The 1,153,433-nt window shown below is 37.6% G+C and overlaps 10 protein-coding genes and 1 pseudogene across 43 annotated transcripts; 5 read left to right on the top strand and 6 right to left on the bottom strand.

Moving 5' to 3' along the window:
- Positions 1-121,276: 121,276 nt before the first annotated feature.
- SREK1 (splicing regulatory glutamic acid and lysine rich protein 1) lies at positions 121,277-158,955 on the bottom strand. 4 transcript variants are annotated; one of them, XM_087443351.1, is made up of 12 exons: positions 158,669-158,955; positions 151,924-152,057; positions 146,095-146,210; positions 141,928-142,092; positions 141,611-141,789; positions 139,968-140,098; positions 138,976-139,090; positions 133,922-134,041; positions 133,160-133,546; positions 129,363-129,458; positions 124,591-124,732; positions 121,277-123,470 (listed from the first exon to the last, which is right to left on the bottom strand). In XM_087443351.1, exons 1-12 carry the CDS (start codon positions 158,827-158,829, stop codon positions 123,321-123,323), a joined length of 1,896 nt encoding a protein of 631 aa, XP_087299477.1. In that variant the 5' UTR covers positions 158,830-158,955; the 3' UTR covers positions 121,277-123,320. The 4 variants fall into 4 exon arrangements, with proteins under 4 accessions (XP_087299477.1, XP_004422942.1, XP_087299478.1 ...); XM_004422885.3 differs by having other exon boundaries at positions 124,591-124,735; positions 158,669-158,953; XM_087443352.1 differs by lacking the exons at positions 151,924-152,057; positions 158,669-158,955 and adding an exon at positions 146,493-151,917 and having other exon boundaries at positions 124,591-124,735.
- A 60,926-nt stretch (positions 158,956-219,881) lies between these two features.
- Positions 219,882-343,209, bottom strand: ERBIN (erbb2 interacting protein). Of its 12 annotated transcripts, none has more exons than XM_014781672.2 (27): positions 342,552-343,209; positions 301,825-301,872; positions 297,327-297,524; positions 294,466-294,583; positions 281,909-281,987; positions 280,232-280,321; positions 278,312-278,368; positions 272,030-272,093; positions 269,667-269,741; positions 268,861-269,005; positions 267,755-267,827; positions 267,342-267,471; positions 266,908-267,023; positions 264,966-265,035; positions 260,939-261,038; positions 254,096-254,217; positions 253,057-253,230; positions 251,742-251,927; positions 238,478-238,592; positions 236,516-236,699; positions 233,171-234,719; positions 228,936-229,079; positions 226,025-226,144; positions 223,417-223,626; positions 221,984-222,076; positions 221,420-221,494; positions 219,882-220,686 (listed from the first exon to the last, which is right to left on the bottom strand). In XM_014781672.2, the coding sequence occupies exons 3-27, from the start codon at positions 297,513-297,515 to the stop codon at positions 220,579-220,581; spliced, it is 4,386 nt and encodes a 1,461-aa protein (XP_014637158.2). In that variant the 5' UTR covers positions 297,516-297,524; positions 301,825-301,872; positions 342,552-343,209; the 3' UTR covers positions 219,882-220,578. The 12 variants fall into 12 exon arrangements, with proteins under 12 accessions (XP_014637158.2, XP_014637160.2, XP_087299471.1 ...); XM_014781674.2 differs by having other exon boundaries at positions 223,417-223,545; XM_087443345.1 differs by having other exon boundaries at positions 253,069-253,230.
- An 88,686-nt stretch (positions 343,210-431,895) lies between these two features.
- Positions 431,896-522,472, bottom strand: NLN (neurolysin). Of its 3 annotated transcripts, none has more exons than XM_014781670.2 (13): positions 522,312-522,472; positions 492,038-492,297; positions 485,647-485,795; positions 476,780-476,887; positions 474,456-474,558; positions 473,674-473,834; positions 468,864-468,999; positions 465,863-466,229; positions 455,136-455,337; positions 443,873-444,059; positions 443,379-443,507; positions 442,035-442,171; positions 431,896-432,477 (listed from the first exon to the last, which is right to left on the bottom strand). In XM_014781670.2, the coding sequence occupies exons 1-13, from the start codon at positions 522,350-522,352 to the stop codon at positions 432,343-432,345; spliced, it is 2,115 nt and encodes a 704-aa protein (XP_014637156.2). In that variant the 5' UTR covers positions 522,353-522,472; the 3' UTR covers positions 431,896-432,342. The 3 variants fall into 3 exon arrangements, with proteins under 3 accessions (XP_014637156.2, XP_087299458.1, XP_087299459.1); XM_087443332.1 differs by lacking the exon at positions 522,312-522,472 and adding an exon at positions 519,342-519,508; XM_087443333.1 differs by lacking the exon at positions 522,312-522,472 and adding an exon at positions 504,455-504,596.
- A 127-nt stretch (positions 522,473-522,599) lies between these two features.
- Positions 522,600-561,901, top strand: SGTB (small glutamine rich tetratricopeptide repeat co-chaperone beta). 4 transcript variants are annotated; one of them, XM_014781669.2, is made up of 11 exons: positions 522,600-522,765; positions 523,918-524,039; positions 532,151-532,254; positions 536,492-536,561; positions 541,004-541,103; positions 552,484-552,588; positions 556,360-556,486; positions 556,603-556,665; positions 559,861-559,898; positions 560,140-560,223; positions 561,524-561,901. In XM_014781669.2, the coding sequence occupies exons 2-11, from the start codon at positions 523,940-523,942 to the stop codon at positions 561,633-561,635; spliced, it is 903 nt and encodes a 300-aa protein (XP_014637155.1). In that variant the 5' UTR covers positions 522,600-522,765; positions 523,918-523,939; the 3' UTR covers positions 561,636-561,901. The 4 variants fall into 4 exon arrangements, with proteins under 4 accessions (XP_014637155.1, XP_004422933.1, XP_087299462.1 ...); XM_004422876.2 differs by having other exon boundaries at positions 522,601-522,765; positions 556,360-556,498; XM_087443336.1 differs by having other exon boundaries at positions 522,601-522,890; positions 556,360-556,498.
- A 4,212-nt stretch (positions 561,902-566,113) lies between these two features.
- Positions 566,114-601,501, bottom strand: TRAPPC13 (trafficking protein particle complex subunit 13). Of its 4 annotated transcripts, none has more exons than XM_014781666.2 (13): positions 601,352-601,501; positions 589,507-589,575; positions 588,856-588,955; positions 587,003-587,087; positions 582,656-582,783; positions 579,480-579,552; positions 578,414-578,458; positions 574,769-574,786; positions 572,452-572,585; positions 570,755-570,953; positions 569,502-569,602; positions 566,805-566,955; positions 566,114-566,677 (listed from the first exon to the last, which is right to left on the bottom strand). In XM_014781666.2, exons 1-13 carry the CDS (start codon positions 601,395-601,397, stop codon positions 566,570-566,572), a joined length of 1,257 nt encoding a protein of 418 aa, XP_014637152.1. In that variant the 5' UTR covers positions 601,398-601,501; the 3' UTR covers positions 566,114-566,569. The 4 variants fall into 4 exon arrangements, with proteins under 4 accessions (XP_014637152.1, XP_004422931.1, XP_004422932.1 ...); XM_004422874.3 differs by having other exon boundaries at positions 566,805-566,952; XM_004422875.3 differs by lacking the exon at positions 574,769-574,786.
- On the bottom strand, positions 595,943-601,482 carry SHLD3 (shieldin complex subunit 3). Its single transcript, XM_087443344.1, has 2 exons — positions 601,352-601,482; positions 595,943-597,650 (listed from the first exon to the last, which is right to left on the bottom strand). The coding sequence occupies exon 2, from the start codon at positions 597,531-597,533 to the stop codon at positions 596,778-596,780; it is 756 nt and encodes a 251-aa protein (XP_087299470.1). The 5' UTR covers positions 597,534-597,650; positions 601,352-601,482; the 3' UTR covers positions 595,943-596,777.
- A 556-nt stretch (positions 601,502-602,057) lies between the features above and the next one.
- On the top strand, positions 602,058-633,513 carry TRIM23 (tripartite motif containing 23). Of its 3 annotated transcripts, XM_004422873.3 has the most exons (11): positions 602,059-602,200; positions 606,569-606,731; positions 610,644-610,765; positions 612,588-612,866; positions 613,691-613,873; positions 616,332-616,547; positions 620,391-620,525; positions 627,542-627,671; positions 628,196-628,306; positions 629,550-629,674; positions 631,664-633,513. In XM_004422873.3, exons 1-11 carry the CDS (start codon positions 602,120-602,122, stop codon positions 631,841-631,843), a joined length of 1,725 nt encoding a protein of 574 aa, XP_004422930.1. In that variant the 5' UTR covers positions 602,059-602,119; the 3' UTR covers positions 631,844-633,513. The 3 variants fall into 3 exon arrangements, with proteins under 3 accessions (XP_014637151.1, XP_087299460.1, XP_004422930.1); XM_014781665.2 differs by lacking the exon at positions 628,196-628,306 and having other exon boundaries at positions 602,058-602,200; XM_087443334.1 differs by lacking the exon at positions 629,550-629,674 and having other exon boundaries at positions 602,058-602,200.
- Positions 633,514-636,021: 2,508 nt separating this feature from the next.
- On the bottom strand, positions 636,022-657,717 carry PPWD1 (peptidylprolyl isomerase domain and WD repeat containing 1). Its single transcript, XM_004422872.3, has 11 exons — positions 657,521-657,717; positions 653,941-654,043; positions 651,842-651,942; positions 651,583-651,703; positions 648,963-649,410; positions 644,998-645,188; positions 643,968-644,157; positions 641,279-641,460; positions 639,864-639,945; positions 638,736-638,918; positions 636,022-636,321 (listed from the first exon to the last, which is right to left on the bottom strand). Exons 1-11 carry the CDS (start codon positions 657,714-657,716, stop codon positions 636,178-636,180), a joined length of 1,941 nt encoding a protein of 646 aa, XP_004422929.1. The 5' UTR covers position 657,717; the 3' UTR covers positions 636,022-636,177.
- A 141-nt stretch (positions 657,718-657,858) lies between these two features.
- On the top strand, positions 657,859-729,933 carry CENPK (centromere protein K). Of its 6 annotated transcripts, XM_087443340.1 has the most exons (12): positions 657,859-657,931; positions 659,920-659,976; positions 665,597-665,747; positions 667,842-667,898; positions 671,909-671,981; positions 685,978-686,024; positions 693,652-693,734; positions 693,833-693,931; positions 694,279-694,405; positions 699,328-699,381; positions 717,714-717,761; positions 729,849-729,933. In XM_087443340.1, exons 3-12 carry the CDS (start codon positions 665,631-665,633, stop codon positions 729,876-729,878), a joined length of 735 nt encoding a protein of 244 aa, XP_087299466.1. In that variant the 5' UTR covers positions 657,859-657,931; positions 659,920-659,976; positions 665,597-665,630; the 3' UTR covers positions 729,879-729,933. The 6 variants fall into 6 exon arrangements, with proteins under 6 accessions (XP_087299466.1, XP_087299468.1, XP_087299467.1 ...); XM_087443342.1 differs by lacking the exon at positions 717,714-717,761 and having other exon boundaries at positions 729,849-729,911; XM_087443341.1 differs by lacking the exons at positions 717,714-717,761; positions 729,849-729,933 and adding an exon at positions 705,334-705,425.
- Positions 729,934-730,097: 164 nt separating this feature from the next.
- On the top strand, positions 730,098-1,066,261 carry ADAMTS6 (ADAM metallopeptidase with thrombospondin type 1 motif 6). 5 transcript variants are annotated; one of them, XM_087443329.1, is made up of 24 exons: positions 730,098-730,223; positions 732,424-732,788; positions 744,405-744,573; positions 750,600-750,811; positions 751,322-751,405; positions 751,914-752,059; positions 872,527-872,570; positions 877,020-877,125; positions 914,254-914,400; positions 922,885-923,026; positions 939,721-939,828; positions 949,887-950,032; positions 952,165-952,228; positions 969,108-969,210; positions 975,773-975,906; positions 977,494-977,617; positions 978,140-978,220; positions 993,132-993,295; positions 993,723-993,861; positions 1,010,050-1,010,179; positions 1,022,191-1,022,395; positions 1,031,152-1,031,328; positions 1,033,795-1,033,951; positions 1,065,797-1,066,261. In XM_087443329.1, the coding sequence occupies exons 1-24, from the start codon at positions 730,127-730,129 to the stop codon at positions 1,065,838-1,065,840; spliced, it is 3,288 nt and encodes a 1,095-aa protein (XP_087299455.1). In that variant the 5' UTR covers positions 730,098-730,126; the 3' UTR covers positions 1,065,841-1,066,261. The 5 variants fall into 5 exon arrangements, 4 of the variants coding, with proteins under 4 accessions (XP_087299455.1, XP_004422927.2, XP_087299456.1 ...); XM_004422870.2 differs by lacking the exon at positions 1,065,797-1,066,261 and adding an exon at positions 1,045,455-1,048,657; XR_015555122.1 differs by lacking the exons at positions 1,033,795-1,033,951; positions 1,065,797-1,066,261 and adding an exon at positions 994,533-994,621 and having other exon boundaries at positions 1,031,152-1,031,289.
- On the top strand, positions 955,944-960,552 carry LOC106800634 (ribulose-phosphate 3-epimerase pseudogene; annotated as a pseudogene).
- Positions 1,066,262-1,153,433: the final 87,172 nt, after the last annotated feature.

Genomic DNA, 1,153,433 nt, shown 5'->3' with positions numbered 1-1,153,433 from the left:
GGAGCCATGAAATTGTTCACACTCTCTGAACCAGTAATCTTACATCTGGGAATCTATCCTAAGGAAATAATATGAAATAGGGAAAGAAAAAAAATACCTTCCAGAGACATAGTTGTTGAATTCTCCCTTGGGTAGCAATGAGATATCATGGTATGTTTTCAATAAATTTCCTCTTTGTTTAAGGTAGTTCCTCTTGGTTCCTTTTACCTGGCTCCAGAACCATTATTATTATAAAAACACTCACACATAAAGATAGCTAATATAAATATTGATATCCTCTCCTCTCTTCCTTCATAATTGATCCTAGTCGACCTTCCCAACCTCACCGCTTGTTACCCTGTTATCTCTTCACCCCACCTCCCATCAAACTCAAAGCTCTGGTCAAGTCGACCTTCTCATAGTTGACCAGAGAGGCCATGAATACACCTTCTTAACGTTCATAAGCATCAGAGTCACCTGGAAAGCTGGTTAAAACACAGGATGCTGGCACACGCCCTCTCCTGTCGGCTTTCTGATTCAGCAGGTCCTGTGTGAGGCCTGAGAATGTACATTTCTCACAAGTGCCAGGTGATGTTGGTGCCCCTGGTCGGAGACCACACTTCAAGAACCAGTGGTTTGGCGGTAGTCGGTCTCGGATGACTTATCTTCTCCTCCTGACAAAATCTTTCTATCCTTCAAGCCCCAGCTCCTCCTTACTTTTTGCAGCCATCTCCAATCCCACCAGCCTGAACTAATTACTTGTCCCCTGTGCTGCTTCTGGGAGAGAATAGTGCCTATTACACTGTATAATTAGAGCTAGTTGCATAATCAGTGCCAGCTCCCTGCTAATCGTGAGTGTCTGCAGGGCTGGCCCACAGCTTCAGCATCTCTGTGGCCCCAGGGCCAGCACGATGCTTGGCACATGGTAGCTATGCATACACACAGGTAACCCTGAACTATTCCTTGCTGCCTCCCTCTACAGGAAGTCATGGTTTGCTCCTGTTCCCGCAGGATCCATTAGCATATCGAATGGCTATTTTTAAAAAAACAACGATTAGCCATGATAGCAAAAGAAGAAACATGAGCAGAGTTTATTAGTTTGCCAGGCTAGTAAATATCATCTTGCTTTGCTCTCTAAAGTCCCTAATGAAGATAGCAGCTCTCAGGCAAATAAATAAAACATTAGTTTGACAGCACACAGCACATCACAGGCAGAGTTCACTAATTTGCTCACTGCTGAGGGACATCAGCCGCCTTCGGGATAAACTCCATAAACACACTGCCCCGGCCCCCTTTCTCCTGGATAAATAGTATCAAGCTAAAGTTTTAACATTTTTCAATATCTTGTATGTATTTTATTTCAATAACTGTCTTTTAATTGCAAGATACCCATCTTAAATGAAAGCTCTTTTTCAGGAATTGTCCTAAAAGCCAATTCTTCTTCTGGAAAAACATCCTTTTGAATTACAAGTGGCTGGGCTAAACAGTGTTCTCAGAATATTAATGTGAGCTTAAGCTATTAAGATGTCACGCTTAACTTTTTTAAAACCTAATTAAATTAAAATAATAATATGTGGAACAGTTTTACTGGAAGGAAAGCCTCTTTTTCAAAGAAGCTGTTCCCAGTCTCAGAGCTAACACCTTGAAGCCATGGTGGGAAGAAAGCTTTGCATGCAGACAGAGAGCCTGGCTTTGCACACACTGTGATGAACTTTTAGTTGTTAGTATGAGAGTTAATTACTGTAGCGTGCTGGAGGGAAGGGACAATTTACTTGCCTGATCACACCTAAGAGGATGTATTTGCAGATGCCAGCATCTCCTGGACTTAATCAACAAACTATCAACACAATCAATGCTATTAGGCCCCATATCCTTGTGATATTTTTTTCCAAATAAAAAAGATAAAATCCAAGGGCAGAGTGGTAAGGACATAGGCAAGCTGCTCAGAAGGCCTCCTCTAACTAGCATCAGGCTCATCTCCCTTCCTGGATGGCTAAAGCCACTCTGCGGAAGAGTCGGTTCACCCTAAGGCCTGATCCTATTGAGAGCAAAGTTCAAGCCAGCCCATAGCAGGTGCAAGGAAATTAACATCTGACAACCCCCTCACTTCTTGGTAAGGCCCTGGAACGCTTCAAACGGGGCCCTGCCTACTTTATTGTGTGTGGGAAAAAGTTGTTACCCTCAAGACACTATACTCACCTCTTGCTACAGAAGGAATGAGTTTCTGTTCTTTCATTTGATCATGTACACTTGGGTCCAGGGAATAAATTTTTAAAAGAAAGAAACTGGCAATGATATAGAACAGGTTGGCAAATTCTGCAAAATAGCATGCCTTAGTTTCAACCCTGTTTCTTTATAGGCCCCCAAAACATTATGAGGAGGTAGAATTGGCATCATGCATGGGCACACAAAATAAGGAGGGTGCTGCCATGACCAAGCTACAGGTAATGGAGAGGTGCAGGTGACAGCAGCAGCCAGTCTGGGGGCCCCTGAAAGCTGAAAAGTGGCTCATAAGTTGTCTATCCTGAATAATGAAAGATGACCACCCTTCAGCATGAACACCCAGATCTCGGTGTAGTTCAGTCATTTATTTATTTGTTCATTCACTCAACACGTATGCATTTGTTGAGTACCTACTTCATGCTAGGCACTGTGCTGAACATGCTTCTGGTTCCACTAAAAGTGAGCTGTGCAAATTTGAGCTCTTGGTAGTTTGCACAGGGCTCATCATAGGCAAAACTACTTATATGACAAAGTTGGGAATCTTTGTTGACTTCCCGTCTTCCAAAGGTATCACCATCCAGAAGTGATACCCCTCACTTCCATTCACCTTCAATTAGTGAGAACTAGTCATATGGCCACACCTATCTGCAAAGGAGGCTGGGAATTGTAGTCTTCATTCTATGCCTGGCTAAAATTCAGGGGTTCTATTACTCACTGAGAGAAGGAAAAAACCAATATTAGTGTCTCTGTTATTGTAAGATATTTGCTTTTATAACAAAGGCTTTAGTGTCCTAATCAAACTGATGAGGCAAAAATTTGGGACATCTCCATAGACCAGAGAGATGGAGGGATGGCCAGAAGCCAAGAGCCATGTGGGCAGGTTTCTCAACTAGGATTTGATTCTACTTCAAGGCCACAGCCTCAGAGTTAGGTGCAAGTCTCAGGCCCCTAGAATACTGAGAGGTGAACCAAGTAGCCATCACCATTCATGCAAACTTCAGGAAAGACAGTGCTCTGTCCTATTCAGGCATGCATGGGCCTTTTTAAAGTTTGAAAATAAAGGCACACACTACAGAATTATCCCTGATTTACATTTTCCTAATAGAACATTTCTTGGTATCAGAGAGGAAAAACTTTTCCTCTACCCTCTTAGGTTCAGTATTTGGGGGCCTGCAAATTAAACTGACACAAGACAGATTAGCAAGAGAGAAGACAAAGTTTATTCACTTACATATGTGGGAGCTCACAAGGAAAGTGGCACAAAGAAGTGGTTAGAATTTAGAGCTTAAATACTTCTTAATAAGAGCAGGGGCTTAGAATTTCAAGGGACAATAAATACTGAAGAATGACTGAGAAAGGAAAAGTTATGGGGAAGCTAAGGGAAGGTAAGATTTGTTTTACTAGGGTCTCTTTATGCATCCGGCTCTGACTTCTCATTGCCAGTGACAGAAGTCACTCTTTCTCTCTGGTTTGGGAAGCCTGCCTTAAAGGGGGATTTATGACAGTTGCATATTTTTGGAAGGCTCTGCTTTTAGGTAGATAAGGGAATGCAGAGAAAGCCTCTTCCTGCATCTGTTGATTTTCAAATGCCTTTGGCTCAAAATAATCCTTATGCCACAGTGGCATATTCTGGACCCCTTCGTTGGTCATACCCAAATTTTATAGAATTAATTACCTTGAAAAAAAGAAGGAAGGAGAAAAGGAAAGAAGAAAGGAAGGAAGGCAGACACTACCTATGATAAAATATTTTTCAGGTGATGTATGAATTTTAGAAATAAATTATGTTTACATCCTCAAAATTCAATGAATCATTTTTAACAAAACCATGTATGGGGAAAGACTTAAGTTACAATCCAAATTCAGTTGGTAAGATTTCATACTCATCCTCTGCCTGTTGTGTCCTTGCTGTGAGCATATTTCCACAGCCTTGGATAATTCACCCTGATTTTTGCTTAGTGTGGTACAAGTCCCCCAAAATTTGAGAAAGTGTTGAAGGAAAACTTGGAGAAGAAAGTAAAGCCAGGGAGGAAAGCCATAGCACTGGAAGAGAAGATTCTGCTGCACACAGAGCTGCTGTCAATAACCACATGAATAATCTGGGATCAGGAAGGAATGTTTCAAACATGTTACATCCTACTATGAGTCTTTTAGTTACATATAAGTATTTTACTGTTTCAGTTAAGTTTTAGGAAATTGGTTAGGGATTTGGAATTGATGTGTAACAGTGTAATTTTTCCCATTTCAAATAATAGGAAATAGGCTCTGGTTAGCATTTTCCTGCAGAACATGTAATTTTTAGATGCAGATACTGACGTTAAGTGGGTGGTGCCTGTATTTTAGAAACTGGATAGGAAACGATGGCTGTGGCTCTTTACTTACTTGACGTCCCTTCAGCACACATGACAGAGTACAGGGGGCCAGGCCTTGTGAGGGCCTGAGGGCCGTGGAGACAACTGGAAGGAGCCAGCATCCCTGTCCTGAAGAGCCTCTGGATGTGGTCAGAGGATGAGACAGAGCAAATGGGGGCTGTGGGAAGAGGGAGAGGCTTGTGGTGGGGACCCTAATCCAGCTACAGAAGATAGAGAGCAGCGAGTAAAAGTTCCTGTGGTGAAAGGCGGAGAGTCCGGGAAGAAGGAACAGCCTGTTGAAAAGCCCAGAGACCAGAGGGCATAGCAGTTACCCCTGGCTGCATCGCTGGGCCCCAGATGACAAGCAGAGCAAGTCCTCCCACTGGCAACACCCCCACTGCACCCCATGAAAGAAACGGCAAGTTCCAGTAACCCTCAGTAGCTCTGCTCACACGCTCCTGACATGCATCTCCCTCTGAAGCTACTGCAAGGACAACACTGTGAACGGGCTCAAAGACTTTGTTTTCTCATCTGTAAAATGGGATAATAAAGTTCCACCCTGTAGAGTTATTGTGAGTACTGAATGGGTTAATACATGCAGAGAGCTCAGACCAGTGCCCAGCACAGTTTCAGTGCAACATATTAGCTATTATTATTAGCTAGAGGCCTGTAGATGTGTCACAGTGAAGCCAGAGGGTCCCTGAGGTCAGGCTGGGGATAGTAAGACCCAGGTTTCCTGCCTCTCCTCTGCTCTGCTCTGCTCTTCTACACAAGGCAAATGCATATTTTCTGGACCACCCATTGGCGCAATGAAACCACATCCTACGTGGATTTACCTTAAGCACATTTAAGAATGCCTACCGGGCTGGATGAGACTGAGAGGAGAACAATGAAATACTGCCAGTCCTCCCACTCTTCTGTCAGAGCACAGGCCCCAAACTGAGCCCAGAGGAGAGCGCAATATGGGCCCTTCCCTCCAATGGGCGGCTTTCCCAGCCTCGCCTGGTCTAAGCATCTTGAAGCAAACTTTGCAGGCAAGGTAAGGGATTTGCAAGCATAATTTTGACTATATGCAATTTGCACCCTCCATGCTGACTTGAGAACCCAACAAAAGGAGACACCCCCCCCCCAGCACCCCTGTCCGTTTAGCCTGGAGTAAATTCTAATCAAATTAGAAATCTTCAAGGCTGTCTGAGAGCTGGTCTTTACTTTGAACAATTTAAATCCCCCTAAGCATAGCCCGAGGAGTGGCATTAATGCCTCCCAGACGTGGAAACCACGAAGGAGGGGCTGTGATTGACTACCTGAACCATCATCCTTCTCCCTCCCCTCACCCTCTCAAGGTAAAACCAGCTTCCTCTCGGCCTAAAGTGGGGCTAAAAAGAGATCACCAATCAGAGATCTGTCACGTGGAAGCTACAGCGGGGTAGGCACAGAGCTCCAGAGCTTGACAAATAGATACTCTCAGCTCACAAGCCCACGAGCCCAGCACTGCTCTCGAAGCTCAGGCAGGTACGTTCTCCCTGCTGGGTTTAATTTCAAAATCCAGTGCAATCACCGAAAAACGAGAGCAATTTGCTCTTTCAGCTATGCACAATTTTCATCAGCCGTCTCTGGTGGCTGCAGTCTCGGGCAGCCTTTTACCACCTTTTCCTCGTCCTCCCCGTCCGGACACACATTCTGGGGAAATTGTCTTTCTAATGGCCTGCCAACGCCGGCCTTGTTTTGAGGCATTGTCTGAGCTCCCAGTCCAGAAGATAGAATTCTCTTTGCCCAGTAAGACGGTTATAGAGAGCTGTGATCTCGAATTTCAGCTGGCTTCTGGCATCCTTCTGACTCCTGAAATCTGATCATCCCTTTTGTCTTTCAACCACAGTTATATATTGAAAGGTAAACATGACGATTCAACAGTATGCACGGACATATGTAACATTCTCAGCAAGTGGTAAACAGAAGGTGTAATTACAGCTGAAAGGCGGCACCTTTGAGGGAGAAGAAAAGAGAAGGGACAATATTCTTTGTAAAATGTTCCTGTCTTTATTTTTAGCTTAGTCCTCACATCTCATTTTCCAGCATGCACAGAAGCAAGTCTACACTCGTGCACACACAAAAATACTCATATATTCACACACACACACCGAGCAATATTTTAGAGACCCTTGTTCTTTTCAGCAAATGAACAATTAGCCTCAATAGTCAAACAAACATCAGAAGAGCAGTTTTTCCCCTTCCTCTGCTGCTACTAAATATGGGAACAGAGATGAGCAAAACAGCATGAAACCTGAACCAGCTCACACAGAAAGACTCAAGAAAACAGGATCTTTCAGATGGAAACTCCAGTTAGCTGCGGTGTTCTGGGAATCTCAGCGCTTAAACTGAGAGGAGCTCTCAGAAGCTCTTAATTTCAGAGAGGAGCTCCCCTCTGGCCCAGCAGGCACATATGATCAATTGTCCACATTATTCATGTAAAAACCTGCCCTGCTGGATATTCTGGACACAGAAGTGATAGTTTCAAAGTGAGATTTGCCAACACAACCCGCTTGTCCCCAAACAGTAAGAATCAGCAGAACGTACCTGAGTCCTCTCCATTTATTCTTCATTAGAAGCCAGTGGGAAAGGAACTCGGCTAAGTGAGGCCCCGAGCCGCACAAAGCCAGTAACCCAATCTCATCCAGAGGAAAACGAGAGGTGAGTGTAAACTGGGGACTCTTAAGTCAGTGGGCAAACTCAGAGACGGGGGATCTCAGGCAGGGGGACCATGAGATCAAAGTCACAAGAGCCAGGCCTAATGAAGTGTCCAGGCTGTGAGGCCTGGGTGATGACAACAATGTTCCAAGGCAAAGGCTTTGGGCCAGACTGCCTGTCCCGGGTGGAGTATGCTGCAGAAAGCAGGAGGGCAATGTGGCTTTATTTTACATGAATTCTACGGTGTTGGCCAAACCCGCCCTTCCTGCAGGCTCCCTGAAGGAAAGAGCTCTGACTAAGCACAAAACGAGGCCTCAGCCCCCACAATGGCCTCACCTAGAATACTGCTCACCTCCCACTCCCCTCCCACCTCATAAGAGTGGGGAGTGCAATCATGAGCATCGTTGAAAAACTATCTCCTTGCTCATGTGTTCACTTGCTCTTTCCTCTCTTTCCTGGATCCTTGACAGCTTCTGCTTGCCTTCTGTCCCTGAAAGGCTGAGAGAGGTCAGGGGAAAGCCCAGGGAGAAGGGAGCAAAGAGATGGCTGATCTAGACCTGCTCTGGCTGAGTCTTTGGGAAAAGAGAGGAGAGTAAGTTGCTTCGTTTCTACATTGTCAGCCCAGATCCCCGGCCAGAGAAGAGCTGAGGTTTAGGCAGATGACCAGCCAGGAAAATGCATTTGGCTGGAATGAGCTCAGTGCCAGTGAGAGCCAGGAAGACATGCAAATCAGGCCCGAGCCAGGGAAGCCCTACCATTAACAGAGCCCCAGAATCCAGGAAGCCCCTAGTGTACAATAGCCATCCTTCTCCTGTGCTCAGAAATGGACAGCTGGAACCTGGCGCGGTAAGCAGAGCACTACCTGGGAGTCAAGACCCCTAATTCCCTTTCTAGTTTCACTTCTGACTGCTTCTTCTGTCACAAACCCTGGCATTCAAAAAATATACATATATATTTATGGCCCGCTGTGTACAAGGCCCTGCAGATGACACAAAAATTAACAAGACACGATTGTGCCCCCAAAGACCAGGTGGTGAATGGAAAGAGCATGGGTTTTTGAGCCATCCTGATCTTGGTTCTGTCATTTATAAACTGTGTGGCCTTAGGCAAATCACTCTGTGTTACCACCGAGTGTCTCTGGAAGGATTAGAGAGAACGTATATAAAACACTTCTCCCGGGGGGTGCTAGACCTTGATAGACAGCATTCTTAGCGTAGAGAACCTGTAAGCAGCTCACACTGGAGGAAAGGAATAAGACTGAACAAACACAGTGGATCCATGACTAAAGCGAAGTGGACTTAATGTGGATGGGCCACAGAGAGAGAAAAAGGGAATGCATCAGAGAGGAGCTGACTCAGCTACCTTCAAAATAGGGACAAGCAACAACCCCTACCCCAGGCCGCTTGATGGGCTTGTGACCTGAGCAGTCCCACTTAAAAGACTTTGTGCTTAGTTTATTTAGTGCTCTGCTGTCGTCGTCTTGAAATTCTAAATAATTGTTGAACAAGGGGCTCCACATTTTCATTCTAACTGGGCCTGGCACACTATGTAGCCAGCCCTGTTCCTGCTTGCTGAGACTGATGGGGTTTTAATTAACTGCCTCCTCTGAGGCAGCCCACTCCCTTCTCAGCGGCCTCCTGAGCTGGTCAGACCCCAGATGCCCCTCTGATACCCAGTTTGTGGGCACACGAGGCACACTAGGTTTTCCCTCTCAACTCCAGACTTTCTAATCCACACGACCCACTCCAGCTTCTCTACGGATAACTGGGTGGGTAATAAATACACCAGCTCATCACTCTCAATATACAGGGAAATGTGACCCTCCATGAAAATCATTTCCAGAATTCAAGAATTCTACCTGGCAAAGACCATCCCTGTGTCCAGCTCCATCTGCCTCCCATCCAATCAACATTTACTGAGTACCTACTATGTACCCAGCACTCAGCTGGGCCAGACTGAACCCTATCTTCCTGCCACAGGTAAATCCCACCTAGAACTGACAGGCGTTTGGCTAAAGGAACAGTGTTCCCCAGGACCCAGAATAAGATACATCCTCAGGCAATTTGACCTGGGAAACTTTTGCCTGAAAGAAAGAGCACATTCTGGGAATAGGGATGAGAAGGTGGAGGTAGGGTTGCCTTCTCTCTGACTCCAGCAGCTGGTGCGAGGTAGCTGGATGAGCCGCTGCAGACCCTGACACGTTTCCCTGCCTGCTCTTAAGAAGTGTCCTGCCCACTATGAGTTGCATTACTGCTGGGTGCTCTGCATCCGTTGGCACGATCCTCTGGGATATCAGTACCGTGGTTTGGGTGGGGTGTCTCTCACCTTTGGTCTGGACTCACTTTCCCTGAGGGAAAGGGTTTGGGGTGGCCAAACAGCCCTGGGGGTTTGCAGGCACAAGAGCAGCAAGAATTTGAGGATGTCTTAAAGAAAGTGGTCTGCAGAGTGGCCAGAGAGTGGGTAGAGGGCACAGGAGCAGATGCAGGTTCCTACTGACTAACTTCTCTTCTCTTCTTCTGTTGAGAGTCCCACCTCTGTGAACAGCCAGAGACCCAAAGGAGAGAATGTCCTGGAAGTTGATCTATAGGTTGTGACAAGAAAAGATTCCCCATTCATCAGAATCAGTGAACTCTAAGCCACAAGCAATGAGAGTAAAAATAGCTACATCCATCTCAGGAGGAAGGGAGAACAGGAATAGTGAGGGAAGGGCCTATGCCTTCCGTATCAGCTCTCACCTAGGGTTTCTCGGCATTTTTTAAAATCCATGCCCCCTTGCAATAAATGTGAAAACTTCTCACTCTCTTTTAGAGTTGTATAAATTTTAAGTAAATTATGTGTGTCGACTTGAATTAAGTAAAAGGCGAAATGGTGATCTAAGCATATGCTTTTTGAACTAAGCTTGCTACTTCTCTCCCTCTCCCGACTTTCCTACCCCCATTCCCATCCCACTGCCTGAGATTCTAATGTTCTCTTAAATGGAGATGTTCCCTTTTGTCCCCCAATTGGAAATGTCCATTATAAACTTATTTTACATTGTGACCTTCTTGAAGCTCTGTCTTAATCTTCTTGGCTCTTCTTAAATCGTCTTTGGGTCTCTGGCTGCTCACAAAGAGGTGCGGCTCAGGAAGAGAAGAGAGGTTAGTCACCAGAAACCCACATCTCACAGGTGCTATCTCCATGCCTAGTATATGGCCTATGATATAGTCAGTGGTCAATACATGTTAATAAATGATTGCATGTGTGGATGGATGGATGGATGGATGGATGGATGGATGGTTGGAGGTAAGGGTTGCCAGATCATTATCCACTCTTCTTTAGGGCCAAAGTTAATTTTGTGCTGTAAACTTGGGCTTTAGGGGACCATAGTCTGAAATAAAACGAGAAGAGTGGACCATTCTGGGGAGTAGGCAGATCCTCAAAGAAGACGGGAAAGTCTTTACCAACCTAGTTCTTCCATACTTGTCGGGAACATCCAACTTCCTAGGCCTCAGCACTCCCATCTGTGCAAAGCCCTGCCTTTGGGCAGCCACAGATAGTCACTAGGCACAGAGCAGGCCAGACAGTGCCGGAAAATCCTTCAGAGAGGCTCAGCAGGCTCCCAACCTCCACACACAGGAAAGCCTAGTGTCACGACCCTTGTGGACTACAGAGAGAAGAAAGGAGACAGGCCATAGCTCACACTGACAAACTAGAGAACATCTAGAGAAACAAGAAGGGTCTCAAGTTGTGTTAAATATGATCAGCAATTGAATGAACTGAAGATGGTTAGCCTGAACAAGAAAACTCTTGGTGGGGGAAGAGTAAAGGTGGCAGCTGAGAGCTAATAGCTCTCTTTGGGAATTTGAATGACAATATGTTGAAAGTCAATATGTTTGAATGTTTAGATCTAAGGAACAAAACTATGACCAAGGGGAGGCATATTTAATTTCACGCAAGGAAGCAATTTCTAACACGATAGAATGTTCAAGTCTGTCATTGTTAAGAGGTATGGTGAGTAAGTTTCCTTTCAATGGAAGAGTTGAAACAGAAGCTGTATGATCATCTGTCTGAGCTGTCATGTGAGAGATTTCTGTGGTGGAGGGAGGAAGATTATTTAAGGTCTTTTCCATGACTCATTTGTTTAGGTGAAGCACCCATGTCATCCTCACCCCTCACCCCACCCACCCCCACAGAGACTCTAAAATCAAGTTTTAATTTAAGGGTTTGACTATGAACTCAATTCCCCACTTAGAATTACTGGATCTTCAAATTCCTAGGTTTATTGGTAGAAAATTCTGCTATCTTCCCCCCAGAGATGTGCAGATCTGAATGGGAGCTAGCCTCTTTCTCTGTTAAAGGGACATACCCGTCAAGGGATGGAAGAAAACTTTGCATATGAAGGTCTCCTCAAACTCTGTCTCTGGGTTTCTGTTTCTCTGTTTTTCTCTCCTCCTCTCTCCACACCCCCATAGCCCAAAAGGATTCCCAGCAAGTGCTTTGAAAATGTTCTCCCTTGGGCCCCTGTGCTCTAACTCCATCCTGACAGGACAATTAAGTATTTTTTCAGCTCACTTCTGGAGGACAACTCACAATAGTGTCCCTGCCTAGTGGTCACCAAGCTCTTCTAAGGAAGTGGTCTACAGCCCCTCAAAGTCAGTATCACTAGGAAGTTTGCTGAGGAACACCCCACACCCTTCTATCACCAACCTGGTGTCTTTCTCCTCACCCACTCTCGGTCTCCACCACACTGTGTTCTGAGCAGGGCCCAGTGCCAAGTGTCCCAGGGTGTCTGTGCCCACTGCCACCCCAACCCAACTGAGCATTGCAGTATCAAACCCCTTACCCTTTCCTTGGGTATGTAAGGAACTTGGAAATCTAAAAATTTTTAATTTTCCTGTGTATACCCACTCTACCCACACTGGACACAAAGAATGCATGCAAATTAGATGCCAGGAACTGTCCAGAGGGCCCCAAAGTCCACTTTCAATCCAAACCCTGAAACTGACTCTGGGTTGCAAACATCGTCAAAGCTTAGGGTGGGTGGCCTGGCTAAGTCCACCAACCTTGATTGGTGCTCAGTGAGTAGTCAAGATGATAATGGCTACATTGCTGAGTGACTCTGAGCACAGATTTGGGAGTTGGGAGAAGTGGTTGGCTCCATTTCTTCATCCCTCAATGAGGAAGTTGGTCATGATTTCTTGGGCTTTACCATGTCTAAAATGACACAATTTCCTGATTGAAAGGGACATTTTCCTTCAACCTCTTCTGTTTCAAATGAGAAAATCTATGTCCGGGGAGGAACACTGATTTGGCCAAGCTCACACTGGTCTTTAGAACTTGGTCTTCTGCCTCCTGGTCCTAGCTCCATTGAACCATTCCAGACCACCTGTCCTGGACCCTGGGAGATGGATGGCTCTGGATTTTGGAAAAAGGAACTGAAGAGGACACATAACAAAGGGTAAAAGGAACCTGCAGTCCACTCCTTGGCTCCCTTGGGCATAGAGGAGGGCTGTTTGTATAAAGGCCTTGAGTAGATATCAATTCTTCACAAGCCGTCATTCTTCCACCACAACCCCGATCAGAGCTCAAAGTGCAGCCCAAGGCAAAACAAGCTCCTTAGGAGGTCTCTGCCCAAAACTGTTCAGATCTGGAGCAACAAGCACCAGAGAACCGCTTACTTCTGAATTCAGTTTTGCTGTAATTCCAGCTAGGTGTGCGTGTATTGCGGGACACTGTGAGCCAACCAGGAGCCCTATTGGAGGTGTGACAACCACTTTCTAAGTGGTCCCTAAGCAACTCTCATTGAACCCTTTGGGAATAATTATTATCTCCCGTTGATGGCTAAGGTGTTCAGACACGTGAGTGTTGAGTGCCCTGTTACGCTAATAAGGTGAAGGCTGTAGAAGAGGGAGCAGTCAGGTCTTGAGTTTCAGACCAAAAACTTCATGTCCGGTAGGTTAGTTTAATAAGGTTTCCTAAGTGAAAGCAACTCATGGCTACTTGACAACAGTCATGTGATAAAGTTCTGGCAAATTTTGTTAACTTTTAAGAACAGAAAAGTGAGACATTGGATGGTTAGAATAGTCATGCTGGAGGAACAATGTTGTAAGACTTTTAAGTTAGGGGGGAGTTCCTTTCTTCTGCGGGGTTGTTTGTGCCATTAACTCTGATGCTTTAACTCATCTTCAGTTTTCCCACGAGCCAAGCCAAGACTGAAAATAGTCAATAATACAGTCACGTCAACTAACATTTTCTGGATACTAATACTTTGGAACACAGCCTGCCTATTGCTCTGAATGACATACAAATTGCTCTAAGTGAAGAACATCACATGAGACTTCTAAATGTCTGCCTAGGTGTCGACAGGCACTAAGTTGGGCTGATATAAGTGACTGGTTAGGTCCAAATTCCAGGAACTTGGTACCCTGAAACGTCTGCATGGATCAGCAAGTCAAGAACTTTGTGTGCATGCAGTATTCATCACTGATAAAAGCACTGCATGGTGGTCACCCCTGGAACTTCTCCAAATCCTATTGCCAGAGGCAACCAAAGTAAGTGCTGTGATCTGATTGGCTAAGACATCCCTTAGCGTATGTCAATTAACTAGTAAGCCACACCGAAACATAGCTATTCCATTTTTACCACTAGTTTTCTTCTAATCCTTTTCTATTTGTGAAATAGAAGTGAGATAATGTATAACAAAAGAACCGAAAAATATCAGAGTAGGGAAGGACCTCAGAACTAATTAACCCAGCTTCCTACTTCACAAAGAAGTAAATTGACTTCCAGCTTAGGTCATGTTCCCTAAAAGCAGAGCCTGAGACAAGGATTCAGATACACATGATTTATTGAAGGAGTGCTCTTCAAGAAAAACCCATGAGGGAGCAAGTGATGCAGGATAGGAAAGAGGAACATACTGAGCAAGGATGTGACCTCAGGAAAAGTCTAGTCTTTGCCTGAAGGGCTCTGGCTATGGGCCTCCCCTGGGAAGGGGGGATCTGCTGTCCTATCAGCAGGGGTAATGCTCTAGAGAAAGGAACAGCTGTGAGCTGTTAGCAGGCAATGCTCCCCAGCTGGGAGATGGGCCCACTGGCCCAGTAATGGGGATCTGAGCATGGCCACAGCGTCTACTGCAGCCAGAGAAATGTCTACATAAAAATGTCTAGATATAACGTCTATATAAAGAGACAGAGTGAGACAGGGACAGACAGACAGGGACACAGACGGAGACAAAGACAGAAACCGACACAGAGAGAGAGAAGACAGGCTAAAATGGGCCATGTAGACATTGAAGTTATAAGGCAGCCTACACTACAAGTAATGGAGGTTTTTAGTAAAGGAAAAATATTAAGGGGAAGATGAGGAGTCTAAGCCACCAGAGAACGGAGCAGACACACAGACAGGGTATCCATGAGTTGTGTTAATGGCAGAGTTCTAAAATGAAGACCCATGAACTCTTCCTATGGAGCTAGAGTTTTATAAGCGAGACCAGAGGGTTGGTAAGCTGGGGAACATATTTGTCCACGAGAGTAGGACAGATATCGAGGCATGAACACAGCTGCAGGCAGTAGGAGGAAACCCAGCAGTCAGCAGCATCCAGAGAAGCTGGGAGCTGATGAAAGGTGGTGAAGACAGAATCATGGCCCAGGGTCATGGATAGGATCCTGCCAAGGGGTCATGAATGGGATCCTGCCAAGTGGCAGAGCTCTTGCCAGGGGGATGGGAACAGACTGCATGGGTGATTCGGGACAGCCTTAGAGAAGTCAGAGGCAGGAGTCACGACATGGGGCACAATGCTAGTCACAGGGAGGCTTGGCAGGTGTGCAGTCCTGGCCCAGTGGCAGGGGCTCAAGGAGAAGTGTGATGGCAGAAGGAAGACAGGAACCTAGCAGAAGCGCCAGGATCCAGCAGGACCAGCAGCAGATTGCCTCTTCATGGTGGGGGTTTCTTTTACCATTGGTCCGAGGATGAAGAGCAGCCTGAGCCTCCAGGGGGCTGGGTGGAGTGGGGGGATTGGAAATGTGGAGGGAGAGGTGGTGGATCGATGGATCCCCTCAGGGCAGAAGCAAGTCTCAGCAGTGGTCTGGGACAAGAAACCTATTTAGGGAACCAAGCTTTGCAGGCATTGGAAGACGTTGGATGGGAGTTTGTACCTGAATCTCTACACGGTCATGGCAGCCCCTCTCGTTATCCAAGTCTATGTTTGCTGAATGTGCAAACACTCACAATTAGGGATCCTAAAAGTGATTAAAGAGAGAAAAGCTCCTATAAGGAAAACACTCTATTAATCTTCAAAGTTCTCTTCCATTTTTTTATGGCTGCTCTTCTCCAATAAAACATGACACCGTGCTTTTGTTTATTTTAGCATATTACAGTTTTGATAAAGCCCCAAATCCCTACATCAAATATATTCTTCAATGTCAAAAGGGCATGCAAAGAAGTGTTTCCCAGTGAAAGATTTATCTTTTATCTGACAGTGATGATTTAGCTGGTGCTGATCTCTTCATCCTCTTTTCCATTAAAAAAAAAAAAGTTGAGCAAAATTACCTTTCTTGGAATAACAGCCCCTTTTAAAACCTGACTGCTTTGTCCTTACCTCTAATCTCCCTGGGAGATCATGGGCTATTCATTTTCTCCCTGACTCTAATTTGCTTTTTGATATTTTTCTTTGGTCTGTTCAAACAGTCCCCCCACTGACCAGCTCATCAGAGCAAGGCATTAGCACTAGCAAGAGCCCACTGCCACAGCGTGTCACCCATGGCATGTCACCCACGGCATGTCACCCAGAGCTCCACCAGCCCTGGGGCCCCTCCATGCACTCACTGTGGAGGAGCTTTGAAAATGGTCTAAGCTCTTCTCGTTAAAGTTGTCTCTAGCTCTTATCCCTGTGACATCTTTTATCTACATATCATGTCAGAGGCTGCCGTTTCATAGTCCTGAAAACAAGAAATGTAGCTACTGAACCTTTAAAAAAAAGGAAAACTAGAGAAAAGGAAAGGCTTAGAAATATGACATAATTGCCTGTGGACCCTCAGGGCCCCCTGCACAGCTGTGAGGGGGTTCCCGGCACAAGGAGGCCTGGTTTGGGGGTGAGGATGCCTGAAATTCAGCCCACGTAGAGCTGCATGTGCCCAGAGAGGGTGCCTTCTTCCACTTTGCACCAAAGCACCATCTGGGTTGTCAGCAGCTCGGGTTCTTAGTGAGTGGTTTCTTCTGGTTGGGTTGGGCCAATGGGTGGTTATATTTATGTTGTTTTTTCCGATTATGTTGAGTTGTTGCTGTTTTCTTCTTTGGTTGTTTTTCCTTTCATTTCATCCGTGGGATTTCATCTCTGGGTCCCCCATGGAAAGTTCGGCAAGCCCCTGGCACAGCTGTGGTTCAGAGGAAGAATTGCCCACCCAAGAATCTCACATACCTCTCCCTGCCTCTCCTCTTACACATGCTCTTAAAAAGAAAGTTCTCTTCCTCTGTATTTAATCAGCATTGTGGCTCCAAGTGCACAGGCTTCATCCTCAGTAGATTTTGAATGCACAATCACGTCCCGACTCATTAGTGACAAGAAAGCTGAGCTGTCAAGCGTGGCTTCCACTCCAGGAAACGGGTCTGTATTAGCCAAGATCCAAGATCCACACACGCTGAATTGGCTTTTTCTTTTCTTTTAAGCTTTATTGATCTCAGGGAGAACGGAAGGCCTGTTAAAAAAAAAAAAAAAAAGGTTGGACTCAGCTCCACATACTAATTTATGTATTATTTATGGACTTAAAGGAGCCTAGACTCCCAGAAATAAAGAAAAATGAATTGGCCCAATAGAACTGCTGTTGTATACAATTCCAACAGTAGGAGCGTATCACACGGGAACTGTGTAATCCCATAGAGGGAGAATGGGATACTGGAAGCAATGTGGAACTTTCGATCAGACAGCAGCACCTCCACATGAGACCTGGAGCAAATTCCTAGATCTCTCCAGGCTTCGGTTGTCTCATCTCTAAAATGGACAGAAATATCAACTCTCAGAGTTGCTGTGATAATTAAGCGGGAGAACTAATGCATAAATTTCAAAGTGGCTACAAATGCCTGTTGTAGGTGTCCTGTGTGAGGAGGGGCACGTGTCCAGCTCCTGGATTTCGTGTCACAGAACAGTCACCTTTCCTGACCAAAGGCCCACAGGAAGAGGCAACTGACAGTAGTAAAGAACTCGGTGGTTGTTACTCCAATAAGACGTAAGCAAGACCTGCTGCACTAGTTCAAGGCACATCTCTCTCTCTCAATCACTCTCTTTTTTCTGAAAAAATCACCCACTGCCATATAATGATAAGTCCAGTATTTTTCCTAATTACAGCCTCAAAGTAATGGCTGGTCTGCCTTCCACACTCGGCAGGGAGATCCCTGGTCTCCAGGCAGTGCATTCCCACCCTGCGTTCTTGCTGGCACCCGAGTAGCTGCTGAAATCCGATTGTCCAGAGCCTGACACACCCATCCACCCTGCACTGACCCAGTACCCTCGGTCCTCTGAGGCAGGACAGTTGACTTCATATCAAGATCAACTAAGGATGCCCACCCTCAACAGGGGTTTCCAGGATAGCAGCTTGTAGCTGATGCTCTTTCTCTCCCTCCCCACGCATCCCCAGATGTCAGAGTTCTCAGGAGCTCTCTATCGGAATTAGGTCATGTGGCAAGAACCCTCGGACCCCGCTACCTACACTCTCAGAGGGCAAGCAGATTTTTCTTTTCAGCTTTGAAATCCAGTGGATCTCATAACAATCCAGGATGGCTATCTTGATTGTCTTCAGGGGGCTGAGCCCTCTTCTACTCCTCCGGCCCCTCTTCCATCCCCTTCCTGGCTCCCACCCCACCTCCCCATCCCCCATGCCTACCCCATCTTCTCCCCTCCCCTCCCCATTCTCACCCCAAAAAGGACAAATCTACCTCCCCAAGTTTCACCTCAGTGCTTTCCTCTCTCATGCAAAATACAAGTTAAATCTTCAGTGAGACAGTTTACACAAATGTAACATTTACTGAAAGCTTATTTTGTGTGACATACACTGTGCTGGACATTTTACATCCCTTATCTCATTTAATCCTCACAACCACTTGGGGTAGGTATTATAATCTCCAATTTACAAACGAGAAACTGAGACTCTAAGAGGCTAAACAACTCATCCAAGGGCACATGGCTTGTAGGTTGCAGAGCACAAATCTGAACCCCTATCTATCAATTACACTGCTCCTTAGAGCCCCCAGCCCCCTGCCATTCCCTTTCACACTACTCTTCCATATATCTGACAAGCAGGTACCGTGCCAGGAATTCTTAGCAGTTCTTAGCACTTCTCATAAAATAACTCATTTTATCCTCACAGAAATCCTGTGAGGTAGGTACCATTATTACCCCCATTTCACAGATGCAGAAACTGAGACACAGGGACTTTAAGTAACTTGCCCCAGGTCCTACAGCTGGTGAGCAGCAGGACAGGCTGTACGGCTCCTGTCCAGCCTAGCTCCTCACAGAGGGAGTTCCCTCTCTCCCAGAACCCAGCTCCCAGCAGACGTGGCAGTGTTGATGGGATAGGGTGGGGGCCAGTGGGTCAGGGACTGCTGTGCCTATGTGGTCTGAGAATAGGGTTTCCCAGAGTGCCCTGTTCTGAGAAGATGATGGCTATGGTCAGCAGGACAGGGAGGGAGACAACCGGGGCCATTTGCTTGTGTGTGATGTACCGGCGGCCATGCCACCAATGGTTCCCCACCCCCTGGACTGTCAGGCACCCAAATCTCACCTCAAAGATACACTCTCTTGAATCCTGTAGACTTTTCTGGGACTGAGAGTCCCTTGTTAAAGTGTAAATGCCTCTGGGAACTGTACCTCCTCAAATACCACCTCAGCAGAGGTGACAGCTTGTCAGAGCCACACAGCCTTCCTTTCACTATCTCCTCTCAGCTGTCCCAGTGTGCTGAGCCCAGAAATGGCCGTGCTTGGGTGTCAGGTGGCCTGACCCCAGATGCAGAGCTGGGTTCCCTGATCTAATGCTCAGAAAAGAGGGCAGCACAGGGAGCGGGTCTCTGAGCCAAGGCTGACTTGCTAAGGTTGGGAGTTCTAAGACAGAGACAAACAATTCCCAAGGAGAGGTGGACCGCGGGCCAAGACCACAGGAGTCTCTCCCTGGCCTTTGCACTGGCGATTCCTCATGGGGTGGCATGGCGTGCACACCTGTGGTGGCCCTGTTGGCACCTGCCATCCCCTCGGCTGCACCCCATGCAAAGCGACAAACACTGCTTACTGGGAACCCCTGTGCCTGTCTGACTGAGGCGGGCTCTTCTTCTGATCTTAGGAACACACTCAGCCAGCGCCCAGGGGAAGCTGGGAGAGCCAGGGAGTCAATGCCCCCGAAGTAGCCCCGACCAGTGATGGACGACAGCAATGAGTCGACACCAGCTCCCTCACCGCAATTGTGATAACTCTGGGGAAGTCCTGCACTGTCTCCCACGTCCTCCCACGAGTCTGAGCTCCAGGTGCCTTCAGTTCATTTGCATTCTTGCTTTAGGACATCGTTTATTAGTTCTTTCTCTCTGTGGGTGGTAAACTCTCCAAGTTCTTTTATGTTTAAAAATGTCCTTATTTTGCCCTCGCTTTTAAAAATATCATTTGGCTGGTGTTATAGAGTCTATAAAATATTTCAGCAGAGAAAGCATGACATATATCTGTGAATGTATGCTAGTTTTAATACATGGTCATGGTTGGGTAAGATTAGAAGTACCCTAATCAATAATAAACACTCCAAGAGTGGTTAGTTAGTATTTGAAAGATCCCATTCAAGTCTCACTCCCCAGAGGCAACTTCTGCACACCCTGTAAATACTGCTATCTAAAACCACATAGAGAGCATGTTAATTAGCATAATGTTGTAGAAATATTTTTTCATTGTTGAAATAACTGGTGGTCAAGCTATATGGATGGGTTAGAAATATCATATAGACACCTCCTCTGCTCCTACCTGAATAAGGTATAGAACTGGGCCAGACCAACAGCTTACCTCTCTGAGGGGCAGTGGGTTCCCTTTTCCCGTGTGTTCCATCATTTAATAGAGGACTCTGTCACTTGATCCAACAGGAATATCTTACTTCTAGAATATTGTCATGTCTGCCTCTATGGAATATTTTACGCAAGGCATTGGTAGAAATGCCTAAAGGATGCAGAGCTAGAATTTCCTTGACCTTATAAGAACATATATGACTACTATTTGAGCCTGCTTACCAAAAATATTTGTGAGTGTGGCAGAATTTGGTCTGGGACTTGCTTTCATTATAACATCCTACCTGGTGGCAAGATTGTGCAAAAAGAGACCTCACTCACCATTCATCACTGGAGGCCGTCAAAATTATTCAAAAGAATAAGGCAGTGATTGAATAGTTCTTAACAGCTGGATGTGAAATTCTGGGTTCAGAGTATTTCAGAGTAGTAGCCATTGTCATCTGGCATCTACTGATGAGAAGTCTGTTGTCAGTCTGACGGCCATTGCCTTGTAGGTAATTCTGGTGAATTTCAAGATTTTATATTCTGCCATTCTACCACAATGGAATTTACTGAAGGATTTTATTTTTTAATCCTTCTTGGCATTCTGACTTTTTCTTTCTAGAACATTATGTCTTCATATTTAGAAAATACTCAGCCATTGCTTCTTTGAATCTTGGCTTTCCATCATGATCTCTATTCTTTGCTCATGGAGTTCCTAGTAGATGTAAGTTGGAGTTTCTCATCATATTCTCCATGTCCCCTAATTTCTGTCATATTTCTATCTCTTGATCTCTCTGTACCACATGGGGAAAACTATGTCAGTTCTATCTTCCAAGTCACTAATTCTATCTTTATTTGTGTCTAAACTATTCTAAAACCCATCTATTGGACTTTTTATTTCAACGACGCCGTTTCTGATTTTTAAGATTTCTGCTTGGCTCCTTTTAATTTGACTTTGAATAATTTTTTTTCTGACATTTCTATGTGTTTGATGTGGGAATACAGTCTCTTAGCACACACTCAATTTGATCCTTTGATTCAGAAGTCATCACATTAATTCTTCAGCGTAGTTGGGAATTGGATCCAAGGCAGCTTGATTTTAGAAAAGTATGATAGCAGAAGTAGGAGGAAGACATCCAGATTCTGTTTACTGTTAGAAAGACCAGAGCCAGGAAAGAGATAACAGTGAAGTAGGAATCTGAAAGAGTTCATCTGGTGGAGAAGCCTTTTCACAGCTACTTGACAATCACGCTGTGCTCTCTAACAATCGGTTTTCAACATCACACATCACGGGTAGAGCTCAGCTTTGTAACTCCAAACTCTTGAGAAAAATCTGTGCCAAAAAGCAGAGGTGTTTGATCCTGTGAGAGATAGTTATTAAGGGACTATTTGATGCAAATAAATCAGCAAACACTAAGCAGCTGGATACCTGATACTAGGGCAAGCTCAGAGAGACTCCGAAGCCAGCTGGCAGGGAAACTGCTAATTGGAAATAGACAATCATGGGGTTTTTAAGCAGACCAGTGACATCATGCTGGCTCTTCATTTTTTTTCTTTTTCTGCTTTGTGATAGAATTGAGGAAAGATACATACGAGGGACCTTTTAGTTGGTCAGGAATGCCAGAAAGGTTAAATCAGGCCATCCCTCTCATTAGCAAAGAGCCTACACAGCAAAAAGTTTATGGTTCTGATGGAGAAGTGATGGAGGGCTGCAGGGCTAGAAGCCTTGCAATTGCAAAACAAAAAAACAACACTACAAGTACTAAGATTTACTAATACCCTCAGGACAAGCAGAGTTCACACTCCCAAGTTAAAACCACACAAGCACTGGTGCTTGCTGACTCTAACCAAAATCCCCAGGAGCAACTGCCACAATGCAGATTCCTAGGCTTCCGCCCAGAGTGCTCGATTCAGTAGATCTGGAATGGGGCCCAGGAACCTGCATGTTAATAAGCATCCCAGATGATTATGATATGAATGGTCAAGAAAACGCACTTTGAGAAACACTGGATTAAATTGTGACAAATTATACCTAGGCGATGGTATATATTTCAATTTAGCACTAAAATGTGATTGAGCTTTTAAATAAAATAATTACTGATTAGGGGATGTTTGTGCTTAGCTATTTGGATAAAGTTTCTTTCACTGAAACAAACAACAAAATAGAACGGAAAGCTATGCTAACTAGGATTCTTGGTTACCCACCATCATGAGAAGGGCGTCATATAAAGCAGCTTCTCCAGTTTAGATGCTTCAACACAGTGGTTCTCAGCCCTGACTGCACAACAGAATCATCTGGGGCACTTATTAAAAATACCAGGGAGAGGGCGGAGTCAAGATGGCGGCGTAGGCAGACTCTGAACTCACCTCCTCCCGTGGACACAGCCAATTTACAACTACTCGTGGAAAAATTACCCCTGAGACAGAACTGAAAACTGGATAAGAGGAACTCCTGCAACAACGGACAATCCTAACTGGGGTAGAAGAGGCAGAGACTCCCTTCTGGAGAGGAAAAACGCCACCTTCACAAGCCGCCAGCTTCACGGCCGCCGGGAGCAGCTCACAGGTACGCAGCCTCCCTGGAGGCGCGGGGCCCTGAGCCGGGGAGCGCCCCCGCTGTGGGCATTTTGTGGACCCAGCACAATTGAGACCAGCAGCATAATATCTGACTTTGCCTGCTACTAAAGCATTGGGTAGCACCCCCAGAAAACCCGGTTCACAAAGAAACTAAAACTGGCTCTTAAAGGGCCCATGCACAAACTCACCCGTTCCAGAAAGCATCCTAAAATCACCAGAAAGAAAGGTGCACAGTGCTTCGGTGACAAGAGACTCACCTAATAGGCCCTGAGTGCATCTCGGTGAGGGGTGAGACCTCCCCAGGGACTGGGACATTGGCGGCGGCCATTGTTGTGGCCTGGTGTGAGCGTGCTGACACGGACACCATTGGAGTTCTCCCTGAGACCTGCTGGCCCGGGGTCTGCTCCACCCGCTGGAGCGCCGATTTGATCCGGCTCAGCCAGGGCAGGCAGCCCACCCTAGAGACTAGCCCCACCCAACAACAAGCCCTCAGGCAACGTGCGGGCCTGCATAGATTGGTGACTGGATTCTCTGCAGCCTGGCAACTGGGCTGACTTGAGCGGGGCAGGGTGTGCGCGGGGAGCGGGTGGAGAGTGTGGGGCGGTGGCGGAGTGTGTGGGGCTCCCGCCGTGGAGAGACTGGGTCCGCTTGGGGGTCGGGCTCACACGGGGCAGGACTGTGTTGACTGTGTGTGTGGACCTGTGGGCGGCAGGGCTTCTCAGCCACAGAAGACTTGTACTTCTCAAAGACCCACATAGGAGGTTTGCTCCACCTTCCAAAACCTGAAACAATTGGGTGCTCCTGTGCCTGAGGCCAGTCCCACCCAGCTGCAATCCTCAGAGAGCTGACAAGAGACCTAATAGGCTAGAGGCTTACAGCAATTGTAAGGCCCTGAGCCTAACAACCTGCCACGGTGGGGGCCTACTCACTTAAAAGAAATACTGCAACACAAATGTGGTATTAGAACTTGCAGCCAACTGTGCTGGGGCTCCCCACAGCTGATAAAGAGACTGAAGGGCCCACAACAACTACAAGCAGCTGAGCATTACAACAGCTGGCCAGGAGCATAACTCAGCCTCCCTGGGCGCCTACAGGGAGAGCAAACAGGCCACAGCAGAAGGATACACATAGCCCACATAGGGGTCACCCTGGAACATTGAGAACTGAGGGAAGCACACTGGAAGCCTCCTAAGCCATCACTTACATAAGGTCACCTATCCAAGAGCAGGAGACGTGGCTGACCTACCTAATACGTAGACACAAGCACAGGGAAAGAGGCAAAATGAAGAGGCAAAAGAATACATTCCAAGTAAGGGAACAGGACAAAACCCCAGAAAAGGAACTTAGTGAAACAGAAATGAGCAACCTACCCGACAGAGAGTTCAAACTAAGAGTGTTAAGGATGCTCACTGATCTGGGGAGAAGAATAGATGGACTCAGTGAGAATGTCAACAAAGAAATGGAAGATATAAAAAGAACCAATCAGAAATGAAGAATACAATACTGGAAATGAAAAACTCATTAGAGGGACTCAAAAGCAGAGTAGAGGATACAGAAGAACGGATCTGTGAGCTGGAAGAAAGACTAGAAGAAATTACCCAAGGTGAACAGGTAAAAGAGAAAAGAATTAAAAAGAGTGAGGACAGTCTAAGGGACCTCTGGGACAACATCAAGCGCACTAACATCCGTGTTATAGGTGTCCCGGAAGGAGAAGAGCGAGACAAGGGGGCAGAGAATCTATTTCAAGAAATAATAGATGAAAACTTCCCTAACCTAAGGAAGGAAACAGACATCCAGGTACAGGAGGCACAGAGAGCCCCAAACAAGATAAACCCAAAGAGGCCCACACCAAGACACATCATAATCAAAATGTCCAGAATTAAAGATAAAGAGAGAATCCTAAAAGCCGCAAGAGAATGTCAAGTTACATACAAAGGAAACCCCATAAGGCTATCAGCTGACTTCTCAGCAGAAACCTTACAGGCTAGAAGAGAATGGCATGATATATTTAAAGTGCTAAAAGGAAAAAACTTACAGCCAAGAATACTCTACCCAGCAAGGTTATCGTTCAAAATGGAAGGAGAGATCAAAATTTTCCCAGAGAAGCAAAAATTAAAGGAGTTTGTCACCAAGAAACCAGTGTTACAAGAAATGTTAAAGGGACTGATTTAAGGGGAAAAGAGAAGACCACAAATAGGAAAAATTATCTATTTCCACGATTAGAACGTAATGGATACAAATGCACAAAAAAGAGGTTGGATATGATATCAAAAACATAAAAGGAGGGAGGAGGGTAGTTAAAGAGTACAGCTTTCAGACAGAGGTCAAACTAAAGTGACCATCAATTCTGTATAGAAGAAGTAAGGAACAGAGAAGGACTACTAAAACACTGAGGAAAAAAAAAAAAGTTAAAAATGGCAGTAAGTACATACTTATCAATAGCTACTTTAAACGTCAATGGACTAAATGCTCCAATTAAAAGGCATAGGGTGGCTGACTGGATAAAAACAAGACCCATATATATGCTGCATACAAGAGACACACTTCAGACCTAAAGACACTCACAAACTGAAAGTGAAGGGATGGAAAAAGATACTCCACGCAAATGGCAATGAAAAGAAAGCTGGGGTAGCAGTACTCATATCAGACAAAATAGACTTTAAAACAAAAACTGTAAAACGAGACAAAGAAGGGCATTACATAATGATCAAGGGAACAATCCAACAAGAGGATATAACACTTGTAAATATCTACGCACCCAATGTAGGTGCACCTAAATATATAAAGCAATTATTAACAGACATAAAAACAGAAATAGACAGTAACACAATAATAGTAGGGGACTTTAACACTCCACTTACACCAACGGATAGATCATCCAAACAGAAGATCAATAAGGAAACATTGGCCTTAAACGACACACTAGAACAGATGGACCTAGTAGATATATACAGAGCATTCCATCCAAAAACCGAAGAATACACGTTCTTTTCAAATGCACATGGAACATTCTCCAGGATTGATCACATATTAGGCCACAAAACAAGTCTCCATAAATTTAAGAAGATTGAAATAATACCAAGCATCTTTTCTGACCACAAAGGTATGAAACTAGAAATCAACTATAGGAAGAAAATCAGAAAAGCCACAAATACATGGAGATTAAACAAAATGCTACTGAACAACGACTGGGTTAATGAAGAAATCAAAGAAGAAATCAAAAAATACCTGGAGACAAATGAAAATGAAAATACGACATGCCAGAATTTATGGGATACAGCAAAAGCGGTTCTAAGAGGGAAGTTTATAGCAATACAGGCCTATCTCAACAAACAAGAAAAATCTCAAATAAACAATCTAACAATGCACCTAAAGGAACTGGAAAAAGAAGAACAAACAAAGCCCCAAATCAGTAGAAGAAGGGAAATAATAAAAATCAGAGCAGAAATAAATGAAATAGAGACCAAAAAAACAATAGAAAATATTAATAAAACCAAGAGCTGGTTCTTTGAAAAGATCAACAAAATAGACAAACCTTTAGCTAGACTCACCAAGAAAAAAAGAGAGAAGGCACAAATAAGTAAAATCAGAAATGAAAGAGGAGAGGTTACAACAGACACCTCAGAAATACAAAAGATTATAAGAGAATACTATGAAAAACTATATGCCAACCAATTCGACAATCTGGAAGAAATGGATAAATTCTTAGAATCATACAACCTTCCAAAACTGGATCAAGAAGAAGTAGAGAATTTGAATAGACCAATCACCAGTAAGGAGATCGAAACAGTAATCAAAAACCTCCCCAAAAATAAAAGTCCAGGACCAGACGGCTTCCCTGGTGAATTCTACCAAACATTCAAAGAAGACTTAATACCTATCCTTCTCAAACTCTTCCAAACAATTGAGGAGGGGGGGAAGCTCCCTAACTCATTCTACGAAGCTGACATTACCCTGATACCAAAACCAGACAAGGACAACACAAAAAAAGAAAATTACAGGCCAATATCACTGATGAACATCGATGCGAAAATCCTCAACAAAATACTAGCAAATCGCATACAACAATACGTTAAAAAGATTATACACCATGATCAAGTGGGATTTATTCCAGGTATGCAGGGATGGTTTAACATTCGCAAATCAATCAACGTAATACACCACATTAATAAAATGAAGAACAAAAATCACATGATCATCTCAATAGATGCAGAGAAAGCATTTGACAAGATCCAGCATCCATTTATGATTAAAACTCTGAATAAAATGGGTATAGAAGGAAAGTACCTCAACATAATAAAGACCATATATGAGAAACCCACAGCTAATATCATCCTCAATGGTGAAAAACTGAAAGCTATCCCTCTAAGAACAGGAACCAGACAAGGATGCCCACTGTCACCACTCCTATTTAACATAGTACTGGAAGTCCTAGCCAGAGCAATCAGGCAAGAGAAAGAAATAAAAGGGATCCAAATTGGAAAGGAAGAAGTGAAACTGTCACTATTTGCAGATGACATGATTTTATATATAGAAAACCCTAAAGAATCCACCAGAAAACTTTTAGAAGTAATAAACGAATATGGGAAAGTTGCAGGATACAAAATCAACATACAAAAATCAGTTGCATTTCTGTACACTAACAACGAAGTAGCAGAAAGAGAAATTAAGAATACCATCCCATTTACAATTGCAACAAAAAGAATAAAATACCTAGGAATAAACTTAACCAAAGAGGTGAAAGATCTGTACACAGAAAACTATAAAACATTTCTGAAAGAAATTGAAGAAGACACAAAGAAATGGAAAGATATTCCGTGCTCTTGGATTGGAAGAATTAACACAGTTAAGATGTCCATACTTCCTAAAGCCATCTATAGATTCAATGCAATCCCTATCAAAGTTCCAACAACATTTTTCACAGAAATAGAACAAAGAATCCTAAAATTTATATGGAACAACAAAAGACCCCGAATAGCTAAAGGAATCCTGAGAAAAAGAACAAAGCTGGAGGTATCACACTCCCTGATTTCAAAATATACTACAAAGCTATAGTAACCAAAACAGCATGGTACTGGCACAAAAACAGACACACAGATCAATGGAATAGAATCGAAAGCCCAGAAATAAACCCACACATCTATGGACAGCTAATCTTTGACAAAGGAGCCAAGAACATACAATGGGGAAAAGAAAGTCTCTTCAACAAATGGTGTTGGGAAAACTGGATAGCCATATGCAAAAATAAAAGTAGACCCTTACCTTACACCATACACAAAAATTAACTCCAAATGGATTAAAGACTTGAATGTAAGACCTGAAACTGTGAAAGTTCTAGAAGAAAACATAGGCAGTACGCTCTTCGACATCAGTCTTAGCAACATCTTTTCAAACACCACATCTGACCGGGCAAGAGAAACAATAGAAAAATAAACAAATGGGACTACATCAAACTAAAAAGCTTCTGCACAGCAAAGGAAACCATCAACAAAACGAAAAGACAACCTAACAATTGGGAGAAGATATTTGCAAACCATACATCTGATAAGGGCTTAATCTCCAAAATATATAAAGAACTCATGCATCTCAACAACAAAAACTACCAACCCAATTAAAAATGGGCAAAAGACCTGAACAGACATTTCTCCAAAGAAGATATACAGATGGCCAACAGACACATGAAAAGATGTTCAAAATCACTAACTATCAGGGAAATGCAAATCAAAACTACAATGAGATATCACCTCACGCCTGTCAGAATGGCTATAATTAACAAGACAGGAAACAACATGTGTTGGAGAGGTTGTGGAGAGAAGGGAACTCTCATACACTGCTGGTGGGAGTGCAAACTGGTGCAGCCACTATGGAAAACAGTATGGAGATTCCTCAAAAATCAACGATAGAACTACCATATGATCCAGCTATTCCACTGTTGGGTATTTATCCAAAGAACTTGAAAACACCAATTTGCAAAGGTACATGCACCCCTGTGTTCATTGCAGCCTTATTCACGATAGCCAAGACTTGGAAGCAACCTAAGTGCCCATCAAGGGACGAATGGAGAAAAAAGCTGTGGTATATATACACAATGGAATACTACTCAGCCATAAGAAACGATGAAATCCAGCCATTTGTGACAACATGGATGGACATTGAGGGCATGATGCAAAGTGAAATAAGTCAGAGGGAGAAGGTCAAATACCGTATGATTTCCTTCATTAAGTAGTAGATAATAACAACAATAAACAAACACATAGGGACAGAGATTGGATTGGTGGTTACCAGAGGGGAAGGTGGGAGGGAGGAGGGTGAAAGGGATAATTGGGTACATGTGTGTGGTGATGGATTGTAATTAGTATTTTGGTGGTGAACATGATGTAATCTATGCAGAAATAGAAGTACAATGATGTACACCTGAAATTTTTACAATGTTATAAACCAATGTTACTGCAATAAACAAAAAATTAAAAAAAAAAAAAAAAAATACCAGTGCCAGGGATCCACCTCAAACCAATTAAGTCTGAACATCTGGGGTGGAGCCCGGGTATCAGCAATTTTGAAAAGCTCACCAAGCAATTCTAATGCGCAGCCACAGTCAAGAACCACTGGCTCTAATGAGAACTGAAGGGCTAGTCTTGCAAAACCAGCCCCGGAAAGCAAAGGCAAACATTACTGCCTGTTTTTCAAATGGCACTCGGGCTGGACCTTAGAAATAATTAGGCATCTGGTGGAAAGACCAGTATTTCAGAATGTACCCTGAAAGCAAGCTGGTTTTGAACTCACAAACGTGGCTTTTGCAGGTAGAACCTTTTTCTGAAACAACACCAGGTAGGTGCCTTTAGTTCCCGTATTGTATGGCTCATAAGTAGAAAATTTCAGCTCCATTCTCAGTCAAATATCAGCTGCAGTTGAAAATAGCTCAGTCGTCATCATTGATTAAGCAGTATTTTTCAAAGTCTCTCTTCATCAGGAAAGGGATCCCACCACTCAACAGATTAACAGATTATTTTAGTAGTTAGCTAGTGTTTTTCATCGGGTTAGCAAAATGCTTTATAGATGCAGTTAAGTGGAGCAGTAGCCCCCGATATTCACAAAAGAAGTCTCCCAGAGCCTCTGCCCCACCCACTCCCCACCCTCACAGTCTGGAAAGGCAGGAAATTCATTCCACAGACCCCTGGTATCACTGTTTCCATTACCTCCGTCTGCTCCACCCTGTCCACCTCCTCTTATACTCCAAGGAGAGGATAAGTTCTGGTTTTTGACTTGACAGCAATATTCAAATTCTCCTTCTCAATTTTGCTTTTCCAAATGAAACAAGCTCCATATCTTGAACTCTTTTTCTTCCCAAAGTACCCTGCAATTGTGGAGGTATTTTTATAGGCTTCCTCTGTACTCTCCATCTTTTTCACTTCTCTTAAATAGCAGTTTCAGCAAGCAGTGCCAATCAAGCAATCATCCAGCTGACGGCGTGCCTTGGTGCCTTGGGAAGGTGGGCAGTTGGCAGCAGAGGGACCAGGGACTCCTCTGCTCTCACCCTGAATTCTCCAGCACAGATCTCTGGTTCTTTGCCAGCTTTGTGGAAGCAGCCTTGATAGAAGTCCATTTCTTATCGCCCCTAACAATGCCACTGCAGGAAGCGACTTGCTGTCATGGGGTGGGAGAGGGGCGTGTCAGGGCCCAGGAACCTGGAGATGCAAGTGAGTGTTACAACCCCACCTTAATAGCTGGATGACCCTGGGCAAGCCATTTAACCTCTCTGAGTTTCCGTTTCCTCTTCTGTGAAACCGAAATAAAAACACCCATCCTGCCTTTCTTAATAGATTGTGGTGAGAATAAAGTAAGGTGATAGATGTGAAAGTGCTCTGTAAATTGTAAAGCCTGATATAACTCCAAAGTTTTGTCATTAGACTATGTGATCCATGTACCCCTGAATTCCATTCTTCATGACAGAGAAAGCCATCAACATCAAATGCACAACTGAAGGGTCCCTCTGGGACACACGACAAGTTCTCCTTCCTACTGTCTGAATTGCTGATGGGGATAGATATTCCCAAGGCGTAGAAAATTCTACTGGCCTTGGTCCCCTGAGAGCTGTCACAGAAAATATGACAAGGAAGGCTAGAGAAAGATAAAGGGATTGAGAGGCATCAAAGAAAGGGGTTTTGTTTTAGCAAAGACCTTTTCTAGAGAGGTCTTTAAGCCAGAACAGGCTTTTTACTCTCCCCAGATGGTTTACATGGTGGCCCCATCTGAAGGCCGAGATGGCCGCAGTGATCACTATGAGAGCATCACACTTTCTGAGGAGCCTAAATGGTAAGCAAGGCAATCAAGCTTCCAGTTTTTCACCTCGCGCTGGATCAGCCAAAACACGTCAGAGAGCAGGTATTCCATCAATGTCAAAAACAGAATCGTGCACATTTTTACCACAATATTTTAATAGCAAATGAACTGTGAATTCACTTGCCACATAGAGGATGAGCTAGAAGAGTTATCTCTATCCAAAGAATAAGCTGGCTCACAGTCAAATCTGATGAAGCTGTGTTCCTAGGATGAACGTCACATGAAATGTAAAAAGTTCAGGAAAAAAATAGTGTGGAAAATGTATACAGTACAAATACAGTTTTAAAATATTAATAGAATGAGGGGAGCTGTGGTAGTTAAATCCTCCAACTCGATTGTTCTAAGAAGCTTGATATTTAGTGACATCTAGTGGCATTACATATGAAAGCTTTCATGGGTGTTATTTTTAGGATGGCGCAACAATGCACCAAACTTGCCTATTGGTTGAAACATAGCTTTTTTTCAGTTCTCTTCACTTGCTCATTCCCCATGGACCAAGACTTGAGGAATCGCATCTGATGGTTGAATATGGTAATAACAGTAAGGGAGAAGAATAGACTGTCTTCAGGCCTGTTGTATTTGTCATTTTTATTTAAATTGGTGCTTAACATAAGCCTGCTTCCTTAAGATGCAGTAGATGAATGTAGCAGCAAGAATATGGCATTTGTGAGCCAATAATGCAAGACAAATTGCCTGGTACAGGCCTGGTTTTACGGACCATATGTAACAGAGACAGTGGCACCAAAGAATAACCTCGTTCAAGGAATGAACAGCATATTCCCTTTTAAAATAATAAGACTTTAAAAAGATGCTTTTTATCCAAAAATAGTAGCCATTCTCCCTTTTACCCATTGGACTCACTGTTCTTTTATATAGTGTCATCCAAACCTGGCTAGAAGCTAGAAGCTCCATCTTACAGGTCTACCGTATTCCTTGGCAGTGAAATAGCAAGACAATTCCTTTCCAATGTGCCTTCAAAAACCCAGTGTTCACAGGGCCACAAGCTTCGGTTTCTGAGACACTCCTCCTGTGAGACCTTTATTGTCAAGAAGCCAGTGGAGGTCTCTGCGTAAATCAGCGGTGACAGGAGCAAGAGTCATTTCAAGTAGACAGAGAATGAACGCAGATGGGACTTGCCTCCAGGACAGGAAAACAGCAATTGCTTACTTTCCATTCTCACTCCTTTTTGAAAACTCTTCTGGGATTTTGCATAAGTACTCATTCATTCATTTATTCACTCAACAAATAATTCAAGACCAAGATCAGTAAAGAAAAGTAGAGAAATGAGCCCTTTATGAGGTTTTCTTGTCTTAGTCATTGAATTTATTGGATGAGGTGTCTTTTGATCCCAGATTAAAAGTATAATTTGAGCTTGAATAAGCTGTGTAACGCTTCAATCCCTTGCATCACATTTCTACAAGAACTGTCCACAGAGGACACCTTGCCCTAGATGTCCTCCAGGCTGATTCAGGTTCTCGGGAGAGGCCCCCTAGTGTTCAGGAGCAGTATCTGCACCAAGTGGAGCAAACTGCGGCTGGATCTAGACTGCAGCCAAGCCCTGGGGAGGACCTGGAGTGCTCTCCTCCCAACTCAGGGGTGGCAGGGAGAAGGAGCAGGCATAGCTGGAGGCTGGAGGAATCCTGCAGTTTCCAGCACTCTCAGCATCAGGACCAGCAGCCTCACCAGAGTTCACAGATGGACAGATTGCTACCCAGAGACCCGCAGGAGGAGAGGGGAGGTTATGCCTCTCCCTGTCAGTGAGCATCTTCCTCCCAACCTTGGCTCCACAGCTCTATAGCTACTAGGAAAAGCAGCTTGGAGAGCTGGCCAGCTGCCTGTGTGGAATATTTTCATGGCTTGCTCTGTGATTTCCTTCAAGTCTCTGTTTGAATGTTTCCTCCTCAGAATGGCCTTTCCTGATCATCTGTCTCAAATATCCCGCCCTGTCCTGCTCACTGCCAGAGTCCTCTCCTGACCTCCAGACTCATATTCCTGGTTGCCACTGGAATTGCCACAAGATGTGCTGCAGGCATTTCACCCTCAACATATCCAAAACAGAACTTGTCATTTTCCCTCCAGACCCGCTGCTCCTCTGCCAGGGCTCCCCCTCTCAGTTACTGACACTCTCACCACCTGGACACTTAAGCAGATGTTTAGGGCTCATCTCATCTTTGGCCCCTTCTTCTCTCTCACCTCCCTCCCACCCCCACCACATCCAGGCAGTCACCAGGACCCGTTGATTCCTCTAATTTCTCCCCTCTGTCCCTGCCTTGGTTCAGTCTCTCATTGCCTTTTATTTCTCACCTGGCTATTGAAATAACCTCCCCGCCTTCAGTCTTGTCTCCTCCAGTTCATTCTCCACACCAAAGCCAGAACAGTCTCTCTAGTCCTATCCCATGGCCCTCCTGCCTACTAAATTTCCTGAGTCCTCGTCATGTGCAGGGTGAAGTCCAGGTCTCTCCATGACCTGGATCCTAGGGCCACATCCCTCACCATCCCCCACATGCTCCCCATGTTTCACGCACAGACAGGTGGTCACACATTCTGGAACATTCCACTCTCCCCTATGCCTCTGTCCCATTTCACGTGCTGTTCCTTCTGACTGAGATGCCCCATCTTCCCAGATTCTAGTCTCCATAGATTTAGTTGCTCTTTCCTCTGAGTTTTCATAAAACTTTGCCTTATCTCTGTTCAACAGCTTTCTCATATATTTCTCGTAATAGTTTTGTTCACCTATGTGTCTCCTCCACTAGACCGTAAAATCCTCAAGGGATAGGACAATATTTTTATTATTCTCTGTATCTCCAGCATTTGGCACAGTACTGAGCATAGATTTAATGGCTCAATAAGTGTTTGTTGAATGAGTAAAAGTTGTAAGGCATCAGTTATATCAACAACGTGGAGAGGTTTTCAGAGTCAGAGCAGTAAGAGGACTGTGAACACCACTTTGCTGTCCCACAGCCTTCATTATTCAAGCATCTCTTCCCCACTCTTCTTCCTCCCTAACAGAACCCTGATCTCCTCCATGCAGCCCATATGAGAAATCTGACCTCATTCCCAGCCCCAGAATGTTCCAAAGGTAATGTCATTCCCATCCCTTCCCAATGATTGGTTCCAGAAGGGCATATGACTGAATTTGGACCTACAAGACATGAGAAAAGATTTTCTGGGGGCTTCTCAAGCTTCCAGAAGCACCTAGAAGCATGTCTCTTTCTCTAGACATGGCCAGATGCTACAGCCCAGGAAGAAGGCCACCCACAGAGGCCAGCAAAGCCAAGAGCATCTCAGGAAAATGGGGCAAAAGCCCCTGGATTAAGCCAGCACTGAAGCCTGCTCTATCTCTGGACTTCCGGTCATATAGCTCAATAAAGATCTTTCTTAAGTCTTCTTGAGGTCTTTGTGTTGTTGTTCTTACTCATAACAAAAATCATCTCACCTGAAACATATACTCAAAATAATATATATATATACATGTACATTTGAAAAATACCACTTAATCACTCATGCCCTGCTTGATTCTCCAAAAGAAAACCATATTCATATCACCCATCCCATTTGACTTTGAAATAGAATATAGATTAAGGAAAATTGGTAGAGCAACTGGTGTCAGCCCAAGTTCACCCCACAATAAAGTCGACCGACAGAGCCAGTCACGTTTTGACAAAGCTTGTCTAATGGCTCCTCTCCTGGTGATTGTAAGGGCAGAGGTAGGTCAGAACTGAGTTCAGGTTCAAATTCCTGTCACCGTCCACTGCCCTAGGCTTTCTTCCCTGCCTAATTACTACAGTCACTCTCTTGATTGTTTGCCTTAAAAACATTTTAACTCTGAAATAATCATGTTAATTATTCTTAATCATCAAAGGAAGAGTCCACAGAGTTGCCAAATGAAACTTGGAATCTAAGAGAATAAAAGCAAGCAAATCGGGGCCCCCGTTGAGAATGGTCAAAATAACTGCCTGGATCGGTGTTCACTCAGGAAAACGAAACCCTGGGGATATTTTGAGGAGAAAAAGATCTAACGAAGGGAATTGGTTATAGAAGTGGTAGGAGCCTTGGAAGAACCAGAGAAAAGGTGTGGTGTGGCTGAAGGAGCGTGAAGGGGAGGGGCCTGTTCGCAAAGATCAGCAGGTTGCTGCCGCCCCTGTAGGGGAGCCTGCACGCTCAGTGTGGCTGCTGGAGGACCTGCCACCACTGCTGCTGGCGGTCAGGAGCCACGGAGCCCACACACCGCTGGTGCCACTGAAGCTGCCTCGACGCGGCAGGAGCCACGGCTGCTTGCAGTCACGCTCAGCCACTGGCTGCTGCCAGAGGCACCACTGAAGCCGGAGAGATGGCTCCCGTCCTCCTCTCAACTTTCATTCGCCTTGTGTGGGGGCACTGGCAGACCCAACAGGGAGGGAGTGTGGTTTGCAGACGTCAAGCCCCCGTGGAAGAGACAAGAACATGGAAGGGTGATTGTGGAGCTTTCCCACCAGGCCATTGAGAATAACAACATGGCACAGGCATGGTCAAGATAGTCTCATATATTTGTGCAAAGGAATCACATGTTCCAAGCAGAGGAGCTCAGAGCTATAAGGAGGCAAGGCTCCAGTTATGCAGATAACACCCGCAAGCGTGGAAGCCCCAGTCCATTACTAACTTGTGAGGCTGCCATGCACACACGCGGAGTTCAAGGAGCACTCCCAAGAGTTGTTCACTCTTCCCTTTCCGTCCCTGCCAGGCCATTCACAGGCGAGTCTCCCTTCCCTCCTTCCACTTTCTTTGGTCTGCCTTCCATTCTCCCCCCATTACCCCACCCGCCACCTTTTTTAACCAATCCTATGATGCCTCCCCAATATGCCTTCGATGGAGCAGGAAGGGCAAGGTTGGGTCTTTTGAGCCTCCCTAGCAAACGAGTCAAATAAAGCCTCCTCTTGTTACTACTGACCCTTCTTACAACAAAAGCATGGGATGTTACTATGCTAACAGAGTCTGTATTTTCCCCTCAGTTCCCTGAGGGTAACTATAAATCACACATCTTGTTTCTGAATGTGCTGCTTTGAGGCTTCCCAAACCTGCCTCTGTGGGAGAGTCCTGCTTGTCCCCACCCTCACACTAATACCATGGCCCTGCTCAGCAATGGGTCCCAACCAAAGAACAGCCCCTCTTCTTGATTTCTGTAAGAAAGCTTGGGAATTAAGGCAAAACAATAGTCACATTATTCAAAGATGATCTCCAAGGTAGTGGATGCTAAAGCCAATGTGGGGGTGATCATGAATATTTCATTCAACCTCCAAATCTCTTCTAGAGGCCAACAGTGAGTAAAGACTATAAAATGCAAGCATGATAATTTCCCTGCTTATTTCACCTCTGCGCACTAGGAAAACCACCTTGCAGAAAATAAAACCCTACTTAGCCAGCCTCCCACATCCCCCCAGCCCCAGCGCCTAGGTGCAGACCTACCCCATCAGAAGGGAGGCCACAGACACCATGAAGTGGCAGATGGCAGGTGTGTGGCTGCATGATAAGGGGCATCATGAATCATGAGCTCCACCTGGGCATCTCCCTCCCTGTCCAGACACTTGCTGTTCTCACATGCCTGCTTGAAAGGGGCCAGGGAGGGGAGAGAGAGAACTGTGTACACAGGGGTGCCTGCACTTTCCTTGTGTGGAAGCAGAATAGGCCGGCACCTGCACAACACCTTCTTAGGAATATGGAAAAAGCCATTTGACATAGCAGGCTCTTGCAGTAGCCTGCCAGGTTGTCTGAAATTTCCAGGATTCCTGACCTCACTTAAGGGCCCCAGAATGTTGTTACTGGCTAAGGCATCATAGTAACCAAGAGAAACCCACTCACAGGCCACAATATTGCTACTGGGTAAACTTCGGTGATTATGGGCGGACGGCCATCTCCAACAGGGATTTATGTGGCAGACCCAGCACTACTTATTCCCTCACAGTCAGGAGAACACGGTCTTCTCAGGAGCGCCAAGGGGCTCCAGGGGAAGGTCTTGGCAGCAGCAAGATGCAGTATAAACAGAATGGCTATGAATGTGGGTTCTAGGGGCAGGCCCCCCTAGTTTTGATTCCTGCCTTTTCCACTTATTGCTGTGTAACATTGGGCATTATAGTTAACCTTTCTGGTCTCAGTTTCTTGACCTGTAAAGTGGAGATGTTAATAAACAAGCAGAATTCCAAGTTGGCCCCAAGATCCACACTCCCTGCTACACATGCCCTGTATAATCTCTGGGACTATGAATACGATGGATTTTACTCCCCAGATTGGGTTATGTTATATGGTACAGTTGACTTAAAGAAGAGATTATGTGGGTGAGCCTGACCTAATCAGGTGAGCCCTTTAAAAACAGAGCATTGTCTCCTCTGGTTACAGAGCTAGAAGCCAGAGTCACACACTCCTGCTGGCCTGGAAGAAGAAGCAACAATCACGTTGTGAATTACCTGTAAGGGCCAAGTGGCAAGGAAAGTGGTGGCGCTGAGGACTGAGAGTGACCCCTAGCTGACAGCCAATAAGAAAATGGAGATCTTAGCCCTATAATCTATAAACTGAATCCAACCAACAATCTGAATGAGTTTTGCAGAGGATTCTACCCCAGAGCCTCTAGAAAGGAACACAGCCCTGCTATCACCTTGATTTCAGACTTACAAGACCCTGAGCAGAAGACCCAACCATGCCGTGCCCAGACTTCTGACCCACAGAAGTGTAAGATAATAAATGGGCATCATTTAAAGCCAACAAGCTTGTGGTGATTTGTTATGTGGCGACTAGAAACTGATACAAATACCACTTCTGTAAGGTTTTGCAAAGGAGAAAAACACACATAAAGCATTTAACAGAGTTTCTGGCAGAGTAATTGCTCAGTAAATGTTAACAGTTATCATCCTTGATGGGTCACCAACAGGCACTGAAAGAAAAGACAAAACTTTACAGCTTTAAATTCTTATCTTGGAAAAATCACATAACCTCTCTGAGTCTCAGCTTTCCCATTAGTAAAATGAAACAGTGGAGCTCAATAATATTGGTATAGCGTCTGCACCAATGGTAGCTCATTTAACCTCCTCGACAGCCGGGGAAGGTGACGTAATTATTACTATGCTAGAAATACACCCTGAGATGCACAGAAGTCAAGTGGCTCGCCTGAGACCACACCTAAATAGGGTAGAGGAAGCTCTCGAACCCGTGCTTTCTTCCAACTACACCTCATTCCCACAGAGAACGCTTGTAGCTCTGAGAGCGTGTGATTCCACAGTATTTGCAGCAGGCTGTTGCTCCTAGAGGCTGCATTTATCATATTAAATGCTTCAGTTCTCCTCTGTTGTAAGTCAACATCCGCCTGACCACAGTGTAATAGTCAGGGTTCTCCAGAGAAATAGAACTAATAAGATACGTGTGTGTGTGTGTGTATGTAGATATGTTTAGGTAGATGATAGAGAGGTAGCGACCTTTATGTTAAGGAAGGAGCTCATGCAATTATGGAGGCGCAAGTCCAAAATCTGCAGGGTAGGTCAGCAGGCTGGAGACCCAGGGCAGAGTTGATGTTGCAGCTCAAATCTGAAGGCAGTCTGAAGCAGAATTTCTTCTTCCTCGGGGGACATCAGTCTTTTCCTTAAGGCCTTCAACTTCTTGGATGAGGCCTACCCACATTGTGGAGGATAATCCGCTTCACTCAAGGTCTACTGATTTAAATGTTACTCTCATCCAAAAACTACTTTCGCAGAAACATCCAGACATGTTTGACCAAACATTTGGGTATCATGGCCTAGCCAAGTTGACACGTAAAGTTAACCAGCACACAGTCACTGCCTTGTGTATTACAAGTCCCCTTGGCCTTTGCTTATTTACTTTCTCCACTTGTGCTGTGGAGTCTGTACCTCACAGCATGTGCTTCCCGTACATGAAGGAAGCAGAAATGAGGTTGGGGATAGGAACGCTGGAGGGCGGGAGGTCTTGAGCCGTTGACCAAGACTGGCGGCTTCGTTACATTGACTCAGCACAGGCTCCCAGTACTTTAGACTGGAGATCAATTTCTAACGACCCACAAAGTAGCAACTACAAAGATCTGTCTCCATGGAAAACTTGGATACCTGCACATACATTTTCAGTTCATTGTCATTTTTATATTCCTTCCAATGTGAAGAAGGAATAAAGGGATAGAAGGAAACAGGCAAAACAAGGGTAGTCAAAATCATAAAAGTTAAGAATTTGCTTTCTTGATTCATTTGGAAATATCATGATCTTTAAAACTTCTTTAAATTTTTAATTTAACTCAAAATTAACCTCTGCAATGAAGTCCTCCAAGCAAGGACACCTTAATTTAAATGGTTACCCTGGTGGTAGAACAGTCACCTTACCCTCTCCCACCCCATTCCCATGCTGGTCTGAAACTTGGTAACAGGGCCAGCCTGGTGGTGCAAGCAGTTAGGTGCACGCGCTCCACTGCGGCGGCCCGAGGTCCGCCGGTTCGGATCCTGGGCGCGCACCGACGCACTGCTTGTTGAGCCATGCTGTGGCGGCGTCCCATGTAAAGTGGAGGAAGATGGGCACGGATGTTAGCTCAGGGCAAAGCTTCTTCAGCAAAAAATGGAAGAGGAGTATTGGCATCAGATGTTAGTTCAGGGTTGATCTTCTTCACACACACACAAAAAAAGAAAGAAACTTGGTAACTAAAAACTCCTTCCCTTGAGGCTCCTCTCAACCAACATTTATTGAGTCCCATTTGGAACCTGGCAGAGAGCTTTGGCTGCCTGGGACATGAAAAGTTCAGAATAATGTTCCCAATTTCAAAATGCTTCTAATTGAATTTTAAAACACCATCAACATATATGTTGGTAAATTTTATGTGACTTGGCTGGGACACAGTGTCCAGATACTTGGTCAAACATTATTCTGGATGTTTCTGTAAGGATGTTTTGGGATGAGATTAACATTCAAATTGGTGGACTTAGAGTAAAGCAGATTACTCTCCCTAATGTGGGTGGGCCTCATCCAATCAGGTGAAGGCCTAAATAGAACAAAAAGACTGACTTCTCCCGAAAAAGAGAGAATTCTGCCAGCAGAAAGCCTTTCAACTTTATCTGCAATATCAACTCTTCTCCTGATCTCCAGCCTATTGACCCACCTGCAGATTTTTGTCTTGGTCTTGCCAGCCTCTGTAATCATGTGAGTCAATTCCTTAAAATTAATCAATCTCTCTCTGTCTCTCTCTCTATATATATGCATATCTATATCTATATACACATATATACAGATATACATATACATACAGATATACATATATATATACATATACACTTATATAAGTATAAATACACACATACACACACATCCTATTAATTCTGTTTCTCTAAAGAACTCTGACTAACACAACACTCACGGCAATTCCTGAAGCATACAATGTTGCAGGTCTAATTAGAAGTGACAGGAGGTGCAGGAGAACAGCCTGGCAGAGAGGAGAGGAGAGAGTTTTCAGAGATTAAGGACCAGAGCTTGGCCTCAAATAAAAGCAAGGATTGAAATAGACCAAGAAAAGGAGGAAGGGCCTGGGGAAGGAGGACAAGCCCTCAGAAATAGTAACAAGGGCTTGGAGACACCGAGCACAGCCTCTGTACCAGGCACTGTGCTCAGAGGTTTACACTCATTACTTTATTCAGTCCTTATAAAACCCTGTGAATGGCCAAAACCCAAAACACTGACAACACCAAATGCTGGCGAGGATGTGGAGCAGCATTCACTCGCATTCACTGCTGGCAGAAATGCAAAATGGTGCAGCCTCATAGGAAGACAGTTTGGCAGTTTCTTACAAAGCTCAAGTAGGCTCCTCACATTTTCCAGCAATCGTGCTCCTAGGTATTTACCCAAATGAGCTGAAAACTTACAACCACACAAAAACCTGCACACAGATGTTTATAGTAGCTTTATTCATAAATGTAAAAAGTTGGAAGCAACCAAGATGTCTTTCAATAGATGAATGAATAAGAAAACTGGTGCATCCTTACAATGGAGTATTATTCAGATAAGAAGAGAGGAGCTGTCGAGCCATGGAAAGACAGGGAGAAACTTTAAATGCATATTGCTACGTGAAAGAAGCCAGTCTGAAAAGATTAAATACTGTATGACTCCAACTATATGCTATTCTGGAAGAAGCAAAACTATGGAGACAGTAAAAAGATCAGTGGTTGCCAGGGGTTGTGAGGGAGAGAGGAGGGGGGGATGAATAGATGGAGCACAGGGGATTTTTAGGGCCGTGAAACTGTTCTCTATGATCCTATGATGATGGATACATGACATGCATTTGTCAAAACCCATAGAATATACAACATAAAGGGGAAGGGGGGTACATGGGAACTCACAGTACTTTCTGCACAACTTTTCTGTAAACCTAAAACTGCGCTTAAAAATAAAGTATATTAACAAAAAATTTTTAAAACTTTATGAGACAGGCATTATCCCCATTTTACAGGTAAGGAAACTGAGGTACAGAGAGGTAAGTAACCAAGGTGACACAACACAACTGAGCAGCAGAAGCTCCAGGAAGCACACCTGGCGTGCCTGTGATCACAGACTTCCTACAGAAGATGTGGGAGCTGAGCACTTCTCCACTGGGCCATGCACAAACACTCCGGGTCCCCAGGCACCCCCCAAGAATGAATGCATCCACTTTTATAAGTCTTGTACATATCTCTCTTTCTTTCTCCACTTAATAATTCTTATATGCATCCTGCTTGCTTTCGCCATCTCTGACGCCAGCACAGGGCCAATAACGGTCCAGGAAATTGCCTTAATCTATTGAGGGTCCTGACCTGGTCAATAACAACGGATCCTGATCATAGACCCCCATCGTGCTCCTGGTCATTTTTGTCCTGCTGAGACTTCTCATTACTCCCAAGGCTCTGTTTGGCCTCTGAACATCCAAGACCCTCAGGGTGACCTTCTCACCACACAGTGAGTTCAGATTACCCCAAAGGACCGCAAAACGAGGCACACAGTCTTAAACTTTATTAGAGTAAAACGGAAGTGCACTAAAGTGTGATTTTTTTTTTTTTTTTTTTTTGGTGAGGCAGATTAGCCCTGAGCTAACATCTGTGCCCATCTTCCTCTATTTTATGTGAGACACCACCACAGCATGGCTTGACAAGCAGTGCATGGGTCCACGCCAGGGATCCAAAACTGCAAACCCCAGGCCCCTGAAGCGGAGCACGTGAACTTAACCCTACGCCACCAGGGTGGCCCCTCAAGTGTACATATTTAAAGTGTACAGTTTGATCAGTCTGACACACATACACAACCTGAAGCCAGCACCACAATCAAGACAACAAATATATCCGTTACTCCCCACAGTTTCCTTGTGCCCCTTTGCCATCCCTCCCTCTACCCTCTCAGCAGGCAGCCACTCATCTGCTCTCTGTCACTTTCCATTGCCTAGCGTTTATACAAACGGAGTCAGGCAGTGTGTGGTCTTTTCAGTCCGGTTCTTCCACTCAGCATAATTAGCCTGAGATTCATCCACGTTGCCGTGTGTACCAGTGGTGCATTTTACTTTACAGCTGACTAGTACTTAGCTGTATGGCTATACTACAGGACGCCTGTTGGTGGATGTTTGTTTCCAGTTCAAAGTTATGACAAATAAAGCTGATATGAATGGTGGTGCACAAGTTTTTGTGTAGACAAATGTTATCATTTCCTTCGGTAAATACTTAGGAGTGGAAGGGCTGTGTCATGTGGTAGAAAAATGTTTAACTTTTGAAGAAACTGTGAAACTATTTTCCAAAATGATTGTGACATTTTATATTTCTACCATCAGTGTTCAAGGGTTCCAAACGCCCCACATCCTCGCCAATACTTGGTACGGTCAGCATTTTGTTGTGGTTTTATTTTGTTTGTTTGCCATTCTAATGGGTAGAGTAGAGTGGTATCCCATATGGTTTTCTTTGCTCACTCACTGATGATGTTGAGCATATTTTCATGTGCTTATTGGCATTTCTTATCTCTTCTGTGACATGTCTGTTCAGATGTTTGCACATCTTATTGGTTGTTCATCTTCTTATTATTCATCTCTAAAAGTTCTTTATATATTTTAGATACAAAGGCTGCACATTTCTGAGATGTCTTGACAGAGGCGGAGGACCAGCGAGGTGGAGTCGCCAGCCTGGTGCTGTTGGGGGGCTCCATCCAGAATGGGGTCCAGCCCTCTGCCTCTCTGTGTCGTCTGGAGGATGTAACTCAGCAGCGCTGTTGAGCAGACAGCTCCACATGGGCTGCGGGAATGTGCCTAAGAAGAGAAAGAGTTTCCCTGCTACATGTCACTCGGAGGCTGTGGCCGAGGTCTCTCCTGTCATGGACGGGATCTCCTTCCTCCTCTCCCCTGTCACCAAGGCCACCGAGAGGGCACTGTCCTGCCTCAGCCCCACAGGGCCAGGACTTGGAGGGGAGCCCATGGATGGCTCGTGCTTAGAGGAAACATCTCAAAGTGCTGGGGCTGAAGGCTCTGGACGTCTAGAGCAGGGCTCTCCAGCTGCCGTGTGCGTGTGAACCAGCGGGGCTCTTGTCAGAATGCAGCTTCTGCTTCAGTAGGTCTGGGAGGAAGCCAAAGATTCTGCCTTTCTAGCAAGTTCCCAGGTGATACTAATACAGCTGGCCCTGGGATTACATGTTGGGTAGTGAGGGTCTAGAGCAGAGGGTCTCAAAGTGTGTTCCACCCGTTAGCAGCCTCAGCACCCCTGGGAACCTGCTGGAAATGCACATTCTTGGGCTTGACCCCAGACTACTGAAACAGGAACTCCAGAGGTGGGCCCAGCAATCCGTGTTTTAACAAGCCCACCAGGTGATTGTGATGCATGCGAGCACTGGAGACCCACCCTACTGGAGGAGGCGGCAAACCGCCACCTGGCCTCCCACACGCAGGTCCGAGAGCACTTCACTGGGGGAGTGTTTATTGGTCCTTTTGAGTCCCCACGTTTCCATGCTAGAGGAAACCCATAGAAATTGAGAGGTTTCAAAGTAGAAAAGAAGGAAGGGAGAGAGGGAGGGAGAGAGGAAGGAAGGAAGCAAGGAAGGAAGGAGGCAGGGAGGAAGGAAGGAAGGAAGAAAGGAGGCAGGGAGGAAGGAAGGAAGGAAGGAAGGAAGGAGGGAGGGAGGGAGGGAGGAGGGAGAGCAAGAAAAGAGAAGAAAGGAAAAGTATCGCCTGAGTCTCCTGCCTGTTTCCAGCCTCTTTTTACTGCTCTCCACCACACCCTTTCCTGGTCTGTGGATTAGAGGGTAGAAGGACCTAGAGTCCCTGATAGAACATGCCACGCTTGCTCCCTCACTTCCAGGCCTCTGCTGGAATACTCTTCTCTCCACCCTCCTCAAGTTCTCCCGCCCAGGCCCTTGGCCCAGCATCTTCCACCATCCTTCCAGTCTCAGCCTGCGTGTCACTGACCCCCTAGAATGTAACCACCCACTTAGTTATGTCTCTCCTACTATCTGTTGGCCACACTGGGTATGGAAGTTGGGCCTGTCTTGCCTCCCAGTGCCCTACATAGTGCCCAGCATTGTGTAATGTTTGTTGAATGAATAAATGGGAACTAGAGAAGGGAGGAAGTAGTCCTGGAAAAGAAAGAAAAGGAGACAGGAGCTCAAGTTGGACAGTCCAACCTGTACATTTTGCAGATGAAAACACTTACAGAAGGCAGCACTGTCACTGTCGTCTCCTCCCCACCCCCTTACCGCCACCTCCCAGGATGCAAGAGTCTAGAAATCCTGACAACAGGCACAGTCCTTTGGCAAACTTATGCCAAAGGCTAGGCCTCTTTGCTTGTGTTCATTTACGCCCACACCGAAGCTACGCGGTATTCTGGGCTCCCCAGGAATGGACACGCCCAGAGAATGCCGAGGCGTCGGGGCCGAGGACGGACTACTCCGTCCACAGGCGAGCAGCGGCCGCTCACACGCGTTTGTTTTCAGTCCTCTAAATTCCTTCCCAGCCTGCAAATGCAGAGCTTTCCATACACTGTCCACGCTGATCATCTGTTTCGCACGTTTCTGAAGTAGAGAACAGATTATCTAATTCTAAAATCCCCAACGCAACAAATTAACAAGCATTTGCCAGTTAGGCACCTACAGAGTCCCCAGACATGTGGGGACTGTAAAGTATAAAAAATGATCCAGAGACCAGCCTCTCAGTGCGTACACTCGATTTGGCAAGAGACCATTTCTTGCCTTGACTTTCTCATGATTCATCGATCACCTAATTCTGATGTCCATCCAGGCGTTAAATGGATTTTAGGCCTTTTAATCTGAAACCTTCTGCCACCTCATTCATTATACCTAGAATCCAAACACAGAGTGGGGCTTACTCAATATTTGTCACCGACAACGATGACTCCAGGCTCAATACCTGTGGGATCGCTGGGTAATTAGGTGCCGCTGAGTCTGCAGGAAGCTTGCGCCCCTGGTCTTTCTGCTGGGCTTCCCCGCCCCGACCAACCCCGCCTCTCACGTGGTAAGAAAAGCGGAAGGCGGGGCTCACTCAGCAGCTTCTGCTTTGTAGCAATTATTGTTTGCTGCCCTTCATACTGGAAAACGACAAGCGCAGAACTGCCTGCCTGTGCACATGTCGGAGAGAAGAAAGAGATCGCGGCGTGGCAAGCCGCCCGCTGCCTCGCTGAACTCCCAGCCGGCCGGCCCTGGGCGGCACCGGTCGTTCACGCCAACTGAGCAGGCGCGTGCTGAGACTTCGCCCGACTCGTTCTGATGGAACTACTAAGACATCAGTCATTTCAGTTCATCTCTTTATGAAAATAGATCTTTTTTCACTTAAAAAAAACAAACCGGGAGGCCTACCCTAGAGGCATGAGTCATTTTCTTAACAGAGTTCAAAAGAGAAGGGAATTAACATTTTTGTGTGTTCACTATTAGCATCCCAAGTTGTGACAGACACTTCTGTGCATTTTATCTCCTTTGACCTTCACAATAACCCCGTGAGGTAGACAATATATACAATATGTATACATTGTATATATATACAATATATACAATGCATACATATATACACACACATATACATACGTATATACTCATGTACACATATATACACGTATAATACATATGTACACATACACACATATAATACACATAAACGTATATGCACGTATACAGTCATGCGGCACTTAATGACAGAGATACGTTCCACGAAATGCACCGTTGTGCAAACATCATACTCACACAAACCTAGATGGTATAGCCTACTACATACCTAGGCTATGTGGTACTAATCTTATGGGACCACTGTCGTATATGCGGTCCATCGTTGACCAAAATGTCATTATACAGCACATGACTGTATACACATATACAAGTATACACTGATATATACACATATACACACATTTATGTATTTATATTTGTATTAAACATTTTAATTTTATTTCTATTTTTATATTTTTTATTTTAATTTATATATTTATGCATGTACATAAACTATTTAAAAACATAAGAAGGAGGATAGTTGATCTATACTAAGATGACATTTTAATGCACTATTATATTTGTACTGCTAAGGGCTGCACCTTACAAAATAGCATTATAGAATTTCCTCCTTGTAAAAAGTAAAAAAAAATTGCATGTGTGTGTATATCTGTATGTCTAGAATAATATACACCAACATTAGGAGTGATTACCTCTGAGACAAGAGATTATAAACAATCTTTATTTCATTCTTTATATTTTCTGCAACTTTTAAAAAATGTATTTGATGTAATAAATTACTTTTTCAATAAAAATAATTAAGTTCAGAAAATACAAGATAAAAATTGTAAATCAGAAAAATGGGACCTAAAGATTTTGCCCTTGGTAAGTTTCTATTTCTGTTAACCTTCTCTAAAGATTTAATATGTAATCTAATCTGTTCCAGAAAACTCATTTCTGCATTCATTTATCGATTCATTTGGTGACTGTTTGGTGCTTACTAGATAGCGAGTAACGAAACGCCCCCCTGCTTGGGGATCTGCCTTCTGGATCTCAGGGGGAACGAAAGAGCTACAGCTGTTGTACCTGTCGTCAGAACCATCACCTGGCAGTAGGGGGTGGTAGACAGTAAGATCAGGCAGTGAAGAAAAGGAATTGAAACAGGAACAAATTTGCATCAGCTTCAAGCATGGAGAGACTACTTGGACAGTGCTTTGTCTTCACCTCTGTGAGATGGGGTGGGGCCCCCAGTTTCCAGATCCTGGAGGTGGGGGAATGACAGGGCTGGAGGAGAGAGGCAGGGTGTGGAAGAGGCCAAACTGCAGACAGACGCCTAAAGCAGAGGAAGGCCGGAGGCTCACCAAGCGACCCCTGCCTTCCCTCCCTACACCCCACCCCCAACCACTGCCCACAGAAGCTGCTCTTGGCCTCTCCCTCCCGGGGTTCCCTGGGCAGCAAAGAGGCTCTCACTGCACCCCCTTCCATGTCTCCACGCCCATGAGCGATAGAAATGGGGAGGTACCCTTACAGGACGTGGGCTTCCAAGTCATTTCTACCAGCTTTCTGGATAAAAGTAAGTGTGTCCACTACAATCCTTACTAAACTGTTTATTTCTTCGGACAATTTGACTCGACCTCTTTGGAACCTATAGATTTAATTTATAACTAAGATGAGTCTAAGGAAACTTTCAAAAAATGATTTAGAAAGACCAAGACATGGGGCACCACAGAAGTCTAATAATTGGGCATCCCTTCATATGATAGGCTCTAAGAATTTCTTCAACGTTTTTTGCTGGTAGGGATGGGGAAAGGCTGATATTTTGTGAATAAAAGCCACATACTTCTTTCCTTATAGTCAAATTAAGGGATTTATTATGTGTTCTAAACATTGCAATTGATCTTATATTGGAATTATCTATCATTTTGTAACTTTTCCTTTGAAACTGCTTTGAGCTGGTCCCACGCAATCACAAAAGATGGGCTCACTCACATCCATTCTCCCCAACTTTTCGCACACTATCCACACATTGAAAATGATAATATTTGAATGGCACGCTGAGGTAATCTGGGGGGGATCTGGGCACATCCCTTTGGAGCTTGGTGTAAAAATCTCAATATATTTTCTTTTATATATTATATAATCATGATAAAAATAAAATATAAAATATTAAGGAAGATGTAAGTATTGAACTTGAATAAAACTTCCCCAAAAATATTTTTTAAGTTTTTAAATGAGAATCTTGAGCTTGCTTCCGTGAATATAACAAACACAACTCTCTTATATCAGATTTTAAGGCTGAAATGGCTATACTATTCCTGATCAAGAGTTTTTAACAATGACCCTTGAAATCCGTGAGAGTCACATCAATGAGAAATTTTGTTCACATAATTAGGTAACATAATTTTTTTTATTGAGGTAACATTGGTTTATAACATTATATAAATTCTGGGTGTACATCATTATATTTTGATTTCTGTGTAGATTACATCATGTTCACCACCCAAAGACTAACTACCATCCATCACTGTACACAAGTGCCCTATTACTCCTTTTTCTCACCACCCTCCCCCCTCCCCTCTGATAACCACCAATCTATTCTCTGTAACTATGTGTTTGTTTGTTGTTTTTGATATTGTTTTATCTTCTGCATATGAGTAAAATCATACACTATTCGGCTTTCTCTGTCTGACTGATTTTGCTAAGTATAATACATTCAAGGTCCATCCATGTTGTCACAAATGGCAAGATTTCATCTTTTTTATGGTTGAGTAGCATTCCATTGTATGTATATATATATATATACACACACCACATCTTCTTTATCCATTCATCCATTGATGGGCACTTAGATTATTTCCAAGTCTTGGCTATTGTGAATAATGATGCAATGAACATAGAGGTGCAAACATCTTTTCAAATTAGTGTTTTGATGTTCTTTGGATAAATACCCAAAAGTGGAATAGCTGGATCATATAGTGGTTCTAGTCTTAATTTTTTGAGGAATCTCTGTACTGTTTTCCACAGTGGCTGCACCAGTTTACATTCCCACCAGCAGTGTATGAAGGTTCCCTTTTCTCCACATGCTCTCCAACACTTGTTGTTTCTTGTCTTGTTAATTATAGCCATTCTGACGGGTGTGAGAAGATATCTCATTGTGGTTTTGATTTGAATTTCCCTGATAATTAGTGATGTTGCACATCTTTTCATGTGCCTGTTGGCCATCTGTATGTCTTATTTAGAAAAACGTCTGTTCAGATCCTTTGCCCATTTTTTAATCGGGTTGTTTGTTAGATAATACAAACTTTAAAACCATTTTTGCAAACACTGAAAAATTCACAACAGTGAAAATTATAATGAAAAGAAACTAACCACTCCTCTTTCTTCTTATTGGCCAATATAACATTGAAATGTATTTAATGACGGGAACAGATTTTTAATCCAATGAGCTTTTTCACATCAAGTATTTCAAACAAATGACAACACTAACTTGGACAACATGAATGTCGTCCTGCAGGGCCACTCAGCTGCAAGACAGACAAAGTAGCCATCATGTGTGTGGTAGGCTGAATAATGGCTCCCACAAATGTGTCTATTTTACGATCCCCAGAACCTGTGAATATGTTATTTCACATGGCAAAAGGTACCTTGCAAATGTGGTTAAATTAAGGATTTTGAGATGGAAGGATGATCCTGAGTATCCGTGTGGACTCAATGTAATGCCAAGGTCCTTATAACAAAAAGTAGGAGACAGGAGAAGAGAAGATGTGACAACCAAATCCGAGGGCAGAGTCAGAGAAAGATTTGAAGATGTTATGCTGTTGGCTTCAAAGATAGAGGAAGGGGTCATGAACCAAGGAATGCAAGTGGCCTCTAGAAGCTAGAAAAGTTTAGGAAACGGATTCTCCCCTAAAGCCTCCAGAAGGGATACAACCTTGCCAACATCTTGATTTTGGTCCAGTGAATCCCATCTCAGACTTCTGCTCTCTAGAGCTGTAAAATAATAAATCTGTGTTGTTTTCAGCCACTAGGTTTGTCGTACTGTGTTACAGCATCAATAGCAAACCAATACATGTACTTACAGCAATGCTGAGCCAGGAGCTGGAGCTAGGCCCACCAGGAATCCTATCCAACCTCTGCACCTCCCCCGCCTCCAACCATCTGCTTCTTGGGCACCAAAAACACAAATTCTCCAGCAGCTGCGTGGGCCCTGGCCACAATGGGTAGCAGCAGTGTACTCTGCAGCTGGCTGCTGAAGTAGGTCTCTGGGTGGTAGAGCACCTTGACCTCCTCAGCACATCAACCTAGAGCCATGAGTACAGGCTGTTGCTCATCCTGCCACCCAAGGGGACCACAGAGCAGCCATGAGATGCTGCTCCACTTGGGCTCCAAGGAGCCCCAGCTGAGGCTACGCAGGAGCTCCTGCCTCTGCAGGCCCTTCTCTGCCACCTTCAGGGCTGAGGAACAATATCTTGCAGCGCACACGCACCACGTGAGACATCTCAGTGTACTGGTGACAAACTGTTGGGAATCTCTGACTTCTGTGGCCATTGTTACCAAGTCTAGTACAGAGCAACACACCATGATTTCTCCACTTCCAGTTTCTCCGCTGAACTTGACCTAGTCTTCAGGCAATCATCAGCTTCAGGTCTCGGAGCTGTGCTGCAAGCTGCACTTGGACCCTGAATCTTGCCCCATACAGAAATACTCAATAGAAATAGATCAGTGCCTTATACTTCCATTAAGAGTACTGTTTATTTCAACAAGAGGAATGGATTTATGCTTTAATTATGTAAGGAGCCCTGAGTTAACTGGTGCAATATTTCCCTTTTATTCCAGTGATGTCTTAGTGCCTTTTATAGATTGTTGCCTTGGCTTACCTGACCCTTAATCTGGTTCTGATAAATCTGACTTCTGTCTTCCTAGAGAGTGTTTGCGTGTGTGTGGTGGGGGCGGGGGGTTCATGCGCACACGTGCACATGCGTGCCTGCACGTTTTCTGTTGGACTGGGGTAGCTAATGAAGACTTTCTAAAGTTTCCAAGGTCAGCTCATGCCTCATTGTGCCCAGGGCTGACAGTCAGCCAACACACGCTGATACAGCTGTGCCAGTGGCACACATCTATTGATTCATCAGGGCTCCATTTTGACTGGTTGGTGCCTGCGCTGCCAGTTGTTAAATGGTTTTAATATAACCCTTGTTGCACCATTTGCCTGAGTATTTGGCTATGTGATAATACTGGGGAACCAACTCTTCAGGGCCTCTGACATGAGCGTTAAGAAAGGAGAGGTGATCAAAGAAAATTTGTTGTGGATTTGAATATATCAGCAAGAATGTATTAGATATACCAAGTCATATTCATAATTACCCCCTAAAGAGGTGTTTAAAAACCTTTAGACCTGTGTCTCCTTCTGAGAATTAGCAGTTTCTATTCTCCAACGCCAGTCCTTTGTGGTCCTTCCAAAACTTGTCAAAGTCAATCCTCTGCAAGCTATAAAATGGCCGCTTTTCATGCTTTTTTTTTTTTTTTTTTCCTCAAAAGATAAGGAAGGAAACAAGAAAGTCTGTAGAATGGGAGATTGTGGCCCCGGCTACCTCCTTTCTCAGATGCGCTGTTCTCCTCGCAGCACTTCTGTTTGAAGATTTCCAAAGCCTTTTTGAACATTCTGTACAGGTTATGCATTAACAACTGGGCTCAGATGTCCAAACCTCTTACCTGTGGCAAGCGTGATCAATCCGACAGCCAGCGTGGACAAGGATGAGCCCCGGCACAGCGCATACCCTCCCTGCTTCCCTTTAGTGCTGGCGTGAGTCTGGGCCACATCTGTCCTCACGCTCTGCGTCTGGGCAATAGCAAACAATTTCACTCTTCCTTGCAACACTAGCTTGAATTATGCCATACACAAGACACTTGCATGCTCCGATCTGGTTTCTGTTTTGTCCTGGGTTCAGTTCATCACCTGACGGTGACAGACCAACCCATGAGAAGGGCATTGAATGGACAGCAAAGGAATAAATGTTCCCTCAGCTTTTATAGCTGGTGGGTGCAACATCTTGAGTCTAATCCTAAAACTCTCACTCTCCTCCTTGAGGCACAAGTGCCCCTCCTCGCTGTCCCACCCTATCATGTACTCGCCACTGCCCACGGGAATAGGCAGACACTCCATCTTGAAGGGGAGGATCATTTTGTACCTGAAACTTGAGTAATGAACTGTAACTTTCCTGAGAAGTAAGATATCATTGGGGCCCATACTCAAAATGAAGAGAGTGGTGTATAGAATGCACTACATTTTGTCAAAATGTTTACTTTATCTTAATTTTCCCAAAGGATAATCAAGAGCTTAACGTCTTCCTGAGAAAGTCACGTAGGTAGCTTACTAGAACTCCCACACCCAGAGACTATGTTATGCTGCCCTCCTGGAGCCTGCTTCCTAACTTTCGAAAATAACAAGACACCACAGGAAACAAGTTTTCAGCTTGCAGACCTCCTCTTCCTCTCACGGAAAGAGAGAGCGCAGAGACACGGAGCAGACACCGTACTAATGGGAAGGCGGCATTTGCTCACCTCTATGAAAATCCCAGTCTGATGTAGAAGAACTAATGAGAAGACACGTGGAATTGGGTTCAGGTCTAATTTAAAGTGGACTAAATGCATACAGATGATAAATTACAGGTATGCACCGCTTTAGGAAAAAATTCATCCAACAAATATTTTACTATGAGTCTAAATTTGGCCCAGTCTCAGTTCTGCTAGTCACCAAATGTACATGGCAATTTTTTTTTAAAACATAAATTAGGGTGACGTTTCCTATCGTTTTTAAAATGTGGGCTTGAAACACTGGCACATGCCGAAAATTTTGGCTTTTTCTAGTTCTTCTGCCTTAAACTGAGCAAACTAAGACTAGGCTAGAGGTGATAGCTGATCAGTGGTCTGAAGAGAAAGGCAATTTATCTAAGCATCACAGGCTGAGTCCTATAGAAATCCGACCCATTATTTTATAGGCATATCACGTGTAGTTCTCACTGAAAATAAATTTTTATTACAAATGAAGCATTGACACTAACTATATTCCAATTTATAGGAAATGATATACAATTTTGAAGCACAATCTAAAATAAATACGAACACCTATTTTAAATAGATATAAACACGTATTTAAATTAAATGGTGGAGTGGTCCATATTGGCAAGGAGGAGTATTTTTATCACTGACAAAGTTTAGAAATAGTGGTGCTGGTGCTAATAAAAAGCAGACTGCCTTTTAGCCAGTTTGTTATTGATCTTAAAATTCTCTTTTGCTCATCTCTGGGGTGGACCATTCCCCGCCCATTGGTACGCCCCAGTGTTAGTAATTGCCTTGAATCCTTTTTAGAATGAGGCAAGTATAAGTGAATTAATGCAAATATACCTAGGCACTAATATACCTAGAAGACACAGTTAGAAACCTCAGAATACCATTGCCTATAAGAAATCTTATTAAAACCTTTCTAATAAATCTACCACTGTTATCAATCATTGCTTAATCTTCCTTCCATTTTTCTATTTTGCTTTAGGAAGATGTAGGTAACTCAGCTCTCAATCAAGATGGAACAGCCACCCTTCATTAGAATTTTGGCTGAGCCCTGCAGCAGGCTTTCCAATGCAGGCTTCAGCAAAACTGACTTTACACTATGAGCGATTGCCCCAGCCCTGCCCCCAACAGACTCCGTGAATGCAAACTCCTGTGTAATCGCTTTTAACCCAAAAGAAGATAATAAGAATCTTTCCAAGTTCTTAAACTCTTAACCTTCATCAGGGGACTCGTGGGACTATGCAAACTGGACACCTGGAGAGGATGTGCACGCGAAAATGTTCCTGCACGGTGTCAGATCACAAGGATATTGGGGGGGGCGGGGGGGGAGGTGTTGTGTTTCAGGTTTTTTTGAAGTGTTGGTTTTCATTTGGTTGAGTTCTTTCTTTTGCTTTGTTTTATTGTTTTAATTTTTGCTTTTATTTGTTTTAGAGATTGAATCTTGTTTGTTTTTTGCATTGAAAGACGCAATTTTCTTAATTGGGGAAGGGGACAAACCTGCATCCTAGTCAAGTTAGAAGGTATTTTTAGAAATCTTAGAAGACCCTTGCATATAAGAAATCTTATTTAAACTATTCTAAGAATGTGGTTGTTCTAGTATTTTCTTAATGATATTCAGAGAAAAAGATTCCACAATTTCCTGAAGTGGAACATGCTAATCAAGAAGATAATGAGGCTCTGGGACAATGCTTATTTACTCCATCTTTACTTGCAGTTTTTATTTCCACTTGGACTCAAAAGTTACTCAAGAAAGTGTTTTATAATTTCTATTATTGTTTGGATTTTCTGTTTTATTAATTTTTAGCTTCTGGAAATTTTTAGTTTTGGAAAATTTATTTACTTTTAAGATCTATTTTAGGTAATTTTAATAATATATCCATGGATGCTGGAAAAGAAGTTATATATGTATTTTTTATTTTCACAAAGCAAATTGTATATATAATATATAATTCCATATATAATTGTTGAGATAATATATATTCATATATATCTCAAAGTAACCTTTATTACTGATGTTATTTGGATTCTTTTTCTACTTCCAACAGCATTTTCCTTGTGTATTTTGAAGAAATATTATTTGGTTCTAAGGGTTCATGACAGTTATATATTTTTTACAACAATTTCTTTATTTTATCAACAGAAAATGTCCCATAATTTCCTTTAATTTATTTCTTTAAGTAAGTCTACCTTATATTTACATTATCCTCTGCTTTTTTTTTCATTATCATGATATACCTACACCTATCCTTTTACATTTAAACATTTGCTTCATTTTGTTTTAGGTCTATTGCTTTTCAACAGCATAAAGTTGAATTCTGTTTTTTGGCTCAATATGAGACTCTATTCTTTTAATAAGAATTTTTTATCCCATTTATATTTATTATTGCAACTGATCTGGTTGTTTTTATTTTTATTACAGTATTCTGCTTTCTTGATGCTAAGTTAGTTTTATGTCTTTTACTATCTGGACTCCTTTTTTTTTTTTCTGAGGAAGATTTGCTCTAACTTGTTGCCAATCTTCCTATTTTTGCTTGAGGAAGATTCACCCTGAGCTAACAACTGTGTGTGTGCCAATCTTCCTCTATTTTGTATGTAGGTTGCTGCCACAGTGTGGCCACCAACGAGTGGTGTAGGTCCGCACCCGGGAACCAAACCCAGGCTGCCAAGGCAGAGCATGCCGAACTTAACCACTAGGCCACAGGGCCAGGCCCGACTCCTTTTTTTTTCTAGTTTCATGTTTGCTTGGTGGGTTTTGATTTATATTCTTCAGGGTTCTGAAAATGAGTTTTTTGTTGTTGTTGCTGTTTTGTTTTGGGGTTTGTGTTTTTGTTTGGTGAGGAAGATTGGCTCTGAGCTAATATCTGTTGCCAATCTTCCTCTTTTTGCTTGAGGAAGATTGTCCCTGAGCTAACATCTGTGCCAGTCTTCCTCTATTTCGCATGTGGGACGCCACCACAGCATGGCTTGATGAGCAGTATGTATGTCCATGCCTAGGATCTGAACCTACAAACCCTGGGCTGCTGAAGCAGAGCACGTGAACTTAACCACTATGCCACCGGGCCAGCCCCTTGTTTTTGTTTTTGTTTGGTGAGGAAGATAGGCACTGAGCCAATATCTGTTGCCAATCTTCTTGTTTTTGCTTGAAGAAAACTGTCCCTGAGCTAACATCTGTGCCAATCCTCCTATATTTTGTATGTGGGAAGCCACCACAGCACGGCTTGATGAGTGGTATGTCGGTCTGTGCCCTGGATCCAAACCTGTGAACCCCAAGCCGCTGATGCAGAGCTCATGAACTTAACCACTATGCCACCAGGCCAGCCTCATGAGTTTGTTTTTTACTGCACTAAATAACTTAATGACTCTGTAAATAATTCCTTAGCCTATAGTTCTCTGTCAGAACCAAGAGAATGTTGTATTTTTTCAGTTGCCCCTATTTGAGATAAGAAATTAAATATATTCCCTCTTCTTTTGTATCCACTTCCAGGTTTTTTGTTAATATAATCTGGACTTTCAAATCCTGATTATTGTTAACTTCATATTATATATTTCGTTTAGAAAAGATTGTGGGGGGCCAGCCTAGTGGCATAGTAGTTAAGTTCGCATGCTACACTTCGGCGGCCCAGGATTCACAGGTTCGGATCACAGGCACAGACCGACGCACCGCTTGTCCAGTCATGCTGCGGTGGTGTCCCATATAAAGTAGAGGAACACGGGCATGGGTGTTAGCCCAGGGCTAATCTTCCTCAGCAAAAAGAGGAGGATTGGCAATGGATGTTAGCTCAGGGCTAATCTTCCTCACAAAAAAAAAAGATTGTGGGACATTTGCATTCAGCTGTTTTTCACCTCAGTCGTACTTTTGCTGCCTTCAGTGTAATTGTTAATTCCGCAATTGCACTCTAGCTGTGAGAAATCCTCTCTTGATTCATCTAACTCTGTTTTTATCTTATCCAACTGCCTTTTCATTTCAGCTCTTTTTTACTTCTGGCTTTCTCTCCTAATTCACAGAGGTCAAGTCTTCTTGGAGTATTTTAAGAATGTCAACAAGTCTTGTGAAATTTTCCTCTGGGTTCTGTGGGAGATGATTTTTAAAGGTATGCTTTTCCTCTGGGTTGCTCAGATCACATATCTTTTCCTTTGCTCTGGACAATTTTTTCATGTGCCCATGTTATTGTTTTCTCTTCCTGGAATGCAGAATCTATCTAGACTCAGTTTGTCAACAGACAGTGTGATATGCCAATCTCCCAGGCTAATTTTCGGTTTTGTGTGAGTTTTCCTCTAATGATCTTTGATTGGCTGCAGAGCTATCTACTTCACACCTCTTCTTCCTTGTTCTCTCATACTGGAACCAATGGAATACAAGAGAGACTGAATTCCCAGCATGCGCTTCTGCAGAGGACTTCCTGTCTCTGCTCCTAAACTAGTGCTTTGTTCAGGAGACTACATCTCCCAGAATATGTAGTGCTATTGTGCACACGTGTGCATACACACACACACACACGAGCATGCACACACATACACACACACACCATTGTTGCCAGGCTGTTTAAGATTCCCTTCCAGCTAATTTTGATGTCAATGATGCAACAAGCCTCTGGAAATCAATCAAAAATCTTTTGCCCAAAAAAGCTCTGGAAGTCAATCAAAGAAGTTTCTGCCATCAAATTCTTAGATTTATTTATAATTCACAGTGGCCATCCACGTGTTGGGAAGTTCACAGGATGATACCTAACCTTTGAGCTCAGACTCTAAGTCCATAGGCCAAGGAAACACAACTGCTTAAGCTTGCCTGCTAGGTACCATCCTATTCTCTCTCTCCACCTAGGAAATGAATGCTGGCAGATGGTCTTTCCCACAGGCCAAATAATGGTCCCAGTGTATTAAAAACTCGTGTCCACTCCCCCCTGAGGATAGTAGGCTGCCACCAGAGGCTGTATGCTCCAGAACATGGTACTATATGGTTGCCACCATAGCCAGAGGCTTAGTAAATGTTGCTAAAACCCAGACAGTCGTTTGCTGCAGAGGCCTTAGTCTTACCAAAAATCACTGCCTGCCTCTGAAAGCCCAGAGGAGGATGGCAAATCTAGTGGAGGAGTGCAGAGCATTACCTGGCCTTCCGATTGCCAAGGGAAAGGGTGATCTGAGGAGCCATAGAGTCAAACCCCACCCAAGACATTGGTCATGGAGATCCAAACAACCCTAAAGTCCGCATGGGCTTGGAGCGTGGGTGAGAGTGGGGAGCAAGGCAGGAAAATCCAGACTTGAAAGCCCCAGAGCCAACCTCAACGTCCTCCCTGGAACCCACCTAGGGACTCATGAGCCCTGCACTCAGGCGAGTGTGTTCAGAGACAGCGTCCCCTCTGCAGCTCTTCTCTGGGCCCTCGGCTCTCCTGCCTCCCTCTTAAGCAGCAAGCAGTAACGCGGCCTGGCCCGGGGTTTCAAATGGCCTCTATCACATATTCGGTTAACTGTGTCTTCTTTCTTTCTTTCCTTCCTTCCTTCCTTCTTTTCCTTTATTTTATTTATTATTATTATTATTATTTTTTTTTTTTTGGAAAGAGATGTTAAGCTGTTTGGCCAACTGGACAATATGAGTTGCTACAGATCTTTAAATACTGCTAATAAAACGGAATCCAAAGAATTACAGCCTCCATTATGACAGGCGTGATTAAACTGCCTGGACGTGATTCGTCTCTATTATACTACGGCATGAGAAAAAGAGATTAAACCATCATCTTCATCACCACTGAAAAAAAAAGCCTCTCCCTGGATATTACAGTCTACACCTCTGCTCAGAGAGAAATTTGAAATCCATTCACGGTCGTTAACAGTCAATGAGCTGGACACAATCAGAGCGTTTGGGAAGAAGTTGATATTTGTGTCTGAAAAGATGACAATTTACATTAATGTGGACAATGAAGCTAGAAATCTCTACTACCTGATGAAACAGCTAAAATGAAACGTGGAATCAGGACGAAAGATCCTTCCTAGGTCACGCAGCTCACAAGAGGGCTCATAGCCCCCGACAGGGTAGAGTCCCTGAGGAGCACTGGAGGGAAGTCATGTGAGTCCTGCTTAGACGGTGGGTTGGTGCCTGCAGGCTCTAGGAGAGAGTGCTCCACGGCATGGTGGTCCTCAGCAGCAGCATCTAGCGTCCTTATGGCTTCAAGGTCGGTTGTTGGGGGTGTTGCAATTCTCCCTTCTGATATGCTTTCTTAAATGGAAGAGAAAGTGGTAGCAGAGCTGATACTCCAGAAATTTCAAGAAATCCTGGATTCTCTCAAGGGAGGTTGCTCCATCATCCATTACGAGTTAGGGAGGAGAAATGATTCGCTAATTTGAAAGTTCTCACTATCCCTTCCTTGCTTACCCCCTCCCCACACTCCCAACAAGCGTGACCTCCCTCCCTCTCTCCCTCTCTTTCTCTCCCTCTCTCTGGCTCTCCCTCTTTCACTTTGTCTTCAGATACATATGAATATATCTGAATTTATTCAGATACCCAGAGTGTGTGAAATTTTATATGGAAGAATTAGAGCCCTTGGAATTTAGAGAGCATTTTAGTTTTGGTTGATTAATAAAATGTTTTAATTAATCTAATTTTATTAGTAATTTATTTCTAATTTCTTAGCCACCCATGGAATACAGATTTAACAAAACATAACAACTGTACATAAACTACTCCATTAAAATTGAAACTAAGCCTGCTTTCTTAGTGTAGCAGAAAAAGCTTTGTGCTCGAAGCCAAAAGACCTAGTTTCTACTCCTGGGTCTGCCACTATATAATTATGTGATCCTGGATGACTTATTTTGACTTTTTGGGCATTGTTTTTCTCATCAGTTCACTTACTTTACCTTTAGGGTCAAGGACTCCTCTGAGAATTTGATGAAGCTAGAGACCCTCTTTCCAAAGAAATGCACATGAACACAGGATTTTGCACACAATTTCAAGGTTCTTGGGCTCCCCACAGAAGCCCACCTAGGACTTTACATGTGTAAGTGAACCACAGGTCAGGAACTCCTAGACGAGAGAATCACTACAGCCTCTTCCAGCTCTAATATGCTACAACTTTGTAAACCTGTGAGGAGGAGATGATGCTGAAGAATTTACTTTAGGAGAAGAAGAAGAGGAAGGAAGGGAGGAGGGAAAGGAAAGGAAAAGAGAATGAAGAGGGAAAAGAGAAGTTCTGTTTCTAGTAACTTGAAAAACACTAAAAATCTAGTCTTTAGATAAACACCAAGTGAATTAAATGCAATATGATTAAATCTCATGTTATAAAGGAAAATGTGATGTAACATTTTAACTCATTTTAAAGTTATACCCTCTTGGAAACAATAAAATAACTCATATTAAATAAAGTAAAGAAAGAAAAATGGAAACAAAAAGCATTTACCATAACTAAATGATTATCTCAAAAATGTGATTAAATACTTGGAATCCTATGATAATTGAATTAATCTTTACATTTTTTTAATCATCTACTTTCTGTGACTTGACTCTTAAATCTTTTGGGAAAATAAACCCAGTCTACAGATTTTTAGTTCCACTAGAACACACCACTACCCCCATTTTTTAAAATGCAATTTTAGCAACTCAGTATAGGTATTCAATCTAAAAGATTTAATTACTTTAGATGAATGTCTTGTGCCAAGCCCCAAGCAGAATACAGCCTCTTACAAACATTATGTGAACACTGAGCCAGAGAAGCCGAGAGCTCAACAGAGGGAGTCCTGGGCTCCAGTCCTGGAGACGGGGCACAAAGAAAGTCCCTTGCCCTATCTGGTCTCAGTTGTTCCTTCTGCAAAATAAAGGTGTTGAGCCTGATAGTCTTTAGGATCCCCTCCTGTGCTACTTTTACACTGAGTCTCTCTTCATCACAATCCCCAAGACATCGTCCTAACTTAACCTTAGGAGCCAGAAGCAGTTTCCTTCCAAACACAGGTACTTGTGCACTTGTGGCTCTAAATATATGAAAGGTCCAAACTGAGCAAGGAAAGTAGAGGTAAAATAAAATCTAACCTTATGACAATTCCCCAGACATGCTTTCTAACTGCTGTAGGTTTTCCCAGAAAGTAGAGAAGTGAGGAGAGGGGAAGGGGTCTATGTTTGCATACTTGAATATTATCAACTAGTAATTCTTTTTTTTTTTTTTTTTTTAAAGATTTTATTTATTTATTTTTTCCCCCAAAGCCCCAGTAGATAGTCGTATGTCATAGCTGCACATCCCTCTAGTTGCTGTATGTGGGACTCAGCCTCAGGATGGACGGAGAAGTGGTGCCTCGGTGCGCGCCCAGGATCCGAACCCGGGCCACCAGCATCGGAGCGTGCGCACTTAACCACCAAGCCACGGGGCCGGCCCATCAACTAGTAATTCTTAATTACTAATTTTCCCTTAACAGTCTGCTAGAAGAAAATAAGTTACATAGTTTCCTGACTCTAAGAACTTGTAACCTAAAGTGGGCAACAGCAAATTAGGCAAATATAAATACACTTATTTAAACAAGATTCAGAGCAGAGATTGTACACCTAGAGGGGCCAGGCTGGTGATGTAAAAGTGTGAAGCAATTTATGTCTGATGCAATAGGGGACAGTGGGGACTGTGGAAAACTAAAACATTTTGTTAGCCAAAATAAACATACCTGTAGGTGAAAACGGATATGCAGGCCAGATGCAGTTTGCAACTCTGAATTAAATGCCAGGAGAAATGCTTCTTGAGGTTATCCAGCTAGTTAAAGGCAGAACAAGAATTCAAATTTAGGCCTTTTAATTCTCAGACCAGTGTTTTCTCCACTATACCACGCCTTCCTTTTGTCACAGTAAATTCCCTTCATAATAGATGTTGGCATCATCCTCTCCCATTACTCTCACTGCTGCCTGTCGGATCATGCTCCACATACCCCATCATCAGACTCTTTCTCTAAAACACCACTTTTATAATGACCTTCCCTGCTCAAGAAGAAACAGAGGCCCCACCTGCCTCAGCAGGCTATTGAGGACCTCTCTAATCAGGCCCCACTTAACCCAAATCAAACTGCCTTGGACCAGAATAGGTAGATTCCTGATGCTCACCTAGCCTCCTCGTTCATACTTTAACCCTTATTCTTCATATTTCTCCCTTCTGGAAAGTTCTCCCCACTCATTATCCAAATCTTTGGCAAATGAACCAATATCAGTCTCAGTCCTAAGACGAGGAACGTGCAAATGAGCTTCCTCCAACCCCTCTCACTTTCTCTTCTTGGCCTGGGATGATGCTAACCTTGAGGAAAGTCTACCCTTCAGAAGCCAGTGGTTCTTCCATTTCCCTAAAGAGCTCAGTGACGGAATAACCAGGGGACCCAAGAGAGAGGTAGGTGCTCAGCTGCAGAGGGACTTAGTTCACAAACAGGGAGAAGTTGCTCATGTAGGACATGAACCCGTTTCTCTGACTCATGGATCAATGTTCTCCGAAGGACAGTACTATCAGCCACGGATCATTCCCAGAAAGAGAAAAACAAGCGACTTGGTTGATGGATGGAGCGCCCTCCCATCACCCAAATCTGGCACCTCTTTTGTGGGTACACAGAGAAGGGGCTAGGAAGAGAACCCAAGGACGCTGAAAGAGAAGTGGCATCTGGGGTCATTTTTCAGAAAACCACCAAAACATGCCTGGCATGCTTCATGCTTTAATGCCCAGAACATCACCTAGCGGTTAACTCTGCAGGTTTATGCTCCTTTTTACTACTTATATTTTATGGTACTTAACTTCTCTAATTTTCAAGTTGGCTCAAGTGTAATAATGAAATTGTAGATCAGGAATAATTTTTACACATGATTAACAAGCTGAAAGAACAGTGCCTTTCCCAAAAACCAATTGTTCACCTAAAGCCATTAGCCAGTGGTTCCCAGTTTCTAAATGTTCTCCTTACAACCCATCTCTCCCTGCCCACATGGGGCCTGCTCTGGCATTTGGACCTCAGCGTGGGCACTGTCCGCATGTGCAGGTTTTGGAGCGAGCAGAGGTGCTCGCCTTTCATCTACCGTCCCCGAGACTCGGTTGTTGGACTGAGGCTTTCATCAGCCAGCCCGGCTGGAATCCTCTCCGTGCCAGCGCGAGCCTGCCAGACATTCACATCAAAACGCCACAGGCTTTATTTAACTCTCCCTGGAAGGAGGTATAAAGGTTACAAAATAATGAGGAAGAGCTCTGTTGAGCAGGGACCCAAGAGTCACAACCTCTTTGTTAAAACTGACAAAAGAGGTGGGAGATAAACTCTACGAGGAACAGAACCGGAGCTATTTACCCTGCACAAGGGGAAGATAGACGGGAGCAAAATCGCAGGATTCGTACATATGAAGGGAGATTATAATAGGGGATGCTGAGCAGCTGTTCCTGATGCCTCTGAGGACAAGTCAGAAATGGCTTTAATAGCAGCAAAAGGGTTTGCAGGTATTTGAGTATGTTGGAAAGAATAGAAATTAAGACTTAGAAAATTCGAGTTCTAATTCCTGCTCCTCCCTTGACTAGTGGATCAGCCTCGGTACCTCTGTTTCCTGGGAAATTAGAATGGGATAGCCACCTCCCCACCTAGTGCCACGGGATTATTGTGAGAGTAAAAAGCAATGACAAGCACAAAACTGAGTTTAAAAAGTGAAAAGTGTTAACAAAATTTAAGAAATTGTTACCTCAGCTTCAACAAACAATAGGTGAGCAGTTTGACGTCATTTTCAGCAGTACTGCACTGACTTACCTGGTGACCTCATCAGGTAGGATATATTCAGTCCTGTACATATGTTTATTTCTCAAAAGCAAAACAGATAGAGTGTGTACATGAGTGAGTGTGCACATGTGTGTGTTTGTAGACACAAAGAGTCCTGATGATGTCACTTTTTACATTTTCTTTTAGAGGCTGCTTTATGCCTAAAATCCAAGTAACATCATAAGAAATGCTGAAGTGCGTGAGAGAACAACTTGGTTTATGGGTCTTGTTGCTGAGTACTAATGTCCAGAACTTCGTTATCATGGGACTTTCACAGTCCTTGCCAAAACCACCAAAATATAATATCCCAGCAGCTGATATTATTTTATATCTGGAAAGCCCAAAAGAATCCATGGAAAAACTACTACAAATAATAGTAAAATAGCAGATTATAAAATTAATAGATCAGAATGGAAGAGAATGCCCCATTTATGATATCAAAATATAAAATAAAATACCTAGGTGTGAGCTTAATGAGAAATGCTCAAAACCTGTATGAGGAAGACTACAAAACACTCCTTTAAGTCCTAAAAGTAGACTCCAAGAAATATAAAGACATACCATGTTTTGGCATGTCAGTTCTCATGAAGGTTATATATAAATTTAACACAAACTCAATATAAAATACTATCAGAATTATGGGGGGACACAAAGCAAGTTTACTATTAAGTTGATTTGGAAGAACAAACAAGCAAGATTAGCCAGGAAAAAAAAACGCCTAAAAAGGAAAACAATGTGTGGAGTACAGGGGACTAGCTTATATAAAATAAAGCCTCTATAATTAAAAACAGTGTGGTATTGGTACACGACTACAGAAACCAATGGAACAGAGTAGGAAATTCAGACATAGACCTACTTTTGCATGGAAATTTAGTTTGCAATACAGGGGCATCTCAAATCAATGAGAAAAGATAAGGAGTACTGAGAGTGCAGCTGGCTGGCTTTATGAAAAAGATAAAATTGAATCCATTTCTCATGTACTATGTTACAATCCAAGTGGACTAGAGATTTAAATGTAAAACACAAAGCTGTAGGGCCGGCCCTGTGGCTTGGTGGTTAAGTGCGCGCGCTGCGATGCTGGTGGCCCGGGTTCGGATCCTGGGTGCGCATCGAGGCACCGCTTCTCCGTCCATCCTGAGGCCGAGTCCCACATACAGCAACTAGAAGGATGTGCAGCTATGACATACAACTATCTACTGGGGCTTTGGGGGGAAAAAAATAAAATCAATAAAATCTTTAAAAAAAAAAAAACACAAAGCTGTAAAAAGACCAGAAGAGGTCCAGCCCAATGGTGTAGTGGTTAAGTTCACGCTCTCCACTTTGGGGGCCCAGGGTTCACAGCCAGGGCATGGACCTACACACTGCTCATCAAGCCATGCTGTGGCAGTGTCCCACATACAAAAAAGAGAAAGATTGGTAACAGATGTTAGCTCAGGGATAATCTTCCTCATCAAAAAATATATACATATACCAGAAAAAAACATAGGTAAATTGCTTCAGAATTAGAGAGAGGGGAAATTTTTCTCACTATGGTTGAAAAGCCAGAGATAAGTAAGAGAAAAGGTTAATAAATTTGAAAATGTAATAATCAAAAACTTTTGAATAGGTCAAAACACTACGAACAAAGTAAAATACCAAATGATGAACTGGGCAAAACTATTTGCAACTACGAACACAAAGCATTAACATCTCTAATATATAAAGAACTTCTAAGAATACAAGAATAAAGGTCCAACAACCCTGAAAGAAAAATAGGCTAGGTGATGTCAGAGAAATGGCAGAATAAGAAACTGCAAAGGTCCACTCCTCCGTAAAAGCGACCACAACACAGGCAAAAACTGTCAGAATCAACTTTTTTAAAAACTCTGGCAACAAATCAAAAGCTTTCTGCAACTTTAGGAGCACTTACTCAACAGAAAGAGCTGACTCTCAGTTAGAACAGTGAGCTTTGTGGCATTCTAATTTACCCAAGGCCCACTGCCTGTTCCTCAGACTAACAGCAGCCTTGAAAGTAACAGCTCACATTCCCAGTTCCAGTACTGATATCAGAGCGAGCAGAACAGACCTCATTTGCAAAGAATTGTTCTTAATTCATCTGTCTGGTGGCTCCATGGAAGACGAGCTCAGAAGGCATGTTTTATCTCACCTAACTGGAACTCACTCAGCACTAGAACCACTACCCAAGGGGTATTTGTCAAAAACATTTACAGGCAAATGTTTTGGTTGCTGCTGTCTGCAGCAATGGGTAACAGTTGGAACAAACAATAGACTCACTAAAAAGCTTGGAGGAAAGACTGGGAAATGATACATTTTGGGGAATAAGGGCTTTAAGAAGCTCCAATGTATTCCTGACTATCTAGAAGGCCACACACATTAATAGAACTGTGCGCATGTTAGGAAAGACCTGAGAAGGCCTTACACTCTCACTCCTGGCTGACCTTGACTCTCTACATAAGCAGGAAGTGAAGGCTAGGGCAGAGCTCTAAACTGCCTGGCTGAGTATTGAAGGTGTCCCCCAATACACACAGAGAGCACCTGGGCAAAAACTGAAAGATATCTTGTTTCCAAACATCTAAGGAAATCTGTATCCAGTCATTAACTGACCACTAAGCTAACAGAACAGAAACTTCAGTGGTCACAAGTGACAAAAATGGAGACTTTTAAAAATTGGTTCAGAAAAGTCACTAAAAAACAAACAACAATTAAAACAAGCAGAAAAAACAAACCCTGGGGAAGATGAAGAATTTTATTTCCAGAGTTACCACAATTAAAATATTCAAAATTCCAGTTTTTGTCAAAAAATTATGAGATATTGAAAGAAACAAGAAAATAGGATGTGGAGAAAAGGGAAATCTCATACACTGCTAGTGGGAATGTAAACTGGTGCAGCCACTATGGAAAACAGTACAGAGATTCCTCAAAAAGTTAAGAATAGAACTACCAATGATCCAGCTATTCCACTGCTGGGTATTTATCCAAAGAACACGAAAACATGAATGTGTAAAGATATATACACTCCTATGTTCATTGCAGCATTATTCACAATAGCCAAGACTTGGAAACAACCTAAGTGTTCATCAATGGATGAACAGATAAAGAAGGTGTGGTATATATCCACAATGGAATACTACTCAGCTATAAAAAAAAAAAAGATGAAATCTTGCCATTTGTGACAACATGGATGGACCTTGAGGGTATTTTGTATTATGCTAAGTGAAATAAGTCAGACAGAGAAAGTCAAACACTGTATGATCTCACTCATAAGTAGAAGATGAAAACAACAAGAACAACAACAAACAAACAAACACATAGATACAGAGATTAGATTGGTGGTTACCAGAAGGGAAGGGGGGAGTGAGGGGGGTGAAAGGGGTGACAGGGCAAATGTGTATCATGATGGATGGTAATTAGTCTTTGGGTGGTGAACATGATATAGTCTACACAGAAATGGAAATATAGTTATGTACATTTGACATTTACATAATATTATAAACCAATGTTACCTCAATAAAAAATAAATAAATAAAATTGCAAAAGAAAAGGAAAATATGGTCCATACACAGGGGGAAAAAACAATCAATAGAAACTATCCCTCATGTAGCCCAGACATTGGCGTTACTAGAAAAAGATTTTGAATCAGCTATTTTAAATATGTTCAAAGAGCTAAAGGAAGCTGTGCCTAAAGAACTAAGGGAAATCATGAGGACAATGTCTCACCAAATAAGAATATCAATAAAGAGAGAAATTATTAAAAGGAACCAAATAGAAATTCTGGAGTTGAAAAGTACAATAAATGAAATTAAAATTTTACTAGGGGCTTAACAGCAGATTACTGCAGACAAAAGAAAGAATCAGCAAACTTGAAGATAGGTTAGTTGAGGTCATCCAATCTGAGAAACAGAAAGAAAAAAGAATGAAGGAAAATGAAAGAATCTAAGAAACCTGTGGGACATCACCAATCATACCAACATATGCGTAATGAGAGTCCCAGAAGAAGAAGAAAAAGAACAAGGGAAAGAAAGAATATTTGAAGAAATAATGGCAAAAAATAATTGGCAAAGGTCCCCCCCCCAAAATCTCTTAGCATCAAACAAAATATTTTTGTTAAATGCCTTTTGTTACTTAAAGACGTTAACTGTAACTGTTTCTTCATAGTTAGAAAAAGTATGTTTAGGAAGAAGTCAACGAAGAATTATTGCTTTGCAAAACCACATTGGAATCTAAGCCTTTTCTTCTAGAGATAAGTGTAGAATCACTGTCAATAGCTCATTACGCTGCTTCCTTTTGGCATCATCTTCTGTTCTTGCTGACAGGAAACGTTTCTGTCATACCCCAAACTGGTGTGGAAAAATATCCCCAGGAGGATTCAGCTCTCAGAGTGAGTGTTCTTAGCTGATCACCAAAGCAGAATATTAACAGGAAGACAGAAATCAAACCACGGGCTGTCTCTACATGACAACAAAACAAACAGCTGAATACAGTCAGTCTAAGGGCTTTTCTCAATCTCATGAAACCTAGGGGGTTTTTCCACTGTATTGGTTTTTCTTCTCTGAATTGATAGAGCTGATGAGAGATCTGGTATCATGTGGCTGAGCCAGAGTATGTATTTATTTAGCATCTCAAATGGTTGGTCATATGATTTAGGTTCAAATGCCCTCTCAGTTCTTACTAAATCAGTGCAAGGAAACCTGGCATCGCTTCACAGTCAAAGAGCTGCCCGAGTTAGCCTCATGGCGGGAGGGAAAATTCAGCAGATGCCACAGCGTTGAGAGGAGCTTTGCTGCTTCACAACTCTTCCTTGTGTGTCTGCAGAGGCCGTCTTCCAGATGCAAGGAAATTGGCTCCATGCGTCTGGTCTTTTCTGCTTTGAAAAGGGTTCCTGGGAATTCTTTAGCAATCACAAATCTTTATGACACTTTCTAATTCATCTCTATAAAGACCGTTTCTCCAGAAACAGGGTTGAGTTTTGCCAGAAGCACTGAAAACATATGTAAATTAAAGGTCACTCTAATCCTAAAACCGAAACTTTTTTTCCATTTCAAATGACCACTTCATTTTTTTGTTACTGCCTTCCTGTTAGTTCTTCTTAAAAACAATTACTTTTTTCTTTTTAAAATTTTATTGCCTCTCGAAAATCCTAGAATTAGGCGGGGATGCAAATATATAACCAGATTCGGTTTGAATCACCCCGACTCCTGAATATATTCCCTGCACATGGGGCTTCCCTGCGTCACCAGCCTACTACATGGAACAGAATCGTCTATTCACTTGTCTAGTTGTGTGAACATGGGCAACTCAACCTCTCTGTGCTTTGGTTTTCTCACCTGTAAAGTGGGGAAGAATCAGAGTATTTACCTCATGATATTGAGGAATGGCACATACTAAGCATTCTATAAATATTTTCTGATATTATTATTATTATTATTATTAGACTATAAGCACCTTGAACAGGAGCACTAATTCTCCATGCCATGGTGCCTGGCTTATAGTAGGGGCTCAATAAATATCGGATGGGTGGTTGAATGAATGAATAAATGGACAACTATTTAAATGAGCAAGCAGCTGTGAGAACGACAAGAATGCAACCCGTAGTCCCACTGAGTGTAGGATGGGAACTTGCTAGATCTTTCTGGCAAGACATTCCTTGGTGCTTCTATGTCCAATGCAAAAGCTGTGTATGTGAATAGGAATGGGGGTGATGGTGGGACTCCATGTTTTATTTGTTGATGTAGTTAATATAATAATGTATTTATTTGTATATTTGATGTTGAAAGAGGATGATGACTGTCCAGCTACAGATAGACCTGGTACCTGCTGGAGAAGTCTGAAGACACAGAAGAGATCCCAGGAACCTTGAAGAGGATTCTGGAAGCGATAGCTATTGAGAGCTGAAGGTGCTGTAACTGAAGCTACTGCTACTGACCAATTTGCCACGGGAGGAGTTTCCCCAGAAAGACGTCAAGAACCACTGGGAGGGAATAAACTGTGCTGGGACATGCTGTCATTGGGAGAGCCTTGCCAAGAGCCACTGTGGTCCCCCATTGGGAGCCACACACCGAGTAACAGGTAGGGAGACCGCTGTGCTTCAGGCTCCAGCCTCTCTGCCTTGCAACCCTTGACTTTCCTGTAGAGGGTAGAGATTGTGGGCATCTCAGTGACTTCCTTCTAAAAGAGAGAATGGTGGGATCCTGGGCCAGCCGGTCACAGAGGGCTCAGATTCTTGGGGAAGGATGTGAGTCCCTGTCTCCACTTTTGTACTCCGTTGTAGGTGAGGGAAATTTCCTGATTACAATTGCTATTTAATCCCTTACTTGTTTGCTTTATTTTTCTCCTTAAGAACTAAAATTATAATACTACTTTAAAGAACAAATCATGAAAATTTGTCATATTTATTCCTTTTTTGCTAGAAGCTCACCCAGTAAGCATGGGCAAGTTATTGAACTTGGCCTTCTTCTAACGCAGTTTTTCTATCTATGAACTTAGACTCCCTTTCCGTTAAATATGGATAGTGTTGATCTCTACCTGCTGAGTCTCCCCTGTGTGCTGGTGTTTTATATTCATGGAAACTCAGCAAGGAACAAAACATAGAATTCAGTACAGAGATTCTGTCCATTGGGTTTTCATTCAAAATGCAACAGGAAGACCAAACTCCCACAAAAGAAAAGGATGAGGTGACTCAGGGGAGGCAAGTAAGGTCATACAGTAATGATGCTCGGATGTGGGCTGCCAGGGCTCTGAGGGCCAAAGGATGATCTTTTCAAAGAAGGCGAGTCTGGAAATGTGAACAGTGCACGCCAAGGTCACGCTGAGTGAGTTTTGCAGCCCCCAAGTCCATGGAGTCTGAGGTATGCAAACACAATCAACTCCCATTCGCCAGGAACCAGATTTGTATTTTTGTGCTCATCTTTATGAGATGGGGACAAATGGAGATTATACAACCGCATATGGGTTATTTATCCAAAAAGCAACTAAATCAACAGCGTAATGTCAAGTGCTTCATGTGTGAAGATGATGCCGAGTATTGTCAGAGAGTGCAGAGCTTGCTAAACAAGCTCCCTGCCCTCACAGAGTTGCCCATATTGTTGGTGAAAGAGATTAACTAAAAACAAGGACGGAATTGAACAATAGTATAAAATAGGTGCTAAGGACTGGTATCAGCCAAAAAGACTGCAGGATTTATGGAAAGGAAGACCTGATGGTGCACTTGGAAGGTTTTGTAGCAAGTTGGAATTTTGGCTAGACCTTGAAGACTGGGTTGAATTTGGGTCAGTGGAGAGGAGGAATGGTGCACAGGAGCCAGCTCATGCTGTCTCGTGAGGGCTGCTTGTCACATTCTTGGGGAATATTGTGAGCTGGTTGTTAAATGCAGCCGTTACTAAAAATGAAATTACAAAAACTTACAATTAGGCACCAGCCCGGTGGCGTAGTGGTTAAGTTCGCACTCTCCACTTTGGCATCCCAGAGTTTGCAGGGTTTGGATCCTGGGTGCAGACCTACCCACTGCTCATTAAGCCATGCTGTGGCGGCGTCCCACATACAAAATAGAGGGGGCTTGGCCACAGATGTTAGCTCAAGGCCAGTCTTCCTCAAGCAAAAAGAGGACTGGCAACAGGTATTAGCTCAGGGCCAAACTTCCTCACCAAAAACAAAAACCTTACAATTAAATAAATTCTATTTTATTTATAAATTAATTTATATTTATAATGGATAACAATATTACATATTATTGAAATAAATACTCATAACTCATCATTTCTTAGTTATTTTTCTGTTATCTGTGCTCGTGAGGTTTTTCATATCTGTTGCACCCGTGTGGTGGAATGCTATTCAATAATGTGCTACTGCACATCTCTTCCTGACTCCACACTGGAAGCATTGACACAGCAGAAATCTGCAAACACTATGAATCAGGGCTTGAGTCATTGTTTTGTTGATCATTTAGACTTAAGAAAGTAACGGAAAAATATTAATAATGCAGATTAAACTTTAAAATATATCATGTTGGTAGTTGTTACATTGTGAATGACGCCCCAAAAATTGAAGAAATCTTCTTCCAGCACTGGAAAATTATTATCCTATTCAGCAAACATGTCCCTCACGTCATTGATGAACAGTGACATCCCAACATGCTCATTAATGTAAATAAAAATATCAACCAACATTTATGTCAGAACTACAGTGAGAAAGCCAGTTATGAAACATTTACCAGCCTACTACTGCTGGAAAGCCACATCATAAAGAAATAGCAGCATGTGCAAAATGGCAGAGGCTGAAACACTCATATTGAAGGAGTAGTGTGGTGCAGTAGGAATAATGTGGGCTGTAGTCATGGGTTCAGATCCCAGTTCTGCTATTTACTACTTGTTCAAACTTGGGAGAGCTACATAATGTTACTGAGCCTAAGTTTCCTCATATGTAAGATAGATAACAAGCCAACCATACAGTATTCTTATGAGAACTAAAAGAATATAGTATTAAGTGCCTAGAACAGTGCCTGAAACAGATACATGTCACACACCCAATATTGATACTAACTATTATAGTGAAATATTCTAAAACCCATAGAAAATAGGTTGACTGAGAAGTGGGTTTGTTTAGGGGATGGGTGAAAGCATTGGGTCTTAAATTTCAGACAAGGGATGTGGAATTTATTATATTAACATTGGGGGGGTCCCTAAAGGTTTCTGAACAGGACACTAATGTGAGTGAGATAGTATCCTAGGAAGATGGTGATGGCCGTAGTTTGTGATCCAACTCTTTCTCCTACATATGGACAGACATCTAGTGTAGCACTGAACAATAAACTTAGTTATATCCATAACAATGTCCTGGAGATACTGGCAGATCCCCAAACGCCTTCTGGATCAAAGAAAGCTTAAGTCATGCTTAATAGTATAATTTTGGCATTAAGTGTACCTCAGAATATTCTAATTCTTTAGAAATTTATAACGTATACCTGGTAGTTATAGTACAGTAGTCACCCTTCATCTGCAGGGAATACGTTCCAAGACCCCCAGTGGACGCCTGAAACCACGGATAGTACAGAACCCTATACATGCTGTGTTTTTTCCTATACATACATACCTCTGACAAAGTTTAATTGATAAATTAGGCACAGTAAGAGATTAAGAACAATAACTAATAATAAAATAGAACAATTATAATAATATACTGCAATAAAAGTTACCATAGATCTTAGCAACCTCAGCATACGATTTTTTTTTTCCTTATTAAAAGTCCAGAACTTTCATCTTTTCACTTTACGGCTTCTCTTTGGCATATCCGAATTACCAGCATCACTACTCTTGCACTTTGGAGCCATTATTAAGTAAAATAAGGGTTACTTCAACACAAGCACTGTGACAGTCGATCTGATAACTGAGAGGGCTACTAAGTGACTAATGGGTGGGTAGCGTATATAGCATGGATATGCTGGACAAGGGGATGACTCACATCCCCGGAAGAATGAAGTGGGATGGCACAAGATTTCATCACGCTACCCAGAACAGCACACAATTTAAAACTTATGAGTTGTCCACTTCTGGAATTTTCCATTTAATATTTTCAGACCACAGTTGACCACGGATAACTGAAACCACAGAAAGCAAAACAGCGGATAAGGGGCGAGTACTGCAATACCCAATTAAGCAAGAACACCAGACTCATTCTCACTATTTTTCCTGCCCATCACTCTTTCAATGAATTGATGGCCAAGACCGGTGGTTCTACCTCCTTAATATCTCTTGACCCTACCTGCCATTGACCTTCCCTGTTGCCCTGCTGTAGGTCAATGTTCACAACCTTGACCTCACATTGGAATCACCTAGAGAGCTTTAATAAAAATATACTGCGTCTGGGTTCTGCTTCCAGAGACTGTGGTTTACTTGATCTGAAGTGGGGCTTGAACATGGATATTTTGAAAGCTCTCGGGGCTTCTACTGTGCAGCCAAGCCTCAGTTCATGCTCTCGTTGATGCTCATCTGAGCCATTGTCATCTGCCTGGGCCCCCTCTCTCAGTATTGATTTCTTCAAATCCCTTCTTCATCCTGCTTTCAGAATGATCTTTTAAAAACACTAATCTTATCATGCCACTCTTGCCTTCAAACTCTTCAGTACCTCCTCAGTACCTATCTAATAAAACCCACACTCATTAACAACCTCCTTTGACAACACACACACACAAAGACCCTAAAAAAGGGGTTACGACAAATCCAAGGGATAAAATTTGAACCAAAGAGTAATCTAGCTTTAGAAAAACGTTGCACACTCAGATGTTTAAAGACATTTTCTAAAACCCTTGTTCAAATATACACCCCCGTGTAACTGCTGTGCAATGCTGAATGCAATTGAGAGCTTTGGGAGGGAAACAAGTCCAGCTGTAAGAAGCAGCGCTCAGCCCCTGTGGTCCCCAGCAAGGTGTGGGGAAATGGGGAGAAATGATAGCTCAGCTAAATCCACTTCTGACTCTCAATACGTTCTCTGATTTCCCTTCTGTTATGGGTTTAATCGTGTCCCCCCGGAATTCACATGTTGAGGTCTTAACTCCCAGTAGCTCAGAATGTAACTTTATTTTTGAGGTACAGTCTTTACAGAGATAATCAAATTAAAATGAGGTCATTAGTGTGAGCCCTATTCCAATATGACTGGTGTCCTAAAAGGGGGAAATTTGGAGACAGACACACACTCAGGAGAACACCATGTGAAGATGGAGGCAGAGATTGGGGTGATGCTTCTACAAGCTAAGGACGCCCAAGACTGCCAGCAAACCACCCGAAGCTAGGGGAGAGGCATGGAACAGAGGCTTCCTTACATCTCTTGGAAGGAACCAATCCTGCCAAGACCTCAGTCTTGGACTTCTAGCCTCCAGAAATCTGAGACAATAAATTTCTGTCATTTAAGTCACCCAGTTTGTGGTATTCTATTGTGGCGGCCCCAGCAAACTTTACACCTCCCAAGGCAGCTTCTTGATCTGACCCCTGCCTCTGTCTCCAGCCATGTCCCACCTCCCATCCCCAGGCATTACAATCCAGCAGTATCAATCTACTTCGTGCCTCTGGGCTTGTGTCCAGGCTGCTCACTCTACCTGGAATGCCCACGTTCCAGCCTTTGTCCACCTGGAGAGTACAGATGAGTCCTGGAAAACTCAGCTCAGCTCTCCCTTCTTCTGTTTCCCTAGTCCCTACACCCTACTCTCCCCCAGCCAAACTTCACAGAACTAACCATTCCTCCTTAGATCTACCACTACTGTTGTTTGTATCCAACATCCCTTCACATCGTCTCAGCCTCATCTCTTATTCCAGCTACTGCTGCAGCAAGTACTGCTGAGCCCACATCAACCAGCTTTGCTCAGGTTTGATCTGACTGTCCCTCTCCTCAGCCCTCTCATTTCCTGGTCCAGGCCTTCTCTGATGCCAAGGTTGGAGCATCCATAGAAACCCACTGGACACGCGCATGGACCAACCGGAAGAAATGCAGGGGAGGTAACCCCTGGGGAGCCACTCATGGATAAAGTTTCCCCTTTCATCCCCTGTGCAGACAGTTCTGATTCATATTTCATAAAGCTCCTCAGAAGTTCCAGCAGATTGAACACCAATGGCTTGAGCAGCGGCCAACTGCAAAAGCATTCTCATGTATTGGTTTTCTCTCCTTCCCTGTTTCACGCCCCTGGTCCCTCCCTTACTACTGCCCCCTGGAATCATTTCCAAATAAACTGCCTACATGCATGTGTTTGTCTCAGGCTCCATCAAGCTAGGACATTGTGTTTATTTTGGGTTGGATTGGATTAAACCATATGAAATTGCCAGTTTTTGACCATTCTTGACCTATGGCAATTTCATATGATCTGACTAATGAGTATTTGTTTGTATTTAAGTCTTTTCCAACAAAATGTAAGCTTCTTGAGGTCAGGAGCAGTATCATTCATTTCTCATCCCCAGCATCAACCACTGTGCCTGGTACAGAGTGGTCCCTCAATAAATGTTGAATGAGTGTGTAATGACCTTCTCAGCACAGATAAGGAAAAGATTAAGGGAAGGATTCTTCTGTAAACGTTAGGACAATAAAGTTAGATTCCCCACCTCACATTTGTCACCAAAGTAAAATCAATATGAATTCAAGATTTAAATGTAAAAAAAGAAACAATTTTTTAAAGTACTAAGAAAATAGTTTATAGCCTAGTGGGAAAGGTAGTTATACAAACCAAAGTTCCCATGTGGAGTAGGAAGGCCTCCACTAGCAGAAGCGTGGGGTGCTAGAAGAGCATCTGAGTCAGCCCCGGGGACTCCCAGGGGAAGTGAACTCTAAGTGGAGTTCTAAAAGACAAGTAGAAATTGGCCAGGAGAAGGGCTGATGAGAGCGGTGTTCCAGGCGGAGGGAAGAGCGGCATGGAGGTAAGAGAGACAACTGGAAGAAATGAAAGCAATTGTCTCAAAGCTCTCCATGGAGATACTAACTAATCCATGGCAATTATAATAGCCTGGCTTTGGGGAAGGCATGTCAAGTCTCACGTGAATGGCAGCTGTTTTCTTGGGACAGGAACTCAGAGGTAGACTTGGAGTCCATGTCATCTTCTTGAGAGTGGACTGGGAACTTTGTGTGGGGCCAAATGGTTGCTGAATCCCTGGGGTTATTGCAGCCTTAGTCTGCACACTGGCACCAGCTTTCACAGGTACATGTACATAGTGGTCTGGCCCACTAGTAAAGGCGCATCCCGATTTCAGGGTTGGATCCTGCACCAAATATACATTTATAAACACTGTCCATTCCCTTCTGATGGCTTGTGAGGAAGCTGCTTAGTAAGTCACCCCATTGTGGCCCAGGAGCTCTTTGAACTGCCGTGACCCAGCGTGGCTGAGAAACAGGATCCAACACAGGGCCAGAGACCAGGGAATAAAGCAGGCTCACTATTTTTCAGTTTAGAGTTGAGTTCATTGGAGACTCTGGGTGCTACGTTTAAGGTCTGTGACAATCGAAATCTTTCCCCTACACAAAGTCCAATGCTTATGTCATGTTTACCCTAACGGATTGCTCTACACAATAAAAAGATGGCAAATTGAATCAATATACTTCACTTTATAATAACCATGCAATATTTCACAATGTATCTTTAAAATTCACTTGAAGTAATAAGGTCTGTATTTTGTCAAGAAATCCTTTAACACAAGACAGAGTAAAGTGACAAAATGCTATGATATTCTAAAGAGGACCAACCAGTATATTCCATACCCCCTTCAAGAGTAGATGTGATTGAGCACGAGTCCTGATAAGAGCTTTTATGGTAGGCTCATCATTTGTCATTCATAATAATGAGGAAAAGTCTCTTGGCTTAAGAAACTTGGTCTGTCACTAGAGGGTAAGCATAAAAACTCCAATATTTTTTAAATCTTCTATTTTAAAACACCTGTCTTTGGTCACTTATCTACTTTTCTCAGACATCTGATAGGATAAATTGGAAGAAACTGATCAAATACTATCCTTGGTAGAAGAATTTTACCCAAACAATTTCTATGGTCATATATTTTCCAAGTTACAACTGTGTGTTATTTACAACTCATGTCAAAAATGCCTTGGGGCTTTTGCTCCTCAATTCCACAGCAGTTTACTTCTTCAAAATTGTGCGCATGTTTTACTGCAAGATCCATGGCAATAAAGCAAGAAACCAGAAAAATCGGCATTTGATATCAACAGTTTAGCATTCTCTGCTCTTGGGACAATCCAGAGGAGATCACAGAACGGGTCTTGGTGACTTGCAGTAGCTACAAATCACTGTGATCTGAATGATAATAGTCTCCTCTTCAATAATACATTACAGACTCAGTACACTTGGGCCTTCTCAGGATTTCTCAGTAGGAACCAAATTAGGCCAGCACACACCACATTTTTCTTGTCACACAGCCTCCATCAACACGTTTATGATCTCTTTACAACACACAATGGAGGGCACACCTATGCATCATGCCCACATTTATCCACAAGTGCTCAGATAGACACATAAGCCAATACATTCCAAATAACTAAGTAAAAGAACTAAGAAAAATTCTTATCCGAGGGGTGAATGCATGGCTGCTCACATTCAAGGTCTGTCCTAATAGAAACTGAGTGAAAAACAGACAAAAGCAAGCTAGTGCAGGTCAGCTGTGAAGGTCAGGGAGATGAAGGGGCTGCCGTAGCAGACAGCATCAAAAGAAGACCTACCGAGACTCTTGGCATTAACTGAGAATGAGTCCCCAGACCATCGGAGGACCCCGTATTCAAGCAGGTCTCTATAGGATAGGATTCCCCAATAAAAAGCAATAAAATACAAATAGAAATGCAATGCCCCTTCAGACCCAAGAAAAGGACAACAAAGCCACGCTGAAATGTCAATGCCGGTTGCTGGGAGTCCTGTTGGGGACCTAGCCAGACCCCAGTGCGCCCATCCTGTCCAGCACACGCATGCCTTCTCCCCAACTTCCTGTATGATTCACATGCTGCAGGAACAATTCAAATTTGTCCCTCAGTACAAATACTAGACAAATACTAGATGGCGTGGTTATAAAAATAAAGGCTAACAGGTATGGAGTGCCAAATGGGTACCAGGCAATGTGCTAAAAATTGTCTACATATGATCTCATTTAATCTTTATCTCAACTGAATGAGGCAAATACTATTATATTACCCCTTATTTTATAGATGAGAATCTTGTTTAGTGAATTAGACACTTCAGCAAGTGTCTGTCCAGTTCACGATCATTTTCCCATCTCTTTGAACTCTCCCATATTCGTCCCACAATCCAGAGAGGTGCCTCCCCAGGAAATATGTTTGTACCCCTTGATTCTGTCCATTGAGCCATTCAAATTTCAGATTTGAATGCAGAGCAAGAAAGACTGAAAGTTGGTTGCCGAGTCTTAGCAGCTGAGATCCAGGCAGCCCTTGGAGCCTGTGAGAGACCTTCCAGCAAGCTCCTTTTTCCTAAGCTAGACTGAGTTCTTTCTGCTCCTTGCTGTGGCCTCCGTGCCTCTGATGGCAGGAGACAAGGGGGAGGCCCCCCCACCTCCACTCCAGGAACTGAGAGAGAGCTCTACACCCCGAGGAAGACTTTATTCTCTCCAGCCTCAGCACTGTCATTAGCAGGAGCCAAGAGGGAGCCCCAGAACTCCGCACGCTCTGGCAAGACCCCCAGCCCTTCTCCCTCCCCCTGCTACTCACACCCTAGCTACCACCTTCTGCTTTGTGACCACTAGGTCCTTTATCTCCGCTACATCAGCAGCCACAAGAAGCCCAGGGCTCCAAAACATCTGTACATCTCCTTCTCTGACCCCCGTCTCCAGCCATCACCCATCCCCAGCTCTGAAATCCTCTACTACACCTGTGGGACCACACAACCAGCCCTCAGGAAAATCTCTGCTGTCCTCGGCCTCCCCAACTCATTTCCATCACCTCTGCTCTCACTGAAACCTGAGGAGACTGCTTCTCCTGCAGCTGTTTCAAGCAGCAGCCACTTTCTCCCTCACACCCCTTAAACCACTGGGCTGGAGATGGGGTAGCTGTCTTCTGCCCCTCACTGCCATTTCTAGACCTTTCTTCTTCCTAAACTCCCTGCTCCCAGGCTTTGTTTCTTATGTCATCACACTGTTCCCACCCACTGCCCCTCCTTGCTGTGATCACCTACCGAGCCCCCTGCCCAACATCACTCTCCTCATTCCGCTAAGATTTTGGCTCCTGGCTCACTGCCACTTTCTCCAACAGTACTCTAATAAAAATTCTTGGAGATTTTAATATCCTCACGATGGTCTTGCCAATATGCTATCTTTTCAGGTCCTTAAGATCTTGTCCTCCACCCTACCTCAGCCACCCACTCCTATGGTCACACCCAGGACATACCATCGATTTCAAATATTTCATTTACATATCGAACTGCCGAGTTAATACCCCCACTTGTCTAGCAGCCATCTCAAACTTAGCACATCCAAAATCAAATTCCTGATCTTTCCCCCAGACCTGCTCCAACTGCTGTCTTCCCTTCTCAGTTAAGGGCTACCCCTTCAAGGTGTGCAACCAAAAACTTTCATTTTTCTCATGCCCCACATCCAGTCTGTCAAGAAATCCTGTTGGATCTACCTTCAAAATAGTTCCAGGGGCTGGCCAGGTGGCATAGTGGTTAAGTTTGTGCGCTCCGCCTTGGCATCCTGGGGTTTGTGGGTTCTGATCCTGGTCACGGACATGCACACCGTTCATCAAGCCGTGCTGTGGAGGCATCCCAAATACAAAATAGAGGAAGACGGGCACGGGTGTTAGCTCAGGGCCAATCTTCCTCAAGCAAAAAGAGAAATATTGGCAGTAGATGTTAGCTCAAAGCCAATCTTCCTCACCAAAAAAAAAAAAAAAAAAAGATATTTCCAGAATCCAACCACATCTCACCAACTCACCACAACTGCCTTGATCTGAAGCACCATCATCTCTCACCTGGATTACTGCAGTAGCCTCCTAACCAGGCACACTGGTTCTACCCTCAGCCACTCTCTCCGCCTCCAGTCTCGTCTCAATACTGTACCCAAAGGGCACCATTTAAGACATACATCAGGTTGTGTCCTTCTCTCCTTAAAAGCTCTCCATTGGCCTTCCATCACATTAAAGTAAAAGCCAGTCTTTGCAGTAACTTATGAGACCTTAGATGTGGGTCCTCCAGCACCTCCCAGACCTCCTCTCCTGCTGCACCCCTTTGTCGATTCTGCTCCAGTCTCTCTGGCCTCCTTGCTGTTCCTTCAACATGCTGGACACACTTCTACCTCAGAGCCTTGCTCTTTCTCTCACCTCAAACTGGAATGTTCTTTCTTGCAGATTTTCACTATCTTTACTCAAACATCACCTTCTCCTTGAGGGCTTCCCTGACAACCCAACTTAAAATTGCAGCCTCTATGCCCTCTCTCCCTGTACTGAAATTTCCTGTCCCCCTTTCTTACTTTATTTTTCTTCATGACACTTACTGTCATCTTCGTGCTATAAACTTTTACTTCTTTTTTTAGTGTCTGCCTCCACCTGGTGGAATGCCAACTCCACCAAGGCAGGCGTTTTTGTGTTTTATTCACTGCTGGGTCCTCCACACACAGGACAGTGTCTGGCATATAGTAGGTACTCAATAAATGTTTTTGAATTAATGAGTGAATAAATGAGGACAAGTAGATTTAGGCAGAGTAAGCAATTTCTCAAAGGCCCTGTTTATCTGAGCATGCGTTTCTCTGAGGCAAGGCTGTCTCCACTAATGGACTCCCTGCCTCCCCTAACCGTGTGCGCTTAGGACGGACACAATCAGAAACACTAAATCCTCAAATGATAAGTTTGTTGTGCCCTTATCTGAAAGAAGAAGAATAAAAAAGAGTCTGCTTTGGGCCGCCCCGTGGCTTAGTGGTTAAGCGCGCGCACTCCGCTGCTGGCAGCCCGGGTTCGGATCCCGGGCGCGCACCGACGCACCGCTTCTCCGGCCATGCTGAGGCCGCGTCCCACATACAGCAACTAGAAGGATGTGCAGCTATGACATACAACTATCTACTGGGGCTTTGGGGGAAAAAAAATAAATAAATAAAATTACAAATAAAGCCACTAGAAACATTTGTTTAAAAAAAAAAAAAGGAGTCTCCTTGGAATTGTTTAAATGAGGGCAAACTTTGTAACAGGCCAGATAGCAAATAGTTCATGCTTTTCAGGCTGTTTGGTCTCTGTCTCAACTACTCCACTCTGCTATTGTAGCACAAAAGCATCCTTAGAAAATACAGGTAGATGTGGCTGTGCTCCAATGAAACTGTATTTACAAAAGACACATGATGGACTGGATCTGACCCCCAGCCCATAATTTACTAATCCCTGGTTTCAATCTATAAAAATGCAGTTAAGCTGAAGGTGTACTTGTGTTCCAAATCTTAGGCAATTACAGGAAGCAGTGCGATAAAGTGAAAAGAGCACCAACTTTGATTAGAACCAGTTCTGGGTTCAAATTCCAGCCCTGCCGTGTGCTGGCTGTGACATGGGCGAATGACCCAACCCCTTTGACATTCAGATTGCTCAGCTGTCCAAAGGGATAAAGAACCCTTATCTGGCAGGGCTGTTCTGAGGCATGATTGAGATGATGTGTGTATAGCAGCCACCAAATTGTACATAGCAGCTGCTCAATAGTGACGGTTATTATTATTAGGTGGCTCCTCTGAGTCCCCACTAGAATGTGCATTTCCTGGGGTCCAGGCATCTCTTTTTTCACTTTGAGGTCCCCTTAGCACCTAGTTCTGGCCTGGAGATGTTGGTACTGAGCATTTTGTGGAGGACACATCACTTTACACAATGCCTGGTAAACTACTGAACTCAAGAAGTAACACAGACTTTTAAAAAAAGAGTTCTAGAAGAGTTTAAACCCATGAGGATTCAGGACATGGTGGCTGTGGAATCATGATGATCACAGTATTGGGGGAATATTAAACCAACGCACTTTTCGTCCTTGTTCTGAGTCCTCGGTTGTCCCGTGGGAGATACTGCAGATCGTCTCTGGCATTTCCATTCCACCCCCAGGAGCCTTGCTGCACCCACTAGAGGCTGGAAAACAAGGCTGCATTTCCCCGACTCCTCAGATCTCAGGCTCCCCTGTTACCTGGCTTCCACCAGGCAGACACATCACAGAGACTTGCAAATCCCCAGTGTGGTGGCTTTTCCGCTGGCAGAACACAGGGCACACATTGTGCTGGCTTGGATGCTGGCCGAGGCCGGATGGTCCGGCACTTGAGACAAGTTTCCTGATTTCCTGGCAGAGGCAGCAGCACCCGTGGTGGGCTAATTCTGCAGTGTTGTTCTGGGAGTCACTTCTGGAAGCTCAGCCTAGAGCCTCTATCTCTAGCGTGTCCAACAAAACACATTCAATCTGTTTATGTTAAAACTAGCCAGAGTGATTGCTGCCAACTGGAGCTGATCCTACTCCTTTTTTTTTTTTTTTTAATTTTATTTATTTATTTTTTCCCCCAAAGCCCCAGTAGATAGTTGTATGTCATAGATGCACATCCTTCTAGTTGCTGTACATGGGACGCAGCCTCAGCATGGCCGGAGAAGTGGTGCATCGATGAGGGCCCGGGATCCGAACCCGGGCCACCAGCAGCGGAGTGCACGCACTTAACCGCTAAGCCATGGGACCGGCCCTGATCCTGCTCCTTTATCAGGAGCCTCGCTGGCCAATTCAGATCATCATGCTTCTTTCATAGTGTAGAATTCATTCGAGATATGACCCCAGACAGGTTCCTATTAAACAGGAAGAAGAAGACAGATTCGTCCTTTCTTTTTTTTTTTTTTTAAAGATTTTATTTATTTATTTTTCCCCCAAAGCCCCAGTACGTAGTTGTCTGTCATAGCTGCACATCCTTCTAGTTGCTGTATGTGGGATGCGGCCTCAGCATGGCTGGAGGAGTGGTGCCTCGGTGCGCACCCGGGATCCGAACCCGGGCCGCCAGCAGTGGAGCGCACGCACCTAACCGCTAAGCCACGGGGCCGGCCCCTAGATTCGTCCTTTCTAACGGGGTGTGAGAAGGACACAGGGAGGACAAGCAGGCAATGGGGCACCTGCCTTCTATCCACCCCTCTCTGGGAAACATCCAGAAGGAGAAGGCACACTAGACAGAGTGCAGCCCAGCCATAGCAGGGAGCCTTCACGCCCTGCTCCCCACTGGGAGTTCACCATGGATCAGAGCCCTGGCATATACCCCACATCAACATGGGGTGATCACAGAGCTGGCTCCCCTGTGGCCTTGAGGTTTTCAGAAATTTTCACATACCTGTAGAAGAATGAGCAGCAGTGAACAAGCTGGAGAACAATATGCAGGACACTATAATTTTTGTATTTAAAAATGGGCTGTCTAAAGTGTAATTTGGGTACAAAACTTTAGTTGTGTCAAAAAAAGGTCTGATGTTATATGTCAAATTGTGAGCAGTGATTACATCCCGCAGGAAATGGGAGGAAGTCGGAGGGGAGGAACCTTCACTTTTTTGGTTATAATGTTCAGTACTGTGTGAGTTTTAAAAAGTGAACATGGACTTCTTTTGTAATTAAAAAATTTCTTTTTGCCTTCTCTTTCTTCAGAGCTGTTAGCCAAATGGAAACAGGCAGGTGTGGGCAGCTAACGTCAGGAGGTGTTGAACGTGATCTGCTCAAGGGAACTTGCTATTCAAACTTGGCTGTTACACGGACACATTAATATTCTAAAAGTTTCCCCTCTGTATTTCTGGGAAAAAGTACTTTGGTGACATTAGAATGATAAAGCAGGCCTGTACCCTAGACTAGTAGTTCTCAAACCGAAGCAAACATCAGAATCACCTGGCGGGCTTGTTAAAACACAGATTGCTGGGCCCACCTCTGGAGTTTCTGTTTCAGTAGTCTGGGGTCAAGCCCAAGAATGTGCATTTCCAGCAGGTTCCCAGGGGTGCTGAGGCTGCTAACGGGTGGAACACACTTTGAGACCCTCTGCTCTAGACCCTCACTACCCAACATGTAATCCCAGGGCCAGCTGTATTAGCATCACCTGGGAACTTGCTAGAAAGGCAGAATCTTTGGCTTCCTCCCAGACCTACTGAAGCAGAAGCTGCATTCTGACAAGAGCCCCGCTGGTTCACACGCACACGGCAGCTGGAGAGCCCTGCTCTAGACGTCCAGAGCCTTCAGCCCCAGCACTCTGAGATGTTTCCTCTAAGCACGAGCCATCCATGGGCTCCCCTCCAAGTCCTGGCCCTGTGGGGCTGAGGCAGGACAGTGCCCTCTCGGTGGCCTTGGTGACAGGGGAGAGGAGGAAGGAGATCCCGTCCATGACAGGAGAGACCTCGGCCACAGCCTCCGAGTGACATGCATCAGCGAAAATCTTTCTCTTCTTAGGCACATTCCCGCAGCCCGTGTGGAGCTGTCTGCTCAACAGCGCTGCTGAGTTACATCCTCCAGACGACACAGAGAGGCAGAGGGCTGGACCCCATTCTGGATGGAGCCCCCCAACAGCACCAGGCTGGCGACTCCACCTCGCTGGTCCTTCACCTCTGTCAGGCTCTCTCAGAAATGTGCGGTCTGCAAAACTACTCCTCAAACAGAATACAACTCAGCCAAACTGAAGGGCCTCTGGACATTTCAGAGACAAAACTAGCATGATTTCCACCACTTAATTTCATCCCAGAGCTCACATGACGAGATCAATGATGCAGGCCACATGCCAGACCCAGTGTCATTGCCTTCTGGTGGTCAAGTGGGCTACGTGTGGATCACCAACACCACCTGATTAGGCCAACCAGCTTCGTCACGTACATACCTTGTTCCTACAGTCCCGGGAGACTCAAAGAGTAACTGCTGCCCTCTCACCCCCACCCAGACTTGCCTCCAAGCCCCTCCTGCTGCAGAGATGGCCCCGCCTGCAGGATCCCATTCAACTCCGCAGGAGACAACCTCATCAAGTCTGACCTCTTCCCCTGGAAGACCAACCAGGAGAGGAAAATGGAAATTACGAACAAACGAAAAGGCTTTCAGCTGATTAGATCGGCTGTTTTTCTCTATTAATCTACAAAGATGCGTTTCTCCATAACTCATTTGAAAATGTCAATGCCATCCCACAGAGAAACGAGTGGTGTTGAGGGGCCTCCAAAGCGTGGTGTCAAGAATTGGATGGTGTGGTGAATGCACAAAAATCAACTTTAAAAGTGGGAAAAATGAAATAAAACTATAATCTGCAAGTGAATAAGCAGGTATAATCCTTCCATAAACTGTTCTAATTGTGGTTTAAAAAAATCATAACCCTTATCGACAGGCTCACTTGTTGAGGGTCTACTGTGCGCCAGGCGTCATGCTAGACACTTCACAGGATTAACTCTCCTATTTTCATGGTGATCCTCTGTGGTGGGAGGAGCTGCTTTTACTCATGACACTTCTGACACCAATATGCAGGCTTTTTCCACACCAACAACCAGTTCTCCCAGCCTCCAACACCAACAGTGTCCTACAATTCAATTCAGTTCTGACACTGACTACCCAGAGTATCAGAGTCCACAGGTGTAAGGACTCAGGCCCCCAAGACTGCCTTCACTGCAGACACCAGTTGCAAGTATTGATTGCCCAGGGTGCCCACACTTCTGTCTGACTTGGCTGCAAAGTCAGGGGTTCCCACAACCCCTGCTTTCGGGTTCAATAACTTGCTAGAACAGCTCACAGAACTTAGGAAGACACTTTACTTACTATCACCAGTTTATTATAAAGGATACACACGAACGGACAAATGAAGAGGTGCATGGGGCAATGTCCAGAAGGATCCCAAGCACAGGAGCTTCTGTCCCTGTGAAGCTGGGGTGTGCCACCATCCCAATATGTAGGTGTGTTCACCAACTCCAAAGCTCTCTGAACCCCATTGTTTAGAGATTTTTATGGAGGTTTAATTACATGGTAGTGATTGATTAAATCATTGGCCATTGGTGACTGAACTCAACCTCCAGCCCCTCTCTCCTTCTCAGAGGTCAGGGGGTGGGGGTGAAATTTCCAACCCTCTAAAATTGGTCTTTCTGGAGACCGGTCCCCATCCTGAAGCTATCTAGGGGCCCATCAAGAGTCACCTCATTAGAATAAAAGATGCTCCAGCACCTTTATCACTCAGGAAACTACAAGGGTTTTGGGAGCTCTGTGTCAGGAACCTGGGACAAAGACCAAAGAGCTGTCTATGATGTCATTGGGTATTGTTCTCTTTTTCATACAGGTGGGAAAACTGAAGCTAAGAGAGGTTAATTAATTTGTGCAAGGTTGTACAGCTAGTAACCTGGGTAGGCTGATTTGAGCCTGTAGGCTTAATCATTAGTCTATACTGCCTTCCAATCTTATGGCCTAATGGAGCACCTCCCTTGAGAAAAAAATAAACACAATGATGGGAATAATATCCAAATGCTTCTGAAAATATTGGAGGGGACTTTGTGTAAAGTTAACCCATGAGTAACAATCACCACACACTGATGGTGTAGCATATTTTGGGGTAGGGCAAGGAGGTCCAGATGGCTCATGTATTGTTTTGATGAATGGGGAGGTAGTCATTCTCATCACTGGAGGGAAAGAAAAGTTACGCCTCAGCTCTAGACCAGCGCATCATGGCTGCCAGCTGCAGAAGCACTTCATTCGGTCGTGACCCAAGCATTATTGCTGACTGCTTTGACGTGTGCGGAGGCCTCAGGTCATCAGCCCAGATTGACAGCACAAGGAGACTTTCTGCTTCTCAGTCCTCCTGTCTATGAGACTCATTCCTCATTGCCAGAATGACAGATTGCCTTGTGTCATGCTGGGGGGAAACACACACACCAGCACGCACACAAGCAGGTGGTGCCTCCAAGGAGCTCAGCCTCGCCTAACAGGCACGAGGTGATGTGAATTTAAGGACTCTGCTTACGCTAGCTTCAAATGGGAAAAGGCAGTTGGTTTTGTGATTAAACCAAAGGATGCTTTAACACATGTTAGAGAGCTGGCAACTTCACCATGGATGGAATCATCTTTTTGTAAATGCCAGCGCTCAAAACTTTAAGTCAGACATAATTCACTGCAGTGGGGGTGGGAATCAATGCCATTCATATATAAAGTGGAGAAAACCCCCAAACTCCTCAGTGTACAAGAGAAATAGAAGGGCAGTGGAAGGGCAAATGGGAGTGTTATTGGAAAGAAAAGCCAGGTCAGTGTTTAAAACTGGCCTCAAAGCAATAATATATAGTAAAGTAATCACAAATTTCCTCAAATGTCTTGTTGAGAAAAAATAGAGCTAAGGAAATTGGAATTGTGAGCTGATTTGCGAGTAGTCATAATAATAAATACCATTTATTAAGGATCTACTATGTAACAGACAAGATAGATACTATTCCCATTTTACAGAAAGGGAAACTGAGGCTTAAAGAGCTTGAAAACCCTACAGCAGGTGCCACAGATGATAAAAAGCAGAGCCTGGAACCAAATCAAGGTTGAGCTGAATCCAAAGCCCACAATTTTTTTAGACCGCATGGGAAATGGCTACGAATTTTTTAAGACTACAAATTGGGAAATGGCATCCAATTTGAGGTACGCCTAGAAGGGCCTGGAGAGACCACTGTTGGTGACCTGTCCGACATCCTTTCCCCCTTTCCTCCTTCCTGTCCAAACCTCAACTATGTTATACATTTAATCATCCAATTTCCAGCTCCCAAAGGAGAGCCTTGATTGAACCAAGAGAATCCTTGGTTGGCATTCTCCTAGCCATTGCTATTGATCTAGGGGTGAGCACACAACCTTAGATGGCCCATTTATACTGAAAGGAGGGGCACATATTCAATACTTGGGAGATACTCTTCTCTTTCCTCTAGATAGAACAAGGAAGAGTGCTGCCCTTTGGCTACTGGCAGCCATAATGTGACCATGAAGACAAAGCCAACACTCCAAGAATGGCATTGTGGTGAGATGAAAAAAAACTGGGTCTGTGGGGAAAAAACCCAGTAACTTGCTGACTTAACCAATTTCTGAAACTGTCCTACTTCTGAATTTCTTGTTATATGAAATAAAATGTCTTTATTTTTAACTAATTTGAGGCAGAGTCTCTGTCACTGGTATATAAAAGGATTCTAATTGATATCGGCTCCCTGCCCAAATTATCTTCTTTAATAGACTACCAAATCCCATGTTCCACAACTAGAGATTTATTCCTTTGAATATTTGTGTTCCCTAATAGATAATAGGTAAATAACTATATAACAGAGAGGGGACTATTTTTCTTAGTATTGCGTGAAAGGAAATGATTTATAAAGGAAAATATTAATACATTTAACTACATAAAAAGTTAAAACTTTTTAATATAGAAATACCATAAACTAACTTTAAAGGGAAACAATAAACTGGAGAACAATTTTTCTACATACAATACAAAGAGTTAATATACTTTCTATATAAAACGCTCGGCAAATGATGACTACCTCAAGAGAAAAGTTTGCAAAGGATATGAACAAGCAACAGCCATTAAATATATTTTTTAATGTCCAATTTTACTAAGTAGTCAAAAGAATACAAATTAAAATATAATACCATGTCCATCTACCAAATTTGAATTGGTTATTTTTTCCTTAATATAGACTACCTTATTAAGGAAAGGACTACCTTATTATGTTGACTATCAGCTGAGGTTCCTCTGCTCTCCTCATTCTTCATCAGACTAGCCCGGGCTGTGATCATGGCAGAGGCAGGAGTCAAGAGAGAGAGTGAAAACACACAAGCGTTGCCGGCCAGTGGCTTAGCGATTAAGTGCGTGCGCTCCGCTACTGGCGGCCCCAGTTAGGATCCCAGGTGCGCACCAACGCACCGCTTGTCTGGCCATGCTGAGGCCCCATCCCACATACAGCAACTGGAAGGATGTGCAACTGTGACATACAACATCTACTGGGGCTTTGGGGAAATAAAAAGGAGGAGGATTGGCAATAGATGTTAGCTCAGAGCCGGTCTTCCTCAGCAAAAAAAGAGGAGGATTAGCACGGATGTTAGCTCAGGGCTGATCTTCCTCATAAAAAAAAAAAAAAAAACACACAGGCCTCTTGAGACCTGGGCTCAGGACTGGCACGCCATCACCTCCACTGCATTCCATTAGCCAAAACAAGTCACAAACCCAGCATAGATTTTAGGGAAACTGACTCTGCCTCTTGATGGGAGGACTTGCAAAATCATATTGCAAAGGTTCTGAATACAGGGAGAGGTGGAGAATTGGGGCCAATTTTCAATCAATCTGTCACAAGCATGTACTATATTATCCCAATTATGCTTTACAAAAATTAAGTGCACCTACATATAATATATATATATGCACATGTATATGTGATATGTGGATAGATAGACCATCCATAGAAATCTATTCCCAATCGAACAGGCACTACACCGAAGAGAATACTCGAATGGCCAATAAGTCTACGAAAAGACGCTCAATAGCACTAGTCACCATGGAAATCCAAATTAAAGCCATGATGAGACACCATTACCTACCAGAATGGCTAAAATTAAAACAAACAAACAAACCAAAAAACAATACCACATACTGGTGAGGTACCGGAGTTACTAGGACTCACATACTGCTGGTAGGAATCTAAATTGGTAGAAGCACTTTGGAACTTGTCTCCATTATCAACTCAATTGAAAATATGCACACTCTATGACCCAATAATTCCACTCCAAGGTATATGCCCAAAAGAAATGCAGACATGTGCATGAAAGGACATGTTTAAGAATATTCATAGAAGTATATTCATAGTAGCCAAAATCAACCCAATGTTCATCAACAATAGAATGGATAAATTGTGAGACTTTTTTCACAAAATGGAATACTATACAGCAATGAAAAAGAAAAATACTGTCACTAGCAACAGCATTGATAATTCTACAGACATAATGTTGTCTGTAGAACTACAGATCCAAAAAAAGTATATACCTTACAATGCCATTAAACACAAGTAAAACTAACCTGTGGTTATAGAAATCAGAATAGCAGTTATCTTTGACAACAGGGAGATCCAGATGCAGCACATATTAGTACTGCAAATGTACTAGTCTCAATGTGGGTTGCAAATTCACATTGTAAAAATTCAAGCTTGAAACTTGGGCGATTTGCTGTGTGTACATTATAGTTTGGTAACAATATTTACAAAACAACAGTAAGAATTAGATTTGTTTTAAAAATATCCCTTTTAAAATGCAAATGCCTCTTTGGGGGATTCCTCACTTTAACCCATCACAGAGCTCTCCTGAAAAGGGACTGTCTGGACACAGGCTGAGAGCCAGGTAAGAGCCTGCAGGATTGGTGGGTCTGAGAGGCCCAGTCTCTCTGGGGGCGGAGGAGGGCTCTGAAGGCCCTCACTGGCAAGCAAGGAGCACTGCTAGTTGGAGTAACAGCAGTGCAGACAGCAGGCCCTCCTTTATAGCAAAACCGGCTTCAGTGCCCTTGGCTCTAGACAGCTTCTTTGTCACCCACCCCTTCCTGCCCTGCTCCCCCCTCAATGAGCATGCTCAGCTTTCAGGCTCTTTCTGGCCCTACTAAGTCACCCAGCACACTGCAGAGCAGAGGCCATAATGCCTGCTTTAGTGCGAGTCGCTGCAAAAACGTCAGAAGTGACAGCAAGTGTAAAGGGACCCAGATACGCCCAGCTGAAACAGCTCTTCCCCACAGCTGTCTCCCATTTTCCCTCTCCTCTTCAACTTCAATTTTCTCCATCTAATTCCTCATTGTCAACACTTTTAGGACTTTCTAGTTGATAAAAATGAGATCCCTGTTCTCTAGGCTTGGGGCTGCTGAATGGACATTCAGGACAAGCTGCTAGCGTACACGGAAGGATGTAAGTGAGAAGACAGAGCTCGCTCAGGGGACTGTGCATACACATCATTGCATCTCCATGACAGCTGGGGAAATTTATCACCCATTTATCCAGACTTTGCTCAAAAATTTTTAAAATGTGCCACAGTTTGCCCCATAGAGGTCTTAAAATACCTATGATTTTAACCAGTGTGCTGTTCAAGTGTGTCTGGCCTCTATCAAGATAGGTGAATAATACAGTTAATTTACTAAATATAGCAAAGTAGGGCACTGTTGTCTGCAAATATCTCTCACAAAAATGAAAGGAACACAGCGAGGAAATGATAGGAAACTATTTTCAGGTGGAAAATCAAACACTGTGCCTTCTCTGGGCAGCTAAAACCCATTGCAAAAGCACAGTGCTGATCTGCTTTCAGCCACAAGAACCCGTCCTAGCCGTGCGTGACCAAGTCCTAGGGGAACATGGATGAAATCAGAAGCCAGCTGGAGAGGAGAATCTCGAGAGATCATTTTGACCTTGTCGTGTCCCACACCATGTAAGCCAACCAATGCCCCAGCGTAACCCCAACCCAAAGAGACGGGATTTTTATAGGCCAAAGTCACTTCCCAAGTACCTCCTGACCCGACACCAAGACCACCCACGTAACGAAGGAAGGACCATTACTAGGATGTCCTGCTCCCCTTACCTACAATCCTGAAAGATCTGATGTTCCAAATAGACAGCATGATCAAACTCCTCAGCACCCCAGAGCCAACCTCGAAGATGCTACATTCTAGATTTTATATGCCAGTTAAAGGAAAACATAAATGCTTCTTCTATCCAACTATAGCTACGTAACTGGGCCTGAGGCTAGATTGAGCAGATTTGTTTAATGGAGATATTCTAATGCAACAGCTGGGCATGAAAAGAAAACAGAAAAGCCACTGTGCAGATGTCTGTGGAATCTAATCTTGTTTTAATTTTCATAAGATCGTTAAGTCCCGAAAACACACAGCAGTTACAAATCTGCTTCCCCGATCCTTGTTCATTTACCCAACCAATGTGCCCTGACCACCAGCTGTGAGCTAGAAACTGTGCTGGGGTGGGGAAGACAGTGACTGTTAATACGATGCAATTCCTGGCCTTGAGAAGCTCAGTTTAGAGGGGAGACCTGTGTGTGAACACACGCTCAGAAATAGGTTATGACGAGTGAGTGTACAAGTGCTACCAACAGGCGTGAACACTGTGCTAGAACACACATTTCTAAGCCCTCTAACAAGCGTGTGGCTGACTAACGGCCACCCAAAGATATCAGGTTCTTATCCCTGGAACCTGTAAATATCACCTTATAAGGAAAAGGGGTCTTTGCAGAAGAGATTAAGTTAAGGATCTTGACACAGGGATATTATCCCTGGATTATCCTGGTGCGCCCTAAATCTAATCACAAGTGTCCCTGTAAGAGAGAGGCAGATGGAGATTTGACACAGACATACAGAAGAGAAGGCCACGTGAAGACAGAGGCAGAGATTGGAGTGATGCAGCCGCAGCCAAGGAAAGCCAGAAGCCACCAGAAGCGGGAAAAGTCAAGGAGCAGATTCTCCCCTAGAACCTTCAGAGGGAACGCAGCCCTGCGGACACCTTGATTTGGACTCTCACCTCCAGAACTGCAAGAAAATAAACTTCTGTTGTGTTAAGCCGCCAGGTTGGTGGCAATTTGTTCAGCAGGCACAGGAAATTAATATACCAAGAATTGGGAAAGACTTCCAGCAAAAAAAAAATGCATGAGCTGAGTTGTAGGGGGTGAGGGGATGGAAGGTGAGAAGTCAATGGTTGGTATGTAAAATGCAAAAGGGAGAGAGATGAGACTAGCCATGGGCTAGATTGTGGATAGCCCAGTACGTTTTTGTTAAAGTTTTATTTTGTTTGACATTTATTCATGGTGAACGAGAGGGAGATATTGAGGGTTTGAAGTCATTTACATTCTAGAAAGTTCTCTCTATCTGCACTGTGGAGACTTTCTCTCACCACCCCACCATATCCAGCTATCAGGAAATCCCATGGGCTCTATATTCCAAATGCACCTAAATTCTTTCTTCTCTCCCTACAGCTACTGCTTCTATTCTAATCCAAATCACCATCATCTCTTCTAGATTTTGAAATAGCGTCCCATCTGGTCCTCTGCTTTTCTTCTTGCCTGTCTACACCTACTGTCAAAACAGCAGTCAGCATGACCTTTATAAAACTTAAGTCAGATCATGTCTCTCCTCTTCTTCCATTTCACTCATGTTCTTCACCACACTCCTGCCTCACACCCCGGCCTGACCTCCCCTCGCCTACCCTGCTGCAGCCGTCGGGGCCTCCTTGATGCATTCCTTGAACACACCAACACGGTCCTGCCTCAGGGCTTCCCATGGACTGTTCCCTTTGTCTGCAATGATCTGTCCCCCACGTATCCTTACCTCCTTCAAGTCTTTGCCTAAACGTCACTCTCAATGAGGCCTACCCTGACCACTGCATTTTACATTGCAACCCTCCCGAGATACTTCCTATTCCTCTTACCCTGCTTTTTTCTCTTTTTTCCATATCTTCTAACATATCTATAATTTACTTATTGTGTTTATTGTTTAATGTCTGCCTCCCTCCCTAAATATAAGCTCCATGGGGAAAGGAATCTTTGCTCCATTCACTGCCATAACCCAAACATCCAGCACATAGTAGGTACTGACACATGGTAGGTGCTGAATAAATGTCTGAAGAATGACTAAGTGAACGAATGAATGGGGACTGAACTGGAGCAGAAGTCAGCCTATAGGCTGAGAAGCCTGATGAACTCAGATAGAAGACTGCATAGAGTTCCTGACTCAAAAATGATGTGTAATAAAATTACGTGATTAATGATGAGCCTTTGAAATACAACTTGGAAGGATGGAGAAAAGAAATCTATGTTTCTGAAAGTAAACAAACCCAAGAAAGATTTGCTAATACAGGACCAGATTATGTCAAAGTTCAAATAAATTTTGGTAAATAATCTTAGCATTGGGCTTAGAAGTCATTCAACAAATATTTACTAAGCTATTATGATATTCAAACATTAAATTTCAAAAACTTTACAGGCTGATAAGGGAAATAAGATATCTAACAGATCGTAACATATTCTAGAGGGTTTTTTAAAGTAGGCTGTTACAAGAATGTTCCTAAGAGTACAGCAACTATAAACAAACAATGCAGAGAAAGCCATTCTCATATACTGCTTGCTTGAATATAAATTAAAGTAAGATTTCTGAAAAGCATTGGTAATACATACCAATTACCTTAAAAAACATTCATCCTCTGATCTAAACTAAGGAGAAAAAAATGCATAGGAAAAAAACTGAGAAAAAATACACCAAAATGTTAACAATGATTCTTTCTGAAGAATAAATCACCAGATTTCAGTGTCTTAACCCACTAGTTTCTTAACAGTGTATGCTACCCATGTAAGAGTGTAACCCAGTGTTCCTAGTCCACAGGTGGCTCTCCTCTATGCAGTGGTTAAGGGGTCCAGACTCCTTCCATCCTGTGGTTCTTCACATCCCCTAGGGCCTCATGACCAATTTCGTCCTTCCAGTAAAAGCAGGGAAAGATCATAGAGAAAGAAGACCTGATTCTTCAAAGTCTTGGCCTGAACGTGATCCATTCACATACCAGTGGCCACACCTGTGCAGGAGGTGGGAGGTGGAGGATGGGAAATGTATCCTCAGACTAATTATGGAAAAAAGAGCAAGACTTTTGGTGGAGGGTGAGCTATCCCTGCTATAGAGGGATTTTCTTCTTCTTTATACTTATCTTTATTTTCTAAATGTTCTATAATCAACAAGTACTGCTTTAATAATCAGAATATAATATATATATGTATGTGTGTGTATAGATATATATTTGCAAATGGAAAAAACTTAATAATCTTTGACCCAGTAACCCCATTCTGTAAATCTATAGTAAAGAAATTGAGTTGTGGGTAAAGCTATGCCAAATAGATGATTGTTAGATAGATAGATGATAGATAGGGACAGAGATATATAATAATAGAAAGATGATAGAGGCATACATTTGTGGCAGAATTATGTAAAATAGCACAAAAAATTTCCAATAATAAAAGAATGCTCCATCCACACTGTGAAAAATTATTCAAAAATAAAATATTTTCAATAGTATACACAAAATAGTAAGGATTTTTTAATGGCCTATTTTAATCTATCAGATTAAAATATATATTTTAAATGATGATAACTAATTTGGCATAAGTGTAGGGGTATGTTAATATTCTAAATAGGTACAATCTTTTTCAAAGGCAATTGGAAACAAATATAAAATGTCTGTCCCAGCAATTATGTGCTGGGATTTATCCTAAGAATAAAAGTAGAGATGTACAAAAAGAGTCACCTCTATAAACGTTAAGAAGTGGATTAAATTTTTCCCTGTAAAAAGAAAAATTATGAGTAACTTAAATTTACATGGGTCTGGCCAGTGGCATAGCAGTTAAGTGTGCGCGCTCTGCTGTGGAGGCCTGGGGTTCGGATCCCAGGCGCACACCGATGCACCGCTTGTCAAGCCATGCTGTGGCGGCGTCCCATAGAAAGTAGAGGAAGATGGGCACGGATGTTAGCTCAAGGGCAGTCTTCCTCAGCAAAAAGAAGAAGATTGGCAACAGATGTTAGCTCTGGGCTAATCTTCCTCACACACGCAAAAAAAAAATTTACAACAATTTCTGGTTATTTAAATATATGCTGATATATTCTGGTACATTCACATAATGGATTACAATGCAGCCTTTAAAAATGTGCTGTAGAAGATAAATAGTATAGAAAGTATTCACAATGTACCAAGTGAAAAAAAAAACAAGTTTCAAAGTAGTATGCACAGTAATTTATATATGTAAAATGTTTAGAAGACTGGAAGGGTATACATCAAAATGTTGAGTTATTTCTGGGTGGTGGGACTACACATCCTTTTTGTTTTATTGTTTCTGATTTTGTCCTTTTTCCAACATTTCAATGATAAATATATAACACTTTGAAATCAGATTCAAAATATTTTACTCATGTTTTAATAATAATTGGAGAAATTCTCACAATGATATTGAAAAAAGTAAACTACTAAACTGTACATAGGATATGATTCCAATTGTGTGTATGTTTTCACAAAAAATATATACTAGAAGAAAGGACATCAAAATATTAGCAATGTTTATTTCTGAGTAGTAGGGTTGCCGTTCTGGGAAAAATGGAGTAAGCAGGTCACTCTGTCTCTCCCCCACTGAATGCAGTTATAAAACCTGGACAGAATGCAAGGAGCAGCAATTTAAGGACTATGGAAAATAAAGAGTAGCAGGAGGGTTGAGAATGAAGACCAGCATTTGAAGTCCCCTGAACCAGTGGAGAGTTGACCATGTTTTTAACTCCACTAGCCTTGCCTGGACTCGGGGGTGAAGGGGGCAAGTGGGGAGGAGGAGCCAGAAGTGGGCATCCACGCAGACAGACAGCTCCAGGAGAAACAACCCAGTTCTGGCTCCAGGAGCAGTAAATCGATTTCTTGGTAGTGACAGTGCTGGCAAAGGGGGCCTGCAGACATCAAGAACTCTGAGGAAGGGGAAGCTTCTTCTCTAATCAGAGGAGCTGTAGTCCCAAAAGAATGGGACAAATCCCATTGCTTGTTTCTCCCATCCTCCCAGCACTTGGTCCTGTAGGCAGACATAGTTGAGGGAGTGCATGACAGAGCAGGGTAAATGAAGCCACAGCTTTCTGGGGGAAGTACCAAAAAAAAGACTTCCCAGGGACCTGGAAAGTAGAGAGAAATCACAGAGAGAAAGGAGCTTGGAAAATCAGTCCCATAAATTTGTTGATGAACCTCTGGGCTCACTGCCAAGCTGCACATGCATGGACATAATCCTAACCAGTAGGACAACAACTGTGAGAGCTGGACTAAGAGACAAATCACCACCCAAGTGTCAGACACACGTGGGACAGATCTGAATAAAGCCTTTGAAAGAGAACAGACATTGAAACCACAACCCACAAAAGGCTGGTTAAGAACTTGCAACCTGAACCCAAATGGGTCAATTGCCTTCTAAAAAAAAATGCCAACATACTCCACAGAATTTAAACAACACCCAAAGTCTCAAAATAATAGTCAAAATGTCTAATATACAATCCAAAATCACTTGGAACATGAAGAACCAGGAAAATCTCAACTTCCATGGGAAAAGACAAGGAACAGATGTTAACACAGAGATGACATAGATGCTGGAATTATCTGATTAAGACTTTAAAGCAGCTATTATAAAATTCCTCCACGAGGTAAGGGTAAGCATTCTTGAAATGAACAGAAAGGAAGTGTCAGCAAAGGAACAGAAGATAGAAAGAAGAGCCAAATGGAAAATTTAAAACAAACAAACAAAAAAACCTCATTGAAGGGGCTTAACAGCAGAATGGAGACAAGAGATACAAGAGTCAGTGAACATACAGATTTATCAGTAGAAATTATACAGTTTGAGCAAGAGAAAAAAAGATCAAAAAGAATGAATCTGGGGGGCCGGCCCCGTGGCTTAGTGGTTAAGTGCGCACGCTCCGCTACTGGCCCGGGTTCGGATCCCGGGCGCACACCAACGCACCGCATCTCTGGCCATGCTGAGGCGGCGTCCCACATACAGCAACTGGAAGGATGTGCAGCTATGACATACAACTACCTACTGGGGCTTTGGGGGAAAAAAGGAGGAGGACTGGCAATAGATGTTAGCTCAGAGCCAGTCTTCCTCAGCAAAAAAAAAAGGAGGATTGGCATGGATGTTAGCTCAGGGCTGATCTTCCTTGGAAAAAAAAAAAAAAAGAATGAATCTGTGAGTTACTTCAGAGGCCTGTGGGACAGTACCAGGAGGTCTAACATTCATGTCATCTGAGTCCCAGAAGGAGAGGAAAAAGGGCATGGTGTAAAAAAAATACTTGAAGAAATAATGGCTGAAAACTTTCTGAATTTGGTGAAAGACATGAACCTATTGATTCAAGAACTCAGCAACTTCAACAGGATAAACCCAAAGAAATCCAGACCCGGACACATCATATCAAACTGTTGAAAACCAAAGACAGAGAAAAAAATCTTGAAAGCTGTAAGAGAAAAATAATGCACTACTTACAGGGAACAGCAATTTCAATAACTGCAGATTTCTCCTCAGAAGCCCTGGAGGCTGAAAAGAAGAGAGCAATATTTTTTAAGGCCAAGAGGAACGAACTACCAGAATTCTATATCCAGATTAATATTCCTCAAGATGGAAGACATTCTCAGATGAAGAAAAACTAACAGAATTCCTTGCTGGCAGAACTGCTTTCAAAGAATTGCTAAAGGAAGTTCTTCAGACGGTGGGGAAATGATTTCAGAAGGAAACTTGGATCTTCAGGAACAAAGGAAGAGAAACAAATACGGCAAATATCTGCCAAATATAAGAGACTATTATTCTCTTCTTGAGTTCTCTAAAATATGCATGACAGTTGAAAACAAAAATTGTACCGTTGTCTGATGGGGTTTTCGTTGCACGTAGATGTTATAAGAGCCTTAGAGCATAAACAAAAGAGGGTAAAGGGCCCTAATGTGCTGGTGATGTTAGAATAAGAACTTAATTAATGCGGAAGACACACATGCCCTGGACATGAATTGGGAGCAGAGAGAATGTTCTCCAGAAAAGAACGAGTCTTGTCACCAAATGCCTGTCCCCACTGTCACCTACCGAAACCCAGCTTTACCCATCCTTCCTTCCCTCTAAATCCATCAAGCCTTCCTGAAGTCTTTCTCACTTCCTTCCACAGCACCCCCTTAGCCTTTGGTTTATAACTATCTGAGGGTTCTTATAATAAACAATAACTGGTAATATTAATAATAATAGCAGCAACCGTCTATTAAGTACTTCCTCTCTACCAGATACAGCACTAAGTACGTTACAAGTATTATTTCTAATTCTTACCAAAAATCCTGTGAGGTAGATAACAGTATCCTCCACTTGACAAAAAAGGAAACAGACTCAATACGTTACTGTGATTTTTACGCTAGTTTTATTTACCATAATTAGACTCCCTAGGTTCTGCTAAGTTGTATCTCTCCTGGAGCATCTTCTGGCTTCATAGACTCTGAGCTGGAATGACCTTAGTAATGGGCTTCTACTTCAATCCTGTAAATCTGGAGCTGACAAAATTGGGCTGGTTTGGTTTACTTCAAAATTGAGTTCAACCCATAAACCCGAAAGAAGGACAGACCGATAAAAGATTTGGAAACTGGTAGAGCTGGACTATGGTTCTTAAGATGCAAGAAAAGGCTAAGATAGTTGGAGGGAGTTTTGTGCAAACCGCAGAGCCATTCTTGATTCTCACTGAGATCAGAATGAAACAATTTACATTTCTGAGCATCAATACCTTCCATTCACCTTGCTGCTGAATGCTTATTGTGATTTTTGTGCTGCGGCACATTCCAAGATCAAAGTAAGATGGATATACTTAGTAACATGTGTTGGAGAAAAATCAATTTCTATGATAAATGATGTGATTCTTGTCTTGTCTTGTCTTGGGGCTGTGTGGGCAGCCCCGTCGGAACACAGCATATCCACTCCCAGAAGACCACAGCTCTCTTTCTCTGAGCACCGTAAAGTGTTTGTTACCTTGGAATGTTTTAGGCCAAGCTGCAGTGTACAGGGAAAGAAATGGTGTCTAACCATTTAATTATGATATCAGCAATGGCTGAATGTGTCACTCCCAAATTCACATGTTGAAATTCTACCCCCCAAAGATGATGGTATTAGGAGGTGGGGCTCATGTCATGAGGGTGGAGCACTCATGAGTGGGATTAGTGCCCTTCTAAAAGAGGCTCAGAGAGCTCACTCTTCTTTCCCACCATGTAAGGACACAGTGAGAAGGCACCAGCTATGAACCAAGAGGAGGGCCTTCACCCGACCATGATGGCACCTTCCTCTTGGACTTCTCAGCCTCCAGAACTGTGAGAAATAAATTTCTATTGCTTATAAGCTGTGTGCCTAGTCTGTGGTATTTTGTAATGGCAGCCCATATGGACTAAGACAGTATCTGAGGGAACTTCTCACGGAGGAAGCCCATTGTGTTGGGCATTCAAGGGAAGTGGAATTTGGACTTATAGAAATGAGATTGGAGGGGATGGGGTATTGCAAGCTGAGAAGGCTAAGGCAGAAAAGGGGGCCAAGTAGTGGGGAGCAGAGTTTGACTAGAGTACAGAGAATATATTCCAAGGAAGAAAAAGGAACATAAAGTGGAAAGATGGAGGGGACCTGCATTAGGCAGGATTCTTCCAATGGAAGTAATTAAAACCCAGTTCAAATTACATGAGTCCAAAAAAGGGAATTCATTTGCGCTCATAACTGGAACATCTAGGGATGCTGCCAGCCTCAGGCATGGTTGGATCCAAGCACTAAAAATATCCTCCATTTCTCTCTCCTCTTCCCTCAGCTGTCTCACCAATGCGTGTTGGCCTCACTCTCTCCCTCTGCAGGCCAACCTCCTCCAGGTAATTAAGGAAAAAGACCATCAGCAGTTGCAGGTGCCCATCTGCTCAGCTGGTAACTCAGGCAGAAGAGCCTCTCTCTCTCCTACAGACATGGATCAGCCTATGGCCTTGTCCAAGATACTTGCCTCTCAGTGCACCAATCACTGGGTCCTGGTTAGTGGGGTGCAATGATTGGCCAGGCCTCACTTATATGCCCACGCTCTTGCCATCAATTAGGGTCTGTAACCAGAGGAAAGGAGATGGGAAAAGATGAGATAAAAACAACAGTTAACACAGTTCACCACAGGGCCAGATCATGGAGGGCCTTGAAAGTCAGAGTACTGGGTTGGGACTGTATTGTTTAGACAATGGCAGAGACAGTGAGTGCTTTTAGGGTGAGAAGCATAATCAGAAACATGAGCTAGAAAGAGTGGTCGAGTGGCAGTTCAGGATGGATGGCAGTGGTCGGGGGGCTCATGTCTGAGTTTTTACCCCCTAGTAGCCAGAGGACAGAGGACAGGTATTTGCCATGGCAGAAGAACAGGCGAGAGCAGAGCACTGGAAGAGAGCTGTTTTCGCCCCTTTACCTGAGAACCAACAATGACAGCAACAGAGAACAGGGGCCCTAGCCAAATGATCAGGGTCCAGTACTGTCAACTACAGCCACCCCCGAGCTTCTTGAAAATGACGACCCCCTCCTCGCTGGTGCACTCCTTATCACCTCAGTGAAGGGAGTGTCCTCTGGTTCTCTTGAGGAACACAGTCAGGTGGGAGGCTCTCTGCCCTCACCAAATAAATCCATTCTAACATCTCTGGCCTCCTGAGCTTCCAAGCCCTTCCTCAGCACTCTGCTCAGGCAGCTCTGCTCTCCACTAGGTTAACTGTAGGCCACCACTCTTTTTTTTTTTTCAGTTGAAAAGTATTTGTACATTTATCTATTTATTTATTTATTTGTTTATTTAGGTCATGTTGGTTTATAACATATGTAAATTTCAGGTGTGCATCATTGTATTTCAGCATCTGTGTAGACTACATCATGTTCACCACCAAAAGTCTAGTTACCATCCATCACCATACACATATACCCCTTTTGCCCTCCCCTCACCCCTTCCCCTCTGGTAACCACCAATCTGTTCTCTGTATCTATGTGTTTGTTTGTTTATCTTCCACATATGAGTGAATTCATATGGTAATTGTCTTTCTCCATCTGACTTCTTTCACTTAGCATAATACCTTCAAGGTCCATCCACGTCGTTGCAAATGGCAAGATTTCACCTCATCTTTTGTATGGCTGTGTAGTATTCTATTGTGTGTGTGTGTGTGTGTCTGTGTGTTTGTGTATATAGATACACATATATATACCACATCTTCTTTATCCATTCATCTGTTGATGGGCACTTAGGTTGCTTCCAAGTCTTGGCTATTGTGAATAACGCTGCAATGAACATAGGGGTCCATGTATCTAGAGCCAACAAGCACATGAAAAGATGTTCAGCATCACTAATTATTAGGGAAACACAAATCAAAACTACAATGAGATATCACCTCACACCATCAGAATGGCTATTATTAAAAAGATGAGAAATAACAAGTGTTGGAGAGGATGTGGAGAGAAAGGAACCCTTATATACTGCTGAGAATGTAAACTGGTTCAGTCACAATGGAAAACAGTATGGAAATTTCTCAAAAAATTAAAAATAGAAATACCATATGATCCAGCTATTCCACTTCTGGGTATTTATCCAAAGAACATGAAAACACTAATTTGAAAAGATATATCCACCACTCTTGTCCCTGTCTCAAAGAGCAACCAGCAGCCCGTCAGGACCAGCCCAGATGTCTTTGCCAGGAGGGCTCCCTTGTCAATAAATTCCCCCGTTCCCATCCTTATATTCTCCCCAACCCCAGTCCCAAACCCTCGTGATCCATCTGCACACGGCCTCCTAGGTCCTGCGGTCACCTCTGAGTTAGGTCTTGCAATTCTTTCAGCCTGTGCAATATTTCCCTGTGCGCTTGGGCCTTGCTCCACTCCAGCTCTGGTTCTGGTCTGCAGGCAGATCTTGGTGGGGCAGAGCTTGAAGAGGACAGAACCCTCTTGTGAGGCCATGCCTGCATAAGTGCCTGGCAGGTGCCACATGCCGTGGTCCAAGAGAATCTGAGCCAGGGCATAAGAGGCCTCTATTACCGAAAGGCGTTTGCTCAGCAATTTCAAACTTCAGTACAATCTTAAGATTGCTCAAGACTGCTTTGAACGTAGCCGTTGTTTGTGAGCATTTCCCCCCCCTCTGACCCGCCCTTTCACTTGCTCCTTCTTGCCCTCCTGACCTTCACGTCCCTCCTCCCCGGCTGAGAGCATTAGCAGACTTGGCTCCCTGCCACTGTTCTACTGGACTTGGTCTGGAAAATGAGGACGCTGAGGCCTGCTTAGAACATGAAGTGGGGAAGTTGGGCTCTTTGCAGCCCGAGAGCAGACTCAGTCATTTTAAAAGCTTGTTATTTTTGAGGCCTCAAGCTCAAGAAATGAATTCAGAAAGAAAATGAAAAAAATAACAAGACAGATAGAGGAATGCGGCCTCCGCTAACAAAGGCCACCAGCTGAAACCAATTTGGACAGCTCAGCTCAGTCTCAGCTCATGAACCTCGCTTTACCTCAGAAAAGCCCTTCAGCACAGCACACACACACACATGCGCACACACACGCTTACAGAAAGCAGACTGGGTTTTAGGGCTATTCAGCATGAAAAAAGCAAAGGAATTTTGCTTCCTTTGAAGTGATCATCTCTGTGGGTTTGACCTCCGTAGCCTAACATCTTCTGAGAGGTCTTAGGTGGAACTAGCCGCCCAGCCAACCTGGGCCTGCAAGATGCACTTTCCTAAAACACTTTGGGTTACAGAACCTCAGGAGAAAAGCAGAAAATTCCAGAAGCAGCTCCTGGTGCCCTTGTTTACGCTATCCAATTACCCCTGAAATACCTCATCTCTCTACCCACCTTTATTTTTCCAAACCTGGAAGTGAAGGATTTGAAGTTCTAAAATATGTCAAGTGCCCCAACCCAGAGTTTACCAGAGAGTTTCTAAATCTGAATCTCCTGGAAAGAAAGTGGCTTGTCTGCTCCTCAGGAAGATTAAAGGTCTTACCTTCCAGCTGGCCTCCATCACCTGGTGATGGGGAGGAAGACAAGGAAAGGCATGTTCTCTCCCCAGTTCCTTCAAGACCCCAGCCTAGTCCCACTGTCTCCTTGGAACCTTGTGACAAACCAACCCAGTCCCCTCAGATTTTAGAATCCCTGCACCTGGTAACCCCCCATCCTGACCTAGGGCACAGCCCTGCTCACCTGGCGAAATCCTGGTGTGCACCCAGCAGCGAGGATGTGTTCCCTAGACAAGGAACACTCCTTCACCTTCGGTCTATGACAGAAACAAGGTACAGAAAAAGTTCACTCTAATATTAAGTGAAAAAAGCAGAGTTCAGAGCTCTGCGTGGTTGGTAAGCTACTAATTGTATAAAAAGGGGAGAAAATGAATATAAATGAATTTGCCTGCATATAAATAAAATATCTCTGGTAGGATACACAAGAAACGAATCACATTGAACAATGTGAGGCGGAGGGAAACTGTATGCTTTTGTGGACTTTGAATTTTGAAACAATGAATGTATTGCCTATTCAGAACGAAGTAATTACAACACAATTTAAAATACACATATGTATTTTTTAGATATTTTTATTCACCAGAATTTCCACGTTGACTAGGGAAGGTAGGCCTAACAGAAGTGTACTTGTGACGGAGTATGGGTCAGCAGACTGCAGACAGAGGATGGGTCAAATGTGAGGACGGTGGATCTTTGGGAGACGGACGGAGCCAGAGAGGTGGGAAAAGTAGTGTGGTACTAAAGGTTCTAGTGCCAGTGTGGACTATGACTCCTTAAACCTTCAGTAGCATTTCTGAACTCAGAAAATCATGAGTATAACTGGACTTTCTTAAATGGGGACAAGGACAAGGCTAATGAACTGGCTAGTATGGTGCCAGGCTGAGGCAGCACTCTTGGATGGAGAAGCTGACTCCAGGAGACCTTCAGGAAAAAGGTCAGAAATTCACAGAAGTCACAGGGAAGGTATGGAATACACGCAGACCAGGGATTTGAGCCAAGTCCCCCCCAAGAGCACACCAAACCCCAATACAGAAGTTTATCTGAGTTTCTGCTTACCCTGAGACCAAGGTATTCTTTGAAGGAAAATTGCTTCTGAAACTCGGGAGGCAGCACCACTGTTGGCCCATACAGAGCCTTCATGTGATCGAGAAAATGGCACTCCTTCCTCAAGACACTGTCCTGACATCCGCCAGAAAATTGTCAAATCTATGATGACTGCCCTGTGAGTGGCTGTGCAGTTCACAAGAGGTTCAGATACTTGTGGCTGCAGAGGACAACTCTGAGTAGGCGGCAGGGAGCCTGCTGGGACACGTTTGTGACTCTCAAATGGATGTAGGATTGCCTGTCTTCTAGAAAACCTTAGTAGAACAGACACACACACACACACACACACATATACACACACTCACATCTTCTGCCTTTACAGAAACCTTAATGGGTAATTCACATTTCAAGAAACTATTTTATGAAAAAGACTTCTCTTAATAAGCTCTTTTTTAGGTTGAAAATGTAATTTGTTATTACTGTATTTCATTTCTGTATTTTCCTATATCGGAGATTTAATTTGTGCCAAATTTCCCTTGGTTCAAAATGTTTTAGAAACTCGCCGTTGAAAGACTCAGAGTTGAAAGAGCAGAGGCAACCCACGTCCTAAGTAAGACGCACTTCACGTAGACCGTGCTCTGCTCGTCAGCCTCATTGAGTGATAATAGGTGATTGAATAAATTATTGTTTTAGTGATCTGATATGGCTAACAACTTTCTTTTCAGCATACAGAAATGGTTCTCAAATTCTAATGTGCATAAGAATCACCAGGGAAGTTTGTTAAAATCAGATACCTACTTCCTTCCATCCCACCTACAGTCCCCATCTCAATGGGTCTGCCATTTTGTTAAATGACCTTCACTCTCTAGTGTGAACTCAGTGGAGACCTGCCAAACAGGAACAGTAACGTGATCTATTTTCCTACTGCTGGCTTTTAAATAAATATGCAAGAATCGCAGGGCTCCATCAGATACTTGAGGCAAATAAAGCTAAAGTCCAGGATAGTCAAAATTGCCTTTAATGATATTGTCCCATTTGCAACAAGATGGATGGGCCTGAAGGGTATTATGTTAAGTGAAGTAAGCCAGAAAGAGAAAGACAAACACTGTATGATCTCACTCATATTTGGAATATAAACCAACACATGGACAGAGAAAACTATTGTGGTTACCAGGGGCAATGGGGGTGGGGGTTGGGCACAAGGAGTGAAGGGAGACATGTATATGGTGATGGACAAACAAAATTTTGGGATGTTCAACCCAAAATTTCACAATGTTAAAAACTACTAAAACATCACTAAAAAAAAAAGTTGCCTTTAATGGCTGTTCTCTCAGTTAGGTCTCAGGTGAAGAAATTGACTTGCATTTAGGAGCTTTCTTAATGAGAAATAAATGTCATTAAACAGAATCCCGGCAAGCACACAGCACATAGAAATTGAGACTGACTCTGAAGGCAACAGACTGGGGTCTCCCAATTCACTCCAACAGAGAAATAAAGGGACACATTCTCTCAACAGAGGAAGTAAATAGATATTAAATTAAATTAAATACCTATATAATGTGATTTTTGTTTGCATGGCTTTAAGCAAAGCACTAAATAAGTTCAAGTTGTTCTAAACCATCTTTTGTCCTCGCTCCTCCTCTGCATTGTACTAGCCTTGAAACACATGCCCATGAGGAAAGGGATAGGAAACCAACACTAACTGGGGCCCTGTGAAGTTGGTAGTATCACTCCCATTTTGCAGATGTGGAAACAGAAGCTCAGAGAGATTAAATGACTTGCTCTAGTCTTATAGCTAAGACAAAGCAGGGCTGGGATTCACGCGCTGGGCTGCGAGGATTCCAAGTCTTGACTCACTACACCGTGCACGTCTGTGCTCTGCAGTATGCTGTGCACAAGATAATGGTAACTAACACACTTAGTTTGTTTTCGGTTTCTTAAGGCTTGCCCCAGCGACACTCTCCTCCCTCTACTCCCTTTCTTCCAATCTCATCTATTTCCATGGCTTTAAATTCTATCTATATATAGTCATCAACTTCCAAATTTATACTGTCAGCCCAGATCTTGTCTCTGAGCTTCAGTGACATATCCACTAGGTGACATATCCACTTGGATGACTTATAAGTGTCTGCAGTTGAAGATGTCAAACACTGAACTGTTTATTTACAGCCCCTCCGTCTCCAACAAAATTATTTTCCTTCCCTAGGCTTCACCATATCACTTATTGGCACTGCCTTCGACCCAATTGCTCAAGCCAAAACACTGAGCATCATCCTAAATTCCTTCATTCTCCCACACACAACACATCAGCATCCTGAGATGCTACCTCCAAAACGTGACTGGAAATCTAGCTACTACCCACTGTTCTTCTCTTTTACCATCCAGTTGCATATATATGCATCTATGCACCCGTATCTCTTAGCTGTAGCGTTGCAGTCAAAAAAGTTTGGAAGCCACTCATTGCCCATCCACCAGGTATGGCCCCTTCCTACATCTTTGATCTCATCTTCTACCATCTCCCCCACTTTGTTCCTTCGGTTGGAAGGAAAGTTGAGCTCTTTCCAACCTCAGAGACTTAGTATTTGCTGTTTCCTCCACCTGGAACATTCTTCTCCTTATCTTTCCCATGCCTGGCTCATTGTCATCCTTCAAGTCTCAGTTTAAACGTCATTTCCTCAGAGAGGCCTCCCCTAACCGCACCATGTAAACTGTGTCCTACACATATTCGTTTTTTCTAATGAATACCTATCAATTGACTTATCAGTTTTTTCATGACACTATAATTTTTGCAAGGACAAGAAAGGTTTGTGTAAATGATGATTCCCTGCATCCCACTTTCACCTAACTCAAAGAGCCCCAAAGGAAGGAAGGGTTATTAATGACTGCCTGCAGTGTTTTCGTAGTCACAGAAATAGTAGGGTTGCATGCATGGTGGGTAGAATTGTGTCCCACAAAAAGATATGTTGAAGTCCTAACCCCTGGCATCTGTGAATATGACCTTAGTTAGAAATAGGATTGTTGCAGATATAATTAGTTAAGGTGACGTCATACTGGAGTAAGATGGGCCCTTAAACCAGTATGACTGGTATTCTTATGAGAGGAGAAGAGGGATACATATATGGAGAATATCATGTGACAATGGAGGCAGAGACTGGAGTGATGCATCTCTAAGCCAAGGAACACCAAGGATTGCCAGCAGCACCAGAAGATAAAAGAAAGACATGGAACCAATTCTCCTCTAGAGCCTTCAGAGAGCATGGCCCTGCTAAAACCTCGATTTCAGACTTCTAGCCTCCAGAACTGTAAGAGAATGTGTTTCTGTTCTTTTAGCCTCCTAGTTTTGGTCCTTTGTTATGGCAGCCCTGTTGTCTGCCACTTGGGTAAAATGAGAAGATGATAATAAATGATTTCTAAAAGGAAATCTAGTTCTGAGGTTTGTGGATTTTATGAGTTGTAACTAGTAAGGGAGCAAAGTTAGGCACAATATAGGATTTGGAGGACCTGGAGATGATTTCTAAGGCAGGTTTTATTCCTTGAAGGTAAAATGCTCTAACCAAAACTCTAATATTTCATCTGAACCAATGTTACCCCAACTGTTGGAGCAAAAAATAAGACATATTTGATTCATCAAGCAATTGAATTGCTCATTAAACTTTTGCCACCTGACCTGGAAGAACAGGAAATCATATTAGAGTGATAGATGATGTGCCCATTGTTTGTTTTAATAGCTGTAATACTTTTGAAAGTCATGTACTGATAATGAAGTTACATTGGCCTTTTAGGACATCTTTGAACACAAATTGCATTAACTCAGATGTCTCAGTTGGTTCATCAAGGGTAATGGAATTATTACTGCCAGAACCCATGATTCCATGGAAATTAAAACTGTATTTTTCCAAATATTATAATGATGATGCTTGGAAGTCCTGTAATCATTGAATCAGAGAACTTATCTTTTTATCTGTATTTTTAAGATGGGTTGTAATGTAAGTAGCACTTTGGGAAAAATAAATCTATCCAAATTTTAATTTATAAAAATGGTAGTTAAATATTGGAAAGAAAATTGCTGATGGTCAAGTACCGGCTCATGGAAAGCACACAGCCTGGAATCGCAGCATCCAAGCCCTATCCAGACTCTGCTACTTCCTAGGGGTAAGACGTGGGGCTACTCACTTCCTCTTTGAGCTTTGGGATTCCTCATCTGGTAAAGAGCAGGAAGGGAAGAACTAGATCATTTCCAAAATCCTTTCAAGCTCTTTCAAAATATTGTTGCCTGTGGACATTTTATTCTTATTTCTCATATTTATATGAAGCAGCATATTTATATCGGCTCGGGATTTCATAGTTAGGCTTTCGTCCTTTTTTAAGCCAATAAATGTCTCACTAATCTCAGTCCCTCTACCTACCAAACAAGCCAGCCAGAGGCTGGGGCTGGAGGGAGGAGGCTTGTTGAAGCAACCTCCTGCCACTGGTGCCCCATGAACAATCATGTAGACTGTTTATTGCACAAAGATGCCCAGTCTGGGAGACAAGGGGCCCTGGACTCCAAACTGAGCTCCATTTGCTAAGCCATGCACCCATGAGGTTGCATCACCCAGAGGCAGCACCTTTTCCTAATTCACACGAAAGCACCAAAGAGGCTCAGAGCAGCCCCTGCTCCGACCTCCCTGGATTTCGTAGTTTCTTTGAGAGGCTGCCAGATTCCCTTCTTGTTTCAGAGAAAGCAGTTAAAGGATATATTTATTTTTTATTATTGCTATTAATTTATAACTGTTTATCATCACTGTTAAGAACTGATGAAGAGCCTACATGCACATGAACCCACAGAGCTCTCAAAACAAACAGACTGGCTATATAACTTCAAAATTCTACTTGTCCTTATGTCACCATACTCTACATATGACATCAATCTAAGTTGCTAGTTGTAGTTTAAATAGTTTAGCTTAAATTGTTAGTTTTGTGATTTTTTCTAGTCACATTAGCATGATTAGGGTGTATCTCAGTTTAACACTCTATTCAAGTTTCTGATATTAGCTTGCTCGCACACCATGCAATTAGTAGGAGCTTGACACGCAACACAGATTCAGCTCATGTTTACTGTCAAGTGAGACATCCCCCCCATGCAGAAGGAAAACCTCTTGGATGGATGGCCCCCACCTCACTCTGCTCCTGAGCCACCCAGACTCCAGCTGCCTGACCCTGGAAACACAGGTAGATCCATTAGGTCCAAGCTTCTGGCTGAGTGGCTTCCCTATATCTTTAAGCAAATGAGTTTTTACTACCTGTCAAGAAATTAATCCTTGTAAACACTACCTCCTTCACTGGATGTCATTAGCCATGTTGTACTTGGGAAGAGTCTAATTAGGCTAGACTGAAGCCTCCATTCTGCCAGATTGTCCTTCCTCTTTTCTTAAAAATGCCCAAAGATGGATTTACTGTGAATATAAAAAAGTTTAAGCTTCAGAACCCATCATTTGCACTAGTCCTTTCTAAGACTGTGGTCAAATTTTTTTGTAGAGAGTAATATATATTATCAGCAAAAAGTATGTAACCAAAAAAATGTGGGTTAAAAAATGTTACAGGAGGGGGCTGGCCCTGTGGCTTAGCGGTTAAGTGCGTGCGCTCTGCTACTGGTGGCCCGAGTGCGGATTCCAGGCGCGCACCGATGTACTGCTTGTCAGGCCATGTTGAGGCAGCGTCCCACATACATCAACTAGCAGGATGTGCAACTATGACATACAACTATCTACTGGGGCTTAGGGGGGAAAAAAAAGGAGGAGGATTGGCAATAGATGTTAGCTCAGGGCCAGTCTTCCTCAGCAAAAAGAGGAGGATTGGCATGGATGTTAGTACAGGGCTGATCTTCCTCACAAAAAAAAAAAAAAAAAAATTACAGGAGACATCCACTTTTGGCCAAGATGAAATCACATGAACTATGTTTACCATCTTGCTTGAAACAACAAAACACTGGAAAAAATAGTTATATATAACAATGCTTTTCAGGCATTGGACATCAGGCAGTGCAGGTCAGTGATCCCTGATCAACAAATGAGGTGAGTCCTGTGATTGCCCCAGTTTACTGCCTGGAAAAAGTTCACAGGCTGAAGCAGAGGAAGGGGGAACCAAGGTAGAACCCAGTGGTCTGAGTTGAGGAGATGAAGCTGGGGGTCCACTGAGGGCAAGACGGCCACAGATCACAGGGCAGACTATGGATTACAGAGCTGCACAGAGAAAGAGCCCTGAAGATCTGCACAGGGGACATTTGTGTCTTCAGCTGAGTAATGACAAGCATATGCACGTGAAGAAACTACCCGAGGTCTAGGAAAAAAAATCAGAAAGGATCAAAAGGAAGAATCCCCAAAGCTTAGACAGGACTGGAAATTGTTTGTGTTTCCATGGGCCAGGGTAGGGGTGAGAGTGCATAATTCACAGGGCGTCTAGTACTCAGAAGAGTATCACTTCAGTAGTGGGGCAAAATTAGCCCTAGATAAACGGCTGATCTGGTCCTCCCTAACAGTTCCCTGGTAACTTAAGTGCATCTCAGAACAATGCTCGAGAATATCTATAGGATACAAAAATATTCAGTACCCAAAATATGTAAAATTCACAAATTATATTTCATATACTTAAATTATATTTACATTTTAACATGAAAAATAGAGAAATGGAAGACATAAAAAGGACTTAAATTGAACTCCTAAAGGTGCAAAATACAATATCTGAGATTATTTTTAAAAAGACACACTGGATAAGATGAACAGATCAGACTCTACAAAAGAAAAATTAATAAACTCAGAGATATAGCAATAGAATTATCCAAGGTGAAACAAAGAAAAAAGCTGAAAAAATGAACAGAGCATCAGTGAGCTGTGGGACAACTTCAAGTGACAATATACATCTAACTGGAGACTATAAAGTGGGGAGGAGGAAAAAAACATATTTGAAGAAAGAATGGTTGGAAGGTTTCCAAATTTAATAAGAACTCTAAACACACAGACCTGAGAAGCTCAAGAACCACAGGCACACGAAACATGAATAAAACAACACTAAGACACATAACAGTCAAATTGATTAAAACCAATGCAAGAAGAAAAAATGTTTCAAGTGGCCACAAGAAAAAGGCCACATTCTGTATACAGGAACAGTGATAAGAATGATAGCAAACATCTTGTTGGAAACAAAGTAAACAGAGGACAGCGGAGCCACATCTTTATTGTACTGAAAGAAAAACAAACCAAACAATGTAGAAGTCTATATCCAGCAAAAATATCTTTTAAATATTAAGTTGAAATAAAAACTTCAGCATGCAAAAGGGGAAGGAATCCATGGCCAGCAGACCTGAACTATAAGAAATGTTGAAGGATATCTCCAGGCAGAAGAAAAGTAGTACCAAGTAGAAATCTGAATCTACACAAAGGAATGAAGAGTATCATAAATTGAAAATCTATGAGTAAATATAACAGACACTTTCTTCTTATTTAAAATTGACTATTTAAAGCAAAAATAGATTAGAATGATGTCAGCAGCATGGTGGAGTGAGTTGCTTCCTTTGTCTTTCCCCTCTAAGTCACAAACAGTAGGACATCCATAGACCAACAAAGGACTCTGCACAGCACACCAGAACACCTGAGAGATCCACACATCTACACATCTGAAGGTGGGTGGACTAGACCTCCTGGAGATGGTGGAACCAAGGGATTAGCAGCAGCAGCTCCCAAGACCAGAAGCTCCAGGAACCGAGGTAACACCCACAAAAGGAGGTCCCAGGAATCCAGGCAGCCCACACTTCTGGAGGCACCAGGAATCACAGTGGGCCCACGACCAGGAGCTCTGGAGACCACGATGATACTTGTGACCCAGCTCCCTCCCCCTTCCCCTGTGGCGGAGCCATCCACCCTGGCCCTCCTAGCAGTGGGGGCTGCATCCAAGACCTGAATACCCCTGGCAGCATGGCAGTGCCTGCGACCTGAGGTTCCAGGAATCGTGCCAGCACCAGAGACCAGAGTCTTCAGGAAACCTAGCACCACTCACAACCCACGTACTCCTGCCCCCGAGGCAGTGGTGATGTTGCCCATGACCCCAGCCCACCCGGCAGCAACAGTGACAACCACGAACCCAGTGCCCCTAGCAGCAGCGTGGCCGGGGCCGCCAGATAACCTGGAGGCAGCAGCATAGGCAGTGCAAATGGCAGCAACGTCCGAGCCCATGGAGAACTAGGTAACAGCAACAGCAGAGCTCACAACCCCACTCCTGCCCAGCTGCAGGGGCACCCACAACTTTGGCTCCCCCATCCATAGCAGCAGCACTTACAGACCCAACAAACCTGGACGTGGTGAAGTTGCTCATGACCCTGGCTCCCGCCCCACTTTCCACCTCCCCACTGCCACAGTGGGGGAACGCACGACCCAGGCAACCCCAGAAGCAGCAGAAGTGCTGACCAGCCCAGTGATCCCAGTGGCGACACTCGTGACTACAGCAACATCATAAGCAGCAAGTCACCAGCAACCTAAGAGGCACAAGGAGCACAACAAGAGCACTGATGCCACCTCTGGCAGAGACAGTGGAGAGTGGAAAGCACAGGTTCTCAAATACAACCAGAAGCAGCTCAGAATCAAAGTAAACAATGCCTTACCCAAATAAGAAAGGTGTTTGCTACCACAAATGTGCCAGCAGAGGAACAATTCATCAAGCACCATGAAAAACTACAGTAACACTGTATCACAAAAAGAAAATGACAACTCTCCAGAAACCAAACTTGAAGACACAGAAAATTGTAATCCTACAGAGAATTCAAAATAGCTCATGAAGAAACTCAATGAGTTACAAGAAAGCTCAGAAAGCCAGTTCAATGAGCTCAGGAATAAAACCAACGAACAGAAGGAGTACTTCATCAAAGAGACTGAAACTCTAAAAAAGAACCAAATGGAAATTCTGGAGCTGAGGAACACAATAAATCAGATGAAGAATAAAGTAGAAAGCATTGGAAATAGAGCAGACCACACGGAAGAGGGAATTAGCAAGCTCGAAGATAGAAATCTAGAAATGATTCAGGTGGAAGAGGAAAGAGAACTAAGATTTTCTTTTTAATGGAGAAATTCTACAAAAAATATTCAAATCAATTAGGAAAAGCAACATAAGGATAATGAGTATCCCAGAAGGAGAAGAGAGGGAGAAAAGAGCAGAAAGCTTATTTAAAATAAATAATAGCTGAGAACTTTCTACACCTGGGGGAGCAACTGGATATACAAGTATAGGAAGCTAAAAGAACATCTAATTATCTCAACGTAAAAAGACCTTCTCCAAAGCACATTATATTAAAACTGTCAAAAGTCAATGACATGGGGCCAGCCCAGTGGTGTAGTGGTGCAGTTTGCCGGCTCCGCTTTGGCTGCCCGGGATTCATAGGTTCAGATTCCGGGCAGGGACCTACGCACTGCATGTCAAGCCATGCTGCAGCGCTGTCCCAGATATAGAGTAGAGGAAGAGGGGCACAGATGTTAGGCCAGGGCCAGTGTCCCTCAGCAAAAAGAGGAGGATTGGCAATGGATGTTAGCTCAGGGCTAATCTTCTTCGCAAAAGAAAAAAAAAAATATTGAAAGGAGTCCTACAACCTGAAACAAAAATGCAAAAGTATACAAAGCTTTGAGCAAAGTGATAAACAGAATCAGCAAATTGCAATTCCATATCAAAATAGGTTAATAAACACTGAATTATAACATAAGGGATAAGGGGAAAGAAAGCATTAAAAATAACTATAACCACTTCAATTTGGTAACAAACTTAACAATACAAAAAGGGATAATTTGCGACAACAAAAACATAGAAGGGGAAGAGGAAAAGGACAGAATCTGCACAGGCAAATGGAGATAAGATGCTATCAGCAGAAAAAGGACTATCTCATCTATGAGATCTTTTATACAAACCTCATGGCACCCACACAACAAAAATTCAGAGCAAAGTCACAAAACATAAAGAAGAAACTGAGAAACACATTGCAGAAAACCACTACACTGAAATGGCAAACAGAAACACAAGGAACAAGAAATAATGGAAATATAGTACAACCAGCAAACAAAAGATAAAATGGCAGTATTAAGCCCTCACATATCAGTAATAACCCTAAATGTAAATGGATTGAATTCACCAATCAAAGGACAGAGTGGCTGGATGGATGAAAGAACAAGACCCAATCATATGCTGCCTTGAAGAGACCCACCTCGACTCTAAAGACAAACATAGGCTCAGAGTCAAGAGATGAAAGATGATACCCAACTAAACAGCAACCAAAAGAAAGAGAGTTTAGTCATACTTATATCAGCCAAAATAGAATTCAAGCCAAAAAAGATAACAAGAGACAAACATGGACATTATATAATGATAAAGGAGACACTCTACCCAGAAGACATAACATTTATTAATATATATGGACCTAACATAGGAGAATCAAAGTACATAAAGCAACTATTAACAAACCTAAAGGGAGAAACTGACAGAAATGCAATAACAGTAAGGGACTTTGATACCCCACTTAAATCAATGAATAGATCAGAGTCAACAAGGTAACACTGGCTTTAAATGAAACAGTAGACCAGAAGGACTTGATAGATATACATATAGAACAGTCCATCCAAAAACAGCAGAACACGCATTCTTCTCGAGTGCACATGGAACATTCTCAAAGATAGACCATATGTTGGGAAACAAGGCAAGCCTCAATAAATTTAAGAAGACTGAAATCATATCAAGCATCTTTTTCAACCACAATGCTATGAAACTAGAAATCAACTACAAGAAAAAAGCTGGGAAAATCACAAATATGTGGAGACTAAAGCACACGCTACTGAACCACCATTGGATCAATGAAGAAATCAAAGGAGAAATCAAAAAATACCTGGAGACAAATGAAAATGAAAATCATACCAACTCTTATGGGATGCAGCAAAAGTGGTTCTAAGAGGGAAATTCATAGCATAGAGGCCCACCTCAATAAACAAGAAAAATCTCAAATAAGTAATCTTGAACTACAACTAACAGAATTAGAAAAAGAACAAACAAAGCCAAAGTCACCAGAAGGAGGGAAATAATAAAAATTAGAGCAGAAATAAATGAAATAAGTAGAAAGGTAGAAAAAAACAGTAGAAAGGATCAATGAAAGTAAGAGCTGGTTCTTGGAAAAGATAAACAAAATTGACAAACCCTTAGCCAGACTCACTAAGAAAAAAAGAGAGAAGGCTCAAATATACAAAATTAGAAGTGAAAGAGAAGAAATTACAATGGATACCATAGAAATACAAAGGATTATAAGAGAATTCCATGAAAAACTATATGCCAACAAACTTGATAACGTAGAAGAAATGGATAAATTCTTAGACTCATAAAACCTCCCAAAACTGAATCAAGAAATAGACAACCTGAATAGACCAATCACAAGTAACAAGATTGAAACAGTAATCAAAAACCTCCCAAAAAATAAAGTCCAGGACCAGATGGCTTCTCTGGAGAATTCTACCAAACACTCAAAGGAGATTCAGTACCTATCCTTCTCAAACTATCCTAAAAAACTGAAGAGGACAGAATGCTTCCTAACTCATTCTATGAGGCCAACATCACCCTGACACCAAAACCAGACAAGGACAAGACAAACAAGGAAAATTACAAGCCAATACTGCCGATGAACACAGACGCAAAAATCCTCAACAAAATACTGGCAAACCAAATACAGCAATACATTAAAAGGACATACACCATGACCAAGTGGGATTTATACCAGGGACATAGGGATGGTTCAACAGCCACAAATCAATTAATGCGATACACCACATTAACAAAATGAGGAATTAACACGATCATCTCAACAGATGCATAGAAAGCATTTGACAAGATCCAACATCCATTTATGATAAAAACTCTCAATAAAATGGGCATAGAAGGGGGCCAGCCCAGTGGCGCAAGCAGTTAAGTGCACACATTCCACTGCAGCAGCCCGGGGTTCGCCAGTTCGGATCCCGGGCACGCACTGATGCACCGCTTGGCAAGCCATGCTGTGGTGGCGTCCCATATAAAGTGGAGGAAGATGGGCATGGATGTTAGCCCAGGGCCAGTCTTTCTCAGCAAAAAGAAGAGGATTGGCAGATGTTAGCTCAGGGCTGAGCTTCCTCACCAAAAAAAAAAAAAAAAAAAAGGGGTATAGAAGGAAAGTACCTCAACATAACAAAGGCAATATATGACAAACCCACAGCCAACACCATACTCAATGGGGAAAAACTGAAAGCCGTCCCTCTGAGAACAGAAACAAGATAACGGTGCCCACTCTCACCACTCCTATTCAGCACAGTGCTGGAGGTTTTGGGCAGAGCAATCAGGCAAGAAAAAGAAATAAAAGGTATCCAAATTGGAAAGGAAGAAACGAAACTTTCGCTGGCTGCGGATGACATGATCCTATATATAGAGAACCCTAAAGAATCCACCATAAAACTATTAGAAATAATCAACCACTACAGCAAAGTTGCAGGATACAAAATCAACTTACTAAATCAGTGGCATTTCTATACACTAATAACAAACTAGCAGAAAGAGAACTCAAGAATACAATCCTATTTACAACTGCAACAAAAATAATAGAACATCTAGGAATAAGTTTAACCAAGGAGGTGAAAGACCTATACAATGAAAACTATAAGACATTACTGAAAGAAATCAAAGGCGACATAAAGAAATGGAAAGATATTCCATTGGATATATCTTTGGATTGGAAGAACAAACATAGTTAAATTATGCATATTACCTAAAGCAATCTACAGATTCAACACAATCCCAATCAGAATCCCAATGACAGTCACAGAAATAGAACAAAAAATCCTAATATTTATATGGAACAACAAAAGACCCCAGATGTCCAAAGCAATCCTGAGAAAAAAGAACAAAGCTGGGGGCATCACAATCCCTGACTTCAAAACATACTACAAAGCTATAGTAATCAAAAGACCACGGTACTGGCACAAAAAAAGACACACAGATCAATAAAACAGAATTGAAACCCCAGAAATAAAACCACAAATCTATGGACAGCTAATCTTCAACGAAGGAGCCAAGAACATACAATGGAAAAAGGAAAGTCTCTTTAATAAATGGTGTTGGGAAAACTGGACAGCCACATGCAAAAGAATGAAAAGTGGACCATCTCCTATCCCCATTCACAAAAATTAACTCAAAACGGATCAAAGACCTGAAAGTGAGACCTGAAACTATAAAACTCATAGAAGAAAATATAGGCAACACACTATATGACATTGGTCATAAAGGAATCTTTTCGGATGCCATGCCTACTCAGGCTAGGGAAACTAAAGAAAAAATAAGCAAGTAGGACTTTATCAGATTAAAGAGTTTCTACAACAAAAATGAAACCAGAATCAAAATGAACAGACAACCCACCAGCTGGGAGAAAATATTTGCAAAACATATATCTGACAAGAGGTTAATCTCCATAATATATAGAACTCACACAACTGAACAACAACAACAAAAACAAACAACCCGGTCAAAAAATGGGCAAAGGAAATGAACGGACACTTCTCCAAAGAAGATATACAGATGGCCAATAGGCACATGAAAAGATGTTTAACATCACTAATCATCAGGGAAATGCAAATCAAAACACTAAGATATCACCTCATGCCCATTAGAATGGCTATAATTACCAAGACAAAAAACAACAAATGTTGGAGAGGATGTGGAGAAACAGGAACCCTCATACACAGCTGGTGGGAATGCAAACTGGTGCAGCCTCTACGGAAAATGGTATGGAGATTCCTCAAAGAATTAAAAATAGAAATACTCTATGATCCAGCTATCCCACTACTGGGAATCTATCCAACGAACCTGAAATCCACAATCCAAAGAGGCTTATGCACCCCTATGTTCATTGCAGCATTATTCACTATAGTCAAGAAGTGGAAGCAACCCCAGTGTCCCTCGACTGACGAATGGATCAAAATGATGCGGTATATATATACAATGGAATACTACTCAGCCATAAAAAAAAAAAAAAAAAGACAAAATCGTCCTATTTGCAACAACATGGATGGACCTGGAGGGTATTATGTTAAGTGAAATATGCCAGAAAGAGAAAGACAAACACCGTATATCTCACTCATATGTGGAATATAAACCAACACATGGACAGAGAAAACTGTATTGTGGTTACCAGGGGCTATGAGGGTAGGGCGTGGGCACAAGGGGTGAAGGGAGACATGTATATGGTGATGGACAAAAATGTACAACCAAAAATTTCACAATGTTATAAACTATTAAAACATCAATAAAAAAAAAAAAACCTCTATTTTGGTAGTAACTGTAAACCCTGGAAGAGCCTATTACCACCTTTCAGTTATAAAAATAAGCTGTAAATACACAAATAAATGTCTCAGAAATAGGTGAAATTACTACTCAACAGTGGCAAGATTTTAAGATTTTTATTTTATTAAAAATATAGCAACACAATAGCAGCATCATTTGATAAATCTTTTCTAGTACCATTTAGAAGTAGTCCTACACACATAAATATACACCACCTAAGCAGCACTTTTATGTTTACATTTTAACCTCTTCCCTTGATAATCCATAGCATTATGTAAAGAAGAGCACTACTGTATTAACCTAATTAAGATTAAGGACAGTGATATTTAACTATTAAACTGAACTACCTATACAACTACATGGTACACCCAAATGCAATCTTCTGTGGAAATCAGAGAATTCTGTAGATTGTTTCCCAACAGTTTGTTGCCTGCCAGTAACTGGTAAAACTCAATCTCTTCAACTCTAATTCTTTCAGTATGCTTGTCATGAATCTGAACTTACATACATAGTTAAGAAATTATCTATCTAGCAAATAAAAGTCAATCAAGAATGGAAGGAACTATTACTCCATTCCAATCCTGGGAAAATAAAATCTTAGTGGTAAAATATGTCAAGTTTCCCAAAAGTTCACAATTTTCAAAATTAAAATGTTAGCTAGACATAAAGTAAATTTACAAATCAGGCAACAGACCAAAAACTTGCTTTTAAAAACAATATATTAAGAAATGTTATATTAGATATAAACTAATAATTGCAACAAATTAATTGCTATAAACTATAAAAGTACCTTAAAGTTGAATAGAAAAATATCTAGTTATTAGTTATTAAATCCAACCTAATTGAATATGGGCCCAAAATCATTAATAGCTTTTATGTTTAAAATAATGTATCAACCTTCAGGCAGAATCACCAATAAAAGTATATTTAAGAAAAACAATTTCACCCACAAACCCAAGATTAAGTAGGGAAGTCAATTTTATTTTAAAAGATTATTTTATTACATTATACTTGACTCCTGCTTCCAGAAATATAACTTATCCTTTTAAGAGCACTAACTTTTGAAATTTGAAAATAAACAAATTTTAAATGAATATATTAGTAAATAAACATGAGAAAATATTAAGTATATAGGTAGTGAAAATTAAAAAAATGTTAAACACATAAGAAACATAATTAGTTTGTGGAAATGGCTCTACTTCATAACCCCCCCCCATTAAAATCAGATACTATTTTTTAGTGAAAATATAAGAAATGACTCACTGGAAAGTAGTCATTCAATGTATCCCTCCCAAAGGATTTATTTTAATTGCTAATTCAACGACTAAAGAAAAATTCAAATCAAATCATATTATTTCTACTAAATTTTTTAAAACTTTTAAAAGCCTATTACTATATATTATAATCCTTAAATTCGAATAATATATTCAGTTGAGAGGTTTGGATCAAGGTTCTTTTTTTTTTTAAGTTTTAAGATAAAGATGGCAACATATATACATGAATGAATGAGGGTCCTAAAAATGACTAATATCACACAAAAAAACTTCCTTTCTCGACAAAAAAAAATTGATTCTAAATGCCAGTTTTTATTTTTAATTGAGCATGTCAAAATTTAAGCCTCTGACACTTTCTGAAGATCAACATAATATATATTAAACCTCTTGAGAAAAAGAATTCTAAACATAAAATCACAAGCTGACTAGTGTTTGCAATTATAAGTTAATTAGATTAAATGCAAAATAACTAAGCAGATAGTTGCAGAAGTTAACAAGTTGTTTTCTCACATGAAACTGGCTAGCTTATGAAGGACCGTCTTACACCACCAGGTCAGTGTGCAGTGCTGAAAAGCAAGAACAAGAGGACCAAGAGAATTTGTCTAGAATGATCAATAGCAACTACAATTTAAGGAACCGAGTGTACTCTCTGTACAAGCAAGCCAAAGAAAGATAATTACAGAAGGTTATCAAGTGTAAAATGGCTGTCTTCTTGGCCTTACCTCAATTTTTCCTGACATCATCTATGCAGGATAAAAGGAACAGTCAAAGAAAAAACAAAATACCTTGAAAGAAAATAACAGACAAATGGAAACATACCAGCTCAGTGAACAAAGAGAAAATGTCTCTCTCTCTCACACACACAGCTCCCCCAATATCTCTAGACCCTAGAAAAATTTGCCTTCATAAGCCCATTTAGGAAAATTATTTCACTTTCTCCAGAGCTCTTATATTCCTACTCATGCCCAACTTTTTTACAAGTCAGTGTCTTTTAACATTAGTATGATTATTTCAAAGGTGAATAAATATCATCAGCAAGAAAAATAATCAGCAGCAGGAACCAAATTAAATTTGTTAATTACCAACATAAAAAACATTTACTAGAGGCCAGAGTAGAAGAAAACACTCAAAGTTTAAATGATTGTTTTATAGACACCACACAAACATGCACTCTCCATGTCAAAACAATTTCTATGCCAACTAAAACAAGAACAGGATAAAACTAAGATGCTGTTTTGAAATGCATAAACAAATACTTTCCTCTAAAATACTTAGCTTTATTAGAGAAATGGTACTAAAAATAACAAAGATTCAAACAACATTTGCTCTATTCTACTTACATATCATAAATAAGACAGCTGTTGATGTGAGACACACACTCCTTCACAATCTTCCCATATGCACCCAGGCATTCTTGTATCAGAATAAGCTGTTTACCAGCCAACCGTATGTGGTTGAATGATTAAAATGACCATCTATACTTTACATAGTAAAGCATTTTCAAAAATTTTAATGTACACAGTGACAAAAAGGAAAAAAAAAACAGTAATTCTGAAAACATGAAGAGTAATTAAGCAGCTTCATAATCAAACCAGGCTTCATTACTTGCAATAAGGGCAACTCTTTCCATTCTCCACCAAATACTTAAGTTTCAACAGTATTAACATTAAAAGAAAACTCAAATGAAACCAAGTAACTGATGTGCTACTCAGCTTTTCAAATCTATAAGTAACTCTTCCCATGAGGTAAGGCAACTGAGTAATTTGATTGTATTAGATTGCATTAAAATAATTATACTTGATTTTTTTAATAACATGCTAATTAAAAGGTATAATTTTTTTGGAAATATAATAACAATGAAAGAGTTCTGAAACTATGAGTTACGGTTTTGGGCAAAAATATTAGCAATGTTGTCATTTTACTACTTATATACTTTCTGCAAAAAGTGAGCCTAAGAATGACGGATGACCTATATTTTAAACTCAAGTAAACATATCCTTAAACATAAAACAAATAACCTCATATATTCTCCTTTAAGTATAATTTCTGCACATCATTTATGAGAAGATGATTGAGAGGTAATAAGGCCATCCAATGTAGACAACTAAAGAGTTTGCTTTAAGTAAAATAAGAACATGCTTCATTTTCAATTATCACAGTATAAAACTGATGGTCCCAAAACTGCATTGTTGTTTTAAGCTCTAAAATCATTCCTGAAAATAGGACTTCCCTCTCATATTAGGTGAACTAAGTAAGAAGCTCTTCTGACACACCACTTGCACACTTCTCTATGGGAGTGAATGGAATAACCATCTAAATTCCATAAGAATTGAGAAGGACTAGCACATATAAAATTCTAGAAAACAGTACACCACATTGTAGAAGGCACTAAAGCTTCAGCTTGTGCTCCCATAGCCCATTTTGAAAACCCAGTTTTCTTTTTATAATGTCACCTTTGCCACCTACAGCTGACAACACACACTGCAATATTATTCATAATAAGCTTGGAAATGTCAAGAAAGTTCAAAAAGAAATGCTTACTTTGTGGGGAGACCCAATGATTCTAAACACTGAATACTAATACATTATTATTAGTATTCAACACAGTTGCTCTTCCTTGTAAAAGAGAACAGTAGCATGCATTGTCAGTCTTTTTTAATCCACTTAGTTAAGCAATTTTAATCTGTAAAACTATTTTAAAGAAAAACTTCTGTCCTAAACAGTGAGCAAAAGAAAACACAATAGTGAGAATTTAACACAATCACTGTAAATCCTGTGAAGTAAATGTTAAAACTTCTTACATACTCTGCACTTACAAGGGTGTGTATATATTTGCACCAATTTCAAGCACATCATCCATCAATCTGTATATAATGAAATTTGGGGGAAAAAAAAAGTAAAACAATACAAAATTCAGTAACTAGCATTTTTTTTTAAAGAGCCTCCAATGCTTATCTTCAGTCTTTAGGGACAGTACAAATTTGAATCTTCCATGTCCCATTTCTTTGTAACGGTTCTTGGCAAACACTAACAAACCACATGACAAGTGTGTCAGCCACCATGGAAATGCACAGATTTTAGAAGATGAGGAGTTTCGGTAACATCTGTTATTTTCATGATGTCCATGCTTTATTTTCTTACTCTGCAACAAGATGGCCACAAAGTCACCTAACAACTAGAAAAGTTGTTAGCTCGTATCTTTATGCTCAACTGGATTTCTTCACTGTTTAACGTCTTGTTGAGAGAATTAAAAGCTTTGGATTTTATTCCAGCGCATGTTTAGAGGTGTGTTTATCAGTCCTATACTGCTTCTGTTTTGGTAGAGAGGTTTTCTTCATTTGGCTGACAATTTCCATTTTGCTGTACTTTGTTTTCCTCAGTCCTTGCTGCATCTCTGTCATCTACTTCTTTGCCCGCACTTGAATCTGGTTCTTTATTGTGCTCTTTCTCCTACAATGAATATGGTATACGTTTAATATTTTTTTCAAGAGTTGCCTGCTATTACATCTGGTTATGGCTTAAATATGTAACTTTATCTTTTGTGAATTAATAGTTTTTCTCCCATTACCTTTTCATATAAATAGGATATGCAAACACATATCAATATGTCCTTTGTACTTCTCATAAAAGATGGACAATCCATGGAAATTAAATGAGAATAGGTGAACAGAAATTCTAAGGAAGTGTTCAATGAATGTTGCTGACTTGAAAAAGTGGGACAGCTTTTATTCTTTCAGAATATTGTCTGAAAGAATAAAATAGTTCCCAAAGATGCCAGGATAGATTTGTAATCTGGGCAGGAAGGGAAGGATTTGTCATCTTGTAGGAAAGGAAGTCACTATTCCTCCTAGCAAGAACTGTTCAAGAACAGTCCAAATTCGGCCCTCAGCTTAAGAGAGAATAAAATAAGGACACGTGGGACCAATGTCTGGCACATGGTTAAGTGTTCAAGAGATGTTATCAAAGTTATTGGCAATGATGACAAATCTCTATCAGTATGACAGGAAATAAAACTGTAAGATAAAAGCTCCAGAACTCATAATTGATTTCTGAATACAAATATACTTATCAGTATTAATAAGGGAATTAACATAATTCACAAGTACTTAAAATATTTAGCCAAAAAAAACCTTTCCTTGGTGGAATTTGGTTTTCCATTAATTATTCTAATTCCACAAACCTAGTTTCAGTATATATCACAAAACCAATGATGACAGGACATTTGTCAAATTTGCTGAAACAAATATAGTGAAAAAAATGGCATTAAAGTAGAAATCTTAGTATAAAATCAAATACATGTTACCTGTAGTCTAAAAATTTTCTCATTGTGTGCCATTCTATGATTCTCTAAAATAAGGAATGCAATTGTTTAAATTTTAATTAGCTCTTATCTCATCCCTTCAAAAATTTACTTTAAAAATATTATCAATTTAATAAAAATTAAAGAATACCAAAAACATACAAGACACTGTTGCCCTAAAGCAGCTTTTAGTCTAAAACTACTTCAATGCAATAAAGAAAAATCTCAATTAATTATTCAAAGCCTAAACACTGAACGACTGTTGCTTACTTTAAGTGAAGTATTGTTCTTCTCCAACTTTTCCTTCCCATCTCTGTCATTAGAACTCTTTCTTGTAGCGGTTGAACGTTCTCTCTCTCTTCTTTCACTGATGTGGTCCCTTTCTTTTTCTCTCTTTTTATCCTTCTTATTTCTGCTATAAGAATATTGATAATATATCAGTTAACTTCTAAGAAATTACAGACCTACTATATTGTTGACAAAAAATTCTTATCTAATGCTAATGCACTGTAAATAAGTTAATCAGTAACCTGATTTGACCAAGTTACATAAATGGGTCCCAGACCCCTCCTATTCCACCCATACCACAATTAATTTTTCAAAGATACACAAGTCATTTTTACAGAGGCCACCATGTGTTCACATAAAACACAATTTGGTACTATCAATTAGTTTTGAAACATTCAAGCTTTATTTATCTACCATAACTAGAATAAAATAAAACCAAATATAGCATTTTTTTACCCACCTTTTTCAAAGCAAAAAATGAGTAAGCAAAAAGGAAGGAAAAGGATAAACAATCAGATGTGGCTCCCAGGTAGGGCTGAATGACTACTGACAAAAATGGAACATCAAATAACCTATTGTGCCGTGTGTCTTCCTCATTCACTACTACAAAGAAGTCCCACCAATTCAAGAGCAAAAGTTAAGCAGAAGACAGAATGACCAAGTCCCATTTATAAAAACAACAAACCTTTTAAATGAGAGGGAAAAAACGATGAATTTCACATAAGAAGCATAACACAGCTTTTACTCAAAATAGCCATAATACAGAATTCTAAACTTTTTTCTCTTAATTATGAATAGTCTAAAAATAAACACAAAAACCAGTGAAACAAAGACACTTAGGAAACAGACCCAAGTACATACGAAAATTTAATATAACAAAGGCGGCATCTCAAATCACTGGGGAAAATATGGTCTCTTACAAATAAAAGGTTTGGAGACAATGGGACTATTATTTGGTTAAGTGATAAAATTGGATCCATATCTCATTCCACATATATAAATAAATCCAATGGATTAGAGACAAATTTTTTAAATGAAACCATACAAACAGAGGAAAACATAGGTGAATTTCTTTATAACTTGGATGAAAGGAAAGATTTTTTAACCGTAACTAAAATTCAAGGTACAATAAAACAAAAGATTGATAAATATGCCTACATAAATTTTTGCAAGGCAAAAAACACCATTAGCACATTATAGTCAAACGAAAAATGACAAACCGAGAAAAATATATTTTGAACATATTTGTGTGTATACATGTATCTTTTTTTTGTCTTTTTTTTTTTTTGCTGAGGAAGATTGGCCCAGAGCTAACATCTGGGCCAACCTTCTGTTTCGTATGTGGGCTGCTGCCACAGCATGGCTGACAAGTGGCATAGGTCTGCACCCGGGATCTGAACCTGTGAGCCCGAGCCGCCAAAGCAGAGCACGCCAAACTTAACCACTACACCACGGGGCTGGCCCCTGTGTACGTGTATCTTCACACGTAACTCTTAAGGGAACAACCACATCAAACAGAATAAAATTCTTATGAATAAATTTAATGAAAGAGGCAAAAAATTTGCTGAAAGAAATAAACACAAATAAATAGAAAGACATCCCATGTTCATGGATTGGAAGACTTAAATATTGTTAAGATGACAAGAGTACCCAAAGCAAACTACAGATTCAAAGCAATCCCTATCAAAATCCACTGGTACTGTTTTCAGACATAAAAACAACCCACCCTAAAATTCATATGGAATCTTAAGGAACATCAAATAACCAAAACAATCTTAAAAAGAACAAAGTTGGAAGATACCCCAATTCCTGATTTCAAAACTTACTACAAAGCTACAGTAATAAAAACAGTGTGGTACTGGCATAAGGACAGACATATATACCAATGGAATAGAATAGAAAGCCCAGAGATAAACTCTCACAAATATGGTTCAAATGACTTTTCACAAAGGTGCCAAGATCCAATGAATGAGGAAAGAATAACCTTTTCAACAAATGGTGCTGAGAAAACTGGATATCCCCACATGTAAAAGAATGAAGATGGACCCTTGTCTTACACCACATATAACAATTAACTCAAAATGAATTGAAGACCTAAACATATAAAACTCTTAGAAGAAAACAAAGGGGAAAGTCTTCATGACATTGGATTTGGCCATGATTTCTCAGCTATGACACCAAAAGCACAGGCAACAAAAGAAAGAAAGAAATTTAGCTTCAACAAAATTAAAAACTTTTGTGCATCAAAGGATAGTATCAAGAAAGTGAAAAGACAACCCACAGAATGGGAGAAAATATTTGCAAATCATGTATCAGGTAAGGGATTAATATCTAGAATATAAAGAACTCCTACAACTTAACACCAGAAAAACAAATAACCCAATCCAAAATGGGCAGAAGACTTACAGAGACATTTCTCCAAAGAAGACACACAAATGGTCAATAAGCACATGAAAAGATGCTCAACATCCTTAATCATTAGAGAAATGCAAATCAAAACCACAATGAGACATCACTACACACTCACTAGAATGGCTACATCAGAGACAGGCAATGACAAGTGTAAGTGAACATGTGGAGAAATTAGAACTCTCATACATTGCTGATGAGAATGTAAAATGGCACAGCCACTTCGAAAAACAGTTTGGAAGTTCCTCAAAAAGATAAAGAGAAAGTTAACTAATTGACTCAGCAATTACACTCCCAAGTATATACCCAAGGGAAATGAAAACACATGTCAACACAAAAACTTACACAAGAATATTTGTAGCAGCATTATTCATAATAGCCAAAAAATGGAAACAATACAAAATGTCCACCAACTAATGAATAAATAAATAAAATGTGGTTTTATCCATACAATAGTATTGACCCATAAAAAGGAATGAAGTACCAGATTCATGCTACAACATGAATGAACCTTGAAAACACTATATTTAGTCAAAGAAGCCAGATAACAAAAGATCACACATATTATGAGTCCATATATGAAATGTCCAGACCAGGCAAATCCAGAGAGATAGCAAATAGATTAGTGGCTGGCAGGAGCTATGGGGAGTAAATGCTAATGAGTACAGACTTTCTTTTAAAGTGACAAAAAATGTTCCAAAATTAAGTAGCAGTGATGGTTGCACAACACTGTGAATATACTAAAAACCACTAAATTGCACATTTAAAAGGGTGAATTTTATACACAAATCATCAATAGGTTTCACTTCTAGAACACAGACAACTGACTCTTACGTTCAAATGGAAAAATAAACAAGAATGGTCAGAAAAGCCCAAAAAAAGAGGAATGGAGGGGTGCAGGGGAGAATAGTCCTTACTAGATATTAAAAAATACTACACAATCTGAATAATTAAAAGCATGGGGCACTGGTACATGAATCATCAGTCAAACCAATCTAACAGCACAGAAGGCCCATAAATAGGCCCAAACAAAAAAAAATATGACAAAGGCAACATATCAAATTAGAGTTAAAAAACACTGGATTTTTAATAAATGGTACTGAAACAACAGAGAAGCATTTGAAAAAATAAAATCAGAACCATATGCCATATTGTACATAAGGATAAACTCCTAATGGATCAAAGACTAAAATGCAAAAAATAAAACCATTAAAAGTACAAGAAGAAACAATGGGGGAATTCTATTATAACCTTGGAATAAGAAAGACCTTTCTAACCTTATGACTCAAAATCTGGAAGTCATAAAAGAAAATAATCAAGAAATTATATAAAAATCAAAAACCTTTGTAAAATCACGTCTCATAAACAATTTCCATAAAGAAACAACAAACTAAGAATGATACTTGAAACCAAATCACTAAATAATCTCCCTAACACAAAAAGAACTCCTGGAAACAAATTAAAAAAAAAAAAAGAAAACAGATCCCACAGAAAAATAGGCAAAGTATACAGAAAATCCACAGAAAAGGAAATACAAATGACCTTCAAATATATGAAGAGATGGTCACCTTCACTCTTAAGAGAAATGCAACTAAAAATTACTATGTACTGGTACCATTTCTCATCTATCAGATGGACAAAAATCCACAACTTTGATAACATAGTCTGTTGTGGCTGTGGGGAAACAGGCACTCTCGTACACAGCTGGTTGAAGTACAAGCTGCTGCCAATCCTTATGGAGGGCAATATGGAAATATCTCTCAAAATTATTAATACACTTACCCTCTGACCCAACAATACTATTTCTGGAAAATTTTCCTACATACTTGCACACTACAAAATGACATAAGTCCAAAGCTATTCATTACAGCATTGTATAACAGGAAAATTAAGAAAACCTATTCTACTGCAGGCTGGTTAAATAAATCAAGGCACTGCCATACAATGCAAGTCCACACAGTTGTAAAAAGGAATGAAGCAGCACTTTGACGAATACGGAAAGATCTCTTGGTAGTTAAGTGACAAAAGCAAATACACAGTATATATTTTGTGCTACCTTTTGCATAAAAAAATGAAAAAAAAAATTATGTATTTGCATCTTGTATCTATATACAAAATCTGAAGGACATACTAAAAAACTAAAAGTCATTACTTAAGGGGACAGAGTGGATGGGCACATGGGTGGAAGTTAAAACCTAGCGACGTATAACTTTTTATGCTGTTTTGACTTCTGAACCATGCAAATGTATTACATATTACTCATTCAAAATATAAAGTTTAAAAAACTGAAGAGAGAATATTTTTTCCCCTGCTTCCTCAAGTTTAATCACACGCTTTCAACCTACCTCCTAGGGGATGGAGACCTAGAAGATTTCCTTTTTATGGTTTTTGATGTTCTTGGAGATCTGGAAGAACTCCTGCTCCTTCTCCTACGCCTTTCCCTGCAAGTCAAAGATACGTCATCTAAACAAAGAGCAATTCAAATATACAAAAGCAAAAGGGTCCTTAATGCTCTCAAGTGAAGAGTACTCTTTAGAGGCCAGTTTAAACGCATGTCTTTTATGAGTATGTTCTGTTATCTAATTTCAGTGCAGGTCAAATTATGAACCATAAATTTTACAGACTGATGAAAACATCTTCTAAGATTTCATATTAGAAAGGGTAGAGGAACTCCTTTTCATCAGATTTATTTAAACAATAATTTGAGTAGAAAAAATATTAACAGATGTTTCAGATTCTCTCAAGTTAAATATGTTCTTCCTCAGCATCTAAAACATATTTTGCTTATCAGAGCCTTTGTCATGCATCTGGTTGCTTACTGCCCCACCGTGGATTATTTTCTAACAAGATAACAGGCCCTTTTCAAGAACTGAAAGATAAGTTTGCTTGCAAAATGTGAACTTCCTAGAGTCAAGTATTTAGAATGTCTCTAAAAAAAGTACTTCCATTAATTCATTTTACAGAAAAATTCCTTTACCCTCCAACCTCCTACCATTCCATTATTGTTGTTCTATTCATTTAAAATTGAGCACACAAGTTGCTTAGATATAAGCAGAATAGTTAAAACCTAAGATTTAAATATGACAGAGTAAAAAATAATTACTAAACAGATTAACAATGTTTATTATTATTAAAAATTATTTTGCTTAACATATTAGCAAATGATGCATAATCTAAATTACTTCATTTGTAAGGGTGGTCAACTTGGAAACAACGAATTTCAAGATGTCCATAATTCAGGAGATGAGGTATGAGAATACATTTATCAAATGATTAATGTATCCAATGATCTGTCTCACAAGGAGCTCTGATAACTAGTGGCCACGTAGCTTAAAAAACCGAATCCTCTAGAATTCAAGTTCTCCTTACCATCTCAGTAAGTTGACTCTAGGTTAGTGAAACATTCTGTTTTTCATTTATAAAATAAAAAACTAGATAATGCTCAGATATGGTATATATGGTAGATGTTAAGACCAAAAAAGCTCAAGAACATTGAGAACACAAATCAATTCCAAGCCTACCTAAGGCTCTCTCCTCCATTATCTATTTCCAAGACACCCCAAAATTATACTTCTGGACTAATGTGGAAATTAGATAATGATATTCCATTCAATCAATGCCATTCTGTAACAGCTCAGCCCAAGAACTGCAAGTACTTTTTTCATAGCATGGGGAGAACGTCAGTGTATCCCAGACTTTAAGTCTGCAGAAAATCTCTCCACCTGGATCAGTGTAACTCTCTACTTTTTGTTCAGAAAGCACTACGTACAGATGGACATCTAATAACTACCAGCTGACGATAATGAGAGCCAAGGCTGGATAAACAGCCATCTACACCGTTAATTAGCTGAGAAAGAAGACGACAGCTGTAGTATAAAAGAACCGGAGTTGGTTAGACTTAGATTTAAATTTCAGTTCCACACTTTATCAGCTGCACGACTGGGTCATATGACTTAATCTGAGTCTCAGTTTTTCCAAATGGAAAATGGAGATAATGACTCAAGCCTTGGAGCCTCAGGACAATACCTATAAAGTATCAAGCATAGTGCCTGGCACACAGTAGGCGCTCAATAAATATTTTCTCTTTCCCTTTCTTGGTCTCATCTTTACTGATAGTAACTTTTAAGTATTAAAAGTTTTTTAAATATCAACATTTTCTTTAAAAATGTAGATTAGGAAACAATGCTGGAAATAAAAATATTAAGTAGACTATTTTTCTCAGCAGTTAAAACATTTCCCATTTACTAAACAAATCAGAGCACTTGAAAAGCAGAAAAATGCTAAAAGATGAGAAGCTGTAATTCTTCACACCAAGCTTTTCTGAAAGCATGAAACATTCCAAACTGCTGAACCTTTAGAGACTAATGTTAGTCAGCATTCATTCTCTAGGCCCCAGAGGTTATTTAAGAATATATTTAGGACTGAATGTGAACACCTGAACTTTCTTAACTATCAAGCGACTTAAAATGGCCCATTAAAAAATTAAACATTCCAGGCCGGCCCTGTGGCTTAACGGTTAAGTGCGCGCACTCCGCTGCTGGTGGCCCGGGTTCAGATCCCGGGCGCGCACCGACACACCACTTCTCCGGCCATGCTGAGGCCGTGTCCCACATACAGCAACTAGAAGGATGTGCAGCTATGACACAACTATCTACTGGGGCTTTGGAGGGAAAAATAAATAAATAAATAAAATTAAAAAAAAAAAATTTAAACATTCCTAAGTCATCAGAAAAAATAAATTCGACTGAATTTAAAAGGAATCAAACATCATTTGGTGTTGTGAAGGGCAATGTCTAAATGATCACACAAACTCAAAGGAATGTTATGAGACAACCAATGAAATCACTGTGCAGTAAAGTGCAGTCACAAGGCTCAGCTGAAACCCAGTGCAAATGAGGTTAAATTCTTCAGTTTTTGGTTCAAAGTGCTGAAATACAGCAGTGATTTGTTTATTTTAAGCCCCATTTAACCTATGCTGTTGCCTTCAACTTTACGCTTCTCAGGCAGTTTTTGAAAACAGGTACCAAGTACCAGTTAGAGAATTCTCAATTAAACCTAATCTCTAAAAAGAAGAGAAAGAGCCATGACACTTTTGAAACTAAAGGGCAGAGCCGATGGAAAATTTCCTCTAAGCTTCAGTTTGCTAATGATTTAACACCGTGGTAATAATCAGTCTTCTCATAGGCTTACTGTGAGGACTAAATAAGGTTCATGAAAAACTCTGCAGAGACATAAAATCCAACATATAGTAAAGCACTCAGTAAATGCTTGCAATATCTTGTATTACGTAACCAAAGACTAGTATTAAGAATAAGTTATTAAAACATAAAGTTAAAAAAACAGGAAATATACATCCCTTTGTCTCAGAAATTATTTTCTATAAAAAATCATGTTTAAATATCTTTAAAATTTGCTAAAATACATGTAATTTTTTAAGATATAGTTTAACACAAACTAGAAACTTCCATTTAGTTATAGTCACAGTATCATCTGGAGTAATGGATGTAGGTTTAGATAATCTTGAATCAAGAAGGTCCTCCTTTTGCAGCTGTTACTATGGCAACCTGCTGCCACCTGGTGGCAGTGTACCTATTAATAAATTGAGGGAACAGTCCTAAGAAAAAAGCAAAACCTTAAAATTGACAAAACCAAAATTTAAACATCATGCACCCAACAAAATACAGCAGTAAATATTAACTTAGATGACAAAAAGGGTTAACATGCAAGTTTGGAAATCATTTTGCATATTAAAATTTACCACAGTATTCCAAAAAAATATAGAAGCCTAAGAGATCAATTCTTCTATACGAAAAAAAAAAAAAAACTTGCCCCTGCTACCCCACCCTCCAAAAATAGCAGCAATAGTACAAGCAGTCACCAGGTTAAAATAGTGGATTACAAAGATAGTTAAAACTTTCCAAATAATTTTGCCCAATATCATCTCTTCCTCCTCACAGGTTCAAAACTGTGGCAATCCCTCTGCTAGAGAAATGTTTACTCTGCAATTAGAGGGAAATGTTCTGATGTTATTGTATTGATTCCACTCGCATAGAATAATCTTTTCCCCCCTCAGCTAAAATTTAGGTTTTCATTTGTCACCAGTAAACAAACCCCTTGGTAAAAATCATAAGCATTATCAAACCTGCTGGAACTACGAGATCTTCTTGACGCATTGTAACTTCTGGGTGGTGTTCTAGACTTTTTATCCTTCTTCCTTTTCTCATCTGTCTCTTTGGATCTGTCCTTTTCTCGTTCCTTTTCTTTGTCCTGCTCCTTTTCCTTCTCTTTGTCTCGCTCCTTTTCATGCTCTTTGTCCCGCTCTCTCTCTCTGTCCTTCTCCTTGTCTTTATCCCGGTCCTTGTCCTTTTCCCGATCCTTATCTCGCTCTTTATCTTTGTTTTTACCCCGTTCCTTTTCTTTTTCACGTTCCTTTTCCCTGTCTCTCTCTTTATCCCTTTCCTTTTCTCTATCTTTTTCTTTCACTCTTTCCTTTTCCTTGATCTTTTCTCGGGTGTCTTTTCTCTTGTCCCTTTAAAAACAAAAATAAATAGGTAAATTCACAACTAAAATAATTCTACTCCCCAAAAAGGACCTCCCTCTCTTTCCTCAACAATTACCAACACAAAACAATTTATAATAGCTATAAGGCATTACATACAAATTTCTACATAACTCGGTGTACATAAAGCTGCAAAATGAAACAATTACCAGGCTGAATTAAGTAGTTTGGAAACATCACGAGTCATAGTGACCGTCATCAGATTCAAATCAATGGCCATCAATATTAATCATTACTAAAACAATCTGAAAAAAGTTTAATTTCTCTCATTAAAAACCTAAACCACAACAGATTTCTAAGAAATGAAGCCATGAAAAAATTACCCTTAATTTCCCAAAAGCTCACCGTGAACGCGAACGACTCCTTGACTTCCGTCTCTCCCTTGATTTAGAGCGTTTTTTATGTGGGCTCTTAGATCTACGTCTATCTTTTTGTCTCGAACGTGATCTATTATGGGATCTACTCCTAAAGGAAGTCAAATTTGTTAGAATGTCAAAACTTACACTTAGAATTTCAAATTTTTAAAAATGTAATATGTTGTTCACATAAGAATTTTAAAACCTATCCCGACAAGGGGCCGGCCCGGTGCCGCGAGCGGTTAAGTGCGCACACTCCACTGCGACGGCCCGGGGTTCACCGGTTCGGATCCCAGGCGCGCACCAACGCACCGTTTGTCAAGCCATGTTGTGGCGGCGTCCCATATAAACTGGAGGAAGATGGGCACAGATGTCAGCCCAGGGCCATGCTTCCTCAGCAAAAAAAAGAGGAGGATTGGCAGATGTTAGCTCAGGGCCGATCTTCCCCACAAAAAAAAAAAATACTTCTTTGGGGCCGGCCCCGTGGCACAAGTGGTTAAGCACACGTGCTCTGCTGCGGCAGCCTGGGGTTCACTGGTTTGGATCCCGGGCGCGCACCGACGCACTGCTTGGCAAGCCACGCTGTGGTGGCGTCCCATATAAAGTGGAGGAAGATGGGCACGGATGTTAGCACAGGGCCAGTCTTCCCCAGCAACAAAAAAAAAAAAAAAAAAAAAAAAGAGGAGGATTGGCAGATGTTAGCACAGGGCTGGCTGATCTTCCTCACCAAAAAAAAAAAACCTATCCCTACAGTATTTATCAATATTTATGTAAGGCTTCAGTTAGATAATCTAAAACAAATTTATTGTAAACTTTACCAGATAGTTCTTGTCCAAAACACAAAGATAGAAACAGAGAAAGAATGTAAGTAATTTCCTATGTCAGACTTCAGTTGTATTTTCAGGTGTGGCTTTACTTTTGGCAATTATTACATGTGTCAAGTAGTACAGACAACTTCTCCCATGGTCCAAATTTTCATACTATAAATTGTCTTTAACTCTTGACTTGCATGTATATGACTACTTGTGGTTTTAACTTATCTTGACAGGGAGTAGTAGTTATATAGTTCAATAGTTTCTATAAATGGCTGTGTGCTGTTTATTATAACAAATATTAAGAATTCTATAAGCACAATGCTAGTGTGACAGAAAAATAAACATCATTACTCATGATTTAAAGCTATAAAGTTATAAAGTTATAATCAAATGCTGATTTGTAAGGCCTTTGTTTTACAACTATATAAACATAGCTATTAAAAGAAACCTTTATTACTGGAATTCTTACAGGAAAAATAACTGTTATCCCAATTCTAAAATTCTCTAAGCTCCTTTGCCCCACTGAAATAATTACTTATATAATGTGATTTTTTTCATAATGAGATATCCCAGGAACTATTTATATAACAAAATTGAATGCACACAACTTAAATAACAAAGTGATGAAACTCACCCGCTTTGGCTCTGCCATTCAGCTCTGCCACACACTAGCTGTGAGAGCTCAGGCTAGTCACTTAACCTCTCTAAGCCTGAGTTTCTTCATCTATAAAGTGGAGTAAGAATCATATCTATATCTCCTAGGGCTGTCATGAGGATTAAATCAGATGATGCATGGAAAATTGCCTAGCAGTCTCTGGCACAGAGCGAATGCTTAAAACTCTCAACTTTCATCATCATCACCACCATCACCAATTAACATAAATGAAAACTTTAAATCATATCTATCTTTATTCCAAGGAGGTCAAATGAACTTCCACAAGTATGCTTTATATAATTAAAACTCATCTTGACAGTGATGTTTAAATGAATTAAGTTAAAATAAATATAAAACAAATACATATAGTTACATGCTTGTGGTATGCTATGAAACCAGAAAAATCTTCAGATAATCCTCAATTAATAATGAAATCTTTTGTTTTTTAAACACACTTTTCAGTTGGTTAAAATTTGTTTTCCAACAGCTAATTTTCAACTGAACCACTCATCTATTATATGGCTTTAAAAATTACACATTTATCTTCATAGCACATTTTTAAGAGGATAATTCATAGTTTGCTGAAAATTTTATTACTAACAACCTAAGAGACAAGGGTCAAGTAGTAGGTATTAAGGCAAAACTGCAAAACTTAGAACATTTTTAATCCATTTACAGACATCCACATACAGTAATATTTTAAAGGGCCTTTGCTTCTATGTACTTAATAAAAAGTCTTAAGATTTCTGTTTTAATTAACCTTGCTAAAAATATAAATAATAATTGTTTTCCTCAAACAGGGCTTTCCAACCTTAATTAAGCAAAGAAACTCCGTTTAAAAAATTAAGCATAGCCCTAATAAATAAACGTTAACAATAAAAAATCACTGATCATTTGGCTTCCCACCTTACCCTGTGGGTCTTCAGAGTTTGAAAGTCACTGCCCAGAAGTAATTACTGTATTTTAATTTTGACATTAAATATTTTCATGTCTCAATCTCACCCACTAGTCGCCTACAAGTTTTCTGATTAGGAATGCTAAAATCTTCAAGTCAAGAGCAAATCTAGTCCAACCAAAGATAAAGATTTGAGTTATCATTAGTAGTTCTCACTTTAGTATATAATGTGCAAAGCTGCATTTATAAATTAAACCATAAATAAAAGGCAACTTACCATTATGTTGTATCAAAGTTCATTTGTAAGTCAGTTATTTCCCATTAAATATTACAAAATGTCTTAATAGTTCCTATGCTGGTCTGTAAAGGTTACTTAACTTTAAAATATAATAATTCTAGTACCACCCACCTTTTCTAACACTGTCCCTATGGGAAAAAAAATCATAAAAACTTGGACAAAGTGGAAACACATCTCTCCATTCCTAGCCAAGGTCACAATAACAAGAAACCCCTTCCTCCCTCCCACCATAAGAAGGGTACAGAATAGGGAAAAGGTGCAGGGAAGGCTCTAGAAGCATCTGAGAACGCTGAGAAGGTAGAAGAGGGTGGGACTTCAAGAGCAACGGCCCCTGCAACCCACACTCCTGCTAAGTCTACTGGGTCAGAGCCAGAGTGGAGGGCATCAGACCCCACTAGCAGCAGGGGAGAAGCCAAGAAATGCCTGTCACCCGCTCCCCTACTGGAGGGGTGAAGTAGGGGAGTTCCTTCCATGGCAGGATCCTTAAGTCAAATGGTTTTGGGTAAGGAATTTTTTTTTTCTTTTAAACAGAACTCATCCTCTTTTGTATTTCTTTATGAACTTACTAAAGGCTACATGTGTTTCTATAAACCATGTATAGAAATAGTGTATGCTTACAAAAAAGATATATATGTGTGTGCATATATATTCGTAAATACATATATACCTGTGTATATATATATGCCAAGAACAAGTAATTTCTAATGCTACATAGTTACATAGACCTACATGAAAGAACTGCCATGAAAAGAACAATAATTAACAAATTGCATTTTAGCCTAAATAATCCTTCCCCCACTAATAACCTTTGGAAGGGGAAAATATCCAAACATACTTAAAATAAGAACAAAAACCTTAAAATGAAGTTAAACTGTTTGCTCTAAAAGATAAAGCTTCACAGAGATTATCAAGGAAACAATGATATTAATCATCAAGTTTTGCTTTTTTCCAGCCTTAGACAACCACTAAGGTATTAGACTTGGAGCATGGCTCTTGTAATCAACACAAAATAAGATTCAGGTCACTGGTCTTTTTTTCCCCTTAGAAAAGAAGTTATTACTCTTTAGCTCAATTCTGTATTTCCTTGATCTCCTTTACCTTCACCACATCCTGTCAACTTACAGAATATCCGTAATCTAGTACCACTGCTTCTATATCACTTTCCTCCTCCAATTCTGGCTTCTGCTGCACTGCCTTATTCCTTGTACATGAAACAACTTCCTTCACTTGGATCTAAACTTGCCTGACTGTAAGGCCCCGGATGGAGACAGACAGTAAAACCATATTCCAAAAGAGATTTTGCAAACTAAGAATAAGAGAGACATAGACACCAGTAAATAGTTAGAAGTATAGTTTACTGGAGTCAAAAAAAGAATGCCATATTTTCCTATCTCATTGCTTCAATGTCCTTGATCATCACAGAAAAATAGACTAAACCGAGCTTGCTGATAAGGTTGAACTTACAGCACACTGGTTCCTTTTTCCCTCCTTCTCTAATACCTCCACACCATGCACACACACTTTTCTCTACCTCCTCTCTTTAGACATTAAGTATGAGTATGTGTGTACATATAATACGTAGCTAGGATCTACTATACACATTTTCACATTTCAGTAACAGCCCCCTCCACATCTTAAAGAAGACAATAAAACTTATCACTTTAGACATGATTCTCAGAGCATTTCCAATCAAGATGGTGTTGCAAATTTATATTTTGAGGTACCAAACACAGGAGATTTTAAAAAATAAATAAAATTAAAATGACAGCGCTATGCTCAAAAATAAGATAAAACAGAAACAAAGCTTAAACACAATACAATATTGTATTGTGGAGCTAAAGTTGCAAGTTACTCCTGTGTTTCAGGTCCCAAAATGGGTGGAGGAGGCTCTTATCACCGAAAGTACCAAGGACTTAAAGTGCCCCATTTGACTTATGGTCCTGGAGATAGGTAATTACCTGAAACCAAGATCTGGGGGTGGTACTCCCCACCCCTTGAGTGGACTGGGGGAAAACAAAAACAAAAAAGCGGCAACTTCAGCAATATTTTCAGTATCACCATACATATGCTCCCTTTTCCCAACAGGTAGGAAAGTTTCTACCAGTTCTGTATCAAGACTAGTTTACTCTTAGAAAGCATCTTAAGATAGAAAATCAACTTCTAAAACTGAAAATTAGTTGAAATAAAAATTATATATTAATTAGATAAAATTTCATTCTTAACTAAACCATTATAATTAAAGCAATATTTACTGGTAACCATACTTCCTGGTAAACTCCACTGAAATTTCTAAATTCTGCTATTTAGACAAAAACTCAGAAAATCTTAACTATTTTAAACACAAAACCGAAGAAATTTAAAATATGATAGAAATTCTCACCTGTGTTTTGACTGTGATCTTTTCCTTCTAGAATGGGATTTTGAGCTAGACCTGGATTTTGAACGAGTGTGGGAACGAGATCGACCGCCTTTTCTTTCATTGCTCTTTCCAGACTCTGGGAGGAAAAAACCACTTTGCAGTGTAAGCTCAGAACAATTAAAGATCCCAGTTAATAATCAGGCACAAGTGGAATGTACCACATATAGTGTAAGGGGCCTACTCTCTGTACATCCTCCTCCTGTGCAATTATCCTTCAGAAACATCCAAGAAAGTCATTGCATAAACTCGTTGAGTGCAGCCACCCTGCAGCAGTACATATAAACCAGATGATTATAAACAGCTGTTCGTAATATTTTGTTGCTGCCATAATGTACGATTATAACATGTCTGTAATTCCTAAAACAGTGATTTCAAATCCTTTCTTCATTTATTTTGCTAGAATTGAAGCTTAAATTCTGAGTGCTAATTTAGAAAATTTGCTCAAATGTAAACCACGTAGATACTTTTAGGTTAGATTTTTAAATTTTAGTTCGCAATGCAAAAGTTTGAATAGGTGTTCCTTTACCTTGCTAAAATAGTCTCTGAATTTTTCCTAAATCATGGGCTTTTTTTTTCTATTTTTAAAATTAAAGTTTTGAAGGAAACTGAATCTGCTCAATCATAACGTTTTATATATCTTTATTCGTTTTTAGCCTCACAGTAACATTTATACTTTGCTTTAAGCAAATCAGTTTTGTACACTAACTTTGCTATTAACATACAAAGAACTGACTAACTCAGGCTAATGGGCCTCAATTCAGTATCACAGGAAAAGACATTTACGCTAAGTAGTTCTTTGACCTTTGACACCAGTAAGTCACTTACTCTTCTTGAGTGTCAATCTTCTTGTTTGTAAAATGAAGGGACTGAACAAGATAACTTCTAAAGTTCCTTCCAGTTCTAAGATTCTACGATCTTAAACTATGACCTCTGTAAAAACACCATGGCCTTACCTGGTTCAATAGCTGCTGAGATAAAGGACTGAGCCTCTCGTACTCGCTTCATTACTTCTTCTAACTCCTTAGCTGCAGCCTGAGGTGTCATCTCAGGGGGTTTTACTATTGCATTGTTGGAGTGATTTATTCTAAATTAAAAATATTGGCATATCACAAAAACACACCATATTTTACAAAACATGAAAATTAAATGTTTATATGATACACGCATTTACAAATGTGAGGACATCTTGAAAGCACATTAAAATGATATAGCTAAATACAGAATAACCAACACTAACCTCAAAATCGTAATTAATCTCATTCCCACCTGCCACCATCTCTTGCTAACAAAGCCAAAAGCAAGGAAAAAAGAAGGAAAAACTGAACCCTGACTTCTTTAACAACTTGAATAGACCAGGATAAGCACTTTTCCACACAGCTTAGAAATACAATAAATTAAAATGTTGACACCAATACTAAAATGAATAATTTCTATTCTTAGATTATGAGATCTTGTTGATAACCTCTGCACCTGGGAGGATGAAGGGGAAGCTGTGTATTATCTGCACCATTTTAATCAACCCTGGACCACGGCTGAGTCAGACACAACTTCGAATGTGGGAGGCATCTAATAAAATTGTTCCCCTACTGGGTAAGAGCGGTTTCTCTGATGCACGTAAGTGAATCTGGTGTCTCACTTTACCCCTTCTATATTAAGACAGGCATTCACTAAGAACAGTTATTTACCCTTTAATAGCAGAATCCTCATCAAACTGTATAACTAAGGCAATTACCCATGAAATTCAGATAAAACTGTTGCCTCTTTAGCGGTTAAGTACGTGCACTCCACTACTGGCGGCCCGGGTGCGGATCCCCGGGCGCGCACCGCCGCACCGCTTGTCCGGGCATGCTGAGGCGGCGTCCCACATACAGCAACTAGAAGGATGTGCGACTACAACATACAACTATCTACTGCAGCTTTGGGGAGAAAAAGGGGAAAAAAGGAGGAAGATTGGCAATAGATGTTAGCTCAGGGCCGGTCTTCCTCAGCAAAAAGAGGACGAATGGCACGGATGTTAGCTCAGGGCTGATCTTCCCCACACACACACAAAAAAAAAACAACTGTTGCCTCAATAATCTGCACAAAGCAGAGTTTCTGGTCTCGAGTATTTCCAAGACTACATCAATTTTTTCATTTTGCAAACAAGGATATGAGCAAACCCTAAAACTCAAAATGTATGATTTAAAACACTTCTAGGTACTTAATATTATTTTCTTCTGGGATTTTGGATTTACCAAAATTCTTATTACTATATTACTGGAAGTTCAACCCGTATGTTAAATTGTCCATTAGTCTAGTCATAATGCAAAACCAACCTGACTTCTTAAAGCTTATGGAAAAAGACCTACAATCATATAAATAACATTAACATAAAATTAGACCTTATAAAATAGAAAATAAGGTGTCTTCAAATACAACTTTAGTTTAAAAGCTAAAATGGGAAGTGTCTCGTGTATTTCATTTATACTTAACACAAAGTCTTCCTTTCCACATATTGCCAATTACTATTAAAAAGAAAAAAAAAAGCCTTAATTACATGAAACATACTTTAAATTTTTTCAAAATTATTAAAATTTCTTTGTTTAGGGTTTCTTACTTCAGTGGCCTGTCTCCAAACATAACTCCATTAAAAGCAAGGGCCCTTGGTACAGAATTTTGGTCTGCAAATTCCACAAAAGCAAACCGAGTTGGCTGAGTCTCATCACCTGCCATCCGCACAAACTTCACTTCTCCAACTTGTTTAAAAAATTCAAGTAGTTGATCAGCTGTTGTTGTCTGAAGAAACAAAGTAACACTTTAATAAAGTATATTGTTTTTAAAAAAACAGGTAAATATTTTTTCAATCAATATGATTTTTAAGAAGGGGAAAAGAATAAGAGGTCCTACCACTCAGTTTCTTCCTAAATTAGTTACCTGGGAATTCAAATTGCCAACATAGACTGTTCTCCTAATTTCATCGATTTTGGAAGGATCCACATTTCCCATAAGTGGTGGCTGTGGTATCTCTCCGAGTGTTGCAATGTTGGGGTCTAGTGCTGCTGCCGGTATAGCTCCCAAACTACTAAGGGAAACACCCAGCTATAAAAAAACAAACAAACAAAAAAAAAACACAGAGCACATATTTTCTATTAGCATCAAAAATTACCATTCTCTAATTTTGAAAAGAATTGATGAACTCAACAAGAATGGGAAGAGACTACGGACTCGGAACTTTAAGGCAGGTATATGTCTAAATTATTGAGAGTAAGGTCACAGCAGTTCTAATGTAATTAGAAATACAATGTATTTCTTAACTATCTGGGCATTTTAACACTTTTAATCTTAGCACTAAAAACAGACAGTCAATTCTCGTTATTTGCAGTAGTTATGTCTTATAAAGTTGCCACAAACACTGAATTATCAAATACTGAATCAATGCTCCTAGGGAAAATACAGTGCTAGGTTCCTGCGAGCCTCTAATCACAACATTGTCAGCAACGGATAAAGACATAACCTTGTTTTACGTGTGTTTCTGTGTAAAGACACCTTATTTAATATATATCCTTGATTTATTAAGATTGAACTCATGGCCAGTGACACTATCAACTCATGCCTGAATGAACTTTATCTAACGCGTGTATTTTCTATGTAAGGCACATCACAGCCTTTCAGCCCTTAGGAACACTAGACAACACTTTAGCACTACACATGGGGGCTAATTTAAACAGCAAAATCACCAACAAAAAGCACAAAAATGTGAAAAACATGGCACTGAGCAGACCACAAAAAAACACTTATTTAGCATGAGAGCTAAAGCAAGACAGCAAAGTGTTGCTCTGTTTGACCTCATCTGGGAACATCAAGCAACTCCAATTTTTCATCATTCTGTGTGTGTCAATGGATGACCACAAAAGCACAACAATTATTGACTTTGAGGTTTCAAATAAATTTTAGCTAGTAGGTGAATTCACAAATAATGATAATTGACTGTACCTTGGGCATTCAATGACACTGATTGTGTATGTGAGTTCCTAACAGGTAATAATCATAGCACCTAAGTTTTGATGGGTTATTAACTTAATTCTCATATCAATCCAAAGAGACAAGTATTATTATGCCAATTCCACAGATAAAGAAAAAGACTTAAAGAAATTAGTAATTTTCCGAAACCTACTCAACTACCAAGTAGTAAAAGCAAGGTACCACCACATGCAAGACTAAAACTGAAACAGGGACAAAGTTTCCTAACAAAAGAAACCTAAAATATTAAACCCTTATTCATACTCTGGTAGTTAAAGGACAAACCTTTGAATGATCTTTCATAACCTTATTAAATTCAGTTTTCAGTTCAAGCATTAAGGAACATGTTCTTAATGTGAATTTAAACTAGAAAAGATAAAAGATCTCAGAATTTGATAACGGGAAATTTTGCAGAATTAACAAAAAGACTTTTCAAAGAAAAAAACAACACTGCAATTTTCATTTCCATTTATGCAATTTAAGAAAAGTTTGAGCACCAACTACATATTATGTTGTTGCAAAACTACTAAGATTTAACAACTGTTAAGTAACAACTTCCTAAAGGTGAAAATACAAGTTTACAAACGAGTATCACTTAGGCTTGTCATAGCAGCCAGTGTGTGATCTTTTTAAAACATGCCAAATCACGTCTTACTCCTACTTGAAACTCATAAATGGCTTCTAATTACCTTTAGAATAAAACTCAAACTCCTTTCCATGGCCTAAAAAGAACTACATAATCAGTGCCTGTCTATCCCTCCAATCTCAAAACACACACCACCCTCTCCCTCACTCACTAGGCTTCAACCACACTGACTCCCATTCTGTACCATGAACACCCAAGTTTTTCCCACCTTAGCACTTTTCACTTGGCATTGCTTCTGCCTAGAAAGCTTCAGCTTCTGCCAGCTGAATCCTTCAAGCATCAGGTCAATCACCCCCTCCAAGAGGCTTTCCCTGACCTTACATAAAGCCTCATTTACTCTCTACCATACTCTGTTTTATTCCTTCCTAGTATTTATTATAATCTGTGGTATCTTGCTAACAGATCTTAGATATGTGGCTCACTATCAGCATTCCAAGTTATCATAAGTTGTAGAAAATATCTTAGTTCCAAGACCGGCGAGTGATCTCTGAGTCAAGGCTACCACCCTCGGAGCCTAGCCTCTCTCCATGTGTTGCTCCTGTAATCACACTCCTTTTTCCCTTACCTTGTCTTCTATGGTCTAAGGTACACAGATGAGTGAGGGTCATACCTTATATTTTTTTACACTGTGCAAGAGAATTATTAGATACAGTCGAGCTAAATCATAAATATGAGTCTTATTGTTAGTTTTGCATGGATTTAAAGCATTAAACTGGCCTTTCCAGGTATTCCCAGCTGTCAATCCCTTTGACTTGCAAATTTCTCCACTGGGACATATAATTATAGATGTGGAATGGGCTTTTCCAATCCTCTAATCCAACCCCTTTGTTTTTCAAACGTAAAGATCCTTCAGTTCTTTTTTACACTTTTTCCTGTCTCTCTCTCCTTTTCACTATAGCATTCTTCCATACCTGTGCTATTTAATATGGTACTCACTGATCACATACGGCTATGTGAATTTTAATTATTAAATTCAATGCCTCAGTCACACTAGCTACATTTCAAGTGCTCAACAGCAAAATGTTGCTAGTGGCTACCCTACTTGATAGTACAGATATAGACATTTCCATTATAGCAGAAAGTTCTATTGGATGTGGCTGCTCTGTAACAATACAATTACCCTTCTTTAGATTAGTCTATTTTGGTCTGAGGGACCTAAGTATTTAGTTGCCCTATCAGTCACTGATGAGTTAAAGATGATCTCGACTCCAGATGTAACATTTTTGCCTTCTGACATAGAAAATTTGGCCTCCTTGAAGATGTGACTTTTAAGGAGAAACCTTATGGAAGAGTGAACCTTTTTTTTTTGTTTTTTGTTTTGTTTTTTTTGAGGAAGATTAGCCTGGAGCTAACATCTGTTGCCAATCCTCCTCTTTTTTGCTGAGGAAGACTGGCCCCAGGCTAACACCCGTGCCCATTTTCCTCTACTTTACGTGGGACGCTGCTACAGCATGGCTTGATAAGTGATGCGTAGGTCCGTGCCTGGGATCCGAACCTCTGAACCCCAGGCCACCAAAGGGGAGCGTGCACACTTAACCGCTATGCCACCAGGCCAGCCCCACAGTGAACCTTTTTAATGTCTGGAAAAGAAATGTTCTAGGCGGAGGATGAATAAGCACAAAAGCTCTAAGGCAGAAATATGATTGGCATGTCCAAGAAACAACAAAGCCAATATGGCTGAAGTAGAGTGAGCCAGGGAAACAAGTAGGAAAAAAGTCAGAGAGGGAACCAAGAGCCAAATGACAATGGGCCACCTTTCCCAAGTTTTCTGACATTATTCTTCATAAATTATGCTTTGTCTTGGGTTTATTTTTGAAGAAAAATAATCCTTCTTAGGTTTATTTTTGAAGGAAAATGACCCTTCTTTTAAAACAAAACATGACCAGAATCTTTTACCTACAAACCAAGAGCCCAGTAACAGCAAAATCCTTTTTTAATCCCACTTGGAAACCACAAAGGAGGCATTAAATTACTACTTAATTCCATAGTTAATGAAAAAATATTTTTGCCATGTTTTTATCTTGTTACATTTTCTCAGTATCAGACAAATGCTTCTGTGAGATATTTTTTCCTATTACCAAGGCTGTGGATCATTTCACATTTTTTAAATGTATTTAGTCCTCATGAACTTGGAAATATAGTTACCTAGATTCTCCAATTCTCCATGCTATCTAAAACACAGAGTTTCAATAACTGATTTTCTAATGACTAATCTAGTCTAGTTCTCAAATTTAAATGAATCCCCAACTACTTCAGAAGTAATTCCAAAACGCAGTTTAAGTCAGTGATAATATGGGGGGAAAAAATTTAGTAGACATTTCTAATCCTTTCCATTAAAAAAAAGATTCAAAACGGAAATAATTTTCTAAGCTCTTTCTTCAACTGACTACACAGTTGAACATTCACCCTTTTAGAAGAGGGTGTACAGTACTTACTGTAGTCAAGGGGTTTGGGGTCGGTATGGGAAGCAAGCCTGCACCAGGCATCAGACTTGTCATGGTTGGAGCAGGAGCCAATAAAGAGAGGGCTTTAGATTCCTCTGGGATTTTACCTGCAGAGGCAAGTTTCAAACATTACAGAAAGCAGAAACACCACACAAACTTTACACTATGATTTTACAATTACCCTTGCACTTAAAAAATAATAATAATAAATGAATCTATCAGATCCATATAAAGAAATAATTAAGAACTTAAGTCTTTCCTTTTATCCTGCTCTACTAGGAAAAACAAAAGTGAGCAAAACTTCAAAGACTAACAATCTCATTAATGGAATATTATTTTAAAAACTGAATAATGTAGACAATTATTTAACACTTTGAGCTATGGGTCACCTGTACTGGAAACTTAATGTTCATGAACCAAACGATATCAAGCATGGACGCTTTCCCAGGACGGTGTTTTCGCGGTGATCGAAAGTTGTGTTACACATGACAACCGTTCGTGTTGGCTGCATCACTAATAGCACACAGAACATCAGATACAGAAAAGAAGAACATTTTTTAAAGTTTAATCCCCAGAAATGGCAAATAACCAAATTAGTCAAAAAAAAGAAAAAGAGAAAACAAATATGTGCGAATTGAAATTTGTTCCTTACTAAGTGCCCCTATCCTGCTACTGAAACTACCTACTTGTGATGCAAACAATTTTGATAACCTTCCAATAGATTCCATTCAACTTTAAGCAGACAGAAACACAAAGGCCCACTGCTTGTAATCAGCTTCAATTTAAAAGGAAGCCTCTACGCACTCAATTAATAAGGAATCTCACCAACACTGGAGATGCCTAAAAGAATCTAGTTCCAAAGAATATGCCTCGGGAAACTTAAAATTTTTGAGAATGACTAACAAAAAAGTTCCCTACTCTCAGGAAACTTCTTAAACTATTGACTTTTAGAACCAATTTATGTATACTTATTTGAAGAAGGGTGGTTAATGCCTAAATGTCTTGCTTATAAACATCTTAACTGCCTAATAACAATAATGGCAACAATACTAAAATAATCTTAGACACTAAGAAGAAAATATCTCTACAACTAAAAAATGAAAAATTTACTCTGAAATAAGTACATCAATTTGCCATATTTAATTACTGAACTCTAAGCAATTGATTTTGATGAGGACTGCAACTTTCATGCATTTTTCCTGGTCGTCTCTCTCCTCCATCCAAAAAAAATATTAAAAAGTTCACTACATACAGTTATTTTAAAAGAACTACTCATAATTATGTGGTAGTTGCCTACATATTTCCATAAGAATTCTTCAAAAGTAATTTAAAACACAGTGTACGAAGTCAAGCTAAATTGAAAATAGCATATGGAGTAAATTTTCAAAAGCACCATGCTAGGTTTTAGTGGTAAAAATTCTATTTAAAACAACCAGATGTGCGGGGATAAATCTCTAAACAATATTATCTGAATATATCTCTAAACATGGATGGAATTCAAGACGATCTGAAAACTTGCTTTAAATAATGATTACGCCTGACAAAGGAACAGAAAAACTACATTTTATTAGCTTTAGCAAATGCCTACTTTTTTCTAAGCTTCGCAACATCTAAGTCTATACTACCTTAATTTACTAATTTCAAAAACAAAGTTATTTTATTATTTCGTGTAAATTCTGCATAAGCACAGATTTTTTAACATGCATAAAGATAAATAAAAGGTAACTAGGCCTTACTGAAAACATCAAAAAACAATAATTTGTTTTATATTTATTAGTTACTAGTATTAACACACATGTATCTGTATACCCACATATATACTATACTATTTATATTGCTATCAGACCTGTTTTATCATAAATAGGTATTACTTTCAAAATGTTTGTAAAAACTGAACACATCTTGATAAATCAATTGAGGTTCTGAGGTGCAAACTCTATACTTCACTACCCTAATTTATGCATCTAAAAAACAAATTAAGAGTTCCAGTCTAATAATGTCCCCAATTTAACATTACTTGTCAATTAAATAAGCAAAACTATCCATATAAGACAGTATAGAAAGACTACACAAACAAAAAGGGTATTCAACACAAGCCAAAAGTTGATCACTTAATATTATAAAGACTTTTACTTTTGGCTTAAAAAAACTATCAGCATAATTGTCTGACCCTCACTGCCTCTAACAGTAGTAACAAACTATTATAAATATTAAGTCTAACTGTAAGCAAAATATTGTTTTCTTATTCTAATTACCATTAAAAATACTTTAAGAAAAAAGTTCCATCCCTTAATGTCCAAGATAGAATTCTATCAAATTTACACTCCAAATACTATGAGTGTACAAAAGTATAAAACCAGTAAGCATTCAGCATTTTTCCCAAACTATACTCCTCAAAAACTGAGAGGAAAAACATCTCTCACAGTATTAAAGTATTAATCCTAATCTTAGAATCCATTCAGAAGCTAGTAACCTCTGAAAATTTTTCAACAAAAAATTCAAGCAAGCAGAGAAACACACACACAAGTAAGTACTCCAGTTTCTCAAATATCCATTCCCCACATAGGAAACTAAAAGTCTTTATACGTCAAGGAAATGTTATTTTCTACGAACTATCATAAAAGTGAAAGTCTGTTCTTGTCCTCTACCCCCCAATTTTTATAAGAAATTTACTTATTTTCCTTGATGATTTTGTATGCCTAAAATTCTAGGGGGAAGGATGAAAACTAAAAGCTATCAGTTGGTTTTTATGAGAGATGCAGACTTGGGAGAAAAGCTGCAAAAATGTTGCACTGAGATCAAAAAGTGTTCCTAAGAATCTGACCCGTGTTTTAGTGTTTCAAGAACAAAAAGTGCTTGATCAGCGTATCAACACCAGTTAAGACTCACTCTAAGCTTCACAACACTGTATCCTAATTTACTGTGAAAATTTATTTTATCTTAAGGTTGACTCTGCTAATCATCTCCCAACATAATTTGCAACACAACGTTATGAACCCTTAATGGAATACCATTTACAAAGAACTGGAAAACCAGCTCACAAGTTAAAGTGAAAGAGATTTAACAAAACAAAAACAAAAACAAAAACAAAAAAAAGGGACAAAATAAAGAAAATGAAATAAAAGTAAAACAATAAAAAACAGAGACAGGGCGTCCATCTTCTGCGGTTCAGACTCCGATCTCATTTCCCCAATGAAGGTTTCACTTGACGGCAGGTTTAGTGGCATGGCAAACAATGCCTAACTCAGGCAAGTGTAACAGGTCTGCCTTGGCCAGTCTAGTCATCTAATAATGCACAAATATCACATAGAGAAAACATACAAAACCAAATTAATAGTCAAAATCCATCTACCAGAAAATGTGGACATAAAGTTACGACTGATGATTAGGCTGACACCCTTGTTATGTTTGACCTTATCTTTTTCTAAGTGTTAACATTTATAAAAAGAAATCTGAGATGCACGCAACAACAAAAAGAGATCATATTTGGATGAGTATAATGAAAAGTATATTTTATTTTGAAATGGCATGTTTTATTAACAATAGCTAATGCTTACTATATATGAAACTACTACACATCAAACATGACTTATACAGCTTAGGATCCTCTCATATTACTGTCTGCACTGAAAAAACAGCAAATTGAAAGAAACTGAAAAAACTTTTCTTAAAATTGTTTCTATGGTTTTCTTATTTCTTTCATACTGCTGTTTCTATAACATCGAGGAAATGTAAGCAGTGAAGTAAACAGAAGACTGCTTACAGCACCACAGTATATCTCCTCTCACAGAGCTTACTCCACTGGAACTCTTCCCTTTGGTTTATTTCAAACTCACTTTGCTATCTTTTTTAGTAAAATAATACAGTATTACTTCGCTTGTAGTGCATAATCAGATCTTTAACAGCTCACTGTGACATTCTTCAGGTTCTATAAATTCATCTCTATTGTATTTACTTTAACTAATGAAAAAATGTACATATGAAAGTTTTTCCAATACCAATTATTTCATAGGTTAGTGTTCTAAAATACTTATAACTAAATTGCAATAAAAATATACTTAAATTTTCATGTTCAAAAGTAGTGAAACTTTGTCTCCAAATGGTAATATTAAAAACATTCAAAAGCTATTATAATACATGTGCATTTATTCACCTCTATCAAGTAAAACAAACAAAAAAGGGAACCTCTACACGCCCATAACCATGAACGTTTACGAAAAATCACGGTCAGGGCTTCTCACATATATGAAAAATTCTATGGGACTACAGCAAGGTTCCAACAAAGCAAGACTGATAAAATTATTTCTTCCAATTCAGTAATAAACCAACGTAACACAAGATCCTGTGCTGCTGGTGGCATAATTTTCTGATACAATTAATATTCCCATTTAATAAACTTTCTACCTGATTCCTTTTTTCCCATGCAGTTCATTTGGTGTGAAATTGATATCAACTTGTTGTGCAGAACTAAACCATTACCAGCTCTTTTCTCACCTTGCTCTCCAATTTTGGGCTCACTGTCCCCTTAAGGATCAGTAGATAAGCACAGATTTAGGAAATAATTAATTTTCATCTATTTTTATTCTCCCTACCCCACTCTAACCCCCAGGCATGGGAAAAATACTTTCAAATTTATCTGAAAAAATTCAGAATGTCCTATTCTGGAACTTCAAAAATAACAGAATGGTACTCACTGTATCTGACTGTAATGTTTTTGACATCCCAGAATAGGTATTCTGAAATAAGCATAAAGCCTTGAAAGTGTAGCAAACTTTATTATACATTAAGTTATTTTAATGTTAGCCTGGTTTCTAAAAGATGTTTTAAAACATTACATATGAAAGCTCAGTAAACTGTTTCAGATAAATTTTTTATGTTGCAGTTAGCACCAGTCACCAGTGAAAATATATTTTAAAGACATTTAAATCATAATAACCCAATTCTAAAATCCATGTACACATGCCATAGTCAGTGTTCTGAATACAAGTTAATTACACACCAGAACTGTCAAATTCAGCATAGCCTATTACATGTGAGTGGCTCTGTAAACAGAAGTTACTAAAAAAATAAATATTAGTAATAATTAGCTCTTAAAGCAGGTCAAGTCATAAATTTAACAAATAAATAAAAGGCCTTTGGCCTTGTTCCCATCTTCAACAACTATTTCCTTGATTGAGGCTTTGGAAAATTGCTTTCTGTGATTTTTCTTCAACTGCCCCCTCCCCCAAAAAAAGCCAGTAAAAGAAAAAAGTAAATTCCAGTTGCACAGCAAACAATTACAATGAATATGAAATAATGGTCTCAGTAACAACTAAGGTAAATTACCTTAAGAGGATACTTAAAGCTTAAATTATGAAAATTTTTTCTTATAAACAAATATCATTTAACTCTAATTTGGCAAAATGTGTACACTATTTTAATTTATGTAATATCATTAATACTGTATACACAGGGGCAAATGCTTGCTTACTTACACATTTAAAATAATTTTCCCTACCAACTTAATACTTTTTTTAATTTGAAAAAGCTTTCTTTACAACTTGCAAATTGACTAGAGAAAGCCAAAGCAAACCAGAAAAGCCAAGTAATTTATGAAGTTTTTAAATGTTTAGCTATAAAATCTCAAACATACATTAAGTAATAAATTAACCATTTTAATATATTTCATTATTAGATAAAACTTCCTTCCTTCTCCAAATTTCATTCTTAAACACACACACCCCCGAGTACTATATACTTGCCAATTTCCAGGAAAACCAAAGTTAGTAACAGACAGGACAGAGATTTAAATAATAGAAAAAAAACATGTGAGATACCAACCTTCAGCACAAGGAACAACTATGAGAGCTCTGTCAATAAAAACCGTGTTAGTTAGATGCTGGGCCACGCCAACACTTGATGGGTCACGAAACTTAACATAACATACTTTGGAAGAAAAAGCAAGAGGCGCGTTGCTGCAAGATAAAAAGAAAAACGATTGGACTAATAAACACTTGGTTTTTGTCACTTTCATTTAAAATTTCTTTCTTACATCTTCACATCACATTACATAATCAAGGCAAGAATTTTTGGTGCTAAGTATCATTAAGACATGAATTAGCAAAATTTAGTATTTTAATGGTGATTTGTTTGCAAAGACTGAGGCAATCTAGGCAGGCCTAGAGCCTTATTTGTGAAAACCTGAAATTTAAATAAATGAATTCTTAATCTGAGTGAAATGTGTAAACAGCTGATTTAACCCAAAGATGTTCAACCAGTGTATCATCATCAGTAGGCAAAATCCCTTTATAAAAGCCCCAATTCTCAAGACTCCAAGTTTTGTAACCACTTGCAACCCTTCCTAATGTGACTCCCTGGCATTTAAATCACTAAAAACTTCACAACAGTCTTTGAAACAATCAGATAACATGGAACCTAAAATTAAGGTCTTTTTCATATACTTACTAGGCTATTTTAGGCTAGGTAGCCTTGTGATTTTCCAGACAAAAGATTTTGCAAACAAAATTTTACATATTTCATATGCAAAAGAGCATAGACTCTTACAAGTCCCACTAGATTCAGTTCAATCTAGGCAGGCCTATAGTAAAAAGGAACTAGACACAGCACAGATGAAAGCAATTTTTCCATAATATGACTCCATCTTGTTAGATTCCAAAATATCCTATCCTCATGGATGATCATTTTGTCAATCTGTCCATAATTATTTTCAGTTGAAGTCTATAAGTGTCTTAGCAAGAAAGAAAAGACCCAAACTAAATATATATCTAATAAATAAGATAAATGCTCAATCCTTTAAAACATTATGATTTTTCACACTAAAAAAGAAGAGAGATCATTTGAAAAATATCACATATGCCTTGTGCAATAACAGTAGTTTACTTTACAAAACAAGTCAAGGAAGTTGATCACAATCCTAGACCTGGCAAATGGCAAAGATGGGACTTAAAGTCTAATCAACTAATTAAATATCTCATGCAACCTTAATCATTCAACTAACCGAGAATTTTTAAACTATTTTAATGTAGTATTTAATTAGTAATTCCACAAATATTCATCATTTTTAAAATAAAAAAATCTTTCACATATAGCAACAAATCCATCTTGATAATGGTTAAATATACATAATTATGCTATTGACCAAACACTGTGATGATAAATTATATTTGCGTTTAGAACTTTAAACTATTTTTATTATTATTAACGTAAGTAGTCAGGCTAATTAAAGTTGCAAAAATGAAAATAAGACCCTACCTCTTTCTCACTCAGCTCAACTCAATTCACTCCTGCCTAAGGTCATCCACTCCAGGCTTCAGGCCAGCCCATTCCAACCCTCCTCTCCTCAACATTTAAGTCAAGTACTTTATGCATCTGTCACTGAGGTAAACATGCATCCGGATTTAACTCACCTTTACGTTACCAAATCTCCAATTTAGACCTCTCCTGAGCTCTAGACTCCTAGATCCAAGCGCCTGCTGCAACAGTACACCTTGATAGTCATGGGGCCCACCCCTTAATTTAGTGAGTCTAAAATAAATTCATCATCCTCCTTCCTGTCAACGTTGCCCTTTGTCCTATACTTTATATCTCAGTTAAAGATACATTACCCAACTCAAAATCTGGGAGTCACTAATGTTCACTAAATTATTAGTGAATTAATCTGTTCACCAAATATTTCCAAATCTCCTTCTGACTACATGGTAAAATTCCATTTCATTGTTCCTTGAAGTTTAAAAGTGGCCATGCAACTTGCTTTGGCTAATTAAATAGGAGCAAAACTGACATGTGTCACTATTTGGTAGCTTTAAGCGGCACTGCTCGGCTCTTTTCCTCTGCCACAGAGACCAGCAACACTTGAGAGACGGGTGGCTGCCACAGCAGCTTCAACCCAGCGTGCGTGACCACAATGGGGAGCGTTCCCCACCCCACCAGTTTAGTATAAGTAATCATCTGTTTTTACCAAACTACAATTTGAGGGTTGTTTCCATCTTTGACTCTTCTCTCTTTATTCAGACAACTGGTCATTAAATCATGTGAAGACTGCCTCCCAAATATCTGTCACATTAATTCTTTCATCATCCTCATTATCAATGTCTTAATTCAGGCCCTCATCATCTCTCACCTGGATTACTACAATCGCTCCTAACCAATCCTCCAATCTCAACTCCTTATTAATGGTCTTCCACAAAAGCTGCCAGAGTAATCTTTCTAAACCCTAAATTTCATCATGTCACTCCACTCCTTAAATTTCCTCAAAGCCACCCTTCCGTTCTTGGTTCGTCATCTAAATGCACCAAAATACCTGTGGTTCTCAGAACACATCCTGAACATCTGGGCCATCTTTGGACATATTGTTCCATTTGGCTATGATGTCCTCTCTAACTCCCTTTTTGAATGGTAATTCCACTTTTCTTCAAGGGTCAGGTTTACAAGTCTTCTGGAAAGCCATTTTAAGATACCAAAGTGATTTAGGTACCCCTCCTATACATGCTACCAAGACATTCTACATACTTTCAGCATAGACCTTTATCTGTTTCCTGTCGTGAAACCCTCAACATATCTTGTAAACACGTCCAGCTACAACTCATTAGCCACATGACACAAGGGCCCATTTCACTGGCTAACCAGCAACCTATAATTTGCGTGGCTTGACTAAAGGGACTTGGAACAATCAGATAATTTCTCTTGGGCTGGAAAATCACTTCGAGTCAGGGCCTGGGTCAGATGCCAGATGAGTGAGTACAGAATAAGACTTCAAAGAAACTGAACAGATACACAGAAACAAACTGAGCCAACAATAAAGCCTGTGAGAAGACACAGATAGTCACCTTAGATGCTGATACCTTTCTGGGTCCCAGTCCCAGTTCCCACAAGGCCTAACTGTACTATAGTCTTTATTCTTCAATTTAGGGAAATCTCCATCTTTTTAGTAATGTCTCTTTTTGAGCTAGACTGGTAACATTGTTTTTGTCCTTTGCCACCAAAAAAATCTGTAATTAAACTGAGCTACTAAAGCCCTAGCAATTGCAACAATATACTCTCTTTTATCACTGAAATTTTCAAGAACCTCACAAGCCACCACTCAAAGTACATTTCCTAAATTGACAGATCCTTTTGTGCAAGAATGGAAACCTAAATAATCACTGTTGAAAATAAAAACACATTTCCAAATACTCCTACTTGAAACCCACATCTTTTCAAATTTAAAACATCCACAGGAATAGGAAATATGAGCATGGTTAGTAAAGCAACTACATGTTAAGACATGCCCCCAACATTTGATAAGCCCCACGGACTGGTTAAAATAGACCGGTCTGCTCTGAACAGCATCATCATAGGAGCATGGATACTAGACACGTCTACACCACTGCTTTAAGCAATTTTCTTCACCTTCATCTCTAATCACCTTCCTTAAAATGGAGAGTAAAGATCAATTTATATTTACTTTATAAAAATGTAAACATTTGCACTTTTCAGGAGAGGTAATAACACTATTTTATTTTGAACATTATAGGCTAAAATATGATACAGCGGCAAGCCTAAAGAGCAATGATGAATATCTCAGCACACAAATGTATTAGTTTATGCGTAAATCAGTATGTTTCCAAGTCTTATATTTAGATCTCTCTAGTATATCTAAACTAATGACTAGATTTACTTTTTTTAATTAAATAGCATTATCATTTTAAAGTGTAATTTTGACCTACAGTTTTAATTTTTAGAAGGCAGCTACATATTCCATCTGGTCTAAAGAAAGTAGCGGTTCCCAAAGCAGCACCCAAATAAAGCAGATTTTACTTTGACCACATTTGTTGAATCAAGTTTCACTTTTTTTAATATAAAACTTCCTACAATCATTTTCCCAAAATCAGAATTTCTCAGTGGGAATTTAATGCAGAAATCACAGAACCAACTTTTTGAGCATCAGTTAAATTTCCTGGGTCCTAACTGGTTATTTTGTTTTTCATTAAATATGGTGACGGCACTGTACAATGTTTTAAAAAGTCAATGTGGTAATAATACATCCAGTATCTTATTATATTAATATACATCCTTTGAGGATCAATCAAAAAGGATATAATCCAAAACATGGACAAAGTATACAGTTTACGTACGAAAACATTAATCATAACAGGGTTTCTCAGTAGGGCTCCAGTGACACTCTGGATGGCACAATTCTTCCTTGTGTAAGACTTTCTTATGAATTACTAACACCCACTAAATGCCAGCAGGCCTCATTCATGGTTGACAATCAGAAATACACATTTTCAAATGCTTCTAGCTAAAATCCACTGACTTATAACACACACACACACACACACACACATACACAAGCAACCAAATATCCAATGACAGAATTTCAAAAACACATTAACACTTAAGACATATTACAGTCTTTAAATATTATTACTATAAATAAAATGCAGCAATATGAAAAATGCTTATTACAGGGTGAATGAAAAAAGTTTACAATCACAGTGTATAAATCCTTGGATTACACTATATTAAAATAAACACACATATCAAAAGGACTAGAGGGAATTACATGAAAATGGACAGAGGTTTTGAGAGGGTGGTATCACATGTGGTGTTTCTTTTTCTCCATTTCTCAAAGTGACTATACTGGTTATATTAATTTTTTTAACTAAATAAACTTAAATAAGTAGTTGACAGATTTTACCTTTCTTATTAGTACTTTTTAAGACCAGAGCAGTGAAGAAACCCAGCGAGCAAAAAATCAACACAGGTGTTGATGTTAGAAATGGTGTTAGAAATAGGACAAGATTACCCTTCAGGGGTTAGTCACTTGACAGAGGGCACAGGGGAATTTACAGGGTGCAGATAATCCTTATCTGGGTGCTGGTTACACAGGTATTTTCACTTTGTGAAAATTCATGATGCTGTACACTTATCCATGCACTTTTCTGTATGCACATTATACCTCAATAATAAGCTTACTGAAAAAAAAAATTTCCTACTACTGTAAAAAGGTTTCCATGACATATGAGATTCATTTATTTTGCAAAGTTAAAACAGAAATTCTGGTTACTTATCATCTGGCAGCATAAAAAAGATGACAAATAAGAATTTTTAACGTTTACAATGAATGTCTACACTAATCCTTAATGTTTAAAAACTAAAAAGCACCTGAATCACTGCCTCATGCCAAAAGAATAAAATTTTAAATCTGAATTTTCATATTAGCAACCAAATTCTTACAAAGTTAACGAGAAATTATTTTCACATTCTATTAAAGATATATATTCCCAAATTTAAAACAAATGAATTTCTACTCAGCTCCCAGAGATGTCCATGACACCACAAAACAATTATGTCTTCAATACAACTACTATTATTGCATTTTTATCCATTTCTGCCCAAATCTGCAAACACATCTTTAACATAAGAACCAGGTTATGACAACTTCATTACAGAGCAGAAAACGTGCTGTTAGTAAAGCATGTCAATATTTTTGAAAAACAGGAATAAGGGATTGCACTTATGGAAAAACCGGTTAAGGATTTTGCCTGGCCCATGTGTTTTATTTCTGTTACAGTCTTGCAAAATGTATTACAGTTTGTGACACACTAACTCCACATTAATGCACCATGTTTAAGTAAAGAGCTTTTTATTCTCTTTGACTTGTAAAACCCCAATCATCCCTTCTTTCAAAGGATTTTGACACAAAATACTGAGGATTTTAAGATTCCAAGATCTAAAAGAAAAAAACACAGTTTATGCGTGTAAGAATGTGAACTACCTGCAAATCCCTTACAAATTTTGTGAGTAGATAGTATTATCCAAGGGAAATCTCACTTCAAAATACACTACTTAGGAAGTGTCTGCGACCTGTGAACGCCAGTCGAGATCTGGACTTCTAGAAGTACACAGCAGGGATAATCCCGCACCGACTGATACTTTCTCTTAAAGGTTCAGGACCGTGTCACCTTCCAGGAGGAAATTTTAATCTGTTGCCAAAAGGATGAATAGACATGATCTTCATCAACATGGATGGGCTCGGTTAGGGTAACCAAGAAGATGCTAAGTTTGTGAACACCGCCCTGGGGACAAACAGAGCCCTGATTCCACCTTGTCAGCCGCAGGCTTTCTCGCCAGCAATAACGGCCTGACACTGAGGCCCTAAGAACTGGACAGTTTCTCAGGCGCAGTCTCCGCGCTTTTCACGTTGCAAAACGCTAACAGGCGTCTACCATGAGGACTATTCCGGGCCCATCTGCGGCCATCTTAAGTTCGGGAAAAAAAGGGGGAGGAGGCATGAATTCGAGGACCCGGCGGCGACCACAAGTCCAAGAAGCAAGAAAAAGGCAACCTGTCTAAAGCCTCTCTAAGGGCCCGGTGCAGGGGTTAACCCTCCAAGTCCCACTAACAAGGAGGGCAGGCCTGCGGAGCCCCAGGCCCCCGCGCCCTCATGAAACATGGGCACCAAGGGAAGCCCGGCGTCACGTGACGGGCACCGCGCGCCCCCGTCCGCGCTCTCCCCCACGCCTCGGTTCCCGAGGTCTCTATGGCGCCCGCGCCCCTCCCCCAGCCGAGCTCGAGCACTTACTCCGGGGGGTAGAGCCGCAGCTCCTCGATTTCTCCTAGGAAAGAAAAAAGCGTCCGCATCTGCTCGCTGGTCACCGCCGACGACAAATTCGTCACCTGAATCACCGCCGTAGGGGTGAGGCCGAAGCCCAAGCCCAAACCGAAGCCGCCGCCGCTGTTCATCCCGACCCCGCTGCCGCTGCCTCCCGCTCCCCAACGTCTACGACGCGTCAGCGACGGAGCCGGGAAAGCAGAGAACGCGCGGCCGCGAGCGCGCTCCCGCTGGCGAATTCACGGCGACGGGCAGGTCTAGCCGCCCGTTTCACGACTCCCCTGCTCCCAGGGCTGCGCGCGCCAGCCGGAAGCGTCGCCTCGGTAACCCGGCGGCTATCGCGAGGCTGAGGCCTGGTGCTGTCGGTCCGGGAAGCTGTGGCTTCAGCTTCTCTGCTCTCCAAGATTTTTATCGGTTCTTTTTCCCGGCTACAACTCGAGCAAATTCTCGTGCTCCTGTAAACGTGGGAGACCCAGCTCTTTGCGGTCTTTACTCTAGGTACGGCTGGGGAACCAAGAGGCCTGGCCTGCTGGTGCCGGCTGTGCAGGAGGAATGACTCTCGGGCGTCGCAGATAAATACTTGACCAGACTCTAAATGTCACTGTTATACACAGACAGCTCCCCCGCCACAGCTCTTTAAGTAATTGGCCGGCGTCCTAATTGAGAAAAAACTTGGAAAATTTTACAGAACTTGTAAGTTCAGATTGAATTAAGAAAGAGGCAGTAAGATGAAGGCTATGCGGTCGTTGTCTGTAACTTGTCATTTATTTTCTCATTCCGCAGATGTGAATATTTATTGAGTGTTATGTACCAGACACTGTTAGACAAGGGCACATAAAAGACAGTTACAGACGGTCCACATCGAACTTGCAACTTAATGAGCGACAAGTAACAGTCGTATGTGAAATTAGGGCAGCTGTTCCCAAAGTGCCATCCGCAGAACCTTGAGGGTCCTGGAGGCCCTTTCAGGGGGTCTGCAAGGTCAAAACAATTTTCACAATAATATAAGACTTGTTTACTTTTTTCACTTTGTTGACATTTGCACTAATGGTGTAAAAGCAATAGGAGATTAAACTGCTGGCCCTTTAGCAGGAATCAAGGCAGTGGTGCCAAACTGCACTAATGGTGGTATTTTGTATTCTTCACCTCCTTGCACTCATAGCATACAAAATTTAAGATTTTTAAAATAAGCTAGTTTGACTTAAGAATGCCCTTGATGGAGGAGTAAAAATTATTTTTATTAAACCTTCACCCTAGCATACACATCTTTTTAATATGTGTGAAGAGATGGTAAGTACTTCTGCTGCAAGCCCCAGTAGCATGGTTGTCTCCAGAAAAAGCACTTGTGTGGTTGGGTTTTCACGCAAAAATCCAAATTTTGTAAAACTCGTATCCACCACCTTGAGCTTGACAGCTTTCCACTACTTAAAGACACTTCTGCTAAAAATACCAGTGATATTAACAAGTGTATTTTTTCGACATTATATAATGAAACATGAACATTTGGAAGATCTCTACAACTCAGTGAACAACTGTTTTCAAAATAACCAATGCATGCTTTTACAAAATCAGAGCCATCGAAGTGTAAGACCCATAGATTTTAATATAGCAGAATATGAAAAGTTAATTGACGTGGTTTCAGATTCAGTCCACATGGCAACTACACTTTAAGAAACTACCCCATGTCAAGTTTGGTGTAATATCAAAGAAGAATATCTAGAATTATCTAGAAAGGCTATGAAAATAGTTTTTGCTTTTCCAACTCCTTATCTGTGTGAGACCAGATTTTCTTCATATGTTTCAACCAAAATATCACAGCAGGTTGAATGAACAAACAGATGTGAGAATACAGCTTTCTTCTATTAAACTAGACATTAAAAAGGCTTGAAAAATATAAAACAATCCCACTCTTCTCAAAATTTTTTTTTGAAAAATATCATAAAAATACATCATTTATATTTTATTAACACAATGGGTCTGTGATTATTTTTAAATGAGTTTTTAAATATTAAATTTAACAGATTTGATTTCTAATGTGGTAAATATGGATAGATATCCTATAAATCTCTTAGGGTCCTCAATAGTTTGTAAGAGTGTAAAGGGGTCCCAAAACCAAAATGTTGAGAACTACTGCCAGAGGGATAATCACAGGGAGAATTGGGAGCATATAGGAGGGCCACTTAAACTTAGTGCTGGCACTGAATCTTGAACAAATAGGAATTAGCCAGACAAGGAGAGAGGAACAGTGAAGGACCTCCCAGGCAGAGCATGCAGAATATACAAAGGCAGGGAGGTATGAGAGCCCCAGCGAAGTCCAGAATATTCAAAGTTTATTATTGCTAGACCAAAGGCTGAGGATGACTAGCGATGCATGTGAAAGAATAAGCTTTGATGAAAGGTGTTGTTTGTCATGCTGAGAGGTTACGTTCTCATAAGCTGTTGGGAGCCATTGAAGGCCTTTGAGCAGGAGAGTGACCATGATCAGATTCTTGTTTTAGAATGATCATTGTCACTGCAACGTGGAGATACATTGAAAAGGGTGGAAACTGGAGGGCAAAGGGACTAGATCAAAGGGTAAGTGGTGGTAGTAACGGAAAGCAAGGAACAGTCCCAAATTTGGAAGTTGTTGAACCCATTTGAAGATAAAAGGAATAAAAGCAATCCACTTAGAAAAATATATATGGACATACACTTGGTTTTAGATACAATTACAGGTGCTTTTTGGTCCTCCTGAAGCCCGAGCATGGCTCCCTAGGATTAACAACCACTAGTTTAGAACACTGGTCCTCAGACTTGAGTGTGCCTCAGAATACCTAGAGGGCATGTTAACACAGATTGCTGGATCCGTTCCCAGAGTCCCAGAGTGTCTGATTTCGTTGGTCTGGAGTGGGGCCTGAAATTTTAAGTTTCTAACAAGTTCCCCAGTGATGCTGCTGCTGATGATCTGAGAACCCTACTTTGAGAACCACTGGTTCAGAAGATTGTAAAAGCAGTACTTAGTATATTTAGTAGTCTACTGTTGATGGTAAAGCAGAGGAGGAAATTATGTTCTGGCCTGAGGGATTGTGTAATAGCACTAATATAGGACCAAATATATTTAGGACCAAATAATAATTTAGGACCAAAAATAAGACGGAAGAGCAGCCTTGTGAGGAAGGAGCAGAAAATATTGAGATCCATTATGGACAAGTTCCTGAAATTGAATTTAGGGAAAATGTCTAGAACTAAGATATAGTATGTGATTTAAGCTTGAAGGTTGCTATAGTTATGCTGGGCACATGTGCAGCAGAAGTGCAGTGGGTAACATTGAAGGGACAAATACAACCAACAGCCAAAACCAAAATGAAGCCAGGAGGAAAACCAGGAGGAAGGACAGTACAAAAGTTAAGGGAGAGGGCCGGCTCTGTGGCTTAGCGGTTAAGTGCGCGCGCTCTGATGCTGGCGGCCTGGGTTCGGATCCCGGGCGCGCCCCAAGGCACCACTTCTCCGTCCAGCGCGAGGCCGAGTCCCACGTACAGCAACTAGAAGGATGTGAACCTATGACATACAACTATCTGCTGGGGCTTTGGGGGGAAAAAATGAATAAATAAAATCTTTAAAAAAAAAAAAAAAGTTAAGGGAGGAAAAAGTTTTAATAAGGAAAAAGTGAAGAGTGGGGAGGAAAGAATGATGAAAAGTATGAAAATTCTTCAAAGATGACAAAGTCAGGGATAAAATGTTAGTAGATATAATGTAACTATTGATACAAAAGCTACATGAACCAGTTTGGAGAATCAAAGGCCACAGCGTCACTTGCATGGATTCCTCATGAATCTCCCAGCAAAATTTCCCAGCCCTGGGCCTGCCCCTCTGGCCAATGTCAGACTGCTCCACCCTGGCGCTCTGACATACATTTTAGAATTCCAACCTCCATGCCACGTTGTCTCCAACCTCTGTAATCATTCTCATGGCCCCAGTTTGCAGATATTACTTCATCACTAGGCCTCTTGATTTCATCTGCCTACTGACCCAACATCTTCTAAAACAGTAAGACAGGCAGTGACGTTTCAGTGCAGAAAGAGGGCTCCTCACGAGTAGGTTCGGGCCCATGAGAGCAAACCAGAAACCAAAAGTAAGAAAGATAAACTCCAGTAAATAAATTAACAAAAAAAAGGGAAAGATATACATTAAAATTTTATGCATTTATTGGATGTAGAACCAACAGGTGACTTTGGAGAGAGCAGTTGCAGGGAGTACTGCAACAGGAAGAGAACACTTGAGCTGTGAAGGTGTGCAGATGGGTGTAGGCTGGACTTAGAAGAAGAGGCTTTGGTGCCTTCATTTAGTTTTCTTGTTTTGCTTTTTGAACAAGTGAGATCTGCAATGAATCTATTCTATGGAATTTTAAAGGAAATTTCAACAGTAAGAGAATAATTTAGAACCAATTTCAGGTAACAAAGGATCTATAAGTAGCCCCGTCTTTGAAGAAGGAGTCCTGATTATAGTCTTAAGACAGTAGGAAAGCACTGGAAGAAGGGTTAACAGGTTGTACTAGAAAGGATCAGAAAAGGAGCAAGAACTGTGCATACATGAGTGCAGCTGTGTGTGTGTGTATATGCATGCGTGTGTGTAGTGTGTTTTGAAATAAGACTGTTCCAGAAATGAAGCAGAAACTCTCTTAGTCTTTTTTTGTGCTAAACCACAGGCCCTCTTCTTTCAGTATCCAGAACTCTCAATTAGTTCATGATGTCTCTCGTGGGCTAGCTCTGGAACCTTATCATTGGCATATCTTTTTTTTTTTTTCTTGGTTTTTTTTTTTTTTTGATTACTGAAAATTGCTCTAGCTAACTTAAACAGAAAGGAAAGTGTAGACAATGATGGTAATGTTATTTCATGGAGTGGAAGAAATAATTGCACAACCAAATCTTGAGAAGGGTGTGACTAGGGCATATTTAGAACAGACTTTGGCTACTCTAAAGAAAACAGAAAATATGCAAGAAGATGACTTAGGTATTTAATGGAATAGCAGGAAGAATTGCACAAAGAAATCTCAGGAAGGGAAGTGACCTGGGCAGCTCTGGGAACTTGAGCAGCAGATATTCACAGACCATCTCAAGAGTGTTGCCAATAAGGCCAATAATTCTCCAGCTCCTGGCAACCACTGATTTGCTTGCCATCTTTATATGTTTGTCTTTTTTGGAAATTATATATAAAAGTAGTTATATAATACACAGTCTTTAGTGTCTGGCCTCTGTTACTGAGCATAATGTTTTTGAGGTTCATTCGTGTTGGAGTATGTATTAGTTTATTCCTTTTTAATGCTGAATAGTAGACCATTGTATGAATATTCAACATTTTGTTTATTTGCTCAACAGTTGATGGACACTTGGATTGTTTCCTGTTTGGGGCTATTATGAGTAATGCTACTATGAACGTTCATGTACAAGTCTCATTTCTCTTGAGTAGATACCTAGGAGTAGAAATGCTAGGTCATATGGTGAGTTTATTTAACTTTTTATGAAACTGCCAAACTGTTTTCCAAAGAGGCTGTACCATTTTACATAGCCACCAGCAATGTGTGAGAGTTACGTTGCTCCATATCAACACTTAGGATTGTCAACCTTTTTGATTATAGCCATTCTAGTGGGTATGTAATACTATCTCATCATGGTTTTTTTTTTTAATTTTTTTTCCCCAAAGCCCCAGTAGATAGTTGTACGTCATAGTTGCACATCCTTCTAGTTGCTGTATGTGGGACGCCGCCTCAGCATGGCCAGACAAGCGGTGCGTCAGTGCGCGCCTGAGATCCGAACCCAGGCTGCCAGTAGCAGAGCGCACGCACTTAACCGCTAAGCCATGGGGCCGGCCCTCATTATGGTTTTAATTTCCATTTCCCTAATGGCTATAATATTGAGCAACTTTTCATGTGCTCATTAGCCATTCAGATATCATCTCTGTTGAATTGTCTATTCAAATATTCAAATCTTTTGTCATTTTTTTAGTTGGGTTGTCTCTTTTTATAGAGTGGTAAGAGTTCTTTATCATTTTGTATACAAATCTGTTATCAGACATATAACTTGCAAATATTTCTTCCCAATCTGTAACTTGTCTTTTCTTTTCTCTTTCTTTCTTGTTTTTTTTGGACATGCATCGATGTTTGTCTTTTCATTTTAGTTGTTTCCACCTCTTGGCTATTGTAAGTAACGCTGCTATGAACACTGATGTACAAGTATCTGTTTAAGTCCCTGCTTTCAATTCTTTTAGTTGTATACCTAGGTATGGAATTGCTGGATCATATGCTCAATCTATGTTTAATTTTTTGAGGAACCACTAAACTGGTTTTCCACAGCAGTTGCACCATTTTACATTCCCACCAGCAAAGCACAAGGGTTTCCATTTCTCCGCATCCTTGCCAAAACTTGTTTTCCATTTTTTTAATAATAGCCTCCTAATGGGTGTGAAGTGGTATTGTATAAAGCTTTTTGCCCAATGTTCCTCCCTCCACCATTTCCTCTCAGTAGATTACAAGCTCCATAAAAGCAAGTACTTTGCTTATTCACTGCTTTATCCCCAGCTGGGCCAAGCAAATAGTCTTTGTCCAATACACATGTATTGATTGAATGAATGAATTTTAAATGTTCAATAAGTGATAGTTAATTCACTCCTTTAATAAATGATAGTTTTAATAGTGTCTTTTAAAGAGTAAAAGTTTTTTATCTTGTTGAAATCCAGATTATCAATGTTTTCTTTTATGGATCATGTTTCTGTTGTCACATCTAAGATATCTTTGCCTAACCCAAGGTCACAAAGACTTTCTCCTGCGTTTTTTCTAGAAAATGTTAGTTTTAGCTCTTACATTTAGGGCTCTGATCCATCCTTAGTTACATTTTATGTGTGGTGTGAGGTAAAGGTCTACGCTGTGGTGGTGGTGGTGGTGGTTCTTCTCCTTCTCCTCTTCCTTCCCCTGCTTCCCCTCCTTCTCCTCCTACTTCTGCTCCTCCTCCTTCTCCTTCCTTCTTCTCCTTCTTCTTCTTCCTCCTCCTTCTTCCTCCTCCTTTCTTCTTCTTCTTCGTGCTCTTCCTCCTCCTCTTCTTCCTCTTCCTCTTCTTCCTCTTCTTTGTGTGATATCAAATTGTTCTAGCACCATTTGTTGAAAAGACTATACATTCCCCATTGAATTGTCTGAGCACCTTTGTAAAAATTCAATTGACCATAAGTTGAAGATTTTATTTCTGGACTCCCAATTCTGTTCTACTAATCTATATATTTATCCTTATACCAATCCCACACTGTTTTATTACTGTATATTCATAATAAGTTTTGAAATTGGATAGTGTAAACCATACAAGTTTATTCCTCTTTTTCAAAATTGTTTTAGCTATTATAGGTTCTTTTCATTTCCTTATAAACTTTAGTATCAGCTTATACATCCTACAAAAACAAAAAACAAAAACCTGCTGGGATTGTGATAGGGATTACGGTAATCTATGGGTCAATTTGGGAACGATTGTCATCTTAATAATACTAAGACTTCCAATCCATGAATATGGAATTTCTTTCCATTTATTTCACTCTTCATTACTTTCTCTCAGCAGTGTTTTTACACGTCATTGTTAAATATATTCCAAAATATTTTATTCTTTTTGATGTTTTGGGGAATGGGATTGTTTCCTTAATTTTATTTTTGGACTGCTCTTTGCTAGCATATAGAAATAAAATTATTTTTGTATATTGATCTTGTATCCTGAGATCTTCCTAAATTAGTTCTATTAGCTTTTTTTGTTGATTCCTTTGGATTTTCTACATACAGGATCATGTCATCTGTTAATAGGAGCAGTTTTATTTCTTTTTTTCCTTATAATATGCATGCCTTTAATTTATTTTTTCTTTTCTTATTGCACTGACTAGAACCTCCAGTATAACGCTGAATAGAATTGATGAAAACAAACATCCTTGTTTTGTTCCCAGTCCTCAGGAGAAGCAGCCAGTCGTTCACCATTAAGCATGAGGTTAGCTCTAGGTTTTTACAAGAGAGTCCTGAGCCAGCCCTGATGGTCTAGTGGTTAAAGTTTGGCGCTCTCACTGCTTCAGTGGCCCGGGTTCGTTTCCCGGTTGCGAAACCACACTACCTGTCTGTCAGTTGCCGTGCTGTGGCAGCAGCTCACATAGAAGAACTAGAAGGACTTACAAATAGGATATACAACCATGCACTGGGGCTTTAGGGGGAAAAAAAAAAAGAGATTCCTTACTAGGTGAAGAAAGTTTCATTATATTCCTAGATTGTTGAGTTTTCATTGTGAATGGATGTTGGATTTTTCAAATGCTTTTTCTGCATCTATTGAGATGATCATGTGATATTTCTAGGAAAAATTCCACTTGGTCATGATGTTTAATCCTTTTTGTATGTTGTTGGATTTGGCTTGCTAATATTTTGTTAAGGATTTTTGTATTTCTTTTCGTGAGGGATAATTGTTTATAGTTTTCTTTTTTCACAATGTCTTTATCTGGCTTTGGTGTCAGGATGCTATGGCCTCATTGAATGAGTTGGGAAGTGTTCCCTCTTCCTCTATTTTGTGAAGGAGTTATGTAGGATTGTTATTATTTCTTCTTCAACTATTTCATAGAATTTGCCTGTGAAGCCATCTGGCTTAGGATTCTTTATGGGAAGATTCTTCATTACCAAGCTAAATTTTTACTTCTAATAGATCTATTAAGACTTTCTACTTCTTAAACTAGTTTTGGTAGTTCTTGTCTTTCTGGGAATTTATCCATTTCATCTAAGTTCTATAATTTGTTAACAAAAAAGATGTTCAAATAAGACCTTATTTTCTTTTCAATTTCTATAGGGTCAGTAGTAATGTTCTCTCTGTCAATCCTGATATTGGTAATTTGTGCCTTCTTTTTTTTCTTGGTTGGTCTAGCTAAAGGTTTATCAATTTTGTTGATTTTTCAAAGAAGTGTTTTTTAGTTTCATTGATTTTCTCTATCATTTTTCTGTTTTCTATTTTATTGATTTCCTCTCTGATTTTATTATTTCCTTGCTTTTGCTTGCTTTGGGTTTAATTTCCTCTTCTTTTCTAGTCTCTTAAGGTGAAAGCTTACATTATTGATTTGACACTTTTTGTTTTCTAATATTACCATTTAATTCTATATGTTTTCGTCTAAGCACTGTGGGGAATTCTCCCTGTAGAGTATTGGGGAAAGCTATTCAGAGGTAGATGTTCACCAAAAGCACTATGCTACAAATCCAAATTTCTTTTTGTTATTGATTTATAATTTAATTGTTGTGGTTAGAAAACATACTATGAATGATTTCAATTCTTTTAGATTTACTGAGACATTTTTTATGGCCTAGCATATGTTCTGTCCTGGAAAATGTTCTGTGTGCACTTGAAAAGAATATGTATTCTGCTATTGTTGAGTGGAGTGTTCTGTAAATATCATTTAGGTCAAGTTGGTTGATAGTGTTGTTCAAGACTTTTATATGCTTATGTGACATGCTGTGCAGGATCCCAGTACTGGAGAAGCTGCCCATGCTGCAGAAGCATGGTGGTGGTCGATCATGTACACTGTAGGAGCTGGACTCTGGTGAAACCATGTGCCCTGCAGGAGCTGCCCAGCAAAAGCACACCAGAGTCAGGAAGAAAAATTCTTTCCTGTTGCAGTGATTCTGCATCACCCTCTACTGAAAAAGTTTAACATTGTGCCATCTGGCAAAGAAAAAATATTAAAAAGCTCAGATTCTTTTCCACAGAGCTGACAATCAAGGGTAAATTTGGAGCCAAGAGACAATAGACATATCTCTCCTGTGGTGTATGGCCATTAATGTCCCTACTCAGTTTTTTTTTTTAATTCTTACTTTTATGTTTTAGCTTTCTTTCTAGATGTTGCCGCTCTGTCTACATAACCTGGTAGTCAGCCACTGATTGGTCCAAGGCTGTGCTAAAACACCTCAAACTTGTAAGGTTTCCAACCCTTGCCAGTGGATTTGTATGTGGGTTTATGAGTACATTCAAAATTCAGGAATTTTAAGGTCTGTCCCAGGTTTTACTTCTTACTAGATCTCCCCTGGACATGCTTGCAGCCTAACAGTTAGCTAGAGATGTGTGGAGCATGTCTCTAGTCTCCCTATGGCTCTCTCATTGCCAGGATATATTCCTATTATATTTCTTGCTAGCTACTCCCCCCAACCAGAACCAGAACCTAAGATTAGCAGAATCATGGACTCTGCATATTCATTTCCCATCAGGTTTGATACTCTTATTGACCACAGTACTAGGTGGTATTTTCTGCCCTTTGTTCCAAATCAAGACACCCACCTCTGGCAGTGAAGCTGCTACTTTCCACAGCTAGCTCCACCCTGGAAGAACATCTGTGTCACTGGAGCAGGGGGTGGGATGGGAATGGGAGCAGCCCCAGATGAGGACCCCACAGACTCACACTGTTCTTACCTGAGGTTCAGCAGTTTTTCATAATAAGCACTTCTTAATTTGTTTACCTTTAGTCAATTTTTCACAATCTTGAAATGGCTGGTTCTGACAAGTTGGTCCAGGTGTTTGTGGCGTAGAGAATTTGCCCATCTCTTTATTCCACCACAGCCAGGAGTCTCTGCCAGTAGATTTTAAAATGGACATTTATTCACCTCTGGGAATAATTTCATGATAAATACCTGTCATTACTGTGAGGCTCCTAAGGAGGCAGCCACCATATAACCAAGCTCTAAAAAGTGGAATTGTGGATTTAAATAACACATTTCTTTAGTTACCTAGCAAATTTTCCATGATTTGCAAATGAAGAAACTAAAGCACAGAGAGGTCCACTCAGAAAACATTGTTGAGCACTGACTTTATGTGAGACACTATTCTAGGTGCTGAGGACACAGCAGTGAACAAAAGTCCCTACCCTCATGGTAGCATGCCAGTGAATCAAATTCTGGAGACTAAGAAACTTGTCCAAGATCACATAACCAGTGAATTATGTGGATTCCAGTCTCTTTGGCTCCCAAGGTCTTTCCACGTCTCCACATTGACCCTTGTCTTAGCCATAGACTGGGTGGCTTAAACAAGAAAGTTATTTCTCACAGTTCTGGAGTCTGGGAAGTCCAAGATCAAGGTGCTGGCAGATTCAGTGTCTCGTAAAGACCTGCTTTCCTTGTTCATAGATGACCATCTTCTCACTGTGTCTTCATAGGGTGGAAGGGAGCTCTCTGTGGTCCCTTTTTTAAGGGCACTAATCTCATTCATAAGGGCTCCACCTTCATGACCTAATCATTCCCAAAGGCCCACTTCCCAATACCATCACATTGGAGGTTAGGGTTTTAACATATGAATTTTGGAGAAACACCAACATTCAGTCCCTAACACTCCTCAGCAATAACTTAGGTGTGAATAATGCTTTTTAGTGTAAAGTGAACTTTCAAAAATTTTACTCTGTTTGATCTTCATAAGAAATCCATGAAGTAGAAATTTTAGTGAAGATTAAACTGAAGCATAAAAGGAGTGTTTAAAAGAAAAAGCATACCCAAGACTTAAACGCAGTCTTTCTAATTATTTCCCTTATTTATTAATCCATAATTTTTTAGAACAAAAACTTTATTAGATGAAAATAATTTTGTAGTATAGATAATACATGCACATAATTCAAAAGGTGCAAAAGGGTATATCACTAAAAGTCTCTCCCGACCCCTGTTTCCCAGCCACCCATTTTCCCTTTCGTGGGAGAATAAATTGTACGGCTTGTTTAACATCCCTCTTGACCAGACACTCAACTAGGTGCCTAATAGGTCCTAACAATATAAAGACGGTTGGATTTTTTTTTTTTGATTAAAACAGTACATATTTATTTCTCAGTCAAGCTATACATCCAACGTGGGTGCCAGGGAGTTCTGCTCATTGTAGTCCGCATTGTATAGGAATAGAATCTGACATGCAAGGTAGAATAGGTGCAATTTCTTAGCCTGGTGTAGAGTGTGGTCTTCTAATGAACTGAAACAAATTGAAGAAAAATCTTTTCCTAACCTATTTCAGTAAGTTTTGGAGGAAACATCAAAGAAACATTCATTGAAACCTCTAAGGGATAAACATTTATATCTAATTTATTCCCGCAGAGATGCATAGGAAAATTTGCAAATTTTAAGAGAAGAAATTTTATATTCTTCCCCTAGTTGACTATTTAGACCTAGCTGTCCTTCTTAACAACTTAACAAAATAATAAAAATTGAAGCAGAATTTTCCACTATGAAATGCTCAAAGCTCTTCATTCTACCCTCAAGAAAGAGAAGTATTGCTAGAGATGGGTTCAGTACAAGGAAATGCATTGGTCCAACATGTTAGGCAATGAAATTTTTAATGTAATAAGCAGAAAAGTCAAAATTTGTCCTTCTTTAGCAATAGTCTATTTGTATTCACAGCTTGCCACTCTCCCCAAATCTCCACATGCTCACCAACTGAGAAGCTCTCTGAACCTCATCCCCTTGGGTTTTTATGGAGGCTTTATTACATAGTCATGATTGATTAAATCATTGGCCATTGGCAATTGATTCGACCTCCAGACCCTCTTGAATGCCCCAGAGGTGTGTCGGGGGGAGAGGGGAGGTGGAATTGAAAGTTCTAATCCTCTAATCAGGGCCAGCCCAGTGGCATAGAGGTTAAGTTCTTGCCCTTCACTTCAGTTAAGTTCTTGCCCTCTGCTTCGGTGGCCTGGGGTTCTGCGGGTTCATATCCCAGGTGCAGACCAAGGTACTGCTCATCAAGCCATGCTGTGGTGGCATCCCGCATACAAAATAGAGGAAGATTGGCCCAGATGTTAGCTCTGGGCCAATCTTCCTCAGCAAAAAGAGGAAGATTGGCAACACATTGTTAGCTCAGAGCCAGTCTTCCTCACCAAAAAAAAAAAAAAAAACACCACATCTCTGCTAATCCTCTAATCACACAGTTGGGTTCCCTAGCAAGCAGCTCCCATCCTTAGGTTACCTAGATGCTTCTAAAAGTCACTTAATTAACATAACAAAAGATACCTTTATGGCTCTCATCAACGGTCATCCCTTGGTAAGGGGGAGTGGAGTTGGGGTGTGGGGGTGGTACCCAAATCCTTGGATGCTCAAGTGCCTTAGTCTGCCCTCTTTATCCACAGGTTCCGCATCCACGGATACAAAGGTACGACAGTATTTCTTAGTATAAATCACAATATCACACCTACCCTAAGCTAGAGATTTGTATATCTAACTGCCTCCTGATCTTCTTGAATGCCCCAAAAGCTGTTCAAACTCAAAATGTCCAAAAGTGATCCATTATTATTCCCTGATCCCCATATCAAACCTGCTGCTCTTTTGCACTTGTCAACCTCTCCAGTTGTACATATCTCTTCAAACCTTCACCTGCCATGCATTCTATACTCCAGCCTTGTTAGGCTACATCCAGGTCTTCCAAGGTACCATACTGTTATTCACATTTGTTGCAGAAGGGCTTTTGCACCATATAAGTGACTTAATGCTATCCACAGTTCACTGTCCCTAACCCATTCCTAAGAGTCAATTAATGCTTGGCACTTACTGCTGCATGCACACAAATGAAAAGATTGATAGCACCCAGCACTCAGCCCCCATTCTCTGACTCCTGAATCCTGGCTAGAAGTCTATGTGGGGTCTGACCATTCTTCCTTTGCAAGAGATGTGGCTTTTATTGGTGTCCTCTGGACTCTGATTTGGCCTCTCAGATCCCAGTCTGGCCCATCCCAGTGATAATTGGAGGAGTGAGGTTGGACCTTAGGGTACCATCCTACTGGGATGAATATAATTCCAACTGCAGCCATCCAGTGTGTGACTCCTACCCCAGCTCCTGTTCATGAACCCTCTCCCTCAAAGTTGACACATCAGAAATAGGAAATATAGTTCTCATACATATATTTCCTCATATGATCTATGCAGGGAATTGTTGGGGAGGGTCTTATTACTAATAGTATAACTAATTTATGTAGGGAGACAAGTTTAATAAAAAATTTCTTCTGACTTATGATGACCATTAACATTTATTTTTTGATTCATGATACATTTTAGCAGAAATACACTCCCAATTTCACCCCAAACATTATTACAGCCTTGGCTTTTTTTTTCCCCTGAGAGTAGAAAAACATTTGTAAAAGAAATTGTTATACTCCAGCTGATGCTTGCTTTATTTTTTTCCTTCTAAAATTCCTGGGTTAGGTAATCACAAAACAGAACTTTAATAAATATCTTCCACAGCTTATTTGCCTTGCTTCACAATACTGCTTCCTGGATCAGGAATGCTGCATTAGTTTGATAGGACTGCTGTAACAAAGTACCACAAACTAAATCCATAAACTGCATTGCAATTATGTATTTACTAATCTTTCTTCCCCAACTTGACTGTAAGTTGCTTGTGGGCAGGGACCTGTCTGGCTCATTTTTCACTCATTAGCATCTAGCAGAGTGCCTAGCACATAATTAATGATAAATAAATATTTGCCAATTGAATGAATGAATGGATGAATTGGGTATAGACCAAATTAAATTGGAGAGGAAAACAAGCTAAATCTTCAGCATCTGTTTCAAAAAAGGAGAGAAGAACACAGGGAACTTGCCCAATCGGGCTCAGCATTTGAGAGAACACAAATAAAATTTTGTGGATCTAGATCTGTACTATCCGATATAGTTACCAGTAGCCACATGCGGCTATTTAAATTTAAATAAATTAAAATTTGGGGCCGGCCCAGTGGTGTAGTGGTTAAGTTCAGCGTGCTCCGCATCGGCACCCCAAGTCTGCAGGTTCAGATCCTGGGCGCAGACATGCACCACTCATCAAGCCATGCTGTGGTGGTGACCCATGTATTAAGTAGAGGAAAATTGGCACAGATGTTAGCTCAGGGACAATCTTCCTCAAGCAAAAAGAGGAAGATTGGCAACGGATGTTAGCTCAGGGCCAATCTTACTCGCCAAAAAGTAAATTAATTAATTAATTAAAATTAAATACAACCTTAGTCACACTAGCCTTATTTCAATGTTCAATAGCCACCTGATGCTATTGGCTACCACACTGCACAGCACAGATATAAAATATGTTCATCACGTTTTCAGTAGGTCCTATTGGACAGTGCTGATCTAGACAATAAAATACTTTTAAGGAGACAATCCTTTCTCAAAGACAGAATTCAATTTAACAGTATTAATCCACCCTTTCATATGAGACAAATACCATGTTTGGTGCTGGCAAGAAACAAAAAATGAATAAGATAACTCTCTGATCTTAAGGGACACACCATTTATTATTTTAGTACATTTGTTTAAAAATCTTTTGCTAAGGAGAAATTTGTTACATTTGAAAAATCATCTACCAAAGTGAACAAAAGTAAGGAAAGCTCACAAAATGTTTTACCAATGACACACCAGGAAGTAGTGGTCACTGTCTCTCTCATTATTGGATTATGAAATTAACAACTTAAAAATAAAAATGAAAAAGACTCCATATACTCTATACACTTGTGAAGGTTATGGCTGTTGTGCACATGTGCTGATCACTGTGTCAGAGATGGAATAGGGCCACATTTTGATTGAACACGCGGGCATTCAACCTGAGACTTCTTAAAATCAGTTTAGTATTTAGCTGTGTTCTAGAATCTTATGAAGCACAATTAAACCAAACTAAATTACATTTTCTTGTAGTTTAGAAACTGCCTCAGAAACATCTTTCCTACAAATAATCAGGTCAGATAGGACCTGGGATCTAGTGGAAATCTAGGGGAAAACAACTTTCCGATGACATATGGCAGAGCCCCCTCAGGCTTATAATTAGACCGTAATAGACCAAAGGTCACCTTATATGTCAAAGAGGGTGTTTGTGCAAACATTCAAGATGATCAAGTTGAATTCCAAAATGGATATATTGATTACCTTATAGTAAACTAAAAATATAAAGAACATTGGAGAAATTAAGAGAAACCATTTAGTATGGAAAATAACTTTCTTGCATAGTAAATTCAAAAGCATATTTATAGAAATATTTCAATCCTTTTCAAAAGAACTTTACCTTAAATATAATATTTGGTTTTGAATTATATACAATGCCTGATTTCATTTTTTACAGTTTATTGAGATATAATTGACATAAAACACTGTATAGGTTTAAGATGTACAAGGTATTGATTTGATACACGTATATATTGCAAAATGATTACCACCATAGCGTTAGCTAACACCTCCATCACATCACACAATTACCATTTATTTTTGTGGTGAGAACGTTTAAGATCTACTCACTTTATCATGAGGTGTTTTTTTCTGTTTTTGTTTTTTTAAATAACTACATGTTCTAAGTGTGCATTTTTGTCAAACTTTGGAACAGTTATTTCATACAGATGCTTAATACTTAAGTTATTGTGCTTTTGTCTGATAAGTATTCTGATTTTCAAGGATTACTTTTTTGTATTATCAAAAAATACATTTGAACTTAGCATTAAAAAACACTTGGCAACTTTAAAGTATATAATACAGTATTATTAACCATAATCACCATGCCGTACATTAGATACCCACAACTTATTTTTCTTATAACTGGAAGTCTGTACCCTTTCACCTACATCTCTCCATTTCCCCCACCCTCTTACCTCCTGGTAACCACCATTCTTTCCATTTCTATGTGTTCAGCTTTTTTGTTTGTTCATTTGTTTTTTTGAGGAAGATTGGCCCTGAGCTAACATCTGCTAATCCTCCTCTTTTTTTTTTTTTTCCTTTTTGGTGAGGAAGATTGACCCTGGGCTAACATCCATGCCCATCTTCCTCCACTTTATATGGGATGCCGCCACAGCATGGCTCGACAAGCGGTGTGTCAGTGTGTGCCTGGGATCCAAACCGGCAAACCCTGGGCCACCACAGCGGAGCACGTGCACTTAACCGCTTGCACCACTGGGCCGGCCCCTGTGTTCAGCTTTTTTATATTACATATATAAGTGATATCATACAGTATTTGTCTTTATCTGACTTATTTCACTTAGCACAATGCCCTCAAGGTCTATCCATATTGTCACAAATGGCAGGATTTTCTTCTTTCTCAGGGCTGAATAATATTTAGTTAGATATATATATATATATATATCTCACATCTTTATCCATTCATCCATTAACAGACACTTATGTTATTTTCATATCTTTGCTATTGTGAATAATGCTGCAATGAACATGGGAGTGCAGATATCTTTTCAACATCATGATTTCATTTCCTTTGGGTATATACCTAAAAGTGGGATTGCTAGATCATATGGTAGTTCTACTTTTAATTTTTTGAGGAACCTCCTTACTGTTTTCCATAGTGGCTGTGCCAATTTACATTCCCACTAATGGTGCACAGGGTTCCCTTTTCTCCATACCCTTGCGAACACTACTTATCTCTCTCTTTATTTATTTATTTATTTATTTATTTATTTATTCCCCCAAAGCCCCAGTAGGTAGTTGTATGTCATAGCTGCACATTCTTCTAGTCGCTGTATGTGGGATGCGGCCTCAGCATGGCCAGAGAAGCGGTGCGTCAGTGCTCGCCCGGGATCTGAACCTGGGCCGCCAGCAGCGGAGCGCGCGCATTTAACCGCTAAGCCACAGGGCCGGCCCATATTTATCTCTTTTTGATGACAGCCATTCTAACATGTGTGAGGTGATATCTCATTGTGGTTTTGATTTGCATTTCCCTGATTACTGCTAATGTTGTGCACATTTTCATGAACCTGTTGGCCATTTGAATATCTTCTTTAGAAAAATGTCTGTTCAGTTCCTCTGCTTTTTTTTTTTTTTTTTTTTTGCTGAGGAAGATTCTCCCTGAGCTAACATCTGTTGCCAGTCTTCCTCTATTTTGTATGTGGGTCCCCGCCACAGCATGGCCGCTGACGAGTGGTGTGAGGTCCGTGCCTGGGGAACCAAACCTGGGCCACCAAAATGGAGCATGCCAAACATAACCACTAGGCCACAGGTCTGGCCCCTCCTCTGCTCATTTTTTAATGTTTGGTTTTTTTTTTCTTTTTGCTATTGAGTTGTATGAATTCCTTATATATTTTGGATATTAACCCCTTATCAGATATATGATTTGCAAATATTTTCTCCCGTTCTGTAGGTTACCTTTTCATTTTGTTAATCATTTCTTTTGCTATGCAAAAACTTTTTAGTTTGATGCACTGCCATGTGTTTATTTTTTAGTTCGTTGCTTGTGTTTAGGTGTCATAGCCTAAAAATCATTTCCAAGACCAATGTCAAGGAGCTTTTTCCCTATGTTTTCTTCTAGGAACTTTGTGGTTTCAGGTCTTGTGTTTAAGTCTTTAATCCATTTCAAGTTAATTTTTGTGACTGATATAAGATGGGGTCCAATTTCATTCCTCTGCATGTAGTTATCCAGTTTTCCCAACACCATTATTGAAGAGAGTGTCCTTTCCCTATTGAATATTCTTGGCTCCCTTGCTAAATTTTAGTTGACTGCATATGCAAGGGTTTGTTTTTGGACTCATGATTCTGTTCAATTGGTCTATGTGTCTATTTTTATGAGTACCATACTGTTTTTATCACTATAGCTTTGTAATATAGTTTGAAGTCAGGAAGTGTGATGCCTCCAGCTTTGTTCTTCTTTCTCAGGATTGCTTTGGCTATTTGGGGTCTTTTATACTTCTATACAAGTTTTAGGATTGGTTGTCCTACTTCTGTGAAAAAATGCGATTAGAATTTTGATAGGGATCACATTGAATCTATAGATGGCTTTGGGTAGTTTGGACATTTTAACAATATTAATTTTTCTGATCGATGAACACAAGATATCTTTCTATTTTTGTGTGTCCTCAATTTCTTTCATCACAATCTTGTAGTTTTCAGTGTACAGATTTTTCAACTCCTTGGTTAAAATTATCGCTAAGTATTTTACTATTTTTGATGCTATTGTGAATAGGATTGCTCTCTTTATTTCTTTTTAAGATGTTTTGTTGTTAGTATATAGAAATGCAATTGATTTCTGTATGTTATTTTGTATGCTGCAACTTTACTGAATTTGTTGATTAGATCTAAGATTTTTTTCTTTACTTTTATTGAGTTCATAATAGTTTATAACATTGTGAAATTTCCGTTGTACATTATCATTTGTCAGTCACCATATATATGTGCCCCTTTACCACTTATGCCCACCCCCCAACCCCCTCCCCTCTGGTAACCACTAATCTGTCCCCTTTTCCATGTGTTAGTTTATCTTCCATATATGAGTGAAATCATACAGTGTTTGTGTTTCTCTGTCTGGCTTAATTCGCTTAAGATAAAGCCTCAAAGTCCATCTATGTTGCAAATGGGACGATTTTGTCTTTTTATGGCTGAGTAGTATTCCATTGTGTGTGTGTGTGTATCATATCTTTTTTATCCAATCATCAGTCATTGGGCACTTGGGTTGCTTCCACGTCTCGGCTATTGTGAATAATGCTGCAATGAACGTAGGGGTGCATAAGTCTCTCTGAATTTTTGAGTTCAAGTTCTTTGGATAAATACCCAGTAGTGGGATAGCTGGGTTGTATGGTATTTCTATTTTTAATTTTTTGAGAAATATCCATACTGTTTTCCATAGTGGTTGTACCAGTTTGCATTCCCACCAGCAGTGTAAGAGGGTTCCCTTTTCTCCACATAGTCTCCAACATTTGTTGTTTTTTTGTCTTGGTAATTATAGCCATTCTAACAGGTGTAAGATGATATCTCATTGTGGTTTTGATTTGCATTTCCCTGATGACTAGTGATGTTGAACATCTTTTCATGTGCCTATTGGCCATCTGTATATCTTCTTTGGAAAAATGTCTGTTCCTATGCTCTGCCCATTTTTTGATCAGATTGTTTGTTTTTTTGTTGTGTGAGTTTTTTATATTTTTTGGAGATTAACCTCTTGTCAGATATATGATTTGCAAATATCTTCTCCCAGTTGGTGGATTGTCTTTTCATTTTGTTCCTGGTTTCCTTTGCCTTGCAGAGCTCTTTAGTCTGATGAAGTCCCATTTGTTTATTTTTTCTTTTGTTTCCCTTGTCCAAGTAGACATGGTATTTGAAAAGATCCTTCTAAGACTGATGTCAAAGACTGTACTGCCTATATTTTCTTCTAGGAGTTAATGGTTTCAGGTCTTACATGCAAGTCTTTCATCCATTTTGACTTAATTTTTGTGTATGGCAAAAGATAATGGTCTACTTTCATTCTTTTGCATGTGGCTGTACAGTTTTCCCAACACCACTTATTGAAGGGACTTTCTTTTCTCGGTTATATGTTCTCAGCTCCTTTGTCGAAGATTAGCTGTCCTTAGATGTGAGGTTTTATTTCTGGGCTTTCAATTCTGTTCTATTAATCCATGTGTCCGTTTTTGTACCAGTACCATGCTGTTTTGATTATTATAGCTTTGTGGTATATTTTGAAGTCAGGGATTGTGATGCCTCCAGCTTTGTTCTTTTTTCTCAGGATTGCTTTAGCTATTTGGGGTCTTTTGTTGCCCCAGATGAATTTTAGGATTCTTTGTTCTATTTCCATGAAGAATGTCATTGGGATTCTGATTCGGATTGCATTGAATCTGTAGATTGCTTTAGTTAGTATAGACATTTTAACTATATTTATTCTTCCAATCCATGTGCATGGAATATCTTTCCATTTCTTTATGTCACCATCAATTTCTTTCAATAATGTCTTATAGTTTTCATTGTATAGGTCTTTCACCTCCTTGGTTAAATTTATTCCTAGACATTTTATTTTTTTTGTTGCGATTGTAAATGGGATTGTATTCTTGAGTTCTCTTTCTGTTAGTTTGTTATTTGAGTATAGAAACGCAACTGATTTTTGTAAGTTGATTTTTTTTTTTTTGAGGAAGACTAGCCCTGAGCTAACATCTGTTGCCAATCATCCTCTTTTTTGCTGAGGAAGATTGGCCCTAGGCTAACATCCATGCCCATCTTCCTTTATTTTATATGGGACGCTGCCACAGCATGGCTTTGATAAGCAGTGCATAGGTCTGCACCCAGGATCCGAACCTGCAAACCCCAGGCTGCCAAAGTGGAGCATGTGAACTTAACCACTACGCCACTGGGCTGGCTGCCTGTAAGTTGATTTTTTACCCTGCAACTTTGCTGTAGTTGTTGGTTTTCTCTAATAGTTTTTTTATTTATTCTTTAGAGTTTTCTGTATATAAAATAAGGTCATCTGCAAACAGCAAGAGTTTCACTTCTTCATTGTCAGTTTGAATACTTTTTTTTCATTTCTTGCCTAATTGCTCTGGCCAAAACCTCCAGTACTATGGAAGCCAAAAACTCCCAACTATCCAGTACTGTGTTCAATAAGAGTGGCAAAAGTGGGCACCCTTCTCTGGTTCCTGTTCTCAGAGGGATGGCTTTCAGTTTTTCCCCTTTGAGTATGATGTTGGCTGTGGGTTTTTCATATGTGGCCTTTATTATGTTGAGGTACTTTCCTTCTATTGCCATTTCATTGAGAGTTTTTATCATAAATGGATGTTGGATCTTGTCAAATGCTTTCTCTGTGTCTATTAAGATGATCACATGGTTTTTATTCCTCATTTATTAATGTGGTGTATCACATTCATTGATTTGTGGATGTTGAACCATCCCTGCATCCCTGGTATAAATCCCACTTGATCATGGTGTATGATCCTTTTAATGATTTTTTGTTGTTGTTGAGGAAGATTGGCCCTGAGCTAACATCTGTGCCAATCTTCTTCTACTTTGTATATGGGACGCCACCACCGCATGGCTTGATGAGGGATGTGTAGGTCCATGCCTGTGATCTGAACCTGCCAACCCTGGGCTGCTGAAGCAGAGCATGTGAACTTAACCACTATGCCACCTGGCTAGACCCCGTATGATCCTTTTAATGTATTGCTGTATTCAGTTTGCCAATATTTTGTTGAGGATTTTTTGCATCTATGTTCATCAGCGATATTGGCCTGTAATTTTCCTTCTTTGTGTTGTCCTTGTCTGGCTTTGGGATCAGGGTGATGTTGACCTCGTAAAATGTGTTAGGAAGTATTCCATCTTCTTCAATGTTTTGCAATAGTTTGAGAATGATAGTATTAAATCTTCTTTGAATGTTTGGTAGAATTCTCGAGAGAAGCCATCTGCTCCTGGACTTTAATTTTTTGGGAAGTTTTTGATTACTGTTTCAATCTCTTTACTTGTGATTGGTCTATTCAACTTCTTTATTTCTTCTTGATTCAGTTTTGGGAGGTTGTATGAGTCTAAGAATTTATCCATTTCTTCTAGATTGTCCAATTTGTTAGCATATAGTTTTTCATAGTATTCTCTTATAATCCTTTGTATTTATGTGGTATCTGTTGTAAATTTCTCCACTTTCATTTCCAATTTTAAATATTTGAGCCTTCTCTCTTTTTGTCTTAGTAAGTCTGGCTAAGGGTTTGTCAATTTTGTTTATCTTCTCAAAGAACCAGCTCTTAGTTTCATTGAATCTTTCTACTTTTTTTTTTTTTGGTCTCTATTTCATTTATTTCTGCTGTAATTTTTCTTATTTTGCTCCTTCTGCTGACTTTGGGCTTTGTTTGTTGTTCTTTTTCTAACTCTGTTAGGTGTAGTTTAAGATTGCTTATTTGAGATTTTTCTTGTTTTTTGAGGTGGGCTTGTGTTGCTATGAATTTCCCTCTTAGGACTGCTTTTGCTGCATCTCATATGAGTTGATATGGTGTATTTTCATTTTCATTTGTCTCCAGATCTTTTTTGATTTCTCCTTTAATTTCTTCAATGATCCATTGGTTGTTCAGTAGCATGTTGTTTAATCTCCACATATTTGTGACTTTCCCAGCTTTTTTCCTGTAGTTGATTTCTAGTTTCATAGCACTGTGCTCAGAAAAGATGCTTGATGTGATTTCAATCTGCTTAAATGTATTGAGGATTGCTTTGTTTCCTAACATTTTGTCTATCTTTGAGACTGTTCCGTGTGCACTTGAGAAGAATGTGTATTCTGCTGTTTTTGGATGGAGTGTTCTATATATGTATCTATTAAGTCCATCTGGTCTAGTTTTTCATTTAATTCCACTATTTCCTTGTTGACTTTCTGTCTGGATGATGGGGTGTAAGTGGGGTGTTACGATCCCCTACTATTATTATGTTGCTGTTAATATCTCATTTTAGGTCAGTGAATAGTTGCTTTACGTACTTTGGTGCTCCTGTGTTAGGTGCATATATATTTATAAGTGTTATGTCCTCTTGATTGAGTGTCCTTTTTATCATTATATACTGCCCCTCTTTGTCTCTCATTGCTTTTTCACTTTAAGTCTACTTTGTCTGATATAATTATGGCAACACCTGCTTTCTTTTGTTTGCCATTAACGTGGAGTATCGTCTTCCATCCCTTTACTCTGAGTCTGTGTTTGTCTTTAGAACTAAGATGCGTTTTCTGGAGGCAGCATATTCTTGTGTCTTGTTTTAATCCATCCAGCCACTTTTTTGATTGGAGAATTCAATCCATTTACATTTCGAGTGATTATTGATGTGAGGGTTTAATGCTGCCATTTTATCACTTGTTTTCCATTTGTTCCATATTTCCCTTGTTTCTTGTCCCATGTTTTGGACTGCCAATTCAGTTTGGTGGTTCTCTATGATGGTTTTCTCAGTTTTCTCTTCATTTATCATTTGTGTCTCTGTTCTGATTTTTTGTTTAGTGGTTATCGTGAGGTTTGTATAAAAGATCTCATAGATGAGATAGTCCATTTTCTGATAGCCTCTAATTTCCTAAGTCTATGCAAGTTCCATCCCTTGCCTCTTCCCCATCTAAGTTATTGCTGTCACAACTTATTCCATCTCATGTTGTGAGTTTGTGATATGAAATGATTATAGTTATTCTTGATGTTTTCCTTCCCTTTAACTTTAATGTTATAATTTATTTATTTATTTATTTCCCCCAAAGCCCCAGTAGATAGTTGTATGGCATAGCTGCACATCCTTCTAGTTGCTGTATGTTGGACGCAGCCTCAGCATGGCCGGAGAAGCAGTGCGTTGGTGCGTGCCCGGGATCTGAACCAGGGCCGCCAGCAGCAGAGAGTGCGCACTTAACCACTAAGCCAAAGGGCTGGCCCTAATGTTATAATTAAGTGTTTGCTAACCTGTTCTGATAGAGAGCTGCAATTTCCTGATTTTGTCTGCCTATTTATTTCCTTGCTCAAAGAATTGTAAACCTTTCTTTTTTTTTTTTTCCAGGTATGAGGGCCTTCTTGATGATTTCTTGTTGTGGGTGGGGGTGGTCTTGTGGTGATGAACTCCCTCAGCTTTTGTTTATCTGGGGAAGTTTTTGTTTTTGTTTTTTTTAATTGATGTTTTAATAGTTTATAACATTGAGAAATTTTGGGTTGTACATTTTTGTTTGTCCATCACCATATATATGTCTCCCTTCATCCCTTGTGCCCACCCCCCACCCCCATTGCCCCTGGTAACCACAATACAGTTTTCTCTGTACATGTGTTGGTTTATATTCCACGTATGAGTGAGATCATACAATGTTTGTCTTTCTCTTTCTGGCTTACTTCACTTAATATAATACCCTCCAGGTCCATCCACGTTGTTGCAAATGGGACGATTTTGTCTTTTTTTATGGCTGAGTAGTATTCCGTTGTATATATATACCACATCTTCTTGATCCAATCATCAGTCGAGGGACACTGGGGTTGCCTCTACTTCTTGGCTATAGTGAATAATGCTGCAATGAACATAGGGGTGCATAAGCCTCTTTGGATTGTTGATTTCATGTTCGTTGGATCGATTTCCGGTAGTGGGATAGCTGGATCATAGGGCATCTCTATTTTTAACTCTTTGAGGAATCTCCATATCGTTTTCCATAGAGGCTGCACCAGTTTGCATTCCCACCAGCTGTGTGTGAGGGTTACTGTTTCTCCACATCCTCTCCAACATTTGTTGGTTTTTGTCTTGGTCATTATAGCCATTCTAACGGGCCTCAGGTGATATCTTAGTGTTGTTTTGATTTGCATTTCCCTGATGATTAGTGATGTTGAACATCTTTTCAGGTGTCTATTGGCCATCTGTATATCTTCTTTGGAGAAGTGTCTGTTCATTTCCTCTGCCCATTTTTTGACCAGGTTGTTTGGTTTTTTGTTGTTCAGTGGTGTGAGTTCTTTATATATTACAGAGATATATAAAGGGTATGCCAAGATACCCCTTGTCAGATACATGTTTTGCAAACATTCTCTCCCAGCTGGTGGGTTGTCTGTTCATCTTGATTCTGGTTTCATTTGTCTTGTAGAAGCTCTTTGGTCTGATAATGTCCCACTTGCTTATTTTTTCTTTAGTTTCCCTAGTCTGGGTAGGCATGTCATCCAAAAAGATTCCTTTATGACCAATGTCAAATAGTGTGTTGCCTATATTTTCTTCTATGAGTTTTATAGTTTCAGGTCTCACCTTCAGGTCTTTGATCAACTTTGAGTTAATTTTTGTGAATGGCGATAGCAGATGGTCCACTTTCATTCTTTTGCATGGTGTTCCCAACACCATTTATTGAAGAGACTTTCCTTTCTCCATTGTTTGTTCTTAGCTCCTTTGTCAAAAATTAGCTGTCCGTATATGTGTGGTTTTATTTCTGAGCTTTCAATTCTGTTCCATTGATCTGTGTGTCTGTTTTTGTACTAGTACCATGCTGTTTTGATTACTATCACTTTGTAGCATGTTTTGAAGTCAGGGATTGTGATGCCTCCAGCTTTGTTCTTTTTTCTTAGGATTGCTTTAGCTATTAGGGGTCTTTTGGTTGCCCCATATGAATTTTAGTATTCTTTTTTCTATTTCGGTGAAGAATGTCATTGAGATTCTGATTGGGATTGCATTGAATCTGTAGATTACTTTAGGTAATATAGACATTTTAACTATGTTTATTCTTCCAATCCACGTGCATGGGATGTCTTTCCATTTCTTTATGTTATCATCGATTTCTTTCAATAATGTCTTGTAGTTTTCATTGTATAAGTCTTTCACCTCCTTGGTAAGATTTATTCCTAGATATTTTATTCTTTTTGATGCAATTGTAAATGGTATTATCTTTTTGAGCTCTCTTTCTGTTAGTTCATTATTAGCATATAGAAATGCAACTGATTTTTGTAGATTGATTTTGTACCCTGCAACTTTGCTGTAGTTGTTGATTATTTCTAATAGTTTTCCAATGGATTCTTTAGGGTTTTCTATATATAAAATCATGTCATCTGCAAATAGTGAGAGTTACACTTCTTCATTGCTTATTTGGATTTCTTTTATTCCTTTTTCTTGCCTAATTGCTCTGGCCAAAACCTCCAGTACTATGTTGAATAGGAGTGGTGAGAGTGGGCATCCCTGCCTCGTTCCTGTTCTCAGAGGAATGGCTTTCAGTCTTTCTCCGTTGAGTATGATGCTGGCCGTGGGTTTGTCATAAATAGCCTTTATTATGTTGAGGTACTTTCCTTCTATACCCATTTTGTTGAGAGTTTTTATCATAAATGGATGTTGTATCTTGTCAAATGCCCTCTCTGAGTCTAGTGAGATGACCACATGGTTTTTATTCTTTGTTTTGTTGATGTGGTGTATCACGTTGATTGATTTGCAGATGTTGAACCATCTCTGCATCCCTGGTATAAATCCCACTTGATCATGGTGTATGATCTTTTTAATGTATTGCTGTATTTGGTTTGCCAATATTTTGTTGAGGATTTTTGCATCTATGTTCATCAGCGATATTGGCCTGTAATTTTCTTTCTTTGTATTGTCTTTGTCTGGCTTTGGTATCAGGGTGATGTTGGCCTTGTAGAATGATTTAGGAAGAGTTCCATCTTCCTCTATTCTTTAGAATAGTTTGAGAAGGATGGGTATTAAATCTTCTTTGAATGTTTGGTAAAATTCACCGAAGAAGCCAATCTGGGAAAGTTTTTATTTCTCCATCATAGCTGAAGGATATGCTGGATTCGCTGGATAGAGTATTCTTGGCTGAATGTTTTTGTCTTTCAGAATTTTGAATATCATTCCACTCTCTCCTAGCCTGTAAGGTTTCTGCTGAGAAATCTGCTCAAAGCCTGATAGGGGTTCCTTTGTAGGTTATTTTCTTCTGCCTTGCTTCCCTTAATATTTTTTCTTTGTCATTGACTTTTGCCAGTTCTATGACTATATGTCTTGGAGAAGGTCTTTTTACATTGATGTATTAGGAGTTCTATTAGCTTCTTTTACTTGTAATTCCAGCTCCTCCCCCAGGTTTGGTACATTCTCAGCTATTATTTCTTTGAACAAGCTCTCTGCTCCCTTTCTCCCTCTCTTCTCCTGGAATACCTATAATCTTTATGTTGCTTTTCCTAATTGGATCAGATATTTCTTGGAGAATTTCTTCATTTCTTGTCTTCAACTCTTCAAGACTTGTCAGTCTTAGTTCTCTCTCCTTCTCCATCTGAAGCATTTATATATTTCTGTCCTCTAAATTGCTAATTCTGTCCTCCATCATATCAGCTCTGTTATTCAAGGACTCCAGATTTTTCTTTATTTCATTCATTGTGTTTTTCATCTCCAACATTTCTGATTGGTTTTTCTTTATAGTTTCGATCTCTTTTGTGAAGAATTCCCTCTGTTCATTAATTTTATTCCTGATTTCATTGAACAGTCTTTCTGAGTTTTATTCTAACTCATTGAGGGGTTTTTTTGATAGATATTTTGAATTCTCTGTCATTTAGATTGTAAATTTTTGTGCCTTCAGGACTGATTTCTAGGTGTTTGTCTTTTTCCTTCTGGTCTGGAGTATTAATATACCTCTTCATCCTATTTGATGGCATGGATTTGTGCCTTTGCATAGTGATAGTATCTGGTCACAGATTCCACCTGCCACCACTGGGCGGGGCAGGACTGTGTAGTCTGGGCCTGCTGAGATCCCTGGCAGCTATGCCTGTCCAAGCGTGTGCAACTCCTTGGGACTGCAGCAGCACTGTGGGCTCTCCCATCAAATGGGAAAGCATTCATGCAGGGGTTCAGGGCTGCCACGAACTGCTCCCACTGTCCCACTGAGGCATGCTCCCACCTTCAGGGCTGCAGAGGTACTATGGGCATTCATGGCAGCCAGGAACTCATTCGCCCAGGTGCGCAGATTCACCTCTGCCTGTTTCTAGGTTGCACCAGCCATTTTGCTTGGTGGGTGGAGCCTCCCCACTGTGTCCAAGCCTTGGCCACTCCCTGGGACCACGGCAGCACTGTGGTCTCTCCCACTGCATAGGAAAGCGATCATGCTGGGCTCAGGGCTGCTGTCATCTGTTCCCACAGTCATGCTGAGGCATGCTTTCACACTTGGGCTGCAGTGGTACTATGGGCACTCCATCCAGGGGCGCAGTCCCACACATACACAGGGCTGCAGGGGAGCTGGAGACTGCTCACCTATCTCCACTACCTCTCTGGGGATAGTCCATCCACCTTCAGATGTATAGCTCTGCAGGTCTCTCAGGCATCCTGTTGGGCTGTGTGGGCATCCTCCGTTGATCCATGAATGTCCATTTAGTTGTAGTTATAAGGGGGAGAGATAAAGGGAACAGCTCACTCTGCCATGTTGCTGATGTCACTCTCCCAGAAATTGGAATTTTTTGACATGAATTTTAAAGTAGTCATCTTAAAAATGTTTCAGTGAGTAAATAGAAACATGCTAAAGTGTCCCAATGATGGGACATTGATCTCTTCACTCTTGCTCCAGGCACCTGTCTAGCAGAGTCAACATCACACTTGGTTCTTCTCTATCAGCTCCTGTTTCTGGGGCTCAGAGGCCACACCCTTCTCTGATGGTCCACTATGACATAGCCAGGGCACTGAGTCCCAAAGCAGGAAAGAGAGCATTTGGATCTGGGTCCCTTTGTCTCCCCACACCCCAGGGCATCTCATTCCCCACTGTGGGGACCCATACCCTCAGCTGAGTCCCAAACACCTGAGGGCAAGACCTGCTCTTCTCGCCAGGCTATGTCTGTCTCTTTATTTTCCTTTTGATTTCTTCCTTGACTTATTAGTTGTTCAGGAGTGTGTTGTTTAATATCCACACATTTATAATTTCCCAGTTTTTCTCCTGTTATTGACATCTAGTTTCATACCATTGTGGTCAGAAAAGATACTTAGTATGATTTCAGTCTTAAATTTGCTAAGAATTGTTTTGTGACCTATCATATGATCTATCCTGGAGAATGTTTTGTGTGTACTTGAGAAGAATGTGTATTCTGCTGCTGTAGGATGGAATATTCTGTATATGTCTTTTAGGTCCACTTTCTCTATAGTATGGTTCTATTCCAACATTTTCTTGTTGATTTTCTGTCTGGATGTCCCTACTGTTATTGTATCATAGTCTATTTCTCCCTTCAGATCCGTTAATATTTGCTTTATATATTTAGGTACTCTGGTGTTGGGTGCATATATATTTGTGATTTTATATCTTCTTGATGAATTTACCCCCTTATCATTATATAACGACCTTCTTTGTCTCTGGTTACCATTTTTGGCTTAGAGTCTATTTTGTCTGATATAAATATACCTATCTCTCCTTTCTCCACTTGCATGGAATAACTTTTTCCATCCCTATGTGTGTCCTGAAAGCTGAAGTGAGCCTTTTGTAGGCAGCATATAGTTGGATCTTATTTTTTTACCCATCCAGCCACTCTGTGTCTTTTGATTGGAGAATTTAATCATTTTACATTTAAGATAATTATTGATAGGTAAGGACTTACTAATGCCATCTTATGAATTGTTTTCTGGCTGTTTTGTACTTCCTTTGTACCTTTCTTCCTCTCTTGCTGCCTTCCTTTGTGAATTGATTATTTTCCATAGTGGTATGCTTTTATTCCCTTCTCTTTACATTTGTGAATCTACTGTAGTTTTCTGCTTTGTGATTACCACAAGGCTTACATAAAACATAGCTATAACAGTTTATTTTATGCTAACAACAATTTAGCTTTGATTACATACAAAAACTCTACCCTTTTCCTCCCCACCTTATGATTTTGAATTACAATTTACCTCTTTTTATATTGTATAACCATTAACAAATTGTTGTAGCTACAGCTATTTTTAACACTTTTGTCCTTTAACCTTTATACTATAGTTAAGTAGTTAACAAACCACCATATCACAGTATTAGGGTATTCTGAATCTGACTATATGCTTACCTTTACCAGTGTGTTGCATATTTTCATATGTTTTCATGTTACTAATTAACATCCTTTCATTTCAACCTGAACTCCTTTCAGCATTTCTTGTAAGTCAGGTTTAGTGGATAATGAATTCCCTCAGCTTTTGTTTGTTTTAGAGATTCTTTTTTTTTTTTCGCCCCAAAGCCCCAGTACATAGTTGTATATTTCAGTTGTAAGTCCTTCTAGTTCTTCTTTGTGAGCCACTGCCACAGGATGGCCACTGACAGACGAGTGGTGTGGTTCCAATCCTGGAGACTGAATCCAGGCCACTGAAGCAGAGTGCACCAAACTTTAACCATTAGGCCCTCAGGGCTGGCTCTGGAAATTCTTTATCTCTCCTTCATTTCTGAAGGACAACCTTATTGGGTAAAGTATTCTTGGTGGGCAGTTTCTTTCTTTCAGCACTTTGAATATATCATCCTATTCTCTCCTGACCTGCAAGATCTCTGCTGAGAAATTCACTGGTAGGGATATGGGGATTGCCATGTATAAAAGAAATTTTTTTCTTCTGCTGATTTGAAAATTCTCTCTGTCTTTGATTTTAGACAGTTTTACTATAATGTGTCTTGGAGAAGATCATTGGATTGAAATTGTAGGGTGACCTATTAGCTTCATAAACTTGGATGTCCAAATCTCTCCAAATGATTTGGGCAGTTCCCAGCCATTATTTCTATAAATAAGCTTTCTACCCTTTTCTCCTTCTCTTCCCCTTCTGGGACTCCAATAACACGTACATTGTTTCTCTTGTTGGTATCCATAAGTCTATTGGCTTTATTCATTCCTTTTCGTTCTTTTTTTGTTTGTTTGCTCCTCTGATTGTTATCATTTCAATTGATCTGTCTTCTAGCTCACTCATTCTTTCTTCGGTCAAGACTGCTGTTGAAGCTTCCTATTGAATTCTTCAGTTCACTCACTGAGTTCTTCAGCTCCAAAATATTTTTTTTTAATTTTATTTATTTATTTATTTTTCCCCCCAAAGCCCCAGTAGATAGTTGTATGTCATAGCTGCACATCCTTCTAGCTGCTGTATGTGGGACGCGGCCTCAGCATGGCCGGAGAAGCGGTGGGTCAGTGAGCGCCCAGGATCCGAACCCTGGCCGCCAGCAGCGGAGCGCACGCACTCAACCGCCAAGCCATGGGGCCGGCCTGCTCCAAAATATTTTTGATTCTACTTTATGTTCCATCTCTTTGTTGAACTTCTCATTTTGTTCTTGTGTTATTTTCCTTATTTTATTTATTTATTTTTTTGCTGAGGAAGATTCGCCCTGAGCTAACATCTGTTGCCAATCTTCCTCTTTTGGTATGTGAGCCACCATCACAGCATGGCCACTGACAGATGAGTGGTGTAGGTCCATGCCTGGGAACCGAACCCCAGGCCACCAAAGCAGAGTGCACTGAACTTAACCATTAGGCCACCAGGGGTGGCCCATTAAATTTTTTATCTGTATTCTCTTGTAGCTCTCTGAACATCTTGAGAATAATTATTTTGAATTCTTTGTCAGGCAATTCCTGTATCTCCATTTATTTGAGACCAGCTACTGGAGGTTTACTATAGTCCTTTGGTGGAGTCATGTTTCCCTGATTCTTCATGATCTCTGTAGCTTTGCATAGTTGTCTGTGCATTTGAAGAAGCAGTTACCTCTTCTGGACTTCATGGACTGAGTTGAGTAAGAGAAGACATCCATCTATGGGTGGGGGCATGCTGGAGCATGCTGTCACCCCAGGCCTACTGGTGCAGGGCACCAAGACAGAAGTGTGTGGCAATACTGGGTTTGGGGTGGGGGGACATGAGTCTTTTCAGCTTGGCTGCTGGCGTCCACAGCAACTATGTGGTCCTTAGTGAGCACTGTGGGGGATCTGCAAGGGCCTTTGGGGTGTTCAGTGGTGCCTCCAGATCCAGTGGCTAGGGACCAGGGAAGGTAGCAGTGGTGGCCGGAGTTGGTGGTGTGTACACACTTGGCTGTGGGGGCCAGCTGCAGACACACACATGGTGGTAGAGACCAGGGCAGGTAACAAGGGCCAGGGCCAACTATGCACTTACTGGCAGCTGCAGGGACCCTGGCTGTTGATGCGCTCTCCCTTGGCTACACAATCTCCCCCTGGGGTGTGTGCACTGCAGTGGAGGCTGCTGACAGGGATTGGGTCAGTGGCATGCAGGTACACAGCAGGAGGGGCTAGCCTCAGGTGAACATGGTGGTACAGGCCAGTGACAGAAGACAGGGCCTGATCCCGGCCCACAAGCAGCTGCCAGGGCCTTGGTTGTTGGCATTCTCTCTTGTGTCTGTATGGTCTTCCCTTAGGCATGCACACTGCAGTGGAGGCTGGTGACAGATGTCAGGTCAGCATAATGCAAATGCAAAGCTGGAGGGGCTAGCCCTGAGCAGGCACACAGTGGTGGGGTTCAGCCATAGGGTTCTATGCTTGTGTCTTGCACTTGCAAAGCCATACAGGCCTGAGCTGGCTTCCAATGCAGTTCCCAGGCTCTGATAGACGGTCTCAGGCAGGGTCTCAGGAGGCTGATGTCACCAAATGCAAATACCTGTGGAGTGAAAACTAATAAAATCTTTAGGGTGTCCCCAGAGGATGTCCTGGCTGTTAGTTTCTTCAGAGGCAAACTATGCTGTTTATCTGCAGAGCAGGTCACTGTACACTGCAATTGCTCCCACTGTGTGGCTGCACTGGTAGTCCCTACTTTTCTTCCTTGTTCCTAGCCATCTCTATGTTCCTAGCCTCCTATGTCTCTGTTTGCTCTTCTGGGTGGAGTAAAACCAAAGCAGGACCTTCATGCAGTGCCTGGAAAGGCTGGAGAAGCTGGTCGCTCACCCTGCTCTGCCTTTTGTGGTGAGAGGAACTCGTTTGAGCTGGGAAACTCCCTCTTGGCACTGAGCAGTGACGGCTTGGGGGATGAGATGATGCAGGCAAAATAAGGCTGTCTTCCTTCTCTTCTTATGTGGTTATTCTCAGGTCTTTTGTTCAATTGTATTGCTAAAATTTCTTGAGTGGACTCTAGAGCTCTCCCAGAGCTGTTCTTGTTCACAGACAGCTGTCCAATTGTTGATCTTTGGTGGAAGGGGTGGCGGTTGGGGTCTCCTACACACCATTTTTGTCTACAACGCCTGCTTTCAAACTTCTCTGCTAGTTGCTAGTAGCCAAATATTTGCTACCATTTTTGATGACAATTGACCCAAGATCACTTTTTTCCTTTAAAATTTCAAAGGACAAGATAACAATTACAGAAAGTTTTTTTTCTTTTAATTTTTGTGTGTGTGTGTGTGAGGAAGATTAACCCTGAGCTAACATCTGTTGCCATTCTTTCTCTTTTTGCTGAGGAAGACTGGCCCTGAGCTAACATCTCTGCCCACCTTCCTCTACTCTATATGTGGGATGCCTGCCACAGCATGGCTTGATAAGCAGTGCATAGGTTCTCGCCCGGGATCCAAACCTGCAAACCCTGGGCCCCCTAAGTGGAGCGTGCAAACTTAACTACTACTGCCACTGGCCAGCCCCAAAAAGTTTTGATAATAGGGTAAGAACTTTCCATTAAGCTATTGTTCCACTCTTTACATAACATTTCTGTAGTGGCAATCATGGGGTACCTATAATTTTATAAATTGCCTTTTCTACTTATGTTTATCTATGTTGCCTTTCTATTTTTCTATGTTGCCTTATCTTCCTAATTATCATTTTAATAATTTATACAGCAGACCAAGTACCTGGTTTATTTAATTAATTATTCTCATATTATTGCCTATTTGAGTGGCTACCAGTTTTTTGCTTTTACATATAGTACCACCATGAACACCAAAATAGCTTTGTAAACTTCAATGACATCAGGAATCCCATTTTGTCTGACCACAACCAATTCAAAAGTCAATATTCTAATTTTTGCCCTGTCTCTTTTATATCAAGCACAGGTTAAAGCAAACTCAATAATACAAGCTTTTAGAAATTGTCTAGAATGAAATAATATCCAGATTATTTTTTATTGTTATAGAAGTCACCTTTTTCTGGATTTTCAGAGTAATGGAAAAATTTGGTAGATTTTTTCTGTTACTGACCAATATAAAAGATGCCCAGGGACTATTAAATACAAATAATGGAACATTTGACTTTTCCTAATGTACTAATCCAGTGGAATCCTTCCCTCTTTTTAAATGTTTCAATACAAATTGGCTTTTGCCAGTATATTTTATAATATAATAAATGCTTGATAAATGAAATTCTTAGCTTATTAGTAGTATCTCCAAAGCAGTAGCACAAATAATATTTAAAAATGGAAGATTATGTACAGCTGTATACCATTTTCTTAACAGAGTAGCAAGAAGGTTTTCAAAAATATTAAGGTAAAAAAGCTCATGTTCTATACCCTGTCATCTGTACAGTGCCTGATGTATCAATAAATAATACTTGAAAAACTTAACCAGTTAAATCCAATTCATTTTTAAACCATGATTCAAGTAGAGAGGATTTTGCCTTTGTTCCTAAAGATAACGAACATGCTGTTGGGTTGTGAAGAAACTGAGGATGGAGAGCAGATGGGATTCTTGGCAAAGAGTAGGCTCGTCTGACTGTTGGCAGCAGGAGCTGGCTAATGCTCCAGCAGACGGTGCTGATAATACCTAAGTCAATTAAAGAAGTGCCATCCAGGATTTGCCAGTCAGAAGACATCTTAACTACTTTTTCTTAAAGCCAAGAGCAGCTTCATTATAACCTCCTATGGGCTAAGCAGCCAACTGAGGATTCACTTTTGACAGTCAGCTGATGTCAGTTTTCTAATGAATATATGTTCATGCCTGGAAATGCTGCTAATGTGAAATGTTGCTATTTGTATAATATCATGTCACCATCTGAACAGCACATGCATAATTTATTCATCATCCACAAATATTTATTGAACTCAAATGTTGAGTGCTTTAATATGTACATAACAAATCTTTTGTTTTCAAAGCTGCTTATGCTGCCAGTCAGCATGGGGCTTCCTGTGAACGCCCAGAGCTCCTCCTCCTGCACCTCTCTTCATGGCATGTATTACTTTCTTTTTATACTCTTTCCCTCAAAGTAGAAGCCAGAGTCATCCTTACAATGGCCTGACAGACCCTACTCAAACTTCCCTTATCTGTCTGACCTCTTGACCTCTTTCTCTCTCTCTCTCTCTCTCTCTCTCTTTCTCTTCATGTGTGGATGAAGTGTGAAATCCCATTGTAGAGAAACAAATGGTCCTTTCCGATGTGTCGAGTACCTATTGCATACTCAGTACACGAGATTGGATCTAAAAGATTCTTCCAACAAGGAGTTTCCAATAATTTTGGGAATGAGACTAAATAATACACATGACAATATGAGAATAAATAAATTGTTACTAAATTATGTGGTACAAATTTTAAATACCAAAGAACGGGCAAGTTCAGAGTTCAGAAAGGGACCTGAATCCAGTTGTATCCAGTGATCATCGTGACAATGATAAATTGAAGGCCTCCAAATCTTTCTCTCTCCCACTACTTTCTTCTGAACACCAGGTGAGCATTTCTAAATGCTCCAAACTAAGCAAGTGCAAGACAGAATTTATTATTCCTGATCTCAATTAGTGCCCTTACCACCTACCCTCCAACTCCAGCCAGAACCGGAAGTCACCCTTAATTCCTTCCTCCTAACTGCCTCCTCACCCCATCTGCATCTTATTAGCCTGGCATTTCCTAAGTATGTCCTATAGATAGATCCCCTTCTCTAAACTTCCATTTCTAGGACCTTGGCTGATGCCAATCTCATCTCTATTCTGGGTTTTACAACAACCTTCTAAACATGTCACTAACTCTAAGCTTTTTCCCTAGCTATTGCTACCGCATCCATTTTATATACAGCAGAGTAATCTTTCTAAAATTCAAATCAAATCATTAATGTCACTCACTATTGTCCGCAGAATAAAATCCTTTGCATGACATCAATGGTCCTGCTTGTTGTGTATCCTTTCCAGATGACATTCTGGATGCTCTCCTGGAAGAACATCCAGGTCTGACGGAAGGGAATGGGGTGCTCTCCCTATCAAGAAACCCAACAAGTCCCACTAGAGCCAATATTAATCCAGGTGGTCTGATCCAAGGGAGTGGAGTTTGGGGGAGGACTTTGGAAACGTGGTTCTAGGCACAAAGCCAAGGCCAAGGCTCTAGGCTCTCGGAGAGGCTCCACTCCAGCTCTGTTGGATAGAGTTAGAGGGGTCATGAGGAGCGGAAGTAGCAACTGAACTATGGCTAGTATTAGTTTTCTATTGCTGTGACGACAAACTTAGCAGTTTAAAACAACACACATATTACCTCACAGTTTCTGTGGGTCAGGAGTCCGGGCACAGCTCAGCTGGGACCTCTGCTCAGCTGGGCTGCATTCTCATCTGGAGCTTGGGTCCTCTTCCAAGCTCATTCGGGTTGTTAGCAGAATTCAGTTCCTTGCAGTTGTAGAACTATGGACCTCAACTGCTAGAGTTTGCCCATCTCCATAGGCAGTTCACAATATGGCTGCTTCTTCAAGGTCAACAGGAGAGTATCTCTTGCTTCAAGTCTTTCTTTTAGAGAAGGCCTGATGTCTGTCTGTCTGTCTCTTTCTGTCTCCTGTCTCTCTATAAACATCTCTTTAATTCTGTAGCCCTTCCATTTTATTATTCCTTCCTCTCTGATACTAGCTATAAAAATATGTTACAAAAAGGGAATTTTTCTTCTTTCTTTTTTTTTTTGATAACTTGTTGAATGGTTACTGTCATCCATTAACTTATTTACTAGGTACTATTACTATCCCTATTTCACAGATTGGGAAATGAGGCATAGAAATGTTAAAGAACTTCACACAACCAGTACTAGCTAAATGGTAGATCTGGAATTCAAGACATCTGGGAGGGGACAACTGGGCAACCTACGTCCTGCTCACACCATGACCCTGAATGAAAAGAATGCAGGAGGAGGATTAGCTAGAGACAGAAGTTGACTTTCTTTGTAGAGGTGGATATGTACGGGTCAGAAGAGAGGGCTTTGACAGCAATGATGTCAACCTGAGGTTTCCTCTGAAATGGGACTAAACCTCACTGGTGCCTGCCCTTCAAACAGGATCTACATGACAGAGACAATGACATCACATTTAGTGTGAGGCTTCTGTTAAAATGGAGGACCTGTGGGGCCGGCCCCGTGGCTTAGCGGTTAAGTGCGCGTGCTCCGCTGCTGGCGGCCTGGGTTCGGATCCTGGGCGCGCACCTACGGGCCGCTTCTCCGGCCATGCTGAGGCCCTGTCCCACATACAGCAACTAGAAGGATGTGCAGCTATGACATACAACTATCTACCAGGGCTTTGGGGGGAAAATAAATAAATAAATAAAATCTTTAAAAAAAAAAAAAATGGAGGACCTGTGAATGCCACCCTTTGGAATGAAAGAGGGATTATGAAGGACAAAACTCAGTGCATTTTTCCAATGAACTAAATGAAAAAAAATGCATGCACACCATATTTGTGGAGTGCAAGGAATTAGAAGGAATAGTAACTTCATCAGCTTGCAGAATAAGGATTCAGAAAGATCCCAATAGGTACAAATAATAAACCTCCGCTTACAAATTCATTACTAATAAATTCAGTAGTAATAAAAGGTTCTGCCTTTGGACTTGACCCCTTTTGTTTATTGTGATAAAAAACACATAACACTAAATTTACCATCTTAACCATTTTTTGTGTGTGTGTGTGAGGAAGATCAGCCCTGAGCTAACATCTGCCAATCCCCCTCTTTTTGCTGAGGAAGACTGGCCCTGGGCTAACATCCGTGCCCATCTTCCTCCAGTTTATATGGGACGCCGCCACAGCATGGCTTGACAAGCGGTGTGTCGGTGTGCGCCTGGGATCCGAACTGGTGAACCCTGGCTGCCGCAGCAGAGTGCACGCACTTAACCGCTTGCGCCACCGGGCCAGCCCCCATCTTAACCATTTTTAAGTTGTACAGTTCAGTAGTAAGTATATTTACATTGTTGTGCAACAGATCTCTAGAACTTTTTTATCTTGTAACACTGAAACTCTATACGCACTAAACACTAATTACCCCTCCTCCCTTCCTGCAGCCCTTGGTAACTACCTTTATATTTTCTGTTTCTGTGATTTTGACTACTTTAGATACTTCATATGAGTGGAATCATACAGTATTTGTCCTTTTGTGACTGGCTTATTTCTCTTAGCATAAAGTCCTCGAGGTTCATCCATGGTATAGCATGTGACAGGATTTCCTTTTTTTAAAAGGCTGCATAATATTCCATCGTGTATATATACCACATTTCTCTATCTACTCATCTGTCGATGGACATTTGGGTTGCTTCCATATTTTGGCTGTTATGAATAACGCTGCGATGAACACAGGTGTGCAAATATCTCTTTGAGATCCTGCTTTGAATTCTTTTGGATATATACCCGGAAGTGGGATTGCTGGATCATATGGTAATTTTTAACTTTTTGAGGAACCTCCATACTGTTTTCCATAATGGCCGCACCATTTTATATTCCAACAATACAATGGAGCTCCAACTTCTCCACATCTTTGCCAACATGTGTTATTTTCTGTTCTTTTTTTAGTGGCCACCTGGTTGATGTGAGGTGGTATTTCATTGTGGTTTTGATTTGCATTTCCCTAATGATTAGTGATGCATCATTTCATATGCTTATTGACCATTGTAATGACTTTGATAAATTAACATTTTTTAAGTGGAGCACAGAATGGTGAGCCAAAGTTCAATGACAGATCACAAGAGAAATTGAAACAGAGAAGTTAAGTCCTAAGTCCTGGAGGAAGTACACCATACTCCTTGAGGGCTCACACAGGGAGATCAAGACAGAGTACAAAAGGAGAGACAGGCAGAACCTGGGGCACATGAGTCCATGGTGGAGTGCTTTGGGGTTCTGGGCTAAGGCCAGATTGATTGGTCAATTCAAACCAAAAGAGTGAGGTTTTGATAAGCCCCATAGGGGTCTTTTCTAAGGGGCACATAAGGCATACAAGTGCTGGGAGGCAGGGAGACGATCACAAGGGCTGTTGGGGAAGTCATATCAGGACTTACCTTTGCTTGTGGCTCTGCAGCTGTTATCTAGGGCATGCATGAGGGGGCTAGTGTCAGTTTAAGGTCCCTGCAGGCCTCTTGGCCAAACAAAATGAACGTGGAGGCAGCAATACCATGGAGTAGCTTAACTAAACTCTCAATAGCCATTTGTATATCTTCTTTAGAGAAATGTCAATTCAAGTCCTTTGCCCATTTTTAATTGTATTGTTTTTATTGTTGTCGTTCAGTTGTAGAATTTCCTTATATATTCTGAATATTAACCCCTTGTCAGATATATGATTTGCAATTATTTCCTCCCTTTCATATATTGCCTTTTCACTCTGTTGGTTGTTTCCTTTGATGTGGAGAAACTTTTAAGTTTGATGTAGTCCCATTTATCTATTTTTTATTTTGTTGCCTGTGCTTTTGGTGTCATATCCAAGAAATCATTTTCAAATCTAATGCCCTGAAGCTTTCCCCTATGTTTTCTTCTAAGAGTTTTATAGTTTTAGGTCTTACATTTAGGTCTTTAATTAATTTTGAGTTAATTTTTGTATATGGTATTAGATAAATGGTCCAAATTCATTCTTTTGTATGTGGATATCCAGTTTTCCTGCCACCATTTGTTGAGGAGAATATCCTTTCCCCATGTGTACTCTTGGTACCATTGTCAAAAATCACTTTTCCCTATATGCAAGGGCTTATTTCTGGCCTCTTTACCCTGATCCATTGGTTTATATATCTATCTTTATGCCAGTAACACACTGTCTTAATTACTATTGCTTTGTAGTATGTTTTGAAATCAGGACATCTGAGGCCTCCAACTTTGTTCTTCTTTCTGAAGACTATTTTGATTATTCAGGGTCCCTTAAGATTCTGTATGAATTTTAGGATGGTTTTTCCTATTTCTGTGAAAAATGCCATTGGGATTTTTTTTTTTTTTTTGGTGAGGAAGATTGGCCCTGAGCTAAAATCTGTTGCCAATCTTCCTCTTTTCGCTTGAGGAAGATTGTCCCTGAGCTAACATCTGTGCCAATCTTCCTCTATTTTGTATGTGGGATGCTGCCACAGCATGGCTTGATGAGCAGTGTGTAGGTCAGCGCCTGAGATCTGAACCTGCGAACCCCAGGCTGCCGAAGTGGAGAGTGTGAGCTTAACCACTACGCCACTGGTCCAGCCCCGCCATTGGGATTTTGATAGGGATTGCATAGAGTCTGTAGATTGTTTTGGGTAGTATGGACATTTTAACAATATTACGTCTTCCAAGCCACAAGCACAAGCTGTCTTAATTGTATCTTCTTTGACTTCTTTCCGCAATGTTTTGCACTTTTCAGTGTACAAGTCTTTCACTTCCTTACTTAAGTCTATTCCTCGGTATTTTATCCTTTTTGATGCTTTAGTAAATGGGATTGATTTTTGGACCCTGCACTTTACTGAAATTCTTGGTTGTAATAGTTTTTTTGTGTGTGTGGAATCTTTAGAGTTTTCGATATATATGATTATGTCATCTGCAGAGATAATTTTATTTCTTTTCTAATTTGGATGGCTTTTATATCTTTTTCTTGTCTAATTGCTGTGGCTAGAACTTTTAGCACTATACTGAATAGCAGTAGCGAGAATAGGCACCTTGTCTTGTTCTTGATCTTAGGTGAAAGCTTTCACGTCTTGCACCATCGAGTATGGTGTTGACTGTGGGCTTTTTATATATGGCTTTTATTATGTTGAGATAGTTTCCTTCTGTTCCTAGTTTGTTGAGTGTTTTTATCATGAAAGGATATTGAATTTTGTCACATGCTTTTTCTGCATCTATTGAGATGATCATGTAGTTTTGGTCCCTTTTGTTAATGTGGTGCATTATATTGACTATTTTCATATGTTCAACCATCCTTCATTTCAGTTATAAATCCCACTTGGTCATGGTATGTAATCCTTACATATGTTGTTGAATTTAGTTTGCTGGTCTTTTGTTTAGGACCTTTGCATCAATATTCATCAGGGATATTGGTTTGTAGTTTTCTTTTCTCATGATGTCTTTGGTTTTGGTATAAAGATAATACTGGCCTCATGGAATGAGTTTGGAAGTATTCTCTCCTCTTCAGTAGTTTGGAAGAATTTGAGAAGAATTGGCATTAATTCTTCTTTAAACGATTGGTAGAATTTTCTAGTGAAACCATCTGGTTCTGGGCTTTACTTTGCTGGGAGGTTTTTGATTACTGGTTCAGTCTTCTTACTAGTTATAGGTCTGTTCAGATTTTCTATTTCTTCATGATTCAGTCGTGGTAGGTTGTATGTTTCTAGGAATTTACCTATTTCTTCTAGGTTATCTAATTTGTTGGCATATAATTGTTCAGAGTAATCTTACGATCCTTTGTATTTCTCTGGCATCAGTTGTAATGTCTCCTCTTGCATTTCTAATTTGAGCTATTTGACACTTCTCTCTCTTTTTCTTAGTCTAGCTAAAGTTTGTCAATTTTGTTGATGTTTTTAAAAAACCAACCCTTGGTTTCATTGATTTTTTTCTATTGTTTTTCTATTCTCTGTTTCATTTATCTCTGCTCTAATCTTAACTATTTCCTTCCTTCTGCTAATTTTGGGTTTACTTTGTTCTTTTTCTAGTGTAAGAAAGGTGTAAGTTTAGGTTGTTGATTGGAGAGCTTTCTTTTTTTTTAATGTAAGCATTTACCACTTATAAACTTCCACTTTAGAACTGATTTTGCTGCACCCCGTTAGTTTTCATATGTTGTTTTTGTTTTCATTTGTCTTCAGATATTTTCTAAATTTCCTTGTGATTTCTGCTTTGACCCACAGTTGTTTAAGAGTACATTAGTTTCCACATATTTGTGGATTTTCCTGTTTTCTTTCTGCTATTGATTTCTAGTTTGATTCCATTGTGCTCAGAGAAGGTACTTTATATGATTTCAATCTTTTAAAACTTGTTAAGACTTATTTTGTGGCCTAATGTATGGTCTATCTTGGAGAATGTTCCATGTGCACTTGAGAAGAATGTATACTCTGCTGTTGTTGGGTGGAGTGTTCTGTCTGTGTCTGTTAGGTCTGATTATTCTATAATGTTTTTTAAGGCCTCTGTTTCCTTATTAATCTTCTGTCTGGTTATTCTACCCATAACTGAAAGGAGGGTATTGAAGTCTCCTACTATCATTTTGCTGTTTATTTCTCCCTTCAGTTCTGTCAATGTTTATATTAAATATTTGGGACTCTAATGTTAGGTGCATATCTATTTATAATTGTTATATCTTCCTAGTGAATTGACCCTTTCATTATAATATAAAGTCCTTCTTTGTCTCTTGTGACACTTTTTGTGTCTGATAAGGGTACGGCCGCCCCTATTTTCTTTCAGTTCCTGTTTTCATGGAATATCTCTTTGCACCCTTTCACTTTTAGCCTATGTGTGTCCTTAGATCTAAAGTGAGTCTTCTGGGCTGGCCCCCTGGCATAGCAGTTAAGTGCAGGTGCTCCGCTGCTGGGGGACCGGGTTCGGATCCTGCGCGCGCACCAACGCACCACTTGTCAAGCCATGCTGTGGCAGCGTCCCACATAAAGTGGAGAAAGATGGGCATAGATGTCAGCTCAGGGCCAGTCTTCCTCAGCAAAAAGAGGAGGATTGGCATGGATGTTAGCTCACGGCTGATCTTCCTCACCAAAAAGAAAAAAAAAAGTGAGTCTTCTAAACAGCATATAGTTAGATCTTATTTTTTATCCATTCATCCAATCTATGTCTTTTAATTGGTGCATTTAATTCATTTACATTTAAAGTAACTATTGGTACAGAAGGACTACTTATTGTCATTTTGTTAATGGTTTTCTGTATGTCCTGTAGCTTTATTATCCTTCCTTTCTTCTCTTGCCACCTTCTTTTGTGTTTGTTGATTTTTTTTTTTTGTAGTGACATGTTTTGATTCCCTTCTCATTTCTCTTTATGTATATTCTTTAGATATTTTCTTTGTGGTCACTATTGTAATTAAATAAAATATCTTAAAGTTATAATGATCTATTTTCAACTGATAACACCTTCAATGGTGTATAAGAACTCTATTCTTTTACATCTCTACCCCTCCTTAATGTTTTTGATGACACAAATTAGCTCTTTTTATATTGTGTATCCATTAACATAGATTTATAATTGCTTTTATTTTTTAAATTATTTACTAGATATTAAAGTCATTTACACACCTACATTAAATACTACAGGATTCTGTATTTGTCTATATATTTACTTTTACCAGGGAATTTTATATTTTCATATGGTTTTATGTTGCTGTTTATTCTCCTTTCACTTCAACTTGAAGGACTCCTTTAAGAATTTTTTGTAGGGCAAGTCTAGTGCTGATGAACTCCCTCAGCTTTTATCTGGGAAAGTCTTAATTTCTCCTTCATTTTTAAAGGACAGTTTTTGGTTGGCAGGTTTTTTCCTTCAGTACTTTGAATATATTATCCCACTCCCTTCTAGCCTGCAAGATTTTTGCTGAGAAATAATCTAAAGGAAGCTCCCTTGTGTGTGATGAGTTGTTATTCTCTTGTTGCTTTCAAGATTCTCTCTTTGTCTATATCTTATGACAGTTTGATTATGATGTGTCTTGGTAAGTCTTTAGATTTATCCTAGTTGGGATTCTTTAAGCTTCTTGAATTTGTATGTTCATTCGTCTGTCAATTTTGGGAAGGTTTTGGCTATTACTTCTTAAAATATGTTCTCTGCCCTTTCCTCTCTTTCTTCTCCTTCTGGAACTCCAATAATGCATATGTTGTTCTGCTTGATGGTATCCCATAAGTCTCAGGCTCTCTTCATTTTTCGTCATTCTTTTTTCTTTTTGCTCTTCTGCTTCAGTAGTTTTGAAATCCTGTCTACGAATTTGCTGATTTTTTCTTCTGCTTGGTCAAGTCTGTGGTTGAGTCTCTCTAGTGAATTTTCCAATTCAGTTGTTGTATTCTTCAGTTTCAGAAATTGTTTGGTTCTTCTTCATCATTTCTATCTCTTTGTTGATATTCTCATTTTGTACATGCATCATTTTTTCTGATTTCATTTATTTGTTTATCTGTGCTTCTTTTAATTCATTGAGTATCCTTTGATAGTAGTTTTGTTTTCCCCCTGAGGAAGATTCACCCTGAGCTAACATCTGTTGCCAATCTTCCTCTTTTTGTATGTGAGCCACTGCCACAGCATGGCCTCTGACAAGTGGTGTAGGTCCATGGCCAGGAACGGAATGCAGGCTGCTGAAGCAGAGCATGCCAAACTTAACCACTAGGCCACTGGGGCTGGCCCAATGGTTTTGAATTGTCTCATAATTCATGTATGTCCATTTCTTTAGGGTCACTTTGTGGCGATTTCATTTGTTCCTTTAAATTTGCCATGTTTCCTTGTGTCTCTGCTTGTTTTTTTGTTGCAATTTTGGCATTTGAAGAACCAGCCACTCTCTCAGACTTGCAGTCTGATTTTGCATGGGGAAGACACTCTCCTCTCAACATGGCTAGAGATTCTGGAGACTTCTCAAGCCTTTTCTGTGGATGTATCTTCTCCAGGCTTGTTTGTGTAATTTCTTAACTGAAGAGCTTTGCTGGTTTTTACTCAGGAGTTCTCCTTCATGTCTGCAGTACTGGGACTCTCTGGTGCTATAATGAGTGGTGGTACTGGAGCCCCACCTGATGTCTGTCTGTGGTATGACAGACTATGATGTATGTTGATGTCTTTGTTTTTAGAGACCTTCACCCTTGTACCCCATTCCTGTCAGTGCTTGGATTCAGGCAAGACAGAAACCAGTCCCTCAGGCAGCACCCTCTAACAGTTAGAATGTTGGATATACATTCTACTCCTTTCCCTCCCCAGAGAGTAGATGGGAGTTGGGGGTTTTCTCCTAGTCACACTGCACAGCATGAGGGGCTCTGGCAAGACAGAGTGCCCCAAATTTTCCTACTAGGATTTGATATAGTTGGCTCTGTGCTTGCCTGGGGTGGAGAAACCATTTAACTGATTTCTCACGTAGATATTTGGCCCATGTATTGTTAAATCTGTGTCTCCATGGAAGAATGAGGGTCTAGGGCTTCCTATTCCACCACTTGCTGACATCGTTCTGGGCTTGACCCTCTTTCAAATGTCTCATCTGATTAGGTTGGGTCTATACAGGATAGTGTCCTTTTTGATTCACTCAAAGTCAACTGATTAGGTATCTTAATTTCATCTACAAAACACTTTTGCCATGTTCTATTGATTAGAAGTAAGTCACAGGTTCTACCTCTACTCCAGGGGAGGGGATTACAGAAAGATGTGGATACCAGGGGTCAGGAATCATGGAGGCCATGTTAGAATTCTGCCTACCACACTAGTCATATCTTAGTTGGGGATGTGGGTACTTAGAGAGAGGCTAGAGCCTAACCTTAAGTACTTGCAGGAGCTGTATTAAATCTTGGCATAGAAGTGTTTTCTGACCCCATTTGAGGGTGAAAATGGGGCTCTTGTTCTGATGCCAGCCTTTGCTCTCATTAGTTTACAGCCTGAGAAGGGCTAAAAGTAGAGGAGGCAGGATCTTATTGTCAAAGATTTCATCTTCCGATAAATGATCACATTTGAACCTCCTGGTGTTCCCCAACCCAAGAGCTTCATGCCACTGTTGCCTGAATATTCCATGTTTTCTGAGCCTTTGTTTGGAAAGTCTTAGGGATCACTGAGTTGCACAAAACAGAAACCCAACCAAATGAGCTTCAGCAAAAAACGAGAGGATTTTTAGTGTGGATCTCAAGGAAACTCCCAGAATCCAAGGATATTAATTGGGTTTTATCAGGAACTGAAACCAGTAACTGGAAACCTCTCAATCTCTGTGTAATGTTTCTTTCTGGATCTACTTCATTCTTCTCTCTACTTTTTCAGCTTCTTAAAGCATACTATAGAAAATGGCTTTGCTACAATAGAAATTTCAGCCCCTACTTTCCATATTTATACAAGTCCAGAACCTGCTACTAACTGTCTAGAATCACTACCCCAATTCCAAAATCTTGAGAAGGGGAATCTAATTAACCTGATTTGAGAAAGAGGTCCAATCAATTATGACCATTCGCCCACCATGTTGATTTTGGCTGAAGTCTCTTATTAGTTCTATAAAAATTTTGTTAAATACATAAATAAATAAAAATTTTTTTCTAGATAGAATATGATGTATGGAAAAATATGTTTTTTCTCTATTTTTCCAATATCTATACTCAATTTATTTATTTACTTATCTAATACTTTATATGATGTTACATTAGCTAGGATCACACTACAATGTTGAGTAGTGGTGGTAATAATGGGTATCTTCCTTTTCCCCTGTGTTTAGTAGGAAAGCTTCTACAATTTCACCATGATATTTTTTTATTTCCCTTTTAATTTCTTCCTTGACCCATTAATTGTTCAAGAGTGTGTTGTTTAATGTCCACACATTTGTGAATTTTCCAGGAAAGTTGTTATCATCTTAAAATAGACTGTATCCCTGTAAGATGTTTTATGTAAGCCTCATGGTAACTATAAAGCAAAAACGTACAATGGATTCACAAAAGATAAAGAAAAAAGAATCAAAGGATCTGACTATGGAAAACCATCAATTCCAGTGGTTCTGGAGCAGTCTTTAATCTAGGGCTAATTATTCCCCATTACTGAGGCCAGACCCTTCTGTGTACTCTACCTGATGCCTGTGAATCATGAGATTTTCCAGGCTTGCTGATGGAGACGGGCATTTTTACTCACTCCTTGTGAGCACAGGGCACTGCCACCTGCAACTGCAGGTCACTGTTACCTCAGATCCTTTCAGGCAGTTCTTTACCCTGCCCTGAGGACTTTCCTCACACACTTGCTGATCAGTACTCAGCTAAGTTCACCAAGTGGGCCCCAGGCAGATCTCCGGAGTTCTCTCTCTGTGCAGCTCTCTCCTCTCCATTATTCTGCCCTGTGAATTGTACCTCCCTTGGTTTCCCCAGACTCTTAGCTCCACCTCCTCAATTTAGGGAGTCTGATAGGCTTGCCTGGGTTCCCCTTCCAGGACCTGGAAATTCTCTCAAGGTAGTAAGCTGGGGACAATCATAGGGCTTACCTCTTTTTTTCCCCATCCCTCAGGCATTACTGTCCTTCATTGCCTGATGTCCAGTATTTTGAAAATCATTATTTGATATATTTTGTCTGTTTTTGGTGATTTCAGGAGGAAAGATAAATCCTTCATGGCCAGAACAATCAATGCCAACAAACTTACTCTGAAACGTACATTTGAAAAATAAAAGTGTACATATACCTGAGCTAATTTTGAAAAACAGGAGCAAAGAGGGAAGTCTTATCCTCTAAGATAGTGATTCTCTCTTCCCCAGACCATAAGCATCACCATCACCCGGAAATTTGCTAGAAATGGAAATTCTTGGGCACCAACCCAGACCTGCTTAATCAAAAGCACTGTGGGTGAGGCCCAACAAGCCCTCTAGGTGACTCTGATGTAAAGCTTGAGATTCACTGCCATAAGATATTAAGATATACGTAAAGTTTTAGTTATAAAACTAACATACATAAAAGGAAATATACAAAAATGTTAATAGAAGAATCTAGATGGTGGGTGTTCATTATAAAACTTTCAAATTTGCTGGAAAAAAAAATGACACAGATGTAGGAACAGAAAAACAGACCAAAAGAACACTATAGAGAGCTCAGAAAGTCTGTGTATGCATAGGTACCTGATATATAATAAAGATTACATCACAGATCAATAGGACGAAGTAGGCTTACTTAGTAACTGATTTAGAGAAAACATGGAGCTGGACCTCAACTTTACACCATATACTATAGTGGACTCCAGATGGATTAAAATATAAATGTTAACAGTAAATATGTACAGCTAATAGAAGTAAATGTGGGAAAATAGCTTTTTGACTCAGGAATAGGGAAAACTTAATTAAGAATGATGAAGTAAAAATGATAGATTTGTCTTCATCTATGTTAAACATTTTTTTTAATTGATGTTTTAATAGTTTATAACATTGTGAAATTTTTGGTTGTACATTTTTGTTTGTCCATCACCATATACATGTCTCCCTTCATCCCTTGTGCCCACCCCCCACCCCCATTGCCCCTGGTAACCACAATACAGTTTTCTCTGTCCATGTGTTGGTTTATATTCCACATATGAGTGAGATCATACGGTGTTTGTCTTTCTCTTTCTGGCCTATTTCACTTAACATAATACCCTCCAGGCCCATCCACGTTGTTGCAAATGGGACAATTTTGTCTTTTTTTATGGCTGAGTAGTATTCCATTGTATATATACCACATCTTCTTGATCCAATCATCAGTCGAGGGACACTGGGGTTGCCTCTACTTCTTGGCTATAGTGAATAATGCTGCAATGAACATAGGGGTGCATAGGCCTCTTTGGATTGTTGATTTCAGGTTCGTTGGATAGATTTCCAGTAGTGGGATAGCTGGATCATAGGGCATCTCTATTTTTAATTCTTTGAGGAATCTCCATACCGTTTTCCATAGAGGCTGCACCAGTTTGCATTCCCACCAGCTGTGTGTGAGGGTTACTGTTTCTCCACATCCTCTCCAACATTTGTTGGTTTTTGTCTTGGTCATTATAGCCATTCTAACGGGCCTCAGGTGATATCTTAGTGTTGTTTGAATTTCCATTTTCCTGATGATTAGTGACGTTGAACATCTTTTCATGTGCCTATTGGCCATCTGTATATCTTCTTTGGAGAAGTGTCTGTTCATTTCCTCTGCCCATTTTTTGACCAGGTTGTTTGGTTTTTTGTTGTTCAGTGGTGTGAGTTCTTTATATATTACAGAGATCAACCCCTTGTCAGATGTATGTTTTGCAAATATTCTCTCCCAGCTGGTGGGTTGTCTGTTCATCTTGATTCTGGTTTCATTTGTCTTGTAGAAGCTCTTTGGTCTGATAATGTCCCACTTGCTTATTTTTTCTTTAGTTTCCCTAGTCTGGGTAGGCATGTCATCCAAAAAGATTCCTTTATGACCAATGTCAAATAGTGTGTTGCCTATATTTTCTTCTATGAGTTTTATAGTTTCAGGTCTCACCTTCAGGTCTTTGATCCACTTGGAGTTAATTTTTGTGAATGGCGATAGCAGATGGTCCACTTTCATTCTTTTGCATGGTGTTCCCAACACCATTTATTGAAGAGACTTTCCTTTCTCCATTGTTTGTTCTTAGCTCCTTTGTCAAAAATTAGCTGTCCGTATATGTGTGGTTTTATTTCTGAGCTTTCAATTCTGTTCCATTGATCTGTGTGTCTGTTTTTGTACCAGTACCATGCTGTTTTGATTACTATTGCTTTGTAGTATGTTTTGAAGTCAGGGATTGTGATGCCTCCAGCTTTGTTCTTTTTTCTCAGGATTGCTTTGGATATCTGGGGTCTTTTGTTGTTCCATATAAATATTAGGATTTTTAGTTCTATTTCTGTGAATGTCATTGGGATTCTGATTGGGATTGCATTGAATCTGTAGATTGCTTTAGGTAATATAGACATTTTAACTATGTTTATTCTTCCAATCCACGTGCATGGGATGTCTTTCCATTTCTTTATGTCATCATCGATTTCTTTCAATATTGTCTTGTAGTTTTCGTTGTATAGGTCTTTCACCTCCTTGGTAAGATTTATTCCTAGATATTTTATTCTTTTTGATACAAATGTAAATGGTATTATCTTTTTGAGCTCTCTTTCTGTTAGTTCGTTATTAGCATACAGAAATGCAACTGATTTTTGTAGATTGATTTTGTACCCTGCAACTTTGCTGTAGTTGTTGATTATTTCTAATAGTTTTCCAATGGATTCTTTAGGGTTTTCTATATATAAAATCATGTCATCTGCAAATAGTGAGAGTTCCACTTCTTCATTTCCTATTTGGATTTCTTTTATTCCTTTTTCTTGCCTAATTGCTCTGGCCAAAACTTCCAGTACTATTTTGAATAAGAATGGTGAGAGTGGGCAGCCTTGTCTCGTTCCTGTTCTCAGAGGAATGGCTTTCAGCCTTTCCCCATTGAGTATGATGTTGGCTGTGGGTTTGTCATAGTCTTTATTATGTTGAGGTACTTTCCTTCTATACCCATTTTGTTGAGAGTTTTTATCATAACTGGATGTTTTATCTTGTCAAATGCCTTCTTTGCATCTATTGAGATGACCATGTGGTTTTTATTCTTTGTTTTGTTGATGTGGTGCATAATGTTGATTGATTTGCAGATGTTGAAGCATCCCTGTGTCCCTGGTATAAATCCCACTTGATCATGGTGTATGATCTTTTTAATGTATTGCTGTATTCTGTTTGCCAATATTTTGTTGAGGATTTTTGCATCTATGTTCATCAGCAATATTGGCCTGTAATTTTCCTTCTTTGTATTGTCTTTGTCTGGCTTTGGTATCAGGGTGATGTTGGCCTCGTAGAATGATTTAGGAAGTGTTCCATCTTCCTCTATTTTTTGGAATAGTTTGAGAAGGATGGGTATTAATCTTCTTTGAGTGTTTGGTAGAATTCTCCAGAGAAGATATCTGGTTCTGGACTTTTATTTTTTGGGAGGTTTTTGATTACTATTTCAATCTCTTTACTTGTGATTGGTCTATTCAGATTCTCCGTTTCTTCTTTTTTTATTTAATTTTTTTTTGTGTGTGTGTGAGGAATATCAGCCCTGAGCTAACATCCATGCTAATCCTCCTCTTTTTGCTGAAGAAGACCGGCTCTGAGCTAACATCTATTGCCAATCCTCCTTTTTTTTTCCCCCAAAGCCCCAGTAGATAGTTGTATGTCATAGTTGCACATCCTTCTACTTGCTGTTTCTGGGACGCGGCCTCAACATGGCCGGAGAAGCGATGCATCAGTGTGCGCCCAGGATCCGAAGCCGGGCCACCAGTAACGGAGCACGCACACTTAACCGCTAAGCCACGGGGCTGGCCCTCCATTTCTTCTTGGTTCAGTTTTGGGAGGTTGTATGAGTCTAAGAATTTATCCATTTCTAGATTGTCCAATTTGTTGGCATATAATTTCTCATAGTGTTCTCTTATAATCCTTTGCATTTCCATGGTATCCATTGTAATTTCTCTTCTTTCATTTCTAATTTTATTTATTTGAGCCTTTTCTCTTTTTTCCTTAGTAAGTCTGGCTAAGGGTTTGTCAATTTTGTTTATCTTCTCAAAGAACCAAATCTTTGTTTCATTAATCCTTTCTACTGTTTTTTTGGTCTCAATATCATTTATTTCTGCTCTGATTTTTATTATTTCTCTCCTTCTGCTGACATTGGGCTTTGTTTGTTCTTCTTTTTCTAGTTCTGTTAGGTGTAATTTACAGTTGCTTATTTGGGCTTTTCTCGTTTGTTAAGGTGGGCTTGTATCGCTATGAGTTTCCCTCTCAGGACTGCTTTTGCTGCATCCCATATGAGTTGGTATGGCTTATTTTCATTTTCGTTGTTTCCAGATATTTTTTGACTTCTCTTTTAATTTCCTCAGTGATCCATAGCTTGTTCAGTAGCATGTTGTTTAATCTCCACATTTTTGTCACTTTCCCAGTTGTTTTCTCGTAGTTGATTTCCAGTTTCATAGCATTATGGTCTGAAAAGATGCTTGTTATGATTTTAATCTTCTTAAATTTGTTGAGGCTTGCTTTGTTTCCTAACATACGGTCTATCCTTGAGAATGTTCCATGCGCGCTTGAGAAGAATGTGTAGTCAGCTTTTTTTGGATGGAGTGCTCTGTATATGTCTGCTAGGTCCATCTCGTACAGTTTTTCATTTAAGTCCACTGTTTCTTTATTGACTTTTTGTCAGGATAATCTGTCCATTGGTGTAAGTGGGGTATTAAGATCCTCTACTATTATTGTGTTGTTGTTAATATCTCCTTTTAGGTTTGTTAATAGTTGCTTTATGTACTTTGGTGCTCCTATGTTGGTTGCATATATATTTATAAGTGATATGTTTTCTTGGTGGAGTGTCCCTTTTATCAGTATATATGGCCCTTCTTTGTCTCTCTTAACCTGTTTTATCTTGAAGTCTACTTTGTCTGATGTAGTATGGCAATGCCTGCTTTCTTTTGTTTGCCAGTAGCTTGGAGTATTGTCCCATCCTTTCACTCTGAGCCTGTGCTTGTCTTTAGAGCTGAGATGTGTTTCCTGGAGGCAGCATATTGTTGGGTCTTCCTTTTTAATCCATCCTGCCACTCTGTATCTTTTGATTGGAGAGTTCAATCCATTTACATTTAGGGTCATTATTGATATATGAGGGCTTAATGTTGCTGTTTTGTCACTTATTTTCTGGTTCTTTTGCATTTCCTTTGTGTCTTGTCCCATTTGTTTTGGACTGCCAATTCAGTTTGGTTGTTCTGTCTTATGACTCTTCTACTTTTCTCTTTGTTTATCATATGTGATTTTGTTTTGATTATTTGTTTAGTGGTTACCTTGAGGTTTGTATAAAAAATCTTGTGCATGAGACAGTCCATTATCTGATGGCCTCTTATTTCCTTATACTAAGTCAATTCAATCTCTTTCTTCTGCCTCTTCTAAGTCGTTCTTGTTATACCTTATTCTATCTTGTGTTGTGTGTGTCTACAGTGATGAGGTTATATTTATTTTTGGTGATTTCCTTCCTTTGATCTTTGATTTTGGTATTTAAGTGGTTGCTAACATATTCCTGTAAAGATCTACTATTTTTCTGAGTTTATCTACCTATTTTTCCCCTTGCTCCAAGCTTTGTATTCCCTTTCTCTTCTTTTTTTCAGGCCTGAGGGCCTTCTTGAGTATTTCTTGTAGTGGGGGTCTCATGGCCATGAACTCCCTTAGCTTTTGTTTATCTGGGAAAGTTACTATTTCTCCATCATATTTGAAGGATATTTTTGCTGGATAGAGTATTCTTGGCTGAAAGTTTTTGTCTTTCAGTATTTTGAATATATCATTCCATTCTCTCCTAGCCTGTAAAGTTTCTGTTGAGAAATCCATTGAGAGCCTGATGGGAGTTCCTTTGTACATTATTTATTTATTTTTTTTGTGAGGAAGATCAGCCCTGAGCTAACATCCATGCCAATCCTCCTCTTTTTTTTGCTGAGGAAGACCAGCCTTGAGCTAACATCTATTGCCAATCCTCCTCTTTTTTTTTTTTCCCATTTTCCTCCCCAAAGCCCCAGTAGATAGTTGTATGTCATAGTTGCACATCCTTCTAGTTGCTGTATGTGGGACTCTGCCTCAGCATGGCTGGACAAGCGGTGTGTCGGTGCGCGCCTGGGATCTGAACCCGGGCTGCCAGTGGTGGAGCGCGTGCACTTAACTGCTAAGCCATGGGGACGGCCCCGTATGTTTTTTTTTGTTTTTGTCTAGCTGACCTTGATATTGTTTCTTTGTCATTGACTTTAGCCAGCCTTACCACTATATGTCGTGGAGTGGGCCTTTGCCTCTTGACGTATTTAGGCGGCCTATTGGCTTCACTAACTGGTATTTCCTGCTCCTTCCCCAGATTTGGGAAGTTCTCAGCTATTATTTCCTTGAATAAGCTCTCTGTTCCTCTTTCCCTCTCTTCTCCCTCAGGAATACCTATAATTCTTACGTTACATTTCCTAATAGAGTCGGATATTTCTCAGAGACTTTCTTCATTTCTTTTTAGTCTTAGTTCTCTCTCCTCTTCCATCTGGAGCATATCTGTATTCCTATCCTCTATAATGCTAATTCTTTCCTCCATATTGTCAGCTCTGTTCTTTAAAGATTCCAGATTCTCCTTTATCTCTTCCATTTGTGTTCTTCATCTCCATCAGTACTGATTGGTTTTTCTTTATGATTTCAATCTCTTTTATGAAGAAACTCCTTATCTCATTGAATTGTTTGTGTTATCTTGTATTTCGTTGGGTTTTTTTTATGATAGCCATTTTGAAATCTCTGTCGTTTAGGTTATGGATTTCTGTGCCTTCAGGGTTGGTTTCTTGGTACTTGTCATTTTCTTTCTGGTCTGGTGATTTCATGTACCTTTGCATTGTGGTTCCTGAATTTGCTTTGTTTTTCCTCACCCTGGAAATATCTGGTTGCAATTTCCACCCACCACCACCACGTAGGGGTTAAAGGCTGTGTAATCTGAGCCCCCTGCATTCTGCCCTGGCTGCTCTCTGCGATTGGCCAGCCACTCAGTCTGGTCTGGTCAGCTGAGCTTCAGTGTAGGGCATGTGGGGGGGGGGCTCTCTCTTTTGCCCACTGAGTCCCTGGCATGGGGGGCTTCTCGCTCATCCCTCGTTATCTGCTCTCCTTGGGTGTTCAGATGTTGATGGCACCCCTGCAGCAGTTCTGAGTCCTCTGTGTGGGAGTTTCCCACTGGCTGAGAGAGCCCAAAGAGCGATGGTTTCCCTGCAGAGGGCTGCCCCTCCCCCTTCTCTGGGAACCACACTAACCCGGATCGCTGATCTGATGGAGAGGGAGAGGATTTTTCCTTACCTCTCCCTACTTCCTCTGGGGGCCCCGGTATGTCCACTCTCAGATGTATGGCAGTGTGGATCTTTCCGATCTTCCTTTTTGCTGTCTAGGAGTCTTTTGTTGGTCTGTGACTGTTCCTTTTATTGTATCTTATAGGGGGAAGAGTTTACGGGCAAGCTCACTCCGCCATGACGCTGACATCACTCTTAAACATTTTTTTTAAACAAAGGACACCATAAACAAAGGTGAACAGACTGTGGACTGGGAGAAGATATTTGCAATGTCTAAAATGACAGGAGAGTAATATCTGGAATAGACAAGGGACTCCTACAAATCAGTCCTAAAAAGTCAGAAAAATGGGCAAAATGAATAGGAAAATTACAGAATGGTAAACCTTAATGGCTAACAATCGTAGGTACTTGTCAGTAATCATAGGAATGAAATTTATACTGTCAAAATACAATTATATAGTCATCAAACATACAAAAGGTCAAAAGTCCCATAATACTGTTTGCACATATGTGGGGAAATGAGATCCACGGTTAGCTAGTGGAAGTATAAACTGGTGCAGACTTTCTGGAAAATACTTTGGCAGTACTTTGTGATAATAATAGTATCTATGAGCTAGCAATTGTACTCCTAGGAATGTATTCTAGAGAAATTTTCATATAGGGTCAAAAAATGACATGAGTGAGGATACTCACCACCGTGGTGTTTATGGCAGCAGGGAGGTGAAGTGGAGGCATCATGGGTGTTCATGGCTAGAAAAATGGATACATCAAATGCAGTGGAGTCAGTGGAGTATGTATGCATATACATCATTGTGACAAAACAAAATCTATAGGCTATTGCGTTTATTTGTATAAATAAAAAACACATAATACTATATATTTATTCTTTGTATAATCATTATTCACCCCATGAATTCCAACTGAGTTATTTCTATAAAAACTTAAAATTAACCAGTATGTATGGTTTCTTTTAGAAAAACTCTCTCTTCTCACTTGTAGAGATCATCTAGCATTTTTACATCCACCTTCTTATTCACTATCAATACTAATTACACTTACTTCTGCTCCACTACATGTGGTTTTGGACATTATTTCTTGGATCCCAACTCTCCTTTTGAGATTTTTCATTTTGTTCGAATATATTCCAATACATCTTTTGGAGAGGCTTCGTGGGAAGTAAATTTTGAGACCTTGAATTTCTGAAACTGTCTTTATTTTGCCCTCTGACTTAAATAACTTTATAAAGTTTTGGATATATTGCGTTTTTGTGTCCTTGCATCCAAAGTTGCTGATGAAAGTTCTGAGGTCAATCTGATTTTGCTCACTTTGCAAGTAATTTCTTTCACATTTTGGAACTTTGTAGGATGTTCTTTATACTTGATCTGAAATTTCATGAAGATATATCTAGAAGTGTGTGCATGATTATAGTTTTTGTTTGGTTATGAATGGACCCATTTGGTCTGAGGACCTATGTTGTGCTTCAGCTCTAGGAAATTTTCTTGAGTATTTTTTTCCTTTATTTTGTATTCATACCCTTCCTTCTCCTTTTGAACTCCTATTGGTTCCATGTTGGAACATGGATACTTTCTTTCATGTCTCATTTCACACTTTCTATTTCTTAATTTGTTTGCATTACATTCTATGGAAGCCAAATCTAAAGAGCTCATTGGTTTGCTGTTTAGACGTAACCTTCCTGCTCTTCAGTACAGCTGTTGAATTTGTGACAAATGCTACTTTACATTACAGATATTTAAATGCTTTTACAACAGTTTTGCAAATTCAGATTCTCACTTATCCCTCAGAAGATAGTTTTTAAATATTGATTTATTTAGATATTGTTGTTTGGAGACTTTTCTTCATGGTGTTGCTTTTCTTCAAATGTTCCATTAACTATTGTTCTCATTTTAGTATAAGCTTGCCTGAGAACGTTACTTGCTTACCGCAAACTACCTGCACTGATGGTGGGCAAAGGCAAGGACGTGAAACTGGGTAGGCCCTGCTACCTCAAGATGGCTGTACTGGTTTTCCTTTCTTTTTTTTCTTTTGAGGAAGATTGGCCCTGCACTAACATCTGTGGCCAATCTTCCTTTTTTTTTTTCTCCCCAAAGCCCCAGTACATAGTTGTGTATCATAGATGTAGAGTTGTAGCTTTTCTATATGGAACGCTGCCCCAGCATGGCTTGATGAGCATTGAGTAGGTCTGTGCCCAGGATCCGAGCCAGTGAACTCTGGCCCACCGAAGAGGAATGCATGAACTTAACCACTACAACCCTGGGCCAGCCCCCTGGTTTTCCTTTCTAATCTAAGCATCCATGCTCATTGCACCTGCCTTGAACCAGAAATCTGCACACTGCTTGGCATTTTAAAAAATGGTGGTTGTCCTAACCAATTTCTTATGATGCAGTCAGTACCCCAACCATTATCTAGAACTCTTTCTTGATCTTTTATCCTGTCTCCACTTTTGAGGGATCCCTGAAGCCAAATTCACCTTTCGTGGTAGAACTTTCTGGACCTATGTGTCCTAGATCTTCAAAGATTTCCTCTAAATTTTTCTATCCAGTGCACACCTTTATTTTCCAAAACTGTGGAGACTGACTAATACTTTTACCTATCATGGTATTAAATAATCTTTTCTGTCACTTCTAGGGATGTGGATAGGAGGGGAAACTTAAAGTGTGTGCCAGTGGGCAACCTTGAACAATTTACTTTGTGACAGTTAAGCCTGCACATGGTTCCTCCTGTTCTTGGGAAAACGAATGCTCCTTTGAAGGATGATCCAAATGTGAAAGATGTTTTAATATCCATTCTGGGATGGCATTAGTTCTTAGAGAGTATTAGGTTGATGCTTCATGAAGATGGGGAGCCTTACAGTCATCCATCCTAAAAATGTACGCTCCATGCATTAATTTTTCTTCAATTTAAATTTTTATTTCATTTCTTCAACTTTTAGTTTATTTTTCTTTAGGTTTTCTGACAAGGAAATTGAGAAGAGCATATTTAAAAAGATCCTTCTCAAGCTGTGCCTTGGAGGAACAAAATTGATTAGATTTAAGGGGGGTCGACTCAGGAAAAATATTTATAGACAATATTTTTCACGCAAAATAAAAAGTTTTATTGAATAACTAGAGGAGGGGCATAATTTTAAAGCTTGGATTTCTTCCTTTATCATTCTGAAATTAGATTGAGGTCAGACTGAGAAGCTAGATGGGCCCCAGGGAATCCCATGGGAGATCACAACTGTCCCTAGTTGTATTCGAAAAGGAAACTGTAACAGCAGGATCATTTTTCCAGCCTCTTTCCTAACAATCCTATAGAAAGGTTCAGGAGTACCTTAATTGTTCTCTAAAATAAAACCTGAGGACATTCTACTGAGGTGTTTTCCCTACATAAACATTCTCAGTTTAGAATGAGCTTCTCAGGTGCTTGGATTTTAGGACTGTATATTTTTGGAGACCATAAGTTTTAATTTTGCCAATTGCTTCACAAAGAGATTGCATAGTCCTAAAAAAGTAGCATTCTCTTAAGAGTTTTCCAAAACTAAGAATGACTGTTAGAAACAAGGGGAATATCTGAAGATTTGAGCTGGCTGCCTATATAATCTAGATTACTTTTTTAAAAAGTGGTATCTTGTCCCCATATACGGTCACGCATCACAACGATGGGGGTATATTCTGAGAAATGTGCCGTTAGGCAATTTCGTCCTTGTGCAAACACCACAGAGTGTACTTACCCAACAGATGGTGTAGCCTGCTACAGACCTAGGCTCTACAGTACTGATCTCATGGGACCACTGTCATATATGCGGTCCATCGTTGACCAAAACATGGTTATGTAGTGTGTGACTGTACATCATCAATTATGTGTATTCATTAATGCTTTTGATGAAATATAACATTATTTTAATTTTGATTTCAATGTCTCTTGCATAAGAAATCTATACATTAAACCAAAAGGATAAGCAAATAAGAATTTCAACAGAAAGAATGAAAAGAATACCCTTTCAAATAGACTTGACTGATTACCAATATTTAATTGGAAAACATTTCCCATCCCAATGGCTTCCTTCAGAAATAAAAATAATTTAAGGTAAACTACACTTCCTCCATACCCAGAAACACAAGGGTTTAAATGGTCAAAGAAAGTTGTATATCTCTTTTTATAATTCTTCTCACCTTGAATTTCATAAATCACACAACTTTAAACAGCATTAGTTTATTACCTATTCACTGTGTTACTTCAATCTAAATATATAAAAAAAATTTGGAATATTTTATAAATGCTGATTGATAAAAAATATTACATAGCTGCTAAAGGGATTTTCTTTTAAGCACACACAGCAAATTAATACTTGCAAGTTTACTTCTTTATGGCAATGTTTGTGTTTAAAGAATTTTTCAAGTATCATCCTTGATACACATCATCAAGTCCAAAGAGGTCAGAAAAATATTTACAAAATAAATATCTAGGGAATTTTAGAATTTCAGGATTCAGATGAACTGATGATTTCTTAATGAGTCAGCATAAAACTTTAGTTTGTGTAAACAATTCTGTACTGAATAAATTACTCTGAACATATTTTTAACGGTTTAAAATTTTAGGGTGGTCAATTTTAAATAGTGTTACTAAAAATAAGACAGTTTTGGTCTTGATGGTTTGCTACATAATACTTATTAAAATAAAGTCAGTTTTGGGTAACAATATATAAACTAAAAATGTCTTCTCTATTTCCTCAAATGATTTAAATTATTACTGTTTTATTCAAATTTTGAAACTTCATGATTGCCAAAACAAAAATTCTAATGAAGAGTTCTTTTTATTTAGTTCTAATTTTCCAGTATTTTAGAAGAAAACTTTGGCTATTAAGTGCAAAACTTTTATGCTATTAGTTTTTTACGTTATATCATGTATCACGTTACTCCTGTTGGTAAAAAACTTTTAGTTAACTTTGTGTTACAAGAACATTAAAAAAAATTTTAACTAACTAGAGTATAATAAAACACTAGTGCATATAACACCTGTTGCCCTTGTAATATTTCAATATAATATACAGACAATTAACTTAAGGTTAGATCCCTGATGAATCAATTGTTCTTTATGGCTTATGTCCTTTTCCAAAATTATAGTCTGTGTATCTGATTCAAGGTAAAGTAGTTGAAAATATCATAATTATACCTATATTTTATGTATTCCTTATTAAAAGCAGAATGTGACTGTGAAAAACTGATTGAAACAAAGAAAAATGTGAATATTTTACAATACCAAAATTATTTTTAAATTAGCTATGAATAAAGGGAACACCGAGCCTTGTCTTAAAGAAGCTGTCATTCTTTTTTTTTCAGAGATTACAACACACATACAATAAATGAATTTTATCAAAATACAGCACATTTCTTCTACTATATCCATAAAAATCAATTCCTATGTAAATAGTACTGAAAATCAACTAAAATGAGTTAAAATTTACAAAGACTTGTTAAAGGGTTTCAATCAATATTATTAAAACTATACAGTACAATAACCAATTGATATCTTGAAAGAAGTGCAATATTTGAGTTCACATCTTGTTAAAAGTACTGCCTATTAACTCTGACTAGCAAGAAAGGAACGAGTCCAACTCACTTTTGCAAAAATAATGTAGATTGCTGTTTCTGCTAGTCCTATAAAAGTCTTAATTAAAACAAGATTGAAGAACAAACCATAACAGATTAAAAATTCCAAAATTATATTTCTTAGTAATTAAAAATGAATTGCAATAACTGAATATTGCTCTAATGAAAGGCTCCACACTAGCCTCAACTAAGAACAGTTATTGGTCTTCTATGGCACTTTTTTCTGGTCCAAATAACCATGCATTAATTCTTACCATTGCATGTTACTCAAATTTTATTTGATTACATAGAACAAAAACAAAATTAATGGTTTGGATAAACAAAATTAATAAACCTCTATCAAATATCTGTTACACTAACAAGGAACAAAGGCAGTTGGTGGTAAAACACTACTACACTGATACACTTAGAAACCCTTTGAAGACTCTCAAGTGTCAAGTTCACATTTAACGTTACCTGTAGGAACAGCCCTTTATTTGAACACCTTTACACACTGGTAGGCCTAAAGGACCCACCCCTTTGCTCTACAACTCCCCACAGCAATTCTCTATCACTGTGCCAGTTTCACAAACTTGCTTTGGTTTCCTAGCTCCATGCGTACTGTTTCCTTTTACTTTACCAAGGCAATGTGAGGCCAAACAAAATCAAGAGGCTTTCCTAAATCTTACATTTTGTGTTACAGCAACACAATCTTAAAACTGGCCATTTTAGTTTTATCTGCTGCTTAAAATAAAAATTATAAATTAAGATTAAAATGGAGTACTAATTATAAAACAGATTGCAAGTACCACCATTTGCAAAAAATCAAGGGATTTCCATATCACAGAAAATGCATGGACATGCATCTACAGTAGAGTTAAAAATTTCCTGTGACTAAACAATTAAAAATAATCACCAGTAGCAAATGTATAGTCAATGGCTATGACAAGAACAAATCCTGTAGAGCTCATAAAATGCAATTATCGTCTTTTTTATTTCTTTAAAAGACATTACATTTTTTATTGCATTATTCTATTAATAAAAACACATTAAGAGACAGCTGTTTTTTCATTCTTTGCTTCCAGATTTTTATAGGAATTAACTGTTTTAATCTGGCCTTGGAAAGTGAACCCACCAGCACAACCTTCACCTACTCACTCTTCAATTCAATATGCACATAGCAAAAGCCAACACTTCAAATCTCTTGCCCACATTTAAAAAAAAAAAAAAAAGTAGTTTTAGCAGAAAAACATTAATACCAGTTGAATAAAAATAAGGGCATAAAAGCTATGAGATAGATAGCTCTGCCATCTGTCTCTGGGCTACCATCAAGGCTAACTAGAGCCTTGCACAGAGTTCAGTCATGTTTATGAAATCCAAAAATAAACCTACAATCTATACAAAAACAACATATGTTTGTTTTTGTAGCCTTGATTGCTATGTTTAGAAACCTAACAAGAAGTTTTACATGGTATAAATTCAACAGTCTCCCCTATATACTGTACAGTGGTTTTTTCCCTCTAACCACAAGTTCCATTATTTCACTAATGTACAAATTTGAACATAATTTTTTGAGTTCTTCTTATATATAAAAATAATCAAAATATTAATTTCCCCTGCACGTCTCTTCCAATAAATCTTGCTGTCTTCCCCCCTTTTATGTCCACAGTTCTTATGAGGAAACCTCTCGGACAATGATGAGTTCTACTGTGTTCTGGAAAGTTTTTAGCAAGGACACTGCTTGTCCATGTTCAATATTGATAAAACTGTAGCCATTAGCCTGGAAGAAAGAAGAAAAATGCTTTTAAGAAAAACATTTCATAGTAGATTATTTTGAATCATTTTGGCGATTTAAACAACTTCTAGACTCCAGGGCCCTACCTCACATCTATGAAAATAAAATCTCGGAAGGTGGGACCCAGGAGCCTGTACCTTGCCCGCATTTTCAGATGATTCCTATGTAGCAACTCGATGTCAGGAAGCACTTGTCTGAGACAGTGTCAGACATGGTGTTGTGTGTATGCTAACATGCAACTGAGGTCACCAAAGTTGCACCAGTGGCAGAGGGCAAGCCCTACTCTTCCTGTTGCCTTAGAGGCATCAGATCAGCAACACTACACTTCTTATAATTTAAGCTAAATATTTACTGAGGTCTTACTATATACCAGACACAGTTCTAAGAATTAAATCCCTTAATTCTTGTAACCCACAAAGAAGATTCTTTATCTTATTTTAGAGAACTTAACATTCCTGAACTTAAACAAAAGGCTAAGATATATCAAACATGTCTTAAAAAATATCAGTATGGTTTTCCAAGGTAACAAGGTGGAAATATTTTAAACTATGAAAGCACCAGGAGTAGGCTGTAAGAAATACCACTGTTTTCATCCACAAATATTTGAAGATAAACTTCATAAAATGCTTATTTTCAAATCTGGCATTTAATAATTCCTTGATGAGGAGGTAGATGTTATAAATGAAAAATAAATAATAAAAGGATGTATCTTAGTTACCTGAATAATTTTATCACCTGGTTGCAATAATTTTGATGCTGGTCCTTCAGGCTGTACCCTTGTTACAAATATACCCTGTGATAACAACAAAAAAGATAATTATTCAATAGAAAACAGTATGCATAAATAACAGTACCACAGAGCAATCTTTCTTTCACAGTATGAAAATATTTGAATCGTGGCACAAGTTTTCTCCCTGTATTCTGTGAATAACATTGTGACAATCCTATGTAATTTTTGCCTCTGGTAATTCCGACTTTACTATAGTGATTTCCGTTAAAGTGATGAAGTTACTTCTATAGATATGCAGAAAAGTAACAAAATTAAAAATCACTACACAATATGATAAAAATTTAAAATTTTTGATTAAATTTTATTCCTCAAACAATTAATCTGAACTGATTACATTTCAAAACAAAAAGCTGAACAATACAAAGGAAAGTCAAAAAGTGATATCTATCTAGATTTACATAAATTCTGTTAGATTTTTACTTATGTATAAGAGGTATTAAATTAGTGAATAAAACTTTATGGGAATTTCAAGGATATATAAACAAAACTCACATCGTCTTCAGGTCTGAATGGGTTTCCTCTTCCCCCAACACCTCCTGATATGCTAAATCCAAGTTCTGGATCCTTTTCAACTCTCACTCGAATCTGAGTTAACATGAAAATAAAATAAACTGTTATTACTATCTCAGAAAAAGCTACAACACAATAACATCCAAATTTAAACTGGTAAATTAAGTTCAAGTAAACACAAATGTGTAAGGATTCATCTAAAATAAATATTTGGGCAGAAGAAGTGAAACTATGACATGGAATATTATGTTAATGAGTTAGTGAGTTAAAGGCACAGCTGGGAGTATAAAGCATAGCTCCTAACTTAATCTATTGCTGTCTTGTGAGGATAGGCAACCAATTAATGCTGATCCTATTATATTTTTTAGACATTGTGGATTTTAATGACATAGAGCATACACACAAAACATGTATTTTATCATCAGTTTCCATCTGTGAAACATTTAAATTACATAGTATCTCTGTCTATTGGGTGTTTCATAAGATATATAAAAGATTCCTGGGTGGTTGTTGGATATTAACTGCTCATTTCCTAAATCTGTTTATATGCTTCAAAGGAGTCAGGACTGATGATCAATTGATAATACTTTTTATAATCACACTATAAAGAAAGATGCAAGAACTAAACTTTTGTTACAAAGACTCCCTCTCCCCAGAGACCAAACCAAAATTAATCAAGCATCTGTTCTCTACCTGTTTCTAATAATAATATTTTACCAATAAACTATCAAAATATATGAATATATGACTAGTGACTTTTTAAGTAGTTTGTAAGATGTAATTCTCCAAGTAGCCTGGAGACTAGTCAAGTTTCAAAAGCTGAATGTCAAAAGACAATAGCAAACCATAATATGCCATTCGAGTTTAATGGTCTACTATTTATATTCCTGAAGGAGGTCTGATTACTGGAGTATCATCAACCAGTTTTGGAAAAACAACCACCTTAGGAAAAAAAATCATAACCAAAACACTACATCCTATATCAATAAATCAGAACGGGGGGATCACAGAGTCAAGTTAAACCACAAAGTTGAACACTTTATAAATTTAACATGAAAGCAAACCTTTGAACAAAATGGTAAAAACTACATTAAAGTTCTATATGGATTTATGGCTAATAATTAAATAACCTATAAAATACATTAAAGGCTTTCAGAAAGAGAAAGACAAACACTATGATCTCACTCATATGTGGAATATAAACCAACACATGGACAGAGAAAACTGTACTGTGGTTACCAGGGGCAATGGGGGTGGGGGGTGGGCACAAGGGGTGAAGGGAGTCATATATATGGTGATGGACAAACAAAAATGCACAACCCAAAATTTCACGTTAAAAACCATTAAAACATCAATAAAAAAAATACATTAAAGGCTTAGTCTCACATTTTTTGAATATGCTTGATTGTTCTTACCTCTTGCCTCGCCAGTTCATGGCCTTGTCTAGGAGAACAATGGGGCTGTGTATATGGAGGTTGGTGGGCCACTTTCAGCATCAAGTAATCAATTAGTTGCTCTCTAGAGGGATGCCTTGCCACAGATGCCTGAGGAAGGGGGTGATGTATTTGACTATAATTTGCCTGAGGCCTGAGAGGCTGGCCCATCTGTCCATTACTCAAAGGCATCTAAGAAAAACACGAAGTGTCTTAAAATGACCAATAATAATGTCTTATTACAAATATTTGGATTTTCTTCTTGGAGCATTACAAAAGCACTAGAGTTTAACATTCTAAATCACACTATTACGCCACGTACTATTTTTTCTAATTTTATACTTTTAAAAGAAAAAAAACCTCATAATGTCTCAATTCTAAACTTGCTTGAGTGCTTGCTGACAGATTCACTCCTTATAAAAAAAAGTTTCAAATGAAAGTAAATCATACCTACATTTAAAAGTATTTGTTTTTCTGTTCGATATAGATGTACCTATCTTTTTCACAGTAACCAAATGTTAAAATGGTAAATAGTATGTCAAAATGTTAAAATTTAAGTAAGCCCATTAAAAGGATATCTTTTCCCATACTATAATCTCTCACATACACACAAAAGATGCATTTGCTGATGTTTTTCTTCAGAACAAAAGTAACTAATTTTGTGGTAGAATTTTTTCCTAACCTTAGTATATTTTTCTACCTATATACTCCTTCCTTTCCAGAATTAACAAGGCAACTCAGCTATGTAGTAGAAAATGGATTTATTCCTCGTGTGTGTATCAGTAAGCAATTTTTAAACTCTCTCTATATTAATTCCATAGAATATTAACCACAAAAACTAAACCTTGACATTCTAAAGTTTGCTTACAAAGCTAAACACGAGATTATTTTATTGTTGTTAAAGAATTATCTTTGTTTTAATGCTTCTCATTTTTTAAATCTGAATTTTACACTTAAAATCACTTTTGTGGAAATGTGACTAATAGCTTATTCTGTTAGTGTGACGATCTATCTGAAAAATAAGGTTACATTTGTATTATAAATATTTGCATATAAAGAGATTTTTGTTTAGAAAATTAATACGTTTAAGCTATTCAATCATTTAAAACTTCATTGTTGATTATTAATAAAAAGGTGACTTCATCCATAGAGGAAGAAAAACAATGAGGGAAATATTTGAGCCCCACTTTCCTAAAATTATCCAAAAGTAGGAAAGTTTGGGACAAGATTACGGCAATAGTTTCAGAACTACATGCTCCTATTAAGTGAACCTTGCTGAAGGATACCAACAAGTTTGGCTTTGGTGAAGACGATTTTTACTTAAAAAAAAATTCTTTTTCATTGTGTTATATGTAAGAACTTAGTTAATTCTGGAGTCTGGAAACATACATGGATGGGCATTTTATGATAGGGCATAAAGATGGTGTTACTCTGTGACAAATCTTACGGTGGCTGGAGAGAAGGAGAGAGAGGTGCTATATCATCTCTATATCTTTTTTAAAAAACTGCAGTTGTTTACTACTTGATCCCTGTAGATTTGAAGCAATTAATCTGCCCAGGAGTACTAAATAGTTGCACTGTTATTTTATTACTTATGCACAACCCTGTAGACAGCACTTGCTTTTCTCCATGTTTATACCATACATTCCTATTCTGCTGGGGAGAACTCTCCAGACAATAATTACTTCTGACCCATTCTTAAGACTCCCTGACACCTAGATACTTGGTTATGCCTGACATTCTACATCAATGTTGAACATACCTACAGAATGTATTAAGCTATGATTAGCAGATGGCTCAGGAGAATAAAAAGCATGAAAGAAACTCAGTAACCTAAACCACAAAATGGATATTAAAAAGAAACTGGATAACACAGCTCAATTAAAAGAAAAAAAGGGTAAAATAAATGGATACATATGCACTTATACGGCTGGGTTCCTACTCTCAAGAACAATGTAAAAGTTTACACAATACATAATTAAGCTTCATAATTATATTTGGTTATACTAGGGATGTGGAATTAGTGAAGAGAAAGAATACCTGAGGAGAATACTAAAGAAAAGAATTATCTGGCATTGGTGACAGAAAAGTCAACTTTCTAAAATGTGTGATGCTTTAGTTACAAAAGTAATAAGAACACAACATTCTATCATATACAAAAGTCTTTCAAGGTGATTTCTCATTATATTAAAAGTATTTTAAAATGCCTTTAGTAATAGTAAAACTTCCTCAAATGAAGAATTTAAGACAGGTTCATCTTTAACTTTCCAAACAGGTTTACTATCAGGAATGCCAAAAAGCCTTTGATTCAAAGGATTAAATAAGGAGGTGATACTATAAAAATCCCCTCCCCTGAAAAAACACAAAATGACTCTCCAGTGTGGAAAAAATCACGGAATAATCTGAGAAACAGCAGAGTGAAATTCTTTTTAATATTTCTCAATAATTAAAAAAAATTCTTACCAATCAAGGGGGAAAAGTCCTTAAGAAAGTATTTTCAGTGTTAAAGCATATATACTATTTCTAGTTCCAAAACTATAAAACACAGTGAGCTCACAGACACTACTCCATTTATTTCCTGAGCACCTACTTTCATCAAGCTGTCTGGAGGAACATCTTTGTGACTAAGTGTAGCTGACGAGTAGTTCTGCTGTCCTGAAATGAATACATCATCTTGACAAGGATCTCCTGGACAGGATGTCTGGGGATGCTTCACACGAGGGGGAAATAAAAAGTAAACAAATAATAATCTTTAAGATGTGAAATCAAAATAATGATGACACTTGAGAGGAGATTAGGAAAAAATACTGCTAGATAATGGAAAGATGAAGAACCAAATTAAACATTACCATCACAACTGCCATCACTATTAGTACCTTTATGATGGATGTTAACTAAACTTATTGTGGTAATCATTTTGCAATATGTATATATCAAAGCATCATGATATATACACCTTGGACTAATACAGTCATGCAGCACTTAACGATGGGGATACATTCTGAGAGATGTGTCATTAGGCGATTTTGTCATTGTGTGAACATCACAGAGTGTACTTACACAAACCTAGATGGTATAGCCTTCAAACACCTGGGCTATATGGTACTAATCTTATGGGACCATTGTTGTATATGTGGCCTGTCACTGACCAAAACGTTATGTGGCTCATGACTGTACAATGCTGTATGTCAATTACATCTCAATAAAACTGGAAAAAAAATATTAGTACCCTTAAGTCTTCCAAAGTTACATGGCAAAATGTTCTTGTAATGTGTGAAAAGTATTTACGAATATATACTGTTAAGCTATTTCTTTATAATGCTTTTAGTTTTATTTACAGCAATATCTAGCTTTTACTACTTCGAGCAATAATGTTAGTTATTAATCCAAGTTAAGAGTCCCAAATCTTAAGAGCAACTAAAATATACTTCTATTGAGCACTGTAACAAGTTTCTTGGTAAAAAAAAATTAACTGCTATTTTTTTAACAGCAGAGGATCACCCAGAATTTTCTTTTTAATGATGAGCAGTACCAATAAACATACAGTCTTTAAAACTTGCTTTAGCATAATTCTATCATACTAATATTAGTCAGCTCAATATTTTCAAAAGCACTGGTTTGGTGAAATGCTTTTAAAATTAACTAACTAGAGTTCATATTTTTATACATCAAATAACACCCTTATATTATTGTTTATCTCACTGATAACGTTAGAGAAAAAACAGACAATATCTCATTATCTCTGAATAATTTTTATAAATATGCTGGGACGCAAGATGCCCACTTTTTTCATTTTAATTTAGTTTTAAACACATCTTGCTATATTTTAGAAAACTAAAGAGATTGTGATAAATAGCATTATTGTTACTTTCAAAACAGTATGTGGCTTGCAACACAGATATGAAAACTACTTTATCATGTTGAAAAATAATCTGAAATCTACTTCATTACGATATGCCACAGGATACATATAAACCTAAGGGTTTATAATTTAATCTTGGAAACCATATCTGCAACAGATCTATCATGCATAGTTAGTTGCTAGTTCAAACCATGGCTTAGCATTTTTAGATGTGGTTTCATCTAATTCTGTGTATTTATGCAATCAATACTTGATTTTCCTTCTCTGTTTTTTGAGATGTGCTTTCAGAATGCATAATAATCAACTTAGCTCACAGCCTGGAGTTTAATCTCAAGCCTGAATGTACAGCTATGTTTATCTAGTCTTTAAAAGAACAAGTATATTATGAATGAAAAAGTAAAACGCAACAGACTCAAAGCCTCTAAATTTAAGAATAACAAGCAAAAACTTACTGTAGAAGAATTTGGAAAGAAAAATTTTTCCAGCTGACTATAAAGATTACCCAAGTTAATAGAAGCCCCTGGTATTTACTCTGTGGCTTCAGTTGGAATGAGTAGCAGAAATGTAGGGCTTAACAGCCATCACCCTCCTCTCTCCCTGTTTCAAACTGATAAGTTATGAAACGATTGCTGCCACTATAACATAACATAGAAACCAAGTGGTGGCAGGTGACAGAGGGCAGACAGAGTGAGACAGGCGAGGCCCAGCCAGAGCAAAGAGAATCCCAGAGGATGCTCCTACCCTAGAACACGACAGGGCAAAGCCAGGAGGGAATCAAAAAGCTGCGGGGAGGGGAGGAAGCTCAGGGGAAAGCAAAGGGCCCAGAAGTAAGCAGAGTCAGCATGGAGAGAAAACTGTGGGGAGGAGAAAAAATAAGGTTATGAGGGGAGAAAGGTCTTTTCAGAACGGAAGGAGGGGGCAAAAGGAAATATTTATTTAGAGGCCATGCTACCACCTCAAACTGTTATGGAGAGAAAAATCTTAAAACAGAGCTATGCCCGAGTTTGTTCTGTTCTTGCTCCTCTGCCATTATTATCTCCTACCCTTAAACTTTCATTAAAAGAATAAACCTTTATTCTTCACAACTAATGACCATGGTGAAATGTGGGTAATAAAGGATTTGGGTTTTGCCTTTTCATTGGTACTTATTATACAATTTCTCCAGCCTCACATTTAATTATACTCAGTGAATTATGATTAAACTTAGTTCCAGGTAGTGCTTTTTATTTGCCAACTCTCAATCACTAAAGTGAAAATTATTCTTCCCCACAACCCCTCTGTGGATTACATATGGCATAGCCTTAAAACCTTGAGTTAGAGAGAGCAAGCTAATCTTATTAAGAGAAAACACTGCAAAGAATAATAATTTTTAAAAACCTCTCAGATAAGTTATTCCTATTGCTCATCCCTTTTTACATAAACAAGAGCTGACTACATCCTTAGTTATGATCATAGAAACTTAAGAGAGAAAGATTAAATCAGCTTTGCAGGAAGTTTTAGAACTAAGCCATGGAAGAACTGGGAGTTAATCAAGATCTCTAACCCACGGTAAAAGTTTATTTTCTAGAAACATTAAAACGTGGGGTTTTTTTTTCCCTCTTCTATGTACTGAAAGTACTGCTCTACTATAGGTACTCACTCGAAAAATGTGCCCACCAGAACCTCTTCCGTCTGCAATACTCAAGGCAAGACTGCCTTGGCTGCCATGCAGATCCCTAGAGCTGCCATAGTGAAAGTTGTTTACAGCAGTAAAATTGGAATTAAAGGACCTTGACAGCATGCTCTGAATAAAGAAGGGATAGATTTAACAGAGATTAGTGTAGCATGCAAAATGCACAAGACACGTTATATACATAGAGATATTTACAAGGAACCCCAATGACACACAGAATTATCATACAACACTGAATTTTCAGTGCCACTGGAAGAAACTGGCACTGTTTACCATATATTTATGACAACACACATAAACACATGGATTACATGTAAATCCAACCATTCACATGTTTAAACACCAAAGAAGAAAGTACAAACATATGTAGCTGCTTTTATGTTATTATTTCCTTTACTCCTAACATATCTCATTAGAAGTTTGTCAGAAAATAGGAATTGATGTTCTACCTAGATGTATCGGTAAATATATGGTTATACATGGAATACAAACTAATTTCTCCATAAAGATAAATTTTACCAACAGCCAGTTATTTCTAGGTGAAAATGGACTCCTAGAGAGTCTGCTTCATTTTACAGAAATTAATTCTGTCTTATTACTAAATAGAGTTTAAATATACATAATATAGCACAAAATATATTTGCAGCAAATACCTGGCTCTTGGCCAATGCCAATTTTAAAAAAAATTATCTTCCACATTTAGAAAAATGTCTTAGAGAAAAGTTTAACATACAGTTTTAGGATGTAAGACTTAAAAAGGCTCCCACTGCTCTATAATTACCAGAAAAAATAGAAAATACACGTGTAAAAATTTTTTCCCATTCAAAGACATATTAAACAAATGCCTAGTCGCTAATCCCAGAGCTGCCTGAAAAATGTACCTCAAAAAATGCACTGCCTGAGTCTCATTGTTCCTGCCTGCTTATTCCCAGGTGTTAAATGCTGTTCTTTCATGTGGATGCTTTTAGTCATGTCCCTGAGGATTGAGAGTCTGATAAACTGGGAGAAACGACCTTTTGAGCACGGCTTGTTATTAACAAATACAGAAATGCCACACAAGCATTTCTATATTACTCTTAGGGAATATACACCTTCTCCAGATTATGAAGTTGATCTGTAGTACCAAGAAACATTAATATGACATTCCACAATGAAAAGGATCTATAAAATTACAATGTACACTTTCCATTATTTTCTGGATTCTAAAGTAATGACTAAAGAAAAAGCTCAACTTACTAGGCCAGGTCTGTATTTTCCCAAACCATTTCACAAAGAATAAGAATATGGCACAGGCAATTCAGAAGTTTCAAAAACATTTGATTGATATGTAAAAATAAATTATACACACACACACATTTTATATATATATATATAAACAACACACACTCACGTGCTATACACAGTTTTAACATATTGTTAACTTGAGTGGCCTGACTGACCTGACTCTTTTCAATGATACATAGATTTTGGAACTAGGCTTTTTCTGTCATCTTTGAACATATATGAGGTTTCTGCAAATACATCACTGACTAAAAACACTGAAGCTCAGAACAGGTCTGGTTTTGAATTCAGGCTTGCGGATAGACATCCACATAAAACTGCCCACCGTCACAACAAATCAACACATTGTGCAGAGCTCAATTAGGTACTGAGCATATGTCCTGGGCACTGTTGTTCATTACATGCTAATAGTTGTATAACAGCAAGTGAACATGGAAATTACCATGTTGCGTTCATCATATTCTGGTTGAGCACTTCTCACCTGACTTTTTAATATAATAAGGAATATTAGCAAAAATTCAACTTTGAAACAAAAATGTTTATTCCTTTTCAATGTCTGTTGATCAGTTTAATTAAATAGGACTTGAGTTTTCTGAGGTGAGATCTCTTTTATATATTTGGGTTCCAGGTAGTTTGTTGGGGGAGCAGAAGGAGGGGTTACTACTACAAGATTTAAAAACCAAGTAAGCTTTAATAACTTATCCATTTCTGTATTATTACTAAACTCCCAGCCAGCTAAAGAAGCAACTTTTGATTTGGGGACTTACCTCTAGAAGTAGGGCCAGCATTGTGAAATCCTCTGGGGAAATTTTTCAAATGTCCACCCATGCCATCAAAATTACGTTTGGGGGAGAGAGGTGGAGTTGCAGAGGAGGGAATAGAGATCTTCCATCACCCTCCACCATTTTCAACCAATGCTTTCAAGTGTGGAGTCTAAATCATGTTGCCTTGTGTCCTCACAAAGCTTTTCTTAATTTCACTGAACTAATTCTCACCTCCAAATTACCAGTGCGCCCAAGTGGGAAACTACTCTCACGGACTCTGCAAGCAACAAATTTCCAAACATAAAAAGCAGAGAGGCACAATGAACGACGAGGTGGCTGCTGCTTGCTTCCTATTTGCTAAAGTCCAGGCACATCCCTGTCAGACGGGAAAGAAGTAGTGGGAGGACAGCCATCTGAGATGTCAACTAATATAATGATAACCAAACTCATCTCTTCCTCTAAATTTGCTATTTCTCCTCTATGTCCGGTAACAGTTAATGGCATTCCCAACAACCAATTATTCAAGGCACCAATCTCAAGCTTAATCCTTTTTCCTCAATGACTGATTACAGGAACATTCCAATCAGAAGTAAACTCTTATACAGTCTATTTCAGAACTGCCTCTTGAATTTGTTCCTTTGTCTCAATTCCACTGATACTTTTTCTCACTTCACAGCCTCATAACTCAATCCATCAACTAACTATAGCCTCTTCCTCCTCAAAATCCAGTTCCACACTATCATCAGAAGTTTAATTATAAAACAGTTACTACTCTGCTTAAGAAATTTCCAAATTTCTTAGAAAATGCACACAAGTTCAAAGAGCCTCAAACAGTATGTGCAGAGTTACAGCTGAAACAAAACGGACACATGAGAATGAAGTCCTCTAATGCCTACAGATGCTCAGCTATTTAAAGCTGAGAGGATAGCACTGAAAAGAGCTAACATTTACAGGCAGAGGTTCAGTGTGAATTGATATAAGGTATTGATCATGTTTTAGGCATTTATTTCTGAAAAACTTGACTTAAGGAATTTTTTAATATAACGACTAACTGAGGTTATATACGTTCAGCTGTTTTTAAAAACCTATCTTAGGACCATTCCTGTGGCTTAGTGGTTAAGTGCGTGCGCTCTGCTGCTGGTGGCCCGAGTTCGGATCCTGGGCGCACACCGACGCACCACTTCTCCGGCCATGCTGAGGCCGCATCCCACATACAGCAACTAGAAGGATGTGCAGGTATGACATACAACTATTTACTGGGGCTTTGGGGGGAAAAAATAAATAAATAAATAATTAAAAAAAAAAAAAAAACCTATCTTATATTTAATAAACAGAGGTAAAGGTAATTCTTGGGTAAAATCCACTGAGAGATATGAAGCCAAATCTTAAATAAAGACTATATCTTATATACTTGGGCCAGAGAACTGTGGCACTAATATATCAGTTTTACAGGATTAAAAAAAAATTTTTAACTCCTTTCAAAAAATGGACATATACAAATAAAGCTATAAACTGAGCATGAGCATAAGTTATTTTACCAATGATTTCCAGACTACACTAGAGCCATAGACACCTGAGTTCAAATAGGTCAGAAATGCAGTTCAGGAAAGTCAAGAGTAAACGCCATGCCAGAAGCCATCTGTGTCAGTGACAGTGTTAGTCATATAAGATGGACTGGGGAAAAAACCTTAGATAAAACGTTTACATTTACAATACATTTCTTGTTATTCTGTTAACTATACAGTAACTGCTACTTTCGTACACATATTTATATAGTCAAAAATTCTTAATAAATGAGAATGGGAGGTCAGAAAATGCTAAACAGAGGTACACATGTATATACATGTATTATTTATAGTATGTGTGGCACAATCTACAAGAGATACGCACATAAATACATAAAATGAATGTAAGCCCATGGGAAACCACTGGGGAAGAAGAGAAGGGAAAGCAGCTTATACTACCATTTCAACTGTTCTGAGTATGGCTAAATCTAAACTTGGAACTCTATTCTCAGCACCAAGTAAAAACTTGAATATATGTTCAATAATTCAGAGCAACTTGTTTTCCCTGGTTTAAATAACAAAGAATGCCAAATTTTTTAAGGAAAACTAGTAAATTCATGAAGAGGAGAATGAAAAATTCATGTTTAATTACCTTTTCTAACTTTTTGGCCTCAATGTGTCGTAGTACTTGTTCTCGCCAATCATGAGGAACCTTAGTTTTTCCTGGAGGATCTAATAAAGAATGCTCAGAACCAACCCTTGCATTTGGTCTTTTTGAAGGACTAGTTCGTGAATAATTGAAATCACTGACTGACATAGTTCTCTCTGGTATTTCACTAACAGAGGGTCGAGCACTCAGAGGCCTTGATGCATTTGGACCATCAATGCTGTAGGTTCGTGCAGAAAGAGGTCTCTGTGATCCTGACATCACTGGAGGAGTTCTTCCCACTGAATGTAACTCTCTGTATGATAAATAATCTCCTTCAGGAATTTGGGTCCTCCTTGTGGGACCTGGCTCCCCGAGATTTACAGAGGCTGTAGAGGACACACTACTTTGTCGCTGAATTGTAGTTCGAGTTGCTCCAGGAATGAGTCGGTCATTTGGTGAGATGGCCCACATTTCCCCATGTCTTCCTGGGCCAAGTCTCTGATGTAAATGGTATCCAGTATTAGCTCGAACGTTGTTGTGGTTAGAAAAATTCATATTGGCAGAATGTTTAGCATAACTGTGATTTTCTGTGCTTTCTGATCTAGGAAGGCGCTGAGGAGGAAAACTGACATGATCTATTTGGGGATTTTGTTTGCAGTGCCACAAAGTGTCCTTGACTGCAACACTGCTACTGTACTGGATATTATATTGTGGAGGACCATATATTTGAGGCGCAGATTGTGGGCCACCTGTTGTCGGGCCTCTTACTGTATTTGGCTCTTCAGGATTATGATTTGAATCAAACTTGAAAATTGCCTTTGTACCTGATATTAAATCAGAAGATGAAGAAGAACCTGTAAATACTTGCAATGGTTGATCATACAAAAGTGTAGCGGACTTGCTCCTGACTATATTTTTTCCATCAATAGTAGATGTTACTTTAACTGTTGCATTTGACTGCTGAGGTCCATTATCACTAAGAATGTCATAGATTTTTAGCCCTCCAGTCTCCATGTTAGTTATGCTATGAGATTTCACAACAGATCCAACCGGCCCACTTCTCTGAGGGGAGAGATCTTCGGTGCTTTTGGAAATACCCACATCAACAGAAGAGTCAGTGTCATGTGGTTCAGGCCTGCGAGTAGATTGTGGAGTTTCCTCAGAATGTCCACTTACCTTATTCATGCATCCTAGGTTAGGATACTTGTTTCCATTTTCTAAACACTCAGCTTCTCCTTTAGCATTAATGCTTAAAAAGCCAGTTCCAAACTCTATATCCTGTGTCTTTGATCTTTCCACTATCTCTGGTTGAAATGTATCATTAGTTACAAGTTTATTAAGATTCATGTTGATATGGTCCAATTTGTGAGACTCATCAGATGTGGGTGCTGAGTCACCATCTTTGTCAATAAGAGCTAATCGCTCTTCAATATTCAAATCATATTCAGGTAAGTTAAAATCTTTCTTATCACGAACCTTGAATTTTTCCTCCGTTGAATGGTTTAAAATATCTCCATTTTGTAACAGGCTGTTAAAATTTTCATCTTCTTGCCTAAAACAAAGATAATTTTATCACAAACATCATAAAGCCCAGTTTTCTTAGTAATGGGGAACATTAATAACTAATTAACGTGTAGGTACACAGAGTTAAAAGAGTTGAAGGGAATCACAGATGAAAGGTATTTATTATCAAGCATGTAATTTAAAAATATTATTATAATACTTAAATAATATAGAGTTATAGTAAATGAAGACAAGTAAAACATTAAATTCATAGATAAGATTAATTTTCATTAACATCATAAATCACTTTGTCATAATTATACTTTAATAGAGCTAAACAGTGAAGAAAAATGGACTTATTACATATCCTCTTCCACTGCTGCATCTTTTCACAAATGTGCTAAAACATGAAATGCTTGAAAGACAGACAGATATTTGGAGAAAAAGCCAATAATTTGAATAGTTGAGTCAAGAACACCGAACATTTTTACAAATTCTGAAACCTTACATTATTAACCATAGTTAATCACATTAAGTAGTTATTATTAGATTCAAAAATATAGATAAGGAAATTATACAAAGAACTAAACAATCACTCAAAGATCTATAAAATATGAAGAAAGATCAAAAGAGAAACTAAACCTAATCACTCTTTTAAGTGACTACATTGTATTTGGCAAATATTTATAAATATGCCATTTCAAAACTATAGAAAATATTTTATTTCTACTTGGTGATAGGAAAACATTTGTGTCCTCTTGTATAAATATTTAAGTTATGTTTCAACAAATATTCCTTAATACTGATCTTCCCATTAGGTAAACAGATAATATTCATGATTAGAAATACAATACAAAAAGGTGTGGCTATATCCCTTTTTTAGCCTTTACTTCATTACATGAAAAAGATGATTTAGAAAATACGAAACTACTTCCCAGCAATATCAGTAAAATTTCATTATTCAACAAATTAATCATTATCTTAACATCTAAGAGGTTGTAAAAATTAAAATTTAATATTAATATTTGAGGTCTTAGCCTCAAATTCAGAGAATAGATATAAATGATTAATCATAATTACAACTACATAATAGCTAAACTCATTTTGAGAAATAAAATTCACCTTCCTTTTACAACAATACAAATCAATACATGCAAAAATTTGACTTAAATATGCCTGGAATTTAAGAACAATTTAACTCTAAAAAATAGTTAACAACATCCATACAATAAGCTTTGGGTTCAGTAGTAACCCATATCTTTCTATCAAGCACTCTAGCTGATAGATTAACATGAAGGTAAAATGGCCTAGTCTTCCTCTGATAACCAAACTTCTTGCGAGCCCAAATAATAAATTTGTTTTAAACTTCGGCAAAATCCCAGCCTATATGAATCAAATCTTGTTTCAGAGAGTTCGACCTACAAATTTAAGTCTAAGCCAAAGATACAGCACTAATCAAAAGTATCTGAATACTTTTTAGTTTTAATGGCATCCCCAAAAAATAATTTTGCATTTCTATCTCTAAAAATACCCCGCTCGATTTGAATTACTCCAAATAGGCTGTTTATGTTGTAATACCTAGAAATATTGTAAAACTGGTTCAACCTTTTAATGAAAAGAATTAGAATATATTTTAAATCTTTTCTTCCCTATTTAAAAGACCAATTTAAAATGGTAATGTATAAAACTAATTAGTAATAAAATGGGGAAGAAACCATATACTGCCTGAACCACTTCTATAACATTAATTTGTGAAATCCTTTATGTTTTAGTCGTATATATTTATTTGCCTTACTATCTCTATTTATTGTATAAATAAGTTATTTTGTTAAGATGTTCACAAACCTGATTTTGGAATTAATACCAATATGAGTTTGTTTCACTGGAGAGCAGAGTGAGGTATCTTGACTACTATCAGTATTAAGAGAAACTGAATCAGACATCCGAGATGGAGAGGAACAGTTGCTGTTATTCTGATTGCTATTATGTGTAACTTCATCTGATAAAGAATCTGTATCCTTTGTATCATCTGAAACAAAAAAACTTAAGCCGTTGATAAAGTCACCAAGAAATTGTGTGAAATACTTCCCAGTGATGACAAATGGCATTTATATTGCCCTGTTCAATATATAGGGTAAAGAATTATATGGATAAGAAGATGACCAGAGGCACCTCTGAAAATTCAGTCCTAATACACAGAAAGATGAAGTAATTTACAAGTGATGATACCTTTAGTTTTTTAAAAATATAATCAGTGTAGGGTTACTCATAATTTGATTTAGTTTTAAATACTGACAAGATGACATTACGCAATGTTTTCTAGGCCATCAATTAGTTTTAGTGAATATGCTTTTCCACTCATTTATAATTTTAAAAAGCCATAATAATAAAATATACATAGTACAGTTCATAGCTTTGGTAAACTTATCTGGAGGAAGAAAGTATTTCATACATGTGTGGAATTGTTTTCATCTATTCTGACAATAAAAATGAGCACTGTAGTCAATCAAAAAACAAACACCAAACAAATCAAGGAATTTTCACGGACAAATCAAGGTCAACTCTCCACATTTTTAAATCATTTCAAAGAATTGTATATGAATAGTGAACTCTCAATATGTGAGATGGCTTTGTAACAATTATATAAATAGAAATAAACAATATTCATATTCCATTATAGGCAGGTAGTATAAAAAGTAGTATTTTTTATAAGTAGTAATAAAAAGATAACTTAATATCTTTACAACTCTAAAGGTTCTTTTTAACTAACTCAATTCTAGCCAAATCACAGAAATAGTATATATAGACACAGTCACAGGAGATTATATGAATTAAGGATATATTTGCTGTTGCAAATATCTCAGTTCAAGTAGTCTGGATTGTGTTTACAGTTGAAAATAGTAGCACAGGGGGCTCTTCAACTTGAAGGTATTTAGGTCTTGGATTCTGAATTTTTAAAATACTGTTAAACTATACAGCACTGAAGTTCTTTCCTAGATATATTCCTCTTCTTCCACCTCCTTATCAGGGGGCAATTGTGACAACCAGATAATAACATGTAAAATATTTAGCATAGTAATTAGCAACTAGTAAATACTCAACAAATATCACTACCATCATTATCATGAAACCCAAGCTATCCAAGGGCCACCTTGATAGTAAGTTTCATTAATGCCATAAAGGTCAAGGCTGGATAAATATTTGGTGGAGATAATATAGAGAGGTTCAGGTATTAGTGGGGAGAAGCAAGGAAAGGATAAAAAGTAAGGATAAATACCTTTCCAGTTCCTTTTCATTTCTAAGAGTCTGAGGTTCTATGTTACATGAAAGAATCGCTGGGGGTGGTTTAAAAAAAAGTTTTGGGATAGAAAGAATAAGCAGCATCTACTATACATCAGGAACTGCGCTAGATGAGCACATTGAATAATATAGCACATTTGGTACTCACAAAATCTTTCATTAGCCTCATTGTATGTCAAATTAGATACGCACACATGGATAAAATTAAGCAGCTCAAGGATCACATAGCAAATAAGTGGTAGAAATGGAATCAAAACCTAGGTTTGTCTGCCTACAAAGTCCATGCCCTTATAAGTAAACTTGCATGAGGGAAAAAAAAGATCTATCAAGATTTTTCTTTAAAAACAAGAGAGGTAAGGAACAGACCTTTAGAAAGACATGTTTTAAAAACTGTCTCTAAAAAAGTGTTTTAAATAACAATTACATTTTATTAAAATTTACTCCAAAAAAATCTATAAATTTTATTCAGCCCCTTTCTATTCTTAGCGCTTTCCTTCAACATCTAACCTTTTTTGTTATTACTAAGTGCTACCACTTTTGGCTGGTTAATAGAGGTTTCAATTAACGGTGGTCGCATCTCTGCCATTTTCATCTCTTCATCAGAAGAAAGTTCTTCAGATTCCTAATTTAAAGAAAAAAGAGGGAAAATATTTATAAAAATAAGTTTTGGTGTCTTAAATGAATAAATATTAAGTCATAAGAAACTCAAAGAGAAAAGAATATTTAGAACATGCACGAAAACTTTTTATGGTAATAGTGACTAAAACTAGTATATGACTATAAATTTTTTAAGATATGGCAATAAAACTATGGCAATTATTAACAATATGCTGAAGTGCCTCTGGGATAATTTTCTGTGACAGGCTTTAATTTAAGTGTACTAATGATTACCAAATGCTGGGTACTATGTCAAGTGCCAGAGAAACAGAAATGAATAAAACACAATCCCTGTCATCAAAAATCTCAGTTTAGTGAGGGTGCTCCAACAAAAAGTCTCTTCCCAATCCTCAAATTTACTCCCTCAAGGATCACTAGGTTCCAAGGAATGAGACAGACTGAGGTGTTCTTCCACTCAAGTGAATTAATGGTAATTTTTGCCCAATTTGAAGACAGAATTTTTTATTACTCTCTCTGAATTTTTCTCTAGCATTTGGCAATCATCCTATCTACCAGTGAATGTTGTTAGATAGCCAAAAAAAAAAAAAAGACCTGGTTGTCAACAAATATTAATACAGAAATTTTACATTGTATATACTGTATATAAAATCAAGATGTTCTGCAGGTTAAATTATTCCCAGTTAATATGATGAAAATAAATAAAAGGTCTTAAAAAGGTGTTCTGTTAAAAGTACTAGTTCTCTTAGGTACTCATAAGTGTCCTAGTAAAGATATTGATGGGAGTTAGCAAACTATTTCAGTAAAAAGGCCACAGAGTAAGTATTTTATGCTTTGCGGGCCATGTTTCTGTTTCAACTACTCAACTCTGCTGTCGTGGCACAAAAGTAGCCACAGACAGTATGTAAAGTGACCATGGCTGTGTGCCAAACTGAATTTCATCTAACTTTTCACATGTCATGAAATATTCTTCTTCTTTTGATTTTTATTCAACCTTTTAATAATGTAAAAACTGTTCTTAGCTCGCAAGCCACACAAAAACAGGCAGTGCGCTGGATTTGGGCCATAGGCCACAGTCTGCCAACCACTGTTCAAGACTGTACTACAATGGGGGCTGGCCCCGTGGCTTAGCGGTTAAGTGCGTGCGCTCCGCTGCTGGCGGCCCCGGTTCGGATCCCGGGCGTGCACCAACGCACCGCTTCTCCGGCCATGCTGAGGCCGTGTCCCACATACAGCAACTAGACGGATGTGCAGCTATGACAAACAACTATCTACTGGGGCTTTGGGGGGAAAATAAATAAATAAAATCTTTAAAAAAAAAAAAAAAAGATTGTACTACAATGGAAAGAGTTAGACAACTAATTAGCCAGAACAGGAAAAGAATGTAACTTCAGTTTAGTCTTGAAGGGTGAGATAAGAGGGAAATGACATTCTGAGCAGAGGAAAGCATGGAAATAAGAAAAGGTATGGCAAGTCAGCTCCATGCAGTTGGAGCTCAGGGTAAGTGGCAGGAGAGACAGAAAAGGAGAATGGATTGCATGGTGAAAGGTTATGCTCTGAGTATGGACTCAGTTAAGGATGTGTTGGTCATTTTGGAAGTTGCCAAGCCAGGAACTCACAAGATCAGATTATCTTTTAAAATAGTAACTCTGGTATTAAAAATGTATAGGAAGAGGGGGCTAGCCCTGGTGGCCTAGTGGTTAAGTTTGGTGCACTCTGCTTTGGGGGCCCAGGTTTGGTTCCCAGACACGGACCTACACCACTCTATTAGCGGCCACATTGTGCTGGTGGCCCACATACTGAAAAATAGAGGAAGACTAGCACCGATGTTAGCTCAGGGCAAATCCACCTCAGCAAAAAACAAAAAAATGTATGGGAAGAAAAAGAGACTGGTGGAAAGAAATCTAGCTATGACAGTAGTCCTGAAGAGGAATAACCACCTCTGTCCTCGGGCAATGGCAGTGATGGCTGGTAAAGAGAAAAAGAATCTGACACAAATTTTGGGATTAATAGGACTTAATGACAGAAGGAATGTAAAGAATGAAAGAATAGGACAAGAAGGGGCAAATGGTCTGTCCTAATCTTTGATATATGCAGCATTTAAATTGATGACCAGACTTTCTCCATCATGAAATTACAGATCTTCCGTGACTTACAATGGGATTACGTCCTGATAAAGCTATCGTAAACTGAAAATACTGTTAAATCAAAAATGCATTTAATACCCCTAACCTACAGAACATCATAGCTTAGCCTCGCCTACCTTAAACGTGTTCAGAACACACACATTAGCTCACAGTTGGGCAAAATCATCTAGCACAAAGCCAATTTTATAATAAAGTGGTGAATATCTCATGTAATTTATTGAATACTGTACTGAAAGTGAAAAACAGAATGGTTGTATGGGTACAGAATGGTAAAGTGAAAAACAGAATGGTTGTATGGGTACAGAATGGTTGTCAGTGTATTGGTTGTTTACCCTCATGATCATGTGGCTGACTGGGAGCTGCAGCTCACTGCTGCTGCCCAGCATCATGAGAGAGTATCACATTGCATAATGCTAGCTCGGGAAAAGATCAAAATTCAGAATTCAAAGCACGGTTTCTACTGAATGCCTATAGCTTTCACACCACAGTAAAGTGAAAATATCAGGGAGTGATGTCAGCATGATAGCGGAGTGAGCACTTCCCTTAGACTCTCCCCAAGACACAATGTAAAGGATATTCATAAACCAACAGAGGACATTTACACAAGACAAGAGACCCATGCAGCCATACGTCTGAAGGTTGAGGTACTGGACCCCCTGGGAGGAAGTGGAAAGAGGTAAACAGATCTCTCCCTCCCCACCAGTGACCAACGGTGCAGGATTGCGGGTGCGCGACTCAGAAAAGAAGGGGGGGCTGGCTGTCTGCGGGAAAGCATTCGCTCTCCAAGTTCCCTCACAGCCAGTGTGAAAGCCACACAGGGAGGAGGCTAAGCTATTGTGGGGGTGTCTTCATCAGGCTAGCACCCCAGAAGAGCAGACAGTAAAGGCAGAGCAAGAATGCCCCCAGGATTGTGCACGTGAAAGAGAGCACCCCTCCCCCAGCCCAGTGCTCCAGCTCAGCTGGTTGGCCAGGGCCTCTGCATATACATTAGAAAAGCAGCAGCTACAGATGCCAGGGATTGCGGCAGGCTCAGAACACACAACTCCTGAGCCCCCTCCAGTGGTGGCAGGTGGAATCTGCGACCAAATACTATCATGCAAAGGCACAAATCCATGCCATCAAATACTGTGAAGAAATATATTAATACTCCAGAGCAGCAGGAAAATGACAAGCACCCAGAAATCAATCCGGAAGGCACAGAAAATTACAATCTAAATGGCAGAGATTTCAAAATAGCTATCAAAAAAAAATCTCAACAAGTTACAAGAAAATACAGACAGTTCAATGAAATCAGGAACAAATTTAATGAACAGAGGAAATTCTTCACAAAAGATATTGAAACTATAAAGAAAAACCAATCAGAAATGCTGGATATGAAAGACACAATGGATGGGATAAGGAAAAATACGGAATCCATGAATAACAGAGCTAATATTATGGAGGACAGAATTACCAGCTTGGAGGACAGAAATATAGAAACACTTCAGATGGAGAAGGAGAGAGAACTAAGACTGACAAGAAATGAAGAAATTTTCTGAGAAATATCTGACTCAATTAGGAAATGCAACACAAGGATTATAGGTATTCCAGAGGGAGAAGAGAGGGAGAAAGCAGCAGAGAGCTTGTTCAAAGAAATGATAGCTGAGAACTTCCCAAACGTGGGGAAGGAGCTGGAAATACAAGTAGGAGAAGCTAACAGAACTCCTAAATACATCAATGTAAAAAGACCTTCTCCAAGGCATATAGTCATAAAACTGGCAGAAGTCAATGACAAAGAAAAAATATTAAGGACAGCAAGGCAGAAGAAAATAACTTACAAAGGAATCCCTATCAGGCTTTGAGCAGATTTCTCAGCAGAAACCTGACGGGCCAAGAGAGATGGAATGATCCATTCAAAATTCTGAAAGACAAAAACTTTCAGCCAAGAATACTCTTATCTAGTGAAAATATCCTTCAGATATGATGGAGAAATAAAAACTTTCCCAGATAAACAAAAGCTAAGGGAATTCATTGCCACAAGACACCCCCTAAAAGAAATGATCAAGAAGGCCCTCATACATGGAAAAAAAAAACAAAAAAGGGTTTACAAAGCCTTGAGCAAGGAGATAAGTAGGCAAACAAAATCAGGAAATTGTAGCTCTCTATCACAACAGGTTAGCAAACAATTATAACGTTAAAGATAAAGGGAAGGAAAACATCAAAAATAATTATAATTTGTGATTTTAACCACAAACTCACAACACAAGATAGAATAAGTTGTGACAACAACAACTTAGAAGGGGAAGAGGAAAGAGATGTAATTGGCTTAGACTAAGGAACTAAGAGGCTATCAGAAAATGGACTATCCCATCTACAAGATATTTTATACAAACCTCATGATAACAACTAAACAAACAATCAGAACACAGACACAAATGATAAATAAACAGAAAATCATCATAGAGAACTACCAAACTAAATTGGTAGTCCAAAATACACAGGACAAGAAACCAGGGAAATAAAGACCAACCAGTAAACAAGTCATAAAATGGCAGCATTAAGCCCTCATATATCAATAAACCCTCATATATCAATAATAACTCTAAATGTAAATGGATTGAATGCTCCAATCAAAAGACAGAGTGGCCAGACAGATTTAAAAAGAAGACCCAACAATATGCTGCCTCCAGGAAACACATCTCAGTTCTAAAGACAAACACAGGGTCAGAGCAAAGGGATGGAAGACAATACTCCAAGCTAATGGCAAACAAAAGAAAGCAGGTGTTGCCATACTTATATCAGACAAAGTAGACTTCAAGAAAAAAGCAATGAGAGACAAAGAGGGGCAGTATATAATGATAAAAGGGACACTCCACCAAAAAGACATGACACTTATAAATATACATGCACCCAACACAGGAGCACCAAAATACATAAAGCAACTACTAACTGACTTAAAAGAAGATGTCAACAACAACACAATAATAGTAGGTGACCTTAACACTCCACTTACATCAATAGATAGATCATCCAGAAGAAAATCAACAAGGAAATAGTGGAATTACAAGAAAAACTAGACCAGATGGACATAATAGATATATATAGAACACTCCATTCAGAAGCAGAATACACATTCTTCTCAAGTGCACATGAAACATTCTCAAGGATAGACCATATGTCACAACATATGGTCAACAACGCAAGCCTCTATAAATTTAAGAAGACTGAAATCATATCAAGCATCTTTTCCGACCATACTGCTACGAAACTAGAAATCAACTACAAGAAAACAGCTGGGAAAGTCACAAATATGTGGAGACTAAACAACATGCTACTGAACGACCAATGGATCACTGAAAAACTTAAAGGAGAAAGCAAAAAACATCTGGAGACAAATGAAAATGAAAATACACCATACCAACTCATATGGGATGCAGCAAAAGCAGTCCTAAGAGGGAAATTCATAGCAATATAGACCAACCTTAACAAACAAGAAAAATATCAAAAAAGAAATCTTAAACTATACCTAAAAGAATTAGAAAAAGAAGAACAAACAAAGCCCAAAGTCAGCAGAAGGAGGAAAATAATAAAAATTACAGCAGAAATAAATGAAATTGAAACAAACAAAAAAAAAAACTGTAGAAGGGATCAATGAAACTAAGAGTTACTTCTTTGAGAAGATAAACAAAATTGACAAACCCTTAGCCAGACTCAATAAGAAAAAAAGAGAGAATGCTGAAATAAATAAAATTAGAAATGAAAGAGGAGGAATTACAATGGATACCACATGAATACAAAGGATTATAAGAGAATACTATGAAAAACTATATGCCAATAAATTGGTCAATCTAGAAGAAATGGATAAATTCTTAGACTCATACAACCTCCCAAAACTGAATCAGGAAGAAATAGAGACTCTGAAAAGACCAATCACAAGAGAATGAACAGTAATCAAAAACCTTCCAAAAAACAAAAGTCCAGGACCAGATGGCTTCTCTGGAGAATTCTACCAAACATTCAAAGAGGATTTAATACCTAACCTTCTCAAACTATTCCAAAAAACCAAGGAAGACGGAACACTTCCTAACACATTCTACAAGGCCAACATCACCCTGATACCAAAGCCAGACAAGGACAACACAAAGAAGGAGAATTACAGGCCAATATCGCTGATCAACACAGATGCAAAAATCCTCAACAAAATATTGGCAAACCGAATACTGAAATACATTAGAAAGATCATACACCATGATCAAGTGAGATTTATACCAGGGACACAGTGATGGTTCAATACCCACAAATCAATCAATGTGATACACCACATTAACAAAATGAGGAATAAAAACCACCAGATCATCTCAATAGATGCAGAGAAAGCATCTGACAAAATCCAACATCCATTTATCATAAAACTCTCAACAAAACGGGTATTGAAGCAAAGTACTTCAACGTGATAAAGGCCATACACAGCCAACATCATACTCAACAAGGAAAAAGTGAAAGCCATCCCTCTGAGAACAGGAACAAGACAACAGTGCCCACCCTCACCACTGTTATTCAACATAGTGCTGGAAGTTCTGGCCAGAGCAATTAGGCAAGAAAAAGAAATAAAAGGAATCCAAATAGGCAATGAAGAAGTGAAACTTTCGCTGTTTACAGACGACATGATTTTATATATAGAACACTCTAAAGAATCCATTGGAAAACTATTAGAAATAATCAACAACCACAGCAAAGCTGCAGGATACAAAATCAACTTACAAAAATGAGTTGCATTTCTATACTCTAACGATGAACTAACAGAAAGAGACCTCAAAAAGACAATCCCATTTACAATTGCAATAAAAAGAATAAAATATTTAGAAATAAATTTAACCAAGGAGGTGAAAGACCTATACAATGAAAACTATAAGACATTATTGAAAGAAATCGAGGATGACATAAAGAAATGGGAAGATACCCCATGCACATGGATTGGAAGAATAAACATAGTTAAAATGTCCATACTACCTAAAGCAATCTACAGAGTCAACGCAATCTCAACCAGAATCCCAATATCATTCTTCAGGGAAATAGAAGAAAGAATCCTAAAATTCATCTGGGGCAACAAAAGACCCCAAATAGCTAAAGCAATCCTGAGAAAAAAGAACAAAGCTGGAGGCATCACAATCCCTGACTTCAAAATATACTACAAAGCTATAGTAATCAAAAGAGCATGGTACTGATGCAAAAACAGACACACAGATTAATGGAACAGAACTGAAAGCTGAAAAATAAAACCACACATCTACAGACAGCTAATCTTAAACAAAGGAGCTAAGAATATACAATAGAGAAAGGAAACTCTCTTCAATAAATGGTTCTGGGAAAACTGGACAGTCACACTCAAAAGAATGAAAGCAGACCATTATCTTTCACCATACACAAAAATTAATTCAAAATGGATCAAAGACCTGAAGGTAAGACCCAAAACCAGAAAACTGCTAGAAGAAAATATAGACAGTACACTCTTTGACATCAGCCTTAGAAGGATCTTTTCAAATACCATGTCTACTTGGGCAAGGGAAACAAAGGAAAAAATAACCAAGTTGGATTTTATCAGACTAAAGAGCTTCTGTGCAAGGCAAAGGAAATCAGAAACAAAACGAAAAGACAACCCACCAACTGGGAGAAAATATTTGGAAATCATATATCTGACAAGCAGTTCATCTCCAAAATATATAAAGAACTCACACAACTCAACAACAAAAAACAACCTGATCAAAAAATGGGCAGATGATATGAAGACATTTTTCCAAAGAAGATATACAGATGGCCAATGGCCACAGGAAAGATGTTCCATATTGCTAATCATCAGGGAAATGCAAATCAAAACTACAATGAGATACCACCTTATACCTGTTAGAATGGCTATAATCACCAGGACAAAAAACAATAAATGTTGGAGAAGATGTGGAGAAATGGGATCTCGCATACACTGCTGGTGGGAATGCAAACTGGTGCAGCCACTATGGAAAACAGTATGGAAATTTCTCAAAAAATCAAAAATAGTAATACCAAACGACCCAGCTATCCCACTACTGGCTATTTATCCAAAGAACTTAAAATCAACAATTCAAAGAGAGTTATGCACCCCTATGTTCACTGCAGCATTATCTACAACAGCCAAGACGTGGAAGCAACCCAAGTGCCCATAAACGGATGACTGGATAAAGAAGATGTGGTGTATATATACACACATATATATACTCAGCCATAAAAAGACAAAATCGTCCCATTTGCAACAACATGGATGGACCTTGAAGGTATTATGTTAAGTGTAATAAGCCAGACAGAGAAACAAACACAAGTGATTTCACTCATACGTGGAAGATAAACTGACACATGGACAAAGAGAACAGACTAGTGGTTACCAGAGGGGAAGGGGTTTGGTGGGAGGAGGGGGGGAACAGGGGTAAAGGGGCACATTTATATGGTGACTGACAAATGATAATGTACAAATGAAATTTCACAATGTTATAAACTATTATGACCTCAATAAAATTTTTTTTAAAAAATCGGAAAAATCCTAAGTGGAACCACTGTAAGTTGGGGACCGTCTATATATTATTACACCTGGGCTTCTAGAATTGCAGTCTCCTAAATCTCCTCCCTCCTTTCTGTCTCCTTTGCTCACATCAATTAATCTTCCTGCAGTTAGCTCATACATTTTTCCTTTCTAACTCTTTCCCTGGATATTGCATTTTTTTCAATGTTTATGTTTAATGTCGGCAATTCTCCAATTTATAATCTAGCTTTGATTTCTCTTCTGAGCTAAAGATCCACATTTCCAACTACCTATTGAATATGTCTACCTGAAGGTCTTGTCAAATGTTCAAATTCCACATATCCAAAAATAAACTTGTCCTTGCAAGTCTCTTTGTTCTCTTAACATCCCTATTTCTGTTCATGGCATCATCATCCTATTCAGGCATGGTTATGTGGCTGTTCCCTCTTCTCCATTCCTTATAGTCAGGGATATTTATACACAACATCTATAATATTCTTGCAGAACTTCTAGTCTGCATTTTCTACTATCACTATTCAAAAGCCTTCAAACTTTGAGAACTCAATAGCCATTGCCAGATAATTCTCATACACAGCTCTATCACAAGTAACACTCTGTTAAAAAGCCTTTGGTGGCTCCCCAAACATTATAGAACATCCTTGGTTCTTTGTAGCCATAAAATATCTCTTTTCTAAATTTCTATAGCACTTAATACTTTCATTAGTACTTTTCTTACACACTTAGCACAGTCTAACCATGATTATATTCTATATATCCATTTATCCATTCTGCCACCATAACTCCAAACAGTACCTTATAGATAGAAATTATACTAAATGAGTAATAAGTTCACTGGGACAAACCTAAAAACCTTTTCACAACTATGTCATATCAGGTTCAACATACATAATAGTGTATTGAATGATGTGATCCATTTAGTACATTCAAAAGCCAAGAGTTTTTTCCTGTAGTAAATACTAGCTCACAAGATAACTTTGAAGATAAACGGTGTACTTTGAACATATTTGAATTTTCAGGAATAAAGATCCTATTATAAACCCACAATATATTTATATGGAACAACAAAAGACCCCGAGTAGCTAAAGGAATCCTGAGAAGAAAGAACAAAGCTGGAGGTATCACACTCCCTGATTTCAAAATATACTACAAGGCTATAGTAACCAAAACAGCATGGTACTGGCACAAAAACAGACACACAGATCAATGGAATAGAATCAAAAGCCCAGAAATAAACCCACACATCTATGGACAGCTAATCTTCGACAAAGGAGCCAAGAACATACAATGGAGAAAAGAAAGTCTCTTCAACAAATGGTGTTGGGAAAACTGGATAGCCACATGCAAAAAAATGAAAGTAGACCCTTACCTTACACCATACACAAAAATTAACTCCAAATGGATTAAAGACTTGAATGTAAGACCTGAAACTATGAAACTTCTAGAAGAAAACATAGGCAGTATGCTCTTCCACATCAGTCTTAGCTACATATTTTCAAGCACCATGTCTGAGTGGGCAAGAGAAACAACAGAAAAAATAAACAAATGGGACTACATCAAACTAAAAAGCTTCTGCACAGCAAAGGAAACCATCAACAAAACGAAAAGACAACCTAACACTTGGGAGAAGATATTTGCAAACCATACATCTGATAAGGGCTTAACCTCCAAAATATATAAAAGAACTCATGCATCTCAAAACAAAAAAACTAACAACCCAATTAAAAAATGGGCAAAAGACGTGAACAGACATTTCTCCAAAGAAGATATACAGATGGCCAACAGACACCTGAAAAGATGTTCAAAATCACTAACTATCAAGGAAATGCAAATCAAAACTACAATGAGATATCACCTCACACCCATCAGAATGGCTATAATTAACAAGACAGGAAACAACATGTGTTGGAGAGGATGTGGAGAGAAGGGAACTCTCATACACTGCTGGTGGGAGTGCAAACTGGTGCAGCCACTATGGAAAACAGCATGGAGATTCCTCAAAAAATCAAGGATAGAACTACCATATGATCCAGCTATTCCACTGCTGGGTATTTATCCAAAGAACTTGAAAACACCAATGCGTAAAGATACATGCACCCCTGTGTTCACTGCAGCGTTATTCACAATAGCCAAGACTTGGAAGCAACCTAAGTGCCCATCAAGGGACGAATGGATAAAGAAGCTGTGGTATATATACACAATGGAATACTACTCAGCCACAAGAAATGATGAAATCCAGCCATTTGTGACAACATGGATGGACATTGAGGGTATAATGCAAAGTGAACTAAGTCAGAGGGAGAAGGTCAAATACCGTATGATTTCCTTCATTAAGTAGTAGATAATAACAACAATAAACAAACACATAGAGACAGACATTGGATTGGTGGTTACCAGAGGGGAAGGGAGGGAGGAGGGCGAAAGGAATAATTCGGCACATGTGTGTGGTGATGGGTTGTAATTAGTACTTGGGTGGTGAACATGATGTAATCTATGCAGAAATAGAAGTATAATGATGTACACCTGAAACTTACACAATGTTGTAAACCAATGTTATTGCAATAAACAAAAAATTTAAAAAAATAAAAAAAAAATAAACCCACAATATCACTATTTCTTTCTTTTTTTTTTCTTTTGGTGAGGAAGATCAGCCCTTAGCTAACATCTGCCAATCCTCCTCTTTTTTATGCTGAGGAAAACTGGCCCTGGGCTAACATCCGCGCCTATCTTCCTCCAATTTATATGGGATGTCGCCACAGCATGGCTTGCCAAGAGGTGCGTCTGTGCACGCCCGGGATCCGAACTGGCAAACCCCGGGCTGCCACAGCAGAGTGCGCGCACTTAACCGCTTGCGCCACTGGGCCGGCCCCAATATCACTATTTCTATACACCAGTGCTCTCCAGTGAAACTTTCTGTAATGATGGAAACAACCTGCGCGGTTCAACATGGTAGCCACTAACTAGATGGATGTGGTACTGAGCATTTGAAACGTGGCTAGTGCAACAAAGAAGCTCAAATTTTTAATTTAAATTTAAATAGCTACTTGTAGCTAATGGATACCACAGTGGACAATGGAACTATAAATCAAAAACACTTCAGAATTTCATTTTTAAAAGTTTCAGCTTGGGACCGGCCCTGTGGCGTAGCGGTTAAGTGCACGCACTCCACTGCTGGTGGCCTGGGTTTGGATCCCAGGCGTGCACGGATGCATCACTTGTCAAGCCATGCTGTGGTGGCATCCCACATAAAAAGTGGAGGAACACGGCACGGACGTTAGCTTAGGGCCAGTCTTCCTCAGCAAAAAGAGGAGGATTGGCATTCTTGTTAGCTCAGGGCTGATCTTCCTCACCAAAAAAAAAAAAAAGGTACAGCTTTACCATTTTACATTACCTCCAGCAGTGTAGGAGGGGAATATAAAATGGCGTAACTTTTGGAAAACTGGCAGTTTCTCAAATAGTTAAACATAGAATTATCATATGATCCGGCAATTCTACTCCTAGGTATATACCCAAGAGAAAATAAAATATAAATCCACACAAACACTTGTACACAAATATTCATAGCAGCTTTATTCATTATAGCCAAAATGTGGAACTAACTCAAATGTCCATTATTGACGATTACAATGGAATATTATTCAGACATAAAAAATGGATGAAGTAGCACCGATACATGCTACAATACGGATAATCTTGAAGACATTATGCTAAGTGAAAGAAACCAGTCACAAAAGACCACATATTGTAGGTTACATTTATATGAAATGCCAAGAATAGCCAAATATATAGAGGCAGGTAAGGTAGATAACTAGTTGCCTATAGGGCTCAGGGGGACGGAGAATTTACAGGTGATGGCTAAGAAGTATGGGTTTTCTTTTTGGGGTAATGAAAATGTTCTAAAAGTGATTATGGTGAAGGTTGTACAACTTTTAGTGTACTAAAAGCCACTGTATTGTACCCTTTATTTAAACGGGTGGATTTTATAGTATATGAGTTATACCTCAATAAAGCTGTTTAGAAAAAGTTACCGCTTTTATTGATCCACTAGAAGAAACACTAAAAAAAAAAAGTCTCAGACATTCAAGAAAAAAAAATACTTCACAATCAATGATAAATGCTTAAATAAGAATAACTGAAGCATACCTATGGCAACCTTTTCATTTTTAAGTCACAGAAATAAAAGAAGTCACCATTATGTATTTTACAGAATTAGAATAGAACTGCCATAATCTAATTTACATTTAAAATTAGACTGACAATCATTTGAGTACAATGGGTATAAAAATTTTAAGTTTAAAGTGATAAATGAGTGATATAGCAAATATTATGGAATTTCTCAACATCAAATACATGAGCATATTTTCTGCTATCCATATAAAGTTTTTCCTATCTTTAGTTAGCAACGATGAAATATTAAATTCTTATCAGTTGTTATGATCATTCCAGAATAATTATAAAGCCATACCTCAAAAACATCATCATGATTAACAATATGCTTCAAGTTTTCAGAGGCTTTCATATTTGCAGTCACTGGTAGATTCCCAGGACTGATCTCAGCTTCAGCTTCACTGGTCTTCTGTGTCGAGTTTCCTATCATATACTTTTCTCTTTCCTCAGCTTTGCTTCTTACTGGAGTAGTACTTTCTGAAGTCTAAATAAAAGAAACGATAAAAAATTCATATTCCTTAAGCTTTATATCTATGTATTCTTGAATTCAAGTTCAGACGAAAATTTAAAGTAATTTAACATCTTCCTTTTCTGGACAAATAAGGAAACCTGAAACACGGAAATCTGTAGCACTCACAGATAAAACGCTCATTTTGGAAACAGGTGGTCCCCAAAGGTCCCTAAGCCACATTCAACTTTGCGAGTTAGCTGAGGCTACATTTCATCTTATCAGTTGCAAAGCTGGTGTGTGTGAGTGAGTCACGTAGCTCAGCATGCTCAAACTCAGGAGGGCTAGACTGTTTTCTGCTCATTGTGGAATGCAGAGTAACTCTAGTGACAGGTTAAAACTTCTGTTTCTGTGATACAATGTGAGAAAAAAAGTTCATTAAAGAAACACACAAGTTAGGGATTTGTATAGGTTTCTGCAACATTCCAAGGAAATGCCAATGGTCTGTCATAGCAACTGCATTTAAAGTTAGAATTGGGCAGTGGATCAATATTACCATGGTAAAAAATTTTTTTCCATAAAAAAAGTTATGCCTATAACAACGAATTTTCTGACATTTGTTAATCTTATTCTTTGTTCAGGCACCGATATTTCTTTTTTCTTTTTTTTGGAGGAGATCAGCCTTCTGCTAACATCTGCCAATCCTCTTTTTTTTTTTTTTTTTGCTGAGGAAGACTGGCCCTGGGCTAACACCCGTGCCTATCTTCCTCCACTTTATATGGGACGCCGCCACAGCATGGGTTGCCAAGCAGTGCATCGGTGCGTGCCCGGGATCCGAACCGGCGAACCCTGGGCCGCCGCAGTGGAGTGCGCGCACTTAACCACTTGCGCCACGGGGCCAGCCCCATAGCACTGCTATTTGTAAAGGCTATGCTGCCACTTTCCTGCCTGTCTGGACAGTCTGTAACCACTGAAGTGGTAATATTAGCAATTAGGGAGTTTGCTGATTATTACAGCTTTTAGTTCAGGTAGCTGAGAACACCATCCTAAATTTGAGAGTACATTTTAGTATATACAAAAGGGATCATTATATCAATTATCATTTTAAAACTTTAAAGAACTTGAAATAGGCTTTGGTCAATTCCTTTGAATTGAGTTTTCTAACCTTCACACCCACATCATTATTTACAACTTGCTGATCTTCACGTGGTTTCAAATCTTTTCCAGAGTCTTCATTAGTCTCTTCATCTTTTAATCTATGTACAATGGTTTGAACAGTTTTGACCATATTCTTAAGCTCATCTGGGTATGGTGTTGGGTATCTCTTTAAGTTTCCCTCCTAGAGAAATAAAATAAGTGACATTTAAAATATGGATAAATATTTCTAACGTCAATCTCAAAACTTAATCTATAATCCATCCCAATTACAATGGATATCTAGCTTATAGGGGTAACTGTGAAGACAGATGATAGGCTTTTGCAAGCATTTTAGACTCTTATACAAGTATGGTTTTATCAGTAGCCAAAGACTTCACAGTTATAGATTTCAATGTTTTAAAAGCTTTTTTAGCAGACTTAAATATAAATATATTCCATTTGGAGATATATGGTGTGGATATTGCCAACACCATCACTTGGCTTTGAAACAGATACATGTTTTTCAGCTAGATATTTATCCAGGCACATATGAAGTTCCTACATTTATACACTATGTTTATGTGCTGCAAACCAAACACTTCCAAGGTCAGCCTAATGGTCATCTTCTGGGATTCAGCTAGTTTATATAAGGGGAAAATAATTACATCCATAGGTAAGTTGGAAATGTGTATTTGCTACTTCTATCACCGTGACACACATTCTCAATCCCATAAAGAAATAAAACATTCATAATGAAGAGTTCTCTATCCCTAAAATATATATATAAATAATCATTAAAGAAAGGGAAGGGGGAAAACAATAATCTATTATTCTCTTATATTTATATACACTGTGAAATTTGGCTTTTAATCACATAGTTTTCTATTGTTCTCAAATTCTTTCACATGACATATGTATTGGATCAATAAAACTTCAGGTGCCTTGAGGGCAAGAAATGAAACCAATACTTCTTTGTATCCCCCAAAACAGCACAGTATAGGTATACAGTACCCAATAAATTATTAGCAGAACTGCTTCAAATTTGAAGGAAGAAAGAACACACTCACCCTGGGAGGTGCCTCCCTTTCATCTTTGTCTTCATCACATTCAAATGCCACTTGAGCTCGCTGTTTCCTCTGTTCCTCCCACAATGAAGGATTAAAACTTTCATTATCTGACATGAACATAACTAAAGAAAAACAAACATAAAACAAAAAAAAAATCCACTACATTTTACTGTAATTATGAAAAACTATTACTTGCTCATCATTTTCTCTATGAGATATGTTTGTTAAGGTAAGTCAAGACTGGTCAATGCCAACAGCTATAAATTCTACACTAAAAACTAAGCTGTGATTCTGACATTCTTTACAATATCAATCATATATCTTTTCTTCTCTAAAGCTGATTTGTCTTGTTTTGTTACTGGAAGGGTTCCTGAAGAGAATCTAACAATTAAAACACTATAGATATGTGATTTTGTGCAGTTCCCTACAAAAGGTAACATGGTAATATATAAATGATTTCATCCAAGTTTTTACATTCAGAAATAATATTCCTAATTCAAATATTATTCATTAGGTATTGGGCAGGGGGTGGTTTAAGAGAGAAAGAGTGAGCTATTTTGGTAAAAAAGGATTACCCTGATGGCACATAATTATATCTTTGCATTAAACATTATATATAATATAGTTGTACTAAGTAAAGTGCTTACAAGATATTTTCTATATCAAAATGCAAGAAAAAATGAGAATTTAACCTAAACTCAACACTTACAAATCCTGCTATCCGATATAATATTAAAGGTGAAGATTTAACAACTGTTACTGTTTTTCGCTTATTAGGCAACTAAAAAAAAATCTAAGGCTTAAAATATTAATCCATTCATCTATTATATATCCCCCTATAGAAGTCTGTGCAATACAAAATAAAATCACAACTTGTTTTCTGCCCAATTAAGAGAAAATGACTATACCTACTCAAAACAAAAGGGATTAAATACTCTTTTGGTCAATACCCAAATATGGTCAATTTGAATACTTACGCAAACGTAGAATAATTATCATTTATTTTCAGTCCTTATTTTAGGCTTCCTACCCTTCTCTAATCTCATATCCAAACTAAGAATGCCATGAAACCAAAAACTAACAACGGGAATGGAGTTTTGGGATTCAGTATTTTGTTTTCATTACAGTTCAAGAATTTTTTCTTTAATTGCCTTATGGAGTTGCTTAACAGTTAACAAATTAGAGTATTTGTTTTTGTTTGTGGAATGTGGTTCAAATTCCTAGGAATCCCTATTGACATACTTTTGTGGTATACTTGGGAAGGTAAGCAGAGTCAAGCAGTTTCCGACCAAGTCTATTTCCAGAATTCAGAAGATTCCCCTCCCATCTTAGGCAGCAATTCAATCACCAGCCTAAACTAGAGATCTCTAAACGTCTTGGATTATGTCAAAGCAATTTTACACCAGAATATTTTCAGAACCCCAAGGTAAGTAACTTTTACTACACCTCTCATTCTTGTCAACTTCTGGTCATCTACACTTTCTACCCTCTAGCATAAATCTCACATCTTTTGAGATTCGGGGCATCAGGTAATAATACCACTTTCTCTGCATTTTAGATGCCACTAGACCTGATCACCCTGGTATAATCATCGAGGACTCTAGTATTTGCCTATAGTCTCTCTCTCCACCTAAACCTGCCAATATCCTGAATAATAACATCATGTGACGACCCCACCTAAACACTAAACTCTCCTAGTTCCTTTTTTTTTTTTTTTGGTGAGGAAGATCAGCCCTGAGCTAACAACCATGCTAATCCTCCTCTTTTTATTGAGGAAGACCGGCTATGAGCTAACATCTATTGCCAATCCTCCTCCTTTTTTCCCCCAAAGCCCCAGTAGATAGTTGTATGTCATAGTTGCACATCCTTCTAGTTGCTGTATGTGGGATGCGGCCTCAGCATGGCTGGAGAAGCGGTGCGTCAGTGCGTGCCTGGGATCCGAACCCGGGCCGCCAGTAGCGGAGCGCGCGCACTTAACCACTAAGCCATGGGGCCGGCCCTCTCATGGTTCCTTGATGGCTTCAATTCCAGTGACCATCTGCACTTCACCCATGTGATTCACAACCATGGTATTACTCAACACCTTGGCTTGTATAAAACTTTTCCACCTCCTTGACCACTACACTTGTTCTTCCAAATCATTCACTTGCTTATTATTGTTGGTAAACTTTGAGTTCCTTAACCTCACTTCTTGTTCTTCCTGTAAAACCCTTCTAGGTTTTACTTTCTTCTCTGATCAGCTTAGACTTCATGATGTATTATTTTAACCACTATCATCTTTCTTGTCCCTTTTCCTTAAGTCATACCTATCTAACAAACCCATAATGTGGTACTTCAATCACCTACATTCTTTGCTCTGCACTGCCGAATTCTACCACAGAAAAATGATATAACCTTGTTGTTTAGAACCACTACAAATTCATGGTGTTCCCTCATCTTTGCTCCATCTTCAAAGCTGCCCAGGAATCCTTCTATTTATTCCTTGTCAGTCTTTTCTCCCACTCCAAATCACTACCGCTTCCCTTAAATGCCCTTTCCCCAACTTCTAGAGGCAACTTTCTCTTTGACTTCACTGAGAAAAGAAATGCAAGAAAAACCCTCAGATTGATACTCCCTCCCATAACAACCTGTTTTCCTAGCTACAAATTTATTGTTATATGGAAGCATATTTCCCCTTCTTCCTGTTTAAGACTGATTCCTCTAACTAGGCCCAAGATAGCATGCCTTCTCTTTCAGATTTATGCATCATTAACCACCTTTAGATCAGGAGCTTCTTGAAAGCAAGCATTATCTTTAAATTCTTAGATCTAACACAATGCCTAGCACATGGGGGGTCCATAAAAACAGAATGAATTAAATGTGAACGAAGTGTCTACTTCTTTCAAAGTGTTATAAAACTCCAACCTAAGAACATTATATTTTCCAACTCATCTAATTTTTAGAGGCACTGTGATAAAGGAAAATCTTTTCTTGCAGTTGAAAAGAAATTCATGCACCTGACCATACCAATGTAGTTTCTGATTAAGTATAGTGAGTGCAATATGCTATAGTGCTCTTCTTGTAATACTCATAGTGAAATACTTTAAGAAACAAATGAACTCCAGAAGGACTCAGAATATTATAAACATATCTCAGATTTTTCTATTAAAGACTCTTCCAATCTAAAACACATTACCAAAATCTAAAATTAAAAGTAGCAAGATTTTATTTTGCTACTTCTACTCTTCCTATCAGAAATAAATTTCTTACCTGAACTATGATCTCTTTTAAGAGGAAACAATAAGGGAATAAATTGAAATGACAGAAAAACAAACAGAAGGCCAGGTGAATTCGAATCATGGAAACAGAAAACAGTAAGAAGAGGGATCAAGATGTAAGTATACCCCTCATTACAACAGTTTAGAACAGGGGCCAAGCAAACTTTTTCTGTAAATGCCAGAAAATAAATATGTTAAGCTTTCTGAGCCAAGAAACAAAATTGAGGATATTAAGTAGGTACTTAAACAGCAAGAGAAGTCAAATTTCCAAAAGATTTTTGACAAATTTAAAATATACTAATAATTGAGTACCGTTTCTTGTAATACAGTTCTACTAATGAGAAGATGGAAATTCTTATTGTTGGAATAACATTTTGCTTACTTGGGGTTCAACATTAGTGTTCACTATCATCAAACTGACGTAAATATTCACTTGTAAAAACTACTCTTAGCTCGTGGGCTACAAAAAACAGGCAATAAACCAGATTTGGCAATGGGCCATAATTTGTCAAGCACTTTTATTGGAACAAAAAGTGTTATGACAGAGGATATTTATCTGGTCATTCCACGGAAGGGTCTTCAACAATCTCATAACTGTGCATTTAATAATCTAGTTCATTACTCAAATTAAAAATACATATATATACACTTTTCAGTAGTTTTATTCATTGTTTGAATCATGTTTCGTTATTTTAGTGTAAGTAAAAATGAAAGGAAAAAATGAACATTCTGAAGTCTCTATATGACAACAACAAAAGCAGGTAGGATAGTAAAGCACTAATAACACAATATAATATAACATCAAAGATTAAATACGTCCTTTGGAGACTTTGGTTCAATCACAGGAAAAAATAATTTTGTTTGAAAATCTTCCTTTGGAATGATATCTGTATTTGATTTCTTTCTAATATTTTTCAGTTTCTATTATTTTTCTGAAACAATCAAAGCAGTAAAACAAAGAACAAAAATGAATTTTTTTTTTTTTTGGTGAGGAAGATCAGCCCTGAGCTAACATCCATGCTAATCCTCCTCTATTTTTTTGCTGAGGAAGACCAGCTCTGAGCTAACATCTATTGCCAACCCTCCACCTTCCCCCCCGCCCCAAAGCCCCAGTAGATAGTTGTACGTCATAGCTGCACGTCCTTCTGGTTGCTGTATGTGGGACGCGGCCTCAGCATGGCGGGAGAAGCGGTGCCTCAGTGCGCACCCGGGATCCGAACCCGGGCCGCCAGTAGCGGAGTGCACACACTTAACCGCTAAGCCACAGGGCCAGCCCCAAAAATGAATTTTCCAAGTTTGCTTTTTCTATCTTTTAAGAAAGGGGATAGAAAACTATTAAATTTGGCCCACTTCCTATTTTTGGATAGCCTGCAACCTAAGAATGGTTTTCTAAGGTTTTTAAATGGTTGAAAAAAAGAATATTTCATGACACATGAAAATTACATGAAATCTAAATTTATCTGTCCAGGGGCCGGCCCCGTGGCTTGGTGGTTAAGTGAGCGCGCTCCACTGCTGGCGACCCGGGTTCGGATCCCGGGCTCGCACCGACGCGCTGCTTCTCCGGCCATGCTGAGGCGGCGTCCCACATACAGCAACTAGAAGGATGTGCAACTATGACGTACAACTATCTACTGGGCCTTTGGGGGGAAAAAATAAATAAATAAAAATCTTTAAATTTATCTGTCCATAAATAAAATTTTATTAGAACCTATGCTTATTTGTTTACATATTGTCTGTGACTGCTTTTGCACTAAAATGGCAGCATCAAGTAGCTCCAACAAAAACTTTATGGTCTACAAAGTCTAAAATATTTATTAAATGGCCTTTTACTGAAATAGTTTGCCAATGCATGCAAGAGGACATTAAAGTCTCTTCTCTACACTAAGAATTCATTCCTTCTCTTTCCTCACAAATATTTTACATATTAGCATTCTACCTTCCCACATAAAAAAACAATTATTTGAACATATTATGTAGCAGATTATAATATTTACAGGATACTCACTCTTAGTTACTATTTCCTATTATCTAGAAATCATCTTCAGAGACGAAGTGGAAAACTGAGATGTGAGTCCCAGCGATTAAGGTAAACAAACAAAAAAACACCTATTGATGTATCCAAACATTTACAATAACTCCCCACACTGCACGAGCATAATTGGTATATCTATTTTGAACAGAAAATTCTTAATTTCTAATGTACACAGAGAGTACTTGCATAAAACACACTGACCATCTTTAAAATTAAATATACTATATTTTGTTATACATACATAATTCCAAATTATATTGCTAAATATGGAGATTGCGGTGGATTTAAATACACGGAAGAGAAATCTTGTTTATAAACCTATTCTCTAAGCCTTAATGACAGACCCTTCAATGAATGAAGCTATTTACATTTGACATCTCACAAGTCTTAACTTCTAATCCAATTCAAAAGCTAAGCAGTTTTGCTTCATCCAAATAAATCTCATCAAATATATCCATGAAACAATAACTTCTCAAAGTAAGTCTTTTATTTCTTCTTGCAAAGTAAAAGAAATAATTAGTATAGAGAGGTAATGAGTTTTCTAATTATTTATCACTAGTTATGGAACAGAAGTTAAATGATTTTAGTTTTTAATCTATTTAAGGATTTCACAGCTGTTTGTTAAAACTTCCAAAACAATGTGATAATAATAATAATAATAGGCAATTAGATTTTGCCATAGTACTAAGCACTTTATAGCCAATGTTTCTCATCTTTACAAAAACCCTGCAAAACAGATACTATTATCATTATTTCAAGATAAAGAAACTGAAGCTCAAGAATTGATTTAACTGGCCTATGGTATATTTTATAAATTAAGACTAACGATTAACTTAGATTTTTTCCTTTAGTGTTTTTCTGTATTAACAGTTAATCTGCGAATAACTCTGGGCCATAAAGATTTTCACTGGTTTCAGAAAAATATACATAAAAATTATATTTTTATAAAGTGTAACATCTCTATCACACATGCACACACACAGTACAACATACATTAGAAAGAATTTGTTCCTTAGTCTAAAACATTTTCATGCCATAATTGTCAAAAAACATTTGTGGCCAATAGTATAAATAAAGGGCATATTCCCCTTTCCCGGCAAAATATTAAGCAAGAACTTAGAAGCAACATTTACAGTCAGAATTTTACAGATTATCCTTATCTAGTATGTAGATCCAAGAGTAGTATTAGGTATACAACAACAGAAGTGAACAAAAAATGTCCTGGTTTAATAGTCCTAATTACATAAAACTTAAATGCATTCCTATCATTTAGCTAAATGTGATTTAGACTAGAGAGATCTATAATAGATGAAGTTCACTGTTTAATTTCAAGGAATCATTTAAAGAAGCATATGGTATACATATACCTCTAAATTCAACTATCTATAACCCTGAGATATTGCCTTATTTTCCCATTTTCAGAGAACTTTATTGACCCATTCTCCAAATTCCCTTCAAACTAGTAAGTGTTTGAGACTTAAAATTCACGTCAGACTTTTGCTGAGATTTGTCAGTATTTGTTTTTTAAAAGAAAAGAGATTCTTAAATTCCTACCATCCTCAGTCCTGGGCTGCTGAGGGAACATGTAGTTAGTAAGCACCATTTTCTGGGTCTCTGAATCAGTCTCTTTTTGAAGAGGTATCAGGGGTTTGGACTAGGGAAAGAAAATAAATGTTTAATTTTCCATAATCCTAAAGCAAATACATATCCAGCAATTACTCTAAGTACTCACCATTTTTTCTATAAAGTATCAATGTGTAGCTTATAAAAACAAATTTAAATATACATAATAAAACTTTAAGCATTGTTTTGAAACCTTATAAAAATCTAAAAAATAAAATTTAGTTTTTAGTATAAAGCAAACTCATACTATATTGCAATTATCACTGATTATCAATAAAGTTTTAAAAGATTTCATATACTAAGTATATCCACAGTCCAATAATTCCTTATCATAGTGATTTAATAAAGCTATAAAATAAGCCATTCCATTTTGTTATTTTACTTCCTCTAGTATTGCACTTTGGGAAGATGCTTTTGTAGAAATGTGGAAGCTTTAGTTTAGTTATCTGCAGGTTTATTCTACCTGAAAAGGGAGTACTTAAACATTAAGTTGTAACCTGCTTCTCTCTTTTCCCCTGTGTCTCCTGTCTCCATTAATGATACCACAAGTTACTCAGTGGTGGAACTAGAATCCCCAGTTATTTTGGACCTCATTTTTTCTTAAGACCTTTTTCCTAACTGGTTATCAAGTGTTTTCAATTTACTTCTTAATCTAACTAATACTTTTATAGACTGTAGACCTAACATCCTACCAATCCAAGCGTTGGCTGACTCCAGACAGGCAGGGAACTACCCAATCGTCCCCTCACTGCCACCCTATCGATGAATTCTTTGGACTTACTCTTATGAAAACCTTGCAGCTATCTAATTCCATTCTTAAAATCTTATTCCCATTTAAACATTTCCTCCGTGCCCCACTCCTTGTTCTACAGTAAACAAACCGCCCTGCATCTCAAATGTCTTCATTGAAAACTTTCCTTGATCTCCTCAGATAATGGAAATGGTAGATCTACTCCTTTCCCAAAGAGTGCTTCCCTGAAGCCTTCTCAAATACAGGTTGCCTAATCTCCCACATCTCATAAAACCCTAGGTCAGGAGGTAAGAGTTAGCGCTCACAAATGCTGTGAGATCACTACTCCTCTCTCCTCAAGTATAAACACCTGTTCTTTTGAGGCACATTAAACCCGGCCTCTACCATTCTACCTCCTTTCCTAATACAGTCATAAGCCGCATAAGACAGGGCCAAGCAAATATTCTGTGAATCCAGCTGCAAAATTTCAAATCAAGTTTCAAATGTAAATATCCACTTAAGAAGACTAGATAGTTAAGAATTCTATATATATGAACTGACATATTTAATAGATGCAGTAATCATTTGTGTTCAAGCTCTAATAAAAGCAAAGGTATCAATCTGCAAGTTAATACTACAGTCTGATTCATAAGCATGGGTTGACATTAACTTAAAGCTTTTAGGATACTATAAGAGTTAGGTGGAAAGGGGTCCTCAGTTAAGAAGTTTGGAGAATCCTGAAATATAGACAAGTGGGTTTCTTTCCTGTAGTAACATACTAGGGTTGTTAATATAATCCAAAAGAGGAATATAACAGTCTCCCAAGTGAATCTGACTATGGAACTTATAAATATCATAGGAGACCAGTGTATCCAAACCTTGGGAAAATGCACCTTTAGATAAATTATTATAAGGCATTGCTCAAAGGCAAATACTAAGCATTAATTTATTTAAAAGATCAGCAAATTGTAAATTCTGCTTTGTTAAAACACATTGATCTGTAAGAAATACCTGAGAACAGATACGGAAAAAAGGTTTCCTCATACTTCCAGATAATAAGTTAGCTCTTAATTTTTTTCTTTAATTTTTACTTAGGACCTACAATCCATTATTTTGGTGACATTATACAGGATATTTTCTATCCATTAAAGTAGAAGGTTTACAACAGTCTACACTGTGAATCCTTAGACTGAGAATCAGACATTTCAAATTAAACCCAAAACACATTTTGCCAATGTTTTTAATAGGTCAACTATAGCTACTATTTGCAAGCATAAAATACTAACATTTAATCCAAAGACCAAGCAAATATAGAAAGTTGTATTTAACTGTCCAAAAGGACACTTAGCTAGAGTACTAAGACATCTTCATTGTCCTGACCTTCTTGCCTCTCATGCACTCTGACACACTTAAGTCAGGCTTTCCATCCCACCATTCCACTAAAACTACTAATTTCAAGGTCAGTAATTACCTCTATCTTGACAAATCCAATGGCCAATTAGCAGTCCTCATCTACCTGACCCATCAGCAACATTTGACGTAGGTGATTTTTCTTGAAGCACTTCCTTCAGGTGGATCTCTAGATAGCACACTCTCCTCATTGGCTGGTTCTCCTCATCCTCTATTTGGGGTCCCTTTCACCCTTGAGCTCAATCTTTGACCTTTTCTTCCCTGTCCTCTCTCCCTAGTAATCTCATGCACTTCCATGGTGTTAAATCCGCTCTTTGTATAATGTTGATTCCCAAATTTTATCTCCAGCCAATATCCGAGTTTCAAACATAGATATTCAACTACTGACCTGACATTTCTAATTTAACATCTGACAAGCTACTTAAATTTTAAAATGTCAAAAGTAAAACTATTAATTTTACCCTCAGACTTACTCCTCTCCCATTTTCCCTATCTCAGAAAACAGCAACTCCAATATTCCACTTCCTCAGGTTAAAAACCTAAGAGTCACACTGGTTTCTGTTCTTTCTCTCAAGTTCCATACTCAGTCCACCAATAAGTCCCTCTGGCAATATCTTAAAAATACACCCAAATCCGAGCTCTTCTCATCATCTCCACCATTACCACACTAGCCCAAGCCCAGCAACACCTCCTTCTAAACTACTGCAACAGCATCCTTATTGAACTCTCCGCTTCCAATAGCCTACCCTCACCCTCAGCACCTACAGTCCATTCCTCACACAACAGTCTGGATGATCTTCTAAAAATGTAAATCATATCTTGTGATTTTCTGGCTTGAAATATAGATTTCTATCTAACTCAGAGTAAAACCCCAAGTGATTAGTATGGTCTACAAGGTCCTATGTATCTAGTCCCAGTTTTCCTCTCATCTAATCTTATACAATTCTCTTCCTTGCTAACTACATTCCAGCCCTTTAGGCATTCATCTGTTCCTCAGTTACACTGAGCTCAATCCAACATTTGGGCTTTTACTCTTACTATTCTTTAAACGCACCCCCTCCTCCAACTCATCACCCCAGTCTATGCATGGCTCACTCCTAATTTCATTTGAGAATCTGCTCTACTGTTCCCTTCTTCAGAGAGACACTTCCTAAATTACTCTATTTAAAATAGGATGTATATTCCAATCCTGCTGTTCTTCTAATGCCTGTCAAGCTTTATTTTTCTTTGTAGCTCTGAAACAATATTACATATTACATAGTTACTTGTTTGTCTCTTTCTCCCATGAGGATGTAAACTCAATGAGAACATAAGAAGATTCTATTTGCTTCACTAATATATCTCCAGCTCCCACAGCAGTTCATGGCCTACTGTAAGCTTTCAAAAAATGTTTGTCAAATGAAGAAGAGTTCAAGAAATACCTCTTAATTCCTTAGAAGCACTTCTTCAAGGTCTGTGAAAGTGCTCAATTATAAGTATAATTTAAATTATCAAATTTCTACAGATACATGCCATAGATGATCACTATAAAAACTTAAAAAGTTAGGGAGTATTGTGTCTGATTTCCTAATCTAATACATCTTTTTACAGATTTAGAAGAAATTAGACAAGTCCAATAGAATTTATTGTTTATGAACCTACATATATTTCACAAAAATTATCTGTATCTAAACATTTTCTAAGATTTTCCTTATTTATATAACACATTTTTACATGTGTATCAGAGTATAACGGCTCTTAAACGATCCTATGCAAATTAGAATGCATAATTGTATAGCACAATTGAAATCTTGTCATTTACAAAATCAGAATGCCCACCTGATTATCTGAGAGCCACATAGCAGTCAACTGCTGTAGCTTTGTAAAGCTAAAGGGCAAATTCTTTAATCTGTGGGAAAAAATAAAACAAAAATTAAACTTTAAAATGAGAAATGTTAAAATATGAGAGCTCAATCTAATGGTCTTCTAAATAATGTTATATTATTGCATATGAAAATAGGAGAAAAATAGTTAATTCAGGAGAGAACCCAACAGAGATTCTTTGAATAGGCCAAAAGACAAAATATGCAGTTTTTAAGAATTAGTTTTAAAAGTATAATTCTTCAATTTAATCAATTCAGCTGGGGGGAGGGGGTAATGGATAATCTAATAACCCCCAAAATAAAAATAATAATCTGCTAAGAAAAAGATGTTAACTACCCCTACCTTAATGAAAAGGCAAGCACACATTAAGCAATGTCTCATAAAATTGCTTTGGATACTTTATTTGTATTTAGAGAGAACAAACTGTTATAGGAAGCAGTCTTATTGATAGTTTGTTATAAAAACTGCACTGCTCAATATTTCATTGTGAGCCAGCACTTTCATAGTCAAGAAGACTATTTAAATATTATAATGAGTAAAACAAAGTAATATAAGTACTCATTAGAATAGCACCCTATTTAAAATAGAATGTCTACTTAAACCTTCTATCTTAGCGTATCTACTCTCCTATGTCTATCTTCCAAGGTAATTTGTTGGAACTTAGGGCTCTAGTTTTAGGGTACAAAGTATGGGCCAAAACAGGAATTTAATTAAAAACAAAAAAAGGCAGTGGTTCTTCTTAAATGGAATAGTCAGAATACCCTAACTAGTCAGAAAACTGGGTTTACATTAAAGCTCTAACCTTACAAGCTATGTGAGTCACCTTAAACCTGAGTCTTAATTTTCTCCTCCATAAAATGGGAATACCTGTTGTGCTATTCCATAGGGCTGTTTTAAATACTTTGTTAAGATGCTATGAAAGCAAAATGTAAAAATGTTCTTACATCTATGCAGAAATAGAAGTACAATGATGTACACCTGAAATTTTTACAACGTTATAAACCAATGTTACTGCAATAAACAAAAAATTAAAAAAAAAAAATGTTCTTACAAATACTCTTTTATCATTATTAGTATCTTTACTTCAGGAAAAATTATGGACGATCTGTTCTTTTTTTTTTAATAATTTTTTATTTATTTATTTCTTTTGTTTCCCCCAAAGCCCCAGTAGATAGTTCTGTCATAGCTGCACATCCTTCTAGTTGCTGTATGTGGGACGCGGCCTCAGCATGGCCGGAGAAGCGGTGCGTCGGTGCACACCCGGGATCCGAACCCGGGCCGCCAGCAGCGGAGCGCGTGCACTTAACCGCTAAGCCACAGGGCCGGCCCAATCTGTTCTTAACTTAAACGTTCCAGTTTAGGAACTCTAGTGACCTTTTTGCTCTGCACCTTAGCTGTGTTGTCCAAGCTATGTGAGCGGGTGCCTAATCACACCTCTGCCCAGAAAAACACAAGGAGCAGATTAATTAAAAGCGCCAAAAGATGAGAGGATGGCACAAAAAGAATTGGCAGGGTTCTGCTCCACTGTACAAAGGGCCACCAGGAGTTGGAATCAACTGGACAGCACTAACAACAAAAATTAAATGAAAAGCTGTTTTGTTCAACAGCAGTATTAAGGTGAAGATTTTTAGGAATAAAAAAGGTTACTATAGGACGAGACTAAAGGTTGCACAGCTGAAGTTGACACAAAATGAACTGTGACAAATAATCACAGTATGATAATTAACATCAGGTAAAATTAGATCATTTTTTCAGGTGAAAATTCTATTTTCAAAGTATGTATGTATGTATAAATAAATAAATAAGAACACAGATTTTTTTATCACATACAGCAAAACCTTAATTTCATCCAATCAATGTCTTCTATAAACCAACTGATGAATACATTATTACAAACCTATTGTCACTCAAATTAATGACTTTTAATTTTTGCATATCACCCATTTCCTCTGGAAGTGTCTCAAGTTTATTGGAATGGAGAAACAACACAGTTATATTTTTCCAGCTTCCAATCTAAAAGAGAAACATAAAATTGGGGATCAAAAATTTGGCCTACTACTTAAAACACATAAGTAAAACATTATTTTCAAAAGTTATGAGAAATACTCATTTATGAGAGGAATTATATTTTCCATTTTCAATTATTAATTTTCATGTATGAAGAAAAGTACTTAGGTATCTCCCATAAATCAACATAGCTCATTATTATTCAGAAAATAAATAACTTAGTTATATAACTATTTCTGAAAGAAAGTAATAAAACCACACTGGATAGCTATAATAAACAATAAGGAAAAAATGAAAATTAAAAACAAATTTAAAATACAGTACCTCTGGGGGTAACTGTTGTAAGTAATTATGATCTGCAGCAAAGGTTCTTATATTAATAAGCTGCCCAATAGATGAAGGCAAAGCTTCAATCTCATTGAAGCTACAATCCAGTTCTTCTATTGACACTAACCTTTAATTAAAGGAGAAAACATACATTTAAAAAAAGATTTCCTATATATAACCCAAAACTTAAGGATATATGAACATTCGAACTTGATTTTAACAAACCTAGCAAAACTCTATCTCCACTAAGCCAAAACTTCACCAATAAAAATTGGCCTATCTTTATTGTAAATATACCCAACCTGTAATCAATTGCTTATTTAAATATTTATGCAATTATTTGAAAATATATATGGCATACTGAACTGAAAGTAAAATCTTCTAGATCAATTAATTTACAAAAATCTTACCCTCCTATAGAGTCTGGTAGATACATTAATTGATTTTCATCTATTTTAAGAGTTGTTAGATTCTTCAGTGAACCTATTGAGGGAAGAAATAATACACAATTTTCCAGCTTGAAGTAGAAGCAAGTCAACCAACAGGCAATGTGAGCACATATTACATTTGACATGAATCATAAAGAACTTTCTTAATCAACCTATCTAAAAGAGATACCACTCCAACCCCATCATGCTCTATTCTCTTACCTCTATTTTCACTTTTCACCTCCATATCACCTCTTACCATTCATGTATATTTATCTATTTAACCCCCACTAAGATGTGAGCGTCAGAAGAGAGGGGATTGTTTGTCTGCTTTGTTCACTACCGTAGCCCTGGCTCCTTAAACAGTGTCATGGCACAGTGAAGACACACAATACAAACTGTAGTATTAATGGATTAAAAAAATGGTAGTATGAAGGTAGTTTCCAGAAGTGTATAACAAACTATCCTAACGTATACTAAATACTAAAACAAATAATGGAGTTTAATTGAAAATTAAAAGTGTTGAATAAATTATAGAATTTGCAAAACGTAACCTGAGCTAAAACTACATAATTCAATTGAAAAATATGTAAAAATATTTTTTGCTTTTATATCTAAACATCACGAAGATGCAAAGATTAAAATTTTTGATTCGTGAATCAAAATAATTCAATTCCCTTGACGCATCATCAGACAAGCAACTACACAAACACAGATTCTCACAGGATTTGCTAAACTGAGAGTCTAAAATGAAATAAGACTGAAAAAAGTTACCAGATAAGGGCTATGATCAAGAGTTAAACCAAGTATGGATAAATTAACCTCTTTTGTAAAGAATTTAAATTTTCTTACAGTAATAAAAATGACATTTCCTCAAAGTAAAGAAAAACACAGTAACATCAAAAAGCAATAAATTGTATAACTGATCACATCAGGAAGAAATTCAAATAAGATCTGTGACTGCAGTAAAACTACCTTATAATAAAATTTGATATATAGAAGTTTTGAATCAAGCAATGGCAATAACTTAATTTCTCAGATTTTATATTAGTAAAAATTAATTACATGAATTAGAAAGCAATACAAACCAATAGTCTCAGGCAGTTGTTGAAGTGAATTGCTTGATAACAGGAGGTCTTGAAGGTTTTCACATGCTGAAATTCCTTCTTCAACCATTTCAATATTATTTTTAGAAACATCCAAATATGTGAGCTGTTTCAAACTACCAATAAACTATAAGCAAAAAAAGGAAATGTAATGACTCTACCAACAGTAAGTAATTTGTAAAAAGTTTAGGTAATAAACCTAACATTGTTATAATTTATAAGTAAATGTTTATATGAGAAAGAAGATTCATAAAATTTTTTTAAATGCCATTAGAAATGTATTCAATAATAAAGCTAAGAGCTCCTCCTAATTTTAGCTCAGCAGAGTGACAACGGGCATACACTTTTCTTTGGGAACTCCGTTGTCCATCACTGGCTAGAGAGAAAGCACATACGGGGATTCTTACAACTAGGTCTGGGAATAAACAAAATGTCAGTTGATAAAACAGAAACTACATGGAAAATATCCTACTTTAACAACTCCACGGAAAAACTGAATTAGACTCTAAAGTCAACTGCAACCACTGGGAAGGACACACTCCACGGTACTAAAAAGAGACCATTTTACAAAAGATTATGGAAATTTTTAAATTTTAATCAAGAATGTGTTGGTAGTAAAAAAAATATAATTTGCTTCTAACTATCTAATATATTAAGAATCAAATAACCATCCTTTTTTTTTACTCATTAAAAGTAATCTGAAAATGTATAATTCATAAAACTGCAAAGGATAGATAGCAATCTATCCTTTTAAAATTGTGAAGCCATTTAAAATTTGATATACATACCCCTGGAATAAAACTCAGTCTATTACCATCCATCCAAAATTCTTTCAATCCACTTAGTTGCTCAAGTACTTCAGGCTGTTTGGATAAAGAGGGGAGAGAGGGAAACCCAATAATTTACTTAAATATCTTTATTAGGCAAAAGAAGCCCTTTGTATTTTCTAATGATAAATTTTAATTTAAAAGATTAAAAAAATAAGGGAGAAAAAAAAACAGAGCCAAGACTCAAGCCTTTCCACTATATTGTAGTTATAATAATATTATTACTAAAGGAGAACTCAAAGACAGATTCCATAACAGTAGATTGCATAAAACTCATTTAAGCTTTTGATTATATGACAAGCTCAAGTATTTATACAATTAATAAAGAAATAAAAATAAGACCCATTGCTTTTGAGAGTACAATAAAGATATTCTCAATCATTATCTGTAAAAAGATGCAGCCTTTTAAGAAATGTTAGGAAAACCACAAATATTCCCTGTTGACTAAGAGGGAAGATAAAAAAAGAAATAAGGCAACATACATCTGAAATGTTCAATAATAAGAGAAAGGTAAGTAAGCCAAGGAATAATCACATGATTAGCATATTCTGTTATTTTAAACTCCTAGAAATTACATGGTGCAATATTATTTATAATATAGTGTTGAGGACAAAAAAATGAATCAAAGAGTTGTAGTGGACTTTGGTATTCAGGCAAAATTTGATCTTGGGCATTCGCCCTCGGAGGCTCTTCTGAATGCGTCCTTCGAAGGTATTTCTATCACCCCCTCAAACCTGTGTCCAATCATTGACATTGTGATGGCATCGAGTACCATCATACCTAATCACCACAATAAAATGAGTAATACACAAAACACATGCCATTCAGATTTACTGTTAACATATAATACAGGTAAGAAATCTAGGTATAACTTGGATTAAAAGAAATCTCCTTTTGTGCTTTACCTGTTACAATTCTAATCATAAGTTTTAAAAAAATGTATAATGTTGGAAGACCAAAATGGTTCGAAAACTAATGATTTCTTTTTGTGTGTGTGTGAGGAAGATCAGCCCTGAACTAACATCCGTTGCCAATCCTGCTCTTTTTGCTGAGGAAGACTGGCCCTGGGCTAACATCCACGCCCATCTTCCTCTACTTTATATGGGACGCCACCACAGCATGGCTTGATAAGCGGTGCGTCGGTCCGCACCTGGGACCCGAACCTGCGAACCCCAGGGCGCCAAAGCAGAGCATGTCAACTCAACCGCTATGCTACCAGGTCAGCCCCCAAAAACTAATTATTTTGAATGCTGCTCTGATTCATAAAATATAAATAATTAAAAATTTTCAAATAGTTAATATGAAAATAGATTAATATATATAAAACAAAATATTGACAAATACAACAGCTAGATAATTTAAGAAGTATAGAATATGTATTTTTTTCACAAGGAGTAAAAACCTCCACAACATACAATAAAACCCATTATAATCCATCTTCCATTAAAATATAATAAAGAACATGAAAGAGCGTATTTTAGAAAAAACATGAGGTACCCAAAACCAGCATGCTCCTCCACTGACTTGAGGTGAAAAGCTATCTATTTAGTGAGCACATGTACCATACAACACCCACAGGGCAACCATGCAGCTGACAGTGCTGAGAAACTCTTGTTCTTAAGACTATCATTTGAAATCCATCACAATGTTAAAAAACAAACTCGCAGACATAATGTAAAAATTTTAATGATAATGATATTCAGGTTAATGAACTCCTCTTCAAAACAAATATCTAGCTTATTTTCTGAGTTTTCTTGGAGAAATGATGAAAGACAAAAAACTGCTTACATACTCCTCTCCTTTTTGATTCAGCATCATAGTACACTTTGCATATACAGCAGAAACACAATCCAGAGGTCTCACTACCAACTCAAAAATAACAACTGTTTCACTCAATGTTTTCTCTTTAACTATTAAAATCCTTTCTATAATTTTACTTATCATTGAATAAATTCCTAAGCAATACTCCCAGGGAGTTATTTTTGACTCAGAAGTACTTTTCCTGATGCATTCTACTCTCATGTACCTTTGTTTTTCTCTTATAATCTCTCCAATTTTCTACTTCTTGTGCCTAAAAGCTTTTATTTATCTTTTCCATGGGTTTCTCATTAATTTTACATTTTACCCTCACTGCTGTCAGATGTTTCTATCTGTCCGGTTAACTTTCCCTGTTAAGAACTTTCATATCTTGTCTCTCAAAAATACGCGTATATCTTTACCCAATTTCAGAATCAGAAATTGCAGAGAAACAAATACTTTGATATTCACATTTTGTTCTTAATCACATATAAGATTCATGGAAAGTGAGAATGGTGTGAACTTACCACCTCTGTGAATTCATTACTTCCCAAATCCAGTCTTTCCAGCTGAGTCAGTCTATTCATGGTTCTATGCACAACGGATTAATGAAGAATTAAGTATATAAAAATATCAATTACATGAAAGCTTTCAAAATTAACAGTGGGAAACACTCTTATGTAATATCTAATGATATACAAGCTTTCACATGTTGACAAAATAAAAATAATAATTTTCTAAGAAAAGAAATGTCATATTTAATTTCTAAATAAAATGAAGTTATCAATTATTCTCCGATTTTGGGTTCCCATCAGGTTTTCATTTCTACTCTTAAGAAGTAATCACAGTAAACTTAAACCCACAGGTCAGAATATGAGTAACTGGTTTTCATTTTTTCACAGAATAGACTTTCATATAGTATAAATCAACTAATGAATTAGACTGTTTGGCAGCTACATAGTAATTACTACCATTTTTCAAGACTGGTCATATATTTGTAAAACTTCAAGATAACTAACTCTGAAAATTAATATTCAAAATTCCAAGAACAGTAAATATTACACTACTCCCCACATTTCAAAATAATTCAATACAATTCAGAAAAGTTTATAAGAATCACAAATATAATTCATAGATGGTATTTATTTTAAATCAAAGCTATAAATACACCATTTTTAACTTCCAACTTAATACCAACATTTATCTGCAACTAAAGAGACTTGAAAAAAGTACAAACTGATTTCATAATGAAATAAACTAAGCTGTACTTTTATCTCTCATTCAATAAAGGCTTTTTTAACTAAACTCATCTCTAATTAATTCAAACACATATTTATATAGGCACACCTCAAAGATATTGCGGGTTCGTTCCAGACTACCACAAAAAAGCAAGTCACACGAATTTTTTGGTTTCCCAGTGCATATAAAACTTATGTTTACACTACACTGTAGTCTATTAAGTGTGCAATAGCATTATGTCTAAAAAACCAATGTACACACTTTAATTAAAAAATACTTTATTGCTAAAAAATGCTAACCATCATCTGACCCTCAGCGAGTCATAATCTTTTTCCTGGTAGGGAGTGTTGCCTCCACGTTGATGGTTGCTGACTGATCAGGGTGGTGGTTGCTTAAGAGTGAGGTGGCTATGGCAATTTCTTAAAATGAGACAACAATGAAGTTTGCCACATCAATTGACTCTTCCTTTCACAAACGATTTCTCGGTAGCATGCAATGCTGTTTGATAGCATTTTACTCACGGGAGAACTTCTTTCAAAATTGAAGTCAATCCTCTCAAACCCTTTATCAACTAAGTTTATGTAATATTCTAAATTCTTTGTTGTAATTTCAACAGTCTACCCAGCATCTTTACCAGGAGTACATTCCATCTCAAGAAACCACATTTTTGCTCATTTATAAGAAGCAACTCCTCATCTGTTAAAATTCTATCATGAGATTGTAACAATTCAGTCACATCTTCAGGCTCCACTTGTAATTCTAGTTCTCTTGCTATTTCCACAGTATCTGCAGTTACTTCCTCCCCTGAAATCTTAAACCTCTCAAAGTCATCCACGAGGGTTGGAATCAACTTTTTCCAAACTCCTGTTAATGTTGATATTTTGACCTCTTCCCAGGAATCATGAATGTTCTTTATCGGCATCAAGAATGGTGAACCCTCTCCAGAGTGTTTTCAATTTACTTTGCCAAGATCCATCACAGGAATCACTATCTATGGCAACTATAGCCTTACGAAATCTATTTCTTAAATAATAAGACTTACTGAAATTACTCCTTGATCCATGGGCTGCAGAATGGATACTGTGTTAGCAGGCATGAAAACAACATTAATCTCATTGTACATCTCCATTAGAGCTCTTGGGTGACCAGGTGCATTGTCAATGAGCAGTAATATTTTGAAAGGAATCTTTTTTTCTGAGCAGCAGGTCTCAACAATGGGCTTAAAATATTCATTAAACCATGTTGTTAACAGATATGCTGTCATTCAGGCTTTGCCGTTCCATGTCTAGAGCACTGGCAAAGTAGATTTAGCACCATGCTTAAGGGCCTTAGGATTTTCAGAATGGTAAATGAGCATTGGCTTCAACTTAAAGTCACCAGCTGTGTTAGCCCCTAACAAGAGAGTCAGCATGTCCTTTGAAGCTTTGAAGCCAGGCACTGACTTTTCCTCTCTAGCTATCAAAGTCCTAGATGGCATCTTCTTCCAATGTAAGGCTGTTTCGTCTACATTGAAAATCTATGGTTAAGTGTAGCCATCTTCATTAATTATCTTAGCTAGATCATCTGGACAACTTGCTGCAGCTTCTACATCAGCACTTGCTGCTTCACCCTGTACTTTTATGTTATGGAGATGGCTTTTTTCCTTAAACCTCAGGAACCAACCTCTGCCAGCTTCAAACTTTTCTTCTGCAATTTCCTCACCTCTCTCAGCCTTTATAGAATTGAAGAGTGTTAGGGTCTTGCTCTGGATTAAACTTTGGCTTAAGGAAATGTTGTGGCTGGTTTGATCTTCTAGCCAGACCAGTAAAATTTTCTCCATATTAGCAATAATGCTGTTTTTCTTTCTTATTCATGTGTTCAGTGGAGCAGTATTTTTAATTTCCTTCAAGAACTTTTCCTTTGAAATATCGTATGATTTCCTTCATTAAGTAGTAGATAATAACAACAATAAACAAACACATAGAGACAGAGATTGGATTGGTGGTTACCAGAGGGAAAGGGGGGAGGGAGGAGGGTGAAAGGGATAATTCGGTACATGTGTGTGGTGATGGGTTGTAATTAGTATTTTGGTGGTGAACATGATGTAATCTATGCAGAAATAGAAGTACAATGATGTACACCTGAAATTTTTACAATGTTATAAACCAAAGTTACTGCAATAAACAAAAAATTAAAAAAAAAAAAAAAAAGAACTTTTCCTTTGCATTCACAATTTAGCTGTTTGGCACAAGAGGTCTAGCTTTCAGCCCGTCTTGGCTTTCAACATGCCTTCCTCACTAAGCTTCATCATTTCTAGCTTTTGATTTAAACTGAGAGACATGCAATTCTTCCTTTCACTTGAACACTTAGAGGCCACTGTAGGGTTACTAATTAGCCTAACTTCAATATTGTTGTATCTTAGGGAATAGGGAGGCCCACCAAGAGGGAGAGGGATGGGGAAATGGCTGGTCGGTGGAGGAGGTAGAACACACACAACATTTACTGATTAAGTTTGCTGTCTTATATGGTTGTGGTTCGTGGCACTCCAAAGCATTACAACAGTATCATCAAAAATCACTGATCACCATAACAAATATAATCATAATGAAAAAGTTAATAACTTGGAAATTAACATTAAAAACCAACAGGCTGGGGCCGGCCCGGTGGCGCAGCGGTTAAGTGTGCGTGCTCCGCTTCGGCGGCCTTCAGAGGGTTCACAGGTTCGGATCCCAGGGGCGCACCAATGCACTGCTTATCAAGCCATGCTGTGGCAGCATCCCATATAAAGTAGAGGAAGATGGGCACAGATGTTAGCCCAGGGCCAGTCTTCTCAGCAAAAAAGAGGAGGATTGGCATCTGATGTTAGCTCAGGGCTGATCTTCCTCACCAAAAAAAAAAACAAACAAACAAACAAAAAACCCAACAGGCTCCTTAAATTATGACACAAGAACACAGATTATTTCTATCTTCTTTGGAAATTTAACAAAAATAGTAAGTAAAATAAAACAGTTAAAAACATTTCTCTGGCTTTTTAGTGAAAAAATATAAGAACACATATAATTGTTATGTCACTGGTATTACTCACCTAACATTAGAGGAAGCTAATTTTCCCCAACGCTTCCATTTTAAATATGCCATTCTATCAACACTCCTTTAATTTAATTCAGCTCACAACATCAACTTTTCTCAAAGCTGCTTTATTTAACTTAGATTTACTGAGTGCCTATTCTCAGGTACTATGAAATATTATAATTCTGCTTCCCTTACTCATATTTGTCTTTGTCCAGAAAATCTCTAAGTCAGTTTTAGTTTGCTTCATAACAAAGCAAAAGGTGTTTCCAGGACCTTTCTCAAGAAATATTAGATGCTATGACATTAAACTCCCAAGACCATAATAATACTATATCAGGTGGACATTTGAGAAAAGTAAAGAGGGCCATGGCTGGGGGTGGGGTGGGAGGGGGATTGAAAGAAGAAAGCATAATCTTATTTTTCTTAATTCAATATTCTTATAATGACAAGATAACACAAAAAAATTCACACGCAACAATTAAATACTTTATATCAACAAGGGTAAGTTATAAAAGAGGGTACCAAACAAAAAGCAGTGCATTGGAAAATTTTAATTATTAAAGACATCCTTAGAAAGTTAAGTTGTAAAACTGATTTAGGAAGATATGAATGACACGGATATGTAATACAATAGAGGAAATATATTGTAAAGTCCTAAAAGCATCTCCATCTCAATTTGCTGTAGCTAATATTGGCAACTTTGATCCTACTCATACACCTCAAAAATCTAAGACAAAATTTCACCTTTTCATTTTCAAGTCTTTTCATTTAAGATCCAGCTTCCTACTTCAAGGAGAAAGTAAAAACAATATCCTTTAAATTTCCTCCTGTTTCCCTCAAATTTCCTCCTGTTTACCTCTAAAATTCCTTTGTATTTAACTCATTTTTATCTCCTCCTCTGTCACAGAGGAAAAATTTACATCATTTGTGTTCTTGGTACTGTGCCCTCCAGTATTAAGATGGTATTAAATTTCACTTATAACTACATATCTAAAACAGCTTTCCCACTGCTCTATGCTTTGATCATAAGAAGGTCCACTCATATAACCTGAATGCACATGACTTCCATAACGTTTAAAACTATGACCTCTTTATAGTTTGTGAGGCCTCAAAGGTTTTAATCCTACATCTTAAAAAGAAAGCAGGAAAGAATTATATTTGCAAATACATTGACAGAGCCCAATTTGAAGTTAAATAGGAGTTAAAATAAGTGAATTACCTACATCAGATAGATCATATTAACTGTAGGCTTAGCTATTTCAGCAAACAATTTACATCTTGTTTATTCAACTCTCTTAGAAAGTAGTCAATTTTGAGCTAAGGAGTCATCAATGCCAGTACCAAATCTGTAAAATATTTAATCCTTTTTGAATTTTAATATGGATCATAATTCCCATTTTAATTTATACTCACAAACATCACTATAAACTCTAATCAGTCCTGCACTGAACAATTACTCAGCTAATACATAATGTCCTTTTGGGAATCAAAACTAGATATGCTCTTTGTCCTCAAAGACTTACAATCATGGGGAAAAGGATACAACTACATGTGCACATATGTGTATGCTGGTCAGGTAAGAAGGGAGTGAAATGCATAAAAAAATTAGACTAATGTGGCAAGGTCATAATAGATGTAAATAAGATGCCACAGAAGTTGAGTAAACAGAACAACTAACTCCTGGGGAGGTGGAGATGCTTCCCTCAAGAGGTGACAATTAACTCTTGACAAGTAAATTATAACCAGAGTTAGCAAAGTTTCGTATAAAGGGTCAGATAGTAAATACGTTAGGCTCTGCATACATTCTCTGTCACAATTACTTGACTCTACTACTGTAGAGCAAAAGCAGCCATAGACAATATGTAAATGAATGAATGTGGTTCCAATGAAACTTTATTTACAAAAATAGGCAGTGAGGCGGATTTAACCACAGACTGTAGTTTGCCAGTGCCTAAACTGTAAAAATGTAGCAATGAATTCAGGGTGTTTAAGACATTTCTTCAACAAATGGGCACAGTCTACAGTGCATTTTGAGTTTGTAGATCCGTTTTAATTTTACATTCTTATTTGCTTTCGGACTGCCCTCTTCTGGATATTAGCTTACCAGTAGGGGGCCCTCCACCCCACTTCTAATTTACATCAGGCTACAAAACCAGACAAGCTCTTAGAACTACAGTTACCAGACTTCCCACGAAGACCTTATGGATCTCTCTAATGAGTACTATGTAAGAGCTCTAGTGTATGAACCAGGACCTTTATTTGGGACTCAGGTGGCCTTCACATATTTATTATTTTGACTTTTGTCCCGAAGGACTGAGTTCCAGAGAGCTGGGAAATCACTATTAAACACCAACAACAGACGCATGGATTTTTATATTGAACACCACTAATTAAAATATGATGACCACACATGTCAGTCTTTTAAAATAATTTGCACTCATATTCTAGATATTAAAAAGTGAAAATTTCTCTTTAAAAATTCTAAACTAAATTCTAGACAGGATAGCATCTTTACTTACTTTGGCAACATTTTCAACTGGTTTTCTCTAAGTTCTAATATCTGGAGTTTAGTTAATCTGCAAAACAAAGAACACAAATCAAGTATCTATGACAATGACAAAGAATTTAATTAACAAATTAATGCCATATTCTCAAGTTTTAAAGCAACCAATACTTATTGTATAATTACAATGCGCAGAATATTGTATTAAAAATTACAAAGAAATACAAAGGAAGAAAAGACTATTTCTGCTTCTCAGAATTAGGGGGGGGGGTAAACTCTTATAGACATATTCAAAGCACAAAATGATTGCCCCTAAATATCAATCCTAGAGCATTGCATGCCTTTTTTGTGAAAATGCCTCCCATAATTATTAGCCATTAGTAGATAATTCAATTCTAGAGTTCAGCTCTAAGAGGAAAAACTAAGGGAATACAAGGGGAAATGGAGAAGGAGAAACCCTCTGGCACTTTAGGGATGCACATTCCAATAAAACTAGAGGGAAAATGAGCAGAATAAGTGGTCCAGAGGGACTAACTAATGCTACAAAGACAATCATATTATAATACGTAAACATATCAAATCAACATGTTGTATACCTTACACAACGTTATGTGTCAAATATATTTTAATTTTTAACAAGTGGTCCAAATGCCAGATATAGAAAAGGAATGGGACAGGTACACGAATTTTATATATATATGTATATATGTATATATATGTATATACACATACATATATGTATGTATGATGCATATAAATACATGAAGCATGATAACATGGCTCCCACAGGACAGTCACTGGGCTGCAATAATTCCCAGAATTCTTTTTTCTTTATTGAAATGTAACTGACATATAACATTGTATTAGTTTCAGGTGTACAACACAATTCAATATTTGTATGTATTGCAAAACGATCACCCCAATAAGTCTACTTAACATCCATCACCACACATAGTTACAAAATTTTTTCTTATGATGAGAACTTTTAAGATCTACTCTCTTAGCAACTTTCAAATATACAGTACAGTATTATTAACTATAGTCATGTTATACTATTAACTATTACTATAGTAATAGTAATAGTAATAGACTAGTAATAGTAATAGTAATAGACTATTAACTATAGTCATGCTGTACATTACATCCTCATGACTTACTTATTTTTGTTAAGTGGAAGTTTGTACCTTTTGACCACCTTCACCCACTCTGCCCACTCCCCACCCCTGGCAACCACCAATCTGTTCTCTGTATCTATGAGCTTAGGGTTTTGTTTTGTTTTTTAAGATTCCACATATAAGTGAAATCATATGGTATTTGTCTTTATTTTTAGACAAAAAGATGACTATAAAATTAACATGTAGCTGGATAGCACTTTCTCTAGTAATTAACTTAAACAATAATAATTTGATACCCTATTATTCATTCATTTATTGACTCATCTTTTCATTTAAAAATATTACTCAGGAACTATAATATGAGAAGAACTGCTCTATGTTCAAACAATGGGGGGAGGTGGGCAGCAATGGGGTAGACCCCAGAAACACATTTTCTTTTCCCCAGAATTTTGATTCCAGGAAAAGACAGATAAACCAATAATCAGATCATTTTCCAATGTAATAAATGCTAAGAATAAAGCATTCCATATCTCAAATATACAGAAATTATCCCCATTTAAACTCCCTATTTTTGCATACTTTAAAAACCAAATCAAATCTTAAATTACTTTTTTCTTTTAAGTTTTCACTGCTTCTTGTTTACTTGGGAAAATAAAAGTCAAAATAAGTTCTGAAGAAACTATAAAAACCACAATGCTTGGAAATAATTACAAAAGAAGAGCCTATGAAACTGTAATTAACAGTATTACTAGAGCAACTTGTAGTTTTGCAAACTTTACAAGAGCTAACAAGAAAAGGTTTTAGAAGAAACTATAATTTACCTGCCAAAATTAGCCGGCAAGAACTCAAGGAAAGCATCATTCAGATATAATTGGGTTAGGTTTAACAGCTGAGAAAATCCATCAGGAAGCCTATATAAAATACACCAGAATTTAAATTAAATTCATATACAGAATTTCAGTCTCTTATTAAAATATCTGTAAGCATCTGTCTAACATGTCTATCATGTTCTTAACAGATAATAGCTCTCTCTTTACTTTTGAGTGATCCTCAAATTGAGATTTGCCTTTTGTAATAACATATCTGTTTCAACGTTTATATCTTCATCTCTGTAAAAAGGAAGTGAGGCAATATTTGTCTCAGTAAGATAAAATCTGCACAAAATAGTCAACTATGAATGAGCCACAAATACACAGAAATGTATTTAGGGCATAACTATGACATTAGCTGGCACTCTTGAAACTCGCCTTAACTAATATCAATCCGAACGACTAGATAACGAATCCTAATCCTTGACAGTATTGACTTTTTGGGCTGGATAATTCTTTGCTGTGAGAAGGCTGTCTTCTGCATTGTAGGACGTTTAGCAGCAACTCGCCTCTACCCACTAGAAGCCAGTAGCACTGCCCATGCCCACCACCACAGGTTGTAAAAACCAGAAATGTCTCCAGAATTTCCGAATGACCTTTGAGGGCAAAAGTGTTCCCATTTGAGAATCACTGGTTTAGATTATTTCCAATTTCAACACTTGGTGCCTAAATAATCAAATGAATATTGTATAATTTTATAATGAGCAAATGAGAAGAAACAATATAAAAAGCTGAATGACATTTTAAGGCCATATAGGAGGCTACATGTATTAGCTTTACTTTTATTTACTGTGGCTTACAAAACAAATTACAGTTGTAGAACTTGATGCTAGAGAAATATTTTCAGATGAAGATAAAACATCATCTTTACATGTATGTCCAGGATTTTAAAAAGTACAAAATTCCCTTGCAATAAGACACATCAGTCTTTTTGACTCATCTTCTTTCTCCTGTGTGTCACATTCCTCCATCTTCTACAGCAAGTGAAGCAATGCTAAGTTTGGAAAAACTCATTAAATACAGTACTATAATACGTGAAGGCTGGTTTCAACTTTCAACTTAGCTATACTAAGCTATGCTTCACTCTATTTGTACATCTTTCCCTTCACCATTCCATTTTTGCAAAATTTAACATCTTTAGTGCCAGGAAAGCCTTCTGCTTACAGCCATTAGCATCACAAGAGAATACATACGACCTCTGGTATATGACGTAACCAATCACGTGGTTTTTCCTTTTTTGTTGTTTTCACCTTCTTGACCTTTCAGTTTCTTTTATTATTTGCAAAAGCTGGAGGGTGCCGCACACATGATTTGCAGATGAAGACGTTTTTATATTGTGCAAGCAACACTGAGTGGGGAAATCTGAATTCTTGTCTCATTTCTGACCTTAACTATCAGTGAGACCTGGAGTAAAACAACTGCATTATCTGTTTGGATGTCAAATTTACCTTTGTAAAATATGGGGTTAGAAAGATTATTTAAAAGTCTCCTTTTTAATCTAAAACTGAAATTTTGTATAGATTTAAGATTGATACTAACTGCTCTTTAAAATGTAGAAAGTAACATTCTACTATTTCATAGCTGTTTTATTCACAAAAGTAACTTATAATTCAACAGAGAAGAACTTACTTGGAAATAGGATTTACACTGGCCTCTACAACTGTCAAAACTTTACAATTTTTTATATTTTCTGGAAACTCCTGTATTCCTAGAAAATGAACAAATAATTAATGATCAAATTAAAGGAATATATTACAAAGGATATAATAACAACAACAACAGTAATAATTAACGTACTCCTTGCAGATTTGAAACACACCAACTAAGCAGGATCTACATAAATTGGCAACATCAAGCAAAAAGAACCACCTCCACAACAATTTCTCTTTTCTCTTTCATTTTTTTTAATTTGCCTCTTTATAATTGCTAATTATCTTGATTAGTTTTACGTTCCTTTCCTTCTCTTAACTCTTCTGAAAATTAGTGCCTTCTCTATGTGACATCGTTAAGGTCACAAAATGCAGAACACTTAGCATTCTTTCTGTTTTTCTCACGTAAAAAGAGGCATTACTTCCTTAATGCTGGGCTCCAGACTGAGCTGGCCCCTAATATATATAAAAGAACAAAACTGAAAGCAAACATGAAGATAGAAGAGGTAGAAAATCTACATCACATAGGCCAGTGGATATGCCTGAAGACAGCTGTAGACCAATATTTTCATAAAATACAATACAAATGTTGTGACAAGTTAAATTACGGTACAAGTTCCTAAGTACTTACTCATTTCCTCGACTTCTCTCAGCAAAAATATAATAACAGTAATTTGTGAACTAGCAACAATCCACAGACCACCTTTAAGCAGTAGTGTTGGAATCTAAACGAATGCTAATTACTAACTTTTTAAAATATTTCAAAAATTCTGTGTTAATAAGAACCATTCCTCCGCTAACATGATATGATTATTGAACAGGGTTGCCACTAGAGGATCATTTAAGCCTCTTTCAACTTTATCACTATATGATTCCAAGTAAGCAAATTTACCACAGTGTCAAGTATAGAATTTCAGGTGATGAAAAGTGAATGATGCAAAATCACCAAGTGGCAAATACTACAGTAATAAATGTTCAGTCAAAATTCAACAATGGATGCTAAAATTAGTGGGTAAAAGAATGATGAGAAACAGGATATTAACATAGTCTCAAAGTTTCTCCCCAAAAGATACTCATTAATTATAAGAGGAAAAAAGGAACTTTACAATGAATAAATCTCACAGGTACCACCTTAAACTGCTTCAGTCAGCATCACCAGTTATCATCATCATCATGTGGCATCTAATCTAAGATTACTGAGAAGGGACGCAACATCACTACTGTCCTATTCTTGCCCAAAACACATGACCTGAATTTGATCATAAGCAAACATCAAACAAATCCAAATTAAAGGAAATTCTACTATATAACTGTCCAGTAACCTTCAAAACTGTCAAGGTCAAAAATGACAAAGGAAGACTGAAGAACTACCCAGATAAGAGGAGACCCAAGAGACCTGACTGTGGTGAATATCCAAACCTACTACATACATGCACACACACAAAGTACAAGTAAACTGGGGAAATCTGAATAAGACTGGGAGACTATATCAATGTCAATATCTATATTGTTCTATAATATTGCAGAATGTAAACATTGAGGGAAACTAGGTAACACATACACAGGATCACTCTGTGACGTTTCTTAAACTGCATGTGAATCTACAATTATTTCAATTAAAAAAATATGGACTCTGACTCCTTAAGGGAAAGTTTTATTATCATTGCTATTACTAACTCAATTTCTCTAACAGTTTCAAGATAATTCATTTTATCACTTTCAGTTTTAGGAACTTTTACTTTTGCTGGAATTTATGGAGTTCAGGTAAACCTTCAAATCAGGAAATATAAACAGTGATGGATATTTATGGATATTAATGTTTAAGGAATTATGGTTAGCCTTTTTTTTTTTTTAAGTGTGATAATAGAGTGGTTTCATCTTGAAATATTTATTTATGAAAGAGGCTGTCTGTGATTTGCTTTAAAATAAACACAGGGCAAAGTAGGAGGTACAGATGAAACTACAACATGTTGGTAAACGTTGAAGTTGGTTGATAGCTACATCAGGTTTATTATATTATTCTATTTCTGTAAAATGCTTGAAATTTTCCAATATAAAAGATTACCACTGTTCAGTCACTAGAAATAGACTCAGGGATAACAGAAATAACAATATTAACAGAAAAAGACTTTAAAACAGCTGTTGTACATCACTTAACAAGGGGGGATGGGGATATGTTCTCAGAAATGCAACATTAGGTAATTTTGCCATTGTGTGAACATTATACAGTGTGCTTACACAAACCTAGATAGTATAGCCTACTACGCACCTAGGCTATATGGTACTTATCTTATGGGACTGCCATCATATATGTGGTCCGTCATTGATGGAAACGTTGTTATGCAGAGCATGGCTGTATACTGTGAAGCAAGGCTCTATTTTTTCTATTTCCCATATAAAAACGTTGTGCCAACACTTATGAAATATTTGTTTTCCTTATTCTATTGATTTGTAGAGGCACTCTGTCATACTCCAAATTCTCACATTATGTTTCTGGACAGTCTTTTCTGTTACCTTCTTCTATTGATCTATTCCATAGTTTTATGCTTTTCCTACGTTTAGGTCATGCTGCACATTTTCTGTTAAGTTCATTTCTAGGTATGCGTGACAGACTGATTACATTAATGGCCTCACTCACTCTGCTGTGTGATGTTCCAACTCCTTCCATCAAAATGTGAAGTATGATTTCCCTCATCCTGATTCAGGACTCAGCCATCTGTTCTGCTTTAGCCAATGAAACATTAGCAAGAGCTGATGAAATGAATGGTTTAAAAAAGCTCTGGCTAATTTCCACTCGCTCTCAGGTTCCTTTTACTGTTCTGTGAGAACATGCCTGGGATGTCTGGGCTAGCCTGATGGAGGATGAGATCTACAGCAGTCATTTCTGTCATCCCAACAGAGGATTCCCAACATTTCAATTTAAACAATCCTTATCTAGTTTTGTTATTAAAGTGTATTACCCTTAAAACTGAATCCCATACTTACCCCCTTTCTCTAACTTCTAGAATGTTTTTTTAGAAATTAGGGATTACTCCATTCCATGAAAGTTTAGCTAATAAACTTGTCCCTAAAACTAGGCCTGGTAGTTCTCCTGATTACTAATTCAATTTAATATTGTATTCATTGGGCTTTTCAGTTTTCTACTTCTTCTTGAATTGATTTTGGATATTTATCTTTCATTTCATCTAAGTTTTAAATTTTAGTGGCTTTTTAGCATTGATTCTTTTTCTTTTAAGTGAAAAGTCATTTTTTAATAAAATGATGGTAAAAGGATGTGAGAAATGTTGCTTTTGGAAGGAATGAGGCACAGAGGAATTTTCTTAATGGTAAAATAAAAACTTGACAACCCTATTTATTATAAGTCCCAAAATTAGAACCACTGATCTACAAAGCATTCCTTTTACCTATACATTTAACACTTCAATTATACATTTTAGGGCATTTATACAATGAATTACTTAATAGTAATTGTGTGCTTCTTATATTACTGCTAATAGGTTTTACTTAGGCTGACTCAACTCTCTAAGTATATGTAAATACTTAGTATATTGTACCTTTGTACAACAAACATTTGCTAAATTTGACTTACCTACTAATAATAACATCCATATTTTTTACACTAATTTTCTTCTTTCCTTTTTTCTCTCATTCATTTACATACAAAATATTTAAGGTTACTGAATCTTGTTCTTTAGGAGATAAATTCTTACCAATCCTTTAACCAATAATTTGTCTCAAGTGATAATTCTATTCAGGCTACATTAAAATAACTCTGCTAATACATTAAAATGGCACCCCTTTGCTAAATTGGCTATATATTTTAATGGGGGTGGCAGCAGGGCTTCCAGGGCAGATGTGGGAGACATGGAGGAAAAGGGCAAAAAAAGGAAGGAGTTTTGAATTATTAAGAAAAAGCTGTTATAAACATTTTTAAAAAATCACTCTATACACATGTATTTCATTTTTCTTGGGTAAATACCAAGGAATGGAATTACTGAGTGAGTTATATGCCTACTGATGTGGTGGATAACACTGATTAATTTCCAAATATCAAACCAGCCTTAAATGCTTAGAATGGGTCTCACTTGGTTGTGGCATATAATTCTTATCATACACTTTTTTTTTAAATAAAACATTCCACACTAAGACAGAGGGCAGGGGCAGGACATTCCATACTGTTCTCATTAGCACCCCACTTCGTTTTAAAAATTAGCTACATATCTCATTTCTTTGGCTTTTATTAAAGTCCATAAAGGATTATATAAAAGATATTATTCCAAGACCTATAATATTTTTAGTACATAATAAAGTCTAAGGAGAAAAAGATCAAAAACTATAGTGTGTTCTATTGATCTAAAATTTTATATGGAGAAAGAATAATTTCAAGAGTTCTATATTAGACTTCTACTACTTTAATAGTTAATGGAAGGTAATGCTTGTATCATCTTCCACAAATACATACACCCCATATTTTTCAAATTTTAAAGTACTTTATTTCATAGCATGTGATTTATAAAAAGTAAGCAATCAATATATGTGAAATTAGTAATTCTAAATCATCTTCAGTTTCAGATACATAGTAATAATTTTGCCCTTAGCAAGTAGTTTTGAAATACCAGTTTTGTGCTTTTACAAATTGCTAGCGATGTATTTACTATGACTTCAATTCCTACCATATATATGTCTAGGCTCCAAATCTTATCTCCAGTTCCCTCCCCTCTCCTTAACTCCAAATAAGAATTTTCAAATGTCCTTGAGGTATTGTTCAGGCACCTCAAATAAAACATGTCCCAAACTGAAATTACCTATCCTCTATATTATTCAGCAAATATATACCAACTACACATAAAGTGTCAGACACTATGCTATGGACCGCAGATACTAAGACATGGTTCCTTTTCTTGAGAAGCTCAAGTGCAAGGAAAACAAATATTTTCATTCTGCATGTTTCCTTCCTTCCTCAGTAGTGTTCCTTCTTAGTATCTTTTGTACCTTACTCCTCCTCTTCCAGATCTCTTAATGTTGGGTTGCTACCAGGGACCATTCTTTGGGCCTCATTTATTTCACACTCATCGCCTTGCTGACTCCATCTAATCTCAGGCTTTATATACCACCTATACGCTGGCAACTTCCAAATACGTATAGCTAGCACAGTTCCCTCTTGACTGAACTCTAGACTCCTATGAACAACTAGATACCTTATCTCAAATGTAACATGTTCAAAAGTGAGCTCCTGAATTTTTCCATTAAAAGTTACAACTCCCACAAGATGTCCCCATCTTGGCTGACAGTAACTCTATTCTTCCACTTGCATAGACCAATACCACTATGGTCATCCTTTACTCTTATCTCTTATCCCACATCTAATCCATCATGAAACTCTGTCAACTCAACCTTCAAGTATACCTCGAGTTTGTCCACATCTCACCACTTCCACCACTATAACCAGAGATGACTGAAATAGCATCTAAACTGCTCACTTTTCATCTCTGTACCCATAGTGCTTCTACACATAACTAGAGTAAACCTTTAAAATACAAATCAGATATCATGCTCTGAATGATCTGCTCAAAACTTTCCAAATAACTCCATATCACTGAGAGTAAATGTCAAAGTACATACACATGCCTATATGGCTCTACATTATCTGCTGCTCCAAATCCCTACCTCTCTGACCTCTATTCCTACTACTCCTCCCACCTTGCTCACTATGTTTTAGATACCCAGGCTTTCTGTTTCTCACTCGCACCTTACAAACTTTACAGTGGCTGTTCCCTCTTTCTGGTACATTCTTCCCTCAGATACCTACATAGCTAACTTCCTCAAGTCCTTGCTCAAGTCACTTTCTAAACGAGGCCTACCCTCAATGCTGTGTTAGCTAGTCTCCAAAGATGGCTCATTTTCATTTATACATAAAGTATGCAGAACTTGAATTTTTATCATGAGGTACTTCTTAATTCTCTAACAATTTCAACTATCTGTTCTTTTTCATTCTCACTTGACTACAATAGTGTTCCTTCTTTGTCATACACTCTTTTTATAAGAATTTGACTCTTCTGTTCAAACTTAATAAAATGAAGCACTAGATTAGATATTTCAAAACCTGGCTATTCTCTTCATATCATTCCTGTTTAATTACAGAATAACTCTCTCTTTACTGCTGAGATAGAGAATATACTTCCTGACATACAGGAGTTGGCCTGGTACTATTAGCTAGTCCCTGGCCTAACTATGAACTAGTTGCCTGGCATTCAAAGGGAGGTCTTGGTAGTCTCCTGTTGAACTAAATGATTTCACAGAATATCAATGTCAGACCAGGCCATTCTTTGACCATAACAGATCAAGACAAAAGTAAATTTGTACTCATGTCTGAACAAAGATAAAATATGAACTCTGTCCAAGCTACAAAATACCAAACAACCCCTTCTCCCAACTAATGAGTGATTGCTGTTTCTTTACTGATTTACAGTTTTAGCCTCACTCTGATCTGCCCTCCCTATAGATAAGATTTGTTAAGATTCCCAATCACAGAATTACCCCTACTTCTTGATAGCATCCCATCTCTACAACAAAGCCTCATATTCTTAAACCCTCCCCCAAATTACCAAACAAAAACCCAAATCCTATAATAAGTCTTTTATAAACACCCTCTGAGACTCCCCTTCAATCCCCATCCCATGGTATGAGCTTTTGCTCACTGCATCAAGTAATAAACCCAAATTGTTCAACCAGGGGTGACTTCCTGGTGATCTCTGCTTGGAGGGCATCAACACTCCAATGTCCTAACTGTAGAATATAAGTTAATAGTGGTTCCTTACTGCATACGCACTTTAAAGGCTACAGTAATAAATAGTACAGTTCCAGGCAAAACAGGCTAAACCAGAAATTGCAAATTCAAATGACTGCATTAGTCAGGGGCTAACAGATGTATGATTTGGACCAGGTATAATACAATGAGTGGTAAGGCACGAGTGCACACCCCAGTTAAAGTCTACATTATTAACACAATTGGCAGTGACCAGTGATCACTGGTCTGAATATTAATTTTTAAGTTCCAGGTTAGTTTAACACATGGTTTTTCTTCTTTCATTACCTTAAATAAACTGATTAAAACAGCTGAACTTAAACAACGTTAACTATTAAGCAAATTACCAATTTTAAGACACTAGAAAAATACAGTGACTTCCTCAGCAACCTGTAATTTCCCTCATAATCAGTGTAACTTATTTTTTTGTTTTTGCTGAGGAAGATTCGCCCTGAGCTAACATCTGTACCAATCTTCCTCTACTTTGTATGTGGGTTGCCACCACAGCATGGCCACCGACGAGTGGTGTAGGTCCGCACCTGAGAACCAAACCCAGGCCACCGAAGCGGAGTACACCGAACTTAACCGCTAGGCCATGGGGCTTGCCCCTCAGTGTAACTTCTTTGAGCTTAAAGTGAAGAACCTTTTCCAGGAGTTTGTCACCAATCATCAGATTTTCTCCGGTTCCATGAACTGCTTTCTGTTTTCACCACAAACTTTCAACTCATTCTTCCTGACTTTTTGACTCAATTAAAAAGAAAGGCCTTATTTAACCTCACTAGCATTCCCATACCAGATAGAAAAATCTGAGCTACTCTTTCTGGTTTTTCTGCCTTATAATTCCTGGCTTTTTACTCAGTGTGCTCATACAGAAGAATTAACAACTAGACAGCCTCCTTTTTTTTTTTAATCTCCCCTCCCCACCAGCTTTGCCTACCAATCACTTTTAGCAGAATGTTTTTAAAGCATCATCCCTATTAGTCTTCTCAAGAAGACAGGCCATTTGAACACAACAGATGATAATTTCTCTAACACCAGTTGCTGTCTGCAATGGCTTGGGATAGGAGCTTGGTGAACTTTTTATTTCTTTAAAAAACTAACAATAAACCAAAACTTTAGACACAAAAGAGCAAATTAAAACTCATAAATTAACACTCCAGTTTTATCATAGAATATAAATGACAAAAAAAAAATGAATTCGTCAAAAAATAAAGACAAATATTAATACCTTAAATTTATATACCTCCTATATACAGACTGGTCCACAATGTGGCTAGCAGTCTCATGAGGCAGGCAGGGAAGTGGTAATATTGATAATATTATATATAGACTAATTGAGAATTAGATTCCCCAATATAACAACAGGACCAATAAACAGAGAAGCAATGATTAGAGTCCAATTCTTCTTATTCCTAATTAAGGTTTTAATCACTACAACATATTACCTGGCCAGTTGAGAAAAACTGGAAGAACTATGTACAAGATTGTAAACTAAGAAAATCTAAAAGCAAAAATCCTAAAACAAGTGCTTCTAAATAAGAACAGCTTGCTGAAATACTAATAAATATGCCACAATGTTTCCTGCCTCCTTCCAAGCAGGGCATATAGCTAATGAATATGAAAACAGTATCTGGCATACTAAAATATACCAGAATATTATTAAACTGATACAAACACCTGAAAGGAGAAAACACTAGTGGCTTAGATACAATCACAGCATCTTATTCAAGATTTAACATGAATAGATGTTATCATAGAGAAAAAAATTTAGGAGTAATTCAATTTTCTCACTCAGAATATAAGGTGAAACTCTCACCCATCCTAACATAGTGGTCATCCGAATACTACGTAAAATTTGAATAATTTCAAAATCTGATAAATACTACTTTTGTTCAGTGTACTAATCTTTGTTTTAAGCAAGTTACTACTTGAACTTACAACTAACAAAATTCATATTTCTCATAACCAACCACATAAACCTATAGTATGCACGCTATATTCTTGTTTTCAATAATACAGACTTGTAAAAGCATATGTTTTAGGGTTAAATATTACAAGTAAATTAAAATAATATCAGCTGTCTAAAGGTAAAATGGGTTAATAATATCAGTTATAATGATGAATAGTCAAGATTAGCAATTAGAGTTATAGAATTTTTATTAGTCAAGATAATGGTTCTGATACTGTCATAGTTTCTTGTCTCTCCTCGGCCAGCTTTGTGCACTATCAATGAAATGCAGTTTCATTTGGACATCAGTTTAAAAGGAGAAAAAAACAAGGAAACAAGTAAAAGACACAGGACTGATTCTGCCATTTAAAAAATATGGGCCGGCCCTGTGGCTTGGTGGTTAAGTGTGCGCGCTGCGATGCTGGCGGCCCGGGTTCGGATCCCGGGTGCGCATCGAGGCACCACTTCTCCGTTCATCCTGAGGCCGAGTCCCACATACAGCAACTAGAAGGATGTGCAGCTACGACACACAACTATCCACTGGGGCTTTGGGGGGAAAAAATAAAATAAATAAAATCTTTAAAAAAATAAAATAAAAAATAGATGTGGTCCTTTCTATGTGAAATCACACAGAAAGAGAAGAAAAGAATAGATAAATCAATTGAATTTTCAGTCAAAATAAATTGTAAGGTCTTATTGGCAGCAATAACTAATGCCCTTCTCCTTCTGGGCAGAATATTTAAGTGCTTATCTCACATCTTTTGATCATATAGAAATTATCTCCAACTCCTTAAAAACACCAACAAGCTGACAGAATCGTATAAAGTAGGTTTTCAATATAAGCAACAAGGAGTTGCTGAAACTAGAATGAAAAAAGAAAAACACTACAGTTCAATAGGTTGTCATAACTCAAACATATTATTCTTTAAGAAGTTGCATGGAAGTCTAAGATATTCATTTAATGATGCTGCAGGGCCATAACTGCATCCTTCTCAGTTTAGAGTAACAAATCTGGTGTTAATGCATTTTCAGGAGGATATATGCAAGCACGTTCACTATTGAGCCAAGTAATATTTTCATACCAAGAAGACTGGTAGCATAGTTTACCAGCCTTTCCCAGGTGTATACAACTCTATCAATAATTCCCAAATAATTTCAGGTCTCTTTCCTTACACCGTAACATCTCCAATTTAAAAAGACCAAAAAGCAGAAAAGATACCCCTTTGGAATGGAAGGTTACACTTGATGACTTCTAATGTCACAATAATTCTAAAATTCCATAATGCTATGGAGTTGACGTAGCTATCAGCATATGTAGAGCTACAACAGTAACAGATTAAGTTCATTTACTTTGGAATTTATCAAGCAATAGTTGACACTATATTAAGCACCAGGAACGGAAACAAATTTCAAACTGCCCTTAAAGAGAAGTTTCAAGATGAGGAAATCTATTTAACCTGAATAAAATCATGAGGGGAAAAGTCACACAAATTAAAAACCCACTGACTTGAACTCTTCAAAAATGGCAATGTCATGAAAAACACAAAAGGAGGGGCAATTTCTTCCTGACTTTAAAAGATCAAAGAGACATAACTGAATGTTACATGTGATCTTTATCTTGGGGGGTTGGGGGGTTGCAAGGTTAAAAGGGGTATTATTAGGCAACAGGGAAAAAGTGATGTCAAATTTCTTGAGAGTGATAACGATGTTGTGGTTACGTATAAGGATTTCCTTGTTCTTGGGAAATGCTTAGCTCAATATTTAAAGGTGAAGTTCACGTCTGTAACTTAAAATTTAATTAGGTTTATTAGCAAAACGACATTTTATATAAGCAACAACATGTATCTTTTTCCTGAACATATTTAAATTCATACATATTTTAAAAAGAGAAATAAAGCAAATGTGGCAAAACACTAACAATGGGTGAATCCATGGGTGTCCTGTCAATTCTTATGTGGGCTTTTAATTTGAATATGAAAGTTTTGAAGTAAGTTGGAGAAAAAGCAGGATATGATTATAAATGAATCTCATCTAAATAACAATCAAATTTTAAATTTTTTATTTAAAACACAAATTTTCCATATATAACAGAATTTGTTTTTGCTGAGGAAGATTCACCTTGAGCACACATCCATGCCAATCTTCCTCTATTTTTCAGTATGTGGGCTGCCAGCACAGCATGGCTGCTAACAGAGCGGTATAGGTCTGCTCCCAGGAACCGAACCCAGGCTGCCAAAGCAGAGCGTGCTGAACTTAACCACTAGGCCACTGGGGCTGGCCCTCACATACAACAGAAAATTTTTAACCCTAAAGTTAAATGACTCAATAACAAAAGGTAACAAAAAAAAAAAAAAACACTAGCTTTAAACCTAAAATTTATTGGCTATTGACAACTGAAACCCAGTAAGGCACTAACCACTATGAACTTCACCTGAACCTAGAGTGAATATAAATATAAGTCCTAAAAAGGATTTAGACCTTCCTTAAAACAAAAGTGTTAATTTAATCATTTTTGTGCAAAATATATAATTTAATTGTTTGACATGGATTTTCCACAACTAAGATAATTAGGGTTTAGTAAATAAAGGCATGCAATAATTTATATATTTATTTTATTTTAAAGTTCCTTTTTGGGGGGGTGGAGATGGGTAGACACAGTAGTTAATTCATCTGCCAAAGTTAATTGCTAATTGTGAAAAGAGGATGATTCTTTTAATCAGTCCTAAAGTGGTTTTCACAATAAGTCCTGAAATTTAGGAGAACTGGTAAGACAGAAGGATTACTGCTGGATACTCATACCATCAAGACAAAAAGTAACCCTGGAACCAAGGGCAATGGAATATGATTACTAGGTATTGCTGGTGCTACTGCACTAACTTTTGGGGACTTGTTTATAAAGGTTTTTTCCAAACGTTGTAAAGAATTATTTAAATATGACTTAGTATTTAGTGTCTGTTGAAGTCCTATCTTTGGGCAAGCATTTAAAATTTATCCTCCTGCAATTTTTTCCCCTTTATTTCTAATTATAAAAGAAACATACGCTCATTCTAAAATTTTCAAGTGTCTACTTATCTCTCCCTCCAAGGTAAGCACTTAACATTTTGGAAAATATCTTCCACATTTTCTTCAACGTATATGAAACTAAACAAACTAAACCAAGACTATATGTCCCAGGAGAACAGCAGCCATGTCCTTTTACTTCTCATCATTAATAGCAATCCTAGCTCCTAATAAAGTGCTTGGCACAGAGTGGTCTCTCAATAAATATTTGTTGATTTGTAGATTTATTTAACATTTATAATGTTAAACAACTTTTTTTTACCTTTAATACTACACCGTAAATATTTCATGTCATTGAAATATATTGAAATATATTGAAATATTGATGGAGCTACATTATATTCCACTCTTATGGATGTATCAAATTGTGTAATCAATAATGGACATTACAGTTGTCACTAGTTTCTCATCTTTATAAACAGTGCATATATATATAAATACATAAATATATATAAATACATAAATTTAAGGATAAATATGTATATGCATTTATCCACAGAATTTTAATTAAAGGGTCATTTAAAATTTTTTACACTTATTCTGCACCTTGCTTTAGGCTCTCATAGATCATTTATATACATAAATTTCATATATATATAAGCTAATATGATAATATATTACAATCTGACTTTTTAAATTTACATTTTTATTTATTAAAACAACAGAAATCTTAATAATGTAACATGTTCCCAAGTACAAAAACTTAGGGGGAAAAAAATCTTACCATTCTTGCTGACATCCAGTTCCCTGAGATTAATGAGATTTGCAATAGATGCTGGTAATGCCGTTAAATCATTGTCTGGCAAACTCAGTTTGTGTAGAGACTGACAGTTAAAAAGTTGCTATTGAAACAAAGGAGGAAAAGATTTTGATTACTTTTTAAGTTTCCTTCAATATTTCATTTATTAACCTTTACACAAATAAATATTAGTGTTATTAAACTGAATGAGTTATACCTACACAAATACAAGGAACAAGGAAAGATCTCTTATTGCTTTATGCTATTATGGATCTGAACACCACGGAACTACTCAGAATGATTTACATCCTCACACTTCTGCCCTGAGCAAAATGCACTTTGTGAGAATAAGCATATGGTTGTATTCTCTTTTGAGGTAGTAAAAACTAAGTGGCTGTTAAATATTGTAAACTTTGGAGCTTGTTATTTCAAGCACACTTATTCCAAAATGAAAGTTTATATAAACTAAATTCAAATAAATACAACTGATTTAAAAGGACTCAAAATATAGAATTCTGATTTGAGAGGACAAAATAAATAAGGGAGCAAATATATTGTTACGCTAAAATCACACTAATAAAATGTGAACTAAAATATATTTAACCAAAAGCAGCAGGTAAATGGGCCACTTCCAAGTTCCATACCAAAAACACTGTACGGAGCACACAGGACTTTTAGGGCAGTGAAAATACTCTGTATAATACCGTAATGACGGATACATGTCATTATACATTTGTCCAAAACCACAGAATGTACAACACCAAGAGTGAATCATAATGTAAACTATGGTCTTTGGGTGATTATGATATTCCAACATAGGTTCATCAGTTGTAACAGATGTACCACTCTGGTGGGGGAATTTTAATAATGATGTAGGCTATGTTGTGTGGGGAGAGAGTAAGTGTAAGGGAAATTTCTATAACTTCCTCTTAATTTTGCTGTGAACCTAAACCTGTTCTAAAAAAGTAAAGTCTTAAGGAACAAAAAAAAAAAAAAAAACTATTGTCAGGATGGCATTGAGTAACCCCTATTTAAGAAGACTATTCTGGGCCAGCCCCGTGGCTTAGCGGTTAAGTGCGCACGCTCCGCTACTGGCAGCCTGGGTTCTGATCCCAGGCGCGCACTGACGCACCGCTTCTCCGGCCATGCTGAGGCCGCGTCCCACGTACAGCAACGAGCAGCATGTGTAACTATGACGTACAACTATCTACTGGGGCTTTGGGGAAAAAAAAAAGGAGGAGGATTGGCAATAGATGTTAGCTCAGAGCCGGGCTTCCTCAGCAAAAAGAGGAGGATTAGCCTGGATGTTAGATCAGGGCTGATCTTCCTCACACACAAAAGAAAATAATAAAGGAAAAAAAAAAAAAGAAGAATATTCTTCCGAAAATGGAAAATTGTTAGGTATGATAAGTGATTCAGTTATTGCACTAGGATAGCGAGCCTCTCTCTTTTCAATGCAATCCCCAGACTGAGACCCTACTAGTGGTGATTAGTGAAAGAAACTAATCTTAGTCTTCCGTGTTCCCTAGGAGAACTAGCTAAGGAAGATAAATTACTTGCTGAAGAACAGTATATAAAAAAACAGTAAATCACAAAGCACCCGATTCACAACCTAGGCAAGTAATTCATAAACATGCAACCCACAACCTTTAATATTTTATCCATAGCCACCATACAGATTTCTTTTAAGACAAGCTTGGATGGCACTGGCTTTCAAAATGTTTTTACTACCAGTCACCAAAAGAAAAGCCTCTTTCAAAACACTGCCATCCGGTATGTGTACACTCACATGCGCACACAAACCTAAAACAAATACTTCATGTAACAATGGATACATGCAACACATTCTATCATCTGTTCTATTATAGTTAAGGTTGCCAAATAAAATACACGGTGCTGATTAAATTTGGATTTCAGATAAACAAGTAACTTTTTAGTAAAAGTATGTCCTACATATTGCATAAGACACACTTATGCAAAAAAATTATTCATTGCTTATCTGAAAATTATAATTTAACTGGGTGTCCTATATTTTTATTTTCTAAATCTGCCAGTCCAAATCATAGTTCGTTTTTTGGAAAGGCCACACATATTAAATTGATTTTTATGAACCACCAATGAGTCTCCACCTACAGTTTGAAAAACTGCCGTTTGGGTGGTAAAATGTCTTGACAATTAAATTAAAGCTATTGCAGCTTGTCAATAAAAAGAAAAGAAACTGCGTAGAGGATGAAGAGGGATTAGGATTTAAGAAAAAAAGTAGCCAATGCAAAATTTTAACAAAGAAGTTGATAATGTGAGAGAATGTTTCATGGCAACAATCCAACTTTCTCCTTCTAGTTGTTCCTATATTTCAGAAATGTTAAGCCCTCCAACCTTTCCAAACAAACTGAAAAGGAGCAAACAGATTATTACCTCTAAAAAGCTATTTAACAACAAAATTATGATGTGATAACTAAAAGGACAATTTATACTCAATTACAATAATGTAGATCAATGTCCTATGAAAACTAGAAAAAGAAAACATTAATTTCAATTTGTCGATTTAAATCTATGGACTGCAGAAATTGTGTAGTCTTATTACCTACCTTAGTGGCTATAACAAAACTGGAACTAAATGCAAAATTTTAAGTTATTTACACAAATATTCAAGCAATTAAGTTGAAGAGATAAAGGTTAGAAATTCTATTTGAAAAATATTTGAAATCTGCTGCATACCCTAAGATAAAATTAAATTAAAAAATGGAAACAACGCACACATATATATCAGGCAGCATTATGGCAACACTGGGAATATCATACTTCTAAGTACAAAAATAACCAAAGGCAATTCTTGAAAGACATACCTTTGGAAGCTCTTCAATCTGATTAGCATCTAAATAGAGCTCCTCCAAAGTTTTTTCAAAAGTAAAAATCTCTTTGGGAACCTGTTCCAAACTGCAGTGAGAATAATCAAGAGTAGTGACAGTCTCCTCTTCCCCTCGTAGACAGCGACATGGTACCAACCGCACAAACAAACTTCGTTTTGTAGTCATTTTTAGACACTGCAATATTCAAATAAAAATAAATCTAGTTAAAACACACATATTATAACTAACAATTTTTCAAAACAAATCATTCCAATTCATTTATCACATATAAAGATCTCCTCCCCTATACACACCCGGTGGAATGCATTTAACATTGCTTTACTATCAAAATTTATATATACTGAATTTCAAATTAAACTCAAGCACCTTTGTACTTTATGAAACGATCCGTTAAGTAACCATTTATTTATATGTTTCTACAATAATTATGCTTTATGAGTTTGCTCATCCTCTACAAGAAAAATTCTAATACAACAAAAATATTTCTTTAACTTCTGACTAACAGCTGTTTCTTAATTAAGAACTTGCCTATATGCAGTTTTGAGTAGGAAGTGGGAATACAAAGATATTTTCAGGTCTTCCTAACCAGCCATCAGAATAATCACCCTTTAACTTTCCTGTAACTCTCCCACATCAAAATTCCAATCTATGCCAAGTATATTTTGTTTCAATTAAGTAACAGTCTTTTCTTTAAGGTTACACACTAGAGAATAAACTTGTTTCAATAAAGTACATACTTTATTATTTGAAACTAACTGGGGGAAAGGTTCAATTCTGAAACAGTGAAAATTCTCAGGGCTAACTTTATTAGGAACACTATGTACATAGGTAGGTAAATTCCAACTAGGCTAAGTTACATTAGCAAAGAAAAGCCCACTTCAAAAAATAAGAATGTCGTTAATTAGGGTTATCAATTCTTTGTAAAATAATAAATTGTTGCCCTGGACAGAAGAGTCTACATTAGAGTATTTGATTATTTTCAACCAGGGCCAAGACTAGATGGAAGCCATGAGGCAAATGTCTCAGGCACAAAACGTAAGAAGGCACCAAAAAAACTCAGCAATCAAATTAAATATTTTCATACAATATTTTCTTAAAAAATCAAAATCACTGAAAAATAATCCATTTACGAACAAAATGGCTAATTTTTAGATAAAGACAGGATCAGCATTACTAATTTTTTTCTTTGGCTCAGGCTCCAATATGGCTCTGCAAGGCAATGCTTCTAACTTTTCTAACTCAAATTATACGTATAATATTTTTAAGTGTTTGACAACAGTAGGATAAGCATTTCCCTTGCAATCTTTTTAAAAATCTATTCTTTTTTTTTCTTTTTTTTGTTTTCACTGAAGAAGACTCACCCTGAGCTAACATCTGTTGCCAATCTTCCTCTTTTTGTATGTGAGCCAGCACCACAGAATGGCCACTAACAGACGAGTGGTGTAGGTCCGTGCCCGGGAACCAAACCCAGGCTGCCGAAGCGGAGTGCGCTGAACTTAAACCACTAGGCCACTGGGGCTGGCCCAAAAATCTGACTATTCTTTTCTTTTTGTGTGAGGAAGATCAGCCATGAACTAACATCCATGCCAATCCTCCTCTTTTTTGCTGAGGAAGATTGGCCCTGGGCTAACATCTGTGCCTATCTTCTTCCACTTTTATATGGGATGCTGCCATAGCATGGCCTGACGAGCGGTGCATCAGTGCAAGCCTGGGATCCGAACCCCAGGCCGTCAGCAGCGGAGCGCATGCACTTAACCACTACGTCAAGGGGCCAGCCCCAAAATCTGACTATTCTTAATCACCATGTGCCAGGCACTGTGCTAAGTTCTTCAGATAAACTATATGCATATTTTCATTTTATCCTCATATATCTCTCTAAGGCATGTACTATGATCCCTATTTTTCAATAAAGAAACTGATTCTGTGCTCTTACTGCACCATACTGCTTCTTAATATATAACGATATACTTGAACTCAGATTCTCAAAATGATTCAAATATCAACAGGTCTTTACTACATACTTCTCCATTAGGATTTACAAAAACACATTACTGATGGGGTTCAAGACAAACCCAATATGGCACCCTTGCATATTAAATATTTTAAACTGAAGGAGTTTGAGAAAACAGCAGAAGCAGGAAGGTGACTCTGATCTTCCTCCCTCTCCACCTATCCTTCTCCCCTTATTAAACAGACCACACGTGAAAGGTGCCCTCCCTGTCCTAGGAGGAAAGTAGCAGTCTTATCTCTGAAGACAAAGGGAGCAGAATCCTAACAAACAGGCCTGGCTGAATTTCCCCCAGTTTACTACACTTACCTCATACTCTTTGATCTACCATATTTCTACACGACTGTCCACTCTTCATCATACCTAGCATAAAAATACTCAGGTTTAACAGTTTCTTTGGGTCTTCATTTCCTTATGAAGGCTCACGTGTCGCTTAAAACTTATATTAAATAAATTTGTATGCTTTTATCCTGTTAATCTGTCTTTGTCAGTTTAATTTTCAGACCCAGTTGGGGACCCTAAGAGGGTCAAGGAAAAATTTTTTCTCCCCTACACTATATCAAACATCAAATGTTTCTATTTAAAATCTTTGTCTCGCGGGAATGTAATGTACAACACAGTGACTATAGTTAATAATACCATATTGCATATTTGACCGTTGCTAAGAGAGCAGATCTTAAAAGTTCTCATCACAAGAAAAAAATTTATAACTACGTATGGTGATGCATGTTAAGTAGACTTACAGTGGTGATCATTTTGCAATATATACAAATATCGAATCATTATCTTATACACCTGAAACTAATATAATGTTATATGTCAATAATACCTCAATAAAAACAACAAAAAATACTTTGTCAACAAATAAGTATCCAGGGCCAGCCCCGTGGCTTAGTGGTTAAGTGCGCGCGCTCCGCTACTGGCGGCCCAGGTTCGGATCCCAGGGGCGCAGCAACGCACCGCTTCTCCGGCCATGCTGAGGCCGCGTCCCACATACAGCAACTAGAAGGATGTGCAGCTATGACATACAACTATCTACTGGGGCTTTGGGGAAAAAATAAATAAATAAAATAACAAAAAAAAATAAATAAATATCCAGAAAAGTTTACTGAATGCTTAACAGATTAATCCTTGTTTATATTAAGGTGTGTTTTACTGATAAGAATAAGCAGTTTTATTGATCTAATAAGAATTTAATTGCTAAAGGGGATTTTAGCTTACACTTGTTCATGAGATAATAAAAAAGATTCCAAAAACAAATATAAATTTCTTGTTCAAGAGATTCTAAGACTTAACTGATAATGAGTTAGGGGGACACTTAAGAACAAAGGGCAAGAGCTATATCTGCTCTGTCCAGTATGGTAGCTGCTGGACACGTGTAGCATTTTAACCTTAAAATTCAAGTTAAATCAAATAAAATGAAAAATCTAGTTTCTCAGTGGCACTAACCACATTTTAAACGCTCAACAGCCACCAGTGGCTAGTGGCTACTATAGAGAATAAGAGAAGACAGAGAACATTTTTATCACTGCAGAAAGTTCTGTGGGACAGCGCTGGTACAATGTCTCAAACTACCATTCTGGTTCATCATATTATAACTACTGTAGCTTGTATTATATAATGTAATAATATCAAAGAATTTGGAAGATACGGCCTAAAAAATCCATTTTCCAGAAATCATATGGATTTGGGAATAAAATTTCCAGCTCAGAATAAAGGACATGAAATGTTATTACCAAATACATGTGATTAAAGAGTATATTTCTCTTAGATGTTATCATCTGTGCAAGGCACTTGAGGTATAAGGCAATTTATAGGGCTGAGTAATTGTTAACAAAGGTAAAAATCTACAACACTTTTCTGTAGTGCTAATCATAAACAAATCATGTTGCAGACAGATGGTCAGAAACTGTAGGACTTCTCAGAAGAGACAATGAATTCAGAAAAAGAAGATTAGATGCTTAGCTGCAGGAAGCTGCAAAAAGAGTTCACATCTTAAATGAAAACCTCTGTGGACAAATGCTGTGAAGAGAGCAGTTTAGCCCTCAGATTAAATTCTGTAGTGGGCCTTGAGCCAATACAAAAATGGACCCCAATTTAGCAGACTAAAAACTGCTGATTGATAAGAACAGAGGGGGACCTTAATTATTGAGGGCAGAGGAGGAAAGGACCATCTGAAAGAGAAATAAATGAGTAACAACATCCAAAGAGATCCTCCCTTATGCAATACTACAAGGAAGTAAACCAAAGAGAGAAAGCCTGGCCTGTTCTGAATAGGAAGTGACCAACATCAAGACTGCTAATTAGAATTTTAGTGTTGTGATAAGTAAGAGCCACTTTATAAATCAGACTTAACACGGTGGACATAAAAATATTCTAATCTAATAGGGGAAGAGGAGCCAACCAAGAAAAAAAGCATAACAACAAGCCAAACACTTTCTAACAAAAGAAATTAAAACTACTTACCACTGAGTGGAATTTATCTCCCTGATGTTTCTTAATTGAGTCAACATTCTATGGAAATAAAAAAAAAAAAAATTAATAAAAATAGATCCTTATGACTTTAAGGAACACCTCTTCTAATTTCTTATTCATCTCCAAACATAAATTCTCAAAAATTCACCAGTGTAAACTAACACACACAAATTTGCTAACTTCTAAATAAATAGCTAGTTTCTTAATCAGTTACTGGATTGTTCTCAACACATTTGTATACTACCAAGAGCCCTTATCTACATCAAATAACAAATACCCCTCTATCTACCATTAAAAGCCCATTTATTTGAACTTACTGAGAAATAACAAAGCAAGCTTTTCCAAGAAATAAACTTTAATCACCAATTATATTTAAATTCAGTAGTTTATGATGGTTCTATGTGGCAGACATTGTTAACTGCTTTTCAAATTCTATTTCCCTTTGCTAGCATTTTTCTTTATTCAAGGTAGTAATGGATCCAGCTAAACATCCATTTTTGAGCTTTCCAAGAAGGGTGGACAGGGGACGGATGACACAGTTAAAATCAATGACATATACTTAGAAGTCTGCTTTGGGGGTGGAATGGGGGTTGGTTCTGGGAAAACATTTGCCTTCCTTATCCAAGGACAGATGTAAACACAATGTCTACTGCTATAGCAACGATCCTATGACCATAAGTGCATAAGCATGTGGATTGAAAAAGCAACCAATAAGGCTAACAGAGAAGAAAGACAAAACAAGCTGGGGCTCTCTAATAGCACTACTGAGCAGCTGAACCAATGCTAACTAATGCCTACTTCTGGATTTCTTCATATGTAAGAAAACTAAATCCCCTATTTGCTTATTAAACCATTGCTAGCTTTTCTGTACCTGTAGCCAACACATTCCAAAGTGAGACAGCCCAAAACCCAAAACAACAGCATTAATAAAAAATACATACATCATAAGTAATCTTTTTCTTTAAAATTCAGTGATATTAATAACTATGTGCTTCAGAATTTTAAAGTCATCCTAAATATATCAGGCTATTAGTCTCTATGCTAAATGGTTTAGGACTACTCAGTTGTTTAACCTTCTCCACAATTTGTACATGTAGTACAGGCCACAAAAAAATACCAATGTTTACAGCAAAGATGGCCACTAAATTTTTCATTCAACATACTCCCACATATGTGATAGTCTGGTGGAACAGAATTGCCAATAAACTGAGATGGAATAAGACTATGGAAGGAACAAGTTGGAAAAAAGAGATGAGAAGTTTGTGTTCAGAAACCTTACTTTGAAATACCTCAAAGATGTCCTAGTGGGATCATGAGTAGGCAGTTGGATGTGGGTATTCACAGATGTGGGGAGAGAGCCAAGATGAGGATATAAATTTGGAAGTCATCTGCTTAGAGATGACATTTAAAGCAATAAAATTACACGAAAGCATCAATGGCATGAGTGTAGATAAAAAGGAGAACAGGTCCGATGATTGACCCCTGAGATATCACAAAAATAGGAAGACAAAAAGAAGAGATAGAACCAGCAAAGGATATTGAAGAGAAGCAATCACTGGGTCAAGAGAAAACCCAACAACAGTGTATATCCTAAAAGCCAAGTGAAAAAACTGTTCCAAGGAGGACAAAGTTATCATTTATGTTAATGAAGATTTAGAATTGCCACTGTGTAGTAATGTAAAGGTCACTGATGATCTTGACAAGATCACTTATTTGGAGTGGTAGAGACAAAACACTGTTTTGGAGGAGATTCAAGAAATAAGAAGAGGGTAACTTGACATAGCAAACATAAACAACTCAGGTAGTTTGGGTATAAAGGACATTAGAAAAATAGAGCAGTCGTGAGAGTAGAATGTGAACCAAGAGTCACAACAGTGGATTTGTAGGCAGATGGGAATTATCTAGTTAGAGAAACAGAAGAGCCTGTGCACACATTTTTATAAAGAGATTTGGGCAACCATTCATAGGCTGTCCTAGCAAAATCTCCTACCAATAAAAAAGCCGCTTATGAGAAAGAAAACAAAACAAAAGAAACCTTGGGTACAACAGTAGAACTAGGTGAATAAAATTCAGTAAGGGTATTTTTCAAAAATATAGATTACCGTACCCTCTCCCTAGAGATTCTGATTTATAGATTACTGTACCTTCTTCCTAGAGATTCTGATTTAGGAGATTAGACACTAAACGCAAGATTCTTTATCAAACAAAATGCTGATGTGGTTCTTTTTTTCCAACAGTTTCAATGATAATCAATACACGGTCAATCTTATTTCATCTATACTCAAACTACCACCTTTTCTCCCACCCCATTCTCTACTACTGTTTTGACAAACTCTCAGTTTGGAAATTACCTTAACAATTGAAAAGTGAAATCACTATAAAAGTGTTTTAAAATATAGTATGTTATATTTCCCTATTGATCTAAAGAGATCACAAGTTACACTTGGCTAGATTTAAGAGAAATCTTATGTTGGAGCAATCTTTCTAAATGAGTTTGGAATTTAAAATGTACAACAAAGGCTCCTCAGGCATAGCCGCAGCTAGTAGATGGTATTTAGTGGTTGTATAAGATCATTTTCGTTTAATCATGGCTACCACAGTGTTTGCTAACCTGTAGGTGGTATATCTGTGCTTAGTTCTGAGGCATTTTACAAATATTAACCCATTACTGATAAGCACATGAATAGTAAACAATTAAAAATAGTGATATGAAAAAGAATAACAGAAAGGTAAAGAAACTTATGTAATGAAAAAATTATAAATGCTGTATAAGAGCGTTTGATTCTAAAGGACAAAATCAGTAACAATGTATAAAATGTGCTATGCCTACAACATATACAGCAAGAGCTGAGAAAAGGAGGCTGATGAAATAGCTAAGTTTCAGACTTAACGGCTACAAGATTAACATCAAGGTCTGAGCCCTACTAGCCTAATTCCAATCCAGTAGAAAGCTGAGAATTTCTTCAATATCAGCACTGTTAATCAAACTTTCATATCAAACCATGGTTAGCCTAAACATGTCTAAAACAATCTTACTGTGGAATAAAGTAGTAGGCATACATACTGAAGTTACCAAGGAGTTCCTGTATTTGCAGAAATTTCCATTTTTATATTTTTCATATAATTTACATAATAAAATGGACAGATCCTTATAGTCTGGCAAATGCATACATCCATGTAACCAAGAGCAACCAAGATATAAAATCTTTCCATCACCCTACACAGTTACCACGTGTTACCTTCCAGTCAATGCCCTGACCAAGGCAATCTGTGCTGAACAAGAGCGCTATAACATTTGTGTAAAATGTTATGAGATGGCAGGCTTCAGTTCTCACAGGCAAATACATGGGAGTGAAATTGCTGGGTCATAGTCTATAAGTATATTTAATTACAGTTAAAAAAAAAGATTGTTTTACAAAGTGGTTTTAACAGTCCCGAAGTTCCAGTTACACCCTCACTTCTCAGTCTTTCTTAATTTTAACCTATGTAGTGGGTCCATATCAGTATCTCATTGTATTTTTGTTTTGCATTTTTCTAATCACAAAAGGCATAGTGAAGCCTCATCTGTACTTAGACCTCATTTAGATGATAAGATACTGAACTTCAAGCCTGATACTCTAATGGGATAAGACTTCTGGAGAAGAAAGTGATCAAATTTTGTATACAGGAGGAATGCAAATTATTGTGCAAGAGGATACACTGTATTGGAAAACAGTTCACCATGAACATCTCACATTTCCACATGGTCTGGGTCCTCTGAGCAATATCATTTACAGCCATTTAAGATATTGGTATAAAGAGACATTCCAAGATGATAATGCTTAGTAGCACTGAGACAATCCAATATCCTCTCTCCAGAGACGATGTGCTTAAATTCCAGAGTAAAGATAAGGTTTTTGTCTCTCACTCTCCAGAGAAGACAGACAGGTCATTAGCGGTCCTAAGTAAGATCACGATTCCTAACTTAGGGTTCCTCTTCCTGTAATGCACACTTCCGCTTGTGCAGGTACCATGTGACCCACACTGTGTGTCCCTGTGAAGATTTAGGCTTACGTAATTGACACAAAATACTGCCCCAGTTGCTGCTTTTGTAGTGAGTAATGAACTCTGTCTCTGATCTAGAGGTCTTGTGTTTTCTGGCAGGTTAACATGTTAGCTCGTAACTAGGGTAAAATCTCAGATCCGATTATACTGTTTCTGATTTAACCACCATAAATTAAGAAACATGGCCGCAATGTTTTACACCATCTAAGATGAAAAGATTGAGTCTATTTCCCCATTCTTTGAATTTGGGCTGACCTTGTGACTTGCTTATACCAACTCAATGTAGCAGAAGTTTGTTGGGCAAGTAACAGTGTCTATGCCTCAAGGTTTACAACTTCCCGCCTCTACCTTCTTTGAATGCCGCTCTAAGAACATGACGCCATAAAGAAGCCTGGGATAAAAGACCACATGCCGATTTAAAAATTCAAGACAAATATAAACACTGTTGTTTTAAGCCATCAATCTTTCTAAGTTTATCAATTATATCGACCTTTTTTCAAAGTTGAAACTTTACACTTTGTTCATTTTCTCACAGTATATTTCCCATTTCATTGATTTTGGTTTTCTCTATATTTTCTGCCTTTCATTTATTTTGAATTTAATTGACTCTCTTTTTCTGACTCTTAGGATGAAGCTTAAATAATTGATTCTAATAATTTCTTCTTCAAAATTCGAAGCTATAGGGGCCGGCCTGGTTGCGCAAGCGGTTAAGTGCGCGCGCTCCGCTGCAGCGGCCCGGGGTTCGCCGGTTGGGATCATGGGCGTGCACCGACGCACCGCTCGTCAGGCCATGCTGTGGTAGCGTCCCATATACAGCAGAGGAAGATGGGCACGGATGTTAGGCCAGGACCAGTCTTCCTCAGCAAAAAAGAGGATTGGCATTGGATGCTAGCTCAGGGCTGGTCCTCCTCACAGAAAAAAGAAAAAAGATTTAAAGCTATAAATTCTCTAAGCTGCATTTTATAAATTTTGATACGTTACCGTTTTGTTGAATTTGTTTAAAATGCTTCTAACTTCCCACTTGATTTATTCTTTTACCCATGAGTTACTCAGAATTGTCTTAACTTCAAAATATTTGGGGATCTACTAAACCTCATTTTGTTACTGAGTTCTAATTTAATTCCATTGTGGTCAGAGAACATAACATTATGATTTCAAGTCTTTGCAATATGTTGAAGCTTTTCGACAGCCCCATAACATCTATCTTGGTGAGTGTTCCACGTGCACCTGAATGTCACATTCTGCATCTCTTGGGTATCACATTCCATACACGTCAATTAGGTTAAATTGGTTGATAGTGGCGTTCAAACCTTCTACATCTTTACCAACTTACGGCATTCTTTTTCTACTAATTACTGAAAAGTACTCAAATCTGTAAGCATAGGTGTAAATATGTCTATTTTTCGTTTTATTTCTGTCAATTTTTATTTCGTGTATTTTGAAGCTCTGTTACAAAGTGAATACCTATTTAGGGTTCTTAAATCTTCTTGATGAATGCATCCTTTTATCATTATAAGATATTCTTTTTCTATGCTAATAATCCTTGTCTTGAAGTATATTTTTGCTTGATATCACTACAGCCATAGGAACTTGCTTTTGATAAATATTAATATGGCATATCTTTTTCCACCTACAACTTTCAACCAAATTTCTCTCTATATTTAAAGTGTCTATTTGAATGAAGCACACAGTTAGGTCTTGCTATTTTATCCAATGTGACAATTTCTATGTTTTGATGGTGTGCTTAGACTGTTTATATTTAATATAATCATTTGTGTGCTTAATTTAAGTCTATTACATTACTATTTATTTTACATTTGTTGTTTCTTTTTTTTCCTGCCTTCAAATCAAGTTACCTTTTTCCATATTATCTCATTTTATGACCTTTTAGCAATATTTTTTTTTGGTTGCTCTAGGAATACACAGTACGCATTCTTAATTCATCAAAGTCCAGCTTCAAATAATATTATACCACTTCACGTACAATCTAAGAAATGCACAAGACTTTAATTTATACATACATTTACTATCTCCTATATTTCATGCTATTGTCATTATTTTACTTCCACATATTATAAATCCCACCATTTTTTTTTACTTTACACTATCAACTGTCATTTATATAAGTTTAAAAACTAGAAAACAGACTTTCATATTTATTCACACATTCACCATTTCCTGCAGTCTATTTCTTACTACAGATTTGCCGTTAAGCGCATTCAAAGTTTTTTTAAGATACTGCATTTTTCAGTTCTAGAATCTGCATTTGGGTTTTTTCCCCCAGAGTTTCCATTCCTCTCCTAAACAGCCAATACCTCATATATTATCCTGTAAATTGCTTTAAAATCCCTGTCTCCTAAATCTAATAACTGGGTTACATATAAGTCTGCTTTTGTTAAGTGTTTTCTCTTAATTTAAAATTAAGAGAAACAATCATAAACAATCATATTTTCCTGTTTCTCTGTATGCTTCACAATTTTCATAGTATTCTAGATGCTGTTTGTTAGATAACAGTTGGGAATTAAGTATAATATTGTTAAGTTTTCCTTATTTCCCAGTGAGTCTACACTCTTCTCTCAGTTAGGATGAGTGACTGATAACTCAGATTCCTAGTAGAATCAATTTGATCCGGGACTGGCTGCAGCTTTAATTAGATTAAATTCATCTGTGATCAATTCAACCCCTAATTCGCCCATTCCCAACCACAGCCACCTTTTTGATCTTGCCAAAATTTGAAGTAGGAAGAATCTGGGCTGCAGTTCCAGATATTTTTGGTTCACTTTACCTTTAGAGTCAACTCCAGTAGGGTCCCACAATTCAAGAACCATTAGAATTTGCAAGCCTACACATTTCTCTAGGCTTTTCAACCCCTCCTCTACTGCAAAATTCAAGGTGGATGGAATTATCAGGCTCAATGATTTTATTTTGCCTTTGGGGCTCTGTCAGATTCCTATCCCTTCCCAAAAGCCCACACTGTCATTCAAGGATTGGATGATTTATCCGAATTCCTTCAGTCTTTCCCTTTATGGCAAAGTCCTGCTTCTCCATCCTATACTGATACGAGGCACATGCCCCCAGGCAGGGAAACTGCCACACTCCTGACTCACCTACGTATGAGAGGTTCATGCATCTCTGGAATTCAGTTCACCAAGGCTTTCTTTCTTTCTTTTTTTTTTAACTAAAGAAATCCCCAAATTTGCTTTGTTTTTTTAATTTTATTTATTTTTTTTCCCCAAAGCCCCAGTAGCTGGTTGTATGTCATAGCTGCACATCCTTCTAGTTGCTGTATGTGGGACGTGGCCTCAGCATGGCCGGAGAAGCGGTGCGTCGGTGCGTGCCCGGGATCCAAACCCGGGCCCCCAGCAGTGGAGCGCATGCACTTAACTGCTAAGCCACGGGGCCGGCCCCACCAAGGCTTTCTTGATTCCACTGATTTTTGCAAAGTCTATTTTTTTAGGTGTGATTTTTATTCTTTCTAGGTTTTTCTAATTCTCACCAGGGAACAAAGGTTTTTTGTTGTCCTCCTGTACCGTAACAAGCAGCAGAAATATCAGGAGATTTTCAGCGTAGATGATACTGTTCTATTTATAGAAAACATACTCTCGGGGCCGGCCCCGTGGCTTAGCGGTTAAGTGCGCACGCTCCGCTGCTGGCGGCCCGGGGTTCGGATCCCGGGTGCGCACCAACACACCCGCTTCTCCCGCCATGCTGAGGCCGCGTCCCACATACAGCAACTAGAAGGATGTGCAGCTATGACATACGACTATCAACTGGGGCTTTGGGGGAAAAATAAATAAATAAATAAAATCTTTAAAAAAAAAAAGAAAACATACTCTCATGGAAGATTTCCAGCCTGACTCACTCTTTTGTGAAGAAAACTTGGTCAAGGTAGAATAAAAATCTTCACAATTCTCCTGCATCTTAGTTTAGGAAGAATGACATAATTTATGGAACAACAAGCGGGCCTAAGTATTTTTACAGAAAAATTCTTTCATTCCACAATTAGAAATAAGACTACAAATACAAACAACCCAGACAGAACTGGTTTACTTAACTCTGAAAGCCTTAACATTAGATCATTCTATAATCAGAGGAAGGAAACAGGGGAAGAATAAGGAAAGAAAGCAGCTCAATACGGCTCATAATCAAACTCAGGGAAGGTGAAAAGGTGCAGAAAAAGAATACTGGAGGTCTGTGCATAAATCTCAACTGTTTCTAACATATAGTTGGTTCTATTATTTTAAACAATAGGTCAATAAAAGCTGTGGAAGGAAACATTTGTGGCAATATGTATCACAAATGTATATCCATGATGACGTTGCTTAATGTGGTAGGGAAATTAAATCTTGGCATTATTTTCAACCTAGAAGATTCTTACACAGTCTTGACTGGATTCTAAACTCTTCCCCATAAGACACAATCTTGTGGCAGGATTAACTTCCTTGTGTGTATTCCCTTATTTCTCTATACTTCCTAGTACTCATCTCTATGCCAGAGTAACTCCCAATCTCCTTAGTTTCTGCTAATGACTTGGAAATTCTTTTCCCCCTTGAAGTCATTAAGCATGATCTGGGAAGCCTTGATGGGAGCAGAAGAAGATGGTCAAATAAACCAGAGAATCCCAGATCTCTAATATACTCTAAGGAATAACTGATTTTGACCACATGCAGCAATATGCTATATACCAAGTAGGTGTATTTTTCCTCCCATCTTAAAAAGGACCTCTCCTAAAGACATCTCTCCAGCTACCAACCTACTTCTCTGCTCCCCTTTACAGCAAAATTCTAAACAAGTTGTCTATCTACACTGTCTTCAATTATTCCATAAATTCTTCTTAAATAATTCCATCACTTTTGTCCCCATCACTTCAATGGAAACTGTTCTTCCTAGGTCATCAATGGCCTACATATTGTCAAATCAAACAGACAATTCTACATTCACATCTCACTTGACTTATTAGCAGCATCGTTCCCCAGTACCTTACACATTTTCTTCACTTAGCTTCCAAGACACCATATCTTCCTAATTTTGTTCATACACCACTGTTCACACCTCAGTCTCCTTTGCTAGGTGCTCCACTTTATGCCAACCTCTTAACACATTATAGCGACAGAGAGCACAGATCTTGGCCCTCTTCTCTATCTGCACTCATAACCTTGGTGATCATTCAGTTTCAAGTCTTGAAATATTATCAACTCTTTAAATACTAAGTACTCTAATGACATCTGTCTTAGTTTGGGTTCTCCCAAAAGCAAAGACTGAGGTAAGGACTTGAGTGTAGGTAGTCCGTCTAGGAAATGACCTGAGGGAGCAAGAAGAGTATGACAGAGACAGAAGAAAAGCTGATATAAGGAATGGTATATTATCAAAGTCTTCCCTAAGGACAACAGGGGCTCATTCTACTTAAACTTCCTGAGAAGCACACAGAGGGTCTCTCAGAACTGCCTGCCTATAGGATCAGAGGCAAGCTGTTATCCATCTGCTCCTGTCTCCCACTGATTAACAATTGCCTCTACAGACACTAACTTTCCCTCACAACCAGCCCATGCTTCCTTTCTGATCTAGCTGGCCTCCCACAGCAGAGAAATAACTGGAGCTCACTTTCACTAGGAAGGTCAGCCTGAGGTGACTCTGAGCTCTCATGGTACTGCTTCTTGCACCTAGGGTTAAAACCAGAGGTGTGCCAAGAGGATGTGATACTAGACACCAGAATGGCCTGCTACAACGAAGACTGGACCACTCACGTTAACCTCAGATTTGCATATCCCCAGGTCCCTGTTCTATGTCTCCATTTAGTGGAGGGATTTAAAGGAAAAAACAGGAATTAATGACTTAGAACAGAAAAAGTAAAAATGATGAATGAATCCAAGAGGTGGTTCTGTTTTTGGTGGGAGTAGCAGAATATAAACATTAAGAATAGACAATTTCCCAGCAAGTCTCAAGATACAAAACACACCAGTAGGAATCAGAATGGGAATTTAACAGCACAGATAAAAAGTATTTTTGTATTTTGCAGTAAATATAGACCTTTATCTATCATAAATTGCAAAACAAAAAGGCATTATTAAAAAATAACTAAGTTCAAACATACAGTGATGTGTTTTAAATTTTGCATGACTTTCCATAAAAATATAAATTGCAAAACTGTCTCAAGAAATAGAAAATCACAGATGAAATTTAAGTGGTTGTCAATAAATTACTTCTCTAAAAGACACTAAGCACCTAAGCACTTGCAAACTTTCAAGGAATGGAATTTGATCACAAGGTTCAGGGCTCATAAGAAATATGGAAAACTTCCCAATTCATATTACAAATTCAATACAACTCTGATATCAACACCTATCAGAGTTAACATAAAGTATCCACATACCACTCATATTCAAGAATACTTCAAAAAATCCTAAATTATATAGAAGAAACTCAAATGCAGGAGTAATACTAAACATGACTAAGGAGAATCAATTCTAGAAATTGCCAAGATGAATACATATGAGAAAAATCTATTAACAGGACATCACACAACGATGAAAAAGGGAGGAAGAAAATGGATCTTCTTGACAAAGCCAAAAAGGAATCTAATAAATTACAACATTATTCTTGACAAAAACCTTAGTAAACTAGAAACAAGACATTGCCCCCCAAAAAAACAAACCAACTATTAGCGTAATGTTCAAGAAAACAAAAGAGGGCCGGCCCCGTGGCTTAGTGGTTAAGTGCGCGCACTCGCTACTGGCAGCCCAGGTTTGGATCCTGGGCACGCACCGACGCGCCGCTTCTCCAGCCATGCTGAGGCTGTGTCCCACATACAGCAACTAGAAGGATATGCAACTATGACATACAACTATCTACTGGGGCTTTGGGGAGAAAAAGGGAAAAAAAGGAGGAGGATTGGCAATAGATGTTAGCTCAGAGCCAGTCTTCCTCAGGAAAAGAGGAGGATTAGCATGGATGTTAGCTCAGGGCTGATCTTCCTCACAAAAACAAAACAAAAGAAAAGAAATACTAGAGACATTCACACTAAAATTAAAAAGAACATGAGCCCTATCAAGCAAGTGAAAAAGACAACCCACAGAATGGGAGAAAATATTTGTAAATTATATATCTTATAAGGGACTTGTATCCAGAATATATAAAGAACTTTTACAACTCAACAATAACAAGACAACAAAACTTAAAAATGGGCCAAAACTTTGAATAGGCATTTCTCCAAAGATATACTAATGGCCAATAAGCACATGAAAAGATGCTCAACATCATTAGTCATTAGGGAAATACAAATCAAAACCACAATGAGATAATATTTTACACCAACTAGGGATGGATATGATCAAAAAGACAGGCAATAACAAGTTTTAGTGAGGATGTGGAGAAATTGGAACCCTCATACATTACAGATGGAAATGTAAATTGCTGCAGTCACTTTTGGAAAAGTTTGGCAGTTCCTCCAAAAAGTTAAACATAGTTACCATTATGACCCATCAATTCCACTCGTAGGTAGTACCTAACCAAGAGGATTGAAAACACATACTTTCAGAAAAACTTGTAACTAATGTTCATAGCAGCATTATCCATAGTGGCCAAAAAGTGGAAGCAATCTAATATTCATCAACTAATGAATGGATAAACAAAATGTTGTATATCCATACAATGGAATATTATTCAGCTATATAAAGAGATGAACTAATGATAGATGATACAACATGGATGAACTCTGGAAACATTATGCTAGGGTAAAGAAGCCACACACAAAAGGTCATATACTGTATGTTTTCATTTTTATAAAATGTCCTGAATAGACAAATTCACAGAAACAGAAAGTAAATTAGTGGTTGCCAGGGTCTAGGGGCAGGAGGGAACAGGAGTGACTGCTAAAGGATATGGAGTTTTGGGGGTGATGAGACTGTTTAGAATTAGACAGTGACGATGGTTGTGAAGCCTTGTAAATGTACTAAAAATTACTGAATTGTACACTTTAAACAGGTGAATTTTACTGTATGTGAATATATAGCTCAATGAAAAAGTAGCTTTAGAAAAAAAAGAGAAACCAGGACATCTGTTAATGCCACTGTTATGTATTAATACAATAGATTGTGAATTATTTCCTAATCCCATTCAGTCAGCACCTCACTTTTTCCTTAAAACTGTTTTACTACCTCCCTTCTCCCTTTCACAATTTAAGTTACTTATACCCAAAACTCCGTAATCTAATCTCAATTTACCTTTATACAACTTTACTCTGAGTTAAATCTTTTGCTCAGGTGAGGCCTTTTACCTTACTACAGACTCCTCATTCTACCTGCCACTTCAATTAATTACTTCTTTGGTTCTCTAAGTGGTATTTTAAATGAAGCTGTCTATAAATAAAATGTTTTTATGCAGTGTGTACACTGCCCTAGAAACTGAGCCAAACCTGTTGAAAAGCATGACCTGAATTGAGAATTGTGGACACGAGCGCCATAGTCCTTGAAATTACACCATTAGTTATTTATTTTGGACCCTCTCCAAACAACTTCTATTAAAATGCAAATTCACCTGGTGAAGACAAGGCCCTAATTTCTTAGAGTGAATTTCTTTGTATTTTTTCCCAAGCTCAAGAGAAGAGAAGCTATAGAGAAGGAACCATGAGCAAAGAAGAGAAAAAGGGAGAAATCAGCAAAAAAAAAAAAAAAAAGTGAGACGCTAGTTTGAAATCCTCATTTTTCTGTGAAGCTAATGTGTTTACTTTGGGGTTAACTTAGCCTGGGTATGATTATAAACATCACAAACCTTCCAAAGAAAACCAGATCGCAGAGCCGGCCCCCTGGCTTAGCGGTTAAGTGCACGCCTCCGCTGCTGGCGGCCCGGGTTCGGATCCCGGGCGCGCACCAACGCACCGCTTCTCCGGCCATGCTGAGGCCGCGTCCCACATACAGCAACTAGAAGGATGTGCAACTGTGACATACAACTATCTACTGGGGCTTTGGGGTAAAAATAAATAAAATTTAAAAAAAAAACAAACATCTCTTTCAACACCTTGTTACAGAAGGATTTTAAATGCTTAATTATTAACACTTAAAAGTAAAGCTTTAAAATACCACCACTTGATCAAAGTCTTATCTATAAAAAGTTTCACTTTTAGTAGGATTCAGATTAATATTTTAGGTATATTATCTATAATTCTATTAAGCCATCCCAAACATCCCTTAGGACTGAAGACTCATTTATTTTTAAAGTAAAAGAGCATCATATATGTAGAGAAGAATAAAAGAAAAACAAAAATTTAAGCTGCTTCTACTAATCAAACATACTTTTTCTCTTTTTTTGGCCATATCATTTAGTCACTATTTATCGACTGCCTTACTACAAGGGTGTTATGGGAACAAAGAATATAATATGTGGTTCTCTGACCTCAAAGGGCTTAGAAATATAATAGGGGATACAAGGCAGAAATTCATTTTAAAAAGTCAGGCTAAAGGACAACAGTTAAAATAGCACATGGCTAAGAATTTGCTAGCAAAGAATAAACATTCCGATAAGGTGTCCAAATACCAGAAAACTATTACCATTATTATTATGTAGAAGAACAATGTTTAGGCTTTGAAGAAATCCCAAGTGTTAGTAAAAAAATAATTATAGTAGAGAATGTACAGTTTTTAAAACATTAATTATCTTGCTATAGTGGAAACTTTTTTATAACTATTCCATTTAACCAAAGTGGAATTAGAAACTCCTAACTGTTGACATTCCTAAGGTTACAAGAAGTGGCTGTGTCAAGTCAGAATTTAAATTAAAGGTTAGTGATTAAGTCTCACTACTTGATGATAATACAAAATAAAACAAAAATGGACCTTTATTGATTGCTGCTTTGTGCCAGGTACTCTGCTAAATGCTTATATGCAGAACCTCATTTATTTCTCAGAATAATCCTGTAAAAAAAGTAGGTTCTAGTTTTATCCCTATTTCACAAATGAGGGCTTGTATTAGGGAGGTGGCTGAGGAGGGTTCCTGAGCTCAGTCTATTGGGTCCAGAGTCCCAGACATTAACCACTGCACATGCTCTTTATAGAAACATCCCACCTATACTTAAATCCTCTTGGGCTTATTTAATTTATAATGTGTGGAGTTAGCCTTGATTTTTCAAACATGAATTTGAAGATCCTTTTGTTAAGTTAAAAAATTTCTTTAAAATTCTCTGTAGAAAAGTGGGAAAATGTTAGAGCAGTTAAAACCTACTGGGTACTTTGTGCCAAGTTCATTCACATGTATTGAACATCGACATACTGAATATCTAAATTAGGTATTTTATGCACATTTAAACATAAAGGTCACAGGACAAATAAGAGGCAAGTCTTAAGACTCCAAGTGTGAGAACATTCCATAACATCAATGATTCTCAATGAATGGACACATTAGGTCCAAAAATGTCAAGGACTGGGATGATAATAATTACACTTTCAATATTCCTGTTGAGAAAACACTTATATGCATATGAATTTGGGAGTCTTTTGCAATAGAACCCCATGGCCCATGGTGGGAACCATTCTAAAATTTCAACACAAATATTCCGTCTATACCAAAATGGATGATGGAAAAAATGACATAGCAGACACCTTTAGAATAACTTCCAAATTCACAATGACCCCTCCTTTCTGAGAAAAGGTGACCATGAATCCCTAAAATACCTCCGTGTAATTTTTAAAATATAGCCCTAAAGGCAATACAATGCAGCAAAGACAGTTTTTTCAACAAATGGTGCTGGAACAACTGGACATGCAAAAAACTGATGCATGCAAAAAAATGAATCTAGACATAGGCCTTACACCTGTCACAAAAATTAACTCAAAATGAATCATAGGCTGAAATGTAAAACACAAAATTATAAAACTCCTAGAAGATAATGTAGGTGATAACCTGGATGACCTTGGATATGGTGATGATTTTTTAGATACAATACCACAGGCATAATCCATGAAAGAAATAATCAATAAGGTGGATTTCATTAAAACTACGAACTTGCACTCTGCAAAAGGCAATGTCAAAAGAATGAGAAGAAAAGTCACAGACTGCCAGAAGATATTTGCAAAAGACACATCTGATAAAGGACTATTACCCAAATACACAAAGAACTCTGAAAACTCAACAATAAGAAAACAAACAATCCAATTAAAAAATTGGCCAAAGATCTTAAAACTCACCTCACCAAAGATATACAGGTGGCAAATAAGCATATGAAAAGATGTTCCACATCATACGTCATCAGGGAAATGCAAATTAAAACAATGAGATACCACTGCACACCTTTAGAATGGCCAAAATCTGGAACACTGACAACCCCAAATGCTGGTCAGGATGTGCAACTCTCATTCAGTGCTGGTAGGAATGCAAAATGCCACTTTGGAAGACAATTTGGTGGTTTCTTACAAAACTAAACATACTCTTACCATAAGATCCAGCAACTGTGCTCTTTGGTATTTACCCAAAGGAGTTGGAAACTTAGGATCACAAAAAAACCTGCACACAGATGTTTTTAGCAGCATTATTCATAATTGCCACTACCTGGAAATAACCAAGATGTCCTTCAGTAGGTGAATGGATAAACAAACTGTGGTACATCCAGACAATGGATTATTCAGACCTATGAAAAAATGAGCTATCAAGCCATGAAAAGACATGGAGAAACCTTAAATGCATATCGCAAAGTAAAAGCAGCCACTCTGAAAAGGCTACACACAGACATACATAGGACTCCAACTATACGACATGCTGGAAAAGGCAAAACTATGGAGACAGTGAATAGATCAGAGGTTTCCAGGGATTGGGGGTGGGGGAAGGATGAACAGGCAGAGTACAGAGGATTTTTAGGGCAGTGAAAATACTCTGTATGATATTATCATGAGGGATACATGTCATTATACATTTGTCCAGAGTGAATCCAGAGTAAACCATGGACTTGGGGTGATAATTATGTGTCAATGTAGGTTCACTAATTATAAAAAATGTACCACTCTGGTGGGGGATGATTTTAACACAAGAGGCTAACGCATGTGTGAGGCAAGGGGTATACAGGAACTCTCTTTACCTTATGCTCAATTTTTCTGTGAACCTAAAACTGCTCTGAAAAATCAAGTCTATTTAAAAAAAGGACAATTATGGGGGCTAGCCCAGTGACATAGCGGTTATGTGTGTGCGCTCCACTGTGGTGGCCCAGGGTTTGGATCCCGGGCACACACCAACGCACTGCTTGTCAAGCCATGCTGTGGCCACGTCCCATATAAAGTAGAGGAAGATGGGCACGGATGTTAGCCCAGGGCCAGTCTTCTTCAGCAAAAAGAGGAGAATTGGCGACAGATGTTAGCTCAGGGCTAGTCTTCCTCACAAAAAACAAAAAAAAGGACAATTATGATCAAAACAAATAGACAACTCACCAGCTTCGAGAAACATATTTGCAAATCATATATCTGACAAGGGGTTGATCTCCGTAACACATAAAGAACTGAACAACAAAAAAACAACCTGATCAAAAAATGGGCAGAGCAAATGAACAAATACTTTCCCAAGGAAGATATACAGATGGCCAATAGGCATATGAAAAGATGTTCAACATCACCAATCATCAGGGAAATGCAAATCAAAACTACACTAAGATATCACCTTACACCTGTTAGAATGGCTATTATCACCAAGACAAAAAACAACAAATGTTGGAGAGGTTGCGGAGAAACAGGAACCCTCATTCACTGCTGGTGGGAATGCAAACTGGTGCAGCCTCTATGGAAAACAGTATGGAGATTTCTCAAAAAATTAAAAATAGAAATACTTTATGATCCAGCTATCCTACTTCTGGGTATTTATCCAAAGAACTTGAAATCAACAATCCAAAGAGGCTTATGCACCCCTATGTTCATTGCAGCATTATTCACTATAGTCAAGAAGTGGAAGCAACCCAAGTGTCCCTCGACTGATGACTGGATAAAGAAGATGTGGTTATCTATATAAAATGGAATACTACTCAGCCATAACAAAGGACAAAATTGTCCCATTTACAACAACATGGATGGACCTGGACGCTATTATGTTAAGCAAAATAAGCCAGAGAGAGAAAGACAAACACCAAATGATTTCACTCATATGTGGAATAGAAACCAACACACAGACAGAGAGAACTGTTTGGTGGTTACCAGGGGCAAGGGGGTTGTGGGGAAGGGGGCACAAGGGGTGAAGGGAGGCATTTATATGGTGATGGACAAATAATAATGTACAACTAAAATTTCACAATGTTATAAACTATTAAGACATCAATAAAAAAATAAAATAATGTAGATATAAATACCACTAGATGGTGAGTAGGAGCATGGTCCTATCAGTGTAAAAAACTTTATTATACTAGTAATATATCAAACATTGCCTACTGGAGTAATATTATGCTCTATTTATGGTACAGAACACATGACTGGTGGAAACCAAGAGTGAGAAGTAAAATATTACATTTAAAAAAAAAAAAAAAAGGACAATTCGTTCTGATATTTAACTTATTATGAAAAAAGGAATGGTTGTACCATAACTAGAAGAATTACAATCTCTGTCAGTGGCACTCATACTCCACCATGCAACTACAGTGTTAAATAACACCTCACTCATCTACCTACCTACCTCATCTCGTTCAATTACCTGAAAAGTTGTTTGGTTTTTTTCAAGCTAACTCAGTTAACCAAACCAGGACACCATGCTGCCCAAAATTTGACATTTCCTGGGACTCTGAGGATTTTTTTTTACAGCAGACATGTGACTGATTACACTTACTACTGGAAATCTTGAAAGTCTTTTAAGCCAAAATCATCTGTATCATATTCTTTGGCTTTTTTTAGCAGTCTCAGTAAAGCATTTGCATTAGGTGCCAGGAGCAGATCTAAACCTGTCTCCTGCGGAAACTGTAAGCTTTATAACAGCAAGTACCCCTGTAGAGAAGAAATGGCCTTCTAGTCAGACATAAATACTTCTCAACTTTCTTAAAGAAACAATAATAAACATACCATTTCCTCAACTGATTTCCAGGACATCAACAAGCAAAACAGAATTCTGATATGCCATTTTTTCACCAGAAAGCAAAATCCTAAAATTGTCTGCTACCCAGCTAGCAACAGTCCAAATCAAAACAATGATGGCTAGGGGAGAATAAAAAATACTGTATCCATCCATGCCTATTTTACCCTTCAGTCAAAAATATACTTTGATCAAGAGTACCAAAAATATACATATACATATATTATTTTGAAGCACATTAGCCTACCATCATATATAATCTATCTTCACTGAGTTTTTTGTATATTACACCATTCTTTTTATTTTAAAAAAAAATCATTATGAAAAAGAGTCTTGAGGGGCTGGCCTGGTGGTGTAGTGGTTAAGTTCACATGCTCCACTTTGGCAGCCCAGGGTTCACAGGTTCGGATCCTGGGCGTGGACCTATGCACGGCTCATGAAGCCAAGCTGTGGCAAGCGTCCCACAAATAAAATAGAGGAAAATGGGCACAGATGTTAGCTCAGGGCTAATATTCCTCACACAAAAAAACGAAAAAGAAAGAGAGTCTGAGAGCTATAGAATATGTGCTGTTAAATTGTCGTCAACAACACTGTCCATTCATTACTAAATAGCTCTTACATAAGGGAATTCATATTTTAGAAATCATTTAGAATTTAATGCAAGGAAAATCTTTGTCTCCTCTGAAAAACCTCTGATACATTTCTTTCTTTAGGGTAATGATAACCTTGGCTCCCAAGAAGCTTAGCTAAATCTGATGTTCTAGCACAGCAAGGATGCTAAATTACCTAAAAGTTACACGTTTCCTCACTCATTTCCTCGGATCTGATTTTCCATTAACTATAGTATTCACATCCTATTAAAAGTCACCTCAAATCTTATTTTTAAGAAGAAATAAATAGTTAAATTGAACATACAGGGATCTTATTTAAATAATTATATCAAACGGTGAAAGAATAAAAGGTTAATTTTTTTTAAATGTTATCTTTTTTTTTTTTTTAAATAAATTTATTTATTTATTTATTTTTCCCCCAAAGCCCCAGTAGATAGCTGTACGTCATAGTTGCACATCCTTCTAGTTGCTGTATGTGGGACGCGGCCTCAGCATGGCCGGAGAAGCGGTGCGTCGGTGCACGCTCAGGATCCAAACCCAGGCTGCCAGCAGCGGAGCGCGCACACTTAACCACTAAGCCATGGGGCCGGCCCTAATTTTTTTTTTTTTTTTTACAAAGGCTGCTCTTGAAGTATCATTTGAAAACATCTCCAAACAGACAAAAAATTGCTAGAGAGTTACACAGCAAACTAACTGCATAAGTAAGAGGCTGAATGACACAAGGGATCTGCCAAAGAATGCCTATGTGTCTCAGTTTCTTCGTTTACCAGAATAAAGGTAGTGGTATTTATGGACTAGGAAAAGAATTAAGTAGAACTTCATATATTTGTTCCTTGTCCTCTCCCCTGAGTCTAGAACAGTTCTTAGCACAAGGTAGGTGCTTAAATGCTGTTGTTGTATATAACTTCCAAATCTAGGAGAGAACAGAATTTAGATTCTTTATTATCCTCCAGAAATCTGCCTCAAATCCTCGTTCCTACACCAGAAGTAGACTACACAGGTGAGACACCATAGCATAGGAAGAAACCGTGCTCTGTAAACTGATACACTGAAACTTCTTCACCTTGTATACAATTCAAAGAAATAAACATTCTACTCTGAAGAAATTGCCCAATACTAGTATATACTCCAATGCATGGCAGAAGATAGTAGGTAACAAGGTGGATAAAACGTAAAGTAGAATTTTGTTGTTTTTTTTTTAAGGTAAACGCTATATTCAGTATGATGAGGAAGTCTAGATTAATTTAACAAGTATATACCAAGAATCTATCCATTATATGTTGAATACTCTGCTATGAAAAAAAGTGATGGAAACACTATAAAATGCCATCAATAAAAAAACTACAGCAGAGCTACCTAAAAGAAAATTACGGGGCTGGGCCTGTGGCATAGTGGTTAAGTTTGGTGCGCTCCGCTTCGGTGGCCCAGCTTCAGATCCCAGGCGCAAATCTACACCACTCATCAGCCATACAGTGGTGGCGACTCACATACAAAATAGAGGAAGATTGGCACAGATGTTAGCTCAGGGTGAATCTCCCTCAGCAAAAAAAAAAAAAAAAAAAAATTACATCACCATTGAAATGATGTCTTTTTATGCATAAATGGAAAATTGCTCATAAAAACAAGCTAAGAACAATTTTTTCTTTTTTTAAACAAAAAGTATATAATCTCATGCACATATACACAAGTTCAAGAAAAGACTAAAAAGTAAAAACAATTAATAGTGATTATCTCAGGGAGGTGAAATTGTATGTGATTTTTATTTTCTATTTTGTACCTTTCCTTACCTTAAAAAATGTCTATACATACAAATATTCCCAATTGATTTTCAAGAAAGATACAAAGCAATTCAGTAGAGGAAGGTAGCCTTTTCAAGAAATGGTGCTGGAGCAACTGGACATCCATAGGCCAAAAAAAGAACCTTGACCTAAATCTCACACCTTATACAAAAATTAAGTCAATGGATCACAGATTTAAATGTAAAACAATAAAACTCAGAAAAATACGGGAGAAAACATTAGGATACAGGGATAGGCAAAGAGTCTTAGACTTAACAACAGCACAGTCCATAAAAAAAAGACTGATAAATGGGACCTCATGAAATTAAAAAATTTTGCTCTGCAAAAGACCATGTTAAAAGAATGACAGGCTATATACAACAGGAGAAAATATCTGCAAACCACATATCTGAGAGAGGATCAGTATCTAGAATATAAAAAGAACTCTCAAAACTCAACAGTAAAAAAAAATCCAATTAGAAAATGGACAAAAGATATAAATAGACATTGCACTGAACAGAGTATGCAGATGGTGAATAAGCACATAAAAGATGTTCAATATCATTAGCCATAGGCAAAATGCAAAGTAAAAAGATGATGAGATACCACTATGTTCCTATAAGAATGGCTACATAAAAAATAGCAAGAAAGAAAGAAATAGTAACAACACTAAATGCGGGCAAGCATGTGGAAGAACTGGATCTCTCATACACTGCTGGTGAGAATGCAAACTGATACAGGCACTCCAGAAAACAATCTGACATTTTCTTATAAAACTAAACTATACAACACAGCAATTACACTCTTAGAAATTTATCCCAGAAAAACAAAAACTTACCTTCACTCAAAAACCTGTACATGAATGTTCACAGAAGCTTTATTCATAATAGCCCAAAAGTGGAAACAACGTAAATGTCCTTCAATGTGAAATGATTAAACAAACAAACTGGTAGCACATCCATACTGTGGAATACCACTCAGCAATAAAAATGAATAAATATTACTATGAGCAAGAAGAACTTGGATGAAGTTCCAGGGAATCTGGCTGCGTGCAAAAGCCAAACTCAAAAGTTACATACTATATGATTCCACTTATATAGTTTTGAAAAGACAAAAATAGGGGAGTAGGGGGAGTAAGGGAGGGAGATGGGCATAATAGTAATAAAAGGGCAATAATAGGGATTCTTTTGATTATGGAACTATTCGGTAATCCTGACTATCAATTCCAATATCCTGGTTGGGATACTGTACCATAATTCTGCAAGATGCTGCCTCAAGGGGAAAATGGGTAAAAACTACCTGAGATCTCACTGAAGTATTTCTTAAAACTGTATGTGACTCTACAATTATCTCAAAATAAAAGATTTAATCCCAAAGATAAGCCTGAAACAAAACATTTATAAACTGGGGGAAGAGAGAAGAATGCTAGCATTTTTACTTTTACTTAAAAAAGAAAAAACTGAGTTAGGCTAACCAAAATATCCAAGAACAATTAGAAAATAATACAAAACAGTTTCTTTTTTTTTTTTTTTAAAGATTTTATTTATTTATGTTTTCCCCCCAAAGTCCCAGTAGATAGTTGTATGTCATAGCTGCACATCCTTCTAGTTGCTGTATGTGGGACGCGGCCTCACCATGGCCGGAGAAGCGGTGCGTCGGTGCGCGCCCGGGATCCGAACCCAGGCCGCCAGCAGCGGAGCGCGCGCACTTAACCGCTAAGCCACGGGGCCGACCCTACAAAACAGTTTCTATATTTAAGTTTTAAATTAAATAGCTAAGCACTTTTTAAAGTTATAAATCCAAACTAAAAGTCTTAGAAGAAAACATAGGGCAAAAGCTTCATGACATTGGATTTGGCAATGAGTTCTTGGCTATGACACCAAAGCCAGAGGCAACAAAAGAAAAATCAGACAAATTGGATTTCATGAAAATTTAAAAATTTTTGTGCATCAAGCCACTATCAACAAGAGTAAAATGGCAACCCACAGAATGAGAGAAAATATTTGCAAATCATATATCTGATCAGGAATTAATATCCAGAATACAGAGAACTCCTAAAGCTCAACAACAACAAAACAACCTGATTCAAAACTGGGCAAAGGGTTTAAACAGACATTTCTCCAAAGAAGATATACAAATAAGTACAGAAAAAAGTGCTTATGGCCAATAAACTCACGAAGAGATGTTCAATATCACTCATCTGCAAATCAAAACCACAATGAGATACCACCTCACATCCATTAGGATGGCTACTACCAAACAAAAAAACAGAAAATAAGTGTTGGCAAGGATGTGTTAAAATTAGACCCCTTATGCACTGTTAATGGGAATGTAACATAGCACAACTACTGTGGAAAACATGGCAGTTCCTCAAAAAATTAAAAATAAAATTACCATATGATCTAGCAATTTCATTTCTGGGTATATACCCAAAGAATTGAAAGTAGGGTCTCAAAAAAATATCTGTACACCCATGTTTATGGCAGCATTATTCACAAAAGCTAAAGTGCAGAAGCCACCCAAGCGTCCATGACAGATGAAGAGTTAAGCAAAACATAGTCTATACAATGGAATATTCAGCCTTAAAAAGGAAATTCTGACGTATGCTGCAACATGGATGAATACTGAGGGCATTACGCTAAGTGAAATAAGCCAGACACAAAAGGACAAATTATATGATTCCATTTATATGAGGCACTTAAAGTAGTCAAATCTTAGAGACAGAAAGTAGAATGGTGGTTGCCCGCGGCTCGGAGGAAGGGGGAAGGAATGGGGAGTTATTATTTAATGTGTATAGATGTGCAATTCCGCAAGATGAAAAGAGTTCTGGAGATGGATGGTGGTAACTGATGCACAACAATATGCACTTAATACCGCTGACCTGTACACTTAAAAATGGTTAAGATAGTAAATTTTATGTTATGTGTATTTTACTACAATTTCAAAAAAATTTGTTATAAATCCAAAGAAGAGAAAATTTCTCAAATATCTGGGGAAGCTTCAGTGGAAACGACTTGAGTTGGGCTTGATGGATGAGTAGAATGTATATAAAGAGGCCAAGTAGGAGTCGTAGAACAATGACTAAAAAATTTAATGACGAGAATGCTGCCATTTTCATCTATAATCATTTGCCTGTACCTCAGAAATAAAACAGGCCAACATTTAAATTTTAATTTTCTGGAAACCGTGGATATGAATTACCAAAAGTTTATCATTTCTTTAAAAACCAGTTTCCAAATATTCAACATAGGTAATTTTATTATCTATATTACATTATTCCTACATATATGCCAGTAAAAAGTAATTTGATCTTCTCAAGTAATGCAAGTAACTTAGAGTATTCCCAATTCCTTCCTCCCATTCCTTTTAATATTGCTGTCATTAATTTCACTTATCCACAAACTATCACCACTGAATACACCGTTGCTCTTATTAGTAACAATGGTGGGTACATGTCATTATACATTTGTCAAAACCCACAGAATATACACCACAAACCCCAATGTAAACTACGAGTTAATAATGTTATCAATATTGGTTCACTAATTCTAACAAATGTACCACAGTTAATAATATGGGGAAGAGGTGGAGTATATGGGAACTCTATACGTTCCTCTCTATCTTTTGTAAACCTGAAACTACCAAAAAATAAAGTCTACTTTTAAAAATCTGAGATTACAAATTACACACTGCTTTAGGATAAATCTTTCCACGGAACTTCTTGTCTCAAATGCTGATGCTAACGTTTTTTTGTAAAGTGAGCTGTATTCCAGTTATTTCTAAAACTAAAAACAATCATCTATGACAAACTGGCATCTGCCAAAGAGAGAAAACAGTGTATAACCCAACGTTTCCTCATTTATGTGAACCCAGACTTTTTTCTATAACACCTATTAAAAATGTTCTGGGGGTAAAAAAAAGAAGCATAGTTCTAGGGATCTAATGTACAGCACTGTGATTGATTATAGTTGACAATACTGTATTATATATATTACGCATTATATATTGAAAGTTGTAGTATATCAATATATATTATGTATGATATATTGAAAGTTGCTAAGAGAGTAGATCTTACATGTTTTCACCACAAAAAAAGTAATTATGTGACGTGACGGAAGTGTTAGCTAATGCAACAGTGCTAACCAAATTGAAACGTGTTTCAAACCGACACACTATACACCTTAAACTTACACAATGTTATATGTCAATTATATCTCAATAAAGCTGGGGGAAGGGAAATGACAAGAACTGAAAAGAGGCACAAAATAAAATAAACATTCGGCACTAAAAAAATAGTGCTATTCTAAAGAGACTCTACTTCAGAACATACCTAGGAAAATGCTGGTATAAGGGAAAAACCAATAGAATCAGGAAACCTGGATTTATTTTTCCAATCTTACTTATGTCACTACAAACTAAATGACCTCTCGGATTTCACTTCCCCCTCTGGGCCAATAGTTTCCTCTTCTGTTAATTAAAAAGGAAAGGAAGGGTGGTTACCTAGACTAGACTATGTCTAAGCTAGTCACTTTCAGTGATAAAATCCACTGAATATGAGGAAAACATCAGCATTCTGGGGAACATATCTTTCATTTACACCAAATTATCTATTAAATATATTGCAAGGAAATATAAGATCAAGTTGAGTGAAATATGTAAATTGACAAAAATAAACCCTAGGGTGTAAGCAGTGGCAAAGACCTCTTGGGAAACATTTATTGTGTGTATAAACTACATTAAGTAGAGGGTTTACTATTATAATCAAATCAAGGACCAAAATAACTATCATTTAATGATATTCCTAATTATTACTGTGCATCACACTAAATACTAAGCAGTTCAAGGAAAATGTTTATAATTAGTATTATTTTTCTCAGAGATAAATCAAAAAGCAATTAACAAACTACAAGGTTCAAGAAGCCATTCTCCTGTAACTGAAGACACCTTCAAGAGGCAGTTAAGGAGCAGAACAGTAGTGGAAGGGACCAACTTCTTATATCAACCCAAGGATTTTTGCTTCTCTAACAAAGAACACTCAACGTCAGCAAATTTTCTTTTTCCCCTTCCCATTCCCACAGCCAGACAATGCTAGAGAAAGCAAGTGCAATGTGATTAAATGGAAGCTCCTGGGTGGCAATAAAAATTCCCAATCCCCTTACTGAAGATTAAATTAATCAGACGGCTATCCTAATGTTGGAGGATGATCTCAAGCAATACAAGGAAATTAAGGGAAGAACTCTGTAGTTAAAAAGTTATGAGGCCAGCCCAGTGGCATAGTGGTTAAGTTCAACACGCTCTGCTTCAGCAGCCTGGGTTCGTGGGTTTGGATCCTGGGCGTGGACCTACATCACTCATCAAGCCATGCTGTGGCAGCAACCCACATACAAAATAGAGGAAGATGGGCACAGGTGTTAGCTCAGGGCCAATCTTCCTCACCAAAGGAAAAAGAAAACAAAAAGATGGGTTATTAAGTACTTGTTAGTATGCAAATTAAATTATAAAATATATTAATATATTTATGATTCAATTAAAAATAAAAGGTGCTATTACTAGTGCATCTATAATTGTATACTGAGAAGATCCAAGCATATCATTTAAAAATCTATTAGCAGTTTTTTAGTCCTCAGTAGAATCCAGTATGTAATAAACATATGAAAAATTAACCTCCCTCTATTTAAATATGCAGATAAGAATACAATTAACAAAATAGCCCCATTCAGAACAGCAGCAGCTCTCACCCTGCCTCAATTAAGTTACTGAAATAAACTTAAAAATTACATATTTCTTAATAATACCAAGAAATATGCATAAGAAGAAGAAACATGGATATGACAAGAAGAAAATCATAAACTCCACTGAAGGGCATAAACTATTAAATAAACAGAAAATTCACCTTCCTAGAAAGAGATATGCTATTCTAAAGGCATCTATTACTTCCTAAATTAATCTAAAAATTCAAAACACTCTCAATCAAAATACCAACAAGAATTATTTTTAGAACTTAATGATTCAAGTCCACCTGGAAAATTCTTTGAAAAGCAGAGTAATAAATTGACACTTCCAGATATTAAGCATACTATAATGAGAAAAAAAAAATCAAGATAGCATAGTATTATCATAACAAAAACAATAAGAAAGAAAATATTGACATAGATTACTTAAACATATTTGGGAATTTACTATTGATAAACAGAATTTTAGCAGGAAAGGATGATTTATTCAATAAATGGAGTTACAACAACTGGTTAGAAATTTGGAGAGAATAAATCTAGATGATTATTTCACTCAAACAAAATAAGAAAACTTAGGTTATTATTTTTCTAATCTTGGCACAAATCCTTTCTAAGAATATCATTAAGCCCAAAAAATGCATAAAGACTGACAAATTTGACTACATTAAAATTTAAACTTCTAAAAAAAACAAATTAAAAAAAAAATTTTTTTTTTCCTAGCCAGAGCAATCAGGCAAGAGAAAGAAATATAAGGGATCCAAATTGGAAAGGAGGAAGTGAAACTGTCACTATTTGCAGATGACATGATTTTATATATAGAAAACCCTAAAGAATCCACCAGAAAACTTTTAGAAGTAATAAACGAATATGGTAAAGTTGCAGGATACAAAATCAACATACAAAAATCAGTTGCATTTCTGTACACTAACAACGAAGTAGCAGAAAGAGAAATTAAGAATACCATCCCATTTACAATTGCAACAAAAAGAATAAAATATCTAGGAATAAACTTAACCAAAGAGGTGAAAGATCTGTACACCGAAAACTATAAAACATTTCTGAAAGAAATTGAAGACACAAAGAAATGGAAAGATATTCCGTGCTCTTGGATTGGAAGAATTAACATAGTTAAGATGTCCATACTTCCTAAAGCCATCTATAGATTCAATGCAATCCCTATCAAAGTTCCAACAACATTTTTCACAGAAATAGAACAAAGAATCCTAAAATTTATATGGAACAACAAAAGACCCCGAATAGCTAAAGGAATCCTGAGAAAAAAGAACAAAGCTGGAGGTATCACACTCCCTGATTTCAAAATATACTACAAAGCTGTAGTAACCAAAACAGCATGGTACGGGCACAAAACCAGACACACAGATCAATGGAATAGAATCGAAAGCCCAGAAATAAACCCACACATCTATGGACAGCTAATCTTTGACAAAGGAGCCAAGAACATACAATGGGGAAAAGAAAGTCTCTTCAACAAATGGTGTTGGGAAAACTGGATAGCCATATGCAAAAAAATGAAAGTAGACCCTTACCTTACACCATACACAAAAATTAACTCCAAATGGATTAAAGACTTGAATGTAAGACCTGAAACTGTGAAACTTCTAGAAGAAAACATAGGCAGTACGCTCTTCGACATCGGTCTTAGCAACATCTTTTCAAACACCACGTCTGACCGGGAAAGAGAAACAATAGAAAAAATAAACAAATGGGACTACATCAAACTAAAAAGCTTCTGCACAGCAAAGGAAACCATCAACAAAATGAAAAGACATCCTAACAATTGGGAGAAGATATTTGCAAACCATACTTCTGATAAGGGCTTAATCTCCAAAATATATAAAGAACTCATGCATCTTACCAACAAAAAAACTACCAACCCAATTAAAAAATGGGCAAAAGACCTGAACAGACATTTCTCCAAAGAAGATATACAGATGGCCAACAGACACATGAAAAGATGTTCAAAATCACTATCAGGGAAATGCAAATCAAAACTACAATGAGATATCACCTGACGCCCGTCAGAATGGCTGTAATTAACAAGACAGGAAACAACATGTGTTGGAGAAGATGTGGAGAGAAGGGATTTCTCATACACTGCTGGTGGGAGTGCAAACTGGTGCAGCCACTATGGAAAACAGTATGGAGATTCCTCAAAAAATCAAGGATAGAACTACCATATGATCCAGCTATCCCACTGCTGGGTATTTATCCAAAGAACTTGAAAACACCAATTTGTAAAGGTACATGCACCCATGTGTTCATTGCAGCGTTATTCACAATAGCCAAGACTTGGAAGCAACCTAAGTGCCCATCAAGGGACGAATGGATAAAGATGTGGTATATATACACAATGGAATACTACTCAGCCATAAGAAACGATGAAATCCAGCCATTTGTGACATCATGGATGGACATTGAGTGTATAATGCAAAGTGAAATAAGTCAGAGGGAGAAGGTCAAATACCATATGATTTCCTTCATTAAGTAGTAGATAATAACAACAATAAACAAACACATAGAGACAGACATTGGATTGGTGGTTACCAGAGGGGAAGGGGGGAGGGAGGAGGGTGAAAGGGATAATTCGGTACACGTGTGTGGTGATGGATTGTAATTAGTATTTTGGTGGTGAACATGATGTAATCTATGCAGAAATAGAAGTACAATGTTGTACACCTGAAATTTTTACAATGTTATAAACCAATGTTACTGCAACAAACAAAAAATTAAAAAAAAAAAAAAATTTTTACTTTATTTATTTATTTATTTATTTATTTTCCCCAAAGCCCCAGTAGACAGTTGTATGTCATAGCTGCACATCCTTCTAGTTGCTGTATGTGGGACTCGACCTCAGCATGGCCAGAGAAGCGGTGCGTTGGTGCACGCCCGGGATCCGAACCCGGGCCGCCAGCAGCGGAGCGCGTGCACTTAACCGCTAAGCCATGGGGCTGGCCCCCCAAAAAATTTTTAATTTCTACATAACAAACACCATAATCAAAGCATATAAGCAACAAACTAACTAAATCCATTATGCAACACAAAAGACACACAAATACGTAATTCCTAAAAGAATTGTTACATTTATCTTGCCAATGTCACAATTAGTAAGTAGATTTAAATCTAGGCAATCTGACTCCAAAGCTTATGATCTTATATACTATACTATATTGCCTGCCTCAGATTTGCCAAGTATTAAGACAGCTAATATCCAATTTGTTCAAGAATAAGCATAGAGAGGTACTCTTACATACTACTGGCGGAAGTATAAACTGATACACTCTTCAGAGGGAATTTGATTCTATGCATCAATTTTAACTATATACATAGCAAAATGCACTTTGGGTATTTATCCACCAGAAAAAATTCATATAAAAGTGCAAAAATATATGTGCAAAGAGTAAAAGAATAAACATACATTCTGTATAGCACTGTCATGTTCAACAACCCAGAAACACTGCTAATGTTAATTAACACATATACATATCTACTATATCCCCTTATATATACATGAAATATATCTCCCATTTTTATTTAAAGACACTTATACATGTACACACATGCACACTGACATCTTGGAATATGTATAGAAGTGTTCAGAAGAATACACAACACACTGATAAGAGTATCAGTGGGAGAAGGCGTTACGGAGAATTTTCTTCTTCTGGAGTATACATTTCCGTACTTGAATGTTTATAACCAGAAAAAAATTAAGGTAACTGTTTTAGCCCTTTGCCTATCAAAAGCCTCTCACTGTTTGTACCTTATTCAGCCTTCCTAGCCTACACTACAGTATCTCACTCTATAGATACTTAAAAGACAGAATTGACAGAAATAAGTGTTGATTTCAATAACTAAGATGAGGAAGATAGGGAAGATGATCCCCAGAGTTTGTGGCTTGGGAATGGTTTTCAAAAGAAAGTGCAGACAGGACACTATGTTAACATCAGTTATCTCTGACAAATCAAACCGCATCTACTATACCCAGTCTCTGCTATTCTGCAGTTAGCCCCAGCACAATGAACTAAATCTTTTTTTTTTTTTTTTTTTTTTTAAAGATTTTATTTATTTAATTTTTTCCCCCCAAAGCCCCAGTAGATAGTTGTATGTCATAGCTGCACATCCTTCTAGTTGCTGTATGTGGGACTCGGCCTCAGGATGGACGGAGAAGTGGTGCCTCTATGCGCACCCGGGATCCGAACCCGGGCCACCAGCATTGCAGTGCGCGCACTTAACCACCAAGCCACAGGGCCGGCCCTGAACTAAATCTTTTGAAGTCCCCAGAGCTTAACAGGGCACCCAAAGAATCCATCTGCTGCTGCCAGGATCCGTATCTTTTCCTAAAAGACTGAGAATAAATCTATTCTAGTCACAAAAAGATATCCCAGTATGCCTCCTAAATCACTTTCAAAATCTCCAGGGATGAGGAAATCAAACCAACTTATTCTAGGCTGGGTGACAGTCTTGGCAAGCAGATACATTTTTAGACTACAGGATTCTTGAAGGCCCTAATACAAATGAAATAACCTCATCCCCACTTCACTGCCCAAGATTCTAGAATGGGTCTAAGGTTTGAAATTCCAAGGATTCCATTGTCAGGAAGAAAGACACATGCTCCAAACTTTGGGATCATACAAACAATATAACCTCAATATGGAAAAACACAGTTGCGTCAAAATCACTGCACTCATACTAAAATCGAGATCCAATATTATCTCCACAAGGACCTTATCCAGTGTAGACAATAAAAGTACTGATTCTTTGCCTCCACCTTTCACATAGTCATCGGGATAACTGAGAAATGAAATATTTCACTTAAATGAAATATTACATTTTAGAATTTTATCCCTTTAGAAATACTTTGGAAATTAATTGGACTACAGGGACATCTGACTAAAAATGTCTGAATAAATGTTTACCTCATCTCCCTTACCAAAAAAAAAAAGTACAGAAACAAAACTAGTTCTCACTGTCAGGGATAAACTACAAATACGGAAAAGCAAACATTAGAAGGAACCCCATGGCGCTAGATTAGAACTGGAGGTATCATTGTGAAATCATTCTATATTTACCAAAATAAATATAGATGTAAATGTGAATGTGCACATGTGTGCACATAAAAATATCCTGTAGCTCTATACACTAAGAAGGCCTGGAAGCAGCAACACTCTAAGAGCAGTGAGCACAAGTAGTACCCAGATCTTGGCTTCTAAGTACCATTATCCACTAAAAATAACTGGGGCAAGTTTGAAAGTAAGTCTGGAACACCATATCATGGTAGACACAAGGAGGTGCTCAAAGAAGGAAGAGCTACGTCAAAAAGAAAATAAGCCTTGGGGCTGGCCCGGTGGTGCAAGCAGTTGAGTGCGCGCACTCCCCTGCAGCGGCCCGGGGTTCGCCAGTTCAGATCCCAGGCACGCACCGATGCACTGCTTGGCAAGCCATGCTGTGGCAGCGTCCCATATAAGGTGGAGGAAGACGGACATGGATGTTAGCCCACAGCCAGTCTTCCTCAGCAAAAAAAAAAAACAGGAGGATTGGCAGATGTTAACACACTGCTGATCTTCCTAACCAAAAAAAAAAGAAAGAAAGAAAAGAAAAGAAGCCAGCTGGAAGGGATTCCCATTAGCCAAATCAAGAATAACTTGAGAATCAAAATAAATGATAATGGATTATAACCTAGTGAATATAACCATGAATATATGCAGATGTAAATAAATGAATAAATTAAAAATCTGATGAAGAACAAAATATTTACATAGTTTCAAAGTACCTACACAAAAATTATTTATTAATTACAAATAAGGGGCCGGCCCCCTGGCTTAGCGGTTAAGTGCACACGCTCTGCTACTGGCAGCCTGGGTTCGGATTCTGGGCGCGCTCCGACGCACCACTTCTCCAGCCATGCTGAGGCCGCATCCCACATACAGCAACTAGAAGGATGTGCAACTATGACATATAACTATCTACTGGGGCTTTGGGGAAAAAAAGGAGGAGGATTGGCAATAGATGTTAGCTCAGAGCCGGTCTTCCTCAGCAAAAAGAGGAGGATTAGCATGGATGTTAGCTCAGGGCTGATCTTCCTCACAAAAAAATGAAAAAAAAAAAAAAATAAGGAAAGAGTGAGTACCTTGACATAGGAGATGTCTGGCAGTTACAACCTTAATCACATAATCAGTGATTATCAGTAATGAGACAACTGAAATTGCCTGCCACCTGATAAGATGCAATGAGAAGAATGCAGCATCACTGCCATGATAACCCTGCCAAAGATCTAATCATGAAAATCTAATCGAAGATCCAATAATATCAGAGAAATGCAAACTAAGGGGTATTCTACAAAATAACTAGATCCATAATCTTCGAAAGTGCCAAGGCCCTGAACGTAAAGGAAAGACAGAAATTGTTCCAGATCAAAGGAGAACAAAGAGAAATGACAACTAAATCTAATGCACGATTCTAAACGGAATCCTTCTCCTCTAAAAGACACTGGGACAACATCTAAAAGATTTAGGTGTTAGTAATGTATTCTTGTTAACTTCCTAATTTTGATGGTTATGATGTCATTATACAGGAGAATGTCCTTGTTTGTAGGAAATAAACATTACAGTATTTAGGGGTGATGGGCACTGGGTGGGCAATTTACTGTCAAATGGTTCAAAAACAAAAGAGTTCTTTGTACTATGCTTCCAACTTTTCTGTTTATTTCTCATTGTTCCCAAATTTAAAATATGAAAAAAAATTACAAAAAATCTATAGCAGTAGTGAAAAGCCTGGGAGTGGTATATCTACAGATAAGAAGAGAAAGGAATTGGTAGAGAATACAAAGTGGATTGGTGGGGAAATGACAGCAAAACACAACACATCTGGGGAACCAGACACACAAAACAAGCATAAAATGGGATCTCCAAAAAGGATAAGTTTTCTTAGCAAGAAAGATTGGGAGAAGTGTGTCCTGGGCAGTCAGCCAGGTAATAAAACCATAGTAGAACAGCTGCATGGTTAAGACCTCCAGCACAGCTCTCTGTACAGTGGGAGATCTGACACTCGGGCAGCATTAACTGTGAAAATAGGGGAATATTATCTCCTGAGGGAGAGGAAATGCATGTAAGAGGACAAGCTACCCAAATACCGTCAAGGAGAAACCCATTAGCTAAATATACCAAGGCAAGAACAGAGATTCACTTGGACTGGGGAAATGCACTTAAATGACCAATACAGTATAGTCCGGACCATAATATAAAACTTTAACCACAACAAAAAATCTAATATTTGAGTAAAAACCAAACACATGATGAATATACCAAGCACAAGATCAATTTCCTATACTGTTAATAGAAAAAACAGAAGACAAGGTAAAAACAATATATGTCTCAGAGATTCAAGAAGTTACATGTAGACCAAATATACAACTAAAAAATAAAAATCAACTCCTATGAAAAAGCAAGAGTTCTTAGAAACTCTAATCCCCCTCCCCCTCAAAAAAGTAAGGAAACAATTGAGAAGAAGTGAAGACCAAATTAGTGAGCTAAAAGATCAAGCCTCAGGATTCTCCCAGAATTTCATACCAGAAGCCCAAAAATAAAAATCAAAAGAAGTAATGAAAGTTCCATAAATCCCAATACCCATCTAGGTTCTCAAAGTGTGGTCCATGGGCATTGGAAGTCCTGAGACACTTTCAAGGAGTCTTCAAGGTCAAAACTATTTTCATAGTAATCCTAAAATATCATTTGCCCTTTCCCATTATATTGACAGCAATGGTGCAAAAGCAATGATGGATAAAACTGTTACCACCTTAGGGCAAACAAACGCAGTGCCATCAAGCTATTCTAGCACCACTACATATTCTCAGATTTCTTTTTAAATGCCACTTTCACTTAAGAATATCTTTAATGAAGCAGTAAACAAATCTCAACTTTTCAATGTCATTTTCATAGTCTATGTGAAGGAATGGCAATCTCAAGGAAAAGCACTTGTGTAATTACTTTGAGTTATGAGCTAAATTAGCCTTTCTTTCATGGAACACCATTTTGATCTAAAAGAACGAATGACTAACTATGGTTATACAAACTCAGGAATTTGGCAGATATTTTCTCAAAAATAAACCAAGCCTGTAACTTCAAGCGAAAATTAACTGTATTTGTTACGAATGATTAATATTTGAACTTCCAAGTGAAAATTCAGAATTGTGGAAAACTTGTATCTGCCACCCTGCCACCTTAAAAGCTTCACAGTACTAAAGACTTTTCTGATGAGATTAGCAGTGATATTAACAAATTTTTGTGTTTTTGTTTGCTACTACATAATTAAATGTGTCAACATTTAGAAAAAATCTGTAACTCAATGAACCAGTATTTCCCAAACAACCAATACATGGTGTTACAAAATCATGAACAGGTAAAAGACTCATTCAAAGTGCAAGATAAATCACAGATTTTCAGGTAAAAAGAAATGAAAAATTCATTAAGGGGGCCGGGCTGGTGGCTCAAGCAGTTAAGTGCGCGCTCCGCTTAGGCAGCCCCGGGTTTGCAGGTTCGGATTCCGGGCGCGCACTGACACACCGCTTGTCATACCATGCTGTGGCAGCGTCCCATATAAAGTAGAGGAAGATGGGCACAGATGTTAGCTCAGGGACAATCTTTCTTGGCAAAAAAAAAAAAAAAAGGAGGAGGACTGGCATCAGATGTTAGCTAAGGGCTGATCTTCCTCACAAAAAACAAAAAAAAAATTCATCAATATGATTACAAATTCGACATTGCTGCTAACCTTTAAAAAACTACCACTTGTCAAATTTTAGTTTGGTATCAAAGAATATCCACAATTATCTAAAAAGGCTATGAAAATACTCCTTCCTTGGGGCTGGCCCGGTGGCGCAAGCGGTTAAGTACGTGCGCTCCGCTGCAGCAGCCCGGGGTTTGCAGGTTCGGATCCCGCGCGCACACTGACGCACCACTTGTCAAGCCATGCTGCGGCAGCGTCCCATATAAAGTGGAGGAAGATAGGCACGGATGTTAGCCCAGGGTCAATCTTCCTCACAAAAAAAAAAAAGAAAGAAAAGAAAATACTTCCTTTTCCAACCATACATCTGTATAATGCTGGATTTTCTTCATATAACTTCAACCAAAACAACATATTGCAGGATTGAATGTAGAAGCAGATATGAGAATTGATCTGTTTTCTCTTCAACCAGACATAAGAGACTTGCAAAAATATATAACAATACCACTCTTTTTGCTAAGGATTTGTTTTGGAAAATAGTTATTTTTTTATTAAGACAGTGTTATGTGAAAAATAAAAATTAAAAAAGACAGTGTTATGTTAAAATGCAATGGTTTATTGTTATTTTTAAATTAATTTTTTAAAATTTCTAATATGGGAAATATAATAAATATAACCCACATAAACCAAAGTTCTGTGGGGTTCTCAGTAATTTGTAAGAATATAAAGCGATCCTAAGACCGAAAAATGTGAGAACAGCTGCCTTAGGGATATTACTATTACTTGTAATTATACTATGCTGTAACAGAATGCATCTTTCTGAGGACAAATGATATGTATAAGGCACTCTGCCCCAAAGCAAGCTGTCTCAGACTGCTGTATTTTCTAAGTTATTCAGTCTTCCTTCCATTTTTCTATTCCCTCACCATAACACCACAGGCCATAACTTCACGATGCTGGCAAGGCGCCTTTCTCACCCCTTCCAGGAGACCAAAGAGGCAGGAAACAGCTCACTATGTACAAAAGTAAACGGGCTCTGAATAAGGATGTCCCTATGAAAGAAGTCCCCTGACTTTATTACACCCACTTTGATTACTTAGATGTCTTTTCAATTATTTTCTAATTTTTCTACTACATTCTATATACATAAAGATAGATAAATAACCTCCAGATAAGTAGAATCTTCTTTTATCAAACTTAGTTTTTAGATATTCTTTTCAATTGTCTTACATACTATCATTTATAAAGCCTGGCAAGGTCTTCATACAATGGTACCTGGAACAAAATTTAAAGTGACAAGACTAAAGTGAGTGATAGAATTCCACTGTGCTTATTTCATAAAAACAAAGTCAATTTCAAAATTTTAGAGACAATGACAGAGAAGACCTCTAACTTGAGAGGTAGGACAAAAAGGAAAGGAACAATGGAGAAGGAAAGTACAGAGGACATAAGCTTGCGTGTTTTAAGAGCCAGAAGAATAATAAAACAAGAAGGTATAGGGGGTTGTAGAGAGTCCTAATACAAGAATACATAGCAACCTGATCTTACCTTAACAGAGGTAATTCTGGAGGTATTAAAGGGAAAAAAAAGAATGGAAGAAACAAAGCATAAATTAAAAAAAATATATATTAATGAATATTAGGTTAAAATACTGGCATGTAAACTGAGTTGGAATGCAAAAGGAATATTCAGAATTAAATGGGGCTGATCAAATAAATTTTTTCTACTCATGTTTTGAACAGTCTTTAGGTATAAATACAGACTAATAAAGTTTAGAAAAGAGAAGGGCAAAATATAATTAAGAAACAACAGCTGTGGGGCCTGCCCAGTGGCGCAAGGGGTTAAGCGCGCGCACTCCGCTGCGGCGGCCCGGGGTTCGCCGGTTCGGATCCCGGGCACGCACCGATGCACTGCTTGGCAAGCCATGCTGTGGCAGCGTCCCATATAAAGTGGAGGAAGATGGGGCACGGATGTTAGCCGAGGGCCAGTCTTCCTCAGCGAAGGAAAAAAAGAGGAAGATTGGCAGATGTTAGCACAGGGCTGATCTCCTCAACAAAAAAAAAAAAAAAAAAGAAACAACAGCTGAACATGAAGAAAATATGGGAAGTACAGTAATAAAAGGAACCTAAAGGTATCAGAAGAAAAAGCTGAATAATAGCTAGATTTCTTTTTTACAATTAGAAAACCTAGGACAGAGGAGAAAGCTAAAAGGTAAATCTGAAAAATGGGTGTAGTATGGTTCCAGGGTTAGTGATGATAGGCACCAAGAAAGAAACAAAAAACAAATAATGTGGAGTAAATCAAAGAAAAGTGGAAGGCAGAAATGCTAAGCTTATTTCCTTAGAAAATTCAAAAGTAGGTATTATAGAGCATAATTCACGTATATATTTTCTAAGGCAGAGAAAACAGTGTGCATTCAAAAACGCAATGATCTATTGTGAACAGCTACACAGGTACAATACACGATACCAGGAAACGAAAAGAGAAAGACATCTTTAGGACTTTATAATATAGGCATTCCCAGAAAAAACAAAGCATGTAACAGAGAAATGGATGAGCAAGGGTAAGAGTCAAAATAAAAATGCAAGCAACAAAGTGTGTTTAAAGAGAATTTAGATAAGTAGCAATTACAGAAAAGCAAATTACTTTGCTATCCAAGATGACTAAAATTCTGCATAATCCCAAATACTTTGTAAACACTGCTATAATCCACTTCTAAATCAAAAACAGCTTAAACTCTAAATCATGTTATCTATAAGCAATTATTTAAAATACATGCCAGGGCCGGCCCCGTGGCTTAGTAGTTAAGTGCGTGCGCTCCGCTGCTGGCGGCCCAGGTTCGGATCCCGGGCGTGCACGGAGGCACCGCTTCTCTGGCCATGCTGAGGCCGCGTCCCACATACAGCAACTAGAAGGATGTGCAGCTATGACACACAACTATCTACTGGGGCTTTGGGAGAAAAAATAAATAAAATAAAAATTAAAAAAAATAAAATAAATGCCTAAGTATGCCCCTAATTTTCTGAAATTTTAAAGTGTGTTTACCAAAGTAAGGTATTGTGTACTACCAAGAGCTCAATACCAATACAGGCATGAGTCGCTTAACGACAGGATACATTCTGAGAAATGATTCATTAGTCAATTTTGTCATTGTGCGAACATCAGAGTGTATTTACACAAGATGGTATATAGTCTACTATACACCTAGACTACATGGTACTAATCTTATGGGACCACTGTCATATATGTTGTCCATCATTGAGTGAAGTCGTCATGGAATGCACGACTGTATCTCTAAAATAACTGAATTTTAACCAATGTTACTGCAATAAACAAAAAATTAAAAAAATAAAAAAAAATAAAAAAAAAATAACTGAATTTTAGAGATGTACCAATGTGGTACATGTAAAACGTCTCTATAGTTATCACTTCATTAAGAAACAACATGCAATAAAAATTTGGTTTCCATATTTGAAACTTGGTAAGCTTTTCAGATGTGAAAAGTTTGCAATAGCTTGTTCTCAAACAGCAGGCTGACTTCATAATGTAATATCTGAATTAATTAGTTGAAGAATCAAGTTTATCACTATTGAAAACTCCTAAGTACCTTCAATAAACAGTAGCATTAGATGTGCATTTGTGCAATATAAGCAAACACTTTGAAGTACTCTATATTTGCCAATCTAATCTAAGAAAACCCACACAATACTAAGAAGAATATACAAAATTTGAAGCCATTTAAAAATATTTTAACTGATTATTGTTTTTTTAACTTCTTTTCAAACCACTGTCACATTTTAAACAAGGCTTTAAAAATATTTATAGTTTGACAATAGTATAAAGCCTAAAATTCATGAAGTTAATTCAGTGCTAAACTAACAAAAATTGTAAGTAAACCACAAAGTAAATTTTGCCTTGTGGAGGGGAAAAAAGGAATCAAAGACAACTACAAAGGTGAACATCTCACTTTTAAAAACGTGTGGTCTACATCTAAACATACTATTGCTCCCTAAAGAAAAACAACAATCAAGAACTATATCTAAAAACAGGAATTTAAGTGGTTATTTTCAAATGCTACAATATTTCTTACACATAAAATTTACTAATGCAGAGAAATATCGGCTCAAAATGGTAATTCTCTATAAAAGACTTGCTCTGTTAAGGCTTTGTTGCTCTGAGGCCAAGTATAAGCCATATAAGGGAACTGAAGTTCAGTGCCATTTATTTTGTTCCGCTCTTTCAGATGCCCAAGAATAACCTCCTTCGCTGCCTAATGATACGTTCCAAAATCAAAAAGTAGATCAGTTATTTACTTTAAATTCCTTGATAAAGCAGCTTTGACTTAACAGGAATTACCTGATGGTTCACAAATCTTACCAACGAATTTTTAAAAAAAAAAAAAAAGGATCTCCAGAGACTAGGCTCTGGGGAAAATATCAAAACAATATATAGTAATAAATAGTTAAAAGAGTCTCATTTTGAAATATACTTAATAAAGTAACAAAAACCAAGTTGTGAAATAATTTGATCTCTTTAAAACCTACCTTTTCTCTTCGTTGGACTAAAGAAAGCCAACTATTTTTCTTGGGGTAGCATGGGCAAACTAAACATCAATTTATATTTTAGATATACCTACAACGGAACACCATATTTATCTAATATTTATGCAAAAGCACAGTATTATCTTTCACCTCCCTTTACCAGAAAAGTACTGGAAAAACAAAAAAACTTAAAAAAGATACACACTAAAAGGCCACTGAAGAAACCGTTTTGTGTTTGCTGCGACCAAAACTAGTTTGATCTATAAAGACTACCGATTGGTTCAGTAGTGTTTATAACTCTGCCTGGTGGAATGTCTCTCACGCATCACTAATTCCTGCCTCTACATCAGGTACCTATCACTTATTAGGCAGAACCAGCCAAAACATTTGGGCCAACACAAAAATGTAAATACTGTACTATTCAAAAAGCACAGCTCTTTATCACAATGTGATTTCCAAGAAAATCGTTTGAAGCATTTTACTTCCTTTCCTATATATTCTGATCTGAACTGCAGAGACGTCCCAACAAATCAGACGACTTATAGCTGTTTTTTGTTTTTTAATTGTAACTATCCACAACACTTAACGCTCTCCTTCTTCCTACTAGGTCAGCTACAAAAAACTCTAGCAGACCCTTGCTTTCAATTAATTAACCATACAAGTATTATAAGGTTCTAAGCGTCTGAAAGGAACAAGTTACTGAAGAAATATATTACCCACCTAGAAAAATGACTCAGAATGGCAAAGGTTTTTGTTTATAAATTCAACGAAATATATTTCTAAGTGTTGGAACTACAAAATCTCTATATACGACTGAACGCAAAAGCCTAATAATGGGTAACAGTATAAACAAATGTGGCAGCCATCTCAACAACAGCAAACCACTCGCTGCAGCGACCTTTCTTCCAAAACCAAAGTTGCCGGTTCAGCAACTTAACAAATAAAAAATATACACTGTATATGTTCCGGGAAACTAAAACTTCTGGACCTTGTGCTGAACAAAGCACTCTTTCTTCAGATTGCTTAAAACTTTTCATCCCACCGCATTCTTTCAACCTCTTCTAAAATAACCAGAGTCCTGATGGTAGAAGGGGGAAAACAAATCAGTTCTACCATTTAGCACCTAAAACACTATCCCGTTCGACATTAGCAAAGGTGAATTCAGGGACACTTGGGAAAAAGTGAAACACACTCAACTATCCTCTCTTTCCTGGCCCAGGAGCTTGGTGACTTCTAGACACTTTTCGTGGAAATTACCTTTCGGTCGGGCAGTGTCTCAGGGCAGCTTTTTCAACGCTTCGCCTGACATGATTTCCTTCCCTTCATTAGTCACTTCGGATCCAGCCGAATTTCTCTCTCCGGTAAGAGCGGATGTGGAGCGGCCTCCCGCAAGAGGAAGAGTAGGTTGCTTTGGTGGGGGCTGGGAAGCGGGCTGGTTTCCTGGTCTCGAGTTTTGCAGGAGTTTCCCAGCCCCAACTAGGATCTCCGCCGAAAAAAAAACTTTTCACTCGTGACACCGCCCGGAATTACCGTGCGAAACTCACTTCCTGCCCTGGCGAGAAGCAGGATCCAGCTCGGTCCAGGGCAACCCGGAAAACCAGCTCCGCGCGCTGGAGGGGGAGGGGACGGGAGGGGAGGGGGCGCCGGCGGAGCCTCGGGCTCCGGGAGGCCGGCGCGCCCCGCACGCCCGACGGCGGCGGAACCCGGCCGGCGGGCGCGAAGACGCCGCCGCGGGCTGGGCGAGCCTCGGCCGCGCTAGGCCGCCACCGCCCCCCGAGCCGGGCAGCGCGGTTATTGTCTCGATAGCGCCTGCCGCGCCCTTCGCTCGCGCCGCCGCCGCCGCCGCGGCCCCGAGCTGCAGCCGAGGGGCCGAACAGCCTCGAGGGCGGCCCCCTCCCCGGGCCGTCCGTCGGGCCGTCCGTCCTTCCGTCCGTCCCTCCCGCCTTCCCTACCCGCCCTCGACCCCTCTTCTGCTTCCTCTCCCGTTTTCCCGCCGCCGTCCCTTCGCTCCCCTCCTCGTTCTTCTTCCCCCTCCGGGCGGCGGAGGCTCCCCCGGGCAGCGCAGGGGGTGCGCGCCGGCGGCGGCTTCGTCTCCTCAGGAGCTCGCGGGGCCGCGGCAGGGGCCGAGGCTGCGTCCCGCGCCGCCGCGCCACATTCACTCGAGCGCGAGACGGAGAGGGGAGGGAGGGCGCGCAGAGAAAGGAGGAGGAAGGGGGCTGGGGCGGAGGGGAGGCACTGCCTCACAGGCCGCGGCGGCAACAGCGCCACCGCCCCGCCGGCGAGGGGGGAAGAGGCTGCGCGCGGCGGCTCCGCGGCGGGGGCGGGGCGGCCTCCCGCCGGCTTCACCCCCCCGCCCACAGCCGGGGGAGGCCGGCGCGAGCCAGTCACCGCGCACGGGGCGGCTCGGGCCGACGTCGGCGGCGGTGGGCCGGGGGCTCGCGTGCGAGGCGCGGCGTGAGGCCCGCTCCGGCCCAGGCCGGGGAAGGCCCGCCTGCCGCCCCCAGCCCACTCCCCAAGCGCCCAAGGTGGGCGCCCTGACGACGCTGACCCCGGCTGCCCCGCGCCCAGCCCGGTAGCCGGCCTCCGGCGCCCCGGCCGATTGAGTGTCTTTGTACGACAGCGATCGGCGCGAGGGGTTCAAGTCCAGCCCCGATTTTCAGGCTGCAGGTATCTCTTTCAACTGCAGCACTCCAACTTCCTCTAAAGGCACGCTCAGTTTGCAGGAAACCACAGCGGCAGCTCAGGGGAGCTTCCCACGCCGGCCCTTGCTCCGAGCCTGCTCGCACAGCAGCGCAGCTGGGGCTCCTCCAAGTCTCAGCCCCACACCGGCGGGGAGACAAAGCTGGCGCTGGGAGGGGGAAAAGGGCCCGCGAAATTGCCTCAAGGTGGTGCCTTTGTTAGAGGAAACATTGTATACGCTCCGAAAGCGACAGAGGCTTCCAACCCCAGCGGTTTCGGTGCACCAGTCGGTGAATTGCGCTGGCCCTAATCTATCAGCCTGGCAGGGTTTGCGTTTACTGCGGAGAGAGATTCTTAAGCATTCTGTCAACACGTGACATAGAACGCCTCAACCATAACATTGCACAGTTTGTGCAGTTACTGCTTTAAATATGTTGACAGACAAGACGGCCTTGTTTCACCCGGAGAAGGAACTTAATAGATACGGAACAAACCATTCCCCGCCCCCAGTCTGTGCTGTACTTAACCGTGTACAGTGATGGTAATTAGTCTCTGTGTCCCTGAAGTCACTGCTTCAGTTCTTCCGTCTGTGTTCCAGAGATAATTATTTATTAGCAAGTTTGAATAAAGAGCTGTATGCCCTACAGATGATTTTTGGCTTGCATCCAAAGGAAGTTCGTGAAGTCCATCAAAGAATTATTTACCAAAGTGAGTTGTATGCTAGTGACAAACGCTTGAAACAACTCCAAAGATATTCAAGACGTTCTATTAGGGGTAGGAGCGTTTTAACTACTTCCAGAACTGCTAGAATAAACACAGGTAGTTCCTTAGCTTAGAGCAGAAGTTGATGGTTCACAGACAGTACCAAAGTGGTCAGGCTTATTTAGTGCTGAACTGGAGGTAAGAGAACATTAAACCAGGAAACAGCAGCCAGGTCTACTAGTAAGTATAAGCTATTTTTAATTGTCACAAGAAAGATTTCCTACTCCACTTTCGAAAACTGGTTTGAGTCTGACCAGACTCCTTGGTATAGCTCTGAACTGCAAGGGTCACTCTCCTAAAGCAGCCCAGCATGGAGTATCTCCCATACCAGCCAGAGGCCAGCTGTAGACCAGCTGGATTCTAGGATTCCAATGTCACATTTAGTCTCAGGTTGATTCAAGACCCGTTTAAATGTGACATCATAGAATCAAGTAAATGTAATGTCCCCACCCCACCCCCAAACCTAAATAAATAGGACTAGACCAGTCCCTAGGCTAGAACCTGCCCTGGCCCTAGCCTTTATTTTGACTTAAACTCATACTGGGGACCAATCTGGCTGACTACCATTTAGGCTACAAAAGTCCCTATGACCAAAAACCCCTCCCCCAACTCGCCTGAAATTTTGCCACTAGCATTTAATCCCTTTGAGTAGTTTATTTCTCTAGCATAATCCTGGGAAAGGTACTCTTTTAAGCCTTATTAGTCTTTTATACCTAATTCATCAGATTGTTTCCCCAAAGCAGCTTTTGATGGGAGGGAATATAGAGATAGCATATGCTGATGCTGAGAAGGTAGGAGTGGGAAATGTGATTTCATTCTTTGGGGGAATATATGGAGAGTAGAGAAGTATAGACAATAAAGTGCTCCCTATTCGACTGTTAAATAAGTCCTACTTACTCATACTGTAAGAATGAACCCCAAAACGCTGGCCTTAAGAGGATGGAAGCCAGGATACACTTACCAATATTACCTATTTTGACAAATGTTTCTTTAATAATCCTTCTGTAAAGTATCTTCAGCAGGGATTCTGCATCTGTGCTCATGCGAGGGTGAAATGACAACTATATGATCAGAGTATTCAACAATCAGAATAATGATTCATCTTTGTTATTCATTGCTGACTGCTTGGTTCTAACTCATATGAGCAGCACATACAGATATAGCCAAATCTTCCGTTTGTTCTTTTACAAGGCACTCCTGTTCCGTGCTTTACAAATTAGTTTTCTTTGAAAATCCTTCCACAGTTGAACTAAGATGGACTTAATGTTTCAATTATGATTAAAGGGAGAAGTAAAACCCCACTTTAAATGAGGCTGCCTAACTGTAATTCTGTAATGATTAATGAACTCCAGGACCACCTTAGAGAATAAGCTAAAAAATAGTTGTCGATAGTATAACTTGATATTCCCCATTGTGATTCTCTAAATAATTGTCCGTGAAAGGCAGGGAATTCTTTCTTTGGGATTCTCCCTTCTCATGGCTGGGCTCAGGAAAGGAATTACTGTCTGCTAGAGATAAGCCACATATCCGAAGGAAAGCCTTAAGACCTTAAGCATTCCAGGGAATGCACACAGCATCCATCAAAAAAAAGTGTCTCAACAGAGAGCCTATCCACTGTTTTAAAAAGGGTTCCCTGTCATTTCCCCATGCCAGCCAAGCAGCTGTGCGCAAGCATTTGTGACAAAGTTAGCAGAGGGCAAGGAAAAGTTTAGGGTGATCATTCTTTTCTCCCTTTCTCAACACCTAGTAAAGAATTGGTGACCTTAAACCAAAGCTTTTATCACAGTAGTATTTGAGAAAAATTAATCTTCAGGCTAGAATAGAGTTAGATTCAAAAAAAGTCTAGAAGCATTAGATCAATTAGATCAAAATGCATTATAACATATATTTTTAATAGGGATTGACTTCCCTATTTTCACTTCCATCTTAGCCCGTTGATAGTGAGGGCAGGAGGTTAGGGTGGCAAGTGTGTGGGAAACGGACATTTGGGCTCAAAAGAGGCAGTAACATGCAGGAACCAAAACTAAAGATTTTATAATGCTTTGGGAATGGAAACATCCCTCCCATAGCATGTTTCTGCCTTTCAGACATATTTTCAGTAATATTTTATCAATCACAGGGAAGTCTCCCTCTATTTGTGAAAAGCTTTATGAAAAGTTTTGAAGTTTTTTTTCCCCTAGTATATCCTTGATAATCTTTTTTCCTATCCATACACTTCGTAGCCTATCCAAATTAAATTTCTTTCAGATGTCTTATGAACATTTTTAAAGTGTGGAGGAAATGAATAATGCGTGGTGATTATTTGTGTGACCTCTGAAACAAGACTGCTTGAATTAGAAACTTGGCTACTGAATGACCTTGGGCAAGTTCCTGAACATCTATAAACATAAACTTGAGCTTCCTCATCTCCAGAACGGGGACTACAATACTAACTGCCTCATAGATTACTGGGAGGACCACATGGGACAGTGCTCACCAAGTGCTTAGCACAGTTTCTGGCAGACTCAAAAGTGTTAGCTGTTAGTAGTGATGCACTTTTAAATGCACTGATAACATGTAACATGCTTCCATCATTTCTAAGGTGACCGTATAGTGTATCATCCAGGCTAGAACACTTTTGAGAGTGAAAGCAGACATTTAATAATAATTACACAGGGACAACAAATGTAAAACCAGGACTGCACTGGGCCAACAGGGGCAAATAGTCACCTTCATAGTTTCCAACTTTATCACCTTCTTCTGATCCACTTCCCCTCTCAAATTTTCCCTGGTGTGAATCATAATCTATTTCAATCATATTACAATATGCACACTTCTCTCTAAATCTTAACAGTATTAAATTAACAGCAACAACAAAAGATTAAATACTGTGGCTTAATGCTCCTTAATGCAGGCTTTCACTTAAGAATATTATCTTTGAGTAACAAAACTTCTGTTTTCCTACTCACTTAAGCTCACACTTAATAACTTTACATTTTTTTCTATAGTATTTTGTTTTAAAAAACAGTTTAGCGTCAAATATGCCATAAAAATAGCGGATATGTAAGTATTAAGCATAATTTGAGGTGTAGCAAGAGGCTAAATGCCCTGCTCTAAAACGCCAACTATGTTACATAAAAACTTTTTTTAGTTAAGTAGCATATCACTCCTATTCCAAAGTAAGAATGAGTCATCTCCATATTGTCGATGACAACCATATCATCATCAGATTACTGGATAAATCTCACCTAAATTTGGTTTAATCAGTATTTGGAAAATGATATTTCTCAATTGGATTTTCTAAAATAATTCTGGATATACTTTAACACTCATACATTCTTCTCTTGGAAAGAAGTCTATTTTCTGGGAATTGACTGCAAATTTCCTTCAAAAATGCTGATCTAGGGCCGGCGCCATGGCTTAGCGGTTAAGTGCGCGAGCTCTGCTGCTGGCGGCCAGGGTTTGGATCCCGGGCCCACACCGATGCACCGCTTCTCTGGCCATGCTGAGGTCGCGTCCCACATACAGCAACTAGAAGGATGTGCAGCTGTGACATGCAACTATCTACTGGGGCTTTGGGGGGAAAAAAATAAGTAAATAAAGTCTTAAAAAAAAAAAAATGCTGATCTAAACAAAAATATATTTTTAAATATTTCCTCTCTCTTCTGTTTTCCCTAGTCCAATCCCTTTGTTTTTATGCCATTAAATTAATGTCAACCATCAGATTAATCATTTGTATTTTAGTTTTCTTAGTTTTAAATTACTTTTAATTGTCTTGTTCTTTCAGTGTTCCTCTAAAACAGATGCTGAATTTCTCTTCCTTCTGCCTCTGGAAACTCCATCTGAGATTTTTTGTTTTCTTAGACAAAACTTTAGATTGTATGTTTTTCTTATTTCCTCCTATACAGCATACCAAACTATTAATAGAATTGTCACTTTCCTTCCAAAGAGTTTGTAGAAATAAATATGTAGAGAAGAATTTGTTTTCAAATATTTTATTTTATAATTTTCAACATAATTTTTCTTTTTCATTCTTGATATTTTATTTCATTTACCTGATTTCTGACCACCGTACCTCATAGATAAGTGATATGTCTATTTTGTCTTCTGTAATAATGAAACCTAGCCAATAAATTCTTTCTCATCAATATTTTCATCTTTCAGAAAATTCTGGCACTGGCATTAGCATTTACTAGCTGTTGACCTTGGTCAAATCATTTAATCTCTTTGTGCAATAGTTCATGATCTATAAAATGGAAAAATAAGCCCTGTCTTATCTATCTCATACGGTTATCATGAGCACCAAATGAGCTGATGTACGTGAAAGCACACTATAAACACTACATAAATGAAATCTATCTTTCTCTTCTCTTACATCAGTAGTAATACATTTCATGTTATCATCAATAAAATATCATAAGCTATATTCAATGTCCATTGACATAGTGGCTCTATAGTATGCATACTTTAGATTACATATTAAATGCAGAATCTATTCTCTATAAAGTCTGTGACCTGTAAGAGGAAGTATGTATAAATTCATCAAATTTTATATAAAAATTCAAGTCATTAATTCAGATGACAAAAATTCAGAAGTTTTGATAATTCAGACTCTGGCTAGATTTTACACTATAAAATGTTACTAGGCAAATTAGAATTGTTAATTTCAGGGAGAATGTTTGTCCTACTTAAAGAAAATAAGCTTTTAAAACTCTAGAATCAGAGAATTTTCAGTAGTGGTTGAATAAGCAGGAAAGGACCTTAGATGTCATCTGGTTTCTAGTCCAGCTGCATTTTATAGGTGAGGAAACCTAGGTTTGAAGACTTGCCCAAAGTCACACTACTGGTTAGTGGCAGAACTATAGTTAGAACCCAGTTCTCCTCCTGTTGAGTATGTGTTCGGCTATATCACTTTGCCATCACATAGTAATCCAAGTTACTACTTAATTTTGCTACTTAAATTTTTGCTTAAATTGATGCTTAAATTTTTTAAACTTCTGTTGGCAAAAGACACCATAAACAAAGTTAAAAGACAAATGACAGTTTGGGAGAAAATACAACATATATAAGAAACAATAGCTAATATCCATAATATACAAAGAGCTCTTATGAATCCAGAAGAAAATAACAATCCAATAGAAGGTTTACAAAAGACATAAACCAGCACTTCACAAAAAAGAAATGTAAAGAGCCCATAAACATTTGAAACATGTAAGGGCCTTAAAAAATCAGGTGGGGAGCAACCCCAGTTTAAAACCAGGATAAGTGAGACCCTAGCCAGCTTTTGCTAATATTGTAGTTGGGGTGGTAGTTCCTTCTCAGCTCTCTCAATGAGCAAAAGGAACTCCAGTGGGCATATTAAACGGTGCTCGTATGACCTTAACAGAAAGGGAAGTGAGCCAATCTGATGACAAGTAAATTGGTATTGAACTGACTTAAACATGGTCCCGGAAACTAGGCACAGTCTTTCTGGCGCCACTCTCTATGAATGTCGGTGGGGAAACTCAACGGCACACCTCAAAAGGGTCAGGCCTGGGTGTACACTCAAGAGCCCCTCTTTGGGCACGTTCCCCTAGGCCAGACCACTAGGCTTCTGGATATGTATTTGCCACAGTTTGCCCAAATTCCAACAGTGATATACTTTGGGAACCATGGATTTTAAGATTTTAGGTTCCTCAAATAAGGGCTGAACACGGTGAGATGGTAGCAAATTGTTCTAGCAAATCGAAAGTGCTGTTTGTGTCATGAGTTTAAGGCCTGAAAGGAACTAACTCCCATTCCCCAGGCTCGTGGACTAAGGTTCTGTTAGGCTGGAGAATCCTGTGAGGGATCCAAGGAGACAAGGGCAGGAGCAGCCGTAGGAGTGAGGAAGGGGACGGAGGAAAGCCTCTGTCCTGCCCCTGTTTGTAAGGTGAACTCTCTCCGCTCTTCACTCTTCCTTGGATTTGCTTCCTGCCAATTGTTATAACGACAAGGAATAGGGAAAAAATAAGGGATCAGGTAGGAGAAGGAGAGAAAAAAGTCAGCTTAAAATAACTCCTTTTAAAAAGACTAATGCAGATCTAAAACTAGGAATTGAAGTAAAATATTTTTAAAAGATTGAAATACTTTTTGTAGAAAACACAACAGATGAAGGGAGAGAGAAAAATGAGAGCTAAAAATCACTAAAAAGAGCAAGTTGAGAAAAAGAGATTTAAGTTTAAACTCTCCTGAAAGCCAGAAAATGAAATTGATTTCAATATATTATATATATGAGGGGGAAAAAAGTAAAAAAAAAAAAAAAAAAAGATGAATGACATTGACATTAAGAGGAGTATGGATAAACTAAAAAAAAATCTATAATATTAAAAAATAATAAAACAACAACAGTTGTGAAGGAGGTACAAGGTGGATTGCAGTTTAAACATTACAGGGTCAAAAAGTTAAAAAGAAAGTAAAAAAACTGCTAGAGGCCATTTAGTCCCTAAGTGAGTCTGATATCTCCAGGAAACCGGGTCCTGCTGGTACCAGGAGCCTCCTGCGTAGAAAATCAATGGAACGGAGGGCTGCTCTGAAATTGCCCTGGGACACCCCAAGGCTCATGGCTTGTAATTGTTCTTCTCAGCTACCTGTGGAAGCAAGTATCTGACTTCTACAGCTGATCCAAACAGCACAGCCTGGCCTCTGTAAACTCCTCCCAAGCTCTTGACTCCCTCCTCTTCTTCAATACTTCCTTATCAGAATAATAAATTATGATGCCAGTTAATAGATAACCTGCCTGCACAAGATGACCTAGCAAGGAAGTCGTAGAGCTGGAATACGAACCCAGCAACCTGAACCCAGAGCATAAGTGCCAACCATTACTTTCTATGTTGTCCTGTGACTACTGTTGATGCCCGTACCAGGAGATTTTCCACACCATACATAAGCCAACATTTTCACTTTTAATCATTGGGGATTTTTTTTCATAATTCACAACCTTCTGTTGAATGAAAACAAAAGCAGTTTTAATTTCATCTTGAAATACTTCCTGTTTCTTTGTCTTCCTCTTCCTCTGCTTCTTTATAATAAAATCTGGTCCCTTTCTTTTCTTTTCTCTCTTTTTTCTATTATAAAGAAACGTGTATGCGCTGTAGAAAATAAAGGGCTTACGAAGTACACAAAATAAGAGGAAAATATTCCACCAAGTACAAGCAGCTAAAAATAGAACCCTGATAATGGTGTTGTCCAAGTGCCTGAGCATAACTGTAGAGACTAGGTGATTTCAAGAACCTTTCTCCAGAACATAATGCTCATTTTCATGTAGCAGCGATAAATGATTGTGCCAGATCCATAACTAGAGTCACATCTTCATTATTTGTGGGATTGCATAAAAAATGAGCCATTCCAATTTGGTACTGCAGAAGTTTACACGACTTGAAGTGATGATACTGTGTTTTCTCTTATCCTCATTTATAATCATTCCATCTCATTTTACCAACAACCATTTGCATTGGAATCTTGCTGATAATCATTCTTTACACGTCTAATGGAGTGTAACAAAAACACAGTGAGCAGGCTTCAATACCGATATGCTAAGTGGTGTCTAATATCTTGGTGTTCTTCTCTTTTCCTTTAATGTGTATATGACTCATTGATGCTTCTGAGCCACTAGTAGAGAAGGTAGTTTAAAAATCATTACCAACATAATTTCCATCCACAGACTCTACCTTTTACTTTCTCACACCACCTCATTTAAAGTCGTTTGTGTTTAAAAGTATGTAATAGCACTAAAAGAAGGTATTATGTGTTTCATCTGTTGCTCCAAAAGAAGCAAAAAACTGGACTATCAACCCGCTGTGTAATCCCTCACAGACTACAGCGCCTTTCAGTAGGAAGCCAGGCCCTGCCAAGAGCAAGGAGGATTGCAGTTTAAACATTACAGGGTCAAGTTCAACATTTGTTCCATTCACAGAACTCCCACTGACATCAATGAGAGTTTTGTGCAGAGTAGAATTTCTTCCTCAGTTAAATGATTTCTGTAATGCCTTCTATTTTGCCAGAACATATTCCGCAAAGAATGTAATAAAGAAAATATATTTAGTACTCCTCTTTTTTTCTTTCCAGGCCTACTGTTGATTTCAATAAAATGTCATCTACAAAAAAGCATTTTTCTTACAGGACATGATTTAGAAGGTAGATAAGCCATTTTGTAGAGAATGTAAAGAGACTTTTAGATCCTCTAGACTCATCTGTTTGCAATTTTGAGATTTTTTTTTTTTGCATGTGATATAAAAATCACAATTGAATTCAGTCAACAGCCTTTGAACCTCTGAAATTTTATACCCTGTGATATATCATAATTGACTGATTGGGAATATGGAGTTCTTAAGCATATTAGACCAAGGTATGTGGAGCTAAATATCAATTCTATAAATATCCCTAGGTAAATAAAGGCTACTAACTAGGAAAAGGGAAGACACTGAATTTTATATAATTGTTGGAAGGATAGGCAATCTATATTACTGGCAAAACAAGAGTTTGAACACTACAATGCAATTTTATTGTTGTTAAGTTATACTGTAACATCAATGAAAATTAATAAAGTATTTTAATAAATATTCATAATTTATAATTATCCCATTGTTTATGTGACATAATTTTAAGGAAAATAAATTATTAGAACATTAAAATATTAAATTCTTTTAAGGGAAAGAAAATATTAGATTTTCTTTCTTTGAATAGCTATAGTAATTATCTGATTAACATTTCTAACAGTTTGGGAAATTATACATTAATTTACAGTACAAATTAATTTCAGTGTCTAACATCATAATTTAAAAGTCATCAAGGGCCGGCTCCGTGGCTGAGTGGTTAGGGGCACGTGCTCCGCTGCTGGCAGCCCGGGGTTCGGATCCCGGGCGCACACTGACGCACTACTTCTCCAGCCATGCTGAGGCCGCATCCCACATACAGCAACTAGAAGGATGTGCAGCTATGACATACAACTATCTACTGGGGCTTCGGGGGAAAAAAATAAATAAGTAAAGTTAAAAAAAAATTTTAAAAATAAAATAAAATAAAAATAAAAGTCATCAAGATTTAAAAAGAAAATGTGAGGTTTCTTATAGACTCAAGAAAATCTGAAGTTTCTTATGGACTCAAAAATCTGGTGTATGTTTTGCTTAATCTTCAGAAATATTTTAAAACAGATTGGATTCTAAACATCATTAGTATTCTATAAAAAGCTTTGGCATGATGAATTCATACTTCACATAAGGGAGATGCTCCTATTTTCCTGTTGTTCAGGAAAGTTTTTAAAAAGGCAATCTGGGGAAGAAGAAAGCTGATAGAAAAGTAAAAACAAAATGGAAAACTAAATAGGAACTCTGGCCTACGCAATGACTCTCTCCCTGTTCCTTCCAACCATCGCCCAACTGCAACATTTTAGAATAAATTTTAGTTTCTACAGAGGTTCTATTCCTCCTTCAAACTGTAATAGTGCCAGGCCTTTCAGAAAATCACAAGGTGACACTGACTACTATTTATTGATGGTTTGCTTAAACAGTAAAAACTTCTGAGAAATTCAAACAAGTATCAGAGATCACCAACATTTGCAGAGTACCTATTATGGACCCAGTACTGGGCTGTGCATTTCACGTGTGATATCTCACAAGGTAATTTAAGAGATACCCTGAGCTGTGAAGTTTTAGATAGATCTATAAGGTATATGGCAATTTCAAGAGGAATCAGTTGTTCATTGATCCTAGGAATCAGAAAAATCCCCACTTATGAGTAACCATGTGTTGTGTATTGGTTTGATATGACTTCAAATCCACTTGTTGATGACAAAGACAAAAAAGAAGTTGTATTTAGAAGTAAAGTTGTTTTTGATATGAGTAATGTAAGCTGTGTCAGGATGTCATCATCTCATCTGTTGTCATGATAAGCACTCAGTAGCTCAGCTGATGACCAACACTGCTGGGGTCTTATTACTAAGGACATGTGGAGAAGCAACTATGGCAAGGGGGCATTTAGACTATAAATGACCATTAATATCATAAATTTGTGAGGATTATTCAGAGTTTTGGTCTGGGCAAGGCGACCCTTTGCTTACCTAAAGAACTCCCCAAAGACTCTTGAGGCACCAGCTGTGGCCAGGCACCCCTGGTTGGTAGTGGTGAAAACTGTGCAGTGGCCCACAAAGGACATTAGCCTGCCAGTTGACGCTGGCACCATGATTCCCTAGCAACATGCTCTACCAACAAGGGACTTTTATTTTCACTGGCAGCTGGACATCAGCTCTCAGTTCGCAAAACCCTCTCTCCCCAGAACCAACCTCATAGAAAAGGTACACCTCAACTGAATTTGGACTTTATTTCTGTCATCTTCCCTTGCCTGGACTAATAGTGTAATTAATCTGTCATTGTTTTGGAGTATGTTATTTCTTTATTGGCTTGTTGAGAGACATTATCGTGTATGATATTGGCTTGAGAAATTATTATAATTCCCACTGTGAAGCTGTGTTAAATAAACTATTGGCAAAGACAATCTCAGTCTCTGAGCATAATTTTGCCCCCCAAAACAAAACACCAAGATAAGTAGACTGTCAATTCTTTTGTGATCTTTTGGGTTGGGGACTGTTCACCAGATGTATGTGATGATGTGGTAGTTTTAAAATATGCCCACAAATTCTTTGACATTCGTCTTACCAAAAGTGTAATCTGTGTATTCTGTCCTTGAAATTGGGCTGGCTTTTGATTCTGTTTCAACCAAGAGAATACAGAAGAAATGACACTGTGTGACTTCCCAGGTGAGGGCGTTAAAAGGCAGTGTCTCTACTTTGATCACTGGAATATTAGCTTTTGAAGACATCGGCTACCAAGTAAGCATTCTGTCTGCCCTGAGGCCATCACGCGTGAGAAAGGTCAAATTAGCCTACATGGAAAGACCACACCGAGAGGCCCTGAGACTAAATATAGGAATTGAGAAAGAGAGAGCTGCCTGCCCAGTCTCAAGCTGTTCCAGCCTCCTTTCCGACTCTGCCCTGCCCCACCCCACATCTGTTACACCTCCAGCCACCATCACATGAGAAAACATAAGAGCCGGAACTGCCCAGCCAAGCCCTTCCCACATCTCTGACCCAGAGAAAATATGAGATATAATGTAATGATTATTGCATTTAAGCCAGTGAATTTTAGGGTGATGTGTTACACAGCAATAGTAACCAGAACAAATAGAAATTTTCTAGTTTTCAAAAAAATTTTATATTGAAAAATTTCAAATATATTCTATAGTAGAGAGACAGACTATACAATGAACTCTCATGTATATTACCCAGATTCAACATATTAAAATTTTTGCCACATTTGCTTCATCTGTTCCCTTTTTTTTCTTTGCTGAAGTATTTTAAACTGTATCCCAGACATCGTGTCATGTCAAGTATCATATGATACTTTGGTATGAATATCGAAAAATAGACATTTTCTTACATAACCAAAATATCATCATCACACTTAACAAAATTAACAATAATTCTCTGGCATCATCTAATATCCAGACCACAATCAAATTTCCTGGTTGTCTCTAAGTTGTGTTTTTACTGTTTTTAGAATAAGGATCTAAACAACGTCTACATAAGCATTTGAAAGTTGTTGTGCCTCTTAGCCTCTTTTCGTGTAAAACAGTTGCTTCCTCTCCTTCCCTTTTTCCCCATGCAATTAACTTGCAGAAACCAGATAAGTTGTCTGAGGAATGTTTGCTTTCTTGTGGTGTCATTTAACTCGCTCTTTTATCCCCTGTAGTTCTTGTAAATGAAAGTTGGATCAAAAGAATTGATTAGATCCAGGGTCAGCTTTTTTTTCCCCGTGGGGATACTTGATAAGTGCTGTGTGCTCCATAATGCATCACATCAGGAGGCACATGATACCTGGTTGTTTCACTTTTAGAGATGCTGAGATTAATTAGTCCTGTGCTGACAGCCTTATTATCCCTCATGGTAAAGTTCTGCCTTTCAACTAACGGTTTCATTCGATGATGATTGTTGCCTGAATCAAGTATTTCCTCATCGCTCCTGGATTGTCACTGCTTCTAGGCCTTTTCAGTAGGTAGTACTAGGAAATGTGTATTCAAAGAGGAAAAAATTGCACGTAGTATTGATATTCCCAATTCAAATTTTTGTTTTTTCCCCCAAAGCCCCAGTAGATAGTTGTATGTCATAGCTGCACATCCTTCTAGTTGCTGTATGTGGGACATGGCCTCAGCATGGCCAGAGAAGCAGTGCGTTGGTGTGTGCCCGGGATCCGAACCTGGGCCACCAGTAGCGGAGCGTGTGCACTTAACCGCTAAGCCACGGGGCCGGCCCCCCAATTCAAATTTAACGTTGTAACCATGTAATCCTGTAAGATTTTTCACTTAAATTCTTTGATTTTCTATTCGTTTCTCTTACACTGAAAATCTTTGTTCCTAACATCAACATAATTACTTATTTGCATTAATCTATAGTATATTTTAAATAGTTTCAAAATAATAACATCAATATTGCCTCTAACAGTTAGATACAGAATACAGTTTATGATTTCTTTGTACCTCTATTTGTTCTTCGAATGTGTTCTGGGGCCAGCCCCATGGCATAGTGGTTAAGTGCAGGCGCTCTGCTGCTGGCGACCTGGGTTTGGAACCCCGGGCGCGCACAGATACACAGCTTGTCAGGCCATGCTGTGGTGACGTCCCATATAAAGTGGAGGAAGATGGGCACAGATGTTAGCCCAGGGCCAGTCTTCCTCAGCAAAAAGAGGAGGATTGGCATGGATGTTAGCTCAGGGCTGATCTTCCTCGCAGAAAAAAAAAAAAAAAAAGAATGTGTTTTGTTACAGTGTACCCTTGGAATAATTATTTTCTTTGTATGTTTTTAGTTGTGTCTTTTTGTGTTAATGACTTGATGTTAAGTTCCTTTGTTTCAATTCATTCATTCAGTTCAGTTCAAGTTAGGTCCATTTGTTTCATCTGTTTTTAATTTTTATAGATTGCTTTTAATTTATTTTATTTTTTGAATATGTGAAACATGTTTATACTTTACATGGCCAAATTATACAACAAGATATGTTCAGAGAAGTCATTTCATTCCTTTTCTCACCACCCTGTTCATTCCTTTTTGAAATAGTCATTTTTTATTAGTTTTGGTTTGAGTGTTATATTTTTAAAAGATTTCATTTATTTATGCTGTCTTGAGAGACTATGAGAGATGACAATTAGGCTTTAGGCTGAGTTGCTACAGTAACTCTTAGGATCCTGACAGCTGTAGGTTGAGGAAGACTTAGTCTTCAGACGAAGCAGCCTTCATAAAAACAAGTCATATCATGGGCCGGCCCCGTGGCTTAGCAGTTAAGTGCGCGTGCTCCGCTACTGGCGGCCCGGGCTCGGATCCCGGGCGCGCACCGACGCACCGCTTCTCCGGCCATGCTGAGGCCGCCGCGTCCCACAGACAGCAACTAGAAGGATGTGCAACTATGACATACAACTATCTACTGGGCTTTGGGGGGAAAATAAATAAATAAATCTTTAAAAAAAAAAAAAGTCATTTCAGCCTTTCTCCCCTCACTGCTTCCGCATCAAAGCCTTTTCTCAATGGAGAAGTGGTTCTCTGCCTCTCTTCTTAACGGTTCTTTACCACCTCTACTGAAATGTGCTTACCTAGTTAAAAGATTTTTTTTAATGGTTAGAAAATAGAATTCATAATAGGATTCCTTTTTACATATATATGTTTGCAAGAGGAAAACTAGTGACGTGATATACCAAAATATTAGTGCTACTTATTTGTGAAGAGTGAAATTTCAGATTATTTAATTTCATTTTTCTTTTTATCTATATTTTCTAACTTTCTACAGTGATGATATACTTGCATAATATTAAAGGGAAATGTGCTTTCCATTATATAAAAAGATAATAGAATAATCTTTTAAAAATGACTAAATGAATGGAGAATTATTGTTATAGAATTTTTGTTTGGGATGATGAAAAATTCTAGAAATGGATAGTGGTGATGGTCGCACAACATTGTGAATGTGAATGTACTTTATGCCAGTGAATTGTACTCTTAAAAATGGTTAAAATGGTAAGTTTTATGTTATGTATATTTTACCACAATAAAAAAAATAATAAATGATGTAAAAAAAGTTACTACAGATTAGCCCTAGTATTAAATGAAACTTACTAAATACCATGATCTTGCCATATTACAGTTATGTTCTTTAGACAGGTGTCCAAAACATTATTACTTGCTTGGTGTAGAGGTATATTAAATATAAACTAATATTTATTGAGGGACTGAATAAGCATTTTACATATAATATGTCATTTAATATTCCTCAAAATCCATAAGTACAATTATTATCTCCATTTTGAAGAAACTGAGGCTGAGAAAGTTTATGTCATTTGTTAAAGGCCACTCAGCTAGTAAGTGGCAAAATCAGGGTTTGACCGAAGGTCTGTGTGACACGCCATCACTGCTCTCAACCGCCACGTTATAGCAGTTTGACTACACCAACTCTATGCCATTTTGGGACTTGTTACACAGCATCCTTGTTGTTATAAAAAACTCTTTCATAACTTTCCAGCTATGAGTTTACTAAATAAGTCTGCCACGTTTACTTTTAATCTCTTTTGTTTCTGCTATGTTTAAAAGTTGGTTAATTGAGCTTTCATGAAAATCATTCCCGTGATTACTATTCTTATTTTCATAGTCGTTTCAAATAATGAAAATCATGGTACATTTATTCTATTTCAGCTAGAGACAGAGTTGCTAAGAAGGTGCAAATTAGGATGCATTTTGAACACATTTTTACAAGGTGAAGTCAACAGCTTTCTGGAAATGCTGGAGAAAATCATGCAATTATCTTTCTAATCCCAGAAACTTCAGAGTCTCCAGGGTCTGGGGAGAGGACCAGGGTTTGGGTTAGGCCTGAGTTTAAGAAACATAGTCACCTCACACATTCTCCTTCCAATCTGGAAGCTAAAAGTGTACTTTGTTAGTATACTCCCACGGCTGCCCACTGGTCCTAAGACCCGCTCCTTACTTCTTCCTCATTCTCCAAAGTTCTCAGGAGTGCATTCTGGTTAAGAGTTGGTAGAATCTGGGCCCACTAGGATCTGCTGGCATGGCTTAGAGCTCCTGCAAGGATCCTGGAACCAGTCTATTCCCTTAGATGCCATTATGAATTTCAGTTCTGAACCAGACATATGGCCACACTCTAGATGAACTGTTTATAGGGGCACATTTCTTTGGGCCTTTTCAACTGACCCTTTAGACACTGAAGACTCATGTTTGGGATGCAGTAAGCTACCTAGGGTTTGAAGTGCAGACAAGCAGCCACAGAATGAAAAAGTGTCTCTGCAGGGAGCCTGCTTATAACTTTGCATTGTATTTACTTAGTTTTTCCAAATAAAATTTGATTTATTCATTTAAAAGAAACAATGCTGTTTCCAGAGCTGTCAAGACAAATGTAAATTTAAGAGCATTACAAGCTCACTCCTGGAAGAAATGTGAAAAGCAATTTAAAATTATCAATATTAACAATACTTTTGGTATGAGGATGAGAGAGTAAGTTTCATGCCAAGAATTTTTCCAGTCATGCAGAACTGAAGTCTGAGCATACAAGTAACTCAGTTAATCAGGGTCAAAGGAGGATAATGAAATAGGCCTTTGAGGTATAGAAAGAATATATAAAAATTGAATGAACATGGAGAAACCAAAAAATCCAGAGACTTGACCCTCTTGGAGTCCAAAAGATTTGACACTAAGAATATTTTCCACAATCTTAGTTAAGACTCTGAAAAGTTCTTCACATGAATTTCTACTCCCCATAAATATGCCTCAGCCATTGTACAAATGACCAGCATTAGACACCTCCATTTGAGAAGAAGGATGTCTACCAGTGAAAGGTGTCTACAAGGAATAACAAATGCGTATTCAATGTCCATTATCCTTGTTCATGGAGGGAATCTGTGCAATAGAGAATCCAAAACAGAGGGTAACCACCAAATCACTCATATTTCAACTTGAAATATATTTGTTAATTGTAAATCTCTTCCCTATTTTATCCTTATTTAGGCCAGGATTTCTCAACTCTAAGACTATTGACATTTTGGACCTGATAATTCTTTGTTGTACCCTGTGCATTGTAGGATGTTACCAGCTTCTATCATTAAATGAAACTTGTGACAACCAAAAATGTCCCCTAGGGAGACAAAATCAGTCCCAATTGAAAACCACTGATTTACACCAATATCAAAATTACTTTGTCATTTTTGCTGGCACACACCAGCTGGATGGTAGGGAAAGTGGCCTAAGAGTACAAGAGGAAGCTGGCCTAAGACAAAGAAAATTTATTGCAGATAATCTGTCATGTAGATAATCAACAAGTAATTTATAGAAATTAAATATAGTGCTGGGAGCATCTTTTTAGAACCAAGGTTCTCGATAGGTAAACAAGTGAGTGATTGAGGTTGATATAAATACCAGACACAGTTATAATCACCTTCCGGCCACCAGACTCCAGCCAGTGAAGATCAAATCAAGTATTCCTTTTATAGAACTGAATGACTTGATACACATGGTGCAACTCGGAGCTTGCTTGTTTTTCATTCGTTGCCAGCTGGTCTAGCAGAAAGGTTGCCAGATGCTTGGGTCATGCAACCAAATCTCAAAAAGCGTATTGGGCCTGAGAAGACATAGAGGTGACGACTAAGGGTTTTAAGAAACGAGAAATAATCACTCCCAACTTAAACATAAATTTGATAGTGTTTCTGATGCGTTTAGGCAAAGTATATTTTAGTCTCCTTTACGTGTTTTGTATATATTTTATGGACAAAAATCTTATTTCTATCAGAAAGTCTTAAGCAGGTTAGTACATGAATTAGTACTCTGAAGACCAGTACTACAAAGTACAGGCTGAATCTCCTCATGCCCCCTTCCAGTCACTACCTCCCCAAGGATAACCGCCAGACAGACTTCTAACAGCACAGATTACTTTCATCTGTTTTTGTACTTTATTGAAGTGAAATAATATCATATGTGTTATTTTGTACCTGGCTTCTCTCACTGCACATTATTTTTTGAGATTCATCCAGGTTGTGTGTAACTCTAGTTGGTTCTTTTTCGTTGCTATGTATTATTCCAATGAGTTAATACACCACAATTAATTTCTCTACTGTTTGGTTGTTTTCAGTTTGGAATTATTAAAAATAGTGATTCTTTAAACAAATAAAGGCTAAAAAAGGTATATTCTTTAGGAGAATACATATTTTGAGAATATGTATATATTTCTTCTTGTTCTTCCAATAATCATACTAACTGGGTCCTGATCTCTGTTGTCTGCCCTGTGTGAAGCATTTAACAAAAAAGTTGTACAGGTGTGCCTGTGGACTAGGAAAATGTTTGCCCAGTTGTATTTAGATGAGGTTCAACAATCACACTCTTTGCGTGTTCATTAATAGATTTCTATCTACTTATCCACTTAGAGAAAATGTTAGAGTTAAGAGATGTGTCCAGGAGTTGCTCCTTGAATCTAGTGTGTGCAATAATTTTATTAGTGAATTTAATGAAGATCCCCAGAAAAGGCATTTGTTGTGTATCTAACATAGTGCCTGGCAAAAGAATTCATATATTTGTTGAATGAGTGAGTAAATGAATGGATGCATGGCAAAATGGATGTCTCATGACTAAGTTGGGGGCAAAGTCAATATGGTTAGGAAAAAAAGAATGGTATTTAAGAAAATAATAATATTAACAAGGTAAAGCAGTATGCCCAAGGTTAGACAGCCAGAAAATGGATGAGATGTGTTCCAAGTCCAGGCTGTCTAACTTCAAAGCACTTAACCTCCAAACTAGGTAGAATGCTCAGAAAAGAGATGGTAAAGGGGGTGAATGTAAATTCCTGAATTTAAGAGCATCATGGTGGAGTGAGCTTCCCCCATTGAACTCTCCTCCTCTAAGACACAACGAAAAGGACATTCATATTCCAACAGAAGCTATTCACACAACACAGGGGACGTCTGAGGCACCCAGGCAGCCATACACCCGAGGACTGAGGTGCTGGAATGCCGAGTAATTGGAAGGAGTTCCAGCTCTTTTGGCCCAGCAGCACTCCAGCTCTTCGTTCTTTGGCTCAGTGCACTCCAGTTCCAGTTTCTTTGCCCCAGCACACTCCAGTTCCAGCTTCTTTGGCCCAGCGCACACCAGTCCCAGCTTCTTTGGCCCAGTGGTGCTCCAGCTGCAGCTGCTTCAACCCACCCACACCCGAGCCCTAGCTGCTTCGGCCTAGCTGCACTCCAGTCTCAGCTGTTCCCACACTCCAGCTCCAGCTGTTCCCATGCTTCCCCCGCCAGCAGCCTCCACTCAGCCACGCCTCAGATCAGCCAGGGGCTGATGAGATGCCCGTGGATTGAGGTGGGCCAGAATACACAGCCCTTGACCCCAACCCAGTGGCAGCAAGAGGAAAGTGCGACTGTATATTTTCACTATGAGGAAAAGTAAGCCAACACCGACAGGCAACATGCAAAAATATATTAAATCTCCAGACCAAAAGGAAAATGACAAGCACCCAGAAGTCAACCCAGAAAGCACAGAAATGTGCTTTAATGACAGAGAATTCAAAATAGCCATCATAAAAAAGCTTAATGAAATACAAGAAAACACAGACAAACAATTCAATGAAATCAGGAGTTTCTTCAGAAAAGAGATTGAAACTATAAAAAAAAAAAATCGGAAATCTTAGAGATGAAAAACACAATAGAGGAGATAAAGACAAATCTGGAAGCCTTAAGCATCACAGCTGATATTATGGAGGAAATAACTAGCAATATTGAGGACAGCAATGCATAAATGCTCCAGATGGAGGATGAAAGAGAACTAAGACTAAAAAGAAATGAAGAAACTCTCCGAGAAATATCCGACTCAATTAGGAAAACCAACACAAGGATTATAGGTATTCCAGAGGGAGAAGAGAGGGAAAAAGGAGCAGAGACCTTGTTCAAAGAAATAATGTCTGAGAACTTCCCAAACCTGGGGAAGGAGCTGGAAATACCAGTGAATGAAATAAATAGATCTCCTAAATATATCAACACGAAAAGACCCTCTCCAAGGCATATAGTAGTAAAGCTGGCAAAAGTCAATGACAAAGAAAAAATATGAAGGGCACATAGACCAAAAAAAAAAAAATAACATACAAAGGATTTCCTACCAGGCTCTCAGCCAATTTCTCGACAGAAACTTTACAGGCTAAGAGAGAAAAGAACGATATATTCAAAATTTGGAAGGACAAAAACTTTCAGCCAATAGTATTCTATCCAGCAAAAATATCCTTCAGATATGATGGAGAAATAATAACTATCCCAGATAAACAAAAGCTAAGGGAGTTCACTCCACAAGACCCCCATGCAAGAAGTGCTCAAGAAGGCCCTCATCCCTGAGGAAAAAAAGAGAAAGGGGATTCAAAGTTTTGAACAAGGAGGAAAATAGGTCAACAAAACTGGAAAAATTGCAGTCCTCTATCAAAATAGATTAGCAAACACTTAATTGTAATACCAAAGATCAGGAGAAGGTAAGCACCAAGCATAAATATAACCTCATCACATTCAACACAAACTCACAACACAAGAAGGAATAAGATGTGACAACAATAACTTACAAGGGGAAGAGGAAAGGGATCAAATCGACTTAGTCTAAGGGAATAAGAGGCCACCAAAAAATGGACTAGCACATCCACGAGATTTTTTATACAAACCTCATGGTAACCACTAACCAAATAATCAGAACAGAATCACACACAATAAAGAAAGAGAAAACTAAGAGAACCCCCATTAGAACTACCAAACTAAATTGGTAGTCCAAAACACATGGGACGAGAAACAAAAGAAATGCAAAAGAACCAGAAAAAGGGCGATAAAATAACAACAACAAGCCCCCATATATCAATAATTACCCTAAATATAAATGGACTGAACTCTTCAATCAAAAGACACAGAGTGGTGGGATGGATTAAAAAACAAGACCCAACAATACGCTGCCTCCAGGAAACACATCTCAGCTCTAAAGACAAACACAGGCTCAGAGTGAAAGGATGGAAGACAATACTCCAACCTAATGGCAAACAAAAGAAAGCATGTGTTGCCATACTTATATCAGACAAAGTTGACTTCAAGATAAAACAAGTAATAAGAGACAAAGGGAGGCGATATATAAAGATAAAAGTGACACTCCACCAAGAAGACATATCACTTTTGAATATATATGCACCCAATACAGGAGCACCAAGGTACATAAAGCAACTATTAACAAACCTAAAAGGAGATATTAACAACAACACAATAATAGTAGGGGATCTTAACACCCCACTCTCATCAATGGACAGATCATCCAGACAGAAAATAAATAAGGAAATAATGGACCTAAACGAATAACTAGATGAGATGGTCTTAATAGACATACACAGAGCACTCCATCCAAACAGAGCAGATTACACATTCTTCTCAAGCGCGCATGGAACGTTCTCAAGAATAGACCATATGTTGGGAAACAAGGCATGCTTATATAAATTTAAGAAGATTAAAATCATAACAAGCATCTTTTTAGACCATAATGCCATGAAGTTAGAAATCAACAAGGAAAAAACTGGGAAAGTGACAAAGCTGTGGAGACTCAATAACATGCTACTAAACAACCAATGGATTATTGATGAAATTAAAAGAGAAATCAAAGCATATCTGGAGACAAATGAAAATGAAAATACACTGTACCAACTCATATGGGATGCAGCAAAAGTGTTCCTGAGAGGGAAACTCATAGCAATACAGGCCCACCTTAACAAACAAGAAAAAGCCCAAATAAGCATCCTTAAACTACGCCTAACAGAATTAGAAAATGAAGAACAAACAAAGCCTAAAGACAGCAGAAGGGGGGAAATAATAAAAATCAGAGCAGAAATAAATGAAATTGAAATTTAAAAAACCATAGAAAGGATCAAGGAAACAAAGAGCTTGTTCTTTGAGAAGATAAACAAAATTGACAACCCCTTAGCCAGACTCACCAAGAAAAAAAGAGAGAAGCCTCAAATAAATAAAATTAGAAATGAAAGAGGGGAAATCACAAAGGATACCACAGAAATACAAAAGATTGTAAGAGAATACTATGAAAAACTATATGCCAACAAATTGGACAATCTAGAAGAAATGGATAAATCCCTAGACTCATACAACCTCCCAAAACTGAATCAAGAAGAAATAGAGAACCTGACAGGACCAATAACAAGTAAAGAGATTGAAACAGTAATTAAAAACTTCCCAAAAAATAAAAGTCCAGGACCAGATGGCTTCTCTGGAGAATTTTACCAAACATTCAAAGAAGACTTAATACCTATCCTTCTCAAACTATTCCAAAAAATAGAGGAAAATGGAACACTTCCCAACACATTCTATGAGGCCAACATCACCCTGATACCAAAGCCAGGCAAAGACAATACTAAGAAGGAAAACTACAGACCAATATCTCTGATGAACATAGATGCAAAAATCCTCAACAAAATATTGGCAAACCAAATACAGCAATACAATAAAAAGATCATACACCATGATCAAGTGGGATTTATACCAGGGACACAGGGATGGTTTAACATCCCCAAATCAATCAATGTGATAAACCACATTAACAAAACAAGAAATAAAAACTGTATGATCATCTCAATAGACGCAGAGAAGGCTTTTGACAAGATCCAACCTCCATTTATGATAAAAACTCTCAACAAAATGGGTGTAGAAGGAAAATACCTTAACATAATAAAGGCCATATATGACAAACCCACAGCCAACAGCGTACTCAATGGGGAAAAACTGAAAGCCATCCCTCTGAAAACAGGGACAAGACAAGGGTGCCCACTCTCACCATTTTTATTCAACACAGTACTGGAGGTTCTGGCCAGAGCAATTAGGCAAGAAAAAGGAATAAAAGGAATCCAAATAGGCAACGAAGAAGTGAAACTCTTGCTGTTGGCAGATGACATGATCTTATATATAGAAAACCCTAAAGAATCCATTGGAAAACTATTAGAAATAATCAACAACTACAGCCAAGTGGCAGGGTACAAAATCAACTTACAGAAATCAGTTGCATTTCTATATACCAACAATGAACTAACAGAAAGAGAACTCAAGAAGACAATCCCATTTACAATTGCAACAAAAAGAATAAAATATCTAGGAGTAAATTTAACCAAGAAAGTGAAAGACCTATACAATGAAAATTATAAGACATTATTGAGTGAAATCAATGATCACATAAAGAAATGGAAAAATATTCCATGCTCTTGGATTGGAAGAATAAACATAGTTAAAATGTCCGTACTACCTAAAGAAATCTACAGATTCAATGCAATCCCAATCAGAATCCCAAGGACATTCTTCACAGAACTAAAACAAAGAATACTAACATTCATTTGGGGCAACAAAAGACCCCGTATAGCTAAAGCAATCCTGAAAAAGAAGAAGAAGGCTGGAGGCATCACAATCCCTGACTTCGAAACATACTACAAAGCGATAGTAATTAAAACAGCATGGTACTGGCACAAAAACAGACACATAGATCAATGGAACAGAATTGAAAGTCCAGAAATAAAACCTCATATCTATGGGCAGCTAATCTTTGACAAAGGAGCTAAGGACATACAGTGGAGAAAGGAAAGTCTCTTCAATAAATGGTGCTGGGAAAACTGGACAGCCACTAGCAAAAGAATGAAAATAGACCCTCTACTTTCTCCATACACAAAAATTAACTCAAAATGGATCAAAGAACTGAAAGTGAGACCTGAAACTATAAAACTCCTGGAGGAAAATATAGGTAGTACCCTACTCGTCATCAGCCACAAAGGGATCTTTTTGAATTCCCTACTCAGACAAGGGAAACAGAAGAAAAAATAAACGAGTGGGACTTCATCAGATTAAAGATCTTCTACAAGGCAAATGAAACCAGGATGAAAATGAATAGGGAACCCACCAGCTGGGAAAGAATATTTGCAAACCGTATATCTGACAAGGGATTAATCTCCATAATATATAAAGAACACACACAACTGAGTAACAAAAAAACAAACAACCCAATCAAAAAATGGGCAGAGGAAATGAACAGACACTTCTCCGAAGATATACAGATGGCCAATAAGCACGTGAAAAGATGTTCAACATCACTAATGATCAGGGAAATGCAAATCAAAACAACACTAAGATATCATCTTACACCAGTTAGAATGGCTATAATCACCAAGACAAAAAGCAACAAATGCTGGAGAGGCTGTGGAGAAATGGGAACCCTAATCCATTTCTGGTGGGAATGCAAACTGGTGCAACCTCTGTGGAAAACAGTATGGAGATTCCTCAAAAAATTAAAAATAGAAATACCTTATGATCCAGCTATCCCCCTACTGGGTATCTACCCAACGAACCTGAAATCAACAATCCAAAGAGGCTTATGCACCCCTATGTTCATTGCAGCATTATTCACTATAGCCAAGACATGGAAGCAACCCAAGTGTCCCTCGACTGATGATTGGATAAAGAAGATGTGGTATATACATACCATGGAATACCACTAAGCCATAAAAAAAGACAAAATCGTCCCATTTGCAACAACACGGATGGACCTGGAGAGTGTTTTGTTCAGTGAAATAAGCCAGAAAGAGAAAGACAAACAGTGCATGATTTCACTCATATGTGCAAGATAAACCAACACACGGACAGATAGAACTGTTTGGTGGTTACCAGGGGCTAGGGGGTGGAGGGTGGGCACAAGGGGAGGAAGGATGCACTTATATGGTGACTGATAAATGATAATGTACAACAAAAATTTCACAATAAAAAAAACACAACAAAACAACAATAACACAAAAATACTGGTATAAAAAAAATTCCTGAATTTAAGAGGAAAAAATAAATTACACAAGTGCAGAACTGTGTACTGCTAATGGCCATGGTTCATATAAGAGACCTGATGGCTTTGACTGACCACAATCTCAGCTGAGCCCACAGTGTGATATGCTATTGAAAAAGCTAATGCCATCTGAGGCTACGTTAATCAACACAGAATATCCCATTCAAAGCAGCTCAGCACCTTGCGCTTTCTTCTCCCTGCCCAATGTCTTGGATAGGATGTTGTAAAAAGATTTAGCTCCTTGTCCCTATGTTCCTGTGTTTTATTGTCACTGGAAATATGTAGGCTTCATCTCGCACAGACAAGTAACCAAGAACAGATTAAGACACTCCAATTTAATCAATCTGGATTACTAATCTTTTGCTTTAGGTCTAATTCTTGCCCTCTGCCTGTTCCCCTTACTTGACGTTTTAGATTGTCCCTTGCTTCTGGTCCAAACTTACATGGCAAGTGGCCATGAACTGTCTTTGCTTATACTTCACAGCCCCAAGCCAGCAAGGTCCAGTCCCACAAGCAACCTAAAAATTCTGGCCTGGGTCAAGCCCTGGACCGTACTAATTGGGCAAAGGGATTGGGTAAGTCTCAGTTTACTCTATGATGGAACATTGTGTTTGGTTATGGGAGTCTTGTTAAGACAGATATTGATAAGCTAAGGGCAATCAAAATGATGAAATAACTAGAAACCACACCACATGTACACATTTGATCTCAGTCAAAAGACTGAAAAAGAATATTTTATACAAGGGAAAGCTGAAGAAACTGGAATGGTTTAACCTGGACAGGAAAGGGCAAAGGTATGTGGTAGGCATGATTGTGTTCTGCATGTGAACAGCTGTTATGAAAAGAGAATAGTCCTAATGTCATTTTATAAGTAGGAAATGCAAATGGATGGAAGCTTTAAGGGGGCACTTTGGGTTTGATGGGAGGAAGAACTTAAACATAAAGAGGCATCTATTTTAGTCATGTTTACACACTGAAGAGAATGTACTGTCTTTTGAAACTGAAAAATTCAGAGGGAGGCTTGGCTTCAGACTTGAGGGGAAAATGGGGCAAAAATACAACAGAAGTAAGGAATCTACAGCATTCTCAAGCCACTTTAAATTATCTCCAAAGGTTGGAGTGTTTTAGGGTCAATTTCTTGAAAGAGGTTGGTTTTTAAAATATTTTGAAGAATAGAATGGATATGATTTTCAGGGAAACAATGAAAGACTGTTCACCACAATGCAGCTGGGGTTGGGAGAAGAAGATAATGGGTGTTGTAAGAGCTTTTCTGTTTGACTAGACTGAAACAAGAAGTGTACAGAAGAGTGAGAGGATGGGAAATTTGAGACAGTGGTGGAACAATTGATGAGTAGTTCTATTCTAGCTCTTATGGTGTTTATGAAAGATTTTAGGTCACAGACTCCTAAATGTTCTTAAATATTTACTTATATGTAAAATGAGATCTGCTTGTCTGGAAAATAATTATTATATTATTTACAAAAATATGTTGATATGTTATTAAAACATCACATCATTGGATAAATTGCCGACAAGTCTATGACAATATTTACAGACCTGACATTTCTAAAGAAAATGTCAAAATAATATATAAAGTATCAAGATATTATGCTTTAAAATATGTTTTTATATTCATAGTATATCTGTGGAAGGAAATACAATAAATTGGTAGTAATTGCCTCTAGGAAGGAGCTCTAAAGGAGGGGTTGGGGGTGGGAGGGAGAATTTTCATTTCATACCTTTTGGTACTATTTGAAAATTTATATCATATGTATGTATTACTTACTCAACCTTAACTAACTTATTAATTAATAAAAATAGTAATCTTTTATTCCTATTTCAATCAATATCAAAAGTATGAAAGACTTTGTATATATTTTTCCATTGATTTGACTGTCGGTTTTAATCTCCCTCCCTTTCCACATAATTTGGATCTTGTTTTAACATGTTCGTTTTGATGAAGAACATGGCTAACTAAAATAGCTATTTGATCTAACTTGTTATTTTAGGACAAGCCCTTGAACTAGACTTATCTTCTTTCCTTGCTACTGGTCATTGTGGCACCTTGATGGGAAAATTCTTGAGGCAGAAATGGTTAGGAGTAATTTAAATGACCACCTCTCAAATGTGTCCAATTTTCTCCATTCCCACTGCTACTACCTTAACCTGGGACATCACATGCTCTGTCCTGGTTATCTCCACAGTCTCTTCAATAGTCTTTCTTTTTTTTTTTTGTTTCATTTCAAAAACATTTAATGGCTTCCTATTTCCTATAATGTCATGCCTATCTCCAAAACTGTGATTTTATTTTATTATTATTTTTTTGTTTATTGCAGTAACATTGGTTTATAACATTGTAAAAATTTCAGGTGTACATCATTATACTTCTATTTCTGCATAGATTACATCATGTTCATCACCAAAATACTAATTACAACCCCTCACCACACACATGTACCAAATAATCCCTTTCACCCTCCTCCCTGCCCCCTTCCCCTCTGGTAACCACCAATCCAATCTCTGTCTCTATGTGTTTGTTTATTGTTGTTATTATCTACTACTTAATGAAGGAAATCATACGGTATTTGATCCTCTCCCTCTGACTTATTTCACTTTGCATTATACCCTCAATGTCCATCCATGTTGTCACAAATGGCTGGATTTCATCGTTTCTTATGGCTGAGTAGTATTCCATTGTGTATATATACCACATCTTCTTTATCCATTCGTCCCTTGATGGGCACTTAGGTTGCTTCCAAGTCTTGGCTATTGTGAATAACGCTGCAATGAACACAGGGGTGCATGTACCTTTACAAATTGGTGTTTTCAAGTTCTTTGGATAAATACCCAGCAGTGGGATAGCTGGATCATAGGGTAGTTCTATCCTTGATTTTTTGAGGAATCTCCATACTGTTTTCCATAGTGGCTGCACCAGTTTGCACTCCCACCAGCAGTGTATGAGAGTTCCCTTCTCTCCACATCCTCTCCAACACGTGTTGTTTCCTGTCTTGTTAATTATAGCCATTCTGACGGGCTTGAGGTGATATCTCATTGTAGTTTTGATTTGCATTTCCCTGATAGTTAGTGATTTTGAACATCTTTTCATGTGTCTGTTGGCCATCTGTATATCTTCTTTGGAGAAATGTCTGTTCAGGTCTTTTGCCCATTTTTTAATTGGGTTGGTAGTTTTTTTGTTGTTCAGATGCATGAGTTCTTTATATATTTTGGAGATTAAGCCCTTATCAGATGTATGGTTTGCAAATATCTTCTCCCAATTGTTAGGTTGTCTTTTCGTTTTGTTGATGGTTTCCTTTGCTGTGCAGAAGCTTTTTAGTTTGATGTAGTCCCATCTGTTTATTTTTTCTATTGTTTCTCTTTCCCGGTCAGACGTGGTGTTTGAAAAGATGTTGCTAAGACCGATGTCGAAGAGCGTACTGCCTATGTTTTCTTCTAGAAGTTTCACAGTTTCAGGTCTTACATTCAAGTCTTTAATCCATTTGGAGTTAATTTTTGTGTATGGTGTAAGGTAAGGGTCTACTTTCATTTTTTTGCATGTGGCTATCCAGTTTTCCCAACACCATTTATTGAAGAGACTTTCTTTTCCCCATTGTATGTTCTTGGCTCCTTTGTCAAAGATAAGCTGTCCATAGATGTGTGGGTTTATTTCTGGGCTTTCGATTCTATTCCATTGATTTGTGTATCTGTTTTTGTGCCAGTACCATGCTGTTTTGGTTACTATAGCTTTGTAGTATATTTTGAAATCAGGGAGTGTGATACCTCCAGCTTTGTTCTTTTTTCTCAGGATTCCTTTACCTATTCGGGGTCTTTTGTTGTTCCATATAAATTTTAGGATTCTTTGTTCTATTTCTGTGAAAAATGTTGTTGGAACTTTGATAGGAATTGCATTGAATCTATAGATGGCTTTAGGAAGTATGGACATCTTAACTATGTTAATTCTTCCAATCCAAGAGCACAGAATATCTTTCCATTTCTTTGTGTCTTCTTCAATTTCTTTCAGAAATGTTTTATAGTTTTCGGTGTACAGATCTTTCACCTCTTTGTTAAGTTTATTCCTAGGTATTTTATTCTTTTTGTTGCAATTGTAAATGGGATGGTATTCTTAATTTCTCTTTCTGCTACTTCGTTGTTAGTGTACAGAAATGCAACTGATTTTTGTATGTTGATTTTGTATCCTGCAAGTTTGCCATATTCGTTTATTACTTCTAAAAGTTTTCTGGGCCGGCCCTGTGGCTTGGTGGTTAAGTGCGCGCGCTGCGATGCTGGTGGCCCGGGTTCGGATCCCGGGTGCGCATCGAGGCACCACTTCTCCGTTCATCCTGAGGCCGAGTCCCGCATACAGCAACTAGAAGGATGTGCAGCTACAACATACAACTATCCACTGGGGCTTTGGGGGGAAAAAATAAAATAAATAAAATCTTTAAAAGTTTTCTGGTGGATTCTTTAGGGTTTTCTGTATATAAAATCATGTCATCTGCAAATAGTGACAGTTTCACTTCTTCCTTTCCAATTTGGATCCCTTTTATTTCTTTCTCTTGCCTGAATGCTCTGACTAGGACTTCCAGTACTATGTTAAATAGGAGTGGTGACAGTGGGCATCCTTGTCTGGTTCCTGTTCTTAGAGGGATAGCTTTCAGTTTTTCACCATTGAGGATGATAATAGCTGTGGGTTTGTCATATATGGTCTTTATTATGTTGAGGTACTTTCCTTCTATCCCCATTTTATTCAGAGTTTTTATCATAAATGGATGCTGTATCTTGTCAAATGCTTTCTCTGCATCTATTGAGATGATCACGTGATTTTTATTCTTCATTTTATTAATGTAGTGTATTACGTTGATTGATTTGCGAATGTTAAACCATCCCTGCATACCTGGAATAAATCCCACTTGATCATGGTGTATAATCTTTTTAATGTATTGTTGTATGCGATTTGCTAGTATTTTGTTGAGGATTTTTGCATCGATGTTCATCAGTGATATTGGCCTGTAATTTTCTTTTTTTGTGTTTTCCTTGTCTGGTTTTGGTATCAGGGTAATGTCAGCTTCGTAGAATGAGTTAGGGAGCTTCCCCCCCTCCTCAATTTTGTGGAAGAGTTTGAGAAGGATAGGTATTAAGTCTTCTTTGAATGTTTGGTAGAATTCACCAGGGAAGCCGTCTGGTCCTGGACTTTTATTTTTGGGGAGGTTTGTGATTACTCTTTCGATCTCCTTACTGGTGATTGGTCTATTCAAATTCTCTACTTCTTCTTGATCCAGTTTTGGAAGGTTGTGTGATTCTAAGAATTTATCCAATTCTTCCAGATTATCGAATTGGTTGGCATATAGCTTTTCATAGTATTCTCTTATAATCTTTTGTATTTCTGAGGTGTCTGTTGTAACCTCTCCTCTTTCATTTCTTTTTTTTTTTTTTAAAGATTTTTTTTATTTATTTATTTTTTCCCTCCAAAGCCCCAGTAGATAGATGCAGGTCATAGCTGCACATCCTTCCAGTCGCTGTACGTGGGACGCGGCCTCAGCATGGCCGGAGAAGCGGTGCGCTGGTGCGCGCCCGGGACCCGAACCCGGGCCGCCAGCAGCGGAGTGCGCGCACCCAACCGCTAAGCCACGGGGCCCGGCCCTCCTCTTTCATTTCTGATTTTACTTATTGTGCCTTCTCTCTTTTTTTCTTGGTAAGTCTAGCTAAAGGTTTGTCAATTTTGTTGATCTTTTCAAAGAACTAGCTCTTGGTTTTATTAATTTTTTCTATTGTTTTTTTGGTCTCTATTTCATTTATTTCTGCTCTGATTTTTATTATTTCCCTTCTTCTACTGATTTGGGGCTTTGTTTGTTCTTCTTTTTCCAGTTCCTTTAGGTGCATTGTTAGATTGTTTATTTGAGATTTTTCTTGTTTGTTGAGATAGGCCTGTATCGCTATAAACTTCCCTCTTAGAACCGCTTTTGCTGTATCCCATAAATTCTGGCATGTCGTATTTTCATTTTCATTTGTCTCCAGGTATTTTTTGATTTCTTCTTTGATTTCTTTGTTAACCCAGTCGTTGTTCAGTAGCATTTTGTTTAATCTCCACGTATTTGTGGCTTTTCTGATTTTCTTCCTATAGTTGATTTCTAGTTTCATACCGTTGTGGTCAGAAAAGATGCTTGGTATTATTTCAATCTTCTTAAATTTATGGAGACTTGTTTTGTGGCCTAATATGTGATCAATCCTGGAGAATGTTCCATGTGCATTTGAAAAGAACGTGTATTCTTCGGTTTTTGGATGGAATGCTCTGTATATATCTACTAGGTCCATCTGTTCTAGTGTGTTGTTTAAGGCCAATGTTTCCTTATTGATCTTCTGTTTGGATGATCTATCCATTAGTGTAAGTGGAGTGTTCAAGTCCCCTACTATTATTGTGTTACTGTCTATTTCTGTTTTTATGTCTGTTAATAATTGCTTTATATATTTAGGTGCACCTACATTGGGTGCGTAGATATTTACAAGTGTTATGTCCTCTTGTTGGATTGTTCCCTTGATCATTATGTAATGCCCTTCTTTGTCTCTTTTTATAGTTTTTGTTTTAAAGTCTATTTTGTCTGATATGAGTACTGCTACCCCAGCTTTCTTTTCATTGCCATTTGCGTGGAGTATCTTTTTCCATCCCCTCACTTTCAGTTTGTGAGTGTCTTTAGGTCTGAAGTGTGTCTCTTGTATGCAGCATATATATGGGTCTTGTTTTTTTATCCAGTCAGCCACCCTATGCCTTTTAATTGGAGCATTTAGTCCATTGACGTTTAAAGTAGCTATTGATAAGATGTACTTACTGCCATTTTTTAACTTTTTTTTTTTCTCAGTGTTTTAGTAGTCCTTCTCTGTTCCTTTCTTCTTCTATACAGAATTGATGGTCACTTTAGTTTGACCTCTGTCTGAAAGCTGTACTCTTTAACTCCCCTCCTCCCTCTTTTTGTTTTTGATATCATATCTAACCTCTTTTTTGTGCATTTGTATCCATTACATTCTTATCATGGAAAAAGATAATTTTTCCTCTTTGTGGTCTTTTCTTTTCCCTTAAATCAGTCCCTTTAACATTTCTTGTAGCACTGGTTTCTTGGTGACAAACTCCTTCAATTTTTGCTTGTCTGGGAAATTTTTGATCTCTCCTTCCATTTTGAATGATAACCTTGCTGGGTAGAGTATTCTTGGCTGTAAGTTTTTTCCTTTTAGCACTTTAAATATATCGTGCCATTCTCTTCTAGCCTGTAAGGTTTCTGCTGAGAAGTCAGCTGATAGCCTTATGGGGTTTCCTTTGTATGTAACTTGACATTCTCTTGTGGCTTTTAGGATTCTCTCTTTATCTTTAACTCTGGACATTTTGATTATGATGTGTCTTGGTGTGGGCCTCTTTGGGTTTATCTTGTTTGGGGCTCTCTGTGCATCCTGTACCTGGATGTCTGTTTCCTTCCTTAGGTTAGGGAAGTTTTCATCTATTATTTCTTAAAATAGATTCTCTGCCCCCTTGTCTCACTCCACTCCTTCTGGGACACCTATAACACGGATGTTAGTGCACTTGATGTTGTCCCAGAGGTCCCTTAGACTGTCCTCACTCTTTTTAATTCTTTTCTCTTTTACCTGTTCACCTTGGGTAATTTCTTCTAGTTTTTCGTCCAGCTCACAGATCCATTCTTCTGTATCCTCTACTCTGCTTTTGAGTCCCTCTAGTGAATTTTTCATTTCCAGTATTGTATTCTTCATTTCTGATTGGTTCTTTTTTATATCTTCCATTTCTTTGTTGACATTCTCACTGAGTTCATCTATTCTCCCCAGATCAGCGAGCATCCTTAACACTCTTAGTTTGAACTCTCTGTCGGGTAGGTTGCTCATTTCTGTTTCACTTAGTTCCTTTTCTGGGGTTTTGTCCTGTTCCCTTACTTGGAATGTATTCTTTTGCCTCCTCATTTTGCCTCTTTCCCTGTGCTTGTGTCTACGTATTAGGTAGGTCAGCTACGTCTCCTGCTCTTGGATAGGTGACCTTATGTAAGTGATGCCTTAGGAGGCTTCCAGTGTGCTTCCCTCAGTTCTCAATGTTCCAGGGGTGACCCCTATGTGGGCTACGTGTGTCCTTCTGTTGTGGCCTGTTTGCTCTCCCTGTAGGCACCCAGGGAGGCTGAGTTATGCTCCTGGCCAGCTGTTGTAATGCTCAGCTGCTTGTAGTTGTTGTGGGCCCTTCAGTCTCTTTATCAGGTGGGGAGCCCCAGCACAGTTGGCTGCAAGTTCTAATACCACATTTGTGTTGCAGAATTTCTTTTAAGTGAGTAGGCCCCCAGTGTGGCAGGTTGTTAGGCTCAGGGCCTTACAATTGCTGTAAGCCTCTAGCCTATGAGGTCTCTTGTCAGCTCTCTGAGGATTGCAGCTGGGTGGGGCTGGCCTCAGGCACAGGAGCACCCAATTGTTTCAGGCTTTGGAAGGTGGGGCAAACCCCCTATGTGGGTCTTTGAGAAGCACAAGTCTTCTGCAGCTGACAAGCCCTGTTGCCCACAGGTCCACACACACAGTCAACACAGTCCTGCCCCGTGTGCGCTCCCCGACCTCCCCAAGCGGACCCAGTCTCTCCACGGCGGGAGCCCCACACACTCCGCCACCGCCCCACATTCTCCACCCACTCCTTGTGCACACCCTGCCCCGCTAAAGTTGGCTCAGTTGCCAGGCTGCAGAGAATCCAGTCACCAATCTATGCAGGCCCACAAGTTGCCTGAGGGCTTGTTGTTGGGTGGGGCCAGTCTCTAGGGTGGGCTGCCTGCCCTGGCTGAGCTGGATTAAATCGGTGCTCTAGTGGGTGAGGCAGACCCTGGGCTAGCAGGCCTCAGGGAGAACTCCAATGGCGTCTGTGTCAGCACGCTCACACCAGGCCACAACAATGGCCGCTGCCAATGTCCCAGTCCCTGGAGAGGTCTCACCCCTCACCAAGATGCACTCAGGGCCTATTAGGTGAGTCTCTTTTCATCACAGCACTGTGCACCTTTCTTTCTGGTGATTTTTAGGATGCTTTCTGAAACGGGTGAGTTTGCACGCCGGCCCTTTAAGAGCCGGTTTTAATTTCTTTGTGAATCGGGTTTTCTGGGGGTACTCCCCAATGTTTTAGCAGCAGGCAAAGTCAGATATTATGCCGCTGGTCTCGATTGTGCTGGGTCCACAAAATGCCCACAGCGGGGGCGCTCCCCAGCTCAGGGCCCAGCGCCTCCAGGGAGGCTCTGTACCTGTGGGCTGCTCCCGGCGGCCGTGAAGCTGGCGGCTTGTGAAGGTGGCGTTTTTCCTCTCCAGAAGGGAGTCTCTGCCTCTTCTACCTCAGTTAGGATTGTCCGTTGTTGCAGGAGTTCCTCTTATCCAGTTTTCAGTTCTGTCTCAGGGGTAATTTTTCCACGAGTAGTTGTAAATTGGCTGTGTCCACGGGAGGAGGTGAGTTCCGAGTCTGCTTATGCTGCCATCTTGATTTCCCCTCCCCTCTTGAATAGTCTTTCTACCTTTAGCCTGTTTCTTTCCAATTTTTAATCCACAGTGTGACAGCAATCTAATCATGTCACTTCTGCTCAAAACTCTTGGATGGCTCACCATTGTCCTCAGGAGATGCCCAGCCTCCTTTATATGGCTTACAAGGCCTTTCAAGATGTGGCCCCTGTCTCTTCATCATCTCTTTCCACTCTCCCCTTCTGTACTCCAGTCTTTCAATTCCTCAAACTCACCATGCCCTCTCTTACTCCTGGAACAGTCTGCTACACCATCTTTGCCTGGCTAACGCCTATGCATTCTTGAGTTCACTTAGGAATCACATCCCCCGGAAACCTTTCAGCCCCCCAAATCTGAATTAAGAAACACTCCCATGTGCTTCCAGAGCCCCCTCTACTTCCTTTCATTGTCTATGATTTCGCTGCACTGTACCTACTTTACTTCCTCTTCCTCCCACACAAGATTCTCAGCTCCGTGAAGAGAGGGACCATATGCATGTGATCACAGTTATATCCCTGGACCTTAGCACAGGTCCCAGAATGGATAAGCACTGAAGTCAGTTAGAGGTATACATAGGAGGAAGGAACTACTTTTTCTTATGTGTTGAAAAATAAGATTGTTGAGGCCGGCTCCGAGGCACATAGTGGTTAAGGGCATGCGCTCTGCTGCTGGTGGCCCGGGTTTGGATCCTGGGTGCACACCTACACACTGCTTGTCAGGCCATGCTGTGGCGGCATCGCATATAAATTGGAGGAAGATAGGCACAGATGTTAGCCCAGGGCCAGTCTTCCTCAGCAAAAAAAGAGGAGGATTGGCATGGATGTTAGCTCAGGGCTGATCTTCCTCACAAAAAAATAAAGAAAAGAAAAATAAGATTGTCGTATTTGGTAGTAGAGACTCACCTGACAGGAACCACGGAAAAGGGGGATCTTAACAATTTAATTTTTTTTTAAATTTTATTTATTTTTTCCCCCAAAGCCCCAGTAGATAGCCGTATGTCACAGCTGCACCTCCTTCCAGCTGCTGTATGTGGGACACAGCCTCAGCATGGCCGGAGAAGCAGTGTGCTGGTGTGCGCCCGGGATCCGAACCCCGGGTCGCCAGGAGCAGAGCGTGCACGCTCAACCACTAAGCCACGGGGCCGGCCCAACAGTTTAATTTCTTAAATTATCTCAGTATAGTTTTGTTCATGAATGTTGTCTTTACTGAATTCCTGGAAGGAAGGCATTAGAATATTTCCTTTGAGTTGAGAGTATATTTATATCTAGGACACACATTAGTAAGGCTGGCTCTGCTGTTAGAGAATTCTGTAATATAAGAATACCTGGGCATCTAATTTTATTTGATTAGGACTTTATTAAATTTTCCTGAAAGTCACCTTTTGCTTGCCACCACTCTTTTTTTTTTAAAGGCTTTTGAGTCTACATCTTTTTTTTTTTTTCGTTTTTTCATTTATTTATTTATTTATTTTTTCCCAAAGCCCCAGTAGATAGTTGTATGTCATAGCTGCACATCCTTCTAGTTGCTGTATGTGGGACGCAGCCTCAGCATGGCTGGAGAAGCGGTGCGTCGGTGCGCGTCTGGATGCAAACCTGAGCCACCAGCCACGGAGCCCGCGCACTTAACCGCTAAGCCACGGGGCTGGCCCTGCCACCACTCTTTGTCTTATAGTTCCTAACTCTACTCAAAATGCTCCTAAATAACCTCTTTCCAGTTTATATTTTATTTTATCCTAACGAGCACATTGCTTTTACCTCTGAATAAAATGGTATGAAATTCAATTTTTATAAAATAATATTGTCATTCCTCAATTTTAAGATGCCAAAGATTTTATTTTCCTTTTTTGGGGAAAAAACAAATATGAAACTAAAGGTAGCCAACAATTTTAAGACTCATCACAATTTTGGATATATGAAAGAACTTGTGTCTTATATACACACACACAAACATATGTATATTTGGAGAAAAGAATGGAATAAAATACAGAAAAATATTAAGGTTGGTCAGATGTGGGATTATGATAGATTTTGTTTTTTCGTCTTTCATATTTTCCCAGTGTTTCCACAAGGAGGAGGGCTGTATTTTTTGCATAATCAACAAATATTAACAGACTTTAAAAAGAGGTGTGATATATTTAATATATCTTTTGCTCCTTTCTCTTCCAGATGCTTGAGGCCTCTGAGTTCTCAATTTATGAAATGAATCAACACACCCTTGTCTTAACTTAGGGCTACATTCTCTATCCATTTGAGCTCAGTATTAATGGCTCTGCTTCTATTCTTTGCACAGGAATGCCATTCTTCCTTCTGGATGTAATTCCATAGAAAGTTTTTACATAGTCTTCGGCTCATTAGTCCTTGTGTGGCTGCCAATTTTTGTTTTTATCTGCGCTTGTATGTTTTAGGACATTCAGAAAATGAATTAGGGCCTGTGACATAACTGCGGATTCTAATACAAATGAGACATTGCAGAAATAGGTTTCTGAGAGCCTGCAGATGGTACTAGATTTTGTGACTATTTGATTGAATCAGTTATTGGTGGAGAAAGTGCTTAGTAGGTGTTCCGTAAATGTTCTTCCTTCCTTCTCATGCTCACGATGCCTGAGAAAAGAGCAAAGCAGCTCAGGAACTATTTTTTTCATCTATTTCTTTTGCCTGTAGCATTTCTTAGCCAAGAAAAAATCTCCAGATTTTATACAGCCCTTTGCTTTATAAAAGTTTAAGCAATCATCTTGGAAAATGGCACTTCCAGTTAACATCAGTTCTCGACAGCTTGTGTGAGAGCTGCTACACTAGTTCACTGGCGCACTGAATTCCTGGAAGGGGCAGGATAGAGATATTACCATGGGAAAAATAGCAGTACAATCAACATTTGTACGTCTCAAAGCACTTTGTTAAAAATTCATTAGGTAGAATAAACACTGGAAGAAGCATGAGCTCCCTCAATTAGTAATGTGGAACCCCCCAAAAAGAAAATTTTCTTACTTGTTCACTCCTTGGTCATTCAAACTTTTGGACAATGTTGGGGACTTAGCCTTGAACTTAACAGCTTCTAAATTCTGATAGCAATAATGATACACTGCTTCAGTGTTTTGTTTTGTTTTATTTTGATAGCATATTTCTATTCTGCTTTAGCCACTCTTACTGGAGGAATCAATAACTTTTTAAAAAATTGACTGATTGTTTTTTCCAATATACCCCATGAAAAACAGTAGATCTTATCCATGCCCTCGGCTCCAGTTAACATCTCTATGCCAGTGGCTCCCGGTTCTACATCTCTTACCCAGATCCCTCTCCTGAGCCCAGATGATCAACTGCTAGATGTCTCAATTGGTATGTACCAGAAGCACCTCATGTGCCATGTATTCAAAACTTACCATCTTCTTCCCATGCCCTTCTCTCATCTTTAATTTCCTACCTAGATGAATGGCCTCACCATCAACCTAGTTTCCCAAGCCAGCAACCTCTCGTCTCTGACTCATCCCTATCCATCATCCCCCACATCTAAATGCCAAGTTTTGTTGATTCTACTTGCAAAACATATCTCAAATGCCTTCTCTTTACCACCACTGCCACTAAGAGTCCAAGCCACTAATATTTCTCACCTCAGTTACTGCAAAAGACTTCTAAATCGCTTCCTTGCCTTTGGTCTCTGTCCTTGAAGATCCAATCTACACATTGTAGCTAGAGTGATCATCCTAAAACACAAACCTAGTCATGTCACTCTCCTGCTGCAAATAATATACTGGATGTCCACGGCCCTCAGAATTAAGTTCAAATTTCTCAATCTGGCTTTGTAAGATTTTCTTGATCTGGTTCCTACTTGTTTCTATAGCTTAACCCTCCTCCACCTCCCCTTCCCCCAAACCTTGCTGTAGCCACCATGAGCTTCTTTTTGTATGCTCTATTATTTCCTGGTCTTTGCATATATGACACTCACCACTTGGAACACTGGATTCTCTGCATCACCCGATACTGGTTATCAACTACACTCAGTCTCAGATCTCAGAGTAAATGCTGTGTTCCGTGGGAAGCCTTCCCAGCATCACTCCCGCCCTACTCTGGGTAAGGTGCTCTCTATAGTCCCATAACACCCCATACTTACTCCTGCATTTTAATTTTTGTTTACTTGTCTGTGTTCCCCTACTAGATTGTTAGCTCCCTAAGGACGAATACAATGTCTTGCTTACTTTTATATCTCTTGTAAAGTGATCTTGTGAAGGTCTTGTAAAGAACCTAGTAAAATTCTGGAACCAGTTAGCTCTCAATTAACATTTATTGAACCAATGAATGAAATTATAGAAGTAACAGGTTCCCTGGCTGTTAGAACATTTACAAATAAAGCATGAGTTACTCTGACTGCATGGATTAGCAAGTGAACCTTCAGACCCAGGCCGGATTGGGAAAAATATAACTTTTGATGAAGGGCCTGGCCTAGACTAGGCTGACTCCAGAGCCAGCTATTTCCTCACGAGTCCAAGGCATGTGACTTGTAAAAATCCCCTAATCCCTGATTCTGATAGAAGGAACTTAGTCCTCAAAATGGGTTATAAACTACGCAAAGTGTGTTTCCTATTCTTTTCTTTGTTTGTGCATTCTTCTGGGGATTAGATGGTTTCATCCTTAGACTCCAGAAAAACAGATACGCAAGAGAAGATGAAGATTAGTGTTGGAGAACAATGCAGGGACAGAGTTTTGGATGAATTGATTGAATAGTTGAAATATTTTTATGTGAATATGCCAGAAACAGAGGTGAACAAGAAACAGTGCCCCTGCTATATAGAAGGGAAGAGTCAGGCAACAAACAAACAAATAAATCAACAAGGTAAAATCAGAAAGTGATCAATGTTGTGATGTCAAAACAAGGTGACGTGATGGGGAGGTGGCTGCTTGCAATAGGGGGTCAGGGAAGGCATCTTTGAAGAGGTGACATTTGAGCTGAGACCTGAATTGTGAAAAGAAGGCAAGCATGTAAAGAAATGGAGGAAGAATAATTCTGTTTGAAGGAATAACATGTACAAAGAATAAATTTGCAAGTTCAAGGAGCAGAAAAAGAGCAACATGAACAAGCGGGCATGGCTGCTGATGGAAGCAGGCAGTCGGGCAGGAGCTGGCTGAGCAAGGCTGTTAGCCCGTGCTGGGAGTTTGGGTTTCATAATCAGTGGCCTGGGAAGCCACTGGAGGATTCTGAGCAAGTGATTGACTTTACCTAAACATCCTTGAATTTACAGACTGAGAAGGAAGGAGTTAAAAGTAAAAAAAAAAAAAAAAAATTTTTTTAGCCTTTCCTACTTACATTAAAACAATGTGGGTGCTGTCCCAGTGGCATAGTGGTTAAGTTTGCACACTCCACTTCAGCGTCCCAGCGTTCACAGGTTTGAATCCCAGGAGCAGACCTACACACTACACATCAAACCATGCTGTGGCGGCGTCTCACATAAAGTAGAGGAAGATGGGCATGGATGTTAGCTCAGGGCCCATCTTCCTCAGCAAAGAGAGGAGGATTGGCAACAGATGTTAGCCCAGGGCTAATCTCTCTCACAAAAAATAAAAATAAAACCATGTGTTTGTGTGTTTTCAGCATTTCTGTACTCAGAATGAATTGTTGATATGTTAAAATGCATTTATTATACATTTTATTTTCTTAATTGAAGGAGAACTTAGAATATCCCTGCCATTAGCCATTCTAGGTGAAGAATCAATATTCCTTGCACATTTCATTTTTTTACTCTTCCTACCCAATGGGAGATTAGAAAGTAATTTTGTTTAAGAACTAAAATTAAAGTAATTACTAATTTTAACCTATTCTGCTCCCATGTGGTTATCACAATTAAAATCAGAATTTATGACAGTCACATCCAACTAGAATTCAGAGTCTTAAAAGCTTTCATTCTAGACCTTTAAGTGAATAGCTGAAATCTTGCAAATCTTTTCAGTTTAATTGCAATTTACACAACCTTTCTAGTGAGACTATGAGGTTTAAAGGTGAATTGAATCTGAGCGCAATTAAAAAGTTATTTGGACAGCATTCCTTGATAGGAAATGTTATCTACACAGTGTTTGTTAATGATTATAAAGCTTGGTTTGTTATCTATAATTCAGAAACTTAGGTGGGTCTCTGTCAAAATAAAAATGTAGTATCCTGTAGTACTGATAAAATATTTTTTTTCCTGAGGAGCTGAAAGCAATTCACTGATGTTTTCTCATTAGTCCTCACCATTTCCCCAAGGTAAGTAGATGGAAAGTGCTATGCATTTTCAGTAGATGGGGGAACAAGGCCAAGAGAAATGAATGAACATGCCCAACGTCATATAATTTGTCAGTAGCAGAGGAGGGATGAATCTCAGGTCTTCTAATTCCCAGGGATCTTGCATTTTGCAATGTAGTGCAAGGTACCAAACCAGTTCTCGTTTGGTTTGGTACATTTGAATCCCCATGTATACAATTATAGTGAACTAATAAGACATCTGTTCTAGGGTATATCCCTACGTTTGGTGTTTATATTGGCAATGATTCTTAACTGTTATTTTTAAATGAAGATATTTGGGGGTTTTTAAAAATGCAGTAAGATTAAAATATTTATCTCCTATATTACATATGGGGTCTCCGTCTAGGAACCTATACTGGCTGTGAGAATTTTATTGTTTTGCTAAAGACTAGATTTCTTGCCTGCTATTTAAAGAATTAGAAATGTAAACACAGGGCCGGCTCCGTGGCTTGGAGGTTAAGTGCGCGCACTCTGATGCTGGCGGCCTGGGTTCGGATCCCGGGAGCGCCCCGAGGCACCACTTCTCTGTCCAACTCGAGGCCGAGTCCCACGTACAGCAACTAGAAGGATGTGGACCTATGACATACAACTATCTACTGGGGCTTTGGGGGGAAAAAACTGAATAAATAAAATCTTAAAAAAAAAAAAAAAAGAAATGTAAACACACACAATTTATTGTATACAATTTATTGTACTGTTTTCCCATGGAATGTTTTTCTTCCATAGTATGATATTTGAAACCTATGAGCTCCTATAAAAAGTTAAAGTTGTTTAAGCTTTGGTTTTTAGGTTTTAAAGTGTTTACACGTCTTCTCATACTAGTATATGTTCTTGCTTTTTTGCCTTCTTCTCTCTCTCTCTGAAGTCTGAATCTTTATTGTAAAAAATTCCAAACACATGTAAGCACAGCAAGAATAGTACAATAAGCTTGTATATTGTAGAAGTACAATATACCCATCACCCTGATTAAAATTATATATAATTATAATCACATAATTATAAAGATTTTGCAAAATTCATTTCATTTGTCCCTTTTTTTTTGCCTTTGCTGAACTTTCAAAAAGTAAATCTCAGACATGAAGTCATCTCATCCTTGTATATTTGACCTATGAATTGCTAAAAATAGGAACTTTTAAATCATAGTCATAATGCCATTATCACACCAAAAATTTATCAATAATGCCTTCATATTATCTAAAATCCATTCCTTAATAAAATTTCTCAGATTATTTAACAAACAAACAATCTTTTCACAGTTGGTTTTTTCAAATCGGAAGCCAAATACGTGGCGTTGGTTATTGCATTTGCCCCTTGGACTCTAGAGCAGCTCTCTCCCTTCCTCACCACCCTTTGCTGTTGACTAGTAGCAGAAACCACGTAAGCTGCACTGAAGAATGTCCCACATTCTGAAATGATCTGTTTGATTCTTTGTGGTATCATTTAGCTTATTTCTCTCTCTCTCGTATTTACTATGGAAGTTAGCTCTAGAGCATGATTATATTTGAGTTCAATTTTTTTTAAATTGTTGCTACAAGAACACTTCCTAGGGGGTACTGTGAGCTTCCTATTACATTGTATGAGGAGGCCCACAAAGTCTGGTTGTTCCACTCTTAGGGATGCTAAGATCAGCAGAGGGTTCATATGGTGACAGCCTGATCCCTCCCTTGTAAAGTTCCCTATCAGCCTTTCAACTAATGGTATCAATCATTGATGATCTTTGCCTGAATCAGTTATTTCAGAGGTTTCAAATAACTGTTTCCTAATCTTATAATTCCTTCCACATTTATTAGCTGAAATTCTTCTGTACAGAAGAACCTTTCCTCCTCAACTAAGCCTATTAGATTAGAGAGAGAATCGATGTTTAATTCTTTCCTTATATTTGATAAGGGGTTGATCCTAGTTACATTCATCAGTGTCCAATGAGGAGGGTTTCAATTAATTGCATTCATGATTCTTCTTGATACTCAAATTCATGCACTGAATTTTTCTTTCTAACAACAGCAAATAATGGAAGAATTTAATACAGGTGGAGTCCTCACTATGCATTGGTTTTTGGGGAAAGCAATGGAATAGCACAATAACCCCTCTTTCTAGTACAAGATACTTCCCTGTCTCAACCAAACCTTTTCTTTTATTTCCTTTGGCTTTTCTCCACTCCTTCATGGGTATGAATGGGATGTAGAAACCAAAGAGGAGAAAAAAGACCAGGTACAAACAAGAGGGGAAGAACTGTGACTCATGTTCCAAAGCCAAGCATCCTGGAAAAAAGAAATACAATTCAACACATTTCAAAGGAACCAAAAAATACTTCTACACCATCTCCAGCCTTGAAAGAAATGAACCAACTACAGAAAGTTCTTTATAACTCTGTTCAAGATATATAACACAGAGCTTTATCAGTTGTTTGCCTTAATAATTGTATAATTAATTGGTCACAGTAACTAAAATGCAGAGATGCTGATGACCAGGACTTCTTGCAATGCTAAAACCTTTCATAGTGATCAGAACAAGATCACTAGGGAGAACTACCCTTATAAACCCATAAGCCAAGGTGCACTGTACTTTTGGCTTACCTATGAGCCCACAGGATTTTTGGGTACTAACATTAACAGGGAACATGGCCCTGTTTATGCAACTACCACAGGCCTAACTGGTTGGATAACTCCTTTCTAATAACAACCCTTTATTCAACAACAATATATATTTTTTTAACTATTTTTTTATTTTATTTTATTTTTTGATGTTTTAATAGTTTTTAACATTGTGAAATTTTGGGTTGTACATTTTTGTTTGTCCATCACCATATATATGTCTCCCTTCATCCCTTGTGCCCACCCCCACCCCCATTGCCCCTGGTAACCACAATACAGTTTTCTCTGTCCATGTGTTGGTTTATATTCCACATATGAGTGAGATCATACAGTGTTTGTCTTTCTCTTTCTGGCTAACTTCACTTAACATAATACCCTCCAGGTCCATCCATGTTGTTGCAAATGGGACGATTTTGTCTTTTTTTTGGCTGAGTAGTATTCCATTGTATATATATACCACATTTTCTTGATCCAATTGTCAGTCGAGAGACACTTAAGTTGCTTCCACTTCTTGGCTATAGTGAATAATGCTGCAATGAACATAGGGGTGCATAAGCCTCTTTGGATTGTTGATTTCAGGTTCATTGGATAGATTCCCAGTAGTGGGATGGCTGGGTCATAGGGCATCTCTATTTTTAATTCTTTGAGGAATCTCCATATCGTTTTCCATAGAGGCTGCACCAGTTTGCATTCCCACCAGCTGTGTATGAGGGTTCCTGTTTCTCCACATCCTCTCCAACATTTGTTGTCAACAACAATATATTTTTTATTGTAGCTGTCAGAAATAATTTCATCCTTTGCTCATGTACAAAATGAGGTTGGGAGACTGGCTTTCAGCGATGAAATTTATACCAATGATTTAATATCTTTTAATGTTAGAGGTAGATACATAATATTAGAGATATTTACAAAAATTTAAAAGGTAAAGTTAATTCACTATATATATATATATATATATATATATATATATATATATATATATATATATTGTTTTTGAGGAAGATTAGCCCTGAGCTACCATCTGTTGCCAATCCTCCTCTTTTTTGCTGAGAAAGATTGGCCCTGGGCTAACATCCATGCCCATCTTCCTCTACTTTCTATGGTACGCTGCCACAGCATGGCTCAACAAGTGGTGTGCAAGTCCACACCTGGATCCGAACCTGCAAACCCCGGGTGGCCAAAGCGGAGTGTGCGAACTTAACCACTGAGCCACTGGGGCGGGCCCCACAGTATTTTTTGAATGGTCCAAAAATTCATGTCGAAAATCATCCCTCAGAATAAGAATGCTTTGTTTTTCATTCACCCTCCCGTAATGGATAGTAATCCCTTAAGGTATAAAACTTTTCTCTGCCCTGCCAAGTCACACATTCTAAAAATCAAATCTTATAATACAGCCTGACATTCCTCAAAGATAAACAACACTAGGGATAGAGGGCTTAGAATGTGTGAGACAAGATGGAAGTAATAAATTACTGACCTTTTATAGAGAACAAGCTTAAATGGTGTCTTTTTCAAAAACAGTTGAAAAGAATCTCGACACTTGATTCTGCTATCAATTTAGTGATAGTCCTTGTAGGGAAAGTTATCCAAAGGTTGGATTGGGAAAGTTTGAATAATGAGTTCCCAGAGGTTTAAGTGGAAATAATTGATTTTGGATGTCTTGACAGTGTTTCTCATTAAGTAGCATGTATATTTGTGGATGGACATAGGAGAGTGAACATGAAGTGTGAAGATCTTTGTATCACACATTTGCACCCACCAGGGATAATCCACCATGAAAGAGGCACTAAACAACCAAATAGACAAAACGACTTGGCTGGTTGATGTCAGTCAGCCTATGTCATCAGCCACCCCATTACTGGCATGACGGGCACAGGAACAGACCCATGGGGAAAGATGGAGGCTGTGCGTGAGCCCAACTGCATGGACTACCACTTACCAAATCTGATCTGTCACTGCCAAATGGGCAACATATCAGCAACGGAAACCAATGTTGAATCGCTACTGCAACACTATCCCCCAAAGAGACCACACAGCCTCTTGGTAAGAAGTTGAATACACTGGGCCCCCTCCACTCATTTTTTTTTTCTGACAGTGATAGAGAAATATTCTGGTTATATGTTAGCTTTTCCTGCCTAAAGAGCTTCTGCCAGCACCACTATCCAAGAGCTTATGGAGTGTTTGATCCACCAACACAGGATTCCACATAACAGCCATCAGTCTAGGGGACCCACTTTACAGCAAAGGAAATGTGAGATTGAGTCCATGACCATGGAATTCCCCTGGCTTTATCACATACCACACCAACCAGAAGCTGCTGGCTAGATAGAGATTTGGAATGTTTTGCTGAAGACATGCTTAAGTGTCAACTCAAACCCAATACTTTGTAAGGATGGGGCACTATCCTCCAGGATGCAATGTCCCCAACAGGTAAAATTCACGAGACTGGGAACTAAAGAGTCAAAGCAGGAATGATCCTACTTACCACCACTCCCAATAACCCACCTGGAGAGTTCGTGCTGCCCCTCTCCGTTAAATTAGGCTCTGCAAGTTTAGAGATTCTGGTGGCCAAAGGGGGAACACTTCCACCAGAGAACACAATAAGAATCCCATTGAACCATAAGCAAGCTGTCCCTGAGCATTTCAAGCTCCTTGTGTTGAGGGACCAGCAAACAGGAGAAGATCACTATTTAGGCAGGGATAATTGACCCTGATCATCAAGAGGAGTTAGGGCCACTATTACACAGTGGGGACATGGAGGAACATGTTGTGGAGTTCTTGTTACACTCTTGCCAAATTGTGATGGAAATATACAAGAGAAATATCCCCAGCCTGAGAAAGGCGTGGAGATGAGGGGCTCATTCCCCTCAGGAATGAGAATCTGGGTCATGCTACCAGCTAAGCCATGAGCAGAGGTGCTAGGTGAGAGTGAGGGGATTCTAGAATGGTTAGTGGAGGCGAGAGAAACTGAGTAATCAGTTGCAGGCCAAAGACCAATCTCAGCAGCAGGGGTTGTAATTTGTTCCACTAAGCTTCCCCTTCTAAGGAGGAGAGGCCCACTCAATGTACATGGAGCAGTGAATCCAAGTAGCACAAGGGGTAGTCTGGGCGTGCAACTGACAGACAGCCTTTAACTGTTAGTTCTTTTAGGGGGTGCCTCAGCTGCAGAGATCCACCTTACCCAAGGCCACATCCTTCTGGGGTAGCCCACAACCGTTGAATGATTAAGGTGAGGATATAAAGACCTGGCTAATCTGGCTCAATGTGGGACAACTCTGAGAGATAGTTCAGCTCCAGAACTCCCCAAGGAATTGGCTGAGGCTGCCAGGCTGGCATTGCAGCTTGACTTCTCCCTCTGCCCAACCCTTCTTCTCTCCTTCCCTAATGAATATCTCCAACACTAAGCTCTGTCTCAGAGTCCACTTCCCAGAGTACCCAAACTATAAGTATTGGTTACAGAGAATCCTGCTTTCATGATTTTTCCTAGGTCTGCCAATATCTTTCGTTAGCTGTGTCCATGTGGGGTCTATGATTGCCCAGGCAGAGTTGGCTCCTCATTTCTCTGTGCCCCCACAGTACCGAGTCTATTCCTTTCACTATAGCACTCATTGCATCATGCTGAATTTTCATTATTTCAACGTGCCAGTCTGCCTCTCTGAACTGTGAGTCTCACTCTTGAAGCCAGAGATCCTTTCCTCACCAACCTTCGTGTTCACAGTGCCTAGTGCGTAGTCAGCGCTCTCACTGTGTGGTTGAATAGCGATGCATCAAGGGAGAAACCTTAACTTTCAATAAGCCTTTTGTTTCACTCTTTCTTGATGTTCTAAGCCTTTTAGGAAACAAACAAGAAGAGATCTTTATTAGAGCATCTTCTATATTTGACTCTATGTCAAGGACGGTCATGCTGATCACATCAGAATTTATTTTCCCTTTGTGTAGAGTATGAATCAAGTGGTACCAGCAGCAGAGCAGCAATAGATTTTCCAAGCAGAGGTTAGGGGGGAATGAGTCCTGTCAGCTTCTCTGGCCAATATCCTGGCAGGCAGTGCCTCTCTTCTGACACAAGCAGTTGTCATTTACTCAGAAGCTGCTATGCACCAGCACAGTGCTAGGCCCAGGGGCCAGAGACAGAAAAGACACTCCTACCCTGGGAGGGCTAACCTAAGGAGGAAGACAGATTAGAAATGACACTTGGATAAGCCATGTTCTTCCTAAAACACCTGTGACGGCATCAGTACCAGGACAAGAGTGAAATGTGAAGGAATCTTTGAAATGAGATAATTAAAGCCAACAATAACGAAAGTTTCATTGGAGACACACACACATACACACACACAATTTTCTCTATAGTTAGGTAGCTAAGGAATCACAAACCTTTCCAGCAGAAGATACTTATAGAAAGGGCAGGTTATTTACTGAGAAAAGAAATTAGGTGATGAGGTGACAATAAGAACTCAGGGATCAATAGGGGATACCAGGAGACTCGTGTTCTCTTTCTTCTCTCCACTTTGAGGGGGATGTGGATTCAGGTGGCAGTCAAAGGAAAGAGTGGACTCATAGTTCTTTTTTATAAAATGAGAAACTATCAAAATAGTGTTATCCACTAGTTTTTAAATGCATAGGAGAGAGAAAAAGCTTTGTACCAGGATATCAATTAATTACTTACACATGGAAAAAGAACAAAGTGTCAGAAAGCTAATGCATCTTCTGGAAGACTAGCACAAGAGCTGACATCACGGAGATAATAAATGTTACACTAAATTAATGTGCTGCCCTTTGTCCACAAGAAGGATGCTACAGCACCCCATCAGAAGGACTTGCTCTTTGAAGAAGAATAGTGGATTTGTTCTAAACCAGCTCTACTCGTTTACTCCTTGGTCAGGAGTGAGAGCAGTGAACAGGTTAGGTATTAGCAGGCTCTATAGTTAGACATTCACAGAAGATGACACGATCAGGGGAGAACCCTGCCTAGGCAAGTGTCACATTCGGAGGAATATAATAAAGAAAGATGCCAGAAGATAAATGGAACACAGCACTAATCGAGGCAAGACAGAAAGCTTGGCCATCATCCAGGTGCCTATTGCAACACTCTAGGAAAGTCACTAATAAGATTTGATCCTAAAACCTACGTGGAACCATAACTCTTACAGCTGGTAGATTGCATGGGAGCCACAGAGATTGCCTCTGCTCTGCCCTACGGTCTACCCTGAGAGCATGCCCTCTCCTCAAGGCCCAGGACTGAATCTTAGTTTCACCACTGCAATGGTGAAACGAGCCAAGGGATGATAAACTCAAGGAAAATTAACCAATTAAAAGAATATAGACTAACAACATGGGTGAATCTCACAGACATAACAATGACAATGAGCAAAAGAATCCAGACACGAAAAGAGCATACTGTGTGATTCCATTTATTTATTTTTTAATTTTTATTTATTTATTTTTTTCCCCCAAAGCCCCAGTAGATAGTTGTATGTCATAGTTGCACAGCCTTCTAGTTGCTGTATGTGGGACGCAGCCTCAGCATGGCCGGAGAAGCGGTGCATCCATGCCCGGGATCGAACCCAGGCTGCCAGTAGCGGAGCGCGTGCGCTTAACCGCTAAGCCACGGGGCTGGCCCATGTGTAATTCCATTTAAATCAAATTCAAGAACAGCAAAACTCACTTATGGTGATAAAAGTCAGAATAGTAGTTATCTCTGGGTCCAGGCTGGTGAGGGCCTTAGATATGGCCTAGGAAGGCATTCAAGACATCTTCCTGGGGTGTGGGAAATGTTGTATATCTTGATTTGGGTAAGGGTTACCTAGGTGTATCCAATATGTAAAAATTCATTAAACTATACATTTAAAATTTGTGTACTTTGTATATACTACACTCAAAATGAAGTAGGAAAAAACCCACTTATTTTTAATTCCATTTCCCTTCTCTTCCTTCCACCATACACACATGCACACACACACACACACACACACACACACACACTCACACCACACAAGTTATTCATCTGAGCTCCTCTTCCTCAGGAAACAGAGTGTAGGGAGGGGCAATCTTGCATTTCCCCTAGTAGTTGGAGTGTACCAGGGAGGCAGCAGGACATAACACAGTCCCAGACAAGGGGGCTGGGTATGGGTAGAACCCCATTTCTTGAAATTTGGGAGTGAGTGGCAAGTCTGGAACCCTAAAGGAAAAGCATTTCTATCTATAGAGATAAGACTAGGTACTTATAGGGATGAAAAAGACTTGGCCACAAAAACCAAGACTACAGTCCTTTCTTGCCTGGAAGGTACAAAAACAGAAGAGGAACAGAAATAGCAATGATTTTGCTGAACATCATGGAGCAAATAGCCTAGGTTCTGTGATTCCCCTGGTATAAGAACAGGATTAGCTCCAGAATCTGCAGTGAAATTACACTACAGGTAAAGATTGTTGTGTGGCCCCATTTTTGTGAAAGGAGCCAGAGCAATCATTAGAAATACCATCTGAGGCCATAGAAATCAAAGAAAACTGGCTCTCACCAGGGGATTAACCTGACATCTTAGGGCCCATTAGCATTGTATTTTAATCACATGTCTTCCAAACAGGTAATAGACACTCAAAACAAAAGCAATATTGAGCCTTTTCAGGGTGTGAGACCCTGTCTATAACCTGCAAGGCTTTTAGCTTTGAGATAAACATAATGTGTCGCTGGTACAGTGCACATCACAGAACAGCAGGACGGAATCTCTCCTTGCAATCAGTAGATCGTGAATATAAGAATGGCTTGTCTGAGGTCAGACATGGATGCTATTGTAATCAGAAGGACAGAGTGTCTCTCCATGCAGTCATCTAAGGACAACGGTTACCATTTTAGCATGCAAAGACAACAGCGAGGTCAGAAACAACAGCTGCATCTGAGAAAACACTAGTCATCAGAGACAAGCACCGAACTGGGCAATCAAATAGAAGTCTGGTAATTAATTAAGTTTAGAGATTGTTCCAAGCCAGCTACTGGTCTGATTCGCCAATGCAATTTATTAGAAGGATTTTTTTTTTCAGTCAGGATGAGAGTACACGTTTATAAAGGTGAAAATACCATTCCCAGGGTCAGGAACTGCTGCTGGATTCACCTTCCTGAAACACTTTTTCTAGAATGCTCCTCCTCTGTTCACAATTGTTCATGGCTCCTCTTTCCAATGTATCAAATATGCATCATTTTAATTGGCTTTTAAGATACTCCATTATCTGGCCTCATTCTCTGTAACAAAAATTCTTTCTAACTACTTGCACAACTCTTTCCTCTTCGGCCAGTTTAGAAGGCCTTTGCTGTTGTTGTTCGCCTTACCTGGACACACTCTCCGCTTCCTTCCCACCTAGTCAAACTCTGAGCAGGCTTCAGAACCCGGCTCTAGATTTCCCTTCTACAGGCGTGCAACTGATCTTGATTCAGTCAACCTTCGGTGAGTTCATCCTCAAGTCCTTCAGCACTCAGGATCCCCAGACAAGTTAGCCCTTCATTTTATAGGAACAATCTTTTGATTTTTGTTCTTGTTTGAGATAATTTAATCTTTTCTAGTACCTCAGAAGCCCCCATATGGCACCTTCTTGATGACATCCTCATCTCTCCCCACCAAGAAGAACCCTACTGTATATTTTTGTGCAAGAGTTCCTCTAGAGTATATACCTGGGAATGGAATTGTAAGTTGAAAGGTATATGTATCTTCAACTTTACTAAGGAATTCCAAACTGTTTTATAAAGTGCTCATATCCATTTATATTCCCACCAGGGAAGTAGACTCTGAGACAGAGATTACACGCAGCAAGTTTATTAGGGTGTACTCTTGGGATCAACAGCTGTGGAGGGGAGGGGAATGAAGCAGGATTGGACAGAGGGAGAAGTTGGACTGTGATGCAATCTCAAGGAAACCCCCAGCTCACCCCACAGGGAGCTCTGAAGCTGAGATACTTCAGAGTTGTCTTTAGTTGGGGCTAGCGGACTAGGCCTTTGTAACCCTACGTGACCAGTCATTGGATGCAGGCTGCCCCCAGGGAGAGTACATAACTTTGGTCAAGACAATTCTTTTTTTTTTTTTTTTTGAGGAAGATCGGCCCTGAGCTAACATCTGCCAACCCTTCTCTTTTTGCTGAGGAAGACTGGCCATGGGCTAACATCCATGCCCATCTTCCTCCACTTTATGTGGGACGCCCCCACAGCATGGCTAGACAAGCAGTGCGTTGGTGCGTGCCCGGGATCTGAACCGGCAAACCCCAGGCCGCCACAGCAGAGCGTGCGCACTTAACTGCTTGCACCACCGGGCCGGCCCAAGACAATTCTTTTTAGCTGATTTATGATGATTTGTCATAAATCAAGCTTCCATAATGTGTAGTTTTGTTTCCAGGCTCTCCACTCTGTTCCACTAGTTTGTCTGTTTTTATACCAATACCACATTATCATGATCATTATACCTGCATTGTAGCTATAGATCAATTTTGTGAGAATATTCTTAAAATATTGTCTTCCTGTCTAAAAAGAGGGTTTATATCTCTATCTTTAATATAAGATATTGAAGTCTTCTTTAATGTCATTCCATAAAGTTTATAATCATCGCCATACAGGTCTTAGATATGTTTTGTTAGATTTATTGCTGGGTACTTTATACTTTTGTTGCTATTTTAAATGGTATTTTCCAACAGCTTGTTGCTGGTGTTTAGCAAGACAATGAATTTTTTTAAATTCAGGTAAAATTGGTATATAACATTATATAAGTTTCAGGTGTACAACATTATAATTCAGAAATACAATGAATTTTGATTTTTATCTAGCAATCTTACTAAATTCTTATATTAGTTCTAACAATTTTTCCGTAGATTCTTTTCAGTTTTCCAATAACCATATCTATTTCATACATGGAACTTACAACATGTTTCTGTAATAATTCATTGCAATACAAAGATGTCTAAAACAAAGCTAATTACTCCCCTCTTCTCTGCCACATTCCACATTCTATGTCATCATCTTCAGTTTACCAGTTACCAGTGTTAACAGCCTTCCACACTTTTCTCCTTGTTGATGCACCATATGGACCAACATGTAGAGGGTTGTTTTATTTACTTTTACTGAAACAGGACTATAACAAACATATGGTTCTGCAACCTGCTTTTTTCAGTTGGTTATTATCGTGAAGTTTCCTAACTCCATCTTCTTTTTTCTAATATCTTTATATGTTTTATGTAAATGAGCTCATGTCATATATGCTGGTTGGTTTCTTCATTTGGTTGGTTTGAGCACTCACTAAAACTGACTGTGGATCATCAGCAGACCAAATGTGAAGGCCTTGACCCTCCAGCAAAAGATTGCTGAATTAGTTACACATGTAAGTTTAAATAAACTAGTTAAGGTATCTATGTATCTTTTGTTAGTGATTCACACTTTGATTTTTTTGACTGTTGGATGCAATTAGAGTTAGACACACACTGCTGAGGGACCAAGTCTATTAAACCAAAAAGCAGTGAGCAGACACGCAAACCAAATAAGATGCCACGCTCAGCAAAATCCTTGTTAGGCCTGCAAGGATAAAATAACCACCTGACTTTATTTGTCCTCAGGTAACATGCTGTATCAGGTGACTCCAGTTGTTTCAATGGCACCGAGCTGGGCCGCACAGATCAGATCTGTACGGAGAGATTAAGTGAGTACAGAAACTCTTCCAATCAAGCTGCCAATAACTTGACTGAGACGTTAACGCTGTAATCTAGTAGCAATTTTAAACTAGAACAACGCGAGGAACTAAACATAACAAGACTTGGTCATTCTTGCTGTGTCTTTGCAATAGAGCTTTCTATTTCTGTGACAGCAAATAAAGTACCACTATGTCAAAGCTCTAGAACACATGGAGCCTTCTGCAGAAACAGGATGTGTTATCTGCCAAAAAGATATTAAACAAACCAAATTCATCTGGTATTTTCTGTAAATAATTCACTATTATTGTCTAGCATCTTGTAAGTATTGACTGTGTTTGTGAAAATAGAATTTAAGGAACGATTTACCCTATTTTCTGTGATTTCACTGAAGAAAGAACATATTGTTTTGTCTATTTCACGTCAGCAATGTTTTACTATTATAATTCCATGTTAATATTTTATTGTTGGTACCATGAAGTCATAATGTTTTCCAAACTAAGTGATTTGTTATTTCTTTGAAAGTTAGTAATATGTATATTTCATAATCTTCATTAACAACAAATATTAAGTGTGTGTCATATAGAGAGCCCTACTACACAGAGTTTAGAGAATACTAGAATATACGGCATGCAGTTTCTTCTATCCAGGGGTTGACTGTCTAGATGGGGAGATAAGATGTCAGTAGATGAAAAAAGATAATCATAATACCAGCTTTTTTTGAACTATGAATTAATATGCTCTTGTATTGTGCTAAGTGCTTTTCATAACTGTCAAAATAACCCACAAAAATCCTCACAATAACCCAATATGATAGGTAGTATGTCATACCTATTGTTGAGTGCTTTAAGTATAAAGCTAAGGAGCTTAGACTTCATTCTACAGAAAGTGGTGAGTCAAAAATGATTGAACACATGTTTAAATTATTTAAATTATAATAGTAACATATGTGCATTTAAAAAAATTCAAATAATACAGAAGTATAGAAAGAATAAGGCAAAAGTTCTCTTCCCTCCCACCATACCGTAATTTTACTTCCCAGAAATAATCACTCTTAATAGCTTGGGTACCACCTTCCAACCTTTTAGAATTCTGGATTCTTCTTTTTAACAAAGATATAGATCTACTTTTGAACGTAAGTGGAATTATATTATTCCTCCTTTTTGGCAACCTTTTTTTTTTCACTCAGTAATGTGTCATGAACACATTGCATGTTAGTACATGCTATGGAGACTTTTGAACAGCCTCAAGCATTTCAAAGCTTGGATGCACTAAAATGAAAAAAACTAGAAAATACCTATTAACATAACCAATGTTGCAATAAATATCTTTGTATGATTATCTTCCCACACCTGCCCGATTATTTCTTTAGGCCAAATTCCTAAAGGTGGAATTGCTGGATATATACATGTTAAAATTTGAAATATATTTTCAAATCATCCTCTGGGAAATTATATCAATTCATGTTCTCAAAGAAGATGTTTGAATGCTTCTTTCTCTGTACCTTCACCAGTACCAGATCTTATCAACAAATAAGAGTTTTGAGCAAGGATGTGACATGATCATAGCTGTGGTATGTCAGGTAGCTGGCCTATTCCAGATCATTGTTTTTAATGCATGATTCATTGTCTATTTAAAGTCTTAAAGCCACAAACTGGGTAATCAGACACCAAGGAAATGAAGATTTCTAATGTATTAGGAAGGCGGCTAAACAGAATAAATCTCACCTGGCAGAAAACTAATCTTATTGCTTTAAGTCAATGGTTCTCAAACCATTGGTGCACACTGAAATCATCTGGGGAGCTTTAAAAACTATCGATGTCTGGGTCCTACACCCCAAATTCTCATTTAATTGGTCTGAGCCTAAGCACTGAGATTTTTTTAAAGCCCTTAGGTGATTCTAATATGAGCCCGATCAAGAATTCCTGGTTTGAATGTTAATTTTAAAAGCTCCTGAACTCCATGCCCACCCATCTCACAAAGATGCCTGATGTGGCTTCCTTTTTCTGAGGCTCTCTTGAAAGTACGATATGGGTTCCACATTTGAGAAAGATCTCACTAGATTCAAACCAGGCACTGTATAGTAATAGTCGAAGAAATCCATGTTTCTTTTCTTAGCAAAGACGTTGGATTGTATTACAGGGCTTAATTTCGTTTCTATACCTTTAGCCACAAAGACTAAGAAACATAAGTATTCAAGTGTTTGAGTTAGACATTATGTTCCCCCTCAGGTGAATTAAGTAGAGGCCTGGTAAATCTGTAGAAAACAAACAAAATAAACAAACATGGTTCTTAGAACATTCCCTGGAAGATGAAAAGTACAAGTTAGAGCAGCTGTGGCCTGGCTGACATCCAGAGAAGGCAGGATCTCACAAGGCAATATTAGTAGATAATAAATGACCTAGTCCAATGGAGAATTGTTCTTCAGGTATTTCAACTGTGTGAGATCTAATTTCTCCCGTCTTGTGACTATATTCTTCAAACATATTCATTGTGATTAATGATATTGGACGGAAAATCTCATTTTGTTTTGAGGGATGAATGTCCCCTCATTTTGCTGACCCGGAGAATGAGTCACCCACTTCCTACAGACCTCAGGACATTTTGGTGCTCCATGTCAACCTATCCTTGCCAAGCAGTGGCTGACACTCTAAAGTGAACTTTTGCCCTTCAGAGATGGAAATGGAGCTCTAAATATTTGTATTTTGAGTTTCACATTTGCCTAGGTTGGTAACTTTCTAGGTATTATGAGAAGCAGTTTGCTAATCACTGGCAACAGAGCATCAGGCCTGGGATTCATTTCCTGACATCTCAGTGCAAACAGGATGGCTCTCCCCCATGGTATGATGGTAAGCGGGAGCCACGTGTGAAGCAGCTGATTTGAAGCATTTGTCAATTTCTGTGGTGTAAATACTCCCATCGTGGCTGATTTTAGGCTACCAAGGTTTAATCATCAGCACTCAAAATCCTGAGTATTTAACAATGAGCTCTCTCCAGATGGCTCCAGCAGGCTACTGGCTCTACCTTACTAAGAATCAACAATCCTGGTTTTTCTGGTGGGTAATTATAGATTGACAGCTAAAATACGGTGGTAATTGTCAGACTTGAGGTTATTTTGTTGCTCAAAATTTAGCCTAAGTGAGCAGCAAAGCCCCTGCTCACACCTGGACCACAGGTTCTCAGCATCTACTTTCAAAGACTCTTAGGGTCTGACAATGCAACAGCTCAGCTATTAGCACTTTAAAAAGGTTTATTTATAAGAATATTTATAAGAATTACAGTCTAAGGGGGCTGGCCCGGTGACATAGTGGTTAACTTCGCTTTGGCGGCTCAGGGTTCGTTGGTTTGGAATCCAGGTGCAGGCCTACGCACTGCTCATCAAGCCATGCTGTGGCGGCATCCCATATACAAAGTAGAGGAATATTGGCACAGATGTTAGCTCAGGGACCATCTCCCTTAAGCAAAAAGAGGAAGATTGGCAACAGGTGTTAGCTCAGGGTCTCACCAAAAAAAAAAAAGAAAAAGAATTATAGTCTAAGGCAAAATAAGTATTTTGGGCTAGGACCATGGAATGTATCAAAATTTAAGAGATCTTTAATCTAATCACTAAATCAATTTATCAGCAGTAATGGTTGTCTGCTTGATCATGCTCCTCTTTTCCCATTAAGTTCAAATGCTCTTTTAGGAGCGAGCAGCTATTCCAGATCCCATTTTATTTGACCCAAATATGAGTTGTAATCTCTTTGGAAGAAAGGACTTCTCTGTTTTCCTTGTGAAGTCCTATGCCCATCAAGTGGATGGCTTGTAAGAACAGAAGGAGGCACTGGTCAGCCTGCCCCCTATTTGGAAAAGGAACCAAATGGAAAATGATCATTTTTTATACACATTTTTGTAGGAGGTAGTAATTATTTTTATTTAGCACTGTTCTCTTTAAAATGTCAGAAATGTGTGAGTAAAACATGTGAGTAAATTACTATTTGAAATAATCACCTGTATGTGTTTTCTATATCAACATGTCACAAAAACTTCTTATTACATTACCATACAAAAATATAATAACACCTTGCATTTGTAGAGAGATTAAGAGTAATCTGGAGTCTGAACAGATGTTAGTTTGTATCCTCAATTTGTAAATTAGTATCCTCATTTGTAAAAACAGACATAAAAATAGTATCTACTTCATGGGATTATTGCGAGGATTAAATGAGATAATATAAATAAAGCACTTAGAGCCAGCCCTGATGGTCTAGTGGTTAACGTTCTGTGTGCTCCACTTCAGTGGCCAGGGTTTGGTTCCTGGTCGCAGAACGACACCACCCATCCATCAGTAGCCATACTGTGGCAGTGGTCACATAGAAGAACTGGAAAGACTTACAACTAGAATATACAACTATGCACTGGGGCTTTGGGGAGGAAAAAAAAAAAAGAGGAAGATTGGCAACACATATTAGCTCAGGGCAAATCTTTCCCAGCAAAAATAAATAAATAAATAAATAAAGCACTCAGCATAGGCTTGGCATTTAGCAGATGCACAATAAATCAAGAAATTATTATTTTTATACTGTTATTCTTTTGACCTTTTGCAAAGTTCTTTAATCAATCCAATCTCATGTGATTTTTTATTATAGTCATGTAAAGTATATAAAGTGAGTAGTATTATAGCCCTTTTAAAGGTAAGGAAATGAAGGCTTAGAAAAATTGAGAATTTGCCCAAGATGGAATAGCTGGTAAATGGCAGTGCTGGGATATGCTTTTCACTGTAATATGTTATATATAATTAACCATAATATCAATTTGCTGACTCAAAATAGGGTTAAACAAATGCATAGCAGTAAAACTGGTATTCTAATCAGAAGATTTTTTCATTCCTGAGTAAGGTAAATATTGCTACCTACTGATTTTGGAAATATTATTCCTTGGAAACAACCACAAGTTTCTCCTGTTAGTAGCAGCAGCAGAAACTATTTCTAAATGTTTTTATGTGCCAAGCACTATTATGCTTCATGATTTTTGATCCTCAGAACAATCCTCTATGGTAGGTATTATATTCTTTTTACAGATCATCATAATAGCTAACATCTATGACCACTTAGTCTATGCCAGACACAAGGCCAAGTATTTTACATGTATTATCTCCTGACAACCTTCTGTTATAGGGAGCCACCATTATCATCATTATTCCAGTTTGCTAATGAAGATAATATATAGACAAATTTGCTGTTAGAATTATAGAAGAGGAAACTTTTTATTAGACATTATCTCTGTGTGAGTACATACTTTAAAGGTCCTTACTGGATTATCTTGCTAGAGCCAGTCCCATTAAAAATAATCATTGAAGTAGAGATTGGAGAGAAAACAGTTGTCGGGGCAAAATGATGTTCAAAGTCTGTTTGTGCATGCCTTTGATACTAACCCCTTCCCCAGAATTGTAGAATAAGATGTGCTGTGAAAAACTTGACTGTTGGCGAGTCATTGTATTAGTCAGGCCTTATCCAGTTTGAGTAAAAATAAATTCAGTTTGGCAACTGCACACTGAAGTGTAAACCATTCTTAACACTCAGAAACACATCATAGCCTTTCCAAAGATAAAAACAGTGATGGGGTCAAAGAAGTATGTTGTTTCAGGGCGTATGTTGCTATTAATACAACAGCCTCTCTGCAGGAAGTAGACACAGACAGCTCACAAAAACAGGAAAGTCACTCAGGAACCTGCTTTAAAACTCCTGGTCTGAACTCATGAAATTGCTCTAAAGTCACAGGGATGGATATCACAAAACAGAAGGCAAAGAGAAGAACACAGTTCTTCTCACACTTTAACTCAGATAATACTGTATTTTCAATCCTGCGAAGACTGATCTAGACAGAATAAGGAACAGAACTTTTTACACCAACACTGTCATTTTACAAATAAAGAAACTCAGATCACAGTTGGATACGATGGACAGATCGTGTTTTTGCCTGCCCAGAATCCATTTCCCCTTCTGGTAACAATGGAGTTTTCTTTGGTACTCCTCCCTGACCCATGATCTTTTGGTTTGGAGAGGGCTGATCTCATCCCCAGGTCCAGGGGTGGCATAGACCAGGCATGGACAAATGAGGTCACATTGAAGTGTTCACTGATAGGTACTAGGCAGAATGTGAATTAATACAGAGGGTAAAGTAAATCCAAGACCACACAGTTAATGCCAAAGCTAGGATTATACTCCAAGCCTAATCTTTTTCATACTACCATGCCACATAATTTATATGTCAAAAAAAGTTTTTATTAATTTAAAAAATAGTTGTAGGTTCCATTTCACTGCTAATAAGGCAGACTGTCTCAGGGTCTATGCTACTTCCTATTTGAACATATGCCCACATTTCCTTCTATTTCCTTAAAGAGAGTAACAATTTATACTAGGGTAAGGAGAGGTCAATGATAATGTACTTCATATTCCATGTTCCTCTAAGGCCATTTCAAAAAATTATCTTATGCCACTAGAATATCACTATATATTTTATTCTATTAATGACTGCAATATGATTTATAGCCATGTGAAAAAGGGGCTAGGAAAGAAATGGGAGAGAGTATACTATTCCATAATGCTTATAGTGGTTTCATTGGAGTGACTGGATTATAAATAATTTCCCTTCATTCCTTTATTTTCCCATTTTTTGGGTAATATATTTCAAAAAAATTAGCTTATACTTTAAAAAAATCTAATTATTCAAAGATCAATTATCTATGCTTCAAATTATTCAACCTCTTTTTTACTCTCTTACAACTCTATCTTGCTGTTTCTGTTTTGACCATTAATCTCCTCCTTAATTCTGCTAGGAGAAAAACTTGTGAGACTCAGACTAGACGATATTTACCTATCCTGGGTGTAGTTTTCCTGAGTGTCGGTGTGAAAGTGTGGCTGGAGCAGGGCCAGCGCATCAGGGCTCCCAGGAAAGCAGCTACATCCCAGGAAATCAGTGAACAATGAAGAGAAGGAGGTTTAGGGATTACTCAGATCAATTTTAACTAACTGAATCAATATGGTCTTTCATTACCTCAGGAAACTTGGAGTTGGCATTACTTAAAATTATATTTGGGAGTCACACCAGGCCTCAAACCAAAATATCTTAACTGAATTCCTTATCTTCCCTTTGCCAAAACAGGCACACGCTCGACACACCCTCACACTCAACTCTTCACCACACGTTTCTCAACTCTTCCTCACTCTTCCTCACTGCCTACATTTAATAGTCATCAAGTCCTAATGCGTTTTCTTCACCATTCTCATATTGCTGTATCATCAATTGCTGTTTATACTGATAGTTTCTCAGCTGCCACTCTCCTCCTTCTCCCTTTAATCCTCCACGGTGATCTTTAAAATCACCAAGCCAACCCTGACATTCCCCAGCCCCACCTCCACCTCCACTCAAAACAATTCAATACTTTCTTATTTTCTTCAGGATAACATCCAAACTTCCTTAGTATGGCATTCAAAGCCTTTCAGGATCTGGCCTCTGGCTATCATTTTAACATCATCTCCCACCAGCTCTCCATACACTCGGGCCTCACTTCAGTCACATCAAACTACCTGAATTACCTAACTGCCATTTTACAGTCCACTTTGCACAAGTTATTATCTCTATTTGGAATACCTTGGCCCTTCTATCTGGGGTTGATTAATTCACAATTGTTGATAAAAGAGTTTGTATTGCGTTGTAGCTTTGGTGTAAAACATGAGACTATTCGTATATATGCTTTTATACAGAGAGTGTGTTTCTAGAGGAATACATAAGAAATTGGTAATATTGGTTGCCTCTGGAGAAGAGAACTGTGGAACTGAGATTTAGGGATGGGAGAGACACATTTCACTCTATACTCCTTTGTGCCTTCAGAAATTTGTGCCGTGTAAATGATACTGAACCTCTTAATCTCAAATTCGTGCGCCTGATGTGCAGTAAGCCAATCACTGAGACACCAGTGCTTGGAGGTTGAGAAAGGTTTATTTGAATTAGCCAAAATGAGAAGGCAGGAGGATAGGGTCTCTCAAATCCACCTTAACAAAAAAAGAAAGCAGGGGGTTTTATAGTGCTAAGGGGCTTGGGAGGTGCAATTTTGGGGAAACAAAGGGGAAATTCATGTTTCTTTCACTCCAGATAAGCCCTTGGGCAATCAGACTTCTGGGCTCAACTGCAGCTGGGGGCTGGTTATCTGGTAGTCATAACACCCTTGAAGGCATTCTTTTTCTTCTGCAAAACAAGCTCATAAATCCTTGTGACCCTTGAGTCACCCCTCAGGTTAAACAAGAAAACAGCAAAATTCATTTCTCTTATACACCCAAGAGAAATGAATGCATACGGCCACCAAAAAACATGTACAAGAATATTCATAGCAGCTTTTCTCATAATAGAGAAGAACTGAAAATAACCCAGATGTCCATCAACAGTAGAATGGCTATATAAATGGAAATATATTTATTTAATGGAATACCATACAGCAATAAAAAACAAACTATGATATAATCCATCAGGGACATAATATTTAGCTAAAGGATCTGACACAAAAGAGTAAATACTGAATGATTCTATTTATTTCAAGTTTAAAAACAGGCGAAACTGGAGCCAGCCCAGTGGCACGAGCAGTTAAGTGTGTGCGCTCCGCTGCAGTGGCCCGGGGTTCGCAGGTTCGGATCCTGGGTGTGCACCGATGCACCGCTTGTCAAGCCATGCTGTTGCAGCATCCCATATAAAGTGGAGGAAGATTGGCATGAATGTTAGCCCAGGGCCAGTCTTCCTCAGCAAAAAAAGAGGAGGATTGGCAGATGTTAGCACAGGGCTGATCTTCCTCACCAAAAAAAAAAAAACCAGGCAAAACTAATCAATGGTGATAGAAGTCAGAATAGTGATTACCTCAGGCAAGGGTGGGGCACAGAGGGCTCTCACAGTGGAATGGGAGGATATTGACTGGGAAGGGATAAATTTGGAGTTGGTAGGAGTGTTCTGTATCTTGAAGTACAGTGCGTGGTGGTTAAATGGTTGTATACTTCTGTAAAATATATGTATAAAATGGATATATCCATATGTAAAAAATAATTGACCTCTACATTGTAGATTAGTGTATTTTACTATATGCATGTTGATAAATTTTTTTAAGTTTTTAAAAAGCATAACAAGTACAAATTACCAATTTGAAAAAAGACAAAATCATTTTTAAAAATCTCACCCAAATGTCAAGTGATTTCTCCCTTTACACTGATAAAAGTCAATGCAACTTCCATATTAAGAGTCAATAAAGAAAAAGAAGAATAGGAAAAATACTAAGAATTTTTTTTAAACTAAAGAAAGAGAAAAGTTTGAAGCAACTATTGATTGTAGGAATAAAATTCTGATTAAACCAATCGTAAAACAAAGACTAAAACAGAATTTTGTGTCGTGATTCTAAGGCCTCAAAGACTATAATACAATGCTTCAGCCCACCAGGGGCAAAAAAGTTCTTTTACAAATTTATCAAACAACTTTTAGAAATGTAAGTGAAGAAGATGGAACTTGGACTGGCATTTTATCAGGGAACACCATGGTAACTGGGGAAGAGAGTTCACTTGGTGGAAAAGTGGCAGCTAGAAATGGAAGTGACAAAGGCAATATTGAGTAAATAAAGTTTATCTGGTCCACAGAGAGGCAGAACAATGGTCATCTTTGTAGGTACAAGGACAGAAGAACAAAGTAGTCAAGAGAAGGAGAAAGAGGCAAGGAAGAGAGAAGGTTCTAGGCATCCAGAATATTTACAAATGAATTAAAAAAGGTAGGTGAAACTGAGAAATAAGCTGCTTTAGAATATAACAGACAGGGCCGGCCCCGTGGCTTAGCAGTTAAGTGCATGCGCTCCACTACTGGTGGCCTGGGTTTGGATCCCGGGCGCGGACCGACGCACCGCTTCTCCAGCCATGCTGAGGCCGCGTCCCACATACAGCAACTAGAAGGATGTGCAACTATGACATACAACTATCTACTGGGGCTTTGGGGAGAAAAAGGAGGAGGATTGGCAATAGATGTCAGCTCAGAGCCAGTCTTCCTCAGCCAAAAGAGGAGGATTGGCTGGGCCTGCCCCGTGGCTTAGCGGTTAGGTGCTCGAGCTCTGCTACTGGTGACCCTGGTTCGGAGACTGGGCACGCACCTACATACCGCTTCTCTGGCCATACTGAGGCCGCGTCCCACATACAGCAACTAGAAGGATGTGCAGCTATGACATACAACTATCTACTGGGGCTTTGGGGAAAAAAGGAGGAGGATTGGCAATAGATGTTAGCTCAGAGCCAGTCTTCCTCAGCAAAAAAAAAAAAGAGGAGGATTAGCATGGATGTTAGCTCAGGGCTGATCTTCCTCACAAAAAAAAAAAAAAGAATATATCAGACAAACTCTAGAACAAGAGAAGGAAGAGGGAGAGTCACCCAAAGTGAAAGCGACATATGCTACTTGTTTAAAGTCTCTCTTTTTCAGTTCAGGAGAGGTAGTAAGGTGTTTAGGTCAGCCTTCCCCACTCCCAAGATGTAATACTTTGAATACCTAATTTGCCAGGTGTTTTTCCTTCTGAATAAGTACTTTTTTTTTTAAAGTAAAAAGTAATAAAGCCTCATTGTAGAAAATTTGGAAAATACAGAAAAAGCTTAAGGAGAAACCAAAATTACTTAAGAGATGACCGCTGCAGCATTTCGTATAGAACAATTTCTAATAGACAGAGAGCAGCAGAACAAGAGCATGTCCAAGGCTCTGCTGCCCTAGGAACCCAGATGAGTTTATTATTGGAGAGTTGCGGTTTTTATTTTATTGGTGCATTTTCCCACTAGATGCTTCATGAGGGCAGAGATTTTGATCTGTGTTGTTTACTGCTGTATCCCATTGCCTGGCACATAATAGACACTCCGAAATATTTGTTGAATTAGCTATTTTTTTTTCACATTTACTTATGAAGATTAGCTGCTACTTTTTTTTCTTCATAATTAAAACATTTAAAATACTTTTCATGTTCCATTTCTTGACTTTTCTTATTTATCAGGACAATCTAGTTATTAAATAAAAACATCTATTGAAATTTAGGAATATGTCAAATGTAAACAAAACTTCATGATTCACATTAATATCACGTCATATTTCTTCTGTGATGCCTTGGTGTGTACTCTCCCTGAATCCTGGCAGAAACAATTCCTTCCATTCCTTATGTTAATCTATTGCCCATATAACTTACCAAATAGAACTTGAAAACCAATTTAACATCTAGGGAATTGCAGCTTATTTTTTCTTAAAAACTAGCATTTCTTTTTAAAATTTGAGTCAGGATGCTAAAAAAATTTTTTTTTCAAAATTCAGGACTTCTCTTTGGATGGTGAAAAATGATCAAGGAGCTTCCATGGTGCCTGGAAGTCTAGCAAAGGAAGTTAAGAATACTGAATATTCCTGCAGTGAAAATTTTCCAGGAGGGTAGGTGGAATTACTCAAGCATGAAATACAGCCAGAATTCTACAGTCTACGTTCCCATCCTTGGAATTAAAACAGGACCCTCGGAATCTTTCACAATCAGAGGTAGCCAAGGCCCTTCAACCAATCAGCTGCAACCAAGGCCTCGAGGGCTACAATGCAGTTATTTTGGGAAAAAAAAATACCACATAGTTAAGCAAAAGGGTCTTTTATTGGTTCACATAACTGGGAAGTCTAGAGGTGGCACTGAGCTGGTCATGGCAGGGTCCAGGGTTTTAACAATGTCCAGGTTCTCTCTCCCGGCATCCATGTGATCAAATCTCAGGGGACCTATGGGTCCAGCTTGGATCACGTACCCTTTGCTGGATCATTAATAGTGACTGGAGAATAAGATATTTGAATTGGCAGGGCATAGGCAAGGCCTGAGCCACATACCCATCCATAAAAGGAGGGAGGTGGGATCAACCTCACTCAAACCAAGTGAAGTGGATTCTCTGCAAGGGGTGTTCTGTCACCTCGTGGCATGGCAAAGAGTATTGGTGACAATGTTGAAACTTACCTGAGCCCTGTGCTCCATGCACACATCCACTCACCCTTTGTGTTCCAGGAAGTGGCTTAATGCAAAGAACCACTTTTACTCATACGACTTACCTAAGACTCTGGATGACCTCCTTGTCTACTTATGACAAGGCCAGACACAGACCCTCTAAATTCCCATTTTGTCTCATAAATGATTAGCTGAACCGTTTGTTCCACTGACTAAGTTGGACAAAATGCATGCTAACTTGACTTGAGTAAACTTTAGTCAGGCTTCTCTCCTTCCCCTGAACTTGGTCCAGGAACGTGGCCTACCTTTGAGCAGTAGAACAAGGAATAACCCCTCCTTAACTGCCCCTTCTGAGAATCAGCTGACCTCGGAAGAAAACATTCCCTGATCAAACTCCTGGTAACTCCACCTACTCATCCCAAGCCCCCACACCCGAGGCGAAAGACTCGGGTTTACTCCTCCCTATAAAAGGCCTGACCTACCTGACCTTTGAGATGCTTGCAGATCTTATGGTCTATGATCAGAGCACTCTCCCTATTACAATAGTCTCCCATCTCTCCTTGCAAAAGTCCTTTTGAATAAAGTCCTTATCTCAGTCCAGATTTGTTTTTTATTTGACACTGGCCAGACAAAACAATACATGTCTACCCCAACACTCTATTATCCAGTCTGATGGGTCTTGAGGGGATGAAAATTAATTACACGTACTCCTTTCTACTTTCAGTTTTGAATCAACTGAGAAGTAGAAATAGAAGGGGGAATCAGGCAGATAAGAGTTCAAATGTCAGCGTCATTGACAAATGAATGGATAAAGAAAATGTGGTATATACATACATTGGAATACTATTCAGCCTTAAAAAGGAAGGAAATTTTGACTCGTGCTACAACATTGATGAACCTTGAGGATATTATGCTAAGTGAAATGAGCCAGTCACAAAAAGGCAAATACTGTCTGATTCCACTTATGTGAGCTAACTAGTGTAATCAAATTCACAGAAACAGAAAGCAGAATGGTGGTTGCCAGGGCCTGGGAGAAGGGGGAAATGGGAAGTTGTTGATTAATGGGTAGAGAGTTTCAGTTTCACAAGACAAAAGCTTCTGGAGATTGTTTGCTCAGCAATGTGAATATAATTAACACTACTGAATCTACTGAATTGCACGCTTAGAAATGGTTAAGAAAGTAAATTTTATCTTTTGTGTTTTTACCACAATAAAAAATAATTTAAAAAAAACTCAGCTTCAGGGGCCAGCCCCGTGGTGTAGAGATTAAGTGTGCGCTCCGCTGCTGGTGGCCCGGTTCTGATCCCGGGCGCGCACCAACACACCGCTTGTCAGGCCATGCTGTGATGGCGTCCCATCTAAAGTGGAGGAAGATGGGCACAGATGTTAGCCCAGGGCCAGTCTTCCTCGGCAAAAAGAGGAGGATTGGCATGGACATTAGCTCAGGGCTGATCTTCCTTACAAAAATAAATAAATAAATAAATAAATAGAATAAAATTTGTAAAAAAAGTCAGCTGCATTACCAATAAAGCTTGTTGAAGAATGTAACAGATCTGTGGTCAAATGGGCTTACTAATACTCACTTCGCTGAATTAAAATACATTTCTTCAAACCTTCAGCCTTCTTGCAGGACAGGCCTTACGCTAGTAAGCTTATCACAAGGTAAGTCCTTGAAGACAGGCCACTCTGAAAGAAATAAGGGCTGAGTGACACATTAGCAGTTCTTTCCCTCAATCTTACCAAAGAAGGTGCTTTTCCCAAGGAGAGATTGATCAAGGGGAGAGGCCTGAGCCCCCCAAGTTGTTCCTCCTGGAGGGTGGACAGATCTGAGGGGATAAGGGTTCACTCCTAACCAGCCTGTTAAAACAAAAACACATTAGGATATAGACCGGGAAGAAATATGAAAAATTGTGAAGTTTTTCATAGTTTTGTTGTTAGGATAACAGGATTTGCAGTGATCTTTCTCTTTTCTCAATTTAACCAATGTTATTAGTATGCCTTTTTTAAGTTTCACCAACTTTAGAGGTACCACATTTATAATAATTTGATGCACTCAATTTATTAAGTGGCTGAAAGGGGGAAAAAATAAAAGGGATTATTAACATATGGTTCATATTTTATAATTATCTTAACTATTTTCTGGCTTTTTGTCATGTGAGCTTCATTAACACTATCAGTGAAGCCGAACAGTTTCAAAAATGCTTTTAATTGATACTAACGCCAAAACAAGAAGATAATTTTGCATAGTAAAGCATATGTCTGACTTGCACGTTTTCATTTGAAAAAGAAAGACACCCCCTTGGGCACAAAAACTTCAAGGTCAGATACGAGTAGATATATTTGACTGGATACACATTTTTTTAAAAATGTATAATTCAATTCCCTAGAGTACTGGGACATCTCTGTCTTTCCAATATCTCTACGGAGAAGGTAGAGCAGGTTTCATTTTTCTAAGATTATCAGATGAGAAAAAACAGAAGCATAGTATATTACATTATGTGCCTGGGATCTTTTATCCAGGGAGTGAAATAGCTGAATTTAAAACTTCATTCTTTTCTCTTTGTACTTTCCAAAGAGAGTATGTTTAAATATATGCTTCTCTCTCATTGACTAATTTGTGGTGAAAGGATTATCAGAAAGTTGCAGTTATTTACAATCAGATTTTTAAAGGGAAAAATTTATTCACATTGAATGTACATTATACCTCAATTTAAAAAACATAAAACAAGGTTGAGGGAAAAGTTCCTCTGTGGGAACTTCAGACAAATAAATGATACATTCAGAATAGGCTGTAGTACCACACTTTGGATAGTACAGAGTAAAACACTTCACATCTTTTTAAAAAAGATGGATACTATTATGTCAAAAAAATGTATATCCTCTATCAACCCAAAGCACATTTGGTCTGAATAATTTCTACATCCTCAGAGACAGTCTCTCTCTAAGGAATCCATCCATTTAGGAAATTACTTCCTAGGACTTGCACTAAAAAAATGAAGAGGCCTTATCCATCACATTTGCTTTGAGGGGAAAATGGTGCGCTTAGATAAAACATTACAGTGACCAAAATACTTCCCATCTGTCAACTTTATATTCCTCTCATTTAGTTTCTCATCATGCACTTTGGCAGGATTCGTAGGAGAAAAGCAGACAAGAACCTATTTTTAACCTTCTTGAAAGCATGCCAGTTTGGCAAGGGTGTGGGACAATGGGCACTCTCATACACAGTAAAGAATATAAATTGGTTCAGGCTTTCCAGAAGGTAATTTGGCAATATACAGGATATCAAAATTTTAAATATGCATATCCTTTGGCCCAGAAATTTAACTTCTGGGAATTTATCCCAGTGAATGAATTGGACAAATATGTAAAGATACATATAAAGGGCCTTCATAAAGCATTGTTTACAACAAGAATGAGTTAGAAACCACCTAAGTCTTTTATCACTAGTGGACTGATTAAATATATTAGGGTACATCTGTTCAGTGGAGTTCTTTGAGGTGCATTAGAACAATCATGTATAATCGTGTTTGTTGCTAAGGAAAAGTTATAAAATAGCATGTATAATCTGTGTTATGAAAATTTTTCTACATGCATAGGAAAAAGCCTGGAAGGATAAAGGGCAAAATAATGTTTTTATCTCTGAGTTGTGGGGTTTCAAGTGTTTTTTTATTCCTTTTATGTTTTTTGAAACTATACCATGAGCATGTGTCACTTGTTTAGTCATAAAATACATGTGTTCTTACTTGAAAACAAATTAAAACATGCCAACTTAAGCAACTGTTTTCAAAGAGAATATATTTGCAAATCATATATCTGATAAGGGATTAATATCCAGAGTATATAGAGAACTCCTATAACTCAACAACAAAAAAACCAAAGAACCCAACTAAAAGTGGGCAAAGGACCTGAATAGACATTTCTCCAAAGAAGACATATAAATGGACAGTAAGCACATGAAAAGATGCTCAACATCACTAATAATTAGGGAAATGCAAATGAAACCCACAATGAGATACCACTTCACACCCATTAGCATGGGCTAGTATCCAAAAAAAACCCCAGAAAATAAAAATGTTGGTAAGGATATGGAGAAATTGGAACCCTTCTGCATTGCTGGTGGGAACACTGTTGTGGAAGACAATACAGTGGTTCCTCAAAAAAATTAAACATAGACTTACCATATGATCTAGCAATTCCACTTCTGGATATATACCCAAAAGAACTGAAAGCAGTGACTTGAGAAAATATTTGCACACTAATGCTCGTAGCAGTATTATTCACATTAGGCAAAAGTGGAAACAACCCAAATATCCATTGACAAAATGAATGGGTCAACAAAATGTGGTATACATATACAATGGGATATTATTCAGCCTTAAAAAATGAATGAATTTCTGATACATGCTACAACATGGATGACACTTGAGGACATTATGCTCAGTAAAATAAAGCAGACAAAAAACCCCACAAATACTGTATGATTCTGCTTATATGAGTTGTATAGAGAGGTTAAATTCTTAGAGACAAAAAGTAGAATGGTGGTTGCCGGGGGCTGGCAGGAGGGTGGAATGGGGAGTTGTTGTTTAACGGGTACAGTGGTGATGGATGCACAACAATGTTAATGTACTTAACACCGCTGAACTGTACGCTTAAAAATGGTTAAAATGGTAAAGTTTATGTTATGTATTATTTTACCACAGTTAAAAAAATAATAATTGTTTTCTACATAGAGCTATCTATTTCTGCATGACTAAGGAAGATCTAACTTGTCAGAAAAATATCTATAGACTTTAGAAAACAGAAAACTTATATTCGTCTCAATTCATATTCTCTTACCCATGGCCTGGCCTACATTGGAAGGTATAAATGACATTAATCCAAATTAATAGGAATTGAGTTAATCCTCTTTATTTCCCTCAATCCAATTAGGTTTATTTATATGTGACCCTTATTTCTCCAGATTGTACCAGATACCTGCAAGACATGGAGTGATCATGGGGTGATGACAGGCAGATGTTTATTCCAGACACGTCAGCTCTTTCAGCCCACCTGAAATAGTCTGGCTTGTAAGTGATTACAGCGCTTCAGGTTCTCAGAAACAGTCTGGCTCTTACCCAGTTTTTATCTTCATCAGGGACTGAGTTAGTGGGGGCCACTACTGCTGTGACCCCAGTCTGCACCACTCTCTTGGGCATCCTCAACAACCTCGGCTATGGCCTTAAAATGAGCATGTACCCCTCTCTGCAATCTGATGGTAAATTTCTGTCCTTTTCAGGGACTCTGAGGGGAGACCTATACTGGTGGAGAGCACTCCATCCCAATGTCCCCTCTGCTGTTTCTCTGTTACCATGGTAGCACTAAGGTGGACAAGACAGTGCTTGGGTTGAGGCTGGGGTGAGGATGGAATGGCAATGACACCAAGAAGGCCCAGATTGCTACATACCTGGGCTGGTGCTGGAAGGGCAGGATGTGCTGCAGTCTCTGCTCAGTCAGACCCAGGCAAGTCAGCAGCTGCCTGATTCTCTGTGTAAGAACCTATGACAGCACCCAGACGAGAAATCTACCTTATAGCATCTTCCATTCTTTGCTAATTTCCTTTCTACCACCAAGAGAAAAAGAAACATTGTTCCACCTCCTCCTTTTCACTACCCAGAGCCCCATTCTTGCTTAGTTAAAACCATCTTCTCTTCTAGAAAGAGGAAGGAAGGATGCTCTTTCTGTTTTCATATGCAGGAGGCCCACACTCTGCACTGGCCACTTTTTTACTGATTATTCCACTACTGGCTGCTTATGGAGCTTAGGAGAACCTCACACAAACAGGACTTCTGACCACCTGCCCTGTGTCTCCTCCTTCCTTAGGCGAATGGGCCTATCAAACAAGACTTTGATGCTCAAAGCGAGAGCCCACAGGCCTACAGGACTTTAGAACTCAAAGGGACTATGAAAAACTAGTCTAGTTACTTAGTTTTTGATGAAGTTCAAGGACATTAAGTGATCTGGCCAAGAATACAGCTATTGGGTATAGAAATCTCCACCATTAAGTCTAGGAATAATTAGGTCCTTTCCCATTTTGTTGTTTGTTTTCAATCACCTTTTTAAGTATCATCAAAGGAGAAGTGAGGAGAGGAAAAGAATCTCAAAGTAGTCATTCTTGATAGCTGTTCACAACACGGATGAAAGGCTTTTGTGGTGAAGGAAGTTGACATTCATGACTAAAATGAATAATTTTTTAAAACTATATTCACTTACTCTCCCATTCTTATGAATATTTAAGAGTTTACAGAATTTAGCATATACTGCAATTAGCTGCACGGACAGAACGGTTAAGAACTGTAGATAATACAGCAAAACAGCTAATTGAAGAATAATTTAATTTCTGAAAATCATTAAAGTTACAAAGTTAGGCCTGTAGACATACACACACACAAACACACATCCACACACACTGAATATTTCTAAAGTCTCAGCTGTAGAACACCGGGTCCTACTTGCTTTTGAAAAGCCCTTATTCTCTGTGGCTGAGCCACTCACGGTTAATTGGAATTGGTCTTTCTAACCATATTTATGGTTTATGCCATGGGACTTGGAAGCTTGATGTTCTGCTGGTGGCTGCATGGAGTTGGTAAGACAGGAAAGGTTTAAGATCTGCCTGTAAAGGTTGGACAGCAAGATGGACCTGGCTGCCAAGGTTGACTCCAGAAGCCAGCCAGCTGGGACAGGCAAAGCTACTCATGCAGTGTCCAAAGGACACAATCATTTCAATTCCAGATACGGTGACCTCTGGATTTCCAATAAAGCAGGCTGGGCACAGTAGTAGGAAATGCAGATGGTACTCATGACTCAGGACTCAGACTAAAGGGTGAAGTAGGGACAAGGGTTAGAAGGATAGGGAAGGGTGTAAGTCTGGGATAATGTGGGTACAGAGATTGAAGCCGGCTACCTGAGGGTTACTGTATTCAACAAGAACACAATTACCATTCGACCTTGTTCCCAACATAGACATAGATGAAAAGAAGTTAATCTTGCTAATTGACTGTTTTCTTTTTTTTTTTTTTGCTGAGGAAGATTTGCCCTGAGCTGCCAATCTTCCTCTTTTTTTTAAATTATTTTTCCTTTTTATGTGAGCCACTGCCACAGCGTGGTTGCTAACAGAGGAGTGGTGTAGGTCCACGCCCAGGAACTGGGCCTGGGCTGCTTAAGTGGAGCACACCAAACTTAACCACTAGGCCACTGGGGCTGGCCCTAATTTGCTGTTTTCTTGTTTAATCTGAGGGATGACTCAAGGATCACAAGGATTTATGAGCTTGTTTTGCAGAAGAAAAAGACTGCCTTTGAGGACGTTATGACCACCAGATAACCAGCCCCCAGCTGCTGCTGGTGCCAAGAAGTCTGGTTGCCCAAGAGCTTATCTGGAGTGAAAGAAACACAGACGTCTGCTTTGTTTCTCTGAAACTCCACCTCCCAAGCCCCTTTGCTCTATAACGACCCCTGGATTTCTTCTTTTGTTATGGCAGATTTGAGAGAACCTATCCTCCTGCCTTCTCATTTTGGCCAATTCGAATAAACCTTTCTCCATCTCCAAGCACCAATGTCTCAGTGATTGGCTCATTGCACATCAGCATATGAACTTGAGATTAAGAGTTCGGTATCAAGATCAATACAAAGCCCACTACATCATAGGCAGGGAGAGGGAAGAGATGGTAACATATCCATAATCATTCAGGGTTCATCCCTGCAGACGCTCTAAGTCCAGTTAACAATGTGAATTCTTAGGGACTAATTAGTTCTGGGGGTTATCATTAGGACACTAATAGTTGGAAGAATTAACATTTTTTCAGCACTCCTGCATACTTTTCACATACATCACACACACATACAAAGAAAGAGAGATTTATTGTGAGGAAGTGGCTTATGTGATTGTTGGGGGGTAGGCAAGTCCGGAATCTGCAGGGCAGGCCATCAGGCAGGTTAGGCTGGAAAATCTCCTGAAGGAGTTGACATTTCAGTCCACAGGCAGAATTTCTTCTTCCTTGGGGAAACTTCAATTCTTTCTTAGGCCTTTCAACTGATTGGATCGGGCTCACCCTGATTATGGAAAATAATCTCCTTTCCTTAAACATGTTTATCACATCTCCAAAATACCCTTACAGCAACACCTAGATTAGTGTTTGATTGAATAACTAGGTACCTTATAGCCTCGCCAAGTTGACCAATAAAGCTGACCATCACACTATTCAAGTATCATTGAGTGTCTGTCAAGTATCTGATTTTAGATTTGGAATATGAGCCTCTGAGAGGTAATGACTCTTGTCCTAGATAACAGGCTGTGGGTTTTTTTGTGTTATACCATGCATCCCAGAGGGAGACAAATGCATTCAATCATCTACATGATTAATGTTCCAAAAATCTTAAAAATGTGAGAGAGACAGACAAAATTGCTTGTCTCAGAGATGTGTAAATCTGAAAACAAGTGCGACTGAGCCTTCTGGTGAAGAACTCAGTGACCAGTTGTGGAAACTAGGTAGGGCAGAGATCAGGAGAGGTGCATAACCTCAGAAAAAGCTGAGAGACTTTGGAATCTGACACACCTGGGTTTGAATAATAGCTTTGTGACTTTACGAATGCTGAGACCTTAAGCAAATTGCTAGTTTTAAAAATTCTCCTTATTGAGGTATAATTTACATACAAAATAATGCACCCATTTAAGTGTATATGACATGTTTTAAAAATTTATACACTTGTGTAATCATACACATAGTTAGGATATAGAACAAGTGTCTTGTACCCCTTCCCAGTCAATTCCCTGTACTCACCAGCCCAAGGCAAACACTGACTTGCTTTCTATCACTATTAATTCATTCATTTCAAACTAATATTTATTGAGCACCTACTATGAGTTCGGCATAGTTCTGGGTGCTGGGATATAGTAGTGTATAAAACAGACAAAAATAACTGCCATTATGTAAAGGGAAACAGACAGCAAACAAAATAGATAAGGAAATATGTGGTAGGTCACATGGTGATAACTTGATGGACAAAAATATGGGAAGTAACTGGGGAGAACCAGAGTGGGGTGGAGCACATGTTGCTCTTTTCAGTAGGGTGTCAGGGATCACATCACTAGTAAGGTGGTGTTTGGGCAAAGGTCTGATGGAAGTGAGGGCAGGCGCAATGTGGATATTAGGACAGGAATGTTCCAGGTAGAAAGAACAGCAAGTGCAATGGCCCAGTGGTGAGTGTTGCTGGAATGTTTGAGAAACTGCAAAGAATCCAGTGTGGCTAAAGGAATAGAGACGGAAAGCAGAAAAGGATAAGGAAAGAGGTCCAGGTAGGATAAGGCCTTTAGCCCACTGTGAAAACTTGGACTTTTGATCTTAGTGGAGTAGGGAGCCATTGCAGGGATTTGAGCAGAGGATTTGACATGTTTAAAAGGATCACTGGCTGCTGTGTTGGGAATTGACCATAGCAGCCAAATGCAGCATTAATGTAAAGTGCTTGGTACATAGTAGATGTTCAATAAGTTTCAGCTATTTGGAGGTTATGGATTTTTTAGTACAAATGAGGCTGTGACCTCTTTCTATTTGTTTCTTTCTTCGTTTTTGTGCAGTGCAAATACAGATTCATTCATTTACTCAACAAATATTTGTGGATCATGACTATACTAGGTGCTGGGGAATAAAAGTTGAGTTAAAAAAGATAAGACTCAGGGCTGGCCTAGTGGCATAGTGGTTAAGTTTGCGTGCTCTGCTTTGGCAGCCTGGGGTTCACAGGTTTGTATCCCAGGCACAGACCTATGAACCGCTTATCAAACCATGCTGTGGCAGGCATCCCACATATAAAGTAGAGGAAGATGGGCATGAATGCTAGCCCAGGGCCAATCATCCTCAGCAAAAAGAGGAGGATTGGCAAGGGATGTTATCTCAGGTCTGATCTTCCTCACCAAAAAAAAAAAAAAAGAAGAGGACTACTGCAAATTCATAGAAACAGAAAGTAGAATGGTACCAGGAATGGGGGAAGGGGAAAATGGAAAGTAGTTGTTTAATAAGTACAGAGTTTCAGTTTTGCAAGATGAGAGAGTTCTGGAAATCTGTTGCACAACAATGTGAATATACTTTACTGAACTGTACACTAAAAATGATTAAGATGGAAAATTTTAAGTTATGTGTTTTTCACAATTAAAAAAATTTTATTTTTTTTATTTATTTTTTATTTATTTTTTTTTGTGAGGAAGATCAGCCCTGAGCTAACATCCATGCTAATCCTCCTCTTTTTGCTGAGGAAGACTGGCTCTGAGCTGACATCTATTGCCAATCCTCCTCCTTTTTTTTCCCCAAAGCCCCAGGAGATAGTTGTACGTCATAGTTGTACATCCTTCTAGTTGCTGTATGTGGGACACCGCCTCAGCATGGCGGAGAAGCGGTGCGTCGGTGCGCGCCCGGATCCGAACCCGGGCTGCCAGTAGCAGAGCGCGTGCACTTAACCGCTAAGCCACGGGGCTGGCCCCTAAAAAAATTTTAAATAGCAAAAAAGAAAAAAGAAGACTGTTAGGGGAGATAAACAAATTAAGAGAAATATTAAGTAGAAATAAGTACTTATGATGAAGAAAATAATGGTGAGGTGCTGTGACTGAAGGACTACTTTAACTTAAAAAAAAATTAAGATCAGTGAAAAAATAAAGTATGACCCTACTTATGTAAAGATGTATTTAGGTGTCTGTTGCCTGATTAGACCCTACAAGCAGTATCTCAAACAATATGAAAAAGTCTTACTTTTATCCCCTAGGATGTGGAATCAACTATATAGTTTAAAAAATAATGCCATTTTTTCTTTTTGTCCTACTAAAAATAGATGTGTACATATGTGTCTATAACTTATGTATGCATATATGTGTATACATGCACACACATACATAGGTGTATATATATGCGTGTGTATGTATGTATACGTACGTGTACATGCCACATTAAACAGAGAAATGTCTGGTTGCTTATCAAGTGTCCAGGTAATAAGATGTAATTTGGGGTGACTTTCATTTTTGTACTTTGCTGCATTGTTTGGATTATTTAAATAATAAGAATGTGCCATTTTCCCAAAAAGGTTAGAGGTATTTTTAAAATTAAAAATACGATGACTCAACAACATGGTTCTGCAGTATGAGTTGATAAACGTGCAGGGCCTGGAACGTGTGTGGAAGATGTAAGTGCTGAATAAGCATTGTCTGTTATCATTCTGCTTGCTCCTGTGTGGCAAGCCCTGCTCTAAGTACTTTATGTGTGTTTTCTCTCTTAATTCTTACAAATACTGAGACACAGACAGGTTATGCCACAGATCACACAGCTTTTAAGTAAGAAGACCATATTTTACAGACAAATGTCTTTTAACCTCTTTAACATAAATGACTATTCAAAATGCATCGGCCCTGTCCTTGTATAAAAACTCACTGCTGAGGATAGTCTCAACTGATACTATAAATATGTAACCGCTTTATATGAGTCAAAAGAATTACTTGTAAATTCTCATAAGGTTTCTGGAAGTATCACTTTAAAATAAATGAGTTAGGGCCGGCCCCGTGGCTTAGTGGTTAGGTGTGCGTGCTCCGCTGCTGGCGGCCTGGGTTCGGATCCGGGCGTGCACCCATGCACCGCTTCTCCGGCCATGCTGAGGCCGCGTCCCACATACAGCAACTAGAAGGATGTGCAGCTATGACATACAACTATCTACTGGGGCTTTGGGGAAAAAAATAAATAAATAAAAATTATTAAATAAATGAGTTAAATAACTATACATTCTAAGACATATATAATTCATATAGTGAACTAAAATTTGTACCTCAAACTCCATAGCAAAATTATTAACAATAGTACCAGTTTGCCCTTGAAGAGTAATTTATAGTTTACAAAACACATTCATTCATTGGCTCACCTTGATCTCCATAACCACTGAGCGAAGGAGTAGGGCAGGGCAGATATTAATATCCTTGCTTATAGTTGAGGAAGCTGAATCAGATATGTATGCTTCAGTTAGAATGTCTTTGGCCACAAGTAACAAAAAACTAACTCTAACTGGTTTAAACAATACAGAAATACATTGGTTCACTTATTTGGATGCCCAGAGGTGAGGTGGTCTTCAGGGTTGACACAATCTAGCTGTACTGACTCTATTTCTCTGAAATTCTCTTCGTTCTGCCCCTTACCAAGCATTGGCTTCATCTTCAGCCTAATAGTTAAATGGCTGCAACAGTTCTGGTCCTCAAAGCCATACACGACAATGCCAGATGACAAGACCATTTCTTTCTGTAGCTTTATCTTGCAAACGAGGAAACTGTCCTTAGAAGTACTTAGTGAACATCTCCTCACTTATTGTTGGCCCAGATCAATTCATATGTCCATTCCTGAATCAATTATTGGCCAGGGACACAGGATTACCTTTAGACGAATCAAGACACTTGATGAAAATCTGGGCTCTGTTAGGAAGGAGGAAAAGGGGGAATGATAATGAATTCTAGTTGAGCACTACAACCTGGGAAAGAGGCTAACTCAACTCTTCTAGGTAAAGCCCTGGGGCCAAGAGTACCACTGAAGCCAAGACGGCAGGACTCAGGCCCCTCAACTTCCATGCTCTTCATATAACAACCTCAACTAGTTCAGATTTTCATTAGATTAGGATGCTCATTTCTGGCTTTTATGGGGGCATTCTTAAACAAAAAGTTTGAATATTGGAATTCCGTATGCATGGGTTTTGCAAGATTAACGTTGGATGGACTGGTAAATATTTGCTTTGAAAGCCACATTCTGAAAAATCCCTCAGAAGTATTATTCTTTTTTTATTACAAAATATTTGAAGGAATAAAAAACAAAGCTTTAAAAAGCCTTAACATAATGCGATATTTGCATTGGATTTTTAAAGAAAAAAATATTGCAGTTACAGTTGAAGCTCCCTGAATATGTCTTCCGGATCCTAGTCTCCTTTCTCCCTCACCAGAGGAAACCACAGTCCTGAATTTGGTGTCCATTTTCACGTAGATGTTTTTATACTTTTACTACTAAGTATGGATCCAAGATAAATATATAGTATTGTTTTGAATATGTGTGTGTGTATATACATGGTAACCTGAACATATCCTTCTGCAATGATACTTTTTGCTCAATGTTGTTCTTGAGTTGTTCTTTATTGATATATATAGTGTTAGCTCACTCATTCTAATTGCAATATAGCCCATTGTTCAAATATGCCCCAATGCATTATCCACTCTTCTGTTGATGGATATTTTGGTGGTTTTCTCTGTTTTACTATTACAAACAAAGCTATTGTGAACATTCTAGTAGATATCTCACAGTGCACATGCAGAATAGTTTGTCTGGTGGTACGTATCATGGAGTGGAATTACTGGATGTGTTCATCCTTAACCTTACTAGATAGTGTCAGATTGCTGCCAATCTGATGGCTGTGAAATGGAATTGCATTGTTGGTTTCAGAAGTATGATAATTTCTTTTTACCCTTTTATTTCTTATGCACTTGAAACTCTCCAGTTTCTCAAATTTATTCCATTTTTCATATTGGAAATTTGTTTCCCTTCCTTTATCTGGGAAAACTGTAGTGGCTATTACAGATCTCTTCATCTTGATATATCTTACTTAAGTTAGCCTCTTTTGTCCTTTGAAATATATTTTATTACCTATTAGACATACAGAAACGACAATGAGAGAAAAGAAATATACACACATCTACAGACACTTGTCGTTTTCCCTCCAAACTGTTATTTGAGACAAGGCAAATTTTTCTTGATAATTTCTTGCTCACTTTACTAAGTACATAATGTGATCTGAATTTTTGTATTTTGTATGGAGAATGGAATATGTCCCTCTTTCTTCTCACTGGAGAAATCCCAAGATCAGAAGATTTAAGAACAGCATTGATAACCAATTAGTTTCATTAGTATTTGTCAATCTCGTCTAGTAGAATCCTTGGATTTGCACCTAGAGTGTAGACATGACACTACTGAATGATGCCACTTTAGCATCTTAAAGCACCACTCTATTTTTATACAGTGTCTCCCTAAGAGATTCAGCTGCACTTGGATACAATTACACCAGCTCCCTGAAGAGTTTCCCTGTGTTTGGCGGAAGAAGTAATGTCAGTAAACCAAAATTTACAGCCTGTTGACCTAGGGAATACAAAGGCAACACAATAAACCAACATGAGATCATGTTTCCATTTCAGTTGAGGACAAGGGGAACATTTAATCCTGAGCAGAGTGAGAGAGACAGGAGGAAATAAAATGCATGCTGACTGAAACTGGACTGTTTTCTTCTGCAGTTTGCTTTGCAAAATCCAGATGGGAAAGGAATAAGCATTTATTTCTCTCACTTTCCACACATACCTTTTAAGTGTCTTATCATCAAAAGAAACACCCAGCCTGAAACTGGTATTGTCTCTACTCAGAGAATGTGGTGTTAAGTGACAATGGATATGAGAGGGTGGAGTGCAGGGTGAGCTTTGTGGGCAAAAAGAAATATGCAAGATAAAAATCATGATAAAAATGATAATTTCCAAGACTTAAGACAGATGCCTCTGATTGGGAAGAGTTATTTATGTTGGTTATAGGTTCCTAAAGGGTTGAGTGACACAATTTGTCCTTTTGTTATCAATTAGGCTGTTTAGAAATGTCACAAATTGTTGTCAGGTTTGCTGAACATCTCCTTTTATTGCTTCCTCTAGAGTCTCAAGATGGCAGCTAGATTTTTCTGGCATGAACGGTAGAGGTCAACTTCGGTAATGTTCCATTAATACATGACCGCAAATGTTTTTATATGTAAGGTGTAATAAGGAAGTTTTTAGGAGTTTTCTTCTAACTCATACCTTTTTATTACTAAAGGTTAGTAAGACATGAAAACTTATTGGAATTGGTTAGATATTCCTTTACATTATTTTTGAAAAGTAAAACTTCCCCTACTCATCTTGAACTGAAATAATAATTTATTCATCAAGCATATCCTTGAAACTAAACACTTTTTTCTCTTGAGTATTAGTGCCCCCCCTTTGATTCCCGAAATTGCCCTAATTCACAGCCAGCACTTCCTGACGTCGAGTTCTCCGCCCTCCATTCTAACACGACCTCCCAGCATTTACCTTCTGATAGGAACATTTAAACCTCAGCCTCTGTCATTACCATCTCAAATGTCATAAACCTCAATGTTCCTTAAGTGGCACTTCTGCCTCACCCTCTCCTGGCTACCACAACTCTTCCAGCGCTGGTTCCGGAACCTTAACCTGGGAGAGTCAGTGTGTTCAGGGTGAGAGAAGTTATCCTGGGCACATGATTCATTTTCTAATGTAATGACTTCATTTCTATTATCCCAGAGGAATGCAGCAGGCGTATTGACATTTTGTCTGCTGGCACCACAGAAAACAGTGTGTTGCTGTGCTAACACGCCCCAGCTGAATCCTGAGAAGCTTATTAGGTAGAGAGAGGAACTACTGAAATCAGGTCTTCCTCAACTTGAACACAAATACACCACCCTTATAAAACACGTTGGCTTTAACTAGGGAAAAGTTAAACTAGGGCTTAAAACGTTTAACTTGGGTTTAACTGTGTTTTTTTTCCCCTCTTTAACCTGAACTTCAGTAGATAAAGGTCAACCAGGTAGCAGTCTGGCTTTCCCGGAACAAGTTCGTAATCTTACTTAAAATTTGGTTGATGGGCTATGAAAGAAGCCAAATCTTTGTATTCTGTACAGACACTTAAAAAAGGCATTTCCTTTTAGGAGTGGTTGTGTATAATTTACCCTTATTCCAATCCTTCCAAACCTCTTATTTAGCCTGCAGGCTTTAGAATATTGACTAATTTAAAACAAGATGTTGTGAACAAAGATCTCCAAGGCCCCACTCCCAAATTAAAAAGCACCTAGTCTTTGTCCATGGCCTCACTGGCCACATTTTCCACCTCAGACCTCTGTCGTGCTCCCGCTGGGATTTGGAGAGATTTGCTCAGAATCTTCCATTCACCTAATTAGTCTTTGGGGAGAAAGAAAGATGAAAGCAAGGGAGGGCAAGAGAGAAAGAGATACTTCATATGGCTGGTTAGACCACAGGATGTAGCTTATCTACTAAAGAATTGGTGACATGAAAATAATGAAACAGAAGGATTGAGCTCTGTGAATTGAGAGGTTCTGTCTTCATTTGGATAAAGTCACCACTAAGCTACTCCTATTTCCCTACTCTTAAGTGAGGTGGACTTAGGAAAGGAAATGCAAAGTTGGGTCACCTTCCCAAATGGCTTCAGAAAAACATCCCTAATCAGGGGCCCCCAAAAGGAGGAAATATACTGGGGTATATAAGGGCTTGATAGATGAAATGTGAGAAATTTTCCTCTTGCCACCTGATTCCAGTTGGAAATTCACTGGCTGTGTCACTGACTGAACAAAACAGAGGATAATAGCCTCTGGCTGAAGATTTTATAATTGAGGCTGAGACAGAGTGGGCCATGTGCATGTTCAGAACAGTGATTGCATTGTGAATTACAACAGAAGTCCCACTTGTCGGTCATACAAATGTTCAAGACCATAGAAAGGCATCTGATTTGGGACAGGGATGACAAAATAGATCTTTTGGTTTTCCCCACTTTGCCCTGAATACAAAAGGACTGATGACTGCTTTGTTCCGGGATAGAGGCTTACATTCCTTTTAGGATCTACCGAATCACTAATAGAGAAAGAAAATTCCTGTCTGGAATCACTCCTACTACTTTCTGAAAGTAACCCGTAGTCCTCATCTCCAATGAGAGAAAGACAGCAATATAAATGATATCACGCCAGATTTTTTGCTTTCTTTATAATCATTACTTTTCCTCATGTACCTTGAGTGATTGCCTCAATGTTAAACAATTGTAGTAACCAGTATTAAGGAATATGGCTCTAATTTGACGATATCTGTCAACATTTAAAATGCCTCTACCCTTTGAACCAGGAATTACACTTTTAAGAATTTAAAAGATAAACTGACAGATGTGGAAAATGATATATTTACAAAGAATCGTCTTGGCAGCATTGTTTGTAATGTCTAAAGAGTGAAAACGACCTAAAAGTTCATCAACAGGAGATCAATTAAATAAATTACTGTACATTTACACAAGGAAATGGGGTGTAAATTTAAAGTCCTGTTCCAGTCCTTGTCATGAACCTTGGAACTCTGAAGTTTTTTTAGTCTTTCATAGATCTGTTTAATTAGTTGCATCCCTACTTGAGGAAGTTACAAATATTAGGCGGTAAGGGATTGAAGAGATGGGTGCTTTTCCTTCAGCTCTTAGTAGTATTAATGGAAAATTATTAACACTGATGGGAGAAGGAAGTAAGGAATCTTGACTAACTCTGGACCATCTCTAAACAGCTCAATGGTCATCTTAACAGCCTGTTTTCTAGATTTATAGGACATACCAATGCCTCTTGGGTATATTATACTGATCAGGTCAAGAGGAGTCCCATGTTGTTCCTCTAATGGCTAGAGTTTTATAACCATTTGATCACAATGCATAAAAAAGGTTAAAGTGAATATTTTCATCTTTCACTTGTGAGTCCTTTAACCACAGGGTCTAAGAAACTCCTGGATGTAACAGAAATGGAAGAACACCATTTAGTCCTACTGCTGACGTGCGGCAAAGAGAAAACCATTTTGCTAGAAATAAGTCTGTGGTGGCAGGTAGCATGGTAACCGTAAAGTTTTGTGGCACAGAGGTCTAATTATACAATGGAGTAAACCAGTGTTGGGGAAAAATAACAGAAAAGCTTTTTATACATACCTTTCTTTTATAATTTATCTCAACCTCTTATGAACTAATTTGCCTTCCCCACTACTTTGTGAGCAACTTGAGTTCAGAGTTGTCATTTTTGTATTCTCAGTGCCAAGCACAGGGCCTGATTCATAACGGGCACTTTATAGTCTTCAAATTGAATTCAAAAACAAAAGTTTTAAAACAAATTGCCAAAGACAGTAGTTCTTAAATTTTTCTGATTGATGCTAGGGATCCTTTCCCCAGAAAAAATGCACATATCCATGTACACAAAAATTTCAGCATAATTTCAGGGCAATCATGGACACCTGGTCTCTTTCTCCCTTTCATAGATCTTCTAGGGAACCAGAGATTCTAGATTAAGAAATTCCTAAGTTTAGAATCCATAATCACAGAAAGATGTGGAGGAATCTTTAGAAACATTCTCCACCTCTCAATTTTTCCTTTACAAAAAGCTTGTTTCTTTCATCTACCTTATATAGTATCTCTTTCAGTACACTGAGGAAAAGGGATCCTTCAGGTGGAAGGTGTAAAAAGAATTTATCTAGGTAGTTTTACATTCACTTATAAATTAGATATTTCGCAGTTATTGTAGAAAAATGCATCCTTATAGCACAAGGTAATTTTAAAGAAGGTATGCTTATTTAACAAACATTTATGGACTATTCACTATGCATCAAGGACTGTGGAGGACAGGGGAGAGAAACTGACTCAAAGAGATGTAGTGCATGCATAATAGACTGTGTATTTGGGTTGGATTTTTGCCTCTGTGTATGAGTGATGAAGATAGTGGTGGGTGGAATGGGCAGAGAGCAACTGTAAACTCTGTAAAGGAAGAAAATGAACATTTATTTATTCTGTAAGAAACTTTGGCTTTATCACGGTCACATACAACTGTTAACCTCCCATCCTCAGTTACCAGCTATCCATTAGAGGTCTGACAATAACCGCTGGATAAGCACTGGCTCATGACGGATGAGGAGTGAGGCAACGCTTAGACTATAAATGATTAAGCTCTATCCCTGCAGCGTGAGGGAGCTGCAACCATCGCAATGACATCTCTACAATCCAGCACGTAAATGTTTCTTCCACCTGAGTAATGTTTTTCTGATGATCATTACATATTTGCTGCATCTTAAACTTTGGAGGAGACCTCAAAACTGATCCAGTGCAAATGTCTACTCGAACGAAAAATCTTACACTCCTGGCAGCCACAGGCTTTGTTTGAATACTTGTTAACAGCAGCAGAATGTATTTGTAATCAACAGTAATTATTAGAGACTGCTTCCTCATACTGAACTAAAGCCTCCTTATATTTTCCAGTCATTTCTCTAAGCTTTGGCTTCTGAAGCACTGCAGAATAATCCTGTTCTCTCTGCCATATCCTTCAAGTATTTGAAAACAGCTATCATTTGTATTTCTGAATTCATCTCCAGACTGAACTTCCCTAATTCTTTTATGTATTCCCCTTGAGAAGTATTTTCAAAGTCATCACCCTCCTGTTCCTATTCTTCCAAACACTGTAATACTTGGCCAAAGTCTCCTTAAAATGTGACACCTAGAATAGAACACGATATTCTGGCTGTGACTGATCTTACCACATCCGAGTCCAGAGGGATTATTCTTTTGATGTGGACACATCCTTCCATCAATACACTCTTACAGGCTTTAGTTCTCTCTCCTGTTCCCCTCCCCAGATGTGCTGAACTGTGGGCTTACATTGGAATTTGGTCAAATAAAACTGCCAAGTCTCTTTTTCCTGACCACTGTCAAGTCAGGTTTCCCCTTCTTTTACCTTGGCAATGAAATGTGTCCAATTTCATCTTAAATTGATGTCAGCACTGAAGTAATTTTAAATCTTAATAGTATCATATTTAACCATTCCAGTTCTTCTATCTGTAAACTTGATAATACCTTCTATGGAATTTCTTGTGTCTTCATCTAAAGGACTGGAAATTTCCCTCAGTTTAATGTGAATCATTATTCAGCTCTCTTAGGTTGTTTCAATACCAAGGAATCCACCTGGCTAATGATTATTCAGTCAGATCTCCCATCTTAGCCACAAAGATGTCAATAGAGATGTCAAGTATCTTGTTGGATTCAGTAAACACCATACTTTTAAACCAGTTTAAGCCAAACAATTTCTTTGATGACAAATGCTTGAGACATTTTATCATGGCAGTACAATTTTAGGTAAGCCTCCAAGCTCTATGAAATAAGTAGCCAGAATGGGTGTCAGCTCATGTGAGCAGATCAAGAGAACCTGTGTCATAGTCACCTCTTCCCTTTTCTTGGGCATACATAGTGGACCAAATGCATTGGACCTATATTTTATCAGGAAAGGGAACTACATAGTAAATTCAACCAAATAAAAATTTAAAAATCACTCACTGGAGAGGGGTGCGTGAGGAATTGTGTTCATTATCTCAATTTTTCAAAATTTTTTTACAAAGTCTCCATTTATAGCATTATTGTGGGTATGTTGAAAAAGGCAACACTGACCTTGTATTTAGATTTTATAACCTTTACCCTTTGCCTTGATACAGTTGGTACTAGATGATCACTTCGGTGGATCTGTTTCCAGTGGAAATTTCTCCATTAAAGATGACTGAAAAAGGAAACTTTGGACATTGTTTTTCAAAGAAAATGAGAGCATGTATGTTTTCTTGCTTTTATTCTCACCAAGCATTCATAAGAGAAGGCATATTCAATTTTGAGGGGCTATCTAATTTCATATCTAATTTCAAAACTGTAATGATGTTGTGCTGAGGGAAGAAAAAGGCCTTGGTCATTGCCTTGGTCACCTATTCAGATGAGATAAGGTTTCTCTTTTAACACGCTTTGGGGCTCAGTTAACTATGCCTAAACCCAATTGGGGGATTAGTATTTTAATGCAATTACCTCACAGCACGAAAAATTCTTCTTGTGCATGAAATAAAGGAAAAAATGAAAAATGGCTATAAACAAACCAGCTGATCCACTGAGGCGGCAGGATCCCTATACACCTTAATTCATACAGAAAGGCTAAAGGCAAAACAGTAAGGTAGAAGTGAAGTCATTCCCGACTAGATAAGGCAAGTATGAAGTACAAGTATAAAATCACATCATTTTTTTTTTTAAAGACCTATTGTCTCCATCTTGGCCTCTTACAAAATGCAGTTTGTCAAGTCTGAAGAACTACAAAGCTCCACCTTTCATCGTGTTAGCTTTATTTCTATTTTTTTCATTTTTTTTGTGAGGAAGATCAGCCCTGAGCTAACATCCGTGCTAATCCTCCTCTTTTTGCTGAGGAAGACCGGCTCTGAGCTAACATCTATTGCCAATCCTCCTCCTTTTTTTTCCCCCAAAGCCCCAGTAGATAGTTGTATGTCATAGGTGCACATCCTTCTAGTTGCTGTATGTGGGATGCGGCCTCAGCATGGCCGGAGAAACGGTGCGACGGTGCGCGCCCGGGATCCGAACCCGGGCCGCCAGTAGCGGAGCGCGCGCACTTAACCGCTAAGCCATGGGGCCGGCCCCATCGTGTTAGCTTTAGAAAGGCAAGATTTTGGTGTAAATAGCTCAGGCGATAACTCTTCAAGATAATTTTTAGTTATTTATCTAGGTAACACACAACACTTATACGAGAGGAAAAAAATCTATATCAGGTAGCATAACATCATGACTTTTCTTTCTCTTCTCTGTAGCATCTTAAAATTAAACCTTTAGGAATCAGGCCTACTATATATTAACATAAGATGTTTAAGAACTTGCCCTTAGCAACATAAGGATGCCCCCGAAACCTGAAACAGGCCTAAATCTCGCAATCAATAACCCAGAGAGACTTTATTATACGTAGCTCAGCTCATAAATCTGAAGTGTAGGCTGGTCAATTACCATTTTCATAGTTATCTACCATTCATAGTGCCTCACGAACACTCGATGCTCTGATCTGAAAAAAAGAACAAGCAGATGGATGGCCACGTTCCAAAAGGCTTTAAAAAGTAAATCCTTAGTTTTGAATCGTGCTAGAGAATAAGTATTTGATTTTGTTGCTGTTCTTTGGTCGATTTTAAATATTAGATGTGGACTAATAAAAAGAACACCATAGCGTCTTTGTTCTCTTATGCGTTTCAGTTTTAACATTAAAGTATGAAAGAAACGTGAGTTCATTCTCATGGATAATAACGTGACTTTATTGTGTGCAGCCTTTTTCACACCAAGTATTACTTTTTCCATGTGAAATAAGTTAAGATTGAAAATGATCAAGTCATTGTTAAGGAGACACATTGGGCAATAGAAAAAGCTGAAGAGAGTTTTTGTGTGAAACCGGAAAACAGAACAGTCTGGAAAAAAAAAAAAAGATATGAGAAAAGTACCACAGGTTGCTGAGACCAAAAAAACCACTTTGGAGGAGAGAAGGGCCAGGCAAGTGTCTCAAGGGGAGGGTGGGATTTCGTGTAGATGTGGAACATATTTGCTTCACAGTAATAACCTTCAAATTCTCTTCTGTGTCACTATAGCTCTTGATTTTTTTCTGCTGCCTATAATCTTATTATGCAGCATATTATTTTTTTATTTGGCACAAAGTCCATTTGGACTAGAGAACAGAAAGCTTCTAATTTTGTCCCTGGACAGCAGTCATACCTCAGGTACACAGTGGGAAACAACTGGAAGACTTTTCAGAGTACATTCAAAGTTCGGTTTTTTTAATTAAAAAAATTTCATTATCCTGTTTTGGTTTCCTATCGAGTAGACTCCTAGGGGAAAAATAAGTGCTGTGAGTTTACTGGTCTGCTGCAGGATTGGAATTTAGGCCCACAGTAAGGAGTGTTAGAGAGATCCACAGGTCCACTTAAAATAAAAGTCACCAGGCAAAATAGGCTCCTGGAGAGCCTCCGCCCACGGCTGAGTTTCAGCACACACGGAACACTCTGGAGCAGCCGTCCCCAAGCGCTTCTGCTCAGAACCCACTCCTCCTCTGGAGTTTCTGAACTCTGTGCTCCATATCAGCTTCGCCCTTTTCCTGTGGCACTCTAACTAGCATTTGTGACATGGCTACTTGCCTCTTTGGGTGAGGTGGCAGTACAGGAGGCCAAGTCCCTACCGCTTATGAGAAACAAGAGGAAAGAAACATATCCTTTGACTTGCTTCAGTGCTCTAACTGGCAAGTGTGCCAAAAGACTGACAGTCTTCTATGCTGAAGTGGAAATGAACCTCTATAATACAAGACACAAAAGCATGCAATATACATCAGGCCAGTTCAGTTAAAACTCATAATTTTTTGGTACTCTCTGACTGGACTTTAGACAGAGAAGACAAACCGAAGTGGAGGAACATAATTTAAGTGTGACAGAAAGTCGGGAATCATAAGGCCTGAAATGTAAAGATAAATGCATTACTGAGGCATATTCCCCTGGCCCTGAGGTATGCAGGCAAAGAGGTCACACTTCACTGTGAGACAGAGAGACAAAGTCGGTGCAGGGCTCCAAGAAAATATTTATCAGAGGAATGTGATGATTCATTTATCAGTCCAGATATCCCAAGTACAAAACTTCAAGATATAAGAAGGATCAAATTATATAATGTATGTGATTCAATTTAAAAATTCTTAGCCCTCTTACATTATATTATCTAGATTACAATAGTAAAAAATCAAATTACTGTCATATGAAACTTCTATAAAAAGAAATCAAATCCATTTTTATGAAATTTTATCATACAATTATTTTCTAATGGGTCTTTTCTTAGGTCACAGTATTTATAATTCCATTTACATCTGTTTAATTTTCCAAATCAAAAAACAAAATGCAGTCAATAGAAATCTAAACTTTCATTTGCAAAACTCCCTTCAGTTTCCAGGCCAGTAACATATGGTGATGCCGACTTGTCCTCCAGACATGGACTGCTCCCAAAGATCCCCAGTCTACGGAGCATGCAGGCCTCTACTCATTAGGAACGCTTTTTGGTTTGGCTCACGTTTCAAGAAATTCTGGAGCATGTCCATGCCGTCCAGAGATCCCCCAGGTTTCAGGATTAGGTTTCTGTATTTCATTCCAACCTAATAAAATAAAACATCATGCCTAATAATTCATGGTTATAGCAATTTTCCAAATCTCTAGATGCAAAAGAGAAAGGGGTAGGGGTGAAGAAAAGGAGCTTTAGTTTTACTTTCTTTCGCCTAGACTACAGTTCTGCAGTATTTATTTATTTCGGTAGCTAAGAGATCTGGAGCTTAGATCTCCGGTCCTCTACACTTCCCTTTATTACTGTCTTGTCTCCTTAGATTCTCAGCAGTGAGCTGACAATGTGAGCAAACAAACAAAAGACAGCCAAATGGAATATATAACAGGTTCCTATCTGTTACCCCATCTCAAATGCGATTTCAAAAGGGTTAGCAAAGCAAGTGATCTAGAACGCTACAGACGGAGGATCCGTGTATTTGGAACAGTGGCACAGCTACTGCCCAAAGGACTTCTGCTACGTTTTAATGAGGGGTTCATAAAAAACCCCTCCTCCTTAGGGACACGGGGTAGGACAACAGTACACGCCCCACAAAGTAAGATATTTCTGTGAGCCCAGAGCCGGGAATAAGGACCTTTGCAAAGTTTTCTCTGGGGATGAGGTCTGGAATTTTTAAACATATCATAGTTCCTCTGCCTTTATTTACATAAACACACGAGCAAATAAAGTGAAAGAAAACAACTGTAATTCAATATCAGTGTGATTCACTACTTTCACTTCCTGTTCATCGTCCTTTTAGGGAAGCAGCGCAGGACAATTCAATGAACCACAACTGTAAATATACACATAAAATAAATAGTTCACAGAATAACAGTCTTAAATTTACATCCATGATACCGTCTGATCAATACAACTAACAGTCTTTTGAGTACAAGAGTAGCTAGAGAATTTCCAACGACAAAAGTAATCTAACTTTTGACCTATAACAATGATTCCGGTTGGTACAACCATCAGAAGCAAGTCTAGTCAAACTGTTAAGGAAAATAAAACATGGATGCATGAAATCTACCAAGTCAGATACAAAGTATTTAATATCCGACAGGGTCATAAAATCAAAATGTTTGGGTTACCTTTTAGTTATAAACAGAAATCATTTGCAACTTATTAATCATCTACAGGCTAACATCTAACTTGACAGTCTAGGCCTTAGGTGTAAATCATTAGTCAAACAAAGTTACTTTCTCATAAACTCTACAGCAGCCCTGTCCAATAGAAATATAATGTGAGCCACATTATTAACTTTAAATTTTCTAGTAATCACATTAAAAAAGTTAAAAAAAAAAACCAAATAGATGAAATTAATTAAAAAAATATTCTATTTAAATCAGTAGTATATCTACAATATTATTTCAACATATATCAATATAAAAAATTACTGAGATTTATTTTTTGTTGTAAATTCTCAAAATCTAGTGTGTTTTTTATATTTATAGCATATCTCAATGCAATTCTTTAGTTGCACTAGCCACATTGCAAGTGCTTAATTGCCACATGAGGCTACCATATTGGACAGGTGTAGGGCCTAGAATGTAAGATGATTCTTAGAAGGGCCTGTTAGACAACGTTCTAGTACGACATTGAAAAGGCACGTAGTAATCTTGTTGCCTTATTTACAAGTTTTGGATAAATTTTCCTAAAAAGGGAGGGCTGGTAATCACTGATATTTGACGTCCTGAAAACCTTGGTAATGAGGCCTTAGAGCTAGATTGAATTTTCCTTAGGAAAAAAAAATACGTCATTTCTTATTTGGTCTGCAGCAAATCATTACTGATACAATAGCAATCTAGAACCTAAAATATGAGTGATGGCTCTTCTTCTCATAGTCTTGATTATTCTAAGGAGTAACAGATCAGAGCTCTTGAGCCCAACCACAATTTACCTCCTTTCTTTCATTGTCCATTGTGTCTCAAGTTGACCAATGTTAAATTAGTGTGGCGTGGGGGGTGGGGGAGGGTTAGGCAAGGAAAGACTGTGCTCTCTGGGTGTAGCAGTATAGTTACAACTTAGAAAATGTGCATTAGGGGCCAGCCCGGTGGCGTAAGTGGTTAAGTGCGCGCCCTCTGCTGTGGTGGCCCGGGGTTCGCCGGTTCGAATCCTGGGGGCACACCGATGCACCGTTTGGCAAACCATGCTGTGGCGGCGTCCCATATAAAGTGGAGGAAGATGGGCACGGATGTTAGCCCAGGGCCAGTCTTCCTCAGCAAAAAAGAGGAGGATTGGCAGATGTTAGTACAGTGCTGATCTTCCTCACAGAAAAAAAAAAAAGAAAATGTGCATTAAATACATGTGCAGAATTATAAAAATATTTTAATCATTTTATTAGGGAAAAATTTAAAATATATACCAATAGCAGAGACAACAATATAATGAACCCTCATGTATCCATCAACCAACTTCAATAATTAATATATATCTGCAGAAATTCTTAATGCTCAAGATCTATTTATTAAAAACACATATTTCATTCCACAAATATTATAGGAACATTAATGAAAATCCAAATAAGTCAAAAAATAAATCCCCCAAAATGCTGACATCTGACAGAGTATTTTCATTCTGAGCAGAGAACTGTAGTTTTAGGTAGTAAAGCAGAGCAGGCATTTGAGCAGCTGCATGGTGTGGGGAAGAGCCAGCTCACGCCCCCTCTGAACGGGAAAGTCACTGGAGAGCAGGGCACTGTTCAGTCTCACAATACACGGCTCAGTACAGCTCCAGCCCTCCCCTGCTTATAGCTCCAAACAAGTTGATTCAATTTCCTGAATTACAGAGCAATGGTCTTTTAATAGTTTCATTTCCTTTGCAATGAAGTTTGGAGAAGAGTGTAAGAGTCATTTTGGTAATAGGATCTCGCTTTTCTTTAAAAAAAAAAAAAAACTTAAATGAATTTTTGTGTTTTAGGAAGGGATGGGGCTCTCTGGGTAAGAGAATGTGGTCTGGGAGACTCATGCCACAGGTGGAAGAGTCTTTGACATAAGTTGTTCTCCTTTATTCATATAATAAAGAAACTTCAACTGCGAGGAAGGCAGAAAGAGAAGCTCTAAGACAAACACTAAAATTTTTCATGTTAAAAAATCCTTCAGGAGGATCTGCATACAGTAAGAGCTCCCATTAACTCTTCTACGAAGGAAAGTCAGCATCAGTCACCTCTGTGGTTTTTAATCCTGGAAGATTATAGAGTGTATCTTTTGGCAACTGTGCAAGTTCTAACAGTGATATTTTCTAAAGCAAGATCAGGAGTTTTGGAGTCAGGCCCAGGTTTGAATCTTGGCTTCATTCTCAGCTATGTGACCTTGGGCCTTGGTTTCCTTACCTGCAAAATGGGACTACACCTATCTCACTCGGTTTAAGGGGAATCAAAGGAGATGATTTCAGTACATTGCCCACTCCCTAGTACACTACCTGGCATACAGTGGTATTCAATAAACCATCTATCCCTCCTTGCATTTCCTTTCCTCTCACACTGCCCCTCAGTTCAATTACTTATATACAGTTCAGGGAAACAAAGGCATTCCTGGTTGGCATTTTCTTAAAATTAGTTCTATCTCCTAATAAAGCTAGAAAAAAGCACAAGAGATTTCACCTCCACTATTAGCATGAAATGGAATATACAATATTCTATTGGAATATTAAGTAGGAGAGACAAGGCACTCATTTTGTCTAAGAATATGTACCCCTTATTTGAGGTAATATTTTAAGAGCAATCATAATTATCTGAATGAAGATGCCCATCATCTATCAGTAATGAGAATATAAAAATGGGAAACAGATTGGGTCTCCTGCTATCTCTGAAGCAGCACACATAAGCTCCCACTCCCTTCCAACCTGCTCTCCCTCTCTCCCATTGTGGTTGACTCTGGGGATTGGAGCCAGAGTCCTCTCCTTCCCACACTAACAGGCACCAAGGCAGAGAGCAGCCCCCCAAGCACAGGTGATGATGATCAGGCACCTGACAGGCTCACCAGCCGGTTTCAAAGTGGACTTTGAAACCTTTCCTTCCACAGCCCATCTGTAAACTCCTTCCCAACAGCACGCCCTTTGTTTTCTATGAGGGTGGGGAGGTTGTGGGTGGAAAAAGAATACCTTTGACAACAACAAAGAAGGAGGGAGAGGGTGAAAGATCGGTGCTGGTAGTCAGGGAGATGGAAACAAGAACAGTGGTAGAATCTTGGCTTGATCAGAAGAGATCTTCTGGAAACCTTAAGCAAAGTTTCAGTTTGTGAGGACAGAAGGATAGATCTTTATTTATAGGGAGGGAGGAGATCAGGAGAAGAAAAGGTACCCTGGCTAGCATGTAAAGTGGAGTAGAGGTGTGGAAGCAGATGGGTGGACTACCAGTTAGGTCCAAAGAGGCACCCATGTGTAAAAATAATAACTAAATGTAACAGTTCTGAAGCAGAGGACCAACACGAAGATGAAGAAAACAGTTCCTATTACAAGGGCCTTATGATCTAGCAGGGGAGATAAAGAAATAGACAATTAACAAGGCGATTATTAGGGCTCTAAGAGAAACACAAAGAAGGGCTGAAAGAACACAAAGGAAGAAAAACTGCTTCCAGCTGGTTGGGATTCAAGACGTAGAAGGCTGGACCCAGTAAATATTCAAGTAGGTTAGAAATCAATCCCATTCCCTTCCTTTGTCCCTTAAATCTGGCAAAATCTAAGGCTGTTAGAAAAGATTGAAGTATAAGAAAAATCAGCTTTGGGGTGGTAGATGGGGAGAGCTAAAGTGGTATTCAATCCATTTGAAGGACCTTCAGGAGAGAAATTTCATATTTTCCCTTAGCAACACACTACAGCAGGAATTGGGCCTAGGACTCTGAAGACCACTGAAATACTCAGCTTTATATTCAACATTCTCTGTCAGGTAATTCTTTTTCATGTTTAACCAAGATTCATCAAGTTTCTGTGTCTGTTATTACATGTAAAGATCTAGTTACTTCCTTGTGGCATTATAGATTAAAACGTAATAGTTGCACTCATCTATCTTAACTTGCTCAGTATTCCTCTCCTCAGTGATACTTGGTTGCATTTCTTCTTTACTGATGGAAAAAACAAAGCTTAGCAATTTCTCTAAATGTAAAAGAGGAAGATAATTCTAGCTTAACAATATAATTGCCTTTGAATCCACAATGTCTATTACCTCTTAGGAAATTTTCCCACAATGAAGCAGCCATATAAAAAGAAATGGCCCTAGGTAAAATGCCCCCATTTTTTCGACCCTATGATTAGTTGGATTTTGAAACTACATTTGGTGACCTTCAAGACATCCTTAAAAAGAGCACCTAGAGCTTGCTGGAAAAGTGTTAATCCCAAGCAGTTCCCTTCCGCAGTTATTTAAGAGATCAGTTGGAGAAGTAAACGCTATGTCTAATGATGAGACAACTTCTCTATGTTCTACTAGAAACAAAGACTTGAGATAATATCTAACAATCTAAACACTTAAGATGTTACACCTATTTACCATAAAGAATATAGAAAATTACAGATAAAACCAGAGGTAGCAAACTTTTAGGCCATTATAGGTAAGTGGCCTGTTCTAACACTTTGACAGAAGCTCTCAAAACAGAATGAAAACAACTGTACCATGAAATATTCTATTGCTAACTTTTGGTATTCTGAAAACTGCAGGTTTCTATTTGATCCTTCCTATTATTATTCTCCCAGTGACTAGCACACTTTCTACAGTTCCGCTTGCTAAGATCTGAAATGGTTTTCAGAGCAAACCCTGGGCTTTGCAGGATGGCAAGAGGTTACAGAGAGAAGGCCTGGAGATGTTCTTTTGTTGATACTAATGACTACGACCAATAATGTCAACAATACGTGATCTTTCAGTCCCCAGCCTCTCTAGAGCTTGAGGACTAAGAATAGCAGGTGCTGACTCCTTGAAGGGGTATCCTGCTCTCTTTCAAAATGATCCAAATGTATACTAGGGAGGGTGAGGGCCTTGAGACAACAAAGCCCGCATGACATATTGTGATTGCTCTGATTCCCATGCTCTCAGATCAAATTCGGCATTTCTTTATACCATAAAAATTATTTTTTTTCATCACAACATACTTGCAATAATGACCTAAAAGTTTTTTGTAGAACAAGGTTGTTGTTCCAAAGCATTAATTTTTTTTTTCCTTTTTACTGAGGAAGATTCACTCTGAGCTAACATCTGTGCCAATCTCTATTTCGCATGTGGGTCACCGCCACAGCATGGCTGACGAGTGGTGTAGGTCCGTGCCAGGCATCTGAACATGCAAACCCTGGCCGCCAAAGTGGAGCATGCCAAACTTAACCACTAGGCCACGGGGCCAGCCCCAAAGTATTAATTTTTAATAAGCAGGTATTTAAATTTTGTAAATCAGATGTTACTTTAAAGCAAACATTTGTAAAAATAAAAAGAAAAAAAAAATGAAAACAAAACCAAACAGTACACTGTAGGAGCAAATAAAATGTCTATTTAAAAAGCTGTTCCAGGGGCCGGCCCGCTGGCTTAGCGATTAAGTGCGCGCACTCCGCTGCTGGCGGCCCGGGTTCGGATCCCGGGTGCGCACTGACGCACCGCTTCTCTGGCCATGCTGAGGCCGCGTCCCACATACAGCAACTAGAAGGATGTGCAACTATGAGATACAACTATCCACTGGGGCTTTGGGGAAGGAAAAAAAAGGAGGAAGATGGGCAATAGATGTTAGCTCAGAGCTGGTCTCCCTCAGCAAAAAGAGGAGGATTAGCACGGATGTTAGCTCAGGGCTGATCTCCCTCACAAAAAAAAAAAAAAAGGCTGTTCCAGTCACTGCTATGGCAGTGAAGAGTGTCGAGGGTGCGGTGCAAAGGGATTCTCCTTGGCCATTGGAGCCAGATTCACTATTGTTGTGACAGAAAGGGAGCAAGAAATGACATAATATTCTAGAATATTTTATAGGAAAGAAAAAAGGGATTAAAACCAGCTTCATGGTGTAGGATGAGTAATAATATATAGCACTGTTGAATCCAGAATTTTTTGGAAACTGAAAATTGTTTTTAACATCACAAGGCAACAATGCCAAGTTGTTGGGAATCTTGCTTTCTCCAAGTTCAACCCGGCTCCTCTGTCTAAATTAAAAGTAGTCTGGGCCTGCCAAGTTGTTAAGCTTGAGAATAAGAGGAAGTACATAGAAGCATAATGGCAGGGATTGCTTCTGGGGGACCTGAAAGTCCCTTGGGATCCACTGGGAACAGTACTTTGGCTGTTACTTTGACGGCCGAAAGAAGAGAGGTAACAGTGGAAGGTACTGGAGATGTGGGCATGTGAGTGGAAGCACAGAGGAGGTGAATGAGGAAGCTTAATCAAAAGAGGTCCTGTAGCACTTATGCCAGGAAGCCTCACCAACTAATAAGGGCCAGTAACAGGTCATAATTCTGACTTTACATACCTAGACCTTGCATCTCTTTAAACAGTTTTCTAATTTCTACAATAACCCACGCTTTACGTAGAAATAGGAAAAGCTCCATAAAAAGTACAGAAAAATATTTAATAATCACTCATAAACTTCCAAAGATAACAATTGACAACATTTTGATGTACCTTTATTTTCTAAATATACATTTTAAAATAAAAATTTGCATCCTATGCTATAAAATATTTCATAACCTGATTTTTTTTCACTTTGTATAATAGTTATACTAAACATCCCAGACATTTAAAAAAAAGCTTATTGAAGCCTTTCCCCCACGCCCAAGTCCACTCTTCTGTTCAGAGGATGGAAAGATAACTTTTGGTTTGGATGCTTTGGAAGATTTCATACATGAGTGGCCATTTGAGTACGGCCTTTAAGACTGATAGGATTTTTGAGAGGCATAGACAAGTAAGGTGTACATTTTGGATGGAAGAAACAGAATGAATACACTTGTGAAGGTAGAAAGACCTACGGGAACATACAAATGTGGCTGACACACAGGGAGTTCTGGGAAGTAAGGAAGGGATTTGACTGCTAAGCTCAGGGCTATGAACAAAGACAGGAATAACAAGAAGCAGGAAGTAGGGAAAAAAAAAAAGGTAGATGAGGGCCTTTGGGAGTTGGCAAATGGGTCATCAGTGGTAACTTTGGAGAGACAGTAACTTTCCAGTTCAGTTGATGAAGGCAAAAGCCAGGAAATAGAGGGTTGCAAAGACCGTTTCTTACATCAAGAAATTAGATTGTGAAAGGAAGAACTCCTGAGTAGTAGCATTGAGGTTATCAGAGTCAACAGCAATAACTCCAGTTTTTTTCCAAGATGGCAAAGCAGTAAGGCTTGGTATTACATATCTCTTCTGAGACAGGAGGAAAGAAGTATTGAAGTATAGAAAGAGAAAGAAAGATGAAGGTGCTCACTCAATGGTCTAAAGTTTCTTAAGAGAGAGGAGAGATCAGCAGGGATTCAGGAAGTGGAGCAGGACTGCAGATTAACACTGGGTGTCCAGTTTAGGTTGGAAAGCATGACTTTGTAGTGGGTCATGTTAATGGTGTCATACAATCTTCCCGAGAACACTCTGAATCCCAAGGGCACCATCTCTAAATGAGATGGTGGAGGAATCCAGGGCTGGGCACCAGCTGAAGGTCATGCAGAAGTCAGGGTTCATGAGAAGAACAGTCAGTGGCTGACCACTGTAAATGGGTTGGCCAGGGAATGGAAGGAGACTTAAAGGGATCTAACAGCCTGGGTAGGGTGGGAGGAAAGATGGGTGACTGGGAAGGCTAGTACATAGAATGTAGATGCCCTGGAGGTGGTGTTTTTTGCGGGGCTGGGGGTGGGAGGGATGGTGGTCTTAATTACATCAATGTATTTTAGTGTTTCTGTGCAAGACATTACGCAATCCAGAAACATAAAGTTCAGGGAACAAATCAGATGGTTAAAATAAGCACAGAGAACCTGATTTTGATAATTTGTTCTTCTAATTTCTGAATCAAACAGAATGAAAAACATATTGGAAAATGCATCGGTCCTAGAAATAATCTGACAGCTGAGTCTTCAACAAGAGTGGAGACTGGGGACTGTAACTCAGGAAGGTTTGGCTGGCAGCCACCTGGCCATCAATTCACTGAACACGGAAAGGAATGGCTCAGGTTAATGAAGCAGCTTAAATTACTTACAGGCACTTAGGTTGCAAACTATGTAGTAGGTGGGGTATGCCAGCCACAGAAAAAGAGTGCCTCCCACAGAAAATGTACAAAGAGAATGTGTAGAGAATATCAAAACATAGGCAGACCATTTATATCAAGAAGGTGTTTACCTTTCTTTCCTACCTTCCTATAAAACTGAAATGTTGTATGGCACATGTCAAAACTAGCAGCTATAAATGCTCAAATGCATAAACAGAGCTTTGAATTTTAATTATGCAATATATTGGAATGTTAATAAGCAAGAAAATGTAGTAGGTTTTTTTTTAACTTATAGAATTAGAGTTAATCACTTGTACACTGCAACTTAATAATGTATGATGATTTGAGAAGATACAAGACTTTAAAGTTAAAAGGTGGTTACCAAATCTCTTACTCTAAAATCTAGGTGTAATAAATATTTTACACGAGGAGTTAAAGGAGAGGGAGCAACTACAAAATTAACAAAGGGAGAAAAAAAATACAATACCTCTGGATTCATTATCCCTTCTTTTTTAAAACAGCTGTAAAACATGTCCGTGGAAAATACTTCACTCCAAAGATATCCATAATATTGGCCATCATATCCCCCTGCCAGATGTCCAAAAGTAGCTGGCATATTTGTGCCTTTAAAGAAGGATACATTTCAATCAGTGTGATGGCAAACGTTATCAGGTTATCAGCTAGCTCAGGTTTCTCTATGCAGAGTCCAGCTGTGGGAGGAGAGAGTGATAAGACCTCGCCTCTAGTACTCCTTGGATTTACGTGTGCCCTTGGCCAAGACGTTTACAAACTTTTCTCCTATGATGGCTCAACCTCAGAGCTGGTTTCGCCATAAGCTCTGGAATGCCCAACAATAGTTTCAGAGGCTTTGTCCACACCCATCAGATAGCTCAGGGTTTCAGAAGTCCTCAGTCTTTCTTATCCCTTAGACACATATGTGTCTTACAAATACTCTGATAGTAAGCCTACTCCTGGTCACAGCTCTTTATATCTAAAATGTGTCAGAATGACACTTACCTTAGATTCATAATTAACTGAAAAAGAACTCTTCACTTGAAAAGCTAAAAAGGTTTTACCAATTCAATCTTCCTCTAGGGCTACTTTAAAAAGGATTTTGTCAAAGTGGCCTGGGGCACAGAGTTCAGTTTGGTCTACTATAAACAGATCACAAAAGGAAGTGAGAAGCCTAGATTGACTCAACTGACTTTTCTGACCTTTATTACATCTATAAATGTGACTGATTCATTTAAATAACAATTTACTTGGTGACAAAAAAGTCACCCTTCCAACTACAAATACTATTGTACGTTGTCCTAAAATATATGAATATAAATGTAAACACACATGTGCACGTACCTATCCATCCACCTTCATGAATGTCATAAATATCAGGTTAGAAACTGCTAGTCAAACTACCCTAACTGATCTCAGAATCAGAATCAGAAACAAGGTAGAAGTTCGAGCTTCTCTCTAAAATTGCCCCTTCTGCCAATGAAATGATAGGGAAGTCATGGTGCTTATAGAGAGGGCGGAGCCAGGCAAGTGCTGCCAAATGTGAATGGCTTTCTCTGCTCCGGGGTGGAGGCCAATTGCTCATGCCTGATTACACTAAAATGCTGCAAAGCTGGCGCCACCTTTCCTTCAAGCGCATTTGGACAGGATAACTCATAAGGACAAAGTATGCTTATCTGAAAGTCATGGCCTGATTGCAAAAATCAGAAACAAATTAAATTAGGTAATCGGCCTGACAAACTCTACCTTCCCTGGCAGTGTTAGGAGTAGACCTTGTGCTTCACAGGAGAAATGAACTCAAGTCACAGTATTTACGTACCTGGAGTAGCTGCAACACCTAGAATTTCTGCGCAATATTTGGCATATTCACTTGCAGCATCCAGCGATGTGTTGGTATGGAGAGACTGATCCATTTTGCTCAAAACAATCTGGCGTAAAGTCAGAAGACCTAATAACAGAAGAATGTTTGGGCATGTTTTAGAGAAGAGAAAACTGTATGTTCTAATATCACAAGTTCATACATTTCAAAACTTATTCCTGTAATAATCATTACAAAACGGGAGCAAGGCATTTCATTCTATCTAAGATTTAAAAGGAGACGTATTTTTTTTTCTTGGACACAATCCCAGGGTTTAGTATTCCATTATATTTAGTGGTCTTCCCTCACCATATTAGCATTCGACGGGGTACTATCATTATTAACGGGGTACTATCATTATTAAAGGGGAAATAAATTCCCATGGAAGAAGATGCCAGCAATTCTCCATTAAGCAATTCTAAGTTATTTTTCTTTTCTAAAACTACAAGTCATACCTGTGTTGACCAGTCTAGAAGCAACGAGTTTTTCAAGCATATCATCCACAATAGGGCTTCCATCTTTGTAATGTTTTGACAGTCTTCGGAGGGACTCAATGTCCCACACCCAGTTTTCAAGCATTTGTGATGGCACCTCTACAAAGTCAGTTTCCACATTTGTTCCACTAAATCGTGCAAAATCGGTCTAGAAAGTAAACATAGAGGTCTTTTTTTTTTAAACCCTGAAAACTATATATGTGATGAATTATAATTAAGACTCTCCAAAATGTAAGTCAGAATCAGAGTCAACTGCTCCTTTGTTTTTTTTTTTTTTTGTGAGGAAGATCAGCCCTGAGCTAACATCTGCCAATCCTCCTCTTTTTTTTTTTTTTTTTTGCTGAGGAAGACCGGCCCTGGGCTAACATCCTTGCCCATCTTCCTCCACTTTATATGGGACGCCACCACAGCATGGCTTTACAAGCAGTGTATCGGTACGTGCCAGGATCCGAACTGGCGAACCCCAGGCCGCCGCAGCAGAGCACGTGCACTTAACTGCTTGTGCCACTGGGCTAGCCCCTCAACTGCTCCTTTGAATGAAGAGTTAGGATAACCTCAAATTTAAATGAAAATAAAAAGACAGCATGAAAACCCCTAAATACTCTATATTAAAGTACTATTTTATTCTTTTGAATTATAAACCGATTTGGAACAATCATCAGGAATTCATAACTGAAAAAAGATCAGTCTAAGCTAAAACAATGCTTAGGATTTGAAAGTAAAAATATTTTAAAAGAATTTTCCACTAAGCGATCCATAATGTAAGGCAATTTCTCCCTAGCTCCCCTTTCATTTGCTTACTTTTGTTTACTCAATATATGCCTTTCCGGAGCACTCGTCACTCTATTACTTAACTACTCAAGTTTTAGCCAAAATCAATTAAAGAGTTAAATTACAACATTACAGACAGATACCTTTCGTGTGTGTGTCTTTTGTGTCCTAAACTTTAAATAAGTGGTTCTAAGATAACCGTGTTGTAGAAAGCCAGAGTTACACCTCTTAGACTGGGTAGAAGATGTTACCTGAAAACAAGAAGCCACTTCATTGGAAGTTAGGGCTGTATATTAGTTGGCAAGTGGGGTGAGTTAAATGCAGCTATAGAAAAAGAGAAACAAAGGATATACTCAGAAGTTAAAGCATGCCTCATAAACATAAAGGACATATTCTGAGGGTCTGGGTTAAGGGTTAAAAAAAAGTGTTTTTAAAAAAGGAAAGTTTAGTAAATTGTTGAGTTAGATGTCAGAAAAGCTCTTGAGCAGAAAGACGGGAATTCACTAGAACAGGCTGGTGTTTAACCTTCACACTGTCCACAGAACTCATGTACGAGTGCCATTGGCAGGGGAGATTCAGCATTCACCCAACTGGCTCATCTGCAGAATGGGGGTTATCAACCTGTTGTCCGTCCCTGAATCTCTGTCCTGTTTCCCTCTACAGACGCTTTACATCCCAGTCTTCTCTCTCTGCCTTCATCATCCCTGGGGATCTAAAGGGCAGGGAATGGAAGAGGGACTTAACCCCTGGAGAAGGCAGCAGATGGGATGCCGAATCAGCAGCAAGAACCATTCTGCTTTTGGCCCAGGGCAGAGGCACAGATGTCAATGCCAACTCGCATTCTGCCTTCCTCTCTTTATGCAAAAAAATGTTTTGCTTGACTTCCCATTATAATTGCGCTGATTCTAGATATGAAGAGCTGCAACCACTGAAGAGCCAAGTAAGGGAAACTAAATTCACTCAGTGCTGGAATCAGACCTCCTCCGTTTGAGGACATCCCAATAAAACATTCCCACAGGGAAAGAGGCAAGGGTTCCAGCAAACTGAATATTTTGCCTCTTTTTGGTATATAATCTTCTAAAATAACTACATCCTACATTATAGATAAAACAATCTTATACAATAATTATAATAGCCAACATCTATTGAGACTTTACTATGTCAGGCATTATGCTCGGCTCTTTACATGGATTATCTGATTTAAACACCAAAAAAATTGTCTGAAGCACTGTAATTTCCATTTTTGAGATAAGGAAATTGAAGTATACCAAGATTAATGGTAGAATTAAGATTTGAAACCAGGTGGTCGGACTACGGAACCCACAATTTTACCCACAAATGCTATAATGCCTCTCTATCTTATAGAAAAATGAAAAAAATAAAAGGTTACTGCCAACACCTTGATCTCGAATTTCTACCCTCCAGAACTGTGAGAAAATAAGTTTCTGTTGTTTAAATCAAATAAATAAATAAATAAATAAATACAAGGTTAAACTACAATGTTACGAAATGATGAAATCTTCCTGGATGGGATCTAAAGTAGAAAAGCCTTATATATAAACTCCCCTTTATGTGCACAGTAAAAGGGAGATTTCAGTGTGCTTCCTTAGAAATCTGACTTCCTCTAAACACTGGAGTATTTTTGAAAGATCAAACATGAGGCTGAGGTGTAAAGGCCAGCCTTTGTAACCAACCACCTATCCTGGACTTGGGATTCTGTAATACTAACTGCATAATTTTCTAAAGATTATAGTTTTTAAATAACTACTAACAGAGCAAACAAAGGCAAAATCACACCATCACCTACCAGTATACAATATTTTGACAAAAATATAAATTTTATATATCGTGTTTGTGTGAACATTTTTCAGTCAGTATTTGCAGATGAGGGGGAAAATCAACCCTAAATAACAACGAAATGTACATGTGGGTTTGGCAGTGGTGGTGGTGTTTCAGACCTAGAAAAACATGAACAAATGAATAATTGAGTTAAAATTGAATTAAATAAGAATTAACTCTGTTATGTCAGGAAGAGTAGAGAAGAGAGGGCTTATTCTATCCAAAGCCATCTTGTAGTGGGCAGAGAGCACAGCAAATGAATGAACAGATCAACAACGTCTTCTAAAGAACAAAGGAAATGTTCGCAAGGAGTAAAAGCTAAAAATAACTCTACTGCTTACTAATTTCCCGAAAGTCAGTCACGCTGTTTCTCTGTGTGCCCTTTGGGCAATATCATTTAAATATTTTTCAAATGAGGAGGACAAAGAACCTACAAAATTCAAAAGCTCAATTTCCAGCAAAGAACTAAATTCTAAAGAGAAAGGAATCCACAGTCAGCCACTGTGCAAGTCCACACAGAAACCATGGGCAGGACTTAGGATCCAGCAGCCTGATGGGGGCTTGACGTGCAAAACAGCATGGCTGTTGAATTATTACTTATGGTTGACCAGCCAGCCTCAGTTTTAAACTGTAGGTTCCAAAGAACCCTAAAAGGTACTTTTATATAGTTTTCAATATAAACAATTTGAGGGTGTTGAATACAGTAGCTCATGGGCCATAGTAACTATTGATGCTAATATACCTCCCAGATAAAGCCAAGTACTGTAAAATAAACACAAAATAACCCAATTAACAAATCATTTTGCAGGTGACACTTCAAAAAGTTCTAGGGCATTATTGCTGCAGGAAATATTTTGACAATAAAAGCCTAGAACATAATGTAAACTTAGATTCCTGTTTGGTTAGAAGTTCTTGAGAGAAAGAAAGAAAGAAATCTCATCTAATGATGAGATTTTTCACAACAGATGATTTGATGCTATAGAGATTAATTTCCCAATTCATACAATACTGGGAGAGCTGGAGCAAAATTATAGAAACTAAAGCTCAAAAAATCATGTGAGCTTTTGTTGTATTTAAAGTCCAAAAGCCTACGAGTTATTGTTCTAATTAAGAGATCGGTTGTTTTCAGTGGTTACAACTAAAGTGTTATTTTCATGCTAGCAAATCCCAACTCAAAGAAAAGGCAGTTGCTGAAATCAGTAAGTGTACTGTGTTTAGGAAAAAGAACAGGCTTCAGGAGAACTGACCTTGGCTGTCTGAGGTGATCCCCTATTGATTTCTTAGCAGTCATTCCATATCCTGACCTGTCTGATCTACCCCTAAATCCAGGGATGATGGAGAAGTTTATGCAACAAGGCATCAAAAAAAGCAAAGTGCCACTGCCTCCTAGGCTTTGCCATAAACAGAACAATACAGGTCATACTTTTAACTTCACATACACCTAGTGATCACTGGAGGTGATAAAAGTAACAAAGAGAACCCAAATAACACTTTGTTGCTTTTCTTATTAATCTTCACAGCAGCTCTACAGTTCCAGGTCAGGATCACCACCACCATTTCAAAGACATGTGAAACCACACAAAAGCTGCAGAAGTTTGAATACTGCAACTTAGATTCACAGGCTTACCCCCAAACTGACTATACCTTCCTGACTACTACTTCTTACGTATAAATTGCTTCTTGTTACATGAAAACAAATAAAAGTACTCATTCAAACTCAAATGCTAAGAAGGTTAGCAAGTACGTATGCCTTATTCACCTCCGTATCTTCAAAATCCAGCACATGCCCGGAAAGTTGTAAATGGTCAATAAATATTTGTGAAATAAATGAAGCTATGAGGAGAATGTTTTTGAATGAAGACCCAACCATAAACAATTCTAAGAAATTTTCTATTATTATCATACCTGACCTCTTACCTCCAATCTAACACACCTCTTTCTTTCAATACTTGAAACATATTTAATTTGTGTCATTGTACTTAATAATATTCTGTTTTAAATTTTTAAATTTCATGTCCTCAAACTAAACTCTAACATTCAAGATACAATCTTCTTTTTTTTTTGAACCCCATCCTATCATATCTAGTATAACAAGTCAGACACAATAGATAATCAATAACTCTGCTTCTAAGGAATCAACTGAACATGTTTTTCTCTTTTAAAATATTTTTCTAATTATTTTTTAAAAAACACATGTAGAAAATACAGTAAGCAAATGAAAGAAATAAGTGCGTCCCCAAACAGAAATAAACAATGTGTAGATCATCACTTTTGGTTTATGACTTTAGCATTTATTTTGTGTACACGTGTGTACGTATAACAAATAAACACACAAACAAATAAAATAACAAAAATGAAACCCTGTAAGAAATCACTTCTAACACTGGTATTGGAAACTACAATTGCGTGCAGGGTTGGGGCTAGGGAGCAGAGGCTACAAGGTTGTTGATAGGTGTTCACTGAACTTCAGGACTGAAACCTAGAAGGCCAACCTACACAGAGGGAAATGTGGAACTAGATAAACTCATTCATTCCACACAGCTTACATGAGATTGATTTAGAGGGAATGCCATTCAAGAAACTTAGGAGAAAGAAGTCTATCCTACAAGAATACATACTTGGTAGGGGGAGGGCAAAAGGGGTAAAGGGGCACATGTGTATGGTGACAGATGGCAACTAGACTATTAGTGAGGAACATGATGCAGTCTATACAGAAGTTGAAATATAACGATGTACACCTTAAGTTCATATAATGTTATAAATCAGTGTGACCTCAATTAAAAAGGAAAAAAAGAATACATACTTGGGAGACCAAATTCAGACCATGTGACATAGTGCCGTCTCCAGTGTATGGATTGAGAGCACAAAGGCTGGTTATATGCAATCGAGTAGAGTGGTAAAGAGCATGATGGTCAGATCTTGGGCAAATCATTTAATCTCTTTAAGCCTCAGTTTTCCCCAGTTGGAAATGGGGGAAATAGTATAATAGTATAATGATATAAGTAGACTGGTAAATCTACTTCAGAGAATGCATACAAGAATAAAATTAATGAATGAGTGTAAGGCACTGACTATGGTGCCTGACACATGGTAAGCAATCAGTAAATCTTGGCTGCTATTCATCTGCTTAGCCTGCCCAGTTTGCCTAACCAGGTGTGGTCTGGGCTGGTCTGACCAAGCTTGTCCTCGCCTTCCTCCAAGAATCTATTCCTTGGTGTTAATGCTGAAGATCAGCATACCCACATTTCTCTTCAAGTAATCTCCCACCACTCCCAATACTCTAAACTGCTCATTCTGCTCTAGCTTCAGGAATCAACTTCTAAGTAGGCAGTAATCATTAAAACAAAACAAAAACAAACACAAACCTGATGCTTTCCCATCACCTTCCACAGAGCTTCACCCTAAATCCATTGCGGGTAAGCATTTGTGAATTCTCTTAAATCTGAGCGATACTACTTTGCCTCATAGCAACTTTTTTTCTCCTCATAAATTATGACTTGTGTGCTACTTACTGATCCCAAAAGGGTTGGATTATACATAAGCATAGTTACAAGAATACTTCAAATACGTACGGCACTTTCCCAAGTACCTCTTCACACATTATTCAATCTCACCAGCACCCAGGGAAGTAGGTATGAGAACTGCTGTTGTCCTCATTTTATGAATAAGAAAAATGAGATGGCTCAAGGAGGTTGAATAACTTGCCAAAAGTTACAAATACACGGATGATTTTTAATTCAGTAGGGTACCTTCCTGACTAATAAAGGGGACATTTATTTACAAGAGTATCTAATTCAAAATCTTTAAAGCAGACAAGATGCTCTATTAGTCTGTCGACCAAATTAACAGACTATTTGAAATCATATAATTTGAAGTTTTCCTGCCCTTCCACCCCTTTGACTTTTAATTAATTTAAGGCTTTATTGTGATTCTGATGTGTAGCTTTAAATTAATTATCTCTAACAGTCCAAAATTCATTATTGCTCTTAACGTACAAACCAACACAGACATCACAATGGAGACTGTTAAGAGGCATTACTGGGCCGGCCCAGAGGCTTAGCTGTTAAGTGCTTGCGCTCCACTGCTGGCGGCCTGGGTTGGGATCCTGGGCACGCACCGATGCACCGCTTCTCCAGCCATGCTGAGGCTGCGTCCCACATACAGCAACTAGAAGGATGTGCAGCTATGACATACAACTATCTACTGGGGCTTTGGGGGAAAATAAATAAATACATAAAATCTTTAAAAAAAAAAAAAAAAAGAGGCATTACTCTTCTTTCCTACATAAGTTCAAAAGGCCAGTGATTACTGACAGCCCAAACCACAATAAACCCATGAAACAGGAACAGATACTAGAGATACCACCTCTTGATTACTATCTTCAAAATTACTGACCCTGTAGTGTAAACACGAGAAACTACAGTGAAACTCATCTCCTGAATGATGAGATAGTAGGCATATTGAACTAGTGCATCTACACGTTTGAAGACTGGATGTTCCTGCCAACACATTTAACTATTACTATGACAAGCTCCAACGAGCTCTTCTGCTCATCAGACTTGCAAACTGCCACAGTGGAGAACTCTTAACACCGAACTGCCATATCTTAAAACCAATCTACTGAATATGTATGGCAAATTTTTAATTCACTCTGTTTATCTCAGAAAAGTCAGAAATATTATTGATCATAGAAGCTATTAAACTCCTTATTCACTACCATCCAGTTTAGGTCAGTACAAAAGGTTTTGAAATTATTATAAAGCTGAAATATATGGATCTGTGCCTATTACTTTTTTTGTGTTTGTGTGTGAAGAAGATCAGCCCTGAGCTAACATCCATCCAATCCTCCTTTTGCTGAGGAAGACTAGCCCTGGGCTAACGCCTGTGCCTATCTTCCTCCACTTTATATAGGAGGCCGCCACAGCACAGCCTGACAAGCCATGCCTCCGTGCGTGCCCGGGATCTGAACCCGGGCCACCAACAGCGGAGCGCGTGCACTTAACTGCTACGTCACGGGGCCGGCCCCTGTGCCTATTGCTTTTAAGACAAAAGTAGTGATCATTGGTCCCAAGTATGATTACCTTAAAATTTCTTAAAATGTTACAGGATATTTGAAAGGATTAATAGACAAGAGATTTCTCAAAGATAATCTCATACAGAGAGGGCCAAGCAAGGGATTGTACTAACACACTATTCATCTGTACGCCACATTTCATGTTCATGAATGAGGTGAGGCAAACTCTAAGACTTGAATATGGTCCACTGTTTCAAGAGAAAGACACCAAACTCATGAATGAGATATATATATTTAAATGTATTTATTTCAGTCACAAGTCAAATAGCTCTAAAATGACATAGTACCAAGAAAATATTTTCCGGTACCAAAGTGGCCATCTCAAATGATCAAAAATACTATAAGAAATAATGAGAGGGGCTGGCCCGGTGGCGCAAGCAGTTAAGTGCTTGTGCTCTGCTGTGGCGGCCCGGGGTTTGTGGGTTCGGTTCCCAGACGTGCACCGACACACTGCTTGTCGAGCCATGCTGTGGCAGCGTCCCATATAAAGTAGAGGAAGATGGGCACGGATGTTAGCTTAGGGCCAATCTTCCTCAGCAAAAAGAGGAGGATTGGCATCAGATGTTAGCTCAGGACTGATCTTCCTCACCAAAAAAAAAAGAAGAAATAATGAGAAGAACACAGAGTTGTGGAGCACTGCACTATGAATACATGGTAAGCATGATATGAAGGTTATAAGAGGACTGTGTCTGAAAACAAGAACATGCATCAAGAGCACTGAAAACTCTATCTGAGGAACACTATTATTTTAATAAATGTGATTAAGATACCAAATTACTTCCTCATGAAATCATTAGCTGATAATCAACATCCAAATAAGGAGGAAACTGCTATAACCCAGGAGTTATTACCTTGGAATTCATTATGGTCTGGGCTTCAAGGGGTCTGTGAGCCCTTTGGAATTCCATGTAAAAATCTGAGTATATGAATGTATGTGTATTTTTCTGGAAGATGTATCCACGGCTTAAATTAGATTTTCATAGGTCCTCAGATCCAAAAAAGTTAAGATCCACTGTTCTAAAAGCAGCCCACTGTTTATCTATGTATAAATATGTAACTGGATCTTGGATAATCTAAGCAATATCCCATAAGCCTAAAATTAAGAAAAGTAGTTGACTTTTCTAAATTATTCATAAAAATTTTTTAGAAAAATGGAAACCAGACATCGTAATTAAAGGAAATGTCAGCCATAGAATGGCCACTGATGGAAGATATATATTTCAGGAACCCTACTGCTGTGAAAATAGACTTAAAAATTATCTAAGAAAGAAAATTTAGGTTATTCTGAAAGATTTCTTTTCCCTGGATTAAACAGAGGGTAGAAATGGCTATATTAGTATATCAGGACTTATTTATTGGAACAGACTCATATCCTACTCTCCTCTGATTTTTTTTAAGAAAACATTGAAGCACCAGGGTGTAAAGATAAAATGTTGAAAGAACTAAACAGGTTTTTAAACAAAGGTGATGGTAGTATTTTGGAAATGAGTGGGTACATTTTTGGTTATTACAATGATTAGGGGCTACTCTGGGGGCCAGGGAGGCTGGATGTCCAGGACTGACCTGCAAACATTGGGACAATAAAAAATTGTCCCATATTTGCATGTCACTCTCATGTGCTGGATATTCTCATAAATGAAAATATCCGTTGCACATATTTTTGCAAAGCATTTTTTACAAAGTTTTAATTTCTAAAACTCTCACCACTGGGATCAACTGAGTAAATCAAAGTAAGATTACTTTTTTATTTGGTAGTTTCTCAAAAGATGTGCAGCGTTTTCGAAAATCATGTCACCCTTGGTGCTATGGACTGAATGTGTCCCTCCAAATTCATATGTTGAAACCAAACCCCCAATGTGATGGTAGGAGGTGAGGCCTTTGGGGGGTGATTAGGTTATGAAGGTGGAGCCTCATGAATTGGATTGGTGCCATTATAAAAGATATCCCAGGGCTGGCCCTGTGGCTTAGCAGTTAAGTGCGCGCTCTCTGCTGCTGGTGGCCCGGGTTCGGATCCTGGGTGCGCACAGACGCGGCCATGCTGAGGCCGCGTCCCACATACAGCAACTAGAAGGACGTGCAACTATGACATACAACTATCTACTGGGGGTTTTGGGGGGGGGGGAAGATATCCCAGAGAGCTCCCTGACTCTTTTCACCACATGAGGACGTAGAAGGCACCATCTCTGAACCAGAACGCAGGTCTTCACCAGACACCAAATCTGCCAGCACCCTGGTTTCAGATTTTCAACCTCCAGAACTGTGAGAAATAAATTTTTGTTGTTTATCAGAAACCCAGTCTATGGTATTCTGTTATAGCAACCTGAACTAAGACAAATGGCAATACTGTTCTTGGACTTGAGTTGACAACACAAACCACTTGTAACAGTCTGCAGTTTTTGCTGCTGGATTCAGGGTTATTCACCTGTAGTGCAAATCCCTGAATACTTCATTGTGTCTTACTACATAGCCATGCCCAGGTATTATCTTTGAAAAACACAAAAAATTTCTTTCTTTTATGTTCAGTGGGGACAGTACATTGATTTTTAAAATTCTCTGTATGGAGAAAGGCTGTTAGGGAAAAACTAGTAATATCCAAATAAAGTGTGAAGTTTAGGAGTACTGTACCAATGTTGGCTTCTTGACTGTGACAAATGTACTACAGTGATGCAGATGTGAACAGTAGGGGCAACTGGGTGCGGGATACATGGGCAATTTTTGTACTATCTTTGCAACCAACCTTTCTGTAAATCAAAAACTATTTTAATAAAAAGGTTATTTTTTAAAAGGTTACCTTTAGAGATGCATAGAGATTTCATATGGAATATGGAAAACTGTCCCTCCATTTCTGTTAATACCAGTTTTCTAAACTCTTAGGTTGAACTACTGAACTAGATGCTTTCATATGTCAATAATGGTTAAATATTAGTAAGTTCATATTGTTTATCCTAGAATAGCTTGGGCTTAGTTTACTGGACTGTGTTACAAAGTTGAGAACAAATGTACTTTACATTTTCAGAAATAAAGAGAAATGAGTTGCAATCCATTGCACATACACATCCCCTCCCTGGCAAATTCTCCCCACGGTTATACTATATTATCTATGATTTTAATTTGAGGTTAGTACAGGAGGGTGTTACAAAATATTTATTATTAAAAAAAGGAGTAAAGAGTCTGAGACAGCTGAAAACCATTGAACTAAACAAAGCATTAATCAGCAGAAGAGACAGATTACAGCACCGTTTTATCTGTGAAGCTTACATCAAATTCCTATGGAGAAGAAAAGAATTAAAAGGGAAAAACAATATTTGTAACCCTTCCTTAATGACACCCTTCTTTCTTTTTCCATAGGGTGGTATTCAAAGAAGCTCTTTCATCAGTGGATTAACCTGAGTAAAAATATGTTGTGTTTTTGCAGAAGGCCTGCGAAATTCTTGAACATGTTCAACTTCTGAAAAAACATGTTAAGGGGAGAAACATGACAGCAGTGAAAAAAAAAATCTGGAAAAGCAATTGGTGGGTTTACCATCAAAAATCACTCACCTGTGCACAGATCTGATGCATGACATGACCAAATTCATGGAAGTAAGTCCTCACTTCATCGTGCCTCAGGAGAGAGGGACGACCTGCTAGTGGCTGTGAGAAGTTCACCACAAGAGCAGCCACGGACATCATGCGGCTCCCGTCAGGGAGGAGGCAGCCAGGTTGCAGTCCAAAGCAGGCGGCGTGGTTGTATTTTCCTTCCCTGGGAACCAGAAGCACAGTCCTGAGATATGAACACTCTTCTCCAGCAACAACACGGGCATGGCCTCTCTCAGTCTTCAAGCCATATTTGATACCAGAAAACGCTTTGAAACATTTAATTCACCCTTTCGGAAGTAGGTCAACATTTTATTAAAATGGAAAAACTAAAACTAAACAAACAAAACTCCCACTATCACTTCACGTGAGTTGCATCTCCAATATTTCTTTTGTTGAAAATCTTAATGTAAGAATTAAGAATATACACCACAGATAGGGTACAGCTCAATGTCCTATATATTTTAATGAGCTCCTGCTTTTCTTCTTCAAAGATGGAGTCACTAAATAGTGTTGAAGTAAATTTGGGATAAAAAGTTTGCCAGACTCATAGATACAGAGACAAACTGGTGGTTGCCAGAGAGGAGAGGGTAGGAGTATGGTGAATTAGGTGAAGCAGATTAAGAGGTACAAATTTCCAGTCATAAAATAAATAAGCCATGGGAATATAATATGCAACATAGGGAATGTAGTCAATAATACTGTAGCAACTTTCTAGGGGGACAGGTGGTAATTAGACTTACTGTGATGGTCATTTTGTAATGTTTATAAATATCAATCACTATGTTGTACACCTGAAACTAACAATGTCGTATATCAATAACACCTCAATTAAAAAACAAGATACAAACTAGACTACTGGTGGTGAACACAATGCAGGCTATACAGAAACTGAAATATTAATAATGTATATCATAAATTTATACAATGTTATAAGCCAATATGACCTCAACAAAATAATTTAAAAATTAAAAAAAATTTTTTTAAAAGATACAAATTCATTCACTAGGTAGGTTTTCCTTAAAATTAGAATTAATAAAAACCAAACACCTGACAATAAGTTTGTTCCTTTTATTCACGGAGGAAAGAATTAGTACTCACAACTACATGAACTCCTTTTATAAACTAGACAGGCCTTTTCGAAACAGAACCCTTTTAGTTAGCCTGGGAAAAAGCATAAATTACACTATAAAGTTGTCTCTTCTTGGACAATGTGTCTGACCAGTGATGGTCTCTCCAAAAGCTATAGCTGATCAGACTTTATTCTAGGAGTAGGTTTCCTTCCTTTTTGCTCAGAAGACTAACAGTACATTCAGGTTTGGGATAGATTTTTTAGTTTGAATTGTTTATTTTTTCTGTATTATCTTTTCTTGGTGATTCTTATTACTCTCTGGTTTTTTCCTGATGATGTTATACAAGTTAAAAAAAACAAAACAACTAGGGGCCAGCCCAGTGCCATAGTGGTTAAGTTTGCACACTCCGCTTTGGCAGCCTGGGGTTCGCAGGCTCAGATCCCAGGCATGGACCTATGCACTACTTATCAAGTCATGCTGTGGCAGCATCCCACACATAAAATAGAAGAAGATGGGCACAGATGTTAGCTCAGGGCCAATTTTCCCCAGGAAGAAGAGGAGGATTGGCAATGGAGGTTAGCTCAGGGCTAATCTTCCTCAACAACAACAGCAAAAAACCATCTAGCCTTTTTCCAGCTTTCTATTATGATGTGTAAAGCTAGAAAGGGCATTGCTCCTATCCTTATAACAACATGTTGGACAATCTGCAAATCACTTTTCTTGAGCCCATCAGAAAGTGGAGGTTGGAGGGCAATCAACTAACCTACAATCTAAGATAGGTGCCTCCAGACAGATAGAGGAAGGAAGGAAGCAAGCACCTTTTTACCTGGGGCAGATACTGCAGACATGAGTAAGAAAAATTTTTAACAAATTGCTAAAGGCTGATGGTAGATCAGCAAAAATAGGGAACCATTAGGAGCTGTAGATAAGTGAAATTTCACATCCATTTTTAGGGTCTTCTCCACGGACCTCACTGGGTGCACACAAAAAGAAAGGCAGGGTGGGAGCCCTGAGAAAGCATCAGTCTTGCTGTAGGCCTGGGGAAGGGAGCATGGTACAGTCACGAAGCATTGCCTAGATCCTTTCCACCTCTCTCCTACAGAACAAAAGCCTTAAACTTCCGGGGGAAGGGCAACAAACCCTGTTGTCCTAAGAGCACTGGTGAAATCCACTGCCACTGGGGGAAGAGAACAGAAAAAAACCCTCTACCCATGAAAGAAGGGCAGGAATACATCCTGGGCCCAGATCCTAGCTATGGGTGGTACAGGATCACTGAACAGGCCCCACTCCTAAGACCCAGGGATACAGGGCTACCTAAGACTGATGCTTCATCAGACCAACAGAGAATTCCCTTCCCTAACCATGCTGATAAGCATCCAGTAACAAATAATAGCAGTCCACTGCTGGGAGAGGAGCAAGTGCATGAAAAGAGACCTGCTCTGAGGCACAGCACAAATGGAAGACCTAAAATTGAGGGTGGAATAGACATGGAGGAAAACTGGCAAACCAGCTCCCATTCTAAACACAAGACACAGGAATCTTCGGGTTCACTGAGTTTAACAAGAACAACAACAAATCCCAAACCCAGCTCAACTACTGAATAGCTTGAATCAAACACTCACTTTAAAGGCCTAGCAGAAGTAAATATGTGCCCATTTTCCAGATACAAAAACTATTTATCTTAGTCTTTGCTGTCCTATATAAGATGTCTGGCTTTCAAAAAAGTTGTGAGGCATACAAAGAAGCAAGGAAAAAAAGAACACACTGTCAACAGGCAAAGAAAACAAGAGACACAGACTCAGACATGACAAAGACGTCGGAGCTATCAGGGAGAGTATTTAAAAATAAGTAAAATTGTAAAACGTAAAGGTTCTGGAGGAAAAAGCAGATACCATGCACAGTCAGATGGATAATTTTGGCAGAGTTGGAAACTCGGAGAAAGAATCAAATGAAAATGCTAGAAATGAAAAACACAGTAACAGAAACAAAGAATGCCTTCGACAGGCTCATTAGTAGACTTGATACAGCCAAGGAAAGAATTATTGAACCAAAAGATAGGTCAACAGAAATTACCCTTTCTAACACAAAGATTTTTTAAAGGGTGAAAAAACAAACAAAACAAACAGAATAGAGAATCAAGAGCTGTAGGACAATATCAGATGATCTACCATATATGTGACTGGAATCTCAGAAGGAGAATAGAAAGAGAATAGGATAGAAGAAATATTTAAAGAATAGCTTATAATTTTCCAAAATTAATGACAAAAAAGCCCCCACAGATCCATAAGAGAATACAAGGAAGACAAATACAAAACAAACAAACAAACAAGCAAAAAGGAAAAAGAAGTACCCCATATGCCTAAGAATACTGAAACTGCTAAAAAACAGAAACAAATAGAAAATCTTGAAAGTAGCCAGAGGAAAAGAACACATTACATACAGAATTTATGTAACGAAAATAAGAATTATAGCAGACTTCTCATCAAAAATATGCAAGTCAGAAGACGATGGAGTGACATCTTCGAAGTATTGAAAGAAAACACCTGCAAAACCAGAATTCAACACTCAGCAAAAAAAATCTTACAAAAAAGAAAGAAAAATACTTTCTCAAATGAACAAACACTTAGAGAATACATTACCAACAGACTTGAACTACAAGAAATCTTAAAGAAAGTTCTTTAGGTAGAAGGGATATGATTCTAGCTTTAAATTGGATCTACAAAGACATTAGTGCTAAAAATGTAATAACTGAAGGTAAACATAAAATTTATTGTTAATTGCTCAGGGATAATCACTATTTCAATCAGCAATATTAACAATATTTTAGGGCTGGCCCCGTGGCTTGGTGGTTAAGTGTGCGCACTCCGATGCTGGTGGCCTGGGTTCGGATCCCGGGCGCGCACCGAGGCACCACTTCTCCGTCCATCCTGAGGCCAAGTCCCACATACAGCAACTAGAGGAATGTGCAGCTATGACATACAACTATCTACTGGGGCTTTGGGGGGAAAAAATAAATAAATAAAATCTTTAAAAAAAACAAAACAAAACAAAACAATATTTTAGGTATTTATAGTATATGTAAAAGTAATATGTAGGCCAACAACAGTGCAAATAAGTGATATAATATAATATCCTATAATACAATATAATTTGAAGGTATACTCTGATTAATTAAAAATGTATATTTTAAACCCTTGGGCAACTATTAAAAAAATAAATAAAAAGGTGTAAATAGTAAGCCAATAGTGGAAATAACAACAAATCAGAAAAAAATCCTAAACCCAAAAGGCAGAAAAGAGGGGGAAAGTATAGGTGGAACAGATAGTAAAATGCTAGATTGTAATACAATCATATCAATAAATACATTAAATATAAATGGCCTAAGCATGCCAATTAAAGCATATTATCAGAGTGGATAAAGAAGCAAGCTCCAACTATACGTTGTCTGTAACAAACTTATTTTAAATAAAAAGACAAAGATAGGTTAAAAGTAAAAGAATGGAAAAAGATACACCACACAAACACCAATCAAAAGAAAGCTGCATGGCTATAGAAATAGCAGACAAATAGACATCAGAACAAGAGTATTACTAAAGATGAGGGACATTACATAATGATAGAGGGGTCAGGTTTTTTTTTTAGGTAACGTTGGTTTATAACATTATATAAATTTCAGGTATACATCATTATATTTCAACTTCTGTATAGACTACATTGTGTTCACCACCAAAAGTCTAGTTCCCATCCATCACCATATACATGTGTCCCTTTACCCCTTTTGCCTTACCCCAACTCCATTTCCCTCTGGTAACCACCAATTTATTCTCTCTATCTATGTGTTTGTTACTGCTGTTTTATCTTCCACATATGAGTGAAATCATATGGAATTTGGCTTTCTCTGTCTGACTTATTTCCCTTAGCATAATACCCTGGAGATCCATCCATGTTGCTGAAAATGGCAAGATTTCATCTTTTTTTATGGCTGAGTAGTATTCCGTTGTATATATATACCACATCTTTATCCATTCATCCATTGATGGGCACTTAGGTTTTTTTCTAAGTCTTGGCTATTGTGAATAATGCTGCAGTGAACATAGGGGTGCATATATCTTTTTGAATTAGTGTTTTCTTGTTCTTTGGATAAATACCCAGAAGTAGAATAGCTGGATCATATGGTAGTTCTATTTTTAATTTTTTGAGGAATCTCATACTATTTTCCATAGTGGCTGCACGTGGAGTCAACTCTTTAAGAAGATATAACAATTCTAAATGTATATGTACGGAAAAACAGAGCTTCAAAATACACAAAGCAAAAACTGATAGATCTCAAAGGATAAATAGAGAAATCTGTAATTATTTAAAAACTTCACTCCTCTCTCAGTAATTGATTGAAGAGGCAGACAGAAAATCAGTCCAAATATGGAAGACCTGAACAACATTATCAATCAACTTTATCTAATTGACATTTGCAGAACCCTCAATCCAACAACAGAAAATAAACGTTCAAGTGCACATGGAACATTCACCAAGACTAACTAAATGTTGGCCATAAAATATATGAATTCAAAATAATTGAAATGATATAAAGTCCATTCTTTAACAATAACAGAACCAAACTATAAATAACAAAAAGATATCTGGAAAATCTCCAAACATTTGGAAATTTAAAACATGCTTCTAAATAATAATCCATGGGTCAAAGGAAAAATCAAAAGGGAAAACAGAATATATTTTAAATTGAATGAGAATGAACGCATGTAAGGAATAAGGCAAGGATGTCATCTTTCACCACTCCTTTTCAAAATCATACTGGAAGTCATAGCTAATGCAATAAGACAAGAAAAGGAAATGAAAGGTATACAGATTGAGAAGGAAGAAATAAAACTGTCTTTGTTCACAGATGACGTGATTGTCTATGTAGAAAATCTGAAAGAATCAATAAAAAAACTCCTGAAACTAATAAGTGACTATAACAAGGTTTTAGGATACACGCTTAATAACAAAAGTCAATCACTTTCCTATATATCAGCAATGAACAAGTGGAATTTGAAATTAAAAACACATTACCATTCACATTAGCACTCTCCAAAATGAAATACCTAGGTATAAATCTAACAAAATATGTACAAATTCTATGTGAGGAAAACTACAAAATCCTGATGAAAGAAATCAAAGAACTAAATAAATGGAGAGACATTCTATGTTCATGAATAGGAAGACTCAATATTATTAAGATGTCAGTTCTTCCGAACTTCATCTACAGATTCAGTGCAACCCCAATCAAAAACCCAGCAAATTATTTTGTAGATATTGACAAACTGATTCTAAAGTTTATATGAAGAGGCAAAAGACAGAGAATAGCCAACCCAATATTGGAGAAGAACAAAGTCAGAGGACTGACATTATCTGACATTAAGACTTACAATAAGGCTACAGTAATCAAGAGAGTGTGGTATTGGCAAAAGAACAGACAATAGATCAATGGAACACAACAGAGATTCCAGAAGTAGATCCACATAAATATAGTGAACTGCTCTTTGACAAAAGAGCAAAGGCAATACAATGGAACAAAGATAGTTTTTTCAATAAATGGTGCTGGAACAACTAGATACCCACATGCAAAAAAATGAATCTAGGCACAGACCTTACACCTTTCACAAAAATTAACTCAAAATGGATCACAGACCTAAATGTAAAATGCAAAACTATAAAATTCCTAGAATATAACAGAAGAAAATCTAGATGACCTTGGATTTGGCGATGACTTTTTAGCTGCAACACCAAAGGCACAATCCATGAAAGAAAGAATTGATAAGCTGGAGTTCATTAAAATAAAAAATTTCTGCTCTGAGAAAGACAACTGTCAAAAGAATTAGAAGACAAGCCACAGACTGGAAGAAAATATTTGCAAAGGACATATAAGATAAAGGATTGTTATCCAAAATATCAAAGAACTCTCAAATCTCAACAATAAGAAAACAAGTAACCTAATTAAAAAACTGGCCAAAGACCTTAACAGACACCTCACCAAGGAAGACATACAGATGATAAATGAGCATATGAAATGATGGTCCACATCATACATCATCAGGGCAGTGTAAAGTAAAACAACAATAAGATATCACTACACATCTATTAGAATGGCCAAAATCTAGAATAATGACAACACCAAATGCTGGTGAGGACATGGAGCTATAGGAACTCTCATTCTTTGCTGACAGGAATGCAAAATGGTACAGCCACTTTGGAAGAAAGTTTGATGGTTTCTTATAAAACTAAACAAACCCTTACCAAATGATCCAGCAATTGTGCTCCTTGGTATTTACCCCAAAAAGCTGGAAACATGTCCACACAAAAACCTGCAGAGATGTTTACAGCAGCTTTATTCATAATTGCCAATACTTGGAAGCAACTAGGATGTCTTTCAGTAGGTGAATGGATAAACAAACTGTGGTACATCCAGACAATGAAATATTATTCAGTGCTAAAAAGAAATGAGCTATCAAGCCATGAAAATGCATGGAGACACCATAAATGCATATTGCTAAGAGAAAGAAGCCAATCTGAAAAGGCTACATACATATGATTCCATCTATATGATATTCTGGAAAAGGCAAAGCTATGGAGAAAGTAAAAAGACCAGTGGGGGCCGGACCCGTAGCTTAGCGGTTAAGTGTGCGTGCTCCGCTACTGGCGGCCCGGGTTTGGATCCCGGGCGTGTACCGAGCCACCGCTTCTCCTGCCATGCTGAGGCCGCATCCCACATACAGCAACTAGAAGGATGTACAACTATGACGTACAACTATCTCCTGGGGCTTTGGGGGAAAAAAAGGAGGAGGAGTGGCAATAGATGTTAGCTCAGAGCTGGTCTTCCTCAGCAAAAGGAGGAGGATTAGCATGGATGTTAGCTCAGGGCTGATCTTCCTCCCAAAAAATAAAAAAAAATAAAAATAAAAAAAGACCAGTGGTTTCCAGGGATTGAGGGGAAGGAGGGAGGACTAGGTAGAATAGAGGATTTTTAGGGTAATGAAACTACTCTGTATGATACTATAATGATGGATACAAGGCATTATACATTAGTCCAAACCCATAGAATGTACAACACTAAGTGAACCCTAATGTAAACTATGGACTTTAAGTGATAATGATGTGTCAATGTACCTTCATCAACTGTAACAAATGTACCACTCTGGTGGGGGATGGTGATAATAGGGTAAGCTGTGCATGTGTGCATGCACTTCACACTTAATTTTGCTGTGAACCTAAAACTGCTCTAAAAAATAAAGTCTATTTAAAATGAATGAATGCATGTAAATAACAAAAGAACTGTGCAAAGTGAGCTAGGAGTGAGCAGTGACACGGGAAGGGAAGACAGATAGAAGAGGGGAGAGATGGTGAGGATACATACACCAGAAAGTGTGTACTGAATTTCATTAAAAAATTTCAGCCAGCCCAGCCTCTGGGTTCAACAGGCCCATCAGTGTTTCTGAATGATTTCATGTAGTTAGTTGGAAATATGTCAACAGATAAATAAGTCTATGAATTTTATTTTTAACAGGGGAAAACTAAAGTAATCTGGGAAGTGTCTGCCATGTTATATTTTATACTTCTTGGTACATTATAAAATGCCATACAAGTATTCTTGATTTGAGAGTAATATGGGTGCTACTGCATTAGAGAGACAAAAGTGGAGTAGTTTTCTTCTAAAAATCTTTGGAGAATTTTAAAAATCAAAGAATAGGGGCCAGCCCCATAGCCTAATGGTTAAGTTCAGCACATTCTGCTTTGGTGGCCTGGGTTCGGTTCTGGGGCGTGGACGTACATCACACGTCAGCAGCCATGCTGTGGCAGTGACCCACATACAAAATAGAGGAAGACTGGGGCAGATGTAGCTCAGGGTGAATCTTCTTCAGTAAAAAAATAAAAAATAAATCAAAGAATAGCTTAAAATCAAAAACTTTCTACCAATTTTAAAATCAGTGACATTGAGGGGTTTTTATCTTTCCTTTTAAAAAAATGAACTTAATTTCAAAGGTTTTCTTATTCTGAAATTATGCCCTTTTACATTTTGTTTATAAAACGATAGTGATTTAAAAAAAAAGTCCTTGTCAGGCAATCTTATATTGAAACCATCTGTTTTAAATATCGTAGTGTTTGATGATTAAAAATTGAAATGAGAGCAAAAAAAGAAAAAGAAAAGAAGAAATTGGTCTTTTCTAAACCTACTCCAAATATCCTTTTTTGAGTCAATTAGAAAAAGAAAACAAGTTAATCCATCTCACCTTTATGAAGCAATCATGTAAGGTGACAGTGAGTGAGTATTAACTAAGTCATTACTCTCACAAAAGATCACCCCCTGGCCACCATAACAGAGTGCTGGTAGCAATGGCCAGATCTCTGAGTATAAAAGAAACCAGCTATATTTTGGCAGAGACAGCAGGATGGGGTGTCAACAATTGCTATCTTTGACCCTGGAAAGAAAATCTGGGGACAATTATAGGAGGCTTGAATGTTGAAGGATTTCCCCTGAAAGAATTCTTGGCTTAAAACTGTTTCCTGACACTTTTCAATTAAAAATAGACCCATCTATATTTACATGGGTTTATTTTTAGGTCATATCAGAAGTGAAAGTAAATCCACAAAGCACCGGGATAAGACACCTCTGCCCACAGGCTGAATGACATAGTTATCCAGCCTCCTTCCCAGAAGCTACCTGAAGTCGCCCAAAGACAGGGGATTACAAACTTGTATGTGCTGCTGAACTAGGGGGATACTGTAACTGCCTTTGGCTTAATATTTAGTAAAATGGACTAGTAATGGCAACAGGCTGGCTTTGTTTTAGAAAGCAGCCTGAAGAGAAAGTGATCCAAATCCCTTTGTGTCTCATGAAAAACTGTGGAGTCCATAGTTACCACATGCCACAGAGACAATAATAAAAATAATTTTAATTCTTACCACTGATTGAATGCCTAGGCTGGGCGATTAGCATATATAGTCTAATACACAAAGCAATCCTGTAAAGGGATCATCAGTCCCATATTACAGAGGAGGAAACAGACTAAAAGAGATTATGTCACTTAAGCCTTCCAGTCTGATTGACTACAATGATTTTGCTATTCCTTTATACTATGCTGCCTCTCAGCCAGACTGAGGGGAGTGGCCACATATTTAAGAGTATTGGTAGACTTATTACCTAAATAATAAACATTTTGGGGGTCAATTTTAAATCAAGTAAATGTAGTACACAAACTAGATGATGATGATGACGATGATGATGACAGCACTGAACATTTAATAAGTACTTGCTATGTATTGGGTAGTCTTCTAAATACTTTGCATGTAATTAACCATTTTAATCCTTCTAGCAACTGTACAAAGCAGGTATGATTAGTATTCCCATTTTATAGGACTTGTAATAGAGGTAAGGAAATTGAGGCAGAGAAAACTTAAGTAACTTGCCTAGCAAGTGATGAAGCCAGATATTATGGCTTCAGAGCCCACATTTTTAATCCCTTTGCTAAGAACCACACATGAAAACTATAGAAGACAAGAGTCTTAATCTGGGTTCCAGATTAAGGGAACCCCTAAGGTCCCTTCTAGTAATGTGATCCTCAGTACCTGGGATAGAGGTCCAAGTAGAACTGTCCCAAAACTTCTCCTGTAGCTTTATCCTTCACAGTGTAAAGTGTAACACTTTTATTCCAAACATGAGCATCTGCCACTTGCTCAAATGAAAGTCCCAACAACTCCTGGTAGATGTTCAGCAAGCCTTCAGTGACCACTTCAATTGGGAAGTATTCCTTGAGGATCTCTTGGTCTATGGAGTACTTGAGTTCTTCTGTCTGAGTCATGTAGTAATGTAGATCCCAGGCATTGATTTTCCCGTCATATTCAAAACCTCTCTCTTCACATTCCTTTTTCTTCAAATGCAAAATGAACTCTCGTTCTGCCTCACCCAAGGGTTTTAATTTCTGGCTTAAATCATCTGTGAGGGAAGTGGGAAAAGTCAGCGATCTAATCCTCTTGGGAGCAAGCACATTGGTACATACCACCAGTGTTTTAGCATGGTGCTTCTTCCATTGCAGTATTTGACACAGATGAATTGGGAGGAAGGAAGGAAGGAAGGAAGGAAGGAAGGAAGGAAGGAAGGCAGGCAGGCAGGCAGGAAGGAGGAAGGAAGGAAAGTAGGCTCTATTATGATAGCACTGCAAGTCTCTTCAGTGTAAATTATTTTATGGCTTCTTGCCCCTTTTTCTTTTAGCAACACCCAAACCAGGCCACGACTTCCTCACAGCATCAACAATACTGAAGCTTATCTCAGAGAACTCTGACTCGAGAATGCTATAATTCAGGGAACAAAGCAATAGTGAAATTAAATTCATGTACTGATTATTCTTCAATGAGGTTAGGAGCCACGGAAAATAAATCAGGTGTGACCTGCGATCAGTATCACTAAAAATTGCTCAACACCTTCAACGGCCATGTGTTTGGTTTATCACTATTCCATCCCCATGAAGAAGGTCTGTTTGGACACAGCAATTTCCCTCCCTCCCTCCATTCCCTCCCTGAGGAAGATTCACCCTGAGCTAACATCTGTGCCAATCTTCCTCTATTTTGTATGTCAGTTGCCACCACAGCACGGCTTGACGAGTGGTGAAGGTCCGCGCCTGGGATCCGAACCTGTGAACCCAGGCCACCAAAGTGGAGCATGCCAAATTTAACCACTAGGCCATGGGGCTGGCCCGCAATTCCACTTTTTAGATGGATACCACAATTTATTTACTGTGATCAATTTTTGACTGTTTCACTGTGTTTGGCTAAATGAATGTGCTCTCATTATGTATTTATCCTTCACAATTTGTTACACATGTAAGATAAACATGTGTTTGGCTCTGTAAGGGACATGGCAGTTTGGGAGGCAGCCCCACAGTGTGAGGTGAAGGCAACAGCCTGAGGGGTGCTGTGAAGGGAAAGGAAGAAACTCATGGAAGAGAGAAAGAGATATAATTCTGATTAGGCATGTGAGGGAATATGTGAAAACAGGTAGCAAGTGGACAACTCAGATGGGAATATACCAGTTTTAAATTAAAGGGCGAACTACTTTAAAGGAATTAAATTAATCAAGTAGTTATTTAGGAAAAATTTCAGTATATGCAATCACCACTAAAGGAAACATTCCCACTAAACCTGTTAACTCCCTGAGCCATTCTCTTGTATAACATGCATCAGAATACATGGCAATTACATGTTCACAAGTCTGTTGTTTCCACTCAGTGGAAAATTCATTGAGGAAAGGATCTTGTCTTATTCCTTTCTATGATCTTACCGTTTAGTATACTGCCTAATAGGTAAGTTTATAAATGTCTCATGAATGAATAAATCAATTATATAATAATGGAGAGCTACCATTTATGGAGCACCTGCTACATGTTGTATCTGATGCCAGCATATACATTAATAATTCAGAGTACGGCCCTTGAGGACTCAGTGGAGTAAATTTTGAGCTGAAGGCTGATTTTAACACATCATTATCATCTCCAACTTAATTAAGCTAATAAAAGGATATCAAAGTAATAGACTAAATACTTTCACTAGTTGTTAAAGGTGAATAAAGTCTGAAAGGGTCAATGAGGAAAGTTAAAAAAAAATCATACTTTGGTAAACTCTGATTAGAGAAGATTACAACAAAAATTAGTATCTTTACCATGGCTACGTTATTCAACCATTTTCACTAAGATGAAAGAGAAAAACACAGACTGTGGGAATAGATTGAATGGTGATGAAGAAGAGTGACAGAGTACCAGTGACTAAATGTCATGGATATAAGGAACCATGGTTTTAAAAAGATTAATGAAAAAGTGATTTTAAATGAATGTGAATATAGTGATTAGATAATAGTTGTGATGTATATTATTTTATATTACTTTTGTATATAACAAGCAGCTTCTGGAATATAAAATGTTTATTTTTTATTTATATGTGTTTTATTTTCAGTTATGTCACAATTTGTCAGTGTATTTCACATGGATTCATACATAGCCATGCTATAACTACCAAACACCTCTTGGTAGTGAACAAAGGCAATGGGCTAATCCCTTCCATAAGACCCAAGATGTCTTGCTGGGAATTAGCATAACAATCTCAGTCAAGATACAAGAAGAGTGGGCAGGCCCCGTGGCTTAGCGGTTAAGTGCGCGCCCTCCGCTGCTGGCAGCCTGGGTTTGGCTCCCAGGTGTGCACCGACGCACCACTTCTCCGGCATTGCTGAGGCCGTGTCCCACATACAGCAACTAGAAGGATGTGCAGCTATGACATACAACTGTCTACTGGGGCTTTGGGTGAAAAATAAATAAATAAATAAATTATAAAAAAAAAAGATACAAGAAGAGTGAAGCATGGACTATAAAAATAACATAAACAATGAGCAACCCTCAGAATCAAGCACAGTATCTAATACATAGGAAGTGATCAATACATTTCTCTTGAATGAATGAAAAACAAGATGTCCTCAAAGGCACATTAGGTTCTGGGACCCTCTGTCAAGTTTGTGTCATGCAGCAAAACAGTTATAGAAAGAAAGAAATGGAAATCTACAACTGATTAAAAAAGAAGACCTCACCTAGAAAGGCTGTCACATGGCTTGTAGTCTTCGCAGTGTTCATTTCAAGGACGAAGTCAGCATGTGTGCTGTAGCCGAGTAGTTGGGCTACTTTGGCCCGCAGAGGGAGAAGTTGCTGCAGAATTATGGTGTTTTCCTAGTAATAAACAACAACAAAAACAAAGGTTAATAATTCATTGGATCTGAAGCACTAAAAAGAAGAGTAATTACACATATTTTTAGGTTGGTAAAACTACCAAATATTTTTAGACCATCCAACTTCTACTAAATTATTCCATTTCAGTGTTACAGACTTTTTTTTGGATTCATGATCCAATTTTATTTCTGAAATAATTGACTTTTTAAACCTCAGGAGATAGCTAGGAGGTCCTAATGAAATTTTAGGTGCTGTAAACATAGAGTGAAAATGTATTCTTAAGGACTATAGTAATACCACATTTAATCTCACTCACAGGACTGCACCAAATATTGGTACGTAAATTTTTTTTTTATTGTGGTACATATACATAAAACAAAATTTGCCACTTTAACTTTACACCCATTAGCATGGATATTATCAAAAAAACAGAAAATAATAAGTGTCGATGAGGACGTAGAGAATTTGAAATCTCTGTGCATTGCTGATGGGAATGTAAAATGGTGCAATTGCTGCAGAAAATGATATTGCTATCCTCAAAAAATTAAACATAAAATTACCATATGATCCAGCAATTCCACTTGTGGGTATATATCCCAAAGAAGTGGAAGCAGGGACTCCAACAGATATTTGTACACCCATGTTCACTACAGAATTATGTGAATAATAGTCAAGAGGTGAAAGCAACCTAAGTGCCCATCGATGGATGAATGGATAAAGAAAATGTGGTATATACATACAATGAAATATTATTCAGCCTTATAAAGGACAGAAATTTTGACATTTACTAAAACAAGGATAAACTTTGAAGACATTATGCTAAGTGAAATAACCCAGTTACAAAAGGAAAAATATTGTGTGATTCCACTTACATGAGGTTCCCAGAGGAGTCAAATTCATAGAGACAGAGAGAAAAATGGCGGATGCCAGGGGCTGGAGGGGGTATTAGTGTTTAATGGTACGGAATTTCAGGTTGGAAAGATGAAAAAGTCTAGAGATGAATGGTAGTGATGGTTGCATAACAATGTGAATGTATTTAATGCCACAGAACTCTACACTTAAAAATGTTTCATGGATTTTTTTCAAATTATTACAAATATTTTTTTGTGGGTGTGTGTGAGGAAGATCAGCCCTGAGCTCACATCCATGCCAATCTTCCTCTTTTTGCTGAGGAAGACTGGCCCTGGGCTAACATCTGTGCCTATCTTCCTCCACTTTATGTGGGATGCCGCCACAGCACGGCCTGACAAGCGGTGCGTCGGTGCGCGCCCGGGATCCAAACCCGGGCCACCAGCAGCGGAGCGCGCGCACTTAACCACCACGCCACGGGGCCGGCCCTACAAACATTTTTTGTATTTTATTTGTGTTAAAAATACAAATAATGATATTGCTTTATTTTTTTTTTAACAATAAAAGGAAAAGTAATCTCCTAGAGAAAGTAAATTAAATGTTGAGGTCAAAGAAAAACTAATCCCAATGATTAAGTCAGCAAATTATTTACAGACATGTTTCTAAGGAAGATCACACACTGAGGTCAGAATTTGGTTTCACCATTTACTAGTTGTCTGACCTTTGACAAGTCCCTTAACCTTTCTACGACTCAGTTTTCTCATCTGTAAGAAGTAGATAATAAAAATAGGTAAGTTATAGGGGGATAACGAAGATTAAAATGAGAACATATGTAAAGTGCACAGAAAAGTGCCTGGCACAAGAGCAAACACTATATAATTATGTTATAATTATTAGTAGTATTTTAAAACTAGAATGGAAACATAGACAAGAGAAACAGATAATGTAATTAACTAAAATTAACTAATTTGAGTTTTTCTTTCAGTTTTCCTAGACCTTCTCTCTAGACTGTTGGTTTTCTCCCAATATCTATTCCCCCATTCTTCCTTTAAGTAATAGAATTCTCTGAGTTTTTGCTGGACACATGGTCACCTGACTACCTTTCCCAGCCTTCCTTAAAGCTAGCTGTGGCCACATGATACACAAGGGGACAATGGACTGTGGATGAGTGAAATTTCTGGGTCATCTCTTTAAAGATGCTTGTCTTGCTAGCTGTGAACTGAAGATGACAACGATGACCTTGGAAGCCAGAATACCAAGGATGGCAGAGCTGTCCTTCAGCTCTGGATCACTCACCTCTGTGCTGTTAGTTGCGAGAGAAATAAACCTTTTTTAAAAAATTGTGGTAAAACATCTACAACATAAAATATGCCATTTTAACCATTTTTAAATGTGCAATTCAGTGGCACTAACTACAGTCACACTGTTGTGCAACCATTACTTCCACTTGTTTCCAAAACTCTTACGACACCCCAAATAGAAACTTGGTAACATTAAGCAATAATTTTTCAATCTCCCCAGCCCCTCATAACCACTAACCCTTTCTGAAGAGAAATAACTTTTATCTTATTTGAGTCACTGTGCTTTAGGCTGGCTTTTGCATAGCTGTTTTTTTTTTTTTTTTTTTCCTGTGAGGGAGATCAGCCCTGAGCTAACATCCGTGCCAATCCTCCTCTTTTTGCTGAGGAAGACTGGCTCTGAGCTAACATCTATTGCCAATCCTGCTCCTTTTTTTTCCCCGCAAAGCCCCAGTAGATAGTTGTATGTCATAGTTGCACATCCTTCCAGTTGCTGTATGTGGGACGCGGCCTCAGCATGGCTGGAGAAGCGGTGCGTCGGTGCGCGCCCGGGATCTGAACCCGGGCTGCCAGTGGCGGAGCGTGCGCACTTAACCGCTAAGCCACGGGGCCGGCCCTTGCATAGCTGTTTAACCTGTACGCTAACACCCACAGAGACTGACATTAGGAATAGGGTGCTGCTATAACAAAAATGAAAAAAGTGCAGGAGTGGAAGGTGAGGACAAAGACACTGCAGGCTGAGAAGCTGGTAAGCCTCATCGTACCATGGATAACATTTGTTAAAACTATTGCTTGCCGTCACTTGGAAGGCAGGCCAATCACCTACTGAGTTTTAGCTCTAGGGGAATAGTTTGGAAAACTAATAATGTTCGTGTGTGTTTGCTGATATTTGTTGCTTTCAGAAAGATTACGTGAGAGAGATGAGCTCAAGTGAGAATTGGTCAGTCTGCAAAGACAAAAGGAAAAGAATTCTACTAATAGAGGTTCTGTCTGTGGCCCACAATCTGGGGCTTTAGATGGCTAAAAAAGCCAATTGTTCTGTACTCCTTACATCAGGAGAAAAGATTGTCACTCAGAGTTAAGCAGACTCCATTAAACTGAGGAAAAGCAGGATGGACACGATACAGGAGCTAGTATATAAGAAAAGATTAGTTAGGTTTAAGAACTATGACCACAAGTGATATTTGGGTGTAGTATTTTAACATGAATCTGATTGGAAGCAAACAGACAAGAACCCTACTAAGTTTTTAAGGGAATTTTATTACCAAAGATATGGTAAGTCTGGTGTATAAAAGCTTAGGTTATTTGATTCTTAAAGCAACCCTCAGGCTTCAAACCAGTATTAGCAGGAATCTGCTAGCAGCTGCCCAGGATATGGTCATGGAGGGTAATGGACACGAAAGAATTCCCTGCAGGCAAAACCTGAGACCATGGAGTACAATTGCTAAAGAAATTCCTGCCAGAAAGGAGACGCAAATAAGCCCAATGGGCGATCCGAGGAAATTCACCCGAGCACAGAATCCCCCCAATTGCTGCCAAACAGTTTTTGAAAATTGGTATGGGCCTGCTATGTTTCCCATTCTTTCCTTTTCCAAATGGGAGTTTTTAGTGTGGTATTCTGTTTCTAGTCTACCACTGAATGTGTGTGTTGGGGGCGAGTGGCCCAGACAACTTGTCTTCCCTTTCAGAGGCAGCTAGATGATGAGAAGCTACAACTGGGGAGGACTGTGTATCACCCAGAGATGCTGGTCTTTGAGCTCAAGGCAGTAACTGATTGGGATCTGACATATGGTGAATGGGTTCTATGTGTGGAAGAAAAGGTGCTCCTGGTGGACAGCCAGAGAGGCAGACTGTGGTGGAGCCGGCGAGCTGACTCTGAGAATTCATTTCTAATTCTAAGGCTCCCAGGTCTTCTTCTTAAAGATGCTTGCTCTGTACTTAATTTTCCCTCTCCCCAACAGGCTGGGAAATGGTGACAACTGGAATGGCCTTGGAAGTCGTCGGTTGAGGAGAGAGAGGTGCTCCCCCAGCCCTGAACTGTTGACTTGGGAGAAGAATACAACTTTTAGTTTATTAAATCCATTCTATTGTTGTCAGAACAGCATAGCCATACCAAGCAGGTTGCCAATGAGCAAGGAAAAAGCTAAAAGTCCTGTAGGTCCAAGGAATGAGAATACTCACACAAACAGGAATATTGATCTCTGAGCTGACTTCAACATTGGTAAACAAAGCAAACCCTTTTCTTTCTTTTTTTTTTTTTTTTTTAAAGATTTTATTTATTTATTTTTTCCCCCCAAAGCCCCAGTAGATAGTTGTATGTCATAGCTGCACATCCTTCTAGTTGTTGTATGTGGGACTCGGCCTCAGGATGGACGGAGAAGTGGTGCCTCGGTGCGCGCCCGGGATCCGAACCGGGGCCACCAGCATCGGAGCGTGCGCACTTAACCACCAAGCCACGGGGCCGGCCCGCAAACCCTTTTCTTAAAATCTTCCATAAAAACAAAAGAAAGACAAACATTTATAGTACCTCTTTGCACCTTGTATTAAAAGCCATTTCCATCTTCCTTCTGGTTTCAGCGATACAACATTTCTTCATGACAGGAAAGTAGTGTGGATATTTTAAGGTAATTTTATACTTGTCATCACTTGTCTTTTCTAAGCTGTCAATGAAATCATCAGGAAGAGCACCTGCAAAAAATCGTGTTCTCAGACATCAAGTTTTCCACTCATTGTTGGTTTATTTGGATGGGCATGGTGCCTTTAAGAAGCTCTAGGAATTTTGTGGAGGAAGTGAAATTCAAGTAAAATCATGACAATCCTTATAATATCGTTTTGATGTTATTGGAAGGGGGGTGGTGGTTAGAGGACAGGTGGCTTAGGAGATGGTAATTCAAATATGACTAGGCTCCGGTGCACTTGTGCAGATGGTGTTTTGATGGAGAACAGGCAGAATTAAGCCAAAAAAGATTCAGAACAGAATAACAGGAGACAAGTTCAAGTTATAATGTAGGGGACCTTGTGAGACAAAAAAAAAAATGTCAAGGTACTGCAGGCTGTTAAATACTAGTATAAGTTACCAAGAAGGATTATGAAATGTCCTCTGGACTGTCTCTAGAAATAGTATACACTCTTATTAGCCTAAAACCCAGGCGTGGTTAGGCTCTCTTTTCTGTAGAAGGGGTGGTGGGGTCTGTAGAAGGTACTGAATCATTTCTTAAAGAATTCTTTTAACTTTGATTTGGCAAACCGTGAGGTGACATTATTTGCTTAAATTATATGATTTAATTTAGAAAAATAACAAAATTTTACCAAGTTCAGCCTTGGAAAATACAAGGAAGGTATCATCCTCATTGAGGTTTTTGTTAAAGTCAATACATAGCTCACTCATTCTTTTCTTCATTGCTTTAATTTCCTGAAATGAAGATATAAATACAGGATATTAACAATAAAATGAAACTTTCATTTTTATCACTGTCAAGTAAGTTTCACTTTTATTTGAAGATTGGCTTCTGTACTCAACCCTCAGGAAGTATTTTCTTAGAGATGTGCTTGACAAAATAGTTTTTTGCAGTCTTCTATGTTGTGTCCATGAGTATCTGCATGTAACACATACAAAAAGACAACGCTGGTGATGTGCTAGAAATTAGTTGTAAACTTGTAAGAACTAAATTTGGGAGGCGTGGCCAAAGCAGAGGCTGGCACATAGTATACACACTATAAATAGCTGCTGAATGAACAAATGAATCTAGTAGTTGGTTAATAATTAGCATGTTTCTCATCTTTTCCAATTCAAAATTTTAATTTAGTAAATCAATATTCAATGCTGAAGTAAACTAAGAGATAAGAAGTGAGTAATTAATCTATGGTTGCTTTCGAAAAAAGGTTATGTCTTAGTTTTATAGAGCTTTTGCAAACTAAGGTGATTTATGGGCCCTAACATTTGTATAAAAAGCATTAGGTGGGAAACCAAAGGAAGCAATGAGAAGGAAACCACAAGAAAAAACACGAAATAGCTTTATTAACCTGTTCCACTCTTCTAAAAAGGTTAGATAATGAAATTTACATAAACCACACTGGTTCTCAAACTTGTAGCCCTGACAGAAGCATCAATATCACCTGGGAATTTGTTAGAAATGCAAATTCTTGAGACCCACACCAAACCTACTGAAACACAAATTCTCAGAGGTGGGGCCCTGTAACCAGAGCTTTAACCATCCCTCCAGGTAATTCTGATGCACACTGAATCTGAGACTGCCGACTTAACACAGACTGTGCAGTGTCATTTTTAGACACTCTGGTTGTCTCTACAAGCTTCCTTCCAACTCTCCCTGACTCTACAGAAGCTATGTAGCTTGGGTGGGACCTGATCCTATCTGAAGTTCCAGGGGTGTGACTCTACACCAGTTAGGTAATCCCATTCTCACTGCAGTAGTGACTGGTTCAGGTAACCCAGGCCTGCCATTCTCCTGACTAAAGGGGGATTCAGGATTAGGCATATGATCCAATCTGGGCCATTAAGACATGAGGGGAGGTTTGATGGGGGCTTCTCTGTGTCCTTCTGGATGGTGGGGTTTTTAGACTTCCAGCCATTTTAGTAATAAAAGGAAGCCAACCTTCCAATAACACTAACACTGAAGAAGACATAGTAGAGAAATAGATCAGGCAGCCAATGACACCACTGAGCATCTGGATCAAACTAACCTGTGAACCCCAACTATCTCTGGACCTTCCAGTTATGCAAGCAAATAAATCTCTTCTATTGTTTAAACCGTATCAACAGGGTTTTGTTAGCTGCAACCAAACACATTTCAACTAATACAGTGTTCATGCCCCAAACAGAACTGATGATTGACCAGGAAGGCAAAGGGTCAGGTAAGTGACATCAGTCACATTTCTGCTGTAACTAGGATGAAGGGGATACAAGCTGTTCCAAAGGCATTTAGGTGAGAGAAAGGTGCCCATATCTCAGTGGTGCCTTCAGGTATAGCCACCAGGCTGACAACACTTGGTTTGGTTGTCTTTCAAACTTGTTTCCAGTTCTACTGGCTGGAATTATGACCTGGAAGTAAATCATGGGTTATATTTCGTGTCCAAGAAGAATGAGTTAATTCTATAGCCAAGTTTACTTCTGAAACTGGAGGATTTGACTAACATTAGACAAAAGAAAATGTTTGAGAAGCACTTTTCAGCAGCTAATCTCTCTGTCTTTAAGGGGCATTTATTAATCATAGGGTGTTCCATTCCAGAGTGCTGGTTTTAAAGCTCTCTATTGTAAGAATTTTATGACCAGTGTCCTGTCTCTGTACGATCAATGGAGTGAGAATACAAATCATCTATTAAGACCTGGAACTAGCTATTAGACAATGTAAAACAGAGTAAGGAAAATAACCCCAGCACACATGAAACCAAGAAAATTTGGACAGGATTAAAGAACAACTAAGTTATCAGTTGTTGCCAGTCACCAGGAGGTTAGCAGGAGTTGTAGAATTTAAAACCATTGACGACCAAATACACTGTAAATAGATTTGTGTTATGCACTATATCCCATGTTACAAACATGTGTTTCCCTATTTCCTGTTTTTTGTTGTATTTATTCTTTTTTTTTCCAATAAGAAAAGGAAACATAAACTCACATTTTGTACTTGTTCTGGAAGATGGAGCCCATTCCTTTTCCCCATTTTAACTGACTTTTCCAAGTATCGTCTGGCTTCAGGTTTTATCTTCCCCAGATCACAGGTTTTCTGAAATTAAAGAGTGTGACAACTATTTCTGTTACAATAGTGCATGGGTAAATTATAAACTGTGAGGCCAAAGCAAATTTATTCATCATCTCTTTTGGGCTATGAAGCACATAGGTGATTATGAGGCAGGCCCTTTTCAAGACCTAATTTCTTTTATGCTTTAGTGAGCTTCTGCTCATTTAAAACAGAAAAATTAAATAAATAAAAGGCTAACCAGAATTGCCTTGCCTTGCATCAGAATCAAGAGTTCCTGTACCACTTGAAAGTGTGATAATAGAAACATTTGCATAATCTTATTCTGAGCATTCTCTATGACCGAGTGGTCTTTTTCACAAAACATATTCCTTATCACAAATCATCTGGATTTAATTTTCTATCATTTGCTAACCTGGTTCCACTTGAGAGGCAGGAATAGAAATAATGGGCAAATTCTACACAAATGGAGAGTAGGATTCTTTTGCCAACATACCAAACAAGGACAGCTGGATAAAACCCCAGCAAAAGGCTTCCAACACTTCAGAAATACCCTACTGTCATTTGGCAAGAGAGATCAAGGGACTACAGCATATGAACAAGTATCTGGGGACAATGAGTCAGCACTGCATGAAGAGGAGGAAAGCTGAATAGTAGACTTGAACCCGCAGGCAGCAGCACAAGCAACACTCCTCAAAAGAACGGAGGGCCCTGGAGGAGAACGGAAAATTCCCTTGGCCATAGCAAGGTAATAAAAACACCAGATGTTTCTTCAAAACCGGTGGCAGAATATACATGGCACATCTTGATGGCTGGTCAGTTTGTGGTCCCTGGGAGGAAAAGGACTCCAGACAGACTCAACAGGCATAACGGATTCAGTCTGGCTGAGAGCCAGAGAGGGACTTCTGTCTCTAGAGCCTTAGAGGCCCACCATTGGTTGCACTCTCTCTCCATGAAAGACCTGGGTTGTCCATCCCTGTGACCTTTACATTTTCCCAACTAATTAGATCTTGAGAAGAACTGTGTTTAGCTTTAGAGCCTGAATTTTAGATTGTTGGTGCAGGTTCTTGCTGCCATAATTCTGTAATTCTTTACATTTTGTTACGGCAGGTAAATAGAGTTGTATTTTAACTGAGGGTACTACTTAATACAACAATCTGTATCTCACTTTGCCTACCAATGAAAAATTTTATGTTGTCATACTAAAGCACTTGTTGTGCATACATTACCCACAGTAATGAGTTTATTTCCTCTGAGTTTATTCTCAGTGGAGGCAAAGAACAGTTAGACTCCTTTTTCCACAATAACCTCCTTTATGTCCGCAGAGAATTTCTGAGTCTGCTGGCATGACCGGAGTTGGAGCCCTCCCTAGCTGGTACTGGCAGACACTGGGATCCCAGCAGCAGGTGCCTGCAGTGGGAAGAAACCCAGAATGGGCAGGGAGATAACTGGGCTCTGGGCTGGTTCCCTCAGAGATGGCCAGCAGTTCAAACCACAGCGTTCATGCAGATGTGATTAACCTTGGTTGATCAAGGCTGGCTTTAACAGTGCCAGGAAGTCTGTCCTGAGGTGTGGGGCATGGCAACAGGAGTCTCTAGACAGTACAATACTTGAAGTTGTAAGGTTGGGGAGAATCTAGGCAGTAGCTATGTGTAGCAGGGGGAGAGGAAAAAAATCCCTGGTGAGAAAGGCCTGGCAAGAGCTGGATAAGTTGTGAAAGATCCAAGCACGCAGGTTGAGATTCAGAGCAGAGGGCCTTCCCAGCAGGGCAGAGAACCATGGCAGAAGCCAGGCACAAAGCCGCACAGCAGTGTGGGTACCTGGGTCCCCGGGGTTCACCCGGTCACAGTTGGCCTTGAGCTTAGGACAGACTTCATCACAAGTCCCCCCAGCTGAGGTGAGCAGAACTCTTACTCTACATCATGCTTGAGCAGGATGGGCTCTCACATTAGGTGGGCCTGGACTTGTCATGTCTGGGAGGAGCAGGGCTGCTACTTCATAAAGTCTGGAAGTATCCCCAGCACAGTAAACTCAAAACTCGTGGTCTAGGTTAGGTAAAACTACTTGCTCCCCAAATAGGTAATACAAGTGTAAACAGGTAGCAGGATGTTCTGAGAAAAATCAGCCCTGAATTAGGTCTAATTAAAATATGACTAATTATCTGTACCGAAATATTTGACTTTCCACAAAAATGACACTTAACAAAAATATGACTCAATTATAACCAGACACCCTTTGCTAGTCAGACTCTGAGGTCTTGGGAAATCTCTGGAGGTCTCTGGTAGGAGTAAGGCACTTCTAAAATGTGCTTCTAAAGCACATTCCTATCCCAGAGCTGATCATAATATTATTCTCCCTCCCAGTCTCCAGGCAAGGTCAGAGTCACTGCCCAAGGATTTTCTGAGAGAGAATCAGCAAACACTTGTAGACTGCTCTGCTGTAGTTGCACCTTCCTTCCTGAACAAGAATTGAATCCCCCTGAATCTGAACCAGGTCTCAGGTCTCTTTGGGTGAAGTTTCTCCTCTTCGGGGGTGGGGCAGTGCGATGGGGTGGGGGTGGGGCTAAAGTTCTCTGAAATAATTTTCCAATTTATATAATCTGACAGCAGGGGCTCTTATTTTCATCTCTGTGGTGACAAGAGTTAGTTTGCCCCTAACTTCCTTCTGTAAAAAAAAGCTTTTATATAAAGTGTGAACACACACACATTCTTTTTTTTTTAGCATTTCTTTTTTTATTTAATTATTTATTTATTTGTTTATTTAGTGAGAAGGATTGGCCCTGAGCTAACATCTGTTGCCAATCTTCCTCTTTTTGCTTGAGGAAGATTGTCCCCGAACCAACATCTGTGCTCATCTTCCTCTACTTTGCATGCGGGATGCCGCCACACCATGTGTTTGATGAGTGGTGTGTAGGTCTGCACCTGGGATCCGAACCCCCGAACCCCAGGCTGCCGAAGCAGAGCATGAGAGCTTAACCACTACGCCACCAGACCGGCCCCCCACACATGTTCTTATGTGTATGCTTGTATACTCATTTTACAGATAAGTTAAATGATCTTCCCAAGATCACACACAGCTATTTAGTCATAAAAATGGGGATAGAAATAAATTCTTCAAATTCTTAGTTTAGTATTTTCCCCAATATGCCATACTACTACATTACCATCCTTAATTCATGATCTATTCTTCAAAAATTTTTAATTTCTCTCAAATCATCTCCACCTTTTGTCCCATGACTTTGTCCTTTTCTTCACAACACCTTCACATTTTCAGTTTATGAAATACGTAAATAAAAACTTATTTCAAAGGGAGTTCTCACACGCTGCTGGTGGGAATGTAAACTGGTAAAGCCACTACGGAAAGCAGTATGGCGATTCCTGAAAAAATTAAGAATAGAACTTCCACAGGATCCAGCTATTCCACTTCTAGGTATTTTTCCAAAGAACACGAAAACACTAATTCAAAAAAATATATGCACTCCTACGTTCATTGCAGCATTATTCACAATAGCCAAGACTTGGAAACAACCTAAATGCCCATCAACAGATGAATGGATAAAGAAGATGTGGTATGTATATACAATGGGCTACTACTCAGCCATAAAAAAAGATGAAGTTTTGCCATTTGTGACAACATGGATGGACCATGAGGGCATTGTGCTAAGTGAAGTAAGTCAGATGGAGAAAGCCAAATACCATATGATTTCACTCACATACGGAAGATAAAACAACAACAAACAGAGAATAGATTGGTGGTTACCAGAGGGGAAGGGGGGAAGGGGAAGGGCAAAAGGGGTAAAAGGGTACATGTGTATGGTGACAGATGGTATTTAGACTTCAGGTGGTGAACACAACATAGTCTACACAGAAATTGAAATATAATCATGTACACCTGAAATTTATATAATGTTATAAACCAATGTTACCTCAATTAAAAAAAATTATTTCAGGGGCTGGCCCCCTGGCTTAGTGGTTAAGTGCACGCGCTCCGCTACTGGCGGCCTGGGTTCGGATCCCGGGCATGCACCAATGCAACGCTTGTCCAGCCATGCTGAGGTGGCGTCCCACGTACAGCAACTAGAAGGATGTGCAACTATGACGTACAACTATCTGCTGGGGGTTTGGGGAGAAAAGGGAAAAAAGGGAGGAGTATTGGCAATAGATGTCAGCTCAGGGCTGGTCTTCCTCAGCAAAAAGGAGGATTGGCATGGATGTTAGCTCAGGGCTTATCTTGCTCCCAAAAAAAAAAAAAATTATTTCAGTGGGGTTTGCTGAACTGTGTCTACAAAGTAGAAATTACAATGTTGCTAAAAGAACTCTGAAGATTAAATAGTATATTCCTCTGAATATGATTTAGAAAAACTGATCCATAAGTTTTGAATATGCTACAGAAATATAAGACAGAGTATAATATAGATACTATTGCAAAAGCTAAAATAGAGGTATAACATTTAATTAAATGTGTTATATTTGCAGTTTCATTTCATTTTTTCAGTTGTTTTCAACCAGTTATATTTACTGTTAGGTTTCTCTCCCACTATCCTGCAGAGGACATTCTTAGGCAGCTGCCTGCACTCCTGGACAGGAGGGCTGCAGAAAGGCCTGCGTGCTGACTAAGTGGACATACCATCACACGGTTCTCCGCTTTGGTGTGAGCCACAGGCAGAGTGAGGACACTGGGAGGGGATCCACACTGCATGAAGACACTTTTTAACGGGGGCTAGTCTAGTTCCATTCAACATACATTTCCTGAGCTCCTATTTATGCCAGGTGCTAGGGAAACAGATGAATATCCTCAAGGTGCTTTAAGTGATATGAAGGAAAAAAAGATACATTAGCAGATAACGTCAATATCATGTAGTGAGTGAAAAGAGAGGTAAGCACTTGAGAAGCACAAAAGAGGGGCGCCTGGCTAATGGGGAAACTAAGGCAAGGTAGTTGATGCTTTATGTCGGGTCTCTAGGCTTTTACAAGCCTGACAAAGTTACAAGTTTCAGTATTGATTATTACCAATGACTAGACTCACACATTTCAAAATCAAGAAGGAATGGTTAAGGGAATTACCATTACCATGCTGAATTTTGGACACAGTTTTTCCTTTTCTTTTCTTTTTTCTTCTTTTTTTTTGGCCATGGTTTTAAGGCACTAGTTCTTGTATTTTAGTTGGCACTAGGCCTCCATGGCTGGTAGAGTAGATCACATAATGCTTAAAAGCATCTTTACTTAATCCTATGACCTATTCATTTACACTGCAACATTAAAATTTTTCTGTTTAAATCACTAATTGGCTAAGATGAACTGGCAAGACCAAAGCCCACAGCTCTGAAAAAAATATAAACAATATTACAACAGATAACTGTATTTCTCAATCTAGCTTGCATAATTCGACTTTATTTCACTAAAGAATCTCTCTTCTGTACTTATTACTTAGCAAGCCACTGGAATAAAACATTGTATGTCTGGATTGTTTTCACATGAAGATACTGTATATTTTTCTCACCAACATGGCTTGAAAGAGGGTCTATGAAACTTTCTTTGATCTTTGCTGGCTTTTTAGCCAACGACTGAGAAACCTTTGTCAGGACTGGGAAACACCAAGACCTGTGGCCATCACTGTTGGCTTTTGATACCTGGACATTTTTTAGATGAAGTGTTAAGGAAATGCTTGTTTTATTTCTTTTTCTTTTTTTCTTCTGGTAGAATTAGGATACATCTAATATGTTACATGTCCACTTATAAAAAGGGATACCTCACAAGATTGGTATAAAAGTTAAATTAGATAAGTAAACTGCTATACAAATGTCCAGTGGTGTTACTAGCCACACATTGGGAAGGAGGTAGGAATGCACAGTGGTTAGTCTCATGCTCTTTTATAATTTCATCCACAAATTACTTATTTGGGAGGTTTTGAAACATGACTGCAAATTAGTTGATACTCCCTAAACTGAGATGCAGTGTCCCTTGAATCCAGGCAGATAGCAGTGACTAGCCAATCAATACAGTATGGCAGAAGTGATACTACGTGACTTCTGAGACAGGTGATAAAATGCAATGCAGTTTCTGTGTAGTTTGTTGGAACACCCGCGTGGGAGCCCTCAGTCTCCATGAAAGAAGTCTTACCACCCCGATGCCACCATGCTGTGGGGAAACCCAAATGAGCCCACATAAAGAGACTACGCGGAGATACCTGAGACGACACGAAGAGAGAGATGCCTGACTACCCCCTACACCCTTCAGCTGCAGCCACCACTGCCTGAAACCACATGCCAGATTCCAAGAACTACCCAACTGATTCCTCTCCGAATTCTTGGTCCACAAAGACTGTGAGAGAAAATAAAATGATTGTTGCTATTTTCACTCACTAAGTTTTGGAGTAATATGTTATACATTAATAAATAACTGGAACACTTATTAAGAACAGATTTTGCATAAAGAACTGTGAAAAGTAATTTCACATTTCTATTCATCAATCCTAAGTGAAAAATAACATGAGAGCTAAAATAACATTTTATATCCAACTAAGATAATGCTATACTTGATTATTGTCTATATTGGTCGTATCTTGAGGCCTCAATATTATTCAGAGCACCCTCATTTTAGTAGAGCATGCCTGAAATTACTGACTTCACATAAATTTAAGACCCTATTATTCAGCTTGATGAAGGCTCTATGGGTTATACATGGTTGCGCTATTTTAATATAGTGTTACAGAGAAAAATAAACAGAATATTTAGATATACCTAACCTTGTCCTTCAAGTATGAATGAGATTTATCATTTATTAAAGTGACCAACTCTAGCAGAAAACTGATACTGATAGTTCTATATTTTAAAAATACTGCCTAAATAAACATAACTATTTGTTAAGGAAGGTGTTCAAAGGTAACAAAATTCATCAAAAAAGCTCCAATGCATAAACACAATAGTTATTTTTTTTTTATTCTGATGTAGTCTTAACAGACATTGCAAAAAGCCCCTAAAAATGTTCACACAATAATCGCCGTGTATGAGAATAATTACTTCTTTGGAAAGAGGAAAAATCATGGAACCAATATGAAACTACTGTAAATTATTATGATAAAACCCTGAAGTGAACCAGCCCAAACAAATGAACAACTCTGACGAATGCACTGGTGTTTGTCAGGTAACCACAGTATGCCAACCTACTGTCTAGTCTATTATACAGGCAGCCATTTGTTCCCAAATTTACTGGGATCAGTCCCTGATATACACAAAATTTAAAAGTATAACAAAGAAATATAACGTGACAAACATCTCATATCTTGATAACATTCATAAGAATCAGAGAAGGTGGAATAGTAACAAAAAACATTAGAATTGATTAATAACATTAAGATTGCAATACATTTTGAGGCTAGAAAATCCCAAATGAGAACTTAGAAGTCAGGATGAAAACGGAATTAATCAAAGGAAATTAGAAATTCTGGGGAAAAGTTCTAAAATACTATATAATATACAGCTAGAAAGGAAATTAGATTATTTTGGGATGAAACAAAAATAGGAGACAATAAGGGCCATGATTTGAATCACACAGAATAATAAGTGGGGCCAAAAGGAGAAAAGAGAACAATTTAACTAATAAAGAAGAAACATAAAGTTATTTTAATTTGTATTATTTTTATAGTGCCAAAGATGAACAATTGTGAACCACACAGATGAATATAAATTACAGGGTGAAAAATGCTTGCCTGAGAGAATAGATAGCAAGTATATCTTATGTGTCTAAATAAAATCTTGATCACATATTTTATAGTGAGTTACAAATAAGACATTTGAAATAAAACTGCTTTTTTATTTTAACTCGTCATAATTTGCTAAAAGAAACAAAAACTTTGAGATTTTGCATAAAGAAACATGCAAAATTAAACAAAAATGACTGTGATTGTAAAACATTACTTGTTTTCCAAATAAATTGCTGAGTGTCATGAAAATAAAATTCAGGGGCCAGCCCAGTGGTGTAGTGGTTAGGGTCATGTGCTCCGCTTCTGCAGCCTGGGGTTCACAGGTTCGGATACTGGGTGCAGACCTACACACCGCTCCTCAGGCCATGTTGTGGCGGCATCCCACATACAAAACAGAGAAAGACTAGCACAGATGTTAGCTCAGGGACAATCTTCCTCAAGCAAAAAGAGGAAGCTTGGCAACAGATGTTAGCTCAGGGCCAATCTTCTTCACACACACACAAAAAAATTCAGAGCAAAGACATGATGAAAATCCCAAGAAGCAAATGAACATCAGTGATGAAGAGATTAAAAACACTCAAGGCAGACCCACCTAGAACATTCATTATCCATAATTTCCATGAGTCCTAAAAATTATAAGGATGACACACAGAAATGACTCAAGCATGCAGCATCAATGGTATGTCATCAATATGATGGGCCAAAACCATATGACATTTATAGATAAACAAACTCAAGTCCATTTGCTTCTAGTTGATCTGATCTAATATAAACCTTGAAACATTTTGAAAATTCAAAGAGGTTTTTACATTTAACCATTAAGTTCATGATGGTTAAAATGCCTTAGATTTATAGACATACACTCTTTTACACTTCGTCTTTAATTTTAAGCGAATGTAATTAGCAACTCAACATAAACCTAAGTGGTATAATATAACATTACATAACACTATAATATGCCCATCATTATAATAATTAGAAAAAAAAATCTAGGAACATTCAAATACTTTTTATTGTTGGTCAAAGGTTTTTACTTTTTTATTGTAGATTTTTTTCCTTTTAAAGGGATTTATAACATCATTTACCTGTAAATGAACAATTCTCAGAAATATATCTTCTCTCATGCTCATCTCGATATCAAAACGAGAAAGTCTTTTGTCCGCTTCTGTACTTGCTGCCCGTACTTCTCTGTCAGAGGAGACGTGCTGGGGAAAGTCCAGCATGGTTCGTTCCACTGTTGACAGAGGAAAGAGCTATAAGGGCTCATCCAATCAGTATTAAGAAAAATACCTCTCACCTAGATGAATGATTACCCCAATATAAGTTTTCCATTTTATACTTTCTGTAAAAGTTCCTAAGGTTCTCAAGAAACAGCATCTAATGCAGAACTTGGTTGTTCCAGTGGCATTATTAGGAACAATAAGGGTGTGCACTGAGCACTTATCAAAGTATGTTTAGGGTGTAATTTATTAACTAGGAATGTAGAAAGATAAAGACATAGTTCTTAGACTGAGGCATTTTTACAGTCTGGGGAGTCGGGGGTACAGAACAGTACACGAAAAATAAAACGAACAATACAGGACAGAGCAGCTTTGTTGTTAGATGAATGGGATAAGTAGCTCAAAGGCAGCAATCCCAAGGCCGGAGCACTACGTAATGCCTTATGGAGAAGGCTGGGCCTTAGAGGACGGCGAGGTAAGGGGAAGAGCTCGGTAGCGGGCTGGAGAAGTAGAGGTTGCCAGCATGGGGACTGGCGGAGGCAGAGCATGTTTAAGAAACAAGCAGACCAATTTAGTGGGATGGGGTTTGTTCAGAGTAGAAAAGTTCTTAACCTTTACTACAGACTCCTTAGAGAATCGAATCCAAGTTATGGACTCTTCCCCCAAATGTAAACATTCATAGAAACATAAGAAGCTCCATGCAATTTCAGAAGGTTCCCAGCAATCTCAGTGGACTCATTCAGTAAGCAGCTGAATATTGGGGCTATTCCTGTTAAATGATGGTGGTATTGTAGTCCACTCTCACTTTCACATATTAAAGTTGGTTCTTGGGTTTTTCATTTGTATTTTGACTTTAATTAAATTAGGCAAAAATCTGATGTCAGTGAAACAATCCATACTATAGAAAAAAATGAGTATGGTTTATAGTGATGGTTGTGGTTATGCTGTGACAGTGAACACATTTTTATTTTATTATCTTTAGTACTTTGAAGGTATTGTAAACAAGTAAAACTTACACACGTGATATTTGTGTATACACATGTGTAAACAGTAGAACTATCCTTTACATACCAAGAAATTGTCCAGTTAAACAAGCTGCCTCTCTCGTATCTGTCCCCTTAAAACATTGTTACAAATAAAGCTGTAAAAAAAATTGCTACAAATATCTGAATAAATTCATAACGTGTGTTTTAAGAAATCAAATTAGATAATTATTCCTTTAGGATTTAATATATAATTTGATGTCCCTTGATTAAAGAAAAAATGCAACAGAAGATTTAAAATTTAATACATACAGCACTTGTTTAAGTGATAGAGTTAACTATACAGTTACAATTTGTTTACTTTTTAAAATTAGCTCAAAAAGATACTAAGAAGGAATCAAAATTGCTCAAGAACTTAAATGAGCAGAATAAAATGCAGGAGCCTAAAACTGAAAACATATTCTTAAACAAAGAAACTGAAAACCATTTCCTTCCTTACTTTGCCACAAAGACCTGAAACCAGACTTATGCTCTCACTGCCAAACTATAAATAACACTGATGCCCAGCACCTGACACTAGACAAATGGGCGTTTAACAGCTATAGCAAGAGGCAGAATGAACTCTGAGAAAATATACAGATAAGAGAAAGTTAGTTCTTAAAAATTGATTCCTAAACTCAAAATTTTTATGATTAATCCAAAAAGACAAATTTATGGGGTAGCAAGAACAAATATCACAAAACTAAAAGTATATTTAAAAGATGTAGTATTGAGGAAAATACAGAATTTAAGATAATTCTTTTTCTTATGAAAAAGAATTCTTTTATTTGTTTTTTGCCCACTGATTTTTACATTTGTTAAACATAAGTTACCAGGCTGGCACACCGTCTTGGCCTTAAGTGACCGAAGAATGAGTGAGTATCTGAACCAAGGAGAAACCATGTGCAGGGGGGAGATGCACACGAAATTGCCTGCTGAGAAAGCTCTACTAAATGGGGACCAACTCCATCCCTTTGACTTTAACTAACTAGATCTTTTTGGGTTTTTTTGTTTTATTGATGTCATAATAGTTTACAACATTGTGAGATTCCAGTTGTACATTATTGTTTGTCAGTCACCATATAAATGCTCCCCTTCACCCCTTGAGCCCACCCCCAACTCCCTTCCCCCTGGTAACCACCAAACGGTTCTGTCTGCGTGTTAGTTTATATTCCACATACGAGTGAAGTCATACAGTGTTTGTCTTTCTCTGTCTGGCTTATTTCACTTAACATAATACCCTCCAAGTCCATCCATGTTGTTGCAAATGGGACGATTTTGTCTTTTTTATGGCTGAGTAGTATTCCATTGTATATATATACACCACATCTTCTTTATCCAATCATCTATCGATGGACACTTGGGTTGCTTCCACTTCTTGGCTATAGTCAATAATGCTGTGATGAACATAGGGGTGCATAAGCCTCTTTGGATTGTTGATTCAAGTTCTTTGGATAAATACCCAGAAGTAGGATAGCTGGATCATAAAATATTTCTATTTTTAATTTTTTGAGGAATCTCCATACTGTTTTCCATAGAGGCTGCACCAGTGTGCATTCCCACCAGCAGTGAATGAGGGTTCCCTTTTCTCCACATCCTCTCCAACATTTATTATTTTTTGTCTTGGTGATTATAGCCATTCTCACTGTGTAAGGTGATATCTTAGTGTAGTCTCGATTTGCATTTCCCTGATGATTAGTGACATTGAACATCTTTTCATATGCCTAATGGCCATCTGTATATCTGCCTTGGAAAAACGTCTGTTCATATCCTCTGCCTATTTTTTGATTGGGTTATTTTTTTGTTGTTCAGTTGTATGAGTTCTTTATATATTATGGTGATTAACCCCTTGTCGGATATATGATTTGCAACTATCTTTTCCCAGCTGGTGGGTTGTCTTTTCATTTTGATCCTGGTTTCCTTTGCCTTGTAGAAGCTTTTTAGTCTGATGAAGTCCCACTTGTTTATTTTTGGTTTCCCTTATCCAAGTAGACAGGGAATTCGAAAAGATCCCTCTAAGACCGATGTCAAAGAGTGTTCTGCCTATATTTTGTTCTAGGAGTTTTATGGTTTCAGGTCTTACCTTCAAGTCTTTGATCCATTTTGAGTTAATTTTTGTGTACGGTGAAAGATAATGGTCTACTTTCATTATTTGCATGTGGCTGTCCAGTTTTCCCAGCACCATTTGTTGAAGAGACTTTCCTTTCTCCGTTCTATGTTCTTAGCTCCTTTGTCGAAGATTAGCTGTCCATAGGTGTGTGGTTTTATTTCTGGACTTCAATTCTGTTCCATTGATCTGTGTGTCTGTTTTTGTACCACTACTGTGCTGTGTTGATTATTATAGCTTTGTAGTACATTTTGAATTATAGCTTTGTAGTATATTTCGATTGTGATGCCTCCAGCTTTGTTCTTTTTTCTCAGGATTGCTTTAGCTATTTGGGGTCTTTTGTTGCCCCATATGAATTTTAGGATTCTTTGTTCTATTTCCACAAAGAATGTCACCGGGATTCTGATTGGGATTGCAGTGAATCTGTAGATTGCTTTAGGTAGCGTGGACACTTTAACTATGTTTATTCTTCCAATCCATGTGCATGGGATATCTTTCCATTTCTTTATGTCATCATCGATTTCTTTCAATAATGTCTTATACTTTTCATTGTATAGGTCTTTCACCTCCTTGGTTAAATTTGTTTGAAGATATTTTATTCTTTTTGTTGCAATTGTAAACAGGATTATATTCTTGAGTTCTCTGTTGTGTCGTGATTATAGAAATGCAACTGATTTTCTAAGTTGATTTTGTACCCTGCAACTTTGCTGTAGTTGTTGATTAATTCTAATAGTTTCACGATGGATTCTTTAGGGTTTTCTATATATAAAATCATGTCATCACGGCAAGAGTTTCACTTCCTCATTGCCTATTTGGATTCCTTTTATTCCTTTGTCTTGCCTAATTGCTCTGGCCAGAATCTCCAGTACTATGTTGAATAAGAGTGGTAAGGGTGGGCACCCTTGCCTTTTTCCTGTTCTCAGAGGGATGGCTTTCAGTTTTTCCCTGTTGAGTATGATCCTGGCTTTGGGTTTGTCATATATGGCCTTTATCCTGTTGAGGTACTTTCCTTCTATACCCATTTTGTTGAGAGTTTTTATCACAAATGGATGTTGGATCTTGTCAAATGCTTTCTCTGCATCTATTGAGATGATCATATGGTTTTTATTCCTCATTTTGTTCATGTGGTGTATCACACCAATTGATTTGCGGATGTTGAACCATCCCTGTGTCCCTGGTATAAATCCCACTTGATCATGGTTTATGATCTTTCTAATGTATTGCTGAATTTGGTTTGCCAATATTTTGTTGAGGATTTTTGCATCTATGTTCATTAGCGATATTACCCTGTAATTTTCCTTCTTTGTATTGTCCTTGTCTGGCTTTGATATCAGAGTGATGTTGCCCTCATAGAATGTGTTAGTAAGTGTTCCATCTTCCTCTATTTTTTGGAATAGTTTGAGAAGGATAGGTATTAAATCTTCTTTGAATGTTTGGTAAAATTCTCCAGAGAAGCCATCTGGTCCTGGACTTTTATTTTTTGGGAGGTTTTTGATTACTGTTTCAATCTCTTTACTTGTGATTGGTCTATGCATATTCTCTATTTCTTCTTGATTCAGTTTTGGGAGGTTGTATGAGTCTAAGAATTTATCCATTTCTTCTAGATTGTCCAATTTGTTGGCATATAGTTTTTCACAGTATTCTCTTACAATCCTTTGTATTTCTGTGGTATCCACTGTGATTTCTCCTCTTTCATTTCTAATTTTATTTATTTGAGTTTTCTCTCTTTTTTTCTTGGTGAGTCTGGCTAAGGGTTTGTCAGTTTTGTTTATCTTCTCAAAGAACCAACTTTTTGTTTCATTGATCCTTTCTACTGTTTTTTTGGTTTTCATTTCATTTATTTCTGCTCTAATTTTTATTATTTCCCTCCTTCTGCTGACTTTGGGCTTTGTTTGTTCTTCTTTTTCTAATCCTGTTAGGTGTAGTTTAAGATTGCTTATTTGGGTATTTTTCTTATTTGTTAAGGTGTGCCTGTATTGCTATGAATTTCCCTCTCAGGAACACTTTTGCTGCATCCCATATGAGTTGTAACTAACCAGATCTTTTTTCTTCAAGAGTTTAAATTCAACGCTCATAGCAAGATTTAGTGGCGATTAATGAGAGTGAAGCAGTTGGTAGTAAGAGGCAGAAACTGAAACAGAAATGCAGAGGTAAGAGAAAGTAGCCAAGTCCCTAATATGATTGGACATAGGGTAGGGAACTCCTGATGTTGAGGGGCTGGTCGGGGTAAAGAGATGACTAGGTCACTATGGCCGTGTAAGATTCTGGACAACCTTCCAAATTCCAGCATATGTACAAATGTTTATCATATCCAGTCTACAGACAGCCTACGTTCTTACGAAGTCTCGATATAAAGCCAAGGTTGCTTAGCTATCATTTTCCTACAAAATATATCCAACCCTTAGAGATGACTGGTGGAAATCTTCATTCCTTATAACTCAAAGGGTCTAATACTTATATTATAAAAACAATATATTTTAAATGTAGGAAATACGGAAAACAGAGAAAAGCATAAAGAGTCAATTAAAAATCAACTGTAAACTCAACACTCAAGATATTAGCCATTATTAAAATTTGTGTATTCTCTTCTGGTTTTCTCTGTCCTTTTTTCCTATGTTACTAAAGATTGCTCCTAAACATGATTCTAATGGCTACACAGTGTTACAGAGGGTGAATGTATTATAATTTCTTCAGCCATTCTGTTGGTTGACACTTAGGGGCTGTTTCCAAGCTTTTGTTATGACAAACTACCTATTTATACATAAATTTATACACGATTTTTCCTGTATCTGATTATTTCCTTAGATTCAATGCCTAGATGTAGAATTACTAGGCTAGGGTACGAACTTCTTAAAAGTTTTGATACATACCATCAAAATGCTCTCGAGAAAGCAGTTGTGATGAGAATGTACATTCCATAGCACCTTTTCCAACAGAATAAACGTTTTTAATCTTAGGTAATTTCATTCTAAGAAATTATGAATCATTAATCATCTGAGTAACTACAAATCATTACTTAAAAATCAATATCCTATAAAATTGGAAAACCATTGCCAAGACGGAAAGCGTAAAATGGTTTATGATGCCCACAAAATGAAATATTGATATGCTTTTGCATCCTGCTCACCTATGTACTTCACTTCCACATCTGCCAGTGCCTGCAAACAGTTCTCGTAAGTTACTTCCTCAATGTCCAGCATTCCAATAGCATCATACACTTGTTTGGTCTGCACAATGAGCTCCTCAGTTCTTGTTTTAATTTGCTCTGGTGAAAGATCCCATCTTAAAACATTTCTGCCAGTTGCAGTATAGGAAGACATTGCCTGAAGAGGAGACATCACTTCTCTTCCTAAAGTCATTCTGAATAAAATCCTGGAACCACCAACTCTACAAAGAATTAGAAAAAGAATAAAAATTAGGTATTTTTGTTGGTCCAAAGTCAACATGCAAATGTGTATTATCTAATTAAAGTTTAAATTAAAAAGAAATTTTTTTTTTTTTGGTGAGGAAGATTGGCCCTGAGCTAACATCTATGCCCATCTTCCTCTATGTTGTATATGGGAAGCCACCACAGCATGGCTTGATGGGTGGTGTATAGGTCTGCGCCCGGTATCTGAACCCATGAACCCTGGGTCGCTGAAGCGGAGCGTGTGAACTTAATTACTGTGCCACCGGGTCAGCCCCTAAAAAGAAATTTTTAGTAAAATTAAGCAGATTTCTTTCAGGTGAATACATATGCACAAAACTAAATGCTCTTATATTTTCTTGAATGGTTATAGACTTAATGGAATTTATACTTTCCAAACACTGAATTGTTTATGTAATTAAATCATATAGAAAAATAAAGTTAGGTGTCAAAGACACAGTAATTGTCCTTTATAAATTAAGTCAGTAATCTTTCTTATTTAAATGTTTTTCCTGTGCTAATGTCCACCTACTATGTATATAGACTCAAAAATATTCTGGGATTCAGCAAGGAAACATTTTCAAAATTCTCTTTTTACACTGAACACCAATTAAAAATTTTTCTTACCAAAATTGCATGTAAATCAACTATGGCAATTTGAATTTAAGACTTGGAAAATAAAATCTGGAATAGCTAAGGCATTATCTTAAAAGATAAAAGAAAAAATAAATCAAGAATACTACTAATCCTTCACCCCCTTAAAACACTCAAACTAATAATTGATGTCATATGTGTGTGTATACATATAATTTTAGATCTTATAAATATTATAATTAATAACAAACATTTATTGTGTTTAGGCACTGTACTAAATGCTTTCCATTTAATAGCTCAGTCCTGACAACAACCCTATGAGGCAGATACTGTGGTTATTCTCATTTTACCAAAGAGGAAACTAAAACACAGAGAAGTTAAGTAATTTGCCCAAGGTCACACAGCTGGTTACATGGTAAGAATTAGGATTAAAAACCAGATAGCACAGATCCAGAACCCACACTCTTAACAACTATGCTAAACTTCATTCCTATTACCTTACAAGACCCCAAAACAACCTTATGAGGTAGGTAGGGCATTATTCCCTTTTAACACATGATGGAATTGAGGCTCAGAGAGGCTAAGTGAATTATTGAAGTTCGCTCAACAAATATTTACAAGCACGTACTGTGCCTGGTACTTGTTCATTCGCTCAACAAATATTTACAAGCATGTACTGTGCCTGGTCATTGTGGTAGGCAACGAGGACAAAAAGGCAAATTGACTGGGACCCTGCTATTATAATACAGTGGAGAGGAGAAATCGATAAACAGGCAATTATACTCCACTGAGATGAGAGCTATGATAGGGGGAAGCAGAGGGAACTCTGAAAAGAAGGAGCTTTTCTAGGAAGATTTTCTAGAAGGAGCAATGAGCAAGCCAAGATATGGACAATGTGCAGAAATTATCCAAAGGCCAAAGGCTGTAAGGAGAGAGAAGTCTGAAAAGGTAAGTAGGGACTAGAGAACAAAGAGCCTGGGGAATCATTAAAGAGTTCAACATTATTCTGAAAGCGTAAGAGAGAGCCATTGAAGGATTTTAATCAGGCGAGAGATGAAAAAAAATAGGCATTTTAGAGAAATCACTCAAATTATAGTGAATTGAAAGGTTTGGAAAAGAGAGATCATTCTAGAGGGAAGCTATTACTGCAATTGGGGCATAATATTATGGAATACTCACTAGGAAATACGGGGCATTGGAGTGATTTAAAAGATATTCAGGAAGTAGAATCAATACGACTTGGTACTGAATGGATGTGAAGGGGGGAAGTGAGGGAGTCAAGGATGATGTTCAGGTTTCTGTCTTGAAAGTGGATGCATGTATGGTGGTGTCATCAGTAAAGCAGGAAACTTAGAACAAGGAGGAGGCTCTTGTGGGCAAAAAGAGAAATTCAATTTTGGACCAAGTTTGAACTGGCTGTGGCACATGTAAGTGGAATTCATTAATAGTAGATGGTGACCGGAGTCACAGGCGTGGTTGAACTGGCCCAAGGGAGTTTGCAGAGTGAGAACAGAATAACTGAACCCTTGACTCTAGTCTAATCATTGAGGTAGAAGAAGAACCAAGCCAGGATGGGTCTACGAAGTTGTGAAAAGTAAGCACTGAAAAAGGGAGGGAGTGAATAAGAGTACCAAACACTGTACAAATCTCACGAAAGATGGAAGAGCCTCTGCTGAATTTAGCAACAGAAATGTCATCGACGACTCTGGCAGGAGCAGTGTCTGTAGGGTGCTAGGGGTGGAAGTCAGAGTACTATGATTAAGGGGTACGAAGAAGGTAAAGAACTGGAGAGTGCACCTATGCAATTCTTTATAGAATTGGCTGTGAAAACAAGGAGAGCTAACACAGTGTAGCTGGAAGGGGATGAGGAACAGAAGGGACGCATTTTTAAGAGAGACCTGAGTACTGACTCCTTAACTGCCTCTCCACAATAACTGATGTCCCTTATGTGAGACACACTGGCTGATGGTTACACTCAAGGCTGGTAGACTATTTTCTAATGTATTTTCACATTTCTCCTTCAACCAGTTGAGTTATATATTCACTAAGGGTCAAAGCTATTTCTTTCAAAACATGTTCATGCCCATTATACTTGTTTTCATGTAATTTAAACATTTAATTGATTAAATGTAAGCAAAAAAGAATGACTTGTTGTTTAGGTAAACTGTTTTGGAAATACTTTTAAAAAGACAGTTACTAAAACACCACTCCAAAAAACTGCTGTTACAGAAGACCGACACAAGAATTGTGAAGATTCAGAAGGCTTTTGAATTCAGATTACTTACGTGTGTTCTTGCTCCACTTTAAAGAAATTGAAATTGGAAATAAAAATGATGCATTTTAGGTGTAGTTCATGTAGGGCTGTGAGGAATGCCAATCAAGTGATTCACACTTAACAAAAAGGCCTTGGTCTTACATCAAAATATTTGGAAATAAATACACATTTTTTTTTTTAGACATATTTTTAATTTTTTTGTTTTCCCCCCGAAAGCCCCAGCAGATAGTTGTATGTCATAGTTGCACATCCTTCTAGTTGCTGTATGTGGGACGCGGCCTCAGCATGGCTGGAGAAGTGGTGCATCGGTGCGCGCCCGGGATCCGAACTTGGGCCTCCAGTAGCGGAGCGCGTGCACTTAACCACTAAGCCATGGGGCCGGCCCATAAATACACATTTTTGTTTTGTTTGAATAAATTGTTTAAGCAATTTATCATTTTTTATGATTCTACTTGGAATCATTTTTTTCAATTAATTATTAAATGACATATAAAGTAAGGTCCTAACGAAGGCAGGAAGAAATGGCATACAAAGCACGGGCAGAGAATTTGTTTTAGATAGAAAGAGACTACAGTCAGTAAAATCAATACAACAGGTAAAATGGAAGTAGTTGGGTTATAGTAAAAAGTGAGATGTTTGAATTTAAGAATTCAAAGGTTAAGCAGTCTGACAAGATCCAGGATATTTTCCTGGAAGTGGATGGTTGACATAAACGAGTTGAAGAGCACAAAGAACCAACAAGGTAGTACTGGATAAATTGTCTATGTGGACACTGGAGCCAGCAACTTGATAGATGGGCTTGGGAGTAGAAAGGAAGACTGAACCAGGAACCAAAGTCTTCAAAGAATGCAGGGGACCAACCAGGTAGTTGGCAGAGGATGTCATGGGCAGGGTATAGAATGGTAAAACCAGATTGTGAGCCCCGAAGGTGTTTTTATACAATGGTGAAGAAGTGTTCGTCTGGGAGCATAACAGGGGACAAGGTAGGAGCCGGGGAACAAAGAAGATGCGGATCTTTCCTCCTGACTTTGTGGTATGGAGTGTGGAAGAAAGAGGGATGTAGGGAAAATATTTTCCTCAGGGTTGAGTGGATTTCAGTAAAGGTTAAGAGGAGAAGAAAAGATCCAGAGAATATGAAAAGTGGAGGAGTTTGTTTACTATGGGACAAGGGTTCCAGAAATAATAAGGGAGAAGTCTAAGAGTATAGCAGATAGCTAAATATGTGTTGGTTGTCCAGCCATTCACCTCTTCCCGCCTACCTAATTATATACTGTTTTCTTCCCAGTACCCATGCATCCCCCATACAGTCCATAACCTTTGAAAGTGGCTGCCGTGACCCTCAGAACCCCTGTGAAAGAAAGAGGTTTCATTCTTACTGAATGTAATTGAGCAAGCTTGTGTCCTGGATTGCAGTTGGCATCCATCTCATGAGAAAGAGTGGAATCTGACTTATGATGAAATAAGCACTGTGAATGGAAGAATAAAGGAAGGAAACCAAATATGTACTGACATCACTGAGCCCCTAGATCAACTAATTCTGAAGACTGACCTAGAGCCAGACTTTCCAGTTATGTGAGTCTATTGTTTAAGCCAGTTTGAATGTGGTTTTATATTATTTGCCTCATACAGGATCCTAACTGATGAAGGAAAGAAAACTGATAAAGGAATGAGCACAGAAAAAAAAAAGTATGAAGGTCACACTATGAGAAATGATGGACTAGAGGATCTTACATGCTTGGTGGTGGCCTCAAATAATAGAGACGTGAAGTTCAGTGTGTGGAGTTGGCTGAAAATTTCCAAAATAAATATTCCCACAATCCTTCATGTATACATAGAATTGAGGCCTCAAAGAAGGAGTCAGCCATGACTATGATTGATTAGGGGTAAGACGAATAAACGTGTTCTTCCTTCCAAGGAAGTTTCAATACAGGTGAAGAGGCTGACCGTGGGATTACCGAGATAATGAATAGCAAGTAGAAGATTGACGACTAAAACAGGACTTCTGCATTTCAATACCCTGCTCTTTTCACCACTCCTCTTAGTACAAACCATTTATTATGGACAAATTTTCATTATTGTTAAACAGCTTTAAAAGAAAATTACTTCCAACATTTCACTGATAAGATGACCTCCACTGGTTTTCATTTATTTCCTAACATTTATCAAAAGGTTGTGTTTGGTCACAGTATAGCTGATTTTAACTCAATTGTTTAACTGATCAGGATGTCAGCACCTCCACCATGGCTGAACAGATATATCCATAATCACTCTCGTAGAGTTTTGCTGCAACTAATGAAAAGCTACCCCTTGGTTAATGTAACATTATTCTCTGAATGTGGAAGGGGTAAAAAAGAAGGAACAGAAGTTAGAACTCATGATTTCACGGGTCAATAGAGTATATTAAATTTTTTATCTTATATCTTCTTTTCTCATCTTCTGGGATTTTGTCTTAATTTCTTTCAGGATTTATAATTCTCATTACCAAAAAAAAGGGGAACAGAGACAGAAGGACTCCCTTATACTTCTGACTAAAACAGTTGCTCTATTGAGAATTTTTCTATCTGCATTGTCTCTGCTTTTCCTCTTCCACCGTCATTTTGCTGAGTGTCCCTTATCTCCCCTTTTGTTACAGCTTCAAGCTCGTTCTATGTTTCAGATGCTGGTACATTGAGCTCTTCTGCTGTGTGCCTCTGCAGCCCTGGAGAATGGCACCTGGTGGGAACATCAGGGCCCCTGCAGTCATCCTACAACCGTGTGTGCCCTTGAGAATCTGGTGAGGATTTTTTATTGATTTTTTGCATCTGAGAGCTACAAAGGTTGAAAGCAGGCAGCACAGTGTGATCCGGTCTTTCTCTACAGGAGTCATTACATGCAATTATTTAAAAATGAAAATCTAGATCGAATCTGACAATCCTACCGTCTAATTAAACACTAGCCTTTTTTTCCTACAAACTTCCAAGCTCTTTATTATTTCTGTCCCAACCACGCCTTCTTCATTGTCTCCTCTGTCTTTAAAGCACTTTCAACACACGACTCTGAAATTTCTAACCAAGAAATAATACAGCATACTATACTGGAATTGACAGGAAGGTGCATTCGTTGTTAGAGCTGTAGTCTCCTGTGGCCAACACACAAATGAGGTACTTAGGCAGAGAAAGCAAGTGGCATAGTTTCTGATAGAGATCACCAGGTTGCAGAATTTCATTTGGACAAACAAGCATGCCGCAGTTACTTTGAGTTAATTATTGTCTTAAAACTTTTGCGAAACATTTTATGGAATGTACTTTCAGCAATATTCTGACTTACTAGATTCACTTCTTTTGAAGCATAAAGGCCTCTGCTTCCTCACAGCAAGCCTTCTTTGACCATTCCAGTTCATGCAGATCTGAGCATCTATCACCTTTTATCTGTGCCATTCATTTTAGACATTTAAATTACTGTCATTCACCTGTTCAATTGGTTTGTGTTGTATTCTAAATTAGACTAGGATTTTCCAGCACAATAATCATTGTACACTTCTTTTGTCACAACCCCCAACGCCAGCACACTGCACACTGCTGAGCACAAGATGCTCATTACATACTTGAAATGAGATGGTACTGATATGACTAAAACATTACCGCAACACCATATTCCTTTAACATCACAAATAAACATCCATACAGGGGAATGTGTTTTATTAGAGCCAGGACTAGCGTGAAACTCCAGTATATAAAATGTCACAACTTTCATTTCCCTACAATTTACATTTTATCCATGTTCCCATTCTTTCCCTATAGTGTTACTACGTTGTAGTACATGGTTTGCATGGCATTTTCTGAAATTGCTCCAATTCTTCAAAACACTTGGCAAATATTCCTAGTATTTACTTTGGAACTAACGTCTATCTATAGAAGCTGTTACTGAGAGCTGCATTTCATCAGTTCTCCGAGACTGGAATTCCTGCGTGTTTCTTTTATTTCTTATCTGGCTACTTTGTCAGAACCATTCTCTTCTAATCTTGATTCCTACTGTTCACAAAGTTGTCTTTTTCAGTCATCGATTTAACTAAGCCACCCCTCTCCTGACAACTTATCAGGCTCTGGCTCAAGTCCAGGCTCCTTTCATCAGAGCATATGAGGCTCCTTCATTTCGGATTTCACCACTGCCAAAGCCCAGCCATGAACCTACCCAAGGCTTACCCATTCCTGTAAGCACTTCGTCCACTTCTACCTTGAACCTTCAGCCAAGCAGCACATTATCCACTACATTTGTGCTATCTAAAACAGTAGCCACATGTGGTTCTTTAAATTTAAATTAAGTAAAGTAAACAAACTCAGTTCTTCAATTGCACTAGGTACATTTCAAATGCTCAACAGCCACCATGGCAAGTGTCTACCATATTGGACAGCCAGATAGAGAACATTTTCATCAGTGCAGAAAGTTCTAACAGACAGCACTGCCCTAGACGATCTCATTTCAGGAATACGATGTATGCCTGTACCCTCCTAGGGGCATCCTTTCTCTTTTCCACTCACCAAGTAGATCCCATGGTGTCTTCTTTGGAGGCAAGAAAGAACAGAGAAAGCGAGGGAGGGAATATTCACTTACTGAGTAGTTCCTATGTTCCAGGATGAGTTAAAACACTCATTTAATCCTAACAACACTTGAATATGTATGAGTAAGCATCATTTTTAAGAGCATCAGTGTAGTAAAAAAGACTTTTAGTTTTTCCTACAAGGAGCAGGGCCAAAGGTACTGACAATATGATTAGAATATAAAAGTGGCTTTTCTACAAGATTGTTTAAATTTCACAAATCCTTTATTTTTACAATTGAAAGTTAATCTTATTTATTAGCTGTGTTTGCTAAGATAGAGGTCAAGTTACAAAATTCTACCTAAAGGTTCCTGGTACTCGACCCTCAAGATATCAAACATTTACGAACTTACTGTTTTCTCTCTGCGTTGAGTCTCCTTTCATGTCTTACATTCCTGCCACCATGCGAAATGTTCAAGCATCTCCAACTGGTGAAGCTCTCCTATACTCCCAGTCTTTCTCCTGATACTCAAACTGCCTGGCATCCTTAAGGTCTTCACAGATCACTTTTTCCACTCTGTCTTAACTGAAACCTGGATCCCTCAGAACCCATCGCCTCCCCCATGCTCATTCTCTCAAGCTCCTCATGCTCCTTGGCCTTGTGACAGGGTGAACTTTCTCCTACATCTTCAACGCAGTTTTCAAATCATTCCTGCGCCACAACTCTGATCCTCTGAGGCTGCTGCCTTCCTGCTATATCACTGGCTCTTATCAACTGACCTCTTTGCCATTCCCTCACATTTATCAAAGACTTGGATCTATAGTCTTTTCCATCTTAAGCTCCAAAATCATCCCTGGGAGACTCTAAGGGCAGATGGATGAGCTAGACCACTCCCTTAACTTCAGTTTCTTGATCTACCTCACTCCAAGAACCTTCACGTTTATTCTTCTTTATCCCCACTTGGAGATGCTCCTCAGAGAGGATAAATTCTGATATTCCACTCTCTGACCACACCTTCTATCTTTTCAGCTCCCACTTCTCTACTCCTATGATTCTTTATTTTTTCATCTCCTTTACACCTCCAGTCCTTTGATCCCTCTAGTGTCTCACTCTAACAGTCTTCACCTGTAGCTCCACTTAGACCTTGGCAATTACTGTACTTCAAAGGGCCCCATTTTGGCCCTTCTGCATCTACTCTCTGCTCAAGAGAGCTAAGAGAAGGTGCCCATGCAGAACTCACAATCCCCACCCCACCCCACAACTATGCTTTGAGTACCAGGACTCCAGAGTTCCTTGCTCAAATGGCTCCCAGAGCCTACATGGGCCTCTGCCCTCGGTCCATCCTCCTGAGGGTGAACTGTACTATTCGTGCGTACACCTCTTGGAACAAGGGATGGTCATCAGTAGGGAGAGTATGGTTGGAGCTTGGGCTTACAGGTGGGGTTATCCATGCACACATGAGGCCCCTCACAGTACAAGAGTGGGCCAGGAGTGGCCTTCCAATTGTACTCTTGTCCCACGTTGCAAAAATGTCAGAAGTGAGCCTCATCTATTGATTCAACTATCATTCACTGAAACCCCAGTGGCTTGCTCCTAGTCCTTCTGCTATATCCACTTTATAAACCTCTGCCCAGGATGATTTTAACCAGCTACCTTCTCTATTCTTACATCCAGATTACCAAACAGAGCTATAGGTTTAATGCTATTATATCATGGTCTCTAATTTGAGTTGGACTCTTAAGGCTTCAGGAAAATCCATCCATGAAGGACTGCCTCTCATTCCCCACACCAATTATTTCAAACTGTGACCAGCCTCCAAAAATATCTCCTCTCATTGTCACTAGCTGACTTTGCTGCCTACGTTATTAATGCCATCAGACAGAAATTCCCTCAACTTCTCACCTATAAATATAGTGACATCTATATCATCCTTTCCTCTTTACTCGTAACTAGCATAAGAGCTACTGGTCTTGTCCAAAGCCAATTTCTCACTCTGTGCTTGGGTCCTATCCGATCTTTCTAGGACATCACTCCACGAAATATTCTCTCTTTTAGTACAATCTTAAATGTCTCATTTGTACTGCCTCTTTATACATATGTACATGCTTGAATACATGTTTCCTCATCTAAGTAAAACAAAACAAAAATGTCCCTGATCCTAGAAACCCACCCTCTATTTTTCCCCTTCCCTTCATCCCCAAGATTTTTCAGAGTGGTCTGGCCAGCCTTGCCATCTTCATGTCCTCATCTTTCATTTAGTCTTCAACCCACTTGAATCTGGGTCCTGGCTTCATAAAAAATGGAAACTGCTGGGGCCGGCCAGGTGGCTCAAGCAGTTAAGTGCACATGTTCCACTTTGATGGCCCGGGGTTCGCGGGTTCGGATCCTGGGCATGCACCCACACACCTCCTGTCAAGCCATGCTGTGGCGGCGTCCCATATAAAGTAGAGGAAGATGGGCACGGATGTTAGCCCAGGGCCAATCTTCCTCAACAAAAAGAGGACTGGCACCGGATGTTAGCTCAGGGCTGATCTTCCTCACAAACAAAAAAAAGGAAAACTGCTATCACCAGGATCCCCAATAATCTCCACTAAATCCACCTGACGTTCTTCAGTACATACCTGTCTTGACTTTTTGTGATATTTGACAGTGTTACCGTTCCTTCCTTTTTTAACTCTCTCTTTTTTTTTGAAACTTTTCCCTCCCTTAGCATCTGTGATAGTGATTCCTCTTTCTATTCTATGTCTCTGGCTATATCTTCACAATTTCCATCATTTGCTCCTTTTTTATTCCCTTCCTTAGGATTCCTTAGTGTTCCTCAGGAGTCAGTTCTATGCCTTCTTCTCTTCTCTTTTCATTTTGTACACTCTTTCTGGGGTGTTCTGGTCCACTTGTGTGGCTACATATGCCACCCGTAGCTATAGAGTTCCAAATCTGTATCTCTAGCCCAAATCTCCTGAGTTTTAGACTCATCTATCTAACACCTATTGGATAGCACCACTTAGATGTCAATGGCCACCTCAAATCCAGCATGTCTAAAGTTAAACTGTCCATCTTCCTTAGCCCCTGGAGCCACACATGTCCTCTTCCAGTATTCCTTATCTCAGCGAAGATCACCAGTATGCACTCAAGTTGCCCAAGTCAAAAACCCAGAAGACTTTCTGGACACCTTCCAATCTATTCTCCAGATTGCCTGCAGAGTAATCTTCCTAAAATCTGAATCTGATCATGTTGCTCCCCTCCAGTGGCATGGTTCAGGAACAAGTTCTGATTCCACTGACTTCAGAATCAAGTCCAAGCTACTTAACCAAACATACCAGTCCCTTCTGGATCTGCCCCTATCTCTCTGGCTTTCTCAATGCCACCCTTTTGCCCTCAAATCTATGCTCTAGGCATAATGAACTACTTTCACATCTCCCTCAAATCGTTAAGTTCTCTTCAGGCCTTGGCAATGTTTTTCCCTCTGCCTGGAATAGCTTTCCTCTCCCCTATCTGAGGCACAACCTCTCTCTCATCTCTTATCTTTCAGATCTCAGCTCAGACTTCATCTTCTCAGACATTCTTTGACTACCTCCAGCTGTATGAGGAATTCTTCCTCTGTGCTCCTACAGTACCCAACATGTACACTGACCAAAGCACGCATCACACTGAACAGTATTCACCTATTTACTTGGCTGTGTCTCTGATAATTCTGGAACAGAGACTGAGTTTTAGTGAGATTTGTAGACCCTGAACCTAACACAGTTTGTGGTATATGTATACTTTAACTGTGACAAGTTTACCCAAAAAATTCCACTTAAGCTTATTTGTTTAATACTTTTCTTCTATTATTTACATGTCCAATATACAAGTAGTTCCACTTGAGAGTGTTTAGCTTCCATGGAGCATTCTATAAAGGCCTGATCTGCAATTAGTGAAGATGATGCAGAGTAGATATAATGACATATATTGAATACTCAAGCATCCTGAATGTTGCTAATAATCTTTTTCTGAATGGACCGATGCATTGAGGAATCCGATTCAGAAGCCGTGCTCCACAGTTACTGAGCTCTCCAGTTTGGGTACTTATAGCCCCATAACAAAGGTACGATTCTGGTATTCGAGTCACTAGTGTTGCAGACAACAGCTTTTTCATTTAAGGACCTTTTTTTTTTTTTTTTTTTTGTGAGGAGATCAGCCCTGTGCTAACATCCGCCAATCCTCCTCTTTTTTTTTTGCCGAGGAAGACGGCCCTGGGCTAACATCCGTGCCCATCCTCCTCCACTTTATATGGGACGCCGCCACAGCATGGCTTGCCAAAGCAGTGCATCGGTGCACGCCCGGGACCCGAACCAGCGAACCCCGGGCCGCCGCAGCGGAGCGCGCGCACCCAACCGCTTGCGCCACTGGGCCGGCCCCTCATTTAAGGACCTTTTAATCCGGGTTACAATGGAATTGTTTTATGAACAGAATGTTAGGTAAATAAGTCAACTTTTACCAGTAAACAGAGACTCACATTCTTAGCCAAAATTGTTACTTTTGGGTGTTCTTTACTAGAATTAATGTCCAGAAATTGTTACTTTTGATGTTCTTTAGTAGAATTAATGTCTAGAAACACCATTCCAGCTTGGTTTCAGAGTTTACAGGAAATGCAATTAAGTATGATAAATGTATTTATATCTCTACCCATTCCCACCTTTCTTAGTTTTAAAGAAAGATGTGTCCCCCAACCTATGGTCTTCAGCTTTTGCACTCTGCAAATTTCCCACTTACTGTCTCCACTTCCTTGCTTATCACTAATTCTTCCACATGATTCCAATACGAGTGCTCTGGCAAAGGTCACTTTTCCTCTTTCCTGGTTCATCTTCCATTTTTATGACCATTTCTTCTCAGTCTCCTTTGCTGCCTTCTCTTCCTGTAACCATTCAAAAAAGTTGACGTCTCCCATGATTCCATCCAGATCTCTAGCTGGAGCTCTAGACCCACAAACATCTTAAATGCAACATATTCACAACTTGATCTTTCTCACAAATTCCCAATCTCAATTTACTACTCTTCACCTAGGCACCTTGACTAGAAACTTGACACACTTAAGAGCAATGCGTATCATCATCACTCCTAATATTTATTAAGAGCCTGTTAATGTGCCAGGTACTAGACCAAGAGTTTGCATGCATTTGCTAATTTAATGCTCCCAACAAGCGAAGAGGCAGGTATTATTAACTCAATTTTATTGGGCAGAGAGAAGTAAAGTAGCTTGCTCAAGGTCACATAGCAGGTGTGGAGCTGGGATTCAAACCCAAGCCTGACCACAGAGCCCACATTCTTAACTACTATGCTATAGTCATGTTGCAACTGCATCCTAGAAAGGAAAACATCAGATTTCTCACCAATTGCACCTCGATCTTCCACTCTGCTTGTAATAGAAAGAGAATAAGGTAAGCAGTAAAAGCATACATATTGACATCACTTGTCAGATTCGTTGTCTACACCACTCCCTGAAGGACTGCTGCAGGGCCTGTGAGGAGTGCCCCACTTTAGCTTTCATCCAGCTTTGAGAAACAGGCCACGTGGGCAGGGGCGGCTTTTAGTCACCCATTTCCAAAGATTAAACAACTCAAGCTAGGACAACCTGATGGCTGCCCTTTGCACCCAGGTCTCGCTCTTTTCCAAAGCCCTTTGATGAACTCTTCTTAGGTAATCAGTAAACCACTTGAAAAAGTGTACTCCTAGGAAGTAGCAAACTCGTTCTCAAAGTACTCAGGCAAACAAATAATCTACATTTCTTACAGATAAGTTTCAGTTGAGGCATTCTGAGAAAACTTTCTATGCAACAAATGCTAGTTCTTTATTTTCTAGTGATTTCTCAGATACGAGATACTGACTTGTTACCATTATCTGTGATTATGCCTACATTGCAGATTATATCACCCAAAAAAGGCTCATTATAAAGGGATTTCCTATGAAGTAAATTAGTTGATTCAGTCATTCCTTCAGTAAATATTTTTTGAGGTTACAAAGACGAATAAGACATAGTTATTGCCCTCTAGGAGCTTATAGACTTGTGAGGAAGAGACAGAGACAGATTAGAATATGAGGCAGCAAATTCTAAATGAATAAAGTGATGGAGAACTTATAGGACAAAGCAAGTAACTCTGCCTTGGGAGGTACTTCTATATATCTCACTCTACACACACACACACACACACACACACACACACACACCCCTTAGAACTTGGTTCTCCTCTTTATATCGTTTGTATAAAATATTTTATTATTATTATTGATCTAGAGTATCATACTTTTATTTCAACTAGCATTTGTGGAAGGTCTTCTAAGTGTTTTTCAGGAAATGTTATTCACATTAGCTACTTCTAACTTCTAAATACCTTAAGTGTGATGTTTTAGGGTCTACATGTCAATTGGTTACTTGCTGTATATAATCTGTATTGAAAAATTTAAAAATCAATACTTCTGGGCTGGCCCCGTGGCTTAGCGGTTAAGTGCACGCGCTCTGCTGCTGGCGGCCCGGGTTTGGATCCCGGGCGGTGGCCGGGTCCCACATACAGCAACTAGAAGAATGTGCAGCTATGACATACAACTCACTACTGGGGCTTTGGGGGGAAAAAAAATAAAAAAATTAAATAAATAAATAAATAATTAAAAAAAAATCAATACTTCTCCTGAAGACTGGTCTTTTTTTTTTAATCTGTAAGGAAAAAAAAGCATAAGTTTATAAATTAAGCCCCTAGATGGTGCCTGGTACTCAGTAAATATTTGTTGAATGAATTAAAATCAGTGTGAATACTGAATGCCAGCCATGGATTGGCTGGAGATATACTAGGAAGGCTGACTGATCTGCTCCTGGGTCAGAAGAGGAATGAAGGAGACATTCTCCTTCAAATTCCACTAGAATGTAATCTCTTTGAGAACATAGTACATGTCTTAGTCACCTTTGTATTTCTTGGCAACTGTGGAAGAATGTGCCAGCACATAGCATATATGTTGTAACTGTTGAATCAATGAGTGTAGAAAAGTGATGAAAAACCTAAATTAGTGTTTCCTAGAATGACTACTAAGGTCAGCCCAACACACCAAGTAAATAAGGTGATAAAGCCATCAAGAAAAGGTGCTGAGACAATAAAGTTATTGAAGAAAAGTAATTAAGTGAGGTATATACCATAAAGATACTTTGAGTCACAGATAGATTATCTACAGAACATGCCAGTACACTTGGAAAGCAAAATACTACAATTCGACTGCTCTTGCTTCCACCTGCTGGTATAGGAAAGTAATTTTTCAGATTGGGCAGAAATGTTTAGCAGCTCTAGAAACACCTTTACGAAACACATTGAACTTTCAAAGCACTCTTGCCAAGGTAACACAGAACACTTCCCATAAACAGCCACTCACAAAAATGTACACCATGAACTCAGCTACAAATATTTTGAGTACAGAGCAAAACTACCCTAAACATGAGACATTCCACTGGACTTTATTCTGAGTAGCCTCTAGTGTCTAATAAACCCAAAGGCATTATCCATTTTCTTTCGTTGTACTGTCCCATTTTTGTACTCATAAAAGTAGCATTTAAATTTGATGACTAAAATAACCAGTGCAATTATAATGGTCCAATCTTGGTCTTACATAGTGAAAATATATTATTTATTTTGAAAATAGTGCCACATACATCAGTTGTATACAACTTCCTCTATTAATAAGGCTTAAAAGTAGAACTAATTATATGATACCAAAGCTCCCCTAGGAATGAACACTGATTTACTTTCAACTCTTTCCTAAAATGTTAGAGATCCATTTAAAAAAAGACAAAAAGGCAATTTAATTTTAAATTTCAGAATATAATGCAAAATATAAGTTTTTGTTTCCAAATTTCATTGTAAATAAATGAAATGGGTCTCTTCAAAGTCATCTTTTCCTAGAAATAGGAATTAAAATAAAAAAATGTTAGAAAGAAATTGCTTAAGGTCATATGAAAAACTATGTGACACTAGAAATATTTTTTAATATTTCTACTCTTTTTTTTTTTTTTTTTTGGTGAGGAAGATCGGCCCTGAGCTAACATCTGCCAATCCTCCTCTTTTTGCTGAGGAAGACTGGCCCTGGGTTAACACCCATGCCCATCTTCCTCCACTTTTTTATATGAGACACCTGCCACAGCATGGCCTGACAAGTGGTACGTCGGTGCATGCCCGAGATCTGAACCAGCGAACTCCGGGCCGCCGCAGCAGAGCGCACACACTGAGCCACTCGCACCACCGGGCTGGCCCCTAATATTTCTACTCTTAACAAATTGGATTTTAAGAAAAGGTTCATATTACAAAGTTATAAAGAATGAAATAGAAAAATGTCAGGTTGTGAAAAATAAGAAACAGAAGATAATAGCGTAATTGATTTTCTCCTATTTTTTTGTGTATAGGACAAGTGGTTTAATAATTACAGGTTTTAAATAAATTTATTATAGATGAACATGAAAAGATTTCTCTTCTTAAATCCTTTAACTAGCTTAAGCATAGTCATCTGAGACCACAGAGCATCTAAATCAAGTGCTGCATCACCAATGAAATTAAGACTTCCTTAATAATTCATTAGTAAAGAGCCTACACACACACATGGAAAACCACAACTCAAAACAGACATTCCACTTTTATTTTTCTCTAGGAGGATGAATAAATTGCTTCTGGCACATTTAATTGGTGTTTGGGGCATGCTTTTCAGAATTGAAATCCTCAGTAAATTACTCAGGGGAGGGACCTCTCGTTACATTATTTAATATTTAGGATTTTTTTTTTCTCTTTTTGGGGGGATCATGGTCATCTACACATGGACATTTTGTTGAGTGAATGATGATGCCTAAAATCTCATCCCCCTCAGTCTGGCTAATAACTAGTTTGCTTTTCTTTTTAAATACTGGTTCAACCACACATAGGTGTTTATTGTTTTTACATGTGACAATGATATTGTGATTATGTATTTTTGAAAAAAAAATTTTATCTCAGAGCTATACATTGAAATACTTAAGATTAAAGCAATATAATGTTGGCCATACGTTTCGAAATAATTGGAGGAAGGAGAGTTATATGAAAAAAGATCGGCCATGGGCTGACAGTTTTGAAGCCTGGTGATGGGGAGGCTCATTATACTAACTTCTTGACTTTTGTTTATGGTTGAAAATTGACATAATAAAAAGCAAAAAAAATTAATAACTGTTCACATGCCTAGCTCTAGTAGCTATTCTAAATTCATACATGGGGTCTGAAAAACATATGAACTCAACTTTAAACAACACTGATGCTGACAAGCATATTAAAAGGGATAATCAATGGAGCAAACCCCATAGGGAAACAAGCACAGGTAAGAATAAATGTATTTGACCAGTAAATGAAGATTCATAAATTCACAGTTGGAAGAGGCCTTAGAAATCAGCTAGTTCCAATCCTTTAATTTAGGATAAAGCCCAGTGACGTTAAGTCACGAGTAACTAACTATAGGCCTATGCATCCGCATTTTACTCTATTGCGGATAGAGTGAAGGTTACATCATAAATGGATTATTAGAGAAGATTCAAGAGCTACTGCTTCCTAGTGTATCTAAAACTTGAGGCTGACAACTCCGAGCACAGCTGTCAGATGGCTGGCAGGCCACTTCTTCCAGTGAGGAGTGAGCCTCTAGCTGCTGCTTGGCCACTGCCAACCACCACCACCACCACTGCCATCAATAATAATAACTATGTCAAACATTTATATAGCAGACACTGTTCTAAGTGCTTTACATACATACACTAACGCATTTAGTCTTTCCAACAACACTGTGACATAGACTCTATTATTACTCCCATTTTTAGAGATGATGAAACTGAGGCACAGAGAGGTTAAATAACTTACCCAAGATCACACAGCTAGAAACGGCTAGTAACCCAGACAGTCTTGATCCAGAGTCAATGCTGTTAAACACTACACTATGTCACCAATCATACCAGTCACTTTGGCAGTTCTGCCATTCTCTTCAAGTTGCCCACAGCTACTAACATAACACCCCATCAAGGCCTGCTATTTTCTTTCTTTTTTTTTTTTTTTTGTGAGGAAGATAAGCCCTGTGCTAACATCTGCCAATCCTTCTCTTTTTTTTGCTGAGGAAGACTGGCCCTGGGCTAACATCTGTGCCCATCTTCCTCCACTTTATGGGATGCTGCCACACATGGCTTGCCAAGCGGTGTGTCGGTGCGCGCCTGGGAGGCGAACCCCGGGCCGCCACAGCGGAGCAGGCGCACTTAACCACTTGCGCCACCAGGCCAGCCCCAGGCCCTGCTATTTTCTTTATTCTCTCCCGCCTTGTTGAGAGACATAATCATAAGGCATGGCCTATGTGGCTCTGTGTTGACCCAATTCTCCTGTTGGTCTAGCATTGCAACCTATAAAAGCCAACTGTCATTTACTTATTTGAGAAATAAATAAATCAACAGACTACGTGAGAAAGGAAAATAATGATAACACCTTGTATTTCTATAGTACATGTACATAGTAAATTTTACCTCTAGATGATAAAAATGATTTCAAATTCTTTGACCTCCTATATACCAAAAGGCTACTCTTTAAAGCAGAGAAGAGAGTTTCCTCACCAATAAAAGATAAAAGGCAGGTTTTTAAAAATTTCCTAACAAAGATAAAAGATGAATAATTACCAGCTTTAGGTCCTTTAGATTTGGAAGTCACATTGAAAGCAAAGGAAAGCACCTACTTGAATATATTATAAGGTCCTTTACTTACTTATGAGGTGCTTATTATGTCCACACACAGTGCTAAGTGTTTTCCATGCCTTATCACATTTAATCCTCACTCTATAGATGAAGAAACCGAGGCAGAGAAAGGGTGAGTTAATCACTCCAAAGCCACACAGCTAAGTAAGTGGCAGATCTGGGATGTGAACCAGGCAATTTTATTCCAGAGCCTGAAATCTTAACTATTTACTAAACTGCTTCTTTCAACCTAAAAATGTTATATTATTTTGTATAAGCCAAGCTGCTGGTAACCAATAGAATAAAAGAATTTCAGAACTGGAGGTCACCTAGACTGATTCTATTGTCCACAGCAGCCCCGACAAGACTTGGTGGGAGGAGAGGGTGAGAGTAAGATGATGAACACATTTCTGCTTTGCATGGATATGAGTGACAGCTAGAGGATTCAGGAGGAGCAGCAGATTAGAATGTTCCTTTTTCTTTTTCAGGGGGAGGGTGGGGGGTTGGGGGAAATAGGAGCTTTACTTGCATTCAATTTTAAACATACTGAGTTGTAACGCCAATAAGATATCCAAGCGAAGATGTGTAGTAGGCATTTGGAGCTCAGGAGAAAGTGAGCATAGGGCTAGTTGCTAAAGATAAAAGATAAATAAGGCCTCAAGAAACTTACTGGCTAGTATGACAGAGAAACACATTAGAATTAATTTAGCAAATACTTATTGATCACTTATATGTACCAGACACAGATAATGACAATATAGTGTTGTAAATGTAATTATAGTTACACACAAGATGTTATAGTTGGGTAGAGGAACAACACTCAACTCAGACTGGGGAGTCAGAGAAAGCTTCTTGGAGAGGGGGCATGAATAGGAATTATCCAGGAAAGGCTGGGGGTGGGGGAGAGAAGCATAAGAGCAAGACTGGAATAGTGAATAGAACTAGCAAAGGCCCATTTTCAATCACTGGCATAGAGTGTTCCAGGAGTTACACCAATTTGGAAGTTAAAAATGGAAATTAGAGAGAGATGAGGCTGGAGAGGTTGACAGGCAAGATTCCGTGGGGTTTTTTTACATCATGCTAGAGAGCTTAAACTTTTTATTGCAGGCAATGGGAAGCCCTGAGTGAGAAGGTGAGATTTATATTTTAGCTAGGCACTTTGGTAGCTGTGGGAAGTGCAGAAGGTCAATTTAAGAGGCAAAGGAGACCAGTTAGAAGGCTTCAATAATCTAGATGAACAATTAGATTTAAAAGTGGTAGCAGGAGTGGGAAAGAAAACGGATTCAAGAAATATTCGAGAGGTAAAATTGGCAGGACTTTAGGAAAGACAGGCTGTCGTAGCTTCCAGTTTAGGTGAGAGGATGGATGGTAATACTACTGATGAAACATAGCAAACCTACCACTGCAAATAGAAAATGCAAGAGCAAGATCAGGTTTGGGGAAATATTACTAGGTAAGCGTCAGACACGTTGATTTTTGAGTGCCTGTGAGATAAGCCAGGGTGTGGAAGTGTGGTGATGTGGCAATTGGATGTATGGACTTGAAGACTACAAGAGGGCTCTGGGTGGGAGACACAGACATCTTCAGATGTACAATTCTTAAACGGACTGGGAGATCTAAAGAGAGTATGTAGATAAGCAGTGTGGGGGAGTCTGGAAAAGAAGGGAAAGGAAAAGGCAGCTTACTAGCTGGACTGAGGGAAGAAGGTTCCAGACAGGAGGGTGGGTGTGGAAGGGACTTCAGCATGTATGTAGGCTCAAAGAAAGGAGACAGAAAGAGGTTTACAGTAGAAGTTGAGAATAGAAACTTGAGAAAAACCAGCACTTGAGGGTTTTTCTCAGGAAAACTCTCAGGAAAAGGAAGCTTGAAAGAAATTTGAGGAATGCTCACAGAAGAGGAAAATGAGGAATTTGTCTCTCTGGAAGTCAAGAAAGAACGTGTGGCTAACAATGTAAATGTTACATGGAGACCAAGTAAAGCCAGGACTGGAAAGTATCCATTGGATTTGGCAGCTAACACTCAAGACTTAAAAGTGTCACCTGATTAGTGACTCTTTCCTCTCTGCTCTTTGGCAGCCACATCAATCTGCTAATTCATACTGAACCTGGAAACAAGGCTGTAAGTTTTTCCTACGTGCTGCTCTTAACGTCATCCTGCTCTCATTTGTTTAGCTTAAATACAAGACTTCATATTGAATACTACTAGGAATCTCCTTACTAGAATGGTGTTCTAGTGAGTTGAGATCCTCTGGAACTTTAATTTTTCACCTTTACTCAGTTACCTTCAAATTTTTATCATCTATACCCTCCTCCAGTCACTGATAAAGCATTTGTGACTTTAAATATCCACATATAGTCAGTTCTTAATTATCCACATCCTTAGGACTACTTTTTTGTATCTTGAATGCAAGCGAGGAAATTATGTTACTATGTACCTACTCGGTATCCAGCACTGTGCTAGATGTTTTCACATACATTAGTTCCTGCAATCCTTACAAATTATGAGAGGTAGTTAATGTTACCTCTATTTTAGGGTTGAAGAAACTGAGGCTTAGTAAGTTTACACAGGCATTTGAAACCAGGTCTGTCTCCAAAGCCATGTGGTTTGCACATTCCCTTTTTTGTTGTTGTTGTCTTTTTTCCAGCTTTACTGAAATATAATTCACAGACAGCATTATATAAATTTAAGGTGTAATACATTCTCTGTCTTGGAGTCATTTCGTTAGTTTTTAGCATGATTGCCTTGGACACTCAACTTACTCAATGTGGCTATTTCTAAATTCTGGTAAGCAGTCTGTGGAGAACATTCTCCCCTTATCTTTACATGTCCAAATCCTACCACCCTTCAAGGACCAATTATGACCCTGTCCCTTCCTTTTATCCTAGAAGTAATTCCCTCCCTTCCCTGAACTCCCATATCAATTTCTCTATTACTCTCTGTGGTACTTATCACCTTCTTGTATTCTAATTATTTATGTATGTGCTTTATCACCCTTACCAGGCTGCACTGCCCGGCCCTTTTAAGAAAAGTCAAAATAAAAAATAACCCCTAAAGGGCCGGCCCCACCGCTTAGTGGTTAAGGGCGTGCGCTCTGCTGCTGGCGGCCCGGGTTCGGACCCCGGGCACACCGACGCACCGCTTCTCCGGCCATGCTGAGGCTGCGTCCCACATACAGCAACTAGAAGGATGTGCAGCTATGACATACAACTATCTACTGGGGCTTTGGGGGAAAAAAAGGAGGAGGATTGGCAAAAGATGTTAGCTCAGAGCTGGTATTCCTCAGCTAAAAGAGGAGGATTAGCATGGATGTTAGCTCATGGCTGATCTTTCTCACAAAAAATAAAAATAAAAAAATAACCCCTAAAAAGTCTACTTCCGCATTTACTTCTGCTTCCCACTGCATATTACTCTACTCGGTAATTTTTTATTACACAACTAGGTCTAAATTAATACTTAGACATAGTGATTTCCCCTGGCAACATTTTTTTTTTTTTTGCATAAGGAAATTCACAATGAGCTATTTCATACAGGATTCGAAATTTTTACTCTCTACTGAAAGTTATACCTGTCATTGTCAATATCAAAATGCCAAATCTAGGCCTATAGCCCTTAGATATCAGCAGTAAATGCTGAATTTTCAGTTATTATCACTGATGACATCTTTTCATCCATCCATTCAATAAATATATTTATTAAGCATCTACTATGTGAACAACACCATGCTAAGTGTTGGAGATACAGAAGTGAACAACAACAAAAAACAGGCTCCTGATCTCAGAAAACTTGTCAACTAAGTGGGGAAGACAGATACTATTAATAATAATGTGTGTGTTATGGAGAGACTTACAGTATTCAGAGGGACCACATTTAGTGGGAGTCAAGTAAGTTCACCCTAAGCAAGTGCAAGCTAAGCTGACATTGACAGCACCTATCACAATCTAACTACTTTAGAGATTTGTTTGATTACTCTCTGACTCCCTGAATAGTGTGAGGGCATCAACCCTGTGGGCAGGGAGAGTTTCTGTCTCCTCCACAGCTGTATCTCAGGGTTTAGCTCAGTGGCTGACAGATAAAATACACTCTAAATACGTTTGTTTGAATGGAAATCAAATGAAACGTATCTAGAATATATAGAGTGCTTAAATTCAATATGAAAAAAATAACCCAATAGGAAAATTGACAAAAGACACCAACAAGCATAAAATACAAATGGCAAATATACATGAAAACATGCTCAAACTCATTAGTAAACATGGCAATACATACAGAAGCCAAGAGATACCATTTTACAACCATTGGATTGGCAAAAGGTCTGACAACACCAAGAGTTGCTGAGGATGGAGGCTCCATGGCTACTCACGAACACCATACAGGGAGAGGGAGTAAATTAGTATTACCACTTTAAAAGAGAATTGGACATCATTTGGTAAAGTTGAGAATATATACATCCTACAACCAGCAATTTTTTTCTTAGGTCTTTATCCTTGTACATATGTATCAGGAGAAATTACAAGAATATTCATAGCAAAATATCGCTTATAATAGCAAATAACCAGGAACAACCCTAATACTCATTGACAAGAAAACGGATAATAAATTTTGGAAGGGTCATACAACAAAAGATCTTACAACAGAACAAATGAACCACAGCCAAAGGAAACTAGTTTCATGAAAACCATGTGTTGTTTAGAGAAACATACATTTGTGGTAACATTACAAAGAAAAGCAAGAGGACAATAAATGTAAATTCAGGATAGTGGTTATCTCTCGGATGAGGAGAAGGTATATGGTTGGAAAGGGGCACACAGAGACTTCAAAGGTACTAAACATTTCCTTTTAGATATATAGATATCTTTTTTTTCATTCTATTAGCTATATATAATATATATATGATACTTTTTTTTTTTTTTTGCTGAGGAAGATTAGCCTTGAGCTAACATCTGTTGCCAATCTTCCTCTTTTTGCATGTAAGCCACCACCACAGCATGGCCACTGACAGACGAGTGGCGTAGGTCCATGCCTAGAAACCGACCCCGGCTGCTGAAATGGAGTGCGCTGAATTTAACCACTAGGCCACAAGGGCTGGCTCTATATATAATACTCTTTGCATATAATATTTCATAATAACTTTTAAGACGAATGACAAGTATTAGCCAGGCTGTAGAAAGGTAGAGAAGAGAATGTTCTACATAAGGGATCACCATGCATTAGTTTAAGGCCAGGAGATGAGGACATGAACTCTGTAGCTGAAACACTGAGTTCACTAAGTGAGAGGAGAAGCTGGGAGTAGTGGTGGTGGTCAGACTGTATAGGGATTTATAAACCAGACGAAAGAGTTTTAATTTTATCCTAAGGTTAACGGCAAACTAAAGAAGAATTTTAAACTGGAGAATGACATGTCACATTTGCATTTCACAAAGATCTCTCTTTTCATAAGGAAAGTATATTAGTAGGAGCAAAAATCGAGGCTGGGACTCATGACGAGGTTTTGGATTATAGTGGTATTACTGTGAATAGAGGAAAGGGAAAAAAATTGAAGACTTGGCAGTTGATGGAAAAGGTAGAGATAGAGAAAAAGGTCAGAAACAGCTCCCGATCTTTTGACTTGGGTAAATGGTGATGTTCACTGAGACAGAACAACGGCAAAAGAGCAGATTTATAAGGGAATATTGTAACTTTAGTTTAGGATAAGGTGATATTGAGATTAAACAATAACATAACAGGTGCTCAATAAATATTTGTAAAATGAAAAAGTGACTGAATATGACACCTCTAAAAGGAGCTGTCCAATTGGTAGTTGGAATCTAATATCATTCATCTATTTCTCTTCTCAATAAGTAATTTGTGTTTCTCTATGTTGTACCTTGGCAGACTATAGCCTCATCTAGTCAAGGCTGGACTCCTATGCCACATGCCTTTCTAACCCAGAACTTGGGTTATGTACCCAATGAACATCAATTTCCTTGCCTCTCATATTTAATCTAGGTGCTTCTCCCCACAGAAGTTCTGTGCTTTGTCTTAACCAAAGAGGTAATTATATTTAAGTTTGAGAAAGTACTGGGATGTTTCTGCCCACAACCAGGGGTAAAGAACAATTAAAAAAAAAAATCCTCCTTTACAACTTTTTCAAATACATTTTTACAAATAATCTCAGTCTAGCCTTTGATACTTGTAACTTAAAACCTTTTATTAGTCACTTTTTTTTTCTAGTACCATTGTCCTAAAATTTGGAAGCTTAATCTACTGGATTTGGGGAGGTAATCTCAATTTCATTTAATTACAGTCAGATACATAAACATTGTTAAATTTATGAATAACTATAATTTAATTTGTCTGATTTTCTAAGACTTCCCACATAAACATATTTTCACATCAGAAAACAAACAACTCTTTTGGTCTCTAGATCATAATTCCTGAATTTTTGTTAAGGAATTATACTCACCAAATAAACGCTCAAAAAACGTAAGTAAATGCAAATTATAATAAGAAAAGTTTCCACTTATCAAATTGGTAAGGATAAAAAAAATTAAAATGCTCAATGTTGGTAAAGGTGTAGGAAACTAGCATTTACATACTCTGCTGTTAAGAGTATAATTTGGTAGAAAGTTTTTGGAGGAGAATATGACAGTAAGTACCAAAGGCCTGAAAGATGTACATGCCCTTTATGTACAAATGCCACTGCTAAGAATTTATACTAAGGAAATAATTAAGGATTTGGAAAAGATTTAATAGCAGGAATGTTTATCTGAGCCCTGTTATCAGAGCATGAAGTTGGAAATAGTTGACATGTCCAAAAGTAGGGATTAATTAAATTATCATATATCCCCAATGGACTACATTGTAGCTGTCTATATTATGGAAGGACATTTATATTCATAAAAATTATAATAAGTATGGCATAATCTCATATTGGTAAAAAAAATGTCTATACATAGAAAAGATTTTGGAAGCTGTTAACTGTTGGTTCTTCTGGAGGAGTGAATTGTGCATATTTTCTTTTGCTTGTCAATATTTTTTAAGTTGTCTATAATGAACATGCATTGCTGTCATAATTTTAAAAACCAAGCTTTTTTTTTTAATTGAAAGAGGAAACTAGGGCTATTACAGCCAAAATTTGGACTAAATACTGTTGAATCATCCTTCTCATTTGTTTTTTTGACCATGCTATTCATCTCTCACTCTGTAATATACATTAGATTTTGTTTGGCTCACATGCTGTGCAATCTGGCTGAGGTAAGAAGGGAAATTCTCCTGGTTTAACCGCTATGGCAACAAGAGTTGAAAGAAATCTTAGCTATCACTTAGTCTAGTCCTTTTCATTTTACAAAATAAGGAACTTGACAGAGATCAAGTGATTTACTTAAGGTCACAAGGTTAGTTGAACAGCAACTACAATCCAATCTCCAGATTCCAGGTCCACTTATTCCAAAGAAATTGGCATAATGTCCCTCCATCAATGATCCTGGCTGCCAAGCTGCCTTTGGAAAGCGGGTATAGCAGCTCTGTCAACAGGAAAACCCAAGACAAATCCTAAGTCAGTTAGACAAAAACCTAGTTACTTTAATGACAGTAAAACGAACTCTCAAGTATCAGAGAAAATGGGAAAAATATGTGAAGAGAGCACAGAGTGCCTTCCATGTTGTCTAGTATTGACTCCTTTTGGAGGATACAGATTTTGAAACAAAGATTCTGTGACTAAGTCACTCACAAGTGCCCCAGGTTAATGACTACTACTACTGTATATGTTGATTTACCATAATATATGCCCTTAAGTAACAAAATAGTTGATATATTTATGGTAGACTGCCAGCTTCTAGCAAGGTAATAATTATATGGCTTTACACATTTATTTTCTTCAATGCATAAACAAAGAATCTGAATAACACATATCAGTGATTCTCAAAATGTGGTCTGCAATCCTTGGGGGTGGTAGTATGGGGAGGGGTCCTTGAGACCATTTCAAGAAGTCTGTGAGGTTAAAAGTATTTCATAATAATACTAAGACATTATTTACCCTTTCCCTTGGTTGACATTTGCACTGATGGTGAAAAGCAATGGTAGATAAAATTGTTGGCACCTTAGAACAAACAAAGGTAGCGGCAGCAAATCGTCCTAGCAGTCAGTATATTCTTCATTGCCACACCCTCATGCTGAAAATAATGTCAATTCCACTTTAGGATGTCCTTGATGATACAGTAAAAATTATTAATTTTATTAAATCTCAATCATTGAATATATATACGTAGCAAAGTGTCCATAACGCACTTCTGCTGCACTTCTGAGTACAATGGTTGTCCGGAGGATCTGGTTGTCCAAATCAAAAGCACTTGTGCAACTGACTGAACTGTGAGCTGAAATAGCTCCTTTTTTCATGAAACATCATTTGTACTTCAAAAAAAAGACTGAAAAACTATGGTTATTCAGACTCAACTATTTGGCAGAAACTCTCTCAAAAATGCTACAAAATGAGCATGTCATTTCAAGAAAAACAACTGGTAGTATCTGTTACCAAAGATAAAATTTCAGCTTTCAAATGACAATTCAAATTTTGAAAAACTGTGGCTTCTATCTTGAGCTTGCCAGCTTCCTAATACTTGAAGACTTTTATGATGAGATGGATGATGATATTAAGGAATATGATTGTTTGATATTGTATAATGAAATGTGTCAAAATTAGGAAGATCTGTATAACACAGTGAACCATGATTTTCCAAATGACCAATGTTTAATGTTACAAGATCACGCATGGGTAAAAGATCCATTCAAAGTGTAAGACAAACCCATGAATTTAAATGTAACAAAGCAAGAAAAGTACATTGATAGTTTCACATTCCACACTGCAACTAACCTTTAAAAAAGAAACACATGTCAAACTTTCATGCGCTATCAAAGAATATCCATGATTACCTTTAAAAAAAAGCTGTTAAAGGGGCTGGCCCAGTGGTGTAGTGGTTGAGTTCGTGCACTCTGCTTCGGTGGCCCGGGGTTCACGGGTTTGGATTCTGGGCACGGACCTACATACTGCTCATCAAGCCATGCTATGGCGGTGTCTTATATACAAAATGGAGGCAGTTTGGTACAGATGTTAGCTCAGGGACAATCTTCCTCAAGCAAAAAAAAAAGAGGAAGATTGGCAACAGATGTTAGCTCAGGGCCAATCTTCCTCTCACACACTCTCACACACACACACACACACACACACAAGCTGTTGAAATACTCCTCCTTTTCCAACTACATATGAGTGAGAGGTGAGATTTTCTTCATCTTAAAACAAAACACGGCAACAGATTAAATGCAGAAGCAGACGTAAGAATCCAGCTATCTTATATGAGGTCACACATTTGTTGTGCAAAAGTGCAAAACAATGTCACTCCTAGGAGTTCTTATAAAAAACCAAAAACAGAAAACAAGTGTTGGTAAAGATGTGGAGAAATTGGAATCCTTGTGCACTGCTGACGGGAATGTAAAATGTTACAGCTGCTGTGGAAAACAGTATGGTGGTTCCTCAAAAAATTAAATATTGAATTACCATATGATCCAGCAATTCTACTTCTAGGTATATATCCCCCAAAATTGAAAGCAGATACTCAAACAGATAGGTGCACACTAATGATCATAGTAGCACTATTCAAAAGAGCCAAAAGGTGGAAACAATCCAAATATCCATGGATGGGGGCCAGCCCCGTGGCTTAGCGGTTAAGTGCGCGCGCTCTGCTGCTGGCGGCCTGGGTTCGGATCCCGGGTGCGCACTGACGCACCGCTTCTCTGGCCATGCTGAGGCCGCGTCCCACATACAGCAACTAGAAGGATATGCAACATACAACTATCTACTGGGGCTTTGGGGGAAAAAAAATAAATAAAATTAAAAAAAAAAAAAAAAAAAAAACAAATATCCATGGATGAATAAATGGACAAACAAAATGCAGTATATCCATACAATGGAATATTATTCAGCCCTAAAAAGGACGGAAATTCTAACACATGCTACAACATGGATAAATCTTAAAAACACTATGCTAAGTGAAATAAGCCAGTCACAAAAGAACAAATATTGCATGATTCTACTTGTATGAGGTACCTAAAATAGTCAAATTCATAGAGACAGAAAAAATAGTGGTTACCAGGGACTGGGAGAGGGGATAATGAGGAGTTATTATTATTATTACTTTTTTTTGTGAGGAAGATTGGCCCTGAGCTAGCATCTGTGCCAATCTTCCTCTATTTTGTATATGGGACACTGCCACAGCACAGCTTGATGAGTGGTGGGCAGGTCCGTGCCCGGTATCTGAACCTGTGAACCCCAGGCCCCTGAAGCGGAGCTCGCAAACTTATCCACTATGCTACCCAGGCAGCCCAAGGAGTTATTTTTTAATGGGTACAGAGTTTCAGTTTGGGGTGACAAAAAAGTTCTGCAGATGGATAATGTGAATGTACTTAATGCCACTAAACTGTGCACTTAAAAATGATTAAAATGGTAAATTTTATATGTATATTTTACCACAATAAAAAAAGCTGAAAAAAAAATACATTGCCAGTCTTCTCACTAATTTTTTTGGAGGAGTTTGGAAAATAGTTATTTCATTAAAATGTTATTTATGCATGTAATGAGCTTATTACTGTTTTTAAAATAAACTAATACTTAAAAAATTTCCTAGTTTTCATTTCTAATATGGTAAATATGGAGAGAATAACCCCCATAACAGAAGGTCTTAGGTCCTCAGTAATTTTTGAGAGGTAAAGGGATCTTGAGACTAAAAAGTTTGAGAACTGCTGTCATATGAAATTTATTTTCTCTTCTCACATCTGCTTTATGTGAAGATCTTCCTTCATTGGTATAGCTTCATTTGACAGCTACACCACTTGCAGCCTGCAGACTAAAAGGACAGCCTCAAATATGGTCAAAATCATCACATTAACTCCTTATAATTACTATTGTCCCCAGATGCACCATAACCATAACGATTGAGCAACACAAAGCCCCACACAGATGCGTGGCAATGCACAATAGAAAACTGTTAGAAAGCTTAAACGCTGATACATTCCAAAGTGGTTTCATAAGTATCTAGCAAGAAACACACATTTCCTTTTTTCTTTTGGAGCTTCATTCGGATTTACAATTCAAGGTTAGATTTGGGAATGGGGGTGGTGGCGGTACTGTTTCTGAAAACCACTCCTTCCAGGGCATCCGTGCAAAGAATTTAATTCTCTCCCCATCTTGCTACTGGTCTGTTGCAGAAGGGTGTGGTTAGGGAGCCAGGAAGCAATCCAAAACAGCAGCTGAGCCTCCCAAAACCGTGTCCAAGCAGTAATTTCCTCCATTTTGGCCAAGTTAATTTGCCCCGGCAAGAGGCCGAATGTTTTATGTGGAGGAGGTAAATAAAAAGGAAGTTAGAAAGCACGGACGGAAATAAGCGGGAAACCCATAGCGGTTTCACCTTGTGTGGATGTTACACGATTTGTACGCTAATGATGTGCGTGAGGGGCAAATGAGAATTGTTACTCCCGAGTCTACAGCTGCGGCACTTTTAACGACAAGTCTGCAGCTCCGGATGGGGGCGAAAGTCGAATGATTTTCTTATCTGGACCATCTTTCTGCACTCCTTTTGGGTCGGGCCTGTGACCCGTCTGGCTGACTGCAGCTGAGGCAGTGCCAAACAAAGGGGAATGGATGCTCTCCCGAGGGAGCGGAGGAGGGAAGGGCGGCCCCAAGTCCCCGCGCCAGGTGTCCCTCAGGGCAGGCCACGCGGGCCGCGGGGAGGGCGGGTTCCAGGAGCGGCGCCGGGGCGCGGTCGGGAAAGGCTGGGCCGGGCGACTGGCAGTACCGGGCAGAAGACCCCGCCGTGCCCCCGGCCAAGGTTAACCCGCGCACGGGGGTACCTGCGGAGGCCTCGCACAGCCGAGAGGCACCGGGCGATCATGGGAGCGCAGAGAGGCGGCGGCGGCGGCGGCGGGCGCGTCGTCCTCCGCTCCGCGGGCGGGGCGGCGGGGCGCCCGGGCGCCGCGAGGCGGCCTGGCGGAGGAGGCGACAGCGGCGGCCTGCCCGCGCCCTCCCACGTGCGGCAGCCCCACGCCGGCGCCCCCTTCAGCCCCGCCCCGGCCCGCGCGGCTGGCGCCGCCCCGGGGGCGGTTCCGGCGAGACCCAGGCGCCGCGAGCCAAGCGCGCAGCCGGGTGGGCTGAGGGGCGGCGGCGGCCAGGGAGCCGGGCAAGTTTGGGTGACCGTGGCAGTGCTGCGATCGGGAGCTAGGCTCCAGCCCTGAGGACCAGTGGGCGGTTGGACCGGCTTACGGACGCCCGCGGGCCCGCTGCCACCGTCTCGCGTCCTCCTGCCTGGTAAGGGGCTTCTGTCTGGAAAGGGTGCGTCTCCCGCCGCCCCAGACCGGGCCTGCACCGTGCACCCGCAACAATACCCGTCAGGGCCGAGGCGAGGCCCGGGCACCAAAAGGAGGGACAAGGAGGTCGGTGCTCTCTGGGGAGAGGAGGAGGGAGAAGCCTGGAGGAGGTTGGACATCTCCATGTCCTCTCCGCACGCCTTTTCCCCCCATTCTTTTTTCACCTTCTGCCCTGAGGCCTTATTTAGTACTTGCTACCCCATGGCCTAGGGGCTGGGCTCGCCTTTAAAATAAGCAAACAAATAATAAACATCCCAGCGGCGGGTACCACACCCTGGCTTTGATTTAGGGAACCTGAGGAGCAGATGGATGATGCGATGTAGTGGGAATAAGCCATTAATGCCGGCTGGCCCTGCGCCACTGTTTGGACGCGATAGTATTCCATGTGAATGAACAGGACCCGGCGCTTCCAGCTCCTCCACGAGAGCACGGCTACTGCAGAGAGCGCTGGTCGGTTTGTAGTATCCATCGACTTAGGCAGTGATTTCCTGACGTGTCTGTTGATTTAATAGAAATGCCATTTTTATTAAGAATGACACTCAGTGGTTGAACAACCTTTCATTAATATATTTCATCAAATAACTGTCTCAGCCTGCAAAAGTAGGTGGAGTGTAAATTATGCATACATTTTTTTTAAAATCTCATGAAATAGAGGAAGGTATTCAGCGTGGATCCCCTTCTGAGTCAGCAGTATGAAGTCTCCCTTAACTTAGTACTGAGGCCTTTTGGGGATTTCTGCATCTGTACCTCGATCCCTATCCTTATCTGTATTTGTGCCATATATACTGTTAAGATAGAGTGAGATAGTCAGAGAGTTTAAGCTTATGTTGTTTTGTACATGTTTTGAGAAAATTTTTACTTTTGCAAGTTTTAACGTAATCTAATACTACTGGGTATAAATGAAAATATGTCATACATTACCATAACAATACTTGGTGCTCTCCGGACTCTTTAAAAAGAGAATGGAGTGAAGGTAATACAGGTTTTTGTTTTTGCTTTTTCCTTTTAATGTAATTTATAACTTGTTATTTATAACCTTCCTGACTGATTCTTTAAAATAACTTAATTCAGTGTTTTCCTTTTTCTTATCAAGGAAAAGTGTTTAAGCTTTTAAAATGTCATCTATCAAGCACCTAGTTTATGCAGTTATTCGTTTCTTACGAGAACAAAGTCAGATGGATGCTTACACTTCGGATGAACAAGAAAGTTTGGAAGGTAGGCACCTGTTCTTTATGTTCATTTGTGTTATAAAGACTAAAATAGCTATAAACCTGACTTTATGGTCTATTATAATAAAATCAGAACATTTTGTTGATCTTTCAAAAAGAGAGACCTACCTGTAAGATTATCGTGTTTCCATTCTCTGAGGCTTGTTTTGTTTGTTTTAATTAACAAGGTAAGAGGGCTATTGTTCATTTATTGAGCAACTATTATGTGTCAGAACTATGCTGTTCATATTGTAGGGAATTTTTTCTTCACAATGACTGTTAAGTTAGAATTATCCCCATTTAATAGATAAGAAAATGAAACTAGATAAAGTAACATAACACAGCTAATATGTGGCGAAGCTGAGATTTAAATCCTGGTTCTTACTCTGAAGGTGTTGTTGTCTCTTATTCCAATAGGAAAGCATCCAGTTTAGAATCAATATATAAAAATACCTTAGTCATTATAAAAGCACTATGTAAAAGTCTAATAATTATATCACTATTAAGCTCTGACAACTTCCTATTGGGGGACTTGAAATGAGAGGATTTCACCCTTGTTTTATGTATGCTTTAAATGTTAGACCCGATAATCTGTAGAGTTGAGTAGGACTTGGATGATCACATCGTGTGTTTCCTTGACACCATCTTTTCTGCCTCATGTTTATGCATTATAAAATTTAAATTCAGTATAACCATAACAAGATAGAATTCTGCAGATGGGCTTGTGGAGGTTCAATGAGCCTAGCTTCCTTGTGGCCTAAAGACTTAATTATTGCAATGGGACAGTGCATTTGGGAGAATTTAATGAATAACAGTACAGTTCCCATCTTGAAGCTGTTTCTCCTATAAGGGGGACACATCTATTAATTTCAACAAGCACTTCCCTTGTGAATATGCTTTTTAGGGGGTGGGGATGAAAATTGGGCATTTGCTCTAAATCTGCTTGCAGTCTGGTGAGATGATGTCGTTCCAGGTGGCAGGGAGAGGAGCAGGTGACACACAGTTGGAGAACATTGCAATCAGTCCATTTAATATTAAGGTCTTTTGTCCTCCTTGATGGTTAGACTACATGAAGATAAAGGTGACTGGTTATCTAAGGAAAATGTTGGTTATAGTTGCTCTATAGCAAACAGATAAATGCAATCATTTAATAAAAGATGTTTCTTTTCTAACCAAAGGCAGTCTAATACTTTTCAGGGCTAAAAAGAAAATTGAGAATTTTTGAAAAACCAAGATGTTATGTCCTATTTTTAGGATTTTTAGAATACCAATTCAGCCAAAAATATGTGCCTTCAGCTGTTTGTTATATATGGCAGTCAGCAATGGTGCCTATTGTTTTTGACCAACCCCTATTTTTGACTCTGTGAGTCTAATTTAATTGACTATGAAATCGTGTGGAGATGTCTGCCCACCTTCTAGACATTTAAAAAAGCCCTAGGAAAGGAGCCTAAGTTCTAGTCCCAGCTTTACCATCGTGGTGAAGCTGTGTGTATTATCAGCTTTAAGCCTTGTTGTCAGATTATGTCACCCACTCCTCCTAATTGTTGTCATCTACTGACATCTGCTTCGTGTTTTGACTGTTGTGGCTCCTGCTCACTCTTGCTTTCTCTAGCAGTTCTCGTTGCCTTAATTCTTGGCAATGTCTAGAGATATTTTTGATTGTCACGACTGGTGGCTGATATTACTGGCATCTAGTGGGTAGAGGCAATGGATGCTGCTAAACATACTTCAGTGCACAGAATGGCCCCCAACAACAGAGAGGTATCTAGTCCAAAATGTCAGTACTGCTGAGGTTGAGAAACTCTTCCTTAGACCTGGTCATTACCCAAACTGCATTCCCTCCATAATCTCTATCTTAAACATTTCACTTCCTGACCACTACTGCCTGTCTTTCCAGCTGACTCCCTCTAGAATCCCTACCCCAACAATTCTTTGACCTTACCAATACCTCCAATCTGTTGATCCCTTACCTTTTCCCATCCTTCTTCCTACCCATCTTAAATTCCATGGTTGATCACTATAATCATGCCCTTGTATATCTCTCCCTTTATTACAAACCCAACCTTGTTTAAATCCAGCTCTCAGACTACTCCGTGCCCATATCCATGTGACTATGTATAGATGGAGCAAAACACACAACTTTGCGGACTGGTCCCATTTTGAATTCATGACCACAAGCCTCAAGCAGACCTTTAATGCTGCCTGGCAATCACACTATCTGTTCTTAATTTTATTTATTTTTTCTCCCCAAAGCCCCAGTGGATAGTTGTATCTCATAGTTGCACATCCTTCTAGTTGCTGTATGTGGGACGCGGCCTCAGCATGGCCGGAGAAGTGGTGCATGGGTGCACGCCCGGGATCCGAACCTGGGCCGCCAGCAGTGGAGCACGTGCACCTAACCGCTAAGCCACGGGGCCGGCCCTCACACTATCTGTTCTAAGTTCATTCATATTTTTGCTCTCCTAGAACACTTTCTCATGTCTTCTCAAACCCCCAAAGCTTCTCCCCCGTACTCATTTTTAGTTGATGACATTGCCTCCTGTTCCACCAAGAAAACTGAGGTAATAAGAAAACAACTTCCACAGACTCCTCTGGCCCCATCTACCCAGCCACTAGCATCTTACCTACATACTCTGCCTGCCTGCCTGTCTAACTATTACCATGTACTATGGATTAACTATTTGTGTCCTCCCAAAATTCGTATGTTGAAACCTAATGCCCAATGTGATGGTGTTAGGAGGTGGGGCGCTCATGATTGGGATTTGTGCCGTTATAAAGAGACCCCAGAAAGCTCCCTCACTCCTTCCACTATGTGAGGACAACTAGAAGGTGCTGGCTGTGAACCAGAAAGCAGGTCCTTACCAGACATCAAATCTGCCAGTGCCTTGATCTTGGACTTGCCAGCCTCCAGAACTATGGAAAGAAATTTCTACTGTTTATAAGCTACCCAGTCTGTGATATTCTCTTATAGCAGCCTGAACTGACTAAGATATCATAGATGAACTACCCATTGTCCTTTCTAAACGGAATCTTCTACTGGCATGCTTGATCCCATCCTGTCTCACCTCCAAGAGAGCACTCTAGTTATTCTGCCCTCCTTGTTTTACATCAGCAAATTTCCACTCTCTACTGATCATTTCCATCAGAATATAAACTTTCCATTATTTCTCTCTTCTTAAAAAAGCAAAAATAACAATTAATTACTGTTGCCATACTCCCCCCACAGCCCCCCTCACCGCCTACTTTTTTGCCTCCCTTTTGCCAGAAAACTCTTTGAAAGAATTGTCTATACTTGCTTTCTCCATTTCCTCTCCTTCTATTCTTTCTTAAGCCCACTCCAGCTAGGCCTTTGCCTGCATCTCTCCACACATATTTTTCTCATCAAGGGTACCAGTGATTTCTGTGTTATTTAGTTCAATGGTCAGTTCTCAATCTTTATCTGACTTATTCGCTGCCATTGATAAAGTTAATGATCACTCCTTCCTCCCTCACCTCCTATATACTTTATTTCCGTGACTTCCAGGATACCTCATAATCTCTTCGTTTTCTTCTTAGCTCATTGTTTGCTCCTTCTCTGTCTCCTTTGTTGGTTCCTCTTCGTTCCCTGACCTGGAGTGCCCAGGGTCCAGTGCTTGATCTTCTTCTCTGCATTATCGACACTCACTCTTTTGGTGATATCATTCAGCTTCTTGGCCTTAAATATCCTTTATTTATATGTGGATATTTGTCAAATGTATACCCTCAGCCCAGACCTTTCTTCTGAACTCCAGACTTCTATATCCTACCATCTAGCCTACTAGATATCTCCACTTGTATGTCTAATAGGCATCTCAGATTGAACATTTCCAAGACTGAACTCCTAATCTTCCCACCCAAAATCTGTTCTACCCACAACTTCCCTATCTCAGTCGATGGCAACTCCATTTTTTCAGTTGCTCAGGCCAAAAACTTTGGCGTCATTCTGGACTCTTTCTCTCAGACTCTGTATCTAATCATTCAATAAAGTCTGTTGGCTGTAATTTCAAAATATGTCCAGAGTCTGACCTCTTCTTCCCACCTCCACTGATATCACCCCTGGACAGAACTAAGTATTTCTCATGTGTTTTCCTGTGATAGCTGCTAACTGGTCTCTCTGCTTCTATTGTTGCCACTTCATTGACTATTCTCAACACAGAGGCCTGTGATCTTTTAAAAGAGTAGGTCAGATTCTCTCATTTCTTCACTCAGAATTTTGCAGTGACTCTTCATGTTACTTAGTCGTTGTTTAAAGGATCTATATAATTTGGACTGCTGTGATGAATGTTCAAGACTCTTCCCCTTTCTCATTTGACTTTAGCAAATTAGCTTCCTCACTGTGAATGCACCAAATCCTCTTTCCCAAGGGCTTTTGTTCTAGTTGTTTTCTCTGCCTGGAATGTTCTTCCCCTAGATAATGGTAATACCTCCATCTCCTTCAAGTCTTTGTCAAATCTCTTTTCTGAATGAAACTTACCCTGAGCACTCTGTTAAATCTGCATCCTGCTTCCCACGTGCCCATCGTCTTCGCCTTGTCCTACATTTTATTATTTGTTGTTTATGGTCTACCTCCCCATCCTCCACTAGAATGTCAGTCCCAAGAGTTCAGGGATATTTTCTGTTTTATTCACTGATATATCCAAAGCATTTAGAAAAGTGACTGACACATGGTAGGTTCTCAATAAATATTTGTTGAATTGAATTGATGAGTCAAATAAGTGATCCTGGGCGTATCACTTAGTTGATCTGTATCTTAATTTCTAAATTTATTAGGTGGAGCTGTCTGCTCCCTCACCATCTAATAGATTTGTCAAGAGAATCGGAATCATTGATGGCAGGTACATAGCATATAGAAGCTTTTGAATAAAGTGCTACACACATGGGATATGGTATTATTGAATAAAATTCTTCACTTGTCCTTCTCCTCATCAGTACCAAACAGACTATTATTGTTTGGTGTTAAAGTGGAACAATAATTGTATATAGTATTTCTTTAGATTTTTGTGATTTGTTCCTGAATGTAACCTCCTAAAAGAAGGATCAAATGTAATAATCCCTGTTTCATAAATGAGAATCTTGAGGTAAAAGTAAGATAAATTATTGTACCTAGGTTACTGATTTTTTGGGGGGAGAGGGGGCTGGATTGATAGCGATAATGAGATAGTTCTGAGTTCCAAGGCTGTGGCGGCTTTGTTCACTAAACCATGTGTTTCTCTAAATATGTGTTAGTGTTGAACACTAAACATTTTGGCAACTAGGTTTACTTCTCAAAACAATTGTGTTTACTTATGAAGACTCTAAAATAGTCAAACTCATAGAAGCAGAGAGTAGAATGGTGGTTGCCAGGGGCTGGGGTAAGAGGAAATGGGGAGGTGATGGTCCAAGAGTACAAAGTTGCAGTTATGCAAGATGAATAACTTCTGGAGACCTACTCTGCAGCATAGTGCCTATAGCTAACAATACCCTATTGTATGCTTAAAATTTGGTAAGAGGGTAGATCTTATGTTAAGTGTTCTTCACACACACACACACACACACACATATAAAGGGGGCAAGAGGAAACTTTGGGAGGTGATGGATATGTCTATGACCTTGATGGTGGTAATGGCTTCATGGGTGTATTCTTATCCCCAAACTCATTGAGTTGTGTACATTAATTAAATAATGGACAGCTTTTTATATGTCAATCATACTTCAGTAAAGTGGTTAAAAAATAAAGAACAAAAAACTCCAAACAATTGTGTTTAAAACAAAACAAAACAGCTACCTCCTTTAGTGATACTTAACTGAGCTTAGTATGTGCCAAATCTGTGTTCTAAGGTGAGTGGCAGCAGGGATGAAGGAGCTGGACTGGACTGCCTCAACAAGAGAGAGCAGACAAATCCCTCAGAGTCACTACACGGACTTTTCACTTGTCAGTGTTTAGCTCTGAAGTGCCATACTCTGGTTTTTGTTAAGGGCTTGGTTGGGTTCTATCCATCTTTCACGTGGTTGTGAATTAATGTTTTGTGGGGGAGAAGTGCTCTTTTCCACACATTTTATTGTTTTTTTCCCCTCTAAAATTAAACTGTTACCTCCACTGTAAACAAACAAGTAGATTAAATTTATTGAACATCTACTATTTGCCAGACTCTGTTAGAGTCAAAGATGAGTAAGATGTAGGCCTTATCCTCAAGGAGACAGTCTAAGATGGGAGACAGACATTTAAGTGCATATAATATAGTATGATAAGTACAGTAATAGAAATATGTACCCGCTACATGGCCCAGTAAAGGAAATGACAAATCTGATCAGGGAGGAAAGATGTTGATCAAGAATAAATATATACACACACATACACACATATACTTATTGTTGTTGTTGTTGTTATTATTATTATTTTAATTAACTGTCTTATGGCACTGAGAGCCTATTTCCTTGTGGCCCAACATTTTTAGTGCAAGTACAATCAAAGGGCAAGAACAACTGCTTGGCAGGAATAGAAAGGAAGAGGAGGAGGGATGGGTACATAGTGCAGTATCTTCCATCTAAAAGACACTTAGATTTCTTGTAGTTGGTAACTTAGTTGCTTATTCAGTCTCTTTTCTAAGGAGAATTGTTCTGTGGATAGTGAAAGTAACAGTGTTTCTTTTATGACAGAGGTAATTTTCTGAGGACCACAGTTAATACATAATGTATCTTTTAAAAGTCAAAGAAATGTAAGTGAATCTGTAATAGTCAGACAGAGAAAGATAAATACCATATGATCTCTCTTATATGTGGAGTCTAAAAAATAAAAATAAATAAATAACCAGGCTCAGAAACAGAGAACAGATTGGTGGTTGCTGGAGGCGGGGGTGGGAGGTGAGAGAAATAGGGGAACTGTTTTTGTTTTTAGTTTAAATTAATTGAAAAAAAAAGTCATACACAAATGTAAGAGTATCTATTCCACACTGTCTGGAAGTACACTGGACGTTTTGGCTACGTTCTCAGCTTGTTGAGCCAGGAAAGAATTCCTTTTCAAAGGAGAGCACTCTCAGGATAAGACTCTGCCTCCATTCCTCTCAGGGGCTACTTGTAGAAAGGACAGGATATGCTTTCTTCACGTGATTGCTCTAGTTTAGACTCCTTGTTTGTTTAGACCATTCAAGTGGAACCCACCTAGTTTTCTGCTTCCACTGCCTCCTTCAGCTTCCCTCTCTAATCCATTCTTAACATTCCTACTGGACTTTTAGTTCTAAACACATATCTAGCTATTACTCTCCACTAAATTCTTTAATGGCTCTCCATTTGCCCATAGCATGAAGTCCACATCCTTTAAAATATTATTTATGGTGACTTGTCATCCAACCACAGACTTCCTTTCTAGCGTAATCTCCCACCATGTCTTTCCACGCAGTCCGTACCTTAGCCATACCAGTTATCTTGTCATACACCAAATGTAGATGAGGCACCAGTCACCAGTAAAATGCTATGTATTTTACATACTGTGTTTATCTGCCTCCTTCTATTAAATGGATAGTGATTTTTGTCTGTTAGGTTAACTGCTGTATCTCTCCCACTTTCGAATAACACCTTGCACATAGTAGGTGCTTAATAAATTTGCATGTATGAGTGACTTTTTTAAAGCCAACCTATCTTCACATAAATAAGTATACCAATATTAATATTTAGTGCTTCCCTATGTGCCAGAGACTGTTTCTCTTACTATTTATAATCAGGTTGAGAATTCTATTTCTCACATTAAAAAAAAAAAAGATTTTTTTTTTTTTTAGTTTTATTCAAGGCATTAATTGACATTGATGGTTAATCAGATGTTGATAGAGGGGAGTAAGTTGTTGTTAATGCTTCAACAAGAATATGATGTAATACATATATTGAGAAATTATATTCTAGGTAACATTTTTATGTAAGTGAGGAATAAGAAATCAAGTTGTCTTCCCTTAATAGCTGATCTATAAACAGAAATCTCTGTGCAGCTGAGCCATTTAGTTTTCCTTATGTTCTGTGATCATAAATGCTGAATTACCACAGATTGCAGAGTGCAGATTTCTACCAGAAAAAAAGGTTGTTTCTTTTTTTAGGTTGCTAATTTTTTTTTTCACTATCAAAATTTGTTTCAAGTTGCAATTCAGTGCTTGGAGACAGTTTTTAAAATCAGCCCAGAAGATACACATCTCGCAGTTTCACAGCCTTTGATAGAAATGTTCACAAATTCGTTCTGTAAGGTAAGTTGTCATTGTTTTCTCATTAGTATCTGAGTTAAGTATGACTACAATATTCTGTTGGATTGTTAGTATTTGAGGGGCCAGGCCTACAAGTAACTAACTTCTTTATGGGTCTATGACAGTCCACACAGATACAATTTGGGACACATAATATAACTCTTTTAATGTGTTTTAGATTTTCATATTAGTAGCTATTCTCATCCTCTCACCTTCTTTTATATTTAATGACAGTCTTAGTTGACTTTTTAAGTCCTTTACAGTAACTGAGTATTTTTAGATTTCTGACATCTGAATTGACATTCCCCTAAAATGTGGATTACAAGTTAAAAATAAAAGTTTTAAGGTTTAGGAAGCAACCATGTAGAAATAGATTCATCAGGAATTAAGTCATCATTTTGAAGCATATTTCATGAATTTGGCCACTGATGGGGCTCTTTAAAACAGGGAAAGTTTCGAGGTCAATGTGCAAAAGGAAGACTGAAACCCAGGTTTTCTGATCCCTGCTCCTGAGCACTGTTTACATGTTTCTGGTTTCTGTCCTTTTCAGGAAATATGGACTGTAAGATTGTCTGAAAAATTTTAAGGTTAGTGAGATTAGGGCCCCAGGATGACCTCCTATGTATGTTTTCGTTACATTTTGGTGCCTCATGAACTCCATTTGTTATTCAAGCTTCAGTACAGAATGAGGAACTCAGGAGAGAGACTGAAACATGTAGCGTATGTGTACTTCAGCCTGGCACTGACATTGCTGAGAATACCACATTGACTGTTTCTAGAACTTGTTGGGAAGAGGTCCTTAGAGTTGCAGTGAAGGTGGTAATTTGGCAGTAAACTGCTCCTCTTTTTATACTGGGGGAACGAAGAGTACAGTTATACATTAATTCATCGAACAGATAAATTCTAATTATATGACAAGATGTAAAGAGATAATGGCATGTCTCTGTGTTCTTCATCAGGAAATTCCCCTTTTCTTCTCTTTGCTGTGGTTCTTCCATTGTCTGGGCTGGTGGCCTCCTTAGGGAGCCCCATTTCAGTGGCTGGATATGGCTATGGCTGAAGCCAGCCTTCTTTACTCCTAGATGCCCGAGAGGCCTCTGCGTGGGACAGCACTTGGACTCACTCACTCTGTAGTTCCTGTTGCCACTGATGTAGCGCGGAAGAGATCAGAACCTTTTTTTTTTTTTTTTACCTCCCAGGAAGCTGAAATTGACTTTCATACTCTGTTTATTTATTTGTTTATGTATTGCTGAGGAAGATTCACCCTGAGCTAACATCTGCATCCAATCTTCCTCTTTTTGTATGTGAGCTGCCACCACTGCATGACCACAGACAGACAAGTGGTGTAGGTCCGCACCTGGGAGCCAAACCTGGGCCACCGAAGTGGAGCACACCAAACTTAACCACTAAGCTGCTGGGGCTGGTCCTCATACTCTGTTTAACCAGAGCTCTTTTTCTTCTTTTGCTATTTATTTCTGATTGTATTTAATTGTAAAAATTTGTTGCTTACTATTTTTTTTTTTTTCGTGAGGAAGATTCACCCTGAGCTAACATCTATTGCCAATCTTCCTCTTTTTGCTTAAGGAAGATTCGCCCTGAGCTAATATCTGTGCCAGTCTTCCTCTATTTTGTATGTGGGTCACTGCCACAGCATGGCTGAGGAGTGGTGTAGGTCTGTGCCTGGGATCTGAACCTGTGAATCCTGGGCCGCTGAAGTGGAATGTGCCAAACTTAACCACCAGGCCACAAGGCTGGCCCTATCACTTACTATTTTTAAAATATAGTTTCTTGCAACTGGCTACATAGTATTCTGCAGTGTTGTTTGTGGTATCAGTCCTTTAGCAGCCCTGTTTAACAGCTATGGCTTCATTACACATGTGTGTGTTAGCAGAGTACGACAGAGAAAGTCTAAACTTGTCTGAAGCAGTATCAAGATTGTTATAATTAAAGAAATTGTCTCACTCAGTATACTTGGTTGTTAGATTGGTCATTTTATTTTTAGGATTCTGATTTTCTGTTTTTCCCTCCAATTAAGTTTATATACTAAGTAGATTGATTCCTTGTGTATAAAGTGGATAACACTTGTCCCCACATCATGAGCTGTTTAAATGTATGCAATGAATATGAGAAATCATTTTCAAAGTTGTAAAACTGTGACACTTGCATTAAAATAATTCAGAAGGATTTAGAAGACAGAATGGATTATAATCCATCTTTTTTTTTTTTTTAATTTTTATTTATTTATTGATTTTCCCCCCAAAGCCCCAGTAGATAGTTGCATGTCATAGCTGCACATCCCTCTAGTTGCTGTATGTGGGACGCGGCCTCAGCATGGCCGGAGAAGTGGTGCGTCGGTGCGCACCTGGGATCCGAACCCAGGCCGCCAGCAGCAGAGCGCACGCACTTGACCACTAAGCCACAGGGCCGGCCCTAATCCATCTTTAAATATGCCATTTTTCTGACCCAAAAAAGTTGCTTTTTTTTCGTGGATAAATTGCCTAAGCTTGTGGGAAGAGGTGAAATAGAAAGCACCCTAAAAGCAAGTACTGCAGGGCAGTAATGTGTCTTTGAACTACACTTATATCCTGGCTGACTAGATTCAGTTTTAAGTAGTGACCTCTACTTATAAAGATTCCCATTTGACTCTATACTTTTTTACTCCATTACTTTATGTTTAGAAAAACCGATTAGTAGAGAAAGATTTTTTTAAAATAAGAATGACTCGGGCCGGCCCCATGGCTTAGCGGTTAAGTGTGCGCGCTCCGCTGCTGGCGGCCCGGGTTCAGATCCCGGCGTGCATCAAGGCACCGCTTCTCCAGCCACGCTGAGGCCGCGTCCCACATGCAGCAACTAGAAGGATGTGCAACTACGACATACAACTATCTACTGGGGGGGAAAAAATAAATAAAATCTTAAAAAAAAAATAAAATAAAATAAGAGTGACTCATACACTTTATCAGTGATTTTGTACTAGTGCATATTTGTGTGTAATTATCAAAGTATATTTCCAGTGTTAGAGCCCTCAAGTATATTGAAACTTTTGTCAAGACAAAGATAATGGTGGATATATTTTAAATATAGTATACATATAGCCATATAGTAAATATTGGCTAAAAAATATGCTTTCTCGAAAATTGGAGACTTATTTATGAACTTCAGAATCAAGTTTAAAGGCAACACAATTTTAAAAAGATCTTTCAAAAATGGAAAAATACATTGTGTTCCCAGTGCCAATCAAGATATTTCTAAATTTTAATTTAGTTTTCATAAGCACCTTTGGTTTGAATCTTATTAATGCAAAAGAGGTTTGAGGATAATAGTAGGAGCTAAAAACAGGAATTTTATACTGTTTTTATCATATGATGAAATTAATATATGCCCATTGTTTTAAAAAATTTGGATAATATTAAAAGATACAAAGAAAAGACTGAAAATTTTACTTCCAAATATTACTACTGTAACCTTGTGTGTATACCTTTCCAGTCTTTGTTTTTTACCCTGTGTGCATGTGTATGTATGTGTGCACATATTTAAATAACAGATCATATTGTAAATGCCTTTTTTGGTAAACTGTGAATTTGACATAGTAGGATATTTCTTAGGTTGTTAAATGGTATATTTCAAAATTGTCACTAATGTAAAAAATTCATTGAGCATACTTCTATTCCTATTCTTTGTACACTGATTCTATTTTTTGTTCATGAAGTAGGATTTCTGGATTTAGAGAAAGCAAGTAAAAAAAATTTGATTCACGGTTGCCCATTATCTTCTAGAAAAATTCCACATATTCATTTTTCTAATAAAAGTATGTGAGGGGCCGGCTTGGCGGCATAGTGGTTAAGTTTGCGCACTCTGCTTCAGTGGCCTGGGGTTCACAGGTTTGGATCCTCGGTGTGGACCTATGCACCGCTTATCAAGCCATGCTGTGGTGGTGTCCCACATATAAAGTAGAGGAAAATGGGCATGGATGTTAGCCCAGGGCCAATCTTCCTCAGCAAAAAGAGGAAGATTAGCAGCAGATGTTAGCTCAGGGCTAATCTTCCTCACCAAAAAAAAAAAAAAAAGTATGTGAGAGGATTTTTCCTCTATTTCTTGCTAACACTATTATTTAGGTGTTAGATTTCATGACATGGAATTACAGATTATTTACTATAATATGGGTAATTCATTATTACTTATAGTTCTCTAGGATGACACCATGTAGCTAAATGGAAGCATATTGATTTTTTTTTAATTTCAGAATGACATTCTGCCTCTCTCAAACTCAGCGCCCGAAGATGTGGGAAAAGCTGACCAATTAAAAGATGAAGGTGAATATTTCATAGAAAAATTACTTATTTAGTAAAACTTTCTGAAACTCTGGAGAAGGTGACTTTGTCAATTGATAAGATTCTGGTTTACACTGCCAAGACCGAACTGTCGTAAGTCCACATGGCACTTGTGAGACAGAAATGACTGTGGTAGGGAAGAAGCCTGGAAATATAGAATGGCTTGTGGGCAGTATAGGTATGGCTTGCTTCAAGAAGCAGATCTGTTGTGAGTAAAACTTGCAAAACAAGTAACTAAAGGGGTGATTACTTGTAAATGTATTTGCTATGTGTACTCTAGGATCCCAAATTCTTCTTTATGCTTAATCAAAGAGATGAAAATAATCTTCAGTGTTATTTTAACTTTTGTATATTTGGTGTTTTTGAGTTCTTTGAAATTTGTTAATGCATGCGTATGGCACTTGACTTAAGTGTTTATTAGCACATTTGATTAATACATTATTAAATTTTCTAATTTGGCTATTGAAGCATTCTTGGTTTTAATAAATAAGTCACTGTTGAGGATCTCTGTTCAGTTTTTCCATCGTGTCAGTTATGTTAAGCTATAGAGGAGAGCCAGGTCAGGCTTACAGGATTTGTACTAACAAGCTGTAGGGCAGAGTCCTGATCTTTAGCAGTGACTAAGAGCCAACAAATTCCCTGTCCTATAGGCAGAGAGTTATTTGGGAATACGCCATGTTTCTAAGCTATACAAAAATGGTTCAGAACCATTTTCTGGCTTTTTCTTTAGTTCATATCCTGAAAAAGGCAGTTGAGTTAAAAAAAAAAATCAATTGGCATCTAAAAAGGTAGATATGGACAAGAGTGTGCTTTTCCTATTCCTCAGGACTGGTCATCTCTAGCAGGTCTATAAATACACACCTATAGCACCGTTTTTAATGGCTGCATAGTGTTCCATGGTACTATTAGACCATGACTTACTTATCTAGACAGGTAATTTTGTAATCCTAAGTAACATTGTCTTAATATCTTTGTCTATATTTTCACTACTGTGGATTATCTTCTTAGGATTACATTATAAAGTGCTGTGTTTCTAAGAAATAGACTGATTTCAGTTTCAATTTTTTATTTCCTCTAAGAAATGATATCAATACAGTGACTTAAAATTTTAGAATATTATGACTTTAATAAATTACATGCAAAATAAAGCAACCAAAGCCTCCTTGTCATTTGAGTTATATTATTCCCCAAAGAGTTTGGATTTAAACTATCCAGATACAAATGCATTTTTCATATATTAGTTTCTAATCAAAACACTTTAACGTTTTGTTTTGTACTCACTCAGATTTTTGTAGTGCGTGAAATCCTCAGTGATGCAGTGTATTCTCCACAGCATTTTGCTTTTGCAGCTCTCTTGGTTTAGCTCTAGTAATAATGTTGAATAAATGGCAAATTGAAATTTTATTTTTGTCCCTCGTGTTTACCCCCTTGGGAGACTGCATTCCCTGTAGAGTTTGTTTTGATATAATGAATGTTAGTAAGATGAGGGTTGGGGGATACGCAGGGTGAGACTTGTTTACTGTGGCAACATGGGTAGGTTGAATTACTTACTGTTTTAGCTTTTAACCAAAAGCTTTTATTCTTTGTTTTCACTAAGACATGTCACATCTAAGACACATTACACACAAAGTTAAAGCAATCGTCATTTCATACAGGTTTTGCTATTCACATGAAAACAAATGGCCATGGTAGATCATTAGGCATGGGGTTATTGCAGGCTGCATGTTACACTCATCTGTGTTAATCAAGGCTTCTAGCCAACTAGTACTTTCCCAGAAGGTTGCTTTCAAATATTTTTGTGTGCTTTGCTTCTGAAGAGCTGCGATAAGATCAGGCGAAACCAGGAATGGTTTATTGGTATCGTTCTCTGACATGTCACAGAAGTATGGGCTTATCTCCTAGTAGAGAATTAAAGGAGACAATTTTTAGGAGAGTACCATGTAACTATAAAGTACGGTACAATGCTTAGTTATATTTATCTTCACAAATTTCTTCCTTTGTGTCCTGAATTTTTGCATACTGAATATTTTATGGCTTGAAGCTTTTTATCATTAATATGTATAAATGTATATATACATATAGTATGTATATATACCACACAGTATCTACACATTTGAGGTGGTTTATAGGAAAAGTCATAAAATAGGTTTTAATAATGGTAATAAAGTGCCCTCCCAGGACAAAAAAATCCAACAGCAACAGGAAAATCCCAGTAACCCAGGAAATATAAATCTTTTACATGGAGGAAGCAAATCTATTTAAGTACCTAGACTAATGTTGTTAACTTTTTGCTGAATTATAAAAACTATGTAATCCTCTTAGCTTCCTTAAAGGCTTTATATTAATTTCTTTTTCGAAGTGGGGATCTAAATTTATTTATTTATTTATTTATTTATTTATGTGAGGAAGATCAGCCCTGAGCTAACATCCATGCTAATCCTCCTCTCTTTTTTCCTGAGGAAGACTGGCTCTGAGCTAACATCTATTGCCAATCCTCCTCCTTTTTTTCCCCAAAGCCCCAGTAAATAGTTGTATGTCATAGTTGCACATCCTTCTAGTTGCTGTATGTGGGACTCGGCCTCAGCATGGCTGGAGAAGTGGTGCATCAGTGCGAGCCCGGTTCCGAACCTGGGCTGCCAGTAGTGGAGCGCGAGCACCCAACTGCCAAGCCATGGGGCCGGCCCAATTTTTTTTTTTTTTTTTTTTAACTTTTAAAAAACACTTTGTTGGGCTGGGCCGGAGGCGTAGCGGTTAAGTACGCACGTTCAGCTGTGATGGCATGGGGTTCGGATCCTGGGCGCGCACCGACGCGCCCCTCGTCAAGCTATGCTGTGGCAGCGTTCCATATAAAGTGGAGGAAGATGGGCACAGATGTTAGCCCAGGGCCAATCTTCCTCAGCCAAAAGGGGAGGATTGGCATCAGATGTTAGCTCAGGGCTGATCTTCCTCATACACACACACAGAAAACACTTTATTGAGCTATAGTTCACATACCATGCAATTTGCTCCTTTAAAGTTTACAAATTAATTGGTTTCTAGTATATTCACAGAGTTGTGCAGCCATCACCACAATTATAGAAAATTTTTATCACCCCAAAAAGAAACCATGTACCCATTAGCAGTCACTCTTTATATTCATTTCTGATTCTTTTTGTGTGTGTGTGTGAGGAAGATTAGCCCTGAGCTAACATCTGTTGCCAATCCTCCTGTTTTTGCTGAGGAAGATTGGCCCTGGGCTAACATCCGTGCCCATCTTCCCCTACTTTATGCGTGGGAGGCCGCCACAGCACGGCTTGGTAAGCGGCGTGTAGGTCTGCTCCCGGGATCTGAACCACAGACCCGGGGCCACCAAAGCAGAGTGCATGAACTTAACCACTAGGCCCCCGGGCTGGCCCCACGTCTGATTCATTATTTGCAGTAATTTTTGTATTATTTGGATGCTTTTGTCTACCCGCCTTTCCTTTAATCTTCCTGTTTCTGTTCCTGGCAAATTTACACCCTCCTTCTCCCATTAAGTAGCTAATAATCTCTTAAAAAACAAGGCTAATTAGAGAGCTGCTGGTTTAGAGAAAGCTGGAAGGAATAATAGAGGCTTTTGTGATGTGTAAATCCTCCCTCCTAATCCTAGCGTTTTAAAAATTTCAGTTTTGAACATTGGTTCTTAAAAGTGACTAGGCCATTTTTTTCTGTTTACTGGAATATAAAAGATAGCTGCAGGGAATCCTTTATTTTACTGCCAGTTGTTAACCCAGCTAAATTATTGCCAGATGTACCTGCAGATGCCCTTCCTGAAAATCAGTGCCCTGTGGGCTAGCACTGTAATCTGAAATTCTTTCTAAAAATTAATCTCTAATAATCCCCTTTTTAAAAAGAATCTATGTCTGGAAGGTCTAGCACATAAAAATATTATCTGCCAATAACACATTAGCATGATTAGTTTTACCAGCTTACCAGCACAGCAGAGTTCTGAGGGCTTGGTTCTTCAGCAGATGGATGTCTGACAGGGAAGGAGTGGGAGACCCGGTCCAGACTGAGGTGGTGACTGAGGAGGGTATGGCATCTGGGGTGGGGTGGGGCAGCTCTAAAAGGCAGGAGACAGGTGAAGATAAGGAAGGTGAGGAGAGATTAGATTTTGCCATGAGATAATCATAACTGTTGCATTTACTCACTTATTGAAGCCTGGATTTTATAAAGGACACAAAATTAATTTTTTTCAAGACTGCATTATTAAAATCATTCAAACACACTGAGGGCTAAGGGGTATCAACTCTATAGTACAATATAAAATTTGTCTGCAGTGTGACTGAAAAATCATGTTGCTGATCTTTGTATTATTGTAGTTTCTGTGATTAAAATTTATCTTTCAGACTTTATATTTTTTCTGTATATTGTACTTACTGTACCTATTTATTATTTTATTTTAGGCAATAACCACATGAAAGAAGAAAATTATGCTGCTGCAGTGGCTTGTTACACACAGGCAATAGAACTGGATCCAAATAATGCGGTTTATTATTGCAACAGGTAAACTGGCACTATTGTACCAGGTTTACAGTTCTAAAACATTTGCATACGTAGCTCTGAGGGAGAACTGTAAAATTCATTTAGAAAATTTTGAAAGTTCATAAAAGTATAAAGAAGGAAAAAAATAAAGTTAACACTTAGAGGCAACCACTGTTACTAAACTTCTGGCATATTTTGTGTGATGTAAGTGTAATCAATTTTAGATTCAGCTTTATTCGTTAGCATATCATAAACATGTCCTTCATGTATTGAAATCCTTCACAAACATTATTTAAATTGATACAAATTTGCCTGTTATTACCTCTTAATCTTTTTCATATTTCCAGCACCTATGACCATGGCTGGCAAACAAGCACTCAGTGTTATTTTTTAATAAATGGATATGGGCCGGCCTGGTGGTACAAGCGGTTAAGTGTGAGCGCTCTGCGGTGGCGGCCCGGGGTTCGCCGGTTCGGATCCTGGGCGCACACTGACACACCGCTTGTCAAGCCATGCTGTGGTGGCGTCCCATATAAAGTGGAGGAAGATGGGCATGGATGTTAGCCCAGGGCCGGTCTTCTTCAGCAAAAAAAAGAGGAGGATTGGCAGATGTTAGCATAGGGCTCCTCACACACACACACAAAAAATGGATAGATGTACCTCAATTTACTTACCTGTTGACTGACTGGAAGACATTGAGGTTGTCCATTTTTTTTTTTTCAATATTATAAAGCTGCAGTGAACATCTTTGTTTCTAAAATTATTTTATGGACTTCAGACTTTCTGGCCTTTGGATTTATCTTTGGAAATGCACTCAGTAGGTCTAACAGTATGAACATTTAAAAAATTGTTGATGCAAATGGCAAAATTGTTCCAACTTCTTTGAAAATTAATTTCCTCCCCAGGAGTGTATAAGTGTATCTGTTTTTACCACACCCTTGTCAGTACTAAGTACTTGAATTATTATTTATTATTGTTAATTTACTATTATTGTTATTTTAATAGTAATTGTTCTAATTTACATTTAATTACTGATGAGATTGGACTTTTTTTTTTTTTTTTTTTTTTGGTAAGGCAGATTGGCTCTGAGCTAACATCTGTGCCAGTCTTCCTCTACTTTGTATATGGGATGCCACCACAGCATGGCTTGATGAGTGGTGTGTAGGTCCATGCCCGGGATCCAAACCCGCGAACTCCGGGCCGCCAAAGCAGAGCACGTGAACTTAACCACCTAGCCACTGGGCTAGCCCCTTGGACATTTTTTAAATGTTGGCCACTTGTGTTTTTTTCTCTAAATTATCTCTTTGTACCTGTGCCAGGCCTTAGCCTGTTTGACCTCAGACTTCTTTCTTTCTTTCTCTGTTCTGCCCTTTTTAACATGGGTCTGACCCCTATAGGCTGCATTTCCCAGACTCCTTTGTCACCTGGGTTTTGTCTGGCTTCAGCCATGGGAGGTGCTGGCAAGAGATTGGAGGACAGAAGGGAGAAGTCGGGGTATTTCTTCCCCTCTTTTTACATCAGAGTGTTTATCCAGCATGGCTGCTTCTCATCCTTGTCTCCAGCTCCCACCCAAGACACCTGCTATGGTCCTAGCTTTTACCAGGTGATGTTGGGTTTTGGGCTCTGTACTTTGTCTTTTGTCTTAGGGATGGTGATGGCTTCCTGCTGTTGCTAATCTCTGGATTGCTGCACAACCCCATTTGGCATCTCAGTTCTTCTATTAGCTATGTAACGAATTCCCTGCACTAAATTATTCTGTTTTAAATATTAAAGTCCCAATAGAACTTTTTGCAATGACGAAAATATTTTATATCTGCATTGGCCAATACAGTAGTCAGTAGCCACAGTGGCTACTGAGCACTTGAAATGTGGCTAGTGAAGTTGAGTAACTAAATTTTTAATGTTTAGTTAATAAAGATGAATTTTAATTAATCAATTTAAATTTAAATAGCCACATGTGGCTTGTGGCTACTGTATTGGACAGCATAGCTCTATATTAAAGACGTAATCATTTTGTCTAATTGCACAGCCTATTGTTTGCCTTTTAATTTTTTATATATAAAAGTTTTAAATATTTATATGGACAAATTTGGTTTTGTTTTCTTTTGAATTTTATTCCAATATTTTTAGGCTTAAAGCTCTCCTATTTACAGATTTGACAGACTATTTTCTTATTTTTCCTTTACATTTAAATTTTATCATCTCCTGTCAATTTTAGTATGAGACTGGTATGACTATTTTAACCAGTCTGAAACTTTTTATAACAGTGCTTTATAAAAATTATAAAAATTACCTTTGATTATATAGTAAGTTCTTATATTTGAAGAAAGATCTTTACTTTACTTTGGTCTAATCTTTCATTGAGTTATTCTTACCATGTTCAGGGTATTTATACCCTTCTGAGATGGTCCCTTCTCCCTCCTTTTCTTTTGTCTTATATCTGTTAGAGAAGTCTTCCTTATATTGACACTGAATTTATTTTCCTGGAGCTTCTCTCAGTTGGCTTGCTTTTTATTCTTAAGGGCAATTAGAGAATGTGTATGATTCTTCTTTTTCATGACAGTACCTGACATTTTGACGTTTGCTACCATGTTCACTTAAGTTCTCTTCTCCACATTAAACATTTGCAGCCTCTTCAATTAAACCTCAGCTGGTACAGCTTGAAGTCCTGCACTTTTGCTCTCAACTTGCTCCAGTTTACCTGTGTCTATTACTGTGCAGTTCCCAGAAGTTAACACAGTATGGCTGGAATCAGTCTGACCAGAACAGTCTCATAGAGCTCTCATTCAACCTATTTGTAGATAACACACTTATATATTAGCATTTTGTAGCGTTATTTATTAAATTCATATTTCACTTTTGGTTTATTAAAGCCTCCTTTTTCACACATTCTCTCTATCCTATCATTCAATCCTGTATTCATTTGACAGGTTCTTGCCAAACACCTGCTGTGCACCATTCCTGTCACTGGAGGTAAATTTGGTTGTCTGGACTCAAATGGAGGACCTTATATTTTATCGCTATAGAATTTTATCTTATTACAGTCTCTTATTTATATGTCCCTTAACCTTTGTGGATAATTTGTGAAGTAATATATTTGCTTCTGTTCCTAGTTTCATGACATCCACAAACTTGAAAAGAGTTTCGTATCTTACATTATATCACATTGTATTACAAAGTCAACTAATGGATCAATGATAGGGAAGAGGTTGAGAGCAGGCTTCTAATCCAGACTCCTTGAATTCTGATTTCTGGCTCTACCACTTACTACCTATGTGGCCTTCAGCAAATTACCTAACACATCCATGCCTTAGTTTCCCCGTTGGTAAAATGTGGATAATAGTACTTACCTCATAGGATTGTTGGAGAGATCAAATAGTTAATACATGGAAAGTGTCTAGTACAGAGCGTTGGACACAACAATAGTTATTATCATTATTTACACAGTCTGGGTTTTTTGCCTTGATCGGGAATATGAAGAGAGAGAGAAATTTTGGGGGGTCCAAATATGTTGTCAGTTGTCTGTCTCTGATTTACCAGTCTGGTGACAACTCTGTTAAAATAAAAAGGAAATGATGTTAGTGTGATAGGACTTGTCCTAAATTAATCTACTGTCATTTTCTTTCTTTTTTTGTCTCCAACGTTTTTTATGAAAATGTTCAAAGTTCAAAGAAGTTTACAGTGAATACTCATATTTGTTCAACTGTCTTCATTGCTCCATCTTATTTTTGATGCATTTCAAGGTAAATTGCAGCCATCACTACACTTCCCCCTAAATACTTTAGCTTGCATATTATTAACTAGAGTTCAATATTTGTTTACATTTTTTTATTTTGAGGTAAAATTGACATGCAAGAAAATGCACAAATCTTAATTGTACTTTCACTGAGTTTTGACAAATGCATACACCTGTATAACCCAAACCCCTATCAAGATATTGAAAATTACCATCAGCCCAGGAAGTGCCACAGGCCCCTCAGAGTCAGTTGCCTACAACACTCACTGGGGCCAACCATTATTTTGGCTTTTTTCCCCCACCATAAATTCGATTTGTTTCTTTTAGAATTTCATATAAAAGGAATCATACCATATGTACCCTTTTGTATGAGACTTTTTTTGCTCAGCATAATGGTTTTGAGATTCAACCATGTTGTTGCATGTATCAGTGGTTCTTTCTTCTTTATTATTGCTTTAGCATATAATACTAGCATTCAGTAGCATTCCATTGCTTGAATGTACTCCAGTTTGCTTAGCCATTTTCCTATTTATGGTCACCTGGGCTGCTTTTAGTTTTTGTTTGTTTGTTTTGTATTTTTTATTTTGTACAGAATTTATAGTTGTTATTTGTGGAAGGGTTGGATCTATAGGAATTTAGTTGGCCATACTGGAAACCTTCATTTTCTTTCTTCACAAAAAAAACCCTTTATTAATCTGTTCTAATAATCTTGCCCAGAAAAATAGAAAATCCAAATAATTTGTGAAGAACGATATCCCCAAGCTGTGGTTTTATGTTGTGGTTTTATGAATTTTATTCTCTAATCAGATGAATATACATATGTTTTAATTTAGCATATAAAATCTTGAAATAAATACATTTTAATAGTGTCACAAGATGTTATGACCAGATATGCTATGAGAAAATTGCTTATTTATAGAGCACAGTAAGCCATATACTTCTAACTATGAAAATGGTAAATCTGAGCCTAAATGAGTCATTTATTTTTAATGAGATGAGGGCTCATGAATATGTCCACTAGTACTGTATTAGAAGAGATTCTTGGCAATACCTGTGCTTTCATTTGATTATTGTTAAATTGAAATCAATAATTATGCTTCTCTTTTGTATTTAAATAGTATACTTTTCCCTGAGGAGTTCAGTAATAGAGCATGCAATTTAATATTAAATAATCAGAAAACTTTATTTGTATATTCAATACGAATATTGAAAAAGCTTTAGAGTCCTTTTCTTTTTTAGACTCGAGTAACTATAAATAGCTCAATAGTCTGTAGTGTTGCCAACTACCCCTTGCCATTTTTCTTAGCCAGCAGGCTGCCAAGAGTTGGAAGCTCAGAATAGCAGAACTAAACCTTCCTCTTAATATTCATTTTCACAGTTTTATTACTAATTAAAATATTGTTCACACACTAAACTTGCTAGGATGAAGGAAAGTTTACTTTTTATAGAAGTAACGTATATGTAATATAAATATATAAATGACCAGTTGGCACATTTCTTAAGCATGAATCTTTCTTTTCTAATGTTTATCTTCTATTTTGGCCTTTTAGGATCCTAATGATGCTGTAGACTTAGCTTAGATACAAGGAAAACCTGAGTCCTTCCTTGAAAATTTGTTACTTACCTTTTCTTTCTTTCTGTACTCTTAGCACTTACTATGATATGTGACATTTATATAAGTTTATCATATGTTTTGCCTTTCTTATAGTTATGTGCACATTTGTTTTCTTTCTTCATGTGAAGGGCAGAGATTGGATCTTGTATCTCTTTGTATCCCCTGTAGTACCTAGCACTGTGCCTTACAGGAGTTCAGCCAGTTTTTCTTGGATGCATGGAAGACTATAGATGAAATATAAGAAATTTCCAGTGACGTTGAAGTGCCCAGACATTAACATTTGTGTACATGAAACAACAAATGATTGAGTATAGGTCTAAAACATTTCCGAGTACTTTATAATATGAAATGAACAGCTAGTTTTTCTATGTCTTCTGTCCCTAAACCATGTTCTTATTTCTTTTGTACAATCTCAGTGCTGAGGACATTACTTTACCCATAGTTGTCTCAGGTTTCTGGGGTGGCTGGATGGTTGGGTGACAGAGGCAGTAAATGGAATTAAAGATATACGGGAAGAAGAGAGAGCATGATGGAGAGAACTTGCCTGGAAGGCCTCTCAGGTGATGGGGAATTTGAGTTGGAGCTGGATTTGACAGACAGGTAGAACTTGGATAGACTGAGGGGAGGGGAAAGCATTTTAGGTTGGAGAGCATAATTTAAAAGGCAAAATTAGGCAGCATCAGGCCATTGCACCAAGGAATGCTAGTGACAGCATGAGCTCTGAGAAAGATGGGAACAGAGACCTCATTATTTTGCATCTTGTTTTCCTCCACTTCCATAAGCAGCATGTAGTCCTAGGTTCACTGAGATTTGAACTTGGTTTGTTGAACTTGTAGCCAAATCTCAGTTTAGCCACTTACTAGCTATGTGACCTTGGGCAGCCACTTAACCTTTTTGGGCCTCAATTTCCTCACTTGTAAAACAGAGACAATACTAACCACTTCACAGGGTAGTTGTGAGGAGTGATAATATATACAAACTCCCTAGCATAGTTCTAGGCTTTTCAATATTTGTTCCTTTCAAAAACGATGTAAGACTTTTTTAGTTGCAGCAATAGGCTTTTGCTATGATTTATTTATGCATGATATACAGCCTGGGAAACATAAGGACCTGCAATGTTTTTTCTGCCTTATTTTCTATAAAAATAGAACACAAGTTGTATTCATGCTTTTGCTCTAACAAGGTAAAGAAAGCGAGGGTATCTGAAAGCATGGTGACTCTGACTGTATTGTTCTGCAGGAATTTCATTAGTTATGCCCTGATAACCAGACAGCAGGGGCACAGGGAGCAGACCACATTGTTATTCAGTTCAGACACTGGCATGTTTGGCTTCATCTCACAGAAGATTCAAATACAGGCTGATTTCTCTTCCCTCTCCTGGCCTCAGAGGTTCAGACGCCTCCCCTCTTTCTTTTGTGCCACACAAATTTGCTTTCCTCCTAGCTTGCAGTTTATATCTAAAGCTAAAGCCAGCAAGACTAAAACATAGTCCTCCTCTTCCTTTCTGCCCACTCTTCTGTCTGGGTCTGATTCTCTCTGCTTTATTCCTTGTCTTATTATCAGTATCTGAAGCCAGAGATCGGGGAGTCATCCTCTATGTTTCCCTTTTCTATAGCCCTCCCCCATTTCCATCACCATTCCTTTAGTCCAGGTTCTTAACTTTTGCTAAACTAGTGCAATAGTAACTTCAATTGGCTTCTCATTTCTCCTTTCATTCCCCACTCCAGTCTTCTGCTAGCAAGCCCTTTCTAAAATGTGACATTCATCATCTAACTCTTGCTTTCTGTTCACTAGTTCCAAACACCTACATGATCAAATTTGAGCTCCTCAGCATGATACATAAAATCTTTTATAATCTAGGCTCTTTCTTTTCTTTTCACTTTATTATCTTCGCTTTTCCTCCTACCGCAGTCCTGTGCTCTCTACTCTCCATGCACATGTAATGTGAAACTTATTGATTTCTTAAAAATACCATGTTGGGACATCTCTCTATGCTTTTATGTGCTTCTTCCTCTGCCTAGAATATTTCCCACTTATCTAATTGGTCAAGTGCTAGTCATCCTTCAAGACCATGTTAGGGGTTGCTTCCTTTGGGAAGAATTTCTTAATTTTTTTTCTCCTCAACCCCCTGACCACGCCCCTACACCCTTCCCTGTCATGTCCAGTGGAGTGATGCTGTCCAGTATGGTAGCTCCTAGCCACATGTGGCTGTTTAAATGTAAATTACTTAAAATTAATAAAATAAAAAAATTCAGTTCCTCATTTGCACTAGCATATTTCAAATGCTCTTTAGTCACGTGTGTCTAGGGGCTACTGTATTGGATAGCACAGATAAAGAATTTTTCTATCACAGAAAGTTCTATTAGATAGCTCTGCGAGGGGTTAACCACACTTTTCTCTGCGTTGCCTCTTCCTTTGATACTTCTTGCACTTATCCTATTTATTTATTTACTTATCTGTTTCTCTATTGGGCTGTGAAAGGTTGGAGGGCAGAGATATATCCTCTTCATCTCTGTATATTTGGTTTTGAGTTCAGGGTTCAGGGTTTATAGGTATTCAACAGAAGTTTCAGATGAACTGATTGAGTGAATTTTAGAAGGGAGGGTTGCCTCTACTTGAAGACTTGTAATGATGAAGCAGTCACATGACAGCATGTTACATATGTATATTTCCTAAATGTATATGTATTTAGGAAAACAAATTGAAACCTATTTAAAACCTATTCAAACTTACTGAAAGAGCGATAACAATGAACATCTATATATGCTTGACCTAGAATGAATAGTAGCCCACATTTTGCCACATTTATTTTTTCTCTCTCTCTGTCTGTCTCTCTATCAGGGTGTGTGAGTGTGTGTGTATATATACGTACATATAAAATTTTCTTCTGATCCTAAATACTTCAGATATATCTCCTAAGAATAAGGATACACTCTGCATAACTATGATACCATTTACATGTCATAAAATTAGCATTAATAGTGAAATTTCTCCAACTGTCCCCAAAATACCTTCTATAGCTATGTCTTTGATCCAGAATCCAATTAAGGTTCATGAATTGCATTTTGATATGTCACTTTAGTCACTTTTAATCTAGAAAATATCCCTGTCTTTCTTGATTGTTTGTTTTACATGACATAGACTTTTTTGAAGAGTTCAGGCCAATGATCTTATAGAATGTGCCATATTCTGGATTTGTGTGATTGTTTACTCATGATTAAATTTAGGTGAAATTTTGGTATGAAGCCTACATGAATAATTATGTGTACATTTATTGGATTATATTAGGAGGCACACAATTTCAAACTGTCCCAATAATGGTAATTCTAAGTTTGATATCTTAGGGTGGTGACCACTGTATGAATTATTCCTTTTGTAATTAAAAATAATCTGTGGGGTCACATCATGTGAATATCATGTTCCCCAACAGTCTTTTATCATTTCCTTTACATATATTCCCTCACACATTTCTGTAAAGAAGAGCTTTCTTCCCTTCACCCCCTTTTCTGCTTTCCTTCTCCTTCCCCTTCCCCCAACATTTTTGGGTATCATTATGGACTCACGAATTTTTAAAAATTCACTAGTCAATGTGTTATAATAAATTACCATAATTATTATTTTTGCACTTAAATTATCCCATATTTGGCTAGTGGGAACCCCTTTAAACTGTCTATGTCCTTTTATGTAACTTCATTTGTTTTTGAATACTTGCTTGCTTTCTGAGACAACAAGGTATTCCAGATTGCCTTGTGCTTTCTCTGCCCTAGACTTGGGTTCAGCTAATTTACAAGGAGCCCCTGTTCCTTTTGGTGGAGAATGGTATTTAGAAACCAAGATCTGGTTGCAAGACATGATCACTGCTACCGAAGTGTTGTTGCTTCTAGGTCCTTTCAGACAGAGCTAGGAAATATATTTTTTGAAAACTCATCAGTTTATACAGATAGCTTCAATTTGCATTCCAGTGTCATAGAGATCTTCCTTACCTTCTCCATTTTATATTTGTATTGCTCTTCTCCCAGAGTGAAAACCCTGCTTTCCAACAATATCAGTATATTTACTCATTTACTTTGTCCTTCAATATTGAAGGACATATCCTTCAATTGGTATTAAAACACCAATGGTACACTACTAGCAAACCTACGAAGTAAACTTCAGAATTTCTTTGCAATTTTATCTTTTTGTCCTTAGACTGTATCTCACTAAGGATATATACTCAGAATGTTGTGCTTGAAAGTTGCTTGAATTCTTTCTTTTTGATATACAGTTCGGGTCACTTGTTTCTGTTTTATTCAGTTTGAAGGTTTGCTTTTTCATCCTTTTTGAAGTCTCATTCGCATTTCCCTCCCATCTACTCCATTCTCACCCATCCTCTATAGGATGAGAGTGAGACGTTTAATATAGGTTTAACTTCTGAGCCATGTAAGTGTTTTCCACAAAATTAAACTAAAAAGGATGATCAATAAATGATGACTCTCTCTCCTAATAATGTTCTTTGCCTTAGGTCTTATATTAGTGTTTCTACGCCAGCTTTCTTTTGCTTGGCTTTCAGTTTGCCTGACTGTCTTTTTCTATCCCTTTAACTTCAGCCTGTGAGTGATTATGTTTTAGGTGACGTCTTATGTTTACAATTTGAGAATCTGATTTTGATCTAGGCAACCTTGTGATTACTTATATAGTTGAATTGTTTTCTGCTATCTTATTTTTTGGCTTCTTCTGCCTCCCCCTCTCTTCTTTTGCCTTCTATTGTATTGATTGAGTTATTTTTACTTCATTTTTTTCTTTCTAATTATTTGGAAGTGATATGTTCCATATCTCTTTTAATGGTCATTTTTGATGGTCGTCCTTGTCATGCTGTTAGTGTTGAATAGTCAGTCAAATAAACCCATACCTCTTTTTCACATGAACTACCAAAACAGGTTTGTTGAATCCTTACTTTAGCATTTAAATTTTTTTAACTGAAGCAAAGGAGACTATATGTTTATTTTTTTTCAAATTTTATAATCTTAGTTTGAGAAGTAAGGGTCTCCGTCACGCTTTATGAAGAAATGTTGACAGAAAACTGGAGTCACCACCACCTTTTCTTTACAGCCTGTGACCTCCCCCCACTCCCCCAGGAATCTAAGCACTGTTGAGGCCAGGAATATTATTTTGATTACTGCTCTATCCATTACGCCTAGAATAATGTCTGTGCATTAGCTAGCCCCCAATAGATATATTAGTTGAATGAATAAAGTGGGAATATTTAGTCTGGAGAAGAATGAATGGGATGGTAGTGGGATGGAGGGCAGGAGACATTATGAAACCTTTTAGTTTGAAGGACTTGCACGTTGAACAGTAATTCTACTTGTTCAGCTAGGCCCTGGGGGTTGAAGTGAGCACTGCTACAGGAAAATAGAGAGCTATTTATTACCAGGATTGTGTGGACGGGTACTAAGTGGCTTCTTTATATTGTCAGGTCCCAGTTATTCCAGGAGAATTTTATTAGCAGTAACCTGGAAGGGATTAAATAGTCCTTAATTGCTCTGAGATTCTATGCTAAGTAGATGGAATACATTGCCATCCTTAATTTACAGCCAGATTTAGGCACACAGGTAAGTTTTATTTTTCATCTTAGACTTGCCAGATGATCTTAACCCTACAAGTAAAGTGATCATTTAAAAGCACAACACCCTGAGTAACCATTCACGGTAATCACTCACTCTGTATGCCTCCCTAGTAATCCCAAACGTCCTAGTGTTTTCAGTTTTCTGTTTGGGCAAATTAGAAAGGCAATAAGTGGGTAGATCAGTTGTATGCTTCACATATTTGTCTTTTCTATAGCAAAGCAGACAGTGAAAGGCAGTCTGCATATTTTCTCTGAATTTTGTTCCTGAGTTTTCTTTTTGTTTTTTTTTTTTATAGAAGTATCTTAGACAGTTTGATTTAGATATTTACTGGGAGTGATATAAAAATTGGGACAAGGAAAATGTAGTTTTATAGTTAGTACCTGAAAACCTAAATTAGTGCCTTGAAGGCTGTTTATAAATAAAAATCTCTTCTCTTTCTCTTAGGGCTGCTGCTCAGAGTAAACTAGGTCACTACACAGATGCAATAAAGGATTGTGAAAAAGCAATAGCAATTGACTCAAAGTACAGCAAGGCCTATGGGAGAATGGGGTAAGTTCTGAGAGAATGTTTATAGTACCAAGTTGTATCAGATATGCTGTTCTTAAACGCTTGGTTTTGAATTTCTTGCTTACTATTACACCCTCTATACTAATAAGAAGATGAATATGATGTTGGGGGAGGAAATGACGGCACTTTCTGTGACTTGGGAGAGAGATGATTAGTTGTATGATGCCTGGTTGGTTGTGTAGAAAATCATACAACCATACTGAGCAGACTCACTCCATGTTCAAATCTCAAATGAGCACTTAATATTTTGGCAGACAATCCACTAATACTTCCTTCCAAATTCACCTTACCCATGTTTGACTGCTTCATCCCTACTCTTCTCTCTTCAAATTTCCACCACATCCTCCATGGTGACTCTCAGCTGATGATATTGCCTTTCACTTAATTGGGAAAATAGATGCATTTAGAAGAAAAGTAACTCATCCTCCTACCTCCAAATCCACCAATCTACCTGCATTTGTATCTATACAGACTGCCTTTTGTCCTGTTAAAAAAGGAAGGGTTCTTATCTAAGACTGTTGCCTTCACTCATGCTTTAGATCTCATCCCTTTGTACCTTCTCCAGGACTTTATACCTGTAATCATCTCCTTTATCTTCTGCACCACCAGTTTTCCTATCTTTAACAATGATAATGACAGCATGTGAAAAGGTCATAAAAATCATCCGTTGGAAGCATCCTTTTATTTAGCTGCATCATTTCTCAGTTCCTCTTTCTCTGCAAAGCCCCTGATAGTTGTCTATAGTTGCTATCTCATCTTCATCATCTCTCATTCTCTCTTTACTCACTCCAATAGGGCATTTACCTATATCACTCTACTGAGATCTCTATTCAAAGCCACCGGTTATCCTCACCCTACCCTATCTTTTAGTATTTGGTACGGTTGACTTATTTTTGAAATACTTCATTCTCTAGGCTTCTGTGACATCACACTTGCTGGTTTTCCTTGTACTTCACTGGAGGCTCTTTCCCAACCTCCCTTACTGGTCCTTCCTCCTCTACCACCTCTAAATAATGGTGTCCTTCAGGGCTCTGTCCTCTGCTGCTGCTGTTTCTCTGTCTGTTCTCTCTTCTGATTTCATCCCATCCCATGCTTTTAAATTCCATCTACAGTTGATGCTCATTAGTCCTGGATTCTGTATTTGTGAATTTGCCTACTTGCTAAAAAATTTTATAACCCCAAAATCAATACTCACTCTGCTTTTGTGGTCATTCACAGAGTGGTGAAAAATCTGAGTCACCCGACATGCAAGATCTCAGCTGAGGTTGGATAAGGCGATGCTCTGCCTTTTTGTTTCGGCTTTTGTGCTGTAAACATGTGTCCTTTTCACAGTCTATTCAGTGCTCTATTTTTTTTGCATTTTTGTGCCTTTCTTGTTGATTTCCCTGTTTACAGTGGTCCCCAAACGTAGGCTGAAGTGTTGTCTCCTGTTCCTAAGCCAAAGAAGGCTGTACATGTGTTAGAAAATACACGTATTAGATTAGTTTTGTTCAGGCATCAGTTATTGCTGTTGGCTGTGAGTTCAATGCTGATGAATCAACAATATATATTAAATAAGGTTTCTTTAAACAGAAACACACATAAAACAAGGTTATGTATTGATCAGTTGATGAAAATGTGACCAGAGGCTCACAGGAACCTAACCTTATATTTCCCCTAGGAGCAGTTGTTTGGTATTTGCTAATTCAGTGTTTGTGGTAACTTTATAGAACATAGTTACTGTAAAAAAACGAGAATCAACTGTATATGTTGATGGATCTCTTAAGTTATATGTCCGAACTGCACACTCATATATTCAGCTACTTTTCATCTCCACTTAGATGTTTAATAGGCATTTTAAACTTAACATGTCTCAAACAGAATTCTTGTTCCCTTCTTAAATCTTTTTCATCTCAGTAAATGGTACAATCATTCACCTACCCAGTGCTCAGGACAAAAGCCTAGGAGTCATCCTTTGTTCTTGTTACACCTGACACCTCTAATCTATCAGCAGGTCCTGTCAATTCTAGTTTCCACATATATCTTAAATTCAAGCATTGATGGCTCTCTTGTTTATAACCCTAGTCCAAATTACCATCTCTTACCTAGGCTACTGCAATAGCTTCCCAGCTGGTTTCCCTGCCTCCACTCCACCCCCCTACCCATGTTGAGCCTCTGCAGAGAAGCCAGAGTGAGCTTTCTAAAGCATAAATCAGAGCATGTCACTCCATTGCAGCAAGACTAAAATCCAGACTTCAAACCATGATCCTTTATGATCTGGCACCTGATCACTCCCTGACATCACCTCTTTCCACATTTTGTTTTCTGTGCTCCCTCCCCAACAGCCTTTGTCCTGTTCCTTAAGCATTACCAAGCTGGCTTCATTCTCAAGGCCTTTGTGTTTACTGCTGCTTCTATTTAGAATGCTTCCCCCCTGATTTTCATGACTGCTCCCTTCTCATCATTCAGGTCTTTTCACTGTGGGCACCTTTGAGCAGCTCCCCTATTCATTCTCTTTGATGTTATTCTTTTTTATTTGCATGTTTATTGTTTGTCTTCCCCAGGTAGAAAGAAATTTTCTTAAACTCAAGAACCTTACCTTTCTCATTGTGGAATCTAAAATAGTGCTTGTTACACAGTAGGGTTTCAATAAATATTTATTGACTGATGATTAATTGAGGACTCTGATGAAGTATCTTTCATGGTTGACTGGTAGAAAACTAATTAGGTTCTGAGAATTTTTCTGTGGTTAGGCACTTATTTTATCTAGATCAGAAGTCAGTCAGGTAAGTCAGCCAAGAAAGAATTGGAGTAATTTGTTAAAAAACAAACCTAGAACAAATAAGAAAACCTCAATACTATCTGTCCATGTATACTATTATTGTTTAGTTCTTCTTTTATTTTTGTAAGGAAGATCAGCCCTGAGCGAACATCCATGCCAATCCTCCTCTTTTTGCTGAGGAAGACTGGCCCTGGGCTAACGTCTGTGCCTATCTTCCTCCACTTTATATGGGACACTGCCACAGCATGGCCTGACAAGCAGTGCATTGGTGAGCACCTGGGATCCACCTGGACCGTCAGCAGCGGAGCGCGCGCACTTAACTGCTACACCACGGGGCCCGCCCCTATTGTTTAGTTCTGAAGTGATTTTCCAATAAATAAATTCTAACTAGGTGGAGGAAAACACAAAAATTTGATAACTAACTGTTTGTCCTGTGCTTGAAATAATAATGTGTTATTTAACAACTAACATGTCTTGTTCAGGAGTGGTCGGCTGATGCCTCACAGCCTATTTTTAATGTCAACTTGATATTTATTGTGGCTCGACGTCTCTGCTAGGAAGAAGGAAGAAAGTGAGACATTATAAAGCACAAATCTAGTTCAGAGTCCATAAAATGGTTTTAGCATCATGGAGTTATACAACCACAGGATTGTTAGCTCACATCTTTGTGGAGCTTCATCATTCATAAGGCAAATTACTTCACGTTAGGCTTAAAAATGGTAGGGGTAGGTAAGGTTCATTTCTAAGCATTAACTTCATGGTTCATATAGGATAGCTAGGGTTGTTAGCAAGCAGGATGGAAAGAGTTCAGACTTATAGAATCTTGGAATTAGAAGGGATTTTAGTGATACTCCTGTGAACCATAGTACAATGAATAAAGTAAGTGTACTCTGGATTCGGATTGACTACCAAGACTGATATTTGACTACATTTGTGATGTCCTGATGTTCTTTAATCATATATCTTATAATCTTATACTCAATTCTTTTCAGGCTGGCTCTCACTGCCATGAATAAGTTTGAAGAAGCAGTTACAAGTTATCAAAAGGCATTAGATCTGGACCCTGAAAATGACTCCTATAAGTCAAATCTGAAAATAGCAGAACAGAAGTTAAGAGAGGTATCCAGTCCCGTAAGTTGTTAACGCTAAATGAGTGAAATATTTTCTGTCATTCACAATTCATTGTAATCAAATTGTAGTGGTTAGAATAATTCTCAGATGTAATTGTTTTACAGACAGGAACTGGATTGAGCTTTGATATGGCTAGCTTAATAAATAATCCAGCCTTCATTAGTATGGTGAGTATATTTCCTTTTCTGCTCTCCTGGCTCTGTTTTCCATAGAGCTATATGATTCCAAAACTTTTTAGAAACAAATGAGGGAGCTTTTGTGGTGGTGGTGGTAGAGTGGTGAATTTTCATCAGATTGGCAAAGGGGTCTGCAAATCTACAAAAGGTTAAAAACTACTCCCTTACATGAAAGTGGCCTGAGAAGTATCTAATAATTGAGGTCTGAGGATTTTTGCTATTGTGGTTCCCTAAGCTCTCCTCTCAGCATTGTCTGCTTCCTTTCTAAAGAGTTTATATTAACTTTTAGTATAATTCTCATATATGTGTATTCCATCCTTCAAACCAACAAAATCACTTAGGGATCTTTTTGAAAACACACACGCTCCGGCCCAATATGTGGAAACTCTGATTTAGCGGGTCAGGAATGTCACCGGGCATATAAAGCTCCTTGAGTGACTGCATACTTCTGGCTGAGAATCATCCTACCACACGCTGTGCCCCTCGAAGGCAGTGCCACTTCTTATTTATCTTTGTTTCCTTCAAAAAATGTGTCTTGCATCCACTAAATCTTCCGTTGAATTGAAATGCACAGATGGCTCATTACCAGAGAGATAAAGAAGTTTCTCGAACAATTGGCTAGTTTGTAGCAATTGGTAGTTTAAAATTGGTAGAGATCTTTGTACACAGTAGTTAATTTTTGAATCACTAACCCAAAATGAGGTGTTGGGAAAGACACTTGCTTTTATTACCAGAGAGATAATTGTTTGACTGACTTGCACATAATTCAGTAACTCTCCTCGAGTCTCAGTTAGGATTGAGCCAATCAAATTTAAGTTGGTCTTCCTACCTACATGCCATCAAATATACGTCTCTCTGTAGGTTTTGTGACATTTTTGAATATTGTTACCCATTTCTAGATTTCAGGTTATGCTGTTGTAGCAGGATGTGAAAATGGGTTTTGGTTTCAGATTCGGCTTAGCCCTCAAGGTGCTACGTACTGAAGTGAGGTGTGAGACTACCATGTAGGAGTTGCAAAACGTGGGGGTTAAAAACATATTGTGTGGGGGACTGGCCAGGTGGTGTAGCTGTTAAGTTCGTGCGCTTTGCTTCGGCGGCCCAGGGTTTGCAGGTTCGGATCCCAGGCGCAGACCTATGCACCACTTATCAAGCCATGCTGTGGCCGTGTCCCATATAAAGTAGAGGAAGATGGGCATGGATGTTAGTCCAGGGCCAATCTTCCTCAGCAAAAAAAGAGGAGGATTGGCAACAGATGTTAGCTCAGGGCTAATCTTCCTCAAAACAAAACAAAACAAAACAAACAAACATATTGTGTGACTCTTAAGAGTCAGGCTGATAGAGATTGAATGAGGATTTTTGGAGAGAGCTATTAGAGCTACAGAGCTGTGTTTCATGTGTGAGGGAAGTAAGGGGGCCTGCCCTCCTCTCAAGCCCACTGAGAAAGGGCTTTTCTGGCTCACTTGAGAGCTTTCTATTTGACCCTCAGTTTGGAAGACAGTAGACTGCTGTCTGACTTGCCAGCTAAAGAAGGCACTGGCAGAATTAGCTGTGTGGTTTAGGAATTAACTGTACTGATGACAGTGGAGTGGAGGTGTGTTTTCTATGGACCAAGTTGAGCACACATGCTTGTAAGATAGTTCCAGTCTGAATCTGCCCAAGACAGCCTCCTGGAAGGTGACAGGACCCCAACAGATAGAGTCTCTAAAGGAGGACTGCTAAGAACCTGGGACTAAAGGGCAAGTCATAGCATCCACCCAGAGAGCAAATTACACTCTCAGAGAATCGAAGAGAAATGCCTGAGGGGGTGAGGGAGGGAGAAGGGTCTGAAGAACCTCAGAAAGTGCCCCATGAAAGAACCAGAGTAGTTTTAAACAACTTGCAAACCCAAAGAGCACCAATGCAAAGCCACTAAGATAGTACCAGGGAGGATGCACTCACTCTCAGGCCCCTGAAGGGGGCAAGGGCAGGGTTGCCGCTGTGAGACCTGCCCCCTGAAGCTGTACCCTCCAGGTTTGCCTCAGTCATCGAATCACTTTCCTGCAGCGCTCACTCTCTTCCCTCCAGTCAACCCTGACCCTGGAGGCCAGAGCTCTGGGTCGACAAGCTGGAGAAGAGTGGAAGCACTATGGGGAAAAAGCACAGCCGACTGTGCCCCTTTTTTGTGGTGCAACTGGCCCATCTGTAGTCGGCTGATGCTGGGGAGGGGAAAAGTTTTATGTGTAAATGAAGTTTCACGTATTTGGTTATTACAGTGAGTAAGACATTAACTACTGGACTAGAGGTCATTTTCTAACTTAAAGAGACTGGAGGACTGCTTACTTACAAGAGACCAGAAAAGCTGTAAAATCTGCTTTGTATTTCTTCTAGGTCCTGGATTCTAGGAGAAGGGGGAGAACTACTTTTGCAGAATGAGTTTAAAGGGATTGTGGAGCAAATGCTTTATGTTTATAGCTCATAAGTTCTGCCTTTTCTGTGTAACGCCCATAGTACTCATGTGTTGGCTCGGAGGCACCAATCCTAACCGAGATTCAAGGAGCGTTATTGCATTATTTGCAAGTCAGTTAAACAATTATCTTTATGGTGATAAAAGCAAGTGTTGGCTTTTTCCAACACCTCTTTTAGGGTCAGTGAATCAAAACTAGTGTCTACAAAGATTTAGACTAAATTTAAAATTTTACATTAATATTGTTGACAGTGCCAATTTGAGGTAAAAAAATTATGCTTTCAAAATAGAAGGTTTTAAAAGTGTATGTGTGTATAAATACAATTCCCTTCTCACTGTAAGCTTGGGAAGGATTGACACTACTAAGCCTCACAGAACAAGGTCATATCTCTTACAGTATTCTTTTGATGGGGACCTTCTCAAGTGTAGGAGATTCTTTAACTATACTTTTAAAGTTTCTATTTTTCCTTTTGGCTTTATCAATCTGATCAGCAGTAGTAAGTAAACTGTTGTCAGTATCCTTAGTATACAGTGTTTGTAATCTCTTTATCCTTGCAATGTATTTTTAATACCATTTTTTCTAGTACCTCCTCTTTTTTACATTCCCATGCACACTAAAACTCTACAAAATGTTAGTACATACATGGTTTAGCTTTCATTTCTCTGCTTTAAAAAAACAATCGTTGTTAAACATCCCTAAATATTAACTGCCTTTAATGGGAGATGCCATTTTTCAATTCCAGGCAGCAAGTTTAATGCAAAATCCTCAAGTTCAACAGCTGTAAGTATATAGAAAGAGCACATTACATTTCCCCTTCCACTTGCCAGCCTCCCAATTTGAGCATATCAGCTCCAAAATAATAAAACTGGCATGAATGCCAGTCAGTTGGAATTTAAAGCCACGCACATTTGGCCTAACCTTGTACACAGTGTGGGTATATTTAACTGACTTTTCCTTGGCCGGTATCCTGCTTCTTAAGGATATATGCCAATCCCAGTGCTGTATCTCTTGCCTGCTCTAGAATGTCAGGAATGATGACAAATGCCATTGGGGGACCTGCTGCTGGAGTTGGGGGCCTAAGTGACCTATCTAGCCTCATCCAAGCGTAAGTGTTACTTAAAATAGAAATAGTAAAAAAGTTTTTTATGTTTTACAGTTTGTCTCTAAGGTGAAGGGACCAGAGCTTTCTTTTTTAATTTTTACTGTTCCTATCAGTGGCATTAATAGTTATTAAATCTAAAAGAAGTTCATAAATTGGAATTTTCAGACTAGAGGGCAGGAATCCAAAAGATCTGTATGAAAGAAAAAGTTTTTTGGCAGATTTTAATAGCTGCTCAAGGATGTAGATGAAAGTTAAATATCTACTTAAAGCATGTATTAATTTAGGTACACATATATATTTAAAAATCATATATTACATTTATTGTGTTCAGATAGTTTAGGAAACTGTCTTATTCAGACGTTTTCAGTGCATGTCATCACTAAAAGGACTCTGCACCTTCCCATTACTTGAGCACAGCACCTTCACTTCCACCCGAGCATCTTATGATGCTCTGCTTTTTGAATCTGTGTATGATGCTGTCACTGGAAATTTTATATGAAGCCACAAGTGCCATTTGCTGTTTGTGATCATGACCACGTAACCCCCCTTGCAATACTGCATTTTTAGAGTGTTCTTTAAATGACATGATTACAGTGATGTCCAACACTTGCCATTGAGGGTCACAAACTCAGGAATTTGTATGAAATTTCTTTGCCTTTTTAAAAATCAGTTCTTTTAGGTGACTTCTATAAGCACCCCAAAATGGGTGTGACACCTGTCATATGAGACACTATTAAGACTTGACTACATGAGCAAATACCTCGCATTATATTTGAGCACATACAATAAAAGCATGTACTTTTTAGCCCTTTGCTTATCTGTGGTTAGGCACTAGGGGGGGTGGGTTTTACCCAATTCAGGAACTCACTTTTTAGCTTGAGTGTTCTGTTTCTTACAAAGAACACTGCACTGTAATAATGCTATATGGAGGCATTGGTAAACTTGCAGATAACAGTCATGCACCGCATAAAGACATCTTGGTCAACGATGGACTACATATGACAGTGGTGCCATGAGATCAGTACCATAGATCCCAGGTGTATAGTGGGCTACACCATCTAGGTCTGTGTAACTACACTCCATGGTGTTTGCACAGTGACAGAATCGCCTAATGATGCATTTCTCAGAATGTGTTCTCCTTGTTAAGCAACGCATGACTGTACTTAAGTCGTGATTCTAAAACCTTGTATTTATAGAACAAGTTCCCTTTGGGGAGTACTCACATCCTTCGCAGTTCTTTTTGCATGGGTATTGTGTGACTGCAAATTCTCTAATTCTTATTCACTTTGTCTCTTTACTGCAGGGGTCAGCAGTTTGCTCAGCAGATACAGCAACAGAATCCTGAACTTATAGAGCAACTTAGAAATCACATCCGGAGCAGATCATTCAGCAGCAGCACTGATGAACATTCCTGACCTGACCAGGGACCCTAGCCCAGAATGTAAATGGTTATGGCTCTGAAGTGCTTGCGTAGATAGTGGCCAAAACCAAGAAACCTGAAGAATAAATCTGTCTAGACAATAGGTTTATCACAAACAGACTTGACCATAACATGATTCCTTTGTAAACAAATGTTCAGTAGTCTTGTGAAGTGCCAATATAGCACTGCACGGCATTCCATTTTCAAATCTTCGTCATCATATTTGTATATTAGACTTAATAGCAGAGTATATTTATTGAAGAGTAAGGCTGTTTATTGGTGGGTTCCCTGGCTCCAATTCCCTTAAGTGAACTTTTTTGAGGGGGAGATGACCAAGAGGGAAGTTTTCTCATGCTGGTTTAGGAGATACAGACTTGCCACTGAGCAGCATGTCTGGAGAGAAGAAATTTGATATTTAGGTTCAGCTTTGACAGTGCTATCAGAACTGTCTTTAATGCTGCTTGTTCTGATGGGTGACAGGGAATCTTAAGAGCTGGTGGAAAGCAGCATTTGGAGCAAGGGCTGTTTTTTTGAAAAGAAAAAATACATGCTATGAATGTGTAGAAAGTGAAGGTAGGATGCTCAGGTTTTCTGCATAGTTCTTAACTAATCTTGCCTGCAGTTTGGTATTGATAACATTAGCATGGCCAATTGCACTAAGTACATAATAAAATACATTTAGAAATCCTTAATGGTACTGGTTAGGGCAGTTGTATAACTATTCGATTTAACTAGCACAATTTCCCCAGTGGTGATGTTACCATGGAAACTGTCAACTATACCTACATTTAAATAAGCCAAGGGCTTGGCCCTTAAGTTAAGGATTTTCTAAGTGGCATTTAATTATGTGCCTATAAACACTATTTTTTTTAACTCAGTAATTATTTGATGGATTACAAAAAGCATCTGTCACTAACATTGCTTGTTCATGTAATCCTTTGCTATAATTTGGCTTGACATATCACTTTTATGCTTAAATTTAATTTGATGCAACTTAAACATAACAGGGTCTTAAAAACATTTTATTGAAATTTGAATACATATTAATTAGTGGAGAGAAGTGGCATTAGGTATTAATGGCACGGCTCTAACTACATAGATGGATGAGACTCTTCTAATTCCAACTGGAATTTCTTTTGTTTGTTAATTATGAAATTGCTAAAGTTGGGCAGATGTAACGATTTCACAAATATTGTGAGAGAAAACTAAAAAAGAAAGCAATATAAAATTAAATCAGTAACACTGGTGATGATCAGGGCCTTAATATAACTATTCTCCTCAAAAGACTAATTACTTAGTATCTTCAAGTTTAAAAAGCAACTTTTCCTTTCTTTCCCTTTGTGAGATTAGAACAGTGATTCTATACTGTCACTTTAAGAATCACCTGGTGAATTCGTTAAAAATGCAGATTCAGGGCCACACTTTCAATTTTTATTTCAATTTTTATTTAGTAGGTCTTGTAATCAGTCCTAGGAATTCCCATATTAAACAGCACACCAGGTGGTTCTGATGTAGGTCCAAGGACTCTAATTTAGAGCAACATTGGATTAGAGATTTCTCCTCATTTTGACCAGCAAATTCCTAACTGCGTGGGCTCAGGCCACAACAAATGATTATGAACCTATAGTTCTGGCTGGAGAAGTGCAGGACTTAAATCTTAGGCCCTCTGAATTAAATCTCCTATATTCCATCTAAACCAACTTAATTTTTCATGAAGTTAAATTCAGCTCCTAGTGTTCAGGTGTTATACAGAATGAAGTATGAACTAATCACATGGAAGTGATGACTGTGATGGAAAAAAAAAGAAGCGATGTTCATCCTTTTTTTTTTTTTTTTCTGTGAGGAAGATCAGCCCTGAGCTAACATCCATGCCAATCCTCCTCTTTTTGCTGAGCAAGACTGGCCCTGAGCTAATGTCCATGCCAATCTTCCTCCACTTTATGTGGGATGCTGCCACAGCATGGCCTGACAGCGGTGCACTGGTGTGCGCCCGGGATCCGAACCCGGGCCACCAGCAGCGGAGCACGCACACTTAACCACTACGCCATGGGGCCAGTGTTGATCCTGAATTAAAAATTAGTCACTCTTGGGGCCGGCACCGTGGCTTGGCGGTTGAGTGCGTGTGCTCCGCTGCTGGAGGCCCGGGTTCGGATCCCGGGCGCGCACCGACGCACCGCTTGTCCGGCCATGCTGAGGCGGCGTCCCACATACAGCAACTAGAAGGATGTGCAACTATGACATACAACTATCTACTGGGGCTTTGGGGAGAAAAAGGGGGAAAAAAAATTAGTCACTCTTATCCAGGGTTGAATAAGAAAATGTTTCTAGCATAACTATCTTGAGTGCATTAAAAACGCTTTCAGATCAATAAAATTGGTAAGCCTCTAGGTGACTGACTAGGAAAATAGAGAAAATACAAATCAACAGTATCCAAAGAGAGAGAGGGGATATCACTACAGACCCTGTAGACATGGAAAGGATAATTAGAAAATACTGTGACCAACTCTAGGTCCATATATTTAATAACTTAGATGAAACAAATTCCTTGTAAGATACAAACTACCAAGGCTCACCGAAGAAATAGATTATCCTCCAGAAAACGAAACCATGGGCCCAGACAATTTCAATGGTGAATTCTACCAAACATTTAAGGGAGAGATAATATCAATTCTACACAATCTCTTCCGGAAAATAGAAAAGGAGGAAACACTTCCCAACTCATTTAGCCATTACTCTGATACCAAAATCAGACAAAGATATTATAAGAAAGAACACTTTAAAACAATGTCTTGATTTGCTAATATCTGTAGTTAAGGTAGCTATTCTTTTTACATGAAGTAATGGGAATTGGTGTATTTCTTCCATTTTACCTTTCTAATTTGTTTCTTTGCTAATATATCAGTCATAACAAATTCAATCTAGATGATATCTGTCCACTTACCTGGATTTCCATTCTATTCAAGCCATTTTTCCTCTTTAAGTAAAATCACTTTGGAATCACTGCATTGCAAGCTATTTCAAGAAAGTTTTGTGTAGTTGGATTGTTAGCTACTCTTAAAATTGTAAGGAATGCCCCAAATATTATTCTTGCTTGTCTGGAACAAGAGAGCATCAGAGTAAATCTTTATATACACTCTACTTAGGAATGATTGACTTGCATTAACGACATTTCATTGTAGTAGCTGTAGCTGTTATGGGATGCTGTGCAAAACTTAACATGTCCTTTTTATGCAAATGACATTTTCATTTAATGTACCAAATTGTTTATCTAATTTTTATAATATTGTTTAAACAGATCCTTTTTAAGATGATATTATCTAACCTTTACTTATAACAACATATGTCTAGGTTATTGCTTATAAAAAGACTTTGTAATTAAATCAAGATAACATTAGCAGATTCCAAGTGAGCATTATATGTTACTTTTTAAATTTGAAACAGTGAAACAAAAGGTTCAGTCAAGAGAAGATGCCTGAAAAACAGTCGAAGTACCTGGTGCAGTGGCTATAAAGTTTTATTTCATCATTTAATCAATCTTACTCATTTTGGAAGAAAGACAGACTTCAGTTTTACACTGCTTGCACTTTATTTTGCACAGACATTTCATTAATTATTACTCCAATTTAAGGGGCAAATCTCATTCTGAATATAGCTTTCATTTTGGACCAAACAATTTGTCATGGCAATAAATAATTACGCATTTAAGAAAACCAGTTTTTGTATTTGACTTAATGCACTCATTTAAGCAATTATATATATATATCCTTCAATTTCAACATACCAAAATATCTTTTTATTTTAACAGCATAAGCTTTTGTTTTCCTGACAAAATATTGAAACTTTTATTCCATTCATGTCGCAAAAGTTGTTAACAATCTTACCTTTCTCACTGTTTTGTTCATGCAGTAAGTAAATTAGTGTGATTACATGCAAATATAGAAAGTTTTATAATATTAATACATGATTGAGAGTTCGAAATCAAATTGCAGAAGCTGAAAATCCTTTAAATATGCCTTATGAAAATAACTGGATTATTTTTCAATGGGAAAAAAACCCCAGACTTTTGGGCTTAGAATTAGAAAATGATCAGCCTTCTTAATTAAAAGCTAACAAAGTAATCAACAATCTAAGAAATAAAACCAATTCTGATCTGCTGTTAGTAATTGAAACTTAGACATGTCTGTTTGTATGTATACACAAGCACAGATATATACAAATACAGTAATTTTGAAAACAACTAGAAAAACTCATACTTTGTTAACAAGTACAAGGTTACTTGAGGACTACCCCCGTTGTTTTAAACAAACTTTTTCTGTTGACTGAGGAGCTAGGAAAAAAACTGGGATTAACTGAAATATTTCTAAATAAAGTATTAGAAGAATTCTAAAGTTCTAAGAAACAGCTGTATCTTCTAGATTGAGGGCAGCAAACTACGGCCTGCAGGCGAAATCTGGCCAGCTGCCTGTTTTTGTAAATACCGCTGCGCTCTTAGCCTGCTGGCTGCTCTCATACTACAACAGCAGAGTTGAGTAATTTCAACAGAAACCATATGGCCTGCAAAGCCTACAATATTCAATATCTGGCCCTTTACATATAATGTTTGCTGTCCCCTGTTCTAGATACTTGCTAGGGACAAATGGCCCCAAATATAGAGCCTTTGGAGAACAAGGTCCAATGGTCATCTAAAATGAAATGAAACAGGATAATATGTGTAGAAAATGTACAAATGTTCATTTAGAATATAATTCACAAGATAAAATCAGTAAATAGTTCTTTTGAAAACAAATATTTAATATTTTAACTTTTACAGGAAAGAAATTTAAATAACATATACTTATTTTTGCTGTTGACTTGATCATTTTACAAAGGTGACAAAAACACAGAAAGTTCTGTGAAATTCAATGAAAAGCATAATATTGGAAATTTTCTTCAGCTTTCCACTTTAATGGCCGAAGATACCACACAGACTTGTGCGATGTCATCATATTCATATGTTCTCTTTAAGAACGTGTCTGTTAGTCTTAAGCCGGAGACGCTCTATTGAGAGAAAGATACAGGCCTAAGTTTTCACTCATTGGTAATTACCAGAGAAAATAGGGATATAATAAATGACTATGGGTTAATAGCCCCCCAAATAGTGAAATTATTAAAAAAAAGAGCATACTTGCAGTCCCTGGACTGAAGACAGTAGAGTAAGAGCAAGGCAGAGAGAGGAACTTGGATGTAGCTTTCCAAGCTGTCTTCCTGAAATACCACACCAGTGGATGGAATTGGTATTGCACATTTCCAAAACCAGATCCATAGTCCTTTCACTGCTGGAGGAATCAGAAAAACAGGAATAAATCTTGTTCCTTTCACAAAGAGGTACTGCGATATTTCTTCCACTGTTGCCAGTGAATTTGTTTTCTGGGTGTCCAGGAGAACAAAAACCAGAAACAGAAATGAAAAGCTACTGTATCATTTTTATTTCACTTAAGATGGAATCAGGAAAATGAAAGGAGATGGCATCTTCTAGGGTTTAAAGTGGCACTGAGACTAATCTGCCTGTCTGGATGTAGCCTTCTGATTCTGTTACTGAACACTGGCTCCCTGGTGCTGATCTGTTAACAGCCTTGCCATTTCTCTGAGAGACTTCCAGACACCTGTGTCTAACCTTGTTGCTATGTATCCTTCCTATTTCTGTTAGGTACTCTGCAGAAAAAAAGATAAACTGAGTCTGGTTCAGTGCTTTTGCTATTTAACCTATGTTCTTTTACCACACAGATAACATAGAAAATGACCGACAAGATTTATAAAAAGTAAATACTATTCATGTTTGTTCACTGTTAACATGAAAAGACTACTTCTGTTTATAACTGGTATCACCAGGTCAGCTTAACCATGTTAAGTTAAAAAAACTTTTTTTTTTCTTTGTGAGGAACATCAGCCCTGACCTAACATCCATGCCAATCCTCCTCTTTTTGCTGAGGAAGAGCCGCCCTAAGCTAACATCTATTGCCAATCCTCCTCCTTTTTTTCCCTTTTTCTCCCCAAAGCCCCAGTAGATAGTTGTATGTCATAGTTGCACATCCTTCTAGTTGCTGTATGTGGGACGCGGCCTCAGCATGGCCGGACAAGCGGTGCGTCGATGCGCGCCCGGGATCCGAACCCGGGCTGCCCGTAGTGGAGCGCGCGCACTTAACCGCTAAGCCACAGGGCCAGCCCCCCTAAAACAACTTTTAATGAAAGTATGCATTGTTTATTTAAAAAAAATAACCAAGACTCATAATGAAAAACAGTCTCCTACTCCACCACCATTCATGACTACTTTCAACTCCTTTAGCATTTTTTCTAATAGTTGGCTCCATATTTTAAAATACTTAAATTTTAATTTGATTTTTAGACATATTGATTTAATAATTAGCTTTTCTGTGTCTTTGTGTCCCCGACAAACATTTGAAAAACAGAGTGAGTGGTATGTGCCACAGACCAGGTTAGATGCACTACATGAATTTTCTTATTAAATTTCACAAAAATCTAGTAAGTGTATGTTGTATGTATGTGCGTGTGTGTGTGTGGGGGGGGCGCAGTGATCCCATTTTTATAGATGAGGAAACTGAAGATCTAAGAAACAAATGCTTTTTAGAAAACTTATATGAATCACCAAAGTTAGAGTGAACAGCAAAAGAAACTGAATTTATTTTTTAGAGCACTCTGTCATTTGGTCAATAACTGATTTGCTGTACCTCAAAAAACACAAAACAAACAAAAAATCCAAAAGCACACCCTATATGCACAGGGTCTTTACCCTGTGTATGTTGTTTACTGAGCTCCTATGATATGGTAGGCACTGCATTTACAATGCTGGGTAAGAAATGGCCCCTTCTCTTGAATAATTCACAATAGTTGAGGAAGAAACTATTATAGCAATATATGAGTATCACTAAAAAACTGTATTAAAATTTGCTGTGACAGAGAAAAGGATGATTGTGCGTGGGAGGGTATAGGTAGCTTCACAGGGGAACTAGGTATTTTTGTAATTTTGAAGGATGAATATTTCCTATTTCCCTAATATCAAAGTTGGAATGGATATGGAAGTAAAAAGGATTATACATTCACACTATAAGGTTTGGGATTCATCACTGCAATATTATCAAAATGCCCCAACTAATAATACATACCAAGTAATAAGTAGTAGCAAAAGTGATAGGACTGGAATTTAATTCTAGGTTTTTCTGGCTTCAAAGCCCCATGCTCTTTGCTTCCCAATAGCTAGATTATACTCTCCTTATTATCAAAGCCCTGTTTTGCATTCTTTGATTATCCCTTATATTAAATTCATAATCAATTTTTACTCTCATAATACTAAAGTACAGTATTATGAAAGGCATAAATATGGCTCAGAAAAATCTATCTTATTACATTAAATCTATAATGTATTATTCCATAAGAACCTACTAGTTCATGCTTTCATAATCTAAAGTGTGAAGGAAGTGTAAACAATGAAAAGAACATGGACTTTGAAGTCAAATATACCTGGTTTCAAATTCTGGCACCAGCTTTTCTAGCTCTCTGAGCATGAATACAGTCACTTAACCCCTGAGGTGGCATTCTCTTGCACAGAATGTGAATAATTAGTACCTACCTGAAAGAGTATGATGCATGAATGAAATAAAATACAAACATGCCTAATATAGCAGGACCTCAAAAATATGTAATGTATAGCTACCAGATGAGACCTTTACAGTATTCAACATCAACATCAGAGAAGGCTATATGGAAAGAGAAAACTTAAAAGGAGGCAGCATATTTAAAAGATTTTAAAATTCTCTTTTAGGTAGGTGAAGAGGAAAGGACATCCATCCACAAACACTGGCATTACCTGCAGTTTGTTATTTTACAGGTAATATGAAAAGGTTCTTCTAGGTTTACGGTATCTGGGATTGCCTCCAAAGACAACCTAACATCTCCATAACCTGGAGCCTAAAAGAAAAAGCAACACAGTTAACATACATCGACCATAAAACCTTTCCATTTTAATGATGGTACCACACCAGCACACTCACTCAACAGTTGTTGGGTCTCCAAGCTGATGTTCTGAAGGAATACTTCTTAGTCATTCTACTGTTGTTCATTCTGACTTCTTTGGCTGCTACTACCTGTGGAACAGCACTATAGACCCTCACTGTTTTTGCTACAATAACCCCATGTTCAGTAGAATTAAAATGAATCTCACAGGTAAATAGTAAAGAAATTTCAGGGGGTCTGATCTTAAAGGGAAGCTTTCCAAAGATACTGTAGCTTACACATACATAACTCTAAATAGGTAACGTTACTGCCTAGACAGAAAAGGAAGAGCACTTTGATATGATTCGGGAAGAAAATCATGTCCTCTTCACAAGATACATAGGCAGGGGCAAACTACAGAAACATCAAAGCTTGGAACATGCCATGGCAGGATGACAGCTAAATGCTATATTTTGAAATAGGCCCAATGATAATCCTTATTTCCCCCCAATTATTACCTCAAATGGTGAAAGAAAAGTAAATTTTAGAATATACCACAATATGTAGTATTCAGCACAAAGGGAGGATTCTGTAGCATATCCTCCCTAACACAAGAAAAAGAAAACTGGTAGCTATCTCTACTCGCAGAGCAGAAATTAGGTAAAATATCCAACCAATGCTTACAAGATAACGTTAGTGGGACTTCCCTTCTGAGTTTCAGATGACTCAGATTTCAAACATCTTAAAAAAAGGTATGAACTGAGTAGGTGAATGTAGTAAGTCCAAGAGTTTTAGAACATTGCAAAAAAGAAAACTTGAATGTAGTAGAAGTCAGATGAACAGTGAGCCCGAATTACCATAGGAGGGAACAATTGAGAGGCAGATATTTTAATTTCTGTTTGGTAAAGTAAAAAACCATACATCATAGATAAATTAACATTTGAATATTTTTCATTCATCTCAATACCAAATTTCTTCCTAGAGATCAGCGAAATTATTAGTCTTTTATCTCTTATTCTCTAGTAATATTAATACCTTTTATAGTGCTAGACCTAGGAAAATCTGAGTTGTTCTAACTATCTACCCCACACACACCACAATGCCCACTGATGTTTTTTCCAGACTCACCATTCTTTGAAGTTGGCTGGTCTGTAATCTTCCCCTTTCACCTAGATTTGTTTTCCACACTATATCCAATTTTCCAATTACTGTTACTCCTTTAATGATGCCTGCTTTTTCTGCAAACTCCTTCTTGGGCTTTAGGCAGTACAAGTACTGGCGTGTATCCATTGGCTGCAAATATGCTCTTGACCCAAACGTAGTTACACTGAGGGGGTGGAGATAGAGATGGAGAAAATTCTCTAGAATTTTCTAAAAGAAAACATGGCTGTGATTGTTACTTTGAATGGGAACTGAATTATTTACCATCCAAAGATCTAGAATAGAACAGGTCAGTGGTTTCAACACAAATGAAAAGGACTTGTGCTGAGAGGATTTATTTTTCTTTAATTTTTTTCAGTTGATAAGGAAAATCTTGAGGTTCTTTATAATAGAATGCAATATATTACCTAAAATATTGGACATGTATCAATTAACTGAAAAAATGCAATAGAAATCAGAACCTTAAATATCCTGTCTCTTTTCTCTAAAATTATCAAATATTTTAGAACAAGAGGAAACATACCATTCTAAACTAAGTAATCATTTTTAAAATGAACTAAAAGATCAGGAATGAATGAGAAAATTATTGTTTTCCTCAGTAGGGGTATGGGAGGCTACAAACTCTTTTGTGTTTAACCACTATAATAAGATGAAAGTAAACTTTTCATTCCTCATTAAGAAAATCAGATATTTACTCTAGCTATTACTTGCTTATCCATACTAATGTCAACCCTACATTTATTTATTCTTCCTCTTCTAAATTACCTATAGAAAGACATATGAACAATCACGTGCCACATAACGATATTCTGGTAATGACGGACCACATATAAGACAGTGGTCCCATAAGATTAGTACCATACAGCCTAGGTGTGTAGTAGGCTATACCATCTAGGTTTGTGTAAGTACACTTTATGATGTTTGCATGATGACAAAAATTGCCTAACGACACATTTCTCAGAATGTATCCCTGTCATTGAGCGATACACGACTATATTTCATTTTCACAAAAAATTAAATCATCTATTCCTATGCCCACTCCTTTTGATGTTGAGAGAATATTTCTTCTTAAAAGTCACTCTCACCCTTACACTAACTTCTCCACCATTCTTTCCCATGCCTCAGTTTTATCATTTGCAGGATAAGGATGAAACTGAATTATTATGAAAATTAAAAGAATAAGTGCTTCAAACAGTAAAACATAAAATGCAAATGGCCAGGATCTTTAATTTGTGTGGGGGGTGGATGAATAGGTGGAGCATGGGAGATTTTTAGGGCAGTGAAACTATATTGTGTAATACAGTAATGGTGGCTACATGTCATCACATTTGTCAAAACTCATAGAATGTACAACTCAAAGTGTGAACCCTAATGGAAACTATGAACTTTAGTTAACGATAAGTATCAAAAGTAGTTCATCAGTTTTAACAAATGTGTCACATTAAAACGAGATGTAAACAATTAAACAATAGGGGACACTGAGTGGGGAGGGAGGCATGTGAGAGCTCTGTGCTTTCTGATGAATTTTTCTTTGAACATAAAACTTCTCTAAAAAGATAAAGTCTATTAAGTAAAAGAAAATTATAAACCACCCTAGAGTAATGGATGTTAGAAAAGTTCATATCTTTCAAAATAAGAACAAACACTTCATAATTCATATTTACCATTCTCCAGCTTGGTTGACTGAATTTAATTCTGCTACATTATACATGATAGACGGCTCCAATGAAACTTTCTCCATAAACATGGGTGAGGTTGTAATATTCTGAATCTGGGCTTCCAGAAATACTTCATCAGTCTGAGGATATGAAAAAAATATCCACTAAAGTGTGACGATATTTAAAATATTTACCTCAACAAAAACATCTGATCTATCTGAAGAAAAAATATTAACCACAAATGTGATTAGTTCATGCCTGCAAATCAAAGTTATAATAATTAATCAAGAAAAGAAATCTTCATCCTAACATAATTAACAGGGGCAAAGTGAAGTGTTAGTCAACTGATAACTTGTTAAACAATGGATGAGGGATAACTGTAATATTTTTTGTATTAACGTCCAAAAATATTTATTTAACTCGAATTTCATTCACAAATATCTTAAATCTTCTAGTAAGTCATTAACATGTTAAAATGTGATTTAGGGGGCCGGCCCGTGTGGCCTAGCGGTTAAGTGCGCGTGCTCTGCTGCTGGCAGCCCGGGTTCGCATCCCAGGCGTGCACCGACGCACCGCTTGTCAGGCCATGCTGTGGCAGTGTCCCACATAAAGTGGAGGAGGATCGGCACGGATGTTAGCCCAGGGCCAGTCTTCCTCAGCAAAAAGAGGAGGATTGGCATGGATGTTAGCTCAGGGCTGATCTTCCTCACAAAAAAAAAAAAAAAAAAGTGATTTAATATGATGAAAATACCTGTCCACCTATCATTTCTGTGATATGTTAAGAGAATTAGGCCTTCATTATAATATTCCAGCATAATATAACTTCAATTGTCATATTATTTCAATTTAGATAATATAGGAACCACTATTACAGTGAATAATCTATTTAATTAGTCTTATAGGATTTACCTTTTTAATTAAAGCAATTTGTTAGTGGTCATTAGTGATTTCTTGGTTCATTTTAAATGTATATCTAGGGCTAAAAAAATATGTGAATTATATCTGACAATCTTAAAGCTTTTAAATCAAACGAAAGGTATTTTTTGTAGCCTTAATGACAGATTTGAAAACTAATGCCCTTTAGTGGTATTTTAGTCAATGGGTAATTTAAATGTGTACTTTTATGTAAATTTTTTATTCCCTGATTATTTACGATAAACATCCTTCTTTTTATGTGATTTGAGTATTTTTTTGTGTATGTGTAATTGAAAGATAGACAACTTGGTTCATTTTTGAAACAAACCTATATGAAAAATTATACACTAAGGATATTCAAGAATTATTTTGTTCAAAAGTTTCATAGTAATATATATAGAAATAAAACAAAATAAACTATGACCAAAAAAATTTGGCACTTACGAGCTTTTTTAACACTAAATCCAGGAAAATGGAAATCATTTGCGAAAATATAATGATGAAGTTATAATTTAATGTATTATCATCTAAAATAAAACAGATTCTAGTCCTTGGCACATGTGCTCAAATGAAAATAGAAATACAATGATTTAGCATTTTAAAAGAATGTATCATTTAGAGGCATTATTCTGTTACTTTTTCTTTTAAAAAAGTAAATATATCCCATCAATCCATTGCTTTAAAAAACATAACCACAGACCCACATTTCAAATTTTAAAATACAATTTTCTGCATAAATATAGGAAGAGCTTAGATAAAATGAAAGAAAAACAAGCAGCATAATGGAAAATTAAGTTAGTTTGAACAGTTAGTATAATTTGACATTTGAAAAATTAAGATAAAAATTCAGTGCTAAGGCAGTTGATGTTGTTATTATGTATGTAATGTGCTTCTTATATTAAACAGAAATTTGAAAATATGATTTTAGCCAACTTGGGAAAATTTGATTTTCTTCTGTTTACTGTTTTCAAAGGGCCATCTTTACCTGACCCAGAATTAAAAATAAAACCACTGTGCATCTGAAGATAAATTTCAACTAGATAGTTTATTCAAAGAATTGAAGTATAATAGGGTATTTTATAGTAAGATGTTGAAAATCTCAAGGCTATTTTAAACAAAGTTAACATGCCTCTTCTGAAAAACACCTAAAGGAAAAACACTAAAATAAGAGTATAATTGTTTCAATATGACAATTTAATCATTGATCTAATTTTTTCCCCACAGAATAAGAATCAATTATAATATTAAAAGTACAAACAAATTATATAAATCTTTTTGAAGTCACACAGGTAGTATTCACAACTAACTTTGTTTTTCCACTATGTTTTGTAAAGAGGGATTAATTAGGCAGAGTCAAAAAGTGGTGAGTAAGAAAAGCATATAAATTTATAATAAAAAATCAAATTACCACAGAATTGAGGTCACTCTAATGGAAAAAAAGAAAAATTAGAAAAATCAGAATTAAATGTTAAAGAAAAAGATTAACTATATAAAATAAAATGCATTTCTGCATTTTTTTTTTAATTTACTAAACAAGACAGCATTAGTAAAACAAGAAAGTAAAAAGAAAGCAACATAAAGAAATATGACAAATCATTTTTCTAAAAAAGGTGAAACTGCTAGGGTTAAATGAATAGAAAAGAACACTATAGGTGAATACTTCAATAGAAGCAAACATTCAAGGGCACATCTTGGAGGAGAGAGGTATACTCCATGCCTTTCTAGTTCTGTAAATTCTTTACCTATGCTGTAATTCTTCATAGATTACTTAGGATGGATATACTATCCTCCACATTCAGAATAGATTGACACTGTATAGCTTTTCTCAAATTTATCTAATAATGGAATGCCTTTTTCAAGGAGCATCTTGGATGATTAGAGTTCCACAGATCACACTTCAGGGAATGCTAGAATTCTCTTTTTGTTACTAGATTTCACAGCCAGTCTTTTTTCCATATACATTTCTAAAGCTACTTATTTATCAATGGCCATCTCAAATGTCACTGCTTTTGGGAAACACATAGCTGGAAATCATTTTTCGCCTCTTTCTGTTCCCAGAGTATAAGTACACTTCATGATCGGGAGGGGAGGGCTGCTTATATTGCAGTTATGTCACGTCAGTCTCCTCCATTCCATCTAAGTTCCTGTAGGATGGGGAAGGTGTTCAGCTTACATTTATTTCTCTTCAGTACCTGGCATGGAGCTACATACTCAGCAGGTGACCAAATGTTTGAATCATAGCTTCTAATGTCACCAGACTTCTTGCAAGGCTTTCCTATTTTAGAAGACTACAACAAAGTTTCTCATGAAACTTGTTTTACTTTAGATGATTTACGTATTATTAGAATTATTAGAAATAGCATAAAAACCATATATTTGAGACAAATGTGGGGCCAACAATAGTTGTTGTGTAAGGACTATGGTACAGAGTAATAAATATCACCTACTGATATTAGTGTGGTTTACTAACTCCTAGAATCTACCTGAATTTCCTAGTTGGAAATCTGTGCTACAGCCTGAAGAGTATTTGTTTGCCTAACGGGTAATATAAAATATCAAGAGATCCTAAATGCCATTTGTTCACTCTTGGTTTTTAAAGAGATGTCTATTTTCAAAAGTTCAGAATTTTACTAAAATTTTTTTAGCTGAAGTTTGTTGGCAAAGTTTAAAGATTTTGCCTATATATAATGTTAACTAAAAAAGGCAACAAACAAAATTCTCGCTATGATTATAAAAACAGAACACTATATATAAATGAGTATAGACAAAGAGAATATGGATTAGTGAAAAATCAACTACCTGTTGGTGTGGTGGAATTGTGGGTCTTTTTCCTTTCTTTTTGGAGAGTATATCAGTTCTATAATATTATTTATGGACTAACTAGCATTTAAAAAACCACTTGCGGGGCCGGCCCTGTGGAGTAGCGGTTAAGTGCGCCCGCTCTGCTGCTGGTGGCCTGGGTTTGGATCCTGGGAGTGCACCGATGCACCACTTGTCAAGCCATGCTGTGGCGGCGTCCCATATAAAAAGTGGAGGAAGATGGGCATGGATGCTAGCCCAGGGCCAATATTCCTCAGCAAAAAGAGGAGGATTGGGATGGATGTTAGCTCAGGGCTGATCTTCCTCACCAAAAAAAAAAAAAACCATTTGCAAATCACTCTGAATATTAGTGTGATAAAACTACTTGACAATTATTTTAATGTACCACCACATTTTCAACAAAGAAAACCTAAAATAGCTTAACATGTTCCTCCCTAGGAGCCAATTATAGACAAAAAGACCCACCTACAGCCCTATTTGTTTGTTTGTTTGTTTTTTTGTGAGGAAGATTAGACCTGAGCTAACATGCGATGCCAATCCTCCTCTTTTTGCTGAGGAAGATTGGCCCTGGGCTGACATCTGTGCCCATCTTCCTCTACTTTATATGGGACGCTGCCACAGCATGGCTTGACAAGCAGCGCATCGGTCTGCGCCCGGGATCCGAAGCGGCAAAACCCGGGCCGACAAAGCAGAGCATGCAAACTTAACTGCTACGCCACTGGGCCAGCCCCTGGCGCTATTTGTTTTTAATTTTCCAATATAGCTATTCCAACAGAATTGCTACCAATCTCCCCTCATACTATGAATAAGATCTTTCTCAGCAAAATGATAAATTAAGACTACTTAAAATTCACCAAGCTGAATAGCTATAATTAACCAACAGTATACAATTAATAATAAAAAAGGTAGAACAAATATGCAGTATGCCAACTCCCCTATCCCCAAAAAGAAATTCCACCTTTTTAAACATCTAGTAATCCCCTTGATGAGACTGTATCTTCCCCTCAAATACGTATGCTCTTCATTATGTACTCAATATTCCCTGTGCGTTTGTGACTCTGCCTGGAATGCCTTCACTGCTCTGACACTTTGACATTTCCAACATCCATTCCTTCCCGACTCCGCTCCAGCTCCCCTCCTCTTCCACGAAGCTTCTTCAGACTATCTCCACAGTTCCTCTAGCACATCTTTTTATAGCATTCTCTTTAGATTCACTACATACTATACTGGGTAGTTTTGTTTTTTTATGCACTTTTTTCTTCTCTCCTAGTAGGTCTTTACTGCAGGTCAGGTTCCTTATCTTAGACATCTTATGCCCAGCTATAGTATAAATTTTATACTGAATAAAAACTCAGATGCTGATGGTAAAAATATATATCAAATTTGACACATGATTGCAAATTTCTAATCATCTGGTTTAGAGTAAAAAAGATATTTTCATTTCAAAATACTGTATTTGAATATCTTTGAATTTATCACTGTGGTATGAAACACAGAATTTTTGATGGATAAGGGGCCCATTAGGAAATCTGCTTTTTCTGGAGTTCTAGAAGCCAAATAAAAATACAATTTTCTAAAAGAAATCCAAGCAATAAAACCTTTCTCCTATGGCAAATTCTATTTTATCTCTTTTGTTAAGATAGAATATAGATTACCTTCTATTCTAAAAGTTAACTTCTTTCTATATTTTTGCCAAAATTGTTTCTCCCAAGGAGCATTTCAAGCCATTCACCAAACTCAGCATCCTAACTCTGGCTGGCACACTGACTCCCCAGGACAAAGAATTTAATGTGCTGAGCTTTACTTCTCTTTGTTTTTCAACGTGAATACTACATCTTTTTTTGCAGGGTTAGATCTACTACTCAATTTTTGTAACATCAGAACCACAGTGTAAATATTTAACAGACTGCTAATGTTTTTAGACAGTAACAACAACCATTAAATGGACTATAGGGCAATCATTTAATGAAAGGGGGTGAAAGCCTCACAAAATTAACAAGAATAAAAATCAAGGCATAATGATTTCATATAAGTTGAAAACAGCAGATTAAAAGAGATCTACAATGAAATTATTCAATTTGATTGAACTTTATGCTCATTTTTCACAAGTAATTAATTCGCAGTCATATCAGCAATTTACTTCAATATGAAAAGAAATGTAATACATCAGAATTTTAGTCAAATAAGATCTTAATATTTAATTTGAAATCCCATTAAGGTGCCCAACACTTACCTCTGCATTGTAAAATTTGGTTTTCACATCCAGTGGTTTGAGAACCTAGTTGAATAAAGCATATCAGTCAGAAGATATTCTTATGATTTGACCATTGATTTTTGTTTGTTTGTTTTAAATCACAGTGCTTAAATTTGTGAAAGGCATTTTCCAATTTTAATGGTAAAAGACTTTTCTAATGAGTATGCAATACTCTTGCAAAAGCAAAACAACAAACAGAAAACAATCCCAAATCCATTTTCAAAAAGGCAACCATCATTTGTTGACTGGGTGATAGATAGTCACATGAGTTACATGGGTGTTTACTTCATAATATTTTGCTAAACTGAACACACATATTTTTCTATGTATGCATATTTCACCAAAAATGTTTATCAAAATAAGCAATCGAAACTTATTTTCCTTAGCATGGAAAACCTCAAACAAATGAGTGATGCAGCAAAGGAGGAGCAAATTTTTTTTCCTATTGATAGTACTTTTTCTTCTACTTACAAACAGAGGAATGGAAAATATATATAGCATCATATATAGAGCTACATTATATGGTCATCTTATCTCCCCACCCATACACATACATGTGTTAAATCAGTGGGTTTTAACTATTTTTGATCAGGAACTTTAAAAATCATGTATAAATATAAAATTCTACCTACAATTCCAGTGACTTATGGAGTACTGAAGGAAGCTTAGAACACTCAGCCCAAGTCAAAAATCTCTCATTTAAATAGTTCTTTAGAAATTTGGTATTATTTACCAATTTGGTATCTCATCTGGATTTTACATTCATTTTATCCCTTTTCTAGATTCTTGTCTTTTGTCAAGCATGAAAACAAAAAAAATTGCGTTTTGGATAAAAATCTTCAAGTGAAACATTACATTGGCAATGATAATTTCTCTGCTTTTATTTAACTTAATTTAGTCTGACTTTAGATTGCTAGTAATGTGACAAATCCAAAATTATTAAGCTATTGGCTTTACTTGGAGCCTGTTTTCAGTGCAGATAAATAAAAACTTCCTAGGTAAGAAAAGGCATCTAAAAACTATTTACCATTGTCATGTTCAATACCTGAAACTTGAAGAATTTTCTAAAATACATTTTTTCTCCACCCTGAGTTGTATAACTCACTGCACACACCAAGCTGAAACAGAAAGATGTCTTAATGATTTTGAATAATTTTCAATTTTGTTTCTTAACAGTAATTCAATACACCTCCATTCTACCCACAAATTTGGAAAATATTTATGCCGATGATGTGAAAGTGAAGCCAGATGAACCTAGAGCAGGAAAAAAACAGTTGTAGCAGATATGGACATAATTATATGAACAAGAAAGCTCTGAATAGTAAAATAAAATATACCATTTTTGGAGCAGGAAGGAAGTCAGAACCTTTTCTTTTAAAAGGTGAAATATATTTCAAAATAAATCCCAGAATAACCAAACAGTTGAAGGTAAAAAATAACTTCATATAAATTAGAAGAAAATGTAAATTTAAAAAAGATTCTAGGGTGGGGAAAGACTTTTTAACATAAATGCAATGGAAAGGAAAAGATTTTTAAAAATTTATAAATTAAATAAATCAAAACCACTAAAACAAAATTAAAAAGAAGACAACAAACTGGGATAAAAGACTTCTAACAATATAAAGAGAAATTCTTGTAAACAAAACATTAATATCTTACTCAAAATAGGAGGAAAGGATACACAGACAAATTGCGGTACCATAATTGGCTAATAAAAATGTGAAAACGTGCAGCCTCACAAGCAGTCAAAGAGACTAAAACAACGAGATAAGACTTTTCCATCTCGGGCCAGCCCGGTGGCTTAGCGGTTAAGTGTGCGCGCTCCGCTACTGGTGGCCCGAGTTCGGATCCCGGGCGTGCACCGATGCACTGCTTCTCTGGCCATGCTGAGGCCACGTCCCACATACAGCAACTAGAAGGATATGCAGCTATGGCATACAACTATCTACTGGGGGCCTTTGGGGAGAAAGAGGAGGAGGATTGGCAATGGATGTTAGCTCAGAGCCGGGCTTCCTCAGCAAAAAAAAGAGGAGGATTAGCACGGATGTCAGCTCAGGGCTGATCTCCCTCACAAAAAAAAAAAAAAAAAGGAAATATTAAAAAAAAAAAAAAAAAAAGACTTTTCCATCTCTTAAGATCTGGCAAAAATTCTTTATAAGTAATATCAGGGTTGGTGAGGATTTAGAGAAACTGACTCTTTTTACACTGCTAGTGGTTATAAGAGATTTACAAAACAATCCTTCAGTAAAAGAGTCTTAAAAATGCTTCTATGCTTCTATAGTAAACCTGCTTGAAGCAATCTATCACGAGGAAATATTAAGGTGTTCATCACCATGTTATTTATAATAGTGAAAAACTGAAAATACTCTAAAGTCCAACATCAAGGTAAACAAAGTATAGTATGTGGTCCAAGTGTGTAAGATAAAGCCATTTAAAAACTAACATTTTCAAAGAGTACTGACTCAAGTGGGAAAATGTTCACAGTGAGTTGAAGAAGATAAAACCGGGCGTAATATGATAACAATTTTGTAAAATATTAAATTATTTACATACATCTGTTATATATATGCATATAAAAAGGAATGAAAAGAAATGTACTGATAGTTTAATAGTGGTTATACTAGGTCAGGACATCATAGGTAATTTAATTTCTCCTTTTACTTGTGCCTAGCACTAAGCCAGGTGCTAGGGATAAAGAGTTGATCAAAATACCATACCTGCTCTCAAAGTGCTCACAGTAGGCAGCAGTGTAGTGAGTTTCAGGTTTTGAAGCTAGATTTAGATTTGAGTTCTATGCCATTGTTTACTAGCTATTTAATTTTACAAGAGTCTCATTTTCTGTAAAATGAGGATTTTACACATTTAATATCATTTCAATAAACTCAAATACAAAAAATATTGACCACTGTTCTCTGCTAGATCCTGGGGATATAGTAGACTTCATGGAACTCATACTTTAATGGGGATGGCAGGCACTCAGAAGTAATCTAAGTACAAAAGACATAAAAAAGAAAGACAAGCTATGGATGCTATAGGGTATACAAAAAGGGGGATTTAATCTAGTCTAGGAGGTCATGAAGGCCTCTTTGAGGAAGTCATGCTGAATCTGAAATATGAAGAAATAGAAGTAAACTCAAAATGACATAGGCATTCCTTCGTAAGGGAAGAATACATTTCAGATCATGGAGGAGTTCAGAGGTAAGAGACGTCCACTATAACTGCAGTGTAGAGAGGGAGGGAAGAGTGACAAAAAGTGAGAACTAGAGTGGTTGGTAAGGATTAGGCTGTGGAGAGCTTTGCAAAACCTATACAAAGTCAGAATTTCCAAAGGGTAGTGGGCGGTCACTGAAGAGTTAAGTGACTTATCCAAGATGACACAGTTAATAAATGATGGAGCTAAAATTTGACTCCAGAAGTCATACCAATCACAGAATATATATTAAAAAGTGCCTACAGCAGAGCTTGTCACCAAAATGAGCTGATTAAATAATAGCCAATAGCATATACTTTAATATTATATACTTCTTTAACACAAAGAAGAGAAGTAAAAATGGTGGTGTAAGTGGACATGAAGAAGAGAGGATGAGAGATATAAGAACTAATAGGACTTTGTGAATGATAGTATGTGGGGGTGGTAAAGCAGATGGAGAAGTCTAAAATTACTTTATATGACTGCAATTTTCATATCTGCTTCTCAGACAAAGAAAAATAGAGCATTCACATTCAAATACATACATATGCCTGAAATACAGAATTTGAATTTTTTTTCTCATAGCTTGTCTTACTTTGGTTCTGTATTTCTGAGTTCTCAGCATAGAGCGCATATACACAGTTAAGTATAGAATACAGCACTGGAAAATTGTGAATTTTAAAATAAATGCTATAAATATCAGTTGCTAGCATTTCATAAAATAATAAATGTACTTTTAGACAGAGTGCTACCTGGGTTTTAAACATTTGCATGGTTTTTTATTTTTTAGATAAGATTGTCTGTAGATGCAAAAATCAAACTATAGATAAATGAGGACAAATTAAGATTTCTTCCCCTACAAAACAAACATTTTGTTTGAAGTTTGTTTCTGGTAAGCATGTCAACATGGAACATAAAATTCCTTCTGAAGGAGGTTCTTAGGCTTAAGGGTACATGGAAATAAAGCAAAAACTTCAAATAAAGGCGTATATGAATAAAATTCTTTGAGAACTAGTAAAATTAATCCTTACATGTGTGTTCCAATTTCTTTTACTTCGTGGTGTATGACATCGTCAATACAACAATCAGGTTTAAGTTCAGCCACTGCAGCATTAGAGGCTGAAAGATTTAAACGCTGAGAACTTGTCTGAAGATCAGCCTTGAAAGAAAAAGGTTAAAAAAGATCCAAATGAGATTGGTTACCTACTCGGGTGGATGGGTATGTGTAGAAAGAACAGGGGACTAGGAACAAGGAAGCAGGGATAAAGGGGGAGCAACACTTCTCTGTGTAAATCTTTCTGCATAGCTCTGATGCTTAGAACCAGGGCAATGTTCACACATACACCAAAAACAAATAAAGAAAATCAGCCAGGAAGTTGGAGGAATCCAAAATGAAATACAAATGGTACCAAATAAACCTGACTGTATTACAAATGAACACAACCATGGGGAAGGGGAGAACTAACCTAAGTAAGTTTGGCAAATAAAAGCTCAAGACAAAAAGAATGGCACATAAATATACTCTAGCTAGTACATTTGCTTTTACACTGGGGTATGGATAAGCAATTTTGAATCTTTTATGTGCATACTAGGACAAAAAAAAAAAAGAATACATTATGGATAACAAGAGACAAATTTCTCACCTTCGGAGAAAAAAAGGTACAAATAAGGAAAGGGAAAAGGCTGCAATGAAACCTTTGGTGTTGGACTGCAATTTGAGGCAACAGCATGAACATACAGTTTTTAAACATATATACAGATAGATATTACAGAAACAAATATACATAGATGTGTATGCATGTGTTAGTATATAAAATTAAAAGATAACCATTCAAAACAATATTAGATGTCACAGACCAACTGATTTGTAGAACTAGAGATCGGCACTGAAGTCATCAACTAAGAAAGGACTACCTTCTCTAAAGTAGTACCCTCTACCACCCAGTTACTCTCTATCATATTCCCCTTTTTACTTTCTTTTGAACATTTATCACTCTTGCTAATTGTCTTAAATGGTCTCCTCTCTTCATCTCAGTTACTTTCTATCACATGCAACTTTAACTTCCTTTGTAACAGTCATCACAATCTGTAATTACCCTATTTATGATTTTGTTCACCTGTTTCCTTCTGTCTCCCCTACCAGAAATGTAAGGTCTATGGAGGCAGGAACCTCTTGTCTTCTCCTGCTCATCACTATAACATGGTGCCTGGCACATGGTAGGCAATTAAGAAGTATCTGTTGAATACTGAATGAATGAAGTTATGATAAAACTTCAAGGCAAACGTCAGGAAAAATTCAGAGAAAGCAACGATCACATTCACTCATGGGGATTAAGGGAAGTCTTTTTTTTTTTTTTTGTGAGGACGATCGGCCCTGAGCTAACATCTGCCAATCCTCTTTTTTTTTTTTTTTTTTTGCTGAGGAAGACTGGCCCTGGGCTAACAGCCCTGCCCATCTTCCTCCACTTTATAAGGGATGCCGCCGTAGCATGGCTTGACAAGTGGTGTGTCAGTGCGCGCCTGTGATCTGAACTAGCGAACCCCGGGGCCGCCGCAGCGGAGCGCGCGCACTTAACCGCTTGCGCCACCACGCTGGCCCCTAGGGGAAGTCTTTACATAAGAGTTAGGATTCTTTTAAGTTTTCGTTACTTTTAAAAACCAGGTTTTCTGCAGTTAATTCTAATCTAACATTCTTACTGCTAGGCACTTTGAAGTGGGATATTTATTAGTGCCGTCTCTTTTGTTATTATATTCAGTTATTAAACAGGAGTAGCTCACATTTATTGGGTACTTACAATGTGCAAGGCCCTGTTCCAAGCACACTGCTAATTTAATACTCACAATCCTGAAGGAGCTAGTTGTACTATCCCTATTTCACAGACAATAAAAACCAAGGCACATAGGGCCGGCCCCGTGGCTTAGTGGTTAAGTGCGTGTGCTCTGCTGCTGGCGGCCTGGGTTCGGATCCTGGCTGCGCACCGACACACCGCTTCTCTGGTCATGCTGAGGCCGCGTCCCACATACAGCAACTAGAAGAATGTGCAGCTATGACATACAACTATCTACTGGGCTTTGGGGGGAAAAAATAAATAAATAAAATCTTTAAAAAAAAAAAAAAAAAAAAAAAAAAAAAAAACCAAGGCACAGAGAAGAAACAACTTCCCCAAGGTTATACAACTAATAAGTAATGGAGCTGATATTGAAAATTCTTTAACAAACATTTTAGAAATTAGAGAAGAGGGGGAAAAAAGGAAGCAGTTAACTGTCCAATGTTTTCCTATGTGTCATTTTCCAAACATTAATCATAACTACAGCGTATATTATATACGGCTGAACACTTTTACCTTTCTCCTTTTTCACTATTATAAATAATGCTGCCTGAACATTTATCTCCTAATTACCTTCTATATGCCAGGGCTTTTCCAGAAGCTGGAGATACACCAGTGAACAAAACAGACCAAAATCCCTGCCTCTGTGGAGTTTAAACGTTTGGGGAAAATAACAGCAGAGAAGAGGAGGAACAGAGGGCTGGCTTAGGGTAGGGGAATGCAATTTAAATTGCAGAGTAGGCTTCATGCTGCAAACTGGTTTTTGGATGAGCAGACCGTGAACAGACAGAGGGGAAAACAGAGAGGGAGATCATTTCAAGTAAGTTAAACAGAGCTAGCAAAACACCTTAAGTGTGAAAGCTCAAGATGTCTTCAGAGGCCATGAAGAAAGAGTTTGGTATAACTAAGGGATTCATGTTCAGAAACAGAGAAAAAACATTTAAAAACATTTAGAATAAGCTTGAAGAGAATAGAGGCCTTGTCTGCTTTGTTTCTTGCTATAACCCCAGTATCTAGATGGTGCCTGGACTATATACCTCTTGAATGAATGAGTGAATGCCTATTATACACCGGTCGTTCTCAAAGTATGGTTCCCAGACCAACAGAATCAGCATCACCTGGGAACATGTTAGAAAAGTTAATTCTTGGGCACCATTTCAGACTGATTAAATCAGAAACTGTGAGGATGAGGTTCAGCAACCAGTGTTTTCACAAGCCCTCCAGATGATTTTAATACCTTCTAAAGTTTGAGAACCACTGGTATAGACCATAAGAGTTATCTACTATTTTTTATTTATAGCACACTAATTATATTGTTTTTTGTTTATAGAACACTTTATGTTTTTTTTGTAGCATGCTAAGGTTTTCAGACTTAAGGGTGAAATTTTTTTTCAATTACAAAACAAAAAAACTAGTGGTTTCCAGTTAAACATGGTAGATTATACAAGCATTTTTATTCTCAAAAAAAAAAAAAACCCAAAATGACAGTAAAGGAATAAAAAAAGCACAGATCCACAATCTCTTTTCCACAATTCCAAAATTCCAAAAACTGTAAAAAATTAAAGTTTTGAGGGCAGAATTCTGGGTAGCTGTTGTTAGGTCTTCTCTATCTTTACTTTCTTTTCTTTTGTCAACTTGGTCTTTTCTTGTGCAAGTGACAGGTGAATCTCATATTATTAGTATGTTTCTTTTTATCTCTGTTACACTTTTTGTTTTATAAAGGCTGTGCTGTTTGGTGCATAGATATGTATACTTGCCATTCTTCATTGTGAATTGCTGCTATAAGAGGGTGTTCTTGAACTAGGAATATCAAAGCACCCCAAACTGCATTTCACAGAATGCAAAGCCACCAGTAGTCTTCATCTAGACAAAAATACTGCAAGAATCTTCTAACTGGTCTATTTCCTACAAACTGCTCCACATAATGCTTTCATATCAGTCTTCTAACACTGTGAATACCTCTTCTCAAAAGTGTCCACTGACTGCCCATTGTCTTAAAAAGAAAAAGGCTAAAACCTTAGCCTGGCTTTCAAGATGCTCCACTGTATGGCTACTACACATCTGTCCCACCTTATTTACTCTTACCAAGTGAATTCCGTTCACTGCTACAAGAACACATTATGTATTCCCATGTCTCTGCCTCAGATTACCATGTCCCTTTTGCCTTTTTCCCTAAATCCTACCATTCTTTCAATATCTTCTTGTGTTCCCTCTCCTCCAAAAAACTTTCCTGATGGATACAATCCTCTATGCTATTTCTTCCTCTTTCAAATTTTATCATGTTAATCACAAATTATTAATAAAAACAAACTGTTATTTACTCTTGACTGTACATTTTCTCACTCAAGCTATCACAAACTTTCAGGATAAGGAAAAATGATTCTGTACTTAGCATATGTTATACCTTTAGATGTTCAATTAATGCTTGTTATTAATGACAATTAAAAAGTCCAGTATCAAACATGCATTATAATGAAGTTTCAAAAAGATAACAGTAAAAATTAAAAAGTTTTCTGTAAAAAATATGTTCCAAACAAGAATACCACTTACTTTTACCAATATGTCTTTTACAACTTGATTGCTATCATTATGAACGCTGATATAACTGGAAAAGGTCTCTCCCAAAAATATATTCCTGTGAAATAAAATAAATTTTTAGGCAGAAATCCATTCAGGTTTTATCACAAATATTCTATTTGAGCACCACCAAGAACTACAAATGGAGAAAAATTTACTAAAGGATAAGGATCAGGTGAAATTCTGCTTCAACATCCCTTTGTTTACACTAGGCTGCTCATTCATTACCTAGTGCAATTCAAAATACTGATTTAATTTATAAAACATGATCTGTATCTTTGCCCTCAACTACTGCACAAACTGCCCGTCTCCCTAGAAATAAGTCATTGAAATCAGATCCATGCTAAGACTCTTAAGATCTGTATCTGAAGAGGCTAGAAAAAGGCAGTTTACCAGTTCTGAAATAAATTATGCCCTTAATCTAGAAGAGACCCAAGTTATTGATCTCAGGCTATTTTTTACCAATTTATTTTATTTTTCTAAATTCTTCTAATAAAAATAATGACTAGTGGTTTTACTTTATATTTTTATAATAAATAAATAATGTTAATATAAAGATTATAAATATAAATATATTTATACTTAAAATATATTTAAATATATTATACAAAAATATATAAAATATGAAAATATATTTATATATTTTATAAATAAATATATTTTATAATACATATAATTTATATATATTTTAATATATAAATTAAACATTATTTAATTTAATGTATAATAAATATATATTAACATATAAAATATAAAAACACATTTATATATATTTTATAAATAAACATATATATATTTTTAATAATTTTATTTATTTTTGCCCCCAAAGCCCCAGTAGATAGTTGTATGCCATAGCTGCATATCCTTCTAGTTGCTGTATGTGGGACGCGGCCTCAGCATGGCCAGAGAAGCGGTGCTTCGGTGCGCGCCCGGGATCTGAACCTGGGCCGCCAGCAGCGGAGCACGCGCACTTAACCACTAAGCCATGGGGCCGGCCCTAAATATATTTTTTACATGAATATATTTCCAAGTTTTCAAGACTAGTCAATGACCACATTCTGTAAACCTTTTAAGAAAACCTGAAAATTTTCTTTTGGTCTCAAATTCTCTCAGTTGCAAACAGAGTGGAACCAGGGGCTTCTACCTCATTAATAATCTAGAATAAGAGAATAGCTAAGAGCAAGAGAAGGAATAAAAAATTTAGAGTTTCTAATTAGCTGACAAGTCAGATAACTTATGTTGGGAGACGGCTGTGAAGTGGAATAAAAGCGCTGCTTCTGAAAGACATTTAGATTAAATCAGTTAAGAGGAACACATGGGCATTAAAAAACATAACAAGATCTAAAGAAGAAAGTTGAAATTCCATCACCCTAGGAGCCACTATTAATATTTTGGTATGTATCTTATTTTTTTTTTAACAAGAAAAAAAAAAGAATCACATAGCATAATTTTGGTAGAAGTTTTTTTTTTGAGGAAGATTGGCCCTGAGCTAACATCTGCCAATCCTCCTCTTTTTGCTGAGGAAGACTGGCCCTGGCTAACATCCATGCCCACCTTCCTCCACTTTATATGGGATGCCACCACAGCATGGCTTGCCAAGCGGTGCGTCGGTGCGCGCCTGGGATCCAAACCGGTATAGCCCAGGCTGCCGCAGCAGAGCGCGCACACTTAACCACTTGCGCCACCGGGCCGGCCCCGGTAAAACTTTTTTTTACCACTTAAATATATTGTAAGCACTTTTCCATCTTATAGTTCTTTTTTGAAAACATGATTTGTAATGGCTTTAAAATATTGTTGCACTTCTTATGTGAATGTAGCATTCTTACCCGAAATTCTGTGGTAAAGTCAACATTTCTCCCAACATTAATATTTCTGCACCATTTACAGTTGAAGGATCATCTCTCATGAGTTGGTTAAAGAGATCTCCTGTAGAAAGAGAAAAACATAAAATTCTAACACCTACCTTGTAAATAAGTTTTACTCACATAAAGAAATAGCTGGGAGAAATATTTTTTAAAAATAATCTTGAAAAAAATTGCATGTAAAAAAATTAATTTTTAATCTTCAATACAACAAATGCATGCCAAAAAAATTCTGGTTTCACAGAAAATGAACATTTCAGAAACAAAGAAAAATGTAGGTCATGAAATATAAAACATAGAAAGCTCCAATAATTTTAAATAAAGGGAATGCTAACACATACACTGATGAAACATTTGAGGATAAATGCAATTTTAATAGTATCATGACTATAAATGTATCTTTACTAAACTAAAATAAAAGTCTCTTGTTGCCATGGGATATCAATAGTATCTTGACTTACAGATTGTGAGTGAGACCTATTAGATGGCCACCACTCACATGGTACAAAACAGGCAACAAAGAATTAGCGTAAGATTGGCAAGAATAGGCTTATTCCAAGGTAATACAGGCAATCCAGGTTTCAACTTTTCCCTAGGTGCAAGCATGTGCCATACCAGGTAAGTCTTTCTCTTCACATGTTACTGGAATATTGGTGAATAAAGTAGGCTTAGTCAACCGCATCACTGTGAATTAAGAAGAAAAAAAAACAAAAAACAAGAAAATATTAATATTGCTCTGGACTAAGTCCAAATTGCATGGTATTCATCAATTTTATACTACTATAAAATATGATGCAAATACTTTCTAAACTAAATTTAATATTAAATACTTCCTAAGATTATTACACAGCAATGATTTACTAAAAATGTTAATATATAACAAAAAGAATTTCATATATTAAAAAAAGAGAACAATTTTGCTTTTATTTACAACCTAATGACTTATAAAAATTAAATGCAAATGTAATATGCCTGATTATAGAAAAACTGGAAAATAAAGGAATTTCAAAGCTTAACATATATTATGAGAACAAGGTTTTAAAAAAAAATCCTGAGTGACTTCATCATAAATAATATCAAGAAAATATTAACTAATATAAGCTTGACAGGGAAAAAAGTTTAGGTGCACCATTTTGAATATGAAACAATTTTATAACATAAGGATATTTGTGAGCTTTATCCCTCATTAATAATCACTGGCCACTGGAAGTTCAATAAGTGGTTCTTAAAGTAATATTAATTCTGTGCAGAAATTACGACAATATCAGTTAATGTACAGGTTTATAAATTCCAACCAAAACTAAGATTGTTCTTGGAACATGACAGAATGTGTCTAAAGTTTACCTAGAAAAACAAATAAATGAAAATAAGCTAAGGAAATTAATGGGAAAAAATGAGGAAGAACTGGACTTACCATATGAAAACACTTAAGTCCATAATCAACTAATTGGCTTATTAATGGAAGACCGTACAGATATACTAAATAGTTAAAAAAAAAATTAGAATGCAGCAGCAGCAGCAAAAAAAAAAATTAACTTATAAGGTGCTAGGACAACTGGTTAGCTATCTGGGAAAAATAAAATTTAATTGACAAATTCATTTCAAATACCAAATAAATTACATATGAATCAGGGGCTGGCCTGGTGACATAGTGGTTAAGTTTGTGTGATCCACTTTGGAGGGTTCCCAGGTTCAGATCCTGGGCATGTACCTATACACTGCTCATCAAGCCATGCTGTGTCAGTGTCTCACATACCAAATAGAGGAAGATGGGCACAGATGTTAGCTCAGGGCCAATCTTCCTCACCAAAAATAAGTAAATAAATAAATAAATAAATAAATAAATAAATAAAAAATTACATAAGAATCAAATAGTTAAATAAGACAAAAATTAAGCCACAGAAAACTAGAAAAAGTAAAAATTTATTAAATCTAGTCTAGTGAAGATAGGACATTCTAATTAAAAAATTTTTTTCACTTATTTCTAAAGATTGATATTTGACCACATCAAAATAAAGACAAAAACATAAAATAATCATACAAACTTGTAAAATATTTCAGAAAATGAATCACAGAAGACTATTTCTTTACACTCTATTAAAAATGTTCATTCAAATCAAAACCAAAAAATTTTAAAGACAATAGACCTAAATGGTCAATTCACAATATAAGTGGTGTTCATCAGCATATGTAAAAATGTACCACCTAACCATTAACTAGCCATATCATTCATATCAAATTTAGTGACTTTCTCATCCTAGTCTCAGCTTAAACGTCATCTTTTGCAGAAAAGAAGTAATAGGTCACCCTATTTCTCTCATAGCCCCTTGTATTTACCATGAACTGTATTTATTTATAGCACTCCTATCCAAACTCCATGAGGTTTGGGCTCTTATGAACCATGATGAGTTTTGTGGCCTCAGTGCTTGACACAAGTTCTGGCAAACAGTTATGTTCTATAGATTTTTGCTGAATGAAAGAATTAGCATCTCACCAAAACCCTTAAGTAACTTGCATTATTTTGAAGATGTAAGTTTCCTGAGCTGAGGCCATTAAACAATGTTGTATTAAATAGATGGCTGTTGAAATAGTCAACAAATGCTAACCTTAAGTTTTCTGAAGTCACTTGTATAGCTGGTATTTACTGAGCATTTACTAGTGCCAGACATTACGCTAAACACTTCACAAGTATTAACACATTTAATTCTCCTGACTACTCTGCAAGCTTGGTATTATTATTATCTGCCTTTTACAGATAAGGAAGACACCTGGAGAGGGTAATTTGCATATAAAAGATTATATAGCAGAGAGAAGGCAGAACTAGATATGAACCCAGGTGATTTCACTCTGTTCAAAAATAATTCTCCGGCCGGCCCCGTGGCTTAACGGTTAAGTGCTCATGCTCCGTTGCTGGTGGCCGGGGTTCGGAACCCCGGGTGCGCACCAACGTGCCGCTTCTCTGGCCATGCTGAGGCCGCGTCCCACATACAGCAACTACAAGGATGTGCAGCTATGACATACAACTATCTACTGGGGCTTTGGGGGGAAAAATAAATAAATAAAATCTTAAATAATAATAATAATAATAATAATTCTCTATATTATTAATTATAAGCCTGGGGTTAAAAACCTGGAATGTCATGTGTTATCAGAAACATCCCATGTGAATTCATCTCAAACAGACCATTAACCAGCTAAAAAGATCAATGACGTGGGAGGGGAGAGGTTGGGGAGGTTTCTGACCTTCTACTTTAATTTTCAACTAGGAAAACAGATAAAAATTAAGTACAACCTGAAGGAGATAAAAAGGTGCTCTGAAAATAATATAAAGGAGGCAGTTTTTCTCATAATCTAAATATCTAAGACTTTAATCTCACTTTTAACACCAATCAGTGTTCTCTACTTCTTCCTCATTTTTTTTTTTCATTTCAGAAGAAATCAAATCTTAACAAATAAGGAGGAAATACACTGTCAGGGGAATCCCGAAACACTCTTTTTTTAAAGTGTCCTTGAGTTCACCCAAATGTGTAGGCAACTTGTTTGCTTATTATACGCTCAAATTTCCATTATGTATAAAAGCCCTATAAAGCTTAGTTTTTGCTGATTCTATGTTTTTCTAGTTCTGTGGGTAAAGAACAACCCTCTGTTAAAAATAAAAAGACCCCAAACGGGTATTAAAAATACCTGTTTTCTTCATATTTTCAAAAAAGGGTAAAAATCAGCAGGGGGGTAGCAGTTGGTAAGAAATACTGTCATCTTGTAGACTCAAAGAAAATCACTATATAGCACAATTTGTCATATTGCAGATTCTTAAACACAAACTGAGAAAGCCGAGTGAGTGACATAAAACTATCTCATTCCTTGAAGGACAATCCAAAGTATGCCCATATCAAAGACAGATTTACAACTCAGTATTTCCTGCTTTGTAATGAATTACTAGACCTCAAAAATTAAACATAATGTTAGCTGGAAAGGAGCAAATACCAACAAAAGGTTTAAAAAAAAAACCTAGCAGAGGAACTATAATAAAGAACTGGTAATTAAACAGTAATTTTGTATCCAGCCTTGAATATTAAAGCAGGTTCTTGGTCAAAATTAAAGCAAAAGAGAATATGTGGTTTTTTTAGTCGAGTGCCAATTATTCACTACCCACATTGCATTGTTAGTGCCATGTGTAGAGACACTCAGCAGAACTAGCAAAACACAGACATTTCATTTACTTATGAAATTCAGGTTTCATCTAAAATCTTACAAACAAAACTTTTGTAAGTCTCCAGTAAATTAAGAAAAAGATAGCCTTGAGGTTATAAACTAATGAACTGGGCCAAGATCATCTTGCATATATGTTTTGCTTGGCTACAACATTAAAAAAATAAAAAAATTAGGTAGAATCTTCTTCAGGTTCAAGAGTCCTTCCCACATTCTACAGTTTTACGTGTCCAGCCCCTGAAGGCATTCAAGATTGTGAACCTTGGACTAATTTTGGGCATTCTGAGCAAATTAAATCAAAGTGAATCATTATGAAGGAGCTCATCCTGGAAATTTTCAAAAATAGGTCTTTAAGTTATCTGATAAGTTGGTAAATGAAGTTAAACTCATGTGATGCCCTCCACATCTTTTTTCTTTGAATTCGACTTAACATTTACTTGAAGGTAGATAGCTTGTCAGGGAAAAATAAAATTATGGTACTGCTGCCACTTTCCTAGAGAATAAATGCTGATGGTATTTTACCAAATGCCCTCAGACTCTACCTTAGTGTATACATCTTTGTTCCCCAATTTCCATGTCTATGACTTAACAGTGGAACGAGGAAATACTGCTGAGCTCTACTACTAGCTCGTGCTAGAATCATCAGTCCTAAGGTTCTTTTTTTATTTATTTATTTTTAAAGATTTTATTTATTTATTTTTTTCCCCCCAAAGCCCCAGTAGATTGTTGTATGTCATAGCTGCACATCCTTCTAGTTGCTGTATGTGGGACGCGGTCTCAGCATGGCCGGAGAAGCAGTGCGTTGGTGCGCACCCGGGATCCGAACCCAGGCCGCTAGCAGCAGAGCGCGCGCACTTAACCGCCAAGCCACGGGGCCGGCCCAGTCCTAAGCTTCTAAATACTCTAAAAAGGCTTCAAAGAACTATCAGTGGAGTTTAAATTCTTAGGGCTTCATTACTCCCTATGTTCTGTCTAGGTAGATGATAAATGAACCTCTCCCTAAGATTATGGCACTACTGGCAATAAAACTCAATCTTCAATTTCCCAGTTCTGAATTACTTTTTCATTGTTTCTCAAAGGGGTAGAAAGCAATTTACACAGAGTAAATCAGAAAAATTTAAATTTGTCACATATGAAGAAGCTCTCTTTTTTTGGGGGAGGAAGATTAGCCATGAGCTAACAGCTGCTGCCAATCCTCCTCCTTTTGCTGAGGAAGACCGGCCCTGAGCTAACATCCATGCCCATCTTCCTCTATCTTATAGGTGGGACACCTGCCACAGCGTGGCTTGATGAGTGGTGAGTAGGTCCGTGCCGGGATCCGAACCTGCCAACCCCAGGCTGCTGAAGCGGAGTACACGAACTTAACCACTACGCCACTGAGCCAGGCCCAAGCAGCTTTTCTTTTAAATTTCCTTTTTTCTCCCCAAAGCCCCAGTAGGTAGTTGTATGTCATAGTTGTACATCCTTCCAGTTGCTCTATGTGGGATGCCACCACAGCATGGCTTGATGAGCGGCGTGTAGGTCCGCACCCAGGATCCAAACTCACGAACCCCAGGCTGCCAAAGCAGAATGCGTGAACTTAACTGCTATGCCACGGGGCCGGCCCCAAGCAGCTCTTTTTAATGTGTGACTTTTGGATTAAAAAACTGCTCCCATGACCCCTGACTGTACCTTATATTTTCAGCTCTGTGTAGAATCATTTCAAATGAATAAAAATGTATCATAAAAAAACACTGTATTCTTTGTGAGTGACCCTGTCTTATGATTATCAAACTTTTAATGCTTGATTAGCAGCCTTATGGTAAATAAGACCTGAACAATAAAAATCAAATCCATCATTTATGATTTCCTAATAATATCAACCAACTCTTATTTGCAAGCTTGCTGGAAATACTGAATAACTTCTTGAAGTTTCTCCAGCAGTCTTGACTAACAAGTAAGAAGATTAACGAATAAAAGAGGAAGTAATTACTGAAGAAGTTACCTTGGAAACTCCCTCTACACCCGGTGATTTTTCATTTAAGACTTTTGGAAGCATTCACGCACATGATGATTATTTTCTACACAGTAGTCTCACTGAGATAATAAAAAGGTACTACAAGTAGTTAAAAACAAAACAATGTTTGGATAGAGTGAAACCGAACTGGAAAAGATTCTCTCTTTAGTTAAAATTAGTAGACTCCTTGTATTTTAAGCAACCTCAGCCAGCTCAGGCTATGAAGAATCCCTCCAAAGGGCACGTTTACCAGGTATTATCGAGCCCCTACCGTGCCAGGCAGTGCCACAAAGCAATCAAGTCTCTGCCTTTCTAATAAGCACAGTCTTACTGTTTTTTTTCAGGGAGCTGGTTTGACTACTTAACAGTAGTAACTCCATGTAAGTTCCATAAGGGTGGGGTCTATGGTTGTTTCCTTCCCTACTATATTCTAGCACTAGCTCATGGCAGGCATTTAAATTTGTTAAATAAATACATGCTTTTATAAAACTTTTATTCTGTAATCACTTTGGGTATTTTTCTGAGGTGACGTGTACACTCAATTTATAACATTTTGCTTATGGAAAGCCTACAATGACTCCAAGAACCAGCCAACTAGTAATGAGTACTAAGACTGAATTACCTGTATTAGAATAAATAAAGAATAACTTGATCTCTTATCCACATTTGATACTTCCCTTCAAAACAGGTTATAGCCTTAAAGATACATTACGGTTTTGGGCAAATTATACATTTTCACCTTTGTTTTAAAACAACACATCAACTATTGCTTATTACATATCTTTGGACATATCAGCAGAATCTGGGCTGATCTCCCAATATGAACCACATTCATGCCCACTTGAATAGCATTCCCAAAATGTTTTAGTTTTATTTAAAAAAAAATCATTACACTTTAGGCGAATAAAGAAAAAAATACTATAAAATTAGATTTCAGGGATTCACCAAAATCCAAACTATTTACTGTAATTCATAGAAATACCTAATTCAACCACTGGAAAAGTAACAGAACAAAAGGAACAGAACATTTACCTTGAAATTCAGTATAAATAATAATTTATCGCAATTTACTTATTTACTTTTTGCTGAGGAAGATTTGAAATTCAGTATAAATAATAATTTATCACAATTTATTTATTTATTTACGTTTTGCTGAGGAAGAGTCACCCTGAGCTAACATCTGTTGCCAATCTTCCTCTTTTTTTTGCTTGAGCAAGACTGGCCCTGAGCTAACACCTGTGTGAATCCTCCTCCATTTTGTCTATGGGGTGCCGGCACAGCACGGCTGACAAGTGGTGTAGGTTTGAGCCCAGGATCCGAACTTATGAACCTGGGCCGCTGAGGCGAAGCGTGTCGAACTTAACCTTTATCCACCAGGCCTCAGGGCCAGCCCCACCACAATTTATTTAAAGGAAGTATAATCCAGAAAGTTCTTGACTTAATTGACAAGCCTAGGAATTCACCTGGTAGTTATTTATTTCTGGGATAAAGACTGTACACATATTACCATACAATTATTTTTCACAATGTTAAGAATAAATTGGCTATATTAGCAAAGGGTCAAATAAAAAAAATTAAGTCATTAAAAACTTAAAAACTGGTAAAAAATGTTCATTTCACTACTGCAGTTCATACTTAGTTCATTCAAAATATTCTTCTTTTTGACAATCAGTAGAATTCATTACATACTAAAAATAACGCCATATTTACGCACAAATAAATCAATTTTCCCAGTAAGAGCTAATCTTCCTTTAAGAAGATTTCCTACATATTCACAGTACATAACATCACAGAACACCCATATTTGGCCTAAATGTCTCTGAATTGTAGCATTACAAGATGGAAGTTCATTGTGCCTGATAATTTGATTGAGTTTTGTCCAAATGTCTTCCAGAGTTTGGTTGTTACAAATAGTGTGTTCTATTGTCCATCTTGCTCTATAAAGTGAGTGCAAATTTAGTGCCTTTAAACTGTCTTGCAATTTTTTGGACAATGGAAAAATATTTTCAGTACTATTACTGCAGGGAAGTGAAACACTCCAAGACCTCTTCTTGAACCGTTTTCCTTTTTCTGATTGTTCATCCAGATTTCCAGAATTAGTCAGTTCATTCAGTGTGTGTGACCGGATCAAGTGCTTCTTTTTTTTCAAATCAGGTTGAAACTCCAATAGATCTACTGTGCAATCATAACTCTGTGATTTAACATCATGTTCTGAAATGGTTAAGTACTGTTTCACATCTTCAGCTGCCTCCTCAGAAACCACAGGTGGTGATCTTTTAGGTTTGAGTGGAAGTTTGGACCCATCATGTGGAAACCAAGGAATAAATCTCGATAGTGGACGTGTAGGAAAGTCTTGAATTGCTTTCTCTGCAATTTTTGGCAGTTGTGTGGGATCACTCTCATATGGTCGATAATGTAATATTACTTCCGTAGTCATTCTGCAGTAATCCAGTTACTCAATGAAGAGAAAATTTCTTAGCTGAGCTCCTCAGAGCTAGAATGTAATTTATAATTACAAGACTCGCTCTCTTTCCAAATCAGAGGGAAACAGGACCTGAAGTGGAAGTATTGCAAAGAATAAGATATGGTAGGGACGGCCTACATATAAATAGGCAAGGAGAAAAAGAAAAACAGAACCAATCTCAATATGATATTTTACCAAAGTGCTATTGGTAAATGTAAATGTAATCCACAAAATTGGAAATCCTTTCTCTCACCAAAATAAGGGATAAAATCACTTCCTGCCTAAAAATGCAAGTAGTCAACATGTTTCAACTTGACAGATATAAAGGTTTGGGAAGTACTGATATTAATATATTAGGCTACAATAATCTTAAGACTACAGCAGAATAAAGAGTAAGTTAGTGATTCTTAAAATACTAGATTCACATAAAGAGAACAAAAATGTAATAATACTTAAAAATTTGAGCCATCTGAATTGAGGACAATGAAAATCACTATAATTTTTAACCTATCTTGAAGAAAATAGATCATTTATACTTTAAAAGTATATGAATTCTACAAATATATAGACAGAATACATAATGATTTTATTTCATTCTCAGTAGTAAATGCTAAACACATGAAAATGGTTTAAGTGCATTTTGACCAGGCTAGGAACTAGTTTTGTGACCAAGTCTCCTCTGCATTAGTTGGGGCACGTAAGCAGTATCAAGACCTTAGTATTATGGCTCCTAAATTCCAATCTGGAGGAGGAACAAGAAGGCTAGACTTTTTTTTTTTTTTATCTCTTAGAAAACAAAAGTCCTTAAGTTGCCCAAAATTGAGTAACTGATTCTAAGTTCCAGCATATAGTACCTAGGCTCAAGAATGGAGCCTTTCAGGTTCTGCAAGTTAGGCTTCCTAACTAGGCCCAAAGTTGTAAGAGGCATAAAGCAGGCTCTTCCATATCTGAACTACTGGAAAAAATAAGAAGTTGAATTCCTTCTCCTCAAACTTGTTAGAGAACTACTTGACGAAGATTCTTCCATTGCTAGGATGATTGTGAGCGTGGACTCCTGTCATGATGTCACAATACTCATTTGACCACTGATTCTGAAGAGTCAGAAGAAGTAACTAATCTCATAATGATTCTTTTCATCTACTGTTAATGTCCACTGAGTATCAAATGTGACAACTCAAATTCATAAATGACTGTGATCATTAACATCCATATTTTTAATATGGATCTACATATAAACAGCATATTCTTTCAAGAATTAACAATGCTTTTACTTTTTTCTTCCCTCTTCCTTACACTTTCATCTTGTAGGATATGGCTCTGAGAATTCTTTCATTGTTGTCTGAGCTTATTCAGTGTTGTACTCCAGGGACACTGAAGTTGTGAGCTCCTTAATATTTTACATACATAAGAAAGTAAACTTAAACAACCATATAAATTGATATATTTGGCATCCAACATCAGTAAAATTAAAACTTGTGAAAATTCTAGATTAACTAGGAAATGGGGAAGAATGGTACCAAAGAGCTTTAATAAAGTTTAAACTATTTGTGAATTTTAAAGCATTTGTTCCTTTAGGCTGCTAAAATACTCCTTCCTAGGTATCTTCTGTTTTGGAAAATAAAGAATAATAGAAAACTAAAAATTCCCAGCCAGCCCTTGTGGTATATCAGTCAGGATTTGGTGCTCTCACCGCCGTGGCCGGGGTTCGTTCCCTGGTCAGGGAACCACACTACCCATCGTCTGTCGGTTGTCATACTGTGGCGGCTGTGTGTTACTGTGATGCTGAAAGCTATGCCACTGCTTTTTCAAATACTGGCCGAGTCACCCATGATGAACAGGTTTCAGTGGAGCTTCCAGACTAAGGCAGACTAGAAAGAAGGAACTGGCCAGACACTTCCAAAAAAATTGGCCATGAAAACCCTACAAATAGCAGCAGAGCATTGTCTGATACAGCGCCAGAAGATGAGAGGGTGGCGCAAAAAAGACATGGCAGGGATCTGCTCTGCTGTACACAGGGTCGCTAAGAGTCGGAATCGACTTGATGGCAGTAACAACAACAAAATTCCCAATGGCAGTTAGCCTCCATATTACTGGAATTTAACTGTGTTTAATAGCTTCCAATTTGTATAAGCAATATAGTCTAGCAGCTAACAAAACCATTCTAAATTCCCATCAAAGTAGTCGGTAAGGGAATGATCTCTGAAAATGCTGTTGTCCTTCAGTAGGAGGCAACATGGAGTCTTTGAAAGATGGAGGAAGGCCTTGAGTTGAAATATTACCTCAATCACTTACTAGCTTTATGATCTTCTAAAAGTTTCTTAACTTCTGAGAGTTAAGTAATAAATTTCACATACTTGATGTGAGATTGAGAGATAAAGAACATGACAGTTCCCTTTCTTCATTTCCTTTTCTCCAGGAATAACCCATTTCACTCCAGTTTATATGCTCAGGCTAAACTTATAGGTCATATTGTTACATTACTTAATATCGTAGTTTCTTAGTTCTACAGTCAGAGACACTCCTGTTAACCCCAGCTATCAGCATATGAATTTATGTTACAAATGGGACTGGTGAGCTTCTGGAATGTCTGATGCGTACATCATAACTGGGAGGATAAGGGTCCCTCAAAATGGATGCCACAAGAAAGGTAAGTGCAATTCAACTGAATTCAAATGTCTATTGAGCATTTCTCAGCTCAGTCCAAGAAGGTATTGGTAACCACATAGAACAGTATCCAAGAAATAAAAAGTGCATTTGTGGTAGTAGAAAATAGATGAAATAAAGCTGAAAGCATTTCTTTTTTTTTTTTTTTTTGTGAGGGAGATCAGCCCTTAGCTAACATCCATGCTAATCCTCCTCTTTTTGCTGAGGAAGACCGGCTCTGAGCTAACATCTATTGCCAATCCTCCTGCCCCCCCCCCCCAAAGCCCCAGTAGATAGTTGTATGTCATAGCTGCACATCCTTCTAGTTGCCTTATGTGGGACGCAGCCTTAGCAAGGCTGGAGAAGCAGTGCGTCAGTACACGCCCGGGATCTGAACCCAGGCCGCCAGCAGCGGAGCACGCGCACTTAACCGCTAAGCCACCGGGTGGCCCTGAAAGCATTTCAAATAAAAGGTTTTCAGAAAACAATTGAAATGCTAGAAAAACTCTGCCCTGCTGGTTTTCCCTAAATAATGATCTAATTAAATCAACAAACTTACTCAAAATTGTATGCTGTGTACAGAAAGGGAAACTTGACATGAATTTTCCCATACACACAATACTCTGAAGTGTAGCAAGTTTGAGCAAACCTAAATTATATGTTGTAGTACTGTGTATTTCTAAATCCTTGGCACTGTTGTCGCGCGATACTAGACTAATCTTACAGACGAAGCAGAAGCCTGGTAACTGCCTCAGTGCCACATGAAGAGACAAGAGACAGAAGGAAAAACCACTTTAGATGTCCGCTGTAAATCATTTTGGTTCACTAGGCTCTCCCCGGTTCGGCTGGGGACGTCAGCTTCTGCGGCTAAAATCTGCCCGGTGATTGCAGCAGTATATAACAGAGTGAGTGATTTAGCACGTTATCTATTCCATTCTGGAGAGAGGCTCTCAAACCTAAAAGGCAAAGACGTGAAATTGCTTCCTCCCGCTCCCCGCCAAGGAGACAGCAGGAGGGCGAGCACTGACAGTTCTTAAGAAGGACGAGACCTACATCTCAGAAGCCAGGTCTTCGTGGCAAAGACTTCGAGAACAAGTGACAGAAGGGGAGAAATCAGATTAAGGGGAGTCAGGCTCGCAACAGTTTACCTTTCAGGGCCAGCAGGTGCTCCTGTTTGGGGGGATTCACTTCCATTTTGCTCGGCACTTTCGACCCACTGTCTACGGAGGCTGAAGAGGTTCAACGAAGCCCGGAAGAAAACAGAAAAGCGCACGTTCAGACAGGGGCGTCAAACACACACTCAACAGTTTCTCTTTGCCGGTGGTGCCTTAAATTCTCTTCTTCCCACGTCATCTGCGCATCCAACAGCTTCTTTTTACCAAAGCCATTTCTTGCCTCTTAGAGACGTATACATAAAATACTTCTCTATTTGCCAGCCACAATCACACATCGCCATGTCAAGAAACCATTTCCCGGTAACAATACATGGCCTCCTAAATACCTACACTGCAGAGTAAGATACTGATGTGGCATGCTGGGATTTGTAGTTCATACAAAAATCGCATTGCATGCAGGGAGATGTAGCCTTCCCTCACGCCGTCCGTTTTGCAATTGGGAAGAGATGGTTAGTGGACGGAGTTTCACTCTGAAACCTGTTTTGTGCCTTTTTAAAAATTCCTTCCATTAGTTGCAGACTCTTTAATAACAGTAAAAATAAAGCGCTCATGCGTAAGGCTGTGCCGCCAAACAGCTAACGACAGGCAGAAGGAGGAGCGAAAAGGTCGGTCGAGCGACGCCCCGCGTCGTACTGCGCCTGTGCGCCAGCGGCGAGCGCCGAGACCTCTGGGTAGGTGGCTCTACCCCGCCCCTCGGTGGAAGGCCGGGTCAGCGGCTTCTGCGGGGCCGCTCCTCATGGGATGGCTGCCCTGATTGTAAACAAGCCTGGAGCGGGCCTAGACAGTGCTCGTCAGGGCAGCCGAGGGACGGCTGTGGTGAAGGTGAGGGACCTTGCGTGCTGTGTTCTCCACCATCGGTTCATCCCGGAGATCTGGCCGCAGCGCCGCAACCCTGGCTGCTTTGGGTGGGATGCGCCGGCTTCTGGGCCCCTCTCGGCCTTACAAGCCTTGCCCTCCCCTCCGCGACCTTTATCCCCGCAGGCGTGAAGTCGCCTGGTCTTCTGCTTATGCCAGTCCCTTGCTTGGCATCGCCAGCGGGGATATTTGTGAAAAGGAGCTTATGGGCCTGTTAGAGGGACCTGCGCTGGTCTTTCCCCGTCCCCTGCTTTTAAACTCAACAGGCATTAATTAGCTTATTTTTATTAAATTGAGCCGTTATTATCGCCAAGTACTGTGTTGGGTATTTTAGCTCGTTAATACTTACTTATGAGGTAAATGTTAATTCCTCTTTTGCAGGTGAAGAAACTCAGGTTTAGGTTAACGCAGTGTGTGGCAGAGCCAGGATTGGCTCTAAAGTCTGCTTTTCACTATCGCACTAATTCTAATAATCAGGCATCTAGTATTGGCTGATCTGCCCCCTCCTCTCTTGGTAGTACAGTTTGTCAACACTTGAGAAATCTCCAACAGCAGCATAGATGGGCATTAACGCTGGGGTATATGAATTGCCTTATGCTTGAAGTTTGAAATTCTACCATGTGTAAATGCTCTAAAATGCATTTATTTAAAAAAATCAGTTGAAATATGTGGAATTCATTTTCCCCTTCCACTGTCTATATGTGGAAAGATCTGGAGGGGAGAACTGATCTCAGTGGTTTGTAGAATAACCTTCAGGATCATCTGTAATCTGAGATATTGGTACTTCTCATTCCTGGCTTCATGTTAGGATCACTGAAGACTTAAAAAACTATGGATGCACTCCTCTTCCCCCAGTTCTAATTAACTTGACATCAGTATATTTTTTACATTCCCAGAAGTGATTTTAATGTGCAACCGGGATTGAGAACCACTGGAGCAGATGATATCTGAAGTTCTTTTAAGATCTTGAACAACTGTATTATCAATCAGTGTTGGTGGTGGTTGATTCATCTCACCTTTATATATTAATGAAGTTATTCTGAAGCAACACAGCATATCTGAGATGCAGAGGAGCCCTCTTACTAGGCATGTTGTGTGGTTGAGATTTTATTTATTGAATTGTGCTTTTTCTAAGAGAATACCTGAAGATTATTTTGTGAATTAACTTGAATTAAGAAGTTGTAATTGGAATGGATATTATTGCTGCATCTACTTTTGTTACTATTTGCCTTAAAATCTGAAAAATATACCAAAGCCTGATGTAACTCCAGTTTGTTACAGCACAGAGTTGGATATATTAGGGGGTCACTTTGTTCATTTTCATCTTTACATGTAAAATGTGCTTGAGCTAGGCAATAAGATAGCCCTTTTTGGCAAAATCTCTTCATTTTCATAAATGAGAACAAGAAGTATTCATTGGAAGGTCAAAGTTGAAGTATGTAATGCTAATAATATGTAAAATGGCCTCTTGCTTAATGAACAAGTTGATAGTAACAGGGTTTTTATCATTGAGGAAAACAAAGACAGAAATCTGCTATAATGAAATTATTTACATTCAAAAAAGAATCAGGAAAGTTTCTTTTGAATAGCGAGCCTCCTTAGTCCTTTTAAAATATGGGCTGGTTTATTAAAATGTGATTTGCATGTAATAAGTTTGAAGCCCTCTTTGGCATATTTGTGGAGTTTGTAAAATTAAGAGCCTTTTCCCTATCTAGGACTTAATTTCTTATGCTGTTAGCCACAATTCCTATTCATAAATACTGAGGAAAGAATTTCTTACTCTTATTATTTACTGAGTTGATGGAAAACAGTCTAGAACTTTATTTTTGGACCTCTGTTTGGTTTATTAATCAGTGGAATTTTACTAGTGCTTTTTGAAAAAACCCATGGTAGCAACGTAAGTTCTTTTATCTTGTGTAATGATGGAATCAGAGATATAAGATATAAATGAACTAAGTAAAATTTTAATTTGGTTCTTTGGAATTTCTTACTATAAACAAGTTTAATATATTACGGTGTCACAGTAGTGAGAACATTTATAAAAAATGTTGCATTTACGTTATAATATCTAATTCTGTTGTGAATATCTTTTCTGTATTTAATTGAATTTGATACTTAAGTGAAACTTTTTTCCTGCCTTTTAAAAAAATGTAGGATAAATTGAAGTGTTTGTGTGTATGATACATATAATTTTTGTGTAGCTGAGTGTTCCCCCACCAGGAAACCACTGTTCCAGTGTAATCAGTTTCCTGTGTATCCTACCAGAAAGATAGTATACCTATATAACTATATATATATAAATAAATAGATGCTCTCTTTCTCTTCCCACCTTTATGCAAAAGTTAATGTATTCTGTATATAGTTTTCACTTTGCTTTATTCATATGAAATAATTCTGTGTGTACATAAAAAACTTTCTAACTCTTCCTCACTAGACTGCATAGTTTTGTGGTATATGAATGTACCATAATTTATTTTTCAGTCTTGTATTGATGTATATTTACTTTGTTTCCAATCTTTTGCTAATGCAAATGGTGCTGTAAGGAGTAACATATAGATCTTGTCACACGTGTCATATATTTGTAGGATAAGTTCCTGAAGTAGAATTACTGAGCTATTCAGACTTTTGATAGGTATTGCCAAGTTGCCTTCCATAGAGGCTACACTGGTCAATAAACATTTCACAGCAACCAGCAAGGAGAGTATCTGCTCTCCCACACTTGCACCAATGCAAAATGTTATCTAGCTTTTTGATTTAATCTGAAAAAAGTATATTAGTGTACTTTAATTGCATTTCAAAGTGTTTTGAGTGAGGTTGAATATCTTTTCATATATTTAAAGAGCTGTTTTCATTTCCTTTTCTGTGAATTATGTGTTACATTTAAGCTTCTTTTGAACCATACTGGGATGCAAGCCAGTTATGAATTATAAGTTTATTTACAGTGAAAGATGTTTGCATTTCAAGCACTAAGTTGAAATTAATTGCAGAGTTAAGATTAAAATTTTACTGGATTAAGTCTAATTTCCACTCTGGGTTTTCTTTTCTTTTTTTTGCCTTGTGTATTTGTTGGGTGTTGGTGGTTGGCTGAGCTGTTTTTAAATTTTTATTTTCTCGGACTTTATTTATATAAGCACATAGGTGCTTGGGATTTGGAATACCTGTCCCTGGGGGATTTTTGGTCTAACAGGGAAAGACAGGATGGAAGGCAGATAATGGTATAGTATGGTCATTTCAGTCAGACTGAGTGGATAGACCTGAGAGAGACAATTGTTTAGGAATTTGTTGGTTTATTGATGTGAAAAAGGATCCATTAGGAAAATGTCTGTTTACTGTTTCCTCAGCATTAGCATAAAGAAAGAGGCAAAAACAGTTTGTCATGTTCTGGGAACTAAAAGCTGTTTGATATGGTTGGAGAATAGAGTCTGAAAGGGGTGGCAGTGAAGCAACAGAGGCCAGGATTGTAGCAGATCATGGATGGCAGGCACAGGAGTTTGTGGTATATTGAACAATTCAGTGTGGGTATTTCTTTTAATTAATTAAAATTGTGAAACACTTCAGATATGTTAAGAAATAAAAGTACCAAAAATGCTTCAATGATATAAATATAGTTTGCTGAATAATTATAAAACATAAACTCATGGGCCTGGGAATCAGAATATGCTGATTCTTGTCTCCTCCTTTCTTTTGACTGACCCCTTGGCCTTTGGCAAGTCAAGTACCTGTAATTAGAACAAGATAGACAAAATATTTTCTAACCCAAGGGCATATTTATTAATTGAGAACAGGAATGGAAATTTAAGTCTAAGATGATTGCTTTCTTGCCTTTCCATTATATGATATAAATGAATGCTAGAAGATACTTGAAAATTACTTATAGTCTTTTCTTAACAAGTTCTTTATCATTTAAGAGTAAATTGTCATCCTAGCACATATTTCAAATTATTTTTGTCCACATTAATGATGGTTTTTGGGAGATTAGGTAATTGCTGAGAAATTAAGAACCCAACTTTGGTAGAATTATATATTGTTACAGATTCAGATATAATGAATCAAGTCATAATTTTCAAAACGTAAAGATGATGTTAATTTACAACATTATCTTGGTCCCTAACACTTAACATTTCCAGGAGATTTCACCATGATATAATTCTGGTAGGGTCTGTCAGATGAAATGATAAAAGGTGATTTATGGTTTTACAACCTAGACAGTGTTTTTCATGGAGGAATAAAGTAATTTAACAAGACTGACTCAATATATTAGATCTTTTTTTTTTTAATCTGAAATACATATGCTTTTCAAATCATTTGAAGAGGTCATGTTCCCTTTCTAATTAGGTACTGGAGTGTGGAGTTTGTGAAGATGTCTTTTCTTTGCAAGGAGACAAAGTTCCTCGCCTTTTGCTTTGTGGCCACACAGTCTGTCATGATTGTCTCACCCGCCTGCCTCTTCACGGAAGAGCAATCCGGTGCCCTTTTGATCGACAAGTAACAGACCTAGGTAGGAAAATATATATCTATGTATTTAAGATTTGAAATTGTTCATGTAATACAGATGTCATAGAAAAAAGTTTCTTTCTACTTGAGTTTTAAAATTATAAAATTCCAAGCCGGTTTCAGTTTCTCTTAAGGCCAGTACTCTTGTAACTGTAAACTAGCCCATTTTTAGGTACTAATTTTATTTAATCTTCTGAGATGTTTTGTATTCAATAATTATATATGAAGAGCTGTAAGACATCTAAGAAAAACATGCTAACCTTATTCAAAGAAATAAGAAAATTCATTTGCCTGAAGCCATTAATCCAGTAAAACAAGGTTTCCTTTATAAATGAATAAGCCAATAATGAAAATACAGATAAGTAATTTGAGTCTCAGCATGTTTTTATTTACTGTTGTAAGAGACAGAGGTGTTTGTAGCTTGTGATAACTGCTCCTTGTTTTCTGTTAAAATGAGTTTAAAAGTCTTGTGGATTTTTTTCAGTTTCCTGCATACTTTTAAAACTTTGCTTTGTATATTTCAAGATGAGTTATTACCTTGGGATACCAGATTCAGAAATAATAATGTTTATTAATATTTGAACAATTATTTTACAAACATAAGTTCTATGAGTTTACTCTTTTTGATAACAGAATTTTCTCCAAAGTAAATAGTTAAAGATTATCATTTTTTTCAGGTCAGTAGCAGTATTTGTTTTAAGACTGTTTTAAAGTATTCATAGTATATGTCAAGTGGAACACATTCAAAATAATTTATCCATCAAAAAAAGAAAGCAAGCTTTCTTTTTAGAGTGGAAAGCTTTAAAATGCTAAAAAACATGGTTGTAAAATGTTTCCTTGTAGGGAAAGAATAGATTTCTTAAGGTTTGGTAGTCTTTGATTTAAATAAGTAGTATACCCATCTGCCAGAAAACTGATATAGGATAGTGTTAGCATTAATATAGATAACATTAACTTAGTATTAGCCAAGAAATAATAAGGGTGGAGGGGGGAGATGTCTCTATTTTGACATTCTTTTACTTGGCCTTTTATTCTGTAAGATATATATACACACACACACGTATATATATATATATATATATATATATATATATGGATATGTATATCATATCGTCGTCTTTATATAAATCCATATAGAAATAATACTGTTTTACAAATGGAGGATAGACCCTTTCTTCCATCTTTTTGAAGGGCACTGTACTTTCCCTACATAAATATCACAGTGTGGGTTGTTACCACCCTCAATGTTTAACTAAACTAGAAATTTAGGACAGGTAGAGGTTAGTCATATCCTAGGTTGAAATCAAACATGATTGTTATCGTACCAACAGTAGAAAAAACAAACCAACAACTCTGCCTTAGATATAGATTGCAATTACTATAGCTTGCAGATTAGATTTTTACTGTGATTCCAGCCTGTGGAATTTGTGTTAGTGACCCTTAATATAGTTTGATATCATTTTTTTTAGAAAATCGATTTTTAATTGTATTATAGAAATAATGTATATATACATTGCAGAAAATATGAAAATTTATGAAAGTATAAAGAAGAAAAAAATCATTTGTAATTCCTCCTTCTAGGGAAGAAAACTACTGTTGATTGAGAGAATCAGAATCGGAATTCTTCTCTAGTCCAAGAAGAATATCAGTAGTTGTGGTAGTTATTAGTACTGTTCACTGATATTTATGGTTCTTCTCTTCTGTCCACATGGTACAATTAGACTTCTCTGCCCTCTTATAGTTAGGTATGGCTCTGTGATTTCTTTTTAACCAGTGAAATATGGATAGAAGTGAAGTGTTAACTTCCAGGTACAAACTGTTAAGAGGGGATTATGATGGTTTGCAGGAAATCCTTCTCCCTGCTACAGTGAGGTGGTCCAGGTGGTTGGAGGTTCAGTGGCCTGTGTCCCTGATCATGGACAGACAGTAGGGAACAGAATCTTGTCTTGCTCAACCCTTGAGATGTTGCAAGAGCAAAAAGTAGATCTTGGTTACTTTAAGCCATTGAGATTTTAGAGTTATTTTGGCACTTACAGAGGCATTAAGTGATATACTAGGCAGTAGATAGATACTGCCTAGATGCTGCTAAGAGTTTATGTGTATATGTTCATTATGTAATGACAATATTTGGAAAATTATCAAGACAATATTTTTAAATAAAGGACTCACTTAGTATACTTCTTAATCTTTGCATAAATGGAGTAGATAGAACTCAGCTTGTGGTAGGAATATGTGTGAAAAATTAAAACAATTAAGGAGAAAGCCTTGTGGGGGTGATAAGGCTGAGTGCGAAATGATGGGTGGGCTGCATAAAGCTATTTGGGAAAGGAGGTCACAGAAGTCAGAGAAGAGGCTAAAGATATTTAGCCTAGTTTGAAATTTTTTGGAGAACCACAAGAGATGGTTTCTTTTTAAAGAAAAGAAAGGCCAAGAGGAAGGGTAGCCCTGCAGCCAACGACCCCATCATCCCTTTATTTGTGTATTCATTCAGTGAATATGTATTAGGTAGCAGCTAGGTGTCAGATGATATGTGTGGCCTAGAAGCTTACCATAACAGACAAATATTCCTTCTAACTGCTGAAGGATCCAGCTTTTATTTATAGGCCCAGGAAGAGTTTGTGTGTTTTTGTGTGCATGTGCACATGCATATGCACGCTCGTCTGGCCTTTTATGGTCAGTTCTGGGGAAAAGAAGCATTGATCCTTATTCAGATGTGCCTAGAGTCTTATCTACTTCAAAGGGATTGATGTCTTGCTTTGGTGTGAGGCTCTGTATATTTGCATGAAGAGTTTATATAGTTGTAGACTGCTATAGGGTTCTAGGTTAGATGAGGGGTAGGGAAAAATATTATCTTTAGCTGTCCTAGTTCCAGTTTACTTAGAGATGGAGGTATTTTAGGTTAAGTGTATCTTTCATACAGTGGTTTTCAAATATGAGTCATAGGTTATTTGTGGTTATGAAATCAGTTTAATTGGTTGTGAACAGAATTTTTTAAAAAGAAACAATAAAAAATATCAGTGTATCACACACTATAAAAGTGAATATTGATGTGTGAAACTTTTGTTTCAATTATATATATACTATATATGTTATCCTGGGTTGCAATGTATAATTTTATTTATTTATTTTTTTCCCCCAAAGCCCCAGTAGATAGTTGTATGTCATAGCTGCACATCCTTCTAGTTGCTGTATGTGGGACGCGGCCTCACCATGGCCAGAGAAGTGGTGCGTCGGTGCACGCCCGGGATCTGAACCTGGGCCGCCAGCAGCGGAGTGCGCGCACCTTACCGCTAAGGCACGGGGCCGGCCCTGGGTTGCAATGTAAAATGTATTTCTTGGGGCCGGCCCCATGGCATAGCAGTTAAGTGTGCACGCTCTGCTGCTGGTGGCCTGGGTTCGGATCCCGGGCGCGCACCGATGCACCACTTGTCAGGCCATGCTGTGGTGGCGTCCCATATAAAGTAGAGGAAGATGGGCACAGATGTTAGCTCAGGGCCAGTCTTCCTCAGCAAAAAGAGGAGGATTGGCATGGATGTTAGCTCAGGGCTGATCTTCCTCACAAAAAAATAAAGTATTTGTTACTGTAGGTTGCTGTAAAAAATATTTCAAAGCACTTGTTTTAGTATGTATAGTAAAAGTGAGTGACAAAATAGGATTTATAAAGTTAAATGATAGAAAAATAATAGAACTTTAACATATGTTCCACTTAGCATGCTGGAAGTTCTGTTTTATAAAGAGAATATTAACAAGACAGTTGTTCTAGCATAAGAAGAAAATGGGGAATATTTGAATTTTTAAAATTTAGACATTATTAGTGACTGAACTATATGACTTAGAAACTGCTATTGAGGTATGAGGTAAAATGATTAATATTCCATTTTGATAGATTTAGTTTTTATTTTTATATTTATTCTAGGAGATTCAGGTGTCTGGGGATTGAAAAAAAATTTTGCTTTATTGGAGCTTTTGGAGCGACTGCAGAATGGACATATTGGTCAGTGTGGAGCTGCGGAAGAAGCCATTGGGCTATCTGGAGAGGTATTGATTGAACTCGGTGAAATATTTGTTATGAGCATGAACTTCTTCTTTTAACTTAAGATATTTGCCATTAAAAGCATGATATTACCTCACTTACTCCAGCAGGTAGGATTCCAGAAACACAACTTTTCATTACATTACAATTCTGAAGACAACCATACAGAACAAAAGTAAAACTGAAACTTGAATTCTCTGCAAATACTATACCCAAACTATGTTTGTGTGCAAAAACTTGTCTCCTTAGCATAATTCAGTACTGTCCAAGGATAAAGAGTAAAGATCATGGAAGAGTAAGAAGGATGTGTAAGATACATTAAAGCAGAGGATGCAAAAGTGAATCAGTCAACAGTAGAGCACAAAGAAAGAAAGGAACTCCATGAAGAGGCCATTTATTGTAGATAGCAGTAAAGATAGCAGCTCCTGAGGGTACTACTACTGTTAATTATGTGTGGGTGTACTCTCTTTATGCAGACAGGCAGATATCCAGTTCTTCATCCAGACAGGCAGATATCCAGTAAATGTTAGAAGGAAGTCCATTAATGTAGGTTAAAATACATTTTTAACGCTTAAAAAATTGTCTGCATAGCTTGTAGTTTCTGGATATAAGAATAGTTGTAGTAAGTAACAGTTCATGATTTTGGTGATCAACTTAAAACCACATGTTTAGTATCAGGGAAAAAAATGTCAGGTTGATTTCTGCTTCTCTTTTGTTAGATCATGATTTCTTTATATAAAGTGAATCAGTGAAATGAATTTCAGACTGAAGCACTGTTTTCTAAATTTTTTGCAGTTCTTTCACATGCTCTATCTTTTATCTTTATTTCAAAAGACATTAGAATATTATCTAATATTGACCTTGTAAATTATTTGTCAGTTCTGGAAAACAGAAGACATGAATTTTTTATTTTACATGTACACATTTCTCATAATTGCAAACAAAACTGTGTAACTTTAGGTTCTTTTTTTTTTTAATGTGATGTTGAATGACACCATTGATGTATTTTCTAATTTTTATTTCTGGAAAAATTTATACCAAATCTCTACCTTTCCAATTATGGCCTTTTAATATTCAGTAAAAGTTTTCAAAGCATTCTTGATTCTCTGATGTAAAATTTTCCAACTAGAAATGCTTCTTGGTGATTCATGAAAATTAGAGATAATATTTAAAAGCTTGCATATCACGGAGGTTTTATTTTTTTTATTTGCCTGAATCAGTGGTTTTCAACTAGGATTGTGCAGTGGACTCACCTGTGGAGCTTTAGAAGAAAATACACGAGCTCAGGCTTCATTTACAACCTATTGAAATAAGTATTTCTCAGGTTGGAGTCTGGGCATCTGTGTTTTTAAAAGCTTCACAGCTGATTCTGATGCACACCCCTGGTTATCTAAATAGCATTTGTGCTTCTCTTCTTCCTGTACTTGATCATGACAAGTAATATTTAAAGCAGTGGGGATGTATTTAATATCAGTTTTTTAGTCTTAAAAAATGACTTCTAACCTCAATTGTTCAGTTTCTTGTGTGTAAAGTGAGGGGATTTCCTAGAGGATATCTTTGCACTGACTGTGAATCAATGAAACTAGTTTTACTTTTGGCCTCGAATTCATAGCATATATTGATAATCAGTTTTGGAAATAGCTTCTCATTTACCAGTAGAAATGAATACTGTCTTCAGGTGAGCAGTGAATGACCTTTGTACTTAATTACCAATATATATTCATATATAAAGACTGATAAGTTAAAGATTATGGGCTTTTATATTTCAAAATGTTATGTTATAATGATTGGAGTTCAGTTTTAAGACATTAATTTTTTATTTATCAGAGCATCATTCGTTGTGATGAAGATGAAGCTCATGTTGCATCTGTATATTGCACTGTATGTGCAACTCACTTGTGCTCAGACTGTTCCCAAGTTACTCATTCTACAAAGACATTAGCAAAGCACAGGCGAGTGCCTCTAGCTGATAAACCTCATGAGAAAACCATGTGCTCTCAGCATCAGGTGCATGCCATTGAGTTTGTTTGCTTGGAAGAAGGCTGTCAAACTAGCCCACTTATGTGCTGTGTCTGCAAAGAATATGGAAAACACCAAGGTCACAAGGTATGAATATAATTAAACTGGATGACTACCTAGTTTACCAGCCCACCATTTGTTTTCACTGACCTGGGTCTCTATGTTAAAAGTAGGGATTGAGGGCCGGCCCGGTGGCTTAGCGGTTAAGTGCACGCGCTCCGCTGCTGGCGGCCCGGGTTCGGATCCCGGGCGTGCACCGACGCACCGCTTCTCCGGCCATGCTGAGGCCGCGTCCCACATACAGCAACTAGAAGGATGTGCAGCTATGACATACAACTATCTGCTGGGGCTTTGGGGGAAAAAATTAAAAAAAAAAAAAAAAAAAAAAAAAAAAAAGTAGGGATTGAAGAAGAGTTAAGTGATGAATGAATTGAGCTTGGTAGCATGAAGAGAAACGAGATTTAGCATGAAAAGTAACAGCAATTTCTGACTGTTACAAGAAAAATTTCAGAGGGGCCTCCTAATTCTTTCTTTACTGAACAACAGCTTTCCAGCAGAAAACAAAAGTTCTCTTCTTTGTGTGCATGTTTTCATAATGCAATGGATTGTTTTGACAGTATTTATGTCTATTGATGAACTACTGTCTATAATAAAATTTTAGAGTCTCTTGGATTCTTATTGACAAATGGACTTTCAAATTTTAAATTATTTCTTTGCAGGATAAATAGTTTTGGGGTGAAGACAAATTAGTATTTCTTATGCTATGCTTTTTGTAAATGTGTTATAAAGCCACTTGTGGCTGATGCTGTTTTTCTTTTTTTTTTTAATTAATAGGAGTGATTTAAATAACTTTTTATATCATTAGTCAATACAAAAATAGTTCTTTTCTATAATTATGTTGCATTTTGTAGCATTCAGTATTGGAACCAGAAGCTAACCAGATCCGAGCATCAATTTTAGATATGGCTCACTGCATACGGACCTTCACTGAGGAAATTTCAGATTATTCCAGAAAATTAGTTGGAATCGTTCAGCACATTGAAGGAGGAGAACAAATAGTGGAAGATGGAATTGGAATGGCCCACACAGAACATGTATGGAATTTTTTCTTCCTTCTTTACCTTCTTACCCTTTTTCCATCTAATCTTTTTACCTTCTACTATTTATTGAGCAATTACATTGTGCCAGTACTGCATTAGTCACTGGAAATAAGTTTTTAAAAAAAGTCTCTGTCTTTATGGAATTTACAGTCCATCCTGGAAGAGAGACAGTTTCAAGTGTGGTAATGGTTTATTTTGTTGGGGAAGTACAGGACGCCTTGGCAGTGCATACAAGGGGCAACAACTTAGGTGAGTCAGGGAGGGCTTCTTAGAAGACGTGATAACTAAACTGAGATTTGAAGGAATTTAGTCAGGAGGAAGAGTAGGGCGGGGAGTGAGTTGTCCCGGAGAGGGAAGTGTATGTTAAAATACCTGCAAGTGAGAACTGGACATATGGTAGAAACTTAACTAAGTTCACTATGGTTGAAGCTTTGAGTATTAGGCGGGCCATGATAAGAAAAGAGGTCGGAGAGTTAAGGGCCAAATCATGCAGGATCTTGTTAGCCATGTTAAAGTGTCTGGACTTTATCTTAAGAGCAGTGATGAGCCATTGAACAATTGGCATAGGAATAACATAATCATATTTGCATTAAGAAAGGTTGCTCTTCCATGTAGAAAATGAATTGGAGGAGCAACAAGATTGGAAGCAGGGAGACCTGTTAGGAGGTTGCTGAAATTATCCAGTTGAGAGATGTTTCTGGCCTGTAATAATAGAGTAGTGAGAATCAAGAGAAGTAGATGGATTTGAGATATTAAAGAAGTAGAATAGGTAGGTCTTAGTGATTGATTGATAATATTGATTGGATAGGTAACTTAGAGGGCCAGGCATGATGCCTAGGTTTCTACTCTGCCTAACTGGCTGGATGGTGGTATCATGTACTAATGGGGGAGGAGGAAGAATTTTGGGAGGGGATAATGGGACCAAGGTGATAAGTTTAATTTGGATGTTGAATTTATTATTTCTTTGAAATAATCAAGGGGAGATACGCTCCAGTGAATTGAAGAGTGAGTGAGTGTTGGGAAGTGAGTGTGTCTAACTTTTAAGAAGTTTGGCTGTGAAGAGAAGGAAGGAACTAAGGTCGTAGTTGTAGTTGCTTTTTAAAATTGAATTGTAGAGGAGAAAGGAATCTTTTCAGGTGAGAATATAAAATACAGGAACAGACAAAATACAATGTTTTTCTTTGGTAATCACACAAATTTAAAGCTAAGTCATTGGGGAATAATGCTAGAACTGCTCTGTCAAATATAGTAGCCATTAGCCACATGTGACTATTTATGTTTAAATTATTTAAAAATTAAATACAAAATTTTGTTCCTCAGTCTAAATAGCTACATTTCAAGTACATGTAGCTGTTGGCTACCATACTGGACAGCACAGATATAGAACATGTCCATCTTCACAGAAAGTTCTATTGGACATTGTTGTGCTAGAGTGGAACTATTTCATTCATTTCCTCAGCAAATATTTATTGAACGCATACCAAGTGCTAGACACTGTTCTAGCTGAGGAGACACCACTGTATAAGTCAAAAAGCTCTGCCTTTGCAGAGTTTACATTTTAATGTGGAGAGGGAGAGAATAAACAAGTAAAACACTTATGACAGAAGTATGTTAGGTGCTTTGGAGAAAAAACAAGGGAAAGGAAGTGTGCACTTTTATATGGGGTGTTCAAGGACAGACTTCCTGAGAAGGGAAGACCTAAAGGAGGTGAGAAAGAGAGCCATGCTATTATTTGGGGGAAGAGCATTCCAGGCAGAGAGAAGAGAAGTAGAGAGGCCCTGAAGTTGGAGTGTGCCTGGTGTGCTTAAGAAACTGTGAGGAGGCTGTCCTTGAACTCCCCATATCAAGGACTTGGGCATTTATTTTGAGTGGAATGGGAAACCGCTGGAGAGTTTTGAGCAAAAGAATACTTATCTTTCTGACTTAACATCTAAAAAGGATCAGTCTGGCTGCTGGGTGGAGAATCCATTGTAGGGGCAGGTGTAGATCTAGTGAGACCAGTTAGAAGACTGTTATAATAACAGGATGAGAGATGATAATGGCTTGGATCAGGTTGGTAGAGGTGGAGGTGGTGAGGCACGATCAGATTCTGGATATATTTTGAAGTCAGCAGAATTTTCTGAGGGACTAGTTGTGGGATATGAAAGAGAAATGTTAAGGGTGACTCCAATTATTTTGGCTTGAACAACCTGGAGGATGGAGTTGCCATTTATTGAGATGGAGGAAACTAGGTTTGGGGGTAGGAGAGACTGGAGAGCAGATATTCCATTTGCTTGAGATGTCATTTAAACAGTTGGAGTATCCAAAGGCTGTGGTTAAAGGGAAAGATCCAGTGTGGAGATAGAAGTTTTGGAATTTTTAAGGATAGAGGTGGTATTGAAATTTTCATTGTTTCACATATAAAATCTTTGTTAAGGTTACAGTTGTTTAAAACTTATTTTTATTTTCTTAGGTACCAGGTACTGCGGAAAATGCCCGGTCATGTGTCCGAGCTTATTTTTCTGATCTACATGAAACTCTGTGTCGTCAAGAAGAAATGGCTTTAAGTGTTGTTGATGCTCATGTTCGAGAAAAACTGATTTGGCTCAGGCAGCAACAAGAAGATATGACTATTTTGTTGTCCCAGGTTTCAACAGCCTGTCTCCATTGTGAAAAGACTTTGCAACAGGTTGGTAGTTTAAACATGGTTAGGATGTAGTTTAAGAAGGAGGATTTGTAAGGTTAAGTAGATAATTACCAGAGGTACACACTAGCCTATTTTATTAATTTAATAAATATATTTATATTACTACTGTTGTTACTGCGTGCATTAACGTTGTGCTTAGGACATGGTCTCTAACCTCAGATTGCGCCACCAACCACATCAGTGTCCTTCATATGCCCTTCCCAGTGTAAAACCATGGGTTCTAGAACCTCTCTAACTTGTCATTCCTCAGTCATGCCAAGCCCTTTAACTCTTCTTTGCTAGGCATGTACTATTCTTTTTGCTTGGTGGGCTTATATCTGTCTTTTCTGATAGTGGAAATCCTTCTACAAAGTCTAGCTCAAATGTTTGCTATTCTTTGAAGCTCTCTCTTCCTTGCTCTTTCTTTGGGTGCCTCTTTAGCATGTAATACCTATCTTTGCTCTAATTCAGTGGTTCTTAACTTCAACATTACAGCAAACCTATGTTTTTTGATGGTTGAGGTATCATAAGCAATTTGTTACCCAGTTTGCAGAGGATGGACTTTTGAAATAAATTAGATTTAAGGTTATTCTAACAAAACTGACAGTCTTACTCATTTCTATTTTGGATCTGCTTTCAAGAGTGGGCGATCTAAGGCTAATTATTGCCCTGGGAATTCCCAATGAGCTACAGTCTATCTTATCTTTGCTGATATATTGCTAATAATTGTGTTGATTTCAAATCATAGAGCTAAACTTTTTACCATTGTAGAGCTTTTTCCTCTTAAATCAAACATCTGATTAGACTTACATGAATGTGGCCAGGCTGTAACCACATCAGTCTTGAGCTGTCATTTAGTCCTTATCACACTGAATTGTAATAATTGATGTGTATGACATTTATTAAGTTGTCTTTGAGCTCCAAGCCTATTCTTCTGTCCTCTGCTTTGTGACGCTGGGACTGGAACTCTACAAACCACATGTCTGCTTTGCCAGCTGGCTCCTTGTTAGTTTAGGCTCTGCCAGTAGAGGGGACACCAGATGGAGGCTGGAAGGCTGAAGCGGCTTCCTGTGGGTACCCATTTGCTTGGGGTTCCTGTGAATGTCACCCCTCACATGAGAAGACTGCTTTCCTCAGAGATCTGAGTTTCTGCTCTATGGGGCCCCTCCTGTAAGTTTCTAAGTTTTTATAATTCTAGCATCTCCCTTTTATTCCTCCAGCCCTAGGGGTGGTAGCTATTTCCTACAGTTGCTTCCTCCACGTTACCTCAGAGTTCTTTTTACCCTTTCAGTTACCTAGTTAATAACTACACTTAGTTAACGGGTCTTCATATTAAGTTTTTTCTGTTCACATAACTGGTGTGGTTTTTGTTTCCTGATTGGGAGCTGAATGATTCTGTATGCATATTTGTCTTTCTAGACATTGACTGGATGCATCTTGTTCATCTTTGTATCCCTAAATTCTTTGTATCGGGATAGAAAGAGCTTAATAAATACTTGTTCAGCTCATGATGGGTAATCAAGCTACAGAGCAAAATCAGAAATGGATCATGTCCTAAATGATATTTACTTGAATACTTCAAAGTATTTTTATATTTATTTTATTAAAAAGTATGCTTGGGGGCTGGCCCCATGATGTAGTGGTTAAGTCCAGGATGCTCTGCTTTGGCAGCCCAGGTTCGCGGGTTCAGATCCTGGGTGCGGACCTACAGCACTTGTCAAGCCATGCTGTGGCGGCGACCCACATACAAAATGGAGGAAGATTGGCACAGATGTTAGCTCAGGGCTGATCTTCTCAAGCCAAAAAAAAAAGTATGTTTGTAGTTACTGAAGTATTTAGAAGAATTTTAGAGTTTCTGAAGTGTCAAAATGATGGTAATTGCTGATGATATGGTATTATCTCACTATGGTAATGCAATTAAAATTGGGGTCTTAGATTCATTTTTCATATAGACTTATTAGTTTTGTTCTGATTTATGGCCATAAATCCAACCCATATTCTTAAAAGTTCCTGCCACAGAGGTATTTGAACAAAAGAGTGGATGGAACATCCATACATTTATTAGCAATTTTGAGAAGAAAACTTAATCATCCCTCTCCTCCAAAAAATGATGTATCATCTAAGTTCAAGGCATGATGCTGAATGGTGAGGACTTGTTTATTCATTTAGCAAATGTGTCCTGAATACCTACTATTTGCCATGTACATTCTAGGTACATGGCATATATCAGTAAATAAAACAGCAGAAAGCCATAATCTTTGGAATTAGCATTCTAGCAAGGAGAAGACAGACTATAAACTATAACCATATCTAAATAAGTAAATTATATAGTATGTTTAAGTGATAAGAGCTAAGGAAAACAGAAAAAATGTGGGGGTACAGCAGATTGCATTATTAAATAGTCAGGGTGAGCATCACTGAGAGAAGGTGAGATTTAAGCAAAGACTCAAAGGGGAAGAAGGTGAAGGAATTAATTCAAGCCCTAATGGGGGAAAGAACATTCCAGTTGAGGAAATAGTTAGGGCAAAAACCTTAGGGCAGCATCCTGGTGTGTTTGAAGAACAGTGAAAGAGGGCACTGTGTCTGGAATAGATTAAGCGAGGGAGAGAGTAAAAGGAGCCCAAATCAGAGTTAATAGGGAACTATATGTATGAAAAGCCTTGTGGGCCATTAGAAGGACTTCAGCTTTTACTGATTGAAATGAGAAAACCATTGTGGGGTTTTGAGCACAAGAATGACGTGATCTTACTTGTTAAAAGGATCACTCTGGCTGATGTGTAAAAAATAGATTGAAGGAAAGCAAAGATGGAAGGACGGAGTTCAACGTTTGGGAAGCTGTTGTAGAATTCCAAATGAGAGAGAATAGTGCTTAGATAGTGGGGGGTTAGAATTGTCCAGATTCTAGATATCCAATAGGATTTGTTGACAGATTGTGGGGCTTGAGGGAGGAGAAGGCAAGAATGACTTGAAGGTTTTTGTTCTGAGCAAGTAGAATAATGGAATTTCTATCTAATAATGAACATGCAACAGGGAGCAAAATCCAACACCACCAGTGCTCTCATGGAGCTTACATATTGTTGGGAGATCTCTGTCTTAGGAAGAATATATTGGTATATGTGTAGACTATCTCTGGAATAATATTTGAGAAACTGTGAAGTGCTTGACTTGGAGGAGAGGGCCTGGGGATCTAGAGTGAGAGGGAGGCTTTTCACAGTTTGACTTTTAGTCCCCTTTTTTTCCCTAACCAATGCATGTATATCTTAAATTATTTTAAAAACTTCTTATCAAAGTACAACATAAGTACAGAAATGAGTGCATGAGTGTTCAGCTGGCTGAATTTTCAGACTAGACATTACTGTGTAACCAGCACCCAGATCAAGTAACACAACTTTACCGGCACCCCAGAAACCCCTCAGACTCTTTTCTACTAACTACCTGCCTCCCCCGCCAAGGATAAACTACTATTCTGACTTCTAATGCATAGCTTATTTGTGCTTGTTTTGGTAATTAATATAAATGGAATCATGCAATATGAACTTTTCATGTCATTTCTTCTTTTACTCTACATTATGTTTGTGAAATTCATATCATCACATGTAATTGTGGTTCATTCTCCTTGTGGTATACTGTTGCATTTGTGACTATACCTTAATTCATTTATTTATTCTTCTGTTGATAGACTCTTAAATTGTTTATTAATGCCCAATTATTATCCTAGGCAAATTTATATTTAAGTTAACTTTGAATATTGTAACGTTAAATGAGCTTTTCTTGAGTTTTGGTCTTATCTCTTTTTTCCTTATTCCTTTAATAAGTTCACAAGAAATACTGTCTTGTCTTTTCTAGGATGATTGTAGAGTTGTCTTGGCAAAACAAGAAATTACAAGGTTACTAGAAACATTGCAAAAACAGCAGCAGCAGTTTACAGAGGTCGCAGATCACATTCAATTGGATGCCAGCATCCCTGTCACTTTTACCAAGGTAATGTACTGTACTTCATTTTTAGGTATGTTTTCTAACAAATCATGATTGTTTTACATTCTTTGATAATCAGCTTGAAGAGACACTAAGAAATTCATGAATCATAGGATTTAAAAAAAAACTTTTATCAGTGGAAAATAGAAAGTAGTAATGAATCTCCCTGTACCCATCACCCGCTTTAACAATTAAAAACTTTTTATTTTATGTACTCTTTTCCCTATTCCCCTTTCTACCTACAGTCTCTCAGCTTATTTTGAAACAAATCCCAACATATCATTTCATCCCAAGTTCATATTATTTCATCTATGAAATATTTTCGGGTGTATCTCTAAAAGGTAAGGACTCTCTTTAAAAACATAGCCAAAATACTGTTATCACACCTAAAAAATTTATTAATAAATCTCTAATATTACCCATTGTTCAGTTAATATTCAAATTTCCCAGATTATTAAAAAAATTGTTTTAATTTGTTTTTTTTTTGACAGAATCCAAACAAGGCCTGTACTTGGCACTTAGTTGATATATTTTGGTCTCTTTTAAAGTGGGTTTTCTGGCCGGCTCCGTGGCTTAGCGGTTAAGTGCGTGCGCTCCGCTGCCGGCGGCCCGGGTTCAGATCCCGGGTGCGCACCGAGGCACCGCTCCTCCAGCCATGCTGAGGCCGCGTCCCACATACAGCAACTAGAAGGATGTGCAGCTATGACAGACAACTATGTACTGGGGCTTTGGGGGAAAAATAAATAAATAAAATCTTTAAAAAAAAAAAAACAAAAAAAAATGGGTTTCCCCTAATTTAAAAAGGTTCATGTGTTCCATTTTGCTTTTTATTTTTAGGGACTGTTTTCTTCTCACATTTAATTTTGTTTTATAATTATGTGAAATATTTACATGGTCCAGAGTCAAATCTACAAAGCAAGGTTTATTCAGAGAAGTCAAGCTCTATCCCTGACCCCTCCATCCATTTCCTCCCTTCCCCATAGAAAACCATTAAGAATTTTTCCTTACTTTTGTTCATCATTTAAAAAAATATAGAGAAATATGTTTATATATTTGTATGCACATCCTCCACATTTAAAGGTAGACTACCTTACACACTTCTCCACCTTGCTCTTTTCACTTAAGTGTACATCCTGGAGATCACTCCATAGCAGTATGCAGTGACATTTTCTGTTCCTTTTTATAGCTGCAAGGTACTTTATTGTGAGGATGCACTACATTTTTTTTATTGTGGTAAAAAAATGAAATTTACCCTCTTATCCATTTTTAAGTGTATAGTTCAGTATTATTAAGTATACTTACATTGTGTAAAACAGATCTCCAGAAATTTTTCATCTTACAATACTGAAACTCTATACCTTATAAAAAAACTCCCCTTTTCTCTCCTCTCACCATTTGCTGGTAACCACCATTCTACTTTCTGTTTCTTTGAATTTGACTGCTTTAAATACCTCATATAAGTGGAATCCTACAGTATTTGTCTTTTTATAACTGGCTAATTTCATTTAGCATAATGTCCTCAAAGTTCATCCATGTTGTAGCATTTGACAGAATTTCCTTCTGTTTTAAGTCTAAATGATATTCCATTGTTTGTATATACCACATTTTGTTTATTAATCCATTGATGGACATTTGGGTTACTTCCTCTTGGCTATTGTGAATAGTGCTGCTATGAACATGGGTGTGCAAATACCTCTTTGAGACCTTGTTTTCAATTCTTTTATATATATATCCAGAAGTGGGAATACTGGATCATATGGTAGTTCTATTTTTAGTTCTCTGAGGAAATGCTGTACGGTTTTCCATAGTGGTTGCACCATATTATAATCCCACCAACAGTGCACAAGTGTTCCAATTTCTCCACATTTTCACCAGTACTTGTTATTTTCTGTTTCTGTTTTTGATAGTAGCCATCCTAATGGGTGTGAGGTGATATCTCATTGTGGTTTTGATTTGTATTTCTCTGATGACTAGAGATGTTGAACATCTTTTCATGCTTGTCAGTCATTTTATATCTTCTTTGGAGAACTTGTGCACAATTCCTTTGCCCATTTTTTAATCGAGTTATTTGATTTTTTGTTGTCGAGTTATAGGAGTTCTTTCTTTGTATATTCTAGATATGAATCCATTATCAGATATATGATTTGCAAATATTTTCTCCAATTGCATAGGTTGCTTCTTCACTCTTTTGAGAGTGTCCTTTGATTCACAAAAGTTTTTAAGATTGATACTGTCCCATTTGTCTAATTTTTGCTTTTGTTAACTGTGTTTTTGGTGTCATACCGAGGAAATCATTGCCAAATCCAATGTTATGAAGCTTTTCCCGTTTTCTTCTAGGAGTTTTAGTTTTGGGTCTCATGTTTAGGGCTTTAACCCATATATTTTATAATCCAAATATTTATAATTGTTATATCTTCTTCATAAATTTACCCTTTATCATTATATAATGACCCTCTTTATCTCTTATAACAGTTTCTGACTTAAGTCTATTTTATCTGATATTAAAGAGCCACCCCTGCACTCTTTTGAGTTTGATTTGCATGGAATATCTTTTTCTATCCTTTCACTTTCAACCTGTGTCTATCCTTAGATATAAAGTGAGTCTCCTATGGACAGCATATTGTTGGATCTTGTTTTTTTAATCCATTTAGTCAAACTATGTCTTTTAATTGAGGAGTTAAGTCCATTTCTATGTAAAGTTATTATTGATAGCTAAGGACTTACTATTGCCATTTTATTGTTTCCTGTATATCTTATAGCTTTTTTTCTCTCTCTTTTCCTTTTACTGCCTTCTTTTGTGTTTTATTGATTTCTTTGTAGTAACATGGTTTGATTCCCTTTTGTGATTCATTTCCTTTTGTGTATATTCTATGGATTTTTTTTGTGTGTTTACCATTGCGGTTATAGGCGTACCTCGTTTTATTGTGCTTCACTTTAATTGCGCTTTGCAGATAGTGCATTTTTTACAAGGCCCTCCAGCAGCAAAAAGATTACAACTCACCGAAGGATCAGATGATGGTTAGCATTTTTTAGCAATAAAGTATTTTTTCATACAATGCTATTGCACAGTTAATAGGTTACAGTATAGTGTAAACATAACTTTTATATGCACTGCAAACCAAAAAATTTGTGTAACTTGCTTTGAAATACTCGCTTTATTGTAGTGGTCTGGAGCTGAACCCACAATATCTCTGAGGTATGTCTGCACATAAAACATCTTTCTTATAACATTCTATTTTATTTTTTGTTTTTTTCAAGAAGGCTATTTTACTTTGGTCATTTGGAAATACATTCCTGAGGCCAGGAAGAGATACCCCTGGGGAAGGGAAAAACTAACATGCAGGGTTGTGGGCCCAGAGGGAGGTGGGGTGGGTTGGGGGGACACGGACAGCCTTGGCTGCAGAGAATGCCAGGGAGATGCGCACAGGGCAGGCCTGGCAGAAAACATTCTATTTTAAACGAATAACAATTTAACTTCAATTGCATAAAAAAACTCCCCTCTTTTACAGCTCCACCCCCTCCCCTTTACATCAATGATGTCACAAATTACATCTTTATATATTGTATACCTATTAACACAGGCTTATAGTATTTTTCATGTTTTTGTTATTTTAGTTCTATAAATAAATTTATGCACCAAAATCACAATAATAAAGGTTATTATTTGTCCATGTATTTACCTTTACCATTTTATGTTTTCATATGGTTTCCTGTTGTTGTCCAGTATCCTTTTGTTTCAACTTGAAGGAGCCCTTTATCATTTCTTGTAGAGCGGGTCTAGTGGTAATGACTCGCTCAGCTTTTGTTTTTCTGGGAAAGTCTTAACATTTCCTTCATTTTTGGAGGACAGTTTTGCCTTATGTAGCATTCTTGGTTGACAGCTTTTTTTCTTTCAGCACTTTGAATATATCATCCCACTCCCTTCTGGCCTGCAAAGTTTCTGCTGAGATATTGGCTGATAATCTTATGGAAGCTCCCTTGTATGTGATGAGTCACTTTTCTCTTGCTGTTTCAAGATTCTCTCTTTGTTTTTTTGTTTTGTTTTTTTTTTGTGAGGAAGATCGGCCCTGAGCTAACATCTGCCAATCCTCCTCTTTTTTTTTTTTTTCTGAGGAAGACTGGCCCTGGGCTAACATCCATGCCTATCTTCCTCTACTTTATATGCGACGCCACCACAGCATGGCTTGCCAAGCAGTGCATCCGTGCGCGCCTGGGATCCGAACCGGCGAACCCTGGGCTGCCGCAGCAGAGCGCGTGCACTTAACCGCTTGTGTCACCCGGCTGGCCCCTCTTTGTTTTTGACTTTTGACAGTTTGATTATAATGTGTCTCAGTGTGGGTCTCTTTGAGTTTATCCTGTTGGAATACATTGAGCTTCTAGAATTTTTATGTCCATTTTTCTCTTCAGATTGGGAAGCTTTCAGCCATTATTTCTTCAAATAAGCTGTCTGTGCCTTTCTTTCTTTCTTCTCCTTTTGGGACTCTCATGATGTTGGTTGGCTTATTAGTGTGCCATAAGTCCCTTAGGCTCTCTTCACGTTTTTTCTTTTTGTTCCTCTAACTTGATGATTTCAAACGACTTGTCTTTGAGTTTGCCGATTCTTTCTTCTGCCTGGTGAAGTCTGCTGTTGAAACTCTCTAGTGAACTTTTCAGTGCAGTTATTATATTTTCAGCTCTAGAATTTCTGTTTAGTTCTTTTTTGACGTTTCTCTCTGTTGATATTCTCATTTTGTCCATTCATCATTTTCCTGATTTTATTTACTTGTCTGTGTTTCTTTTAGCTCATTGAGCATCTCTCTGACAGTTAATTAAATTCTTTGTCCAGCAGCTCATAGATCTGAATTTCTTCAGGGTCAGTTTTTAGAATTTTATTTTGTTCCTTTGAATGGGCTGTGTTTCCCTGTTCCTTTATACACTTTGTGATCTTTTGTTGAGATTTAGGCATTTTTAAAAAGCAATCACTTCTCCCAATCTTTATGGACTAGCTTCATGCCTGGGAGGACTTCACTTATCAGCCCAGCTAGAGATTCTAGGACTTCTTAAACCTTTTGTGGGGATGTGTCTTCTCTGGGCTTGTGCGTGTGCTTTTTACCTGTCTCAGATTCCCTAAGCAGCTTGCCCTTATGTCTTCTCAAAGGCCAATAATCTCTTGCTCCCATGGGCTCTCTGCAGAACTACAGCTCTAACATGACATATCCTTGCCTCTGTTTCCAGTGGCTTTCAGACTCTACTGCCAGTCCCTAAGAGGTCCAAGTCAGGTGAAACAGAAACCAGTCTCTAGGGCAGCCCCCAGATAAGCCAGAACATTCCTCAGTCCACTCTTTTGTTTCTGTCCCAGGGAAGGAGTCTTGTATGGGAGTTTTCCTCTGGTTGCATCATGCTATGCCAGGTAGGGTAGGGGCACAGACAGGTGCACTGAATTCTGTGAATTTTCCTACCCTTTTTGCTGGAATCCCTTCCTGGTTTTATGTTGGCCTGGGTGCTGTAGCTTCTCAGCTGGTCTCTCGAGTTCTAGAGTTCTCACAGAGGTATTCTGATCCATATATTGTTTTATTTCTTAGGCTTAGGACTGGACTGAAGTGTAGATTTGGGAGCCATCCTTATATAGATGGTAATTGACGTGCATGGAGTAAATGAGACTATGTAGAATGAGAAGCAGGCCTCACAACGACTCTTAAGAATACCAGCATTTAGGGGGCTGGCCCAGTGGTGCAAGCAGTTCAGTGCGTGCGCTCCGCTGCGGTGGCCCGGGGTTTGCCTGTTCTGATCCTGGGCATGCACCGACTCACCGCTTGTTAAGCCATGCTGTGGCTGCGTCCCATATAAAGTAGAGGAAGATGGGCACGGATGTTAGCCCAGGGCCAGTCTTCCTCAGCAAAAAAGAGGAGGATTGGCATTGCGTGTTAGCTCAGGGCTGGTCCTCCTCACAAAAAAAAAAAAAAAAAAAAAAAAAAAAGAAATACCAGCATTTAAGAAGTGGATAAAAGGAAAATGAGAGGGAGCATCCAAAAAGGTGGGATGAAAACCAGGAAATTTTTGTATCATAAAAGCCAAGAAAAGAGTACTGAAATGAGGAAGCGAAATAATATCTGCTGACACTTATATAGCACTCATCATATGCCAGGAGCTGTTATAATTACTTTTACATGTATTTTACATGAAATCCTTTGTAAGTTTGGTACTATTTTTATCTTCATTTTATAGATGAAAGAAGTGAGGCAGTTAATATGCATCAATGTTAACTCATTAACTGACAAATGTACCACCTTTGTAATTTTTCTGTAAATCTAAATCTATTTTAAAATAAAAAGTTAATTAAAAAACAAAAAAAAAAGAAGTGAGGCAGAGAGGTCATGTAGCTAGTAATATATACAAGTATGTTTATTGCAGCATTATTTATAATGTCAAAAAATCAGAGGTGACCTAATATGTATCAGTTGGGATTGGTTAAATTGTGGTTCATGGAATATAATGAAGCAATTGAAAGAAAAAGGTAGGTCTGTATGTTTTGAAATGAAAGGATTCCATAATATACTGTTAAGTGTAGAAAGTTATTTTCAGTGTGTATGGGTTTTTTTTTTTTATTATTTTTTTTACAGTATATATTTGTGTGTGTGTGTATATAAACCAATGTGTGCATAGGAAAATGTCTGGGGGGTTATATATGAAATTGTTAACAGTGGATAATTCTGGGAAGTGAGCAGTTTTCATTTTTAATATATTGAAAATTCAATTGAGCTAGAAAATCTGGGAAAATTAAGTGGGTGTGTGCATTTTTAAAATTTACACAAAAACAATGTAGTCAGTTTTATTAAGGAGAGATGTAGCAACGAGGAGTGATTCATCTCTCTGAGAAGATGAAATTCAGGGTATTTTGGGAATATAACTCAGATTTCAAAGGGCTGAGGAATGAGTAGGAGATAAGGAAATAATTAACAGAAGTATTTTATATTAAAGTGTAAATGTTAATACTTTCTAATTCCATATCAAAATAAAAAGATTTAAAATTTTTTAAATTATAGGACAATAGAGTTCACATTGGACCAAAAATGGAAATTCGAGTTGTTACGTTAGGATTAGACGGTGCTGGAAAAACTACTATTTTGTTTAAGTTAAAACAGGATGAGTTCATGCAGCCTATTCCAACAATTGGTAAGTATGAGTATTGCTTTTTACTTCAATGGACATTTTATAGACAAACCCTAGTTTAAGCTGAGTTCTCAGGGTCTTATTTTATGCCAGTCTGGCATGGAGGTGGGCTCTTTTTTGGCTGTAAGACACCAGCATTTCAGAGAAAAAAATGCAAGATTCACTGGCTGTGGAATTGTAATGTGGATGGTGGGACACCTAGGAGTATTGGTGGGAGAGTTGGAAGGAATAAAGGATTGGTGACTCTGGCTGAGGGTTAGGGGTGATGGGGTGGTAGTCTTGCAAAGCTGGCAGGTACTTGGGTTTCAAGGTCTTAAGGACCCTGGTGGAGGTTTAGAGGGCTAACAGCTGTTACAGGTATACATTCCTCATGTAGTTTTATTAGGAGTGGAGTTGGTTGGACAGCAGTAGATATTGCTGTATGAAGATAATTTGTAAGTCACAATTATAAACGGGGTTGCCTGTGTTTGGTGTGTCACTCATTGTAAATATAAGTTCAGTATTAAAGTAACTTTTTTTAAAAACAGGTTTTAATGTGGAAACTGTAGAATATAAAAATCTAAAGTTCACTATTTGGGATGTAGGTGGAAAACACAAATTAAGACCATTGTGGAAACATTATTACCTCAATACCCAAGGTAAGAGTGAAAAATGACATCTTAATTTTTCAGATTTTCAGGATGCCAATTTTCAGTGCATTGATTTGTAGAGCTGATATTTAAGCATTGATTAAATACTTGACTATACCTTTAAATACTGGTAGCCAGTCCCACATTATTCAAAAAATGAAGGTGGAAAGACTGGGATCTGTACTTTGGTTTATTTCATAAAAAACCATAATTATAGAATAAAAACCATACTTAGATATGTAGGCAATTAAAAGTACTTACTTCTTGCTGTTCTTAATAAAATATATTATTAGTGTTCTTATGAGTTTGCTAGCAATATTGTGCTATGGAGTAGCATTTGTGGCGTATGGTTCTGCTGCTCTATTCAAGTCAATTCTACGTTTATCCCATTATAATGTATCAATAGCTCCATTCCTCATTTCATTCATAGTCAGCTGTTATCTGCAGAAGAACCTACAGTGGCTTGCTTTTGACCAAACTGTGTTCTATCACATATGTTCCATTTAGCATTTATTCACATTTGGGCCCCATTCTATGCTTTTGCCTCCTAGACTCAACATGAAGCTTGTGTTTATGCCACCTGTTCTGTATGTCATCCTACTTGCCACCTAGAAGAGAGACTAGATTATTTTTATTTTGGGATTTTAGTATAAACCAGTGATTAATGTGGAAAAAATGGGATTTTGAACCTGAGTAATGGCTGAAAGTCTGGGGATGTTTAGCTACTATAAGGTCGCTGGAAAGAGTTCAAAAGAGAATCAATTCAATAGATATTTATGAAGTTTCTGCTGTGTATTTTGAGTACAGTCTATGTGGAAGGTGCTTGCTAGACACCTAGAGAGAATACTTTGGAGAGAGAAAGATGGTGATTCATTTATTTTTAAAAGATTATCTTTTGGTAAAGGAAGTAGTAACCAGACAACAAGTAGCATCAGTAGGTAGATCATAAGAGGTACATTTTCATTCATTAAGAGAAACATATTAATTGATATACACAGCAATTTGTGTTTGGTAGAGCAAGTGTTGGAAATCCTGTTATAGATGGGGAAATGAAAGCTGAAAAGTTATGTGAACTACTTGAGATCATACTGTTAATTATTGCTAGGTGCTTCTGTAATCATAGGCAGCTTTTCTGTAAAAATAGTGATGGTAGATTAACTATTCATAATAAGGAGAGCATTAAAATATTTGGTCCATTTTCTAAAACTTAACAAGTGATTAATTGAATATTTTTGTCATCTTTTTTTGGTAGCTGTTGTATTTGTTGTTGATAGCAGTCATAGAGACAGAGTTAGTGAAGCACACAGTGAACTTGCAAAGTTGTTAACAGAAAAAGAACTCCGAGATGCTTTGCTCCTGATTTTTGCTAACAAACAGGTAACACATTTGTATTTCAGAATATTTATTTTAGTAGTTTTGTGCATTCCACGTCATAATGTAGCTGGAAAGATTTCAAAAGAGAAATAACTCAATAGATATTTAAGAAATTTCTGCTTTGTATTTTGAGTACAATCGATGTGGAAAGTGCTATGCTCAGTACCTTAGAGTATACAAAAAGAAATAAGGTAGTTGATGGTCACCAGAAACTTCTATGTATGTAAGTAAACATGTAAGTAAATATATATGAGATGCTAATACAAAAAAACTGCTAAGTAACTTCAATAATATTAACAAAGTGTTATGGTAAATTAGAGAGTAGTTCTAAAGGTGGCATCTTGTAAGATCTGTCAAAAGTAGGATTTGAGTTGAAATTATGATAAGAGTTGAAATTATGGATAAGATTTTGAGTCAGTATGTGAAGGAACGAACATTGCAGGCAGAGAATATAAAAGCATGAGTATTTTTAGGGAGTATCAAGCAGATCTATATGTGAGGGGCAGGTGGAGGATGAAGAAAATCTAGAATAACAGATGAGGCTATGTTGTGAAGGCCTGACAAGGCTAGACTGAGAAATTTAGGTTTTGTTATGTGAGCAAAGGAGAACCATGAAAAGGTTTTTGGACTAGTTGGTGATAATATCCTATCAGTGTTTTTAAGACTGTAATCCTGGGAGTAGAATGAGAATTACGCAGGGGCAAAGGACTAGAGACAGGGAGAAGCAGGAAATTGCTGCAGTAATTCAGGTGAGAGAGTTAACAAGATCCTGAAGTAGAGGAATAGAAGCAGACTTCATGGAAGCAGAGTTGTTAGAATTTGATGACCGAATGGGGAGGATGAATGACAGGGAGTTAGCTGAAGAACCCTAGATCTTGAGCCTAAGCTTCTAGGAGGATGAGAATGCTTTTAAGATGTAATAAGAAGGAAGAGTTGGATGAAGAATAAAGGATTTTACCCATAATAAATAAAAAAAAAAAGGCAAACTAAATTAAGAGTTGGTATACTTTGCTTTACTTATGATTAAAGACATGCAAATAAGACAAAGTGAAATACCATTTTCCACCTATCATATTGTTAAAGACAAAAATGTTTGATAATCCTCAGATGCACACTGTTGGTGTGGTTATTAAACTGAGACACTTTCTTGGAGGGCAATTTGGCAATACCTGTCAAAGTTTTAGACGCATACACCCTTTTACGCGGCAATTCTACCTCCAGTAATGTATCCTGCAAACTAATATCTTAAGGTTATCCGACAGCTAATTTTGCAAATGTATATATGTGAAAATATGTATATGTATGTATTTATGCACATGAGCACATGACTTTCATCTAAATATTTAGTGTAGGACTGGTTAAGAAAATTACGTTGCACCTTCACAGTGGAATGCAATTAAGATGTTAAAAATAATGCGGAAAATACGCTTGTCCTGATAATGGAAAGATATCTATCGTCAAGATGTGTGTAAAGTAAAAAACAAAAAAACTAGAATATGTTCCAGTTTATTTGCATGAATGTGCATGGAAATTTTCTGGAAAAATATTAAAGAAATAGTGGGGGTTGCTTCTGAGAAGTAGGGGTGTTTGGGGGTGTTTGGAGTGGGAGTGTAATAAGGCTCTTCATTATATAAACTTTGTATATATAAGCCATTTTTATGATATACATATGTTAATTTTTCTTGTAAGTTGTTGCCTTATAATGACTCAGGCTGTATCTTTTATTCAAGTTGCATGGCTTTTATTGATTTCATTGTAAGGCTGTTCCTACAAACTAGATATATTATAAATAAATAAATGGTTTTAACTCAAACTCTATCTTTTTCTATTCTTATTAATCTCAGAATAATTACTGAAAGGTGATTCCAGATTTTAACTTTAGGCTTCTGTTAGAATAGTACCAACAGAATTCCATATAAATAGTAATAATTAGAAAAATTATAATTTTGATGCACTGATTAAAAAAAATTCTGATGTCTATATATCTTTCAGGACGTTGCTGGAGCTCTGTCAGTAGAAGAAATCACCGAACTTCTCAGTCTCCATAAACTGTGCTGTGGCCGTAGCTGGTATATTCAGGGCTGTGATGCTCGAAGTGGTATGGGACTGTATGAAGGGTTGGACTGGCTCTCACGGCAACTCGTGGCTGCTGGAGTATTGGATGTTGCTTGATTTTAAATGTAGCACTTGTTTAAAGTTTTGTGGTTAAAAGTTATTTTGCACATAATATGTTGTAAGAAATTCTGCATCTCAAAGAGTTTAATTTAGGATGTGTATATAAAAGGAAATCTTGGATTGGTAATTCAGTACAATATTGCTTTTAAAAGAATTATTCTGCAGCAAAATTTAAGTATCTGATCGAGCAGATTAAATTGGATTAATAGAGAGAGGGATTTCTTGAGTATAAATTTTTTTTTAAATGTACATTTGTTATTTAAGTTTTTCAGATTATATGTGACCCATATATTGGGAAAGAAGTAGTCACAGAGAAAGGGTATGTGAAAGTTTATTCTTTCAATGAAAAAAGAATAGCCAGCTGAATGCCTAATGGAACCTCTGTGTGAAGCAAGTGAGGCACAGCTTCTTCAACTTGCCTTTTCACTGAATTGTGGCAGTATTTAGTAGCAAAAGCAGCAGTGACTCAATGAAATAGAATCCAAACTGCATCTTTGCGTAATAGGATTACTTTACTTTTATGTTCAGTATAACAGAACACCTTTAATGCTAAGAACTATAAACTACAGAAAATTAATATTTTATAGTGTTTTATTAAAACTTTCTCCTAAAGCATTTTGTATAAAACCCAGGGAGTCAGAATGAAATGTTGTCTAACTAGGCCTGATTGTCAGATTAGTACTAAACTGAAGAACAATTAATAATAAAACTGTGAAAGTCAGTTATGTTCTAGTTGATCTTCACCTATTGAAAGACCCATTTGTGGGGCTGAACCTGGATGTATTATTTCTTAGGTCAGGGCTCTAAATTGGTCCTTCTATTTTTCAACATATTTAAAGTACTTAAAAGTGTTTTTTTAAAAAATAATATCGCATCCTTAGTGGGAATGACCATAGGTAAAATGTAGTAAGTTACACATAGACAGGATTGGCTTTACATAAAAGATAGAGATCTAAGTGGAAAACTACCTTTACCTTACGAGAAATCATTTAAACAGTGAGAATGCTTATTACATCAATTACTTTAAAATTATTTCCCAAAATAAGTGCATTTATCTTGACAATAAAACGTGAACAGGGCTCTTGGTGATAAGGCCTGGAAAAGTTATTTAAGAGAAAGAATGTATCTAAGGAAACGAAGAAACATTCAAAAAGTTTATATCACATTTATTATGCAGTGTTGTAAAAGTTTAAAAATTTTGTGCTCATTACTGTTTTTCATTTTTTAAGGACACTTTCTTATTGTGGCAGTACGATTTATTATATTTAAATATAGCTAAATTGGATTTTATAGTTTTTTTTTTTAATGCTCTTTATACTTTGGGTTGAAGTTGAATCTTAAACTTTATTATTTGAACTGCTATGAGAACACTGATGTCTGATGACTTTTAGGTGGCACTGTTTTGGTTCCGTCTCTTCAAATGTACTTTTGTTTGTTTAAAAACAACAAAACTTACAAAACAAAGCATTAAAAAAAAAGTCCATCAGTGTTATGGGCAATGTGTAAATAAGTAAATATAATATTTCATCCTTTATTTTTCAAGTAAAAGTTCATGCTGTTACAAGTGTAGCTTGTGGGTATAAGTAATAATTCTGAATTAAATTATTTAATATTTGACTGGTTGCAATAACTGTGAAAAATAAAAAAGGTGTTATATTTGCCTGTGAGCCCTTGAAGTGTTTTCTCTTCTAGCTAATTGAAAAGAAGTCTAACACTAACATGTAAACTTACTTTCCTTGTAAATTATCAAGTTTATTTCACCAATTTTGCTAAACTTTGTAATTCACATTCTTAGCATATTACTAAACACAATTTAAAAATTGTGCTTAGACTTGATTATAATGTATATAATAGTAGTGTTGTGTGTGATTTTTGTTTTTTAAGAAATATTTTTCTCAGGCTCTTATTACTATTTGTGGTTGTAGTCCTTCACTAATTATTTTAATGTTAAGATTGTGCTAGTTCCCTCTGGGAAATGTCAATTTTAAGAATGAGTGAGACATTTTAAATACAATCTATTAGGATTTGCCTCCTAGCTCTGAATTTCTGTAATAAACCTAAATATTATTGTATGGTTTATGTAAAGCAGTTTTTCAAGTGTATAGCCCTGGTCTGTAATTCCGGAATGCTTTCTAATCACCAGAAGCCATTATTTGCATTACATATACGATCACTATAGACAGCAATAAAATGTTAAAATAATTTTAAAGAAGTCTTATCATTATTCTAAAAATTCTGTTTCTTGAACCATCTATCTAGTAGTATTGCTAGTAACCAATTAAAAAAGTCATATTTGTGCTGTGGTCAAGAGAGACAATAAAACAAAATGGGGTAAGGACTTACTTGCATGTCAAATTTGAGATGTAGTTTATTAAATATTTAGAGATAACTTATTCTGTATTTGCAATAAGTCACGAATATTATAACTGTAGTGTTTTGAAAGGAGAGCTAAAATTCTGCATTGAACAAAGTGAAACTACTGCTTTTTAAATTTTAAATTGAACCTTGTTTCATTTGAAAATAAGCATTTTAAATAACCGTCTTAGAAAACAGCTTGGAAAACTTAGCTGTAATGTACGAAATAATATTGCTAAGAGAAAGACTTTTTATGTAACGTTGAGATACTTCTCAATTTGCAAAGTGGTAACAGGAAAGACAGCTGTTCTTTTCCCTGAAAGAATACTGAATGAAAAGGACTAATGAATGAAAAGGACTAATGAATAAGTATCAGATGGTATCTTGCTAGTAATTTAAAACATGCTTAAAAAAAAACATCTGGCAATGTATGTTTTTAGGTCTACTCATTATGTTAAATTTGTGACATGGGATGGAAAAATTCATTAATCAAATAGATTTTCACTCAAAGCAAAATAATTGTATTTTGGGAGCGAATGAGGCATCACCACCACTTGGTGGCAGTATTACCAAAACTTCAGGATTAAGCTTTTAGGAATGAATAAATTGCTAGGCAGGTAATTCTCAACACCTAAAATTAGGAAGAAAAGGTAAATGTCACAGTGAAAAAGCATCTTATATTCTACTTTTTAAGAAGTTTAACATAGCACAATTTGGCACATTCTTCCATCACACAAGAGTTTGTGGTACAAAATGAATAAAGGAAATAATCCTGATCAATAGAAGGAAAATTGTAAGCTGAGATTTAAAGCATAAGAAGGTGAATTCCCTAAACAGGTCTGTTGAACATGTTCTTCCTGTAAGTTCTTGGAGAGTCTGTCTGGAAACTAGAAGCAGTCATTCTTCATAGTTTTGAAGTAAGTTATGAGGGAAATGAAGAAAATATAAGACTTTGGACTCATGTTGTTTTATTACTCCAATTTCTACTAATCTCTCCATTACTAGATACTAAAAATTTTACTCAATGTAGACTTTCCTGATCGTATATTTAGTAAGGTAAGGAAAGATATAAGGACAGAAAATCTGTTTAGCTACATTAGAAAAAGAATGTGAAAACAGTAAATGAACCTGTATATAAAACCAAGGACTCCAGGTATTCATTTGTTTTGATTCTTATATTTGAATGACTATTTCCTAATTATTAACCAAACACTTAACCAAAGGGACTTCCTATTTATTTTTTTTACTTACCACTACTTAACAATGATCAAAACACAAAACTATGTGGTATGAAACACAAACCTTTCTAAAAGGAAGGAAATGGTACATACTATCAGATCCTGGTACCCTTTCTTTTCTTTTTTTTTTTGTGTGAGGAAGATCGCCCTGAGGTAACATCTGCCAATCCTCCTCTTTTTGCTGAGGAAGATTGGCTCTGGGCTAACGTCCATGTCCAGCTTCCTCCACTTTATATGGGATGCCGCCACAGCATGGCTTGACAAGCAGTGTGTTGGTGCGCGCCCGGGATCTGAACTGGCAAACCCTGGGCCGCCGCAGCGGAGAGCGCGCACTTAACCGCTTGCACCACTGGGCCAGACCCCTGCTATCCTTTCTTAAGGGGTACTAGGATCTAAAGAAACATACTAGGGCAGATTATCTGGCATGTTTTTTAAAAGCTAAGGGACAAATGCATACCACTCACTTTTTAATATGGTTTTGAATTTCATGAGAAATTACGTATAAGGAGTGCTATTTGTTCAACTTTAGTCCATTTCAATTTATCACCTCCTAGGATGAAAAATATTGCAAAAAATCAAAAGCAGAGTTTTAAAAAGTGGCCTTTAATGAAAAATATAAAAATATTGCATCCTTGAAACATGATTTGTATATTTACCAAGTCTTAAGAGATTCCTAATGTAAAATAATTCTGTTTAATATGTTTTTTTTTCTTTTTACATATACAATGAAACCTTATTTTACTTGACAGTAATATTTATGATGCTGACATCCTCATAGGGCTTATCTGTTTTGGGATTGACTTTGACGTTGGAGATCCTTTGTACAACTTCCATTCCTTTAGTCACTCGTCCAAATACTGTGTGCTTATTATCAAGCCAAGGCTGTGTTGGAGGACAAATGGAAAATCTTGGTAAACCCAGATTTTTTAAATGACACCCTCTGAGTGAGCAAATTAGAGAATTTAAATTTATGTCGAAAGCAATCTTGAGAATAACAAAGCTAGAGGCATCATGCTCCCTGATTTCAAACTATATTACAAAGCTATAGTAATTAAAACAATACGGTAGTGGCATAAAAATAGACACAAAGATCAGTGGAACAGAATAGAGAGCCCAGAAATAAACCCACACATATGTGGTCAATTAATTTACAACAGAAGAGCCAAGAACACAAAATGGGGAAAGGAGAGTCTCTTCAATAAATGATGTTGGGAAAATTGGACAGCCACATGCAAAAGAATGAAACTGGATCACTATTGTACACCATACACAAAAAGGAACTCAAAACGGATTAAAGATTTGCACGTAAGACCTGAAACCATAAAACTTCTAGGAGAACACACAGGCAACAAGTTCCTTGACATAGGTCTTGGCGATGATTTTTTGAATCTGACACCAAAAGCAAAAGCAACAAAAGCAAAAATAAACAAGTGGAACTAATTAATCAAACTAAAAAGTTTCTGCACAGCCCTTTTGTTGAAACCATCAACAAAATGAAAAGGCAACCTACCAAATGGGAAAAAATATTTGCAAATCATATATCTGATAAGGGGCTAATATCCAAAATATGTAAAAAACTCATACAACTCAATAGCAAAAAAACCCAATCCAATTAAAAAATGGGCAGAAGATCTGAACAGACATTTTTCCAAAGAAGACATACTGATAGCCAACAGGTACATGAAAAGATGCTCAACATCAATAATTATTAGGGAAAGGCAAATCAAAACCACAATGAGATATCACCTCACACCTGTTAGTATAGCTATTATCAAAAAGACTAGAATTAATAATTGTTGGCAAGGATGTGGAGAAAATGGAACCCTTGTGCATTGTTGATGGGAATGTAAATTGGTACAGCCACTGTGGAAAACAGCATGGAAGTTCCTCAAAAAATTAAAAATAGAGAACTACCACAGAATCCAGCAATTCCACTGCTGGGTATTTATCCAAAGAAAATGAAAACACTAACTTGAAAAGATAATATGCACCCCCTTGTGCATTGCAGCATTATTTACAACAGCCCAGACATGGAAACAACCTCAGCGTCCATCCATGGATAAATGGATAAACAAAGGAATGTTATTCAGCCATAAAAAATGAAATTTTGCCATTTGCGACAACATGGATGGACCTCAAGGGCATTATGCTAAGTGAAATAAGTCAGACAGAGAAAAACAAATACTGTATAATCGCTCTTACATTTGGAATCTAATAAATAAAACCAAGCTCATAGATACTGAGAACAGACTGGTATGTCGCCAGAGACTGGGGGAGGGGGGTAGGGGGAGGGAGAAATGGGTGAACTGTTTCCTTTTTAGTTTAAATAAAAAAATTTATGCTTCATTTTTTTAATACAATTAAAAAGATGCACAATAATTTCACTTAGCAGCTTTTAAGAGTGATTTCCATATTTATATGAAAAAATATAAGAGCATAGTATAATGTTTAATTAAATATCTGCATCTTTCAGGCCAAAGGGAGCTAGAAGATGTTTGCTAAAGGTAAGTTTCTTTGCATGGCTTAAAGAATTATGGCTAAGCCTTTAAAAGTTCTCTGCAGGAATCCTACCTGCACAGTTACGAGGCAATCTGGAAAAGTTTAAGCAGTATGTGCTTTGGCACGAGAGAGATGGGAGCTCAAAAGCTGGCTCTGCTACGTATTTGAACTTTGGCAAGTTAATCAGGTCTCACTGTCTGTTTCCTCACCTATCATTTAAAACTGGGTACAGTGATATTAGAAGTACTATGAATATTACATGAGATTACCTGCCTGGCAGATAGTAGTTATAAATATTTTTCCTTCATTGTTTGGTGCTTACTTCCAAAAAATACAATGTTTAATTTTTATAATTTTGTGGAACTGTATAACAAGAGTTAGATATTCTTAAACTATCTTTCATCAGATCTACAATGCTATTGGTTATGGGTTGCATTCTGATTTTGGAGATATAAAAATGTGGGGAAAAAACTCTTAAAATTGGGAATTCATATACTCTAATCCCCCCATTATAAAGATGAGGAAACAGGTGAAATAATTTGCTTTGGATAGTACAATTAATAGTGGCAAAGTTGGCTTAAGCTCAAGTGTCCTGCATTACAGAAGTATTGTTTCACAAAGTGAAATCTGATTTGTTAGGTAATTTTACATTTTCTTCTCTAAATTGTTTTCATTTTTATATCCTGGCAGTTTATAAATAATGTTAGAGAATAATGCAGCTCTCTCTTCCACTGAATTTACTCTCTTAGTTCATAACCTATGAATCTTTGGCTTATAGACAATACTGTTCTACTTACCGTTGGTACTACTGTTATGAAAAACTGGGATCCATTAGTATTCGATCCAGCATTGGCCATGCTGAGTGTATATGGTCTGTCATGTCGTAATGTTGAATGAAATTCATCTTCAAATTCTCCTCCCCATATGCTTTCTCCTCCCATACCAGTACCTGTTGGATCTCCTGTCTGAATCATGAAGCCCTTAACAGAAAGTATACAAAAAACTTATTACACTGTTCTTTTCAATATGTATGCTTTCGAGTCTTATGTTTGTCAAGAGTGCTTTGTATTCAGTAAAATCTTAACTTTCTTAACAGTCACTCTGTAAGTGACTTTATTGAACCCTTAGTTATGCTTTAATTTGGATGATGTATTTTTATTGCTCAACTACTACCTTATTTTAATGATTGAAACAAAAATGCAAGGGTCTTCTCATTTATAGACACGTACTATCTTTTCCAATAATCCAATTAAAACCAATTAATAGTGTAAATAAGTTTTAGGATCTGTGTAGTACGTTAGGCCTTATATAACTGCCCCACTCTTCTCCCTTCCCCTAACTCTCTGGATTTCCAAGTGAGTCATTTCACTAATTCCTTCAGAACCCTGAAATCTGATTTTATCTCCTGCCATTTCTCCTGTCATTTCTGACCTGCCAATAACCAAGAACTACATCACTGTCCCATCCATTTTATGGAATGCTGCTCAACAAAATCCTGGTTTGAGTTCATTCTGCTCTTCAGGTTATTAATGGTGGTTCTCTCAGATTAAGTGGCATCTTGGCTCTTCTATTATTTAAAATCTTATGTTCTAGATCTATATCATATCTACCCACTAGGAACAGGTTACCTTGGCTATTGGTTTTATTTAAGCATGACCTTTTACTTATTACCTGACCCTTTGCTTTAGGTGCTGACAAAATATTGCTGCAGTGTTTCTAAAAAGGTAACCGTGTTACTATTCCTATCCTTGATTCTCGATCTGATATTCATGACCATCTATTCTTCTTTTGGTTTCCATAGTCCATTTTTCCTATTTCTTTCTAATAAACTGATAAATGTGACAGAATAAGATTCCTAAGGTTTAAACCTCTTGTTATGTAATAACATACTATTTCTTAAATCATATAAAATTTGCATAACTTACCTTAATTATACGGTGAAATGTATGTCCATTGTAATAACCATTTCTGCTGTGAACACAGAAGTTTTCCACTGTCTTAGGGCACCTAGTAAGATATACATTAAAAACATGAAATCCATTCAGAGCATCTTAAGACAGTTTCTTTACAATTCTGCTTCCTAATGGTGTTTTCAATATCTTCTGAATGTTTCAGAAGGATAGTCTTTTTTCATAACCTCTTCTAATTTCAGGACAAGTAAGAGTTGAAAGGGCATATAAGCAGTAGTATATTCTTACTGTTTAATGTAGTATCTTTAGGTCATGATTGCTTATTATATTTGAGTTTGACCATGTTTAGATTTGAAGGTCATTTACCAGCTTAAAAAACAAACATAGCATCTTAAAATATATATAGTTCACTGCATATAGTGGGTTAAGTTCCTGGGAAAGGGAATTTTCTTATAAAAACAATGTTATGGTACAGTGACACATTCCTGACCAAGGACTTATTCACTGAAATGATATCTCCTCAATTTAATCAACTTTAAATGACAGTCACACTCAGAGTAGTTTTCTAGATAATATTAACTAATCTCCTGAGATGATTTAATATGGTACAGTATCATGTAATAGCTCTTAGAGCTGGAAATGGAAGGAAGTATCAAGAAAATCTTGCACCAAGTACATCAGGGAACAGGCTTAATGGGTGCATGCATTCTGAGCACTTGAAATGATTTGATCCAGGAGTTTAGAACTGCCTAGTTCTTTGTTCTGTACTAAGGTATGGCATGATAAAACATTCATATCCAAAATAAATAAGTACTTTTAGTAAAGGTGTTGTAAAAGATGTCACCTTTTGCATCAAGAATAACCAGAGATATTCTATTATATTTGGTACTGCATGTTCATTTTGCAAGTTTTCAAACTGTCTAGAATACTTTCCTGCTTTTTTCAATGGAAGCTTTCACGTTTCTTGTTGGGATTCGTTTTTAAAACATACAGCTACCGGGACTAAAGAAGAGGTAGTTGATGTCTAGCAAATGTCAGGAAGGAAAAATAATTATCCTCCCCTTAAGGATTTGCTTTGAGAGGAAAGCCAGTTATAACAAGCAAGCCACAAAACCTACAGGTGGGATGTGCAGTTAATGGTAATAATAATATACATTTGTATATCACTTTATAGTTGACATTCAGCACTTTCATAGCCAATATATTTTGTTCTCATAATAATAAACCTGTGAACTATGTGTATATATGTATAAAATTTTTCCATTTTCTAATGGAACAGTTATCAGATAGCTCAGGATAGATGCTCTATCAAACATTTCAATTCTTCAAAATTCCTTAAGTCAAAATAACAAGAATTTTAAGTTGCACAGTTTCTTCAAATGTACACATTTACACTGGTGTTTATTTAAGACAACAAAAACAGTACATACTCAACAGGAAAAAGTTTGATGTGGATGTCTCCCATGCTTGTGTGGATAATGGCACTATCTGAAACTCGTTTAGGTCCTTCAGCCTGAGTAGCTGCCATGACTTCTTCTTTAGAAGGTTTCTCATTAAAAACATCTCGGTCAGAGTCTGCACTTTTTGTATCTTCTGGTTCCCGTTTGGTAAACTGAAGGAGGAAAATAAAAAGTGAGTGAATGAATTAAATTTTTCATCTGGTTAAAATTTATGAACAATTAAAACATTAGAAATTTCATTTCTAATGAAATATTTGAGGAAGTAAGAATTCACATCAGAATAAATCCTTTTTCAGGCATCTCTTCCTATAATAGGATACATAAGGCAGTTAAATTATTTTTACACTTATCAAATATGAAAATAATCCATATAATGAAGATCTATGATTTCAAATGGGATTTAATTTCCTTTTGGGTGGAAATTTTTTTGGGTACACATTTAACAAGATGCAGTTTTATTTGAAGTAGCTCTCTACTGCTGCCTTCTAGTATGTCCTAACCTGCCAGATGTTGCTTACTTTTCACTATTTAGATTGCTTGAGTTTGAATTCCAGCTCCGCCACTTACTAGTTATGTGATTTTCGGGAAGTAAATTCATTTCTTCCATTTCCTCATTCTTAAACAGAGATAAAAATAACTAGCTCAAAATGGTACCTGTTGTGAAGATTAAACAAAGGGATATAAAGTGCTTAGAGAACAGTGCCTAACATATAGAGGGCACTATCTAAATATTAATAATTACTATGAGCAGAACCTGGTGCTCGGTAGGATGAGGATTCAAAGAATCAGTAATGGATCTTGACTTTTTTTTTTTCCTGCAGAGCCTCATCTGATCTATCTAAACCCTAAAGTTTGGGAGAAAGAATACAAATTTTGAGTGAAGTTGCAGAAATCTCAGGATCCTCAGGGTATAGGGAGAATTGAGAAAAACTTTTCAGTTGTTAAAACTCTGGACTTCTCAAGGCCTGTTTCTTTTATTTGATTCTCAGTAAGCAGAAATCTTTTTTCCCAACAAAGCTCTACCTGATGCCAACTGAGTTCCAGGAAGGTAAAGCTAGGGCCACAGGCCCTGTCATTCTTTGATCCACTAGGATAGATTCAAATAAAGAAATAACCAAGCTAGGATGTTATTGCCTTAGCATCTTACTCTCCACTTTTCAAAGGAATGGTATATCTGTTGTGCTATTTATTTATATGAATTTTTAAATAATTATCTTGATTTAGCTCACATATGGTACTAAAGTTCAAATTTTGTAAAATTTTACTTTAATTCATGATATTGGATTTGAAAAAAGGGATAAAAATTTATATATATGTATACTTTAGTTTTGCTTAAGAATATGTACATCTAATAAAACTGAAAAATAATTCATGAAAATGTTAGCTATATAACGATGCACTGTGAGTGGCTTATTTTTTGTTTTTCTATTTCTTCACAGTTTACAGGAAACATGTATGGTGTAGTCATCATAAAAGTAAACTCTGGGGAAAGAAAAAGAAAACTTGTTACCTAAAGTTTTTTAATAAAGTAGATGGAAAATTAGTATATGTGTTTTTAGTATATATCAAGAATTCTCTTTTATGATTAATTTTTACTTTCAAAATAGTTAAATTATAGTTAAAAACAAGAAAAATTATTTTCCTTTAACATATTGATACATTTTTAGCAATGACTTTGAAAGTTATAAGCGAAATTCTCATCTTAAAAGAATGTACCCATTTTAGGTTAAAAGCTTGGCTGCAGTAGGGAAACTGCTATGTCCTACATTTATCAAACGCTAGTAACCTTAATAGCATCACAGCTGCTTACAATATATCAGATGAATGAATGAGTATACCATAATGGGCGAGACACTTTACTAAACTTTGTGGATTTTATAGTGAAGAAAAATAGCACTTGGCTGAACAATTAGGATGGTGCTCCTCCTAGAAAGCTTAGTAGTTTGATTTTGAGCCCAATCTCAGTTAACATGCAAAGTACTCTTAGTTCTCCAGAAAAAAAAAAAAATCCTCAGGAATATACAATTCCAAGGTAGCACCATCACAATGGAATCAAAAGGTGAAAAAAGAAATGTGTTTAGAGAAAGAAGCATGCAAGTTTGGGGAGATAAATTATGTTCAAGAACAAAAGCTGAAAAATAATAACACACAAGAATTTTTAAAACACCATTGTGAAAATTATTTTGGATGCAACTATTACTATAACCACTTACTTCTTATTATCTTAACACAAACAGTTGTAGAAGCCAGGTTGAAAAATTTTCAAAACAAGATGGAAAACAGTACAGAAACACTTAAAATCAAGTCCTAGTTAAAAAGTCTACAATATTAATGTTGTAAGATGGTATTCTGGTTGTTTAGCAAGTCTGCTATTGTTGCCAACATTCTCTTCAACTGAAAACACAAGCTAAGAAAATAAAACGCCACTGCAACTATGACATACAACTATCTACTGGGGCTTTGGGGGAAAAAAGGAGGAGGACTGGCAATAGATGTTAGCTCAGAGCCGGTCTTCCTCAGCAAAAAGAGGAGGATTAGCATGGATGTTAGCTCAGGGCTGATCTTCCTCACAAAAAAAAAAACAAAACAAAAAACCTCCAACTGGAGTTGGAAGAACTGGAAGAAACATTCAAGTCTATCTCCTAGTACTTCCACATACCATATAAAATCTATTCTTTTTGAAAGATGTACAGACTATTGTTGGGTCAGCTTGCATATTCTGAAGAACGGGATTTTCGGAAGCTTTCATTTCTATAGTAGTTGCAGCACGATGTTTTTTGGCTATTCCTTGGAACAAAGCCAATTGCATCACTCTAATATTTTCTTGCTTGCCTAAGATCCGCACACACCTGGAAAATACAATAATAATTTATACAGTAAAATTATCAGAATCAACTCCAATTATAACAACTTTACAGATTAAAGCTAAGAATCAACTATCCTTTATCTTTGTACAAAATAACTAGTGAAAAGTTTTTAAAGTGTTTCTCTATGCCTCCCAAAAAGTTATTTTAAATTGACAGGCAGCTCTAATTTTTAGGTTAAAAAAATACAATCATTCAGTCATACAGTTTTAACCTACCCCAATTATTTAATCCTTCTGCAAGCCTTCAAAGATTTTTTATTACCAAGAACTACAATATAAGTTTGTTTATATGTGAGAATATATAGCACAAGATTTTTTCTCCTTAATATACATTTTAAGTTCTTTTCATTTACATTCAGTGATAGTATCTGATTATAGCTATTTTGTACTAAGACCAAATGGACTGTTTGCACAAAAGGCTTATTGTGGTTTCATGCATTTTAACTTCTGATTTTATGTCTAGCAGGATGTAATGCTGAATTCTGTGGTTAAAATATTTGGCAACATTTAACGTGAACCAGGCTAATTTAAATCAATAAGCAAGAGGCAGACTGAAACTTGTTAAAAAAAAGAAAACAACAACTTGAAACTATGCACGTCTTCTTTCCATTTCTTTTTACAAACATGAGTGGAAACTTTTTACATAAGATTATAAACAACCAAAAGACCACAGAAAAATCCAGTCAAAACATTTGGTTAAGTTTAGACATTTGGGACCATTCCACTTGTCTTGGAACAAACAAAACTCACATTGTTTCCCTGAAGGAGGAAATGGTCGTCCCAAAATGCATTTTTTAAAAACATACATCATATTAAAGCTTACCGGTTTGTTTCTACATTTATAACTTTAATGCCCAGCATTGTTCCATATAGCACGAAGTGTCCAGTTTCATCAAAAACTATATTAATTAATCTTACTGCATCCACCTTCTCCAACTCACGTTCTACAGCCATTCGTCGGCCAAATTCCATGTCTGGCAGCTGTTGCCTCATCTGCTGCAGTTCAGTAAACATCTAGGAAACAAACTATTTATTAACAAAAAAGCTACATAATAAAGAAAATGAGAATTTAAACAGAAGTAGAGTATACATTAAGAGCCACTGACAGTTTGTATACTTATGTACCTTCTTAAAGAGGATCCTAAACACTATAAGCAGGAAATAAAAGACATTAAGTTCAATCACAAAAAACAGTCTTTATACTAACTGGTTCTTCTAATTAAAAAAAATAAAACAAAACCAGTTAGTTAATATAAATATTGCTTTCTCTACAGAAACAACAATGTATGCTGCCTTTTATAAGCCACAGACTAGAACCCTCCAGTAGAAACATAATGCAAACCACATATGTAATTTAAAATTTTCTAGTAGCTACATTAAACAAAGAAAAAGAAACAGGTTAAATTAATTTTAATAATGTTTTATTCAACCTAATATATCCAAAATATTATCATTTAAATATTAAGCAATATAAAAAAATTGAGATAAATTACTTCTTTTTCTTATATTAAGTCTCTGAAATCCTGTATTTTATACTTTTAGCCCATCTCAATTTGGACTAGCCACATATCAACTGCTCAATAACCACATGTGGCTAGTGGCTACTATATCGGGCAATGCAGCTATAGACTTTAAGGTCCTTGTACAAGGATCACGGGCCTGACATATAACAAGCACTCAATTTTCGCTGAATGAATGAACTCATTATTTCACTAATTTATAAGAATTTCATGACATTTCAGAAAAAGTTTCAAGTTATTTTAACATGGAGCACAACTACAGTTAGATTATCATTAGGCAAATATGATTTAGGATAGATGAATATTTTTGAGTACCCTTTAGTTTAGAAATTTGGTTTTTCTTTAGACACAATTTTCAAGACAGAATCCTCCCAAAAGATATGATCTTTACATTCAGTTTTCCAGACATTTAGGGCATCAAACAGCAGAATTCAAAAGTAGCTTTCCATTGCAGATGAAAATAAGCCAGACTTATGTCCCATCTACTTCTTTCTTTTTTCATGCTTGTGTTAACCGGAAAACTCATTTTTCTAGATATGGAAAGGACGACAATATCTGTAACTCCAAAACTCAAAAGGTTTGTGTGTCAGGGAACAACATGAGGCTAAGGTCTTCTAGAACAGCTAAAAAGCCTGGTCATTAGGTTTTCTTGTCTCCCGTCTCTGAGACTGATATATTATTGCTTATTCATGTGCCAGAAATAGCCTAGATCATTTTTGCAGTGAAGGACCCTTGATTATTTTTGCTAGAGAGAGGATTCAGCTTTAAGACTTAAAAGTTTGTAGATGGCCATCTGACCATATATAAGTATTTCATAAACATTAATCCTACTTGATAAGCACACTGGAATCTTTTTTTTTTTTTTTTTTTTTTAAAGATTTTATTTATTTTATTTTTTCCCCCCAAAGCCCCAGTAGATAGTTGTATGTCATAGCTGCACATCCTTCTAGTTGCTGTATGTGGGACTCGGCCTCAGGATGGACGGAGAAGTGGTGCCTCGATGCGCACCCGGGATCCGAACCCGGGCCACCAGCATTGCAGCGCGCGCACTTAACCACTAAGCCACAGGGCCGGCCCCACACTGGAATCTTTTTACAGTATTCTAGTCTTAACAGCAGGGCCTCTGTGATACACAACTGTATGGCCATATGCAGTTATCCTGGTTAATAAATACTAAAAGATATAACTTCACACCATCCAATTAAATTTCTTGTCTGTTAAACTAGGACTCTAACTGGTTAGAAGCTCTTCCTCTTAGTATGGAACTGTGAGAGTCCAGTCATGTACCAGGTACCAGCATTGTAACTAATGTAATTGGCATTTGGCTTTTATTTTTGCAAAATCTCTCATTCTGGATCTCAACTTCTGTCATAAGCTTTACTACTGACCTTCTCTTATCACTTCAGCCCTTTCACTTCAACAAATGTTGAAGACAAAATGAAGAAATAGAGTGGATTGAATAGCTCAGAGTATGTGTGTTAAGAGATTTATATCCAGATACCAGGTTTTGAATATTTCTTTTCCTAAGGAATCTTGGAAGAGCTGCAAGTTGGTAAAGAGTTTTTAATTATATTTAAGTTGAAACTAATATCTAGTTACTAGCCACCATTAAAGAAGAAAATATCTCAAAGAAAGGTTTCTCCTTTTCTTAAAAGCATAGAGGAAAGCTATCTTCTTCCAACAAAAAAATGAGTCATGAGCATGATTTGACTAGCAGATCTTCATACTTGTCTGGATTCATATTACTTTAGGCAGATAATTCACCAAACTTATTACCACTTGCCACCAAACAAGAATGTCACTAATAAGAGTGATAGAATTTTTAAAGAGCTTAACGCAGAGAATGTAATGAAAATTGGTCACTACCAAGCCTGTAGAGTTGACACTGTCATACAATATATATTATTGCTACAAAGGTTCAACCACAGACTCTCAGAGGATTCAACATACCATTAGCAGTTAGAGAACGACCTGATGGAAACAGGTGATGAGACCCAATTTTCCACAAAAACTAGTTAACTGTGCATGGATAAAAACGCTTATTCTACAACTACATGCTCTAAAAAATTCTTGTTAGCAGTAATTATGGGTCAGGTACTGTTCTTAGTGCTGGAGATACAATCATGAGCCAAAACAGATACAAGACCATAGATCTCATAGAGTTTAGTCTACTGAGGGATTGACACACATTAATCAAATAATAAGACCATACCAAATGCTCTAAAAGAAAATAAACAGAGTGATATACAGTCACATAAAAAAAAAGTTGTCCTAGATTGGATGAACAATAAAACATTCCCACAGGTAGCAACCCTTTGAGATTTTAAGGATGAATTCAAAAGGTAATGGGAGGAATGGGGGAGGGGTCGCTCCAGGCAGAAGGAACAGCATACACAAAGGCCTTGTGGTGAGAGGCACATTCAAGAAATTTAAAGAAGGCCTAAGTGGCTAGAGTAAGAGGCAGGGAGAAAGGTGATTTACGGTAGGCTGTTGTAGTAGGCAGGGGCCACAACATGGGAGGCCACGATTTTGGTCTCGATCCGAAGAACAACAGGAAGTCCTTGAAAGGTTCAAAGGATGACATGATCAGATACGTATTTTTAAAAGATTGCTCTGTGTGTATCGTGGATCACAGATTAGGAGGAAGCCAGAAGAGATATAGGCCAGATATTAGGCCAGACAAAAAATGATGAACATAGAGTACTGAGAGCTGTGCTAAAAGGAAATGGATGGATTTAAAGTATATTTAGAAAGTAAAATTGACAGGACTCATGATGAATTAAATAGAGGGGTAAAGGAAAAGAGTTAAGGATGACTCAGGTTTCTGGCTTGTGCCAGTAGATGGATAGTGATGCCATTCATGAAGACACAACAAAAAAAGGATAAGACCAGGTCTTTTCATAATAAAAAGCTGGAGAAATAAATTTGGGAGTAGTCATATTCACACAAGAGTGAACAGAGAGTGAGAAGAGAAGGGGGCTTAGAAGGAATTCTGAGGATCTTAAGAGGAGGACCTTGCTAACAAAACAAAACTGAAAAAACAGCCACATAAGCTGAAGGATAACTGTCTTAGAAGCTATCACACGATAAACCTAGAGAAGAGAGTTTTGAGGAGCAACAATGCAATATAGTACAATATTATCTTTAACGTGCTAAAATAACCACCAATCTAAATGTCTATATCCAGAAAAAAAATCTTTTAAGAAATAGCATAAACCAAAGACATTTTCAGAAAAGTAAAATCTGATTAAATCTAAATTGCACTTACACTTAGTGATTCATCAAAGACTCTCATGAGTTTTCCAGTTAAAAACCTGAAAATTCTAACTTTTCTATCAGAACCAATAGTAGCTATTTTCTTTCCATCAGGTGAAAAACATATGCTGGTTGGATAAGCCTTGCACTTGGCAAATTCATATAAATCTGTGTCAGTTTTATACTCCCAGTTCACATTTTTGGGGAATTTATATTCATGAGGAGGCCCAGTCCAGTATTCAATCATTCCAGATTTGTCAGAAGACACTATTGCTTTGTAAACTGGGTTTAATCGTATCTGAGTAAGAGGTGATGTATGGAGTTTGTCAAAAATATGAAGTGGCTGGTTATCTCCTCGACCATCATAAATGAAAATTTTTCCTGTACTCTTCTCAGAAGCAGCAACTGAAGATATGGCGTCCCCTGGGCAATAGATCCATTCACACTGTCCGGGAAAATAGCTAAAATAGTAAAGAATTGAGAGAAAAAAGGTCAAGACAACAAGTAAGCATCCATCACCACCCTCACCACCAAAAAATGTCCTGGCCAGTGATTTAGCTAGTTCTGGATTCCTTGCTCAAAAGTAGCAGATACAGATACAGTATGGGGAGGAACAACTAAGAATGGTTACTAATTTTTCTCTTTCTGACCTTATCAATGCAATGATAATAACTTCTGAGGATCTATCAAATCACAAGAAGAGAACTGCATATAGCAGACCATTTACTTCTCTTGGGTAGTTAAGGAAAGCTAATCAGACCTGGGCCTTAAAATATTCTGGGGTGTGGCTTTTTGGATCTCTGTCTATGTCTCAGTCTCTTTATTTTTTTATTTTTTTGTTTTTTGTGAGGAAGATCAGCCCTGAGCTAACATCCATGCCAATCCTCCTCTTTTTGCTGAGGAAGACTGGCCCTGGGCTAACATCTGTGCCTATCTTCCTCCACTTTATATGGGACGCCGCCACAGCATGGCCTGACAAGAGGTGCATTGGTGTGCGCCAGGGGATCCGAACCTGGGCCACCAGCAGCAGAGCGTGCGCACTTAACCGCTACACCATGGGGCCGGCCCCCTATGTCTCAGTCTCTTTATAACTTACTTTTAAATAGGTTAGCATGTTACAGTATACTTTGTAAGTCATTCTTGAAATATTTAAGATCAAAATATTTTAGTTATGACTATGCTCAAAAGAAAAACATGCTCAAAAGAAAAACATTCTTATATCACATTCTCATTATTAGTAACTTGATCTCAAAATTATAAGCTTTGAACATGCCACCTGATGAACAAAGTGTAAAAGAACTGGGACAGATTTAATTAATACACAAAATTTATACACTCAAATGAGTGTTGTCTCCTTCAAAGTAGTCAGTTTGAGAAATTGCATAGTTATTCTAATGATGGTGCTGATGCTCAAAACCTTTTGGGGACTCTTCTTTTAGAATTCTGCCAAAGCCTAAAAAAATACTCTTTCAATATCCTCAAAGGTGGTAAATGTTCAACATTTACAAATAGATTTGATTTTTAAAAATAGCTAAAGTTGGGGGAAACAAAGCTGGGGAATAAGAAAGATGATCAATAGGTATTTCTATTCGGAGTCAAAAAGTAAGTTCTAAATAATGAGATTGACTTCCTTCAGTGACTCATAAATTGATTTTGAAGGAAATTCCAAAAGAAGTCCTGCTATGAACTGAATTGTGTCCTTCCCCCACGGGCGACCCCCCAACTCATATGTTGAAGCCCTAACCCCCAATGCGATTATATCTGGACATAGGGCCTTCAGGAGGTAATTAAGGTTAAATGAGTTCATAAGGGTGAGGCCCTAATCCTATAGGCCTGTGGCCTTCTAAGAGGAAGAGAGAGAGATCATTTTCCTCTCCATTCCCTGTCCCAAATGAGGAGGACACAGAGTGAAACCTGTGGAAGACAGTCCTCACCACAAACCAAACCCTACTGGAACCTTGATCTTGGACTTCTAGCCTCCAGAACTGTGAGAAAATAAATTTCTGTTGTTTAAGCCACCCAGTCTATGGTCTTTTGTTATGGCAATCTGAGCAGACTAAGCCAAGTCCCAAAACTGTTTCTGACAATACTACGAATTTCAAGCTGATATTCACTATATAAATTCAGTATATTATGTTAAAAAAGACATGCTTAAAACAAAATATTAGTCTCATTACTGTACAGTCTAACCACATAGTTTGGGTATCAATACACTTCACACTTTAAATCACCAACACATAACATCAATTTCAAAAGTGTGCATACACCTTATAAGAACACAATACCATATTACTGAAATAAGCACAGCAAGGAAGTTAATTCTAAGTAGCAGTAAATTAGACATGATAGATCTGCATTAATTTATTAAGTAGCGTTAAATGGATACAATGAATCCTTGTTATGATGCAGTTTGGAAATTTCTGCTGTGATTAATGACAAAAACCACAGCAGAAGCCTCCAAACAGCATCATAACAAGGATTCATCATATCTAATTTTCCCAAGCAAAATCCAAAAGCACATCTTTTAATGGAATGGTAATATATTCTGTTTAGAAATACCTATGAAATGGTGAAGTTTAGTTTAAAAATTATTTCACTAAGTTAAAAAATATATACTTTAAAAAAAGACTCACCCAAGCTTCAGCATATTGATCATGTCAAAGTTCACTACATCAAACACCTTCATTGCTTTATCATCACCCACAGAACAGAACAATGCTCCCTCAGAGCTAACTGCAATACTCTCAATAACTCCTATTTAAATAAATCAAATTAAAACATTCTAGTAAATACCAATGAAATAAATGTGCACCATTCAAAGAAAAAAAACATTTTAAAATAACCTTTAACAGTTTAAAAGAGAGCCACAACAAAAAAAGGTGAAATTCTTACCTAGGTGACTACGAAAATGTTTAACAAATTCAATTCCCTCTTCAATTTTTTTCCAGAACTTAACATGTCCATCATGACTGGCAGTAATAATAAAGTCTGTCCTGCATATATAAAATTGTAAAAGTTAATTTCTAAAACAGATCTGTGAATCACTCAGTACCCTCAAAGCAATCAATCACTAAGAATCTTTGACTCTTTCATAACAGTTTTTTTTTTTAATCTTCCTTTACGCAGATCACTATATTAGGGTAGACAGAACACCGCAAAATTTGAAGCTCTTTTTTGGATATAACACTTGCTGCTGCACTAATTTTAATCCCAAGAGCTAGGATCAGAATTGAGCTAGGACTTGACATTAAAAAAAAAAAAAAACTCACCAGGAATCACTAGACCTTAAGGTCCTTTAATGTTAAAATTACTTTATAGGCAGTCTTTTCATGGGGAAAATGTACTACTTTTCAGAAGCTGATAAATAATTAAATCCCAACACACTACCTTCATATACAGCAAAATTCAAAGCAAGTTTGTTTTGTATCCTATCCAAGATATTTTGGTTGTTTAAATATCATAAAGAGGGGCCGGCTCCGTGGCTTAGCGGTTAAGTGCGCGCGCTCTGATGCTGGTGGCCCGGGTTCAGATCCCGGGCGCGCCCCGAGGCACCACTTCTCTGTCCAACGCGAGGCCGAGTCCCACGTACAGCAACTAGAAGGATGTGAACCTATGACATACAACTATCTACTGGGGCTTTGGGGGGAAAAAAATGAATAAATAAAATCTTTAAATATCATAAAGATTTTGTACTGAATAGTCTCCCCTGTAAGGTATATAAAAATAAAAACCATTTATTGAAATCTAGTACATGTCAGGTACTTTACACACATTACCTTAGTTAATCTTTACAGCAACTCTATTAGGGTGGGTATTTTTTATCATTATTTTACAAATTAGGAAACAGTTTTAAAATGTTAAATGTATTTGTCCCAGGTCCATAGCTGGAGAGCAGCATTTGATATCAGATCTGCCTAACTTCAAAACCTATAATCTATTACACGCTGCTGCCTTGGGTTAAAAAAAAAAAACTTGAGAGAGTGATAGCAATGCTAGTCCTATATGCTGCTTTATATCCTGACAACTTTGGACCAAATAAAGTCAGAATTATCCTATAAGGAAATACAAAGATATTTTATTTAATTAAATTTTGTATCTTAAACCGTCTCCAAGAGATCAAGAATAGACTGACCCAAAGAGCTAAGTAATTCATCTACTTCTTCCATACCCACTGCCAATATGAATCTAAGCCACCATTGTATCTCTTCTAGATTTCTATCCTAGCCTCCTAATTGCTCCCTCTGTATCCAATCTTTCCCTGTTTGAATCCATTCATTTCACCAAAGCCAGAGTAGTCTTTAAAAAAAAATAAATCTGTTACTCCCCTGATTACAGGTTTAAAATCCATATAAGAAATAGAAAACCCTCTGGGATTTAGCCCTTGTCTTTTTTCTCTAGCTCTCATCTGCCTTTTAACCTCTTTAAACCTGTTCCCTTATCTATAAAATGCAGATTATATACTACCTCTTAAGATCTTTCTTAAGATAAATGAGATAATTTATAAAAGATCTTATCACAGTACCAGGACAGAATCTGAGCTCAACAAACATTAGAATATTACTACTATTATGATCCTTCTCCAAATCCCCATTCATCTATTCTGAAGGTCCTGTGACATTTCTAGGATGTCTTAGTTCTCATCATTTTCCCCATTAGTACTGAACAGGCCAGCTACCAATTACTCCCATCTCCACTAGTACACTCTTTTTCGGGGAAGCTCAGACACTACCTGGTTCATCCCTTTCTGGCATTTATCTCCAAAAGACATATACATAAACTAGGGAGTTCGGTCTTAGAGAATACATTCCTTGCATGATATAGGAAAGAAAATGTAGGCCTTTATTTAACTTAAACTATTACAGAACCTATGAAATTAAATAGAAATCCATAATATCCTAAAGTTACTTCTACAAGTCCATCTCAAAATTGAAGCATTTTCTTGGAAAAAAAAAAACTTCTCAGAAAAAAATAAAAAAAAGCGAAAGACTTACTTGGTGCACACCACATGGGTGATAACATCTCTATGCATGTAACTACGCTCATACATGGATGCACTGGGGAGATTATCAAGATAAACTCTTTCAAACTCTAGAACTGGAAAAAAAATGAAAAATATTTATTTTTAACAACTGGAACTAAATACTATTTTGTATTTTCTTCTAGATTTTCTTTCTTTTAGATTTTCTTTCTTTCTTTCTCTCAATTCACATGTAATGAAAAAAAATCCAGTGTCTGTTATGTTAATTCTAACTTTTATTATTTCACAGTACTGAATATCACCATTATTTAGTCATGTATGATGGGTTCTCAAATGTTACACAGATGCTTAACTGTCCCCAGAACTTAAGAACTGAGTGGTTCTGGCTTAATATGCAGGTTCCATTAAAAAACAAAACCAAAAACCTTAAAAAGTTTCATGAAACTATCAGAACTGTCTTTCTAACCATGTAGATCCAATTATTAGTGCTAATTTAAATAAGTACAGATCTTCCTCGATCTATGATGGGGTTATGTCCCAAAAAACCCACTGTGAGTTGAAAATAGTGTAAGTTGAAAATGCATTTAATACACCTAACCTACCAAACATCATGGCTTAGCCTAGCCTACCTTAAACATGCTCAGCACACTTACATTAGCCCACAGTTGGGCAAAATCATCTAACACAAAGCATATTTTATAATAAAGTGTTGAATATCTCATGTAATTTATTGAATACTGTACTGAAAATGAAAAACAGAATGGTGTATGGATACAGAATGGTTTTAAGTATATTGGTTGTTTAGTCTCACGATCGTGTGGTTGACTGGGAGCTGTAGCTCACTGCTGCTGCCCAGCATCATGAGAATCATACAGTATATTGCTAGCCAGGGAAAAGATCAAATTCAAAATTCGAAGTACGGTTTCTAGTGAACACGTATTGCTTTCGCACCATGGTAAAGTCAAAAAATCATAAGTCGAACTATTGTTAAGTCGGGGACCATCTGTAATAAGGGGCAAGCGGCCACCTATAAGATATCTCAGTTTAGCTTTAAGGCACTGATCCTCTTTGAAGTCACTGATACTGGGTTTGAAACAGGTAAATGTTAATAAAATGCCTAGATCTTTAGAGCTGAGAGAATCCTACAGAATATTCAGTTGAGTGCTTCTCAAACTTTTTCCAGCAGCAAAACATCTGTAAGAGTGGTAATCTAAGGAAATACTGATTTCATTATATGAGCTATGAACACTTTTACTAGTAAAAAATGATATACATGCACCTAATAATCCAATGATGGCCAAATGTGTATAAACAGTTGCTAAATTAAACATGGAGCGATGTTTGTTTTTCGTAACTATTGTATAGCAGACTCAAAGTTGTATCTGATGAACTACTTTTCCTTTCATTTTTATATGGACATATTAATGTTCAGATATAAGATGACCATTCTCACCTCCTCCTGCAGTTAGGAGTTATCTCATTTGCCAATGGGATAAAAGTGGAAGCGTTGCGTGACCGTCAAGAAGTCTCCTTGAAAAGTTGTGCCCTTTTTCCCTTCCTCAGTTCTATAGCTTGGAACTGGGATGAGCACTGTAATTCTAATAACCACTCAGGACAAAGATGAGGGCTATACCCTAGTAATGTTTGGGGAGAAAGCTGGAAAAAGCCTAGGTCCCTTTGGAACCTCCATACCAACCCCAGACTGTCTACTTTGGGATTTCTTTTACACATGAGAGAAGTATATCTCTATCTTTTTAATGTTATTGTCACTTCAGGTTTTTCTGTAATATGCAGCTAAATTTAAACCCATCTGATATATATTCCTTTTGCTGTTAGTTCACTTGTTGAACAGATATTTACTAAAAACAAAATAGGTTCGAAGGCACAAGGACATAAAGACAAGTAACACGTAGTTCCTGTCCTTGAGAAACCATCAGTTCAATTAAAGGTAGTGCCATAATCATTTATAATGTTTTTCTGAAAATGTATACAGAAGTCCAATGTCCAAAGAACATGTTAAAGGGGAGAGTTTCGTTTCTATAAAGCTATATATATTATTAAACCCCTGTCCTTTTAGATAAAATATTCAATGATATTTTTCTAACATTTCATACAAGTTTTTTAATTTCAATTTTTCTTCAAACTGAATACACTATTGACTGGCTTAAATACAATAAGCATCTAATTAAGGGTAAAGGTTTTCATACCTAACAATTTCCATCTCTGTCTCAATTGTATTAAGTTTATAAGATCTTTATCTCCTAACACTAATATCAGCACTGTGATATTTTTGGATTTTCCCATTCCCCTCATTCATTTCTATCAAAAAGGACAAGCAAAAATATTCTAATGCAATAAAATAGAGCATAAATATTGTAATATTCATTCATTCAATAAATACTTATTGAGCATCTGCTATATGCAAAGCACTGTACCAAGCACTGGAGCCAAACAGGCATGGTCCTTGCTCTTATATGCTTAGTCTAAGCAGTGGAGAGAAACATTAACCAGACAATCACATGAATAAATATACAATTACAAAATTTTAGCAAGTGAAATAAGGAAAAAGTTGCTATGGAAGCATTTAACAGGAAGACCTGGCAGTGAAAAAGGTAACACACTTTAAGGGTGTCAATGTGAAATGTTCAAAGTAGCTTCTTCAAAATTTGGATACATAAAACGTGAAGATTATCTGTAAATTCTGTGCGATAAACGTGACCTCAGAGTTCTGATCAAAGTGCTTTAAAACCCAGCCCAGACTGGAGAAGTCACAGGCTTCCCAGAGGAAGTGATAGCTGAGCTGAGTGGTAAAGGCTGAACAAAAGTTACCCAAGTGAAAGGAGTGAGGGTAATTATTCCAGGTAGAAGCACCATGATACCCCCGGCAGGCATCCAGAGGAGAAAAAGAGCATGACCCATTCTCAAGTGCTTTAGTACGGCTGGAGCACAGTCAAGAGGAAGACAGGGGTTAGGAAAGTGAAGTAACGGAAATGTGCTGGGGAGGTAAGGAGAGACCATAACATGAAGGTCCGTGTATGCCATGTTAGAGAGTTTGGACTTGTTTTGAAAATAATGAGAAACCACTGAAGAGTCAAGTAGGGAGAGTGATAAACTAAGATTTGAGCTTTCAGAAAGATCACATTTTAATGGTCTTACACGTTTTCTAAATACGTACCGCCTCCCTCCTCCCCCGATTTTCAATAGGTACCGCCATCCCCCCGCGTCCCAACAGACTAATACCACTCCTGAATGAACAACTTTAAAAATACCCAGTACTTGTCCACTCTGCTAAAGTTAGAAATTCCAAACTCGTATGACTAAATGAGAGGCGCCAAGCACATAATAAGTATTGGTATAAGTTAGCCTTAGCATCTATCATTACAAATCAGTGATTAATAGTGTTAGATATCATCCAAAAGACGCTGTACTCAACCCAAATCACTATCTTTGGAGGACGTGCAAGTACAGAGCGGCCAGAAGTGAGAAGATGACCCTCTGTTCTGAGAGCACAAAACCCACAATCAAACGCCATCCGTTTTCGGGTCTGGAGGACGCAGCATTCCAACTCGCCCTGTGCCTGTCTCTGTAGCTACCTTTCCTCTTCTTGGCCAATGTTGCCTCTACAGGTAAAGGCCCAACCCAGCGCTCTTCATTCTCCTCTTCGTTCTCTTGGGCCACGGCCACTGACAATGCCAGCTCTGTTTCGCTGCGTTCCGTTTTTTCCGGTTCCTCGATGTCCCGGCGCCTTCTCCTCCTCTGCTGCGAATCGCTACCACCTTCCGCCGCCATATTGTACTAACGTCAGAGAAGGCGCGACACCCACAGCTCGGCTACCAATCCCAAAGCAGCGGCGCAGCCCTGTCGTCAGCGGCCGAGCGAGTTTCGGGATTGGCTGGGGCGGGTCGGAGCAGATCCAGTCAGCAAGCAGCGCGCGCACGGGTCCTGGGCGGGGAAGCCTTGTTTTCGCCAGGCTGAGGCGAGCTGAAGTCTGCACCTCTGTGGTGGTAAGAGGAGGGCCAGGGCGGGCACCGTGACGGTTGGAACTTGCCGCCGGGCTGGCAGCTCCTACGATATGGAGCTGCAGCCCCAAAGGTGGGGCCTTACCTCCGGGGACCTGGATACCCGACGTGCAGCCAGGCCTTGAGTCGTGCTCGTCGGCTCTAGACCCCCGCGGCTTAGGAGAAAAAGAGGGAGGGCTGGGGAATCGATGGCACTGGTTGACGGGCGGGCCTCCCCTCAAGGGCTCCAAACATGTCTTCTCCCCTGCGCTTCTTCGGTCTCTCCCACTCTCTCTGAAGAAGGTGGCGAGCGCTTGGTCCTGTTTTCGGGCGAGAGAACCAGCCACGCCGAGTAACCTAGGTGGCCTACGGCAGGACCTTTCAACCTTCTGCCGCCTTCTCCCTGCGCTAAGCTTCCATCTCTCTCTTAGTGGCCTTCTGGACTTCAGCTGTCTTCTTAAAAACAAAAAAAAAATTATTGTGGTAAAAAACACATAACGTAGAATTTAACATCTTAATTTCTTCCTTTTTTTATCCGTTAAATACAGTTTGTCAGAATGACCGCCCTAAAACACTGCTTTCAAAATCCCACTCAAAAGCCTCCTGGTTACGTATTGCAAACCAGAGAAATCTCTGCTTTCCTTTTGGTTTGATGTGGACGCCAGATGTAGGGAAGGAACTGCCCGTAGTAAGCACTCGTTCAAGGCTCCCGTTATGTGACCCATCCTACCTGGCAAGTCGCATTTCTTCTCTGCCTTCTGCTGGAATCAGACCACTTTCTCTCGTGTCTCACACATTTGCCGTGCTCATCCTTGCCTCCCAGGCTTATGTTTTTATGCCTTGAAAGCATTTCCGCAGCAAATCTAGCCTTCACCCTTACGGCTTCTCATCCGATAGAGCCCATGGCGATAGTAATGAGGATAAGGACGATAAGGGAGCTAGTACTGTGCACCAAGCACCGGACGAGGCCCTTTTCTTCCAGACAGATTTCTCTCGTCTTCGCTGTCCTGAAGTCTGAAAGCACTGCGTTGTGTCATTTACCACGTCGTGGCGCTTCTAGCTGCGGGAAATCGTATCAGATATTTAGTTGTCCATTTGTTTATTTTGTCTCTCCTCAGTGAGAATGTAAGCTCCCTGAGGTCAGAGATTTCTCCCCTACACAGCTGTGGCCACAGTGTCTGACAAATGGCACACATTAGGAAGGTGTTTGTTGGATACATGAATACAGCTTAGAATTATATGGGTACTTTCTATTACTTTATTTCATGAATATTAGTCTTTTTTCAATAATAGTATGAGTTTCTTTGGTTTTATATTAGATATTTTAAAGTTATGTGGTGTAGTATTCCTAAATGCAGCAGTATTGTTCTTCAGTAAATGATTGGGAATTGGAGTACTAACTGAGGACCGCAAGAGGTGACTTGTTCTCTTTCCAGAAAGGTAGATATAAGGATACAAAATGTGGGAAACGGATAAAGTTAAACTCTTAAATGTTTTTCTTTGTATTCTAATGCCACGTTGAACTGCCAGTCCACCTAATCTGTTGAATATCTATCCACGCACACAGTTTCACATTACTTTTGCATACTGATAATGTATTTTGTTGATTAGTATACTACAAAGTGGGGAAAGATAAATTTGCACTTCATTTCTAAGTTAAGGTATATTTGAAACAAATATTTATATAATGTTTGACTTTTTTGCTTAAAAATATTCTAAAATCGTTAATGACTGTTTATGGCTTTGTGAACTTAACTATATCTTTTGTATATAGCAAGGAAGATGTTTAGCGTAAACATTTTTGGATATGGCATAAGTTATTTAACCAGTCTTCTACTGATTGACATTCAGATTGTTAATAGTAAAGTTAGTAGCTAATACTGATGTAGCTCTTTATATGTGAGGCACAGATCTAAGAGCTTTACATATATTAACTCATTTAATTGTCGTAACAACTCTATGGGGTAAGTTATATTATTATCTTCATCTTACAGATAACTGGAAACTGAGGCACGGACAGTTTAAGTGACTTACTCAAGGTCACACGGCTTGTAAGTATCTAAGCCAGGATTTAAACCTAGATGGTCTGATTGCAGAGTTCACACTTATAAAGTTTTTTATAGATAATGCTACAGTAAGCATACCTATGTAGACTTATGCAAATATATCTATCTGTAGGATTATTACTACGAGTGGAATTTCTGGGTCAAAGATAAATGCATTTGGGCCGGCCCTGTGGCTTAGCGGTAAAGTGCGCTTGCTCCCGGCTGGCAGCCTGGGTTCGGATCCCGGTCGCGCACCGACGCACTGCTTCTCCAGCCGTGCTGGGGCCGCGTCCCACATACAGCAACTAGAAGGATGTGCAGCTATGACATACAACTATCTACTGGGGCTTTGGGGGAAAAAATAAATAAATAACAATTAAAAAAAAAAAAACAAAGATAAATGAATTAAAAAATTTGATGGATATTGCTTATTATCCTACAAAGTGACTGGTCTACCAACAGTGCATTCCTGTTGTTCTACACTCTTGCCAATATTGTTTCTTATAAAAATTTTCATTTTTGCTAGTCTGAATGAAAAATAACTTATTTAATTTGCATTTTATAACTTATGACTAAGGTTAAGAATGCATTTTTTTCTATATTTAAAAGGTATTTCTCATTTTTTCTTTAAATTCCCTATTTGTGTCCTTTGCCCATTTCTATTGCATTGTTTTTTTTGTTTACCTTTTTATTGTAAAGTTAAATACAGATACAAAAAACCCCACACAAAATAAATGTAAAGTTCATAAATTGTTATAAGGTGAACACCTTTATCACCATGTAGATCAGACATAAAACTTTAATAATCACCTCAGAAGTCTGTCCATTTGGTCTTCTTCAATCACAGGCCCCTCGCTCCTCCTACCGCCTTCTCTCCCTCCCTCCAAAAGTAATTGATATCCTGACTTTTATAGCGATTGCTTTTTTAGGTTTTTTAATGATTGGTTGTTAGTTTTTTCTTATAAATTTGTAAACATTCATTATACATTTAGGAAATTAGGTCTTGGGTGCCATATATATTAGAGATATTTTTCTTAGGTTTTTGGGTTTTAAATTTTAACTTTTTAATGATATCTTTGTCCATGCAGAATTTTTAAAAATTTTATATAGAGATTTTACTTAGTTTTGCTTAGAAAGGTCTTTCCTAATCCATGATCAAAAAAAAAAAAAAATTCTCCATGTTTTCTCCCTGTTGGTTTTTATGATTTCTGTTTGGATTTTTTGAGAGATGGAGGAGTGGTGTAAAGATCAACGTATATAACTAGGCTTATTTCCCCCCTCAAATACTATGTAGTTTGTTAAAAAAAAAAAAAAGGAGGGGTGAGTCTATATGGGCAAAATATACAGTTAAAAAAAAAAGCAGAATAGTATATACAATATACTCCTATTTGGATTGTTCTTCTTTTGCTTTATTTTTTATTTATTTATTTTTTTGTGTGAGGAAGATCAGCCTTGAGCTAACATCCGTGCTAATCCTCCTCTTTTTGCTGAGGAAGACTGGCTCTGAGCTAACATCTATTGCCAATCCTCCTCCTTTTTTTCCCCAGGGCCCCAGTAGATAGTTGTATGTCATAGTTGCACATCCTTCCAGTTGCTGTATGTGGGACGCAGCCCCAGCATGGCCGGAGAAGCGGTGTGTCGGTGCGCGCCTGGGATCCGAACCCTGGCCGCCAGTAGCGCAGCATGCGCACCTAACTGCTAAGCCATGGGGCCAGCCCTCTTCTTTCCCTTTAATTTGCATTGCCGCTTCTGTCATATATCACTCACCGTAAATGTGTGAGTCTAGAAAGGCTTTGTATTGTGTTCCATTGTTTAATTTGCCTGTCCATGTGCTAATTCTGAACTATCATAATCAGTATAGTTTTATAATAAGTTTAACATTTGGTAAGGCAAGTCTTCCTATCTTATTCTTCATGAGGGTCTTGGGCTGTTTTTCGGCCCTTTGCATTTCCGTATAAAGTTTAGAATTAACTTGTCAAGTGCCACAAAAAAACAACTTAGAATTTTGATTAAGATTCAATAGATCAACTTTGGAGGATAGATCAACTTTGGAGGAATTAACATGTTTATAATATTGAGTCTTCCAATCTATGAACATGACATATCTCTCTAAGTCTTTTTTAAAACCTCTTTGTTGATAAATAATTGATTAAGCTATGTAAAACTTAAGTTCCATATGAATAAAAGTATTTGGGGGTGGTGGGTTATTCTGATTTGCCTTTGGTGTTGTGGGGTAGACATCCTCATTGTTCTTTATTGCTCTGTCCACCTGCTTAAAGTTGCCCAACTATGACTCTCATGCTGTCAGAGTCTACCACCCGCCATTCCTCCTTGCACGATTATGTCGTGCTCCTTCATTCCTTGAAGATTTTTAGCTCCTGGCTCACTGTTACTCTGCAGCACTGCTACCATAATTCTTGGTGATTTTTTTTTTTTTTTTGTGAGGAGGATCGGCCCTGAGCTAACATCTGCCAATCCTCTTTTTTTTGCTGAGGAAGACTGTCCCTGGGCTAACATCTATGCCCATCTTCTCCACTTTACATGGGACGCTGCCACAGCATGGCTTGTCAAGCAGTGTGTCAGTGCGCACCCGGGATCCGAACTGGTGAACCCTGGGCCGCCGCAGCAGAGTGCGCATACTTAACCACTTGCGCCACCGGGCCGGCCCCTCTTGGTGATTTTAATATCCACGTAGATGATCCTTCCAATAACCTGGCCTCTGTTTTTCTTGACCTCCTTTCCTCCAGTGATGATATTCTCTGTCTTAGCTACATACTCCTATGGTCATACCTGAGAGACTTTGTCATTCTTTCACTTTGTCTCTCTCTATACTTTTGCTACTACACTACAGAGGAAAGCATAAACCATATTCTAGTTTCACTTTAAATTCATGACTGCTAATCTCAAGTGGGCCCTTAGTGCTGCCCAGTAATCCTATTATTTTACCCTCTCCTATTCTTTTTTTTTTGTGAGGAAGATTAGCCCTGAGCTAACATCCAATGCCAGTCCTCCTCTTTTTGCTGAGGAAGAATGGCCCTGGGCTAACATCTGTGCCCATCTTCCTCTACTTTGTATGGGACACCACCACAGCATGGCTTGATAGGCGGTGCGTTGGTGTGCGCCCCAGATCCGAACCCGCAAACCCCGGGCCGCTGAAGTGGAGCGCGCGAACTTAACTGCTATGCCACCGGGCAGCCCCCCCATTCTGTTTTATATCTGTTTTATACATTTCTTCTGCCCTTAAACCTCCAATGCTTTGTTTCCATCCTCATTCACAGCTGATGACCTTAGTTACCATTTCACTGAGAAGAGAGAAGCAACCCAAACAGAACCTCCACAAGCTCCTACCAACACATCTACTCACCTACCTACATCTGTGCCCCTAATATTCTGCCTTACCATCCCATTAAAGTAGATGAATTGTGTGTACATCCAAAGCCAACCCCTCTACTTGTATACTAGGTCCCATTCTTCTTGTTCTCTCCTTTCTCCCCTGCATCAGCAATATTTCCTCTTACTGTATCATATAAAGATGCTGTATTTTCTCTCATCTTAAAAAGAAGAAATCTCTGTCTTGACCCCAGTCTCCCTCCAGGTGGTACCTTATTTCTCTTTTCCTTTAGAGAAAAAATTCTTGAAAAAGTTTGATATACTGGACATGTCCGGTTCCTTGCCTTCTATTCTCTCTTGAATCCACTCCAATCAGGCTTTCACTCCTACCATTCTACTGAAACTACTCTTATAATCTTAACAGTGGCCTCCATTTTTGTGATTTACTCTAATGAAATTTTGTGAGAAATTACCCCAAAACTTAGAAGTGTAAAACAACCATTTATTATGCTCAGCCATTCTGTGCATCAAGAGTTCAGACAAGACACAGCAGCTTGTCTCTGCTCCACAATGTCTGGACCCTTGTCTAGAAGACTCAAAGCCTGGGGGCTGAATCATCAGGAAACTTGTTCATGTGCATGTCTGGTGGTTGATGCTGGCTTTCGGCTGGGAACCTCAGTTTCTTTCTACATGCGCTTCTCTGTGTGATCTCTTCATTTTGTGTTAATTTGGGCTTCCTCACAGCATGTGGCTGGGTTGCAAGGGTGAGTGTTCCGAGAGAGAGACAGATGTAAGCTATATTGCCTTTGGTGACTTAGTCTTGGAAGGCATGTGGCGTCATTTCCATTGTATTCTATTTATAAAAGCAGTCAGAAAGTCACACTCAGGTTCGAGGGGAGGGTAAATAGGCTCTGCGTCTGGATGAGGAGTGACAACCTGAAATAATTGCTGTGACTGTTTTTGGAAAATACAGTCCCCTATATATATTGCTAAGTAAATTGTCAATTCTCTGTTTTTATCTTACTTGACCTATCTCTAGTATTTGGCAGTTCATCACTCCTTCCTTGAACCCTTTCTTATCTTGGATTTCAGGATATCATACTCTTGATTTTCCTCTTACCTTAGCTGGCACTCCTTCTAAGACTGTTTAGGTGGTTCTTCCTCATCTCCTCAATCTCTAGGTCTGAGACTTTTCTCATTTCTGTACATTCTTGCTTTTCTGATGTTATCCAGCTTCATGGCTTTAAAAATCTGTATGGTGATGATGCAAATTCTAGCTCAGAACTTTCCCTTGTACTCCAGGCATGTATATCCAATTGGCTAATCAGCAGCTCTACTAATACACACCTTAAATTTCACATGTCCTAAACTGAATTCTTAATCAGCACTCCCTTATGTCTTGCTGAATCTTTCCCATCTTCACCACCTTTCCCGTCTCAGTAACTGGCAGCTCCATCTTTCCAATTGCTTAGGCCCAAACATTTTAGTAGTAATTGACTTCTCTCTTTCTTTGACACTCTATGCACAGGATGTTAGGAAATCCTGTTGGCTCTATCTTGGAAATATATTCAGAATAGGACATTTTGTACTGCCTCCGTCTTATCCTGATCTACATCTTACTTGGATCATTGCAATAGCTTTCTAACTTCTGTTCTTACTGGCTGTAGTAACCAGAGTTATACTGTTAAAACGTAACTCAAATCATGTCATTCCTCTGTTCAAAATCCTCTAATTGCTTATCATCTCAGCCTAAGTCCTTAAAATGGCCTACAAAGCCAACACGATGTCATCCCTATTATCTCTCTGACCTCATCTTGTGTTCTCTACCTTACTTACTCTGCTCTGGTCACACTGGCTGTTTTGCTGCTCTAGGAACAGTCATATTTGTGCCCCAAGGCCTTTGCACTTGCAGTTCCCTCTGCCTGGAGCTTCTTCGCATACATGTCCCCATGTCTCACTTCCTTATCTCTTTCATGTTTTGCTTAATTGTCAGCTTCTCAGTGACCTTATATAACCACCTTATGTAAAATTACATTGCCTCTGCCCTAGCACTCCCTGTTTCTTCTCTGCCTTACTTTTCTCCATAGCACTTATAAATCATTTGATATACTCAGTATATATATTTTTAATTTTTTTGGTTTATTGTCTGTTTTCCTTAACTAGAATGTAAGCTCCACAGTAGGAAGGATTTTTGCCTATTTTGTTCATTGTTACATCTTTAGCTCCTATCTGAGTTTCTGGCAGGTAATAGATGTTCAACAAATATTGTTAAATGAATAAATATTTTTTACTTTAGTTTTTCTTATAAAGCTAAGAAAATCGCAAGGCACATGTCAGTGAATCAGCAAGATCTAGATCCAGATAGTACTACAGATGTGGAAAATGTTACAGATGCTGAAGAAGAACTTATTAAAGAATGTGAAGAAATATGGAAGGATATGGAAGAAGTACGTATCAAGAGATAAAAGTGATATATCAATTAATTACTATGAGATTTAATTGCATTTCAATAATAGACTTAGGAAAGAAATAATTATGCTGGTTCCTGAAAGCCATTGTGTTATATGATAAATATTTATATGGTTTTTAGACCTATAAGCATTCATTCAAGAAATTTTATGCTAGGTGAGCTGTAGAAAGAGAAAAAATTATGGCAATCCCTGCCCTCAAGGAGATTATTATCTAATGGAGGCAACAGCCATTATATTAGAAGTACTGAGGTAGAAGTGCAAAGACTGTACTTAAGAGGAGTACTAAACCTAGACTGAAGGGGTCAAGGATAGCTTTCTAAAAGAGGTAATAACTGGATTAATTTCTAAAGGATAAGTAGGAATTAGCCTGTGGAAGTGGGAGAAGTATACAAAGCAGAAAGTATAAAAATATATAAAAGTTGGGAGAGTTTAGAGAACTCTAAGTAGAATATTGTGACTTATGTAAATTAGGAGAAGAAGGACTTCTGGACTGAGACTGGGGAGGTAGTTAGGGGCAAGAACATGAAGGATTTTGTTGAGTGTATACTATGGGGAGCCATTAAAGGATTATAAATATGAAGTGACATGATGAGATATGTAGTTTGAGAATATTGCTCTGGTGGTTTTGAAGAAAATGGAATGCAGAAACATGAGAATATAGGTAGAAAGAGCATTTAGGAGGCCCTAGCTAGGAGTAGTCCTGATAAGAAGTACTGAAGGGCTAAATTCTGTCATTGCAAAGAGAGAAGAATGGAGTCAAAAGATATTTAGGCAGTAGAACCAAAAGGACTTGGAGGTTAATTGTTGTGAAATGGGGAGTAATTACAGATAGTTTCAGGTTCCAGATTTGGGCCATTGGGTGGTTGGTGGGGTTATTTCCTAAGCTAGAGAATATAGAAGTGGGGAGAATACCTAATTATGGAGTTTGTGTGAAAATATGAATTAATTTAGAAAATGTATTTGAGATGTATGTACATTTTCTGAGGTAGTGAAATAGAACCACTTCTGGTACACTATGGTATGTTGGTAAAAATTTGTTTTACTTAAAGTAGTGTAATGTGTAATATATAGGCCACAGACGTTTTTCATATCCTATTCTTTCCAGTAAAGTTTCCGATTAGGGCAGGTTAGTGGTTTTTTTCCTTTAAAAAATTTTTTTTAACATAAGTCTTTGGTACTCTTGTTAATGTATTTTTAAGATAATTTATATATAATCCTTTTTTTACTTTTAATATTTTTTCAGTATAGAAATTTGAATTTAAAAATAACAAGTTTTTTTTTTGGTAGAAAAATACTGCAGCTAGAAATAAGCACAAATAAAATTTAAATTACTCATATTTTTACCTCAGATACAACCATTCTTAATGGTTGTAGCTTTTTTTTTTTTTTTTTTTTTTTGTGAGGAGATCAGCCCTGTGCTACATCTGCCAATCCTCCTCCTTTTTTTCTGAGGGATACTGGCCCTGGGCTAACATCCGTGCCCATCTTCCTCCACTTTGTATGGGACACCGCCACAGCATGGCTTGCCAAGCAGTGCGTCGGTGCGCGCCCAGGATCCGAACCAGCGAACCCTGGGCCGCAGCAGCGGAGCACGTGCACCTAACCGCTTGGGCCACTGGGCCGGCCCCCCTGTAGTTTTTTTTTAATGGCATAGAAACACTACCTCCTGAAGACTTTATTTTCTTATGAATTTAACTATCTTACCTCTTTCGTTATTTTTCTGTAGTGCTTTCCCTTTTATTCTCTTATTTCCCATTTTCCAGTATCTGGCTTTTAATTCACCCTAGCTATTAGTCTTTGTTCTTTTTTTCCTTATGCTCATTTTTTTGTTCTGTATAGAGTCTAGTATCCGCTTTTGCTTTTGATGTATTCATCTTGGGACCTGTTTGGCTGCCTTCCTGATCCTCTTGCTTAGAAAGTGAGGAATTTAAACAAACTCTTCTCTTTCATCAGATATTTGTATATTATTTTAGAGGAATATTACCAGGACTGGTCTAAAAGGGGAGGGAAAAGGAATTGTCTATGGGTTATATAGTGTGTGACTTGTTTTCCTTTACTTTTTAAATCAAGTGTCAGAATAAATTATCGCTTGTTGGAACTGAGACACTCACTGATTCAAATGCTCAGGTATGAATCCTTTTTTTCTTCCTGAAAATAGGTAAGTGGAATTCATTGTATTTTGGATAAGAAGTATATTTGTCTATATTTATCCCAAATGTAATAGCTGTGTTAATACCTGTATGCTTAATCATTTAGAAAATACTCTTTTTTTTTTTTTGAGGAAGATCAGCCCTGAGCTAACATCCATGCCAATCCTCCTCTTTTTTGCTGAGGAAGACGGGCCCTGAGCTAACATCTATTGCTGATACTCCTCCTTTTTTCCCCCCTTTTTTTCCCCTCCCCAAAGCCCCAGTAGATAGTTGTATATGGTAGTTGCACATCCTGCTAGTTGCTATATGTGGGACGCCACCTCAGCATGGCCAGACAAGTGGTGTGTCGGTGCGCCCCGGATCCAAACCTGGGCCGCCAGTAGCGGAGTGCGCACACTTAGCCACTAAGCCACGGGGCCGGCCCCTGGAAAATACTCTTTCTGATTTAAGAAGATATGCTAAAAACTTTTTGAATAAGCTATTATAAATAAGAGAATATTTTCTTTGTTATTTATCTTTTAACAGCTACATATACGTTTAACTATTGAGTGAATTGCTCATTGTTAAAAGAACAAAGAGCTTTGTGTACTTTGTGTTATGTACAGTAGCCACACTTATTATAGTATCTGTGTGGAATCTTAACTGATTTTACCCTAAGCTTAAAAAAAGGATTAAGTTATCTATTTTAATAATCAAAGACCTATGGAATTAGTTTAGGAGTGAACCAGTGGATCAGTTGAACAGATTAAGAATTTAAAATATGGCAGAGATAATAGTTCCAGTCTGTGGGAAAGGGATGAGTTAATTAATAAATGGTAGTGGTACAACTAGATATCCATCTATGAGAAAATAAAATTAGACTTCTATCTTTCATTATATAAACATAAATTCTAGATGAATTACCGTAAAAATCTTATAAGAAAAGCTTGGAGACTATTTGTGCAGTCTAGGGACGGGAAAACTCCTTGGCTAATAATAGAAATCTAGACATTATAAAAGAAAATTTAGATGTATTTGACCATATAAAAATGTAAAAATGTTTTAATGATAAAAATTCTAAGAACAAAGCAAATATACAAATGATTCCAGTGAAAGTTCTCCAAAACTTTTGGGACAATGTCAAGACATAGGAGCCAATTGAAGGCACTCCTGTTGTCCAAATTTGGTATCATTTGAACATCAAAAGGAATAATGGCTTAAATTTGTTATAACTATGAAAAAATAAAGATCTATGAGTATGATAATACTCAATAAAAAATGAGAGAGAGATAAAGAAAGAAGGGGAAAAGACTAATTTGTCCCTTTTGAAAGTGCCTATTGCACCAGATCTTCAATCTAAAAATTGGTGATAAAGAATTAAGCTGGGGCCGGTCTGGTGACACAGCGGTTAAGTTCACGCGTTCTGCTTCAGCAGCCCAGGGTTCGCCAGTTCGGATCCTGGCCGTGGACCTACTCACCGCTCATCTAGCCATGCTGAGGTGACATCCCACATAGAAGAACTAGAAGGACCTACAACTAGGATATATAACTACGTACTGGGGGCTTTTGGGAGGAAAAAAAAAGAGAGGAAGATTGGCAACAGATGTTAGCTCAGGGACAATCTTCCTCACTTTAAAAAAAAAAATTAAACTATCTTTTGTAAAAATTATTTTATCCATCAATAAATATAGAGTTCTGCTGTACAGTGTAAAACTGAATTTTGTGTTTGGAAAAGCATTATACAGTAAATAAACTATCATCTGGTTCTCTTGAGAAATGTGCTTCTTATATTGTAGAAATTGAGACCTACTGAAGCAGAATGGGGTGGGGATGGAGCCTATAAGTTTTCTAAATGATTTTCATGCAATGAGCCAGACACTAGCTTTAAGGGAGTGCTGATGTAATTGTAAATGTGCAGTATCCTGAGATAGTCAATAATAACATTATCTAGAGAATCCACAAAATGCCTTTTCCTATTGTGTTGAGGGTCTCCAAGATTATTCCCAGGTTTGATGATTCTCTAAGAGGACTCATAGGACTCAGTATATAGTCATAATCATGGCTGAGATTTATTACATTGAAAGGATACAGAGTAAAATCAGCAAATGGAAAAAGAGCATGAGGTGAAGTCCAGAGGAAGCCCGGCACAAGCTTTCAGGAGTCCTCTCCCAGTAGAGTCACACAAGACGTGCTTAATTCCCCCAGAGAGTTCTGACAAGTGCAAAATGTTGTCTACCAGGGAACCTCATTAGAGACTCAGGGCCCAAGGTGTTTTGTAGGGGCTAGTCACGTGGCCACCCTCTGCCTAGCAGTTATCAAAATACTGGGCTCCCAGAAGGAAAGCAGGTATTCAGCATAAATCATGGTCTTCGCACAGTTTAGGCACAGTGAGCCAGTCTTATCAGTTAGGTTGGTGGGAACCATCTCAAAATCCAAATTCCCAGATGCCAGCCAAGAGCCAACCTTGCAAGCAGACCTTTAAGGACAGTCTCATGCTTGCTTTGTTAACTCTTTTCTGCACACCTATTAACTTCAAAACTTCAATATTAAAATTCAATTCATTTTCTAAAGCAAGAAGTTAGATATTTTAAATAAAAAATAGCAGGATTTCTCAAATTTTTTGTGTTTAAATCACTTTAGAAATACTACTGTTACTTTCTTTTCTTAGAAAGGGTTGTTTAATTTTTATAGCAAGATCAGAAATAATTTGGGTATTTGCTTTACCTGGGCTTTGGTAAGGTAAGAGGTGTGCTTCGTCAATACAGTGTGAGGTTGAACTGTATGAAATTACTGGTCTTTAATAGGTTCAGAAATGAATAATGGTAACTTTATATATTTCAACCTAATATATGCAGGAAAAGTGATAGGGATTCCTTATCACGATAGTTTTGCCTAGTTTAGATACTGCTTTCTAAGAATTTGTTATCCCTTCCTAATAATAATCAACATTTATAAATCACTTTATAGTTCACAAAAAACTTTTTCACATTCTTATTTAATTATTTATAAGAAAATAATGTTAAACTCTTTGGTAAAAATTTTAAATACCTGTAAATGCATTTTTATATAATTATATAAAGCATGCAAAGAGACTTGAGGTTTTTTTCCTCTGACTGTTTAACAGGCAATGTTATGATACAGAGCAAGGTCTTTGAGCTACTTGCTCTTTATCATAAAAATGGATTAGAAAAGACAGTAGTTGGTGTCCTTTTAGTGTAAATATTATAGTATTTACCCACTGCATTTTTGAAATTTGAATTTTTGATCTGTCTGGCTACCAATAAGTATTACATAGAGGAGATAAAAAATGTTCTGAAATTTTACTTTAAGCATACATGGACTGTAATTTTATGGTCTAATCAGGCAACAGAGTTATCACATAGATTTGTAATTATCAAAATTGCAATGATTGGAGACACCTACTATCAGAAACATATTCATCCTAATTTATCTTTGGCTAAAGGGGTACACGATTTACAAACTATTGTGTAGTAAAACTGGTTTTTACGTGTTTTATGTGGCTTGTGGAACCAGTCTCATAATTGTCTCTATATATGTATTTAATTTTATATTTATCTACTCAGCTAAAAACAGTTACAATTTTTCAGAAAGGGCATAGAGAGGAAAAAGAACATCTTTAAATCAAATTTGTCTAAAAAATGTTGGCAAGAAATAATATCCTATTTTTTAAAGAAATATAAATTTAGGGGATAAAGTTAATATACTTATGTTCTTTTATTTTAGGGTTGAGTAGTGAAATAGAATTGATCATTTTTTAATACTATATCATTAGTATAACAGGCAATTTATGAGCTATAATGAGTATGGTTTAAAGCAGAATTGTGTTTGGAGTGATAATTTTTTACAGTTTAGCTGGGTATTATGTTAGCCATTAATGTTAGGAACTTGTATTAAAGTAATAAGAATGTCTATACTTTCATCTATGAATAGCTATGAGTATTCCACAAGAAATAATTTTGTTTTATTCTCTTGTTGTTTTTTTAATAGCTGTCATTATTAATTATGCAAATGAAATATTTGACTGCTGAACTAAGTCAATGGCAGAAAGAAACTCCTGAAAGTAAGATTCATATTATTAGGTTTATACTTTTGTAAACACATTATTGTAATGGCAAATTAATTTAGTGATCACAAGAAAAATTACAATATCCAAGCCTTCTTGAAATTGCCTAAATTTCGTTGATATTAGGAAACTACGTCATTTTTCTTTCTTTTTACACATTATTTTATGCTTATTTTATTTTTATAGATAATAATAAACACATCTGTCTCATGTTAGAGTATAGTAATCTTGATTATGGACACCTTATTATAGCCATCATTTTATCCTCTTAGATACGATCTTATATGCTCAGTAGAAACTATAAATTGTTTCTTAATGAATGAAACTTATCTAGTATAAGGGGAAAATTATTTTAGATACTTATTTGTGTAAAGGCCACATAGATTGTATGTTGCCTCTTGACTTGTCCAACTGAGGCCGACTATATTTTTGCCTTTAGTTAAGAAATAGAAGATGGCTTAAAAATCTGTAGTTATAATACCCAACGGGTCATATATATGTCTGTATTTGTGTTCTATATGAATTGTACCCTCTTTTTCCATATACATCTTCCTTCCCCTTTCTCCTGCCCCTCTGTCTCCTTTCCTTTAACTCCCCCCACTTCCCTTCCTAGTCTCTTTTGTAGGCTTATTCTCTATTCTAGTTATTGGGATTCTTTTCTCCTCATTCTCTTCCTAGACAATTGCATCTGCATTCTTGGTTTTAATTAATATATTTATGCTAATGTTCACCATTGTTCCACGTCTTCACTACCACTTAGTAGTCTTTTTAATTTTAGCACTTCTGATAGGTATATGTATATACAATTGTGATTTTAATTTACATTAAACTGTATATCCTATTGCCACCTCAGCATTATATTGAGCATCTCAAAGGCTGCTCATAATCTGCTGTTAAAATGTTGGTGTTCTCCAGAGAACTGTGCTCAGCTTTTTTCACTTCTTGCTCTATATGCTATTCCAGCATTATATTTTCTACTTCTGTTTTTGTGTTATATCTGTATTAATGACTTCTGTATTAGTTTACTAGGACTGCCATAACAAGGTACCAATGGACTGAGTGACTTAACAGAATTTTTTTTTTTTTTTTTTGGTGAACTGTTAGTTTAATTATGAGCATTATAGTGGCCCCTGTAAAAATGAAAGCTTATAAAAAAACAATTAGCACTGAAAATTATATAAAAATACATATAAATGGTGAAAGCAGTCAAGAGTAACTTCCTGCAGGAGATGAGAACAGACATTCCCTGAGAAATGAAATGGGAATTAATCTTGATGCCGTTTGAGGCAGTGTGCTCCTGTGGCCAGACTCATTTCACTAGCTATCAAATTCTGCTTTTGTCATCAAGATCTTGACACCTTCGCTGGAGATGGGATATTGGCATTGAGAAAAAGCAGCTAATCTGTTCACTTAATAAACACTGCTGAGAACCAGGAATTCTTTGGCCCCTAAAGAAAAAAGCTTAATATACACATTTGTACATACATATGTACATATATTTTTGATGACACCTGTCTTTTTCATTGATGAGACTAGATTGTATCTCAGCAGAATATTTTGACGTTTTTAATTCTGGAACGTATAGTCTCAGTGTAACATCATTTTGGCCTCACGGAAGTTCTTCCCTCCCCTGCCAAGAAGAAGTTCAATATTAAGTTAAACTATATGAAATTGCAATTTTGCAGGTAAAAGTGGACAAGTATCAGCAATTTTGTATGGTTAAACCTAATATGTCAGGTCTTGATTTCCCCTTGGGGTTCTAAAGAATATTATCATGGATCTTTTTGAAGTAGATAATCCCAAGTCCATTTATAATTCTAAAATGCATTTCTGAACTTTAATTTGCAACTGATTTTCTTTTGTAGTTATCTTTAGCTCAAATTTTTGATAAAATTTCTTATTTCTCAGCATACATTTAGTATACGTGGGAAGATTGTGGGGAATGTGTGAGTGTTGTAGGCCAGAGCACGCTCTGGGAAATAAGCCTGAGATGAAAACTTTTGCTGTCAATAGCCACATATAATTGATCAAGTTGGCTTTAATGAGCTTACAGTTTCTTTGAGTAAGTGACTCCTCCCCACCCTTTCCCGCCACCTGCATGTCTCCTTTCTAGTCTTTTTTTTTTTTTTAATTTATTTTCTTATTGCAGTAACATTGGTTTGTAGCATTTTATACATTTCAGGCATACATCATTATACTTCCTTTTCTGCATAGATTACATCATGTTCACCACCCAAATACTAATTACAATCCATCACCACACACATGTGCCTAATCATCCCTTTCGCCCTCCTCCTTACCCTCCTCCCCTCTGGTAACCACCAGTACAATCTCTGTCTCTATGTGTTTGTTTGTTGTTGTTTTTATCTTCTACTTATGAGTGAGATCATACGGTATTTGACCTTCTCCCTCTGACTCATTTTGCTTAACATAATACCCTCAATGTCCATCTCTGTTGTTACAAATGGCTGGATTTCATTGTTTCTTATGGCTGAGTAGTATTCCATTGGGTATATGTACCACATCTTCATCCATTCGTCCCTTGATGGGCACTTGGGTTGCTTCCAAGTCTTGGCTATTGTGAATAATGCTGCAATGAACACAGGGGTGCATATATCTTTATGCACTGGTGTTTTCATGTTCTTTGGATAAATACCCAGTAGTGGAATAGCTGGATCATATGGTAGTTCTATCCTTAATTTTTTGAGGAATCTCCATACTGTTTTCCATCGTGGCTGCACCAGTTTGCACTCCCACCAGCAGTGTATGAGAGTTCCCTTCTCTCCACATCCTCTCCAACACTTGTTTTTTCCTGTGTTGTTAATTATAGCCATTCTGACTGGTGTGAGGTGATATCTCGTTGTAGTTTTGATTTGTATTTCCCTGATAGTTAAGGATGTTGGACATCTTTTCATGTGTCTGTTGGCCATCTGTATATCTTCTTTGGAGAAAGGTCTGTTCAGGTCTTTTGCTCATTTTTTAATTGGGTTGTTAGTTTAACGGGGTTGTCAGGTAGGTTTCTCGTTTCTGTTTCATTTTGTTCATTTTCTGAGGTTTTGTCCTCTTCCCTTACTTGGACCAAATTCTTTTGCCTCCTCATTTTTCCTCTTTCCCTGTGCTTGTGTCTAAGTATTAGGTAAGTCAGCTACATCTCCTGATCTTGGAGAGGTGACCTGATGTAAGTGATGCCTTATGAAGCCTGGCTTCCCTCTCGTCACCAGTTCCAAATATTCCAGGAGTGACCCCTGTGTGGGCTACATGTGTCCTTCTATTGTGGCAGGGTTGCTTTTCCCGTAGGTGCCCAGGGAGGCTGAGCTGTCCCCCTGTCCAGCTGGTTGTAATGCTCAGCTGCGTGCAGTTGTGGGCCCTTCGGTCTCTTTATCGGGTGTGGGGAGCCCCAGCACAGTTGGCCACAAGGTGTAATAGCATATTCCTGTTGCAGTTTTTCTATTAAGTGAGTAGACCACCAGCGTGGCTGGTTGTTAGGCTCAGGGGCTTACAGTTGCTATAAGCCTCCTGCCTGTAAGGCTCTTGTCAGCTCTCTGAGGGCTGCAGCTGGTTGGGGCTGGCCTCAGGCACGGGAGCACCCAGATGTTTCAGGCGTTGAAAGGTAGGGCCAATCCCCTATGTGGGTCTTTGAGAAGCACAAGTCTTCTGCAGCTGACGAGCCCTGCTGCCCACAAGTCCACACACACAGTCAACACAGTCCACATGCCCCACGTGCGCACCCCAACCCCCTGAAGTGGACCCAGTCTCTGCAAGGCAGGAGCCCTATACATTCCACCAACGCCCCACACTCTCCACCTGCTCCTTGTGCACACCCTGCCCCACAGAGGTGGACCCCATCGCCAGGCTGCAGAGAATCCAATCACCAATCTATGAGGGCCCACAAGTTGCCTGAGGGCTTGTTGTTAGTGGGGCCAGTCGCTACTGTGGGCTGCCTGCCCTGGCTGAGCTGGATTAAATCGGTGCTCTAGTGGATGGCGCAGACCCTGGGCTAGCAGGCCCCAGGGAGAACTCCAATGGCGTCTGCCAGTGTGTGTATCAGCCCGCCCACACCAGGCCACCACAATGGCTGTCGCCAATGTCCCAGTCCTTGGAGAGGTCTCACCTTTCACCGAGATGCACTCAGAGCCTGTCAGGTGAGTCTCTTTTCACCAAAGGAGTGTGCACCTTTCTTTCTGGTGATTTTAGGTTGCTTTCCGAGACAGGTGAATTTGTGTGTGGGCCCTTTAAGAGCCAGCTTTAATTTCTTTGTGAACCAGCTTTTCTGGGAGTACTCCCCAGTGTTTTTGTAGCAAGCAAAGTCAGATATTATGCCACTCGTCTCGATTGTGCTGGGTCCAAAAAATGCCTATAGCGGGCACGCTTCCCAGCTCAGGGCCCCCACTCCTCCAGGGAAGGCTCCGTACCTTTGGGCTGCTCCTGGGTGGCCGTGAAGTGCTGCGCCTTGTGGAGGTGGCGTTTTTTCTCTCCAGAAGGGAATTTCTGCCTCTTCCCCCTCAATTAGGATTGTCGTTTGTTTCAAGGGTTCCCCTTATCCAGTGTTCAGTTCTCTCTCAGGGGTAATTTTACCAAGAGTAGTTGTAAATCGGCTCTGTCCACGGGATGAGGTGAGTTCAGAGTCCACCTATGCCGCCATCTTGACTCTAAGCCCAGAAATTTATTTTCTCACAATTTTAGAGGCTAAAAGTCCAAGATCAAGGTATTGACAAGATTGGTTTCTTCTGAGGCCTTTTTTGTTAGCTTATAGATAGCCGTCTTCTCCTTGTGTCTTCATATGGTCTCCCACCTGTGCCCCTCTGTGTCCTAATCTCTTTGTATAAGGATGCCACTCATATTTAAGTAGGGCCCATCCGAATGACCTCATTTTAACTTAATTACCTCTTTTTTTTTTTTTTTTTAAAGATTTTATTTATTTTATTTTTTCCCCCCAAAGCCCCAGTAGATAGTTGTATGTCATAGCTGCACATCCTTCTAGTTGCTGTATGTGGGACTCGGCCTCAGGATGAACGGAGAAGTGGTGCCTCGATGCGCACCCGGGATCCGAACCCAGGCCACCAGCATCGCAGTGCGTGCACTTAACCACCAAGCCACAGGGCCGGCCCTAATTACCTCTTTAAAGACCCTATTGTAAATACAGTCACATTCTGAGGTAGTGGGAGGTTACGACTTCAACATGAATCGGTGTGGGGGAGGGGCACAATTTTCATAACAGCTTCCAAATCTATATATCTAAATCATACTTCTTTGTAACATCATACTTATATAGCTTTCTACCTTCTAGACATCATTTCCAAAATATTTTATAGATGCTTCAGGTTCATGAACTGATCTCCATTTCCAAAATATTCTACAGATTCTTCAGCTTCATGATCTGATCTCCATTGAATGGAATCCGTTTCATCAGACATAAATTTAATAGTCCTTCTAGATTCTTCCTTTTTCATATTTCACATACAGCCAGTCATTAAATATTGAGCCCTACTGCCACAGATGTACTCTAGGCTTTCATCACCATTCCACTAGATTATTATAATAGACATTTTACCTCTTGATCAAGATTTTTTTAATTATAGAAATGTTCAAACTTAAAGAAAAGTTAAAGGTCCAACTTCATTCTTTTGCATGTGTATGTCTAGTTTTTCCAGTAGCATTTGCTGAGAAAACTCTCCTTTTCCCCATTGAATTGTCTTGACAACCTTTTCAAAAATCATTTGACGGTATACGTAAGGATTTATTTCTGGGCTCTATTTATTAAATTGGTCTATAAGTCTGTCTCTTTGCCAGTATCACACTGTTTTGATTACTGTAGCTTTGTAGTAAGTTTTGAAATTAGAAAGTGTGCGACCTCCAACTTTGTTCTTTTTTTTCAAGATTGTTTTGGCTATTTGGGTCCCTTGAGATTCCATGTGAATTTTAGGATGGATTTTTCTATTTCTGCAAAAAACATTGGGATTATAATAGGAATTGCATTGAATCTGTAGATCACTTTGGGTAGTATTGACATCTTAACAATATTAAGTCTTCCAATCCTTGAACATAGCTGTCTTTCTATTTATTGATGTCTTTAATTTCTTTCAGCAACATTTTTTTGTTTTCAGCATACAAGTCTTTTGCCTCCTAGGCTAAATTTTATTTCTAGGTATTGTATTCTTTTTGGTGGTATATATCAGGGAATTTTTAATTTCTTTTTTCACATTAACTTTTTTTTTTATTGAGGTCATAATAGTTTATAACATTGTGAAATTTCAGTTGTACATTATTATTTGTCAGTCACCATATAAATGTGCCCCTTCACTCTTTGTGCCCACCTCCCCACCCCCTTCCCCTCTGGTAACCACTGAATTGTTCTCTTTGACCATGTGTTAGGTAACTTCCACATATGAGTGAAATCATACCATGTTTGTCGTTCTCTCTCTGGCTTATTTTGCTTAACATAATACCCTCAAGGTCCATTCATGTTGTTGCAAATGGGATGATTTTGTCTTTTTTAATGGCTGAGTAGTATTCCATTTATATAAACATACTACATCTTCTTTATCCAATCGTCAGTCGATGGGCACTTGGGTTGCTTCGACATCTTGGCTATAGTGAATAATGCTGCAGTGAACACAGTGGTGCATGAGTCTCTTTGAATTGTTGATTTCAAGTTCTTTGGATAAATACCCTGTAGTGGGATAGCTGGGTCATATGGCATTTCCAATTTTAATTTTTTGAAAAATCTCCATACTGTTTTCCAAAGTGGCTGCACCAGTTTGCATTCTCACCAGCAGTATATGAGAGTTCGCTTTTCTCCACAACCTCTCTACATTTGTTGTTTTTTGTCTTGGTGATTATAGCCATTCTAACAGGTGTAAGGTGATATCTTAATGTAGTTTTGATTTGCATTTCCCTGATGATTAGTGATGTTGAACATCTTTTCATGTGCCTATTGGCCATCTGTATATCTTCTTTGGAAAAATGTCTCTTCAGATCCTCTGCCCATTTTTTGATTGGGTTGTTTGTTTTTTTGTTGTTCAGTTGTGTGAGTTCTTTATGTATTTTGGAGATTAACCCCTTGTCGGATATATGATTTCCAAATATTTTCTCCTAATTGGTGGGTTGTCTTTTCATTTTGTTCCTGGTTTCCTTTACCTTGTGGGAGTTCTTTAGTCTGATGAAGTCCCACTTGTTTATTTTTTCTTTTGTTTCCCTTGTCTGAGTAAACATGGTATTCGAAAAGATCCTTCTAAGACCGATGTCAAAGAGTATTCTGCCTATTTTTTCTTGTACAAGTTTTATGGTTTCAGGTCTTACCTTCAAGTCTTCAATCCATTGTGAGTTAGTTTTTGTGTATGGTGAAAGATAATCATCTACTTTCATTCTTTTGTATGTGGCTTTCCAGTTTTCCCAACACTATTTATTAAAGAGACTTTCCTTTCTCCATTGTATGTTCTTAGCTCTCTGTCAAAGATTAGCTGTCCATAGATGTGTGGTTTTATTTCTGGGCTTTCAGTTCTGTTCCACTGATCTGTGTGTCTGTTTTTATACCGGTGCCATGCTATTTTGATTACTGTAGCTTTGTAGTATATTTTGAAGTCAGGGACTGTGATGCCTCCAGCTTTGTTCTTTTTTCTCAGGATTACTTTAGCTATTTGGGGTCTTTTGTAGCCCCATATGAATTTTAGGATTCTTTGTTCTATTTCTGTGGAGAAAGTCATTGGGATTCTGATGGGGATTGCATTGAATCTGTAGATTGCTTTAAGTAGTATGGACATTTTAACTATATTTATTTTTCCAATCCATGTGCATGGAATATCTTTCCATTTCTTTATGTCATCATCGATTTCTTTCAATAATGTCTTGTAGTTTTCATCCTATAGGTCTTTCACCTCCTTGGTTAAATTTATTCCTAGACATTTTATTCTTTTTGTTGCAATTGTAAATGGGATTGTCTCCTTGAGTTCTCTTTCTGTTAGTTATTAGAGTATAGAAATGCAACTGATTTTTGTAAGTTGATTTTGTACCCTGCAACTTTGCTGTGATTGTTGATTATTTCCAATAGTTTTCTGATGGATTCTTTAGCATTTTCTACATATAAAATCATGTCTTCTGCAAGCTGGGAGAGTTTTACTTCTTCATTGCCTATTTGGACTCCTTTTATTTGTTTTTCTTGCCTAATTGCTCTGGCCAAAACCTCCAGTACTATGTTGAATAAGAGTGGCAAGAGTGGGCACCCTTGTCTTGTTCCTGTTCTCAGAGGGGTGGCTTTCAGATTTTCCCTGTTGGGTATGATATTGGCTGTGGGTTTGTCATACATGGCCTTTATTATGTTGAAGTACTTTCCTTCTATACTCATTTTATTGAAAGTTTTGTCATAAATGGATGTTGGATCTTGTCAAATGCTTTCTCTGTGTCTGTTGAGATGGTCAAGTGGTTTTTATTCCTCATTTTGCTAGCGTGGAGTATCACATTGATTGATTTGCGGATGTTGAACCATCCCTGTGTCCCTGGTATAAATCCCACCTGATCATGGTGTATGATGTTTTTATTGTATTGCTATATTCGGTTTGCCAATATTTTGTTGAGGATTTTTGCATTTATGTTCATCAGTGACATTGGTCTGTAATTTTCCTTCTTTGTGTTGTCCTTGTCTGACTTTGGTATCAAAGTGATGTTGGCCTCATAGAATGTGTTAGGAACTGTTCCATCTTCTTCAATTTTTTGGAATAGTTTGAGAAGGATAGGTATTAAATCTTCTTTGAATGTTTGGTAGAATTCTCCAGAGAAAGCCATCTGGTCCTGGACTTTTATCTTTTGGGAGGTTTTTAATTACTGTTTCAATCTCTTTACTTGTTATTGGTCCTGTCAGGTTCTCTATTTCTTCTTGGTTCAGGTTTGGGAGGTTGTATGAGTCTAAGAATTTATCCATTTCTTCTAGATTGTCCAATTTGTTTGCATAGAGTTTTTCATAGTATTGTCTTATAATCCTTTGTATTTCTGTGGTATCTGTTGTAATTCCGTCTTTTTCATTTCTAATTTTATTTATTTGAGGCTTGTCTCTTTTTTTCTTTGTGAGTCTGCCTAAGGGTTTGTCAATTTTGTTTATCTTCTCAAAGAGCCATCTCTTTGTTTCATTGGTCCTTTCTACTGTTTCTTTTGTTTCAATTTCATTTATTTCTGCTTTAATTTTTATTATTTCCCTCCTTCTGCTGACTTTGGGCTTTCTTTGTTCTTTTTCTAATTTTGTTAGGTGTAAAGATTGTTTATTTGAGATTTTTCTTGTTTGTTAAGGTGGGCCTATATTGCCGTGAATTTCCCTCTTAGGACCACTTTTGCTGCATCCCATATGAGTTGGTGTGGTGTATTTTCATTCTCTCCAGGTATTTTTTGATTTCTCCTTTAGTATCTTCAGTGATCCATTGGTTGTTCAGTAACACGTTGTTTAGTCTCCACATATTTGTCACTTTCCCAGCTCTTTTCTTGTAGTTTATTTCTAGTTTCATAGCATTATGGTCAGAAAAGATGCTTGATATGATTTTAATCCTCTTAAATTTATTGAGGCTTGCCTTGTTTCCCAACATATGATCTGTCCTTGAGAATGTTCCATGTGCACTTGAGAAGAATGCGTATTCTGCTGTTTTTGGATAGAGTGCCATATGTATGTCTATGAAGTTCATCTGGTCTGGTTGTTCATTTAAGTCCACTATTTCCTTGTTGACTTTCTGTCTGGATCATCTATCCATTGATGTAAGTGGGGTGTTAATGTCCCCTACTATTATTGTGTTGTTGTTAATATCTCCTTTTAGGTTTGTTAATAGTTGCTTTATGTACTTTGGTACTCCTGTGTTGGGTGCATATATATTTATAAGTGTTATGTCTTCTTGGTGGAGTCTCCCTTTTGTCATTATATATTGCCCCTCTTTGTCTCTCATTACCTGTTTTATCTTGAAGTTTACTTTGTCTGATATAAGTATGGCCACACCCCCTTTCTTTTCTTTGCATTTTTGCTTGTAGTATTGTCTTCCAACCCCTCACTCTGAGCCTCTGTTTGTTTTTAGAGCTGAGATGTATTTCCTGGAGGCAGCATATTGTTGGGTCTTGCTTTTTAATCCGTCTAGCCACTCTGTGTCTTTTGATTGGAGAATTCAATCCATTTACATTTAGAGTGATTACTGATATATGAAGGCTTAATGCTGCCATTTTATTGCTTCTTTTCCTGTTCCTCTGCATTTCCCTTGTTTCTTGTCTGTATATTTCTGACTACCAATTCCCTTTGGTAGTTTTCTGTGATGGTTCTCTTAGTTTTCTCTTTGTCATTTGTGTTTCTGTACTGATTATTTGTTTAGTGGTTACCATGAGGTTTGTATAGAAAATCTCGTAGATGACATATTCCATTTTCTGATAGCTTGTTATTTCCTTAGACTAAGCCGATTCCATCCCTTTTCTCTTCCCCTCAAAGTTATTATTGTCACAAATTATTCCATCTTGTGTTGTGAGTTTGTGATTAAAATGATGAGATTATGTTTATTTTTGATGTTTTCCTTCCCTTTATCGTTTATGTTCTAATTAAGTGTTTGCTAACCTGTTCTGATAGAGAGCTGCAATTTTCTGATTTTGTCTACCTAATTATCTCCTTGTTCAAGGCTTTGTGACCCCGTTTTTTTTTTTTTAAGTATGAGGACCTTCTTGAGCATTTTTTGTGGTGGGGGTGTCTTGTGGCCACCACCTCCCTTAGCTTTTGTTTATCTGGGAAAGTTTTTGCTTCTCCATCATATCTGAAGGATATTTTCACTGGATAGAGTATTCTTGGCTGAAAGTTTTTGTCTTGAGTATATCATTCCACTCTCTTCTAGCCTGTAAGATATCTGCTGAGAAAGCCTGATACGGGTTCCTTGGTAAGTTATTTTCTTCTGCCTTGCTGCCCTTAATATTTTTTCTTTGTCATTAATTTTTGCCAGCTTTCTACTATATGTCTTGGAGTAGGTCTTTTTACATTGATATAATTAGAAGTTCTATTAGCTTCTTTCACTTGTATTTCCAGCTCCTTCCCTGGGTTTGGGAAGTCCTCAGCTATTATTTCTTTGAACAAGATTTCTGCTCCATTCTCCTTCTCTTCTCCCTCTGGAATACCTATAATCCTTGTGTCGCATTTCCTAATTGAGTCAGATATTTCTCAGAGAATTTCTTAATTTCTTTTTTTTAAACTCTAGCATTTATTTATTTACTTATGTTTTTATTATTTTTTTACATACATTTTTTTTTCTCCCGAAAGTGGGATAGTTGTGTATCCCACTTGTAGGTCTTTCTAGTTCTTCTATGTGGGACTCTGCCTCAGCATGGCTTGATGAGCGGTCAGTAGGTCTGTGCTCAGGATCCGAACTGGCGAACCCTGGGCTGCTGAAGCCGACCATGTGAACTTAACCACTGTGCCACCGGGCCAGCCCCCTCTTCATTTGTTTTTAGTCTTAGTTCTCTCTCCTTCTCCATCTGAAGCATCTCTATATTTCTTCCAGACTGCTGATTCTCTCATCCATAATAGCAGCTCTGTTATTCAGGGAGTCTACATTTTTCTTTATCTCATCCATTTTGTTTTTCATCTCTAACATTTCTGATTGGTTTTTCTTTATAGTCTCATTCTCGCTTTTGAAGAAGTTCCTGATTTCTTTGAACTATCTGTACTTTCTTATAACTTGTTGAGTTTTTTTATGATAGCTATTTTGAATTCTCTGTCCTTTAGATTATCAATTTCTGTGCCTTTGGGATTGATTTCGCAGTGTTTTTCATTTTCCTTCTGGTCTGGATTATTAATATATTTTTTCATACTCTTTGATGGCATGGATTTGTGCCTCCTCATAGTGATAGTTTCTGGACAGAGCTTCCCCCTGCTGCCACTGGGTGGTGGTCAAGAGCTATTTATTCTGAGCCCGCCAGGATCCACAGCTTGCTCACATACAGCTGCTGCTTTTCTTTCATATGCGTGCACGGATGCTCTGGCCAACCTGATGAGTTGGAATGCCGAGGTGGGGGGCCACTTTCTTTCCCCTGTGCAACCCTTGAGGCTTCTCGCTCTGTCCTTACTGTTGGCTCTCCTGGGATGCTGGCTTGATGAAGACACCCCTGCAATAGCTTAGCCACCTCTGTGTGAGGTTTTCCCATGGGTTGTGAGGGTACTTGGAGAGGGAAGGTATTCCCTCAGAGGGCCACCTCTCCCCCTCTCCTCTCAGAGCTGTGCATGGTCTCAGGGTCACTGCCGTTCAGGAGCGAGAGGAGATCCCCTTACCTCCTTCCACTTCCTCTGGCTTCCAGCACCTCCACTTTCAGATGTATGGCTGCGTGGGTCTCTCAGATGTCTTTTGTGTTGTGTGAATGTTCTCTGAGAGAGTCTAAGGGAAGTGCTCACTCTGCCACGATGCTGACACCTCTCGGGAGTTTTTAATACTTATTTTTCTCATTATCATCATCCCTTACATACACACCTTGTCCTGGTGACACCAAACACATAGGCTGCCACACTGTAAGGCTTTTAAAAATCTTTATATTGTTAGAACCTGCCATATTGTATTGGTTGAAATGATTGAATGAATATTGAAATGCTACTCTTGGCCACACTGGCCAAGAGGAAGATTTTTAAACTTTATGTTCTTAGATTCCCTCTCATTGCATTTTTTTTTTTTTTGTGAGGAGGATCGGCGCTGAGCTAACATCTGCCAATCCTCCTCTTTTTGCTTAGGAAGACTAGTCCTGGGCCAACATCCATGCCCATCCTCCTCCACTCTATTTGGGACACCGCCACAGCATGGCTTGACAAGCGGTGTGTCGGTGCGCGCCCGGGATCCGAACTGGCGAACCCCAGGCCGCCGCAGCGGAGCGCACGCACTTAACCGCTTGTGCCACTGGGCTGGCCCCATTCTCATCGCATTTTTTGATACGATTAGTAGCTCTCCCTGGGCTTCCTATAATCAGTTCTAATACAGGGCTTATGAATCATATGTAGGAAACTCTTTCCTGTTAGAAGACCCTTTAGAATAGCAGATAGCTTAGAAAGTTGTCAGTAGCCTATCATTTGAGAAATTTTAAATAGCAGTTTATTAGGAAAGGTAAACTTTTCCAAGTATATGGGTTGAACATTTCTAAGGATTTAATTTTGCTATACAAAATTAAAATGAAATATTAGTTTATGCTCATCAGACTGGCAAAAATTTTAGAAGATTTTGTAACATCTTTTGCTATTTCTTATGCATTGCTCATAGAAATTTTTTAGGAAAGAGTCTGACATCCTGTATTAAAGTTCAGAATACACATTTCCTTTTGTGAAATTCCATTTATGGGAATCTATCCCACAGAAATGAAAGCACCGATACATAAAGACATAAATAAAAGGATGCTTACTGTATCATTATTTTTTGTGGCTGATAACTAGTCACAAATTTAATGCTGTCATTAGGAAAATCACTGTATACATTATGGTATATTCACCCTGTGGAATATTATACAGTGATTTAATGTTATGAATTAGAGTTACACCAGATGAATAGAAAGGATTTTCATGGGGGTTTTGTTGAGTGAAAACAAGATAAGAATAATATGTATGATAAAATCCCACTCTTGTAAAACCAGCAATGAAATAATTAATAACCCTTTCATGTGTATTGACATGTATATGTATATATGTATGCATGCATAGGATCATATGACTACAGAAGGAAATATTAAGGAACACACTATAGAGTATTAATTTGGCTTTTGAGGGATTAAGGAAATAAAACAAGAAAAGAAAAAAGTACTAAAAAATGCATAAATATCACGTCTGTCTAAAATTATATATGTTGATTATATATGCAAAGATGTTAAAAAAATAATTTCATAGAAACTGCATACATTTCATAAAAAGTTGTATAATATATACATGGAATGGGAAAAGAGTATCTTAGAAACCACAAAATCAAATTCTTGATTTTTGAGAGTTAACTAAGCATACGTATAATTTTGGTTTGTTTTGCTTCCGTAGTAATTCCACTGAATGAAGAAGTTCTGTTAACATTAGGAAAAGAAGAGGTAAGTCACTTAATGAATTTGTAGTAACTCCAAAAATTTATAACTGAAAGTGTTTTGGATAAGTTCATGACATAAGGAGTTGGGTGAAACCACTTTAAAACCATATTAATTTTTCTATTTTTAATACTTTATAATTTTATTTATTTATTTTTCCCCCAAAGCCCCAGTAGATAGTTGTATGTCATAGCTGCACATCCTTCTAGTTGCTGTACGTGGGACGTGGCCTCAGCATGGCCGGAGAAGCGGTGCCTCAGTGCGCGCCCGGGTGCCACCAGCGCGGGTACCAGCAGCGGAGCACGCGCACTTAACCGCTAAGCCATGGGGCCGGCCCCATAATTTTTCTATTTTGATTTTAATTATGTTTTGTTAAACAGAATAGTTTTAAAGAGTTGTAAAAGTTTTGAATTGAGTCCAAAAATTTGAATTTTGAACTCAATTTATATATCAGAACTATTGGTAAAGTTAGTGTTTAATATGTAAACCTTACTCTTGTACTTAATTTTCATTTTGTTAAACTCTCTTTGTAATAAAAGCAAAAAGGTTAAATATAGCTAGATGATGATACATATACATCTATCCTTCTCCAAACTTAATGTAAATGTCAATAAAGACATCTTTTTAAAGTGTAAGTCCATTTGGTCAAAGTACAGGAGAGAAGATAGAAGCAAACAAGAATTTTAATCAAGGTTGTAGAGCATGGAAAGAGATAAGTATCTGTGTGCCTAGGTACAGAAATAGTGATGAAAAGAGAGATTATCTGCCCTACGGAATTGAAGAAAGGCTTGGTATTTGAAGGAACCTGGTACTACGAAATTCAGGGTTCAAGTGTGGCACTAAAAACAAGATACCTTTAAAGTGAGAACACAGTGTTAGAGCTTCTCTCTCTTACAGTCAAGCAGCTAACTTTTTACCTACATACCTGAAAACTCGAGGCATATGGCATAGAGACATTAAACTATTGAGGCTCTGGACTCAGGGATACCAGGTTGGGTGTTTAGTATGGGTGGTGTGCAGGTCAAAAGTCAGAAAGCCCTAGTTAGCATTTTCATACAGTGTGGTGGAAGTACCAGCTCCTTTCCCTGCTCTGTCTCCAGAGGTCCTGTAGCCCAGTACAAAAATAGCCTCCCTGGGGCTACCCTGGTGGCATAGTGGTTAAGTTCGTTGCACTCCGCTTTGGCTGCTTGGTTTGTGGGTTCCAATCCTGGGCACAGACCTACACCACTCGTCAGCCAGCTGTGGCGCCAACCCACATACAAAATGGCGGAAGATTGGCACGAATGTTACCTAAGAGCTAATCTTCCTCAAGTAAAAAAAGAGGAAGACTGGCTGCAGATGTTACCTCAGGGAGAATCTTCCTCAGCAAAAAAATAAAAAAAGAAAATAGCCTCCCTCAGGAGGTAAAATAATCTTTGGAAAATCTAAATGGCCCAAGAAAAAAGATCTATAAGTATTACTACATGGGGCTTTCCAGTGAAAAAGCAGGGTGGCTGTGCTCAAAAAGCTCCATTCATAAACAGAGTTTTTAGTAAGTTTTTGATTTTTAAATATGAATGTCCAGCCAACACTCATCAACATTTGTGAAATGCCTCCAAATGGAAAGGCAGAAACCCAAAATAATTGACAAAGATAAACCTTAAGGAAATAGAGACAATTCAGGGAACAAAGAGAATTTAATAAAATAATATCTTCAGAGAGATAAAAAGATTTGCTGAGTCCACAAAATAACAGAATGCTAGTTTTTAAAAAGGACCACTTTACATCCCCTAGGATGGCTATAATGAAAAGACAGACAATAACAAATATTGGTGAAGATGTGGAGAAATTAAAACACTTATACACTGCTGATGAGAATGTGAAATGGTGCAGCCATTTTGTAAAACGATCTGGTATTTCCTCAAAAGGTGAAAGAGTTACTCTTTGAACCAGGAGTTTCACTCCTAGGTATATACCCAAGAGAAATGAAAATATGTATGTGTCCACATGAAAACTTACACATAAATATTCATAGCAATATTTTTCTTATTAGCCAAAAAGGGAAAACAACCCTAAATGTCAATCAGCTGATAACTGGATAAATAACATGTGATGTATCTATACAATGATGTATTATTTGTCAATAAAAAGAAATGAAGTACTGATATATGTTATAATATGGAAGTACCTTGAAAACATTATGCTAAATGAAAGAAGCCAGTCACAAAGGATCACATGTTATATGATTTCATTTATATGAAATGTTCATAATAGGCAAATGTATAGAGACAGAAAGTAGATTGTTGCTTGTTGATTCAGGCTGGGTGATTAGAGAGGAAATAGTGAGTGACTGCTAAAGGATGCTGCTAACAGGTTTCCTTTTGGGATGTGAAAATGTTCTAAAATCGATTGTGGCGATGTTTGTACAACTCTATGAATATACTAAGAATTATTGAATTATACACTTTAAATGAGTAAGTTGTATGGTATGTGAATTATATCTCAATAAAGCTGTTATTTTTAGAAAGGAGCAATCAGAGAACAAGAAAGTGCCCTTCTAAAGGGCTCAAATTGCTGAAATAAACACAAAAGAGATTGGTAATTATAGTCATGGAAATCTCCTAGATAGTAGTTAGGAAGGGATAAAAAGAGGAAAATTAGAATAATAGAAGATGAGAAAACTAGTGTATCGACGCAAAAGGACAAAATATGACCAGTAGAAGTTTCAAAATGGAAAAAAGTGGAAGGGAAGAAATAATAAAATAAATAATACATGAACATTTTTCCCAGAATGAAAGATAGTGATGATTCTTCTTCACATTGAAAAGGTCCACCAAATTTCTAACATCATAAATTAAAAATGATACATAACTTGGGGCTGGCCCTGTAGCATAGTGGTTAAGTTCAGTGTGCTCCGCTTCGGCAGTCTTGGTTCGCAGGTTCGGACCCTGAGTGCAGACCTACACTGCTTGTTAGCCATGCTATGGCAGTGATCTATATACAAAATAGAAGAAGATTGGCACAGATGTTAGGTCAGGGCGAATCTTCCTCAAGCAAAAAGAGGAAGATTGTCAACAGATGTTACCTGAGGGTGAATCTTCCTCAACAACAAAAAATGATACATGACATAGTGATCCAGCATAATTTTCCCATTGGTAGCGGCCCTTAGGTTAGCAACTGTTGTTTGGACTGGCCAAAATCCAAACTTGATGCAGTGCCAGCATCTGCCTCAACACTCTACTTTCATTTTAACTATTACAGATAAAGATAACAAAGGGATTGAATATTTAGCGTGTTTCTCATTGTTGTGCATTTTCTTATGCATCCAGTGAGCCAACTCTGTGAGAATTGTTTCTATCATGTCTAAATTTCATTGATAACTTCTACCTACGGTAACTGATCACAGTGCAGCTGTTGTCTTATACCTTTGTTGACTTGATAACCATCAGGCATCAAAAATTCATCATAACCTGCCCCGTCATCTTTCTTTTTCCCAAACAGTGCTTTCACCATGTTTCGGCGAGCCAAGGTCGCTATAGCAAATTCCACTTCTGATGCCAACTGTGTGAGGGTTTTCCCCAAGACCACTCTCAGGTTCAATGATCCACTACATGGGCTCACAGGACTCAGAAGAATTATTATACTCATAGTTATGGTTTATTATAGTGAGAGGACATAGGAAAAGGCACATGGACCCAGCTTACAGGAGTCCTTCCCCAGTGGAGTTGCACAGATGCGTTTAATTCTCCCTGCACCTATGTGTGGCCATATGTGCCAAGTGTTGTTCCAGGGAAGTTCACCCAAGTCTTGTCCAGAGTTTTTATCAGGAGTCAGTCACTATGCCTGTAGAGCCTGCATGACTGACCTCAGCTACTCAGACTCCATCCCCCCAGAGCAAAAATCCATTCACCATAAATCACCAAGTTAGAATAAACTCTCTAATCAGATTGGTACCAAGAGGCCCAAGGCCCCAGGCATACAAAAACACTCATGTTAGGCAGAATATTCCAAGTACTCAGAGCTCATTTTCCAGGAGTCCACCAGGGACCAGTCCTGAACACAGGCCTTGCTTGGTAATGTGGAGAGTTTGTGCAACGTTGGCCTGCTGAGTTAACCCTTTCCTGCATACTTGTCTTTTTATTCTCTTAACAGTGTCTCTTGAAGAACATAAGTTCCTAATTTGATTAACTCTGTTTTATCAAGTTTTCTTTCAAGGTTTGTGCTCACATATAAGAATTTATTTAGGTTTCCATTTATTTGGTATTTAAAATTTATCTCACCAATGTTTTGTAATTCACTATATCAATAGACTAAAAAGAGAAAAAAATCCTTTGATCATCTCAATGAATTCAGAAAGAGAAAGTGACAAAATTCAATATGAATTCATGAATTAAAAAAAAAGACTTCATGGGGCCCGCCCCGTGGCTTAGCGGTTAAGTGTACGCGCTCTGCTACTGGCGGCCTGGGTTTGGATCCCGGGCGAGCACTGATGCACCGCTTGTCCGGCTGTGCTGAGGCGGCATCCCACATACAGCAACTAGAAGGATGTGCAACTATAACATACAACTATCTACTGGGGCTTTGGGTGAAAAAACAAAAAAGGGAGGAGTATTGGCAATAGATGTTAGCTCAGAGCTGATCTTCCTCAGACACACACACATACACACACACACACACACACACACAAGACTTCATACATTGTAATAGAAGTGTGCAGGTGTTGTACATGTTTTGTCAAATTCGTCCCTTTAGTGTTTCATATTTTTGATGCTATTAAAATGGTATTCTTTTTTTAAATTTCAGTTCCCAATTATTTATTGCTGGCACATAGAAATACAATTAATATTTATATGTTGATCCTGTATCTAGTGAGCATGATAAACCCCTTTTTTTCTAGTAGCTTTTTGGGATTTTGTAGGATTTTCTACATAGATGGTCATGTCATCTGAGATCAAAGGCACTTTTTCTTATTCCTTTCCATCTGGATACTTGTTATATCTTTTGCTTGTTTTATTGTACATCCTAGAACATTTGGTAATATATTGAATAAAAGTGGTGAGAATGGACATTTTTGCTTTGTTCCTGATCTTAGTAGATAGCATTTACTCTTTCATCATTAAGTGTGATGTTAGCAGTAGGTTTTTCATATATGCCCTTAGTTAAGTTGAGGAAATTACCTTTTATTACAATTTATGAAGTATTTTTTAATCATAAATTAATTTTGAATTTTGTCACTTATTCTTTCTGAATTCATTAGAAGATCAAATTTTTTTTTAGTTTATTGATATTGTAAATTACATTGATTTTTCTAAAATTGATTTTAACTGTTTAACTATGCATTCCTAGGATAAAGCCCACTTTGCTGTAATGTATTAATCTTTTTTATTTATTGATGTATTTAATTTGCTAAAATTTTGTTAAGATTTATGCATCTGTGTTTATGAGAGATATTGGTCTGTGGTTTTCTTTTCTTGTGACATCTTTATCTGGCTTTGATATCATGGCGATACCAGGCTCATAGAATGAGTTGAGAAGTATTCTCTCCTATTCAAAAGAGTTTGTATAGAATAAGTATTATTAATTTTTTAAATGTTTGTTAGAATTCACAAGTGAAGTCATCTGGGCCTGGAGTTTTCTTTGTGGGAAAATTTTTAACTACAAATTCAATTTCTTTGTGGTTAGTCAGGTTTTCTATTTTTTTCTGAATGAGTTTTGGTAGTTTGTGTCTTTCAAAGAGTTTGTCCATCTCATGTAATTTATCGAATTTATTGACGTAAAATTGTTCAAAGCATTCCCCCATTACCGTTTTAATGTTTTTAGTAATGTCACCTCTCTCATTCCTGATGTTGGTAATTTGTATCCTTTTTCCTCCTGTAATTAGTCTGGGTAATTTTGTTGACCTTCTCAAAGAATCAGCTTTGGGTTTCATTGATTTTCCCCTATTTTTCTGTTTGTTTTTCTATTACCTTGATTTAAGTTTATCATTTTTTTCCTTCAGTTTACTTTTTGTTTTATTTGCTCTTTTTCTAGTTTCTTAGGGTAGAAGCTGAGGACATTAATTTGACAGCTTTCTTTTTTTTAATATAGGCTTTTAGTGCTATAAATTCTCATCTGAGTGCTTTTGCTTCATCCCAGAAATTTTGATTTTGTTTTTATTTTCAGACAATTCATAATAATTTCTTATTTTCCTGTTGATTGCTTCTTTGACCCATGGATTATTTAGAAGTGTGTTTTTAGTATCCAAATATTTGCAAAATTTTCCAAAACCTTTCTATTATTAATTTTTAATTTCATTTCATTGTTGGATCATATCTAATGTAATATCAATATGGTTCCCTTGAAATCTACATTCTTGATTTTTCTTTCCTATTTGTCCTACCTTTTCTCTGTTCCTATTTTCCTCTTTTCCCACTTTCTTGGATTAATTGCATATTTTTAAAAATAATCCCATTTTATTTACACTATTGGCTTATTAGTTATATCTTTTCAGTTTTTCATGATTGCTCTAGGGTTTATAATACATGTCTTTAACTTATTACTGATTCAGATTTAGGAAAAGCTAATGGAAACCCTTGACATCAGGAAAATGGAACACTAGCTAATGTATTCTAGAAACAAACGGATACTAGAAAAAGTCCAGAGTTTATTGTAATTCCCTATAGCCACACAGTCTTCTTTGATGTTCCTCAGATACCTCAGCCACACTCTTGCCTCAGGGCCTCTGTACTTATGATTCCCTCTGCATGGAACATTCTTTTTTTTTTGAGGAAGATTGGCTCTGAGCTAACATCTGTTGCCAATCTTCCTCTCTCTTATTTTCTTTTTTCTTTTTCTCCCCAAAGTCCCCAGTACATAGTTGTATATCCTAGTTGTAGGTCCTTCTAATTCCTCTATGTGAGATGCCGCCTCAGCATGGCTTGGTGAGGGGCAAGTATGTCTACACCCAGGATCTGAACTGGTGAACCCCAGGCCACCGAAGTGGAACACGTGAACCCAACTGCTGCGCCACTCACTGGGCTGGCCGCAGGAACATTCTTTTGCTAGACAGTGACATGGTTTATCTCTTGCCGTCTTTCTGTGTTGCTAAACTGTTAAGCTGATCAGAGAGGTCTTTCCATATCATACTACCTAATAGAACCGTCCCTGCTCTTCATTCTGTACTCTTATTTTGACTTATTTTTTTTCTTCATGGTACTTAAACTTACTTAAGTTATATATTTGTTTGTCTGGATTCCCCTCTTTGTTCTGTTCACCTTTGCATCCCTGACTCCTTCAACAATGCCTGGGAATCAATAACTGATCAATAAATATTTGTTTAATGAATGATATTCATTTGTGTCTGTTTGTATAGTCTCCTTAGAAAAGAGACCTAATCTACTTTATTAATGAAAACTTACCATTAAACTGCCTTTCAATATGAAATTGAAATATATTGCTCAAAAACCCTTCTTGTATTTTTGAATTTAACAATGAAATATTACAAAGAACTTAGTACCTGCTGTGTATTTCCCTTTCAAAGACTTTCTGCTAAGCTTTTTTGCTATTGATTTCTGAACATCAATCCTAGACAATATGTAAATTTCACTATCATTCAGAAACACAACTATTTATGGGATTAAAGACTATGCAATTAATTTGAATTATTTTGTTCTAGTTCCAAAAACTGAGACATGATCTTGAATTGGTACTATCTACTACTCAGTCAAAGAATGAAAAGTTAAAGGAAGACTTGGGAAGGTATATTTATGTTATAATTACCATTAATCATTGATATATGTTGAGTTGGCATTAATTTTTTATTTGGCTGTTGTTTGTTTTGTTTTCCATAATTAAAGGGAGCAACAGTGGTTGGAAGAACAGCAACAGATATTGGAATCTCTTAATGTTCTACACAATGAATTGAAAGAGCAGGTTGTGACATTTTCTGAATCAAGGTACTAAGTTTTGTGTTTTAGCTTTTTAAAACAGGAGAAAATATTTTCATTTTTATGTTACATGAAATATATAGATGAAAAGAAGGTAAATTTCACCAGAAATTATGAGTCTTACCCTACCTTTTGCCCACTATTAGTTACATGATCTTTTATGAATGACTTGACTTGGTTGTACCTTTAGTTTTCCTACATGTTAAATAGAGAATATTATTTTCATAAAGCTAGTTACTTGGTTTCAGCAAATGAAGTTTGAACAAAGTTTTTGATCAACTTTATGAGTAACCAGTTACATATTCTTATGTATTTTATCAGTGAAATATTTCTCTTATTTTTTTAAAATCTGTTAGAGTCTTTAATGAGCTGAAAACTAAATTGCATGATATTAAAGAATATAAGGAGAAACTCTTGATTACCTTGGGTGAGTTTCTAGAAGACCATTTTCCTCTGCCTGATAGAACTGTTAAAAAGAAAAAGGTAAGTTTTAGAGAAGACATTCATGTAGATATTCATATATGAAATTGTTTCAGATAGGTTCAAATGTAAATTTTCTGATAAATTTTTGTATGTTTATTATACGTTTCAAAGATACACACACAGAGATACATGTACAGAAATATTCCATAATCACATTATAATATTTATTGAAAAATTAGGAGCAACCTAGTTCAATAAAGTAGGATTAAATACATTTTTTATATTGTATCTGTAGGTTGGGGAAAATACAGCTTTTAAAAATAATGTATTGGGGGCTGGCCTGGTGGCGTAGCGGTTAAGTGCGGGCGCTCCACTTTGGCGGGCCAGGGGTTTGCAGGTTCGGATCTCAGGTGTGGACCTATGCACTGCTTGTCAAGCTATACTGTGGCAGCATCCCATATAAAGCAGAGGAAGATGGGCACAGATGTTAGCCCAGGGCCAACCTTCCTCAGCAAAACGAGGACGATTGGCATCGGATGTTAGCTCAGGGCTAATCTTCCTCATACACACACAAAATAATGTGTTGAACACTATCAAAGGAGTTAATGAAATGCTCACAATTTATTGTTAAATGGATAAAATACAGATGATTAAATTGAATGAGTCTAATTTGTACCAAAAAATGTAATAGTGCTTATGTCTGGGGGCTAGGATTGTAGTGAGATTTGTTTTTGTTTTGTTTTCAGTATTTTCTAAAGTTTCGATGATGAACATGTGTAACTTCTAAAATCAGAAGAATGTTCTTTAAAATCTGTTAGTTAATATAAATTATTGACTATTTTAATAGTAGTTATGATGGAATAAACCGTTTCCACAAAAGCAGTAAATATTTCATTGGGTGACAGAAGATTGGGAACAACCACTTTAATTCCTGTTTTAAAAACAGTATATAGTATAAATATATAGAACTTGTGGAAGTGGAATAGGCATTGAAACTGGCACTAGAATGATCTTTCTAAAAAAAAATAGTTTAATCATTTTTCAACATAAAACTTTTGATGTCTCCCTATGGGATGAAGTTCATATTCTGGACTTTGTTTATCTCTTTAGCTTCTTTTCCAAACGTTCTTTATCCATTTGTTACGTGAATTCATTCAATCATGCTACTGTAGTTCCATCAAGTAGGCAATGACCTGTCACTTTTTTGTGCCTGGTACTTTCTATTCCCTCTGCTTAGAAAACACTTCCTATCTGTGAGCCTGGCAAATTTCTATTTAGGCAATTCAAGTATCATCTTTTGTGTGAAGCATTGAATGAAGTTTGTGTCATTTTATTAGCATTTATCACGTGATTTTGTAGTGATCATTTATGTCTATCTCCCTGTTCGCCTACCATGCACTGTGAGCTCCTTGATGTGTCTAACTCATCTTTGTATCTCTATTATCTTGCATATCTATTACAGTACCTTCTGAATTCATATTTATTGAATGACTGTGAGTATATTAGGAAAAGGAGAAAAAATTTTCTTACAATCTGTGTTTTTTTATTCTTCCCTTTCTTCTTTGTAACTATCAGTAGGCTTTGCATTTGTTATGAACTTTGTCTCCCTTTCTATGTGTTGTTATTTATACCCCTTATTAATTTCTGAAATTGTTGACAGCCTTCTGTTAACCGTTTCATTAAGTTCATGATTCACTGATTTTTTCTTTTTTTTGGTGAGGAAGCTTGGCCATGAGCTAACATCCACTGCCAATCTTCCTCGTTTTGCTGAGGAAGATTGGCCCTGAGCTAACATCTGTGCCCATCTTCCTCTGTTTTGTATGTAGGATGCCTCCACAACATGGCTTGATTAGTGGTGAGTAGGTCCGCACCTGGGATCTGAACCTGGAAACATCGGGCTACTGAAGTGGAGTACGTGAACTTAACCACTATGCCACCCGGCTGACCTATGATTTGTTGATTCTTAGTGATCATACTCCTACAATAACTCACTGACTTATTTTTTGATCCTAGTCTCCCTTTTTTTTCCAACTTTTTTTTTAACCTATTAAGTTTCTCCACAATAGAACCAGAGATTTGAGGCATTCTGAAAAGGAAGCGTTGATTACCAGAAGCCATCATAGGTTCATTAAATCATATTTTATAAGCTCACTGTTTTTTAATGAAGTATATGAGCTATTAATACATGTTACAAAATGATAGGTTTCTTTCTCTCTCTCTCTCTCTGTCAAGCAGTAATACTGGATGTATTAGTTGGCTCTAGCTGCCATAACAAAATATTATAGGCTCAGTGGCTTAAACAAAAGAAATTAATTTTTTCACAGTTCTGGAGGCCAGAAGTCCAAGATCAAGGTGCCGTCAGGGGTTAGTTTCTGCTGAGGCCTTTCTTACTTTCTGTGGATGGCTGCCTTCTTGCTGTGTCCTCACATGGCCTTTTCTCTATGTGAGTGTAGAGTCCTTATTATAAGGACACTAGTTCAATCGAATTAGGCTCCCACCCTTATGACCATATTTCACCTTAATTACTTCTTTAAAGGCTCTGTCTCTAAATATAGTCACATTGGGGTTAGGACTTCAACATATGAATTTTGGGAGACACAATTCATTTCCTAACACTGGACTTTATAATTCACAGATGTATACAAAGGATAAAGAAACAACTAAAATCTCTCCACCAGGTCATTAATATTAGGTGAACGTCATATGAGACATCTTCCTGAATACATATATGTGTAGAAACATAAATGGATGGGTGGATCAATGTAACTTTGTACATGCTAATATAAAATAAATATTAGATGTAATTTTACTTAAATTTGATAGAAGAAAAATGAGTGAAGTTGAATTGTTGAACTCAGATAAATATTTCTTTGCTTCAAGTGGTTTGAGTTCTGGAGAGATCTGTAATATAAAGAAAACAAATTATGAAAAACATTATTAAAAATTATAATAGTTTAATTTCATCTTTTAAGTAGTATTAATTGACTCCCTGCTATGAAAGATAAGGCAGTTAACATTCTTCCTCCTATATGCTCGTTTATATTCTGTCCTGATACCATCATTCATGTGTATGTTTAATTTTTATTCTATATTGTATTGGATTCAATGCTTATCATCTTACCATTCATTTTTGATTTCTTAAGTTTAATCCATCATTGGATTTGATAGGTTTCTTTTACAAGTAATGTATTCAAGAAAAATTCCTGGGTGTTTTATGTTTTGAATTCTTGAATGCTTAAAATACTTTATTTGCCTGTATCCTCAAAGGATATCTTTGGCATATTTTTTTTAAATCTCAAGACTTGCTAGGGATTGCTCCATTCTTCTGAGACGGAATGTGCTGTGGAGAAGTCTGAGGCCAGCCTGTAGATGTCTGGCTGATTCTGACTGTATGCCTAAGGAGTTCTTTATCTTTGAACTTCAAAAATGTAACAGGGATATATCACGATGTTAATTGTTCAATATCAGTTTTGCTTTGAGGATATATTATTTCCAGGGGCAGATTTATGTCACAATTCATTTCAAGGAAATTTTATTTTATGTATCTTACACTGTTTATCATATCTTTATGTTGAAACATTTTTTCTTTACTTGCTTTCATTATATTTTTCCTCTGCATTTTCTTTGATTGTCTCAAACCTTTATATTTTAATCTGTGCCTTGCTGCTTATTATTTCTTTATCAATTCTATAATTGTGTTTTCTTCGATCACTAGTAAATCATATGCTGCTTTTTACCACTCTTCCATTTGGTAAGGTGTTAGAGGTCAGGATATTTTAAGATCCGGCTTTACTATCTTTACTCAGGAATCACATTTTTGTCAGGGTTATTTTACTATTTCTTTAATGTATTTGTGTTTCTTTAAGACGTTATAAGGACTTCATGGCAATCTTTGGTGTCAGGAAAGTACTAGCTGTCAGTATAGTAGGTGACTTTGCAGTTAATTGAATGTCTGAACTCAAAAGCTGCTGATTAGGATTATTATTATTTTGAAAGATTTCTAGCAGTTTTTCTTAGAGCTTTGTCCTATTGAACATTTTTGACAGTAATTTGGATAAAGAGGTATAAGATGTGGTCATCAAAATTTGCAAATGATATAAAACTAAGAAGGCTAGATAGTAAATGTATTGGATGACAGAATTAGGACTATATTTTTCAGCTGGCCAGGAACTAGGCCGAGTAAAATAGGATGATATTTAGTGAAGGTGCATAAAATATCTTTCTTGGATTTAAAACATTAAAGAATGAAGGAGACATAACTTAGCTACAAGTATGAAAGAGACTTCGGCATTTTAGATGATAGTATGCTCAGATAGAGGTCAGCAGGATGAAATAGATGTCCAAGAGCTAATGCAATCTTAAACTTAATAAATGGAGTTCCATCATCTACGAGTATGAAGTGAGTGTTCCTTTTCATCTTTGGTGTTCAAATCACATCTAGATCATTGTGGAGGCTGCATTACAAAAAAAAAAAAAATAGACAAATTAGAGTACATTCAGAGAGCAACCATGATATTGACGGGCCACAAGTCCAGGGCTTATGAAAAATAATTGAAGGAACTGATGATGATTAACATGGAGAAGACTTGAGGCTCATAATAGCTGTCCTCAAATATTGGAGGAATTCTTGGATGGAATTGGAATGAGATTTATTCTCTGTCATTCCAAGGAAAAAAGAACAAGTAACTTGAGTTAACATGAACCCTCAAGAACTGTAGAAAGATGAACAAGGCTCCCTGGAAAGCCTGTCTTAAAGGTTGTTTCAACCGCATTTTTGTGAACATGACTGTGTAATACAAGCAGGTTGTTTCCTTTCGAAATTCTTTTTAAATCATCTAATTATAAATGTTTGGTTTTAGTACACCTTGGTACCATTGTAATTAAATATTAATTTTTTAAATTGTGTAATGAATACACAATTTAAAATCTGCCATTTGCAGAACTGAAATGTTAATTGTTTGTTATTCACATTTCTCTCAAAGAAAAACATTCAAGAATCAACTACACAGCTGATAACACTGCATGAAATGTTAGAGGTAAGTGTTTTGTGTAGTTATTTTGTCTTGAAGATGTCTCTTAATTAGTGATTTGTGAACAATTATACACAGGCTTAAAACGGAAAAAATACTGCTTTAGTTCTTAAAGTATACACAATCTTTATTAAATATATTTATTTTATCTTTAGTATAAAATTAGTTTTTGTTTTCTATACAGTACTAGAAAGAATATTGTCATTTTTTAAAAGAACATGAAATTAGAGTCTAACCCTTAATCATGTTCCCAACATTATCACCTTAAGAAAATTTTTGTGATGTTATTTAGAATTTACACAGTGAAACCCTATGCTGTTACATTGATGGAATCTTTAGTTGGTAACTCTGTATTCTATCTAAAATATGTAAGTGAGCTTAAGGATTCTTTTCACGAAGTTGCAGAAATTTGTGCACAGTTTTTCCTGAAATAGCATCAGCCTCTTTTTCATGATATAAGAACTGAGTAATTTCAACTTTTTCTGCTTGACATTTATCTTTTTACAAATATCTTTCACCTTTTTAAAAAAATGTTTTGAACTTCGGTCAAATTATCAAGTATATTAAATATTTTAGATCTTGATATGACAATGCATTGCAAATTGAGTAGAGAAAAAGATAAAATAGTCTATGAAGAGCAGGATATTTGACAATGTGTGCCTTTTAAAAATCATCAAGAAAAAGTGATTTCAGAAAACTTGTTTCATTATAACTTTATGAATTGGGTGCTAAAGTGTCTATTTTTATTCAGCTAAGTAGTTTTGGTGCCTCAGGATATCTTAATATAGAAATATTATTGCGCTGAAAAGCAAAATACAAATATTTATTAGATTTGTGATTAGAATCTTTTAACGTATTTCTAGTTACTCCAGTTTATACTGAAACTAAGAAACTGCTGCTTCTTAAGGATGAGTTAACTTTTCTTAAAATAGAAGTTGTCATATATGTGGCAAATATTGACAGGTATTAACTGAGAAATACATGTGTAATTTTGGAATAGTATACTGTTTTGTATCTTATAAAACTTAGAAACTGTTTTTGTCTCCAAGGCTAGTATTATCAATGATAAAAGTAACCAATATTTAAAGTGCAATTCAGTGAAAAATAAAACAATATACGTGTTCATTTTAAAGTTGAATTTTTAGCATTTAATTATTTCTGGCATCTATTAGAATTTCGATTAATATAATTGAAATTAGAAATGCAAGGTAGGAAAGATCTTAAATTGTGTTAAAATAAGCAGTTGCTCTGAAATAGGAATAATATTTAATTCTTTATTATCATACCTAAAAGAAACGAGACCAAAAGATTTTTTACCCAGGATGTGGTACTTGAAATAGCTAAAGGTAATAGTAGATGAAAATTTCATTTCAAGAATTGAGATATTTATATTATTATGAAATGTGATGGAGATAAGAGCTTCATAGTTTAATTTTATTTCTGTGACACTTTATTTTGTATAAATTATGCTTTTTCTTTTCTATGTTTCTTAAAATAAAATCTTTTAATTAAAGCTTTGGCCTGGCAATTCAGAGATATGGAGTCTAATCCATGATCTGCCACTAATTATGTTCCCCTTGGGGGAACTCGTAACCCTTCTGAATTCTTATTTTGTAATTTGTGAAGGCACTGTGTGGTAGCTGAGGAGGCAGAGTAATAATTGATATATATTTAGCATTTTTCAGTATGTTTCATAGAACATTAGTGTCCAAAGAATTTTAAATATGTGTTTCTTGAAAAAACTTTCCTAATGCCAATGGATTTGGGAAAGACAGGATTCTCAGTGTCCATTAGCATTCTTTCCCCAGCTTATTTGAACATAGAACCCTGTTTTTCAAGACTAACAACATCCTTAGGGAGACCAATTCCATGGAAAGCAGTTTGGGAAATGTTAGCCTATATAATTAACTACAAATACTCAAAACTTTTCAATTTGTGGTTGTAACCCCTCAACGTCCTTAGTGAAGAAGTGAAAAATATTCAGGATGAAGTTGAAGGAAATGATGATAGAATTGTTGCTTTGAAGATTTATCAGAAGACGACGTGTCTTTTTGGGGGGGTGGGGTTGGTGATTTCTTTTTCCCTCAAATATTAAGACATGTATACTTACTTTTTTGAACTTTGTGCATATTTTGTTGAGTAATTTAAGTTTCTTAATTTTATTTTTAAGAAATAATTATAACCAAACTTCTAACCTAAAGAAATCATTAATCCTAAGAGAAGTGGGAGAATTGCAAATGCCTTTTAAACAGTTTTTAGGAAATGTTTTTAATTATTCAAAGAGAAAACTTTCATTCTTTGGTAAAAAATGTTATTAATGTCTTATAGTTGTATCAATTTTTTCCCAAGTAAGGTATATTTTGAATGATATTTTTTCCTAGATTCTTTTAAATAGATTATTTGATGTTCCACATGATCCATATGTCAAAATTAGTGATTCTTTTTGGCCACCATATATTGAGCTGCTCCTGCGTAATGGAATTGCCTTGAGACATCCAGAAGATCCAACCCGAATAAGATTAGAAGCCTTCCATCAGTAAAAGATGGTCTCTTTTTCACACAGTACTCAAAGAATCTTGTCATTCAAGGATAATGGAAACACTGAGGATTACTTGGCTAAAGAACATTATTTGCAAATCGAAGCACATAGTCCATCTTCCTTTTATCCTTAAAATGACACACACTGCCATTCATTTAAAAATGGTCCTTTCATGTGCAGTCAGTGCTTTGGTGTTTTAAACTAGATGGACAAGAATGCAAGTGAAAAGTATTCTAGACTTAATCATTACAAAACATTTAATGTATCTTACTTTTGCAATATTCTTTGGCAAATTCCTTGGTAATTAATGATATTACTAATGTAACATTTTCCTTTTAAAATTTATAACAGTTTCTTTTAGGCATTTTGAGTTGTAGTTGGTGCTTTACCTCCTTTAAATTTAGGAATTGTAATGCAAAGGCCATTTAATTTGCAGATGGCTTTAAAATTGACTTAGTATCTGATGTAGAAGGAAGCATAATTTAAAAGTATATAGTAAATTGTTCCATGTGTACTGTCTTATTTCTAGATTTGTCAAAAATTGAAATATAAAAAACTAATGGATAAAGGTAGCATGAAAACTATATTTTAAAGTATATTATGTAACAAGTGATATTATATATTAAACCGCTCTTGACTCTGTTACTAACAAAATTGTGTTCATAAAATTTTGTTTATTCTCTGTGACTTTTCTGTAAATAAAATTCTGTCATCTAAAAATCTCTAGCATTTTTTGTGATGTGGCATGATATTTTAATAAATTAAATAGGTCTTTTTATAGATAGATAAATGAAAATATTATAGGACTCATTCAGGATTACATACAAGCTAAACTAGAGAATTCCAAAACAAGTTAGTATCATTAGTTTTCTAAGAGGACTTAACGTGTACTTTTACATTTGAAAATGCTTTCTACTATATATCATCCAAGTTTCTTGCTTACCTTAAATACTTCATCTTTTCTAAAGTAAGCAAATAATATTCCAAGTATACTTTGTCCTTTCTATAGAATATGCAAATACTATTATATTGTAGTGAATGTAAGTTCTCTTATGGGAAGATGACATATAAAGTACCTTCCTAGAATACTCCAGTTGGGAGTCAAAGGAATGAGCAACTTTTTATTCCTTGAAGTTACTGGAGAAGGGAGAAATGGTTCTGGCATTATAAGTCTGACAATAATTCTACAGATGAAGTAGTGCTGTGGTCCGTGGACTTCTCTGTGTTGTGAATTACAGAAAGAAATAGATAAGGGCAAAAAACAATTTGATGATTTATTTGGCAAGTATTCATTTCACATTTTACTGATAAATCTGCTGGTTAGGATCATTTTACTACAGTATCTTGTATAAGGCTCTAAAGAAAACTATGATGATTGCATCCTACTTTAATTCATTAACCCAGGCTTCTTACGTAGCAAGATTATTCACCCACTTTTGATCTCAATCATAAGCAAAGTAACTTATAGTTGAATTAGTCTTGATTTGTACTCCATCTAAGCTTACATCCCTGGAAGCTTTTTGTGGTTTTGAGTATGTTGGAGAAAATGTTTCAAGTTCTGAAGACCTATATGTATTTTTACTTTTCACTGATTTAAGAAAATCACCTGAAATCTATTAAAATTTAGAATTTGTTTTTATTTCACCAGCTCTTAAATATATGCAAAATATCTGAAAGTAATACCACATTCTAGCTTTCCCACACCAGATGGTGATGTTAGCCTAACTTAAAAACAAACATTTGTTTTAGTCTACCACAAAATATATTTAACTTTGTTATTGGTTGATGTGTATGCATGGATTGATTTGGGAGAAATTAAATCTCTATTTGGTTGAAAATTCAGCCTAGTTGAATATGACTTTGTTGAGTCTTATCCTGTGTTTTATATGATTGCACATCTATATTAACATTTTTGACTACCTTATTTTCCTTAGTTTACTTTTTTGTTTATTTAGCTAACTTTTAGTTTACTTCTTTGTTGCTTTTACCAGGAATTATATTTTTCAATTGTATACAACATCTTATTCCAACTTATTTTCTGATAATTACTAGTAAATGATTAACAATAATAACTAAGAATGGTAAATGAAATGTCCTGTTGCCCTTTTAGTATTTTCTAATCAAAACATTAAAAATATGTAATCTTTATGCTTGCAATGTCTACTGTTAGACTATATTTTTTCTAAAAGTTTTTATGGGTCTGACAATATGCTACCAGTTTCTAAATGCAGCATTCCAAATACTTTATGATTATTGTTACATTTTATGACATGTGGACTCAGAAACATCAATTAGTAAAGTGAAAAATTGCATACTATTACCTTATTTTTAATATTTTTCTTAGTTTGTTGTCTGTCTTCCAACCTTGTGTGGGTTGAATTTCCCTTTTCATTGCATTCAGTGATTTTAATTTGTAACTGCTTTTCAATTATACAAAAAATAAATGCATTCTTTTTTGAAGAATTATTACAGATAAATCTAAGTTACCTTTGACCACATTTCCATTTTGGGTTCTCCCCCACTGATGAGGTAGCCACTATTTGATGCATGCTATTAATTTTCATGTTACATTATCATATTTTCCTACCATTTTACTATGTCCAGGATGTAATAAAATCCATCTTAACTATAAAATCCATCTATTCACTATCCCCATATAAAATTTCTACATTACAATGTTTACTGTTAATACAATTCTATAATATAACAATATAATTTGGCTTGTTCAATTGTATTAATTTTCTGGAAAGATAATTGTGATTAATGTAATTTTAAAGTAGTTTTTTAACTTTTCTGAGTAATAAATGATTCTTTTGAACCCCAGAAGTCCTCTATTCTTTGAAACAATATAAGAAGCAATATTTGCCATCCTTTTCAATTTATACATGGGTGTGCAGGAATCTGGGCAAGGGAAGTAGCAGGAATAAGTGATATAATTATGGATAATTCAAATGAGCTAGACATTAACATAATCTGATGGGAGGAAAGTGCTTACATTCTCTTGAATGCTTTGGTTAATCTCCTGTAATATATTTGTCTGTTTGGTCATTATTACTTACTAAAAGTACCAAATTCTTTTCTAGCTGGTAGCTAATTTGGGGTAGCTATTATAAAGATGGAGAGAGAAGTATCTTGAGCCTCAGTAATTTCATTTTTTGGATTTTTGCCATTCCTGCTATTTGTTATAAGACATACCTAAAAAGTTAGGTCTCTGTATCCTCTTTTAATTGTACTTTGTGTCCTCTTTTAATTATATTATGAATGTAAAATAAAATCTTTTATTTTTTCTTATTAATCTAACATAACAGTGTATTCAAATAATAGCCACAATGTATTCTGTGATTATAGCTTATGTTAAGTAAAATGATTGACAACAGTGTCATTTTACCTTCTCTAACACTCTTCCTTTCTTTATGTAGATCCAAGTTTCTGACCCTACATCATTTTCTTCACTCTGAAGAATTTTTTTAACATTTCTCACAAGGCAAGGCAACTGGCAACAAAATCCCTGAATTTTTGTTTGTGAAAGTCTTCTTTTTTCCTTCACTCTTGAAAGATAATTTTACTGGTTACAGAATTCTAGGTTGGTGTTTTTAATCTTTAAAAGACTTTAAATATTTCCCTCCACCCTCTTCTTGCTTTCATAGTTTCTGAAGGGAAGTCTGATGTAATTCTTATCCTTATTCCTCCATTTTAAGGTTTTTATTCCTCTGGCTTCTTTCAATACTTTGTTTTTGCTTTTCTGCAGTTTGAATACAATATGCCTATCTGTAGATTTTTTTGATATTTATCCTGCTGAGTGTTTCTGAGCTTCCTGGATTTGTGACTTGGTATCTGTTGTTATCATTATTACTTCAAATATTTCTCGTGTCCCTTTCTTCTCCTTCTGGTATTCCCATTACATGTGTGTTAAACCTTTTGTAATCATCTCACAGTTCTTAGATATTCTGTCCTTTTTTGTTCTTTCTTCTGTTTGCATTTCAGTTTTGGAAGTTTCTATTGACATATTTTCAAGCACACTGATTCTTTCTGTAGTCACGTCCAGTCTATTGCTGAGCCAATCAAAGGCATTCTTCATTTCTGTTACATTGTTTTTGACTTTTAGCATTTCCGTTTGATTCTTTCGTAGAGTTTTCATCTCTCTGCTTATATTACCATCTGTTTTTGGATGTTATTTACTTTTTCCATTAGCACCTATAGCATATTAATTATAGTTTTAAATTCCTGGTCTGATCATTCCAAAGTCTCTCTCATATCTGAGTCTGATTCGTATGCTTTTTCTCTTCAAAATGTCTGTCTTTTTATGTCTTTTAGTATGGCATTTAATTTTTTGTTAGTCCAGACATGATATACTGGATAAAAAGGAATCTGGTACTGGCTCCACTGACTGTTTTTCCTCCTGGGCTTCTGCTCTGGTAACTGTGATGTTATATATCTGTCTGTCTCTCCAATATTTGGGGCAGCGAATTGCCCTGTGACCTCAAATTCTCTGCTATATCTAAGAAGATTTGTTGATTTTCAGTTTGTTCAGCTATTTTTCTTGTTGTGAAGACAGATGTGAGACTTAACCTGTGGCATTGGAATCAAGAAGTCTGACATTGACAGCATGTTGTAAGGGATCAGAGGGAGGAATTGGAAATACTGGTATAAAGTATTTGCATTACTTGTTATGTGGTGTAATGTTATTTCAAAGTGAAGTTGGATTAGTTCTAAGTGTATATTGCAAACTCTAGGGCAATCACTTAAAAATTTTTTTTTAAGTATAATTGATGTACTAAGACAGGAGAGACTGACTCAAAATGCTTGTTTAAACTAGAGAAGTCAAAAAAATGGAAAACAAAAAGGACAAGGGCAAGAAATAGAAAACAGTAGCAAATATGGTAGATCTCAATCCAACTATATCATTAATCACTTTATTTTATTTTATTTTTTTTTAAAGATTTTATTTATTTAATTTTTTCCCCCCAAAGCCCCAGTAGATAGTTGTATGTCATAGCTGCACATCCTTCTAGTTGCTGTATGTGGGACTCGGCCTCAGGATGGACGGAGAAGTGGTGCCTCAATGCGCACCCGGGATCCGAACCTGGGCCACCAGCATTGCAGCGCACGCACTTAACCACCAAGCCACAGGGCCAGCCCTCATTAATCACTTTAAATGTGAATGGACTAAATACACTGATTAAGACAGGACTGTCAGAGTGGATGAAAAAACAAGACAACTATATATTTTCCACAAGAAACCCATTTGACATATAAAGAAGACTTAGATAGATTGAAAGTAAAGGGATGGAGAAACATATACCATGCTAACATTAATCAAAAGAAACCTGGATTTAGCTATATTATTTCAGAAAAAGCAGACTTCAGAGCAAGGAAAATGACCAAGGATTATGAAGGGCACTTCATATTGATAAAGCACTCAATTCTCTAAGAAGACATAATAGTCGTTAAGGTGTATGCACCTAACAACATTATCATAATACATGAGGCAAAAGCTGAGAACTGCAAGAAGAAGTAGTTGAGTTCACTATTATAGTTGGAACCTTCAACATTCCTCTTTCAGTAATTGACAGATCGAGCAGGCCGAAAATCAGTAAGAATATAGTTAAACTGAACAGCACCGTCAATCAATTGCATCTAATTGACATTTATAGAACACTTATCCAGCAACAGCAGAATACATATTCTTTTCAATTTCACATGGAACATTTACTAAAACCTCATTCTGGGTCATGAATAAATTTTAAAAAATAGACTACAAAGTGTGCTCTCAGACTACAGTGGAATTAAACTAGGAATCTGTAACAGAAAGATGCCTGGAAAATCCCAAAATATTTGGAGATTAAACAACATACTTCAAAATAATACATATATCAAAGAAGTCTCAAGAGAAATTTTTAAGTATTTTGAACTAAATTAAAATGAGAATACAACTCATTAAAATTTGTGAGATGCAGACAAAACAGAGTTTAAAGGGAAATTTATAGCACTGAATATATTTCTTAGAAAAGATGAAAGATCTAAAAGCAATAATTTAAGATTCCACCTTAGGAAACTGGAAAAAGAAGAGCAAATGAAATCCAAAGTAAACAGAAGAAAGGAAATAATAAAAATCAGTAGAAATCAATGAAAACAAAAACAGGAGAAATCAATAGAGCAAATCAATGAAACCAAAAGCAGGTTATTTGAAAATATCAATAAAATTGATAAATTGCTAGCCAGGCTAACTAAGAAGGAAAGAAAACAAAATTTACTAATATTAGAAATTAAAAGAGGGGCCATCACTACTGATCCCAGGGACATTAAAAGGATAATAAAGGAATATTATGACCAACTCGATGTCCACACATTTTATAACTTACATGATATGGAACAATTCTGTAAAAGACAGTCTACCAAAACTCACATGAGGAAAAATAGCTACTTTGTATAAGCCTATATCTGTTAAAGGAATTGAATAAATAATTAATAAGCTTCCAAAACAGAAAGCATCAGGCCCAGATTGTTTCACTGGTGAATTCTACCAAACATTGAAGAAGGAAATGATGCCAATTCTGTACAATCTGTTCTAGAAAATAGAAGCAGAGGGAATAGTTCCTAACTCATTCTGTGAGGCCAGCATTACCTTAATACCAAAACCAGAAAAAGACATTACAAGAAATGAAACTGCAGACAAATATGTCTCATGAACATAGATGTAAGAATCCTCGACAAAAGTAATCAAATTCAACAGTGTATAACAAAAAATTATACACCACAGCCATGGCATTTATTCCAGATATGCAAGACTGGTTCAATATTCAAAAATCAATTAATGTAATCTATCACATCATCAGACTAAAGCAGAAAAATCATATGATCATAGCAATAGATTATAGAAAAATCATTTGACAAAATCCAATACCCATTCATGATAAAACTCTCAGCAATCTAGGAATAGAAAGGAACTTCCTTAACTTGATAAAGAACAGCTACAAAAAACTCACAGCTAACATACTTACTTAATGATGAGAAACTAGATGCTTTCTCTAAGACCAGGAGGAAGACAAGAATGTCTCCTCTCAACACTTATAGCCAACATTGTACTGGAAGTTCTACCTAATGCAATAAGACAAAAAACATCCAAGAGGGGCTGGCCTGGTGGCGCAGCAGTTAAGTGCACGCACTCCACTTCGGTGGCCCAAGGTTCGCTGGTTCAGATCCTGGGCGTGCACTGATGCACCGCTTGTCAAGCCGTGCTGTGGCAGCATCTCATATAAAGTAGAGGAAGATGGGCACGAATGTTAGCCCTGGCCGATCTTCCTCAGCAAAAAAGAGGAGGATTGGCATTGGATATTAGCTCAGGGCTGATCTTCCTCACACTCAAAAAAATAATAATCCCAAGAATCAACAAAAAATTCCTTGGAACTAAAGCCCAATTATAGCCAAGTTGCAGGATACAAGGTTAACATACAAAAGTCAATTGTTACCTATACACCTGAATTTCAAAATCATTTATATTTGCACCAAAAAAAAAAAAGAGAGAGAGAGAGGGAGATACTTATGTATAAATCTAACAGAATATGTGCAAGATTTATATGAGGAAACCTACAAAAGTTATAAAAGAAATCAAAGAAGATTTAAATAAATGGAAAGATACTCCATGTTTATGGATAGGAAAACTTGTTCAAGTCTCAATTCTTCCCAAATTGATTTATAGATTTAATGCAATCCCAATCAACATCTCAGCAAGTTACTTTGTGGAAATCAACAAATTGATTCTAAAGTTTACATGGAAAGGCAAAAGACCCAGAATAGCTTCCACAATATTGAAGAAGAAGAGCAAAGTTGGAGGACTGACACCAACTTTAAGACTTACTATAAAGCTATAATAACCAAGACAGTGTGATATTGGTGAAAGAATAGATGAATAGATCAATGGAATAGAATAGAGAGCTCAGAAATAGACCCATACAAATATGGTCAGCTGATCTTTGACAAAGAAACAAAGACAGTCCAGTCGAGAAAGCTTAGTCTTTTTCAACAAATGGTGCCAAAACAACAGTCCATGGACATGCAAAAAACCCAAAACAACAAACAAACAAAAACTAGACACTGACATTACACCTTTAACAAAAATTAAAATGGATAATAGACCTAAATGTAAAATGCACGACTATGAAACTTATAGAAGATAACATAATAGAAAATCTAGTTTGACCTTGGGTTTGGTGAAGACTTTTTAGATACAACACCAAAAGCACAGTTCATGAAAGAACAAATTGACAAGTTGGACTTTATTAAAATTAAAAACTTCTGCTCTGTTAAAATCATTGTATGAAAAATACATAGAATGAAAAAATAAGTCACAGACTAGGAGAAAATAGTTGCAAAACGCATATCTGATAAAGATGACATGAACCATTCAAAATATACAGAGAACTCTTAAAACTCAACAGTAAGTCAACAAAAATCTCAATTAAAAAGAGGGTTAAAGATCTGAACAGACACCTCACCAAAGAAGATATATGGATGGAAAATAAGCAGATGAAAAGATCTCCACATCATATGTCGTTCAGGGAAATGCAAATTAATGAGATACCACTACATACTTATTAGAATGGCCAAAATCCAAAACATTGGCAACATCAAATGTTGGCGAAGATGTGGCGCAACAGGAACTCTCCTTCATTGCTGGTGGGAATGCAAAATCATACAGCCACTTGGGAAAGCAGTTTAGCAGTTTCTTACAATACCAAGCATACTTTTACCTTGTGACCCACCAATTACACTCTTTGGTTTTACCCAAATGAGTTGAAAACTTATGTCCACACAAAATCCTGCACACAAATGTGTATAGCAGCCTTTCTCATAATTGACAAAAATTGGAAGCAATCCAAATGTTCTTCAATAAGTGAATGGATTAACTGTGGTACATCCATACAATAGAATATTATTCAGCCATGAAAACAAATGACCTATCAAGCCATGGAAAGACATGGAGGAAACTTAAATGCATATTGCTAAGTGAAAGAAGCCAATCTGAAAAGGTTACATACCGTATAAATCCTGCTATATGACATTTTGGAAAAGGCAAAACTATAGAGACAGAAAAAATCAGTGGTTGCCAGAGATTGTAACTGGGGTAGGGTGGGCAGGGTAGGGAGGGGTAGGATGAATCGGTGGAATATAGGGGATTTTTATGGCAGTGAACCTATTCTTTATGATACTGTAATGGTGGATACATGACATGCATTGTCAAAATCTATAGAACTGTACAATACAAAGAATGAATCCTAATGTAAACTATGGACTTTAGTTAATAATGTATCAGTATTGATAAATATAATGTATCAATATTAGTTCATCAGTTGTAACAAGTGCAGCACACAAATATAAGATGTTGATGGTGGGGGAAAGGCCGTATACAAACTCTGTACTTCTCAATTTCTCTGTCAACCTAAAACTGCTCTAAAAATAAAGTCCCATAAAGATGGGAGAAAGGAGAGAGAAAGAACAAAATATAGAATGCTCATTTTCATATAGACATTAGGTGAATGTTAAGGGATACCAAACAAACAAAAACTGATAAACCAGATAGTACAAGTTTAAATAAGTGAAAAGTTATAATTAAAAAGTTAACCACTAGAACAAAAATGCAAACCTTCCTAAATACCAGAAAAATTTAAATCAAAGAGCAAAGACTACATATTTTATAGAGAAAGAAATATAACATAGAGCAAAATTCACATAATTAAAAAATATCATAATAGTGTCTGGGAGAACCCCAACCTCATGTAAGATGACATGAAGTAAACTTACACTTCCCCAAGTGATGAAAGTATATGAAATTTAATGGATCAGAGCAAAACAGTTTATTACAGCATTGCAAACAACAGGAGCATCGGCATTGCTGTGCTGGGTTTCTTTGTCCCCAAGTCCTGTGGAGCAATATAATACTGAGGCTAGATGGAGGCTACATATGCAATGGGTTTTGCCACAGCTTAGGAAGCCAGAACCAAAGAATGCTTAGCACCTTTTGTAGCAAGCAACAAACAAGCCAGTCCTCCTTGCTGGGGAGCAAGCAGTTAAATCGTGGTCACGCTTTGGTTACCTTGACATACTTAGTTGCCTATGTGACTAGTTCCAGAAAGTACGCAATATCAGAAGATGGATAAGCCTTGTAGTTTTGCACTCAGCAAGAGCATGCAGGAATGCTTATGGCCTAAGGTGGCCTGCCTCTCCTAATGTAGATATGAGACCAAACATATTAGTCATAATAATGAGAATCTCCTTAACTCATAAAGCAAAACCCAACTGCAGTATACAGGGGACACACCTAAAACAAAATAATTTAGAAAGCCTAAGCATAAAGGGATGGAAAAAAGTCTATAAAGCACATGGAAATTTTTTGCCATTTTGAAATTGGGTTGTCTGTCATCTTACTGAGTTTTGAGAATTTTTGTGTTTTCTGAATACAAGTCTTTTATCAGATATATGATTTACAAATGCTGGATAGGCTCCTGGATGAGAAAAACAGCAATAGTGGAAAAACTGGTGAAATTTGAGTATGGTCTACAGTTAATGGTATTGTACCAATGTTAGTTTACTGGGTTTGATAATTTTAATAGTTATATAAGATTTTAACATTAGGGAAGCCAGGTGAGGGCTACATGGGAACTCTGTACTACTTTTGCAAGTTTAAAATTAGTTTAAAAAGCTAAAATAAATGAATAAGGACTTCAAAGTGATACAGTGTGTTCTCATGTTAGCATACTCTTTCTTCTAACATGTGGCATTGATAGGTAAAATTTAAAAGAGAAAACATAAAAATATATAGAAAGACTTAAAAACTAGATAAACATATTAGTGGATCAGAAATCAGAATAGAAATAGAAAGCTGTGAATGGAAATGATGCCACAGTCATATTTGACTCTGGGTTTAGAAGTACTTGGAGAATAGGAGAATATGGTTCTTTCCTGATAATGAATATTAAAACTTCTCCATATGAGAAGGACTAGAATCAGAGTCACTAATGGAAACTAAGGGCTTGAGTGGGTCTCTTCACACTCAAAACCTTGTGAAAGGAGATCTAAAATAACAACTACTATGGCTTGTAACATGCTGTCGCCTAGTGAGGTGAAAATGGCACAGATACAGCTACGTGACCAGACATTAAGTGGGGATATGTTAAATATCTATTCTCACTTAGATGGGTGCAAAAGCCAATCTCCAAGATCAGTGATCCTCCTCTCATGGTATTCATGTCCTTGGTTAGCCCTGCCTCCACGTATTGTGTCAATATTGGTCTCTATGACTGATAGAACATTGTGAAAGTGACAGTGTGCAGCTTCAAAGGCTAGGTCATGAAAGAACTAGCAATCCAAGTGAGATCAAGACGCAAGAGGCAATATCTTTTATGACAATCAAAAAGCCTGTGTTGAGGCCCTCATGAGCAGGAACTGAGGTGTGTCAACAACCAGCACCAACCTGTCAGCTGTGTCAGTGAGCTACCTTCAGCCTTCAGATAATTGTAGCTCTGGTCAAAATCTTGACTGCAACCTCATGAGAGTCTCCAAGCCAGAACTGTCCAGCTAAGCTGTTTCTGAATTTCTGACACACTGAAGCTGTGAGAAAATAAATGTTTTTTGTTTTAAGCCATTAACTTTTGGATTGATTATCTTATTATATAGTAATAGATAATTTTATCATGGCAATATTAAAACTCCTTGATAACTGGTTATGCACTTGGGGGTGGGACAGACTAAAGCAATTTAAAAACTCCTAGGTGAGGAGGGATCAAAATGGGGAGGAAGGGAATAAAAATGACAAACCATAAACATAATACTTTTCCTAGTAAAATAACCATGCAAACCAAAATGTTAAATAAGTGAAGGAATTTAATGTGAAGATAGCCAGAGCAGCAAATTTTGTTGTTTGCCTCTGCTCTTACTGCTTTCTAACAGAACTAAATTTCGTTTGGGTAATCCACTCATGTCTACACAGCCATGCATTTAGCTAAACCAAACATGGTTGTCTGAATCCCCTTCTTGCTGAGTTATTTAGGGACACATTTGATGCAATATTAACTTAACATATATGTCTACTAATGAACTTTTGGGAAAGTTTTTTTTGCTGAGGAAGATTCGCCCCTGAGCTAACATCTCTACCAGTCTTCCTCTATTTTGTATGTGGGTCGCCACCATAGCATGGCTGACGAATGGCGTAGGTCCATGCTGGGAACTGAACCCGGGTTGCTGAAGCAGAGTGCGCTGAACTTAACCACTAGGCCACAGAGCTGGCCCTGGGAAAGATTTTTTTTTTTTACTGATTAAAACAGTGTACAAGGGGGCAGCCCGGTGGCGTAGCGGTTAAGTGCGCCAACAAAATTATCAAATGGAACATTCATTCTCAATGAAATAGATTTTATGGAACAGTCTGATGAAGACTTTAAAATGTATATTTTGAAGTTGTTTGAAAAAATAAATTTCTTCCCTTTCCAAAAGTCTAGGAATTGTAAAGCAAAAATAGGAATAAATGAAACAACATTTGGTTGGGAAAAGGAATTAATTGCAAATCCCATATATGATTAAATATAATAATTTAAATACAAATTCTGCAAGGGGGATAAACTCTTGACTGAATGGAGTCAAAGATTGAATTAATGAATTGAAAGATAATTTGAAGAATTCATCCAGAAAGATAAAGAGATAAAAATTATGAAGAGCAGATAAGAGATATGGAGGGCAAATTGAGGAAATTCACCAATACAGAAGTTCCTAATGAAAAAATAGAGGGAATGATGGATAAGTAGTATGTGAATAGATAATAGCTGAAAACTTTCCAGCATGCAGAACAACAGAAGTCCTCAGAAAAACATGTACACTGAATATCGTGCAGGATAAATAAAGGTAAAACCACACCGTGAAATAGTTTAATGAAACTGCAAAACATCAAGGAGAAAGGATTTTCAAAGGTACCAAAGAGAAAGTTTAGCAACATGGAAGTAGCAATTAGGTTCTCTGCAACTGTAGATGTTGGTGCTGAGGGAAAAAAAGACCATCAGCCTAGATTTCCATAATCAGCCAAACTATTATTTAAGAAAGAGGACAAAATTAACTTTCTGACATATAAAAACTAGAAACCTTTCCCATCACACACTCTTCCTAAAAGAACTGTTAGTGGAGATACTTCAAAAAGCAGTAAAGTTAATTTAGGAGAAGGATGAAGGATAAAAGAAACAACTGTGAGCACACAAATTTATTTAATATCAGTTATGAAAGGAAGATATTTAGAAAGAAAAAGTGTTTTTGGAAAAGAAGTTGCAAGGATATCTATCATACTTCAGAACATCTGGCTAGTCAAATAAAAAATACAACCTATGTTTAAAGGAAAAATCCCTACAAGGTTACCAAGTTTGTATTAGCCTGTTCATAGTGGGGAAAAAAGAGCAATTTTTTTACATTGTTATTGTATGCTTATAAGTTGTGACATATTTTTAGGAATCAGTATTGCAGAAGTAAGGAATAAACATTTAATTGGAAGTTAATTTATGGGAAATACTCAAGGTTTTTTGAAGACAACATAGGATTTCCCTCGTATTTTTGGCTTATCTTAGGGTGTGTGTGTTTTGACTGTGGCGCATGATATGCATTCTTACTGTGTAATGGCCGCAGGGCAAAGGTTTGCTGTTGCTTCAACACAATTGCATATTATAAAGAAACCAATGTCTTTTGCTTTTTTGTAAGAAAAAAAAGTATAGCAAGTAGGCAAAAAATCTCTTTAAGAGGATACAAAGAGCCCTAAACATAAAAAAAGTTAAAATGGACTATATTAAATTGAGGAATTTTTGTCTATAAAAAAGGAAAACACCTTTGGAGAGAGTTAGAAGGCAACACATAGAATGAGAGAAAGCATTTACAGTATCTATATCCAACAAAGAGCTCAAATGTGAAATATATAAAGAATGCCCCAAAATCAATAAATAGAAGACATTTATCCCAGTTAAAAATTATATTGGTAAAAAGACTTAAGAGACACTTCACAATAAAGAACAATTTTCTTGAAATTGTTTTAAAAATAATGGAGAGAGTCTTGGTCTGTTTGGGCTGCTATAACAAAATACTACGAACTGAGTAACTTATAAAACAACTGAAATGTATTTCTCACAGTTCTGAAGGCTAAAACTCGGATCAGCATGCCAGCATGGTAGAGTGAGGGCCTTCTCCTTGCTTCATAGCTGGTGACTTCTCTCTAGGTCCTCATGTGGTGGAGGGGGTGAGGGATCTCTATAGGGTCTCTTTTATAAAAACACTAATCCCATTTATGAGGGGCCACTCTAATGACCTAAGCACCAACCCAAAGCCCAGCTCCTAACACCATCACATTGGACATTAGGATTTCAACATGAATTTTGGCAGGGTGACACAAGCATTCAGACCATAGAAGAGAGGAATTCTAGTTTCTGACTAAGATGGAATAGACACACTTTTTCCTATTCCTCTAAGTACAGCTAAAAACTTTGCACATTATATATAAAACACATGTTAAGAAAACTGAACAGTAGACTGAAGAAGGCATACTTACTAGGGATTTGGTGAATCGTAGTTCCATTTACAGATGGAAAAGGCAGAGAAACAGGTTGAATTCTGTTTATGTCACATGAAGTTTGTGTTGCCTATTAGACACACTCAAGCAGACATTTAGGTACAGGAGTCATTGGCATACAGATGGTATTTAAAGCCATGGAAAAGGATACATTAGTCAGTTGATAGAGAATAGGATGGGTATCAGGACTGACCCCTGGGCATTTTAGTATTTAGTGATTGAGCAGAAGAGGAGGAAGGACCATTGGGGAAGGAGGAAAACTAGGAGAGGATAATGTTACAGAACCTGAGGGAAGAAAATACAGCGTTTCCAGAAGTTGGGAGTGATCAACTGCATTAAATGTTGCTGGGTGTTAAGTAAGAATCACTAAATTGACCACCAGATTTGGCAACATGGATGTCAGAAAAATCATTACTTAGACTTCACCGAGCTCTCTATTATCTGAAGCCCACAGCACTTACAATATATGTCACTAAATTATGTAACTCACTGTATTTTCCCTTATCATACTTTAATCTTATTTTCCAATTTGTAAATTTATTGAGGAAAGGAAACTTGCCTTATATTTTTATACTTGTTAGCCCTTTGCACAATGCTCAAGAGCAGGCGATTGTCGTTAGCATGTCAGAGTCTTGCTGTTAGCTCCGTGATACGTTTTGACTTCTCCTCCTCCTTTTTCAATATTAGATATTTGTATAATATAGTTATAAATCATTGATTATACCCTCTCTTTTCTTCTCAAGTTTTTTTTTTCTTCCTGCTATTGATCTCATACTCTAATAAGAAAGTAAATAAGGAAAGAGAGGTTAAAATGAAACTTTTTTGCCACTATCTGTGGTAAAAACTTTGGGTAAAAAGACTGAAATTATAAGCTAAATTTTATACATGAATTTCAGTTAGCTTTGCTCACCCATAATATATCAGTATATTGCTAATTGCAGATTTACTTAAAGTCTTTCTGGAATTGCCATATATGTTGTAATAACAAATAACAATAATCTTTCTTCTTTTCCTTTTTGTAAAATTGTAAATTATTCCAACTATACAGAGATTAAAATAATAGATAACCATACACACTCAAGATACTGAATTAGCAGATGTTAACATTTTATGATAATAATTTAGATTGTTTTTTAAACAAAATTTTACAGATTTTGTTGATGCCCATTTTGTGACCCTCCTTAATCCCATTCTCTTTTCTTTCTCCCCCAGGTAACTATGATCTTCAAGATAGTATATATTCTTCCTGTGCATACTTTTGTAAGTTTAAAATATATATTTGGTGTGCTATTAAAAATTTATATAAATGGTATCATATTATATACATTCTATCTCAATTTGAATCATAATGTATCCTACGGCAGTGCTTTAATTCAGTGTTATATAATTTATCCATGTTGACACATGTATATTTAGTCCATCATTTAACTGTCACATAATTTTCCATTGTGGGTGTACATTACAATTTATTTAGTTCCCTATTAATAATCATTTAGGTTGTGTCTACTTATCCACTGCTACAAATAGTGTTATTGTAATTATTAATGAAGATTCTCATGTGCAAGAATTTCTTAAGGTTATATACTTAAAAGTGGAATAGCTCGGTCAAAGACTATGCACGTCTTTCTCTTTATTAGATATTTCCAAATTGCTGTCTGTGGTGTTTGCACTTAAATTATACTTCCCTCAACACTATATGACCAGTATGACCAATGACCAATGACCAGTATATCAAATCCTCTCCAACGCAACATATTATCAGATTTTTAACATTTTTGCCACTGTGATGAAAGAGAAACATTTCCATTTCCATGATTGCTAGCAAGATTGAATACTTTATTATTCATTTATTGGTCCTTAGCTTCTTTTCTTCTATGACTTTTCTATTTATGTCATTTTCCCATTCTTAATTTTTTTGGCCTATCTCTTGAGATTTGTGAGAGTTCTTTTAATATCCTAGATATTTATTATGTTTCAGTTACATGTGTTGCAGATTCTTCTCCCAATCTCTGCTTATATTTTCTCCTTTTTAATGGTTTTTAAAATTTCATTTAATGAAGTTAAACATCAATCTTTTCTTCTATGCTTTGCGACTTTGCGGCTTATTTAAGAAATCCTACAATCATCCTTCAATAAATTAGAAAATATTTATTTTCACTATTTCAAATTCAATCTCACTGTATCAAATTCAAATTCAATTTCATTGAAAGAATAAAATACATTGTGTAGAAAGTGTATGGAATTTGGTTTTAATGTGTTGAATCTGGTTTTAATGTCTGGGAGGTAGAATTCAAAATTCATTATCTTTAGAAATAGTCACCTGCTCCAATTTAACAATTCCAAACAAGCATAAAATCAGAATTTTTAATCTCATTTTTCTGAAAATACAAACAGTCTAATTTTAAGAAATGCCTTGATTTTTAACTAAAAAAAATTAAGTTTAATTTACATGCTAATGTATTAAAAATCAGAAGTCTATTCTTACCTCTAAAAGTTCCTCCGTCCCTATTCTTTGACTCTCAAACTTTTATGCCTTTGCTTCTGTTTTTCAGTCTTTGAAATACATACATACATACATGCATATATACATACATACAAATTCTTTCTTCTCTCAAATTTCCATTTATTTCATCTTTGATTTCCTGAAATGGCCCTGTTCACTTAGATTTAATTAGGCTTCTAAAGACAGATAGCAAAGCTTTTTTTTAGGTATAAGTAGGAGGTTTGCTATCAACTTGACTCTGCCTATAACCTTCTTTTCTTAATTAAACAGAAAAAAAAGGAAAGCTGGAGGGAAAAGTTTTCAAAGAGTAAAAGATTGGTCACTATAAAAATTTTTTAAAATTTCTACTGCAACTGAAATTCATTCAGAGTTTAAATCTGTTTCGTATAATTCAAATAAGAAAAACTACGTAGGTATTGCACTAAAACATTTCTATGCTAATGGAAGTGCTATATATAGTATTAAGGTGGCAAGTTATTAATATTGCATTTACATTGCAAGGTAAAGAAAAAATGAAGAGGAACTGATAGATTAAAAGAGCTACATGGTTACATGGGTATGTTCACTTTGTGAAGATTTATTGGACTGAACACTTTTTATCAAACTATATATTTCTGTACTTTTCTGTATGAATATTCTACTTCAATAAAAAGTTTTTAAAAAAGAGACATAAGAGATAGTCAACCTAATGCAATATATGGATCCTGATTCCAATAAAAAGTTTTTTTAAGACTTTATTTGCAGCTGAAAAAAATCTGATATTTGATTAAAAAATTAAGGGAATCATTAAATAGTTTTAAGAGTAACAGTGTTATAGTAGTGGTTATTTATTTTTTAGTCCTTGTATTTTAGAAATACAGGGAAATACGTAATGGATGCAGTGAAATGTTATCTGGGATTGGCTTCAAGATAATCCAGTGGGTGGAGCAGTAATGGGAAAAAATTGGTCATGTGTTGACACATGATGGATACACTGGTGTTCATGATAATATTTTCTATTTTTGTATTTGTTTGAATTTTCTGTAATGCAATTAGAATGTATACTCACACTCACATATATCAAGTTAAATTGATACTTCACCATTTCTCACGCTAGTAAGTTTTCACCCTTACTCATACTGTTTTCCTTAACTCCGTCATTTGGAGGAGAAAAGGAATCTGTTGGAAATTTTTCATTACTCTGTTTAGACGCAGGATGGCACTCTTTGAATAAGTAATTAGCCAAAGTCCACTTCTCACTAAGTAAGTGCCTTTCCTTCACAATGCTGCCACTACCCATGGCAGTTTGTCTTAGTTGAGAGTAAACGCTTTTCAGATAGCTTACATATATAATTACTACTCACACCTTAACTTCAGTTTTCTATGCTGGCTGTGTCCATCTACTACCAGTTCTTGCAAAATTAAGGATAAGGTTCAGAACTGTTTAAACGGTGGTTTGATGCAAAAACATCTCTGTGCCCACCCTTCTTATTTTTGGTGTTTACAATTGCTATGAGACTAGCTATCTTATTTATTTTAATATAAGTATATATGTCCATATAATCTCCATGTGAATCATCTTTATTTAAAACTGTGAATGCCAACCACGGGAGGTATTTCTACGTTTTAAATGGCATTGAGCCAAATACTACTGATTAAGGTCAAGATGAGGACTATTGACTGTGGACAGATGCTTTCCTCTTTCAACCTTTGAAAAAGAATGGAAATAACTGTATTCTTGGATGTACTCAGTCTGATTCATGCCTTCTTGTAGCCAACTATTCATGTATTCACCAGAAGAATTACACCTACTACCTCCGGTGTAGGAAGAAAAAAAAAAAAATCAAATGAGCAATAATGTTAGCAGAAGCTTGAAACTTAAGAGCTGGTATTCAAAAAGGTCCTCCTCCCCTCCCCCTTCCCTCCGATCCAATTCCTCTTTCTGGTTCTGGCCATCGGAAATTGACTTGGCGTTAACTACCAACTGGAATTTCAAGGCGTCAATTCCCGCCCCCCTCACCCCCCAACCTCCGAGGCTCTTAAACCTTTCGCTACGCTACACTCAACGGTAGGGACAGATAAATGATGCAGCAGATTACACCGCTGAAAGGCAACAATTGTCCTGAGCTATTTTCACATTTTTTCCTATTTCCGATTTGTGTGCCAGACTTTGTTTGCTTGCTTAGGGCATAGAAAACATATTTGGGCATTTCCCCCTCAGTTTAATGCCAGTGGCTTTCTCCCAGCAAATGAAAGTGAAAATGCTACGTTGTAGCGGTGTTTTATCCTTAAAATATGGACTAGCGGCTGTTGTGTATGGAGGTGTGTGTGTGGGGGAGGGGGGATTGGGAAGCTCGAAGAACCAGTTTTTAGGTTTTGTTTGTTTATCTTGAGATTGCAGCAAGGTTCCTGTGTTTTTTCCCCCCTTTCTGGGGGTCTGACTTCGGATTTATTTTCATTTGGGCAGTCGTTGAGGTTTCATTCAATGTACTGACTTAAAAAAATACACTCCACTTGTAGCTTTCCCCGGTTGCACTTTAAAACACCATCCAGTCTCACCCTCATCTGGAAATAATGCAAGCTTCTCTCTCTTCCCCCGCTCCCGCCTCCTCCACCTCCTTTTTTTCTTTTAAAGCCCCACATAACCTGAAGTCGGTAATCAGATGGAAAATGTGCTGGTCTTAGTTTACTTTAGTCTACTCTCCCTTTTGGTGGCAATCTTACTTGTTGAGGTATATTAAAAAAACACATTTTGTGCACATGTAGCTACTGAATCTTGAAATCTGCCACTGATCTAAGTTTGCTATAAGTTTCCTCAAAGACACTGTTTATGTGCAACTTTTAACATTTTTGTTGTGTGGACTTAAAAAAAATACACGAAGAAGGAGACCAGAGATCTTAACAGTGACATTAGTTCATCTAAAGTCATTCATCCTCTCCCTCCCCCTTCCCTTTTCCAAGAAACAAGTAAGCACAAACCAGGCTAGAATTTCTAAAGGAGGTTAGAGGAGGAGGAGGAAAAGAGGCGGAGTGGGGTAGGGGATTGAGGTTAGAGGGGCCAGAATTTCTCTCATTCACAGGGTGGAAAAGTTGACATTGTCTAAGCCCTGCTGAATGGCTGGTAGTTGGTTACCCCGATTGTACCTCTACCTCCCCTCCCCCTCCACGTGACGACCCAGGACACATGCGCACCCGACGCAGCCCGGCACATCTGCAGACTGACGTCAGTGTGCTCTGCCTCCGAGGAAAAGCTGCCAAAATTTTCTCCTGCTGCAATTCAAGTTGGCTGGGGGCCGGTAGTGAGATCTAGGGCTACTTCAACAAAACTTTGCTGCCCTTCCTGCTCCTCTTGTCTTCTTTTCTCCTGATACCTTTTGATGCTCTTCACATGTTATTTGCATTGCAAAGGCACTAAGCTGTCCAGGAAGAGAGGGCACCACTTCCACCCCCAATAAGTCTTTTTTTTTTTCCTTCCTTCTTTTCTTTTTTTCTTTTCCTTTTTTTGGAGGTAGGGGGAGGCGAGATAGAAAGGGGGTTTGCAAAGGCAGCATCTCAGGATGTATTGAAGGCATCTCTTTTTCTGCCAAATCGGAAAGTCCGTTCTCTAAAGCCCGGTTAGCCAGACTATAGGGTTTTATTCTGGCTGCAGAATAACTGACTGACTGCTGTGGCTTTGCAAAGGGGGGCAGAAAAAAAAGTTAGAGAGGAGAGGGAGTACGTGAGTCGTCCAGTGCAATCTCTATTGTTTGAAACTTACTTTTTATCAGAATTTGAAGATGAAAACGGTAAGGAAGACTTCACAATATTCAATGAAACAGTTTTTTTTTAAATTAAAACTTGTGCTTTGCTTGTCTTCCGAATAACGCGTAGAAAACTTTTTTCTGTGTGTATGTGTCTTTTTTTTTTTAATGGCAATGAGTGAGCTTGACTGAACTCATTTTACAGATAGAAATCTTTTTAACTCTAGACTAGTCGGGGGTTGGAGAATTCTGGGTCTTGCAAGTATTTTATGATGCAAAAAATATACATTTGTTATACCAATAGACGTGTTCTGTGAAGTATGACTTATTATGATTATTGTGATGTTTTAACTAATCACCAAATAGTAATCGAGAAAGTAATAATGATGTGTATTTTAAACTGATTTCTAGTTTTCTTAAAGAAAAACCTTCTGCATTTTATAGTTTCATGTCAGTGTCTTAAGTAGTCAGACAAGTGCATATTTTATCCCGGGGCTCAGAGGGCAGAATTAATGTGCTAGCTATAGCCCCGATGCTCTAGGATATGTTAAGCTCTTAATAGGCTAATCAAAGAGATGGAAGTGTGTGTTTTTGATTTACTTTTGGCCACTTGGGACATGCTAGACTCATAACCCTCTGGAGTCTTGACTATCGGGGTATGTCTGTATATATGGTGTATGGGATCAAAGTTCAGAGATTGGGGGGCGGATGCGATGAGTACTGGAGGGGTTATTGGAAAGCTGCCTTCTGATAATGTGTACTACAATTCCTGTTCTTGGTGATTTCTTCTCTTGTACTAGAGGCAAAGAGTGAGAGAGTGAGAAAGCGCACTGAGAAGGAACAAGAGAGTGAGTTTCTTACTCTTGTTTTTATTTGAGCTGCCGGTGCAACGCATTTGGGCCAAATGCCAACTGTCTGGGTCACACGCGTTTTATCCAAATAGATTTAGCGCTGCTGTCTGGAAATGGGCTGCTGAATGTTAACTTTAGGATCAACTCAACCAGGGCAGCTCAGACTGTTACCCTCTGTCTGGGTGAAGTGGGATTGAGGGGGGTGGGGGCATGAGGGTGTGCAGAACCAGAGAGGAAAGGGGAAACTGAACCATTGCTTGGAACTTTTAAAAAGACACTAGATTGTGATTTTCAGTGTATTCCTTTATGTTCAAATTTCTGGGATTAGTTTTCTTTTGTTTCTTTTTTCTTTTTTTTAGCTTATGTTGATTAGACTGAAACTAATATGTGAGAATGACAGTTCTCAAAATTCATGAGAGGGAAAAGAAATGTAACATAAAACTGGTGTAGTTGAAGGAAATTGAGAAAATTAATTTTGGTGATAATTGTTTTCCTGTGTTTCACCAAAGTGGTAGCTGCAGTTCTGGTTTATATTAATTTAGTGCTTAAATGTGATCATTGGTGTTTTGAATTTTTGAAGAATAGCATATAAGGCAAATAAGTTGATTTCAAACAAATGAAATTCATTCATTTGCCACAAGTGGCAGCAAATTAAATCTATGTTGTGGTATTAATATTTTTGTGATTCTCAAGGGGAAAAACCTCTAACCTCAAGAACTGAAATATTTTAATACTTTTCATGTCTGGGCCAATATGTGTAAGATTAATACCTACCCTTGTCTACTCTTACCACTTCCTCTTCATTTCCTTAGCAACCACTAGTCGCTACTAGTGGTTTAGAATGGGCCTCTATGCCAAATCTTATCCTGTGTGTGACTTTTGTGAGAGAATAAGGAGAGTTAACATAAGAGAGTGAATAGCACATTCTTTGGGGGAAGAAGGAAAGGTGGAAGTGGTGGATAGCTCTCTGGGGTCCACCAAAATACATAGTTGATGATCAACATTTTGTGCTAACCTCAGGAGAAAAAAGTGTTTCTGTTTTTCAGGAAAGAAGTTATAATACAGATAATGTATATTTAATTTGCCACCTGGAAAAAACAGTTTGGGACTATATGTAATTTAGGGCTTGATTTTTCTAGAGTGATGTTTTGTGTTTTTGCTTTTGGCTCATTTGATTTTCTTGGTAGATAAGTTTCGAGTGTGTTTAAATTACGCCTTTCTTTGGAAATCAGTCTCACAAAGTTTATAAATGATCTGGAAACCTTTGTATTTATTTATTTTTTTTTTATTTTTTTTTTTTAAAGATTTTATTTATTCCCCCCAAAGCCCCAGTAGATAGTTGTATGTCATAGCTGCACATCCTTCAGTTGCTGTATGTGGGACTCGGCCTCAGGATGGAGGGAGAGGTGGTGCCTCGATGCGCACCCGGGATCCGAACCCGGGCCACCAGCATTGCAGTGCGCGCACTTAACCACCAAGCCACAGGGCCGGCCCAACCTTTGTATTTAGAGCCTACTGGTGTCCTTGGCATATAGTAGGTGACAATAAATATTTGTTGAGAGAATAAATGGAAAATGAAATGAGAAGTTAATTTTCACATATGAAAATTAAAAACCTCAAGGAAGCATAATATTGTTATTCCTCTGTGAAACCTTAAATAAATCAGGCAAATCAGTCTTAAAAATAAAAACCAGAGTTAAGATGGGTGAAAGAAGTTGTGAAGGTTGTTATACATGTTCTTTAGCTCCATAATAATAGTTCCTGAGAGGAAATTATTACCTTGGCTACTCCCATATCGCTTGAGTGGAAAGTCAAGATGAGAGAGGAAAAAGACAAGTAAGTACCCTTCAACCAGGTCAGACTACTGAGGGAATCACCGTAGGGCAAGTTATCTAATCTTATTTCTCTCAGCTAGTGTAGCTTTGATCCCTGGAAGCAGGTAAATGATCCCTTAACTTTACTGGCTGGTGCATTAGTATTGGGGAAAAAAGCATATGTGAAATCAAAGTAAAATGGAAGTTTTGATTCGGTTTTCAAATTTAAAATAGTTGTAAGCCCAGTTATCATGACCTAAAGTCTTTACTGTTTGCTCTAAAAGACAATACAATCTAGTTGATGGATTCCATCATCATATCCACTTATTCCACATTTTTGAGGAAAGGAAGAACATGAAACTATTTTTGAAGGAAGGCCTTTGAAAAGTGATGAGTAAGATAAGGAGGAGAGGGGGCTAATATTTATTTAGCTATTAAAGTGAAGTGTGTGGACACTTTACATCATGTGTAATCTAATTTAATCTCTCAACAAGTCTTTGTAAGGTAGATAGCATTATTGTGGTTTTATAGATGAGGAAACAGATCCAGAGAGGTTAAGTAACTTGGAGTCAAGCCAGAACTCAAAGCCTTTGTACTTTCCACAACGTATTAATGCTTCTGCTATACAGTGTAAGGAGTTAATTCATTTTGATTTCTGCACAGTTACATTATATTTTAATCTTAGTCTGAATTTTGGAAACTGTATCTGGAAAAGTTAGTGCCTATGCATACTTGTTTATGATGTCCAGATTAACTTCTCCAGCAGTGTCAGAAAGTGGGTTAACTCATTCATTTATATTGTGTAGATGACTAAGAGGGGTTAGATATGTTAGTTGTTGGTGATTTTAGTTGAGCTTGAGCCAACTCATTTACTTATGGTTGTTTTTTCACTGGCACTGGAGGCTTGAAAAAATGTCGGGAGTGAGGGAGGGAGTGAGAAGGGAGAAAGAAACTCAAATTTATTGAGTGCCCATATGCCAGATACTGTAGCTAGTGGTGGAACCAAGGCTGTAGCTCTGGTTTGTTTAACTTCAAAGCTCCTGCTCTTTCTACTGTGCACCAATGCCCTTTTTGCTACAAGTCCTTAAATCAAATGTTAGTCTACTTCTGGCCAAGTAGTTACATATTACTTTTTCTGTCAATGCTACTGGCTACTTAATTTGGGCGTTTACAAGACAGTGCTAGTAATGTTAAGAGGGGAAGTTACAAAACTGTGAAGAGCAGGAAATTTCTCGAGGAGGAAAATAGTTGTTCCCTAAACCCAGCCAACTATATTATAAATTTGTCTTTACTTTCAGAGCCCAGGAAAATAGGGAAAAAAAGGGTGAATGATTCACACAAATCTATGTTGTGGATAACTCAAATGTGTTAATTATGTAGTCCTCTTTCATTTAATGTCAGACATTAATACGGAAAATACTCAAGTGATCTGAAAAAAATTAAAACAATGAATGTTGTTCATGAAGCAACAATTATACTTTGATATCTCAGGGGAAGGTTTGGAATATGGAGACTGTATATAAGTAGGTTGGGAATCAAGATAATTGGCTTCTTTTCATTACTGTTATTGAATAATGGTGTGACTTCATCTCTTTATAGATTTTTGCTTGAGAAAGGATATATAGTGTCTGCTGTCTTGCCTAAATCATTGTAGAAGTAATTTTTGAGATGAAACAATTATTGTGTATAAAGTTGCTTAAAACTGTTCACATTAATTAACCTATACCGTTTATGAATATCTTATTTCACACTAGTGATGTGGAAATGCTATTAAATATTTAAGTTAGATTGCCTTAAACTGGAAGTGTGATGTAATAGAAAGAATTTAGACTTTAGAGCCAGATAGCCTTGTGGATGACTCTGGGTTCTGCTGTTTTCTAGCTGTTCTGACCACTATGAGCTTCAACTTCTTTATCTGTAAATTGCCAGCTGTATTAGTTATCAATTGCTGCAAAAAAAAAAAAAATTACCTTAAACTTAGTGGCTTAAAACAACACACATTTATTATCTCAGTTTCTGTGGCTCAGGAGTCTGGGCATGGCTTAGCTGAGTCCTGTGCTTCAGGGTCTCTCATGAGGCTGTAATCAAGGTGTTGGCAATTACTGGGATCATCACAGAAGGCTTGAGTGGGAAAAGATCTGCTTCTAAGCTCACATATTAGTTGGCAGGATTCAGTTTCTTGCAGGCTATTGCATTGAGGGTCTCAGTTCCTTGCTAGTGATTATCTGGAGGCAGCTCTCAGTTCCTTGCCATGTGAGCGTCTCCATATGGCAGCTTGCTTCGTTAAAGCCAACAAGGGAGAGAGTCTACTAGTAAGTTGGAAGTCAGAATCTTTTGTACTCTAATCATAGAAGTTTCATCTCCTCAACATTGAGGTATTCTATTCGTTAGGATCAAATTACTCAAAGGGAGGGGATTACACAATGGCATGGTATCATGGTACACATGGCAGGAAGCGGGATCACTGGGCCATCTTAAAGAGTCCACCTGACACAGGGCAATAATACTTTACAAGATTGTTGTGAATATTAAAAGAAGTAACGTATATTTAAACTTCTCTTTATTTTTGATCTGACCTTAAACTACCTTTCCAGATATTACCTGTTAATTTTCTGCATAGGAACCAAACTTACTGTTATTACTAGTACTATTTTCCATTTTTTTCTTGCCATCTACACTTTGTGGATTCTATTTCTTTAATTTGTAATGATTGCCCCCAGCAATCTGACTTGTGAAATTCTGTTCATCTTCCAGGGCCTATCTCAAATGCTACTTTTTTCATAAACTTTCTTTGACCCATCCTTCTCTGACTCAGAAGTCATCTCCCTCATCTGATCTCCTGTAACACCTTTTCATAACTTTATTATGGCATATGTCAGTCTGCCTTGAATTTTTTGTTTGTTACTTAGATTATGGGCTCCTTAAGGGCAAAGATTGTGTCTTAATCTTTTCTGTATCCTCATGTTATAATGTCATTTTTAAAACATAGTAAGATAATATTTGTTGATTAATAAATTAGTTTTTCCAAGATTTAACGGTTTAATAACTTGTAGAGACTGATGTAAGGAGTTTTAAATGGTTGTGGTTGTTTTGTATGTTGTAATAACCAATATTTCTAGCACCATAGGGAGTGAAGTATTCCACATAAGTTAATTTTCCAATTAACTACAAATATCCTTTTATATGCCTAAAGTGATTTTATTTTAATCACCATTTATTTATTCATTCATTTTTTTCAGCCAACAAATATGTAAGCTTTAATTATATGATAATCCCATATGTTCAGCAGTTGGGATGAAAATCTTTCTAGTATCTTTTGTGTATTTCTCTATCATCACAGTAAGTTATCTTATTAAAAGTAATTTAACCTTTTATTCCTGACTCAGGCATGGTATTTTGCATATCGCATATTGAGCTATAACACAGTCATATATACAATAAGAACTGTTAAACTATATAAGGATTATTTGCCTTTACCCCAAACTGTAATACTTTGGTGTTCTACAACTACTTTGTAGTTTTTCCTCCTTTTTGGCCGCTTTAGTGCTGTTAGTGAGCTACTTTCTAGTCCCTTTGTTATTTCTTCTAGAGTGCTGTGTGCTGGGAAATCAGGTGGCCAAATATGCTAGTGTTCTGTATAAAATGTTAATTCATGGGCCCTGAGTAAGGTTGTAAGTTGAGAGGAAAGTACATGAGATAGGACATGCAATCTGTTATGCTACCTGAAATGAATTTTTAAAAATTCTTTTCAGAAAATAAATTTCTTTTCTTTTCAGTTACATTCTAGAAACCTTAGCATTCATTCTATAATGAATGTAACTGAAAAGAAAACTCAATTCTAGTTGAAGTTGTCTCATATGTGTTGCCTTATAAGTCATATAAGACTTCCAGATAAAGTCAAGGGTTACAGTAAATATGGTTCAACATTTTAGGAGTTTAGTTTGTGCTACTGTCTGCGTGTTCATAGACAGGTGCTAAATGTCACTGCGTGTTTGTAGATCTACTCTGTGAGAAAAAATGATAGGTGCTTCATAAAGCAAGGACTCAGTCTCTGGATATGAGTGTGCTGAAAAGTATGTTAAGGAATGGAATCACATACTGTTTATCACTTACCTAAAATGAACTTTGATTGTGAAGTCTACTTTTTATTTTATCAAAACAAGGTTCGTCACTGCATCCACACATTATCTTCAAACTTTTAAAAAAAGAATTTTTATGATTCCTCTTCAGTTTTCTTCTTTGTTATTAAGTAGCTCTGACATTATCCTGCTAACCACTTAGGTTTCTAATTCTGTGTTTAGTGTTGTGAATGTTTGTTTAGACTATAAAGAACAACAATGGTCTAATTTAACTATATTAAGTTATTTTGTAGTATGTGTCCTTTGGCAAGCATTCAGCAATATAGGTCTGTCCATTCAGGTTATTTTTCAGTTAACTTAATTTTTTTTTTGTTTTTCTAGGTTAAAAAATGGCCATACCTTAGTAACTAATCAGCCTAATGCTTTGCTTATGAAAATTTTACCATCATTATTTTTTTCATTTTGGATTGAGAAAATGAATCCAGATATAGAAGAAAGTATGGGATGTTGGAAAAAAGTACCTGTTAAACAGTAGAACATCCAGTAACTAATTTGCAAGAAGTTTTAAAGAAATAAAATTGTTATGCTTCGATTTTGGTATGGTATTGACTCTCTAGCACATAGGTAGCCCTCCAAAAAATCATCCAGTTTTCTAAATTATGGAAATTTTGTGGAAGACGTTGACCTGGATTTTGAGCCTCATCATGGCTTCATCGGAATTTCATAGTGACCAGAGGCTTTCATACAGTTCTCAAGGTAGGATTCCTGCTTTTAAAACTGACAAAAAATATTGCTATTAACCTGACAAGAAAAGATTCTGAATATTTAGTTTGGGTGAATGTTTTCTTTGGGATATGTAGTGCCAGGAGCAGAGGCCTCCTGTGTCAGTTCAGTGCTAGTTTCACAAATGTTGATGACACAGTCTGTTTAACTTGCTCTACTGTATTTAACATCCAAATGGATTTTAGACTTGACTGGTCTTTCTTAGAAGATAGTAGACCCAGGCCTCTTCTTCTGACTGCTAAACGTTAATAGGCTCATTCGTTGCTAAGGTTTACAGACAAGTTTATCTTCAAAGGGAATCCAAAGGTTTATGCTGTAAAAGAGCAAGAAACCAGACAAATTCTAATACAAGATCCTTCTAATATGGACCCTAGTGAAAAAATGCTTTTCCAAACTTAAGAATTCAGATCTAGGGACTAGAACCTGGGTAAAAGAATAAAAGTTGTTAAGTTCAACTTTTCAAATTCTAATCCATAAATCCCCATAATTTTAATCCATAGAATTGAACTTTATATCATAGAAAAGACCTTAACAGAAGTTCCAGGAGCAAATGTCATTTTGTTTTCCTTGGACCAGTCCGATCCTTATAGAATTATTGAAAGTATACCTTTTGGATTCCCCTCCCATGAATGTATAGTAACAGATAATTTTTTTTGGTGCTGATGAACCAGATTTTCAAGGCTATTATAGTTGATGTATATGTCTAAAGGTCCATATGTACAAAATATGGCTCTCAAAGTAGATCAGCAAAGCCATAGCATTTAGTGTGAACTCTTATTTATAAGAGTGAAATAAATGCTATCTTTCAATTTATTTCCATTTCGTCATGGTTTCATGGGAGTTTATGTTTGTGGGTAAATTCCATGTATAGACAGTGAGTCAGCAGGCAGACATTAGGTTTCCTTTAGTGGTAAACCCAGCTAAAGGAAGATGTGGTTAAGAAGGTAGATTGGCAATATTTAGTACACCTAAGTGAGGAAAATATATTTAATAGTCCTCTGAATTTTTTGTCAATCTGATGATTTTTTTAACAGCTTTATTGAGATATAGTATACATACCATATAATTAACCATTTAAAGTGTATAATTCAATGGTTTATCGTATATTCACAGAGTTGTACGACTATCACCACAATCAATTTTAGAACATTTTCATCACCCCCGAAGAAATCCTGTACCCATTATCAGTCACTTTCAGATTTCCTCCAAACCACCCTCCACCTCGAAGCCTAGGCAATCTCTGATCTACTTCTATGTCTAGAGATTTGCCTATTCTGGATATCTCAGATAAATGGAATCATATAATATGTAGTCTTTTGTGACTGGTTCCCTTCACTTAGCATAATGTTTTTATAATGTAAGATAATGAACATTGATTATGAAGGCAGTTATGAAGATTCATTCATGTCATAGCATATGTCAATACTGCATTCCTTTTTATTGCAGAATAATATTCGATTGTGTGAATATACCACATTTTATTTATCCATTCATCAGTTGATGCACATTTGGGTTATTTCACCCTTTTGGTTATTATGAATAATGCTGCTGTGAACATTCATGTACAAGTTTTGTGTGAATGTGTTTTTTCATTTCTCTTAGGTATGTACCTAGGGATAGAATTGCTGAGTCAAATGGTAGTTCCATGTTTAACCTTTTGGGGAATTGCCAGACTGTTTTCCAAAGTGGCTGCAGTATTTTGTATTCCAACTGATGATTAAAAAAAAAAATTTCTACAAGACTATAGAGTTTCTATATAAACTCTTTTGGATAACTTTAACAAGCGTATTTTATCTGAGCTAAATTCTATTTTCTTACATATGTGTACTCTTCACTGTTTTTTATTTCAATATAAAATATTCATATTTCCTGTAGAATTTAGCTTTAAAGCCATGTTTTTAAAATTAAGTTTAAAAGAGAAAAATAATCTTTCAAAATAATTTAAAATAATGTTATTTTGAGGAATGAAATAATTGGAATTTAATTAATCTTTAGATTTTAAACTTTTACTCTTTCATTTTGTTTAATATAACATTTTTTGTCCATACCTCACATATAATGATGCATAGTTTTAACTGATATAGTTGTTGTTTATACTGCTACTTCTTTGTTCTGCTAAATTTTCTTTTCTTCCATGTGTTTTTTCTGGATTCTCTGCCTTGTGATTACAAAGAGGAATTCCTGACTTATCTAGAACACTACCAGCTAACTATTCCAATAAGAGTTGATCAAAATGGAGCTTTTCTCAGCTTTACTGTGAAAAATGATAAACACTCCAGGAGAAGACGGAGTATGGACCCTATCGATCCACAGCAGGCAGTATCTAAGTTATTTTTTAAACTTTCAGCCTATGGCAAGCACTTTCACCTAAACTTGACTCTCAACACAGACTTTGTGTCCAAACATTTTACAGTAGAATATTGGGGGAAAGATGGACCCCAGTGGAAACATGATTTTTTAGACAACTGTCATTACACAGGATACTTGCAAGATCAACGTAGTACAACTAAAGTGGCTTTAAGCAACTGTGTTGGGTTGGTAAGTAGATGTTATAATTTTAAATTTCTGATGGGAAAATAAATTCACAATGTAAATGTTTTTCCTCAGCTTAAAAAAATATATATATACATGTAGGTGGTTTAAGAAGAGAAGGTGACAGTCTAAAAATTTTTGTTATTTCTGCTCCTTTTGCTTTTGATAGTCTTTTTGATAATGTTTGCATTGACTTTTCAAAGTAAGAACAGTTTGTAAAATCCTATATTATTAGTAGAAGAATGAATGAAACTTCAGATTTCCTCTTAGATTTAATTGTTTCTGTTCAAATAAGATATCTTTTATGCATAAACAAAAGTCAAACATTGGTGAAGAGTTTAAGGGTATGTGTGTATGTATGTGTGTGTATTATGGCAGGAACCACAACACTGATTTTCTCTTTAGGTTTCTTTCTCTAATATCTTTCTCTGGTAGGCAACATGACTTAAAATTATGTATAACCTACTTAGGGTTACAAGTTCTTGAAGCAAATCTTTTATACCAATATCTCTTTGTGAAATAATTTTTTCCTACATTTATTTAGAGATTGATAATAAATCTTATTGTACTTAGAAAATGGATTCAAGAGTGTAGGGTCTATGCTGGGCATTTGAGTCTGTTCTAGTCTAATGGTAAATACAGTTCAAGGCTGCAAAGAGTAATGGTTGCAGAGCAAAGCATATTCCTGCCCTTCCTCTCCTGCTTTTACCCTATTCAGGCTAATGTAGATGTTCCATTAAAGCTTTATCTGTGTGAAAGAGTACAAACATTTTGATGCTCAAGTCATATTTTTTTCCCTACTCTATCATATCTATAGTCTCATTCCTAGTTCAATATAAAAAACTACTTAATTAGAGTGGGTTTAAATAAGTTCTAAATTTGAAAGGGATATTAAGAACCACACAGTGTGGGGCTGGCCCCGTGGCCTAGTGGTTAAGTTTGGCATGCTCTGCTTTGGCAGCCCGGGTTCGGTTCCCAGCTGCGGACCTCCACCACTTGTTAGCGGCCATGCTGTGGCAGTGACCCACGTACAAAATAGAGGAAGATTGGCACAGATGTTAGCTCAGGGTGAATATTCCTCAAGCAAAAAGAGGAAGATTGGCAACAGATGTTAGCTCAGGGCCAATCTTCCTCACCAAAGGAAAAAAAAAAAGAGAGAGAGAACCACACAGTGGAGAAAATGTTCACTATAGGTATATATAAAAATTTACTCAGATTGTTCATTTTCTATAACTGTTAGTGAGTCAAAACGATTACTTAAATTTTAAGATTTGTGTTTACTTCCTATAAATAGACACATTGAATATATTTATAGCTAATTTCTCTCTCTGTAAGCAGTGATAGCCTTTCTAGGCTTTTTGAATGAAGATAAATTATCCAAAATAAATCTGTGTTTTACTACATCTCAGAGTCAGCCCTCATGGCATAGCAGTTAAAGTTTGGTGTGCTCCGCTTCAGTGGCTGGGTTCAGTTCCTGGGCACGGAACCACCCCACTCCTCTGTCAGTAGTGATGCTATGGCAGTGGCTGACATAGAAGTACCAGAAGAACTTACAACTATACGGAACTATGTACTGGAGCTTTGTGTGGGGAAAACAAGGAGGAAGATTGGCAACAGATGTTAATTTATGGCGAATGTTCCCCTGGGGAAGAAAAATCTCATATGTTAAAATGACACTTACTGTTAAATATGATAGAAAAATACGATTCCTAGTCATTGACCAAGCCCTTTAAGTTTGGCGTTAACATTAATTATGCCATTGAGAGTTTTAACAGGGTAGTGAAATGAACAAATTGAGATTTAGGAAAAAAAAAAGAACTAATTCCATAATTCCGTTGTGAGATTGAGGGAAGAGGAGCGATTGGAGATATGAAGATGAGTTAGAACATGTAGGAGATTTGTTGTTAGTGCCATGGAGTCGCTTCTGACTCCTAGTGATGGAGTACAGCAGAGGTACCCTGCTGGCTCTTTTTAATGCCATCCTTTCACCTTCTGGTGCTGTTATCAGACAAGGCTCTGCTGCTATTCATAGGGTTTTCATGGTCAGTTTTTTGGAAGTGGGTGGCCAGGTTCTTCTTCCTAGTCTGGAAGCTCCGCTGAAACCTGTCCATCATGGGTGACCCTGCTGGTGTTTGAAATAGCAGTGGCATAGCTTTCAGCATCATAGCAACATGCAGCTGCCACAGTATGACAACTGACAGACAGACAGGTGATATGGTTCCCTGACCAGGAAATTGACCCAGGTGGCAGAGCACCAAATTTTTTTTGTGTGCATGTGTGAGGAAGATTAGCCCTGAGCTAACATCCGATGCCAATCCTCCTCTTTTTTCTGAAGAAGACTGGCCCTGGGCTAACATCCATGCCCATCGTCCTCTACTTTATATGGGACGCCACCACAGCATGGCTTGACAAGTGGTGCATGGGTGTGTGCCTGGGATCCGAACCTGGGAACCCCAGGCCGCAAAAGCGGAGTGTGCGCATGTGACTGCTACACCACCTGGCCGGCCCCCAGAGCACCAAATTTTAACCACTGGACCACCAGGGCTGGCTACGTAGGAGATAGCAAAGGCCTATACAAAGACTGTGGCACTAGGAATGGAGAGAGAGAATGAATTTGAGCCACATTTTGGTGAGAAAATTTAGAGGGTTTTTGTCTTATTAATTTATTCTTCCCTGGCATCTAATAAGACATATAGGATATAGCAGATATTTAATAATATTTAAAAAAATCGAAATAGAATTGAACCAGGTGTGGGATGAAGGAGAGAAAGTAATTGAAGATGGCTGAGGTTTCTCTTTTGGATGAGAGTGTATATGAATTTTAGTGCTTGAGAAAGGGAATGCCAGTGGAATGCTGGATTGGAGAGGAAGATGAAGAGAGTGATTTTGATATAGTAAATGTGAGGAATCTGAAGAAATAAAGGTTAAAGATGCCTAGTTGGCATCTGGGAAATAGAACTCTGAAACATAGAAAAGAATTTAATTCTGGAAACAAGTAATTTGAGAGTCATTAATATAAGCAACTATTTAGGAAATTGAAAAAGATGTTGGGGCCGGCCCCGTGGCTTGGTGGTTAAGTGAGTGCGCTCCACTGCTGGCGACCCGGGTTCGGATCCCGGGCTCGCACCGACGCGCTGCTTCTCCGTTCATCCTGAGGCCGCGTCCCACATACAGCAACTAGAAGGATGTGCAGCTATGACACACAACTATCTACTGGGGCTTTGGGGGGAAAAAATAAATAAATAAAATCTTTAAAAAAAAAAAAAAAAAAAAAGAAAAAGATGTTGTTTGATAAATCAAAAGTGAGAATAAGTTTGAAAATGGAAACTTTTCTACACTTAAGGGGTTAGCAGAGTGTCATGCATTTATTCTTTATTTTTGTTGAGACTTTGTCTCTTGTTGTCTTTCCCTCTAGTTGTTAACACCTTTCTGTTTTACTTTGCTTCTTATTGAAACTGCATGGTCTATGGTGACTAACTTTGATTACTTGATTAGGTGTGATCTGTCAGGTTTGTCCTCTAAAGTGACTATTTTCCCCTTGGTAACTAATAAGGAATTTGTGAGCAGATACTTTGAGACTGTGTAAATAGCCTGTTCCTCATCACACTTTTGCCCATTAGTCTTAGTAACCCTCGCCTTCGTTCTTTTTTTTTTTTTGGTGAGGAAGATCAGCCCTGTGCCAACATCTGCCAATCTTCCTCCTTTTTTGTTGGGGAAGACAGGCCCTGGGCTAACATCCATGCCCATCTTCTTCCACTTTACATGGGACGCCGCCATAGCATGGCTTGCCAAGCGGTGTCTTGGTGCACGCCGGGGATCCTAGCCAGCGAACCCCGGGCCGCCACAGCGGAGCACGTACACCTAACCGCTTGCACCACCGGGCCAGCCCCTTGCCTTCATTTTTATTTTGTATTGTGTTACATTTTTAATGAAATGGAATATGTAAATAAATTTTTTAAAAATACCACTTTTCAAAGGTCCCTCTCAACTAATTCTGTTTTTAATTGTTTTTTATAAAATAGTTTTTAATGTAGAGATTATTAGTATTTTCTAATAATATTTCCTTACCCACAGTTTCAGGGTTACAACCCTTACTCCATTCAAAGGAAAAAATTCCTAACGTTACAGTCTATCTGTTCAAAATAATGTCACATTTTAGTATGCTTAATATTGGGACCATGGCTTTCTTATCAAGGTTTTGGTTTTCTGATGTTTCTAATTACTTTTATTTTGTCTTGTTGGGAAAAAAAAATTATCTCTTTACCAAGTGATCAATGTTGTCCAGTTCCTTAGTCCTATATCTATTGCTTGGAATGTATTCCATTCTTCTTTGGAGGCATGTTTCTTGGAGTCTACTGGTCAATTAATTTCTTGAGCTACTGCACATCTCTCATCTTGGGATTTCTTTTGTCCTAGGTTAGTTCCATATCTTCTTCTTTCTGAGTTTACATCCTGATTTTGTTGGAGAACATCTTCGAGTAATTACCTCAGAAAAGGTGCCTGGGAAGTAAAGTTTCTGAGTCCTTGCCTATTTGAAAGTGACTTTATGTTGCCCTCATGTTTGGCTAATAATTCAGATGGATGTGGAATTCTAGGTTCAAAATTATTTTCCTTCAAAACCATGAATGGTAGAATTGGGCAAGGGAAATATGGGGCATCAAATTTATCTATATGGTTTTATATCTTAGGAAAAAATGTAAAGATCTAAAAAAAATTAGCATTGATTCATTTTGGGTGGCAGATGGAAGTTTGTTTCTTGTTCTTTTTTTCTTTTTTTTTTCTTGAAATTGTTTCCTCAATGAAGCAATGTGATCTCTTTATCCTTCCTGTTTCAAGAATTTTATAATAATGTGATATGCTGCGTGCAAGTCTTCTTTCCTTATCCCTACTTGGTATTTGATGGGTGCTTTAAATTTAAAGACTCTCCTTCAGCTTAGAGAAACTTAAAAATTATTTCCTTAATAATTTTCTCTCCTTGTTTCCCTCCCTTCTGTGATTGGTTCTCTACTTCTCTTATCTCTTTCTTTTTTCATTTTTTTCTTTTTTGTTCTAAGTTCTATGAGATTTCCCCAATTTTGCCTTCTTTTCCTTCAATTGATTTAAAAATTACAGCAGTCATATTTCTAATTTTCAAGAGATCTTTCTCTTTTTGATTGTTCCTTTCTTTACATTTTGTTCTTATTTGGTAAAAAATGATTTTCCTTAATCTCTCTGAAGATACTAAAGACTATATAGCCAGTTAGAAAAGACCAGTGACCCCATTAGACTTTCTATTCATTTAGTTATGTCCACAGTTGCCCTTCTACTTTTTCCATTATTCATTCATCCATTCACCAAATACTTATAAGTACCTATCATATAATAGGCACTGTTCTAGGTACCAGGAGTATGACAGTAAACAAAACAAAAGTCCCTATCTTCATTTAGTTTGCATTCTAGTGGAGGAGATACACAATAAGATAAATAAATAAAAATCATAGTATGTTGGATAATGATAAGTTCTAAGGTGGAAAAAATATTGAGTAAAGACCTTAAGGGGAATGCTGACATCTGAGGGATATTTCCAGGTGGAACTCTTCAAGTACAAAGGTCTGATCTGAGGGTGTTTGAGGAACAGCACGACTAACATGGCTAGAGCTAAGTGAATGAGAGGAAGAGTAATGGAAGGTGAGATTAAGAAGAGAAGTGGGGCCAGATATTAGGTTTTAGAGGACAGGATAAAATCATTGATGACTTCAAGCTTAAGACCTGAGCAATGAGAAGAATAGAGCAGTCATCAATTGAGATGAGGAAGACTCAGGCATTAACTGAGATGGAAAAGCTGTAGGAGGAGTTGGTTGGGAGGTGGTGTACATCGTAAGTTCACTTGGACAAGTTAAACTTGAGATGTTGTAGAGGATGTTGAATATGCAATTCTGGAGTTCAGGAGAGATATGTGAATTATGGAGCTATAAGTTTGGGAGTCATCATCTATAGATGACATTGAAAGCCAGGAGATTATATGAAATTGCTGGAGGGGGGAGAGTATAGACAGAATAAAAAATAGGTCTAAGGACTGAGCCTTTGGGTACTCCAAGGGGATAGGGAGGTCAGAAAGATGTGGAGGGGACAGTAAAGAACAGTGGAGTAAGAAAGTTGAAGGAAAACTAGACAAATATCCTAGAAGCTAAGAGAAGGAAGCATTTCAAGAGAAAAATGCTGCTGAGTCAAAATAAGAGTAGGGCTGAAAACTGACATTGAATTTATCAATGAGGAAGTTATTGGTGACCTTGACAAAAGCAGTTTTAGTGAAATCACGTGGGGTTTGAAAAACAGGCAAAAACCTGATTGGAGTAGGTTTAAGAAGGAATGGGAGAAGAGAAAAGAGTATATGGACAATTATTTTAAGGACTTTTGGAAAAGCAAGAAATGATCAGTTGCTGCAGGCAGAAGTGGGGGTCAGAGGAGTTTTTGTTTTGTTTGGTAAGGATGGGAATGATTATGTAGAGAAACTTCAGGAGTGATGTCCTTGGTAGGTAAGAAGGGATGGACTCATGGAGAAATAGAGTAATTGTCCTTAGCTAGGAGAATAGACGATTTATCCATAATAACAGGAAATAAAATAGATTATATGGACATGAGATGCAGATAGGTGGGTATTTGTGGTTGTAGGAGTTTGCAGCAGGTTGTGCAATTTGTCTATTGGAACAGAAGATGGAAAGATGAGGTGTTAGGGGATTAAGAAGAGAGGAAAAAGTATGAAATATTTATCTAGGAGAGCAGGATACTGAATGAACTAGAGAAACATAGTATAATTGCCGTGAAGCATTAAAAGCACAGCTGAGATTATGATGATGAGTTTCAAGTGAGACCACTCAGCATCTTGATGTGTTTTTCTCTGGCTAAATGGAACTGCAAGGGTGCAGGCCCAGAGTAACAACATTGAATTTAATCAGAGTTGTGGTTTAGCAAAATAAATTCCTTGAAGAGAGAAAAGGGCAAGGGAATTGAAGGTGGACTTGAGGCTGGGTTAGGAGGGAAGTGAGGACATGAGGTGGGTGGAGGACAATGAAAAGGTGATAGGATCAATGGGTCCAGGTGGGCATAAAAGGACTGTATCTTTGAGTCAGGACACTAAAGGGACAGTGCTGGAAAGATAGAAGAATGGGAAATTGAGATTATGGCAGGGTTTCAAATATTGATAATGCTGAAGTCTAGGGTTTGACTGTGATATAAATGTCTAGGGTAAGGTGAAGGACAAGATACTTGAAGGAGAGGAGGTCAAGGAATTGAGAGAGCAGGGACTGAAGAGACCTTATATGTCATTAGTTCTTATCCTGAGGTCCATGGATGGAATTCAGGGGGTTTGTGAAGTGGAATGGGGAAAAATTACATGTTTATTTTTACTAATTCTTAACTGAAATCTAACATTTCTTTCAATTATGAATATGGGTAACAACCAATAAGGTAATAGCAGTACCTGTGACTTTGTCCCCAATAGAAATTATAGATATTTTCATATCATGTTATAGTTTTGCAGGCTCTTCAAAATATTATTTCTGTTAATCACTATTGTGAAATTATGGTAGTTATTAGATCCACTGCAGATCTTCTGATTTAAAGTGTTACAAAAAGTTATATGTATTAGTATATTACATTTTAAAAATATTTCGATAACTGTATTTTACTACAATTGGTTTTATTTATAATCCTGTATATTTTTTCTGCATTGAAAATATTATTCTTAGAAGTGGTCCCTAGGCTTCACCCCTAGATTTCCAAAGGGATCCAGGGCACATGCACACACACACAAATTTTAAGAACTGATAATGTAAGAAGATATTGAAATCATCAGTTATGTCAGGAATGGTATCGCTGAGAGTGACAGTGATCCAGAACCTAAAATCTTTAAGGAATGAGGAAAGTGGCTCTGGGTCAGTAGATAACTGCAGCTATCAGAGGGAGAAGGTGACGGCATGAGATCCGAAGCTGATGGGTTTTTTTGTTTTGGGGTTTTTTTTGTGTGTGTGTTTTTTTGGAGGAGGGAGGGAGAAAGAATTATTTGGAAATGGCAGTGAGTCACAAGGACCCTTACCTTACCCTTACCTCCAGGTCCAATAGAGGCATGTAGGAGAGAAAGCAGCCACCATTCCAAAGGATTACGGGGAAGCAAGAGTATCATTTGGAGAGATTCAGGTTTTTGTTCAAGCAAGATAAAGTGAACGTTCACAGATGAGGCTGAGGGTTTAGGAGATTTTGTTAATTGTCCTTGAGTTTGAGAGGGCACAGTAGAAGTGTTTTAACTGGTGAAGGGGGGAAGTAGGAGATGGGATCAGAAACATGATGTACATAACCATATGGGGAATTGAATCCAGGGGATGAGTCTTGGGCTTCTTGTACGGACTGGCATGGCAGGGAGAGGGGGCATGATGAGGTTAATCCTGATGGTCCTGAGGCAGGCAGTGTAGAGGTGAGTGGGGATGCTGAGGGAAGTGATAGCAGGACCTTGCTAGGCGTATGCACAGATTTCTGGGACTCTCACTTACCTCAGATCCTCCATCATCTGGCTTCCAGCACCTTTCTAATCTCATAATCATTTTCCCCTTCCCTCCCTCTGGCCACCGTAGCTCCTTGCTGTTTCTCAAATACTGCACCCATGTGCCTTCCCCATTACCTCTGCATTTGCCATGCCCACTGTATGGTCTGTCTTTCCCAAGATACCTGTTTGTCTTGCTCCTTTACTTTATTCAGGTTTCTGTTCAAGTATCACCTCATTAGAGAGGATGTCCCTGACCATCCTAAAGAGTTTGTATAATTCCTTCATTTCTGATTACTCTTTGTCCTCTTACACGGCTTTATTTTTCTTCTTAGCATTTATATTACCTGATTATTATTTATCTAATGAATGAATTACTTTTTTTCTAGCTCCTCTCACCAGAATATAAGCTCCATGATAGAGCTGGAACTTTGTTTTGTTCGCTATCGTATCCCCACCACCTAGAACAGTACCTGCCATGTGATAGGCACTCAAAGCATACTTGGTGAATGAATAAATAAAGTCAGAAACAGCCCTCTGAGGATAAGGACATTATAGTGTTTAAGGGTCCAGGCTCCAAAGTCAATTGAGTGAGTTTCTTACTTAACTTTGCTCAGTCTTGGTTTCTCATCTGCAAAGTGGAGCTGATAGTAGTACTTACTTCAAAGAGCTATTAAGATTAAATAAGATAATGTGTATAAACATCTTATAGAGTACCTAACACATAAAATCTCTGGGTTTTCTTCCAGACTCTTTCCATTCTTTTTTTTTTTTTTTTTTTTAAAGATTTTATTTATTTTATTTTTTCCCCCCAAAGCCCCAGTGGATAGTTGTATGTCGTAGCTGCACATCCTTCTAGTTGCTGTATGCGGGACTCGGCCTCAGGATGAACGGAGAAGTGGTGCCTCGATGCGCACCCGGGATCCGAACCCGGGCCACCAGCATCGCAGCGCGCGCACACTTAACCACCAAGCCACAGGGCCGGCCCTCTTTCCATTCTTGAAATTAGAGACTTTGTTTACTTACCACGCTTCTGACTCTATTTTTCCCCAGCAACCTGAGGTTCTTGTGTGGGACCTTTCAACATCCTTCTGCCCATAGTCCAGCATGACATGACTTCAGTGCTCTACCTTTTCTGAGCAGTGCTGTAGACTCCACTTCCTACACTTCCCTCTTATCACAATTTCTTGTACATGCCCTCTTTTCTGCACGTGCCCTCTTTAATGCAGGAACCCTGCTCAGTTTGCTATCACGTTGTTAATCTTCCTGGTAAAGTAATTCATGCTCAGGAATTAGAGTTTGTTAATGGCATATTATGTGATTCCTGTCAGTATTTGCATTTAATTTAGGGGCTAATATCCTTAAAGTAAAGCAAACAATGGTGCAAATAATATGAAGTGACTAAAGGCTGCTTTTTTTGTTTTTTGCATTCCTTAGCTCATTTCGTGTAGGTGGCTGCCAACTTCATAAGTTAGAGCAGCTTTAATTATGTCTTATCTTTCTTTCCAAGCTTGTGGTACTTAACATGAATTTCCCTAAACAGAATCATAGAAGTTACATTCAAAGAGACCTTAGAGATTATCAGGACCAGAAGTTTTCAGCTTTTTTCTTTTTAAAACTGCAAAACCCTCCTTTTCTCAAATGAAATGTTATTTGGAAATTTAATATATAGATTAATAAAAGCACAGCTGATCCCTAAGCATAGGAATCTAAGCCCTGTAGGTCTCCCTTTGTTGTCTGTGGCAATCCCCTGAGGGCACTTCCATGGAACCCTTAGGGCTCCCCAGAGTGCTGTTTTAAAACCACTAATTTAGCCCAAGCCTTTCATTTTTCCAGCTGAGGAAATACACCCAGAGAGTTTGTGTTTTATCCAGTGTTACAGGGTAAATTAGTTGGATTAAGAGCAGTCCTCACATGTGCCATACATAGGAAAATGCTAGTAAGGGTGGAAGTTCTTATTTCTCATGCAGATAACTTTTAGTGTCTCATTTCTTTTAATCAGCAAACTTTTATTTGGTGTACATACTATATATGAGATACTTTCTATGGCTGTAACTGATACAAAGAAATATGAGACATAACCCTTCGCCTTAAGAAAGCAAATGGTGTAGTTGGGAAGATAAAACATGCAGCTGAAAAGTTATACCAAATTTAAATATAGCTTCAAGACCTGAGATGTAGCAAAACAATGTGGAATTAATTAAAAATAAATGATACCAGTAATAAGCTCTGTTAGAGCTCAGAGGAGGGTGAAGCTACTCCATTTGGGCTAGAGAAAGTCTTGAAAGCGGAGCTATGACTGAACTGAGTAGGACTTGGCTAAGTAAATAAGTGTAAGGCAAGATAATACTGTGAATAAGAGCAGAGCTTTGTGTGAATTCCAGCTCCTTCTCTTACCTCTATCTAATATTGGGCAAGTTTTTAACCTCTGAGCCTGTTACTTCATCTGCAAAATGGAGATGTATGGGATTTATATTAATAAGCACATATTAATTAGTGTAACATAAACCTTAAACTGTCAGTAGTTTATCCAATAGAAACTTATTTTTTCCCTTATGTTAGTGTCTATGTTGGACAACTTTCCATGAGGTCACTCAAGGACTCAGATTCCTTCACTTTTGGCTTCCACCTCCCCTTGGTCTTTTTTCAGAGAGAGCGAAGGATTCTGCTGGGAAGGTTTTCAGGGGCTGGCCCTGAAGGTGGTATACAACACCTTGCCCATTTTCTGTTGGCCAAAACTCAATTACGAAGCTATACCTAAACACAGAAGATGTAGTTAAGATGTGTGCACAATTTGGAAAGGAAATAAGTGTTAGTGAACACATTAAGGTCTCTGTTACCTTACAGAGTTGTTGGGAAGATTGGAGCAAGTAATGTACGTGTTGTGCTTAGTACAGGGCATAGCACATAGAGGTATTTAAACATCCTTTTTAAGGAATAGGAAAATTTATATAACGTTTTGCTGAGCAAAGATAATTCACTAAATTTCTATTAACGTGTTTTCACCTCCTTTTTGGAGAGATATCAACTTATTTTTGAACGTTGGTAATGATAATTAATGTTTAAAATAATTCTTCATGGTAAATTCTTTGTTTCTTTTTCTTTAGCATGGTGTTATTGCTACAGAAGATGAAGAATATTTTATTGAACCATTAAAGAATACCACAGAGGATTCCAAACATTTTAGTTATGAAAATGGCCATCCTCACGTTATTTATAAAAAGTCTACCCTTCAACAACGTCATCTGTATGATCACTCTCATTGTGGGGTTTCAGGTGAGTGAGTGTGCGGATTTTAGAAAGCATATTGTATTGTATTGTGCTCTTTGTTCTGGCACATATGGTAAGGTTAATAATAAAAGTAAATAGGAATTTGAGTAATTAGAATGAAAATGCCCAGAGTCCTCTTAAAAGATGTCACCTATCAATAGTTTTAAGTCAATTTTGGAAGCTCTTTGAGAGGTCTTTACAATATAAGTCTGTGTAAAATTTGCTTTTTTTGTTCTGTTGAAGGTGAAAAAAACCCACCTTATTTTATCTAAGTAATAGTTAAAGCTTTCATGCACACGTGTTCCATGGTACTCTGTGTTGTTTGGTTAGCCTGATATTTTTATGCTTGTGGCAGGAATCTAGACACTTGAATAAGACTTGAAGAGTCTTAAGGTAGTATTCAAAGATAGTGATAATCAGGGTGCTATAGAAATACATATTAGAAACAACAAACCTAGACTTCAGTGGTCAAAGAAGGCTTGATGGAGGAAGTGACTTCTAAGCTGAGGCTCTAGGGATAAGAGAAGGTAGCTGGGCAAAGTGGAGGGAGCAGTGGATAGAGTGTTCCACTTGGAGGAAACAGCATTTACAAAGGTTCTAAACCAAAAGAGAGACTGTCACATTCCAGGAATTTACAGTTCATATAACTGGATATTAGAATGTAGGTTGGAGAGATAGAGGTGAGATTCATAGTGGTTGAAGGAATGGTTGTGAGAGATGAAACTGGAGAGATAAGAAGGGGCCAAATCACAAGGGGCTTGTAAACCATGTTAAGGAGTTTGTTTATCTAAGTGTACTGGAAACCCATTGAAAGGTTTTAAGCAGTAGGAATCACATGGTCAGATTTGAGTTTTAGGAATATTACTCTGGCAGTCATATGGAGACTGAATTAAAGAAGAATAAGACTAGAGGTAGGGAGTTAGGAGGCTGTTTAGTCAAAAAATTAGAAAACTTAGAGAAATAGAGGATATAACATAGCATAGTAGAAAGAACATGGGCTTTGGTGTAGCTTTGGACAGATTACCCAACCTCTCTGAGTAGTTCTTTCAACACACATTATTTAGTCAAACTGTAGCTATCATTATTATTGGGATGACTGTTCCTAGCATTTAAAGAGCTATCATATTAAAAAAAAAAGATTAGATTTGTTTGATGTAGTTCTAGTAGTTAGAACCAGGGGCAGAGTATTTGAGAGGCAGATTTCAGCTTAATACAAAGAAGAGTTCATCAACAAGTAAATTTAGTAAAAAATGGAATGGATTCAACAAGTAGATTTGTAAAATTTGGAATGGATTGCCTCGTGAATTAGTGAACACATCACTCTTTTGTTCCTTCTCCGTATCCTTCATGGGCTCCTTTTTTTTTTGCTTCAAGTATAAGTGTTCTTTGGCGTTCTTTTCTCAACTGGCCTCATTCTGCATATTCTATTCTTGAGTAATCTCTGAGGCTTTTAATTATGGGAGGTCCTTGCTGGTCAAGAATAATTGATACTACAAAAAGGCCACTTAAAGTGAATCCATGTAAGACGTGAAATAAAGTTTATAGTAAATAACAACAACAACAAAAGATTCGATTGTCATTGTATTGAGTAGTGAAACTGAACATTATGGAAATAGTTTATTTTATCTTAGGTTTAACAAAATTTAAGGGATAAGTACAACTATATATAAATTTTTTAAAAACTAGGGTTCAAATATTTAGTTGTTTGGTGTAATATAATTTTCCCATCATTTTTTCCATAACATGATATCCTTCACTTCGTGATTGTAAAGATCACTCTTTGCAAAAATCTTTAAAGATTTTGTCATGTTCTAAAAGGTATTGCTTAACCCTTTGATATTCAAATTAGCCTCTTTTGAAGTGCCTATCTCTTTATTAGCTGGTCTTACTCAGGCAGATCCTTATTTTTCAAAGGTTTAGTCATGAGGCAAACAGTTCTCCAAATCCACTCTTATTGCCATCATGAAATTCTGCCCTTTGTGGGGAAGATTTTCTTCTACAGTCTCTCCCCTTGGATTACTGAGACTATTTCCTAAATTGTCCTTGCTTTTAATTTAGTCCACTCACTAGCCATTTCTACTACCCCTAACACCAGTCCATTTAGTTCGGGCCCTCATTATCTCTTGCCTAGATGACTGTAATGACTTTCTAACTGGTCTTCCTGTCTCCAGGTTTGTCATATCTGTAGTCAAGTCTGTCTCCTAAATCAGGCAGTGTACTCACTTTCAAACACTTCACCGGCTTCCCCAAAGTGGGAATATAGTAGTAGTTCCCTAAATTCCATGGGAAAGTTACTAGATGTTATTGGAAAAAAAGCATTTTGTGTTTACAACTTAGTAAACACAAATGGGAAATGTCTAGTTAAGAACTACTGATGTTAATTGTGATACTATTTCAACAGTGTAGTTCAAGTGAGATGAGCATTTATAGGCATACATTGCCAGTTAATCTGTTATTGAGAACTCAAGTTTATATCAAAATATAAGGTATAAAAACCCATTTGACAGTGGGTGCATTTATCTCATATTCAGATATGAATTTCCCCATTCTAATTAGATTTAAGCTATCAATTAAAAATTCGTATGAAAATAATATCTATTCTTTGTAGAAAATTTGGAAAGTACAGGATAGAAAGAAAAAAAAAAGTTGCTCTTATACCACCACCCACAGATAACTGAATGTTTTTATAGTCCATTGATATAGATATTATTGTGTCTCTATACCTGCATTATCTACTTATGTATTTATTAAATAAATACTTATTTAACATGTATATGCAAGGCTATTCTAGATACTGGAGATGTAACAATAAATAAAGCAGGAAAAGTTCCTGCTCCATGGAGCTTATATACTAGTGATGAGAGAAAGTTAACTAAATAAGTGATCAAACAAACAAATAAATACATAACCAACTGTCAAGAAGTAATAGTGCTGTGAATGAAAAATAAAGCAGGTCAACGAAATAATCTCGAATGGCTGTATATATTAAAAAATATTTTGAGATTGATCGAAAACTTAAAATCTTATTTCAGATGGCAAAAGATCTATGTATTTAGTTTTGGGGAAAAGTTTTTTATTGTATATGTTTATGGAGAAATGTTTTCTTTAACATTCTACACTCTATCCAAAATTAAACTGAGCAAAGCTTATATCACGAGTATCATTTGAAGAACTGCTAATCTTTATTTTGAAACAAAACAAGTCAATTGTGTATTCTATTTTAGACTAAAAAAAATATTAGTTACAGATCATTAAGCTAACATTAAGGAGTCAGTTGACAATTATAGAATGTAAATATTGTTTTGTAATGATCTAATCATACTGGATTAATTTAATTTTTAAATGAAACAGAGGATGTTATCTCTCTTGATTTTATTCATTCAGTGTGTGTATATGTATATTATATATATACATATATCAGACTATAAATTCTTTGAGTATAAGGACTATATCTTTTCATTTATAAATGCCCATGAAAGACATTATATGTATATATAATTATGAAAATGATGATGACAACAACAGCAGCTACTTTATACTGAATGCTATCAAATGAGAAACACCATCGCTAAGTGTTTAGCACTTAGATTGCCCAATTGTGTCTAATTCTTTTCACAATATGTTAAATAAAAATAAAGAGAAATTGGATAGATTAGAGAAGTGAAAATTATCAAAATAATGGAAATTAAATCCTATATTTAGACGTGTAAGCTGTCCAGCTAGATGATGGAAAGACTAGGTATGATTTGAATACATGAGTGATTTTATGATCACAGAAAACTGAGCAGGAGAAATTACAGTTATGTTAATGCAGAAAGGATTTTGACTGTTTCATAGCAATATTATCGAAAACCCAATGGCTTAAGCAATATACTTTTGTTATCTCATAGTTTCTGTGGATCAGGCGTTTGTGCATGAATGGGTTATCTACTTAGCCTCATCCAGGGCTAGGTTCTCATCTGGAGTCTTGACTGGGGAAACATCCATTTCTCCATTCCCATGATTGTTGGCAGCATTTGGTTCCTTGCTGTCGTAGAAATGAAAGCGTAAGTTTCTGGTTGGTTGTCTGCCAGAGACCACCTCCAGTTCCTTGCCATGTACAATTTACTAACATAGTTGCTTGCTTCCTCTAGGCCAGCAAGGGAAAGACTTTAGTAAGAGATATTTTACAATATTATGTAAGGTAGTTATGTGCTCATATGCATGTAATCATGTACATCCCATCTTTGCTGTATTCCATTGGTTAGAAGCAAGTCACAGGTCCCACCCATACTCAAGGGGAGGAGATTACACAAATATGTGAACATCAGGAGGCAGAGGTCATGGAGGCCACCTTAAGAGTCTGTCTGCCACAACTGGACATAAGGGAATACTTACTGCTGTCTTGGGGGTATATTGTTGAAATAGAAGTAGTGTGTCTCTGCCTCTCTTGACTTTTAGGAATATGGACACTCATTTAATTTATATGAGATTCAAAAGTATTTGACTTATACTTCTTGTGGTCATTTCCATCTCTCATTTCTTAAAATTTATAACTTCTACCTACATAATTTTTAAAAGAGAAAGGCTAAAGAAGTTAGAAAAATAGAGAATAATGCCACCCTCTGTCAAGTATATTATATAAATTAATCTAACTTTTCCTCACTGAATTTTTCAGTAAGTAGAGGTTAGAAAGATTTCCTGTTTAATATAAGGATATGAAAGTGAAGTATGCAGAGAACCTGTACCTGCTCAAGTTTATTAAATGAAGATGAATATAAATGAGGCAAGTGTTTACAAATGCCATAGTGCTAAAAGGTTTCCTCTGTACTGAAGGACCAAATGTGTAGAAAATAAAGGATAAACTACAATCCACACTAAAATGTGGTTTAAAGTGAGTCATGCTAGAATCATGACCTTTCAACTCTCATTCTAATGCCATTTACCTCTAGGTTTTGGAAAAGGAATACTTTGCGTACTCTGTTAGTATAAATAGTTGTAGACTGCAAAATTAAGTGAAAAAAATAATTCACAGCCTTATTAGAACTGACATTCCTAGAGCAGTAGAATTGCTCTAATTAAGATAGTTTAATAAAAACATCTTACTTTAAAATAAATGATCAAAAGCATCTTGGGAATTGATTTCTGGAATATTAATGTTCTTCATCAGAACTGTCTTAGGCTGTTCAGAAAGTTAATGCTTTAGTTGCTTTTTAAACAACTTTAAATGATTTTTTTTTTTTTTTTGGTGAGGAAGATTAGCCCTGAGCTAACATCTGTTACCAGTCCTCCTCTTTTTGCTGAAGAAGATTGACCCTGGGCTAACATCTGTGCCCATCTTCCCCTACTTTATATGCGATGCCGCCACAGCATGGCTTGATGAGAGGTGCGTCAGTCCGCCCCTGGGCTCCGAACCTGTGGAACCCCGGGCCGCCCAAGCGGAGCGTGTGAACTTAACCGCTACGCAACTGGGCAGGCCCCAAACAACTTTATATAATTTTTTAAAGCACATATTCTAAATTTAAAAGTATTGGGCCGGCCCGGGGGCATAGTGGTTAAGTTTGTCTGGTCCCCTTGGGCAGCCTGGGGTTCGCTGGTTCAGATCCTGGGTGCAGACCTGTGCACCACTCATCAAGCCATGCTGAGGCAGCGTCCCACATACAGCAACTAGAAGGATGTACTACTATGACATACAAGTATCTACTGGAGCTTTGGGGAGAAAAAAAGGAAAAAAGGAGGAAGATTGGCAACAGATGTTAGCTCAGGGCCAAGCTTCCTCAAAAAAAAAAAAAGTATTATGACAATCACTCACTGGAATGATATGAAATGATTATTTGAAAGTTCTTTTTTATTAAGTAATTCACTAGATTTATTTTACTTTGTTTTCATGAGCAGTTGAACATTATTAATGTTTAATTTTTTCAGATAATATGATTATTTTGAAAAATCTTAACATCAGAGAATTTATGAGAAGCATGTCTACATGAAAGATCTATAAATAAATAAGTTTGATTAATGAACCTGTCTGAACTAGTTAATTGTTTTTATCGTAGACTTCATAAGAAGTGGCAAACCTTGGTGGCTGAATGACACATCTGCTTTTCCTTCTTCACTACCAATTAATGGCACACATATCCACCACAGACAGAAGAGATCAGTAAGCATTGAGCGGTTTGTGGAGACATTAGTAGTGGCAGACAAAATGATGGTGGGCTACCATGGCCGCAAAGACATTGAACATTACATTTTGAGTGTGATGAATATTGTAAGTTTGATCCCTCTATATAATATTTTAACTCAATAGTTTGTTGTGTTTTTTGACTAAGGTCATGGATTTTTTTGTGAAATAGTGATTTTAAGAATTTTCTCATCTAAAATGAGAAAGAATCAATCTATTAATGTTTCAGTTCTATAGAAAATACATTTAAAGGTGATCTTATTGTTCATTTTCAGATAATATGACTTTTTGAATGGGTCCTGTTAAATTTTGTTTAAGAAGTTTTCCTTAACTTGAAACATCAGCTCATCCACTTAATTACTATGTCGTAGTTCATCTTTAGGAGAAAATATTTCTTGGGGTAGAGTTGTATAAAAACCTTTTACCAAGGCGTCTTAAGGGTAGAGTTATAAGTGATATGGGATAAAATAATATCTTTTTATACACACAGTGGTTAAATTCATGAAAAATTATTTTGCCACTCTTCAAGAAAATATCAAATGATCACCCTATGATTTTTGTCTGACTTTGTGTCTTTTCTTGTTTTCTGGAGGTCAGGTTGCCAAACTTTACCGTGATTCCAGCCTAGGAAACGTTGTGAATATTATAGTGGCCCGCTTAATTGTTCTCACAGAAGATCAGGTAAGAATGAGTTGGTTTATAAATCTAAAACTCTTAATAGATAGGCTATAGAATTATGTATTATAAAATGACTTATTACTGCTCCTTTTAGGAGGTTCTAGTTTAATATGACTTTCAGCTCTAAGCATTTAATATTTTAAGCAAATTTTAAATAGTTTACAAGAATATACCTGTGAGGTCCTGGTAAAGCTGTATATATGTATCTTAGCTATGTGTTTCAGTATAAAGATGAGCATTTGCATGGCAGACCTCATAATAGTGGTTTTAGTTGGTTTTGTATGCTGATAATCACATATATTGACATTATCATTAAAGCTGGAACTGGAATGAATGTCTGTTCAATAATACACTAAATTAACTGTCAGATATTACAGAAATAAAAATTGGCAAGAGATTATTCCTAGAAACCACTGCTTCTAATTATAGTCCCACTTTAGTCTTCAAAAGTTTTAACAACTGACCTTAGTAATTTGTTTGGAACATTTCTGGTATGCATGTTGTATTGCAGCCAAACTTGGAGATAAACCACCATGCAGACAAGTCCCTCGATAGCTTCTGTAAATGGCAGAAATCCATTCTCTCCCACCAAAGTGATGGAAACACCATTCCAGAAAATGGGATTGCCCACCACGATAATGCGGTTCTTATTACTAGGTATGGTTTGTTGCAAGTATTTTACCTTTGATTGTTGTGTTTGATATTGTAACTATATTTGGTTTTATCTAAAGCCTCATTCAGGTAATGAGTATAGAGAAGGCAAAATGGTAATTTATTATTCACCACTGAGAAAGAATACATTACACTTATTGTCTTTGCATCAAATGAACCAAATAAGAAACAAGAAAAGATTTAGAGTTGACTTAGAAATTTAATAAATACCTTTCCTTCTACTAAGGTCTATTCATAAGGTTTAATTGGAAGCACATATATGTTTTGTTAATTGAACAAAATACATACTAAAAGCAAGATTAAAAAGTATGAGAAAAATATATTTTAAAAACAAAAATGAGTCATCACTCTTGGTTATAAAATATATTAATTATTCTTACCTCCAAATTGTTAACAGGGAGGACATCGATAGTTACACACTTTACTTAAGTGAATGTTTATTTAATTAAAAATATTTTAATAGATATAAATATAAAGAAGCAGATTTATTACCCTGTATGTTGAACAGCTTGTCTCTCAGGAAAAATTATTACTTGATGATAACCCAATGAATTCATATTGTTTCTTTACAGTTTTGCAAAATTGTATTCAGATCCATTTTATTCCTTCCTCTCCAACAACAACTTTGTGAAGTAGATATAGATATCGTTATTATTTTTCCCATGTAAGAAATGAGGAAACTGGTTTAAAATACTTAAGTTGCTCGAGATCGCTTGGCTAGTAAGTGAAAGAGCAGGGCTTAAACCCTGACGATCCTGTCCTTTTTGATGATACCGTGCTATCTGTCTGAGTTTTTTTGTACTCCAATTATGATTGATTAGAAGCATGTTTAAATCATTTTAAGATGTTTGTCTTTTGACTTCTTATCAGTATTCAAAAATGAAAACAAAATAAATAATAGCAAACAAACAATAAGCAAAATGGAAGCATTATTCTCTCATGGCTAAATGGAATAGCCTTGCTATCTTGATTATTTCTTTTAATTTGCAAGGCAATATTTGACTTATACTTCATCTGTGGTGTGCTCATTGACTCTACATTAAACTCTTTGGAGGGAGTATAAAATATCTGGGATCAGAATCTCAAGACCCGGTAAGATAATGTGAATTTAGCTTTAAAAAAATGTCCCTGTTAACTGAGTTGTAGAGTTAAAAGTTTCTGAGTTTATTTTTTTTACAGTTACATTTACTTTAATTGACTTCATCTACCTGGCATCGTAAACCAGAAAATTTTGTTGAGATATGCTTGCCAAATAAAAACAACATTGTATGTTTCTATATTCATATGTGTTGACATATCAGTCTGATAAATTCTGCAATTCCTCAGAGTCTTGTGGTCTGGAATGATTCCCAAATATATTTGAGGAGTTAAAAATATACTAGGAATTGTGCAAATATAGAAACCTTTGTGTAAAAATATATATGGATATGATTAATGTCAATGAAATTACTAAAAGAAAATGTCTGTTATATATGTTAACAAAATGATCACAGATATTTCCATTGGCTTCCGTATTTATATTTATAAAGCCCTACCTGTCTCCAAAAAAGGCAATGCCTAGTGCTCTCCTGAAGCTTCACATTTTAGTAATTGTTTTTGCATTGGACTTTTAACTTTTGCATCAAATGACAGAATACCAAGAGTGCACATTTATAAGTATTCAAGTAGTGAAATACATCTGGGCAGTTAGCCACCCTTTCTTTGCACTGGCTACAACATTCAGCTGTCTGAGTTGTTACTCTGAATAGGTCCAGATATTTTTCTGATCCTCTGCAGAGCTCTTCTTTGCTTCTCCAAGCTACTTCAAGTGCCTTTTGAAGTCTGAGATTTGAACATAAAATTTTCCTTTTAAACTTGTCTCCTCCTGGTCAGACTAGCACTGGAAATGATCTCAGGATTTAATAGGATGGTACTTCAAAGAGTTCATATCTCATATCATTTTAGATTGGGTATGTAATGGAGGTTAGAAAAATGCCTCTTTGGGGCAGCATAGAATGCCTTTTTGAAATTCAAGTATCAAAGTACCCTTTAGTCTGCTTAAAAGTCTACAATTATCTTTGAATTATTAGGGACACAGAGTGACTTATCTAAATGAGATGGCCATCATCTTTAATATTTAGGGTTTTTTTGTTGTTGGGGGGTTTACCTGTGCTTGACTCTCCCTTACATATTTTTGATTTGTGAAATTGAACATATGTTTAAATCATACTGTTACTTTTAGTGAAAACAATTGTGAAAATTCCATAGATGATTTTATATTAATGTTGAAAATTGCTTCATGTAACTCACTGATTAACATGTTCAGGGTTGTGACTCCACCATTTAGAGGTAAGATCACGATTTATGTTTGCTTGAAATGCAAATGCATATGTTTGCTCCCTAGGGAGAATGTATAATGTTTTTATCAAGAATTCCAGAGAAAAATTGATGGATATGTTTATCTCCTCTAGGCCAAATTTTGTCCTAGGGATTTAAATTTTTTAAGCAGAAAACCATTTGGAACTGTAGTACTTAGGTAATAATAATTACTTTCTTGAAAGATATATACAAGTTCAAAATGTTATCTCCTCTTAGCAAATTTTTATTGTTTTATTTTATTAACATAAATTTAAAACAAACTGTGCTTTACAGAGCTATCAGATCCCTGTGACTAGACAGAAAGAAAATTTAAAAATTTAAAATTTTATTGTTTTATCTGGTATCAAAAATATTGAATTAACACCAAAGAGCATATTAAAAACTATTTATATATATATTTTAATTTATATATATATACTTATATTTATATATAAGTATATATATATATAAAATACAGTGAACATCCGTTATACACCATGTAGTTTTATCTAATATTTTTTTAAAAATTGAAGTATCATTGACAAACAAAATTGTATGTATTTAAAGTGTACCATGTGATGATATGATATACATTGTGCGCTGATTACCATAAAGTTAGTTAAACAAACATACTTCACCTCATAGTTACCTGGTTTTCTTTTTTCTTTTTCTGAATGAGAATGCTTCAGATATACTCTCTTAGCAAATTTCAAATATACATAAGGCATTATTAACTATAGTCACTAATGCTATACCTTAGATCCTCAGAACTTCTTTATCTTAAAACTAAAAGCTTCGGGCCGGCCCCGTGGCTTAGCGGTTAAGTGCGCGCGCTCCGCTGCTGGCGGCCTGGGTTCAGATCCCGGGCGTGCACCGACACACTGCTTGTCCAGCCATGCTGAGGCATGTCCCACATACAGCAACTAGAAGGATGTGCAACTATGACATACAACTATCTACTGGGGCTTTGGGGTGAAAAAAATAAATAAAAACTAAAAGCTTGTAGCATTTGACCAGCATCTCCCCATTTCCCTCATCCCCCAACCTTGGGCAACTGCCATTCTACTCTTGGTTTCTATGACTTCAACTTTAGAAAAAAATTTCCACATATAATTGAGATCATACAGTATTTGTCTTTCTCTGTCTGGCTTATTTCACTTAGCATAATGCCCTCCAGGTTCATCCGTGTTGTCACAAATGACAAGATTGCCTTCTTTTTTATGACTGAGTAATATTGCATTATATATATCAGATTTTCTTTATCCATTCATCCACCAATGGACAATTAGGTTGTTTCCGTATCTTGGCTATTTTGAACAATGCTGCAATGAACTTGGGAAAGCAGGTATCTTTTTGAGATACTAATTTCACTTCCTTCGGATATATACCCGGAAGTGGGATTGTTGGATTGTATGGTAGTTCAATTTTTAAATTTTAGAGGAAACTCCTTATTGTTTTCCGTAATGATTGTACCAGTTTACATGCCCACCAACTGTACAAGGGTTCCCTTTTCTCTACATCCTTGCTAATATTAATTATCTCTTGTCTTTTTGTTAATCCATCCTAATGGGTGGGAGATGATATCTCATTGTGGTTTTGATTTGCATTTCCTTGATGAGTAGTGATGTTGAGCACCTTTTCATGTTCCTGTTGGCCATTTTTATGTTTTCTTTGGAAAAATGTCTATTCAAGTTCTTTGCCCATTTTTAAATCAGAATGTTTGCTTTTTTCTATTGAGTTATGTAAGTTCTTTATATATTTGAGATATTAATCGCTTATCAGATATGTGGTTTCCAAATATTTTCTGCCATTCCTTAGATTGCCTTTTCATTTTGTGGATTGTCTCCTGTACAGTGCAGAAGTTGTTTAGTTTGTAGTCCCACTTGTTTATTTTTGCTTTTGTTGCTGCTGCTTTTTGTGTCATATCCAAAAAATCACAGCTAAGACCAATGTCAAGGAGCTTTTCCCCTATGTTTTGTTCTAGAAGTTTTGTAGTTTCCAGTCTTATATTTAAGTCTTTAATCTATTTTGAATTAATTTTTGTGAGTTGTATAAGATAGGGATCTAATTACATTCCTTTGCATATGGATAGTCAGTTTTCCCAGCATCATTTATTTCAGAGACTATCCTTTTCCCATTGTGTGTCTTTGGCACCCTTATCAAAGATTAGTTGACTATATATGCATGGGCTCTCTATTCTGTTCCATTGGTCTATGTGTCTGTTTTTCTGCTGGTACCATATTGTTTTGATTACTTTAGCTTTGTAATATAGTTTGACATCAGGAATTATCAAGCCTTCAGCTTTGTTCTTCTTTCTCAAGATTTTGTCTGTTCAAGATCTTTTGTGGTTCCATATAAATTTTAGTATTGTTTTTTCCATTTCTGTGAAAAATCTCATTGGAATTTTAATTGGGGTTGCATTAAATCTGTTGATTACTTTGAGTGATACAGACATTTTAACAACATCAATTATTGCAGTCCAAGAACAGGAGATACCTTTCCATTTATTTGTGTCTTCTTCAATGTCTTTCATCAATATCTTATAATTTTCTGTGTACATATCTTTCACCTCCTTGGTTAAATTTATTCCTAAGTATTTTATAGTTTTTGATGCTATTGTAAATGGGATTGCTTTCTTAATTTCTTTTTCAGATAGTTCATTGTTAGCATATAGAAATGCAACTGATTTTTGTATGTTGATTTTGTATACTACATCTTTACAGAATTCATTTATTAGTTCTACCAGTTTTTTATATATAAGATTATGGTATCTGCAAACAGAGAATTTTACTTCTTCCTTTCTAATTTGGATACCTTTTATTTCTTTTTCTTGCCTAATTGGTCTGTCTAGGACTTCTAGTACTATGTTGAATAGAAGTGGTAAGAGTGGGCATCCTTGTCTTGTTTATGATCTTAGAGGAAAAGCTTTTAGCTTTTCAGCATTGAGTATAATGTTAGGTGTGGGCTTGTCATATATGGTCTTTATTATGTTGAGGCACATTCCATCTATTCCTGATTTGTTGAGAGTTTTTATCATGAAAGGATATTGAGTTTTGTCAAACACTTTTTCTGCAGCTGTTGAGATGATCATATGATTTTTATCCTTTATTCTGTTCATGTGGTGTATCATATTTATTAATTCACGTATGTTGAACCAGCCTTACATTCTTGGGCTGAATCCCACTTGATCATGGTGTATGAACCTTTTAATGTGCTGTTGCTGTTGGTTTGCTAGTATTTTGTTGAGGACTTTTGCTTTATATGCACCATGGATATTGGCTTGTAGTTTTATTTTTTGTAATATCCTTTTCTGGCTTTGATATTAGAATAATGCTGCCCTCTTAACATGAATTTGGAAATGTTCATTCCTCTTCAGTATTTGGGAAGAGTTTGAGAAGGATTGGTATTATTCTTGAAATGTTTGGTAGAAGTCCTCAGTGAAGCCATCTCGTAATGGGCTTTTCTTTGCTGGGAGGTTTTTGATTACTGATTCAATCTCCTTACTTGTTATAAGTCTATTCATATTTTCTGTTTCTTCATGATTCAGTTGGTAGGTTGTATGTTCCTTGATATTTTCCATTTCTTCTAGCTTATCCAGTTTGTTGGTGTATAATTGTTCATAACTGTCTCTTATCATCCTTTATATTTGTGTGGTATCAGTTATAATGTCTCCTCTTTCATTACTCATTTTACTTATTTGAGTCTTCTTTTTTTGTTAGTTAGTCTGGCTAAAGATTTGTCAATTTTGTTTGTCTTTTCAGAAACCCAGCTCTTAGTTTTGTTGATCTTTTCTATTTGTTTTATAGTCTCTATTTCATTTATTGCTGCTCTGGTCTTTCTTATTTCCTTCCTTCTACTAACTTTGGGCTTAGTTTGTTCTTCCTTTTCTGTTTCCTGTAAAGTGTAAAGTTAGATTGTTTATTTGAGATCTTTGTTTTTTGTTAATGTAGGCATATTTTGCTATAAACTTCCCTCTTAGAACTGCTTTTGCTGCATCCCATAAGTTTTGGTATGTTGTTTATCCATTTTTGTTGGTCTCAAGATAGTTTCTCATTATATTTTTGATTTCTTCTTTGTCCCATTGATTGTTCAGTATTGTGTTGTTTAATTTCCACATATTTGTGAGTTTTCCTGCTTTTCTCCTGTTGATTTCTAGTTTCATACCACTGTGGTCAGAAAAGACACTGGATGTGATTTCAATCTTAAATTTGTTAAGACTTGTGAATTATCCTATGATCTATCCTGGAGAATGTTCTGTATGTGCTTGGAAAGAATGTGTATTCTGCTTCTTTTGGGTGGAATGTTCTGTATGTGTCTGGTAGGTCCATTTGGTCTAAAGTGTAGTTCAAGTCCAATATTTTCTTAATTGATTTTCTGTCTGAGTGATCTATCCATTGTTGCAAGTGGGTTATTGAAGTTCCCTACTATTATTGCATTGCTGTCTATTTCTGCCTTCAGATATGCCAATATTTGCATAATATGTTAAGATGCTCTGATTTTGGGGTACGTATATATTTATAATTGTTATATCATCTTGATGATTTGATCCCTTTATCATTATATGACCTTCTTTGCTTCTTGTTTCACCTTTGGATTTAAAGTCTGTTTTGTCTGATATAAGTTTAACTACCCCTTTTCTATTTTGGTTTCTATTTGCATGAAAGAACTTTTTCTATCCCTCCACTTTCAGTCTATGTGTAATTCTTACAGCTGAAGTGAGTCTCTTATAGGCACCATATAGTTGGGTCTTCTTCTTCTTCTTTTTTTTTTTTTTTGAGGAAGATTGGCCCCAAGCTGATATCTGTTGCCAATCTTCCTCCTTTTTTCCTTTTTTCTTCCCTAAGCCCCAGTAGATAGTTGTATGTCAGAGTTGTACATCCTTCTAGTTGCTCTCTGTGGGACGCTGCCTCAGCATGGCTTGATGAGCAGTGCATAGGTCCATGCCCAGGATCTGAACTGGCGAACCCCGGGCTGCTGAAGCAGAGTGCACGAACCCAACTGCTATGCCACTGAGCAGGCCTTGGGTCTTCTTCTTTATTATCCTTTTGGCCACTCTATGTCTTTTGGATTGGAGAATTTAACCTATTTACATATGAAGTAATTATTAATAGATAAGGACTTACTAATGCCATCTTATGAATTGTTTTCTGGCTGTATTGTAGTTTTGTTCCTTTATTCCTCCCTCGCTGTCTTCCTTTGTGATTTGATGATTTTATATAGTGGTGTGCTTTGATTTCTTTTTCTTTCTCTTTTGTGTATCTACTATATGTTTTTGCTTTGTAGTTACCATGAGTCTTACAAAAAACATTTGATAGTTATAATTGTCTAAGTGGATAACAATTTAACTTCAATATTCCAAAACTCTACCATTTCCCCCCATTTTATGTTTACATCTTTTTATATTGTTCATTTATTAGAAATACTGTACCTATTGTTATTTTTAATACTTTTGTCTTTTAGCCTTTATAGTAGATTTAAGTGATCAACACTCCACTATTACAGTATTAGAGTATTCTGAATTTGACTATATACTTACTTTTACCAGTGAATTTTAGATTTTCATTTGTTTTCATGATACTAATTAGCATCCTTTCCTTTCCACATGAAAAGCTCCCTTTAGCATTTCTTGTAAGGCAGTTCTAGTGGTGATGAACTTCTTCAGCTTTTGTTTGTCTGGGAGAGTCTTTGTCTCTCTTCATTTCTGAAGGACAGCTTTGCTGGGTACAGTATTCTTGGTTGGTAGTTTTTTTTTTTTTTTTTTTCAGCACTTTGAATTTATTATTCCACTCTCTTCTGGCCTGTAAGGTTTCTGTTGATAAATCTACTGATAACCTTATGGGCGTTCCCTTGTATGAGATGAGGGTTTTTTTTTCTTGCTGCTATCAAAATTCTCTGTCTTTTATTTTTGACAGTTTTACTATAATGTCTTGGTGAAGTCTTCTTTGGGTCGAATCTGTATGGGGGCCTATGAGCTTCGTGTAATAAGATTTCCATATCTGTCCCAGATATGAGAAGTTCTCAGCCATTATTTCTTTAAATTAGCTTTCTGCCCCTTTTTCTCTCTCTTTTCCTTTTGGGATTCCCATAATGCAAGTATTATTTCACTTGATGTTATTTCATGATTTAGGTAGGCTTTCTTCACTCTTTTTAATTTTTTTTTTCTTCCCTTAGCAGATAGTTTCAAATGAAATGTCTTTGAGTTCCCAGAAATGTCTTCTGCTTGATCATGTCTGCTGATGCTGCTCTTTATTGCATTTTTCATTTCATTCTTCAGTTCCAGAATTTCTGTTTGTTTTTTTAATATAATTTCTTTCTCTCTTTTGAACTTATTTTATTCATGTATTCTTTTCCTAATATCACTGTTTTGTGGATCCATGCTCAGCTTCCTTAAATAGATTATTCTGAATTCTTTGTGAATTTGTAGTTCTCCATTTTTTTTTGCAGTCAGTTACTGGAAAATTTTGTGTTCATTTGGTGGTGTCATGTTTTCTTGATATTTTGTGTTTCTGTAGCTTTGTATTGATGTCTGTGCATTTGATGGAACAGACATCTTTTCCAGACGTTACAGACTTATTTTGGCAGGGAAAGATCTTTATCTGCAAGTGAGAATTAGGGCACTGATTGGGTTGGGTATGGTGTTCCTAGCTCTGGGTAAGGCCCAACAGTGTAGTCTCCATGCAGCTTTATCAACTGAGGGTAGCATTGGTGAAGATTGCAGGGGTTCTCAATGGACAAGTCTGTGGTTATCTGTAGCAGCAGTGGAGGCTGCTGGGGACCACCTGATATCTTTTTCTCCCATGGGGGATGTCACAATGGAGGGGATTCCTCTTAGTGCTATGTTCAGCTGGTAGCACTGATATCTGATGTGTGGGCAGCTATGAAGCATTCATGGAGCCAGAGACTGGAGTCAGTGCTTACAGTGACACAGTAGCTCTGGGGCCTGGTGCATTGGCTATCCCACAGTGGCAATTATATGTGAGATACAGGTATGTCTTCATGGCCATGAGGACAGAGTCTAAAGCAGGGGCACATGCAGAACAATGGTGGCACTTGGGTCTGTGGTGCTGGCTTCCTTCCAGTGGTGTTGGCTCTGGTTCTGGAGATGTGGGCACATGTAGAGCAGCCCCAGTGTTGGAATCAGGAGCATGAGTGCACATAGAGCAGCCCTGGAGTATGGAGGAGGGCAGAGCAGCTGTGACTCTGGGGTCTGGGGCATGCTGAGGGTCATGGGGTGCTGGGATCCCTGGTCCCAGGGCAGCACAACAACATCTCCCTCCCTGGGGTCTGGGGCAATGATGGCTTTTGGTTATCTCGATGGTGAAAGCTGCTGGTGTCCTCTGTGAAGCAGGCTGCTGGGGCTCGCGCTGACCAACACAATGGGGTCCTCCACTGTGAAAGCTGTGGGGAGTGTGCAGCTGTCATGAGGGCTGTTGAGGTCCTCAGTGGCAAAGGCTGCTGGGGTCCTCTGCAGAGCAGGCCACTGAGGACCACGATGTTATGCGCCTTATGGATGATACTGATAGCCCATGCTCTTTCTCTTTGTTCCCTTGCCTCTAAGGGAACTAAGCCAATCTCCTCACCAATCTTTTCTGTGAGATTATTCTCCATTTATTGCTCCACTATTTTGCTATAGGTTCTTAACTGGGCTCTTGAGCCCTCCTAGTGCTATTTTCGTTTGTGGCTAGCTATCTAATTATTGTTTTTTTGTTGAGGGACTAAGGGTGGTATCACCTGCTTCACCATCTTGCTGATGTCACTCTCCTAGCTTTATCAAATCTTAGCATTATGCCATACCAAAGAGCAGTGTCATGTCACCTTTTGAAGCAGTATATGGTTACTTCTCTATGGTGTATCAATTACCTGCCGTCTTATCTCTAAATACCAAAGTTAGTGCTATAATGTATAAATTTGTGGAAATGTGGCCGTATGTAATAAATGAGCATTAGTAGTGTAATAATGAAACTGATCTTTCAGTTTTGTGATATGTCTTCAGTTAAAATATCAGTATTAGTAACTTATGTTGATTGCTTTTGTAGACTAGATCTGTTAGAATTATTTGAGGATTATTAGTGTTCACCTAAATCAGCTTGACGTTTAGTAACTCTCTTTAAAATGGTGAAATATGACACTATAGAACTAGTTAAAAAGTGATTAGTATTTTGTACAGTACTTGAAACTCTAGAAACAGTTGAAGAAGATAAAATAGGTCTATACGTATAAACTTAAAAACTTGCTACAAAACTTTCAGATTATCCTTATTAAACTTATATTGAGGATCTGTAAATTAATAGCTACCTAAAAATAAAAATGTACAATTTGACAGATTATTTTTAAAATTATTTATATTTCCACATGAAGTCAGGAAATATCCACCACAAATTTAAAGTCAAGCCAATTTCTAAATTTATTTTGTGGCAAAAACATTCAAGAAATCCATTTATGGTGTGAAAATCAGTAGGAATTGAGTGACATAGAGTGTACTTGCATCAATGTTGAGCAATTAACATGAACAGACTAAGGCATACATTTCTTGACTCTCTCTCCTATCAAGCTTGGGAATCGTGTTTTCCATCTTTAAGATATGAATGTATCAAAGTATATATTTTGGATAGGAATTATAACCTAAATTCTTCTTTTTGGTAATAGCTTTATTGGGATATAATTCACAGACCATACAATTTACCCATTTAAAGTGTACAATTCAATGGGTTTTAGTATATTCCCAGTGTTGTGCAACAATCACCATAATTAATTTTAGAACATTTTCATCATTGCCAAAGGAAGTCATTCCCCATTCCCTTTTCCTCCCCACCCAGCCCCAGCCTTATATGACCACTAATTTACTTTCTTTCTCTATAGATTTTCCTATTCTGGACCTTTCGTATGAATGGAATCCTATGGTATGTGGTCTTTTGTGACTGGCTTCTTTTACTTTGCATACTGTTTTCAAAGTTTGTCCATGTTGTAGCATGTACCAGGGCTTCATTCCTCTTATTAGGGATCATTAGGAATCATTCCTCCTCTAAATTCTTGAAAATTCAAGGTACAGATCTTTTAAGAATGCCTCTGTTAATAGGCTATTCTTCATAATTATACTTGGTTTTCAATTTTTCATTAGTGAAAAGCACAGGACATATAAATAGATCTCAAAGTACAGATGTAAAAATTGCACACCAGTCATGTAATTTAGTATTTAATTAAAATGAGCATGTTTATCCTCTTAAGGGATCATGACTATTTGCTTTGATGCTGCTGGATTTTAAAGGGATTAAAATTTCCAAAGTCAATTAATGTTTACAGGTGGGAGATTAAGAATAGCTTGGCCTATAATGTGTGGATTTAAACAAGTTTTCTTTTCTTTCTTTTCAGGAAGATTGGCCCTGAGCTAACATCTGTTGCCAATCTTACTCTTTTTCTTTTTTCCTCCCCAAAGCCTCAGTACATAGTTGTATATCCTAGTTGTAGGTCCTTCTAGTTCTTTTATGTGGGATGCTGCCTCAGCATGGCTTGATAAGCGGTGAGTAGGTCTGCACCCAGGATCCAAACCTGTGAACCCCGGGCCACTGAAGTGGAACATGCAAACTTAACCACTACACCACCCGGCTGGCCCCCTAAGTTTTCTTATTTTTTAAGGAATGTATCTATCAGAATTATATATTGGCTTCATGGTTATATATTAAAACAGAGAGAGGAATGGGAAATTAAATGTGGTACATTAACATTTATTGGATAGTCGTTTATGGATTTTTTTTAATCCTTAGGGAAATGCCAGTAAATTTTTTTAAACTATTACTAAGCTTTTAAGAATATGCTAGGTTTACAGGCAGCAGAGGAATCCTAAATTCAGATTGTGGATGAACTGGTTTTGGTATTTGGGCGTTTTGAAGCATTTATTTTTCTCTTACCACTCTGGCTCTACCATTCCTATCCATCCCCACTGACTATACCCTTCTTCCTTTTTCGGTTTCTTTTTACTTTGTCCCTGGTTTGTTGCTTCCTTACTCAGATGTGTTTATCTAGATTTAGGTTCCATTCAAATTTTATGGAATTATGACAAACTAGGGTGACCTTAATTTCTTGTTCAGTCTGGGACACTTTTAAGAGTGAAAGAGAGTACCATTGACAGTTATGCATAGACAATAGGCACAAACTAGGACCAGGTAGAAAAGCATTATGGTCATCCCAGGCATTACTTAAGTTTGCTTATTAAACTTTAATTAAAGATGAGAATAATGGGGTCAGCCCGGTGGCGTAGCAGTTAAGTTCATGCTCTGCTTCAGCGGCCTGAGGTTTGCCGGTTCGGATCCTGGGCGTGGACTGACGCACTGCTTGTCAAGCCATGCTGTGGTGGTGTCCCATATGAAGTAGAGGAAGATGGGCACAGATGTTAGCCCAGGGCCGATCTTCCTCAGCAGAAAGAGGAGGATTGGCAATGGGTGTTAGCTCAGGGCTAATCTTCCTCACAAAAATGAAAATAAATGGGAATAAGAAGATACTTTTCCCTTACTGCCTAAAGTTGACTAAATACGTGCAATTTAGTAAACTATCTTTGTACACATCTTGACTAAAACTGTGCTTTAGTTGTAATAGCATCATTAAATAGTTAAATCAAAGAAGGATGTGTTGTAATAAACACTTAACTTTAAGGAATAATAGGCATAGTATTTATATTGATTTTATGGATATATTCATGCAGTTGCTTTTGTGCCAAATCCTTACATACCTTACAGATACTTAATCGTTTAAACCTCACAATAACTACAAGAGATAGGCTCTGTTATTATCTCCATTTTATAGATGAGGAAACTGAGGCACAAGGAGGTTAAACGATTGGCAAAATCACATATTAATTAGAAGACCCAAGATTTAAACCAGGTAATCTGGATCTAGAGTCCTTTTAGAGGAATTATAAGAGTGTTCAACAAAAAATAATGTGGGAATACTTTAATAATATTGGCACCTGAGATAGGCAGACTTCTAAGATGGTTCCCATGATCTCTGCCTCGTAGTGTTCATGACTTGGTGTAATCTCCTCATCTTAAGTTTGGGCAGGACATAGTGAATTCATATCTTAACAATGTGAATTCTTCCTACCTACAAACAAGTGTATCTCTCAAGTTATTTAGGTCCTATTTAATTTCTCTCAGCAGCATTTTGTGGTTTTAAGTGTTTTCACACCTTTTGTCATTTTTTGGATATTATGGTAAATGGTATTGTTTTCAAAATTTCATTTTATAATCATTCATCACTAGTATATAAAATTACAGTTGGTTTTGTATCCTGCAATCTTGCTAAGTTCATTTATTAGTTTTAGTAGATTTTTTTTATTGAGGTCATAATAGTTTATAACATTGTGAAATTTTAGTTTTACATTATTATTTGTCCTTCACCATATAAATGAACTCCTTCACCCCTTGTGCCCACCCCCAACCCGCTTCCCCCTGGTAACCACCAAATTGTTCTCTCTGTCTGTGTATTAGTTTATCTTCCACATATGAGTGAAATCATATGGTGTTTGTCTTTCTCAGTCTGGCTTATTTCACTTAACATAGTATCCTCAAGTTCCATCCATGTTGTTGCATATGGGATGATTTTGTCTTTTTATTATGGCTGAGTAGTATTTCATTGTATATATATACCATATCTTCTTTATCCAATCATCTGTATGTGGACACTTGGGATGCTTCTATTTCTTGCCTATAGTGAATAATGCTGCAGTGAACATAGGGGTGCATAATTCTCTTTGGATTGTTGATTTCAAGGTCTTTGGGTAAATACCCTGTAGTGGGATAGCTGGGTCATGTGGTATTTCTATTTTTAATTTTTTGAGGAATCTCCATACTGTTTTCCATAGTGGCTGCACCGGTTTGCGTTCCCACCAGCAGTGAATGAGGGTTCCCTTTTCTCCACAACCTCTCCAACATTTGTTATTTTTTGTCTTGGTGATTATAGCCATTCTAATGAGTATAAGGTGATATCTTAGTGTAGTTTTGATTTGCTTTTCTCTGATGATTAGTGTTGTTGAATATCTTTTCATGTGCCTATTGGCCATCTGGATATCTTCTTTGGAAAAATGTCTGTTCACATCCTCTGCTCATTTTTTGATTGGGTTGTTTGCTTTTTTGTTGTTCAATTGTGTGAGTTCTTTATACATTATGGAGATTAACCCCTTGTCGCATATATGATTTGCAAATATTTTCTCCCAGCTGGTGGGTTGTCTTTTCATTTTGATACTGGTTTCCTTTGGTTGCAGGAGCTCTTTATTTATTTATTTATTTTCTTGTTTATTTTGGTAACATTGGTTTATAACATTGTATAAGTTTCAAGTATACATCATTATACTTCTATTTCTGCATGGATTACATCATGTTCACCACCCAAATACTAATTACAGTCCATCACCACACACATGTGCCTAATTATCCCTGCTCCTTCCTCCCTTCCCCTCTGGTAACCACCAATCCAATCTCTGTCTCTGTGTGTTTGTTTTGTTGTTGTTATTATCTACTATGTATGCGTGAGATCATACGGTATTTGACCTTCTCCCTCTGACTTATTACACTTTGCATAATATGCTCAATGTCCATCCATGTTGTCACAAATGGCTGGATTTCATCGTTTCTTATGGCTGAGTAGTATTCCATTGTGTATATAGACCACATCTTCTTTATCCATTCGTCCCTTGATGGGCACTTAGGTTGCTTCCAAGTCTTGGCTATTGTGAATAACGCTGCAGTGAACACAGGGGTGCATGTATCTTTACGCATTGGTGTTCTCACGTTCTTTGGATAAATACCCAGCAGCAGAATAGCTGGATCATATGATAGTTCTATCCTTAATTTTTTGAGGATTCCCCGTACTGTTTTCCATAGTGGCTGTACCAGTTTGCACTCCCACCAGCAGTATGTGAGAAGTTCCCTTCTCTCCACATCCTCTCCAACACTTGTTGTTTTCTGTCTTGTTAATTATAGCCATTCTGACAGGCGTGAGGTGATATCTCATTGTAGTTTTGATTTGCATTTCCCTGATAATTAATGATGCTGAACATCTTTCCATGTGCCTGTTGGCCATCTGTATGTCTTCTTTGGAGAAATGTCTGTTAAGGTCTTTCACCGACTTTTTAATTGGGTTGTTAGTTTTTTTGTTGCTGAGATGTATGAGTTCTTTATATATTTTGGAGATTAACCCCTTCTCAGATGTATGGTTTGCAAATAACTTCTCCCAATTGTTAGGTTGTCTTTTCATTTCGTTGATGGTTTCCTTTGCTGTGCAGAAGCTTTTTAGTTTGATGTAGTCCCATTTGTTTATTTTTTCTATTGTTTCTCTTGCCCAGTCAGAGATGGTGCTTGAAAATATGTTGCTAAGACCAATGTCGAAGAGAGTACTCCCTATGTTTTCTTCTAGAAGTTTCGTGGTTTCAGGTCTTACATTCAAGTTTTTAATCCTTTTTGAGTTAATTTTTGTGTATGGTGTAACATAAGGGTCTATTTTCATTTTTTTGCATGTGGCTGTCCAGTTTTCCCAGCACAATTTGTTGAAGAGACTTTCCTTTCTCCCTTGTGTGTTCTTGGCTCCTTTGTCGAAGATTAGCTGTCCATAGATGTGTGGGTTTATTTCTGGGCTCTCGATTCTATTCCACTGATCTGTGTGTCTGTTTTTGTGCCAGTAACATGCAGTTTTGGTTACTATAGCTTTGTAGTATATTTTGAAATCAGGAAGTATGATACCTCCAGCTTTGTTCTTTTTTCTCAGAATTGCTTTAGCTATTCGGGGTCTTTTGTTGTTCCATATAAATTTTAGGATTCTTTGTTCTATTTCTGTGAAAAATGTTGTTGGAACTTTGATAGGGATTGCAGTGAATCTATAGATGGCTTTAGGAAGTATGGACATCTTAACTATGTTAATTCTTCCAATCCAAGAGCACGGAATATCTTTCCATTTCTTTGTGTCTTCTTCAATTTCTTTCAGCAATATTTTATAGTTTTCGGTGTACAGATCTTTCACCTCTTTGGTTAAGTTTATTCCTAGGTATTTTATTCTTTTTGTTGCAATTGTAAATGGGATTGTATTCTTAATTTCTCTTTCTGCTACTTCGTTGTTAGTGTACAGAAATGCAACTGATTTTTGTATGTTGATTTTGTATCCTGCAAGTTTGCCATATTCGTTTATTACTTCTAAAAGTTTTTTGGTAGATTCTTTAGGGTTTTCTATATATAAAATCATGTCATCTGCAAATAGCGACAGTTTCACTTCTTCCTTTCCAATTTGAATCCCTTTTATTTCTTTTTCTTGCCTGATTGCTCTGGCTAGGACTTCCAATACTGTGTTAAATAGGAGTGGTGACAGTGGGCATCCTTGTCTGGTTCCTGTTCTTAGAGGGATAGCTTTCAGTTTTTCACCATTGAGGATGATATTAGCTGTGGGTTTGTCATATATGGCCTTTATTATGTTGAGATACTTTCCTTCTATCCCCATTTTATTCAGAGTTTTTATCATAAATAGATGTTGAATCTTGTCAAATGCTTTCTCTGTATCTATCGAGATGATCATGTGGTTTTTATTCCTCCTTTTGTCAATGTGGTGTATCACATGATTGATTTGCGGATTTGGAACCATTCCTTTGTCACTTGTATAAATCCCAATTGATTGTGATGTATGATCTTTTTAATGTAATGCTGTATTTGGTTTACCAATATTTTGTTGAGGATTTTTGCATCTATGTTCATCAGCGATATTGGGTTGTAATTTTCCTTCTTTGTACGTCTTTGTCTTGCTTTGGTATCAGCGTGATATTGGCCTCATAGAATGTGTTAGGAAATGTTCCAGCTTCATCTATTTTTTGGAATATTTGAGAAGGATAGGTTTTTTTTTTTTTGTGAGGAAGCTCAGCCCTGAGCTAACATCCATGCTAATCCTCCTCTTTTTGCTGAAGAAGACTGGCTCTGAGCTAACATCTGTTGCCAATCCTCCTCCTTTTTTCTTTTCCTCCAAAGGCCCAGTAGATAGTTGTATGTCATAGCTGCACATCCTTCTAGTTGCTGTATGTGGGACGCCACCTCAGCATGGCTGGACAAGCAGTGTGTTGGTGCGTGCCCAGGATCCGAACTCTGGCCGCCAGCAGTGGAGCGTGTGCACTTAACCGCTAAGCCACAGGGCCAGCCCCCAAGAAGGATAGGTATTAAATCTTCTTTGAATGTTTGGTAGAATTCTCCAGAGAAGCCATCTGGTCCTGGATTTTTATTTTTTGTGAAGTTTTTGATTACTGTTTCAATCTCTTTACTTGTGATTGATCTACTCAGATTCTCTATTTCTTCTTGGTTCAGTTTTGGGAGGTTGTATGAGTCTAAGAATTTATCCATTTCTTCTAGATTGTCCAATTTGTTGGCATATAGTTTTTCATAGTATTGTCTTATAATTCTTTGTATTTCTGTGGGATCTGGTGTAATTTCTCCTCTTTCGTTTCTAATTTTATTTACTTAAGCCTTGTCTCTTTTTTTCTTAGTGAGTCTGGTTAAGGATTTGTCAATTTTGTTTATCTCCTCAAAGAACCATCTCTTTGTTTCATTGATGCTTTATACTGTTATTTTGTTTCAATTTGATCTATTTTTGCTCTAATTTTTATTATTTCCCTCCTTTTGCTGACTTTGGGCTTCCTTTGTTCTTTTTCTAATTCTGTTAGGTGTAGTTTCAGATTGGTTATTTGAGATTTTTCTTGTTTGTTAAGGTGGGCCTGTATTGTTATGAATTTCTCTCTTAGGACTGCTTTTGCTGCATCCCTTATGAGTTGGTATGGTGTATTTTCATTCTCATTTGTCTCCAGATATTTTTAAATTTCTCCTTTAATTTCTTCAATGATCCATTGGTCGTTCAGTAGCATGTTGTTTAGTCTCCACGTCTTTATCACTTTCCCAATTTTTTTCTTGTAGTTGATTTCTAGTTTCATAGCATTATGGTCTGAAAAGATTCTTCTTATGATTTCAATCTTCTAAAGTTTATTGAGGCTTGCCTTGTTTCCCAACATATGGTATATCCTTGAGAATGTTCCGTGTGCACTTGAGAAAAATGTGTATTCTGCTGTTTTTGGATAGAGTGCCAGATGTATGTCTATGATGTCCATCTGGTCTAGTTTTTCATTTAAGTCCACTATTTCCTTGTTGACTTTCTGTCTGGATGATCTATCCATTGATGTAAATGGGGTGTTAATGTCCCCTACTATTATTGTGGTGTTGTTAATGTCTCCTTTTAGGTTTGTTAATAGTTGCTTTATATAATTTGATACTCCTGTGTTGGCTGCATATATATTTAAAGTGTTATATCTTCTTGGTGGAGTGTCCTTTTTATCATTATATATTGCCTGTCTTTGTCTCTCATTACCTGTTTTATCTTGAAGTCTGCTTTGTCTGATATAAGTCTGGCCACTCCCACTTTCTTTTGTTTGACATTTGCTTTGAGTATCCACTTCTATCCCCTCACTCTGAGCCTGTGTTTGTCTTTAGAGCTGAGATGTATTTCCTGGAGGCAGCTTATTGTTGGATCTTGTTTTTTAATCCATCTCACCACTCTCTGTGTTTTGATTGGAGAATTCAATCCATTTACATTATGACTGATTATTGATATATGAGGGCTTATCACTCATTTTCCGGTTATGCATTTCTTTTGTTTCTCGTCTCCTGTGTTTTGGACTACCAATTCATTTTGGTAGTTCTCTATGATAGTTTTCTCAGTTTTCTGTTCATTTATCATTTGTGTCTCTGTACTGATTATTTGTTTAGTGTATACCATGGGCTTGGTGTAAAAAATCTTGTAGATGAGATAGTACATTTTCTGATAGCCTCTGATTTCCTTAGACTAAGCCGATTCCATCCTTTTCCTCTTCCTCTTCTCAGTTATTATTGTCACAACTTATTCTGTCTTGTGTGGTGAGTTTGTGTTTCAAATGACGAGGTTATGTTTATTTTTGTTGTTTTCCTTCCCTTTATCTTTGATGTTATAATTAAGTGTTTGCTAACTTGTTCTGATAGAGAGCTGCCATTTTTCTGATTTTGTCTACCCATTTTTCTCCTTGCTCAAGGCTTTCTGTCCCCTTTCTTTTTTTCAGGTATGAGGGCCTTCTTGAGCATTTTTTGTGGTGTGTGTGTGTGTGGGGGGGGGTTCTTGTGGCGATGAACTCCCTTAGCATTTGTTTATCTGGGAATGTTTTTACTTCTCCATCATATCTGAAGGGTATTTTCACTGGATAGAGTATTCTTGGCTGAAAGTTTTTTATTTCAGAGTTTGAATATATCATTCCACTGTCTCCTAGCCTGTAATGTTTCTGCTGAGAAACTCACTGAAATCCTGATAGGAGTTCCTTTGTACATCTTTTTCATCTGTCTTGCTGCCCTTAATATTTTTTCTTTGGCATTGACTTTTGCCAGCTTTACTATTGTATGCCTTAGAGAGGGTCTTTTTCTGTTGATATAGTTAGGGGATCTGTTAGCTTCATTCACTTGTATTTCCAGCTGCTTCCGCAGATTTGGGAAATTCTCAGCTATAATTTCTTTGAGCAAGCTCTTTGCTCCTTTTTCCCTCTCGTCTGCCTCTGGAGTACCTATAATCCTTATGTTGCGTTTCCTAATTTAGTCGGATATTTCTCGCAGAATTTCTTCATTTCTTTTCAGTCTTGGGTCTCTCTCCTCCTCCATCTGGAGCAATTCTGCATTCCTGTCCTCTAGATTACTAATTCTATCCTCCATATTGTCAGCTCTGTTATTTAAAGACTCTAGATTTTTTTTTTTATCTCCTCCATTGTTTTTTTCATCTCCAAGATTTCTGATTCATTTTTTGTTATAGTTTCAATCTCTATTGTGAAGAAATTCCTGGTTTCATTGAACTGTATACCTGTTTTTTCTTGGAACTTGAGCTTTTTTATTATAGCTACTTTAAATTCTCTATCATTTACATTATAAATTTCTGTGCCTTCTGTATTGATTTCTGGGTGCTTGTCATTTTCTGTCTGATCTGGAGATGTAATATATTTTTTCATACTGTTTGATGGCGTGGATTTGTGCCTCCACATAGTTATAGTATGTGGTTGTAGCTTCCTCCTGCTGCCACTGGGTAGGGGTGAAGAGCTGTGTGTTCTGAGCCTGCCTTGATCCACGGCTCACTGAGTCACGGCTGCTTTTCTTCTATTGTCTGCGCGGGCGCTCTGTCCGTCTGGCTGAGCTGGAGCACCGGGCGGGGGATGGGTGCTTTCTTTCACCTGCCCCATCCTGGGGGCTTCTCGCTCTTCCCTTGCTATCTGCTCTCCAGGGGTACTACCTTGATGAAGACACTCCTGCAGTAGTTCAGTCACTATGTGAGGGTTTTCCACGGGCTGTGAGGGAACTTGGAGAGCGATGGTTTGCCTGCAGAAGGCTGCCCCTCCCCTCTCTTCTCTCAGAGCCTCGCCCCCGTGGTCCAAAGCCCAGGGTAGCTGCCTTTGGGGGAGGGAGAGCAGATCCCCTTACCTCTTTCCACTTCCTCTGGGGGTCCACCTCCTACACCTTCAGACGTATGACGGCATGGGTCTCTCAGATGTCTTTTGTGTTGTGTGAATGTCCTCTGTTGGTATATGAATATCCTTTTTGTTGTATCTTAGAGGGGAGAATATAAGAGGAGAGCTCACTCTGCCGTGATGCTGATGTCCAGTTTTAGTAGATTTTATAAGATTATAATGGGTTTTCTATGAAGTTGGTCATGTTTTCTGAGATTAAAAATAGTTTTTCTTCCTCTTTTTAATCATGAATTACTTTTATCTCTTTTTCTTGCTGTGTTGAGCTGATTAGAACCTCTGGTGCAATGTGGATAAAGATAGTTATAGCAGATATCTTTGTCTTGCTCCGGGTCTTAGTGAGAAAGCATTCCTTCTTTTACCATTAAGTGTGATTTTAGCTGTAGGTTTTTTGTAGATGCCTTTTTTTATCAGGCTGACAAAGTTCTCTTTTATTCCCAGTTTGGTGAGAGTTTTTTTCTGGAATCGATGTTGGATATTTTCAAATGCTTTTTCTGCATCTATTGAGATGATCATATGGCTTTTCTTTTTCTTTTACTTTTTTTTTTTTTTGCTGAGGTAGATTTGCCCTGATATAACATTTGTTGCCAATCTTCCTCTTTTTGCTTGAGGAAGATTAGCCGTGAGCTAACATCTGTGCCAGTCTTCCTCTATTTTGTATGTGGGTTGATGCCACAGCACGGCTGCCAACGAGTGGTGTAGGTCCACACCCCAGAACCAAACCCAGGCCACCAAAGTGGAGCATACTGAACTTAACCACTAGGCCATGGGCCAGCCTCTGGTTTTTCTTTTTTTAGTTAATTAATACAGTGAATTACACTGATTGATTTAGAATGTTATACAAACCTTGCATTCCCGAGATAACCCCAATTTGGTCATGATGTATTATTTTTTTAATATATTGTCAGATATGATTTGCCAAAATTTTGTGGGGTTTTTTGTTTTTTTTTTTTTTAGCATCTCTATTTATGAAGGATATTGTTCTGTAGTGTTCTTATACTGTCTTTGTCTGGTTTTACTATTAGGGTAACGTTGACCTCACAGATTGAGTTAGAGAATATTTCCTGCTTTTCAATTTTCTGGAAAAGTTCACGTAGAATTGGTATTATTTCTTCAGCAAATGTTTTATAGATTTCACAGGTGTAGCCACCTAGGCCTGGAGTTTCCTTTGTGGAACGATGTTTAAGAACCAATTCAAATTGTTTAAGAAATATGGGGCTATTAAGGTTCTCTTATTCAGTGTGCTTTAGTAGTTCCAGTCTTTCAAGAAATGTATTTCATCAAAGTTGTAGAATGTGTTGACATAGTTGTTCATAATATCTTTTATCCTTTTGATATCTGTAGAATATATAGTGACATTACCTCTCTCTTTCTGATATTTATAATTTTTGTTTTCTATTTTTTTCCTAGTGACTCTAGGTAGAGTTTTAATGATCTTCTCAAATTTAGTTTCAGTGGTTTTCTCCATTGTTTTTCTGTTTTCTATTTCTTTTCTTTCTGCCGTGATTTTTATCGTTACCATTCCTGTACGTGCTTTGGGTTTAATTTGCTCGTCTTTTTGTAGTTTCTTAAGGTGGAAGCTGTGGTCATTGATTTGTGACTCTCTGCTTTTCTAATATAAGTGTTTAGTGTAAAACTTCCTCCTAAATTCAGCTTTATGACATCCCACAAATTTGTGTATGTTGTTTTTCAGTTTTATTCAGCTGAAAATACTTTATAATTTCCCTCTATTTCTTTTTTGACCCATTCACTACTTAGAATTGTGTCATTTAGTTCCAAATATTTGTTTTTTTTTTTCCCTTGGAGATCATTCTCTTATTTATTTCTAATTTAATTCCACTGCAGCCAAAGAATATACTTTGTATAACTTGGATGCTTTTCAATTCATTGAGATTTGGCCAGAATATGGTCTTTCTTGGTACATGTTCAAGGTGCACTTGAAAAAATGTGCATTCTGCTACTGTTGGATGGAATGTTCTAAAAATATCAATTAGGTTAATTTGGGTGATCATGGTTTTCAACTCTTCTATAGCCTTACTCATTTGAACAATGATTATGATGTGCTTTGGAATAGATTTCTTCATGTTTAGGGTTTTTGAACTACTTATATCTGATTTTATCAAATTTTGAAATTTTTAGTCATTATTTCCTCAAATATATTTTTGGTTTTGACCCCCTCCTTCCTTGGTGACTCAAATTGCCTGTGTATTTGGCTGCTTGAATTTGTTCCACAGCTCTTTGAAGGTCTGTTTATTAGTTTAAATTCTCTCTTCTCTGTGTTTTTATTTTGGGTATTTTCTATTGCTATGTCTTCAAGTTCACTAATTTTTTTTCCTGCAATGTCTAATATGTCATTAGTCCCATATAATTTATATTTCCATTCACGCAGTATAATTTTTTTCATGTCTAGTACTTTAACTTGAATTTTATTATTATTGTTTTTATTCTTCCACATCTCTTTGGAGATGCAAAAACTTTAGAAAATATAAAAACTATTTTATAAATCTTGTCTGCTAATTTTAGTATCTGTGTCAGTTCCGGATCAGTTTCAATTTACTAATTTATTTCTTTATTTTGTGTTGTATTTTCCTGCTTATTTGCATACCTGGTAACCTTTGATTGGGTGCCAGAAATTGTGTTATTTTACCTTGTTGGCTACTGGATATTTTTGTTTTCCTATTAATATTCTCATTTTCTGGGATGCAGTTAACGTTCCTTGGAACTTGATTCTTTTGTGTCTTGCTTTTAAGATTTGTTATGTCAAACAGGCGCTAATAAGAACAGGAGCTTAGTCCAGGGCTAATTATTCCCCAATACTGAGGCAAGTCTCTTCTGAGTACTCTACCCAAAACCCTATGAATCTTGGGGTTTTCTGCTTGGGCCAGATGGATGGGAATAGGCCCTTTATCCAATGCTGTGTAAATGATGGGCTGTGTTACCTCTAATTGTTTGGGTAATTCTTTCCTTGGCTTTGGGTACTTCTCTCACACCCATGTGCTGATCAGTACTCAGCTGAATAGCCATAACGCCCCTCTGCAAATTTCCAGAGTTCCCTCTTTGTGTAGCTCTCACTTCTCCTGTACTTGGTCCTATAAATTCTATCTATCTTGGTCTTCCATATGTTCTGTTCTGTTTCTTCAACTCAAGGAGTCAGTTGGGCTTTCCTGCCTTTCCCCACTTTGTACCATGGCTTGGAGATTCTCAAAGTAGTAAGCTGGGGTAATCATAGGGCTCACTTTGTTTGCTCACTGTTTCTCAGGGATCACTATCCTTCGTTTCCTGGTGTCTAGTGTATTGCAAATTCATATTTTATATATTTTGTTCTTTTTAAAAATAGCTTTAGGAAGGAGGATAAACTTAATACTTATTACTCCATCTTGGCTGGAAGTGGAAGTCCCAGGGAAACATTTAAAAATTTCTGTCTACTATTTGAAAGTCATTGGAGACATTACTTCTCTTTACCCCTAAATACTTCAGTTTGTTTTTTCTAAGAAAAAAGATATTCTCTTACATAACCACAGTACATTTGTCAAAATCAAGAAATTCAACATTGATACAGTACTATTATTTAATAATCTACAGTTCATATTCAGACTTCATCAGTTGTCCTAATATTTTTTTTAGCTATTTTTCCCTTCAGGCCAGTATCTAATCTAGTATCACCCTTTGCATTTATTTGTCTTGTCTTGTTCAAGAGTCTTTTAATCTAAAACAGTTCCTCAGTCTGTATTTATCTTGGCTTTGATGTTTTTAAAGAGTACATGACAGTTTTTCGTGAAATGTACCTTAATATGTGTTTTTGTGATGTTTCCTTAGGATTAAATTCAATTTATATACATTTTTCAGGAATAAAACTAAAGTAATATTTTGTCCTTTTAAGTACATCATATCAGGAGGCATATAATATTGATTTTTCCAAATACTAGAGATGTTAACTTTAATCACCTGGTTAAGGTGATGTTCACCAAATTTCTCCTGTGTATTTTTTTCCCTTTTTAATTAATAAGTTATTTTCAAGAGTTACTTTGAGATTCTGTAAGTGTGTTGTCTATTATCGAATTTTTACCCTGTAATTTTGTCATCTAGTGATGATATTCTAACTCCATCATTCCTCTTAAATTTGTTAGTTGGCATTCTAAATAAGGAGGAGATTTCTCCTTTCTTTCTTGCTTTCTGGCTTTTTTTTTTCTTCCTTCATATGAATAAAGACTTGTAGATTTTTTTGTACAGATTTGGGGATTTCCTTTCTGTGGCTCCCTACTTTCTAGGATTTCACCCCATTTTTCAGCAACTCTTCCATCTCTCTGTAGCACTCTGTCCTCTGACTCCTCCAGCCATTAAGACTGCTTGTTTTCTGCTTTCGATTTTGTCACCCTGCCAGTAATTAAGAGCTTTATATATTCCCACAAATGTTTTTGTAAATTACTGGCCATGTGACTATATGAGCTTTCATATTGCATGTACTAGAGATTGTCTTCTTAGGTCTAACTTGTTAAAATAAGAACAACAACAAACACACAAAAAAATAATAAACTCCTAAAATTTTTTCAGTTATATTCCACAAATCTATTAAAATTAAAATATTGTTAATTAGAAAGTTTAGTCATCTCTTGTGTTCTTGCTTCTTCTATTTATATAATATTTTCTTAATTTATTTGGCTTATTTTCATAAATGTTTGAGTTAGAATCAAAAAATTTCTTAACTCTACATTCCCCAGGTGATTTTGGGAGGGGTGGCTTTAATTCTTAATGTTAATATTATTTAAATATAAGAATTTTTTTTTGTAGTTAAAAGACATCAAATTCTGAGAGAATTAAACGAGTTTACATAAACCAATGCATAAGTAAAAATGTAATACTAAAAGGCTGTATATTGTATGGCAAATATCAACCAGCGGGTGATTTGCAGCTAATTAATAAGAGTTATGTAATTGGAATGTTTTCTGCTAACTATAAAAGGCCTCGATCACTATATTTGTAACTTAGTCTCATTTTAATAAAAGGTATATCTTTGAGTTTAGTATTAAAGCAATGCTTTTTTTAACTGTAAAAGGAGACTAAATGATTTATTTAAGATTAGTTGTTAGTGAAAATTGAACAATTAATAAAATAAAAACCTCCAGATGTACTTACTTAAAGTACAAATAAGTGATAAAAGCATACTGATATATATTAAGCAACAAGAAAAATAAGATCTTACGTATGATAATATATTGTCCTTCACACTTAAAAAATTTATTGGATTTGTAGTATATGCAAGGCATTATCTTAGATGATGGGATCTGGGGTGAAGAAGGCAAATTTTCTACTTTCACATTGCTGACATTCTTCTGTATGCAAGTAAATAATAAGCAGGTAAACAAATAAACCAGATAATGTCATAGTTCTAAGAGAAAGTTCCCACTCTCATTTTACAGTTGTTCAGTATAGAGAAGAAAACAAATAAAGATTCTTTTGTTCTTTAGTTTTGGTTAGTAGAGGCAATATCTAGGGGTGGCTTGGTGGTACATTCTGTATCACTCATCTCCAATCTCTGTTGGCTACCCTCCAAACTAGCCCACTAAGCATACAAACTAAGTAAAACAGGGTCAATGCTATGCAAATAAAAACCTCAAGATTGAGGATGGGAATGGGAGGAAGGAGATTGCCATCCCTTAATCTTTCTTGTACAGTAATTCCAGAGTTGCCATCTTGGATAGGCTTGTATTTTAGTTTGTTTGATAGTTTGTTTCTATCAAATCTCTATGACTTTAGGTCTAGTAAATGGTAATAAAACCTTTACAAATATGTGTTTATTGCCCGAATCAAAAATATATTAAAAGAAGGGACATAGTTAACGTGAAGGCTAATTAAATGGAGCTCAAAGTGCATACACCATTTGCAGCACCAGCCAAGAGACAGGATAACCTCATCAGTAAACGTAAGCATTCCAAAATATCATGGCAGATATTTTCTTTGGTGGGAAATGGATCTATCTATAGCCTTTTGATACTGTCCATTAAAATATATAAGCGTAAAGAAATGGAAAGATATCCCATGCACGTGGATTGGAAGAATAAACATAGTTAAAATGTCTATATTACCTAAAGCAATCTACAGATTCAATGCAATCCCAATCAGAATCCCAATGCCATTCTTCACAGAAATAGAAAAAAGAATGCTAAAATTTATATGGGGCAACAAAGGACCCCGAATAGCTAAAGCAATCCTAAGAAAAAAGAACAAAGCAGGAGGCATCACAATCCCTGACTTCAAAACATACTACAGGGCCGGCCCCGTGGCTTAGCGGTTAAGTGCGCGTGCTCTGCTGCCGGCCGCCCGGCTTCGGATCCCGGGTGCGCACCGATGCACCGCTCCTCCAGCCATGCTGAGGCCGCGTCCCACATACAGCAACTAGAAGGATGTGCACCTATGACAGACAACTATGTACTGGGGCTTTGGGGGAAAAATAAATAAATAAAATCTAAAAAAAAAAAAAAAAAACAACACTACAAGGCAATAGTAATCAAAACAGCATGGTACTGGTACAAAAACAGACACACAGATCAATGGAACAGAATTGAAAGCCCAGAAATAAACCACACATATACGGACAGCTAATTTTCGACAAAGATGCTAAGAACATAAAACAGAGAAGGGAAAGTCTCTACAATAAATGGTGTTGGGAAAACTGGACAGCCACATGCAAAAGAATGAAAGTGGACCATCTGCTATCGCCATTCACAAAAATTAACTCAAAATGGATCAGAGACCTGAAGGTGAGACCTGAAACTATAAAACTCATAGAAGAAAATATAGGCAACACACTATTTGACATTGGTCATAAAGGAATCTTTTCGGATGACATGCCTCCTCAGACTAGGGAAACTAAAGAAAAAATAAACAAGTGGGACTTTATCAGATTAAAGAGCTTCTATAAGAAACGAAACCAGAATCAAGATGAACAGACAACCCACTAGCTGGGAGAGAATATTTGTGAAACATACATCTGACAAGGTGTTGATCTCCATAATATATAAAGAACTCACACAACTGAACAACAAAAAACAAACAACCCGGTCAAAAAATGGGCAGAGGAAATGAACAGACACTTCTCCAAAGAAGATATACAGATGGCCAATAGGCACATGAAAAGATGTTCAACATCACTAATCATCAGGGAAATGCAAATCAAAACAACACTAAGATATCACCTCACGCCCGTTAGAATGGCTATAATCACCAAGACAAAACACAACAAGTGTTGGAGAGGATGTGGAGAAACAGGAACCCTCATACACAGCTGGTGGGAATGCAAACTGGTGCAGCCTCTATGGAAAACGGTATGGAGATTCCTCAAAGAATTAAAGATAGAGATGCCCTATGACCCAGCCATCCCACTACTGGGAATCTATCCAACAAACCTGAAATCAACAATCCAAAGAGGCTTATGCACCCCTATGTTCATTGCAGCATTATTCGCCATAGCCAAGAAGTGGGAGCAACCTAAGTGTCCCTTGACTGACAATTGGATTAAGAAAATGTGATATATACATACGATGGAATACTACTTAGCCATAAAAAAAGACAAAATCATCCCATTTGCAACAACATGGATGGGGCTGGAGGGTATTATGTTAAGTGAAGTAAGCCAGAAGGAGAAAGACAAGCTCTGTATGATCTCACTCATATGTGGAATATAAACCAACACACGGACAGAGAAAACTGTATTGTGGTTACCAGGGGCAATGGGGGTGGGGGGTGGGCGCAAGGGGTGAAGGGTGTCATGTATATGGTGATGGACAAACAAAAATGTACAGCCCAAAATTTCATAATGTTAAAAAAACTATTAAAACATCAATTAAAAAAATATATATATAAGCATGATATTGGAATCCTTCTTTTATACTGAGCATTGGTTGAGCCTCTAGTAAAATATTTTATTCCATTTTGAAAATCAGTTTTGGGTGAACAGCAAAATGAGTAAAGGCTTGGGAAATAAATTTTGTGTTGAGAAGTTAATCCAACGAGGCTTTTTTAGCTGTAAAGATGAGAAAACTGACTTAGATCTGAACAGTCTTCAAAATGTCAGGAATGTTTTTTGAATATTCAGTAAATATTCTTGCCCTTCAATAAAATCACCCTATCAAAGGGATAATATTTAAATTATACAGTCATAAGGGCACCTTAACTTGGATATTAAAAAATACTTTCTTGACTGGCAGATTTGAAATACATTGTTAATAAAGTTATGGAAATGTTATTTCCATTTTGAGAGATTTTTAAACAAAGGGATACAGCTGTCTTTCTTAAGATATTTGACTGAAGGCTTGTGTTGAGGTGGGGGCACTGACTACCTTTCAAGACGCCTTTCAACTTGAGGATTCCGTGCTAAGATAAAATGAGGTACAAACTGAAATAATGTCACAATTTGCTAAGGAGGAAGCAAATTTGTTAAGAAAATGGTGGCCTACATCTTCCTTAATTGGGCTTTCTTTTAAATCTTCAAAATATATTAAATAATTTTTGCTTTTAGAAGTAATAGTAATAAGGATTATCATCACTATTTGATCTCTACAAGTATATACATTTTTATTATATTTTGATATTTTATTGTTTTTACTTTAAAAATTTAAATCTTTTTATTTTGAACTAGTTTTAGAATTACAAAAAAAAAAACACAGAGAGTTCCCTTATGACCCTCACCTTGCTTCTCCTAATGTTAGCATGTTTTGTAACAGTAATACAGTTACCAAGAACAGGACATTAACATTGATATAATATTATTAGCTCATTTAAAACATTCCAAAACTGAAAAATAATACAGAAAAGAATATAACAGACACCTATGTAGATTTAGCAAATGTAAACATTTTGCCGTATTTGGTTTGAATTCTTTGAAAAAATAAAGATTACTCGTAAAGTAGGAGGCTTTCCTGCACCCACTTCTATTCTCTCGTTTCTTCACCTGAGATAACCACCAACCTGAAGTGTGTATGGATCCTTTAAATCCATATTTTTGTTCTTTTGCTGCATCAGCATATATACCCCAAAGTTATGGTTATAACAATGTATAGAATATGTTTTTATTTTGTGTTTTATATTTTAAGTTAATTTATATTTAATTTTTTTTTTTTGGTGAGGAAGATCTGTTGCCAATCTTCCTCTTTTTGCTTGAGAAAGATTGTCTGTGAGCTAACATCTGTACCAATCTTCCTCTATTTTTTGTATGTGGGATGCTGCCACAGCGTGGCTTGATGAGCAGTGTGTAGGTCTGCGCCCAGGATCCGAATGTGTGAACCCTGGGCTGCCAAGGTGGAGTGCACAAACTTAACAACTATGCCTCAATTTGCATTGAATTTTATTTGTTACTTGCGGTGTCTACACTACTGCAATTATCTTTTTTAATTTGATTTTTAGAACTTATCTATTTCTGTTTTCAAGATTTATCTATTTGATATACGTAGGTCTATTTAATTCATTTTAACTGCTATATAATATGAATATTTATTCAAACTTACTGATCAGCATTTAGATTACTTACATTTTTTTCCTTATTATAAACAATGCTGCAATCAACATCTTTGTCTCTTTAAGTGTATGTGAGGAGTGCTCTAGAGCAAATGTGTAGAAGTAGAGTTGCTGGGTCATGAAGGATGAGCAAGTTCAACTCTACTAAGTACTGGCTACGTGCTCTACAAAGTGGTTTTACCAATTTACACACTGGAAAGCAGTGTACAGTTCCAGTTTACCCCAATTTGCATAACACAGTGCTTAGCTTTATAATGCTTAATGCATTGTAAGTAGTCGCTAAGTGTTAGATATTAGTAAGTTAGTAGTTATTATTAGACCAAAATTAATGTCATTTTACTATTTTAAAAATTTTAGTAATAAAGAGAAGATTTGGAGAAGTAATTTGTGCATTTTTCTATTGTGAAATTGACTTATCATTTGCTTCTAGCTTTAATTAGTGGCTCATTGTAGTGTACTTTTTTCTCCCATGTCACAGATGAATAAAATCAAGAGTAGGTACAGTTCTATCAATTTCCTTTTTTTCTATAACAGCTTTATTGAAATATAATTCACACACCATACACTTCATCCATTTAATATGCACAATTCAATGGTTTTTAGTATATTTACAGAGTTGTGCAACCATCACCACTACCTATTTTAGAACATTTCCATAACCCCAAAATGAAATCCTGTACCCATTAGCAGTTGCCCTCCATTTCTCCTAGTCCTAGGAAACCACTAACCTACGTTCTGTATAGATTTGCCTATTCTGGATACTTTATATAAATGGAATAATAAAATATGCGCCCTTTTGCAACTGGTTTCTTTCACTTTCTTTCAAGGTTCATCCATGTTGTAGCGTGTATCAATACTTAATTCCTTTTTATGGCCAAATACTATTTTATTGTATGGATATATGACATTATATTTATACATTCATCATTTTATAGACATTTGGATTGTTTCCCCTTTTTGGGTATTATGAATAATGCTGCTGTGGACATTTGTGTACCAGTTTTTACATGGATGTGTGTTTTAATTTCTCTTGAGTATATACCTAGGAGTGGAATTGCTGGGTCATATGGTAACTCTGTGTTAACGTTTTGAAGAACTGCCAGATTGTTTTCCAAAGTAGCTGCACTATTGACATTCCCACCAGCAATGTGTAAGGGTTCAAATTTCTCCACATCCTGACCAAGACTTTTTATTGTCTGTCTTCTCAGTCATTGTATTTCTAGTGAGTGTGGAGTGGTATATTACTGTGGTTTTGACTTGCATTTCCTTGATGGCTAATTATATTGAGCATTTTTTTCATGTGCTTATTAGCTATTTGCATATCTCCTTTGGAGAAATATAGAATGTATTGGCTAGATTGCATTTCTTTTGTTACATTTATATAAAAAGTTATATAAAGATGAACATTTAAATTTATGCAAAATCAAATAGTCACTCTGAGGAGTGTATTAATTATTCAAGTATTTATTCAATAGCTATTGTTGCATAGTGGAAAGAAAGTGGGCTTTGGAATCATACAAACTTTGAATCCCACTCCTGCCACCTGTTAGTTGGTTGCCTATGGCTGAATGCCAAAGCTCTCTGAGTTTGTAGGATGGTGTAGTGTTATGACATAATGTGTGTGAGTACTTGGTACAGTGTTAGGCACCTAGTAGGGAGGCATAGTAATAATTTGAAGCTATTATTAGCTATATATTAGACACAACCAGGCTTTGAAAAGACAAAGTATAGTAGAATTGTAGAAGCAGCACCTAATTTCATAGAGGAGAATCCAACCATAACTTTATTCAGGGTATAATATTTGATCAGGGACTTGAAAGTTTAATAGGAATTTGGATAAATTAGGGGGATGCCTGTCAAGAAGGAGCCACTGGATGTGCAATGATTTGGAAAATGTGAGAGATAATGACCTCATTTGGGGAGCTAAAAGCTCAGTATTTTTAGGTTGGAAAGTGTGGGTAAGGATTATAGGAGCTGAGGTTGGACTGGTAGAAATTCATTCACTAATTTATTCATTCAGCTTACATTTATTGAATTGATAATATGTCATGGTGCTGTTAGCTGCTAAGTATTCAGTGGCGAATAAGTCAAAGAATGAGATGGTGGGTTTGAGGGAAAGAAGTGAAATGTGGTGAACAAAGAGGAGAATGATATTCAATCATGTTAGAGAAATTGCAGGGACCAGAGCATGAAAGCTTTTATATGCCATGCTTATAAATTATGTGGTATATAGATAACCATGGTATGTATATATATATAACCATTTCCCCTATTCATGAGAAGTTAGATTGATTTCTTTTTTTTTTTTTTTTTAATTTTTTGTTTATTGCAGTAACATTGGTTTATAACATTGTAAAAATTTCAGGTGTATAGATTGATTTCTTTTGTTTATTTTTTAGTTATTGAAAACAATGGAATTCTCTTTGTACACAGGTACAAGTGTGTCCATACTATGCAATGCTAATCAAGAATATATGGACGTGGAAAATTCTTCAAGACAGAAAGTAAAGCAAGCAAATAAAGTTACAGAATAATGCATAAAGGATTATTTCTTTTATTTTTTAAAAAATCAACAAGACTAGTAAAAAAAGAAATTTAACTTTTATTTTCTTTACATAATAGATGGCATTGGAGAAATTTAAGTGGTAAAGTGACATGATCAGATTCAAAAAATGTCCCTGGCAAGGATGTGGAGGATAGATTGTGTGTGTGCTTAAGTGCTAATATATGCAAAGCGGTGAAAAATGGGTAGAAAAAATTCAATGCCTCTTTTCTCTGCAGTTAAGAAAGGCTTTTTAGAACTATTTGAATTAGCATTTCACTTTCCTTTTTTTTTCTTATCCCAAAGAACTAGATGCCAGGCAAAAAATCTTTGAGTCCTGATGTTGGGAGATGAGGAGTTCTTGATGAGTGAGGTAAAAGAGTAAAGGAGAAAGAGAAAAAGGAGATTTGGAGAATAAAGAAGGGGAAAACTCCATTTAGAGATATTTATTAGAAATTCTTTCTCTTTTTTGGTTAAATCTTCACACAGGGTTATATTGGGACAGTATATACTAAATTGGCTATATCCTTCCTGCCCCACATCCCCAAAATTTATCAAAAACTAGCATCCTTACAAATGATATCTTTCTCATTTTATAAATTCTCAACACCTTAATAATAGGCCAATGTTAAAGAATTGTTGATAGAAATAATTCTGAAAAGTCTTTCTAGAATAAGAAAAAGCAGTGTTTGAGTATTTTACTCACTTCTCTCACAATCTCTTCTCAACTTACGTTTACTTTTAGTGATTTCATTCATTTTCATGATTTTTAAGGACCGTCCATACAGTTAAGCACCTCTATAAGTCTTCAGCGCCATTTATATCCAAACATACATCTCCAGCCCTGACCCTTCCCCTAAACTCTATATTTGTATATCGAGTTGCCTAATTGACATCTCCATGCATCTCAAACTTAACATGTCCAAAACCAAATTCCCAGTCTTTCCTTTAAACTTGTTCTTTCTGTAGCTTTTCTCATTTCAGGTTCTCCCTGCATGGCAATTATAATATTTTTGCCTGTTATACAAAAAGCCAAAGAGATTTCAATTAAGAAACTAATATCAAGAAATTAATAACATTGGGAAATTATATATATTAGGTTCAGCTCTCACAGAATTTTCAAGTATTTCCTCTGTTTCCTTGATTTAGATTGATATTTTTTGTTTGCTAATCTCCCATACATTTGGTCTAATCTCCTAATGGTTAGTTTACGTACGTCATGAACTATATTAGCAAAACATACATACTTAAAAACACTGATAAGAGAGAAGAAGATGGATTATAGTTCTTGTAAAGGTATATGAAGTATTTAGGGGAGCCTGCCTACCAGTCTATTTGTCTGCAGTTCTGGGTTTAACTTTCTAGATGGGTTTGGGGGCCTGAAAGATTCACTTAAAATGTATGGTAACTTTTCAAAAGTTCCTTCAAAAAATTTTTACTGATAATAGCAGATACTGAGAAAGCAAAGACTAAGAGATTTATATAGGGCTTTATAGGGCTGCAGTGGAAAGACTGGAAAAAGGAATAAGAAAACTATTAAAAATAATCTTGAGGCTTATAGAAATTATCTCCTCCAAGAAATACTGTAAAGCTACATTTATTCATTCATTGAGACATTCAACAAACATTTATTGAGTGCTTACTGTGTGTAAATTGTTGGGATCACATAGCAGTGACTAAGACAGATAAAAGTCTAAGCTCTTATCTTTCACTCTAGAGAGAGAAATAGATGATGAATAAGTAAACAAAGAAATACATAATTTTAATGTGTGATGTGTATATAGGATAGAGAGAGAGACAAACTACATAGGGTAGTAGAAAAGTCTCTCTGATGTGGTAACTTGATTTGAAAGTTCTGAAGGATGAGGAGTCAGCCATATTGGAGGAGGAAGTGACCATGGCATGTGTTTTGGGCAAAAGAAACAGCGTGTGCAAATACTAAATAAACCCTAGTAAGTAAATGAGGTGAGGAAGGATTTGGCTCATGCTAGAATATCTGCTACAAGTACATGCACTCTTTCTTCCCCTGTTTATTTTTGCTTTCTCCTTCTTTGAGTCCCCTTGGCTGTCTGTTCATATTGAAAAAATGCTAATTGGGAACCTTATTTACATTGGATAGGGCTTGTTGATAGAGGGTTTCTCTTGGGGTGATTTGATGTTGGTTGACCTTTTTCCCTGGGGGAGCAAAAGTGTCAGTGTCTGTGGGTCTTTTCTGTGAGACCATTCAGTTTCTCCAGAAAATAACCCAACATTTTCCTGCCTAATTACAAGTGTTCTGACAGCAAGGCTGGGGAGGGGGTGGGAAGGCTCCAAGTAACCATACTGTCACTGTTTTCAGCCTTGGGCTTTACCTTCGCCTTCCACTGGGTAAGATGCTGTTGAAACTGAGCCTCTCTAGTTTCATTTCTTCAGAGAACAAAACTGGAGGTCCGGATGTGGAGGAGGGCCGTTTTCTAATTTTGCAGGAGTACCAAATCGTTTGTATAGTACAGACTTTGAACTAATTCATTTTCAGCCTCATGGCTCAGCATTTTCAAAGGTGTTTTTTTTTCAAGGAAGATCAGCCCTGAGCTAACATCCATGCCAATCCTCCTCTTTTTGCTGAGGAAGACTGCTCTGAGCTAACATCTATTGCCAATCCTCCTTTTTTTTTTCCCTTTTTCTTCCCAAAGCCCCAGTAGATAGTTGTATATCATAGTCGCACATCCTTCTAGTTGCTGTATGTGGGACACCGCCTCAGCATGGCCGGACAAGTGGTGCCGAACCCGGGCCGCCAGTAGGGGAGCGCGTGTACTTAACCGCTAAGCCACGGTGCTGGTCCCTCAAAGGTGGTTAATTCTTAATTTTCTATTTCCTTTTAGCAAAGATAATTTATTTAAATTAACTTTGCCTTCATTCAGAAATATAGAACTAATGTTAATGACAGCTGAAGTTATCAGCTTTTATAGTGATAGTTGAACTTATCAACTGATAGTGATAGAAGTATGTGGAGTAGACAAAATTTTGTTAAATTTAAGACAATTTAGTAAGTATAATTTTAAAACTTCATGTAATGTACTATGGTAGCACCTTAACTATTGAGTGACAGTTGTTAGAATACCTACTGTCCTAAAATACAATCTATAAAATCAGAAATGATTGCAGTACATAATATGTAATAGTTTCTAATAGTTTCTAGTTTTGTTTATAAACTCTTGATTATTCAAGTAGAATTATTGTGCACTTTTTCTATGTCAAATGTATTACTAGCTTTCCATGTTATTGACTTTCTTTTAATATGTCTCCACTTTAATGATTTAATTTTAATATTGTCCTGTTACTTAGTGTTGGTTAATTCTGAATAATCATTCAGTAGTATGATGGTAAATAGTATTATATATATAGTAAATTTATTTTTAACCTCATGTTTACTTTGTCTTTCTCTTTTTCCATTGACCCCATTCCTGCCAATGGCAGTTTTTCACTTACTTAATTTTTTTCTTTAGTATTTTGGTTGTGATCCTTAGTCTAGTTAAGAAGAAAGCTTTTGTACAAGTGTCAATTCACTATAGACTGAGCATGCCCTTTGGACTTCTCCCAAGTAAGGTCTCTAGGAAATCATCAGGATTGCCAGATAGTAAGGTACTTTGTTATGTAGCAGGGTCCTCAAGGAAAATTCAGATATGTAAAATAAGTTGTTTCATAGTTTGCAGAAAAAAGTAAGCATATTATCTACCCACCTGTGGTGCAGCATGTAAATTGAGGAGTCATTTTGGTGCTTAGCAGGCAAGAACTCCTTGAAGGCCTTTAAATCTGCTCTATCTTTCCGCTTTTGTCCTGTAAGGACTTTTACTTTTCCATAGAGTTGTGGAAGAATAACGATTATATTCATGGGTCTGAGTGTTTATTAAATGAAAGGTCACTAAAAATAGTAACACTTTCTCAGTATTTGCTTAGTGAACCTTTCTAGTATGAACAGAGGCAACAATTGAATCTACTTGAAATCATGGTTTTTGAGCTTTTGACGTGAACCTGTTATATTACTTCTCCTTTTTCATAAATGATTTCTTATAGCACAAGAAGTTTGTAAATTTCTTTATTAAGTTAGTTGTGATTAGAATTTTGATTGGTTATGCTTTTTTGTTTTCAAAATTTACCTCTTTTTTCTAGAAGTATAGCTTAAATTAAAGAAAATTTTTTCAAATATTATTCTGAGTCATACTGGCATTTTGATTTATACATGTATTAGCTGAATTTGGCTATCTATCCTCTTATTCTAAACTTTGGGTTTGTTTGTATACCAAATATATATTTGCACTTTCAGTGAGCTTTCCTTTCTACACTATTGTTGTTGTGCTTTTTGTAAGCCTGTTTTGTTTGCCACTTGTAATCAGTCCCAGTTTTAGAGATCAATGCATATATAGAGGAAACCAAAACATAGTCTTATTTCTTTTGGATTGAGTTTTTTTGGTAACAATTTTATTTATATCCTATCCACAGACCTATTCACCCATTTAAAGTATACAATTCAGTGGTTTATAGTGTATTCACAGAATAGTGCAATCATCACCACAGTGTATTGATTGAATTTTTTGCTTATTTGTTTTTATTTCTTTTCCCCTTCTCCTCTGTTTGTATGGAAGTTATACATTTCATTTTTGTTCTTTTAATGGTTACTCTTGAAATATTGTCAAGCATACCTAACAAAGTCAAGCTAATCAGTATTATTCTTTCCTGAACAAATCCAACACATTAAAACAAGTAAGTATGACCACTCCTCTTGACTTGTTTGTTATTATTGTTTCATTTTATTTCTAATTTCTATTTAACTCCATAAACTAGACACCACCACCACCACACCATCATCACCAGTACTGCCACCATCATCGTTGCATTTTTTATATAGACAATAGTTGTTTTTGTTTATTTACATATGTACCAATTTCTTTCTTCACTGTACTTCTTTGCATGTTAGGGATCATTTTCCTTTTTCCTGAAGTACATTTTTTAGAAATTTCTTTGAAGAAAGTTTGTTCATAGTGATGTTTCTATCATTGATCTGGAAACATCTTTATTTTGCTCTGGTTCTTGCGAGATAGTTTTGCTGGGTTCACAATGGTAAGTTGACAGCTACTTTCTCTCAACATTTTGAAAATAATATTTTATTCTCTTTTGGCTTCCACTGTTGCTATTATAATGTGTGAGGTTAGTATGATTGTCATTGTACGTGCGATCTATCTTTATAGCTGCTTTCAAGTTCTTCTCTGTATCTTTGCCATTCTTAATTTCTCTTAAGGAATACGTTTCTAAGTACTTATCCTGCTTAGTATAGAATGTGCCTTTTGTGCCTATAGATTCATATCTTTCATCAGTGCTGGAAGTTTCTCATGCATTAGATTTGCAAATATAGGTTCTCTTCAACTCTTTCTATTCTCTTCTGGGTCTCTTTAGATGTATATTTGACCTTCTTATTTAACCTCCTGTTCCTTTAATCTTTTTTTTCCTCCCATAATCTTCATGTACTTGTCACTCTGTGCTGTAGTATGGGTAATTTTTATATCTACAAGTTTCTAATTCTCTCTTCAGCTGTGTTTAATCTGCCATTTAACTCATTCACTGAGTTTTTGTTTTAAAATTATACGTTTTTTCGTTTTTAGAAATTATGTTTTTCTCATCTTTGTCTAGACATTTTCTTTGGTTTTTTGTGAGGAAGATTAGCCCTGAGCTAACATCTGAGGCTGATCTTCCTCTTTTTGCTGAGGAAGATTGGCCCTGGGCTAACATCCGTGCCCATCTTCCTCTACTTTATATGGGGTGCTGCCACAGCAGGGCTTGACAAGCAGTGCATTGGTGCACGCCCAGGATCCGAACCTGTGAGCCCTGGGCCGCTAAAGCAGAGCACACGCACTTAACTGCTATGCCACCAGGCCAGCCTGTCTAGCCATTTTTAACCTTCTTTTTTTCCTTGCTTTTAAGATATTTTATTCTATTTTTTGTTTTTAACATTTTACATTCACTTTCATTTTCTTTATGTGTCCAGTTCCCCTATGTAAAATAAAAAGTAGATTAATCTTGAAGCACTAATTGAACTTATGTAGTAACTTTACCTTTCTTCTTTTAGGTTTATTTATTTTTTACTTAATAATAAGATGTTATTAGCTAATGTTTTAGGAAGATATAAATGATAATGGCTAAATTGGACTAGGGACAGTAAGACCAGTTAGGAGGCATCTACATGGCATAAATATCAAACTGTAGAATTAGAGAGTGGGAAATATATGTTAAACAAAAACATCACAGGAATTTTTGGAAGAAGGCGGCATAGGAGGATCCTGAGCTCATCTCCAGCCATAGACACAACAAACATACAACTCCCTGTGGAACAATTTTCTCTGAGAGAGATCTGGAACCTGGATGAAAAGAACCTCCACAACAAGGGACAACACAGGGAAGAGTTGAAAAGATAGAAATACAGTCCTGCTGAGGAAAAAACCACATCCTAGCCATGGTGCTTCATGGTTGGGAGTGATCTCAAAGGTATGGAAGAGTAGGGGGATTTGAGCTCCACATTAGGCACCCAGCCTTTAGATCCAGCACAAGAGAGACAAGACCTCAAAATACTTGGCTTTGAAAATGAATGGGGAATATGCCCAGGAAAAATATAGAACTTCATGGAAAGGAAAACCTGCTCTTTTTTTTTTTTTTTTTTAATTTTTTGTTTATTGCAGTAACATTGGTTTATAACATTGTATAAATTTCAGGTGTACATCATTGTACTTCTATTTCTGCATGGACTACATCATGTTCACCACCAAAATACTAATTACAACCCATCACCACACACATGTACCGAATTATCCCTTTCACCCTCCTCCCTCCCCCCTTCCCCTCTGGTAACCACCAATCCAATCTCTGTCCCTATGTGTTTGTTTATTGTTGTTATTATCTACTACTTAATGAAGGAAATGATACGGTATTTGACCTTCTCCCTCTGACTTATTTCACTTTGCATTATACCCTCAATGTCCATCCACGTTGTCACAAGTGGCTGGATTTCATCGTTTCTTATGGCTGAGTAGTATTCCATTGTGTATATATACCACAGCTTCTTTATCCATTCATCCCTTGATGGGCACTTAGGTTGCTTCCAAGTCTTGGCTATCGTGAATAAGGCTGCAATGAACACAGGGGTGCATGTACCTTTGCAAATTGGTGTTTTCAAGTTCTTTGGATAAATACCCAACAGTGGAATAGCTGGATCATATGGTAGTTCCATCGTTGATTTTTTGAGGAATCTCCATACTGTTTTCCATAGTGGCTGCACCAGTTTGCACTCCCACCAGCAGTGTATGAGAGTTCCCTTCTCTCCACAACCTCTCCAACACATGTTGTTTCCTGTCTTGTTAATTATAGCCATTCTGACGGGCGTGAGGTGATATCTCATTGTAGTTTTGATTTGCATTTCCCTGATAGTTAGTGATTTTGAACATCTTTTCATGTGTCTGTTGGCCATCTGTATATCTTCTTTGGAGAAATGTCTGTTCAGGTCTTTTGCCCATTTTTTAATTGGGTTGGTAGTTTTTTTGTTGTTGAGATGCATGAGTTCTTTATATATTTTGGAGATTAAGCCCTTATCAGATGTATGGTTTGCAAATATCTTCTCCCAATTATTAGGTTGTCTTTTCGTTTTGTTGATGGTTTCCTTTGCTGTGCCGAAGCTTTTTAGTTTGATGTAGTCCCATCTGTTCATTTTTTCTATTGTTTCTCTTGCCCGGTCAGATGTGGTGTTTGAAAAGATGTTGCTAAGACCGATGTCGAAGAGCGTACTGCCTATGTTTTCTTCTAGAACTTTCACAGTTTCAGGTCTTACATTCAAGTCTTTAATCCATTTGGAGTTAATTTTTGTGTATGGTGTAAGGTAAGGGTCTACTTTCATTTTTTTGCATATGGCTATCCAGTTTTCCCAACACCATTTGTTGAAGAGACTTTCTTTTCCCCATTGTATGTTCTTGGCTCCTTTGTCAAAGATTAGCTGTCCATAGATGTGTGGGTTTATTTCTGGGCTTTCGATTCTATTCCATTGATCTGTGTGTCTGTTTTTGTGCCAGTACCATGCTGTTTTGGTTACTATAGCTTTGTAGTATATTTTGAAATCAGGGAGTGTGATACCTCCAGCTTTGTTCTTTTTTCTCAGGATTCCTTTAGCTATTCGGGGTCTTTTGTTGTTCCATATAAATTTTAGGATTCTTTGTTCTATTTCTGTGAAAAATGTTGTTGGAACTTTGATAGGGATTGCATTGAATCTATAGATGGCTTCAGGAAGTATGGACATCTTAACTATGTTAATTCTTCCAATCCAAGAGTACAGAATATCTTTCCATTTCTTTGTGTCTTCTTCAATTTCTTTCAGAAATGTTTTATAGTTTTCGGTGTACAGATCTTTCACCTCTTTGGTTAAGTTTATTCCTAGGTATTTTATTCTTTTTGTTGCAATTGTAAATGGGATGGTATTCTTAATTGCTCTTTCTGCTACTTCATTGTTAGTGTACAGAAATGCAACTGATTTTTGTATGTTGATTTTGTATCCTGCAACTTTCCCATATTCGTTTATTACTTCTAAAAGTTTTCTGGTGGATTCTTTAGGGTTTTCTATATATAAAATCATGTCATCTGCAAATAGTGACAGTTTCACTTCTTCCTTTCCAATTTGGATCCCTTTTATTTCTTTCTCTTGCCTGATTGCTCTGGCTAGGACTTCCAATACTATGTTAAATAGGAGTGGTGACAGTGGGCATCCTTGTCTGGTTCCTGTTCTTAGAGGGATAGCTTTCAGTTTTTCACCATTGAGGATGATATTAGCTGTGGGTTTCTCATATATGGTCTTTATTATGTTGAGGTACTTTCCTTCTATCCCCATTTTATTCAGAGTTTTTATCATAAATGGATGCTGGATCTTGTCAAATGCTTTCTCTGCATCTATTGAGATGATCATGTGATTTTTGTTCTTCATTTTATTAATGTGGTGTATTACGTTGATTGATTTGCGAATGTTAAACCATCCCTGCATACCTGGAATAAATCCCACTTGATCATGGTGTATAATCTTTTTAACGTATTGTTGTATGCGATTGCTAGTATTTTGTTGAGGATTTTCGCATCGATGTTCATCAGTGATATTGGCCTGTAATTTTCTTTTTTTGTGTTGTCCTTGTCTGGTTTTGGTATCAGGGTAATGTCAGCTTCGTAGAATGAGTTAGGGAGCTTCCCCACCTCCTCAATTTTTTGGAAGAGTTTGAGAAGGATAGGTATTAAGTCTTCTTTGAATGTTTGGTAGAATTCAGCAGGGAAGCCGTCTGGTCCTGGACTTTTATTTTTAGGGAGGTTTTTGATTACTGTTTCGATCTCCTTACTGGTGATTGGTCTATTCAAATTCTCTACTTCTTCTTGATCCAGTTTTGGAAGGTTGTATGATTCTAAGAATTTATCCATTTCTTCCAGATTGTCGAATTGGTTGGCATATAGTTTTTCATAGTATTCTCTTATAATCTTTTGTATTTCTGAGCTGTCTGTTGTAATTTCTTCTCTTTCATTTCTGATTTTACTTATTTGTGCCTTCTCTCTTTTTTCTTGGTGAGTCTAGCTAAAGGTTTGTCAATTTTGTTGATCTTTTCAAAGAACCAGCTCTTGGTTTTATTAATTTTTTCTATTGTTTTTTTGGTCTCTATTTCATTTATTTCTGCTCTGATTTTTATTATTTCCCTTCTTCTACTGATTTGGGGCTTGGTTTGTTCTTCTTTTTCCAGTTCCTTTCGGTGCATTGTTAGATTGTTTATTTGAGATTTTTCTTGTTTGTTGAGATAGGCCTGTATTGCTATAAACTTCCCTCTTAGAACCGCTTTTGCTGTATTCCATAAATTCTGGCATGTCGTATTTTCATTTTCATTTGTCTCCAGGTATTTTTTGATTTCTTCTTTGATTTCTTCGTTAACCCAATCGTTGTTCAGTAGCATTTTGTTTAATCTCCATGTATTTGTGGCTTTTCTGATTTTCTTCCTATAGTTGATTTCTAGTTTCATACCGTTGTGGTCAGAAAAGATGCTTGGTATTATTTCAATCTTCTTAAATTTATGGAGACTTGTTTTGTGGCCTAATATGTGATCAATCCTGGAGAATGTTCTATGTGCATTTGAAAAGAACGTGTATTCTTCGGTTTTTGGATGGAATGCTCTGTATATATCTACTAGGTCCATCTGTTCTAGTGTGTCGTTTAAGGCCAATGTTTCCTTATTGATCTTCTGTTTGGATGGTCTATCCGTTGGTGTAAGTGGAGTGTTAAAGTCCCCTACTATTATTGTGTTACTGTCTATTTCTGTTTTTATGTCTGTTAATAATTGCTTTATATATTTAGGTGCACCTACGTTGGGTGCGTAGATATTAGAAGTGTTATATCCTCTTGTTGGATTGTTCCCTTGATCATTATGTAATGCCCTTCTTTGTCTCGTTTTACAGTTTTTGTTTTAAAGTCTATTTTGTCTGATATGAGTACTGCTACCCCAGCTTTCTTTTCATTGCCATTTGCGTGGAGTATCTTTTTCCATGCCTTCACTTTCAGTTTGTGAGTGTCTTTAGGTCTGAAGTGTGTCTCTTGTATGAAGCATATATATGGGTCTTGTTTTTTTATCCAGTCAGCCACCCTATGCCTTTTAATTGGAGCATTTAGTCCATTGACGTTTAAAGTAGCTATTGATAAGTATGTACTTACTGCCATTTTTTAACTTTTTTTTTTTTTTTCTCAGTGTTGTAGTAGTCCTTCTCTGTTCCTTACTTCTTCTATACAGAATTGATGGTCACTTTAGTTTGACCTCTGTCTGAAAGCTGTACTCTTTAACTACCCTCCTCCCTCCTTTTATGTTTTTGATATCATATCCAACCTCTTTTTTGTGCATTTGTATCCATTACGTTCTAATCGTGGAAATAGATAATTTTTCTTATTTGTGGTCTTCTCTTTTCCCCTTAAATCAGTCCCTTTAACATTTCTTGTAACACTGGTTTCTTGGTGACAAACTCCTTTAATTTTTGCTTATCTGGGAAAATTTTGATCTCTCCTTCCATTTTGAATGATAACCTTGCTGGGTAGAGTATTCTTGGCTGTAAGTTTTTTCCTTTTAGCACTTTAAATATATCGTGCCATTCTCTTCTAGCCTGTAAGGTTTCTGCTGAGAAGTCAGCTGATAGCCTTATGGGGTTTCCTTTGTATGTAACTTGACATTCTCTTGCAGCTTTTAGGATTCTCTCTTTATCTTTAATTCTGGACATTTTGATTATGATGTGTCTTGGTGTGGGCCTCTTTGGGTTTATCTTGTTTGGGGCTCTCTGTGCCTCCTGTACCTGGATGTCTGTTTCCTTTCTTAGGTTAGGGAAGTTTTCATCTATTATTTCTTGAAATAGATTCTCTGCCCCCTTGTCTCGCTCTTCTCCTTCCGGGACACCTATAACACAGATGTTAGTGCGCTTGATGTTGTCCCAGAGGTCCCTTAGACTGTCCTCACTCTTTTTAATTCTTTTCTCTTTTACCTGTTCACCTTGGGTAATTTCTTCTAGTCTTTCTTCCAGCTCACAGATCCGTTCTTCTGTATCCACTACTCTGCTTTTGAGTCCCTCTAATGAATTTTTCATTTCCAGTATTGTATTCTTCATTTCTGATTGGTTCTTTTTTATATCTTCCATTTCTTTGTTGACATTCTCACTGAGTTCATCTATTCTTCTCCCCAGATCAGTGAGCATCCTTAACACTCTTAGTTTGAACTCTCTGTCGGGTAGGTTGCTCATTTCTGTTTCACTTAGTTCCTTTTCTGGGGTTTTGTCCTGTTCCCTTACTTGGAATGTATTCTTTTGCCTCCTCATTTTGCCTCTTTCCCTGTGCTTGTGTCTACGTATTAGGTAGGTCAGCTACGTCTCCTTCAAAGTGCTGAAAGGAAAAACCTATAATCAAGAATACTCTACCTGGCAAGATTATCATTCAGAATGGAAAATGAGATAAAGAGTTTTCCGGAAAAGCAAAAACTAAAGGAGTAAATTGCCACTAAACTGGCCTTCGAAGAAATGTTAAAGGGATTTCTTTAAGTGGAAAAGAAAAGGCCACAAATAGGTCTAAGAAAATTATCAAAAAAATAACTGGCAAAGGCAAATATATAGTAATGGTAGTGAATCAACCACCTATAAAGCTGGTATGAAGGACAAAAGACAAAAGTACTAAAATCACTATAATAAAAGGGTAAAGGATACACAACATGAAAAGAGGTAAAATATGATGTCAAAAACATAAAACGTGGGGGAGGAGTAAAAGTTTAGAGCTATTAGTATGAGGCCAAAATTAAGGGACCATCAGTATAATGTAGATTGCTGTATATGTGGGTTATTATATATGAACCTCATGTTAACCACAAGGCAAAAACCTGTCATAAATACACAAAAAAATAAATAGAAAGGAACTGAAACATAACACTAAAGAAAATCATCAAATCAGAAGGGAAGAGGGGAAGAGAGCAAGAGAAGAAGAAAGGAACAGAGAAGAACTACAAAAACATCCAGAAAAAAAGTAACAAAATGACAATAAGTACATACTTATATTTAAATTACTTTAAATGTAAATGGACTAAATGCTCTGATCAAAAGACATTAGCATGGCTGAATGGATAAAAAAACAAGACCCATATATATGCTGCATACAAGAGACACACTTCAGATCTAAAGACAGTCACACACTGAAAGTGAGGGGATGGAAAAAGATAATCTATGCAAATGGAAACCAAAAGAAAACTGGGGTAGCAATAATTATATTGGACAAAATAAACTTAAAAAAAAACTTTAACAAGAGTCAAGGAAGGGCATTACATAATGATAAGGGGAACAATCCAACAAGAGGATAAAACACTTGTAAACATCTATGCATGCAACATAGGAGCACTTAAATACATAAAGCAAATATTAACAGATAAAAAAGGAGAAATTGACAGTAACACAATAATAGTAGGGGATTTTAACACCCCACTTACACCAGTGGATAGATCATTCACACAGATGATCTACTAAGGAAACATTGGCCTTAAATGACACATTAGACCAGATGGACTTAATAGATATATACAGAAATTTCATCCAAAAACTGCAGAATACACATTCTTTTCTAATGCATATAAATCATTCTCCAGGATAGATGACATATTAGCCCACAAAACAAGTTGCAATGAATTTAAGAAGATTGAAATATCATCAAGCATCTTTTTTGACCACAACAGAATGAAACTAGAAATCAACTACAAGAAGAAAACTGGAAAAGTCACAAATATTTGGAGATTAAACAAAATACTACTGAACAACTACTGAGTCAATGAAGAAATCAAAGCAGAAATAAGAAAAAATACCTAGAAGTAAATGAAAATGAAAATACAACATACTGATATCTATGGGATGCAGCAACAGCGATACTAAGAGAGAAGTTTATAGCAATACAGGCCTACCTCAAAAAATATGAAAAACCTCAAATAAACAATCTAACATTACACCTAAAGGAACTAGAACAAGAAGAACAAACGAAGCCCCAAATCAAGAGAAGGAAGAAAATAATAAAAATCAGAGCAGAAATCAATGAAATAGAGACTAAAAAGACATAGAAAATATAGATCAATGAAACTTAGAGCTGGTTCTTTGAAAAGAAACAAAATTGACAAACCTTTAGCTACTCACTGAGAAAAAACGAGAGAAGGCTCAAATAAATAAAACCAGAAACAAAAGAGGAGAAATTACAATAGATACCACAGAAATAAAAGAATTATAAGAGAATCTATAAAAAGCTATACACCAACAAATTGGATAACCTAGAAGAAATAGATAAATTCTTAGAATTATACAACCTTCCAAAACTGAACGAAGAAGAAATAGAGAATCTGAATAGACCAATCACTAGTAAGGAGATTGAAACAGCAAACCTCTCAAAAAAGAGAAGTCTGGGACCAGACTGCTTCCCCAGTGAATTCTACCAAATATTCAAAGAAGATTTAATACCTATCCTTTTAAAACTGTTGCAAAATATTGAAGAGGACTGTGTGCTTCCTAACTCATTTTACGAGGCCAACATTACTCTGCTAACAAAACCAGACAAGGACAACACAAATTACAGGCCAATATCTCTGATGAACATAGATGCAAAAATCCTCAACAAAATCTTAGCAAACTGAATAGAACAATACATTAAAAGGATCATAAACCACAATCAAGTGAGATTTATCCCAGAGAGGCAAGGATGGTTGAACATCCACAAATCAATCAACGTGATACACCACATTAACAAAATGAAGAATAAACAAATCACATGATCATCTCAATAGATGGAGAGAAAGCATTCAACAAGATTCAGCATCCATTTATGATAAAAGCTGTCAGTAAAATTTGTATAGAAGGAAATTACCTCAACATAATAAAGGCCATATATGACAAACCCACAGCTAACATCATACTCTACAGTGAAAAACTGAAAGCTATCCCTCTAAGAATAAGAACAAGACAAAGATGCCCACTTTCACCACTGTTATTCAATATAGTATTGGTAGTCCTAGCCAGAGCAATCAGACAAGAAAAAGAAATAAAAGAGATCCAAATTGTCAGTATTTGAAGATGACATAATTTTAAATATAGGAAACCCTAAAGAATCCACCAAAAAACTATTAGAAATAATTAACGAATACAGTAAAGTTGCAAGGTATAAAATCAACATACAAAAGTCAGTTGTATTTTTATACATTAATAACAAACTAGCAGAAAGAGAAATCAAGAATACAATCCCATGTACAATTGCAAAAAAAGAAATAAAAGTACCTAGGAATAAATTTAACCAAGGAGGTGAAAGATCTGTACACTGAAAACTATAAGATGTTGTTGAAAGAAATTGAAGAAGACATAAAGAAATGGAAAGGTATTCCATGCTCATAGATTGGAAGAGTTAACATAGTTAAAATGTCCATACTTCCTAAAGCAATCTACAGATTCAGTGCAATCCCTATCAAAGTCCCAATGACATTTTTCATGGAAATAGAACAAAGAATCCTAAAATTTATATGGAGCAACAAAAGACCCTGAATAGCTGAAGCAAACCTGAGAAGAAAGAACAAAGCTGGAGGCAGCACATTCCCTGATTTCAAAGTCTACTACAAAGCTGTAGTAATCAAAACAGCATGGTACTGGCAAAAAAATGGATGCATAGATCAATGGAACTGTATTGAGAGCCTGGAAAAAAACTCATGCACCTGTGGACAGCTAATTTTTGACAAAAGAGCCAAGAACATACAATGGAGGAAGGAAAGCATCTTCAATAAATGGTTTTGGGAAAATTAGAGAGCCACATGCAAAAGAATGAAAGTAGATCGCTATCTTACACCATACACAAAAATTAAATCAAAATGAATTAAAGAGTTGAATATATGACCTGAACCATAAGACTCCTAAAAGAAAACATAGAATGCTTTTTGACTTCGGTCTTAGCAGTATCCTTTTGAATATGTCTTACCAGGAAAGGGAAACACTAGAAAAAATAAACAAATGGGACTACGTCAAACTAAAAAGCTTCTGCCTGGCAAAAGAAACCATCAACAAAATGAAAAGACAACCTTCCAATTAGGAGAAGATATTTGCAAATCATATACTGTCAAGAGGTTAATATCCAAAATATATAAAGAACTCATACAACTCAGCAACAAAAAAACAACCAATTAAAAAATGGGCAGAGGATCTGAACAGACATTTTTTCAAAGAAGATGTACAGATGGCCAACAGGCATACGAAAACTTTTTCAGCATTACTAATTATTGGGGAGATGCAAATCTAAACCACAATCAGATATCACCTCATGCCCACAAGAATGGCTATTATTAAAATGACAGGAAATAACAAATGTTAGATAGGATGTTGAGAAATGGGAACCCTTGTACACAGCTAGTAGAAATGTAAACTGGTGCAGCCACTGTGAAAAACAGTAGGGAGATTCTTCAAAAAATTAAAAATAGATCTACCATATGGTCCAGCTACTTCACTTCTAGATATTTATCCAAAGAACATGAAAACACTAATTTGAAAAGATATTTCACTCCTATGTTCACTGCAGCATTATTTACAATAGCCAAGACTTGGCAACAACCTACGTGCCCATCAACAGATGAATGGATAAAGAAGATGTGGTATATATGTGTGTGTGTGTGTGTGTGTATATATCCACACACAATGAAATACTACTCAGCCATAAAAAAGATGAAATCTTACCATTTACAACAACATGGATGGACCTTGAGGGTATTAATGCTAAGTGAAGTAAGTTAGAGGGAGAAAGACAAATACTGTATGATTTCACCAATGTGTGGAAGATAAAACAACAACAACAAACAAACACACAGATACAGAGAATAGATTGGTGGTTAGCAGGGGGTTGAGAAGTTGGCGGAGGGCAAAAGGGTTAAAGGGGGACCTTTGTATGGTGACGGATGGCAACTAGACTTTTGGTGGTGAACATGATGTAATCTATACAGAAGTCAAAATATAATGATGTACACCTGAAATTTACATAGTATTATAAACCAATGTTACTTCAATACAAAAAAAGAGAGAGAGAAATGACAGAAAAAATCAAACAAAAAAAACAAAAAAAGGAAGAAGCCCAAAGTCAATTAATTTTAATTGTCTAACTGCTGGACTGACACCATGGAATGAATATGTATATATTTATATGTAATTTATACAAGAATACCATTAAAGGGGCCAACCTGGTGGCGTAGCTCTTCGGTTCGCAAGCTCTGCTTTGGCGGCCCAGGGTTCGCAGGTTCGGATCCCAGCCTCGGACCTATTCACCGCTTATCAAGCTGTGCTATGGCGGCATCCCATATAAAGTAGAGGAAGATGGGCACGCATGTTAGCCCAGGGCCAATCTTCCTCAGCAAAAAGGAAGAGGATTGGCAACAGATGTTAGCTCAGGGCTAAAGCTTCCTCAAAAAAAAAAAAAAGAAGAAGAAGAAGAATACCATTAAAATATATAGTGCTTGTTGAAAAAAAAAGAAAGAAAGAGATATTACAAAGACAGTTCTGGGCTATTCTGTGTGAGAACCAAGAAAGAGTTGTCAAAAATTACACCAAGTTTCACCTTGGGGGATGAGAATGATTTTTGCATTTACAGGTTTGGAAAAATTGAGAAAATTATTAGCTTTAGAATGTGAGAACGATGTTAGGACATTAGGGTAGAAAGATCCATTAGGTAAAAGAAAATACAGATCTAACATTCACAAAGTAAAACTTTGCATATCATTATGATAAGGAAAGTGGAAACAAAGGGAGTAGAAAAACTCCAGAGGAGTTAAATTCAAAAAGAGACTGAGACTTAGATATAATCCAAATTAGGTCCTAGAAATAGATGTAGAGTCTGTTGAACAAGACAAATGGTATAGTTGAGAAGTTAGATTAAATAAAGTCAGTGAAACGATTGATAAATTCATTGAGTTTATAAGTCTTACTATCTTTTCCTATAGACTTGACTTGCAATTTTTGGGTGTACATGGACTTTTTTTCTAGATAGGCCAATTTCAAATAAGCACAAGAAAAGATGTTCAACATCACTAGCCTTGGGGAAATGCAAATAGAAACCACGATAAGATACCAGTACACATCTATTAGAATGTTTAAAATTAAAATCAAACAACTTAACAACACCAAGTGCTGACTAGGATGAGGGACAACTGTAACTCTCATACATTGCTGGTAGGAGTTCAAAATGGTACGGCTCCTCTAGAAAACAGTTTGGCAGTTTTTTATAAAGTTAAACATACACTTACCAATGACCCAGCAATTACGCTCCTGGGTATTTATTGTAGGGAAATGAAATTTGTGTTCACACAAAAACCTGTGTTTGAATGTTTATAGAAGTTCTAGTTATAATCACCCAAAAGGGGGACAACCCAAATGTTCTTCACAGGTAAATGCTACTCAGCAATCCAAAGGAAAGTGCTATTGACTGAGCAATTTGGATGAATCTCAAAGGCATTATGCTGCAGCAATCTCAAAGGTTACTTACTGTATGATTGACACTCTTGAAAAGACAAAACTATAGTATGGAGATCAGTGGTTGCCAAGGGTTAGGGAGATAGTGTAAGTGTAAAGGGATAGCAGGAGGGAGGTTTTTTAGAGATGGAACTGTTTGATTGTAGTAGTGGTTATACATGTATACATGTGTTAAAATTCATAGAACTGTACACAAAAAGTTAATTTTAGTATATGGTAATTGTTAAAAATTCTTGTGTCTTTTTTTTTTTTTTAAAGGCAATTTAGCAACAGCCATAAAAATTTAAGCACATGCTCCTCTAAGTAGTTCCACTTCCAAGAATGTATATAGCTGTCCATGTGGTAGCCAATGGCCACATTTGGTTACTGAGCACTTGAAATGTGGCTTGTTTGAATAGAGATGTAATTAAAGTATAAAATACACACTGGATTTCAAAGACTTAGTACAAGTAAAAGAATGTACAATATCTCATTACTAATTTTTTACATTGATTTCCATGTTGGAATGATAATATTTTGGACATAATGAGTTAAATATAATATATTTTAAAAATAAAAAAAGCCATTTTGTGCCTTATAGATGCAGTCTATTTGATCCTTTACTATGTTTCAAAGTATATTGTCATAGAATTATTTGTGGAAAGGTGTTCTCAGAGCTTTAATCTGAAATGCAACTGTAATGGAAATGCCCCCTCCCCCACCTGTGCTCATTTAGTGCTGTTAAATGTATAACCATTTACATATTATTCCAACAGTTTTGATATAATAAGATCAAGAGACTGTGTTAACTTCATGCACCTGTTTTCCAAGCATCCATTGACAATATGATAAACTAGTTTTGTATATTTCTAATTTAAAAACAATGAATTTGGTTCATAATTGAATGACTTTTAGTACACTTAGTCTTTATATAAAAATTTGATTTTCCAACTAAAACTGCCCATTTAATTGCTGACTTCATGAGTTCTGTAGTAGCTTTTTGGGGAAAAGAGGGTTTTAGAAAAGCTTTGATTTATTCTTTTTTCATGGTCTGTACTTCAAAGTGAAATTTTCCTTGCTTGATTACACCTAGGGGAAGAGGGATGGACATGAAGGGGGAAAATCAAAGTAAGCTATGCTTTAAAAAGAAAAGAAAAAGCAATCACAGCCTGGAAAACAAATTGGCCTCTTTAGTTTTGTATTGTTTCAGCTAAACCCTGTGATGAGGTAATTCCTGGTGAACTACTTTCTTACAAATGCTGCTGTTGTCTTACTATCTTGCTATTTAGAAAAGAACAAATTAAGAGAAATAGTGAATACATGTTTGATGAGTTAGGTAGATTTGGTCTTTGTTGGTATTGCTTCTTAGATGTAAAATGTGAAATGGTTCTGAATAATGGGCTTTTAGATTCTATTTTTTTTAAGTGGTAGCTATGAAAGTATGAAATAAATACTAGGTAAAATGGTATTCATAGTTTCACATTCTATATTTTGTGATTAAAATTGGGCAGGAATCCAAAAAGATATGTAACTTCAAATGCATTAGCGTCATATTTTTGTTTATTCTTTGATGATTTCCCTCCTAGTATGAATTTGAGATTAGTTTTGCTGGAACAATAGCAACAACAACAAAAAAAAATGAAGAAGAAAATGTTTTATTTTAAACAATAGATTTTATACAGGCTTTTGCTTTTAATTGCTGTTGACTATCAGCTGAACATTGTAACCTTAACTTTAGGAAGGGAGCCTTACCTTTCAATTTCTGTTTGATTTTAAACCAGCTATGTTAAAGTCTTGCTCTGGAAATAAAAATGTTACATTCTCAGCTTTTGGAAATAGGAACTACAGTGAGATATAACTTATAAAAGCCTCTCTCCCTCTTTTTAAGTAAGAGACACTGAAAGTTGAGTTTAGAATGCTTTCCCCTTTGCAGAAAACAGTTTGATTTGTGTTTACCTTGATCTTATTAGTTGATAATTTGAGTTTGGAGTATGTGTATAGAGATCATATTATTTATGTATTCTGTTAATACAGAATATTTTTAAAATTTAGTTATTTTCCAATAGAAATGCACAGAACATTTTGATTTTGCATGCAAACATATACATACATGCACAAAGTTTTAAAGAAATTTACAATGTTTCAAACTAATCTAGAAATAGGGTTGGGGTGGAATTATAGGGAACTTCACTTTTTCTTTAATATATGATTGTTTTGTGTGTGCCAGGAGGATATTACTTTGAGAAGAAAGAAAACCAATACAGAGAATTTTTATTACTGTTACTACTGATACTGTGTATTTCATTTTTATGGTAGCTTCTTAAGGTAGATTTTTCCATTCATTTGAGAAAAGTATACTCCACAAATACAGACTCATTAGTTTAAGACTCATTACATTTCCTGTGTTGCTACTATAACGAATCTTGCAACCTACTGCGTATTTCTTGCAATTTGCTCTGATTTCTCAAAAATCGTTGTTAAATGCTTTCATTGTTTCTGTAGAATTGACTAGCTCATAAAAGCAACCTGTAATTATATCGTCTTTTTCATAGTTTTCATTTTCCACCTCTCCTCTTTTATACATGCTCACATAATTGTAAACTGCTACTGATCATTTTTTGAAAGATATCATATGAATATCAAATGATTCATAGCTCTCCAATGAGAATCATACTTAAGGGATATAGAAGTTTTTTTAAAGTATGTAATAAATTTAGACACTGATATCCAAGCCAGTATTGAGAAGTGAAATATAAAAATTTATCTTGTGACATTTGTATTGATAGCTTAGGATGAGAAAGAGTTTGAAGTCATCTTTCTGTTCATAATAGTAATATCAATTATTATTAATTCTCATAATTGTGTAATATTAATATTAATTTGCCTATGACCAAAGGATCGCCTTTATAAAATTATCTTTGAAATTCAGTAGTGATAAGAGAACTAAATATTTTTCCTTTCCAATATGTCAGAATTACTGTCCAAAAATTTAGAGGAATGTTTAGGGAGTGAAAAGTGAAAGATTACTATTGGAATATTGATTATAATTATGATTAAGGATAATATGGTCTAATTTTATTACTAAATTATTCACTGCTTTCTACATGTAGAAGGAAATGCTAGCTCTTAATTCATATTTAACATGTGACTCTAAAGTGAGAACATAAATTTGTCTAAGAATTTTAATTTTATCAGATTTTAAAAGAAAATTTTGACTTTTATTTCTAACTCCTGAATTGCTTAAGAAAGTGATTTTATGACAGGAATGCTAAACAATAGAAACTGATAAGAAGAAGATGCTTTGAGATTTCATATAATGTACTTTGGCTTTTAAATTTTTTTTCCTAAAGATTGATTTATAAGTTGTCATTATGAATGTATTGTGGATGCAAATGTACATTTAAAAAAATTAAAGATATTCTAATAAAGAATCAATAGAAGAATAAGATGTAATAAATAATTTTGAATCCTAGTAGAGGCTCTGCTGGTGCTTCAAAAATTATTAAGGAAAAAGTCTAAGGGAACAAGGTTCATAAATAGTGGGAATTAGATTTAGGTGCTAAGAAAGACACAGGACACTTGAGGTAGAAGGGAGGAGAAAAGGAGTTCTGGGATAGTTTTGGTGAGTTCCTGGTACCACCCCGTAATAAGAGTTTAACATTTGTGGAAGAATGAAGGCAACATTGAGGAGGGCAAGTCAGAGACCCTGAGAAATGTATGTGTAAGAATTTTATAAGAGGAGTGGTGGGGCTGACTTAGTTGGATGGATGGGATCTGGGAGGTGATATTATGGTAATAGTCAGCCCCAGTGGTCTAGTGGTTAAGATTCAGCGCTCTCACCACCACTGCCCAGGTTCCTTTCCTGTTAGGGAAAGCACCCTGCCCGGCTGTCAGTTGCCATAGCAGCGGAGCATTATCTGATATAGTGTGGGAAGGTGAGATGACTGCACAAAAAGACCAGGCAGGGTTTAGCTCTGCTGTACACAGGGTCACTAGGAGTTGACTCCATGGCGCTAACAACAAATTATAGTAAGGAGACCAGAAAGGATGGGGTTACTTTGGAAAAAAGATTGGTAATGAATTTCTAAGGCACTTTCATTTTATGTAAAATGAATTGGTGACCACTGTCCAATATCTGATATTAAATTACAAAAGAAAGACTTCCTCCAGATTTGACACAAGATATTCTATAGTCAACATTATTATCAGCAGTAACAGATATATTTTGAGTTGTTGATTTTAACTTTGGTTAAAACATCCTTTGGAGATTGGTTTAAGAGAAAATAGGTCAAAGGAGGATATCAAAGATTTAAACCTAAAATGACAAATTATAAGTATTAAAAAGGAATAGGATAATTGTTTTTAATATTAAAGAACAGTTACCAACTACTACATCATAGTTGGATTTTATCCAAACTGTAGTTGGATTTTATCCAAATTTTACTTTATTACTATTAATGAAAATTAGAGAACCTGAACAGAATTTTATCTTTAGTCCAGTAAGTCATCCAATTTATTTGATACTTACTTAGAGGGAGTATTTTTCTTTTTTTATGATAGCTTATTGATTTTTTCCTCATAATTATTCTTCCTTTCTGTTATTATCTTCAGTACCACTCTTTTGCCCTTTAAACAATATTCAAACTTTAGAGTTTAATTAGGAATTGGGTAAAAGATTGAATAGACATTTCTCCAGAGAAGGTATACAAATGGCCAATAAACTCATGAAAATTTGGTCAACTTCTTTAGTCATTAGTGAAAAGCAAATCAAACTAAAATAAGATACCACTCTACATCCACTAAGATGGCTATAATCAAAATAACAGAAAATAACAAGTGCTAATAAAGATGTGGAGAAATTGGAACCCTCATACATTGCTGATAAGAATGTAAAATAGTGCAGCCATTTTGGAAAACAATTTGGCAATTCTTCAAGGGTTAAATGTAGAATTACCATATGACTCAGCAGTTCCGTTTCTAGATGTATACCCAAGAGAACTGAAAACATATGTCTATGCAAAAACTTGGACACTAATATTAATAACAGCATTATTCATAATAGCCAAAAAAGGGAAACAACCTAAAAGTCCATCAACTGATGAATGGAAACTAAAATGTGGTATAGCCATTCAATGTAATATTATTCAGTCATAAAAAGGAATGAAGTACTGATTCATGCTACAGCATGGATGAACATTGAAAACATTATGTTATGTGAAAAAAGCCAAACACAAAAGGCTGTAGTTCTATGGTTCTATTTATATGAAAGTTCCAGAATAAGCAAAACTATAGAAACAGAATGTAGATTAGTGGTTGTCTGCTGCTGGGGAGAAATAGGGAGTGACTGCTAATGGGTACAGACTTTCTTTTTGGGATGATGAAAGTGTTCTGGAATTAGATAGTAGTGATGGCTGTGCCACTTTGTGAATATACTAAACTGAAATGTACACGTTTAAAAGGTGGGTTTTATGCCATATGAATTCTATCTTAGTATAAAAGAAAAAGAAAGGACAAAAAAAGAAGTCACATTTGAAAGCGATATAAAGTATTAAGTATAGAGGCTGATAAAGTTACAAGGGGAGACTGGAGTCAAATGGTAAAGTTTTTTATTGTTGATTTATAACAGTTCTTTATATATTCTGCATACTAGACTTTTGTCAAATATATGATTTGCAGATATTTTTTCCCATTCTCTGGATTGGCTTTTCACTTTCTTGGTAGTGTTTTTTAAGCCTCAAAGTTTGAAATTTTACTGAATTCCAATTTACTTTTTCTTTGGTTGCTTGTGCTTTTAGTGTCATGTCTCTGGAACCATTGCTTAATACAACGTCACAAAAATTTAATCCTATGTTTTCTTCTAAAATTTTTATAGCTTTAGCTCTTACATTTAGGTCTTTGATCCACTTTGAGTTAATTTTTGTATATGATGTGAGGTAGAGGCAAAGGACACTTCTTGTCCTTCTTGTTTACAAAACACATTTTCACAATTTTGCCTTTACTTGAAAGTGTTCTTGCGCTTGGGCTAATCTTCCCGTAGTCTGAATCATCTCCAAATTCTGTCTGTCCTTTATGATCTAGCTCAAATGCCTGGAAATCCTTTTAACTTTTCTCTCCTTTACCCTCCAAGAAACCAAGAATAATCTTCTCTCTCATATAGCTTTATCTATATCCTTTTTATAGCACCTCTGCCACTTTCCATCTAGTATTATAGTTATTTATGTAAGTGTATTAGCATTCCCTCCCTAAGGGCAAGTTCATAGTTGGATTTGTTTTCTATAGTTTAGCATTTAGTATATATCTGTTGACTGATTTATGATGATAGACTCCTGATATAGTGGAGGCAAAAGGAAATTACGCTTGTTTAGAGAAGGAATAAGGTTAATCTAAAACACCAGTAGAATAGTAATCCTCAGTCACCACTGAATGTGTAGAATGTGTATTTTTTACTGGTCCTTTATTAATTTTATTATTCTAATATGTAAGAAAGGAATATACTTTTATTGTAAAATGACTTTTACCTTGTGGCATCAAGTTACAAATGCAATGTTTTTGTGGAATTAGAAATAGAAGACTTTAGATGAAAACATTTTTGGGGGCCAGAGAGGAATACTGCATTATATAATTTAACTGGCCAATTAGGTATGATTAATAATATTTCTTATATTTTGTCTTATTTTAAACATTAATCTTCTTTTACAAATGGACGTTTACAGAAAATAGTGAAAAAAAGTTTACCTAAAAAAATCCCTGCAGTGCCAGTTATTGGAAATGTTTCTGGAAAACCTGAGTAATACATTACCCTACTGAAGAAAATTGCCTGGGAAAACTGTGACTGACAGCTTATGTTAAGGTTTGTAATCTTACACAGGTGTCATGCCAAGTTTTCATTTATTCACTTTCTTAAAAGTGGAAAGAGACTTAGAAAAATATAGGCTTACCACAGAGTTCCTTTAGAGAAACCATTGTCATATGAGGGGATGTCCCACTGAGCTTGCCTGTAGTTGTAGCCAGTGATTCGTTAAGAAGATATGGAGCCTGTTGCTAGGTCTTATAAGGTCATTTTGAGAGGCTACAAATTGATCAAAAGGACAAGTTCTTCCTTTGGTGCTACAGAGAAGTAAGCATAGTTCCATGAACTTTGATTTTTGATTTGTTAGGTTAGGGCTGTTTATTAGCAAACTACTAAGCAAGTTATAGAGCTTTATGAAAACCTGATATTCATAAAATTAAGCACTATAGTAGAGAGTACTGAGATACATGATTAGAGACTTGTAAATTAATATTAAACATTTTGAGCTGTGAATAGTTGGATTTTCAGAAAAATGTTTTATCAGTGTTGTTTTGAATTAGTCATGGTCTTCAATGACTTAAATTGTTGCTTTTCAATCGTATTATTTAGTTTCATTAATTTCGTTATTTGGTATCAAATATATGTTTGGCTTAAAGAATCTTTTCTGTTTGTTTTTGACCTATAATATTCCAATAACTGAACTATCATATATTATATCTCCAATATGAATCATCTATAACCTTATTGCTAAAGCAGATGTATGCAAAATACCCTCGTCTTCAAATTTATTCAAATAGGGATATATTATTGGTGATGTGTGGCTATGAATGTGTAACATATAAATAGCTTACAACATACTGTCAAGGTAAGAAAAAATATTTATAGGACATTGTTTTATGATATAAAATCATGTGTATATGGTCAAGTAATATGTGTGTGTGTATGTGTTCTTGCATAAAAAAGTCGTTATACATGACTTTACAATCCTAATCCATTCTTCCAAGGACTAACTTTATTAAATAGGTGAGACTCTGCATTACTGCTTGTCATTCTACTATTGCAATTTAATTTATTGGTTCTTAAAGGCTTTTATCATTTGATATTCCAGTTTTCACAGGAATTTAAAAATATATATTCTTCCAGAATGTATCACATCTTAATCATTTATTACATTAAAGATCTGTCTTGCTTTTATCACTTTCCTAACTGTGTGTCCTTAGGCAAGTTACTTTACTTCTTTGTGCTTAATTTTCCTCACCTATAAAATGAGGATTATAATAATGATCTCTTTCATGGAGTGATTGTGAAGATTAAATAATTCTTGTAAATGTCTTAGAACAATGCCTGGTGCAAGTTAGCACTCATTAAATGACAACTATTATTAATGTTTAGCACCCTAGTGGGATTAATTGACTTGGTAGGAGACTTATAAATGGGACACATAGTAGGGCATCTCTAATTCCCTATGTCCCCACTCTTAAGGGCATAGTAAAGGGACCTATAGAGGAATCTAGAAGTTTAACTTGTGACAACCTTCCACAAATGCATAATTTCTTTCAAGACTTCTATGTAAATGTTACTCCATAATATATCCATGTTTATTTTAATATAAATGTTTTCAGTTACCATTTAAATCATTTTTCTCTTTTTCCTCTTCCCCACTATACCCCTATCTTTGAATAAAATTGAATCAGCAAGAAGATGCACCAAATTTATCTTATAGTTTTGCCTGCCTTATGGCCACCTGCCAAGCTCATCTAGTTACTCATACTTCAGTTTGAGAAGCACAGGGAACAGAGAGACTGTAGGGAAGGATTGGCAGCAAAAGGTGGGAGGCAGCTGGAATAGGAAGGAAATGCTGGTGAAAGAGATATTAGGATTCTGTTAGATTAGAGTTATTTATAGAAATTTGGCTTTTAAACATTTTTTTCCTTCTAAGTTGTCTTTGCTCAGGCTACAATGACAAATACCATAGACTGGGAGGCTTAAACAACAAGAATTTATTTCTCACAGGAGGCTGGGAAGTTCAAGATCAAAGTGCCGGCCAATTCTGTTCCCCAATGAGGGCCCTTTTCCTGGCTTGCAGATGGCTACCTTTTTGCTGTGCCCTCACACAGCAGATAGAGAGAGAGGGAGAGAGAGAGCATGCTAGTCTCTTCCTTTTCTTTTAAGGACACTAATCCATCATGGAGACCCACTCTTATGACATCATCTAAACCTGATTACCTACCTAAGGCCCAGTCTCCAAATACCATCACGTTGGGGGTTAGGGCTTCAATGTATGAATTTTGGAAGGGATACAAACATTCGGTCCATAACATAATGAAAAGAAAGCTAACTATTATTAGCTATAACTTGCATCCATAATTTATTCAACTTAATGAATTATGAGTTTGTTTTTAGTGCCATCAAGTCAATTCTGACTCCTACGACCCTGTGTACAACAGAGTGGAACCCTGCCTGGTCTTTTTTTTGTCATCCTCTCACCTTCCAGTGCTATATCAGACGATGCTCTGCTGCTATTCATAGGGTGCTCATGGCCAATTTTTTCAGAAGTGAGTGGCTAGGTCCCTCTTCCTAGTCTGTCTTAGTCTAGGAAGCTCCACTGAAACCTGTCCACCAAGAGTGACCCTCTAGGTATTTGAAACACTGGTGGCATAGCTTTCAGCACTGCAGCAACATGCAGCCACCACAGTATGACAACCAACAGATGGGTGGTGTGGTTCCCTAACCAGGAAACAAACCTAAGCCTCAGCCAATATTAACCACTAGACCACCACTGGTGGCTGAATTATCAGTAGCTCAAGATAAATTAAGTGTAACATGATTGAATTTGTATGGTATAATAATTTATATAAGAATAAATTTTATTTTTCGTAATGCACAGACATGTTGCATAGTTGGTTATCTACAATGTCTGGGACTTGAGCACTTGTGACATGGCCAAGGTGGTCATTGGGATTCCCAACTTCTCTTTTTGATGCCCTTTCTCACTCTTTCCTCGCTCCCAGTATTGCTGTCTTCTTTTCTCCCAAGCACAAGTACATTTTTAGGAAAGAATATGATAAATTCAATCAAATGGAGTTGTAAATAATTTTCTCAAATCACAAATGCTATGTTTTCTCTGCCTAGAGTATGTGATTTTCATGGAGGCCAAAGCCTTTAAGTAGCTTACACTGCTTATGTTAAAAAACTAAAATACATTTTTTAAATTCATTAATGAATTAATATCAATACTAAAATGTGAAAGTTTATTAGAATTTTTTCAGGATTTGGTATGTGATATCTGGATATAATTGACAAGTTGAGTGAAAATTCTTAAGCAGTGATTTTAAATTGGGAAAATGTGTAATATTCATAAATTTATTTTTATTGAGCACTTATGTACTGTGCATTCTAAGTGCTGAAGTACAGCAGTGAGAAAACAAAATTCCTGCTCTGTTTTGAAGAGCTTACATTTTAGTAGGGGACACAGATGAAAAGCAAGATAAATGAACGTGGAGTAAGTTAGCCAGTGATAAATGCATGAAAATATTAGAGTCTAGGGAGTCATAGTATGAGTCTACATATGTGTGTGGGAAATGCTGTTTTACATAGCGTGGTCAGGAGGCTTCTCTTAAGGTGGCATTTAATTTTACAGACTCAATTGAAATGATTCAATAAACCAGGTGACTATTAAGATAAGGGCATTCTGGTCAAAGGGAACAGGAAGGATAAAGGCCTTGAGACAGGAGCAAGCTAAACACATTCAAGGAAAAACCAAGGGGTCAGTGTGGCAGGAGCAGAGTAAATGATGGGGAGAGAGGTAGAAGATAAGATCAGAGAGGTTCAGGGATGAGATCATGTATGAACTTGGAGACCATGGTGAAGACAGTATGTTACTATGAATGAGAGAGAAAGACAGTACAAGATCATTTTGGTTTCTAGATAGATAACATGCATCTAGAAGAGCAAGGGTGAAAGCAGAGTTACCAGTTTAAAGCTATTTAGTATTTCCAGTCAGACATGATAGGAGCTTGGAGCAGTGTGGTGACAACGGAGTCACATTCTAAATATATACTTAGAAGGCAGAGTCAATAGATTTTTTTTTTTTTTTTTAAGATTTTATTTATTTATTTTTCCCCCAAAGCCCCAGTAGATAGTTGTATGTCGTAGTTGCACATCCATTCTAGTTGCTGTATATGGGACGCGGCCTCAGCATGGCCGGAGAAGCGGTGCGTCGGTGCTTGCCCGGGATCCGAACCCGGGCCGCCAGCAGCGGAGCGCGAGCACTTAACTGCTAAGCCACGGGGCCGGCCCGAGTCAATAGATTTTTGCCAATGTATTGAATAGGCATATGAGAGAAAGAGAGGAGTAAATGAAAACTCCAAAGTTTTAGACTGACTAATTGGTTGAATAGAGTTGCTTTTTACAAGAAATGGGGAAGCATCGTGGAGGAACAGATTAGTAGGGGAAGATGAAGAGTTCTTGGTCTTGCTAATTTTAAGATATTTATTAGATAGCCAAGAGGAAATGTCAAGTAGGCAATTGGATACATGAGTCTGGGTTTCAGTAGGGATGATGGCACTGTAGTTAAAAATTTGGGAAATATTAGTATATAGATGGTATTTACAGCCATTGAACTGGATTAGATTCCCCAGGAAGTAAGTGCATGTAAACAAAAAAAGAGGTCCCAAGATTGAGTCTGGATTACTTCAATGTTTAGAGGTCAGAGAGAAGAAGAAAAATCAAGAAAAGAGACTGAGGGCCGGCCCCGTGGCTTAGCGGTTAAGTGCGTGCGCTCCGCTGCCGGCGGCCCGGGTTCGGATCCCGGGTGCGCACCGAGGCACCACTCCTCCAGCCATGCTGAGGCCGCGTCCCACATACAGCAACTAGAAGGATGTGCAGCTATGACAGACAACTATGTACTGGGGCTTTGGGGGAAAAATAAATAAATAAAATCTTTAAAAAAAAAAAAGAAAAGAGACTGAGAAAAAGCAGCCAGTGAGTTAGAAAACCAAGAGAATGTGGTGTTCTGGAAGACAAGTGAAGAAAGAGCTTCAAGGAGGAAGGCGTGGCCAACTATGTCAAATGCTCCTGATTGAATAAAATGAAGCCCTAGAAATCACCATTAGATTAGGAAAGATGGAGGCTATTGATGATCTTGAAAAGAGTGGTTTCAGTGGAAGGGTGAGGTGATTGGAATGGATTCATGAAGAAAAAAGATGAAAGGAAAAGAAGTGGAGATAGTGAATATGCAAAAATTTTTTTCAATGAGTTTTGCTATAATCAGATGAGAGAAATCAGGCAGTAGCTAGAAGCATCATGGAGTTCATGGAGGTTTTTGTTTTTATCTTGTTTTGCTTTTTTAGGATGGAGAAATATTACATTTATTGTATGATAGTGAGAATAATCAAAGACAGGTAAAAAATGATACTATAGGAGAGGAGAAATCTGCAGTAACAATGTCTTTGAGAAGGCTTAAAGGAATGGGATCTAGTACTCAATACACAGCAGTGTCCTTGGATGGAAGCTTAAAGAATTTATTCATTGTAATAGGAGAGAAGGCAGAGTATGTGTGTCAGAATACAGTTAGTCAGATTTGGTGTGGGAGCATCTGGAAGTTTTCTTTCTGGTTGCTTTTATTTTCTCAGTGAAATAGGAAAGAATCAACTGAATGTGAATATGGAAGAGGTATTGAAGATTTGAGGAGAGAGAAGTGTGAAATAATCATTGATGAAAGTACAAGAATGACTAGTGAAATGTGGTATTGAAGTTTTGAGGAGAGAGAAGTGTGAAATAATCATTGATGAAAGTAAGGGAGTGACTGGTGAAATGTAGCATTGTTGGGAATTGCTAAGGGCTTACTTGAGGTTCCTTCTTGAATTTCAAGTGAAATCAGTCAACAGGGTTATGTTTTTTCTTCAGTCACATTCACCTGGTTGGGTGCAGGTGTAGGATAGGTGGAGGTTTGGATTTCCTTAGGATTGGGGTTTTTGCAAGTGGGTACACTGAAGAGAGGGAAGAGAAAGGGACATAAAGGGTATGTGCAAGAGGGTGATAATAATGCTTGACCATGGTGTCTAAGCCTGGTAAAGAGGGAAGTAATTACATGAAGTGGGTAAGAAACAGTGAAAAGTGGTAGAAAGCTGGGAAGAAGAAGATGGTGGTCAGAGAGTGGACTGCTTGAAATTAGTAATGACAAAGTCTTGGATATGACCCCATGGGAGTAGGTGGCTGTGGCAGAGGGAGGACAAGACTATTGGAAATGAGGATGTCAAATAGATGAGAGGCCAGGGTATTAGGATGATTTAAGTTGGTATTGAAATCATTGAGAGTTATGACAAGTGATAGTGGAGACAGGAAAGGAAAGGAGGGAGGAAGGGATGAAAAAAGAAGACAGAGAGGGAGAGGAAAGTATGAGGGAGAGTGACCTAGAAAGGTGTTATCTTCTCTGTGCAAATCATTTTGTTAGGTATTGTAATGATTACAGAAAAGTGTAAGATATAAGGAACTGGGCAATGAATTCTTATATAAAAAAATATAAAAATACCTCTTCAGGGGCCAACCCGGTGGCGTAGTGGTTAAGTTTGCATGCTCCGCTTTGGCGGCCTGGGGTTCGCAGGTTTGCATCCCAGGCGCAGACCAATGCACTGCTTGTCAAGCCATGCTGTGGTGGCATCCCATATAAAGTAGAGGAGGATGGGCACAGAGGTTAGCCCAGAGCCAATCTTCCCCAGCAAAAAAGAGGAGGATTAGCGTCGGGTGTTAGCTCAGGGCTAATCTTCCTCACACACACACAAAAAAACACAACACCTCTTCTAAAAGAGAAGGAAAGGTGAAGAATTGAAGTTGTCTTAGAGAAGAGTAGAATAAGGGTTGATTTAGTTAATTATTTTTAAGTATCCAAATGATATTTGAGTATGGGATGCTGAGCAATTATTTTCTATTTTCATAGAGGATGGAATACGTGGTTATGGTGCCTGATTACTTTAACTCTACTCTAATACACAGACATGGTACCTTTAAGAAATCAGCAAAATAGCACATATTTTTATTCTTTTGCTTTTTATGAATACAGGAGATTTTAAGCAAATTACTGTTAGATATTCCTTCTATAGGGAGAAAATAAAGTTCCTATGAGAGTAGACAGAAGAGATTAAAATTATCCTATGAAACAAAGACGTTATTCTATTCTTTCCGTTTAAGCGTATTAGAAGTTATCTAACAAATTTAACTAGTTAAGGTGGGGATTATGGTGGAGAAAAGTTAAAAATTTGATGTGTTTGAAACACTTTCAAAATTAATTTGAAAGTTTTCAATAAGTAGAGAACACTTTATGAAGATCCCACAAGGAGCAAAAAGTTCTTATAAATTATGGGATTATATTAAGTGAGCTATTCTTTTAGGTTATCCGTAGCCTCACAGTTTGGTACTTCTAGAAATTCCTCTTCATCTTGCAATTCACCCACACAGGCAAAGCCCTGGCAATGCTACTGAAAGCTTGTAAGAACTTGACTCACTACGAAGCTGGGACTTTGAAGGTACAGGACATTCATCTACCTCAGTCTTTCTTTCTTTGAAAGTATTATCTCATTATTTAAGACATCTCTTTATAGGAGTTTAGTATTAGAAGTGCTTTTAGAAATTGTCTTGCCAAAACTTTCATTTTATTGCCGAAAAACTACGAAAAAAGGAATTTTATTCAGATGCTAATTCAAGGGAGTGGAATCTAATCAAAGTATTTAGACATTATGAAATAAAAAGTATGTATGACCTTATGGAACCAAAGTAGTCTTTTGAACTCATACAAGGAGATTCTGAAAGAGGAATTATCCAAATGATTTCCCAGAGATGAATTATATTATCGGTAGTTAGTATGCTCATCAATTGTACAGGAAAATGCTGATCTCTCTTGAAAATTGTGGTAGCATGGATAGCATAATTCACACACGTATATACTTTACATATATGTGTAATTCATATATGAATATATATGTAATAGTCAAGAAGAAAATACTATAAATCTTGAATGGACCTAACAGAGTAGAAAAATAAGTAGAGGAAAGTTGTTAGGGGTTAAAAACAATAAAACAAAAACAAAACTGAACTTAAATGTTAACAGTGATTGTAGAGCATTAAAAAACAAAAAAGCAACCAGCAGTTAGGATTCAAGGTGGGCTGATAGCCCACCTATTTTTTATACTATATATAAAATTCATAACTTTGCTGTGAAATCTCTAATTGTTGACGAGGAGATTGGAGAGTTGGAAAGGAAAAGGAGGGAAGAAGTTGACAGCATGGACGAGGTGGGTTAGGTGAGGAGTGACCAGGGGAGAAGCTGGGTGGCCGTAGATAGGAAATATCTGTTCCAGTTAGATAGTAGTGTAAGTTTTCTTTCTTATTTCATGATCAAGACATTTTAAGCCCTGTAAATTTTATCATAATGTTCCTTTTTCTGAACTTAAATGTTTTACTTAGATAAAGACTGTTATCTCATTCTAGTTCTTGGCAAGAATTATTAAAATGGCTGTATACATGCATAAAAACAGGGGGATGGGAACTAGAAATGACATCATCTGGACCATTTATTCACTTTCCAAAAAAAGGAAGAGGGACAAAATGTTTTTAGAGTTCTAGTTTGCTTTCTTGAGATAACTAGTTTACTTTATTGTTTTTGTTTCTATAAATTTTCTAAAGGGAAATAAATAATCAAGTTAATCTCTCTTGGCATATTACTTTAATTGTATGTATTTGTTTATTTTTCAAGCACTGAAGTGCCATTCTAGTGATTAAGCAAGTGCATTGTAGCCTGTGGTGGGCTAAGGTGACAAGTATGTGGCTTGAAGCCAGTGAAATGTCTGCATGTTTCCAACCATACTTAAGTTTTCGGATGTATAGCTGTCATAATTACTGTGCCTGCTATACTGTTATGATTGTTTTGTAATTCTATTGTAATAGTACAACTTATTGTTTAACTGTCAAAATGTAACTTGTGTGGTTTCTTTGTACCACTAATTAAGAAGAATTTTCTTGGTATAGCTTTTCAATGTTGCAAAAGGGACCAGGGATTTACAGTAGAACTACAGAAGCTTTAAAATATTAACAGCCCATTAAGTACAGGATATGGTTCATGAGGTTTAATGGGAAGTTGTTAAAAGGAGATGGAACTATTCCAATGGTTGGGGAGGGGTGGTTAGTGGCAAAGAACAGGGCAAAGAATAAAAAAAGCTTGTTTTGCCTATAAATATTCAATGTTTGGGTACACTGAACAACAACAACAACAGCAACAAACCTCTTCCAACCTTATAAGCAGTACTTGGAGCTCAATGAGAATTCCATTTGGTCCATATGTTAACTTTTCTTTTCAGAGGATACCCAGCAATGTTGTGTTAAAAAATTTTCCTGTGGACTTGAGATGCTTGGCATTCATTAAATCAAACCTTTGGACTTTGAAATAGCACCTACTTTGTTTAACATTTAAAAAATTACAAGTCTCCTGAGACTAGTCCTTGGAATTGCCTTTAGTGATTATCTAGAGAATAATAAAAATATAAGTTTTTCAGAGAGGAGTATTTTGAAAGCAAAAGACTATAACACTTAAGAGCATAATATTTAACATACACCTGAATCTTCATTCCTTGGAGAGTGGCACACTCACATTGTGCACCAAATACTCAGTGACCATTAGAGTTTATATATCCTGTGTGTTCCATGCACATACTTGGGTCTTGGCTCCCAGGATAGCAGGCCTAGTCTTCTACTTGTTTGGATTAAATACTTTTTTTCCCTGAGCTCTTCAATCCTGAGCAATTTATGTAAGTTTTCTGAGTATTAGTTTTTCTATGAGGCTCTGCTACTTTAGAAGATTATTTACAAGATCAAGTGAAACCATGTCTCTGAAAGCACATTGTAAATTATTAAGTGATATACTTAGTATATATGCTATTACTAGATTAGAATAGGTAAATCAGAAGCTTGGCCTCTGGACTTTGTAGATAGGCCCAATTATTGGCATCATAGCTCTACTTAATGCTGCTGCTAACTCTTTTCAGTAGACCCAAGTTAGCTTTACCACATATGCTTCATGATTTTTTTGCTTTGGATTTTATATTAGATAGATATTGAATGAATTTTGAAGGAAACTGAGAGCCCGTGGAAACCTGAAGGGAATTACAATAAACATTCAGTGTGACTTTCACACTTTTAATTCCTTACCTGACATTCCTTTTCAACCCAGCCCATGATATTATTCACTATTCACTGTGTGGAATGCTGACATGTTCCACTTATCTATTGCTGTGTAACAAATCACTCCAAAACTTAGTGACTCACAACAACAACAATCATTTTTATTATTGCTCACAGATTCTCTGGGTCAGGAATTTGGGAAGGGCTCTGCTGGGCAGTGCTGGCTTGGTCTCTGATGTGGTTGCAGTGAGACTGTGACCAGAGCTGATAAGGGGCTGAAGCAGCTGGGGGATGACTGGGCATCTTTCTCTCTTCATGTGGCTTCTCCATGTGGTCCAGTTAGGGCTTCTCACAGCCTGCTGGCCTTAGGGCAGCCAACTTGCTCACATGGAGGCTCCAAAAGCCAGTGTGCCCAGAGAAAAAAGCAGAAGGTGTAATGACTTGTATGATCTTACCTCTGAGGTCACAGGCCTGCCAAGATTCAAGAGGAAGAAACATAAATCCAACCTCTTGATGAGAGGAGGGTCAAAGTCACAGTGGATGGGAGATGTGATTATGACCATCTTTGGAAAGAACAATCTGCCACACAAATAATGATTAATCGTTTCATATACTTATAGTTCTTGCTCCCTGTTAACTTGACCTCTCTAGGGCCACAATGTGGAATGATTTACTCTCCCTTTTCTTTTGCAGCTACACAATTTTCCTGCTACATATGAACAAGGAAGAAATAAAAGCTAACCCTAAAAGTAATAGGACTACTCTTTTTAATACCCTTTTAAAGCTAAACAGCCTTATATTGGAAAGATCATTCAACACATATAATGAAAAAAATTTTCCTTGGAGTCATACTTACTTACCAAAAGATGTGCTACTAAATATTGGTTTGGAAAGCACATATGAAAAAAATGCATTGCTACTGACTTCCATTAAAAGCCCCAGAAACTCTTGTTTGGAGAACAATTTGTGCTCTGACAGATAGAGGGATGTTTATTCTTATTTTGTATGACACTTTTTTGTACCCTTCTCTTATCAAATTTATCACTTTCATACTATATTATAGCTCTGTGCATGTCATCTTCCTAATACACTGTCATCTCTTTATGAGTGGAATTTGTTGATGATTCATCACTACTGCAGGTGCTTGATAAATATTTGTTGAATTTGAGAAAATAATCTATATGTCCAGGGAGTTGACAGGGAAGGCTTCTGGGTTGGAGATAGGCATCCTGATATGTCAACATTCCTCTATAGCCAGTGACTAGTGGCCATAGGGAGTGACAGTTATTCAGTATTGAAGAACATTAGTTATTGACACATTTCTGGTTTTGAAACCTCTCCTAATAATTCAAGGATTAATTAATTGGGTAATTTTCTCATACTAAATGAAACTCATTCCCACTCTATTCTTCTTTTTTCCCCCAGATTTATTGAGATGTCATTGACATATAATGTTGTGTAAGTTTAGGAAGTACAATGTGACAATTTGATATATGTATATATTGTAAAATGATTACCACAATAAGGTTAGTTAAACACATCCATCACCTTACATAGTTACCTTGTTTGTGTGTGTGGAGAGAACTTTTAAGATCTACTTTCTTAGCAACTTTCAAGTTTACAATGCAATGTTGTTAACTAGAGTCATCATGCTGTACATTTGACCCCAGAACTTACTCATCTTATAACTGGAAATTTGTACTCTTTGACTACCTTCATTTCTCTCCCATTTATCTCCCCTAGTTTCCTCATCCCCTCACCCCTCTACTCCTGGCAAGCACCGATCTACTCTCTGTTTCTATGAGTTCTTTTTTTTTAGACTTCACATATAAGTGAGATCGTATAGTATTTGTCTCTCTCTGTGTGACTTATTTCACTTACCATAACGTCCTCAAGGTCCATCCATGTTGTCACAAATGGCAGAATTGTCTTCTTTTTTATGGCTGAATAATATTCCTTTATATAAATTTTTATATATATGACATTTCATTTATCCATTCATCATTCATTGGACACTTAGGTTGTTTCCATGTCTTGGATATTGTCAATAATGCTGCAGCGAACATAAGGGCAGGTATCTCTTTGAGATAGTGATTTCATTTCCTTCAGATATATATCCAGAAGTAGGATTGCTGGATCATACAACAGTTCTATTTTTAATTTTTGGAGGCACTTCCATACTGTTTTCCATAATGACTGTACCAATTTACATTCCCACCAGCAGTGTACAAAGCTTCCCTTTTCTCTACATCCTCACCAGTACTTGTTATCTTGTCTTTTCAATAATAGCTATTCTGACAGTTGTGACGTGATATCTCATTGTGGTTTTGATTTACATTTCCTTGATGATTAGTGGTGTTGAGCATCTTTTCATGTGCCTGTTGGCCATTTGGATGTCCCCTCTGGAAAACTGTCTATTTAGTTCTTTTGCCCATTTTTTAACTGGATTATTTGTTTTTCGCTATTGAGTTGTATGAGTTCCTTATATATTTTGAATATTACTCCTTATCAGATGTATGGTTTGCAAATACTTTTTTCCATTCGGTAGGTTGCCTTTTTATTTTGTTGATTATTCTTTTGCTTCACAGAAGCTTTTTAGTTTAATATAGTCCCACTTGTTTGGCTTTTCTTGCTTGTGCTTTTGGTGTCATACCAAGACCAATGTCAAGGAGCTTTTTCCCTATATTTTCCTCTAGAAGTTTTACAGTTTCAGGTCTTACATTTATATCTTTATTCCACTTTGAGTTAATTTTTGTGAGTGGTGTAAGATATGGGTCCAAATTCATTCTTTTGCATGAGAATATCAAGTTTTCCCAGCACCATTTATTGAAGTTTCCACATTGAGTTTCTTGGCTTCATATTGTCAAATATTAGTTGACTGTATATGTGTGGGTTATTTTAACAAATGTAACTCTTCTGATCGTTGAACACAGAATATCTTTCCATTTATTTGCATCATCTTCAATTTCTCTCATAAATATCTTATAGTTTTCAATGTATAGATCTTTCACCTCCTTGGCTAAATTTATTCCTAAGTACTTTATTGTTTTTGATGCTATTGTAAATGAGATTGCTTTCTTTAATTCTTTGTCAGATAGATCATTGTTAATGTATAGAAGCATAACTGATTTTTGTATGTTGATTTTGTATCCTGCACTTTACTGAATTCGTTTATTAGGTCTAATCATTTTTTGGTGGAGTCTTTAGGATTTTTTATATACAAAATCATGTGATCTGGAAACAGAGACAGTTTTACTTCTTCTTTTTCTGATTTGGATGCCTTTTATTTCTTTTCTTGCCTGATTGGTCTGGCTAGGACTTCCAGTACTATGTCGAAAAGGAATGGTAAGTCTGGAGAGGACAACCTTGTCTTGTCCATGATCTTAAGAGGAGAAGCTTTCAACCTTTCACTGTGTTGAGTATAGATAACTGTGGGCTTATCATATATGTCATATGGGACTTTCTTAATGTTGAGGGATGTTCCTTCTATACCCACTTTGTTCAGAGTTTTTATAATGAAAGGAGGTTGAATTTTGTCACATGCTTTTTCTGCATTTACTGAGATGATTGTATGATTTTTATCTTTCATTCTATTAATATGATGTATCGCATTTTTTGATTTGTGTATGTTGAACCATCTTACATCCCAAGGATGAGTCCTGCTTGATCCTTTTAACGTGCAGGGGTTTTTTTTTGTTTGCTAGTATTTTGTTGAGAATTTTTGCATCTGTATTCATCAGGGATATTCAAAAGGAGTTTGAAATGATGTTTTCCCTACAAACTTCTTTAAAGAATCTTAGAAATTATCAGCTATCCATATGTTCAATAAATATAACATTTTAAGCCAAGAGAGTACAGTAGTCCCCCCTTATCTGTGGGGGATATGTGCTAAGACCTCCAGCAGCTGCCTGAAGCTGTAGATAGTACTGAATCCTATATATACTGTTTTTTCTTATACATACTTACTATGATATAGTTTAATTTATAAATTAGGCATAGTAAGAGATTAGCAACGATAACTAATAATAAAATAGAACAATTATAACAATATACTATAATAAAAGTTATGTGAATGTGATTTCTCTCTCTCAAAATATCTTATTGTACTGTACTCACCCTTCTTCTTTTGATGATGTGAGATGATACAGTGCTTACATGATGACATGAAGTGAGGTGAATGAAGTAGGCATGTGACGTCACATTATTTTACAATGGTGGTTGACTATGGGTAACTGAAACCATGGAAAGTAAAATCACTGATAAGTGGAGACTACTGTAATAACGAAGACATTCTTTTTATCTCACCACCTATTTGTCCTCTGGAGAAAAGGTTGTTTGTTAAATATTTTTTGGTTTTAATGTTTGAACCACTTTTCAATATTGGCTTTAAATGAACGACTATAAAATGATAGATATATGAGCACATTTTGGAAATCAATTTTTAACAGGAAATATAAAAGAAAAGCATTGCCAATTTGAAATGTTGAGAACATTTGGCAGAGTTGTCAGGGAATATTTAGAGTACACTACTCACATCCTAAGTTTCTAGGTAAGTTAAAAAGAAATATAAAATATAATATTTTAAAATTTCATAATTATCATGACTTGGATGGCTCTAAAGTTACTTGATAATTAAGACATTTAAACTTTTAAACAATTGGAGAGTTTTTTTCCTAGCTCAAACAAATGATGGTATCGTATAACAAGAACCCAAGAGACCTCTAGAAGGGACCAATTGATCACCAAAATAATTAAGTATGGTAATAAATTATAAACCATTGAAAAACTAGTAATTGATGAGTCCATAAATAGGAGAGAAAGAGAGGCTCTTGCTTATAGGAGAATGCTGAGGGCTGGCTGGTAAATACAGAGGAGATCTGGAGTTGCAAAATCATCATGATAAAGTTTAGATCAGGCAAAGATCACGTATAGGTGCTAAATCAAGGGGGAAATTTTGATGAGGAGCAGGATACTCGAGTCCAAGTGTCAAACCGCTTATTAAGTTGCAAGAGAGGAAAAAATCCCAGTAATTATGCAGTGAAGAAATCAGGCAACAGCTTGACCAGGAGATAAAAGTCTGACTTTTTATCAGACTTCATCTGAAAAATGCCTGACTTCATCCTGATCACATCAGACAAATGCAAAATGAGGAACTGTTTTATTATAAGAAAGGAGGGAAGACTGTGTCCTTTAAAAATGTCAATGTCATAAGAGACAAAGAAAGGCTGTGGAAATGTTCACATTAAAAGAGACTGAAGAGACATGACCTGACAGACCTGACCCTAGACTGTTTCCTGTACTGGAGGAGAAAAAAAAATACTAAAAAAGACATTATTAGGTCAACAGATAACATTAGAATATGGACAGTAGATTAAAGTATTATATCAATGTAAATTTATGCAGTTGGTAATCTCTGTGGTTATACTAGAGAATATGCCTAAGTGAATTTCTTAGGAAATACACGCTGAAATTTTAGGGATTAGGGGCCATGATATATGTAACTTACCATCAATGGTTCAGAGGAAAAATTATGTGTGTATGTACAGAGCATGGGTGCAACTCATAAAGCAAATAGAGTAAAATGTTAACAATAGATGAGTCTGGGTAAAAGGTATATGTGTTCTTTGTGCTATTTTTTGTTTTTCCAACTTTTTATAAATTTGAAATTTTCAAATAAGGTTTTTTTTTTTTCAAGGGAACTGAAAGCATCTAGCTGAAGTTAGAATTAAAAAAAACAAACAAAAGCAACACCAAAAACTGCCCAAGGCATAATTTCATTATTTAATAAACTAGTAGGAGATCCATTACTTGGAGACATTTGAAACTATATCTCATAAAGACATGAAGGAGATTATTTGATGAGGCATCAAAGTGAACAACAGGTAATTATCTCTGGTGTCTATGATTCTCTCTCTGTGATTTTGGCAACTGGTATAACCAAAGCTGTGAGGAAAACCTGTTGTAGTAAGGATAAAACAAAATTAGCAATGAGCTTATTGATAATGTCCTAACTTATTTTCTATTAATTGGGAGTATTCAGATGTGTAAGTGAGAAAAAGGGATCCAAACTATTATTCTCCCTTTTAGAATATGTAGAATTAGAGAACAAACAGCATATGTGATTTTCAATGACTGAATGACTATGAGTTTATATTGTTACTCGTGAAAACAGTTGCCTGACCTGTGCTAGTATATTAACCATTCCTTTGTTTATATCTTGCCTTGAAAGCTCCCTTTGCTTCTGTCCTGCAGCTCTGTAATTAGATTCATAAACCCTCTAATCTATCCTAGTGTGTACCAGCTCACTGAAATCTCTGGCAGCCTACTCTATCAATGCCTTCCTTACTTATTTTCTCCTCTTGTCTTTGATCCATTGATAGAATTCCTCTTATGAACTATTTAGTCAGGAGGAATCCTGACCAATTCAGTTTAAAAATGCTTGACTAAGCAAGTCACAACACCAGGTGATATCTCTCTCTGCAGTAGTCCTGGTTTATGATGAAACTTGTCGTGTTTCTGTGGCTTTGTTAATAGTAATATGCTCATATCAAATTATTTATGGAAAGAGACAGGTTATAAATAAATAAATAAAAGTAGTTTGTTTTCAGTGACTTCCTACTTCTATTTTCAGAATTGTTTGAGAGGGCTGGAATTACTCCGTAACCTGTTAGGCCCTAATTACTTCTGCTTCTAAGAAACCTTATGATTCCAGCCTTTGAGAGTTCTCTTGAACATCTTACATCCTGTTCTCTTCATTAATCCAAATTTACCAATTCTAATGATAAAATTCCAGGAATGGCCATTAAAGGTGACCTTTTTTTCACTCAAATGACACCAAAAAAGTGATTACTAAATCTGCCAATCAATACCCATTAATTAATTTCTGCTGTATAAAGCCTGAAAACTGAAATCAAATCATGCCCATCAGACCACCTCCTCCCCACTGCCCAACTATTACCATGGACTGGAAAAAACAAACAAACCTAGCCAAATGCCAGATAGCTATGTGATAATTAATATATACAGGGAAAGGGATGGGTACTGAATTTTAGAACTATCTTGGGCTAAGCACTATATATACATTATCCCAGTTTCAAAAAGAGAAATGTACAGACTCCTTTTAAAGAAATAGATATTGTCTCAGACACTCTAATATTAATTTAAATTACTTTTATTATCATTGTTATTTAAATAGGTACAAATATAAAACAAAGTATCAGTTCCTTATGCTTATAACTCGTATAGAATCATAAAACCAAAATAAATTATAAATTTAATAACAAAAAAGCACAAAACCAATAAAAGTTTCATCACAGTTACTATGAAGGCAAAAACTATTGGGGAAACTAAATTGCCTTCTCAAAGTGAATATGACGCAAGTCCTCTGAGTTCAGCATGCCTATACCACTGTGTGATGACTGTTCTCCTACCATTTTTCTCTATTTGAACTGTTAGAAACCTTCATTTGTATAGCATTATGACCTAATTTGGCTTTTACTTGACACAAAAACATTTTTTACGTAAGTATTCCTCTGTTGGTTTTTCATTAGGCTATGACAATTAAAGTTGTAGTATTTGGGGACAATGTGATCCAGAACACAAATGCCAAAGCAGGCACTGACACTACACAGCAGTACTTTGTTTTAAGATGTTCATTCACTTTATATGTTTATTTTTACCATATTTATGTTTATTATTTAAAAAAAGATTGTCATCAAAATGAAAATCTAAAACTAAAAATAATTCTCAGTAAACCTCTGACCTGGAGGAGTTTGTGGACTCCCAGGATGAGAGACATTATATTATCAGATTTAATCCTTATAACAACCTTAATAGATTGATATTATTTTTACCATTTACAGATGAGAAAATTGAGGCTCAGAGAAATTAAATATCTGCCTCAAATCACACAGTAATAAAGTAAATTTAGGAGAACCCTTAGATGCAGTGGGCTCCAGAAGGGTGGTAGTTGGAAGAATGATAAGGGTTAGATTGCATGTTATAGTATTTAGTGTAACAGTTTTACAACATTTATTGTACGATTTCTGTCATTTATTTATTTTCTTCTTTGGTCTCATACCTTAGACAGGTATCCTAAGGCAGGAGAATCCTATGTTATTTAAGCTCACTGTTGTTCCAATTCACTGAATAGTCTTTTGTATATGGTACCATGTGGTAATCTACACCTTTTATTTTTTGGCCAGCAGATTAACCAACCAATCTCACTATGGAAATTTCCAGGGTAATCCACGAGTTTAATCCACATAAGATGCACTTCAAATGAGCTATTGATGTTCTCCTTCCTCACCACCCTCTGAGACCATAAATGTCACCACTATAAAACTGCTTATGATTACCTACTTGGAGAGTAAGAAACTTGTTCATGCAGTCCAATGGCCTGTTCCATCAGTCAGACATCAGGTTGGCTTGACCTAACCGTGAATCTGAAGTTTACAATGACCTTACTGTCAACCTGTCAGACATTTTAAACCTTTGATTTAAAAGGCACACTGTAACCATATATAAAGTTTGAAATTCTAGTCCTGTGCTGGATATAGAATTATAAAATTTAAAAAACATGATATTGAGTACCTAGTTATAATAGTTTAATGACTGAGGAAAGAAGGAATTAGCTAATCTATGAGATATGTTTTATCTCTTGTTTTGAATATACTTTAAATGAAATGAATATGAATATATTTTTGTCTTTAAAGGTAATTATATATACAGAAAGCTAGTTTTCTAGCTTTCACACTAGAATTCAGACTAATAGTGTAGGTTTCGTTTCTTATCACTAAATACTTTATTAAAATAAGTAGATAACCTAGGCTGAGATCAATAAACGTCAGTTATCCTACATACTGCCCCATATTTTGAACCAAAGAATGACTCTACTGATGGAATTTTAGGTACCATGGAAGGCCAACATGAGATAATCTTGAAATTATACAATTTCCAAATAACTAAAATATAAACTGACTTGCATTATTGTTTTTCCTTCCATAACAAATCCAGTGAAATCATCTTTGTTTTCCAATAATTATTTTGTACTCATCAAAAAGTTGATAATCAATCTTGTTAAGATGTTGATTAAAGAAGCTAATAATCTATGCTTGTCAAGGTGTCATGTCACAGGCTCTCATATTGTCTGTATAAATTGGTAGTATAAATTGGTATAACATTACTGAAAGGCATTTTGTCAGTATGTATCATTAACCTTAAACCTTTTGATCCATCAAGTGCATTTCTAGGAATCCCTTTTTAAGGATATAAACAGATACATCATCAAAGATTTGTGTACAAAGATATTTGTTGCCACATTACTTGTAATAGAGGAAAATTAGATGCAACTCAAATATCCAGTGAAGGACGATGTTTAAATTTTCAAATATATACAAAAATAGAATAGATGTACTCATCACCCAGCTTTAACAAGGAACATTTTTTAAAAAGAAAAAATGGGATATTTTCAATGTCAGACATGATGTAATAATATATGGGTTGGAATTCAATCATGAAGAAGAACATCTAAAGATGTAGCTGAGAAACCATTGGTATAATTATTTGTAGAACACTCACAACCCTGGTAGAATTATAGCTTAATTAGTAAATTATAGAGTTTATATTGTGAAAAATTTCAAATATTAGGCTGGAGAGATTCTGATAAAATAAACTAAAATCTGGTTGCCATAAACAGCTTCTCCTTTCTTTGACCATAGAGGTCATCACTGCCCCAAAACTCTTAGTCCTTCCTCCATGGTGAGCCAAAATGAGTAGTGGTAAATTGTGATGACCACATTGAACCTTACATTTGGGCAGTGCTTATACTCTGAGATATTTCACATACTACATTATTCCTTTTGGGAATTTTTATTTTATTTTATTTTTTTATTTTTATTTTTTTCCCCCAAAGCCCCAGTAGATAGTTGTATGTCGTAGTTGCACAGCCTTCTAGTTGCTGTATGTGGGACGCGGCCTCATCGTGGCCAGAGAAGCGGTGCGTCAGTGCGCGCCCGGGATCCGAACCTGGGCCGCCAGCAGCAGAGTGCGCGTACTTAACCGCTAAGCCACCGGGCCGGCCCTCCTTTTGGTAATTTTTAACTTCCTACAACTATTTCTTCTCAGGTGTTATAAAATTGGCTGTGTTTGCCCCTTTCTTTGTAAAATACTCAATAATTGGATACAATGTCATGCCATAGCAAATAGGAAGAGCAAGCATCCTTCTATCCTGATGCTTTTAAAATTTACTGAGAATCAGAATTAGTTTTGAGAAATTGTTGATCTTCATATAGAAAGGATGACTCATAAAATATACATAATAATATAAGAAATAATAGAAATGTAAATAACAATAAATGTAATAAAAACAATAAATATAATAAAATATAACTAATAATAGTTAATTTGTACTGAGTAATACTATGCACTAGTTCTCTGCTAAGCATTTTATACATATTAATTCGTTTAACCTTCATAGCGGTTTTATAGCCTATACTGTTATTATCCTCACTTTACAATTGAGAAAACTGAGGCGCAGGGAAGACTTACCCAAAGGTTACCCACACAGAAAATGGCAGAGCTGAGATTCAAGCTTAGGTCTGTCTGACTTTGGCTTGTAGTCATTGCTGTCCCCAGTATTTATTGGTATTTATTTTATGTCAGGTACTGTGCAAGGCACTGGGTCTACATTCATGAATAAAACATCCATGCAGTCTTTACTCCTAGAGCTTATGTTCTAAGAAGGAAAGACAGGCAATAAATAAGTAAACAAATACAAATTTACTAATTGTCATGAATTCTATACAGGAAAAAACAAGATACAATGAAAGAGAGCAATAGGGTACGTACTTCGAGTTGGTGGTCAGGAAAGCCCTCTCTAAGGAGTGACATTTAAGCAGACATCTGAAGGTTGAGAAGTCATTTGTAAAAGAATTATTTAGGCCTAGCAATAGCGTATGCCCTGAGGCAGAAGGGAGCCCAGGGGGTCTGAAGTGAGATGACACCAGTGTGGGGAGGAAAAAAAGGTAGGAAATGAGGTTGGGGATCAAACAAGGGTCAAAGCCCCACTCTGAGCAGGGCTTGGTGCTTTGTTTAATGCTCTGCTTGTCACCGTTTTGAAATTCTTAGTTTTTGAACAGGAGACTCAGAAATTTCATTTTGCAAATTGTGTAGCCGGTCCTATTTGTGAGTTATGGGAAGGAAACTGGGATGTCTTCAAAGTATTTTATGCAAGGATGCAACCTGATAGCTCAACATTAATATATAGAAATGAAAATTGAATATGACAGTCATGATCGAAAATATAAATGTCTAATTTTCAAATGAGTACATGCAGAGTTCAACTTTTTTAGGAAAGCATGTGGCTCAAATTAGATAACCCATAGGGGCAATATTGTGACTTTTTGTATGGCTAAACCAGGTGATGACTAACACCCTCTCTAAATATTTTTTAGAAGTCTTAATTGATGGATCCAAAGCTTTTTCTTGAGCAAAATCTTAGCTTTGCCTGCAGGTACTCCTGGCTTACCATCTAGGTGAAAGTACTGTTATGGCTGTTTATAGTATTAGAAAATCCAAGAGTTACGGATTTTCCTTCAGTTAGAAACATGGAATGTCTGTGCTCCTGGTTCTTTCTAAAGAACTTCAATCTTAAATTGTCTGTGTACCAAAACCAAAAAGTCTAGCTGACATAAGTGATTTTTTAAGGAAAATAGTCCAAGGGAGCTGCTAGTTATCCACTCATCTAGGTATATAAAAATGTATTTTTAGGAGTATGATATATTACCATATCTGGATCATGTTAGTCTGATTCATTGTAGACATTCAATAAATATTAGTTAATTTGAAAATAACCTTAGCTCCTCGCAGAATGGCCTTTGTTAAGTGACCCTTTACTTTGCATCTATAGAAGTATGATCAAAGATATCTCCTCTGTTACCTGAATGAAGTTTCCTGTGATAACTTTTTAATTTTTTAATTTTTATTTTTTTATAATTTTATTTATTTATTTATTTTTCCCCCAAAGACCCGGTAGATAGTTGTATGTCATAGTTGCACATTCTTCTAGTTGCTGTTATGTGGGACGTGGCCTCATCTTGGCTGGAGAAGCAGTGTGTCGGTGCACGCCTGGGATCTGAACCCAGGCCGCCAGCAGCGGAGCGCGCACACTTAACTGCTAAGCCCCCTGTGATAACTTTTTTAAAAACTTTTTATTATGAAGAATTTTTAGTAGGAAAAAATTGTATCTTTCAAATGATTAATATGCTTCCTTTTATCAGCAACAAAAATGATATAATCCTATGTATTTACCATTTTGCTTTGACTACCTAGAAGCTTACTGCCAAATTTAATCTTTAAGACAATACTATTTGCCTTTCTAACCCTCATAATAAGGCTACCATATTTACTTCTTTCTTGACCGTTAAAAAATTTATGAAAAATGTTCTATCTCACTAGTAGGAAAAGAAATGCAAAAATAAATTTAAAAATTTGCCCATCAAATTAGTGAAATTTCAGACGTGATGAGTCATGTTTTCAATATATATTGAATAGTACTATAAAGTGATGATTATTAGATTTATGTGTTCTGATATGGAATAGTTTGCAAGATATATAGCTAAATAAAAAAACAAAACAAAACAAGGTGCAGAACCTGTATAGTGTGGTCAGTGGTATGCTGGTGAAACAGCTCTCTCGAGAAAAAAAATCTGATTCATAGAATTTTTATATTTCCATGGTGTAAATACTCCTACAATGGCTTATTTCAAGCTACTGACATGAAGTCACTGAACGTGGAGTTGGGAGGAGGTGTATAATATTGGCTCTCATGAGCCAGTAAGAGCTGACTTCAGCACACTGCTGAATATATAGTACATATATCAGGAATTCAAAAAATTAAATGTAAAAAATGCTCAGATTTTAACCTTAAGTGAAAAGGCAAGTGTATGTATTATACATTTATTGCACTTATGTAGTAATTATATATAATTATGTGCACAAACACACACAGATACCTATGTGTGATCCCATTTTTATTTCAAAGATACATATATCTAAGTGTGTGTGTGTTGGTGGGGAAATTGGAAGGAGAGAGAGAAAAAGAGAGAGGGAGAGAGGTGCCATTGTTTGTCAGGTGTTGGGGAAATGAAAGTCCTACCAACAAAAAGAGTCCTCTCTACAAGAATGTAGAAAAGAAAGAAAACTGGTTTATTATTAGTTAAACACAGTAGAATATATGTATATATGTAGCCTGCTAGAGACTACAAAGTTAGGACAAAAATATCACGTAATTTATATAGCAAAGAGGAAAGAACAATAATTTCTCTTAGCACCTTGTGACAGTCTCTGTTCATCTCATGAGAGCCCTGAGCCAATTCTGATAGTACGTGTTTCCATATCTACAGGTTATGTGGCCTACTGTAACCTTGCATGTATCTCTCTGCTGTAAAAATGAGGGTAAAGATAGGGTTCAATCCCTAGAGAGATTTATCTATGTTCCAAAGGTTAGAGTAAGGACTTAGATTCACTATGTTTTCAAGGAAATACTCTACAAAAGGGGGAGGGGGGAATTGGTCTCTTTGCCCTTTATAAATGTAGAAAATAATTTTCATTTACCCTTATACAGGTTGAAATGAAGACTAGAAGGAAATGCCCTAAATATTTATAGTGATTATTTGGTGAATTGTTTTTATTTTTAATGATTGCCTGTATTTTCCATATATCCCTAATGAACACATACATCCTATAATCAGGAAAAAATGTTGTTAAAAAAACTCCAGAGATTTTGGGGACTTGATTTTACAATAAGATCATGTCATTATATTTTATTCTCTTGAGGTTCCCTTTTAAAATCTCAAGTTGTTTTAATATTAATCATTATATGCACAAATTCATCACTATGTACTTTTTTTCTGTTCTGGAGTATACGTAAAGAAGCACAGAGAATGGCCTTGTCTTCAAAGAGTTTATAATGTTTTCAGAGAGCTAAACTTATATGGAATAGCAGTGAATGATACAAGCAAATGATATATAACCGAGACTACATTGTATAGTATGGTGTTGTGGTAGTTAAAAGGAGAAAAAAAAATCAGAGCATTCTTAAAATCAAGAAAGGTTATTTGGAAGAGGTATGTTTGGGATAAGCTTTGAAGATTGCTTTTTTAAGTAGATGAAAATCCCTTTATTTTATTTTATTTGTTTTAAATTTTTTGTTTATTGCAGTAACATTGGTTTATAACATTGTATAAATTTCAGGTGTACATCATTATACTTCTATTTCTGCATAGATTACATCATGTTCATCACCAAAATACTAATTACAACCCATCACCACACACGTGTGCCGAATTATACCTTTTGCCCTCCTCCCTCCCCCCTTCCCCTCTGGTAACCACCAATCCAATGTCTGTCTCTATGTGTTTGTTTATTGTTGTTATTATCTACTACTTAATGAAGGAAATCATACGGTATTTGACCGTCTCCCTCTGACTTATTTCACTTTGCATAATACCCTCAATGTCCATCCATGTTGTCACAAATGGCTGGATTTCATAGTTTCTTATGGCTGAGTAGTATTCCACTGTGTATGTATACCACATCTTCTTTATCCATTCGTCCCTTGATGGGCGCTTAGGTTGCTTCCAAGTCTTGGCTATTGTGAATAACGCTGCAATGAACACAGGGGTGCATGTATCTTTACGCATTGGTGTTTTCACGTTCTTTGGATAAATACCCAGCAGTGGAATAGCTGGATCATGTGGTAGTTCTATCCTTGATTTTTTGAGGAATCTCCATACTGTTTTCCATAGTGGCTGCACCAGTTTGCACTCCCACCAGCATTATATGAGAGTTCCCTTCTCTCCACATCCACTCCAACACATGTTGTTTCCTGTCTTGTTAATTATAGCCATTCTGATGGGCGTGAGGTGATATCTCATTGTAGTTTTGATTTGCATTTCCCTGATAGTTAATGATTTTGAACATCTTTTCATGTGTCTGTTGGCCATCTGTATATCTTCTTTGGAGAAATGTCTGTTCAGGTCTTTTGCCCATTTTTTAATTGGGTTGGTAGTTTTTTTGTTGTTGAGATGCATGAGTTTTTATATATTTTGGAGATTAAGCCCTTATCAGATGTATAGTTTGCAAATATCTTCTCCCAATTGTTAGGTTGTCTTTTCATTTTGTTGATGGTTTCCTTTGCTGTGCAGAAGCTTTTTAGTTTGATGTAGTCCCATTTGTTTATTTTTTCTATTGTTTCTCTTGCGCGGTCAGACATGGTGCTTGAAAATATGTTGCTAAGACTGATGTCGAAGAGCGTACTGCCTATGTTTTCTTCTAGAAGTTTCATAGTTTCAGGTCTTACATTCAAGTCTTTAATCCATTTGGAGTTAATTTTTGTGTATGGTGTAAGGTAAGGGTCTACTTTCATTTTTTTGCATATGGCTATCCAGTTTTCCCAACACCATTTGTTGAAGAGACTTTCTTTTCCCCATTGTATGTTCTTGGCTCCTTTGTCAAAGATTAGCTGTCCATAGATGTGTGGGTTTATTTCTGGGCTTTCGATTCTATTCCACTGATCTGTGTGTCTGTTTTTGTGCCAGTAACATGCAGTTTTGGTTACTATAGCTTTGTAGTATATTTTGAAATCAGGGAGTGTGATACCTCCAACTTTGTTCTTTTTTCTCAGGATTCCTTTAGCTATTCGGGGTCTTTTGTTGTTCCATATAAATTTTAGGATTCTTTGTTCTATTTCTGTGAAAAATGTTGTTGGAACTTTGATAGGAATTGCATTGAATCTATAGATTGCTTTAGGAAATATGGACATCTTAACTATGTTAATTCTTCCAATCCAAGAGCATGGAATATCTTTCTATTTCTTTGTGTCTTCTTCAATTTCTTTCAGCAATATTTTATAGTTTTCCATGTACACTCTTTCACCTCTTTGGTTAAGTTTATTCCTAGGTATTTTATTCTTTTTGTTGCAATTGTAAATGGGATGGTATTCTTAATTTCTCTTTGTGGTACTTTGTTGTTAGTGTATAGAAATGCAACTGATTTTTGTATGTTGATTTTGTATCCTGCAACTTTACTGTATTCGTTTATTACTTCTAAAAGTTTTCTGGTGGATTCTTTAGGGTTTTCTATATATAAAATCATGTCATCCGCAAATAGTGACAGTTTCACTTCTTCCTTTCCAATTTGGATCCCTTTTATTTCTTTTCTGGCCTGATTGCTCTGGCTAGGACTTGCAGTACTATGTTAAATAGGAGTGGTGACAGTGGGCATCCTTGTCTGGTTCCTGTTCTTAGAGGCATAGCTTTCAGTTTTTCACCATTGAGGATGATATTAGCTGTGGGTTTGTCATATATGGCCTTTATTATGTTGAGATACTTTCCTTCTATTCCCATTTTATTCAAAGTTTTTATCATAAATGGATGCTGTATCTTGTCAAATGCTTTCTCTGCATCTATTGAGATGATCATGTGATTTTTATTCTTCATTTTATTAATGTGGTGTATTACGTTGATTGATTTGCGAATGTTAAACCATCCCTGCATACCTAGAATAAATCCCACTTAATCATGGTGTATAATCTTTTTAACATATTGTTGTATGCGATTTGCTAGTATTTTGTTGAGGATTTTCGCATCGATGTTCATCAGTGATATTGGCCTGTAATTTTCTTTTTTTGTGTTGTCCTTGTCTGGTTTTGGTATCAGGGTAATGTCGGCTTCATAGAATGAGTTAGGGAGCTTCCCCCCCTCCTCAATTTTTTGGAAGAGTTTGAGAAGGATAGGTATTAAGTCTTCTTTGAATGTTTGGTAGAATTCAGCAGGGAAGCCGTCTGGTCCTGGACTTTTATTTTTGGGGAGGTTTTTGATTACTGTTTGATCTCCTCACAGGTGATTGGTCTATTCAAATTCTTTACTGCTTCTTGATCCAGTTTTGGAAAGCAGTATGATTCTAAGAATTTATCATTTTTCTTCCAGATTGTCGAATTGGTTGGCGTATAGTTTTTCATAGTATTCTCTTATAATCTTTTGTATTTCTGAGCTGTCTGTTGTAATTTCTTCTCTTTCATTTCTGATTTTACTTATTTCAGCCTTCTCTCTTTTTTTCTTGGTGAGTCTAGCTAAAGGTTTGTCAATTTTGTTGATCTTTTCAAAGAACCAGCTCTTGGTTTTATGAATTTTTTCTATTGTTTTTTTGGTCTCTATTTCATTTATTTCTCCTCTGATTTTTATTATTTCCCTTCTTCTACTGATTTTGGGCTTTGTTTGTTCTTCTTTTTCCAGTTCCTTTAGGTGCATTGTTAGATTGTTTATTTGAGATTTTTCTTGTTTGTTGAGATAGGCCTGTATTGCTATAAACTTCCCTCTTAGAACCGCTTTTGCTGTATTCCATAAATTCTGGCATGTCGTATTTTCATTTTCACTTGCCTCCAGGTATTTTTTGATTTCTTCTTTAATTTCTTCGTTGACCCAGTCATTGTTCAGTAGCATTTTGTTTAATCTCCACGTATTTGTGGCTTTTCTGATTTTCTTCCTATAGTTGATTTCTAGTTTCATACCGTTGTGGTCAGAAAAGATGCTTGGTATTATTTCAATCTTCTTAAATTTATGGAGACTTGTTTTGTGGCCTAATATGTCATCAGTCCTGGAGAATGTTCCATGTGCATTTGAAAAGAACGTGTATTCTTCGGTTTTTGGATGGAATGCTCTGTATATATCTACTAGGTCCATCTGTTCCAGTGTGTCATTTAAGGCCAATGTTTCCTTATTGATCTTCTGTTTGGATGATCTATCCGTTGGTGTAAGTGGAGTGTTCAAGTCCCCTACTATTATTGTGTTACTGTCTATTTCTGTTTTTATGTCTGTTAATAATTGCTTTGTATATTTAGGTGCACCTAGATTGGTGTGTAGATATTTACAAGTGTTATATCCTCTTGTTGGATTGTTCCCTTGATCATTATGTAATGCCCTTCTTTGTCTCTTTTTACTGTTTTTGTTTTAAAGTCTATTTTGTCTGATATGAGTACTGCTACCCCAGCTTTCTTTTCATTGTCATTTGCATGGAGTATCTTTTTCCATCCCTTCACTTTCAGTTTGTGAGTATCTTTAGGTCTGAACTCTGTCTCTTGTATGCAGCATATATATGGGTCTTGTTGTTTTATCCAGTCAGCCACCCTATGCCTTTTATTTGGAGCATTTAGTCCATTGACGTTTAAAGTAGCTATTGATAAGTATGTACTTACTGCCATTTTTTAACTTTTGTTTTTTTTCTCAGTGTTTTAGTAGTCCTTCTCTGTTCCTTTCTCCTTCTATACAGAATTGATGGTCTCTTTAGTTTGACCTCTGTCTGAAAGCTCTACTCTTTAACTCCCCTCCTCCCTCATTTTATGTGTTTGATATCATATCTAACCTCTTTTTTGTACATTTGTATCCATTACCCTCTTATCGTGGAAATAGATAACTTTTCCTATTTGTGGTCTTTTCTTTTCCCCTTAAATCAGTCCCTTTAACATTTCTTGTAGCACTGGTTTCTTGGTGACAAACTCCTTCAATTTTTGCTTGTCTGGGAAATTTTTGATCTCTCCTTCCATTTTGAATGATAACCTTGCTGGGTAGAGTATTCTTGGCTGTAAGTTTTTTCCTTTTAGCACTTTAAATATATCGTGCCACTCTCTTCTAGCCTGTAAGGTTTCTGCTGAGAAGTCAGCTGATAGCCTTATGGGGTTTCCTTTGTATGTAACTTGTCTTTCTCTTGCAGCTTTTAGGATTCTCTATCTTTAATTCTGGACATTTTGATTATGATGTGTCTTGTTGTGGGCCTCTTTGGGTTTATCTTGTTTGGTGCTCTCTGTGCTTCCTGTACCTGGATGTCTGTTTCCTTCCTTAGGTTAGGGAATTTTGCATCTATTATTTCTTGAAATAGAATATCTGCCCCTTTGTCTCACTCTTCTCCTTCCAGGACACCTATAACACGGATGTTAGTGCGCTTGCTGTTATCCCAGTGGTCCTTTAGACTGTCCTCACTCTTTTTAATTCTTTTCTCTTTTACTTGTTCAGCTTGGGTAATTTCTTCTAGTCAGATCCGTTCTTCTGTATCCTCTACTCTGCTTTTGAGTCCCTCTAGTGAATTTTTCATTTCCAGTATTGAATTCTTCATTTCTGATTGGTTCTTTTTTATATCTTCCATTTCTTTGTTGACATTCTCACTGAGTTCATCTATTCTTCTCCCCAGATCAGTGAGCATCCTTAACACTCTTAGTTTGAACTCTCTGTCGGGTAGGTTGCTCATTTCTGTTTCACTTATTTCCTTTTCTTGGGTTTTGTCCTGTACCGTTACTTGGAATGTATTCCTTTGCTGCCTCAGTTGGCCTCTTTCCCTGTGGTTGTGTCTATGTATTAGATAGGTCAGCTATGTCTCCTGCTCTTGGATAGGTGACCTTATATAAGTGATGCCTTAGGAGGCCTGCAGTGTGCTTCACTCAGTTCTCAATGTTCCAGGGGTGACCCTTATGTGGGCTACATGTGTCCTTCTGTTGTGGCCTGTTTGCTCTCCCTGTAGGTGCCCAGGGAGGCCGAATTATGCTCCTGGCCAGCTGTTGTAATGCTCAGCTTCTTGTAGTTGTTGTGGGCCCTTCAGTCTCTTTATCAGGTGTGGGGAGCCCCAGTACAGTTGGCTGCAAGTTCTAATACCACATTTGTGTTGCAGTATTTCTTTTAAGTGAGTAGGCCCCCAGCGTGGCAGGTTTTTAGGTTCATGGGCTTACAATTGCTATAAGCCTCCAGCCTTTAGGTCTCTTGTCAGCTCTCTGAGGATTGCAGCTGGGTGGGGCTGGCCTCAGGCATGGGAACACCCAATTGTTTCAGGCTTTGGAAGGTGGGGCAAACCCCCTATGTGGGTCTTTGAGAAGCACAAGTCTTTTGCAGGTGACAAGCCCTGCTGCCCACAGGTCCACACACATAGTCAACACATTCCTGCCCAGTGTGCGCGCCCCGACCTCCTGAAGTGGACCCAGTCTCTCCACGGTGGGAGCCCCACACACTTCACCACCGCCCCACACTCTCCACCTGCTCCTTGTGCACACCCTGCCCCACTGAAGTCGGCTCAGTTGCCAGGCTGCAGAGAATCCAGCCAGCAATCTATGCAGGCACACAAGTTGCCTGAGAGCTTGTTGTTGGGTGGGGCCAGTCTCTAGGGTGGGCTGCCTGCCCTGCCTGAGCTGGATTAAATCGGTGCTCTAGTGGGTTGGGCAGACGTGGGCTAGCAGGCCCCAGGGAGAACTCCAGTGGCATCTGTGTCAGCACGCCTACACTAGGCCACAACAATGGCCGCTGCCAATGTTCCCGTCCTTGGAGAGGTCTCACCTCTCACCAAGATGCACTCAGGGCCTATCTGGTGAGTCTCTTTTTCACCAAAGCACTGTGCACCTTTCTTTCTGGTGATTTTAGGTTGGTTTCTGAAACAGGTGTGTTTGTGCATGGGCCCTTTAAAAGCCAGTTTTAATTTCTTTGTGAACCAGCTTTTCTGGGGGTACTCCCCAATGTTTTAGTAGCAGGCAAAGTCAGATATTATGCCACTCGTCCTGATTGTGCTGGGTCCACAAAATGCCCACAGCAGCGGTGCTCCCCGGCTCCAGGCCTGGCTCCTCCAGGGAGGGCTGCGTACCTTTGGGTGCTCCTGGGTGGCTGTGAGGCTCTGCGGCTTGTGAAGGCGCTGTTTTTTCTCTCCAGAAGGGAGTTTCTGCCTCTTCCACCTCAATTAGGATTGTCCTTTGTTGCAGGAGTTCCTCTTATGCAGTTTTCAGTTCTGTCTCAGGAGTAATTTTTCCACGAGTAGTTGTAAATTGGCTGTGTCCGCGGGAGGAGGTGAGTTCAGAGTCTGCTTACGCCGCCATCTTAACTTATCCGGAAAAATCCCTTTAGATGAATGTAACATCATACGCCAGGGTAAGAGGCAAGCGTGAACCTGGAGTTTTTTAAGGGGATTTGCATATTGGGGAGAAGTGAAGAAAATGGTATATATAGAATGGATGCTTGAATGGGAAGACCTTGAAAGTAGGGAGGCCAATTCAGAGACTGTTGGAACAATTCAGACTCAAGGGACTGAGCTGAATTAGTGCCCTCTTGAAAGAAATGTTGATAGACTTGATAGTTGATTGAATATCAGGAGAAGATAGTTAAGAATGAGTTAAAGATAATCCAAGAGGTCTAGGAGCATAATGATAGCATACAAAAATTTGTAGGAGAAACTAATGCATTTTATATTTGATGTGATAGTTCATCTAATTTGAAATGTCCATTTGGCAGATACTGTGTGGGTTAGATTGTATCCCTCAAAAAAGACATGTTGAAGTCCTAACCCCTAGTACCTCAGAATGTGACCTTGTTTGGAAATGGGATCATAGCAGATGTAAATACCTAAGTTACGATGAGGTCATACTGGAGTAGCGTAGGCCCTTAATCCAGTATGACTGGTGTCTTTATACGAAGAGGAGAAGAGACACAGAGACAGGGACACATAGGGAGAAGACAGCCATGTGACGACAGAGTCAGATATTGGAGTGATGCATGTACAAGCCAAGGAACCCCACGGATTGCTGGCAAATACCAGAAGCTAGAAAAGGCAAGGAAGGATTCTCCCCTACAGGTTTCAGGAGGAGCATGGCCCTGCTGATACCTTCATTTTGAACTTCTATCCTCCAGAAATGAGAGGCCATATATTTCTGTTGTTTTAAGCCACTCAGTTTGTGGTACAGTGTTATGGCAGCCACAGGAAACTAATAGAGATGCTGATACTATTCTTTGATTCTTCTTTTTAACCATCCCTTTCCCCCAACTTTCTCCCTGGGAAAAATTTACAAAAACAAAACATAAATAGGTATATGGAGTCAAAAGTAGAGAGAACAGTTGGTTAAATTTTTTTCTCATGTGTGTATTTATTAGTATTTTATTCTCTTATCATCATCATTCTTAAATGGGTGTTTAATATGGGCCCAATCATCTCCTTGGATTGTGCAGGGATAGCTCATTGAAGTGTATGCTCTGCACATGCTTTTAGGGAGTAAAGATAGAAAGATGTCTTTCCAGCTTGTTTGGCAATCTAAAATCCTATTGCCTACCCTTTCAAAGATGTTAGATGTCAGAATGAAGTGGAAACTTAGCCATGTGAAATGGGAAGAATATGGGGATCACAAAGTAAGCAATGCAAACATGAGTCACAGGGTACGTGGGTAATGGCATATGCTCAAATGCCTTGAGGACCTGCTGTAATAAAAAGAAGTTGAAGAGGGAGAGTAGTAAATGCTTGTCTTTATCACTGTCTCCAAAGAGGTCCCATTTAAGCACTTGTATTAATGCTGTTGTCTTAACTGATAAATTCCATTTTTTAATGATTGAAATTAGATTGAGGTGTGACACTGTTCCCTGTCCCCTTAATCTTCTTTTCTGGCTTGGTTTCTGGTGTATATTTATATATGTAAGTCTTCCACGGTGGAACAACCCCCTTTTTAAATTTTGCCTAAGTTTTGGAGATCAGTCAATTTAGGCTACCAAATATTTGAAATAATTTGGAAAGTAAAACTGTTTTAAGTGCACGTGAATATATGATTTTTTGGAACTCACAGTACCTAAGCGACAACTTTTTATTCGTTTTTAAATGAAAATATAGACTTTGAGGCTCACTGAACTTCGAACGTAAGTTCTTTTTCCCAAAAGAGTATACACTGTCCATTTGGTTTCTATACAAAACTCTCCCTTTAACATATTGGTAAAGAGCAGTCTTTATTTCCGGAAGAAGTTAGTTCTATTCAAAAAATCTGAAATCTGAGTGACTCTACACTTTTGCTGGTTCAGATGATTTCTAGAATTGCTATCTTGTTGCAGAATTAATCACAGCAAGACTAAATGTGCCAGTGTGGGAAATTTTAGGCTAAAAAGAAGCCAGGTAGGTCATATTTGTATAGATGTTAATAATGTATCCAATTTATGGTACTTAATATCCTTATTCTGTCACGAATTTGATTAAATAAAATGCCAAAAGATTTTACTATTTACTCCTAATAAGATGTCATGAGGCTATTTTAAGTGGGTGCTTAAAATCTCTTGATGTGTTAGTGGTTTTCTATAAAATCTGAGTTGGCTGTAATCGTTGTTCACATTTGTTTTATTCAGATTCTAGTGTTTATTTTATTTTTTAAAAGTGAAGCATAACAGTGATTAAATGGCTCAGCTGGCTAAGAACATAAGGACGATTTGAATGCTTAGTGAAAAATAAAAAAAGGTTTTCTTTCTGAATTTCTGTGCTTAGTTTGAACCATATGAAACTGCCATTTTTGTAGGTCATATAGACAACTTCATATGGTTCAACCTATTATTTAATTTAGAATAATGAAGTCCATGGTGCATCCTGCTCTCACCACCTCTATGTCAGACTATAACATACGGGCTATAAAATAACAACTTATCTCATTTATATATCTTTTGGCATAATTAGAATGGATTTTCAGATTTGAAATGTAGTTTATTTTTTAATCCAGTGCTTTAATTATTTTATAGTTTAAGGTCAATTCAGATTATGAAATTACTGTGCCGTAGCTGATGGAAGTGGTATTCTGTATATAGGTAAAAGTCCCCTCTAACTGCTTAGACAGATATTTGGTAGTTAGGAGAAACAAAACAAAGATAGAAAATTAAACTGTTATTGGCTTCAAAATGGAATTAGACTATTCAAATAAAACAACATTCTGGAAATTTGATATTAAGTTAATTTTGTTTGAACCGATACCAAACTGCTTCCTAAGGGGGAACTCTGGCTTTTCCTATAGAGCTTCTGCAGTTTATCACTGCATGAGTGAGCTGGTTTTTTAACTAGACAAGACTACATCAGGCTTGAGTTTTCATAACATAACATTGACTTTTCCTAGTGTCTACAACATAGATTTTTGTTTTGTGAGCAACACAGACACCTGCACAAATAACATTTAGCAACCATACTCTTGCAGTTTTAGAAAGAGTTGTTAACCATCCAAAAGGACATGTTAACCATCCATCCTTCTAGCATAGCCCTTGTTTTATATCAGATTAGATTACTAGACCAGGTAATACAGCTTTCAAAGACCCAGTTTAAGCTGTCTGTCACCTTTCAGTTTATCCCAAGCTCAGTTTCCTTCCTTCCCTTCAGCCCCTTCTTTCTTCCTTTCATTCATTATTATACTAGGAGTTGGTGAAGAAGATTCAGTCCCTGACCTCTCTTAACTCATAGTCTAATTCAGAGAGACATGCAAATAAAATGTTATTCAGTGTCCCTGTGTGAAAACTTGGTGATAAGGTCTTTATATGATTTAATGTTAAAAGTTTGTTTCTTTTAGCACACAGACATGCTTCTTGTTATTAAACAATGAATATAATGGAAAACTAAAAATAAATAAACCCTTTACTGGTTTAAGTCATTATTTCTTTTATGTAATAAGTCTGGCAGTAGCCAGTCCAAGGGCAAGTGTAATGGTTCTGTATTTCCACTCTGCTATACTTAGCATGTGGCTTTCATTCTTTTCCTTGTTGCTTCAGACCCAGTATGGCTGCTGCATTTCCAGGCATTACATTTACTTTCCAGTCAGGAAGAAAAATGGAAAACCTCATTTTTGTGAGGCTTCCTCCCAGTCCCTCCGAAGAAGGGAAATTCTCCCCAGGGACTTCTGCCTACATCTCATTGTCTAGAATTGTGTTAGATGCCTGAGAGTATTTTAGTTTTCTAGTCTTTATGGTAGAGGAAAGCAGGAGAGAGAGGTGTTGAAATGGGTATTGAGTGACACTGAGAAGCAACAAATGATAAACCATTCAAGACTAATAAATTGCAGGCCAATTGAGTTGGTCGTCCCATTCTAAAAGCAGATGTGCTTTGAATAACATCAGAATCCAAAAGAAATCCTGTTATTGGTGAAATGATAGTTTAAATAAGCAAAAGGAGTTTCTCCTCTTAAGCATAGAAAAACGAATTGCTTTCTGATAACCATATTTGTTACAGGGAAATATGAAGTTAGAATAAGGAGGCAAAACAGACATACTAGGACCAACTTTAAAAAGTTAAGTGACCTTAAGTCTTATCTTTATTAAATCTTTCCTTTCGAAATATAGCCCTCTAAACTTTCTGGATTTCATGACATTAATGAAGGTAGACGTTCATTGTTTGATTACTTTTTTAAAATAGAAATAAAGCCTGAATTAAGAAAAAGAATTTTGGGGGCCAGGCCGGTGGTGTAGTGGTTAAGTTCAGTGCACTCTGATTTGGCAGCTCAGGTTCATGGGTTGAGATCTTGGATGTAGACCTACACCACTCATCAAGCCATGCTGTGGCAGTGACCTGCATACAAAATAGAGGAGGATTGGCACAGAAGTTAGCTCAGGGCCAATCTTCCTCAAGCAAAAAGAGGAAGATCAGCAATAGATATTAGCTCAGGGCCAATCTTCCTCACCAAAAAAAAAAAACAAGAAGAAGAAAGAAAGAAAGAAAAAGAATGTTGTATGTAGGATATGATGTAGTATGATCTTAAATAGAATTTTATGTGATTGGTTATATATATAGTCTTGTTTGATTTATATATGTAATTCTGTTTGATTTCTCTACAACGGTTGCAGGTTGGTTCCCCAGGAGGCAGTATTAATATGCAGGATGTTTGTTAGTGAGAGCTCTTGGAATTTATACCTGTGGGGGAAGGGAGGGAGGCAGGATTGGGTTTAAGGAGAAATCGGGCTGTGATGCAGTCAGAACAAAGCCCTCAGCCAATCCCATGGGGAGGCTGTTCGGAGCTGTTCCAGGTTGAAGTAAGGGGGCTGGGTCTTTGTTCCCCGACATTGACTAGTTGTTTGATGCAAGCTACCCCTAAGAGGGGGTGTGACCTTGGGCAAAGTGATCTATACAACTGAGAGTAATTCCCGGAGAGGACTGACAGCTGAGGGTTGATTGCAGTTGGGGAATAAATTCTTCAAACCTAATTTAACGTTGTAACTATGGGAAAATCAGATTTAACTATAAATTTTAGTTTACATTACACTTTTTAGGAATATTACCCATGGTAAGTGCAAGATCTCTTGATATGTGTTCTCAATTAAGGCTCTGGAGTTGGAAATTAAGAGTGACTTATTCCAATTCAAAATGAAGAATTTTTTTTTTTTTTTAAGATGAATATAGAAGCTTCAACTGAGTCTCCCCCAGTTCCAGATGTATTAAGGTAATTCTGTTAAATCACTTATTTGTAACAGTATTCTGCATATGCTGAATACTAAATAAGAACAGTGAATTGTCAGTTTCTTTAGTTTTCAATTAAATTTGCTCATCGGGATATTCATTTTAGTACATCTCCATGATTATCTTTGTAATATTTTGAAGGATTCTGATGTCACACATAATTCTCCATTCCCTATCCTGGCTTGTAAATTAACTGGCCTATATTAAAAGACCCCCCCCCCATTCTTTTTCTTGGAATGCAAGTTTAGAAAAGAGAGAATCTGTCTTGGTTGTTATCCATGCCTTCCTTGCTTCTTGGATAGACTGCTATAATTTATTTTCTTTTGGCCTTTCCCTGAAAGTCATCCAGAAGCAACAGTATTTATACAACAGCGCAGCTCTACTACTGAACATGGCAGGGGGCAAGGGGGTAGAGGGAGTATCCCCTGGAGCTTGTATTGACTGCAAGAACAGCAGTCAGATGGATTGAATTTAGATTTTACTGATTTAACACTCAGAATAATCTGGACTTTAAATCTATGACCAGTTTATGGGAATACAGGATCAGTAAGATGATAGCTTTAGGAACATGGGTTTTGATGAAACTAGATTATAATGGACACACTAGTTATATGAGAGTCTCACACATCTTGCATAGCCGAGTTACAATTTTTGGAGTGTAAATCCACAAGGCTAAAAAAATCAGTGGTTGAAGCATCATTTTACTCAGCTGCCAGGGACGTTGTGACTAACTGCTTGGTTAATGTACTCCTGGTCTTGGTTGGATTCAAATATCATTGGTAGATTTTGGTAGAATTTCTGTATTAAGTATTTTCCTCCTCTCTCTCTCACTCTTTCTTCTTCCTCTTCAGCTATTTTAAGACATTCAGAATGGAAATTATAGAGGTGGTACTTTTATAAGACCTGCCAAACTTTTTACCATTACTATTAGCAAACTATTTAAACTAATTGAGGTAGGGTTCTCTGAATAATAATTCTCACTTCCACCTTTATGTAACACTAAAGGTTTTGTATCCTTTTGTCCCTTAGGAGATTGCATTAACCAGGTTAGTTGCATTTTCTTCAGGTTAGTTTTAGAAGCAAGGTTATCTGAGATCTGATGAAATTATCTGATTTAAACCTGGAACAAATAAGTTTTTGTTTTTTAAGTTTAGTTGATGACTTTGTGCCTGTGGCATCAAAAGGGCTGTTTTTGACTTCATTTGAAGACTATAAAGTTCAAAAGCAGAACCAGAAACTTATCTGTTAGCATTTGATTGTATAGGAGTCCTCATTCTCAAAAGTATAGATGTATTAAATCTCTAAAGAGCTAAAAAGTCTGTATCTGAGTGAAACGGTTAGCAGGCAAAGACACTGTTGTGTATTATAATATAATAATCTTTATTCTACCTTGTAGAAAGAAGTTACATTGCATGCTTTTCTAATTCAGGTTTGAGCTAATTATACATAAAAAAATATGACCCAGCTAAAAAAAGACACCCTAAATATGGTCCTTAGAACAAACAGACCCTTACAAATTCTGTTCCAAATAATTTAACATTACTGTGTTCAATTAATATTGAGAAGACTTTTCCATTAAAAATTTGTCCATTTACAAAATAATATTTAAATACTGTGTTTTAGCTTATAGAGCACTTTGGCATATTTTTTAGGTGATTATCATAATAATTCTATGGGATAGTCAAAACAGTTATATTATTGTCCCTAATCTATAGATGAATGATCTGAGGCATATAATTAATAAATGGTAAATCTCCTGACACCAGTGGTCTTTCTACCATGTTGTACTGTTTCCCATGGATGATCAGTTGTTTTGATTTCAGTAGAAGTTCAGTGGAATTTCTCTCTGTCTCTGCCTTGAGCAAGCAAAATCTCTTTTAAAAAGGCAGGAATAGGTATTGTAGGTTATAAAAGATGCAAGAACTATAAACTGGTAAGGTGATCTGATCTGGGCAGCATATCTATAATAAGTAGACTATTTCAAAATAAGTCATGATTCCACGATCAGGAACTTAGCAAGCAAGCAAGAAAGCTTCAATGATGATGGCGATACTGGGCTGTCCAAGTTTCAGAACTCCAGGGGGCATACTGATATTTTATTCTCCATGAATTATCCTCTGGAGTTTTGCAACATGGAGGTACTCCATGATATATTAAGAATACTAAAAGAGAGCAGTTATTTAGTGAAGAAGCTCTGAAGACTGAACCCTTTTATTCTGGCTAACTCTGATAATCAGTAAGTCATTTTCCCAGACAGAATCTTTTGGTCTTAAAAGGCTGAGGTCAACTCTCACAGCTGCAGTTTCTCCAGGGAAAAATAGTCCTTTTACTTAGCCAAAAGACTTTCACGTCAATATTTGAAGAGAGAGAACCATATCCTGCAGTCAAATTGAGGATATTTACGCCGCTTCCAAACACAGAGAGGTTGGCTTCTTAGATGGTGAACTGTGTTTGGCAAGGTGACAGGAGTTCAGAACACCAGAGTCCTTATCATAACTTCATGCGATTTTTGAACTTTAGTTTTTCTAAATTCAAAATAGATTGTGAGGGCTGGCCCCGTGGCTTAGCGGTTAAGTGCATGCGCTCCGCTGCTGGCAGCCTGGGTTCGGATCCTGGGCGCGCACCACTTCTCCGGCTATGCTGGGGCCGCGTCCCACATACAGCAACTGGAAGGATGTGCAGCTATGACATACAACTATCTACTGGGGCTTTGGGGGGGAAAAATAAATAAATAAAATATTAAAAAAAAAATAGATTGTGAAAGTAGCTCTCAGTTGGCTCTGAGAATTTTAAGTTATGGCTTAGATCAAGTTGAAATATCCTGGAGTGATTTTTAAATGATTCATAGTTAGGTACAAGCTTTTCATGATGTTAACATTTCTATTTGACACAGAAAACCATTCTTTTTGGATAGTTGATGATTTATTTTGATTTGAAATTATAAATCCCAAAGATAATTTTCTTACCATGAACATTGTGTTGTTTGGCAGGTAGCTTTCCTTAAAGATTATTTAAAAATCTCTTACCCTTAATTAAATATGTTACACAGCATAGAAGTCCACTGAACAATGCTCCCAAAAATTGTTTGCATTTACTGGATCATGTATAACCCCCTTTTAGATTTGATGAAAGGAGTCAATAATAATAAAATAACCTCAAAGGCTTTTTCAAGATGTTGAAACACTCATTGCCAAAGAGAAGACTGAGTATTGGTCTGAAATGAATTAACAATATATTTTGTATTTTACAGCAAAAAGTATCATTTTGGAGGGAAAAGATAAGGATTTTACAAATTCACGTTGATGCTAAAATTTTCTTTTACTTTGCTAATGCTAACCTTAAAATTTGCCAAAATAGCATTATTTGCAATCTAGACATTAAGGATATGTAATTTTCTTAGCATAAAAGAGGTTGAAGCTCTTGTTACAACCTGTTGGCCATAGATTAAACCATTTTAGTATCTTACCATATTGACTTAGTAGAAAAATAAGAAAATCAGCGTTTGAAGCAGTTTATATTGAAATTATATCAGTAACACACTATAGTATTCTCTAGTATTTTTTCAAAAAAGATGGAGAATTAGGTAATTTATTTACATGAGAATTATAATAGTTTTATCCATGGATTAATATATGTTCACAGAACTAGACTACAATAAATACTTAATATGAAAATTACTTTGAAGGTAATTTAATATATGATGAACCAGAAACCCTGACAGGCTCCTGCTTTGTCTTGGGTACATCTTTATGAAGTCCAGATATTATACAATACCATGGAAAAATGCTAGTTGTTTTCATTTTACCTTTTGGATTTTGGATAAACTGGGATTTTTTATATATTTCTTCTACGTTCTTTGATGCCAAATGTTCAGAAACAAACTATTTTTATTCAGTGATATTTAAAAGTTTCCTTTTTTAAAAAGTTCTCTGCTAAAATAGGATAGCTCTATTTGGTTTTAAAATCACATTTATGAATGACTGCTCTCCTGGAGTGGAAAATTATAGACTGAATTCTATTTGTCTCTGCCCCCACTGAAGGCAGCAATCTCTTCTGAAGTCAATAAAAGGTTAGCAAGAGAGAAGAAAAATATGTGATTGAAAGAATTGAGCCCAGGAATTACTGCTATTATGGTAACTTTCATCTGAAACATGTGGAGTACTCTTCAAGCTCTGTTTCCCATTGTTGAATTAATATAATAATTATCTATAGAATAAGATTTAAGCAGTGCTTACTTTTCTGCATTTATAATTTGATTTTTTAGGAAACAGTCTCAGAAAAGTACTTAGCCATGGATAATTTTTTTTGGAGGACAAATAATATTAATTGACAGAATTCTCTCTGGGTTAAAAAAACAATGAAATGAAGTTATTTTTATTAATCTTGGTTGGTTAGTTTATTAAGTTCATTAAGTACTTTTCTGTTCATGTAGAATATTTCATCTGGCTCTCCTGGCAATGCAGTGAAGTTGAGAGAGCCAGTATGGGAAAATATGGCACAGTGAGATGACTTGCCAAAGGGAATAGAACGAGTTACTGGTAGCGCCAGGACTAGAACTCGGATCTCCTGACAGGCTAACTTCATGTTCTCTTCAGCCAACCACAGTCTCACTTTATAACCTGTTGATCACTGTGCAGCCAAAGTTTTAATGTTGTAAAATGAGCTCTTTCAAAAATCTACCAGAATGATTCCTTCAGGTACACTACCATTACTTCATACAAAGCTGTTTTTTTGATAAATACAAAAATCATTTTTAGTAATTTTTTTATCATTTTTAATGGTAAAAATTTTAAATTTAACATGGTAAAAGTCATTTTTCACTCAAAAAGATAGAGAATGGAAAGAAGGTGATGCATTGGGTTAAGACACTAATTTCTAGCCCAACCAACTTAGATCTTTATCCTGGCATGAATTTGGTGGCACCTCCTAGTTCCTCATGGACTTTTTTCCACATCAGACAAAACCACTGAATGGTTTTGTGCAGTCTGGCAGGATTGTTAGTTGCAGTGGTGTAGAAACGGAAACAATTTGGGAGTTGTAGGTTGAAACTGAGGTGCCTGGTTCTGTGAAGTGGTATTGGTACTGAACTTTGAGTACCAAATTTATGTATATATTTAAAACGATTTTTTTTTAAGGTGGATGGTAGTGGTGGCTATTTGAGTGTCTTTGGAATACTGAGACATTCAGCATAATTGTACATCTTATAAAGAGGAATTTTGGAGCAGGATGGGTTGTAAATTCACTGCAAATTTAGAATCCAAACAAAACTCATTTCATGTTTGCATAAACTGTTTTAAGCCATCTTGTTCTTACTAAAATTTTTTTCTCAAGTCTGTAGTTTTTGTTTTTAAGGCCAGCTTCCCCCTTTTCACTATGGGATTCATATTCGTGGGTGTGCTGAATCACTTCTAGATGGTCCCAAAAGAGGTTAATGCCACTCTATATTATTCTTTATTTGCAAATCGTTATTGAGGATCCACAGAATTCACTAAATTCTTAGAAGAGATTACATGGTAGAGAGAAGATATGATCAAGACTTTCTAAAAGCTCATGTTAAAGGGGCATTAGACCAGCATGGTAAACTGTTAAAAAATATGAAACATTTTATAAAAGAGATATAGCATTAAGGTTGTATTTTTAGCAACTTCTATACATGAAGTAGATGAATTTGGAGTTGTTTCAAGGATGTACTCTCTTTCTCCTCTAAACTCTCATAACATTCACTATCTTTCTTAGGTCTCTGGATTAGACGACTAGATCACAGTGCTTTGTAATGGTAAACTCAATGTGTAAATGAAGTAAGGAAAATGGTTTTGAATTACGAATATAATATTGCCTTAAAATCTACAATTTCACTAATTTTTTACAAAATCATCTTGTCTAATTGCTTCCCAAGGAATTATAACACATGTAGTAGTTTTGTACATAGTTTTGAGTGCAGTAAATGCTATTAATTATGCTTTTATTATTTGTTTGACACTCCTCTCCTCCTTTACCTTCACCTAACACATCCCACAGCAAACTCTATGCCAAACCCAGTTAGTGGATCCCAGTCTGCACTAGAAGCTATTTCATTAATAATCTTATCACTCCTGAAAAATATGTGATATCTTCATTTAAAATAAAAAGCTAAATAAAAGTGAGTTGAGATATGGAAGGAAAGCAGAGGTAGAAAGCTGAACACCTTCAATGTTCATTCTCCAAAACACACAATTTTAACATACCCTAAAACTTCAGGGAGCAGCTGCATCAATATTTAGTTGGAACATAAAATCCCTAATAAATTCCAACTTCCCAGCAAGATAAAGGTTGAGCAAAGTGATAAATGTTAGTATGGTGTCATTGGCTTGAATTAATTTGAAGAGACATATGCAGAAGGGATCCTTGGCAGTGATGAAAATGCATATAAACAAAAGGTATTAAATGCTAAACAAGAAAAGGTGCAAAATATTTTTCCTAAGACGAGAGCTGGATAGCGTGGCTCTTTGGGGCTAGCCAGCCGCTCTCTGGATCCGGGGAGGTGGGGTCCTGTTGTTTGGCTGTTCCTTTCATATTGCATGTCTTTCATTCTTATGGAATATGCTTTTGAGATAAACAAGGGGGAAAGAATAGCAGCCCTCATTTGACATAATTGTAGAGAGGTTCAATGACACACCACAACCCAGAACAGGATGCAATTCTCCTGTTTACCAAGATCAGGGCTCTTTCTTTTGAGGACAGCTAGTCAGCAAGAGACCCACAAAAATGTTTTAGTGTCAAGATAAAATATTTGCAACTGAGAATATTTCAGAGGATTGTTATTAGAAATGTCTGTGTCTTGCTCTAATTTTTTTTGTGATTCCTTGTATTTTTCTGGCTGTCAAGCTTGCAAAATAAATTTCGTATTGATAAATTGGATATATGAACTATATTGCCAAAACCTGAAATTTTGTAAACTTTTAATCTATTTAAATGTAAGCTAAAAATGTGTCTACTAACAGTAGGAGCCCTGATAACTAAAAAAAAAAAAAAAAAAACCACACAACTTCCCCTAACATAAATGGTTTCTTAGTATCACTTTATTGTGTACATGTGTGTTTGTGTTTGAGCTAGGAGTAAGGAATGGAAAGATGAAATTAGAGGACATAAGGAAACAATTTAAAAAATAAAGAAACAGAATTGAAATATATAATCCAATATTATGACAGCAATTATAAATTCCAGACATATTTTCTGAAATAATCTCATACCTGGAGAGTGTGTATTAGTAGTATTATTAAACTTGTTCCTAGTCCTATTATAAATAATACTAACACAAACTCCAAAAATTTAATTAAAACAAAACTGATAATGTTAAAGCATCTTAGCTATGCTTTAGAGAGGGTGTTTGACTTCCCTTGTTTACTCTTTGTTTTACTGTTTACTAGGAGTAGAGTAAACCCAGTTCTATTAATCTAAGGTGGCTTTGTGTTTTATCTCTCAAGTGGTCACTATTTTGAAACCTAAGTCGCTCAGTGCCATGACAGGCTACAGATGGATTTAGAGAAGGCATTTGATTTGTGAGAAAAAGACTATCTTTACTTTGGTCAGACATTTTTTTCTTGTTTCACTAATGCCAGATGTGGGTATCACAGTTCAATTTCCCTTTTGTCATAATGATTCCTTGGTGAGAGTAGACTCATGTCCTATGTAGCATAGGAATTGAGTAAGTTGATAATGGAAGTTTAAACCCTGGGTGAAGATAAATTTTCTTCTTTGGTGTTTGGAGGATCATTCTGAGTTCTGGGATCTTGCTCTTTGTGTCTAAAAAAAGTCTCCACCTTGGATTATTACCTTGTCTTTGTATAGTTTTAACATATCTTTGTCGTCACATTCTTTACTGTCATGCGCTATATAACAATGTTTTGGTCAACCATGGACTACATATATGACGGTGGTCCCATAAGATTAGTACCATATAACCTAGGTGTGTAGTAGGCTAAATTATCTAGGTTTGTGTAAGTATACTCTGTGATGTTTGCACAATGACAAAAATCGCCTAACCATGCATTTCTCAGAACATATCCTGGTCATTAAGCAATGCATGACTGTATTCATACAGTAATTCGTTTTCACATTATATTCATGCTGATGTTCACATCAATATGATGCCTTTGTGACAGAACATCACCACATCACATTGCTAGACACCTTTGGATTACGATGACTCCACAAGAGTGGCCATCAAGACTTTTGTTCAGAAAAATTTTTATTCTTGGAAGCAATGTACGTGGCAACGAACAAGAAGAAAAAAACAGAAGATATACTAGATTTGGCCAATAAACAGTGAGGGCACTTTGGGGATTTCATATTTGATTTATAACTATTCTAAAAACAAAGTTGACTACTTTTACAGTGCTCACAAGACTAAAAGAATAGTGTTTCTGGAAGAAAGGTTGAGGATTCTTTAAATTGGCAGATGGAGAAAATTTACCAGCCAAATAGGCCTTCATACTTGCTGCAAAACCTTTCCTGACACTTCGTTTACCTTAACTACATTAGGACTAATAAGTTTTTAGGTTGGCAACCTCCAAGGAAAACCTTGTTGACAGTTTGGAATAAATTGTGAGGCAGTTCCCAGCTTGCTATTAGTTACATTATAATACTACAGATATCATCTTTCAGTGTCTGTTTTGGGAATTCAGCTAAGTGGGAATCTACAGAAAGTAGGATATTGTTAACTGTTCTATAGTCTTTAGTAAAAGAGTTATTGTTATTTCTAAATTATGCAGTTTACTGATGTGAAATTTGGAATTTGTGATTAAGTTTTAAAAGACAGATGAAAGAAAAGGAGTTACTAGTATTATCAAACTTAATTGCAAAAGACTGATTCCCATTAACTGCTGAGTGAGACTAACCTAATCAATTAGTTTAGAAATATTGATTCATATTAGCAAAAGCAACAATGATTAAAATATCAATAACATTTATTAAGCATTTACTGTGCTAATATGCACAGAATATATGCAGTGCCTAAGTTTATCCACAAAGCAATTCTAGGGGCTGTAGTTACTGTTCTTTTCCTCGTTTTATAGATGAGAAAACAAGATATACAAGTAGGTAAGAGATGGGGTGGTTCTAGAACTAAAATCTATGTTGGAACCCTCTCAGGGAGGATCCAGAAGCAGTAGAAATCATTGCCTCTGCTCTCAATAGGCTTACAAACTAGTTGGAGAGATAAAATTAAATGGAAAAAAGAACAATGAAAAATATGAGGCAATATATCATTAATCAATAATTTAAGTGCAGCTGGAGCTCAAAAGAGAGATCAACAGAAGAGTCGGCAGAAAATGCTTCCTGGATGAGGTGAATCTTGGATATATCATATTTGTAGAAAGATGGTAGAAGAGATAAAGGGAAAGAAAATTAGAACATGTGTGGAAGAAGTCATGAACATTGCATTTGAAAGCAGTCCAAAAAGAACAATGAGCTTATATACATTATTTGTAAGTAGCATGCAGTTTCTTAACTGTGTCACAAATAGAGATAAAACATTTTCATCAAACTAGAGTATCTTTAAATAGTTCCTAGTATATTGTAAGTGCTCAAAAGAATTTTGGTAGAATGTCTGACATACATAATATATCTTAAACTATTTATAAATGCCTTAGTTGAATAAAATTAAGTATTTAGTGGCATAATATTTCCTATTGGGTTTTTTCCAAAGAGAAGTAAATTAACATTATTTAATTACTTATTATTTTTAAAATTTAATAATATATTAGAAGGAAAGGTTTAAATACTCTTCTATAGAGAGGTTTGTGGGTTTTTTTGCACATATTTTTGCTAAGGTATCAGTATTCATTAAAATTAACATGACCCAAATCTGTTGTAGGGAGACTAACTCCCTTTAGAAGTAAAGAGCCAAAGAAAGAGAAACCTTGTGTGTCTTGTTCACTGCTGTATTCACAGACCTAGAACAGTATCTAGCACATGGTAGGTTCTCAATTATCTGTTGAATAAATGAATGAATTCACGAATATATAGAATTTGTGTGTAACATCACAGTTTTTAATCTGAGGGCATTTAAGCATTTTCCAAATGTTAATCATTGGCAAATACCACAGTCATTTTATTTAACTGGGGACTAAAGAATAGTGAAGGATCATGTTTACCCAAAGCTCCATAGTGATTCCATGTTGGGGACAAGAATATTGAGATTTCCTCCATTCCAAAAGTAAAAGTTTTCATTGTGTTACCTTCAACAAATGATAAGGGCACTAGACTATTTTTCAAAATTGGTCATTAGAATCCCACCCACTTTCACCACTTTTAGCCATATGGTCTTCAGTAAGTTATTTAATGTCTATAAATCTCTGTTTGCTCAGTCATAGAATGAAAATAATACCTTTTTGGTTCCTATACCGTGGAGGTTGTTTTGAGGTCTAAATGAGAAAATTACTATGGGAACTATTTTTTTTATTTCAAGTCATTTCTTTAATACTAATAATGTTTCAGGCCAACACATACATAATAACAACACAATGTTAAGCCTGTTATTACTATGGCACTGATTATGGAATGCAGGTATATACCGATAAGGTAAGTTTCATTTATTCGTATGAAGATCTAGGAAAGAATCCTTAGGTTGAAATAAGCCTTGCATGTTTGGGGAAGAATATAGGTCCGTGTGGTCAGCTCATAGTGAGTGAGAAGGAGCATAGTACTGGAGAGGTAGGCAAGGCCAGACCATTTAGAGAGCCTTATAGGCTGTGATAAGTAGTTTGGATTTTTTGTGAATGTAATATTATCATTATGCTTATTTGAAATACAGTACTCTCCAACTGAGGATGGCAATGTTAGCCTACTTTTTAATTTGAAGAGGAATCAAGATAACAGATCTTGTTTCATATATACACAAGTGGATTATGAGAGAATAGCAACTATATATATATGCCTGGAGGCATCCTTCACACTTTTTAGACTAAGAAAAACCGTTAGTGGCTCACTATGATTATTGAATACTCTGTCTTATATTAAAATTTATTTGTATAGTTGTCGTCTAATCTATTCTAAATTGCTTTTGGCCATGGGTTGTGTTTTAATCAACCTCGTATAGAACAGGATTTTTTTCATTGACTTTTTTTTTAACACCAAAATAATATATTATTATGATATTAAGCAACAGTCTCTTGCCCCATCCCTTTACAGCTGTCACTTCTGGGAGTCAGTGCTCTATCTCTAAATAATATGATTTTACGACAGTTTTTTGATCTGTCAATTTTAAACATTCTCTTTTATTTGCATCTCTTATGGATAATAATTTCACTGACTTAAACCACTGACTGTATGCCCATCTTCCTAATATATTTAATTATTTTTAACTCCTCCTATTTTAACTTTAAACAATAAATTAACCTTTATTTCTTGTTTTATCACTTATAAACATTTTTTGCTTTTACACTTTGTAGAAGACAATGTTAGTGCTCACTAGATATTTTTAAAAGTTGGCTGGAACAGTTTTGCTCAGGTGGAGTGTAGAATACCATGATTACTTTTCTTCGTGGCAATTAAGTACTTTACATCTCTTAAGTGCGTTTACTCTTGAACTATGTATGATATGTAATTCATGTCTATGTGATAGCAATAGGTGACTTGATGGATTTTATCTGGCTATGTATACTTCCATGTTAGTATGTTGTTTAAACATCTAGTTCCTACACAGTGAAAGCCAGATCAGTTTAATTTTCTTGGTGTTTTATCTGGCACAGCTCCACATGTAATGAGGTCATTGTGAAAGTGCTTTTTCAATACTTATCAGTAAACTTATTCAAACAAATCTTGCTCAGTTAATGACAAAATAGAAGGCCTACTGGAGTAAGGTAACCCAAATAGTTATAATATATTGTGATCCTCCAAGCTTTTCATTGTTTTCTGCAAAGGAAATTGGTCAATATATTGGGAAATTTTAAACCTAGTTTTTTGAGACTTGAATGAAGTTATGAAAGCGTTTTGGTTTTTCATACCTTATACCCTCTAGCCCCTGAGACAGTCAGTATAGGGCTGGGACCTGAAGGTGATGGAGCGGATTTAACAAGGCCTTCACAATCATGCTTTTTCAGATGATGATGAATTCTGGCACTTAGATTTTTAGAACATTTAAACCTCTCTTATAGACATGTAATGATTAGATGTCCTAACATTCTTAATAAATTATTGGCAATTAGAGTTGGAGAGAAATATGATAAGAGGCATCAATCCCTTATATCATGGTAGAAAGCAGTGTTAGACTAAAATAATTAACAAATTGGAATATTGATTAGAAACTAGGATAATGAAATATAGTGGGGGACAAATATAAAGCAGTATGGTTAGAGAGGAAAAATAGCATAAACTCCAGAGGATGAGTAATTGACTATATTTAAGTAAAGTTGGAAACCCCCTTAGTAGTAAAGGAATAGTAAGATTAGTATCAGTTAACAATGTAGTATTGTGGTTAGAGCAAACACACTACAAGGTCGCATAAATAAGAACCAAGAATGTAGGAAACTTGAGATTATTTTCTCATTGTATTTGTTACTGGTCAGACTCTTATGAGAGCATTGTTTCTAGTTCTGGGCTCTACCACTAAAGAAGGACATGGAGAACTTGGAGAAAGTTCAGAGGAGGACCACAAAGATGATTAAAGGGTTGAAAAAGAAACCTAAAAGAAAAATTTTAAAGTAGCAAGGATTATTATTATTTCAGGGAAGAGAAGACTTAGAGATATTTAACTTCTGTGTAAAGGATGGAGCCCAGATGTTCTCAATCTTCACTGAAGGTCAAACAGAAAGAAATCAACCTAACCTGCAGCATGAAGGATTTAGATTAGCTCTGAGGAAAATTTTATACTTAGAGTGTTTCGAATAAGTGAATATGGGACATTTGAAATCTTTTGTAACACTGTAGATCCTTATTGATAACATCAAACTGCTCAAAGGGCACTTGAGGCGTTTCTTATTCTAGTAGCTCATTTGGGTAAACCTGCAATTTTTTCATTCTTTTCTTCTGACTGAGAAAAATTATCAGTTGATTGAAAAATTCTGACTTATCATCAATCCTTAAGGAAAATATGTCTAGTTGACCTGATAGAGGTAATGTAATTTGAGTTATAATCAATTCTGTTAATCAGACAGTGTAGTATGATGTTCCATTAAATCAGAAAGATAGTCAATATGACTCCTTTCCCCCCTTTCTTTTAACTAGACCGTGCTTTAGAAGACAAATGACAGTTATTGTTTATTAATTGGTTTGATGAAATATCAATAAAAAAGAGAAATGATTATGTTGAAGTTTAAATATATTTTTATTTTAGATTTTAACTTTTATATACGTATTTACAAATATTAAACTAGAGTAGCCCTTTCACATGCATTTTAAAAATACAGTTGGGCTTTCAAAATCAGTGTTGTTAAATAGTTTGCCTGACCATAAATAAAAATGATTTATTTTTGCAAATCAACTATCAAAGTACTGCCTAACCAAACTAGACTATTGGTTGCTTGTGGTTAGATTTTTGGTCTTTTAAGACCCATACACTAACAATAGAAAAATTCTTCTCCCTATTGAGCAATGCTTTACATGTATATTATGCTTTTCCTTTTTTGCTTTAAATAGCGTCTTTGGTTTTGAGGTTTTTGAGGTAGAAGACAAAATAAGCTGTATGCTTTATTTTAAGGTGAAGGCCTGTTGTGGTCTACCATGTTCTGTAAAACTAAAAAGATGCTATAATAAAAATTTAGAAAAAAAAATTTTACATGTAGTAAAGTTGTAATGTGATTTGTATAAACTGACCTTATATTATAAATATAAAATGGACTGATCAATTTTTCATTGCTTTATAAAACATTTCCATTATAAGTTCATGTCAAATATAATTTTTTTCTTAATACTAGAGGAAGTTATATTTTTTTATAATTTGTTTTCTGATTTCTGTTATTTTATTTTTTAGAAAACCAACTTTTTTTTGTTCAAAAATTTTATTCATTTTTGTTCTAGGTACTATAATGGTTGTAAATATTTTCATATTAAAAATATGTGGTGGGTTTGTCCATGCAGCTACAAGGGAATATTGAGATTCTTGCTATTTACTTCCTAAAGAAGGTGATATATGTCTCAGGATGGCATTTATTAACTAGATGAATTTAGTATACTCTAGAACGTGGCCCTTGACCTTGGAGATTTAAAAACCAGATTTCTTGTCAGCAACAAATCCACTTTTAAAGATACACTCACAATTAACCAAACTCTTGAAATTTATCTATGTGAAATCAAAATGTCCCACTCATTATTAATTTACAATTAAAAATATAGTTGACAGTGGACTAGAATATATAAATTAGCATAATCAGCACATTTCTTCCTTGTAGCTAAACCACATGAAAAGCTTAATCATAATCCGAATACAATTTAATAATTTTACAATGAGAAATATAAATATCCCAGGGATCAAAAACCTGTAAAACTCTCATAGTCATTGTTTTTTGTTCTTTTTTTCTTTCTTTTTCTTTTGGTGATGGGCAGATTTTATTATATTCCCTAAATATTATTGATGACAGTATTTGAGAGGAAAATGAGGATTATGTAAGTAACTGTGGTATAAAACAACACTGTGAAACACAAGAATGCAATAATAATTAGAGAAGTGATAGATTACTTCAGGCTTTGTGAAGGATGAAGTATTTGCACTGAACCTAAAGGATGTTTAGAATTTCACAATGGAAGTGGGAGGAGGATATTGCATGAACAACGTGTGGACACAGGAATGATCAAGGCGTTTTTAGAGAGTGGTGAGTATATAGTCAAATTTGGCTAGAGTAGAAGACATATGTAGGGAGAAGTAAAAGATAATTCTAGAAAGGTAAATTAAAGCTAGATTTTAAGCAGAGCTCTGCTTTAGGAATAATAAGCTATGTATAAGATAGAGTTGGATAACAGTTATTTGCATTCATCCCAATAAGAGATACTTAAGAATATAAATTAGGGAGTTATAAGTAGGGTTGGAACTGAAAGGATGAATACAGCTACACTGAGGAAAGATTACTCAGTTCATGTGAAAGAACAAAGAAAAAGGACATAAAAATAACTCTAAAATGACCAAAGTTCAGTCCAGTAAACTGTACTCCAGTGATGTAAAAGAGTGAAAACATTTTTCTCTTTCTGATGATGCCTGATTAAACCTTTACAGATCTTAGAAAAGTTTCTAATCTTCTTAAGATGAAGAGCATATGTTAGTCTTGTTCATGGTTTTCCTTACATGGTAAGGATATTTTTCTGAAACATGGTAAGCTCTCAGTAAATATTAGTTGAAAAAACAGTTTAATTTTTTGATCCATTAATATGAGAGAATCTTTTAGTAGATAAATTTTTAATGAATCAGACTTATTCCATTATCTATTTACCAAAGCAACGCTATATTAAATGTACCTTTAAAAAATTTCTGCTTCCCTTGCAAACACACAAAAACTTCATTATCCAATTGTATTTTGATACCTTAAAATAACTTTCTTCCTATTAACTGTTGACAAGGATATTGGGAAATGGGCTTGTGGAAGCATAAACTGATACCTCCTTTCTAGAGGGCGTTAATTCTTTTTTTTTTTTTTTGTGAGAAAGATTGGCCCTGAGCTAACATCTGGCAATCCTCCTCTTTTTTTGCTGAAGAAGACTGGCCGTGGGCTAACATCCATGCCCATCTTCCTCTACTCTATATGTGACACCGCCACAGCGTGGCTTGACAAGCGGTGCATTGGTGCGCACCTGGGATCCGAACCGGTGAACCCCAGGGCCGCAGCAGCGTAGCGCACCTACTTAACCGCTTGCGCCACTGGGCCGGCCCCTAGAGGGCGTTAATTCTATAAACGCGAAATAACTACTGTGCTCTAGGCATTGTACAAGGTGCTGGCATACAGTAGTGAGAGAAATAGACCAGTCTCTAATCTCAAAGAATTTGCAATCTAATGGGAAAGACACATATATGAAATTACCAGTCTAAGAATAGCTATGAAGGAGAAATATAGGGAGCTCAACAAATATGTATTAGGGAAACCTCATCTAGTCAGAGGAAGTACATTGACTAAGGATCTGGAAGATCAGTAGGAATAACCTAACAATGAGAGTGGTGTTGGTAGAAAAGTGTTTCAGATAGAGGGAAGAGCAAGGTCAAAGTTCATGAAATGGTAGGAAACATGAGTATGTTTAGGAAACGAAAAGAGGGCAAATATGGCTTGAGATTGCAAAGAGGGGACAGAGGGGGACATAAGGCTAGAGAAGTGGGCAGGGGCGAGATCATGACAATATGAATGATAATCCTTCAATGTGTTTCACTTCTAGGAATTTATGGTGGAAAAATTATAAGACAAATGTGCAAAGATATAGTGATGTTCATTGCAATTAAGTTTATATCAGTGAAAACTTGGAAGCAATTTAAGTTTTCAACAATAGGAAATTGTTTAAATAAATTTTGCTACAGCCATACAGAGGAACTTGATAAAGCTAGTAAAATGATGTGCATATGTCTTTACTAACATTGAAAGATGTTCAAAATATATTGGTAACTACAAGACAGGGATGCAAACAATGTACTATCCCATTTCTGTGAAAATGTAGAAATACAGTAACAATTTATTCATTGTAAATAAATATATCATGATTTATTGACAAAACAATCAAAGAGAAAGTTACTTAGTTAACTAGAAGATGGAAAATGATTGAAATAGTAATAAGGAAAGGCCCAGAGGACAAATATGATAATCTGTTGATTTGAGGTTATTGATGATTGCAAAGGAGTGAAAATCCTGTGTTGGTAGGCTTTTATAATTTAGATATGAAAGTCTCAATCTTGTCAGCTGGATCAATATTTTGCAATGCTTTGGGGACAATTTTGCAAGGGCAAAAGGCATTCCTGGCTAACTATCTCTATGCTTCCCAGTAGAAACATCCTAGTAGAATGAACAGAAAACTCATGTTGTAATGTGAATAGCCAGGGAGATATTTTACAAACCAATGGTAAATTTTTACTTCATTCCATGAGCAAAAACATGGGCAGCCTCTGACATATGACAGGAATTAGTATCTAAAAGTATCTAATATTTATTAAGCAAATAACCTTGACATATCTTTGAGAACTATTGTATGAGATGTTTACATAATAATAATAAATATGTCACCTCATCAGATAGTATACATATGGTTGGTCTTAAGTTTTAGGCATTCAAAAATATTACCAAGTAACTTTCCCCAGATAATTAATGTCATTTAGACAAAGACATGAATATTATCAAAGATGTAACCTGTGAAATGAGGTACATAAACCAAAGCAAATTACCTATTTATTTAACGTGGTGTTATGGACTGAATGTTTGTGTTCCCCTAAAATGCATAAGCTGATCTTAACCCCCAATGTTATGGTACTAGGAGGTGGGGCCTTTAGGAGGTAATTAGATTTAGATGAGGTTTTTTTGAGGGTGGAGCCCCCATGACAGGATTAGTGTTCTTATAGGAAGATGACAAGACCAGAGCCGTGTCTCTCTCAACCATGTGAGGATACAGCAAAAAGATGGCTCTCTGCAAGTCAGGAAGAAGGACTTTACCAGACGCCAAATCTGTCAGCACCTCGATCTTGGACTTCCTAGCCTCCAGAACTATGAGAAATAGACATTTGTTGTTTAAGTCACCCAGGCTTTGGTATTTTGTTATAGCAGCCCAAGCTGACTATTTCAGCAATTGGTACTGAGAAGTGGGGTGCTGCTGTAACAAATACCTAAAAATGTGGAAGCTTTGGAACTGGATAATGAGTAGAAGCTGGAAGAGTTTTGAGGTGCATGCTAGAAGAAGCCAAGATGGCTGAGAAGGGATTTTTAAAGACAATTCTGGTGAGAGCTCGTAAAGAAAAGAGGAGAGTTGTAGAGAAAGCTTCCATCTTCTTAGAGAATACACAGATAATCATGAGCAGAATTTTGGTAGAAATATGGATTGTAAAGGCCATTTTGGTGATGTTTCAGTCAGAAATGAGGAATATGTTATAGGACAATGGAGAAGAGGTGATCTTTGTTATAAAGTGGCAAAGAACTTGGCTGAATTATGTTCGTGTTCTCATGTTTTGTGGAAGGTAGCACTTGTGAGTGATGAAATTGGATATTGAGCTGAGGAGATTTCTAAGCAAAGCATTTGAAGGAGTGGCTTGGTTCCTCCTGACTGCTGATAGTAATATGTGAGAGAAGAGAAATGAATTGAAGAAGGAATTGTTAACAAAAAAGGAGCTGGAATTTAAAGATTAGGTAAAGTTTTTAACCTGTCCATATTGCAAAAAATGAGGAAGCATGTTCAGAAGAGAAGACTAAGAGCGTGGCTGACTGACCATTTGATAAAGAGATTAGTGTGGGTGTGAACTACAGACCTAATCAGCCATCTCAACAGAGTCAGGAATAGATTTGAGGTTTTACCAGGAGAAACACTGCCAGCTGGGACTAAAAGAAACAAAGAAAATTGGATTGAATGAAGGAAGGCTGTGAACATGCATTATCCTTCAAGAAAAGGGAAGAATGACCCCAAAGGCAATTCATAGATCACCAGGGCTGCTACTCCCATCACAGGCCCAGAGTGCATGGCTTGGGAGGCAAGGCAGCCTCTACCTTGGAACCAAGGACAGGACCACCACCCTGCAGAGCTGCCTGGGAGGGCCCTCATAGAGAGTAGAGTGGGTGAGGCCCTTGCAGAAAGCCCTGCCAAACTAAAGAGGTGGGGCAAACCCGTGGAGCCATGGGGTGATGCCACCGCCTCGGTGGGTCCATAGGGGAGAACATCAGACGAAAGAAGATTATTCTCAAGCCTTAAGATCTAATAGTATTTGCCATGCTGGGTTTTGGACTTACCTGGGACTCATCACTCCTTGCTTCCTTCTGATTTCTCCCTTTTGGAAAGGGAACATCTATCGTAGGCCTGTCCCACCATTGAATTTTGGAAATTCATAATTTTTATGGTTTCACACATTCACAGCTGAAAAGGAATTTTGCCTCAGGATGAATTGTACATAGAGTCTCATCTATATCTGATTTAAATGATATTTAGATAAGACTCTGAACTTTAGAGTTGATGCTGGAATGAGTCAAGACTTTTGGGGCTGTTGAGATGGAATGAATGTATTTGTATGTGAGCAGGACATGAATTTGGCTGGTAGGGATGGAATGTTATGGACTGAATGTTTGTCATCCCCACCCTGCATCCCCTCTCCCCACTTCCAGTGTTGAAGTCCTAATCCCTTGTGTGTTGGTATTTGGAGGTGAGGCCTTTGGGAGGTAATTTGGTTTAGATGAGGCATGAGGGTGGAGCCCTCATGATGGGATTAGTACCCTTATAAGAAGAGGAAGAGACACCAGAGCTTTCTCTCTCTTGATGAGTAAGCATCAATAAAAGGCCATATGAGCACACAAGGAGAAGGCGGCTGTCCACAAGCTAGGAAGCGGCCTCTCACCAGATACCAAATCTGCTGGCACCTTGATCTTGGACTTACCAGCCTCTAGAACTGTGAGAAATAAATGTCTGTTGTTTAAGCCACCCAGTCTATGGTATTCTGTTATAGCAGCCCATTATAAGATAAGTGGTCTAATAATCTTTTTCATTTATCATAAAGAGTGGTATACATTCTTGCATATATTGGCTTAAAATAATTTTTTCTTGGGGCCAGCCCAGTGGTGTAGTGGTTAAGTTTGCACGCTCCACTTCAGTGGCTCAGAGTTTGTGGGTTCAGATCCCGGGCACGGATGTATACACCGCTCATCAAGCCATCCTGTGGCGGCATCCCATATACAAAAAAATGGAGGAGAATTAGCAAGGGTGTTAGCTCAGCGGCAGTCTTCCTCAAGCAAAAAGAGGAGGATTGGCAACAGATGTTGGGGCTCAGGGCCAATCTTTCTCAGCAGAAAATATAATAATAATAATAATAATAATAATAATTTTTTCTCTCCATTATTTTATTACAATTGTCTTTAGAGCTGAAGTCAGTTTTACAATGCTGCTGCCTCAGTACATGTAAAGAAAGCAGAAAAGTGCTGTATTCCTATCATTTGGCTTTCTCCACCACATCTAAGAGAACTAAATGAGACAGCACAGTACATAGGACATTCTGTTTGCAACTAAGTCTGTGACTCAGTGTTAAACAAATGAGACTCAAAGTTTAAATTTTGATTCATTCCATTTTCAAAACTAAATCATTGAAAGGAATGCTTCTTTGCAATGACTGTTTCTCTTACATAAGAATGGAATGTAGTTTTTGGAAAAGGTTTTAAGAACCCATCCAGGTATTTCATCATTGTAAGGTAGTGCTACATTTTGCAGACCTTAAAATGGAACTTAATCATTTGTTTGGTCAGTTTCTTCTGATAGCTATGCCTAGCCAAAAGTGATTAGGAGATTAAAGAGTTGAAAGTATCCACAGCAGAAAAGTAAGTATACCAATGTTATAGTAACAGGTATTCAGCTAGCTCTGGTTTTGATCTTGCTTAATCAATCCAACTTTATGAATTTAGGATAAGGGAATGACAGCGTGTGCATTCATCTACTCATCCAAAAGCAGAGCCCTAATTTCTTTTAGGTATCTGACTTTTTATAGAGTCCTTAAGATCATGTTTCTTAGTTTTTTTTTCATCTGCCCTGAGCTCTTTATTGTCCCTTTATGAAAACAAAAAAAAGTACCACAATGATAAGGTGTTGTTTTTCTATTCAAATTCAGAAGCCAGAGAACATTTTCTAATCATATTTCAGCTTTGATCTCACTTCTTAGGACTCCAGTGTACTTTGTAGCCTAGTCTGCAGTTTGGACCAAAGGCCTAGGTTTAGGGGCTCCTGCCACATCTGGGCTGGTCAAAATTTAGTAGAGATTGTTTTATTTAAAGGATGCTGAGGGTGGGCAGTAGGGAACTCCTTTTCCTCAGTCTCTTCTTTCTTCAATTTGTACAGCAAGATAAATCCTAAAAGCACACCAATCATATCTTTAGGATAAAGCAAGATTCCTTGAATTATTTTTCTTTTTAATTTTTCCTGAAGTGGCTCAGGTTTGGAGGAAAATAAGGCAAAACCACAGTATGGCGGGGAAGAGTTGATAGGGTATAGAGTGAATTTGATGCAAGGTAAAAATGAGAAAGTCAGGAGAAAGAAAGGGGTGCAGTGTGAAATTTGTGAGGATTGCCATGGAATACTATTGAAAAATGATGTTGAAAGGTAAGATATGAAAAGACTGAGAAATATATATACGAGCTGAAATAACTCGGCCTAATTTGGGACATCATGGCTTAAGTGTATTATAGCTTGAATTTAGCTAACTTCTCAAGATTCTGATCGTTTGTAGAAATATGGGGCTGGCAGCAAAGAGAATTGTTTAGAGGAAGGGAAAGAATCAGAAATTTATACATGAAAAAGAAGAAAAAATAGTTATGAGAGAATACATGGAATAAGAAATAATGCACAAAAAAGAAATTTAAAAAAGTAAAATGTTAAAGAATAGTAAGTTTATAAAAATATAAAAGTAACTGAATTAAAGCAATTTTTAATTTTTTTAATGTCTCAGCACTTGTGCTGATCATTTTGTTATGTACATGTAACACATTGTTGGGTAAGCACATGCAATCAAGGTAGGGAAATATATTTGTATTAATCAATTCTTTATTGAAGTGGATATTCAATACAGTTGAGAAAGCTTACCGTGAATAGAAACTTAGGCTTTTTAGATTTATCATTCCGGATTTCTATATAATACACTTGATTCTGTATTATGTAATTCATGGATAAGACTGTCTAAAGTTTTTAATTCATGTGCAAAGTCTTCCTTCTGCTCACAATTATAATAATAGCCTAAAGAAGAGAAATCTTTTAGAAGTATATACCATAGTGGATATAGTCACATGTAAATTATTTTTCTTATTACCGTATCAACTCTTCCTTTTGTCAATCAGGAATTTTTATTGTTTCAAACTGACCTAAGCTAACATGATCAGGCAAACTCTTAGGGTTTGGTGAGTGAGTGTTGTTATCAGTTATAATGAAGGGAGTTTTAAATCAAATTCCATTAAGCATATACCTATTTATTAAACAAACAAGGAAGTATAAAATAGTTCATAGTCCTCATTTTATCAGCTTGATGACATTCCTGCTCTCTGTTATTTAGGTGCTCTGACAACACTTGGCATGAAAAATGCACTCAGTATATACATGAACATATTTTAGGGACTGAATTCTGTTGCCCTTATATTAGTCATCTGGCACTATGATTCTCCAAACCACTGAGTGGACACACAAGACAAATCTCAGATGCTTTACCTAAGTGTGCGGCCTACAAAGTTTGCTGGATTCTTGTAAGTGCTCATGCAGACTAGGGAAGTATCTCTGAAATATTTTGGCCAATCTACAGATCTGGAACACCACTAATTTCTTTCTTCAATGAAAAACACATTTTCAACATTTATTAAACATTCATTAGGCTAATTATCAATTATCTCTTGTGTTGATCATCAGAAACAGGCATAGTGGAAACACTTTCTGATTAAATGTTGGTTATACAGAAATATATATATAATGGAGTAAAAATCATTAAATTCTTCCTAGTCTCCCACCTCTTCCTTAGATACTCACTGTTATCTTTCCAGATTTTTATCTGTAAACAAATTCAATCTGTATACACACTCATATAAATAAAAAAGAAAACTTTCCTTTTATGCAAACTATTTTCTAAGTTTCTTTTGCCTACAGGAAAAAACAAATCTGGTTTGACATTCAAAGTAATTAATATTAATACTCTGTCTTCTGCACACTAACTTTCTAAATTCATTTTCTGATATTTTATTCCACACATTCAGTGTTTCAGCCTCTCTGGACTTCTCGTAGTTCCCTGCATGTGCCATGCCCTTTCCAGATTCTGTTCCTTTGATTATTCTGTTCTCTGCCTGCAATGTCTTTAGTTCTCTGTTTTGTCTGGCTAAGTCTTTAAAATCTGTTTCAGATGTTATGTCCTATATGAATCTATTCCCTAGTTTTCTATTGTGGAATTGCTCCTTCCTCTGTAATTCCACAGGATTTTGTATATAATTTGACTATGGAAGTAATAATCATTAGAATATCTAACAAGTATTGGCTCTATTGTGTGTAAATTTAACTTTTATTTACATTTCTTTTTTGTGTGTGTGTGAGGAAGATCAGCCCTGAGCTAACATCCATGCCAATCCTCCTCTTTTTGCTGAGGAAGACCAGCCCTGAGCTAACATCTATTGCTAATCCTTCTCCTTTTTTTCCCTTTTTCTCCCCAAAGCCCCAGTAGATAGTTGTATGTCATAGTTGCATATCCTTCTAATTGTTGTATGTGGGACACCGCCTCAGCATGGCCAGACAAGCAGTGCGTCGGTGCGCACCCAGGGTCCGAACGTGGGCCGCCAGTAGCGGAGTGCACGCACTTAACTGCCAAGCCATGGGGCCAGCCCCAACATTTATTTTATTTAATCATCTTTTCACATTATTTTGTAACTTATCTGCTTATGTGTCTTTTCCCAAATAGGCCACAACTAACTTATTTATCCATCTTTAGATTCTAGTATATGGTACTATACCTTAGCATATGATAGGTGCTCAGCAAATCCAAGTATGAAAGAATGAATGTAAAAATGTTGCTCTTCAGTACTTGGTATTAAAGGTAAACGCATGATCATAATTGCTTTCTGTGAATAAGGAATAGAGAAGGATACAATGTGAATTGAATGCAAAAGCCATGAGAAAATGGCGTGCCTTTTCCCTATAGAATGTCTTATAGAGAATTCTACAGGTATGCTAGAGGATTGGGGAAAGCTGAAGAAAATGCAAATAAAATGATCTCATCTAAGATCCTTTAGCTTGCATTATTTGTTGATGGCTTTAGCCTTTGTGTATGTATTTTGGGCAATCATGGCAGATTGAAATAATATTCATCATGAGTGTAAAATAAAAGGTATAGAAAATATGAGGGTAATAAGAGGAGATGAGGAAGGACTGCTTTGAGGTGGAAATATAAGTTGTATTTGTCTGTGGTCTTCAAACTTTTTGCTTAATTTGCCTCCTAAAATAATTTTGAAAAATTATGTGCCACTTTGCATACTTTAAAGTTGATATCTAAAATACTTTTTATCCTAAGTTTAAGTAGCTACAGATACTATAATTAAAAACATATTGTATATTATATATATGCTTTAAATAAATTTTGTCGAAATTTTGGAGCTATTTCATTCAATCTTGAAAAATGTTCACCATATAATTTAATCGCTAAATCAGTCCTCATTGCCAAACTACTTAGCTAAGTCAGACTTATTGTCTGTCACTAAGAAACCTGACTTCATTTTTTAGATCAAATTAACATGTTAATACACTCCATGCCAACCATCTCACTTCTAAATTCTAATTGTGAGACAGATATATAGATTGATTTACAGTCAGACTGGCAGAAAGACACAGTCTTGCCAGGATGAAATAAGCATCATCCCCCTCAATTTTTCTTGCTTTGCTCATAGGGATTATCCTCCAGGATCAGTGCGTTCTTGAATTATCCCTTTGCGTTATGCTCTGGAGATTTTTACACCCGGGGAGCAATGCACCAGAACAAAGTTTGGGATGGGTGAGAAGTATGCTTTCTCTTTTGTAAAGTAGGAACAGGGTGATTGTGAAAGGCAAAAGAGGAAAGGAACACTGGTGGCTTGCAGGTGCATTCTCAGGCAGATCAGTTTTAGGAAAGGGCACATATGAAAGTAAGGGATTTGGAAATAGATTCCATCTAAACATTTATATCTGCGTTACCCCTGAAAAGTCTTTGTTTACATTTTCTTGAAGCCTGCTGGTATGGGTTGTGTCTATGTAATGTCATAGGCATTACAGATGATGATCACAAGATAAATTGGTTGTGACACCCAGAATATACTTTCTGGTGCTTTGGTAAACACACCAAGTACCCTCTCTATATCTTACATTCAAGAGTGTACCGGATACGGCAATCTTGTGGTTTACCAGTTACAAGAGAAGAGAGCGGATGAATATGTGAATGGTCAGAAGAGAAAGTTATGCAAGAGAAGAAGAGATCCCTTTCCTCAAATGTAAAGTGAACAAGACGAAGAGTTTGAAATTCTAATAATAGACAAAGAGAATCTCCAGGAATTTTAATGAGTTCAACAACATAGTGATATGCTGATTATAATATTTGTTTCTTGAAAATACATTTTGATCTGATGAACAAGAATGAGATTAATTACTAACCCCTTTCCCCAGTAATATGGACTAACTATTATATATATTCAATAAAAGAAAACTTTTACAACTTGGATTTTCCTGTAGTTTGTGGAATTTTATTTTTTACCAAAAAGCTTTTCATTTCTGGTATAAAACATAGGCAAATAAAAATGTTTAGTCTTCTTAAATTTGTTTTTTATTCTCACTTTAGAAACTCTGAATACTTTTGTTTTAAAGATTGGTTTACAAGGATATCATAAAAATTCTTAAAATATATGTTCACATCAATATTGATTTAGCATTCTAAATGTAATATATTTTAAAACATGCAACATTGCTTTATGGACTCCATCTTTTGTATTGCGTTATAATGCAGGACCACATTAGAATAGATCTGACCAACATTAGACCAGCTTTCTATTGAGCTATTTGTTTAGCTATTTGTAAAATCACTTAAAAATATTCCTATTAACCACACTAAATTGCTGGTATACACCTAGGAAAACTATGTGATATCAATTTTATTCCCATTGCTGTATTGTAGTAGTTCCTTTTTTAAAAAAAAACAAGAATCTGTGTTAGAGTTGAAGGAACTGCAAATAGTGCTTATAGCTCAGAAGTATAAAATGCAATCTGTGGCTATAATAAGAAAATATTCCAGCAGATTCAAAAGAGATTGGGAATAAAAAGCCACCCATTTGCTTTTTGTACAAGCAGTAGCAATCTGCAGACAAGCTATTCCAGCTTCAAAACAGTATGGTAGATGGTTTCATGGAACTCACAATTACAAAAATCTACTTTAACCTTTCTTTCTTACTGGCAGGTGTCCTACTGGCTTGCAGCCAGAGGCTGTGAGTGTAGTGCAGCCGGCGGAGTACCCCAGAGTGCTGAAAATGCCGACACTCCAGCTGGCTGCTCATAATTGCACTGATTGTGGTCTGACAACCAGAGATCCAAAAAAGAAATGTGATAAATATACGAAAATATTTTACAAATTTGATCAGATTACGAATTTCATCTCTCTTTTTTCTCCTCTATAGATATGATATCTGCACTTATAAAAATAAGCCCTGTGGAACACTGGGTAAGTTTTTTATAAAGGGAAGATAGTTCAGATTGTCTTTTTGGTCCAATGGCTTTACCCTTTATTATTCATTTGGTAGTTTTCCTTTCTGGCACATCTGAAATTACTCCTATAAATTGTTAAACCTGAACTTTGTGGGTACGTCACTTAGTACGAAACAAGTAGAATGATGATTAAAAACAACTTAGAAGCTGATTTAAAATCGTCAAACAATAATGATAAATCAAAAGTTACCACTCATTTTCATATAATCCATCTTTGTAATGTATTTTCCAAAACTACCAAGGAGTTTGAGAGCAAATGAAAGCAACCAGCATCTTCAAATCTTGGGCTAGGAAAGGAAAGGAAGAAAAGGTTGGGGGATACTTAAAGGAGAGGCATTAAGAACAGTACTTCTTTTGGTGCCATTTGGTGAAAAGAGTATGTATCCCCATAAATTAACATATTATTGGAAATTTTTATTACATGAGCAAAAAAGGGCAATTTTGTAAAATATTACAGTCAGAAGTGGAGGACAGGATTATCTTTCTTGTTCTCCCCAAATATTATATGTTTTTTAAAAAGCAATTCTGTAGTATTCTAGGAATTAAGAAATCACATTTTGTTCCAGAGCATAACTTTATACTGGTTAAAAGTCAACTGCAAATACAAATGGAGGAACATAGTAGCTTTCAAGTAGACTAAATTATTAAGCAACTAGAGTTATTTTAAGAAACAGGAGTTTTTTTTCCTAATATTTTTAGTGTCATAGAGACTTTTTACAGACTCAGAAGTTAAGTGACTGAAGGTAAATTCTCTAGATTCTCTATGACAAGTTTCAGTTTTCTTATCTGTAAAAGAATAGTTATGGGGGCTGGCCCAGTGGTGTAGTGGTTAAGTTTGCGTGCTCCGATTCGGTGGCCCAGGGTTCGTGGGTTTGGATCCCAGGTGCAGACCTACATACCACTTGTCAAGCCATGCTGTGGTGGCATCCCACATACAAAATAGAGGAGAATTGGCACAGATGTTAGCTCAGGGCCAATCTTCCTCACCAAAAAAAAAAAAAAATTATAAGAGTTATTTTGATATAGAGTTATGAAATCTATTCCTATGCACCTCATAAGAATTTTGGGAAGATCACATTTAAAGAAAAGGTGGGAGAAAAGGTGTTACCCAAATTCCTGGGTTCAGTGAAACATCTCTTCAGAGATGAAAATTTCTCTTGATAATTTTACCTGCCTTCTCAGGCTTCTCTTACTCCATTTCCCTCGGGATTTATGGCTAAAGAAGAAATCCCAGTTAGCCACTGACAAGTATTATGGTGGAGAAGTTTGCTAGTTGAAAACCATAACACATAAAGAGCTCTCTTTGCTGAGAGGCTCAAATCAAAAAGATTTTCTTCGTAGTGTTTTAGGTTTACAAAACCAATGTAATCCAAAGGGAGGGACCCTGAACTGAAAACAACTACTGGCTTTGACAGTTTTAGTGCATTAACTTTTATGGTTTATTTAGCCCTTTGTTCCTCAATTTCCTTCTCTATGGAGTAGTAGTAATATCTGCCCTTATGCTGCAAGGATATTGTTAAAATCATGTAAGGAAGAAAATATACAGGTGTTTTGTAAAGAATACTATAAAAAATGAACTGGTGTTATTATTTAACGTAGAAATTATCTATACTGTTTATCTGACCCCTTCTATTATTGTTCAAATTCTATAAGCATTTACTAAGTGCTTAATCAATTTCAGATACAATACACATTAAGCCTCAAAGAAGGTACAAGCTAGAGCTTGTGTTTTTCTAGTATATATGTTTTGAGGAAATATATATGTATAGATGTATATATCTATACATATTCTATTCTGCTTTTTGATGGTAGATTATTTGCATTGAGATATGTTCTTCATTGAGATATTAGTAATAACACTGCCTAGTACTTTTATTGTCATTTTGCCAAAGTAGATTTGAGATATTTTCCTACCCTACTCTCCTTTTATTTTTTTTTCACAATACTGTGTTCTAATTTTGATAGTTTACTAATTTCTAGAATCAATACATTAATACTTGGGTACATGTCAATGCATTTTCAAGCTCAGTATAAATTATTTTTCAAATAGAAAACATTATAAATTATTTTTTATACTATATGTTATGGTGAAAACTGAATGAACTGCATATATATGCATATGTTGACCTTCATATTTGGAAAATATATTATCATTACAGAATTGATCAGGTTTTTTCTTTTTGAGTGATCATTCTGGTATCTTTCATGTTGGTTTTTATGCTGATTCTTGGGTATTCTCTTGCTTAGTACTTCTGATGACCAATTGTAACATGGCTAAGTAGATTTAAGGGTGCAAACTGTAGCCATCAAACTGAGGAAATCTAAATGACCCGAATAGTATCAAACCCCTATTAACACAATCACACATAAGAACTTTGACAGCTTCAATTTTATAGGAATACAATAAATGGTGGGGGGTTGTGAAAATACATTAGCATCTAAATTATTCTTTTATTTTAGTTAAGATTAACCTTATATTTTGAACAAGTAGTAGTTATTTTCCAAATATGTTTTCTTAAGTTGTTCCTTTAGTAGAGCTAACGATTTTATATCAGATGCAGTGGTAAATCTGTGCTTGCAAATACCTTGGGGAGTCATTGAGAATTCTCAACTAAAAATACAGCCACATGGCACATATCGAAAAAAACAACAACAACAAACAAAAAGCTAACCCATGCAATAATATATTTTCAGAAATATGAGAAATGTTAAGTTAGCAATAATTATTCTAGTGATTCTTTTTTTTGAATCAAATTTCATAAATCTCAATACAGAAACAGTATTCAAAGAGTGGCTTTGCTCTTCCCCTATCAAGGACCATATTTAACTCAATAGCTTAAGATACATAAGCTGCAGATACTGTACTGCAAACTTGTTTTGTATTCTTTCTCTATCTGTCTCTCTCTCAGTGGAGTTTGGAAGTAACACTCATTAAATATTTTTGATTAACCAAAAAGAAATTAAGTCCTCTTGCCCCAACTACCCTAACTAGTCCCTTTTTTTACTTCTTCCTCTTCAGGTCCCAAGACTTCTAAGTGAGTGGATGGGCAGCACAAGGGTATCACTAGTATTTATATAATAACTCTGTGAGGCAGAAATCAACCCCTTCCTTAACTCCCCCTTCCACATAAAACAACAGGAAAAGGAAACAATCTATTAGCATAATACAGCACTAACCTCAACTCTGTTCCAATGTGGTTATTATTTTGATATTTTATATTGGAAGATACAGAGAAACACAATTTCTAGATCTTTCTTGTCAGTAAAAATATAAATTGAGTAGCGTTTACTACTATTCAAAATTAGGGCAAATGGGAAACTGTACCTAGCGCAGGACATTGTTTATTGCACTCAAGAAATATTTATTGAATTGGATTGAAATCACTTTTGGTGGGAAGGTAATTCTTAGTATTTGGGTGACCATAGTAGACTACTAACATGTAAAATTTTTTTCCTAGTTTTCCTTCAATTTCTTCTAAATACTTTTGTCTCTATGTGTGTTAAGTATTATTTGGCATCTATTTCCTTATAACACATGACATTTTATCTTTCACACAAAATTTTTTTCTAAGCACTGTTTTAAAGTTACATACTACTTCACAGAGCATGATATTCATTTGGAAGTAAATATTAAAGCTTCTGCATACTAAAATTCCCAAGGGAAGAATACCTTGAGCAACATAACGTTTCACAAGAATCAGCGAATTAACACCGTAGTTTTTGCTTTATTAGTAAAACTCTAATGCATTGAAGGGGGGTGGGAGAGGGGAGCACTACACTGAATGTGTGAATGACTTTCCTCCCATTAAAATACTTAAAGAAATTATTGCATCACTATCAAGACTAATTTCAGAAGATTAAAAAAATGCAAAAACTTCTCATCTTTAGCAGTTCTCCTTTTTCTCTTTTGAATCATTCATTTTTGTTTCTATAAAAATGTGATTTTTAAAAACCATTTGGGATTCCCTTTTTTTTTTTGGTAACTAAAAAGTTGCTTGTATATTTTTATGAACCCACTAAACTTAAACAGATCTCTTTAGAAAAATAATGTGGATATATTTTGCTTTCTACAGCCTGAAGAATGTTAAAATAGAAATGCTTTCTTGAATTCCCTCTTCTGGCTCAAGTTACTAGGTGGTCCCAAGTTACCAGAAGTAAAATTTATAAATCTAACCCCTAGTCTAGACATTTTCCAGCACTGACTGCAGTTCAAAAAATATTAATGTCTAGCCGGCAAAGTGAAACTACCCCCAGTGATTTTGCAAATGACTAGAAAGTTAACCTTTTGCCAACTGCTCCTTCTGTGCATGGAGGTTATTAAAAGAATCCAGGCATTTATAAGTATGGGCTTTTTAAGACTGAAACACCTTGGCTTGACCCTTTGTGTCTCCTTCTGTTTATTCAGGCTTGGCCTCTGTGGCTGGAATGTGTGAGCCTGAAAGGAGCTGCAGCATTAATGAAGACATTGGCCTGGGTTCAGCTTTTACCATTGCACATGAGATTGGTCACAAGTGAGTGAGTTTAAGAAAATCAAAATAAATTTTAGAACTCCACTCTTTTGAGCAACTCGTTAACTACCGTGTGGAACGCCTGTGCTCAACCGTATTTTACTGCCTTTTTGTCTGATTTCAATAGAGAATGTTATCATTTTGAGTATTGGGATAAATTATCTTAAGAATTGGAGGCTTGTTAAATAATCTTTCTGATTCAATGATTAGTATACTTGGAGCGGTGACTATACTCCACTTAAGTTTTGTTATATACGTTTGAAGTAATTTAGCTTTAGCATGGTCTACTCAGCACTCCGTTCCTCAAAGTCAAAATGCTTAATGATCTTTCTCTTCCTCAAGTGACAATACATATATATTTTAAAATCATCATTAACACCACTACCATAAATTGTTCTTTGAGTTTTTACTCTTAATAGAGCTGTGAGCATACCTTTTCCAAGCATAAAGCTTCTGCAATCATTGCTATGGAACTTGTATTTTCAGGTGTACTTCTATGTCATTGAAAAAAAAAATGTTGCAAGAGCAGTGAGATATCATCTTCACCACTTTTTAGGTGGATCTGGAGTTTTTAATATTTGTTTTAAATAAATCTGTGCCAAAAACTATCCTATGGCTCTCTCACCATCCCACCTCCTAAAAACAGTAAAACCCTTACTTTCTTTATTTCAAACAATAAGCGATAGTAAATGTAAAAGCTTACCCACATGTGGAGGGAGAGAAGTTTGAAAACTTTAAATGATTAGTCAAACATTTTTAACTAAAACAAGCAGCCTATTTGTAAGAACTCCTGACATTTGTATGATTTAAGTTTTACATTTTACAGTCTGCTTTTTTGGTAGAAAAATGGATGGAGAAAAAAAGAACAAATGAAAATGAATGTTTATTATACACTTGCCTCAGAGGTCATTCCTGAGATAAATCTGTAGTTCAGCCTTTTTCTTTTTTTTCAAAGTGGAGAGTAAAGCTGGGTCAATCTGTTGCATTATTTTGAAAATTGCAATTTAAATTTTACCAAATTGGTATTGATTTATGTGTAAATTCAAGTAACCAGCAAGTTTCAAACCTGACTTGACTCACATACAGGGAAAAGTCAGTATTATACTTTAATGAAGTCCTAAAAATATTGGTATTCTAGTTTCCATTGCAATAAACAGCAGGGGAACAAAAGGGAAAAGCCCTCTTAACCAGTCAGTTAGTTTATCATCAACTCACTCAAAAATCTGGCTCATTAATGACTGTCATAATCTTATGCAACCAGACGGAATTTATTAGGTTCTGTTAGATTTAATTAAATTGAAAGGTTAGGACATGTAACATACAGCGGATGAATAATGTGCATATGAGAGCGCTATTACCTCATGCAGTCACAAGTTAGTCAATGTCAGCGTATGCATTATAAGTCCCGTTCTGTGTGTACTTAAATAGTGGAGGTGAAGGTTTATTGCTCTTTGTATCTTTTGTTAAGATTCTAACTGGGCTACTCTCAGGCTTCCTAGATTTGTTTTGTTGGCCTTATGGGTAATTCCTTTTAATTCTTCCCAAGATGAATGGTTTGTACCCTAGGTAGAAGAATTGTGAAAGAGAAGTAGAATGTACCTCTTAGGATTAATGTGCCTTGGAGTAACTATTTCACAGCTAATTCCTGTTTGTGAGTGTTAAAAACGGGGGAGGAGAATCCGCAAAATCCTTTATACCGAGAGCCAGAAGAAATGCTTCTATTCAAAAATGTTATTTGACAGACTGAAAATTGGCTTTCGTTCCACGTCCAGTTGATTACTATGTCGTTATCCCCCTGTCCCCTTTTCCCAAGACAACTAGGCAGGATGTGTTTAACATACTATCTATTTCAATATGTCAAATTATTATTTGGTCAGTTAGGGAAAATCTGTTTCATGGGTGAAGATCCCTTTACTTGCTTTTAAGATCTTAGGGTTTCGCTTTAAGGAACTTAGCAAGTCAATTGTGGTACAACTCATGTCATTAAAATATAGTGCTCTCTATTCTTCCTGAAACAAAGCAATAGCCATGGTAAATATATCAAGTATGCTTTTCAGATAAAGTATACTGAATTTTTAAACTTTTATCATTTAGTAGGATGGATGTTAAGTGATGAGATGATATCTGCAGATTCATCACAGTGAAGAACATGTGACCAGGAATTACTGAGAAGTGCCCCTACTGAGTCACTAAACTGTGTGAATATTTAGTACCTTTCTTCAAATTGTGTAGAATATGGTTTGCACTCAGTGTATACTTGTGTAGGGCTATAGTATCTGTTTTAAACAGCTATGGGATAACTTTTTTCTTTGGCTAGGCCTTAGTGACCACTTTTATTTCTCTCCATACCTTTGTGAAAACAAGAAATTCGTTTCCTTGTCGAATGAAAAATTGAGGTTTATCTTCTATTTAAATGACATGTCTAGCTTTAATGTAGGCTATAAGCCAAAAGCACTTAATGAAACCTTATAGAAAAGAATGTTCTTTGAAAAAATTTTTTTTATTACTTATGTAGTTGCCATAGGTTTCAGAAGTTGAGAAAATTATGATGTTGAAGAGGGGTGGCAAGGATTCAACAAGACCTCTAGTATGTTATGAAAGCTATCTAATGTATCCACATTTTGCAAAAATAAATAACCTTAAAAAGATTCATATTTTTTAGGATGCATATTGAAGTATGCAGGACTGAAGTGACAGGATGTCTGAGATTTGCTTTTAAAAAAGGGGGGGAAAGAAGAGAAAAATAAAGCAAGAATAGCAACATCTAGAATTTTATAATCTTGATGTGTGGATGGGAGTTCATTATGCTACTCTTTCTGCTATTGGATATGTCAGATTTTTTTCACAAAAAAGAATAGGTCTTAAGATCATAAATCTTTTAGAAGTGACAACTCAGTTATTAATTAATAGTGATTGAGTGGAGTATAATTTTGAGAGAATTTAAAGAAGTATTAAAAGTTATATTGAAAGCTGCAGGGGTACATTGGTCTTGCTTTGGAAATCAATATCAATGTTTTGTTTTAACCAATAGGGATATACTTTCTATAGAAGACTGGTTAGGAGATGAGTTTTTTAAAAAAGGAGAAATGTGGCAAGACTTCAGGATAAAATGGTAGATTAGCAGAGCTGTGTTAGGAAGCTTTTACTGCTGTTTTCTTTCATCCAAACTTCCCTTCTCCTGCTGCAAGTACCTAGGTGTCTTTAACTGCTTGATCAATGCTGTGTTTTCATGATAGAAGGCTAGCAATAAACGCACACTAAGATATTTGGGACTTTAATGCCTTTGTCTGCTTTTGATATCAAAATAATGTTAGTCATAAAATGAGTTAAGAAGTATTCTATTTTCTGGAAGAGTTCGCTTTTCTGTGAGTACATTTTAACACATTATTTAAGTGTAATTTACATAGAATAAAAATGCATTCATTATGTGTACAGTTCGATGAGTTTTGACAAATGTATATAACCCTGTAACCACTACCACAATCAAGATATCAATATTTCCATTACCTGAAAAAATCCCTTGGTTCTCTTTTACAGTCAGTCTCCACCCTCCTCCCCCTTTCCCTGGCCCCAGACAACCACAGATTTATTTTCTATCACTATAGATGAGACTCGTCTTTTCTATAGTTTCATTTAATTAGACTTATGTAGTGAGGACTCTTTTGTGTCTAGCTTCTTTCCCTTAGCACAATGTTTTTGATATTCATCCATGTGGGTGTGTCTATCAGTAGGTTTTTTTTTTTTCTGAATAGTATTCCATATCACAATAGCACATATCACATTTTAGGTTGTTTCTAGTTTGGGGCTATTATGACTAGAACTGCTATGAACTTCCACGTACAAGTATTGATATGGATATATGCTTTCATTTCTCTTGGGTGGTACTGCTGGTAGTATGGTATGTGTCCATTTAACTTTATAATAAATAAACTGTTTTTCAAAGTGACTATACCATTTTGCATTCCCACTAGCAATCTATGAAAGTTCTGATTACTTCAGATCCTCGCAAACATTTATTATTTTAAGTCTTTTGTCTTTTAACGATTATTATGCATTTTAGTGTTATCTCATTGTGGTTTTAATTTGTTGATCATCTATTTTCTGATAAATAATGATGTTAGTTATCATGAGCATCTTTTCATGTGCTTATTTGTCATTTGTATATCTTTGAATGTCTATTCAAATCCTTTTCCCATTTTTTTTTAAACTGAAGAATTTTCTTCTTATTAAGTTGTAAGAGTTCTCAATATATTCTAGGTAAAAGCCTTCATCATGTGTACAGAATGTGAATATTTTTTCCAAGTCTGTTGTCTGCCATTCATTTTTTAATGGTGTCTTGTGAAAAGCAGAATTTTAAAATTTTGATGGTCTAATTTAAAATTTTTCTTTTATGGTTTATACTTTTTATGTTCTGAGAAATCTTTGCCTCCTTCAAGATTGTGAAAATGTTCTCCTATATTTTCATCTAGAATTTTATACTTTTATCTTTTATATTTGGATCTGTGATCCATTTTGAGTTAATTTTTATGTATGGTGTGAGGTAAGGTTTCAGGTTCCTTTTTATCCCATATGAATATATAATTATTTTAATACAATTTGTTTAAAAAATGGATTGGTTTGTAGTTTTCTTTTAATGTCTTTGCCTGGTTTTGATATCAGAATAAAGTTAGTCTTATAAATTGAATTAGAAAGTATTCTATTTTCTGGAAGAGTTTGTATATGTAAGGTTGATGTGTTTTTTGTTTTTTGTTTTTTTTTTTAATGTTTGATAGATTCACCAGTAACACCATCTGAGCCTGGAATTTACTTTGTGGGAAGGTTTTTAATTAATAATTTAATTTATTTATTAGATATAGGGTAGAGTATTATCTAAATCTTTTGAGTTTTTTTTCTTAATTATGTCTTTAAAAGTATTAGACTATTTCAGCTAAATTGTCAAATTTATTATAATACAGTTGTTCATAATATTCTCTCATTGTCTTTTTTAATGTCTGTAATATAAGTAATGATGTTCCACCATTCATTCCTGATATTTGTAATTTGTGTTTTCTCCTCTTTTTTTCAGCATTATTGAGATATAATTGACATATAACATTGTATAAGTTTAAGGTGTACAACATGATGATTTGATACACGTATATATTGCGAAATGATTACCATGATAAGGTTAGTTAACACATCCATCACATCATATAATTACCTTTTGTGTGTATGTGAATGTGTGTGTGTTTGTGTGTGTGTGTGTGATGAGAACATTTAAGATCCATTCTCATAGCAACTTTCAAGTATACAATACAGTATTATTAACTATAGTCACCATGTTTTACATGAGATCCCAGAATTTATTCGTCTCACAACTGGAAGTTTGTGCACTTTGAACAACATCTCCCCATTTACCCTACATCTCAGCCCTTAGCAACCACCAGTCTACTCTCTGTTTCCATGAGTTTGGCTTTTTTCGATTCCAGGTATAAGTTATATCATACATTTGTCATTCTCTATCTAACTTATTTCACTTACTATAATGCCCTCAAAGTTCATTCATGATGTCACAAATGGCAGGATTTCCTTCTTTTTTTATGACTAAATAATATTCCATTATATACCACATTTTCTTTATCCATGCATTTGTTGATGGACACTTAGGTTGTTTCCATGTCTTAGCTATTGTGAATAATGCTGCAATGAACATGGGGGAGCAGATATCTCTTTGAGATAGTGATTTCATTTCCTTCAATTATATACCCAGAGTGGAATTGCTGGATCATATGGTAGTTCTATTTTTAATTTTTTGAGAAACCTCCATATTGTTTTTCATAGTGGCTGCACCAATTTATGTTCCCACCAATAGGGAACAAGGGATCCCTTTTCTCCACATCCTTGTCAGCACTTGTAATCTCGTCTTTTTGATTATAGTTGTTCTAACAGGTGTTAGGTGATATCTCCTTGTGGTTTTGATTTACATTTCCCTGATGATTAGTGATGTTGAGCATCTTTTCATGTACTTCTTGGCCATTTGTATGTCTTCTTTAGAAAAAATCTATTCAGGTCCTTTACCCATTTTTAAATTGGATTATTTGTTTTATTGAGGTGTATGAATTCCTTATATGTTTTAGATATTAACCCCTTATCAGATGTGTGGTTTGCAAATATTTTCTCCCAATTGGTACACTGCCTTTTCATTTTATTGATCATTTCTTTTGCTGTGTAGAAGCTTTTTAGTTTGATATAGTCCCACTTGTTTATTTTTACTTTGTTGCTTGTGCTTTTGGTGTCATATCCAAAAAATAATTGCTAAGACCAATGACAAGGAGATTTTTCCCTATGTTTTTTTCTAGGAGTTTTACAGTTTTAAGTCTTACATTTAAGTCTTCAATCCATTTTGAGTTGATTTATGTGAGTGGTGAAAGATGAGGGTCCAAATTCATTTTTTTTGCATGGGAATGTCCAGTGTTCCCAAAACCATTTATTGAAGAGACTATCCTTTTCCCGTTGAGTATTCTTGGCTCCCTTTTCAAATATTAGTTGACTGTGTATGTGTGGGTTTATTTCTGGGCTCCCCATTCTGTTCCATTGGTCTATGTGTCTGTTTTTATGCCAATACCATACTGTCTTGATTAATGTTGCTTTGTAATATAGTCTGAAATCAGAATGTGTGATGTCTTCAGCTTTGTTCTTTCTCAGGATTGCTTTGGCTTTTTGGGGTCTTTTGTGGTTCCACACAAATTTTAGGATTGTTTTTCTATTTTTGTGAAAAATGCAATTGGAATTTTGATACAAATTGCATTGAATCTGTATATGGCTTTGGATAGTATGGACATTTTAAATAATATTAACTCTTCCTATCCATAAACGTGGGATATCATTCCATTAATTTGTCTCTTAAATTTCTTTCGTCGGTGTCTTACAGTTTTCAGTGTACAGATCTTTCATCTCCTGGGTTAAATTTATTCCTGAGTATTTTATCGTTTTTGATCCTATTGTAAATGGAATTGCTTTCTTTATTTCTTTTTCAGATCGTTCATTGTTAGTGTACAGAAACACAACTGATTTTTGTATGTTGATTTTGTATCTTGCAAGTTTACTGACTTCATATTCTAACTGTTTTTTGGTGGAGTCTTTAGGATTTTCTATATATAAGATCATGTCATCCACAAACAGAGACAATTTAATTCTTCTTTTCTGATTTGTAATGCCTTTTTTTCTTTTTATTGCCTGATTGATCTGGCTAGGACTTTTAGCACTATGTTGAATAGGAGTGGTGAGAGTAGAGGAGGCACTCTTGTCTTGTTCCTGGTCTTAGAGGAAAAGCTTTTGACCTTTCACCATTGAGTATAATGTTAGCTGAGGGCTTGTCAGATATGGCCTTCATTATGTTGAAGTACATTTCTTCTACACTCACTTTGTTGAGAGTTTTTATAATGAAGGATGTTGAATTTTGTCAAATGTGTTTTCTGCATCTACTGAGATGATTATATGATTCTTATCTTTTATTCTATTAACGTGATGTATCACATTTTTTGATTTGTGTATGTTGAACCATCCTTGCATCCTAAGGATGAATCCTACTTGATCATGGTATATATTCTTTTAATGTGGTCTTGAACTTGGTTTGCTACTATTTTGTTGAGAATTTTTGCATCTCTATTCATCAGGATATTGGCCTGTAGTTTTCTTTTCTTGTAGTGTCCCGAGCTTGCTTTGGTATCAGGGTAATGTTGGCCTTGTTAAATGAATTTGGGAGTCTTTGTTCCTCTTCAGTTTTTTTGGAAGAGTTTGAGAAAGATTGACATTATTTCTTCTTTAAATGTTTAGTAGAATTCACTAGCAGATCGATTGGCCCTGGGCTTTTCTTTGTTGAGAAGTTTTTGATTACTGGCAAATCTTACTTGTTATTGGTTTGTTCAGAATTTCTGTTTCTTCATGACAGTCTTGATAGGTTGTATGTTTCAAGGAACTTTTCTGTTTCCTCTAGGTTATCCAATTTGTTGATGAATAATTCTTCATGATAGTCTCTTATGATCCTTGTGTTTCTGTGGTATCAATTATAATCTACTTCTTTTGTTTCTATTTTAGTTTTCTTTTTTCTAGTTAGTCTAGCTAAAGGTTTGTCAATTTTGTTTATCTTTTCAAAACACCAGCCCTTGGTTTTGTAGATCTTTTGTATGTTTCTAGTCTCTCTTTCATTTACTTCTGCTCTGATCTTTGTTAGTTTCTTCCTTCTATGAAATTTCGGCTTGCTTCGTTCTTCTTTTCCTAGTTCTTTTAGGTGTAAAGTTAGGCTGTTTATTTGAGATCTTTTTTCTTAATGTAGGCGTTTATTGCTATAGACTTCCCTCTGAGGACTGCTTTTGCCACATCCCATAAGTTTTGATATGTTATGTTTCCATTTACTTTTGTCTCAAGATAGTTTTTGATATTCCTTTTGATTTCTTCTTTGGCCTATTGATTATTCAGTAGTGTGTTGATTACTTTCTACACGTTTGTGAATTTTCCTGCTTTCCTTCTGTTGTTGGTTTCTAGTTTCATACTATTGTCATCAGAAAAGAGACTTGAGATGATTTCAATCTTATTAAATTTGTTAATATTTGCCTTGATAGGTATTGCATAATCTATCCTAGAGAATATTCTTTGTGCATTTGAGAAGATGTGTATGCAAAGTATATATATATATTTGTCTCTTGTTACAGTTTGAGTTAAAGTCTCCTTTGTATGTTATAAGTTTAGCTACCCCTGTTCTCTTTTGGTTTACATTTTCATGGATTATCTTTTCCCATCTCTTCACATGTGTGTTCTTAAAGCTGAGGTGAGTCTTTTGTAGGCAGCTTATAGTTGAGTGTTATTTTTTTATTCATTCAGCCACTCTATGTCTTTTGATTGGAGAATTTAATTCATTTACATTTAAAGTAATTATTGACAAGTAATGACTTAGCAATGCCATCTTATTAATTTTTTTTCTAGCTGTTTTGTAATTTCTTTGTTCCTTTCTCCTCTCTTGCTGTCTTCCTTTGTGAATTGGTGATTTTCTGTGGTGGTATGCTTTGATTCTCTTCTCTTTATCTTTGATGTATCTACTGTAGGTGTTTTCTTCGTGATTACTAGGAGCCTTTTATAAAATATATTATAGACATAATTTTCTTAAGCTGATAACAACCTAACTTCAACATATACAAATACTCTACCCTTTTATTCCCCATATATTTTATATGTTTGATGTCACAATTTACATCTTTTTATATTGTCTATCAATTAAAAAATTATTGTAGCTATAGTTATTTTTATAATTATATTTTATTTGTTCTTTAACTTTTATACTAGGGTTAAGTGATTAACATGCCACCATAGTACAGTATTGGAGTATTCTGAATTTGACTATATATTTACCTTCACCAATGTGTTTTATATTTTTATGTGTTTCACATTATTTATTAGCATCTTATTATTAGCATCTTTTTATTTCAGCTTGAATAACTCCTTTCAGCATATGTTGTAAGGCAGGTCTCATGATGATGAACTCCCTAAGCTTTTTTTCCTCTGGTAAAGTCTTCATCTCTCCTTCATTTCTGAAGGACAACTTTGCCGGGTAGAGTGTTCTTGGTTGGTTGTTTTTTTCTTTCAGCACTTTGAATGTATCATCCCATTCTCTCCTGGTTGCAAGATATATGCTGAGAAGTCTGCTGATAGCCTTATGGGGTTCCCTGGTATGTGAAGAATTTTTTTTCTTGCTTCTTTTTAAATTCTCTCTTGTCTTTCATTTTAGACAGTTTTATTATAATTTCTCTTGGAGAAGATATTTTTGGGTTGAAACTATATGGGCACCTATAAGCTTCATGAATTTGGATGTTTAAATGCCTCCCAGGGTTTGGGAAGTTCTCATCCATTATTTCTATAAATAAGCTTTCTACCCTTTTCTCTCCCTTTTCTTTTGGGTATCCAATAATGCATAGATAGTTTCTTTTAATGCTATCCAATAGTTCACATCAGCTTTCTTCACTCTTTTTCATTATTTTTTCTTTTTGCCCTCTGAAGGGATAATTGCAGTTGACTTGTTTTTGAGTTCACTGATTCTTTCTTCTACTTGGTCCAGTCAGCTGTTGAAGCTCTCTATTGAATTCTTCAGTTCGGTCATCGCTTCAACTTTTGGATTTCTCTTTGTTTATTTTTTTTTTAATGGTCTCTATTTCTTTGTTGAACTTCTCATTTTGTTCATGCATTGTTTTTCTAATTTTATTTAATTGTCTGTGTGTGTTTTCTTATTGTTCACTGAATTTCTTCCTGTTTTATTTTTTTTTGTGAGGAGGATCAGCCCTCTGCTAACATCTGCCGATCCTCCTCCTCTATTTTTTTTTTTTTTTGTGAGGAAGATTAGCCCTGAGCTAGCCACCACAGTACAGCTTGCCAAGCAGTGCATCGGTGCATGCCCAGGATCTGAAACGGGGAACCCCGGGCCACCGCAGCGGAGCATGCACACTTAACAGCTTGCGCCACCGGGCCGGCCTCTCACTGAGTTTCTTTAAGAGGATTATTCTGAATTCTTTGTCAGTCAGCTCATAGATCTCCATTGCTTTAGGGTCAGTTATTGGAGCTTATTAGTTTCCTTTGATCCTGGAAGTTTACTTGATTCTTTGTGATCTTTCTATCCTTGCATTGGTAGCTGTGCATTTGAGGAAGCCATCTCCTCTTCCAGGCTTTCTCAGCAGTTGTGTGGGGCTACTGATGTGCTTCCTTGTTGTGACTGGCTTTAGGATGTGTTGCACAGCTGCCTGACATCTCAGGCCAGGCCTCCTTGTCAGGTGGGGCTGTAGGGTATGCTCAGCAGTTGGGCTGGACCAGTGACCTGCTTCCCTGTGTGGGTTGGGCTCTAGAATGGGTCGACGGCTGGGGACCCTAACCTAGCAGAACTGTGTATTGAATTGCCCAGCCATAAAGAGCCACTGGCTTAGCTCTGCAGATAAGTAGAGCCATTGGTTGGGATCTGCTAAGGCATCACACCACCATGAACATAGAGTGCTCATTGCTGTGAACTTCTCTCCCCTTCTCTGTCTCTAGCTGATTCCCCTAGTGATCCCTGTGAGGCAATATCTAACTGGGCCTCTTGGTAGTCATCCTGGAGTGCTGGGGAATCTGGTTGTTCACCTTGCACTCTCCTTTCTCCACTGGAGAAACTGTATGTTCAGGGGGATCCCCTAGGTGTAATGATGTTCCAGCCCGGGAGAAGCGCTATATGATCAAATTGAAATTTCTCCTCTTATCTTTCTAATGTGGTTTTTCTCCAATTTTGTGGTCCAAGGGGGTGCCTCAGCATCACCTCTGGGTTCTTGGATCTTCACAATGATGTGTTATTTCTGGGTATTTGCTAGTTCCTCTTTCTGTGAAGGGGATCAAAGTAGGAAACTACCTATTTCTCCATCTTGCTGATGTCAGTCCTCCTTTTTTCTTGATCAATGAGGCTATAAGTTTATTAATTCCATTGTTTTCTTTAAAATAAAAACTCAGCTTTTAATTTCATTGATTTTTCTCTATTGTTTGCTGAGTTTTAAAATTTCATTGACCTACTCATTATTTCCTTCCTTATGCTTACTTTGGGTTTAATTTACTCTTCTTTTTTTATCCTTTTAAAATAGAAGCTTAGACAATTGATTTTGGACCTCTTTTCTTTCATAAAATAAGGACTTAAAGCTATAAATTTCTTTCCAGGCCCTTCTACAGCAGCATCTCACATGATTTTTTATGCTGTAATTTCATTTTCATTCAGTTAACAATATATATATTTTTGTGATTTCTTCTTGGATTGTGATCAGATAAAATACTCTGTGATTTTTATCCTTCTATGTTGAGACTTGCTTTATGGTCCATCATATTTTATATCTTGGTGAATGTATCTTGCACACTTGAAAAGAAAGTGTATTTTGGTGTAGTGTTTGGGTGGAATGTTCTAGTATTGTCAATCATATACATTTGATTGGTAATGTTGTTCAAGTCTTCTCTATTATTGTGGCTTTTCTTATAGTTGATTTATCAATTACTAATAGAGAAAAATTAAAGTCTCCAAACATATGTGTAGATTTGTCTATTTCTCCTTTCATTTCTATCAGTTTGACTTCATATATTTTGAAGTTTTCTAATTAAGTGCATTCACATTTAGGATTATTTTATTTTATTTATTTTTTATTGAAGTTTAGTTGACATACGATATTCTATTAGTTTCAGGCGTACAATATAGTGATTTGACATTTATATACATTACAAAATGATTACCCTGATAAGACTAGTAACCATCTGTCATCATACAAAATTATTGCAATATTGTTGACTATATTCCCTATGCTGTATATTACATCCACATGACTCATTTATTTTATGACTAGAAGTTTGTACTTCTTAATCCACTTCACTTATTTTGCCCTTCCTCCCACCCCTCTTCCCTCTGGCAACCAACAATTTGTTTTCTGTATCTATTTGTTTCTTTCTGTTTATTCATTTGTTGGTTTTGTTTTGTTTTAGATTCCACATATAAATAAAATCATATGGTATACTTTCTTTGTCTGATTTATTTTACTACATTTAGGATTATTATGTCTTCTCAATGAATCAACCCTTTATCGTTATGAAATAGCCGTTTTTATCCTTGGTACTATTGCTTGTTCTGAAATCTACTTTGTCTCATTAATATAGCAACTCTGGCTTTCCTCTTATTGTTTACGTGGTATATCTTTTTTATCCTTTTACTGTGAACTTACCTATGTGTTCATATTTAAAGTTTATTTCTTTTGGACATCTTATAGTTGAGTTTTGCTTTTTTTCTACAGTCTGACAATTTCTATCTTTTAATTGTTTTGTTTTGTCCACTTATATTTAATGTAATTATTGATAAAACTGGTTTTGTTCATTAATCTTGCTTTTTTTCTGTTTTTTCCTGTCTTTTTTCCATTTTTCTCTTTTAATTAATTGAATATTTTAAAAATGTCATTTTATCTTCACTATTGGCTTATTTGCTATACCTCATTGGCTTATTTATTTATTTTATACTTGTTCCATGACTTACAATGTGGATCTTTAATTTATCACAATTTACATTCAAATAAAATTATTGCACTTCTCCTGTAATATATTATACTTCCTTTTTCTCCCTCCTATCCTTTGCTTATTGTCATTATAGATTTTATTTGATCATATGTTGTAAATCCTACATGTCCTTGTTATTATTTTTGCTTTAGACCATCAATTATCTTTTACAGAAATTTAAAAATAAGAAATAATGTATTTTATGCTTACACACGTTTTTATTATTTCAGGTGCTTTTTTTAATTCTTTCATATAGATCCAAGTTTTCATCTATTATGTTCCTTCTGCCTGAAAAACTTCCATTAATATTTCTTATAATGAAGTTTTTTTGGCAACTTATTCACTTAACCATTATTTGTCTGAAAATATTTTATTTTGCGTTCACTTTTGAAAGATATTTCATTGGATTAAGATTCTCCATTGGCAGTTTTTTTGAGCAGGGTATCTGAAATGTAAAAGAACATGATGCCTCATGATGACTGCTTGGAGTTTAATGCCAAAAAAGAAATTGTGAGTTGAAACTGGTGAGGTAAACAAGAAGTAGACAATAGAGGGCCTTATATACTTATTAAAGAGCTTGCATGTTATGTCTTATGACAGTGGAAAGTCACCAAGTGATTTTGAACAGAGATGGCATAACCAGATTTTTATTTTACATAGGTCACTCTAGAAGTTGCAAGGGATATGACTTTCATACAGGAAACTATGCTGTTGCAGTTGTCCATATTAATACTACTAATATTATTTTTCCTATTACATAGATAAATTAACTAAGGCACAGAGAGATTAACTGGTTAAGCCAGGGTGAAGGCAAGTCCTTTGACTCTAATGATAGCTCCTAAATCTTTCTGCTCTACAAATTAGAGATAATAAGGGCTGGTGGCATTTGGATGGATTAAAGGCACATTGAGGAGATAAAATTAGCGGGGTTTGATGCTTGATTGAATGTGAGTGATGACCAAGCGGAAGTTAAAAATTACTCTCATATTTCTACCTTAGTGAGTGAAACTGTGGACACATTAGTACCACCCACTGAAATAGGTGGAATCAGTTTAATTGAAGAAGTAGTAAGTTCAGTTTATGATATATTGAGATTGAGGTGCCTGTAGGACATCCAGGTGGAACTGTACAGAAGGTGATTTTATGTGCAAGTCTAAAATTAATAAGATAGGTGTGGGTTGAATATTAACTTTGGGAGTCATCCATAAAAATGAGGTACCAGAGAATTGGCATGAAGTAAAAAGAGCAGAGTGCTCAGGCCTGTATACATAATATTTAGTAAAAATTTAAAGTTTAAGCTTTGATAGTGCTATTTAAATTGCTTTGTGTCCCAAGTACTGTTTTTTATAACCCGTTTGTCATTATATAATAAATATCACTAAGAAATTATGCACAATAATAAAGCTTATTGAATCAAGACGGTAAAGTTAAGATGTATTTAGATATGGTACTTGAATTTAAGAAATCTAAATCATGGAAGATACAATTTCAGAACAAATAAATTAAGATTTAGCTTATTTCACAATAGTATACTTATAAAATTAATATGTTAACAGATATTTCAGCATGAAAATGTGAATACATTTAAGATAGTTATGAGCCCTCTGCTCTTTTAAGACCTCTCTCCTTGAGAGTAAAGAGTGGTACTTATTGGCCGGCCCCATGGCTTAGCGGTTAAGTGCGTGCGCTCTGCTACTGGTGGCCCGGGTTCGGACCCGGGCATGCACCAACGCACCGCTTCTCCGGCCATGCTGAGGCCGTGTCCCACATGCGGCAACTAGAAGGATGTGCAGCTATGGCATGCAGCTATCTACTGGGGCTTTGGGGGAAAAAAAATAAATAAAATTATTAAAAAAAAAAAAAAGAGTGGTACTTATTGATTTTTGCATCCCCAGTGTCTACTATATACTTAGATACTTAGTCTGTGTCTGAGTAACAATAGGTCTTTAAATACTAAATCCATAAGGGATGGAACTTGGAGATTAGTCTCTGCATACTTAACCTTTTGAATTAATGTCATACATGCTTTTGATGCTACTGTGGATATTGAATTCTGGACTTATATAGAAAATATCTTAAAGTTACATGACATTAAAATAATATAGCATATACAATCATATTTTGAAACACTTGGAAAATTGATAAAGTAATTATTGAATTCTTTAATCTTCACAGCAATATTCCCTTTTGTGTGATATCAAGCATGAGAGATGTCTGTAACTTAAATATTAGGTCTAATAGACTTAGAAGTGTCTAATTTAATTTAAAATCAAATTTTGAACATGATGTTTGAGTTTATGACTTAGTATGTGTGGAGTAGACTAATGGGTTATGTAATGTCTGAAGTGGAGGAAAAATCCACAATATTACTTTTTAACTTGGCGCTTTCTAATATTTACTTTGATTGCTTTAATTTTTCTTTGATATTTGCATTAAGCACTACATACATAATATAATAATTCTTGTAATTACTCTATAAGTATGTAATATATATTTATGTAGGTAGTTTTATATGTAATACATATATAATAATATTTATACATAATGAAAACAAAAATGACCGTTTACCCCTTTCTCCCATGATGTGATCTTCCTTAGACAGTCATGTTTGGCACATAGATTTCCAGTCTGTACATTCACATAGATAAATTTGTTTGTTTTTATAGAAATGAGATCTTTGTATATGCTTTGTTTTTTAAATTTAATGTTGTATTTCTCTATATTCGTAGGTCTGTTTATGAACTCCATTTTGTACCTTTTATATGTTTGTCTATTCACATTTTAATTACTGTAGCTTCATAATGTATTTGATATCTGGTAAGACATTGTTTTGCATTTTCAAGATATTTTCATCATTTTTGTGCATTTCTCTCCCAAATGAACATGAGAAGTATTTTTAGGTTTCATAAAAATATGTATTGGGATTTTGATGAGAGTTCGTGGAATTTATAGATAAGAACATATTTCTCTCCATTTATTAAGGTCTTTATCATATCTATTAATATAGATTTGTTATTTTCTTCATAGAGTTTTATTCTTTTTTTTAATTTCTAGGTTTTTTTGTTATTGCTAACCTGTAAATGGGATCCTTTTTCATGATGTTTTCTAATTTGTCATTGTTGGAGCCAGAAAAGCTATTAATTTTTTTTAATGTTGATCTTATATCTGGCCACTTTAACATTTTTATTATCTTCAACAGTGAGTCTTTTGAATTTCTAGGCAGACAATTATAATTTCTCCAAATAATACATACTTTGCCTCTTTCTTTCCAATATTTGTACCTCTAGACTTACTTGTTTATCTTTCTTGTTTTGGCTAGAGTATCCAATAAAATCTTAGATAGTATTGGTAATAGTAGGTGTCCCTTTCTCAGTCTCGACTTTAGTAGAAATGCTTTTAATATTTTATCATTAGGCATAATATTGTTTCCTCTTATTTCTATTTTTTATGTTAATTTTTGTAAATTTGTAATGGGTATTGAATTTTATCAAAAAAAATTTTTTTTTTTTGAATCTGCTGAGATGAAATTGCCTAGATTCAAATCCTGAGTCTGCTGCTTACCAGTTTTATGATCTCGGGCAAGTTACTTAACTTTTCCGTGCCTTGGTTTCCATAGCTGTAAAATGGGAAATTGTGATAAATTAAAGTTATTATATATATAAAGTACTTAGAATAGTGCCTAGCTCATTGTAAGTACTATATAAGAGTTTCCCATTATTATTTTTCTTTAATTTGTAAATATATATTTAATATATATTTAATATATATTTGTTGATATATAGTGATTTACATAATAGACTTCTTAATGTTGAACTATCCTTACATTCTTAGAATAATCCTTGCTTGATCATGAATAGTATTTTTTTGATATGTTGCTATATTCAATTGGCTAATACTTTATTTAGGATTTCTGTGTTTATGTTCCTAAATTAAATTGACCAGGAGGGGTGTGTGTGTGTGTTTGTGTTATTTCCTCCAGTTTTGTTACCGTGGTTTGTCTCTTCTCATAGATTGATAGAATTTATTTCTCAACCTAATCATTCAAGGTTCAAGTTTAATGAGGATCTGAACCTAAATGCTTCTATAATATTATTTCTTGGTTTTTGTTTCATATTTTGTAGAATGTTGAATAATGTCAGTAGATCAGTTTTGGAAATTTTTCTCACTTTACTATGTTATATAGCAACCAGTAGAAAAATTCAGTCTTTTGGCGAAATAAAGAAGTTCTTTCTCAGGTCTTAAGATTCTTAAGTTTCAAATTTTATGAATTATTTTTTAAAAACCCTCTCTTATTGTGGACAATTATAATTTATTCTCCAGTTGAGAAAATTATTCCTCTACTGTAAGAATCAAGAAATAGTGATTTCATTAATGTATCCTAATTCTGCTTTTATTCTATTGCACTTATAAAGACATATAGCTTAAGTAAATTAGAAAATATTTCATGACTTTGATAAAAATGATTTATTGCCAACATAGACTAAAATTTTTTTTCCTGACGAAGATTACCCCTGAGCTAACATCTGTTGAGAATCTTCCTTGTTTTTTTTTTTTTTCTTGAGAAAGATTGGCCCTGAGGTAACATCTGTACCAATCTTCCTCTACTTTTTGTGTGTGAGTCACAGCAACAGTGTGGCTGATGAGTGGTGTAGATCCGCGCCTAGGATCCAAACCCGCCAACCCAGGCTGCTGAAGCAGAACGTGCCGAACTTAACCACTACACCATGGGGTTAGCCCCTAAAATATTTTAATTGTGAGGCTTGAAATATAATGAATCTAGTCATTGTGATTTAATTTATTTCTCATACTTTATAAAAAATTTTTCTAAGTTTAGCATTATACAATTCCTAAGTCTGTGGTCTTACATTAGAATTCTGTGATGGATGAAAATAATACAATTTTAACTCATCTTATTAAGCACAAAACAAAAGTCGAATAAGTGGAGGTTAACAGAAGGGATAGACAACATCCAAGTTATGTTAACTTTGGTTTCATGTCCTGAAGAGAAGTGTTATAGTAAACATTATTTTTTCATTATTTGAGTAAGTGCAAAATTGTCATTGTTTTTATCAAAGATCAGTTGACTATATTTCTGGGGGTTTGTCTCTGGGTTCTCTATTCTGTTACATTTATCTATGTGTCTATTCTTGTGCCAGTTACCACATATCCTGATTACTGTAGCTTTATTGTAAGTACTGAAATTGCTAGTGTGAGTCTTCCAACTTTGCTTTTTTCTTCTATAGTATGTTGGCTATTCTGAGTCTTTTGCTTTTCCACATTAACTTTTGAATCAGTTTTTCAATATCTGCAAAAATAGCTTGATGGGATTTTGATTGGGATTTCATTGAATCTAGAGGTCAAGTTGGGAAGAACTGACATCTTAACAGGGTTGAGTCTTCCAATCCACAAACAGAATATCTTTCCATATATTTAGGTCTTTTATTTTTTATCAGAATTTTATAGTTTTCTGTACATAGATCTTGTACTTATTTTAGATATATAGCTAATTATTCAATTTTTTGGTGCTATTGTAAATGGTATTATGTTTTAAACTTCCAATTCCAATTGCTCTTTGTTAGTATATCAAGAAGCAATTGACTTTTGTACATTAACCTCACATTCTGCAACCTTGCTATATGCTTTCTGATTAGTTTCAGGAATTTTTTGGGTCTGTTTGGAATTTTCTGCAGAGATAATCGTGTCAACAAAGACAATTTTATTTCTTCCTTCCCAATCTCCTATACCTTTCTATTTATTTATTTTAGTCTTACTGCACTAACTAAGATTTCCAGTATGGTGTTGAATAGATATGAATACGTAAAAGGACATCCTTTGTTTGAAAGTTATCAATCTTAGGGTGAGAGTGTCCAGTTTTTCACCATTAAGTGTGATAACTGTAGGATTTTTTAAATACCTATTACTTATCCAGTTGAGGAAGTTGCCTTTGATTTCTTGCTTGCTGTGAGAGTTTTTATCATGAATGGGAGTTGGATTTTGTCAAATGGTTTTTCTGTATCAATTGATGTGATTTTATGATTTTTTTCATTAAGCTTATTGATATGATGGAAAACATTGGTTGATTTTCAAATGTTAAACCAGTCTCGAATACCTGAAATAAAACCCAAATGGTCATAATGTATAGGACTTTTTATAATTGTTGGATTTGGTTTACTAATATTTGGTCGAGGATTGTTTCATGAGAGATATTAATCTTTCTTTTCTTTTCTTGTATTGTCTTTATCTGATTTTGGTATTAGGGTAATGCTGGCTTCACAGAATGAGTTAGGAAGTGTTCCTTCTGATTCTCTTTTCTGGAAAATATTGTGGAAAATTGGTATAACTTCCTCCTTAAATGTTTGATAGAATTCACCAGTGAAATCATCTTGACCTGATGTTTTCTGTTTTGGAAGGTTATTAATTAGTGATTCAATTATTTTATACACGGACCTATTCAGATTATAAACTTCTCTTTGTGTGAGTTTTGGTGGTTTGTGTCTTGCAAGAATTGGTCCATTTCAGCTAAGTTATCAAATTTGTTGACGTAGAGTTCATAGTATTCCTTTATTATTATTTTTTTATATCCATGGGATCAATAGTGATGACCCATCTTTCTGATATTGGTAATCTGTGTCCACTCTGTTTCAGTTGGTTAGCTTGGCTCAAGATTTATCAATTTTATTGATCTTTTCAAAGAATTAGCTTTGGTTTCTTTATTGTTTTCCTGTTTTGAATTTCTTTGATTTCTGCTCTAATTTTTGTTATTTCTCTTCTTCTATTTGTTTTAGGCTTCAATGCTCTTCTTTCTTTAGTTCTCTAAGGTGTAAACATAGATGATTGATTTTAAATCTTTCTTATTTTCTAATATACGCATTCAATGCTATAAATTTCCCTCTAAGTACTGTTTGTTGCTGCATTCCACAAATTTTGATAAGTTGTATATTCATTTTCATTTAGTTCAAAATATTTTTGACTTTCTCTTGAAACTTCTTCTTTGACACATTTTATTTAGCAGTGTGTTCTTTAATCTCCAAATATTTTGAGATTTTCCAACTATCTTTATGTTATTATTTCTAGTTTAATTCCATTATGTTCTAAGAATATACTTTGTATGATTCTTATTCCTTTAAATTTTTTAAGATGTGTTTTATGGCTTAGAATATGATTTATGTTGGTGAATATTCTATGAAAGCTTGAGAAGAATGTGTATTCTGCAGTTGTTGGATGGAGTATTCCATAAATGTCATTTGGATCAAGTTGCTTGATAGTGCTGTTGAGGTCAACAATATCATTACTGATTTTTTTTCCTGCTCTATCTATCAATTATTTAAAAAAAGGTGTGGAAGTCTCCAGCTATAATAGTGGATTTGTGTATCTCCCCATGCATTTCTGTCAGTTTTTTACTCAGATGTTTTGACACCCTCTTGTTAAATGCATACACACTTAGGATTTTTGTCTTCTTGGAGAATTGACCCCTTTATCGTTATGTGGTGTCATTCTTTATCCCTGAGAATTTTCCTTTTTCTGAAGTGTACTTTGTCTGAAATTAGTATAGCTACTCCACCTTTCTTTTGATTTATGTTAGCATGGTATATCTTTTCCATCCATCCCTTAATTTTAATCTATCTGTGTCTTTATATTTATAGCATATAGTTGGGTCTTGTATTTTTATTCACTCTGACAGTCTCTGTCTTTTAATTGATGTATTTAGATTATTCATATTTAAAGTGATTATTAATATAGTTGGATTAGTATCTACCATGTTTGTAACTGTTTTTATTTGTTGCATTTTGTTTCTTTTTCTCTCTCTTTTTCTCCCTTTGTTAGTTTTAATTGAGCATTTTATATGATTCCATTTTATTTGTTCTGATAGCTTATCAATTATATTTCTTATAAAAAAATTTTAGTGGTTGTTCTTGAGTTTTAGTATAAAAATTTCATATAAAATATATTTAATAATAATATACATAAATATATAAATTTTATATATTTAAATATATAAAATGTGTAAATTTATGTATATATTTATAAATTTACATATATGTTATAAATAATCACCTTCAAATAATGGTATCCTGTCTCATATGTAGACAGGTACCTTGTAATAGCATACCTTCAATTCTCCATTCCTGTCCCTTATGACATTGCTGTCCTTCATTTCATTTGGCCTTTTATTTTAATCACCAAAATATTGTTACTTTATTACCTTTAACAAACAGTTATTTTTTGTATTAATTAAGAATAAAAAAATAGATTTTAATTTTGCTTTATTTATTCCTTTTCTGATGCCCTTCTTTTCTGTATGTAGATTCAAGTTTCTGACCTATATCATTTTCCTTTTCCCTAAACAACTTCTTTTAACATTTCTTGCAGTGCAGATCTTGCTGATAATAAATTTCCTCAGTTTTGGTTTGTTTGAGAAAGTATTTATATATCCTTCACTTTTGAAGAATAATTTTACTTGATATAGAACTTGCATGGTTTCTGATCAGGAATTGCTATAATTTCTACCCTTGTTACTCTATAGGTAAGGTGTTTTTTTCCTCCGGCTCTTTTCAAGATTTCCTCTGTGTCTTTCATCTTCGGCAGTTTCAATATGATATCCATAGGTGTAGATTTTTTAGTATTTATCCTTTTTGGTATTCTCTGAATTTCCTGGGTCTCTGGTTTGGTGTCTGTCATTAATTTTGGAAAATGCTTGGCCATTATTACTTCAAACATTTATTCTGCTCCGTCCTTCCTTTATTCTACTTCTGGTATTCAAAATACATATATGTTACACCTTCAGATATTGACTCAGAATTCATGGATGTTCAATTCTGTTTTTCTTTTTCTTTTCATTCTTTTTTCTCTCTGCATTTCAGTTGGGGAATGTTCTGTTGGCCTATCATCAAACTCACAGATTCTTTCCTCAGTGAGTCCAGTCTTCTGATGAGACCATCTAAGGCATTCTATGTTTCTATTTAAGTGTTTTTGATTTCTAGCATTTCCTTTTGATTCCTTCTTAGAGTTTTTATCTTTCTGCCTATGCTACCTATCTGCTCTTGCATATTGTCTACTTTTTCCATTATAGCCCTTAACATATTAATCATAATTATTTTAAGTTCACTATGTGTTAATTCCAAAATTTGTGTCATATTTGAGCCTGGTTTTGAGGTTCTTTTAAGGCTTTATACCCTTTGGAAGAAGCAAATGAACTTATTTTTTTTCTGATATGAAAACATTTTTAGTCAATGGAGTATGACTGAAGCATTTTACTCTGTCAGTTGATTAAGCTTCAGAGCCATATAGTACCATTGTTATTTACCCAAACTAATAATACCATACATGATAATACTATTTTCTTATTTCTCCCCATTTATATTAGATTTTGTTAATCCGTTATAAAATTTTTATACTTTTCAATTTAGAACCTGTTGCTATTATTATCAAAATGGTACCCCACGGTCTTTTAATGAATATTACATTTTGGTCAGGGCCAGTAAGATGCCAAAATTATGTTACCTAACTTTCCAGACACACACATATATGCACATATATATACACACGTATATATTATATATACAATATACATTTTCATATGTAGGCGGTCACATATGTAGACATTTCCACACTAGCTAAAACAATACATAAAGACCTTCTTTTGAAAAGTTGTAATAAAGTCTAACAATTAAATTATTTCAATAATTAAGCCTTTGCCATGATATGCATTAATGACAAAAAATAGATAAGACCAATCAGGTAATTACTGCATCAAGTATCTGGAATTACAGAATAAAGTAAGTATATATGTGTGTGTGTATATGTTATAGAAGTAATAAACCTACTGAAGTAGACTTTAGTCACTATCAACTTTAGGAACTTTGATAAGGCATTCTCTTCATTTTGCTGGAAAATCAAAGAAATGAATTTGTAGGTAGACATTATCATACTAATTGGTTGGTATGAATCTCAGCTGCCACAAACTAATTCAGTTACATTTTGCACATAGTACAAGGAAGATTATAATGGCAAAAATTTCCCTGTTCCAGCTACCTTCCCTATCTTTGCCATGATTATTATACACACACACACAAATGCACACACAAATATACACCACATCCAAAATCTTAATATATCTCTAATAGCTTGTTTCCTCTGGTCCCTGGCATCTTTACAGTTAGGTGAAAGGGAAAAAGTATAAAGTAGTAGTAGAAAAGATGTAAATGTATTATAGTGATTTCATTGGCTTTGGAAACCTATCTTTCAACTCAGAAGTGTTTATAGTAAATGGAACATTACCTTGTACAGGTATGGAAAGAGTCTAGGTCCTAGCTTCTGCTAGGCACACCCCTCATTAAATATCTTCCTAAAGAAGTTCAGAATCTTGAATTCACTTAGTTCAGTAAATTGTATATAAAGTCCAAAAGTAGAATTGAGTTCCAAACTCTGTTTTAGAAAACACATGAGGAAATTGTAATAACCATCCTATTGGGTAACTATTAAATCTAAAAATATTTGCCAGATGTGGGTATAGAAGGCTCTGAACACATCCCTTAAATTTCGTCTTTGCTTTATTATAACAAGTGATTCATAGCCAAGATCAGTTATTAATAGGAACAGATCAAAGAGATTACAAATGGAAGATAATTCTAAAGAAAGATGTTCTTTTATTCCCTTGTATTTTTCTGCTACAATGGGAAGCATTACAAAACTACAATAGTTTTGAGATTTTATAGTTGTTACAATTTAGACTGTAATTGTCTCATCACTTGTTGGAATTACTTTTTAAGGAGAATTTTAATCATATTAAAAAACATTAGGAGACTGGTTTTTAATTCTGTAATTGTATATGTGTTTTTTTGAGAAACTGAGTGATCATCTATATAGTTTTTCCTTTAGTGGCCGAATTTACAAGTACATGCTCTATATACTAGTGATTCTTTAACAAAAAGACAGAGTTTAAAGTACCATGATTATCTAACAAAAACGATGTTGATATGTTAGCAACATGGTAAAATTAAGATTACTTAGATACAAAAATTGAATTAAGCATTTTAAGATTTTCCTTAGCTATACAGATCTTCTATTTAGTTTGAAAACATCTGTTATGATTTTAAAAAGAAGTCTAGACTAAATGCATGTTAAATTTATACTCAGTAGTCTGTTTACTCTTTTTTCATTCTTACAAATCTTCCAAAAGAACCAATAAGAATTGTGTATTAAAATCAAGAATAAGCTATTATTTTGTTTTACAAAATATATTACTTTTGCAATGTTAAATGGTCATATAATATATGGTGAAATAATGTAAAGTATAATCACAAATAAACTGCCTCTTATATATCCTAAAAAAAAAAAAGATAGAAATTTTCTTATCTCTCTCTCTCTGTATATATATATATTTACCACATATATGGAAATTTTGTTTCCTTAAATATAGATTCAAAGGAAAAAATTTCATTTGCATCAAAAACTATCTAATTTACTATAGAAAAATATTTGAGAAAAGCATGTGTGTCAATAGATTGATGCATATGATAGACTCTCTTGAGGTACAGAAGCTTAGTTTAATGAATAACCTTTATTGCACACTCTCTCTATCCTTATATAACAACCATCTTGTCTCTGACTGGCGATGCCACTTATTATGACCCAACTCTCCCCCTTACCCCTTTTATTACTTTTTATGTGATATTATATATTTTTATTACATTATTCAACATTAAGGGAGGTATACATATATGATACTTCCCAACCTCTGTCTCTCATGGTTTACAGTTGATCAATAGGTAGTCTCTCTCTGATGCACAATTTATTTGATTCCAGAGAATTACTGAGCACTTACTGTATTTGCCTAACATGGAGTGTATTGTGGATACAGTGAGGATGAAAACAAAGCTCCTTTCCTGAAGGAACACATCTTTTTTATTCACTTTTCTCTATTCCTACTCTTAATCAGTTTTCCAACTGATCAATTACTTCAAGAACATCTTCTAACCTACTCTCATTCATGGGTCAAAACAAAAAACAAAACTGCTGGGCTTGGGTTATGTAATGTTTATAGTATAGCTTTATGAAGGAAAATTAGAAAACATAGATTTTAAAATTTAGACTTAGTAGAACCAGAACCATTTACCTGTAGAACTTTATAATTATAATACTTAGAAGTCCCTTTTAGAACTTCTTCAATAACTTTGACTTATCTTTTCCTTTAGTAAGCCTGCTTTTCTTCAAGTACTATTAATTCTACAGAAAAAATTAAAATGTATTCCATTTTGTTTAATTGTTAATTCCAACAGTGTTGTCATATACTATTTTTCATTTCAGAGGCACAGATTTTGTCTGTAAAATAGGCTGATGTGGGCTATCCTGGACATACAGTAATAATTTATACCATTATTTCTGGAGTAAAATGTTTCAAGTTCCCAAAAATCAGCTTTAAAACTTTAAAACTAAGTCAACTTACAAAGCCAAGTTGGCTATCTTCTGTAATTTGTCTCAGAGAAAATTTACTTGCTAAGTTTTAGAACAAAGTATTCTTTATATATTCAGATACATGTAATTAATTATATAGACATTTTCTTTTTAATGTTTTACTTTGAAATATTTTGCATGTGTGTGTATGTGTGTGTGTTATAACAGACATCCATGTGCATACCATTCAGATTTAACAAATGTTAATATTGTCCCATATTTGTTTTGGGGCTTTTATTGTTGTTATTTTCAAAGGTTCCCTGTGCCAATATCATGTTGTTTTAATTACCATAGTTTTATAACAGATATTGAAGTTCTCCCTTCCTTCTTCAAAATCATCTTGGCTCTTTCTGACCCTTTACTTTCCTATATTAATTTTGGGATCTTAGTATCCGTTTCTATAAAAAATATCTGATAGGATTTTAATTAACCTTTTTATTAAAATGGCATTGCTAGGTTAACAGGCTTTTTGCATGGTTCCTGAGTGTTTCCCCATGCACTGAATGAACACCTGCCCTCATTTGGGGTGAAGTCTAGAACCTAGCTTGCACTTTAGTGAGAGAGCCATCCAGGGAGAGTTGTGCCTCAGAGAAGAGAAACCCTGCTCAATAGAGTGGGTAATGAAATCAGGCCAAATGAATAGAGTGCCTTTTTTTTTTTCTCTAATGGCATAGTTGCAGTTCTTAAGATCCTATGTTATTTAAAATTGTGTTTAAAAATATTGTTTGCACATGAAAAAAAACTGATTAGCAACCAGAGTTTCAAATTCATTGTTTCAGGATTATTTTTCTTACAGAAATTAAACTACTAAAAGTTTTGATCAAACCTTACAAAAGAAAACCTAATTGCATCATCTTTTACCTTTTAAGCAACACTCCACAGCTACTGTCTTGTCTATCCCTTCGACCTTGACCTTGTATTTTTGCTTGGAGCACAATGCGTAAGCATCAATAGTTCTTAACAAAAGCACACAAAACCATAAATAAAGTAATACTCTAATAAAGTAACTCAAATAAAGCAACTATGTGTTCCTATGCTATAGGCATAAGCTTTTTTATCCTAAATTGGTCTAGTTCCCAATACTCTCTGCTGTATAACCAACAGGGGTCTATTTAAAGCAAATTATGTTAACTAATTAAGCGCATTGAACCCAATTCACATTGTGAGAACTTTAATAGTTTAGTCTGGCTGCAGAGCTTAGATAGAAATTCAGTCAGGAAATTGTTAATATCGTGGAAGTCTTGTGTATAGCTCTAAGTGGATCCAACAATACCTAAATGTGGAAATCAAACTATTACAGGTTTTAGAACAAAATAGAGAAGTAAATCGTCATGCTATTAGGATAAAGGAGGATTTTTTAAAAAACAGGACATAGAGAACACTAACCATGAAGTATGTAATTGATCAATTTGACCACATTAAAATTAGAAATTTAATTGAATGGCATCATAAATGACAAGACAGGACCCACTGTAGGAAAACATATCTGCAGCTGACATGCAGCTGATATAAGGAATGCCTACAAATTAAATATACAAAGTACTTGAACATTTTACAAAAGAAGAAATCCAAATGGTACATAAGCATATAAAAAGATATTCAACCTAATTAATAATCAGGAAAATGCAAATTACATCCACTACGATTAGCACAAATTTACAAGTTTGACAATACCAAATATTGGTGAAGTTGTGGTGCAACTGGAATTCTTATACACTACAGGTGAGAATGTAAATTGGTGCAACTGCTTTGAAAAGCTGTTTGGCATTATCTAGTGAAGTTGAAATTTATATAACTCATGACCCAATAATTTATTTGCTACATATATCCTAGAGCAGTGATTCTCAAATTGTGCTCCATGGACCCCTGGGATTCCTGAAGCACTTTCCAGTTGAAACTATTTTCATAATAATACCAAAACTTGCCTTTTTTTTAATAACTGTGCTGATGTTTACATTGGTTCTGCAAAACCAAGGGTGATTATAAGTGTTGATATCTTAGCATGAATCAAGGCAACCATACTAGTAGTCAATGTATTTGTCACTGCCATGCCAGTTTCACTGAAGAATGTCTTTGATGAAGCAGAAAAATTAATTTTATTAAATCATGACCCTTAAGTACATGCCTTTTAAAAAATATTCTGTGTGACAAAATGGAAGTATGTAAAGCTCTTTTTGCTCCATATCTTAGTATGATGGTTGTCGCAAGGAAAGCACTTGTGCAATTGTTTGAGATGAACTAGCTGCTTTTTTCCTGGAACACAATTTTTATTTGCAAGAATGACTGAGAAAATATGGGCAATTGGCAGAAATTCACTAGAAAAATGAACAAATGTGCGTGTATTCAAGGAGAACAACTGACACTCTTTATTGCCGATGATAAAATTTGAGCTTTTGAGTAAAAATTAGAATTTAGGAGGGGCCGGCCCTGTGGCTTAGCGGTTAAGTGTACGCGCTCCACTACTGGTGGCCCAGGTTCGGATCCCGGGCGCGCACCAACGCACCGCTTGTCAGGCCATGCTCAGGTGGCGTCCCACATACAGCAACTAGAAGGCTGTGCAGCTATGATATACAACTATCTACTGGGGCTTTGGGGAGAAAAAGGGAAAAAAAAGGAGGAGGATTGGCAACAGATGTTAGCTCAGGGCCGGTCTTCCTCACCAAAAAAAAAAAATAATAATAATAATTTAGGAAAAGTTATATCTGTCATTATGAGATTGACAGCTTCCTAATACTTAAAGACTTTTGATGAGATTGGTGATGTTATGAAACAATACAGAAAGATCATAGATATTGTTTCAGAATTCACATTGCAACTAACCTCTACAAAATTACTAGTTGTAAAGTTTTATTGTAGTATCAAAAAAAAATCTGCAATTATCCGATAGGGCTATTAAAATACTCTTCCCATTTCTAACTACATACTAGTATAAGGCCAAATTTTCATCATATACTTAAAACAAACAAAATACTACAGCAGACTGAATGAAGAAGCAGATATGAAAATCCAGCTGTCTTCTAGTAAGCCAGACACTAAAGATATTAGCAAAAATGCGATTAAACAATGCTATTCTTCTCAGTGAAATTCTTTTGTTTTGGAAGATGTTTTTAATTGAAATGGTTATTTATATTACTATATACTGGGTTTATTATTACTTAAATTGAATTAATAACTGTCTTTTAAATTTCTCAGTTTTAATTTTTAATATGATAAATATCACTACATTCAACCTCACAAACAAAAGGTCTTTGGTTTCCTCAGTATTTTTAAGAGTATAAAGGATCCTGAGACCAAAAGTTTAAGAAACTGTTCTAGAGAATCTTACATATATGACTAGGAGATGTGTTCAAGAATGCTCATAGCAGCATTGTCCATAGTAGCACCATACTAGGAACCATACCAAATTCATCATCACAGAATGGATAATTAAATTATATATTTATAATGGAAATCTATACAGCAGTGAAAATGAATGATGTACAGCTAGACAGCTCAGCAGAGATGACCGCCTTTAACAAATTGTTGAAAGAAAGAAGCAAGTTATTAAAAAATATATATATACAGTGTGATTCTACTTCTGTGAATTTCCAAACCAGGCAACATTAACATATATTGTTTAGAGATGCATAGGGGATGATTACCACAGAAGTCAGGGTAGTGGTTCTCTCTCAGAGGAGGAAGAAGAATATGATTACGAAAGTGAACATGAGAGGCAAGCTTTTATTATTCTGAAAATGTTCTATTTCTTAAATTTGATAGGGATAACATGGATGTTTGCTTATAGTTATTCTTTAAAATGTAAATATGTTTTATTCTCTCTTAGGTATGAAGTTTATCTTGTAGCAGTTTTTCTAAGAATGATTCATGAGACCTCTATTCCTTGAGTTCTTGTTCAAAATTATTTTTACACTCAGTTTGGCTAGATGCAAGATTCTTGCTAGGCATTACTCCATAGTGTACTGGTATTAAGTGTCACCATGGAGAAATCTGAGGCTAATTTGGTTGTTTTACCTTTATAGACAATTTGTTCTTTTGCCCTGATTGCCCAAATTATATCTTAGTTTTGAAGTCCAGTAAGTTAACTTGGATGTGGCTCTGTGTGAATTATTCTGTGTCAGTTTTTCCTAGGACATAAAATAGTTCACTTTTGATCAGATTTTAGCTATTTTTATTTCTCAAAAGTTTTCTTGCATATTTTTATAGTTTTTCTTTCTGTTTTATTATTTTGGTTCTTTTCTTTGGGGACAACTGTGATACGTATGTTAGGTTCCTTCACTTTGATTCTTTTAAACTCTTTGTCTATTTTCATTTTGCTTGCTTTTTTCATTCTGGTGAGAAATGTTTTCAGGAGTTGCCCAATTTTTTTTTTGTGAGGAAGATTTGCCCTGAGCTAACATCTGTTGCCAATCTTCCTCTTTTTGCTTAAGGAAGATTCACCCTGAGCTAACATCTGTGCCAGTCTTCCTCTATTTTTTGTATGTGGGTCGCCGCCACAGCATGGCTGCCGATGAGTGGTGTAGGTCCGCACCTGAGAACTGAACCTGGGCCACTGAAGCAGAGCACGCTGAACTCAACCACGAGGCTGTGGGGCTAGCCCCTCTAATTGTTTTTTTGCTACCTCAGCATGGCCTTTTTTCTGTGATGGTTTTATTTTTTCCCCTACTTATTTATTCTGACAGTTCATGTTTTTATCTCTTGTCTTGCCATATCTTCCCTGATCACTTGTATCTCTGCGTTAAATTCTTGTTTTTATAAAATGTTGGCTTCGTTAAGTTTGTTTGAATTCATGTGTATCCAATTTTTATTTTTCCTGTAGCAACATTTTTTTTTTCTGCCATGTCTTTCATCTTCTATTTGTATTTTTCTGTTCTCTTTAAAAAATGTATTTAATATATTTGTAGATCCACTTTTTGTTCCTTTTGAGTTACACATTTTTGAATGAGTTTGATTTTTCTGGATGAACTATTTGTAGAAAGATTTATGTTGTGTAGGGGCCAGAGCTACTTTTTCAGCAGAATTTATTAGTGATATACAGTATTGTATATGATTCAAGTTCTTTAACCCTTTATTTCTTTATGGAACTGTTAGCAAGGTAGAATCTCTCTTTCACCTTTCCTCACCGACAGACTGCTTCCTACAAATGTGGTTTGCATGACTCTCACACAAGTTAGCCCAGTTTACTCTTCTCCTGACAGCTAGAACAAGGGTGTATATTCCAACAGTTTGCACTCTTATTCCAATTGTTCATAAGAAGGTATTGTTGGGTTTGCCCCTCAGATTGTTGCACTTAACTTTGGAGAAACATACTATGCTCATTTTAGCTTAGATCATCAGTTGTTGTTGTTCTCTCTCTGTGTCTGTCTGCATTCCTCTTTGAATTTCCTGTATTCAGTCATCCTTCCACATACATTATGATATTGTGGCTTATGGTTTTACAAGTTTCCTGCTTTTCATTAAATGCACATTTTGTCTTTTTTTTTTTTTTCATATTGCTTTTGCATGATATTTCAGAGGAAAAGAGGGAATACTTTTTACTCAACAATGTAGAAATAAGAAGTGTCCTTTAAACTTTTGGGGTAGGAACAGAAATAGTAAAATATGAGAAAGGGAGTTTCTGGTCATGTATCTACTGGGAGGTTTAGTTGAAAATCTTCAATATACAATTTATTTCCTGGGAAGGAAACAAAACAAAAAGCATACTTTGTTTTAACAGATATTACTGAGAATTTGGGCTTCATTTTCTGAAAAATTAAGACTAATTTGAAGTACTTTGCTTTCACGATTACTTAACTTTCCATAATTGGGTATGTTATCCTAATCAACTACAAACTCCTCTCTCATTGGGTTTGAGATTTGATTTTACACTACTAATACACTAATAAGTTAACCTACTACTATTGCATGGATGCTAGCAAAAGACATGAGATTCCTGGGTCAGAGACAAAGGATTTTATTACTTAGAGCACAACAAGCAACATAAATATCAGCATATTTGTTTTGGTTCCTGTGGCCTCAAATCCCATAGGGGCAACACAATATGGCCCAGATGAATGCTGCACATGCAGTAGGTTTGCTTCAAAACTGAGAAACATTGAGCTTGGGAAATCTACCACTTTTATAGCAAGTAGTAAGTAAACCTGCTCTTTGTCCAGGGGAGATGTTACCTCGTTTCTCAAAGTTATCCTGAGAAATGGCCTGGGTAAAGAGCAAGATTTGCAGACTTGACAGATGCAGCAAAGTATGGGTAATCACACAAAGCCCAAGGAAGACTGCCTCTCCCAACCTCTCTCTCTCTCTGTTCCTAAAACCCTCATTAGGAATCATTATCTTCTTATAATCTGAAATGTTTCATTAAACATGCAAAATCAACCATGGAAGTATTATCTTATTACCACTGTTCACTCATCGGGATGGGCCCCAGGTTCACCAAACTCTCTTTTGTTCTTGTTCTTCTTTCTCTTTTTTTTCTTAATTATTGTTTTTGAAACTCGAGAATGGAGAGTTGAGATTATTTTACATTTATCTGTCTGACTGTCTATCTATCTATCTATCTGTCTATGTATCTATCTATCTCTCCCTAGTTCTTGGTACAACATCATTATCAGTCCCAGTAAGGACCCTTCTTGTTTAATATATATATATCTGTCCTTATTTCTATGTTCCCATTCCTTACTCCCATTTCTTCCCACCCATAGATAGGTACTCTTATAAATTTGATATATTTATTTGAATCTGTATGCATCCTTGTAAAATATTACAGGTTGTTTGTATATATGTGTGTTCACTTTTTAACTTTCTGAGTTTGAATTGATTTCAAACTTACAGAAAAATTGTATAGTAGAAAGATTTCCCATGTGCCCCTCACTCAGATTCAAAAATTGTTAAAATTTTCAACATTTGCTTTCTTTCTCTTTCTGTATATGTACATGTATTTTTTTGGTAACTATTTGAGAGATAGTTGTGGATATGTCCCTTATCCTTAAATATTTCAACATCCGTTTCCTAAGAAAAATAGATAATCTCTTATATAACCATAGTACAGTTATCAAATTAGAAAATTTAACATTGATACACTACTATTATCTAATATACAATCATATTTAAATTTCATCAATTGTCCCAGCAACGTCCTTTGCAACCTGCCCCCCTCAATCCATTTGCATTGCATTTAGTTATATCTCTTTAATCTTTAATCTGGAACGATTCCTTGGCCTTTCTTTGTTATTTGAGGGTGTGCATGTAAGTTTTGTTTACATATATGATATAGTGCTGTAGACCTTGTTCTTTTTCTTAATTTTTTCACTGTTTTTAAGATCCACCCGTATTTATGTGTTGACATCTATCATGTTTGCTGTTTCCAACTTCTGCTTAATATTCCATAACATGCATCTGCCAAAGTTTACTCATCTATTCCCCAGTGACAGACACCTAGATTGTCTTCAACTCCTTGCTATCATAAGTAATTCTGTCATGAACATCTTCAGACATGTTCCCTTTGGGAATATTTATGGGATATATATCCAAGAATAGGATTGCTGGGTCATAATGTATCTGCCTATTTAATTTGACTAAATACTGCTGAATTGCTCTCTGTAACAGCTGCCCTGACCACACTACTACTGTTATGCACTAAGATCCCTGTTTCTCTACACCACTGCCAACACTTAGTCCTAGGTAACATTCTAATTTTTGCCAGTGTGATGGTTTTAAAGTGGACTCTTATTTATTCTCTCTGATCACCAATGAGTTTTACTTCTTTTGCCAAACTCTTCATTGATAGAGTTTCCTCAGGAGAGAATCTATCTTTAAAAATATGTATATATTTTATACTCCAGCCTGATCAACCTATTAGAGGGATCTTTTGACGCTGATGTCATGAATGGCAATTGTAAACTCCCATTTCACTTTGTGTCACTGTCAGTGAACTATTTGACGTTGGTCAGGTCATTTCTGGGATTTCTTATGTTTGAAATATAAGCTACAATAGTATACATTCTCTGAGACAACCGAAACCTAAATCCTTAAGACAACTATCTGCATCTGACACCTAAAATGTAAAGATTATGAGTAGAAATGGAACTTAAGATTTCATCTTTCATATACTTGAATTCATTAGTTTTCAAATCTTTTCTTTTGAGCCAGCCTTGATGGCCTAGTGGTTAAAGTTTGGTGCGCTCTGCTTCAGCATCCTGGGTTTGGTTCCCAGGCGTGGAACCACACCACTCGTCTGTCAGTAGCCATGCTGTGGTGGCGGCTCACATAGAAGAACTAGAAAGGCTTACAACTGGAATATACAACTATGTACTGGGGCTTTGGGGAAGGAAAGAAAAAAATGAAGATTGGCAACAGCTGTTAGCTCAGCAAAAAAAGTCTTTTCTCTCATATACTTCTGAAAGAATTTTTTAAAACTATATACCCTATTGTGTATTTTTCCATTTATGTCTAAAATTTTTTATTTTTATGTCTAAGTAGTTGCAAAAGATAGAATTCCTGGAATACTGTAAATATTAGCACATAAAAAATAAAATTGTTATATACCACTTTTAAGTATATTCACCTGAATCTAAATGCCATTGCAGTCTGGTAACTATCATTATGCATTTAAAAAAGACACAAACATGTTCTTTTATAATCAAAATTTACATCATTTTTTCCCTCTTTTAACTCGGTATGTTTAATCCTCCTTTCCCTCCTAGAATATTATCCTAATGTATATTTTAATATTTCTTAGTATATTTTAAAAATATATTTTGATGCTTAAAAGTATTTTTAATTAAATCAAATATCTCTATAACAAAAATATATGTAAATTGCAATTACATTTAAAATATTTCCTGTGATCATAACAAAAAATTTTTTTTCTGGATTATATGTTTATTACATTACAATCATTATTAGTTAATGATTGATCCAGAGATCGATCATTATTTTATCAAAGCATATACATATTATGAATTTTAATAAATAAATATAAAAGCAAAGTTTTTCTTAGAAGATGTATCTTTAATTGGATGTATTTTTTCAATTACTGCATATATCTCTGTGTTGCTAGAATGAGGCAGGACATCAGCATCAGTTTGATTTCTTTGTTTTGTTTCTATAGATGTGAATGCTGAGAAAATTTGTTCACATGAGTAAGTATTTGAGATGAAAGGAGTTTATTACAGAAAAATCACTCAATCTTTGAACTCCTTTTGAATTATTTGTCAAAACATAACCATGGTGATCTATCATCAAAAAATATTTTTAACCACTCATCAGCTGTTAATTTGATTATATCCTCCTGTAAATTTGATGAAAGTAAGAAACTACATGATTTGTTATTCAATTATTAAATTCTTCCTCAACACTGATAACACGTTTTCAATTGTCTCTTTTCTTGACATCCGTGTTTTTATACCCCAACACACTGAACTATTGTAAAATTATCTATGGGTGATAGATAAGTTTCTCTTTTTTAAGGTGGGAGAAATATGATTTCAAAAGGAGAAGCTTGACTTTTTTTAGAAAAGAATATACAAGGAAGGTGGGGATCTTGAAAATGATTTAAAGCCATCTGTGCATGCCTACTCCTATCTTGACATGACTCTGGGCTATGTCTAAGACCACTGCCAAAAGGAAATAAGATTTTTAAAGCTATCATCGTTTGAAAAGAATCATAGTATTATTCACACAGTAGCATCAACCTTTGAGAGAAATATAGAATATTAAGTTTATTGAATTACAAGTTTACAGTAAGGAGCTTTTAATGTAAATTTGCAGCTGATTGTTTTGACAGAATATATGTCTAATTCAACCAACTATAGAGTCCACCTTCATGTTCCTAGAAGACCATTCAAAGAGGTTGACTCCAGTGTGTTGATGTCAAACAAGAAAACTAAATACTTGTGTTCTTGGAAGGTTATTTGGTATTTTTATTTTTGGTGAGGAGGATTGACCCTGAGCTAGCATCTGTTACCAATCCTCCTGTTTTTGCCCAAGGAAGATTGTTGCTGAGCTAACATCTGTGCCAGTCTTTCTCTATTTTTCATGTGGGACACTGCCGCAGCATGGCTTGATGACCGGTGTGCAGGTCCGTGCCCAGGATCCAAACCTGCAAACCCCAGGACGCCACAGCGGAGCGTGCAAACTTAACCACTACTCCACCAGGCCGGCTCCTTAGTTGGTGTTTTAATTTAGGGCTCTGGATACTCTCATACACTTCTCTTCTTTTGCTTATATTAGTCACTCCATCTGAATTACTAGTTCCTCCTCCCTGCCCCCATATATGAACATATTATATGGCTTCATTGTAGCTCTTTTCTATTGTAGTTATGAAGGCAAATGCATTCAGCTTCCTAAACATGTCTCAAACCTAGTCCCACCTCTCTATCCAGTTCCCTAGTTCAGACCAACATCCTTTCTCAATTGGTAATGATTTTCCAACTGCTCTCTCTGGCTCCATTCTCTTCCCACTTTGATGTCTCCACCATAGAATTACTATAATGACCAATCTAAAATACAGAACAATTCTGTATTCTCTTACTCAGAAATCTTCAGTTGCTCTTACTCACAAATCTTCAATGTCTCTACACGTCCAAAAGTGTTAATATTTACTTTCATTTATTATCTTGTAATTTTCTATTCTCAACTACCTTTCCAAAGTTTTCTCCAGCAACTATCCTCATCTAGTTTATATTCTTGTCACATAAATTACTTTTTTCCTTGAATGCTTATCATGGTGCATTTATTAGAATGTTGCAATGAAGGCATACCTTTATTTTTTTAGTAATATTCAACCTAAACTTCTGGCTACTTGTGCAGAAAGGTTATAATTTATTCATATGCAGTGGGTATATTTTTTACAGAAAAATCTTATGATTTATCATTAAGATATATTTTTAGATCATGTTGAGAGCAGTAAGCGTGGATATAGGATGCAGGAAATAAATGACAAAGAAAAGCTTTGAAAAATGAAGGGAGGCCATGGTAAAGAAAATCTCTATATCCATAATCCTTAAATGTATCGAGATTTTTCAAAAGGTGTTTTGAAAACACACATGCACACACACAAACATAAATTACATATGTATTTAATTATCCTTTATCCATATTAATAAGAAAAAGGACTTCTGTGTGTTTGGCCCATAAACTAGAACTCAATAGATCATGACTATCTTTTTATAATTCCCTTTTGGATTCAGCGTAGTGAGTAGCATGTACTCCAGCATGTTAAAGGCAGGATCTACTAATAATTTCAACACTTACTAACTGTATGATCTTTAACAGGTCATTTATCTTTATTAAATCTCAGTTTTTCTCATCTATAAAGTGAGAATTAATATATATTCTCTATCTGCTCAAGGAGAGATTGTATCATATGAGAGAACATTTGAGAATATATAATAAATTTAAAGAGATTTAGAAATATATTGTATCACTGAATTATTCCTTAGTCTGTTTAACTTTAATCCTATATTTCCTTACAGGATCTAGTCTATCTTGATGGAAGGCATATATTGATAAGGCTAATAAATGATCAAATAAGGAAATAAAGGACGTAATGGGGGGCTGTTTTATTTTTCTCTTATTTCTTTCTTTTATGTTTCTTATGTTTCTTCCTTGTTAAAACAGTTTTGGTATGAACCATGATGGAATTGGAAATTCTTGTGGGACGAAAGGTCACGAAGCAGCAAAACTTATGGCAGCTCACATTACTGCAAATACCAATCCTTTTTCCTGGTCTGCCTGCAGTCGAGACTATATCACCAGCTTTCTAGAGTAAGTAATCTCTGGAGAGTGATGATGAATTGCTCCAGAAGTAAGCCACTGATAGAAGCCTAATATGTAGTGCTTTGAACTTTGCATAGTGAGTAACTTTTATAGAACCCAGTGATATTTTAGGCTGTTCTCAAAACACTTTCATATATCATTGTGGCAAATTTTTTCCTTCATACTCCAACAGAACTTACTGAATAGATTAGAGGAACTGGAGCAAGTATATAAGTGGGGTTGATGATGTGAGTGTTAGAAATGTTCATTGAATGGGAAACAGTGTCAGAAACTGACACTACTAAACATTACATAATTTAATAAACCGAACTTTAATTCAATGATTATATATTTCATTTTGTTGGTGAAAAAACTGAGTTCTATAGGAATGCCAAAGTATCTAATAGTAACAACAACAACAAAAAAATCCAAACACCCAGGAAATGAAGATGAGAAAATGAAAATTTGTCTTTGAAAATTTATTAAGTGACTCATCTTTTCTACAGTTTGGGAGCTTCTTTGCTGGTCCTTTAATGTAATTCCAAGAGTCTAGTTATTTAAATGTGAAGAATGTAAGTTAGCTCAGGTATAACTATGTTTAGGAAAGCAGATGTTCTTCCACATGTCACCTGCATGGGGCTTCAGGATTGGACTTTGGAAACTGATAGACTTAAGTCTCACTTTCTAACTGTGTGACCTTGGGTATGTTACTTATCCTTCAAACTCTTCAGTGACCTCATTTGTTAAATGAGTTTAGGTTGTTATGTGTGTAATTATGTATAATGCTATAATGTGTATAAAACACTTGATAGACATTCATTAAGTGGTAAATATTATTATTTTTAAAAATATCAAGGTTTTACGCTTTATTGCTGTATAATTATCTTCAACTATTTTGTACCATTTTTTTCTTGGGGTGGAGAGATTAATACTCTGTGAAAAAGTGAGTCATACGTAAAGCACAGGTGAGCAACAGAATTTCTTTTTAAAAATTAACATTATAGTGTAAAATTTTAAAAATTCAGATAGGTTATATAGGGTAACATTATTCATTAAAGTTTTAGTTCCTATCTGGTAATAGCCAGATCATATTCTGAGAACTTATAATTACATATTTTTTAAAAAGCCTCAAACAAGAGATTTTAAATTACATAGCACACTACTTTGCTCAAGATCAAAAGATAAATGTTTAAAATGGGCTCTTTTTGATTAATTAATGTAATAATGAAGTTGAAGGAACTATAAATTTATTTCAGAAGGTAGTTCTTCTGAATAGCCATACTATAGCCTAACAATTTTTAATCTTAGTAATAGATAATTATACCACTGTACTTGCCTAGTGGCCAAACTGGGTAAAGAGCTATAAAGATAGACCACAGTGAATTTGTTTGACATCTTTTGGTAGTTTTTAAACACAAAGCACTAGCAATATCATTTTCCAAGATGTTTTTAATGAGATCATATTACCTAAATTTTAAACATTGTTGAAGATCTGCTTTCCCCAGAAATCAAGCCAGATCTGGAATTTCTTCCTTGACTTGGCTCATGTTTTTATAATGGAATCTTAATGCCTATCACCAGAAAGACAAACTGTATAACATGCTCAGTATTCCTGTGCATTTTCAAAGGCTTCCTTTCTCTTGTTTTTTTCAAGTACCATTTTCTGTCTCCTCTATGCTGTTTCTATTGCACAGCCCATTTGCTAGCACCATCTCTGTATACTAAACACAAGGACCAGTTTTGATCTCTTGCCAGACCCTACCTAGTTGATACCATATTAAGGATGTTAAAATACTCCAAAAGGAAATCTCTAATTGCTGATAAAATACAGTTAAGAAATCATCATTCGTTTGGTGAGAGATGTATAAGTATTACCAGTTGCAATAAAATGTTTCATTGAATTAATTAAAAGAATTAATCCAGAAAGCATTATTTAAGCCTTATTGCCTCTTTGCATTTTGTATGTGTAAGCATGATTAGTGTTGACAGGGTTGCAATGGGCTTATTTATCCTGTATTTTATAAAAGTTTTTCTGTTGTGCATTTTCATGGCAATGCTCTCAAAGTTAAAGCCATTAGTAAAAGATAGATATGAAAGACAATGGGTAGAGATTTGGGGACAAGTTGGTTTTTTTTCCCCTCTTTAATAGTAAACTAAACAACTCTGATTGTAATCTGATGAAGCAATAAAGGTTTTTTAAACACAAGGCCCTTTAAAAAGGTCAGTTCACTGGAGCACAAAGACATAATAGTAACTTTCTTGAATTTCTTTGTTCCTTTTTATTAATGCAGTGGACTTAATTGCTTTAACAGCTATGTGTGATATTTTTAAAAATGCAGTGATATTTTGATCAGGGGTTGAGGTTACATTTATGTTTTATAGTTGGCTCAAAAAGACTCATAACATTTTATTTTAGTTTCTCTTCTCAAGAAAAAGAAATCTTGAAAGATGAATTGTTTAGGAACTGCAGCCCAGCCAACAAATGCATACCTTTCTCTGCTTAGTGACTGTATAGGCCAAAGATGATGGTGGATTTTAACAATGAGCTTTCTATGATTTATAGAGATTCACTATTCACTATGTTCAACTGAAAACAATTCCATGGCCTTTAAATGCCAGTCAAGTAAAAAATCTCTCGTGTCATTCTGAAACACTAGGTGCTATTGATCAATCAGGAGATGGTGTTTACCAACTCCCAATATTTTTTTTCAGATTTCTTAAACTCGGTGATTCAATAAGTGGTTCATGAATCGCCCAGAAGCCGTCCTGATTAAATAATAAAGAACCCATTTCCGTTAAAATGGACGTGTTATGCCAGCTTCTGATGTTTTCCGACGACGGCTTTGCAGGTAGTGTCTTTCCTATCTGCCTGCGGGACTTTATTTATTTATTTATTTATTTATTTATTTATTTATTTATTTAGAAAATAGAGAAAGATGAACCTGGTAGTATGGCTCACACTCATTGACGACTATGGGCTAATTTACCAGGCAGTGGAAGGCAGCCAGAAGTAATTTAGACCCGTTTTTCATATATTTTCCACCACTTAGTGGTAGTACAGAGTAATTTCATATAGTTTTCAAAAATTCCATGGCCTCTGTGAATCAACTCTTGCTCTATTTAAATTAAAGTCTGTTAAATTGTTTGAACTGTCAGAGATCCATAGCAAAATTTCCTACAGTTCCAAATTAAATACAGACTAGCCATTTTCACAGAAAGGATGGAAGCTGAAAAAAGAGAGGCAATGTTATGGTTGAAGGTGAGCTAGGAAGGAAGGTGAGTGTAGAGCCATAAAAGAAATGATCTAAGATGAACAGGATGACTTAGGCACTCACATTTCCTCTATAGGAATTATCTTTGAAGGTCCATATCAATAATCTATTAGACAGAAAACAATTTTATACCTGTGACCTTTGTTTTAATATGGAATCCAAGAAACAGCTTAGCAAAACAAGTTTCTCTTCCTTCCGTTTATCTGACACATTTGGGGGACTTCACTCTAACCTATAAATATCTTTAATAAATCATAATTACAAATGGAGAAAAAGAGAACATAACTGAGTAAACCATTGTCACTACAGTGTTTGTGTATTGGAAGCCTCAAGTTCAGTTGTATTCAAGCACCCCAGTCACAGAGACGGCAAGAGAGAAAGATCTGACTTAGAGTAACTCATTTTAGGAGGTAATGTATTGTTAGTTTTGTGAAGACTGATAGAGCAGTTTATGAGAACATAGTGGGTAAGAAACTTGACTTGCCATAGATGATACCAACCTAATTAATTTTTGCTTAATTTAGGTATATTAGCACAATTTTGTGGAGAAAAAATCGGAGATGGCGTTAAATGTTAACTTTTTGTTGTTGTTGTTAAGAGACTGTTAAGATATGTACAGGGTTATATAGTAAGATTTATTTTTTAGGTTGACCTCGTGTGTTGTAGACTGAAGGTCTATACTTTATAGTATAATTGTTTAAGTCAAAAATAAATCTAAAATTACAATTAGGAGTATGTCCTCATGTGTTCTGGAAATAGCCAAGAGTGCATATTTTACATAGGTTATCTGTAAATTTTAGTTGAAGACTCAGCTCTGGCTCATGTTCCTATTTTCAAGGCTAATTTTTGAGCTATGTAAATAAGACTTCTCTAAATTAGAAGTAGAATACATATAATACAACTGTGCTATCATGCTGCAAGGATTTCTAGAAATGTAAATATACTCTGACTTACCAACAGTTTCGTAATCAAGGAAAAATCGTGTTCTCAAAGTAATATATTTTTGCCTTGTCTTAGAAGCATAAACAAAAGTAGAGTCTATGAATTCAATAATTGTCTATATTGCTGTAGATATTAACTAGGGTGGGGCTGTTAGTTGTGAAATATATGTTGCTAGGATTATAACCATTGTTCTACTTTTTGTGTGTGTGTGTGTGAGGAAGATTAGCCCTGAGCTAATATCCGTTGCCAATCCTTCTCCTCTTGCTGAGGAAGATTGGCCCTGGGCTAACATCCATGCCCATCTTCCTCTACTTTATATGGGTCGCCACCACACCGTGGCTTGACAAGCGGTGCGTTGGTCTGCACCCGGGATCCAAATCTGCAAACCCCGGGCTGCCGAAGCGGAGCGTGTGAACTTAACTGCTATGCCACCAGGCCAGCCCCTAGTTCTACTTTTCATGTATACAGTTTTGCTCTGGACAAGTATATCTGTGGTTAACAATAGTAAGTTATAATAATATCTCATAGATAGAAACTGCTAACAGTGTTCCTCATTTCATTTATTAATAAGTGAGTTTTATATTTTCTGAGTGGCAAAGTTCACATAAGACACCAAGGCACAAACCATGTATGTTTAAAAGTGAAATTTGATGAGAAAATTCAAGAAGATTTATGTATACTATCACTACTATTATTATTTTGGTAGTAGTAGCAGAAATAACACTAGACTCAGCATCATAAGAATTGTATAGTTATATCAATTAGCTAGAACCCTAGATTCAATAAAAATTACTCATAACTTCCATTTTGCTAAAAGGAGGCGATTACAAAATATAGGAAAATAACTCATATCTAATATTTTTGAGAATGGAAAAAACATTTTTACCAGGAGACCTATACAAAAATGTTCATATTGGCATAATTTACCATTTCCAGAAATTAGAAATAATCTAAATGTTCATTAATAGAAGAATGGATAAATAATTGTGGCATAGTCTTAAATGGAATGTTAAAGAACAATATAAATGGACAGGCTACAGTTATACACATGAACATGGATGTATCTCACATTCATAATATTGAGTGAAAGAATAAAGTCACAAACGAAAACCTACAGTATGACTCCTTCTATGTAGAGTCCAAAAATGGGCAGATGAGTAATTGGGAGGTAAAACTACCAAAGAAAAAAGCAACGAAATGATTATTTTAAAAATCAGAATACTAGTTACTTTTTGGGGGGAAAATGCAGGGTTTGATTGGGGTTAAGCACTTGGGTATTTTCTAAGAAAAAAAATAAAGAAAAGCACTTCCGGGGTTAACTATACATCTCTCAGATCCATGTCCTCTACCTTCTATACCTATATCTGTGATATTTCATAATGGTAATTGATGACTCAGAGGCATGGAAATATCCAGAATTATTATTTCTAAGAGTTAATTAATAGTTAATAATTTTGATCTATAGATTTAGGTTACTTACAAGTTGTAAAAAAGTAGCAAATTTTAGTAACATGCAAAAAGTATATATGTTGCTTAATCTTCAGTTAAGAATTGAAATATGAAAACTACCTCATCCCTCAAATACTTTAATCAAGGTTTTACTGTATATACCAGGATGGTTACCAGGAGGAAAATATGTAGTACATTTTCAATCCAAAATGTAGAAACAATTTAAGTCAACCTTGCAGATATCCCCACACTTGCTTTCCCAGAGCCAATAACAGTAGGTAAGACACTTGTCTTGAAAGCGTTGGTAATTTGTACAAATATAGCCAAACCCATTTCAAAAGGCCTTTGTTGATGCCGTGTTCCTAAACACATGTTCATTTTAAAAAGATCTATATGATTTTTCGCTTACTTTTATTTCATATGGTGTTAGTCTTCTGTAAAAATATACTCGAAAAGGAGAACAAGACATGTGTAGATATTTAATTAGACAGCATTAATACAAAGCAATAGGTACTTCCAAAGAACTGAAACAAAAACCCACTTTTGGGATAAACTTTCTCAGAAGAATTTGGCCACAGGTGACCACAGTGTATATGGCATTCTTCATTGTCTGGAGGCTCTTGCAGTAGTTGTCTGATTTGGTACTTTTAAAGAACATAAACCGTGATTAGAAGACCATTAATATCTGGGAACAAGAACTTGAAATGAAGTAGTTATTCTTGCTTCCTCCTTGGTTAAACCAATTTTCAGTTTGCTATCAGGAAAAATTTTTTCTTCTGGGTATCTATTCTTAAACTCTTTCTTGGAGTCCATATAATTCTTCCTCTAAGTTATTAGGTTACTTTTCTGTATTCCTAAAAGTAATTGTGTATGTTAATTTTTAACAGATTTTGGGTTGGTGCCACTTAGGTGAATATATCTTACACTTTCTTTGTTATGCTATTGGCAAATATTTTTCTCTGTAGGATCCTGTACTTCAGTACTTCAGTTCTTAAATTTTTCCAATTGATTTATAGTGGTAATTAACTTGATATTTTATTTTTATTATATATTTAACTCCTTTCATCAAAACTTTTATAATTTTGTTGTAGATATAAATGAAACTGATATTTTAGAAGGAAAATTATGGAATTAAACTACTAAGCCAATCATCTCACTAATATTCCATATTATCAAAATGGTTCATCTTCTTCCATTATACTTTTCACATTTGACCTCTTTATCATTAACCTTAATGTAAAATTTTGAATTTACTAGTAGAATTACATTTGCCTAAAATATGCATACCCATATAGGTTAAAGATATTTTACATAATAAAATAAAAAGAACTTGTTATTTTAAAATTCATCTAGAAATAATTTTTCTTACTGAGATACATGTCAATTTCTAAAGGTACAATGTATAGGAAATGAAAAGCATTCTGTCATGAAAACCGGATAGCTGGGTGAAAAAAGTTGTTCTCTATTAGTTAGATACCTTGAGCAGTGACAAGTAAAATGATTGTAATAGCCAGTAGTAAAATCCATCTATATTAGTGCCACATTTAACATTCCATCTAAATATTTTTTATTGATTAAAAATTTAATCAAGAGGGGCATAAATGAAAAGAAAAGCTTGTAAAGAAGACATTATTCTGTTCCTTGGGTCTTTGAATCTATCGCCTTATAAATAGTGTGGTTCAGTTTTTAAAAGATATTAATTTGCTGCTGTGAAATATACATTTTTATATAGCAAATTAACTTTTACATTTTAAGAATATGATAAAATTTTAAGTGAACATGAAACTCATTACTATGCATGGCTGTTTCCTACTTATCTATAAATGAAAATTTGTACTGTCCTAAATAATAGTTGAAGAACTTCTACTTGTGAAATTATTTTCCTTTGGCAAAGTGGATGGAAAAGATTTGGAAAAAAAAAAACACAAGTGCTGGCACAATTGACAGGAATGTTGGAAAAAATTTTTAAATGTTGGCATAGGAATTCTTTAAAAATTCTAAGTTACTCACATGTGAAATGAAAGTAAAAAAGCATCTGTCCTATTTTATGCACACTGACTAAATAAAAATGAACAATTATATTTAGCAAAGTATAAAGCTCTTTAAACCAAGGTACTCTGTCTGGCTTTTGGCGATCTTTATGTTATTTGTTCCACTGAATTAAAATATTATGTTTGAGTCCAAGCACACTTTGAAAAGCAGAAATTATATAGAGAGGAGAACATTTTCTTTTCCAACTCTGATGACCCTAGATGAAATATGAAATTGTTGAGAGACTAAACACTTCTAATATACTTGAGAGGAGAACTTTGGATCTTGGCCTCATCTGTCATTCAGCTCATTTATTATTGAAATATTTCAAGAACCTTTGGACATATCTTACCACAGAATCTATTGTTCTGCCCAAGGTGAAAGTATATAGATTAGGTCTTTAAGGATTACAACCACAATTTTTTTTTATTTTCCACATTTTATATTTTTAATTCTACTACCAGATGTGGTTATATTTTCACTGAAAACAAACAAGGAACTTAGAGCAATATGAAATTCTGTTTTGATTCCTTCAGAAATTAGTTTAAATCAGTGTTTTAAGGCCAAGATGATATTTTCTGATTGTTGTCTGAGGTGCTTTTCTTGTGTCTTAGTACTGGAAAAAACTATTGGAGCTCTTAATCAGGTTTCTATTTTGCCATGTGATTATTTATTGGTAGAATGTATTGTTTTTCATGCATCAGGTTATTAAAACAAAGAGCTCGACACATGGTTTCATAAGTGTGATTGAAATGGTCCATAGTGTACCTAATTTCCTTTGGTCCTTTATGTTGAACAGTTCAGGCCGTGGTACTTGCCTTGATAATGAGCCTCCCAAGCGTGACTTTCTTTATCCAGCTGTGGCTCCAGGTCAGGTGTATGATGCTGATGAGCAATGCCGTTTCCAGTATGGAGCAACATCCCGCCAATGTAAATATGGGGTAAGAAGTCTTAATCCTTATGTTTAGTCATTGATATGTGTTCTTTCATGACACAAGTGTTAAGATGGAATTTTGATGAATGTAGTTTACCTCTGGTAACATCATTAATGCAAATAATGGCCTTTGACACTGCTCTTTTTCTGATATCATTTGTATAATATCTGTTTCCAAATGTTTGAATAATCCTAAATTAAACAAGTTTCAAAAGTCTTGTGAGGGATGCAGGTAGAATTTTAATAATTTCTAATGTATTTCTTCTTTAAATCTTGAGTTTATGATGCCAAATTTAGTTTGTCTTTTGAAATGTTATGGTTTTGAACACCCCTTCCCTCCCCCACCTTTGCTGGTACTCTAATAGTTGGGTTAGGGTCATTTTTACACTGGATGGGAGCCTTTACTTTAACTTATACCTTTTAGTACTGAGTCAATTCAAGTTGCTTTATCCACTGCCCACATTCCAACAATACAAGCAAGTGGGGACAAGATGACATTAACCCAAATAGAGAAACAAGAAAAATTGCTGTGGAAAAAAAAATGTAGGTATCATAATTAACTCTTCATGTCTGCCTAAAAAAGTCTCAGTGTCTATCTCAGAAAATGAATAAAAAATTCTTCGTAAATTTCAAAGAGAAAGATTTCAGTGTCTAGTATAGGGACACGCTCATAATAGGTACACAATACGGTAGTCCCCACTTATCCATGGATGGATATGTTCCAAGACCCCCGGTGGATGCCTGAAACTGTAAATAGTACCAAACCCTCTATATATACTATGTTTTTTCCTATACATACATACTTATGATAAAGTTTAATTTATAAATTAGGTACAGTAAGAGATTAACAGCAATAACTTCTCTTTGGCATATCTGGATTGCCAGCATCACTAATCTTGCTCTTTGGGGCCATTATTAAGTAAAATGAGGGTTACTTGAACACAAGCACTGCGATACAGTCGATTTGATAACCAAGATGGCTACTAAGTGACTAATGGGCAAGTAGCGTATACAACATGGATCCGCTGGACGAAGGGGTGATTCACGTCTGGGGTGGGGCAGAGCAAGACAGTGCAAGACTTCATCACGCTACTCAGGATGGCGCACAATTTGAAACTCGTGAATAATTTATTTATGGAATTTTCCATTTAATATTTTTGGACCATAGTTGACCACAGGTAACTGGAACCATGGAAAGCAAAACTGTGGCTAAGGGGGGACTACCATATAGCATGTTGAATGAAAGAATGGGGTTTTTAAATAAGTTGTTTGTCAAAAAATATTCAGTTAAAAAATAAGTTTAAAGACTTGGTTCCTATTTTTATGCAAATAGTGTTTAAAATCCCTTTTTGAAAATAGTCACAATAAAGAGAATTAAGTTTTAAGGTAGTTAAGACTAAAAGGGTATACATTGTACAGCAGGAAAGGAAAGTGATTTTTTAAATATCCCTTGAGTGACAAGTATATTATTGTTCATGGTAAGCTTTAGCAGCACATTTTGTACACTAGATTTAAAGACTGTGTGCAACTATCTGCATATCTAAAGCCTTGAGTAAAACTTTGGCTTTGTCTCTCTGTTAAGAGTCTACCTCTATTATTATTTCTGTATAGTTTTAGTTTCTTTTTTTCTTGGATTGCTTTTCCCTCAGAAAAAGTCGGTCGAACTTTAATCATGGTCTTTGTATATACTTGTAGTTTAGTATGTTGAAATTCATGATCAGATGAGATTACAGATTTTCTGTTAGAGTATTCTTATCTATGGTCTTTAATTTCTTTGTAAGTAAGTGAAATAGTTAATCTACATTTTAGTTTTTCTACTGGAAATTGAATTTTAACTCCACCTATATATTTCCATATTAGATCATTTATATTATCAGTTTTATAGTATCTATGGATGTATCTTTTTCTTCTTCAATAGATTAATAAAAATTTTGGCCTGATTATCCTATCTCTATGTCAATATATCACTTATTTCAGACTAGTTGATTTGAAGTGAGATAAATAGTAATTGCAAAATTGTATATTTTATGTTTATGTTCCTTATATTCAGCTTTTAGATTCTATTTCTTTGTGTGTTATGTCTATAAAGACTTTTGTAATAGATATAAAATAAAATTGGAAAAATTAGGGAAAGACATTAGCATCTTACAATCCTATACAATTTCACATGTTTTCTTACGAATCTTTTCACTTTGAGTTGTAGCAAAATGGTTTCCCTAGACTCATGTACTATGTGAAAATGCTTACGCTGTTTATTTTTTAAAGTGCTATATATTGCTAACAAAGTATCCTGAGCCATAATAGATTCTTTACAGTCACTCCCACCTCTTAAACTTATGCCTGAAAAATTGAATTTACACAATTAGTAGCACTCACTAAACATACATTGTGTTTTATCTGGTGAATCCCTAAGATTTTAAATGATTCTAAATACTGCTTTAGAAAACAATAGTGGCTTTGAAGGTAGGAGTCCAGTTAGGTGAAGAAGTCATGCTTCAGATGGTGGCTGAAGGCAAAAGAAACCAGCCCTGCTTTAGATAGCCGTCTGAGTGTAGCATCTTGAGATGACCACTAAACGTGAGCACTGGAGCCTTTTAGTGAGGGGGTACTTCTGGGGTTGAAGCATCATAAAATGATCCTTCTTTCATCCTAGCAGGTCACTAATGATGTCAGGGAAGATTTCAAACAACTATAAAATGAACCATAATTGCAGCAGTGATCAGCTTTCCATCTGGTCCACTTTGATCATCATGTGGTCGTTGCTGGAGTTACCAGTGATTATATCTGTAGTTATGAAAAATCTTGCCTGAATTCTTTTGAGTAGATTCATTAATATACATGTTAGTTACATTTGGGAATTTACATGAAATTTTTTCTTTTTTCCTTCTCCAAGGCAGGCTTTTCTATCATTGTCCTTGCAGATCATCTACTTATATTTTCCAGGTATTCCTGAATTGCAATAAAAGTAGTGAGGAGATTATAATGGCTATAAATACAAAGAACAAAACAGTACAATGCAATATGCAAAGTAATATAGTTGTATAATGTAGTAATTTATAAATGATACATAGTTTCTGATATTTACACAGTACCTATTTTCTGAGATACTTCAGACTACTTTGATAAAAATTAGAATTATCTTATAATATTTTATACATGGGAAAACTAAAAATACAGAATGTGATTTACCCACCCCAAGGTAAAAACAAAAATTTTAGAAGGTCTAAATCTGTCACTTCCATGTACTGTTAGATATAGTAAATATGTTTAAGAAAATAAAGATTAGAGATATATTTTATTTCAGGCGACAATTTTTATCAATTTTCATCAGGTGACATCTGTTTCTAAATATCTTCTCAATACTCTCCATCTTGTCCCAGTGTTTTTTGGGAGAGAGGTGATCAGGAGAGCTTCCCTAAACTTATTTTCAGGGTCATAAATTCTCAGGTGTCTGAAACACTGTCTTGGATTTGAGTTTCATTTTCTTTTACCTTATATAAAAAGTTAGGGCCTCCTTAAGGCAGGAGACAAGTATAGACAAGCAGCATGCAAAACTAGATCATCTAAAAAAATCTGCTAGCTATGTTAGCAGGTTTCTAAGGGGGCCTTTGAAGTGTCCTGGGTGAAAATGCATTACAAATAAAACAGTATCAGTTTGTCCAAAAAATGTTTCTGTGTCTATATAGAGGCAAATTGCTTCCTATGAAGCTCTGTAGAATCTATTGTCTCATTCCTCTTCCACTTTCCATTAGTCTCCTCTTTCTTAGTAGAAGAGTATTATTAAAACTGGATTAACAAAAAGCATTTTATAGTAATAATAATAAGTTTAAACTTTAGAAGGAAGTCACTAATGAGCCTATATATTGTAGGGGCTGTGGGTGAGCTTTTGACCGCTTTCTAAAAAGCACAGATTAATTCAGGGCTCAGTCTCAGACATAGCTTTGTATTTCTTTATTCTGTCACTTTAAATCATATCCCAAACATTGTTTTCAAATGCACTTAATGGTTCAGTGTAGATTAACAATATCCAGTATGTAATTTATTGGTAACTATCAAGAGATGATTGCCCCTATGTCATTTTTTTAACAGAAATAGGAAAAATAATCCTAAAATTCATATGGAACTACAGAAGAGCCTGAATAGCCAAAGCAATTTTGAACAAGACGACTAAAGCTGGAGGCATCACACTTCCTGATTTCAAAATATACTACAAAGCTACAGTAATCAAAATAGTATGGTACTGGCATAAAAACAGCTATATAGACCAATGGAACAGAATAGAGAGCCCAGAAATAAATAAACCCATGCATATATGATCAACTGATCTTTGACCAGGGTGCCAAGAATGGATACACAGTGGGGAAAAGACAGTCTCTCCAATAAATGGTGTAGGGAAAACTGGACAGCCACATGCAAAAGAATGAAATTGGACCCTTATCTTACACCCTACATAAGGTTAACTAAAAATGGATTAAAGACTTAAATGTAAGACCCAAAACTATAAAACTCCTGAAAGAAAACATAGGGAAAAAAGCTTCTTGATTTTGGTCTTGGCAGTGATTTCTTGGATATGACACCAAAAGCAAAAATAGACAATTGGGACTGCATCAAACTAAAATGCTTCTGCACAGCAAAGGAAATAGTCAACAAAATGAAAAGGCAATTTATGGAATGGAAGAAAATATTTGCAAACCATCTATCTGATAAAGGGTTAATGGCCAAAACATATAAGTAACTTGTACAATTCAATAGCAAAAAAACAAGTAACCCAATTAAAAAATGGTCAAAGGGACTGAATAGACGTTTCTCAAAAGAAGACATACAGATGGCCAACAGGTATTTGAAAATGTGCTCAACATCACTAATCATCAGGAAAATGCAACTCAAAACTACGATGAGATATCACCTCACACCTGTTAGGATGGTTATTATCAAAAAGCAAAAAATAAACGTTGACGAGTATGTGGAGAAAAGAGAACCCTTGTACACTGTTGCTGGGAATGTAAGTTGGTGTGACCACTATGGAAAACAGTATGGAGATTTCTCAAAAAATTAAAACTAGAACTGCCATATGATCCAGCAATCCCACTTCTGGGTGTATATCCCAAGGAATTAAAATCAGGATCTTGAAGAGATATGTGTGCTCGCATACTCATTGCAACATTGTTCACAATAGCTAAGACAAGGAAGCAACCTAAATAGCCACTGACAGACAAATAGATAAAGAAAGTGTGGTATATACATGCAATAGCATATTACTCAGTCTTAAAAAAAGGGAAATCCTGGGACCAGCCCAGTGGTGTAGTGGTTAAGTTCACGTGCTTTTCTTCGGCGGCCCAGGGTTCACAGGTTTGGATCCCGGGCATGGACCTACGCACCACTCATCAAGCCATGCTGTAGCAGGCGTCCCACATATAGAGTAGAGGAGGATGGGCACGGATGTTAGCCCAGGGCCAATCCTCCTCACAAAAAAAAAAAGGGGGGGGGGGGGAATCCTGCCATTTGTGACTACATGGATGAACCTGGAAGACATTATACTAAGTGAAATAAGGCAAAGAAGGACAAATACTACATGATAACACTTATATAAAGAATCTAAAATAGTCAAACTCATAGAAGCAGAGAGTAGAATGCTGGTTGCCAAGGACTGCAGAAAGGGGGAAATGGGGAAGTATTAGTCAAAGGTACACAGTTCAGTTATGCAAGATGAGTAAGTCCTAGAAATCTACTGTACAGCATAGTGCTTGTAGTAAACTAAGTTGTATACTTAAAAATTTGCTAAGAGGGTAGATCTTATGTTAAGCGCTCTTATCACATACACACAAAAAATAATAATCAATGAAGAGGATGGGAGGAAACTTTTGGAGGTAATGGATATGTTTATGGCATAGTTAGTGGTGATGGCTTCATGGATATATACTTATCTTCAAATTCATCAAGTTGTATACATTAACTATGTACAGCTTTTTGTATGTCAATCACATCACAATAAAGTGGTTTTAAAATGAAAGAGAGGGACAGAGATGATTGTTGACTCATAGGCAGATTTAAGGCCCAGGACAAAACCAGAGAAATTTTATAGATATCATAGCTTTGTTTAATTTGTGAGGAATTTTTATTATCTATGAAATTTTTCACGGTTCACATAGACTTAACAGTTAGCACATAAATGCATAACAGTGTGTTGTATATTTTTATTGTTTACTTTAATGTAGAACTGAAAAATGTTTTGTCAATGGACCATGTATTCTGAACCATAAATGGGAACACATGATCTAATACATGGTTTCACAATGGAACAGAATATTTTTTTAACAGACTATATTAAGTAAAAAGTCTGCTGACCATTAACTATTACCTACCACCTCAAATTGACCATCGATAGATTTTACTCAAGACACTTTTTCTGGTAAACAGTAGACAACTTGTTCTTGTAAGCTTCAGATAGCAAAAGAGCATGATAAGAATGCAAAGTGCTTTTCCTTTACCTGGCACATGGCAGACATTCAATAAATGTTTCCCTTTCTTCTATGAATATCTATGTCTTCCATGATAGCATTCCCGTATAGCTGATATACTAGTAGTGCTTTAGGAGAATCTGAGCCATCTGTATTCTGGGGAGCGTATTAAGATATTCCAAGGGTCACATTTTGACTCATTCTCATCCTTCAATCTCAGTTCAAATGCAGTTTCTCTTCAGACAGGCTTTCTGTCTGATCAGTCCATATATGAAGGCTTCTCCCAGTTACTCTCTTTCACATTATGCTTTTTATTTACTTTATAGCACTTATTACAATGCATAATTATTCTGTTTATTTGATTACTTGTTAATTATTTTAATGTGATCTATGTAAGGTTTCCCTAACGACCTTATCTAAAATTGCACATGCTCTTGTGCACACACACGCATGTACACACGAACATACTTCCTGTCACTTTTCCTTGCCTTATTTTTCTCCATAACGTTTATTACTTTCTAATATACTATGTATTTTACTTGTTCATCTTGCTTATCCTGTGCTTTCCCTATTAGAATCAATTTTCCTTGGGGGTAGAGATTTTGCCTATGTTATTCACTGCTCTCTCCCCAATACCTAGAACAGTGCTTGGCTCATAGTAGGTGCTCAATAAATATTTGTTGAGTGAATGCACTGATAATTATAATAGAATGTAAGTTCTATGACAGCAAGAATGCCACCTGACTTGTTTATGGCTATTTATATAGTGAGTAGCACAATGCCTTCTTCATAATAGGAGCTCAGAAAATATTTGTTGAATAAATGAGTGAGAAGAATTATCTGGTGAAGAGATAGGGGGAGTGTATTTGAAGAAATGTGTATTTGAAGAAAAAGTCAGTGTGACTGAAGATCTCAAAGCAAGGAACAGAGGGTAGGAGCCAAATTTAACTGTAACTTATAGGCCGTGTTAAGAATTCTAGGTTTTTATCTTAAGAGCAATGGGAAACTATTAAAGGGACTTTATTGAGTGAGACCAAGAGAGCTTATTGAAGTGCAGAAAATCAAAGAACTTCTAAGACACATTATGTCTTAGGAAACAAATGTAATTCTGTAATCTGGGAAAACCATATTGGAAAATTGAAGACTTTTATGAAGTGATCTATGTTCTCCTCCCTCCTCTCTCTTCTTCCCCTCCAAACACACTCTACACGGAGTGCTCAAGCAGCTCTGCCACTGAAGACACCCCCCCTTGAAGCAATGCCCTTGCTTTTCTAAGTAAATGTAAATTTATTCTTTTTACACCAAAGGGTACTGTACCATAACTCTGAGATGAAATGGAGGTGTTTATGTATAGGAGTGTGTGGGCTCTATAATTTTGACTTTAAGATTGCAGAATCCATGTGTATTGTGGTGGATACAGAACATACAAAAAGAAAAAATGACATAACTTGGGAAACTTTAAGACTTCACATTAATTTTGAACTTTCCAGGGGAAATGTTTTTGTGGCAAGGGCTATATTTTACTTACAGATCATCAAACTTTTTAATGTATTCTCTTCTACATACTTCAATTAAGTGATTAATGATAGAATAACCTATGAATAGTTAAATGTACCATATGTGTTCCACACTTAAAAATGAGAGAGTTTTAGGATCTCTCTCCTAAATGAAAGATCAAAGGGAATATATATGTTTATATATAGAAAATTGTATTTATTAATTTATAGTAAAAAACATAGCTTCACAGTTTATATTCAGTCAACTGTAGTGAAATTTACACATTTTCTAACCTAAGGAAATCTACCCAGTAGGCCAATTTATTATCAAAAGATTGTTCGGTAAAATTAAAGTACAGGACAGTATAAATTATCTTTTTTAAGATGTTAGTTAATAACTATAATAAGAATGCCATCGAGCTATATCTGCCTGAAGTATAGCTCTTTGCAGTCAGAACCTGCTAAAGATAAGATAGTTGAGTTCTCTATTCAGGATATCCTCCCCCTGGAGAGTACTTAATAAAGACTGACGTATTTTGTCTCTCACACTCAAGTTTTTAATGTTTTCATGCTTACTCCCTTTTGTTTATTATTTTATCACCACCAATTAGCTAAGATTTGAGTCATTTTTGCTTTCTCATTGAGAATCACGCTAATAAAAAGACTTTATTAGTCTTTTTAGAGTATTGTTGGCTACCTACCCAATTTTAAGAGATGTAGATAACTTGGGGAAGGATAATAGTGAAATACTTAGAAGTACATATAAGGGAAGTTTAAAGAAACTGAGTTTGAGTAGCCTGTAAAAAAGAAAGCTAAAGGTTGGCCTTAAAACCATCTTGAGGCTTTGTAACATTTATTATAGTTTGATTGCCGGTAACAAATTGTTCTTCTTCCCTACCAAGAGCATAAAAAAAACACAGCAGCTTTAATTTTTACAGCTGAGAAGGTTGTAGATTAGGTAGTAGGAGGAATTTCAAGTTATTAAGTACTGGAATGTTGCACTGAGGGAGATTGTAGAATCACTTTCCTTGAAGTGGAAAGGTGGTATAAATACTCTACAGTGTTATTTGATATAGGCTCAGGGAATAAAAGACATGGAATTATTTTAGCACTTCAGTATTCTTTTAGAGTCCAAGCTAATATATTTATCAGGTATACACTTGACAAGAAGTCGATTTTATTTTTATTTTTCCTTAAATTTCAAGCCAAAATCATAGGTCCATAATCACTTGTATCCTTAAAGATCAGTAGTTTTTACTCTGGGTTTGGTTCTTAGAAGTATTATTTTTAAACCATTTAATCATTTTTTTAAGCCCTTCAAATTGATGATTCGTTATTGAGCCTGAATTTCTAGATTAGTTTTTTGTTATATATATATGTACATACACATATACACGCATATATGTATGTGTATATATATAACAAAAAACGTATATATGTGATTTTCTTTTTTTTGCCTTTCTAGGATCTCTTGCACTTAAATTACCCTCATAACAGGGTTAACCTATTTAAAACTGAAATAAGGGTACATTATTCTCTTCCTTCAGATGGCTACTAAACACCTGGAGCCAGGCCTCAGGGTCACCATATGTTGGCTTTCAATTTTCCTTTGTGTGATACAATGATAAGTAACCTTTCTAATCATTGATGCTCCTTCCTGACCTCTTCAGGGCTCTGCTCTCCCCCTTGGCTATCAGGATCCTTTATTGCAAACAGCTGTTGAGAGATGTTACTGATAGGGTAATGAGGACAAAGAGAATGTTTCATATCCAGAACCAAGGACCCAAGGTGGCATAGGGTTTAGGGTTTCCCAAGAGCAAGAAATTTGTATATATCTCTTTTATGATCTTTATAGTTGTTAAAAAAAATTAAAAACAAAAACCATCCAGCAATAAAGATGTAATTTTCTCTTCATATACTCTTTTACTTCCTTGATGATATAATAATTATAAAATAGTTTTGCACTCTTACAACATCCCTTTTCCCTTGTGTAAATGGCTAATTTTAATTTTTCCGGGTAAATCAAAGTGCTCTTCTTCCCATTTTTTAGTATTATTTAAGAGCTTATAGTTACTTGAGAAGGATGAAAACACTAGAAAACACAATTCTAATTTATCTTATTGTATTGAAAGAGTCTTTGACTGTAAAATAATCAATTATTCTATTCTACTCAAAGGAACCCTAGTTAAATTCTTTACAAAGTTATTTTCTGAATATCAGGTACGTTATTTTACGTTAGATAATTGCTTTAAGACTCCATTCTTTATATGTATTTTTATTATAATTTATATTTGCCAATATTTTTTATTAATGTTAATGTTTGCAAACAGTAACATTCATCTGAAAAATCAAATGGACTAGAAATCTGGGAGTTGATATTAAAATTTTAAATAAGTAGGAATAATTTAATTGTCTTGTCTCGGAGTGCTTTTGAGGAGAATGTTAACAGTATCTTTTTAAAATCCAAACACAAGTGGTGATGTTACATTCAGAAGTTCTAATAATAATAATGTATAAGTTGATGCCTAAGCTCATATATTGAGTGAATATGTTATGAATAAGTACGTAATAGTCTTAATATGGAGATATCTTCCTTTAAAATACAGGTAAAGGATAGCAGGGTATTAAAAACATTTATTGAGATTTTACATTATATTAGATTACAAGTAAACCTTTACTAATCAGCCTTAATTGCCCAGTGACTTTATTTATTTCTGATGCATTTAAGAGAAATGGGTAAGTAGCTTAGTGTGTGGAGATATTTTGGGCATTGATATGAGACAGAACTGATTCAAATCTAGATTTTGTTAGGAATGAAGCAAATTGCTAAATCCTTCTGAACCTTAAGTTTCTCACACTTTCTAAGAAGACTGTTGTGATGACTAAATGAGATAGAAATATGAATATGCATAGTGCTATAGTTGACAGAATACCCTGTAAAAGTGTTAGTTTCTTTCTTTTTTTCCTGCCTACAACATCACTGCTAAGAGGTCATGAGGGGTACACTGGAGTACCTCCAGTCATGGGAGATTTGGTTTTATTTCATCATTGTTCAGCTCTGACTTTTGGAAGGTTTTTCTGTATAGTGAACTGAAATCTGCTCCTCCTAGCTTTTACCTATTGGTTGAACTGACATCATTTCTAAGTTGGCTTGTATATTTTGTCGTCGATCCTTTATATAGTCAGCTTTTTAATGTCTAGGAAAAGAGTTTCAGTTTCAAAAACATGACAAAACAGTAAACACAATCACTTCTGCAGGCATAAAAACAGAAAATGCTAGATAAATAAAACTAACAAAACATAATTAAATATCATTTATTTAGCTACAACATGTATTTCTGAGGGGAAGAAGCATAGGTAAAATTGACAAATTGTGGAATGATGCCAATATAATGCATCTTATTTGTTCATTTATGATTATTTCCTAGTGCATTAATGATGTGAAGCTATCAGGCAAGCTTTCTCACAAAGAGAAAATCTGTAGCAATATATAAATACTCTTAGCAAAAATTGAAAGTCCTATTGAAGGGTCTTTATTGGACATAGTGGATAGCTTAGTGGCTTCATTCCCAAAACACTAAGTTGTCTATTGAAGTCATGAGGACAGATAGGAATCTGTAAAGACACATATCTTTGTGTTATTTTTTAAAAGTTGATTGATAAAGAAGCTATACCCTAATCCAATATTTAATTTTTATGAAAGTGGTCTCTGTTGGAGGCAGATACCCTCAAAGACCTACATCTCTAAGAAGGAAGTATCACAAGCCACAGGATTTAAGGCTACAAAGGATCAATTGATTGGGATGCTGAGAACAAAGGCCAGCAGAGGCTTAACTGTGCAAATGTTTTAATTAGTATTGTTGATGTTTGTGTTTGTTTTCTGTTTTTTGAGTGGTTGGCTCCAACTCTATTTTTCCCATAAACCCTGTTTTTTTCATAAGTGATTTTGCAAAATGCAGGTTTTTTCACAGAATGCATTTATCACCTTTCAGCAGAAAGCTTGTATATATCAGAACCAAAAAAGGGAGATAGGGATGTGCCAGAAATGAAGAAGAGTGTTTTTCAGGTGGTAAGCTGGTGAGCTGATGTTGGGAAAGGAGACATCACTTTGGGATGAACTAAGGAACTAGAATTGAGACCCTTTCATAAAGTCAGAACTTTAGGAGGGTTGTCTCTATTTTGAAGAAAGAACTAAATGGAAGTGACAAGTAGGATTGTCTGCCCTTTCCTCTGGATGGGGAAAAATAGCTCCCATGAGAAATTGAAGCCTTAGGCTTGTGCTTCATGTAAGAATAAAGTATGACTTTATACAGTCTGCATATATAGTACTGACCAAATACATCAACATGAAAACTGGTTCAGTGAAACCTTGGAGTGTATGACAGAAATAACTACATGAGGCTACACTTGCACAACTCAGGAGGCACAGAGTACTCAAAGAAAAGACAATATTCACTGAAGATAAGCTTGAATACATAACAAACAATATGAGGAAATAATCCACCATGAAGTCAACAAGCAAAAAGATTAGCACCCCAAGAGAAAAAGATATGGAAAGTATGAAAAAAGGTTAAGAGACATGGTGGTTAGAATGAGAAGGTCCAATATAAATTGAATAGGAGTTTCAGGAGAAAGAATGGGGAAGAGGTATATTAAAAGAGGTAATAACTAATAATTTTTCAGAATCAAAGAAAGATACGATAGCAAAAGATACTTTAAAGCATGAATCCCAAGTAGATAAATAAAAAGAACACCTAGATACAGTGATGAAACTGCGCTAAAGCAAAGACAAACTCTTGAAAGCAACTAGAAATACTATATCACAAAGAAACAGCAATTAGACTGCAAATTACTTCATCAGCCTCCATAGAGTCCAGATGACAATGAACTTAATACCTTCAAATGCTGAGGTAAGATAAATGTTAGCTTAAAATTTTATATTCAACTAAAATATTCTTTTAAAAATGAGAGTAAAATAAATGTATATTTTAGACAATAGAAACAAGAGTCCTTTGCTAAATTAACTACTAAAGGATGTATATCAAGAAGAAAGAAATTGAATTCAGAAGATAGTGGTGGAATATGAGAAGCAATTGTTTATTAAAAGCATTGGTAAACAGATAGATACATCTAAATCAACATTGATTATCAAGTTTTGGGCAATGAGTGGTTCACAAACTTTTGGAATTTTGTAGGTAAGAAAAATTTCTCTACAAGAATTAGTGGGCCAACATAGTGCTGCCAACTTTTAATTTTTCTAAGTAGGAACATTTTGTAAAGACTGTCATTAGCGCACAAATCCTGCCTTCAGGAATCTTACAGTCTATTGTAACACCTAAAAAGTAAAAAGAATAAAAGTAAATAAGAACAGTCCATTAAAATAAAAAATTTAGTTTCATGAAAAAACCTGATCACATTGATGTCATTCTTCTAATTTTATCACAGAATATTAAAAACTTTATTATAAAGCAGTACCAATCCATAACATTTGGGCTACATGTCTGATTATACCCTACCTTCTCCCTGGTGCCTGTAAATTCTAACTGACAGTGTTATTTTTTCATAACACTAACGTAATGCCTGGTGAATAGTAGGAGCTCAACAAATATTCTTTTTTTCTTTTTTGTGAGGAAGATTAGCCCTGAGCTAACATCTGTTGCCAATCCTCCTCTTTTTCCCTGAGGAAGACTGTCGCTGAGCTAACATCTGTGGCAATCTTCCTCTATTTTGTATGTGGGACGCCACCACAGCATGACTTGATGTGCAGTATGTAGGTCCGCGCCTGGGATCTGAACCTGTGAACCCCAGGCCGCCACAGCGGAGCGCTGGAACTTAACCACTATACAACCGGACTGGCCCCTCAGCAAATATTCTTGAATGGAAGGGAAGTAATGCTATTACTTTTGTTTTACCAGGCAATCCTCCTAATTGGTTAGGAGTTGACCCCATGAAATTAGAGAGTCCATTTCCAATTTTCAATGTCATGTAACAGAAATTTCCCTTAGTGGAGACTGTTGATAACTCCTCTCTCCTTCCTTAAACTCAAGGGCAAGCATGAAGACCCAAATTTCTCCTAGAGAGTCTTCCCAATATGAATTGTAGGGTTAGAGAAGGGAATTAATTGCCTTAACACACAGGCAATGGTTAATTATTTTATAGAGGTCATGAGACTAACCTTAATAAATCTTAACTTCTAAAAAGAATCATGAGTATGTGAAAGAGAATTATGTTCTTCTAGAGCTAAGCTCGTAAGTAGTCAAAAAAATCTTCAATCCCTCTCACTACCTATACTCCATCACCTTATATATTTTATTTAGGGAAATTAATCCACCTACTATGATGGTTGTTATACAAATTCCCCAAGAGGCAAAAAATTTCAGAATGCATTTAACTTGATTAGAGATTGGGACCTACCTTAGGGTGCTTATTCAGCAACTGATATACATATGCAATTAAAACTGAAATACCTACGCAAATATATCATCCATGTTCTAGGATCCAGCAGTTTAGAGAAAGAAGGGTATTTCTGAAAGTGAAATTGTTCTCAAGTTCTTTCCGGAAGTGTACTTCTTGCTTTCTTGGTATGAAGTGAAATTTTCTTGTTTTTTATCTTTCAAGAGAGTGTTTTTTATCTTTCAAGAGAGTATTTTTTATCTTGGGAAATCTGAATTGGAATATCAAAATTTTTCTTATCTAAGTTGGTATTCTAGATGAGAGATCTATTTGCAAACTCTTCAGAGCCTTCTCCAAGACTGGTTTAACATCTTGGGAGTATTTGCCATACATAGATTTCCAATCCGATACTTTAAACAGTAATCTGTAAGAAGTTAATGCCCTAGCAAAATTCAATCCCCAGGAGCCCACTAAGGTAATAAAATCCTGTTTAGAAGTAGAAATCTACCTTTCAAAATGTGTTATTCTCTAGAGGATAAGTTAGGCTCTATCAGTGGGCTCTATTGTGAATCTTGAGTTTTGGGAAAAGTATGTTGAGCACTTGCCCTTTTGGGTAGAGATTTTTGAGGCACTTTTGGAAAATAAAGTTTCTGTAACTTGACTAAACAGTATGTTTTCCTAATAGATGCTATGAATATTGTCCTTTTCAATGATAGAATTTTCATTGCAAGCCAAAAAAGTTTAGGCTTTTTTTACTTCTGTCTAAAGTGAGATTTAGGTCTGATAAAAACTATAAAAGATCAGGAGTCTGGTTCAGGATTATGGATAAATTTTTTTTGTAATCTCTTAATACATTGTTCTAGCAATGCTTCTCTGTTTTTGTGAATACATTTTTTTTTTTGAATGTGGGTATTTTTGACACATGGGACAATATTTTAAGACTCTAAAATGTTAGTACTACTGCTTTTTTAATATTAAACTAAACATATTTACGAACATATACTAAGAAACTATCTCCTATAGAAAAGGAAGAGTAAAGTAGTATAAATTACCTTCTTTTAAAACAGAAACTGAAGCTTTGAAAGAAAGTAAAATTTGTAATAAATTGGATTGTAAGAACAGGAAAGTTGTATCCTTGTATTATGATCCACAGTACATGTGGCCCAAAGAGTTCCCTTCAGTTTGCTATACGCTGTGGGGCATTACCATTTGTAGAAACAGTGAATCAGTGAATTAAATATGTTACCCCTTTATTTCTGAATTGTGTTTATCTGACATATGTTTTTATAATGGTGTTTTGAGTTAAAAGAGCAGTTGGGGAATGATAGCAATAGAATTGAACGTTATGTATAAATTTATCGTTGCACTCCAAAAAAAATATTTTTATTGCAAATTTTTATTTAATACTAAATGGTTCTAGTTTAAATTAAAAATTCATAATATCAATAATGATGCTAATTGGTGAGCATATATAAAAAGAAACTGAAAAATTTGAGTATTTACTTCAAAGTAAGCTTTTTTCTCGCTGTTAGTTAAAACACTTTACTCAAGCATACATTGGAAAGCTTATTTTAAAATCTCATAGTTTAATATGTGTGAACAAAAGGAAGTATTTTATATTGCCCATATTAGAATAAGTGTTGTAAATCTCCCATCCTGAGGTAGGATAATGAGAAATCATAATAAAGAAGACAAGACAGCTCCAAACATCATCTGAAACATGTTAGTTATGGAAATGGCACATAAATAGCAGCATTTGTTCAAAATCAAATTTCCTTTTATGAAAGCAGACTACATTGATGAACTGCAAATAACATTGGTAGATTGTTCTTTAGGCATATGTGAATTTTAGAAATTACTCCCTGCTCATTCCCATGGTCTTTCTTTTCTTTTCTTTTTAAAATAGTCTTTATTTGAATCTTACAGTAGGTCTAGGATGTCATCTACCTGGCAACACTTTATTAGTAATCGGTACATTTGTGCTATTGTATATTCTTGAGAGTAAGAAACATATCTTTCCTTTCTACATATTCGTTCTTCCTGCTCTTCTACATTAATGAAATTTCTGCACATTAATTTAAAAATATCCTAATCAGTATTAAAAACTAAGATACACTTTATACACTGAAATAAGAATTATAAAGACAAATGTTTAAATGATTCTGCAAAATGGGTAACCCACCTTTCGTAAGAACCTCCTCCAAAATCCTCATCTCCAATGCTTCAACAGCAGCCAATAGACCTGGGGTCTCTTTTTAAAGTAATACTGAGTGATTGTAGATATATTTTATGGAAGAAATGGACATTATTTTAGTCTCTACTTCTGATCAACTTGCTTTTGCCTTCTTTCCTAGGAAGTGTGTAGAGAGCTCTGGTGTCTCAGCAAAAGCAACCGCTGTGTCACCAACAGTATTCCCGCAGCTGAGGGAACACTCTGTCAAACTGGGAATATTGAAAAGGGGGTAAGCTCAAATGATTTATTAGCTATTTGACATGTAGAGTAATCTGATAAATTTCTGGTATTGATATTCAACCACTGGGAAATTATGCATACTAATTTAAAATGTACTTGAGAAAATAATAAATTCCTAGCTTAATGAGTTAATTGTCATATCTTGATAACTGCAAATATGCATTGTTTAGGAAATTACAGTGAGTAACTATTTTCTGAGTCAGTTTCACCTTTCTGTAAGTATATGTATGAGTTACATTTGTACAAAAAATCCAACAACAATCTTGTAGTCATGTAATACAGTCTGTTTAGTCATATAAGTCTAGGTTTTTTTTTTTTTTTGATAAATAATTCCCAGGAAAATTATGTGACCCAAAAATAGACTTTATAATTATAGCCTAAGTAGAGTTGCTTTTAAATTGCAATATGAGAGACAGGACTAATAGTAGAATAATTAAACAATTTATTGAGCAATGAAATTGGAGCTAAATAATTGTAGTTTCATCAGTCTAGTTTAAAAATATATATCATTATTAAGAATTATTCAAACAGATAAGAATAGTTTATGCTATTCCTCAAATTCTTTAGGAATTGCTATGTATTCAATATGCAATAAATTCTAAAATTTATTGCTATGGACTGAATTTACAATAATAACTACTCCTGTCGTCTGTTCTCAGTTCTGACTTCTTCCATGTTGGTTGGGTTAGTTTCAACAAAGATTACACTGAATTTCTGCTTGCAATCTGATGTTTAAATAAAAAGAATGAAAGCTTTTGGGCAGCTGTCACAGTTTATTAATCCTTGCTGACGGCTTCATTCAGGACCCATGACCTAGTGCCATGTTGATGGCTTTTCCATGCTGAGTTTGGAAATGTTGGTAAATTATGCTAAATGTATGAATTGATAGGGTCATTTTTAAAGGATTAAGGATCTTTTTTTGAGACTTTGTAAGTAGCCAATAAAAATAGAGACCTTCACACACTACCAGAAATTCCTTCTTTTTTTTCACTGAAGTAATAGAAAATATTAGGAACTGCATTCTTGAAACAACAGTCTAGGTTTATTTTGGAACCAACAATTCTTGTCAATGACAAGTAGCAATTTGCATCAAGCTGTACTTAGAAGAAATACACAACTCTAAGGGGGAAAGTCACAGTGGGAATCTGTTTCTTTATTTGCCGTTGATTTTTCTTGTAATCTAGTCCACGGGCCACAGTTTCTGTTTGCCTAAAATAATACTATCACTAGGCCTGATGGCTCTTTTCATTTCGCTTTATTTTTTAACTCAAAGCATAATGAATTCATTCTTATTTTTTTATTTTTTATTTTTTTGTGAGGAAGATCAGCCCTGAGCTAACATCCATGCCAATGCTCCTCTTTTTGCTGAGGAAGACTGGCTGTGGGCTAACATCTGTGCCTATCTTCCTCCACTTTATATGGGACGCCACCACAGCATGGCCTGACAGGCGGTGCCTCAGTGCGTGCCCGGGATCCAAACCTGGGCCACCAGCAGCGGAGCACGCGTACTTAACCGCTATGCCACGGTTCCAGCCCCGAGAATTCATTCTTTTAAACACCTCAGAGTTCTCCTAGAAGCATTCTATAAATTATATAATTCCTCCAAGTAAGTAAACCATGAGGAGTGGCTATTTGAGGACACATAGCTCAATCCCATCAATCATTTATATGGTAAAAACATATTTAATATCTTATCATTTCTGCTTAATATCAGGACCCTCATGTCATATCTTACAGCTTTGTGCATATATGTGATAGAGATGACATTTTCTTGGCAATTACAGAAAATTTTGAGGGATACTTAGAAAACACTCTCAATAATGTTAAAGCTAACAGTATTGAATTGGAATTTAGATAAGCAAATAGCAAGGAAATATAATTACTTCTAAGTGTAAATAAGAATAAGCACAGACAAGAGAAAGTGAATAAAATGGGGAAAAAATATATTTGATTTCTAAAGATTCACATTCTTTTTTTTTTTTGGTGAGGAAGATCGACCCTGAGCTAACATCCATTGCCAATCTTCCTCTTTTTGGTGAGGAAGATTAGCCCTGAGCTAACATCTGTGACCATCTTTCTCTATTTTATATATGGAATGCCACCACAGCAGGGCCTGATGAGCGGTGCATAAGCTTGTGCCCAGGAACCGAACCAGTGAACCCTGGGCTGCTGAAACAGAGCACGTGAACTTAACTGCTACACCACTGGGTTGGCCCCTAAAGATTCACATTCTTAATCTGGGTTAATGGTTTTCAACTTTCAGATCCCTAAACCCTTTCTTCAAATGAAGCCGACAGAATTCTTATATATATATACATTTGAAAAAATGGAAATGCTTTGGTTAAAAGAACCCCTTGCCTGCCTCCTTACCCTATCCTTGGACCCTTGTCAGCTTTCAGCATACCTCAACAGAACATCTTGGGCTCCATTAAAAACTATTTAAGAACCTTGTAAAGGTAGCAAAGTTTGTGTACCAAGAGGTCATTCATATTCACAACATTAGAGTGTAGTTTCATAAAGTTAAATGTTGGATTTCACCATCTAAAATTAATCTACAAAACAAATCTTAGCCATTATTCCAGAGACATGGATGGTTGATAGACAGCATTAGGAATGGCACTAAGAAGTCTTAAAGTGAATGAATGAATCAATAAATGAAAAAAACAAATGCATATGCAGACTTCTAGAAAGAAAAGGATAGAAGAAGGCTGGAAGAAGACCCTCAAAATATCTCTATCATTAACTTTGAATTTACAAAGAAGCTTTCAAAGAACTAGATCAACCTACACTTTTAAGGGAAAAAACATACAAAGAACTAGACATGTGAGTTGAGCACTTCTTAATTTATTTTTTATTTATTTTTTACTAACCATTTGCCTTATCTATTTATTAATTTTTGCTATTGTTGATTTTATTTATTTTTTTTTCCTTAAAAGAGAAGCATGTGTACTGTTGCCAAATACAGATTTTTCCTCTTGAGGCTATATCTATTTGGAAGTTAAACTAGAGTTCAGAATTTTGATTCAAATCAAAACAGGCATGCAAAGAGCTAGTGACAGAATTGAAGTGGAATTTTTAATTGTTCTCATCAACTTTGTGTGGGCAGTCTGTATTCTTGTCATCTGAAAATAGTTGGCATTACCTGTAACAATGACGATGATGATAATGAGTCTTTTCGAGGTACTTACCCTGCGCCAGGCGCATATTTGTTCTCTTTAGTATTGACAAAAATCCTATGAGGTGGGTACTGTTTTAACTCCATTTTACAGATGAGGAAAGTAAGACTCGAAAGCCTAAGATTGCACAGCAATTTAATAGTAGAGCTGAGATTCCACCTCAAGTCTTTCTGATCCCAAAGTTGAAAACTTTGCCCCTCTATACTGCCTCTGATTTTACTTTACCGTCAGGTGGGAAATTTTGCAGAGAAAAAGCAAATTTTCATTGTCGTGGGAATAAAATGAGTCACTGAGCCTGAGATGGGTGGTGACAATGTATTTTACCCTTTAATATTATGTGGATTTTTCACTTATCTACCTGTAACAGTTTTTCTCAGAAATCACAATAAGAAGGCACTGTGGACAGAACATTGAGCTAAGAATATATGATGGTGTTACAATTGGAAAAATAACGAATCTCCACTTTAAAATGAGAGAAAATCTGTTTCTACATATTTCATAGAGATATTGTGAGGATGAAATGAGATAATATCTGAGTGAGCTTTTTGTGGGCTTCCTCAGAGGGCAGGTGCTAGTACATATCATCAGAGCATCATCTTTACTTTTCATTATTATTTGCTAACCTTAGATGATGGTGGGCAGACAATTCTTCGCCAGACTGTCTTAACTGGCGGTAAAGAACATCAGAGTATAAGCATGAGTTTGTGTACCACAGAAACATGAATGGAATATCCACAACCTTTGATCTTAACTCTCAATTTCAAAACTACTCTCATCAGAAGGAACAAGAAAGAAGCTACATCCTGTCTAGCCAGCAGGATAAAACCAAAGCTGCTCATAGTGTTTTGAATAAATCTTTTTTTTAAAAAAAGGTGGGGAGAGGGGAGAAATATTGCTCAAGTGATAGTATAGACATATCCAGAGAACTGAATCCACAATGATCTCGTCAAACTCTGGCTACAAAAGAGATGGGATCCTTGCCCGGGGGCGCAGTTCCACAAATGTTCCATGTAAGTATGGGAACTGTTCCATGCACATTTAGCAGATGGAGTAAGAAATATGGCCAAAAAATTAAAACTGATCTTTGCGGGAGTCCTGGGGGGTCTGACATCGTTATTACAGCCATTGGATGTTTGCCTGAATAAACCATTCAAGGACTGAATAAGAACCATATGGTCTGAATGGATGTGCTCAGGGACAGTAGCATTAACCAAAGGAGGAAATTTGATGAGCCCAGACGGTACACTGGTTGGTACTGTGTGTCCATAGGTCAGACTCCTACAAATCAATCAATATAACTTTCAGCCAAAAGAATTTTCCTTAGACATGGCATATAGCCCTTTGGACAGGAATTAGAGGGTTGCCATATTTGATGAAATAGTAAACAAAGATTTAGACTGATAGTATGTTGGCATTGTTACTGAACAGGATGTTAAGGATAATCAAAACCCAATCCTTGCAAGCTCTGATGGTGACTACAAAGAAGGTTTCAAATACTTGGTTTATTGCCAAAAGATTGATTTAGTGATTGTAAAAGACCAATTGGAGATATAGCCCAGCATTTTTATACATGACATTGATTCCTAATGTCTTTGCATGGGAAACGTAGGACTGGATTAGAACAGGATTATTATTTACCCTTCTAAAGCACTGGTTATATAATAGGACATTTGCAGCCTTACATCTTAATTCACTTAGAGTAGAATATAATATGTTTTGACTGGGTCCCAAACTATAAACACAGGAAGTGAAGAAAGAATAGCTCTTCCAATTGCTCTAGAAATTTAAATAGTATGGGATGACAAGTTCTGATTTAGAATTTGGGCTGAGATAAGCTTTAGCATTCCTGCACCTGCACAGTGGAAAGATAAGGCATTTAATAGCGCTTTGTTCCAACTCTGAGCTTTTCTGACTTGGGAAGAATGTTCTACGTTGAATCACCAATATCACTTCCTTTAAAATCTTAGGATTTCCTTAGAAGTATCTCATTCCAGATGCTGGCTGGACCCAGTGCTGGCTATAGTACAACATCTACCATAATCACATCCTAAAATGGCTCTCGTTAAAAAAAATATAGAGAGATATAGATATAGATATCTATATATATATATTTAAAATACTGTGTATACTCATCTTGAAATTTTCCTTTGTGGAATTCTGAGAAATTCTCAAAGTTAGATTGTTTGATTTATAATATATCTTGCTTGAAGATAACTCCGAAGTAGATCATGAAATTCAGTGGTCTAATAGCAAGAGATGTTGTCTAATAATGAATAAGTGTTTCTTAAGAAAACTTTTAAAGCCTTACTGGACTATATCATCTTTCTAGATACTTTTTAAAACATATTTATTTTATTTAGAAAGAATGTGAAAAGCAAAAATGAACAATATGAGATTTTACTCTTAGAATATGATAGTTGCACTTCTTTCACATTTCTGAATCTGGTTAAACACACCTGAATTAGCAAAAAGAAGGCCAAATTTATCCAATTTATCTGGACAATTTAAGCTGAAGTAACATGACTGATGTTTAAAATAGTCCAAAATCACTAGATTGTATATAAACTTTGAGAATAAAGATTAGAAACTGGTTTCCATCTGAATATTTAACTTTTCTAGTTTAAGAAATGAAGTAAAATTCTATACCTATAGAAATAGAGTTTTTACAGTTTGGACAACTTCAGGTGAAAAAAGGATAAAAATAAAAAATACAATACTCAAAATTTTTACCTTTATGTGCTTATAGGATTTGTATACCTCAAGTTGCCTTATTTGGTGTAATCTAATTATGTTACTTATGACTTACACACATTAAAATCTTAGTATATATTGATTAATGTGATCTTTTAGAAAATTAGCTCAAGTAACTTGATCTACATGAAGTCCACTATAGGTTTCTTAAAGCACTTATAATTAAGTTAAATGTTTCTTCTCTTAAAATCATATGCTACATCAAGATAGCATATGGTAGTAGTCTGCTCCTATCACCAGAGGAGAGAAGTCGTGAGAATTCTAAAGAAATCCTTTCCTATAAATACAAGGTAGGAGGAACTAAACAAAACACAAAAGAACATTTTGCCAGAGATCAAAGTCCAACAAGTCCTTTGATAGATTTTTAACTTCTTTGAAGGTATGTCTGCATAGAACTAATTTCTCAAGTTGTCTTAACTCAAACCATATTGGAATCAAAAACTAAAGTTTGCCCCCATTTTATAATTTGGGAAACTAGAGAAAAGAAACAAATGACTTACTTTGGACCAGAGATATCGCTAGAATGAGAACTCGAGTTTATAACACAGCCTACACAGAGACCAAAGATGTTAGCTTGTTAACTGTTTAACTAAGTTGTTAATTAGTTGTTAAACTAGATACTAGTCTCTTGTCAGCTGCTAGAGATGTTATGTTATTCTTATGAATTCATTTTTATCCATTAATTTTTGTTATTTAACTTTCCAATGTAATTGTCTATTATGTTATGACTCCATGGAATAGATATAATCAATAGCATAAATTTATGCAGTAAAAGATTCTAGCAAACCACTTATGAAATACTACTGCTCTGTAGATGTTAATTAATGATGAGAACTGAGCGACATTTTACAAGCTCAATATTATATTTATATTTTGCCTTAAGAATAAGTTTTAAAAGGAAAATGGGAGAATTTATGTGACTTCTTTCCCTGTCCTATATTTTGTGAGCATCCAGGAAACACGTATAGTAATATTATTAAATACTTTGGAACCTACACCTTTCAGTATTCTTGTGGACTTCACAATTCCTTTGTCCCTGAAAAATGTAAAAAGTGAAATTTTGTCTCTACCAATTATGAGAATACTCAGGGAGGTCTGAAATAACAGTGGATGTACACTTGGAGCTAAGTGGTTTTTTTTTTTAATCTCTAGTGTTATTGTGTATTTTATGTAGTAAAAACAAAGTATATTAGAGTATTCTTTAATGTTTTCAAATATATAATCCTACACCTCCACTTGATTTTTTTCCACTAATTTTTGTGTATTTTTGGACAGATAATCCCTTTTCTGCCAGTAAGTGGCCTGGGGTAGTCAACCTCCTACAGGTTCTGGTTTCCTCATCTGAAAAAATGAAGTAATTAGACCACATTAATTCCAAAGTCCCTTTGAGCTTTAGGTGCAGCTCTGTGATTACATAAAAGAAATGTAAAATCAAGCTTTAATGTTATTTGAAATCAATAATGCTAAATTTCTGACTTAAAAAATAGGCACATTTTAAGATTTGGAATTTTTTAAGGTGTTAGTTGTCATTAATTGAAACCATGGGAAAAATTCAGTAATTGCTGGTCAGTACTACATCGCTCAGTTATTCTCACAGGAAAATAAGTGCAGGTATAAATATTCTTATACACAGCTACTTGTAATAACAAAAATGTAAAACTGGAGGTTATTTGGCGCAGTGTTGTGGCTTTTATATAGGTGAAGGTCTAACACAATTGGTGTATCATTATACAAATGGTTGTTCTTCCAAATCAGCTAGGTAAGTCATAAGCTGGCAGCTGGAACATTCTCTTCCTCTCAAGTGTACATTATCAGCAGCCCTGCCCCCAGAGTTGATACTATATTATCAGTTCAGGCAACTACTTCTGCTTCATCATTTTGGACAGATGATTTTTTTCTTTGTGGTAATTCTTATTGCCCAAAACTCATAGACTTTCTTAATATCCTACTTTAATATTTATTGGATTTAGGGTCAGAATGTTCTGCCTTATAGCCAACTGGATTTTGACTTCCTCTTGCCTAATTTTTTATAGACAAATGATAATTGTTCAGCACTTCTCTAAGAAAGTCCTTTATGTTGTTACAACTACTGAAACATTCACTGAGTGCCACCTACCAGGGAAACGAAGATGAATTTGACTTTCTTTACCCTCTGGCATTTTCAGTTCCTTCCCGACACGTAGCAACCAAAACAGGACACAGAACTCTATAACTTAACTAATATATTCATTCATTCAGTAAATTTTTGTTGCATATCCACTACATGCTAGGTATTATTCTAGACATTCAGCATTTCCAATAGAACATTCTGTGATGATAGAAATGTTCTGTGTCTGCTCTGTCCAACATAGTAGCCACTAGCCTCATATGGCTATGGACCCCTAAAAATGTGGCTAGTATATCTGAGGAACTGAATTTTTAATGTTAATTAATTTAAATTTAAGTAGCCACAAGTGGCTCTTGAGCCATTTACATACTAACAAGAGGAGACAAACAAAGATAATTTGAAAAATGAATAGGATAATTTAAAGTAGTGTTAAGTGGACTAAAACAGGAGGATGAAACCACTATTACATGTTGGAGTTGAGGGAGGGGAGGGCAGGAAGGGGTAGTGAGGTACCACTTCAGAATAAGGGTGGTCAAGGGTGGTCATCTCTGGTGAAATGACACTTGACCTGAAACCGAATGATGACAAGACAGCAATATAAGGAATTGGGAGAAGAGTATTCCCAGAGGACCAGCAAACGCAAATGCCCTATGGAGGGCACAAGCTTAGTGTCTTAAGGAAAAGAAAGAAGGCCAGTGTATCTGGAGCAATCTGTGAAAGAGAGAATAAGGCTGGAGAAGGAGGCAGGGGCTAGATCACAAAGGCCACTGCTGACCTGAGTTAGGGAAGTAGAAAACCACGAGTCTTTTAAGCAAAAAAGTGACATGAGGTGATAATATTTTTTTAAAAGATCTCTCTGAATGCTCACTGGAGAATAGATTGATTATACGTAGAAAAAAGTTGAGGCAAGGGAACCAGGTAAGAAGCTATTTTTCCAGTTTGATCTAGAGTGGTAGCAGTGAAAAAGGTGATCTGTGAAGGAATTCTAGATATAGAGAATTAGTATAACAAACTGATTACTTTCTAGGCATCACATGTCATAATCCCTTCACGTTTTAATATAAGATTGAATTTTTATTTAACAATCTGACATTGCTGACAGTTATTCAACTTTAATAATGTTCCCTATTGTTATGCATATAAACAAATGACTTGCAGAGCATCAGTATGGTTTGTCAAAGTTTGATAATTCAGAAAAATGCACCAATAAAAGCCTAGAAATGCTTGGTTTTAAAAAAAGGCTTTCATTTTTACCATATTCTACAAATAAGATTTATCATATTAGAGTTATGAGCTGATTATTCGATGTCTGCGTCTCGATAAATTATTTCTGGTTTTCTACTTATTTGCAATATGTGTGGTTTATTGCAGAGAGTAAAGCTGAGAAGAATTCCAGTACACATGTTCATGCAGGGGCTATACACATGGCTAGTCATTGTATATAAGGGTTTTTTTGTACCCAGTCCCTAGTGTCTTGGCATTGCTTTTATTATGTCTGCAGTACTCGTGTAGATGAAATGCCACAACACATTCTTTTACTATTGTAGCCTCAACCGGACTTTTTTTCTTTTTTTTAACGAAAAAGCAATTACCATCATAAAAATTCCTTACTGGGGAACTTTCCATATTGCGTTGTCATTCCATGAGTCTAATAATAGTGGAATATAAAGAAAAAAAAATTTTAATACTAAAATATCTAAAAAAGACTTGAGGTCTCTATAATGAGAAACACTAAAAGTCTGGAGTAGAAGAAATAAGGAAAAAGAAGTAAAGTCAAGTTTTTTAGACTCATGGTACATGTTAGTGATTTATAAATCATTACCTAGCCAAAGATAATTTGCAAATCACATGCACCTTCACCATTGTCTAAACACAGTAAAGAACTCTCAGCCTGTTATCTATTGGGAGAATGCTAATGCCTATAATTGGTCATTGTCTGACCCTTATGTATTTCTATCCTGATAGCTCTATCTGCCTAAAAGCTAATTCTGTGTTTTCTGTGAAATCTTGCAGTGGTGTTATCAGGGAGATTGTGTTCCTTTTGGCACTTGGCCCCAGAGCATAGATGGGGGCTGGGGTCCCTGGTCACTATGGGGAGAGTGCAGCAGGACCTGCGGGGGAGGCGTCTCCTCATCCCTAAGACACTGTGACAGTCCAGCGTAAGTAGCTAAAGTAAGCCGGAGCCAACAAAAAGACACAGTTGGAAATGATTCAAAGCTGTGGTTTCACATGTTATCTGTAAAAACGTTTCACTAGTGAGCCAAGTGCTTGTCTTCAGAACAGCAATAGGCACAGGAAAGTGGAGGAGCCTTGTTAGACAGACTTTCCTTCTCTTTTACTCCTTACTATGTAACTAAAAATAGAATAAAAAGAAAAAGAAAAACATTGTGTATCTATCCCAGGTATAGCCAGACTTTTAATCTAGTAATAATCAGATAGATTTCCTCCTCCAAAAACTACTGAATTATTGATGAATCCAGGTCTGTTCTTAGCTACATTACCATTATTCCCAGGAAACCTAAGGTCTTTTCACATGTCACATAAAATTATTACTGCTACATTAGTATTAAAAGGACCAATGAGAGCACTTCAAGGGTTGAAATGCCTTGATTCGCATCACAAATCACAATGAAAAGAATACTGCCCATGTGTTAAAATAGTTTCCATTCTCATGCCCCCATTAATCATCTTCCAGAGCTGCCACCACTTTTCTCCCCATGACTGTTTTATGCAGGTCAGACTGCTCCTCTCCCACCTTTTCTCCAGGCAGAGTCTGCCTGGCATAAGGCCAGCCCCATCAGTATTCTTTGCTAGCTGTATTGCTTCTCCCTCCCACCAGTGCCCATTCCAGGTGGACACTTCCTCTAGTTGGCCTTTCCTGTCCTTCCAGAAACTAAACTGCTCCTTAGCTGCTGCATGTCAAGTGCTCTCATTTTTGTCTAGAGCTCAGGTTCAGGGCCTTCTTTCCTGACAAATATTTGGTGCAGAATGATGTCATGATATCACTTCTGCTCCCCCACCCTCCGCCCCTTCTGGGGTAAAAGATGATTTATTTTTATTTTTTATCTTTTCTCATTTTAACTCAGGATCCCTCTCTTTGGTTTCTCTTTCTAAATGTATCCTCTCTTGTACTGTTTTTAGCTTGAAATTGTTTCCCTTTATATTAGTTCTGTGTTTTCATTCTCCCATTTTCTGTCAATTATTACCCTCCTGCTAAACAGCTCACTGTCACCCACTCATAAACCAGTCATGCTATCACCATCCCAACTACCTTGTTTTTGTCTACCAACCTATTTGTCCCAAGCTGGTTCAAGCTGGGCCATTTCTCTTCCTTACTTAGAGTTGGCATTCACTGGCATTGAAAATATATTCTAAATGTAACTTTCATTATCCCACTGGTAACCAGTGAGCCCAAATTATAATTTAGACTTGATCTTTTTTGAACAAGTACAGAATAATTAACCTAAGTTCAACTGCAGGCTACTATATATTCATAACCAAAAGTATAAAACCCTATGATAATAAATAATATATCCAGATACTTAAGAGAGTAGCCTAGACCTCTTTTAAAAGAACAAGTTAGTTTTTCTATTCAAAAATAGAAACGCATGCTCAAATAATAGCATACAGCTTTCCCTAATACTTCAAAAATTAATTTATGTAAATCAAATATTTATTTTACTTTTTCATTAATTTGAGTGTAATATAAAGTATTTATATAAGGCAAACCCATCTGATGTTTAGATTTAATTTTTTAAAACTTCATGTAATATTTGAAATGAGATAGAAATTCATTTCTGCATTATTTACTTTGAACTGAAGCTATTTCCAGAGTTTAGTCTCCTCTCCTTATTTCCATTCTGGAAAAAAAAAAAGCAAACTTTTCATTTCCTACTTGGTGAACATGTAACATCAGATTATGAGTTTTATTGAATATGATTCAAACAGCTTTTCATTATAAATAAGTGATTTTTAAACTCATTGTGATGAACTGAGCATCTGCTTATTATAATTAGAAAATACACTGATTTTTAATTGCATTTTCTTAAGAATGTAAATCATGACAATTAAGAGTCTTGTAAAGTTACTCAAATTGCCTTAATTTTTATGTTCAACACCATAATCATTACTGCTGACAATCACCAGCATGATTGTTACTTTAATAACTAATAAAATGTCAAAATTTATATTTTCTTAAAGTAAATGTTAATATGTTTTCATCAAGCAATATATGTGCTCTTTGTGTGGGTAAATATGTTATATTCACATGTTAAACAAAATGTGTTTTCAGACCTTCAGGAGGTGGAAAATATTGCCTTGGGGAAAGGAAACGATACCGCTCCTGTAACACAGATGTAAGTAAAACCAAACTCTGTTTGAAAAATTAGCTTACATTTCCCCTAGAGCAGGGAAGTTTTTTAAATTTTAAGCTGTTTGATCAGAAATCCATGTGGGTGAGGTCACAGGAATTATTTAAATTGTTAATAATGAATGGACTGGTCTTAGGTCCATCAATTCCATCAACAAGAGTCAAGACGAAGCTCCAGCACTAGAAGCAAATACACTGTCCCCCACTTGCAATCAAAAGAGCCGCACACACCCTAAAGTGCCTTGCCCCACCCACCCCCAACTTTGCCACCATTATCTTTCTTGAGTCCACCAGGATTAATTATGCCCTTTATCTCATACTGTATTTGCCACTGCAAGAAGCCCCAGACTCCCACATAATTCCTTATCTCTTGCCATCCAATCCCATAAACTCTACATATCCCCTCTTCTGTTTCCTATCCCTGCCCAACTATGAAATTTTTCTGTGCCTTCAGGAATTAGTGATCAATCATCAGCAAAATCCCTTATATCTTGACGTCTCTGAATTTTCCTTCCCTTTACTTTCTTGTTCTAGTGGAAACTAGCTCTCCTCTAAAGATACTACTTCCTCTGTAGCCCTCTAAAGTTGGGGACTTGTGTTTTCTCCCTTAACTCTTTTTTTTTTTTAAAGATTTTATTTATTCATTTTTTTTCCCCCCAAAGCCCCAGTAGATAGTTGCATGTCATAGGTTCACATCCTTCTAGTTGCTGTACGTGGGACTCGGCCTCGCGTTGGACGGAGAAGTGGCGCCTCGGGGCGCGCCCGGGATCCGAACCCGGGCCGCCAGCATCAGAGCGCACGCAGCACTTAACCGCTAAGCCACGGAGCCGGCCCTCTCCCTTAACTCTTGAATGACTGGTCCTGGAAGTGGATTAACTATCTTCTTTATATCTCATTACTCCTTCCAGATAATTCTTCCTCCTTCCTATCTAAAAACCACAGCTTTTAATTTCATGTCATCAGACTATTACCCCCTATTCCTCACTCTCATGCTCTCCAATCCTAGGCTTATCTTAATTCTTAGTTATTCCATAAATATGTAGATGATTTTTCTCTTCTGGATTTTTCCATCAGCATATAAACATGTTATTTCTCCTATCTTGAAAAAACAAAAACAAAAACCCTGCCAGTTATTTTCCCATTTCTTTCCTCCTTTTGAAACGAAATTCCTCAAAATAATGGCCTATACTCACTGTATCTAATCCCTCTTCTCATTTTTTCCTAAAATTTCACCTATCAGGTTTTTGCCTACATCATTCTACTGAAAATGCTCTTGTCAAGTCACAGATGACTTCTGTGTTGCTAACTCCAATAGTCAATTTTGAATGTTTATCTTACTTGATCTTCACTAGGCTTCCATGACATTACAACTTTTTGGTTGTCCTTTTATATTACTACTTATTCTTTATTATTCTCCCTTGCTGGTTCCTACTCTTTTCTCTGACCTTTTAATGTTAGAGTACTCAGGACTTAGTCCTCGGCTTTTTTCTCTGCTTACCAATACTCATTTCCTTGGTGATCTCATCCAGTTTTATTACTTTTGATACCACTCATATGTCATTTGACCCCCAAATTTATATTTTCAGCCCAGACTTCTTCCATGGATTCTAGATTCATATCTTACCATTGATTAGACTTTTAATAGACATCTAATATTTAACATGTCCAAATGTTATCTCCAAAATATTTCTACAAACCTGTTCCTCCAGCAGTTTTTCCCATCTCAGATGTCAACTCCATCTGGCTCAAGTCAAAAACCTTCGAGTCATTATTGATCTCTCTCTCTCCCTCTTTCTCTCTCCCTCTCTCGCTCTCTCTCGCGCGCTCTCTCTCTCTCTCTCTCGCTCTCTCTCGCTCTCTCGCTCTCTCTCGGTCTCCCAGCCTATATCCAATCTCTCAGGAAATCCCATTGGCTTTGCCTTCAAAATATATCATAGATCTGACAGGGCCGGCCTGGTGGAGCAAGCGGTTAAGTGCGCGTGCTCTGCTGCGGCGGCCCAGGGTTTGCTGGTTCAGATGCCGGGCGCGCACTGACGCACCGCTTGTTAAGCCATGCTGGGGCAGCGTCCCATATAAAGTAGAGGAAGATGGGCACAGATGTTAGCCAAGGGCCAATCTTCCTCAGCAAAAAGAGGAGGATTGGCGTTGGATGTTAGCTCAGGACTGGTCCTCCTCACACACACACACACACAAAATATATATATATATATATCTCATAGATCTGACTATTTCTCACTGCCTCCACTGCTACCACTCTATCTTTCACGGGATTACTCTAAATAACTTTCCCCCTGGATTTCCCAATTCTACTCTTGCTCCCTACAGTCCTCAATATAGGAGGCAGAGTGAGTCACACCCTTTATTCAAAACCCATCAGTGGCTCCCCCTTTTACTTAAATCCAAAGTCCTTACAAAGGCCTCAAGGCCTACACAGTCTGGCCTTCTGTTACTTCTCTCAACTCATCTCCTACTATTTTCCTTCTTGTTCACTCTGCTCCAGCCACACAGACCTCCTTCCTTCTACGTGCCAGGCATGCTCCCACCTTAGGGCTTTTGCATTGGCTGTTCCCTTTGCCTTGTATATTCTTCCCCCAAAATATCTACATGGCCAACTCTTACCTCACCTTTACTCAACTATCACCTTCTCAGTGAGGCCTAGCCTGAATACCATATTTAAAATTGCAACCCTCCCTGCTACCTGCAACCCTGGGACTCCTAATCCTTCTTACCCTGCTCTATTCCACCCATACCACCTTCTAACACACTCTATAGCTTATTTATCGTATTTAGTTCTATTAAATTTGCATCTTGAAGTAATTACATGTAGCTTCAATTACAATGATCATTTCAAGTTACTAGCATTGTTGAATCACTCACTCAACAAATAATTTAGTGCCTGCTGTATATCAGATTGTGCTAGAGTAAGAAAGACAGTCTCTGCCCTCAGGGATCTTATAATTTCCTGGAAAATCACTTAAGTGTAGAAAATCACAATACAGAGTGATATGATATGATATGATATGATAGAATAAGTATGGGATGTTATAAATGCACAGAGAATTGGCACATAACCTAATTAGGGATTTAGAAATTTCTTCCCCTAGGAAGCTAAAGATCTGAAGGACAAATAGGAGCTGACAAGAAAAGAAGAAAATGACAATGAGAGCATTCTAGGCAGAAGGAAAATTAAGTGCAAGGCATGGAGGTTAAAGAGAGTGACCTTTATCTTGAGACATAAAGAAACCATTGAAAGATTTAGCCTCAGATCTATGCTTTAGCTGAGAATGGATTGGAGAAAGGTGAGATTACAACAGAACAATAAACAAAATCAAGAAGAATGGAATTTAAGGATACTAGTAAGAATGATTGACGTGCTGAGGCATGTGTTCTACACTAGGAATGGCAGTGGAGTCTAAAGAGGGCTAACAGAGAGAAAATTAAGGACTTAAAAAAAATCCATAAAAATCAGAGAACCAGTGTTGCAGGAAAAACAGGTGAGGGAGATAGCAGGTGAGGGGATCAGAGAATGGAATGTATTTGAATTTAAGATATGAGGAGTGAGACTATTCAATGATGACAAATCTGGAATGTGGCCACGGAAGTGCATGCCTAACCTTGAGTGGAGGTGAAGGAGTTCAAGGAACGACAAGGCTAGGGAGTTTGAGGAGTCTTCCATGTGGATGTTGAAGTCACTTAGGATGATGTTAGAACTTGGAGTATATAGTGATACTGTGAACCAGGTATCAAGCTCTTTAATAAATGAGGGGAAATGACTATCATGAGGTTAGTAGGAACCAGTGATTTGGATACATAACATGAATCTCAGAAGAGCAGAGTTTTATCCAAGGGTAGAAGAACTGAATACCTACTGTATATCAGACTATGTTAGGTAGAAGTGAGAAAGCCAAACCTTCCTCTCAATTCTCGTCTATTTCCCTTGTTTTCGTAATTGTATGGGTGGGCATACATTTTGGCCCTAATAACATAGGTACTATATAATATGAATAATGTATGATAGGTTACAGAAAAAGAAAAAAACATGCCAGACATCTCAGACTTGTTGCATTTTACCCATCAGCTATGTTTTAAATGCTTAAATTATAGAGCTTGCTATTGGTGGGTTGATATCTCTATTACTATCTTTGTCTTCTGTCTCAGCTTTTAGCAAAAGATAAGGAGAAACAGTTAACATAACTATTATAGATATACAAATAATTATGTTTTTTTTTTAGTTAATCTTGACTCTGCTAGTTCAGAGTTTGAGGCAATTCATTTACCATACTGAAATTTATTTTCATGCTATCGAAGTTAATAAAGCTGTCTGAGCATAAATTGTGTAAGCTGGGGCCTTTTAAAATGTAATCTAACATATGAAAATTAAAAATTTCAGAACACATAATCTAGCCCAGTACTGTCCAAGAGAACATTCTTCAATGATGGAAATATTCTATATGTACACTGTCCAGCCTGGTAGCCGCTAGCCAAATTAGCTATTGAGCTCTTGAAATGTGGCTAGTGCAACTGAAGAGCAGAATTTTTAAGTTTAATTAATTTAAATTTGAATAGCCACATGTGGCTAGAGGCAACTATATGGGACAGCACAGAACTAGACAGTCTAGCTATGCGGTAGAAAAATAATTAGAAAGAAAATTGTCGATATTATATATAACATTCTCAAAACAAATCAATCTTAGATCATTTTAGAAACAAATGTAAGAGACTTCCATTTTTGGTAATAACAGGATAGGTTACTCTGACAGACATCTTAAAAAAAATTACTGAATAAGATTTTTTCTTTTTATCATTTTAAAATCAGCAAAGAGCTTTCAAGATAGTGAGGGAAATGCCTGAAGTTTAAATTCTTTGAGAAAGGAGAATTCAAAAATATAAGTGGAGCATCAGAGCACCTAAAGTTCTTTTGCCCTGATGATATTCAGAGTAAGAGAAGAGAAACCGCTCCAGAAACCATGTCTCTTTCTTACATATAGGGAAAGTTTTTCCTAAAGCTTCTCCCCTGCTCCTTTAGCTAACTTCCTTCATGTTTTATCGGCCAGGAGACCACATGCCCACCCTTAAACCAGTCATAGGCAAAAGGAATGGGATTACCATAATTGGTTTAGACTAATCCAGATATGCCCCTAAAATGGGGTTAAGGTCACCTTCCCTGAGAGGTAGATTCCTGAGCAAAAATCAGAATTCTCTCAGCAAGAAAGTAGGGAGTAATAGACACTGGGTATGCCACAGGTGTCTGCCTCAGAGCTCTTTTAGTTTCGAACTTTACTAGTAGAAGTAGCAACCTCAGAAGTAGTAGGAGGAGGAGGAGGAGGAGCAGTAGTAGTGGGAGTAACAGCGGTAGCTGTTGCTAACATTTGTTGAGTACTGACTACATACCAGACCTATTATTTTAACCATATTATCTTCCTGTACTGAGAGTTCTCAGTAGTGAGTTGGCTTGGTGAGCTATTTTAAATTTCCATTCTTTCAATATAAATCTATAAAAACTACAATAATTTAAAGTTTTGGTATAATCTGTTCTGTTTCAACCTTGTTTCTTCAACACAAATTAGCTTATAAGTGATTGAGTTATTTTGTGCCATATTTTGTTCTGCTAAGTAATGCAGCAGCTGAAGTCAAACTACATTGACACAGCTGAACATCAGTGAAAGACTGTACTGGACATGATGACCATTCACCCCATATTCTCTTTTGGCTCAGTTTGGCCACATGCTCTGTCACAGAACTCCTTATTGTGTGTTTCTGCCTGTGCTTTGTACATTGGCCTCTTGTCTCTATAAGCCAGCAGCCTCAACTCTTCGTTATTAACTTATTTCACCTTTTTATTTTTTTTTAAAGATAAAGCCCAATGTTTATTCCAGTACTTTTTGTTAGAAATTTGCCATGTGTTTTTAAAATTGTGTTAGTATTTTATTAGAATTGTTATTGTTTTTGTTAATGTTCTGTCTTTGAGTTGTCTGCCTCTAATGCTGTTTTTCCCATATGCTTGTTATTTTTAGTGTGCAATCTTGCAGAAAGAGATTTTTCAGGAATGTATGTATTATATTAGAAAAGAAACTCTAATATTTTAAAAATCTATTGTAAAACTTTCTAGTATTATACAGACTATATTATAGGACAGAGAATTTAATGACAAATCATGGATTGATTGGAATTAAGATTGAGTAATGCAAGCAAGACTTCAGTATTTTCAAGTGAGCATAGGATGTTTGTGACTATAGGAGCATTATAGGGCTGTTGTGTTTATATCCTTTCCCTTGGTACTTTTTTCTAAATGTATAATGGTTTAAATGTTCTTTTTTTCTACAATACCTGGGTGTCTGTTATATGTGAGCTACCCTAATTAAGGGATTCAAAAGAGTATACTTGTCTTTTATCAGTTCAGACTCCTGCCTTAATGCATGTTTTGCATAATTTAAAACTATGCACATCATATTTAGTGACCCTGTAAATAAGATCTGAGGGAAAACTTTCCAATTAGTTAGAATCAATTTGACAGTCAAGAAGTGGAAAACAATTCATAAGCATTTTTGGCTTGATCATTTGTGATCCAAGAGCTTCTCTTGAGACTTAAATAGGGGTAATACAAAGGATAAATTCAAATGATCCTGGAAGAATTTTTAAATTAGTGTCTAGAATGAGATCATGTCAGGCTGTCAAACAGCAGGAGCCCCAGGATTCTTTATTGAGTGTTAAGAATCTTTGAGACTTGCTCTGTGCATTCTAATTTATGCCCAGAGTACAGGTTACAATAGAAAATAGAAACTCTAAGAGATATTAGGGTGATTCACATGATCCTACTTGCATTCCTTTTAAGATCTTACAACCCATTCCACAGAGCCTCTCAGTTTGCCATCTGGTACAGCAGTCTTAACCCTGTCATTTCTGTGATTGACAAGCTGGTACTCTAGATTACTGCTTAGTTCTCTTTAATATTAGTTATAACTCTCTGATTAGAGTTAGTTAGCTTCATTAAAATCACAACTGAAAAACCGAATAAGTTAGAAAATCTGAGGAAAAGGAAAATAATATAAGGTTGGGATATATATGACAAGGTCCTTCTGTTTACTAAAGGTGGACCACAGATTTTCCTCTGTATTTCCTGGTGACCTGAAGAAAGAGGCGAACACTATCAGGTCTAAGATTCACAATATCCAGTAGCCGTGATACAAGGAGATATATCCACAAAGGAACACTTTACTATTTTGAAGCTTTGGTACTCCTCCTATGTGAATCCCTGCCCTGGTGAATCAAATTGAAACATACCAGGCTGACAGTACTCTTTTTGCTTAGATTAGAGGAGAAATTAGGACCTAATACCAATGTAGGCCAAACAGTCTTAACAAGCGGCAAGCACAAAAACAAGATAGCCACACTTTCTCCTTAAAGCTGATTTAATTCCCACCACAGACATTTGAAGGGTATAGGAGTGGTAGGAAGAGAAGAGCTCTCCAGTGGAAAGAAGACAGTGTTCCCATTAATTCCTGTCCCACTTCCACCAGTTTCAAAGAAAGAGATCCACCGAGATAGAAGAGGCAATTTATACAGAAAAAATCTCAATCTTTAAAGATTTTAAAATAGATCAGAAAAGGGTATCCAGCTGTAAAATTGACCTGATCACTCTCAACAGCAACATAACCAGCCTAGAGGCCAAGGGTATTTACACACTAGACTCTGAGGCTGATTATCTGTATCAGATGTATTGGACTGGCAGTTTGTTCCCTACATCACCATTGGTCACCCTCAAAAGCAGCTAGACAAGACTTCTTTCTTTGACATCCCCATGATGTTCTCCAGGACAAAATAGCAGATAAAGACGATAGCTGTAGCAGGAACAAATTAATATGCTTTTCATCTTGAAGGTACTGAGAAATCAGGAGCCTTTATTAAAGACATATAGGAGAATTGGATGAAGTTTGGTCTCACCATTAAACCAGGAACTACAATAGAATATTTGGGATCATAAACTAATCTAATAGATATGGCCTTGTGGAAACTTAGGTTTGGAGAGCAGAATTTTATGGAAATTATGATGCCAAGGTCATTCGTTGAGGACACAGTCCCCCTCTTTGGACATAGAGATAAATGGTTGAGAAGGTCCTGATAGTTTTTATAAATGTGCAAAGGTACGAGCTAACCTGATGACTGGGTAGTGCTGTTATGAGAAGTAAAGACCCCAGATCTGTGCTCAATCTGCTGAAAAGTGTTTGCTCAAGACCTGTTCAGAAATATACTTTTGATTATTATGTGTATTGACTCAGTCTCCTTTTTACTGGCATAAAAGAATATTGACTATTAATTAGGTATTTCTGCTTTCTTGAGCAATTTTTCATTCCAATGACTTAAAACTATTATGCAAAATGTTCTAAGAGGGTAAACCTTGGTGTATGTAGTATAACTATTTTAAGTTGCAGAATTTAAAAGTTAGTGTTGTGAATACCTTACTTGAAAAGTTGATTTTTGTAAAGAGTAAAAATATTACTATATTAAGGTTATAAGCCAAATTTTATATCAAAGCCTAAAGAAGAAATATTAGCTACTATGAGAAGGACTTTTCTACACTTCTAAAAAGAATTTCCTGGTGTTGCTAAGCTGTTTTCCAAAACCAAGAAAATCCTTGTGTTCTTCCTATTCCATATTATTTGTGATTTGTGTGTCTGCTTGATAACATGACTAGGATAGAACTTCTGGTTAAAAATGTAAGCTCTACTTTGGCTAGGATGGAAAGTCATATTATTCTTGTATCTTGAACGTCTCATTTCCCTCCTTTACTTTATGTATCAAAACTATAAAAAATTATGGTATTTAAAGGGTTTTTCAGGTCATTTGTGGTCTGTTCTAAAAGTTAAGCATAGATTGTGTAGTACCTGGGTATTTTCTCAGCCAGCTTTGCTAGAAGGACATGCTATTCTGCAATTTTTTCCTTCTTCAATCCATTGCTTAAGGCCATTAAACGATATTATTGCCTTGGTTGTGGTACACAGGAAAAGTGTAGCCTCTATTTGGAGGTAGGATTGTAGTGAAAAAAGTATGGACTTTGGCTTCAAATTGACTTAAATTTGAATCCTGACTGTAACACTTGTTGATCTTTGATCTTGGCAAGACACCTAACCTCACTAAACTTCAGGAACTCCTTTATACATCAAGTAGAATTATATCAAACTTACAGGGTTGTTTGAGAATTAAAAAAAGTAACGCATGTAAGATACCTAGTACTGTTCCTAGTACTTAATCTGTATTCAATACAGTGTAGCTATTATTATATACATTTATGTTTTGTAGATTACAAAGTACTTTCATACATAACCTCATTACATCTTCAAATCTTATAAAGAGAAAGGACAAATATTTTTTAAAACTATTTTTTAAAATGAGGACACTTAAGTTTAGCAACAGGCTAGTACCATGGAAGGGATTCAGTAAGATATAGAATTTCTTTTTTTTTTTTTAACATTATAATTTTATTTATTTATTTTTTCCCCCAAAACCCCAGTAGATAGTTGTATGACATAGCTGCACATCCCTCTAGTTGCTGTATGTGGGACGCGGCCTCAGCATGGCTGGAGAAGCGGTGTGTCTGGTGTGCGTCGGGATCCGAACCCAGGCCGCCAGCAGCGGAGCGCGCACACTTAACCGCTAAGCCATGGGGCCAGCCCGGTATAGAATTTCTGAGTACTGATCCCTTGCTCTTATAACAGATGGAGCCCTTGGGAGGTGGGTGTGGCAAGGTAAGCTTCTCTGAAAGAGTTTGGTCACCTTTGACATTGTCTTACTTCCAGTCTAACCTTACCCTGCAGCAGAACCAGATAGCTGAGAACATTCTGAAACTACAGACCTTGCCCCCAGGGAGAGGTGTGGGGTAAGTGATGACAAGGTACAGAGTTGATCCATTAACAGTGTTATAACTGTGTCCCAAGTTATAATTAGAAAACAAATATGTATCAACGACTTTATTCTTATAAATATTATATATAATATTTATTATATATATGGCAATAACAGGAGCAGTGTCATTAATCTTCTTTAGGTTAGTATGAATTTTATGTTGTGCATCATGTTTTGAGAAATAAGGACTAGCTTTTAAACACAGATTAGAGCTTGCTTGTTTATTTTGTTCTCAAAAGAAATGTTTAAAAAATTACGAAGTAAAAATTTGTTTCTTAACATTTTCATAGGCTTAGAGAAAAGAGTTATGCTATGGAGAGATGGCATTTTAGTAAAACTCAGGCTATACAAGGTATATAGAAATAGCTTTAATTTTGAAAACTTGCATAGAAGATTATCGTGTCAAATATGACAGCTAGATTCAAGTTTGTCTGGACAATGTAGGTTTATCAGACTTTTGTTTTCTTTTTCTTTAAAAGGAAATTTAAAGTGAAACTACAAAAAAGTCAGAAACTGGGGCCGGCCTAGTGGCGTAGCGGTTAAGTTCGCATGCTCCGCCAAAGCTCCGCTTTGGCGGGCCGGGGTTTGCAGGTTCGGATACTGGGCGCGGACCTATGCACCGCTTATCAAGCCATGCTGTGGTGGTGTCCCATATAAAATAGGGGAAGATGGGCATGGATGTTAGCCCAGGGCCAATCTGCCTCAGCAAAAATAGAAGGATTGGCAAAAGATGTTAGCTCAGGGCTAATCTTCCTCACAAAAAAAAAAAAAAATCAAACTATTTAGAGGAGAAAAGATGAGAAGGTTGAAACAAAAGTGGAGTTTGAGATGATTCACTATGTACATTGAACACTAAATTCAAGTTTACTTTAATGAGATAATCAGACAGTACCTGATACCTAGGAAATCAGGAATTTTGTTTGCAACTTGTAAGAGCGAGTGTGGAAGCAAGGACTTTGTTAGCCCATCTGGCATCTGTGTAATTTAGAAAAAGGTTCCTGTCTGGGTGAATAAACAGAAATTTATCCTTCTTCACAGTCCCATATCAAGTGCATGACTTGCTAAGCAGAGCAGTGGTTGGAATCCAAACTTCACCTATGCTCCCTCAACTCACAGGGTATAACCGGCTAAGAAGATGTTGCTACCCTGGAGAGGAAGAAGAGAATTAAATTTGGGGAGTGTAGAAGGTTGGTCTAGTGTGATAGTGAAGAAGCAAAAGAGCATTTGGCTTGAAAGCAAGAAAGGAAAAAGCAGCAGAAGGTGGGAAAGAGAGGTAGAAGAAGTAAATGCCAATTTTGCTCACTTTGCAATTTTTCCTGAGGCCCTAGGATCCTAGTATCTTCCCAGCCTGCCCATCTTCTTGAGGAACAGGAGAGGAAAGGGAAAAGGGAAAAAGAGTTGTCATTCTCGGCCTGCTTCTCAATTTTTATTACTCCAATGTGACATAATACAGTATTTTCAGAATTTTCCTCATTTGCAAAACATTTTGGGATGTATCAAAAGTAAGAGCATTTGGGATATATTTTGCAAATGAAAGAAGAAGGCATAAAGGGATTCTGGAACTTGCCAAAGTCACCCTAATCTTTGGGACAAAACCAGGATGAGAACCGTGGTAATAGATGTGCCACTGGAAAATTTGTCAGCAGAAGCTGAGATTTCTTTCTAGAGCAACTTTTATGCCCCAATGAATTAGCCTTTTTTTAGATTTATCTACCAATAAAAAGTATTAAGTTTAGTCAAAAGGAGATGCTTTTAACTATCAGTATAACTGGAAGTGTAAGATTATCTATAGTATATGCTAACTTAACACAGATCTCTGAAAAACAGTGGTGATAAAGATGCTAATATTAATTTTTTAATTTCTTTGAAAATACAAAGCTCAAAAGATGCTGAGACCTGCAACTTTGCTCTCTGGATTTATGTGGGGCCCTGCTGGTCGCGTTTTAGAAGTAGAGGGTACGTGATTAGCGTTAACACTAGGAAGCTGAAAACCTGTCAGGCTTTACGTAAAAAATTCATCGCTTATGCCCACTGTTTTCTGTTAGGGTTTCTGCGTAATGTCAGCACTTATTATCCTCAAGTAATTTAACAAGGATTACTCCCTAAACTCTCCACTATTCCTAAACAAAACAAAAATATATTTTATGTAATTTTTCCATAAGAAATTACTCTTTTCTTTGGTCACTCTCATTCTTTGGAACTAGTATATACAATTCCTGCTGAGCTTTTTTCTAATCAACACAAATTCAGAGCATTCACTGAAGGAAGCATTTAAATCAGGAGAACAGAACACTAGGTTGATGTATTCTAGAAACAGAAAGGCATGGGATCAGGTCCCCAAGTCTACTACAATTCCCTTAAGCCCTTCCATCCTCCATGCTATTCTGTGAACATCCTAAACATGCTCCTGCCTCGGGGCCTGTGCATTTACTCTTTCCCGGAACATTCTTTTCACAGATGTGTACATTAAGTCACTCCCACAGTTTCTTTTAACGGTCTGCTCATGTGCCACCTTATCAGAGAGAATTTCTCTGACCATGTTATTTAAAACAACTTCTCTCCCACCTCACTATCAATCTCTGTACCTTGCTTTATTTTTCTTTTTGCTCATATTCAACTAGAGTGAGCTCCACGAAAGCAGGGACCTAATCTGTTTTGTTTATTGCCTTATCTCCAGAGCCTGGATAATATATGACACATAGTAAGCATTTTACGTATATTTAATTAGTAAAAGAAAGACACTGAAGGCCGGTTCTTGGTGCCTGGTTTTAAGAGGACTAATGACATGTTATGATTTGCCCCTAGGAAAACCTTCAAGGTCTGGGCACCCTTCAGTTAGGGATTAGATTTGTTCAGTGTGAATCCAGAAGAAAGGAGCAAGACAATGGGTTAGAGGAAGACAGATTTGGGCTGAAAGCAGGAAAGAACTGATAATAATTGCAGCTGTCTGAAAAGTATTTGATCTTTCTGTAGATGTTTATACAGGTTGTATGAACACGTCGGGGATAATTGTAGAGGAAATTTAAGTATCTTGTGCAGATTAGGTTATATTACTTCTAACATCCATCCTTAAAAGTGTATGATTCTGTATTGACTCAAAAATTAATAATTGAGTTTAGTTCTACTGCAAAATGCTGCCAGACAGATGTACCTATTATGTTAACACCCTAAATCAGAGGTTGACAAATTGCACCTCCTGGGCCAAATTTGGCCCTGACCTCTTTTTGTAAATAAAATTTTATTGGAACACAGCTCTGACCGTTCATTTACATATTGTCTGTGGCTTTTTTCACACTATAATGGCATAGTTGAGTGGTCGCAACAGACTCTGTAGGGCACACAACGCCTGAAATATTTACCAAGTGGCCTTTTACAGAAGTTTGCCAACCTCTGCCCTTAACCAATAAACTACAAAAAAATAACACATGGAAACGTATTTCTGTTCAGTCTCCCAAGTGCTTCATCATCATCACCATCACCATTATTATTACTGATTGTTGTATCAGTAAAGATCTAACCATAATAATATAAACAACTCTGAATATTTAAATGGAAGGAATTTAATGCTAAGAATTTGTTATAAATTGGTTACATGGATGATGGAAGTGGCTGACAAGCCCATAGATCAGCGTCAGCAGGAAGATTGCACCACTCCTACCAGGAAGACACAGGAGGGGGGTAGTTTTATCAAAGCCCAGAGACTGGAATCATACAGCAGAAGCTGGGACCATAAGATGGAGAGGGGTTTGGGGGGCTGTTGCCTGAAGTTGGAGCCACAGGAAGATTCTGCTTCTGCCTAGGATGCTGCCTGAGAAAGAGAAGAAATGAGAGAAATACCCTGGCTTCTCCTACTAGTGGCTTCCATTGCTTGAACCCAACCAGAAATCAGCTGACACAGAAGTCTGGGAAATGGAACTTGTAGAGTTTGTTCCCCTGAAATACAGAGCAGAGCAGAAGGGTGAGGAATGAGTCCAAGGATGCCTAGACCCAAGACCAGCACAGCTGCTAATAGTTACTGAGTGCTGCTATATGCCAGGTACAGAGCTAAACAGTTTATATGAGTCCTCACCTAAGAGGTAAATACTCGTATTATCCTCAGTTTATAGATGAGGCTTGGAAAATTACATTGCACAAGGTCATTAAATAAGTGACCAAGATAGAATTGAATCCAAGTCTGTCTTACTCCAAAATTCTTACTTTTAGCCCTCTCATTTTATAAATGAGAAGCAAAACTAGTTTGGAGAAGATAATAAACTTGTGGTTGGTAATGACAGGGCTAGGTCTAGAACCCAAGTTACTCCTATTGGGTTTTTGCACATTTTAACAGAGCTAAAACTTTACACTGTTATTGTAGCATTTAGAGAGTGTCCAGAGGAGGCTCCCATTCCGATGAGGGAGGTATGCTTGCACTCTGAAACTGTTGCTAAGCAACCTTTCTATACCCAGTTTACTTTGTTGTAAAATGGGATTATTGATTATAACTACCTTAAAAGAGTGTTGAGAGAGATTAAATAGATAATACATCTAGAGACCTCTGAATGGTGTGCCACAGAGGAGGTACTTACTAAATTGCTTAGTAAATGCTAAGTAGCTGTTGTCATTGTTAAACCTCAGAGTGGTTATCACAGGGAAAGAGTAGATCAAAAACTTTATGAAATGTTTTCCAAGTGCTTCATTAACCAGGAATAAAGCTCCCATTGGACCTTTTGCTTCTCTTCTGTTTAGGAGAAGCAGTATAAGATAGTCAAAATAGGATTTTTGTTTTGTTTGTTTTTAAGTGAATGGCCCTCATGACGCCTTAGTTTGTTAATTCAGGGCTTTTTTATGTCCCAGTGCTTATCTATGAAATGTCATCTCCTCTTATGCTCCCATACAGTTCCTTTCTTTCCTCTAAGATGGGCTTTATCCAACTATTCCCAGCATGTGACCTTTTCCTTGCTGTCCCCATAGCTTTACTTGACTTCATTCTTAATAGTTTTCTCCCCTCAGAAGTCCTTTTTCTTTCTTAATCAGCTCAATTCCTATAATACTTTATAATATTACAATGAATAAGTATTTATAATACTTTTATTATACTTCTTATAATACACTCCAGATTTTCTTCCTCAACAAATACTTTCTTAACTAATCACATGACACATTGATCTTTCATCTATGTATAGCACCTATAGACAACCTGTAACATGCTGTCTGTACTGCCTAAAGTAGTGCTGTAGTTTTTCATCTGTATCTTGTTTCTCCAACTAGATTGAAAGCCATGCTTGGATAAACTTGGTCGGTGCTTTACAAATACTTAAGTATTATGTGAAAACTTGTAGCTAGAGTTCAGGTTGCTTGTATTTTTTTAAATTGATGATATTTTCTTGAAAACTAGTCTTGCTGCATGGCAAAGTCACTGACATCTTTAGTCCTTGTGTGGGATTCCCTAAAAATAACTAGAAAAGGAAAGCATTCCTTTGATCCAAAGATTAGCACACCATGAAACAAAAGATCCTGGAAGCATATCCTTCCAGCATGATGCACTATGTAGCCTATGGTAAATACTTATTTTTCATTTTTTTAAAAGGCAAGCAAGAGGGATAGTTTGACAAGCAGAATCATTAGGTTTGTTGTTTCAGTGTCATATTTTAATATGCAGAAAATATTTTTAAAGGCAGGGCTCATAACAGAATGTATACCTGCTGCCACTCTTTTCAGAATCTGAGGCTTTGGACTTGATATGGTAGAAATTTGATCTGCAGTATATAGGAAGTAATGATGACCATGCAAATATTTGCACATTGTGGTCCCTTATTTTTATACATGCTTCAAGGGACCGTTTGCAATGTACTGACCTCAGAGAACTGTATAAAGTAAATGTAGAGATCAAAGGGAGGGTAATAAAAAGTCTTCAAAATGATCTCTGAGAATGTCTGTAACATACTTGTCATTTATTCACAATTAAGAATTTTATCTAATGACTTGTTCTTCCATATATAAGGGGGATGTTTTCTCGTCAGTGTTTCAAAAGCAGTAACTTTGTTCTTTAAGTGCTACAGCTGCAGAACTCTAAAAGATAGGTCAAATTAGGTCATACTGCTCAAACACCATGAGATATTATACTTTTAATTCTTTGTGAACTTAAAGATTTAATTTAGGATGGCCCTGTGGTATTTGGAATCTGGACCTAGCTAGATTGGCAAGATCCAATTTTTAAATTCCTTTTTAAAAAATTCAGGTAGAAGAAGCATTTCAAACTTTTAAAAACAAATCATCCTCTCTTTACCCTTTCAACATCCTTCTCTCTCCCTCACCCAACACATGCACATGTTTTGAACCAACTTCGTAGTTTATTTTCTATGATGTTAATAGAGTAAATGTAAATCTTAATAAGTCCAAATTCCTTGAATTTGAAGGTGTTTAGACTTGAGGCCTAGCATTTCGCCCAGTTCATTCCACGTCTTAAAATATGGTTTTTGTCAGGCCTAGACAGTCAACAGTTATAGGAGTAGGGATCCAAACCACAATTAATAGTGCTGAATGTTGTGTTACAAACCTGCCTCTTGATTCCTTAAATTAAAGAGGTAGGAGTAGCTGTGGCAACTGGACCTCAAATACTGTTACCGAAAAGGATTTTGTGTTTTAGTTTCTTCACCTAGTTTTTATGTGTTAATAAGGAGATACCTGATGGATTGATTGCAAAGTGGACTATGACATGCATCTGAGTGAAAAGTTATATGGAAACCGTCTAACACTTAACTCTGTTTAAATTACCTCAGTTATTTCTTCTGTGGCTAAGATTACAATTCAGACACTTCAGTCTGAATGCTGGTTGTAAAACAGCAAAGCAAATGCCAGAATTATAGCCAGAGAGTAAGGCAGTGAGTTAATGTGATGGAGTTCAGGCAATTTAATTTTAGGGACATTGTCCCTTGGTTTTGGTATTTTTCAACAATCATACCATTTATGATTTTATTTTATTTTAGCCATGTCCTTTGGGGGCCCGAGATTTTCGAGAGAAACAGTGTGCAGACTTTGACAATATGCCTTTCCGTGGAAAGTATTATAACTGGAAACCCTATACTGGAGGTAATGTATAACCTGGCAGAGCATTCATCATGCTTGAGAGCTTTGCAAATATAAAAGAATATATAAATACATACAAACACACACATACATTCATATACATACTAGTAAAAATTAGTGTTTGCAAATCAAAGCATGAAAGTGCTTATAGTACTATACAGGTCTCATGTTTTAGTTTCCTGTAATAAAGTTTATATGTTAGTACAAATAGCCAGAAATCATTTTTAAAAACCTCGTTCTCTTTAGCAAGGTACAAAGGTTCTAGAAAGGATATAAATCCGAATAATATCTCTCAGTTTTTGAGACTTCCTTGAGGTATATGGACATTACATTATAATCATTTATAATCATTGAATATTTGGAATTATCACCCTAAAACCAAATTATAACAAGATAAATAAACTCAAAAGAGGCCAGGAAAATCTGTGTTCTTTCTTGGTCAAAGGCTAAGGATCATTCTATAGATTTTTATTATTCCTTTTTAGTGTTGGGAAACATTTTTGCTCTTTAACTTGGGCATGTATCATACACTAAGTTTTCACTAAGCACAAGAAGTTCTCTTGTGCTCCCAAAATGCAAACTAAATTTTGTTAAAATTTTTTATTGGAAAAATTGAATGTACATTTAAAAACCTTTTATTGTTTGTTTTTCCAACATCTTACTTTGAAATTTTTCTAACATAGAACAATATTAAAAGAATTTTACAGTGACAACTTTATACCCACCACCAAGATTCTACTATTAACATGTTAGTATCCTTTTTTAGTTACATGTCTAGTAATCTCTCTATCCATTCATTAATCTATCCTATTTTTTTGATGCACTTCAAAGTAAATTGTAGTCATTAATATACTTTCCTCTAAATACTTCAGCATGTATAACATTAACCACAGTTCAGTATTTATTTACTTTTTTCTTTTGAGGTAAGATTATGTTCAATGAATGCACAAATCTTAACTGTACTTTTGACAAATACATACACCTGTAAAACCCTATTGAGTTATAGAACGTTACCATTACCTCCAAAATTCTCGTGGTCCTCATAATCCTTCCCGGTCAATAGCTGCCTCTACCTACTTCTTCCAAGAGTTAACCACTGTTCTAATTTTTTTTCTTACCGTAGATTAGTTTTGCCTATTCCAGAACTTCATATAAATGAAACCATGTCGTATTTACTCTTTTATGCAAGGCTTTTTTAAGCCTAATTTTTTGAGATCCATCCATGTTATTGCATGTATAAGTAGTTTATTCCTTTTTATTGCTGAGCAGTCTTCCATTGTAATAACCAGGTTTTTTTTCCATTCTGCTATTGATGGACATCTGAGTTGTTTCTAGTTTTCAGTTATGAACATTAGTAAACATCTCTTTTTGTGGGCATATGTTTTCATTTCTCTTGAGTAAATACTTTGGGGTGGAATTGCTGGACAATAGAGGTGGTGTCAGTTTAGTTTTAAAAGAAACTGTCAGATGTTTTTCCAAAGTGATTGTATCATATCACACTCCCACCAACAAGGTATGAGAGTTCTGTTTGTTCCACATCCTTGCCGATATTTGACGTTTTCAGTCTTCTTCTGGTGGGTGTATAATGGTGTCTTAATGTAGTTTTAATTTGCAATTTCTGATCATTGATTATGTGGAGCACATTTTCATGTGCTTACTGATCATTTATGTATCTTCCTTTGTAAAGTGTCTGTTCAAATCCCTTGCCTATTTTTTAATTGGTTATTTATCTTTTCATTCTCAAGTGGTAGTCATTTATCAGATAACTTTTATGAATATTTTCTCACAGTCTGTGGCTTTCCCATTACTTTTTTAATGGTGTTTTGTATGAGTACAAGATTTTCATTTTGATGAATTCTAACTTTTCAATTTTTTTCTTTTATGTTTATTGTGTTCTGTGTTCTGTCTTAGAAATCTTTGCCTACCTCAACTCCAAAAGATATTTTCTTATGTTTTCTTCTAAAAGCCATATGGTTTTGGTCTTATACATTTAGATCTACAATCTAAAAATAATTTTGGGGTATGGTGTGTATTCGTAGTATATTTATGGACTCTATTTTGTTTCATTGATCTATTTGTCAACCTTATGCTAGTACCGTACTGACTTAATTACTGTAACCGTATGATCTTGGACACAGGTAGTGTAAGTTCCTTCAACTTTGATATTTTTTTCAAGAGTCCTGTGGATACTCTAAGTGCATTGCATTTCCATATAAATTGTAGAATCATTTGTTAATTTCTACAAAAAAACATCTGGGCTTGTGATTGCTATCATGTTGAATCTATAGATCAATTGAGGGAGAACTGATAAATTAACAATGCTGAATTTTCTGAATTATGAACATGGTATATATCTTCGTTCATTTATGTTTTCTTTAATTTCTCTCAATTATGTTTTGTAGTTTTAGGTGTAAGGTCTTGCACATCTTTTGTTAAATGTACTGCTGAGTAATTTATGTTTTCTGACAGTATTATAAATAGGGTTTAAAAATTTTCATTTTCAGTTGTTTGCTCTAGTATATAAAAATAAAGTTGATTTTTGTATACAGATGGTCCCCGACTTATGATGGTTTGACTTAAATTTTTTGACTTTATGGTGGTTTAGAAATCGTATTTTGAATTTTGATCTTTTCCTGCGCTAGCGATATGCACTGTGATACTCTCTCCTGACACTGAGCAGCAACAGTGAGCTGCAACACCCAGTCGGCCATGTGATCACAAGGGAAAATAACCGATAAACTTACAACCATTCTGTACCCATACAACCACTCTGTTTTTCACTTTCAGTACAGTATTCAATAAATTACATGAGATATTCAACACTTTACTGTAAAATAAGCTTTGTGTTAGATGATTTGGCCCAACTGTAGGGTAATATAAGTGTTCTTAGCACATTTAAGGTAGCCTAGGCTAAGTTATGATGTTCTGTAGGTTAGGTGTATTAAATGCATTTTCAACAATATTTTCAATTTACGATGGGTTTATTGGGATGTAACCCCATCGTTAAGTCGAGGAAGATCTGTATTTACTTTGTATTCTGTGACCTTTCTAAATCCATTTATTAGGTCTAATAGTTGTTTTGTAGATTGCTTAGGATTTTCTTGGTAAATAGTCATTTTATTTGGAAATAGAAACTATCTATTTCAATTGTTATGCCTCTTATTTCATTTTCTTGCCTTAATGCACTGGCTTGGCCCTTCATTACAATTTGTGCATGTATTGATTATATGTATTTTTCTTCTTTGTTCTGTTAATATGGTGAATTACTTGATAGATTTTATAATGTCAAACCAACTTTTTATTCCCAGGATAAACCCCATGTGGTGATGATTTATAATCTTTTTGTATGTTACTGGATTTAACTGCTAATATTTTATTAAGGGTGTTTACATCTATGTTCATAAGGGTTACTGATTTGTAAATTTTTTTCTTGTCATGTCTTGGACAAGTTTTGGTATCAGAATTACTCTGGCTTCCAGAAATAGAATCTTTATTTATTTTGAAAGAGTTTGTAGGATGGTATTATTCTTTCTTAGAATAGATTTTACTAGTAAAACCGCCTAGGCTTGGTATTTTCTTTGTGAAAAAAAAATTATCACAAATTCAACTCTTTTAATAGGTAAAAGGCTATTCAGATTTTTTTTTATTCTTATGTCATTTTTTGAATTTGTGTCTTCAGGAAATTTATTACTTCCATGTTGTCCAATTTATTGTCAGAAAATTGACCATAACATTCTCTTATTATCCTGTATAATATCGTAGAATCTGTAGTGATGTATGCTCTTTCATTTCTGATATATGTGTTGATAATATATGTTTTCTCTCTTTTCTTTGATCAATCTTGCTTGAGCTTTATCAACTTTATTAATCTTTTCAAAGAATCAACTTTTGGCTTTATACTTTTCTCTATTACTGTCTTTTTTCTCTTTCATTAATTTTTGCTCTTATATATATATATTTGGGTTTATTCTACTCTTATGCATTCCCAAAATTTGATGTGTTTTTATTTCCTTCAATTCAAAATATTTTCTTATTTACATTGTGATTTCTTCTTTGACTCATGGGTTATTTAGAACTGTGTTATTTTTATTTCCAAATATTTGATATTTTCTACATTTTTTGATATTGATTTATAATTTAATTCTATTATGATCAGAGAATACTCTGTATGATTTAAATTTGCAAAATAATTGAGATTTGTTTTATGATACAGCTATTGTCCATGTTGGTGAATGTTCTACATATACTTGAAAAGAATATGTTTTCTGTAGTTGTTGGATATAATGTTCTACAGATATTCATGAGGTCAAGTTGGCTGATAGTGTTGTTCAAATCTTTTATATTCTTTCTAATTTTTTTCTGCTCTAGTTCTTCTATCAATTACTGAGAGAACTGTGTTCAAATCTCCAACTATTATTTGGCTTTGTTTTCTTTTTTATGTTTTTGCTTCATGTATTTTGAATCACTTTTATTAGGTGCATATACATTTGGGATTGTTTTGTCTTACTGTAGGAGGAGAAGAAGTAAGTGTCTCAAATAATTCACAGACTTAATAATTAGCATCTATGTAATTGTGTGCTTAGTGAATTAACCCTAAATTCATAGTAAGCTTCAACTGAAGGTAATTGGTAGTGTGACCTTCCATTTAAAGAATCATCTTAAATCCCTTCTTGAAATAATAGCAGTACTTCTTCTGAAAACTCATTGTAGCAGAGGGAGCTGAACATATCTTCAGCAATAAAAAAAGAAATTTATTCCTATTATCATCAAATAGTGTAGTGGGCTAAGGGATACAACCATAGCATTTATATGTCCTGCCTGTCAGACACTACTTTACATAATTAATATAATGTTAAAATTGAGTAAACAAAAGGTTAATGTTCTCTTTTTAAAGCCTGATACATGAAAAACTACATGAAATTCCAAAGCATTGCAATAAAAAATGGGAAAAGAACTATTTGGGTAGTGATGAAAACAATCCCAGTAAGATTCATGGAAATTTAGAGCAGTTTTATTCATAAGAATCTTACAAAAATATAGATACCTTGATTATCAGTTCAGGAAGAAATTATTTTATTTATTACTTGTTACTTTCTGTGCTCAGTATAGCAAAATGTATTCTTAACCTAAGCCTAATAATAACATTATAAGTGATATAGATGTTCTATAGCCTGTAGACATTGAAAATGGAATAAAACATGGACTTAGGCCAGAGGTTATAACCTGGCAGTTCAAGAACCAGTTTTTACTCACATACATGTTCTAGCCTCCACAGGATTTTTGAAAACCTCGAATGAGTTCCCAAGAAGAGTTTATATTTAAAAAATCTAGGTTTTCATTTTCTCTTGAAAAAACAGAATGTCTGACAATATTGGGCCATCTTCTTGCATGACAACAATCAACTATAACAGTGATGTTTGACGCAATGTTCTCTCTCTAATTTATCATTGTCTCCACCACTCACTTGTCTTCTCTCTTTTATTTTACATACTTTCACCCTGCAGAAACCTGGTTTCTACCTTTGCTGAGACTAGGCATGTCATTTCATCTTTCTGCCTTATTTTCTTTGTTAGAAGTAGTCTTCTTTATTTCGAAGGAAATTTTGTTAGTATAATTAGAATAAGGCTAAGTTTTAAACTTCATGAAATAAAAGTTCAACAGAAAGTACTTTCAAGTCATAATTTCAATCAATAATTAATATTTATTAATAGCTTTTTCATGTACTGTTCTGAATAAAATAAATCCATATTTATTGCTACTTTTCCAATGTACTATAAGGCTATGATGTGTAATTTGCTTGTTTTTTTAAATTGCTACTATTTATGCCTATTTTTCATATCAGTCTTATTAAAAAAGACAATTTCATGACAAAATGAAAATGCTCAAGTTATTGTATGCATTTATTCACAAAAAAATTTAGATATTGCTTTAATTATTCAAGTTTAATGCTATATGTAATATTTATCTTTGATTTATTAATCTCATAAGAATTATTCAAATTTAATGCTGTAATTTATCTTTGATTTGATAATCTCATAAGAATTTATCTCCATGCTAAAGCCACATTCATGGAGTATGGTACAAATTTAGTTTTATTTTACAACTACTATATCCCTGCTTGAAGTGGCAGAGTTTTTGTATCAGCTTCAGTAACAAGTAACATATATTGCAGAAATTCCTATTTCTTATATGAGGTTATTGTCTCACACCTCCTTAAACTTTATTTCCTTAATTAGTTTTTTTAAATAGTTTTTATTTCATCCACTTTTTTCCAACATTCAGGTACCTCCACTTCATCCCTTTTGACCTAAAATATATTGGAAATATATATTGGAAATATCTGAAAATTTTAAACCTTAAAACTCCTCAGCAGACCCTCCATCAAGTTGCACAAGCAATGAAAATAAATATAAAATTTTAGCAAAAGAAGAAAGAAACCTATACATCTAGATATATAGTCAGGGAATGAGGTCTATATGAATTGTAAATTTGCTATGGGTAATATTGAATCACTATTCCTTAGGAGAACCACTTCATTTATTTCTCTTCTACCATATTTGTCCAGGTGGGGTAAAACCTTGTGCATTAAACTGCTTGGCTGAAGGTTACAATTTCTACACTGAACGTGCCCCTGCGGTGATTGATGGGACTCAGTGCAACGCGGATTCACTGGATATCTGTATCAACGGAGAATGCAAGGTTGCTCAGATTATGAATTCCACTCCTTTTTGTTGGGGTTTTTGAGACTTTTGTCTTTTTTCTCATATAGTAGCTCCTAATTAATACTATGCTCAGCTTTAATAACGAGAGTTACATTTTAGAGAATTTCAATTTCCAGTAAGGATGACAATATATATAGATAGAGGTAGAATGACCCATTCATATTCAAGCACCGTGCTCATAGGATTTATTCTGGTGTTCTAGTTATGTTTATAGTGATTGTTAGAGCTATGAAAATATTTTGGACTTTAATTTTCCATTATTCTTCTGTTCTGTTTATGAACAAGATTATAGAAAAAAAGAGAGAACAAGGATTCGGTTCTTGTTTGTATGGCTACCATATGTTCTCACTGGAAGATTATTTGATGTATTTCACAGCATAATTTTTCCTCACAGTGTAAAATAGTTATGCTCTTCCTACTTTGTGTCCTTTTGAAGCATCTACAATGGTTTTCATTACAGAGTTAGTCTTTACCTTATTAAATCATTTACTTTAGAAAATTAGCCAGACTAGTTGTGAGTTGTAGGAGCAAATCCATGGTATTTTCCTAGACCTATATATGAATCTTATCATAATAAGAAAAGCCACAAAAACCACTGTTTTCGTAACTTTTTTCCTTGTTTGTTTTTGTTTTACTTTAAAGAGAAGCACAAAACTAAGTCCCAGAAACTGAGAAAGAAGAGATAAAAACACTATCTATTTTACTTAGTCTCATAATTTCTTGCAAAAGTTTCTGTCCTTCTAACTACTTGCCTCCAAGTGTATCTGATGATCCATTGTGTGTGTGTGTGTGTGTGTGTGTGTGGTTACTTTATTTACTTGAAGAAAAAGTTATTTCTGTGACAGTATTAAAATTTTTTTCAGATAACAAAGACCCAGGTATAGGTTTTATTCAGACAGTACATGCCTGGTATCAGTGACTGAAGGTCAAATATACAAATTCAAGTGCCAAAATAATATAAAAGTCCACATTTCTATGATCAAGTGCAAAATTGAAAGGTAGAATTTCAGCTTCTAAAATTGCATGCTTACATCTCCTTTTTGTTTATGGCAATTTTATTCAGCTGGTGGAAGCAGATATTCATTTTTAAAGATTTACTCAGGCATGAATTCCACAACTAATCCTTAATACTAACAATTAGATATCCAAAAGAACCAGTGGTTTTGAAAAGGCAAACCATAATGCTTTGCTGTTATAACCCTGTCTAGGACCATATGCCGTTTTTCTTAGTTCTTGCATTTCTTGATTGAGGATATAAGAGCCCACTGCTAACGAATTATATGTTAAGAATTGGAGCATAGTATCTATAAATGAAGAGATCCAGGTTAAAAATATAGACATACATTCCTGGGAAATCAGAATTTTTTTTCTCTAAACATATGTGTTGGAAAGTGTTAGCCAGAACCTACTGGAGAGTGAAGGTAAAAGTGGAAAGAGGAAAATATTTCCTGTTTTGATTTCCTTTATTGGAAAAACAGGTAATAAACAAATTATATTTATTTGATTAGTTATGGTTCCAAGAATTCCTCTTTTTCACACACTGAATATTCTTCTCTGTTTTCAGCACGTAGGTTGTGATAATATTTTGGGATCCGATGCTAGGGAAGATAGATGTCGAGTCTGTGGAGGGGATGGAAGCACATGCGATGCCATTGAAGGGTTCTTCAATGATTCGTTGCCCAGAGGAGGTGAGTGTGTAGAGAGAACTCTTCCTCACACCTCTGGTGTATTTGGAATAGCCAAAACATTTGACTTGCCTTCCCCCCTTATTTTTAAATTTCTTTATTTAGGCAGACAATGTTTTTCTCCAAACTGCTTTCAGTCCTTTAAGTATTAAATGTGGCTTCATGTAAGATATTTTAAGGAAATATTCCTTTCTACTTGACATCATTTAGCCATGTTTCTTTAAGATGGGAATTCCCACAGAGCATTAATGTGAGGGCTGTGTGTTGAGGAAAAAAACGTGAACCAATATTATATATTTTGAGGCTTTAAAGATATCTTGAGATAATTTTAGAGAAAAAGAAAAATACTCTAGATGTATTCATGAACCCAAAGGGGAATTTGCCCATATTTCATAATTTATAGAGTGCAAAGTCAAAGCAAGAGTGGAAGAATAAGGAAACTGTTATAACTGAATGGTTACTAACACTCATTTTCTGACTAAGGCTGCAGATGCTACTTATTACTCGCTGTCTTCTGTGTTCCAGGCTACATGGAAGTAGTGCAGATACCAAGAGGCTCTGTTCATATTGAAGTCAGAGAAGTTGCCATGTCAAAGAACTATATTGGTAAGTAACACATTTTGCTAGATTTTAAAAATTAATGAGGGTGCGCCGGCCCCGTGCTAAGCGCGCGCTCCGCTACTGGCGGCCTGGGTTTGGATCCCGGGCGAGCACCGATGCACCGCTTCTCCGGCCATGCTGAGGCCGCGTCCCACATACAGCAACTAGAAGGATGTGTAACTATGACATACAACTATCTACTGGGGCTTTGGGAAAAAAAAAACGAGGAGGAGTGGCAATAGATGTTAGCTCAGAGCCGGTCTTCCTCAGCAAAAAGAGGAGGATTAGCATGGATGTTAGCTCAGGGCTGATCTTCCTCAAAAAAAAAAAAAAAATTAATGAGGAAAAGCAGCACAGTGTCATGAAGGAAAAGACATACTGCTTTAAGGTAGAACACTTCATGCTAAAATTAAGGAAGTTCCAAGTTTAATAAGACCATGTGTAAGAACTAAACAAAAAAGTAGTAGTTTATAGCTTACTCTTCACTGGGTTGGTTATTTGATTTTTTAAAGTAAATTTTGTTGAGGTATAATTTGTATATAATAAAATGCATCCATAATAAGTATACAGTTCAAAGAGTACTGACAATTTTATATATATATAAATACCACATATACATATAATAAATATATATATATGGTATATGATATATACATATATACCACAGCCAAGACATAGAATATTTCTATGACTCCAAAACATTGTCTCATTTGTCTTTGCAGTCAAATCCCCCCAGCCTTAGCCTCAGGCAAACATTGATCTCTTTTCTGACATTATATATTTTATTTGGTCTGGAATTTTGCGTAAATGTGATCATATGGTATGTACTCGTACATACTATATGTATGTACGAGTTTTGTTTTTGCTCAGCATAACATTTTTGAGATTTATCTATATTACTGAGTATATCCAAAGTTCATTCCTTTTTATTGCCAAATAATATTCCATTGTGTGGATATACCATAATTTATCTATTCACTTGTTAATGGATATTTGGGTCATTTCTAGTCTTTGACTATTATGAATAAAACTTCTTTGAACATTCATAGACAAGCTTTGTGTGGACATATATTTTCATTTTTGCTGGATAAAAGCCTGGGAGTAAAATGGCTGGGTCAAATGATAAGTACATGTTTAGCTTTATAAGAAATTACTAAACTGTTTTCCAACGTGGTTGTATCATTTGTATTGCCATCAATAATGTAGATGAGTTCCAGTTGCTCTACATCCTTGTCAATACTTGATATTGTCAGTTTTTTTAATTTTACCCATATAGGTATTTTTTTAAGTGTCTAAACAAATATTTTGCCTGTTTTTAAATTTTTTTCTTTTTGTCAAGTTAAAGAGTCCTTTATATATTTTAGATACAAGTCTGTATTCAAATATATGTTTTATAAATATTTTCTGCCAGTCAGTGCCTTGTTTATTCCTATTCTTAGTGATGTCTTTTAATTTTCATGAAATCAAAGTTATTAATATTTTTATACTTTGGGCTTTTGTGTTCTACCTTAGAAATTTTACCTACCCCAAGGTTGCAAATATCATCTTCAATGTTTCTTCAAGAAGTTATAGTTTTAGCTTGTACATTTAGATATATGGTCTGTTTTGAGTTTTCATATAAAGTATAATAGAGTTGAGGTTCAGTTTTTTTATTTGGAATTCAATGATTATAGCACCATTTATTGAAAAGACTATCATTTCCCCCATTGAACTACCTTGGCACTTTTGTTAGAGATCAATTGAAAATGAATGTATGGATCTATTTCTATTCCCTCCTGTTGATATATATGTCTATCTTTAAACCAAAACCACACTGTATTGATTAATAGACCCTTCCAGTAGGTCTTAAAAATAGGAACATTAGATTCTCAAATTTGTTCTTCTTTCTCAAAATTATTTTTGCTTTTCTAGATCCTTTACTTTTCTATATACATTTTAGAATCAACTTACCACTTTCTACAAAGAGATTACAGTCATGCGTTACTTGATGACGGGGATACATTCTGAGAAATGCATTGTTTATAGCCTACTACACATTTAGGCTATATGGTACTAATCTTATGGGATCACCATCATATATGCTATCTGTTGTTGACCAAAACTGTATATGGAAGCTGTAGATTAATAAGGGGAAAATTGACATCTTTAAGACATTATCTTCCAATCCACAAAAAGATTTACCTGTATATTTATTTAATCTTTAAATTTGTTCACCAAAGTTTATTTTTCAATGCACAGGTCTTGCACCTATTTTTTCTTAAGTCTATCACTAAATATTTTGTGCTTTTTGACATTATCATAAATGGTATTAAAATTTTAATTTCATTTTTGAATTGTTTGTTGTTATTATGTAGCAATACAATTGATTTCTTTTTGTATCGACTTCATGTCCTATGACCTGGTTATTAGTTCTAATAGTTGTTCTGTAGATTTTCTTTTTAACATAAATTATCATGTCATGCTTGAACAAAGGCAGTTTTCCGTCTGTCTTTCCAATCTTTATGTCTTTTATTTCTTCTTTCTTGCCTTATAATAGTGGTCAGAACCTTCAGTACAATGTTGAATAGAATGAGGAGACTGGTCATCCTTTCATTGTTACTGATCTTAGGGGAAGATATTCAGTTTTTTACCATTAAATATGATGTTACCTCAAAGATTTATGTAGATGCTCTTTATCAGATTGAGGAAGTTCCCTTCTATTTTTAGTTTTCTGAGCGTTTTCTTCATGAATGGATGATGTTGAAGTTTTCTGAATCTATTGCATGATCATGTGTTATTTTTTTTCTCCTCTTCCCTATTAATATAGTAAATGCATTGATTGGTTTTCAGATGTTAAATCAATCCAGCATTCTTGGGATTAAAACCACTTTGTCATAATATATTATCCTTCTTATATACTGCTACAATTGATTTACTAATATTCTGTTAAGAATATTTGCATCTATGTTCATAAGGGGTATTGGCCTGTAGTCTTTTCTTGTAATGTCTTTGTTGGTTTTGATATCAGGATAAACCTGGCCTCATAAATGGAGTTGGGCAGTGTTCTTTTCTCCTCTATTTTCTGAAAAAATCTGAATAAAATCAGTATTATTTCTTAATGTTTGATAGAATTCAACTGTGAAGCCATCTGGGCTGGAGTTTTCTTTGTGGGAAGTTTGTAATGAAAAATTCAATTTCTGTAATAGTATAAAGTTGTAGAATTTATTGGCATAAAGTTGTGCATATTATTCCCTTACTATCCTTTTAATGTCTGTAGGATCTGTAGTGATGGCTCTTCTTTCATTTCTAACATTGGTAATTTGTGTTTTCTTTTTCTTGATTATTGTAGTGAGGGATTTATTAATTTTATTGATCTTTTCAAAGAACAAGCTTTGGTTCTTGGTTTATGTGATTTTTTTCTATTATTTATCCATTTTCCATTACATTGACTCCCACTCTTCTTTATTATTATTTTTTCTGTTCTCTTTGTTTTTGTTATTTTTCTAGCTTCTCAAGATAGAAACATATTACTGATTTGTGAAATCTTTTTTCTACTCTAAAATAAGCATTTTGCATTTAAATTGCCCTCTAAGCACTGCCTTAACTTCATCCCACATATTTTGATATGTTGTATTTTCATTGTCATTCAGTTTAAAATATTTTCTTATTTACCTTGTGACTTATAGCTTAGAAGGTATTATTTAATTTCCAAATATTTGGGAGTTTCCCAGATCATTTTTGTTACTGATTTCTGGTTTAAATCTATTGTGGGCAGAGAACATCCTTTGTATGATTTTAGTTCTTTAGTTGAGGTCTGTTTTATGGCCTGCGTATGGTCTATCTTACCATGTGCAATGTTCCATGTGCAGTTGAGAAGAATGTATATTTTGGTGTTATTGGTTTTATTATTCCATAATTTCAATTAGATTAAATTGGTTGCTAGTTTTGTTCAAGTCTTCTATATTCTTAGTTATTTTCTGTCTTCTTGTTTAAGCAATTACTAAATCATGTTTAAATCTCCAACTAGATTTGTGAATTTATTTCTTTCATTAGTTTGTAAAATTTTGCTTCATTTATTTTGAAACTTTGTTATTAGGTGTATACATCTTTAAAATTTTTATATCTTCTTGATGTAGTGAACATTTTATCATTATCAAATGTTCCTTTTTATACCTGATAATATTCTTTGACCCAAAGTCTGTTTTGTCTGATACTTATCTAGCTACCCAGATTTCTTCTGATTAGCGTTTGCGTGGTAAATCTTTTTACATTCATCCACTTTTCACATGTAGGTGTTTCTGAATTTAAAATATGTCTCTTGTAGACTGCATGTAGTTTGATTTTGATTTCTTATTGTGTCTAACAATCTATGCTTTTTTAATTGCAATCTCTATATGGGGGAGGGGTTGACAAACTTTTTTTTAAAGGGCCAGGTATTTTCAGCTTTACAGGACGTGTAGTCTCTGTCTCAACTATTCAGTTCTTCTATTGTAGTGTGAAAACTTACATAGATGATACATAAATGAATGAGTGTGTTCCAATAAAACTTTATTTACAAAACAAGTGGTAGGCCGGTGTTTGCCAACTCCTGTCTGGATCATTTGTATTTAATGTAATTATCAATATCATTGGGTTTCAGTCTACCATCTTGCGATTTTCCGCTTTGTCCTCTGTGTTTTTTTCTCTTTTATGTCTTCTTTTAGATTAATCAAGTGAAAATTCCTTTTATGTCTTCTTTTAGATTAATCAAGTGTTTTGTAGTATTCCATTTGATCTCTACTTATGGCTTATTAACTATACTTTTTTGTTCTACTTAATTAGTGGTTGCTCTAAAGTTTACAAAGTTCGTCTTTAATTTATCACAGTACACCTTCAAATAATATTACACCATTTTGTCTATAATGCAAATCCCTTACAACAGTTTACTTCCATTGTGTTCTTCTGTCCTTTGTGCTGTTTTTTAAAAATACATTTTACTTCTCCATATTTACTTTTCCACAATGCATTGTTATTATCTTTGTTTTAAAGAGTCAGTTATCTTTTTAAAAAATTTAAAAATAAGAAAAATTATTCTCTTTTTACTTACGTGTTTACCATATCTGGCATACTTCCTTTCTTTGTATAGATCTGAGCGTCCATCTATATATATCTTCCAGTTTCTTCTCATTATAATTGTTTTCCTTTAAAATCCTTGAGTATATTTATAATAGCTGTTTCAAAGTTATTTTCTGCTAATTCCATAATTTCTGTCCTTTCTGAGTTTGTTTCTTTTACTTGAATTTCTTCTTGATTTGGGTCATATTTTTCTGCATTTTTTCCATTTGTAGTAATGTTTGTTTTTTGTTTTTTTTTTACAAGAAACGTGTTTTTTATTGCGGTAACATTGGTGTGTAACATTGTATAAATTTCAGGTGTACGTCATTATACTTCTATAATTACATCATGTTCTCATGTTCACCACTCAAATACTAATTACAATCCATCACCACACACATGTGCCTAATTATCCCTTTTGCCTTCCTCCCCCCACCCACACCCCCCTGGTAACCACCAATCCAATCTCTGTCTCTATGTGTTTGTTTGTTGTTGTTATCTACTACTTAATGAGTGAGATCATACAGTATTTGACCTTCTCCCTCTGACTTATTTCACTTTGCATAATACCCTCAATGTCCATCCATGTTGTCACAAATGGCTGGATTTCATCGTTTCTTATGGCTGAGTAGTATTCCATTGTGTATATAGACCACATCTTCTTTATCCATTCGTCCCTTGATGGGCACTTAGGTTGCTTCCAAGTCTTGACTATTGTGAATAACGCTGCAATGAACACAGGGGTGCATATATCTTTACGCATTGGTGTTTTCATGTTCTTTGGGTAAATACGCTGCAGTGGAATAGATGGATCGTATGGTAGTTCTATCGTTGATTTTTTGAGGAATCTCCATGCTGTTTTCCATACTGGCTGTACCAGTTTGCACTCCCACCAGCAGTGTATGAGAGTTCCCTTCTCTCCACATCCTCTCAACACTTGTTGCTTGTCTTGTTAATTATAGCCATTCTGACAGGCGTGAGGTGATATCTCATTGTAGTTTTGATTTGCATTTCCCTAATAGTTAACGATGTTGAACATCTTTTCATGTGTCTGTTGGCCATCTGTATATCTTCTTTGGAGAAATGTCTGTTCAGGTCTTTTGCCCATTTTTTAATTGGGTTGGTAGTTTTTTTGTTGTTGAGATGCATGAGTTCTTTATATATTTTGAGGATTAACCCCTTATCAGATATATGGTTTGCAAATATCTTCTCCCAATTGTTAGGTTGTCTTTTCGTTTTGTTGATGGTTTCCTTTGCTGTGTAGAAGCTTTTTAGTTTGATGTAGTCCCATTTGTTTATTTTTTCTATTGTTTCTCTTGCCCGGTCAGACATGGTGCTTGAAAATATGTTGCTAAGCCCGATGTCAAAGAGCATACTGCCTATGTTTTCTTCTAGAAGTTTCACAGTTTCAGGTCTTACATTCAAGTCTTTAATCCGTTTTGAGTTACTTTTTGTGTATGGTGTAAGGCAATGGTCTACTTTCATTCTTTTGCATGTGGCTGTCCGGTTTTCCCAACACCATTTGTTGAAGAGACTTTCCTTTCTCCATTGTATGTTCTTGGCTCCTTTGTCAAAGATTAGCTGTCCATAGATGTGTGAGTTTACTTCTGGGCTTTCGATTCTATTCCATTGATCTGTGTGTCTGTTTTTGTGCCAGTACCATGCTGTTTTGGTTACTATAGCTTTGTAGTATATTTTGAAATCAGGGAGTGTGATATCTCCAGCTTTGTTCTTTTTTCTCAGGATTCCTTTAGCTATTTGGGGTCTTTGTTTTCCCTATAAATTTTAGGATTCTTTGTTCTATTTCTGTGAAAAATGTTGTTGGAACTTTGATAGGGATTGCATTGAATCTATAGATTGCTTTAGGAAGTATGGACATCTTAACTATGTTAATTCTTCCAATCCAAGAGCATGGAATATCTTTCCATTTCTTTGTGTCTTCTTCAATTTCTTTCAGCAATGTTTTATAGTTTTCCGTGTACACTCTTTCACCTCTTTGGTTAAGTTTATTCCTAGGTATTTTATTCTTTTTGTTGCAATTGTAAATGGGATTGTATTCTTAATTTCTCTTTCTGCTACTTCGTTGTTAGGGTATAGAAATGCAACTGATTTTTGTATGTTGGTTTTGTATCCTGCAACTTTACTGTATTCGTTTATTACTTCTAAAAGTTTTCTGGTGGATTCTTTAGGGTTTTCTGTATATAAAATCATGTCATCTGCAAATAGTGACAGTTTCACTTCTTCCTTTCCAATTTGGATCCCTTTTATTTCTTTTTCTTGCCTGATTGCTCTGGCTAGGACTTCCAATACTATGTTAAATAGGAGTGGTGAGAGTGGACATCCTTGTCTGGTTCCTATTAGAGGCATAGCTTTCAGTTTTTCACCATTGAGAACGAAATTAGCTGTGGGTTTGTCTTATATGGCCTTTATTATGTTGAGATACTTTCCTTCTATACCATTTTATTCAGAGTTTTTATCATAAATGGATACTGTACCTTGTCAAATGTTTTCTCTGCATCGATTGAGATGATCATGTGATGTTTATTCTTCATTTTATGAATGTGGTGTATCACATTGAATGATTTGTGAATGTGGAACCATCCCTACATCCCTGGAATAAATCCCACCTGATCATGGTTTATAATCTTTTTAACGTATTGTCGTATTCGATTTGCTAGTATTTTGTTGAGGATTTTTGCATCGATGTTTATCAGTGATATTGGCCTGTAATTTTCTTTTTTTGTGCTGTCCTTGTCTGGTTTTGCTGTCGGGGTAATATTGGCTTTGTAGAATGAGTTAGGGAGCTTCCCCCCCTCCTCAATTTTTTGGAAGAGTTTGAGAAGGATAGGTATTAAGTAAGTCTTCTTTGAATGTTTGGTAGAATTCACCAGGGAAGCCGTCTGGTCCTGGACTTTTATTTGGGGGGAGGTTTTTGATTACTGTTTCGATCTCCTTACTGGTGATTGGTCTAGTCAAAGTCTCTATTTCTTCTTGATCCAGTTTCGGAACATTGTATGATTCTAAGAATTTATCCATTTCTTCCAGATTGTCCAATTGGTTGGCATACAGCTTTTCACAGTACTCTCTTATAATCTTTTGTATTTCTGAGGTATCCATTGTCATTTCTCCTCTTTCATTTCTGATTTTACTTATTTGTGCCTTCTCTCTTTTTTTCTTGGTGAGTCTAGCTAAAGGTTTGTCAGTTTTGTTTATCTTTTCAAAGAACCAGCTCTTGGTTTTATTAATTTTTTCTATTATTTTTTAGTCTCTATTTCATTTATTTCTGCTCTGATTTTTATTATCTCCCTTCTTCTACTGATTTTGGGCTTTGTTTGTTCTTCTTTTTGCAGTTCCTTTAGGTGCCTTATTAGATTATTTATTTGAGATTTTTCTTGTTTGTTGAGATAGTCCCGTATTGCTATAAATTTCCCTCTTAGAATCGCTTTTGCTGTATCCCACAAATTCTGGCATGTTGTATTTTCATTTTAATTTGTCTCCAGGTATTTTTTGATTTCTCCTTTGATTTCTTCGTTGACCCAATTGTTATTCAGTAGCGTTTTGTTTAATCTCCATGTATTTGTGGCTTTTCTGATTTTCTTCCTATGGTTGATCTCTAGTTTTATACCGTGTGGTCAGAAAAGATGCTTGGTATTATTTCAATCTTCTTAAATTTATGTAGACTCATTTTGTGGCCTAATGTGTGATCAATCCTGGAGAATGTTCCACGTGCATTTGAAAAGAACGCGTATTCTTTGGTTTTTGGATGGAATGTTCTGTATATATCTACGAGGCCCATCAGTTCTAGTGTATCATTTAAGGCCAATGTTTCCTTATTGATCTTCTGTTTGAATGATCTATCCGTTGGTGTAAGTGGACTGTTCACAGTATTATTGTGTTACTGTCCATTTCTCTTTTTATGTCTGTTAATAATTGCTTTATACATTTAGGTGCTCCTGTGTTGGGTGCATAGATATTTACAAGTGTTATATCCTCTTGTTGGATTATTCCCTTGATCATTATGTAGTGCCCTTCTTTGTGTCTTGTTACAGTTTTTGTTTTAAAGTCTATTTTGTCTGATATGAGTATTGCTACCCCAGCTTTCTTTTCATTGCCATTTGCATGGAGTATCTTTTTCCATCCCTTCACTTTCAGTTTGTGAATGTCTTTAGGTCTGAAGTGTGTCTCTTGTATGCAGCATATATATGGGTCTTGTTTTTTTATCCAATCAGCCCCACTATGCCTTTTAACTGGAGTATTTAGTCCATTGACATTTAAAGTAGCTATTGATAAGTATGTACTTATTGCGATTTTTTAACGTTTTTTCCTCAGTGTTTTAACAGTTCTTCTCTGTTCCTTTCTTTTCTTACTCTCTTCCCTTGTGGTTTGTTGGCTTTCTTTAGTATTATGTTTGGGTTCCTTTCTCTTAGTTTTTTGTGTATTATTATAGTTCGCTGTTTTGTGATTACCATGGGGTTCATATACAATAACCTACGTATATAGCAATCTATATTAAGTTGATGGTCTCTTTAGTTTGACCTCTATCTGAAAGCTCTACTCTTTTTCTCCCCTCCTCCCACATTTTATGTTTTTGATGTCATATCTAACCTCATTTTTTAAAAATTTATTTATTTTATTTATTTAGTGTGTTTGTGTCTGTGTGAGGAAGATCAGCCCTGAGCTAACATCCATGCCAATCCTCCTCTTTTTGCTGAGAAAGACTAACCCTGAGATAACATCCGTACCCATCTTCCTCAGCTTTATATGGGACACCACCACAGCTTGGCCTGACCAGTGGTGTGTCGGTGGGCACCCAGGGTTCCGAACCCGGGCCGCCAGCAGTGGAGCGTGTGCACTTAACCACTACACCACAGGGCCGACCCTAACCTCAATTTTTTTGCATTTGTATCCCTTACCCTCTTATCATGGAAATAGGTAATTTTTCCTATTTTTCGTCATCTCTTTTCCCCTTAAATAAGTCCCTTTAGCATTTCTTGTAGTACTGGTTTCTTGGTGACAAACTCCTTTAATTTTTGCTTGTCTGGGAAATTTTTGATCTCTCCTTCCATTTTGAATGTTAACTTTGCTGGTTAGAGTATTGTTGGCTGTAAGTGTTTTCCTTTTAGCACTTTAAATATATTGTCCCACTCTCTTCTAGCCTGTAAGGTTTCTGCTGGGAAGTCAGCTGATAGCCTTATGTGGTTTCCTTTGTATGTAACTTGTCTTTCTCTTGCAGCTTTTAGGATTCTCTCTTTATCTTTAATTCTGGACATTTTAATTATGATGTGTCTTGGTGTGAACCTCTTTCAGTTTCTCTTGTTTGGTGCTCTCTGCTTCCTGTACATGGATGTCTGTTTCTTTCCTTAGGTTAGGGAAGTTTTCAGCTATTATTTCTTTGAATAGATTCTCTGCCCCTTTTGTCTCGCTCTTCTCCTTCTGGGACACCTATAACACGGATGTTAGTGGCTTGATGTTGTCCCAGAGGTCCCTTAGACTGTCCTCACTCTTTTTAAGTCTTTTTTCTTTTATCTGTTCAGCTTGAATGATTTCTTCTAGTCTTTAGTCCAGCTCACAGATCCGTTCTTCTGTATCCTCTGCTCTGCTTTTAAGTCCCTCTAGTGAATTTTTCATTTTCACTATTGTATTCTTCATTTCTGGTTGGTTCTTTTTTATATCTTCCATTTCTTTGTTGACGTTCTCACTGAGTTCGTCCATTCTTCTCCCCAGATTGGTGAGCATCCTTAACACTCTTTGTTTGAACTCTTTGTCGAGTAGGTTGCTCATTTCTGTTTCACTTAGTACCTTTTCTGGGGTTGTAGTAATTTTTCATTGGATGTTGTATATTGTGAATATTTTTATATTGAGAGTCTCGATTTTGTTTTCTTCCTTTAAATGTGTTAAGTAACTTGTAGATGAGCTTAATCCTTTTGAGGCTTGTTTTTGAGCTTTCTTTGGATGAGTCCAGAGTAGCCTTTATTCTAGAGTTTGCTCAGCCCTAATAAAAAGGCATGATTCTTCTTGGGTCTCTACTGAATGCCATAGTGGTTGAAACTTTGAATCTTGCTCTGAAATTTTTCTGCTTATAGGTCCCTAGTGGTTTTCTTGCCTGGTTCATGTAATTTTATCCTATGCATACACAGATTACTATTCATCAACAGATTCCATCCTTCTACTCTAGTTCTCTAATCCTGCTGTTTCCAGCTATCTTAGCCTTCCCAATTTCTGACCTCTGTTTTCTAACTCAATGAGACTGTCATGCTTTGCTTGGGTTCTCTGGTTCTACACTGACAGAAAGTGCCTCCAGGCAGAAAGCTAGAGAGATTATACGACTTACCTTGTTGCATGTATCACAGTCCTGGCCAATTTCTAAGAACATCTGATTCATGTATTTTGTGAGTTTTCTAGTCATTTACGGTTGAAGGGCAAGTCCAGTACCAGTTATTTCAACATGGAAAGAAGTGGAAATTTTATTTATTTGATGTGTGATCCTCTGAGACAGATTTAGACTTTCAAAAGGCCCCTAGTAAGACCTGGATGAGTTCTTATTCCCTTTAAAATATCATTCACTTTTCTTTAAATCTTTCAAAAATAAGACTACATCTAGAATGCATCTTTAGATAGAACACCAATATCATCAGGCTCTTCCTTCCTTTATTTAGAAAGACCTCTTTCGGGGCCAGCCTGGTAGCGTAGTGGTTGAGTTCACGCACTCCACTTTGGTGGCTCAGGGTTTGCGGGTTCAGATTCTGGGCACGGACCTACACACCATTCCTCAAGCCATGCTGTGGCGGTGTCCCATACACAAAGTGGAGGAAGATGGGCATAGATGTTAGCTCAGAGCTGATCTTCCTCACCAAAATAAAATAAAATAAAATAAAATAAAATAATAAAATAAAATAAAATAAAAAAGTAAAATAATAAAATAAAAAATAAAATAAAATAAAAATGTAAAAATGGGCCAGCCTGGTGGCATAGTGGTTAAGTTCATGTGCTCTGCTTTGGTGGCCCAGGGTTTGCAGATTCAGATCCCGAGCGCTGACCTACACACCGCTTATCAAGCCATGCTGTGGCTGCGTCCCATATATAAAATGAAGGAAGATGGGCACAGCTGTTAGCTCTGGGGCAATCTTCCTCAACAACAAAAGAGGAAGTTCGGCAATGGATGTTAGCTCATGGCCAATCTCCCTCACCAAAAAATAAAATAGAATAAATAAAAAGACCTCTTTAGGGTCCAGCCCAGTGGCATAGGGGTTAAATTTGGTGCACTCCACTTCGGTGGCCCAGGTTCATGGGTTCGGAGCCTGGGTGCAGACCTACACGACTCATCAAGCCATGCTGTGGTGGCAACTGACGTACAAACTAGAGGAAGATTGTCACAGATGTTAGCTCAGGGCCAGTCTTCCTCAAGCAAAAGGAGGAAGATTGGCAACAGATGTTAGCCCAAGGCCAATCTTCCTCACCAAAAAAAAAAAAAAAAAGACCTCTTTATTTTTACACCATAATTTTGGATTCTTTTCTGTATCAGCAAGACTCAAAACAAAAATAAGGTTTCTAACATTAGATTTTCCCCTTTGATAATTCTCTGTCCATAATGCCACGTCCTCCTCCCTTAGTAAATTCTTATTCAGTCCTTCTTAAATGTTTGATGTTTTTCTGAACTACGTTATGGTACCAGCAAAAGTGAGTTAGAATCCCTTCTTCGAGTACTTGAGAAAATGGGGAGTGAGACCTCAAATTGAGGGAGAATTCAAGGCTGCTGGGGTTTGTTTTGTTTTTACTGTTTCATATTATACAGGCTTAAATGTCCTTCTATAACCTAAGTAATTTTGATGTTTTAAATGAGACAGAAAACCAATGTAAGTGTTGAAAATAAAAATTTTAAAGTACAAGAAAAATTTAAGACTAAACAATCCTTAAAATTGGTTAATATGTTCTTATCTCAACACGTTAATTAGATTTATTTTTAACAATTAAATCAATCTTTACAACATATCTGAAGTCAAGAAAGTACAAGTATATTTGCCAGGCAGGTGAGGGTGGGGGAATTAAAATGGTCTATAATGTTAGGGAGGAGTGGTGGAGGTCCAGAGAGTCAGAGGCTCTGCACCATGACCTTTAAGTCCTTTTCAGCTGCTTGTTCATCTGGCCTGATAAATTAAAGTTTTTGAAGACACTAGCGTACTAACAAAACATTAAACCGACATGTTTGTCATTGTCAAATCATGATAATCATTATTAAAATTGTCAGTCTTATTTATTTATAGTAGTTTTTGAAGAATAGTGCTAATAATAACCCCTTTTTCTGTCACATATTTTTTAACTTTTTTTCATACATTTTTTCTTATGGAGTTTTAAAAATTTATGCATGTTTATCTATTAATCTTTTCCTTCATAGTTTCTCAGTTTTTAAATCATGCTTAGAAAAGCTTTTCACATCCCAATATTATTTTTTAAAAAGTTCTCCCTTGGGGCCAGCCTGGTGGCATAGCGGTTGAGTCCGTGCGCTCTGCTTCAGCAGCCCCAGGTTCTCAAGTTCAGATCCCGGGCGCAGAGCTACACCACTCATCAAGCCATGCTGTTGACCCACATACAAAATAGAGGAAGCTAGCCACAGATGGTAGCTCAGAGCCAGTCTTCCTCACACAAACAAAAAATGTTTTTCCACATTTTCTCCTAGCATTTTATGATTTAACTATATTTACATTTAAATATTTAACCATCTGGCATTTATTCTCTCTTTTTTTTAACTTTGTTTTTGTTGAGGTGAAAGTCACATAATATAGAATTTAACCATTTTAGAGTAAACAATTTATTGGCATTTAGTACATTCCAAAATATTTTCATCAGCCCAAAAGGAAGCAGTTACTTCAAATTCCCCAGCCCCTGTCAACCAACAATTTGCTTTCTGTCTCTATGGGTTTACCTATTCTGGATATTTCATATAAATGGAATCATACAATAGGTAACCTTTTCTGTCTAGCTTGTTCCGCTTAATGTTTTTGAGGTTCATCTTCATTGAAGCATGTATCAATACTTCATTCATTTTTATGGCTGAATAAGATTCCATTGTATTGTATATACCACAATTTCTCTATCCATTCACCCATTAATGGACATTTGGGTTGTTTCCACCTTTGGCTATTGGGAATAGTGCTACTATGAATATATGTGTACAAATATTTGTTAAGTACCTATTTTCATTTCTTTTAGATATATACTTAAGAGTGGAATTGTGGTATTTATTCTTATATATTGGTATTCATTCTTTATATATTTTTATATAAACATTGAGATATAAATTCAGCAATATTTATTTATTTATTTAGTCAAAAGGCTAGTCTTTTATCTTAGTTCCATTTCTTGTTGTCTTTCTTTTATTAATTTAAGGTGCTTACTTTGTCATATACTAATCCTGTAGGTACTTGTTTTTATTTCTTAACTGTTTGGTTCCATTGTTCTGTCTGTTAGTCTGTGTGCAGTACCACAGGTTCTCCCTACCCCTGCTCATATAATTACTGTTTTAATATTTGGATAGGAAAGTCTGCTCCCTACCTCCCTACCCCCATCCCCACTTATTCCTTTTGTCATAATTTTCTTTGCTAGTTGCACATGTTTATTTCTCCAGATAAATCTTTCATTTCTTTCTATCAGTAACATTATAAATACTTAATATCTTCTTGACAGTCACATGGGAAATTACTGTTTTAATTTGTACTTAAGAAAATGGTCACGAATCCCATCTCTAAATGGAAATGGAAATTCATTGTGCACTATAGTGCAGTTGTTAATCAGTGACATTGCGGTAAATGAAGTTTCACATTTTTAGGTGGACTGTGTTTTTTTTTAGCTTTAAAATCTGAAGGGGATGATTACTATATTAATGGTGCCTGGACTATTGACTGGCCTAGGAAGTTTGATGTTGCTGGGACAGCTTTTCACTACAAGAGACCGACTGATGAACCAGAATCCTTGGAAGCTCTAGGTCCAACTTCAGAAAATCTCATTGTCATGGTAAATGTGTCTTTGCCACTTCATTTCTGCTGTTTGTAATCTGCCCTGTGAGGTAGAAATGGGCAGGCTTTATTATCTCTGTTTTACTGGTGGTGAAATTAATGTAAATAAAGGTAAAATGGTTTGCCTAAGTGTGTAAAATATGTGTAAAGTTAAGGCCACAGTGCTCTTTCCATATGACTGTTTGATCTTTTCAACGCCTGCTTGAATATTTTTATAACCAAATAAGGCAGGTGAGAGAAATGGCTCCAAATTACCCATGAAAATGGAAGGAGAAAGTTCAATATAAGTGCATGTGTTCTAAAAGTTGTCTTAAATTTCCCATGAGGCTTACTTCGTGACATTTTCTTCTTCAAAAGAAATAATAAATATCTGAATGAAGGCTCATTGTATTTTAATTATCTTCACCAGTTGTTTTCAATGGCAGGTTCTGCTTCAGGAACAGAATTTGGGAATTAGGTATAAGTTCAACGTTCCCATCACTCGGACTGGCAGTGGAGACAATGAAGTTGGCTTTACATGGAATCATCAGCCTTGGTCAGAATGCTCAGCTACTTGTGCTGGAGGTAAGACACCCACTAGGCAGCCCACCCAGAGGGCAGGATGGAAAGCACAACATATTCTGAGCTATGCTTTGTGTTTGCTAAAGAAGCTAATTGGAAACATTTCTTGCAGGTTTGCTTCAAGCTGTAATTTAGCAAAAGAAACTTTGCTTTAATTATATTATATTCCGTTTGTTTTTAACCTCATGTAATTTGTACAGATTTGTTGGTAAAATTCATCTTGGCACAATGAGTGTCTCTGCTGGTGCTTCTCCCAAGACTATCTTGAAGGTGGGCTGTTTGCTTTTCGTGAACGCATTCTTGGTAAAGAACATCAAGAGTTTTAAATAAGAAAATGAGCAAGAATCAGACGGCACAGATGCAACTTCTTGTAATGGGGGACGAGAATGTATGTCTGTGTGCTTGTGTGTTTGTGTTTGTGTGCTTGTGTGTTTCCCACAATCCTATTCAAACTCCCTTCTCCAGCCATCAAAGTTAAGGGACTATATACTGGGAAACTACAATAATTACTGGTGCCTGGGTCTCTGGGTTAATGGTGTATGCTGACCCCATTATAGTCCCTCAGAGAGGTAGCTGCTAGGCGGTGGTTGGTGATGTGTTGGTTGTCCCATGTGCGTTTTTCATGGGTGCCTTTTCCCCACAATTTACTCTATTCCTAATCCTCCTCCCTCTAGTGGCCACCAATGCAATTCTTTACCTCTGGCTGGGAGAGCAGGACAGTTGGCTTCCTTCAAAGCCAACACCCTTGCTGCTGCATGGACTGGTGAGTAGAAGTGCTGTGCAAGCAGCATCTTCCTTCTCTCTGGAGACTAAATGCATCGCCTCCACCGTACACCTTGATCCCAATAGGCAAGGAAACAAACCCATCCCTCAGGCCTAGGCTGGACTAGAGCACGTCACCATCCAAAAGCAAAGACTAAATTTTGAATAGTGATATTTAGAATGGGAGAAATTGAAATAAAGTGAATCATCCCATTTTACCCCGTATTCCAATGTATTACCTATTTTCCCTTTCTAAACTACTCAGAAACATATGATTTAACATGGACTTTATCCTATCTTGTCCTGTACTCGTTGAATCTCTAAACACCTCTGATTCTTAAGGCTTGAATCGGAGAAATTATTTTCACAGAAATGATTATCATGTAATGGATTCAGTATTTTTGGACTCATATAGAATTAAATCATTGATTGACTACAACTCGAACTTCAGTAAACACTATACCAACTAAAAAAACAAAAAAGCAAATGAGTAATAATGGTTTCTCCTATGTGAAGTGTCATGAAATGTGGTTATGTATAATTTGTGGCAAATTTTAAAAGATTTCTAATTCCCATCCGTTTTATGTGTGAAATGGCTGGTGATTTATAATGTAAAGTTTAAAAAACTATAGGGCTTTACTATTTCTTTTAATAAAATAAAGGATATTTGAAATTAATTGTTCAAGTGAATGCCATTATATTATATTTTAGTGGCATTTATGATATAACTTTCTTTGTTCCAATTAAATTCCTTTTTATTCAATCTATAAATTAATTTCCTCATTTTCACATACCAAAAAAAGTTTCTTGATAACAATATATACATAATTCAGGCCCTGAAGTAAGATGGGATAAACTTATTAAAGAAGAATCAAAATAATTCAAAGTTTAGGAAATCTACTGAGGAAAGTCTAAATGTTGAGGTTGATTAGCTTGGAGAAGAGAAGGCTGAGGGAAAGTATATTAGTATCTTCAAGTATGTGACAGAATGTTGAATGGGAAATTCTTAGTGCCTGTTCATCTTTGTACTGAAAATTGCTATATTTGGGGATGGTTTAGACACAGTCTTGTCTGAGGCCAAGGAGGGATTATGTGAATTCTCAATGTTCCTTCTAACCCTATGATTCTTTTGTTCAAAAAGGAGATAGTTCTACAAAAAAGAAAAAAAAAAAAAAGACCAGGAGAACTGAATTTAGAAGAAAACCTATGATTTTATGAAAGTAAAGAATTATGAAAAATCTTAAACAAGTCGTCTTCTTTTCCATAGCACTTGTATTGAGAAATCATAATACAAAAGTGATTTCTTATGATAGGGGATAAAACAAACAAATAAACAAAAATACATGAGGAAAAAGAAAAGCCCCTGGAGGGAGAATTTTCTCTTCTTTCTTCTTTATATTTCTTTCTTCTGTTCTGGAGCTACTGATCCTAGATACTTGAGGTGGTTCTTGGAACCGGAATTCTGCTCAGTTGTGAGTGATGTGACAGCATTCATGAGGCCATTGCCTTCTTTGGAAGAGAGGTGTACAGTGCTTGAAAGTTGGTGGGCATAGTGTAAAGAGCTGCAATTTGTCTTGCTTGGTAGGTGGTTCTCAAAGTATGGTCCCTAGACCAGCAGCATCAATATCACCTGAGAATTTATTAGAAATGTTAATTTTGGGGCCCCCCTCTCAAACTTACTGAATAGAAACTCTCTGGGTGGGGCCCAAAAATCTATGTTTCAACAACCTCTCCAGGTGATTCTGATGTTCGCTCAAGTTTGAGTACTACTTGTTTTGGTTGACAGAGAAACTGAAACCTAGCCCTCTAGACACATAGAATCTACATCTTATCACTGAAGTCTGTGCATCCCACCAGACTCATTTTGCACCTAGAACCATGTCTGGAGCATACTAGGCACTCAATAAATGTTTATGGATGAGTGAATGAACAAAAGGAATTATTTTGGCAATCATATATTTGTGCTAGTTCTTTCCGGGGTGAGAAATGAGTGTTTAGAATTGCTAATTTTCTTAAGAGGTGGAGCAAAGGGATTGCCTGAGAGAGACAGCATAATTTTAGTTAGCATGGATAGGTAAAACCAAGCTCTTCTCTTTTATTTTCTCTACTTTGAATAGGTGGAAAATATTTCCTAGGATATAGAATGCATATATCAATTATTGGAGTTGTTCTTCCTATACATACCCCACTTTTAACCTCAAGTGCTTTACATACAGGAGGCTTATGATTGAGGGAAGTAAAATCCCTTAGGATTCAGGAATCTTGATCAAACTAGAGAGCCAGAGTCATGTGCTTGGTAATGGTAAATGGAACTGCATCCATAGTTAAGGAACCCATAGTTCCATAGTTAGGGAAAGATAAAGAGACTTTATCTTTCAGGATAAAGTCATTTCTATCTAGTTTTCACTCAGGAGCTAAGGATCAATACCAAAGTCAGTTCTTAAACGGGATACTCCACTCTCATCTTTCCAGGGTAGTGCTAGGTGTCTTGAGGCTGCCAGAACTTTTAAAAATGGAAAAAGAGAAAACAAGAAAGATCTCAAAGAACTTTCTATTGCAATCTCACAATGTTCTCATCTACTACTGTGTTGCATATAGTTTATTAATGGCAAGATCTTTGGACTTTGAGTTTGGGAGCAATGTTGGTAGCTTTCTCTTATGAGATCTTTTAAGATAAGAAGTTTTGAGACTGTTTTTCTGTTGCTTAGCAGACCCAATGACAAATCTGATGCTGCAGGAAACATTGCTGGTGATTCAGTCCAAGAAATGGTCTTTTCTCTGAGTCAGTGATGAAACACTTCCTTAGCCTAAATAAGAACATTGAGGTGCTATGGAGTGTTGTCTTCAGGATGAATGTGATTTTTAAGATGTAGTTGTGACTCTTCCTCTGAGAGGAATGAAGGGCAGTGGATTAAAACTCGGCTATTTTCTGAACCATTGTTATTCCTACTAGAGTTTTGTTTCTTTACTCCTTATCCAAAGTATTTTATACTCTGTAATTCATCTGACTCCCAAATTTATATACTACCATTGTATTCATGATTAATGTATTAATTGATACAGCTTGGCTGGGTAGTGAGAATTGTATTATTTTGAAATACAAAGCTTTAAGAGTTTTTTTTAAGTAGTAATTTATGCCAGTATGCCTTTGCACTGTGACTTTTAAAGGTTCAAATAACAAATATTGTATATTCATCTTTTGATTTTAGTCGTACATAGTCTCTTTTTACTAATGTTTGGCTGGATGTGTAGTTCTCAAATTTTAGCATGCATCAGAATCACCTGGATGTCTTATTCAAACAAGATTGCTAGGTTCTGCCTCCAGTTTCTGATTCATTAGGTCTGAATTCTTGGGGTAGACTCCAAGAATTTGCATTTCTAACAAGTTTCCAGGTAATGCTGGTGCTATTGGTTTGGGAACCATACTTCGAGAAACATTGGGCTAGACACTTAGATTTCATAACGTAAGTGCCTATTAAAACAAAGCGACAAATCTTTTAGGTAATAATCCATATTATAGGTGTAATCCACATTACAACTAGTCTTTTTAATGATAAATAGTTCTGCTCCTCAGTTGTGTAATAATAAATAAAATTTTACAGTTTATAAAACATTCTCTGGTGCCCTGTTACATTTGATCATCCTCAACAGCACCGTGAGGTAGTCATTGCTATTATTCTTGTTATTTTATAGATAAAACTCAAGTGAAGTAACTTGCTAAAATCAAGACTTAGAAATTGAGTCTCCAGTGATTTTTTTTGTTATGAGCATTTTCTTTCATAATAAAAATGGTCCTTGAAGGGAAATTTTTCACCAGGTGGCCACCTTGATAGGGGAACGTGACATATCTCCACTCAAAAATATCTCCTTGGGCCGGCCTGGTGGCGTTAGCAGTCAAGTTCGTACATTCTGCTTCATTGGCCCAGGGTTCGCCAGTTTGGATCCTGTGTGTGGACCTACTCATTGCTCATCGAGCCATGCTGAGGTGGCATCCCACATAGAAGAACTAGAAGGACCTACAACTAGGATATACAACCATGTACTGAGGCTTTGGGGAGAAAAAAGAAAAAGAGGAAGATTGGCAAGGGTTACCTCAGGGCCAATCTTCCTCAAAAGAAAAAAAAGATAGTCTCATCTGATTTCATGAGACTAAAAATATGTAAAAATATTTAAAAATTTTTTTAAAAAGTAACTAAAAATATTTAAAAAAAGAAATCTCCTTTACTAGCTTTGAAATTTCATTTTTTCAAATACTTTCCCTAAAGCAATGGTTTTCAACTTTGGGTGTACATTGGAATCACTTGGAGAACTTCAAAAAAATTCTGATGTTTGGGCCCATCCCTAGAGATTCTGATTTAATTCATTAGGAGTGTGGCCTGAATTTTAAGAACTCCCTAGGTAATTCTAATGTGCAGCCAAGGTTGATAAGAACTACCTTTGAGGCTGATTGAAGTTTATTTGGTTTTCAAATAATTTACATTCAGATGCAAATACCTCTGGGAGCATTACTAATTCAGGTCTCTGTTATTAATTGGCTACTAGTTGAATGCAAGGTTAATAAGAGTTAGGTATAAGTATCTGGAGTGCAAAAGTAGAGGGGGCAATAGAGAAGGGAATGAAAAAAGTGGTAGAATGCCAATTAATTTCATAATTTTGTTTAGTGTGGCCATTGACCTTGTACATGCCTATAGAAAGCTTTTTCATAGCTCAGTTTGTTTACATTACTTTCTTCTTTACTTGATGGATCATTTATAAGCATCTAATTAATACTTTTAAAACTGACTGAAATTGTGCTAAATATTGCTTCTTGGCCTTTTAGCTAAGATCAAGTGAAATTGTGCTAAACAGATTTTCTGAAATTCTTCCTTCTAATTTCAAGTTTCTATGGTCCTCAGGGAGCTATAATGAATAAATGGTTATATACTCAACTAACTTTAATTTAGACCCACAAGTCAGAATATAAGAGTCATATGGCCCCTGTTTTAACTCAATATTTATAAAAACTGATAACAAACATTTTTTTTCTCTTTGTGATTTATAATTCTAATCAGAGGAGGCTTCCTATTGTTTTGGGAAATTGTTCCATTAGGGAATGCATCTTTGCAAAATGCAGCAGTATTCATGATAATTTCCTTCCCTACCTTTCTGGATGTGTCTCATTTCCCACTATTCCCTCCCCACCCCCCCACCGCCGCCCTACCCTCTGTCCCCAACATCCCTAATTCCTCCTCTTATTTAATACAATGGTTAGGCTTTAAAGCAAAACCTTCCAAAGCCAATTAACTGAGAGTTGGTGCTGTACTGTTACATTCAACTTTGCACCTGTTCTATTATAAGAGACACCTTAAGAATGCTTTATTTGTGGTGCAAAGAAAGGCAGACATACATATATATTTTGCATATATTAGTTTTAAATTTATACTCTAAGTATACAGTCTTTGTCCTGTGATCCACTCTAGTGACACTTCTGATTACTTTCTCCAAATTGTTTTTTCTAGGATTTTCTTTCTTCCTCTTTGTGTAGAAATACAAAAATTGCATACCAAAGAACTCAATTTGATCAGGTTTCTGCTGACAAACAGAGGCATCTCTCTGCTAAACATTGCCTGGCAGCTCAGGGGAAAAAAGATAAGCTACAGCTATGCTTAGATTGAGGAGGAAGAAGGAGACAGGTTTATTTTTAGAGGCAATTTTGGTTTTGTTTGAAGATTAAAGAGCACAGATTTTCTTACATATACTATGGGGTTATTCAGGAATGTTTCTGATCAATTGTATTGACCATTTAAAATGTTATCGTTACTTTTTCTTTTACATTTACGTAGCCTAATTAATTTTTCTTGTATGTTTCATGCTTATTTTATTTAGATGCTTATTTTATTTATTATTCCTTTTCTTCCCTGGAGGTCATCTTAAGCCTAATTTGTGCATGCGTGTGTGTGTGTGTGTGTGTGTGTGTGTGTGTGTGTGTGTGTGTAGCATATAAACTTAAAAGACATTCTATGTATTTCTTCTTTCCAGCTAGGACAAAATCTTTTTATTTTACTTTTTGTGATTTCACCTGATTCATGTGGATTCTTATACATATTGGAGCTGGTTTCTACTCTTTAAGATTTTTAAGATGCTTTACATAGTTTCCAACTACTGTTTTGTATTTTACTGATTTAGGACCATATTTTTCAGACTGCACCATGGTGCCCCAAGGCACTGCAGCAGATTCAGAGGCACTGCAGAATATTGTTCATTTTCAATGGAAACACAGATTATTGTACACCACACAGATTATTACTATTAACTTATTTGATAGTACTATTTAATAAGTGAAATTCTTAGATATTTTTTTCTGCCTAGGAAGTGCTGAAAAAATTACTGAGACACTAAAGGTGCCATGAACAAAGAAAGTTTGAGAATTCTTGATTTAAAGTCAAACAAGTGTCGTCAAAGTTGGATAAAAAATAATCACCTCCCTTCCTTTCAATAGATGCTGAATTTCATTTCATAAAAGGAAAAAAATTCATATAAACTTCTTATTCAGGGTCCTGGTGATGTTCAGAGTTTAAAAATAGAGACTCTTCTGTACTTCCAGTTAAGGAACTAGAAGTCTGGAATAATATGTAAATTTCTCCTTCATATCTATATTAAGTATTCCTTCTGATGTGTCCTCCTGAGTATGTTTCCTTCCTTTGTCTCTGTTAGTTCAGTTTAAGATTGGTGGGTGATTAAAGCAAAAACAAAACAAAACAGAAGAGGAAAAAGAAAGAAAAAGAAATTATGTATTTAAAAGAGCCCCTGATAGCAAATTCTTGTTTGCAACTTACTACCTAACAAGTAATAATCTATGCTATTCTAATTATTAATAGCATACTTTTACAATTATTTAAATTAATCTATCATGCAGATTGCCTTGGCCCTTTTAAAATGTTGGATATTTCTACATTGTTTCAATGGAACCATTATATGTTCATGTTATATATTTTATTGTTTTCAAGAATGATACAACACAAGCATATTGTGCACTTAAAAGTACAGTAAATCCATTCTAAAATAACACTTTTATAATTGTTTTTCAAAAGTAATTATTAGAAAAAATATAATGTAATCTTTAGGCCAGTACTAACACCTGACTGAAAGATAACAGCTGTCAAAGTACTAGGTAAAACAGAGGCAAGGGCTTTACATTTTCACAGATGTCCTTCTAATTTCTTTGATAATTCTAAGATACCTAACAAATTTAACATCACTAATAATGGTCAATTCACATTATTAATGAACTAATAGAAGGTGGTTCAAATAAACAAGTGTTTTGAGACTTGACTTTTATAGACATAATAACAATAATAATGACTGACACTTGTATTGGGGCTTATAAAGGCCATATACACTGTAACTTTGACAGAAACTTAAAGTGGAGAAGTCCAAAATGGAGCAGACAGAGGAAAGCACAATTCAATTGTTTTTTGAGATTCAAAATAGACTTGATTGAAATAAAGTGTAAAAGACATAAAAAGTTGAATCTTATAACTATATTTGCTTTTCTTTGATTTATAATTTACCATCCAAAAGTTACTTTCAGAGTTAAGTAAAAGATAACAGATGGAAATTTTAGTTTGATAATTAAAAAACACTTTACTCATTGCCATTTCTTTCTCTTTAAAGAAACAATTATATAATTTGTTTTTAAGAAAAATTCCCTATAAAAGATATTTTCTGTGTGAGGTTGCACAACGTACTATTGTTTGAAACTGTAAGGGTCATTTTATATTTTATTTCTGTATATACCAAACTTAGACATAAAACAGATCACTGTGATATTTTTAATAACACAGATCCCTTGTAAAAAGTGACTTCAGTTTACGAGGAATAAAGATTTGCATTCAGCTTGTTTATTATTCCCTAATTTTCTCTTTGGTCTTTGAAAAATAAAATATTTTAGAGTAGACATGGTCTATCATTGCATCGATTGTGGCATCCTACTATTCGTTCCCTCCCACATCCTCTCCTTTCAGGTCATTTTCAATGTTGAGAAGGAGGAGTACCCTTTAACATACAGGATTAGTTAGTGGTACCAGGCATTGTGGCAAGGCAAAAGTGAACATCACTGCTCCCAAAAGTCTAGGCTCTGGAGCCATCAATTGCACCAGGCTCAGTTCTCATATAACATGCCCTTGAGAGGAGTAACTCCTCTAGAGACAAACTCATGCTCCTGGTTGGTTCACACTTCTGGAAGTTAATATGTTTGTTCATTTATTTGTCTATAATAATTATTTCTATTTATCTTTTTCCTTAAGCATATTGCTTCCCCTATATAATACACTTAAAAAATTCTTTAAATTCTCCCATGTATTTTCAATATAATTTAAGCTTTCTAACTTCTTGTAAAAAGTCTTACATATGAAAGTTTAGTTTGATAACCTGATGTTTTTTATTGTTTACTCCTGCATATTGTGGCTTGCATTTTAACTAATGTTAAGATTTATAGCTGAAGGCAAGAAATCTCTGCTACCCTAGTGCTGTTTTCCTTCTTCTTTCGTCTCATTTCTATTGCTTTAGAGATTATATTCTTCCCTAACATGATCCTGGATACATATTCACTCACTGAAAAACCTGGGTAAGGCTGAAACCAAAGTCTGAGTGCATTCCTATTGTATTAATGATCTATGTGTCACAGGTCATGTTTCACTTCACAAAAATTCTGTCCAAAATAGCATTTTTAACAATCATAGCATTATGCATCTTTACAAGGTATTATACATAAAATGCTTTTGGAAAAAATTAAGCCTTAAATGGTAAGCATCATCATCCCAATTTTATAGGACCTTATGATACCACTATATAGTATTTTTACTTGAAGAAAATGAAGATTTTAGTTTAAAAGCTATTCAGCTTGTTTGTAACTCAAATATGAAATATTTACTCTTTGATTTCAAGAAAGGGGTTTTATATATAATTAAAAGAAAAGCTTCTCTGTTGGGAATAAATCTGTCACAGTGTGTGGAAGAAGCTCAAGGTCTTCTTGTACGCTCAACATATTCCTCTAAATTTTTAATAAAATACCAAAAACAAATAAGGTCCTACTAAAGATCATGGAGATTCCGTGTTAGTATAATATTGAGTTAATTCTTTATGTTAGGAACTTGCCTCTCACAAATTTTTACTTCTAGTTAGTGTTCCACCTCTTGACATGTCAAGCCCCTTCAATGTGTACCTCATACTGGTAAGAACTTAGGCACTGAAACAAGGCTACAAATCCAATGGAATCTCACAAATGCCTGTTTTCCAGACATTATTCTGTAGAGTACAGGGGAAAAGCAGACATAGAAGGGGAAAAATATTGAACAATTGAATTGTGGAAACAGAAGAGACAAATTGCATAGAATTTTGGATCTGGAAGAAACATTAGGAATCATCTAATTTGAGTCTCTTATTTTACAAAGGAGAATGAAAACTTGTTTCAGGTCATTTACCTAAACTGCCTAGAACTCAAAATGAGGTAACTATACATGGTAGAAGTTGGAGTAAGGAAAAACACAGTAACAAGATAAAGATGTAGACATTTGGCTATGAAAAGAGTTCTTAAGATCAGTGAAGATCAGGGAAAGAGAAATCAGACAGCATATAACAAAATGGGGGGACTATAAAATTAAAAATTTTAGACCTCAAAATGCGTTATTTTATTAAATAAAGTATCTTCCATAATATAATTATAATGGTACTTGCCTTATCTCCTCCCCCCGACCCCATTTTAATGTAATCTCATTGAGGTCAAGACTGTCTCACTCATTTTCCCCCTTATGAAAACGAAAAACCATGCCTTAGACATAGTAGGAATTCAATGAGTTAAACCATTAGAAACTTTCCATGGAAGAGATTACTCTTAAAATCTAATGAGTAATAAGAATTCCTTCCAGGGATGGTGATTTCAAATAAACACAGTATATGTATGCCCCACCCTACCTTACCATCACTAAACACAGTTGCTGTAGAAAAATACAATATTTTTAGAGCCACATTTTCCTTTTGATAATCCTTTGTTTCCTTGGGACATCTAGTTTTGCTTAGGACAGAAGGGAAGACCCTGGGAAGGCAGAGAAAGGAAGCCTTTGAAAGATAAAAACTAGCAGGAGGCTCTTCAGAAGAAGGAAGCATATGGGTGGAGCTGATTGGTACCCTCGGTGCCAGCTGTTAGATCCAAGGCAGATGGTCTTTACTCTGCCCTACAAATGCTTATGTCTGGCCAATAATCACACAGCACAACAGCCAGATTCCAGCAGTGAAAGGCAGAGCAGAGAGACATTTTTTTTCCTGGCACTTGTTGCTCTTTGGATGCTATCTGCAGTGAAGATTTAGATTAAATTAATATTGCTGGCCATATGCTTTGTATACTGTGGTTATATAGTGTTGTCTTGGTTGCTAACTACTTTGGATGCTGTGGTTAAGCAAATTGTTGCCGTAGCCACCAACCACATTTTTAGTATTAGCTCTGACTTTTTAACTTTTTTTCTCCCTCTTCTTCTTCAAAAAACTGTTCCTTGGGTAGATATGATGTGCTATGCCATTAGGTTAAACTACCTAGATGTTGGTTAGCTCATCAATCCCAAGGATACATTTATACCTCTTTTTCTTTCTCTTGTTGACTTACTCACATGTGGTTGTAGACTGCTCACTTATCAACTGAATGGTCTGGGACTGAAATGCTGGGTCTTATGAGTAGATTTGAGAAAAACTAGAAGGTCTTTCTTCTGCCTTTAACCTTCCCCACATCTTTCTTGGTTTAACACATAGTGCTTTCCAAGTGAAATTTAAGTGGTAATTTCTGTGCGTTGAGTGCCCTCTCTCTACTTTAAAATGGTAACTACCCTGAGAAAAACAATATATTGCCAAATCTTGTTATAAATGAATTTATAAAATTATTTAATTCTCTGAAAGAAGAGAGAGATGGGACGTGAGAACATTGAGCAGCTTATAAGGGGAGGAGAGGAGGGATTGAAAAGAAGGCAAAGAAATGAAGAGGAGCTGTGGTCTCTGGAGTCTTCACTCAGGATTGGCCCTAGGACTGTAGCTCCTGTACAAAAGGCCCCAGGTTTTTCACTGGATCCATCACGATCTCCTAGAGTAAGCATAGCCATTGAAGGATTCCATCCAGGACTCACTTGCAGCTTGGTGGACTTGATTATTTTCTTGTGGTATATGCTGTTTCAAAATACTGAAAGCCGGGGCTGGCCCCGTGGTGTAGTGGTTAAGTGTATGCGCCCCACTGCTAGAGGCCCGGGTTCGGATCCCGGGCGCACAGCGAGGCAAAGCTTGTCAGGCCATGCTGTGGTGGCGTCCCATGTAAAGTGGAGGAAGATAGGCACAGATGTTAGCCCAGGGCCAGTCTTCCCCAGCAAAAAGAGGAGGATTGGCATGGATGTTAGCTCAGGGCTGATCTTCCTCACAAAAAAAAAAATTACTGAAAGCCATGTCTTGATGTGTAGCTAGAGCAGTGATTCAAGTTGGGTACTCCTTCCTCTCATTGGACAAGAGAACCTCTGGTGGGAAAATAGATCATCTGTAACTTTTAACTATTGGCAGAAAACTAAAAACAAGATCTCACAAATTTAAACTTATAGACTAAAAGTAAGGGTTATATTTCTATTTAAGAACCATCATATTTGATTCTTTGATATCAAATTTTTTTGATCAAAAAAAATTCTTTGATACCCATTTTAGAGAGTTTAAAGTAACTATGTATTGGTAATGGCATCTTTGTACTTAAATTTTGTAGTATGAAACCATTAATTTTTTTTAAGCATAGAAAAGGGATTGCATTAAAAAAAAGTATAGAATTTACATGTGAGTAACTTTAGGTGTTTAAGAATAAAATGTAATTAGTGCAGTTTTAAATTTGACCAAAAAATTCTGCAAAACATCTGCATATCTCCAGGGGACATGGACACTAAGCCACTAGAATTTTGTTTTTGATTAGGCATATACTGACTCGTCACGTGGACATTTTATGGTTTTGCTTATAGACTATAAGTCTTTAGATTTGAAAGCATAATGGCTTTATGTAACTGGATGTAATTATTCTCGTCAAGGTTTAAATCAACTTCTTAGCAATGTTTTACAGATTACTTTAAAAGAAGCTATGTACAATAGGCTTGATCATATAAAAAGATTCTAAACTCAGTCATTTCTCTTGTTGACTTAGTTTAGATTATTTACAGTTGATTTGTATTTTCTACTTTCTAAAGCTAAAAGCTGCATTTTCCCTTAATCCAAAAGTATGTGTTTAAAAATCTGTCCAATTGGGTTCATTGGTTTAGAGAGTTATCCTGTTGCTACTGACTTAAAAAAAAAGTCTGTAAACTTGCCAAGTGTGGGGGTAAAAGTTGGAATATTTGTGTGCTGTTGAAAGAAGATAGTTCTGCATTGTAGGAAGATTTGGAATAGATTACTGGTCTAGTCAACTCTTGAGTGTGAAATACCACTGTCTAATATAACATTTTAGAAGAAAATTAATAAAATATGAATGCAAGGAAAAATGCATCTTCATAAAATATAGAGTAATTTCAGCTGTTTATTCAAGGACTTTAATTTTTACTTCATAAAAAAACAATGTTCTGAAATTATGAAACTGAAATGAACATCAAAACACCCTAATTCCTAATTTTTGAGAAGTTTGGAAGGCATGACCAAAATTAAATCAATTTATAATTCTTAGCACTTAGCCCAATATCTCATAAGAAGCACAGTGCCTTGTGTTTAGTAACTATTCTCTGTTGAATGAATGAATGGATGAGTGAATGAATGAATGACCTGCCAACCACATTTAGCTGATATTTTTAGTTTGTGTACTATGTAATTTTAAACTAATTACTAGATCCCACCAAAGAGCAAAATAGCCTTAAAAATAAGGGTACAAAACAAAGATATGAGATTATGGATAATTTTTATTTTGTTCTTTCTGGTTTTGTGTGTTTTCCAAATTTTTAACAAATGTCATGTAGCTAAATTTTTTCAAGATACATATGTGGCTAGAATTTATCTTAAAATCAGGTATCCATTTCACCTCTAATAACTGTCTCATCTGTGATTTAAATTGCAGAGGCCTTTCTTTTACATTAAAGGCTACTTTTGAAAACTAATGATAATCAAACAACCTTTCTAGGGTTAATTTAAAGGAAGTAGAATTTTATTTTAACCTGTAGAAGCTGAATTAATGTTTCTGCCACTGATACAAAGCAACATCAGTTCTATTTTGTAGTGTTGAAAATGTTTATCCTTGTCTGAAAAACAATCAAGATACTAAATCAAATGCCGACTTTCTTGTTGCAAGTAAAATCATATTTTTTTATTATTAAACATATTTATAAAAGTTGGGTAAAGTTGTAAGTCTTTTGTGTAAGTGAGTGGTTTGCTTCTCCCTCCTCCAAGTATAATCATATTTGAATGACTTAAAAAATAAATAACCATGCTAACCTATAAAAACAATTCCCTGCTCTCCATGTAAGGAACAAAATATTGAACCCCGGTGGATGGATGTTCTGAGCCACTGTGGCGGTTGGTAGTTGAATCCTATGACTAATAGTAGAGATTTTTGTCTAGGTGGGTCACATGGACTTAGTTATCTGCCCACTGGAATGACACAATGGGGAGATATCTGATGAATATTGTGGAACATCTGTGAATGGATCATAGCTATGCCTGATGTGAATCATTCTTCCCTCAAAAATCTAAAGTTTAATAGTTAAAAAATTCCAAACTGTTGTCTCATAAACTGAGATATTTGGCCTATTCTAGGGATTGGGAGGGAATGAATTGAATACAACACATACTCTAAGACGTTTTGCCAGTAAGTCGTTAGGCTGTTTTAGACCCCTAAATTTAAGAAAACCTAAAAACTTGTTGAAGGTGATCAGATCAGTAAGAGCCTTGGGTCACTGCAAGTAATAAAATATACATTCTTCAACTGCTCACCCCATCATGGAGGCTACAGGACTTAATAGTTGTCCCTGTCAGGGAGATAGATTTCCCTGTCTTTAAATTCAAAGGGCCTAGTTGAAAGTGTGCATAGCATGATGACTGAGGCACACTCCCTGCAGCATTTCCTTGACTCTTAAGGGACTGTGGGGGAAGCATTTGGCGTGTAGCTCTTTCAGTGACAGTTTCCTTCACTGAATGATCCTGTTTCACATGATTTCCCTGATTTGGGATCAGATTCTTTTCTTTAGGGTACTAATAAAAGCAACTGAAAAAAAGGGCAAAGGGGGGAAGCAAAACTGAAGGTTGTGTGGGACTGGCTAGGTGTGAAGCTGTGGTTTCCCAGGTACTGCTAATGCTGCTTTTATGCTCTTTCTCGGTATTTTTGCCTACCTAGTTACAGAGATGGGGTGGGTGAGTAGGGGGATAGCTTAGTTTGTGCTTTTAGTTCCAATTCTAGAAGTAACCTGCTACTTCCGTATGATCTGGAACATATAGCATTGTCTTGTGGTTTGACTTTTTCTCTGATACCTTAATATACCTGTCTTTGCTTCTTTTGATTCCTTGACACTAAAGAGAACATGGGTCTGCAGAAAGTCTATTCACCAGGGATGTTTACAATACGAGTGTGTTTGTGTGTGTCTTTGTATTTTGTGAAATGTGAGCAAGTTGTGGTGGATATCTTTCCCCAATAAATAAAAAATATATATTTAGATTTTTACAAATTTTTTATAATGGGAATATTTTTAGCTGTGGCAAATAGGTCACATAGACCAATTTTTAACAATAAGATAAGAATTTTGTACGTTAATATTTGATGGAATATGTATATATCGATTTGACAATGGTGTAATCAACAGGGGCCAACTCTGTTAAAGCAAACAGACTAATGTGTTGCAGTCCAAAAGAGGCCCACTACAATCTCTAAATTCTAGACTTTCTGGGCTTTTAGAGAAATAAATCTATAAATGGAAGAAAAAAATGAAATATGTGAATGTGGTGTGTTCCTAACAGACTAAATTGATGAGGTTTGTCCTACAAAATGTCAAAAAGTAAATTTGTCCCTATGGTTTTATTTTCGAATAGATATACAACCAGTTTTGCACTGAAATGTATATTCATACATTTTATCTGATAATATTTTGGGAAAATGAAGTTTGGCTTTTTTTTTTTTAAGGAAAGCATGAAGAAGAGTATGCAAATGGGAATCCTAATTGTTTAAAATTACCAATAATTTCTTTTCTGAACTTGAAACAGTTATGTTTCTAATATAAGAACAATAATTTTCCCTAAAATTGCAGTATAATGACCAGGACTTCTCTCCTTTTTAGAGAAGCAGTCAAATGTTTCTGGAACAGATAAGACAGCAGCGATCCAGTGAGGTTGATTTCCCACAGAGGAAAACTATGCATACCTAACTTACTAGAAGATAAATGACTCTTTAATTAATGATGTCTTCCTTTTCTCAAGGTGTCCAAAGGCAAGAGGTGGTCTGTAAAAGGTTGGATGACAACTCCATTGTCCAGAACAATTACTGTGACCCTGACAGCAAGCCACCTGAAAATCACAGAGCCTGCAACGCTGAGCCCTGCCCACCTGAGTAAGTAAGAGAAAGAAGTGAGAATTATTTTCTTTAAGTGCAAAGAGAAAACATTATATATTCATACTTGGAAACATACATTCATATGATATTAATAAACTATACTGAGAAAAGGGGATAAAACATCACAGAGGGTGGAATTTTGATGCCCCTTTCACTGAGCAAAGATTCCTATTTATCCATAAGTTTCAGTTATTACCTACTTTAAGACAGGAACTTCAGGAGTTGGTTCTGACACAGTGCTGGAAGTTATCCTATTTCATCACTTCTAAGGCACATATCTTTTCACATTTTAATATCTCTGAAATTGAGATTCATCTGGCAGTTGATAGTGGCTTACAATAATAATCAGCATTATTTTTTTCTTTCTTAATGGTACATAAAATAATGGTATCTGTGATTCAATAAAATACAGTAGATTCGTGTGCAGTCCTCTCTATTCCAGATATTTAGGATAAATATCCTAAAGCCCTAAAGACTTTTAAAATGATCTAGAAATATTCTGCAATGGAATATCAGTACTTTAATTTGCTGACCTTGTTTTAAGTTCTGTCCACTAAGGCATCCTATCTTTTGTGAGTTGGGCATAGGCCTTAAGGTATACTTCAGTCTCTCTGTTGATTAACTTAGCAATTACAGCTTACTGTAAAGGGAAGCACAAGGAGAGAACACATTCATCTTAATGATGACTTTAAAAAAAGTAAAATTTAAAAATATGAGACCTGATGTCAATGAGCCATACTTTATAATCTATAAGAACAGGAAGGTTTCTTGATTGAGCAAAAGGCGATGATTATGTGAAAAAAGATAAAGATGCTAAGTTGATCATGAAGATGTTGATCTTTATAGGGATTTTGCCTCATTGACAACTGCAAGACAGAATATGTGTGAATGGCATTTTATTCTTCTTTGAGAAATCAGAGTAACCATTATCCCTCTGGTTAACTAATTATTCCAACATGAAATTGATAAAGAAAAAGACAGTAAACAAATGAATTTATATATCCCAAGCTCTCTAGAACTGGAGAGGAAAGCTCTATAATGAAGCAATCCCTTTTCCTGAAAATGGCTACAGTGGAGTCACAAAAACCTGGGACTTAAAATGGATAAAGAGGGGCTGGCCCGGTGGTGTAGCGGTTAAGTGCACGCGCTCAGCTTTGGCGGCCTGGGGTTCGCAAGTCCGGATCCCAGGCGCGCACTGACGCACGGCTTGTCAAGCCATGCTGTGGCAGCGTCCCATGTAAAGTAGAGGAAGATGGGCATGGATGTTAGCCCAGGGCCAATCTTCCTCAGCAAAAAGAGGAGGAGTGGCATCAGATGTTAGCTCAGGGCTGATCTTCCTCAAAAAAAAAAAAAAAAAACGAATAAAGAATTCAGGTCCCTAATATGGTTAAAGCAAGATGCATTTCTTAATATTTGTTCCAACACAATAATGCTCTATGAACTTTCATTGTCCAGAGTCAGTGTCTGCCAGGATATTTGAATCTTTTTTTTTTGTGAGGAAGATCAGCCCTGAGCTAACATCCGTGCCCATCTTCCTCTACTTTATATGGGACGCCGCCACAGCATGGCCTGATAAGTGGTGCGTCAGTGCGTGCCAGGGATCCGAACACAGGCCGCCAGCAGTGGAGTGCGAGCACTTAACCACTATGCCACGGGGCCCGGCCCAGGATATTTGAATCTTAAAGGGAGATATTCACTACTAATCTCTTGGAAAAGTTTAGGGCAGTGGCTACCAAATGAGGAGCACAAGGAATCTAGAGTGATAGAAGTTTTTACTCTAAGACTTTTTAAATTTCATGTCTCTTCTTTTCAAAATGTGATCACTGTGTAACTAATTCCTTAAGATCCAGGAATGGTAAAATATAGAAATATGATCTGTGATATGTATTATAAAGACAAGATGTTTAATTTTCCTCTTTTCTGCCAATTATGTTTATATATTTAACTCAAGAGAAACTGGAAAACTATATAAAACAAAGTGATGCTCAAAAATCATAGGCTAATTTTGTTCCTTCCCATGTTTCCAGTAACTTCAACATATTTTCATGAAATTGTACGTCTCAACCCATCAAGTTAATTCCCTGACACTCAGGATTTTAAGTATGATATTTGGCATTTGATCAGCCATTTAAGGCATCTGAGTGGGCGTGGTCACACCTGTTCTATTTTGGCATCAGCTTTTTTATTTGTTTAAGCTTAAACGCTATTCGAATATCCTTTGAGATTTCAGCGGTTGGTCATTCCCTCCCATATATTGTGGGACTGGGTATTACATTGGAGTTTTTTTCTTAACAGTTTAAAGGTAATTGACATATTTGAATTAACATGTGTAATTAAAATTGTTTCCTATCTCCTTTCCTTTTATAATTCTGAAATAAAAAGTTATTTATTAACTTTTTTTAAGTTTGGAGGTGAAAGAATAGAATTTGAAAAAGAAAAAGAGAATATGAGAAAGAAAATTTAGGCTGACAGTTTTCTTTTTTGGAAAGAGCTAAAGAAATATATTTAAAATATTACTTTTTATTACTCCATTTTTTTCTTAGCTCCTTCTTAATTTATTAAGAAAATTCAAATTCCTTTGAATTCAACTATGAAAGAGGAAATCTTAATTCTTTAGAATAGTTGTTGTATATAAGAAGATTCTCAGACATTGGTATTATAGACATAAAAATCGTAGAAAAATAAATTCAATAAGACTTTAAATGAGTGTGGAAGAAAGGAAAGGAGATACCTTTCTTCAGATGATAGATAATGTGATCATTGTATTTGTTTTTTGTAATACATATTAAAGCATACAATTTTTTTAAATGCAGATAAAAAGAAGAAAATTCAAAATGCCTATAATACTTTAATACCACTGTTAATATTTTGGTGTGTATATTTCCAGTCTTTTTCTATGTCTACATAGACATGTGTATATAACAAAATGGTATTATACTATTTATCATACTTTGCAGTCAGTTCTCAACATATTTTGAACATTAAATATCTTCTACAGCATTTGGTAGGTATGTCATTGTTATTTAAATCGGTTTTCCACTGTTGAACAGTTTTGGCTGCGTTCTAGCTTTTGATCCCTTACAATATCACAGCATTAACCATTTTTTGCGACTAAAACTTTGTTCTCTATAATTATGCCCTTATGCTAAATGAATAGGAATAGAATTTCTGCTTCTACTGGAAATATATTTTAGTCTTTGAAACACATTATTAAATTGTTCTCCAGGATGAATATGTGAATGTATACTTCACTAAGTATATAAGAATGTCATTTCCCTGAACTGAACGACACTGGGTATTATTATTTTAAAGAGAATCTTTGACTATTTTATGGGGAAAAAAGCCTTGATATCTAATTGTTGTTTTATTTTGTATTTATTGGGTTGCAGATGAGGCTGAACATTGAGAAATTATGTTCAGTGGCCCCCTGTATTATTTCTTTTTTGCTTTTCCTCTTCATGACCTGTCCCATTTTTCTGCTGAAGTATTTATAATTTTGTTATTGATTTGTATGAACTCTTAATGTATTAAGGATATTACATCTATTATCTGTGTTCCAAGTACTTTTTCCTACTTTGTCATATGTTTTCCATATTATTTATGGTGTTATGATCTAGTTTTACTTACCAAAGTTTTAAAATATTATATAGGAAAACTATCACATTTTTATTTATTTCATTGGTGTAATGTTTAGTAAGGCCTTACCCACTCTAAGATTATATTTTCAAATTGTTTTTTAATGTTAACTTTAATCTATTTGAAGTATATTTGCCTGCTTTGAGGAAAGGATCTATATTTATCTTCAAGTATTATTGCTTTCCTAATACCATTAATTTAAAATCCTAAGTGGTATTTTTTTTATCAGAAAGCATCTTTTCAAATAATGAAGTATTTCAAATGTCTTTTAGCCATATTGGAGACTTTATAAGTAGAGTATGGGAAAATAGAGGGCAGTAAGATTTATCCTTGTGTTGTATAAAGAAAATGAGAGGGGAGTAGGAAGAATAGACAAAAGAGGCTTTGGTAGAGAAATAATAAGTGTTTATTTGGAAGACCTTAAAAAGCCAGAGGAAGCCTTACTGGGAAAAATTAATGTGCTCAAAGCAGCAACTCTTTTATGAGAAAGAGTATAGTAGTCAAGATTGGGACAGGAAAAAAACAAGATTCTAGAAGAATTGAGTGAAAATGGTGCGATTCCTGACAGAGGCTTAAATAATTGGCAAAAGGAAAAGGGAGGAGTTGACATTAAAGAGCATGACTGATAGGAAGCTAGTGCCCCACCATGAGAAAAGGAAGTAATGCTGAGTTGGAATCTGAAGAGAAAGGCCAAGAGTTCAGTTTTGACCATGCTGTCTTTTAATAGCAAGAATATTTCTATATATGACCTCACTGAAGAATCCTTGGATACGAACATTATTCCTGTATGATACTGTGGTTTTTAAATTTGTGAAAATCAGAAAGGTGAAAACAATAGAGTACCATATATTGTGATAATACTGTGACCAAAAATTGAAAAAACATTTTTTAAGCAACTGCAACGTGGAAGGCAATGTGCTTTGGGAGAAATGGTTCCTTTTCCTAAGGACAATCTAGTTTGGTAAATAAATTAAAAAATAACTATAGTAGAAGGTACATATGTTAAATATAATAAGAGAGTTATGAGCAAAATTGCAAAGGATGCTCAGACTGGGGAGAGATTTTTACCCAGGTGCTAGGTTTTATTTAATGGCATCTTTTATGATATAATGTTTAACAATTATTTTGAGTCACTGCACCCTACTCATGGACGACTATAATCTGTTATTTTAAGTGTAGAAAAAGGTTCATCAGAGTTCTCTATAAAACTCCAAAATTTAAGACCTGGGAAGAATCATAGAAATGTAGGCCAACTCCCATCATTTTACAGATGAGGGTATGCTAATCTCTGGTGATGTTTTTCCCGGTACAGGCACACCTTGGAGATATTGCAGGTTCAGCTCCAGACCACCACAATAAGCCAATATCACAATAAAGCGAGTCACACAAATTTTTTGTTTTCCCAGTGCACATAAAAGTTATATTTCCACTATACTGTAGTCTATTAAGTGTGCAATAGCATTATGTCTAAAAAAACAATGTACATACCTTAATTAAAAAATACTTTATTGCTAAAAAATGTTAATCATCATCTGACCCTTCAGCGAGTAGTAACCTTTTTGCTGGTGGAGGCTCTTGCCTCCATGTTGATGGCTACTGACTGATCAGGGTGGTGAAGGCTGGGCTGGCTGTGGCAATTTCTTAAAATAAGACAACAATGAAGTTGCTACATCGATTGGCTCTTCCTTTCATTTCTCTGTAGCATGCAATGCTGTTTGATAGCATTTTACCCACAGTAGAACTTCTTTCAAAATTGGAGTCAATCCCCTGAAACCCTGCTCCTGCTTTATCAACTAAGTTTACATAATATTCTAAATCCTTTGTTGTCATTTCAACAATCTTCACAGCATCTTCACCAGCAGTAGATTTCTTCTCAAGAAACCACTTTCTTTGCTCATCCATAAGAAGCAGCTCCTTATCTGTTAAAATTTTATCATGAGATGGCAGCAATTCAGTCACATCTTCAGGATCCACTTCTAATTCTAATTCTCTTGCTGTTTCAACCACATCTGTAGTTACTTCCTCCACTGAAGTCTTGAACTCCTCAAAGTCATTCATGAGGGTTGGAATCAACTTACAAACTCCTGTTAATGTTGCCATTTTGACCTCTTCCCATGCATCACGAATGTTCTTAATGGCATCTAGAATGGTGAATCCTTTCCAGAGGTTTTCGATTTACTTTGCCCAGATCCATCAGAGGAACCACTCTCTATGGCAGCTACAGCCTTAAGAAATGTATTTCTTAAATGATAAGATGTGCAAGTCGAAATTACTCCTTGATGCATGAGCTGCAGAATGGATGTTGTATTAGCAGGCATGAAAACAATTTTAATCACATTGTACATCTCCATCAGAGCTCTTGGGTGACCAGGTACATTGTCAATGAGCAGTCATATTTTGAAAGACATCTTTTTTCTGAGTGGCAAGTCTCAACAGTGGGCATAAAATATTCAGTAAACCATGTTGTAAACATATACGCTGTCATCCAGGCTTTGTTATGCTGTTTATAGAGCACAGGCAGTGTAGATTTAGCATAATTCTTAAGGGCCCTAGGATTTTCAGAATGGTAAATGAGCATTGACTTGAACTTAAAGTCATCAGCTGCATTAGCCCCAAGCAAGAGAGTTAGTGTGTCCTTTGAAGCTTGGAAGCCAGGCATTGACTTCTCCTCTTTAGTTATGAAAGTCCTAGATGATATCTTCTTCCAGTAGAAGGCTATTTCATCTACATTGAAAATCTGTTGTTTAGTGTATCCATCTTCATTAATTAGCTTAGCTAGATCTTCTGGATAACTTGCTATAGCTTCTACATCAGCACTTGCTGCTTCACTTTGAACTTTTATGTTATGAAGACGGCGTCTTTACTTAAACCTCATGGAGCAACCTCTGCTAGCTTCAAACTTTTCTTCTGCGGCTTTGTCACCTCTCTCAGCCTTCATAGAATTGAAGAGTGTTAGGGTCTTGCTCTGGGTTAGCGTTTGGCTTAAGGCAATGTTGTAGCTGGTTTGACCTTCTATCCAGACCACTAAAACTTTATCTCCATACCAGCAATAAGGCTGTTTTGCTTTCTTATTCATGTGTTCACTGGAGTAGCACTTTTAATTTCCTTCGAGAACTTTTCCTTTGCATTCACACCTTGGCTAATAGTTTGGCACAAGAGGCCTAGCTTTTAGCCTATCTCGGCTTTCTACATGCCTTCCTCGCTAAGCTTAATCATTTCTAGCTTTTGATTTAAAGTGAGAGACATGCAGCTATTTCTTTCATTTGAACACTTAGAGACCATTGTAGGGTTATTAATTGGCCTAGTTTCAATATTGTTGTGATTCAGGGAATAGGGAGGCCCGAGGAGAGGGAGAGAGACGGAGGAATGGCCAGTCAGTGGAGCAGTCGGAACACGCACAACATTTATCCATTAAGTTTGCTGTTTTAGTGGATGCAGTTCATGGTGCCCCAAAACAATGACAGCAGTAACATCAAAGATCACAGATCACTATAACAAATAAAATAATAATGAAAAAGTTTGAAATATTGCGAGAATTACCAAGATGTGACACAGAGATACAAAGTGAGCAGATGCTGTTGGAAAAATGGCACTGACAGACTTGCTTGATGCGGGGTTGCCACAAACCTTAATTTGAAAAAAAAATCAAAAAACCGCAATATCCATGAAGTGCAATAAAGTGAACCACAATAAAATGAGATTATACCTGTATACCAGACATCACTTAACTTTGCAAGTTACAAATCAAATGTCTGGTAGCACTTTAATACTTCCAATTTTGTTTGTTTCTTTGACACATTCTCAACTGCTACAATTTCAGGGATGTTTATTACATTAATTTTTTAAAATTTAGAAAAATATCTCAACTATGGAATGTTTAGGGCATAGAGGATTCTGCTTAATATTAGTTTCATTTTCCAATTAGCTGAGGAATGAGCACATTTTTTTTTTTTTACCAACCTTTTGTTCAGAAAGTTTTTCTAAAAACTAGGAAAGTTTCAGTATCTTAGTAAGTAGTTAATACATTACATACTTGAATCTCTCTTTGAGTAAAGATATTATTGTCAAATTCTGAGACTTTTTTTATTTTGCTATGTTGTGTTTATAAAAAGAGTTGATAATTAGACATTTGACTCTGGGACAGAGGCTGGGAAATCTCTCTCTCTCTCTTTTTTAATCCAAATATCTACTATGATAGTCCTCCCTTTCCTGCAGTTTTGCTTTCTGCAGTTTCAGCTACCCGCTGTCAAACGAGGTCTGAAAATATTAAGCGGAAAATTCCAGAAATAAATGATTCATAAGTTGTAAATTGCGCACAGTTCTAAGTAGCATGATGAATCTCGCACCATCCTGCTTCTTCCCTCCCGGCATGTGAATCATCCCTCTGTCCAGCGTATCCGCACTGTATACGCTACCCGCCCATTAGTCACTTAGTAGCTGTCGCGGTTATCAGATTGTTGCGGTATCACAGAGCTTGTGTTCAAATAACCCTTATTTTACTTGATAATGGCCCCAAAATGCAAGAGTGGTGATGCTGGCAATTTGGATACACCAAAGAGAAGCTGTCAAGTGCTTCCTTTAAGGGAAAAGAAAATAGCATATATAGTGTTTGGTACTACCCAGTTTCAGCCATCCACTGGGGATCTTGGAATCTTCCCCTGAAGATAAGAGGGGACTACTGTATCAGTTTATTTTCACATGCTCTGCCATTTTCCTTTAAGTTAAAAAGCAGAAATAATATTCTGGTTTTATGATGGGTTCTTTCTGGTTAACCTAGGTTGGGGCAAAATTTTTTATAGTGTCTCTTTTATTCCCTCCCCCCAGTATTTATTGTTTGTTCTATTAATGTACGGATACTGTAGATCAGATTACACAGGCTGCACCAAGCCACTCATTTCAGACACTCAAACACAAATCCCACTAATTGTTAGCGTCTAATGGATATGAAGGCACGTGTAAGGATGAAGACAGTTTGATCACTGGGTGTTGGGAAGAGCTCAAAAAGAAACAGCCCTGGTATTGTTCAGACTATAATGATTCAGCAATTGATATTCCCAGAGAGAATTTTTGTGTTCATATTTTCATGACCAAACTTGGAGGAAAAAAAGAGAAATAAGGAGAATGTCATCAGAGGGTCAAATACACGGAGAGTGAAGGTGAAGAGAGCAGTGTGTCTTAAACTGGACAGGAGAGTGGAGAGACTGAGACAAGTAGATGCAACAGTAAAATTGCAAAACTATTTAAATAACTAGGGTGTGATTTAATCCTTTAGAGAGACGTGAGAAGGGATGATTTGGTAAGCAATCAAGATGCAACAGGAACTGAATGTGAGGCCTGAAATCAGAGTTAGAGTCAGAAGGGAAATTGGGAGGGTAGGTAATACTTTTACTTTCATACATTCCAAGTTAAATGCTAGAGTGATGCATCTAGGCTAAGAGATGGTTGGCAATAAAAGGGAGGAGGAAGAATAACAAGGCAGAGGTGGCCCTGACCTTGTGCAGCAAAGAACAGCTACACCTCCTGAGTCACTGCTGTTACTCTGGGCACCTGTGTTTAATTTGAAGGCCTCCATCCCTCTCACATTATGAGACCTAATGAGATCATGACTTTTTGTGGCTGAGTTATACACATTTCTGTTTTATCCCCTAATCTTAGTGATGAAATCACTGTTGAGAATTGAATCAGAATTTCACTATGGCTGGCATGCAAGTTATTATTCTCAGTACACATTTTCCTCTTTACCAAAAATGGTACTAACAACTTGGGATCATATTCATCTGTGGAAAACAAAATGGAAAGAATATGAAAATCACTTTAAATCTCCTTTGGAAAATGACTTAGAAAAAAATGTTAATGTTAGATTTTCAGGATTAAATTTTCATTCTTCAAATGAATTTTAGGTTGAAATCTTTTAGGTTTTGAAGAGATATATTTTAAGTTTGAGAAACTGATTAATTACAATATTTCTAAATGCTGATTTCCCTCTATGAGTAACAATAATATAAATAATAATGAACAAAGCCACTGTGGCTTATTTGGCTAAGTACAGGCTCAAATTTAGGTTATTAGTACTCTGACTTCACTAAGATACTATCTTCCACGTACAAAACTGGCATAATGAGCTAAACTCATGGAAATAGTGCAAAATGTGTTCTTAGGCTTTCATACTCTTCTCTCTGGGTAGTCTCCCAGTATGAGCATGTCCATTGAGGATAGTTGCACGATTTATAATCATGGATTGAAGAAAATGTCTTGTGACCTCATGCTCGGAACCTAGATTCTACTATTTAGCCATGTTAAAAATGAAATTCAGTGGAAATAGCAATTGATGGGTACTCTGGTCCTAGTTCTATCATTGCTACTTTCATGATTTTGGAGAACCATTTTCCTAACACTGGTCTTACTTTCTTCTTCTATAAAACAAAGCACAGGGCCTTGAATATAGTAGGCATTCAGCATGTATTTATTAAATTAAATACAATAATATATCAGTTAGGACTTGGTTTGGAAATAACACATCTTCAACTTCAGCTACCTTCTGCACATAAGAGGATTTATTGGTTTACATAACAAAGCTGAGGGAAGTATAAGAGTGGACCTAGCTTGAGGAATGGCTGGAAACCAAGGATTCAAACACCATTAGGACTCTCTAGTTCCTGTGCATTCTTTCAAATCAGCTAATTCCACTTGACAGGAAACATGGCCACCTGCAGCTCTTATATCTTTATATACCTTTGTGAGCAGAAAAGGAAAGGATCCCTTTTGCTCTAGTCAAGATGTAAAAATTGTAAAGCCAAATTCTCATTGGTCTGATTTGGATCATGATTCACATCCCTTGGACCAATTAATGTGCCTAAGAGAGTGAGTCCTGCAGAAGTAGTACACACACCAAAAAACCCCTGAAATTATCTATATATATGAAAGTTCATTTATGACCTTAGGGTAAAAGAGTGGTATACCTAGAAATGTGAGACATGTTCATTTTGTTAAAACATTTTAGTTTCTTCTCACATTAGGTGTGTAGAAGTGTTTTTACGAGTAAACAGGTCAAAGCAAGGGAACTCCATGTTTTCATACAGCTAGCTCAGGGCTCTGCACTTGGTGCAAGTTTTTAAAGACGTCCATGTCTTCAGGATGGATACCTGGCCTTCCTTGCCCCTGGAAGGACAGTAAAGGTCTTCTATTTTCTGCAGAGCCTGATGTTCATTTATGGGAATCAGAAAACAAATCTCTAGCTTTTTGTGGTCATGTAGCACAAAATCCTTAATTGTGGGAGACTCTGCCTCAACGTAATAATACAGCTACTGTTTCTTATTTGTTGTATGCCAGACACAATATTAGAAGCTTTCAGTGGTGTGCTTAAGCCAGCTAGTGCTGGCTCCTGAGACCCTTTTATTAGCGTGTCTTCTCTTGTTCATGTTCAGTATGTCAAGGTGGTAGCTTGAAATTGGTGATAGTCAGGTATTTATGCCACAAAAATTGACAAATGCAACAAATCAGGACTCCCTACCTCCCATGAAGAGCCATTTGTTAAACATTTAACAGCTTCATATATATTAACTTACTTAATCCTCATGACAATATTGTGATAGATATTGTAATCCTCATTTTAGAAATTAATAAAAAAGAAGGAGAAAAATCAGAGGTTTAAAAACCCATAGTGCAGGGGGCTGGCCCGGTGGCACAGTGGTTAAGTGTGCATGCTCTGCTTTGGCGGCCTGGGGTTCACAGGTTCGGGTCCCGGGCGTGCACCGATGCACCGCTTGTTAAGCCATGCTGTGGCAGCGTCCCGTATAAAGTAGAGGAAGATGGGTATGGGTGTTAGCCCAGGGCCAATCTTCCTCAGCAAAAAAGAAGAGGATTGGCATGGATGTTAGCTCAGGGCTGATCCTCCTCCCCCGCCCCAAAACAACAACAATAACACATAGTGCAGGGCCAGCCTTGGTGGCCTAGTGTTAAGTTGGGCACGCTCCGCTTTGGCAGCCAGGGTTAGGTTTCCAGGTGCAGACCTACACCACTCTTCAGTGGCCATGCTGTGGGGGCAGCTCATATACAAAATAGAGGAAGATTGGCCACAGATATTGGCCCAGGGTGAATCTTCCTCAGCCAAAAAGAAAAAATACATAAGGCATTACTTGTTGGAACCTGGGTTCTGCCTGCTCCCAAGCCCATGCACTACACTTTAGAAGGCAACTGACAGTGAGTTATCTTTTCCTTGGCAGTTCTCCCACTTGTCACATCAACCAACACTGACATGTCAGCTCTTCGAGGAAAAAGATGTAGTCCACTGATACAAGTGCCTTCGCTCAGCTGAAAACCTCTGGCTGCACTGAGAAAATGCTTTTCTGTGTTTCTTCCACTTCTTGCTGCAGGTGGTTCATTGGGGATTGGTTGGAGTGTAGCAAGACTTGTGATGGTGGAATGCGCACAAGGGCAGTGCTCTGCATCAGGAAGATTGGACCTTCTGAGGAGGAGACACTGGACTACAGTGGTTGTTTAACACACCGGCCTATTGAAAAAGAGCCCTGCAATAACCAGTCATGTCCACCTCAGTGGGTGGCTTTGGACTGGTCAGAAGTAAGGAAATCTGAGGCTGTATGTTTTGAGATGTCTTAACTATCAGTACCAAAGCATTTAATATTAAGGACACCTGAGCATGTGAGCATCTTAGAACTCAACAAGTAAGGACTGCATAACAGTGAATTTGGCCATGTTATATTTTATTGCTACTTGTCAGGAAGTAAGGTTTTTTTGGGTCAGGGAAATCAGTGAGAAGCTAGTCATCAATTTGATTAAAAATAAGCCTAAAGTGAATTTGAAAGAATATTATAGTGAGTGCTCATATAAGTGGTTTTTCTCTTTCTTTACCATTCTTGAACAGCATCATAGGCTCAGAATTAGTGATATGTTATATCTTTTTTTCCAAGTAATGTTCCAGCCTAACTACAAAACTCTTAGATATGAGTCTTTATCAATTTATGATCACTTGTTATGTATCTATATACATTTTAATTGCTTCTGTTGCATCTGGGGAAGAAACATGGGGTTGAGGGTTATAATATACCAAAAAGTCAAATTTAGATTTTATCATTACTTCTACTTATATGATTAGTGAGGAAGACTTGACTAAGATAATGTTTTTCTGGCATATATGTATATAAAAGAGCCTAAAATAATCCAGAGGCCACAGAAAAATGGTCTTATGCAAAAGAAAGAGGTAGAGTTTATTCCTTGACTCCTCATTCTGCACATACACATATACACACTGTACCATTCTCCATATTTCCCAAAGAAGAGCTGAATCCTTCTGTAGTGTTGGTTAACGTTAAAAAGGAGTACCTGGCTATATAACTAAAGGTCATTCTTCCACGTTAGCAAAACAGGATGCATTTCCCGCTGGAAACATTGTGGTACTTGCTTTGGGTATTTCCTGTAGACTTCAGAAGTTTGTTAAAAAATAAACAAATTAAACATTGTTCTTTAGGAACCTCTGGATGTAACTTTCCCCCGTGAATCTTATGGCTTGAGTGGTTTTATTTTGCTAGAGGCACGGGGCTAAAAGACGGACTGTGTTTAAGATGGTACATGGAAATGGAGATTCTGACAAGTGGTGGTGATCTATGGAATCTTTGGCAGGAATTGGGAGTGTTCTCCTAAGTTTCCTGGCCATACTCCAGCTTCAGTAATTACATTCTGCCCACCTAACTTTTATGTGTGTTTCAATCAAATGTAGAGATATTTCCATAACTCAGTGGTTGTGGAAAACAGTATGAACTCTTCTGTTCCCTAATAGTGGGTGGATTAACTCCCACACTCATTTGAAAGATAAAATCCATTGATAAAGAATAGACATTCTACAGAGTTACACACATGTAAGTAATTATTTTACTTGCAATTCAGTGCCCAAGACCCTTATAGAAGTCCATAAATAGTCATTGACAATGATGACAAATTTGTCGTTGGAAAATCATAATGGAAGACCTGATGATTGGCTGCAACAGTTTTAGGGTTTCAGGTCAAGTCAGTAAGTATGACTGAGTGCTTACTAAGTACAATGGGATAAGCACTATAGAGAATACAAAATAATCCTATAAGCTTAGGAAAATAAGAAATATCTATGAAACAACTAGAGAATGATATAAGGCAGTGTTTAATGAAATGGTGGATTGTGAGGTATAAATGTATAAGTGATATAGAAATGCAGAGCTAAGAAGGTCAGAATAGCCTGGGGTAGGATCACAGTCTTTTTAGTTGATGGGAGTTAAACTGACAGTTTGAGTATAGGATATGAAGTAGGGAAGAGAATAGGAAAGCTGGAGAAGGTGTTCCTGATAAGAGAAACAACTGAATAGAAACACAAAGATCATGTGGTGAAAGTAGGATGGGAGAAAAGGATTTGTTTTAGAGAATCAATGGAAGATAAGATTGAATAAAATAGTGACAAGTAATAAGAAGGCTTGAATACAGAACTTTATACCACATTATCTTTCTACCAAAGTGGAGGAAAACAGACAAGTTGATAAGCAGAAACTAGAAGAAATTTCTGCTAACCACAAAAACAGTAAAACCTCCACATGTGCAGACTCATTTCACATTGGTCTCCTGACCTACACTTTTCTGTATCGTTGTATTTTTATTTTGACATAAAACAACCAAATATAATTACCTTGAGAAATAGCTTATGTATATTACTGTATATTTCCATTCTTATTACCATTTTAAGGGTTTCTTCCTAATTCAACCTCATATAGGTTACAGTTTACCTTACTTTTAGAATTTTGATTCTTATCTATCCAGTCTTAGAAGTGACTTGCTCAAATGGCTCTATGAGGCTCTTAGGCACTCCTGGAGGCTGCCTGAAGGAATAAGAATAAGCTAAGGGGGCTTTTACTTACATTTCTGCCATCTTCTTTAAGATGGCTGAGTCAAAGCTTAGGGGAAAGAAGTGATGCTGAGGGCACGGAGTGAGTTACGCTGGGACTACCACCTTGGATAAAGCATTGGTAGCTGCTGTTGTCTCTCCACAGTGAAAGCAGGAAAACTATTCTGAGGTAAGCATAGGCCAAGAAATGCTGCCATGACCATCTCCAAGATTCTAGTTGAACACCATCAGTACCATCATCATCCTTTGTTCAGGAAGAAAGAGGTGATTTTTGCCCCATAAGATCTCTCCTGTTTATTTTCCAAAAGAGGGGGTGCACTCACACTTCCATTTCCCCACTTTATCAGGAAGCTCACCTCTTGCCTAGATGGGTTGAAAATGAATAAAAGTAAAGAGCATTAAGTGAAATAAATGTTTGAGTAGCTATGGAGAACAAAGTGAGAACAAGGAGCGTCCTCCACCTAGAGGAATGGAAAACCTCTTACTAATGAAAAGAGGAGGTCCCAGCAGAAGAGCAGGCAATGTTCAATCTCTTTCAGTTTACTTTTGCAAATATTTCACACAATATTCTTTTGACACGCCCGTGAAAATTTCCCTTCTCTTTCTGCCCCCCTTCCCACTTCCAACTATCAGCTGTCTGAGCTCTGCTAATCACAAGGGTGAGGTTCAACTGGTGAAAACATGTTGCAGCAAGAGGAATGTACCCTTTGACCTTTTCCTTTTCTTTGCTGGTTGCTCTAATAAAAAATTTCCATTGTTGCAAAGCCAGGAACCCTTTTTTCGTTTTCCCCATTAGTGAAACCCACCCCGTGCTTATGGTAAAAGAAAAAAAAAAAGCCAAATTACCTTGGTGAGAAATGGCTCTTCGGCAGCCTTTTGTGAATCTAATGAAGCCATGGCGTTCGCATTTCCTATAATCTAGCTCCACTCTTGGGATCACCCATGCTTTGTTGGACTTAAATGGTTTTCTGTTTTTGCCCTCTCTTGGCAAGTAACTCTTAAAAGCATTGCTGCATACTGTGGATGGGCTCCAGCAATCCTAAACCATTCTTTTGATGTATTGGAATAGTTTCTTTTGACACCCACAGAATGCCCCATTGGAAAAGGTCTGTTTCTTGTACTTACTCTTGGACAAGTGGATGACTGGCATCACACTCAGTTGACTTTATAGGACTTACATTTAGGTAGCGTTACTTAAGAAAGACGGGGGGGGGGGGGGGAATCTACCTACAAGGGACTGTGCTTTGTTTTAGAAGACAACTGCGACATCACCTTGCTAACCCCTAGGTTCTACTTGGTACTATAACTAAGAGAATTGAACTCACCTCTCCAGAGAAAACTCAGTCTAACCCTAAAACGTTAATGTTTCTATTCTTTACAAGTGAGAGCCAAATTGTTTTCCTTGGTGTGGTTTCAAATATTTTTTTCTGCAAACTATGTTTTTTGCTTCTTGATCATAGAACATTAAGCTAAAGCATAAAAGAATCTCTCATAAAAATTACCTCCTATATCCCATTGAGATAAAAACAAAAAACAAATGATCTGGTCAGATTTTAAATAATTATGAGATTCTAATTATATGAATAAAAGAGGAAAAAGAGATATTTACCTGCAATAGGGAAAAATAGTGAGAAACAATTTTGCTAAATAATAGATTGTCCCCTGAAATAATATCTTCCATCCAACTACCTCGTGGTTTAGTAAGAGAATAAATGGAATGGATTTTGATATTTATAACTATGCTTTAATCTAAAAAAATGAATTTTTATTACTGAACTAAGTATTGAATTTCTAATTATCACTATTTTTTTGTGTGTGTGTGAGGAAGATCAGCCCTGAGCTAACATCCATGGTAATCCTCCTCTGTTTGCTGAGGAAGACCGGCTCTGAGCTAACATCTATTGCCAATCCTCCTCCTTTTTTTCTTTCCCCAAAGCCCCAGTAGATAGTTGTATGTCATAGTTGCACATCCTTCTAGTTGCTGTATGTGGGATGCGGCCTCAGCATGGCTGGAGAAGCGGTGCGTCGGTGCGCGCCCAGGATCCAAACCCAGGCCGCCAGTAGCGGAGCGTGCACACTTAACCACTAAGCCACGGGGCCAGCCATAATTATCGCTATTGAATTTTACTGCATAGTCAACAAGTGCAAAAATATACCCTTTACATGGGTATAGACCAATGATTATCTCTGAAACATTAGTAATCAAGTTAATGCCTATTAATCATATGCATAATCATGGCAACATTTTGCTTTTCTAGAATTTCTTATTTTTTCAGATAGCTAAATAAAACTGAGGCTGTCAGATGGGTAAACATATTTATTTATCAGAAGGCTAAAGAGAGGCAAAGAAGAAATGTAGGCTAAATAAAGCAAAGGGAAGAGGTAAAAATAAAAACAAGCTGAGGGACATCTCTGCTTGAACATCTCTGACCTAAGGTCACAAGAATTTGCAGGATAGAGTTCTACTTAGAACAAAGCTGGTCCCTGTGCCTTTACTATTTTTTTTACAAGTAATTTTTAAACATTTAATTTTATAATCACCCTTAAGAAGTATAATATTTGCAGAGATCAGAGTTGAGATTCTGACTATAGACATGTAATATTTGTGGCTAGATCTGCAGGGCTCAGGGCTGGTGTATTCACTGAATCAGAATGTGCCAGAAATGTAGTTTTCAGTCATTCACTATTTTGAGAATCCAGTTGATTATCTCTCTACTTCTAGTGCTACAGGATGGAATATCCTTGGCTTATTACTGGAGTTTTGGCTGTAATTTTCTAAAATTATTTCGTGTCTCAGTAGAAGATGTCACTGTATCTTCAGCTTTGCATATGACTGCACGTTGTCGCACAGAGGATTTGTGTCTTTGTACATTTATCTTTCACAGTTTTATTCTAGTAGGAACCTGCTATCTGGGTTTGTCTGTACTTATCAGTGCTTCAGTTTCCCACCTCTAAAATGGATGTGAAAACAGTACTTCAGGAGGTTTCCATGAGAATGAGGTAGATTACAACACGCAAAAGACTTATAACACTGCCTGACACTTAATAAATAAATATTAGTGTTGCTTTCTCTTTCATTCTTCTTCCTATTATTATCAATCTTATTTGTTTTGTTTTGGTTTTGGTTTCCTGGGGACTTCTCAGATACAAATGAATGAATTTTCTATCCTTGTCTTGTCTGCCTCCCCTAATTGTAAGCAGGACTTTGGCAAAGGCTCTTAGGAAAGACTGCTGCATATTACTACAGTCTTCAGATAATAGCAGAAGCTTCTTCCTACTGGAAAAAGATATTAGAATAAGCAAGAGATATATGTCCCAGGCTTTAATATACATATGCATGCTTTTAAAATGTGAAGGGAAGAGGGGAATGTATTTTTCAATAAATGTTCCCAATATAGAGAACTAATCATAGCCTAAAATACTAAAACTGAATTCCCTATACATCCTATGTGTTCCTGCCTTTCTCCCTAAAGTCAGAAGTACCCTTCCTTCCTCTTGTACTTTACCTCAATTTACTTTTTATAATAATTAATTAATACTTCTCATGACTTTGTTTCTCCAATGCTAAGAGCTAAAGGAGGGGTCAGAAGGCTTAGGATTTAGTTCCAGCTCTACCACTTTCTATCTGTTTAACTTTAAATTGCTTAAGCTTTCCTTATCTGTAACAATTCTCAAAAATTTGTGTAAGAGTAATGTATTTGAAAGTATTTTGTCAACTGTGAAACTCGAATGGAATGTGAGGTAGTAGTGTTATTATTATCAATAATAATATTAAGCATTAAGAAAGTGACAGAAATCCTCTATAGCTTTGGCTTCTGACATTGGTGGATGGTAGAAGAGACTTGGTGTGAAGTCGAGAGGACTAGACACAAGTGAGGCAAGCTCAAGAGACTTGAATCAAGCTTTATTCATTCTACAGAAGGCATGATTGCAAGACACGATTGCATATCTTGGTTTCTTGAAATATAAATTGATAGGGTGGTTGTGAGGATTAAATGAGATAATATATGCAAGGTACATAGTGTAGTGCCTAATATCCGGGAAACACTCAGTAGGAGTTAGCATTAGGTCTGCCATTTAATAGCTGCATGACTTTCTACCAACCACTTACTCAAAGACTGTTTTCTTATTTTAAAAACACAATAATAATTGCCATCTCACAGGATTTTTGTGAGGACTATGTAAATATAGCACTTAGCACAACACTTGGTGTATTACAGTACTTATTAAGCTGCTATTATTATTATCATTATTAATAGTAGCTGTAGTCAGAAAAGCAGCAGCAGCATTAGCTTTGTGTGTGGCACTGGGTTAGCACCAGAGAATACTGCAAATTAGTTAGGATGGAGAGATGAATCTGAAGAAGTAAGCAGAGCCTTCCTATCCGGATGTTGTAAACATAAATTTAAAGAGTTTGCATTTTTATCTTGAAGACAATAGTGAGCAATTGAAGGATTTTTTTTTTTTAATCAGAAGAGAATATAATTGGATTTGTGCTTTAGAGAGTGGACTGGAATGAGGTAAGAGCAAGAAACGGGAGACCTGTTAGAAAGCCATTGCAGTATTACATGTAGGAAATTATGTTTGTCTGAAGTACAGTTAGTGGCGACAGATACTAATCAGCAGATGTGAGAGAGATTTAGGAGTTGGCTTAATAGAACCTAGTGATTAAATATATGGGTACACTGAGGCAGCAGCTGGAAATAAGGATGTTGATTTGGCTGTCCCTAACTAAAGCCTCTTCTGGAGCCATATTGGAAAGAACTAGATGTTATCCTCCTTTAAAATCCATCTTAATGAAACTTTTTCTAAGTTAGAGGAAATGTATTCTATTTACATTAATTGTGATGAAAAGTTTTCATGGAATCGGGGTGGCCCACTGGCGCAAGCGGTTAAGTGCGCGCGCTCTGCTGCGGGGGCCCAGGGTTCGCTGGTTGGGATCCCGGGTGCGCACTGACACACTGCTTGGCAAGCCATGCTGTGGCAGCCTCCCATATAAAGTGGAGGAAGATGGGCACGGATGTTAGCCCAGGGCCAGTCTTCCTCAGCAAAAAAAGAGGAGGATTGGCAGATGTTAGCACAGGGCTGATCTCCTCTCAAAAAAGAAAAAAAAAAGTTTTCATGGAATCGTTGATTTTCACCTGAAAAAAATGTTAATATTTTTCTTTCTTTCTATGACATGTACCAGGCTCAAGGATTGCCCCTGACAAAGCCACTCAGTGGTGTGTGCAGTGTTCATTAAGACATCCCCATCCCACAACTAGTACCTCTTGATTTACCTAGTGGTATATCTAAAGCATCATCATTCTAGATAAAGGACAGGATGTATTTATTGAGTGCATACTCAAAGCCCTCTGCTAGATCCTGGGCGTCACGGTGGGCTGATGTCCAAAGAAGAAATAGAAATGAGATAATTTTAAGGAGCTTATAGTCTGGTAGGGATGAGAAGACATGTAAATACATAATTATAAAATAGGCAGATGGCAATTAGGGGCACAACAGTTATATATTCTACATTCTCTTTTATGGTGTTTATCCTGTGTTCACAAGTCTATCTCTGACATAAAACTGTGAGCTCCTTGAGGGTAGAGACCAACTTATTCATTTTGTACCCCAGTCTAGTGTAGTACCTGTAAGAAATCTGGAAATGTTTTTTGAATGAAAGGTATAGAAACAGGACTTCAAAATGTCGTGGATAAGGTCCTCACTTGACTGAGAGGAAGTATAGACTTTAAGGAAGGGTTCAGATGTGCAGAGAAAGCTGGAGGACTTCAGTCAGCCACTATGTTAAATAGGTGATTTCTAGAAACAGAACACTCTAGTTAAACTGGAGAAGAAGTAAATAATAGACTTTGTGACATAGGAAGAAGCATCTTTTCCTCAGTATAAAGAGCAGACTGGTTCAACTAAAGAATAGTCGAATTCATTATGTTTAACTGATGGACAGAGAAAGATCCAGAGATTTTCTGTGCAATAAACCTTCACCTGTGACATGTGACATTATAAGAATGCACATCTCAATCAACCCCTAACTTGCTTCCCAAAGACAAGTGCTTGTGGTCCACTAATAACATAAGAATTCTTTTCAGAAGACTACACCCAGCAAGTAGGAAACCAAGGATTCCACATTCCAAAAATTAGCAGAATCTTACCACAGCTGAATGTGGCCAAGGATAAGGAGGAATGGAGGAATAAACCTACCCACAATAAAAGAAGAAAATAAGTTAGCCAAGAGAAGCAAACTTTGGATTTAGCTCTTAAAGACCTTAGGGAAAAAGATAAACGTAATTCTGCTTAAAAACTTAAGAAATTTTCATATCTGAAAGCCTTTGCCTAGAATTTAGTGTATAAGTATATCGTATACACACACATTTACTTTAAGAAAGACGTTCCTCAAATTTTCCTCTATTTTTAAACTGTCATTATTCATTAGTATTTTTTTTATTTCCAGTGCACTCCCAAATGTGGTCCAGGATTCAAGCATCGGATTGTTCTGTGCAAGAGCAGTGACCTCTCTAAAACATTCCCGGCTGCACAATGTCCAGAGGAGAGCAAACCCCCTGTCCGCATCCGCTGCAGTTTGGGCCGCTGCCCTCCTCCTCGCTGGGTGACAGGAGACTGGGGCCAGGTAAAGCAGTTGGACTGTGGGCTCCTGCTGAAGTAGCATCTTGAGACACTTGAGGCTCCTGATTGGGTCATTGTAAGGGCTCAAGAGATGAGCAACAACATGTAGAAATCTAGGTCGGAGATATGAGTCTGAAATACTGCACAAACACCAGCAGCCACACAGGTACACACTTAGCCGTGTTTCTCCCACACCTACACACTTCCTACTTCTACCCACTCCTTGCATCCCAACATGTTAACTTAGAATTAAAAGAGAAATAGTCTAGATGGCCAGATATTTGAACAAGCTACCGAAACTTTGGATTCTAGTCCAAACTCTCAACTAATTCAAGAACAAATCAGTTAACAGCAGTGTCTTAATTTTCCCACTTGCAAAATAACTCCTCTCAATCTCACAAAAAAGATGCAGAGGTTTTAATTAGCTTGATAATGTGATTGACAGTCTTTGAAATATTACTAATACTTAATCTTCACTGGATGTCTGATGGACACTATGAATTAGGAAGCAAGTATACAGGGCTTTTGGTATGTATTTTTATATTAGACTCATTTCCATTTTACATTCCAAGTCTTATTTTTTCTCCCTTCTTTCTCACTTACTTTTAAATTGTGTTATCTTGCTGAAGGCCACCTTAAGTCCTTTAAAAACAAATAGGCATATTTGGATAGAAGGAAAATTGAGTATTGTTCTTTTGAATGTCAAAAAGGAATTCTATTGGGTTTTATTAAAAAATAATGCTCCAGAAAGTAAATATCTAGACAATCAATGCCCTTTTCCTGTGGTTTTATAATTAACCTTATAGCTAGTCATTTTCTAATATCTGAGACCCAAATAAATCATAATGGCATATAACTACGTTAGCATGATTTTGTTTGTGCTCTGAGCCTGCCATTACTTATTAAAAATGGCATTTCATAGCAGTAGTTACCACAATTCTGGCCAAAATTCAATATTGCTAGATTATAGCAGTATCTACACACCTCTTTTGTTACATTTGGGAGAGGGCAAAGATTTTCAGTCTCCATTAAGGCAAATAAATATACTTGCTCTGTGCTCAGCCCTGTGGGGAGACAAAAAAAATATGATCATAAAGTAATTAACCTTTGCATTTGTATAACAGTATTTAGTTTAATTTATAGAGTACTGAAGTAGAATACACATGTGTGTATTGCAGTGTAAAATACAATGTAAGAGCATTGGATGCAATTAAACTTTCCACTATAGAAGTGTGACAGTTTCATAATATATGATCGATATTATGCTATTAAAGAACAAGAAAAGATTCACTCTCATAATTTTTATTTAAACCAGGTAGGCATTTCCTTCCTCATATATTCTTTATTTCGAGGCACTGTTATATAAAGTTCAGTTGAAAGTGTTTGTATGTTATTGATTTTACCAAATTTACAGTTATCAATTTGAGATTATTCTTTTAAATGTTGTCAAGTCTTTTTCTTTTCATCTATATTTTCAATTCAGTTTCCTAAAATTGAAATTAAACAGTGAAAATACATTTTCAAAGATGCTTTAATACATTTTTATGGTGCATTTATTTGTAATTCTTTATTTAGAAACTTAGAAGTATGTATGAACATCCATGTAAGTCCTGTAAGTGCTTTGAGAGGTTTTGCAAACAAATCCAACAGGGCCCTGGTTTGTTTACCTTGTAGACATCACCCTGGCCTGGCACCAGTTAGCTCCTCGTCCCTCTGATCCCAAACTGCACAGGCTTCTTGGTATTCTGGGTGGCAGGCCCAAAGAATAGACTCAGCTTCATTCTTCAGCTTGGTAACTGATCAGTCCCAGCTGAAACTAAGCCACTCAGAGAGTAACGTCAATTCGGAAGTAACTGAATCCTCGAGTAGATGAGAAAGGAGTGGGAAACATGCTAATTGGCCAACGCCAGACCACTTCTCAGGTTTTGTGTGGCTGACAATACCTTAGAAAACTCAAGATACTTATTTAAGCTCGTTTATTTTTAAACTGGCCCCATCATCACGCCCTAGAGCAGTCACTGCTATTATGCTGAACTAATATTATGATCAGATTCACAGCACTCCAATGGACCATCATGCTGTTTGCCCACAAGCCTGTAATAAATAGAGAGCACCAGTGATGTCCCAGCCCTAGAATCTCTGATTATTCTACTTCATCGTGAGGATTTTCGCATTATACTCCTGTTAGGGTTCACCAGCACTGCTTGGAACTGTTGGAATAATAGCCCAAGAAATCTCCATCTGTTGTCTTCTGGGAACTATATTGCTTCCATTTCTAGGGTAATAAAATGATCCTTGAGTTTCCAAACCAGTTCTATAGTAGAATGACCTAATCATTCACCTCTCCAAGATGAACTACATATGAGGTTTAAAAACTAATGTATACGGTATTTGAAATGACATAGTATCTTTTATACCTCCTAAAAATTGTTGAGATCAGTATTTTGTTTATCTCTGTCTTTGGGTTTAGTGTTCTGCTCAGTGTGGCCTTGGACAGCAAATGCGGACTGTGCAATGTCTCTCCTACACTGGACAAGCATCTAGTGATTGTCCAGAAACTGTTCGGCCTCCATCGATGCAGCAGTGTGAAAGCAAATGTGACAGTACCCCCATTTCCAATACTGAAGGTGAGTTTCCCATGGAGAAGGGGCCTGTGGTCTCTAGTGGTCACGTATACTGGTTCCCAGGGTTTGAAGAGCCCCATAAAGCCACCATTGTGGTATAGTTTGTATAGAGCATTTGGGAAAGCTGCGTATGTACTGGATATGTGATCGGGAAACCTATGGTCTTCCCTGACTCTTCCAGTGACTATATGAACTTGTTAAGTCACTTCATCTTTCTGGAGCTAACTTGATTTATCCATACAATGAGAGATTGGAGTGGATAATCTCTAAGATCATGTACAACCTAGCATTCTAGAAACATAGAGATGATTTCTAATGAACCACACATAAAAGTGAAAACTGTTTCTTTTTGGACATAACAATGGATCTCTACCTTCATGAAGATTAAAATTCATGCTTGTTATACATACTATAATGAAAGCATATGTTTGAAACTACTTGTGTTTCAAATGCTAATTTTCTCATAGTAGAAAAAGATAATTATACAGCTGTTTACAAAGGAGGACAAAGGTCTTTGGGCTCTGACATTTTTCTTATGTATTGGGAAATCCATTTATTAACAGCAAATGACAGGCCAAATACTAAATTTTCTTATATCTTATTTAAATAAATGTACTTTGTTTATTCATTAACAAATGAATATGTTAGGCATTCAGTTGAAATTTCCTGAATGCTACTATGTGAAAAGCACTATATCAGAAACCATGGGGAATACGGAGACAAATACGGCATAGTCAGGAAATTCAGACTGCCTTCTCATATGAAAATAGAGACATGGTCAAACACATGCACATGACATCTGAAGCCGTGAGTTTAAATTATGTAAGAAACTCGCTATAGGGCTCTTCTTAAAAAACAAAACAAAAATAAAGAACCATCGTGAATATAATTTGTTGATATTTTTCAAATGAAAACTATATGCTCATGAACCTATTAAAAAGAGATTCCTAATACCTAGTCCTTTTGACCAGATTTATCCAGTTTGAAGGACTTTATAGAAATACATTCACTTTTTTGAAATGTTTCCACAGGAATTTTATTTTAGGGAGTGCAATCATCTTGTATGACAGGATGCAGCGACCTTGCGTCTTTTCAAATGGTCTGGTTTTGCTATCTGAGCCTCAACACGGTATACTTATTGTGTGATTTTCTCTCTCAAAGAAGTATAACCTTATCCTACATTAATTCAAAATCACAGCTTTAATTTGCAAAATCCCTGGCTCAGATTCCATCTACTTCTTTTTGTCCCTTTGGTAAGGGACATTCTGGAAATCTAACTTTCCTTCTTTTGAGAAGGACTCGAAATCCATGACAAACAGAAGTATTTTTCTTAGCAAAACTCTCTCTTTTAAATGATCTAAATAAAAATGTCTCTTTTCTGTAAGACTGCAGCCAACAACTTTAATCCATTGTAAATTATTAGCAATCAATCACGTGTGTTTAGGGGGGCTGCTTTTCTTTCAGAGTTGGAGGATAAAAGGTTGAGGTGGAAAAGAGGCTATAACTATCATATTAAACTACTCTGTGTTAGGTATTATGTTAGGCTCTTTATATTTGTTATCCCTCTTATATATCTCATATACACAAATATCTGTGTGTATGTGTGTGTGTTATATAATTATGACAACAACCTTCTGAGAGTTGGTATTATTGATGACGAAACGGTGGCACAGAGAGGAATAGGGGCTTGCCCAAATTCCAGGACTAGGAAGTAGTCGAGCCAGGACTTGGACCCAGATTTGGCAGAGTCCAAGGGCATATCAGTTTCAACTACATTTTCATACTACTCTGAATTCACTCTTTAAAGTAGGGTATTTTAACATGAAAACAGAGCTTCTGGTTATGAAGTAGAGACACTTCTGCCATGACCATCAGCCTGATTCAATAGATTAAGGCTTAATCATTGCTGAAAGAAACTGGCTTTTTGACATGCCCAGAACAGTATATATGTTGAAGTTATGTTTATAGCTTTATTTTAGGCCATTTTAGTAATTTCTCCGAAAGCTTTTCTAGGGTGGTTAATTATTATACACAAGTTTTGCAGCTGAAGAAGCAGTGCTGGTTTCAGAGTGGGGGGAGTATTGTTTGCAACTGCACTTATTTCTGCCTTAAAGAAATTCTCTTAAAGTGAATAGGTGTTAATCTGAGGTTTCTTGAATTATTTGGAGAAACACCTCATGGTCCTTTAATCTGCTTGGTCAAATCACCTTTTATTTTATTTTATTTTATTTATTTATTTTTTTGTGAGGAGGACCAGCCCTAAGCTAACATCCAATGCCAATCCTCCTCTTTTTTGCTGAGGAAGACTGGCCCTGGGCTAATATCCGTGCCCATCTTCCTCTAATTTATATGGGACGCTGCCACAGCATGGCTTAACAAGTGGTGCATCAGTGCGCGCCTGGGATCTCAACCGGCGAACCCCGGGCCACTGCAGCGGAGCGCGTGCACCCAACCGCTTGTACCACTGGGCCGGCCCCCAAATCACCTTTTATTAATATTAATCTGAAGTAAGCAGTTAAGACAGTGCTTTTAGCCTTTTCAGTAAAGGAGGAAACTTTTAGGAAATTATTAATCCTGCAAAGTATGACTAATCTTAGAATTGTTATTCCCTAAAGCTGTTGACTCATTTAAAAGAAAGAGGATCAGTCTCTTTTACAAAATTAGATTTAAAGCACAAAGAGTATGTCTGTCATAACTTGTTTTGTGTTCTCTTTGGCTTTCCAGTAGCATATATCAAACACATTTAAATACTGAAACTATCTGTTCATTTCTTCAGCAGCTAATTATTGAATGCTTGCTGTGGCCAGCCTCTGCCATTCATTATGGAAAATTCAAATACACTTATAACTTAATAGTCTTACAGGGAAGATACTTTAAAAAAAAAAAAAAAGGGAGGTGGAATGTGTTATGTGGAGCAGTTTACACAAGTGCTAAGAGAGCTCAGATGAAGGACCAATGACTTTAACATTTTGGATCAAGGCAAGCTTCATAGACTAACCGGTCTGTGAGCCAGCCGTAATGTGTAGCTGGAAAAACCTTGCATGTACCCTGTGAAAAGTGGAAGAAACAGTTGAGTTGAATCATAAGTTGTCATCCATAGAGATATGAAATGGGCAGACAACTTGGTTTTCAAAAGAGAAGAGGCTCTTGCACGAAAGGAATATGAGAGTGACCTGATATGGCTTCTGGGAGTCAGATCAGTGAGAGAAGACATGCCTCTTACTGAGGGAAAGTTGGGAGGAAAGTCCAGTAGTCGGGGAAAGAGCAGTTCTGGTTAATGTCAGACGGTAGAAGAGGACCCACTTTTCCCCTAAAGAGTCAGGATCTCTTGACTCTTAGTGTAGGCTGCTGAGAAACTAGTTCAGCTCTACCCCAAAACAGAGTGGGACTAAGGGAGATCTCTTAGGATCTAAAATACGGTCTTTCAGAGGGGTCTCTATGGATGAAACGGGCCACTGATAGAATCTTGAGAAGAATTTTAACTACCAAAGTTTAGGAAATGGTTCCCCTCCTAACATTTTATTATTTTCATAATAACATACAGCATAACAAACATACAGCAAAGTTGAAAGAATTTTACAGTTAATATCCACCATCTGGATTCTAGCATTAACAGTTTACTGAACTTGCTTTATTACATATATATCTATCTGTGATGGTTTTTAATGTGCTCCATTAATCCAACCATTAATTCATTAACAAACATACCTACTGTGTGCCAGGCACTGAGACTATGAAAGGAATATGACAAGGTCCCTGTCCTCAAAAGGAGCACAGTTTAGTAGGGGTGGCAACATACAAACAAATAATTTTCACAATATGAGCAGGCACTACCGTAACAAGGGTAGAAAGAAGCTGCCATGAGTACACAGAGGAGTACCCAGAGAGGAGAGTGTGTGGTTACCCACAGAGGAGGGGGAAATCAGCAGAAGCATCATGGACAAGGCAGGCTTGAGTGGGGCACTGGAAGGTATGAAACAGTTTTCCAAGTAGACAATGAGATCCTAGGCATCCCTGGCAGAGGACGTGTGTGCACTCATGGGGTGTGGAGGTAGTTCAGTGTGGCTGCAGTGGATTGGCAGATGAGCAGGCAGTGGAGATGAGACTAGAAAGAGAGAGACAGGGACTTGGTTTTAGATGGTCCTGTATGCAGTGGAAGGAAGTTAGGACTCTATCTACAATTTCTAGGGAACAAGTGAGGGAAATTGGGGAGTGACATGCTTAGGATGGCAGGAGTCTAAGGGGGCAGAGCGAGGGCAGCCTTGTGTGGGAGAAGAGTTAGAAAGTTATTCTAAGAGTCCAGGCTAGAGATGATGAAGGCTTGAACTAAGGCAGATGTAGTAGGGATTAAAAGGAGAGTAATGAATTGGAAAAAAGAGGAATAAAATGGAAAGGAGATAAAAAGAACCTGATGAACAGTTAGATATGAGGATGAGAGATAAGAGGTGTTCGGTATGACTCCCAGGTTTCAGATTTATGTAACTGGGTACCATTAATCAAGATAAGGAATTTAGGCATCTTTAGGGAAATTAAGCCCATTAGTCCCCAAAAGCTATAATAACATAATGGAATTTGAATAAGATTTAAAAAAATAAAAATAAAATAAGCGATGGAGAGAGATTGAAGAAATGGAGGGAGGGTAAGGCAACAGAGGATAGTAAGAGAAAGAAAATCACAAGTGGAGCATCAAGAAATTAAAAGTTAATAGTGACAGGGAAATAGGAGGAAGAAGGGAGATACAATTTGCCATGTTCAACATCTGCTTTAGTTTTTATTCCCGAAAGCCTTCAGCTAAGAGTTAAAGCATTATAGGCTTGATCTTGACAGACTGCCACTGAGGAGGGTAACACCACATTGCTGCTGAGAGTGAATTATAGTCACACTGGGTATCACTGCATTTGAAGTACTACTCAGAGTAATTTTTTAAAGTACATCTGGCAGCTGGGACTGGCCCACTGAAGCTCACCTGAAATTCTATCCCAAATGCCATTTTATTCATCTTTATGCAGTTTCAAGTTCCCTTGTAGTTTATATGGTGAGTCTTTTCAGCTTCTCAATAGCACAAGGCACTCTGTCATCTAGTATTTATTGCTGCCAGGTAATGATTCATGGTGTGCCGTCAGCTGGTAACCAACCCAGGAAAGGTGTCGTTAGTATACATTGGTTTACCAGCCCAGACTGTCTAACGGTGGCTTTGGTGGGTCTCAGTCTCCCACAAGTAAACGACTCTGAGAAAGCCTGAGCAGCTCCAGAAATCTCATAAGATCCCTGAAACTAAACAGCTACTGAATTTGGGTTTTCAAGTGGCGTCTAATGTATTAAAATCAGTGGGAGGAACAGAGAAGGTCATTTGAAGACTTTGATTTCAAGGAGGTGGGCAAGACTAGTTTTTTTTCTTTGCTGTTTTAAAGAGCTCATAATCCACCTTAGCATTCAGGTTCACATTCCTGACTGCCTGGTTTGGAGGGAAGCCTGGATTTGTGTTGGGATCATACCATCTTGAGGTTGAGTGTGGGTAGCATCCAGGGAGTAATACTGGGTACAAAGAAACTGAGGAAGCAAAGACAGAAAGGAACGCTTAGTCTATGGTAAGATGAAATCAGAATCAAGTTCCATAGTTGATATCACCTTGCTTCAAGCATAAAAAGTTGGACTGTTCCCATTGCAATGAATAATGTCAGGTTCCCAAGTGAAACTTATTTCATCTTTTTCCAGTCTGAATATGTAAAATCTCAAGGGCTCAAGTACAATTTTATCAGGAAAAGTTGCATTCACATCCCCTCCCCCAACTCTTGCACCACACATACGCACATGCACTGACTTTGCCATCTCACTTCTCACCAGGCTCTGCATCTCCATGGGCAGTTTGACAGAGGTACAGCTGGTTGTACTTTTGTAATCCAAAAGATAGACCCTTAGGTGCTTAAGTCATAACTCTCTACTTACTGTGTTCTTCCTCTGAATCTCATAAAGAGCTTATAGGCACTGAGGGCATGCACTCTCTAAAGAAAGATGCTGAATGGTCCAACCTGGTCATGGAAGGATATGTCCTTGTGTATCCCAACTCACTCCAATAAGCCAATTTAGCCAGGCTTTGCAACATTTCATGACATAAATACAAGAGCACTGCATTTCAGGGGTTGGTCTTGTACTCCTTGGACCAAATCAAGGCTTCAAATTCACAATGAATCTGAATCCAATTGTGTCCTAAATTCATAAGCCTCTGTTCAGTGTATTTTGAAATCACGTCTTTTAGATCGGGGCTTTCAAAGATTAATATCAAGCACCTGGGGAAAAAGCCACTGGCACATCAATGATAAGTAGATTCATGTGTAGCCTATGAAACAGGTTGTCTTATTTTATCATCCAGCTCTATCAAAACCCAGACTACCAGTGAGACCCACTCCAGCATACCTGGCAAGTTACTTAAGATTCTAACCATGGGTCTAGATCACATCTCGGGGCTCAGGGGCTGGCTTCCAGCCCTTGGTATATTCCCAAGACTCCCTGAGAAGAATTTAGGAATACTCCATAAATTTTCCTTCCCACCAGAAGTCTCTGGCCTTGGGTCAAGTGAAACTTATTTTCAGGGGAGTGGGGAGGGAGATGTAAAAAAAGGAGACTAGTTAGGTCCACAAAATATTTCCCAGAAACCACACAATCAGAACCTCTCACCCTTCCAATAGCCTCACAAGAAAAAAGGTAGAAAGAATGGCTTGTCATTTGCCTCCCAGGAGAGTACTTAGCTGGTACATGGTGATAACAGAAGAGAAATCAGGCTCCTTCATCTTCAAATCCTTGACCCTACTGGCTCAGATTCCACTACTTAAAAAGCATTAGATATAAGTGTGTCTGCATGAAGAAAACATGATAATCAAGACCAAACCCTTCAGAAAGATCAATTACAGAGTGATATTACAAAAAGATTCTACTTAAACTAAAGGGTTCCTTTTAATAGATCTCCTAGTGTAATTGTTTATTTGCAGATTATGTATTACCTGGGTAAAGTGAAACTTTTAATTTTAGATATTAGCTAGAAATCAATGCCAACTGATTAAAACAGAGCATTTCTGTTAAGATTTTTATTTCAGTGGGAAAATGTGATTTATATGCACAACTTTTTCAGAATGGTTTTATCACAAATGTAAGCTGTACCGTGTATTGGCTCAAGGGTAGGATTGAAAAGACTATTCCATATTTTCACTGGGCTTTGAGGATGAGGCAGACTAATGAATGATAAGTTTCATAATTAATGCCTCTCAACTACATCAGTAAAATGTCAATGAGTCAATCCAAGAGCTCAACAAGTCAGTCCTCTCTAGTTAAGCTAAAAAAGTGGCAGATGGGTTGAATGCACCAATAAAATTTAAAACTGGTACTAATATTTTTAAGATTACATTCAGCTTTCTATAATAATGAGACTTTAAAACTTCTTGGTGTGCCTAAAATCACCTTTTCACTCATGTAATTTTACTAAATTGAAGGAGGAAGGTATAGCTGAAGAAAAGTATTCAGGCGATTCTGAATGTGCATGACCTGGAACCCTCCTTTTAAAAACCATTTTCCCTTCTCTAAGGTGCCAGAGCAAACCTCCTGAAAATAATGCCCCCAGAGGTTGGCTTGTTATCAGTGGTATCAACCAAGAATACAGAAGCATCGACAGGCAGAAATCTTTTCACATTTGGATGTCAATAGAGTGGATTTGGAGTTAGACAAACCTGAGTTCTGGTCCCAGTTCTCAGACAAACTAGCTGTGACCCAGCATGAGTTTTGTAACCTTTTTGAGCTTCAGTGTTGTCATCTGTGTAGAGCTGACATTTTATATGCTTAAAAGGATTAAATATATAAATATGTAAAACTGCCTAAGGCACTGCCTGGCACATAGGAGGCACTTGATAAATTATTTTTAATGTTATTGTTACTAGATTAAGCTCTCTTGGAGTTAAAAGACTGAGAGAATGAAAGACCAGTCATGGTTGACCTTCTTTGGTGAATAGATTTTCATCAATCCAAAGCCCAATTCTTCCAGTCTGGGCAGTCCCTAGAAGGCAAAACGAAGCAGTAGGAACAGGATCTTCCTCAGGGCCCCTCCTTCGTGGGAGGCTCCTATACTCCAACAAGGTTGAGCGCCCTCACGCAGCCCAGGGGCCTCCATTTTAGTGTCTCATCAAGGCCCTTTGTCTGAGTCTTGGCAGCCCCCATCCCTAGACCTTCCTCCAGGTCTCTCCCCACCCCCACCCCATCATAATTTACCTGCTCTGTTTAATATCTTTTTGTTAGTTTGCTTATGTGTGCCAGTGTGTAACCTTTCTTGAGAGCCTATATATATTTTGACAGGGTCCCAGAGAGATAATACATGATGGTTGTTCTCAGAGGCAAATGTGTTGGTGGTCATAATACGGAGAGTTGATGAACTGAGTGCTCACTCGTGCAGGGTGCTGTGGCACGTGCTGCGTAGGCGTTACCTCACGTAAGCTCACAACGTCCTATGAGCAGGTCTTAGCATGTCTGCAGTTCACAGATGAAGAAACTGAGGTATAGAGAGGCAAAGTAACTTGGCCAAGGACAAACAAACACTGGGAGGAGGCAGTTCCAGAATTCAGCCCCAGCCGGTCTGACTCCACATCTCCCGCTTCTGACCGCTGTGTTGTGCTGCTGGTGCAGGCAGGTCCTGGGACACTTACAAGCAGTCACTACCTTCCAAAGCCTGGTCCTACTCCCAGGACCCAAGACACTTCCTGCTCTCAATCAAGTTTGTCGGAATCAAGTTAGTTGGGAAGTAACTTAGAGATATTGGGAAGTTCAGAGAGGGACACCCCGGGAGCTGGCCGCCAGCCTACCCCTATGCTAGACGGTTCTCCAGGCCATAAGGCCATGTGCTGGGCCTCTGCATGCCCAGGAGAGTCTTCTCATTTCCATCACCTACCTAAGGAGTGGAATCCCTGAGTATTTATATTTGTAATAGCCTGAAAGTGCAGATGTAGGGGTAGGAGATGTGCAGATGTAGCTGAAAGGAGAAACAATTTATGAATATTTTATTTTATTCATTATTTATTATCTATTATCTATTATTTAATCAGATTCCAAAGTCTCAATCTAAAAAAAAAAAAGAACTATGAATTTGGTTGTATTTTGCTCATCCCAAAATTTTCCTGGTCCATCAGCTCTTCCGAAAAGGGAATAATGAATCTCCCAATAAAGTTCTGCCCTGGAAATACTGACTTGTGTCCATAGGACAACATTTTCTCAGTAGTAACTAAATATTGCATCCTCATTGAGAAATTCAGGGTGCAACTTACTGTCATCAGGTGGTGAGAGATAATGATAACTAATGGTGATAACAGTAATTCAATACCTTACACTTATCAAGTGCTAATAAACTTTCTGTGCACTACTCTGGGTGATATCATAGGATATATGTTCCCTGTGGGAGTGGGAACTCTCATCATCCCGATTTACAGATGAGGAAACTTAGTCACAGAGAGGTTAAGCGATTTGTTCAGAGTCATGAAGTTAGTAAATGGTAAAGGTAGGATTAAACCCTGGCAGTCTGGCTTCTAATTTTATTTCCTTGTGCTGTTAAACCAATCAGTCCTCCTCTATCTGTTTATCAACCAAATCATTTTTACATTTTGTCAAAGAAGGCCAAAGCTACAGTTTATTTTGTACTTTAAGCAGTCCCACCAAGCTCTGTGGCAGAGTATGAGAGCAGTGTCTCCGCTGGCGGGCTGTCCATTCGGATGGTGATCTGGAATTAAAGATGAGTAATGTCGTGTCAGCGCTTCTCATTATTTTAATAATTGCATTACCTTGACAATATATTCTTCTTGGTAACACTGGTAAAAAAAAATTTTTCCACAAAAATATTCTTAGTCTAAACTTTTTTTGGTTGCTTTTTACTTGTCATGGCAGAGAGGAAAATTTAAAAAAAAACCAAGTGACCTCCAAATTAAAGTATGTGGAGATCTTTTCACCTCAAATTCAAACTTGATTTACCAAATATCATCTTATTTCTCTTTTTTAGTGCAAAGTTTAAAGAAATTTTTCCTGTCTCTCCTACCTTCTTTCAGCCAAAACTTAAATTTATTGAGAATCCTAGTGTGGAAAGTTTCTATTCAAATCTCTAACTGTTATTCTCTTTGTAAGTCAAATCTTGAGTAAGGGAGTTTGATGGCGGCAGAGCTTATGTTTTCAGAGGATTGAGGGTTCCAGTTTAAAATTTTTAAGTCTTTCAGTGAAAGAGCCTTGAAAGTGAAATCAATAAAATTGTTACCTTACTTTTCAATCAGAAGAAATAGAAACTTTCCCATTTCTTTGCATTTAATTTTCCAAGTTTATCATATGGCTCATGTACCATCTACATGATCTCTTAGAACTTTAGTGGATTTCTGAAGCCAGGAGAAAACAAGCAAATAAACAAGCAAGCAATGAAAGCAACAACAACAACATTGTTCTGTTCCACTGAACTTTACCTCGTGTTCTGCCTGATTCTAATTGCCTTAAACAATTTACCCAGGATGCTTCAGTATAACCACCTGGAAAAATGAGGGTGGAACTTTGATTCTGGGAGGCATATGGAAATTTAATTACTAGGTTTACAAAGTATTTTAAAATCCCCAGATAAAAGTGACCAGAAGACTGGAGAAGAATATCATTATTAGCAGTAGTGGGATTAGATGGGGGTGGGAGGGGGTTGCTGAGAATCAAAGGCTCGTGTCTCTTTACACTGGCCCCTCAGCCCCATCTTCTGCAACCAGCCTCGAGGGGAGATGGAGAAAGAATCATTTATTCACCTTCTGGCTGCAGGAACTGCAGACCTCAACTGTGGCAATTCTAGCACTGAGGAGAAAATACACATAGGAAAAAAGAAGGCCATGTCTCACTTCCAAATTAAAAAAAGACATTTCTACATGTTTCCATAACCCACAGACTGCTGCCATTTGAGGCCAACCCCTCAAAGTTTTCCTCTTTGTCTAGTGTAGTTGCTGAATCTAGGCCACCGTCAGCAATCCTTTTCATTCACCCAGGCCCATCCCCATGCCTCACAGATGTGGAGATTCTCTGGAGACATGTGTACTTTTGTATCAAACAATGCAACTCATGTTTGATTTTGGATAACCTTGCACTGGTGAATAAAATAACCCTTGAGAAAGAAGCAATAAAAGCACTGTAAGAAAAATGACTCATGTTTCCAAGCTGTCTAAAGTGATCACTTATCCCAACAAATGGTAATTCTTTCAAGACACAGTGGGCATGTACCATACTTATAAAAGTCTGGGAGAAAAGCCTTGCAATCATTTTTTTTTTTAATTTGTGTTAAAATATATCAAAAGAATGTTTCTGGTAGGCTGTACCAGACAGGGTGTGCTTAAAAACAAAAACAAAAACCACATGGATGCGGAAGCCAAGGTGGATTGGTGCAAGGGGAGTCCTTGCTGAGCATCCAGGCTCATCGGCTTGTTTATGTGCCTCTAATTATTTTCCATTTTCTGCCCCTATTCGTTAGAGTGCAAAGATGTGAACAAAGTGGCTTATTGCCCACTGGTGCTGAAGTTCAAGTTCTGCAGTCGAGCATACTTCAGACAGATGTGTTGTAAGACCTGCCAAGGACACTGACCCACAGAAAGCCAGAGAGAGAGCCCTGTCATTTCATCGTGGAAAAGCGTCCATCAAAGAGAGCCACCCAGAGGAAGAGGACTGATGTCCTTGCAGATGCGTTACCCTGTGGAGAATGTAACCACTGGTCAGCCCGAGCTGACAGGATTTCAATATTATTTTAACTTCTGTGAAGTGGGATTTATTGATCCAAAGTGCTGGACACAGTATTAGGAGGGAATGCCAGATTGGAGAAAGCCAAACAGCACAGGGAGACTTGCTTACTGTGGACCGTTTGTGTTCTTTCGAGTAAATCCAATAGCCTGTTTACCTCCTTGGACCATTAAGATAATTTTTATTATGGACTTAGCAATGACACTGAATCCATTTGTATTTAAAACTGTTTAAAATGTAGCTGTTATGACTTGGTCAACTATGGAAGTAAAGAAGATTCAGAAATCTTAAGTCATAGCTTAAAAATATTTACTATACTTTATCTCACTACAACCGCACCACAATTTAAGTTCTAAAACGAGCTTTGAACTGTAATTTAAGGAGCAATTATAAATCAAAAGTAATGAAAGTTTGTATTATTTTTCTTCATTCCACTTAATTTCCTTAGGAATAATCCCCCTGTTCTGAACACTGCTGTGAGCCATATATAAACTATATTAAACCGAACAACAATGAAGGACTTAGTTTAAAGCAGTGCATCAGTTACCGCAGCTGCACGCGTCTATAAATGCAGTGCTAAAAGACTGGCCAGCTTGCCATTGTGCAAGTGAAGCTGAGATTTCCATTAAAACTTTAAGACAAAAACACTTCAATTTCATGCAGAAGCCAGACCTAGGGTATGGTAGAGACCGAAGTACCGGGCCCTTTGCTGCCATCACATGGGATGCCTCAGTTCTTATTTGAGTCACTCCAACTCACTTGTGTTTACATCCTCACCAGCCACAGAACGGCTTCTGCCCCGTTGGACTGTTGCACGCATGTTGAGCTTACTGGGATGATGCTACGCAAAAGATAGACTGGCTCAGTGACAACCAGGCAGATCCTTTTGCTGACAATTACAATGGGTTCCCGATGTCCCTTCTTCGATATGGCAGAAGGGCATTAATTTATATGAGAGCAAGTGTGTGTGTGTGCGGGCGCTTTTGAGTGTGTGGGTAGATGAGTGTGCTTGCATGTAAGTGTGCTATCTCTGCGAGTTTAAAGTAGGCAAAGGATAACAACCAAAGAAGAACAACTCATGAAGACTAGAGATCATAAAGCATAATCTTAACAGTCACTCAACCAAGTATTTTGCATTTTCTGTGGATACTCTGAATGGCAATTAAATGTGAAACCCAGTTTCTTGGGCAAGTCAAATTCTAGAATCAAATCCACTTAAATTAAATTGGCTAGCTCGTATTTTCCCTATCCACAAGTTTCACATCATGCTCATCAAGAGATTCAACAGTGAGATTAAAAAAAAGAAAGAAAAAAAAGAGAGTACTTGTTTATATTAATATTTTGTACTTGAACACTTGTAGCTGGCAGCAGGTTCTTGATGAATGTGCTTTGTGTCCTACACATGTGTACACCACACTACACCAACACCTCAGACTCAAACCAAATGGCTACTTTGTAAAGATACTACTTGCAGTTAAAGAGTATGTTCGACTTAAATCCATCACTGTGCTCTGAAACTAGTTGTGAGGTGTATAACGTACACCATGACCTAATGTGATGACTAGGTTTTCTCAGAAAGGAAGAGAGACTCATAGACTTCCAAAACCAACCTAAACTTCAAGTGGGCTCTGGACAGCCGACACAGGACGTTGTTCTGCACGCTCAGTCATGGTCATCTCTATCTCGTCACTTGCTTTCTTTCTCAGCCCTACAGCTCACATCCCTGAGCTTTCCAGAGAGAGCCATTGACGACACATGACTGTAGGTGCCAAGGCTGCTATTCATGCTGCTCTTAGAAGACCCGCCCAACTGCCATCTTAGCCATTCAGTGAAGGAAGGCAGCCCAGGGCAGCGCGGCCCCAGCACTGAATTTCTCTGGTCCTTTGCAAAGAGCAGTTAACTTGGTGCTAATGTGCCCTGGTGAAATAAAATAAACAAAAGATGAGTGGTTTCTGTGGCATTTTAGGCATAGCTTTGCTATCAGGATCTGCTTTTCTCCAACATAAATATCAGCTCATGTTTTTATTTCAGAAAGATTTCATACATTACTGACTAAAGGCTATTTTTCACCTCACCTGGAGACTAACATTGTGACATTGTGAGGGCCGTCCCCCTGGGCATCATGCAGCACCCCAACTGGTGCTAGAAGAGGGGACAGCTAGTGTTCTCTCGGGGGTGTGCACCAGCACCGAGGCCAGGAGATACAGAGCTCCCAGGGGCAGCATCAGATTACCGTTCTAGAAGGAACCAAGCATAGAATGTAACAGGACTAAATATTTTCAATAGGCGCTGAATTTAAACCTGAGTGGGGAAAAAATCATATTCCACAGCACATCACAAAACCGCTGCTACTCCGTAGTCAACCACGTGCCTACATGATGCTCTATTCCTAACTAGTAACAATAGGGTCATCAGTGAAGGCTGAGCCACCATGGCAGGCCCTGCAAAAGTAGTGGGCTTTATAGACTATTTAGGAAACCCCAAGGAAACTGGTACCCCGTGGCTGAGAGCAGTATCTGCCACTGGCATCAATGCCTACCAAAAGAGGAAGGTAAATGTGCCCCACTGTTTAACCCCTTGAGATACTTATGACTCCCGAAGCAGTCCATTTCTTTAGGAATTTTTTATTTGAGTGAATGTCACATAGGTATCTTTAATAATACAGAATGAAATTACCTTTGTATTATTGTGATTAGTTGTTGTTTATTATTTTATACTCAGTATTAATGTGGTACACTGTTACTTTTTATTTGCTTTTGTAAATTATATTCTAATTTATTGCCATGTTTCCTAACACTTGTCCTACATTCATTCTCCTGCTTGTAATGAAAATGAAAAAGTCATTGTAACACTTGATGGAGTGAAATTCCACACCAGGCACAGATTTTTTTTTAACATAGATAATTTAGTAAAAAATAAAAATTCAGCTTGTAAGAATGATTCAGATGGAAGTTGTCTATTCCCTGAAAACCTGGGGTTAAACTTGCAGTAGGAGGAATCTATCCCTTGGAATACCACACTACGTTATCCAAATTATCCCGGTATTATCCAGGATTAAGATAATTTGTTGCATCCTTATTACCCTCCTAAGAGACTGCATCTGCCTATTTGTGAGCATTTCAGTCATATCTAAATGCAAGGGCTTTGGATATTTTTGGTGGGGCTATATCCCCAGATGCCACCAGCCAGCTCTTCTAAGGCTAGAAAGGAAGTCCAGGTTGGCCACTGCCACATACCTTTAATCACTTGGCGCACAGCTCTTTTGCCCCCTCCTTCTTTTGCCTTCCATGTAAATTCTATATTGTAGAAGAGGATGCAAGATATTTCATTGTGGAAAGGGTGCTGAACAAAAGAATTCGTATGTGAAGGATTTTTCTATTCAGAGTCAGCAGGGAGCATGGAAACATGATGGGCATACTTTTCTGCCTTCAGACATTTCCTCTTAGGCTGAACTAGTGGTTCAGCCCTTCTGAGCTGGGGGGATACTATCCTATGCAAAGGTAACTCTGCAGTTTTTGAAACTCAACAGCTAATATGAAGGTGACCCTCCTGCATACCTAGCTATTTGAGTACTTTCCTTTTTTTTTTTTTTTTTGAGGAAGATTGGCCCAGCACTAACATCTGTTGCCAATCTTCCTCTTTTTCTTTTTTTCTCCCCAAAGCCCCAGTACATACTTGTATATCATAGTTGTAGAGATGTAGCTCTTCTGTGTGGAACGCCGCCTCAGCATGGCTTGATGAGTGGTGAGTACGTCCGCGCCCAGGATCCGAACCGGCAAACCCCAGGCCACCGAAGCAGAACATGTGAACTTAACCGCTACACCACCAGGCTGGTCCCTATTCGAGTACTTTCATAATGACAACTTTGTCAATTACATAAGAAAATGTGGAATGCCCAAGTATGGTTGTGCCTTAATCCACTTACCCCTGTGCCACATACACACACATTCAATCTTACACATTAGAAGAAATCAGTTGAGATGGTTAGATAGTCTTGGGTAAGTATTTCCCCAAGGTCATCCTAGAAGCCAAAGGTGGCTGAAGTATTATGAATGCTCAGTTAATAGAAGACCTTGGGACCAACCATTTTAACCTCCCACTGCCTTCGCTAGGGCTTGGGGTGGAGGGAGTACCAGGAAACAAGGCTTGCCTTAGCTTAGATTCCTCAGATTCAAGTCTATGTTTCCATCTACAGTAGTTTTCAAACTTCCAGTTAAATGTTTTTCTCTGCTTGAAATATCTAAAGGGCACTATCCTGCTTAGGGTACTGACCCCAGAGACAATCTGCCCTCCACAGAGATCCTGCCAGTCTCCAGGGAGCACTAGGATCATCCTTAAGCCTTTGTGCTCCAAAAGGCCAGGTGACATTTTTTCAAGTAAATTAAGAAGAAAGTTGGGTATTGATCTTGGTGATAAAAATGTATAAATGTGTTTGGATAGGATAAGATTCATTACTTTTAAAAGAAGGGAAAAGAAATATAATTCAGGGAGAAAGAAAAGGGCACAACCCAGGAGGACTGGAAAATTCTAAATAAGTGGTCATAGGAAAGAGAAAAGATCAGTCACTGAACAAAAAACTGACAGATAAGCTATGTTTGGAATTCTGTCTCATTCAGATCATCAGACTATGTGGAATAAACTAATATATGTTTTTAAAAAGAACAGCTGTTCACAACGGTTTTGTGCCTCAGAATTCAAAACCTCAAGCTGGAACTTATAAGGAAAATGGTCTTTTCTCCCATCTCTTTCTCAGAGGGTTATTTCTAGCATTCCCCTCTTTTCATCCACAGACAATATCTGAGGCCAGAAATGGAACAGTGGTTTGAGGGCTGGCTCCACTCTTGGGGGGAAACCAAGGTTATGCTCGTATTGTCTCTTGGTTGATGGCTCTTCTTAGCCCACTGAAAGGCTTGAGCTGCATAGGTGATGAAAGCTAATTCCACAGCAATGTCTTCACCAGAGCGACACTGTGTGGTTACACAGGGCCCAATAGTACCAGATGTTCCCTGCTCCAGGGATTAGGGGATTAGGGAGCCTGAATATTCCCTTTCTCCTCAGGGCATGGAACATCATGCCTGACCAGTCAGATTCCATTGTCTCAGACCTTAAGGCTTGTGAAATTCAATTAAGAGGTCCCTTCTTGGATACCTTACCTTACAGAGATGTTTCACATAAGAGGGGGCAAATTATCCCACCAGCTTCAGCCTCCCAGAAGTCAGTGCCTTCCTCAGGTCAATGGCTCAACAATGAATGGCTTCTACTAGCTCAAGGCCAGTGTAATTCTTGGAGGGGCCTGGTCTGTACCCCCAGCAAGAGCGGTTGTGGATAGCAGGCTACTTTAGAGGCCCACAGAGCAGTAATTATGAGATGAGGCCCCTGAAACCTCAAGCAAAAGTGGCAGCAGGAAGTTCTAGTCCAGGCTAGGTATGGCCTCTGTGTCTAGAGAGTGGCATCAGCCATGGCCATTCATTTATACAAGCAGTATTTGCTGAGTACCTGTTGCGCCTAGGTTCTGTGCTAGGCACTTATATGCTCTCTCATTGAATGGGTTACAACAAAACGATGAGGACAATACTGTTAATCCCATTTACAGAGGCCAAAACTGAGGCTCAAAGAGGTTGAATAAGTTGCCAACGGTCGCAGAGCCAGTGAGAGGAGCTTCACCTCTTTGGCACATGGAAGGGAGCTGCCTGGTCTGCTTCTGGGACAGGGAAGTTGGGAATGACTCTCCTCTGCCCTAGAGAAACTGACTCACCAGCCAGAGGAAATGGAATCCTCTTTCTTGGGAAGCAGTGGGCCTGAGGCCTTGGGAGGGACCTCAGGGGTCAGACAAGGGCTCCTGTCTTGGTAGGTGGTGGTGTTCACTATGAAAATTCCTATGTCTGGTGAAAAAATTACGAGTGGGGACCCGAAGTGGTTTCTAAGCATGTAGTTAGAGCTTGTGGGAAGAGGAGGCAAAGGAAGGTTAGAGACATTTGAGGATGGACAGTGTCTGCAATGGCAGTTAGCAGCCAAACACAACGTGAAGGCTCTCACCTCCCAAGAAACGTCCTGTTTTGAATCATAGAGCCTGTCCCTGTCTGACAGCCCTTCCACACCATTTCCAGACATGCCAGATGGCCTCACTGACCTATTTCAACACAACTGGAGCAGAATGATTCCTGTTGGCTTCAGGGTGAGTTTTGAGAAAGAAAGGTGGGATTCTCTCTGTTTCAGTCAGAGCAAGACCATCAGGGACTGAAAACTCGGGCCCTGAGGTTGCTGCCAGCGAGCACATTCTTTGACCTTCTGTGGTGGGTCCACAGAGTGGAACCAGGTGTTCTTTCAGCCCATGCCAGAATGTATTGGCCACCCAACTGGCCACCTGCCTCCACCCCACCGACAGGGCTTTGGCTGGCCCTCGACCAAACAGCTGTGCTGGGAGCCACAGGCGGCCGCCCACGCTTGTGCCCAGGCCAGCAGCTGCGCTGGCCTGACTCAGCGGGGCAAGATGGACCTCGTGTGCTTCTGCCCTCGCCCCAACTCCTCCCCCAGCCAGGTCACTCAAAAGGCTGGGAGAAGGAAAACCAAAACATAACTGCACTAAGGAATTGCTTTTGTGGTCCAAAGGCAATCAAAAAGCATACTGTTCTCTTCCCCCTCCTTCAATTTCATCAATTTTGGTATTTTATTTTATTATTTTTTGTATGTGTGAGGAAGATCATCCCTTAGCTAACATCCGTTGCCAATCCTCCTCTTTTTTGCTGAGGAAGATTGGCCCTGGGCTAACAACCGTGCCCATCTTCCTCCACTTTATATGGGACGCCGCCACAGCATGGCTTGACAAGTGGTGCGTCGGTGCGCGCCAGGGATCTGAACCTGCGAACCCTGGGCCGCCGAAGCAGAACATGCGCACTTAACCTCTGTGCCACCGGGCCGGCCCCTTGGTATTTTCTTTTTAATCATTTAAATTAATCCAATGTAAATGAACAGACATTTAGTTCCTGTTTGTTAGGTGTATTATTATTAGAATAAAAATCTCCTGGTGCTATGGATCTATTTAAATCTAAAGGCAAAGGAGGGTGACATCCCAACTTCATAAAAACAGTATCTAGGAAACCATCCTAGGTGTCTAGATAATAACTGCATGCAAGACCATTACTTGGTATTTGGAAAAACACCCATGGAAGTGGTAAAATATAAGTTTGAATTAAAGTGCGTAGCAAAAAAAAATGTTATCACAGCCAAACTAATTGCAATAAGAAATAATTTGATTCATAGTTTTAAACTTTAGAACAGAGAAAAGTAAAATTGAGAAATTAAATATTTTATTTTGAGATTAAAAAAAGAAAATATAGGGGCCGGCCCCATGACCTAGTGGTTAAGTTCAGTGTGCTCTGCTTCGGCAACCCAGGTTCAGTTCCCAGGCATGGACCTATACCACTTGTCGGTGGCCATGCTGTGGTGGCAACCCACATACAAAATAGAGGAAGATTGGCACAGGTATTAGCTCAGGGCCAATCTTCCTCAGAAAAAAAAAAGAAGAAGAAAATATATGTTGAAATTATGAAACAAGATAATAACCTGGAGCCACATTTAGCTCTGAAGATTTTCTGAATGTAAACTGGGCCTAGAAGATGTTAGTCCCTAGAGTCCCTAGTCGCTCAGGGTCCACGTCCCCAGCATGTGCGGAGCTCCTACTGAAGGAAAGTAGTAGTGGACCCACTGATTTATTTCATCCCACATTTAATCTCAATGGCAAAAACTACATGTACCAATCATCTCTTATGTCTGGCTTTTTAAATCAATACCTAAGAACTTAACTCTCCAAGTGAACGTTCCCCTTCCATGTAATCTCCAGAGATCATTCTGTACTCATTCTAAGAGTAAAATCACCATTCAAAACAGTTTTGAAATTGCTTGTTTAGACTATCTCCCAGAGTAGGATGGATTTGATTTTTGCAAAAGTCCAAAACCAAATCTGGTGAGTAATTTGCATATAATCATTTTGGCTACAAATATCTTATGTGTCTTACAAATTGACCCCAGGTGATACCACAAAAAGAACTCCAAATATGCTTTGAGTAAGTGACTACTTTGAAGGATTTCACTCATTTGGATATAAAAGTGCTGGTGTTTTGTCTAAAAATTATTGGCATTGCTCTATAATCCAACTTAAATTTAATATAATACAACATTCCACTAAATGTTTTGCTATTTCCGATTCTGAAATTAGCCAGAACCCGGACTACCTAAACGCCTGTTATCTGTTAGGGAGAAGAAAGGTGTCTCACCTCTCCGGATTGAGTAACCCTTAAATCCAGGAAGCCAAACCACTTCTCAGACCCTGGAAGTTAGCAAACAGCTGTCCTTACAGGATTCTCCTTCCTGGATTCTCTGGAGTAAAACCCTCCTTCCAGAGAAGCTAATTAACCAAGGTCCAGCCGCAGCATCAATAACAGCATGGCTGAGTGTCAGGACTCGGAGGCAGGGTGGCCGTACAGTGTTCCCCCGATTTACACAGTTGTAGCTGTGTTCTCTTTCTGTAGTTTGAATCATTTCCATTTGTTTAAACGATAATGCCGAGATGAGCCTGTCCTTTGACTGATTCTTAATTGAACCAACAATCCAGCGCTGAGTGTCTTCTCTCTTAGTCTGCCTTCCTCCTAGACTTTTTGAGGAAGTTCTTAATGACATATAAGCAGATACTTAAACATGGGGAGACTGCTATTGTAAGGAATCCAAGAGTGCTTCTTTTGAAGAGGATAGTTACTCCCTCATTCATCTAACTTTGAAGTGTGAATTTTCACCATAGGTTTTTTGTAAAACAGATACCCATATATATATATATCAAGACACAAATCAAAAATTTTTTCCCAACATTTTTGCTGGAATGTGCCTTAAAGTCCATAACTTTTGTATCTTTTTCCCCCTGAAAGAACCAAATCATTTTTAATTCACATGCTCTCTCTCTAAACAGCTTCAAAAAGACTTCTTGGGTGGCCAGGAATTCCTGTTTCCAAAAATTAGCAATGATAGCTGTGGTCCGGAGCACTCTTGGAGTCCATTGTCACCGTCACTCTGAATCAAGAAGAAAACTTCACTTTAAACATGATGTGTACATTTTTTTCCCCAAATAGTCTAAGCAGATCAATCTTTTTCATCAGCTTCATAATAATTCAATTGCTAATAATTGACTAGGAGAAAAGCTCTGATAAGACAGACAGATGGGGGTCCCTTCAGGGAGTTTAGCAAAGAAAAGAATGAGTGATTATGTATTTATTTAATGCAGTGTCCTTTACAAGGGCAAAGGATGCTGAAAAATGAGAAGTGTTTCCTACACTTTTGAAAATATTTAATTCAATGTTCTTTGCTTTAGGAACGAAATTATCAGTTTTTGTTTATTTTTGTTTTGTTTTCTTTTTATTTATTTTGGAAAATGTCAAGTGTGTGCAAAAGTAAAGAGACTGATGTAATGGCTCCTTCTCCTTCACCAGCTTCTGCAACCTTCTGTCCATAATCTCATCATCATTGTCATCGATTTTATAGAGGAGAAAACCAAGGCTGAGAGAGGTTGAGACACTTGCCCACTGGCACGTTGGCCCCAGCAGGCCTGCAGAAGAGCAGGATTGACGAGAAGACAGCTCTTCCACACCGCCGCCTCTCTGCTTCTCTGTTGCAAATCACATTTCAGCAGATGAACATCCAGCATCGCTCTCTGCTATTGGTCCCAGAAGAATGTTATAAAAACAAGTAACTCACGGAGAAAACAAATCCTCCTTCTCTGGCCCATCTGGACCATGGGTGCTTTGAGCCTTAGTCGAATAAGACAGCATTGCCTCCGTGCAACTGCCTTGTTGCAAATGATTTCAGCCATATTTTTCTTTACAATCAACATGTCAAAAGCTACCCTGGTTAATGAAACTTATCTCAAACTTCCCTTCGAGTCTCCAACTCCATTACAGATTTCCATCTGTAACCATTAGTAATTAATAATTAATCTAACCAGGCTCAACTGTGGAATAAAATGTGTAATTATGTTATCTTCATAGGGAAATGTCATGATGTCTGCAAATAGGTTTCAAACAATCGATTTTTTAAAATGGGGGGAGGGAGATGTAGAGAGAGAGAGAGCAATAAAACAAACATGGCAAATGCTAATAATTGGTGAATGTAGGTGATAGGTGCATGAGAAGGAAAGAGTTCATCCCCATAGAAAGTGTGTAGGTGTGTTTGTGTAAATGTGCGTGTGCATGTGTTTGTGTATATGTGTGTGTGTGTGCATGTGTATATGTGTGTGTGCATGTGTATATGTGTGTGGGGGTGTGGAAAGAGAGAGAGCAATGGTGTTTTGATATCTCAGTCAAAAAAGTTAAAGCTTAGAGAACTACGCTTTTCTTTCCTTTTTCTTCTTTCTAAGCAGGAAACCAAGTGAAGGGCAGGAGTTGGAGTCACAGGTCTTTCATGTAGAGAGTGGCCAGAAAGGAGAGCAGCTGGGCTAAAACCCAATTCTGAATCCTGATCCAAGACTGAGTGTTTCTCGAGTTGGGGCAGTGGTTCCCAGACTTTCAGATTTCATGGACCAGTAAAACTTCCAACTACTTAGACTGATGTAGAGTCGCTGACTTTTTACTTTGCCAAATAAGGATATTAAAATTAAAAAAATCTATCATTTACTATTACCATAAAAGGTCCCTTTCTAAAAGAAAATACATTTTAACCCCCCAAAAATGAATACCTTTTACCTTAGTAGAAGCTCCTACTTTGTCCTTTTTCTATCTGTGTCTTTTCAAATAAGAAGGCTTTTAGCTACAAGCATGCAAAACCAAACAAGTAACTTAAACACTAAAGGCAGGGCAGGTCCAGTGTGAAGCCCCTTGTTCCAAGAGGCCCTGGGGGACCCAGGGGCTCCTCTCCTGTCTTTCCCCTCTGCTTATCTGCCTGTGTCCCCAGCCCCCTGCATCTTCAAGACGGCGGCAGCAGGTCCAGGGGCACATGCAGAAGCGACAGCAGCTGCCGAAGAGGAGAGGCTGTTTCTGCTGGTGTGTCACTTTCTATCAGGAGGAACAGTGTTCCCAGAAGCCCCTGCAAATTTACCTCAGGACACAGCGGCCAGGACAGAGCCACACTCTGTGCCCCAGCACCAGAGAGGCTGAGCCCACCTGAGTACTTTTGTTTCTACTGGAAGCTGCCTCTGCTAGTAGGGGCAGGAATCGGCTGTTGGTAGGGACCAAGGGACCATATCAGGTCTCTGAAAGCCTCATCTGGGCCAGCATGAGTCTGAAGCCGGATATCTGGGAGCTAATCACTTAGAGATTCCCATGCTGAGGCCTGCAGTGCCTGCTGAGCACATAGCCACAGTCTAAGAAATGCTTTATTTAGTTTCATCCAAGTTTAGAGCAGAGATTTGTGTAAATAACTATCAGTCTGCCTGCGTTGCAAGGGAGCCTGAAGAAGCCCAGCCAAATGATATCATAGCTCTGTTGAGAAAAGCTTGAATAATCTCCCATCATTTCACTCCCAATTGCATATGAACAATTGCTCATCTTTATTAACTGCCTTATTGAATTATTCATGAAAACAAAGGTATTCAAACCCACAGAACTGGCCTTCCTCTGCTACATAAAGGAAATTGTAACAGCTCCTAGTGAGAGTTAGTATAATTAAAATGAACTTTTTATTATCTTGACAAGCTATGGAAAATGCAATAATCCTCAAATAATTTTAAAACAACATTTTAGCTTGTAGCTGCAGTCTCTTCTGTGACATGTACCATCACTGAAATGGTATAGAAGATAAATTACAATTTTAAGCAAAAACTGAAGAAACAGGTTTCCAGGATAAGAAAACAGAATGAAACAATATTATAGAATCTCTCTTTCCCCAACCTATCAAAATAAAACAAACAAAAAGGAGAATAAAAAGACCAAAAACATCACCAGCAGTAAACAAACAAGAGAGGCAGAATAATTTTCTGCTGTCAATATTGAAAAATGGTAGCCAAAGAAAAGTCTTGTGCAGCCCACACTTTGACACAGCTCTAACTTTGCCCTGACCCATCGTAAATGGTACTTAGAAAAGAAGGTGAGTCAACAAAATCCTGCAAATTCTCACTAATACTCTCAAACATGAGGAGAAGCAGACTGAGGAACTGAATGGGTGGCTCTGGGAAAAACAGGGAAATTCATCAAGAGCAGAAGGCCCTGCCTACCACAACTTCAGAGATAAGAAAAGCTACAATCTATGAAAAACAGTATGGGCGTTCCTCAAAAAATTAAACATAGAATTACCATATGTTCCATATCTGGGTATATACCCAAAAGAATTGAAAGCAGAGGCTCCAAGAGATGTTTGTACACCTGTGTTCGTAGCAGCATTATTCACAACAGTCACAAGTGAAGCAACCTAAGTGTCCATCGACAGATGAATAGAGAAACAAAATATGATATATACATACAATGGAATATCATTCAGCCTTAAAAAGGAAGGAAATTCTGACACTTGTTACAACATGGATGAACCTTGAGGACATTATACTAAGTGAAATGAAACCAGTCACAAAAAGACAAATACTGTACGATTCTATGTATATGAGGTACCTAGAGTAGTCAAATTCATAGAGATAGAAATTAGAATATTAGACGCCAGGGGCTGGGTGGGGGGGAGGAGTTAGCGTTTAATAGGCACAGAGTTTCAGTTGGAAAAGGTGAAAAAGTTCCTGAGATAGATGACGGTGATGGTTGTATGACAACGTGAATGTACTTAATGCTATTGAACTGTGTGCTTATAAATGGTTAAGTGGTCAATTTTATGTTATGTATATTATGTTACAGTTAAAGAAAGTCCACAAGGACTTGCCATTTCCTAAAGCACTGTAGATTTTGGGAAAGATTCTGAGCCCGCAGGATAGGGATATGCCAGCTATAAGTGGGTCATGATACAGGGCCGTGGTGGAATGTTCTGTTGTTCCCAGCTGCTCCCTCCCTTTTCCATCCTTGCCCTTTGCCATGTGACTTGAAGTGGCCCCTGCTATGGAGCAGAGTCTGCTTCCCTGCCCCATTGACTTTGACCATATGACTTACTGTGATAGCTAATGGGATGTGAGCAAATGTGATATACTCTATATCCTGGCCATTGGTGGTTGGCTCTCTTTTTTCCTTCTGCCATGAAATTGGCTTGTCCAGAATAGGCTGTGTTTGGATGATTTCCATTTTGGATGTTCATCTGAGTGCACTGGAAGCACACATCCACACTAAGACCAAGAAAACATTGACCTGTTAGCACATATTCCACATAGCAGTGAAATGATTCTCTTTCCCTACCTTCTCTTCTCTCCATAACTGTCTCCCTCACTTGCCCCTGTAGGGAGAATGCTTCTTGAAAACATTGCCCTAGATAGAATGTTCTTTTCTGCCTCGTGCCTGGCTTGCCAATCTTGTGAGCCAGGTCCCAGCTGAGGGTGACTATTCTGAGATTCTGTTGTGAAATCTGTCTTCCCCCAAATTTATCTAGAGAAATGAAAATGGGAAAATCCTGGAGCTCTTGCCAGAGCATCAGAAGGGAAAGGATATTGCTTCAGACAGACAGGGGTATCCAAACCTGGAGTGGAGGCAACATTCTTCATCATGGCCCAATCATTCAACTTTCTTCATTGGTTCATATAAATACACCCTCCACTGTTCTTGGTTTTCTTCTGTATTCCAATATTCAGAATTTTTCTACTCCCACTTGAGATGTGTAAATTGCTAAATCTGGGGCATATCCTTTCTTTCCCCATGTAACAGGAATTCTTGCCTATTCCCTCAGTGTCTGCCCAAAATAGGTACAGTTATGAGAGCTGCCACTGCCCACAAAGTGCAGGCTGCTGTCCCCTGGGCTGCAGAGCAGACAGAGGGAATAGGAGAGGGTTTTTGCTCAGAAGGCCTGTGGCAGAAGCCCGGATGCACACACTTGCCAGACAGAAAATAGCCCAAGATGATGATCTCAACTTATTCTCAATCGCTAATTTCTAGTTGCTGTGCTGAACACAGAGTTAGAAACAGTCAGTGCTCGGGGGTTTGCAGTCTAAGCTGCCAGTGGTGTGCCCTGTGCAGAGGCTGGTCAATAAATATTATTTGATGAGCCAGCGGTCGTTCAGGAGGGAAGGACACACTGGCTCTCTGAATAGTTCAAGCACTCAGTCCAAGAGGAGAGAAATGGGATTCCGCCAGAAGTCAAAGTCTGGCCTAGTTGAGAAGTAGTAACAAAACGATAAATAAGCATGCCTGTTTATGAGCAGGGAGCTTTTCATACCACAGGGCTCAGGTACTTTTGAACACAGCTCTCAGCCCTGCCCAATGACCTCAGGAAGCTTTGAGGGACAGAATCATCCCCATTTTTGAGGAGGAGAAGTTGAGTTACGGAGACATGAGTCAGCTTTTCCATGGTCATATGGTACAAATAGTCCCAGAGTTAGGTTTCCTGCCTCCCCGCCAAGGGAGGAGTTTTTCAGACCTCTTGCCTCCTTTACAGGACTCTTCTGATGCAAGTGTCACCTGCCAAACATCCAAAAAATTCCAAGGCCCTACATGGCTTTGGCTTTGAATTCAAGTTGGCAAACAATTGGCAATGTGAAATGGAGACCTCCCCCAGAACAGCAGAGCAGAAGTGAATGTGGCCCAAGTCAGTGTCCTCTGCTGGAGAGAAGCAGACAGACACCAGACACCTCTGTTGTCCCTGATGTGTGGCTTCCACAGGCGACAAACAAGAAAGACTTGCTCCCCAGTGCTCAGATCGCCATCTGAGACACTGGATAGCACCGTTGGCAAATAACAGACCCCATACTTGGCTGGCTCAGCTCAGCCTCATCTCTGAAAATGAGCATGTGGCTCAAAAATCCCTGTAAGTGCCCACAGGATCTGCTGCCTCCATTCACCTAGTCTGGGACAGTTTGAAATGCCTAGAACTGACCTAAACAACAAGAAAACTAAACGGCTTCCCACAGGCAGGGTTGCCAAGTTGAGTATCAGGAGAGAGAAAAATCAATACACTGAATTATTCTGAAAAAATGAAATGGAAGCCAACTAGTTAAACCAAAGAGGCAAGATACTTAGTTTTAAAAAAATTCACCAGGAGTCACCAAAGAAGGTAAAACATAAGGCCAGGAGTTGTAAGTCGGTAGAGACCTGGCATGTTGAATGCGGTGGACCAGCTATCAATGATGACAGGATTGCTGTTGATGGGTACAGGCCTCCAGGGAGATGGGCTTTGGATGGTGTTGCCCTGGCCCAATCACAGTAATTTACATCTGTTCCTTGGAAAACTAAAACAGCTTTGTACTCTAAGCCCTGTGCCTCAGAAACCTAGCTGCTGCCCCCTTGGAAGCACAGACGGCCCTATCCTGAGACGAATCCTCCAAGCACAGGTCAACCAGGGGGCACAAGGTGACGCTGTGGCAGAGAAAGCACTAGATGAGGGGTCGAAAGAGCTGTTTTCTACCTCTGCCTCTGTCACCTGTCTGACATATTGGCTTCAGTTTCCTCGGGGTAAAGTGGAGCTCATACTCACCTCCCCTCTTGTTCATGTGAGGCTCCAATGACATCCTGTGTGTAAAACACAAGGTCTTGATGTTGTTGGTGTCCCAGGGCTATTCCACCATTGCCTTGGCTTGTGGTAGATCTCAAGGTGGTACTGTCCTACCATCTCAGTCACATGTAGGTCTTGGCCCGCACACCTCCCTCAATTTTTGGAGTGTGAGTGTGCTGCATCTTTGGATATTCCTGTTGGTGGGTTGTCACTCCTGCTGAACGATTGTCAACTAGTGACAGCAGCAATACCCCAACGTATGTCCTTGTTCCTGGAGCGTGTTTGCTAGAATCCAATGTTGGCTCCACTCCAAGCAAAGACCCTGATGATTCTGGCAGGCTTAGAGTATCTCCTAAACCTGCCCCAAGGATCAATCCTACAGAACATCATTTGACAAATCCTGAGAATCAGCACTACGATCTCCATGTTAGAAGAGGGAACTGAGAAATCAGTTCCGAAAACTGAAATGGAGTACTTTATGAGACAAAAAGCTTGAGGTGATCATAATGAATGCATGAAAACAAATAAACACACGGAAATTGAGCTGAAGTCAGATTGGGAAGGACTAGAGTTGATGCATTTTGAGGGGTCTGCTCAGCCTCTCTTCTCTGAGAAGGGCTTCCTCATCCATCAGGTGAGAGCCCCACAGCTGTATGTGTGTCATGTGGCCCTGCTTCCTTGGCTGTAGCTGATCAGTTGGAAGCTTTGTGCAGATGGGCCGACTGGATTTCCCTGGGAATGTGGAGCTGGGATTCCGGGATGCAGCCAGTCTCTGAATGTGGCTGGACCTGAGGGGCATATAAGCTTGTGCTCCATGGATCGGACATCTACCACGTGCATGGAGGTGCAGAGAAAGCTGACCTAAATAGAAAGGAGAAAAAGCAGACACACAGAGACAGCCAGATATGTGAGCCCATACGGCCCCAAGGAAAGAGTGGCTGCCTTAGTTCCTGAGAGAGTCCCCTGGTCTGATTCCAGACCTTTGTTAACTGGAGCCCCCTCCCTGCCATTCCATGAGACGCTTCTGAATCCTTATACCACACTCTTCTTTTTTCACTTACATTAGATTGAATTCATTTCTCTTTGCAATTCTAATAACCTTAAGGAACTCAAGAAACTTGCAGGTCAAATGAAGACATTTAGACTTTATTCCATAAGCAATAGAGACAGTGCACCGCCAGTACATAGATCAGTAGCTCCTCACAAACCATCACTCAAAGAAAATGCTGAAATGTATCTGACACAACATCTTGCACATAACAGCCATTCAATAAATGGTTCTTGAATTACAAAGTCAAGATGGGACTTAAGTCATGTATAGGACAGTATACTGTAGTTCAGTAAAGGAGAGGAAGACAATGAGAACAAATTGATAGCTCTGGCTATTCTTCATGACAATCAAATGATCTGTTATTTAGGAAATGATACCTAGGGGCCTCCATCTCTTCTAGGAAGTCTATTTTTAGAACATGTCTATATATTCTGGTGTCTAGTAGTGCTTAGATGGTACAAGAAAGGCAATATTTCTGGGGTCTTCTTTTATGTATGGTAATTACAGACAGATGGATGCACACTTCAAAATACTTCCAAGTAAAGATGTTTCCCAAATACATGTAAATATTAGACAAATGCTAGGAGGGAAAACCTAGACATTTCCTTTCCAGTGACATAGTACTTCTCCACCCTCTACTCATTATGCTATACTGGAGACTGTGCTAGGGACAGAGAGGAACGGACGCAGACAAACTAGAGAATGAACATATAAAACACCATATGAGGGGACTTAGCATTAAAGAATGAGGTCTTGGACCAGAGAATATTTGTCATGGAGATGAATTCTTAGTCTTTACACCTGTCTTTAAATATTTTAAAGATTTTCAAGTTGGAGAGAAATTAGATTTGTCATGGGCTGTGCTAGAGGAAGAAACTACAGGCGTATCTTTTTCATCCAACACAAGCAATATTGTCCTAATATTATGTAGTTGGTGTGGCTTTTTGACCTCTTTTTCTGGGAACAGCTACTGTGCTTGGCCTCGCAATGGGCCAGTCATGGAATTGTGCCTTGGCCCTTCCCATTGTTTGGAACGTGAATCAGGAATTTCCCTTTCCATTGGTGTCTTAGACTATTTGGGCTGCTATAACAACATACCGCAGACTGGGTGGCTTATAAACAACAGAAATTTATTTCTCACAGTTCTGGCGGCTGGGAAGTCCAAGATCAAGGTGTCAGCGTGTTCACATTCTGGTGAGGGCCCTCTTCCTTGTTCACAGCTGGTGCCTTCTCAGGGTCCTCACGTGGTGGAAGGAATGCGGGAGTTCTGTGGGATCTCTTTTACAAGAACACTAATCCTATTCATGAGGGCTCTACCCTCAGGCCCTCAGCCCCTCCTCAAGGCCCCACCTCCTAATACCATCATCCTTGGGGGTTAGGATTTCAACATATGAAATTTTGGGGGAAACAAGCATTTGGACCATAGCAGTTGGGTTCATGTTGCAAGCAACTGAAAGACCCATAAGACCCGAAGGAGCCACGTGACAAGACGCAGGCTGTCTCTCAGGAGTCAGTTCCCACCACGGCGTGTGTTCACAGTGGGGCGAGAAGCAACTTAAAGGGGACATCGAGGGAAGTGAAAAATCAAGATGTCCTCTGCACTGTGATTCAATATATGAATTTTGGGGGGAAACAAGCATTTAGTCCATAACATACACTTATTAGGAAAAGAAATTCTCCTCAGACTCATCCAAGGTCCACTCTTTCTCTTGGAGGAAGGAGAGAATGCTCCTTAAAGCTGTGCACTGGGTGAAGTTCTTTTTTTTTGTTTGTGTGTTTGTTTTTGGTGAGGAAGATTAGCCCTGAGCTAACATCTGTTGCCAATCTTCCTCTTTTTGCTGAGGAAAATTGGCTCTGAGCTAACATCTGTGCCCATCTTCCTCTATTTTGTATGTGTGACACCCCCACAGCATGGCTTTGATGAGTGGTGCATTGGTCCCACCCAGGATTTGAGCCTGCGAAACCCGGGCCACCGAAGTGGAGTGCGTGAACAGAACCACTATGCCACCAGGCTGGCCCCTGGGTGGAGTTCTAATTTCCCACTGCCCAAGGCCAGTAGAGGGCGGCCCGCCACATGGGGCTGTTTGAAGCAGGCTCTTTCTTATCCCAGAATGGGACTGGCCCCCCTGGCAAGTTGTCCTGCTGTTGTGAGGTTATATTAGTGTCAGATTTGTTACCTTAGCCCTAGACTTGACAAGACATGGAAGCTTCCCTCCAGAGATCAGGCATGGTAAAATTACCCCCCCAAACTCCAAACTTAAAACACCAGGACTCTGCAAGCTGAACCTCCACAGGCTGACCAGGGCAGCAGAAACTGTTAGAATGTTTAAACAAGATTTCTTGTGGCTTTGGCCCCTTTGGCAGCCGTTATTGTTGCTCTCTGACCCCCACTGGCTATCCTCAAGGCCCCTCAGATCACCACAGGGCAAGGGCCTCAGATGTCCCTTCAATAGACAGTTGTCAGTCACCATCCAATGGCAGCTGCAGGAATCACTTAACATGTGGAAGCAATGGAGAAATCTGAGGGGTTGTCATCTCTTTTTTTTACAGAGTAGAGGCTTTTATATGGCGAGGGTGACCAGACAGAACTGTGAGCTCTGTTCCTGGAGAGAGAGAAAACTTAAAAATCATTTAATTATGACATTTGGGCTTAATATTAACAACCTCAAAAGTTTTCCAACACCCTTCCCCAAAGCCTCTCAGCCTCCAAATGACTTCAGCTCCTCCAAGACAATCCACTCTGTGTCTGGGGCATCAATTTGATTTACAGAGCATTTCAAAATATTTATATATTTTTTAGGGTTTCCATCACGGCCTCAGCCAGTAACCTGCTGTGTTTGAAAATGTCTGGGCAGTAATTGTCATTGTTTGCAATAGCTATTTTGGACTCCAGTGAGGGCCGTGGCATTTTGTAGGATCTAGGAATGCAATTACCAAAGTTGTATACATAATCCAAGTGACCTCCTGGCTTCAGAAGCTCAACCCCTAGGAAAAAAAGGATAACAACAGCAAAACGTTTGTTTAATTTTTCTTCTGTAGTTGGTCAGTGGTAGGTGGATTCTATTAGGGCCAATTTGGCAAAAAGATGATTAGTGTAACAATTCCTTATAAGTACAAAACAATGTTGAATTAAACGTACAAGAAAGAATATGACTGGGGTGATGGGCTTTTCTGACCCACTTTGCCTACCTAAGTGTTTGTGGAGGAAACTGGATACTGAGGGGACGTCTGGGTCCTGTAATGACTCATCCTTCATGATGCAAGAGATTGTTTTTTAATTAAAAGAGGGCACTCTCATGTCATTTAAAAACAAGTTGCTAGCAGTCAAGAAGTTCCTGTAAAAAAAAAAAAGCCTATTCAATAAATGAATTTACAGGTTGCCCCGAGTGTCACTAGGGATTTAGGTTTCTTGGATCTTATCAGTTTCTGACAGGCTCAGGTTACTCCCAAATTATTTTCTCCTCTCTTGTTTTTTTTGCTTTCAGATGCTATCTGGAAACTGCACTGTGAAAGCCCTCCCATAGTGTGAAGCAGAGTTGTTAGACCTGAGTAAAGAATCCATAAACAGAATCTCCTCATTTCCAAGAAGATCAGTGGTTTGGGCAACTCCTGCTAGAAACACAGAATTGCCAAGAACAGTCTTGAAACTTCCAGGCTTCCTTTAAGAAAAAAACAGGAGTTTGTCAAATAGAAATGCCCATGCTCATTTTGCTAGTACCTTTCTGGCTTACACGACAGCTCCCCTCCCCTGTCCGTCTGTAAGCGTGCACAGGCCTGTGGGTCTGAGCCCCGGGGAGCAAGAGGGCTCTGCCACGGCTTCCCTCAGATTTAGAGCTGGGTGATGACATCGCCCCCAGCGCTGCCCAGGGCCTTTTCTAGATGGTGGTCTTTGATTTCCAGCTTGTTTTCAGTCTGACAAAAGGCCACTGAAAAACTAAAATGAAACTGGCCCTAAGTGGGTCCTCTGAAGGCCTATGGGGGCCTGAACCTCCCTGAAGTGACTCAAGACCAGAGAAATGGGATCCAGGTGACCCTGGGCTTTTGCACTGTTTGGGATCCGTTTTTGTTTATTCCACTTCTTTACCAACCCCGTCGACTTCATCACTGTGTCCTCATTCCGGCATGGAATCACACTAAGTATAGAGAAACCCCCCACACCTCCCACACCCCCAAACAACACGGGTGCCCCCAGCACTGCTCTAAGCCCCCGGCCAGCCTCCCAGACATCTCTGAGAACAGCAAACGCAGCGCCAGGAGCACGCCCGGGCTGTCTCCGAAGGAAGCCTTGCCAGCCAGTCTCGGTGGGGGCAGAGCTGCTGCAAGACGGGCTAATCATTCCCAGGCGGGCCGGGCGCTGCGGGACGGCGCGGAGACAGCTGTCGGCCACGGTTAGAGGCGGCGGCCGGCGGGGAGGCGGGGGCGCCCGGGCCCAGACTCCGCGGTACGCAGATAGTGGTTGTCGTAACTGTATCTAAAGTGTCCGCCACCTAAAGAGGTGACCTCATGCACAGTCTCCTGATAAATCATCCGGAAAGCTGCAGCAGGAAGTTGTCCTGGAGGAGGATCTCCAGTTTTCTCTTTGCAGATTATGCACATGACCGAGATAAAATGTCTCAGTGGCTACCGTTTATATAAATTATATGGCTCTGAAATGCCAATTTTGTATCCAGACAGGCCCATCTTTCAGCCAAAGGAGCTTTTATAATTGAAGCTTTACTAGGTGCTTCCCCCCTCTTTCATGTATTCTCAGTTACCCCAGTTTGTCTTTTATTACTGTAAGCATGGCTTTCGATGAAAGGAAATGAAAGCATTGACATTTTTGTTCATTCATTCATTTATTTTAAAAGGAGACTGATGCTTTTGTGATGTAAAGATGTTCCCTGGGAAGCAATGACAGCCTCTGCAGGAAAGCAGATTTAACAACAGATACATTATTCTTGCGGAATTTTTCCTTGTGCCAGGACTCAACGTGACCTGAGCTTCATGGTGAAGCGGTTCTGTCCACGCTGGTTCGACGTGGCAGAAAGGGCTGCAGACCCTCCGGGTTCACTCCAACTTTAGTGGAGCCGGCACGTTAACCCTTTGACATGTCTTCACAGTCTGGGTCCCGGGAGAATGAGGAGGCTACAGATTTCTCATCCATCATTTATGCCTGAGTCTTAATGAAAGATTTGGGAGCAGTTTGACAGAAGGGAATCACAGAATGTTAGAATCCAGAGTCTCTAGAGAATATCAAACTCAGCCTCTCAGTCCTACATTATACTTTCTAAGTGGTGCGTGAACAATGTCAGTCAGTCTATGAGACAGGTCTGCGGGAGGGCTGTTCTTTGGAATTCTGTCACCAAGTGATGTTGGTCCTAATTCTGTTATTTGGAGCAAAATATAAGATATTCTCTTTTTTACCTAAAGGCCTTCAAATATTTGAAGATAACCATCATGTTTCTACCCAGTGCTCTATTCTCTGGGTTCTAGTCTGTTCCTTCAACCTCTCTTCTTATGGTATGATTTCCAGATCTCTCATATGCTAACTGCCATCCACTAACCTACTCCAGTAGATCAGTGTTTTAAAAATGTGGTGCCTAAAACCACACACAATATGCCAGGTACTCTGTGGATCACGTTCTGTGATCCAAACAACACAATTCTCAGAGCCCACTCTCCTCAACTCAAGGCCAACTTTCTTCCTCACAAACTAGTATCAAGCCATGTCCCCCCAACCTGTATTTGTTTTTAAGGTAAAATTCATATTTATCCATGTTAAATTTCTCCTTGACGCTTCTAGTCTTGGTTGCATGTTGATTCTGACATCTCTCCTACTTAGTTTTGTGTCATTGTCAAATGTGACAACAGGTCTCCTATATATGTTTACCCAAATCACAGATAATAATATTGAATAAGATATGGGCAATTCCTGATGTTTGTGGCATGCCACTGAGGACCTCCCTTTAGATGGAAACCGATCCACCAAATGGCATTTTTGGATTCTGTTCTTATCCACTTTCTACCATGATTAATTTCCCTTTATAACTCCCTCAACTAGCACAGTGCCTGGCACAGTGTAACTTAACTGTTTGTTGAATGAATGACATCCATCGTATTTCTCCACTCAGTGCATAAGAATAGACACATATATATCCTGCTAAATGGACGATAAACTCTGTCTGCATTGTCTTCCCTAATCTATTAATGAAGTAGCCCATGTAAAAGGAAGTGAGTTTGTTTAGAAAAACTAATTCAGGGTCGCATTCTTTCCCAACCAGGACCTGGACCTTGGCATAGCATACCTGCCACCGTTGGGAGCTCAGCCTTCTTTGGAGTATGGCTACTCTACTGATTAAATCCTGATCCTCAGCTTTCTCTGACACCTCGCAGGAGCTGAGAGCCTTTCTGTCTGATGCCTGGGAGGCCCTTTGCTTTTACGCGTCACTTTTATTTGCCCTCAGCCTTTTATTATCTTTTCCTAATATCCATGGAGCTTAGTAATAGCCATTCAATTTCATGGCTTTACAGTTACTATTTGCCTTATATACCTCAAGAGTCTGATACTTTGCTCCAGCTCTTACATTCCCTTCCACTAATATAACATCCCAATTCACCAATAGTGGAGGTTTTAACAATTGGACTTCCACCTTGTGTCAGGGGCTATTTGTGCTCCACCTACCACCAACTAGGCCATAAATGACCCTGCTTCAAAACCTGATCTCATTATCTGTGCTCCCAGACTACTGGTACCAACTTCTTCAGGAAGCAGACCGAGACAGAATTCATCATGCAGGATGTTTATTAGGGAGTGCCCTCATGATCAACACCTGTGACAGGTGGCGAAGGAAGCAAGATTGGGCAGAGGGAGAGGTTAACCTGCAATGCAGGATCTGGAGCTAAAACGGCCCATCAGAGTTCTCTCACATTGGGCAGAAACGGCCAGGCCTTTATGACTTTCCTCCTTCAGTCACTGGATGTAGGCCCCTCAAAAAGGGCAAGACCTTGGGTCACATGGATCTCTGCAGCTGAGACAATCTCTGAAGAGGCCATCAACTGAGTCTGTCCACTGATGGCACCACTCCCAGCAGCTGAGACAAGTCCTTCCTTGTCACCATAGGAGTCAATATAAGATTATGCAATTATGTAAGGTTCTTTTGTTATTTATTTTTAAAGAACTTTCCATGCCTTTTAGATGTTAATTCTCCCAAAATTGATCCACAGATTCAACACAATCTCAATAAAAATTGCAGTAGACTTTTTTCTAGAAAAAAGACAAGCATCAATATAGTTGATTTTAAAAATTTAAAGGTAACTACTAAAAAAAAAATAAAAGGATTATAATTTCCAAACCAGTGGAGGGAAAAGTGAAAAAAATTTAAAAACCAAAATAAAACATGGAGGCTGGCCTGGTGGCATAGCGGTTAAGTTTGTGCATTCCACTTCGGTGGCCCAGTGTTCACCAGTTCAGATCCTGGGCGCAGACCTACTCACCACTCATCAAGCCATGCTGAGGCTGCGTCCCACATAGAAGAGCTACAGCTCTACAACTATGATATACAACTATGTACTGGGCTTTGGGGAGAAAAAAGAAAAAGAGGAACATTGGCAACAGATGTTAGCACAGGGCTAATCTTCCTTAAAAAAAAGTTCTAAAAAAACCAAAAACCTAAAAACCTCTGGATCAATCCAAAAGAAGGTAGGAAAAGAGATGTCACAAAGGAAAGAAGCATTTTAAAGAGATGACACATTTGATGGTAAAAATAAGTTCAAATATATTGGTAATTACAATAAATGTAAATGGATTATATCTAATTATTAAAAAAGCAATTCTCAAATTAGATTATAAAAACAAAATTCAACTATTTGATGTTTTCAAGAAACCACTTAGGTGCCAGATGGTGGCATAGTGGTTAAGTTTGTGCATTCTACTTTGGTGGCCTGGGGTTTACAGGTTCGGATCCCAGGCACGGACCGATGCCCCACTTCTCAAGCCATGCTGTGGCAGTGTCCCATATAAAGTAGAGGAAGATGGACACGGATGTTAGCTTGGGGCTAATCTTCCTCACACACATGAAAAAAGAAAAAGAAACCACTTAAAGCATAAATACACAGAAAGTTTGAAAATAAAGGAATGGAAAAATTGTACCAGGCAAATTTTAAATAACACAAAGCTAATGTAGTAAGTTATATCTGAAAAAATAATTTTTTTTTTATTGGAACTGCTAGTTTGCCATGTTTGTCTCCATCTTCTGTCCATTGGTACACTGATAGCAAATCCAAAAGTTGTTTCTCAGCCTTCTTTCATTTTCTTTTCAACAGAGAGATTTTGAGTACCTTCCCACTATACTTCTTCCTCCTAAGGCACCTTAGTTTTTCTCAATTGAGTATACTTTTATAATTTTTTATTTAGATACTTTTACTTCATTTTCCATCCTGATTTCACTACTTAAGAGCTTTGTTTTCTTGAGAAGTACTTAACCTTTCTGCGCTTCAATTTCCTCATCTATAAAATGAGTATTGTAATGGTACCCATCTCATAAGGTTTGTTGTAAGAATTAAATGAGTGAATACATTCAAAGTGCTGAGGTCAGTGTACATAGAGTTCAACAAGAATTAGCTGTTATTAAATAGATTTGCTCTCAAAACTCAGTTTATAACCCTCTTGATTTCTTTAGTGCATCTTCTGCCAAATACATTCTTGCAGGACTTTTTGTGTCATACTCTGTCCCTTGCTTTCTGGTTCACAGTTCAGGATACTTAACCTCTTCTTGACACCACTGGTAAAGCTGTTTGCTTACTCTGTATAGTCAGAATCATAAAATATAGAAAAGATTTAAAAATTCTGTGTTCCTAAATCCTTCTGTCTCCTACCCAGCACCTCAGTCACTATAAACACATTTCAGACTTTTTATGACTATATCAGTTCCCTGCATGTAATTCAGTAGATGTGGATGGGCTCAAAAAAAGTTACAGAGCTCATAACTAAGGCTGCTTCCATAATCCTTAGAGCAGGGAGAGTCATCAGCCAGTATAACTCCTGTGTTCTTCCCAGCCCAAAATACTCACATGCATTTCTATACAGTAGCAATGAACAATCCGAAAATAAAGTTAAGAAAACAATTCCATTTATAATATTGTCAAACAGTATAAAATATTTAGGAATAAATTAAATCAAGAAGGTGCAAGATTTATCCACTGAAAACTACAAAACATTGTTGAAAGAAATTAAAGAAGACCTAAATAAATGAAAAAACATCCCACGTTAATGGATTGGAAGATTTAATGCTGTTAAGATGGCAATATTTCCCAAATGCATCTACAGATTCAGTGCAATTCATATCAAAATTCCTACTACACTTTTGCAGAAATGGACAAGCCGATCCTAAAATTCATAAGGAATTGCAAGGAACCCCAAATAACTAAAACAATTTTGGAAAAGAAGAGCAAAGTTCTTCTAGAACTCACACTTTCTAATTTCAAAGCCTACTACAAAGCCACAGTAATCAAAACAGTGTGGTACTGGCATCAGCATAGATGATATATAGATTAATGGAATAAAAATGAGGGTCCAGCAATAAACCCATATATCTATGGTCAACTGATTTTTGACAAGAGTAGAAAGAACATTTAATGAGGAAAGAATAGTCTTTTTAACAAATGGTAGTGAGACAACTGGATAGATATCCATCTGCAAAAGAATGTATTTGGACCCTTACCTCACACCTTATACAAAAATTAACTCAAAATGGATCAAAGACCTAAACATAAAGGTTAAAACTATAAAACTCTCAGAATAAAGCATAGGAGTAAATCTTCATGACCTTGGATTTGGCAATGGATTTTTAGATATGACACCAAAAATACAAGCAGTAAAAGGAAAAATAGATAAATTGGAGTCCAATCAAAATGAAAATCTTTTGTGCATCAAAGGACCCTACCAAGAAAATAAAAGGACAAACCACAGAATGGGAGAAAATATTTGCAAATCATATAGGCAACAAGAGTCTAGTATCCAGAATATATGAAGAACTCTTACAATTCAACAACAAAAAGACCAACCCAATTAAAGAATGGGCAAAGGACTTGAGTAGACATTTCTCCAAAGAAGATACACAAATAATCAATAAGCATATGAAAAGATGCTCAATATCCTTAGTCATTAGGGAAATAAAACACACACACACACACACACACACACACACACAAGTGACATACCACTTCACATCTTCTAGGATGACTATAATAATAATTTTTAAAAAGGTGGGGCCGGCCTGGTGGTGTAGCAGTTAAGTTTGCGGCTCTGCTTCGGTGGCCCAGGGTTCACCAGTTCGGATCCTGGGTGTGGACCTATGCACCACTCATCAAGCCGTGCTGAGGCAGTGTCCCAAATACAGCAACTAGAAGGATGTACAACTATGACATGCAACTGTCTACTGGAGTTTTGGGGAGGAAAAAAGCAAAAAAGGAGGAGGATTGGCAACAGTTGTTAGCTCAGGGCCAATTTTCCTCAAATAACAACAAACAAAAGGAAAATAATTGTTGGTGAGGATGTGGGAAATTGGAACCCTCATTCATTGCTGGTAGGAATATAAAATGGTGCCACTGCTGCGTAAAAGAGTTCAGTCATTCCTCAAAAAGTTAAACAGAATTACCATATGACCCAGCGATTCTACTCCTAGGTATATATCCAAAAGGATTAAAAACAGATGTTCAAGCAAAAACTTGTGCACGCATGTTCATAGTAACATTATTCATAATATCCAAAAGGTGGAAACAACCTAAGTGTCCATCAGCAAATGAATGGATAAACAAAATGAGGTATATCCATACAGTGGAATATCGTTCAGTTACACAAAGGAATGAAGTACTGATGCATGTTACAATATGGATGATCCTTGAAAATATTATGCTAAGTGAAGGGAGGTGGAAACAAAGGTCACATATTTTCTTATTCCATTTATATGAAATGTCCAGAATAGGCAGATGCTTAGAGAGAGAAAGCAGATAATGATTGCCCGGGGCTGGAGGGAGGGTGGAATAGGAAGTGACGGTTCCTTTCGGGAGTGAGGAAAATGTTCTGGAACTAGATATGGTGATAGTCACACAAGACTGTGAATGTGCTAAAAACCACTGAGCTGTACACTTTAAAATAGTTAAAATGGTGAATTTGGGGGGGGAGGAACCCCTAAAGTCAGATACAAAAAGAAAATTAAAAGTTAAGAACGAAAGACAAGGATGACATTTTTATCCTCAGCACATCACGATTGATTGTTAAATTGGCCTTGTGTAAAGATAGATTTTGCTGCAAATCTCCACGTAAATCAGAAGATGTGGAGGGGGTTGACTACACAGGTATAGAAACTGTGTATTTCACGACTTCTTGAAACAATCTGATTTTATTTAATTGTGCTATTTTCAATAAAGATGATTCATTATATATAAAACAAAAAAGGGGCTGGACAATAGATGAGGATACTTACAATTTAAATAAGTGAGTGATTTCACCTGCCTACAGTTTCTTCTTTTTTTGTGTGTGAAGAAGATCAGCCCTGAGCTAACATCCAATGCCAGTCCTCCTCTTTTTGCTGAGGAAGATTGGCCCTGGGCTAACATCTGTGCTCATCTTCCTCTACTTTATATGGGACGCTGCCACAGCGTGGCTTGATAAGCGGTGCGTCGGTGTGTGCCCAGGATCCAAACCTGTGAACCCTGGGAGGCTGCAGCAGAGCGCACGAACTTAACCACTATGCCACCGGGCCTGCCCCTGCCTCCAGTTTCTGTCGGCATCTCATAGCAAGGGCATCTTATCATCTTGAGTGTCACCCTTCTGCATAAAAATATGATATTTTTCACACAATATGACCCCAAAATGCAAGTTAACCATGTTATTGGGCTTTAAATGAAGAAAGAGTAACGTATTTGAACTCTAGAGGAAAAACTGGCTGTGTTCAACTTACTAACCGATGATGACTTTTGGTCCTGACATGGCGTCTTCCTGGAGAAACATCAAGGGGGATTTTACTCCACATGACTTTCATATGACGAGTTGGCCTGGGAATCTAAGCCCGTGTGAGCTCTGCTCCACTGCCCCGAACAGTTCCCCTGTCGTCTTCAGCTCACTTGCCTTTGCCTATTCTCTCTACTTTCACATTGTACCCGAGAGCGGAAAGCAATGGACAGCACTGACCCAGGGACTGAGGGGCAACTTGCCTACGTCACCAGTGTGTCCAGATTCGGAGATGAATAAGCCACAGAGTATTCTCACTTCTCACCCTACACTCACTGATATTCAACACCGTTCATTCAACAAATATGTATGACCGTCTACTTGATGCCAGGCACTGGGAACCAAATGTGAAAAGCCACGGGCCTGCTCTTGTGACTCCCTCCTAGCACACACAGAAATATAACCAAATAATGTGGGTAGTGATAAAGAAAATAAAACACGTACCGGCAATAATAGAGGCACAGAAAGCAACACGGCGTAACAAACTTGAGCACAGATCTGGAGCCATGAGACCTGGGTTTGAATCTTGACACTGGAAACATTAACCATGAAGACGTGGGCAAGTCCCTTAACCTCTCTTTACCTCAATTCCTAATTTCTTTATTGGAGATAACAATCCATATAGACTAATGGTGAAAAGCAGAAAGACTAGTATATGGTATATGTGTGATACATTATTATCACTATCATTATTTGCACAGATTGGCCACTATGGGAAGACAGAGGAAGACTACTCTACAGCTGCTAAAGGAAGTTATGGCCACCTTCCCAGATCTCAGTTGTCTTAAGCTGGCCAGGTAGACATGGAGAAAGCATGTTCTAAGCAGAGGGAACTACATATATTAAGGTACAGAGGCATAAAGATAATGACAACTATCAGGAACAACTCGGAGGTAATCACGGCGATGCATGCCCAGAAGGGGCTGGAGATGAGGTGGGAAATGTTGGCTTTGGCCAGATATTTAAAGAAATGGACTCTATCTTGAATACACCATTTAAGAACCTTAAGAGGAACAACACAATCAGCTTTGCATTTTTATAAAGATAACTCGCTGCGATGGGAAGAATGGGTTGAAGTTAATGAGGCAGTTAATCAAGGAGACCAGTTAGAAGGCTACTATGCTCATCAGGCAGGGTTGACAGAGACAGAGAGTAGAAGGGATAACTGACAAGCTTTGTTGATTGAATGGATATTGAGGAGAAGTAAGGAGGAGTCAAAAAGTGACTCCTAGGCTTCCAAATTGTGCTCCTAGGAGGATCAGGACCACAGGAAGAGGAGCAGTTTGGGATATAGTTGGAAATACACATCTAGAACTCAAGGGAGAGATTCTAGAAATACACATTTGAGACCATCAGTGCATAGGTGGTAGCTGGTATTGTTAATTTACTACATCCAGCACTGTACTAGGTTCTGGGGATACTACAACACGCACTGGCTCCCAGGGGCTTATAGACTAGTGGGGAAAGGTAAGACATTTAATAAGTAATTATCATAAGAAGCATGACGAGCAGTGTTGTGATCAAGGAAATACAGAATCCTTAACCCAGTTTAGGGTTCAGACAAAGCGATCTTTACACTTTGACTTTAAGGACAAGTTGCAATTAGTTGAAGAATAGCAGTCCAGGGTCTACATACGAAGGTCCAGAGGGGAGAGAGAGAACACTGCACGTTGGGGGCACTGCATGCGACGGCCGGGAATGCAAGAGATAGGACAGGAGAAGGAAGCAGGAGTGAGCATGCGCAGGGCCTTGTGAGCCCTGGAAAAGAATTTGGATGTTTAAGTCAGGAGTGTCTTGATAAGGCTTGAGTTCTAGAAGACTCATGGTGGCTGCACTGGGAGAATGACATAGAGCGGAGTAAGGCTATTTGCAGAACCAGTTTGAAGGCTTTCAGTGGCCTGGATGAGACTGATGGTGGTACGTAGAGAATGAAGACAGAACATGACAAATTTGATTTATTACATTAATATATAATATCACTCTCTTAAAGAGACAGAAAAGACCTCAAACAAGCTCTGTTAAAAGTGGAGAACTATTGGCTCCAGCAACCAAATCATGGAAAGGCAAGGGAGCTGCTGGCCTGCACGGGCTGGTGGGGGAGTGGAATGCTGTCATCTCTATTTTTGTTCTCAGCAAGTTCTCTGCAAGTTAGCTGTTCACTCTTTCAGGCCTGGTAGGGTACATGACCTGTTGGTGGCTCTGAAATCATGTCTTTACAGCTTCTGATTAAAGAAGGAGACCTGCTCTCTCTGATTCAGAAGAGATTCAGAATGAGGGTCCCAGGAAAGCTGTCACTGGCCAGGCTTGGATCATGTGCCTATACCTGGACTCATCTCTGTATCCAAGGGGAGAGGTACTTTGTCTAAGGGACACACTCATGCCAGTGGTCGACGAGGTAAGGTCTCCTACCAGATAAGCAGAGGGGAGATGTGGGCAGTCCCGGACAGACACAAAGGCACCGCAGAATTAACTGAACTTGGTGATTGATCGTGGAGGAGGGGCAGGAAAGAGCCAAGGATGACACTTAGATTTCTAGCTCGGGTGACTGGGAGGATGTTGGGGCCATTCTTTTAGACAGGAAACAGAGGAGTAGAAGCAGGTTTGAAGGAGAAGACAGTGAGTTGAGATTTGTACCCTGGGAGTGTTGAAGAGGGCACGGGACATCCTATGTGAGATGCCCAGTAAGGGCCTGGTGCCCGGGAGAAACAGCTGAGCCGGACAGAGATTTGGGACTCATCGGTGTTGAGAGGGTCCTTGGAGCCCCCAGCTTGGAGGCCATCTCCAGGGAGAATGTAGAGTGAGAAAGGCGTGGTTGAGGAGGAACTCGGGGAAGCACCAACGTCCGAAGGCGGGACAGTAAAAACTAAGACGGAGCAGTAAGGCGGAGGCAATGGGGAGAGAATCCTATTATGAGTGAATTCTGGTTCATGGTGGCTGCAAGAGCCGGCAAAGAAGGATCAAAAAGTTGTTGGCAAAGTGGTAGAGAAGCCTCTAAGAAGCTCACAGTATCTCTAACAAGATAAGAACCCAGCAGCTAACAGAGCAAGTCAGGTGTGATAGGGGCCAAGATGAGCTCTAGGAGGGAGGGAGAGGGATCACTGCAGACGGGGGTAGCCAGAGGAAGCAGGATTTAAGTAAATCCTAAAAAAATGGGTCAGATTCGAATAGTTGGACAGTGGGTATGGGGGGAGAAATTTCAGGTTGGAAGATTGCATGAACAAAGGAGAAACCACACCGCGAACATTCAGGAGACACGCTTACATTGAGGATGGATGAGAGAGAATTTTGGGAAGGTGAGCTTGGGCCAGACGGAGAGGGCTTTGAATGCCAAGCTAAAACATCTGATAGTCAAGTTCGGTTAGTAGGGAGCCTTCAAAGGTTTTGGATACTCCCTTAAAGAAATTGTCCTGTGGTGGTGGCGTTTTTTCCCACCCTTTCAGAGCATCCCTGTCACACCAGTCCCTGTTATATAAAATTATTTCTCTCCTACCATGCTGTATCTCTTTGTTGACTGTTTTAAAGAACACTAGGTGTGACTCCGACACTTCTTGAGTGTCAAAGTTGATGTGGGACTGTTCAGAAGCTCCCTCCCACAGGTAGTTGAATTTTCTTTTCTTCCCTCCTATTACTTCCAGTTACATCCCTCAGGGACCATGTGAAACAGTCCCATGTTCTCCTTGTGTTTATGTTCTGAGGATGCTTATAGAGTGTCCACATTCCCTCTGCTTTGAGCTTAGCCAAGGTATACATGTTTAATTCTTTTAATCTCTCCCCCTAAGTCACTCCCTCTGGCCTCTTAATCATCCTAATTGCTCGTCTCTGAACAGCAGCCAACTCAGTATGTGCATCTTCCTTGTGAGGCCGTGAGGAACATAGTATGCCACGTGTGGTCTCACTAGACCCGTATATTACCTCCCGGTTTCACCATCTGACGGCTGGACATGCGACGCGGCACCCCCTTACTCTCCCTCTCCCCACAGTGCGCCCTGGCCTTGGCAAATCCCTTATCTCAACAGGTTATCTTCCCATTTCCAGGTGGCCTGTTCCAAAGCTTGGAGCCTGTGTTCACCACATGTTCTCCCCCCAACGCTCCCATCCCAGCAGGTCTCTTACTGGGAAGGTGGCCTGGGACCAGGCGGAGTATCTGTGAGAACGGCAGCTAAGCTTGCATAAGGAAACCCTGGAAGACGGGGTGCTGAGGAGTGCCCGGAATGAAGGGTGCTGCGCCTGCCGAGCTGCGAGCGTTCAGGAAGGTGCAACTCGGAGGCCGCTTCTCTGTTTCCAATTATCCTTTTTATCTCTGCTCTGGCCCCTCTCCTTACCTAAGTGTTTTCATAGCTCTCAGCCATTACTGTTTAGCTTTGGGAGGATAAACGTGAAACCAAACAAATTATAAATATCCTGTTTCAAGATGTGTTATCACTCTGTGAATAGAAACCCCCAGAAGATTGAGTCTTTTGAAAGCTCTGGTCTTTTTTTTTAAGCTTTGAAAAAGAAAAAAAAATCCTCTGCCACTCTAAGGATGTGGTGGCAGAGGTTAAACTGCCTTTGAAAAAGCCAAATGTTTGGATTTCAGTGAAGGTTGACATGGAAACCCACCTGAGGCTTCCTCGGGTGTCTCGGGAGGAAATAAAACCCGAGATGGATGTTCCTCCATCGTTGCAAGGGGAAGAGCGGCTCGGCGGGGTGGCAGGTACGCCGACCGGGTTTGAGGAAGAAACTGCCCGGGGGTGCAGAAGAGGGAAGTCGAGGGAGAGGAAACGAAAAGCCAGAAAGGGCACAACTGTTGGGTGTGCGCGGGTGCCCGGGGAGACCCCGGCCGTCCCAGAACTTTCCAGAGCCAGGGGGCCTCCGCCTCCGCGACTGGAAAGCTGTTTTTATTCTGTGAGCAGTTTGCAGCCGCCGGCCGGGAGGCGGCGTCAATGGCGGCCGCGGCGGCAGCGTCGCGGCGCCCGGAGGCGGGGGCGCGGCGGGGTGGGCACCTTCCTCCTGCCCGGGCCGAGCCCCAAACCGGCCGCAGGGCGCCGGCTGCCGAGCCAGGGGGCGGCGGAGGGGCGGGGCTGCTGCTCCCGGCCACCAGCCTCGTCCCGACTGGTGGCTGCAGATCCAGATGAAGCTTTGCCTTAGTCATGTCTGTGTCACACTTGAGTCACGTCTACACGTAGGCACATGAAAACTACAGTGAGAGTCTTGTTATTTTGGTTTTTGGGGGATTGGGGAGAGGGAAGAGAAGAGTCAGGAGGGAGAGGAAGAAGAAGGGAAAAAGCAAGAGAGGAGAGCCTGTAGGAAGAGGAAGCGGGCGTAAATCCAGTTTCTTCCACCTTCTCTTGTCTCCTGCACACGGATCTCTCCCGACGTGGGGGCCAGGCCCATGGGACAGTCCAGCCCTAGCCCTGCGGGCTGTTTCAGACGCTCCACGTCTCCTTTGGGTACTTGAGGATGCCCTAGAAAGGCACTCTCGAGAACCTCTCTCTTTGGGATTTTGAGGGCCTCCATTTTCTACGGCCGCTGTTTCTACCAAGTCTGGGGTATCCATTCGGTGTAGGGTCGCCAGATAAAATACGGGACCCCAGTTCAATTTGAATAACAGATAAACAAGGAATAATTTTTACTATAAGTATGTCCCATACAATATTTTGTTTGTTTTTCTAAATCTGGCCACCCTAATTCAGTATGTATTTGTGATTCTTCTAATTCAGTTCGTGTCCAGACAGCAGCTCTTTAAAGCAGGAAGGGGGCCGGCTCTCACTGTGCCAGCCACCAGGCGCAATTCCCTGCCTCCCCCTAGTCCCCTCTAAAATTGGTGCAAGTTCTGCTTTGGGCCAGACCCTGAGGTGTTTTCTGGGGTAGTGGGTGGAGAGAGTTGAGGTGGGGGTGGAGATCTGGGGGGCAGTGATTTAGGTCACCTAAGCCAGCAATTGGAATTTCCCCATGCAATAAGTTTCCTAGTAGGTGGTGTATTCTCATTTATTGGAGGCATGTACAAGATGTGCTGTGAACATAAGCGTTAAATAGTGATTGCGTTTTGTAAGCGGCAACTCTAACTGGGGTTTGGGTTTGGGATTAATGGTCAACCCTTCAGGCCTTGCTGACAGAAGAATGTAGTTGCCCGAATAAACAATATTTTCGATCGGGACTCAGCACCAATCCTCAGAGCGCGTGGCCTCTTTGTAGCAAGGAGCATTTCCCAGTTCTGAAGTAATTTGTAACGTGCTGGGAACACATTTTCAAAAAATGGATATCTTAGATACCATAAAAGGGAAAACAATTCACTCTTTTGAAGTGATAAATAACATTTGTAGCAGAATTCCTTCAGTTTGCGTTTCTGAATTATGTCCTGATAGTGCTAGGCTTATGGTGCCTGAGTAGTGCCTACTGCCTAGTAAGGAAGAGTCTCACGGAACGATGGGGGTCTGGGGTTTACTGTCCTCTAAATGTTACACATTCTTCTTGGTACATAAAACTAAGAACGCCTCCCCTCACTGGTTTACTGTAGGCTTCATGGGGCTGGCCATTCAGACACGGAGTGGAAGGCCCCTCAGACGGAATTCTGTGACACTGTCCCCCAGTGGTCACTGTTCCTTTGGTTTCCCCAACCAAAGGGGGAGAATGAATTATCAACATTTCCTGAGGAATACCAACTTGCCAGCTAAATGCTTTCCTCTACTTCCCATCCTGACCCCAACATCGCTGGCTGGATGCCAGTGAGAGGGAGCATCCTGACAAAAAGACACTGCACTTTGACTAGAAACGCGAATGTGCAGAGAAGCACAGAAAACATGTTGTTGTTCTCCTGGGAATTCTCAAACGGCTCCAAGAGGACTCTCTTGAGAAGGCACCGGCTCTCGGTCAACTCCGAAAGTGCTCACTCTGCCCCCTGGTGCATGGGTGTGTAGCTCATCCACTAAGGAATTCCTTCCTCTGCACTCCCAGGTGATGCTGTGAGCAGCTTTGAAAAATCCTGCCTCCCAGGGGGGCCAGTGAATGTTTTTCACCCTGTGTATCATGTGCTCAAGGCTTGGGGAGACTGAAGCCTTGGATTCCTTTCCAGTTCATTCCTTCAACAATTGTTTGTTGATTTCCTACTGTGTCCACATCGCTCTTCACCAAGCTGTCAAGGGAGGCAGGCGTGTGGATGAATGTGGGGTTCTGAGTCATCGTGGGGCGTGATGAGGGGTGAGGGATGGCAAGGTGAGAGGATGGGCACTCAGGAGTTTAGTGACGGTACAGCCGCTGCATGTCCAGTGTCTAGCGCTGTGCCTGGCATAAAGCAGAAGCTCAGAAAATATTTGTTGAATCTATTTGAAGATGAGGTATTCTTGGTGATTAACTTTTTGTGTGTGTGTGTGAGGAAGATCAGCCCTGAGCTAACATCTGTTGCCAATCCTCCTCTTTTTGCCCAGGAAGACTGGCCCTGGGCTAACATCCGTGCCCATCCTCCTCCACTTTATATGGGACGCCGCCACAGCATGGCTTGCCAAGCGGTGTGTCAGCCCACACCTGGGATCCGAACATGCGAATCCCAGGCCCCCAAAGTGGAGCACGTGAACTTAACTGCTACACTACTGGGCCTGCCCCAGTTAACTTTTTTGATTACCCCTAAACTTTTCATCTCATTAAATCTCTCTTATCAATACTACCTCAGTAATGTTGTACACTAAACAAAGCTGATTTTTTTTTCTCGGATGTTTAAAAATCTTGCAGCCTGTCAGACTGATCATTCTGATCTTGGATTGTGTCTGCCTGCTGATGAGTCCTGTCTCCAGAGGCGTTGTAGGAAATGGAATGACTGTGCACTGACCCCGGACAGGTCTGGCTTTTCTGAAGAAATCCCTGATGTGAGTTTTTTGGTCGAGATGCTGTATCTCACTGAAATCCAGCGTGTGGTGTTTGGGGTCAGGATGGGAGAGAGAGTGAAGCAATCGGAAAATCGGTGTTCCTTTGGAGCCGTGCTGGTTCATGCAGCATGTGTGTCTAGCCCACGGCAACACGCAGGCGCAGTAGGTTTGCTCGAGTAAAGTGGATGGGCCTCTCCTCAGTCTTTGGCGCTTAAGGACATATCTAGGAGACCCCCGTCAAATCCACATGGCTGGCTGCTCACCTGCACGAAATTTTATGGAAAAATTTGCCCAGGAGTTGGCATGAAAAACAATGCTATTAACTATTCAATTAAATATTTTTCAATTAGATGTTTATTGAGTCTAGAATGTGAGCACATTCCATGGTGCTCTATGTGTTGAGAGCTGGAGAGGAAGGAGAAGGCTGTGTCTCCACCTTTTGGGAGCTGATAGTGTAGTTGAGGATTCAAGGCTAACACATGCGGAACAATCAAGTAATAAGACAAGGAATGCAGAGGAGGCAGAGAAAAGCATGGGTCTTAGGAGTTGGAGAGAGTTGAAAGGGGAGGAGGGGCTTGAGCTGTTGGGGATAATAATAATGTGCCAGGCCCTGTGCTCACGGAAGGAGTAGATGGTTTCTGTGGCTCCTCATACAGCTCTGTGGCAGTTGTGCTGTTGTTGCCCCCATTTTCCACGTGAGAAAACTGAGCCTGATGAAAGTTAAGTACCTTGCCCCAGGTCACTCAGCAAGGAAATGGCAAAGCTGGGACGAAAACGTTTGGACAGAAGGTAAGAAGGGTGGGTGAGGGGCCGGCCTGGTGGTGTAGTGGTTAAGTTCACGGGCTCCACTTCGGTGGGTCGGGGTTTGCAGGTTCAGATCCTGGGCACAGACCTACATACTGCTTATCAAGCCATGCTGTGGCAGCCTCCCACATATAAAGTAGAGGAAGATGGGCACAGATGTTAGCCCAGGGCCAGTCTTCCTCAGCAAAAAGAGGAGGATTGGTAACAGACGTTAGCTCAGGGCTGATCTTCCTCACAAAAAAAATAAATAAATAAATTGAAAAAAAAAGAAGGGTGGGTGGGTGAAAATTGCAGTTTAGTGGGAAAAAACATGGTTTCCTCTCCCCCTTCTCTCTTTAAAGTGCAGATAATAATTCCTACCTTTCCGGATTGTTAGGTGGGATAAAAGAGTGTTTTGAACGGTCCCGTGCTGCCTGGTGCTCAGTGGGAAGTCGGATCGCGTTAGGGAAAAGGAGGAGGCAGACATCACATAGAGGGAACTGTGACGTGATGGATGGGAGCAGTGGGAAATAGATGTGGAAAGGAAAAGGGATCTGGGTTATAGAGAAGCTTAAAACTTAAAAGAGAGGGTGGAGATTGATGTGGCGTTAGATACATTAACAAAAGTGATTGTTCTTTTCTGATTTTAAAAGTAGTATGTGCTCATGAATATTTTGGGGAAAAAACAGGAAAGTATAAAGTTGAAAATAAGATAATTCCACCACCCAGAGATAATCACTTCTAATCTTTTTTGTATTACCTAACTTTATCAAATTATGTTATAAAATGTGAAATGATGATCTTGGCTTCATGAAATAAAGTGTTTATATATGCATATGTATATATGTATATTTATAATATTCTTTATGATTATACTGTATAATAGGCTCTGCCTTGTTAACTCTTTGTTGTGAACATTTTTCTCATCACTACATAATATTAGGAACAAACTGTTTAAGGCTATAGAATCTTTATAAAGTACGAGAACCGTAATATTTTTAACAATTTCTCTGTTATTGGCTATTTAGGTTGTTTCCAATCTTTCACTGGTAGAAATAGCATTGTGATGAATATCCTTATACATAAAACTTTAATTGCATTTTTAAAGTTATTTCTTTGGCTGAATTCCTAGAAATAGAGACACTAGGTCAAAGAGTATAAGTGGTTTTTTTTTCAATTAGTTTATTGAGCTCATGATGGTTTATAACATTGTGTAATTTCAGGTGTACACTATTATTTATCAATTTCTGTACAGACTGCATCATGCTCACCACCTGTAGTCTAATTTTTATCGGTCACCATACATATCTGCTCCTTTACCCCTTTTGCCTACTCCCCAGCCCCCTTCCCCTCTGGTAACCACTAATCTGTTCTCTTTATCCATACGTTTGTTTATCTTCCACATATGAGTGAAATCATGCAGTATTTGTCTTTCTTCGTCTGGCTTATTTCACTTAAAATCATACCGTCAAGGACCATCCATGTTGTTGCAAATGGGACGATGTGCCTTTTTTTATGGGTGAGTAGTATTCCATTGTGTATATATACCACATCTTCTTTATCCATTCATCTGTAGAAGGGCACTTGAGTTGCTTCCACGTCTTGGCTATTGTGACTAATGCTGCAATGAGCATAGGGGTTCATAAATCTCTTTGGAGCATTGATTTCAAATTCTTTGGATAAATACCCAGTAGTGGGATAGCTGGGTCACATGGTATTTCTATTTTAATTTTTTGAGAAACCTGCATACTGTTTTCCATAGTGGCTGCACCAGTTTGCATTCCCACCAGCAGTGTATGAGGGTTCCCTTTTTTCCACATCCTCTCCAACACTTGTTATTTTTTGTCTTGGTAATTATAGCCGTTCTGACAGGTGTTAGGTGATATCTCATTGTTGTTTTGATTTGCATTTCCCTGATAATTAGTGATGTTGAACATCTTTTCATGTGTCTGTTGGCCATCTTTTTTTTAAAAATATCTGTTCATATCTTCTGCCCATTTTTTGATGGAGTTGTTTGTTTTTTTTGTTGTTGAGTTGTATGAGTTCTCAAAGAGTATAAGCGTTTTTAAGGCTCTTGATTCATATTGCCAAATGGCTTTCCAGAAAGGTTGAATCCATTTATACTCCCACCAGAGTGTGCCCATTTTATGGAACCCTTGCCAATGAATTTTTAACTTTGTCAATTTCATAGAAAAAAATAGTATCTTGTTTTATTTTATTTTTGTTTTTTTTAATTTTTATTTATTTATTTTTTTCCCCCAAAGCCCCAGTAGATAGTTGTATGTCATAGCTGCACATCCTTCTTAGTTGTTGTATGTGGGACGCGGCCTCAGCATGGCTGGAGAAGCAGTGCGTCAGTGGGCCCCTGGGATCCGAACCCGGGCCACCAGCAGTGGAGCGTGCGCACTTAACCGCTAAGCCACAGGGCAGGCCCAGTATCTTGTTTTAATTTGCACTTCCTCGATTATAAATGAGGTGGAACAATTTTTTCATAGTTTATTGGCCATTGGTATTACTTCTTTTGTGAATTTTTGCCTTATTTTCTTGACCATTATTCTAGAACAGCACTGTTCCAGAAGAGATCGAATTTGAGCCATATATGTAATTTTAAATTTTCTAGTAGCTGTACTAAACAAGTGAAAAAAAACAGGTAAAATAAATTTTAATGATAAAATTATTTTAATAAGAAAAATCTTAATAATAACATTTATTGGGCCGGCCCCGTGGCTTAGCGGTTGGGTGCGCGCGCTCCGCTGCTGGCGGCCCGGGTTCGGATCCCGGGCACGCACCGACGCACCGCTTCTCCGGCCATGCTGAGGCCGCGTCCCACATATAGCAACTAGAGGGTTGTGCAGCTATGACATACAACTATCTGCTGGGGCTTTGGGGGGAAAAATAAATAAATAAAATCTTTAAAAAATAATAACATTTATTTAGCTAAATATACCCAACATTGGCACTAGCCACATGTCAGGTGCTCTTGTGGCTAATGTCTACCATATTGGACAGTGCAGATTTAGAACATTTCCATCATCACAGAAAGTTTGATTTGGACAGCGTAAAATGTTAGTATCTTTGATATTTATTTATAAGGGACCTTTATATATTAGGGACATTAGCCTTTTCTCAGTCACACTTGTTATAACTTTTTCTAGTATGTCATTTGCCTTTTAATTTTGTTTATTTTTTTGAATTACATATTTTTAAATTATACAGGCAAATCTATCATTCCTTTCCTTTGTTGTTTCTTCCATTGTTTTTAGACTTACCCATTCCCAGATTAGTTAATTTTTCACATATGTTTACCCCAGACTTTTTTTTATTGATTTCATTTTTAATGTAATTATTTAATACTGGAATTTGTAGCATGTATTTTTAAAGTCAACTTGATTTATCACAAAGATCACTCTAGTTGTATGTCTGTTGATTTCTCCTTGCAGTTTTTAATTGTTTGTCTTATGTATTTTGATGCTGAGTTATTTAGTGCATAACAGTGCATGATTGTTGATACTTGTAAAGGATGATCCTCCTTGTCCTTCCTAATGTTTTTTTCTTTAACTCCACTTTGTTTGAATTAATTAAAACCCCTGGTTTTGGTGTCTGTATTTGCCTAAAAAATCATTGCCCAATCTTCAATTTTTACCCTTTCACTTTTATTTTGCATATAGTTTTGTGATAATTTTTATAACTGTCATTTAATCTTAACTGTTAAATTGATTTTGTTTCTTATTACTGGTCCTTTTATTGGCATTTTCTCCTATTTCTGATTTCTTAATTTTGTTTTATCACTCAGACAGCTGAAGTATGCCTTCAAGTAATCATTTTCAAGTGCTTATCTTGTAGTAAGTGCTCAATAAATATTTTCTGAATAAAGGAATAAATAAATGAATGAAGAGTGTTAAGCCTATGCACATCATAGAATGTCTTTCTGTTACTGTCATTCATGAATGACAGTTTAATTAAATATGAAATTTCCCCTCAAAATTCTATAAACTTTGCTGAATGATCACTTAGTAGACTAGCAGAAGAGAATTGGAGAGCAGCATGAATTTTTATTTTGTGATAAATCTACTTTTCACCCCTGAATAATGGTCTCATGTATAATGGTCTCTCTTTTAAACAAACTGTTAATTTTTGAACCTTACATATATTTTACATTTAAACATTTTGCTACGATATGTCTGTATTTTGGTTTCTTTTCATTGGTTTTGCCTGGAACGGAATGAGACTCTTTTACCTGCAAATTTAAGCCTTTTTTCAATTCAGGAAAGTTTTGTTCTGATGTATATTTGTCTGTCTTGTATGGTTGTTCTGGATCCATTTTCAGGAACATGACCAATTTTGAGGTTGGACCCTAGGCTTTAGCCCTCGTCTCTATCATTAATTTATCTCTATTTGTCCATTTTATGTGTATTTTTAACTAGTTTTGGCAAATGGCATAATGTGAGGAATGAAGTTGGTCTTTTTCTAACTGATTTGCTTTCTCAAAACTGAAACCAAAAATATGAGCTTGTTTTTATGTATCTCATTCCATTTTTGGAAATGTCAGTTGTGTCCTTTTTGGGCTGTGATGCATATTTCACTTCTGCTATTACTTTGTTTATTTATTTATTTTATCTCAAGCAGCTTCTTTTTCATCCCAGCCTATTTGCTACTCATAGTTTTCTGCTCTTCTTTCATAAAGTACATGTGTCTTTGTGTCTTATTAATGATGCCAAGCATTATCAAATATTCATATGATTATCCTGATAGTTTTCAGATGTCTATTTCAGTAAGAAGCTCTCTTTCTCTCATTCTTCAGTGACTTTCTTTTATATTTATTTTTGTAAATGTTTTGTTGATTAATAACACACATACATACATAAAAGTACATAAATTATAAATGGACTGCTTCATGAATTTCCTCAAAATGAACACCTCCATGTAACTACCACCCAAATCAAGAAAGAGAACAATACCAGTGTCAGAAAAGCACTTCTCATACCTCTTCCCAGTTACCACCCCCAAGGGTAACCACTCTCCTGACTGCTGTCACCACCTATTAGTTTTGCCCAGTTTTAAACTGTATATAAACAGATTTCAATAATTATCTTATTTTACTTTTTCAGTTATCCTGAGAAAAGATGAGATAGATCCAGATCTGGTGTTGGCCAACAGATTGGGTGGTGGTTCCCTTGTCCTTTTCACTGTCTTTTGAGTACACTGGACTAGATGGATTCCCCTTCTCAGAGTCACAGGACGAGTGAAGTCAGTGAGGTATACTTTCTACTCCAGTTTATTAGAGGGCTGAATTGTTACTTTTCTCTCCGAACTCTAGTTCCTTCATACTCTGAACATATGGTGCATGAAAAACATAATTCGCACCACATACTATGTATTAGCTAGGATTAGGTTCAATGTATGAAATGGAGAAAAAAATTACAGCCGCTTACAAAAGATAGACATTTGTTTCTCTCTCACATATGTGTCCAAAGACATACAGTTCGAGGCTGGTATGAGAGTTCTGCTCCACAATGTTTTTGACAACCCAAGCTCTTTCCAGCTTTCTACTTTGCCATCCCTATGGTGTGGTACTCATTCTCAGGGTCTGAAGCAACCATTAGAATTCTGGGCAGTAGAATGGAAAAAGGGACGCAGAAAAGGGGCAGAGGGAATGCACCATCTGTCTCTTAAAGAGACTCATGTGTCTGCTACTTATGTGCCACTGGTCAGAACTTAGTTCATGGGATACCTAGGTGAAGGGGACGCTGGGATATGTAGGCTTCATTCTTGGAAGCCATCATCTAGCTAAGACTCTTACCACAGAAGAAGACCAGAATAGATATGCGAGGACAACCAGAAATCTCTGCCACAATAATAGCAGAGTTCTCTCTATCTCTATCTGGCCCATAGCACATTGCATTATGCAAGGTGTGGTCTCCACAGCAATTTTCCTCTACTCCTATCCTGTTATAGTCGTGGAGTGACAGTCCTAAAGGATGTAGAAGAGCAAGCACTTATGAGGACATGAGGGAGATGGTAATATGCTTCTCCAAAAAGTAGTACCCACACAGTGCGGTGACAGCTGCCTGATTTTCTACAGTACGTACCTGCATGTCTGACAGGGCGCAGGAAGTGGGAAAGAAATAACAATGTCGTTGCCTTCTTTCAGGCCTTGGTTTTTTTCCATTTTAAGTGGCAAAAATATGTCATCTTTTATAGTATTTCTCAATTCAGTTCTGAAGGTTTTGTATTTAGCAGAATTTCCTCCCAGATTTTAGAAATAGGTTGACTGTCAATCTTGGTTTTTAGTTTGTCTCTGTTTGTGGCTATATTAGCTCACAGAAGAGGTTAGGTTAGGAATTTTTAATCAAGCATCACATGTTTTCCTCAGTGTTAATAATTAATATTTAACCAGAAGTTGAGATCATAAAAGCCATGTTTTAGAAGGACGCCTGACTTTACAGAAGACATTTTGGAAGAGTTTGAGCCTGGACATATTTAGATAAGCTCAGAGGCAAGTGCAACAATCGAAGGATGAAGCAGTGAGACTCTTGGTAGGCTAGATACACTAGGAATGGAGCGGAAAATGCATATCCACGAAACAGTTCCTCTCAAAGGAAACACTGGGTCCTTGTAAAAAAATTGGATATAGCCCATGAAGGGAAAGGAGAGAGTTGGCTTTAAATTTTTTTTGTTCTGGTGGACAGAAAGAATGATATTCCTTCTGCAAAAAAATGGGAGGGATGGAAACATTATAGGAAAATGTTATTTTAATTTCGGATATCCTGAATTGGAGGGAAAAGCAATCCATTTGTGGAAGAAACTGAAGGTTAGCTTATTCAACATCCATTCAATCTCCCTTCTAGCTTGTCTTCTATCATAGGGACTAGAAAGCTAAAGAAACAAATCTACTTCTCTCAGTCTCCTCGGCAGATAGGCTGAAAACATGCGACCTAGATCCTGCCATTAGTGCACCTTGTGAGTTGTAATTGCAGAATTAAGCACATAGGCTTGTGGAAGAGGTAACATTTGGGTTAGGTTCAGTAACTATGTGCTGGGAGGAATGGAATGGTCAGAGATGGGCTACTCAAAGAGAAGAAGAAAAATGTGTTGGTAGAATGTGTGGAGATTGTGTTAAGGAGATACTTTGAAAAGCATAAAAGATTATGCACAATTAGAGGCAATTGTGGGGCTGGTTAAGACTGAAGGGCATAAAACTATAAGGGCCATATGGATTCAATTTTATATCTTTTTTCACTGGGAGGCAAAGCAGTGCCTGGCACAGAGTAACATGACATAAGTATTTGCTATGACTTTATTATTACTTTTAATATGACAGTCTCTGAATTTCAGCTTCCTTATCCTTAAAATGAAGATCATCTTACGTATCTAACGGAATTTTTGCCAGGATTGAAACACCCTCCACAGTGAATATTCAATAGCAGTTCTCTGCCCCTATGTTTCAGGCAATGTACTAGGCAATTAAGATAGAATGATTATTATGACAAGGTCCCTGCTCTCAGGAGCTCACATTCTATTGGGGGAAACAGACAAGCAAACAATAATTACAGTACAAATAGTGCTATGATAAAGGTACACACAAGGTGCATCTCCTCTTGGGTAGAGCTGAAGAGTTGCAGAGGAAATCAGGGAACGATTCTCAGAGGAGTGTAGATTTGCTCTGGATCAGAAGGGTGAGTCTAAGTGTTTAGATAGGGAAAGCAGGTGAAGTCATTTCTAGCCTATAGAGCAGCATGAACAATGGCATAGAGATGTGAAAATTCTCGTCTAGCCTGGGGGAAGGACTAGTAGTGTGTCTAGGTACACAGGGAGGAGGGGTAACCTGATCTGACCCTTGTATTGCCCTGGGACTTGCTCTATCAATAGACTCCTCCCTTTCCAGTATCTTCATAATTCATTTCCCTTGGCTACTTCTCCTTTGCTAAAACCCATAAACTCAAGTCTCCTCACTCCTGGAATAATTTTCCTTGTTTGGCTGTTTCTCAATCTGCTATCCTGTGTCTCTCCTTCCCTTCCTTTCACTCTTAGCCTCCATTTTCTCCCTTCTCAACTCATTATTCAATCCCCTGTGCACTGGGTTCTCTGTCCATTCCTCTCCTAAACGGTTCTTACTAGAGGTCACCAGTGGCCTCTTTTTTCTTTTTTTTATTTTATTTATTTACTTATTTTCCCCCCAAAGCCCCAGTAGATAGTTGTATGTCATAGTTGCACATTTTTCTAGTTGCCGTATGTGGGACGCAGCCTCATCATGGTCAGAGAAGCGGTGCGTCGGTGCGCGCCCGGGATCCGAACCCGGGCCGCCAGCAGTGGAGCGTGGGCACTTAACCGCTAAGCCACGGGGCCGGCCCTACCAGTGGCCTCTTGATGGCCAGAATTTGTTGCCCTCTTTTCTATTTCCTCCTTATTTACTTTTGTGATATTTAGCCTTTGCACTTCTTCCTGAGTTTTCTATCTCACTATCCTCTCAGATCCTCTTGAGTCTTCTGTCACCTATGGCACTTCTCTTCTGCTGCCCAACCCTCAAGTTTGATGTTTTATGGCGTTCCTTTCTGAGCTCCTTTCTTACAATCAACTCTCTCTGAGTAATATCATTCACTCTTGAGGTTTCAGTCACCTCTCCTAGTTATTCTAGTGATTCCCAAACCATTATCTGTGGCCTCTGCCTCTTTCCTGGGGTTCCAACTCACATTTCCCATCTCTTACTGAGGACTCCATTTCTCTGTCCCTCAGGCATCTCTAAGTGAATATATCCCAAATCAAACTTACTAGCTTCTCCAACAATCCCATTTCATATATATCCTATTTTCATTCCCATTTCACAGTCCAAACTTGAAACCTGGGAGTGGTGCTTACTCCTTCCTTCTCTCTCCTCCATATCCAATCTGTCAACAAATCCTTTTATTTCTAGTTCCTGTGTATCTCATGAGTTTATTCTCTCCTCTGTCTCTCCCCATCACTGTCAGAGGTCCTAATCATTGTTCAACTTGGTCATCTTTCTAACTGATATCCTTGCTTTTCCTTTCACTCCACTCAAATCCATCCTTCACTGTGTCTTAGAGTGACCATTCTAAAATACATTCATTTCTATAATGAATGATTTAAGTCATCCTACATTCCTGATTTAAAATGTGTAACTGTTTTCTATTACCTAAAACAGTAATTCCCAATCCTTTTTGCATGGAACCTTTTTAATGTCAAAAAAAGTTGTGGATGCCCGTATGATAGCTGTACTCTGATGATCTGTTCATTGAGAAATTACATAAACCAAAATCTACTTCAAATTCAGCAACAATTTTAGATTTATTTTGTTATTAATTAATATAGTATTGACGTATATTTGACCAATAATAATATACATTCAGAAACATAAAATGTATTAATCTGTAGACAATGAATGATGGGTTCTTGGACTCCTTGCAGTAACTACTTATCACTAGTCGAGAACCACTGCCTCAAAGATGACATCCAAATTAATTAGTTAGCTCTATAAGATACTTTAAACTCTTAAAACTAATATTTCCAGTCTCATCTCCAGTCGCTTTGCTCTCCTCGCATCTCACCCCACGTTAGCCGCATAAGCTGCTCCTATTCCTCCCATTCCTCACTCATCACTTTTCCCAGGAATGCCCTTCCTTCCTTTTCTTTGCCAGTAGGCACTTTATCCCTCAAGACTTGACAAAAATGTCAGGAGAAACTTTTTTAGATTCGTCTTAGAGTTATTTGCTCTTTCATGCAACTCATAACACTTCATGCATTATCTCTAGCGAAGCATTTATTACACCTTGCAGGACATTTTGTCCTGTCCAAAACATCCATAAGACAGTTGCTCCACACCAAAAGGTCCTTGATATTTGGTCCTGTCCAAGACGTCCATAAGACATTTGGTCCATCAGACATTTGGTCTATGCCCAAAGGTCCTTGACATTTGGTCCTGTCCAAAATGTCCATGAACATATTTGGTCCATGCCAAATGGTTTTGGACGGGACCAAATATCAAGGACCTTTGGGCATGACCCCATGTCTCTATGAATGTTTTGGCCAGGACCAAATATGACCAAATATCAAGGACCTTTTGGTGTGGGCCAAATGTCTTATGGCCGTTTTAGACAGGACTAAATGGTCCTGAAAATATCAAGGACATTTTGGCATGGATCCAAGTCTCCATGGACGTTTTGGACAGGACCAAATATGACCAGATATCAGGGACCTTTTGGCATGGACCAAATGTCTGATGGACATTTTGAACAGGACCAGACGTCTTATGGACCAAATGTCTTATGGTCCAAATATCTTATGGACATTTGAACAGGACCAGATGTCTGCTAATCCTTATTACGTTATACTGGGATGGTTTTTACATCTGTCTCTCTCACCAGATTCTGCACTCCTAGGTGGCAGAGTCTGGGTCTTATTTATCTTTGTATCCTGGGCTCATAGAATAGTGCCTGGTACATAGTAAGTGCTCACATGGTAGAGGTGAGCTACCTACCAATGTGACTCTAACAGTCACATTGATAGTGACTGTTAGAATATCTTTGGCAACCTTAGAAAGAACAGTTTCCTGGCAGAAGAAGAAAAGCAATATGGTCCTGCCCTGAGTGCCCTGGTCTTTCCTTGTAATTACCACCCTATACAGGAACAAATAATCAATCTTATCCTTAGCCATAAAATTGTAGAAAGTTACAGCTGGAAGGATCTGCAGCTGTCATCTAATATGACTCCTTTATATTACAGATCAGTAAACAGTCGGCATTGAGCCTTTCCTTTTCTAGATTCAGCAACACAGTTTTCAACTTTCTCTATATTCTGGTTCTTGATTCATTTTCTTTGGATCCTGACTTGTCTACATTCCTCCTAGGTTGTTGGAGTAAGTTGCTCACTTCAAAAGGTGTAAAATTTGTTTTAGTCCCTAACATGAATGCTTGCAATCTATAGGTAATTTATATTTTTAAATAATTTAGACATTTCAATCTTCTTCTTCCCCAAGTCATTTACCCGGCAGTATCTAAAGAGGAACAACATGGGCATATTTGGATTCTAACTTCATTTACTTCTCTTGCCCAGGCTCTGGGGGAAGTGTGAATGGGCAGCAAAGCCAAAGGCAAGTGGCCAGAGGAATAGCAACAACGTGGATGTTCAAACTCTGGGGAAATGAAAATCCACTGGAGTTCATTCTCGTTTCAGAGATTAGAACCTGCCTGGCTTCTATTAACTTCTGAGTGTTGAGCCTTGAATACCAGGTGTCAAATAGGGGACGGGTATTTTTGTGGCAACACGGATGAATTTGTGTGGGGGAATGATTTGTGTGGAGCTGTGTAGTAAGTAGCTTGGGGGAGAATGTGGAGAAAACCTGTGTTTGGCAAGATGCTGAGCCACTGAGGTCTCTTCATGGCACTGCGTATGACATGGAAAAAATTAAACTCTTCTGTTGCATCCAACGGACTGCATGGTCACTTTGAGAACAACAAAGTGGTAGTTATTCTCAAAGAAGTGTGTAGAAGCAAATTTAGCAAAAGTAAGTTACAACGTAGGACTTCCAAAGAGTCTGCCCAAGATCTAAGATAGATTATTGCCTCTGCCTGGAGGGAAGGCCTGGGCATCTCTGAATTTAAATAAGGTATTAATGCTAGCCATTAAAAATGAAAATCCTCCTACATCCAGTAGTCTATGGGTGTGCAAGTATCTTTACCAATCTGTGTTCCATCTTTTGGCAACTAAATGCAACGTGAACTCATCTGTCTATTTCTACTTTATACAAAATTCCTAACTCCAAGGGATAAAAGTTGTCAGGCTCCCAAATTCAAGTCTAGAGAAGTTACAATCCCAATTGTTTACAAAGCTTGTCCATCAGATGGAGCTGGTGTTAATTAACTCTAGCATCCTTAAATTCACCTTGCATAGTCAATGGCTGCTCTGAAAAGCTGGGTCTGAAATAAATGCACAGGCAGCACCATGAAGCAGAGTGCAGGCATCACGTATTTTTCCTTGGGTTATTTCTGTTACCGATCAAACTTGCAGACGTAAGACTAGAGGGTTTCTGACAGTAAGTCCCACAAAAAGATGCTGTTCATTTATTTTGGCAGAAGGTTGTACTATTCTAAGAAGGCAGCTGTGTATGGCAGAGCCCAGCATTATAACTCAAAATCTGTCCTTTCTTAACACTTGCAGGACATTGGGGTATGGCATTTTAGAAAGAGATGGGACAGATAGAAGGCTTCATTGAGAAACAACAGTTAAAATGCTATGACTTGTAAAATCCCTTATGTTTTCAGTTATTAAGTGAGCATAATTTAAAGGGCAATTTACTTTTCATCATTTTTACTGTTGTATATTCCTACCATACTGGTCAGTTTTATTTCTTTGTAGACAATTTTTAACTTGTGCAGTTCAATAGTAGTTCATGGGTATTTTTAAATCTCAAGCCAAGAGGTTTACATTGATATTTTAGAAATTATAGCGAGCATTTTTCAAGTTATGTTATGTTCTACAAATGCTCTATTTAAATAGAATATTCTGGACATAAGGCAAGCTGGCAATACAATCACTGAGAAGTGGGGAAGAGCTGCTCCCCCAAGAGTTGCTGTCTGTGCAGAACACTGTGGGGGTTGGAGCTAATTGGAAGTGTAACCCAGAACTGTTTGGGGAAGGCAAAGTCATGCCATCTCAGAGGCAGGCCTTTCCCTCTGCTTCTCAGTGGGATCCTGTTTCTTTAATAGTTCTCATGGCTTTATTGCAGTGAGTGGGAGACAAGAGGCCATTTGCTTCCTCCACATCAATCACTGTGGACCTGAGACCTACAACCTTGCTCCTGAATTCTTGGAGAGCACTCAAACAAGTCAGCTAGCTGCAAGAGTCTAATTAATCAGACTCGATGGTGGAAAGAGGTGTGAAGAAAAACTCAAGTGTCTTCAAATGATTAAGCAAAACAGACTGCTTATGTGTTATTGTCTGCAGCATCATGGGTCTGCTCTAAGCCAGGAGTCAGCAAACCACGGCCTTCAGCCTGATTTTGTAAGCCCCACAAACTAAAAGTGATTTTTGCATTTTTAAAGGGTAGTTTAAAAAAAAACATGGGGGCCAGCCCGGTGGCACAAGCGGTTAAGTGTGCGCGCTCCACTGTGGCGGCCCAGGGTTTGTCGGTTCGGATCCCAGGTGCGCACCGATGCACCACTTGTCAAGCCATGCTGTGGCGATGTCCCATATAAAGTAGAGGAAGATGGGCACGGATGTTAGCCAGGGCCAGTCTTCCTCAGCAAAAAAGAGAAGGATTGGCATCGCATGTTAGCTCAGGGCTGGTCTTCCTCATAAAACAACAAAAACAAAACTAAAAGCAAAGAATATTGGATAGAGACCTGTATGTAGCCCACAGAACCTAAAATATTTACTATCTGGCCTTTTACAGAAAAAATGTCTAAGCTATGAGGGTGCAATAACGAGAAGTTTCTCATTTCTAGCTGCCACATCACTTATCTTTGTCCCTAAAAGTTCATCGGTACCGTCAGTCAGCCCAGGAGAGGACTTGGGCTTTGACTTAAGAGACTCTATGAGAACCATGTGTAGTTCTTGGGTTTCCTGCACCACTTTCAGGTAGCCTTACCCTAATCCAAGGCTACCATATCTTGTGGGCAGTAGGTAATTGGACGGAGAACCAAGGGTTTACAAAAACTTAGATTGAACACCGATTAGAACAATCCCCTCTAACTTCCCAGCCCCTGACACGGCTTCCAGTGCAGCCCAGCCTCTCAGCGAGCACACATGTTTATCAGATCTTTTGAGCCATTTGATACTTAGGTGTTTTTCTTCCAATACCCTTCTTTAAGAGTTGGCCCACCTCCAGGGCTTTGGGAAGATAAGATTCTAAATTAATTCCTACGGTTTCTGGTTAGCTAGAGACTGTCTTTCAATGCAGGTTCTTCGTCTTTGTTCTTTGATCTGAATCCTAGAAGAGTCAGGAGTGTTTCTCCTGCTGCAGCTTTGTCTGAATATTGCCAGTAAGCTCTGCTGATGTGCCCCTAGGTTGATTACAGGGAGGGAGGGGGAGAGAGAGGGAGCATCCTTTGTCTTGCTTTCTCTTTGGGCCAAACTCCCTTCTTGATGGAACACAAATCCCAAGGCTAATGTGCTCCCCCTGAGGTTGGGTGTCCCCCACATAACAGAATGAGTGAAAAAACTCTAGAATTAAACAAGCTCCAGGGTTGGCATCCATCACCATTTCCTTGTGACTCTCATTCCCCCACTCTTCTTCATCCTCTTTGACGTTGCCCTACTCAGGCCCTCATCGTCTCTCACTGAGACCAGGGCAGTGATCTCTTCACTGGTGACTTGAATCTAAAGGCCAACTCAGGCTGCCCTACACCCTGCTTCCAGGAACCTGACAACCTGGTCACATCACCAAAGGTTGCAACCTTTCTTTTGCTCCCAATTGCCTACAAAACAAAAGTTCAACTCTGTCACAGCATTTTGAGATCTGCCTACTTTTCTAGTAGACCTGCCTACTGCCTTACCTCACCTCCCGTCTGCACCCGTCCTTTAACCATGGTTACCGAGAGGCATGTAGTTCCTTAAGCAGGTTGCTTCACACACCCATGCCTTTACTCACGCTGGTTCCACCACCTGAAATGCCCCCCCGCTTTCCCCAGTTTGCTTCACTAATGCCTAATCATCTTTCAAGTTGGGGGTCAAGGGTCATGTTAAGGATTGAATTATGTCCCCTCAAGAGATGTTGAAATCTTAACCCCCAGTACCTGTGATATGACCTTATTTGGAAATAGGGGTTTTGCAGATGATCAAGTTAAGATGGAGTCATTAGGGTGGGCCCTAGTCCAAAATGACTGATGTGCTTGTTAAAAGGGTGCGTTTGGACACAGATAGACTTGCATAGAGGAAAGACAATGTGAAGACACAGAGAGAACGCCAGCTACAAGCCACGGAATGACTGAGGCTATCCGAAGCAAGGAGAGAGGCATGGAACCAATTCTCCACGGCCCTCAGAAGGAGCCAACACTGCCAACACCTTGATCTTGGACTTCTAGCCTCTGGAACTGTGAAAGAATAAATTTCTGTTGTTTAAGCCACCTAGTTTTTGGTACTTTGTTACAGCAGCCCTAGCAAACTAATACAAATCATTTTTGATGTAGAGTCTTTCTTGATCCACATAAAGTCAAAATGACTAGCCGCTTGTGTTCCCCAGCTTGTTCCAGGTATATCGTACAACCCCAGAGCCATAACACAATAAAGAAGTGCTTTTCAAATTATAATGTGCATCAAATTACCTGATAATCTTATTAAAATGCAGACTCTGATTCATTAGGCCTGAGTTGGGGCCTGAGATGCTGAATTTTAACAAGCTCCCAGGTGATGCCGAGGCTGCTGGTCCACAGGCCACACTTTGTGTGCCAAGGCTTTAGGGTGCTTGTTTGTGTGTGTTGATGCAAATAATCCATAATCAATCTATAAATCAAAATTGGGGTGAGTTTATTATGAGCCAGGTTTGAGGACTATAGCCCAGGGCCTTCTTTCCTCAAGGAAGGAAGAGCACCAAAGAAGGGGAGTGTACAGAGTGGTTATATACTGTCTCGGAACAAAGAGCATACGTCACATATGACAGGAGTATCTCTTTTACTCCTGTCACGAGATGCTTAGCTGGCACAGCGGGTCAGTGGTCAGCGGGTCAGTGGTCAGCGGGCCAGTGGTGACAAGGTAAGCACAGCAGGTCAGTAATTAATCCTTAGTTTCCAGGAAGAGACGCTTATACTTAAAGAAATGCCGATATGGGGGGGAGTTACATCCCTATTTATCTTTAAGGGCATCATTCTTCTCTTTGGGACATAATAAATGTTAAAAGCAGATGTACAGTGCATGGCTTGTACACATCAGGCCTTTTTGGAAAAACAAGGTCAGGACAAATTAGTTTTACACCAAATGCCTTCCTCATATGTTCCAATATATCCCATTGCTTTTCATTTATTTATCACATCTGTCCACAATGCTGTAATGTGTCAGGGGGCAGGGACTACATTTTTGAATACCCAGTGCTTAATGCAGTGCTGGGAACATGACAAGCACATACTAAATGTTGGTTGAATGGCTGATGAATGAGTTAATCTATGTTATTAGGATCATGCCTTGGTATTGAATGGTTCATGGTCATTCCCAAGATATGTTAGCCATACAATAATTGCACTCCCAAATGTCTCCTAGCTTTCCCACCCTTCAACATTTTTATTCCTTTGAAACTCATCTTGGAGAGGAAAAGAAACTCCATTTACACACTTGAGGAAAACATTCTGGAATGCCATAGTGATGGTAGGGAGGTGTATCGCTAATCTTTCAACTGTAAGTCAACTCTTTAACACCAGTTGACAAAAGCCACCCCTTCCTCCATCCCTCTTCCACATCTACTCTTTGTGTAACTGCCCAGAAGCTGGAGGACAGGCAAGGAAGGTACATGACTAAGCTCATAGTAGGAATCTGGCACTGTGCACTTAAAAGAGCTCGCTGAGGTGGTATTATTAAACCTATTTACTTATAGAAAATTGAGGCTTGAAGAAGTAGTTTGTTCAAAGCTATCAAACTAGTGGGTGACAGAACCAGGAATGAAATACTAGATTTAACTGCAAAGTCTGTGTCTTTTCCATCGCACTGTAAAAGAGAGAGCTAATGGTCTAATTGGCCACACTATTGGGATATCCATGCTGCCTTCTCTCTTCCCCGTAGAAAATTGAAAGCAGTAGATACTACGCTATAGCTCAGAAGCAATTACTCAGCTGCTTTCTAGTGTATTCCAATTCTGATAATCACAGAGATGTCTCATTTTTCTGGCATCTTCAAGAAATGTTATGTTTCTTCCCTTAAATTTAAAAAATTATTTTAACAATTTTAGACAGAATAATTCTCACACATAGTTCATTTGCTTTGCCTTCTTAAATAAGGTGTATCTTTTCTTAACGCCTCAGGGCCATTGTTAAGGATTGTTGATCCCAGCATGATGCTGAAATTCATTCATATTGTCAGGTATTACTGACATATATTGAACTGTTTATCCCTACATTAAACGGTCTCAGGCTTAATATTTTTTGAGACAATCTTTCTGCTTTTATAGTTTTTTTCTCTTCCTCCCTTAATTTAAAGACTATCAGTTATTCCTTTTTGCTGCTGTCAATGAATCTGCTTCTTACATTATCTTGTTTCTAATTTGTTAATTCAATTCTCAAGGATGAGAAAAACTGATATGGAAGCTTGATAGAAATATAGGCAAATTAAAAGTGAGTAGGATATGAGTTGAGCATCTAAGAGATTTCCTTCTAAGTTAGTGTATGAGATTCAGTGTCTTTAAACAGTTGTTTTTGATCCCCCAGAGGTTTCTGTTCATTTCCTGGTTCTGAACATTATATTTTCAAGTTAAGGTCATCTGAAAAATGATACTTATAAAGGTGCCATGGTGCTATATAATATATTAGTTTTAGATTCTCTGTTGCCTATAGAACAGCTAATTAACAGTAAAACCTCACTAATCTGGAACAACCCAAAAGGAGAAGACATTCTGAATTACTTTTTAAAAATGTGATTTAAAGTATTTTTTTAAAGTTTTGTGGGTCTCTTGCTTTCAAAATAAAAAAGTGACTCATATTAGCTGCTGGGAAAACATTACCAAGACTTCTTGCCGGATGTATTCTGTTGAATAAACAACAATATCCATTTGGCTTTAAACAGTATGTCCAAACACTTTATTGTCTTAAGTAATTTTAACTTAATCCTATAATCATTTATAGTATTACTCTGTAAAATCATTTCTAAATAGTAAAAAGATAAACGTTAGTCTTGACCAGGTTGAATTATCACAAATTCCTAATTAATAGGGCCTAACTTTACTATATGTATTTTAACTACTAAAGAGTCATCTCAATGACCTTTTGATATTTCACAATTTAAGCTTTTGCTGTACCTTTCAGAAGCAGTTTTAAAGCTGAAAGTCAATTTTATTTAAACCTACTTATCAAATTATATACTACAACTTCTCATTTTGAAAAATGAGAAGAGAGCAAATGAAGAACAAGCAAAGATGAAGAGGAGAAGAGGGGTAATTGGTCAAAATGAAATGTGAAATATGTACGGCAGGTTGGGGGCCAGAGGACAGGCCTCACTCTGACGGATTGGAATGTTCTGTTGGGTAATGAATGGAAGGCACGGCCCTGGAGGCAGCCTATTCCTTATTGTTACTTACAAATGACCCTGAGGTTCATCTCAAAAAACAGCTTTTGAAAAGTCAGTGTGATTTATCTAAGAAGAAATCAGTGCCAGCAAATTAGTTCTTTGAAAGATACAAACAAACCATAAGACTTATTTTTTAGACTGGGTTTTTCATTCCAAATAGCTTTGAATAAAGAGATTCACTACAAACTAAAAGCACACTCATCTCAGATAATGCAACAAGTTAGTTGAGTTCTAACAGGATTTCCTGGTTTAACAGAAGCTTTCCACAACAAAATAATCGTAGTGTAGCAAAAACAGGGAATCCATGCTTTAAATGTCTCTTTTCTTACCCTTTATTCTTTTGCAATAATAGCACAGTTTTTAAGATTAATGAAATAGGCTAATATGTTGGAATTTAGAGCTAAACACACACAAGGCAAAACATGCAGTTTAAAGAAATTTAGAGCTTACCAGCCAGAACCACATCTGTTGGGCAAAAGGCCTTCATAAAATAATTATGAATATAAATTGTTAACTTTGGTTTCTGTTGATCATGTAGAAGAATTAAGAGCCATTTCTTTGGCAATAATAGTACAATCAAAAAGAAAGAAAGAAAAAAGAATACAGAAAGAACATTTTTATAAAATATGTTTTCACACAATCTAAACAAATTCTTAAAGAAATATAATCACCTGGGTGCAAATTAAATACTTTCCTAAACTCCATTCGTTTTTACCACTGCTTTACCACCCTTATTTTTTCTTATTTTTATTTAAGGAAAAGCCTATTTCCACAGCGCTTCAAAGAGCAAGAAAGTCTATCAATAATCTCCTTTAAGCCTTCTGCTTATCCACATCAAAAGACTCAAACTATCTATTTGTCCCCCAATCAGAGAGACGGTTTTCTTTTCATGCTCCAAAAAGGATCTAGACTGTTCCCTGACTGTGGGAGAGAAATCTGCATTCTACTAAGGAAAATGTAAACTGTAGGTGCCTATTCCTACAACTCCTGCATCTTTCTTTTCCAAGTTGGAAATTTCTAAATCAGAAACGAAGGGGGAAAAAAGAGGAAGATAAACATGTCAGTGAGACTCCTCATAGTTTGTGAAAATTCCATGATGGTTTCTTGCTAACTAGAAAAGATTTCTCAGGAAAAGACACTATTTTTTTTTTTTTTTAACTCCCTCTTCTCTCTATATCATTGAAGCTCAAGTTTGTATACAAATTAATTTTCCTTGAATTACTAAACTCTGTGAAAATCAATAAACAGAAGCCTCATTTAAAATGGAGTCCAGAGGCCAGAAGAGAGAATTCTCAGGCAGGTGCACACTACAGACCCCAGTAGTAAGAGAGGTACCTTGTATCATCCACAGGAAGGGGTACAACTTGACTACCCCTACAGAAGGAAGGAAAGGCTTCCTTGCCCAGCAACAACTCAGCCAATGAGAGACTGCCATGACTCAGCCAATGAAGAGCCACTATACTTCAAACTTCAGTTTCCTTCAGTAGACTCTTCCTTTATAACAGCCTTTCCCAGCTTCATAAAAGAACGTTCCTCTCCTTTGCTTCTTCCAACTTGCCTTTGGTTTGCCATGGACTGCAGATCCCAAGTTGCAAGTCTTTGCTGTTCTGGAATAAATACATTTTGCTGGTAAAATAACTGGCTATTTGTATTAGGTCAACAGCTCTTGGTTGTTTTCAAAACTGTTTCTCAGAGAAGCTTAGACCTTTTATGGAGCATTTAGAAATAGATTTGAACAAAAGTTTTAATAAAAAAGCCAATATAGAGAAAAGCAGTATTATTACAGAGTCCATTTTGCAGGTGGACAATGAGGACCGTATGTGAGAGACAAGAATTACTAGTGGTTGTGAAATCCAACTAGGAGAACGCTCCTGTCCGCTTACTCATGTTACTAATGGTTGCTTTTGACGTCCTCCATACCTCTGGTGCTAGAAAATAAGTGTACAATGTTCACTGACGTTGCATGCTTTGGTCACCCATTTTTCCAACCAGTTTTAAAAGTAAACATTCCGTATATGTGCTAAACTATTCCTCAATCTTGTGTTTTATTATGAGAAATGAACTTTAAATGATTTGGGGCCAAGATAAAATATGTTTGGCTTCAATATCATGCCAGACATTTTTTTTCTTAAGTTTGTAAGAACTTGGTAGACTTCTACTTCTTGGAACCCAGGGTCTTGGGGAGGATGTGCACGTGCGTGTGTGTGTGTGTGTGTGTGTGTGTGTGTGTGTTGTTTTTAAGTAAATAATGAGACATTTAAGTAAATGTTTTTAAGCAAATTTGATTTTTTATTTTAAACAATCTTAACTTCCCTCTCAAAATTGTGGTTATGGGTGAGAAACTGAGGGTCTCAGTATTCCAACGATCCAACTTTCCAGTTACTCAGACTGCACCCACAGAAAATTCTAAAGATTTTCCTCAAGAGAGGCTGCTCCAACAGATTCTAATGTCCTTATTGATCTCTTTCCATCAGTAAGTCAACAAATATTTCATGCAGTTCTGAAGGGGACAGCCTCTTTTCCTTCCATAACCAAGTAGGTACACCCAAGTTAACTATAGAAATGGATTTTATCTTTTTGTGAGAATCCTGTTCATTTGAATTGGGCATTCTGTTATCTTTGTGGTAAGGGAGCAGCATTTCAACAATTCCGTACCTTTCTGCTGGAAAATATGTCTCACCCTGGTCTGTTATCTTCTTTTTGTGTAGAATGAGGTAAAGAAATGATTTATTCTCTCAACTCCTTGCTCTGCATTGTCTCGCTGACTTCCCTTCCTGACTCTCCATGGGATTTGAGAATTTATATTTCCTTGCTTTTGTTTGCTGATTGTATAAAGGATTTTTATCTTCTTGTTTCAAGTTAAATCTCACAAGCTAGGATTTCCTTTCTTCTGTAACACTTTGTCCCCTAAGCACTTTTTAACTTTTTCTTGAGTTTCCTCACACTCCATTTCACTCTTATTTTGTTTCTTTTTTCATGTATACTTTAAGAAGATATTGCTTTTCAGCTCTATCCTCTTGTTCTTTCTTTCTTTTTAAAATCTATTTCCTTGGAATGGCAAACTATTGATTCTCTCTCTCTCTACTGTCTTTCACTATTATTTAAAATGATCTAAAAGGTGAAGTTCAGTATCCACCCCCAGGGCTCCTATTTTTTGTTGTTGTTTCTAGAAGTACCACCAATCACGACTTACACCCATACTGAATAGCTGTTCTCAAATTAGAATCACCTATTGTCATTCACCTGTGTCATTTGTCCTTTGGGGTGTAAGCTTAGCTCTCTTCTTGTGAAATAGAGTATACACCAGAGGGAACAGAAGAACAAAGACTGTCATTCTCTGGGATCCCACCTATCTAATCACCAGCAGACAAGGACTCAGCACAACAAACACTTCAGGCCTGGGACTTAAATGTTTCACACCAAGGTATGTGTGGGGTAGATATTAATTTCTGTAATAACAAAGAAAATTGATGAATTTCATAGAAGACAAAAGAAATAACATTGCAAGTTAAATTCAATTTGAATAAAATAATTATGGCAGAAGCTATATTTATAAGATATTTTCCAAGTTGCAGTTGATGGCTCACCCTTTTTTTTAAAACAATACTCAGTATAATAAAATTCCAAGTCAATGAAATTGGAATAGTGCCTTAGCATTGTTGTAAGCAAATTTGGTTTGTATTTAGTTAAGTCAATTATTGTTTTAAAGCTTTTTTCTTAAATAATACTTTTTTAAAAATGTAGCTGGTAAGTGGTGGTAAGTGGTAGCATTAGTTTGATTCAGGTTTATCATAAAGTAAAAGATCTAATAGATTATGTGGTGTAAGGCAGCAATGAAAAAGTCTGGCTCTAAAAACTTCACATGTTAGCAAAAGCAGCAAAGAGAATCAAACTAAATCATCAGCATTTTCAAACATTAACTGTACTGTTTAGAGAATCAGCAGCAGCAGGAGAAAAATACGTTGCCCTAAGACATAGGACATCATCTCAGGAGATGACTCCTGGCCTGCAGTAGGGAGGCAGGGTCAGAAAGGGCTAACTAAGGAGTGAGAGTTTTAAAAAGCACAGCGAAGGTACCTGACTTCCTCTGTCCCTTTGTTTCAGAATTTCTAGCTTTCATGATTATGTCAGCTGTTTTCTATGTGTACATTGTCGAGGCCTTATATCACAATCTAAATATACCTTCAAAATAGAATGTGCAAGAGGATTTTTAAGGCAGTGAAACTACTCTATGTGGAACTATAATGATGGATAAATGTCATTATATATTTGTCCAAACACGTTGTCCACAGAATGTACAACACCGAGAGTGAACTGTAATGTAAACTATGGTCTTTGAGTGATAATGGTGTGTCAATGTGGCTTCATCAGTTGTAATAAATTTACCATTTGGGTGGGGGATGCTGATAATGGGGGAGGCTGTGCATGTGTGGGGACAGGAGGTACATGGGAAATCCCTGTACCTTCCTCTCAGTTTTGCTGTGAACCTAAAACTGCTCTAAAAAATAAATCTATTACCAAAAAAAAGAGAGACTGTGCATAGCAGAGACCTCCCCATGTCCTTTGCCCCATCCCTCTAGGCATTTCAGTTCAGCTTTTCAAATGCTTTGGAATAACAGAAAGCACACAAATGGCCTCCAGTCATGTCCTATATCTAACGTGACCATAGAATTTATCAACCACATAAGGCACTTTTTGGAATGAAGGGGCCACTTTTTTTTTTTTTTTTTTGTGAGGAAGATCAGCCCTGAGCTAACATCTGCCAATCCTCCTCTTTTTGCTGAGAAAGACTGGCCCTGGGCTAACATCCATGCCCATCCTCCTCTACTTTATATGGGACGTCGCCACAGCGTGGCTTGACGAGCGGTGCATCGGTGCGAGCCAGGATCCGAACCGGCGAACCCTGGGCCACCAGCTGAGCGCACGCACTTAACCACTTGCGCCACCGGGCTGACCCCAAGGGGCCATTTTTAATAATTGCGATAACAGGCACCTGGGACTATTCCAGCAAAACAGGATGTGTGATCACTCTATCTAATATTACACTGTTTATGAGCATTTTTAGACTATAAAAGTAATGTAGCAACATAATAGGAAGTTTGAAAACTAGGGGGAGAACACATAATCCCACCATCCTACAACAACCAGTCAGGTTATCATTTCGAATTCTCTTCCAAGGTTTTCCATATTTCTTTTTCACAATTGCAGTCGTAATATGTATGTGATTTTTTTACCCTGTGTTTTTCTCTTCATGTTATGTCATAAACTTTTTCACATTGCCAGTTTTCAAAATCATTTTAACATCTATCTCAGTATTCCACGGAGAAGATGTACCTACCATTTATTTAGTCACGTCAGTGTTTGAGTTTTTTAGCCGCATATAAAGGAAGCCCTTGCTACTCAAAGTGTGGCCTGCAGACCAGTTGCATGGGTATCTCGTGAGAGCTTGTTAGGACTGCAGAGCTGCAAGCTCCACCCCAGACCTACTGAATCTGCCTTTTCAGGAGATCTCCCAGTGATGCACAGCAGTTAGAGAAGCACTGAGTTGGTCTACTTATAAACAATTCTGCTGTGAACATCTTCATGCACTTATATTTCCTCTGCTTGTGGATAATTTAGTTATATTAAATTCCCCGAAGTGAGATTCTGAGTTCAAAGGACTTGCAGATTTTTACGCTTGCCAGAACTGCAGGAGGTGCTTTAAGAGCCAGAGGGGTGGGTATAACGTAGTGTTATAACGTGAAGATTGGTCTAGCTGGTGCCCTCTGTCAGCTGGTGGATTATGATTGACCTGTTGGGGCCCTCTGCCATTAAAAGTCCTACAATTTAGAGAACAAGCCTCATATTCCCATCTGGAGGCAGAATCAGAGAGGAAAATAACTTTCTGTTCCATCTCTCTGCCCCATAGACTCACAGGGCTTCTTGCAGTGCCCATCAGATTGCAAGGCTGACAACTCCTAAATATTCCAGATACAGGCCAGAAACCTCCTTAGATTTCATGTCTAGGGAATTCATTCCTGACTTTCTCTGAGTCATGAAGGGAGAGAAATGCTTCTTTCAGGGGCCTTTAGATTCACCTTCCAAGCCACAGTAATTCTAGCTGTGTTCTGGCATCCATAACCCGAAGGATCACTGTACTGCTTTCTTGATAGCTCCCTAAGTCTCTTTTCCTCCCCAGGAGCTGCACATATTTTCTTTTACAGATAATCTCGGCCCTTTAGGGGTCTGTAATTCCAGTGCTTATGCCATCCTCATTGGGTTCCAACATGTTATCCAGACTTTTCTCTGCTTGCCACTGCTTTCATATCTGACCTGCTTTTCTACTCCAGCATCTCCAGTTTTTTAGTTGGCCTCTGGGTTGCTGTTTTTCTTGGGGCAATGTTACATTCTGAGGTTTATGATATGCTTCCCTGATAGTGATGTTGTCCAGATCCTCAGTTTGTTTCTTAGTGTTCTTAAGCCTGCCCATCAAAACTGCCCCACATCAGGCCTGCTTATCTGTGTGGATGTCTGGGACAGTGTCTGGCAACTTCATCCTGCTAATTTCACCTTCATTTAAGGATGATCGCAAATGGACATCTGGACTTGTCTTAAGATTACTGGGATATCAATATCCATCCTGACAGACTTAACTAGATCACTAACATGCCTTTACTATTTCTTCTGAAGACATTTTCCCCAATTAAGTTGCTCTCCCTTTCCATCAATGACAGAGCTTAATGTTACCTCAGAGAGAAATGGAAGAGTGCTTCCTGCGACCTACTCTTCTTTATGGGATTCAACCTGTAAGACCCACTTTCTGTTTACGTAGTCATCTTTTGTGTTCAAGCATGGTACTATAATAAACATCATTTGGAACTGTTTGTGTAAGAGTGTGTGTGTGTGTGTGTGAGAGAGAGAGAGAGAGAGAGAGAGAGAGAGAGAGTCTAACTGACCTTTACCTGTAGTTCATTTTGCTCTGAAACAGGCCAAGTGGAGTAACTTGTCCCCAAGATGGCTGCCAACAATTCTTTCCATAAGTACAGGCCATTCTCCCATTGAGCAGTAGAATCTATGCCTCCATTTCTTTGAGTCTGGGCTGACCTGTGAATGCTGTGACCAATAGAGAAGTGAGGCTAGGTCATAAGAACGCTTACAGCCTTTGCCTGGCTCCCTTGGAATGTTCACTCTGGGGGAATCCAGCCAGGATATAAGAGACCTGACCACCCAAAGACTGCCATGCTGTGAGGAAGCCCAAAGTAGCCACATGGAGAAGCCACATAGACAGAGATGTGACCAATAAGCCCATAGCCATCCCAGCCCATATGCCGGACACATGAATGAAGAAACCTTTAGAAGACTCCAGCCTCTGTCTCCATGCAACTGAAATTGTAGGAGGGACCTCAAAAGACAACCACCCAGCTGAGCCCTGAAAGCCCCAGAACCATGAAAGATAAATGCTAAATAGGTAAAGGTAAACAGTCATTGTCAACTGCTCAATATTGAGGTGGTTTGTTATGCAGCAATGGGTAACTGGAATACCAGGTATCTATTTTTTGTAAGGAGACCTCTGAGATCCAAGGAGTAAACAACTGCACCTGTGATTACGCCGTAGGGTTTGAAGTTCTGCTCCAAGTTGTCATGAAAAGCTATGGCATGCTTAATTCCTCTGGAAAGAGGCAAGTGCCATGCTACTCTAGTCTGCTGCCTAGATGTGGCTTGGATGAGCTATTCTCCAGAGCTGGGTGATAAAGGACATCAATTCTCTGCTGATGGACTAGCTATGTTTTAGGACTTCATTCTTGGAGAGTCTGACATTATTAATATTAACTACAGTGTGAAAATAGGCCATAGTCATAGAAAGTTAGTGGAAGAAGCGGCCATATGTATAGAAATCACCTAGCCCAGCCACCTATTTTTTTTTTTTAGATTAGATAAACAGAGGCGTACAGAGGTAAAGTGTCTTGCCCAGATCACAGAGCTGGTTGATGTCAACGCCAGGACACGTCCAGGTCTCCTGGCCCAGGAGCAGCTCCTTTCACCATATCCCTCTGCCTCCTGGATGCTAAAGAAACACTGAGAAATCAGTGTGCAGCGTTGTTTTATCTTCTCTTCTATTTACTGTGTATGTCTTATGTGCTGTTGATCTGTACCACAGGGCTAATACCTACCTTATGTGATTTTTATGAGGGTTAAAGGAGATAGCTTATGGAAATTATCTGGCACTTATTGTGTACTCGATAAATGGTAAGTATCATCTTCAAGAGCCTAGTAAAACAAATTCTTTGGATAACCATCTCAAGGTCCTTTAAATTGAAAGAATTTTCCCCACTAACAGTACCCTAGGTATGAGAAATTCATCACTGGGGAAGATGACAGAAGGGAATTCAGCATCCACTGAGTTCTAACCCAGACGAGTAGACATTTAAACGACCTGTGAGAAAAGAAAGGAGCGGGATGTGGATAATTAGCCTGAGCACATGGAATAACTCACCAGCCTGCAAAGGGAAACAGAGGGCTGAGTCAGCTCTGGACACAAGAACGAGAAGAGAGCAGGCCTGGATGTCTGGGGTTCTTTCTGTCAGTGTTTTATAAACATAAGTACCTCTAGCTGTCTGTCTGACTGCTGAGGAGACAATCCATCACCCAGTCTGTGAAAGTAGCTCTCCTCGGGCCTGGCTCTCCAGACTTCTGTTGTGGTTGCTTGTCTCACTGTGGTTATCCCCACGTCTGCTTCTCTGTCTCCCTTGTATCATATGTGCTGCGTGTGTAAAACTCTTTATGTGGAGTCTGGGAATGGTTTTTAATACATTCAGAGCAATAAGCCAGAACCTCCACCTTTAATACCTGCTTCTGCCATTTCTCGTCAACAGGGCTGTGAGCACATGTGGGGAGCAGCCGCCCGTGACGGATGGGGCCTCACTGTGCAAGGAGAAGCAGATGGCGTGAAAAGAGAGCCATTATAGGGAACACCTGTCCAACAATTGAGACCAAAAACAAAGGTGTTCTAGAGGCCATGAGGAACAGTGGACAGAGCCCAGGTCGTGGACACAGTCAACAAGGGACGCCACGGGATAACTGTCATAGTGATTCCAGGCGACGAGCGGGAAAAAATCCTTTTCACTTTTTTTGCTCACCGCATGGTAAGGTGAAGTTGTTTCAGAGCTGTTGGCAGAAGCCTTTGGAGTTAGACTGACAGGTTCCAATTCCAGGTCTGCTGCTGGTTGGCTTTATGATTTGTGGTAAGCTATTTAACTTCTTTGAGCTACAATTTCTTCACCCAAAAAATGAGGATGATGTTAACGCCTGCTTTACAGGCAGGTGATCAAGAAGATCACATGGAAATAGGGTAAAACAAAGTGCCTATCACTGCCCTGGAGTAGTGTACATGCTCCATAAATTATAGCCATTATTATGTTGATAATGATTTTCAAAATAAAGGGGAAAAATGCTGTGGAGTAAATAAAATTAGCTTACTCGTTTGGACTAATTCTCCAACCCAACACTTAAAACACTAACCTCCTTGGACCTATTAAATAAGGATCATTTTGTCTGGCCCGTTTGTGGATTTGGTGAATAGTAACATTAGGTCTAGCTGGATTATCTTTTCTCTGCAACATCAGGATGGCTAGCTCCAGAAGACATGAAGATTTTAATGTGAGGGTCAGAGTTTGTCTGAATCTGTTTATAAGACAAATTCAGGGATTTTTTTTTTATTTGATGAGAAATTGTTTGAGCTCCTCCTCAAAAGGACACATTATAAACATCTGCTACAATTGTTTGTGCTTTAAAAACGTTAGTGTTCTATATAAAGAGTAAAAAAAGGAACTTCTAGTCCTACATTTGTTGCTAACATTTTTTTAATAACAGTGGATTGTGTTTATAGACTCAACTAATAATGAAAAGCAGAGAAACAACCATTTATTGAGTGCCTGCCATGTACTAGGCATGTCACAATCCTCCCCTGAGAGAATGGGTTGCATTCCCATTTTGCAGAGGAGAAACCTGAGGCTCCAAGAGGTGAAGTCCTTGCTGAAATGCCGGCTGGTGATTGATGGAGCTGGTGTTTGGATGCAGATCTGTCTTTGCTCCGTCCAGTGCACTTTACTGCCTCCGGGCTCAGCCTCAGTTGCTTGGCTTTAATGAGGACCCAATAGAAACTCAGCCTTGTAATGTTCTTGGGCTATTGAGATTCTATGAAGTATCCTTGCTCTCATCTTTGGAGTGGCCCTGTTGCTCCCACACTAGGTCCAGATGATAGAAACTCTCTGTGCATATGTCAGTTATTTCAAAATGCTGCGTGTAAAACTTTTAATCAAGTATTTCAGGGGAAGGCCACATCTGGAAACAGTTATCCAGATGTTATAAACCACTTTGGCCAGCAGTTGCCAGACTGCTGTCCAGGTGATGAGTATGGGATAACCCCCTCCATATGTGGAAGGTGTTCTGGAGGGATGGAGAGCTGGGGAATTTGTAACTACGTGCTGCATTCTTCCCTGGAAGGGACATCAGGGACCTGTGTCACACACCTCCAAGACCAAGGATGTCCTGATGACTCAGAAGAATCTCTGAGCTGAAGAATAAGTGGCTCCGTTTTCCCAAGATCCCTAGAGCTGATCCCTAGACCCTGAAAGAGGGGTCGGGGAGTGGTCTGCACAGCTACAAAGCTATGGGCACCTGCCCCCAATGGCTCGAATTTAGGACTTTGTTTATGGGTTGCTTTCTTTTCCCCCAAGCCTGACAGAGAAAGCTCCGAATCCCAGAGCCACCCTAAAGAGAAAAACTGTGGAATCACAGAGTTAACTGCTACTGGGAGATAGAGGAATGGAGCAGGTACTCTGCCATGATGTCCAGATGTTTTAATAACTAGACTCACCGTCCACAAGTGGGAGGGCTCTCTGTGACTCATACAGCTCTGTTATAAGACAAAAATGACACAGGTAACTGAGCTCTAATCACCCTTTATGATTTGTTCCATATCACACAACCTTTTGGTTTTGACCTCAGTGTTCATTACTGCTATTCATTGCCAATTGCTGCCAGCCTACTAATAGGAAAGTACTATGGTGTCAGGCACAAAGGATAGAAAGCATAGATGTGGAAGTTAAACTGTCTGCATTCAAATCCATTGCTCTCTACCTGTGTGACCTGGGATGAGCTGTCCCTAATCTCTCTAAGCTTCAGTTTTCTTCCCTGAAAAAATGGTAATACAAGAGTAACATCAAACTTCATAGGGTTGTTGTGAGAATCTGAGGAGATGATGCATCTAAAGTACTTAGCACAATGTAAGCGCTCAATGAACGTCATTATTGAGTTGGTGGCTGCTGATGACCATTTGTTCTAAGAAAACTTGTTGTCTTCCTGTTAGCTGGAAGGCATATGGCAAGTGTTGGGGTCGCTTACGTTGAAACTCGATTGGCTAGTGATTTGTGCCTGAGAAGAGAAAGGCTGACTAGCAGGGGCTGAGAGCCAGCTGATGCTATTCACATTCACACTAGCAGACTCAATTTATAATCTGGCCCAACCAGCTTGATTCAAAACCAGCCTCTCCACAGGAATTTCACACATGCAAATGAGGATTTTGATGGTCCTTGTAAAATAACCTCTAGTTTAGTCTGCACAGCCCTGTCATTTGAGAGCCAAAGTCCCCAGTATGGGCCAAAATGACTGAACAATTGCTCTAGTCTGATCCCAGCCTCGGGAACCACAGAGGCAACAGTTTTCAACCTTCCAGTCCTGGAGGAAGCTCTCAGCGTTGCTGCTGAGTGAGCGAGCCCTGTGGTCATTTCCAAGCAGACAGCTAGACAACTCTTAGGCTAGGAAACAAAAGTGGACTCTCACTAGCCCCGACCATTTAATAATTTAATAATATGTTCAAGCCAAAATGTCAATTTAACCTTTAAGGATGAGAATCACGGGTCTATACAGCCCGTAGGACCCTTTCAAGGTGTACCCATTTACAAAGTTTTCTTGATACGTCCAACATTTTGGCTCTCCTTTATATAGCTGTAATTATACACTCACCTCCTAAAAAGGTTTTTTATTTTGTTTTATTTTTATTTTTTTCAGGAGAGTGAAATAGTTGAGCTCTTGGATATATTTAAGTATAGTTTTGCTTTGTTTTATCTGGTACATCTGGATTATTTTAGTCCCAGGCAAAGATCCATTAGCATCAAACATAACAGAACTATGTTGTGTTCAAACTATATTTTTGACTAAAATTTCCACCTTGAAGCAAATGATGTTTATGTAGTTTAATACAGAGGAGACTCATTCATGCTCTGACTTCTTGGATGATCCCTTTGTATGTACTTCTTTCTTCCTCTCCCTCAAATGTGGGCCTGTCCCAGGGTCTGTCCTTGGTCCTCTTCCCCAATCTCCTGACACTCTGACCGCAGAGATGTTAGACACCTCTGTTGCTTTACCCGTCACCCTCTGTTTGGGTGCTGTCCAAATAGCGATGGTAAGAGAAGTAGAGGAGAATGATTCCTGCTTTAAATGTATTGAGCTTGAGGAGCCCACAGGACGTTCAAATAGAAAAGCCCAGCAGATGCCTGCAGAGACGCTCTTATGCAAAAGCTTTACTTAACTTTCTCTTGCCTAGAATCACGCCTTGAAAAATCCCTGTTCTAATAAATCATGGGCCATATCTGTTTGCCAGAGAGTCTGACAAAGCAGGTCTATTTTTCTGACTTCTTCTTTGTTCGAGCCTGTGGGGTCTCCCATTTCATGCTTCTGTTTATCCAAGTTTTATTTACAATATCCTAATAAATCTCTATGCTGTAGGATCATGTGGACATGAAGACGGTTTCAGGGGTTACCCATGAGTGCTATAATGTTAGGAACCATATGGCAATGCTTTACTGTTGAGGACACGGGGATCTCACTGCGTGAGACTGAAGTCAGGCTTTTTGCTCTTGACTTAAGGAAAGTGATTCAGACAGAGGACCAGACAGAGTCTTACACAGACCCTGTCCAAGCCACCACTGGGCTCTGAACGGGGACAAATGCCCATGCTATCCCTTCCTCACTTGGATGATGACGGGTAGGAGCAAATTACTTCTATAATAAAAGTGTAGGTAAAAACTCTTGTCCAAACATCACTAAGTCTCATGTGCCTGCAGATATAAATGAAGTCCCATCAGTGCCCTCTCCCCAGCCCCCTCCTCAAAGCCTACCCACATCACTTTGGGGAGTTCCCAGGACTGTCCTGCATGGTTAATATTTTGATATCATTCCATCTGGACATATATTTGGTATATATTGTTTCATCATCTCTTTTTTCATTTCGTGTACTGTGAACTTTCTCCTATAGGTCAGATATTTTTCTATAACAAGACTTTTTACGGTTATATGTTATTCCATAATATGGCTAATTTGTTTAACCAGTACTCTATTGTTGTACATTTACTACCAATAATAAATAATTCTGTGGTGAGTGTCTTTGCCCACATCTCTAATTACTGTCCTGAAGTAGTTCCTGGGCATGGAATTGCTTGGCCAAGGGTGTGCTCGTCATAAAGAGTTAATGCTATTGTTATTAATAAATAATGATAATGATATCAAGTACTACTAAACATTGGGCCAATGAGGGCAATTCCTCTGGAGAGAGCTCTTGAAAACAAAAATACAACACTCATAGCCTTTACAAAAATGCATTTTAGAGAACAAGAACCATTCCACATTTATCAATACGAAGGAATAATTTTGAATATTTGAAACCCCTTTATAACCTGACATTTCTGTTTCCTAAAATTTAAATTAGATACAGTATTTTTACATAAGAGTGGTAAACATCTATCTCAAGGACAATAATGTATAAGTTGTTTCTGAGTGATATTTATCACCAATGAGTTGTGCAAACCTGGACAGATATCTTACACCTTCTGTGGAAGCTAAGCAGCTGGAAGTCGGTCAGTTCTCCACCAGAGAGATTTTAAAGTTCTAGCGGTCCACAAGGGGTTAAGCGGAATGTAAGATTTGTGTCCTTAACTAGATTTTAAGAAAAAGGAGCTGTCACTAATATATTTTGACCACATGTCTGATTAAAGACACCACCAAGAATGGAGCCTGGAAGCCGGGGTAGCCCAGACACCCCAGGCAGCCCCATCATTCTGTACTTGAATAATTCACTGGCAACGGGCTGAAGTAGTTTATGTTCCAGACTTTGCCTCCTGGTATCTAGATTTTTATAGGTGTTTTGACTGAGGTGTAGAGGAGGCATTTTTTTGGCCGCTGATTTCTATTCCAGATCGTAGCACGTGAATAATTTCGTAAATGAACATCAATGGGTTAGACTGTTCTTTGTTACCAAAGGCCCCTGGGCTGCCTGTTCCACTGGATGGTCACATTAATTTGCAACCACATGAGGATGGCTGCTGGGTACACACGCCCAAGTTAAATTTCCTTTTGCAGGTTTTCCCCCTATTTTGGATATTCAGGTAGCCACTGAAGTCTGAGGCAGCTCTCTCTTGTGCATTCATAATTCTGGCTAAACCTAGGGCTTCCAAAACTAATATCAGGGAGGAAAGATCCAAACCTTAGTGCTTTTGTGGCTTTTTTTTTCCCCCTGGGGCTAGCTTTCGGCCACGTTTCCAATGATCAGTCTGTACTCCTAGTTATATACGAAATGCATAACGGTGTGTGCAACAAATGGTGTTTTTCTAGCTTGTCCATATAGCATATTAAACCAGAGTTGGCAGTTTTCCATCCCTTAGGAGAGGCATTTGGCATAAATAATATTGTCATTTGGGAAGGCTAGACATGGTTTGAAGAAGTGACCCTGTATAAATATTGTCTGAGGTATGACTGAGGCTAAATTATATGACAGGGAGCTAGTATAGTCTGGGCTCTGGGCCCTCCTGGTAATGAAGTTGCTTCTTGTAGTAATGGAACCATTTGAATTGAAAATGTAATCAAATATATCAGAGGCTATTAAAAACACAGGAACCAGCCTATTTATGAACCCCCAGGGTCCAGAGGATGGCAAAATGGTACTGGAATTTCTTTGTCATTCAAACAGCTTTGTCTTTTTAAGAGACAAGATGTCCTAGAGAGTGCCTTTTGTCCTTGCCACAGAACTTCCCTCAGTGTTGAGACTGCTGAACATGCCAGGCATTTGTTGATCCTCCACCCAAATTTGGGATGAGCAGTCAGCACCGGGCACAGTATTGCTAGGCTGTTTGTGGGTGATCTGGTTTATCGGTAGCACAACACAGTCTCCCAAAGACAGTTACTTTCCATTCCCCTCTCAACACCCTAGTTTAGGATTTCATTCTTCTTTCCTGGCCTACGTTACTCTAAAGGCCTCCTAACTGTACAGAACTCCTTCCCTTCCCTTTCTCTTCCTTCTGTTAATTGATTTGTGAGATCTGTCTTTCAAAAGCATGATTTTATTTTCATCAATCCATTGATTTATCCATTCATTCAACAAATATTTATTGAATGTCAACTGCGTGTCAAGCACTTTGCTCCCTGCTATAATAAAATTTATAATCTAATGAGGGAGACAGATATTTGATAAATAATCCCAGTACTGGACATACAATTACAAGCTAGTGTGAGCATTCTTTAGAAAAGATGCAAGATTCCTTGATAGTATAAAACAAAGAAACCTCATCTGGACTGAGGAATCGGGGAGGCTCCTCTGAGGAAATAATAATTAAGCTGCAGTGTGAGCATTTACGGGTACAGGTCTCAACAAGGCAAAGGAGGGGGCTGGGGAGTGGGGACAGGATGCGGTATTGGAGTGTTTTCCAAACAGAGTAGCAGGCCATGGCAGGGGGAAGCATGACGCCATCCGAGGAAGGGAGGACTGGAGAGAAGGCCACTGTGGCTGGAGTATGGAGAGCGAGGGCCACACACCAGAAGGGCTATGGAAGCCATGTTAAGAATTGTGGTCTTTATCAATGAGCAGTGGAAGCCATTAAAGAGCATGTAAGCAGGCTGTGATGTGATCAGATTTGCATTTTGAAAAGATCACTTAGGTCGCAGTGGGGAGAATTGATTGGTTGTTGCCAAAAAGATCAGGAAGGAGAGATAATAGTGAACATGGGTATCAGCCCGTGGTGATGAGAAATAGACTAGTTTGAGCATTGTTTATGTGGAGGAAAAAACAACACAAGGTTTGATAATGGATTGGACATTAGGGAGAGGGAATCATCAAGGATGAATGTGAGGCTCCAATTTGTGCAACTGGATGGTTGAGCTGCCATTTACTTAATGGGGGATTACCAAAAGAGAGGACTGAAATCATGAGCAAAGGCTTTGAATTAGGAGAAAACGATGATTTTCAAGAAATAGCAAGAGGGAGAGCAGTAGGAGAGGAAGTCGGCGGGGGTGTGATTGGGGGAGGCAGCGGGTTGAATCACGTAGGGCCTTGTAGCCACTGGAAAAGGATTTCAGCTTTTAAATGAGTGAGATGGGAAGCTATTGGAGGGTTTTGAGCAGAGGAATTGCATGATCTGCCTCACAGTTTTGAAAGATTATTGTGGCTGCTCTATGGAGAAAAGACTCGAGGGGGACAAGGCCAACATCAAGGGGAGCAGTTGGGTGACAATTACAGTAATCCAAGAGGAAGATGGTGGTGATTACTTACATTGGGGCAGTAGCTGAGAAGGTGGTGAGAAGTGGTTAGAACCTGGACAGATTTTTAGTATAGAACCAGCAGCATTTTCTGATGGATTGGATATATTGAGAAAGAAAGATAGTAAAGGATGACACCAAGATTTTTGACTTGAGCTGTTGGAAAGATGGATTGCCATTCACTAAGATATAGAAGACTGCTGGAAATTCAGGAGTTTGGTTTTGAATATTAGCTTTGAGTTCCTTATTAGATATCCAAATGGAAAGATTGAGTAGGCTGTTGGACACATGGGCTAAAGTTCAAAGGAGAGATCCAGAATAAAAATATAAATGTGATTATATTTGAGGTGTAGATAGATGATACTCAAACCCATAAGAAAGGATGAGTTCACCAAAGAAATAAGGATAATTAGAGAAGAGGAACAATATGTTTAGAAAATAAGCATAAAGAAGAAGATAATTCTAGTCAGCAATCAAAGTTGACGTCACCAGTAATAAGACATATTAACACCATATACCCCCTTAATATGATGCACTGAGAAGAGTATAACATCACTTCTGTGGTATTTTTGCCAAAAAATGCATAATCTCAATCTAACTATAAGAAAACTTCAGCGAAATCCAAACTGAGAGACATTCTACAAAATAACTGACCAGTACTCTTCAAAAGCATCAAGGTCATGAAAGATCAGGAATGACTGAGAAACTATCACAGATTAAAGGAAACTAAAAAGGCATGACAACTGAATACAATATAGGATCCCAGGCTGGATCCTGGAACAGAGAAAGGATGTCAGTGGGAAATTGTTGAAATTCAAATAAAGACTGTACTTTAGTTAATAGTATTGTACCAATGTTATTTTCCTGGCTTTGATCATTGCACTGTGGTTATATAAGATATTAACATTAAGGGAAGCTGGTTTAAGGAAATGGAGGAACTTTCTATTTTATTTTTGCAACTTAATTTTAAGTCTAAAGTTATTCCAAAAGAAAAAGTTAAAGAAAATTAGGTTTATGGCTTTTAGACATGTACCCCCCCAAGGATGTGGCTGCCCTCATGTCCAGTCTTCCTAGCTTAGCATAGAGATGCTGGAGAAGGAGACAGGGCCACCCGACGGGGTCTTTAGACCGTGTTAACGACTTTGGACTTTCCTCTAAGAGCCAGTGAGGGATTAGTCAGGGAATGTGGAGGAAGATGGGAAACCAGACATGTTTGTTTTACGCAAAAAGAGACAAGAAAACAGAATAAATACTGGGTTAGGCCCAGATTCAGGCAAACACCCAGTTACTCTCAATTATTCATCCTGTTCTCCAAACAGAATTGACCATGAGTTAGTTCATGACTCACGAGGGTGTTAGCACATTGTAACGTCTGGCTGGGAAGATTGCTCAAATCCCCAAGGATTATCCTTGAGGAGCCTTGCAGCGTCCTGTTTTCTCCTGGCACTCGTACAGTTCAGGCATAGCTGTAGAGGGGATTTTAAGCTTGTAGGACTGAAAGGTAAGTTGTGTGTGCACTATATCTGACTCTCCCTGTCTGGAATAATTCCAGAACGAAGACTGCAGCTGGATTGAGATACCAACCTGCAGTGAGTGAGGAAATGACCCACTAGGAATGAGGAGACAGACTCCTCCTGCGCCCTTCTCAGCCAGCTCTGCTGGGGGAGGGGGTTGCGGCAGAGTGGGGTGGGGCGGGGAGTATTAAAGATTCCATCACATCCAAGTTCCCGAGGGTGTTGTAGACCAGTTGGAGATGGTGACTGGGACGTGCTAATTATAAAATTATATATTAAATATTAGCCTTGGGGAGATTGTGAAAGGGGTTCATAAAGAAGCCAGAGGTTGCCTGAAGCTGGGGAGTCGGTGCCTCTGCCCTAAGCAGGGGTGAACCATCGAGAAAGATGTGCCCTTTAACCTCCTTGCTGTCCTAAGAATCAGGAGAACCCCTGGAGTCTAGGGTGGAATCCTTCCCCTCTCCCCACCACCAACCTACCTCATCGCCTGGCCTGGCAGGATACTGCACGCCAGTGCCGAAGGCTAGCTCTGCTCTCAGAAACTCTGAAATCATGCAGTCCAATACTCTAAGGCTCAAATCCTACAAAATGCTATTAACAGTAGCTGTCAATTTCTGAATGCTCACTACATGCGAGGCTCTTTATGTAATTGCTTCTAATCCTTTCAACAATCCTTTAAAGTAGTTATTATCATCCCCATTTTACAGGAGATCTTACCGGTGAGGAAATAGACGCTTAGCTTGTCTGAGGTCACACAACTAGTGAGTGGCTGAGCCAGCATTTGAACCCAGGTCTGGCTTCTCACAGAGTCCCAGGGCTTTCCGCTAAACCTGCTGCCTCCCCAATATTAATGGTGCCAGGAGTAAGTCATCCCCAGGGAAAACATTACGACTCTGGGAAGTGCTGTGACTGGCACTGCCTGTCACTCCTGGTAGCCCAACTTGACAGACACACCAGTGTGCAGGGTTTCAGGAAATTTCACTGGGGATGTGGGATCAGCAGCCCATGACTCATGGGGCTGAAGTTGGGGGAGGCAGTTTACAGTAACTGAGGTCTGTGCAGAGTGAGGGGGAAGGGCACGCAGAGTCATGACCGGCACACCTGGGCTCCTGATGTTGGAAAATCATGAAGATGTTCTGTCAGTGTTGGCTTGTAGCTACATTTTTCGCTTAAATTTTGGGTGGCTTCACCAAGCCTCAAAGGCAGAAGGAACAAATCATATTGAGAGTGTGACAGTGAGCGAGGTCCAGGGTGCTAGCTGGTTCTTTGCCACGGACTTGACATGTGAAGAGGAGCAGAGAGGCTTTCTCGTGACCATCCAAGTCTGTCATCTGCCCTGGGCGTCCCCCAGAGAGAAAGGCAGCCAGGCCCTAACCCCACTCCCTGGAGCGAACCCCTTTGATGCAGAATTATAGAGGAGTCCAGGCCCACAAAAAACATTGTGTAACGACCTACCACATTGATAAAATAGATCTGCTATTAACTATATTCACTCAGTGCAAACAACGGGGCAGAGCATTTTGCGTATTGGAGACTTTTCAGAAGTCAGTGTTTTCCAGAAAAAGTAAAGGAGAAAAAAGAAAAGTCAACTTCTCCTTGTAGCTTTTGAGAAGAGGAAGTTGAGAAGAGCTATGTAGCACATTTACAAGACAGGATCCCTGCCTTTCCCTTGTTTTACCTCCCACTGTTGCCCTCCTCAGCCTTTGTTCCAGCCATATGGTTCTCTCCTGCTCTGCTTTTACATGTTTTTCCCTCCTCCTGGGACGGCCCCTGCCGTATTCCTCTCCCTGCCCCCCATCACCTGAGTAGCTCCTACTTGTCCTTCACAACTCAGCTCAGTATCTTCCCTCTGGAAGGTCTTCCCTGCCCATCTGAGCTTAAGTAGGAGCCATCCCATGTGCACTCTGTGGATTCTTCTAGCAAAACACTCACCACTTTGTTTTGTTAGCTCCTCGAAGGCAGGAACCGAATCCTACTATCGTTGTTCCCCAGCTCGTCATGTGCTAGGCTTCAGGGATATGTGGAAAGCAAGAAAGTAAGAACATCCAGCTGTAGACTAAACATCTTGACAGAATGTCCCACTGGCTTCGCCTATTGAACTGACCTGTATCTCCACCTTGGTTCCTCATGAACCATCTTTAGCTCTTCACTCTCTCACCTTTATTCAATCACCCACTGAGTCCTGTCCATTCAGATAACAATAAGATAAAGCACTTAATATATGTTAGGCATTGTCAAAAGTCCTATATGTGTGTTAAGTCATTTAAGCCTCACGACTACTCTATAAAGTGGATCCTATCCTACTATTGCTTTACAGGTGAGGAAATTGAGGCAAAAGAGATTAAGTAATTTGTTAAAGTCATACAGCTAAACAGCAATGGAGCCAGGATTGAAACCCAGGTAGTCTGGCTTCAAAGCCCTAAATCCTAAATATGTCTCAGTCCTCACAGGCCACCATGATGTCATTTTCCCTTGCAATCCATTCCCCATAATGCAGCCAGAGCAATTTTTCTAAGTGAACTCTCCTTAAAACCCCCCATAACTATTTCCCTCTAGACAGAGTCCAAACTTTTTAAGGCAACAGACAAGACCCTTGCCCCATCTGCTCCTGCCCACCTTCCAGCCTTGTCTCCTACCATTCCTCACCTCAACTCCTGGACCCAGCACTTTCTGTGTATGGAACACTGTGGCCTCCTCTCTCAGCCTGGCCAATCCCTGGTTGCCCTCAGATCTCAGCTTAGATGTCACTTCTTCCAGGAAGCTCTCCTTGACCCCTTGACTCCATAGTGCTGCCACAGCATCCAGTGCTCACCCCTTTGTGGCAACTATCCTACACTTACAAAGTCTGGTCCATTCCTCTGTTTCCTCCACCAGCTGTAAGCTCCATGAATGCAAACACTGGGTCTCGTTTTCAGTGAATCTCCTAGGTACAGGATTCAATAAACTAGCACAGTATTCAATAAATGTTTGTTGAATGAGGGACTAAAGGGATGACTTCTAGGTCAAAGTTCTGATCTTGGCTGATTCTGTGAAGGTCCCTAGCTCTGCCTCTTCCTACCTTATAGAACATATAAAATTGCCAGATTCATGAGTAAAGACAGTATGAAAGGGCAGATGACATGGAAGAGGGGAACACAAAGGGAAGCAGCCACTCTCCCCTTGACATAATATCAACTTCCACTTCCCAGAGGATACAGAAGACGTCCTGGAACCTTTTACTTGAGAGTCTCTGGCTTTAAGTCAAATCCCTGCACCTGTCCGCCAGCCAGAGTGCCGTGTGAGAGCTCAGGCTGCCTGCGGCTCCTTCCAGGTGTCAGCTCTCCTCACTGACTGGCTTTTGGACTTGGACATAGTTTTACTAAGCCTCACTTTACTCATCTGGAAAAGACCAAGTGGGTTTCAGTTTCTGGCAGTGTAACAAATTAGATACACTGCATGACCCTTCCAACTGAAGCAACTAAAATGAAGGAAGAGAAAAAAAATGTGTTGTGGTTTTTTTTTTTTTTTTTTAGCACATTATTAAACTGTCTTAAAAGTAAAGAATCTGTGAATCCCAAAAGGGAAGTAACAGCAGGAACCCAGAGGTAACTGAGGAACAAGGTGATTTTCACCCTGAGGTTTTCTGTCCAGGCCAGGAAACTTGAACTTCTGCTCTGACAGATGGACAGGACTCGAGAAGTAGGAAATAAAGCCTAGAGCTTGCCCAAGGTGGAGACTGAATAAGATGCCCTAGCACGAGCTGGGATCCCAAAGGCATGGACAAGAAAAAGAATCTTGCCACACAGAGAGAGAGAGCAAGGACACTTGACTACACTGAGCTAGTGACTGGGTGGGGGCAAAGCAGCTCCTCCCCCAAGATTACACAACCACAACTGAGCTCTCATAAGGATTCATCGTTCTGAAGTCATGCCACCTGTGTGGTCAAAAAACTCTGAGTGAAGAATTCGACTTCAACTAGTACCAGATTAGTGCCCCCAGGAGACTGGCAGAAGCAATTTGAATCTTCTTGAGAGAAACTCAATTTCAATCCAGGCCTTAAAAATTTTCTTCAGATAAAGTTACAAGGTAAATGAGCAACTCACAACAAAACAAAACTCAAAAAACACTTTAGGAAAACAGGGCACTATGAATGAGAACAAAAAAAAAAAAGACAGCAGAAGCAAAACCATAGTTCTCAGATATCAGAATAATCAGACACAATATTAAAAAATTATGTTTAATTGTTTTAAGAAAAAAAAAAGGAAAGCTTGAAAACACTTGCAGGGAACATGAATGAATTTGAAAAGGAACCATAAAAGAACTTCTAGAAATAAAAAATTGTTAATTGAAATTTAAAACTCAATGGATGAACTAAATAAGGCATTAAAGCTGAAGAGAAAATTGGTGAACTGGAATATAGGAGTGAAGAAATTACCCAGAATGCAGCACAGAAAGATAAAGAGATGGAAAATCTGAGAGCTCAAATGGAAATAGACTGAGAAAGTCTAGCATACTTTTAATCCAAGTATAAGGAAATAGTAGAAAGAATGTAGAGTAAACAATATTTGAAGAGAGAATGGCTGAGATTTTTTCAGAATAATTTAAAGACTCCACTCTTCAGATCCAGTAATCCCAATGACTTCCAAGAAGAATTACCAAAAAAAACCCCACACATATAAACATATAATAGTAAAACTACAGAATACCAAAAAAGAAAAAGAAAAAGAAAAAACATATTAAAAGCTGTCAGAAAGAATGGTGCAGCCACTTTGGGAAACAGTGTGGCAGGTCCTCAAAATGTTAAACATAGCATTACTACAGCAATTCCACTGCTAGGTATATAGTTAATACAATTGAAAACATGTATCTACACAAAAATTGTACATTCATGTTCATAGTAGCATTATTTAATAATAGCCAAAAAGTGGAAACAACCCAAATGTTCATCAACTGAAAAACGAATAAACAAAATGTGGTATATCCATACAATGGAATATTATTCAGCCATAAAAAGGGATGAAGTACTGATACATGATACAACATGGACAAACCTTAAAAGCATCATGCTTAAGTGAAAGAAGCCAGTCACAAAAAGTCACATATATTTTATGATTCCATTTACGTGAGATATCCAGAATAGGTGAGTCCATAGCGACAGAAATATACTAAAAGCCACTGAATTCTATACTTTTAAAAAGTGAATTTTATAGCGTATGAATTATATCTCAATAAAGTTGTTATAAAAAAAATCAGAGAGAAAAAACAGATAATCTTACAAAGAAGACCAACAGTTACAATGACAATTGATTTTTCTCAGCAGCAACAATGAAAGTCATATGCAAACATCAAGTTCAAGTGGGATAATGACTTAAATATGAAAGGCAAAGGTACAAAACTCTTAGAAGACAAATTAAGAGAATATTTTTATGATACTGTAAGGATAAAGAAGGATTTCTTTAACAAGATACAGAAACATACACCATAAAAGAAAAATTGAAAAATTCAATTCTGTTAAATGTCTGTCATCAAAAGATACCATATAGAGAGTAAAAAGAGAAGTCATAAAGATGAAGAAGATATTTCAACACATAAAATCAATAATAAAAAAAAACTAGCATCCAGAGTATATTTTAAATTCCTACAAATCAATAAGAAAAAGACAACACAATCCAATAAAAAAATGGACAAAAATAGGCACTTCATGAGAGAAGAGTTCAGTCTCATTAGTGTTTATCCTTTTTAGTAATCAAAGAAATATATGTATTTTTTTTGGTGAGGAAGATTTGCTCTGAGCTAACGTCTGTGCCAATCTTCCTCTATTTTGTATGTGGGTCGGTGCCACAACATGGCTGATGAGTGGTGTATGTCTGTGCCCAGGATCTGAACCTGCGAACCTGGGCTGCCAAAGCAGAGCATGCCGGACTTAACCACTATGCCATGGGGCTAGCCCAAGGAAATACATTTTAAAATGATAATTTCCTACCCACTAGATAGACACAATTTTAATTCTGATAAATCCAGATGTTGGCAAGTCTGTGGAGTAATGAGACCTCCAATCCACTGTTAGCAGGGATGTAACTTGATATAATCACTTCAGAAACACTTTGGTATTACGTAGTAAAGTTAAAATGTGCATATCCCAAACCCATCCATTATATTCTGAGTATGTAGCCTAGAGAAACTCTGCCTATGTGCCCTAAAAGACATGTAGGAGAACGTCCTAGCAGCATTGTTCATAATACCTCTGACTAGTAGCATTGCAAATGTCCATAAAGAGTAGGATAGATAGATTGTGGTTTATTTACACAATGGAACACTATACAGCAGAGAAAATGGTTGAACTGTTGCTACATGTAGCAACATGGATGAATGTCAAAAAACATAATGATGATTAAAAGAAATAAGCTACTAAGACTACAGGCAGTATGATTCTATTTGTATAAAGAATAAAAATTGGCGAAACTAAGTATTATACTCTAAGAGGTGGATACATAGTTGGCAAACTATAAAGAAAAGCAGTTCTATGATTAATACAAAATTCAGACGCTGTTTCTCTTGCAGGGAAGAGAGGGTGATATAATTGGAGAGAGGTCCACAGAAGCCTCTAAGACACTGGTGATGTTCTGTTTCTTATCCTGGGTGGTGATTACACATTTCATTATTATTTTTAAAGTTCTTCAGATAAAATTTATTTATTCTTATATATGATATGTTCTGCAATTAAAGGAAAATTCTGCTTCGTGGTATTATGGCAAAGATGGAATGACACAAGAAAAAAAGTGCCAGGCATCTAACAAGTGCTCATTACGATATGTGTGTAAATTTAAAAAGGAGAATAAAATAACTCTTCCTGGAGGCCCGGGGCAGGACAAGAAGGCACAGAGGAGGAGGCTGTGGACAGCAGTACGATTCTCATGGGGCCCAATAAGGATGCAGAGACTCCGACATTGGCCGGAGCTGCTCATCCGGTCCTTGAGGAATCTGCCAAGCGGAGAGGCAGACACATTCTAGAGGATGGCATGTTTACAACGTCTTGGCCCAACACCACTGCCATAAAAGCAGTCAGCCCAAATCCCCTTCTTCTTATCTACAAATGAGCCCCAGGACATTATACCCTTCCTGGGGGGAAATACCGACTTTTTTCTAAGAGAAGACCTGCATTCACTATGCCTCCTCCCCACCGACCAGCCCTGCGGGGATTTAGCGGGGAACAATGTGGCCACCAGACAATGCTTAGCCAGCTCCCCCCTGCCCAAACACCCTGGCTGGTGGCCAGGTCTCACTGGGGGCCCTCAAATTCTTTTAACAAACCTTAACTGAGCATCTGATAACTGCAGGACATTTTGTAGACACATGGTGTTTGGGTTGAATCGTGTCCCCTCAAAATATGTTGAAGTCCTAACTCCCAGTCCCTGTGACTGTGACCTTATTTGAAAGTAGGGTCTTTGCATGTGATTGAGTTAAGATGAAGTCATTAGGGTGGGCCCCAATCCAAAGAGACTGTCTCCTTATAAAAGGGAAATTTCGACACAGAGACCAGGCACATAGGGAGAACGCCATGTGAAGATTAGTGTTCTGCTGCACAAGCCAAGAAACTACCAGAAGCTAGGAGAGAGGCCTGGAACAGATCCTCCCTTAGTGCCTGCAGAGGGAGCCTGGCCCTGCCCACACCTTGATCTCAGACTTCTAAGCCTTCAGAACTGTAAGACAATAAATTTCTCTTGTTTAAGCCATTCAATTTGTAGTACTTATTTTGGCAACTGTAGGGAACTAATACAAATGCACAGATGTAGAAATGTAAAAGATGTGACTTCTCGCCCTCAAGGAGCTTACTGTCTCCAAGGGCATGGAAAGGAACAGTTATATTTCAAGCAGAATGAAATAAATAAAATAATAAAAAAGCAAGAAAACTGTTCTGGCGATGCAGGCTAGAGAGTAAGAAATTCTAACTGCAGAATACAATACAAAACTTCACCCTTTCATTTATTTATTCTTCCTTCCACATACTCATTCATTTATTCACAGGGGCTGTCAAGTATACTGATTAAAAGAATCAAATAAATTTCAACTGAATTAGTTTTTAGTCACATGATACTGGGAAAGCCACATATCTTCATTAAGGCTCATTTTCCCCATCTGTAGAATGAGGATAATCATACCTACTTCTCAGAGTCATTATATGTACTAAATAACATATTATATGGGAATATATATCTTAGTACAGTGCCTGACACATGGTAAGCGTTTCATAAATGGACTGTCAGCAGCAGCATTACTATTCACCCAACAGAAGTTTATTGTGCCTGCTATGAGCCAGACAACATGTTAGAGATACAAAAACAAGGTAATGGTTCCTGCCTTCAAGGAGCTCGGAGTTGAGCTCCTTCCTGTCATGGAGACAGATGTGGGAGCAAATAATTACAAAACAATAGAATAAGTACTGATAGAGGTAGGTGTCAAGGGAGAGCCAAGCTGGGAATGTCTCGTCCTGAGTGAGGGATCAAGAAAGAGGCAGAGAAGAGGTGATTCTTGAGATGAGTTTTGAAGGATGAACAAGAGTTTGTTGGGGAGCCATTCCAAGGAGCAGGAAGGAGTATGTCCAAAGGAACAGAAGCAGGAGAGAACAGGCAACGTTTGGAGAAGGGCGAATAGTTTGGTACAGCTGAAGCACAGCGCCCTGAGTGAGGAGAGGATCTTGGAAAGGGCCGCGTTCCAAAAAGTTCTATATGCCAATCTGAGGAGTTTGGACTCATGTATAGTCAATGAGCGCTTTTGAGGGACTTTTCATTTTCTAATAATGGATGGTAAGTAAGAGAGTAACATGGTAAGGTTTTCTTTAAGACGTATTGCTCTAGCATTAGTATGGAGGTGAGAAACGGCAGGGGAACCAGTTAGGAGGTTATTCCATTAGTCAAGACCACAAACTATGACGACTAGAACTGAGTCAGTGGTGGGGGTAGACTTGGGAAACAGAAGGTAGTGTTAAGTGACATCTGTGATGCCTTGTGGCTGCCCTGCATTTCTTGAACACCCTTCCTATGGTTGGGGAATTTCCCAACTTATGAGTCCATCTCCTCAAAGAAGCAGCCAGAAACTCACTTTCCCAGCCTCCCTGTCAGATGAAGTGCAGGCAGGTGATCTGGGTTCTGCCCATCAGGACTTTGTTTTAGAAAAGAGATATGTGAAAAAGGAGCTAGCACATGGAGTTTATTCTGACGAGGACAGCGGTGGGACACTGTGTTTTGAGACACAGTGGCCCTAGCAGTCACTTTTCACCCTCGCGTGTGTGGTGATCCAGGTGCGCAGCAGTGGCAGCAGGAGGGTTTCCACTGCACGGCCTGGCAGGGTCATGTGGGCATAGTTCCTGTCTGCAGAGCCTCCAAGTCAGTCTCTCAGGCCCTCCTGAAGTTTCCGTGTGCAACCTAATAATGTAATGCATTCTTTTTGTTGTTTAAATTAGTTAGAGTGACTTCTATTGTTTGTAACTGAGAATACAATCTGATACAAGTAGAAATGACAGGATTTGGTGATAGATTGGGGCTGAGAGAGAGGATGGGATCTACAACGATGCCCAGGTTTCTGTCTTGGGTGCCTGGGTGAACGATAGTGCTGTGAATTAAGGGAGGGAAGGATGGGAAGAGCAGCCCGGGGAAGAGAATGGGGAGCAGTCATGAGCTCAGCTTTCAACATGCTGAGTTTGAGTCTCCTTGGGACATATGGGTCATAGACAGTGAGAAATATGGATCTAGATATCAGCAAGGAAGTTTAAAAACAGATTTTGGACTTATTAGAATATATTCATAAATTAAATGAATATTATTGAGCTCTTACAATGTGCCAGGCAGTGGGGAAACAATCGTGAATAAGAAAAGATCCCTGCTCTCATAAAATGTATAATTTAATGGGATAAATCAGAAATAAGTAAACAAGTAAATATAAAATATGATTTCAAGAGTGATAAGTGCTACAAAGAAAAGTAGAGCAGAATGAAGAGAGTGATGGTTGGAGGTGGGGTTGGAATAGCTGTCTTAGAAAGGGTGTCCAGGAAGTCATCTCTAAGGAGGTGACATTTGAATAGAATTAGGGAGTAAGCCCTACAAAGGTTTGGGGACAAGGAAAAGCAATCTAGGCAAAGGGAACAGCAAATGCAAAGGGAAAATAAGCATAGGGTGTTTAAGGAACAGCAAGGTCAATGTGGCTAAAGTGAAGTGAGCAAGAGGAGAGTGGTAGAAGACAATCTTGGAGAGGTAGTCAGGGACCAGATCACGTAGCACCTACATTGTTGAGCATGATCAGAAATTTTTATTTTACTCTAAGTTTGATGAGAAGCCACTAGAGGGTTCTGAGCAGGGAGAGAAATGATGTGACTAATGCTTTTAAAGATGACTGCTGCCATGTGGAGTAGAGTCTTTGGGGGAGCAAGAGTAGAAGGCAGACCAGACAGGAGGCTACTGCAGTAATGCAGGCAGGAGCAGCAGGAGCTGATCAAGGCTTAGACTAAAGAGGTGATGGGGATGGCAGGGTGGTGAGATATGTCTGGATGCTGGATATCTGTAGAAGGTACAACTAATAGAACTTGCCAATGGAATTGCTGTCCATGTTAGGGAGAGAGCAATCTAGGATGACTCCCATGTTTTTGGCCTAAGGAACTAGGTGACCAGTGGTAGGATTTAATGAGGTCGGTGAGAGCAGGTATGGAGAGTGGTGGTGGAAATCAGGTATTTTGGTTTGGACTTAAGTTGGAGAGGTCTCTTAGACATCAAAATGGGAAGGCGGGAGCAAGATTTATCAATTTGGAAGTCATCACCTCAGAGACAGTATTTAACTATCTCCCTTCTCTCCCTCCCCCATAAATCCCATCTCAAATCCCCCCTGCAGCCTTGGGGAAGCTTCCTGTCATGGGTGAGTTATGGAAGGAATCTTTATCTTTCCTCTCTGGCACAAGTCTTTCCCCAGGAGGTCTGTGCTGAGCCTAGCACAAGTAAAATACAGAAAATAGGAAAAGCAGAAAACCAAGGCAAGATGTTTTAAAGAAAAGTACACTGCATCGCATTCTGAATTTAAAAATTGGAAGTTAAGTGAGTATATATACGTGCTACATATTTTAGGATTTAAATTTCCACAAGGCAGCAATTGTTCTGTTTTGTGTCTTTTGGGAGGCAGTTAAGAGAAGTGGTTAAGATCACTGGTCTTGGAATCGCACTTCTTGGGTCCAATTTAGAAATGTGTAATCTTGGCCTAATTACTAAATCTCTCAGTGCCTCAGGATCCTCATCTGTAAAACGGGGATTGTAATGGAACCACCACTTTAGGGTTGTAGTGGAGATTAAATGACTGTGTGGAAAGCCCTTAGGGTGGTGTCTGTGTTGAGTGCACTCAATAGCCACGGCTGTTAGTATTATGTATTCTATATGATCATAGGCATATTGTGGACCCCACATAGGAAACGCTCAAGCAGAGGCTAAAATAAACGTAGGGGCTATAAAAATGTTGTCGGAGGAACACCACATTGGGAAGGGGTGGTTCTGCATCTAAAACCTTCTAATTTTGGATTATTTTTCATTCTGTAGAATAACTCCTGTGCTGCCATGATGTGTTGATCTTACGACAAAGTGTGAGGCTGATAACAGGGAACTTCTCCGTCCCCTTTCTATGCTACCTCGTTTCTTGAGATGCTTACTCTTATCCCAGGCGCCAGATGCTCTGCTGTGCTTCCTGCTTATTTGGGTCCTTGCCTCTCCACTCTTCCTATCTGGGGAAGGCCCTTTGCCACATAAGCCACCTCCCCATCAACTTGAAAAACAACCTATCCCGATTCCTGATTCTGCAGGTGAGAGGCTCTGCTAGCCAGCTGACCATGCGGATTGATCTTTCATCCTTCCTTCTAGGCAATATTTGCATTTCAGCAGAGGCCACTAGGAAGAGGTAGCAGAGGTGAGCGGTGATGGGCACACCAGCGAAGGAGATTTCAGAGCTCGCACTGGGCAGTGTAGTGGTCTTTGGACAGTCGCAGGTTCCTGGGACCCATTCTGCTGGAGCCCTGGGGAGACTTATTCTAGAAGGGATTAAATTTATCTAAACTCTAGGCTTTGGAAAATAGGAAATGAAGTTTGTACACCCACTGGGTGTCACCATGCTTGCACAAAGCATTGGAATCTAATTTCCCTGGGGAGATGGGTAAGATCTTTAAGTCTGGAAACAAGGACAGTAAAACTCCTTTGCAGCTGTGTTTGAATGTTGTGCTGCTATCTGAGGTAGGCGCCATATCCCTGCGCTTGCCTCAGAAAATCCAGGTTAACGTGTGTGGTTTGCATACAAAAACACCTAATAGAGCCCAGCCGTTACAGTGTCATCTCCAGGTGCTTCCTTCCAGCTGTAACTGGACATCACTCTCTCCTCTGCTCATCTCTCACGGAGACCACGAGGGGGCTGGTCCTTGTCCAAGTGTTTAATGGGAGGTCTCACAAGGGGAAATGTCGACACTTTCACTGGGTCTTTGTGTAACTAAGAAAGCAGCCAATAAAAAGCCCATATCCTCTGCCTAAAGGGACACGACAGCCAAATACAATGCATGACTCCTGACTGGATCCTGCATTGGAAAAAAAATTTAACTGTCAAAGATATTTTAGGACAATTGAAGAAAGTTGAATATGGATTGAATATTAATTAGGTCCTTACTACTCAGAGTGTGGGCTGTGGACCAGCAACAGCAGGAGCATCTGGGAACTTGTTAGAAATGCAGATTCAGCCCCCACCTTAGGTGGTTTATATTCATATTAAAGGTTGAGAAGCACTGTTTAGACAATATTATTGCATCAATGTTACATTTCTTGTATGTCATAATGGTCTGGCAGGAGAATGTGTGTGTGTGTGTGTGTGTGTGTGTGTGTGTGTGTGGCTTCCAAGTGGAAGAATTCAGAGGTATGTCTAGAATCCAGACTGAAGGTGAGGCCTTCAAGGGAAGTGGACCCCGGACTTTCCCCAGGCACTGTGTATTGTCCTGCTGGAGCCATTAGCGTCTTCTAGGCAGGACAGGCCAGGCGTGGAGATGTGCCTACCCTGAGAAGAGGAAGAAAGCTGGAGTTAGACCACCCCATGGGAAGAAGCCCCAGAACCCCCAGGAAGGTGCCTGGGGGTTCATTCCCATCATGGGACAAATCAACAGGGTTAGGAGTTCGGGTGTGTCCCCTTAACTCGGTGGGGATTGTTTTCCCTTTGTTGGATGACACAACTTAAAATTCCTTCCTTCATATGTTGTAATTCCCTTTGGTTTTCCCCAACCCTGTACTGAGGACTGACACACCCCTACAACTGTGTGTTGGTGACAGGAGAGAAGTGAGACCTGCCCTGTGTTCACAGCCCTCAGTGGAGGCCTCTGTAGAGGTAGCAGCACTGCTCCCAGGGGGTCCCTGGGTTCCAGGCTGCATTTTCCAGAAGGGGAGTTGTGCTGCTGCCAGCTCCTGGGTCTCATTTTAGTGTCTATCTTCTCGGCAGGTCTGAGTCTTGTGTTCAGGGTTACTAACTCTGAGTCCTTTTCTCTAACTGCCAGATCACATAAGGGGAAGTGGTAAGGACGAAGCTCCCCCAAGCCCCAAATTCCTGTAGCTGTAGAGAATTTGATTCATGCTGGGTGTTTATTTCAAATAAAGACTAGCATAAACCGAAAAGACCTGAGAAATTACCTTCTCCCACTCGTGTTTCCAAATTCCGTTCAGGTTTGGAACTTATTTGAACAATTTTCATTTTGAAACATGAAAAGGTGGATGAATCCAGCCTCTTTCTGCTAACAGTAGACAAAGATAAGCATCTCTCCACAAAGGTACAAGATTATGTTACCCTTCTGGAATCCTGGTAGCCAATTCAAGTTGTTTTTGAAGCACAATGCTACCCATGAGGCCTAAACCAAAAGAACGAGACATTCCAGATTGACTCAAATAATTCCATTTTTTAAATGTAATGTTCTGGCACCTCTGTGATTTCCATATTTGTTCCAGTTTTCATCACACCCTGGGATATTGAATGGCAAGATCAAGAACAAAATGCTTCTTTGAATAACTCAGCTGCCTTCCTACCCTGTGGCTGTCAGGTATAGGATGGTCTGTCAGGAATTAAAGGAAAACAAAATTTCCATTCAAGAATTTAATTCTTTTTCAACAAATATAAAGAGGGGGAAAATTGTTTTGTGGTTTCCTGTGGGGAGAAGTCTTATAAAAAAAAAACCAAAGGAAGGAAATTCTCAATGGAAACTATGGATCTTTGATGAACTTTTCATGTCTGCATGATTTGAGATTTATTAAAAGCCAAACTAAAACCTATTTTGTTTCTCACTGTGTCTTATTAGTAGGGGGAAAAATGACATTAGTAACTATTGAGCTATATGACTCTCAAATACATAGTAACTTGGCTTTGCAGGCCAAGTGACAATGCCTCTAGAAACCCTAAGATGGAAAGGTTAAATCCTTTCCATTTTCTTTGGAACTATCTGGAAACATTCACTGGGGTGTCCATCCTATAGTCCATGCAGCAGAGCTGTGTTGTCTTACTCCACAGAACAAGAGTTTACAGCCCAACTGGAAACAGCTCTCCTGTGCTACGTCTAGTCCAGTCTGTGTAGGCCAGCCTGTATCAGTTTTTGGTACTCCGTGTGATAATTACCGCGTGCCAAACATGCTTGTCTGAAATAGTCCATAAAACACACTTGATAAATGGACTTATCAAGACCACTAGGTCTTGAAGAACCTAAATTAGTCCCAGATGACTCTCTTTTCCATTAAAAAATAAATTTAAATAAAATGTGAATGTAAACATATTTTCGACTTAAGAGTTCTATTTCAACCACTGAAGCACATTCTGGCACTAAGCACTGTATCTATTTTTGACATTTACGACTTTTGTGTTTGTTGGAAACAAGATCTCAGGTGGCCGTATCTATTTTTTTATATTTATGACTCTTTTGTATTTGCTGGAAACAATTAAATTCTCGATTTTCTACCTGTAAAATGAAAGAATAACAGCTGCTTCATAAGGATCTTAAGATGATTAAATAAAATAGTAGACATAGAGTGTTTATCAGAGTACCAGGTACATAGTGAGTGTTCAATCAATGTTATAACTGAATTCCTTTAGCTCATGGTAGACGTACACAGACTCACTTCCCATCCGTTTTCAAATTAACGTATTTATCTTTCATTGTAAAATAATGGATTTCAATTCGGAGCCAATTTTTTGCGTGTTAGATTAGTTTTAAAATTTAAACCTCTTCCTGATCTGTTGTTAAGCTCCTCTGCTTTTCTGGTTCTACTCCACACCACTTCCTTCATGCTCCCAACTCACCAGTCTGACAGAAGCATGTACTGGTCCTATCACACACTCCAGTTTCTTTCCCCATTTTATTGAGATATAATTGACAGATAATATTGTGTAAGTTTAAGGTGTATAACGTATTGATTTGATACACTTATATATTCCAAAATGATTACCACCATAGTATTAGCTAACACCTCCATCACATCACGATTACCATTTCTTTTTTGTGGTGGGAACATTTAAGACATACTCTCTCTGGGCTGGCCTCGTGGCTTAGCGGTTAAGTGTGCACGCTCCGCTACTGGTGGCCCAGGTTCAGATCCCGGGCGTGCACCGAGGCACTGCTTCTCCGGCCATGCTGAGGCCGTGTCCCACATACAGCAACTAGAAGGATGTGCAACTATGACAAACAACTATCTACTGGGGCTTTGGGGGAAAAAAAAAAAAAAGGAGGAGGATTGGCAATAGATGTTAGCTCAGAGCTGGTCTTCCTCAGCAAAAAGAGGAGGATTGGCATGGATGTTAGCTCAGGGCTGATCTTCCTCACAAAAATAAATAAAATAAATCTTCCTCTTCCTTCCTTCAAAAAAAAAAAAAGATATACTCTCTTATTCCAAAGAAGATATACAGATGGCCAACAGGCACATGAAATGATATTCAACACTACTAATTATTAGGGAAATGCAAATCAAAACCACAATGAGATATCACTACACACTCATCAGAATCGCCATTATAAAAAAGTCAAGAAATAACAAGTGTTGGAAAGGATGTGGAGAAAAGGGAACCCTCATAGACTGCTAGTGGGAATGTAAATTGGTGTAGTCACTGTGGAAAACAGTATAGAGATCCCTCCAAAAATTAAGAATAGAATGACCATATGATCCAGATATTCCACTTCTGGATATTTATCCAAAGAAGATGAAAACACTAATTTGAAAAGACATATGCACCCCTATGTCCACTGCAGCATTACTCACAATAGCCAAGACATGATAACAACCTAAGTGCCCACTGATGGATGAATGGATACAGAAGATGTGGTACATGTACACACAATGGAATACTACTCAGCCATAAAAAAGATGAAATCCTGCCATTTGCAATAACATGGATAGACCTTGAGGTTATTAAGCTAAGTGAAATAAATCAGATGGAGAAAGTCAAATACCATATGATTTCACTCATATGTGGAAGATAAAACAACAACAACAACAAATAAACAAACACATGGATACAGAAAATAGATTGGTGACTTCCAGAGGGGAAGGGGGGTGAGGGGAGGATGAAATGGGTAAAGGGGGCCATTGGCACGGTGATAGAAGGAAACTAGACTTTTGGTGGTGAACACGATGTAATGTATACAGAAGTCAAATTACAATGATGTACACCTGAAATCTATATAATGTTATAAACCAATGTTACCTCAATAAAAACAACAACAACAATCTATGACCCCTACAAAACTGAACACACTCTTACCATATGATCTAGCAATTGTACTCCTTGGAATTTACCCAAAGGAGTTGAAAACATGTCTACACAAAAACCTGCACACAGATGTTTATAGTAGCTTTATTCATAATTGCCAAAACCTGGAAGCAACCAAGATGTCCTTCAGTAGTTAAACGGATAAACTGTGGTACATCCACAGTACTAAAACAAGTGAGTTATCAAGAAAAATGAGCTTTTCTTTACATGAAAAGACATGGAGGAATCTTAAACACATATTACTAAGTGAAAGAAGCCAGTCTGAAAGGGCTACATACTGTATGAGTCCAACTATATGACATTCTGGAGAAGGCAAACCTATGGAGACAGTAAAAATATCACTGGTTGCCAGAGGTTAGGGAGGGAGGGATGAATAGGCAGAGCACAGAGGATTTTTAGGGCAGCGAAAATACTCTGTATGATACTAGAATGATGGATACATGTCATTATGTATTTGTTCAAACCCACAGAACATACAACACCAAGAGGAAGCCTAATGTAAACAATGGACTTTGGGTGATAATGGTGTGTCAATGTAGGTTCATCAATTGTAACAAATGTATCACTCTGGTGGAGAATATTGATAATGGGGGAGGCTACGCATGTATGGGGGCAGGGGGTATATGGTATAAGGGAAATCTCTGTACCTTCTCCTTGATTTTGCTGTGAACTTAAAACTCCTCCAAAAAATAAAATCAATTAAGAAAAAAAAGATTTACTCTCTTAGGAACTTTCAAGAATATAATACAGTATTACTAACTATAATCACCACGCTATACATTAGATCCCCAGAACTTATTCATTTTATAACTGGAAGTTTGTACTCTTTGACCAACATCTCCCTATTTCCTACCACGCCCACCCCCCCAGCCCCTGGTAACCACTATTCTACTCTTTGTTTCTACGAGTTCGACGTTTTTAGATTCTACATATAAGTGATATCATAGGGTATTTGTCCTTATCTGAATTATTTCACTTAGCATAATGACGTCAAGGTCCATCAATGTTCTTGAAAATGGCAGGATGTCCTTCTTTCTTGTGGCTAAATACTACTTCATTGTATTATATACCACACCTTCTTTATCCATTCATCCATTGATGGGCATTTACATTGTTTCCATGTCTTGGCGATTGACTCCCCAGTTTCTTGTATCCTTTTTCCCGTCTAGAAAACTTTTTCCCCAGTTCCCTTTATTATGATCCCATTCTTCCATTAAGGCCCAGTTTACACATCTTTTCTTCTATAAAGTCATCTCTGATTTCCTTAGACTAAAAGTAATCCCTCCTTTATAGTCATTCTCATGACATTGAATAATTTTTTAAAATAAGCATTTAAATTTAGAATAGGATTAGATTTACAGAAAAGTTGCAAAGATTGTATAGAGAATTCCCATACACCCCTTAGCTAGTTTCCCCTACTGTTCACATCTTACATTACTGTGGTACACTTGACACAACTAAAGCTAGCATTGTACATACAGTGAGCACTTTTAACTTATATTGTAGCTGACTCTTAACTGTAAACTCCTTAAAGCCAGGCCCTGTGGCCACTAACTTACACACTTCTGTTATATGCACAAAGTCTATGCATACCATTGAGCACTGAGGGGGCACTAAAACAATATTTGCTGAATGAAGGAATAATTGCCTTCATTGCCTACCTTAACAAAAGCCCTGACGTTTATCCTAAGTCAACTTTTTATCGAAGTAGAACATACACGTGTAAAATGTGATCATAAATACAGAGCTCAATGAATTTTCACAGTGAACTCACTCATGTAACTATCACCCAGATCTTCAAATAGAACATTTCCTCCATACTTCTTTTCCCCAGAAGTCCCCCAATGCATGCCTTCCAGTAACTACTGGCTTCTTATATTGCCCTCATTTTTATTTTAATAATGGGACACAGTGTCATGGTTCATGATTATAATGTAACCCACTTTTATATTGTTATCATATCCAGGCGAAGTGGCTTGACTCTATCTATTAAAAAACTCACTGCTTGATTAAAGGAAGTACAATGAAGTAGATTTTCCAACAGCCAAACAATGTCCATTGTCTCTGTAGTTTATATAGTTTCTGCATCAAGGCCCAGCTCATGGTTGGGTGTACCCACTCTGGGCTGAAGGACAATTCCAGTCTGACAACATCAGTCACGCCGGTGTAGGAAACAGGACATAAACCATTTTGGTTTCTGTTCCCTTAGAAACACATGGAACAAAATGAAGTTTGCCAAATGGAAATATACAAAACCACTGGGGAAATAAATGTTATTTTTAAGCTTCTAAGAGGCTATCACAAATAACTGGGAGGAGAGTGGAAAGAATTCAAAAAGCAGGTGACCTTTTAACAGGCAGAACACAGCAGGTCAGCAAGTGCCTGGAGAATGTTGCGACTTGGAGAAAGAAATGCTAAGAGACCAGGTCAGGAGGGACTGACCTCCCAGGACATGATGAGAATGGAGCTGGCTTTTCCCCAATCCTACGAGAGCTGGAGAGCAAAACTGAAACCATCCTCCAAAAACGGAAGCTACGAGAATCCCCGGGTACTAAAAAAGCAACAGATTTGGAGATCTGGGAGCTGGTGGGTTTGCTGCTGGCAGCCAGGTCTGGAGTGTTGCCCTCACAAGGCTGGCTCTCCTCTACTCTTAGAGCAAATATCACCCTGCGGAGAGACCATGATGCCTAGGTGGAGACCACAGAGGCGAAGCAAGCGAGTTGGAAGGAGGGGGATGGCTGCACCGCCAGCAGAGAGAGCCCCTGCAGAGAGGCGACAGGGAGAAGGGCAGGCACCTCTTCTGGGTTCAGAGGGAAAAGAAAGCCACCATGGCCTGTGTCTGCCCTTCTGAAATTATATCACTGCTTCACTGCCAGTTCTCAGACGGGTCAAGAACTGACAGCTACTTTGCAAAGTATATGCCAGTTACACAAATTGCCTGCTTTGTGGTGTGTATTTAAATCAAGACAGAGAATGTTGCCAGTTGGTCAGTCTAGCTTTCCTCACAGAGATAGCACCGAGAAAACTGGCTCTGCTAGAGACAGAGTTTGAGCCACATTTTCTTTCATAAAGGGGCAGCCTTCCCAGATCAAGCAAAGAAGGAGATGCAAAGAGGGAGATGCCAAGAGCTGGCTGTTCCTGCTTATCTCTTGGGTTACAGACAGTCACAGCTCCAAGCACAGCAGGGACCTATCAGGTTTTGGTATTCACACAACTAGTAGGGGTGCATGCCCTTTACTAATCAGACTAACCAACGACAGAGTGTGTAAGACCTTCTGGAAAAAAGTCCCTGGGAGCTTGAATTTATTTTCAAACCACCAGCCTTTCTCCCACCATCCCTTCTCCTACAACCACTTTCAGTCAAGGGGACTTGCAGGAGATAAATAGAAGTAGGCTGGAGCTCATAGAGAAGTTTTGGATGGCTCATGGCCTCCCCTTATCCTAGATATCTGGATTCGTACAGAAACTGTACACCAGTCTCTCTTAAAGCAGACAGAGACTTTCCAGAGGGCCAGATCACAGCAAGACAGAAAATGCACTAAGTGGTGTTACTCTTCTTCACTTAGGCCCAGTTCATTCTCTGATTTTTTTTGTTGTTGTTGTTTTGTGAGGAAGACCAGCCCTGAGCTAACATCCCATGCCAATCCTCCTCTTTTTTGCTGAGGCAGACTGGCCCTGGGCTAACATCCCTGCCCACCTTCCTCTACATTACATGGGACTCTGCCACAGCATGGCCTAACAAGCAGTGCGTTCCTGCAGGCCCGGCTTGGGCGAACCCCGGGTGGCCCTGCAGCAGAGCGCGCGCACTTAATAGCTTGCGACACCGGGCCGCCCCCCCCTTTTTTTTTTTTTTTAGTAAGAGAAAGACAAGAATATCCCAAATAATACACTGGAGATTGTAAACAACAGAATTAAATAGAATGCTCGACATCAATGTTCTAAAAAATCATCAGCCACTTATCCTCATTGGGAGTTTTTCACTTAGGTGGCAGCTTCCTGCCTTCTTCTCGGCCTCTCTCCCTTTCTCACCTGACTGGGAGGTGCACCTCCTCTGCCCTCAGCCTCCGTCCCCATTGCAGAGCTTGTGACCTCCCACTTCACAGGCACAAGCAGCCTCCTACTCTGGCTCTCTACCATCAGCAACATGGAAAAGAGCAGAAGTTTTCAAGTTTCTGTCCCTCTTGAACATACGCTGGGTGAGATTCTTAATTGGGGTTTGTATGCTCCACTAACCAACAACCCCAGGGCCAAGCTGGTAAAGGGTGCAGGGTCGTCTCATAAACTGAAAAAATATTTAAGTAACTGATGGTACAGCCACTAAGGGGACTCTTTATGAGCTTTAAAGCAATGTTTGCTAAAAGTAGATAGAATGTGTCTGCTAAAATGTTAAGTTAGAAAGGTAGAATACAAAATAATATATTTACAACATGGCTGCAGCTGAACGATGCTTAAAACCTGAAAAACTATTGCAAAGAAAGAGAAAAAAAGACTAGAGGGAAATGCATCAAAATTAAGAGAGAGCCTGGAGGCTGAGGCTTAGGGTGATTCCTTTTCTCTTTATAATTTTCCACCTTTTAATCGAGCACGTCCTACTTCTGTAATTATGAAAAAAGGAAAGAAAACCTTGAGCAATTTGCATTAACCAGCGAGCGACAGCAACAGACAACAGAGGCGCCGCGGCCGGGCACCCAGCGCTCCGGGGCCGCGGGGCGGACTCGGCGGCGGCGTCCGGGAGGGCGGGGCCCCCGGGACAGCCTCGCGGACACAGGAGCCTGCTCGGCCGCGGCCTGCAGAGAGGAGCCTGTTTCATCTCTGAGCAGGGATGACGTCATCCCTAAGAAAACCAGAAAGTGCTGATTAATCACGAACTCAGGACTAATCCCTGAAAAGAACTCGGGCGGGGGTGAGACCAGAGGCTGCCCCCAACGGGCTGGCGATCTCAGACGCCTCACGGGCCGCACTCCCGGACCGCACGCCGCGCCACCGCCCCCAACGCCTGCGGGGGCGGGCGGCGCAGGGGGCGCATGCGCAGCAGCCTGCAGGCCGGCCTGCTCCCGCCACTGGCCGGCCACCTGCTCGCCGTCGCCCGCCTCGCTCCCCACCCGGGCAGGTTCGCTCTGTCCTGCGACTGTTGGTGGTCGTGAACCAAGGAGCAATACTCCTAAAGATGACTATACCACGGTGGTGAGACAATCGTTTGGCCGAGATCTGTTGCAATACCAGAGCCCAAAAGGGTAAATTAGATCCTGGACCATAATTGGAAGATACTTGGAGAGAGTGGCCATTCTTCTTATTTTTAAAGTATAGGGTTTTCCAGCCGCCTGTTTTAATGAGATCTGTATTATAGTCACATATTACTCATGATTTTATTTTTGTTAAAATTGTGTTAACGATTGCATCCCGTTGTTAGCACACTGCAGTCTGCGGCTTTGGGGCGTAACTGGAGGCGCTCTCAGCTCCGTGCTGGAGGTGGCGGGGCTCCGGGATCCAGAGCCAGGCTGGAGGCCGACGGTCCCCACGGGCCCTTCGGAGGAGCCACAGCAGGAAAAACAGAATGGGCACCTAGCGGCATTGCGGAACAGGGTTGTTGATTCCTGGGGAGGCCCTCTGAGGGATAATGAATCTTGGATGCCAAAATCAAGTTTTCCTTGGAGAAAGTCCTCTTGCCTGTCCGAAAGAGGATTTGCATAAAAGCTATGCGTGCCCTTGAGGAGAAAAGAAACTGATAAAAGGATTCAGGGGGGTCTGAGATGTCAGTAAAGATACCTGGCAATGAAATATATTGCTCTTATGAATGGCTTTGTAAAATCTTCTAAGAAGAATTCTAGGAGAGTCCAGACACTTTTTTAGGTGGGTCAAGCAGAAGGAGGACTTGAAGCATTTTAAGTAGGATTCTGGGTTCTGCTCAGAAGGAAATGCTGGGAAGAGCGCCCAGGCAGATGGAGTGAGGGGTGCCTCCATGTTGCCTTCACAACGTTTCTTCGTACAGCAGTGTCTTACATTTACTTGGCCTCGTGGTCAGTCTTGAAGGAGCTCTCACTGGAGTCCCTGCGGCTCAGTGCCCCAGCTCCCCCATCCTGTGCTAGTTGTCTAGTTTATTAGGCAGATGTTACCCAGTGAACCACAGAGGCCTGTGGTCCTGGGGGCGGGGTGTAGGAAAGCACCTGGAACCTGGCGGTGAATGGAAATAGAGCTGGAGTTTGGGTCCAGGTGAGCAGAACTGGCATCCCTCAAAAATACCCAGAAACACAAATTGCCCTGCTGATTTGTTTTAATCACATCAAGGCTTGTCACAATCTTTCTTTCTATATTCTTTCTTTTTTCCTTTCTCTTACAAAACAAAGTTTCCGCTAGGGTTGATTTATGAACTTCACCGGTACAGGCAGTGCTGCCTCACATTAGATTGCCTTGGCGGAGAGAAGGGCGTTTTATCTGCTTTTGATCACTGTGGGAGTCTCAGGCCTTTAAATCTTCCGCACTCACATGCATTGTTCCACACTAGCTGCTACTGATTCTACAACCCCGGTGTCCTCTTGATTGTGTTTCTTTGGCTCCAATATGATGTCTTTTCTGTCTCTTGGGCTCAAGGGGTGGGGAGGCAGAGGAGGGTTCCTAAGCCATAATCAGGAGCTTGAGTCCCTATGACCTGTTTGGAGCTCATAGTAACTGGAGTCAACAACTAACTGGGTTTAGGGGAAATAGCAGCAGGTTGATGTAGCTCAGGAAAGATAATCCAATTCCAAGACATGGGAGGAATAGACAGGGATGTTTGGTAGCTGCTAAAATCAGAGCCTCTCAAACTGAGGTTATCATCACAATCACTTAGGAAACTCAAAAATACAGGCTTCCAGGATTGGGAGTGGGGCAGACATCTGTGTTTTTCAAAGCTCTTGGGTGATTCTGGTGTCAGCCAAGGCAGAGCCACTGGTTTATGGCTTGGGCTACTGTGCATCAGGGGCAGTGCTCAGCTTAGGCAACACAGTATGTTTGGGAGTTGGGTTGCTGATCTGAATTTATGAGGTTCTGGAGATACATTTGGCCCAGTTTTCCAAAATTATAGCCTTACTTTTGGGGATGACCTTAAGACTTGGGACTCAGCTGTAGGGATCTGGGAAGAGGACAGAAGAACCTACCTCCTGAGTGACTAGGAGGCAAAGGCTTACAGGTCCCTAAGCCCAGGGGAAGGGTGTTAGGCTCAGGTCAAAGAGCCACCAGTGGAGAGGGATAGTAACAGGAGAATCCGAGGTCGCTGCACAGTTCTGCCGAGCATCCAACCACCTGGTTCCCAGCTCAGCCAGCAGGGAGGAGCTGTAAGTTAAAGCTTAATAATAACCAATACTACAACAAATGTGGTTAGCATTTATTGAGCACTGGACTATAAACACTTTACAAATTTTAGCCAATTAAATCCCTCACAACAATATTTTGAGGTAAACTTTATGTCCAGTTTGCAGTTGAGGAAACTAAAGCTCAGAGAGTTTAGGTGAATCATCTGAGGATTCCCAGCTAGTTGGTGGCAGAGACAAAACTTGAACTTCAAGCTGTTTGACTCTAGAGTGTGAGCTCTTTTGATGTCCGACTTCCCATTTTATAGGCCTGTTTAGTCCCAGAATGGAGTTAAATACAAGTTGAAGAGCTAAGGTGGTGGTGGTGAGAGATGCTTAGGGAATGAATGACAGTCAGTGCTAAAAGATGCAAAGAACAATTACTTTGAAAACTCACATCTTACATATTTGGAGTTGTTGTTTCAGTTTGGTTATTCATAGTCTGAGATCTTGGTAGGTCCATGACATCTTAATATTCAGTAGGGGCATCATAAACCAAGTCAGTGGACCTAGAGGATGATTAGGTTCTAAATCTTATTTTAGTAAACAACTATTCATACCTTTCCAGAATCATTTAAAAGGAAACTGATATAATTTTGTAAATATAGCCCTCACATTTTGGCAGTGTTTCTAAAGTGCTCACCAACTTGATTTGAGAAGGAGATGGGCCATGACTTGGAAACCATGTCGTTCTTGTAACATGGGTTTGAGAGTCCACTGAGGGCAGAGTAAAGGAAATGACAAAGCACTCTTTGGAGGATGATGACAGAAATCTGTGTATGAAAATCATCACACCTTGGGGATCTTGGAGGCTCTGCAAGCACTACTGATTACTCACCAGCTCTAAGATCTCCCAGCATTAATCCATCTTGGCAGTAGGAAGGACATTACCAAATGACTACGTTGCCTGCTGGCTTCTTCTAGACTCCTGGCTGGAAAAGAATATGAGTGAATATTCACTCTGGAAGGTAGAATTATTTCCTGTATAGAGTCTACCCCATGGAGGTCCTTCAGGCAAGTAAACCAGGATTTGAAATTTTATTTTTCTGTTGACTACATTCCAACAAATTCTGAAGCATCTAAGTCCTATCTTGGAAGCAGTTTCCTTAAGGTTTAACCAGACTCACGTCAGGCCAATGACCACCAAGGTTATTTTTTAGCCCTGTAGTAATTTTAGACTGCTATGGAAATGTCAAGCCTTGCTGCATCAAGGTTGGACTGAGAAGGGAAAAATGTTGCTTAGTTCTTGAAGGTGCTTTAACATTTTTAGGTCAACATTTACTTCACTTCCAGTACATAAGAAGGTTGGAGAAAGGTACACTTGTAGAAAAACAAAACAAAACTTTTTTTTCCCTAGTGGTGGGATACGTTTTACTCACAGACAGAAAGGACGTGTGGGACAGAAGGCAAAGGGAACTGGTATGCGAGTGCATTCAGATGCTAGAAGACTTCTTTGGCCACCACAGATTTTGAAATGGCTGCCTTTTCTTCAGGTGTTCTTAATGGGATTGTCAGAAAAAAAATTGAAAAGCCTCATTAATAACTAATAAGCCTCAGGAGACATTGAATGTCTTGGATATTTAAAGGAGTAAGAGAAAGAGAGAGAGATGTACGTGTACCATTCTAGCATATTAACTTGCGAGCAGAGAGGAGGTTTGCTTTGAAGAGAGGCACTAAACACTAAATACATTTGCCACACAGAGAGGGTTCACCCAGGAGTGGGAGGCTGGTCATGGACCATATCAGAATGTCATCCAGGAACACAATCATTCTCTAGCCCAGTGGGTCATGAAGACCTCATTCTTAAACCTGGGACTGTCACCAGCCGATTGAGTGATGCTTCAGCTACTCATACAGCTCACAGGACTGGGAAGAATGTCTTTGTTCCTCATCTCACTGGGTGGCCATTGAATTGTAGGCTTAGTGAAGAACCATCTTCCTCAGAGTGCTGCAGAAGGTTGGGCGCCAGAGGCAGAGGGCTGTGGTCCTAGACAGTGACTCGTGCAAGTCTCTATAGTTACTGTAGAGTCTGAACTTCCAGATCTTTTTCCTGAGCAAGCGATGGGCCTCTACAGGTGAAATGGAGCATCTTATGGCCCAAGTCACAGATTATTGTCTTGTCACTAAAGCTGGAGGCCTGTGCCCCACGTTTTACAGGAAGACAAGTATTTGACTGGAATATTTGCTGAGGGAAACAGTGAAGTGGTACGGGCTAAGTCAGATGGAACGGGCAGCACTTGTAGCTTCCACCTGCCAAATGCCACCTCCAAAGGCCATTTTTATCTCAGGGAGTATATTGACCAGATTCCTCAGAAATAGAGTCTAGGAACAGAGTCCACAGAAAACAGGAGCAGAACAAGAATTGCTGCTCGGAAAGGGAGAAAGAGAATCAGGATTAAGAGTGAGAGGAGAGAATTCCAAGAAGGTAGATTTGAATTTGGCAGGAAGAATATCATGAGTGATCTTTGAGAGCGCAGTTTTATAGAATTTCAGTAGGACTCTAAGAAGCACTCGGGCTGGCCAGCAGAGAGGGCTGACAGTGAGGGAGGAGAGAAGGAAGAGCTGTCGTGCACGCCTGGGCGATTGAGCATTGCACGAGGGTGCCACCTCTAAGGGACGTGATTCACATCATAGGCAACATAGACTTGATATTTGTTATGACAATTTTTCTTGCAGATGCAGTGAAGTGTCTTATTCAAACAAAATCAGTATGTTATCACAATTTTCTGTCATAACGAAATAAAGTTTCTTGGGGAATGGGTGCCTTTTTCTACTTCACACAAAGGCATCATATGGGCTAGCAATGGACTTGAGGAAAAATAGTATGGTGCGTAGAATCCATTCCATGCTGTAAATGATATTAAAGCGGTAGAATCAATGAAATACCTAAAGAGAATCTGTTTATTTCTTACTCTTATCAATACTATGGTTACGATGGAGGCATTGAAGGTAGATATTTTTGTGTGGGGGATAAGAAGGAGATCACTGGAAATGACTCTTTCTCTCTGTTTTAACTTGTGTCAGAATGCAAGTACTTTGTATGTTTTGAAAATCCCTAAGGGTTTTATTTTGCAATCCTATCTTGTCCTAACTCCCTCCCACTAGGGCATGAGACCATTTCCTGTGGTTGCTGGATGAGATTTGAAAGTGGCAGGAGAATGGATAAGTTGGAAAGAATCACTTCTCAAGTCAAAACCTTACATGTGAGACAAACTTGGCTTAAATATGAAATCCTTGATGTGTTTCAAAGCATCATTCGAAGCACATTAAAAGTATATTTGACTTTCAATTGTGACACCTTAGGTAATGAAGGGCCTCTAATAAATTCTCCTAATTTATTTTCTTTCCTATATCCTTGAGGAGAATGAGTTGAGTTTAATGCAAATGGAACCCTAGTACCAGCAAAAAATATCCGCTGATCTTTCTTGTAGTATAGTTAGTACTGCCAAAAAAGAGGCACCTAAGAGATTGTATGTCAAGAACAAATGCTCTAATCTTGATATTAGGTTGGGGGACATTTCACTAATTAACTTTTTGTGTGTGTGTGTGAGGAGGACCAGCCCTGAGCTAACATCCAATGCCAATCCTCCTATTTTTTGCTGAAGAAGACTGGCCCTGGGCTAACACCCGTGCCCATCTTCCTCTACTTTATATGGGACGCCGCTACAGCATGGGTTAACAAGTGGTGCGTCGGTGTGCGCCCGGGATCCGAACCGCTTAACCCGGGCCGGCCCCTCACTGATTAACTTTTTGAATAACTAGTTTGCTATCTACTAACTTCGAGGTATTTCTTATAAAATAATGGCTGTGGGAAGGTAATATTCAACACCTGGATAAATCACCCATTGTTTCAGAGAACCCAACTGTTTTTCTCCGTCTGATAAATAAGTGACTCACTTAGCCTTGGAACACTAGAAAGACCTACGAAGATCATTAATTACATTTCCCCATCATGTAAACATTGTGTGCAGGAAAGGCTGTAGTGGGCACTGCTGTGAATTGAGAACAGACAAGCTGCCCTGCTTGTCTTATGGGCTTCTCACGTTGATTGCACAGGTGTACTTGATTTTATGTAGTTTCTGTGAAAAATTCTGCATCTCAAAGAATACGGTGAATTTTCCCAGGAGCTTATTACCTAATGGAATAATTAAGGGATGTGATTCTTGGGTAAGAAAAAAAATTAAATGTATTTTACCATTTTAGATTTGCGTGTCCAATAGATGTTTTTCATTTTCTAGCTTTCTGCTTTAGGGAAGCGCCTGCCTAAGTCAGATTTTCAGAAAGCAGGCATCACAATTAGTTGAAGGAGCTTGTTAAAAACCAAACAAAAACAACCGATTCTTGGGCTCCCACTCCAGATCAACCGACTTGTCATTTCTGAGGCCTGGGAAACTGATTTTAACAAGTTTCTTGATCCCTCCACCTCCTCCAGGGTGATTTTGAAACCCGTTAATATATTTATGATCTCACGTTCTGTGTTCCTCTGGTGGGGGGACGGGGAAGGAGAGAGGAAGAGAGATAGAGATTGATTCTGAATTTTGGACCAAACCATGAACAAAGAGAGATTAGCCTCTGTTGAAGCTTCTTTCTCTTTTGAAATGAATAAGGAAGTAGTTGGAGAAAACCTGGGTATGTTCATGAAGAGCACACAACTGGCTGTGTGGGCCAGTAAGCCTGGGGCTGAACATATTTGAAACTGCAAGTTTGCAAAACCATGAATTCATGGATATTGAGAATATTTTTTTAGTAAGTGGGAGCATGTTCTCATACAACTATTATAGTTTGAATCCTAATAAATTGGAATTTGTGACTCTTTATAAAGGTAAACTTGATTCTTACCAAATAAGATATTTGGAATTTAAAAAAATCCTGCAAAATATCTAAACCAAGAGTTGAACATTCCAAGGCCTTCATAAATTAAGGATTTTAAAAAATATATCATAAATTTTTGGGTTTGACCATTAATTATTGCCTGTTAACAGGCTTTTATAATGCTAATCTGTGAAGTAATATAGGTATTGAGTAATTTCTCATAATCTCATTTCATCTAATTTACTCATACCCCTATAGATCTTAGTTTACATTATATGCTGTATGAAAGCAAAATGTCATTAAAATATTGTCTTTTTAGACTTTTCACTGAAGTTGTGTCTACCTAACAATCTGTGTCTAGCATTCCAATCCTTTCGTGAACTTGCACTTGAAGGAAAATCAGTTTAGGTGGCTCTACAATGGTTAGGGAACCAAGTATGGGAGTTGTGTTCATGGTCTCCCAGTTCCCTGTGCCTGTGGCCTGGCTGTGCCTGGATGGGAGGTTGAGAGGAGGGGTCTCCTGGGGATTCCCTCTTGGTTTCCCACTGCGGTGAGGCTGACAGCAGCTGCTCACCCAGGCCTTGACGCTTCCAACCTTGGGGTGAGGCGCAGCTTCACTCCCTTGTCTAGCCCATCCTGACTTCCTCTTCTTTTTCTGTAATGTTTTTCAGATCCACTCCTTCCTGTTGCTTTCCCAGGCCTGATTCTGGTCCAGGATCTAATTACCTCACACACACCTGCACTCTCCTAACATCCTCCTTCCTGTCTACAACTTTTCCTCTCCCCGTTTTTTTTTTCTTCACACAGTTGTTAGAATCCTCTTCCTTAAGCATCATTTCCATCACAGCCCACCTCCAGCAGCTCCCAATTGCATTAAATCCAAGCTCCAGGTTCTCTGCTCCAAAGCCCCCTCTCATTGCCTGGACCATTATCTCCTTTACAGCTGGACTCCACTCCAGCCAAGCAAATGTCCTGACACTATGTCTATACAATGCTATAACATCTGGTTAATCCAGTCAACTATGTCAAATCTTCAGTTAATCATCTGGATGTTTTGTCTACAAGATGCCAAACATCTGGATTGACTGAAGAAATTCACTACACTGATGGAGGGTTTTTTTAAAACTGAATTGACCAGATGTTTTGGCATCACGTAGACACACTGCTGTCTCCTACATTTGTCTTAATAGCTTGTCTGCACAGCCTTCTCTCCACCTGGAACATGACCTGTCTCATCAATGCCATGTTCTCTCTTCCTTCCAAATTATGGTAAAAATTCCTTCTGCCACGAAGCAGTTCTAGATTAATCCCACTAAATTGATGTCTTGGTTCATTCTAGCATTCACTTAGTTTTTACATACATAATTCTTTTCAACTAAAATCACTGTTTTGTGTTTTTATTTTTGGGTGTTGTTCTCCTCCTCCACCCCACTAGATTATAAACTGTATAGGTAAATATAAGGTGTACCGTAGAACAATCTGGCTTGTGTGTGAGAGGCATGGTAGCCTAGTGATCAAGGGCAGAAACTCTGGAAGTCAGACTTGTTTTAAATTACAGCTCCTCTACTTGCTGTGTGACCTGGACAAACTATTTAATCCTGCTAAGTCTCCTCCTCATTTGTAAAATGGAGATAATAATAGAGCCTACCTCATGGAGTTGTTTATAAGGATTTAAAGAGTTAATACAGAAAAAGTGCTTAGAAGAGTGTCTGGCATAAAGTAAGTATCCATTAAATGTTAGCTCTTATCATTACGAGCTTTGTAAAAGCTTGGTTCTCTTGTTTATTCTTTCTTTTGACTGTGACAGCTAGGTAGGTAAGGCAGCTGTTATTACTCCCATGTGAGAGAGGAGAAAACAGATATTAAGAGGTTATATCATTTGCCTGTTAAATCAGTTGCAGAGCTGAAGCCTTATAGCCTTACTTTCTACTCATCACATGTTGACCCTAGGTTCTTTCTAGTCTCAGGAATTAGAATATTTATTTCTATAAAGAGCAGGTACTCAAGGAAGCAACATAGGAAGAAATGTGTTTTCCTACAGCTAGTGGTTCCCCAAAACTGGTCTGTGGATCCGTTCCCACCTGTGGCAAAATGTCTTTATGTTAGAATGAGAGAAAGACAATGTAGTAAGGTTTTCCTAAAGCTAAATTTATTCAAATGTTAGAGTCCCTGAACTGAGGCTGTATCTTTCCTTCATTTCTAGTGTAAAAATGTCCTAACTTTATGAAATGATGGTAATATTAAATTATAAAATATGGAATAACCCTATATTGGATGTTTTTTTTGGGGAATGTATTGGTTTATTTATTCATTCAACAAATATTTATTAAGTGTTGACTATTTGTTAGGCGTGGTTCTGGGCACTGAACAATAGTAAACAAGCTGACAAAAATCCTTGCCCTCCTGGAGGGCATTCTAGGGTGGGAGATGGATGATAAACAATAAATAAGCAATTAACCTCTCAAGGTTCTGGTTCCTCATCTGTAAAATGATAACAAGAGCCCCTATTTCATAGGTTTATTTGTAAGAGTTAAATAAGTTAATAAGGCAGAGTGCTTAGGAGTGTATGGTGCCTTTGAGTATAACTGGGGAGGGAGATTGAGCGAGACTGAGCACGTGGGGAGGGGATGGGTTGCAATTTTAAAGTAGAGTGGTTCCTGTAGGCCTCATTGAGAAAGTGCCATTTGAGCAGATGAAGGAGCTGAGGGAGTCGGCCATTTGGACATTCTTGAGTTGAACATATGACTAGCTGAGGCCAAAAGGACAGAGGGAAAAATAAATGTGAGCCAAGTAGCTTTGGAAAACTCCATCAACAGAGAATCTAAAGATACAAACTAGTCATAAAATCATAGGGTGCAGATGTTGCTAGAACTTAGAACTTGACCAGATTGTGTGAAGTAATCTTAACATAAAATAGAAATATGCCTGAAGATTGTGATCTTGGAAAAAGGTTAAAAGCCTCTGTGAAGCAACTAGAAGGACGTGCAGCTATGACATACAGCTATCTACTGGGGCTTTGGGGCGGGGAGGGGGAAAGCCTTTGTGAATTCTTTGTGCCAGTGCAAGAGTTACTATATAAGCTTTTAGCTAGCAGAGAAACAGAATGGGAAAAATAACCAGTGTATACTGAGCTTCTTTTGGTGCCTTGAAATCAGCCATGGTGAGTATTTACACCACGGAAATTGACAAGTGCTGCAACTCAGGGCTTTTCTTTCTTTCCGTTTTTTTAGGGAACTGAGGGAGCCAGTTTACCAGCACACCATTGAAAACAGCTCTCCACGGGGATTAATAAAACTCTTAACACCTGTGACAAAGATATTTGCGTATGGCTTTGGTGAGGGGGATTTTTGGGAATAAACGAGTACTCTTTCTATATGCAGGGGACTTCTAATACCCATCTTAGTAAGATTTGCTGTTTTATTCTTTCTCTTGAAATTAAAATTTCATCAAATCCTTATTAGGAAGAATTTCTCTAAAATATGGTTCCTGTTTGACTTCTCTTCATTAAAAGCTAAAAGAAGACAGGAGATAAAATAAACGTGGGACAGGAACCTCCTGCTTTCTAGTAAGCAGAAGTGGTACCGCCTGATAAACTGTATAGAGTTACTGGAACAGAGTCAAAGCCATAGAGAAACCAGACCTGCTCTTTTTTTTGTGAATGACAGTGTTAAAGAAGGTCACCCCTCTTAACTTCTCTACACCCTGTATGTACAAATTGCTTATACTGATACCACCCTCAATGGTAACTCACTTCACACCTCCATTTTCTTTCTTGTTATCGCCAAGATTAAACAGCATGTTTGGGTAATATTCTGCATTTATCTAACCTTTTCCATACAGGCCACACTGACACAACAGAACAGGTTTATGTACCTCACACGTCAGATCCTATCAAGAAACTTGGTAGTGACAGTTTGATAAGGACACCATAGCTTATTGAACATGTTCTAAAAACAACAGCAGCAAGCCACTCATCTCCTCACACTTTTTAATGACCTTGTTCTACGGTGTCCCCATTTTTAGATGCAGCAGAGGCATTGCTGACTGTGTGGCCTCAGAGCATGCGGAGAGCTGAGGACGTGTGACAACGTGCGTTTTGTTATTACATCATTAAAAATTCTAGAGAGATCTACATTTACTTCAATAACCTATTAAGAAAGGAGAGATCTAGGGTTAGGTTTAGTTTTCCCCTTGCCAAAATTTTCAACCAGAGTGAAAAAATGGCTTGCCAGAAAATGAGAAAAAGAAGATTGCCAGGAGATGCTTTTATCTTTTGCTCTCCAGAATATCCAGCGTTGTCATAGATGAACAGTGAACAAGAATGCTAACAGACTTCACTGTTTCAGGATAACCCCCTTAGGGCAAGATGCATAAAAGAAAAATAAACCCAAATAAACACAAAATTAGAATGAACTATAAAGGCTAATGTTTTTACATTTTGTCTTTTTTTTTTTTTGAGGAAGACTGGCCCTGAGCTAACATCTGTTGCCAATCTTCCTCTTTTTGTTTTTTCTCCCCAAAGCCCCAGTACATAGTTGTAGATCCTAGTTGTACGTCCTTTTACTTCTATGTGGGACGCCGCCTCAGCATGATAAGCAGTGAGTAGATCCGTGCCCAGGATCCGAACCCTCGAACTCTGGGCTGCCAAAGTGGAACGCAGGAACATAACCGCTATGCCACCGGGCCAGCCCCCTGTTTTTGTCTTTGAACTAATTTTTTTTTGCAATTCATATGGCCCAAACAGGTTCCTATGACATTTCCAAAGACTTTACTATAAGCACATTTAATACTATATTTAACAGATAATTAAACTATGTTCTTAAGCTTTTAATAGATTGTTATTGCTATTATTCAGTTAAGTTCAAAGTGAATTTTATTATCTTGGTGAAATTCTTCTGGTAAGATTCTAATCTCTGTGGAATTTCACATGTTTCTGCTCCTTGCGATTAAAACAGGATAAGGAGCATTCGACCACTCTGAGGGTTTAATTTTGTCATTCAGTTATCTTTTTAAACCTAAAAATATTCTTCTTCTGGCTTGTGCTCTGGAGATAATACCACACTGGTAAAGGTGGACACATTTGAGGAGGAACGGTAGAGAAACCTATAGGATACTTCAATACAAACAAATCTAGTGGTACATTTCATAATAAGCCATGGAGACTTTGTGAGTTTGGAAAACACACTTTTGCTTTGTCCATATCCATAACATAAGCACTGTTACAGCTTTGCGGTGAGGAGAAGCTGAGCCACACTTCCAGACACTGACTGGTTTTTTGGTGGCTTTGAGTCTGATCACTCTGCATT

Source organism: Ceratotherium simum, chromosome 18, assembly GCF_057802395.1.
Source record: "Ceratotherium simum simum isolate JZ-2026a chromosome 18, ASM5780239v1, whole genome shotgun sequence".
In the NCBI taxonomy this organism is placed as follows: domain Eukaryota; kingdom Metazoa; phylum Chordata; class Mammalia; order Perissodactyla; family Rhinocerotidae; genus Ceratotherium; species Ceratotherium simum.
This window is presented reverse-complemented; position numbering and strand designations above follow the sequence as displayed.

What these genes read in the sequence shown, in the direction of transcription:
- ERBIN (XM_014781672.2), bottom strand. Translation starts at nt 297,515, where the DNA reads ATGACTACAAAACGAAGTTTGTTTGTGCGGTTGGTACCATGTCGCTGT. An exon ending in AGTGTAAATCCTATTTCCAA is followed by an intron (nt 280,322 to 281,908) that starts GTAAGTTCTTCT and finishes TATTTTATATAG; the next exon opens with GCTTCCTGATGGATTTTCTC. An exon ending in ATTAATTTGAGTGACAATAG is followed by an intron (nt 265,036 to 266,907) that starts GTTTGTAATAAT and finishes TTTTTCCCACAG; the next exon opens with ATTAAAGAATTTGCCCTTTA.
- PPWD1 (XM_004422872.3), bottom strand. Translation starts at nt 657,716, where the DNA reads ATGGCGGCGGAAGGTGGTAGCGATTCGCAGCAGAGGAGGAGAAGGCGC. An exon ending in ATTGGCCAAGAAGAGGAAAG is followed by an intron (nt 654,044 to 657,520) that starts GTAGCTACAGAG and finishes TTTTTTTTCCAG; the next exon opens with TTCTAGAGTTTGAAAGAGTT. An exon ending in TCTTTGATGAATCACTAAGT is followed by an intron (nt 645,189 to 648,962) that starts GTAAGTGCAATT and finishes TTTGTTTCCTAG; the next exon opens with ATGTTTACTGAACTGCAGCA.
- TRIM23 (XM_004422873.3), top strand. Translation starts at nt 602,120, where the DNA reads ATGGCTGCCCTGATTGTAAACAAGCCTGGAGCGGGCCTAGACAGTGCT. An exon ending in GAAAACACCAAGGTCACAAG is followed by an intron (nt 612,867 to 613,690) that starts GTATGAATATAA and finishes TGCATTTTGTAG; the next exon opens with CATTCAGTATTGGAACCAGA. An exon ending in TCCCTGTCACTTTTACCAAG is followed by an intron (nt 620,526 to 627,541) that starts GTAATGTACTGT and finishes TTTAAATTATAG; the next exon opens with GACAATAGAGTTCACATTGG.
- SREK1 (XM_004422885.3), bottom strand. Translation starts at nt 158,829, where the DNA reads ATGAACAGCGGCGGCGGCTTCGGTTTGGGCTTGGGCTTCGGCCTCACC. An exon ending in TTTGGAGACAGGCCACTGAA is followed by an intron (nt 140,099 to 141,610) that starts GTAAGAAACCCT and finishes TTTTTAATTTAG; the next exon opens with AATAAATCACTCCAACAATG. An exon ending in AGATCACAGTCAAAACACAG is followed by an intron (nt 134,042 to 138,975) that starts GTGAGAATTTCT and finishes GACTTCCTTTAG; the next exon opens with GAGTAGATCCCATAATAGAT.
- NLN (XM_014781670.2), bottom strand. Translation starts at nt 522,352, where the DNA reads ATGATCGCCCGGTGCCTCTCGGCTGTGCGAGGCCTCCGCAG. An exon ending in ATTTTCCAAGGCTGAACTTG is followed by an intron (nt 473,835 to 474,455) that starts GTAAAATTTTGT and finishes GATTTTTTGCAG; the next exon opens with GTGCTCTTCCTGATGATTTC. An exon ending in CCATGTGACAGCCTTTCTAG is followed by an intron (nt 466,230 to 468,863) that starts GTGAGGTCTTCT and finishes CTTCCCTCACAG; the next exon opens with ATGATTTAAGCCAGAAATTA.
- TRAPPC13 (XM_014781666.2), bottom strand. Translation starts at nt 601,397, where the DNA reads ATGGAAGTGAATCCCCCCAAACAGGAGCACCTGCTGGCCCTGAAAG. An exon ending in TGAAGAGAAAGACTTACCTG is followed by an intron (nt 588,956 to 589,506) that starts GTATGGCACATG and finishes CTCTTTCTACAG; the next exon opens with GAGATCTCTTTAACCAACTC. An exon ending in TGTAAAATAACAAACTGCAG is followed by an intron (nt 566,956 to 569,501) that starts GTAATGCCAGTG and finishes TGATTCCTCCAG; the next exon opens with CAGTGAAAGGACTATGGATC.
- SHLD3 (XM_087443344.1), bottom strand. Translation starts at nt 597,533, where the DNA reads ATGACTACGGAAGTAATATTACATTATCGACCATATGAGAGTGATCCC.
- SGTB (XM_004422876.2), top strand. Translation starts at nt 523,940, where the DNA reads ATGTCATCTATCAAGCACCTAGTTTATGCAGTTATTCGTTTCTTACGA. An exon ending in TCACAAATTCGTTCTGTAAG is followed by an intron (nt 532,255 to 536,491) that starts GTAAGTTGTCAT and finishes TTTTAATTTCAG; the next exon opens with AATGACATTCTGCCTCTCTC. An exon ending in CTATCTAGCCTCATCCAAGC is followed by an intron (nt 560,224 to 561,523) that starts GTAAGTGTTACT and finishes TCTTTACTGCAG; the next exon opens with GGGTCAGCAGTTTGCTCAGC.
- CENPK (XM_004422871.3), top strand. Translation starts at nt 665,631, where the DNA reads ATGTCAGTGAATCAGCAAGATCTAGATCCAGATAGTACTACAGATGTG. An exon ending in GCAGAAAGAAACTCCTGAAA is followed by an intron (nt 671,982 to 685,977) that starts GTAAGATTCATA and finishes TTGCTTCCGTAG; the next exon opens with TAATTCCACTGAATGAAGAA. An exon ending in TTAAAGGAAGACTTGGGAAG is followed by an intron (nt 693,735 to 693,832) that starts GTATATTTATGT and finishes CCATAATTAAAG; the next exon opens with GGAGCAACAGTGGTTGGAAG.
- ADAMTS6 (XM_004422870.2), top strand. Translation starts at nt 730,127, where the DNA reads ATGGAAATTTTGTGGAAGACGTTGACCTGGATTTTGAGCCTCATCATG. An exon ending in TAAGCAACTGTGTTGGGTTG is followed by an intron (nt 732,789 to 744,404) that starts GTAAGTAGATGT and finishes CTTTTTCTTTAG; the next exon opens with CATGGTGTTATTGCTACAGA. An exon ending in TGATTCGTTGCCCAGAGGAG is followed by an intron (nt 977,618 to 978,139) that starts GTGAGTGTGTAG and finishes TCTGTGTTCCAG; the next exon opens with GCTACATGGAAGTAGTGCAG.